The sequence below is a fragment of the Heteronotia binoei genome, chromosome 20 (genome assembly GCF_032191835.1).
Source record: "Heteronotia binoei isolate CCM8104 ecotype False Entrance Well chromosome 20, APGP_CSIRO_Hbin_v1, whole genome shotgun sequence".
Classification (NCBI taxonomy): domain Eukaryota; kingdom Metazoa; phylum Chordata; class Lepidosauria; order Squamata; family Gekkonidae; genus Heteronotia; species Heteronotia binoei.
Genome location: NC_083242.1, coordinates 21,852,631 through 22,667,904, shown reverse-complemented (window position 1 = coordinate 22,667,904; position 815,274 = coordinate 21,852,631). Strand labels below are relative to the sequence as shown.

At 46.4% G+C, this 815,274-nt stretch overlaps 10 protein-coding genes across 16 annotated transcripts; 5 read left to right on the top strand and 5 right to left on the bottom strand.

Moving 5' to 3' along the window:
* The first annotated feature begins 20,541 nt into the window (after positions 1-20,541).
* On the top strand, positions 20,542-57,744 carry GPRC5B (G protein-coupled receptor class C group 5 member B). Of its 2 annotated transcripts, none has more exons than XM_060260772.1 (4): positions 20,542-20,807; positions 44,996-46,009; positions 55,409-55,521; positions 57,313-57,744. In XM_060260772.1, exons 1-4 carry the CDS (start codon positions 20,561-20,563, stop codon positions 57,355-57,357), a joined length of 1,419 nt encoding a protein of 472 aa, XP_060116755.1. In that variant the 5' UTR covers positions 20,542-20,560; the 3' UTR covers positions 57,358-57,744. The 2 variants fall into 2 exon arrangements, with proteins under 2 accessions (XP_060116755.1, XP_060116757.1); XM_060260774.1 differs by lacking the exon at positions 20,542-20,807 and adding an exon at positions 22,394-22,488.
* Positions 57,745-61,674: 3,930 nt separating this feature from the next.
* IQCK (IQ motif containing K) lies at positions 61,675-157,283 on the bottom strand. Its single transcript, XM_060260500.1, has 9 exons — positions 157,209-157,283; positions 141,363-141,433; positions 139,462-139,600; positions 138,132-138,229; positions 129,047-129,099; positions 128,840-128,917; positions 110,644-110,728; positions 105,696-105,807; positions 61,675-63,039 (listed from the first exon to the last, which is right to left on the bottom strand). Exons 1-9 carry the CDS (start codon positions 157,267-157,269, stop codon positions 62,912-62,914), a joined length of 825 nt encoding a protein of 274 aa, XP_060116483.1. The 5' UTR covers positions 157,270-157,283; the 3' UTR covers positions 61,675-62,911.
* Positions 157,063-174,278, top strand: KNOP1 (lysine rich nucleolar protein 1). Of its 2 annotated transcripts, none has more exons than XM_060260498.1 (5): positions 157,063-157,427; positions 162,798-164,088; positions 170,014-170,082; positions 171,503-171,580; positions 173,515-174,278. In XM_060260498.1, the coding sequence occupies exons 2-5, from the start codon at positions 162,799-162,801 to the stop codon at positions 173,824-173,826; spliced, it is 1,749 nt and encodes a 582-aa protein (XP_060116481.1). In that variant the 5' UTR covers positions 157,063-157,427; position 162,798; the 3' UTR covers positions 173,827-174,278. The 2 variants fall into 2 exon arrangements, with proteins under 2 accessions (XP_060116481.1, XP_060116482.1); XM_060260499.1 differs by having other exon boundaries at positions 157,332-157,513.
* A 5,089-nt stretch (positions 174,279-179,367) lies between these two features.
* On the bottom strand, positions 179,368-312,322 carry VPS35L (VPS35 endosomal protein sorting factor like). 2 transcript variants are annotated; one of them, XM_060260928.1, is made up of 32 exons: positions 312,258-312,322; positions 306,308-306,407; positions 304,671-304,838; positions 303,167-303,289; positions 302,045-302,069; positions 301,118-301,194; positions 292,151-292,279; positions 289,209-289,293; positions 284,884-284,943; positions 275,258-275,354; positions 261,413-261,460; positions 259,654-259,747; positions 258,959-259,036; positions 256,680-256,802; positions 245,409-245,455; positions 242,094-242,205; positions 241,000-241,116; positions 240,232-240,285; positions 238,506-238,586; positions 237,558-237,620; positions 235,702-235,787; positions 224,405-224,485; positions 220,267-220,330; positions 219,282-219,380; positions 216,739-216,816; positions 215,484-215,598; positions 198,965-199,104; positions 196,813-196,978; positions 189,495-189,613; positions 181,147-181,293; positions 180,303-180,439; positions 179,368-180,064 (listed from the first exon to the last, which is right to left on the bottom strand). In XM_060260928.1, exons 1-31 carry the CDS (start codon positions 312,272-312,274, stop codon positions 180,341-180,343), a joined length of 2,892 nt encoding a protein of 963 aa, XP_060116911.1. In that variant the 5' UTR covers positions 312,275-312,322; the 3' UTR covers positions 179,368-180,064; positions 180,303-180,340. The 2 variants fall into 2 exon arrangements, with proteins under 2 accessions (XP_060116911.1, XP_060116910.1); XM_060260927.1 differs by lacking the exon at positions 179,368-180,064 and having other exon boundaries at positions 180,101-180,439.
* On the bottom strand, positions 203,774-743,747 carry MARF1 (meiosis regulator and mRNA stability factor 1). Of its 3 annotated transcripts, XM_060260924.1 has the most exons (27): positions 743,610-743,747; positions 739,263-739,461; positions 736,826-737,482; positions 733,447-733,621; positions 731,339-731,565; positions 729,671-729,788; positions 724,196-724,368; positions 723,011-723,445; positions 721,732-721,904; positions 721,488-721,646; positions 714,634-714,823; positions 712,137-712,315; positions 710,697-710,777; positions 709,978-710,214; positions 708,510-708,629; positions 705,387-705,562; positions 703,289-703,509; positions 702,442-702,584; positions 700,591-700,724; positions 698,897-699,099; positions 694,521-694,748; positions 693,403-693,633; positions 689,185-689,394; positions 687,179-687,239; positions 686,932-687,066; positions 683,161-683,331; positions 678,791-681,260 (listed from the first exon to the last, which is right to left on the bottom strand). In XM_060260924.1, the coding sequence occupies exons 2-27, from the start codon at positions 739,401-739,403 to the stop codon at positions 681,046-681,048; spliced, it is 5,193 nt and encodes a 1,730-aa protein (XP_060116907.1). In that variant the 5' UTR covers positions 739,404-739,461; positions 743,610-743,747; the 3' UTR covers positions 678,791-681,045. The 3 variants fall into 3 exon arrangements, with proteins under 3 accessions (XP_060116909.1, XP_060116907.1, XP_060116908.1); XM_060260925.1 differs by lacking the exon at positions 683,161-683,331 and having other exon boundaries at positions 680,936-681,260; XM_060260926.1 differs by lacking the exons at positions 678,791-681,260; positions 683,161-683,331; positions 686,932-687,066 and adding an exon at positions 203,774-203,841.
* LOC132588519 (pyridoxal-dependent decarboxylase domain-containing protein 1-like) lies at positions 375,994-381,547 on the bottom strand. Its single transcript, XM_060260929.1, has 3 exons — positions 381,429-381,547; positions 378,312-378,416; positions 375,994-377,194 (listed from the first exon to the last, which is right to left on the bottom strand). Exons 1-3 carry the CDS (start codon positions 381,535-381,537, stop codon positions 376,944-376,946), a joined length of 465 nt encoding a protein of 154 aa, XP_060116912.1. The 5' UTR covers positions 381,538-381,547; the 3' UTR covers positions 375,994-376,943.
* LOC132588521 (E3 ubiquitin-protein ligase RNF216-like) lies at positions 411,145-417,230 on the bottom strand. The gene is made up of 4 exons (XM_060260930.1): positions 417,197-417,230; positions 416,825-416,902; positions 414,330-414,427; positions 411,145-411,809 (listed from the first exon to the last, which is right to left on the bottom strand). Exons 2-4 carry the CDS (start codon positions 416,858-416,860, stop codon positions 411,572-411,574), a joined length of 372 nt encoding a protein of 123 aa, XP_060116913.1. The 5' UTR covers positions 416,861-416,902; positions 417,197-417,230; the 3' UTR covers positions 411,145-411,571.
* LOC132588265 (pyridoxal-dependent decarboxylase domain-containing protein 1-like) lies at positions 445,629-526,974 on the top strand. The gene is made up of 23 exons (XM_060260625.1): positions 445,629-445,842; positions 461,011-461,084; positions 463,255-463,320; positions 465,089-465,172; positions 467,220-467,366; positions 469,292-469,481; positions 473,014-473,082; positions 473,178-473,256; positions 473,556-473,640; positions 477,990-478,038; positions 481,208-481,309; positions 495,490-495,615; positions 499,917-499,967; positions 501,972-502,035; positions 502,562-502,638; positions 504,099-504,204; positions 507,060-507,231; positions 511,928-512,037; positions 514,400-514,521; positions 517,356-517,448; positions 521,433-521,529; positions 524,552-524,656; positions 525,773-526,974. Exons 1-23 carry the CDS (start codon positions 445,822-445,824, stop codon positions 526,021-526,023), a joined length of 2,340 nt encoding a protein of 779 aa, XP_060116608.1. The 5' UTR covers positions 445,629-445,821; the 3' UTR covers positions 526,024-526,974.
* Positions 569,427-584,829, top strand: MPV17L (MPV17 mitochondrial inner membrane protein like). 2 transcript variants are annotated; one of them, XM_060260582.1, is made up of 4 exons: positions 569,427-569,724; positions 576,878-576,948; positions 582,890-582,919; positions 584,630-584,829. In XM_060260582.1, the coding sequence occupies exons 1-4, from the start codon at positions 569,427-569,429 to the stop codon at positions 584,807-584,809; spliced, it is 579 nt and encodes a 192-aa protein (XP_060116565.1). In that variant the 3' UTR covers positions 584,810-584,829. The 2 variants fall into 2 exon arrangements, with proteins under 2 accessions (XP_060116565.1, XP_060116566.1); XM_060260583.1 differs by lacking the exon at positions 582,890-582,919.
* BMERB1 (bMERB domain containing 1) lies at positions 602,642-669,883 on the top strand. Its single transcript, XM_060260581.1, has 6 exons — positions 602,642-602,965; positions 644,358-644,481; positions 664,599-664,672; positions 666,142-666,256; positions 666,914-666,996; positions 669,626-669,883. Exons 1-6 carry the CDS (start codon positions 602,860-602,862, stop codon positions 669,751-669,753), a joined length of 630 nt encoding a protein of 209 aa, XP_060116564.1. The 5' UTR covers positions 602,642-602,859; the 3' UTR covers positions 669,754-669,883.
* Positions 743,748-815,274: the final 71,527 nt, after the last annotated feature.

Sequence of the window (815,274 nt, the reverse complement as noted above, 5' to 3'; positions counted from 1 at the left end):
TTCACACCCCATCAACTTGTATTTGTAGCTGGGATTCTTGGCCCCAATGTGCATTACTTTGCACTTGGCCACATTGAACCTCATCTGCCACATTGACGCCCCGCTCACCCAGCCTCAACAGATCCTTTTGGAGTGCCTCACAATCCTCTCTGGTTCTCACACCCCTGAACAATTTCGTGTCATCTGCAAACTTGGCCACTTCACTGCTTACTCTCAACTCCAAATCATTATGAACAAGTTAAAGAGCATGGGACCCCAGTACAGAGCCCTGTGGCACTCCAGTGCTTACCATCCTCCACTGTGAACACTTCCCATTTATACTCACTCTCTGCTTCTTATTAATTAGCCAGTTTTTTGATCCACAAGAGGACCTGTCCTTTTACTCCATGACTCTCGAGCCTTTGATGAGGAACTTTATCAAAAGCTTTCTGGAAGTCAAGGGTAAACAATATCTATCAGGTCTCCTTTGTCCACATGTTTGTTCACCCCTCAAAGAAATGTAACAGGTTAGTGAGGCAAGATCTTCGCTTACAGAACCCATGCTGAGTCTTCCTCAATAACTCATGTTCATCAATGTGCCTACTCATTCTGTCCTTGATAATGGTTTCCACCAACTTTCCCAGTATTGAAGTCAGCCTGACTGGCCTGTAGTTTCCCGGATCTCCTCTGGAACCCTTTTTAAAGATGGGGGTGACATTTGCTACCTTTCAGTCCTCAGGAATGGAGGCAGATTTCAATGAAAGATTACATATTTTTGTCAGAAGATCCACAAGTTCAACTTTGAGTTCTTTCAGAACTCTTGCCATCCGGACCTGGTGACTTATTAGTTTTTAATTCATCTATCAGTTGTAGGACCTCCTCTCTTGTCACCTCAATCTGACCTCCGGTCTTTCAACATCCCTTCCAATATAAGTGGTTCTGCCAAACACTTCTTAACTTCCACAGTGAAGACAGAGGCAAAAAAATGCATTCAGCTTCTCAGCCATTTCCCTATCCCTCCTTCAGTAATCCTTTGACCCCTTGGTCATCCAAGGGGTCCCACTGACTCCCTGGCTGGTTTCCTGCTTCTAATATATTTGAAGAAATTTTTATTGCTGGTCTTTATGTTTTTTGCAATATGCTCCTCATAGTCCCTTTTTGCCTGCCTGCCTGATCACAGACTTGCATTTGATTTGCCACTGCCTGTGTTCCCTTTTATTAATCTCACTTGGACTAGCTTTCCACCGCTTAAAGGAGTCCTTCTTACCTTTTACAGCTTCCATTACTTTGTTTGTTAATCATGCAGGCCTTCTCTTATACCTGTTTGTACCTTTCCTAACTTGTGGTATATATTTTATCTGAGCTTCTAGGATTGTAGTTTTGAATAGCCTCCAAGCTTCCCAAGGGTTTTGACTGTATTTACCTTTCCTTTCAGTTTCCTCTTCACATGCCTCCTCATCTCAGAGAATTTACCCCTTTTAAAGTTAAACGTGGTTGTGCTGGTCTTTTGGAGCAACTCTCTATTTATACAAACAGTGAAATCAACAACGTTATGGTCACTGCTCCCAAGCGGTGTGATCACTTTTGCATCTCTCATCAAGTCTTGGGCATTACTTAGGACCAAATCCAGGATCACCCCACCCCTGGTAGGTTCAGAGACCATCTGCTCCATAGCACAGTCATTGAGAGCATCTAGAAACTCAATCTCTTTCTCTCGACCAGAACACATATTGACCCAATTAATCTGTGGGGAGTTAAAATCACCTATGATGACACAGTTTTTACGTCTAGCCACTATCTTTAAGCCTTCCATCATATTATAGTCGTCCTCTATCTTTTGATTTGGTGGGCGATAACAAACTCTCATAGTTAAATTTCCTTTTGGGCCTCTATTTTAATCCAAAGCATTTCTAGAAGAGAATCTAATTCTCTGATCTCAGTCTTACTGGACCCTATGCCCTCTCTGACGTACAGAGCCACCCCACCTCCAAGTCTTCCCTCCTTATCCTTCCGATATAACATATCCAGGAATCACCATGTCCCACTGATTCTCCTCATTCCACCAAGTTTCTGAAATTCCCACAATGTCTATGTTTTCTCCCAACACTAAACATTCCAACTCACCAATTTTACTTTGAAGACTTCTAGCATTTGTGTACAAACATCTATAATTTCCCAGGCAAGCTAGGCCCGCCACCTTCCTCCTGCCGCCTCGAGACTCTGGCAGGCAGTCCATTCTGTTTGTCACCATCTCAGTGGACAATTCTGATCCATTACCTGGTAGAAAAGTAACAGCTAACCCTTCATCTCTTTGAGATGAATCCTCCCAAACCAGAGACATTTCATCTCCTGTCGGCTTTCCCCCAAGATTTAGTTTAAAAACTGCTCTGCCACCTTTTTGATTTTAAGTGCCAGCAGCCTGGTTCCATCCGGGGACAAGTGGAGACCGTCTTTTTTGTACAGCTCCCGCTTGTTCCAGAAAGCATCCCAGTGCCTAACAAACTTAAACCCTTCCTCCTTACACCATTGTCTCATCCACACATTGAGACTTCTAATTTGTGCCTGTCTCTCCTGCCCTGCACGTGGAACAGGTAGCACATCTGAGAAGGCTACCTTGGAGGTCCTGGCCTTAAGTCTCCTGCCTAGCAGCCTAAATTTTTCCTCCAGGACCTCATGACTGCATTTCCCCACATTGTTGGTGCCAACATGCACCACGACCACTAGCTCCTTCCCAGCACTGTCTATCAGCCTATCTACTACACATGTAATGTCCGCTACCTTCGCACCAGGCAGGCAAGTCACCATATGGTCAGTACACGGTTTTGCTACCCAGCTGTCTACTTGCCTAAGGATCGAATCACCAACTACCAAGACCCCCCCCCCTCTCTCGCTGCCCAGGGATGGTTCCTTGGCGCGAAGGGATTCCTGCTCACCAACTGAAGAAAAGGTCCCTTCTGAGGGTGCATTCCCCTTATCCTCAGCCCGGTGCCCTGTTTCCTCTCGACCCTCATGCTCCCTGGCAGCAACGGGGCTGCCGTGTTCAGAGCGGGGCTCATCTAACACATCCCCGAGAGTCTTCTCCGAGTGCCTAACTGACCATCTCTGCTTCCAGGTCAGTCACCTCAGCCTCAAGGGTACGAACTCGTTCCCTGATGACCAGGAGTTCCTTTCATCGAGCACACACCCAAGACTTCTGTCCTGTGGGCAGATAGTCGTACATGTGACACTCAATGCAAAACACTGGAAAACCCCCACACCCCCTGCTGGCATTCTACCTTCATGATAGCTTTTTAAAAATATACAGTCCCCTTTTAAACCCTGTTTGTTTATGTGGCTCCCCACCTGGAGAGTCTACTTACATTATTGGGAACACAAGGAATCTGGGTTCCTGGTCCTTACACAGCACCCAGGCTATGAGCCACAAGCCAAGAGCCCTTTAGCTCTCGCCCTTTGGCTTGCGCCAAAGGCTCACGCCTCTGGCAAGGCGCAGCTTAATAATGCAAAGAGGGTGCGGAACACAGCCACTCCTAATCAATCAGCAACAATCACCTTCATTCACCTTCAGCCCTTCACACGAACTCAGAAGTTTTCAGCAACTCCCCCAGATGCTAAGCCACAAACTTCACGCTTGTAGCACTTCTCTGCTCTACTCCAGAGCTCTCTGCAATGTGCTCAGTCTCTGGCAAGGTGCAGTCTCACTTGCCTTGTGACAGTCTGTGACAAAGTCTTGAAAGTTTTCCCCAGAAAGAGCTTTGGTTAGCCCCTTCATACAAATAAACTCTCACACAGACAAGAACTCTAAACCCAACCAGCTGTCTCAGAAACTAAACTGAACTCCCTCTCAGTCTGCTCTCAGCTCCAAACTCCAACTTGAACTGTAAACTGAGAAGATTTCTCCCCTTGGCTGCCTCCTTCCACTTGATACATTCATTACCATGGAAGCAGCTCAGCCAATCGGTGTGAGCTTCTCAAGTCTCACTCAGGCTGACTGCTTTCAGTCCATCACAACTCTTCTGAGCTCTGTGGAGAAAGGAGAACCAGTGTGGTGCAGTTGTTGCATTTTTTCTACAATTTAGGATCCTCCCACACTGCCTTCATCTGGGTGACTTTATCAGACTAACCTGCCTTACAGGGTGGTTGTTTAGAGGGTAAACTTGGGAAATCTGCTATACCGCCCTGCGTTCCTTTGAAAAATAGAAGAATAGAAATGGTAAGGGTGAGCAGTTTTCAAAGTAAATTTGAAGTCAGAATATAACAATGGGAAATTCAAGGCAACTTCTTTTCTTGGCTGCTTCTCCCCTCCCCTCGCTCAAGCCCCAACTCCACTGACCCCCTTTTAAAAGAACTAAGAATCAAAAGGCACAGGTGAAGATTCCAGGAGAACAGAAATTGTTACTCTTCAAAGCACAATATACAGCAGGGAGCTTGAAGGGAATTCTAAAAGTGTTCTCAGGTATCAAATACCCTTGTGTAACACAGAGTGAGCTAAGGACAATTTCCACAAAACTTGTCTCTTTCAGCAGCACCAGTTTCCTTCTTCATCTGAATATAGCAAAGATCAAACACATAAGTTAAAAACCCTCAGCCTCTTCCCCCTCCCAATCTCAGAATTAAAACTTAGCATTTGACTGCCATTTTTGCCACAAAATCGCTCTGCAGTTCGAAACTTCAGTAATTCAGAACATTAATTTGTAGCTCGGAAAAACAAAGACGTCAGTTAAAATCTGGAACTCGAAATGTCTTCGCCTGTGCCAGGTTGCAAGATTAATCCCCAGGTGGGGCAGGGAATCTCCCAGTTTGGAGGGTTATTAGAAAATGTGGGGGGGGGGGGGGCGGAATGGTCTGCTGAGCATTATTTCCTATGGAGACTGATTCCCATAGGGTATACTGGAAAACTGATCCATGGGTATCTGGAGCTCCGGGAAGGCTGCTTTCGAAGTAGAAGCACCAAAATTTCAGCGTAGCATCCAGTGCATCTCCTAAAAACACTCCCCAAGTTTCAAAAAGATTGGACTGGGGGTCCAATTGAATGAGCCCCCAAATTAAGGTGCCCCTATCCTTCATTATTTCCAATGGACAGAAGGCATTTAAAGGATGTCCAGTCCTTTTAAATGCGATGGCTTCAGAGTTCAATTGTGCTTGTCACACCCTTGCTCCTGGCTCCACCCCCAAAGTCCCCAGATATTTCTTAAATTGGACTTGGCAACCCTACCTGGCAGCTTTAGCCACTGGTCATAGAATCATAGAGTTGGAAAGTAGAGCTTTGGTTAGCTCCTTCATACAAATAAACTCTCCCACAGATAAGAACTCTAAACGCAACCAGCTGTCTCAGGAACTGAACTGAACTCAGTCTGCTCTCAGCTCCAAACTCCAAACTCCAACTTGAACTGTAAACTGAGAAGATTTCTCCCCCTCCAGGGTCATCTAGTTCAACTCTGGCACAATGCAGGAAACTCACAAATACCTCTCCCCCCACGCCCCTAGTGACATCTGTTCCACACCCAGAAGATGACCAAAAAAAAACCCCAAAACCAACACAAAACCATCCACTTTGGGTTCAGAAAGCAATTTTTTTCCAGCCTGCAGAAAAATGACTGCCTGTCCCTAAAGTGGTGAACAGCATTTCCCTGGGCATGTAAGAAGGACCACAGTAACAAAGCACTGATGCAACCCTTCCTGCCCTCCTTCTCGTGCTCTGCCTCGGTTCACAATATGGTCATCTTCTTCATTACTCACATCAACTCCCAGGGCCGGTGCGTGTGAGCAGGCCAAACAGGCAGCTGCCTACGGGCACCACCTGGCCTAGGGGCACCAAGAGGAGCCCTCTCTCCCATCACAGCTGCTTCCTGACCTTGCCAAAGCATGGGAAGCCTTGGCGAGGTTGGGAAGACAGTGGGCGCACTCAGAGCTGACTCTGAGTGTGCTCGCTGCCAGCCCCCCCCCCTGGCCTCAGTGAAGTTGGGGGAGCATGGCAGCGAGTGTGCACAAAGCCGCCCGCTGTCTTCTAGGCTTGCCAATCCCAGGTCCCAGTGGGAGTTTTTCCACTTTCCCAGGCTCCTTCCCACCCCCAGTCAGCTGGTCAATGGGGGGAAGCCCGCCCCCAGAGGACCATGTGCCTTCCCAACTCCTGAGGCTTCAGTCTCCGATTGAAAGGCTTCCTCTTGGGATGGGGTGCCTGTGTTACTATGAAGAAGTTGGCAGCAACTTGTGAGTAGAGAAGCCAATCCCTCACTTCAGAGTCGCCAGAAACGGAGGGGGGGGGAGGAAAACGTCTGCTGAGCACTTCATTATTCCCTATGTGGAGATCAATTCTCATAGGGTATAATGGGGAATTGATCTGGAGGTTTCGGGGGCTCTGGGGGAGCTGTCTTTTGAGGTAGAGGCACCAGATTTTCAGCATAGTATCTAGTGCCTCTCCCCAAAGAACCCCCCAAGTTTCAAAACGATTGGACCAGGGGGTCCAATTCTATAAGCCCCCCAAAAAGTGACCCTATCCTTCATTATTTCCTATGGAAGGAAGACATTTAAAAAGGTGTGCTGTTCCTTTAAATGTGATGGCCAGAACTCCCTTGAAGTTCAATTATGCTTGTCACACCCTTGTTCCTGGCTCCGCCCCAATGTCTCCTGGCTCCACCCCTGAAGGCTCCTGGCTCCACTCCCAAAGTCCCCAGATATTTCTTGAATTGGACTTGGCAACCATACTGTCTTCCCAATCTCGCCGAGGCTTTCCCAGCTCTCTCCCGCTTCAGAGGGAGCTGGGAAGAGGTCTTTGTTGTGCTGCCTGGCACCCTGCCTCACCATTCCAAAAGTGAATAGACAATTGCCTGACATACTGCCCCCCCTAAGCTCTTGCTTGAGGTTTGTCTGGGTGCAGTAGGTAAAACCTTTTGAGTAGGAGGGGGGCTCGCAGGTCTGAAGACTTGACCCACTCATCGCAGCTGGGTGGGAAGTACTTCCAGCGCACTAGGTAGTATAAGACCCCCCCCCTTTTCAATTTTGCATCCAGCACCTCCTGCACCTCATGGGGACTTTGACCCCTCACTTGAATAGGTTTGGGCTCTGGAGGGCGGGGGTGCCATGACGTAATTCCAGGATCTTTCCGAAGAAGGCTGCAATGGAAGAAAGGGTGTATTTTACGAAACAATTTAGGCAGTTCCAGCTCCACTGTTACTTTATTTATCACCCGTTTTATTTTAAACGGCCCCAAGTACTTGTAGGCTAACTTTCGAGTACTTGTAGGCTAACTTTCGAGAAGTCTGGGGTAGTGGTAGATTTTTAGTGGATAAAAACACTGTTTCCCCCACTTTAAAGTCCCACTCGGGCGAGTGCTTTTTGTCAAACTGGGCTTTGTAATCCCTCTTTGCTACCTCCAGGTTTTCCAGGATATTCAAACTGTCCCATCAACGTGTTAAACGCCATCTTCCATTTGTCCCCCTCCTTGATCCTCACTCTGAAGTAGGCGTCCCTTAGGTCCAGTTTAGTGAATATGGACCCCTCCGACACCATACTTAATAAGTCTTTGATCAAGGGGATGGGGTAGGCATTGGACATAGAAATCGCGTTTATCCTGCGAAAGTCTGTGCAAAGTCTAAGGCTTCCATCCTTTTTCTTCCGGAAGAGGACAGGGGCGGCGTGAGGTGTGGTGGCCAGTCTAATGAAGCCCCCTTTTAAGTTTTTATCGATAAATTTCCACAGCTCTGCTTTTTCGGCCCAACCCATTGAATACAGTTTAGCTTTGGGTAGCTCTTGGCCCGGGATGAGCTCGATGGCACAATCGGTGCTTCGATGCGGGGGGGGCAGCCCGTTGGCTTCCTCCTCACTAAACACCCTACACAAGTCCCGGTATTCTTTAGGGATTGTGGGCACCTCCTCCATGGACACACACATCTTCTCATTTTTAGGGGGTGGGTTGGGCCCCCACTTTTCTAGCCAATGGTGGTGCATACTTCGGATAAAAGGAAGTACTTCTTCACCCAAAGGGTGATTAACATGTGGAATTCACTGCCACAGGAGGTGGTGGCGGCCACAAGTATAGCCACCTTCAAGAGGGGTTTAGATAAAAATATGGAGCACAGGTCCATCAGTGGCTATTAGCCACAGTGTATGTGTGTATATAAAATTTTTTGCCACTGTGTGACACAGAGTGTTGGACTTGATGGGCCGTTGGCCTGATCCAACATGGCTTCTCTTATGTTCTTATACACCGTTTATCGGTAAAGTCTATGGTTTGCGCCCCCCACTGTATGTCTGGTTGGTGCCTGGCTAGCCAGCCGACTCCCAACACCACATCGAAGGAGGAAGAGGGGGCAATGACAAAGACCTCTACCTCCCAATGTTCATCTATCTCCACTGGCAAGCCCTGAGTTTCTTCTATGCAGGGCTCCCCTCGCATTACGGACCCATCCATCTGTTCGAATTGGATCGGGTGGGGCAGGGGGGACTGAGACAGTCCAAGGGCATCCACTAGCCTGGGGGTGATGATCTCTCGAATGCACCCGGAGTCAATCAGGGCTCGGGCGTGCATGAAGCGTTTGAGCTTTGGGTTTAACAAAGTCAATGGAACAAAAAATAAGGCTCCAGTTATTCTCACCCGCAATGGTGCCGATAGATCCACGACCTGCCTCCCGGCACCTCTCAGTGCAGGTCGCTCTCATTTTCCGCCGGTTTGGTTTCCCACGACGCCTCACTCAGGTTGTCCAGTATTATAGTATCCTTGTCAAGCGCCATCGAAGAGGCAGCGCTGCCCTGACTGGGCTCTTTGAACTTCCCTGGGGTCTTCTTTGGTCCCGCGGCCGTCAGCTTTGGGTTAAGGGGGGGTGCTTGGGGTTTCTCAGGGCAATTCGCCGCCAGATGCCCCGGGTCACCACATCAAAAGCACTTTCAGACGGAGGGGCCTTTGGGGGTCCCTCTTTGAGCCGGCGCCTTCTTCGTTTCGGCTTTGAGTCTCCTGGAGGGGGTCTTCGTACTGGAGCAGCATGGCTTGCAGAAAGCCCGCTATGCTGTCCAGCTCCGGGCCTCAGGCTTCATACAGGCTCACGTACCACCTCCTGGCCGCCCCCTTCAGCTTCGAGCCTAGGTAGTCCACCTGACTGGGCTCGTCAGGAAAGTTGTTCCCCCAGTAGTGCATGTAGCTGTTGGCTTGTATGGTGAAGTATTCCACCTCTTCTGGATCGCCATCAAAGGTGACATCCAGTTCTTGGCTCCGTCCGAACTCTCGTGGTCCAGGGGCTGGGGGCCCCGGGAGTCTCGGTGCTACGGGGACCGCCGGGGGGCCGGGTTCCACGGGTGGTGCTGGCGGGTCCTGAGGCGCTGCCGGGACATCCGGGACAGCCGGTCCCATTGGGGTTGGGGCCGGTGCTGCTGGGACCGTTGGTTGCCCTCGCCCGAAGTCGTGGAGTAGCAGCCAGTCGATCTGCCTCTGTACCTCCCGCACCATGAGGGCGGTGTTGGCGTGGATCTCATCCCGGAGATCTTTAGCCATGGTTCTCATCTCTCCCCTCACCTTCTCCAGGAGATCGGTTCCTTTTGGAGGACCCCCATCTTCCTCCTCCGAGTCAGCCCCTCTGCTGCACTCCTCGTCCGACCCGACTGGGTCTCGCTTGTCATCGTCCCGGCCCGAGTTGTCCTCGTCTCCAAGGTTCCCGCTCTTCCCACTTTGGGTCAGCCTCGTCAGCAGGTTCTCATGGCATGGCGGGGCCTCGTCCATCAGGGTAGTGGAAGTTCGTGGTTTCCATTTCTGAGGGGTGATGAACAGCGTCTGGATGTGCAGCGGGGATCCAAGCTTTCCGACTTTCCGTGCCCCGATGATGTGCCAGGGGGGAGTCTTCACTTTCCCTAAAGGTTCAGTAGGTTCTCTGTTATCCGGAACTTTTTCAGCCATCTGGCTTAAAAGTGGCCAGTCCAGATAAGCCTTTATGGGATCAGTCCCCAAATGTCAGGCAATTAGATCTCAAAGCAATCAGTTCTTGAAATGATACAAAGTTAGGCTTTATTTGATAATCCATATGCATTGAAACAAACAGAAATTGGGACTGATACCAAACAATGTTGCAAAGCATACTTAAGGACACTACATCAAAGGTTCCCATAACAAAAGCAGCTAAACAATATGGAGGCTAAGTGTGAAGATTCACACGGTACCCATCTCTTATCATTTTCTCTGTGGTCTTTCTTCCTGAGACTCACTGGCATCTGGTCCCTGGAGACATGTTATCTTCAAAGGAATACATTCCTACATTTGTTAGTAATTGCAAAGCGAGTTCAAGCGGTACACTGGCAACATTACACTTGGATGCGTATAACATTCTCTAGGGTTAGTAACATTAGCTTAACAGGGCTACTAGGGTTCAATAACATCTTAAATTCAGGTGAATAGACAATTGCCTGACACAGTAGCTACAATTTATATCTAGTGGCCCAAATGCATGGATTGGCCTTACACAAGCCACTGTGCTCTCTCTCTCTCTCCTGACCTCTCAGGGAAGGCCCTTCTGCTTTAAACAAATCAGGCTGGAAGTCTGTGAGTGGTCAGAGAGTTGCAGCTGCCCCCCCCCCCCCGCAGACCTGAACTGATGCTCAAACAAAACACAACTATTATTTCTTTTTCTCCTTCCAAGTCCAATTCAAGAAATATCTGGGGACTTTGGGGGTGGAGCCAGGAGACATTGGGGACGGAGCCAGGAGCAAGGGTATGATGAGAATAATTGAACTTCAAAGGGAGGCTTGGCCATCACATTTAAAGGGACTGCAAACCTTTTCAATGCTTTCCTTCCATAGGAAATAATGGATAGGGGCACCTTCTTTGGGGGCTCATAGAATTGGACCCCCTGGTCCAATCTTTTTGAAACTTGGGGGGTATTTTGGGAGAGGCACTGGACGCTATACCGATACTTTGGTGCCTCTACCTCAAAAACAGCCCCCTAGAGCCCCAGATACCCGCAGATCAATTCTCCATTATTTCCTATGGAGATACCCGCAGATCAATTCTCCATTATTTCCTATGGGAATAAGCCTCCATAGGGAATAATAGAGACCCCAGCAGACATTTCCCTCCCCTCCCTCTGCTTTCTGATGACCCTGAAGCGGGGGGAGGGCCTCCAAACCGGGGGATCCCTGCCCCCACCTGGAGATTGGTAACCTTAGTTTCCAGTCTCCAGGTGGGGCCTGGACATTTCCTGCTTTTACAACTGATCTCCAGCTGGCAGAGATCAGCTCCTCTAAAGAAAATGGCTGCCAGGTGGACTCTATGGCATTCCACCATGCTGAGGCCCCTCCCCTCCCCAAGCCCCCTCCCCCTATCCTGGATCTTCCCCCAAAGCCTCCAGGTATTTTCCAACACAGAGCTGGCAACCCTATCTGAGCCTCTCTCCAGAAATTACACTGTTGGGTGAACTGGGTTTGATTCCCTGCTCCTCCACTTGCAGCTGCTGGAATGGCCTTGGGTCAGCCATAGCTCTCGTAAGAGTTGTCCTTAAAAGGGCAGCTTCTGGGAGAGCTCTCTCAGCCCCACCCACCTCACAGGGTGTCTGTTGTGAGGGAGGAAAGTAAAGGAGATTGTAAACCACTCTGAGATTCTGGGATTCAGAGTTAAGGGTGGAATATAAATCCAATATCTTCTTCATTGCCTGGATAGCCCAGAAGTTGGGAAAAGCAGGCCTGAAATGTGCTTTAATAATGAACACAGTCTTTTTAGAGGCTTACAACAGGTCAGCATCCTCTTCCACCCAGCCAAACAGATGCCACCAGAAGGCCTAAAGCAGGGCATGAAGACCATTTCTGATCAGGAAAACTCACATTAAACTAAATGTTGTTAGTCTTTAAGGTCCCATCGGACTTTTGCTTTATTTGACTCAAACAAACTAGTATGGCTTAATAAACATGAAGACCAAATAGGGTTGCCAAGTCCCCAGCATTGCCTGGCGAGGGACTGTCATCTATTGTACCACAGAGTTTTCCCTCCCAAATGGCTAGAGCATCCGGGAAAACCATAGTGTTTCCCCAGAAACGCCAAGAGTGACCGCCATGCGAAGTCGCCGGTGCAATGACGTCACTTCTGGGTGACGTCGAGGGAGGATCCCCCCACCGGCCCAACATGGTTGAACTAGTGGTCATCACCAGGGCTTTTTTGTGGGAAAAGTCCAGCAGGAACTCATTTGCATATCAGGCCACACCCCCTGACACCAAGCCAGCCAGAATTGCATTCCTGTGAGTTCCTGCTAAAAAAACCCAAAACCCTAAACATCTTGTGACACTGAATTTCAGAGGTTAATTAATCTTTACATATGAAAGTGAAGTGTGCAGAAGGCACTGTCATCTGTGTGAACATGACACACACACCCAATACAGAAATCTATACAGAGCTGGAGCCTTGCAGTTTTAAAGCAAGGAACTAAATGGGACAAATGAAAGAACAGTATTTTTACCATCTTGGAATCTGGATGAAAGGGATATGGTTTCAACCAAGCCTAACTGATTTATTTTGTTTACTTCCTGCTTTACCAGAAACTGCCCAAGACCACTCCAGGGGAACAAGGCCATTAAACCTCAATATGAATAATAAAACAGCTATAACATGCCATGCTTGGATACTCAGTGGCACCAGAAAACTAGCAAAACGTATTCCTGCATGAAGTGTCTGTGAGTCAGAACTGACTTCATCAAATGTATAAAAGATATATCCCTTAGGAAGATACATCTATATGCTATCAGAGACGTGTGGCCCCCCCATTTGTGGATACCTAAATCTGCAGATTGGGGCCACACAGACACTAAACAGATTTTTTTGGCAAACTCGGAAGACTTCCTAAGTTCGCAGAAAATCTGAAATCTTTTTTAAAAATAGAGAGAGGCGGTTAATTCACCCCCCCAAGTAAAAGAGCAATCCCTGTGCAAGTGGAGAGAACCCACCGGCCTCTGGCAGTTGGGGAAGTCTAGGAGCCCTTCTGGGTCCATTGGCAGCGGTGGCACAGCCTGGAGCTCTATGCCAGGCCCAGTGGCAGCAGCTGTGCGACACGAGAGGCAGGTGGGCCCAATAGTGGTGCAGCCCAAGGAGAATATGGGGGCTGTGCCAGGCCCAGTGGCTGCCAGAGACGCTTGCCCAGGTGCCAACAGGAGGGGGGGCGCAGCAAATTGGGTATGGAGTCCATTGTATTCTATGAGACTATAAGATAGAATGGCCCATAAGGGGGCGCCATTTTTTAATTTTCTCCCCCTCAAAAAACACATCAATCTGGTCCTGGCCAGAGACCCCAGGGGCTGTGCTGGATAAGACTGAATCTAAGTCTTAATTCAGCAATTTTGCATTACCATTTCCCTTATGAAGTTTTGAAGGCAAACAGAAACTTCCAGCACTAGAAAAGAACAAGTATCGAAGTAGCTGAAGAAGTGGGCAGAACTACAGAGCAAAGCCTCTATTTTCTCCATTGGCTGACCAGCACATGAAGCAATTTATGTACAAAACCTCCCAATGCTCATCCATTCATGTTTTCCCCTGGATCTTAGGCTCAAAGCATTGCCATGAAATTTCTGTAATGAATGTCAATAAATCAAAAGTAGGTTTGCAACTTACAGACACACCTGAACGACAGCACACTCAAGATTGCTATAGCACAGACATTGTCTTCTGATGTTCATGCAATAATTCAGAGCAAGAGGTGTCAGTTACCAGAAACTGTTAAATAAACAAAATATTGCAAAAATGCTAATCTTTTAAGCATATTTTAAGTTTTTTAAAAATCTTTGTGTTTGTCTGTGTCGTTTATAAGATTTATACTCCACTACCTGGCATTACATTTTAAGACACACATGGCCTGGCCCAACAAGGTCCCATTTATGTCAGATTTGGCCCTCATAACAAATGAATTCAAAACCCTTGTGCTAAGTCTTCTAGATGCCTCCAGCTTCCTGTTTGGTTTTGCCCCTACAAACTAACACAGCTATCCATTGGGAATTATGCCATACACTACAATCTACAAAATACACAACAGTACAGCAACACAAGCAGAAGGCAGTTTAAAAAAAGAAAAAACAATGAATGAATGAATGAATGAATGAATGAATGAATGAATGAATGAGAAGCTTTTGCAACAGCTATTAGTTACCATGGCTAAATGGAACTTTCATGTTCACAGGCATGTCTGAGTACCAATAGCCAGGGTTCAGAAAAGAACATTGCCTTTATGCTACGGTTGGCCAATCAGGATGGAAAACCTGGACTTCTTAGATTCCTGCTTCAACAGATCTAGGAGCAAATGTTTCAAGCTCAGACCTCTTTATCTGGCAGTGGGTAAAAGTACCCAAGGGCTACAGTGCAGTGCTTCAAATGGTGACAGTGTATTGGTTTAGAATATTTCTACTCAATCCCCCAGCTACACTGGTTCTCAGAGCATTTCTCTGAGAAATGATCACAGCAAATTATTCTCAGCTTGTGCCCTTGGGCTTGTGGGTTTGAATCCAACCTTTGCTGAGAACAAGAAACGGACAAAACTTTATTTTAAAAACAAACAAAAGTTTGTAAGTCTGCCACATGCAATGGGAGCTTGCAGGAAATCTGGGACATGCTGTACAGGAGATGAGCTTCAGTGTGAAGAGGGAAGAAGCCCTCCATTGCCCTCTTATGCTGGAAGACCAGAAGAGGAATCCATATACAGCCTGGTGAATTTAAAAATGCCTTTGCAACTGTGGAATCATCTTTGGCTAGTTCTTTCCCCTTCCCCACCAGGATAAACAATGTCCCTAATCCTGTAAGTACTTATAAATGTGGCCCTATCTGGAAGCTTGGTAAAGCCAGCACACGTTCCTCAAGAACTGGTCATGTCACACTTATCTTATCTCCTCTTTTGAGAGAGTTACAACCTTGTTGGATCAGGAACATGCCATGGGTATAGTTTATCTTGATTTCAGTAAGGCTTTCCCTCAGGTTCCCCTTTTGGTATAGTGGTTAAGTATGCAGACTCTTATCTTGGAGTTTGATTCCCCACTCCTCCACTTGCAGCTGCTGAATGGCCTTGGGTCAGCCATAGCTCTTGTAGGAGTTGTCCTTGAAAGGGCAGCATCTGGGAGAGCTCTCTCAGCCCCGTCTAGTTCACAGGGTGTCTGTTGTGGGGGAGGAAGGTAAAGCAGATTGTGAGCTGCTCTGAGACTCTGAGATTCAGAGTGAAGGGTGGGGTATAAATCCAATATCTTCTAAAGAGAGCCAGTTTGGTGTAGTGGTTAAGTGTGTGGACTCTTACCTGGGAGAACTGAGTTTGATTCCCCACTCCTGCACTTGCAGCTGCTGGAATGGCCTTGGGTCAGCCATAGCTCTCTTAGAAGTTGCCCTTGAAAGGGCAGCTTCTGGGAGAGCTCTCTCAGCCCCACCCACCTCACAGGGTGTCTGTTGTGGGGGGAGAAGATATAGGAGATTGTGAGCCGCTCTGATACTCTGATTCAGAGAGAAGGGCGGGGTATAAATCTATGGTCTTCTTATTCACATGATATTCTTGTTGACAAGTTGGTAAACTGTGCTTTGCATCCAATTACTGTGTGGTGGATTAGTAACTGGTTGACAGATTGCACCAAAGAATGCTTATGAATGGTTTCTCAACCTCTTGGAGAGGAGGTGATGAGTGAAGCTTCTCAGGGGTCTGCCCAGAGACCTCTTTTGTTCAGGACAGGATTCCTGCACAGGTGGAGTCTTTCTCCCTCCCTCCCTCCCCCAGCCAAAGTCTGCCTAACCCAGGTAGGGCTGCCAAGTCCAATTCAAGAAATATCTGGGGACTTGAGGGTGGAGCCAGAAGCACAACTGAACTGCCAAAGGGAGTGCTGGCCATCACATTTAAAGGAACCACATTCCTTTTAAGTGCCTTTCCTCCATTGAGCCCCTTCTTTTGGGGCTCATAGAATTGGACCCCCCTGGTCCAATTCTTTTGAAACTTGGACAATGTTTTGAGGAGAAGCACTGGATGCTATGCTGCGAAGTGGTGCCTCTATCTTTTAAAAAGCCCTCTAGAGCCCAGATGCTCACAAATCAATTCTCTGTTATACCCTATGAGAATTGGTCTCCGTGGTCTCCGCTGCCCTTTCAAGGACAACTCCTACAAGAGCTATGGCTGACCCAAGGCCATTCCAGCAGCTGCAAGTGGAGGAGTGGGGAATCAAACTCCAAGAGTGCCTAACGGAGTGCCTGGCAGACATTTTCCTCCCCCTCCCCTGCTTTCTGATGACCTGAAAGCAAGGGGAGGGCTTCCAAACTGGGGAATCCCTGCCCTTACCTGGGGATTGGCAACCCTAAACCCAGGAGGACCCTCAGTCATAAAGATGCCTGCTCTGTACCATCAACTCAAACAGAAATTTGCAAATTACTTCCCCGTGTAGGAGTTTCCCGGGCCAAGGTTAGAACTCCAATGCAAAGGTCCTCCTCATATGCTGGGGGGGGGGGGGGGGTTAGGGGGTTATCTTAACCCCGTCCCAATAATCCCTCGTAGGCCACCATCTATCAAGGCAATGTGAAATGTGAGCCTCCCAGTCTGAGGGAGTGTGTGACCCTTCTCCCCTCCCTCCCAAGCTCTGCAAGTATTTTCTTCTTCTTCTTCTTGCAAGATGGAAAGCTTGGTGGCTCTGATCTTATCCAGCAACAAAGGAAATGAGTTCTGCACATGCTCAGAGGTAATCTACCCAAGCCTGAGTGGCGCCTCAACTCGGAGCCTGTTCACACAAGGCGCTGGATGCCCTCCAGCCTTTCACTCTGATCAACCAGGGCAAAATTTCAACACGTGGATGCCCAAGTTCACTCTGTGCTCAGGACTTCTTTGCCCCTTAACTGCAAAAGGCCAAAAGGTTGCCCTCTCCTTCCACAGAGCTGCAAAAGCTGCTACAAAGGGCAGGCTGAGCTAGTGAGGGCCTCGAGAACTACCTCTCCTGCAGGGAAAGGCTCAGGGCTTTCTTGTGGGAAAAGCCCAGCAGGAACTCATTTGCGTATGAGGCCACACCCCCTGACATCGCCATTGTTTCAGACAGGGCTTTCTTGTGGGAAGGTGCCCAATATGCTACTGGGGAAGAGCGTTCAAGTAACCACAGAAAGAGTGAAGCAGCTGGGCCAAAGCCAAAAGGATGCTCAGCTGTGGATGTGTCTGATGTGAAAGAACAGTCCGATGCTGCAAAGAACAATACTGCATTGGAACATGGAATGTAAGATCTATGAATCAAGGTAAGCTAGATGTGGTCAAACAAGAGATGGCAAGACTGAACATCGACATCTTGGGAATCAGTGAACTAAAATGGACAGGAATGGGTGAATTTAACTCAGAGGATCACTACATCTATTATTGTGGCCAAGAGTCCCATAGAAGAAATGGTGTGGCTTTTATAGTTAACAAGAGAGTGAGGAAGGCAGTAATGGGATACAATCTCAAAAATGACAGAATGATCTTGGTCCGTATCCAAGGCAAACCATACACTATTAAAGTAATCCAAGTCTATGCCTCAACCACTGATGCAGAAGAGGCTGAAGTGGACCAGTTCTATGAAGATCTGCAACACCTTCTAGAATTAACACCAAAAAAGATGTCCTCCTCATCATAGGAGAGTGGAATGCCAAAGTAGGAAGTCAAAAGGTGACTGGAACAACTGACAAGTTTGGCCTTGGAGAACAAAATGAAGCCGGGCAAAGGCTAATAGAGTTTTGTCAAGAGAACAAGCTGGTCATAGCGAACACCCTCTTCCAACAACCTAAAAGGCGCTGGAAGATGAACCCCTCACGTGGACATCACCTGATGGGCAACACAGAAATCAGATTGATTATACACTCTGCAGTCAAAGATGGAGAAGCTCCTTACAGTCAGCAAAAACAAGACCTGGAGCTGACTGCGGCTCAGATCATGAGCTACTCATTGCAAAATTCAGGCTTAAACTGAAGAAACTGGGAAGCCATTAGGCCATTCAGGTTTGACCTTGATCACATTCCTTATGAATATACAGTGGAGGTGAAAAATAGGTTTAAGGAACTAGAGTTGATAGACAGAGTGCCAGAAGAACTATGGACGGAGGTTCATGACACTGTACAGAAAACAGCAATCAGCACCATCCAAAGAAAAAGAAATGCAAGAAAGCAAAGTGGCTGTCTGATGAGGCTTCACAAATAGCTGAGGAAAGAAGGAAAGCGAAAGGCAAAGGTGAAAAGGAAAAATTCACCCAACTCAATGCAGATTTCCAGAGAACAGCAAGGAGAGATAAGGAGGCCTTCCTGAAGGAACAATGCAAAGCAATAGAGGAAAATAATAGAATGGGAAGGACAAGAGATCTATTCAAGAAAACTGGAGAAATCAAGGAAACATTTTGTGCAAAGATGGCCATGATAAAGGGCAAAAATGGTAGGGACCTAACAGAAGCAGAAGAGATCAGGAAGAGGTGCAAGAATACACAGAAGAATTATACAAGAAGGAACTCACTGTCCCATGACAATGAAATCGATGACCTTGAGCCAGACATCCTGGAGTGTGAAGTCAAATGGATTTTAGAAAGCATTACTAACAACAAAGCGAGCAGAGATAACGGTATCCCAGTTGAGCTATTCAAAGTCCTAAAAGATGATGCTGTTAAAGTGATGCACACATTATGTCAACAAATTTGGAAAACACAACAGTGGCCACAGGATTGGAAAAGATCAGTTTATATTCCAATCCCAAAGAAGGGTAATGCCAAGGAATGTTCAAACTATTGCACCATTGCACTCATTTCACATGCCAGCAAGGTCATGTTAAAGATCCTACAAGCTAGGCTTCAGCAGTATGTAGATCGGGAACTACCAGAAGTTCAAGCTGGGTTTCGGAGAGGTAGAGGAACTAGAGATCAAATTGCCAACATTTGATAGATTATGAAGAAAGCAAGGGAGTATCAGAAAAATGTCTATTTCTGCTTCATTGACTCTGCTAAAGCCTTTGATTGTGTGGATCACAACAAACTGTGGCAAGTCCTTAAAGAGATGGGAGTACCAGACCACCTCACAGGTCTGAGAAACCTGTTATACGGGTCAAGAAGCAACTGTCAAAATGGGATATGGAACAACTGATTGGTTTAGAATAGGAAACGGAGTTTGACAAGGATGTATATTGTCACCCTGCTTATTTAATTTATATGCAGAGTACATAATGCGGAATGCTGGCCTGGATGAAGCACAAGCCGGAATTAAGATTGCTGGGGAAAACATCAACAACCTCAGATATGCAGATGACACTACTCTAATGGCAGAAAGTGAGGAGGACCTAAAGAACCTCTTGTTGAGGGTGAAAGAGCACACAAAAGTAGGCTTGAAACTCAACATCAAAAAAACTAAGATCATGGCATCCAGCCCCATCACACCTTGGCAAACAGAAGGGGAAGACATGGAAGTAGTGACAGACTTTACATTTCTGGGATCCAAGATCACTGCAGATGGTGACTGTAGCCATGAAATTAAAAGATGTTTGCTTCTTGGGAGGACATCTATGGCGAACCTGGGCATTATAATAAAAAGTAGATACATCACCCTGCCAACAAAAGTCCGTGTAGTCAAAGCGATGGTATTCCCAGTAGTAATGTATGGCTGTGAGAGCTGGACCATAAGGAAGGCGGAGCGCAGAAGAATAAATGCTTTGAGATGTGGTGCTGGAGAAGACTCTTGTGAGTCCCTTGGCCTGCAAGAAGATCAAATCAGTCAGTCCTAAGGGAAATCAACCCAGACTGTTCCCTGGAAGGTCAGATGCTGAAGCTGAAGCTCAAATACTTTGGCCACCAAAGGAGAAGGGAGCATTCCCTGGAGAAGACCCTCATGCTGGGAAAGACAGAAGGCAAAAAAAGAAGGGGACGGCAAAAGATGAGATGGCTGGACAGTGTTACTGATGTAACAAACACAAATTTGAGTGGACTTCGGAGGATGGTGGAGGACAGGAGGGCCTGGCATGACTCGGTCCACGGGATCGCAAAGAGTCGGACTCGATTGCGCGACTGAACAACAACAAACATATGTTACTTTGAAGGAAGGGTTGGAGAGAACATGGGTATTCTCATGGGGCCCGGCTAACACTCCCAAGGGGTTCTCGTCGGCTGGAAAGCCAGAGCAGAGTGTGATCCTTGACTTGGATTTAAGCAATTTGGGTTCTGAGTGAGTGGGCTCTGCCATGAAGCTGGCTCAGGGACCAACCAGTCTTATCCTCTCTTAACCTTCCCTACAGCACCCCAGTGAAGATAGAGGAGGGATGGGGGGAAGCCACGCATGCCATCCTGAGCTTCTTGGAAGACCAGGGAGGTAAAAACCAGCAAGCAAAACAAACTCAGCCCAGGTGGAGCCCATCAGCTGCTCACCCGGCTGCAAGGTCTCTCCCCCCTCCACGTGCCTCACCCCGCCGGCCCTCTGGCTGCAAACACGGCTGCAATGGGCTTAGCTGGTCCTCCTTGCATTCTGCGAATGCCTTCTCCAACATACCAGGCAGGTCGTCGGGGTTGCCCTGTTCAGCTGCTCCAGCCAAGCCCAGGAGTGCAGAGGGAGAAGGGGGGAGGGGAGGGACTGGGGGTACCAAATTCCCAGCCCCCCCTCCCCTTTCTGGATGATCCCGCAGTGAACCCGTCGATGCCTTTCAAGCTTTTTGCCCTTTCGGGCATTTCCGCGCTGCAGCCGCTGGGGGCGCCAACAGCACAGAGCAGAGCAGAGCGAAGCTCTTCTGGCTGCCTGAAACTGTTTGCTTCGGGGCGGATTTTAGCAGCGACTTCTCTTGCAGACAGCTCACCGAGGCGGCGGCGCGCTTATCACACTGCAAGACTGGGCAAAAGAGTTTCCTATTTCCCAAACCAGTTCCTAAAGCTTATCAGCCAATCTGGTATGTCTTCGTTTCCCTGTCTTCTTCGGGGTTTGTCCCCCACGCCCCTTTCCAGCCTCCTTCCCTCTCATCTCTACCCTGGCCGGGGAGTTAAAAGAAACTGAAACAGGAGAACAGGAAATCCCTCTGTCGAGTGAAGAATTCCTCAAGACCAGGGGTGGCCAAACACGTGGCTCTTTCACACCATATTGTGCGGCTCTCCAAGCCCCCTCCGCCCCGTCAGCCAGCTGGGGGAAGGCATTGGTCTCTTTAAATCACTTCGTCGAGTTAGCTGGTGGCTTGGAGAAGGCATTCAAAGTTAAAGTTGCTTTCCTTCCACCTCTCTCTCTCTCCCTCCTTAATTTATTTTCCTTCCTTCCCTGAGCCTCTCAGACATCTGACGTTCATGTTTGGAGGGTCTCAGACATCTGTTTATTCTCGGTGGCTCTCGTGTACAATACTGTGTACAATATGGGAGGGACAGTGGCTGAGTGGTAGAGCATCTGCTTGGTAAGCAGAAGGTCCCAGGTTCAATCCCCGGCATCTCCAACTAAAAGGGTCCAGGCAAATAGGTGTGAAAAAACCTCAGCTTGAGACCCTGGAGAGCCGCTGCCAGTCTGAGTAGACAATACTGACTTGGATGGACCGAGGGTCTGATTCAGTAGAAGGCAGCTTCATATGTTCATATTCATATGTTCTTCATATATGTTCAATTCTGGTCACTGCACCTCAAAAAGGATATTATAGCATTGGAAAAAGTGCAGAAAAGGGCAACTAGAATGATTAAAGGTTTGGAACACTTTCCCTATGAAGAAAGGTTAAAACGTTTGGGGCTCTTTAGCTTGGAGAAACGTCGACTTGCGGGGTGACATGATAGAGGTTTACAAGATGGTGCATGGGATGGAGAAAGTAGAGAAAGAAGTCCTTTTTCTCCCTTTCTCACAATACAAGAACTCGTGGGCATTCGATGAAATTGCTGAGCAGTCGGGTTAGAACGGATAAAAGGAAGTACTTCTTCACCCAAAGGGTGATTAGCATGTGGAATTCACTGCCACAGGAGGTGGTGGTGGCTGCAAGCATAGCCAGCTTTAAGAGGGGATTGGATAAAGATTTGGAGCAGAGGTCCATCAGTGGCTATTAGCCACAGTATATGTGTGTGTGTGTGTGTGTATACACATACACACACACATATTGGCCACTGTGTGACACAGAGTGTTGCGCTGGGTGGGCCATTGGCCTGATCCAACATGGCTTCTCTTGTGTTCTGTTCTCGCATCGAGCCGGTGTGGCTCAAGAGCCGAGCCAAAGAGGGAGAGGAGGGTGATGCCCTCCCCCCTTCCCCTGGCGATTTGTAGCCACTGCAGGAGAGGCGGCCCTCGCGGTGGGACGAGGAGCCAGGGAGGGAGTCCCGCATTCTGCCGGGAGAGGGCGCCCCGCCTCGCCGCCGGAGGAGCTGTCTGGGGCTCCCCTAGTCCTGGGCCGGGGAAGGGGAGGGGAGGGGCGAGGGGCGGGGCGGGAGCTGCTGTCAGAGCCGCGCAGCCCAGGAGCCTCGTAGCCAGCCGGGCAGCCCTTCTGCTGCTGCTGCTGCTCGAGCTCCATGCGCCGGCGGGCGGGAGCTGCAGCGCCGTCGGGCGGCCGCCTCCCAGCGCCCCAGCAGCAGCCCTGACCGCTGACGCCGCCACCGCCGGCCAGCCGCAGCCCGGTGAGTCCCCCGCCGCCCGGGAGGGGAGGGGAGGGGAGGGGGCGGACGCGGCGAGCCCCGGCACTGGGGGAGGAAGTCTAGTTCGGGCCGGCTCCCGCTTGGCGCTGCGCTCCTAGGAGGAGGGGGGGGGGTCTGGTCAGCCCGGCAGCCCACGAAGGTCAGAGCTGGGGCGCCGGTTGGGGGGGCTTCCTTTCTCGTCGGAAGGCTTCATCGAGGGGACCCCCCCCCCCCGCTATGGGGCACTGGCGTCGGGCTGCTGAGTGGCCGTCCAGCGGCTGGAAGGGAGGGGGGCATGCCAGTCCCGAGGGGTCGGTGGGCTGCCGCAACAGAAGCCCGCCGCTGGCGCTTCGGGGCCCCGTGGGTGGTGGCCCCGCCTCTCGCAGCAGGTGCCCCCCCTCTCGCCGCCTGTGAGTGCGTGGGGGGGGGGGGGGTCGGGAGCTGCTGCTGCGGGGCGGGAGGCGGGATGCTTCAAGACGCCAAAGCGGGGGCCGGAGAAGTTGGGGGGGAAGGGGTGGGTGGGAAGCCACTTGGTCGACGGGGCCGCCGTGAGGAGGGGGTTTCGGGGTCAACCAGGAAGGGGACCAACAGGCAAGGGGGGCGAGGAAACAAGAGCCCCCCCCCAGGGGTGTCCCTCTGCAAAACTTCCCAGCAAAGCAGCGGCCGCCGGTCCAGCGTGGGGAAGGAAGGGGCCCCAGAGAGACGGGGGGGGGGGGACTTGGCTTGGCTGTGGAGCCCCCCTGGCTGCAAACGGGGGCGGCTCTGGGGCGCTGCGGAGACTGAGCCCCTGGCTGAGCCGCCCGGGCTTGTTGAGGGACTCTTGTTATGCCGTCGCCTCCTCCTCCTCGAGGGCAGGGAACAGCAGAGGGTCTCCAAAACAGCGTGAAGCGGAGCCGCCGGTTAAAAGGCCCTGCTGGGCCATCCAGTCCCACTTACACTCCCCAAGAAGGCCCCAGTGGAGCTCACTTCCCTGAACGAGAAGAGAAGGGGAGCTGGGAAGCCAGGTGTGTCTTGTAGGAGAACTGGGACAGGCTCCCTGTCTCTGGGACTCCTGGCCTTCAAAACGCACGACAGCTTTGGTTTCCCCTAGAGCAGGGGTGACCAAACTTGCTTTACTGTAAGAGCCACTTAGAAGAAATGTCAGATGTTTGAGAGCCACCAGATGGGTGGATGGGATGGAGGGAGGCAAAGAAATGGGGAAGGGTGAAGAGAGGAAGGGGTGGGAAGAAAGCAACTTTAAATGCATTCTTGAAGTCAGCTGACAGAGTGGTGGGGGCTTTGAGAGCCACACAATCAATACTCCCTCTGAGCTACGGACTCATTTGTGAGCAAAAATTCTGCTTTGTGAGCTGCTGGCATTAAAGCGGCAAGCGACTGCATAAATTAGTTTGTTCTAGGGCCATTTTTCCCTGAGCGAAGACAAAAATGTGTGAGCTGGAAGCTAAAAAGCTGTGGGCTAGCTCACAGTGACTCAACTTAGAGGGAACACTGCACACAATATGTGTGAAAGAGCCTCAGGCTTCAGTTTGGCCAGCCCTGCCCTAGACCTTCCAGAGAGGCCTTGTGGGATTCCTCCTCTTCTGAGGGCCCCCATTCCCACCCGAAGCTCTTTCCGGAGAGAGGGATGCTCGCTTTGCCCACCAACACGGCAGACTGACAGCGGTTGGGGAATCCAGAAAGAGCTCCAACGCCACCGATCTTAGGGTGGTGGGAGAAGAGCCCTGGATCAGGCTTCTCTCTCTGCCCCCTCCTCTCCTGGCTTCCTCTCTGCAGAATTAGCCGGGTAGTTGCAGTGCTAGCAGACGGCAGGCTGAACCCAAGGCTCCCGGGAAGGGATTAGACGGGATGTAGGACAGGCAGGGAAGGGGGGGGATGCTACCAGCATGGGAGAAGTGGGGAGGAGAGGGCCGGGCCCAAGGATCACAGGGGGTGGGAGCTTAAGGAGACAGGGTGCTGCAGAGAAGATTAAACCTGTCTGGGGTGGGGGTGGTCTGGCTTGGCTCATTTCCCTTTTCCTGCCCCAGCAGGCTGATCAAGCAACTTCCCATGGGAAGTTCCAGGTGCAGGGGGGAGGGGAGACCCGTCTTGAGGAGGCCTTCCTTTGCAGGAGGTGCTTGTTGGGGGAGGGCATAGAAGAAGCCCCTAAGATCTGCATCTGGAGTGAATGAGATAGATCCAAGCGGGCAGCCGTGTTGGTCTGAAGCAGTTGAACCACGCAGGAGTCAAGTGGTGCCTTTAAGACCAACCCATTTTTATTGAGAACGGAAGCTTTCGTGTGCTCTTAAGCACACTTCATCGGAGGAGGAATCCAGCACAGTGAGCAAAGCCATACGTAGCTGAGCAAAACCATACATAGCTGATGGGCAGTGGCCCAGAATGCAACATGGTACAGATTTAAGAACCAATGACAGTGAAGTCAAATTATCTGGTAGGCAGTGGTTCAGAATGTAAAATGGTACAATGACAGAATAGTCAAATTAACAAATTGAGCAAACCTTTGATCTCAGTAGCATGAGCATGCGAAAGCAACAAAACAGCAGTATGCAGTAAAATTAACAAATACTCAGATCAAAGGTTTGCTCAATTTGTTAATTTGACTATTCTGTCATTGCACCATTTTACATTCTGAACCACTGCCTACCAGATAATTTGACTTCACTGTCATTGGTTCTTAAATCTGGGCCACTGCCTACCAGCTGTGTATGGCTCTGCTCAGCTACGTATGGCTCTGCTCACTGTGCCGGATTCCTCGTCTGATGAAGTGTGCTTAAGAGCACACGAAAGCTTACCTTCTAAATAAAAATGGGTTGGTCTTAAAGGTGCCACTTGACTCCTGGAGTGAATGAGGAGTCTGGTGCTCGAAATGTTTGTGCAGGGAGGGAGGGAGGGGAGGCTTTTTGCAGGAGAGACGGGCACCAGTCAACAGCTGGATCTGTTAATGGCTGCTTCTTGCACATCTTGGGCTCCTAAAAACCAGCCAGCAGCCCGGGGGCCGAGCCCTCCTGTGGACACGCATTTGTGCTAGTCTGTCCTGAAGGCAGTCCAGGTTTCCTCCGCTCTGAACCCTTCTTAGGACTGGCCCCCATTTCCACAGCCATTCCCGAAGGGTGAAGGCCCAGGGCAATGCAGGACCCAGTATAGGCACTCTCTGCAGCAAAACAGGACCGAATCAACATGTTTTTTGAGGGGGGGGGGGCAAAATTAAAAAAATGGCACCCCCTTATGGGCCCATAGAATAGAATGGACTCCATACCCAATTTGGCACCCCCCCTCCGGTGGCACCTGGGGCAAGCCCCCCCCTCTGCCCCCCCCCCCCCCCCTAGATCCGGCCCTGCAGCAAAATGTGTTCTCTTCACTGTGCCGGATGGTATTGAGACTCCTGGGGAAAGGGAAGGCAGAGAGCCAGTGTGGAGCTGCCCCCGGGCCAAAATGCCATCTGCCCATGGAGAGAAGCCTGCAAGCAAACCAAGCCTGGCAGGTTATTCCTCATAGTGTCCTCCAAGGTGAAGAATGCACACTCTGCACATGTTCCGAGGAAGAGAGAGGTGGGAAAAGGACAGCTAGAGGGGAGGGGTCATGGCTCGGTCACAGAGCACAGAGCTTGAGTGCAGCCTGGCAGTAAAGGCTCCTGCTTGGGGTGTGGGAGAGCCGCTGCTACTTAGAATAGATTGGGCTGACCTAGACGGACCTGTGGGCTCACTCCAAACTAGGCAGAATCATTTTCCAGGGCACAGCGGCTGGGCGGGCAGGAAGCCTTGGATTCAGTCCCTAGTGTTTCTGCTTCCAGCCTGACCTCTGTTTGCATGATGAAGTGGAGTGGACCATTTCAGACTACCGTGATAGAAAAGGTTGTTTATTGTGGCTCCTGCATTAATCATCTCTGCAGGCGGACGAGTAGCACAGTGTGCAAAGGGCTGTGCCTAGAACCCTTGATGTGATCATTTGTACATAGGGGAGCAGGAAGAGGTAACTCCCCCACTTCCAGTTGGGAGTGGGACGGCCCATTCCACCTCCTCCTCCAGCTGCTGCAGGTGTAGACCCAGGTCTTGGGAAAGGACCTCTCCCTGCCTGAGGCCCTGGAGAGCTGCTGCCACGATCTGACTCTGCTTAAGGCAAGTTCACAAGGTCGGTGCAGATTCCTAGGGATGCATAAAGGCATTCAGAACAAGCAGAGGCTCGGCTCAATTTTGGCCCCAATACAGCTGCTGGCAACTCCCCCCCCCCCGCCCTTCTATCCTGATGACACAGAGCAGGCCGTGACCCAAAATCCCTGGCTCTGTCAGCCATGCGGTGATGACTTATGGAGCGCCAAGACTGGCCCTTTTTCTCTTTGTTTGCAGTGCTGGACTGCCAGCAAAACAGGAAAAAGGACCGAGTCTCTGGGTCACAAGGAATGCAGGCCTGGTGCAAAGCAATAGCAAAGGGAAACTGGGAGCGAGGCACCTGGCCAGGCTGCGGGCTGCTCTGGGCTCTTGTGGCTTCCAAACCCCGATCTCCTTGGCTGGTTCTTGTGATTGCACACAGGTGTACCACGACCCCAAAGCCTGCTGTGTCTTTCCCCGCTGAACTAGTTGTCCTCTTCCAGCGGAACCATATACCCAACTCGGATTCCAGACTGGCTCTTCTGTCTTCTAAAAATACATGATGGTATTTTTCACTCCTCCTCTCCTCATCCAGGCAGGGTCGTAATTCCTCCTGCAGTGGCTGCGGAGAGCTCTGCACACCATGTTATTATGCAGACGAAGAGGGAATTGTAGTGGCATTTCTGTAGGCAAAGCACATCCCCCCCCCCCGATTATTAATTATTATTCTGAGATGACTTCTCTTCAGCAGTCTCATCTCCGCTTAGCTGTCGTTTGCTCGGTGATCAGTTCTGAAAGCAGGCTCCTCCGAGCTGGCTGCAAAAGCCCCAGTGGAAACCTGACTCGCAAGCAACTCTCTGGCACGCTGCTACATGTCGGGGAGAGGAGGGGGGGGGGGTCGCTTTCCTTTTGGAATCGCAGCAGGGAGAGTATTGGGCTTCCAAAGAAGCAGAGCCCTCTTTGCAGTCATTGCTCCGGTCGAGAAGATCCCACACATTGGATTGGGGTGGTGCAAAAGAATTGTCCCTCCAGAATTTAAAACTGAATGGTGGTTCCTAAAGTATTGTGAGGGAGGGGGGACACAAGAGCCTTGTGGTACCCAAACCAGCTGTTCTGCTAGTACAGTGTGGTGTCCAGGGGCATGTTGGGTTGCCATCTCCCAGGTGGGGCCTGGAGATCTCCTACTTTTATAGTTGATCTCCAGCCGGCAGAGATGTCCATCTAGTCCAGCCTCCTGTCTCACACAGAGGCCAACCAGTTCCTCTGGAGGGCCAACAACAGGGCAGAGAGGCTGAGGCCTTCATCTGAGAAGAACATCACTGAATCAGACCAGGGAGGGTCCATCTAGTCCAGCCTCCTGTCTCACACAGTGTCCAGCCAGTTCCTCTGGAGGACCAACAACAGGGCAGAGAGGCTGAGGCCTTCATCTGAGAGGAACATCACTGAATCAGACCAGGGAGGGTCCATCTAGTCCAGCCTCCTGTCTCACACAGTGTCCAGCCAGTTCCTCTGGAGGACCAACAACAGGGCAGAGAGGTCGAGGCCTTCCCCTGAGAAGAATCTCAGAAGAGCCCTTCTGGGTCAGACCATGGAGGGTCCCTGAAGAAAGGGTGGGCTCTAGGACATTGGACCCTGCTGAGGCCCCTCCCCTCCTCAAAGCCCACCCCCTCAATTCTCCAGGTATTTTCCAATGCAGACCCCAGCAACCCTAGCATTATGGCACCCACCAACACCTTCCCCGATGCCTGTCAGGTGTTTCTCAAAAGTGGGCAGGGCCAGGCAGGGTGATTGGCTGTGCAGATTTCTAAAACTGCTTTGGCAGCAGCCGCCCCCACAGCACAGGGATCTCCACTGTGTGACTCTGAAGATGAACTGCAGTGACAGCCCTTTTGTGGCTGATTCCACGATCAAGCAGGTTGGGGGATCCCTATGTCTGCACCCTCCCCCTTATCCAATGGGCTGCAGTAGTAGTCTATGAAGGGTGGGGCCAGGCTACCTACTTGCTAGTCTTCAAGGTGCCACAAGTCTCCGGTTCATTTGCATGCCTACTCTGCTTTGTGAATTTTGGGTTTTTCGCTCCATATGGAAGATACTGGCAACAGTAGGAGGTCTAGGGTGTTTGGAGAGCCAGAGTTTCCAGACAAGTCAATGGCTTGATGCTGTATGAGGCTGCAAAATGAGTCTGATGCCCTTAACCGCTGGACCAAACTGACCCTCCCTGAGTACGAAACTCTAGGTAGATGTGATACTCCATTTAATAAAATCACACCTACTTAAGAGTTTCATATCCACAGCCAGTTTGGTGCAGTGGTTGAGAGCAGCAGACTCTAATATGGAGAACTGAGTTTGAATCCCTATTCCTCCACATGTAGCGAGCTGGGTCAGTCCCAGTTCTCTCAGAGCTCTCTCAGCCCCACCTACCTCACAGGGTGTCTGTTGTGGGAAGAGGAAGGCAAGGAGAGTGTAAGCCGCTGGGAGACTGAGTGGAAGGCAGGGTGTGCAAATCCAATCTCCTCGTCTTCTTCACCCATGGCAGTAAAATAGCACCATTGTTTTGGCTTAGTGGTCTGTGGTCGAGCAGCTGCTTGGTGTGCAGAAAGCCCCGAGTTCAATCCCAAACATCTCCAGTTAAAAGGATCCAATGGCAGGTGACGTGAACGAGCTCTCCCTGCTCCCCTGACAGCCAGTGAGAACTGCAGTGAGAGCCCTTTTGGAAGGCAACTTCTTGGGTTCTTCATTCATGATGCTTTTGGGTATGCAGACAAATGCCATTTCACAAGTCTGATTCCACTGGCAAACATTCCTCGGACTTCAATAAGAGACTAATGACAAGACCAGCAAAAATATTATTTAAAAAAGACAGTATTGGATGTGCCACAGGTAAAATATCAGTGGGCAACAGCACTAAATTGTTATGTGCCAGGCTGAACATGCAGCTGGGATTTTTCTAGCATGTGGGAGATGGCACCTGGATCCTGCTGCTTCTTGAGCCCATGTTGCTGTTGTCCTTTCCAAGGCCTCCTTCCCAGGCTAATTCTTCACTTGGCCGTTCTTCTGTTATCAGCAGTGCTATGCTGAGAAAGAGGAAGCTCAAGATGGTTTGCATCTTAGCGGAAAATACCTTCCCAGCTTGTTATGGAAGCAGACCAAGGACCCACCCCGAGGGTTAGATTTGTAGGATCAAGGGCAGGCACCCCAATTGAGATTTGGTTGGTTGGGGATTAAGAAAAGGAAACAATACTCTGAATACCGTGCAGATAACTGACCTTATCTTTAAGACTTGAGTAAATTACCAGCTCTTTGCAATCAGCAGATCTAATCTGAGCAGACACTTCTTTGAAGTGGTAATTTAAAAAAAAAATGCTTCTGACCAGGTGAGAGGCAGAATCTGCTGATAAGAGCAGTCAGCCCCCAACCCACCTGAATTCAGATGGTGGTGATGATATTGGATTTATATCCCGCCCTTCACTCTGAATTTCAGAGCAGTCACATCTCCCTTATCTTCCTCCTCCACAGCAGACCCCCCTGTGAGGTGGGTGGGGCTGAGAGAGCTTTCACAGAAGCTGCCCATTCAAGAGAGAGCCCTTTCTGCGTAAGCTATGGCTGACCCAAGGCCATTCCAGCAGCTGCAAGTGGAGGAGTGGGGGGGGAATCAAACTCGGTTCTCGCAGATAAGAGTCCGCACACTTAACCACTACACCAAACTGGCTCTCTGGATGTTGGGAGAATTCAGGTCAGGATCGGTGGCAGCTTTGAGGTCCCGCTGTTCTGGCCTAGCAGCACGTTGGAAACTGACTGGATCTCCCCACCCCCAAGCCTTCATGGATAGTGGTCATAGGGTTGCCAACATCCAGGTGGGGCCTGGAGATCTCCAGGAATTACAGTTTATCTTGGGACTACAGAGATCTGTTTCCTCTGGAGAAAATGGACTCTGGGGCATTATAACCCATGGATGTCCTTCCCCTCCCAAAAAGCCTCCTTTCCCAGGCTGTACCCACAAATCTCCACTTGGAATTAGCAACCCTTGGACTGGAACAAGAGGATGAAGGAGAGGATTTTTAAAAACATTGCAGGAACCAAACTCTCCTCTTCTGGGGTTTTTCAAACAGGCTAGATGGCTAGACAGCCATCTGATAGCAATGCTATTTCTGTGAACTTAGGAAGATCATGCGAGGGGCAGGAAGGGTCGCATCAGTGCTTAGTTCTCATGGCCCTTTCTTACACGCCCAGGGAAATGCTGATTGCCACTTTGGGGTCAGGCAGCAATTTTTCTCTAGATCAGTTTTGCAAAGGATCCTGGATGGGGGTTTTTTTGGCCATCTTCTGAGCATGGAGCAGGTGTATTGGGGGGGGTGGTGGTATTTGTGAGTTTCCTGCATTGTGCCAGGTTTGGACTAGATGACCCTGGAGATCCCTTCCAACTCTATGATTCTTTGCCTCCCCCTTTGTTGGTTCCCATCATCAGAAGTTTTCCCTCTCCCTGTCAGCACTTCTCTTTTGTCAAACTGTTTTCATCAGGCCCTCCAATGTTTTGCAAGATTAGAAGAAAGGACCATGCTTCCAATTTAATCTATGCTGGAGCCCCACCCCTCCATTGTCTGCACTCTGCCAAAAGTTCTGTCCTCCTGCTGTGTTCGATTTAGCCTTCAATATTTAAAAGCCAAATGGTGTTTTGTTCTTTTGGTTGAGGTAGGCTTGAAAAACCACAATGGGCCTACAGCCGTCCAGAGCATTTATCGTCTTCTGTGGAGCTCATCACAGGGCTCCTGGGTGGAACCCTTCCCAGGCCCAGATCGGACAAAGACCTGCATGGCTTTAGCAGCAGCCTCTATGGCTTGCTTTGGGGGCTTGCATTCTACAGCAGCTGCAATGCTATATAGCCAGTTGCACTCTGTGTAGTATGTAAATGTTAAATTGTATATACATTCTCACTTAGCCAGGTGCATCTATAATACTGTACTCTGAGATCTAGTTTATAGCAATCCTGGGGAGGGAGCTGAAATCCAAACAATGAAAGCAGTATTATCTTATGCTGATTTTGAAAGAAATAACAGGCATCTCCAAAAGCAAGGTATGGGGCAAAATGAAGAAGAAGAAGATGATGATATTGGATTTATATCCCGCCCTCCACTCCAAAGAGTCTCAGAGCGGCTCACAATCTCCTTTCCCTTCCTCCCCCACAACAGACACCCTGTGAGGTGGGTGGGGCTGAGAGGGCTCTCACAGCAGCTCCCTTTCAAGGACAGAGTCTCAGAGTGGCCTACAATCTCCTTTACCTTCCTCCCCCACAACAGACACCCTGTGAGGTGGGTGGGGCTGAGAGGGCTCTCACAGCAGCTGCCCTTTCAAGGGCAGAGACTCAGAGCGGCTTACAATCTCCTATATCTTCTCACCCTACAACAGACACCCTGTGAGGTGGGTGGTGCTGAGAGGGCTCTCACAGCAGCTGCCCTTTCAAGAACAGAGTCTCAGAACGGCCTACAATCTCCTTTACCTTCCTGCCACACAACAAACACCCTGTGAGGTAGGTGGGGCTGAGAGGGCTCTCACAAAAGCTGCCCTTTGAAGGACAGAGTCTCAGAGTGGCCTACAATCTCCTTTACCTTCCTCCCCCACAACAGACACCCTGTGAGGTGGGTGGGGCTGGAGAGGGCTTTCACAGCAGCTGCCCTTTCAAGGACAACTCCTACAAGAGCTATGGCTGACCCAAGGCCATTCCAGCGGCTGCAAGTGCAGGAGTGGGGAATCAAACCCGGTTCTCCCAGATAAGAGTCCTCACACTTAACCACTAAACCAAACTGGTTCTGAGAACAGTGACTGGCTAGAGGAAAGGGAGACAGATCCTGATAAATGGGGACAGTTGGCACATATGCAGTGCTGAATGAAAGAGCAAGAGAAGTTGGCTGGATCTCTTGCTGTCTGGCCTGCGCTTCAGTATTATTTCAAGAAGACTGGAGAGATTGTCTACACAAAAGCTGCCGTTCCCCTCAAGGCTTTGTTAGTGGTGATGGTGGTTGTTCCAAAGGCTTCTCAGCCGACCCAACAACTTGAGCTAAGCAACAAAGCCAGCGTTCGTCACTTTTTTGTTTGTTTGTTTGTTTGAAACCTCTGCCGAAAAAACCATTGGCAAGGTTCAAAAGCAGGCATCTTTCAGAGAGAATAAAAAATGTAGCCTTTCATTAGATGCGTGACGTATACAGCCATGAAGCCAACACATTTATAATAGAGGCCGCAAACGACAGAAAAGGCAGCAGTGGGGAGATGTTAAAGGAATGGCTAGTTTAAAAGAAGAAGAAGATATTGGATTTATATCCCGTCCTCCACTCCGAAGAGTCTCAGAGAGGCTCACAATCTCCTTTACCTTCCTCCCCCACAACAGACACCCTCTGAGGTGGGTGGGGCTGAGAGGGCTCTCCCAGCAACTGCACTTCCAAGGACAGAGTCTCAGAGCGGCTCACAATCTCCTTTCCCTTCCTCCCCCACAACAGACACCCTGTGAGGTGGGTGGGGCTGGAGAGGGCTCTCATAGTATTGGCAGATGATTCAACAAGAAATTTCTAGGATCTTGGGATATGAATTTAAGAAAGTTGCAGAGACTTTTCTGTTGGGATTACAAATGGAAAAATTTCCAAAAGAAGATAGAACTATAATTTGGTACTTGCTTTCAGCTGTTAGGACATTATATGCGCAGTTGTGGAAGCAAGAAAAAATACCAGAGAAATGGGATTGGATTGTAAAAGTTATGACTTGGAGTGAAATGGACAAACTAACAAGAATTTTAAGAGACTATGATTTAGAAGTTTTTGAGATGGAGTGAAAAAAGTTCAGAAGATATGTAGAAAAAGAGTGGAAAATAAAAGGATGATTAAGTCTTAGAAAAAAGAATATTAATTTTTGTTTTTATTAGTCGGTACCTTTAAACATTAGTACTTTAAGTAAATAACACCGGCGGGGGTCAAGTAACGGGGGGGAGGGGTGGGTAGAAAGTAATATATGGGATAGATAAAAGAACTTATTAATGATGCAAGAAATATAATTTGTTATCATATGTTACCAAATAAAAATTGTTTTAACCTAAAAATAAAATTGGTGAGGCAGATTCCCGCGTAGAAGCCAGGCTGATTTGTACTCACAAAGCCTATCTTTCTCTGTATCAAATCCAATATCTTCTTCTTTTTGGGTAAAATTATCGAGAGGGCAGTAGCGTTACAGTTGCAGAGCTTCCTGGAGGATGCTTCCATCCTAGACCCACACCAGTCCGGCTTTTGCCCGGGCCATGGGACGGAGACGGTGCTGGTCGCCTTAGTAGATGGTCTGCAGCGACAACTGGATCGAGGCGGGTCAGCAGTGCTGTTGTTGTTGGATATGTCGGCGGCGTTCGACATGGTCGACCATCAGTTGCTGGTCCACTGCCTCGCTGATGCGGGGATTCAGGGGTTAGCCTTACAATGGCTTTCCTCCTTTCTCTGTGATCGGGGACAAAGGGTGGCGATCAGGGGACGATCGTCCCAGAGGCATCCGCTTAATTATGGGGTGCCTCAGGGGGTGGTGCTTTCCCCGATGTTGTTTAATATCTACATGCACCCACTTGCCCAGATTGTCAGGAGATTCGGGCTGGGTTGCCATCAGTATGCAGATGACACTCAGCTTTATCTGCTGATGGATGGCCGGCCTGCCTCTACCCAGAAAAACTGGCCCCGGCATTACAAGCCATGGTGGGGTGGCTCAGGCTGAGTTGTCTGAAGCAGAACCCAACGAAGACAGAAGTCCTTTGTCTGAGTTGCGGTGGCCTGGGAAGGGAAATCCCTTTACCAGCCTTTGATGGGGCGCCCTAGAGACTAGACTACTGTAATGCCCTCTACATGGGGCTGCCCATGTCTCGAATCCGGAAGCTGCAGCCAGGCTGTTACTGGGTCTCTCTATTCGGGATCATGTGCAGCTAGGACTGCAGAGACTGTATTGGCTGCCAATAGTATTCCGGATTCGCTACAAGGTGCTGGTTATTATGGCCTATATGGCCGAGGTCCTGTCTACCTTAGGGACCATCTCTCCCCATATATTCCCCAGAGGGTACTGAGATCTGGATCACAAAATCTATTAGAAATCCCCAGGCCAAGGGAGGCGAGATTGAAGGCTACCAGAGAATGAGCCTTCTCTATTGCGGCCCCCCATTGGTGGAACCAACTCTCTGATGATGTTAGAGCCTTGCGGGACCTTGCACAATTCTGCAAGGCTTGTAAAACAACACTTTTTCGAATGGCCTTCAACTAAAGTACAGAGCTGATTAACATCATGGTATGGAACTTAGCACCAAAACTGTTTTAAGGAATTGTTCAATATTTAAAGTGCAATTGTTAATTTTAATTGATCTTACTGTAATTGTTTTTATTGCTTTATGGTTTTATTGTGGATATTTAATGTTGTTGTTAGCCGCCTTGAGCCTGCTTTGGCGGGGAGGGCATGATATAAATGCGAAAAATAAATAAATAAACAAACAAACAAACTTAATACTTGGCACAGTGGGAGGGCTTCTGGAGTCCTGGTCCCACTTGTGGACTTCCTGATGGCACTTTGGCCACTGTGTGACACAGAGTGTTGAATTGGATGGGCCATTGGCCTGAACCAACATGGCTCCTCTTATGTTCTTATGTCTGGGGCAGTGATGCTCTGTATTCTTGGTGCTTGTGGGGGCTACAGTGGGAAGGCTTCTGAAGTTCTGGCCCCACTTGTGGACCTCGTGATGGCCCCTGGTTTTTTGGCCCCTGTGTGACACAGAGTGTTGGATTGGATGGGCCATTCGCCTGAACCAACATGGCTCCTCTTATGTTCTTATGAGTTCTGGCCATCATATTTAAAGGGACTGCACACTTTTTAAATGCCGTCCTCACATTGGAAATAATGAAGGATAGGGGCATCATCTTTGGGGGCTCATAGAATCAGACCCTCTGGTCCAATCTTTTTGAAACTTGGAGGTATTTTGGGGAGAGGCACTGGATGCAATGCTGAAAATTTGGTACCTCTACCTCAAAAAACAGTCCCCCCAGATACCCACAGATCAATTCTCCATTATACCCTATGGGAATCAGTCTCCATAAGGAATAATGGAGTGCCCAGCAGACATTCCCCCCCACACTTTCTGATGACCCTGAAGCGGGGGGATGGCCTCCAAACCAGGGGATCCCCTGCCCCCACCTGGAGTTTGGCAACCCTAGTACTGGTGTGCCCCATTGTCTGGCTCTCCATTGTTGCCTTCTCCTCTCTTGTGGGGACTGAAGCACCCCACACGGCCACCTCTCTTGGACCACAGAATCCAGAAAATGCTCCTGTCTCAGGCTGGTGGCTGTGGATGCTTCATTCATTCTCTGCCTGGAAAAGGAGGTTGGAGAGTGAGTGGCTGACCTGTGGAGGATCTGTGACAGTGCTGGATCAGTATTTGACCTCTGGATATGTTACAGCCATATGGACATTAAGGAGTGAGCTTACAGGGCATGAAGTGGCCTTCTACTCCATCAATCAGGCTATTAGTTTCTCAGGGACCACATTGTCTACTCTGACTGGTGGTGATTTTCAGGAGTCGCAGGCAGAGGTCTGTCACTTCACCTGCTACTTGATCCTTTCGACTAGATGCCAGATGTTGAATCAGGGCCCTTCTACATTCACAACAATCCTCTGCCACTTAGCCACGGCCCCTCCTTCACAGACTTTAATCTTGAAGGCACCGTGAAACCCTTCATTTCTCTTCTCTTTTTTGGTATTTTTGTGTGTCTGCATCCATCTGGAAGTCATGGTGACCTCTGGTGACTGACCCCTACTGGGGGAATGGAGGATAGAGAGGTGGCTTAATAGAGCCTGCCCCTGCCCTCCCGACTGCTGGTATTCCAAGGAGGTCTCCCATCCAAGGACTTGCTAGAGAAGAACCTGGAAGTCCTGGTGACTGACCCCTACTGGGGCCCGGAGGATATTCAGGGAGGTGGCTGAATAGAGCCTGATCCTGTCTCCCTGACTGCTGGTATTCCTCGGCAGTCTTCCATTCAAAAACTTGCCAGAGTCCGTCGTACTTAGCTTCTGAGATCTGATGAGATCGGGCTTACCAGGTCAGGGCAAGTCTCTTCATTTCCTGATTGATAGCTCTCAGGATGTAGAAAGAGGAACTGAAGTTGGGTAGGTGGTATGAATGGTGACTCATCCAGTACAGTCTTCACAGAAACAGTTTTAGGACAGCTCAATCAAGTGAGGATTACATGACAGAAAAATGGGAATCTCTTGGAATGAATGATTCTTGCCGTGAGATGGTTGGTTGTGGTATGGATGCTGCCAAGTCAATAGAGATAGTCAGGGCTTGTTTTGTAGCAGGAACTCCTTTGCATATTAGGCCACACACCCTGCTGCAGCCAGTCCTCCAAAAGCTTACAGTAGACCCTATGAGAAGAGCCCTGGAAACTCTTGAAGGATTGGCTTCGTAAGAGGGGTGTGGTCTAATATGCAAAGGAGTTCTTGCTACAAAACAAGCCCTGCTAGTAATGAAATTTGAGCAATTAGATGGAGGTGTTGAAAACAATGCAAAAGTTGGAATTCTCTGTCCCCTGTAAGGAGGCTGCTTTGATTCTGAGTTGAGCGAAACTTGAATAGTTTTCGCTCATGACTTCCTCTGGTATGATATATTGACTGTCACTCTGCATGCAAGAACAAGGGCTTGGACTGATTTATAGAGGCTGGGTCTATCATTGCTCATTAGCTATGACAGCTGAACAGAGTCAGACAGAGGATGTTTCTCATTGCCTGATTCTGGGGAGCAGGTGAGAGGTCAGGAGAGCTGTCTGTGGGCCCTGCTTGGAGGCTTTCCTGAGGCCTCAGACCAGCCCCCATTGGGAACTAGGTGCTGGACCCCTGCTCTGATCCGCTTGGCTGTTCCTGTGTTCTTCTGACAGGGACTGGAGAGCCAAGAGTTCTATTTCTTGGCATCTGGTTTGAGGGTTTAGATCAGGGGTTGCCAAACTTGCTCAATGGAAGAGCCACAGAGAATAAATGTCAGATGTTTGAGTCTCAAGACATGGACATCAGATGTTGGAGGGAAAATAGATGGGGGTAGGGAGGAGGGAGAGAGAGGTGGAAAGAAAGCAACTTTAAATGCATTCGCCAAGCCACCAGCTGGCTTGGCTTGGAGAAGTGATTTAAAAAGGCAAATGCCTTCTCCAAGCCAGCTGACAGGGCAATGAGGGCTTTGAGAGCCACACAGTCTCTGTGGAAGAGGCACAGTTTGGCCACCCCTGGTTTAGATAATGCTGAACAAGAGAGCTCTTCATCGCACATGCTAAATTTCTGTGATGCCACAGAAATTTCTGCATAAGAAAATACTGCTTTGGCTGATCTCTTAATAAGACAACTCCCTGTTAAAAAAGAAGAAGATATTGAATTTATACCCCACCCTTCTCTCTGAATCAGAGTCTCAGAGTGGCTCACAATCTCCTTTACCTTCCTCCCCCACAACTGACACCCTGTGAGGTAGGTGGGGCTGAGAAAGCTTTTACAGAAGCTGCCCTTTCAAGGACAACTCCTACAAGAGGTATGGCTGACCCAAGGCCATTCCAGCAGCTGCAAGTGGAGGAGTGGGGAGTCAAACCCGGTTCTCCCAGAAAAGAGTCCGCACACTTAACCACTACACCAAACTGGCTCTCAAACTGTAAGAACATCAGACCCGGCTCTACCTGCAGTCTGCAGTGGCACAGTGAATTAGGCAGCTGGTTAGGAGGAGGCACGGTGTGTTAAAGCTGCAGTACTGCAGTCCTAAGCTCTGCTCACGACCTGAGTTCGATCCCCGGTGAAAGCTGGGTTTTCAGGTAGCTGGCTCGAGGCTGACTCAGCCTTCCATCCTTCTGAGGTCGGTCAAATGAGTACCCAGCTTGCTGGGAGGAAAAGTATAGATGACTGGGGAAGGCAATGGCAAACCACCCCATAAAAAGTCTGCTGTGAAAACGTTGTGAAAGCAACGTCACCCCAGAGTCGGAAACGACTGGTGCTCGCACAGGGGACCTTTCCTTTTCCTAGGAGGAGGAAGAGAGCACCTTGGACCAGTGCAAGAAAGCAGGTAGGAGGAAGAGGAGGAACAATGAAGGGACTCTTGGTTAAGGCCAACAAGAAGCCCTTCAGCTGGGCCTGCAGAAGACTGGCAGGATGGCCCAGTGGTAAGAGCAGGAAAGTCAGGCTGCACAATGACATTAGTTACGTCAGCCGAGGTTTAGGTTTGCATCATCCTTTTGTACTTGGTGAGACAGAACTTTGCCAAGGATGTCTCTTTGTTGTCTGGCTATTATCAGGTGGATTTCTATCTGCAAACATCCCTATCTATTTCTTTGCTTAATCTCAACTCTACTTGCACCCAAAGGAGATGGAGGTTTAACTATTCACTGCCTTCAAATAGCCTGAGGAGGCTAGCTGGTCTGGGAAAGGAGTGAATGATAAGAAATGCAGATGAGAACGATCCAGGAGGTGGGCCTGATGAGATCAGGAATGTTTGGGAGCAGGAATGGCAGATGGGGGGGGGGAGGGGAGGGGAGGGGAAGGAAGAAGGTTAAAGAAGGCCAGCCCAGGAGCTCCTTGCTCGAGCAGAGGGCCAAGTTCTTGGTGAGCCTGATTTCTGACTGTGTGCCAGTGGAAAGCTCCGAATAACTCCGCTAAGCTGTCTCAAGATGAATTGGTGTACACATTACGTAAAAAGTTGGTCCTGGAACAAAGGCCTCTTGTACTTCCATTTCCCATCCTTTTACTCGCGTTCTGTAATTGCCAACTAGAGGAGCCCCGTTGCTTTCCCTCGTACTGCTTTTATAATGGGCTGAACTTTGAGCGCTTACTTTTATTCTTGTAAGCTGTTTTAGCTTCCCCCCTGAGCCAATCAGAAGGTAGGGTATACATATATATATATATATTTTTTTAAAAAAAGAACTCTGAATAAATAAATTACATAATAGCTTCTTTGCCACTGAGTGTTTAAACAAGACATTTTTGTAAACTACAATGGCCGTGTCCCTGTACTGGGTAGGGATTGTGGTGCAGTGCTCCATGCATAATTTCCCCAGTGTTAAATTTTTTTCTGTCCCTAAATTACTATTCACCCTGCTGGAGGGAATGCACAATTTATCTCTTTTCTTGCCCCACTGTAGGTAAACAGCCGCAAAAGAGAACTATTTGGTGTCAGGAGAGGTTAATACCCCCTTCACTTGTGGCTACTATGCAGACATTTAAAAAAAAACAACTGTCATGAGCTGTGATTGCAAAACGCCCCGCGTCATGGTGCAGTAGTTGGAATGCCAGACTAGAACCTGGGAGACAGGTTCAAATCTACCCTCAGCCTATGGTTGCCAATCCCCAGGTGGGGGATTGTACTTGGTGAGACAGAATTTTGCCAAGGATGTCTCTTTGTTGTCTGGCTATTATCAGGTGGATTTCTATCTGCAAACATCCCTATCTATTTCTTTGCTTAATCTCAACTCTACTTGCACCCAAAGGAGATGGAGGTTTAACTATTCACTGTCCTCCCCCCGCTTCAGGGTTATCAGAAAGGGGGAGGAGGGTTGAATGTTCACTGGGCACTGCATTATACCCTATGGAGACTGGGTATAATGGAGAATTGATCTGTGGGTATCTGGGGCTTGGAATGGGGTCTGTTTTTTGAGACAGAGGACCAAAGATCTGGTGGTGCCTCTTCTTAAAAACCCTGAGTTTCAAAAAGATTGGACCAGGGGTCTAATTCTATGAGCTCCCGAAGAAAGTGACCCCATCCTCCATGGAAGGCGTTTAAAAGGAATGTGGTCACTTGAAATGTGATGGCCAAAACTCCCTGTGGAGTTCAATTATGCTTGTCACAACCTTGCTTCTGGCCCCACCCCCAAAGTCCCCAGATATCTCCTGAGCCGGACCTGGCAACCGTCCTTCAGCCCCTCTGAAGCTCTCTTTGGGCCAATCTGCCTTATAGGTTTGTTGTGAGAAACCAATGGGAAGTAGGGTTGCCAATCCCCAGGTGGGTGCCGCTATCCTTCATTATTTCCAGTGAAGGAAAAGCATTTAAAAGGTGTGCAGTCCCTTCAAATGTGATGGCCAGAACTCCCTTTGGAGTTCAGTTGTGCTTGTCACAACCTTGCTCCTGGCTCTACCGCCAAAGTCTCCTGGCTCCACCCCCAAAGTCCCCAGATATTTCTTGAATTGGACTTGGCACCCCTAATGGGAAGGACTGGCAAGAGCCACTCAGCCCTCTCCGCTTGACCCTCATCAAAACCAGACATCATAACAAAACCACGTTTCCATGACTAGAGTAACGATCATTCATTGGATAAAAAAAAAGTAAAGGGAAAGGGACGCGGTTATAATAGTTTTTACATTTATGATTTGTGCTGCGCAGATTGCAACAGGACATGGTGCAAAAAATAATAATGAACAAGCAGAATTGTAAGGACTCCCCAGCCAAGGGTTCTCGCCAGAATCCCAAAGTGCACCATAAATTACATTCAGATGAGAGACAAATTACCTGGGAATAAGCACCATTGAATGAAGTCAGGCATCAGTCTCTGAAAAAAGAACTCCACTGAAAAAAGACTTTAAAATATTTTGCTCACCCAAAACAAAAAAGCTCACAAGATGCTTAACACAGAAGGAAAACTGGAGAGAGATTAAAAGTTGGTGAGGGGGGTGGTGGTGGTGATAAATTTTTTTTTTAAAAAATGGTAGAACAAGATTCTGTTTTGGGTTTGCCAGAGCAGACTAACACGGCTATCCCTGTAGAATCTCTCTCTGCTATTATCTCTATTTCACAACTGCTCATTTGATTTGTGCCAAGATTTCACTAGGGCTTAGCTCAAGAGTTTATTCTAAGCACAGGTGGAGTCTTGGAAGAAAAATGCTCCTGGGCATGCACAAAATGCCTTCCCCACAGTGCTGGGAAAGTGCAGCTTCCTTTTTTCCCTGTGCAATTGAGTGATTCAGAAGCAGGCTTAAAGATGTAGAGGAAGCACTATGATCACTGAGGCATATTTTTAAATCCCACTGTAAAAAACAAGGATAGATTGAAGGAGCTGGGGAAGTTTAGCCTGCAGAGGAGATGACTGAGAGGTGATATGATCATCATCAAGTATGTGAAGGACTGTCATGTAGAGGATGGTGCAGAATTGTTTTCTGTGGCCCCAAAAGGTAGGACCAGAACCAACAGGTTGAAATTAGATCAGAAGAGTTTCCGGCTCAACGTTAGGAAGAACCTCCTGACAGTTAGAGCGATTCCTCAGTGGAACAGGCTTCCTCGGGAGATGGTGGGCTCTCCTTCCTTCGAGGTTTTTAAACAGAGGCTAGATGGCCATCTGACAGCAATGCAGATCCTGTGAATTAAGCAGACCATGAGAAGGAGGAGGTCAGGAAGGGTGTGTGGAGGGGGAAGAGGTATTTGCGAAGTTTCTGCATTGTGCAGGGGGTTGGAGATGAGGTCCCTTCCAACTCTGATTCTATGATAAGGTAACTGCATATTTTCAACCCTGTCTGTCAGTTTGAATGGTTTTCTTCCATCTCCTTTAATCTGAAGGAATGGGCTTGGCCATGAAAGCTCATACTTTGAATGAGACATCGTTGGTCTTCAGGGTGCCCCTGGACTCTTAGCGTCATTCCATGTGCTGTAGCTTTCTCAGGGGCTCTTTTGTAGAAAAAATATGTGGTGGAGCTCATTAGCATAACTAATTAGCATATGCTGCCCTCCCCCAAACAAAAAAGCCAAAAGCAACCCAATGCAAGAAAGGAGAGCCCTGGGCGAGTGAGGCCTGCTTGGGTTGGCTAGAGATCCACCTGGGGCTGTCCTTGGCTGCCACACACACCCCCAGTCAAAAGCCCAGCAAACCACTCACTGCTCAAAATCACGTAAGAAGTGGAGAAAGGGTGGCACGGGCATCTCCAGGGGTTGAGGGCTGATGGGGGCATGGCAAAGCTCCCAGTGGCTACCTGCCCGCTCTCCTAATCCAGGGATTGTTATGCAGCTGCATCTACTATTCTGTGGACAAGGTAGGTGGGGAGGAGGAGGGGGAACTCTCAGAAATGTTCAGGAGCTGCACTCCTGTGACCTCCTGCTGAATTCAAGGCTTGGCTTTCATAAGAATAAAATGAGAGGCTTGCTGGATCAAACCAAAGGCCTGCCCGACACCGTTTCCCACACTGGCCAGCCAGATGCTTCAGGGGATGAAGGCAAGAGCCCCACCCCCTAAGAGTTGCCCCCAACAGCTCACCTTCAGGACTGTACTGGCTCTGGAGGTTCTCTTTAGCCGTCCCAGCTAACGGCCGCTGAGGTTACATGTCCACCTGCAGGGATCTGCTGAATCCCCTTCTAAAATTTTTTGAACCGGTGGATGTCATTTCTTATAATAGTTCATTCCATGCATTAATTCTGCAGTATGTGATGGAGTGCTTCCTTTGGGCTCTCCTGACCCTACCGCTTATCAGCTTCACTAAGGATGAACTGAAGCTGCAAGGCGCGCACCCCCCCCACACACACACACAAAAAGTCTCTCCCTTCATTTGTGTCATATCGTATCAGTCACGAGTTTATAACTGTAATATAGGTTAGAGTAACCAGCCTGTGATGGCTGTCTGCCTTGGCTTCGGTGCTGTTAGGAAGTGGGCCCCCCCCTCTCCCAGCTTCCTCCCCAGCATTGTGCTGCAATTGCGTACCTCCTGAGGAACTGCTGACTTTTCTCTACTCTTTCAGAAACCTGCTTTGCTCTGGAATTTTGGGAAAGAATGCAGTGAAGCCCAGCAGACTGCTGTGTGCGGGGAAGTTTTGGATTTCCCCCACCCACACAGTAGCCATTTTACATGAGGCTGTTCCCATCACAGGAGGCTTTTAAAAGTTTTAATGAAGTTAGGATATCATTATGTTGTTATAATGGTATAACAGATATCTGTGCTGGGGTCTCTGAATCCCCCAGCTTTCTTTTTTAAAGTACATTTTTGGCTCCTTTCATTATGGAGATATAAGGGGAAAAGCATATCTCTGCAAGAGGGAGGGATAGAGACTTTATTTTTTAAAGATGAGGATTCTGAGAACCTGGTATACAGAATTTTGTCCTCCCTACTTCCCTCATGCAAAAGGTTAGGGAGAATCATGCAGTCTGCCCTGAACTGCTTGAAGAACAGATGAGATTAAAATGGGTAGACAGTTATATTTAGGATAATGCCCATCATTAATGCTGCTATTAATATCATCTGATATTGTCAATAATAAAGACTAATGTTTGATTCCAGTGGCACTTTTAAGACGAAAGCCTAGAATGGTATTCAAGACTCAGATTTTGTTCTGTTGCTTCAAACCAACGTGGCCACTCACCTGAATAATGATGAGTATTTATATCATACTGTCAAAAGCTTTATTGGCAGTATGGTATGTGATGCAGCGACAAAGAAGGCTAATGCCATCTTGGAGTGCATTAACAAAAGGCATAACATCCAAATTTCAAGATGATGTAATCCCGCTGTACCCTGCATTGGTCAGGCCTCACTGGAGTATTGTGTGCAGTTCTGGAGCACTGACTTTTCAAAGGATATGGACAGAACCAAGCAGGTTCAGAGGAGAGGGAGGAGGATGATCAGAGGCCTGGAGACCAAGCCCTGTGAGAAGAGGCTGAGTTGGGAAAGTTCAGTCTGGAGAAGAGGTGGTTGAGGGGGGGGCATGCTAGCATGGCCTTGGGTCAGCCCTAGCTCTGGCAGAGGTTGTCCTTGAAAGGGCAGCTGCTGTGAGAGCCCTCTCCAGCCCCACCCACCTCACAGGGTGTCTGTTGTGGGGGAGGAAGGTAAAGGAGATTGTGAGCCGCTCTTCGGAGTGGAGGGCAGGATATAAATCCAATATCTTCTTCATCTTCTTCTTCTGTCTTGAAGGCTTTGAAGGGATCTCACTTAGAGGAGGGCAGGAACCTGTTTCTGTTGGCAGCAGAGGAAAGGACTGGCAAGAATGGGTTTAAATTAAGGGTGGGAAGGTAAAGATAAAGGTAGTCCCCTGTGCAAGCACCAGTCATTTCCAACTCTGGGGTGACGTCACATCAAGACGTTTTCATGGTAGACTTTTTACAGGATGGTTTGCCATTGCTTAGGGAAAACTTTGCCAGTAAGAGTTGTTCAGCAGTCAAATTAGCTCTAGGGAGGTGGTGAGCTCCATCTCAGTTGCAGTCTTTAAGCAGTGGCTGGACGAACTTTTGTCAGAGATGTTCCAGGCTGATCCTGCATTGAGGAGAGTGTTAGACTAGATGGCCTCTATGTCCCCTTCCAACTCTGATTCTATTATTCTGTATCATCATTAATGATTCTATGAGGAACGTTTTAATGATGTTAACATTATTATTGTTGTTTCACAATAGCGTTGCTTCGTAATAGTCTTGTGTTACCGCCTTTCATCTCCTTGCTGTGTGTTTCAGACGGAACAATGACCCCCTTTCCGATTGCTGGCCTCCTCCTCCTCTTTGTGGTTGGCTATGGGTCCTCTGAGAACTCCAGTACCTCCAGAGGGTGTGGACTGGATCTTCTTCCGCAGTATGTTTACCTCTGTGATCTGGATGCTATCTGGGGGATAGTGGTGGAAGCCGTGGCTGGAGCTGGGGTGCTGACGACGTTGCTGCTGATGTTGATCTTGCTGGCGAGGTTGCCCTTCATCAAGGAGAAGGAGAAGAAGAGTCCTCTGGGGGTGCATTTCCTCTTCCTTTTAGGGACCTTGGGACTCTTTGGCTTGGCGTTTGCATTCATCATACAGGAAGACGAGACAATATGCGCAGTCCGCCGTTTTCTGTGGGGGGTCCTCTTCGCGCTGTGCTTCTCCTGTTTGCTCGCCCAGGCCTGGAGGCTACGGAAACTGGTGCGGCACGGCAAAAGCCCATCTGGATGGCAGCTGGTGGGTGTGGCCATTTGCCTTGCTCTGGTCCAAGTCATTATTGCTACGGAGTGGCTGATATTGACCATTGTGAGAGATGGGAAGTTGGCGTGCAGTTACGAGCCGATGGATTTTGCCATGGCTTCCATCTATGTCATGTTTTTGATAGTGGTAACTGTGGGTTTTTCTTTCTTCACGGTCTGCGGGAAGTTTAAGAAGTGGAAGAAGAATGGCATCTGCCTCATTATAGCCAGCTTTTTCTCAATTCTTATTTGGGTTGCTTGGCTGACTATGTATCTGTTTGGTAACAAAGAACTGGGGAGAAGAGACCAATGGAGTGACCCAACTCTGGCAATAGCCCTGGTGTCCAGTGGCTGGGTATTTGTGATCTTTCACTCTATCCCGGAGGTCCACTGCTCCATTCTTCCATCTCAACAAGAAAACACACCGAATTATTTTGATACTTCACAACCGCGCATGCGTGAGACAGCTTTTGAGGATGACCTTCAGCTTCCGCGGAGCTACATGGAAAACAAAGCCTTTTCAATGGACGAACATAATGCAGGTAAGACTTTTGTAGGGACTCCAGTGGTGGTCTCAGGTTTTGGTTTTTGAGGTAAACACGTGGAGCAATGAGGGTGTCCTTGTTTGATAATAAAAGGGACTAAAATGGGGCAGAGACTGTGCATCTCATATTCTGCATTTAAAAAGTCCTCATCAGGAGTTTTATAATAACCACCCTTAAAAAGATATTAAAATCTGACAAGGTAACCGGAGCAGTAGACAACTGTTGTTCCTAGTTGCTGCTTGGTGAAAGGGGCCTTGTTCTCTTTCTGTCTCCATCTTTGGGGGCTTACCGGCACTACACCATTTTCACAGGCTACCTGTTGAGTACTGGGACTGCTTCAAGGTTTTGGTACTGACTTTCAAAGCCTTTCACAGTCTGGGACCAACATGACTGAGGGAACGCTTCTCCCCATATATGCCTCAAAGAGCTGTACAAAGAGCAGTGAATCAACATCTGCTGGTTGTCCCCAACCCGAAAGAGATTCGTTTAGCCTCAGCTCAGGCCAGGGTTTTCTCCTGGAACACACTCCTGCTTGACACCAGGGCCCCGCCAGACCTTTTGCCATTTTGGAGGGCCTGCAAAACAGAGCCGTTGGATGAGGTGGCGGATGTCTAAATACATCAGCCTCCCCTGATGAACTTCATCAATAGGTGGCCCAGACCTCTGCAAACTGTGGAAATCTTGTTGGCCCAGTGGTCGGAGCACTATGGCTTTGTGGCACTGTAATATGGATAGTGCCATCAGTAGTTTAAAAGGTCTATTATTTTAATTAATATTCTTTTAATTGTTGGATTGTGTTGTTTTTATCATAGTTGTGATCCTCCCTGAGCCTGTTTGTGGGGAGGGCAGAATAGAAACCTACAAAAATCAGTCAATCAGTCAGTCTATCTGTGCAAGGGTCAATTTGTAGAAGAGGTGCCGGAGCTCAGTAGCATAAGTCATTTGCATAGCTCATTTGCATATGCGCATACCCCTGACATCACCAGAAAGGCGTATTAAATTAGATCAGCTCAACATCTACCTTAAAAATGTTCTTGAATAATAATTGTCATCATAAAACCTTACTCACAGCATACTTTTTAAATGGCTTTCTCCTGTGTAGCCACAGTGGCATGATGAAGATTTTTCCATCTGCCCGCTTTATATGTTTTCCCATGTCCCCCCCCTCCAATTTTATTTTCCCATTTTTTGTTGGGGGGGGATATTTGAAAGTTCATCAAATCTTGGAGTTCAGCAAAATTCTTGAACAATAGAGCCCAGAAGCAAGTATTTTTTTTTTGGGGGGGGGGTGGTTAAGAAAGAAAGAGCACAATAAAATGTGGAGGTTCCAGAGCTCTGTGGCTGTGAGCTTCTGCCCAAAATGAGGCCTGACTCTGTGGGATGCTTGGCCAGGCAATGAAGGTCCCTGGTTCAGTCCCCCCCTCCGCAGCGTGCCTGGCCACTGAGGGAATCTTGGCCAGGAAGGCTGGCTAGGGAGGGGTTGGCATCTGAGGAAAGATGATTCATGCACCCCAGGCTTACAAAATCTGCATGTGTCAAAACAAATTCATGAGTCTTTCAGGTGCTGCGGAATTCTTTTGTCTTTGTTCCATACAGTCACTCCTGGGGCTGGCTTACAAGCTTTTGTGAAGGTAGGTCTTGTTTCGGGTTGAGAAACCAGCCCCAGAAGCTCAGTGGGTAGAGAAACTGATGGATTAAAATGCACAGCCTGTAAGGGCCCTGCCTGCCTGAGATGGCCGCTGCTGGCAATTCCACCCACTCCGGGCGGACCCACACGGAGGGACTTTGACATTGGAAAGCTGTTACAAAAAAATATGTTTTGAAGAAAAACAGATATCCTATCCTGTCCCTCCAAAAAATTCTTGCCCAAGACAGCTAATAAAAATAAAACCAACAGATAATACCATCCGTTTCATGTAATTAAAAACAAGACATTTAAAAACAGTTAAGGCATTGAGAGCCAGTTTGGTGTAGTGGTGAAGTGAGCGAACTCTTATCTGGGAGAACCGGGTTTGATTGCCCACTCCTCCATTTGCACCTGCTGGAATGGCCTTGGGTCAGCCATACCTCTTGTTGGAGTTGTCCTTGAAAGGACAGCTACTGGGAGAGCTCTCTCAGCCCCACCCACCTCACAGGGTGTCTGTTGTGGAGGAAGGAGATAAAGGATCAAACCAGGTTTGATTCCCCACTCCTCCACTTGCACCTGCTAGCATGGCCTTGGGTCAGCCATACCTCTTGTTGGAGTTGTCCTTGAAAGGGCAGCTACTGGGAGAGCTCTGTCAGCCCCACCCACCTCACAGGGTGTCTGCTGTGGAGGAAGGATATAAAGGAGATTGTAAGCCGCTCCGAGACTCTGATTCAGAGAGAATCTGCGGCCTTCTTTTTTTCTCAATAATGAAATTCACAGTGGTAAAATGACAACCAGTAATATTTGTAGTATTTTAAAAAAAATTAGAAATGGTAGGTCAGCTGCAGTGAGGCAGAATAAAATACTAGAAGTTGATTTTAAAAGTTTCCTAAAAATCAAGCTTGAAAAGAAACATTTTCACCGGGCCCTAAACTGTGTGACCTTTACAGAGGTGGACCTTCCACAGCTGGGAGAGCCACTACTGAGGAATACATATCCCTTATTACTTACTTGCATAGATTGAGAGATAGTCCTAAATTTATTGTTATCTTTCACTGGAAAAAGTCACTGTCCTTAAATTGCTCCTGTTTTGCCTTTGGAGCAAGATTCTGGTGTGCTCACTGTAATATAGGGGTGGCCAAACGTGCTTAAAGAGCCCCATGGCACAGAGTGGTAAAGCTGCAGTATTGCAGTCTGAAGCTCTGCTCACAATCTGAGATCAATCCCGGCAGAAGCTGGATTCAGGTAGCCGGCTCAGGGTTGACTCAGCCTTCCATCCTTCCGAGGTCGGTAAAATGAGTACCCAGCTTACTGGGGGGAAAGCGTAGATGACTGGGGAAGACAATGGCAAACCACCCCGTAAAAAAGTCTGCCATGAAAACGTTATAAAAGCAGCGTCACCCCAGAGTCGGAAACGACTGGTGCTTGCACAGGGGACTACCTTTACTTTAAACTTGCTTAATGTAAGAGCCACAGAGAATAAATATTAGATGTTTGAGAGCTGCAAGACATGATTATCAGAAGTTTGAGGGCAGGCAGGAAGAAAAATAGATGGGGAGGAGAGGTGGAAAGAAAGCAACTTTAACTTTAAATGCATTCCCCAAGCTGCTGGCTGGCTTGACTTGGAGAAGTGATTTAAAGAGACAAATGCTTTCTCCAAACTGGCCAATGGGGCGGTGGAGGCTTCAAGAGCCACACAATATGTATGAAAGTGTCAAGCGTGGCTCCCAAGCCGCAGTTTGGCCACCTCTGCTCTAGTATCTTCTAGAGGTGTGATGTTGTGGGTGCCTAGAAGTGAAATCTTTGAAGCTCCTTGCCCCAAATGCTCGTGTGGAGAAGAGTCTCCAGTACTATATATACTGTAGGGATGTGTGTGTGTGTGTGTGTGGTGGTGGGGTGTTATGTGTGTGAAAAAGGAATTTCAAATAGTATAAGGCAGTATGTGCTTCTTCAGCTGCAGAGGCAAATTCTTAAAATTGCGGGAGACTCTGTGATCTCACCAGAATGACATAATTGAAATGTGTATGCCTTGGGGTGGGGGGAAACTGAAGTGGTCATGGAGAAAAGTAAAATAAAATAGTCTCCATCCCGATTTGCCTCATCATTTGTATGCAAGAGAGCAGCCATCTCAGCCTATTGGTTTTGGAACATTTTGAGCTGATTAAGATTGTTTTGTGTGAAAATACACTGTGGCAAGACAGCAGGAAGTTTGGAAAAACTGATGAGGAAATTGGTTTATCTTGGGCTGATGACCAAATAAACGACCGACAGATCACGAGTTTGAAATGTGACTGAGTCCTGGTTCATTCAGAGGTTGCCTTGGTACAGTTGGATGGGTTTTTTGCCCTTTTAAACTTGCATCTGGAATTTAATATTGATGGTAGTCTACGGACTCAAGTATAAAGAGGGAAAAAGGCCCTTGGGAAGAATAGGCAGAGCACCACCCGGGTTGTAGGCAGTGTTCCCTCTAAGCTGAGTGAGTGTGAGCTAGCTCAGTTTTTTAGCCTCCGGCTGACACATTTTTGTCTTCACTCAGGAAAAATGGCCCCAGAGCAAACTAATTTATGCAGCAGCTCACAACTTTAATGCCAGTAGCTCATGATGTAGAATTTTTGCTCACAAGACTTCAACAGCTTAGAGGGAATATTGGTTGCAGGCCTTCTGCAGCTCTGTGGGGAAATGCTGCTACCAGGGCTTGAATTTAGCAAGAGCTCATAGGAGCGCAGCTCCTGAACCTCCAGCCAGGGTCTGCATGCAGTGGGGAGTTCTCTCCCTGCTGCACACAGATCCTGGGGCATGTGCAAATGAAATGCTACTGAGCTCCTGCACCATTTTTTCTACAAAAAGACCCCTGGCTGCTACCATCATCACTGCTTCCATTCCTGTTATTGTTGTTGTGTTAGGGATTCTGGGGAGTTTTTGCCGTCTTCTGGAATATGGAGCAGGTGCCACTGGGGGTGGGGAGGAGGTATTTGTGAATTTCCTGCATTGTGTAGGTGATTGGACTAGATGACTCTGGAGGTCCCTTCCAACTCTATGATTCTATACTTTTAAAAAATGAACATGAAACTTTACACCAGTGGTCTTCAGCCCCATGAGATGATGGGGCCTTGAGTGGATTCCAAGCTCCCATATAGTTGCCGTTCCTTTGTTGCTTTTTGTGCTGTGTGTGTGCGCATGCACACCTAAAAGTCATGGCAACCTCTGGTGACTGACCCCTACTGGGGGCCTGGAGGACTGCTGGTATTTCAAGGAGGTCTCCCATCCAAGTACTTGCCAGAGTTGACCCTGCTTAACTTCTGAGATCTGACAAGATCAGGCTTGCCTGGGCTATCCAGGTCAGGGCTGCTTTGATGCTTTTCAAAAGGTACATGCTGTGTAATGGATAAGTGTGCAGACTCTTATTTGGGAGAACCGGTTTTGATTCCCCACTCCTCCACTTGCACCTGCTGGAATGGCCTTGGGTTAGCCATAGCTCTGGCAGAGGTGGTCCTTGAAAGGGCAGCTGCTGTGAGAGTCCTCTCCAGCTCCACCCACCTCACAGGGTGTCTGTTGTGGGGGAGGAAGGGAAAGGAGATTGTAGGCCGTTCTGAGACTCTGTCCTTGAAAGGGCAGCTGCCGTGAGAACCCTCTCCAGCCCCACCCACCTCACTGGGTGTCTGTTGTGAGGGGAGAAGATATAGGAGATTGTAAGCTGCTCTGAGTCTCTGATTCAGAGAGAAGGGCAGGGTATAAATCCTCTATCATCTTCTTCTTCTACTGTGTGGGAGTGAGAAGAGCATCTCCTGTTTTTCTTTGCACACCACACAACAGGATGGTCAGGTGAGGTCACTCTGTGGCTCTAACCTTCGGTTTGTTTGTTATACACTTCTTGGTGTCTGGATTATGTTTCCCGTCCCCAGCTCTCTCAGTGTTTTGCTCACCAACCTAGCCTTGACCCAAGTGAGTTCATAACTCTGTGTCCCTTCTTCCTGTCACAAGACTTCCTGTCACTGAGTCTGTAAAGTAGTGATCATCAAGATATTCAGACCCAGGACATACCGAACTACGCAGAGCAATGTTTATTTGCCTGCCACATGAGTGGTGCTTTACAGAGCAACAGACAAAATGACAGAAGTTTGCCATCTAAAACCTGCCATGTAGGGTACCAAGAAGGATGGGGGAAAGGAGGGAGCGCAGATAGGAGAAGAATATGTTTTCATTGTAGTTATAGTTGCTTTGGCTTAGTTTCAGTATTGGATGGGCAGCAAGGGAAGATGTGTCTTGAAGAAAGATTTGGATTTAGGCAAAAGGTTTCATGGCCCATGGCGCCGAGTGGTAAAGCTGCAGTACTGCAGTCCGAGCTCTCTGCTCACGACCTGAGTTCGAACCTGGCGGAAGCTGGGTTCAGGTAGCCGGCTCAAGGTTGACTCAGCCTTCCATCCTTCCGAGGTCGGACAAATGAGTCCCCAGCTTGCTGGGGGGGAAGTGTAGATGACTGGGGAAGGCAATGGCAAACCACCCCGTAAAACGTCTGCTGTGAAAGCAATGTCACCCCAGAGCTGGAAACGACTGGTGCTTGCACAGGTGCTTGCACCTTGACCTTTTTTTCATGGCCGGAGCAGTTTTGAGGGGGGGGGGGGGTTGAGAAAAGAGAGAGAAGCAAATCCCAGAGGTTTTTCAGCTCTCTCTTGCTGACCCTGGTAGCCTTAAGGCAGGGAAGCTTCCCAGATCAAAATTTCTGAATACTTTTGAAGCCGCTGAGCAGAAATAAGAACAGTTGAATGAGAATCTGATGCTCTGTCCTAAGACATGCTTTTTTTTTGCATAAGGGGATGCCTATCGTTTCTCCTGATTCCCCAGGCATGTTCTTGCTTTCCACACGGACGGCAGTGGATTCAGGGCAGCGCATGGCTCTGGGCTGACCACGGTTCATTTGTGTCCTCTGTCCAACTGTGAATTAAATAGAATGCAAAATTTTAGCTCATGAGCGACTAAAAATCAGACACGTTACTTGGGAACTGACGGCATTACGGATAATTTTTCCCAAGGCAGCCAATCAGATTATGAACGGGAGATTCAGCGAGTGGCAGAAGAGTTCCACAGAGATTATTCACTGTTCACCTGCTCTGAACTCACTGGGAAGTATATTCACTTCGACTGTCGGAGCAGTAACTCTCAGTCTCTTCGCCCCCACCCCTCCGCCGGCTTCTGATAATTTGGATTTCATCGTTCCACAGCACTCTAGGGTTTTTTTCTTTTTCTTTTTCTTGAATTGTTAGACTAACAGTGCATTCCCAACCAACATTAGCTACTACTCAGAACACGCCCTTCAGTGGATTCAGAAGGATGTAACTGCTTAGAACTGCATTGCAGATGTGTTAGCAATCGGCGGGGCTTTTTTTAAAGCAGGAACACACGGGAATGCAGTTCCGGCTGGCTTGGCGTCAGGGGTTGTGGCCTAATACGCAAATGAGTTCCTGCTGGGCTTTTTCTACACAAAAAGCCCTGGCAATCGCTGTCGAGTAGGGTTGCAAATCCCGTGGTGGGGGCAGGGCATTCCCCAGTTTGGAGACCCTCCCCCCACTTCAGGTTGATCAGAAAGCAGTGCGGGGAGGAAATCCCTGCAGGGCACTCCATTATTCCTTATGGAGACCGATTCCCATAGGGTATAATAGAGAAATGATCTGTGGGTATCTGGGGCTCCAGGAGGCCTGTTTTTTGAAGTATAGGCACCAAATTTTCGGCATAGCATCCGGTACCTCTCCTCAAATGATCCTCCAAATTTCAAAAAGATTGGACTAGGGGGTCCAATTCTATGAGCCCCAAAAGAAGGTGCCCCTATCTGTCATTATTTCCAATGGAGGGAAAGCATTTAGAAGGTGTGTGGTCCCTTTAAATGTGATGACCAGAATTCCCTTTGGAGTTCAATTATGCTTGTCACAACTTTGCTTCTGGCTCCACCCTCAAAGTCTCCTGGCTCCTCCTCCCAAGCCCCCAGGTTTTTTAAAAAAAAAAATTGGACCTGGCAACCCTACTATTGATGCTTTTTTCTTCCCCCGCCCCTCACTCAGGTCTCATCAAACTTCAAAATGAATTTCAAGCAGTTTAATTTCAAAGCACTGATGTAAAAGACAAAAGAGCCCCTCAGATCCAATTAAGAGACTCAACAACCAGAGTGTTAAGATCTGCAATTCCTTTGTTTTCATACCAATATGGAAGGAAAACATTCTCTCTCTCTTCCCTACAAACTTCCTCCCTAGTTTTCCTTAAAGCCATCTTAGAATCATAGAATCAGAATCATAGAGTTGGAAGGGATCTCCAGGGTAATCTAGTTCAGGAGTCCCCAACCTCTGGGCCATGGACCAGTACCGGTCCATGGCCTGTTAGCAACTGGGCCGCGAAGTGAGGCAGAGACCTTCACCTACTCCTTATTTAAAGACCCCTGGGGGCAGCAAAACCCCCAGCAACCCCACCTCCACCGGTCCGTGAAAAAACTGTCTTTCACAAAATCAGTCCCTGGTGCCAAAAAGGTTGGGGGCCACTGATCTAGTCCAACTCTGTGCACAATGCAGGAAACTCACAAACACCTCCCCCTAAATTCACAGGATCTGCATTCCTGTCAGATGGCCATCTAGCCTCTGTTTAAAAACCTTCAAGGAAGGAGAGCCCACCACCTCCCGAGGAAGCCTTAATAAAACCATAATATCTATGCATTTCAGATAACAAAGGCAGGCCTGATGATTGGCCCCAGAGTTCCCACTTTTGGCCCTTTGTGGTATCTCACTGGTCAGATGAACCCCATCTCCAATTTTAGAAATGAAAGATCACCTAGGATAAAATAATTCCCCTTGGGGTCTTTACCCCCAATTCCTGCCTCCCTGGCATCTGGGCAGAACTCTGTGGTTAGAAAGTTCTTTGGGTCCTTTGTGTGAATATTTGGCCTAATTCCAGAAAATGTGAAAAAAGCAGAACCTTTACCTTTGTAAAAGCGTTATGACCTTCAAGGGTGGGGGTCTCTCCAGAGGTAGGGAGAATGTTTTCCTTTTCAAAGGATGTTTACAGAACAGAATGACTTTCACACTTTATGTAGCTTCAGCTAAAAAAAAGCTTTGTAATATGCTTAGTAGAGACTTTAATAAGAAATCGCCTCTTTCTTTGTTCTAAAAGGGCTTAATTCTAAGATCACTAAGGCCTGCGGCCCTTAGAAATTTCATATATATTGAGGCAGGTTCTATTATTAGAGTTAGTGCAATATATTCTATAAGTAGAACTAGTACAAATATGTTTTGGCACTCTGTGCATGTAGTGCAAATCTGAATTTATATTCTACATATAGGATGAAATAGCTGCAGAGGTTTAGGGGAAGGAAAGGGCTCTTTGAAAGATTAGCTATACCATATGATGCTGATGTCAATCACTTTACATGATGCTTATGTCTACTTATATGCATCCTTGGCAGCATACTGAATCCAACTATTGGTCGATCAAACTTATGGTTTACTGAGATCTCCATGATCTCAGACGGGGTGGGGGGGGGGTGTTGTGCTTTTCACAACACCTGCAAGCAGATCCTTCCACCTGGAGATTGAACCTGGGACTTTCTGCATGTAAACAAGAACCCTGCCCTTGAACCTGAGCCCATCGCTTTTATCTAGAAATTTGCAACGCATCAGAGTATAGATTGCTGGATTATTATTTTTGTGAATGCCCGTGTGTGCTCAATGAAATATTTGCTTGTTAGCCAGTAAGCAACATTCTCTCTCTCTGCCCCCTCCCCTCCCCAACAGCTTTACGAACTGCAGGATTTCGCAACGGCAGCTTGGGAAGCCGTCCGAGCGCTCCCTTCAGAAGCAACGTCTACCAGCCCACTGAGATGGCGGTGGTCTTAAATGGTGGGACTGTAAGTATCAAAAGGTGATGGTACAAGAAGATGCCTTTTGGGGGTGAATGCACAGCCTTTCTGCTTTCAACTCAGAACTTTACTCAAGTGGATGCTTGCTCATAATGGGGGGGGGGGGAGGTCCGGGCAGCAAGGAACGCATGCAGCGCTTCAGGCTTAAAATATCCCGTTTCCAGAATGTATGAACTTGACTTTGGCTTTTGAGGGATGGGGAGAGATGATGTTCAGGTTGCTTTTGTGAGATTGGTCTGAACAATGCAGTTTTTTTTAAAAAAAAAATAAACTTGATCGTAATGACCACTATTGCAAGGCAGTTGATCAAACACGTTCTAGATTTTTAACTCTGCAATGTTCTTCTGGTTCAAAAACCAGCATTGCCCGAAAAAAAGGGAGTTGTTGACCTGCACGCTAAACAAAGCACTTATTTTGGGCTAGTAGCAAACACGTGCAGTCTCTTGGTGGTGAAGCATTAGATGCTGGATGTTCGTCAACTGCCAGGTCACTGCCACAGTGAGAGAGAGAGAGAAAGAGAGCCAGAGAGCCAAACAGCCTCCTTAAATCTCATTTGCATCGTGTGTATTTAAGTGCACCTGAGGAACTGCATAGAGTGCTTGTGCTTGCTGCTGGTTGCTGAAAAACAATAGAATGCTCATCCGCACTTCTTTTGATTTCCACGCGTACATGCTCAGCTGCTTCAAAGGCTGCTCCTAAGCCAGCTTCCACTCCTCCTCATGCAAGTTGGGCTTCCATTCCTTCAAATCAACAGCCCATGCCATTCTTTTGACAAAGCATAAAACACGCCTGATCTGATCGACATTTCCTCTAAGCTGGTTCCAGCCTGGGGAAGGCCAGTGTCACTGTGACAGAAAGATTGCCACGAGTGTAGTAACTGTTTGGAAGGGAACTTGAAAAACCTTTTCAGAGCTCTGGGTGGGAATAAGCCTCGCTTCCAGCCAGTGGCAAAGCTGGGAAATTTCAGGAAGAGGACCCCATAACATCACCCTAGGAACCACACGGCTTAGGGGGAAGGAAATGGAGGAATAAAGATGGAGATGAACCAACTGGAGGTGGCCTATATCTAGCTGCAGCCTCCCCCTACCTCCACCAAAGGCATGCACAGCTCGTCTGGTCGCCCAGTGAGGTGGTAACCTGTGTCAGGCGGCCTGTACCGCCTCCTACATCAGGTGGTGAATCTATATTCTACAGTTGCATCTTTGGGAATGAAACAACGGCCGATGCCTTTATTGTGCAGGCTCAGCCCTAGCATTGCTGGCCTCTTCTCCATTCCTCCCCCAGTTCTTTATGCGCTATTTTTTACCAATGGAGCAGGGATACAGCTTTTCAGCCCTTGGAGAATGGTGTTGCAGAGCTGCTTCACCACAGTCTGTCGGTGTAGGACTGCAGCTTCCACTTTTACGAGCCAGCACTGCAGTTCTTTTAAGTGGGTGAAGCCACACTGAAAGTACCCGAGCAGATAAACTGCTATATGTTTCTATAGGACATGTCCACAATTAGGGCTTTGTAGCAGGAACTCCTTTGCATATTAGGCCACATACCCGATGTAGCCAATCCTCCAAGAGCTTACAGGGCTCTTAGTACGGGGCCTATTGTAAGCTCCAAGAGGATTGGCTACGTCAGGGGTGTGTGGCCTAATATGCAAAGGAGCTGCTAAAAAAAAAAAAAAAGCCCTGACCACAGTGTTGTGTGTTTGTCTGAGTGACGTAGTTTCTTTTTAAAAATGTGATATCTGAACAGCAGGATACTTAGTTATGGGTTTATTCTTATTTCCAGATTCCAACCGCTCCGCCAAGTTACACTGGAAGACACCTTTGGTGAAAAAGCTTTTAGGCTTTAGAGGAGGAGAGAGAATGATTCCCAGATTTTATATCCTGGCAGTGTGTCTTTATGAGGGAAGAGTCAATGCTAGCAAAGGACAAAGCAACGCAAAGCAGCATCCCAACAACCAGGAGCTTGGGATGGCCTAGATCCAATAGCTTGTTTTACTTTTTAAAAAAACAAAACAAAAATGTGAACCTTCGTTGAATTGATAAGCTAACCGCAAAAGCAAAACCTCTGCAGTGAAATAAAAGCTGAAACTAAATTTAAAAATAGGTGTAGGGGACACAGTGTTCTGAAACGGCAAGAGAGCTTTTGGCTGAAGCCGGTGTGCGAGGCAAATCAGTTGCTTTGGAAAATGAAATAAAACTAAATATGTCAAATCAATGTCCTTATCAAAACTCAATCCACATTGCCATGAAAGATTGCCCTTGTAGGGTGTCTTTTTTACTTTGTCAGTCTTTCTGTGATCCTTTTGCAAGGTAATCGTTCCTTTTTGAAATGCAGGCTCGACTGTCCCTCAGGATCCACAATGGACCTTGGATTGCAAACTCACCCCAGTGGAAAGAGAGGGTTATTTTTATATGCTACATACTTAAGTGTGTTTCTGAGAGAAGCTATACAAAGGCAGGTGGAGGCGCCTGCTTGTCAGATACACTAAACTGTAAAAAGAAAGAAAGAAAAAAGACTGAGTGATCCCATGAGGTCTCCAGCCACGATTGCCAAATGGCTTTCTTTTTCCCCTGAGAAGTGGCTCCTGGAGGTCCCCCCAGTGCTCCGTGTGCATAGGGGGTGGGGCAGTACTACTGACTCCCTCTCTCGCATGCATGGTGGATGCGGTCAAAGCTGATATAAGGGGCAGAGCTTGATGTTGTGCAGACAGGGACAACATGGCTCATACCCATGATGATGCAGGGGCCATCTCCAGGCCCACCGCTTGAGAGTTTAAGGACATTTCATTAGAATCTCTCTCGCGTGCAAACGTAGACACGATTGCAACAGGAAGATGATGGGAGACAAAAACAAGGAAAGTAGAGAGGCTTCTCTGGAGGGCACACAAAATCTGCAAGATCAGATTCTTCCCCCCCTCCCCACCCCATCTTCCTTTCCACCCTCAGCTAAACACTGAAGCTTCATGGACTGCAAATGGTTTGTTAATTTTATTGCGTTTTTACTGTGTGTTCAATTTATGGAGCCTTTTTATTTTGTCCGGGATTATTTTTCTTTTGATTATCGGGGAAAGAAGGTTTTTTCTTTTTCTTTCCGGGGGGTGGGGGTGGGGGAGGGATTCCATGTTCTCACTGCCTTTTTCATACTTCCATTGTTTTAGTGGTGTTTGGCCAAAGCATTCCTTCATTATTTAGCACTGAAATTAATATCGGGCATGTGACTCAGTCATCGCATCCTCAGTGCCAGCCGTCATCACCCTCTGCTTTCCTACAGACTAAAAGCAATTGAGGTTGGTTGGTTTCCTGTCACGGGGACCTCTGATTTGCATTTGCTCCAATACAAATACATTTCTATTTTTGAATGATTGGTAAAAGATATGCACAAACAATAACTCCGTACCTTCAACGAAGTAAAACATCTGCATCTTGCAGAAGGAAAGAGACTATCAGAGTTTCTCTTTTTTTTAGAGGAAACACCTCTTCCCATACCTCGTTTCTATTAGTGGGTAGACCTGCTCTTGTGCTGCTTCAGACGCAGACAGGGATGTGTGTGTGAGGCACACCAAAACAAAACTATTCCCTGCCTGTAGAAAACTAGCATGCCAGGTAGAAGGACAGGCTGCAAGCAGTCTCTCAGATGTGTGGAGAGGGGTTCTAGTCCAATTTCTGCCAGCTTTCTCTGTGAAGGCACCTGCAGTCTGAAGCGGTACAGGCCAAAGCACAGATTTGCCGTGTGGGTTGCCACACACACAGTAGAATGGTCTACCTGTCTAAGAAATAGTTGCAGAGAGTAGTCATGTTGATTTGTCCCAGCAAAAATAAACAGAGGTCTTGTTTGGTGTAGTGGTTAAGTGTGCGGACTCTTATCTGGGAGAACTGGGTTTGATTCCTCACTCCTCCACTTGCACCTGCTAGTATGGCCTTGGGTCAGCCATAGCTCTGGCAGAAGTTGTCCTTGAAAGGGCAGCTGCTGTGAGAGCCCTCTCCAGCCCCACCCACCTCACAGGGTGTCTGTTGTGGGGGAGGAAGGTAAAGGAGATTGTGAGCCGCTCTGAGACTCTTCGGAGTAAAGGGCGGGATATAAATCCAATATCTTCTTCTTCTTGTGTCATCTTTGTTTATTCTAGTATAAACGTTCATGGTGGCTCTAGAACACATAAAGCTATGCAAGGAAAAAAAAAGCTTGGTAGCCTTTCACCTGTCACAATGCTCTTGTTTATTTTGGCAGAGAAAGGGGTGCAGGATCAGGTCGAATGTGATATCCCCTCTGGTACTGCCACACTTACCACGATCATCTTAGCAAGGGTTTTTTTTAATTCTTTAAATTAGTAGATAATAGCAATAATTTTCTGTTGTGCATCATCACCTGAGCCAAGTTGCTTCTTGAGAGAGAACTCTGGCAAACAAGTCACATACATGCTTTCACAAAAATATTCATTAGACTATGAACCAATGAGAAGTTGCCTGAGATGCACATGGCAACGGCTGGGGATTTCCTATTGGCCACCAATGTAGACTTTCCTGAGGACTTGCTCAACAAAGAATAGGGTACTGTGATTAAAGAAGTTGGATAAACCAAAACTCAGGAAATATTATGTTTGGCACAAACATCTTGGTTGGTGCTTTCCGTCTATCTATGTGTGTGGGTTGTTTTAGAAGCAGAACTGCAGTTTGAAAGTGGGGTTTTGAAATACATAGGATGATCATGGTAAAAACGGTAGAACAGTTTTGATGTCTGCAAAATTCCGTGGAGGAAATAAAATGATCTATTTTTAATTGGGGGGAGTGATTTTTTTTTAAAAGAGGTCATTCAGAAATGTATTAAGATGTTTAATTTTTCTTTTCTAGACAAGAAGGGATTTAGCGATCCTGCTCCCCATTAAGCCAGTGGCAATTTGGGATCTTAAAGACAGGGCTGGATCCTGCAAATACAGGACTTCCATTAACCACTCATGTGAACTTGGCCCATGCTACATAGTGGTGGGGGAGGTGTGTTGATTTTAAACTATAAAAAGGGATTGATATATATATATATATATATATATATATATATATATATATATATTCTCCCCCCCTCCCAGCAACTTACTTTTGAACCACTTGATTTTTTTTGTCAGTCTGTGGTTTGTGATGTTAGGTGCCACCCCAAATGATGTATGACTTGGAAATACAAAAGGCACTTTTGTGTATAAGTTATATTTTTGTTAATGTAACAAAGGTGTGTATACTTTTGCCTTTTCTGAAAAATTATTTAGAATGTAGAGCATCTGGTGAGCAAAACAACTCCACAACAGTAAGCACAAAGTATGCCAGGATTCAGTTTCATGGTAACTCACTTTGGTAAGCATAAAAGGTACTATATGTCCTCCATCGTTGCCAACTTAATAATGCCGTTACGATAGAAAACAATGAAGTGCTTAAAGCACCTTGGAACCTTGTTATGTAAGAGTTTTCTAGATGAGTGAAGTGGGGTTTTTCCCCCTCGGAGAGCTGGCAGCAAAAGAGCTAGAGGCAGCCCATCAGATCCTGTGCCTATGTAAAGTCTATGCAAGGGTGGTCTTGAAGGGACTGTGCCCACATCTTGCAACCCACTCCTCTCTGATGCCCACCGCAAAATGCCCAGAGACCATCCGGCACATTCCAGAAAATGCCAACCGTCTCCAACACCTTAAGCATTCTTACTTTTCTGTGAACGGCACAGGTCCCACTCCATGTGGAATTCTATGAAAGCTGGGCTTGTCCTATCAAAGCCCTGTGGAGTTCTGTACGGTTGATTACACTGATGGGTGTTGGTGCCACTGTCCCTTCAATGAAATATGTGCAGAGGAACCACACAATTTGGAAGCAGGAGTCTTTGCAGCCTGGGTCGGTAAGGGCAGTCTAGAAGTGGAAGGTAGTTTTCAGACGGGCATCTCCCTTGGCAGGATTGTGGCCAATGCTTTTCAGGGTTCAGTTCATGCTGTCTGAAATGGTAGTGTGTCCCCAGAAGAGTCCCTCCTAGGTATGGCGCTTTAGAGAAGCAAAGTGTGTTAAAATTCTGGCTGTCTGCCTTTACAAGGATATTCCTCCTATCCTGCTAACTTTCCTGCTTTGTGCCTCCGTTCTAACCCCAGGTGGAACAAATGGAAACATTCTAGCTTTTATAAAGAAAACCAGGACAGATCAGGCTATAGTACCATCTTACCAGATCACACGGCAGGTGCTTTTTATTAATTTATGAGAGCCAAGTCTCATTTTTGATAATATGTATTTATTAAATGTATTAATGTGCGTTTTATAATGTACCCCTTTCCCTCCCTGCTGACTAGGCATACCTTTAACCTTGTACATCTTTGAAGGGTTTTCAAGACAATCAATGTATACCATAATGACTGTACATAAATATACAAGATTTAAAAAAAATGTTGTAAAGCATGGGCAAATACATTTTATTTTCAAAATGCTGTTCTTAACAAACAAAAATAAAGGCTTTACTATTTACTTACATTGTTGTGGTCATTTGGACTGGCTTAGTTTTAACCATCAGCATGTGAGAACAGTGGTGGTGGATCTCGTGTCCAGTCTGCTGGGACCAGCTGCCACCGAGTTCTGTGTTCTGCAGCTCTGGTTCCTCGAGATGAGAGGTTTCCAGTTGCTAAGAATGGGCACTGTGGGTATCTCTTGTTCATTCAGTCTGATGCTGCACTTGTGGTGACCAAAGGAGGCATTAAGTTGTTTTAAGAGTAATGGCCGGGGTTTTTGTAAGTGTGTGGCTGTTATCCCTGCAAAAGTATTAATGTGGGACAAACGGTTCTGCTCAGTTTGTTTAAATCACAGCATCTTGGCATTGGGGTGTGTTTAAGTAGGGGAGCAGCAGAAAACAGCTGGAGTGAAATTCTGAGCCTTATTACTTTGAGGTGGCAGGGTGAAAACCACCAAGCCTGCAGGCTTCCATTCCTTCTACCAGAAATTCTTGTGTGTGACCAATGGGCCTTTATTTCCCCTACGAGCATCCTACAAAGAGGACAGCACTAACTCAGGCAGAACTTCAGCTGATGCCTGACTCATCGATCACTTCCAACCCAATTCACAGCATCCGTTCAGAAGTTAATCCAAATTCTGTCCATCACACTGAAGTTGATGGGATCAAGCTCAGCTTGATTTGCAGATATTTAGGTGGGATGACAACTGGCTCATTCTTCCGTCAGAGGTGAGGGTCTGCTTTGAAAGAGCAACCAGTTTAGGCAACTTTGGCATCTGTCTCACCATTCGGACACAGGTAAAAATTCTTAACTGCTCTACCAAGCGGCTGACGGGATTTTAAAAAGGATGACAACATAGTAGTCAAAACAACACACGAATCTTCGCCCAACCACTGTGCCACTGGGGATGGCCTAGAAACATTTTCAGTCTAGATCCAGCTGTTCTTCCTCCTCCTCTGTGATTTGGGGGGCAGGGGCGAGGACAAGTTCCAATACTGAGACCTTTGATTGAATTGGGGAGGGCTGTACTGAGTCTTCTATCTTGGCTCCCACTGTAAACAACATACAAAAAGGAAAAGGAAAGCAGTAAGAAACCCCAAAACTGACATCAACATCCAATTCCAACAGTTGGGTCATCATGGCTGGATTGATCACCACAGTTTCAAAAAGTGTAACCATATCGGTAGTGACTTCCTTTATAATTTGGTGCTAGTTTGGGATGGCTTCTTTACTAGGAACCACTCTTCTGATTTTTATTTATATTTATTTATTTATTTATGGGATTTATATCCCACCCATCCCACCAGGGCAGGCTCAGGGTGGGTAACAAAATAAAAACATATACAATCATTCATTAAAATCCAAAACCAGCAAATAATAAATTACAATTAGACATCATTAATTAACACAAGCTGGCTATATTCTGTAACTCTGCTTAAGACTGCTGACAGTAGCTAATATCACAACCACTCCAGACAATAAGCAGTAAAGGGCAGGCCAGGTCAATATACAACAGGGGGGCAGCTTGAATCAGATGTCCAGAGATCTCACCGAAAAGCCGGGCGGAAGAGCTCAGTCTTGCAGGCCCCATGGAACTGCAATAAATCCCACAGGGCCCTGATTTCCGTGGGGAGCTCAGTTCGCCAGGTAGGTGCCACAGCCAAAAAGGCCCTGGCTCTAGTAGAAGCTAAACGGACATATGTTGGACTGGGGACTACCAATCGACATTGATCAGCTGATCTTAAGGCATCCCTAAGGACACATGGGGAGAGCAACCCCAAAGTCCCTTGGAAATTCAAGAAAAGGTGCCATTTGGGGGGAGGGGGGTAACCACCAAATTATCGATCAAACAATATTTATTACGGCCGAAGACCAGTATAGCAATAAAGGAAGACAACAACACAACTCATAAAGGTACAAACAGTCCATGACTCCATGAAATCGAGGCTCTCACAAGCATTTCCTCTTACAAATTACAATGTAACAAAATTTCACCACATTATTCCTACATTACTCCACATTTATATTCCATCCTTTCTCCAAGTAGTAACACGGCAAATTGACAGCATGCTTCCATTTCTCTGCTCCCTCTGGAGCAGGCCGAAGGAGAACAACTTGCTCAAAACCATTAAGGGAGCTTAGGGTTCCCAAATCCCCCGCTAGGCCTGGAGACTCCAGATTTGGAGCCTCCTCCCCCCGCTGGCCATAAAAGGGAAAGCGGGGGGAGGGGAGGGAGGAGAACGGCAGCCAGAGCTCTTCAGTTTTCTCAGGCTGCTTCCCGTCCCCAGTCAGCTGGCCGGTGAAGGGAGGGGAGCCCAGCCACGCCCCCAAAGGACCATGTGCCTCTGCACCTCCGGAGGTGAGTGAGTTCTGTCCCCTGCATCAGATTTCCCAGAAACGGGGGGGGGGGGGTGGAGGGGGTGGAGAGGGAAACGTCTTCTCATAGGGTATAATGGGGAATTTATCTGGCGGTTTCGGGGGCTCTGGGGGAGCTGTTTTTTGAGGTAGAGGCACCAAATTTTCAATATAGTATCTAGTGCCTCTCCCCAAAGTATCCCCCAAATTTCAAAACGATTGGACCAGGGGGTCCAATTCTATGAGCCCCAAAAGAAGGTGCCCTTATCCTTCATTATTTCCTATGGAAGGAAGACATTTAAAAAGGTGTGCTGTCCCTTTAAATGTGATGGCCAGAACTCTCTTGGAGTTCAGTTATGCTTGTCACACTCTTGTTCCTGGCTCCGCCCCAATGTCTCCTGGTCCACCCCCAAAGTCTCCTGGCTCCACCCCCAAAGTCCCCAGATATTTCTTGAATTGGACTTGGCAACCCTAAGGGAGCTTCATGTCCCAGGTGGGTTTGATCCCAGTCCCCTCTAACTCAAGAAGTCTAACTCTAACCCCTCTCCCACACTGGTTCTTTTTTAACATGCTCAAATGATCATGGGCTTTTTTGTAGAAAAAACTGGAGGGGGGGGAGGATTCGTAAATGCAACTGGGACAAGAGGATTGTTGACGAAGAACAGTTTCTTGTATGCCAAAGAAGGCTCATTATCCATGTGATTTTTCAGAGCAGTTGCATCAGCTGGGGAAGTCAGCCAAACAACAAAAAGCATAGTAGGGCTGTTTGCAGGAGTAAACAATCATGAATGAACAAAAGCTCTGCGTGATAACAGTAAAAAGCACAGCCTCCTACTCTGCATTCACATACCCAAGGAGGGGTGCGATACGAGATGCTAGAAGCCTACAGCCAAAGAATTGGCCAGTTCATTCAAGCCAGGGTGGGAAAGGCTTGGCTTTTCAGCTCCCTGCCTACTCAGTCCCATTCCTTCAGCCACCATGTCTGTCTCATGGCCACAGCCTAAAGACTCCGGCCTCTTTTCCCCTTAGCATACAGGGCTGAAAATCAGTGTGGGTCCAGCCTACACAGTTATTTTAATACATTTCCAGACCTAAGAACCCACACTGTCCTGTGATAGGAAGTCATGTGATATTAGTCACATCGCAGAAAGAAGGGTGGCAGAGCTATGACCTCACGAGTATTCAGGCCTATGAACATGGGCAGCAGACCAAGAGAGCCCGGGAAGTGAGCATCAGGAAGTGCAGCACGGTGAGGAGCAAGCCAAGAGCTGGAGTTCGGAGGAGCCTCTCCACCAAGTGACCTTGCCTGCTGCCCTTTCCAGCATGTATGTTGTAGTGTATCGTCAGCTACACGCGCCCATGCGCAGAGGCGACTGGGCTGTCCCAGGCGCTTCAGCGTAGGGCGCGGAACCCACCGCCAATCACCAGCTGTGGCGGGAAGTTTAACAGGTCAGAATTGGCCTGTCCTGTCCAGTAGGCTGTACCGGGGATTGTACATAAACGGGACCCGGCCCGCGAGTTCGCTCTCTTGCAACGTGCTCCTAATAAAGAATGTTGCCCTATCTGCGTTTCTCGTCTGAGTACGTTACATATGTAATGGGAGACAGAAGGTGCACATGCTATCCACGCGCACTTGCAGGAAGTTCTTCAGAGCAGTTCTACAAAAACTGGTGGCTCAACTGGGCAGGAGCCCCAAAACATTTTGAGCCTGAGGGAACATTTGGAGCTCTGATGTAGCATGGTAGGTGAAACACAATGGCTACCACAGGAGGCAAAGACAGCCACAAAAGGATTGACACAGCTTAACTTCACTAACACAGAGTAGATGCATGTGTTGTGGTGACAGCTGCTGCCAAAGCAACACCTTTTTAGAACAAAAAAAAAAAATCTCCACAGCCAATCGAACCTTCCATAGACAGTGTTAGGGTTGCCAGCCTCCAGGTGCGGCAGGAAAAAAGGCTATAGAACCCTCTGTAAAAACTGGCCTCCAAATTACACAAATATTTGTTTACTAAATAACATATAAAAATGGTTCTGGCTGCTGTTTCTCAGCAGGGGCCTTGTCCCGTCTATACATTTTTATTCTGCTCTTCATTCAAGGAACCAGAACGACATACCTGGCTTCCCTTTCCTATTAAACACCAACTATTTTACGTGAAAAATACAAAAGGAACATCCCCCTACACCCAAGGTCACTGAAAGAGCAAATAATTGTTCAAAATTTCTTAGCAGATGGGTGCAGGTAGTAATTCCAGTGGTAGAGTTCTCCTCGGAGTCCTACACTCCAGACGTTTTTCCTTTGATACATGACACAGTTGTACTATTCCCACGTTTCGCCATTGCTTCTATGAGCTTCCAAAGAATATTAGACAGAAATTGACCATACTGAATGAAAGTGACTATAAGCGATAGCATCTGGACTGTTTAATATTCTTTGGAAGCTCGTAGAAGCAATCGCGAGACGTGGGAACAGTACAACCACATCGCGTATCGATTTTGTGTTTCTCCTCAGCCCTTTTTTGGCCTCTTTCTCTGGCCTCCTCCACCCGTGCCCTGAGGCAACTCCTCCCGCTTGCCCTTCCCTCAAGCACTTTACAGGCAAGTAACCCATGACCAGTGTCGTGACTCAGAGGGGTATTACTAATTGCTGCCACCCAGAGTTCCCTCCCAAGCCCTTCAGGCCTCCTTTAGCTTAGGCCAAATAAAAGGCGTCAGGACCAGGCAGAGTGAACAAGAGGGGGGGAAGGTTTATTTAAAAGATTGTGCAATATAAACAATCAAGGTGCATTAATCTGTAAAAAGGGTGAAGGGAAAATAAACAAATGCCCTAACACAGGGGTGGCCAATGGTAGCTCTTCAGACTTTTTTTTGCCTACAACTCCCATCAGCCCCAGCCATTGGCCATACTGGCTGGGGCTGATGGGAGTTGTAGGCAAAAAAAAAAACATCTGGAGAGCTACCGTTGGCCACTCCTGCCCTAACGCATCTGGACTTACTGTCCCTAGACTGTCTCAGTCAGACCTGGGCCTACTCACCCTTCCTCTAAGGGCAAGGGTCTCTTCCTTGCAATATCCCTTCCTCAGCTCTGCCTAGGCTTCCCAACCCTCCCGCCCTGGCGGGGGACCCCAGGATTTCCACCCTCTTCCCCCGCTCCCCCAAAAAACGGAAGCGGGGGGAGGGGGTGGAAACGGCGCCGGGGAGCATGGCGAGCTGCCGCATCCTGGAGCCGGCGAGGCCGCCGCGCCGCTGCTGCCCCCTCTCCTCCCACCACAGCTGCTCCTCCAAGATGAGCCCAGGCTGAGCCCATCTCAGAGGAGCAGCCAAGAGGCGGCAGCAGTGCAGGGGAGGGCGAGGCAGGCCAGGAGCATGGCGAGCCGCGAATCCGGGCCCTTCTAGGACCCAGACTCGTGGCTCGCCACGTCCCCGGCCCGCCTCCACCCCCCCTCCGCTTCCACCCCAGATAGGGTGGCCAGACCGTCCCGGGCGCCCGGGAATGTCCTGGTTCTGGCCCCCTATTCCCGCCTCCCGGGCTGGCTATACCGGGACCATTTAGAGACTCTGGAGGGCCTCCAGCGACCAGCGGAGGCCGCGGAGAGGCCGCGGAGCAGCCGGCGCTGTTCCCTGGAGGCCTCCAGAGGCCAGCGCCGGCAGTGGAGAGGCCCCCGCGGGTCCCTGGAGGGCCTCCAGAGGCCCGCGGAGGCCGCGGAGAGGCCGGCGCTGGTCCCTGGAGGCCTCCAGAGGCCAGCTCCGGCAGTGGAGAGGCCGGCGCTGGTCCCTGGAGGCCCTCCAGAGGCCAGCGGAGGCCGCGGAGAGGCCGGCGCCGGTCCCTGGAGGCCTCCAGAGGCCAGCGCCGGCAGTGGAGAGGCCCCCGCGGGTCCCTGGAGGGCCTCCAGAGGCCCGCTGAGGCCGCGGAGAGGCCCCCGCGGGTCCCTGGAGGCCCTCCAGAGGCCCGCGGAGGCCGCGGAGAGGCCGGCGCTGGTCCCTGGAGGCCTCCAGAGGCCAGCGCCGGCAGTGTAGAGGCCCCCGCAGGTCCCTGGAGGGCCTCCAGAGGCCCGCGGAGGCCGCGGAGAGGCCGGCGCTGGTCCCTGGAGGCCTCCAGAGGCCAGCGCCGGCAGTGGAGAGGCCCCCGCGGGTCCCTGGAGGGCCTCCAGAGGCCCGCGGAGGCCACGGAGAGGCCGGCGCTGGTCCCTGGAGGCCTCCAGAGGCCAGCGCCGGAAGCGGAGAGGCCGCCGCTGGTCCCTGGAGGGCCTCCAGAGGCCAGCGGAGGCCGCGGAGAGGCCAGCGCTGGTCCCTGGAGGCCCTCCAGAGACCAGCGCCGGCCTCTCCACAGCCTTCTCGGCCTCCGCAGCCGCCGCCAGCCCCGCCAGCAGCCCGGAGGAGAGGCCGCCACCGCCCTGGATCAAGGTAAGCCAAAAGCGGGGGGGGGGGGGGGGGGCGGCTGGCGGGGGGGCGGCTGGCGGAGGGGGGGCGGCTGGCCTTCCTTCTTTCTTTCCTTCCCTCCCTCCTTCCTCCCTCCTTCCCCCCTCCTTCCTTCCTTCCTTCCTTTCTTCCTTCCTTCCCTCCCTCCTCCCTTCCTTCCTTCCCTCCCTCCTCCCTTCCTTCCTTCCTTCCCTCCCTTCCCTCCCCCCTTCCTTCCCTCCCTCCTCCCTCCCTACCTTCCCTCCCTTCCCTCCCTCCCTCCCTCCCTCCTTTCCCCGGCCCGCCTCCACCCCCGGTCCCGGTATAGCCAGCCCGGGAGGCGGGAATAGGGGGCCAGAACCAGGACATTCCCGGGCGCCCGGGACGGTCTGGCCACCCTATCTGGGGTGGAAGCGGAGGGGGGGGGCGGCGCAGCGGCACGCTGAAGCAGCCTGTCGGTCACTTCCGGGTTCCTGTCCTGCATCTCGACCTGTGTTATTAGTGACAGGCTGCTTCGGCGTGCCGCTGTGCCGGCCCCCTGGGTCCCACAATGATGGGACCGATGCCACAGGGACGGGCTCGAAACACTCTATAACCCCTCAAAAGAACAGCAGTCTAGCTCGCTTCCCCCGAGCCCTGCCGCCATAAGCCTCAAGGGGGCTCATTTTGCGGCATCTCCTGGCGGGAGGGTGGCACCCGCACGGGACACATATCAAATGAAAGAGGGGGCGCAGGGCTATCAGAAACAGCCGGCGGAGGGAGTCGGGAGACCACCCCACTGGGGGATCCACACCCCGAAAGTGATGAAGGTGGCGCAGATAGAGCTAACACAGCAAACAGGACAAAATAAATAGGCTGCATTATGCAGCACAGTTGAGAAAGTGCCTTATCCCATATACTGATGAAGTATATACAGGATTTGAGAACAAAATTGTTTCCAGCGGTGATATTTGGGGGATTTTTGGGGACGTCACAGGAAGTGCTGTGAAGTCACTTCCTGTTTCCGGCAGTGGCATTTGGGGGAAATGATGTCATTTGGGGGAAGTGATGTCACAGGAAGTGATGTCACCTCCCGTTTCCGGCAGGTGACGCGGGGAAATGATGTCACCGGAAGTGACGTCACTTCCTGTTTCCGGCGGTGGCATGACGTCACCGGAAGTGACGTCACTTCCTGTTTCCGGTGGCGCGCACACCCCTACCTTCCCCCCCCCCCCAAAGGTGTCCCTGGCTGGCCTTCAAACATTATGGTCACCCTAACCCCAGAAGCGGAGCGGGCGAGGCGGCAGCGGCACGGCGGCCTCTTCTCCGCTCGCCGTGGCTGCTCCTCTAAGATGGGCTCATCTGAGCCCATCTTGGAGGAGCAGCCACGGTGAGCGGAGAAGAGGCCGCCGCTGCCGCCTTGCCCGCTCTGCTTCTGGGGTGGAAGCGGAGGGGGGGGTGGAGGCGGGCCGGGGACGTGGAGGCGGGCGAGCAGAGAAGAGGCGTCAGCTGCGCAGTGGCCTCTTCTCCGCTCGCCGTGGCTGCTCCTCCGAGATGGGCTCAGGCTGAGCCCATCTTGGAGGAGCAGCCACAGCGAGCGGAGAAGAGGCTGCCGCGCCACTGCCGCCTCGCCCGCTCCGCTTCTGGGGTGGAAGCGGAGGGGGGGGTGGAGGCGGGCCGGGGACGTGGAGGCGGGCGAGCAGAGAAGAGGCGTCAGCTGCGCAGTGGCCTCTTCTCCGCTCGCCGTGGCTGCTCCTCCGAGATGGGCTCAGGCTGAGCCCATCTTGGAGGAGCAGCCACAGCGAGCGGAGAAGAGGCTGCCGCGCCACTGCCGCCTCGCCCGCTCCGCTTCTGGGGTGGAAGCGGAGGGGGGGGTGGAGGCGGGCAGGGGACGTGGAGGCGGGCCGGGGCTCGTCGTTTCCCCTCCTCCCCCCTAGCTCCACCCCAGTGTCTCCTGGCTCCACCCCCAAAGTCTCCTGGCTCCACCCCCAAAGTCCCCAGATATTTCTGGGGATGGACTTGGGAACCCTAGCTCTGCCTCCTAGGAAAAATAACACCCCCTGCCTGGGCTTGGCCCTATTATATTCTCCTCCCAGACTCCACCCCTCTCTGGGCCAGTTTCCCTCCAAAATCTTGCCACCCAATCACAGGGACAGAAGGGATCCTGGAAAATGTAGGCTTTTCAATATAACTCCAAGGCAGGTTTCTCCAGAGCTTGTAGGCCTTGCTAGGCCCCGGGATCATGACAACCAGGTTTCCCTCTAAGCTGTGGAGTGTCGTGAGCAGAAATTCTACTTTGTGAGCTACTGGCATTAAAGTTGTTAGCTGCTGCACAGATTAGTTTGCTCTGGGACCATTCTTCCCTGAGCTAAGACAAAAATGTGTGAGCCAGAGGCTAAAAAACTGTGAGCTACCTCACGCTAACTCACCTTAGAGGGAACACTGCCCATGCCCCTGTCCAGATGGACATTTAGAGCCCCTTTTCTGCTCCCCTTGAGGCAGCTGACACTTGTAACACAGTTCGAGAGAACGGAGAGTCTTCTGGTGGTTCTGGCTGCTGTTCCTCAGCAGGGGCCTTGTCCCATCTATATATTTTTATCCTGCTCTTCATTCAAGGAACCAGAACGACATACCTGGCTTCCCTTTCCAATTTCACCACCTGGCTAAAGATCAGCCAAGGAGCTCCAGGGGAGGGGAGGGAGTTGAAACTGGAGTTCCCGGATCCTAGTCCTCAAATCACTATAGGGTAGGGTTGCCAAGTCCGACTCGAGAAATATCTGGGGACTTTGGGGGTGGAGCCAGGAGGCTTTGGGGGTGGAGCCAAGAGCAAGGTTGTGACAAGCACAACTGAACCCCAAAAGGAGTTCTGGCAATCACATTTAAAGGGACTGTGCTCTTTTAAAATGCCTTCTTTCCATAGGAAATAATGGAGGATGGGGCACCTTTTGGGGGGGTTCATAGAATTGGATCCTCCAGTCCAATCTTTTTGAAACTTGGGGAGTGTTTTGAGAAGAGGCACAGAATACTATGCTGAAATTTTGGTGTCTCTACCTCTGGAGCCCCAGATATCCACGAATCAATTTTCCATTATACATTATGGGATTTCCATAGGGTATAATTTAGTTTCCAGCAGACATTTCCTCCCCCCCCCCCACTTTCTGATTACTCTGAAGTGGGGGGAGGGCCTCCAAATGGGGGATCCCCTGCCCCCACATGGGGATTGGCAACCCTACTATAGGGCACTGGCCCTTCCTTCCTCTCCTTCTGTTGGGTCACTGCCAGCTGACAGAACATGAAGGGGTGCATTCAAAACCAGAGTCCCTTACCTGCAGTCTGAAAAAGTACCACATTTTACCACTTCACCCCATCTAATTACCTATATTCAGGACTGCCATCTTCATGTTTGTTTGTGTACAGCATTTGCTTCCTTACAGTGTCAGCCTGCAGGGGGAAAGAACCCTCTCTCCAGAGGAAAAGGGACAGAGAATCGTTATTTGCTTCACTTGGGGAGGCTGCACCTTTCCTGATTCACTGCTGCAGGCACGATAGGAGCTGGCTGTCTTGAAATATCCTGAATTTATCTCTCCCACCTCAAAATGACCCCCAAACAGCATTTCAATATGCCAAGCAAAGGTTTTCTAGGCTCACTTTGTCAGGGCTGCTTCAAACGTGAGGCACATGCTAAAAGCGTAAGCTGAGAGGGGAAAAAAATGTGTTGCTTGAAAGCCCAATTGCTGGCAGGCTGGCAATTAGGGATACCTGTCACATGCTCACATCTGTCTGCGTGCACATTGACGTGGCCCTCAAAGAAGGTCAAATGTGACGGGACACAAAGGGCATCACGCTAAAATGCAGGCTGTCAGCTTAGCTGTACATTTCAACGAGCTATTTACATGAAATGAAGGCTTACAGTGGAGGGACAGAGCGACAACAATCATGATGCTTCCAAAGGTTCTTAGGAAAAGCTGGAGAAAGAGCAGTGAATCATTTCGTTCCTCCTCTGTCCAAAAAGCTCATGTCGGTGGGTGGCACTTAGTGGATTTTGTTAAACTGGACAACCTGATTAAATGGTCCCCCCTCAGTGTGGTACAGCAATTAGACTCTTGGCTGATCTAAAATTTGCCCCCCCCCTTTTTAAGCCGAGGGGCATGGGAAAACTTGCACTAGCTTAGTGACTACTTCTGAGTTCTGTGATGTTTTGCCCAAGGTGACAAAACAATATCATAGGTCAGCAACTGAACAAAGCAGGAGTCAAGTTGCACTTTTAAGATCAACCAAGTTTTATTCAGAACGTAAGCTTTCGTGTGCTCTCTAAGCACACTTCATTAGACGAGGGGATCAGGTATTGTGGGCTGAAATACATGCAGTTTGTTGTACATGGGCTACTTCACTGAAAAAATGCAGGACCAATTGGAGGCATTAGAGGCCAGATTGATGAAAGGGGTGAGAGAGATGATAAATGAATCGGGGGGAAAAATTATTGCAGAGATTAAAAAAGATATGGAAGATTTCAGAAAGGAAACTGAGGAAACATCTAAGAAAGTGCAGGAGGTAAAAGGCAGAATGAAAGTATATGATTCCACCTTGTTGAAAATGCAAGAAAAAGTGACAATCCATGACTGCAAATTGATAGAGACTCAGATACGTCTGAGAGGAGTACCTGAGAAGGAGGATGGTGATTTAAAAGAATATATAATAAAAATAATTGCAGAATTTTTAGAGGAAGACCCTGAAGAGTCTAAAAACATGTATGACTATATGTATAGAGTGAACTCACTTTATTCCAAGAAAAATAACTTACCAAGAGATGTTGTTATAAGATATATGACAAAGGAAGTGGTGGGAAGGATCATGAGTAAAAACTTTGAAAAGACATTGATAGTGGAAGGCAGTAGAGTGAGAATCATGAAGGAGCTGCCAAGGGAAGTGATAAATGATAGAAGAACATATAAAAAGTTGACAGAAAAATTGAGAGCCAATGGAATGAGGTTCAGATGGATAATACCTGAAGGCTTGAGCTTTGAACTCCAGGGGAAAAGAATTGCAATTACAAATGCACAGGATATGCATAGATTTTTTGAAGAAAATAAAGAATTTGTACCATGATGGATTACAAATTATAGTCTTGGAATGTAAATAGACTAAATTCACCACAAAAAAGGGCAACATTTCATTGGATTAAGAAACAAAACTGTAATATAATTTGTTTGCAAGAAGTGCATATTAAACAAAAGGATTATAAATTTTTATGGAACAAACAACTGGGAGTGGAATTTTTTTAATTGGCTGAACAGAAGAAAAGGGGAGTGGTTTTTTTATATTAAACAAGAATTGGAGCCAAAATTAGTATTTAAAGATAAAGATGGAAGTTTTGTAGCAGTAGAGACAATATTAGATGGGGAAAAAACGTTGTTATTGGGACTCTATGGGCCTAATGGTGCAAAGGATGTTTTTTTAAAAGACATTATACAACAGCTTGATGAACTGACCTATGACCAAGTTTTGATAATGGGAGATTTTAATGGAACAGTTAAGAACTCAATGGACAGGTCGGGAGGGGGAAAAACAATAGTAAAGAAGGAAAATTGCCAAAGTCTTTTTTTGAACTGGTTAAACAAGAAAATCTGGAAGATATATGGAGGAAATTTAACCCTGAAGTTCGGGAATATACTTTCTTTTTCTGCAAGACACAAAACTTTTTCTAGAATTGATATGTTGTGGGGAACTAAAGATTTAGGTCTCATAACAAGGAAAATAGAGATTTTACCTAAAATTGGTGCTGATCATAACCCAATAATGTGGATTACAAAATTGTCCAAAAAGGTGAGAAGATGGAGATTGAATGAAGATTTGCTACAGAATAAAGAAAAAGTGACATACTTAGAAAATTAAACTAAAGCTTTTTTCCAAGTGAATGACAAAGAGGATTTTGACTTTCAGACAGTCTGGGATGCCTATAAAGCAGTAATGAGAGGAATGTTGATTACTTTGAATAATAATGATAAAAGAGTAAAAGAAAAACAGTTGTTGGACATTCAAAATGAAATAAAGAAAAAGGAAGGGGAGTTGAGAAAAAGGCCAGGGAAAAAGAACATTTTAAGGGAAATTACAATATTACAAACTCAATTGAGACATTTGTTAAATAAAGAAGTGGAATGGAGTTTGAAATAGGCTTCCCAAACCTCCTGCTCTGGCGGGAGACTTTTGGGTTCGCAGCCTCATCTCCCGCTCTTCAAAACTCTGGAAGCGGGGGTGGGGGTGGAGGGGGGGGAGAATATACCTTTAGGCTTCATGTTGTAGAGCTCCTGAGCCATTTGCAAAATGTCTGCCCCTTTAAGGCTGGGCAGGAAGCAGAAAGGGCTTCTTTGCTTTCGTTTTCACAGGAAGTAGAGTTGTCCGAAGGAAGATCTGGTAAGTGTGTGTGTGTGAGAGGGAGGGGACAGGGGATTCCCTAGTTTGGAGACCCTCCCCCCCTTTAGAAAGCGTGGGGGGGGAGGGAAATGTCTACTAGGCACTCTATTATTCCCTATGGAGAACGATTCCCATAGGGAATAATAGGAAATTGATCCGTGGGTATTGGGGGCTCTGGGGGGGCTATTTTTTGAGGTAGAGGCACCAAATTTTTAGTATAGCATCTAGTGCCTCTCCCCAAAATACCCCCCAAGTTTCAAAATGATTGGACCAGAGGGTCCAATTCTATGAGCCCCAAAATATGGTGCCCCTATCCTTAATTATTTCCTATGGAAGAAAGGCATTTTAAAAGGTGTGCTGTCTCTTTAAATGTGATGGCAAGAACTCCCTTGGAGTTCAATTATGCTTGTCACATCCTTGTTCTTGGCTCCACCCCAATGCCTCCTGGCTCCACCCCCAAAGTCCCCAGATTTTTCTTTAATTGGACTTGGCAACCCTAGTTTGAAAAGACTTCAGCAGAAATCCTTTGAGGGAGCAAATAAACCGGGAAAGTATTTGGCTTGGCAATTGAAGAAAAAGAGAGAAAATAGAATTATTAACAGAATTGTGGTAGATGGAAGAGAAGTGGTTACTCAAGAGGGAATAAAAAGAGAATTTTTTAAGTATTATGCCAAATTGTTTAAAGGTGTTAAAATAAAGAAAGAGAAGATGGATGAGTATTACAAAAGATAAAAATAGAGCCCTTAACTGAAAATATGTGAAAAGTTTTGAATGATCCAATTGAAAAAATAAGAAATTGAAGCAGCTATTAATGCAATGAAGAATGGAAAAGCACCTGGGCCTGATGGATATACAGCTAAATATTTTAAAACTTTTAAAGATGAGTTAATACCAAAATTGCAGAAGTTGATGAATACGATAAGAATAAAAGGGAAAGTACCAAACACATGGAAAGAAGCTGTTATTTTGTTGATACCTAAGGAAGATAGAGATGTCATGAATGTAAAAAATTATAGACCAATTTCACTATTAAATAATGACTATAAAATATTTACAAGAATCTTGGCAGAACGGCTTAAACAACATTTGATAAACTTTATAAAGGAAGATCAAGCAGGGTTTCTTCCCAAAAGACAATAAGAGACAATATTAGAACTATTGTAAATATTGTAGAATATTATGAAAGACATCCAGAAAAAGAAGTAGCATTATTTTTTGCAGATGCAGAGAAAGCATTTGATAATTTAAATTGGGATTTTATGTTTGCAGTAATGGAAAAAATGGAGCTGGGTGAAAACTTTATAAAAATGATAAAATTAATATATTCTGAACAAAGTGCAAGGTTGTGTATAAACACAGATCTTACAGAAGATATGAAAATTAGCAAAGGTACTAGACAAGGCTGTCCGCTTTCGCCATTGTTGTTTATAATGACTTGAAATATTATTGATGCAAATCTAAGAAGAAAAAGAAATAGAAGGATTAAGAATAAAAGGATTTACTTACAAATATAGAGCTTTTGCTGATGATATAATGTTTATAAATGAAAACCCCATACAAGTTACACCTTTGCTGCTAGCTAAAATACAAGAGTATGGGGAGTTGGTGGGACTTTGTATTAATAGAGAAAAATCAAAAATTCTGTGTAAAAATATGTGGATGAACAAGCAACAAGAATTATAGAGACTAACGGGTTGTGAAGTCACCTCTAAAATACCTAGGGGTGGAGATAACAATGAAGAATATTGATCTGTTTAAAAATAATTATGAGAAGTTATGGCGTAAAATGGATGAAGACATGTTAAAATGGAATAAGCTTAATTTGTCATTGTTGGGTAGAATAGCTGCAATCAAAATGAATATTTTACCAAGAATAATGTATTTGTTTCAAACTATTTCTATTGTGAAGGATGGCAAACAATTTGATAAATTGGAAAGGAAAATCTCAGAATTTGTGTGGGCTGGGAAGAAACCAAGGATTAAAATGAAAATTTTGACAGATGCAAAAGAAAGAGGTGGGTTTCAACTGCCGAATTTAAAATTATATCAGGAAGCAGTTTGTTTAGTGTGGATGAAAGAATGGATAACGTTGTTAAACAAAAAACTTTTAGTGTTGGAAGGTCACGGAAATAAATTTGGCTGGCATGCGTATTTGTATTATGGAAAAAAGAAGATGGACTTTTTTTCTCTCACCATTATATAAGAAATAATTTGCTAAATACATGGATTATATACAAGAAATATGGAGATGAGAAAAGACAATTATGGATAGTGCCAGCTGAAGTAATAAAAATAACGGCTGAGATAGGCGAAGAAAAGTAGTTGTCATATAATCAATTATAAAAAATACAAAGTGGCAAAATAGAACTGAAAACTGCTGAAGAGTTGAATCATAAATATGATTGGTTTCAAATGCAACAAATAAAGAGCTTGGTGGAGAATGATATTAAAACTGAAGGAATAAGGAAAGAGCAAACAGAATTGGAAAAAGTTCTTCTTGGAGACAATGATAAATTAATTTCAAAAGTATATAAATTACTTCTACAATGGTCTACAGAAGATGAAGTAGTGAAATCGCAAATGATTAAATAGGCAATTAATGTAAAAGAAATACAGAAGGAAACTTGGGAATATTTGTGGAAGAACTCTATGAAACTTTCAACATGTCAAAGTATTAAAGAAAACTGTTTTAAGATGATGTATAGATGGTATATAACTCCTAAAAAACTGGCAAAGATGAATAATAAGATGCCAGACAGATGTTGGAAATGTAAAAAGCATGAAGGTTCTTTCTACCATATGTGGTAGAGTTGTGAAAGAGCTAAAATGTTTCGGCAGATGGATTCAGCAAGAGATTTCTAAGATTTTGGGATATGAGTTTAACAAAGTTGCAGAGACTTTTCTGTTGGGACTACGAATGGAAAAATTTCCGAAAGAAGATAGAACTTTAATCTGGTACTTGCTCTCAGCCGCTAGGACATTGTATGCGCAGTTGTGGAAGCAAGAAAAAATACCAGAGAAATGGGATTGGATTATAAAAGTTATGACATGGAGTGAAATGGACAAATTAACAAGAATATTAAGAGACTATGATTTAGAAGTTTTTAAGACGGAATGGAAAAAGTTTAGAAGATATGTAGAAAAAGAGTGGAAAATAAAAGGACATTGGACAATCTTTGATAATGATTAAGTTTTAAAAAGAAGAAGAATATAAATTTTTGTTTTAATAGTTAAGGGTACCTTTAAAATTTGCATTTTAAGTAAATAACACCGGTGGGGGTCAAGTAACAGGGGTGGGTAGAAAGTAATATATGGGGTAGATAAAATAAGCTTTTTAAAAAAAGATGTAAGATATAGATTTATTACCACATGTTACCAATAAAATTGTTTTAATCATGAAAAAAAAACACATAGGCACCCTCTTGGAGAAGAATGTCATGCACAGCACGCCCTTCAGTTCTGCAGCACTGGGCCCCGGCTAACGCACCCCACAGACCTCTTGTACAGAAGCATCCCCCCAGTTCTGGCAAAGTCCTTTGCAATTGAAAAATACTATAGAATTAATGCAAACACTGAGCATGCCCCAGTTAACAGCATTATTTAAATGTATGTGTTTTTAAAATATCCTTTCAGCACTTGAGAAAAGTAAGCAAAAGGGGATGCAGTCCAACGATCTTCCACTATGGCTGCATATGAGATTCTCCCCTAGGGTTGCCAAGTCCAATTCAAGAAATATCTTGGGACTTTGGGGGTGGAGCCAGGAGCAAGGATGTGAGAAGTCTAATTCAAAGGGAGTTCTGGCCATCACAGTTAAAGGGACTGCGCACCTTTTAAATGCCTTTCCCTCCATTGGAAATAATGAAAGACAGGGGTACCTTCTTTTGGAGCTCACAGAAGTAGACCCCCTGGTCCAATCCTTTTGAAACTTGGAGAGTATTTTGGAGAGAGGCACTGGATGCTATGCTGCAAATGTGGTACCACAAAGAACAGCCCCCCCCCCCCCAGAGCCCCAGATTCCCATGGATCAGTTCTCCATTATACCCTATAAGAACTGGTCTCCATAGGGAATAATAAAGTGCCCAGCGGACATTTACCTTCCCCCACCCCCCCCACTTTCTGATGACCCTGAAGAGGAGGGAGGGCCTCCAAACCAGTGGACCCCCTCCCCCCTGCTCTGACTGCACAAACTACTACTTGGGGGAGGGAGAGAAAAAGATTTCCTAGGTTGTTTCAAAATTGATTATGGATATGTATAGATATTCTTTTTGTTTAGGATGCTGGCTTTTGTCATAAATAAGGAAAGGAAAGGTCCCCTGTGCAAGCACCAGTCATTTCCAACTCTGGGGTGAAGTTGCTTTCACAACATTTTCACGGCAGACTTTTTATGGGGTGGTTTGCCATTGCCTTCCTCAGTCATCTACACTTCCCCCCCCAGCAAGCTGGGTACTCATTTGACCGACCTCGGAAGGATGGAAGGCTGAGTCAACCTGGAGCCAGCTACCTGAATCCAGTTTCCACCGGAATCGAACTCAGGTTGTGAGCAGAGAGTTCAGATCACAGTACTGCAGTACTGCTGCTTTACCACTCTGCACCACAGGGCCATGAAGAAAGATCTAATTAAAAAGATTCAAAATTGATTAAATTTGAGGCACTCATCACATGGCTGATAGCTCTTTTCCCTCCCTGGTGCAGCACCCTTTCCCCACCTGAGTCCAGGTTGGGAAGAGCAATCTGTGCCCAAGGATGCCTTTTAGTGCATGGCTTGCATTTATGGGAAATCCGTGCGGTTACGTAGGACTTAGTGAATACAATCAATGCAACAGTGAGAGGGATACCATCCACTACAAGCATAGGCAAGAAATAGGAGAACTACAAATGTCTTTTGCTATCTGCAGTAGGCCAACCTTGCAAAGAAGTGAAGGCTCATTTTTAGAAAGGCAACTGGGTACAACTTATTAGCGACAGCTTAGTATGAAGTATATATAGGAGGGGAAATATCTCTTGAGCTGACTAACAAAATGCCTGTAACAGCATCAACGTGAAACCGGAGCTGATGCCTGTCTGGACAAGACAAAAGATTCCAATCTTAAAGCCACAGCAGCCATTGAAATGGTACTTTTCTATGTGAGGGGTGGAAAGGGTTGTCTCTGGCCTGGCCTGTTACATTTAGCAGACCGGCATTTAAGAAATGCGATAAAATCTTTCTTGATCTCACACTGGCATGAAACCTTCATTTCAAACCAGCCTTGTTACATTCACACTTGCAACTTAAAACAGTCCGCAAAAAGTGAAGCAAATGGTGTTTTTGTAAGTTTTCGTGGGCCAGAGAACCCACTGATGGGACAGGCAGATGCAACTGGGAGAGCCTTGATTCAAACTTTTTTTGTACAAATCTGCAGGGTGGATGGATTTGGATGGCGGCTGTGGCAGAAAAGATGGTTTTAAAAAATCCCTGCCACTCATGCTCTTTTCATAATAGCTGTTATTAGTCCCAGTTAGCAGGCAGCGGAAAGAGGCAGCTATGATACAAAGGCAGTTTTTATTATCTCCTGGTCTAATATCAGCATGTGCAAACTGGCTTTGTGGCGGTGGAGGGACTGCATGGTGAGACACGGTGCTCAATTAAACAGTCCCTATCTGAAAAAACCCCTCCCAACTAAGTGCTTTTTAACTTGTAAAAAATTAATTGGGACATCCGATCAGTCTCTTGTCTATTTGCATCTTTAAATCAGATGCATGAAGAATTCACCTAAGTGGGCAGCTGAATGGAATTGAAACAGTCAACAGATGAGTGAAAAAACAGAAGAAAACTGGGGCTCACAGAGCCAAGCCAGTCGATGAGGCAGTGATTAAACCTAATCATGAGCCATGCTCTTCCCACAGGAGTGGGAAGTCTAAGAGGAATGCACAGAAAATGCTTGGTAAGAAGAGAGCACAAACAGCGCTTTCTGGAAACCAAAATGCCAGCTGGGAGGAATATGGTATGTCAATGCTTCAATACGAAGATCCGGTTCCAATCCCCACGCAGCCAGGAAACTCCAGCCGGACCTTGGGCCAGTCATTCTCTTTTAGTCTAGCCAACATCACAGCATTATTGTGAGGTCAAAAAAACCCAGGATCAAACCCATTCAAGGATCCCAGGATCAAACCCAGGATCAAACCCAAACATGAATTTTTTGGAGGAAGAGGAGGACATAAATGTGAAGAAGAAATTAATACATCTCAGTTAAATTAATGACAATGTCTGGAATTACAAAGGCTGAACCCAGTGAGGGTTCATACAATTCAGAATTAAGGCAGGTCAAAATGTAGGACGCAAGAGTCCACATTGAACAGTATAGATAGGCTTGGTATTTCCGTTCACAAGGGAGGTACATGGGAGAGAGACGGCTGCATAGGGAGGGGCTGTGGCTGAGTGGTAGAGCATCTGCTTGGTAAGCAGAAGGTCCCAGGTTCAATCCCTGGCATCTCCAACTAAAAAGGGTCCAGGCAAGTAGGTGTGAAAAGCCTCAGCTGGAGAGCTGCTGCCAGTCTGAGTGACTTTGATAGACTGAGGGTCTGATTCAGTAGAAGGCAGCTTCATATTTTCATATGTACACAACTTAAGAATTTGTTGGGGGTCCCTTAGTGAAACATGGCCACATCGTGTTCTCCTTCTCAAAATGTCCTAGAAACAGTAACTTGGGCATGGCTTACACTTAGTGGCCTATAACACAAACAGAAAAATGAGTCTCTGGATTACATACTCATTTTCATATATATCGTAACAGTCAAGGTGATGTTCTTGTTACAGTGTTGGACTGGGATCTGGGAAACCCACGTTTGAATCCCCACTCTGCCAGGGAAGCTCACTGGGTGAGCTTGGGCCAATCACATGCTCTCAGCCTAACTTATCACTGAATAACAGAATCACAGAGTTGGAAGGGGCCGTGCAGGCTATCTAGTCCAACCTCCGGCTCAATGCAGGATCAGCCCAAAGCATCCCTGACATGTTTTTGTTCAGCAGTTGCTTAAAGTCTGCCCCTGAAAGGGTGCTGTGCCACTTTGGATGGCAGTTATGTGGGATTACAAAGTTGTTGTGAGGATAAAACGGAGAAGAGGAGAATGATGTAAGCTGCATTGGGTCCTCATTGGAGAAAAAAGTGGGATATAAATGAAGCAGATAACTAAATTTGGAACCTTTATCAGCTTTATACTAAAACAAACAAAAGCCCTTTTAGCTCCTGAAAAAGTGAGTCCTCAGTAGGGCTCTTTTTGTAGAAAAGGCCCAGCGGGAACTCATTTGCATATTAGGCCACACCCCCTGACACCACCATTGTTTCACACAGGGGCTTTCTGTACAAAAAGCCCGGCAGGAACTCATTTGCTTATTAGGCCGCACCCCTTGACATCACCATTGTTTCACACAGGGCTTTTTTGTAGAAAAAGTCCAGCAGGAACTCATTTGTATATTAGGCCATCCCCACCCCCACCCCCCGCCGATGCCAAGCCAGCCAGAACTGCGTTTCTGCTCAGAAAAAGCCCTGGTCCTCAGTGATAACATCATTAAACGTGGTTGAAATCTCCAAAACTATCAATTTTATATCTGTGACTGCATCAAATTCAGGTACCCCACATCTTTTTTTTGTCCTCTCTGGCCTGAGGGCCTGCTCCTTTTCTGTGGGCTGGTGGCAGAAGAGACTGGACCACTTCAGGATGCAGGTGACGGACTGCATTTTTCAAAATCCCTTAATGTGAATTATTCCCTCACGGTAGGAAACTAGCATAGAACGCAAGGGGCTAAATTAGATTCCCCCCCCCCCCGGTCATGTGGGGAGCTTTCCCAGGAGGAACCATTCAAAAAGTGATCCCCCCCATTCCCACATAACTGCCAGGCAAAGTGGTACAGCCCATTATACCATCTCACTCTGCTGCATGGGTAGAGCAGGCCCAAGGAAGCCATTACCAAAGGGTTCGAAGCTGGTAATATACACAGTGAGGGAGGGGGGGAAGGCAAGTGCCACCCCAATCCAAAACTTATGTCTGCGCAACACAGAGAATGGAAAATCTCCATGGCTGACTTAGTGAGATGCAGTTTAACAACCTGCTTGGGCTTCATTCTCCAAAGTCTTCCACGGGGGGGGGGGGGGGGGGGGGGGAGGGGAGCCCTTATGAATAGATTTTTTTTTAAAAAAAAAAATTCCATTCATTCTTCAAGGAGATCAGAATTCTCCACCATTTCCTCTTCTTCTTAATTACTGACATATTAGAGGTTTACAAAATTATGCATGGGATAGAGAAGGTAAAGAAGTACTTTTCTCTTTTCCTCACAATACAAGAACTCATGGGCACTCATGAAATTAATGAGCTGTAGTTTTGGAACAGATAAAGGTAAGTCCTTCTTCACCCAAAGAGCAATTAACACATGAAACACAGGAAGTGGTGGCATCTACAAGCATAGACAGCTCCAAGAGGGGATTGGATCAACATATGATGCAGAGGTCCATCAGTAACTATTAGCCACAAGGTATAGAACACTCTTGAGAGTCCCTTGGACTGCAAGAAGATCAAATCTGTCAGTCCTAAGGGAAATCAGCCCAGACTGTTCACTGGAAGGTCAGATGCTGAAGCTGAAATACTTTGGCCACCAAATGAGAAGAGAGCACTCCCTGGAGAAGATCCTGATGCTAGGAAAGAGAAGGCAAAAGAAGAAGGAAACGGCAAAAGATGAGATGGCTGGACAGTGTTACTGATGTAACAAACACAAATTCAAGCAGACTTCGGAGGAGGGCCTGGCGTGACTTTGTCCATGGCATGGCAAAGAGTCGGACTCGACTGTGCGACTGAACAACAACGAAATAGATGGAATACTTTGTCTGGGCCTCTGGGGCAGTGCTTGGTGCTGGGGGGCTGGGACAACTGGAGTTCTGGCTCTGCTGGTGGATCTCTTGATGTCACCTGGGCTTTGGGGTTGGACCTGATGGGCCATTGGCCTGATCCACAATGGCTTCTCTTATGTTCTTATTGTTTTTGTGATAAAAGGATAAATAGCCAGCTATCACACACTAAAAGGGAAGCCTAAAGTTTACTAATTGAGTTACAGCTGTCAAAAATTTGCCACATGCAAGGCAACCATTTTGTTCTTAGAGCAACTTCGTGACATAGGCTAGACTAAGGGAGATAGTCCAGTCACTAGTGAATTTAATGGCAGCAATGTCCCTGATGTATAACTCCTGCTGCTCTAAAATCCCCTGTAGTTCCCAGCGTAGCAATGATTGTCTCACCACAGTAGTCCTGTCCTGTCTCCCACATCAGTGAACCTGAGGAGCAGAATACTGGTTTTATTGTGCAGAATGAAAGGCAGAGAAAGCATGCAGGAAGGACAGAGGCTCTGTTTGTGCAGCTGAATCAGTGCAAGAGTTACTTTTACAAGTCTGCCGGCGGAGGGGAAAGTGTGGTTCGTACGGCAAAGAAAGTCTGCGAAGCCATTACGCCGGTCGAGGCAGAGTCTCCTCTTGGTACATTAAAAAGGCTCTAGAGAGCTATTCTAGGGCAATATGGTAGGATGAAATGTCTGCTCCCAGACATCGTAGCTAATGAAGCAACACAGGAATGACCTTTTGCTAGATTTGTTCTGCTTCCTTGAAAACTACTTTTAAAAAAAGAACACCCACACCCACAATCCTTCCAGCACTCTCATGACACGGAAGACCACTTCGCTCCTCCTTTAGCCACTGTACAAATTCTCAGACTGCGAGGCACGTGACCCTCACACACGGGGATAAGACTGACCACTCTGCAGGGCACCAGCTGCCTACCACCAAGAGCAATGACCCATTCCAATGAAAAACAGAAGAGGAGCAGCAGCAGCTCCTCAGAAGCATTTTGACACCAGCATTTGCATACTGCTGAACATGCTTGCGCTGGGGGAGGGTGGAGTCTATGGGACAGCAATGCATGTTGTCCTAGGTGGCTTAAACATAGGAGGATGCTTCATGCCCCATCAGGTCGCTGGTCCTCCAAAGTTCAGAACTGTCTGTTCCAACAGGTGGCAGCTGACTGGGGTCTCCATCAGAGAAAAGTCCTTCCCAGTATTTGCCTCCTGAGACCCTTGAATTGGAGATGCCAAGGACTGAACTGGGACAACTCAGGTTCTACGCCAGAGCGTACACTCTTGCCTCCTGCCTCTTTCCTTCCCTCCTGATGCTTAAAGGAGCACAGAGAGGCCACTTGGGAGTGGGAAAACAGCACCGGTGGAGGGAGAGTTAACTCCCATTTCCACTGCCTACATCCAAATAGGGTTGCCAATCCCCAGTTGGAGGCAGGGGATCCCCTGGTTTGGAGGCCCTCCCCCTGCTTCAGGGTCATCAGAAAGTGAAGGGGGGGGGAAGAGGGAAATGTTTGCTGGGCATTTCATTATACCCTGTGGAGACTGATTCCCATAGGGTATAATGGAGAATTGATCTGTGGGTATCTGGGGCTCGGGGGAGTGTGTGTGTGTGTCTATTTTAGGAGGTAAAGGCACCAAATCTGCAGCATCACATCCAGTGCCTCTCCTCAAAACATCCTCCAAGTTTCAAAAAGACTGGACCAGGGGGTTGAATTCTATGAGCTGCAAAAAAGGTGCCCCATCCTTCATTGTTTCCAAATGGAGGGAAGGCATTTAAAGGGTTTGCAGTCCCTTCACATGTGATGGCCAGAACTTCCTTCAGAGTTCAATCGTGCTTGCCACACCCTTGCTCCTGGCTCCACCCCCAAATTCCCCAGATATGTCTTGAGTCAGACCTGGCAACCCTATGTCCAAATCAGTCCCACTGCCCACATCCAGGCTGCATTTCCATCACAGAACGCCGCAGCTACATGCAGTTTCACCTTTCCTGAAAATATTAGTGCTCCTCCAGGGAATGTAGCTGAAGTTCGACACAAGTAACAATACCATCACTTTCCCATTTTATCAGCCAGCTGCAGTGTCATGTTTCAGAAGTGAAAAGTCGACACAGTAGCGTCTGGCATCTCAACCATGCCCCGGCCAAAGGGTCTAGGTCCAGTAGAGTTGAACCTACCTCTGGGGTTGCATGACTTTTATCATTACATTCTCAGCTGTCACTGCCAAGATTAAACATTCAAACTATTTCTGGTATTTTGAAGGTGCTTCATGTAAACATGGCCCATTCTATATTGTTCTCCACTGTGTGGTGTTTGAGATTACTCTCATTTGGCAGAAAAACAAAGCATTTTAAAAATAATCTTATTGTTTGCACGGATCCCACTTATGTGTTTTTGGAATAAGTCTGTGGGGCGGATCTTTCCCCTCCAGACCTCTGTGCCACCTTGAAAAGGTTGCCAAACTGGGTGTGATCTGGGGTGTTGTGTGTGTGTGTGGTTATAAAGGGAAATCAACAAAAAAAAATGCCCCATCCTTTTAAATATCATCTTTGGAGGTAAACGGGTTATCAGTGCTCTAAAGCTTGAACTATAATTGCAAGCGCTTCAGAAGGGGGGCGGGGGGGGGATGCACATGACCAAATCTTGAACGTTCCCACAGCTAAGCTTCAAAACCAAATATGAGATTACAGGGGAAGGGAGTGGTCCCCCTCACGCTGGGCTTTGAATAGAGGCCGCTGTTTTCATAACACAGACAAGGCTTTGTTTGGGGACATTTCTGAACAAACAATTTTGTTATCATGTGATAGCTTCAAAAAGAGGAAGGATTCTTGAATCCCGGAGAAGCTCACAGGCCATGCCGCTGCATTTTGGGGTTGCCAAGTTACAGTGAATAGGAGACCAGAGGATGAGGGAATCTTGTAAACAAATTCAGTTCAAGGGCACGACCTTGAGAGTGTGAGATAAATAAAATCAGATTTTTAAAAGACGGAGGCTCCTCTCTTTCCTTTCAGGGAAGAGTGTCCCTTGGGAGAGGGCCTTTTCATGATGATGCAATGTGTTGTCAGTGAACCATTTGGATGAAGTTTGTTTTAAAACTCTCTGATAAACTAATAAAAGTGCCCCCGGTTATTTGGGCAGCAAGTACTTTTCAAGATATGTTTCATGGAAAAAGAGCAGACAGCAGACTCTCCTGCAGAAGAGGCATTCCCTCCTGTTTGCAAGGGTACGAGGAACGCCCCTTTTGAGGATGACGCCTGCCATAACATACGCTTGCATCAACTAAATATAAAGTATGCTTGTTCGCTTTTATTTAAAATACGCTGTTACGTTATAGTCCTGCTGTACCCCTCATTGGTCAGGCTGCACCTGGAGTGTTGTGTGCAGTTCTGGAGGCCTCACTTCAAGATGGGTGTGGACAGAAGGAGGAGGAGGAGGAGGAAGAAGATGATGATATTGGATTTATATCCCGCTCTCCACTCCGAATCTCAGAGTGGCTCACAATCTCCTTTATCTTCCTCCAGACACCCTGTGAGGTAGGTGCAGCTGAGAGAGCTCTTACAACAGCTGCCCTTTCAAGAACAACTCCTACAAGAGGTATGGCTGACCCAAGGCCATTCCAGCAGCTGCAAGTGGAGGAGTGGGGAATCAAACCCAGTTCTCTCATAGCAGCTGCCCTTTTAAGGACAACCTCTGCCAGAGCTATGGCTGGCCCAAGGCCATTCCAGCAGCTGCAAGTGGAGGAGTGGGGAACCAGTTCTCCTAGATAAGAGTCCGTGCATTTAACCACTACACCAAACTGGTCTCCCCCCCACCAAAGTCTCCTGGCTCCACCCTTCTCTTCAAGAAGAGAGCAACAAAGATGATCAGGGGCCTGGAGACCACTTCCTGCAAGGAAAGGCTGAGGGGGTTGAGAGTGTTCAGCCTGGAGGAGAGGAGGCTGAGGGGGGACATGACTGTTCTCTCTATGTATTTGGAAGGCTGTCGCTTACACAAGGGCAGGGAGCTGCTCCTGTTGGCAGAAGAGGAGAGGAATCACAGTCATGAGTTTAAGGTTTGGGTGGATATTAAGGGGGGAAACTTACAGTAAGAAGTTCAGTAGCAGAACAGATTGCCTAGAAACGTGGTGAGCTCCCCCTCACCAGAGAGCCAGTTTGGCGTAGCGGTTAATTGTGCGGACTCTTAGCTGGGAGAGCTGGGTTTGATTTCCCACTCCTCCACTTGCACCTGCTGGGATGACCTTGGGTCAGCCATAGCTCTGGCAGAGGTTGTCCTTGAAAGGGCAGCTGCTGTGAGAGCCCTCTCAGCCCCACCCACCTCACAGGGTGTCTGTTGTGGGGGAGGAAGGGAGAGGAGATTGTAGGCCGCTCTGAGACTCTATCCTTGAAAGGGCAGCTGCTGGGAGAGCCCTCTCCAGCCCCACCCACCTCACAGGGTGTCTGTTGTGGGGGAGGAAGGTAAAGGGGATTGTGAGCTGCACTGGGACTCTGATTCGGAGAGAAGGGCAGGGTATAAATCTGCAATTCTTCTTCACTGGTAGAAGAAGAAGATGACATTGGATTTATATTCTGCCCTCCACTCAAGAGTCTCAGGGTGGTTCACAATCTTCAAGCAGGTAGTCTTCAAGCAGTGGTTACACAAACACTTGTCATTGTCAGGGATGTTTTAGGCTGATCCTGCGTTAAGAAGCGCCTTGGACTAGATGGCCTGTACACCCCTTCAAACTCTATGATTCTGTGTTTTTTCCTAAGTACACAGAAAATAGTTTAAGTAAAGGAAACCTTCCAAAATGAAGTAAACACCTCTAGATAAACTATATATACATATTACACTCATATATACTAAGATTGTAAAAGCAACTACATAAATAAAACCAGTTCAGCAGCAGCAAACAAGGCAACAACAAAATAGCTTAAACAGAAGTGAAACTCAATCACACAGGGTGGCAATAACCATTTAAACAGCAAAAAAGCTCACTGTACCTTGAAAGCTGTGTTTGCCCATTATTACATAGATAGCAGAGAATATAATATGCTAAGCAAACTTCAGTCAGAAAGGAGCTAGGCTAGATTATGAAATGCCACGATAGAAAAAGCTGCTTCTCCAGTAGCCACCCACCTAACTTCAGAAGATTGGGACAGATAGTAAAGACTTTAGTTGCCAGGTAGATTCATGGAGGAAAAGAGGGTCCCTGCCTGGAGTACCCTTCTCTGGTAATTTAACATTCATTCCCAAACCCAGAGAAAAAGCAGGAGCCAGTGAAATTTATTTATTTTTCACATTTATATCCCGCCCTCCCTGCTGAAGCAGGCTCAGGGCGGCTAACAACATCATATGTCAACAATAAAACAGTAAAAACAATCACAATCACAAGTCCATTAAGAGTTAAAACAGGTTATAACTTAAAATTATTAGTGCAATTTTAAAACAACAGTTTGGTGTTGGGCATCTACACATTTTGGTTGAAGGCCATTCGAAATAGTGTTGTTTTGCAGGCCTCGTGGAACTGGGCAAGGTCCCACAAGGCTCTAACATCGTCTGGGAGTTGGTTCCACCAGTGGGGGGCCACAATAGAGAAGGCTCTTTCTCTAGTAGCCTTCAATTTCGCCTCCCTTGGCCAGGGGATTACTAATAGATTGTGCAATCCGGATCTAAGTACCCTCTGGGGAATATATGGGGAGAGACGGTCCCTAAGGTAGGCAGGTCCTCGGCCATATAGGGCTTTAAAGGTGATAACCAGAACCTTGTAGCGAATCCGGAATACTATCGCCTTGTAGCGAATCCGGAATCCGCCTTGTAGCGAATCCGGAATTTGCATTACACCACTGAAGAATATACTCATTATGAGAGGGTACAATATTCACAACAGGCCAACATACAACTCATGACAATGGTCTAGTCTAGATGTTATGAGACTGTAGTATTCCGGGAGAAGATGCTGCTGGTATACCAGCCATCAAAGAAGCTGTTGTTTTCTTTCACCATATGCAGGGGTGGGGGGTGGGCTCCCTCTGGGAATCCTACCCCCCCAGGGAAAGTGCATGCGCAATACATAGCCTCTCCTCTCCCGGTGTAGTGAACGCCGCGTGGTCACTGTCTGGCTATGCCTGGCAGATGGTCACTGCAATGGCCTCTCCTGCATTACTGCATCCGTAGCAACACCTTCTCGCTGGTCCCCCCCGTTTTCACAGAGTTTGCTACGTCATGGTGCGACCGAATGTCCGGCGGTATAACCGGATGGGCAGGCTGGGCCCACCAACCTCGCCAGCCTAAGAGAAGGAAAACTCTAACATCAAACCCGGGCAAATAGAGCTCGTTAATGTAACACCTACCACCTGGAGGACTCGCTGCCGGCGTCCCGGCTTACTGGGCCATGGCAGATGACCCCCAGGTGAAAGGGTGGAGCCAGTACCGTGCACACTGCGCTTCACCTAAAAAATTCCTCTGCGCAGGCCTGAAGGGCATATCCACACACACAACCCACAACGCATCAAGTCCTGCAGCGATGGGCAAGGGGCGAAACGGCAGGTGGAAGGTGCCACTGGAAGCCGCAGTCCCGATCCTGCATGTAGGCGGTTCAGGGTATTGGTCGCCTGATGCTAACCCGGAGACGAAAGCATTTTTCGGCAGCACCCTGAACGACCAAGCAGCCTTATCTAGGGACAGCACTGCTTGCTCCACACGGAGAGGGGCCTAGAAAAGGTGGCCTAAACAAAGCTCGTCTCCCCCACCCCAGTTGGCTAGCCGCGGTCAACGGGCATCCTTACTTGCGGTCGAAAAATAACAACAAAGAAAAGATTGAGGAAGAATCGCACTGCTACAGGACCAACCCTAAATCAGACTCTTCCCTGCAGCCGCTGTGGCCGGACCTGCCTGTCCCACATTGGTCTTGTCAGCCACCAGCGAGCCTGCAGCAAACGTGGACTACTGCACCCTTCTTAAATCTTCGTTCGCGAAGCCAAGCCGAGAGAGAGAGAGATGCAGATTTCATCAATGAATCAGCCAACATTCATACGATCAATCTGAAGATTTTTTACATCAGAAGACTGCTTTACTGACAAGCTTACGTCACACAGTGAAAAGGAGACAGCCCCCTTTCCTTCACATTCACTAGCTGAAATCACCTTAACTTATGAAGTTCTATCCCTATATGGACAGAAACTGACAGCTTGAAAAAGGAGAACACATTCTGAAAAATCCTCATGGCTGCAATTATTAATATAGTTATAAATGCCTTTCTTTTAAGCTCAAGGTGGCAGTGCATCACTCTCAAGAACTATACCAGGTTGGCAGAAGCATTTCCAGGTCACTCTGGGAATGGATCGGAGAGCCCCGTGGCACAGAGTGTAAAAGCTGCAGTACTGCAGTCTTAAGCTCTGCTCATGACCTGAGTTTGATCCCCAGCAGAAGCTGGGTTTTCAGGTAGCCAGCTCGAGGTCAGTAAAATGAGTACCTTCTGAGGTCGGTAAAATAAAATAAAAGTTTGCTGGGGGGAAAGTGTAGATGACTGAGGAAGGCAATGGCAAACCACCCCGTAAAAAGTCTGCCATGAAAATGTGACAGCAACGTGAACCCAGAGTTGGAAAAGAATGGTGCTTGCAGAGGGGACCTTTCCTTTCCTGGAAATGGATAAGGTTCCCAAGACCAATTCAAGAAATATCTGGGGTGGAACCAGGAGACATTGGGGGTGGAGCCAGGAGCAAGGGTGTGACAAGCATAATTGAACTCCAAAAGGAGTTCTGGCCATCACATTTAAAGGGACCACACACCTTTTTAAATGCCTTCCTTCCATAGGAAATAATGAAGGAGAGGGGCACCTTCTTTTGGGGCTCACAGAATTGGACCCCCTGGTCCAATCTTTTTGAAACTTGGGGGATAGTTTGGGGAGAGGCACTGAATGCTATAATGAAAATGTGGTGTTTCTACCTCAAAAAGCAGGCCCCCCAGAGCCCTAGATACCCGCAGATCAATTCTCCATTATTTCCTATGGGAATAAGTCTCCATAGGGAATAATAGAGTTCCCAGCAGACACTTCCCTCCCCTCCCCCCCGCTTTATGACCCTGAAGCGGAGGGAGGGCCTCCAAACCGGGGGATCCCTTGCCCCCACCTGGGGATTGGCAACCCTAGGAATGGACCTTTGTCCACTGCCCCACTGACAGCCCCAAAGTACCTGTGGCTAAAATAACTGGAAGGAGAAACATGAAAAACAAAGTTAATTTCGATCCAAATCCATGGCACTTTGGACAGAGGATCAGCTGTCTTCCTAGAGACAGCCTCCTAGAGACAGACTGCCAGTACAAAGACATCCATTGTATTGGACAGAAAGTAATCGTGATGTACTTCACACACAACGGATGAATAAACCTATTGGACACTTCCCAAAATAAAGGGAAAAACATCTCCAGAGCCTTCCATCACACAACATGTGTTTTTCCGCTTCTGCCCTGTCACATCCATTTAGCACATCTACAGAGAACTGCAGAGGTTTTGCAAGGATTCTTCATTTTTAAAATAATTAAGATTCAGAGTTAGTTTCACATATTACCTTTCCCCCCTCAAACCAGAGATGATGCTCATGTGTGATCTGGGTACCAGCATTGCAAGGGATTGATTGTGTTAATAAATCATACAGACATTTGACTCCCCAATTAATCCGTACAGGACAAAACTACCTCGTAGTTAGGGAAGAAAAACATTTTGGGCACGATACACTGGAAAGTATATTCACACTTTTACTATTTATTTAACTTTTTTTCTGTCCGGTAGCATGAACAAGAAATCATAAACATTGCCAACAAAAGTGTACAAACTGCGGGAGGTCTCAAGCTACCCACAGACGTCGGTAAAATTAAAAAAAAAACTTTAAGAGATGTTGAGAGGTACATGAAGAAGCTGCCTGACAGTTACCAGAAGAAGGCATTCCATAGCTGGTGCACCACCACCAAGACAGCCCTCTCCTACCTCAGTTCTGAAGGTAAGTACTTGGTGCTTGGGAGGGGCAGTAGTGGGAGGGCTTCTAGTGTCCTGGCCCCACTGATGAACCTTCTGATGGCACCTGGGTTTTTTGGCCATTGTGTGACACAGAGCGTTGGACTGGATGGGCCATTGGCATGATCCAACATGGCTTCTCTTATGTTCTTATGTCTGGGGCAGTGCTGCTCTCTATTCTTGGTGCTTGGGAGGGGCACAGTGGGAGGGCTTCTAGTGTCCTGGCCCCACTAATGGACCTTCTGATGGCACCTGGGTTTTTTGGCCACTGTGTGACACAGAGCGTTGGACTGGATTGGCCATTGGCCTGATCCAACATGGCTTCTCTTATGTTCTTAAGGGTGCTCCGAGGAGGCAACTGTATAGGCTCAAATATTTGACAGCAGTCCTTCAGAAGCCCTGAGACTGGATCAATCAGGGATTCAATAGTTGAACTTTGAACTGCACTTGCAAAGAAACTGCTAACCAATTACAAGATGTGACCAGTTCTAATCCGGCTGCCTTATTCTGAACCAGATGACTTTACCAAATGGTATTAACAGGCAGTTCCACACACAATAAGAAGAGCCCCGTGGCGCAGAGTGTTAAAGTTGCAGTACTGCAGTCCTAAGCTCTGCTCACAACCTGAGTTCGATCCCCAGCAGAAGCTGGGTTTTCAGGTAGCTGGCTCGAGGTTGACTCAGCCTTCTATCCTTCCGAGGTCGGTAAAACGAGTACCCAGCTTGCTGGGGGGGGGGAAGTGTAGATGACTGGGAAAGGCAATGGCAAACCACCCCGTAAAAAGTCTGCCGTGAAAATGTTGTGAAAGCAACGTCACCCCAGAGTCAGAAATGACTGTTGCTTGCACAGGGGACCTTTCCTTTCTTTCCTTTCCACACACAATGCAATGTGGTAGTCTAACTTTTTCAGGAGGAGTCATAGCTGGTACAGCTATCAATGTTGATAAAAGGCAGTTTGGGATACAGATGCCACCTGGGTACCAGGGTAAAGCCATCTTGGAAAACTCCTACAAGCAGTATATCCAATCCTTTTGGGAGAGTTAGACAAACCCACCTACAACTTCCATCCTGCCATCAATTTGTTGGCTCCCCTTTTGCCCAATATTAATTCTAAGTGTCAACTGAGAATGTCCTTTGCTGAACCTGGGTTTGGTTAATAGCCACCGATGAACCTCTGCTCCAAATGTTTATCCAAACCCCTCCAGAAGCCATCTATGCTTGTAGCTACCACCACCTGTCCTGGACAGATGATTCAGTACGGCACCAAAGAATCACAGAATCATAGAGTTGGAAAGGACCTCCAGGGTCACCTAGTCCAACCCCCTACACAATGCAGGAAACTCACGTTCCTCCCCCCTACACACACACCCAGTTACCCCTGCTCTACACCAAGAAGTTGGCAAAAACCCCTCCAGGATCCCTGGCCAAATTGGCCTGGAGAAAAATTGCTTCCTGACCCCCAAAGTGATGATCTGCATTTCCCTGGGCATTGAAAGGGTCACAAGAACTAAGCACTGGTGCAACTCTTCCTGCCCTTCCTCTCATGAAATGCCTAATTCACAGAATCAGCATTGCTGTCAGATGGCCATCTAGCCTCTGCTTAAGGACCTCCAAGGAAGGAGAGCCCTCCACCTTCAGAGGAAGCTGGGTTAAATTGAGGAACTGCTCTGTCAGAAAGCTCTTACTGATGTTTAGCCTAAAATCCCTTTGATTTAATTTCAAGCTCTGGTCTGTCCTTCTGGGATAACAGAAAACAAACTCTGCACAATCCTCTATATGGCAGCTCTTAAAAGTACTTGAAGAGGGTGATCATATCACCTCTCCGTCCTCTCCTCGCGAGGCTAAACACACCAAGCTCCTTCAGCCTTTCCCCATAGGACTTGGTCTCCATTGCCCTCCTCTGGACCCGTTCCAGCTTGTCTATATCCTTCGTAAGCTGTGGTGCTCAAAACTGAACACCAGGGATTTTTTTTTTTGAGTAGGAACACACAGGAACATAGTGTCAATGGGTGTGGTCTGATATGCAAACACATTCCTGCTGGACTTTCTCCACAAAAAAAGCCCTGCTGAACACAATACTCTAGGTGAGGTCTAACCAGATGGCCACTGAGAGGATCAGAAGAACCAACGGGATTACAGTCCTCCTCCTGTCTCTAGTCTTTCTCAAGCTCAAGCACCCTCCCTATGAAGGAAAGGTTAGCCAGCAGGCAATAGGCACCACCAGCATCATTTCTGGAGGTGCTGTAAAGTCGTTTCATTGTTGAGGGCCTTTAATGGGTTTCAAGCTGCAGGCACTGCCTTGAGGAGGAGGATAAACAGAGGGCTCCTATCAGGCCCCCGAGCAACTGGCTGTCATCTGCTTCCTTCTCCCTCTCTCTTGCTTCCTTCTGTATAACAGCTTGCTTTGCAAGGCCTGCTCAATCACACAGGAGCTACAGAGCAAAACCTCTATTTTCTCCACTGGCTAAGACTCCTCCCTTGGGGAGGAAGGGGGGGAAGACAGAGCGTGTTTTTCCAGGCTTTCTCAATTGCAAAGCAGAGCTATTGAGCCAAGCCTCTCTTCCTTCCCCCTATTGGGGAAGGAAGGAAAGAGCCAGAGCTTCCTTTGCCCAGTTCCCTGGATCCCACAGCTTTTCCCATGGGAGAGCTACAAAGAAAGCACCTTTAATACCAAGTGTTAACATTTTAAGCATGTTTTAAGGTTTTGTTTTGTTTTTTAAATTAATTGTATTTGTCTGTGTCCTTTACAAATTTATATCTCTGCCACCTAGGAAGTGACATCATCAAAATGGCGGCACGCACGCGGGGCCGCTCTAGGCGTTTCCAGGAAAACTCTATAGTTTTCCCAGAAGCTCTAACCATTTGGGAGGGAAAACTCTATGGTACAAGAGCGTGAAAGTCCCCCGCTACAGGAAGCTGGGGACTTGGCAACCCTACTGCTGCCTAATCTTAAACAGGTGGCCTGACCTGACATAGCCCGGCCCAACCAGACATGGCCTAGCCCAACAAGGTCTCATTTATATCAGATAACATATGAGTTCTCCATAACAAATGAGTTCAACACCCCGATCTAAAATCTTTCTTTCCTTCCTTCATTCTTTTTTCCTCCATTTCTTCTGCCCCATTGTCTCCTCCTGCTTGGGGAGAAAAGGGGAGGGGAGATGTCAGGGGATACATGATTACTTCAGCCACTGCAATGAACTTCTGGCAGCACAGCAGGTGGAAGTCGATTCGCTGGTGAATAAAGCAGCAAAACCTCAAGACGTTCCTTGCAGACAAAGCTGACAAAAGTGATAAACTGGACCGCCTTGAATACTGAACGCCTACGAAAAGACTTGAATTTGTAGGTGGTTTCTGTTGTGACAGATTTACCATTCCAAGTGCCGAGATCACAAAAATCCATGATGTTGTTGTCATAAAGGCAAGAGGTGTTGTGAATGTTGTGACAGACATGGCCAAGCAAAACCTTATTTTTAGCTCATGCAAAGTATTCTTTGGCACTTTGATGACAATGTAGGGTGAGCACTTAAGGAGAATCATATCAGAGCAGTGCGTTTTCTAAAAGTTCCTTGGTCACAGCCATTTAAAAATGAATTATCTCCTATTAAACAATCACACTGGCAAAGTTAAGCAGTTTTCAAGCCATATAGAGTTAAAACAGTAAAAGATACTGAAGGAAACATTGCAAGAAAGCAAAGGATGAGGAATGAATGTGATCAAGAATACTAGGGCCGATTTCGCACTCACCCTTACGCCACTCTCAGAGCAGCTTACAAATAGCAAAATCAGAATACAATAAAATGAAAGCACTATCATAAAACAGCAAACATAGCAGTAAAATCATAAGCAGGGAAATAAAAAAAGGTCAAAAGGTGCTATTAAAAAGTGGTGTCTCCCACAAGAATACTCCTTGGCCGATTTCACACTCACCTTACGCTGCTCTGACGTCCGTCTTCTCAGCACAGCATCCTCCCGATTTCCCACTATTTGCACTGGGGCTGCAGCAAACATTGCAGTTTTTGAGCAGCAAACAGAAACTGCTAAAATCAGCCAGTTTGGTGTAGTGGTTAAGTGCTCAGACTCTTATCTGGGAGAACCGAGTTTGATTCCCCACTACTCCACTTGCACCTGCTGGAATGGCCTTGGGTCAGCCATTGCTCTGGCAGAGGTTGTCCTTGAAAGGGCAGCTGCTGTGAGAGCCCTCTCAGCCCCACCTACCTCATAGGGTGTATGTTGTGGGGGAAGAAGATATAGGAGATTGTAAGCCGCTCTGAGTCTCCGATTCAAAGAGAATGGCGGGGTATAAATCTGCAGTCTTCTTCTTCTCTATATGACAGCCCTTCAAGTACTTGAAGATGGTGATCATATCACCTCTCAGCTGCCTCCTCTCCAGGCTAAACATCCCCAGCTCCTTCAACCTTTCCTCATAGGACTTGGTCTCCAGACCCCTCATCAACTTGGTCACCCTCCTCTGGACCTGTTCCAGCTTGTCTAGATCCTTCCTAAAATGTGGTGCCCAAAACTGAACACAATACTCCAGGTGAGGCCTTACCAGAGCAGAGTAAAGTGATACCATCACATCATGTGATCTGGACACTATACTTCTGTTGATACAGCCCAAAACTGCATTTGCCTTTTTAGCCACCGCATCACACTGCTGACTCATGTTCAGCGTATGATCCACGAAGAACCCTAGATCCTTATCGCACATACTACTGCTAAGACAAGTCTCCCCCATCCTATAACTAAGCGTGGGATTTTTCCTACCGAAATGCAGCACTTTACATTTATCCCTGTTAAAATTCATTTTATTGGTTTTAGCCCAGTTTTCCAGCCACATAAGAAGTGGAGAAAGGGTGGGCTGTGGGCTTCTCCAGGGGCTAATGAGGGCTACTGGGGGCGTGGCAAAGTCCCTGGTGGCTGGTTGGCTGCCCGCTCTCCTAATCCAGGGATTGTCATGCAGCTGCACCTACTATTCAATGGACAAGGTAGGTGGGGAGGAAGAGGGGGGACCCTCAGAAATAGGGGGGACCCTGCTGACTCTGAGGTCTGCTCATTAGATGTGATAATCACCAAGCAAGATATAAGAGGCACAAAATTTTGAAAGCTGTTGAGTGCCAGTTAAACTAAAAGGGGTGGGCATGGGAAATTAGCCTGCTCGTGCCGCTGAATTCACAGAACCCTGGAGGAAGTAACCATTTCCATCCGTCATATACTTTGGTAAAGCAGTCAGAACTGCTGACAATTCAGAACAGTTTTCCAAACACCATGGTCTCCTCAGTATGTGAGTGCTACAAGACGAAGTGATCACCAGATGATCGCTAATATCTGTGTTTCTAATTATGTGAATGGATATGAGAGGAGAGAGGGGAGTAGTCCCCTTGTTGCTGATCTTGCAAAGGTGCTAAAGTTTGTATAGTTGGTCAGTCTAGTTAAGATTTTCCACACTGCAGTTCGAAGACAGAGAAGGGGTCATTGGAAGAAAAACAGGTTTCTTACCTGTAACTGATGATCTTCGAGTGGTCATCTGTGCAGTCACACACATGGGTTATCCGCCAGGATCGAACCTGACCTCGGAGAATTCAAAGCAATCTTGGAGCATTAATTTTGGTGGGCACTTCCTCTCGTTCCAGGGAGGAGGCATCCATTGTGCATGCCTAGACGAGAGGGAGGCGCTTCACCTACCCAGTTTCTTCCCACCGCCGCATAGGTGGAAAATTTTTACTCAGGAACAAGAAACCAGCAGCGGGGAAGGATGGATGGGCGTGTGTGACTGCACAGTTGACCACTCGAAGATCATCAGTTACAGGTAAGAAACCTGTTTATCTTCTTCGTGGTTTCTGTGCAGTCTCACACATGGGTGAATGGCAAGCTATTCTGTCCGGAGGCGGGTGCTGGATCTGTAACCAAAGGACAAGGTTAGTTATGCATATAAGAAGCAATATCGTACTTACAGTGTAGGTGACTGGAGACATCAGTCAAAGATGGATCGTAGTACAGCCTGTCCGAAGGACATGTCACGCCGGGCATGGATGTCTAAAGCGTAATGCGAGGCAAATGGAGATGGAGATGACCAGACCGCAGCGGCACAGATGTCTTCCATTGAAACACCCCTACAGAAGGCTATTGAGGTTGCAATGGCTCTAGTAGAGTGAGCTCGTAAATGTTCAGGTATAGGCTGTTTTGCAGGTCTATAGCATAGTGTAATAGCAGCCACAATCCATTTAGAAAATCTCTGCATTGAGATTTTAGTGCCTTGATTGTGGGTTGCGTATGCTATAAAGAGTCTAGTGTCCTTTCGAAACTGGCGTGTCCTTTTGATGTAAAAGGCAAGGGCCCTACATACATCCAGGTTATGTAAAGTTCGTTGACCTGCATCAGTAGGGCGTTGGAAAAAGGCAGGTAAAGTCGAAGGTTTCCCCAGATGAAACGCTGAAACCACCTTTGGTAGAAAGGAGGGGTCAGGTGTAGAATGACTCTGTCATGATAGAAAATGGTGTATGGCGGGTCTGCTCTAAAAGCGCAGATGTCGCTAGCTCTCCTGCCGGAAGTAAGTGCTACCAGTAAAGCTGTCTTCCAGGGCAAGAGGTGTAAAGGAATGGATGCCATGGGCTCGAAGGGTGGCTTCAGTACAAGTGACAAGCTCCAGGTAGGATGAATCTGGCGGATTGGAGGATGAAGGTGGAGGATTCCTTTCAGAAAGGCTTTAGTAGCATAGTGGGAGAAAACAGTGCAGCCTTCAATATGTGGATGAAATGCAGAGATGGCCGCTAAGTGGACTTTTAGAGAAGAGTACGAAAGTCCTGAGTTAGAGAGAGATAAGGTGTAGGTTAAGATCTGAGTGATAGTGGAGAGTTCAGGTTTAAAGTTATGTAGAACAGCATACGCCGAAAAACGTTTCCATTTCAAAGAATAAGATTTTCTGGTGGCAGGTTTTTTGGCGTTGAGTAAGACATGCCGAACGTCCGGAGGGAAATCCAGAAATTGATTTTCCAGGCAGTCAGTCGTAAAAGTGCCGGGTTGTGGAGTAAAACCTTGCCTTCTTGCTGTGAAATCAAGTCCTGAACTTGGGGAAGTCGGAGGAATGTGTTGTCTGAGAGGAGGAGAAGAGTGGTGAACCAAAGTTGACGAGTCCACCATGGTGTAATCAGGATGCAATTGGTCTGATCTAACTTTATCTTTTGTAATACTCTCGTGATGAGAGGGATTGGTGGGAATAGGTAGTGTAGTGTCCCTGACCATTGTTGGAGGAAGGTGTCCCCTGCCAACAGTGGGGATGGAGGGCCCCGTGTGTAAAAGCGCAGGCACTGTGCGTTGTCTGCAGATGCAAATATATCTACTGTTGGAGTTCCGAAGGTCTGGAACACTGTGTGCAGGTAACGACGGTTGAGAGCCCATTCGTGGCCGTTGACTAGATGACGACTCAATGTGTCTGCTTGGACGTTTTGGACTCCTGGTAGATGCACCACTGTCAGGAAAAAGCCATGGGCGATACTCCAGTGCCATAAGGATAGGGCTCGTTTGCATAGTCGAACAGAGGCTGTGCCTCCCTGCCGATTGATGTAGAAGACAGTGGCTACATTGTCAGAGGTGACCTGAATGTGGTGGTTGTGAAGAGATGGGAGAAAGGATCTCAGGGCTCTGTGGACCGCCAAAAGCTCTAGACAATTGATGTGAAGGGATCTCTCATAATCGGTCCATTGTCCCTGAACTGTCAGCGCTCCCGAGTGGGCTCCCCATCCCCACTTGGAGGCATCAGTCGTGACAATCACAGATGGCGGTGTTCGTACAAACGGCATTCCTGCCAGGAGATGATGATCCACCGTCCACCATCTTAGAGATGGGATAATATGAGATGGAACCGTAAGTAAGGTCATTTAGTGTTGCCGGGGTGGAATGTCCGAACAAACCACAGTTGGAGAGGGCGCAAGGGGAAGTCTTGCAAAACAGAGGACAGCAGTGGTGGCTGCCATAAGACCTAACACCCTTTGAAAGATGAGGGCTGTTTGGGAACGATGTGTTATTATTGTATTGGCTAAGGATTGGATATGCTGCACTCTGTCTGCTGGAAGATTGGCCTTGTGAGATATTGTTGACAGGCACGCTCCTATAAATTGTATGTTCTGAGTGGGATTCAGGTTGGATTTTGCATGATTGACCTGAAGACCTAGTGCAGACAAGAGGGACAGGGTAGATGAAATGTCCTTCTGAAGTTGTTCCTTTGTTTGGGATACGACCAGCCAATCATCTATATAAGGGTAAATGGAGACCTGTTGTTGTCAGAGTACTGCTGCCATCTCAGCCATACATTTCGTGAAGACTCTCGGAGCTGTAGAGAGACCGAAGGGGAGAGAGCGGAATTGACAGTGCTGATCTCCGACAGCAAACCTGAGGAATCCTCTGTGATGGTGACTGATGGTGAGATGGAAGTAGGCATCTTGTAGGTCTATCGATGCCATCCAGGCCTGCTCTGGAATCAGTTGTAGGATAGATTGTAGAGTAACCATGAGGAATTTCTTGTAGCGAATATGAAGGTTGAGTTTTCGAAGATCCAGTATAGGGCGCAGCCCCCCCCCGTCTCTCTTTGGGACCAGAAAATAACGGGAGTAGAATCCCGTGTGATGGAACTTCAGTGGAACTGGTTCTATAGCTCCCTTGTCCAGCAAGGTGACGATTTCTGATTGTAGAGGAGGAGAGGGGGGTGTAGGTATGAACCTGTGGAATTTTGGAGTCGAATCGAACTCTATGAAGTAGCCCCTGTGGATGATCGCCAGGACCCATGAATCCGATGTTATGGATTCCCACATGTGGTAGAATGGTTGTAGTCTGGTGGTGGCGTCTGGATGGTATTGTGGCTGGTTGAGAGGTAGAGGGAAGAAGTCAAAGAGACTGCTTTGGGGCCGGTGTTGACTTTTTTGAGGTTTGTGGACGTGCTCTCTGCTGAAACAGTTGTTTTGCTGGAGAAGCCTTACGTTTCCAGAATTCGGCTTGTTGGGGGGATCAAGAACGTTTGTAATACAATTGTTTCCAGGTTCTCTGCTGATTAGGCTGGGATTGCGGTTGAGTAACTCCCAATCTTTTGGCCCGTTTCCTACTTTCGTCAACAGTGGTCAAAATGTCATCCGTGGTGGCATTAAAGAGGCCCTGTCCGTCAAAAGGTAAGTCCTCTATTTTGAATTTGATGTCAGGCTGCAGTGACGAGGACCTAAGCCATGCATGCCGGCGTAGGGCATGAAGAAGATCTTTCTTTTACCTGATAGGTTACAGGTTCCTCAGAGACAACCTATTACCATCTTCTTTCTCTCTGCTTATTTCATTTCAACTGAGCCCTCACATTCTACCATCCTTCGGTCAAGACAGTTTGCATCAACCAGTGATCATTTGCAGAACACAAATTAACAGTGTTAAAATATCAGCTATGGAACAGCTATCAAAAGTTCCACTATCAAGACAAGAGAATTTTTAAAATGGGATTAATAATCACTCTAAAGAGAACAAAGTTTGAGTCCAGTGGTACCTTTGAGATCAACAAAAGTTTTATTTAAGGTATAAGCTTTCATGTGCAAATGCACTTCTTCAGATATGAGATGCGTGCAACCATTACGTATAGATAGAGAAGTAGGAACCATTTCACAGGTCCTCTGGAACTCTGACCACCAAGGTGGCCCTCTGAACTTCCTCTGGAAATTGGTTCCAAAGGACTGTGACTGAAAAGGCCCAGGAGGATCTCACCAGTTCATGGTTGGAAAATGCAGGGCCCTGCCAAAGAAGTCTCTTGTGGGGAACTGAGGGGGGGACTTCTTGAAATTATGTTTCCCAGCCAGGCCAACCAAGCAATTTTGGATGTGAGATAGTCCAGGCTTACAAACTTGTAAGAGCATTACATGAGATTTTAGAAATATTTGTCAGCCTTGAAAAATCACTGTATCTAATAATAAAAATCACAAAAATTGCACAGTGGAGCCAACCATGTGTAAGATACGATATCAGAGAGGTATGCAGAAAAATATGACATTGTAAGTAAAGGAAAAAAGGGAAAAAACTGGGGGGAGGGGGAGATCATATGAAGACTGATTGTGCTCCAGAAGGAACAGACTACTGAGAGCAGCTGAGCATCAGGTGAGGGGGGGGGCAGAAGGGGGGAATCAGTGTGCTCAAAGCCCTGAGAATGCTGCACAGCATCTTGAAGGGGGAGACCTTCCTTGCAATCCCCCAGCCCCCAGTGAACTCTCGGGGTTCATATTATTGTAACTATTCAGCTACCATTGGTTCAAATTCCATTTGTTCTGCTTCAGATACAGATAATACATCAGATCCACATTGGCTGCTAAACAGAAAGAGATTTTGTATACACCTGGATCAAAGCCACTGTGTTGCCCTGCAAGGAACTGGAGGAAAGGAAAAACAGCGACCCTTCAGCTGAAGCACAGATCAGGCCTGCTCCGGATCATAAATCTGGATTCTGACAAGCCATTCCTACACATTTCCTATCATCAAGGACCATGGTGGGCAGTCTTCATCCAGTCATTGCTAATCATGGTGACTTCACATCTCAGTACCATTTAACATTGAAATTAGCTTTTTTAATTAGCAAAATGAGTTTTACTGCTAAATACAAGACAGAGCTACAGGAGTGGTGTAGCAGGTTGGTTAAGCAAATGTATTGTATGTTCCAGGAGATCACCAGTTTAACTCTTATCTCTGACACAAACTCTCTATATGACCTTAGGCAAGTTCCCCTACTTTGCAATAATTAGCACTACCAGCCTAACTTAGAAGGCTGTTGTAAGCATGACATGTGCGAAGGATAACTTGAGTGAAGGAGTTCGAATGCTGTGCCAGAGAAGTGCTAAGTATTTACAAGCATCTCATTGACTCATACCAAGATATGTGTTCCCTGTTCTCTGCACAAAGGGCAGAACTGTATAGAAGGGCCTAGTTTTCAACAAAAGGCATAAAATGCATGAAATGAGAAAACGGTATTTAGATCTGAATGAAGAATTGAAGCAAAATGTAATTATATCTATTTAAGATGGTCTGCCTGCCAATAATTCACAGACATGCTGAAAATATATTTCTCTTTTTTTAACAACTGCACTTAGAATGAGCTGAGGTTACATTCAACTCTTTCAGCATTTCAACAGCAAAGCCTTCAATACATTGTAATTCCAAAAGTCACAAAACAATACATATAGCCACATGTTCTTGCAGAAAGAAAATTAGCTGTGCCTCAGGAAAGCCTTTTGACAACTGTCATTGGCACAGAAATTACGGCAAAGACCGTCCTTTGTGGACAATTAAATTATTGCCCACATTGTTTAAACGCTAACATTTTAGAAACAGCCTCCCTGTTTGAACCCGCTGTTCACAAAATATTCGTACATTTGCAACTCAAAATTCATGTTGTCTGTTTGCACTCGTGTCCCTTGCCATCTGGCATATTAGCATGGCATAATCACAGCATGCCAGCTTGTAGTTGAAATTTAGGATTCCATTCCTAAACATAATGAATGAGATACCCATTGGTGTCAGGCTGAGCACTGTACAGGGTATCAGTATTCATGTGCATATATTTCTAGAGACTCTTTGGTTGGGAGTCAAAGCATAAGGAAGAAGAACACGACAGAATTCACTAAGAAAAACTGGAAAAATCACTCCTCAAAAGGCAAAAAAAAAAAAATAGGGACTAAATAGGAACACTGATTTATCAGAGACGGGAGAGAAAATCAGAACAGTCCCTGTTCGTTGGAGTGTACAGTAAACGAGTACACACGAATACACAGCCCAAGCTTCAAAGCCAGGATTTTAAAAGTCAGGGGACTTTTTAAAAAGTTGGAGGGGGGGCACCCTTTCCCACCCACTGGGGTGGGGTTGCTGCTTCTCAGAAGCTTTCTGGGGTAGGGGCGAAAGCTGAAGGCTCTGAAAGTGGCCAAGTTGAGGCAGCCAACCCTAAAACTTTGGAGTCAAGAGGAAACTGCACCTTGCGTGCAAGCGGGGGGGTGGGGCGGTCCTTCCACCTCCCTCTCCCAACCTGGCACTTTGCAGTCAGCAGCTCCATCCATCCCCCCCTCCCTGGCCCATTCCATGTGGCTTCCTCTGCCTCCCGCTCCACCTCCTCCCTCCTCTCCGCCTGCTGCTTTTGCTGCTGCAGTGCCCTGCTCAGCTCTCCCAGCTCCAGCTGCTGCTGTGGATGCTTAGCCAGCTCGGCCATAGCAAAAAGAAATAGTAGTCTGTGCCCCAGAAGGCCCCCTGGGGTCAGAGGCTCCACCTGAAAGTCAGGGAGCAGTGCCCCTGCAGGTCTCCCTGTGGCTACAGCTCTGCCCATCCATAAACGGGCGCACACGAACACTAAAGCCCCATGCAGTGAACAGCCTGATGCTCCATGCACTGCAGCAGCTGATGCCTGTAGAGAGCAATAACATTTTTAAAAATATATATTTCTAATGGGGGGGGGGATCTGTCTTTTAAACCAAAATATCAGTCCTTTAAACAAAATCAGTGAAGGGCAGGCAGTTACAAAGTAAAGCAAGACAACAGATAGAGAAATAGAGATAGAGAGCAGCCTTCAGCAATATGTATTAAAGTGCCTGTGTAAGATGTTGGGCAATGATCCTTGATATGAGAACAGAGGTGTTACAAATAGGTCTCTATTTCATCTCTTATGATCTACATCCGGGGGAGGGGGGTGGAGAAGAGCTGCTACAGTTTAACGTACCTTTTTTCTCTTGTCTGACCCAGAATTCTCGCACCCTTTTTGTAATGTTCTTTGTCTCTCTCAAATGCTTCTGCCACTGACGTAATTCTTGAACCTCAGGTTCGCAGCGGACCTGGAAAAAAGGCCCTGTAAGAAAGCTGCTATAAACCTTGTTTGTTCCTTAACGCCTTAAGTCTATATTACTACATTTTTGTAAAGGTGTATGCAACAAAAAGGCACAGGCCATCTGAAATACACTTGTTTCATCTTTTTAAAAGAGCCCAACGGGAATAAGATTTTTATTCCTCCAGAAGTGTCAATGGTAAATCAATAGCAAACGCTCGCTTATACTGGGGAAACCAAATCTGTAGAAACATTCTCCTTTCCCTGCCATATCAGGGGTATAGCATGACTCTTGCTGCTCTTTATTGTTGTGATTATCATTTGAATTCTGATGCAATTTCTTTTCTGGTAGTACTTTTCAAAATTCTGTTTGGAGAGGGGACAAGGTTTAGCAGCGGAACACACGTTTAGTGCCCTTACAGTCCTAGGTTCAAACCCTGGCATTTCCATTAAAGGATTTAATTCAGCAGAGCTGGGAAAGACTTGGAGGGTCACCACTAGTTAGGCAATACAAGCCAGCACTGACTCTGTCATGGAAAGGAAAGGTCCCCTGTGCAAGCACCAGTCGTTTCTGACTCTGGGGTGGGGTCGCTTTCACGGCAGACTTTTTACAGGGTGGTTTGCCATTGCCTTCCCCAGTCTTTTACACTTTCCCCCCAGCAAGCTGGGTACTCATTTTACCAACCTCGGAAGGATGGAAGGCTGAGTCAACCTTGGGCCGGCTACCTGAACCAGCTTCCGCTGGAATCGAACTCAGGTCATGAGCAGAGAGTTCAGATCACAGTACTGCAGTACGGCTGCTTCACCACTCTGCGCCACGGGGCCGCTGTCTGTCTCTGTCATGAGGTGAGGTTAAATAACAGATGGGGGGGGGGGAGGTGCTGGCAGCCAGTGGCCTGGATCCAGCCTTCCCTCAACTTCAGAGCTTCTTCTGTGGGAGGAAGAACTATTTAAGTTGAAGGAAGCCTCCTTAGACAGGAGGGAGGCTTTGAACTTTGCTCAGTGGAGTGGGCGGCTGGGGTAGAATCCACCCCTCCTTTGCCACCATGATTCCAGTCTTCGCAGCCCTCGTCCCATGCTTCCCCCACCACCCCTGCTAATGGTCTTTCCCTCCTCATTGCCCAGGCTCCCAGTGCAGCACACCCCGGAGGGTTCCGAGAGACATGTGTGGCTGGCCACGCTGTGCTTCAAGAAGCCTAAGGAACATCAGCTGCTCCAGTTCCTGGACTGGGTTGGGAAGAAGCAGCTGGAGGGGAAGAGGCAGCCTCCCACAGAACAGCCATTGCTATATGGAACAGTTTCATGGGCCTGAATTTGTTCAGCGGCGGCCCGGAATATGACAGCAAGGTTCCCTCCCACTTGAACCTCCAAGATCTGTCCCTTCTGCACCACAAAGTCCTTATTTCCAGCATCCCGCAGCTCCACTTCACTTCCACTGGTATGCCGTTACCTGCTTGTTAGCAGTTCTGAATGGGTGAAGCTGCCAACAGGTGGAACCTAGAGCACCCGGTTGTTATTCTAATGGCCAGAAAGAATCCCTTGAGCTAAGGATCTTATGACTTTTTCTTTTGCCCCAGAGACTGTCCCTCCCCACATGCTCCTGTACACCAATTATGATCTTCCAGCTGTTGCTCATTTAAGGTTGCCCATATGGCATCTATCATTCCTTTTCAGTAATGTCTCCCACCTTGTGGAATGGTGTTGTCCTTAGCCTTTCCGTGCCTCTTAAAAACTTAGGTTTTATCTACCAGGGCCTTTAATGCGGTTTGCACTGCAGGCATTTTTCATGGAGGGAGGTATCGGGTTTGACTGTATAATGGAGAGTTTTAATGAACACTGCCTTGAGCCACAAGGCAAAGGCAGGGCATGCTGCAATAAATAAAATAAATAATAAACATTTATGGATTATACAGTGCCCTCCAGACCTTGATCTCAGGTAGCTGAGCAATTTGGTAGAGCTAAGTCAACACATTAAGCTTTTAGGGGTAATTAATGTCTTCCTAAGCAGTGCGCTGCATGGAGACCTGCAGTCATAATTGTTGGTGATAATTAATGTTTCCAAGGGATTCCAAAACAGAAAAAAGAGAGAAGGGGAATTTTAAAAGGTCTATAAATCACACAGCCTGTGATATGTCTTTGAAGGCAGATTCTTAAGACAGTTTACAGTGCTCAAAATTTTCTCAGTGATATTTAAGCATTTAACAGAGAGGGTTGCTTGGCTGATCGGTATTGAGGAAAATGCTTACATTTTTTTGCCACATGCATCTCACTCCCTGTGTGGTGTCCAGGAGCATTAACAAAAGAAGAATCTTCCCTAGGGAGGCACCCTAGAATCACTTCAAGAAGTGCCCTATGGAAGTATTGTAGAATGTCCTAAGGAAAAAGGTAAAGGTCCCCTATGCAAGCACCAGTTGTTTCCAACTCGGGGGTGACATTGCATCACGATGTTTTCACTGCAGACTTTTTACAGGGTGGTTTGCCATTGCCTTCCCCAGTCAGCTACATTATGAAAGTCCTGCAGCTGTCTGCGATGCTTTTGCCTGGTTCTCAGCTGATAAAACCTCTTGGAAGCAGTCTGTCCTGAACGTGACTGTTACAATAGAGTTTGGGGTTTTAAGTAATGGCTACTAGCGGCAGCTCAGATGATCCCAGGTTCAGTCTCTGGAATCTCCTGTGAAAAGAAAGGAAAGGTCCCCTGTGCAAGTACCAGTCGTTTCCGACTCTGGGGTGAAGTTGCTTTCACAACGTTTTCATGGCAGACTTTTTACAGGGTGGTTTGCCATTGCCTTCCCCAGTCATCTACACTTTCCCCCCAGCAAGCTGGGTACTCATTTTACCGACCTTGGAAGGATGGAGGCTAAGTCAACCTTGAGCCAACTACCTGAACCCAGCTTCCACCGGGATCATACTCAGATTGTGAGCAGAACTTCGACTGCAGTTCTGCAGCTTACCACTCTATGCCACGGGCTTCCCTTCCCTAAGGAACTGCCCTGGAATTCCTGACGTGTGCTTTTTAACATACTTGCCGACCCATGGTGAGCAACTAGGATAGCATTGCAGCTCTTTCCTGCAAAGGAAGCAGTTGCATGCATGCTCTTTCTCGAGGACTTGAAAGGAGAATGCAGCACAATGTGGCAGTGTCCTTTCCCCATTGCTCTACTGAATTCAGTACATGACTGGAAGTAGCTCTCCAGAGTCTCAGCTAGTGGTCTTTCACATCACATATTAAAGGAGCCTTTTCACAGGCGCAGAGCGTTAAAGCTGCAGTACTGCAGTCCTAAGCTCTGCTCACGATCTGAGTTCGATCCACGTTCAGGACAGACTGCTTCCAAGAGGTTTTATCAGCTGAGAACCAGGCAAAAGCATCGAAGACAGCTGCAGGACTTTCATAATAGAACAAAGTAATGAAAATCAGAATGGATTCTAATATTCCTCCACATATCAAAATGTTAAGAGATGTATTACGTGAGCTGAGCCTCTGTCGTGCTCCCTTTTCAGTGAAATAGTATCAATTTGTTCACCTGGCAAAAGACGGCTCCCATCTTTTGAATGAAAATACTTCGTAATGAGCCGCTTCTGCGGAGCAGATCACAGAAGCCACACAGAGCAAGGACCACTGGATTCAAAATTCAGCAGACAATGGTGCCTTGTTACGACTGTTTCCAGCTTTGCTTTATCTCAAGATGCATGACAGGGACACTAAAGAACTGTTGTGAGCACATCTATTCCAGAAATACCACAGAAGCCAAACATCTCTCTCAGCTGTGACACAGAGAGCAGCCCAAAACACCATATTTTTTATTCTAGCACCGAAGTAGTTCTAAACTAGATCCATTGTTGGTAGCACAATGTCCTGTGCCATGAAATGTGGGAGGAAGGCCTCCTCCCCCACAACAAAACTGGTTAAGATGCCAGAGGGCTCCCTGGATGCTTTTTGTTTTTTTCCCCCCAGGCTACAGGCACATTCCAGAATTGGGTAGTGCACACCACCACCACATTACAACCGATTACTTAATAGTAATTTCTCAATAACGATTTATTGGAGACTTCAAATGCATAAGTCTCTGTGAAGAATGCCATTAGAAACAGCCTTCTAAAATTGCTTTTCATGTTTTTATCTCATCTGTCTATGCATTTTTATCCTATCTGCCCTCCCACAATCCCAGGGTGGTATATGTGGCTTCCCCGTTTCCCATTTTATCTCAACAACTCCGAAAGGAGCTGACTTGTCACAAGCAGACTTTGTGGAGCTTTCCAGCCCCAACCCAATGACATAATCCTATTCAAAATAACATTTCTGGCACTGTACTTAATTTTATGCTGATCTCTGACCATAATAAACTACTCACTCAATCAACTGTATACTGTTACCTCCAGCCTAGGTCCATTTATTTCAATGGGTTTTAAATTAGAGTTAATTCTGCATTAGCATTGCATTGTAGCATTCCAACTGTTGCAACACGTTCATTTCTAACCCTAACCCAATTTTCTTTACAGATTATGCTTCTCTCTCCTTCACCTTCCAGATAATATGTTGTGGGGCACAGGAATTTTATTAGATCTCTTTGCTACGAAGTGGCACAGATTGGAAGCCCAAGAGGATACAGTCTTTATCCCTAACTCAACTTGGAATTTCTTTGTTGTGGAAAATCATCTGTGTCCCTCGTTCCCCCCACAATAAGATCTCAGTCAGCAGACAGCCTCTATGCAAACACTAGGGAAGCATCACCCGCCTGGTTATTTATAGTACCTGCTACTTAAAATTTATGTAAGGGTTTGCCCCCAGGGCCTCCACAGCCACACAGATTCAACATCAAACAGAATAATAATTACAGATGACTCTTACCCGATAACCCCTCCAAAACGACTGAATTATGATGCCTGCCTCCTCCTCCGATAACAGCAGAGATATTGGGATTGGTGGCCTAGGACTGAAGCAAATGTTTCCTTTTTCAGAATCACTCATTGACGTTATACGTGTGCAAAGAAAAAAGTTATTCTTTTTATATGCCGTTTCTTTGTATTTCAAAATCAGGACGTTTGTTTGGCAATAATATCACACACACACACATTATGTATATGTGAGACATTCATGTCTGACTAAGAATACTATGTACCTTTGATTCCATAAACTTATACTCTGCCTTTCTGTTCAACAGAACACCCAGAATAAATACAATGCAAAGAATGCTATTAAATGACAGGCTGCTCAGACGCTGTAATGGTTGGTCGTCTTCTGAATGATTTGTCATCTGAAATAACTGAAAAGGTTGCTTTATTCTTGAGTTTGGTAATCAAGGATCGACTGTCCAATGTATAGCTGTATATGATTGTTTTTGTTACTTCTGTATCTGTTTATCTATTTTATAATCTGATATATGGCAATAAAGGCTTTTGTTGTTGTTGATAGGCACAACAATACTGAACTATCCTTAGAATCAAGAACAACACTAAAAACCTAACAGCATAAAAACCTCAAGGTGATTGCTATTCGTTAAATTCAAAGGCCTTCTGAATCAAATAGAGTTTTTAATTGCCAAAGAAGCTCTGCAGGAGTGATGTCAATTGCATCTCTTGTGGCGAGAGTTCCATAACCTACGGCTGGCAAGAAAGATGGCTCTCTCATGGGTTCCCAGTAATTATCTAAGTTAGTGTAGGTATCAGGGCTTTTTCTGAGGAGGAACAAAAAGGAACACAGTTCCGGCTGGCTTGGCCAGGGCTCCAGCTCAAAAAAAGGTCTTTGGCAGAGAGAAGGCCCTAGGGCAGGGGTGACCAACGGTAGCTCTCCAGATGCTTTTTGCCTACAACTCCCATCAGCCCAAGCCAGCATGGCCAATGGCTGGGGCTGATGGGAGTTGTAGGCAAAAACATCTGGAGAGCTACCGTTGGCCACACCTGCCCTAGGCAGTCAAGCACTTCCAAACGGCACACTCCATCCTCTCTGCTGCCTCCAGCCTCCAACAGGCTTGGGAAAAGAATGAGAGACGGGGAGCTGTCCACGAGCACCCCCTCCCGGGAGAAGCTGGGCCTGCCACTGCCCACTCCACTGCATGTGGCTGTCTCTCTCTCCGGCCATGTTTTTTTGGAAGATGAAACAAGGTCTCTCATTGGGCTGTGTGAGAACACACATTTATGAAATGCAGCTGATGGCGCTGTACTGTACTGGGTCAATATGCAGAATGTAAGTTACTGAATGGGTGTCGTCACTTCTGGTGATGCCAGGGTGTGTGTGACCTAATATGCAAATGAGTTCCTGCTGGGCCAATAACGAGGCTGATTGGAGCAAATAAGCTAATGCACTTCATCAGAATGACATCTGCTGGTTTGGAGGGAGAGGGTGCAAAAGAGACTTCTCTCTCTCTCTTGAAGGGGCTTGGTGAAGAAGGTTGGACAACTTCTGCAATAAGAACGATGGTGACACATTCCACTTCAGCAAGTGGGCTCCAAGATATGGGTGGAGGGCACATGCAGCATCACTGCCCAAAGGAAAGATGTCTACATCTGTACAGTGCAAAAGTGGGGGGCCTTGTGGACACCAGATATATGTACACTTTGGTGTAGTGGTTAAGTGTGCGGACTCTTATCTGGGAGAAACGGGTTTAATTCCCCACTCCTCCACCTACAGCTGCTGAAATGGCCTCGGGTCAGCCATAGGTCTTGCAGTTGTCCTTGAAAAGGCAGCTTCTATGAGAGCTCTCTCAGCCCCATCTACCTCACAGGCAATACTCCCTCTAAGCTGTGGAGTCTTGTGAGCAAAAATTCTACTTTATGAGCTACTGGCATTAAAGTTGTGAGCTACTGCATAAATTAGCTTGCTCTGGGGCCATTTTTCCTGAACTAAGACAAAAACATGTGAGCTGGAGGCTAAAAAACGGTGAGCTAACTCACACTAACTCAGCATAGAGGGAACACCTCTCACAGGATGTCTGTTGTGGGGGAAGAAGATAAAGGAGATTGTAATCCGCTCTGAGACTCTGATTCAGAGAGAAGGAAAGGAAAGGTCCCCTGTGCAAGTACAGGGTGGTTTGCCATTGCCTTCCCCAGTCTTTTACACTCCCCCCCCCCCCAGCAAGCTGGGGACTCATTTTACCAACCTCGGAAGGATGGAAGGCTGAGTTGACCTTGGGCCAGCTACCTGAACCAGCTTTCGCTGGGATAGAACTCAGGTCGTGAGCAGAGAGTTCAGATCACAGTACTGCAGTCCTCTTCTTCTTCTTCTACACTGGTCTTGAGTTTCATGATGGAAGAAAAGCAAGGTGTGGATCAATCAATGGCCAGGAGGATGAGAAAGAAAGCCAGCACCCATGCAAAGCCCTTTGCGGATCAGGCATGTGTCAGTCCCTAACTTACATGCTCTACCTTTATTTTATGAGCAAACACAAGGTTATGCTTCGTAACCTTGCCAAATTAGCTCTGGCCACCTCTCGGGCTTCATTTTTTAAAAACATGAGGATCTGTCAGGAACCGATCTAAGACTAAAGTGAAAAAGGCATGTATAAATCAAGCCAAACGGGGAAGGGCTTAATGCTCAATAGGGAAGTCACCAGGAGACATCAATCATTTCAGCAGGCTAGCTTGAAGGGAACAGAAGTCATGCCAGGTCCATTTTTGCCTGCAGAAATATTAGCAACTGGCTTCAGGTCAAATAAAAATAGGCTATGAGCAAAGGCAAGTGCCCATCAACAGCCAAGTGGGGAAGGGGGGAGAGGTTATTTGTGGCAGGAGACAGCTGGGATGCTCTGAGACGAATCAGAGCTGACAACCCAACGTATGGAAAATGTGTACAGCATTTCTTTCAAAATTAAAAAAGCAACTCTTGAAAGTCCGTCTACAGAGAATGCATCATTATTTTAATTGTTATGTAATGTAGGTGACTCTTGTCTGTCACAGAAACAACAACGTCTGGCCGCCTATAGACAAAGCAGAAGACTGCACATTTTAAGGGGTCTTCCTGGATACTTTGGGAGCAGTCTTCCCTCTAAGCTGAGTTGGCGTGAGCCAGCTCACAGATTTTTAGCCTCCAGCTCACACATTTTTGTCTTAGCTCAGAAAGGGTGACCCCAGAGCACACTCATTGATGCAGAAGCTCACGACTTTAACGCCAGCAGCTCACAAAGTAGAATTTTTGCTCGCAAGGCTCTGCAGCTTAGAGGGAACATTGGCTGGGAGTGGGAGGATTTCCAAACTCTCACAATTCCTTGCGGGCTTTTAGCTTCTGTACATTTCCCTTCACCAGACAGACTTAAATACGGAACAGCCAGAACTGCATTACGTTACCAAGCCCCCTGGTATATCCTACAGCAATAGCTTGCTTCTTGCGCAGATCGCCACAACCATGGGGATTAGAAGAAGAAGATGATATTGGATTTATATCCTGCCCTCCACTCCGAAGAGTCTCAGAGCGGCTCACAATCTCCTTTCCCTTCCTCCCCCACAACAGACACCCTGTGAGGTGGGTGGGGCTGGAGAGGGCTCTCACAGCAGCTGCCCTTTCAAGGACAGAGTCTCAGAGCAGCTCACAATCTCCTTTACCTTCCTCTCCCACAACAGACACCCTGTGAGGTGGGTGGGGCTGGAGAGGGCTCTCACAGCAGCTGCCCTTTCAAGGACAGAGTCTCAGAGCGGCTCACAATCTCCTTTCCCTTCCTCCCCCACAACAGACACCCTGTGAGGTGGGTGGGGCTGGAGAGGGCTCTCACAGCAGCTGCCCTTTCAAGGACAGAGTCTCAGAGCGGCTCACAATCTCCTTTACCTTCCTCTCCCACAACAGACACCCTGTGAGGTGGGTGGGGCTGGAGAGGGCTCTCACAGCAGCTGCCCTTTCAAGGACAACCTCTGCTAGAGCTATGGCTGACCCAAGGCCATTTCAGCAGGTGCAAGTGGAGGAGTGGGGAATCAAACCCGGTTCTGCCAGATAAGAGTCCGCACACTTAACCACTACACCAAACTGGCGCCCCAGTTTGATTAGAAGTCATTAAAGTCATTAATGATTAGAAGTCATTAAAGACGTGTTGCCAGGAGAACCGCTGGAACCAAAGCTAATTTTTCAAATCAAGGAATGGTACCACGATGGGCAATCTTTGCCAGTCAGTTTACGATTGCAGTCAGGTATTCCAAGGTAATATTTTCTACCAAAACAGCCAGACCAAAATACAATGCAGGCAGGCCTGTGATCAGGTCTTCCCAGGTCTTTTAAAATGAAAACTGCAGCTACTTGAGACCCTGATTCAAATTGGGTCTGCAGCATGTAGGATTGCCAATCTCTGGTTGGTAGCTGGAGATCTCCTGCCGTTACGACAGATCTCCAGGTAGCAGAGATCAGCTCGCCTGGGGGGAAATGGCTGCTTTGGAAGTCGGACTGTATGGCTGTATACCCCAAACTCTGTCTATTCTGAGGCCCCACCCCCAAAATCTCTAGGTATTTTCCAACCAGAGCTGGCAACCCTAGCAGCATGGGAGGGAAAAGGAGGTTTTGTTCTTCCTTTCCTGTGTGATCACTAGTTTGGAAAGGGAAAAAAGGTAATAATTTATTTTACTGAATATCAGTAAAATACAGAATGTCCAAAACAACAACAAATCCATCTTTTAACAAGCACGGCTCATATTTGTTAATAAAGAATACTAGTACGGTACATCTGACGACAACTTTTGAGTTGGCTGACAACCTAAACATTGGTAGTGGCAACAGAGAGATGTTTTCTTTCCCCTTGGAAAACAAAATACCACTGTTATTGTTAAATAATGTTAATTATATTAAATGTGAATTAGAACGGTTTTTAAGATAATGCTGATTTTAAAGTTTTTGTATAACTATCGTATGGATATGTTGTTAGCCGCCCTGAACCTGCCTAGGCGGGGAGGGCGGGATATAAATAAAATTTTTTTATTATTATTATTAAAAAGTAATGCAATAAAAAAAACTTACGTAACAAAAACAGAATCAATGGATAGCAGGAGTGGCCAATGGTAGCTCTCCAGAAGTTTTCTTGCCTACAACTCCCATCAGCCCCAGCCACCTGCCATGCTGGCTGGGGCTGATGGGAGTTGTAAGCAAAAAGACATCTGGAGAGCTACCGTTGGCCACCCCTGATTAGTTGCTTCAATTATAGGGAAAAAAATCTTGTTTAGGTGCTAAGTAGTCTAATACAGGAAGCCAAACAGCCAGTGCCCATTCTTGATGATCCCTTCCAGGGTTAAGAATAGGGCAGGTAAGAGTGGGCTGTTGGTTTCCACCACCTTTTTATCCTGCAACTTTATCAAAGGGACCCAGGGCAAAAGCAGAAGGCAAAAGCAGTTCTCATGTACCTGCAGGAGGGAACGGAGAAACTACACTGCTGTGTTTTCCGCAACATAGCATGAAGAAGCATGTCTGGATGATTTTTTAGTAATTTCTGGTGACTGTTACGGGGTCAGGTGCAAAAATGTTCTCCTGCTCACGGAGGAGGAAGGAATCCTTCCATAAGGAGTCCTTCCATAAGTGGATAATTCCTTCGTGAGCACAAAGGCTCCACTGGCTCCAATCCACTGCCTTCAGGGGGCACATTATATGCAATGTATTACAATGCATTCCAAGCCCAGTCCTGTCAGATCTTGAAAACTAAGCAGCGTTGATTCTGGCAAATACTTGGATGGGAGACCACCTTGGGATACCAGAACTGGAGGCAGGGGCAGCTACCTCTCTGATTTTCCTCCATGCCCCAGTAGGAGTCAGTCAGTCACCGGAGGTCACCATGACTTCCAGGTGCAAACACACACTCACACATGCACATATACACAGGCTCATAACATACAAAAACTACACACACAAAAACCAAATACTGTTTCTCTTCTGTTTTGACTTATGCAACTTGATGGAAATAACTCTTTTCTCCCTACTGATTCACTAAGACAGAGAGTGAATGTTGTTTAAGCACATGTTCCTTTTTTTCGCTAGCAAAATAAAATGAGAACACTTTGAAAAAAAACCCTTCAATATATGTTAATTAAGAATCTGTTTTGTCAAGAGCATTTCTCTTTGGCAGTTCTCTGAAATGAGAAAAGGCCACAGTCTAACCTATGGGTGGCCAAACCTGTTTAATGTAAGAGCCACAGAGAATAAACGTCAGATGTTTGAGAGCTGCAAGACATGAACATCAGATGTTTGAGAGCTCCAAGACAAGGGAGGGAGGGGGGCAAATAGATGGAGACAAGGAAGGAAAGAGAGGTGGAAAGAAAGCAACTTTAATTTTAAATGCATTCTCCAAGCCGACCAACAGGGCAGCTGGGGCTCGGAGAGCCACACAATATGTGTAAAAGAGCCACAAACGGCTCCCGAGCAACAGTTTGGCCACCCCTGGTCTAACCCTTTGTGAAAACAAGCAGGAAGACAGACAAGTGTGAGGCTTTACTCCTGACAAATCTACAACCTCTTGATAACTCCTAAAAAGGATGGAGGGGGGGGGGACAGAAGGAACAAACAAATTGATTGGTTGTTTCATGCCTTTTTCCAAACAAAAGGCAAACACCAATTCCAAACAACGGATAGAAGGCTGGCTGAAGAGGCCTCTCCCGCAGAGCGCTTGGCTTGAGAATAAAACAGACTTCCTGTAATGTACTGAGTGACGAGACGTGTTGAAGGCAACATACTTTATTGGCGAGTACATCACAAGAGAGCGAAACGCGGGCCGGGCCCCGGTTATATACGTACCCCGGAACAACCTTCCGTCTGGCCAGATCCAATCCTAGCCAGTTAAACTTCCCGGCACAGATCTTGATTGGCGGGGCGTATTAGTGAGCTACATCTGGGCACCAGTGGGCTTCCACTGGTCGCCTCTGTAGCGTTCGCTGTGTTGTAACATCAAGACTGAAATGCTGGACATAACACTTCCCAAATGACAAACTACACATTGAGGACTATTAGACAGGGCCACTCAAGGGAACCTCTGTGTTCAGATGCAGTATCCAGGGGTGTCGAACTCATTTGTTACGAGGCCAGTCTGACATAAATGAGACCTTAGTGGGCTGGGCCATATTGGGTTGGGCCAAGTGTGTACCTATTTAAGATGAGATAGCACATAGTCGCGGTATAAACTTTATAAAGAACACAGACAAACACAATTAAAGATTTTTTTAAAAAAAATACTTAAAAGAAAACATGCTTAAAATGTTAGCACTCAGTCTTAAAGGCACTTTCTTTTGTATTTCTCCCATGGGATCCAGGGAATGGCAAAGGAAGCTCTGGCTCTTTCCTTTCTTCCTCAGGGGTCCAGGAAGGGGAGGGGCCTCAGCCAACAGAAGGAAGAGAGGCTTGGCACAGTAGCACTGCTGTGCGATTGAGAGAGCCTGGCAAAGCAAGCTCTGCCTCCGCCCCTTCCTCCCCAAGGGAGGAGCCTCAGCCAATATAGAAAGTAGAGGTTTTGCTCTGTAGCCCCTCTGAGATCGAGCAAGCCTGGCAAAGCAAGCTGAGATGCAGAAGGAAGCAAGAGAGAGGGAAAAGGACGCAGATGACAGCTAGTTGCTTAGGGGCCTGATAGGAGCCCTCTGGGGGCCTGATTCAACCCCTGGCCACATGTTTGACACCCCTGGAGTATATCTTGAATCACCAGATATTGAGAACAAACAATTTCTGTTTTCTCCTTTGCTTTATGAGCTTCCATGAGGGCACAGCACTTGTACAGATGAACCTTCAGTCTACTAAACCACATTGGTTGTTTTTGATTTTTTTTTAAATGCAAGAATTTTGCATGCATCCATTTGGATGAATTCTGGATTACAGATATTTTTAACATGTGCACATGGAGAAAGCAGACATTACTCTAAAGCCCAAATGTTTTGGGCAGACTTTGACATCCACGCAGTCTGACAATCTGAACGTTTCAGGCCCTGCAGAAATTCTTGTCCCAGTGTCTTTAGAAACAGAGCACGTTCGCCGCATGCGGCTTCTTCTCCGATGTGGGGAGCAGGGCAGGGGCTGGCCTGGATCTTTGAGCAGAGAAGGAAGACGGGCAGCCATCTCTTTCTGTTATTATTTCTAACACTGTAGCAAAGAGGATCTGCTAAGCGTTGTGCCGAACATAGACGATGACAAACTTTACCCAGAAGGGGCTTTAACAGTATTAAAAGAGTCGTGAAAACAGACCAAGGGCAGAGAAGCAGAAAACAGCACAAAGCCACAGAGGGCAACAGATTCACAGCCTGTTAGGCTGGCTGGGAATGAAAGCGTACCCACCAACAGGGAGACGTGCAGCAAGAACGGAAAGAAATGACAGCAGCCACCATCTACAGAGGCAGTAAACCTCCGGGTACCATTAATGGGAGGCCTCAGCCTGTATGTCTTGTGCTGTTTGGCCCTCCACAATTGGCTGGCTGCTGCGTGAAACAGTCTGGTGGACTAGATCAGGGGTATTCAACTACTGGGCCATGGCCTGGTCCTGGTCTGTGGCCTGTTAGCAGCCAGGCTGCGGAGTGAGGCACAGGCGCTGCACCACCCCTTCCCCCCACATGGGACCCGGGCAGATGCAAGAGGCAGTGCGGCCTCACTCCGAAGCTGCCTCCCCTTGCCTCAGAGCAAGGCCACGCCACCACTTCGATGGCCTGAGGGTCTGATTCAGTATAAGGCAGCTTTGTACGTTCTTACGCTGTCAATAAAAATTATTTTTAAGACATTATAAAACAACCAACCCCTGTGATGCATTCTGGGAAGAAAGGTTAAAACGCTTTTCCTACGAAGAAAGGTTAAAACGCTCGGGGCTCTTTAGCTTGGAGAAATGTCAACTGCGGGGTGACATGATAGAGGTTCACACGATTATGCATGGGATGGAGATAGTAGCGAAAGAAGTACTTTTCTCCCTTTCTCACAATACAAGAACTCGTGGGCATTCAATGAAACTGCTGAGCAGTCAGGTTAGAACGGATAAAAGGAAGTACTTCTTCACCAAAAGGGTGATTAACATGTGAAATTCACTGCCACAGGAGGTGGTGGCAGCTACAAGCATAGCCAGCTTTAAGAGGGGATTGGATAAAAATATGGAGCAGAGGTCCATCAGTGGCTATTAGCCACAGTGTCTGTCTGTCTGTCTGTCTATCTATCTATCTATCTTGGCCACTGTGTGACACAGAGTGTTGGACTAGATGGGCCATTGGCCTGATCCAACATGGCTTCTCTTATGTTCTTATGGGAATACTTCAATCCTGAAGGACCACCTATATGGACTTGTATACGAGCCGCAGTCTCTCTCACCAGTGTGTTCCGCTGACCAGTGTGAACGTCCTCAGTAGCTCCAGTCCTTTGGGGATGGACTACCGGACAAAGAGCAGGAGGATACCCTCACGGGCAGCCTCTTGTGGGGCTGCCAAGCAACCCTCTTTTGCAGGACTTTACCAGGTTGGGTGGGCTGAGGCTTGACTTGTGGCAATGAAGACAGACCAATCTCTTGAGCAGCTCATTTCACGGACGGCATCTTCATCTTTGTGAGTTTTTTTATAACATTATGCTCTTATTTCAGATGAACGTAAGTAGCACCTGTTGGATCGGACCATCTAGTCCAGAGGTGGCCAAACCTGGTTAATGTAAGAGCCACAGAGGATAAACCTCAGATGTTTGAAAGCCACGAGACATAAATGTCAGATGCTTGAGAGCCACAAGACAGGAAGGTGTCAGATGTTTGAGAGCTGCAAGAAATGAACGTCAGATGGTTGAGAACAAGATGGAGGGAAGGAAAATAGATGGGGGAGGGAGAGAGAGGTGGAAAGAAAGCAGCTTTAATTTTAAATGCATTCTCCTCCAAGCCACTGGCTGGCCTTGCTTGGAGAAGTGATTTCAAGAGAGAAATGTCTTCTCCAGGCTAGACAACAGGGTGGCGGGGGCTTTAAGAGCCACACAATATGTGGGAAAGAGCCACATGGGGCTCCTGAGCCACAGTCTGGCCACCCCTGATCTAGTTCATCAGCCTGTCTCACAGACTGGATGACCAGTTGCCCTGGAGGGCAAGCAAGGCATAGAGGCCAAGGCCCTCCCCCTGTTGCTGCCTTCCAGCACTTGTAGCCCGAGGTCTGCTTCCTCTGTATGTGAAGGCTCCCTTCAGTCACTGTGGCTAGTAGACACCGATGGATGCTCCTCCGTGAATCTGTCTAACCTCTTCTAAAGTTATCATTGCTTGTGGCCATCACTGCCTGCACTGACAAGGAATTCCAGTTTAAATATCTGTCGAGAAAAGAAGCATTTCCTTTTGTCTGTCCAGAACCTATTTCCCAACAACTTCACTGGGGACCCCCAGATTCTAATATCATGGGAGAGGTGGGGAAAGCCCCTTCTAGCTGCTTTCTCCACCCCATGCATAACTTTAGCTGTCTTTTTTTTGTAAACTGCCACATCCCAGTCTCACCAGCCTTTCCCTATAGTTTCATATAAGATATCCCAACCTCTTAACCATCTTGGTTGCCCTCCTTTGTATGTCTTCCTGCTCAATAGATTTTGGAAGAAATAAGCAAACCTTTGTATCCTAAGAACATAAGAGAAGCCATGTTGGATCAGGCCAATGGCCCATCCAGTCCAACACTCTGTGTCACACAGTGGCCAATATATGTGTGTATATACATACACACACACACACACACACACATATATATATATATATATATGTGTGTGTGTGTGTGTGTGTGTACTTGGATGGGAGACCTCCTCGGAATACCAGCAGTCAGGAAGGCAGGGGCAGGCTCCATTCAGCCACCTCTCTGAATATCCTCCAGGCCCCCAGTAGGGGTCAGTCAACAGGACTTCCAGGTTCTTCTCTGGCAAGTACTTGGATGGGAGACCTCCTTGGAAAACCAACAGTCTGGAGGGCAGGGGCAGGCTTCATTCAGCCACCTCCCTGAATATCCTCCGGGCCCCAGTAGGGGTCAGTCACCAGAGGTCACCAGGACTTCCAGGTTCTTCTCTGGCAAGTACTTGGATGGGAGACCTCCTTGGAATACCAGCAGTCAGGAGGGCAGGGGCAGGCTCTATTCAGCCACCTCCCTGAATATCCTCCAGGTCCCTAGTAGGGGTCAGTCACCAGCAGTCGCTATAACTTCCAGATGCGTGTGTGTACACACACACATACACACACATACACACACACAATTAAAAAAGAGAAAGAAACAAACCCTTGAGTGTGCAGTAACCTTTTGGGGAAAGGATCCTGGAAATGATTCTGCCAGTTATGTTGCGGATAGTTGTTTTTACTTATTTGCTGTTTAGAATGTATTTTTCACAACTGCTGAGAGCCAGCGCAGTGTAGTGGTCAGAGTGTCAGACAAGGATCTAAGAGACCCAGGTCCAGACCCTACTCTGCTGTGGAAGCACGCTCAGTGACCTTGGTCCGGTCACACGCCCTTAGCCTAACCAGCCTCACGGGGGTTTTGTGAGAATAAAATAGAGAAGAGAATAATGCAAGCCATTTTGGATCCCCATCAGACCAAAGGCAGAATATGAATGAAGTAAATTTTATAATGCATGGCAACTCTGTGGTTTGGCAGGTAGGATGTGAATCTTCTAAGGAAAAAAAATATCACATTAATTAAGAAGTATTTGAAACAAAATGGCTACACCTGCTTATTCATAGGAGCCTTGTTTATTTTAAAGGGTGCCCCAAAGGAAGCCTGTATCCAATTTTCAGACTTGTCACCCTGATATTGGGAGCTAGACAGAAGCAACAGCCCTAGCGGAGAGTTTAACATGAATGCTTATGGCACAACTGGGGTAGAGGCAGAGTCCTGAAATATTGCTACGCCTGTAGAAACGTCATCGTGCATTGTGAGCGAAGAAAAAAACCAGTCACCCGTGCAAAATTAGCCCGATTGGCCAGCTGAGAACTGACAGTGGTGTCAACTATAAAGGCAGCTCAGACAGCAGACTTTGGGAAATTTGAATATGAAAAGAAAAAGAGGGGGAGGAGGAATTGCGCCATATATACCGCTGTATACATTTCCTGGCAAAAAATAAAAGAGAGTGTATGACAGTGGGGTGGGGGGGTTGGGGGAAGACTGGCAATTTGTTATTAGAACAAAGGAGCAAACATCAGCTCCAGCAGAATTCATGCAGACAGGAGCAGGGAGTACCTGCTTGAGAGTTCAGGGGGCTGGGAAGGAACAGCTACCCAACAGAGACTTCCAGTGGATTTCATACTGCGTAACCCTAGTCAAAACAGCTCATGCACCAGCTGGCTGTGGGCAGATGGCACAGGAAACATCACCAATGCAAAAATGTACGCTATTTCCTTTTTCTCCTTCGGCAACGCTGCAGGTGAATCCAAAACAGGCTGTTAATGTATCTTCATATCGTGCAACGCTACTCGGGTTACATTCTCCTGCCCATCTGATCTTTGCAAAGCATTCTGGCTGCATTTAGTTCTGTCCTTGTAGAACACACATTTAACCCTTTCTAGCTGCAGACCATAAACTGGGTCTCTGCTGAATACTGGCCAGTTTTAAAAATGGCATGCCATCTTTGTACCCCTTCCCATACAAACCTCCGAGGCAGCTCATGTTAAATTAAATAATTATTAAACAATTAAATCAAGCAATCGAATCATTACCATGAACTAGCCCTCCTTCTCTCCAGAGGTTCCTCTGAAACACGACCACGGGGCCTCCTCTTGCCTCCTCTACCCTCCTTATAGCTCCCATCATCACCCAAATCAGCTCCAGGAATCACTGGCAGCCTGCAGGAGTTACAGATGGGGAAGGGCCTTCACCTCCCCTGGGCCACAGACTGAACCAAAACTCCACCAGCTGCTGCCTCTTCCTCTCTGCTGGGCTCCCTGTAGGTTGGCTAGCCTACACATGAAATGGGTCTTTCTCAACTCAGTGGCTCCCACTGCCGGTTTTTAAAACTGCTGCTGGCCTGGTGGCAGTGTTCCCAATCCAGAGGAAACCCTGGTGGGTTGGATTTAGCTCCGAGGATAACAGTTCCCTTCCCAGGTGTGCAATACTGAATCAGCACAGAAAGTTTCAGTCCAGTTCTGTGACTTAGCCAAGGAATCAATAGAGAAGCCCAGAGTTGGAAGGGGCCACACAGACCATCTAGTCCAGCCCCCTGCTCCATGCTGGATCAGCCTATAGCATCTCCGACAAAGAATCATCCAGCTGTGTTTTGAAGACTGAAGAAGAAGACGACAACATTGGATTTATATTCCGCCCTCCACTCAAGAGTCTCAGAGCGGCTCACAATCTCCTTTATCTCCCTCCCCCACAACAGACACCCTGTGAGGTGGGTGGGGCTGGAGAGGACTCTCACAGCAGCTGCCCTTCCAAGGACAAAGTCTCAGAGTGGCCTACAATCTCCTTTACCTTCCTCCCCCACAACAGACACCCTGTGAGGTGGGTGGAGCTGAGGGGGCTCTCACAGCAGCTGCCCTTTCAAGGACAACCTCTGCCAGGGCTGTGGCTGACCCAAGGCCATACTAGCAGGTGCAAGTGAAGGAGTGGGGAATCAAACCCGGTTCTCCCAGATAAGAGTCCGCACACTTAACCACTACACCAAACTGGCTCTGTTCCTCTCTGCTGGGGCTCCCTGTAGGTTGGCTAAACAAGATGAAATGACTGTCAATGAAGGGGAGCTCACCACATTCCTAGGCAGCTGGTTCCACCTCTGAACTACTCTGACTGTAAAAAATTTTTTCCTAATATCCAGCTGGTACCATTCTGCTTGTAATTTGAGCCCATTGCTTCGGGTCCTATTCTTGGCTGCCAAGTGGAACAGCTCCTTGCCCTCCTCTAAATGACAGCCTTTCAAATATTTAAAGAGAGTAATCATGTCCCCCCTCGATCTCCTCTTCTCCAGACTGAACATTCCCAAGGCCCTCAGCCTTTCCTCATAGGGCTATTCCTCCAGAGCTAGTAATGGAAACAAGTAGGCTACACCAGGGGTGGCCAACGGTAGCTCTCCAGATGTTTTTTGCCTAAACTCCCATCAGCCCCAGCCAGCATGGCCAATGGCTGGGGCTGATGGGAGTTGTAAGCAAAAAACATCTGGAGAGCTACCGTTGGACACCCCTGGGCTACACCATAGGCAAGGAGTTTGGATGCCCATTCAGAGTAGAGGGTTATTCCTAGTTGAGACCATTAATTTCCGCGAAAATAGGCATCTACTTTACAGTTAATCAATGGAGGAGAAGTGAAGCCACTCTTGGGGAAAGTAATGGCTCATCACTTTATGCACCTTTAAAGATCAAATTAAATACTCATTAAATGGTGAGCCATTACTTCCCCCAAGAGTGACTTACCTTCCCTTCCATTATATTAACTGTTAAATAGACGCCTGTCTTCAATTATATGAATAATGCAGATAGGGTAATGGAATTGTCACCAGCCCATCTATGAAATGTTAATGACTTTTTCAAGCTTCCTGCTTTAATCTAGCTGGTGCTGAAATCAAATCGATCATACAAAAAAATGGATAAATCATCATTTTCATTTTGAGAGACCAAAGTTTCAAAACATCTACAAGGCAACATTTCTGTTTAGTTCTGTTTTGGGAAGAAGGCTGTTTTTCTTTTATAAGTTAGGCCAAAAACTTAGAAAGGAACAGACCACATGCCCTGCAGCATCCTTTTTCCACAACAGCAGCCATTTCTGAGTAAATGTGGAGAGGATCAAGTACACAAAGTATTATCTGGAACCATGCTTGCAAAGGCGGGCAACAATCACTCTCCAATTGAAAATGTATTTAAAACGAGCAATCTCATACACAGCAAAAGACAGCTATTTATTGTTAAGTTCCTTGCCATTATCTGTATCTGTTTGATGTCACCTGAGAAATGTATGCTTAGACTGCTGGGGAAACCAAAGTTAACAGCCTACCTCCTGGGAGATGGGAAACCACTTGGCACTCAAGGCCACAGCTTCTATCTTAGGATGTCTTGTAGCATGCTCAGTAGTGAGTGTGTGTGTGATTTGTGGCCACTAAGTTTAAACTGTCTTTGCGCCCTAAATTCAGGCGTGCTTATAACGGCCCCTGCAAGAGTACATAACCAGTGCCTGTTTTGTTGTATGCCAGTTTTGACACTGATTGCGTGTCAGCGTTACTGTACCCTGCCTTACATTAAATGCTTATCCAAAAACATGGAGAGTCATGATTATTGAAGGAGAACTGGGAACTTGACAGATATTAGGAAAAAATGTTTTTACAGTCAGAGTTGTTTGACACTCAAAATCAGCTGCCTAGGAAGTTGGTGAGCTCCCCCTCCCTGGCAGTTTTGAAGCAGAGGCTGGACAAACCCTTGTGAGGGATGCTCCAGGATGATCCTGCACTGAGCAGGGGGTTGGACTAGATGTCCTAAATGGCCCCTCCCAACTCTGTGATTCTATGAATTCATACAAGCATTCTCTGAAATAAAGTAAATTTTACAGTTCCCTGAAGGCCAATAAGGCACCTTTAAGGGTGAAAGTGTTCCATAACTGCGGGACAGTCACATAAATAAGTCACAGCAAACCATGCCACTCTAAGGCTGTGGTCAGATGACAAGCTTAGTGCATATTGGTTGCACCTTTAATTTGATCCTGATTTTTTTGTGCTGGAGAATTTTGACTAAACATCCACCCTTAACCTGTTGCTCCATGTGCTCACTCCGTGGTTGATTGTTCCGATTACTGCTGTGTGGTAGTCATGGTGCAGGTGGGCAGTGGGCATCCTTTTTGTTTTGCAACATCTCCCCAGGGTCTCAAGCTGAGGTCTTTCAGATCACCTACATGACCCTTTCGACTGAAGATGCAGGTACAGTGTGCTCTGCTCCCACGGTGCTCACCTTCTCCTGATCCATGTGTAGATCAGCCTATAAAGGCTCCTCCAGATTGCTAGCTATTGGGGTCAAGTGACTTCCTAGAGAACTGCCGTCATTTTGCACTATGTCGCTGCAAGACCCACAGAACGGTTTATTTATTTCTCAAATTTATATCCCGCCTTCCCCGCCGAAGCAGGCTCAGGGTGGCTAACAACATTCAACTAAAACAATAAAACAGTAAGCAACAATTTAACATTTTAACAATAATTAGTACCGATTAAATAGGCAAGAGCTGATGGCCTAGTGCAGAGAAGCCTCCACAAAGGGCAGCTGAGGGCCATTGTGGAGTCTTCAGACAAGGATTTACTGTGGATGTCCCCTCAGAACTCCCAGGCCTACCCCAATCACTGCACAAAAACAAATGACATGCCTTTACAGGACCCCATGGTCCCTCAGGCTTACCAGTGCCCCAGGAACTGTGTCCCTGCTTTGTCCTTTGCCTCTCAGCAGCCTTCTTTCCAAGTGACTGTAGTTCAGATGAGCCCACATGTATAAAACAGCTTTATGTGTAAAAATAGTTCCAGGAGAGAAAATATTTTTTTCACAGCACCGTGTACAAAAATTCACAAGTAAATTCTACACAGATCAAATGTCAGATGATGCCCCTTGGCAACACAGCGCCTATTCCCTAGCTAGGTTCAATGTGCTACCATCTGCCATACTTCTTGGAAGATTCCATAAAACTCCCTATGCTACCTCTGCATTTAGGCAGGAAAAATCCAACGCCTAGTTATTGGATGGGGGAGACTTGTCATAGCAGTAGTATGTGCGAAAAGGATCTAGGGGTCTTAGTGGACCATATGCTGAACATGAGTCAACAGTGTGATGCAGTGGCTAAAAAGGCAAATGCAATTTTGGGCTGTATCAACAGAGGTATAGTGTCCAGATCACATGAAGTGATGGTATCGCTTTACTCTGCTCTGGTTAGACCTCACCTGGAGTATTGTGTTCCGTTTTGGGCACCACATACAGACAAGCTAGAATGGGTCCAGAGGAGATTGATGAAGATGGTGAGGGGTCTGGAGACCAAGTCCTATGAAGAAAGGTTGAAGGAGTTGGGCATGTTTAGACTGGATGGAGGCGGCTGAAAGGTGATATGATCACCATCTTCAAGTACTTAAGGGCTGTCATATAGAGGAGGGTGTGGAATTGTTTTCTGTGACCCCAGAAGGTAGAACCATAACTAATGGGTTGAAATTAAACCAAAAGAGTTTTCGTCTCAACATTAGGAAGAACTTCCTGACCATTAGAGCAATTCCTTAGTGGAACAGACTCCCTTGGGAGGTGGTGGGCTCTCCTTCCTTGGAGGTTTTTAAACAGAGGGTAGATGGCCATCTGACAGCAATGAAGATCCTGTGAATTTAGGGGGAGGTCTTTGTGAGTTTCCTGCATTGTGCAGGGGGTTGGACTAGATGACCTCGGAGGTCACTTCCAACTCTATGATCCTGTAATAGATTGTGCACTTGTGCATGTCCAGAGATAGAAACTTTAGAACATGTGTTCTTAAACTGTACTTTTTACTCTGACCTGTGCTCCATACTCATTGACCCCTGTTTGAGTGAACAAACAGCGAAGCCCAACAAATATAAAATTGTCTTCCTGTTGTCAACTCGGAACCAACTGGTAATTGAAACTGCTGCAGATTTTTTATATCTAGCATCTAGGAGGCGCTTAATGTATTTGCAAATTGCCATTTGATGGATGGATTGGTTCCCAGATGTTCGATATAATTCCAATAAAGATTATTGAATTGAAATGTTAGATGATCACTTAAAAATTCAGAGTAAGAATGCTGATGTTTGATCAAATAACTGCCCTTGACTTTCACACTGCAATCGCAAAACAGAAAAAGAGCACCATTTGCTGTTTTAAAACACTTTGGAGGAATGATTTCTTACCAATGCAGCCCCAGAAAGGAAAATTTTCAAACTGTTGTGCTAATAAACACTGTGTGTTCATTAGCATAAAGATATTCATAATAACAGCAGGCAATTTAAAATCCCCTGTTCTTCAGAATAATGAAACGTTTAGCGCTCTCCAGTCCAATTTCTGCACAAATTAATCTAGGACAAAATGACTTGAATCTAGGTAGCTACCAAATTAGCATGTGTGTCTGAGATGCTTTGTTACACATGAATAATAAAAGGAAATCAAAAGGGGCAATTGTGTTGCATTTCTATCTACATCTGGTGGAAAGGAGGAGGAGAAAGGGGAAAGCCAGTCTGAAACTGCAGAAATACTTACTGGTCCCTCAGCCAGTCCTTCACAAAAGGGATCTCGAAGAATTCTACAAACGGCTCATCTTTCCTCTTTGGGTTGTGACTGATAATTTCACCATACATTAAAAGGAGATATTGTTTAAAATTTACATAAAGCATGGAAGCCTCAATTTCTATAAACAACAAATGCATTATAATGAATGTTAAACATTTACAACGGTGAACAACTTACTTGTACAACCATTCAGTCAAGAAATCAAGAGCGATAAATTTTGTCCTTTTTCTCTAGAAGACAGAAGGTGACCATAAATATGAGACAAATTGCTGGGGATCACTGAGTTAATCTACATCAGCAAGACAAAGAGAGCTTCGGTCTGATAATAGCTTACAGCTCAATGTAGACCCTACTAAACCATGATTAAGTAGGCTGAACTGCTGATTATATTTTCACTCCTAACCTTCCTTGAAAGATAGATCCAGGTGAGCAGCTGTGTTGGTCTGAAGCAGTAGAACAAAGCAAGAGTCCAGTTGCACCTTTAAGACCAGCAAAGTTTTATTCAGAATGTAAGCTTTTGTGTGCTCTAAGCACACTTCATCAGACAATAGGATGGAATGGCACGCAGTCCTAAATATAGAGAAAGTGGGCAGTGAGTTAGTATGCAGAGTCATGGAAATGTTTTTTTAGCAGATTAAAAGAATCACAAGTTGGGGTCTGGTGTTTGTTAGACCCCAACTTGTGATTCTTTAAATCTGCTAAAAAAACATTTAGAGAGCCAGTTTGGTGTAGTGGTTAAGTGCGTGGACTCTTATCAAACCGGGTTTGATTCCCCACTCCTCCACTTGCACCTGCTGGCATGGCCTCGGGTCAGCCATAGCTCTGGCAGAGGTTGTCCTTGAAAGGGCAGCTGCTGTGAGAGCCCTCTCCAGCCCCACCCACCTCACAGGGTGTATGTTGTGGGGGAGGAAGGGAAAGGAGATTGTAGGCCGTTCTGAGGCTCTGTCCTTGAAAGGGCAGCTGCTGTGAGAGCCCTCTCCAGCCCCACCCACCTCACAGGGTGTCTGTTGTGGGTGAGGAAGGGAAAGGAGATTGTGAGCCACTCTGAGACTCTGTCCCTGAAAGGGCAGCTGCTGTGAGAGCCCTCTCCAGCCCCACCCACCTCACAGGGTGTATGTTGTGGGGGAGGAAGGGAAAGGAGATTGTAGGCCGTTCTGAGGCTCTGTCCTTGAAAGGGCAGCTGCTGTGAGAGCCCTCTCCAGCCCCACCCACCTCACAGGGTGTCTGTTGTGGGGGAGGAAGGTAAAGGAGATTGTAGGCCGCTCTGAGACTCTGTCCTTGAAAGGGCAGCTGCTGTGAGAGCCCTCTCCAGTCCCACCCACCTCACAGGGTGTCTGTTGTGGGGGAGGAAGGTAAAGGAGATTGTGAGCCGCTCTGAGACTCTGAGTGGAGGGCGGAATATAAATCCAATGTTTTCTTCTTCTTCTTCTTAAAGGTGCCACTTGGCTCTTGCTTTGTTCTTCCGCCAAAGAGAGGAGGGTAGTTACAGTGTCCTCAATTCTGCCCTCAGAACAATTCCGTAAGGCAGGCTACGCTGACTGAAAGCAAGTGGCACCTTCCACTGTACACTGGCAGGTCATCAGTGAATACCCAACAGCAATGGCTTGAGGTCACCATAGTTGCTTGACAGAAACGGGGTTTCAGGGTAGCTGTTCTGATCAGGGAGATGTGCAGTTCATTCCTAGGCACCCTTAGAAGCCAATCCCACTGAGTTCAGTGGAACTTAGCATTAGCATAAAGACATCTGAGAAGAGAGCTTTGTTACGGCTGAACCCATATAACATGTAGCTTTGCTCCTACAGTTGCAGTCCTATGTAAACTTAGGGAAGAGTCAATCTGCAAGGGTGAAGGGAAGGGGGGAAAGGAAGTACTTAATTACTGCTTTCCCAAGATTCCCTCATTCCCCAGATTAAGCCAACTTTTCACCCTGCCAATATTCTAGATCCAGGTTTACATTTCAAAAGCGAGTCTGAAAACCCAGGGGATAAAAGCTGCCTGTGGGGGTGGGACTCTTAGTGGGAAAATGACAGGAGGAAGAAGGGCTAAGCTATCCTTTCCCTCCTGTGCTTTCTCCAGTACAAACCACCACCTCCTCCAAACCACCTCCTACAAGGGATGGAGGGGACTTCTAATACACACAGCAGTAATGCAATGTGGTTGGCCCCAAAGATGTATGGTATAACTGCTCCAAATCCAGACCTACAAATTTGCCCTATAAAGACCTTGGATTGGACTAATTAGTCATTTGACATAAGCATTCAAATTGACACAGATGTTCAAAACTACAGAAATTAGTATGAGCTGTTGTCGTATACTCTCCTGGATCTCAACAGAAGATGCTTCCCCAAATAATGGCAACAATAACTGAGAAAGAGGGGGACAGGACCTCCTAGAAGAGCTACCAACTAGCACAATCCATTGTGTGTTCCACTGAGTGACAACTAGAACCCAGGTCTCTTCAGTCTAAAGCCAGCACTCTGTCTACTACACCACACTGGTTTTATCTTGGGTGCAATTCCACTAAAACCTGGGAAAGTCTACACTAGGAATCAAACTGGGTTATGTGCTGTTTTAGGCTCTGCCAGAGTTTCTAAGCAGGGGGAAAGTGAGCCAGCCTGCCTTTGGCACAGCTGTCTTGTGCTGAGCAAACCCGGATGTACACAGGAAACCTCTGTACAATATGTATTGTTAGACAACAGATGGGTTTCAAGTTATTTTTCACAATGCAAATAATTTCCCATTCTGTATCACATTTGTTTGATGCCCTTGGAGACAACAGTGTGCAAAATTCTGCTAGCATCTTGATGAATTGCTTTTTTTTTTAAAGGGTCACTAAGAGTTACAGCCTTATTTCCCTCTTCTTTGCAAACTATACGTGAACACTCAGGCTATTTAGCAGAAGGCAATGCACAAGCAGCAGTAGTACCAGACATATGGCTCATCCCCCCAATTCTGATCCCAAGTAAGTAGCGACAGTACAGAATAGGCCTGCTGCCTCCATCTTTCAGGTCATGCTCCATTCACCCATCTGGTTCATCACTGGTGCAACAGAAAAGGAGGTGGGCAGAGACAGGGACCGATTTCCCAGTCACCTTACGCCGCTCTCACGTTCCTCTTCTCAGCAAGGCTTCCTTCCAATTTCACACTATCTGCCCCGGGGCTGCAAGTAACGTCGGCGTTTTCGCACAGCAAACAGAAACTGGTTTTTAGCTGCGCGAAAATGCTGACGTTACTTGCAGCCCCGGGGCAGATAGTGTGGAATTGGAAGGAAGCCTTGCTGAGAAGAGGAACGTGAGGGCTGCGTAAGATGAGTGGGAAATCAGTGAGAGTCAAAAGACTATAAACTTTCATTACGTTACGTATATCTCTGGTTTAGATAACCCAACATGGTTACCTAATTTAGTGAAGATAATTACCCTTATTTGAATTTGAGCTTTTAAAAAAACCCAACTTTTGTTTCTTCCAGCAAGTAAAGAGTAAATTTTTTGAATTATATTCCTTTTGTTCTTTTAATTATTTTCTCTTGTACTACCGAGGAGATATTTACAATTTTATAATTTTCCAAACTAATAACTAGCAACCTTTCTAGGTAACCTTATTTTTTATTTTACAATAACATGTTTGTAAACCTCCAGCCATTGGTTCTATATCAATACTCTACCATTTTTAATTACTGCAATTGTTATTGCATTATTACATTTTAAACTGAATAAAATATTATTTAAGAAAAGACCGTAAACAACCAAATGGATTAAACTCATTTCAAGACCATAGCAAGCTCAAATGAATCTTTTTAACTCAAGTTTGATAGCATGTAGGTTTTCTGCACCCTAGATGAGGAGGAGGAAGAGAGGGGCATGGTTCACTGGTCCAGTTCGTGCCGGGCATACATCAAGCCTCAGGTACAATCCCCAACAACCTCCTTTTAAAGGGGCTAAGCTAACAGGTCTGGAAATAGATCTAGATGGGTCGCCATGTTGATATGAAGCAGCAAACAAAGTCTGAGTCCAGTGCTATGCAGGGCCCGCCCGTCCGCTAGGCAGGCCTAAGCAGCTGCCTAGGGTGTGGGACGGGGAAGGGTCCTCCCACCTGCCCCTGCCTCCAGAGCGATTCATATTGCCCTGGAGAAGAGGCCCCCTGGGAGCCTGGAAGAGGCCACGTGCTGTCCGGCCTCTTCTGCGGTGCCTGCCCCACCCTGACGCCTTCTGCTGGCCCCATGTGGCCAAAGGCAGAGGACGGGGAAGTGCATGCGCTGCCATGTCACTCCAGCCTCCGCTTCTGGAAGCCAGAGCGACTGCGCTGCAATGCATGCCCTCCCTGCCTTCTGCCTTTGCCCACACAGTGCCCTATGGTCACTCCTGGTGATATATTGAAGATTAACAAAGTTTTATTCAAGGAATGAGCTTTTGCATGCACACACACTTCCTCAGATACAATGAGATAGAATTGACCAGTCCATACATATAAGGAAGAGTCTGTGGCTCAGTGATAGAGCATCTGCCTGGCAGGCAGAAGAAGAAGAAGAAGATATTGGATTTATATCCCGCCCTCCACTCCAAAGAGTCTCAGAGCGGCTCACAATCTCCTTTACCTTCCTCCCCCACAACAGACACCCTGTGAGGTGGGTGGGGCTGGAGAGGGCTCTCACAGCAGCTGCCCTTTCAAGGACAACCTCTGCCAGAGCTATGGCTGACCCAAGGCCATGCTAGCAGGTGCAAGTGGAGGAGTGGGGAATCAAACCCGGTTCTCCCAGATAAGAGTCCACACACTTAACTACTACACCAAACTGGCTCTCCAGATCCCAGGTCCAATCCCTGGCATCCCCAGTTAAGATCCAGGTAGTAGTTGATATGACAGACTTCCACCTTTAGAACCTGGATGTCATGGGTGCTGGGGACCCTGCAGAAGAAGCTGAGCCTGCAGAAGAAACTGTGCCCCTGCCACCTGCACCAGTGCCCCTGCCTCCTGCTGGAGAAGATCCAAGCCCCCCTGCCTCGCCCTCTCGTGTGGCTCGTGTGCATGACCGCCTTCGTCAGGACCTCAGGGATCGGAGGAGGGTGGCACGCTCACGAGCAAGACGCTCCCTGAGCCCTGAGTTTTGAAAGGATTCTGGCCCTTCTGGAGTGAGGATGCTTGAGTCTCAGCAGGATCCTGGCTGCCTCTCTGAGCCAGCAATTAGCCCAAATGGGCAACAGCCAGCAGAGGGCTATATAGCTGTGGGCTTTGGGAGAAGGCTTTGTGGAAGCAACTAGTCACTTACCTGACGTTCTAGCACCCACTTTGGCTTTTGACTTTGGCTTCTGGACCCCCTGACTTTGGCTTTGACTTCTGGACCCCCTGACTTTGGCTTCTGAACCTCTGACCTGCGATACCTGGACTGTGATTCGGTTTCGGCGCCTTGGACCCTCTTTGCTCACCGGCTACAGACCTTGGACTGCCCCTGGACTTTGCCTGGCCCGGCCCCAGCCCGTGACACTGGACAACAGCTGCCACTCACAGCAGACAATAATGATCACAGTGGACAAGTTATCTGATTCAGTATAAGGCAGTAAAAGAGTGATCTCTGCTCAAGACTTTGAACAGCTGCTGCCAATTAAAGTAGATAATACTGAGGTAGATGACCAGTGATCTCATAAGATAGTTTCCTTTCCCCACCCCTCCCACCCCCTTTTTTTTGCAATGATGTCGAAGATTAGTGGTTGCAGGATGTCTCTCACAATAACTGTTCTCCTGTAAAAAGCCCCACCTACACTGTTATGGGCTGTTGCCAGTTCTGCCTTCAGTGATGGGAGAGACAAATGAAAGGTCTTTCTCCATCTTGCTTAAAGGTCAACAGTTCCTGCAGGGTTCTCTGACTGGCTGCTAAAGGAGACTGGCTTATCTGTCCTACAATTCAGTTAATGCTGCCTTCCGTACTCACTTCAGAGCATGACTGCTGACAGCGCCCTTGGGCAAATGGGAAAGGCTCAGTGGAAGAACCTCTGCTTTGCATCAGGAGGTCCAACCCCCAGCATCTTCTGCAGTGGGTGATGTGAAAGACCTCCACCCGGTACCCTGCAGAGCCACTGCCAGTATGAGAGCAATTCCTCACACCACCCTGGGCTTCTGCTCTCCCCAGCTCAAGCGATCAATTCCGCAGCAGTTGCTGTGCAGGCACATTTTGATTCGCAAATCTCCTCGCGGTTTGTTTTTTGGAGAGCAAGAAACCATGGGGGAAACTGGAGTGAGCTGTGGATCAAAATGCACCCGTGCAGCAACTGCTGGGGAACTGATCACTTGAGCTGGGGAAAGCAGAAGCCTGGGGGCGGAGCAATTGCTAGTGAGGAATCAGTCTGACTGTGCACCGCTGATCTGAATCAGTCTAAAGCATCTTCACATGTGGAAGAAAAGTAAAATGAAGGGGGGAGGTTTCAGTGAAACCGTGTTTGTTTTGTGTATCATTCAGTATCTTACCTAACGAGACTCCACTGACCTACAGATGTTTCTGCCCCCTGCATATGAAGAGAATGCCTATAATCTGGACCATGGCCTATTGAGAAGAGACCATCAAACAACCTCCTTGATACACACGCACACACAACCCTAACACGCTGAACCTTTAAGCCAGATTTTATGGGTTGTAAGCAGAGTGGTAAAGCTGCAGTACTGCAGTCCAAGCTCTCTGCTCACATTCGATCCCACCGGAAGCTGGCTTCAGGTAGCCTTCCATCCTTCCAAGGTGGGTAAAATGAGGACCCAGCTTGCTGGGGGGAAAGTGTAGATGATTGGGGAAGGCGATGGCAACCACCCCGTAAAAAGTCTGCTGTGAAAACATCGTGACGTGACGTGACCCCAGAGTCAGAAACAACTGGTGCTTGCACAGGGGGACTACCTTTGCTTTTTTAAAAAGGCTATTTGGCAAGTCATGCTTGGTTGAATAGTGGTGCATAAGTATAGCAAATAAACAGGGGTATTTCATAAAACAATAACATTTGAGATCACTTTGCAGAACATACAAAGCTGTGATATTGGACTGCTGTAGTAGTCATTAAGTGGCAGGTGTCACTTGGAACTGCATTTCAAATACAGAATACTCCTAAACACTCTGATGATTACTGCTTAGAAATGTTGCTTTTAAAGGGGAAGGAGGGGGAGGTGAACATACCATTAATAGCTATGTTTTAACTATGTTAAGTTAGAGAGGAAACAAACAAACAAAATAGCAACTAAAAGAAATACAACAGCAATGAAGACTTAATAAGGCTTGCTTCTAAGAAACCCACCATCAAACCTATGGGGATCCATTATTTCAATTAGAGAGCAGTTGGCCCAAGGCCAATCAGCACACTTCTTGACAAAGTGGGGATTTAAAGTTGGATCTTCATGATCCTAGTCCAACTATGCTGTGCTTGCTCTCCAGTGTTCTGTTTCCAGCACTGGCTAACCAGATGTCTCTGAGAAACTCAAAATCTCCACACACATTGTCCCCCCCCCACATTGTCCGGCCTGCCAGTTAAGACCCTCTTCTGAAGACCTGTTTCCTGTGCCTCTGTCAGTGGCCACCTGAGACAAGGCTTTCATCACCTTCAGAATGCCTTCGCACATGAGGCTCACCTGATACCTACCCTACTTTTCTTTAGGGAGCAAAATGCACAGCTTTTTGCCCAGCTCTTTAACTATGGGGCTTTCATCTCTTTTTAAAGTCTTAAGGTCTTCTAGCCCGAACAGTGTATTATATAGGCTGAATGTGCATGTCATGTTATCTTTTTTCTGTGCCCTGGCCAGTTTAAATAGCTGAGTTTGTTTTCAATGCCCTTGTTGTTTTTCTAATAGCTGCGTTTCAATGGCTTTATTGTTTTCACTATAAACTGTCTTGAGCAGGTTGCCAGAGAGGCAACAGATAAACATTCTAAATAAATAAATACCATAATAATTAAAAACATTGGCCATTCCTTGGTCTATTACTCAGGGACATCCCTCCCTTTGAAGGTTTCATTAACTGTGAGTGTTACACCTCTGACAGGTGTTGGGTAGCAAAGAAGAAGAAGATGATGATATTGGATTTATATCCTGCCCTCCACTCCGAAGAGGCTCACAATCTCCTTTATCTTCCTCCCCCACAACAGACACCCTGTGAGGTGGGTGGAGCTGAGAGGACTCTCACAGCAGCTGCCCTTTCAAGGACAGAGTCTCAGAGCGGCTCACAATCTCCTTTACCTTCCTCCCCCACAACAGACACCCTGTGAGGTGGGTGGGGCTGGAGAAGGCTCTCACAGCAGCTGCCCTTTCAAGGACAGAGTCTCAGAACAGCCTGCAATCTCCTTTACCTTCCTCCCCCACAACAGACACCCTGTGAGGTGGGTGGGGCTGAGAGGGCTCTCACAGCAGCTGCCCTTTCAAGGACAGAGTCTCAGAATGGCCTACAATCTCCTTTACCTTCTTCCCCCACAACAGACACACTGTGAGGTGGGTGGAGCTGAGAGGGCTCTCACAGCAACTACCCTTTCAAGGACAGAGTCTCAGAGCAGCTCACAATCTCCTTTACCTTCCTCCCCCACAACAGACACCCTGTGAGGTGGGTGGGGCTGGAGAGGGCTCTCAGAGCAGCTGCCCTTTCAAGGACAACCTCTGCCAGAGGTATGGCTGACCCAAGGCCATGCTAGTAGGTGCAAGTGGAGGAGTGGGGAATCAAACCCGGTTCTCCCAGATAAGAGTCCACACACGTAACCACTACAGCAAACTGGATCTCATAAAGGGTCAGAGATAAAAGCAGAAGGGAATGTGAAAACAGGAGGAAGAGACTGACAGAGAGCTTGGGAAACAAAGCTGAGCAAGGAGGCTGCAGCAGAGGACAAGGAGAAAACAGGGCTGAGTTGGAAAGAAGAAGTAAGGAGCAAAGAGGAGAATGAAGGTGGGGCCAGCCATCAGTCCTAGTAACTAAGGATACAGTAGGGTGACAGATAAGGAGACCCATTTTCCAAAAGGCAGAGGGGCATTAGAATGAGGAGTGGTAAATCTAGTAAATCTAGTAAAAAAAAAGAAAGCATTCCAAGGGTATGGGGTGTCCAGGCTGATGTGTTCTGGGTGCTCTATAACCCCTTTAGGGACAGCACTGCCCCAATTACTTAAAATGTACACTTTGGACCAGATGGTTTCAGAATAAATGCACAAGAAAAGCTCTGGTTTAGCACAGCATATAAAAATATTTGTGTCTGTTTTCCTGAAAGAGAATTGCCAAGCTGAAGATTATTTCAGAAGTAACAGCTAAAAATTAATAACTGACCTCAAAACATTTTTCCTTCTTAGCCTGATGCAACAGTTCTGTCATTCCTGGGAGAAGGACTGGAAATATAAAATGTTCTAAAAATTCTCTTGGAGAGCCTGGGCAACAAATGAACAAAGCATTTTTGTTTGCTGGAAGAGTCAGATCTATTCTGGACACATGCATTTCCCGATTTAAGCCAATTTGGTATGCAAAACATATAGATATTTGGGATCCGTTATTTATTTGAACTTTAAATCCCTCACCTCCTGACCTGGATAGCCCAGGTTAGTCTAGTCTCATTTATTTATTTATATCAAATTTATATCCTGCACTCCCCTATTGGGCTCAGGGCAGCTAACAACAACAAATTAAACCACATAAACATTAAAAACAAGATACATAATAAAATCATTCATACAATTTACAGTCCTAAAACCAAGATGTACATTTCTAATTTCTCTGATGTTCTTGTTTCAGTATAAAATTCCGTGGGATTGTCGGTACTCATCAGATTTTGGAAGCTAAGCAGGGTGAGCCCTGGTCAGTATTTGGATGGGAGGCTGCTAGAGAAGCCCATGATGAAGAGGCAAGCCACCTGTGACTAACAGGGCCACCATAAGTCGGCTGAGACTTGACGGCACTCTGCACCACCTATCTCAAAAGGGCAGGGTGATTGTAAATGTAATATTAATGCAAGAGCCCCGTGGCACAGAATGGTAAAGCTGCAGTACTGCAGTCGGAGCCCTCTGCTCACGACCTGAGTTCGATCCCAGCGGAAGCTGGTTCAGGTAGCTGGCTCCAGGTTGACTCAGCCTTCCAGCCTTCCGAGGTCAGTCAAATGAGTACCCAGCTTGCTGGGGGGGGGAGGGGAAGTGTAGATGATTGGGGAAGGCAATGGCAAACCACCCCGTAAAAAGTCTGCTGTGAAAACGTTGTGAAAGCAATGTCACCCCAGACTAGAAAACGACTGGTGCTTTACCTTTTTATTAACAACACACAAAAAACCAACCTGTCCATTTAGACACTCCTGCTCATCACAACCTTTGTACAACATGCCAGGGGAAAGGGGATTCACAAACAGCAGGACTTTTTTTGAGCAGGAACACAGTTCCGGCTGGCTTGGTGTCAGGGGTGTGGCCTAATATGCAAATGAGTTCCTACTGAGCTTTTTCTACAAAAAAAGCCCTACATAAATGTGTACTGCTGCTGGTCTGCCCTTGAGGTTCTAATATGAAGTATGGATGATTACTGATGACCTTTGCAGCAGATGTGGACAATGGGTTTAACTTTGTTTGCTTCTTGAAATGTGATATGCTAATTAAAGAGTGCCATATGTGTTCTTACTTACATGTCTTCAGACAGGGGAGTTCGGGTGACTGTGGTAGCACAAGGGGAGGAGGGGGCTCTGAAGGAACCACGTCCTCAGCCACTGCCAATTCACCTTCATCTACATGAAGAGGTACCAGAGTTCTATCATCCAGAGGAGCCTGGGTAAAATGAAAGTGAACAACATCAGGACCCAGGCTAGGTTTTTGTTTGTTTGTTTGTTTGTTTGTTTTGGGGGGGAGCCAATCTAAAACCTCTATACCCTAGTTGCTTAGCAAGTATTCCGAGGGTCACAAAAACTGTGGAAGACTACAGAAACCATTTCTTATTATTCTCATTCCCAAAATAATCCCCATTGTTCTTTAGAAGTCAAGAACTGACTTATAAAAGAGCTATCTTTCTTCAACCTTATTATTTTACTCAGTGGATCCTTTGGGACTTTGAAAAGCGACTGAAGGAAGGCAGAAAATGACAGCTAAATAAATGAACGACCCTCCAATGTACACAGTGCAAGTGCCTGCTAGTTTCTCCCAAGAGAGATTATCAATTGAAGCCTATTTTTTTTGTGCGTGACTGAAAACAACACTGCTGAAACATATTTAGGAAATGGCTTAAAGACACAAATGGCAGAATAGCAGAGGAGCTTTTGTGCATTAGATAAAACTTTCAAGACCATCACAGATCACTGAATTAGTGTAGAACTCCCCGATTTTGCCACATGAAGTTTTCGCAGGCAACAGATGCTTGAAATGGTCTTCTGGATTTGTGATTCCACTGTACAAGAATTTATGGGCTCTTCTTGCATTTGTGACAACAGGTGAAAATAACCCATGTTAAAAAACAAAAACCCAACAAGATGTAGGTCTCCTTTTCCTGCTCTCCCTGTCTGTATTAATCCTTTTGATCAAGCAGGGATGCTGAAATATGCATGAATACAACAGGTAAGCACTGTACATTTCACTAATGTGCCAATTCATAAAAAATGAAGCTGACAGGTGGAACAGGAAAACACAGCATACTTTTTAATATTAAGAAGGAAGGAAGTGAACTCTATAAGGGTGATTTGGCACTGGATTTGGCAGCTGCAGGGAGCCATGTCTAGATCAGACATGCAACACTGGGAAAAAGCTTAGCTCTTGGCCTGCCCGCCCCATGCGATTACCATAATGAAGACTGGCCCATGCATGTGTGGGGTAGGAAACATTAGCTCTCCAGATGTTTTTTGCCTACAACTCCCATCAGCCCTAGCCATTGGCCATGCTGGCTGGGGCTGATGGGAGTTGTAGGCAAAAAAACATCTGGAGAGTCAACGTTCCCTACCCCTTAGCAGGAAATAGACTGACATACCTCCCTGTCTCTATTGTCCATAGGCGCTTAAAACAACTAGTGCGTGTGGTGTGTGATGCCAGCCGGGGAAAGAATGCTGGGGAGAAAGACACCCTGCCAGCACTGTAGTACCAATCCAGATTGTGCATGCAAGCATATATAAACACACTGCTTTTTTTTTGTAGAAAAAGCCCAGCAAGAGTTCATTTGCATATTAGGCCACACCGCCTGGCCTGGGTCCCAGCATGGCAGGTAGGGCCAGCCGGAGCCCTGGCCACCCCAGCTGGAGCTCTGCTCCTGTGGGCTCCGGCAGAAAAAAAGCCCTGTATAACAGAGCCACACACATAACCAAGGTTGCTGTTAGAGCCAAACTGGAGTTCTAACCATGGGACTCCTGTACTACCTTTAACTGTGGTCTACGGACACGTAGCCTTTCTGGGAGATTTGCAACACATGGAATATTTGACACATGCTGCAAAACATTTGTGCATCATAACCAGCCCTGTCTTGACACCTACTTGAGAAAACATGCTGGACATTTTACACTACTACTTTAACCCAAGGAGTCAAAGGTTTTCCCAGGTGGATGATTTTTACCTGAATGATAAGTGCGGGCTCTTCTTTTTGTTTAATACTGTCAGGATGCTGAGGTTGCTCGGCTTCATATTCTTTTTTTAAAAAGAGAGAAGGGGGAGAACCATCAGATATTTATTGATAACATTGGAGGTCTGAATACCTTTCTCCGTGACATATGGAGACACTGCTTAAGAGTTGCAGAACGCAAGCCCGTAAATGCCAAGGACTTATTTAACAGTTAAAAGTAACACTTCAGAACTCCCATCTTAGAGAAACAGGGTAATAGTTCCTTTTCCCATTCAAAAATTGTGACCAGAAAGGAGCTGAGCAAATGTGGCCTGATAGTTCAGTTAACTGGAACGTTTCCAAGAGTAGAATTGCATGTTGAAGCAGCAAATGAGGACTCACAAATACAGCAAGTGGTGTTGTGGTTGCATTTTTGGTCTAGGCTGGGGAAGACCTGAATTCATGTTCCCACATGCCACGAAAATCTCACTGGGTGATCTTGGGCCAGGCATTCCTTCTCAGTTTAACCTACCTCATTGGGTTGTTGTCAGAATAAAGGGAAGAGGAGAAAGGTATGTTAGCCACCCTGAATTACAAGGAAGAAAGGAGAAATAAAAATGAGATGAATACAATGAACAGTGCTTAACAGTAATGGAGGGGTAGGGTGGGAAATGGGGATATTTGCATGTATTCTTCCAGTAGCTCCTCCATCTGGGCTCTTTCCCTTCTAGCGTGGCTTATTTCCGGTCTCAGAGGCAGCCGAGGGAATGTAACAATGCATGTTGTGTGATACTGAAATGCACGAGCATGGGATTTGCTAGGGAATAATTGCAAAGGAAGGGGAAGTAGCCCTTTCCTGCTCCTGGATCTCTCACACCTCAAAAATATGGTTAGAAACCCTGTGATTTCCTTGTAACTCATAATTTGGGCCTGCATCCCCTCTGATAATAACCAATGTTTTCCCTGAAGGGCCAGACTTGACCTGACATGCAGACAGTACAGCCTCTTCTTAAAAAAAATATATGGTTTGCCTTATTTTGGAAAGAAAAGATTGAAAGACCAAGCTATGAGTTACATGCTTGCTGCTTGGTGGAGATCAAGTCCTATGAGGAAAGGTTGAAGGAGCTGGTTTAACCTGAAGAGGAGACAACTGAGAGGCGATAGGATATGGCCATCTTCAAGTATTCAAAGGGATGTCATACAGAGAGTGGAGGGGAGTTATTTGCCATTGCCCTAGAAGGCTGGACCAGAACCATTGGATTAGGTTCAAATTAAATATGAGCATATGAACATATGAAACTTCCTTCTACTGAATCAGACCCTGAGTCCATCAAAGTCAGTATTGTCTACTCAGACTGGCAGCGGCTCTCCAGCGTCTCAAGCTGAGGTTTTTCATGCCTATTTGCCTGGACCCTTTTTAGTTGGAGATGCTGGTGATTGAACCTGGGACCTTCTGCTTACCAAGCAGATGCTCTACCACTGAGCCACCGTCCCTCCCCCAAATCAAAAGAGTTACTGGCTAAGCCTCAGGAAGAACTTCCTGACAATCAGAGCACTTCCCCAGTGGAACAGGCTTCCTCAGGAGGTGGTGGGATCACCTTCTTTGGAGGTTTTAAAGCAGAGACTAGATGGCCATGACAGCAATGCTGGTTCCGTTAATTTAGGCAGATCATGAAAGGGCAGGAAGGGATAAGCCAGTGCTTGACTCATATTGCCCTTTGTTATACATGCCATCCCATCCTTACGGTGGCAGGTAGAAGGGTCGGGGGGGGGGAAGGGGGGGTGGGCTCCCTCTTGGGTTTCCTGCCCCCCCCAGGGAAAGTGCATGCGCAATACATAGCCTCTCCTTTCCCGGTGTAGTGAACGCCGCGTGGTCACTGTCAGGCTATGCCTGGCAGATGGTCACTGCAATGGCCTCTCCTGGATCACTGCATCCGTGGCAACACCTTCCCGCTGGTCCCCCCCGTTTCTCACTGTTTGCCACGTCATGGTGCAACCGAATGTCCGGCGGTATAACCGGATGGGCAGGCTGGGCTCACCAACCTCGCCAGCCAAGAGAAGGAAAACTCTAACATCAAACCCGGGCAGATAGAGCTCGTTAATGTAACACCTACCACCTGGAGGACTCGCTGCTGGCGTCCCGGCTTACTGGGCCATGGCAGATGTCCCCAAGGTGAAAGGGTGGAGCCAGTACCGTGCACACTGTGCTTCACCTAAAAATTCCTCTGCGCAGGCCTAAAGGGCATATCCACATCCACAACACACCAAGTCCTGCAGCGATAAGCAAGGGGCGAAACAGCAGGTGGAAGATGCCACTGGAAGCCGCAGTCCCGATCCTGCATGTAGACGGTTCAGGGTATTGGTCGCCTGATGCTGACCCGGAGACGAAAGCATTTTTCGGCAGCACCCTGAACGACCAAGCAGCCTTATCTAGGGACAGCACTGCTTGCTCCACATGGAGAGGGGCCTAGAAAAGGTGGCCTAAACAAAGCTCGTCTCCCCCCTCCCACACACAGTTGGCTAGCTGCGGTCAACGGGCATCCTTACTTGCGGTCAAAAAATAAAGATTGAGGAAGAATCGCACTGCTACAGCACCAACCCCAAATCAGAATTTTCCCTGCAGCCACTGTAGCCGGATCTGCCTGTCCCGCACTGGACTTGTCAGCCACCAGCGAGCCTGCAGCAGACGTGGACTATTGCACCCTTCTTAAATCTTCGTTCGCGAAGTCAAGCCGAGAGAGAGAGAAGGGTCAGGTTGAATTACTCACCTCCGTCATTGGTGTTATGTAATGCCAGGTCCATAAATCATAAGACCTCAATCCTTTGGGAGTTCTTGCTTGAGCAGGACGTGGACTGGCTTGCGTGACTGAGACCTGGTGCGAGATGGGGAGACTGTAGCTCTCTCCCAGACGGCTCCCCCAGGATACTCAGTCTTTCATCAATCACGGACTAGCGGGTGGGAAGGAAGGGGTGGCTCTATTCATACAAGAGGCTTAGTCCTCCCAGGCTCTCCCGGCCCCAGAGATTAATGGTATTGAATGTGCCGGTCCGGTGTGGGATGTTGGGGAGAGGTTGGCGATCTGGCTGGTGTACCGTTCGCCTAACCGTCCCTGATGGAGGCCGTAACAGGCTGGGCATTGGAGTACCCAAGGCTTTTGATCCTGGGTGACTTCAATGTCCATGCCGATTACACGACCTCAAGTCAGGCAATGGACCTAGTGTCATCCATGGCGACACTGGGACTCTCCTAACTTGTTACAATGCCCACTCACCAGGCGGGGCACATGCTAGATTTGATCTTTGCAGCGGGAGTTTTAGTGGACAGTATTATTGCTGAAGCAGTGCCATGGTCAGACCACTAAGCCCTCAAGACTTGTATGGATGTCCCACCCCAAGCTCATTTAGGCGGTGAGCACATTTTAGGAAAAATCGCACTGCTACAGCACCAACCCCAAATCAGACTTTTCCCTGCAGCCACTGTGGCCGGATCTGCCTGTCCTGCATTGGTCTTGTCAGCCACCAGTGAGCCTGCAGCAGACGTGGACTACTGCACCCTTCTTAAATCTTCGTTCGTGAAGTCAAGCCGAGAGAGAGAGAGAGAGACATTTTAGCTCTCCCGCAGAGCCAAATGGACCCGGAAAGGTTCCAAATGGCTCTACGGGATTCCTGGGCCCCTGGCGATTCCCTAGATGACCTGATTGAGTCCTGGCATGACAGACTCTCCAGAGCCGTCGATGAGATCGCACCTCTGTACCCTCGGTCTAAGCTAGTACCATGGTACAATCTGGAGTTGCGGCAAATGAAACGAGGACTCAGACGGCTAGAGAGGCAATGGTGGTGTACTCGAGACGAAGTGACTAGAACATCTTATAGAAAGTTTATGAGGTCCTATGAGATGGCAGTCAAAGCCACAAAGAAAACTTACTTTATGGCCAAGACTGCGTTTGCAATTTTGCGCCGGCACAATTGTTTAACACAATTCGGACTCTTACAACACTGCCACAAGGCAGGCCAAATTCTAGGGAATTGGAGATCGGCTGTGAGGCTTTTGCAAACTTTTTTGCAGATAAGATCTCGTCGCTCCACCACGACCTCCCCGCCACATTGGAGACAGTATGTGAACTCGAGGCCCCTTGCCTGTCTTCTGGTTCTGTTCTGGACCGCTTCAATACACTCAGCCTAGAGGAAGTTGACAGGATCCTCTCTACTGTACGCCCAACAACTTCTGATCTGGACCCTTGCCCCTCCTGGCTAATTAAAGCTTGCCAGAGGGAGCTCAGATATCCTATACGGGATATCGTATATAGATCCCTTGCGGAAGGGCGTTTTCCAACACCTCTTAAAGAGGCTGTTGTCCACCCACTCCTGAAAAAATCCAACATTAGACCCAGCCAAATTGGCACATTACTGGCCGGTCTCGAATTTACCCTTTTGGGGTAAAATTATTGAGAGGGCAGTAGCGCTACAGTTACAGAGCTTTCTGGATGACGCTTCTGTCCTAGACCCTCACCAGTCCGGCTTCCGCCCAGGTCACAGGACGGAGACAGTGCTGGTCGCCCTGGTGGATGATCTCCAGTGGCATCTGGATCGAGGCGGCTCGGCGGTACTGATGTTGTTGGACCTATCGGCAACGTTCGATACAGTCGACCATCGGTTGCTGACCTGCCATCTCGCCGACGCAGGGATTCAGGGGTTGGCCTTGCAATGGCTTTCTTCCTTCCTTGATGGTCGGGGACAAAGGGTGGCGATTGAGGGTGAACGGTCCTGGAGGCACGTGCTTGACTGCGGGATGCCTCAGGGGGCGGTGCTCTCCCCGATGTTGTTCAACATCTACATGCGCCCCCTTGCCCAGATTGCCCGGAGGTATGGGTTGGCTTGTCACCAGTACACTGATGACACCCAGCTCTATCTACTGATGGACAGCCGGCCTGACTGTGTCCCAGTAAATTTGGACCTGGCGCTACAAGCCATGGCTGGATGGCTTAGGCTGAGTAGGTTGAAGCTCAATCCAGTGAAGACAGAGGTCCTTTGCTTGAGTCGTGGTGGTCTGGGAAGGGAAATTCCCCTACCAGCGTTTGACGGTGTGCCACTGGCAATGGCGCACAAGGTCAAGAGCTTGGGGGTGCTACTGGAGCCTGCCTTGACAATGGAAGCCCAGATAGCAGCCACTGCTAAATCCGTGTTTTTCCATCTTAGGCGGGCAAGGCAGTTGGTCCCCTTCCTGGAGCATGGCGACCTGGCAACAGTGATCCATGCAACCGTCACTTCGAGGCTGGAGTACTGTAATGCCCTCTACATGGGGCTCCCCTTGTGCCGAACCCAGAAGCTGCAGCTAGTGCAGAACACGGCTGCCCAGGTGGGAGCACATTCAGCCGGGACTGTGGGAACTGCCCTTGCTGCCAATAGTATACCGGATTCGTTACAAGGTGCTGGTTATTACCTGTAAAGCCCTATATGGCCTAGGACCTGCCTTAGGGACCGTCTCTCCCCACATGTTCCCCAGAGAGTACTCAGATCGGGATCACAAAATCTATTAGTAATACTCGGGCCGAAGGAGGCCCAATTGAAATCAACCAGAGACAGGGCCTTCTCAATTGTAGCCCTCTGCTGGTGGAACCAACTCCCAGATGAAGTGAGGGCCTTGCAGAACCTTGTGCAGTTCCGCAGGGCCTGCAAGACTGTCCTCTTCCGGCTGGCATTCAATTGACTCGGCACCGGTATTTAAGAGAAGTGGAAGAAGGCTGTCGCCACCAAAATAGCACCAGCTCAATATTCTGTTTTATTCTGTTTTAACTGTTTTAATCATTGTATATCTGTTTTATTATTGAATGTGTAATTTTAATACTCATTAATTTAATTGTTTGTGGGATTTTATGTTGTGAGCCGCCCTGAGCCTGCTTCGGCAGGGTGGGCAGGATATAAATAAAGTAAAATAAAATAAAATAAAATAAAATGCCCAGGGTAATGCCAATTGCCACTTTGGTGTCAGGAAAGAATTTTCCTCCAGGCCAGATTGGCCCAGAGATCCTGGAGATTTTTTAATCTTTTTCTGAGCACAGAAAAGGGGTCACTGGGGAAACTGGGGTTAGCTGTGAATTTCCTGCATTGGACTAGATGACCCTTGGGATCCCTTCCAGCTCTATGTTTCTATGCAACTTGTTGTGAAATTGTTGCTATCATTTTAGAAAGAATCATAAGAAGATCTAAGTATGTCAGGTCAAACTATGCTTCCTCGGATCTTTCCCTGACTTTTGGCATTAGTTGCCAGGAACAGACATAAAACAAGTCTAGAAGGCAGCACAACTGATGTATGCAAATTAGTCTGCCTAGTTTTGGAAAGCTGGGATGCTGCAATTCTCACTGATGGCAAGGACAGAAATCTGACATTTAAAAAAGTCAACCTTTCCACTTGGTCTATGATAGCCCCCAGCAACTCTTAAAGAGCGCTCTGCAGAACCGGTTTTGTGGAGCAAGGTGCCTCTGAAAAAGTTTTGATGCGGGAAAACAGCCCTTTGTCAAATGCTGGTAGACTGATCATCTTTCAAACAACTGAACAAGAGTTTCCCAAATAACCCCAATGGCCATATTGGATTTATATCCCATCCTTCACTCTGAATCTCAGTCTCAGAGCGGTTTACAATCTCCTTTACCTTCCTCCTCCACAACAGACACCCTGTGAGGTGGGTGAGGCTGAGAGGGCTCTCACAGCAGCTGCTCTTTCAAGGACAACTCCTACAAGAGCTATGGCTGACCCAAGGCCATTCCAGCAGCTGTAAGTGGAGGAGTGGGGTATCAAATCCGGTTCTCCTGGATAAGAGTCCGGACACTTAACCACTACACCAAATACAGCAGGGGTGGCCAATGGTAGCTCTCCAGATGATTTTTGCCTACAACTCCCATCAGCCAGCGGGCTGAAGCTGAATCCGGCGAAGACAGAGGTCCTTTGCTTGGGTCGTTGTGGCCCGGGAAGGGAAATCCCCCTGCCAGTTTTTGACGGCGCGCCGTTGATAGCGGCGAGCAGGGTCAAAAGTTTGGGGGTACTATTGGAGCCTTCACTGACAATGGAGGCTCAGATAGCAGCCACTGCCAAGTCCGCATTCTTTCATCTTAGGCGGGCGAAGCAGCTGGTCCCCTTCCTGGAACGCGACGACCTAGCAACAGTGATTCATGCTACGGTCACCTTGAGGTTGGACTACTGTAATGCCCTCTACATGGGGCTACCCTTGTGTTGGACCCGGAAATTGCAGTTGGTGCAGAATGCCGCTGCCCGGCTGCTATTAGGGCTCCCAAGATGGGAGCACATTCGGTCGGGGCTTTGGGATCTGCACTGGCTGCCAATAACATTCCGAGTCCAGTACAAGGTATTGGTCATTACCTTTAAAGCCCTATATGGCCTAGGACCTGCCTACCTTAGGGACCGTCTCTCCCCACACGTTCCCCAGAGAGTACTACAATCGGGTTCACAAAACCTGTTAGTAATCCCCGGGCCAAAGGAGGCCCGCCTGAAATCCACCAGGGATCGGGCCTTCTCGGTAACGGCGCCTTACTGGTGGAACCAGCTGCCGGAAGAGGTGCGGGCCCTGCGGGACCTAGGGCAGTTCCGCAGGGCCTGTAAGACAGTCCTCTTCCGGCAGGCCTATAACAACTAACTGACAATGAGAATATCTTCTGGATGGAGCTAAAAATGCATTTATGGACCGCTGCTTTTTATTCTTATTTTTATGTCTTATTAATTATGGTTTTAACTTTGTTATGTAAATGTTTTTAAGCTGAATTATGTGAACTAAAATGTTGTAAGCCGCCCTGAGCCACTTTGGTGGGAAGGGCGGGATATAAGCCTAATTATAAATAAATAAATTGGCCATGCTGGCTTGGGCTGATGGGAGTTGTAGGCAAAAAACATCTGGAGAGCTACTGTTGGCCACCCCTGAAATACAGGATAATATCCTTCCCCAAATAAAATCAGTGATAAAGAGCAACACTATGACAGTTAAATAAGTAGCATGATCAAATACTGTCCTGACCTGGATGGCCCAGGTTAGCCTGATCTCATCAGATCTTGGAAGCTAAGCAGAACTGGCCCAGGAAGGGACCACCAAGAAGTTCCAGGGTCATTATGCTGAGGAAGACAATGGCAAACCATCTCTGTTACTTTTATCTCGAAAACCCTCTGGGGTCACCATGAGTCAGCCGCAACTTGATGGCTCTGCCAACCAGCTGACTCCTTTAAGCAGTTTCTTGTTTAATTCAAATGATGATTCAGGCTGAGGCCTAGAAAAAGTGAAACTTTTGTTTTTCGAAAATATAATGCAAACTGCTTGTTGCTTCAAAGACTCAGATGAGGGAGATGGGAGGTATCCCAGGTGCCAATTACACAGCTTCAAGGACAAGAATTTAGGAGGGTTAGCACCTGAGATCATGGGTGGGAGAACTGTTTAGTGAACCTAACACAGCTGCGGGGTGTTTGGGTTAACTGGCAGACCCATCTGATTGGTTAGCAACATTGGACAAATAATATCATTTGCTGAACTTTTGATTGGTTAATTAGAATCAGGCCAACACAGGACATTTAGGAAAGATCTTTCATTCTGATGTTGCCCTAGGCCTGGAATATATCTGACTTTGGGACACTTCTTGTTTTGTGTGGGTTTTACTGACCAGAAACCTTATCTTGGACTTCTTGGTAACACCTGGATCCTGAACTGATGCTTGTAAATATGTCAAGTTTATACTTATAGCTTTGTTATTTTTTATCTTCCCTGTTCACTGCTCTATTATTATTTCTGCACAATTTTAAAACAAATTGCTTTACTTATATTTTGTAGAATTCTTGAGTTCAGGAGCCCTCACTGGCTACAGCTACCCGATTGTTTTGTGAAATTTGCCTAGTAAATGTCCTGCCTTGCAAGAGTGACTTTCTTGATCTTCGTCCTGGGAGGGCTGGAGGCCTTGGCCTCTGGCTGTCTGGCTAGTGGAAAGGGGCTGGTAGCAGCATTACTCTCGAGTGGGAGGACTCACACTTCAGCCCTTGCGGTTTTGTCTTGCTTGACCTGCCTACTTCCAAGGGAACCTGCTTTGCGGTCCCTTGATACTTTCTACTACCGCCAGGATCAAATTCAGCATCCTACAATAAAACTAAGATGTTTCCGTATCAAATCAAAAGTCAGACAGAGAAGGTGTATCTAACACTTCCACTAAGAGCAGGCACATAGGAGGAACTATACATTTCCTGGGGCCGATCTCCAAAGCTTTAAGAAAACTGCTGCCAAGTCCTTACAGATCTTTCCTCACACAAAACGGGAATCTAAATGGTAGCCTAAGTTGAAAAAGCTGATGTGGGCTCTTTAAGCTTTCTTTTCTTAGGAATGAAAAAAACAGGAAATATATTGGGAGGGAGGTTGCCTTATTAATTAAACTCACATTACAATAACCATAATCTCTGAGCTTTTACCGCTTTATGAGACAATAATCTAATTTCCTCACCATGAGAATTCACTAGGCTGGATTCATGTGGGAATTGGATTAGTGCCTCATAAAAGTGGAGGCAATGATATTATCACTTAATTTAGTATGTAACAAATTGGATGCTCTCCTTCTAGCTGCCCAAGCCCAATGCAAGTCTGCTTTTGCCTGGGGTGCCCCTGAAGACAAATGAAACAAAAAGGAAATATACAATTTCATATAGATGAAACTGGGCATTCCATCCTGTATCCCTCAGGGCCATTAGCTGGCCTGGATTTCCAAATTCCATTTAAACCAAACTAGCTGGGAGTTCCATAGTCATACCTGCCATATGGGTTTTCGGATTAGGGCAGGAGGACAGTAACAATTTAGTTCTTTCTTGATATGAATATTAGATCCAGGAGGGCAGTTGTGTTGGTCTGAATCAGCTGAATCCATTTTGAGTCCAGTTGCACCTTTAAAAATTTGTTCAAGATATGAGCTTTTGCATGCAGGCACGTTTCCACAGATAGGTAGTAAAAGGCAGGCCTCGGATTCAGTGGGAGCTCACAGGAGCGCAGTTCCTGAACCATTCTGAGAGTTCCTCCTCCTCCTCCTTCTGAGAGTTCCACCTCCTTGTCCCATTGAATAGTAGGTGCAATCCCTGGATGAGCTCCACCCCTAGTTAAAGGGCTTTTTTTCTGGAAAAAGAGGTGCCAGAACTCTCAAGAGGGAAATGAAGGAGAAGCATATGAGGTGCTCCTCATGAACTTTAATTTTTTTAAAAAGAATTTTGTTTCCACAAAGATGTTCTAGAACTCTGTTCTGCTACATTCCTCCAGGAAAAAAAGCCCTGGGTAGTTAGAAAACAAAAGCACAGTATCTGAGGAAGTGGGCCTGCACATGAAAGCTCATATCCTGGGTGAATAATATTGCGGAAATGCTACTTGCCTGGCTCTACAGAACCTTTTCAAGCCAGGACAATGCTCCAGTGTACATGATTTTCCATCTCACATTTTATCTTTACAACAACCCTTTCAGGTAGGTTAAACCAAGAGCCATCCAGAGCTCTTATCTGGCCCTTGAGCACTTGTGCAACAGAGAGAAGGCAGGAGGCTGCTGGGGAGGGAGGGTGAGCAGGCTCATGTGGTGAGGCGTGTGGGGCTGAAGGTGACAAGAAAGAGAAAGGAAATGGCTAGAGGGCAGAGCTAAGAATATAGAGTGAAAGACTGGAGGCAAAAGCAGAAAAAGAAGAGGCATGGTGTTTTTTCCCCTGACCGCAGCTCAGTGAGGATTGGCAAACCCACTACATGGGGGTAGAGCCAAGCGGCTGGCACTGCTACTGCCAAATGGCGACCGTGAGAGGGGTTGGAAGGAGAGAGCATGTGGAGAAGTGGTTTGCGAACAAAACCAGTTTGGTGTAGTGGTTACGCGTTCGGACTCTTATCTGAGAGAACCTGGTTTGATTCCCCACTCCTCCACTTGCAGCTGCTAGAATGGCCTTGTGTTAGCCATAGCTATCGCAGGAGTTGTCCTTGAAAGAGCAGTTGCTGTGAGAGCCCTCTCAGCCCCACCTACCTCACAGGGTGTGTGTTGTGGGGGGAGAAGATCTAGGAGAGTGTAAGCTGCTCCGAGTCTCAGATTCAGAGAGAAGGGCAGGGTATAAATCTGCAGTCTTCTTCTTCTTCTTCAAAAGGACTGGGCCAGCATGTGAACTGGGAGGCAACTGCCTAGGTCATCTATATCAGCAGGGGCTAGTAGGACCACCTCACAGTGTTGGTGCTGGTGGTGGGGATGGGGTAGTGGAGGAGGAAGTCTGTGTGCCTCCTTGAGATCCTCAGAGGTAGGATGGGGGAAGTGCGGAAACAAAGCGAGAGACAGACTGAAGCCCTGCTCAGCTGCTGAGGTTGGGCATATGGGTGGGGTGCTGAAAAACCACCTTATTTACTTGCAAGGAAGATGACTCATCTCCTAAAAGTGATGTATATGCAAAAATAACTAATTGTATGGAAATGTAATACCCCTTTACCAGTTCAGTTACCTTTATTGGCATTAAAGGAAAGAGGGAAAAAAGAGATGTACACACATATGCATACAAATAGATAAAACATGCCAACATGAGCCAAGAACGTTCTAAAAGGGTCTAAAATCCATACAAAAATGTCAAAAATCAATCTAATACAAATTTAAATTATCTTTTTATGGTATCTCTTGGGGGGGAGAAACTAGTCTTGTATATGATTACATACAAATTTGGGGGACTTTTGTGGGTTCCCCAGTAAATAACTGCTTTCACTCCTAGGAATCAACTGCTTTTGTTTGTGTCTTTAGTAAAAATAATATCATTAATTGGTTCAAGAGGGTAGCTGTGCTGGTCTGAAGCAACAGAACAAAGCTTGAGTCCATTGTCACCTTTAAGACCAACAAAGCTTAATTCTAGGTGTAAGTGTTCGTACCTGATGAAGTGTGCATGCACACAAAAGCTTGTATCTAAAGTTAAACTTTATTGGTCTTAAAGGTGCCACTGGACTCAAAATTTGCTCTATCATTAATTGGGTCTGCCTATGTCCTTTATAAAGTTTATATCTTTGGTGCCTGACATTACATTTTACAGCACACATGGCCCTACCAAAGTAAAATCTATGTCAGATCCAGCCCTCATTACAAATGAGTTTGACACCTCTGGGTTAGACTGACAGAAAGTCACCCAGAGAGCGTCATGACAGATCAGGGGTTCGAATGTCAAGTCTCCTAGATCCTAGACCAGCATTCTTATCAATCAATCAATCAATCAATCAATCAATCAATTTATTTATATCCCGCCCTCCCCGCCGAAGCAGGCTCAGGGCGGCTAGCAACATCAAATCAAATACAGTAAATTATACAATAAATATTTAAAAGCAATAGGTATCACTACACCACAATGACATAATTATCTATAAAAGCCAACACTAGAATAAAAATATGTCTATTTTATGGTGCCACAGGACTCCCATTTATTTTGGCTGCAACAGACCAACACAGTCACTCCTCCAGAATTATGAGCACAGCCCATCTTTGCAATGCATTCAGTCTCAAAGCAAGAGCCAGGACCCTTCTGTTGCTTATGGCTCTCTTGCAGGTGGGTCACAAGGCCAGAAGGGGGGGAGGTTGGAGGAACAGGGGGAGTTGGGAGAAGCAGCTCTGGGAGACTGAATAGCAAGTTTGAGTTTGCTTCTGTAAAATACAAAACATTCTGGAAATGTACATGTTGCTCCATAATCAGATATATAAAATTTGCTGAAGTTTAAAGCCATAAGGATTTTTTTCTGCCCCCCCCCCCTCCATAAAACCCCCAAATTACATTGGGAAAACCAACTGAAACCAATAATTGCTTTCTTTAAAAAACCAAACATATTACTGCTGTAACATAATAAAAATGCATTATTTATAACAGTGCAATCCTCTGCAGCTATGCCACTGAAATCAGTAGGTTTATACTAAAGTAACAGCATAAGTGCGCTGTTAGCATATAAAACTGGTATAGTTGGCTTATTTATGACATTCAAAATATAAATGGTTGAGTTTTCAACACGCAGAACTGCAAACAAATACCATATAGAGAAGAGAGCTTCAAACTCCTGAAAGAACTGCTGTCTGAGCATAAGCAAGTACAGAGTGTCTGACCAGGATCCGCAAGACCCAGGTTTGAATCCCCACTCCACCCAGAAATTAGCTGGGTGACCTTGGGCCACTCACGTGCTCTTAACCTGACATACTTCCCAGGGTTGTTGAGAGGATAAATGGAGGAGAGGAGAATTATGTAAGCAATTTTTAATCCCCGCTGGAGAGAAAGTTGGGGTATACATGAAACAAATAAATGTTTTGTCATAAATAAAATTAAAAGCAAAAAAACAATAGAAAACACTTTTCTGTAGTAAAGAAAAGAAAGGGTGTTATTAGGGCTAGAGTTGCCAGGTCTGTGCTAGAAAATACCTGGAGACTTTGGGGGTGGGTCCAGGAGACAATGGGGTTTGGAGAGGGGAGGGGCCTCCGCAGGGTCCAATGCCATGGAGTCCATCCTTCAAAGCAGCCATTTTCTCCAGGGGAGCTGATCTTTGCCAGCTGGAGATCAGTTGCAAAAGCAGATCTCCAGGCCCCACCTGGAGGTGGCAACCCTAATTGGGACATCATGGAGTCATAACAGGGCGAGCAACATCTCTGGGTATTGAAGTAAACTTCACAGCACTGAAAACATTGAGCTTATCAATAGTGTATGTGTATTATCAAAAACATTGGATCTATTAATTGTAGATCCAATTGAAATTCCTGAGGAAATTCTTAGGCTGGCCGAACTGCGTTCCACACGCAGTAATATGCTTGGAAACTGGCATGTCTCTATTGGTGACCAGAGCTTGGCTTGCTACTGTCAAGTCAACCTCTGGCTTCGTCTTCACTATTTCTCTGAACCTCAGAGCTTGTCCCATCATATGCTCTCAATATAAATTCTCCACCTGGTCAGAGTATATTGCAGGGAAAATCAAGTCTTTGGGCCTATCCCTGGAATCATTGTCCATGCTGTCGTTTTCGGCAGCATTTTACCAAATTAAAAGTAGACTTTTGGACATTGAACGCCAGGAATTATACAGTCTGGCCGATAAAACTTGTTCTCCACTGTGTTTTGTGATTCCTTTCACCATGGGGAAAATGGCTTCATACTTTTCCCTTTTATTGACACCCCAGCACCAAAGAGCTTTCTCTCTTGCTAGATGTAATGCTCTGCCCTCTGCCACACTTCCTGGCAGGTTTAACAAGACGACCTCCTTTCTTAGGTTCTGTCCTTGTGACCACACAGCCGTTGGAACAGTCCCTCATATTTTGCTTCACTGTTTGTTATATTCACAGCTTCGTAACTCACTACTGCGTCCCATTTTGGAGAAATCAAGAGGCTGTTCAGATGCCTTAAAAGACTGTAGGCTCCTGAGTGGTTACTCCTCAAAAGACACTGAAATAGTAGCCAAGTTCATTTTTCTGGCCACCATGATACACCAAAGGATTTTGTAGCCATCGTTTTAATTGATAACGATGTTTCTAAATTTTAACTGTACCTTTTGAATTTTATGGGCAATTTTTATTCTGTATAACTTGGTAATCCTTTAATTCTGTATAACTGATTTCTTTTATGCCAATAAAGGCTGCTGATGATGATGATTAAATTGGTCTCTTCAAGGGCATATATATTTTACTGGTACAATATAACAGGAATTATCATTACCTAATGGTGGAAATTAAGTAAATTTCCAGTACTGGATAACGATAATTCCTGTTATAGTTTTATCTAAGTGATTCTCACACTACGCATTGTGAAAGAGTAAAGCCTTTTCTTAAAAAGCGCTGCACTTCAAGAAAGAGAATTTCATAATTTTTTTCAGTGGTCCTCCAATGTTTTTGTCAGAACATGTTTTTTTTTAAATTATTATTCTTGTGAGAAAAGAAAGTGGGATTTCCTCCAAAACATTCCCAATTTTTGCTCTAGGCCAGGGGTGGCCAAACTGTGCCTTGGGAGCCACATGTGGCTTTTTCACACATATTGTCTGACTCTGAAAACCCCCACTGTGCTGCCAGCCAGCCTGGAAAAGGCATTTCTATCTTTAAATCACCAAACCAAAGCCAAAGGCATTTCTATCTTTAAATCACCAAAGTTAAAGTTGCTTTCTTTCTACCTCTCTCCTCCCAATTTGCCTTCCTTCTTTGTGGCTCTCAAACATGTGATGTTCATGTCTTGCGGCTCTCAAATGTCTGACATTTATTGTATGTGGTTCTTACGAAAGCAAGTTTGGCCACTCTGGTTCTAGACCTTCACCTCTTTCTCAGAGTTTATATACTCTTAAATATTGGTAAATACGTTTTATTTAACTAAAAAACCCCACCTCTGTCAGCATCAATTAAGGCGGGATTTCGCCTTAGGATGCGAGAAAAAGTAACAAGAGGGTCCTGCAAAAGAATTAATTTGGAGAGGGAGGGCAATTGAAGAGGGAGAAGGGGGGGTATTTTGCCAGGGCAGCTGCCACAGGCGCCTGGCCAGCGTTCCCTCTAAGCTGAGTTAGTGTGAGCTAGCTCAGAGTTTTAGCCTCCAGCTCACACCTTTCTGTCTTAGCTCAGGAAAGAGGACCCCAGAGCCCAACAATTGGTGCAGCAGCTCACAACTTTACTGCCAGTATAAGTTTTGCTCACAAGACTTCTGCAGCTTAGAGGGAACCTTGCGCCTGGTCCTCTCTCCTGGGCGTGTTTCTGCAGCCTTTCCTGAACACACCAGGGGACTGCTGCCGAGGAAGCAAGGCGCCCTCCCTCAAGGCCCTCTCCAGCCTGGCCTGAAAGGTGGGAAAGGGAAGAGCCGCCGCAGCGGGGAGGCGAAGGGGCTGTGGGGCTGGCGCGGCCCACCTGCGCAGATTTGTTCCCAGAGGCTGAGGGGAGGCCGGGACTCCTCGGCGGCAGCGGCCATGCCGGAGCGCGGGGGCGGTTGCTAGGCAACCCCAAACACAGGCCGCCCAGCTAGGCCGCGGCGCCTTTCCTTTCCGGGTCAAGCGAAAAGAAGGTCCCGCATCGCCCGCTCCCTTCTCCCTGGCTCGTGGGAGGCCGCGCCGGCCGCGGGCAGCTGGGGTGAGTGAAGGAGGGAAGCAAGCGCTTGAACTCTCCGCCTCAGCACATGGCGGAGCCGCATAGGTGGCACGGTTGCCAATCCCCAGGTGGGGGCAGGGGATCCCTCCTCCCGCTTCAGGGTTATTAGACGGGGGGGGGGGGAGGAAAGGTCTGCTGGGCGCTCCATTATTCCCCATAGACTGATTCCCATAGGGTATAGTGGAGAATTGATCTGGGGGAGCTGTTTTTTTGAGGGAGAGGTATAGGGTTGCCAATCCCCAGGTGGGGGCAGGGGATCCCCCGGTTTCGAGGCCCTCCCCCTGCTTCAGGGTCGTCAGAAAGCGCGGGGAGGGGAGGGAAATGTCTGCTGGGAACTCTGTTATTCCCTATGGAGATTTATTCCTATAGAAAATCATGGAGAATTGATCCACGGGTATCTGGGGCTCTGGGGGGGGGCTGTTTTTTAGGGTAGAGGCACCAAATTTTCAGTATAGCATCTAGTGCCTCTCCCCAAAATACCTTCCAAGTTTCAAAAAGAGTGGACCAGGGGGTCCAATTCTATGAGCCTCAAAAGAAGGTGGCCCTATCCTTCATTATTTCCTATGGAAGGAAGGCATTGAAAAGGTGTGCTGTCCCTTTAAATGTGATGGCCAGAACTCCCTTTGAAGTTCAATTATGCTTGTCACAGCCTTGATCTTGGTTCCACCCCTAATGTCTCCTGGCTCCACCCCCAAAGTCCCCAGATATTTATTGAATTGCACTTGGCAACCCTAGAGAGGTACCATATTTTCAGCATAACATCTGGTGAAGCTCCCCAAAATACCATCCAAGTTTCAAAAAGGTTGGACCAGGAGAGCTCCTGGCTCCACCCCCAATGCCTCCCAACTCCACCCCCAAAGTCCTCAGATATTTCTTGAATTGGACCTGGCAACCCTGATAGGTAGGCTTGCCAACTTTGGGTTGGGAAATTCCTGGAGAGTTGGAGGTGGAACCCAGAGAAGAGAGGGACCTTAGCAGGTTGTAATGCCAAAGAATCCAGTTTTCATAGCAGCCATTTTATCCAGGGAAACTGTCCTCTGTAGTCTAAAGATCACTTATAATTGCAGATCTCCCAGCCCCACCTGGAGGTTGGCAACTGTAGGAGAAGGGCACTCTGCATGTTTGGTGTAGTGGTTAAGTGTGCGGACTCTTATCTGGGAGAACCGGGTTTGATTCTTCACTCCTTCACTTGCACCTGCTAGCATGGCCTTGGGTCAGCCATAGCTCTGGCAGAGGTTGTCCTTGAAAGGGCAGCTGCTGTGAGAGCCCTCTCAGCCCCACCCACCTCACAGGGTGCCTGTTGTGGAGGAGGAAGATAAAGGAGATTGTGAGCCACTCTGAGTGTAGGGTAGGATATAAATCCAATATCATCTTCTTCATGTGCTCAACTGCACCATCGATTTTGATTATTACTTCACATCTCCCAGAACTGGGCACTGAAAAGTGGGGGGGCATGTCTGGAGAACAGCTGTAAGGTGAGCCCATAACAGAATAGGAGAAGGAGGGATGAGGTTACCTCCCTCCATCTACCCACGATCAGCCAGATGTTCATATATAAAATATATGCACATATGTATGTGCATATGTTTTATATATGAACATACATTTGGAGGTATTTGTGAATTTCCTGCATTGTACAAGGGTTTGGACTAGATGACCCTGGAGGTCCCTTCCAACTCTATCCCTCGGCTGGGATGGGGCAAAATAATAATAATATAGCCAGTGTGTACAAATAAATACAGATTTGTGTATACATGGTTTGTATATGTATATGTAAACAGTATTCAAATGTGCATATATGTGTATGCATCAACCTATATATATGTGTAAATATATTTATTAATGTAAATATATACAATGTGTATAGGTAATGTTTATATGTCTAAATAGATACACACAAGCGTATAGATATGGGTGCATACATACATGGGTTTCTGCTCTGTTTTTTTAAAACTGGGATAGTTTTTAAAAATAGGCACTGTTTAAACATAATGACTCTAAATATGTCACAGCACTATCAGTTGAAGTTCTGATTAGCTTTGGGAAAAGGTGCAAGGGGATAACCAAGGAATTGAGGGTCTTATGGAAGTGGAGAATGAGTCTTTGTGTGGGATGCCCTTTGTTTTCTGAGAAGGGGGGAGCTGAATGCAAGAAGAGCCTATTGGATCAGGCCAAAGAGTTCACCATTATGTTCTCAGTACTGGGTGGTCTGATATTTCTCTGCTGTCTGTCCACTAGGAACTGGTATTCAGAGGTATACTGCCTCTGATAGTGGAGGTTCAGTTTGGCTGACTTGCTTAACATGTCCTCCGTTTCCTCTTCTTAAATATAAAAGCCCTCCTCCATTAAAGCAATTGCACCTACCACTTCCCTCCAAGGCGCTGAGGGTGGCTTTGATGGTTTTACCTTCCCCCATTCTATTCTCACAACAATCCTGTGAGGTAGGCTAGGCAAGGAGACAGTGTGTGATTGGCTGTCTTAGGGTCAGTCCTAATGTTGTATGTTTAGTTCCCCAACTAAACATGAAACATTCTTCTCTATATCTATTTGTGGAAGGAAAATGGTGCTCAAATTTGAGCCAAAAAACTGGAAGAGAAGCCTTCCAATGGCATCAGAAGCACACTTTGAATTTTCTGCTGGTAGAAATTGTGTTGGTTAGAGTTTGCTCTGTTCATAGAGGGAGGGTGCTGTATCTGAAGGAATGAGTAGTGACTCACAAAAGCTCATCCCCTGCAACAAATGTTGTTAGTCTTTAAGGTGCTCCTGGACTCTTGCTCTTTTCTACTGCTAAAGGTAAAGGTAGTCCGCGGTGCAAGCACCAGTCGTTTCCGACTCTGGGGTAATGTTGCATCATGACGTTTTCATGGCAGACTTTTTACAGGGTGGTTTGCCATCGCCTTCCCCAGTCAGCTACACTTTCCCCCCAGCAAGCTGGGTACTCATTTTAGCGACCTCGGAAGGATGGGAAGCTAAGTCAACCTGGAGCCGGCTACCTGAATCCAGCTTCCACCGGGATCGAACTCAGAGCAGAGCTTGGACTGCAGCACTGCAAATTACTATTCGGTATCATGGGGCTCTTTTCCACTACTACAGACAAACTAACATGGCTACCCATCTGGTTCTGTCTCAGGGAGAAGGGGCACTGGTGATGTAATAAGATGGTGCTACTTTATTGTGGAATTTATTGTGGATGGTGGAAGACAGGAGGGCCTGGCGTGACTTTGTCCATGGGGTCGCAAAGAGTCAGACTCGACTGTGCGACTGAACAACAACAAACTTTATTTTCTTCATTTATTTAAGTCCAGCTGGGGCTTAGCTAGATCTGAGTAGGCTAGCCTGATTTCATCCAATCTCGGAAGCTTAGCAGGGTTGGCCCTGGTCAGTTTTGGAGTAGGAGACAATCAAGGAAATCCAAGGTTGCTGTGAAGAGGCAGATCTCTGATCGTCTCTTGTCTTGAAAATCCTATGGCAGGGGTGGCCAACGGTAGCGCTCCAGATGGGTTTTTTTCCTACAACTCCCATCATCAGCCCCAGCCAGCATGGCCAATGGCTGGGGCTGATGGGAGTTGTGGGCAAGAAAAACATCTGGAGAGCTACCGTTGGCCACCCCTGCCGTATGGGGTTGCCATAAGTCAGCTGCAGCTTGATGGCAAAGGAAAGGTCCTGCCCAGAAGTGCGAGCAGACCCAGTCACAAGGGAGGCATGTTGGTTCTGCTGCTTTGCAAAGGTGCAATTACTGCTGTGAGCGGCACAGCATTAACTCTAAATAATGAGTCAGTTAAAATTATAGCTGACAAAAGTGGGCAGATGTTGCATTGTCTCAGGAAGATGTTCAAGAGAAGCCGTCTGTCTGCCTCCTTCAAAGAACTGTACAGCTGCGGCAGGCCATCTAGGCCCAACATTACCATTTCTTAGGTTTTGTGTGGGTGGGCTAGCCTTTTTTGAGCAGGAACGCAGTTCCAGCTGGCTTGGGGTCAGGGGCTGAGGCCTACTGAGGGGGTTCCTGCTGGGCTTTTTCTACCCAAAACCCCTGTGTGAAACAATGCTGACACCAGGGGGTGTGTGGCCTAATATGCAAATGAGTTCCTGCTGGGCTTTTTCTACAAAAAAAGCCCTGTGGGTGGGTATTTTAAACAAGAAATTTGCATTTGTGTCCCTAACCCATCCCTATTCTTAAAACTGCCAAGGTCTTTTCTGTGTCTTTGCCTGAAAAAGTTTGTATTCTGCATCTTGCATCCTGGGAATGGTTCAGACTCCAGGCCAGAAAAATAACCTAACCAAAGCAGAAAGCAAAGGTCTACTCGAGGGCAGAAGCTGACCTGGCCGCTGGTTCCTACAAGTATAGGAAATGTTAGAGAGAAGCAGGCCTCAGATTCAGCAGGAGCTCACAGAAGTGCAGCTCCTGAACCTTTCTGAGGGTTCCCCCTCTTCCTCCCCACCTACCTTGTTCATTGAATAGTAGGTGCAGCTGCATAACAAACCCTGAATGAAAGCAGAAGCCAGCCAGCCAGCCACCAGGGGCTTTGCCAGGCCCCCAGCAGCCCTCATTAACCCCTGGAGAAGCCCGCACCACCCTTTCTCCACTTCTGATGTGATTTTGGGTGGTGGGTGGCTTGCTGGCCTTTTGACTGTGGGGGAGGGGCAGCCGAAGAGAGCCCCAGGTGAGCGAGGCCTGCTTGGGCTGGCTGGATCTCTAGCCAGCCCAAGCAGGCCTTACTCACCTGGGGCTCTCCTTTCTTGAGTCAGGTTGTTTTTGGCTGGTGGGGGGGCGGCATATGCTAATGAGCTCCACTACCTATTTTTCTACAAAACGACACCTGGAGAGAAGGAAACTGGCATCATAGACATTATCATGGGGTAGAAATGTGAGGCTCCAACTCTACCCCAAAAGTAGACTGTCGCTTTGCATCATTCATCACCATCAGGTGGTGGGGGCACAAGAATATTACTTCTGGAGTCTAAAATTCAACTCACTGTGGCGCGGAGATTGGGGAAACGTGAATTCGGGCAGGTGACCTTTGCTAGTCCCATTGTCTTCCTGGACTTTGCCTCTCACAGTTTGGTTGAGAAAACAGAAGTGAGATGTCTGGGTTCCTTGGCAGGATAAAAACCCATAAAGTAGGCAGATGAATCTTCGGCGTTGCTCTTAGAGTTAACCTGGAGATGAGGAGGACAAAAAACTGGGTGTTTGCCAGGCTTCTTCCTTCTTGAGGCCAGAAGGAAGTGTCCAGAATGGACATGGGTGGCAATCAACATTCACAGGGGTTTCTTTTTTGTTCCTTGGATGATTTTTGTGGAAGGCACTTTCACCAAATGCTTCCCCCAACTGCTGTATTTTCTGTTGTTTTCCAGGATGGTCATAAAAGATGCAAAGAAGTACAGTTCTGAGGGAACTACACAGAAAAAGAACAAAACGAAAAAGGCTTCCAGGAATCCATTTGTTATAATAGATGGTGACGATGATGATGCACAGTTTGGTCTACTCACAAAGGCCAGGAGGGGGGAAAAGAAACACTTAGTAGTAGGGAATGGTTCGAATGTGAAGAAGAAGAAGAAGAAAAAGAAAAAGAAGAAACTGGACTCTAAATTATTAAAGAATGCAGCATTTGCAGACCTTCCTATTACTGCACAAAGCAGTTCGGATTTGGAATCAATAAAAGAAGCAGAGAATCCACCTAAGGCTTTAAAGAAAAAGAGAAAGCGAGGACTTTCCTGCAAGCAAGAGAGCGATCCAGAAATCCCAAGCCAGGGCCAAACAACAGAATGTCTGGAAGCCAATTTCCTTGTTGGTAAAAGACGCAAAAGGAGTGTCCCTGAGACCCGTGGAGGCAACAATGGATGCAGCCCAAAGAGAAAGAAGAAGAAACACAAGCTTGCTTGCTCCTTGATTCCATCGCATGCTGAGGATGATTATTCCAAAAAAGACTTGCCCCCCACAATGAAAATGATTTCTCATGAAATGACGCCATCAGGTAGAAAACCAACTCTTATCCAGGCTGCTGTAAGCACGGGGGAAAGCAAATGTGTTTGCTGTTTTACATCCATGGACAGTCAAGAAACTAGAAATGGAGGTTTGGAGAAAGGCACTGCAGACCCTATTGATGAGCTGCAAGAAGAAAATAACTGCAAGCAAGACCACAAGGAAATAACTGCAAGCAAGATCCACATATCAAAAAAGAGAAGGCAAGTAACAGAGCAGGAAGTACATAAAAAGAGGAAGAAGAAGAAGAAACTGAAGGAGGAAACTGATTTCCATTTGACATCGGCAGGTAGCCAGGAAAACCATCCTGCTGTCTCTACTGAAACTCTCTGGAAGACCAAAGCTGAAGAAAAAATGAGGAAAATAGATCTGATCCAGAACTCTAAAGGAGACAGCAAAGGCCACAAGATCTACACCAAAGTTGCAAACAATTATCCAGCTCTTCTGGAGGACAACACAGATGCTTTTGATTGGGAAGAAAAAGCAGTAGCAATAAAAAGAAATAAAAAGAAAGCCAAAAAACCCAAGAAGAGGCTAGACCCAGCAGCGGGGTTAAAGAGCAAGCAGTGTGCTGCCACGGAGAGGAAGGCAAAGAAGAGGGAAGGACCCGAGAGAGCTGAGGAGCCCAGTTCAAAGCAAGCAAAGCTCAAGGAAGAAGCCGAGGTATGTTCTACAGAGGAAGGGTTCTGAATAGCCTGGAATACTTAATTGATGAATTTCAGGGGTGGCCAACGGTAGCCAGCCATTGGCCATGCTGAATGGGGCTGATGAGAGTTGTAGGCAAAAAACATCTGGAGAGCTACCGTTGGCCACCCCTGAATTAGATTGATTAAAATTCTTTTTGGTCTTCATAATATTGGAGTAGCTATTAGAATTAGACACTGTTCATAAAATTGGAATAGCTATTAGAATTGGCTCTGCATACTGGCTGTTATTTCTGCATTAGCCACAGTGGCATGGCGCCATTTAACAAATGTGGTTTCAGGCCAGGTGGAGAAGCAGGTCCAGCTTATGTGCTGTTTTAGCACTACCCCATTAGGAGGTATGTCTCTCAAGTTACCACATTGGCAGAAGTTATCAGGCAAGGCGTAGAAGCAACCAGGGCCATCCATGTTGCTGTATGAAACAGGAGTTGTCTGGTACTTGCCTCTGCTTTCCTCTAGACTTGCATTCCAGTTTGGTGTAGCCAGTTTGGTGTAGTGGTTAAGTGTGCGGACTCTTATCTGGGAGAACTGGGTTTGATTCCCCACTCCTCCACTTGCAGCTGCTGGCATGGCCTTGGGTCAGCCATAGCTCTGAGTTGTCCTTGAAAGGGCAGCTGCTGTAAGAACTCTCTCAGCCCCACCTACCTCACAGGCAATATTCCCTCTAAGCTGTAGAGTGAGCAAAAATTCTACTTTGTGAGCTTCTGGTATTAAAGTTGTGAGCTGCTGCATAAATTATTGTGCTCTGGGGCCATTTTTCCTGAGCTAAGACAAAAATGTGTGAGCTGGAGGCTAAAAATCTGTGAGGTAGCTCACACTCAGCTTAGAGGGAACGCTGCTCACAGGATGTCTGTTGTTGGGGGGGAGGGGGAGGTAAAGGAGATTGTGATTGCTTTGAGACGCTGAGATTCAGAGTATAGGGTGGGATATAAATCCAGTATCATCATCTTCTCTTGACTCCATGTGGCCTGAATTTGGGATGATGTACTTTCTAGGGCACAACTTCGGCTTCTGAGCTGCAGCCCAAATGAAATAACTGTTGTGCTTAATGTAATTTGGCAGTCCTCCAGCCATTTGGACTCCATGCAGGCTCCAAAAGCAAGAGTGGGATTGATCCTAAGAACTGCATCCCAAGGAGCCCTTGTGTACGAGGACTTTGACACCTCCTTCTTCCTGTGGCTGTGCTCCCGGAAAGCTTGCTGGTGTGGGTCCATCAGGAATACTGGGATGGGGGGTGGCGAACTGCAGTGGTAGCAGCAGGAGCAGAAAAAATCAGCAAAAAAGCAGAACAAGACACAGGTCCCATCCCCGCGCCTCCATCACCGAGGCAGCAGCAGCAGGGAATCGCAGCACACCCTACTTGCAAAAGAGTCTACATGTATCCATTATTCATCGTGGGATTTCTCCTGTCAGGCCCTCAGGGTTGTCATAATTTCTTTTTTATTAGGTGTTTTTCCTTTTGACCTTTTGAAAGAGAGGGTGGTTTTATTGCAGGGATAAATTTTCTAATTAAATCGGTATTGCCTGTTGACCACCTTTTGGATTACAGCAGCTGCTCGCTCACACGCGCAGGCAGAGGCGAGTTCAGCTGGATAGCAGCCGTCAATCATATTGTTCATTTGAAGAGGTAAGCGTGAAGAAGGCAGGGGGTTGAGTCTCCTGCTGAGATGAGAAGCCGGGGAAGAGAAGCCTGGTCTCGCCTGGATAACATTTCCCAGCTAAATTTTCATTTTAGCACATTTAGTTTCGCCTTTAACACACGGCTTCCAAACTAACCCTGTCCTCGGTAAAATCTCTTGGGGAAAGCTCCTCTTGGGAATAGTGCAGTGGGAAAGGCTGAAGGGCCCCTGGCCAAAGGCAGGTTGCATCCTCCCTCTACAGTTTAAAGTCCTTATTTGTGTTCATGGAACATCATGTTTCCCTGGGCTCTCAGCAGGAAGTCACTGATAGCTCATGGCAGAAAGCCATGAAATAGAGAGGATTTGCTAATCAAGGGTGCTCCTGCACACATTTGGCAGCGGGAGGGTGGTCGTTGGGATTTTAATAACATAAGAACATAAGAGAAGCCATGTTGGATCAGGCCAGTGGCCCATCCGGTCCAACACTCTGAGTCACATAGTGGCCAATATATGTGTGTGTGTATATACATATGTATATATATACACACACACACATATATATATACACACACTGTGGCTAATAGCCACTGATGGACCTCTGCTCCATATTTTTATCCAATCCCCTCTTAAAGCTGGCTATGCTTGTAGCCGCCACCTCCTGTGGCAGTGAGTTCCACATGTTAATCACCCTTTGGGTGAAGAAGGACTTCCTTTTATCTGTTTTAACATGACTGCTCAGCAATTTCATTGAATGCCCATAAGTTCTTGTATTGTGAGAAAGGGAGAAAAGTACTTCTTTCTCTACTTTCTCCATCCCATGCGTTATCTTGTAAACCACTATCATGTCACCCCGCAGTCGACGTTTCTCCAAGCTAAAGAGCCCCAAGTGTTTTAACCTTTCTTCATAGAAAATCGTTCCAAACCTTTAATCATTCTAGTTGCCCTTTTCTGCCCTTTTTCCAATTCTATAATATCCTTTTTGAGGTGCGGTGACCAGAATTGTACACAGTATTCTCTTATCTCTAGCAATATGGTCTTTACTGTCTATTCAGGTTGGTTCAAACCTAGATATTTATCCCTTGATGACATATAAGTAAGCGCTCATTATACCCCGATAGGGCGGGATACATGGGGTATAAATCGAAAAATTAAATCAAATCAAATCTAGAGCTCTCTCTCTAGCTTCTATGCAGGCATGATGTCCATTCTTTGTGCAGCAGCATCCCCACATCGCAAAAGGGTCTGTTTTGGGGGAACCTTTGAAAAGAGAAGTCTTGGAACTGTCGACATCCATTCTAAGAAGGTTCAGCCACAGGAAATCTTGAGTTTCTTAAAGAAAATTGGTTCTTTGGTTCTGGAGCCTTGTTTTTGAGGTTTCACCTGCCATTCTGAAAATCTCCTCCAGATTTGAGACTGGCTATCATTGCAGCTTCAACAGGCAGGGGCTTTAAGAAAGCCACAGAAACCGGCAAGGAAAGGTCTTGTCAAGCGCTGCAAGAACTTCTGACTTCCAAAGGGAGTTCCAAATTCCCTTATTAATGATCCTGAAGTGAAGGCTGAGTTAAACCCTGTAATCCCTTGCAAAAAGTGGATATCCCTAAAGCAATAGCTACTGTTGCATTCCAATTTCCGGTTTGGTATTGTGTATATGAACAAGAAGAGGAGGAGACACCACAGGGCAGCATTCAGCAACAGCTGTGACTTAGATAGACCAGATCATGTACCAAGTTTTGTCTCAACTTGTGAATCAGATTAGAAATGCAGCTAAGGGGGAGAATCCCCAATCTTTTGGGGCCCACAGGCCTCTCTAGCATTTTGAGAGGTGATGGGGAGCACCACAACAAAATGGCTGCCACTGTGAGAGGCACTGCTGAACCTCAAAGGGCTGCAGCAGGAGGCAGGAGCCAAACACAATGCCTCCCTCTTCAGTAGGCAAGAGTACTGAAGGGGAATAACAGGAGACAAAGGAGAGCCCAGATGACAAAAGGAGAATGTGATGGGGAATAAAAAGAAACCAAGGAAAGCTCAAGGGAGATAGAGAAGGGAAAATGTAAAGAGATGAAGCAACACGCCCCCCCCCCCCCAGGATGGGGAGAAAGAAGTGGAATAATAAGGACAGCCAGAAGAGGGAATGGCATGGAAGGCACACTGGCTAAGGAAAGCCTGGGTGCTTACCAGTCCTGATCCTTCAGTGATTACAGTTTGTGTTGCAGGCATGAAAAAGCTTTCAGAACGAAATTGTCCAATAACAAGGCCTCCCTTAGAATGACCTCATCCATTTTCTGAAAAGTTGGAGGGACACCAGGGGAAGTCGTGGCAGGGACCATGTCAAGGAAGCCTGAAGTAGTTTATAAAATTATGCAGGGTGAGGAGAAAGCAGACTTACTTGGGGGGCACCCAACAAAGCGGGAACAGGGCAGACAAAAGGGAAATCCTTTACATCAGGGGTGGCCAGCAGTAGCTCTCCAGATGTTTTTTGCCTACAACTCCCATCAGCCCCAGCCAGCATGGCCAATGGCTGGGGCTGATGGGAGTTGTAGGCAAAAAACATCTGGAGAGCTACCATTGGCTACTCGATTTAGATAGTTTATCCAGATGTTTTTTGCCTACAACTCCCATCAACCCCAGCCAGCATGGCCAATGGCTGGGGCTGATGGGAGTTGTAGGCAAAAAACATCTGGAGAGCTATCGTTGGCTACTCGATTTAGATAGTTTATCCAGATGTTTTTGCCTACAACTCCCATCAACCCCAGCCATTGGCCATGCTGGCTGGGGTTGATGGGAGTTGTAGGCAAAAAACAGCTGCTGAACACTGCCCTAGATGGACCTTTGGGTCTGAGCAAATGGACCTCTCTTGCATTTTTGCATGCAGGAAGCACGGGACGTTTGGATGCTGATCTCTAAACAGCCACAAATACATGTCTAGGAAACGTACTGGGTCCAGTCGTTCAGTAAAGATGGTGCTTTTTGATCTGCTCCTGCAGGAGGATTCTTCTTTCACAGGCCTTTTTCCATGGCTCCTCTTGCATTCTTGCCTACTTCCCTGCACGGAATAAATCTTGGCTCCATTCATGGGACTTGGCAGGCTGCCTTCAGCACTTCAGCGTGTATTTGCATTGTCTTTTGTTACCCTTGAAAGAGACCCACATCAACAGTGGTGGTTGGAGAGAGTTGTTTAGGAGTTGCCCCAAACTGCCTTGGAATGGCACATATGTGACAAGGAACAAATGGAGCAAAGCCTATTGCTCTTTGCCTGCACCCATGTGCTGCAAACCACTGCCTTCTCGGGTTATTTCACGCTTGAGTTGACCCTTCAAGCTTCCGCCATATGTCTTTTTCCCGTGTCCTCCTTCGTTCTGTTTCACTCAAGTCCAATTACTTGCCAACAGCTCCCATAACTCATAGAGCGTCCTTTGCCTTCCCCCATTGTTCTTGTTGTGTGTTGTTTACTCCCCCTCTCCTCCCAGTGGTTTAACACAGTGGTTCCCAACCTTTTTGGCACCAGGGACCGGTTTTGTGAAAGACAATTTTTCCATGGACCGGTGTGTGTGTGTGAGTGCCGGGGGTTCTGCCACCCCAGGATGCCCCCCTCCCTGTCCCTGCCCCCAATGAGCAGGTGAAGGTCACTGCTGTGATGCCCCTTCTGGGAGTTGGGCAGATGAAAGAGGTGGTGCTTCGGAGCTAGGCTGCACTGCCTCTTTTGTCCGCCCAGGTCCCAGGCAGGCAAAAGGGGCAGCAAGTCTACTCTACCTCTTTCGGTGAAAGGTTTGGCAGGGCTGCTCGGCCTCATTCCATGGCCCGGTTGCTAACCACGAACTGGTACCAGCCCATGGACCAGGGGCTGGGGACCCCCCCCCCGCCCCGTTTAACATAATGGGAAATCACTTGGAAGTTTCTCAGTCTTGTTTAGATCTTTGTCAACAGTTAACACTTCTATTTTGCTCATGTATTTGGAGTTGGGGTTTATTTCCTTCCTCCGAGTTTGGTTTTGAGTCCCATCCCCCACCCCCTCCATTTGTATGCACCCAGCTGTTCCCTTGTTTCTAAAATATTCGTAATCCAGAAGATTCACTAGAACCTCCTGGAGAAAACCAAGCTCCAATCATACCATGGCTAGTAAGCCATGCCACTGCTTGCATGCAGCTTTCTGTAACTCAGTGTTCAGAACATCCTTTTGTATTTTTTGCATAGTATGGGAGGTTCTCTTTGCTTGAGCATGTGAAGATTCTCACAGTGATGCTCAAATCGTCTTTTTTTTAATACAGGAAGGAGAAGATGAAATCCAAGTCATAACCATTAAGAAAGGAAACTGTGATGAAGCAAAGATAGACAAGGTACAATCTGACAGCAATGCTGATTCTGTGGACTTAGGCAGATCATAGGAAGGGTTGCATCAGTGCTTAGTTCTTGTGGCCCTTTCTTACACACCCGGGAAAATGTTGATCACCACTTTGGGGTCAGGAAGCAATTTTTCTCCAGACCAGTTTGGCCAGGGATCCTGGAGGGTTTCTACCATCTTCTGGATATGGAGCAGGGGTCACTGGGATTGTGGGTGGGAGATATTTGTGATTTTCCTGCATTGCGCAGGGAAGTTAAGACTGTATGACCCTGGAGGTCCCTTCCACCACTATGATTCTAATATGTTTCCTTTAATGCTGTGGGGATATTGCTACGGTAGCATCCAGGGGGCTCGTTCAGAAGTTCCAGTGTTCACATTTTGCCTTCCAGTTTCCGAGCCCTGCTGATAGGCTGTTCTCATGTTGCCAGTTAACTATCGAAAACAAAACAACCCTCCCACCCCCACCAAAGTCCTCATAGAAGCATTCTGAACTTAAGTCCAGGAGCAACTGGGATGGTCGCCCACCTCATATGTGACGGAGTCTTGAAACCAACATTTGGAGGCTGGGGGGGAGGACTGCAATTTCAAGCAAATGCCGGAAGGGTTTTGAATAAAAATGCTGACTGTCCCTAATTCCCCTTCCATCATGTAAGCAATTTTTGAGCATCTGTTACCTGCAGTGCTCTCTAAGCCAAGAAAAATACAGCTTTTCCCAACCTGCAGGATATTTTCTTTGTGATGACTGAATACGTCTCTGTGTAAAGGGGGTGTCCCCCTTGTTTCAGGCATGTGAGCACCTATAGCTGCCTTGTAGGGAAGAGTTAGATCTCACTTATCCTGACAGGTGCTTGCTTCCCAGGATCTCAAGGAATTCCCAGTGCTTCCCAACTGGGACCCTTTAAGCTAGAGGTGCAAAGGAATGAACCTGGAATCTTTTGCTAGAAAGTGTGTCCTTTATAGGCCTCCGTTATTATGAAGCTGCAGCCCATTGGTCTTAGCTCAGTGTAGTCAATTGTGATTGGTAGCAGCTCCAAAGTCTCCCAACACCTGCTACTCCAAATCCTTGAACTGAAGCTGCTGGGGATTGAACCCGGAAACTTCTGAATGCAAAACAGATTGTGGGCCAAGACACAGCCCTCCCCACAGGAATGCTCAGAGGAAAATCTTCAAAGCATCTTACAAGATTTTTCCAGTTGAAAATGGGAAGGGGTGAAGGGTTCAGGTTGCAGGTTTTCAAATGTATGCCCAGAGTTCTTTTAATATGCTGCTTGGTGTATTTTTAATATACCATCAGCATTTTCAATAGTTTTGCTGCTTTGTAGGCTATTTTGTGTTTTAATGCTGCTCTTTGCACTTTAGTGCCATAGGTTTTTTTGCTGGTTTTTTAATGCTTTTTGGGTTTTTTTCTGTCCTAGTCAAGACGGCAGGCTCTCCAGGAAGAGATTGACCGGGAATCTGGCAAAACAAAGGCAATCAAGGAAGACAACAAATCGGTAAGCCCCCTTCCTGCAAGAGAACGTGGCCCTCTCCTGTCCCTATTTTGCTATGCTGGTCATGTTTGCTGCCTGGCAAGCCAGGCTCTCTCCTGATTGGAAACTGGAGGTCATTCTACAGAACAAATTAGTCCAGTCCCTGGAGATGCTGAAAGCAGCCTGGTGAACTCCAGAGGCAGTGAGCTGTAATTCTCATCATTAATCCCGAAAAGTAGCACTCTCCCCCTCATTTTGATTCCCGCAGGGAATGAGCCGTGATGTGTTTGCTGTAGAAAATGTGTTCTGTTTACCGTGGAATATAAATAATAATAGCCCTTGGACATTGCTGTCAGCAGGACTCTAATTAGCACGACTCTTTCTCCCCCCCCCCTCACATGGCAAAAGAAATTGAGATGAAGGAAATGTGGGGTGCTTTCAGTTCCCTCCCTGGCTTCAAGCAGACCACAGATTTGAATGCCACTAACACAGGGGGAGAGCAGTTGCATATTGGAGGAAGGTGGCCCTGACAAATGAATCCTGGCAGAAGGAATAATGGGGCTATTGAGGTCTTAACAGAGATGGGGGAGATGAGTCTTAAATTGCCTGTCAGCCCATTCATTTCTGTTAGTCTCCATCTTGCTGTGATAAGGCCACTGGTGCAGTTATCTCTCTCTGAGGGCCCCTGCCCACATGACACGTTTCCAGCCTTGATCTCAGTTTTGTGCGACTGCTGTTATTCCTGAGCATCTGCCCCCACTAGGTGCTGCACAGAACTGGGACCTGTCCACTGGTCCATGTTCATTGGAAGCAGCCCATCTATGCCAGGTGTTCCTTGTCTGCATGCAAAATAATAATGGTGACATTTTTAGCAGCAGAACGAGGGGAAGTGTGAGAAAAGCAGAAGCTGGGAAACGGAAGCATATGCTGAACATGAGCCAACAGTGTGATGCGGTGGCTAAAAAGGCAAATGCAATTTTGGGCTGTATCAACAGAAGTATAGTGTCCAGATCACGTGATGTGATGGTATCGCTTTACTCTGCTCTGGTAAGACCTCACCTGGAGTATTGTGTTCAGTTTTGGGCACCACATTTTAAGAAGGATATAGACAAGCTGGAACGGGTCCAGAGGAGGGCGACGAAGATGGTGAGGGGTCTGGAGACCAAGTCCTATGAAGAAAGGTTGACAGACCTGGGCCTGTTTAGCCTGAAGAGAAGACAGCTGAGAGGTGATATGATCACCATCTTCAAGTACTTGAAGGGCTGTGATATAGAGGATGGTGCAGAATTTTTTTCTGTGGCCCCAGAAGGGAGGACCAGAACCAATGGGTTGAAATTAAATGTTGAGTTTCCGGCTCAACATTAGGAAGAACTTCCTGACCGTTGGAGCGATTTCTCAGTGTAACAGGCTTCCTTGGGAGGTGGTGGGCTCTCCTTCCTTGGAAGTTTTAAAACAGAAGTTAGATGGCCATCTGACAGCAATGAAGATCCTGTGAATTTAGGGGGAGGTATTTGTGAGTTTCCTGTATTGTGCTGGGGGTTGGACTAGATGACCCTGGAGGTCCCTTCCAACTCTATGATTCTAAGTAGGGAGAAGGGCATGGTGGTGATGGTAAGGATGAGATTGTCACTCCTCCATGGACCTTCACTGGCATTTAAATGTTGTTCTTTCTTATAATGACAAGTAAAGTGACCCAGGCTCATGACTGGAGCTTCGCTGACCCCATACGCCCCCAAAGACTGAGGTCCTTCAGTGTGTGTTGGATGCATATGCAGGAAATGTGTACAAATATGTAGGAATACAAACACAACCATTAGACCTACTATCCATTCACACACTGCCTTTCACCAGCTGGTATCTGATGCTCTGTCAATGCCTTGTGCAAAGGCCTCGTATTTGATCAATATGAAACCCTCCAGGGTCTAAGCCACATCCATCTTTGCCTTTAATCTCTTCAGGATCACCATTTTGGCCAGTGGAGCACGGCAGCCTTTGACAACGCAGAGCGAAAAACAAAGTTTCTCAGACTATTGGGTGGTTTTAAGAAAGGTCCTGCTTTGACCGAGGAGTCGCCAACCAGGGTAACAAAACACAACATGGCTTTGGCCAGGCACAGCGAGGAGAAACTGCAGCAGAGGCTGCAGGCTGAATTTGAGAAGGCAGTGGGTTGGAAGCAACGGCCAGGGGCTGGCCTCGGGTTCCAGCTGGCTTCTCGGAAACAGGTGCACAGAGATAAATATGCTTCTAAATCTGTAAAATTTGTGGACTAAACTGTGAGCAAGGGGAGACTCTGAATTGGGGGTTGTAATGCAAGGCTTTTTCATAGTGTGGGGGAAGTTTAACATTTGTAAAAAGAGTTTTTAAAAAATTCAGCTGACTTCAGGCTAGCATCTGAATCACTGAAATCTCTACCTCTCTGCTCAGGTATGGACAGTAGAACAAGTATCTTCCTCTAGAGACCTTGCTTCCCTTTTGGCAGCTCAGACTTGTGAATACTCACCAGGCTGCATTTTGAAAATGAGCTGCTTTGGCCCCAGGACTGAACTACGGGAGTCACTTAATGTTTTTACTGAAGGGGGGAAATGGCCATGAAATTCTTTGGGCTCTTCATCAGGGTTTTTGTACTGAGATCTGAAAAACTTCATGGCTTCAACAGTAGCCCAAAGTTTGCCGTTTTAAATGTTCTATTGCTTTTATCTTTATTAAAAGAATATTCCTTTCATCGGATTTCTTTACAAACGTCACTCCAATCAAATTCATTAAGAATCAGGCTTTGGGAAGGGTATTGCTCCTACAACCTTTTGTATGGCAGACATGGCTCATTGTTGGTCGTGGTGGGGGCATTTGTGATAACAAGACAATGACCTATTTGTACCACACCTGCTGCAGTGTCTTTTTAAAAGACCAGATTCAGTAACGGGCAAACTCGCCCTCGATCACCAAGACTGAGGCAGCAGAAGGCCAGAGGCCGTTTCAGAACTTCCAAGTGCTTTCCAAGGACCGTGAAGAAACTGAGCTTTAACTGCGACCTGTGGCTGATTTGCAGCAGGTCTATTCCTGACTAACTTATACACTTCCAATCCTACTCTGTTCAGTGATAGACTTGATCATTACCAGTTGCCTACTGAAATGAATGGGATTTAAAGACAGAAATGAGCTAAAATTATTAGCCAATGGACAGAATACATTAGGACTGCATGCTTGGTCTGGGCGTAGTCTTTTGGATACAGCAGAATTTAGCATTGCATCAACATGCCCTAAGCCAGGGGTGTCAAACTCATTTGTTATGAGGGTCGGATCTGACATAAATGAGACCTTTTGGGGCCGGGCCAGGCTGTGTTGGGCCAGGCCACACATGAACCTATTTAAGATTAGGTAACAGCGATATAAACTTTTTAAAGGACACAAACACAACTATTTTTTTTTTATAAAACACCTTAAAATAAAACATACTTAAAACATTAGCACTCGTTAGTCTTAAAGGTGCTTTCTTTGTATTTCTACCATGCGATCCAGGGAACTGGGCTAAGGAAGCTCTGGCTCTTTCCCTCCCTCCCCAGGGGACCAGGAAGGGGAGGAGCCTCAACCAATGGAGAAAATCGAGGCTTTGCTCTGTAGCTCCTGTGCAATTGAGCAAGGCTTGCAAAGCAAGCTGAGATGCAGAAGGAAGCAAGAGAGAGGGAGAAGGAAGCAGACAAGAACCAATTGCTTGGGGCCTGATAGGAGCCTTCCGGGGGCCTAATTCGGCCCCTGGGCCACATGTTTGACACCACTGCCCTAAGCAATAGGCTATAAATGTTGACTTGTAAAAGTACTAAGTTGCAAGGCCCTCTATGAATTTCTGGCGTTGTCTGCTTGGCAAACCTCCCTGGAGAACAACAAACATTCAGGTTGCAGGTTTGATTAGGCATATCCAGAGTTCCATGGGCTCAGAAGTTCTCAATTTGCTGGGTTTATGCGTGTTTACATCTTTCTTCATCGATGATCAGGATTCATGATTGAGGAGGTCAGTGTCATTGAAGGTGCTGCTTTTCTGTTTTGCAGCAGTAAATACTGCATGGTACAGGTCTCAAAAAGACATGTCTAGGAATCCCCTAACAGACTGGGCTAACTCTCGAGATTCTGTAGTTCCTAGCAGGATCCAGGGACATGGGCTGGGGAGCTGGGAGGTGTGCAGTGACTGTGGCCCATACCATTGGCAGCAAGACTCGTTGCCAGTTCCAATGAAACTCACCTTGGATGCAGGTGCGGCTGAGCAGATCTGGGAAGGAACAAAAGGCACTTGCTCCCATCCCATTCTGTTACTCTCAAAGAGACCCAGTCATGACTGCAGCTCCACAAGAACAGGGCCGGCGTTTCCACTTCTGGCTTGAGACGCATGCCCTTTTCTCCACTCTCCCCAAGCTTGTCTGTAGCCTCCTTAGTAAAACTCTTCTGTTCTGCAATTTGCCTCCCTTAAGCAGTGTGGGCTCTGCTGTTGTTTTCAAACACAAAGGAACTGTGGGTGGTTTCAGGTTCAGAGAAAAAGGGGAGCCCTGTTACCACTTTCCCTGCCAGCTGCTTGTCTGCTCACCCCTTCCAGCAGTTTCCCCACCCATTCAGAAAAGAAGCTGGGGGTGGAGGGTGTTAAGCAAACAGCTGGCAAGGAAGCACCCCACCCCTTCCCCAACATGAAGTTTGCACAGCTGCTTCACACTGAGGGGAAATAGCCAAGGGGATAGGGGTGCTAACTATAGTATCGCATATAGTTCAGTTCTGTTCTGTCAATTACTTTCCTGTTCTTCTCAGAAGGTCACCTGGAGTTGTAAACATTTCTATGCAGCGGGCTTCAGACTTCATGCAACCTCATCTTCTAACCAGCAGATAATCCATTCCAAGCTGCAGAACCATTCAGCAGGGAACTGGGGCTCAGAAGAGGTTGCACTGCACATTTAACATGTTCCTGCTTTAGACCTGGATTTATATATGACAGAGATTAGTCAGGGAAAGTATGCAAACCCAGTTACAGGAGTGGCCGGGGGCAGCTCAACGGAGAAACAACGCTCTTCTTCTGTGTGGTTTTGTAGACTCAGTATTAGCCAACCAGCACAGCTATTCCACCTTGAATCATACACAGATTTATAAGAACATAAGAGAAGCCATGTTGGATCAGGCCAATGGCCCATCCAGTCCAACACTCTGTCACACAGTGGCCAATATATGTCACTCATGCCAGTTCACTGAAACAATTCCACGGGATGCTCCTGTGTATGTTTCTTATTGAAAGATCTTGTGTGTCATGCAAATATATTGGCCTTTTGCTGACCTCTTGTGCTCAGTTTTAATGTAGTTTGCCTCTTCATTTGTAAAGGGCTGCATATCCCTGTCATACGTGGAAAGTACATGGAGGTATGCATGAACAATAGCCATACCTCCTCCATTCTACTGCATCCCAGGTGTAATAAAGAAGATCTCCCGACCCCCAAAACCAAATCAAACCAAAATGGCAGTCAAAAGGAGCAGGAGCAGTTCTATTATTTGCTTATACCCTAACCTTTTACCCCAGCAAGGACCCAAACATTCTCCTTTCCTCCATTTTACCCTGTGAGAACAATGGGGCTGATTGGATGAACTGCCCAAGGGCACCCAGCAAGCTTCCATGGCAAAGTGGAGATTCAAACCTGGGCCTCACAGCTCCTAATCCAACACCCTGCGTTATTAACACAGATCATACCACACTACTGAAGTGTGTGAATGAAGCAAACTGGTTCTCTTAGCTGCAAGAGGACTTGTTCTTTCTAGTTTGTGACCTCTGTTGCTTTAGCATCTGGTGTTATTAGGGCCATTCCAGGCCAAGGTCTATCTGAGATAGCATCTTAAAGTCTGAATTCCAGCAGTGCTTTTTGCACACGATACGTCTACGCAGTACTCAGCCTAAGGTATCTGAAACCCAGCAGTGCCTTTGCTTTGCTGCTTTGAATTTTCTCTTTCAGGAATCAGCACCCTCCTTCCCTGAAGCCTGGCCTCGCCTCCTCTGCCCTCCCCCCACTCCCTCCCTCTTCACATCCATGTAATCTCTCTTTCTAAAGAGCTCCTGTGTTTCTTAACCCTTCTGTGACATCACAGCAGTCCCACCACTGGCTAGAGAGGACTTGCAGCTTGACCTGTGGGTTTGGCTTTGCCAAAAAGGTTAATGTTTTGTCATTCCTCTTCTTTAATAAGTGCCTTGTATATCTGATAACAGCAACTGCCCTAGCACCAGATCTAGAATTCCCTGGAAGATACATTGGCCCTACATCTCTCCCAGTCTAACTTCCACCCTGGCTATGGGATGGAGACTACTGGTTGTCCTCGCAGACAGTTGGATTGAGGCTGGTTGGAGCTGCTGTTGCTTGATCTGACAGCAGGGTTCAATATTGCTGACCACAATTTGCTGGCTCATTGCCTCGCTGAAGTAGGAGTCCATGGAGTGGCCTTGAAGTAGCTTACCTCATTCCTCCAAGGTTGGAGACAAAGGGAGAGAGAGGATGTAACCTCAATACCCCTTGATTATGTATGGTTACTTGAGGCAATCCAGTCCCCAATGCTGTTCAATGTCTGCACAGGTTTCCTCATCCGGCTGGTGTGGCATTCCAGGCTGAGTTGCCATCAATATGCCCAGCTGTTGCTGATGGAGGGATGGATGGAAATCGCCCCAAATAATTTGGCTAAAGGGGTGGAGGCCATGGTTGGAGCAGAGCTGGCTGAGGCTGAATCCATCCAAGATGGAGGTTCTGTGGCTGGGGGTGGGGGGAGGCAGACTCAGGATTGGGATGCCAACTCCTACCTCTGGATGATCTGCTATTAACACCACCACCCACCCTTAAAAGAGCCTGAGCATGTTTCTGGATGCCTCCTTATCAATGGAGGCCTAGATCATGAATTTTGCCAGGCTGGCATTTTTTCAGCTTCGCCAGGTCAGGCAACTGACTCCCTTCTTATCTCGCCCTGACCTGGTCACAGTAATTCATGCAATGGTCATCTGTGTGCTAGACTGCTGTAACTTGCTCTATGCAGGGCTACCCTTGAGACTGACCCAGAAGGTTTTGGTATTAGCCTTCAGAGTCTTAAATGGTCTGGGACCACCTCTCCTGGTATGCCTTTGAAGAGCATGGTGTTCAGCTGAAAAGAACCTTTTGCAGATCCCAGGCCTGATAAATATCTGGCTGTCCTTGACCAGAGCCAGCCCCTTGGCTCTAACCTGGTGGAATTCTCTGCCAAATGATATCTGTACCCTGCAGGACCTAGTTTAGGGCCTTGTAAGGCAGAGATGTTCCGCCTGGTCTGTGGCTGAGGACAGCAGTGGCCTTTTCTGCTCACTCTCCCTTGGGGTAAGGGAATTTGATTTCAGATGCCATCCGAATTGCTTACTGTAATCGTTTTATTGTTTTAAACTATTTTATGTTTGATTACTATTGTAATTTTGAATGTCGTACATTGCCTGAGTGCGGCAGTTTAGAAATTGAATCATCATAATAACAGTCCAGCTCTTTCCCAAAGAAAGTGCTGGTTTGAAGGAACAGCCTGGTGTACACAGAAATAAATAAGTTTACACCAGATGCTGAGCAAAGATTTGGAAGCGTGTCGGCATACTGTGTTTCAGCACATCTTCCTCCCAGTTCAACGACCAAAAATTAAATATTAAAAAGGAAGTTTTAAACAAATAAGAACTCCAAAGTGGCATTCAGACATATCTGCATTTTGCTATTACAGCACCGTCAGGGCCCAGCTGTGGCTTGGTTTGACTGAAAAGACCTCATGTCAGCCAAAAGTTCCCTCCTGCCAATATCACCAGCGATGCCAGCTCTGGGAAATCTCCCAGCCCAGTGGCTCTTCTGCTGTTGCTGAACCTTGTTCTTCTGCAGGCCCACCAAATCCCAACTATTTTCTGAAAACATAAGCCCAGCTTATCCGGCTTGGTGTCCAGGGGATGGAGTTAAGGACATCGCAAGGTTAAGCGTCCAATGTTCTCCATCGTGAAGTTCTGTTCACCCTTTGCTCCAATAAATGTTAGCTAGAAATTTGAAAGGGGAAAAAAAGATTATATCCCTCACTGGGGCTTATAATCAAAAGGCAAATGAAGACTGGATTATGCATCATAATAAGTGTTCCTAATGAGGACAAAATAGCCAGCTAAGCAATGCTAGGAAAGATCTGTATTCATGCCCAGTGTGTCCTTCCCTTGATTAGATTTTTCCCTCCTTTTATTTTGAGCTTAGCCACAAAAGCTCCCTAAACACATTTGCTTCCAAAGCCTCTCTCTTAGAATCTCCCCTAGACTTTTTTTCAGAGGTTCTTTTCCATTATGTGTTTCAATCAAACCAAGCCACGTATTCGGGAAAGGGTTGAAAGCAGTCCGAGGGCAGCTGCTATTTATCAGATGTGTGAGACAATATCTTCCAAGGCAGGAACACTAGAGAGCTGCCGCTTGCAGTGCCAACCTTCCTCTTTTCTTTACCACAGTGTCAAGGTTTTGGGTTATTTCCCCTTCTGAAACTGCAAGATAAATTTCACTGACCCCCAAAGTTAGCATTTAAATCACCTTTTAAAATGTTTTAATGGCTGTGCAGATGGGAAACAAAAGACTCGTTTCAAAGGCGTTTGCAACTCGGTCAGGACGGTTTTCCCTCCTGCCTCCGACAGAATAAATCTTTCACACGCCGCCGAGGGACACTTCCAAAGGAAAAGATATTGAACTCCAATAATAGCTGTGCAGCCTGCATTTTACTGGCCTTGGAACTCTGCCTTCCAGGTGCTCTTGATTCATCAGGTCCTTGACTGCAAAGGAAGCCGGAGGGCCAGCTCTGCGAAATGGTGCAGCTCGGGGTGTTTGCTCTGCCTCTTAATGTAGTCCAAGGTTTTTACCTGCAAGGAGGGGCAAGAATCATGTTTTTCTCTACAACAGCAGATAGTTTATTCAATAGCAAATACCTTACTCCGCTATGCCCTTTCAGTAGCTTCCCCCCCAGCACATTATGTACAAGCAAAAAGGGAGGGGGGAGCACTCTTATTTGGGAAAGAGCCAGCTTCCAGCCATAAAGGTCGCAAACAAAAAAAAACCAGGCTAGAAAATATGCAGGCCATGTCTGGGGAGGAAAATCCCTCAAGTCAAAGGGCTGTTCAGGAGAAACTGGGTCAAGACTCCAGTCCCTCACCCCCTTCGCATGATCAACAGAAGCATGCAAATTAAGCATTGCATAATGCATGCACCAGTGTTGGGAGATGCTTTGGAGAACAACTTCTGATTTGTTTTTATTGGGGGGGGGGCAGAGAACAAACAGCCCTGACAATAAGGTAAAATTTTTTGTCACGGTCCACCAGTTGGAAAGAGCTTAGAGCTGGGCTGCTTCTCTGGGCAACAGGGGCCTCCCCGCTGGTTCGAGAGTCTTGTGTCGGCCAATGGCTCCTTTGTGCTGGAGGGAAGTGCCACAATTAGTGGAACAGATCTAACCCCTGATTCTGCTAAGCCAAGACTTCTGCAAGTTAAACACCCCCCCCCCCAAAAAAAGACCAAGCTTGCCTTTCAGACTGCAAACACCAGCAATTCAAAGGTCTATTCCTGCTTTTCTTACCATGGTTTTTGTGTCAGCGAAACCGTGTTTCTGAGCCAGGTTCCACAGGTTCACGGCAAGCTGGTTGAGTTTGTTGTTCCGCAGATCTCCGTGAGCCAAAATGCTATTGAAGAAGTAGAGCGCCAGCTGGCTCTGTCTTTTTAAAGTCTGCGACAATTATAAACAAGGAATTAATTTGGTCTGCATCTTGCAAGACTATATCAAAGACCAAGGCGGGTGGGGGGGGGGGGAGAGAATATTGTATAACAACACTGTGCCAACAGCGTTCACTATTATTGCTTATTGGGAAAAATGTGGTGCATGGAGTCAGGGCAGGATAGATTGGCAACCAGTGTTCCCTCTAAGCTGAGTTAGCGTGAGCTAGCTCACAGATTTTTAGCCTCCAGCTCAGACATTTTTGTCTTAGCTCAGGGAACAATGGCCCTAGAGCAAACTAATTTATGCAGTAGCTCACAAGACTGCAGCTTAGAGGGAACATTGTTGGCAACCCATCAATAATAATAATAAGATGATATTGGATTTATATCCTGCCCTCCACTCCGAAGAGTCTAAGAACGGCTCACAATTTCCTTTCCCTTCCTCCCCCACAACAGATACCCTGTGAGGTGGGGGGGGGGCTGAGAGGGCTCTCACAGCAGCTGCCCTTTCAAGGACAGTCTCAGAATGGCCTACAATCTCCTTTACCTTCCTCCCCCACAACAGACACCCTGTGAGGTGGGTGGGGCTGGAGAGGGCTCTCACGGCAGCTGCCCTTTCAAGGACAGTCTCAGAATGGCCTACAATCTCCTTTACCTTCCTCCCCCACAACAGACACCCTGTGAGGTGGGTAGGGCTGAAGAGGGCTCTCACAGCAGCTGCCCTTTCAAGGACAGAGTCTCAGAGTGGCTCACAATCTCCTTTACCTTCCTCCCCCACAACAGACACCCTGTGAGGTGGGAGGGCTGAGAGGGCTCTCACAGCAGCTGCCCTTTCAAGGACAGTCTCAGAGCGGCCTACAATCTCCTTTACCTTCCTCCCCCACAACAGACACCCTGTGAGGTGGGAGGGCTGAGAGGGCTCTCACAGCAGCTGCCCTTTCAAGGACAGTCTCAGAGCGGCCTACAATCTCCTTTACCTTCCTCCCCCACAACAGACACCCTGTGAGGTGGGGGGGCTGAGAGGGCTCTCACAGCAGCTGCCCTTTCAAGGACAGTCTCAGAGCGGCCTACAATCTCCTTTACCTTCCTCCCCCACAACAGACACCCTGTGAGGTGGGTGGGGCTGGAGAGGGCTCTCACAGCAACTGCCCTTTCAAGGACAGTCTCAGAATGGCCTACAATCTCCTTTACCTTCCTCCCCCACAACAGACACCCTGTGAGGTGGGTAGGGCTGAAGAGGGCTCTCACAGCAGCTGCCCTTTCAAGGACAGAGTCTCAGAGCGGCTCACAATCTCCTTTACCTTCCTCCCCCACAACAGACACTCTGTGAGGTGGGTGGGGCTGGAGAGGGCTCTCACAGCAGCTGCCCTTTCAAGGACAGAGTCTCAGAGCGGCTCACAATCTCCTTTACCTTCCTCCCCCACAACGGACACCTTGTGAGGTGGGTGGGGCTGGAGAGGGCTCTCACAGCAGCTGCCCTTTCAAGGACAACCTCTGCCGGAGCTATGGCTGACCCAAGGCCATTCCAGCAGCTGCAAGTGCAGGAGTGGGGAATGAAACTCGGATCTCCCAGATAAGAGTCCGCACACTTCACCACTACACCAAAATGGCTCTCCAAATAAGGCACTGCAGACAAATCTTTCTTCTGTTAATGGCTGCTGCATATCACAGAAAATTCATGATCACATGGTAATTCATGATCATTCATGTTTCCTGAATACTGGTGTCTCTTCAAGGAAAATAAGGTCCTCCAATCCTCATTATGCCTCTGTTCTTCCAGTTGCACAGCTGCCTCACCCCTACAGTTTCATTCAGAAGCAATGCTCACAGTAGAATCCAAACCTAGCAGAGTTAGATCCATCTGAGCCCAGTGACTTCAACAGAAGGAGGTTCACTCTTCTCAAGACTGTACTGTTACTTATGTAAAGTGCCACAGAATAAAGATCTAGGTACATCCACGTGGCAAACGTTTACCAAAATCTAATCTGGAATAATATATTCTTCTCAAATGTCAGGAAGCCGAATTACAAAATATGCATTGATGTGATTTCACATCCCAAGAAATTAAGAGAGGAGACATCTGGTCAGGCTGATCTTGGAAAGGTTGTGTTTGATGGATGATGGTCTACATATATGGTGGTCATGTCCGAAGAGTAAATCCTCTGGAATGTGGGGTGAAAGAAGACTGTCGCAGCAATGTGTTATAAAACTACTCAAAAGTATTCATCAACTACTCAAAAATATTCATTTTGCTCTACTGTTACTCTCCTAAATGTCAATGAAATACACAGAAACAAAACATCACTGGGTCATCACTGACACTATTGCCAACCACACAACAACTGCTACAGCTCACCTTCAATCACACAGTGAAATTTCTTGCGCTGTGCTAGCAGCTGCTGTGAAAACATTTTAAAAACGTGTACAGCCAATCCTATCTCTAATGGCCAATCGGGGGGCTTGCCGAACAAAAGCCTCATCTGGCCCTTCCTATTTTCTAAGAAGGAGCCCCGTGGTGCAGAGTGCTAAGCTGACGTACTGCAGTCCAAGCTCTGCTCACGATCTGAGTTTGATCCCAGCAGAAGATGGGTTCAGGTAGCTGGCTCAAGGTTGACTCAGCCTTCCATCCTTCCAAGGTTGGTAAAATGAGTACCCAGCTTGCTGGATAAAGTGTAGATGTCCAAGAAAGCAATGGCAAACCACCCGGTTAAAAAAAAAGTCTGCCAAGAAAACGTCATGATGTGACGTCACCCCATGGGTCTGTAACGACTCTGTGCTTGCACAGGGGACTACCTTTACCTATTTTCTAAGAACATTTGGCCGGCACCAGGACAGGTGTTGGTGGGCACCAGGTTACCCAGGGGCACATGATCGAAGCAAAAGGGGACCCAGTGAGAGTAACATGATAGTATGAGAAGGAAGAAGAACGGCTGAATTATTCATAGTTATTCTGAAATGCTTTAGGGATCTAACATTGTAAATGAAGTCTTTGACATTTAATTACAGTGTAATATAGTGTTCTGCAGTTTTCACCTATTAACTTGTGCAGCTAATTTATTGGAAACTGCAGTGTAAGACTTGGAAATGAAAAGTAGTGAAAAATGATTTGGTTTGTGTATCCATCTGATGACACAGACATCCACTTGGCTGATCAACTTCCAGGACGTTTGCCAGATTGTTGGCTACACCTGAGAAAGGCCAATACGGTGCAATGATTATGAAAGCCAACTCCCAATGTTTTGGTCAACCATGTTATGCAAAGAGTGCACTTGCTTAGTGCTCAACATTAGGAAGAACTTCCTGACCATTAGGGCGGTTCCTCAGTGGAATAGGCTTCCTCGGGAGGTGGTGGGCTCTCTTTCCTTAGAGGTTTTTAAACAAAGGCTAGATGACCATCTGACAGCAATGAAGATCCTGTGAGTTTAGGGGGAGATATTTGTGGGTTTCCTGCATTGTGCAGGAGGTTGGACTAGATGACCCTGGGGTCACTTCCAACTCTATGATTCTATGAAAGGCAGGGCCCTTTGCAGATGCCACAGACAAACAGACACTATTATTATTGTTTTTGTCGCAGGTAACAGTGTTGGTCAGTTGTGGGGGGGGGCAAAGCACTGCTTTTGAATAGGACCAATCAAAACACCCCAAAGTAGCAAAACATCCCAACGTTTTTGAGTTCCTCAGAACGCTACTTGAAGCTAAATGTTTCGTATTAAAGGGGGAAGGAAGTGAGAAGGAGAAACCCATGATTCTCAGGATATGATAGAAAAGTCCACACATCTGCCGTTTGTAGCTTTCTTGGACCAGAAGGTGCTACAGATTTAATTGTCAAGCAAAGAGCTGCTGTGACAGAGAAGCAAAAAAATGATTTGGAAAATATAAAAGCAATGGTAATTCAGACCTGTCTCCAGCATTAATTAACTGGAAGACAGGGGTCCACTGGAAAGCAAAAAAGGGTTATTATTAAAGTAACACTTAGGCCAAAAACAATCTTAACTATTTCTTATGAAAGGCCAAACAAAAGATGCCAAGCAGTGTCTCATTAATGTAGGCCTGAGTTGCCCTCTCCCCTTAACATGCCTGCATGCCTACTATAAAACAAACCTGCTGGACACAGACAATCACTGTGGAATGCACGTGAATCCACATTAATTTGTGCTAGAATTGCAAAAGTAGCAAGAAGTCAGGTGAACCTCACAAGCAGGGCTGGCCAAACTTGCTTAATGCAAGAGCCACACAGAATAAGCATCAGATGTTTGAGAGCCATAAGACATAAACATCAGATGTTTGAGAGTCACAAGACAGCAAGGAAGGAAGATGGAGAAGAAGAAGAAGAAGATATCCCGCCCTCCACTCTGAAGAGTCTCAGAGTGGCCCACAATCTCCTTTACCTTCTTCCCCCACAACAGACACCCTGTGAGGTGGGTGCGGCTGAGAGGGCTCTGCCAGAGCTATGGCTGACCCAAGGCCATGCCAGCAGGTGCAAGTGGAGGAGTGGGGAATCAAACCCGGTTCTCCCAGATAAGAGTCCGCACACTTAACCACTACGCCAAACTGGGTCCCCTGGCGGAGGGACAGAGAGGTGGAAAGAAAGCAACTTTAACTTTTAATGCATTCTCCAAGCTGCCGACTGGCTTGGCTTGGAGAAGTGATTTAAAGAGACAAATGCCTTCTGCAAGCTGGCCGACAGGGCAATGGGGGCTTTGAGAGCTGCACAATATCTGTGAAAGAACCACATGTGGCTCTTGAGCCACAGTTTGGCCGCCCCTGCTCCATAGCATAGGGTTAAAAATAAAGCAGCAGTAGCAACTGGAGGAGCCTGACACCACAGTCTCAGGGAGGAATCCCACAAGCCAACGGCCAAGCTCTGGCAGTCTGCCCAACAAGCTGCTGGCATAACCCCACACAGTGGGCTGGATGCTCTTTGAAAGCCGCCCCTCGCTCAGGATGTCCTTTTCGTTGGGCTCCCTTGGAAGAAGAGCGCCCTTTATTCAGAGGCAGAGCTGCCAGCCATCCCCACGAGGCATCAAATCGGCAGAATACTTGAAAGCAGCCAAGCAGCCATGGGCGACCTGCCGCGTCAATTGACTCATTTCATACTCCACTGGAGCAGCCCAGCGCGAATGGCTGCTGAAGCAGGGGGAGGGGAGAAAGATCACCCAGCCCTGCAGACGGAACAATTTGCAAAACACACACTCGACAAGGTGGAGCTTTGACTGAACCACAATACAGGGGAAGGCTGTCCAAGAAAGCTGCGGCTAGATTCAGCTCTTGTGCACCTAGAACCATTTAGAGGTGGGCTGGCCCTTTAACTTACTAGGAAAGTCCTAGTGGGCTTCCACCCTGGAAGACCGCTGGCAGCAGGCCAAGCTGAGTGGCCCACTCGGTTCAGCTTGCTTGGAGGCTGTTTCAACTATTCCAGTCTACAAACCCACTTGTAGCACAGTGGCTGAGAAAATAAACAGGAAATAGGGGGACCCCCAATTTCAGCCTCACTGCTGCCATGAATTCAGCCCATAGCCAATGTTCCCTCTAAGCTGCAGAGTCTTGTGAGAAAAAATTCTATTTTGTGAGCTACTGGCGGGGGTGGAATTCTAGCAGGAGCTCGTTTGCATATTAGGCCACACACCCCTGATGTAGCCAATCCTCTAAGAGTTTATAAAAAAGAGCCTTGTAAGCTCTTGGAAGATTGGCGACATCAGGGGTGTGTGGCCTAATATGCAGAGGAGCTCCTGCTAGAATTCCACCCTTGCTTATATCATGTAATCTGATTTCCATTTCATGTAACCTGCTTATAATTAACAATTCACTTTAGTTTTATATTATAGCTCTAACAACACGGGGGAGCTTGGTGGGGACGGGCTTTGAATGTTACTTCAATGGAAAGCTGTTATCTGGTCTCCTAGGAGGTGGACTGAGGCGATCCCAGCAGATGCTACTACCCTGCTCATCATTAACCTTGGAGTAGACGGAAATAATGCAAGGCTTGGGAATCTTTTTTTAAAGTGTTGAGCACGCAAAATACTAGGCAAACAAATGTAATCATTCTACGCATCTATAAATATTCATTTAGGATTTTTTTGTGTCAGTTCTGGCAAGGAAGGCCTTGCCGAATGTTTGCTACTGATCTTTCAATAAAAGGTTTCCTGTGTTTATCAGAGAAGCCTCCCTGACTGATACTGAGCAAAACCTCACACTAAGTGACCAATGAAGAAAAGGGCAAGTGTGTGAAGTGTTTGCCCTTTATCAGATAACCAGCCTCTAGAGCAGAGGTCTGCCACTATTTGCAGCTCCACACAAATGTGGCTCAGCACGGGAAAAAGACAGGTCTTTAAAAAGGAAAAAAAGAAATCTTTTAAATTGAAGTAAACTGGAAGGGTTGATGGGAGGCTGGAATTACCAGTATGTGAAGGGAATGGCAGGCAAAGATTTTTATGGGAGGTGCTTTACGGAAACAAAAGTGAACACTTGCTATGAATCCCAAATTCAGTGCATCTGCCAATGTACTAAAACAAGTGCATTGGGTGCTCCTGTATAGAAGAAGAAGAAGATATTGGATTTATATCCCGCCCTCCACTCCGAGGAGTCTCAGAGCGGCCGACAATCTCCTTTCCCTTCCTCCCCCACAACAGACACCCTGTGAGGTGGGTGGGGCTGGAGAGGACTCTCACAGCAGCTGCCCTTTCAAGGACAGTCTCAGAGCAGTCTACAATCTCCTTTGCCTTCCTCCCCCACAACAGACACTCTGTGAGGTGGGTGGGGCTGGAGAGGGCTCTCACAGCAGCTGCCCTTTCAAGGACAACCTCTGCCAGAGCTATGGCTGACCCAAGGCCATTCCAGCAGGTGCAAGTGGAGGAGTGGGGAATCAAACCCAGTTCTCCCAGATAAGAGTCCGCACACTTAACCACTACACCAAACTGGCTCTCCAGTATATATTTATGACTTATAGTTAGACCTCTTGTGTGTGCCCTTCCTAAGAAAAAAAACTCGCAACAACCAGTGCTTGGGCTGCAGAAATGTTATGGGTTATTAAACAACATGCTAATTCTCAGCACTGCTAAGTTGCATGTTTTCAGTTGTTCAAATAGGGCTTTCTTACACTGGCTCTTTGTTCTGAATTTTGACACAGTTCAGCTCTCTAAAAAGTTGCTCCCTGTGCCTGATGGTTAACAACTCATAACAACTGAACAGACCTACAGATCTGATATTCATCTACATGAGGCAATGACTTCCGCCATAGGCTAACAAGCTGCCTTAAACACAGTCCAAACGATGGTCTGTTAAACCCAGGACAGCTCTTCCAAGATCCCTTTGGCAGCTCCACAATCACAGAGGTCCTTTAACTGGAGGTGCCAGGGATTGGGCAAGACACACAAAATGCACCTACCCTGTGCTGGGATCCCTCCCCATTTAACTAAAGAACATCCAAGATACTGTGCATCCCTTCGTGTTTTAGACGGCCTGATGCTCTTCAGAAAAAGTATCCAAAAAAACACCCAGACAGCAAGGCTGGCACTGGTCTCAGATTAAATGAACCAAGGAACACTTGGAACATTTTCCCTATGAAGAAAGGTTGAAACGCTTGGGGCTCTTTAGCTTGCAGAAACGTCGGCTGCGGGGTGACATGATAGAGGTTTACAAGATTATGCACGGGATGGAAAAAGTAGAGAAAGAAGTACTTTTCTCCCTTTCTCACAATACAAGAACTCGTGGGCATTCGATGAAATTGCTGAGCAGAAAGGTTAAAACGGATAAAAGGAAGTACTTCTTCACCCAAAGGGTGATTAACATGTGGAATTCACTGCCACAGGAGGTGGCGGCGGCCACAAGCATAGCCAGCTTCAAGAGGGGATTGGATAAAAATATGGAGCAGAGGTCCATCAGTGGCTATTAGCCACAGTGTGTGTGTGTGTGTGTGTGTGTGTGTTGGCCACTGTGTGACACAGAGTGTTGGACTGGATGGGCCACTGGCCTGATCCAACATGGCTTCTCTTATGTTCTTAAGGAAAGTTTGCATCAGAAGACACCGATGCATGTGGGAAACCAAGCAGGGATGAAAAGGTCAAAGGAGAACATAAACATTTCTCTCCTACCACAACCTGGAGCTGAGAGATGCTGTGTTCACCACCGGCAGTGCTCTCCTGCTCACATGATGCGAGTTGCATCCCTTCCAGAAAATATTTTGCACTAGCAATAGAAAGGTCTTTCTCTTACCTCGTCTTTCCCGAGGCTCTTCAGATGCTCCAGGATCTGAGCTATCACCGTTTCGCACAGCTTGCTGATTTCTGCCAAAAATTTGGTATCTCCACCATACAAGGTATCATTGGATTCCACTGAGAAATCAAAATGTTCCAGATTCAAAAACAGGAGAAGAATGAAAGTAAAAACATTCAACTGATTTTAGAAGGCTATTGTTCCTTCAACAATTGTCAGATTTATCTGTTCAGAGAATCTACCAGTCTTGTTTGGCTCTGAGGATACGAAGGTCTCTTATTCTAGGAGGAAGCGGCTGAAGTGTTCCCTCAGCAATGGAGACTCATATACTGGGATGGGGAGAAGTAATGGAAGAAAAACCTCATATTTTGCAAGCTGCTTTTGAGGACATTTATGGTCAAAAAGCAGGATATAAATGCAAGCAGTGTAACTGGAATCTGGCCTTGATCTGCATAGCCTGGGCTATGGTATTTGTGAATTTCCTGCTTTGTGCAGGGGGCTGGACTAGATCAGGGTGAACAAACTTGCTTAACATAAGAGCCATGTAGAATAAACATCAGATGTTTGAGAGCCACAAGATGGACAAATGGAAGGAAGAAATGGAAAGAAAGCAACTTTAAATGCATTCTCCAAGCCACTGGCTTGGCGAAGTGATTTAAAGAGACAAATGCCTTCTCCAAGCCAGCTGACAGGGCAGTGGGGGCATTGAGAGCCACAAAGTATGTGTGAAAGAGCAACAGTTTGGCCACCTAGATGACCCTGGATGTCCCTTCCAGCTCTATGATTCTATCTCATCAGATCTTGGAAGCTAAGCAGCAACATCCCTAGTTAGTAGTTGGATGGCAGACCACCAGGAAAGTCCAGGGTTGCCATGCAGAGGCAGGCAATGGCAAGCCACCTCTGAACATCTCTTGCCTTGAAAACCCTATGACAGGGTGTCAAACTCATTTGCTATAAGGGCCATTTCGTACATAAACAGGACTTTGCTGGGCTGCGCCGTGTTTGTCATAAAATGTAATACCAGGTAATGGAGATAAAAGGACACAGACAAACATGGTTAAAGATGCAGTGTAATACTAGGCTGATGCCCCTGTATTGCCTGGGGTGGGGAGCAAGCCCTTTCCCCATCCTGCTCTCATGGCCAGTTCTATAAGCCAGCACAGCACCCAGGAGAAAACATGAAATGGCTGGGTGCTGCAAGCTCCCCCCCCCCCCAATCTACTCAGAGTGGCTGTGGCTCTCCGGGGGCGCAGGTTCAAGTCTTCCTAATAACAAGTCACAAGCCTTATCCTTTTAACTGGAAGTGCCAGGGATAGAACTTGGGACTCTCTGCGTACCGAGCAGAGGCTCTTCAATTGAGCCGTGGCCTGAATAGCCCAGGCAAAAACGTAATGTTTTATTTATTTATTTTTGTTCATTTGTATTTTTTGTGGATTTTTTGTTAATTTTTTTGTTCATTTGTTAGTTTTTCTGTTAATTTGCATCCCGCCCTTTCCCATGAACGGTCTCAGAGCAGGTAACAACAATTAATTAAACCAGGGGTGGCCGAGGGTAGCTCTCCAGATGTTTTTTGCCTACGACTCCCATTGGCCATGCTGGCTGGGGCTGATGGGAGTTGTAGGCAAAAAACATCTGGAGAGCTACCCTTGGCCACCCCTGAATTAAATAAACGCTACTCCAAGAAGAATGGAGGGACGGTGTTTATTGATAACCCAGAGCTTTAGCAGGCCTGCCCAGCTCCTGCCATTAGCTCAGCCAACGGAACAGAAAAGCCAGCACCGGGAAGCACAACATTTGCAAGCAAGCCTCCTCCCCTCAACCAACAAAATTCAACAAAGAACTGCAGCAGACTCCTGCGGGCACAGCAGAATCCAGAGAAGATGAGGGAAGTTTGGCAGCCCCGACTTCTGCTCTCTGCACTCACAGGCAGCTTGGAAGAGTGAGGAGAGGCAGAGGCTGGGGTAGGGAGGGGGGAGAGAAGAGAGCCGCAGGGTGGGTTAAAGCCCTGGGTGGGCCAGTTCTGCTCTAAGAGCCGTATGTTTGACAACCCTGCCCTACAGGGTCACCGTAAGTCAGCTGCGACTTGACAGGACTTTCCAACAACTGGAAGCAGAGGAAACATACACTTTGGAAAAGGTAGTAAGAACTTCTACTCTCCCTCTCACAAAAAAACCCGGTATCTGTGCCTGAAGAGCAGGCCTTGGATTCAGCAGGAGCTCACAGGAGCACAACTCCTGAACCTTTCTGAAGGCCCCCTTCCTCCTGCCACCTACCTACCTTGTCCATTTAATAGTAGGTGCAGCTGCATAACAATCCCTGGATTAGGAGAGCGGGCAGCCAGACAGCCACCAGGAACTTTGCCACACACCCAGCAGCCCTCATTAACCCCTGGAGAAGCCTGTGCTACCCTTTCTCCACTTCTTATGTGATTTTGGGTGGTGGGTAGCTTGCTGGCCTTTTGACTGTGTGGGGGGGGGGAATGGACAAGGAGAGCCCCAGGTGGGTGAGGCCTTCTTGAGCTGGCTGGATCTCTAGCCAGCCCAAGGAGGCCTCGCTTGCTGGGGACTCTCCTTTCTTGTGTTGGGTTGCTTTTGGCTGGTGGGGAGGCGGCATATGCTAATGAGTTATGCTCATGAGCTCCACCATTTATTTTTCTGCAAAACAACCGCTGCTGAAAAGTGAGACAGAATGCCCAACTATGGCAGCCTGCAATGCATAAAATTTGGTCCCCCCATAGTACAAGTTGCAGGAGCAGGCCAGAAGCGGAACTTTGGCACCTGTGAAGTTGGCTGTGCAATTTCCATGTAGGTGCTTCCTACTGCGGTTTGATGTTTTGGTGTGTCATGTAATTTCCCCCTGCAAGCTACTGAAAACAAGTCTAGCTCAACATCACTGAAACCCACCGGGGTGGGGGGGACCCCACCAGATTTTTGAACACATGAAATGCAAATGTCCTCTGCAGATTGTACAGAAGTTCTAAAATTCATCTGAAATTTTTTTATCTTCAAGGATCCACACTAATGAGCAGTTTGTCTAATTACTCTGACTTGATTAAAACCTCTATGTTTTTCCTTCAGAAATACGAAAGAAAAATTGCTGTTCTGGCAAGCATGTTCTCCGATTCTGGAAAGAAACGCTTTCTCTAATTTTAGCCTCTTCTCTGAAATCAGAACCTTGACTGCTGTTGAATTCTTGATAAATCCATTGGGAAAAAAATACCAAACACAATGATTTTAGGATAGATTCTCATATAAAAGTATGTGTTCAAGAAGCAATATAAGAATTAGACCTACATATGGTAAGCTTGATAAAACATGCCATTCAACTGCTTGCTCTTGGGCCCAGTCCTTGTATTGCCATTTCTGTAAGGTTAGAGTTACTTTTACGTTATTAATCTCCGTGGCTTATTCTACTAATTCTGCAACATGATGACAGAAGCCACCGGCCTCAGAGGTGCATTTAAGGTTAGCAGCTCCAGTTCCTGGGCTGGTGAATGATGACAGGTGGCGGACTGTGGCCTAGAGTGGCACCCTTTGTTCAAGTGGCCACTGTGGATTTCTGATATTGTACATGATCGTGGAGGAGTGGAACCACCTTTCCTTCAGTTTATCCTCTGTTGCCTTAAAGGTGATTATTATTAAGCTTGGGTGGGAAGGCACAGGAGAAGCTGGCCCCAGGATCTGCCTGCAGCAGGGTGGTCATTTACTGCTGCATGCAGACCCAGCTCAGAGCCTTGGCGGTTCGACTCAACGAGCGAAGAAGGCGTGTAGAGACCCTCTTAATTGCCTTCTCTAAGCTAGGCTCCCGCTGCACAACTTGGTGAGTAAAGAAGGCATTTAAAGGGAAGCTTCTTTAAACGCCTTCTCCAAGTCATAATGCCCCTGCAGTGCAACTCAGCAAGGAAACTCAGAAGGCATTTAAAGAGACCACGGTCTATTTAAATGCCTTCTCCAAGCTGTGCCCAAATAAAAGCCAAGTAATACTGGCTTTTATTAGGCTCAGCTAAACTGGGAGATGAAAAGAAACTCTAATTTCTTTTCCACTTTAACCCCAGCCACCCCAAAAAATAGTAAGGCTTTTTTTAGTTTTTTGTTGTTCGGGGATGAAAACGTTGTGATGCGACATCACCCCAGAATCAGAAATGACTGCTGCTTGCACAGGGGACTACCTTTACCTTTTTTTAATTACCTATTTCCACAAGGCCAAGACAAAGCACAAAAAATCCTTCTCAACGGGCCCTTCAAAAAATAATAGTTACCAGATGCAGGTGCAAGAAGCAAGTTTCATGTATGCAGAGCTGCAAGTAGGGTAGCCCTGGTTTTTGGTGTCTACCACCAAATATCGGGGGGAGGGGCACAGAGCAAGACCTCCACTGAGGACCTTCCTAATACTGCCAGAAAGCTGAAGTATTAACTCCTACTTTGGAGGAGTATTTGCTTTTCCAGAAACCCCATGATGTGCTACACGTTAAAAGGGGTATCCTGGTAGCCTTACCCAGAGTTCTAAAAAACAAATACTTCTCACACATGCACACAATTTTGATCTTCACCGTGATAGGGGAGGTGAGACATACTATAGCCTTATTATTTATATTTTTCTTAATCAAAGTTGAACATGCCCTGCGCTGATAACATATGATTATCCAAGCTTCAAGTACGTGAAGGCCTTTGAACCAAGTGCTTGAGAGTCACCGAAGCAAAACAGTGTTTAATCCCATGTTTTGTACAAATAAGGTTTGCAACACATGGATTAAGCGCTTAGGTGCTTTGAGGAAGATAGTAATCCAATTGCAAACTCAGTATGTACTTAGTCACAGATGGGGGTGAGGTGGGGGGGGGGGGCGGTCAAGCTTGTAAGCATCCTCAGGAAAATGAGCACTGAGTTCCCTGCCCAGCCGGGGCTGAGGTCAAAGTGAGTTGTGTGGGCCCAGCTACGTGGAGTGCATCAAATCCATACAACGCAAGGGAAGATTGTTTATTTGCAGAGTTTATTTATGCAACTTGCAAGGCGGGAACCACATGAAATGTGTCCACAGCTGCTGTTTTGTTCACTGCTAGAGTGCAACTCAGTTTAGCACCACGGATGCACACAGAGACCTGGCACAAAATCTTTGACCCCATCAGCCATTCACATGCAAGGGACAGTTTGCAGCAGAAGCTGTCTGTGTTCGTGTTGCTCCTCTACCCAACAACTGTGGCATCAGCTACAGCTGAACTTTAAGATCTAATTATGTGGAATGGCACATGTTCACATTTCTCCATTGTTCCACTTATGTCTCCCATGCCTGCCCTCGCTTTAGCTTTCTCCTTACTGTCAGATTTGAGAAGGTAAATACCTTGGTATAGACAGTGGTCCTGTATATAACTGATTATGTATGTATGGCTGATTATCATACATAATCAGTTATATACAGGACCACTGTCTATACACCATTATGGTTGTCTCCAATAGAAGCTTCCACACATCCAAATTTGTATAATTGGGAAAACCAGTATAGTTACGAAAATTTATTAGATAAGCAAAATATCTTGAAATTAGAAGATACCGATAAACTAGATTGGTGGGTAAAACACCAAGTTAAATCGAGATACCAAAAGGACAAAGAAAAAGGTTTCCCTAAAAAACTAAACGACCTTGATTTAATAATGCAAACCAATCAGAAACTTATATCGAAAACTTATGAATGGCTACTCCAAAATAAAATGCAAGGAGAGATTGTGAAAGAGAGCTGGATAAGATGGCTAAAAGATTTTGGTTTCAACATAGATCTCGTGGAGTGGGAAAAATTATGGAAGCAAAACTTAAAATTAACAAGGTCAGCGGTTTTTAAAGAGAATCTTTATAAAATGATGTACCGCTGGTACCTCACTTCAGAAAGACTAGCCAAGATATATCCGAATTATTCAAACAAGTGCTGGAAGTGCAAGAAAAAAAAGGGATCGCTATTCCATATATGGTGGCAATGTGAATACGCCAAAAAATTCTGGGCCCAGATTAACACATGGTCCCAAAAAATCTTAAAAGTAAAAATTCGTCACACACCCAAGCTGTATCTTTATATGTAGAGAAAACATTCCCAAAACAATGATAAAATTACTGCTGCATATAGTTACGATTGCAAGAATACTATATGCAAAATACTGGAAGATATCTAAGATGCCTAGTAGAGAGGAATTTGTATCCAAACTATTAGAAGCTGCAGAATCAGATATATTGTCCACAAGATTAAATGATGGTAATTTACAAAAATGTAAAGAAGCATGGGATCCTATGTATATTTGGGTCAAAAGTAAAGGATATGTTTTGGAATAATTGATATTTGAATTGATAAAACCCTCACACTCCTTGTGTGAATGGGAGAGTGTTTATGAGATGATTATGTGGTTTCATTGTTGTAGTTTTATGTTGATTAATGTATATGTTATTTAGGTTGATATGTTGTTATGTTATGTTGTAGTATTGTAATAAAAGTTTTTTCCTTAAAAAAAAAAGGTAAATACCTTGGTATAGACAGTGGTCCTGTATATAACTGATTATGTATATATGGCTGATTATCTACGTTTCCTAACATCCATTTCTGCTCAAACTCATTTATTAATTTGTGTTTTAGATTTATGAATTGCCCAATCCCTGAATGCATGGGGTTGTGGGCAACATACAACAAAAGTGAAAAGCATCAATATAACAGTATTAAAATTAATAAAACAGTATTTCCTATATTATTATGTAATCTCAAGATGGTATCTCTAATTCAGTCTTCAATCCACTCGACCATGCCGCCGTCTCACACAGGACGAGGAGAAGGCTGAAGCGAAGAAGTGGAAAAGGGAAGGGGTGCCAGCTGTGATGGAAACCGTTGCGGTCTTCAACCAAAAGCCTGGCGGAACATCTCTGCCTCGCAGGCCCTGCAGAATTGCGCTAAGTCTCACAGGGCCCTGATGCTATTTGGCAGAGAGTTCCACCAGGTCGGAATCAGGACCAAAAAAGCACTGGCTCTGGTCAAGGACAGTTGTGGCTCTGGTTGAAGACAGCCAGATATTTGGACTCTCTCCTTATGAACAAGGATGAGCACAATTCTGAGCAACATACAGTGTAGGCCCCCCCCGCCCCCTCCCCAGAATTTGGTCCTCATGATGTTCCTTGGGGTTGAGACCCAGGAGGTAGAACAAGGACTACAGCAGGATGTGAGAAAGTAGACATTTACTTGCGACATATATATTGCAATTCCCTAGTCCTTAGTGAGGCAGCATTTGGGGGGAGGGGCTGACTTCTAGTGAAATGCAGCCACCTGTGCACACATCAAAAGCTCACGCTTTACCTTTGTCAACATGATAGATGTAGGTCTCCTGATTCATGGCCGAGAGAAGATGCAAAACATTTGCATAAATCCGGACTTTATCATCGCTGTTATCTTCCCAAGTATAGTCTTGGATAACATTGAGTAGCCCTCGCACGAGAAACAACACACCCTGTTCAGGGTGATCCTAAAAAAGGTCAACAGCAAAGTAATGACTAATCATAACAGACCAAGTTCTTCCCCCCCCCCCAAAAAAAATAACAACTATAGCATTAAATAAACCCTCTAAAAGTGCATGTAAGCTGTTAAAATCATTGCAACGTCACGTTTGGAGATGTTTTTGTCAGCTCAGCTGTCTGTTAATCACCCAACACTTAGGCAGAAAGACTTTAGATCCTTTAGAAGAACTTGAAGAAATTATGTCAGCCAGTTCATTACAATCAATTTTACAGTGTGCACATATTAACCACAAAGGCCTCAGAAGAGAAGACTTTCACTGATTCTCATCAATTTGCCCCTCATGCTATTCCTGAGGGTCCCTTATTTGTCCTCCAAGGGCAGCTTTTCAGGAATCAATCCAGCCACAGGAAAGGCGACAGTGAAAGAAGAGTGGGGAGGGATGGTGGCTCAGTGGTAGAGCATCTGCTTGGTAAGCAGAAGGTCCCAGGTTCAATCCCCGGCATCGCCAACTAAAAAGGCAAGTCCAGGCAAGTAGGTGTGAAAAAACCTCTGCTTGAGACCCTGGAGAGCTGCTGGCAGTCTGAGTAGACAAGACTGACTTTGATGGACCAAGGGTCTGATTCAGTAGAAGGCAGCTTCATATGTTCATTTCACTTAGCAACTATAAATGCTCTCCTCCAAACGAACTTCTCCCTTCCTGGGATATAGCTAAAGCTAAAACTGAAGAAATAGTAAGCAAAGGTGGTAACTGTATGGAAAGGCAATGGTCATAGAGTCATAGAGTTGGAAGGGACCTCCAGGGTCATCTAGTCCAACCCTCTGCACAATGCAGGAAACCCACAAATACCTACCCCAGTGCACTGATAACAAAACTAGCAGTTTGGAAGTTGATACTCAGAAGGCTGAACTTCTCTACCTGCACTGATGTATCAACCAATCAAAGTCGCCCAAACCCCGTGCGTGCGTGTGCTTGAGAATCAAGGGCATATAATTAGAGGCTGCTCAAGGGCTCTGAGCTCTAGCATTACCCTTTCATGTTCCTCTCATCCCTCAGCCTGGGCACAGTCACTAGACCATAAAAGCTCAATGGAGGTTTGCCTGCTGTCTGTGCTAGCCTCAAGATGTCCTTCCTTGGTCCTGTATCTTTTTTTTTGTCTGCTAGGGATCCAGAACTGTTTATATTATCTTCTTCCCCTCCTCTGTTTCATCCCCACATCAACCCTGCAAGGTAGGTCAGGCTGAGAGAAAGTGACTGGCTCAAGGGCAACCAGCAAGCAGAGCAGGGACTCTGACTCTGGGTCCACCAACCGCTCAGTGTTTGCAGCTCAACTCCCTGCATGACACCGACTGCGCTCGAAATGGAAAAAAAGAGGCACATGCAACCAGGGGTCGCTTTGTAGAAAAATAGGTGGTGGAGCTCATCCAGGGATGGTTATGCAGCTGCACCTACTATTCAATGGACAAGGTGGGGAGGACGAGGGGGAACCCTCAGAAAGGTTCAGAAGTTGTGCTCCTGTGAGTTCCTGCTGAATCTGAGGCCTGCATGCAACAGACTCCTCCTTCATGTAAGGCTTTCTTACACCTAGGAAACCAGCATGTCACGAGAGCAGAGTTCCCTCTAAGCTGAGTTAGCGTGAGCTAGCTCACAGATTTTTAACCTTCAACTCACACATTTTTGTCTTTGCTCAAGAAGGATGATCCCAGAGCACAATAATTTATGAAGTAGCTCACAACTGTAATGCCAGTAGCTCAGAAAGTAGAATTTTTGCTCACAAAACTCTGCAACTTAGAGGGAACACTGACGGAGAGGTGTGAAATGTCCACCTCCCTCCCAGATATGATTGTCCTATATTCAGAGAAGCATGCAAGTCCCCACCTGCAGTACAAATCCAGGTGCAAGCTAGCTACTTCCCCTGCCCTTCGAAGGTGAGATGAACTTGCAAAAGGCTTCAAGATTTCAGCCCAGAAGAGGATGAAAATGCTGGCTACTTACCGGAATGACTAGCAAAGTGGAAAAGAAATTACAGAGGAATTCCAGGAGGAATGCTTCCGAGGGTCGCATCTTCCCATCTATGTTGATCATCTTTGGCACCTCAGGAACGAGGCTTATGGCAGCTTTGAAAAAGGCATCCGCTGTAAAAAAAAGAGCAGCCGCCACAGAGTCAACCAGAGAAACCCAGGTTCATCAACATCTCTGTACCTTCTCCTTGTACCTTAGAGCAAAGGCTCCACAACTTTCAGCCCACCAGATCACAGGGGGCATACAGAAGAAGAAGAAGATATTGGATTTATATCCCACGCTCCACTCCGAAGACTCTCAGAGCGGCTCACAATCTCCTTTACCTTCTTCCCCCACAACAGACACCCTGTGAGGTGGGTGAGGCTGAGAGAGCTCTCACAGCAGCTGCCCTTTCAAGGACAACCTCTGCCAGAGCTATGGCTGACCCAAGGCCATGCCAGCAGGTGCAAGTGGAGGAGTGGGGAATCAAACCCAGTTCTCCCAGATAAGAGTCTGCACACTTAACCACTGCACCAAACTGGCTCTCCAGACACTCCCCTGCTGTTATTATAAGGTCCAAAATGCAACACGGCTCTGCTGCCAAATCTTGGCATGTGGACGGAAGGCCAGAACAGGCTGAACGATTAAAGCAATAGGGGTAAAAGCCCAGACAGTTCTCATCAGTTTCATCCATGCAAAACTGAGGTCCGGGATACACAAATACAGAGGTAGCCAAACTTGCTTAACATAAGAGCCACAAGACAAGAATGTCCGATGTTTGAGAGCCACAAGACAGGGAAAAAAGGAAGGACGGGAGGGAAATAGTTGGGGGTAGGGAGGAGGGAGGGAGACATGGAAAGATAGCAACTAACTTTAAATGCATTCTCCAAGCTGCTGGCTGGCTTGCAGAAGTGATTTAACAAGACAAATGCCTTCTCTAAACTGGCTATGGGGGGTGGGGGCTTCAAGAGACACACAATATGTGTGAAAGAGCCATGTGTGGCTCCTGAGCCACAGTTTCGCCACCCCACTATCTGAGACCCAGGAGCTGACCCATACTGAAGATGGAAGAAGAAGGCAAGGCAGATTCTCAGACTCACAACACACACAGGATAGCAGCTACTAAACTATGTTCACTCTTCTTCAAAGCTTCACGTCATCTTGCAGCTCCCGAAAGCTCACAGAAGGACAAGCCCATTGTTTTTAAACCTGAATGCCTTTTGTTTGTGCATGAAGAGGACCTTCCCTTTCCAAAAGAGTTTTCATTTCTGGTCTTATGAATACAAGAGTCTTACAAAGTCCTTGACACTGGTAGGCTGTTCAGGAAATCGGCTTCCTTTTTAACAGGCACATCTATTTCTAACATGGAAGGGATTTGTGCCTTTTGTTAAGGATGTGCTAATTTGCACAGCAGGCTTTACAGAAAGCAGTGATCTCATTTCTCCCAAGGGGTCCTAAGGCAAAAAAAAAAAAGTGTGGATATTTATCCTAGAATATTCACATTATAACAACTTCTGCAGTTACCTTGCTTCAACTCACATTGCAGAGCACTACAATCAGGGACAATAATCTACGCGAGGACTCCCTCCCCGGATCTTAAAAGTACTTCAGAACAACCATCCTAAACTTTTCCTTTAAATCCAGACTTCATCACCAACTTGTAACCTACCCTGTTTTAAAAGGCTTGTGGTGAACAGCTACGTTTTCAAATCAGAAGTGTGCTAACTGATGCGACTGAAATCCCAGTCCTCACTGTGGCTAAACAAGACTCTCAGAATTTTGGTCATCTGCATAGCTGGTCCAACGTGTGGAGTCTCCAAGCCAGGGGACCGTATGCTCCCCCTGCCCCTGGAAAGACATCCTTCCCCTGGACCCTGCTCCTGAAGACCCACTGCCCTTTGGGGATGCCTTCTTGCAGCTTTGTTCCTATGAGTTGCTCACATCGAAATCCTTCAGGACTTAGCCAAGACCCCTGGAACAGCAGTTCCCAGCCTTTTCGGTCTGGTGACCCACAAAGTCCAAATTTACTTGGTATGGTGACCCGTTCAAGGCTGACTCAAGGCTTCTTTTGGCACTTTAGGCAAACTATGACCTTGGCACACCTCTAGTTCACCATTCCATTTTTACAGTGGCTAATCCAGATGTTTTTGAGAAACTAACAAGCATCACACCTGGGGCACAGCTACGAACCCTAAGCAAAGTGGCATTCCAACAGATACAGCCTTTATATGCAGAGGCTACAGTCTGGCCTTTGACCCCGCTCCCCCGTCTCCATCATACCTTCTAACCCCACCCCCTGGTCCCTCTAAGAGTCTAAGAACCTCATTCTAGTAACCATCAGCACATGTTTTACTTGCTCAACTTGTATGTGCAGTGGAGAAAATATGTCAACTAAGTGGAGAAAAAATGTGAACTAGTGGAGAAAAAATGTATAGCACCGAGGGTACTTTCAGAGGGTAGCTGGGTTGGTGAGCAGAAGCAGTTAAGATTTGAGACCAGAAGAAGAAGACGAGGACGACATTGGATTTATATTCTGCCCTCCACTCGGAGTCTCAGAGCGGCTCACAATCGCCTTTATCTTCCTCCCCCACAACAGACACCCTGTGAGGTGGGTGGGGCTGAAGAGGGCTCTCACAGCAGCTGCCTTTTCAAGGACAGAGTCTCAGAGCGGCCTACAATCTCCTTTACCTTCCTTCCCCACAACAGACACCCTGTGAGATGGGTGGGGCTGAAGAGGGCTCTCACAGCAGCTGCCCTATCAAGGACAGAGTCTCAGAGTGGCCTACAATCTCCTTTACCTTCCTCCCCCACAACAGCCACCCTGTGAGGTGGGTGGGGCCGAGAGGGCTCTCACAGCAGCTGCCCTTTCAAGGACAGAGTCTCAGAACGGCCTACAATCTCCTTTACCTTCCTCCCCCACAACAGACACCGTGTGAGGTGGGTGAGGCTGGAGAGGGCTCTCACAGCAGCTGCCATTTCAAGGACAGAATCTCAGAGTGGCTCACAATCTCCTTTACCTTCCTCCCCCACAACAGACACCCTGTGAGGTGGGTGGGGCTGAGAGGGCTCTCACAGCAGCTGCCCTTTCAAGGACAGAGCCTCAGAGCGGCTCACAATCTCCTTTCCCTTCCTCCCCCACAACAGACACCCTGTGAGGTGGGTGGGGCTGGAGAGGGCTCTCCCAGCAGCTGCCCTTTCAAGGACAACCTCTGCCAGAGCTATGGCTGACCCAAGGCCATGCCAGCAGGTGCAAGTGGAGGAGTGGGAAATCAAACCCGGTTCTCCCAGATAAGAGTCCATGCACTTAACCACTACACCGAACTGGCTGTCAGAGACCAACAAGGTTTTTGGGTATAAGCTTCTGACAAAGGTCCCTTTGACATAACTAGCTATAAAACATACTGTTTCCAGGGTAAGATCTTGATTTCCAAAATACAAGAGACAGCAATGGAAAGGGCACAGGCAGAGGTGTGTGCTTGGTATAAACAGAGCTGTGAAAAATCCCGCAAATATTCAGGATTTTTTGGGACCACCAGATAGCTGCAGTTAAAATGAACTCTCAGTCTCAGCTTGGAGAAGGCATTGAAAGGGACCACTTGCCATGGAGTGGTGCAGCTTGGAGAAGAAACGATGAAGGCACCTTCTTCTGGGGCCCACAGAACTGGACCCCTTGGTCTTTTTGAAACTTGGGGGTGGTGTGAGGAGAGGCACCAGCAGCTATGCTGCAGATCTGGTGCCTCTTCCTCAAAAAGCAGCCCTCCAAGAGCCCCAGATACTCCCAGAGCGATTCTCCATTGTAGTCTATGGGGACCACTGACTATAAGAGAGCCATCTTCGTGCAGTAATTAAGTGTGCAGACTCTAATCTGGGAGAACCGGGTTTGATTCCCCACTCCTTCACATGCACCTGTTGAGTGACCTTGGTTCACTCACAGTTCTCTCAGAGCTGTTCCTCTCAAGAGCAATTCTCCAAGAGCTCTCTCAGCCCCATCTACCTCCCAGGGTGTCTGTTGTGGGGAGGGAGAGGGAAAGGAGATTATAAACCACTCTGAGACTCCAAGTGAAGGGCGGGGTATAAATCCAACCTCTTCTTCTTCAGTGGCCCCCAATAGGGCATAATGGAGCAGAAAAAGTCAGCGATTCCACATATTTACCAAGTTCGAGTACCATACCGGTATTGGGATTCAGGAATATTGGGAAATATCTGAACCTGAAAAATATCTTTCTTTTTTTCTTGCACACTCCTACGCACAGGTGGATATTAGGAAGTCTGGCCCACAACCCACTTTCAGAAGCTCTGTAAGTCACTTTTGGGTCCCGACCAACAGGTTGGGAAACCCTGCTCTAGTAGATGTCAGATCTCTCTGGATGGATATCTCCTTTCTAGTGCACATGTGGGCAGATGTATGGACAGTAATGTCAATGCAGCATACAGCCAGACACTTCATACACCATGGCTACTGAGACATTTTTTGGACAGCTGGTAGCACACTGAAGGATAATTACATTTCTCTAGTAGATCTTTAGCCAAAAGAACAATCACCTATTTGGCTTTTGTATCTGCAAGGGGCAGGATACTGAATAATAAAATAAATGCTGTAGAGAAGAGCTTTCAATGGCATGTAAGAGTGCACCTTGCAAAGCGTTAGAGGAGTGGATTACAAGCGTGTGTCTATTTCCATCTGTGAAATGTCAGAGAGTATGGGAAAATACAGTCTAGGAAATCTTCTAACAATCTACCTGACCTTTGTAAAGCATCCAGAACAACAACAGAGGTCAAAGAGGCCAGGAAAGAGAGAGGATGCTGAGAAGCGGGTGGCTATGCCAACAGGGGAAAGGGCAGACAGTGGACATCTTGTGAGCTAAAAGAATCTATTTATATCCCCAAGTTATGTGCAGGCCTTCTTCAGAAAGCTATGATAGTCTGAGGAAAACAAGCAGCTCTTCAAATTGAAAACCAGATTCAGTGAACATTTCCAACAACTTAAAACAAAACCAGCTGACGTCTTCTTTCTAATAGAATTACAAGATGAAGCATAATGTTAATAATTATAATGCTAATGACAAACGCTTTGAACCCTCTGAAGTGCTGAATGTTTCTCTCAGCCATTATTGCAAAAGCCCTGTGAAGCAGTCAAATATTATTACTACCCTACAGCAGAGTCTTATCTGAGGCCACCTAGGGAGTGCCTGGCAAAGGTGGGGGCGGTGGGGGGGGGTGACTGCCTAGGTGGGCAACAGGCCAGGATGCTTTCTACTGCATTGTGGCTCCAAAACAAAAAGGGAGGTGTCCTCTCTCAGCAGTTGGTAACAGGGTCCACACACACCAGCTGAGCTGCAACCCACAAAGATTTGGTCCAGGACAGACTCAGGACAGGGAAGAGAATGCAACCACTTATCTTTTCCACTGGGACTATAATAGGGGAGGAGACAGGATGTAGTTCAGTGACAGAACATTTGCCTGGAATGCAGAAGGTCCCAGGCTCAATACCTGGCATCTCCAGCTAAAAGGATCAGGTGACGTACCTCTGCCAAAGATCCTTGGAGAGCCACTGCCAGTCTGAGTAGACAAGACTGACCCTCATGGACCAAGATTCGGAACAGGGCAGTGTTATGCATTCATGTCCGAAAGGCTGTGTGTGGACAGAAGGAAAGGTCTTGAAAGCAGTTTTGATTCTGGAGGGTACTGAATACTAGAGCTAGGAAGCAACATCAGGGTACCTTACTTTGGCATGGCAAGTCATTCTGACAGAATAATCGTAAAGAAACATATTGGAAGCAGCAGATAATAGGATGGGAACAAAGATGATCTAAGTGGGGAAGGGAATGAGGCAGAAGACACGTGACAACTGGGAAGCCTCAACAGACCTGTTATGGCCCCATGGGACATCTTTTCAGCCCTCTCTCTCTCTCTCTCTTTCTCACACACACACACCACTATTACTCACACATGAAATACAGCAGGTTAAATTTGAAATGCACACTCTCTCTCTCCAAAGGCTAGCAAGGGGAGGTGGGGAAAATATGCACTGCAATAAATTGCTGCTGAAGCTTTCCTAGACTCCAATTAATAGCTTGCGCTCTATACCATATGCAGCCTAGTTTATGCTTCACTAAACTTCCTCCTCCACAGCAGCTCTTTCTTCATTCTGGTTGACTACTAGGCTATAAATCCTTCTGCGGACCTCCATTATATCCTTTATAGCGGGTGTGACCTTCACAAAAGAGAAAAAAAATAATGGCCTGTTCTTAGAGGGTCTAGCTAGTTGCAGTAGAGGGGAGAAGATATAATCAGGTTTTGACAGTTGCCTTGTGAATTATGACAGCACAGGGGTTTCTGAAGACTTTAGCTTGGTTAAGTCCCTCTTGTAAAGACTGGGATCCTACAATGCACTCGCAGAAGAAAGGTGCCAATAAAACATCCGGGGAGATGCAAGACATACCTTTTAGAATCAATTTAAGGGTGGTTATAAAGGTCCCATTGTTCCATTGTTCCTCTAAGCCAGGGTTGTCAAATGTGTGGCCTGAGGGCTGGATCCAGCCCCCAGAGGGCTCTTATCAGGCCCAGGAGCACCTCACTGTCACCTGCTTCCTTCTCTCTCTTGCTTCCTTCTGCATCACAGCTTGTTTTGCCAGGCTTGTTCAATCACACAAGAGCTACAGAGCAAAGCCTCTATTTTCTCCATCAGCCAACCAGCAAATGAAGTAACTTATCTACAAAAGCTCACAATGCCCAGCTATTTCATGTCTTAGGCTCAAAGCACTGACCATGAGATTTTTGCAATGAATATCAGTAGGCTTGCAACTTACACCCCCACACACACCTGAACAACACCTGAAAAGCATACTCAAGTCTGCTACAGCTCAGACATTGTCTCCAGATTTTGAGGCAACAATGCAGAGAAAGAGGTGTCAGTTATCAGAGACTGTTAAATAAACAAAATATTGCAAGCAAGAGTGCTAATCTTTTAAGCATATTTTAAATTTTTTAAAAAATCTTTAATTGCGTTTGTGTCATTTATAAAGTTTATATCTCCACTACCTGGCATTACATTTTATGACACACACGGCCTGGCCTGCAAGGTCTTCTTTATGTCAGATCCGGCCCTCATAACAAATGAGTTTGACATCCATGCTATGTTATTGTGTATTACCTATACTGAAATGCCTTCATTATTGTCTTAGAGCCAAACTCTGTGCTGCATTGGGCATCCTCTATTGGATCCCCCTGATGTATAGTTCATCCTTAAAAGGAAGCTGCAAAGGGAGAGAGGACAAGTTTGATCAGGCACTCTGGAAGGAGAGGAGGCCATTTCCCTCAGAGCCACAGGTCTGGTGGAAACCATCAGCACCAGCGGAGACAAAACAAATAGGCACCCTTCTCTTTGCCCACTGACTATTGGCAGTTGTGTAGCGGGCGCATCTCAATTTGGGAAATGGCACTGGGGGAAAGTTAAGCCCTTTCCTTCCCCTGCACTGAAGCCCCAATACAATTCAAGATCCTCTCCCCCCCCCCCCCCACATATTTATTGTTTCAGACTACACTGGAGGAAATGCCAAGGTAATGCATAGTTTAGCATTTTAAAGTTTGTCACTCACAGTTGACAAACAATTTTTTACATATATAAAATGTGCTTCTACTAGGTTTGCCAATCCCTAGGTCCCAGTGGGGGACCTCCTGGTTTTGCATGCTCTTTCCTGCCCCAAACAGCCTCCATGTGCCTTTCCACTTGGGAAGGCTTAAGAAGATGCTTGGGAACAATTTGCTTTAGAAAGATGTGTGTGCCTTTAAATCTCAAGCCCGACTGAATGGGGGCGGGGTGAGCCTGCAGAACAACATGGCTGTTGTAGGAAAGAGAAACAGCCCTGTTCCTCTCTTTGTTTTACAGTCCCTCCAGAAGTCATTTGCACAGAACAATAGTAAATAGTAAAGTAGAACCTCTGGTTTCCCTGCGTTAGTCTGAAGAACTTGGCTGAGTATACAGCATTCAACAACTCCTATGGTGAGTAAATTGCCCCAGTGAGACCACAAAGTGTGTGCTTCCAAACTGTGTTTATTTTGGCTGCTGTGTGAGAGAGAGAGGGAGAGAGGAAGTGGAGCCAGCTGCTGGGGGAACAAGGAAATGAAGACTGTATTCAAGGGAAGTGCACTGCTGTATTTTTATTTATTTTAGGGAATGGGAACGTCTCCTGGCTCCACCCGCAAAGTCCCCAAGAATTTTCTGAGTTAGACTTGGCAACCCTAGTTCCTACACTGTGCCCTGACCTCACGTTCAGGTGGGAAAGAAAATGATCATTCGACCCTATAGTGAAGTACCTTTCACAAGCAAGATTTCCTCTGGGCCCCTTCCTTCTTATCCTCATGTTCCGACCCCTTGGAGAAACACACACGCTTTTAGACATGCTCATCGTTCCAGTGGAAAAAGACAGGTGGCTGCATTTTCTTCTAATCCCTCCTCCCCACTGATGTGAAGCATTCAACAAAAAGAAGTAAAAATTATTCAAAACAGTGTCAGCTTCCTTCATTCCTCGTTTCTGTATGAATCTGAAAATGTACTTTATAGTCACAGGAGGCGGAAAAAAACCAGCCTTGCTTTCAGACGGTGGTGGGGGGGGGGGGAGGTTACAGAAATATTAGATCAGCTACAGCACCGTGTACTTCTGAACTCTGAATGCGGCTTTGGTCAGCAAACTTAAACAATACAAGTCCCACCCCGATGTGCATTTTCCATTTTTATCCGTCCCTTGGTGAAGTTAGTCATACACAAAAGCCCAAATTAGTTGGACAGTTCTCGGCATGTCATCAATTATGCTTCAAGCAAACCAAGGACTTTTAACAGCTTCGGGAAGCCCAAAATGTCAGAGAAAACCCTATGCTGTTTCACCGTCTCATGCTCAAGCCAATGCTGTACGAAACAGAGAATTAACAAGCACTCTGTACATTTTGCCAACAGAGTTTCCAGTTTGATCCAGCACATTACCCAGGAGTGGAAGCATGCCTAATGAGGATTTATCATTCTTTATTGACAGCAGTACTCTGAGGAATCTCACAAAGTAATTCAATTAAGCATGGCAGGCTACATATTAAGCCTTCCCACAGCTTGCATATGTTTCCAACACTATCTCTTTACACACACTTTTTAAAAACAATATGGTCATGCTAAATGTGTGTCCCAGCTTTGAAGGGGTAAAAGTAAAGATAGTCCCCTGTGCAAGCACCAGTCGCTTCTGACTCTGAGAGTGACATCACATCTCGATGTTTTCATGGCAGACTTTTTACGGGGTGGTTTGCCATTGCCTTCCCCAGACATCTACACTCCCCCCCCCCCCAGCAAGCTGGATACTCATTTTACCGATTTCAGAAGGATGGAAGGCTGAGTCAACCTTAAGCTTCCGCTGGGATCAAACTCAGGTTGTGAGCAGAGCTTGGACTGCAATACTGCAGCTGACAACTCTGCCCCATGGGGCTCCTTTTGAAGGGGTATCTTCTACCTATACCCACTTTTTTGTTTTTTTGCACTAGTGCAATTTGTAATATAAGCACAGCCCTTTTTACTTGATATCAAAGTTTGCTAAAGGGACATTACAAGGGTTATCTAGAAACATAGGTATTCATCAGTCTCATTTGGTCATGTATTTGGTACTTAGCAGAGAACTGCATAACCCATAATGCACTGCAACTGAGTAAAGGGAGGGTACTCAAGAGTATCCTACATGTGTATAACACTGAAGGTGGAAAGAGATGGCAGTGCAAATAATAGAATCATAGAGTTGGAAGGGTTATCTTCACCCAAAAGGTGATTAACATGTGGAATTCACTGCCACAGGACGTGGTGGCGGCTACAAGCATGGCCAAATTCAAGAGGGGGTTAGATAAAAATATGGAACAGAGGTCCATCAGTGGCTATTAGCCACAGCGTGTATATATATGTATACACACACACACAGACAGACAGATATATATATATAGATATAATTTTTTGGGCCACTGTGTGACACAGAGTGTTGGACTGGATGGGCCATTGGCCTGATCCAACATGGCTTCTCTTATGTTCTTATCTAGTCCAACCCTCTTGCACAATGCAGGAAATTTACAAATACCTCCCCCTACACACACACAGTGACCCCTGCTCCACACCCAAGTGTCACTGGGGGTGTGCGCAGGGAGATATTTATGAATGGAAAGAGAAAAACTCCTGAGAAGAAACAGGGATATTTGAAATCTGCCCCTCTAATTTGGCATCTTGCTTCAGTAAAACTGTACCTTTGGCCACAATTTATTTTTTACAGAACCACTGGCAACCCATATTTCTATTTCACACAAATATTTAACATTCAGGGGTGAGGGAAGTGTTTTTGTAGCAGGCTCTTTTTAACCTACTTGATAACAAACCAATTTTTTCTTTTAAAAAGGTTACTTTTATCCATTCACGCATCCGTCAGTGAGGACATAGGTTAAAACTTGGAATGCATCTACACATGCTGTAATTATCTGGGTGGAGTAAAAAAAAACGTAGGGAGTTAATCACAGTGCAGGAACCAAAAATGACTTCATGCTGGGGTCTCTCTCTGCCTGGCTGGTCTGTAAACAAGCCAAATAAACACAAAATGTATCATACTGACTTAGCAGCTCCATTGTTTTAAGAATGCACTTGGACGGGAGAGTCAGTTCCACTCTAAATCCCTCTGCCCTGATGATACGTGCTGCATCACGTCTAAACAAAGAAATAAACCAGCAGCCTTGCAATAAAAAGCCTTCGTCAGCTTCCTAGGTCAGCTTGTTTCCATGTTCCGCTGGAACTTGCCAGTGAACGTACAATGCTGACAACACCCATCGTGCCCCTGAAAGGGACAAGGCTTTAAGCCCCTTTCCCTTGCACATGCCTGGAACCATCCAAACCACAAAGGACCAGGCCATGTATTGCAGGATACAAAAATCCCTGTTAGGACTAACTCCCCAAAAAGTGGTTTAAAGATGGGACTATCCGGGTTGTTGCTTACGGTAAAGCATTCGTCTCCAAAGTCTCTTTCGCATCCCAAAATCACAGAAAATATGAAGGCTCTCCAGGCTACCCAACTGGCTCTCAAGCAATCCATGAGCTACCAGATCATTAGGTATGACGCTATCTTGAATAGGATCAAACCAATCATTCGTCTAGCCCAGTTCTGGTTCAATGTGCAGTTTGTGAGCCAAAACGCAAACTGGCTCATTCCAACAAAGGAACTCGCTTTCCAACATGAAGAAAGGTTAAAACGCTTGGGGCTGTTTAGCTTGGAGAAACGTCGACTGCAGGGTGACATGATAGAGGTTTACAAGATTATGCATGGGGTGGAGAAAGCAGAGAAAGAAGTTCTTTTCTCCCTTTCTCACAATACAAGAACTCGTGGGCACTCAATCAAATTGCTGAGCATTCGGTTTAGAACGGATAAAAGGAGGTACTTCTTCACCCAAAGGGTGATTAACATGTGGAATTCACTGCCACAGGAGGTGGTAGCATATACAGGCATAGCCAGCTTCAAGAGGGGATTAGATAAAAATATGGAGCAGAGGTCCATCAGTGGCTATTAGCCACAGTGTGTGTGTATATATATTATATATGTGTGTATATATAATATATACACACATATATATAATATATATAATATATATGTATATTATATATACACACAGTGTGTGTGTGTGTGTGTGTGTGTATATATATATATATATATATATATATATATATTTGGCCTCTGTGTGACACAGAGTGTTGGACTGGATGGGCCATTGGCCTGATCCAACATGGCTTCTCTTATGTTCTTATTAGATTTATACTGTGCCCTTCCCTTGGAATCTCAGAGCGGCTTACAATCTCTTTCCCTGCCTCTCCCCACAACAGACACCTTGTGAAGCAGATGGGGCTGAGAGAGCTCTGACAGAAACTGCTCTTGAGAGAACAGATCTGCAAGAATGGTGGCTGACCCACGCCCAGCTGGCTGCAAGTGGAGGAGTGGGGAATCAAACCTGCTTCTCCCAGATTAGAGTCGGCTCACGTATCCAGTACATCAACCTGGCACCAAACAAAGGATGGCTCATCCCGACAAGGCAGCCCTTTCACATCTTTAAAAACTGTAGCACTAGAAATAGCTCTCAGTCCGCAGCATGAAGTTCAAGAAATGGTCCCGTTAGCATTCTCTTTGTTGAAAAAAGACAATGGCCAATTCAAATCGCTTCTTTCATATCTACTAGATCAGGGGTGGCCAATGGTAGCTCTCCAGATGTTTTTTGCCTACAACTCCCATCAGCCCTAGCAAGCATGGCCAATGGATGGGGCTGATGGGAGTTGTAGGCAAAAAAACATCTGGAGAGCTACCGTTGGCCACCCCTGTACTAGATATCTCAAGCTGGGTATGGGTTTGGTAGCTTTAGTAGCCTTGATGGGCCAGTTGGCAACCTCATGCATAGGGATCGCCAGTGCTAAGCCAGTATAATGCAGAGAACATTAGGCAGAACGTTAAGACTAGGATCTGAGATCAAACTCCCCATTGGCTATGGCACTTGTTGGATGACCTTGGGCCAGTTACATCTTCCCTGAGATCACAAGAGGATAAAATGAAGAAGAAAAAGGGAATAATCTTTCCCCTCATCTGAGCTCCTTAGAGGAACAGTGGGCTAAAAAAAATGAACTTAAGAGAAATCACAAACAACCTCAGCCTACTCATCTGGGCAGAAAGATATATGGGCACAAGGAATCAGATGCTATATATGTTTAAAAAGGTCAAGGTAGTCCCCTGTGCAAGCACCAGTCTTTTCTGACTCTGGGGTGACGTCGCATCACGATGTTTTCATGGCAGACTTTTTATGGGGTGGTTTGCCATTGCCTTCCCTAATCATCTGCACTTTCCCCCCAGCAAGCTGGGTACTTATTTTACCAATCTTGGAAGGATAGAAGGTTGAGTCAACCTCAAGCTGGCTACCTGAAAACCCAGCTTCCACCGGGATCGAACTCAGGTCGTGAGCAGAGAGCTTGGACTGCAGGACTGCAGCTTTACCACTCTGCACCACTAAGAAACTATTCCCACAAGTTCAATGAAACTTATACGTGTGGGCATTATTGTAGCTGTCACCTTTGGGAGACAGATGACTAACTAAACAAGCCCAACTCTAAGAACAAGCACAAACACTGTAAATGAAACATTAAGAATCCCACACGACAGTCCTTACCTGGATAGCCCAGGCAAGCCTGATCTCATCAGATCTTGGAACCTGGCAAGTACTTGGGAGGGAGACCTTCTTGGAACACCAGAGCCAGGAGGCAGGGGCAGGCTCTATTCAGTCACCTCTCTGAATCCCCTCCAAGCTCTCAGTAGGGGTCAGTCACCAGAGGTTACCAAGACGTCCAAGTGCGCGCACACACACACATATGAACACATGAAGCTGCCTTCTACTGAATCAGACCCTGGGTCCATCAAAGTCAGTATTGTCTACTCAGACTGGCAGCGGCTCTCCAGGGTCTCAAGCTGAGGTTTTTCACGCCTTTTTGCCTGGACCCTTTTTAGTTGGAGATGCTGGGGATTGAACCTGGGACCTTCTGCTTACCAAGCAGATGCTCTTCCACTGAGCCACCGTCCCTCTCCTAACACACACACACATACACTAAAAAAACCCAATTCCACACAGCATATGCACAGCTCATCCTAAACTCTTTCATTTCCCCACCAATCCAGCACAAAACAATGGTTCCCAGCTCTCACACATGCTAAATAATGAAGCATGCACATTCCTAGGCAAGAGAGGGGGAAAAAGTTCATAAGAGTAAGACCTTTTATGAAAACCGGAGCCAGTTCCTACAATACTGGAATAGATGCTTTAATCAGGGTGTTTCCATGCAAGTATTAACATTTCAAGGCAACTTTTATAATTTCCTTTTCAATAATTAAAATGTTTAATTGCCATTTAATGTTTAATGTCTAGTGTGATTAGTTTATTTAAAATATTTATATCCCATTCTCTGCAATCCGCACATAAGGAGGCTTCTGACAATAACCATAATAATGTGTAATAAACAAGGCACCAGGACGTTTTCATGGCAGACTTTTTACAGCGTAGTTTGCCATTGCCTTCCCCAGTCATCTACACTTTCCCCTCAGCAAGCTGGGGACTCATAGATAGAAGGCTGAGTCAACCTTGAGCCAGCTACCTGAACCCAGCTTCCACTGGGATCGAACTCAAGTCATGAGTAGAGATTAGGACTGCAGTACTGCAAGCTTTATCATTCTGCGCCACAGAGCTCCTGTGATAAACAAGTGTGCCCCCACCAATAACACAGCCTGAACACACAGTTCTTCTAAATCCACTGAACAGACTCAGAAGGTCGTGGCTCCACTGAGGATGGCCCCGTAGATCAAGATGGCTCCCAGGGAGCAAGTTGTGCATGGGAGGCCACGCAGTTGCAGAGGTATTGCCCTCCATCTGACAGAGCACAAAGCTCCATTTCATCAGCTGACGTTCCGGAGATTGGTACATGTACAAATTACGTTCTGTTATAACCTGGGCAGTCTGGCTTTGAAGCCACAGGAGTGCCACATCAAGCACCTAATTACCATCTTCCCCAGGACAACCCCTGCAAGCCCTGTCATTTATACACACACCATGGATCCATAATTTGATAATATGTGCTATTAAAAACTGCTCTTCTCATCCAGGGTTGGCAGCAGGGCTGGGGGGGGGGGGGGGGCTTGTTTCAAAAAGCCAAGGCAGCTGCATGCTTTTGGGCATATGGAAATCACCTCTTCCTTTTTTTTTTCTTTTTTTTTTCCAGATTCACAACCACCTTTAATTGACAAAGACATAATGGGCCGAGAAACTGGAGGAAGAATGTAATGCATTAGGAGATAAAGAGTTTTCTACTGGTCTTTTAACTCCTTCAGTCTACGGATAGCAGATTTCACTGTCACCGCTGAAGTCGTGTTGTATGTCCAAGCACCACCAGCCACCGTCTTCATACAAGAGCCACAGTGCCAGATACCTCTTCCTTATCAGCACATGAGCCCAGTATGAACTCATGTGATCAGTTCAACAACTCCTTATGGGCTGCACCCTCGTTACAACTGGCTCCTTTGACCACTCCTCACTCAACAGCCTTCCTCTGTACTAGCCCCACCTTGTAGAAAATCCTAGATACGGTGAGAAAGGAAGGGCTATGGCTCAGAGGTGGAGCATCAGCTTGGCATGCAGAGGGTCCCAGGTTCAATCCCCAGCATCTGCAAGTTAAACGATCTGGCAGCAAGTGATGTGAAAAATCTCTACCACAGACCCCAGAGAGCTAGTGCAGGGCTGAGTACTGCAGACCTTGATGGACCAGCGGTCTGATTCAGTCTAAGACAGCTTCAGGGGTTCATGGGACCCCTCCCTCGACTTTTCCGTTTCTTTTATTTTCCTTTCAATGTTGCTTTTTTGGGGCGGGGGGCTTTGGATGGCACAGGAGGCTGGTTTTTAAAATTAATTTTCTATCTAGTCACTAAAGACAATACGTTTAGCTGTTCCACTTTCCTGCCAATTATATACTGAAGTCTTTATGGAAAATAGTACTATTATAAACCTTTTGATCGTTTTTAGACCATTGACTTCTCACCAAGCAATGTCTTATTTTTGCATGAGTTTCACAGGTCCTGTATGTTATTTATGTGTTTCCATTTATTCTGCACATGCTTTTATTATTTAATAAAATCTTTGAAATATGAAAAAAAGCTTACAAATCAGTATTAACTGAGAAAGCACTGGGCTAAAAGTTGGACACTCTGATGGTTGTATTAGCAGGCTGATGTTTTCTGGGTTTTTATTTGTTTCTTGTTAATTACTGATTGGCGAACTGGATTGCTTGTTTGCAAGCTGGGTTGATTGTTCTGGCAGGCTGCCCTGAGTTTTTGGAACAGCAGACTAGAACTTTTTACACTGAAAAGAAGCAGATTAAGGAATGGCTGAGAAAGCAGATTTGGACTATTTTGATGAAAGAAACAGGCAGAAGTCAAGATGGTCTTTAAAAATCAAAAGCAGAAAGGGATTTCATTCTGAAGGAACAAAATGGCCTAATTAAGCAAGGAAAATTAGCCCACTGGCATTAACCTTAAGATTAGTCAAAAGTAACACTGGAATTTTAAATGTATCACATCCTTGTACACTCTGATCATTTTGCATCTTGTCTCCAAGTGAAATGCTGCCTCTGAACATCATATTTAATCATCAGTTCAATAGCTCTCCAAGTCAAATTAGCACATCTCTTGGATCGTCATGATTACAAACACTACCCAGGCCTTGCCCCCCAGACAGGATGTTCCCATCAAAGTTCCCTTTTCTCTTCCTCTACAGAGGCCAAAAGAGCCCAAGTGAGCAATGATTCAACCTCCATCCCCAGATCTTCCTACAGAAGACTAGGATCTTGGAAAGCTACTGCCTTTGGTTATCCAGCCAGCAAAAATACTGTCCCTGCAAATGTTTCTAAGCACACAAAGCAACTGCAAAATCAAAGGCTTACCTTGTGAAAGGCACTGGTTTGCCAGAGCAACTTGCCCTGAGAGCAGGTACAGATTAAGACGACCAAAAATGCTTGTCAAAGATGGAATCGTAATGAAACAGAAAGCAACACAAGCCTATGGAAATAAAGACAGGATGTTTTAAGAGACTACTTCTTCAATGAACGAGAAATGTAACATTTTTAAGGTTACTGGGATGAGCTGGGCTCTTTCAGACTCTGGCTATCAGTGGTCCTGTATACAAATGAGCATGAACCAACTTGTATGTGGCAAACTGGGCTGGTTCGTTGATTCACAAACTGTGATTTGGGCAATCACGCTGTTTGTTAGACACCATGTCTTTTGTAGCAGTTCGGTTTGTAGGTCTCTTTAAATGCTTTTCGTGCACTCACTTCAGTGAGTGAAAGGAAAGCATTTAAAGGGCCCTCAGCTTTCTCAGTTTGTGCCCATCCCTAGTCCTGCACCTTTCCAGACCTGGTATAACACATGCCTGCAACATCACTCCCACTGAATTCTTCACCCTATGTATTATTGTTCTTGCAACTCTGCCTCTTGTGTTTTCTCTTTCTCTGCAGTTCTTCCTCCTCTAACAACCTTTAGGTCTTTTCTCTCCTTTCCTGACTCCTCTAAAAACAGAGCCAGCAGCAGAATGCTGGCTGTGACCCAATTGAAGGCCTCAAGTCAGGTTGGGTGACCCATTTGAGGGCCTCAACCAAACTGACAAAGACGGATGGAGGAGGCAATAATAATCAGCAACTGCAATACTTCCACCTTGAGAGCCAGTTTGGTGTAGTAGTTAAGTGCAACTCTTATCTGGGAGAACCGGGTTTGATTCTCCACTCCTCCACTTGCACCTGCTGAGATGGCCTTGGGTCAGCCATAGCTCTGGCAGAGGTTGTCTTTGAAAGGGCAGCTGCTGTGAAAGCACTCTCAGCCCCACCTACCTCGCAGGGTGTTTGTTGTGGGAGGGGGAAGGTAGAGGAGATTGTGACCGCTCTGAGACTCTGAGATTCAGAGTATAGGGCGGGATATAAATCCAAAATCATCTTCGTCTTCTTCTGTATCTGTCCAAATCCTCCTACTACAGAGCTGTTAAAGATGCAAGAACCCTGACTGGTTGGCTTTCCCTATCATGGAAGGAAGAGAGCAAGGGGAAGCAAGAATTGCCCACATTTGCACATGTTATATGCTGCAATTCTAATATCATTAACACAGAGGGAATTAAGGACAAGGGAATCATTCCGTTTCCACACCTACCCTGACAAATGCTGCCGTCTTTCTGGAATGATTTCCTTTCATCACTTTTCTTGTTTCCATGGCCAGCTGGTTCACACTCTGTTGGAAAGATGATGTTACCAATGGGACCAGGAAAAGCTCAACCAACTGAAGGAGCTTTTCAACAAACAGCCATTACTGGGACTAAACTGGTTTACATCCAAAGGCTCCCATTTAATCGTCAGTCTCCTACAGTTCAATTGCTGGATGAGCCTCAAAGAAATCACAGGAACTGTTCTGAACGATCAGACCTCTGTGCGCATGGCACACTATCACAAATTTCACGAGATTTTGCATAACCTCTATGAATTATAGAAATTTGCATCTTAGTGTATTTTATTGCATTTCTGTTGAACAAGAGAGAAACTGCACTGCATAGAATGGTGAAACCCTGTTTCCTGGCTTCTGGAACTCTTACTGAGCCTCTCATTTTATCAGTCATTTCTCACACATATTTAAAACTGCTTTTGAAGAGTCCCGTGGCGCAGAGTGTTAAAGCTGCAGTAGTGCAGTCCTAAGCTCTGCTCATTGCCTCAGTTCGATCCCCGGTGGAAGCTGGGTTTTCAGATAGCCAGCTCGAGGTTGACTCAGCCTTCCATCCTTCCAAGGTCGGTGAAATGAGTACCCAGCTTGCTGGGGGGAAAGTGTAGATGACTGGGGAAGGCAATGGCAAACCACCCCGTAAAAAGTCTGCCGCTGTGAAAACGTTGTGAAAGCAACATCACCCCAGAGTCGGAAACGACTGGTGCTTGCAAGGGGATCTTTCCTTTCCTTTCCTTGAACACTTGACTAGAAACCTGCTTTTAAAAACATGCTTAAGACAAAATTCTGTGGGCAACAGCAAACTGCATTTTTCTGCACTTACACAACCACAGGACTGTATGACATCTGATCATTTCTCAGTGCAGTTTTTGCAACTGGTCCTTTGCAAGATGTTTATATTAACACCCCAGATATAAACAAATGTGAAAGCCAGTATTTCTTTTCTATTTGGTTTTCAATTCTTTTTACCTGTTTGTGCCATGTGAACAGACAAAACTTAATGCTACCTTAAAATGTTAAGACCTATGTGGCAACACCAGAAGAGTCCAGAGAAATTCTATGTGCTCAGTAATCCACCGAAGATTTGTTGGGGGGGGGGGGGGGGGCAAATCTACTGAACTTCTGTCTAAACATATGCCGGCTCTACAGATCTATTTGCCTGCCAATGCAATCCTAGGCAGAATTAATCCTATCTATGCCCGCTGAAGCAGTGCCCTTTGATAGGAGTAATTCTGCACAGGACTTCACTGTTAAGCCAGTTTAAAAAGTATCGCTGATATTGGTGTAATATTTTGTAGCTTCTGCCACAGTGACATCTGTACCTGTAACTTCCAAGACAAAATTCCGAGCATACTTCAGTGAGCATCCTTGGGTTCACCTTCATGACAGAATCAAAGGCAATCCTGTGGTGGTTTCACCCTCAAAGCCATTCTGCTTGTCATTCACTGCTATGAGGGGGACTAAATCTTAAGAGATTCTTTTGCAAGATTCTCTGCTGGCTTACTGTTCAAACTCAACACTCTCATTCATGCTCCGTAACAGTCTGCATCAGTGCTTAGTTCTCATGGCCCCTTCTTACACATCCAGGGAAATGCTGATTGCCACTTTGGGGTCAGGCAGCTATTTTTCTCCAGGCCAGTTTTGCCAGGGATCCAGAGGGTTTTTTGCTATCTTCTGGGCATTGAGCAGGGGTCACTAGGAGTGTGTGTGTGTGTGTGGGAGAGATACTTGTGAATTTCCTGCATGGTGCAGGAGGTTGGACTAGATGACCCTGGAGGTCCCAACTCTTATGATTCCATCCTCCAAAAAGTTTACTCAAGTTCTGTCTATGCGCTCTCTTCAGCAGTGTCCAGGCAAACAGCAATTTAAAAACAACAACTGTGCAGGGCACTTGCTTTGCAGGTGCCCCCTTTCTACAACATGAGCAACATGGTGGAACTTTCTTTAAAGTTGGATAATTTGTTGACAAGTGACCTCTTTTCTCACAACTTGTCCAAGTGACGTTTTTGTCTGGTATGTCGTATCCAATCTGTGCCTCTAAATCCTCAGGTTTAACTCCATGCAAAAGTGCCATCTTAGCATTTCCTGGTCGATTGAACTCAACAGGCCTAGAAATAGGGTTATGCTGCTTAGGACGGCACTGTAAGCTTCCTGCCAATACATGCCATTCACTCAAAGTCCGAAAACAATAAGCAAGACATGATAATCTTTTACTGGGGAAATTTAAGGTTGGAAACGGGAGGAAAATCACACACACACACACTTCAGGAAATTCACCACCAAACAAAGCGCTTTTAACTTCCATTTGCTTGGCACCTCTGCAGAATTAACACAGCAGGAAGAAATCTGAATGCTGGTGCAGGACATGCAGGTACAAATGCCCATTAAAAGTCCAGCAAAAGTGACCCTGCCCCGTAAAGAAATATACAGCTCGGCTCTCTTCTGCCATCAAAGGCTTATTTACAATTAAGAGATATGCTTACATGAATCAGCTGGACAAGAACAGGTTCCAAATTGCAAAACATTGATCGGGCTTCAACATAAAAACTCAGCTGCTGCTCAAAGTCACGGCTGAATGAAACCTGGATTAAAGAGATTCAGAGAAGTCATTCCCTAGACATGACTGTGGCATCCAGTTACTCATTCTTTCCATTTTATATGCTGATGCACGCTGCTAACTCTAATGTGGCAGGTGAATGCAGGCTCTGATATTTTCCGGGCAATTCAATTCACAGCAGTCTTAGAAAAAATACCAGATCTTTTTGTCCCCATTTAACTTATGCTCTGGGAATCTACCCCAAACCCTAAGATGTGATGAAAATTTTATGTAAACTGCTTCTAGAAGTATCCTGAGATTAGGTGTTGAGTTACGGCGGAGTTTACAAGTCAGGTAATCCTTTTCAACAGAAAATGCCATTACTCAACATACATGAAGATGCTGTATACTGAGTCTGTTTACTCTGTCTACTCTGACTAGCAGCACCTCTTCAAGTTCTTGGCTAGTGATCCTTCACATCACTTACTATCAGTTTATTTATTTATTTATTGACACTTCCATGTGTTCTTTACATTTTCATCCAGTGTAGATGACTGGGGAAGGCAATGGCAAACCACTCTGTAAAAGCCTGCCAAGAAAACGTCTTGTGATGTCCCCCCATCGGTTGGTAACGACTCGGTGCTTGCATAGGGGACTACATTTACTTTAAAGATTGGAACTTCTTTCAATTCATTTTGTGCAAACATCAGTTTTCATTTAAGCCAAAGATGTTCCAACACGATGAACTGCTGTGTGGCATTTCAGGTATTTTTAATTAAACCCAACCACTGTGGAATGTCAAAGACTCCCCTTTAAAGATGACAGAGGGCAAAACCGCCTACTAAAATCTGCAATGGAAACTGATAACCGATTCTCTTAGGTCTTAAACCTCCCTTGCACAATCCCCTACATATGAAGTTCACAGTACTCACCATTCTTAAAAATCCATTTATCAAAGAGGCCAACATGCGCTTTTCATCTTCAAGGGTCAGTGCGCTAGAATTAATATGTTTCACAGGGTCAGTATTTAAGGAGAAGCCCATAAGAAGCCATTGCAAGCCCTACAGCCACACACATCCACCTCAGTACTTACTATGTGGAATCTGATGGTTAGAAGGGGGTCAGGGGTCAGACCAAGCTCAATACGCATTTTAAAAAATGCTTGTTCCAACTCCTGGTGGACCTTCAAGGGGAATAGTTATTGAACCTTCCTTATTCCCTCTTGTATTTGTCCTCAAGGAGGCAGGAGGAACAAAGTCTCACAGCAAGAGACCAGTGAATAATCCTGAATAGCTATACTGGTGGACAGTCTTAGCTACAAAAGCATTACTGGGTATGGGATTATTTTATTTATTGATTTATTTTATTCGATTTATATCCTGCCCTCCCCACCGAAGCAGGCTCAGGGCGGCTTACAACATAAAATCCCAAGAACAATAGACTAATAGTATTAAAATACACATTCAATAATAAATAACAATAATTAAAACAGTTAGATTATTAACAGATTACGTGACAAAAACCCATACTTTTTTGCTGTAAGACACTGTGCTAAAACAAAAGATGATGCCACACAAATTCCGGAATGCTCCAAAACAAAGCATAAGCATTTCATTAAGTTTCCAAATGGAATTCGAATAAATCAAACATGTTTTGATGAAAACGTGCCCCGCTCCGTGACCATTAAGTCATCCAGCACAAGGCTGTCACGATGACACACAGGTCTCCGGTGTACTATTTTGCAGTTCTCCCAGCGCAGACACCAGATGGGAACAGGGTGATTGCTTTGCAATACGAATTTGATAGAGAAGTGGAGGGGGTGAAAGATGCAGACCCGCACCATGATTAGCTCATTAGTGTTCCTCCATCCATCACAGTCATAATGCAAAACTGATGGATGGCTTGGAAGATTTATAGTGCGATCTTCTGGGTTACCAAGAATGACTGCTGGTCTGAAAATAAGTCCAGGAAGCAGCTGCTTAAATGAACCACACTGTGCTTCATAACAAATTGAGGCTAAATAGGAAAAAAACACTGTTGCCATTTTAAGTTGTTACCAGTAATAGGCCACGTAGTCAATAGAGGCTCCCAATTCAGAATTCCTTTTAGCAGTAAATGGGAGATAAAGAGCTGGTGGGAAATGGCGTATTATTTGCCTTTTCCACTCCATCACACTTGACAGAAAGGCTGAAGGGGCAAAGAGGATGCCAAGGCAATGAGAAACCTAGGACTGGCCTTTCAGATGCATCACAGATTTTCCAAGCATGGATTCTGGAACCTGGATAAATCCTGCATTCACTGCATTCCCAGAGTGGCTCTGAATGGGGTCGTGCCATGAACCAACCAGGAGATGCAAGGACCACTGGTATCTTCCCAGCCTGGGAGATGTACAAGGGAACAGCTCACACGTCTGCCAGAAGGGAAAAAGATGCAAACAGCATCTCTCAGACAAGAAGTTGTTAAGGGACGGATCAGAAGCCCAAACTCCCTGTGCGTCCTGTTCACTACATGGCACCAAAACTGCTCTCTGTTGTTGTTTTTCTATTCTCTGTTGTTTTTTTGTGGGCCTTTATAACCCACAGAGAACTATCAGAACTAGAAGACACTAACCGTTTTCGCACATTGCTCACCTCGGAGTCACGTCCCTCTTCACTGTGCAGCGTCTGCTCAGATTTCCCTCCATCTGCGCTGGAGGAGCAGGAAGAGCCGCGGCTTCTGCGTCGCAAACGGAAATGGGGTTTTAGCGATTTCTGTTTGCGACGCAGAAGCCACGACTCTTCCTGCTCCTCCGGTGCAGATGGCGGGAAATCCGAGCAGACGCTGCGCAGTGAAGAGGGATGTGACTCCGAGGTGAGCAGGGTGCGAAAACGGTTTCTGTGAAAAGGAAGCCTCCCTTTAGCTACTTCTGAATCTGTTCCAATTACAGAATGCAACCAACCAATGGACTGGACCCTACTACTCTTGGCACCCGATCTTCCCTGTTTGCCTCCCTTGCTGATGCTCCCCTCCCATGTGGCTTTAGCCCACAATCCCTAGCACACTGGTCCAAAGTGAACCTGCTTTCACCAGAAGAAAACCTAGCACCACTATCCAACCACCATTTCTGTAAACGATAGCTTATGTGAGCTGTCTGCTGGCACAATGCATGAGCCAACAGCACATGCAAGACCATTTACAAAGCTGGCTTAGCCCTCAATACACTGCTCCTTGTGCAAGCAGGTTCCTGGATGACCTGACACGAACCTATGTAGCTTCTACAAGGTGGCTCAGTCACACACATTGCAATCCTGCCCTTGGACCCAGGTTATAATTGGGAGTCATGGGCCTCCTGATGGCACCTGGTTTTTTGGCCACTGAATGACACAGAGTGTTGGACTGGATGGGCCACTGGCCTGATCCAACATGGCTTCTCTTATGTTCTTATGTGACACAGAGTGTTGGACTGGATGGGCCATTGGCCTGATCCAACATGGCTTCTCTTATGTTCTTATGTGACACAGAGTGTTGGACTGGATGGGCCATTGGCCTGATCCAACATGGCTTCTCTTATGTGACACAGAGTGTTGGACTGGATGGGCCACTGGCCTGATCCAACATGGCTTCTCTTATGTGACACAGAGTGTTGGACTGAATGGGTCATTGGCCTGATCCAACAGGGCTTCTCTTATGTTCTTATGTGACACAGAGTGTTGAACTGGATGGGCCACTGGCCTGATCCAACATGGCTTCTCTCATGTTCTAATGTGACACAGAGTGTTGGACTAGATGGGCCATTGGCCTGATCCAACATGGCTTCTCTTATGTTCTTATGTGACGCAGAGTGTTGGACTGGATGGGCCACTGGCCTGATCCAACAGGGCTTCTCTTATGTTCTTATGTGACGCAGAGTGTTGGACTGGATGGGCCACAGGCCTGATCCAACATGGCTTCTCTTATGTTCTTATGTGACACAGAGTGTTGGACTGAATGGGTCATTGGCCTGATCCAACATGGCTTCTCTTATGTTCTTATGTGACACAGAGTGTTGGACTGGATGGGCCGCTGGCCTGATCCAACATGGCTTCTGTCATAGTGCCCACAGAGGAAGAATAAGGAACCCCTCATTGGCTTTAATCCATCTAAAACCCAACACATTTTTACATAGCTTGACCATTCATATGCTTTCATCTATCAAATTGAAAGTGCAGGATGCAAGACTTTTGAGGGGATGGTTCATGCCACCTTTGTGCTTTAACGGGTGCTCTATGCAACTCTGCTATTAATCAGAAATGGGGCCAAATCTCAGAACCATGAGCGATCTGTCGACATTCGCTTGGTGTCAAAGGGCACCAATCAGATTGCACCTGCCTCTCATCCAATGGAGCAGGCAGCATCCAGCAAAGCAGACAGAGGCTACCCAACCATAACAGGAGGACAGAATACAGGCGTGCCCGTGCTTTGCTTCTGGAGGTTCTTCAAGCCCTGAGGGCACGAAGCATTCCTGGGACAATTCTCTGTTGGGGAAAGGGAGGCAGCTGGCCAGAAAGGAGAATTACATACCACACCGTTCTAAAAAGGCAAATTCCAGTGATTTATTTCCATCTAAGGGCTTTTGGGCTAGAAAAAAGCACCCACATCAATATTGCATTGTTCACTAGAGCCGCAGCTCCACCCCCCCCCCCCCTGCCCCTGAGCCTTTTTGACAAAAGCCATGGTGGAGGGGGGAAGGGGAAGGCACTGAACTGGCATCATGACCCTCAATTGCATCTGCCACTTTGTTTGCTCCTCTCAATGCTCCCCCCAACATTCTTTGCTGTCTCTCCTCATTAGTTAAGTCATTGCCATTTCCCAGACTTTCCTCTTATTCCAGCATTGGAAACAAAGCAGCGATTAAGGAGGCAGTGGCCCATGCGAAGAGTTTTCTTCCATATCTCCCCACCCACGTTACACAGAATGAAGAAGAACAGCAGCACATGGAAACCGCCCCGCCCCCCCCCCCCCATCCTTAGGGACTCAGGCCTGATCACAACCATCACCATGGGGGGAAAAATCCACTCTCTGTTCAATAAAGATAAGGAACAAATCACTTACTTTACAGAATCGTGCATCGTCTTGCATACATGCAGAAGGGCATTGAGTATTACAGGGTCCTTAGTTGGTTCCAGCTGATGCCTAAACACACATGCATGGGGGGGGGGGAGCAACAGAACAAAAGTTAAATGTCTGCAGTTAAGAGATGAAGATAACCAACCTGCCCAGTTTGTGCATGGTAAAACTGATAGACACCAGCTGAAGTGAGATCAGTGGGGGCCCATGGGAAGGCTTTGACCATCACCCCTCCCCCCAAATTCCTCATGACTGGAGATCAATCCAAGATCTCCGGAACAAACGGAATACTTCTCTTCTCTTGAAAAACCTGTGAGTTACATTGAGAAGGAAGGCCACTGCTACTTTTAGCATGTTTTAATCTTGCAGCAGCCCCATGGCACAGAGTGGTAAAGCAGCACTGCAGTACTGTGGTCTGAACTCTGCTCACGACCTGAGTTCGATTCCGGTGGAAGCTGGATTCAGGAAGCCAGCCCAAGGTTGACTCAGCCTTCCATCCTTCCGAGGTCAGTAAAATGAGAACCCAGCTTGCTGGGGGGGGGAAGTGTAGATGACTGGGGAAGGCAATGGCAAACCACCCCATAAAAAGTCTGCCATGAAAACGTTGTGAAAGCAACGTCACCCCCGAGTCAGAAATGACTGTTGCTGGCACAGGGGACCTTTCCTTTTCCTCTCTTTCCACACTTCCTTGATCAAGTAGGCACGTTCCAGGGATGTGAGATGAGGTTTAGGTCTAGGACTATGGGCAGGATCCAGAAAGTGTTCTCAGATCACATCTCCCCACCTCCCTTTGCCTCCCATGGCAAGCTTTTCCGGACCCACAGAAGACCCTTGGAAGCTGAGTGGGATGTGGGACACGGACTGAGCAAGACGGAGGAATTGGAAGACGTCACCCCATCTCTGCTCTGTTCACAAAAGAAGCTGAATGAGAGAAGAAGGGAAGGATTCCCTTTTTATTGTCCCTCAAGCTGTAGCCCCTCTTTCCCCCTGCCAGATAATTCCCAGAGGATCCTCAGCTTTTTGGAGGGGGGGACCACAGAAGGTAGCAGGGAGAAGGGGGAAAGATCTGCGCTGTGAATTCCTTCCATTCATGATTCATAGGATTCAGTCTTTATCCGACACGCTGCCTTTTGGATTGCATTTGGGGGAAAGTTATTCCAAGGCGGCCTCCACTGCAAGGCAAACTGCAAGTTCGTAACGACTGCCTCACCCTCCATTCCACTATCTGGGAACTGCACACAGGAACTGCAGCCCCCTTTTTGATCATAACACCTGAGCTCTGCAGTAAATAGAATATGGAGCTTTTAATGCTCTATAATCAAACGAGGCTTTAAATGAATGCTTATTTTCTATGACAAGACTTTTTTTTGCACAGCAGGGAAGCATAATCAGTACGGCATAGATGGAAGGAACCACTAATTACCGTGCTAAGTGTTCCCGCATTCTCTAGTAAAGTAGAAGGCATTGTACAAAAATGCGCATCACCTAGCCATGGCTGGAATCCCCAGTGTCTGCAGATCTCTGATGGGTGAACAACCGCAACACTTCGGCCTGTGAAGGTGTTGGCGTGTGCAAGCAAACAAGAAATGGACGGGGGGGGGGGGGTGTAGGCAAGGGCTGTATTTGGCCTGATTGGGGGAACAAACCGAGCCCCCCAGCAGCTCTGTCAGTCCTTTAAGGGGCTCGCCTTAAGGGGCAGAGAGAAGGCCCTGCGTGCCACACAAAATGGTGTGGTGTGCTCCTGCCTGGCAAATGTGCCAAGGATCTCAGCCTTGTTCTGTGATTGTTTCAAGCAGCCAAAGGTGTGAGGGTCAACCAGGTACCAATCAGTCGACTTTCACTTATGATAACATTGGTAGAGTTTATTGTATTGGTACAGGAGCCAACCCTCTAGCCAGAGGGTTCCCAGGATTGAAGTTAGTGGTTACAGACAGCGATAATATACTCCCAACTGTGTGGGCAAATGTGGGGCTTCCTGCCCTCCCAACTTTTCACACCATAGCTTATCCAGCTTATCCAGTTGCATATGGCGCCTGGGGGGTTTTTTGGCCTCTGTGTGACACAGAGTGTTGGACTGGATGGGCCACTGGTCTGATCCAACATGGCTTCTCTTATGTTCTTAAGTGACACAGAGTGTTGGACTGGATGGGCCATTGGCCTGATCCAACATGGCTTCTCTTATGTTCTTATGTCTGGGGCAAGTGATGCTCTGTATTCCTGGTGCTTGGGGGGGGGGGGGCACAGTGGGAGAGCTTCTAGTGTCCTGGGGAACTGATCTCAGATAAAAGGAAGTCCTTCACCCAAAGAGTGATTAACACATGGAATTCACTGCCACAGGAGCTGGCGGCAGCTGCAAGCATAGGCAGCTTCAAGAGGGGATTGGATAAGCATATGGAGCAGAGGCCCATCAGTGGCTATTAGCCACAGTGTATTGTTGGAACTCTCTGTTTTGGGCAGTGAAGTTTTGTATTCTTGGTCCTTGGGGGGGGCACAATGGGAGGGCTTCTAGTCCCACTCGTGGACTTCTTGATGGCACCTGGGTTCCGAGGCACACTGATAAGAGTTTTGAGGGAGGGGGCTACACAGGACGAGAGACGCCTGAAACACCTCACTACATGAGGGGGAACTTCCCTTGTGCTTTCTGGATCCAAAAAACAGATCTGATGTTCTTTTCTTTCCAAAGGATTCACAGCCCAGTTCTCTTCCCACCCCGTCACCACCCACATTAAAAACAGGCAGTTTTAAAATAAACTCAAAAACATAAACTCCACAAATACGCCTGGGCTTGCACAACCTCCGTCCTTTATTCTCCAGCTAGTCTTTGTATTTATTTACTTACAAAAAAAACAATCTCCTCTAGGAGAGGAGAAAGGAACCCAAGGCCAAAGGGGAAGGGTTTTGGATCAGGGCAGACCACGTGCTCTGAGTGCCGAGACTCAAAACTTCATCGCTAAGGTTTTTTTTCCCCTACCAACACTTGCTTTTCCAACTCCAGCCCCTGCAGGCCAGCTGTCAGCCCAAGACTTAGACTGACTCATAAGTGGTAAGTCAGCTTCTTCACAGGTTCAAAATGATCTTGGGCAACGTTTGAGAACCCTGAAAGAGAAGTCTCTAAGGCTACGTAGATCAGACTGCATTGATTAAGTGGCAAAGGTGTAGTAGATCATAGGATCACAGAATCACCCTGCAGGCCATCTGGTCCAACCCCCTGCTCAATGCAGGATCAGCCTAGAGCAGGGGTGTCAAATTCATTTGTTATGAGGGCTGGATCTGACATAAATGAGACCTTGGTGGGCCAAGCCATGCCGGGCCGGGTGTGTTCCCATTTAAGATTAGGCAGCAGAGAATATAAACTTTATAAAGGACACAAACACAGTTAAAGACTTTAAAAAAAACTTAAAACATTAGCACTTGTTGGTCTTAAAGGTGCTTTCTTTGTATTTCTCCCATGGGATCAGGGAACTGGGCAAAGGGAGCTCTGGCTCTTTCCTTCCCCAGGGGACCAGGAGCGGAAGGCGCCTTAGCCAATAGAAAGAAGAGAGGCATGGCTCAGGAGCTCTGCTATGCGGTTGAAAGAGCCTGGGAAAGCAAGCTCTGCCTCCCCCCCACCTTCCTCCCCAAGAGAGGAGCTTCAGCCAATGGAAAAAATAGAAGTTTTGCTCTGAAGCTCCTGTGCGATTGAGCAAGCCTTGCAAAGCAAGCTGTTAGGCAGAAGGAAGCAAGAGAGAGGGAGAAGGAAGCAGATGACAGCCAGTTGCTCGGGGGCCTGATAGGAGCCCTCCGCGGGCCTGACTCGGCCCCTAGGCCAGATGTTTGACACCCCTGGCTTAGAGCATCCCGGACCAGTATTCATCTAGCCGCTGCTTAAAGACGTCACAGGTGGCTTGGAGGATGGGTGTTCCCTGGCTCAGGGGGGTGTAAATCCACTGCCCCCCCTTCCCTCTTCCAGCTCTTCTCAAAGTTTACTTTCACTTCTTGTTTATGCTGGTGATGGAGCTGTTGCTGTAGTGAAGGAATGTTCAACCAAGCAGCCCCCCCCCCCACCCCCAATGAAGGCAAACGGAGACAAGCTGCAAGCCCAGGTAGGTTAACCTTGAAAGGGCAGGTACTGTCTGGACTTCACAGGCTCTCCTTCAGCACAACCACACTTCAAGGCCAACTTTGTCTAGAAAGGTCAGTCTTGTCTACGATGACCGTCAGCAGCTCTCCAAGCTCTCGGGTCAAGAAAGGTCTTTCCTATCACCTGCTATTTGATTCTTTAAAACGTCAAGACAGTGTAGGGCTGCAACAAAAAAAAGCCAACGCTATGCTGGGACTTATTAGGAAGGGAACTGAAAACAGATCAGCCAGTATCATAATGCCCCTGTATAAATCGATCGTGTGGCCTCATTTGGAGTACTGTGTACAATTCTGGTCATCGCACCTCAAAGAGGATATTATAGCATTGGAAAAAGTCCAGAAAAGGGCAACTAGAATGATTAAAGGGTTGTAACACTTTCCCTATGAAGAAAGGTTAAAACGCTTGGGGCTCTTCAGTTTGGAGATATGTCGACTGAGGAGTGACATGATAGAGGTTTACAAGATTATGCATGGGATGGAGAAAGTAGACAAAGAAGTACTTTTCTCCCTTTCTCACAATGAGAACTCGTGGACACTCAGTGAAATTGCTGAGCAGTTGGGTTAGAATGGATAAAAGGAAGTACTTCTTCAACCAAAGGGTGATTAACACGTGGAATTCACTGCCACAGGAGGTTGTGGCAGCTGCAAGCACAGACAGCTTCAAGAGGGGATTGGATAAAAATATGGAGCAGAAGTCCATTAGTGGCTATTAGCCACAGTGTATTGTTGGAACTCTCTGTCTGGGGCAATGATACTGTATTATTGGTGCTTGGGGGGCACAGTGGGAGGGCTTCTAGTGTCCTGGCCCCACTGATGGATCTCCTGATGGCACCTGGGATTTTTGGCCACTGTGTGACACAGAGTGTTGGACTGGATGGGCCATTTGCCTGATCCAACATGGCTTCTCTTATGTTCTTTCACTGGAGATGCTGGGGATTGAACCAGAGACCGTCTGCAAGCAAAGCAGATGCTCCACTACTGAGCTGTAGCCCCTCCCTAAAGCTGACCAAAAAAAGGGTATAAAGAGGAGGGAGCATGGGGGGAGGAGGGCAAGGTGAACTTGTACAGGGATAAGAGAGGGACATGGAAGGGATGAGAATGTATGAGCATATGGACATATGAAGCTGCCTTATATTGAATCAGACCCTGGATCCATCAAAGTCTGTATTGTCTACTCAGACTGGCAGCAGCTCTCCAGGGTCTCAAGCTGAGGTTTTTCATGTCTATTTGCCTGGACCCTTTTTAGTTGGAGATGCTGGGGATTGAACCTGGGATCTTCTGCTTACCAAGTAGATGCTCTAACACTAAGCCACCGTCCCTCTCCTAACACACACACACACATTAAAAAAAAAACCAATTCCACACAACATATGCACAGCTCATCCTAAACTCTTTTGTTTCCCCACCAATCCAGCACAAAACAATGGTTCCCAGCTCTCACACATGCTAAATAATGAAGCATGCACATTCCTAGGCAAGAGAATAAATTTTTTTTCATAAGAGTAAGACCTTTTATGAAAACCGGAGCCAGTTCCTACAATACTGGAATAGATGCTTTAATCAGGGTGTTTACATGCAAGTATTAACATTTCGAGGCAACTTTTATAATTTCCTTTTCAATAATTAAAATGTTTAATTGCCATTGAATGTTTAATGTCTAGTGTGATTAGTTTATTTAAAATATTTATCACCACCTGGTTGCCTGGACCCTTTTTTAGTGGAGATGCCGGGGATTGAACCTGGGACCTTCTGCTTCCCAAGCAGATGCTCTACCACTGAGCCACCGTCCCTCCCCAATGTAGGGCAGCAACAAGCAGACGTTGCCATACCTGGAGGTGCCCCACCGGGGAATCATTTGATTCACCAGCATCTATCTTTATGTAATAAGAAGACATGCAGGAAGGAGAAACAGCCACAGCAGGAAGAGGGCCTGCACTCTGGTACCCCACAGCCTTTCTGCAGATGTTTATGAAAACTGGGTCAAAGTCTCTTCATGATCAGGAGGCTTAGAAACCAGTTTACTGTCCCTAAATCTTCCACAGAATGCTGACTGCCTATCACACACGTACACCTGTACAAAGATCTGTTGGTCTGAAGCGACAGAATAAAGTTGGAGTTCAGCGGCAATGTTAAAACCAACGAAGTTATGAATGGCCTTAACTCTGTTGTTCCAAGCCAACCATCCCCAGGTTGGAAGGAGAAAGAATTGTGTGTGTGTGTGTGTTTAAAAAAACTTTCATGCTCTAAAGCAGTGGCTCCCAACATTTTTGGCACCAGGGACCAGTTTTGTGGAAGACAATTTTTGCACGAATCGGGAGGGGTGGGGTGGCACTGCAGTTTCTGCCCCCTGAGGCTGCCCCCCCACCCATGTCATGTCTCTGCCCCCCATAAATTGGGGGGGGGGGGAGAGACTGGGGCTGTTTCTGCCACCGCCCTGCTACGTGGCCAAGCAGAAGGTCAATCTGCCAACCCCTCCCATTTAAAGACCCCCACCGACCAACTGATTGGAAGGAGTCTATAAATGAGGGGTAGGCTAAGGTCACAGCAGCACTGCCCCTTCAGCCAGCCTGGGGTCTGGGCAGACGAAAGAGGCAGTGTGGCCCACTGCAAGGGGAGGCAGCTTTGGAGCAAGGCCACACTGCCTATTTTGTCCACCCGAGTCCCAGGCAGGCAGAAGGGGTGGCAGGGCTGCTCTGCCTCCCTGCCTTGGAGCGAGGCCACAAGGCCTCTTTTGTCTCCCCAGGTCCCAGGCGGGCAAGGGTGGTGTGGCGGCTCTGCCTTGTTTTGCGGCCCGGTTGCTAGCAGGCCATGGATTACTAGCCCGCGGTCCGGTGGTTGGGGACCCCTGCTCTAAAAAGAAAGGACACTGGATGGTCAGCTGACTTCATAAAAGGCCAAATCTCTGCTAGAGATCACTACAGAACCTGAATGAAGACAGGGTGGTGGCGATGGCAAATCAATTCTGCCTTTCTGTTAAGACAGGGGCCTCTTAGGCAAGGGACTTTGGTGAGATGCTGACCAACACAAGGCTAGTAGCAACTAGCACAAGTGTGGGTTTGCTCTGTGCTCTTCTGCCTAATCTCTATGGAAGAAAAGGACCACAGCAAAAACCTTATTGGACTATCACTATTTGGTGTATTTCTCTTTCAGCTGTACTGACATACTCAAATAGTGATATTGGCTGTTTATCTCATTACGTATACTAAACCCATCTTCCACTATATTTTAATGTATTTTTCTTCTAATGGCAAACTATGTTACATGCAGGTCCCAGATTCAGTGGGAGCTCACAGGAGCACAGCTCCTGAACCTTTCTGAGAGTTCCTCCTCCTCCTTCTGAGAGTTCCACCTCTTTGTCCATTGAAAAGGTAGGCGCAGCTGCATAACAATCCCTGGATGAGCTCCACCACCTGTTTTTCTAAAAAATGACCCCTTGTTACAAGTTAAAAGGTAAGTTAGTTAGATGAGAAAAACTTCTGAGAAAGTAATGCTCTCTTTTTGATCCAGGTTTATATAATAGAGTGATTGACAGTCATTTTCACATTTTGACATATTACTGTTTTATTGCTTTCGCATGCTCCTGCTACCCAGATCAAAGGTTTGCTCAATTTGTTAATTTCACTATTCTGTCACTGGATCTTAAACTTGTACCATTTTGCATTCTAAACCGCTGTCTACCAGCTATATATAGCCCTGCTCGCTGTATCTGATTCCTTGTCTGATGAAGTGTGCTTGGAGCACATGAAAGCTTACGTTCTAAATAAAACTTTGTTGGTCTTAAAGGTGAACTTGACTCCTACTTTGTTGGACTAAACCTGTGAGCCCAGCATCGCTGCTCTCAGGGCTAGCGTGTCAAAAAAGAAAACTCCTTCCTGAAACAGCAAGCCTGGAAGCTGGAGTATGAAGCCTTGTGTAAAGAATGAAAGCCAGTCAAAGACAGAAAGAAATAAGCCCTGGAAAGCTGAGTCCTGCCTCCCCCGCCCCCCCCCCCACAGCCTCTAGAAAACCAGAGAGCATGGAAATGTGACTGTCGGTCGATTAATTGATTAAATCTGGGTAAACCTTTGCAGCTGTATGCTTTTTTAAAAAAGGAATTTTGAAAAAAACCTCTTAAAGAAAAGGATGCTGCTACAAACATACACTTTTGGAAATGTGTTTGCAAACTGCAACCGGTATGGAATACGTCTGCTAGACTAATAAACAGGGTGACCTGCCCTGACCTTCTTGCTCCAGGTTTAATGCAATTACTCTGACCGGCTCCCACCTGTTTCAAGGCATGGGTTTCGCAGCAACACCAAAGAGCACTGCCCTTGCACTGCCAAGCATGCATCACCGGACTGCACTGCTTCCCCCCCCCCATGCGCCCCTGGCAGTAGGGACAGTTTGCCCAGCAGGCAGACCAGGCACAGATTAATGGGTTTACCTAATCAAAAAGGAAACCACAGAGTATGTGCGTCTGTGCATGCAAGCGAGCGTTACTCTAGCATTTTAATCTATGCTCATTCCGACACTCTGCATTTGAACCTGGACTCTTGTTGGTGGTCACCAAGTCAGTAAGCAAGGGCCCCAGCACCTCCTCCAAGGAACAAGCCACCCCTTGTCATTTGCTGTGCTTTTGTGCATTAAAAGGCTTTCTAGTAGTCCATCTTAAGTGTTCACCTCACAGTCACAGCTGGTTTTGAGCTCTAAACACCTAAACAGCTGGGGACCAGGACATGAGCCTGGCAAACAAGGAAGGCGACGGCACCAAAGTTGGAGAAATGAATCCTGAGAAAGTTTCATACCTCCATGAATGCTTTTCAGCCACCATGTGGAAACTATTCTGTTCTGAAGGGCTTACCTAACTGGTTTTTTGTGTCTGTAGAGTGATATAATACGACAGCATGGGGATGTGAAATGGTAAAGCACAGCCCGATCTTGTCAGATCTCAGAAGCTAAGCGAGGTCAGAAAGAGAACCAAGGAAGGCTTTGCAGAGGAAGGATGATGATTTTTTTACTTCTGATGAGTCATATATCTTCAGATGTATTAAACTGAGACTGTGGGAGCTGGAGGAAATGAAACTGCGTCCAACAGACCCTTATATTTGCGCCCCAGCTTCCTTAGGTCTTTATGCTTCCTGCAGCAAAATGCCCCATTATCAATCAGACTTAACCATTCCAAGTCATCGCAGGGCATTTATGTTGGCTAGACTAAATGCGTTTCCCTCCAAAGTTTTACAAGGGAGATATCATCGAGTCCCTTTAGGCGACAGACTCTGTTCCTGTGGAGCGAATATTCCTGACTCAATTCAGCATATATTGCTTGATTGTTCCTTTTATCATAATCTTTAAGGAGATTATGATAAAAGGAACAATCAAGCAATATAAGATTTTATCTTTAAGATTTATTTTGCAAGCTTGCTTTCCCCCCAGATTTGTCTATTCTGCCACCCTGTTGTTATTTATTGAACGATACTGAGGGGGGAGGTTAGCAAGGCTGTGGCAAAATTTTTGGCTGACATCCTTAAATCTAAATCTGACCATGTATGAATGCGTCGGTAAGCTCGGTTTCATTTTGATTTTATCACCAATGTTTAAATTTTTATATTCTGTGTATTTTTATTTGCAACTGTTATGCCATTAAAGGTTTTGGTATGGTATGGTATGGATAGACCACCTCTGCTCCTCACTTGTCTTGAAACCTCTCTGGGGCCACCAGAAGTCCGCTGAGACTTGAAGGCATTTCATACACATGTTTTACAGTGTCCTATTGTATTTATTTAGAAACTGTCTATGCCTATGCATTTAACAGTGCCTTTGTTGAAAGCTTTTGTTATTTTTGGATGTTATGATTTTATAATACACTTGCATAATGTTGTGTGCTGCCTCAAAGACCAAATAATATTGCAACAAACATAAATTAAATATGTTGCAGCAGATGTAATCTTAGAAGTTTGCATCCACTTTTCTTTCATGCACCCAGCTGCGCCTCTTCTAAAACTGCACTTGCTAGCTTTTGAAGATTTTACAGGCATTGGTGTAATTCTTTTTTAAAAATTAATAATCCAATTGTAACGAGGGGGCATTTCAAGCACAAAGTGCAATTAGTTAATCAAAACTACTGCTGAAACACCACAATTTTTATTTACCGTCCACTGCATCTCCAATCCATTCAGAAATTGGTCTTGCGTTAAGTGAGAATTTTATCATCCATCGCTCCTGAAATGTTGCACCAGTGGTACGATCAATGAACCGCAACACTGCGCTCTTTATAATGGAGCAGGGAAGTTGAGGGTTTCCCCCCCTCCCCTAGCTAACATTTCTGCTGATCATTTTCTCAAGATTCAACTGTCACCACTTAACATTTCTTGCTAAAAATAAATCACGGTTTTTAAAGCGTGTGCAACGCGAACCCTTCAATCTCAATCGCACAAGGTGATAAAGGAAATTAAATGCTTGAAAGGGTTTATTCAGCACTGAAAATGAAGCTATTCCGATCGTATGATTTCACTTTAATTAAGGAGCCACCGACTTTTCTCCCCTTCCACGGCAGAGTTTGTAACACTCCATATGGTCTTAATGTTTTTCTTTCTGTATTGCATTTGCTGCCAAAAAGCATATGGTTACTGAACCAACACAAGCTGTTGAGCAAAGAAACAGCATCTATCTAAGCAGGAGCTGTATTGAGGGCATCCATTTTAGGAACATGGGGTACAAAATCTAGACCTGCACAATTGCTCTCTCTCGCATAGACACACAAGGGAAACAAACAAGGCTTGGAACAGACAGCCTTCGCAGCTGGGGATAAATGATGCCATCGCCCTACCCAGGTGCCAAGTGGTCAGCTTTGCGGTGTGTGCGCGACTGGGACACACGACCTTGCATCTGCCAAGCTCCCCTTCAAGGTCTGTTTGCACACGGCTCAAGCGTATCGCTGGACAACATCCAACAGCTGCTAATTTATTTATACACAAGCTTGAACTAATACATAATAAGCTATTTATTCAAAATAACTGATCAATAGGAATTATAAATGCATTTTAATTCCCTTTTGTAGCTTAATCCTTTGTGAAGCAAAACCCCTTGATGAAATACAAACTGATTCGATCAGCCAGTGTTAGCAGCCTCTTGATAGATTGTCATGGCCCTCTAGAGCACACTTAATCAGAATACATTATACTTACTTAATAAATGCTTCCATGATGCATTTACAGACCTCCACTTTCACACTCTCCTTCTGGAACATATCCAGGAATGGTAAGAATTTCTCCTGAAAAGGGGGGGGGAATCAAGACAACCAAGTTAAGGGACATGAGCTCAAGCACATTTCTCTGCTTCATCTCTATTGCTTCTGAGCCTCACCTCCCCTGTATGGATGTGACCCCATTTCACAGCATATGAGTGTGAAAATTCTCATTATCGTTCAGTTCTGCAACGAAAACCAAGAATTTTCATTTTCACATCCTTTCACTTGGGCCATTTTTTCCTGTTAAGTTTATGCAATTCAATATTAATGTTACTTGTTTATTAACTGCATAACTATCGAGCAAAGAAAAGAGAAAGAACTGAAAATCCCAAACGAATCAGGAGCCCCAGCAATGGAAACAAGTAATAATAATAATAATAATAATAATAATAATAATAATAATAACAACATTTTATTTATATCCTGCCCTCCCCACCGAAGCAGGCTCAGGGCAGCTCACAACATATAACAAATACAAAATTACAATATAAAACATTATCTCAGTACAATATATATAATTTGCTAATTAAAACCATCAAAATTAAAACAAACATTTACAGGTGCTATGTTCTGTGTTCTCCTTGGTAGTTTATGATGACCCGATATAGTAGACTAAAATCCACATTAAGCGAAGGCCAGTTGAAAAAGGGTAGTCTTGCAGGCCCTATGGAATTGAGCAAGACTCCGCAGGGCCCGCACTTTATCTGGTAGTTGGTTCCACCAGTGTGGAGCTGCAACTGAAAAGGCCCTTTCTCACATACTCTTCAGAAAGAAAAAAGAAGGCTCGCGAAAACATTAAAAGCTGGGAATAAATGGGAAAAGGGTACACTCCCCATACTACAGAGCTCCTGTCTTGTGTTATACATCTCAGGATTAGGCCAGAGATGCTGGCCTACTCCCAGGGTCTATCTAGTTACGAAGTAAGAGCCCCATGGTGCAGACTGGTAAGCTGCAGTACTGCAGTCCTAAGCTCTGCTCATGACCTGAGTTCGATCCTGGCAGAAGCTGGGTTCAGGTAGCTGGCTCAAGGCTGACTCATACTGACCTTCCAAGATCAGTGAAATGAGGACCCAGCTTGCTGGGGAGCAAGTGTGGATGACTGGGGAAGGCAATGCCAAACCACCCTGTAAAAAGTCTGCCGTGAAAACACCGTGACATGACATCACCCCAGACTAGGAAATGACTGGTGCTTGCACCTTTTCATCTAGTCACAAATACAGGCAGAGGGCAAAGGAAGCCTATAGCTTGCTGGGGAGAATGTTCAGACTTCTGTCAACTAGATGGGTGGTCATTCTCAGAACTTTGTTCCTCTAGTTTCCAAGTGTGCTTAAATCTTTCTGGAATTATTTCTGTGAAAAATATTCTGTGCAAGCTGCAGGGTTCCCCAAAGCCCGGCCTACTGCAGGAGCAAATTCACCCGGACAAATTCTCACCTCCACCACTGAAGCCCTGATCTGGGTACCATCTTTTGGGGATACATGAACGAGCAGCCAAGGACTTGCCAAGAGCTGCCATGGTGCCGGGGGATACCCACTCCCATGAGGCTCGCGTCGCCATTTCATTGGCAGATGAAGACGGATCCTGCTGCTGTTGCTGCTTTGTGCCTGGTTTTTATTCTCAGCGGGTTGTTGCCTAGCATTGCAGTGCAATTCTGTGCAGAATTATTCCAGTTTAGGTACATTGAATCCAAACGGAGCAACTCAGCACAGGGTTGCACTCTAAACTGTGTTTTATCTTGTAATTCACTTTGTATTTCTTGTGTTTTTTTATTCCCAGAGCAATCCAGAAACTTACCAAAGAAAACAGGATGGAGAAGTCATGAAAATAGGTGATGACTTTCTCAATGATCGACTGAAGCTAAAAGCACGAAGTAAGATGATGAACCGGGGGAGGGGGAGAGAAAAAGAGAAGACAGACAGGTAATTTTTCTTTATGTTTATTCCAGTTCTTCCTTCCGTTTAAACCAATTGCTTCTTTCCATTCCTTGCTGGGCACAGCATTAACAACCACTTCCCTCTCTTTTAAAATTATTTGAAGGCTACCAATCCTGCAGCACCGACACCTGAACCATCCCAGTTCAAATCTTATAATATCACTACATGCTGCGCTCAATAAGAAAAGAAGATGAAGATATTGGATTTATATCCCGCCCTCCACTCCGAAGAGTCTCAGAGCAGCTCACAATCTCCTTTACCTTCCTCCCCCACAACAGACACCCTGTGAGGTGGGTGGGGCTGGAGAGGGCTCTCACAGCAGCTGCCCTTTCAAGGACAACCTCTGCCAGAGCTATGGCTGACCCAAGGCCATGCTAGCAGGTGCAAGTGGAGGAGTGGGGAATCAAACCCGGTTCTCCCAGATAAGAGGTCCGCACACTTAACCACTACACCAAAACCCGCCATCTGGATCCTGGCGAGTGAACCTGGAACTGTGCTACATATTTTAAATTGTCTGAACTGTTGAAATGTTTTAATGATTTTAATGTACCTTGATTTTAACACACTGTTATTTTAACCGTTGTTAGCCGCCCTGAGCCCATTAGGGGACGGCGGAGTATAAATGCAATAAAATAAATAAATAAAATAGATTTCCTCCAAGCCACCCATGATCTTCAAGAGTCACTGTACATTTCTGTTTAAGCAACATAAAAAGCCACCCATGAGTCATCGTACATTTCTGTTTAAACATTTTTGGTGGGTTTCAGGTTTTTGGTTTTTTTTTTTTTAAAAATACTCTTCTGTTCACCTGAGGGTAGGCTTCTTCAAACGCTCGGTCTGGAGTCATGTGTTTGATGACATCTGCTAAAACAGTATTGACCTCACGCTTCTGTGGAGTGCAAAGGCAGTCTGTCACAAGGCAGCAACGAAACAGCATGGCTAAATCCATGATCAAAACCATACAGCAGGACACCTACAAAGCTCAGCTGGCCCTATCAGCTGCACAGCCAGGCTCAGAATGGCTCCTTTAGGAACATGGAAAGAGTCTTCCCTCTCTAGGCTCCTGGAGCTCACAGTGAATTAAGATAAAACAAAACAAAGAGTTCTATGGCAGCCTAAAAATTACTTGTTTCTGGATCACATGATTACGCCAACTGAAAATTCATTACGTAAGTCACTAGTTGAAAACTTAATTCCTAAGCAAGAAAAATGCTGAATATTGAACACAAACAATATTTACCACAAGCCATTGCGCACCACAGAGATATATTTATGTACTTCATTTATACTCTGTCTTTCTCCCCAGGGAGGACCCAAACTAGCTTGCATCATTCTCTTCTCCTCTATTTTATCCAAACAACAACCCTGTGAGGCATGTTAGATTGACTCTAAGGAATCCTGTTGGTCTCTAGGGAATTACTGAAACTTTGGTACTTGGGGGGAGAAAACAGTGAGAGGGCTTTTAGTGTCCCGGCCTCACTAGTGGACCTCCTGATGGCACCTGTGGTTTTTTGGCCATTGTGTGACACAGAATGTTGAACTGGATGGGCCATTGGCCTGATCCAACATGGCGTCTCTTATGTTCTTATGCACTGGACTTAAATCAAATTTTTCTACTGCACCAACATGGTTACCCTCTGAAACTATGTTCCTGGGGGAAAAGGCAACTTTGGAGGGTGGACTCTATGGTATTATACTCCGTGGAGGTCCCTGCACTAATAGCTCAAGGTCTGCTCGAGAATGACAGATAATGGGAAAGGGAGAATGCTGTTCACGCATGGAATGCATGTGACTGACCCAAGGCTGCCCAGTGGGCTTCCATGGCAAAGCAGAGATCTGAACTTGGGTCTCTGGAAGATCCTAGAAAGACACTCTAAACACCATACCGTGGTGGCTGGTGGAGTGGAGGTTAGCAGTACTTCTCAGTCCCTAATTGGAGTCTCAGAAAGGATAGACCTGGATAAGGCAATGCTATTGTTTTAGGAGCCCTGTGACACAGAGTGGTAAAGCTGCAGTACCACAGTCCAAGCTCTCTGCTCACAACCTGAGTTCGATCCCGGTGGAAGCTGAGTTCAGATAGCCGGCTCCAGGTTGACTCAGCCTTCCATCCTTCCGAGGTCGGTCAAATGAGTACCCAGCTTGCTGGGGGGAAAGTGTAGATGACTGGGGAAGGCAATGGCAAGCCACCCTGTAAAAAGTCTGCTGTGAAAACGTTGTGATGCGACGTCACCCCAGAGTCGGAAATGCCTGGTGCATGCAGAGGGGACTACCTTTACCTTTATTGTTTTAGAAGAATTTAATGCCACAGTTTCCCACTGCCTCTTTAAGTAGCACACGCGTACTCACCCCAAAAGCCATGTAACAGTGTATCACATGAACAAGATCCAAGGAGATTCTAAAATGCTGAAGCATGCAAAACTGCATGTATTTTTATTGTATAGTATTATTAACTATCATAAACTACGGTTGATGTACAAAGTTGTCTGGAGCTGGGTGGGGTGGAAATGAATGGGGTAAAAGCAGTCTTCACATACCGTGAAATGTCTACAGGTATATTCTACCCAGATTTCTGCACAGTTGATATAATCCTGAAAGACAAATGTGTCGAAGTTATATTTAAAGTGTATCCCTTAAGGGGAAAAAAGGTGCATTAAGCCTTCCCTGCAATCCCCACCCTCCACTATTAAATCCTCTGTTATTTGTTGTTCAAAATATTCATACCACACCTTTCCTCCAATGAAGGGCCCAAGGCAGCTTACTACAATCATGCACGGCATATGACAAAACAGATTTTAAACATCTAACAGTTTAAACTATATAAACGATCAAGCCAATACCAAGAACATGCCCCCCCAAGCCCTCATTTTCAAAGGATCAGTATATCAGCCCTTGTGACAATACCCAATGCCAAAAGCTCTCTGGTAGAAACCTGCCTTACAGAGCCTTCTGAAGGTCAAAAAGGTGGAACCCATCTCACCTGTTCTGGGAAGCCATTCCCAGAGGGTTACAGTTACACCTATCTTACCATCCTTTACGATAACATGGTAAACAGTATGGGATTAGAACATTTATGCTGAAGTTAGATCCGAAAGGCCTGTTTGTGGCATTCTGATATATTTGAAATGATCTCTTAAGTGGGTATGCTTTTTTATCCAGTGCATTTTAAAATCTTGGTATAAAGTAACAGCAAATTCCTTGGCCAAAGTGAGCTAGGTAATACTCCCAAAGAGAGAACATTTAGAACTTGCATGGCGTCAAAGAATTTGTGGCTGCATTTAGGCCTTATCCTACCAACAGCTCACCTGTGGATTCTTTAACTTTGTGATAACCTTCCAGGCTTCATTTAAGATCTGAAGTCGATCGCCTTCTGGGGGGTCAGCTAGGGCCAAGTTCTGCCCCAGAGACCGAAAGAGAAGATGCTGTGGAAATATCAGATAGTCCATTTAAAACTGCATCGTTCAGCTAGCTAAAATTAACCCACTGTTGTTATCATACTGTGGAACAAAGGAACACCCAGAAACACTCCTGAATGCCTGAACTACATAGCATTCCTCTGCTAGAAGAACACAAAAAGAGAACAAGCATCGTATCAATCTCTTAAGACATTAGAGCACCACACATTAGTATGGGGTCTGCTCTGCAGTGGATACCAACTGTTTCACGGATCAGTGATTTTTTTTTTATGCTGGTGTAATGTGGGACTCTCTCTCACAAATATTCCACCATCTCACTCCATCCATACAATCTCATATGAAAGAAAAGTTTGTTCTGACTCTGAAATTTACTACTTCTACATTTCTGAAATTACACCACTGTCAATTCTAGGGCTTTTCAACCATACTACACCTCCCAACTTTTGCGATTTGTTGAATATTAACACCCAGTTTGAAACAAGTTTTCTGATTTTGTAATGATCTGGTTGGCCCTAAGCAAGTCTGCCTCCACCAAGACCCAGCTGGCAGATTCAAATCGTAGATTTGTTTGCATGAGAGCAGGCAATCCCTTCGGGTCTCTGAGCCCAAGTCCATTTAGGGCTTTAAAGGCTGAGGTTTGAACTGGTCCCACAAACAAGCTGGAGCCAAACACTGGCATTTGGGATGCCATTCTCCAGTTAACCTTCTGGCTATTGCATTTTATACCAAGTTATGTTTCCAGGCCAGAACAGAATGCTTCATTGAGCATGATGCAATAACCTAACCTGGACTAAGGTACATTTTCAACAGGATTTAGGACCAAAGTATAAAAACAAGAAGGTGCAAGGCATGATGCACATAAGCAGAAATTACTTTCAAACAAAAATACATATATTCTTTTTTATCTTTTGTGAAGTATACTGGTATAAAGCACGGAACTGAATTACTAAACCATGGCATTGCCCACTAAACCATGAAGTTACCTTGGGAAACCCAGATTCCTCACACTCCTTAATCATGGCAATAAAATCCATAGACCTCGTGGCAATAAATTCGGCTCTGAAGGCAGACATGACTGAATTCAAGAGCAAGGCACTGGAAAGGAACATCATCCAGATCAGTATAAGATTAACAAAAAAAAAAACCACCACACAGAATCAAGTTTCATTTTTGTCTTTTATGGTAAAATTCCTCACCTTTCCATCAATGTCATTAAAGGTGAGGTGACCCACAAAGCTACAAGCACAGGGGAGGGACAGTGGCTCAGTGGCAGAGCATCTGCTTGGTAAGCAGAAGGTCCCAGGTTCAATCCCTGGCATCTCCAACTAAAAAAGCGTCCAGGCAAGTAGGCATGAAAGACCTCAACTTGAGACCCTGGAGAGCCAAGGGATGGTGGCTCAGTGGGTAGAGCATCTGCGTGGTAAGCAGAAGGTCCCAGTTTCAATCCCCGGCATCTCCAACTAAAAAGGGTCCAGGCAAGAGGCATGAAAGACCTCAGCTTGAGACCCTGGAGAGCAGTTGCCAGTCAGGGGAGGGACGATGGCTCAGTGGGTAGAGCATCTGCTTGGTAAGCAGAAGGTCCCCGTTTCAATCCCTGGCATCTCCAGGGTCCAGGCAAAGTGGCGTGAAAAACTTCAGCTTGAGACCCTGGAGAGCTGCTGCTAGTCTGAGTAGACAATACTGACTCTGATGGACCGAGACTTGGTCTGATTCAGTATTAAGCAGCTTCATATGTTCATATGCTCATATGTTCACAGTTAATACAATAGCTTTGCATCAGAGTGTGGGGGGGGGGGGAACCAAGGCTTGGATGAGCCCAAGACGTTTAATTTCATCTTTGAAGCTCTGCTAAAGGACAGGGGAGAGGGAGATTGGCAAGAACATTACATAGTCATCACATAGGTTTGCTGCTGCTTTTGCCTTGATTCAGACATAACATGGAGTCATGAGTTATTTTGTGAGAGCAGGATTTGGCTAGAAGATGCATGCTCAAATCCCAGTTTAACTCAACGAATGCTAGTTTTGTCAGCCAGGGAGTCTGCTAATGGAGTGTTTAAGTGTGGTACCAAAAGCAAGGCCGGATGTCTGCACTGGTACATCGTGCAAAACAACGCTGTAGAATTAACTGTGGTTAAATAGACCAATTTGCAAAACAGATTCTGGTTGGATGTACAAACCACAGTCATACTGAAGAAGATATTGGATTTATATCCCGCCCTCCACTCCAAAGAGTCTCAGAGCGGCTCACAATCTCCTTTACCTTCCTCCGCCACAACAGACACCCTGTGAGGTGGGTGGGGCTGAGAGGGCTCTCGCAGCAGCTGCCCTTTCAAGGACAACCTCTGCCAGAGCTATGGCTGACCCAAGGCCATGCCAGCAGGTGCAAGCGAAGAAGGGGGGAATCAAACCCAGTATTCCCAGATAAGAGTCCGCACACTTGACCACTACACCAAACTGTCAGCCTCATCTACCTTGCAAGGTGGTTGTGAGGGAAATTATCTAAGCTGCTTTCTGTCACCATGATATAAGAAAAAGCCATGATATAAATGAATATAAAGGTAAACGCAAGCACCAGTCATTTCTGACTCTGGGGTGATGTTGCATCATGACGTTTTTCACGACAGATTTTTAACGGGGTGGTTTGCCATTGCCTTCCCCAGTCATCTATGCTTTCCCCCAGCAAGCTGGGGACTCATTTTACCGACCTCGGAAGGATGAATATAATATACAATAAAATAAATACCTTTGCCACAGTTTAGTGGAGTGGCCCATGTTTGGACAATCATGCTACCTAATGTTTCAATCTGCATTTTTTGTGTGTGTGTCATCTGAACCGAGCCACTGTCTCCTTAGGGTCAGTTTACATCTTTTGCATCAGTTTGAGATCTCAATAGAAGGTATTACATGGATTTCATTCTTGCCCGTAGGGGAGACCCAGAGGAGCAAGCTTCTGTATGATCCACCAGTAATGGTAGGAATTACGTACCGAAGACATACACACATCCCATGACACAAGTTTATGTAGTTCGCTGAAGAAGCATAACTTTCCCACCATTGGTCTGGCCCAGGGGTGGGGAACAGTGGCTCTCCAGATGTTTTTTGCCTACAACTCCGATCAGCCCCAGCCAGCATGGCCAATGGCTGGGGCTGATGGGAGTTGTAGGCAAAAAACATCTGGAGAGCCACTGCTCCCCACCCCTGGTCTGACCAGAAGAAGTCTGGCTCTCAACTATTGTCCCACCCCTCCTACTTAATTATCTAAGCCCACTTCCACACATAGGGCATTAGCGCTGCTCTGGGTTAGTTAAAGCAAAAAGACACTCTGGGTCAGTTTTTTTTTTTTTTAAAGCTAAAGTTGGGCTTTCTTCCAGTCTCACTTCCACTCCTCCCCCCCAACCTTTTCTATGGGCGCATGCATGAAATTAAGCAAATTCAACATTAGCAGAGAAAAGTAACATTTTGAAACACCCAGAAATCCCACAACTCCAATGGAAGTACACAGGCACACATGAATACGTGCCGGTAGTTTCAGGAGCCTAGCCGTGTTGGTCTGAAGCAGCAGAACAAAGTTTGAGTCCGGTGGCATCTTTAAGACCCACAACCCCCACCCCCCCAAAATCAATTCATTCTGACCAGGATTTTAGGGTTTTGGCAGAACAGGGAGTTGGACTAGATGACCCTGGAGGTCCCTTCCAACTGTATGATTCTATGAAATCTGCCTTGGTGACAGAGAACAATATGTATGTTTTCAAATCCTTCATTGAAAACATAAACCCAAGCTTGGAGCCAAACTGAAGCAAAACGAGGCCTATAGTTTAATCCTCTTTTTGAGAGCAGCATTTTCTCCAACGAGCATCACTCCACATGACCCAAAGGGTCTAATGCTGCAACAAAGTTTTCCCTGCATTTATTTATTTAGAGAAGTTTTATGCTGCGTCTTCAGTGGTGACTCCAATGACGGGGTTGTGGCTCAGTGGCAGAGCATCTGCTTGGCATGCAGACGGCCCCAGGCTCAATCCCCGACATCTCCAGTTAAAAGGACCGGGCAGCAGGTGATGGGAAAGACCTCTCCCTGAGACCCCAGAGAGCTGCTGCCAGTCTGAGTAGACAAGACTGACATTGGTGGGCCCACAATCTGACCCACTGTAAAGTAACTTCATTTAGGGATGGGGCTGTGGCTCAATGTCTGATGCTGTGAGGGGAGAGATGATGGCCCCTCAACTGTGCCTGGAGTACTGCCCCTTCCATAAAACAAGTGTGGATCTAAGAGGCTGGAGCTCCGCAAACTTGGTACGTACTTGTTGCCTAGCTTCTTGCACCTTTCCATCATCTCAGTCAGCAGAGCCTATAAAAGAAAGCATCAAGAGAACGAGAATAAGACACCCAACTTAAACAAAAGAAAACAACCACTCTCTAGCAAAGAGGCCAGCAATCTGTAGCAAATATGCCAAATGGTGGCATGCCAGACCTTTTCCCTTCCCCTGCAGGCCCACTTCTCCACCAAAGGTGAGGGATGCTGGCAGTGACACCAGTGCTCAGCTTGTTGTCTGACCAAGTACAAGTTTTACCCCATCCCCCTTTCGTTTGCCTGAGCACCAACACCTTTACAGAGAGACCTGCTTAACCCACTTCTGTGCAATATCAATTGCAGCAAAATGTACTGTTTCCTTGCGCCGTCAAACATCAGAGAAACGATGCACTCCAGCAACATTTCCTTTTGAGGAGACTCTTGCTTCATATTCAGAAGCAAACTGACTAAGAGATGTCGAACATCAAAGCATTTCAAATATATGTAAAATGTTTAGAATAATTAAATTGAATAAATAAATAAAGACACAAACTGGGAGGAGGGCTAACAAGAGTGAGCAAAGGAATGCCAAACAAAACAAAACAGCAGAATAAAGCAAGAGTCAAGTAGCACCTTTAAGACCAACAAAGTTTTATTCAGACTTCACCTGCTGGCAGAAGCCAATGACAGAGGGACAGGAGAACGATTAAGGCAGACGGCATCACTGCTGGGCAGCAGATTGCATTTGGCTTTACTTATGAGTCAGTGATGTAACTGATGTAACTAACACGAATTTGAGCAGACTTCGGAGGATGGTGGAAGACAGGAGGGCCTGGCGTGACTTTGTCCATGGGGTCGCAAAGAGTCGGACTCGACTGTGCGACTGAACAACAACAAAATGAGCCAGTGTGCTAGTCTAGGACTGGAAATACCCAGATTCATTCTTTCATTCTCTCTCTCTCTCACACACACACACCTCTCCTTTCACCAGAAGCTGACTCAGAGACCCTGGCCAGTCACTCTCAGCCCAATATCCTTCCTGGGGCTGTTGCAATGATAAAATGGCAAAGAGGAGAACCATATACAATACCTCTGAATTCCTACTAAAAAAAGTGGGGGGTGAGGAAGATTATTCAGAAATTTGGTTCTGAGGAAGCAGAACGCTCACTGAGGAGGCACTCCCGTTCAAAAGGTCCAGTCAGTTGCGGCCATTTGGAGGTTCATCGGTTGGTCACCCCATAGGGTTGCCAATCCCCTGTTGCGGGCAGGGGATCCTGTCAGAACTTGTAACTTTCCTATGTGCTGTTAGCCTATGTGACTCCATATTGTAACCAGCCTATGTGACTCCGTATTGTAACCAGGCACTAACCCCTGCAACCTTGCTTCAGCAACTAACAAACATTTCTGTGCATTTCAAACAAACTGTGATCACTGAAGGGTGACAGATAGCCTCTGATCAGGTGGCTCTTTGAAGCTGGGCCATCAGGCTCTCTCTCAGCAGGACTCCATCCTCCCTTACTGATAACAGACCCTGAGAAACAGACAGTTGTCTCTGGCCGTGTGAAAGATCGTTTTATTGTTGTCACCATACCCACATATAATGTAACCAATGCTAACTTTTGATATCAGTGTTATCCTGTACCTTCAGCTCTGTAGTTCTCAATAAACGCCTATACTTTTGCAACAAAGTCTTGGGCCTCGTTTGGAGTTCTTCCAGTTCTGACATTATAACACTGATCCCTTTATTCTGGGACTTATCCGAACTGGCAACCTGGCTGGATGGCAGCAAAGGCTCCAGACAACGGAGAGCCCAGTACCCCGTTGGAAGACAGACCGTTAGAGCCCAGGGTGAATGCGGTGAGACGCAAAATCAGAGACCCGGCGCACTTCTCCACGAACGTCTTCCCCTCGCGGAGCTGGAGCCCGCGAAAGTCCACCACGCTAATGGACGCAGCGGACGAGAGATACCGGGCGCTCGCCACCGGCACGGGTGGAGACGATTGGGACGGCGACAGAGAGGAGGGCCGCGGCCCCGGGAGCGGGGACCCCGCGCAAGTACTCCGCAACGAGCTGTTCCAGTGGGTGAGAGAGATACACGACCAGGTGCACGAGACCCGCATCCAGATGGCGGAAGAAATGCAGCTACAACTAGGCGCGATCTGCGACCAGATCCGCGCCCTGCAAGGAGCCGTACCGGCGGGGCCAGCCGGGCCCCCCGGTGGAGGACCTGTCCCGGCCGGCCCTGCAGCTCCAGTTGACGGGGGGCCCGGCCAACCAGCAGCACCCCCCGACGGGGGAGGAGGCGGCCCGGTCGGACCGGCCGCGCCCGCACCCCAGGCCCCAGCTGCCCCCGCAGCCCCGATCCCACCGCAGCTACCCCCTTTGAGCCGGGAGGCGATGTGGTCCACAATACCGGGGCAGGAGCTTCCGAAGGCAAAGCTCTACTCGATGGGCTGGGCGGAGAAAGCAGAGACAAAAACTTGAAACGGGGTTTCATCCGGCCAGCTACCGCCCCCCATGCCGACCCCGTGCTGTTTCGAAAGAAGAAGGATGGTAGTTTGAGACTTTGCACAGATTTTCGCGGGATAAACGGGATCTCCATGTCCAATGCCTACCCGATCCCGCTGATAAAAGACCTGCTAAGCACGGTGGCGGAGGGAAAAGTGTTTACAAAACTCGACCTCCGCGATGCGTACTTCTGGGTCCGGATCAAGGAGGGGGACGAGTGGAAAACGGCATTCAACACGCCGATGGGACAGTTCGAGTACCTGGTGATGCCGTTCGGGCTGCAAGGGGCGCCAGGAGTGTTTATGAACTTTATCAACGAAGTACTGCGGGAATACTTGTATATGGGGGTGGTGGTGTACCTGGATGACATCATTATTTATTCTAAGGACCTCGAATCGCATGTACCGTTGGTCAGAAAAGTGTTAACTACCTTGTACCAGAACAAACTGTATGCCAAACTGACTAAGTGCGAGTTCCACAAGTCGAAACTGGATTACCTAGGGTTCAGAGTATCGGGGGAGGGATTAGCAATGGACCCCGTGAAAATACAAGCCGTACTAGATTGGGAACCGCCCCGAACCCGACGGCAGCTACAATCTTTCCTCGGGTTCGCAAATTTTTACCGCGGGTTCATCAAAGGGTTCGCCCAGGTCATGTTACCCCTCACTGAGCTCCTCAAAACCAAAGGGAAAGGGGAGGAGGCTAGAAAACCGGGGGCGCGCCTCACCTGGTCCCCCGAGTGCCAGCGCGCCTTTGACGAACTGAAAAGGTTGTTCACTAGTGAACCAGTGCTGGCCCACCCCAATGAGCTAAAACCGTTCGTAGTGCAATGCGACGCCTCCGACGTCGCGGTGGGGGCAATATTAATGCAACGGGACGACGAGGGGGGGCTCCGACCTTGTACGTACATTTCCCACAAGTTCTCAAATGAGCAGAGGAACTGGTCTGTGTGGGATAAAGAGGCTTTTGCGGTCACGTTCGCCTTCAAAACCTGGCGGTCGTGGCTGGAAGGAGCCCGAGTCCCGTTCGAAATCTGGACGGACCACAAAAACCTAGAGGCACTAACCGGCCGACGTAAACTAACCGCCAAACAAATAAGATGGGCGGGGTTTTTCGCCAAATTTGACTTTGTGCTAAAGCACATCCCCGGCACCAAGAATTTTTTGGCTGACGCGCTCTCGCGCATGCCCCAACACGACAGCCAGAGGGAGGAAGTGATAGACTCTCTTGTTCCACCTACCCAACTGGCGGGAGGGGTCACCACCAGATCAGGGAAAAGGACAGGGACCCCAGAACCGAGAGAAAAAGAACGCTTTGTGACCAAAACGGAGGCGGAGGGGGGGGAACGGCCCGAAGGAGTGGAGAAGGGAGAAGGGGGGCTCTGGTACCACAACGGGAAGATCTACGTACCCAAAAGCCTGCGAAAGGAGGTGCTAGAGCAGTGCCACTCAGGCCGCCTAGCGGGGCACTTTGGTTATGTAAAAACGCTAAACTTGATCACCAGGCAGTTTTGGTGGCCCCAACTGAAAAGAGATGTGTCGGAGTTTGTAGGCTCCTGCCCGACATGTATCATGGCCAAGCGAACGGGGGGGAAACCGCCGGGCCACCTGGTCCCCTTACCAACTACGACCCGGCCGTGGGCGGTGGTTTCGATGGACTTTATAGTTGAGCTACCCCCCTCGCAAGGGAAAACAGTGATACTGGTGGTGGTGGACACTTTTTCTAAACAAGCTCACTTCATTCCGTGCAAACAACTCCCCACCGCCAAGAAATTAGCCCACCTATTCTTCAATCACGTGGTACGCCTCCACTCGTTCCCGGATAAGGTCATTAGCGACCGCGGGCCACAATTCGTCGCCAACTTCTGGCGGGAGTTTTGTAAGATCACGGGGATAGAGCAGGGACTCCGCTCAGCCTACCATCCCCAGACGGACGGGCAGACGGAGAGGGTGAACGGGCTTCTCGAACAATATCTCAGGTGCTACGTCAACTTTCAGCAGTCAAACTGGGTGGAGCTCATAGCTTTTGCCGAGTATGGGTATAACAATAGCCTGCATAGCTCCATGAAAACTTCCCCCTTCCAGATAGTAAATGGCTATGAGGGCAAGCCGTTCCCCCATCTCCCCCTACCCGCGGGGGAGCCCAAACAAACTTCTTGTCAACAATAGTGGGAAGGGGTTCGGCAAGGGTGGGAAGTGATCCAAGAGAACCTGAAGAGGGCCAAGGAGGAATACAAATGGCAATTTGACAAAAAGCACTCCCCCCAGTGGGAGTTTAAAGAAGGGGAAAAAGTCTTTCTGTCAACCAAGAACCTCCCCTTGCTGCAAGCTTGTTGCAAGCTGGCCTACAAATACTTAGGCCCATTTACAATAAAGCGAGTGATTAACAGCATGACGGTGGAACTGGAACTGCCAAAATTGTTGAGTAAGATCCACCCTGTTTTTCATTGCAGCCTTCTTCGCAAAGATCCTGGGGCTACATCCTGGCACCCCCGCCCTCCCGAGCCACCTCCTACGCGAGTGAAGGGCCAGAGTCATCATGAGGTCCAGTAGATTCTGGACTCCAGGGTCCAACGGGGGGTCCTGTACTACTTAATCCGCTGGAAGTACTTTCCCCCAAGCTGTGACGAGTGGGTCAAAGCTAGCGATGTGTCTGCGCCACAATTGCTTAAGAAATTCCACCTACTGTACCCACACAAGCCCAGGGCGAGAGCTTGGGGGGGCAGTATGTCAGAACTTGTAACTTTCCTATGTGCTGTTAGCCTATGTGACTCCATATTGTAACCAGGCACTAACCCCTGCAACCTTGCTTCAGCAACTAACGAACATTTCTGTGCATTTCAAACAAATTGTGATCACTGAAGGGTGACAGATAGCCTCTGGTCAACATCTGCAGGTGGCTCTTTGAAGCTGGGCCGTCAGGCTCTCTCTCAGCAGGACTCCATCCTCCCTTACTGATAACAGACCCTGAGAAACAGACAGTTGTCTCTGGCCGTGTGAAAGATCGTTTTATTGTTGTCACCATACCCACATATAATGTAACCAATGCTAACTTTCGATATCAGTGTTATCCTGTACCTTCAGCTTTGTAGTTCTCAATAAACGCCTATACTTTTGCAACAAAGTCTTGGGCCTCGTTTGGAGTTCTTCCAGTTCTGACAGATCCCCCAGTTTGGAGGGCCTCCCCCTGATTCAGGGTTTTCAAAAAGTGGGGTGGGGGGAAAGAAATGTCTGTTGGGCACTCCATTATTCCCTATGGAGACCAATCGCCATAGAGTATAAGGAAGAATTGATTTGTGGGTATCTGGGGCTTGGGGAGCTGTTTTTTGAGGTAGAAGCACCAAATTTTCAGCATGGCATCTGGTGCCTCTCCTCACCCCCATCCCCCAAGTTGCAAAAAATTCTGTGAGTCCCAAATAAGGTACCCCTATCCTCCGTTATTTCCAATGGAAGGAAGGCATTTAAAGGGAGTGTGGCCCCTTTAAATGTGACGACCGGAACTCACTTCAGAGTTTAGTCATGCTTGTCACAATTTTGCTCCTGGCTCCACCCCCAAATTCCCCAGATAGTTCCTGAGTCGAACCTGGCAACCCTACCCACCCCAGTCAGGAGCGAGCAGTCAGTAAGATCAAGAGCTGCCCACGGCCCTGCCCCACCCACAGCAATGGCCTGCCTGGGGAGGTTAAGAAGGTTCTCCACACTTCCCTCCTTTTGCAGAATGTGGAAAACGGAATTGTTCAGGAGGGCGATTTTATAATGTAAGAAAACCTTTACTACATTTGTTTACTGCACACTTTATTGTTTTCTAACATTGTGTTCCAGCTTTATCACACTATTTATTGTATGTAAGACACTACTTTTATTGCATAGTTCATGTATTATCATTTCATGTTGTATATATTATACAGTTGTTTTTATATGCAACTCTGCTGTAATGCATTTTATAGCGTGGTTTATAGCATGGTTTATGATGCTATTTGTTATGTTCTCCAATCTTGTAATCCATGTATTATACTGTTTTTGAATTGCGTGATCTACCTGGAGTTCCAACAAGAAAAATGGAGTACATACCAAGCAAGCAAATAAACAAACAAAGCTAAATAACGTTTTGTTGCAAAGGCAGGAGGTGCAGTTCTGGCAAACATCCAATTGGCTTTCAACACAACGCCTTAAAAAACAAACACACACAGAGGCAAAAGTGAGGATTGAAAAAGATTTCAGATTTCCACAGGGAAGCATTTTATAGGCTGTCCTCCCCCCACCCAACAAATACACTATACTGGTATGTGTTAATGTCTTGTTAGAAATTAAATTTTTGCTTCTAACTTTTAAGAGGAGTTTGTATCATTATGCTGACTGAGTTTAAAAATAAAAAGGAAGTGCAACTTGCATGACCAAGGTGAGAAAACAACCTGGAGAACAGAACTGTGAGATTCCAAAGCAGGATAACAAGTTCCCTTGATTTATGCCAGAAAACAGGATGGGCTATAAAAACCTTGAATGAGGCATCATCACTTCTGGTTGCCAAGGATCTGCTTTTCCAGTCACTTCAGACTACTGAAATTATGTGGGGAACATTTGCATCCTGATCCTTGCAGGTTCTGTTACTCAGGCTTCATTCAGGAGGGGAGGTGGCAGCAGCAATGTGAATCAACCAACACATGCTCCCCCTCAAAAATGCTGATTTATTTAAAATGAAAATTTTATGCATTAGATTTTTTTAACACCTTTCCTCCAAGGACTTCTGGGTGGGCCCTCCTTCTGTTTATATTCCTATAAAAACCTCGGCCAAGAAAGAGATTGGCCTGCAGTCTTCCAGTGAGCTTCATGGCTGAGTGATGATTTGAACCTAGGTCTCAGCAATCACTGCCTGGCAATAATTACTCCTTACACACATGCAGCTCAGGGGCTGAACCAGGCCCCCGGAGGGCTCCTATCAGGCCCCTGAACAACTGGCTGTTATATGCTTCCTTCTCCCTCTCTCTTGCTTCCTTCTGCATCTCAGCTTGCTTTGCAAGGCTTGCTCAATTGCACAGGAGCTACAAAGCAAACCCTCAAATTTCTCCATTGGTTGAGGCTCCTCCCCCTCCTGGTCCCCTGGGGAAAGGAGGGAAAGAGCCAGAGCTTCCTTGGCCCAGTTCCCTGGATCCCATGGGAGAAATACAAAGAGCATCTTTAAGAACAACAAGTGCTAATGTTTTAAGCATATTTTATTTTAAAGTGTTGGGTTTTTAAAAATCTTTAGTAGTCTGCTCCCTTTAAAAAGTTTATGTCTCCCTTTAATCTTTTGTCTGCTCCCTTTAAAAAGTTTATGTCTCTGCTACCTGATCTTAAATAGGTACACACATGGTCCAGCACATGGCCCGACCCGGCCCGACAAGGTCTCATTTATGTCAGATCCGGCCTTCATGAGTTTGACACCCCTGCCTTACAATAATGAACTACTTTATGGTTCTTGAGATCCCCCACTCTGAACAACTACAGAGGTAAAGAGGAGTCTGGGAACAGTCGGGTTAACCCCTTCCCCCCCAGGAAATGTGTCTATGCTTGGTGGGAACAGTGGTAGTGGGCTAAAAGATATTGGTTGAGTGAGCACAGATGGACAGAGAATTGAACATCTCCAGTAGTGTTGGATAAACACAATACTGTTGCCTTCCATCTGTCCATTCTTCATTGCACCTGGCACAGGAGACATACAACTGGCTTGTTGAACATACTGTAACTAGATTCCCAGTTTATCTAAAACAGTCTGCTTTCTTTGTGTGTATTTGGGAGTTCTGAGAGTTTATCAGCAAAAAAGGATGACTTGTGCTTGTTTGATCTATCAGCTCCTTCAAGACTGCTGATAATTAAATCTGGAGATCTGCTCACATGAGCAAGCACTGTCTTGGATCTAACAGCAATTTCTGATGATGGAAAAGATTTTTTACTTCCCCCTTGATGTGTTTATCCAAATCCCCCCCCCCCCAATAAATGCTGCCTCTGGAATAACAGGGATCCTCAAGACCAGTGCAAAAGAGCCATCTGGGGCTGCAACAGGAAGTGGGGGTCAGCAAAAATGCACCCCCCCCCGAAACCTGTTAGATCTCAGTCACTGATCTGCAGAGCGGCAGGTCTCAATGCAGGGCAACCTCATCGTCCCCATTTACTAAAGAAGCAGGACAACAACACAGGCTTATTCTGAATTGGGTTGCTAGGTGGAGTCATGAGCAAATCTCCCTTTCTGCTAGGGAAACGTATATAATACAGTGAAGCTGCCGGTGAGCAAAATGCCTCCCCCCCGCAACACTACTGGAAACAGCCCTAAACTGTGCAACATTTTAAACAATGTATTTTGGTCACCAAGCCTGGGTTCTTTCTTGTGCCTTTTATTCATGGGATACTTTGGATTCCAGTTCAGGTGACTCTCACGTGAAAGCGTTTTTAATACCGGTGTTCAGGAAACCACAAAGGTGGACGATCATGAGTCTGGCTCCTTTGGCAGATTTAGGGCAGACAAGCAACTTGGATTTTTGTTAAAAATGCATTTGAACTCTGCAGATTTTCCATTCACTTTTATAGCCTAGACATTTTTTTTTTTTGCTTTGTTTTGCCATCAAGTCAAGCTGACTTCCGGTGACCCCTAGTGGGCTTGAAGGCAAGGGATGCTCAGAGGTGGTTTGTCATAGCCTGCCTCTGCATCACCACCCTGGTATTCCATGGCCAGCTCCCATCCAAATACTAGCCAGAGCCAACCCTCAGCTTACAAGATCAGGCCTGCCTTGGCTACCCAGGTCAAGGCCCCCTTATAATATTAACAAGCTGCCACTCATCTTATATTGAACATATGAAGCTGCCTTATACTGAATCAGACCCTCTTTGGTCCATCAAAGTCAGTATTGTCTACTCAGACTGGCAGTGGCTCTCCAGGGTCTCAAGCTAAGATTTTTCACACCTATTTGCCTGGATGCTTTTTAGTTGGAGATGCCGGGGATTGAACCTGGGACCTTCTGCTTACCAAGCAGATGCTCTACCACTGAGCCACCATCCCTTGGCTCTCCAGTGTCTCAAGCTGAGGTTTTTCACCACCTGGTTGCCTGGACCCTTTTTTAGTGGAGATGCCGGGGATTGAACCGGGGACCTTCTGCTTACCAAGCAGATGCTCTATCAATGAGCCACCATCCCTCCCCTAATTTGTATACCCCGCCAGTGGTATACCGAGTTCGTTACAAGGTGCTGGTTATCACCTTTAAAGCCTTATATGGCCGAGGACCTGCCTACCTGAGGGACCGTCTCTCCCCATATGAGCCCCAAAGAGCGCTGAGGTCAGCTAGAAAAAACCAGCTGAATATCCCTGGGCCAAGGAAGGCCAGATTGAAGGCCACCCGAGACCGGGCCTTCTCTATTGCTGCTCCACTGCTGTGGAATCAACTCCCAGAGGAGGTGCGGGCCCTACGATGCTTAGATCAATTCCGTAGGGCCTGTAAGACCCACCTCTTCAAAATAGCCTTCAACCAATGATAAACCGGGAAGTGCCATTGAAAATGCTTTTAACTACTAATTCTGCTGAAGATCTAACGCTTAGCACCATGTTGATATTGTTATTGTAATTTTAATAATTTGTAAATTGTTTTAACTGTGATTTTATAAGCAAATTGATGTATAATGTATTTTATGTTGTGAGCCGCCCTGAGCCTGCCCCGGCGGGGAGGGCGGGATAGAAATAAAAAGTTGTTGTTGTTATTATTATTATTATTATTATTATTATTTTTTGTTCACATGCAAACTTGCATCCAACTGCTTTGGAATAATAAATTCTTTTTTTAAAAAAACAAAACACACAACCTTTTTCAAAAAATGTTTTCTAAAAATTGCGTGTGCCTCCAATTTTCATTTTACATGTATTGATTTTTTCTAAAAAAAAAAAAAAAAAAAATTATAAACGGCCTTAGTAGCTATCTCAAAAAGAAAGGAAAAAAGAACACACTTCCCGTATGTTTAAGGCTGATTAGATGGTGGGCGGCTTTGATCACCAAACCACCTGGATCAAACCCTGCAAAATACAACGTTCAAGCACGGCGCCCAAATTATACTTGCTAATATCACTGTGTTAACACTGTATGTATTAAACGCTTTCTATTCCACCTTGAACACCAATACAAGGCAGCATACAACACTAACCCAAAATGGAAGACATGTGCATGAAAAACCAACAGTTTACTTCATTGTAACTAGAACTTCAGTACTTAACTCTCACAACCCCTTCAGACATAGGCCAGCTGATCTTAAATGCCAACCAGGCCCACCCAAACAAGACAACACTGGATTTGTGTCCTGCCCTCCACTCTGAGTCTCAAAGCAGTTCACAATCTCCTTCACCTTCCTCCCCCACAACAGACACCCTGTGAGGTAGGTGGGGCTGAGAAAGCTCTCCCAGAAGCTGCTCTTTCAAGGACAATTCCTGCAAGGGCTATGGCTGACCCAAGGCCATTCCAGCAGCTGCAAGTGGAGGAATGGGGAATCAAACCTCGTTCTCCCAGATAAGAGTCCACACACTTAACCACTACACCTAACTGGCTTAAGATGGCCTTGTGTTTTCTGCCCAGGAGTCCACACACTTAACCACAGATTAGAGTCCACACACTTAACCACTATACCTAACTGGCTTAAGATTCAGAGGACTTGAAATGATGCACAGATATTTGTCCAAAACCATGGGCAAATTCCAAGTTACCACCTTAGATCTCTGTTCCAGTTAAACATTAAAACTTGTCTGGAACCAAAGAGTTCTTTACCTCTGCAGCCCAATAAGAGATGCACTGTAGAATCCAATCTATTGCAGGAGAATAAAGAGTGAGGTATAATGGAATTTCTACACACTGCACCACCAGCTGATTCTGAACTGTGTCACTATGAATCTGTGGAAAACAAAGATAAATCATTGTGAAAAGTCTCTCAACTCCCAGGGGAAATAACAGGATACATTCCAAGTTAAAACACACAATACTGAACTCAAGGGAAATTTTGGACACTTGTTTCAAGCAATCAACCATTAATGAAAATAGTCATTCACTGTGTTTCTCAGTTAAGTAGATTTCCTCTGAACTGGATCAAAGAGCTCCGCTGTGCAGACAAATGTGAAAAATTCTGATTTTACTTAATATCTTGTTTATTTAAAGGCCCTATGGCAAAAACAGAACATATGAGGAGGAAAAAGAGTTGCAGCCCAGGATCAGTATCCTAAAAGTTCTAAAAGAGCTTGTGGATGTAATTTCTGAGCCTCTGACGGTTATTTTAGAGAATTTTTGGAGAATAGATGAGGTGCAAGAAGACTGGAGGCCAGCAAATCTTCAAGGGGAAAAAGGAGGATCTGGGTAACTACTGATCCATCAGTTTGGCATCTATACCTAGAACAGTTTTAGAACACATCATCAAACAGTCAGTCCTGGAATATTTAGAAAAGATGGCTGTGATTACTAAGAGCTAGGAAGGGTTCTGCAGACTAACCTGATCTCTTTTTTTGAGGAAGTTACTACCTTGTTGGATCAGGGGGATGCTGTAGACATTGTTTATCTTGATCTCAGTAAGGCTTTTTATAAGGTTCCACATATTATTCTTGTTTACAAATTGGTAAAATGTGGTTTGGATCCTAATACTGTTAAGTGGATCTATTGACAGATCCAGCTGACAGATCGCACCCAAAGACTGCTTGTGAATAGTTTCTCATCCTCTTGGAGAGGAGAGACAAGTAGAGTGCCTCAAGGATCTCTTCAGGGGCCTGTTTTGTTCAAGGTCTTTATAAATTATTTGGATGAAAGAGTAGATGGAATGCTTATTAAATTTGCAGATGATACTAAATTAGGAGGTGTTGCAAATACAGTAGAAGACAGAGTCAGGATATACAATGATCTTCTTGACAGGCTGGAAAACTGGGGTAAACAAATAAAATGAATGTCAATGGTGATAAATGTAAGGTTCTGCATTTAGGTAGGAAAAATCAAATGCATAGTTATAGGATGGGGGAGACAGCAGTATGTGTGAAAAATGATCTAGCAGGTCTTAGTGGACCTTACACTGAGGATGAGTCAGCAGTGTGATGCCATAGCTAAAAAGGCAAATGCAATTTTGGGCTGTATCAACAGAAATATAGTGTTCAGATCACGTGAAGTGATGGTCTCGCTTTACTCTACTCTGGTTCAACCTCACCTAGAGTATTGTGTTCTGTCTTAGGCACCACAATTTAAGAAGGATATAGACAAGTTGAAATATGTCCAGAGAAGGGCAATGAAGATGGTGAGGGGAGGCCAAGTCCTATGATGAAAGGTTGAAGGCGCTATGTTTAGCCTGGAGAGATTACTTGAGAGGTGGTATGAACACCATCTTCAAGTACTTGAAGGGCTGTCATATAGAGCAGGGGTGGCCAACGGTAGCTCTCCAGATGTTTTTTACCTACAACTCCCATCAGCCCCAGCCAGCATGGCCAATCTGATTATAAATGTCACTTTGTCAGACTGGGTCAGGTGTGCCATAAAAAAGTAATGCTAGTTACCAGAGATATAAACTGTACAAAGGACAGCAACTGGTAAGCTCTGGGTCATTGCATCCGCACTGCAAGGCCCCATGGGCTGGGAGAGGGGCGCAAAGGAAAACCCACGTGGGCAGACTGGAGACCCAGCGGTGCAGCACTGGGCTGATGCTCCCACACCACTCAACTACTGCAGATGAAGCTGTTCCACCATGCCGAAGCCACAAAGTGGCTCCGCCCACTTCCTCCCTAAACATTCTCTTGTTTCCTCCCTTGCTCCAGTTGCTCGTAAGCCACATTAGAGCCCTGGAGGGGCCAGTTCTAGCCCCGAGGCCTGATGTTTGACACCCCTGTTCTATGGTGTTCCAGATGACATCATCACAAGCACCATGTGATTCCAAGCTCAGGCTTGAGACAGCCCAGTTTACCTGGCAATTTATTCCTGTATGAGCAAAAAAACCTCAGCCTATATAAGCCTGGTTCAGAGGCAAGCACAGGAGTTCTTGCTCAGCACCATTTGAGTTACAGGGCTTAGAAGCTACCACTTACTTGCTTAAAGGTGAGAAGGAAATCAAAGAAGTTCTTGTTCAGGCTTTCTTTCAGTTGGGGAGCCACTTCCATCCCAACCTGCATTCAAAAAAAAAGAACATAAGAGAAGCCATGTTGGATCAGGGCCAATGGTCCATCCAGTCTAACACTCTGTGTCACATAAGAACATAACAGAAGCCATGTTGGATCAGGCCAATGGCCCATCCAGTCCATCACTCTGTGTCACATAAGAACATAAGAGAAGCCATGTTGGATCAGGCCAATGGCCCATCGAGTACAACACTCTGTATCACAGTGGCCAAAATATATATATATATATATATATATATGCACACACACACACACACTGTGGCTAATAGCCGCTGATGGACCTCTGCTCCATATTTTTATCCAATCCCCTCTTGAAGCTGGCTATGCTTGTAGCCGCCGCCACCTCCTGTGGCAGTGAATTCCACATGTTAATCATTCCACATGTTAATCAGCTCAACTCTGCCCTCCCATGCCATGGTCTCATTCCATTGAGGCTGCTGGTTACAAAGAGAACCCTCTTAGGAGTGCCGAAAACAGAACACCTCGTATCCAATTTGTTGTATCCTAGTTCTTTCATGTTCTGGAAATTCATCTGCTGCTAATCTTTATTTTTTCTTTCAGGTGGAACCAATAAATCCATTGTTAAAAGAGTAATGAAATCCTACCCTGCAGAGATATGCTCTAGCATAGACTGCAACTAGAGGATCTCCAATTCCTCGGATCATGGAGGTTAGGCGCGGGAGACTTTCTGAAATCCCTCTGCGTGAAAAAAAAAAGATCATTTGAGATGGCAGATTCTGGGACTTCGAACTCACCTACTGTTCTGCTTAGCCAGCTCTGGGTTGCACTAAGCACTGGGCAGAGGGCCTCACCCCATACTATTTCTCAGTGTCACCCCCATGCCGCTTCTGTCCCCAAAAGAGAAAAAAAGCAGGCAAACAAAATGACAATTTGCGATCAGATCTCTGGATATGCAGTTTAACCTGAAAGAGCAGCCCAATGTATGTCATTTCAGTTAGGGAAACAGTGCTGGGAGAAACTTTTATGTTTAATGTAGAAAACCTTCTCCATTATTGCCATAATCCAAACGCTACCTTTTCCAGGATACTTTTAAAACTAAACTAGACACTGAGGAAGCCAGAAGCCTCCTGTATCAGTAGCTTATGTCTAAAGGTAAAGGTATTCCCCTGTGCAAGCACCAGTCGTATCCGACTCTGGGGTGACATTGCATCACGACGTTTTCATGGCAGACTTTTTACAGGGTGGTTTGCCATTGCCTTCCCCAGTCATCTACACTTCCCCCCCCAGCAAGCTGGGGACTCATTTTACTGACCTTAGAAGGATGGAAGGCTGAATCAACCTTGAACTGGCTACCTGAACCCAGCTTCTGCCGGGATCAAACTCAGGTCGTGAGCAGAGAGCTCAGATTGCAGTACTGCAGCTTTACCACTCTGCACCATAGGGCAAAGACAAACACATAGACTGCAGGGTTTATTAGCCAAACGTAACTATTTTGTTTGGTAACAATCACCTGATATGTCTTGACTTGTTTGCTTCTTTAAATTACCGATGTACTTACACAACTTATTTATCTGGTCATCAGGAACAGTCTCATTTTGCCAGGGAAAAGGAAAGACCTCTTGGAGGTTTCTGCATTGTCACCAACAGAGTGCAGCCCACAATTTCAGCAGGAATCCAGAGAAGCAATGCTGCATATTTCAGTACCCGAGGTGAAACTGACCTTGTTTTCTCTAACAGGGTGCACCCCAAAACACTTCTGGGATCCTGCCCATCACTTTTTACCCTTTCCCTACATTTTTAACTCACAATTCATGGCATGAAATCAAGTCACTGAGTGAAATCCAAAACTAGACTGTCAAGCATGCGGTTTTAATGACGAGTCAGGTTTGATACAAAACTACATTTATTGATAGACCGATACTTTCAGTGCAACAGATTCTTGAGAGTGATGCTAAAGATACATTGATACAATACTTTTAAGGCTTACTTCAAAAGGATTCCAAAAGGTGGGGGCGAGGGATGTGCTCTCACACATAATATCATAAATGTCTACATTCTCATGGCGTTATCAGGACTCCGTCCTTGCTTTCCCCAGATGTGCCACACTCCCTAACAGGAATGTATGGGAAGGTGCTGATTACTCTTTCTTAAGTTAGTTTAGTTTCCCTCTACTTCTGCTTTGTAAGCGATGAAGTAAGAAGGGGAAGAGGGGAAAGAATAACAGAGTTAACAGACCTTGGTCCTCCATGATATTTCACAGGCCAGCTTTATGGAGGACCCTAAAACAATCAATTACCAATGGAATTCTACCATGCTTGACATAGAGAAATCCCCAAACGGAGTTGATGTCTAAATTTCTCTATGCACCACAGTTCTACCACCTGAAATTGATGCAGTACTTACGTTTTGTAAAGAAACCTGTTGCACTTCAGTATTGCTGCTTCCACATAGCTGTGACAAGAGTTAAAGGGCAAAAAAAAAACCTTTGCCAGAAAAGGAAGAAGAAGAAGATATTGGATTTATATCCCGTCCTCCACTCCAAAGAGTCTCAAAGCGGCTCACTACCTTCCTCCCCCACAACAGACACCCTGTGAGGTGGGTGGGGCTGAGAGGGCTCTCCCAGCAGCTGCCCTTTCAAGGACAACCTCTGCCAGAGCTATGGCTGACCCAAGGCCATTCCAGCAGGTGCAAGTGGAGGAGTGGAGAATCAAACCCGGTTTTCCCAGATAAGAGTCTGCACACTTAACGACTACACCAAACTGGCTCTCCAGCAAAACATCCCTCGATTATTAAACTCATTTATCCAGGTTACAGAGAGAGTCATGGCTACCACAAGCCCCCCAAAACATACTGCATCCAGCTGGAAGATCCCCCTTCCAACTACTATGGTTGGGGCCATGACGGTGGGCAGGACTTTTTTTTTTTAGAAAAAGCCCAGCAGGTACTCATTTGCATATTAGGCCATACCCCTTGAACCTAAGCTAGCCGGAACTCTGTTCCTGTGCATTCCTGCTTAAAAAAATGCCCTGATGGTAGGACACCACGCAGCTTGGTACCTGCTGTCTTGCCTGAATCCAGCTCACCTAAGAAAACCCATCTATTCCTATTTTAATCTGTCCTTAATTCTTATTTATTTAGCTAAAACACTTTTAAGCCACCTTTCTAGCTGATTAGGGTCCCCAAGGTGGTGAATATAAAAAAACCTTAAAAACATCTGAACAATTGAAACTATATTTTAAATTATAAAATAATTAAACACAAAAACAAACAACATCAGAGCCAGGCAAGGGGGCCAGTAAATATTTCTTACAGCTGAAGATGTGTACATGGCTCTCCTCTGTTTTATCTTCACAACCATCTTGCAAGGTAGGTTGGACTTAGACTAGGGGCGTTTTCGCACTGACCTTCAAGTGGTGCGACCACCCTCCTCACGCCGGCGGATCTGCAGGGATTTCGCACCAGAAGCGCCGGCGCACCCAAAAGAGCCGGCGACTTCCGTCGCGAAACCAGCTCAAACGGAAACCGCCAAGAAGCAGGAAAACGTTTGAGCTGGTTTCGCGACGGAAGTCGCCGGCTCTTTTGGGTGCGCCGGCGCTTCTGGTGCGAAATCCCTGCAGATCCGCCGGCTTGAGGAGGGTGGTCGCACCACTTGAAGGTGAGTGCGAAAACGCCCTAAGACAGTCAGTGAATGGCTGAGAAGGGCTTCAAACCTGGATTCCTCTGGTGGCATTCTAAAATTCCATCCACTCTATCACACCAGGTCTTCAGAATCCCCTACCCTCAGAGAATTTGTACTGAATTTTAATGCCATTTGAATTAGTGTTTTTCTTTAAATTCTCTTGAACGGTGTGTGGCCTAAAAAGCCAGATTTTTTTTTTTAAAAAAATGTAATAGTAGTATAGAATTCTGTGAGGAAAAGCCCCCTACTTTTCATGCATGTGGACATCGTGATCGCCAGTGTGGTTGCCAGGGTGCCTGGAGATTTGACTCTCACACATCTGCTCTAAGAAGTGGACTTTGCTTACACTTTATAATACCATAAGCCTCAGCTTTGCATTCTACATCTCTGAAGGGTGTGAGCCAGAAATACAGACATGCTCCAGCTGCTCCTTGTGCGCCCAGTCTTGGCCACTGCAGTGGAAGAAGCCATCATGTTTCCAGCCTGGCTCCATGGACCTAGAGCTAACAACAGCAGAATCCAGCTTGCTTTCCTGACCCAAGCTTACCCTGCCAGGCTGAACTCATTCCTTCTTAGTGGGAAAGTCACACGTACACACCCTGAGCCTGCAAGCAACCCATCTGTTTTAAGAATGGATTAATAGCTCAACTGTTGATCCTAATTGCTCAGCAATACCAGAACAATTACTCTTGCCCAGCAGAAGATGAGAAAAGAGGAAGGACATCTCCTGTCTTCATCAAGTCTTTTGTCTACACCGGGTGGTACCTAGGCCATGTATTTTATTCCCTATTGTCACCCTCCTAGTTAATCCCATTTAAACTTAAGTACCCAGCCATTCCCATTCTCACTCCAGCCTAAGTACCCTGGGGCCAACCCAGGCAATATTGCAGCTTGGAAATTTCCAGGTCCACTGGACTAAGGTGAAGTTCATTGGCCAAAGCAGGCATCCAATTAGGTGTCAGTAAGGAATGTCCAGCCCTCTTGAACCTCCCATCTCTCCTCCCTTGGACCTCCCAGTCCCAAGGGTCTGAGGAAGCCTATTTAACCTCTGACCCAACTCCACTCATGTGTGCTTCTATTCAGCAACCCACCTTCCGCTGTCTAGATCCATCCCCAATTCTGGCCACAGTTTTGGGTCCATTTCCCCTGTCCTCTCATGTCGCCATTGGAACCTTCCTGGAAGAACTACGATGGTAAATATCGCCCTGTATGTCTACCCTGATATGTGTCCCTATCAATCTATCTATTTTTCCTAGACCTGTATGAATGTGCGATTGATTTTGTACTTTGTGTGAAAGAACTACTATTCTAAATAAATTACAATTGGTTTTTACTAAATTAGAGTCTCTTATTGAGCATTGACTCTCTGAACGGTTGAGCCTGGTATACAATTGATAACAAAGATTCCTTTTTGGGGCTAACTGTCTCTCAATCTAATTCCCCAATCTCATTTTGAGAGCAGTTTCCCTAACAGAAACTGGTGGAGAAAGCGTTGGCATTATCCTGTTTGTAGGAACACACGCGAGTCGACACGCGTGTCTTCATACAGACAGACGTAGGGTTGCACCGTTCAAACAGTCTTGCTAGGGAGGCTATTGCGTGAGCGATTGAGTGAATGAGTTCTGTGTGAACGGCTCTAGCGAGCATCTCTATATAATTGTGGGTTGGGCTACTCCCATTTCTATCATTCAGCGTTGGACTTCTCAGCCGCCCCGAGGAGGCCAGACACCTCGCAAGAGGACTGAGCCCGATCGAATGCAAGGGGGAAGTCCCGTGAAGCCTGGCCGCCGTCCCGAGGCCTTTCTAAACGCGTCTATCGTGGGAGGGAATGTCAGGACAGGCTAGGATTGTTTAAGACCTGGAAAGAGCGCCCTTCCCTTCTCCCTTTTCTTTAGAGCTTAGTGCACACATGCACACACACTACATACACACTCAGACACTTGCACACACACACCCAAGTCCTTACACGAGTCTAGGCCAAGGCTAGTCTAAGGCACCCGACAGTCAGGAGGGCAGGCGGGTCGTAGGACCGCTGCAATCTGACTGCTGGGCAACTTTTTATTTTGTTTGCCCGAAGACGCGATCGTTGGGTCGGCTCGTGGCTCCCTTTTCTGCCCGAAGACGCGACCGTTGGGTCGGCTCGTGGCTCCCTTCTGCCCGAAGACGCGACCGTTGGGTCGGCTCGTGGCTCCCTTCTGCCCGAAGACGCGACCGTTGGGTCGGCTCGTGGCTCCCTTCTGCCCGAAGACGCGACCGTTGGGTCGGCTCGTGGCTCCCTTCTGCCCGAAGACGCGACCGTTGGGTCGGCTCGTGGCTCCCTTTTGCCCGAAGACGCGACCGTTGGGTCGGCTCGTGGCTCCCTTTTGCCCGAAGACGCGACCGTTGGGTCGGCTCGTGGCTCCCTTTTGCCCGAAGACGCGATCGTTGGGTCGGCTCGTGGCTCCCTTTTCTGGCCGAGACGCAATCATAGGATTGGCTCGCTGTCCCCTAAACCCAAGCCGAAGCGCAATCAGAGATTGGCAGTAGGCAAAACAAAAAGGGAACTTAAGAAACCAACCCAAGTGTTAAAATAGCACATAGGAGCCAGAAAGCATCTGGAAATATGCTGCTAGTTCTTTCACTTGGCTGTGCCTTTAAGAGAATTTACTGGAAGGAGCAAGAAGCTCTCCTTTAGGGTTAAAAAAAAAATTTGTCTCGGGTCTGAGGAGATAGGCAATCTTCCCAGCCGAAAAATTTCCCTTTTGCTTAGGGCCAACAGAGGAAAAGCTCAGGCTCTGAGACTTTTAAAACTTTTGATTTGTTTGGAGGCAGAGGCTAGAGAAAAGCCCCTCCTGAGGAGCTCAACAATGTGTGCAAGGCCATAAGCCCATGCCACAAACATTTGTTAGTGTTGCAGAGAACTAAGGAAGGTCCTGCAACTCCCTCCTTTACTTGTGAGGCACACAGAGGTGTCCTGCAAGTTCTTTGCTCCCCAATAAGCAGGAAAAGTGCCAGGGAAGGCTCCTGCATCAGTTAATTTTGGTGGCCTGTGGTTAGGCACCTAACAGTGCAGGAAAACCAGCCCTGCAAGTAAAGTTAGGACTTTGAGAGGAACTAAAGTGTAAGCTATGGCATTGGCCAAGAAAGAACAGGAGCTTCCCAAGCTAGAGAAGTGGCTTGTGAAGAAGGGAGACAACCCTTGGAAAGCAGGAGTTTTTAAGAACCCTGACCCCCTCCAATTCTTTCGAGACACGTTTGAGGACCAATGTGCTCAGAAAAAGATCAAGCCAGGAAAAAGAGATCTTTTCGCATCATGGGGTCTGTTCCTAGCCTTGCAGGAAAGCTCCAATGTGAACAGACAGCTTAGGGAACAAGTTAAGAAACAAGAGCAACAGTTAGAATTAAAGGAACAAGAACTAGAACAAACTCTTAAAAGCCATGCATCAGTGCTGAAGCAGGAGTTTCAAAGCCATGTGGCAGAGAAGGAACTCATGCTCCAGGCCTATGCAGCAGAGAAAGAGCAGATTCTCATGAGTCATGAGGCCAAAGTAAAGCAAATGCTGGAAACTCATGAGGAAGAAAGGACAAGATTGAGAGAAGAACAGCAAAAACAGGTATCCTCTGAGCTTAGAAAGACAGAAGCTAGGTTAAAAACTTATGAGAAGGAGGTAGAAAGGTTCAGGGCTGAGAGATATGAGTACCTAATAGACAAACAAAATTTAACCCACTCTCTCCATGAGGCCAAATGGAGACTGGAGAATGCTTTAAAGCATGCCCAAGAATCTGAGAAGAAGGCTGCTGTTTTAGAAACACAGCTCACTCAAGCACAATTAAATAGAAAAGGCCAGTACCCTGTTTACTGGAATCAGGAACAGGACGGGCATGGAAAAGAAAGCCAGAACTGGAAGTTCCTAAACAATGGCCTTGGTTCCAGCTCTTCTTGCCATCCCCAGCTTGCCCCAAAGGTTCCCCTTCACAAGCAGGCTTATGCTCCTAGGCAGACACAGTCAGCCTCTGGGCAACCCTGGCCTCAGCGGACTCCTCGAGACAAAGTCAGAATGGCAGCTTGGTCCCAGCTTAGAGCCACTGGAGCAGACATGAGGCAGTTTGATAAGCAGCCCACACATATGTTACTTGCTGCCCTTTCAGAAGCCATGAAGCCACCAGGGCACATGGCTCCCAATGCCACAGGGTTTGCAGAAAATGGAGGTAGCTTCCCCAAAGCTACTGCTTTGGAAAATTTTCCTAATAAGGAAAGGGTAGGGAAACTTACAAATCCTACTCATGAAAAGGATTTAGAAATCCAAAAGCTTGCTGAGAAAAATCAGGAACTTCAGCAAAGGTTAGAAGCTAGGAAAGAAAAGGAAACTGCCAGTCTCCTTCAAAATGTTCTGGAGTCTTGCAGGGCCACAGAGAGGAGACTAGAAATTCTGGAAGTGCAGGATAAAAGGAAATATGGCGGGGCAAACCCAGCTGTGCAGCCCCAGACTTCTTTCCCCCATGAAAATGAGAGAACAGTCCCTGTTTCAGTTCTCTTACCCCAGAATCATGAAGGAAATGTGGTCTCTGAGCCTATGCAGAGTTCCACAATCATGGCACAAGGTATTCATTTTAGCAAGGACTTGCTCCAGACACTCCTACATGAGCAAGTCTCAGCCCTTTACGCTAGAAATTTACTGTCTTTAGCTCATCCCATTTGGGGAATTTGAAAGCCAGAATTCTGTGGAACTCAGAGAATGGTAATCCCACATGGGCAGGCAAGGTTCCTTTGTCTCTGAACCTCCCCCCACCCAAAGGAAAATCTAACTCCTAGACTTGAATGTCTCTTAAAACAGAGAGATCTGGCCTTATTTAGGTTTAAAGGTAACAAGGGCACCCTTTCCCTTGACTAAATAAGAAAACATACAAGCAATGACTTGGACTACAATTAGACCAGGCCATTTCTCCAGGTGAGGCCTGGAGATCTCCTGGAATCCCAGCAAGGGTTCCAGCCTGCAGAGTTAGTTTTCTCTGCAGGGTAATGGGAGCTTGATGTAGTATGTATTTAGTTTAACCCTTTAAAGATGCCAGCATCAAGTACCTGAGAAAGAGAGACTGAACTAGTTTTGTTAATTCAAAGCTTTCAGAGCAAGATGTAAGAAACTGTTTTAACTTTCAAATTGGCTGGAAGAAAATCTGTCAAACTCCCAAGTTCATCTTTCTCTCTCTCGCTTATAAAGTCAGAAAATAGTTATTGCCTCAGTTCTATGAATTTAAATGGTATAGCCTCTGAGCTTGTACAGAGTGCCTGCAGATTGGCCCAAATAGAGCTGGCTAAAGTATTGCAAATGCTTAGCACTCTTGCTATCAGGAAGAAATGCTAATTGTTCTCCCTCTTGCTCAATGGAAATCTGTAGCAGTAAAGATTTGATAAGCAACTAAGGCAAAGGAATAGAATTTTAAATGCATTGCCCTGAGAAATTAAATTTTTGTTTATCTCAGGTCTCCTTAAGGTACAAGCAACTCAGTGTCTTTGAGAGAAAGCCTCATTTTCTTATAGACCTATAACTAGCCAGTGGCAAGAGGAACCACAGTTTTTGTTTGCCACCATTCTTGTAAAGAACTTTTGTCCCAGTATCTTCCAGTGGATGGCTGGCTAGGGAAGTTTCTTTTGCAGAGCCTCAGAAGAGATCAAATTCAGTGTTTGTAATATAAGAGGTGTTGCCTCTCCTTCTCAAAGGTCACAGCAACACAAGACAGCTAACCTCAAATGGGCAAGTCTGTCATTTAAATTTGAACGTACAGAAAGTAGAACCTCTAGCTGCAGGAGCAGCAACAACTAATGTAGTATTGATTGGCAAATCTCATGCAGACCCTCTTGAAATAAACTCAGCCAAATTCAGCTTGAGTTAAAGAAACTGGAAAGAGTTACAATTTTGAGTCACACCCAGGCAGAAAGCTCAATATTCTCCTCCTCCACCTTTCTTTGTAAAAACTTATCAGGGTCAGATAAGAGTACTGGCCAAATCCATTGTGTCTGTTTTAGCCTTTTGTTAAAGCTAAGCATTCACTATGCAAGAGGGAAGGAATTTTGGTTTGTCTGTTCAAACCTTCCCCTCCTTTCCCATCTAGGGGGGGGGGAGGGTGGAAATACAGTTGAGGTATTTTTGTGCTATTTTGAATTCTCATCTTCTGATTTTGGGTCTAAAAAGATATAATTTCAAAAGTTTTTCATTACCAAACTTTTTTTTATATTGCAGTCTCTCACAGAGACAGCCTCTTCCCAGCCAGAGAATACCTGGGTGGAAGATGTGCATACTACTGTGTTTTTTGTAAGGCTGCCTGTCTCCAGGTGGGACCTGGAGGTCTCTCCCAAAATCATAGCCTTTCCCCCAGTACATTGAGGCTAGTGCCTCTGGAGGAAAAGAGTGTCCAAGGACATGGACTGCATGCCTTGTGATCTCCAAATTTGACCCAAATTTCTAGAAATCTCCAGCCTGGAGCTGGCATCCCAAAGCTCTGCTTACAGCCAATCGTTCTCTGCTAGAGAAAATCCTCTGCCTGTAAACTGCCCTAATACTAGGAGTTCTCCTAGATTAGAAGCTTTCTTTCTGTTATTTTTGCTGTACCTTTTAGGTCTTAAAATATTTTTTTTTCTAGTGACTGGTACCAATCTCTCCTATACTTAGATTTTGTAGCCTTAATTTTAAGGGAAACACTTTTAGGAAATTGCTCCTCAAAGTCTATTGGGCATTCCCAGTGCTTTGTAGTAAAAGGAAAGTGCTTTGCAATCTATGGGCCCTTTGCTGGGCATTAGAGCTAAGAAAATTTTATCTCACAAATTTTGGTTCCTACAAGAAGTATAGGACATCTGTACACTTCCTTGGGGTAAAATTACCCTCTCCCTGTGCTTTTTCTCTCTTAAGACTCAAGAACTAATACTCTTGTTTTGGCAGAATTCCTGAAAGTTCTTGGTCTCCATTAGAAATCTGGATTCCTCAAATGTGCTTCAACTATTGGTATCTTCATTTGCTCTCTGAATGTCATTTATAGCTATGTTCCATCTATGATCAATCTTCCCTTTTAGCTATTTGGTGAATCTTGAGTTTTAACTCTAGTTTAATCCAGTCTGCCTGTGGAAAAAGGTATCCGCATGTTCTTAAAAGGCCCCACCTTGTGGGCCCAATATCTTTGTTTGGTCTTAAGCAATATAATGACCACTGAATGGTTCTGCCTCCACCTATATCTTGTTAGAACTAGACTTTTTCTGAGGGAAGACCCTTTTCTATTTTCCATGTTCTCAAGGAAATGAGCAATAACCTGTTAGATTCTTAATGTAGATTCCTCAGGGTTCATTTCTGATCATGATTTTCTTCTTGCTACTAAATGTCCTTTTGTGTTATTTTTGCATCTATAACCAGTTGGCTGAGCCTATCAAGGCTCTCCAAATTAAATCTTGTTGTATTATGCTCAAATTTTGGTCTACTTGGTATTTCTGACAGCATGTTGCCTTCCAGCAACACATTCTTTGTACTCTGTGTATGCACAGAGGAAAATCATTCTCTGGCACAAGCCTTAAACCTGGAGCATTGTGCCATCATCCTAGTTTTGCCTTTTACTCCATAAAAGGTTTCTTCCTCAAGGGATATGCTTTCGTGCTTCAAGTCTTTCTTTTGACTTGTCCTTGCAACAACTAAGCATTTTTCTCGTGGTACTACAGATGCCTTGCCCATCTTTTCTCTTTTTATGAATTGTTTAATGTGTTTGTCAAGGTGAATTAACCATAATTTGATTTCTAGGATGTTGTAACTGTTTTGTTAAGTTTGCTCATCTTTTCTTTCAATATAGATGTGCAGGGAATCTGGACCTGCAAATCAAGTCTAATGCATGCTCAGTAGTTCTTATTGTTGATAGTCCTGTTAAGAATTGTTTTATGTATGTATAACCATTATGTTGCTTTTCAGAATTCTTGTTTTGTTAAGTTTTTGTTGAAATCTATGCTCACATGTGAGATCCCCATGCCAAGAAGTTTGGCTGAACTAGCCCAGAGAAAAACTGGATTTAGTGGGACCTGATCAGCTCACTAATGTCCAGGTTTTTAATTTCTCTGCTCTAGCTCACCTGCCATTTTGGGTATGATCCCTCTCATATAAAGCTAGCTAGCATTGTTCTATTGAGGCCTCAGTTTTTGTTTTTGAAGTTTTTATATTGTTTTGACAATTTATTATATTCCAAAGCTATAGCAAAGGTTTTCTTTTGTCTCTTCTTTATGGAACTATTTTCGTCATATGGGGGACGCCCCAAACTATGGTCATTTTCCTGGATTGTGCACAATGTTTTATTTTAAGTTTTATGTTGCAACAAAGAATATTTTGGGTTATGTTTTCTGAATTGTGTATGTTACTTTCCTTCCTTGACAAGGAAAAAGCCTCCTAAAGTCCTGAATGCTTAGTGTAATAGGCAAACTGGCCCAATGCAGGCCCCTAACATGACATATGTAAGCTTGTGACGTAAAAGCTCACTGGTCACCATACTCTGGACAGGAGGACACTTCACTAATAGCTTTTTAAGACTCCTTTCTTCATGGTTGAATGTATGCGTTTTTGATCTGCTTTCACTGCTCCCTACAATGGTACAGAATCATCTCCATGTTGTCATGTGTGAATGTTTTTGGTTCCTTTTTGGTTCTTTCCTCAAAGCCCACTGTTGCTCTATGGACCATCAGTGATACAGGCAGAAAAGCACCATTGCCAATTACATGCTGGGTTACAGGAAGACTCCCTTTTAGCAACAATAAAGACAGATTTCGCTGGGTGCTAGGAGGGGTGGGAAGACTCTTTAGTTCACCCTCCACTAGGACTTTCACATACCCAATAGGTACATGGAAGAAGATCCTCTTCAAACCCCAGTATAAGAAGCTTATCAAGGAGGGGAGAAGAAGAAAAGAAGACTCAAGATTAAGATATGGATTCACTTGTAACCATGAACTCTAATGTACCTGTGTGTTTTCCTAATCAATTATTGTCATGATTGTGTGTGATTTATAGATCAATTCTTGTTACTTATCTGGTTTAAATAGCAGTAATGATTTTATGAACTCAACTTTTATTTCAATGATTGTAACCCTGTGTTTTAATACTGTATGCCCTACAACGTTGCCAATGCCTGTTATCCCTGCATCGTAGTATTCAAAGGAAGGAACCTTTGGCCTATTGGAATATTTTTCCAAATTGATTTTTGAGTAGTTTAGATAGTGGCTCCAACCTTTTTAGATAGACGGTACACCCCGGTAGACAATTGAAGCTACGTGGACTCGCCGCCTGTCAACTACAGATATGGACATTGTGTTATTGCAAGACCTCGCCACCAGATGGTGACATAGGTCTTGAGGGGGGGAACTGTGAGGAAAAGCCCCCTACTTTTCATGCATGTGGACATCGTGATCGCCAGTGTGGTTGCCAGGGTGCCTGGAGATTTGACTCTCACACATCTGCTCTAAGAAGTGGACTTTGCTTACACTTTATAATACCATAAGCCTCAGCTTTGCATTCTACATCTCTGAAGGGTGTGAGCCAGAAATACAGACATGCTCCAGCTGCTCCTTGTGCGCCCAGTCTTGGCCACTGCAGTGGAAGAAGCCATCATGTTTCCAGCCTGGCTCCATGGACCTAGAGCTAACAACAGCAGAATCCAGCTTGCTTTCCTGACCCAAGCTTACCCTGCCAGGCTGAACTCATTCCTTCTTAGTGGGAAAGTCACACGTACACACCCTGAGCCTGCAAGCAACCCATCTGTTTTAAGAATGGATTAATAGCTCAACTGTTGATCCTAATTGCTCAGCAATACCAGAACAATTACTCTTGCCCAGCAGAAGATGAGAAAAGAGGAAGGACATCTCCTGTCTTCATCAAGTCTTTTGTCTACACCGGGTGGTACCTAGGCCATGTATTTTATTCCCTATTGTCACCCTCCTAGTTAATCCCATTTAAACTTAAGTACCCAGCCATTCCCATTCTCACTCCAGCCTAAGTACCCTGGGGCCAACCCAGGCAATATTGCAGCTTGGAAATTTCCAGGTCCACTGGACTAAGGTGAAGTTCATTGGCCAAAGCAGGCATCCAATTAGGTGTCAGTAAGGAATGTCCAGCCCTCTTGAACCTCCCATCTCTCCTCCCTTGGACCTCCCAGTCCCAAGGGTCTGAGGAAGCCTATTTAACCTCTGACCCAACTCCACTCATGTGTGCTTCTATTCAGCAACCCACCTTCCGCTGTCTAGATCCATCCCCAATTCTGGCCACAGTTTTGGGTCCATTTCCCCTGTCCTCTCATGTCGCCATTGGAACCTTCCTGGAAGAACTACGATGGTAAATATCGCCCTGTATGTCTACCCTGATATGTGTCCCTATCAATCTATCTATTTTTCCTAGACCTGTATGAATGTGCGATTGATTTTGTACTTTGTGTGAAAGAACTACTATTCTAAATAAATTACAATTGGTTTTTACTAAATTAGAGTCTCTTATTGAGCATTGACTCTCTGAACGGTTGAGCCTGGTATACAATTGATAACAAAGATTCCTTTTTGGGGCTAACTGTCTCTCAATCTAATTCCCCAATCTCATTTTGAGAGCAGTTTCCCTAACAATTCTCCCTTACCACATGCTGAAGTAGAACATGAAAAGGCAATCATGTTTAGCTCAATAAAAATCAGGATAAAATTAAGGGCAGATACAATTAGAATTAATTTCACTACCGTTATTAGTTGCAAAATTTCTGAAAGCAGCCAGATGGGAAACAAAATCCAAAGTATCCACATATGGCATAACAAAACATGGGAAATGTTAATCCTTGAGAAGATTTCAAAATCCTTGAAAACAGTTAACAGCTCATCAACATACTCTGTGAATTTCCAGAATGGCTGAATTTCTTAAGATTTTGAAGAAAGAAAAACCACATCAGTGACCGCTGAAATATAGCCCTGGTTTTATATATTAATGGTGTAAGTTTTCCTACACATATTAAGGACACATATTCCCTGTCAAAACAACCATTGGTTCACTATGTGTTTTAGGTTTTCAGTACTTAATTGAAAGTTCATATGCTGGACTGGATCTAACCAGCTTTTCTGCTGATAAAAAGGGTCTCCTTTGACCATTCAAAAGGTTATGCTGAGGAATCTTGGGACCTATATGGACAAAGGCCATGTAGGAGAAGGGCTGGAATAAGGAGGGAAATTGGGTAGAATTGAATGGAAAAGGTGGTTGGATCCATTCCAGCTTGGGAATGTTCAGTCTGGAGAAGAGGAGATTCAAGGGGGGCACGACTGCTCTCTTGAAGTATTTGAAGGGCTGTCACTTAGGGCAGGGAGCTGTTCCTGTTGGCAGCAGAGGAGAGGACTCACAATGATGGGTTTAAATTAAAGGCAGGAAGATGCCAGCTGAATATAGGGGAAGTGGTGAGCTCCCCCTCACTGGCAGTCCTTAAGGCTGGAGAAACACTGGTCAGGGATGCTCTAGGCCAGGAGTGGCCAATGGTAGCTCTCCAGATGTTTTTGGCCTACAACTCCCATCAGCCCCAGCCAGCATGGCCAATGGCTGTGGCTGATGGGAGCTGTAGGCAAAAAACATCTGGAGAGCTACCACTGGCCACCCCTGCTCTAGGCCAGGGATCCCCAACCCCTGGGCCGCGGACCAGTACTGGTCCATGGTTTGTTAGCAATCAGGCCGCAGAGTGAGGCAGAGACCTTCACCTACTCCTTATTTAAAGACCCCCATGGGGGGGCAGGGATGGGGTGTGGGCTTGGGGGCAGCCTGGGGCAGCAAAACCCCCCAGCACCCCCACTGGTCTGTGGGAAAAAAAGTGTCTTCCACAAAACCGATCCCTGGTGCCAAAAGGGTTGGGGGCCACTGCTCTAGCCAAGGGGTGGCCAATGGTAGCTCTCCAGATTTTTTTTTGTCTACCACTCCCATCAGCCCCAGCCAGCATGGCCAATGGCTGGGGCTGATGGGAGTTGTAGGCAAAAAACATCTGGAGAGCTACCATTGGCCACCCCTGCTCTAGGCTGATCCTGCATTGAAGAGGTGGTTGGACTAAATGGCCTCCATGTGACCCTTCCGACTAGGTGATTCTATTCTATTCACTGGGTGTTAATCAGGGCTTGTTTTGTAGACAAACGGGTGGTGGAGTTCATCCAGGGAGCGCACCTACTGTTTAATGGACAAGGTGGGGGTGGAACTCTCAAAAAGGTTCAGGAGCTGTGCTCCTGTGAGATCCTACTGAATCGGAGGCCTGGTGTTAATGGAGTTAATACACCCCAACAATGTTGCTAATATGTTTATTGCAATCCAACTTCAAAACCATTAAATATATATATATTTTAGGTAGCTATAAATCTAGTTTCCATTCCAGCACTGAATGGAGAGTTGTGTCGGGATTTTCAGTGCTGCCACTGCACACAAAAGGCCTTTATAATTCTCGCTGTCACTTAGATTTTCCACATGAAAAACAGTAAGACATCACAATGTTTGTTTTCAGAAATCCAAGCATACGTCAGATGGCATTTCCATCAACTTAAAAGTCTCATTAAAAAACAAAACAAAACCCAAGGATACAATCTGGGAATGAGTTCTCTAATGGACGCAATCTTGAAGAACCAGTTTAAGCACGTTTCCTTGGCAGTATCATTAACGCATTCTGGAGTAAAGTTATCTGAGGAAAAAAGAAAGATCAGATTGAGAGACCTCTTCCTTATTTTTGGTTCTAAACTAAATAGTAACTGTGTTTAATTTCCACAGTTTATGACACAAAGGGTACTCCTGTGCAGAAGATGATATTGGATTTATATCCCGCCCTCCACTCTGAATCTCAGAGTGTCTCACAATCTCCTTTCCCTTCCTCCCCCACAACTGACACCCTGTGAGGTGGGTGGAGCTGGAGAGGGCTCTCACAGCAGCTGCCCTTTCAAGGACAGAGTCTCAGAGCAGCCTACAATCTCCTTTACCTTCCTCCCCCACAACAGACACCCTGTGAGGTGGGTGGGGCTGGAGAGGGCTCTCACAGCAGCTGCCCTTTCAAAGACAACCTCTGCCAGAGCTATGGCTGACCCAAGGCTATTCCAGCATCGGCAAGTGAGGATAAGAGTCCACGCACTTCACCACTACACCAAACTGTCTCTCAAAAGAACATAAGAGGAGCCATGTTAGATCAGGCCAATGACCCATCCAGTCCACACTGTGTCACACAGTGGCCAAAAAAAATTATATTTATATATATATATATACACACACACACACACACATATACACACTGTGGCTAATAGCCACTGATGGACCTCTGCTCCATATTTTTATCTAAACCCCTCTTGAAGGTGGCTATGCTTGTGGCTGCCACCACCTCCTGTGGCAGTGAATTCCACATGTTAATCACCCTTTGGGTGAAGAAGTACTTCCTTTTATCCGTTTTAACCTGTCTGCTCAGCAATTTCGAATGCCCACGAGTTCTTGTATTGTGAGAAAGGGAGAAAAGTACTTCTTTCTCTACTTTCTCCATCCCATGCATTATCTTGTAAACCTCTTATCATGTCACCCCGCAGTCGACGTTTCTCCAAGCTAGAGTCCCAAGCGTTTCAACCTTTCTTCATAGGGAAAGTGCTCCAGCCCTTTAATCATTCTAGTTGCCCTTTTCTGAACTTTCTCCAATGCTATAATATCCTTTTTGAGGTGCAGCGACCAGAACTGCACACAGTACTCCAAATGAAACCGCACCATCGATTTATACAGGGGTATTATGATACTGGCTGATTTGTTTTCAATTCCCTTCCTAATTCCCAGCATGGCGTTGGCCTTTTTTATTGCAAACGCACACTGTCTTGACATTTTCAGTGAGTTATCTACCACGACCCCAAGATCTCTCTCTTGGTCAGTCTCTGCCAGTTCACACCCAATCAACTTGTATTTGTAGCTGTGATTCTTGGCCCCAATGTGCATTACTTTGCACTTGGCCACATTGAACCGCATCTGCCACGTTGACGCCCACTCACCCAGCCTCAACAGATTCCTTTGGAGTTCCTCACAATCCTCTCTGGTTCTCACCACCCTGAACAATTTAGTGTCATCTGCAAACTTGGCCACTTCACTGCTCACTCCCAACTCTAAATCATTTATGAACAAGTTAAAGAGCATGGGACCCAGTACCGAGCCCTGCGGCACCCCACTGCTTACCGTCCTCCACTGCGAAGACTGCCCATTTATACTCACTCTCTGCTTCCTAGTACTCAGCCAGTTTTTGATCCACAAGAGGACCTGTCCTTTTACTCCATGACTCTCAAGCTTTCTAAGGAGCCTTTGATGAGGAACTTTATCAAAAGCTTTCTGGAAGTCAAGGTAAACAACATCTATCGGGTCTCCTTTGTCCACATGTTTGTTCACCCCCTCAAAGAACTGTAACAGGTTAGTGAGGCAAGATCTTCCCTTACAGAACCCATGCTGAGTCTTCCTCAATAAACTATAGTAAGATATAGTAAGATATCCTTATGGGATATAGTAAGATATCCTTATGGGAAACAACTGGATACCTTTAGAGCAAGAGGAACAGCAATAACTTGAGATTCTATTCCATGGTAAAACTCAATTTTTCAGTTCATCCTTGTATTACAAAGCCTGACACTTATCTTTCTCCTCCCTTGTGACCGAAGAGGCTGCCACTCCAGAGACAGCCTACCCACTTCAGTAGCATCCACTGAATTTGCACCATAAGGAAATTTATTTTTGCTAAACAACAACAACAATGCAATCCTGTCATAGAACAAAGTTTGAGTCCAGTGGTACCTTTAAGACCATCAAAGTTCACTTCTGGGTATAAGCCTTCACTGTGCATGCACACAAAAGCTTTTACTCAGGATTAAACTTTGTTGGTCTTAAAGGTGCCACTGGGCTCAAACTTTGTTTTGCTGCTTCAGACCGACACGGTTAACCCACTCGAAAATCCTGTCGGTTCGCAATGATTTAAGAACTGGGCAACCGCTCTGCCACTGAGAAAGAGTTAGCTTAACCACTAAGCTACGTTAAGTGCAGGGAAAGCATCTCACTGACAAATATTTTGCCATGTCACAAGGCAAAGATGATTCCAGGTACCTACCCAGCACATTTTTACCCCATTCTGCCTCCAAGGACTCAAGGTGGCTTTGATGAGTCTCCATTTCCTACATTAACAAACAGGTTCAATCTAGGAGAGAGTCACCCTGCAAGCTTCACAGTTGAATGGGAATTTGAATCTAGCCCAATACTTGTGCCTGCTGCACTAACTACTCCATTGTATCACCAATGGTCTTCTTTAAAGTTTGTCACACCTTAACCCTTCATATATGGTGCTTGAATTCCACATACAGGGGATGAATAACAGACAAAAGATGACTGTGTAGATGACTGGGGAAGGCAATGGCAAACCACTTCGTAAAAAGTCTGCCGTGAAAACGTTGTGAAAGCAACGTCACCCCAGAATCAAAAACGACTGGTGCTTGCACAGGGGACTACCTTCACCTTTAACAGACAAAAACTCTGAAAAGGATAGATTTAGGTGGGTAGCCATTTGGTCTGAAGCAGCAGATGCAATTCAACAAGGATAAATGCTGAGTTCTACATTTGGGTGCAAAGATGTGGAACACACATACTGGACGGGGGATACACTTCTGGGGAGCAGTGCGTGTGAACAAGATCTTGGGGGTACAGGTGGACTGTAAGTTAAATATGAGCAGCCAGTGTGATGCAGCGACAAAAAAGTCTAATGCCATCTTGGGGTGTATCAGCAGAGGCATAACATCCAAATTGCACTAAGTCATAGTTCCACTGTACACTACATTGCTCAGGCCACACCTGGAGTATTGTGTGCAGTTCTGGAGGTCTCACTTCAAGAAGGATGTGGATAGAATGGAGTGTATGCAGAGGAAAGCGACAAGGATGATCAGGGGCCTGGTGACCAAGAAGCCCTGTGAGAAGTTGAGGGACTTGGAAATGTTCAGTCTGGAGAGGAGGAGGTTGAAGAAGAAGAAGAAGATATTGGATTTATATCCCGCCCTTCACTCCGAAGAGTCTCAGACTGGCTCACAATCTCCTTTACCTTCCTCCCCCACAACAGACACCCTGTGAGATGAGTGGGGCTGGAGAGGGCTCTCACAGCAGCTGCCCTTTCAAGGACAGAGTCTCAGAGCGGCTCACAATCTCCTTTCCCTTCCTCCCCCACAATAGATACCCTGTAAGGTGGGTGAGGCTGGAGAGAGCTCTCACAGCAGCTGCCCTTTCAAGGACAGAGTCTCAGAGGAGCCTACAATCTCCTTTCCCTTCCTCCCCCACAACAGACACCCAGTGAGGTGGGTGGGGCTGAGAGGGCCTCACAGCAGCTGCCCTTTCAAGGACAGAGTCTCAGAGCAGCCTACAATCTCCTTTCCCTTCCTCCGCCACAACAGACACCCTGTGAGGTGGGTGAGGCTGGAGAGAGCTCTCACAGCAGCTGCCCTTTCAAGGACAGAGTCTCAGAGCGGCCTACAATCTCCTTTCCCTTCCTCCCCCACAACAGACACCCTGTGAGGTGGGTGGGGCTGGAGAGGGCTCTCACAGCAGCTGCCCTTTCAAGGACAGAGTCTCAGAGCGGCCTACAATCTCCTTTCCCTTCCTCCCCCACAACAGACACCCTGTGAGGTGGGTGGGGCTGGAGAGGGCTCTCACAGCAGCTGCCCTTTCAAGGACAGAGTCTCAGAGCGGCCTACAATCACCTTTCCCTTCCTCCCCCACAACAGACACCCTGTGAGGTGGGTGGGGCTGGAGAGGGCTCTCACAGCAGCTGCCCTTTCAAGGACAGAGTCTCAGAGCGGCCTACAATCTCCTTTCCCTTCCTCCCCCACAACAGACACCCTGTGAGGTGGGTGGGGCTGGAGAGGGCTCTCACAGCAGCTGCCCTTTCAAGGACAGAGTCTCAGAACGGCCTACAATCTCCTTTCCCTTCCTCCCCCACAACAGACACCCTGTGAGGTGGGTGGGGCTGGAGAGCGCTCTCACAGCAGCTGCCCTTTCAAGGACAGAGTCTCAGAGCGGCCTACAATCTCCTTTCCCTTCTTCCCCCACAACAGACACCCTGTGAGGTGGGTGGGGCTGGAGAGGGCTCTCCCAGCAGCTGCCCTTTCAAGGACAACCTCTGCCAGATCTATGGCTGACCCAAGGCCATTCCAGCAGGTGCAAGTGGAGGAGTGGGGAATCAAACCCGGTTCTCCCAGATAAGAGTCCACGCACTTAACCACTACACCAAACTGGCTCTCCAACAAAGTTTAATTCTTGGTATAAGCTTTCATGTGCATACACATGCACATGAAAGCTGACATCTTGGAATTAAACTCAGTTCATCTTAAAGGTGCCGCTGGACTCAAACCTTTGTATTGAAAAGCGTAATTATTATTCCCAATCAATGCAAAGGCACTAGGATTCACTGGCAAACACTCGACCCTGCTCTTTTACCACTCTGTGAAATTAATCTTGAATACAATTAAGCAGTTTCATTCATATCATTCTGCTTCAAACCTGGCCCCTCAGCATGTACCTTCAGGCCTCCTCATCACAAAACATCTTGCTACAAGACTGTGCCCAGCTAACCAACTCCCAGCATGCCACAGGATGGTCTTATAAAGTGAGCACAAAGACAACAATGACTGTTTCTCACTCTCCACTAATGCTAGTTAGGGAGTGAGAAAGCTCTGGGTGAAAAGGTGGTTTGCCAGCATCTGTAAAAAGCAGACAGCCAAGCACTGCCGCTGCTGTTCCTGTCCTGCGTTCCTCACTCACAGCCTGTCCTATTCTAGCAAGAGCTTAGCAGAAAGAGGCCTCCAGCTTGGAATGTCCTCCGCATCCAAAGTGCTCGGAGACCAGCTGCTCCAAACCTTGTGCTGGTGCCCAGTAGCACATGATAAAAAACCAATATGACGCAGCGGAATGAACAGTTACATAACACCCTAATCAGAATTTGCTGCCTGCTCAAATTCTGGCCTCGCCGGTCTCAGAAGCAGAGCTACATCATCGTTGCAATTTGGTTCAGGCTTCCAACTTTCAAAAGAAGGGAGCCTTTGCTGTCTGCTCAAATTCTGCCTCGCCGGTCTCAGAAGCAGAGCTACATCATCGTTGCAATTTGGTTCAGGCTTCTAACTTTCAAAAGAAGGGAGCCTTTGCTGTCTGCTCAAATTCTGCCTCGCCGGTCTTAGGAGCAGAGCTACATCATCGTTGCAATTTGGTTCAGGCTTTCCAACTTTCAAAAGGAGGCAGCCTTTGGTTTGCACTCCTGGAGCCTCACTTTTTTTTACAAAAAGGAAGGACACAATATTACTGCAGTCAGGGCTTTTTTGGTAGAGAAAGCCCAGCAGCAACTCATTTGCATATTAGGCCACAACCTTGATGTCACCATTGTTTCACACAGGCCTTTTTTTGTAGACAAAGCCCAGCGGGAATCATTTGCATATTAGGCCACACCCCCTGACACCAAGCCAGCTGGAACTGCATTCCTGTGCGTTCCTGCTCAAAAAAAAAGCCCTGACTGCAGTGATTATGGGAAGAAGAGCGAGAGAGGGCCACCCTATGCTTTCAAAATATCGTCGGTGTTTTGGGACCTAAGCACAGATATTTAGGATTGGCAACCCCATGAATGTTGCACAGACGTGGAATGTAGCTCTCGCCCCACAATGAAATATTTCTGACACAGCCCTCCGTGCTGGATAGATTCCACACCATCCAAAACTATTTATTTATTTAAATCTAGATGACTGCAAAAGCGTAGCCATGTCACAGCACAACAAAAACAAAAGACTAGCAGCATTTATTTCTGTATGTGAAGGTGTCACGTATCTGAAGAACTGAGCTTAGAGTCACAAAAGCTCATGCTGAAATAAATGGCGTTGGTCTTTCGGTTGCTACTGGACCTTCGTTTTAAATCTAGAAAAATCTCAGAGCACTCTTCCAAGGCACACTATAAACGAGACAAATGTAGAGGTCAATTCTTAAGAGCAGAAATCCTAGTTCTGCACCATCCGTCCAAAGCGGCATGCATTTATGCAGTCATCTCAACAAAAAAGGTTTTCCCTCAAGTGGCGATGCTACAGCAGCTCCTTCAGAGAGGAAGCTTCTCAATCCAAATTCTTTGGGTGATCCAAAAAAATCTGGGGCACATTTCACCAATTGTGATCCATTCCTAGAGACTTCTGATGACGAGTCAGGTTACAAATGAAACATCCAGGGACATAATGGTGGCAATTTGTGCAACCACTCACCACATTCCGGTGACCCAATTTTCAACAGTCTGAACACAGAAACGTCCTCTCCCAAGACAATTTTGCTCCTGTAGCATCAAAAGAGACGCATCTTGCATTTACAGTGAGCTGAGATAACCCTCCTTTGTTTTAGTTTTTAATTGGGTGATGTCGAATAGGCTGATAAAGGCGGGGAGGGGACGACTTCTATGTGTATTCTCAGTGCTTTTCAGCCACAGAAGCAGCTGATAAGGAGAAGCAAGGCAAGTTTCAGTTCCACTGAATGGACACAGCGATTGCTGCTTGTTATTCTGCTGCTGTGCCGCTCTCTCCTCAAATGCTGAGCCTGTGCAGAAATTCGAGAGAAAGTGCAATTCTCTCCTGTTTAGCAGAACTCCCCCCACCCCTCCACACACACCCACACGCACCCCCTGCTCAAGGACTTTTACATAATGAAGCACGTTAGGGACCCAGAGCCCTTAGGTCCAAGTACGCTGCAACTGCCAAGTCGGTTAAGGACAGCACAAATTAACAGCTGCCGCTGGACAGGGAATGTGAGACGCATATTTATTTTACCAAATTTATATCCCGACCTCCCCTGACGGGCTCAGGGCAGCCAACAGCAACAAACTAAACCACATAAACCTTAAAAACGAAATACGCAGTCAAATCATTCATACAATTTACAGTCCTAAAACCGAGATGTGCATTTCCAGTTTCTCTGATGTTCTTGTTTCAGTTATAATAATTCAGTGGAATTATTGATGTCGTGGAGTAATAGCTACCTCCCTTCGACTGTTAAAAGCGAATTTAAATAATTAACTCTTACAGGCCCTGCGGAACTGTGGCAGGTCCCCCAGGACCCTGATGTTTTCAGGGAGGGCATTCCACAAAGCAGGGGCTCTTACTGGGAATGCTCCGGCTCTGGTGATGGGATGGTCGAACCTCTTTTGGTGCGGGGATCTCAAGGAGGTTTTGAGACACCGAACGGAGTGCTCTCTGGGGCACATATAAGGAGAGGCAGTCCTGAAAGTCGCATACTCCAATCCGGAATGCAGCATAAGAACTCTACCCTAATTGTTAAACAAAAAAAAATTAAGTACAAAAAGGCATCCTTCTGATTTTAAGAGCAAGGCCAGCCTATGTCAACAAGTTCTTGAAGTGTTAGTGTCATTATCAGAGAGAAGATGATATTGGATTTATATCCTGCCCTCCACTCTGAAGAGTCTCAGAGCGGCCTACAATCTCCTTTGCCTTCCTCCCCCACAACAGACACCCTGTGAGGTAGGTGGGGCTGGAAAGGGCTCTCACAGCAGCTGCCCTTTCAAGGACAGAGTCTCAGAGCGGCTCACAATCTCATTTCCCTTCCTCTCCCACAACAGACACCCTGTGAGGTGGTGGGCTGGAGAGGGCTCTCACAGCAGCTTCCCTTTCAAGGACAGAGTCTCAAGAGTGGCTCACAATCTCCTTTCCCTTCCTCCCCCACAACAGACACCCTGTGAGGTGGGTGGGGCTGGAGAGGGCTCTCACAGCAGCTGCCCTGTCAAGGACAACCTCTGCCAGAACTATGGCTGACCCAAGGCCATTCCAGCAGGTGCAAGTGGACGTGGGGGGGGGAATCAAACCTGGTTCTCCCAGATAAGAGTCTGCACACTTAACTACTACACTGAACTGCCTCCTACACCAGTAGTATGTCCCCTCTGAACCACTGCCGTTATCCCCACCCCGCTCCCACACTTAGGTATGTTTCTGTGAGCACAGGTTTGGGATGCAGTTCAGTTTCCTGCAGGCAGCAGTGGCAGGGGGGGGGGGGCAGGAAGGAGAGGGGGATTGCGGTGCTAAATCAGAAGTTTGTACTTTATCGGAATAGAAAGAATGAGCACAAATACCAACGAGCATGTTCTCATTGCACACAGCTGCTCAAGGCACAGCTCGGCACTGGAAACGGTGCATGTTTATTAAGTGCTCTGGAATCTCTCATTCAGCATGAGTGCCATTGGGGAGGTTTACAGGATTGGTTTTAGTTATTACAGTTTGTTCATCCTGCACAGGCCTCAGGCAGAGGGCCATGTCCCCTCCCCCACATCCCAGCCCCAAAAAAGCGAGAAGCCCAGATGAGAAGAGCCTGTGCCAAAGGAAACAGTGGAAACTGATCTGTACGTCTCACACAGTGGTGCCTGCGTGGATCAACAGAAACAAACCCTCTCTCTATTGCACGGAACAGGTTGGATCCAAAGCATCATTCTGCCAGTGAAACACCACCTCTGCTGGTAGCAGAAGGGAAGGATTTTTTTGGCACATGCTTCTCTGCTCCTGTATACACGTGCACCTATAGTATTGACCCTACCTGAAAATGAGAGGAAAACAGAGAGGGTTGAAGCTTGGGCACTATTTTAATAACCAAAGCAAGCAAGCTTGGCCCACTGAATGCATTCTCTTTCAAAGGCTCAGCATTTCTGCAACTGATATTTTCTTTCTCCCACCACCCCGAGAAACAAAATCTCATACCACCACAGGAGCTACAAGCATAGCCAGCTTTAAGAGGGGATTGGATAAAAATATGGAGCAGAGGTCCATCAGTGGCTATTAGCCGCAGTATGTATGTATGTATGTATGTATGTATGTGTGTGTGTGTGTGTATGTATATATATATATATGTGTGTGTGTGTGTGTGTGTGTGTTTGTATGTGTACACACACACACATTTATTGGCCACTGTGTGACACAGAGTGTTGGACTGGATGGGCCATTGGCCTGATCCAACATGGCTTCTCTTATGTTCTTAGTTACAGAACAGCACAATACCTGTCCTGTGTAATTTCCAGATTAAAAGCCATACCTATACTTTTCTGCTTCACAGAGTTCAACAGATGCGGTTTCCCAGCAAGCGTACTGAGGACTGCTGCCTACATCTGCATATGAATCTTTCTACTGACAGATGGGGACCAGAACGAACATTACCTTGCAAGGAGTTGCGATTATCCGTACACATGGAAAAGATCCTTTCATACACCAGCTTTCCTGAAAGAAGCACATCAAGTTCAGCATTTTAATATTATCAGTACAGAAGACAGACAAGTAACACCTCGTGACATACTGGCAGCCATGATTTAGAGGGTTTGTGACATGATTCTGGATGATGGTCATTGAAAAATCTCCTGGACACTCAAAGGCCACAGGACACACAGGACAAGCAACATGGATTTGACTGAATCCAAGATGGAGCCCAATAGGCAGGCTCCAGTGTTCCCTCTAAGCTGAGTTAGTGTGAGCTAGCTCGCAGCTTTATAGCCTCCGGCTCACACATTTTTGTCATAGCTCAGGAAGGATGACCCCAGAGCACACTAATTTATGCAGTAGCTCACAACTTTTAATGCCAGGAGCTCATGAAGAAGAATTTTTGCTCTCAGGACTCCACAGCTTAGAGAGAGTACTGCCTGGCTCCCTACGAGGAGTGGCACAAACAAAAAGGAGGGCTGATTTTCACTGATTTCCCACCACCACAGACCTCCCCCACTGATATGCTATTCCTGTCTCTCAAGAGGAGCATCTTTTGAGTGCATGAAGGTTCTGCTGGTGTGTAGATGAGGTGAGAACATCCCACTCCATGGACAGAAATCCGTTTAGACCTTGGAAATATTCCATGGGATCCAAGCCAAAGAATGAATAGGTGTCAGAATGAAACATACTATACCACATTTTTACCCGTATCTTGGATGGAAGAGTGTATTAAGAATTAATGAATGTTGTTGGCAAGGTAGAAAAGAGAAAGCAGAATGCACAAATCAGATGCCCCTGGAAGGGTTTGGCACTCTATTGGTAACTGATGTTTTATCGTTTTAATTGTTAGATGCTGTTTTAATTGTATATTAATTTATATGGTCGTGCATGTTGTAAATCAACCAGAGCCTGGCATGAGCAAGGATGGGAGATCAGTTCCATCATCTCGGAAAGCTCTGGCAAGAATCCCACCTGGTCCAGCATGGATAGGCAGGAACATAAAAATTCTGGTTCAGTTCAGAGTGGTTCCCAAAATACCCTGAGCTGGTCAGTTTGGATTCCCCTTTCTCCTGACCATGGTAAAAAAAAAAAAGGTGGAGGAGCACCCAGGAAGGGTTAAATGGCTGGCAACCATTTAACACATCCATTTCAGTTCCTCCTATTTCAAAGGGGGGAGAGTGAAACTGGTGGGTTTAATGGCTCACAGCCCTTTCGCTGGTTGGTTTTTGTTTCCCCCTGCTTCCACAGCATACCAGAGTGGCACAGTTCAGATGCAATGCAGACTGTGGACTAATTAGCCTGGCTACAGTTAGAGTGATTATCGGACTGCGATTATCGGGCCACTTCACTAACTATGGTTTGTTACGGTCCACCAAACTACAAGACCGAGCGCTTTCCCAGAAGCATTGTTAAGATCAGTCCATTAAGTCTGGTCTTTGAGGTCAGGGAAAGGGCAGGAAAATCCTACTGGTTTAGATTAAACTTTATTCCCCAAGCCTTCAGGACAAGGTGGGTTAAAAAAGTAAATAAAATAAGGCATAACACTTTACTTGTTCTCCTGCCCAAAAAAAACTCATGTTGGATTGCACTGCCACCTAGTGAAAACAAAAAGCCTCCCAAGGATATATCTGCTGGATTCTCGTTCGGAGCCTTATTTCCAAGTTGTTCCCATGAGCCTGCCTAGGCGGGGAGGGCGGGATACAAATAAAATTTAATAATAATAATAATAATAATAATAATAATAATAATAATAATAATAATAATAATAATAATAATAATAATAATAATAATAACAATAATTTATCAACATGGTTTGACTCCTATTTGCCATCTGAGGAAGAGGAGGACAAAAGAATCTCGTGCATGGTATATATACCCTCACTGACAGCCATCACGGAATGCGTGAGATGTTGCCGTATGCAGGGCAGGAAAAATGTATGGAAGTGAAAAGGAAGAATAATTGTGCTGCTCAAGGGGTGGGTGGGGCACGGATCTGCATACACCCAGTCTGGTGAGCCAATTTTTTTTAAAGAAATAAAGAATTAGCATGACTTATTTTTATGGAAAGCAGCCCCGGGCCCAAAGTGGTAAAGCTGCAGTACTGCAGTCCAAACTCTCTGCTCGCAACCTGAGTTCGATCCCAGCGGAAGCTGGTTCAGGTAGCCGGCTCCAGGTTGACTCAGCCTTCCATCCTTCTGAGGTCGGTAAAATGAGGACCCAGCTTGCTGGGGGGAAAGGGTAGATGACTGGGGAAGGCAATGGCAAACCACCTCGTAAAAAGTTTGCCGTGAAAAGGTTGTGATGCGACATCACCCCAGAGTTGGAAACAAATGATGCTATCTTTACCTTTATTTTTGTGGAAAATCTCAAATTTACTCTCCAAAATGAATCAATTGTTAAATGAGATAAATATAAGGAATTGCAGATGAAATGAAAAGATGAAGAAATGAAAATAAAATGGCTCTGGGGTAATCTCAGCCATCAGCTTAGGGTATTCTGTGAGAGGCCACTGATTCTTGATTATCAACTGGGCAGTTTGAAGAAGAAGAAGAAGATGTTGGATTTATATCCCGCCCTCCACTCCAGAGTCTCAGAGCGGCTCACAATCTCCTTTACCTTCCTCCCCCACAACAGACACCCTGTGAGGTGGGTGGGGCTGGAGAGGGCTCTCACAGCAGCTGCCTTTTCAAGGACAACCTCTGCCAGGGCTATGGCTGACCCAAGGCCATTCCAGCAGGTGCAAGTGGAGGAGTGGGGAATCAAACCTGGTTCTCCCAGATAAGAGTCCGCACACTTAACCACTACACCAAACTGGCTCTCCCGAGGGGGGACTTACAGGTAACTGTAGGGTGTGTATGTATGTGCGCGCGCACACATGTGCATGCATGCAGATGGAATACTTACAGAGACCTCTGTGATATTTTATATAAAGTACTGATCCAGAAGAGACAATGCACTTTCTCCCTTAGTAGTTCCCTGCGCAGAACTAACCAGTTCTTTTGGGCATTATGTCCATTCCAATATAGAGATGTACTATTTCCCTTTGCAAAAGCCAAAGCGAATTGGCTCCAAATGGATCTGAGCGCAACAGCATATGTAGCACAGTCACTGAAAAAGGCCACCTTACTCTATTTCACATATTTGCATTGCTATTTTCCCCACATCGACTATGTCCACAAAGTGGAGGACAAACAACATATCAATTACAACATCAAACTTTTGCTGGGGGAAGCTGCACACCAATAGCCATACTTGTTATTATGTATGGTCAGCATAACAAAAGGCTGTTGCAGCCCATCTGACCAAAAGATTCTGCAATTAAGTTAAAAAAATCTGAAGATGCTCATAAAGTTATTTTTAGGGGCTTAAATCCATCGAACTCAAAGAGATGGTGGGCTGGTCATATTGTCATCCGTATTTTGTCTGAGAAAGAACATCTGGTTTCCTTTCCCTTACTGAACAAGAGATATTTCACTGCTGTAAGCAACTTTCAGAAAGGAAATGCAAGGAGGAGGAGCCTTGCCCCAAACACGTTACTGAATTCTGCTGCAAACTGAACAGTTCCCTTCAAGCGTCAGCAAAATGAATTCTCACTACTAAAAAGGGAAAGTTAAACTAAGAATGGGATAATGTTGATACGTGAGCATGACACGGAATCCTCGGTCTGCATGTGTCTCAAATATCCAGGCTCAAAATTATGGATGAGGGAGAGAGCTCAGAGTCGCCCACTAAAATTAACAAGTCAGGACAGACAAAATGACCTTCCCCTAAAGTTCAAGTAGTAGCTGGGCCTCACTTCATCGACATTACAGCCGTTTGTTTGGGTGGCTTTCTAAAAGGCTCAAACGAATCCATGAAGCAACGGCTGCAGTCGACAGTAGAGGAATGGAACCCATGTAAAGAGGCAACACACATTGGAATACCAGGTGCCAAAGACAATCTATGGCAGAAGTCTACCACTTTCATTCCATCTTTGGTTACTGGTTAGAACCAGAATACTGGACCAGATGATCCAGCAGGGGAACTATTGGGCTCTTGAGTTCTTAAGACAAGGAATCATTCTTCTTGTGACTTCGGTGCACAGCACCACAGCTTCAATTTAAGCTCAGGAATACTACATCCACTGGCGACTGTATCGTTGTGACCACTGCCATCCTGGAAAATCTGCAAACAAAAACCAAGCAAGCGCCTGACTCTAACTGCAAGAGCTCCTTTTGGTGCAGAGAATTAGTCAAGTTTAACTCACAAAAATTGGTCCATAAAAGGATCCAGTTTTTGGTACTTACCAAATGTGTCAAGAATATCTGTTATCAAGACGAATTTACTTGGATAAAACTGAATGACACTCGTATCTGATAGAAGTTTCGAACACTAAAGGGAGGGAGAGAGAGAGAAGGCTGAGTATTTATTTTATTTATGACTATTTATTTTATTTATTGATTTATTACATTTACATCCTGCCTTTCCTCTTGGTTCCAAGCAGCTTACAATAATAATTAAAACATGCCCAGCTAAAACCAAAGATAAAATAAGCCCCAAATACCGCTCTCCCCTCCCAAGCTATTCAAGTTTGTCTCTTGATATCTTTAAATTACACAACAAAAATACTTGCATGAGCAGGGATCCAGACCCACCCAGGTCCCATCTGCGGTACCACAGGGAAGAGTAAGAGTGGGGGGCAACCACTGGCCCCCCTTTTGCTGAGTGGAAGGGTTAAAGGCCAGGGCCAAGCACAGAAAGCTAGAGCCCGCCCCAGTGCAATGCTGGCCCTATGGGCTGTCTCTGGGGAAGGTCAGAGGGCAGGGGCGGGCCAGTCTCTGGGGAAGGTCAGAGGGCAGGGGTGGCCAGTCTCTAGGGAAGGTCAGAGGGCAGGGGCAGCCAACAGCTACTTAAGGCACCATGTCACTGCCGCCTGCTGGATACACAATAAGGATACCTGCACAAAAACATGTGCAACACTTGGGAGGATTTTGCATAGCGGATGCCATCAAACCCCGTCATAGGACTCCAAATGATTTAGTTAGCTATTTTATATCCAGCTTCTCTCTCTAACGGGAACCTAAAGTAGATTACAGTGTAATTCTCCCCTCCTTCTCAATAACCACCCTGTGAGGCTGGCACAGGGTCACCCAGCAAACTTCCACAGCAGAGCAGGGATTGAGCTTCGGCCTCCCAGATTCTTGCCCAAAAGTGTAACCACTATATCATGCGGGCTCAGGAGAGATACAGCAGCAACCCTCCCATTCACCCATCTTCTGGAAGCAGCCTTAGTTTTCTAATGCCCTGGATGAAAAAAATAAAGTCCTCATTCTGATGGAGATGTGGAACCTGAACGAGAATACGCTGACAGTTCTTCATATTTTGGCATACAAACAATAGTTAAAACAAGAATTGTTTAAGAAAACACAATCTATGTCACTATGTTCAGTTTATTATTACCGTCATTGACCAGAACATTTTAGTCATCTAGAACAACCTTATAAAAAGTCCCACAAAGAATCTGCATGTTAAAATTTGATGACTTGAGCGTTTTAACAATTAAAAAAAATTAAAAATTATAATTTAACCCTTTAAACCATTTTAAAAAGTCATTTTAAAATTTGCTAAAAGATTTACAGATTGGTCTATTTGTCTTGCTTTTTGTGTTCTTTATAAACCTGGGAACAGAACCTAGCAACCTGTCTTGTTGTTTGATGGTTTCTATCTGACAGAAAATAATCTAATTTGAGTTTATTTGATCTGCCAGGGAACCTTTCCAACATCAGGCTGATAATTTCCCTTTGGCTCGCCGTATGAAAAGATCATGTGTAGAATCTATGTCACTATAAAAGGAATACTACAGGAAAATTAAGAAGTCTTCTTCCACATCTTCTAAGCCCACAACACCAGAAAAACATGGCACCAAAATGAGACACTCATCCCTCTAGGCAATGTCCACATACAATGGAGCCCCCAACGCTGGCCAGGAGGCAGGCAAGATGGGAATCCCCTACACACCAGCTATGTTGTTCCCAAGTCAGCTTGACTGGTAGTGGAAGGAGCTCACCAAGAAACCAGTCCTGTCCACAGCAACTCTGCACAGCATTTCTTGAAATGAATATTGGTGTTCTGTGAAACAGTCTTCGGCAGTGAACTACAAACGGCAGGGAACTACAAGTCACTAAGTCTTCAGCAGAGTCCTTCAGAAATCCTACAGAGAAGACATTTGAAGATTCCCCATTCTGACTTGGGGGGTGGGGTTTGCAGTGTGACAACTCCTCCTTTCTTCTCTGGAAAGGAAGGAGGTTAACGGTTACCTACTCCCTACTTCCCTCTCCTCCTCCTCTTCCTCTCTGACTTCACCTGCTGCTTGCTTGTCCAAATGGAAGCTAAAATGTGTCCCTCCTTATCCACCTCCCAGCTCTTTCTGTGGTGTGCCCAACACATGAAGCTGCCTTAGCAATGGCAGAAGAAAATTATGATAACAATAACAGAATTAAGGAAATAATGGTGTGCTTAAGAGAAATTAAAGTGTTAGAAGATTGGACTCGTAATAATATAATTGAATACGTTGTCAGCGTCATGTACAAGCTGCTTTGAAATTGTAATTGCAGAAAGGGGGATGTCTATGTATATCTATATTTTGCTATTTCTTATTTACTATTTTCTTTTTCATTTCTATGTTTTTTTAAAACAAAAATTTTAAAAAATCTTTGAAAAGAAGCTGCCTTACACTGAAATCAGTCCACTAGTCCGTCTACTGAAGAGTGGCAGTGGTTCTTCAGGGCCTCAGGTGGAGGTCTTTCACATCCTACTGCCTAGTCCTTTTTAAACTGGAGATGGCAGAGATTGGACCTGGGACCTTCTGCATGTCAAGAAGATGCTGTACCACTGAGCCATGGTTTCTCCCTGTATGAGCCCTGGGAAGGCCTTCATCTCGTCATAAGATGAGAGGCGCTTGCAAGAGGTCAGAGGCCACAGCAGCTTCCTTGGCCACCCTCCTGGGTATTTGCGTCCATCGGCTGATGCTACCTGCCATACCTATAGGCTAGTGGGTTCCCCCTGCCCACTTCCTGTTCCACCAGGCATGACTTGCAAATTCCCCCCGCCCCTCACTTCTGGTATACTCTTGTGAGCCCAAGAGTGCACAGATCCCAGTTTGAGATTAAAAAAAAAAGTTATATTTTTGCAATTTCGTACATCATTTAAAGACCCAATTACTCCATGCAGAACACCAATTAAGACTGACCTGAATAACTATCTTTAAGGCTTTTACTTTTTGATCTGAGGCCCAGGCATCCTTCAAAGACTGATTAAGTTCTTCAATCCGGTTTGTGTAATCTTGCTGAGTCAGGTTCAGCAGTTCTTTTTGCGAACCCTGAAAAGAATCCAGTGCATAAACAAAAAGTTATTAAGGTGCCACAAAAAAGACAAACCCCAGCTTCTTCCTCTCCTTTAGGACTGCAGCTGGAATCTGCAAAGTTGCCAAGCGGTGCATTACATAACAGACTATCATTGAAATTCAACAAGAGCCGCACCTAGATGAGGTGTCTTTGAAGAAGTCCAGGCAGCATTCTTTAAGCGTTTGGGCTTGTAGAACATAATGGGTTTCACAGAATTAAGGGGGCTACAGATCATTCAGACCAACCTCCTACGTAATGCATCCCTGACAAATGGTCATCCAGCCTCCCTTAAAAACCATCAAAGAAAGAGAATCCACCTCATCCTGGACTGTCCTGATTACAAAAAAGGTTCTTCCTGATATTCCACTGATTACTTCTCACCCATAGTTTAAACCCATTATCACAAGTCCTAGTCTGTTACCAACCGGAACAGCTCCCTGCTTTCCTCAGAATGACAGCCCTTCAGATACTTTTTTTAAAAAAGCGATCGTAACCCCCCCTCAACCTAGAATGATTAAAGGTTTGGAACACTTTCCCTATGAAGAAAGGTTAAAACGCTTGGGGCTCTTTAGCTTGGAGAAACGTCGACTGCGGGGTGACATGATAGAGGTTTACAAGATTATGCATGGGATGGAGAAAGTAGAGAAAGAAGTACTTTTCTCCCTTTCTCACAATACAAGAACTCATGGGCATTCGATGAAATTGCTGAGCAGTCGGGTTAAAATAGATAAAAGGAAGTACTTCTTCACCCAAAGGGTGATTAACATGTGGAATTCACTGCCACAGGAGGTGGTGGTGGCTACAAGCATAGCCAGCTTCAAGAGGGGTTTGGATAAACATATGGAGCAGAGGTCCATCAGTGGCTATTAGCCACAGTGTGTGTGTGTGTGTGTGTGTGTATACATATAATTTTTTGGGCCACTGTGTGACACAGAGTGTTGGACTGGATGGGCCATTGGCCTGATCCAACATGGCTTCTCTTACAGTCCTCTTTTCCAGGCTGAACACCTCCAGTTCCTCCAGCCTTTTTCTTGGGATTTGGTTTCCAGACCCCTAAATCAGGGGTGTCAAACTCATTTGTTATGAGGGACAGATCTGACACAAATGAGACGTTGGGCCGGGCTATGTGTGTCATAAAATGTAATGGCAGGTAATGAAGATATAAACTTTATAAAGGACCCAGACAAACAAAGATTTTTAAAAGCTTAAAATAAAGCATACTTAAAATATTAGCACTCGTTGAACTTAAAGGTGCATTCTTTGTATCTCTCCCATGCAATCCAGGAAACTAGACAAAGGAAGCTCTGGCACTTTCCTTCCATCCCCAGGGGACCAGGACCCGGAGGAGCCTCAGCCAGTAGAAGGAAGAGAGGTTTGGCTCAATAGCTCTGCTGTGCAGCTGAGAGAGCTTGGCAAAACAAGCTATCCCTCCCCCCCTTCCTCCCCAAAGGAGAAGCCTCAGCCAATGGAGAAAATAGAGGTTTTGCTCTGTAGCTCCTGTGCAATTGAGCAAGCCTGGCAAAGCAAGCTGAGATGCAGAAGGAAGCAAGAGAGAGGGAGAAGGAAGCAGATGACAGCCAATTGTTCAGGGGGGCTGATAGGAACCCTCCGGGAGCCTGATTCGACCCCCAGGCCATTTGTTTGACACCTCTACCCTAAATCATCCTTGCCGGTCTCCTCTGCACCAGCTACAAAATATCAATCCTTTTTAAAACCCACTCAAAGAAGCTTCCTGAACAGAGATTTGACTGACCAGTCTATAGTTTCCCTTAAAAAAATCAGTATTGAACGATGGTATGCAGTGGTCTCGTATTTATCTGAAGAAAACATTTTGCCAAGAAATGCTGTATATGAAAATATGATTTACTTTTAATAATAAGACTGCCTAACTTTAAGAATGCAAGCTAAAAACGTTATGTGAGATAACTGTAATTGATGTAAGGTTACAAATTTTATTTTACTTTGTATAGATATTATGATATTTACTCATTGTAATATACACTAGAATAACTTTAGATCATTATATATAGATGGTTTTATGTTTAATAAAAAGTTTTTTAAAAAAATCAGTATAACTTTTGCCCTCCTCCAATCCTTTGGCACACCTCCTGTCCTCCAAAAGGCATTGAAGATAATGGATAATGGTTCTGCGAGCTCCCCCGCACGTTTGTTCATCTTGATCAGCTTTAAAATAATCATAAAGAGGGCTCAAAGCATCAAAAATTGCATTTCACAGGGATAAACATTCACTAAGAACACAGGCAAAAGAGAAGCTCCTCACATAAGGTCAATTGCTCTTGAAATCACTCATACACAGCAATTTCCTTTATTGGCATTATAAAAAATGTTAGCATAGGTAAGAGAAGGATAAAAGGAAATGCAGAAATGAAGCATCTTGAAATCCCTGATTCTACACTGTGCGCTCTGGAGATCCCAGCCTAGCTTGTTAGTTTCACCTGAGCCTTCAAGAACACTTTGAAGAAGAAGAAGAAGAAGATGATATTGGATTTATATCCTGCCCTCCACTCGAAGAGTCTCAGAGCGGCTCACAATCTCCTTTCCCTTCCTCCCCCACAACAGACACCCTGTGAGGTGGGTGGGGCTGAGAGGGCTCTCACAGCAGCTCCCTTTCAAGGACAGAGTCTCAGAGTGGCCTACAATCTCCTTTACCTTCCTCCCCCACAACAGACACCCTGTGAGGTGGGTGGGGCTGAGAGGGCTCTCACAGCAGCTGCCCTTTCAAGGACAGAGTCTCAGAGTGGCCTACAATCTCCTTTACCTTCCTCCCCCACAACAGACACCCTGTGAGGTGGGTGGGGCTGAGAGGGCTCTCACAGCAGCTGCCCTTTCAAGGGCAGAGTCTCAGAGTGGCCTACAATCTCCTTTACCTTCCTCCCCCACAACAGACACCCTGTGAGGTGGGTGGGGCTGGAAAGGGCTCTCACAGCAGCTGCCCTTTCAAGGACAGAGACTCAGAGCGGCTTACAATCTCCTTTACCTTCCTCCCCCACAACAGACACCCTGTGAGGTGGGTGGTGCTGAGAGGGCTCTCACAGCAGCTGCCCTTTCAAGAACAGAGTCTCAGAACGGCCTACAATCTCCTTTACCTTCCTCCCCCACAACAGCCACCCTGTGAGGTGGGTGGGGCTGGAGAGGGCTCTCACAGCAGCTGCCCTTTCAAGGACCACCTCTGCCAGAGCTATGGCTGACCCAAGGACATTCCAGCAGCTGCGAGTGGAGGAGTGAGGAATCAAACCCGGTTCTCCCAGTAAGAGTCTGCACACTTAACCACCATACCAAACTGGCCACCCAACTGATCAGAGGCAAAAAAAAAAAAATCTTCATTTTCATACCAGCCAGAACAACAAAAGAACATAAGAGAAACCATACTGGATTAGGCCAGTGGCTCATCTAGTCCAATGCTCTGTGTCACACAGTGGCCAAAACTAGAGTGCTATCATTCATTTTCATTTTATTTGATTTATATCCCGCCCTACCCCACCAAAGCGGGCTCAGGGCGGCTCAGGAGGTCTACCGGTGGGGCCAGAACTACAGAAGCACTCGCTCTGTTGCCCCTCAAGCACCAAGAATACAGAACATTACTGCCCTTGGTAGAGCATCCCATTTATACTTTGTGACTAAAAGCCACTGATGGACCTAGATGACCCTGGAGGTCCCTTCTATGATTCTATGACCTCTGCTCCATATATTTATCCCATCCCCTCTTAAAGCTTGCAGCTGCCACCACTTCCTGCAGCAGTGAATTCCACATTTTGGTGAAGAAACACTTCCTTTCATCTGTTCTAAGCCTCTTGCTCATTAATTTTATTGAATGTCCACAAGTTCTTGTATTGTGAGAAAGGGAGAAAAGTACCTGTTTCTCTATCTTCTTCATCCCATGCAGAATTTTGTAAACCTCTATCAAGTCAACCCTCAATTGTCATTTCTCCAGGTTAAAAAGCCCTAACCTCCTTAACCTTTCTTCAGAGAGAAGTAGTTCCATCCCTTAATAATAATTAATAAATTTAGTTGCCCTTTTCTGTACCTTTTTCAATGCTATAACATATTTTTAGTGACCTGAACTGCCTAGCTTGCTTGGGAAATTATAAATGTTTGTATGCAAATGCTAGAAGTGTCCGAAGTAAAATTGGTGAATTGGAATGTTTAGTGTTGGGAGAAAACATAGACATTGTGGGAATTTCAGAAACTTGGTGGAATGAGGAGAATCAGTGGGACACGGTGATTCCTGGATATAAGTTATATCGGAAGGATAGGGAGGGAAGGGTTGGAGGTGGGGTGGCTCTGTATGTCAGAGAGGATATACGGTCCAGTAAGACTGAGGTCAGAGAATTAGATTCCCTTTTAGAAATGCTTTGGGTTGAAATAGAGGGCCCAAAAGGAAATTTAACTATGGGAGTTTGTTATCGCCCACCAAATCAAAAGAGAGAGGACGATTATAATATGATGGAGGGATTAAAGATAGCGGCTAAACGTAAAAACTGTGTCGTAATAGGTGATTTTAACTACCCGCAGATTGATTGGGTCAATATGTGTTCTGGGAGCAGAGGTCCATCAGTGGCTATTAGCCACAGTGTGTGTGTGTGTGTGTGTGTGTGTGTGTGTGTGTGTGTATATATATATATATATATTTGGCCGCTGTGTGACACAGAATGTTGGACTGGATGGGCCATTGGCCTGATCTAACATGGCTTCTCTTATGTTCTTACACAGTATTCCAAATGAGGCTACACCAAATATTTACATAGGGGCATTATGATACTGGCCGATTTGTTTTCAGCCCCCTTCCTAATAATCCTCTGCATAGTATTTGCCTCTCTTATTGCAGTTGCACAATGACTCGACTCCAAGATCTCTCTCCTGGTCAGTTACTGCCAGTTTAGACCCCATCAATGTATATTTATAGATAGGATTGTTGGCTCCAATGCTGTCCAATGTGGATTACTTTGCACTTGGCCACACCAAAACTCATTTGCCACGTTGATGCCCACTTGCCCAGCCTCAACAGATTCCTCTGATGCGCTTCACATACCTCCCTGGTTCTCATGGCCCTGAACAACTTACTGTCATCCAGAAACTTACTCCTGACTCCATATCACTGATGAACAAGTTAAAAAGCACCGGATGTAGTATGAAGCCCTGTGGTACCCCTCTGCTTACCACCTTCTACTGTGAAAACTGCCTATTTATATTCACTCTATGTTTCCTGTTAATTAACCAGTTTTTAATCCACAAGAAGACTTGTCTTCTTATTCTATGACTGCTGAGTTTAATTAGGAACCTTTGATGAGGAACTTTTAAAAAGCTTTCTGGAAGTCTAGCTAAACAACACCTTATTGAGTCACGCTTGTCCACATAGGAACATATGAAGCTGCCTTATACTGAATCAGACCTTCGGTCCATCAATGTCAGTATTGTCTACTCAGACTGGCAGTGGCTCTCCAGGGTCTCAAGTGCAGGTTTTTCACGCCTATTTGCCTGGACCCTGGAGATTCCGGGGATTGAACCTGGGACCTTCTGCTTGCCAAGCAGATGCGCTAACACTGAGCCACCATCCCTCCCCCGTTTGTTCAACCCCTCAAAGAACCCTAAAAGGTTTGTGAGACAAGCTCTTCCCTTAAAGAATCCATGATGGCTCTTCCTCAATAGCTTCTGTTCATCAATGTGCCTATTAATTTTATCTTTAATAATGGATTCCACCAATTTACCCAAGTAGCAACATTGGACCGACTTGCCTGTAATTTCCCGGATCTCTCTGAAACCATTTTTAAAGATGGAAGTTACACAGACCCAAACCCAAACCAACGTTTGCTCCAGACTTTAGCCAGTTCGCAAACCCTGGACCGAAGTTATTACCGAGCTTCTGCTCAGTTAAGCTCAGATGTCCCCCCACCACCACACACACACGCAAGCACCACTACTGGGCAATGTCGAGCACCACCCCCGGTGTGCCTGTGTTATCCAGAATTGATGTGAGCATGATGCCCAACATGCTTGCATCGTTCCCAGGTAATGCAGGTGCACCAGAGTGGCACCCAACACTGCCTGGGAATAGTGTGGATGCATCAGAAATAAAGACTAATGTTGTTGATATTGCTAAATACTTCCGTAACAATCATTTTGCTGCAGCAGCTCTGAAAAGAATGGGTGGAACTAAGCTAACGCTCCCACAAGATGTTAGATGGAACTCTGTGGTGGACTGTTTTGAGCAGTGTATCAAGAACTGGCCTATTCTGATGACAATTTGTGAACAAAATCGAGATAAAATAGATGGCACTGTCATGGCCAAAATCTTCAAAACTGGGCTTAAGAGAAATGTTGAACATACGCTGGGAATTATTAGGAAGGGAATTGAAAACAAATCAGCCAGTATCATAATGCCTCTGTATAAATCGATGGTGCGGTCTCATTTGGAGTACTGTGTGCAGTTCTGGTCGCCGCACCTCAAAAAGGATATTATAGCATTGGAGAAAGTTCAGAAAAGGGCAACTCAAATGATTAAAGGGCTGGAACACCTTCCCTATGAAGAAAGGTTGAAACGCTTAGGGCTCTTTAGCTTGGAGAAACGTCGACTGAGGGGTGACATGATAGAAGTTTACAAGATAATGCATGGGATGGAGAAAGTAGAGAAAGAAGTACTTTTCTCCTTTTCTCACAATACAAGAACTCGTGGGCATTCGATGAAATTGCTGAGCAGACAGGTTAAAACGGATAAAAGGAAGTACTTCTTCACCCAAAGGGTGATTAACATGTGGAATTCACTGCCACAGGAGGTGGTGGTGGCCACAAGCATGGCCACCTTCAAGAGGGGGTTAGATAAAAATATGGAGCACAGGTCCATCAGTGGCTATTAGCCACAGTGTGTGTGTGTGTGTGTGTGTATATGTATATATATATATTTGGCCGCTGTGTGACACAGAATGTTGGACTGGATGGGCCACTGGCCTGATCCAACCGGGCTTCTCTCTTATGTTCTCTCTCTCTCTCTCTCTCTTACGCTGAGCATCCTGGAACCCATTTCTGAAGCTTTAAACAAAATATAGAAAAATAGCTGTTTTATTGCTGATGCTGCTGAAATTTAGAAGGAACTGAGTGAGCACTTAAAAACAGAATTACACATTGACAGAGTTAAATTACAAGCATTAAAATACGAATGGGACAAGCACTGTCTCCAGCTCATTTTCTGGCAAATATTGTAAATATCCAGAACCGGGGTCAAAACGTAAGTGCTGAGGAAGAGGAGTTAGCTATGACATGGGTATCCAGAAATCCTCCATCTGCAATGCCAACTTTAATAAACTTCAGAGCTAAGGGGGAACCATTCAAGAAATATATGTTTGCTGAAGATGTTTTAAAGAAAGTCACACCAGTGAACTGGTGGAAGTCACTTAAGCACCTGGATTTAGAGACTATTCAAATGATTTCACTTTTAACAGCAGTAGCTTCTTCTGCAGGCATAGAAAGAATATTCTCTTTCTTTGGACTCATTCATTCTAAATTGAGAAATCGTTTGGGATCCAACAAAGCAGGAAAGCTTGTTTTTCTTTTCCAGATTAGGAACAAAGAAGAAGAAGAAGAAGATGACGAGTGAGCTAAAGAGGACAGTATTTAAGTTTTTCATGCGTAGGCTGGGCTAACAGTTTAAGTTTTTTAAAATACATATATTTTGTTTAACCACATCAGTTAACAAACATGGATATTTAAGCAAACATATGCTATAATGTTATTGTTTTAGTTGAATAAAATGATTTAAATTATTATTAAGGTGATGATTATTTTTCTCCTTCCAATAAAGTACAACAGAAAACTTGTCCATATATGAATGATTAATCTATTAAACTGGAGATAATTCACCTCATAATAATTTCATAATTACCTATCTATAATATGTTTCTAATAGTATTAAAAATCAATATTTTTATATAACTATAAAACTAATATGAACAGTTGTTATTCTAAAAATGAAATCATCTAATTATGAATATTAAGGTTATATCAGCAAAAATGAGTCTTTATGTAGAAAACTATTATTTAAATCAAGTCTTACTGACTAGTGATTTAAATCATGATTTAAATCAATTTGATTCAAATCAAATCCACCCTGGTAACAAGTCCTTATTTTATTGATTTGATTTATATCCTGCCCTCCCTGCTGAAGCAGGCTCAGGGCGGCTCACAACAATAAAAACATTTACAATTCTAAGCTTTAACAGTTAAAACACTGAGCAAATTAGGCAACAAACAATTAAAACCGATTAAAACAATTTTGGTGCTAGTATCCAGCCCTCTTGGGTATCCTCTACTGTAAGGAACTTGGTTGCCTCTGTTAATCCAGCAAGATACACTGCTCAATTAATACCAGCTCCACTCTGTTTCCCAAATCTGGTCTCCACTGCACTCCAGTGTCCATCCCATTCTTCTCACTTCGACATGGGGGTGGGGGCAGAAGCCTCACATTGTGGTCAGTGATGATTGTAGTGCAGCCATCCAAAACCTCACTAAAAATGACCTCTGCAGATACATATGCTTGTTTTATCCTGTCCTACCTCCCTAGCATTGAAAGAGTGTTATATAATTGGTCAAACGAACATAATAAAGAATGACTGAGTGAGTGCATGAACTTCTTTGTAATAGAAACAGTCTGCCCCCGAGCACTTCTGCTGCTTCCTTTAAGCTTCTAAGAGCTGGAAGGGAGGAGTAGAGTGTGTGGCATCAGCCTTGCCCACAATGCAAACAGTCTCTCCCCCAGTCCCCTTTGGGGTGCACAAAGGGAGGGGATCAGGCTGATCACTAACCTCTTCGAGATCATCCAGCTGCTCTAGCCTTGTCCGCACCTTCTCAGAAACCGCCGATCCAGGAGTGCTGGCTTTTCCTGCAAGCAATGAGGCATTTGCATTCTTTAAAACAATGCTGTAGCGTGTCATGAATTATTTTGCATGAAGACCAAAATCAGTAAAAGAAGAACACAGAATGCCCAAATTATTTCTCCAGAAACTAAAATGACCATCCACAGTGTGTGTGGGGTGTGTGTGTGTGGAATAAATTGGCCACTTGAACCCAACAAGTACACTTTCACGCATAATATTTCCAGTGGAAAGAGTCAAGTAATGAAAAGAAAGGGTGATGAATGTGACTTGAAGCCAGATAAAAGAATACACCATGTTAGCGGCGGGGGTGGTGTATGTGCGCGCGGGAATGGGATCATGACTTTGGACTTCTTAAATGACCAAACGTACTCTCTCAAAACTACTTTTCCATGTTCCAGTGCAAGAGAACCAAATAAAAATACTGAAACACTTTTCTTCACAGCAAATCTTGTATTGTATCTCACATCTTCACATCCTCCTACTGTAAACTGGCGGCGCAAAGCGCCATCAAGTGCCAGCCAATTTATGGCAACCTCACAAAGTTTTCAGGACAAGAGGCTAACAGAGGTGCTTTGCCATTGCCTGCCTCTGCACAAAGACTCTGGACTTCCTTGGTGGTCTCCCATCCAAATACTAACCACGGCCGACCCTGCTTCACTTCCAATGTCTGATGAGACTGAGCTAGCCCAGATGATCCAGGCCCCAGCAACTGTCAACTAACCAAGTTTTCTTTCCCCCCATACTACATACGGGAGGAAGGGGGGGGAGGAGACAGGGAATAAGACATAATGACCTGCCGAGGGTCTCCCACTAAAATGTGTGGGTCAGTACAGTAAGAGAAACGTGACTACTTGCCTTTCTCAGATCCCATGTACAGGTTCTGCAAGAAAAACAATACTAGTTAATAATGTATTTTAACTTATTAAGAATTCCAACCTACTCACTAAAATCCACAGAATGTAACAAAGCAATAACAACAACAGATTTATTCACTCAAAGTCTCAAGAGTGCCTTACAATCTCCTTCCCTTTCTCTCCTCACAACAGACACCCTGTGAGGTAGGTGGGGCCAAGAGAGTTCTGACTGAGAACTGTTCCTGAGAGAACCGCTCTTGAGAGAACTGTGACAGACCCAGCTGGCTGCATGTGGAGGAAGACTGGGGAATCAAACCCGGCTCTCCAGATTAGAGTCCACCACTCTTGACCACTACACCACACTAGCGCTCATTTACTAGGCTCTCATTTACCAGTAAATAAACATTTACTAGGACCAACCAACATTCACAGTGAACTGTGTAAGCCTCTGGGACTCACAAAACTCTTCCTTGGGCAAGAAGCATTTATTGATATTTATTTCCCCTTCCTTTGTTTAACATGCTGCTTTGGAAAATGCATTGTGAAACCTAAAACTGTACACAATACAATGCACATTCCTGAGTGGCTTTTTGGGATCTTCTAGTGGACCAACACTATTATTTGGGGGTTTTTTTAATTTATTAGAAATATACTTCTAAATTAGACTTTCCAATCCTGTAAAATAAACCTCTATTTTTTCATCTTACTGTTTGAGTTATGTCTAAAACAAATGCAGCAAATTCAGAGGGAAGCTATCAATAGTTAGAACAGTCAGTGTTACAGACATTGATTATGATTAAATTAACAAAAAAAGTGCTGTGGCACCTTAAAGCCTAATTTAGTTATTGTACCAAAAGCCATGTAAGCAAGAGCCTACTTTGCCAGATGCATGAAATTGGCCCTGGCTCACAACACCTCATGCCCACAATAAATTCATTCCACCACCAAACACTGCTATTTCACCTTCAGCAGACTTAGCTCATCTACAACCTTGAAATTTATGCTGAAAATTAAATATATACTGTGTGCTGTAAAAATTCACTTTTGATCGCTGGCTCAGCATCATTAGAGCCTTCTTACATACATGCAACTTTAACAAAAAAAAAAGTAAATATTCACTCACAATGGATAGTTTCTCATTTGTTGTGTATCTAGCAAGGATCTCGCCTCGTTTGCTTGACCAAGGTTCAAAGTCAGGCCCTACAGTCAGATTTTCATCTTTTTCACGTTTCTTCCTGGAACTGTCCTATGGAGTAAGAAAGGGAAAAAGTGTAACGTCCTCATGCCAATTAAAAGTATGACTTCCCATGTATCAGTACAGCTCAGAAACAAAGCAAAACCACAGTTTATTTTAACTACAGCTAGTTTGTGAAACCAAGATCCAGTTCACAGATGACTATTCAAACCCTGGTTTGCCCCAACAAATGATGGTTTTGTCACTCCTTTCCTGCTTCCCACTCCAGAGCCTTTGCTGGCATCCCAGCCTGCACTGCAGCAATGGAAGCACCAAGGAACAAGTCAACATGTCTGTGTTCATACATCATCCAAAACCACAGTTGACTAACTGTGGTTGACGAACCAACCTCAAATCAGGGCTCCAGATTTCTGGTCTGACATAATTCTACTCATTATGGTTCATTACTTTGGACAATCTCATTTAGACAACCATACTGACACAGAGAAATAGTTTAATTCAGCCGTGATTTTATATGACGTAAAATCAGCAAAATGGAACCATGGGTTTTGGGGAGGTGGGGGTGGGGGGTAAATGAATTCCAATTAAATAGCTACAGAAACATAGATAGCGGAAAATTACAACAGTCCTGTAGATCATAAAGGCAGCAACATGTTTCTGTCCAGTCTAGTGCAGTTTGGGGTGTGAACTGGCAGAGACTGACCAAGAGAGAGACCTTGGGGTCGTGGTAGATAACTCACTGAAAATGTCAAGACAGTGTGCGGCTGCAATAAAAAAGGCCAATGCCATGCTGGGTATTATTAGGAAGGGAACTGAAAACAAATCAGCCAGGATCATAATGCCCCTGTATAAATCGATGATGCGGTCTCATTTAGAATACTGTTTACAATTCTCGTCACCGCACCTCAAAAAGGATATTATAGCATTGGAAAAAGTCCAGAAAAGGCAACTAGAATGATTAAAGGTTTGGAACACTTTCCCTATGAAGAAAGGTTAAAACGCTTGGGGCTCTTTAGCTTGGAGAAACGTCGACTGCGGGGTGACATGATAGAGGTTTACAAAATGATGCATGGGATGGAGAAAGTAGAGAAAGAAGTCCTTTTCTCCCTTTCTCACAATACAAGAATTCGTGGGCATTCAATGAAATTGCTGAGCAGTCAGGTTAAAACGGATAAAAGGAAGTACTTCTTCACCCAAAGGGTGATTAACATGTGGAATTCACTACCACAGGAGGTGGTGGCAGCTACAAGCATAGCCAGCTTCAAGAGGGGATTGGATGAAAATATGGAGCAGAGGTCCACCAGTGGCTATTTGCCACAGTGTGTGTGTAGGCCACTGTGTGACACAGAGTGTTGGACAGGATGGGCCATTGGCCTGCTCCAACTTGGCTTCTCTTATGTTCTTAGTTAACACCACAACTCTTGAAGGTTACCATGTTAGACGCAGTCAGCGCTGGATCTGCTGTGGCTGCGAACAACGACAATGGATCGGTGCCATCCAAAACACTGCTCAGAGGGTCTATCATAGAACTGGAAGAAGAGGAAGAAGTAGAAGAAGTGCTTCCTTTCCGGCCCAGTTTCTTTGTCTTAGATTCAGTTACCTGAGGAGGAAATTACAACAGTGAGAAGGGCATGGAAGACTTCCAGGGCAACTGAATCCTTTTTTCTGTGATCAGAAGGGATGCAACTAAGACAGCATTATGCAGAATTCTTAAGCCAGGGAAACAAGCCAAGGTGAGCTTAGGCACTTTACATAGGAAGCAAGAAATCAAGACTTTCTGTATCTTAAAGAATTCCACACTGCATATCTAGAAAACTGAAATGGCTGGTAGACTCATTTTGCAGTCACTTTGGTGACGCTAGGCACCTGTTGGGGGAGAAAAAGCCTGGTCTGGCTTCTAAGGCACCCTGCCATATGATTGAGCCAAGCTGCCACACAGACGGGATAGGGCCGCCACTCTGGGGAGTGTGTGGAAGCTTTGGGAAGGCTCTTTTTGAGCTGTCCCAATTTGGATCTGTTATGAGCCATCAAGCAGCCTACAACTGCTAAAAATAATGCATCACTATTCCAGTTTTCCGCTTCCCAAAACATCTACCTCCCCTCCAGGTGTTATCAACCCCCCCCCCCCCAAATGACATGGGGGGGAGACACAAAATGCTACATTTGATCCTGCATGCAGTGGAAATAACAGGATTTTAGCCTAAGCATATAAGACAAAATAAAAAGTAAGAAATAACTTCAACATGAAGATGGAGAGGAGGCGGCGGCTGAGAGGTGACATGATCACCATCTTCAAGTACTTGAAGGGCTGTCCTATAGAGGATGGTGTGGAATTGTTTTCTGTGGCCCCAGAAGGTAGGACCAGAACCAATGGGTTGAAATTAAATCAAAAGAGTTTCCAGCTCAACATTAGGAAGAACTTCCTGACTGTTAGAGCGGTTCCTCAGTGGAACAGGCTTCCTCGGGAGGTGGTGGACTCCCCTTCCTTGGAGGTTTTTAAACAGAGGCTAGAGAGCCATCTGACAGTAATGAAGATCCTGTGAATTTAGGGGGAGGTGTTTGTGAGTTTCCTGCATTGTGCGGGGGGTTGGACTAGATGACCCTGGAGTTCCCTTCCAACTCTATGAGTCTATGTAGCAACTAGTGTGCCAGACTTGGATCTGGGAAGCCTGGTTCAGCCATAGAAGCTTGTTGGGTGGCCTTGGGCTAGTCACACACTCACAGTCTAACCTATCTCTCAAGGTTAGTGTGAGGATAACATGGAGAAAAAGATAAGCTGCTTTGGATCCCCATTGGAGAGAAAGGTGGAAGTGGGGGGAAGTAAATAAATAAATAAACTTGCCCCTGCTTCTTTTGGGAAAGGGGTTACTTTGCCAAGGGTCACACCTGTCCATCACACCCTGTAGAGTCTACACCACCACCAGCAGCATCTTGAAAGCACTACTGGCTATGGTTAGGACTGTTTTGATAAGCTCAACAATGTGCAACCAGAAAATGGCAAGGGGGAAAAAATGACACAGCACTCTAAAAGATATAGAAAATGATAGTTACAAAGACACGGAAGCTTACTGTGATGGGTTTGAGTGGATGGTAGTCTCCAAATTCTACGGACACTGCTTCCAGCCTACATGATTCTAATTCCCTGGTGTAGTTCCTTGATCTTGCGTGCCTGAAGAAGAAAAGTATACAGTTGTACAGGTGGCAAATAGACTTAACTGAGCATACCTGTGTGGCAAGTCTGGATAAGAAAAGATGCAGGAAAAGATGTCTTCTTATAAATGTCCTTCATCTGTGAGCAGATTGCTGGAAGAGGGGCAGAATTTCATTCTTGCATAAAATGACACGGAATGCTCTTCTTCAGTGCTATGAGTGGATCCTCACTGTGCAGATATTTTATGTAGTGACATTTTTTTAAATAACAGAGTCAAGGGGCCATGAAATGCAGGGTGCAATGTAATTATGTAAAACGGAAATATGTTTTTCTTAACACAGAGTTCACCAGCTTTGCTAAGATATTTTATAGCTACAATGAATTTAAAAAGTCCAAGTCTGGGGGGTTTTTTTGGTGGGTGGGTGTATGTAGGGGAGAGATGTGAAATATTATTTTTAAAAATCTTGCTGAGTTTTCACTTCACTGTACCTGACAAAGTTCCAGCCTGCAAAAACTTCTGCCACACTGAGTATGTCGTTAGTGTTTAACAGTGCAATCCTAACCACTACATTCCTTTTTAAGCCTACCAGCTTATCACAACATCCACTCACATGCAAACCTTCCACATATATTTATACATTAGTTACCAAACGTTTTATTGTCATCACAATATCCTGTGATGATCAGCTATACAGCTTCATTTTTTTCTTATTTATTACGGAGAGCCAGTTTGGTGTAGTGGTTAAGTGTGCGGACTCTTATCTGGGAGAACCGGGTTTGATTCCCCACTCCTCCACTTGCAGCTGCTGGAATGGCCTTGGGTCAGCCATAGCTCTGGCAGAGGTTGTCCTTGAAAGGGCAGCTGCTGTGAGAGCCCTCTCAGCCCCACCCACCTCACAGGGTGTCTGTTGTGGGGGAGGAAGGGAAAGGAGATTGTGAGCCGCTCTGAGACTCTGTCCTTGAAAGGGCAGCTGCTGTGAGAGCCCTCTCAGCCCCACCCACCTCACAGGGTGTCTGTTGTGGGGGAGGAAGGGAAAGGAGATTGTGAGCCGCTCTGAGACTCTGTCCTTGAAAGGGCAGCTGCTGTGAGAGCCCTCTCAGCCCCACCCACCTCATAGGGTGTCTGTTGTGGGGGAGGAAGGGAAAAGAGATTGTGAGCCGCTCTGAGACTCTGTCCTTGAAAGGGCAGCTGCTGTGAGAGCCCTCTCAGCCCCACCCACCTCACAGGGTGTCTGTTGTGGGGGAGGAAGGGAAAGGAGATTGTGAGCCGCTCTGAGACTCTGTCCTTGAAAGGGCAGCTGCTGTGAGAGCCCTCTCAGCCCCACCCACCTCATAGGGTGTCTGTTGTGGGGGAGGAAGGGAAAAGAGATTGTGAGCTGCTCTGAGACTCTGTCCTTGAAAGGGCAGCTGCTGTGAGAGCCCTCTCCAGCCCCACCCACCTCACAGGGTGTCTGTTGTGGGGGAGGAAGGTAAAGGAGATTGTGAGCCGCTCTGAGACTCTTCGGAGTGGAGGGCGGGATATAAATCCAATATCTTCTTCTTCTATCTTCTTTACTATGCAAACCACTTCAGGTTCCCAGGACAGAAGATAAACACGGTAAAAGTATTAAAAATAAATGAATAAATAGAAGGACCAAAGGCAAATTCAAATATTGCAAATGGGCTCTTTATTTTCAGCTCGCATAAATTATACCAAAGACCAGAGAAGCAAAACAGCTTCTTGTGATGTGCAGGTTAAGTGAATCAGACAGCCTAACTGTCATTTTGTGAATTTTCTCTTTAAATGCGGCACAAAGGTTCAGTAGCACTGCTGAAAAGAAATTTAGTCACAAATTAGTAACTGAAAAACAGAGAGCAAATGAGAGAGAGGGAAAATCTAGGGAAGTACTTATGACTCTGGGTTTCTTAATCTCCAAGTTCCTGCTTTCACTTGAATATACAATTCTACTGATATTGCTAGGTAGCCCATGGTGCAAAGTGGTAAAGCCACAGTACTGCAGGCCGAGCTCTGCTCACAACCTGAGTTCAATCCCAGCGGAAGCTGGGTTCAGGTAGCCGGCTCAAGGTTGTCTCAGCTTTCCATCCTTCCGAGGTCAGTAAAATGAGCTTGCTGGGGGGAAAGTGTAGATGACTGGGGAAGGCAATGGCAAACCACCCCGTAAAAAAGTCTGCCGTGAAAATCTTGTGATGCTTGCCTTACCTTTTTAATGATATTGCTATTTCTTTTGTCTTCTAGGCTAACAAGCATTAGTTTTAAGGTTCAATGGGTTTAGAAGGGGGCAGCTTTGCTTAGGATGGTGCAGTCGCTTTTCTAATAGCAAGTGTTTTCAGCAGACCTCAGAAGACTCTAAGGCAACAACCCAATAGCAGTCTGCAGAAAGTCTCAGTTGCAAGAGTCTCTTTCTTCAACCAGCATTGTGGAAGAACAGTTAGTTTCTGTGTGTTTGGGGTAGGAAGCTGCTGAGTTTCCCCCAGTATTTATTTATTCCTTTGAAAAGCCAGCCCAGTGAGTGTAGAATGAACTTCTTAAATTCAACCCTGTGCTTTTTACACCGAATAAAAAAAGATTTCAACCTAGTGAAAGCGACACTGCACTGATATGAACCAAAAGCAACACCAAACGAGCATGGAAAGAAGCTGCCCAAATGACTCTTTCTCCTGTCCAAAATAAGTCTGCGCGCACATTCCAAAAACAAGTCTCAAGAGTCCGCAGATCTCTTTCAAAACAGCTGAATTCTTCAGCATGACAAAAGTTGGTTTGAATGAGAGTAAAACAAGTTGTGGATTCCAGTTTAAATGCATTTCCCCCCCTGCATAGTCAAAAACCAAATAAAAACAGCGCACCACCTTCTACTTCTTACTCCCCTCTTTAATGGTATTTTAGCTTCAAATCAGAGGGGGTTTTGGAGCAGGAAAGCAGTTGTAGCTGGCTTGGTGTCAGGGGGTGTGACCTAACTTTCAAAAAAAGTTCCGGCTGGGCTTTTCCTCCCAAAAAAACGCTGTGTGAAACAATGGTGATGTCAGGGGTGTGCCCTAATATGCAAATGAGCTCCTGCTGGGCTTCTTCTACAAAGCCCCCTGATTCAAATATTATTTTAAATAGCTTTTGATTTATTCTTGGTAGCTAGGAGAGAACTTCCTGGGAAATAGCATGAATCCAAGAATTCACTGTTAACCATCACAGGACTGTATCTTTGAAGCGTCTAATTTGCTCTGAATCATGGGTGTCAAACATGCGGCCCAGGGGCCAAATCAGGTCCCCGGAGGCTCCTATCAGGCCTGTGAGCAACTGGCTCTTGTCTGCTGTCTGCTTTCTTCTCCCTCTCTCTTGCTTTCTTCTGCATCTTAGCTTGCTTTGCCAGGCTCTCTCAATCACACAGCAAAGCTACTGAGTCAAGCCTCTCTTCCTTCAATTGGCTGCGGCTCCTCCCCCTCCTGATCCCCTGGGGAGGAAGGGAAAGAACCAGAGCTTCCTTTCCCCAGTTCCCTAGATCTCATGGAAGAGATACAAAGAAGACACCTTTAAGACCAACAAGAACTTCAACATCCTTTGTTTAAAGGTTTTTTTTAAAAAAAACCCTCTTTAGTCGTGTTTGTCTGTGAACTTTAAAAAGTTTATATTTCTGCTAAAAAGGTAAAGGTAGTCCCCTGTGCAAGCACCAGTCATTTCCAACTCTGGGATGCCATCGCAGCACAACGTTTTCATGGCAGACTTTTTTTATGGGGTGGTTTGCCATTGCCTTCCCCAGTATATCTCTGCTACCTAATCTTAAATAAGGAACACATATGGCCCAGCCCAACACAGCCCGGCCTGATCTCATTTAAGTCAAATCCTGCTCTCATGAGTTCAACACCCCTGCTCTAAATACACAACTTCAGAATGATCTCACTTTGCTACTATCGTTTTTGGAGGAATGACAGCATTAAAATCTGAAAGACACACAATCAAATTCCACAAGAAACCAATTTAAGGCCAGGATCCCCAGCATGGCATCTGTGGGTTAGCATGGGGCGGAGAGGGCTTTCACAGCAGCTGCCCTTTCAAGGACAACTCCTGCCAGAGCTATGGCTAACCCAAGGCCATTCCAGCAGCTGTAAGTGGAGGAGTGGGGAATCAAGCCCGGTTCTCCCAGATAAGGGTCCGTATATTTAACCACTACACCAAACTGCCTCTCAGACTATATATGACATTAACAACAACAGCAATAGCACCCAAGACATCACATTCAAGAGGAGCAGTGCTTGTTTGTTGTATCATAAACATACTTCCTTTTTCATTACTTCTGCAGCATTGATTATGACGTTGGTTAGGCACAGTTGTTTGGTTTTTAATATCATGTTTATTTATTTTTATATTTGTTTTTATCTTATTTATAATCTGCTTTTCTCACTGACACTCAATGCATATTATTGAGTTGTGAAAAAGAGAAGGGAGATAATAATCATACAGTATGGGCTTGAATGCAGGGCTTGTTTTTTTAGCAGGAATTCAGTCCCAGCAGGCTTGGTTTCAGGGGGGTGGCCTAGTATGCAAATTAGTTCCTGCTGGCTTTTGCTACAAAAAGCCCTTCGTGAAACAATAGTGATGTCAGGGGGTGTGGCCTAATATGCAAATTGGTTCCTGCTGGGCCTTTTCTACCAGTGACTGGATACGGCAATAGCATCAGGAGCACAAAGCTGAAGAAAGCAAGCAATAATGCCACACAGTATAAGATACACATTGCACTCTAGCAGCACCTTTAAGACTAACAAATTTTATTGTAGCATAAGCTTTCAAGAAACACAGCTCTCTTTGCCAGATGCATAAGCTACAATAAAATGTGCTAGTCTTGAATGTGCTACTGGACTCTTCACTATTTTACAGTTTAAGCTTCCATTTGAAGAAGCTAGAAATACAACCTTAAATGGCTGTGACATCCCCAGGCCAGCACAGTACACAGTGAGGTTGCAAAGGTAAGGCGATGGAGCTTGCTTTCCTCCCTTCAGGACCCAGCTGCTCAGTCCATGGGGAGGAAGGAAGGGGCACATTTCTCAAACCCCTCTCTTCTGTTAGACCCCTCCCCCGACCCACAGAGAAGCGCAGCAGGCAAAGGGGGTGGATGGAAAGGGGCTGCTCCGCGAGGAGCTGTTGCCCTGTTTCCACTGGGCTTCTCACCCGAGACAACCGCCCAGAAGCCCATGGCGGCGGCGGCAGCAGCAGCAGCCGCAGAAGTCCTTCTCCTCCACTGGGCTCACTCTGCTGCAAGAGGAGGCCGCTTTCACCAAACCTTGTCAGCCTTTTCAGGCGCCACCCAGGATACCTTAGGGTTGCTTGCCAGGTCTGACTCAAGAAATACCTGGGGACTTTGGGGGTGGAGCCAGGAGCAAAGGTGTGCCGAGCATCAATGAACTCCCAAGACCGTGCCTTCCCTCCATTGGAAATAAGGAAGGATAGGGGCACCTTCTTGGGGGGCTCACAGAATTGGACCCCCTGGTCCAATCTTTTCGAAACTTGGGTGGTGTTTCGATGAGAGCCTCTGGATGCTATGCTGAAAATTTGGTGGCTTTACCTCAAAAAACAGGCCCCCCCCCGCGCCCCAGGTACCCACTGATCAATTCTCCATTATACTCTACGGGAATAGAGACTAATGGAGTGGCCAGAAGGTATTTCCTCCCCTTTCTGATCACCCTGAAGCGGGGGGAGGGCCTCCAAACCGGGAGACCCCCCGCCCCCACCTGGAGATTGGCAACCCCGGGGTTCCTGCCTCTCTTTTCTCCCCCTCCCTCCTCCCCGCCTCCCTCTGGCGCCCGACGGAGCCTGCAGCGCCGCCCCGGAGGGGAAACCACTTGCCAGGCCGCACGCCCACCCCAGCTCCCCTCGGCTCTTACCAAGGGAAAACAGCCATCTTGCCGCCTTTCACATGACTCCGTCACACCGAGGGCCGCCTTTCAGGCTTTTCTCCCCGCCTCCCCGCAGCGGCCGAGGCAGCCATCTTTGTGAAGGGCGACTGCCAGGCCTTGCAGTGCAAAGAACCTTCCGGCCGGAACCGCCGCTCCAGCAGCAGATGGCAGCTGTCTTCCAAAGCTGCACACCGTTTATGGATGCAGATATTCACAGGGCTCGTTTAAGCGGGCATTGAAGTCAATGGGCGAGTTCAGAAGGGTGCAACTCTATGAAGCTGTATTGCATATCTGTACTGCAGAGCTTCCAAAAAAATTGTTTTTACTGGTACCCAGAAATTTTCCTCTGGCTAGGGCCGGATGATGGGGTGCTTGTCCCGGGCGCTGACAGAGGCGGGGCGCCAAATTGGGTATGGAGTCCATTGCATTCTATGGGACCATAAGATAGAATGGCCCATAAGGGGGAGTCATTTTTTAATCCCCCCCCCCCAATCAAAAAATGTGTAGATCCGGTTCTGCGTCCACACAAGAGCTCCAGAATCTGGTTTCGGTGTGTTAGAGTTGCCAGCCTCCAGCTAACTAGTAAAGAGTCCAGTAGCACCTTTAAAACTAGCAAATTTTGTTGTAGAACTGAGATGGCCAAACTTGCTTAACATAAGAGCCTCATAAAATAAACAGAAGATGTTCGAGAGCCACAAGCCAGGATAAAAGGAAGGAAGGGAAATAGTTGGGGTAGGGAGGAAAGACAGTTGGAAAGAAAGCCACTTTAACTTTAAATGCATTCTTCAAGCTGCTGGCTGGCTTGGAGAAGTGATTTAAAGAGACAAATGCCTTCTCCAAACAGGCTGATGGGATGGGACAGCCGCACAATATGTGTGTAAGAGCCGCATGTGGCTTCTGTCCCAAGCCACAGTTTGGCCACCCCTGTTGTAGGGCATAAGCTTTTGAGAAACACAGCTCTCTTCATCAGATACAGCCTCCAGGTGGTTGCAGCAATAAGGGAGAAGGTCATGGAGGAACAGACTGAAACTATACTGACAGTATCATAGCCCCAGATAATTAATATAATAATGCAAACATGGTTTATAATCTCAGTCCATTCACTATGAAAATACTTCCAATTATAAGCTCACAGATCTCCGTTTTATCCTCCTAACTACCCTGCTGGGTTGAGCGGGACATGGCTCTTCAGATCTCCAAACTATTCAGAATGTTCTGATGGTGGATAGGGTTGCCAAGTCCAATTCAAGAAATATCTGGGGACTTTGGGGGTGGAGCCAGGAGACTTTGGGGAGTGGAGCCAGGAGACATTAGGGGTGGAGCCAAGATCAAGGCTGTGACAAGCATAATTGAACTCCAAAGGGAGTTCTGGCCATCACATTTAAAGGGACTTTTCAATTCCTTCCTTCCATAGGAAATAATGAAGGATAGGGGCACCTTCTTTTGGGGCTCATAGAATTGGACCCCCTGGCCCAATCTTTTTGAAACTTTAGAGGTATTTTGGGGAGAGGCACTAGATGCTATACTGAAAATTTGGTGCCTCTACACCAAAAAACAGCCCCCCCCCCAGAGCCCCAGATACCCACGGATCAATTCTCCATGATTTTCTATGGGAATAAATCTCCATAGGGAATAATAGAGTTCCCAGCAGACATTTCCCTCCCCCCGCTTTCTGACGACCCTGAAGCGGGGGGAGGGCCTCCAAACCTGGGGATCCCCTGCCCCCACCTGGGGATTGGCAACCCTAATGGTGGAACACCAAGAAAGAAATATATACCAGCTGATGGGCAAGGCGCTATGTTAAATTTCATTTTGGGGCCAAACTAAGGCCTGTGTATTTTCCCGCCAGGTTTTTATGAATTGCTCTTTTATGCTTACCTGTTTTGTGGAGGTTTAGCAAATATTTTGACTGAGGAGGGGGTCTTCTTCTGTTTCTTGGTTATATTCTTCACAGTGGGTGGCTTCTTGGTGCTTCATCTATTGTGCTGTTATAGCTTGGTTTTTTATTGTAAACCACAGTGTGAACTCTTAGTGGAAAAAGTTAAGTTTAACATTCTTAAGCAGATACCTCGTATATACAGCAGAATTAAGAAGTTAAAAATGAACACCAGGCTGAGGCCGTGACTGATACTTCCACCTCCTCTTTGGGGACATACAGTCCAGAAGATTATGATGCAGACAGGGTGCAATTTTAATTTACCAGAATTCTGGAAAGAAATGGGGGGAGGGGAGGGGATGCTGAAAGGGGTTTCAAAAATGGCTCACCCTTCATAAAATGGCCAGACTGGCAGACTGCAAAGTTTGTTAAAATACTGTCATGTAATAGTATTGAGTGGAGAAGAAACCAAAGGACAGAGGGTGAAGAAATGGAACTTATTTTGGAGGCTGTAACAGAGACACAAAGAAGATGGAAAGAGCAGCAGGCTTTTAAAAACTTGATGTTTTCCTTTTAGCTGCAGGCTAAAAGTATGCCAGTTTAGAGCAGAGTGGGTTTCTCAGGTGTGAGGAATTGTGGCAACCGAAACTGGATGGTGAATCTAGATTTCCATGTTTTGACACTGGCTTGGAACTAGTTTTGACTACTCTCATTTTTGTTAATCGAAAGAGGACCTAGTTCTCATGTTGCTCACAGTCAGTCATTTAAATCTGAAACACTGCCAGAGCTCCACATCATTAGGAGCCATTTCAAGATTTGTTTCCTGAATTCACAACAGATGAAGGCGTTTGCATGTTACAGCGTCAGATGAGGCCCCACTTTGCCATGAGGGAAGCTTGCTGCTGGGCCAGTCGTGCTCTCTCAGCCTGGCCTCCCTCACAGGCAGTGGTCCCTCGAAGCTCCACAGTGCTGCGGGCAGAAATCTTACCTCATGAGCGAAAAGAGCTAGTGGCACGTGAGTGAATCTATTTTGACTATCGATTAAATTCATTTTTTAGATTACTTCCATAACCTTGTAGAAATCCCAAAATAAATTCTTTTTATATTTAAACTATATTTTAAGAATAAGTTAAACATTATAAGAGAAAACAGAGTCAAGTCAAATTCCACCCACCCCTTTCCTCTAGAGAACTGGTCTCCCCACTATATTGGTAACCAGGCCTCTGGAGAACAGGTCTACCCACCCCAGTCCACTGTAGGCTTCCCAAACCCCCCCCCCCGCCCTGCCGGGGGACCCCTGGATTAGCAGCCTAATCCCCCGCTCCCTAAAAATCTGATAGCGGGGGTGGGGTGGTGGAACGGCCTCGTATCTCTTTCCTTGCCTGGCTTCAGGCTTCTCCCTTCCTCCGAGTTGCAAAGACCCGCCTACCGCCGGCCTGCTATTCGCTTCATTCTGGCCTCCCTTCGCAAGGTGCATGCTGGGACTTGTAGTCCTTGCATCCTCTCACGTCTGCTGAGCATTATTCTCTATGTGGAGATTGATTCTCATGGGGTATAAGGGGGAATTGATCTGGAGGTTTCGGGGGCTCTGGGGGAGCTGTTTTTTGAGGTAGAGGCACCAAATTTTCAGTATAGTATCTAGTGACTCTCCCCAAAGTATCTCCCAAGTTTCAAAACGATTAGACCAGGGGGTCCAATTCTATGAGCCCCAAAAGAAGGTGCCCCATCCTTCATTATTTCCTATGGAAGGAAGACATTTTAAAAGGTGTGTAGTTCCTTTAAATGTGATGGCCAGAACTCCCTTGGAGTTCAATTATGCTTGTCACACCCTTGTTCCTGGCTCTGCCCTGATGTCACCCCCAAAGTCTCCTGGCTCCACACCCAAAGTCCCCATATATTTCTTGAATTGGACTTGGCAACCCTAGTCCACTGTATTGGTAGACCTGGCCTCAGACCCCATTGCCCTGTGTTCAGCCTTAGAAAATATACCAGCACTTTGGAGGGGTGAGACTCTTGCAGTCGTTTGTGTGTGTGTGTGTGTTTAGTGAAATATGACAACCAGCATTACAGGTCAAGTATAATAGAGGAGGGACAATCACCGTTAGAACCCTGCCTAACCTAACAAACAGGAAGTTGCTTAAATGTTATTAACCCGCTCAAACTACTTATTTTTTCAAATATTTATATCCCACTTTTCCATGTGACTCAAGGCAGTTTAGAGAGCCCCGTGGCACAGAGTGGTAAAGCTGCAGTACTGCAGACCAAGCTCTCTGCTCATGATGACCTGAGTTTGATCTCGGAGGAAGCTGGGTTCAGGTAGCTGGCTCCAGGTTGATTCAGCCTTCCATCCTTCCGAGGTTGATAAAATGAGTACCCAGCTTGATAGGGGTAAAGTGTAGATGACTGGGGAAGCCAATGGCAAACCACTCCATAAAAAGTCTGCCATGAAAATGTTGTGATGCGACCTCACCCCAGAATCAGAAACGACTAGTGCTTGCACAGGGGACTACTTTTACCGTTTTTACCAAGATAGTTTACAAATCATATTGAAAAGCATAACAGGGGTGTGCAAAAAAAAAAAATCCCTCCAGCTCTATTGTAGCCTATAGGGGCAATTATAGTCCATGGGCCACATAGGCTATAGCGAAGAATCAATCTGGAGGTATTTGGGGCTGTAGGGGCTGGCTTTTGAGGTAGAGGCACCAAATCTGCAGCAGAGCTGCTAGTACCTTTCCTTAAAAATGTCCCCAAGTTTCTTAACAATTGGACCAGGGGGCTCAATTCTATGGTCTCCAGGAGGAGGTACCCCCATCCTCCATTGTTTCCAATGTTTCATTGTGGGCAGAAGCATAAATCCCTGAGCTGCTTGTTGAAATTTTGTGTGCCAGCATCCCCTAGCGCCCAGGGAAGGAACTATACCACCCACATTCAGAATTACAGGAGTAAAGCCACCTCCTCCCCGCCCCCCACATGCCTGTTAGTATTAAGATCTGCAATTTGAATCCATATAGAAAGAGTAAAGTTTTATTCCTGGCTTTACAGTTGGTGTTTGAGATAGTGCGCAGAGTTTCCTTTATTAACATTCCACTCAAAACTAATAAAACTGAACGGGAAATTAGAATAAATAAATACAAAGCATCACATTATTTATAAGGTCCTGGCACTTGTAAATAGAAGGCCTTATGATAATTTTTTTTAAATGTGACATTTTAGTACAGACTTTTACATTCAAAAGGAAAATAGTATACTACAGCACACGCTTTGAGAGAGCTCCGTCCAAAGCCTTCTTATTTTCCCTTTCTTTTGGCTGAGTGTAAATATTTGAGAATTTTTTCTGGCTCCGAGTGTTTGCTGAACTTGGAGATATCAACGACGTGTGTTTTGTTGGGATGTTCTTGCTGGGAAAAGAAATAAATGCTTTCCTGCAGGAATGGTGAAGCAAAAGAAGCGAGTGCGCTCCAGCCCCTCCGCCGCCAGTGAGACTGCTCCGAAGAAGAAAAAATGCAGTGCTAAGACTTCTAAACTGTTACTGGCTGATTGCCCTCCTTCTCAAACTAAAATGAGTAAGTTTGTGGAATTTTCAACTGAGGGTGAAGGAAAAGATAGTCTTAAAAACTGTCAGCGTGGAGAGAAGTATGCGTCGCCATCTTCCCCCAGTCGTTTGGAGGGGGTGGAAACGGCTAGGTCTGTGCGTAATGTAGCTATCTGCACAGATAGGCTGGATTCGGCTAGCTTTCAAGAGCTTAAAGAAATGTTTATTAAACAATGTGTAATGATTTCGAAAACTCTGATAGTGATGTTTAAAAGGCAAGAAGAATACACCACACAGCTAGAGGCTTTAAGCTGCCAACTAAAGCTGTTATCTACTAGGGATAAGTCCTCCTGTGGGAGGTGTTCCCCCCCTCATGTTGCTCCGGTGTCTGTGGAAAGGACTGAGAGAAGAATTCAACCATGTAAAATCTTTCTCTCTATACTGCAAAATCGTCTCAATTATGGCAAATGGCATACAAAGTACTGGGCCAAATCCTCTCTGAGTAGCCTTCTGCGTTGTGATTTTCAAGAGGTGGATCTTCTGGAAATTACTAGATTGACTTCTTCCCCCCCGCTGGTTAAACATTATGTTGTCATTCCGTGCAGACGTGATACCCTCCATGCTTTGTAAGTCCCTTTCTCTTCTGCACAGTTTCGGTATAAGATGCAAGAGAGTATATTACGAACCCCCTATTATTTCTTTTGTAAAACCCAGGGGGGCTAGGCATCTGGAAAGGACTGAAACCTCTCCACGTAAAACCGAGGTGCAGTCTTTGGACCCAATGTTTGATCTACAGCTGAAGGACTCCTTTGCTAATCTATCACAGACAGATCAGGGGGCTGTGATAGCAAGCTTGAAAGAGATAATGAAGGACTTTGAGAATTTGCAGGGATATTCTGACAGTGTACAGAAACGGGTTTGTGACCCTGTTGATCCTAAAGAGCAGGACTCTCTGCAAACTAGCAACTTTTCAAAAATCATTCAGCAAGCGTGCATGGATCATGCCGAACAATGTGAGGAAAGGATTCTGCTTGATTTTGCTGAGCCTTCTGATGTCGTCTGCAAGCCTCCCCCGCACATCTGGTGGGAAACTCCCATGGAAGCTGAACAGAATTGTGCTGCAGTAAATCAGGCCCCTACTCCCAAGGTCATGCACCTGGATCTGCTGGGTTCAACGAACATAGAAGAACAGTCTGTGATCTCTTTATCGCTAACTCCTCCACAGCTACCCTGCCAAAACCTGACTGTGCATGATGGACTTTTGGCTACCGAGACTATTGTGCTTGATGACTCACAGCATAGTCAAATGGAGACCACTGTTATTTCTATCAGCTGTGATCAGACAACAGTGGCAAATTCTCCCTCTGGGGAGATATCTATAGATCAACCTACTCATTGTTCCTTGGTATCCACAAATGTGTATCCTGTGGTGGTGTCAGGGTCCATCCCTGTTGGAGTTCAGAGACCCCAAATGGGTGTACCCCTAAGTAACAAAGGTGCTCTGCCTCCTGCACTGGCTGTGTTGAACCACTGTGTGGTGCCAGATTCAAGTCTTACCATCTCTCCCATTACAAGTAGTCAGGCTACTTCTGAGGGGTTTTGACCTAAGTGCTATTAATGTGCTTTCTATTATTTCCTGGAATGTGGCGGGGTGGGCGGGGAAACAAGGGCAATCCGATTTTTATGGTTTTTTGAAGCAATTTGATGTGATTTGCCTACAGGAAGTTTGGCTTTCCTCTCCTCCCCAAGTAGATGGCTTCAGAGTCTTTTTTACCTCTGCAGTTCCTGGTTCAGGAAGGGGCAGACTCAAAGGGGGTCTTCTCTCCCTGATCTCCACAAATCTGTCCGTCATGGTGGAACTGCTCCCTGCTCTGGACCGTTACACTCTGGCAGTTAAACTAAATCTTAAGCCTACTCTGTTAATCATCGTGAACGTATATTTCCCACCGCCAGTTGGGCTGGCTGCCTCTAGGCAACTATGGAAAGACTTTGAGCAATATCTGGGGGACATCCAAGAGGCTTATCCTGCTGCACACATGGTCATTTTGGGCGATTTTAATGCAAAAATGGGTCGAAGTGATCTAGAGTTGTTCAGCAAATTTGGTTCATTCCCCCCCTCCCCTTTCTCTGATCCTCCCCCCCTGTGCAAGCGGCTTTCCAACGACCACAGGTGTAATCAGCAGGGCTTCTTGTTGGCTAAATGTTGTATCAAGTATGATTTGTTAATCTTAAATGGCTCCTGGCCGGAGGATCACCCTGCTGTTTGCTCCTACTGGAAGGGAACCAAGCCCTCTTTACTAGACTATGTTGCTACCTCCAGAGCTATGCTTACAGAAGTGCTGGATTTTAGGGTTATTAGTAGATCTGAGAGTGACCACCTCCCACTGTCACTCAAAGTCTCAATTGCCTTGCCGTTTAAGTCTAGAGAGATTCATCACCCTTCTGACCACTTAAGCCCTGTGACTGGCTGTGTAAAATGGTCCAGCAGAGTTAGTGCTAAGATCAGGAGTCTCTTGGGGTGTGAACAGATGATGGGCCTCAGGAAAATGATAACGGAGAAGGAGGGTAACATTGTTTCACATTACAATGACATAACTGCTGCCCTAAAACCTACTCTCTCCTATTATGTGCATAATAACACAGTTCTGAAAAGACGATCTTACGAGTGGTATGATTCAGAATGCAGGTCCTTAAAGAGGCAGGTTACAGCTGGCCTGATTCTGGCAAGGGAATCCCAATTGACGGCTCACTATATGCAGTTAAAAGTCCTAAAAAAACAATTCAAGGAACTTACCCAACATAAGAAAGAAACTTTTATTAAGAGAAACTGGGAGGCCCTGATTAGTGCAGCAAAATCAAACAATTCATCGCTTTTTTGGCATACAATTAACCCACTACTGAAAGTTTTCCCCTCAGGAGCTTCAAATCATATTACTGCTGCAGAGTGGGTGGAACACTTTCAGAGGATATATGCCTCTGAAGAGCCCTCTTGCCCCACCCTACGAGCGAAGTTGCTAACAGAGGACATTCCGTCCTGGGATCCTGTCACCTGCGAGGAGGTGAACTCCCTTTTAGGGAGGGTGAGAAGCGGGAAAGCCCCTGGGGGGGATTACATTAGGTCTGACCTGCTTAAAGAGCATCGGGATTGGTGGGCTCCAACGTTGGCTTCCCTTTTCTCATATATCGATGAGACAGCAAACATGCCAGCCGATTGGGGCTGGGCGATTATTGTGCCCATTTACAAAAGAGGGGGTCATGAACTACCCTCGAACTATAGGCCAATTAGTTTGCTAAGTGCTATTAGCAAACTGTATGCCTTACATCTGAGGGACAAACTTACGGCCTGGATGGATTCTCAAGGCATTATTGCCGACGTTCAGGCTGCCTTCTGCCCTGGAAGATCCCACCTTGACCAGACTTTGGTGCTGCAATTTCTGGTTGATAAATATTTGGCCACAAAGGGCTCCAGACTCTTTGCAGCCTTTGTCGACTTTAAGGCTGCCTTTGATCTGATACCCAGATCCAGGTTATGGGACAAGCTTGCAGCCTCGTCTATTGACAGACGGCTGTTGTTGCTAATGGTTAGCCTTTATAGTAACTCAGGCATCAGGATAAGATGCTCATCTCAAGGCCATCTAACCCAACCAATTTTAGTGAACAAGGGTGTCAGACAGGGTTGTGTGCTCGCCCCCTTGCTTTTCAATTTCTACATAAATTCACTTCTAACCTCCTTTAATGATTTGGCTTTACATCCTCCCAAGCTCGCCGATCGGCATATTCCAGTTCTAGCGTATGCTGACGACGTGCTTATACTATCCAGGACGCAGATTGGTATGCGGAGGGCCCTTCGCCATCTAACCCAGACCAGTCTGCAGGAAAAGTTGGAAATTAATCTAGATAAAACCAAGGTTTTAGTTTTCACCAAACGTTTCAAGGCTCATTGCTGGTTTCTAAATGGTAAACCCATTGAGCAAGTAAAAATTATTAAATACCTGGGGGTGATTTTTCATTATCAGGGAAAGCGTTTGGCACATAAGAACTATGTTGCACAATCTGCGCAAAGAACAGCTGATGCCATCTACCGTTTTTACATCTCTAAAGGGGCCAAATTCTTGCCTGCAGCACTAAGGCTGCATACTGCCAAGACCAGGGTCCAGTTGCTCTATGGCGCTGGAATTGGCCCTTATTCAACCACCAAGCCCTTGGAGATAGTACAAACCAAACTCTTGCGCAAGCTTCTGTCTGTTCCCAGTTGTGTGCCAAACACTGCTATCAGGTTGGAATCTGGCGTCCCAAGCATCGAGACGTCTATGTGGTTGAACACCCTTTGTTACTTTTTGAGGGTTCTCTCAAAGCCAGGTGGCCTTCCCCATCTGATTTTTTTTTACTCTTTTGTGGGAACTTGGGAGAAAAGGTGTTTAGATCATTTTAGACTCTGTGATCTCTCCCCTGAGTCCCTAGCAATGATGGAACTGAGGGATGCGAAAGAACTTTTGCGCCTGAGGTTGGTTGAGCTGGAACTGAGATCTGCTAGAGCTAGTCTTTCTGCGCACATTTTCTTAGGGAAGCAAGCTGAAGTACTGTCCCCAGCCAGGTATCTTTTCAACATCACTATCCCAAAATATCGGATAGCTTTCTCAAAAGCTCGACTCAACGCACTTTTCTCTTCGGTGCTTTTGGGACGTTACGCTGGGTACCCATATCTGGAAAGATTGTGCCCCTGTAATTGCAATGAGGTCGAAACAACTCTCCACATCGTTTTGCGGTGCCCAATTTACAATGACTTGAGGGCAAGATTAATCTCTCCAATTCTCGGGTCCTTGGCGGGCAGGCCGGAGGATGAGCAGATTGCCTTCCTCCTGTCTGACATTCACTCTGATGTTTCAACTAAGATTGCCCGTTTCTGTTATGTTGCTCAGTTGGAAAGGAGGGAAATTGAGAATGTAAATATTGGCTATGAGTTTTAACAATATGTGTAATAGTTGGTGTGAGGAACTCTGTGTAAGAGGTGATGGGTTTGTTTTTATGATTTTGTTTCTGTTTGTATTAAGCTGGTCGGATGACCGTGAATAAAAGTACTACTACTACCAAGAGAAAAGTAACTAGTCTGGGTATTTTCATGAAACTTGTTCCTGCTTACTACACTAAATTACCACCACAACAAACAGATTTACAAACAAGGTTAAGCAATATTTTTTTAGCATTGGTTCATCAAGTAAGCTGTAGGTTAACTTGCAAGGCCATTCCTTGCTTTTAGCTTGCCAACCTTCTGTTAATGTGTTGTGCCCCGCCTCTGCATGTGGCCCCGCCCCACTGGTGGCCATAGTTCAGTTCTCCAGGGGCCCCTCCTTAAGGCAAGGGGGGAGGCGGGCCTCAGACCAGGTGAGAGGGCAGGTTAAGCGCACCTGGCCTCTAGTCCCTGTTTCACTGGTGGCACGTCTCTCCTCTCTGGGTTTCCTCAGCTCAGCCAGACTCCAGTTCAGCGTCACCTCTTCCCTTCCTCATCAGCTCCCCCTATTTGCTGCCTTCCCTCCTTTTATACCTCCCTCGCTCCCTTTGTCCCCTCCCCCCTGACTTCCCCTTCACCCTGCCCCCTTGTAAGACGGAGGACGCTCAGGCTGACTGTGGGGTGGGGCTGCTTCTTCCAGCCAGGCCCTCACTGGGCCTCGGCATCTTTTTTTCGTGGCTTCGGGCCGTGGGGTGGCTGGTGCGGTGGGTGCCTGGCTGCCTCTCTTGGAGGCTGTCGGAGTCTTCTGGTGTGCCGGGTGCTTGCCTCCCTTGGAGGCTGTTGGGGATTTTGGGGACCGGCTGGGTTCCTCTAGGACTGGATGGTGCCAGCGCTGCTGTGCAGTGGGCTGCCCAGACTCGCGGTCTTGTCTGGCGGTCTGGGGCTGCCTGCCTCATAGGCCCCAGGCTGTGGAGCCAGCCAGCGCCTTCAGCAGGCCAAGCCAGCCCTCTGATAGGTGCAGGGCCCTCTGGGGTTGGTGGGGCAGGGGAAGTACCGGCCAGGACCAGTCGGGACACCCCCATTCCTGCACATCTCCAAGGAAAATATTCAAGTCATGCAGAAGGCATTAAGAAGCAATCAAAGACCTAAGACCTATTTGGGAATCCAAAAAGTTAGAAATGCTAACCTGTGCTGATGCATTGTGCTGCATCAGCAAAGCCAATCCTGAGCCCCTGAAAGGAGGCCTTCCATTGTGCTATAAGCAGGGCCGGTGCGTGGAAGTTGGCGAGGTAGGCAGCTTCTTGGGGGGTCACCTTGCCACCGGGGCGGGAGTGGGGGCAGGCACCCTGTCCCCACTCACGCCGAGGGAGCTCACTTCAGAGGGAGCAACAGCCACCCACGCGCTTCTTCCCGCCTTCCGATTCGGGGTGGGCGAGGGGCGGGCCAAGTGATGACATCCCCAGCTGCCCCTCCCCCAGCTCTCTGCCTCTTCAGAGGGAGTTGGCTGGGCAGTAGCCGCCCATGTGCTTTTCCCCACGTTCCAAATTGGGCTGGACGAGCCAAACGATGACGTCAGTTTTGACATAATCGCGCTGCACGCGCTTTGCGCATCCGGGGGGCGGGAGGCAGGGTTCTGCCTGGGGCGACAGAACCCCTATCGCTGGGACTGGCTGGAAGAACCTGTTGAGCGGTTTGCAGAAGCCAACTGTGTTCTTTTGCTCTAGTGCCGCTGCTTCCACTCCACACTGAGAGTCTAAAATACTGCACGATACGTAAGTAAAGGACATCAGAAGATGCCCACAGTAGGTTTGCAGCCCCCCCCTCCAGACCTGTTAGTTAAACTGGAGGATGACGTTTTCACCCTCTTTTAATTTTCAATAGTATGTCGTGTGATATCTTGAGTTTGACCTTAATTTTTTGTTTAGATTTGAAACAATCTTATTGAAAACATAAGTTTAAAGCTGGCGTTCCATCGCATCAGATTGTACGAGTTCAGGCGTGTAGGAGCTGTGCTCCTGGACTCCCCCCCCCCCCAAAAAAAACCCCCCGGTTTTTAAATTTATATTTCTGGCATCAACTCTAACTCAAAATAACAGGGAAATCAGGGGGTAACAAAACTAAGTCTCCTCCAAGAACTCTGAGGACGCGAAGAGACTTTTTGACACAGCGAGGCCTGACGACAGAGGTCAAGACACTCTAAGATGGCTGCCAGGCAGGCTTCCATTCCAACGGATGACTCTGCCTTCTTTGTTGGGGAGTTCGTGAAGCGATGGCCAGCCTTAGAGAGGAGTTACAACAATTTCTGCAGCCGATAACCCCTCAGCTTTTGGGTCTACAAGCTAATTTGAAAGAAGTGGCAAACACTGCGGAATCGGCCATGGAAAATAGTCTGACTAATCAAGATGCCATCAGGGAGCTACAAAAGAATGAACTGTGGACCAGAGAGAGGATCCTTTTGTGGGAAAATAAATCTGAAGAACGAAACCTAAAATTCCAGGGTTTTTACATCCAGGAAGAAGGCTCCGAGCAGCTGTCATCCCTTCTCGCAACTTGGCTTTTCACTGCATTGCATATCCTGGATGGTGTGGCTCTGTACATCTCAAGAGTTTACAGAGTTGGTCCCCCAGTTGGCAGGGAAATTAGCAACGGGAAGGAAGGGGAAAGGACTGACAGAGAGAGAGAGGAAAAAAGGAAGGGGAGGGGAGGGGAGGAAGGAAGGAAGGAAGGAAGGAAGGAAGGAAGGAAGGAAGGAAGGAAGGAAGGAAGGAAGGAAGGAAGGAAGGAAGGAAGGAAGGAAGGAAGGAAGGGGAAAAGACAGAGGGAGGGAGGGAGAGAGAGAAATAAAGAAAGAAAGAAAGAAAGAAAGAAAGAAAGAAAGAAAGAAAGAAAGAAAGAAAGAAAGAAAGAAAGAGGGGAGAGTGGGGAAAAAGCAAAGAACTTTAACTTCAAATGGGTGAAATGTTCTTGGAGATATTTAGGGGTGCAAATTCCTTTAGATCTAAACCATTTAATGTGCCTAAACTATGTGGCCATGCAGCAGAATACTCAAGTGCAGCTGCAACATTGGAGTATGTTATTCTTAACTTTGCTTGAACGGGTGAATGTTATTAAGACTCTGGTCTTACCAGATTTCTTGTTATAATGAGATCACTTCCAATCATTCTTCCATCTGGTTGGCTGAGGGATTGGCAACGTGATCTTTGTAATTTCATTTGGAGTTATATAAGAGACATAGAGTCAGTTTTTCCACAATCTCGCTGCTGATTGATGAGGGTGGCTTAGCTTTCCCAATTCTGGACAGATATTACGATGCAATAATTTCAACTACTATTGTTAAACAATACAGAAGTAGCTATAAGGCGGAGTGGAACGTTGGTTCTTTGGATTCAGGCAGCTTTGTGGGGGCATAAAGATTCTTTTTTTAAGGAAAATTGATCACCCATTTTTGCGAGCTACATTTTCTGTTTGGTTTCGTTACCCAAAGTATTTATCTCCTGACATTTCCCCTCTCACTGTGTTCTTGGGTCAGCAGGATATAATCACAATGCATTTCCTTGTTGGAGAGCTTGTAATCTTATGAGGTTTACTAAAATATGCTCTATGGAAAACATCTAGCCGGAATAGTGAGACAACATAACTAAGATCATAGCACCTGAAAATTTCTATGTTTTAAATTGTTTTTATGTTTATTATATGTCTATATTCATGTATAGTCTTGAGCACATGAGCTGTCCAGAGCCTACCTTGGCGGGGAGGGCAGGATATAAATTGAATTAAATAACTAAATCATTGATGTCTGAGACAAGGGTGTTCTGAAAGATAAGGTAATTTTGGAATCTGTTTGATGATGCTGCCTTGGTTTAAGTACCTGCAATTAAAAAGTTGGTTCCCTATTAGGACAACCCTTACCTACTTTGAAAATATACCTTCTCATGATATTGAGCCTATAAGGTGACTTATCTCTAAGTTATGTATGCTAATTCGGTCCCTAAGGCCTCCTAGATCTTTGCTTTTTCAAAGGGCCTGAGAAAGGGACCTGGGCACTACTTTTACCAGTGGGCAATGGAGGGATCTTTGGTCTTCCTCACTTCAGAATCACTTAATACTAGAACTCAGGCTTACAAAGTCATGGCTAGGTGGTACATTATTCCTATGCAGTTAGTGCATTCGGCTTCTAACGTTTATCTCTCCCAATTCCTCAGGGCCCGTAAAACTGAATTGTTTCGACAGGCCTTTAATATGTAAGAGGAGAGGACTGCCACTCTACACTGCTGAACGACATCATTTACGAGGCATTATGTCCACCACAAGATCACTGTCAGAAGAAAGAAAGTTATGATCCCGCCTATACTGACCTTGAGTAGCACCATGAAAAGTATTTAATTGTTAATTGAACAATTTTATTGTTTAAAATTGTAATTTTAAATTGTGCTTTGATTGACTGTTAGCCACCCTGAGTCCACTTGTGGAGAGGGTGGGATGGAAAACTAAAGTAATAAATAAATAAATAAATCTGCATGTTGGAAAAGGGCACATATTTCCATATGTGGTGGACATGCCCAATCATTTATTTATTTTGGACACGGGTTCTTATGGAGATTTATTATATTACAAATGCCAGGGTTCCATTATCTTCTAAAAATTGTCTCTTAAATTTTTGGGATGATTTTGAGATTCCTATTTTAAAGGAGGAGTTAATTTCTTTGCTGCTTAACGTGGCTAAGTTCGCTATAGCCTTGCACTCGAAATTAAAAGTCGTGCCCTTCCATAGAGGTCTGGTTGAATAAATGTTGGGAGTACTTTATTTTAGATAAAATCACTTATAATTTGGATGGGAGGAGGTCTTTAACATGGAGGCCTAATATTTTAGTAAAGTGGTCCCCTTTCTGGGTTATTTTTCACGTGGAAATTTTCGATCAAATGAGCAATGTATGCTGGTTTGGCATTAGTTTCTGTTACTTGATTACTGTTTGTAATCTGTGTTTCTTTAGGTTTTTTTTTTTTTAAGACTGGGTGGGTTTGACCTTGTCTGTTCATACATTTATGTATGTCCCATCCGCTCGGGATCCTCACCGCCACCTCCCCTGGACCCCACCACCACCACCCCGACTTGGCAGCCAATGCCCCCCTGGCCAGACCACATACCTGTGAAGAGGGCCACCAAGGAGACCGCCCAGAGCCCTGCGGTGAAGAGTAGCCAGCCAGAGGATGGGTGGGCCCCAGCAGAGCGGCCAGGGCTGAAGCTGCCCCAAGGCAGTCCGGCACCCAGCCCCGGGAGTGCACAATGCGGCCCCTGGTTCCCAGGAAGCGGGGGGGAGGAGTAGTGCCGGGCCCTGGAGAGCCGACAGGAAGCCCCACCAGCGACCCCACTTTAGGGCAGCTCAAGGAGGAGCTTCCCGGCCCTGTGGGCCTGCCGTGAAGCAGCAGAAGGCGTTCTGCTGGAAGGAAGTGGGCTTGGGCAGCAGAAGCACCAGGCACTGAGGCAGGGCATCCTGGCTTATCAAGGGAAGAGGGGCCACATAGGCTGGCAAATGGGGAAGCAAGGCTGGGGATAAATACAATTTTTTCAATATATTTTCAATATATATTTTTAATAAGTATAACTTTTTCAATAAATATTTTTTCAATAAATATAAGTTTTTAAATATTTTTCACCATACATTTTTTCAATATTTCTTTGAAAAAATTTCATTTTTTTGTTGTTTTTTTCATTTTTAAACAAGAAAATTCATATATTTTTTTCAATAATTTTTTGTTAGTTTTCTCATTTTTAAACAGCAACAATATATTTTTCAATATATTTTTTCAATAAATATAATTTTTCAATATTTTATCAATATATATTTTTTCAATATATTTTTTTGAAAACTTTTCAGATTTTTTGTTGGTTTTTTCATTTTTTTAAACAGCAAAATTAATATATATTTTCCAATACATATAACTTTTTCAATAATAATTTTTAAAATATTTTTTCAATATGTATTTTTTCAATATTTTTTTGAAAATTTTTCAAATGTTTTGCTGTTTTTTCATTTTTAAACAACAAAACTAAAATATATTTTTCAATAAATATATATTTTTCCAATATTTTTTTTGAAAATGTTTCAATTTTTGGTGTTTTTTCATTTTTAAGCAGCAAAATTAATATATATTTTTCAATAAATATAATTTTTTTCAATATATATTTTTTCAATATATATATATATATTTAATTCCAAATTTTTTGTGTTCTTCCATTTTTTAAACAACAAAATTAATATATACTTTTCAATAAATATAATTTTTCAATATTTTTTTGAAAATGTTTGAAATTTGTTGTTTTTTCATTTTTAAACAGCAAAATTAATATATATTTTTCAATAAATATATTTTTCAATAAATATAATTTTTCAATATTTTTTCAATATATATTATTCAATATTTTTTTGGAAATATTCTCAATTTTTTGTTGTTCTTTCATTTTTTAAACAGCAAAATTAAGATATATTTTTCAATAAATATAAATTTTTCAATAAATATATTTTTTCAATATATATTTTCCAAAAATTTTCATTTTTTTTGTTCGTTTTTTCATTTTTTAAACAGCAAAGTTAATATAATTTTTCAATAAATATAATTTTTCAATATTTTTTCAATATATTTTTTCAATAAATATATTTTCAATATTTTTTAAAAAAAATTTCAAGATTGTACAAGTTCGGGCGTGTAGGAGCCATGCTCCTGGACTCCCCCCCCCCAAAAAAAAAACCTGTTGTGGGAAAATAGTTTTTCATTTTTTTAAACAAAATTAATATATTTTTTCAATATATATTTTTTTTCAATTTTTTTGAACATTTTTCGATTTTTTTTAGTTTTTTCATTTTTTTTAAACAGCAAAATTCATAAAACTGCTGTTAAGATTTTGTAAATTAACCAGCCCGGGTGTGGCTTATCGGCGGGGGGCTTTGGTGGGGGGCTCCTCAGTTGGTGGGCAGATGCGCTTCTTCCCTGCCAAACAAACAAAGAGAAAAACCAAGTTCAGATGGAAAGTCTCCATCCAAAGCTTCCAAAGCTGCTTTCCCACATAGAGCTTCAGGAGAGAGGTGAAGGGGGCCAATCTAATGCTGCCTGGTCAGGCCCTGCCTTCAAGGAGAAGCCTGCTTAGTTCTAATTGTAGTGAGCAATGATCCACTCCCGGCAACCCTCCCCAGCAGGCTCCCTTAGCTATGAGAGGGCTCTCACCACCAAGCAAAGCCCCCTCCCCAGTGTGTCCAGCCTGGACAGAAGATGGATTGGGCCCTGTCTGCTCTGGCCGGAGACACAGAGAGATTTGTTTGGGGGGGGGGCTTTTGTAGGTAAAAGCAGTTTTCATTTTCCCACTAGTTGTCAGCTTCTAGATAGAGGTGTCATTTGACCATTTCATTGTCTCTGGCCAGGGAGGCCATTAGCATTTCAAAAGGGTTAGCCCTGGTCTGGAATAGACACCCCTCAGTTGCTTAGTCAAAACAAAACAAAGCTGCTCCATTCCTTTGCACAGCCCCGTCTCCTTAGCACAGGGGTGTCAGACATGAGGCCTGAGGGCCGAATCAGGCCCCCAGAGGGCTCCTGTCAGGCGCCTGACTGACTGGTTGTCATCTGCTTCCTTCTCCCTCTCTCTTGCTTCCGTCTGCATCACAGCTTGCTTTGCAAGGCTTGCTCAATTGCAGAGGAGCTACAGAGCAAGTGCTCTATTTTCTCCATTGGCTGAGGCTTCTGCCTTGGGAAGGAAGGGGAAGGAAGCAGAGCTTGCTTTGCTAGGTTCTCTCAATCGCAGAGCTACTGAGCCAAGCCTTTCTTCCTTCTATTGGCTGAGACTCTTCTCCCTCCTGGTCCTCTGGGGAAGGAAGGAAAGAGCCAGAGCTTCTTTTGCCCAGTTCATTAGATCCCATGGGAGAAATATAAAGAGACCACCTTTAACACCAATGAGTGCTAAAGTTTTTAGCATTTTTTTAAAAAAATCTTTAATTGTGTTTTGTCTGTGTCCTTTATAAAGTTTATATCTCTGTCTGTGTCCTTTATAAAGTTTATATCTCTGATACCTAATCTTAAATAGGTACATACAAGGCCCGATCTGACATGGCCCAGCCCTACAAGGTCTCTGTCATGTCAAATTCCGCCGTCAGAACAAAATGAGTTCAACACCCTTGGCTTAGCAGGTTTCCTTGGAAGTCAGCTCCACTGTGCTAAACTGCTCCTGACTGCCCCCTGGCTACTAGGGTGCCCCCGAGGGGATTCCGCCCTGGCTCCAACCCTTGGCTCGCTCCCCTCTGTAAGATCGAACTCCTGGCTCTCAGCTTTCCTCCCCTCCTGGCTTTGACACTGCTGTTGTCACAACTCTCCTCTTCCAGTCAGGTAACTTGCATGTAGCACCCCCGCACACATGCACGCACACACACATAGAGCTTCATGGTGGGCCCCCCAGGTCCACAAGAGGGTCACGAGCACCATCACAGAAGGACAGATGGACATACAGCACCACCCACCTCTGCTCTTCTGTTCTGCCGCCTCCTTGATGTCCATATCTTCCTGAAAATGACAAAACGACAAGTCAGACCAGAAGCTGAGCCGACTGCCATGGGCGCTTGTCTTTTCTTAGAAAGGTTGCACCGGGGGAGTCTCACTGGAGCAATCTGTGGTTGACTTCACTTATTTTGCATTACATTGTTCAGCACATTTATTTCTTCCTTCTAACCCGTGGAAAATATCACATGGTGATCCCCTGGCCTCCTGAGACCTCACCCGACCCTCTTCCCACCGACACCAAATATAGCTTTGCAACCGTGTGGCCAGAATTTGGTTTTAGTGCTGCTCTTTCTAGCGCCTTAATCACCTTCGTTTAGTATGACTATTTTGAATTGCATTGGAAGCCACAGAGAAAAAAGTGAAGGGTGGGAAGATAATTTAGATGTCGCACGTGGCTGCTCTAGTAGTTTCCAGGAAAACTCTATGGTTTTCCCAGACTCTCTAGCCATTTGGGAGTAGGCTTCCCAATCCCCAGGTCCCAGCGGGGGATCCCTCGTTTTCACAGGCTTTTCCTCGCCCCCAGCCAGCTGGCCAGCGGGGGAAGCCCCACCCCCCCATAATCACCATATAGTTTTAGAGCTCCTGCAGGTCCGTTTTTAAAATATGTGCCTTTAAGGCTGAGCAGGAAGCAGAAGGGCTTTGGAGAACGGCCCCTCCCTTTGTTTTGCTTTTGTTTTTAGATCAAGTAAAGTTCTGCAGGAACAAGACCCAATAAGTACTTGTGTGGTTTGGAAGCCCTCCCCCCCCTTTAGGAAGCGGGGGGCGGAGGGAAATGTCTTCTGTCTTGTTAGCCGCCCTGAGCCTGCCTTGGCGGGGAGGGCAGGATATAAATAAAAGTTTATTATTTATTATTATTACTGGGCACTCTATTATTCCCTATGGAGAACAATTCCCATAGGGAATAATGGGGAATTGATCTGCGGGTATTGGGGGCTCTGGGGAGGCTATGTTTTGAGGTAGAGGCACCACATTTTTAGTATAGCATCTAGTGCCTCTCCCCAAAATACCCCCCAAGTTTCAAAACGATTGGACCAGGGGGTCCAATTCTATGAGCCCCAAAAGATGGTGCCCCTATCCTTCATTATTTCCTATAGAAGAAAGGCATTTAAAAAGGTGTGCTGTCCCGTTAAATGTGATGGCCAGAACTCCCTTGGAGTTCAATTATGCTTGTCACACCCTTGTTCCTGGCTCCACCCCCAATGTCTCCTGGCTCCACCCCCAAAGTCTCCAGATATTTCTTGAATTGGACTTGGCACCCCTATTTGGGAGGGGAAATTCTATGGTACAATAGGACTCGGGGGCAACCCTAGCAGAAAGAGCTCTCTGAAGTCAGGCATGCCAAAAGCCACCGCTTCACTTGATGCAGTACCAATTTTCATCAATAAATCCAAATGTTAACTGGCAGGCCAAAGAGATGAAGATTTCCTTGGTTCTGAGTCATTTATACATATTTGCAAAAGACAGACGAACACCCCATCTTAGCTTGAAATAGCAAATTTTCTTGCGTTTCCTGCAACGTTTCCATGCCTGGTGAAGTGCAAAATAGTTCCATGATCCTAGGCCACATGTATGACACCCCTGTTATAGAATATAGATAAAGGCTGTAATAGGAGGCTATACTGGACCTTTTAAAAGTCACAAGATATTATGTTATATATTCTCTGAAGTACGTTATTATGCTAATATACAGCATTACATCATGCATTTTCTAAACTATTCTTCCATTCTTGTACGTTGAATAAGAAATATCCTCAGTGTTCGTAGTAGTAAAACTGCTCATAGATTGTGCACTTGGGTAACTATAGCGAAGCTTATTTGATATATATTTGTCCTCTTTTCCCCATTCCCCCCTTCTCTATCCCACTGAAGATTTAAAATGAAAACGGAGAAGATCTAAGAGCCACCTACGGTGGGGTCCATCCAGAGGCTGCACTTCCCACACACACGGCAGCGGGTCCCAGTGGTGCAATGAACCATACAAAAGTGGTCGTAGCCCTTTGCTGCCCCTCTGCACAAGTGGCAGAATTCAGCCCCACACCGGCAGAAGAGGTGGTTGCAGCCATCCATTTTCATGACGCTGACTGCGCAGTTGGGGCACTTCTGCACCAGAGCGGCTGTCATCTTCTCTTCTCTACAATGGGGAAATTGGAAGGAGGAGAAGCGTTAAGTGTCAGGAAGAAGAAGACGACCACAGATTCATACCCTCCCTTCTTTCAGAGTCTCAGAGTGGCTTACAATCTCCATCTTCTTATAATCTCCAACACTCGCCCTGTGAGGTAGGTGGGGCTGAGGGAGCTCTCCCAGAAGTGCCCTTTCAAGGACAGCTCTGCAAGATCTATGGCTGACCCAAGGCCATTCCAGCAGCTGCAAGTGGGGAATCAAACCCGGTTCTCCCAGATAAAGAGTCCACACACTTAACCACTACACCAAACTGGGTGCAGCCTGGGATGTGGCTCGGTGGTGGAATACCTGCTTGATATGTGGGGGGAAATCATAGTTGGAAGGGACCGAGGGTCATCTAGTCCAACCCCCTGTACAATGCAAGAAATTCACAAATACCTTCCCCCCTCACGCCCCAGTGACCTCCATGCCCTGAAGAGGGCAGAAAACCTCCAGGATCTCTGGCCAAACTGGCCTGGAGAAAAATTGCGCCTGACCCCGAAGTGGCAACCAGCATTTCCCTGGGCCACAAGATTGAAGCCCCGATGCGACCCTTCTTGCCCTCTCTCTTGTGATCCACCTAACCTAGCCTGCAGTTGAGAACATGTATAGCAGGGGTCCCCGCCCTATCAGGGGGTGTGGCCTAATATGCAAAGGAGTCCCTGCTACAAAGAAAGTCCAGGAGACACGGCAGCCAATGCTGCTGTTGTCAGCTATTGCTGGGTCTGTGGCCTGACCTGGATAGCCCAAGCAAGCCCCGTCTTGGCACATCTCAGAAGCTAAGCAGGGTCAGCCTTGGCTGGTATTTGGAAGGGTGACCTCCAAGGAATGCCAGGGCTGTGACACTGAGGCATGAAATGGCCAGCCTCCTCTGAAATGTCTCTTGCCTTAGAAAAACAAACAAGTGGCTTGGGGAATGCACTTAAAGTTAAAGTTGCTTTCTTTCCACCTCTCCCTCCCCATCTATTTTCCTTCCTTCTTTCCTTTCTTTGCGGCTCTCAAACATCTGATCTTTATTCTATCTGGCTCTTAAGTTAAGCAAGTTTGGCCACCCCTGGGATCCAGGATGATCTTGACAGGCTGGAAAACTGGGCTAAAACAAATAAAACAAATTTGAACAGGAATAAATGTAAAGTTCTGAATTTGGGTAGGAAAAATCCAGTGCATCGTTATAGGATGATGGAGACTTGTCTTGGCAGAAGTATGTGCAAAAAGGATCTTAGCAGACCATGCACTGAACCATGAGTCAGCAGTGTGATGCAGTAACTGAAAAGGCCAATGTGATTTTGGGCTGTATCAACAGAAGTAGAGTGTCCAGGTCACGTGACTTGATGGTATCACTTTGCTCTGTTCTGGCTAGACCTCACCTAGAGGATTGTGTTCAGTTTCGGGCACTTTAAGAAGTATATAGACAAGCTGAAATGTGTTCAGAGGAGGGCAAGGTAGATGGCAAAGGATCTGGGACCCAGCCCTATGAGGAAAGGCTGAAGGAGCTGAATATGTTTAGCTAGGAAAGGAGATGACTGAGAGGTGATACGATCATCATCTTCAAATACTTGAAGGGCTGTCATATAGAGGATGGCACAAAGTTGTTTTTGTTGCCCCAGAAGGGTGGACCAGAATCAATGGGTTGAAATTAAATCAAGAGCTTTTGGCTAAACATTAGGAAGAATTTATTTGTTTTAGCCCAGTTTTCCAGCCTGTCAAGATGCACACACGTCCTTGTGGTCCAGGAAAGATAGAGTTTCAGTGGCAGAATGACTTGCTTTCCAGACCCGCCCCCCTTCCCATAGTCAAAGATGGTTTCTAGTCCTCTCTGTTACTTACATTGATGTCCGGTATTTTACATCATCTTTTTCAGCCAGCTCGTCGCAGGTCATGTCCTTGTGCTCCTCCCAGAGCCCCTGGCACTTCCGGCATGTTGTCTGGAGGAATTAAAACAAAAATCACATGGAGCAGCGGGGGGGGGGGGGGGAGAACCCATGCCATTGAAAAACACACAGAGTCCCAACAGTTAAGGCAGCAGGGACCCTGCGCTGAACATAAAACCTGAATTCTTTGTGCCATTCCTAATTTTGCTGGAGCTCGGTTTCCAAGGTGTCAGTTTTTAAAGAAGAAGGGTCCTTACCTGGGGCTGGGGGGGGGGGGAGACACTATGTTGGGGTCCTTAACCTTTTTGAGCCAGGGGGCACCTTTGGAAGTTTGACACAGAGTTTTAGGCCCAATCACAAAATGGCTGCCTGAGGAGGCAGAGCCATACACATGCAGGGCTGGCCCTGCCACAAGGCAAATGAGGCCTAGGGCTCCGGGCCAGGGGGGGCACCGAATTGGGCACTCCCTCCCCCCAGTGCCCTAGGCAAATGCCCAGGTCGCACGGCGGCCATTAGCTTCCCCCAACCTTGATTGGAAGGGAGGTGAAGCGAAGCCAACAGTTATGCACTGGCCCACACAAAGCCAATCGGAGGGAAGGCAGAGCCGGCTGGATGGGTTGCATACCTTCACCTCCCTTCCCGGGTGCCCTCCCTGCCCTACTTTGCTGTGTGGGGGTGGGGCGGGGCACTGCAGAGTGGTGCTGTGGAGGAGGGCGGTGGATGGCAGCAATGTTCCCTCTGAGTTAGCGTGAGCCATCTCACAGATTTTTAGCCTCCAGCTCACACATTCTTGTCTTAGCTCAGGAAGGATGACCCCAGAGCACACTAATTGATGCAGAAGCTCACAAAGGAGAATTTTTGCTCACAAGACTCTGCAGCTGAGAGGGAACCCTGGACGGCAGGTCTGCCTGGGGCACCACAGGGCCTAGGGCTGGCCCTCTACGCAAGCCCAGAAGAAGGCCAAGCACTGGGGAGAAGAGGGGGGATTTAAAAAAAACATAGCAGGAAAGAGGAGCAAGAAACTGAATAAAACCAGTATCGGTGGTGGCAGCTGCTGCTGAAGCAATGTTACTTCCGTCTGCACAGCCGATGAGGTCCTCCAGTGGCCTATCAGAAACTGTGCTGGGCAAGAGCCCCGCCCACTTTCAGAAAACACTTGGCAGGTGTCACGTAAGGTGCCCACAAGCACCACACTGGGGACTCCTGCACTGCCTGCCAACCCGGACACCCAGCATGCCCCTAGCCTTCCTCTGCCTTCCACCCATCTTCCCCAGACCCTGCTTGGGTGCCACAGGCTGCTCCGGACACGGGGCGATGCATTCAGGCAGGCTTTTTGCAAGGAGGGGGAATCTGCTTTGGCCTTCCAAAGGCCGTTTTTGGGGATCATGGCACCCCCGTGGGCAAAAGATTAGACCAAGCAGGGCAGTAATGAGAGGAAGCAGCAAGCTTTCCTTTTGCACCAGCCAAAAAGCTGGCCAGATCCATACAGGAGACATGCAGATGACCATTTCTTAAAGCAGTGTTGCTCCTCAGGCCCTGACCTGGAGGCTCCAGTCAAGGGTGATCTTGTCAGATCGCGGAAATGAAAGAGGGTCCGCCCTGGCTTGTATTTCGATGGGAGACCCCCAAGAAAGTCCAGGGCCGCTACACAGAGGCAGGCAACAGCAAGCCACCTCTGCTTGTCTCTTGCCTCGAAAACCCTCCCAAGTGGCTGTAAATCAGCTGGGGCTTGAAAGCCCTGTCCACCACCCACGTCCCATGGTGTGCACGGCCCCACTGGACAAGCCTGCTGGTTGCTGAAAAGAGTCCAACCTCTCCCCGCTGCTTTTTGGGATTCCTGATCAAGTGCATGAGTGTGGTGAGATTTCCACTTCCTCCATCAGCTGGTTTTGTTGGGGGGTTTTGCTAACTTCTGGGCATGGAACGGCTCACTGGTGGTGGTGGTGGTGGTGGTGTGTGCAGGTATTTGTGACTTTCCTGCATCATGCAGGGGGTTGGACTAGATGACCCAGGAGGTCCCTTCCAATCTTATGATCCTCATTTACTCCCCCCCCCAACCCCCCCCGCCCCCCGCTTTAATATAATAGGCAGGCCTGAAGCTTTAAGTTACTGCTCTGCTGGCAATCCATGGAAGGTGACTTGGCTGGTGTTTAATTTGGTGTGCACGCATGCACCCGTGTGCACACACAGCTGATATGGTTCCCCTTTAAGAGGCAAGCAGTACTGACTGTGAATGAGCTGGTGGTGCCACCTGGTGGCTCTTTAGCTCTTAGAGGTGCACTTCCCGCCCCCTCCCAAAAAAGCATTTCCACCCAGAAAAATATACATTCGCTGAATGGAAGGAGCAGAGACTGCCCTGAAACACCCGCTATGGGCAGAGGTCCCTTTTGTCAAAATCTGGTTCCCTTCGTCAAATGACTGGCCATAAACAGCAGCAGAGACCAACGTGCTGCTTCGAAAGCACCCCCCCCCCCCCATCCTGTTTACCTTTTTGCAGCCAGGATTGGGGCAGCTGAACCACATCTCCTCTGGATCCAGCAGGGCCGGAAAGTTGCAGGAGGGACACCTGTGGAGCCAGGCAGAGCAGAGATCCGTGTGAGATGGATGTATCAGCTGCTGGGCTTGGCGGCAGCGTCCCTTGCCCTCCCCATCTTCAGTTTCCAGCCCCCTGACTCCAAAGAGAAGCCTACGGCCAGCCCACGAGAAAGAGGAATGCCCGAGAACACCACATTCCGCGAGTGAAGGATGCTCAGAGGGTGTGTGTTGGGGTGGGGGAATCGCAGGTTATTCCAACACAGAACTCTTTTTGTTCTTTCTGGTTGCCTAACACAGGGGTGCCCAACGTGCCCATGACTCCCACCTCCACTTTCCTGGTGCCCATCAAGTGTTTTTAGGAAGTGGGTGGGGCCAGGAAGGGCTTTTGTCCAGCAAGGCTTATGCTTGGCTATGCCTAAAGGCAGTCCCCTGTGCAAGCACCAGTCGTTGCCAACTCTGGGGTGACATCGTATCATGACGTTTTCATGGCAGACTTTTTATGGGATGGTTTGTCATTGCCTCCCCCAGTCATCTACACTCCCCCCCCCCCAGCAAGCTGGGTACTCAATTTACCGACCCGTTCCCATGGCTGGTGTGTGGGAGTAGGCCAAATAGACAGCTGCCAACTGGTCTAGGGGGCGCCTGCAGGCACCCCTTCTCCCCGCACGCAGTGTGTATGCTCTTTGGAGCCTGCCTTCCCCAATGGCTGCTTTTGTGTTCCCTGGGTCTGTTAGAGACCCAGGAAAAGCAAAAGCGGCCAGTGCCAGTGCAGTAAGCTCCTCAGAGCCCAGCAGGGATAAAGGAACCAATTGTAAAAGCTGAAGAAGAGCCAATTACAGTTTCTAAACAATGGCTCCTGTTGAAGTTGTCTGCTGCCACTCGGCCTTCCTGCTCTACTTCAGCAGAGCCATTTGGTGGGAACTATAGCTCAGTGGTAGAGCATCTTTCTTGCATGCACAAGGTCTTGTCCCTGGCACCTCCAACTAAAAGGGTCAAGTAGAAATGGCCATGCGAAGGTCTTCTCCCTGGCACCTCCAACTAAAAGGGTCAAGTAGAAATGGCCGTGCGAAGGTCTTCTCCCTGGCACCTCCAACTAAAAGGGTCAAGTAGAAATGGCCAAGCGAAGGTCTTCTCCCTGGCACCTCCCACAATTCCCTGGTTTTTTACATTTGGCGGGGGGGTGGTACTAGTGGGCAGCTCAGCTAGGGCACCAAAAACCCTAGCACCGGTCCCGCCCCCGCCCCATGTGGATGCTGCTGGAAATGAGCCCTGTGCCTGGTGACAGGCCCTCGGGGGCTGGGGGCCCCACCCTGACCACACCACCACCCCTTACCAGACCAGCTGGTCCCCGCAGGCGGCCACCACTTCTTCCTCCGCTTGTCTTCTGTACAATTTCTGGAGGAGGCTCTGCGGGAGCACCCTCTCCAGCACGCTGGAGGCGAACAAGCCCTGGCAGCTTTGGCCCATGCAGCTGAGACGGCACTGCTCACAGAAGGAGGGGTGGGGGGCAGAGATCACAGGAAGTCAGGCCTCATTCCCCTCACACGCAGCTGGGTATCATCCAGTGTTCCCCCATCTGTGGGCCACGAAACTTCAACGTGGGTCACAGAATCACCTTTAAGGGCCACCCCCGCCCTTTCCTTTGCTGTTCCATATTCTGGAAATGAAGATCTGACCCTGGAAACAGGATATTCCAGGTCGTGCATGAGCTGGTCTTGTTTTCTGCACTGCCTAGACAAGCTGGCCAAGTGAAATGTGTCCTGATGGTTACTAGAGCGAGTTCCTCAGGATCTTACAGGGAATCAGGGAGAGAAACGGAGAAGGAGAGGCTGGCCAAAGGCGGGACGTGCCCTCCCTGTGCCAAGGCTGGGCATCAGGTCAGAATGCCACTTGCTCGAGGTTGGTAGCAGAGGCGGTTGAACCCTTTGAGCAATGCTTGTTGGCTGCTCGAAAACATCTGGCTGACCCCTGTCCGTCATGGGGTTTTGACAGGCCTTTGAGATCTAACCTAATTTGGGAGAGAGCTGCCACTCTACACCATTACAGAGTACCATGATCACCATTTACATTTATATTTATGTTAAATTATATCATAGTGATACAGCACCAAAAATACAATGGAATGTTTTAATGTTTAAGTGTTTTAAATAATTTTAAATTGTAGTTTTTATTGGTTAAATTGTAAAAATGTATGTTGTTAGCCGCCCTGAGTCCGCTTGCGGAGAGGGTGGGATAGAAAATTAAAGTAATAAATAAAGTAATAAATAAATGAATTATGGGTGCCAAAGTCACAGTTCACGGAGGGCTCTGGAACCCCCTGGCTGGATCACCAGAACATCTGGACTTGCAGGTCACCCTGTCAAAAGAGGAGGGAACTGCTGAGCTAGATAGTCCCACCCCGCTTTTCTCCCTGATGCAGAACTGAAGCAGCTGAAGGCACCTCTGTCCCCGTCTCCATTCCATCCTCACGAGGATCCTGAAAAGCAGGCTGGGCAAGTCACCCTCTCTGGGGCTTCAGGTCAGCCAACGACCTTCGATGGCAGAGAAGAAATCTGAAGCTGGGCCTCCCAGAGCCTAGTAAAACTGGGCCAGTTTTGTATTGTACATTGTAATTTGCAAAGTTGCTCTAAAGCCTTTAGATCAGGGATGTCAAACATGCAGCCTGAGGGCCAAATCAGGCCCCCAGAGGCCTCCTATCAGGCCTCCAAATCAGGGCTCCTATCAGGCCTCCTTTCAGTCCTCCTATCAGGCCTCCAAATCAGGGCTCCTATCAGGCCTCCAAGCAAGTGGCTCATCTGCTTCCTTCTCTGTCTCTCTTACTTCCTTTTGCATCTCAGCTCGCCTCACAAGGCTTGCTCAATCGCACAAGAGCTACAGAGCAAAACCTCACTTTTCTCCATTGGTTGAGGCTCCTCCCCCTCCTGGTCCCCCAGGGAGGGAGGGAAAGAGCCAGAGCTTCCTTTGCCCAGTTCCCTGGATCCCATGGGAGAAATATAAAGAAAGCACCTTTAAGACCAACAAGTGCTAATGTTTTGAGCATATTTTATTTTAAGGGTTTTAAAAAAAATCTTTAGTCATGTTTGTCCGTGTCCTTTAAAAAGTTCATATCTCTGCTGGCTAATCTTAAATAGGTACACACATGGCCTGGCCCGACATGGCCCAGCCTGGCCCAACAAAGTCTCATTTATGTCAGATCCGGCTCACATAACAAATGTTTGACACCCTTGCTTTAGATGGAGATGACCGGCCTTGATAGTCTGTCTGGAGCAGCAGAAAAGAGTAGGGCTACCAAGCCCCCGGGCAGGGCGGGGTTTCTCCCACCCTGGAGGTTCCCAACCCCCTGGCCTACGTTGTGCCAGCAGGGAGAACATCTCCTGATATCACCAGTGCAATTATGTCACCCAGAAGTGATGTCAGCGCACCGTTGACGGTGCTTACCGGCCACTCTAGGCGTTTCCGGGAAAACTCTATGTGAATGCTCTAGTGATTTGGGAGGAAAAACTCTATGGTACAAAAGATACCATCGTTTTCCCCTCCCAAATTGCTAGAAAGTCTGGGAAAACCATAGAGTTTTTCTGGAAACATCTAGAGCGGCCGGCGAGCCGCACCAGCACCAGTGCGATGATGTCACTTCCGGGTAACGTCATTGTACCACGTGGACAAATTCCTCCGCCAGGGGCAGCGGGGGACTTGGGAACCCTAGAAAAGAGCAAAGAGCAGCACCTTAAAAACTTGCCAGATTTGTGGCAGGGGAGGACCTTGCGTGAGTCACTGCCCACTTCTTCAGATATGGTTAGAATGTGAGTCCTCCTGTCCTATACTTTGGTGAGTGGAGTGATCTCAGATGTCCGTGGGGGTCTGAAATCAGTCTGCTCTCCGATGATAAAGACAGATGGACTCCCCATTCTATCTGAATCGGAAGAAGTGAGTAGCGACTCAGAAAGCTCCTCCCCTCCTGCCACCAATTTGGCTAGTCTTGAAGGTGCTCCGGGCATCTTTGTTCTTTTCTGCCTCAGCTGCCCTTAGGCCACCTTCACCAGCCACCCTTTAAGGGAATGGTCATGAGAGAGTATTTTTTACTCTTTTGGAGAGGGGGTGGGAACAGAGGCAGAGCTCTCCCCAGAAAGCATGCGAGTCTTCACATGACTAACTAGATCAGGGGTGTCAAACATGTGGCCCAGGGGTTGAATCAGGCCGCTGGAGGGCTCCCCTGAGCAACTGGCTGTTGTCTGCTTCCTTCTCCCTCTTGCTTCCTTCTGCATCCCAACTTGCTTTCCCAGGCTTGCTCAATCACACAGGATCTACAGAGCAAAACCTCTATTTTCTCCATTGGCTGAGGTTCCTCCCTTGGTGAGAAAGGGGGGAAGGCAGAGTTTGCTTTGGCAGGCACTCTCTCTCTTTTTTTTTTTTTTTTTTTCTGGCTGTTTAAATATTTTATTGCACCCAAGTGAACAACAAGTAGTAACATTGAACATATAATACATATATACATATACAATACATATATCACTTACACATCTTCACATTCAATCTCCCCCCACCTCACAATCATCCTCCCTTACATCCTGGGAGTAGACAGAGATTAATTTTGTATGTTTCTGCTAATCCATTACTAAACCTTTACTTTTAACCCAACGAAATATCGGTTCCCAAGTCTCTTCACATTTTTGTATATTGCCATCCCGTAACCTTATAGTCAGTAAGTCAAGTTCCGCAGCTTCTATAAGTTTTACAATAAATTCTTCCCTGGAAGGTACATTTGGAGATTTCCAGTATTTAGCATACAATACTCTTGCGACAGTAACAATATACATTAACACTTTGATTGTATTAGCCGGAAAGGTCTCTCTACAAACATTTAGAAGGAAAAATTCTGGGGAATGATGTAATGTAATTTTCAAAATTTTCTGAATCCAGGTACTAATTAACGCCCAATACTTTTTGGCATATTCACAGTTCCACCAAACATGAAATATTGACCCTTTTATCTTTTTGCACTTCCAGCATTTATCCGAATAGCTAGGATGGGTTTTAGCCAATCGGTCAGGCGTTAAATACCAGCGATAAATCATTTTATAGAGATTTTCTTTATACTGAGCTGGCTTTACTAATTTTATGTTCCTTTTCCACAGCTTCTCCCATTCTTCTAAGGGAATGGTATAACCAAAATCCCTCAACCATTTGACCCAAGTTTCTTTTACCACTTCTCCCTGCATCTTCTCCTTAAGTAACCACTCATAAATTTTGGAAATTAGTTTCTGGTCCGTCTGAATGATTTGGTCAATCTCATTTAATTGTTTCGAGAAGCCAAAATCTTTATCTTTTTGGTGAATAGATTTTATTTGACATTTCAGCCACCAGTCCATTTGGTCCATTTCTTCTAATCGTAAATTGTTTTGTCTATCTAACAAATTTTGGTAGCTTAGATTAGTCCACTTATAGAGATTCGGGTGAGAGTAGGCCTCTACCGGCGACAACCACCTTGGCGTGTACAAGTAAAACTTCTTAATCTCCATCCAAACTCCATAAAGGGATCGTCTTATGTCATGTCTCCAGAAGGAGCTGTTTTTGGGAGGATTTTGATACCAAAGATACCCATGCAGTCCTCTTTCTAAACCCGCACCCTCTATCACCAGGATTTTTTTATTTTTTAATGCGAACCAATCTGTTAGCCAAACTATACGACAGGCCGTATGGTACAGCTTCCATTCTGGCAGAGTGAGACCGCCTCTAAGTTTACTGTCCTGGAGTACCTTAAGCCTGATTCTAGGCTTTTTATTTTGCCAAATAAATGATGACGTTATTTTATTAATCTGTTGAAAGAAAAGTTTGGGGAGCAGGATAGGGATCATTTGAAAAAGAAATAATATTCTTGGTAATACGTTCATTTTTAAAGTTGCAATTCTGCCCAGAAGAGAGATCTGTAAATCTTTCCACCTAATTAGATCTTGTTGAATATCTTTAACTAATTTCTCATAATTATTTCGATATAGATCTTTCAAATCATTTGTCATTTGAATTCCTAAATATCTTATTTTTTTCCCCAATACAAATTCCGATTGAATTCCAAATTGCGTAACTTGTTGGTCATTCATATTTTTGGTAAAAAATTTCGTCTTTTGGACATTAATCTTAAGCCCCGCTACTTGTCCATATTGTTTAAACATTTCCTTCAAGTAGACAATAGATAAGTTAGGATCCTCCAAGACACACAATAGATCATCTGCAAAGGCTTGGACCTTCAACTCCTCTCCCTTAATTTTAGTACCTCTTATTTTTCCTTCATCTCTAATTCTTTGCAACAAGGGTTCTAGAGTTAAAACAAACAAGAGGGGAGACAGGGGACATCCCTGTCTTGTGCCTTGTGCTATTTCGATCAGGTCCGAGTTGGTGTTATTAAAATTGACCTTAGCATTTTGTTCTGTATATATGGTTTTCACCATGTTCCGAAAGTTTTCTCCACATCCCACTGCTTCCAATGATTTCAAAATAAAATTCCAATTTACATTGTCGAAGGCTTTCTCTGCATCAACAAATATAAACGCCGCCTGTTTCTCTGGATGTTCTTTGTAGAATTCAATAGCATTTAATAAAAATCTTAAGTTTTGCCTCATTTGTCTGCCAGGGATGAAACCTGTTTGATCTTCATGGATAATTGTACCGATGACCTTTTTCAGTCTATTGGCCAACACTGTGGCAAAGATCTTGTAGTCAGCATTCAGCAAGGAAATAGGCCTATAGTTTTTCACTTCTGTTGGATCTGTCCCCTCCTTGTGTATTAGCGTAATCAGCGCCTCCTTCCAAGATATTGGGACCCGATGGTACTTTTGCATGTCTTCAATTACACTTTTATATGGAATAAGCAATTCTTCTCCACATACTTTATAAAGTTCAATAGGTAACCCATCAGGTCCTGGTGCTTTATTAACTTTCTGCTGATTTATCGCTTCTACAATCTCTTGCATAGTAATTGACATTTCCAATTTTCCTCTTTGTTCTTTTGATAGTTGTCTCAGCTTCGTCAGTGCTATGTAGTCATCTTGCCGTTGGTTATCCAAATTTTGGTCTTTATATAATTCTTGGTAAAATTTTTGAATTATCTTTTTCATCTGATTGGTTTGTGTAAGTTCGTTTCCCTCTTCATCCTTGAGTGACTTTATGATTTTTTTGTTCCTTTCTTTCTTAAGTTTGTATGCCAGCCACCTACTAATTTTATTGGCACTTTCAAAATGAGTTTGTTTCATCCATCTCAGCTTCTTTTCTACTTCCTCCATTAATAGCAAGTTAATCTGATGTTGAATAGCCGAAATCTTTAGCCTTATCTCTTCTGTATTTCTTTTCTTTAGTTGTTTCTCTTGCTCACCTAATTTAAGAACCAATTCATTGTAGGACTTCAATCGTTCTCTTTTCCTTCCCACTGCATATCTTATTGCAATCCCACGAAAAAAAGCTTTGAATGCATCCCAAATAATGTGCATACTGGTATCTTTCACTAAGTTATGCTGAAAAAATTCTTTAGTTTCCTTCTTGACTGTTTCCAAAAATTTGTCTTCTTTCAAGATCTGCAGATTGAGGGTCCAACGAGGCTTTTTTAAGGTTTCTACCAGATTTATTTGTATAGGATTATGATCCGCATAAGTTCTTGGTAAGATGTCTGCCTGCTGGAGAGACAACATTAAGTCAGCCGATATCCAACACATATCAATCCTTGACCAGGACCTATGCGCCGATGAGTAATAGGTATAGTCTTTAGTTAAGGGATTCTTCGTTCTCCACGCATCTAATAAGTTAAATTCATCCGCTAATTTAAAAAAGCTTTTGGTAGAGTGTTCCGTATCTTCCTTTTTTTTTGTCCTTCAAATTTTTTATCCTTATCTATGTCCAACACTGCATTGTAATCACCAATAATGCAGCAATTCTTTGGTTCCAATTCTATCAGTTTCTTATGTAGGGTTTGGTAAAATTTGTCTAATTTCTCATTAGGAGCATAGATGTTTACTAGAATCACTTTTTTGCCATTAAGATCTATCTCTATTATCAATATTCTTCCCTTTTTATCCATATACAGGCATTTAGAGTGGATAGATCTGGATACATAAATAGCTACTCCCCTCTTCTTTTTTTCTGGGTCAGATGAGCAATATAAGGTTCCTAATTTATCATTCTGTAAATACTTTGTGTCTTTCTCTTTGATATGTGTCTCTTGTAAGCAAATTATTGAGGAGGAGGTCTTCTTGAGTTGCTGAAAAGTTTTTCGTCTTTTTCGTGAATCATTTAGGCCATTCACATTCACTGATGTTATTTGCAGTCCGGACTTGGGTCTCATTTTGGCAAGTCTATACTACCCGGTATTAGTTTCTGAACTTTTTTGGTTTTGTACTTTATCTTGGTTCTTTCCCTCTGCACCCTCTGCACAGGTTGTTCTTCGGGATTACTTTGGCCGTCTTCTTCTTCTTGTTCATCCTCTGTTTCCGATTCTCTACTACTCAAGTCTACAAATTGTTCCCAAAATTCTTCCAATTGTTCCATCGAGTTAATATTATGTCTTTTAGATTGATATGAAAAGAAAATTCCTTCTGGAATTAGCCATCTAAATTGTATTGAGTGTCTAATCAGCCATGTTGAGAGTTTACGATATTTCATTCTACGTTGACGGACTTCCCAGGGCACGTCCTTCAGCACTTTGATTTTTACATCTTTCCATTTCAGCTCCTGTTCTTTTACTTTCCTCAAAATTTTTTCACATGTTGCAAGATGGACAAATTTGACTTGCACCTCTCTTGCCAAATTATGTCGTCGCGTATAGCTGGAGGAGACTCTTCTGGCCCACTCAATGTCTCTCCTTCCCCCCTCCAAACATTCTTCATCTTCAAAAGTTAACACCTCCATAATTTTCTCTATTATATTTTCATTCTTTTCCTCTGGTATGTCCTGAAAACGTAGTATATAGGCCGCTTTCTCCACCTCCAACCTTATTACTCTTTCTTCTAATTGAGCCATCTTTGCTACATTATCATGGACTTTATTAGACGTCTCTTTCCCCTTTTCCTCCATCTTGTCCACTTTAGCAGTCAAGCTGTGAATCTGCTGAGTGTTCCCCAGTAATTGTTTCTGAAATTCTTCAACCTGTTTGTTAGTCTTTATTATCTGCCCCATTAAGTCTACTTTCATCGCCTCTAACGCTTCCTGGTTTTGTTTGAAGCCAGCCGTCACTATACTTTGTAGTTTCTCAATGGCATCTTGATTTGCTGTCTCAGGCACTTGTTTCCCCCCTCCCCCAGGGGTGGGTGAGGGGGTACTATGTCCCAATTTTTTTGGTCCCATCCCTGTCTTAGTTAATTTAGGTTAATGTAATTAAGTTATTCAGTCTTTCTATAATAACCAACAGTTCTCCAATATATAATCACCAACAATTCAATTCATTTCAATTCAAATTCATTAAATTCAACACATCAAATCATTTTTTTAACAATTCATTAAGTTCCTTATCCCAATTTCTATTTTGTATAAAATACAATTATCCTTACACCAAGGTATACCACTATGCTCTTAGGTTTCTTCTCCTAATACAGCAGCTGCACATTATACTTTTTCCCCAGGAAAAACGAAACCATTTTTAGAACATGTAATTCTCAGTTCTCCAGTATAATTGTCCCTTCTGTTATATGTCTCTTTTTATATTCCTCCTTTCTTATTGACTCTGTTTGTCCTTCTTCTGTTCTTCTTCTTCCCCCCTATTATACTTTATCCTTATTATCTGTGTTCCAAAAGTTTATTACAGTTTATTCCAAACGAGTTCTCAGTATTCAACAACTTATTTTCGGTGGAGAGACAGCCGCAGAAGATCTCCGCTAAGAACCGTCTCTCCCCCCTTTAACCGATCCACGTCTTCCAAGTTTTGTACTCAGTCTCTTTTTAACTCAGTTCCCAAGCAATCAAAAACCCATCTTCAGCGGAGAGACAACCGCAGAAAAACTCTGCTAAGAGCCATCTCTCCACCCTTTATCCATTCTAAGTCTTTCAAGTTTTATGCTGGATCTCTTTGTAACTCAGTTCCCCTGGGAGCTGGTACAAATCCTAGACGTTTTCAGTTAACAAGGTAGACGCCATTCCCTTCCCACCTCATGGTTTCACTTTCAATAGTACCGATGCCGCCATTACAGAAACTTGCTATCTTATTTTCAAACAGTACTGCTTTTCCTTCCCGTCTCCCAGACTTTCTTTACCCTTCCGCCTCTAATATTTAACAGTTTAATCCAACATAAATTCCTCGGACATCCTTCAACCCGCAACTACTTACTCTGTCCATCAATCCTTCCAACAGGCTTCTCTCTTCCAAGATACCGCCGCGCCTGCCGCTTCAGCACACCATCCGTTTATCTGCCCAGTCCGCTCCACTTCGTCTTCCCGTTAATATTTAGCGATCCTCCTTCCCTTCTGATCAGTTCTATGTTATTCTCTTCAGTTTTCAAACAACCTCCTTCACCGTTTACCGTTCGTCCGTCTCGTCTCTCTTCTCTCCGCGCCGCTTCTCCGCTCTTCCAGCCTCCCTGCTTCCGTGCCACGTTCTGCGCCTCTCGATCAAGTCCTCGTTCCGTAACACGATTGCCTCTTCGATGGATACTTTTGGAAACGTGTTGCAGCTTACAAATTCTTCTAGTTGATCAAAACAGCGGATAAAGTATGCTGCCTCCGTCTGCTCCCTTGTCCGGTGGCCCGGTTAGGCACCTATGGTGTTGCTGGGCATCGGCTACGGGGATTAAAAGGAGCTGGATGGAGAGCCTCCGCTACCCATCCAAACTCCTAAAGGCACCCCAGACTGCGAAGCGTCTTCTGACGCTTCTTTAGGGGGTGCTTCCAGTCGGGAAGTCCCCCCAAATGCCCCGCAAAACAAAGCTTCTCCCGGAGCTCGGGAAAAGACTCAGCGACACCACGCCATTACACCGGAAGTCCAGGCAGGCACTCTCAATCGCACAGCAGAGCTACTGAGCCAAGCCTCCCTTTCTTCTATTGACTGAGGCTCCCCGCCCTCCTGGTCTCCTGAGGAAGGAAGGAAAGAGCCAGAGCTTCCTTTGCCCAGTTCCCTGGATCACATGGGAGACGTATGAAGAAAGCACCTTTAAGACCAACCAGTGCTAATGTTTTAAACATGTTTTATTTTAAGGGTTTTTTAAAAAATCCTTAATTGTGTTTGTCTGGGTCCAGCCGGACAAGGTCTCATTTATTTCAGATCCGTCCCTCACAATAAATGAGTTCGACACCCCTGAACTTGATGGATTTGAATTTGTGGGGCAAACACTTCCGAATGTTCCAAAGCCCCACTGATTGGTTCTGGCCAGGACTGCCTGGTAGAAGCTGTGGAACACAACAAGAATCGGGCCTACAACCAGTCCTCACAACTCTGAAAAGAGAGAAACCAGTCCTGACAACTGTGGGAAGAGAGAAACCCGTTTCCTGCACAAAAGACGGAGGCTGCTGGAATGTATGGTGTGGCTTGCAGAAAACCCCTCTACAAACTGTGAAAAACTGAATTCCTCAAGAGGGCTTTTCTGCCGGGGCAATAAGGCTGCAGAGTGCAAAACAGTCTCCCAAACTGACTTGGATAAAAGACTGGGACGACTTGTGGTCCTTGCTGCTGGGCAGAGTCCCTTGAAAACGGGATGCTATTCCTGTCATTTTTGTACTGCTTTATGTGTCGCTTGAATACTACTTCTGGTGCTTCCAGATTATGCTGGTGCTTTATGTGTCACGTGAATACTTCTTCTGGTGCTTCCAGATGACTAACATTGTAATGCAGTCAGGCTGGCAGTTGCGTTTGTCCGTAGCAGCAACAGCAGCAGCAGCAAATGAGCAAAAGTCCAGCCGAGCCACAAAGACTCGCAACTTTCTATACCAAACACTATGAAATTTGGAGAGTTAATGTTAATCTGGAATATTGTTTTTCTTTTCTTTTCTTTTTAGAACAACTCTGTTTTTTCTGCCCCTCTAGCCCCTTACTTTGTCTAAGAAATCAATAAAATATTTCAACAGAAAGACTTGCAGCTTTTGTGGCAGGAGATGAGCTTTCGTGAGTCACTAGTGCTCACTTCTTTTTCTCCCATTGTGTTGCCGGCACTGATTCACTCTCTGTAATCCACCCGGAGTCCCTGGGAGAAAGGGGGGCTATAAAAAAAGCCAATGAATGAAATAGGAACGAAGGAATCAAAGGAGGGACAGGAAGCAGAGACGCTAGAGCCAATGCATGCTTACGATTATTGAATGCCATCTAAAATCTGTATCGAGACTAGCACCACATTATTTTTAACCTGTTTAATGCTTTTAATGTAAATGGTTTTTATTGTAAACGATGTGTTGGGAGCCACCCTGAGCCTGCTTTGGTGGGGAGGGCAGGATATAACTCCAATTTAATCAATCAATCAATTAAGAAGCTTCCGTGAATTCTTCCCGGGACTACATGACATCTTCAACTTCCTTTTGCTCCTCGCTCCCCCAAGGGCATCCTCACCTTTCCGGTGCCATACACGGCCTCCCGAGCGTACCTCACCAGGCAATCTTGGCAGAAGAGGTGGCCGTCCGGGCACTGCACCAGCTCCTCAAATTTAAACTCCCCATAACAGCATGGGCACTCGATCGTCTGGCCATCCTGCTGAAGCAAAGTCCTCTGGAGATTAATCCCCGCGCTCAAAGGAAGCCACAAGAACATTCCCTGCCACGCTCAGGCCTTAAATTCAGCAGGAGCTCACAAGAGCACAGCTCCTGAACCTTTCTGAGGGTTCCCCCTCCTCCTCCCCACCGACCTGCCTTGTCCATTAAAGAGCAGCTGCAGCTGCATAACAATCCCTGGATTAGAGAGCAGGCAGCAATGACAGACATTTGTGTGAACTGGAGGGTCCGTCATCCTTCCTGGTAGTAACAAGCTCCAAATTCCCCAATGTGTGAAACGTTCCCCCACCCTCCGGATCCCCTGACAGTTTCAAGAGGGGGTTGGATCAACATCTGGAGCAGAGGTCCACCAGGGGCTATTAGCCACAGGGTATAGGTGGAACTCTCTGCCTGGGGCAGTGATGCTCTGTATTCTTGGTGCTATGGAGGGGGGCAACAGTGGGGGGGCTTCTGGTACCCTGGCCACCCTGATGGACCTCCTGATGGCACCTGGGTTTTTTCTGCCACTGTGTGACACAGAGTGTTGGACTGGATGGGCCACTGGCCTGATCCAACATAATAGCCCTTGATGGACCTCTGCTCCAGACGTTGATCCAAAAAAACCCCAGGTGGCCAAGGCAGCCTGATGGAAAAACTGGTTCAGGTGCATGGGACACTGGCATGGTTTGCAACACGGGGGCGGGGGGGGGGGGGCAAAACAAGTCTTGGTGGGGCCAACGTAGGCCAGCTTGGAATTAGCACTGACCCTGGCAAGAGAAGCAGCGCTGGTGCTGGGAAATGCTGGACCAGCCACTTCCTCTATCGCCACCTTCTCAGAGTTGGGGCGAGTGGGATGTCCCTGCAGGGAACTGGCCACCTTCTGCTCCTGGAGAGGCCGGGTGGTCCCGGAACCTCCTTCCCCTGCCTCGTTATCAGCCTGCCAGGCATTCAGCCGCCGAACCTTCTTGGCTGGCTCCTTAAAGAGGATACAGAGAGGAGTAAGTGGGATGAAGCCTCTCTCTGGAAGGACATCAAGGGTCTGAGCGATCACCGAATGCTCCACTGTGGTGGTGGGACAGACTGATGTTCAGGCCATAGCCAGGATTTCATGTTTGGTGGGGCCCACAGCAGCATTTTTTGTTTGGCCCTAAACACTTTCTCTGCTTCACAATTAAAGTGACAACCCCCCCCCCCAAATTACTGAGCCCCCAACTCAATGAACCTTCCAGGGGGATCCGGATGCAAGTAGGCTTCTCCCCCACATCCCCCTAGTGCTGCACTTGTGCAGAGGGGCAGTGAGTGGCGGTGAGCAAAGGGGCCAGACTCGAGGCCCTCCAATGGGGGGGCCATGCAGATGGGAGGAGGGGTTGAATGGAGTGGCCTGGATCTACAAGTTTTGGGGGGGGGGCAAAATTAAAGAATGACGTCCCCCTCTGGACAAGGGAGGGAGTTTTTAGCTATAATGGCTTAGCTTTAGCCCGTCTTTCACCCGGGCCATGGGACGTAGATGGTGTTGGTTGCCCTGGTAGATGACCTTCAACAGCATCTAGACCGGGGCGGCTTGGCTGTGCTAATGTTGTTGGACCTGTCGGCAGCGTTCGACATGGTCGACCATTGGCTACTGAGCTGTCGCCTCGCCGATGTGGGGTTTCAGGGGTTGGCCTTACAATAGCTTTCCTCTTTCCTTGAGGGTCAGGGACAAAGGGTCGCGATTGGGGGTGAGATGTCCCGGAGACACACGCTTGATTGCAGAGTGCCTCAGGGAGTGGTTCTCTCCCCGATGTTATTTAACATCTATATGCGTCCCCTTGCCCAGATTGCCCGAAGGTATGGGCTGGGTTTTCACCAGTACGCTGATGACACCCAGCTCTATCTGCTTATGGACGGCCGGCCGGCCTGCGTCCCAGAAAACCTGGACTGGGCGTTACAAGCTGTGGCCAGGTGGCTCAGGCTGAGCGGGCTGAGGCTAAATCCGGCGAAGACAGAGGTCCTTTGCTTGGGTCGTCGTGGTCCGGGAGGGGAAATCCCCCTGCCAGTTTTTGATGGTGCACCACTGACAGCGGCACACAAGGTCAGGAGTTTGGGGGTACTATTGGAGCCTTCCTTAACGATGGAGGCTCAGGTAGCAGCCACTGCTAAATCCACATTTTTTCATCTTAGGTGGGCGAGGCAGCTGGCTCCTTTCCTGGAGCGCGACGACCAAGCAATGGTGATCCATGCAACGGTCACCTCGAGGTTGGACTACTGTAATGCCCTCTACATGGGGCTGCCCTTGTGCCGAACCCGGAAGTTGCAGTTAGTGCAGAATGCCGCAGCCTGGTTGTTATTGGGGCTCCCAAGATGGGAGCACATTCGGCCAGGGCTCCGGACTCTGCACTGGCTGCCAATAATATACTTAGTTCGGTACAAGGTGCTGGTTATTACCTTTAAAGCCCTATATGGCCTAGGACCTGCCTACCTTAGGGACCGTCTCTCCCCACATGTTCCCCAGAGAGTACTGAGATCGGGATCTCAAAATCTACTTGTTATCCCCGGGCCAAAGGAGGCCCGCCTTCAATCCACAAGGGACAGGGCCTTCTCCATAATGGCTCCTTTCTGGTGGAACCAACTGCCGGAAGAGGTGAGGGCCCTGCGGGACCTTGGCCAGTTCCGCAGGGCCTGTAAGACAGCCCTCTTCTGGCTGGCTTATAATTAACTGGCATTAGAAGCTGAGTGTAGTTCTGTTAGACCGCTGTTATATGTTTTAAATGTTTTATATGTTTTATTATTCTACTGTTTTAACTGTGTAAGATGTTTTAAATTCAAATTATATTAGATTTTTTTGTGTTGTGAGCCGCCCTGAGCCATTTCGGTGGGAAGGGCGAATATAAATAAACTTGAACTTGAAGTAAGCATTGACAGGCATTTGTATAAGCTGGAGGACCCTTCATCCTTCCCGCTAGTAACAAGCTGCAAACTACCCAATGTGTGAAACATTCCCCACCCCCAGATCCCCTGACAGCTTCCAGAGGGGGTTGGATCAACATCTGGAGCAGAGCTCCACCAGGGGCTATTAGCCACAGGGTATAGGTAGAACTTTCTGCCTGGGGCAGTGATGCTCTGTATTCTTGGTGCTAAGTGGGGGGGGGGGCAATGGTGGGAGGTCTTCTAGTGTCCTGGCTCCACTGTTGGACCTCCTGATGGCACCTGGGGTTTTTTGTCCACTGTGTGACACAGAGTGTTGGACTGGATGGGCCATTGGCCTGATCCAACATGGCTTCTCTTATGTTTTTATTTCTTAAACCGGGGCAGCCTGAAGGAAACAGCCGCAGGTACATGGGACACTGGCCTGGTTTGCAACAGAGGGGGGCAAAACAAGTCTTGGTGGGGCCAACATAGGCCAGGTTGGAATTAGCACTGACCGGTTCCCTGGTGAGCGAAGCAGTGCTGGTGCTGGGAAATGCTGGACCAGCCACTTCCTCTATCGCCACCTTCTCAGAGTTGGGGCGAGTGGAATGTTCCTGCAGGGAACTGGCCACCTTCCGCTCCTGGAGAGGCCGGGTGGTCCCGGAACCTCCTTCCCCTGCCTCATTATCAGCCTGCCAGGCTTTCAGCCGCCGAACCTTCTTGGCTGGCTCCTTAAAGAGGATACAGAGAGGAGTTAGCGGGATGAAGCCTCTCTCTGGAAGGACATCAAGGGTCTGAGCGATCACCGAAGGCTCCACTGTGGTGGTGGACAGACTGATGTCCAGGGCCATAGCCAGGATTTCATATCTGGTGGGGCCCACAGCAGCATTTTTGTTGGGGGGGGCGGGGGGTCACTTGGTTTGGCCCTACTCACTTTCTCTGCTTTCCAAGAAGAGTGACAGCCCCCCCCCTGAAATTACTTAGCCTCCAACTCAGTGAACCTCCCAGGGGGGGGGGGTCTGTCTGCAGTGCTGCATTTGTTCAGAGGGGCAGCAAGTGGCAGTGAGTAAAGCAGCCAGACTGGAGGCCCTCCAGTTGGGGGGGGGGGCATGCAGAAGAAGATGAAGATATTGGATTTATATCCCGCCCTCCACTCCGAATCTCAGAGTCTCAAAGCAGCTCACAATCTCCTTTATCTTCTTCCCCCACAACAGAAACCCTGTGAGGTGGGTGGGGCTAAGAGGACTCTCACAGCAGCTGCCCTTTTAAGGACAGAGTCTCAGAGCAGCTCACAATCTCCTTTACCTTCCTCCCCTACAACAGACACCCTGTGAGGTGGGTGGGGCTGAGAGGACTCTCACAGCAGCTGCCCTTTCAAGGACAGAGTCTCAGAATGGCCTACAATCTTCTTTCCCTTCCTCCCCCACAACAGACACCCTGTGAGGTGGGTGGGGCTGGAGAGGGCTCTCAAGCAGCTGCCCTTTCAAGGACAAACTCTACCCGAGCTGTGGCTGACCCAAGGCCATGCTAGCAGGTTCAAGTGGAGGAGTGGGAAATCAAACCTGGTTCTCCCAGATAAGAGTCCGCACACTTAACCACCACATCAAACTGGCTTTCCAGATGGAGGGGGGGGGGCGTTGAATGGAGCGGCCTGGCCCCCTGGGCCCCTCTGTAGCTACAGGCCTGCTGATGTTTTCAGTAAACCACCAAGATCCCTTCTTGCACTCCTTATTTTTGGACAATGCATTGTAAGCAGCAGATCCCCGCTTTGGAGCATCCCTGAATAAAAGAACCAATCGGCTGAAATTAGCCAAAGATCCCTCTTGCCCAGTATTCTCCCCATTTGGGGCCACTCTGCCCCAGTGAAGACTTACAGGCATCCTGCCTCTGGACAAGGGAGGGAGTTTTTAGCTATCATGGCTAAGTCAGCACTGACAGGCATTTGTATGAGCTGGAGGGCCCGTCATCCTTCCCGCTAGTAACAAGCTGCAAACTACCCAATGTGTGAAACACTCCCCACCCCCAGATCCCCTGACAGCTTCCAGAGGGGGCTGGGATCAACATCTGGAGCAGAGGTCCACCAGGGGCTATTAGCCACAGGGTATGGGTGGAACTCTCTGCTGGGGCAGTGATGTTCTGTATTCTTGGTGCTTGCGGGGGACAAGAGTGGGAGGGCTTCTAGTGACTTGGCCCCACTGATGGACCTCCTGATGGCTTCTCTTATGTTCTTATTTCTTAAACCGGGGCAGCCTGAAGGAAACACAGCCGCAGGTGCATGGGACACTGGCCTGGTTTGCAACAGAGGTGAGCAAAACAAGTCTTGCTGGGGCCAATGTAGGCCAGGTTGGAATTAGCACTGACCCTGGCGAGCGAAGCAGTGCTGGTGCTGGGAAATGCTGGGCCAGCCACTTCCTCTATCGCCATCTTCTCAGAGTAGGGGCGTGTGGGATGTCCCTGCAGGGAACTGGCCACCTTCTGCTCCTGGTGAGGCCCGGTGGTCCCGGAACCTCCTTCCCCTGCCTTGTTATCGGCCTGCCAGGCATTCAGCCACCGAACCTTCTTGGCTGGCTCCTTAAAGAAGATACAAACAGGAGTTAGTGGGACGAAGCCTCTCTCTACACCAAACTGGCTCTCCAGATGGAGGGGGGCATTGAATGGAGCAGCCTGGCCCAATGGGCCCCTCTGTAGCTACAGGCCTGCTGATGTTTGCAGTAAACCACCAAGATCCCTTCTTGCACTCCGTATTTCTGGACAATGCACTGTAAGCCGCAGACTCCCGCTTTGAAGCATCTCTGAATATAAGAACCAATTGGCTGAAATTAGCCAAAGATCCCTCTTGCCCAGTATTCTCCCCATTTGGGGCCACTCTGCCCCAGTGAAGACTTACAGGCATCCTGCCTCTGGACAAGGGAGGGAGTTTTCGGCTATCATGGCTGAGTAAGCATTGACAGACATTTGTGTGAAAGGCCCGTCATCCTTCCTGCTAGTAACAAGCTGCAAACTACCCAATGTGTGAAACACTCCCCACCCCCAGATCTCCTGACAGCTTCCAGAGGGGGTTGGATCAACATCTGGAGCAGAGGTCCATCAGGGGTTATTAGCCACAGGGTATAGGTGGAACTCTCTGCCTGGGGCAGTGATGCTCTGTATTCTTGGTGCTATGGAGGGGGACAACAGTGGGAGGGCATCTGGTACCCTGGCCACCCTGATGGACCTCCTGATGGCACCAGAGTGTTGGACTGGATGGGCTATTGGCCTGATCCAAAATGGCTTCTCTTATGTTCTTAAACCAGGGCTGAAGGAAACACAGCCGCAGGTGCATGGGACACTGGCCTGGTTTGCATTAGAGGTGGGCAAAACAAGTCTCAGTGGGGCTAATGTAGACCAGGTTGGAATTAGCACTGACCGGTTCCCTGGCGAGCGAAGCAGTGCTGGTGCTGGGAAATGCTGGGCCAGCCACTTCCTCTATCGCCACCTTCACAGAGTTGGGGTGAGTGGGATGTCCCTGCAGGGAACTGGCCACCTTCTGCTCCTGGAGAGGGCAGGTGGTCCCGGAACCTCCTTCCCCTGCCTCGTTATCGGCCTGCCAGGCTTTCAGCCACCGAATCTTCTTGGCTGGCTCCTTAAAGAGGATACAGAGAGGAGTTAGCGGGATGAAGCCTTTCTCTGGAAGGACATCAAGGGTCTGAGCGATCACCGAAGGCTCCACTGTGGTGGTGAACAGACTGATGTCCAGGGCCATAGCCAGGATTTCATGTTTGGTGGGGCCCACAGCAGCATTTTTGTTGGGGGGGGCGGGGGGTGACTTGTCTTGGCCTTAAACACTTTCTCTGCTTCCCAAGTAAAGTGACAGCCCCCCCACCCGCACCCAAATTACTGAACTGGACCTTCCCGCTGGTAACATCCTTCCCGCTAGTAAAAGCTGCAAACTACCCAATGTGTGAAACATTCCCCACGCCCAGATCCCCTGACAGCTTCCAGAGGGGGTTGGATCAACATCTGGAGCAGAGGTCCACCAGGGGCTATTAGCCACAGGGTATAGGTGGAACTCTCTGCTGGGGCAGTGATGCTCTGTATTCTTGGTGCTTAAGAGGGGGGCAACAGTGGGAGGGCTTCTGGTACCCTGGCCACCCTGATGGACCTCCTGATGGTGTCAGGCCATGCTTCATTGAAGTTACTTATGCTATATGAATGTATTTAATCCATGCTTACTAACCCCATTGCTGAATAAAGTTCTATGCCACTAATATCTGTGCCCTGCAAGAGAAGGAGGAGGGGTGGGAATGAGCGCTGTCAAAACTCCAAAGGCCAGTAACGCCTTTGAAGTGCAGAGCACCTAACTAGCCTCTCTGGCGCCTCACGAGCAAAGCAAGGACATCACCGGGGGGGGGGGGGAGAATGTAACCATCACCGGTGTGAGATAAGCAGGCGTGTGAAAGTGTTACTTGCAGGGACGACTGTCGTTTTATTATGAGAAGTAGTTTAAAGCCTAAGGTTTTGAAGTATATTCATAAATGCCAATGGTTCAAGCTATCTGTTATCAGTTTCAATGAATCCATGTAAAGAGTAACATTGTTGTAATCAATAAATGAAACTTAGTTTTTAACAAAGACAAGTCTGATCATTTTGAAACTGCAATGAACCCTTTGCTGACAGATGGCACCTGGGTTTTTTCTGCCACTGTGTGACACAGAGTGTTGGACTGGATGGGCCATTGGCCTGATCCAACATGGTTTCTCTTATGTTCTTAAACCGGGGCTGAAGGAAACATAGCCACAGGTACATGGGACACTGGCCTGGTCTGCATTAGAGGGGGGCAAAACAAGTCTCGGTGGGGTCAACGTAGGCCAGGTTGGAATTTGCACTGACCGGTTCCCTGGCGAGCGAAGCAGTGCTGGTGCTGGGAAATGCTGGACCAGCCACTTCCTCTACTGCCACCTTCACAGAGTTGAGGCGAGTGGGATGTCCCTGTAGGGAACTGGCCACCTTCTGCTCCTGGTGAGGCCCGGTGGTCCCGGAACCTCCTTCCCCTGCCTCGTTATCGGCCTGCCAGGCTTTCAGCCACCGAACCTTCTTGGCTGGCTCCTTAAAGAGGATACAGAGAGGAGTTAGCAGGATGAAGCCTTTCTCTGGAAGGACATCAAGGGTCTGAGTGATCACCGAAGGCTCCACTGTGGTGGTGGACAGACTGATGTTCAGGCCATAGCCAGGATTTCATGTTTGGTGGGGCCCGCAGCAGAATTTTTTCTTTGGGGGGGGCCGGGGGGGTGACTTGACTTGGCCTTAAACACTTTCTCTGCTTCCCAAGTAAAGTGACAGCCCCCCCCCCCCAATACTGAGTCCACAATTCAGTAAACCTTCCAGGGGGGTCCGGCTGCAAGTAGGCTTCTCCTCCACCTCCCCCCAGTGCTGCACTTGTTCAGAGGGGCAGCGAGTGGCAGTGAGCAAAGGGGCCAAATTGGAGGCCCTCTGATGGAGGGGCCATGCAGATGGGAGTGGGGTTGAATGGAGCGGCCTGGCCCCCTGGGCCCCTCTGAAGCTACAGGCCTGCTGATGTTTGCAGTAAACCACCAAGATCCCTTCTTGCACTCCTTATTGTTGGACAATGCACTGAAAGCAGCAGACTCCCGCTTTGGAGCACCTCTGAATACAAGAACCAATCGGCTGAAATTAGCCAAAGATCCCTCTTGCCCAGTATTCTCCCCATTCGGGGCCACTCTGCCCCAGTGAAGACTTGCTTCCAGGGCTTTTTTTGCAGCAGGAACTCCTTTGCAGCACGACCGGATCTACACGTTTTCTGAGGGGAGGGGGGCAAAATTAAAGAATAACATCCCCCTATGGGCCCATTCTATCTTATGGGCCCATAGAATAGAATAGAATCTCCATACCAAATTGGGTGCCCCCCCCCCATCAGCTCCCGGGGCAAGAACCCTCCTCTGCCACCCTTAGATCTGGCCCTTTGCATCTTAGGCTACATACCCCTGAGGTAGCCAATCCGAGAGCTTACAGGGCTCTTCTTACAGAACCTACTGTAAGCTCCAGGGGGATTGGCTACATCAGGGGTGTGTGGCTAATAGGAAAAGGAGTTCCTGCTACAAGAAAAGCCCTATTCTAAGGCATCCTGCCTCTGGACAAGGGAGGGAGTTTTTAGCTATCATGGCTGAGTAAGCATTGACAGACATTTGTGTAACCTGGAGGGCCCGTCATCCTTCCCGCTAGTAACAAGCTGCAAACTACCCAATGTGTGAAACACTCCCCACCCCCAGATCCCCTGACAGCTTCCAGAGGGGGCTGGGATCAATATCTGGAGCAGAGGTCCACCAGGGGCTATTAGCCACAGCGTATAGGTGGAACTCTCTGCTGGGGCAGTGATGTTCTGTATTCTTGGTGCTTGGGGGGGACAAGAGTGGGAGGGCTTCTAGTGACTTGGCCCCACTGATGGACCTCCTGATGGCTTCTCTTATGTTTTTATTTCTTAAACCAGGGCAGCCTGAAGGAAACACAGCCGCAGGTGCATGGGACACTGGCCTGGTTTGCAACAGAGGGGGGCAAAACAAGTCTCGCTGGGGCCAAAGTAGGCCAGGTTGGAATGAGCACTGACCAGTTCCCTGGCGAGCGAAGCAGTGCTGGTGCTGGGAAATGCTGGACCAGCCACTTCCTCTATTGCCACCTTCTCAGAGTTGGGGCGAGTGGGATGTCCCTGTAGGGAACTGGCCACCTTCTGCTCCTGGTGAAACCCAGTGGTTGGATCAACATCTGGAGCAGAGGTCCATCAAGGGCTATTAGCCACAGGATATAGGTGGAACTCTCTGCCTGGGGCAGTGATGCTCTGTATTCTTGGTGCTTAGGAGGGGGGCAACAGTGGGAGGGCTTCTGGTACCCTGGCCACACTGATGGACCTCCTGATGGCACCTGGGTTTTTTTGGCCACTGTGTGACACAGAGGGTGTTTTCGCACTCACCTTCAGCCGGCGCCGCGACCCTCTTGACGACGGAGGATCTGTGCTGATTTCCCACACGAAGCGCTGGAGCAACCAGAAGAGCCGCCAATTTCCGGCGCGAAGCCCGCTCAAGCGTTTTCCTGCTTCCTGGCGATTTGCGTTTGAGCGGGCTTCGCGCCGGAAATTGGCGGCTCTTCTGGTTGCTCCAGCGCTTCGTGTGGGAAATCAGCACAGATCCTCCGTCGTCAAGAGGGTCGCGGCGCCGGCTGAAGGTGAGTGCGAAAACACCCAGAGTGTTGGACTAGATGGGCTATTGGCCTGATCCAAAATGGCTTCTCTTATGTTCTTAAACCAGGGCTGAAGGAAACACAGCCGCAGGTGCATGGGACACTGGCCTGGTTTGCAACAGAGGGGGGCAAAACAAGTCTTGGTGGGGCCAACATAGGCCAGGTTGGAATTAGCACTGACCGGTTCCCTGGCGAGCGAAGCAGTGCTGGCGCTGGGAAATGCTGGACCAGCCACTTCCTCTATCGCCACCTTCTCAGAGTTGGGGCGAGTGGAATGTTCCTGCAGGGAACTGGCCACCTTCCGCTCCTGGAGAGGCCGGGTGGTCCCGGAACCTCCTTCCCCTGCCTCGTTATCGGCCTGCCAGTCATTCAGCCGCCGAACCTTCTTGGCTGGCTCCTTAAAGAGGATACAGAGAGGAGTAAGTGGGACGAAGCCTCTCTCTGGAAGGACATCAAGGGTCTGAGGATCACCGAAGGCTCCAGTGTGGTGGTGGGACAGACTGATGTCCAGGCCATAGCCAGGATTTCATGTTTGGTGGGGCCCACAGCAGCATTTTTGTTGGGGGGGACGGGGAGGGTCACTTGACTTGGCCTTAAACACTTTCTCTGCTTCCCAAGTAAAGTGACAGCCCCCCCCCCCCAAATAGTGAACCCACAACTCAGTAAACCTTCCAGGGGGGTCCGGATGCAAGTAGGCTTCTCCTCCACCTCCCCCCAGTGCTGCACTTATTCAGAGGGGCAGCGAATGGTGGTGAGCAAAGGGGCCAAACTGGAGGCCCTCCGATGGAGGGGCCATGCAGAAGAAGAAGATATTGGATTTATATCCCACCCTCCATTCCGAATCTCAGAGTCTCAAAGCGGCTCACAATCTCCTTTATCTTCCTCCCCCACAACAGACACCCTGTGAGGTGGGTGGAGCTGAGAGGACACTCTCAGCAGCTGCCCTTTCAAGGACAACATCTGCCAGAGCTATGGCTGACCCAAGGCCATTCCAGCAGGTGAAAGTGGAGAAGTGGGGAATCAAACCCAGTTCTCCCAGATGAGAGTCCGCACACTTAACCACTACACCAAACTGGCTCTCCAAATGGGGGGGGGGGACATTGAATGGAGCGGCCTGGCCCCCTGGGCCCCTCTGTAGCTCCAGGTCTGCTGATGTTTGCAGTAAACCACCAAGATCCCTTCTTGCACTCCTTATTTTTGGACAATGCACTGTAAGCAGCAGACTCCCGCTTTGGAGCATCCCTGAATAAAAGAACCAATCGGCTGAAATTAGCCAAAGATCCCTCTTGCCCAGTATTCTCCCCATTCGGGGCCACTCTGCCCCAGTGAAGACTTACAGGCATCCTGCCTCTGGACGAGGGAGGGAGTTTTTAGCTATCATGGCTAAGTCAGCACTGACAGGCATTTGTATGAGCTGGAGGGCCCGTCATCCTTCCCGCTAGTAAAAGCTCCAAACTATCCCATGTGTGAAACACTCCCCACCCCCAGATCCCTGACAGCTTCCAGAGGGGGTTGGATCAACATCTGGAGCAGAGGTCCATCCGTGGCCACACTTGGCTCTTCCCACCTCACTTTTATCTTCGCCACAACCCTGACAGGCAGATTCAGAAGAGATTAAGCCAGCCCAAGGCCACCCAATGAGTTCTCAGCAAGGAGGTGGATTCAAATCAGGCTCTCCCCAGTCTTATTCTAGATTCAAGTCCAGGAATGCTTTAGAGTTGTTCCCCAGAGAGCACTGCGATCAAGTTCTCAAAATCTTTTGGCTTTCCCTCGGCTAAAGGAGGGTAGGCTCAACTCCACCAGAGCAAGAGCCTTCTCGGTTGCAGCCCCAATACTTCAGAACACCCTTCCAGAAGCCATCAGGGTCCTGTGGGTTTTATCGCAGTTCCGCAGGGCCTGCAAGACTGAACTGTTTCGGATGGCATATAACATCTAGTGGGAGAGGGCTGCCACCACATCTGGATCCATAGCACTTTGCTTACTAACTGCCCAGGATTTGTGCGCATGAGAAAGAAAATTTTATATGATCTGCATGAAGTAGCACCATTGTTATTATCTGATTGTTTTATTGTTTTAATATTTTGTTTACTGTCCTATTTTATGCTGTTAGCCGCCTTGTGTCTGTATGGAATGGGCGGGATATAAATATAAGGTAAATAAATAAATAAAATAGAGAAGCTTCCAAACGTCAAAGCTCCCTTTAACTCTCCTGTCACAGACTGGCACAGATACCCTCCGAACCAATCTTATTCTCACTCCCCAATCACTATGCTGCATGACCCCTTAGCTGTGTACGATAACACTTTGCCCCATTCAAAGCCAACAGCATTCCCTCCATAAAGTAAAATGGAAGGGGGGGGCAGTATTACCCTCACGGTCTGAGACTAACGTATCTTTGAGACCACCTCTCTCAGTGTACCCCCCCCCAGCTCCTTAGGTAACAACACCACTGACGGTTCTGGAGTCAAGGAGCATTTGCCTGGACTCAACTAGAGATATAGCCTTTGTGGTGATAGCTCTGGCTTTGTGGCTGCAGTACTGCAGTCTTAAGCTCTGCTCATGACCTGAGTTCGATCCCCGGTGGAAGCTGGGTTTTCAGGTAGCCAGCTCAAGGTTGACTCAGTCTTCCATCCTTCTGAGGTCGATAAAATTAGTACCCAGCTTGCTGGGGGAGGGGGGGTGTGGAAGCGCAGATGACTGGGGAAGGCAATGGCAAACCACCCCGTAAAAAGTCTGCTATGAAAACTTTGTGAAAGCAACGTCACCCCAGAGTCGGAAACGACTGGTGCTTGCACAGGGGACCTTTCTGTTTCCTGGCTTTGCGGAATGCACTTCAAGGTGAGACCTGGGCCCTGCAGGACTTAGATCAATTCCACGAGGCCTGCAAAACCAGAACTGTATTGACAGGCTTATGGGTAAGACCAGGGAGATCTTATTTAATCCCTGCTCTTCGCTTCTTCCCCTCCCCTCTCCCCCCAGTATCAGTTATATAGTTATCTGCCCTCTGGTCAATGGTTTGAATTGTAGGTCCAGAATGTAATTGTTTTTTTAAACAGCTTATCTGTGTTGTAACCTGCTCTGGGCCCCCTTGATTGTGGGGGAGAGTGGAATACAAGAAATACCTCCCGCACAAAGATCACGTCATCATCCTCATTGCTGTCATCGTCGCTTATCCATGGCCGATGACGACGGATACTATTGTTGCTGTCGTCATCCAGCCATATCTTGTGATGAGGGATGTTCTCCTCCTCCTCCTCCTCACTGACCCATCGTCGCCGATAAGGGGGGTCTGGCAGTATGATCAGGTCGTCGTCAGAGTCCGATATGACAATGATGTCCATGCTCGTATGGATGACCCTGTCTGGAGATAAATAGGCAGGCAAGCTTCTCTACCAGTTGAGACTTTCCAGGGGCTCATAACTGGGTATTCTTTAAGGTTCCGGAAGCTTCAGACTGACAAGACATTTCTCAGGTTTGCATTGTAATAAGGGCAGGACAGAAGAGAAACTCAAAGGCACCAACTCATGATGTGGCAGTGCCATGAGCACTCTTACCAGGGGCAATGTCTGCCAATCGCTGCAGATCTTTAGCTCTCGGATGGCTCGGGTACCCTCCCCCCAGACGGTTTCATTCCTCCAAGCCGCATCAGGGCAAGAGAGGCTCAAAACCTTCAACCAATTCCAGCCACCTCCAAAGCAGTCCAAAAGAAACACAAGTCAAGGACTTGGTCAGGACCGGAGCAGCCAAAGCTCTGCGCATAGAAGAATCGGGTGGTAAAGCTTTTCCGGAGCTCTACCACTTCAAATAGGAAGCCGTACCCTATTTACTCCAATGCAGGACTAGGCTGTTTTCTAGTTATGTCATTAAAAAATCCCCAAAGATGGGAAGGTCATCTTAAATCTGCACACAAGTTACAGCTGTGTTCAATAATAATAATGCAGCCTTTTGTGGATAACTCTTTTTTAGAGGGAGGTCATCTTACATTAGTGGCCCCGTGGTGCAGAGTGGTAAAGCAGCAGTACTGCAGTACTGTGATCTGAACTTTATGCTCACGACCTGAGTTCTATTCTAGCGAAAGCTGGTTCAGGTAGCCGGCTCCAGGTTGACTCAGCCTTCCATCATTCTGAGGTCGGTAAAATGAGTACCCAGCTTGCTGGGGGTGGGGGGAAGCGTAGATGACTGGGGAAGGCAATGGCAAACCACCCCGTAAAAAGTCTGCTGTTAAAACATTGTGAAAGCAACGTCACCCCAGAGTCGGAAACGACTGGTGCTTGCACAGGGGACCTTTCCTTTCCCATCTTACATTCCAGGCTGTCTGTGTGGGCAGGTTAAAAGAAATGCTCCCCATAGATAAGAGCATACCAGGGAGAAGGGTAGGCTGAGCCCTTCTTCACAGATTTCTACATGCAAGGATTTGTGTTCCTTTTCCTGGGGCGCACTCAAGCATGACAACACCCCCCGAAGCTGCCTTGGACTGCACCAGACCGCTGTTCCACCAAAGTCAATATCGCCTCCTCAGACCAGCAGCGGCTCTCCAGGGTCCCTGGCTGAGGTCTTTCACATCACCTCCTACCTGATCCTTGAGTGGGAGATGGCAGGTCCCCCCTTTCCATGGGCTGGGGTGGAGGCCCAAACCCATACGGAGAGGCTCCTGGAGATTTGGGGATGGAGCCTGGGGAGGACAGGACTTAAGTGGGGCACAAGGCCACAGGGACCGCCCTCCAAAGCGGCCACTTGCTGTAGGGAACAGATCTCTGTAGTGTGGAGATGAAGGAGCTGGAATTCCAGGGGGTCCCCGGGCCCCACCTGGAGGTTGTGCCACAAACAGAGAATCACGGCAGAGAGTGACGGAAAACCCTTCAGGCTCCATGACAGCCAGCCTCCGAAGAAGCAATAAGACAATATATTTAACCAATTTCTGTAATGCTCAAAGCACTTTCAATCAAAACATCTTATAAACATACCCTGAAAAGCAGAACACCCTTCGTGAATACAAAGGAAGGACTATAGTAAGAATAGTTCCAATACAGGCAAGGAGTGACAGGCAAAAGTCCTTTTACTTCAAAGAAGTCCAGCAACTCCTGAGGAGACCACTTAGTGCTCCAAGTTCAAAGTAGATCTCGTAGACAGCTCAAGCACTAGATTTATACAGCTCAAGCACGAGATCTACACAGCTCAAGCACTAGATCTACACAGCTCAAGCACGAGATCTACACAGCTCAAGCACTAGATCTACACAGCTCAAGCACAAGATCTGCACAGCTCAAGCACGAGATCTACACAGCTCAAGCACTAGATCTACACAGCTCAAGCACTAGATCTACACAGCTCAAGCACTAGATCTACACAGCTCAAGCACGAGATCTACACAGCTCAAGCACTAGATCTACACAGCTCAAGCACGAGATCTACACAGCTCAAGCACTAGATCCGCACAGCTTAAGCACTAGATCTACACAGCTCAAGCACAAGATCTGCACAGCTCAAGCACGAGCTCTACACAGCACCAGCTCTGCAGCTAGCCTAGAGATGAAGTGCAGAGTAGCACTCTAAAGAGCTGTTGGCAACTGTCAGTTTAGAACTCTCCCTCCTCCTCGCCTTCTGATTCTGGAATCCTTCAAAAGGACATTCTGCACATAGAAACAGAACTGTGCTGCAATGACACGGTCAGAAAGCTGCATTGGTAAAAGGGCAGGGACCACGACCTCTCGGTATCGCTCTACCTTGAGGGATCACTAACAGTGCAATGCAATATTTTGCGATGTATTCCTTGGCTCCTAAGAGAAGGATGCTGTTAATTAACTCCATGCTTGAGAAGAGACAAATGGAGCCTAACAACTAAGAAGGACACTTTTGCACACCTGTCTCCTATTCAGACATTTTTACTGCTTTGCTGTCCCCCCTCCCCCCCATTAAATCCAAACACGTGGTGACCCTATGAATTTAGCTTGTTGCTGCTGCTTGGCTTTTGCATATATCAAAACATGGTCATTAAGTTGTAGGCTCATTTGCCGTTCCCCTAAGCTGAGGCATCTGTCTCTAAATATGAACTGTTAGCCTCCGTTCCAGTGTGTCTAAGGGTGTTTTTACGCTGGCAGTTTGCGACTTTCTATCACCGCATTGGAAACTCACCTTTTATATCACCTAACGTTCTCACAATTGTTTTACATCGCTGCTGCCGGAAGCATCTACATTTGTTTCAGTAAGATGAGTTTCCAAGCTGCTCCTGCAATGTTTTTCTCCACACTAGTTTTGGTCTGGTCTTTTCTCTACAGGCATTTCAAGCTTGCATTGTAGAAGTTTTCATGCCTTTTAAAAGATTTCTCCAAAAGCCATCACAAGAGGCAGTAATTTGCATGAGAACTGAGCACTTGAAATTTTTACATATCATTGCTTGCCTCATCTAATAATTTAAATTTGTATTGTTTTTTCAGTGTTGACATGATTTCCAAGCAATCGTATACATTTAACTAAGCATTGGTATTCTGGCTGCCCTCTGATCAGAAACACTCCCCCCCCCCCCCAATTGAGACGCTTAAATGTACAAGGGAAATAATTAAAGCAGAACAGTGGCAGGCGATTTGAAGACTCTGAAACTCTGGATCAAACTGAATGTAAAAACACCCATCATCCGCTCAAATATCTAAGGGGAAAATAATTTTAATTGCTGTTAGAGGAGAAGGGGTAGGGAACCCTGAATGAACAGGGCTTATTAAAAATGAGCAGTTTCTAGCAAGGAATTGTGAGAACCACAACTCTCTGCAGATACTTCAAAAGAGTTCCACATTCTTGGGAGGAGAAAACACAAACTTTGAAATAAATATTAAAATCAAAATGCATCAATACTGCTCCTGTAGCAGAAAAGTCTGGCACTAAAGAGTATGATTTGTCCTTCAGACCATCATGCAGACCTCAACATCATCATGCAGAAAATTTCATTTCATTTATTCAATTTATATCCCGCCCCACCTCCAAAATGGGCTCAGGGCAGCTTATATCATAAAGCCAACAAGACAAAAACAGTAAACAGTAATTAACATCAACAATCAATAACAAAGAAAACTCCATGCCTTATGTCAGAAAAACATACATAAAAGTAACCAGAACCTGGAACCAGTGATGGAATAAATGGGTCTTAAAATCACACGTTCAACCGCACAGGCACCAAGGGGGAAATCACATATTTGCTATAAAGTGAGTCTAGGGCTTAAACTTCAGCCGCTCTGGTAGCAACTCAACATGAACAGTGGCTGGGAAAACTGCATAGAATAAACTTTCATTGATCTTTAAAGGTGCCATCGGACACAAAACTTGTCCCGCTGCTTCCAACCGCCACAGCTGCCCACCAGCTCCAGAGACAAGCCCACCCACTGCTGCACCGTCCCAAGCCCCACATGGTGCACGTCCTACTCTGCGCAGTGCACAAAAATGCACTTCTCCCCAGCCCCGTAGAGTTTAGATACAAGCGCAGCCTCTTTCTGCAGGGCCCTGGCTTTCAGCATCTCCAGCTGGTCTTTCTGCGTCAGTGCACTGCCTCCCACAGCAGCCATCACACCAGCACAGCCCCACGGAGCTTTCCCCGCAGTCACAGCCCTCTCGGTGATACCCCCTCCTGATTACAGGAAGCTGCCACCACAGTGCAGCTTGGCCCCAGGAAGCCACTGCTGCAGTGTGGCTCGGCCCTGCAAGCCCAGCTAGTGAGCCAGTCTCCAGGAAGTGAAGTGCTGGTCTGGGAACATATGGACTGCAGGCCAACCCAGCTTGAGTGACACTCCGGTATGCTCCAGCCCAAAAGAAGCCCCTAATTCTCAACCAAGGACCCAGCTGTCACAGGCTTCCTTCACAGAGCAAGAACAGAAAATCGGGGCTGAAAAGGTTAAAGCTTCTTGATGTTAACTGCTAACAGTGGAAATGTTTCAAACTTCCTTTTCCTCAGATACCTAATGCTTTACTGGTCCATAGGTAGAATTTTTTTAGGTGGGGGGCTTTTAAAAAATCCAGGGGGCACCTGGATTTTTAAAAAGCCCCCTCCCACATAAAACATCTCCTTTCCTTCCTTCCCAGTTGCAGCCTTTGCCGTGGCTTGAGAGCCGCCCCCACCCGCAATTCAAATCACACGGGAGGGCTGGCAGAAGCAGCCGGCCTCCCAGCGCCATTTCAAGTCCCTGCCAACCAACTGGCTGGTGGGTCTTTAAATTGCACGGGGAGGCTGCGGCTGCTTCTGACTGTCAAGTCTGAGTTATGTCTTGCTAGTATAGATTTAAACTTTGGTTCAAACTTTGGTTCAGGAAATGATTCCTGGGTAAAAGCCATACTGTATTCAGATGCTGCTAGCTTTGTCTCTCCGCTCCCCCCTCCCTTCCTTTGTTATGTAGCCATGCTTTGCAACTAGCTATGAGAAAAAGATTACTGTGCCTTCTCAGAGATAATCGGTACCAAGGAAGTGCCCAAGGCCAGCCAGGCCTGAGAACGATAAAGTAACAACAATGTGTGAATGTGCCCCGCATAGAGTGCCCCACCCTAAGGAATTCCTTTGATTTGTACCTTAAATGTTTGCTCTCTGTATATGCTCGCCAGTCTCTCAATTTCTGTCTACAAGTTCTGCAACATGTTACAATAAACTAGAAACTTTTATCAAGAAGGTCTCGTTATTGAAACATCAGACTTGACATTTTGAGAGACTCCCCTTTGGGGGATTCAACCGTTCCGGCAACTTGAAAGGCCAGATGGCTGACCAGATTCCAGGCAACGGAGAACTCCCACCCGATGTGGGATCAGAAGGGGCTACCCCGTGGCACGTTCTAGACCCCAGGAGAGCCGCGGAGTCCCCACCCGAATTCCAACTAGTACTGTCCCCGAGGCAGTATCAGCCGAGGACCTCGACCACCATAATAGATCAGGCCCCGCTGCGCAGAGACGCCATCCTGAACCGCCACGTCAGGTCGATCCAGATGGCTGGGAATGAGACCGCCAACCCGGGTTCCGGGGAGACGGGGGAAGCGGATAGCATCATCGTCGTCCAGGTTGGGGAAAGCGGAGACGATGGAGCTGGGGCCCGAAAGGCCGAATGTGAAGAGCCGCGGCTCAAGGGCCAGGACGAGGAGGACTACCAGCTGTTTCGCTCAATGGTCCGGAGGGAGATCGACGGAGCCCTCGGGGGGCTGCGGGAAGAGGTCCACGAACTGACAATCCAGCTCGGGAGAGCGATGGGGGGGACGATCTCCAGACGCCCGGGGGGGGCCCCCACCGCGACCAGAGGCCGGCCCAGTCAACCAGTGGCGGCGGCCGCCACCCCTCCCCTGGGGAGAGTCGGGGCACAGCCAGCCCCGGCGCCCCCGGCCGCGGCGATCCCGGCGGAGCCCCGACATGTGGGAAGAGAGCTGGATGCCATGTTCGACGGGGACCCGGAGGAGGTGAACTACTTCGCGATCCAGGCGAACAGCTTCATGCACTACTGGGGGCACTCTTTCCCGGATGAGTTCAGCCGGGTCGACTACCTGGGGTCGAAGCTGAGAGAGTCGGCTAAGAGATGGTACGTGAGCCTGTGTGAGACCAGGAGCCCAATCCTGGACGACGTGCACACTTTCCTGCAAGCCTTACTAACCCAATATGAAGACCCGCTGCAAGAGTCCCGAGTGCTGGCGGCCCTACGAGACATGCAGCAGGGGGCCCGACCTATCCGGGAATATGCCGCCGACTTCCAGGCCAACGTCGCCAGGGTCCGGGGCTGGAATGAAGTGATGAAAATTGAGCAGTTCACGAATGGGCTGAACGCGAGCATCCTAGACAGGGCCCTCACCCAAGCACGCCCGACCACCTTGGTGGGGTGGATCCAGCTAGCGGGGGAAGTGGAGAACAACCTCAATAGGGTGGCCATGCTCCGCCAGCACCAGTCTGGGAGAACCCCGGCGAAAGGGGGACCCCCGAAGACCGAACCATCCAAGGGAAAGAAGCCGGCGGCAGCAGTACCAGTGGGACCGCGCAGGTGCTTCCGGTGCGGAGACCCAAACCACCTGGCCTCCAACTGCCCGCACCCTCCACCGCCGAGGGTGACACCGGTCCCACCGAAGACGGCCGCCCCGACCCCGAAGAAACCGCCCAGCCGCCCTAAGGATGCGGCGAAGAGCAGCGCGGCATCAGCGCAGGAGGAGCTGCAGGAGGAGGAGGTACTCCTCTCGGCCGATCTGGCCTGGATCGAGGAGCCGGCGGGAAACGAGGCCGACCTGCTGCCCTGAAGGCTGCCCGGCAGCAGGTCGATCGTGACGGGGAGCCGCTGACGGTGAGAGTGACGGGGAAATTGTACTTTGTGACTGTAAAATTGCTGAACCCCAAGCTTCGGAGGTTCATGCAAATACGGGCCCTCATAGACTCGGGATGTAACAGAGAACTAATGTCCCCCAAGGTGGTGGAAGCCTTGGGGCTAGAGAGCTCACAGTTGCCCCACCCCATGCTGTTTGAGCAAATGGACGGGCCGGTAATGTGTGGGGAGCCTTGCACGCTCGAGACACAACCTTGCCCGATGGGGATCGAAGAGCACTGGGACCAGGAATTTTTTGTAATTGCACCCTCGTGCTCGTACCCGGTAGTGTTGGGGGTGGGATGGCTAGAGAAGCACGAGCCGTTAATTCGGTGGACGGCCCAGACCATCCGATTCCTGGACCCGGGGTGCAAATCACACCTCTGGAACCCAGCGTGGGGGCCAAAGGCCCCCGCGGCCAAGGAGAGGGCCTGCGTGACAGTGGAGGAGGTGCATTCGGTTCCCGAGGCATACCGAGACTTGATGGAGGTGTTTAGTGAGAGGGAAGCCGACCAGTTACCCCCCCACCGAAGCACGGACTGTGCCATAGAACTAATCCCGGGGGAAACCCTGCCCAAGGCGAAACTCTATCAGATGGGGTGGGCAGAGAAGAAGGAGCTGCGCAAGTTCCTAGATCAAAACTTGGCGAGGGGGTTCATCTGACCGGCTACGGCCCCCCATGCTGCCCCCGTGCTGTTCAGGAAGAAAAAAGACAATTCGCTGAGACTTTGTACGGACTTTCGCGGGATTAACGCGATCTCCATGTCAAACGCCTACCCCATCCCCCTCATCCGGGACTTGCTAAGCACGGTGGCGGGGGGAAAGATATTTACTAAATTGGATTTACGAGATGCCTACTTCCGAGTGCGCATCAAAGAAGGGGACGAATGGAAAACGGCCTTTAACACCCCGATGGGACAATTCGAGTACTTGGTGATGCCGTTCGGGCTACAAGGGGCCCCGGGGGTGTTCATGAACTTTATTAATGATGTGTTGCGGGAGTACCTGTACAAGGGGGTGCTGGTTTACCTGGATGACAACATTATTTATTCGCAAGACGAAAAATCGCATGTGAAGTTGGTGAGGGAGGTGCTCAGTACTCTGCTGAAGCATCAACTGTATGCTAAACTGTCTAAATGTGAGTTCCACCGGATGGAACTAGACTACTTAGGCTTCCGGGTGTCCGAACGCGGGTTGGCCATGGACCCGGCAAAGGTCCAAGCAGTTTTGGAATGGGCTCCCCTGAGGACACGTAGACAGCTCCAATCGTTCCTCTGGTTCGCAAATTTTTACAGACAATTCATATAGGGGTTCGCCCAAATTGCCCTGCCTTTGACTGACCTTCTAAAGACAAAAGGCAAGGGACCAGAGGCCAAACAGCCCGGGGCCAGACTAAATTGGACGAATGAGTGCCAAACCGCGTTCAAGCGCTTGAAGCACCTATTCACTAGCGAGCCGGTCTTAAGCCACCCAGACGAGCAAAGGGCCTTCGTGGTCCAATGCGACGCCTCCGACATGGCCGTAGGAGCAATACTTATGCAGAGAGATGGGGAAGGGAAACTATGACCATGCGCCTACATCTCCAGAAAGTTTTCAGACGACCAGCGCAATTGGTCGGTGTGGGATAAAGAGGCGTTTGCAGTCATGTTCGCCCTAAAGACATGGAGATCCTGGCTTGAGGGGGCGAAACTCCCTTTCGAGATATGGACCGATCACAAAAACTTAGAGGCCCTGACGGGGAAAAGAAAGCTGAGCGAAAAACAAATCCGGTGGGCGGGTTTCTTCTCGAAGTTCGATTTCACCCTGAGACACATTCCGGGGACAAAGAACTTTTTGGCTGAAGCGCTCTCGTGGCTTCCGCAGCACAAGTGCCAAAGGGAAGAGGTGGTAGACTCCTTAATTCCGCCGTCCCAAGTGGCGGCCATGGTCACCACCCGCTCCCAGAAGAAAAGGATGGAGCTGGGAGGGATCAACCACGAGCGCATTGCCATAGAGACCGAAAGGGAGGGAGACGAACGACCAGAGGGGGTGCAGAAAGCTAAGGATGGGTTGTGGTACAAAGGAGAGAAACTCTATGTGCCCAAGCCCTTGAGGAGGGAAATCCTGCAGTTGTGCCACTCCTCCAAACTAGCCGGGCACTTTGGCTATGTGAAAACGTTGCATCTGGTGAACAGGCAGTTCTGGTGGCCCTCTCTCCGCAAAGATGTGTCCGATTTTGTCACAGGCTGCCCGATATGCATAATGGCTAAGAAGCGGGGGGGGGGGGGAACCGCCTGGCTTACTACAGCCACTCGAAACCGCCAAGCGGCCGTGGTCAATAGTGTCTATGGACTTCATAGTGGAGCTCCCCCCCTCGCGGGGGAAAACAGTCATCCTAGTGGTGGTAGACACCTTCTCTAAGCAAGCCCACTTCATTCCATGCACCCAACTGCCCACGGCAAAGAAACTGGCAGCCCTGTTCTTTGATCACGTGATAAAATTACACTTGTTCCCGGACAAGGTCATTAGCGACCGCGGGCCACAGTTCGTTGCCACCTTCTGGCGGGAGTTCTGTAAACTGATAGGAATGGAGCAGGGGCTGAGTTCAGCTTATCACCCTCAAACCGACGGACAGACGGAGAGGGTTAACGGGGTTCTGGAACAATATTTAAGGTGCTTGGTTAACTAGCGCCAGTCTGACTGGGCTGAATTGCTCCCATTTGCTGAATACTGCTACAACAACACCATGCAGAGCTCCACCAAAGCCTCCCCCTTTTTCACGGTGTTCGGCTATGAAGGGAAACCCCTCCCTCTACTACCAGGAGGGGTGACCCAGGACAACCCCACCTCCTTTGAGCAGTGGTGGAAAGGGCCGAGTAACAGCTGGCCAATTATTAAGGAGAACTTAGAAGCTGCTAAAGAGTCCTACAAGAGGCAGTATGACAAATCCCATGTCCCGGCGGGAGACTTTAAAGTAGGGGACTCGATGTTTGTCTCAACCAAGAACCTACCTCTGTCCCAGCCCTCTCGAAAACTAGCCTACAAATTCCTAGGGCCCTTTAAGGTGAAAAGGGTGATAAATGCCGTGACTGTGGAGCTGGACTTACCACCAGCTCTAGGTAAAATCCACCCTGTGTTTCATTGCAGTTTGATCCGCCAAGACCCGGGGCCGTCCACCCGGCATCCTCTCTCCGCAGGGCTCCCCCCTGCCATGGCCGACCGCTGCTTCACCAACCAAGGAACCCTGGGACCTCTCCTCTCGACCCGGGCCTCTCCCCCCGCGGTGGAGGGGGCTTAGGGGGGGCAGTATGTCAAGTCTGAGTTATGTCTTGCTAGTATAGATTTAAACTTTGGTTCAAACTTTGGTTCAGGAAATGATTCCTGGGTAAAAGCCATACTGTATTCAGATGCTGCTAGCTTTGTCTCTCCGCTCCCCCCTCCCTTCCTTTGTTATGTAGCCATGCTTTGCAACTAGCTATGAGAAAAAGATTACTGTGCCTTCTCAGAGATAATCGGTACCAAGGAAGTGCCCAAGGCCAGCCAGGCCTGAGAACGATAAAGTAACAACAATGTGTGAATGTGCCCCGCATAGAGTGCCCCACCCTAAGGAATTCCTTTGATTTGTACCTTAAATGTTTGCTCTCTGTATATGCTCGCCAGTCTCTCAATTTCTGTCTACAAGTTCTGCAACATGTTACAATAAACTAGAAACTTTTATCAAGAAGGTCTCGTTATTGAAACATCAGACTTGACACTGACAGCCTTCCAGTGCAATTTGAACTGCTAGCGGGAGTGGCCTTCAAGCTACTGCAGAGGGAAGGCTGCGGCCTTGTTTTCTTGAGGGCTGCCTACACTGGCAACTCAAATCACGTGGCAGAGGTGGCATTAGCAGCAGTACTAGTTATGGTCTTTAAATCACACAAGGGCATCCCAATGATCGAAATCCCGCAGCTGCTCCTGCTGCGATTTGGATCACGGGGAAGGAGGAGGTGGGGAGCAACGGCTGCCGGTTGGGGGCCCTAAGTTGGGAGGTCCTGCCCAGAAGTCGGGGGCAGAGCCCCCACAGCCACCCCCCATGGCTATGGGCCTGATGTTTTACTTTCCCCCCACCCTCCCTTCGATTGCAGCTTGGTTAGAAAATCTCTCCCCACGCTCCCAAGGGGAAAATGTACAATCCAGAGCCTCGCTGTAAGAAAACATACCATACAGCAGACTTAAGAGAACAAGCAATATAATACCTCTGGAAGGTGATAAATTTCTCAAATCAGGTGTGCTAATTCCTGCTCATTAATTCTTCCAGGAAGTTATTCTCCTGGCCATCCCCAAGGACAGCTGGAGGAGGAAGCGTTCTGGCTTTCAGAAGCCCCAGTGAATCAGCAAACAGAACAGAGAGTAGCCTTTAAGTTATGCATAATGCAAATGGGAGAGTGTGCATGGAGTCCATCTTTGTATGCTAGTTGGGGTGCCACAAGTACATTGGAACATCATTTAGCATTTCCAAGTAAGGAGGGCAGGAAGGTAATAGATTAAGTTAAAGTAGGAGTCCTTTTTTCATTAGGGAGGGAAGAGAACAGCACTGTGCCCCACAATGCAACTGAAATTCTTATAAGATGGCAGAGTGAGTCTTTTGAAGCCACTTTGTCCTCTAATCAGTGAAGGCATCAGCATCTAAGCATGTCTCACAGAAACTCTCTCTATGCCTTATGATCTTTGTATAGGAATTCTATAACATGCCCATATTCGTCTTATTGGAATGATAGCGATGCTAGTAATTTCACTGGTAGCTCTTAACTGTCGTTTTAATGTTTTACTGTATATATGCCTTATTGTGACCTGCCCCGAGCCCATTTGGGGAGAGAGAGTGGGATATAAATAAAATCAGATAAAGAAACACATGTTATGTATGGACATCATTCTTAAGATGCCTGCACTGTTTATTAGTCTGGTCATAGATAAGCATCAGTGATGCTTACACTAGCCGACATAGATTTCCGTAGATACACTATCCATTTTAGAGGATGATGCTTGCATTATTTCACTTAACGCTGAAAGAGTGTAAGCATCGCATATCAATTGTAAGAAGCCTCTTCGATCTGCCTTTGAATCGTATCGGCCTGCCTGCCAAGCCTTCCGAACGCACACGTGACACAGAAAAACGTCTAATTTAGTGGCAATCTTGTCAATAAGCGACCAGCGTAACAATTTGGAGGCTTTGATATTGTGTTGGGGCTTTTTTTCTTTTTAACTTTAAAACATTTTATTTTATTAGAAAAGTACAGAATTTTAACAAAGCATATCAAAAGTGTGCTTGCAGAATTATGGCTGACCACAAAAACACAACTGAAAATAGCTACCAAAGCATTTGGGAAGCATCTACAATAAATTTCCAGCAAAAGCACTGGCTGAGACCATTTCAGTTGGAAAAACATTTTGATTTTACATTAACGATTTCATCCCCCACTTCTCTCTCAGTATCAGAGTTAATGCAAGTCACTGCACCAAACAAACCACACACGGAAGACATGGATTCTGTTTGCACTTTATCCATCAACCCTTCTTTGGAGAAGCAAGCAATAAACTAATCATCTGGCTGGTATTTACAATATTGAACAACAATTTAAACATGAACTGATAACGCAGAATGGGAAGTTATAAGCCCAGTGAATGAACAATAATAGGTATTTTTAGCTTAATAAAGTAGTATGAGCAACTGATAGGTTTATTTCATATATTAGACAATGGATCCATTTTACAAAATAAAAATAACCGCACCAAGTGCAACAGATCGTTTAGCCAGCAAAAGGCTAAAAAAGGGGGGGAAAGAAAATCAGTTAAGTATCACCTGGAGACCTGCTGGTATGATCTCTTGCAGGTTTCCTGGCAAGGAAGGTACTGCCTTGGTGGTCTAAGCCTCACTGCCTTGGCAACAGCAGCTGTGACCAGTGCAGAAAACAAACCAAGGCCAACAGTGAGGAAGAGGAAAGAGAACAAACAAGGAAAGAAGAACTTCTTCCACTAAAATTTGTGCAAAATCTCCAGTAAATCACAAGGAACAGTAGCTATTACTGGACACACTGTGGCACTAGTCACATTTTCAAATGCACGGTGAAATCCCCCTGCCCTGTACTGTACAAAGTCCTCAGCTTCTGTACAAAGTCTGTGTGCACAGGGCCGAGATCCTTATCTGAGACTCTCTTGTTCTTCTGATTTAGTGCCAGTGTTTCCCAGAGTCTGAACCATTTCCCCTGCGGAGTCTTCATCTGCTTCCTCCGTCAAGTGCACACCCGCTTCTGATAACTCAGGGTTCCCCTGTCCTGCAGAGGAAGGGCCCGGTGACAGCTCTCCTCTGACCAAGTCATCAGTGTGGCTCACGGAACTCGTCTCACTGAACCCGTCAGAGCTCCTCATGGACCTTTTAAACAGCTTTTGGCCTGAAATGAAAGGGTTGATAGTGCTCAACACCCACGTGCAAAACCCTCTTTGTACTCAGCAGTCTGATGTTAGGATCTTTGGTGTGTTTTAAAAAGCTTACTGTATTTACTTGGATAAATCCCTCTTTCCTGCCCAAAACGGCTTTCAATAATTGTTCAAAAAGCAAGACATTTCATACTGATATTCTGGGTCCAGTTGCCCCAATTAATTCGAAGAGGAAGAGGGAGGAGGAGGAAGGGGAGGAGATTGGATATATACCCTGCCCTTCATGACCCAACACAGTCTCGGAGTGGCTCACAATCTCCTTTACCTTCCTCCCTCACAACAGACACCCTATAAGGTAGGTGGGGCTGAGAGAGCTCTTTCCAGAACCACTCTTGAGAAAGCAGCTCTTTCAAGAAGCTATTGGATATATATCTCACCCTTTACTCTGAATCTCAGAGCGGTCACAATCTCCTTTACCTTCCACCATGCCCCGCCCCCCCACAACATACACCCTGTGAGGTAGGTGGGGCTGAGAGAGTTCTTACAATAGCTGCTTACAGAACTGTGACTGACCCAAGGACACTCAGCAGGTGCAAGTGGAGGAGTGGGGAATCAAACCTGGTTCTCCCAGGTAAGAGTCCACGCACTGAACCACTACACCAAACTTGATGGTATCCTAAGTGCTAAAGAGAAACTGGCTTGGCAAGACCAGCGAAACACATACTGTTAACGTTGTGTCCTAGGCTCAAATGGGAGAACTGTTACTTTTGGAGGGAAGCTGAACAAGCCAAAGCTTGTACTCCACACCAGGGTTCCAGAGAAGGCCTAAGCGTGCCCAATCAGGGGAAGGATTGAAACATAAGTAGCCAATCAACATCTAGGCTCATACTGTACCCTGATAGGCCCTTAGGGCCCTGTAAACAGCCAATCCATGTAGATAGTTAAGGACCAATCAGAAGGGGGCAAGAATTGTATAAAAGAGCGGGAAGTTTGAATAGAGCTCAGTCTGTGCGTGTGTACCTGAAGTAAAGCTTGCTGAAATCACTCTCCGACTCTGGTCTCTTACTGCGCCAACCCCAGTACTTTACAGTTAACAACCTCTCTAAAAGAGGATGGATGAGAAAGACTTACCAGGCAACCTTTGCTTTGCCCGTGCAGATGTGGGAGTTGGAGGCGGGGTGATCCCAGTCCCCTGCACTTTGGAGACGTATGTGGGCTCAGTCAATTCAAGAGAACCTGCCAAAGCAAGAGAACATGCCATCAAATCCACGTACCCTGCCCCGACTAAAAACCTGCCTATTGTGGGCTAGTGCTTCCTTCTGCCTGCAGAAATGAACAAGGGAAAAAGTGGTTAAGGGAAAACATATCCTAAGTGGAAGACGTAAGTGAAAGTTTTAGTTCCCTTACTTTTCAATAATCAATATATAAAATTCTCAGCATGGGACCATGAACAGAAAAGACAGGGCTTGGGCATTTGGAGAGGTAGCTTACTATTGCCCGCCTCTGCTTCCCAAACCTGGTATTCTTTAGAGATCTCTCGTCCAAGTATTTCCCAGGATTGGCCCTCCTTAGCTTCTGAGATCTGACAAAATCAGGCTTGCCTGGGCTTCCCAGGTCAGGGCAGAGTCCCTGTTTTCTCATACAAGAGAACCAGCCTCATCACCCCATTTATCTGCCATTTGCTTTTTTCCCTTGCAACTCTGAAATAATTTATAAACCCGCTTGCACCCTCAGCCTCCCTGACCAACCTCAGCCTTCTTAATCACCACACAGTCTGGCGTTAAAAGCAGCCCCGTAGCCAGAATTTTTTTTTTGGGGGGGGGGGGCAGGGCATAAAATTTTGGGTGGGGAGGCTGTGGGGGCTTGGCTGCTTCTTCCAGCGGCCAGCCGCCCGACCCCAGCTCTCTCTCATGCTCTCAGGGGTGGGAAGAGCGGCAGCGGCAAAAATGGGGCCGTGGGGAGAGTGGGAGAGGCAGGAACAGGGTGGGAAGAGCCTGGGGAGAGCGGCGGCCAGTGCGAAGCAGCAAGGACGGGGAGAGCAGCGAGGAAAGGAGGGGCCATACAGGTGGAAGGGGGGGTTGGGTGGAGGGGCCTAGCTCCCCCTCGTAGCTACAGGCCTGGTTGAAAGATGTGAGGTCCTGCCAAAGGATGCAGGGAGGACAGCGACTCCAGCCAGCCTTCTCAGGCTGACCACCTGGCTTGCTTGCGCTAGTGGGATGCAGCAGATCCCCCTTTAAGAAACAAACTGCCAGGGAAGTCTTGCCTAGCAGGTGGCGCAGCCTTGGAACCACCACATGCCCTGATTAACCTGCTGGTGATCTTTTCAGTGGGAGACACGAGAGAGTGAACTTTCCACCTTCCCCCCCAAGGGAGGAGCCTCAGCCAATGGAGAAAACAGAGGTTTTGCAAAGTGACAAGCAAAGCTGACCCACTGTCCAACAGTGTGCAGAGAGGCTTGCAAGCACATGGGGCGCAGGGGAAAAAAAATCCCAAGGACCAGGAAGAGCAAAGGTTTTGAAAATTTTGTATTTTATTCTCTAAATCCATGTCTATTCTCTAAACGTGTGTGACGGACTACACTTTTAAAGAGGCTAATAATAAGTGCTGTACAAAGAGTCTAAGACAGGGGTGTCAAACTCATTTGCTATGGCTGGATCTGACATAAATGAGACCTTGCTGGGCCGGGCCATGTCGGGTTGGGCTGGGCCGTGTCAGACAAGGCCATGTGTATACCTATTTAAGATTAGGTAGCTGAGATATAAATTTTATGAAGGACACAGACAAACACAATTAAATATTTTTTTTAAAAAAACTTAAAACATGCTTAAAACATTAGCACTCGTTGGCCTTAAAGGTGCTTTCTTTGTATCTCTCCCTTGGGATCCAGGAAACTGGGCAAAGGAAGCTGTGGCTCTTTCCTTCCTTCCCCAGGAGACAGGGGAGGGAAGAGCCTCAGCCAATAGAAGGGAGAGAGGCTTGGCTCAGTAGCTCTGCTGTACGATTGAGAGAGCCTGGAAAAACACCTCCCCCCCAAGGGAGGAGCTTCAGCCAATGGAGAAAACAGAGGTTTTGCGCTGTAGCTCTTGTGCGATTGAGCAAGCTTTCCAAAGCAAGCTGTTATGCAGAAGGAACCAAGAGAGAGGGAGAAGACAGCAGATGACAGCCAGTTGCTAGAAGCCCTCTGGGGGCCTAATTCACCCCCTGGGGCATATGTTTGACGCTGCTGGTCTAAAAGGACTGGGAAGTGTTGCCATGTCACAGAAACAGACAGCCCTGAGTGACAGGCTGCTCCAAGCAATCAGAGTGGCCAGCATCAGCTGAGCAGAAAAAAAAATCTTGTGAATGCTGGATGCTGAAGAGATTCACGCAGATTCTGGAGACACACACTGAGACCATCTAAATATAGCCCTGACAAAAAAAGGGTCTAGTGCTGACAGTGCCTTGGCTGACCACAGTCTGAATTCAGCATTCCAGACAGAGAAATGGGGGAAAGTTTGGGAAGGAGGTTTGGATAGTATAAGAAGACTCCCACTCAGGCCACCAAAAAAGGGATAAATCTTCTAGAGAGTGAAGAAGAATTCCTACCCAGGGAGAGTTATTTCTGAGGAGTAGAAATCCCTGCTCTGGTAGAGACCTTAAAGGTACTGCCAGCAGAGACCTTACAGCTCGGTGAACAACTCAAGATGAGTACTGTTGGGTACTGGGGAAAAGGTATCAAAAGAGCAAGCTGTTAGACAAATAAAGTGAGCTGGAGGATATACAAAAACCCAGGAAAAAGTCCACAAAGAACTATAGCAACTGTAAATAATTCGAGAAACTCTCTTTAACCTGAGACATAAGAATAAGATTCTGTGCTTATACTAGATTTACCCCAGTATTTTCAACTCCTTACTTCATCTGACTTTGATATTAAATAAAATCTTTTGTTATTTCTAAATTTTAATGGTGTCTCAAGTGCCATTAAGTTAAAGGGAGACCCTAACCCTTCCCTCAGGTTCCTGGGCTGAGCAAATAGCTAGTACATATAACTGACACAGGGTGGGACAGCCAACGTTTCTTCTGGAGGGAAGAAAACACTTTACCAGAGTGGCTCAGTCATTAAAGAGACAGAAAAACGGAGGGAAAATTTTGCCTCTGAGGGAAGGAAGGGTTGTGTCATAGTCCTTCAACATCTGACTACACCTGAACATGGAAGAGCTTTGAAATATTAATTGGTAATATTACTGATGCAATTTAATTCTAACCCACCTGCTGTTAGGTCAAACGTTCTTCCCTTTGGTGAAGCGTGAAATGGAGAAAACCAGTTCAGCACAGAACCCACCACTGGAATCTGCCGGAGCAGCCCCTGTGGAAACATATGGGGTGGGGGCAGAAAACACCCTTACTGTCTAGCACCAACAGTTTGCATTTTGAGGCAATGGGTCCTTAAAAAAATAAACATACTTTGTAGACAGAAGGATTTGCCTTGTGCCAAAAGATAAAAGCATCGCATAAAATATTAAAATACCGTAGTAGTCAGTGAAGATAGGAAAATGCCACCTTGTATCCATTTAAAACTTGCTGCACAGTCTTTGCTAGTTAAGAACATAGGAGAAGCCATGCTGGATCAGGCCAACGGCCCATCCAGTCCAACACTCTGTGTCACATAAGAACATAAGAGAAGCCATGTTGGATCAGGCCTGTGGCCCATCCAGTCCAACACTCTGTGCCATATAAGAGAAGCCATGTTGGATCAGGCCAATGGCCCATCCAGTCCAACACTCTGTGTCACATAAGAACACAAGAGAAGCCATGTTGGATCAGGCCAATGGCCCATCCAGTCCAACACTCTGTGTCACATAAGAACACAAGAGAAGCCATGTTGGATCAGGCCAATGGCCCATCCAGTCCAACACTCTGTGTCAAATAAGAACACAAGAGAAGCCATGTTGGATCAGGCCGGCGGCCCATCCAGTCCAACACTCTGTGTCACACAGTGGCCAAAAAAATTATATATATATAATGTGTGTGTGTGTATACACACACACACACTGTGGCTAATAGCCACTGATGGACCTCTGCTCCATATTTTTATCCAATCCCCTCTTGAAGCTGTCCATGCTTGTAGTCGCTGCCACCTTCTGTGGGAGTGAATTCCACATGTTAATCACCCTTTGGGTGAAGAAGTACCTCCTTTTATCCGTTCTAACCCGACTGCTCAGCAATTTCATCAAATGCCCACAAATTCTTGTATTGTGAGAAAGGGAGAAAAGGACTTCTTTCTCTACTTTCTCCATCCCATGCATAATCTTGTAAACCTCTATCATGTCACCCCTCAGTCAACGTTTCTCCAAGCTAAAGAGCCCCAAGCGTTGCTAATTAACACCACAGCTGAAAACCAAGAAGGGTTGCCCAGGCATAGGGATGTATCTGGTCCCAACTCTGGGGCTGCCATTTTAAGAATCTCAGCCCTAATTTTTCACCATTTAATGGGTTTCCCCGGACAGTGGGAGCATGACTGGCCCTGCCACTAGGCAAACTAAGCGATTGTCTAGGATGTCGGCCTCCTGGGAATGCCAAATTGGGTGCCCCCGTGTGATTTGGTGACATTATCAGTGCTGGATGTGTGTGTGTGCGCCAGAAGTTAGCCTTGCCAGAGTGCCAGGCAGTCTAGGGCTGGCCCTGAGTGGGAGGGAAGAGGGAGACAGCTCCCTCATGCAAATGGGGTCACACAGTAACTGTCCGTCCAACTGAGACTATTCTTAGCATAGATTTCTGACTATGTGCAGAGATGGGAAAAGCAGGCCTGGCTGCAGCACATCAGATCAAGAGTGTGAATGCTGGTGTGCCTCTGGCTGTTCTGGTCTGCCTGTGCTTGTGCCTTGGATCACTTCTGTCGCCTTCCAGGGAAAGCCCTCTTCTTGCTTTTGTGCTGTTTTTAGTTTAAATGCCTGTATTGTTTGATCGGGGTCTCCTGGCTAATTTTGGTGTAGTGGTTAAGTGTTCAGACTTAACCACTGTCTGGGAGAACCGGGTTTGATTCCCCCCTCCTCCACTAGCACCTGCTGGAATGGCCTTGGGTCAGCCATAGCTCTGGCAGAGGTTGTCCTTGAAAGGGCAGCTGCTGTGAGAGCCCTCTCCAGCCCCACCCACCTCACAGAGTGTCTGTTGTGGGGGAGGAAGGGAAAGGAGATTGTGAGCCGCTCTGAGACTCTGTCCTTGAAAGAGCAGCTGCTGGGAGAGCCCTCTCGGCCCCACCCACCTCACAGGGTGTTTGTTGTGGGGGAGGAAGGGAAAGGAGATTGTAGGCCGCTCTGAGACTCTGTCCTTGAAAGGGCAGCTGCTGTGAGAGCCCTCTCCAGCCCCACCCACCTCACAGGGTGGCTGTTGTGTGCCGATGCGCGTAGAGAGACCCAGAGGGTGATGCTTAGCGACGCAAGAATGAAGGCTGTACACAGTAGCTGTAAAACCACTATATACATTTATTTACACCAACTCACTCTCCTGACTGACAATATGCTCCGCTGCACTCCAACTCCATAAACCCACAATCACCACTGTTGCTCTGTACATTTATACATGGGACAGCCACTCAGCAACTTGCTGTGTCATGCTGACTCTGCTTGGCTGATGCAATCCTTCTGGCAGCCAGCCACCAGCTGTCAGGTAGATCATCTAAGCCTCTCAGATCTACTTTCTGTTTTGCAGCACATGCTATAAGCTGTCTGTTTACACATAATAGTGACACCCCTCCTCAGGTTATAGCGGTGCTGACATCCATCCATTACAACATCGCTTACACATATTGATCAATTTACCATCAATATATTGGTTACATAGCTTTCCATATATACATTACAGTTCAGTTTAGTTACAGCACAGTTCCATTCTTTCTGGACACACACACATTTTCTCCGCTTGCCAATTAACTTGCAAGCACATCCTTATCAGTTGGCACTCTGCCCAGACTGACCATATCTCCTCAGTTGGCTCTCTGCCCAGACTGAGTACTTGCCTTATCTTTTTGCTGGCTTGTTTCCCAGACTGTTCTTAACACAGTACCGTGGAGTTTCATGTAGATGGACATTTACATTTCTTACAGACTTTTTACAGAACACAGCTTTTACACATAGCATGACATTTACAGTTTTTTAGAAATTGTTACATCTCAGTCCAGTTTAATTTTACAATAGTCACATAGTTTAGTTACATAGTTTATCATACATCTTGAAACAATAAGTTTGTTTTATTTTACAGCATTGTCTCTTACATTCCAGCACTTATGCATTGTACATTGCAACCTTTTAATTCAGTTATTGCTTACAGCCTCGTCTTCCAGGCTTTGCTCAGGTGTCTCCTTCTTCTCCAAGACCCATCTCATTCAACAGTTCCAACACACTGGGATATGTTTTAGGGTGGTCATCGTATACATAAGTATAACCATTTTCCTCCCTAGTGAAGGAAGTATCCACATGTACCTCTGGTGCACTTACACAGCCTTTTGGCTGTTCATCTGGCAAACTGTTTCCCTTGCTCAGATAATTCACATCAGTATTGGCACCATATCTTTTGGGCGGCACACCCTTGTTTTCTCTTGCAGAGACCCTGACTGGCTCCCTTTTTACAGCCTCAGATGTCTCTTGCTGTTTACTGCTGCCTGCCCTGCTGTCACTGTCTTCCTCCTGCTTCAGTGAGCTTTCTGGCTTTTGCCCCTCCTCACTTGTCAAAGACAGTTGCAGTTTATTATCTCCAGGCATTTCATTTGCATGAATCTTTGACCAGTTTTCATCCTCGCAGAACGAGGCAAACCTACTCAGCCTTATCAAATCATTATTGTCCACAAACCTCCAGGATTTCATGCCATTTTGGTACCCTATAAACACAAGCTTCCTGGCTTTGGGACCTCCCTTTCTCCTCTTATCCAGAGGGATGTTCACCCAAGCCTTTGAACCAAATATTCTGAGGTGTTCCAGAGATGGCTTTCTCCCATACAAAACCCTGTAGGGTATATCGTCTATAGCCTCTGTCCATAAACGGTTAGAAATATAACAGGACACCTTTAAGGCTTCACCCCAATATGCCTGCCTGAGACCACTATCTTGCAACAAAGCATGGCAAATACCTTGGAGTATTCCAGCTTTCCGTTCCACAATCCCATTTTCCCATGGAGAGGAAACATTGGCAATCCTGTGCTCTATGCCTTCTTGCCTCAAATAGTTGGCAAACTCTTTATTCAGGAACTCACCCCCCTGGTCAGTCTGAATTGAGGCAATCTTTGCATTCAACTGTTTCTGCACTCTCTTTGCCCAGTACTTGAAGGTGGCACAGACATCACTTTTGTGTTTAATAGCATACACCCACACAAACCTGCTGTGGTCATCAACCAAAATTAAGCCAAACCTATTTTTAGAAACACTAGGTGCATACGGCCCCACCAGGTCGGCATGTACTAACTGGAGTGGTCTCTCTGACACACGCACACTCTTTCTGGTAGATGGAACTGCCCTTGATTTGGCTTCTTTACATACATTGCAATCTAAAAAGGCATTGCATTTGTCAACCTTCACTCCCTCTAGTATTTCTAGAGTTTTGTTTATTGTATTATAGCTGGCGTGACCCAGCCTTCTATGCAGCCTGTGGATGCACCTGTTGTGTGGCTGCCTATTCCACACAGTATGAGCTTTTCCCACATTTTGCATGAGCTCATACACATTGGCTCTTAGAGTGCCTTTAGCCAGCTGTTTACCTTGTTTCAAAATTGCACAGCCCTGCTTATCAAATACTACGGTAAACCCAGCTTTTGCCAGAACAGAGACACTTAACAGATTAGTTTCTAGCTCGGGCACACATAATACATTTTCAAACCTGTGTTTGAGTCCAGGAAAATAGACTGCACCTTGGCAAAGAACACTAGCTTGCCTCCCATCAGCTAAGCTGACAGTCTTCTGCTCAGCTGGCTTGCAGTCTTCCAGCTCTTCTTCACAGCAGCAGAATATCTGAGTAGCCCCAGAATCCACAACCCAAGGTAGACTCTGTAGTCCCGGACCAGTTCTTACTAGAGTCACCTGGGGAGTCCTTGAAGACTGCTGCCGGCTCTTCCTCTGCTGCTGCTGAGGACAAAATCTTTGTAAATGTCCGAGCTGTTTACACAGATAGCAGCGCCTCCTCCGCACCTGTAAGGCTTTTTCCTCCTCCTTAGCTTGCCGGCTGGAATCAGCCCCAACATACCTCGGCTTCTCTTTTTCCTTGCTCGAGTCTGCTCTCTCTTGCTTTCCAGCTGCCTCTGCTCTTCAGCCAGGAGTTTGCCGGTCACATAAGGCAAAGTTAGCTTGTCAGCATCCTGCCCTTCTTCTTTTTTTTTTTTTTAAGGTTAAAAGCAGGTTTTATTGAACAATTCATAATTCCATTTACAATTAAACTTTAAATCCATAGATTGTTAAAAAAAACGGAAAAAAAAAACATAATTCGAAAAACAAAACCTGACCCCACCATATCATCCCCCTCCACCCCCCACCACCAAGGAGCATCTAGGAAATTTCTATAAAGGTACTTATTTCTTTAACTACCTAATTTATTTATCCATTGATATAACTTATTCCAAGTCTTTCTAGATTCTTGCAGATTGCCTCCTCTTAATCTAACAGTAAGGTTATCCATTTCTGCAGCCTCTAGCATTCTCTGCACAAATTCATTTCTGGTTGGTATTTGGGAGTTTTTCCAGTATTTGGCGTAAAGAATTCTCGCGGTAGTAATTACATGTAGTAGAAGTTTTTTGTCGTATTTAGATAGATTCCCTTTACATACATTTAGTAGGTACATCTCAGGGGTATGACAAATATTAATTTTTAATATTTTCTGTGTCCAGGTGTTAACTAAAGCCCAATATTTTTTGGCTATTTCACAGTTCCACCAAATGTGATAAAGAGACCCCTTCACCTTTTTACATTTCCAGCAAGAGTTAGAATAATTGGGGTATATCTTACTTAGCCTTTCTGGTGTTAAATACCACCTATATGCCATCTTGTAAATATTTTCTTTAAAGAGAGCAGATCTTGTCAACTTTAGATTTTGAGTCCAGATTTTCTCCCAATATTCCAATTCAACACTATACCCAAAGTCTCGTAGCCACTTGATCCAGCTTTCCTTTACGACTTCACCCATTAATTTAATTTCTAATAGCCATTTGTATAATTTGGAGATAAGCTTTTGTTTGCCCTCAATTATGTTATCAAATTCCAGATTTGTTTTAATAAAGCCCTTTTCTTTGTCTCGCCCAAATTTCGATTTAATTTGATTTTTCAGCCACCAGTCCAGTTTAACATTCTCATTCAAAATCAAATTACAGTCCAAATCTAATAAATTTCTATAATTGAAACTGGCACCCCAGTCATATAAGTTTGGATGACAGGAGGCTTCTACTGGGGATAGCCATAGAGGTGTTCTAGAGTAGATCATACTTTTAAGCTCTATCCAGACTTTATATAGTGATTTCCTGATTTCGTGTCTATGAAATATATTCTCTCTAGTGGGAGGGGAGTACCACAAATAATGATGCCAACCTCTGCTTAGTCCGGTACCCTCTAATATTAATAATCTCTTATTTTCTAATGTAAACCAATCTGCTATCCATACCAGGCAGCATGCCTTATAATATAAATTCCAGTCGGGCAGAGCGAACCCTCCCTTAGAGACACTATCTTGCAGTATTTTTAGTTTTATTCTGGGCTTTTTATTTTGCCATATAAATGTAGTAATGAGCTTATTCAGTTGGACGAAGAAGGATCGAGATAGAATAATCGGTATTGTTTGGAACAAGTATAGGACTTTTGGCAAGATATTCATTTTAATCGTGGCTATTCTGCCAAGCAATGAGATCTGTAAGTCTTTCCATCTACTTAAATCCGTTCTGATTTCTGTAAGGATCTTATCATAATTATCCCTTTGGAGAGTTTTTAAGTCATTAGAAAAGTGGATCCCCAAGTATTTAATTTTCTTCTCATAACCAAATCCTGATTTCTTTTCCAATAGTTCTATCTCTTCCTTGGTCATGTTCTGTGCCAGGAATTTCGATTTCTGAAAATTAACCTTGAAGCCAGAGATTTTCCCATATTCTTCCAAAACTTTCATCAGGTAATCAATTGAAGTCACTGGGTCTTCAAGTGTAAGAAGTAAATCATCTGCATACGCCCGGACCTTGTATTTTTCTCCCTTGATATTGGCTCCTTGTAATCCATCTTCCTCTCTTATTTTTATTAATAATAATTCCAGAGTAAGTATAAATAATAAGGGGGACAGTGGGCACCCCTGCCTTGTCCCCCGTTCAATTTTGATCAGATCTGACAGATTCCCGTTGATATTGATTCTAGCACTTTGGTTGGAATAAATAGCTCGGACTAATTTGGTAAAATTCGGACCACATCCTATGGCCTGGGCAGACTTTACGATAAAATTCCAATTAACGTTATCGAACGCTTTTTCAGCGTCAAGTGCAATTCCGGCAAACTGCTTCCCTGGGTGTAGTCGGTAATATTCTAGTATGTCTATAAAAAATCTTGTATTTTGCCGTATTGCTCTGTCAGGGACAAACCCCGTTTGGTCTTCATTAATAACTGTATGAACAATCTTTTTCAGCCTATTAGCCAGGATTGTTGCGAAGATCTTATAGTCCGTATTCAGAAGCGAAATCGGCCTATAATTACGTATGTCCATAGGGTCCAAATCTTTCTTATAAATTAATGATATCAAAGCCTCATTCCATGAGGAGGGAAGTTTGGCAGATTCCTGGATCTCCTCTATCAAATATTTATAAGGGGCAAGTAAATTCTCTTCAAAAACTTTGAAAACTTCAATGGGCAAACCATCTGGTCCGGGAGCCTTGTTGGGTTTCTGTTTTTTCAATGCCTCAGTTATCTCATGCATTGTGATGTTACTTTCCAGGTCCTTGCAATGGTCTTCTGAGATACTTTTGGTCCCAAGCTTGCTAATAAACTCTTCCTGGGACTGTGGTGCAATCTCTTGTCTTTTGTATAGGTTCTGATAAAACCTTTGAACAATTCCATTTATTTGAGATTTTTCAGTTATTTCTTCATTATCTTCATTTCTGAGCGCTCTTATGGCCTTCTTCTCTCTTTCTTTTCTTAGTTTATATGCCAGCCATCTACTCGGTTTGTTGGCGTTCTCAAAGTAGTTTTGTCTGGCCCATATTATTTTCTTCTCGAGTTCATCCATTAATAACAAATTTATTTCATGTTGAATCTTATATATTTTAACTAATACTTCTTTGGAACTTTTATTTTTTTGTTGTTTTTCCAAATTTCCCAATTCAGCCACTAAATCATTGTATGCTTTCATCCGTTCTTTTCTCCTTTGGGTAGTATAGCTAATCGCGATCCCTCTAAAGAAGGCCTTGAAAGCGTCCCAGACTACTTGTACTGAGGTGTCTTTTTTTAAGTTGCAATCAAAAAACATCTTGATATCCTTTTTTGCTTTCTCTAAAAATGCTTCTTCTTTTAAGATTTGTGTGTTAAGAGTCCAGCGGGGTTTACATGCTGAGTCTTTCAAGATAATCTGTATAGGGTTGTGGTCGGCATAAGACCTAGGATTGATGTTAGCTTCGATAACCGCCCATCCTAGAGAAGCAGACAGCCAGCACATGTCCAGTCTGGACCAGCTGCTATGTACATGAGAAAAGTATGTAAAGTCAGTTGTTTGAGGATTTTTCATCCTCCATACATCAATCAAGTTGTACTCATCAGCCAGCTTAAAAAATGGTTTCGGGAGTTGAGTTCGGGGTTTTTTCCCCTTGGTATTCACATATTTCTTATCTTTGTCGATATCTAATATGGCGTTGTAATCGCCCACAATACACAAATTCTGTAAGTTGCAGTTTATTAGTTTTTCATGGAGCTTAGCAAAAAATTGCTCTTGATTGTTGTTCGGAGCGTAAATGTTAACCAAGATTATTTTGTTCCCGTTTATTTCCAATTCGATCATTATAATTCTGCCAAGTTCATCTTTAAATAACAATTTAGATGGTATTGGTTCTTTCACATAAATGGCTACGCCTCTTTTCTTCTTTGAGTCACATGAATAATAGAGTTGGCCTAATTTTTTGTTCTGAAGAAATTTTGTATCGCCATCTTTTATATGAGTCTCTTGTAAGCATATTATTTGGGCTCCGGTCTTCTGTAATTGTAAAAACAATCTTTTCCTCTTCTTTGGTTCGTTGAGACCATTTATGTTGACTGAAAAGATCTGTACTCCGGGTTTTGTCGTCATTTTGCCGTTGAATAATTATCTACTATTTTTTTCTGTCTTTTTTGGGCTTGTGATCTTGTCTTTATTCTTTCTCTTTTCTTCTCCTGCTGATCTCTTCCTTCCCGTCCTTTGTTCTCCTCTTCTTCTTCTTCTTTATCTTCCGTTGAGTCAGAATTTTGACATTGTCCTTCTATCTGTTCCCTCCAGAAGTCTTCCGCTTTTTCAACTGATGTTATGTTATATCTGTTGGATTCAGACGCGTGGGGAGGGGGGGGGGGCGGGGAGGGCGAGCCGCCCCAGGTCTTGGGGTCCTCGCATTGGCAAGGGGGCCCCCAAACAATGGCCGTGTTGCTGCGAGGGGGGGGGAGAAAAAGAATGGAAGCGCCCGACAGCGAGGGGGAGCGCGCGCCGGCGGAGGAAGGGGGTGTGGCGGGGAGGGGCGCGCGTGCGCACGTCGGGGCTCCTCGTTCCCTTCCCTTCCCCCCTCCCCTTTTTTCCCCCCTCTCTCTCACGCAATCGGGCTGAAAGCGCGGGAAAGGCACGTCGCTTTTTCTCCTCCCTCGCCTACCACTCCCATCAGCCCCAGCCACGCGGGCCGGGGCTCTGTTCCTTGGAGCGCACCATTGCTGGCCCCACGGAGCTCTGATGCAAGCAGGCAGCCCCGTTGGTCTGAAGCAGTTGAACAAAGCAGGAGCCAAGCTGCACCTTGAAGACCAACCCATTTTTATTGTGAACCTCAGCTGTCTTGCGCTCTTAAGCACACTTCACCAGACGAGGAATCCAGCACAGGGAGCAAAGCCTCATGCTGCTCAGATCCGAGGTTTGCTCAATTGGTTCATTTTAGTGCATGCTGCTGTTTTGTTGCTTTCGCGTGCTCCCGCGACTCAGATCCAAGGTTTGCTCAATTCGTTAATCTGACTATTCTGTCATTGTACCGTTTTGCATTCTAAACCGCTGCCCAGAGAATTTCGCTTCCCTGTCGTTGGTTCTGAAATCTGTACCCTGTTGCATTCTGGGCCACCGCCTACCAGCTCTGTGTGGCTCTGCTCAGTTCTGTAAGGTTTTGCTCACTCTGCGGGATTTCTCGGAGCTCTGAGTAAGGGGGGGGGACTCTCCGTGGAGGGAGGAGGGGGGGGTTGCATTCCTCCTTCTTTGCTTGGAGGGCCCAGGGAAGCCCAGCCTAGTTTCCTTTGGGTGGGGGATTTGGGTTTGCCCCTCCCCTTCCCCTTTTGCTGCAGCTTCTTTGCAGCATTTGGGCACCGCTGGGGGTGCGCTTCTTGCAGGATCTGGGCTGGAGACGGAGGTTCCCAGGATGGAGGAGAGTTTGCATTCCACCTCCTTGGCTGGGAGGGCCCAGAGAAGGCCAGCCTAGTTTTCTTTGGGGGGGGGGATTTGGGTTTGCCCCTCCCACTTTTGCTGGCGCTTCCTTGCACCCTTTGGGCACCGCTGGGGGTGCGCTTTTTGCAGGGCCTGAGCTGCAGACCCGGGAAGGGGGGGGGGTTCCCACGAGTGGAGGAGAGAGGAGAGTTTGCATTCCACCTCCTGGGCTGGGAAGACCCAGGGAAGCCCAGCCTAGATTTCTTGGGGGTGGGATTTGGGTTCCCTTCGCCCCTTTGCTGGTGCTTCCTTGCAGCTTTTGGGCACCCCTGGGGGTGCCCCGGGGGGCTGGGAAAGGTAGGGGGCGTCCAGGGGAAGGATGGGGGGTGGGCTGCTGCGGGATGCGTGCCCCGATTGGGACAGAGTTGCCAACCTCCAGGGAGGCCTCCGACAACAGTTACAGACAGCAGAGTTCAGCAGAAAGGAAAGGGCGGCTTTAGAGGTTGGCTGGGGGGGACTCAAGGTGCATCGATATCCCTACTAGCAATGTTCCCTCTAAGCTTCAGAGTCTTGTGAGCAAAAATTCAACTTTGTGAGCCCCTGCATAAGTGATTGTGCTCTGGGGACATTTTTCCTGAGCTAAGACAAAAATGTGTGAGCTGGAGGCGAAAAATCCGTGAGCTCGCTCATGCTAACTCCTTCCTTGGAGGTTTTTCAACAGAGGCTGGATGGCCCTCTGACAGCAATGGAGATCCTGTGAATTTCGGGGGAGGTGTTTGTGAGTTTCCTGCATTGTGCAGGGGGTTGGACTAGATGACCCTGGAGCTCCCTTCCAACTCTAGGATTCCTGACTGTTAGAGCGGCTCCTCAGAGGAACAGGTTTCCTTCTTGGGAGGTGGTGGGCTCTCCTTCCTTGGAGGTTTTTAAACAGGGGCTAGATGGCCATCTGACAGCAATGGAGATCCTGTGAATTTAGGGGGAGGTGTTGTGAGTTTCCTGCATTGTGCAGGGGGTTGGACTAGATGACCCTAGAGGTCCCTTCCAACTCTATGATTCTAGGTTTTTAAGCTGAGGCTAGATGGCCATCTGACAGCAATGAGGATCCTGTGAATTTAGGGGGAGGTGTTTGTGAGTTTCCTGCATTGTGCAGGGGGTTGGACTAGATGACCCTGGAGATCCCTTCCAACTCTATGATTCTATGACCGCCAGAGGTCCCTTCCAACTCTATGATTCTAACTCAGCTTAGAAGGAACACTGCCTACTAGTGCCGACCCGTTCCCCAAACCCCATCCTTCCCAAAGCTCCACCCCCCAAAGTTTCAGGATTTACCCTAACTGGAGGTGGCAACCCCAGCAGAGAGAGGAGGTCTTCAGAAGGGCCCTGAGAAGACTGGGGGTGAGGTGGGGGAATAGTTAAGCTTTGACAACTCTGGAAGAAGGTCTGACTTCCAGCATGACTCTTTTCGGTCCACCTTCTGTGTTATTCTTCGATGTCCAGAGAGCCCTCGTGGGAGCATTCCCAGAGAAGGCCTTTCAGAGCTCATCCTGCTGAAATCGACTCCAGTGGCAAATTGGAGGCTGAGGGAATTTTGGTGCATAGATGGGTTGCCCAGTTAGTCTGTCTGTAGCAGGAGAAATAAGAGCCCCGTGGCACAGAGTGGTAAAGCTGCAGTACTGCAGTCAGAGCCCTCTGCTCACGACCTGAGTTCGATCCCAGCGGAAGCTGGTTCAGGTAGCCGGCTCCAGGTTGACTCAGCCTTTCATCCTTCCGAGGTAGGTCAAAGGAGTCCCCAGCTTGCTGGTGGGAAAGCGTAGATGTCTGGGGAAGGCAATGGCAAACCACCCTGTAAAAAGTCTGCCGTGAAAGCCTTGTGAAAGCAACATCACCCCAGAGTCAGAAACGACTGGTGCTTGCACAGGGGACTACCTTTACCTTTACTAGCAGGAGAAATGAGTCAGAGTCCAGCAGCAGCAGCTTAAAGACTAACTTGGTGCTTGGTGGGGGGGCGCAGTGGGAGTGCTTCTAGCCCCATTGATGGACCTCCTGATGGCACCTGGTTTTATGGCCACTGGGTGACAGAGTGTTGGACTGGATGGGCCACTGGCCTGATCCAACAGGGCTTCTCTTATGTTCTTAAGTGACACAGAGTGTTGGACTGGATGGGCCATTGGCCTGATCCAACATGGCTTCTCTTATGTTCTTATGTGACACAAGTGTTGGACTGCATGGGCCATTGGCCTGATCCAACAGGGCTTCTCTTATGTTCTTAAGTGACACAGAGTGTTGGACTGGATGGGCCATTGGCCTGATCCAACATGGCTTCTCTTATGTGACACAAAGTGTTGGACTGGATGGGCCTGATCCAACAAGGCTTCTCTTATGTTCTTATGTGACACAGAGTTTAGGACTGGATGGCCCATTGGCCTGATCCAACATGGCTTCTCTTATGTTCTTATATGTGACACAGAGTTTTGGACTGGATGGCCCATTGGCCTGATCCAACATGGCTTCTGTTATGTTCTTATGTGACACAGAGTGTTGGACTGGAGGGGTCACCAGCCTGATCCAACATGGCTTCTCTTATGTTCTTATGCGACGCAGAGTGTTGGACTGGATGGGCCATTGGCCTGATCCAACAGGGCTTCTCTTATGTTCTTATGCCCCACCTGCCTCCCTTGGGCCCTCTGGGACACTCCAGTAAGGGAACAACAACTGTGGGGGTTCAGCGTTCAAGGAACAATGCAAGAAATTACACTGACCAATAGGCCATCAACCAAGTACTCATTACAGACATCTCTGTGCTACCCAATAAACTGCAAACATATACTGTATTATTATATTATAGTATATAATATCATAAACGGCCTGTTGTCAAAGACCGAGTATGGAACAGTACAGACTGTAAGCGTACATAAACAATGCTCCAGACTATGGGTGTTTCTTCCCTTAAAAAGTTAAATAGCAGTATACAAATGGGCAATCTCAGTTAAAGACCCTAACTCATGGGAGTCGGCGCCCATACAGAATTCAACAATGATTCTCTATAACCTTCGCATTTCTCATCTCAGAGGTTCCTGACCCATCTTCCATCAGTATGCCTGTTTTTGTTTTCCTTGTTTTTCTTGTAAGCTTGCTTAATATAGAAGTCCCACAAGTTCAGGGCACAAGGGGAACAGCTGGGCCAGCAGGCTGCTTGTGGCATTTCTCCCTGTCACATGGTGTGGTGGGGTAATCAGGTTATCAATCACATGACCTAGATCGCACCAGCAGTGCCATCGGGGGGGGGAGCCGCCCCCAAAGTGACACCACTTCCTGTTCCCCCCCCACAAGTGGTGGCCATTTTGGGGAAGTTACATCACTTCCTGTTTCCAGCAGGGCTCCCTCGCAAGTGGTGGCCATCTTGCGGAAGTGACATCACCAGAAGTGACATCATATTCTGTTTCTGGAGGCGTGCACACACATGGGGGGCCCACATAAATCTTGGGCCCCGGGCCCCCAAAGCCCTAGCTACGCCACTGGTTGGATTGATATGTAAAGAAGAGTCCTTCTGGGATTAACCATTTGTATTGTATTGAGTGCTTCATGAGCCAACTAGTCAGTTTTTTATATCCAAATCTTCTTTTCCTTATGGACCAAGGGATATCTCTTAAAACTTTAATTTCTTTTTCTTCCCAAGTTAGGGGTTTTCTTTTAATTGAGCTCAAAATGTTTTCACATATCGCAGTACAGATGAATTTAACTTGAATTTCTCTGGGAATGTTGAATTTCCTGGTATACGCCGAAGACACTTTTCTGGCCCACTCAATTTCTGATCTACCTTGATGTAAAAGTTTTTGTTCTTCTTCTGAATTTAACAAGTCGACAATCTTATTCTCTATATTTTCATCCTTTTCCTCAGGAAAGTTTTGGAATCTAAGAATATAAGCAGATTTTTCCATTTCGAGTCTGGCAACCCTGTTTTCTAACTCGGACATGCTAGCCTTATTTTCCTGTATATCTGCAGAGGTGATTTCTTCTTGATCTTGAAGATCTCTAACTTTAGCCGAAAGTTCATGCATTTGTTGGGTATTGACTAGTAACTGTTTCTGAAATTCCACAACCTGCTCATTGGTTTTCTTAATTTGGGTTAACAGTTGTGTCTTAACTTCTTCCAGTGCTTCTTGATTCTGTTTGAATCCAGCTGTCATTATATTTTGGAGCTTTTCCATTGCATCCTGATTGCCTACAGATGTGCCTGCTTTACTCCCACCGGGGGGAGTAGCTTGACCCAATTTTTTAATTTTAGTTTCCATTTCTAGTTTCTCCCTCCTGATAGCTTAGTATTTGCTCTCAGTTTTTCTAATATCCTACTTGAGGCACAAACCTAAACAGAGGGCCACAAAGCACCCAAGACCTCTGAATTAGTGTGCACTCTATGCTCTGCACTCCTAGTCTATAATCTACTAGATTCTAGGCACCTAAACTTGCCCTAAGACCATAAGCAGTTCACCATTCCTCAAAATTCATTTTCAAACAATTCAGTCAGGTCAAATTAATATCAATGATATCAATCTCAGCAAACAATGGTCAATAGTCAATAATCAGTAGTAATCAATCAGGGCATAAATCAATAAATCAATGAGTCAATTGATTAGTTAATCAGTTAATCAGGTTACTTAGCTCAATAAAACAGATTAATAGGTCAATAAATTAATTTAGTCTAATTAATCAACTACAAATCACTAATCATTCAGTCAATCAGTTCCAACAACATAGTTACATAATATACGTTCAAAATAGAATAGAAGTTCCCCCCCTTTTTGCTTATATTCTTAATTTCCTTAAATAAACAATTATATATTCTACAATGTATGTCTTAATATAGTTACCAATAGTCACCAATAGTCTAATTTTTACAGTCCCTTTTCTTCTTTCTTCTTTCTCCCTTGTCCTTCTTTCTTCTTTCTACAGATCTTCTTTTCTTCTAGTCTTCTTAAGCCTTTCTCTTGTGTGAGTTGTCTTTTACCACTCTTCAGGGAAGAAACAGCCGCTGAATACAGCTAAAAACTGTCTCTTCCCCCTTTACACCTTCTAAATACTCCAACGTTCCTTTTCCACAAGTTCTAGCCGCTCCTCTCACTTTCACAGACTTTAAACCAACTTTCCGCTATCAGCTGTCTGCTGTGCCCTTTCAAGTTCCTTCTTACACAGTTCCCTTTCTGTCGTCCGTCGCCATCTTAACTCTATAGAAATGCCAAGGGGGGGGGGTTCTTCTCTACCGTTCAAGTTTGTCACACCAAAAGCCCAGTTGCCCAGCTTACAGTCTCCTGTTCTTTTATTTTAGAGTTTCTGACAGGCTTAGAAATACTGTGACCGAAGTTCTAACCTGGGCTTCGTTTATTGTTCCCCCCTTCTTTTCTTGGAGTCACTGCCAAGCCACGCGGCTTCCCGACGCAAGTTCCTTGAGCATCCTGCCCTTCAAATGCTAACACCAGCATGTCATATCTCTCATCCAGAGAGCTCAATAAGATGTACACCTTATCTTCGTCAGCCACGGCCTTCCCTCTTGCTTCAAGGTCTTGGAAACAATAAGACATATCGTCGAGGTGGTCCCTCATCGACTCCCCGGCCAGCATACGTTTCCTGTAGAGCCTCCTCCATAGGGATATCAGCGTGTCAGCTGACTTCTGCACATACACAGCCTTGAGAGCTTCCCAAGCCTCCTTTGCTTTCTGGTGCCCACGGACATGCACCAGCTGGTCGTCTGCAACACTTAGAATGATGTTGGCTAGAGCTTTTTGATCCATGACGGCCTCTGCCGCTGTGGGATTAGTTGGAGGAGCTGACACACAGTCCCAAAGCCCCTCTTTCTTCAGGAAATGCTCTAACCTCAGCGACCAGGTGTTGCAGTTGGTAGTGGTGAGCTTATCCACCAGCACTGTAGCTGCTGCTGTAGCCATCCTGCTCAGACTCCTCTCAGCCACTGCTGGTCTCACCTCCTAGGCAGCCTCTGGAGCAAGTTAGCGTCCTTTCTCTACCACCTCTCTCTCAGGTCTCACGTTCTAGGCGCAGCGGAAGCGTGCTGGGCCCATAACCCTGTCGATTCGCGTAGAGAGACCCAGAGGGTGATGCTTAGCGACGCAAGAATGAAGGCTGTACACAGTAGCTGTAAAACCACTATATACATTTATTTACACCAACTCACTCTCCTGACTGACAATATGCCCGGCTGCACTCCAACTCCATAAACCCACAATCACCACTGTTGCTCTGTACATTTATACATGGGACAGCCAATCAGCAACTTGCTGTGTCATGCTGACTCTGCTTGGCTGATGAAATCCTTCTGGCAGCCAGCCACCAGCTGTCAGGTAGATCATCTAAGCCTCTCAGATCTACTTTCTGTTTTGCAGCACATGCTATAAGCTGTCTGTTTACACATAATAGTGACATTGTGGGGGACGAAGGGAAAGGAGATTGTGAGCCGTTCTGAGACTCTGTCCTTGAAAGGGCAGCTGCTGTGAGAGCCCTCTCAGCCCCACAGGGTGGCTGTTGTGGGGGAGGAAGGGAAAGGAGATTGTAGGCCGCTCTGAGACTCTGTCCTTGAAAGGGCAGCTGCTGTAAGAGCCCTCTCAGCCCCACCCACCTCACAGGGTGTCTGTTGTGGGGGGGAGAGGGAAAGGAGATTGTAGGCCGCTCTGAGACTCTGTCCTTGAAAGGGCAGCTGCTGTGAGAGCCCTCTCAGCCCCACCCACCTCACAGGGTGGCTGTTGTGGGGGAGGAAGGTAAAGGAGATTGTAGGCCGCTCTGAGACTCTGTCCTTGAAAGGGCAGCTGCTGTAAGAGCCCTCTCAGCCCCACCCACCTCACAGGGTGGCTGTTGTGGGGGAGGAAGGGAAAGGAGATTGTGAGCCGTTCTGAGACTCTGTCCTTGAAAGGGCAGCTGCTGTGAGAGCCCTCTCAACCCCACCCACCTCACAGGGTGTCTGTTGTGGGGGAGGAAGGTAAAGGAGATTGTAGGCCGCTCTGAGACTCTGTCCTTGAAAGGGCAGCTGCTGTGAGAGCCCTCTCAGCCCCACCCACCTCACAGGGTGTTTGTTGTGGGGGAGGAAGGTAAAGGAGATTGTAGGCCACTCTGAGACTCTGTCCTTGAAAGGGCAGCTGCTGTGAGAGCCCTCTCAGCCCCACCCACCTCACAGGGTGGCTGTTGTGGGGGAGGAAGGTAAAGGAGATTGTAGGCCGCTCTGAGACTCTGTCCTTGAAAGGGCAGCTGCTGTGAGAGCCCTCTCAGCCCCACCCACCTCACAGGGTGGCTGTTGTGGGGGAGGAAGGGAAAGGAGATTGTGAGCCGTTCTGAGACTCTGTCCTTGAAAGGGCAGCTGCTGTGAGAGCCCTCTCAGCCCCACCCACCTCACAGGGTGTCTGTTGTGGGGGAGGAAGGTAAAGGAGATTGTAGGCCAGTCTGAGACTCTGTCCTTGAAAGGGCAGCTGCTGTGAGAGCCTTCTCAGCCCCACCCACCTCACAGGGTGTCTGTTGTGGGGGAGGAAGGTAAAGGAGATTGTAGGCCAGTCTGAGACTCTGTCCTTGAAAGGGCAGCTGCTGTGAGAGCCCTCTCCAGCCCCACCCACCTCACAGGGTGGCTGTTGTGGGGGAGGGAGGGAAAGAAGATTGTGAGCCGCTCTGAGTCTCTGATTCAGAGAGAAGGGCGGGGTATAAATCTGCAGTTCTTCTTCTTTCTTATTTAAAATTTTAAAATTTCAACAGGGTTTGTGGTTGGAGTGGGGGCGTATACCAAATTACTGCTGTTTTAAAAAGTTTTGGCTGCCCTAAACTTAAAAAAAAAATTAAGTCCCCACCAAAAAGTCTGACACAGCAAGCCCGCTTTCTTGTCATTCCCGATCCAAATGCTTCAGGGGAAGATGGCCACCTTTCTGGGCAACAGAACAAGCAGACGTTGTTTCCAGCAGTCCATGTGCTGGCCAGTGCTGGATTAAACCCTGTGGAGGCCCCTAGGCAGTCGAAATCTCAGGGGCCCCCTCACAAATGATCTCAGAGTCGGAGCACCTGCCCTGCCACCCATGGCCATCACCGCAGCCTGCAGGCACCTTCCCAAAAGCCCCTTTGACAAAGCTGCAGGGGAGAGACAACAAACCTGATCCGCCAGCAGCAGCTGCACCAGGCAAAGAGCAGTTCAGGCTGGGAGGGCTGCAGCAGGGGCAAAACTGAGGGGGAAAGCCAGCCCGGGGTCACTAAAGGCATGGGGGCCAATAGCCAGTGCCTACTTGGCCTAACTGTTAATCCAGCCCTGGCTCTGGCTCTGGCGGCTGTATCAAGTTCCACCTGGAACTTCTCACCCAGCAGAACGTCTAGCTACATGCTGGTGACCATGCGAGACTGGCATATTTAGGGGGTCGGTCAGCTCATCTGCTGAGAGATTGAGCTCTTCTGGTGCAGGCCAAGAGGAGAGGAGGGAGAAAGCTCTGCTGCTCCCCCTCTGCCTCCCCTTCTCCCCATACCTCTTATCTGCCACCTTCCATGCGGCATCTTTTAACCTTCAGAAGCAGCTTTTTAAAGGGGCTTGCGGGCAGGGTCCCCACTGGAAAGGGAGAGGTGGCAGATCTATCTGGAGGATCCAAGCCACTGCTGAATCAACTAAACTACTGGCTTCAAGATATTTAGAAGGCATGTTTAATGTGATTTTTTTGTTGTTGTTCAGTCGCAGTCGTTGCGACCCCATGGACAAAGTCACGCCAGGCCCTCCTGTCTTCCACCATCCTCCAAAGTCTGCTCAAATTCGTATTTGTTACATCAGTAATGCTGTCCAGCCATCTCATCTTTTGTCGTCCCCTTCTTTTGCCTTCTGTCTTTCCCAGCATCAGGATCTTCTCCAGTGAGTGCTCCCTTCTCATTTGATGGCCAAAGTATTTGAGCTTCAGCTTTAGCATCTGACCTTCCAGGGTTGATTTCCCTTAGGACTGACTGATTTGATCTTCTTGCAGTCCAAGGGACTCACAAGATTCTTCTCCAGCAACACATCTTAAAAGCATCTATTCTTCTGCGCTCCACCTTCCTTATGGTCTCGCTACTGGGAATACCATCGCTTTGGCTATACGGACTTTTGTTGGCAGGGTGATGTCTCCACTTTTTATTATACTGCCCAGGTTCGCCATAGCTGTATATCATTGCAATTTACAGTTAACAGACCAAAGTTAAAGTGTGTCTTTTGATTGACATGATTTTGGTTTTTTGCATTTGTAATTTAAAAATTAGTTTTGCAGAGGCTGCTTACACCTCTTGTTCCAAGGCACTCACCTCTTCCAGGAGTCTTTCCTCATTGGCTTTTTCCAGCTGAACCTGAGCTTCCTGGATGCCTCTGCGCACAATTTCTGTCATGTTTTCCAGCCGCTGGTTGGAAAGAGGATGGCATGGGGTGTTAGTGCTTTGCCAGGTTTTTTAAAATCCTGGCTTTAGAAGAGCAAGCTCAGGTCTGTCTTGATTTAAAATAATGCAAAAAGCACTACATCACTGCTTTCGGGAAAAGAAGAAGAAGAAAAAGAAGAATTGCAGATTTATACCCCGCCCAACTCTCTGAATCAGTCTCAGAGTGGCTTACAATCTCCTACCTTCTCCCCCCACAACAGACACCCTGTGAAGTGGGTGGGGCTGAGAGGGCTCTCCCAGCAGCTGCCCTTTCAAGGACAATCTCTGCCAGAGCTATGGCTAACCCAAGGCCATTCTAGCAGGTGCAAGTGGAGGAGTGGGGAATCAAACCCAGTTCTCCCAGATAAGAGTCCACACACTTAACCACTGCACGAAACTGGCAATAAACATCTGAAACTAGAGGGCCAGTTTGGTGTAGTGGTTAAGGGGGGCAGATTTAAAAAAGGGCGGGGCAGATTCAAATCTGGAGGAGATTGGATTAACACCCTGCCCTTCACTACCTGAAGGAGTCTCAGAGCGGCTTACAAATCTCCTTTCCCTTCCCCTCTCCACAGCAGACAGCCTGTGAGCAATGTTCCTCCTAAGCTGCAGAATCTTGTGAGCAAAACGTCTGCTTTGTGAGCTACTGGCATTAAAGTTGTGCGCTACTGCGTAGATTACTGTGCCCTGGGACCATTATTCCTGAGCTAAGACAAAAATGTGTGAGCTGGAGGCTAAATATCTGTGAGCTAGTTCACGCTAACTCAGCTTAGAGGGAACGCTGCCTGTGAGGTAGGTGGAGCTGAAAGAGCTCTGACACAAACTGCTCTTAAGAGGAACAGCTCTGTGAGAACCTGTGACTGACTGAAGGTCACATCAGCTGGTACATGTGAAGGAGTGGGGAATCAAACCTAGTTCTCCCAGGTAAGAGTCCACACGCTTAACCACTACACCAAATTGGCTCTCAATTGAACCAGGTTCAATTCCCCACTTTGCAGCCTGAATGAAAACATCACCGAAAACACACCAAACTACTGTGATAGGTGAAATGGGCAACTGAGTTGACAAGAGCGGAGGAAAGGAGTAATTTTAAACATCAGGAAAGCTCAGCGACAGGGCCAAGGTTGTACACGCTAAGACAAGGGTGGGGCTGGGACTCCAGGACACAGCATCTTCTTTCCATGCAGGAAGTCCAAAGCATCTCCAGTTGAAAGGATCAGGTAGGAGGTGAGACCTTAACCCAAAACTGCTGCCAGTCTGTCCTCAGCTGAATAGTCCAGGCAAGGTTGATCTCATCAGACCTCAGAAGCTGAGCAGAGCCAACCCTGGCAAGTACTTTGGAAGGGAGACCTCCCAAAGGAATACCAGGGCCAGGACGCAGAGGCAGGCATACCAAGACACCTCTCTGAAAAATGTCCAGGCTCCAAGTAGGGGTCGTTGGAGGTCACCATGACTTTCAGGCATGCAAGCGTTCTTTTCTCCCTTTCTCAATACAAGAACTCGTGGGCATTCGATGAAATTGCTGAGCAGTCGGGTTAAAACAGATAAAAGGAAGTCCTTCTTCACCCAAAGGGTGATTAACATGTGGAATTCACTACCACAGGAGGTGGTGGCGGCTACAAGCATAGCCAGCTTTAAGAGGGGATTGGATAAAAATATGGAGCAGAGGTTCATCAGTGGCTATTAGCCACAGTGTGTGTGTGTATGTGTGTGTGTGTATATGTGTGTGTTTGTTTGTGTGTGTGTGTGTCTATATATGTGTCTATATGCATATGTGTGTATATATATTGGCCACTGTGTGACAGAGTGTTGGACTGGATGGGCCATTGCCCTGATCCAACGTGGCTTCTCTTATGTTCTTATGCGCACACACACACACACACAAACTTTTAAAAAGACTGCTGCCAATCTGAGTAGATAATATTAATATTGGGAAGGATGGTGGCTCAGTGATAGAGCATCTGCTTGGTAAGCAGAAGGTCCCAGGTTCAATCCCCGGCATCTCCAGCTAAAAAGTGTCCAGACAAAGAGGCATGAAAAACCTCAAGACCATGGAGAGCCGCTGCCAGTCTGAGTAGACAGGACTGACTTTGATGGACTGAGGGTCTGATTCAGTAGAAGGCAGCTTCAGATGTTCATATGACCACGATGGACAAGTGGTCTGATCCAGCGTAAGATGGCTTGATCAGTGTTCAAACCATAGCCTAACAAACACGTTCCTTGTTAAAAGGTGAACTGGTTCCAGAGTCTGCTTCAAGTGGGAAGAAACAGTCAAAAGAGCTTTTGAGACACATAAAATAGCTCTGGGAATTTCCATCAGCACTAACAACAAAAGCTAACAGTGACAACGAGAGCTGGTTTGGTGTAGTGGTTAAGTGTGTGGTCTCTTATCTGGGAGAACTGGGTTTGATTCCCCACTCCTCCACTTGCAGCTGCTGGAATGGCCTTGGGTCAGCCATAGCTCTGGCAGAGGTTGTCCTTGAAAGGGCAGCTGCTGTGAGAGCCCTCTCCAGACCCACCCACCAGGGCTTAAATCACTATATTGTGGCGTTGTGACATTAAATATTGGTAGAACTGGCCTCAGACCCCATTGCCTGTGTTCAGTCTTCGAAAATATACCAGCACTTTGGGGGGGTGGGACTCTTGCAGTCGTTTGTGTGTGTGTGTTTAGTGAAATATGACAACCAGCATTACAGGTCAAGTATAATAGAGGAGGGACAATCACCGTTAGAACTCTGCCTAACCTAAGTTGCTTAAATGTTATTAACCCGCTCAAACTACTTATTTTTTCAAATATTTATATCCCACTTTTCCATGTGACTCAAGGCAGTTTAGAGAGCCCTGTGGCACAGAGTGGTAAAGCTGCAGTACTGCAGACCAAGCTCTCTGCTCATGACCTGAGTTTGATCCTGGTGGAAGCTGGGTTCATGTAGCTGGCTGAAGGTTGACTCAGCCTTCCATCCTTCCGAGGTTGATAAAATGAGTACCCAGCTTGATGGGGGTAAAGTGTAGATGACTGGGGAAGGCAGTGGCAAACCACCCCATAAAAAGTCTGCCATGAAAATGTTGTGATTCGACATTACTGAAAAGCATAATAGGGGTGTGCAAAAAAAAATCACTCCAGCTTCATTGTAGCCTATAGGGGCAATTATAGTCCATGAGCCCCATAGGCTATAACAAAGAATCAATCTGGAGGTATTTGGGGCTGTAGGGGCTGAGTTTTAAGGTAGATGCACCAAATCTGCAGCAGAGCTGCTAGTACATCTCCTCAAAAATGTCCCCAAGTTTCTTAACAATTGGACCAGAGGGCCCGATTCTATGGGCCCCAGAAGGAGGTACCCCCCATCCTCCATTGTTTCCAATGTTTCGTTGTGGGCAGAAGCATAAATCCCTGAGCTGCTTGTTGAAATTTTGTGTGCCAGCATCCCCTAGCACCCAGGGAAGGAACTAAACCACCCACATTCAGAATTACAGGAGTAAAGCCAGCTCCTCCCCGCCCCCCACATGCCTGTTAGTATTAAGACCTGCAATTTGAATCCATATAGAAAGGGTAAAGTTTTATTCTGGGCTTTACAGTTGGTGTTTGAGATATGTGCAGAGTTTCCTGCGGCAATCCCAACAAAGTCCTCTGCCTCTTGTTGACATCAAGCCCTGTCTCTGTTGGGTAGACTTGAATGGTATTAAGTGAGGCAAGCCAGGTAACACTCAAAGGGAAATACAGACACAATTTTAAATATTAAAAAATTTACTGCGCAACATGCTTAAAGAAAAAGAACACAAGCAAGACGATGACAACCAAAAAGTACAAAAATACCACTTTAATAACATTCCACTGAAAACTAATAAAACTGAACTGGAAATTAGAATAAATAAATACAAAGCATCACATTATTTATAAGGTCCTGGCACTTGTAAATAGAAGGCCTTATGATATTTTTTAAAAATGTGACATTTTAGTACAGACTTTTACATTCAAAAGGAAAATAGTATACTTAGGATACCAAAAGAAAAGTAACTAGTCTGGGTATTTTCATGTCAGGTTGAAACTTGTTCCTGCTTAGTACCCTAAGAGCTCAATCGGCGGGGGGGAGGGACAAAAGTCTTGTGGGAGCAGACGAGCTGCTACATGGCTGCAGGAAGGGTTTGCACCAGTGTATGACCAGCGCCACCAGAGCGGAGGGGAGGTACGTGGGCAGGGGACCACCCAAGTGGCGCCCCGCCAGAGGGCAGTGGCACCTGAGGGCCGCGCTGGAGCGCAGGCGGAAGTGAGGCGGAGCGCAGTGTTCAGGCAGAGGAGGGGATGGAGTTGGGCACGGCCAAGCTTAGGCGGCTTCCTGAGCACTTTGGCCCATGACACGCCCCCCTTCCTGAGGCGCAACTTTACGCCCGCAGGCGGCGTGCCCCATAGACACTCATTGAAACCAGAAACAAAGGTTGCCACCGCCGCTGCAGAAGATCGCAAACCCCTTAGAGAGTGGCATAATTGCCTCGCCAATCCCCTCGGGCTTCGGGCTAATGAGCCCCCTCCCCAGCACCCAATCGTGGGCCCCCCTCCTAGTAACACTTTCGCTTCAGCCTAGCACAACTCTGTCTCGCCCCCACCCCCGCCTCGCCACCAAGCCGGCGACTCATGCATGCATGCCCATCCTCACTCCTGTCTCCTCCTCGTGTTGGTGGGCCGTCTCCCTCGCCTGTGATGGTCTGCACATCATTGGCTCCGTTCTCCATTGGGGGGTGGGTTGGGGATGGCTACCAGCCTCTCTGGGGCCACCTCTCCCCATCCCTGACTGTCATGGCCCACGGCATGGCGCATGCGCCAGGACTGGCCAATGGGGGGGACTGGCCCTCCCCTCTGGCAGCCTCCACCTCCCTTCCATGCCTCCACCAGCGCTGTTGCCATGGTGACCAGGCTATGCCTCTCCCCTCCCCACATTCCAGCGTGCTGAAGTCCTCAGGAAGTCTACTAGCAGAGTGGCAGTTACGACGCAGCCGCTCGCCCCTTGTCTCTGGATTGGGCTGTAAATTACCACCACAACAAAGAGATTTACAATATTTTTTTAGTATTGGTTCATCAAGTAAGCTGTAGGTTAACTTGCAAGGCCATTCCTTGCTTTTAGCTTGCCAATCTTCTGTTAATGTGTTGTGCCCCGCCTCTGCATGTGGCCCCGCCCCACTGGGCCCCTGGGCCACATGCAGTTCCCCAGGGGCCCCTCCTTAAGGCAAGGGGGGCGGGCCTCAGACCAGGTGAGAGGGCAGGTTAAGCGCACCTGGCCTCTAGTCCCTGTTTTACTGGTGGCATGTCTCTCCTCTCTGGGTTTCCTCAACTCAGCCAGACTCCAGTTCAGCGTCACCTCTTCCCTTCCTCATCAGCTCCCCCTATTTGCTGCCTTCCCTCTCTTTATACCTCCCTCGCTCCCTCTGTCCCCTCCCCCTGCTTCCCCTTCGCCCTGCCCCCTCATAAGACAAGGGGATGCTCAGGCTGACTGTGGAGTGGGGCTGCTCCTTCCAGCCAGGCCCTCACTGGGTCTCCGCAGGGTTTTTTTCATGGCTTTGGGCTGTGGGGTGGCTGGTGCGATGAGTGCCTGCCTCCCTTGGAGGCTGTCGGGGTCTTCTGGTGCGGCGGGTGCTTGCCGCCCTTGGAGATTGTTGGGGATTTTGGGGACTGGCTGAGTTCCTCCAGGTCTGGGTGGTGCCAGCACTGCTGCGCAGTGGGCTGCCCAGACTCGTGGTCTTGTCTGGCGGTCCAGGGCCGCCCACCTCATCAGCCCCAGGCTGTGGAGCCATCCAGCGTCTTCAGCCGGCCAAGCCAGCCCTCTGATAGGTGCAGGGCCCTCTGGGGTTGGTGGGGCGGGGGAAGTACTGGCCAGGACCAGTCAGGACATAAGGGGCCCCACCCCCATTCCTCCACACCTCCAAGGAAAATATTCAAGTCATGCAGAAGGCATTAAGAAGCAATCAAAGACCTAAGACCTGTTTGGGAAACCAAAAAGTTAGAAATGCTAACTTGTGCTGATGCTGAAGCCAACTCTGTTCTTTTGCTCTAGCGTTGCTGCTTCCACTCCACACTGAGAGTCTAAAATACTGAGGGCCACGATAGGTAAGTAAAGGACATCAGAAGATGCCCACAGTAGGTTTGCAGCCCCCCTTCCATACCTGTTAATTAAACTGGAGGATGACGTTTTCACCCTGTTTTAATTTTCAATAGCATGTTGTGTAATATCTTAAGTTTGACCGTAATTTTTTTTTTATATTTGAAACTATCTTATTGAAAACATAAGTTTAAAGCTGGGGTTCCATCGCATCGGATTCTACCAGTTCAGGCGTGTAGGAGCCATGCTCCTGGACTCCCCCCCCCCCCAAAAAAAAGGCTTTTAAATTTATATTTCTAGCATCAACTCTAACTCAAAATAACAGGGAAATCAGGGTGTAACAAAACTAAGTCTCCTCCAAGAACTCCAAAGACACGAAGAGACACAGTGAGGCCCGACGACAGAGGTCAAGACACTCTAAGATGGCTGCCAGGCAGGCTTCCATTCCAACGGATGACTTTGCCTTCTTTGTTGGGGAGTTCGTGAAGCAATGGCCAGCCTTAGAGAGGAGTTACAACAATTTCTGCAGCCGATAACCCCTCAGCTTTTGGGTCTACAAGCTAATTTGAAAGAAGTGACAAACACTGTGGAATCGGCCGTGGAAAATAGTCTGGCTAATCAAGATGCCATCAGGAAGCTACAAAAGAATGAACTGTGGACCAGAGAGAGGATCCTGTTTTGGGAAAATAAATCCGAAGAACGAAACCTAACATTCCAGGGTTTTTACATCCAGGAAGAAGGCTCTGAGCAGCTGTCATCCCTTCTCGCAACTTGGCTTGTCACTGCATTGCATATCCTGGATGGTGTGGCTCTGTACATCTCAAGAGCTTACAGAGTTGGTCCCCCAGTCGGCAGGGAATATTAAGGCATAAGTGGCTGAATCTGTAGACCAAAGAGTAAGGAGGAAAATCTCAGATGCAGCTTGTGAAAATCATGGGTTGCAGTTTAAAGATCGGAGAATCTCTGTGTTCCCTGACCTCTCTGCAGATGCTTTGTACAACAGAAGGATCTTGAAACCGATTGCTACCACTTTAGAGAAGCCAGCATAAGATACAGCCGGACTTTGTCAGGGCGACTGATGGTCTGACAGAAAGAGAGAAGGAGAGAAAGAAAGAGAGAAAGTGTCACGCCCGACTATTTCAGTGTAAGATGGTAGAACAAATGTCAACCCCAGGCTCTGGTTTTCCTCCATTATTTACAACCCATCCTCCACGTCCTCCCTGCCACCTGGCCAAGAATGTTTATGTTACTGTGAATGCCCTGCTGTGTCTAAAGGGTATACTCCCCACTGATGTTCTTACACAACTTATTTATCTGGTCATCAGGAACAGTCTCATTTTGCCAGGGAAAAGGAAAGACCTCTTGGAGGTTTCTGCATTGTCACCAACAGAGTGCAGCCCGCAATTTCAGCAGGAATCCAGAGAAGCAATGCTGCATATTTCAGTACCCAAGGTGACACTGACCTTGTTTTTCTCTAACAGGGTGCACCCCAAAACACTTCTAGGATCCTGCCCATCACTTTTTACCCTTTCCCTACATTTTTAACTCACAATTCATGGCATGAAATCAAGTCACTGAGTGAAATCCAAAACTAGAGTGTCAAGCATGCGGTTTCAATGATAAGTCAGGTTTGATACAAAAGTACGTTTATTAATAGACCGATACTTTCTGTGTAACAGATTGTTGAGAGTGATGCTAAAGATACATCGATACAATACTTTTAAGGCATACTTCAAAAGGATTCCAAAAGGTGGGGGCGAGGGATGCGCTCTCACATATAAACTATCATAAATGTCTAAATTCTCATAGCGTTATCAGGACTCCGTCCTTGCTTTCCCCAGATGTGCCACATTCCCTAACAGGAATGTATGAGAAGGTGCTAATTACTCTTTCTCAAGTTAGTTTCGTTTCTCTTTACTTCTACTTCACAAGCAATAAAGCAAGAAGGGAGAGGGGGAAAGAATAACAGTTAACAGACCTTGGTCCTCCATGATATTTCACAGGCCAGCTTTATGGAGGACCCTAAAACAATCAATTACCAGTGGAATTCTACCATGCTTGACATTACCTACTTTGAAAATATACTTTTTCATGATATTGAGCCTTAGGTGACTTATCTCTAAGTTATGTATGCTAATTCGGTCCCTCAGGCTTCCTAGATCTTTGCTTTTTCAAAGGGCCTGGGAAAGGGATCTGGGCACTACTTTTACTAGTGAGGAATGGAGGGATCTTTGGTCTTCCTCACTACTCACTTCCGAATCACCTAATATTAGAGTTCAGGCTTACAAAGTCATGGCTAGGTGGTACATTATTTCTGTGCAGTTAGTACGTTCGACTTCAAATGTTTATCTCTCCCAATTCCTCAGGGCCCGTAAAACTGAATTGTTTCGACAGGCCTTTAATATCTAAGAGGAGAGGACTGCCACTCTACACTGCTGAGCGACATCATTTATGAGGCATTATGTCCACCACAAGATCACTGTCAGAAGAAAGAAAGTTATAATCCCGCCTATACTGAGCTTGAGTAGTGCCATGAAAGGTATTTAATTGTTAATTGTTCATTTTATTGTTTTAAATTGTGTTTTGATTGACTGTTAGCCGCCCCGAGTCCACTTGCGGAGAGGGCAGGATAGAAAACTAAAGTAATAAATAAATAAATCTGCATGTTGGAAAAGGGCACATATTTCCATATGTGGTGGACATGCCCAGTAATTTATTTATTTTGGACACAGATTCTTATGGAGATTTATTATATTACAAATGCCAGGATTCCATTATCTGCTAAAAATTGTCTCTTAAATTTTTGGGATGATTTTGAGATTCCTATTTTAAAGGAGGAGCTAATTTCTTTGCTGCTTAATGTGGCTAAGTTCGCTATAGCCTTGCACTGGAAATTAAAAGTCGTGCCCTTCCATAGAGGTCTGGTTGAATAAATGTTGGGAGTACTTTATTTTAGATAAAATCACTTAAAATTTGGATGGGAGGAGGTCTTTAACATGGAGGCCTAATATTTTAGTAAAGTGGTCCCCTTTCTGGATTATTTTTCACGTGGAAATTTTGGATCAAATGAGCAATGTATGCTGGTTTGGCATTAGTTTCTGTTACTTGATTTCTGTTTGTAATCTGGGTTTCTTTAGTTTTTTTTTTTAAGACTGGGTGGGTTTGACCTTGTTTGTTTATACATTTCTGTATGTCCCATCCGCTCGGGATTCTCACCGCCACCCCCCATGGACCCCAACACCACCACCCACTCAGCAGCCAATGCCCCCCTGGCCAGACCACATACCTGTGAAGAGGGCCACCAAGGAGACCGCCCAGAGCCCTGCGGTGAAGAGTAGCCAGCCAGAGGATGGGTGGGCCCCAGCAGAGCGGCCAGGGCTGAAGCTGCCCCAAGGCAGTCCGGCACCCAGCCCCGGGAGTGCACAATGCGGCCCCTGGTTCCCAGGAAACGGGGGGAGGGGGGAGGAGTAGTGCCAGGCCCTGGAGAACCAACAGGAAGCCCCACCAGCGACCCCACTTTAGGGCAGCTCAAGGAGGAGCTTCCCGGCCCTGTGGGCCTGCCGTGAAGCAGCAGAAGGCGTTCTGCTGGAAGGAAGTGGGCTTGGGCAGCAGAAGCGCCAGGTGCTGAGGCAGAGCATCCTGGCTTATCAAGGGAGGAGGGGCCACATAGGCTGGCAAATGGGGAAGCAGGGCTGGGGATAAGCGGCAGGAGCCCTTTTTACCCACAATCAAAGCTGGTTGCCATGAGTTTGGTCAAAATGAAAGTCCAAATAGGGGGAAGGGAAGAAGAGCAGGAAATTCAAGCAACTGTCATCTTGCCCAGATGACATTGCCACACCCCATTAAATAATCTTTTTAATGAAATCTTTTAAATATAAATTTTATCAATTTTCAATATTTTTTCAATAAATATATTTCTTCAATATTTTTCAATATATATATTTTTCAATATTTTTCAATTTATATATTTTTTCAATAAATACAAGTTTTTCAATATTTTTTTCAATATACATTTTTTCAATATTTTTTGAAAAATTTTCACATTTTTATATTTTTTTTCATTTTTAAACAACAAAATTAATATATATAAAGTCACAAGATATTATGTTATATATTCTCTGAAGTACGTTATTATGCAAATATACAGCATTACATCATGTATTTTCTAAACTATTCTTCCATTCTTGTACGTTGAATAAGAAATATCTTCAGTATTTGTAGTAGTAAAACTGCTCATAGATTGTGCACTTGGGTAACTATAGCGAAGCTTATTTGATATATATTTGTCCTCTTTTCCCCATTCCCCCCTTCTCTATCCCACTGAAGATTTAAAATGAAAACCGAGAAGATCTAAGAGCCACCTACGGTGGGGTCCATCCAGAGGCTGCACTTCCCACACACCCGGCAGCGGGGCCCAGTGGTGCAGTGGATCATACAAAAGTGGTCGTAGCCCTTTGCTGCCCCTCTGCACAAGTGGCAGAATTCAGCCCCACACCGGCAGAAGAGGTGGTTGCAGCCATCCATTTTCATCACGCTGACTGCGCAGTTGGGGCACTTCTGCACCAGAGCGGCTGTCATCTTCTCTTCTCTGCAATGGGGAAATTGGAAGGAGGAGAAGCGTTAAGTGTCAGGAAGAAGACCACAGATTCATACCCTGCCCTTCTCTCAGAGTGGCTTACAATCTCCATCTTCTTACAATCTCCAACACACACCCTGTGAGGTAGGTGGGGCTGAGGGAGCTCTCCCAGAAGCTGCCCTTTCAAGGACAGTTCTGCAAGATCTATGGCTGACCCAAGGCCATTCCAGCAGCTGCAAGTGGGGAAGTGGGGAATCAAACCCGGTTCTCCCAGATAAAGAGTCCGCACAGTTAACCACTACACCAAACTGGGTGCAGCCTGGGATGTGGCTCGGTGGTGGAATACCTGCTTGATATGTGGGGGGAAATCATAGTTGGAAGGGACCGAGGGTCATCTAGTCCAACCCCCTGTACAATGCAAGAAATTCACAAATACCTTCCCCCCTCACGCCCCCAGTGACCTCCATGCCCTGAAGGGGGCAGAAAACCTCCAGGACCCCTGGCCAAACTGGCCTGGAGAAAAATTGCACCTGACCCCGAAGTGGCAACCAGCATTTCCCTGGGCCACAAGATTGAAGCCCCGATGCAACCCTTCTTGCCCTCTCTCTTGTGATCCACCTAACCTAGCCCGCAGTTGAGAACATGTATAGCAGGGGTCCCCAGCCTTTGGGCACCTTTGGAATTCTGACACAGGCTGGTGGGTTGCCACAACATGGTTGCCTGAAGAGGCAGAACCATAACACAAGGGTGGAGGAAGTCCAAGCTCAGGGGAGAAGAGGGGTAATTGACAAAATTGCTCTGGGGAAGAGGGGTGAGAGACGGAATGAAACCAATTCTGGGGGAAACGACTGCCAAAGCAACATGATTTTAAGCTGCGCAGCCAGTTAGATCTTCGATGGCCTCTCTGAAGTTGTGCTGGCCGAGAGCCCCGCTCACTTCCATCCCCTTCCTGAAAACGCTTGGCAGGAACCTGGTAAGGTGTTGACAGGCATCACAGTGCCCACGGGCACTGCTTTGGGGGCCTCTGATCTATCGGCTGGGTTGGCTCTCTCTGTTCTGAGTCCCCGAGCTGATTGGGACAGACTGCGTTGAGATAAGTTGAAGGACTGGCCAATCAAGTACAAGGCAGTTTTGTGTGTGTCTTTCTGGAGGCAGAACCACGACAAAATGGCTCCCCAAATGTGGCCCCTCCAGTATCAATGTCTGTCACATCAGAGACACGCAGGCCCTTTTTTACAGGAACTCCTTTGCATATTAGGCTGCACCCCGCTGATGTAGCCAATCCTCCAAGAGTTTACAAGGCTCTTATTCCAGGGTCTAATGAAAGCTCCAGGAGGATTGCCTACATCAGGGGTGTGTGGCCTAATATGCAAAGGAGTCCCTGCTACAAAAAAGTCCAGGAGACACGGCAGCCAATCCTGCTGTTGACAGCTATTGCTGGGTCTGTGGCCTGACCTGGATAGCCCAGGCAAGCCCCGTCTTGGCACATCTCTGAAGCTAAGCAGGGTCAGCGTTGGCTGGTATTTGGAAGGGTGACCTCCAAGGAATGCCAGGGCTGTGACACTGAGGCATGAAATGGCCAGCCTCCTCTGAAATGTCTCTTGCCTTAGAAAAACAAACAAGTGGCTTGGGGAATGCACTTAAAGTTAAAGTTGCTTTCTTTCCACCTCTCCCTCCCCATCTATTTTCCTTCCTTCTTTCCTTTCTTTGCGGCTCTCAAACATCTGATCTTTATTCTATCTGGCTCTTAAGTTAAGCAAGTTTGGCCACCCCCGGGATCCAGGATGATCTTGACAGGCTGGAAAACTGGGCTAAAATAAATTTGAACAGGAATAAATGTAAAGTTCTGAATTTGGGTAGGAAAAATCCAATGCATCGTTATAGGATGAAGGAGACTTGTCTTGGCAGAAGTATGTGCAAAAAGGATCTTAGCAGACTCATGCACTGAACCATGAGTCAGCAGTGTGATGCAGTAGCTGAAAAGGCCAATGTGATTTTGGGCTGTATCAACAGAAGTAGAGTGTCCAGATCACGTGACTTGATGGTATCACTTTGCTCTGTTCTGGCTAGACCTCACCTAGAGGATTGTGTTCAGTTTCGGGCACTTTAAGAAGTATATAGACAAGCTGAAATGTGTTCAGAGGAGGGCAAGGTAGATGGCAAAGGATCTGGGACCCAGCCCTATGAGGAAAGGCTGAAGGAGCTGAATATGTTTAGCTAGGAAAGGAGATGACTGAGAGGTGATACGATCATCATCTTCAAACACTTGAAGGGCTGTCTTATAGAGGATGGTACAAAGTTGTTTTTGTTGCCCCAGAAGGGTGGACCAGAATCAATGGGTTGAAATTAAGAGCTTTTGGCTAAACATTAGGAAGAATTTATTTGTTTTAGCCCAGTTTTCCAGCCTGTCAAGATGCACACACGTACTTGTGGTCCAGGAAAGATAGAGTTTCAGTGGCAGAATGACTTGCTTTCCAGACCCACCCCCCTTCCCATAGTCAAAGATGGTTTCTAGTCCTCTCTGTTACTTACATTGATGTCCGGTATTTTACATTGTCCTTTTCAGCCAGCTCGTCGCAGGTCATGTCCTTGTGCTCCTCCCAGAGCCCCCGGCACTTCCGGCATGTTGTCTGGAGGAATTAAAACAAAAATCACATGGAGCACCGGGTGGGGGGGGGGCATGCCATTGAAAAACACACAGAGTCCCAACAGTTAAGGCAGCAGGGACCCTGCGCTGAACATAAAACCTGAATTCTTTGTGCCATTACTAATTTTGCTGGAGCTCGGTTTCCAAGGTGTCAGTTTTTAAAGAAGGGTCCTTACCTGGGGCTGGGGGGGGGGAGACACTATGTTGGGGTCCTTAACCTTTTTGAGCCAGTGGGCACCTTTGGAAGTTTGACACAGAGTTTTAGGCCCAATCACAAAATGGCTGCCTGAGGAGGCAGAGCCATACACATGCAGGGCTGGCCCTGCCACAAGGCAAATGAGGCCTAGGGCTCCGGGCCAGGGGGGGCACCGAACTGGGCACTCCCTCCCCCCAGTGCCCTAGGCAAATGCCCAGGTTGCACAGCGGCCATTAGCTTCCCCCAACCTTGATTGGAAGGGAGGTGAAGCGAAGCCAACAGTTATGCACTGGCCCACACGAAGCCAATCGGAAGGAAGGCAGAGCCGGCTGGATGGGTTGCATACCTTCACCTCCCTTCCCGGGTGCCCTCCCTGCCCTACTTTGCTGTGTGGGGGTGGGGCGGGGCACTGTGGAGGAGGGCGGTGGATGGCAGCAGTGTTCCCTCTGAGTTAGCATGAGCTAGCTCACAGATTTTTAGCCTCCAGCTCACACATTCTTGTCTTAGCTCAGGAAGGATGACCCCAGAGCACACTAATTGATGCAGAAGCTCACAACTTTAATGCCAGTAGCTCACAAAGGAGAATTTTTGCTCACAAGACTCTGCAGCTGAGAGGGACCCCTGGACGGCAGGTCTGCCTGGGGCGTCACAGGCCCTAGGGCTCTACGCAAGCCCAGAAGAAGGCCAAGCACTGGAGAGAAGAGGGGGGATTTAAAAAAAAACATAGTGGGAAAGAGGAGCAAGAAACTGAATAAAACCAGTATCGGTGGTGGCAGCTGCTGCTGAAGCAATGTTACTTCCGTCTGCACAGCCGATGAGGTCCTCCAGTGGCCTATCAGAAACTGTGCTGGGCAAGAGCCCCGCCCACTTTCAGAAAACACTTGGCAGGTGTCAGGTAAGGTGCCCACAAGCACCACACTGGGGACTCCTGGACTGCCTGCCAACCCGGACACCCAGCATGCCCCTAGCCTTCCTCTGCCTTCCGCCCACCTTCCCCAGACCCTGCTTGGGTGCCACAGGCTGCTCCGGAGACGGGGCGATGCATTCAGGCAGGTTTTTTGCAAGGAGGGGGAATCTGCTGTAGCCTCCCAAAGGCCGTTTTTGGGGATCATGGCACCCCCGTGGGCAAAAGATTAGACCAAGCAGGGCAGTAATGAGAGGAAGCAGCAAGCTTTCCTTTTGCACCAGCCCAAAAGCTGGCCAGATCCATACAGGAGACATGCAGATGACCATTTCTTAAAGCAGTGTTGCTCCACAGGCCTTGATCTGGAGGCTCCCGTCGAGGGTGATCTTGTCAGATCACGGAAACGAAAGAGGGTCCGCCCTGGCTTGTGTTTCGATGGGAGGCCCCCAAGGAAGTCCAGGGCCGCTACGCAGAGGCAGGCAACAGCAAGCCACCTCTGCTTGTCTCTTGCCTCGAAAACCCTCCCAAGTGGCTGTAAATCAGCTGGGGCTTGAAAGCCCTGTCCACCACCCACGTCCCATGGTGTGCACGGCCCCACTGGATAAGCCTGCTGGTTGCTGAAGAGAGTCCAACCTCTCCCTGCTGATCAAGTGCATGAGTGTGCTGAGATTTCCACTTCCTCCATCAGCTGGTTTTGTTGGGGTTTTTTGCTAACTTCTGGGCATGGAACGGCTCACTGGTGGTGGTGGTGTGTGTGTGCAGGTATTTGTGACTTTCCTGCATCATGCAGGGGGTTGGACTAGATGACCCAGGAGGTCCCTTCCAATCTTATGATCCTCATTTACTCCCCCCCCAACCCCTCCCCCCCGCTTTAATATAATAGGCAGACCTGAAGCTTTAAGTTGCTGCTCTGCTGGCAATCCATGGAAGGTGACTTGGCTGGTGTTTAATTTGGTGTGCACGCATGCACGCGTGTGCACACACAGCTGATATGGTTCCCCTTTAAGAGGCAAGCAGTACTGACTGTGAATGAGCTGGTGGTGCCACCTGGTGGCTCTTTAGCTCTTAGAGGTGCACTTCCCGCCCCCTCCCAAAAAAGCATTTCCACCCAGAAAAATATACATTCACTGAATGGAAGGAGCAGAGACCGCCCTGAAACACCCGCTATGGGCAGAGGTCCCTTTTGTCAAAATCTGGTTCCCTTCGTCAAATGACTGGCCATAAACAGCAGCAGAGACCAGCGTGCTGCTTCAAAAACACCCCCCTCCCATCCTGTTTACCTTTTCGCAGCCAGGATTGGGGCAGGTGACCCACATCTCCTCTGGATCCAGCAGGGCGGAAAGTTGCAGGAGGGACACCTGTGGAGCCAGGCAGAGCAGAGATCCGTGTGAGATGGATGTATCAGCTGCTGGGCTTGGCGGCAGCGTCCCTTGCCCTCCCCATCTTCAGTTTCCAGCCTCCTGACTCCAAAGAGAAGCCTACGGCCAGCCCACGAGAAAGAGGAATGCCCGAGAACACCGCATTCCGCGAGTGAAGGATGCTCAGAGGGTGTGTGTTGGGGTGGGGGAATCGCAGGTTATTCCAACACAGAATTCTTTTTGTTCTTTCTGGTTGCCTAACACAGGGGTGCCCAACGTGCCCATGACTCCCACTTCCACCTTTCCTGGTGCCCATCAAGTGTTTTTAGGAAGTGGGTGGGGCCAGGAAGGGCTTTTGTCCAGCAAGGCTTCTGCTTGGCTATGCCTAAAGGCAGTCCCCCTGTGCAAGCACCAGTCGTTGCCAACTCTGGGGTGATGCTGCATCACAACGTTTTCATTACAAGCTGGGTACTCAATTTACCGACCTTGGAAGAATGGAAGGCTGAGTCAACCTTGAGCTGGCTACCTGAACCCAGCTTCCACCGGGGATTGAATTCAGGTCATGAGCAGAGCTTGGACTGCAGTACTACAGCTTACCACTCTGCGCCAAGGGACTATCTTTAATTCTTCCTAGCTCCCCCCAAACGGATGGGAAATAAGAAAAGAATAAAAAGGGGAACCAGAACAAAGCAGAAGCTGTAGGAAAAAGAAGCATCTGTTTAAGAATCACAACACTGCATTTTTTAAAAGAGATGCTTTAAAAAGTATTTGATTAGAACTTCCAGACACAACAACTTTGGCCTGGCAATGGCATGCCCACCAGAGAGCCAGGGGTGGCTACAGCCCCCCGCCCATGGCCGGTGTGTGGGAGTAGGCCAAGTAGACAGCCGCCTAGGGTGCCAACTGGTCTAGGGGGCGCCTGCAGGCACCCCTTCTCCCCGCACGCAGTGTGTATGCTCTTTGGAGCCTGCCTTCCCCAATGGCTGCTTTTGTGTTCCCTGGGTCTGTTAGAGACCCAGGAAAAGCAAAAGTGGCCAGTGCCAGTGCAGTAAGCTCCTCAGAGCCCAGCAGGGATAAAGGAACCAATTGTAAAAGCTGAAGAAGAGCCAATTACAGTTTCTAAAAAATGGCTCCTGTTGAAGTTGTCTGCTGCCACTCATCCTTCCTGCTCTACTTCAGCAGAGCCATTGGGTGGGAACTATAGCTCAGTGGTAGAGCATTTTTCTTGCATGCACAAGGTCTTGTCCCTGGCACCTCCAACTAAAAGGATGAAGTAGAAATGGCCATGCGAAGGTCTTCTCCCTGGCACCTCCCACAGTTCCCTAGTTTTTTACATTTGGGGGGGTGGTACTAGTGGGCAGCTCAGCTAGGGCACCAAAAACCCTAGCACCGGTCCCACCCCCGCCCCATGTGGATGCTGCTGGAAATGAGCCCTGTGCCTGGTGACAGGCCCTCGGGGGCTGGGGACCCCACCCTGACCACACACACCCCCCTTACCTGACCAGCTGGTCCCCACAGGAGGCCACCACTTCTTCCTCGGCTTGCCTTTCATACAGTTTCTGGAGGAGGCTCTGCGGGAGCACCCTCTCCAGCACGCTGGTGGCGAACAAGCCCTGGCAGCTTTGGCCCATGCAGCTGAGACGGCACTGCTCACAGAAGGAGGGGTGGGGGGCAGAGATCACAGGAAGTCAGGCCTCATTCCCCTCACACTCAGCTGGGTATCATCCAGTGTTCCCCCGTCTGTGGGCCACGAAACTTCAACGTGGGTCACAGAATCACCTTTAAGGGCCACCCCTGCCCTTTCCTTTGCCGTTCCGTATTCTGGAAATGAAGATCTGACCCTGGAAACAGGATCTTCCAGGTCGTGCATGAGCTGGTCTTGTTTTCTGCACTGCCTAGACAAGCTAGCCAAGTGAAATGTGTCCTGATGGTTACTAGAGCGAGTTCCTCAGGATCTTACAGGGAATCAGGGAGAGAAACGGAGGAGAGGCTGGCCAAAGGCGGGACGTGCCCTCCCTGTGCCAAGGCTGGGCATCAGGTCAGAATGCCACTTGCTCGAGGTTAGTAGCAGAGGCGGTTGAACCCTTTGAGCAATGCTTGTTGGCTGCTCGAAAACATCTGGCTGACCCCTGTCCGTCATGGGGTGCTGAACTAGACGGGTGCCAAGGTCACAGTTCACGGAGGGCTCTGGAACCCCCTGGCTGGATCACCAGAACATTTCGACTTGCGGGTCACCCTGTCAAAAGAGCAGGGAACTGCTGAGCTAGATAGTCCCATCAGAACCCCTAGTGCCAGGCCTGGATGTTGCTGTCATTAACGCACATAGCTTGCACATTCATCTTACAGAGGCTGGGACTTCTTTCCTTGCATGGAGGAGCAGAAAAACAAAATGTCACTGTTGTAGCAAGCACTTCTTCTTACAACCTGGATGAGTGAAAGGAGAGGGAAGATTGCAGGTCTGTGGATCATTCTATACTTGCCATTGGACTGGAGTTGGAATAGCTGACTGACACCAAGAGACCTGAGTTTCAGGACCCTTTAAAAACTGGCCACTTAATAGCATCAAGGGAGATTTCAGGGCCTCCACTGGACTGGTTTGTTGTGCCTTTCATATTGAGATTGCTTAGGACTGTGTTCTGCTCTTGGAAGGGCCTTTTTGGAATGGAAAGTATTGTGAAGTCAGCAGTATTCCAGGACTCCAGGGGAGGGGTATAAATCACTGCTATAAAAGGTGGAGCACCAGTGATGGAAGATACCATGTCAGGATTTTCAAAGTACTGTAATATCTTCCTGGCCAAAAGGGCACAGCAAAAAAACCCAGATCTCTCCTCTCTTGGGTACCCAAGTTCTCCTGGAAAGGGAGAAGTGAGGAACTAGAAGCTGGACTTTTGCTTCAAAGTTTGATGCTGAGGCACACGATGCTACTGACAAAGGAACTGCACCCTCAGTGGCAAGACAGTTCTTGTAGACGATCCTCCATGTTGGCCCCCATCTAGTGTTTCCGGGTTCCTTCTGGCCACCAGCAGAGGGTGGGGGGTGTTGCCTGCTCCAAGTTGAGAAACTCCTGGACATTTGGGGGTGGAGCCTGGGCAGGGCAGGGACCTCAGTGTCAAGTGCTTTGCCATGCTATGAAAGGGTTACTGCACAAACTGTCTTGGTGTTACCTTGCTGCATACCTCTCCCATGGCTTTGCTTGCTTGCTTTATGGGCAATGCTTAGTAACCAATTGTATCAAGTCACAACCTTGAATGGTGGGGAAATGAAACTACAGCTCAAGAGCGCTAGGGAAAGTTAAGATGGGGGGGTGTGCTTATCACTATTTGTTGTGCTTTTGCTGTACCTATATTATTGATACATTTACTCTGGTGAAGCTGATCTGACTTGGACCTCGAGTCAGTAGTGTACCGCTTGAGGTTCTTAATAAATGGAACTTAGAACTAATTCAAAGACTGTTTATTGAGTACTCAGGGGGGAACCTGACACTCAGTGGGCTGCAATGCCATAGAGTCTAGCCTCCATTTTCTCCAGGGGAACTGTTCTTCGTCGCTTTGATGCTAGGGGTCCAGTTAAAGAACACACTACGCTAAAGCTCCGTGCCACAGGATCAGAAGTGTGCGTGTGTGTTGAGAAAGACACATTGTCTGTGCCGCAGGGCCCAAACTAAACCCTCAAAACTGTGGCCATCAGTGGGTTTTCCAGTGATGTTTTAGCAACTCCCAACACTTGTTTGACATTGAGAGGTTCCCTCAAAGGAAGCACCAGGTTTGTAATAATTTGAATTCATATATGTGTGCTCCTTTAATTGTAGGTAGAGAAAGGGGGGGTTAATGAGGGGGATGAGTGAGTGAGGTGATTGGTTGGTGACTGAGTGGGCGGGGCTTAAAAGTGTGTGCCGAGGGGGGGAGGGAGAGGCGAGCAGTAACCTGTCAGCAGAGGGACAGCCGTTAACTGTCAGTTGTGGTCAGTCAGCGGCCAGCAGAGCCGGAGAAGCCGTCTTCTGAGTAGAATCCCCAGTGGTGCTGTGGGAAAACATTAAGATACTACAGAAGAAAAATGGAAATACTTAGGTGGCAAATTAGGGGCTAGAAAGAGAGCCAAATCCTAATATTGTCAGGTATTATTTTAAATATGAAAAGACTGGAGGAACGGCTACGTTGTAGTGAATTTTTGAGCCTTCCATACTGAAATGCCAGTACAAAGTGTCTCCTGGGGGTGCACATACATTTTTAGATATCTCTACATACACTGCATACTGAAGCTTGGAAGAAAAGTCAGGAAACCCCACAGAAATTTCGTTACCCAAGTGTTGTGTTTGCGTTGAATGTGGATCGTTAGTTCCTGCCTGGCTCATTGGAGGCTTTTTGGACTGAGCCTGGGGACACAGGAACAATGGGAAGCAGGATCCAAATCTCTGCTTCCCTGGACCAGTCGCCAGCTGGTTCAAAGGACTGTTTTTGTTTTGACAGAGCAGCCCAGGGGTGTCTATTCCAGACCTGGGCTAACCCTTTAGAAATGCTAATGGCCTCCCTGGCCAGTGACAATGAAATGGGTCATTTCACACCTCCAGCTAGTCAATTTCTCTCCAGCACAACAATCCTTTAGAAATGCCAATCGCCTCCCTGGTCAGACCATGAAATGGTCAGTTTACACCAGCAGCTAGAAGCTGACAGCTAGCAAACCTCTTTTACCTACAAAGGAGTCCCCCCCCCCCCAACCCACCACAGTGTCTGTCTCTCCAGCCAGAGCAGACAGGGCATAATCCATCTTTTACCCAGGCTGGACAAATTGGGGAGGGGGGTGAGAGCCCTCTCATAGCTAACGGGCCTGCTTTGGGGGGGGGGGATCATTGCTCACTATGGTTAGAACCAAGCAGGGTTCTCATTTTAAGCAGGGTTAGATGCTGTGGTCTAGCACCAGGCAGCATTAGATTGGCACCCTTTCCCTCTGCCCTGAAGCTCTATGTGGGAAAGCAGGCGTTCGGTCCTGATTGGCTTTTGAAAACTCGTGAAATTTCCCACTTGCATTTTTTGTTTGTTTGGCAGGAAAGAGTCTCAAGCGCATCAGCCCTCTGTTGGAGACACCCGCCGAGAAAATGCCACGTCTTGAAGCCATCCCCAGGTCCAGGTCCCACAGAACCTCCACCACCAACCTCTGATGCCTCCAGACCCCTTTGTGCACCCTCCCTTCCCTGTGCCCCCCATGCCTGTCCACTGAACAACAACCTCCTCTTGAACACTGGTCCCATCCCTGCCCCCATGTGCCACCGCTGCCCAACAAGTGGGTGAACCATGACTTGCCCAAGATGAACATGCCTGTCATGGGCAACGAGGACGAGCTGGCATCGGAGCTTACAGCCAGCCCCTCTCGTGCTCAGGAGGTTGAGAGCCTGCCGCCTCCACCCTTGACCCAGAAGCAGAGGAGGAGGAGGGGCAGGCACAGCTGCAAGCAGGGAGACTGGCTGCCTGCTCCCCGCCAGTGGTGCCATTCAGGGAACAGCTACTACCTTAGCTCGGAGGAAGGACACACGCCAAAGGGGAAGGCGTTCGATTAGCCCTGAGCAGGAGCTTCTCTGCTGTTAATTTTAGCACCATCGAAGGCCCATTTAGTCTCTGCTCAGGGCTGGGGCCTCTGTGGAAGCAACTTGTCTATCTCGTGACACGCCTCCACCCTGGCTTGCCTTTGAAAACTGATTCTTTGGCTCCTTGACTCCTGGCTTTGAACAACCCTGCCCTTGGTTTGTGTTTTGGACATTGCTCTCTTGGTTCCTGCTCTGCTCTTGTGCTTCTGACCTCGGATTGGAATTGGACTCTGTGCTTTGGACTTGCCTTTGTGGTGCTCTCTCTATTTTCTGACCCAGACCTTGACTTGGTCTCTTCCCTTCCTGCACCCTAGGGCTTTAAAGGTCGTAACCAACATGTTAAAGCGAACCCAGAACGCCACAGGCAACCAGTGCAGTGATATACCCAGACGCACTTTCACATGAAATACTCTCATGTTGTTATGCTAATATATCATGTCATGTCATGCATTTTCTACATCTAAACTATTCTTACATTCTTGTACATTGAACAAGAAATATCTTTAGTCTTTGGTAGTAGTAAAACTGCCCATAGATTCTGTACTTGGGTAACTATAGCAAAGCTTCTTTAATATATGTTTCTCTTCTTTTCCCCATTCCCCCATTCCCCCTTTCCCCCCTTCTGTATTCCACTGAAAATTTAAAATGAAAACTGAGAAGATCTAAGAGTCACCTACAGTGGGGTCCATCCACAGGGGACACTTCCGGCACTCCTGGCAGCGGGCCCACGGGAGCAGTGGACGAAGCAGAAATACTGGTATCCATCGGCCACTGCTGGACAAAGACAGCACATTTCTGCCCCGCAGCGGCAGACCATGTGGTTATAGCCATCAGTCTTCAGGATGCCGATGTTACACTTCGGGCACTTCCTGACCAGAGCGGCTGTCATCTTCTCCTCTGCAATGGGGAAATCGGGCGGAGGAGAAGGCATTCTTGGCAGGGGGTACTGAGGGAGCAGTTGCGCAGGCAGAAGTGGCTGTACCCTGAGACTGCTGAAATGCAGATGTAGCATATCTCTGCCCTGCAGTGGCACACGTTCGAACCTGAGTGGCTGTCATCTTCTCTTCTCTGCAATGGGGATATTGGGCAGAGGAGATGGTCCTTCTGGCACTCCTGGCAGCAGGGCCTGCGGGAGCAGTGGATCATGCAGAAATGGCTGTCCCCCGATACCGCTGCTCTGCGGAGGTAGCAGATGTCATGACATGTATTTTCTAAACTATTCTTACATTCTTGCACATCGAGCAAAAAATATCTTTAGTCTATAGTAGTAGTAAAACTGCCCATTGATTGTGCATTTGGGTAACTATAGCACAGCTTATTTAATATATGTCTCTCCTCTTTTCCCCATTCCTCCTTTCCCCCCTTCTGTATCCCACTGAAAATTTAAAATGAAAACCGAGAAGATCTAAGAGCCACCTACGGTGGGGTCCATCCACAGGGGACACTTCCAGCACTCCTGGGAGCAGTGGGTCATGCAGAAATGGTGATATCCACTGACTGCTGCTCTGCAAAGATAACAAATTTCTGCACTGCAGCGGCAGATGAGATGGTGGCAGCCAGCTGCTTTGAGGAGGCTCACTCTACAGTTTGGGCACTTCTGGATCCTGGCGGATGTCATCTTCTCTTCTCTGCAACGGGGAAATCGGGCAGAGAAGGGCCTTCTGGCATTCTTGGCAGGGGGTACTGAGAGAGCAGTGGCACAGGCAGAAGTAGTCATAGCTGGAGACTGCTGATCTGCAAAGATAACATCTTTCTGCTCTGCAGCGACACACAAGTCCCCTCTGTCTTCAGGAGGCTGATGTTACATTTGGGGTGTTTTCAAATCTGAGTGGCTGTTCTCTTCTCTTCTCTGCAATGGGGAAATTGGAAGGAGGAGAAGGGCCTGGGATGTGGCTCCACCCACCTTGGTTCTTCCGCCTCTCCTCCCTTTCTTCCTCCTCTTGAATCTGCTGGTTGATCTTCCCATCATCTTCCTGAAAATAACAAAATGACAAGTAAGACCAGAAGCCGAGCTCCTCATGAAGATCTAACCCCTAGCTCTCAGCTTTCCTCCCCTCCTGGCTTTGACACTGCTGTTGTCACAACTCCCTCTTCCAACCATGTAACTTGCATGTAGCACCCCCCCCCCCTCCACACACAGAACTTCAAAGTGGGCCCCCCAGGTCCACAAGAAGTTCACGAGCACCGTCACAGAAGGACAGATGGCACCACCCACCTCGGTTCTTCAGCCTCTACTCTTCTGCCTCCTGCTGGATCCCCTGGATGACCCTCTCCGTATCTTCCTGAAAATGACAAGACCAGAAGCCAAGGTGACTGCAGTGGGTGCTTGTCTTTTCTAAGAAAGGCTACACCAGAGGAGTCTCACTGGAGCAACCTGTACAGAGCATGCCAGTGTGGTTGACTTCTCTTATTTTACACTACATTATTCAGCACATTTATTTCTTCCTTCTAACCAGTAGAAAATATCACCCACCTCTGCTCTTCTGTTCTTCTGCCTCCTGCTTGACATCCTGAAAACGACAAAACGACAAGTCAGACCAGAAGCTGAGCCGATTACAATGGGCGCTTGTCTTTCCTAAGAAAGGTTGCACTGGGGGAGTCTCACTGGAACAATCTGTGGTTGACTTCACTTATTTTGCATTACATTGTTCAGCACATTTATTTCTTCCTTCTAACCCGTGGAAAATATCACATGGTGATCCCCTGGCCTCCTGAGACCTCACCCGACCCTCTTCCCACCAACACCAAATATAGCTTTGCAACCGTGTGGCCAGAATTTGGTTTTAGTGCTGCTCTTTCTAGCGCCTTAATCACCTTCGTTTAGTATGACTATTTTGAATTGCATTGGAAGCCACAGAGAAAAAAGTGAAGGGTGGGAAGATAATGTAGACGCACAATCCAGATTCTGCAGCCAGAAATGGTGGATTCTGCAGCTTGCTCTGACTTGATAGATAGATAGATAGATAGATAGATAGATAGATAGATAGATAGATAGATAGATAGATAGATAGATAGATAGATAGATAGATAGATAGATAGATAGATAGATAGATAGATAGATAATTTCACATATATTGATTATTGAAAAGAATTTTTTTCAGATACAAAGATGATTTTTTATAAAAAAGAAAAGTGTGGCAATAGGCAGCAGATTTGCCTGTATGTGACCAAGTTTTGTATGTCCCAAGTAGAAAGAGATTACATTTATAACAGATCCATCCATCCATTTTTCAATAATATAATGTTTTATAGATGTTTCATTGATAATGTTATTCTTTTACATGATGATGCCAGTAAAATACCTTGCACAATGGCATGGTTTAATTCTATACATCCTGCTTTTACCTTCACAGGGAATAATAGTACTTCTGAAATTAATTTTTTGGATACAAAAGTTTTTAAAATGGAAGGTAACTTTTTGGTTGTTAAAGCCTATGGAAAGCCAATGGATTGTAATTCATTCTTATATTTTCATTCCAATCACCCACAACATTTAAGAAAAAAATGACCAGTGGGATAATTCTTGTGCAAACACAGAAACTCCACTTTCAAAAAGGGATCTTCAGACACAAGTATCCTAAACAGCCAGTTTATACATCCAATGTGGGGCCATGCACAAGAAGCGATACCAAAAGAAACAAACTTTGTTCATGGTAACTGATGTATATATTATTTCTCTATCTTCAACTCTGTACGTAATTACTTTATTGTGATCATCTTTATATGCTTATTGTATCTTGTATATCTTAGTTATTAAAATGAAAGTTGCCTATTTAAAAAAAATATATGGGTCCATGGCTCAGTGATAGAACATCTGCTGGGTGGGCAGAAGGTCCCTGTCAAGATCGACTGATTCTGACTAAAGACTGGGGGGATCTTGGCTTAACCATCAGGCCTGGTTAAAATCATAATAGATCCACTGCTGCTAATGTTCTACCCTTAGCTACTTCCCTTCCTCCCTTTCTTATTTTGATTTGCAACTGGTGTGAGGAAATAGTCGGCGCCTTCTCAGGGCCTGAGATGGGAGGAAGCCTTGCATGATAATACAAGGACAAATGGCTAGCTATCGCCTGAGAAAGTACCTGGTAGTTATGTGTGAATGTTTCCTCCTGAACCCCCCCCCCCCCGTAAGAATGTTTTTGAAGTGTATCTTAAAACCCATGTATCAATGTATTGGCTTCATTCTTAGCAAGCTAGAGGCTTGTGCCAGAGTACCGGTTATCAATAAATGTAGTCTTAGTATCAACTTTGACTCATTCTTGAATCCGTCGACTTGACAGTCCCAGGTTCAATCCCTGGCACATCCCATTAAGGATTAGGTAGCAAAGGGTGGGGAAGATGTCAGCTTGAGACCCTGGAGAACCACTGCCGGTCTAAGTAGATAATAGTGACCTTGATGGGCCAAGGGGGAGGAGTCTGTTTCAGTACAGGACAAGTCCATGTGTCCCAAGAGAATGATCTAGTGTCATTCAGGTGGTTTTGAATATCCAAAATAATTGGCCGTGGACTTTTACAACAAACCTGCCAACTAGTTTACACCTTCCCCTCTACGCTTCAGGGGCTGAAGAGGGACTTAAAATGTCTAAACTGTGCCTCTGAACTAATGAACCTTCATCCCGCCCCCCATTAGACCAGGGGTGGCCAACGGTAGCTCTCCAGATGTTTTTTTGCCTACAACTCCCATCAGCCCCAGCCATTGGCCATGCTGGCTGGGGCTGATGGGAGTTGTAGGCAAAAAAATCTTGAGAGCTACCATTGGTCACCCCTGCATTAGACCATTAGTCTTGCAGAGGATGCTACTACTGCTGTTTGCAACAGGCCTCTGCGTGCCTGGGTAGTTACTAGTAGACTGTGCATTCACAGCTGGATCATCCCTCATTTTATGGTTGCTTGCATTGGAGAGGAGGGAGAGGGGAGGAGGAAGGAGGAAGAAGAAGAGGAAGGAGGGGAGGGAGGGGGAGATTGAATTTTTTTTTTAATTTAAAAGTTTTATTAAATTTACTATAATGGGAGGGTGGAAAGGGGTGGTGGGATACAAAAATAGGAACGGGTAAGAGAATGTTACTTTCTGCATAACATTACTGCAAAGAAAATAACAAAAGGGGAAAAAAAGTTCAAGAAATTCAAAGCCCATTAGAATAATGTTGTATATGTGCTTAGAATTGTATCTATTGTATGGAGTTCTGGCCTGGCTCACTGGGGCCTGAAGGACTGAGCTTGGGGACTCGGGAACAATAGGCAGCAGGATCCAAATCCTGCTCCAATCAAGAGCCCCCGACTGGTTTCAATGGTCCAGTCACAGGCAGCACAGGAACTTCAAGTGTGTATATATAGGGGGCCTTGCGGCCCTAGTTTTTTAGTCTTCGTAGGCAGCGCTATACCATGCTGTATTCAATAAAAGAGCTATATTCGCTACCACCTCGCCTCATTACTGTATAGAACCCACTATATTATAAGTAAGAATACTGTAACTCTTACTGTAAGCTTATACCTATCTAGATCAGTCTTTATATCAATATACAAGATAGCCAATGATAACCATTAACATCAAACATCATCATTTGGGAGATCCACCAGTATCATCTAGCCAAGTGTAGAATGGTTGCCAATATTTTTTGGCCTCGTCCGTGGAGACTGAATTTATATCCCACCCTTCTCTCAGAGCAGTTTACAGTCTCATTCTCTTCCTCTCCCCACAACAGACATTCTGTAAGATAGGTGAGGCTGAGAGAGCTCTGAGAAGAGAGCTCAGAGAGAGCCGCTCTTGAAAGAGCAACTCTTTCAAGAATGGTGACTGACCCAAGGTCACTCAGCAGGTGCGTGTGGAGAAGTGAGGAATCAAACCCAGCTCTCCCAGATTAGAATCCATGCACTTTTCCATTATATCAAACCGGCTGCACTTAACCACTACACCAAACCATGCACATTTTTTTAACTTTTCAAAAATTTTATTGAAGTAAAAAGGATCATACAAATATAAGGTAAGTATAAATTTAGCAAAGAGCAGCATATAACAGAATCATATCATATTTATCATTGGTGTACCACAACTAATGTTGAGATATGATCAAAGTCAGTTTGAAAAAAATGTAACAATTCAAATAACAGCATAACAACAACAACAAAGGGAAAAAAGGAATGGTATGCTCATAACGAACTGGTTATAATGGAGCTTGGAATATCCAAGAGGAAAGGGTACATCAAAAGGAGACTTACAACAACAAGAGGTCTTTATACATCAAACTTGGGTGAGTTGATATAAAATGGGTCACTATCTAGTTTTTCCAAAATAGGTAGCCATATTGCAACATAATTGATGTAAGCTTGGAGGGAATCATGTTGATCCAAAGCTGCCTGAATTTTGTCCATTGCAATATGTTCCCAAATCTTAAGAAACCAGGAATCAAGTGACAGGCTAGTTGGGTTTTTCCAGGTTTGTGCAATTGATGTTTTAGCAGCTGTTAATAATTTAACAATTAAAGATTTTTTAGAGGGGGTTAGTTGTATGCCCAACCAGTTGTTAAGGAGTATAACCTCCGGAGTAACAGGGATTAAAATATTTGTTAAGGAAGAAATATGGGCACAAATTAGTGACCAAAAAGATTTGATTTTGGGACAATTCCACCAACAATGAATATAGGATGTCTTGAAGCCACAGTTCCTCCAACAATCAGAGGATCCATGGGGCAATATATGAGAGAGTTGATGAGGTGTACGATACCAACGAGCGATTAACTTATAGTTTTGTTGAGAGATATTTATTATTTTGGATTGTAGTGTTTCACTAGCCCAGATGGAGTTCCACTGTTCTGGGAAAATAGTAACATTACAATCTTTTTGCCAAATGGTAGTATATGAGGGTAGAGAGATTTCTAGTTTAGTCAAAAGGATTTGATATGGCTGTGAGATGAGACCTTTTGTTTTATTTTTGTTTTTGTTTTTAGGCAGTTGAAGAATCAGGTGTTCAAAATCTGTCGAAGGGTGAGAGATGGACTGGTTCACTTTGAGATCTTGAAGTAAGTGTCTGATTTGGAAGTATTCGAACCATGGTGAAGGCATTAACAATTTTTGGTCTAATTTATCTTTGGGTAAAACTTGTCTTGAGGTGGAGAGGAGATCAAAAAGAAAAACTTTTGAAGAGCTTCTCCAAATTTTATAAGAGGAAGGTAGTTGAGCTGGGGGGAACCATTTTTGACCTATAAAGGAAGAAATGATAGAGTATCCTGGCGCTAAATAACAACATTCAGAGTCCCAAATGGATAAGAGAGCCTTAAGGAAAGGATTTACAAAATGCCCAAGTGGCTGTTCAGATTTCTTGAGCCATAATATTTCATAAAATTTGAGAGGAGAAAAATGAGCCTCTTCTATAGACTTCCAAGGGGGTGGAGGATGATAGTATAATAATTTGACCAATTGAGACAGAATTGTAGCTTTGTAATAGCGTGTAATGTCTGGAACCGCCATACCTCCTTTTGCCTTGGACCTACATATAGTAGTTAATTTTATTCTGGCTTTTTTGTAATTCCAAATGAAAACAGCCAGTGTTTGTTGCCAGGATCTCAGAGTGGTCTGAGGTATCTCTATGGGGAGGGCCTGGAATAAGTATAGAAGTCTTGGGAAAATAAAAGATTTAATAACTTGAATTCTTTCCATCCAAGACAGTTGTAATTTGTCCCATTGCTTTAAGGTTTTAGGAACATCAGACATAGTAGCGGTGTAATTTACTTTCAACAGGTCAGGGAGTTTTAGCGGAATGTTCAAACCTAAATAAGACCATGTTTCTTTGACCCAGTGAAATGGATAGTTTGAAGCTATAGCTTTTTTAAAAGAAGGAAGTAGAATGATTGGGTAAAGAATTGATTTGGAGGTATTAACACAAAGACCAGACAACCTACCAAATTCAGACAAGAGTGTAGAACTAGCTGACAAGGACTGTAAAGGATTGGAAATGTAAAGGACTATTGTCATCCACAAATAAACTAATTTTGAAAGTATGATCTTGAACTACAATGCCCTGAACCCTCGAAGAAGCTTGTATCTTGCTTGCAAGAGGTTCTATTGCCATGGCAAATAGCAGTGGTGAGAGAGGACAGCCTTGGCGTGTCCCTCATTCTAGAAAGGAAGTAGGGGAATGCTGACCATTAATGTGCAAAAGAGCTGATGCACAAGAGTAAAGTGAATTTATGATTTTCATAAATTTTGGCCCAAAGCCCATATATTGTAATACCTTATGTAAGAATTGCAGCTCAACGGTGTCAAAAGCCTTTTCAATATCCAGGGCAAGGATACAAGATTCATGGGGTTGAAAAGCACAGTACTGAATCAAATTAATAATTTGTCTTGTGTTATCAGTAATGTCACAATTTGGGATAAAACCTGATTGATTGACGTGAATATAAGAACCAATTATACAGTTTAGTCTAGGAGTCAAAACTGAAGTAAATAATTTATAGTCATTATTAAGTAAAGATATGAGGCGATAAGACTTAGTATTAAGTGGGTCTCTGTCTCTTTTAGGGATAAGGATTATCTTTGCTTGAGACCATGAGGGAGGCATACGACCTGACTCCATAATGGAATTACATACTGAGGTAAGATGGGGTGTAAGAGAAGGGCCAAATTTTTTGTAAAATTCCGAGGGTAAACCGTCTCTACCCGGAGTTTTGTTGGGTTTGGAAGTTTTAATAGCTGCACTTATTTCTAGAAGGGTTATGGGGGAGTCCAAAAAGCATTGATGCTCAAGAGATAAATGACTGACTGTGTTATGCTCTTTTAAAAAAACGTCAGTTAAGGAGGAAGGAGGATTAGTTGAAGTGTACAGTTGGCCATAGTACTGATGGAAAGTTTCTAAAAAATTTTGGTTAGAAGAATGTACATTACCAAATTGGTCTTTTATAAAATAAATCTGTCTTTCACTAATTTCTTTCCTAAGTTTCCAAGACAGCATTTTTAATGCATGAGGGTGATTGTGCCAATATCTGATTTTTAAAAAGTAAGTTTTTCCTGATGGTAGATATTTCCATCAAATCCAACTTTTTCCTTTCGAGTAAAAGTTTGTGAAAAAAAAATTTTGAACCTGTCAGTTTGTGTTTTTGTTCTAAACTTTTGATATTCTCAAGTATGGTATGTCTAAGTTCTAATTTTCTCTTTTTATAGGCCGAGTTCAAGGAGATACATTTGCCTCGGATGACGGCCTTCATAGCATCCCATACTATGTCTTGAGAGACACCACAGTCAGAGTTGTTTTCAAAATAAAATTTTATCTCTTGGTCAATTTGTGTGCACGCCTCTTGATTTAAAAGAAGTGTTTTATTCAAAGTCCAGTTGAATGTAGGTTTCTCCAGTGGAGTCAAGTTTAAAGTACACTCCAATCAAGCGTGGTCTGAAAGTGTTCTGAGACCTATGTTAGCCTGAGTTATTTGATTTATTGAGGAGGGAGAAATGAAAAAATAATCAATTCTAGTAAAGATGTGTACAGCCGAAAAGTAAGTGTAATCTTTGACACCAGGGTTTTTTATTCTCCAGATGTCACATAAATCAAAATTTTGCAGCATAGCTTGTAAGGGAGGTGAGGAAACAATAGTAGGGGGTGTGATTTAAATGACCTATCCCATAAGGGATCAACAACATGGTCAAAATCTCCCCCAATGATAACTGCCCCTTCTTGAAAAAGGGCAAGTTTGGATAGCATTTCATTAATGAAAGTAAGTTGTGCAGTATTGGGAGCATATAGAGAAACTAAGGTAAATGGAGAGTCATTAAGCATACCTTTTATAAATATGTATCTACCTTGAGGGTCAATTTCTTGAGCCGAAAGCACAAACCGAATACGTTTAGAAAGTAAAATAGCCACACCACATGATTTGGACATCCCAGCTGTAGCGTATTGTGAGTGGAACCATTTTGAGCAAAAGATGGCAGTGTTTGTCGACTTGATATGAGTTTCCTGTAAGAAAAGAAGGTCTGGGTGCAGTTTAGTCAGAGCTGAAGAGAGTTTTTTAGCCGATAACATTGTTAAGGCCTCTACAGTTGAGGGAAATTAATTTTAACTCTGCCATAAGAATAGTTTAATAAAAGGTGGTAGTATTGGTATACAATATGCAAATTGTGAGTCTTGAGAACGTTTCACCAACGCTCTTCTTATTGGGGATGGAGAGCTGTAAGGAGATGAGAACCATCAACAACTGCAGAAAATTAATAGCTTCTTTACAGTAAGCACATACAGTAACTATAATACTAAGGTCAAAGGCAAAGAAAACAGAACTGTAAAAAAACAGATTAACAGCTATTACTTTACCCAATAATAACAAGATAAAGATGTGAGGGACCAAAACCTGGTAGTGAGTTGGGAAAGTCAATATAACATTGAAATGACTCAGACCATACCACCAAAATAGAGGAAAGATTAAATACCAAGAGGTTAGAATGGTGAACCAACTGGTGGGTGAACCAATAATGTAAATGCATTGACTGCACCAAAAGTGATCAAAAGAAACAGGTTGAAACAGCCCAACCAAGGGCATGAACGGTAGGTAGCCTTCTTCCATGTAACAACAAAAAACATAACAATAACAACCAATACAACACAAAATCAACAAAGCTGTTCATTGTCTCTAAATGGAAATAATGGAACTCTGCGCAATACTTTGGATTAGACAAAAAGTGGAGAGCAGAAGGAAGGGACCTCCCGACTGTCCCTGAATGAATATAGCTGAAAAATTAACAAATCCGAACCCTTTATAGTGAGTGACTAGGGACAAATGTAAAAAACAGCGTTATTAAACAATAAAGTGTGTTGGGCATGGCGGAATCAAAGCGAGCACTTTACTTAATGTTGCTTTCTTGACCTGAATGAAAAGAGCAAGTTAGGTGGTCGGGATGGAATGACCTGATTCAAGTCAGTGGCTTGAGGAGGGTCAATGTTAAGTTGCTTGAGGAGTTCACATCCTGAGACAAAGTCAGAAGCTTAAAAACCTCCAAGGAAGGAGAGCCCACCACCTCCTGAGGAAGCCTGTTCCACTGAGGAATCGTTCTAATGGTCAGGAAGTTCTTGGAAAGCCAGTTTGGTGTAGTGGTTAAGTGCGCGGACTCTTATCTGGGAGAACCAGGTTTGATTCCCCACTTCTCCACTTGCACCTGCTAGAATGGCCTTCTGTCAGCCATAGCTATGGCAGAGGTTGTCCTTGAAAGGGCAGCTGCTGTGAGAGCCCTCTCCAGCCCCACCACCTCACAGGGTGTCTGTTTTGGGGGAGGAAGGTAAAGGAGATTGTGAGCCACTCTGTAACTCTTCAGAGTGGAGGGCGGGATATAAATCCAATATCTTCTTCTTCCTAATGTTCAGCCAGAAACTCTTTTGATTTAATTTCAACCCATTGGTTCTGGTCCTACCTACAGAAAACAATTCCACACCATCCTCTATATGACAGCCCTTCAAGTACTTGAAGATGGTGATCATATCACCTCTCAGTCGCCTCCTCTCCAGGCTAAACATCCCCAGCTCCTTCAACCTTTCCTCATAGGACTTGGTCCCAAGATCCCTCACAATCTTCGTCACCCTCCTCTGGACCCGTTCCAGCTTGTCTATATCCTTCTTAAAATGTGGTGCCCAAAACTGAACACAATGCTCCAGGTGAAGTCTTACCAGAGCAGAGTAAAACGATACCATCACATCACGTGATCTGGACACTATACTTCTGTTGATACAGCCCAAAATTGCATTTCTCTTTTTAGCCACCACATCACACTGTTGGCTCATGTTCAGCGTATGATCCACTAAGACCCCTAGATCCTTTTCGCACATACTACTGCTAAGACAAGTCTCTCCCATCCTATAACTAGGCATGGGATTTTTCCTACCAAAATGCAGAACTTTTACATTTATCCCTGTTAAAATTAATTTTATTGGTTTTAGCCCAGTTTTCCAGCCTGTTAAGGTCATCCTGCATCCTGTTTTTGTCTTCTACTGTATTTGCAACCCGTCCCAATTTAGTATCATCGGCAAAGTTAATAAGCATTCCCTCCATTCCTTCATCCAAATCATTTATAGAAGTTGAACAAAACAGGTCCCAGGACAGATCCTGGAGGCACTCCACTTGTCACTCCTCTCCAAGAGGATGAGGAACCATTCACAAGCACTCTTTGGGTGCGATCTGTCAACCAGTTACAGATCCACCTAATGGTAACAGGATCCAAACCACATTTTACCAACTTGTCAACAAGGATAGTATGTGGAACCTTATCAAAAGCCTTACTGAAATCAAGATAAACGACGTCTACAGCATTCCCCTGATCCAGCAAGGTAGTCACTGTCTCAAAAAAAGAGATCAGGTTAGTTTGACATGACTTGTTCTTGAGAAACCCATGCTGGCTCTTAGTAATCACATCCATTCTTTCTAAATGTTCCAGGACCGTTTGTTGATTTGTTCTAAAACTTTTCCAGGTATAGACATCAAGCTGATGGGTCAGTAGTTACCGGATCCTCTTTTTTCCCCTTCTTGAAGATGGAAACAACATTCGTCTGCCTCCAATCTTCTGGCACTTCTCCTGTTCTCCAAGAATTCTCAAAAATAATAGCCAGAGGCTCAGAAATTATATCTGCAAGTTCTTTTAGAACTCTTGGATGCAGTTCATCTGGCCCTGAGGACTTAGATTCATTTAAAGTTTCATTTCCTGTCCTCCTTTACAGAACCCACAAACAGCCTCTTCTGAGGTTATAGTTAATGGCACCTTGGTGACTTAGGGTGGATCTCTACACAGTTTATGTCTCTCTTTCCCAGAACTCAGGGGAACAGAGGGTCTGCAGATCTGCTGCAGGAAATTCTCAAACTCCCTCATCAAACTGATGTTCTGGGGAAACCAGGACACCTAAACTGGTCTAAGAGTGACAAAGGTTTGGGAGTAGGAAACAGCCCCATGGCGCAGAGCCGTAAAGCTGCATTACTGCAATCTAAGCTCTCTGCTCACAACCTGAGTTCGATCCTGGAGGAAGCTGGGTTCAGGTAGCTGGCACAAGGTTGACTCAGACTTCTGTCCTTTCAAGGTCGGTAAAATGAGGACCCAGCTCACTGGGAGGGAAGTGTAGATGACGGGGGAAGGCAATGGCAAACCACCCCATTAAAAAGTATGCCATTAAAACGTCGTGATGTGAAGTCACCCCTCAGTCAGAAATAACTAGTGCTTGCACAGGGGACTACCTTTTTTACCTTTAAGCCACTGGAATACAGGATCATTTTTCAGTCAGCTCCATACACACTTTTCTTTCTCCTCAGGTGTGTTCTTGGGAAGTTTCAGGGCATCCTGTGAAGAGGGGAGAATACACATTTATCAGGTTGCATTTTTACCTAATCAGCTACCAATGATCAACTACCATTGATTTCCAGGCTACAGAGACCAGTTAGTTTCCTTGGATGTAATGCAGCTCTGGAGAAGGGACTGTATGGAATAAAGCTACCCGACTGCCTGCTGCAGCAGCCTTCTGCCCCCACACTCTGGTCTCTGCCCTTAGTCCCACAGCAGCAAAAATCGGGGGGGGGAGGAGAATGATGTCACCTGCCATCATCAGAGAGAGAGGGAAGGAGGGAGGGAGTGATATGTTGGTGAAAAGTGCCATCAAGTCTCAGTTGACTTATGGCTGCAGGGCAGAGATTTCAAACTTACGGCCCACAGGCCACACCTGGCCCGCCCATGGCTTTAGTCATCCCTGTGGCTCTTTTCTCCCCCCTGCCCCATTCCCATCCTCACCCTTTGAAGCTCCAAAGCTGCTGAAGTTCCCACCTGCCTTGTCTTTGCCGGCTTCAGCAGGAAGCTCTTCTAGGCTTGCAAAACTGCAAAGAAAATACGAAATGAATTTTCCATTAAGATCTCTGCACCCAGATAAAACTACTTTGTGCTTGCATCACTCCCAGGGAATGAAGGAAATGACCAGGGAGTGGTGTGCACACGTGGGTGGGTGTGTGTGTGGGGGGGGGGAGACAAATATCCAAACCAAACCAAACAGAAGCTCAGTAAGTGTTTGGGGAAGCACCTTCCTTGGACCTTGGTTCAGGGTAAGGATGCCAAGTCCAATTTAAGAAATATCTGGGGACTTTGGGGGTGGAGTCAAGAGACTTTGGGGTGGAACAAGGAGACACTGGAGGTGGAGCCAGGAGCAAGGGTGTGGCAAGCATTATTGAACTCCAAAGGGAGTTCTGGCCATCACATTGAAAGGGACCACACATCTTTTAAATGCCTTCCCTCCATTGGAAATAATGAAGGATGAGGCACTGTCTTTCGGGGCTCATAGAAAGGGCCCCCTGAACAAAGGCACGTCCTAACAAATGGTGCCTGGCAGCACAAAAAAAAAGAAAAAAATCCAAAATGTTAACAGAAAGAAGTGCAAGGCTGGTGCAACTCCTCTTCCACAAGGCTGGTGCACTCCTCTTCCACATGCAGCCGCCTGGGTGACCTTGGGCCAGTCACAGGTCTCTCAGAGCTCTCTCAGCCCCACCTACCTCACAAGGTTGTTGTGGGGAGAGGAAGGGAAGGAGATTGTAAGTCACTCTGAGTGAAGGGCGGGGCACAAATCCAGTCTCCTCCCCTCCTCCTCCGTGTGCTCTTCAGCAGTTCCTCCTGCAGGCTTCATTGCTGTGTCTTGGGCCTGCAGAGAAATGAGCAGTTCCCTCAGTTCAGCTCTCCAACTGCTCTTTTCAAACTGCCTCAGTGGAAAGACTTTGAAACAATAGTTCAATTTAGTGAGTCCCTTTATAAACAATATGGAAAACCCTTCAAGAGTTGCCAGCTCTTGGTTGGGAAATTCCTGGACCTTTTGAGGGTGGAGCCTGAGGAAGCGAGGGTTTGGGGAGGGGAGGGAGCTCAGCAGTCTACTCTCCAAAGCAGCCATTTCCTTCAGGGGGAACTGATCTTTTTTGACAGTTAGACTTCCAGGAGATCTCCAGGCCCCACCTAGAAGTTAGCAACCCTATTCCTTTATCATAACTCCTAAAGGAGAAATCCTAATATATGATTTCTCCTTGGTCGGGTTCATTGCACATCCACAAAGGAATCAGCACTTCCCTCAGTTGAGCTCCAGGCCTTGTCACACAGCAGGGGCCTAGGAAGGCCTTCTACTGGCTGCCACCACTCTAGTATTGGTCAGCACCCATAACCGCCCTGTATCTTCCTTAATAGTAAATACCTCTTAACCATCACCAAGCAAGGACCCAGGCAGTATAACAACAAAAAGAAGTGTATTATTAGTGCTCTAAAACACTAAGTGGGTGATAATGAGTTTGACACCCCTGTTACTCAGTTAATCATTTTGTAATTATTCTGGGTGGTTCTATAGCACTTTTAGCAGTACCAAGAGTTTGAAATAGATCAATTGTGTACTTCTTGCAGAGGTCCTTGTAACATAAACCCTCTAAAGAACGTGTCCCCAACATGGTGCCCACAGGCACCGTTCCACCCATCAGCACCTTTTAATTGTTTTTAGGAAGTGGGTAACGTCAGTTAGGGCTTTTTCCCAGCAGAGGAGGAGGAGGAGGAGAAGAAGAATTTATATCCCACCCTTCACTCTGAATCTCAAAGTGGCTCACAATTTCCTTTACCTTCCTCCCCCACAACAGACACCTTGTGAGGCAGGTGGGGCTGAGAGAGCTCTCCCAGAAGCTGCCCTTTCAAGAGAGAGCCCTTTCTGCAAGAGCTATGGCTGACTCAAGGCCATTCCAGCAGCTACAAGTGGAGGAGCGGGGAATCAAACCCAGTTTTCCCAGAGTCCACCCACTTAACCACTACACCAAACTGGCTGACTGGCCTTTGGAGACCTGATTGGTTGTGTAGATTAAGAACATAAGAACATAAGGGGGTGAACAAACATGTGGACAAAGGAGACCCGATAGATGTTGTTTACCTTGACTTCCAGAAAGCTTTTGATAAAGTTCCTCATCAAAGGCTCCTTAGAAAGCTTGAGAATCATGGAGTAAAAGGACAGGTCCTCTTGTGGATCAAAAACTGGCTGAGTAATAGGAAGCAGAGAGTGAGTATAAATGGGCAGTCTTCGCAGTGGAGGACGGTAAGCAGTGGGGTGCCGCAGGGCTCGGTACTGGGTCCCATGCTCTTTAACTTGTTCATAAATGATTTAGAGTTGGGAGTGAGCAGTGAAGTGGCCAAGTTTGCGGATGACACTAAATTGTTCAGGGTGGTGAGAACCAGAGAGGATTGTGAGGAACTCCAAAGGGATCTGTTGAGGCTGGGTGAGTGGGCGTCAACGTGGCAGATGCGGTTCAATGTGGCCAAGTGCAAAGTAATGCACATTGGGGCTAAGAATCCCAGCTACAAATACAAGTTGATGGGGTGTGAACTGGCAGAGACTGATCAAGAGAGAGATCTTGGGGTCATGATAGATAACTCACTGAAAGTGTCAAGACAGTGTGCGTTTGCAATAAAAAAGGCCAATGCCATGCTGGGAATTATTAGGAAGGGAATTGAAAACAAATCAGCCAGTATCATAATGCCCCTGTATAAATCGATGGTGCGGTCTCATTTGGAGTACTGTGTGCAGTTCTGGTCGCCGCACCTCAAAAAGGATATTATAGCTTTAGAGAAGGTGCAGAGAAGGGCAACTAGAATGATTAAAGGGCTGGAGCACTTTCCCTATGAAGAAAGGTTGAAACGCTTGGGACTCTTTAGCTTGGAGAAACGTCGACTGCGGGGTGACATGATAGAGGTTTACAAGATAATGCATGGAATGGAGAAAGTCGAGAAAGAAGTACTTTTCTCCCTTTCTCACAATACAAGAACTCGTGGGCATTCGATGAAATTGCTGAGCAGACAGGTTAAAACGGATAAAAGGAAGTACTTCTTCACCCAAAGGGTGATTAACATGTGGAATTCACTGCCACAGGAGGTGGTGGCGGCCACAAGTATAGCCACCTTCAAGAGGGGTTTAGATAAAAATATGGAGCAGAGGTCCATCAGTGGCTATTAGCCACAGTGTATGTGTGTATATAACATTTTTTGCCACTGTGTGACACAGAGTGTTGGACTTGATGGGCCGTTGGCCTGATCCAACATGGCTTCTCTTATGTTCTTATGGAGACCTGATTGGTTGTGTAGATTAAAATAGTGTGGTTCCAGAGACAGCTATCGCCACTATGTCAGTTGTATTCTCTCTCTTATTATTCTTTCCCAGGAGAGAGAGAGACAGACAGACAGATTAAATTACACCTCTTTTCCCCTGCAGTTGGGCATCTTCCCTGTGGATGGCTCCACCTCCTGTGGTAGCCATTTTGTGGTCAGCTCCACCTCTTAGCCATTTTATCGTTGCCCCCACCCCATGTGTCAGAATTCCAAAGGGGCCCACAGGCTGAAAAGAGTTGGGGACTATTGATCTAAGGCAGGGGTGGCCAAGGGTAGCTCTCCAGATGTTTTTTGCCTACAACTCCCATCAGCCCCAGCCAGCATGGCCAATGGCTGGGGCTGATGGAAGTTGTAGTCAAAAACATCTGGAGAGCTACCCTTGGCCACCCCTGATCTAAGGTAAAACTGGGATAGTGTGCTGGTTAAACCAGACCAGGACCTGGGACAGTACTCTTCAGTGAAGCTCAGTTGGTGACCTTGTCTGCCCCCACCCCAATTATACACAGTGGTCTTGGGTGAATTAATATTTTAAAAGATGTCTGGATGCATCCGCCATCCAAAGCGGCCGTTTACTTTTTGTCCTTTCCACAAGGAAAAACACCCAGACCTCAACCAGCTGGTTCCAGACTGGCGACCCAGGGCTGCCTTGGAAACTGATCAGAAAAGCATATACAAACATGCACATCTGCTGCCTGCCCTGGTTCTGTACTCACCCCGTCCTCCAGCTTCCTCAAAGCAGCTCAAAAAGCTACCGTTTTCAAAGCGGTAGCAAATTTCTGAGCCACACGGCAGTCTCCTCTTTGGCGTCTGGACATGGAAGCACATGAGGTAGATTGGAAGTGTGATCTGCTCTAGATGCTCCCCTGGAAAAAATGGCTGCTTTAAAGGGTAGACTCTATGGCATTTTCCCATGGTGAGGCCCCTCCCCTCCCCAAACCACACCCTTCCCTGGACCCACCCCTAAAAGCTCCAGGTATTTTCCAACACAGACATGGTCACCCTATCTCTGGAGATAAGCTCTAATCCTGGGGGATAACCAGATCCCACCTGGAGGTGGCATCCCTGCCTGACAGCCATTTTGTTCAGAAGAACATAAGAGAAGCCATATTGGATCAGGCCAATGGCACTCTGTATCACGCAGTGGCCAAAAACAAGGTGCCATCAGGAGGTCCACCAGCGGGGTCAGAGCTCCAGAAGCACCCCTTTCCCTTGTGGTCCCCCAAGCATCAGGAATACAGAGCATCCCTGCCCCAGATCCTGTCATGATCCTAATGTAACCCTGACTCTACTAGAGGGAGCTACAAAGTAGGGCTTTTCCCTGTAAGGAAACAAAAAAAGTGCAATTTCCCTTCTAGACCTTGTTGATGGGGCTCCATCACTGTTTTCAAGTACTGCAGCAATTTCTGCCACTTGTGGACAATGTTCCCTCTAAGATGCAGAGTCTTGTGAGCAAAAATTCTACTTTGTGATCTACTGGTATTAAAGTTGTGTGCTACTGGCATTAAAGTTGAGAGCTACTGCATAAATGAGTGTGCTCTGGGGCCATTTTTCCCAAGCTAAGACAAAAATATGTGAGCTGGAGGCTAAAAACCTGTGAGCTAGCTCATGCTAACTCAGCTTAGAGGGAACATTGCTTGTGGGTAATGCCTGGTATTCATGATAGAAATGTAGTGAATATTCTATTGGCAGTCTTCCTTGTTCTTTTGCCCTTTCTTCTTCAATATACAATATTTCTTTCATATATATATATATATACAAAATCTTTGTGCATAGGGGGTTATTTGTTGGGTTAACTCTGTCAAGTTATGCAGCAATTTGACATTAAGCTGTGTATTTTCAGGTCCATGCAATCTTATTTGAGTTGCTTCAGTTGTATCTATAATATGTAGCAGAGCCGCCCCTAAAAGGGAGGCATCAGAACCACATCAGGAGCTGAGAAACCAAAAGGGATGGCGTTAAATAAATTTTTCTGCACAGTCCACTGGTTCAGTTGTGAAAAAACTGAACAGGGAACTTAAAACCTCTTTGCACTATGGTGACAAACAGAACTGGATGCCCATTGCTGCAAGGGACACAACTGAAGGCATGCATTAGCAATTACAAAAACTGTCGCAGCCATAAACCCCCAATTGAATAATCAAAGCTGTTTGATACTGGTTAGCAATATGCTTTAAAACCCAAACATCCAATGTGACAATCTCCCACTGCTTCAAACATTCAGACCCCACCCCCACCCCCCACCCAGCAATGTGTTGCAAATCATCATGTAGCAGTCAGAAGTTAGACTTGGACTGCTGGCCTTGCTCTCCAACAGGATGAGTTTGATTGCCCCTGGACACAGCATTCTGCCTCTTCTGATGCTATTGTATTGTAATGTTTTCTAAGACATGATGTGAAAGAGGATGATGCCTAGTTAAGAGTGTTTTCAATAGTGTTGGGCACCGTATTGGCAAAATACTTGACTCTTCCAATGTGGCAGGAATAAATGTAAGGTAAATGGCCCCAAATTGAGCTCCAAAAGAACCTGGGTTTAGGTCCTAGTAGGGAATCACCCTACATTTGGGTGTCATGCAGTCCTGACAGGGGGGACCAGTTCTGCGACACTGCTCTAAGCAGTGGTGTGGACAGTTATTTGCAGGCATCTTCACTGGCAGCAGTCCTGGCAGTGGCATGGACGGGTCTTATGGCAACAGTCCAAGTGGCCGTGAGCCAGTTTGGTGTACTAGTTAAGTATGCGGACTCTTACCTAGGAGAACCGGGTTTGATTCCCCCTCCTCGCAGCTGCTGGAATGGCCTTGGGTCAGCCATAACTATTGCAGAAGTTGTCCTTGAAAGGGCAGCTTCTGGGAGAGCTCTCTCAGCCCCACCCTGTTGTGGGGGGGAAGGTAAAGGAGATTGTAAGCCACTCTGAGACTTTAATTCAGAGAGAAGGGCAGGGTATAAATCTACAGTCTTCTTCTTCAAACATGCGGACTAGGGGCTGAATCAGGCCCCGGGAGAACAAGTTTGCTACATTCTCCCTCTTCCTTGCTTCCTTCTGCATTACAGTTTGCTCAATCACACAGGAGCTACAGAGCAAAGCCTCTATTTTCTCCATTGGCTGAGGGTCCTCCCTTGGGGAGGAAATGATTTGGGGGAGGAAGAGCTTGCTTTGCCAACGTCTTTCAATCACAAAGCAAAGCTACTTCTTCTTCCTGCAGCTGATTTCCTGGGGGTTGCAATGGCTTCTTGCAGCTGTGTCAGTTGGAGGGTTCTTGCTGTAGCAGTCTGAGCAGTGTCAGGGATGATTATTGGTGTTGTGACTTTCCTTGCAGGTCCAGCAGCAGCCGTTACCATGCCTCAATAAGTCCGCATGCACAAAGCAAGCAGTTTTCATTTGGGGGGATTTAAGTTTTTGGAAGACACAGTTTTTGAAAGATGGGATTTTTCTGCACACCTGGGGTGCCCCAAGTGTACAGGAAAATCTTTTTCCTATCTGTGTACCCCCCCCCCCCCATCTGCAGAAATAAGTATCTGCACATAGAGGGCACAGTTGGAATTAAATATATAGACAGATATTGCTAACCTTAGGCAAACAAAAATTTCCATATCAAAAAGTGTGGAACACTCGTAAACTCACTCTTTCTAAGACGCAATGGTCCGAAATTTGGTTTTCAAATATATGTTCTATGAATATAATCAATATTAAGCAATTATCCTTCAAACTGACTCACTGGTTCTTAATTCCAATCAAATGACATCATGTGAACCCGACTATACAGCCCTATTGTTAGAAACAATGCAATCAGAATGGTACATATCTACATAATTGCAAATCCATCCAAAAATGTGGGCGTAAAATAATAGAGCAGATCTAGCAAGTTATGAATTATGAAGTACCACTGCTTCCAGAAACAGCAGTGGTACTCCTAAATTGTGCAATCATAATATTCCTAGAAGCTGCTGGGATCTAATCTCCATCCTTTTAACTGCAGCCAGATTGGTGCTAGATTCAAAATGGAAGGCTAGACAAACTCCAACTACTGTGCAATGGATTAACAAATTATGAGATTTCTCTGTAATGGGAAAGTTATCCTATTAGTCTTTCTGAATCACTTAATTATAATACAAGTTTTGCAGAACCATGGCTTCTGGTTCTGTCATATCTTACCTATAAAAATGGTCTGTATGTGAAACCCCCTACCAAGCACTATCACAATCTAGTTGCTTACTTTTAACCTATACAAGATCACCATACTTACGATAATTTGCATCTGTATATCATTACTCTTCATTATTTAACTCAAATGTAATGATATTACTAGATCCAAGGGGGAAGCCGTGTTGGTCTGAAGCAGAACAAAGTAGGAGTCAAGTGCACCTTTAAGACCAACAAAGTTTTATTCAGAATGTAAGCTTTCGTGTGCTTCAAGCACACTTCATCAGACGAGGAATCAGGTACACTGAGCAGAGCTACATATAGATCAGGGGTGTCAAACTCATTTGTTATGAGGGCCAAATCTGACATAAATGAGACCTTGTTGGGCCAGCCATGTCAGGCTGGGCCATGTGTGTACCTATTTAAGATTTAAAAGATAAAGCTAGTCCCCTGTGCAAGACCAGCCATTTTCACGGCATACTTTTTAACGGGGTGATTTGCCATTGCCTTCCCCAGTCATCTACACTTTACCCCCAGCAAGCTGGGTACTCATTTTACCAACTTCGGAAGGATGGAAGGCTGAGTTGACCTGGAGCCGGCTACCTGAACCCAGCTTCCGCCAGGATCGAATTCAGGTTGTGAGCAGAGCTTATTACTCCAGTACCGCAGCTTTACCACTCTGCGCCACAGGGCTCTTATTTAAGATTAAGTAACAGAAATATAAACTTTATAAAGGACACAGAGAAACACAAAGATTTTTTTTTAAAAAACCTTAAAACGTCAGCACTCAGTCTTAAAGGTGCTTTCTTGGTATTTCTTCAGGGAACTGGGCAAAGGAAGCTCTGGCTCTTTCCTTCCTTCCCCAGGTGACCAGGAGGGGGAGGAGCCTCAGCCAATAGAAGGAAGAGAGGCTTGGCTCAGTAGCTCTGCTGTGTGATTGAGCAAGCCTTCCAAAGCAAGCTGTTCTGTGGAAGGAAGCAACAGAGAGGGAAAAAGAAGCAGCTGCTCAGGGGCCTGATAGGAGCCCTCTGGGGGCCTGATTTGACCCTTGGGCCGCATGTTCAACACCCCTAAAAATGGTAGGCAATGGTTTAGAATGCAAAATGATACAAATGTAAAATCCAACGACAAAATAGTAAAATTAACAAATTGCGCAAACCTTTGATCTGGGTAGCATGAGCACTGTCAGGCCCCACTAGGGCACCGACTGGGGTGGGGGACAGTGTTCCCAGCGCCAGGTTGAGAAACTCCTAGAGATTTGGGGATGGAGCCTGGAGAGGACAGGGACCTCAGTGGGCTACAATGCCATAGAGTCCACCCTCCAAAGGATCCATTTTCTTCAGGGGAACTGAACTTTGTAGCCTGGACTAGAGATGAGCTGTAATTCCAGGGGATCTCCAGGTCCTACCTGGAGGCTGGCATCCCTAAAACCACGCCAGCCAATCATATCCTGCAGAAGGCAGGCAAACAGGACGCGAGAGAACTTTGAACCTTATGCGCACACCTCTCAAAATAAACAAAACCCCAAACTCCATAAATGCAATAAGCAAATCCACGCCTTTCCCGCAACCCCATATGCAGCTAAGCCTCAGCAGCCGGGACTGCGCAGACTCAGTCCGAGCCCAGGCGTCATCTTCGGGGGTTGAAGAAAAAGTCCTTTGGGACGTTCCATTTCTAAGAAAAGGGGGGAGCTCAGGAAATCGATCACTGCCGCCCTTCGAAAAACGCGAATTTGATTTTTTTTTTCCCGAGAGAGCGGTTTACTCTTCTCATCACCTCTAAAAACTCCGTTGGTCTTAAAGGTGCCCCTGGACGGAGACTTCGTCAAACCAACCCCCCACATTTGGCATTGTGGTACGTTCCTTTGCGTCAGAGCGCCAAGCCGCGCTCCGTACGGAAGCCGGGAAGGCCGCGCCGCCTCTCCAGTCTCCTAGGTGAGCGCCTGAAGCTCCTCCCCCTCCAGCTGCCTGGCACTGTCGTCAGCGCTGCCAACGTGGAGCCGGCCGGGGCGAAGGCGGAAGCGGCCTGAGGAGGAGACCGGAGGGCAGCCCTGGGTAGCCGCCGCCTCAGCCTGAGGAGCCTCCGGCCATGGAGAGGACCTTGGAGAAGGTCAGCGCCGGCTCTGGATGGCTGCCTGCCTGCAAGGGGGACCCGGGGCCGCCTCGTGCGTGCCAGGGGGAGAGGTCATGCCAAGGAATGAGCCAGGGAGATCTTTGAGCTGGACAGCCGAGGGTGGCTTTTTAATGGGCTCTTTTTCCGTTTGGAGGGCGGTGGGGCTTGATGGGGGAGATGTGACTAAAGTGAGATGCATGAAGGACCATTAAGAATCAGGTTGGGGGTTAAACAAGTCAATAATCTATGAATCATATGAAGTGTTATTGGTTGTTATGGTGATGAGGGGCTCATTTATAATTTTGAGGGTGGTGGGGTTTGTCATTTCCCACCCCTCCCCCTATTTTTTCATGGTATGCTCAATGGTCGATGGAAGCCAGCTTGAAAAGAATGTCAGCAATTACATGCAATTTGCGTGCTAGATTTAGGTTGTTTGCCGTGCATGGGCACATCCTGGTTGCTTCTCTTGTGGGAACAGTGTGATGCCAAGGTGCCCTAGAGCTTATGTAAATGAAAATTCAAAGGATTGCCCAGGGGCGTGAGGCATCCCAGAACTGTCTGCTTGCCAGGGAGGGAGAAGTAGCTAAAGTGAGGTGCATGAAGGGCCATTAAGAAGGTGGGGGGTGTTAGCGTGATTTTAATAATCTGTGAATTGTGACTCTGTGTTATTTATTATGTTATCTTATTTCCCCCCCAGATAAAATATTCTTTATTAAAGTAAAAGTTAAAATTATAATAAGATTTCGTTTTCAATAGTATGAGTTAATTTTTTACATAAATATAATAAAGAAGGTTTACAAAGTAGGAATAGAAACAAAGACATGTACACAAAATTGTATATGACTGTCAACTGAACTGAGACAGTAGTGAAGCATGATATGATTTGGTGTTTCAGTGATATTTAATTTAAATTGTATTTTAAGTGTTATTTATTATGGTTCAAATGAGGGGTGGCTTTCTAATGGGGGGAGGCTCATTTTAAATTTTGAGGGTGGTGACGTTTGTCTGTCTCCCCTTTGATGTAGGGGGAGGTAGCTAAAATGAGATGCGTGAAGGGCCATTAAGAATCAGGTGGTGGGGTTGAGCGATTTAGTGATCTATGAATCATGAGTGCTGTGAAGTGTTAGTTATTGTGGTTCTTAACACATGCACATGTTTTTCCTTCAAGCAGCACAGGTCAGTGGACAGGCTTTCCCCCTGAAGACCAAAGTGGAGATGGGTTCCACACTTAGGGTTGCCAGCCTTCAGGTGGGACCTGGAGATCCCCCTCAGAATTACATCTCCAGACTACAGAGATCAGCTCCTCTGGATGGGGGACTCTGTGGCTTTGCACCCCACTGAGGTCTGTCTCCAGGAGTTTCCCAACCTGGATCTGGCCACCCTAACCCCCCATCCTCTGCCAGTGACCAGGGGGACCTGGCAGTCCTATCGCATGTATTTGTGGGGTCAATCCTGGCTTTCCCCTGGAAGTGTCCATCCACATAATATATGAGTTCCACTGTGGAAACTGGAGTGTTGTTGAGGTCTGCCCTGACCAGCGTGACATCCTCCTTTCCTTGACTGCCCTCATGCACCATCTCAAAATTACCCTCACAGCAACACTGTGAGGTTGATTAGGCCATTGCAAGTTGCAGCCAAAGTGGTAGGGAACGTGGTTGGAAGGGTCATGTGAATATGAGAACTAGGGAACTAAAATGTTTATTGTGGTTATGATCAGGTCCAGGTGTCAGTCTGTAGAAAAATAGGTGGTGGAGCTCATCCAGGGATTGTTATGCAGTTGCATCTACTATTCAATGGAAAGGGTAGGGGGGAGGAGGGAGAACCATCAGAAAGGTTCATCAGAATCTGCGCTCCTGTGAGCTCCTGCTGAATTCAAGGCCTGAGCAGATCATGTATGGTGATTCTTAACATGTACAGCTTTCAGTTAAGGAATTCAGAGCAGCATGCATGATTCTGCTCCTTTCCCATTGTATTTCCCTCAACCAGGACTTTTTTTGTAGCAGGAACTCCTTTGCATATTAGGCCACACACCCCTGATGTAGCCAATCCTCCAAGAGCTTACAGTAGACCCTGTAATAACAGCCCTGTAAGCTCCAGGAGGATTGACTACATCAGGGGTGTGTGGCCTAATATGCAAAAGAGTTCCTGCTGCGAAAAAAACCCTGCCCTTAATAATAATAATAATAATAATAATAATAATAATACTTTTTATTTATATCCCGCCCTCCCCGCCAGGGCAGGCTCAGGGCGGCTCACAACATACGAGTATAAAATACAATACAAAACCATACATAGTAAATTACAGTTTCAATAATAAAATCATCATTAAACCATTAACAACTATATTAAAATTAACATTGTGGTGCTATAAAATGGGTTTAACAGTGCTGTAAGGTAGGTTAGGCCATGAGAGGGGAATGCAACCAACATGGCAAAACATAGATTGCAAGAAGCCATAATAATTATGAGAATTGGATATTGTTATGACCAATGATAATATTATTGTAGTTATATTAATGCTTAGTTCTGGTCTTAAGGGTGTCACTGGATTCAAACTTTGTTCTGTTGCTTCAGGCCAGCATGCCTACCCACCTGAGTCTATATTTGTCAGATGTTATGATCTGTATTAGATTACTGTGAATAGTAATATAGACACTTCCCACCAAGGAGTGCAGGATAGTGTGTACGATTTCGCCCTCTTCTGTTTTGGCCTCCAAACAACTCTGTGAGGTAGGCTGGCTCGTAGGAGGGGTGGCCAAACTTACTTAACATAAGAGCCACATAGAATAAACATCAGATGTTTGAGAGCGGGAAGGAAGGAAAATAGGTGGGGAGGACGGAGAGAGAGATGGAAAGGAAGCAGTGTTAAATTGAAATGCATTCTCCAAGCTGCCAGCCAATGTGGAAGACCCACATGTGTCTCTCGAGCCACAGTTTGGCCACCCCTGGACTATAGAGTGCTGTAGCTGTTAAAGGGTCAGACTAATATCTGAGCGACCTTGATTCAGATCCCCCTTTTGGGATGGAAGCTTGCTAGGTACCTTTGAGCCAGGCATCTATTTTCAGACTGATTTAGATTGCAGAGTTCTTGTGAGGATACAAAGGAAGAAGAGAACAATTCAAACTGTGTTGGGTCCCCACTTGGGATAAAAGCAGGGTATGAGTAAAGTAAATAAAGTTCAGTTCGTATCGTTTATGGGTAGGACACATTTTTTGTATGGTGAAGGTCCCAGATTCAAATCACTGACTTCTCCAGTGAGAAGCAACTCTGTGGGACAAAATGGAATTTTGAAGAGACACTACTTATACTGAACAAACTAAACTGAGCAAGATGGATCTGATGCTTTCCATCACCTAGCCAGCTTGGTGTAGTGGTTAAGCGTGCGGACTCTTCTCTGGGAGAACCAGGTTCAATTCCCCACTCTTCCACTTGCACCTGCTGGAATGGCCTTGGGTCAGCCATAGCTCTGGCAGAGGTTGTCCTTGAAAGGGCAGCTGCTGTGAGAGCCCTCTCAGCCCCACCCACCTCACAGGGTGTCTGTTGTGGGGGAGGAAGGGAAAGGAGATTGTGAGCTGCTCTGAGACTCTGTCCTTGAAAGGGCAGCTGCTGTGAGAACCCTCTCAGCCCCACCCACCTCACAGGGTGTCTGTTGGGGGGCAGGAAGGGAAAGGAGATTGTAGGCCGCTCTGAGACTCTGTCCTTGAAAGGGCAGCTGCTGTGAGAACCCTCTCAGCCCCACCCACCTCACAGGGTGTCTGTTGTGGGGGAGGAAGGTAAAGGAGATTGTAGGCCGCTCTGAGACTCTGTCCTTGAAAGGGCAGCTGCTGTGAGAACTCTCTCAGCTCCACCCACCTCACAGGGTGTCTGTTGGGGGGGAGGAAGGGAAAGGAGATTGTAGGCCGCTCTGAGACTCTGTCCTTGAAAGGGCAGCTGCTGTGGGAGCCCTCTCAGCCCCACCCACCTCACAGGGTGTCTGTTGTGGGGGAGGAAGATAAAGGAGATTTTGAGCTGCTCTAAGACTCTTAAGTGCAGGGCAGGATATAAATCCAATATCATCATGCATGGAGAAACATAATCTGAGGAAGAGCCAGCATTCAGCAGTTTAGACTACTTCAAAGTCCCAGATTCAAAATCTCTGTCATTTCTAGCTCTGCGAATTTCTGGCAGCAGGACTGGGAAAGAAAAGCCTGTGCCTCAGAGTGTCGGCCAGAGCCAGTATAGTTTAGAGATCAGGGTGTCAGATTAACATACGTGTAACTGAATTCCCTGCTTAGCCACAAAGCTCACTGTGTGACTCTCCCTTAGCTTTGCCTGTCTAACAGGATAAAACCAGGGAAAGGAGAGCCACATGCTCACCGTGAGCTCCTTGGAGGAAAGGCAGCGTAAGAATGAGAGGCAGAGTTGAGTTAAGGTTGCCTACTCTGGGTGGGGAAATACCTGGAGATTTTTGGGGGGTGGAGCCTGGGGAGGAGTTTGGGTAGAGGAGGGACCTCAGGTGGCTACAATACCATACAGTCCTCACTTGAAAGCAGCTGTTCTCTCCAGGGAGACTGATCTCTGTCATCTGGAGATCAATTGCAATAGCAGGATATTTTCAGACCAGGGTTCCCTCTAAGCTGAGTTAGTGTGAGCCAGCTCACTGGGGGTTTTTAGTCTCCAGCTCACACATTTTTGTCTTCGCTCAGGAAAAAATGTCCCCAGAGCAAACTGATTTATGCGGTAGCTCACAACTTTAACGCCAGCAGCTCACAAAGTAGAATTTTTGCTCACGAGACTCCACAACGTTGAGGGAGCATTGCTCCAGATCCCACCTGGAGGTTGGCAACCTTAGGCTGAGTAGGTGGAACCAGTGCTGTGATTCAGTTGTTAAGTAGCTTTATATGTTCATTAGCTTTAGGGTTATAGCGCTGTAGATTAGGTCCCTGGCATTCCCTGTGGAAAGGCAAAGAAAGATCCTCACTTTTGACCTTGAACAGCCGCAGTCAGACAGACTAGGATAGTGCTGGGACAGCAGGATGGATAAAAAAAAATGCATGTTTGTACAGCAACTTCCCATGATCATGATAGAGGTTTACAGGATAGTGCATGGGATGGAGAGAGTAGAGAAAGAAGTACTTTTCTCCCTTTCTCACAATACAAGAACTCATGGGCATTTGATGAAATTGCTGAGCAGTCAGGTTAAAACAGATAGAAGGAAGTACTTCTTCACCCAAAGGGTGATTAACATGTGGAATTCACTGCCACAGGAGGTGGTGGCAGCTGCAAGCATAGCCACCTTCAAGAGGGGGTTAGATAAAAATATGGAGCAGAGGTCCATCAGCGGCTATTAGCCACAGTGTGTGTGTGTGTGTGTATATATTTGGCCGCTGTGTGACACAGGATGTTGGACTGGATGGGCCATTGGCCTGATCTAACATGGCTTCTCTTATGTTCTTATCAATATTCTAGGCTGCAGAAAGTTCAGATGGGAGAAATTACATGGTAGATGCTCATTTCAGATGGTAGATAGACTTCTTTTATGCCAGCATTTTATTGCAATAATATGTAGCTCCAAGAATGAGTTTTCATCTTATTTTCCCTTAAGCATGTAATTGTTCCTGGAAATTCTCAGTGTCTTTAATTTGTTCAAAATAACGTTCTGAACTTGTGTTGGGGGAAAGCACTGTATGTGTGTGTGTATTTAGTGAGAGTACTGCTGTGGGAGTGGAAAGTTGTGCTGCTTTAGGCTTAGATAGGCCAAACAGTTATCAAGGTAGTAAAACTGTTCTCGGTTGCACCGTTTATGACTGCAAACAGGAGGTCATATGAGTGAATGTTCTTCTGTAGGGGGGGGGGGGGAACCTACCAGTAGAAAAATAACCTTGCAGTCAATGAACTCGGTGTGCTTCAAAGGGTGCCACTCTGCTTAAGATAGCAGTGTAAATGTGGAGGCTCTGGCTAAGCTTTCTCTCAAACTTTCTATAGGGCAGAGGTCCCCAACCCCCAGTACGTGGACCAGTACTGGTCTGTGGCCTGTTAGTAACCGGGCCGTGAGTTGGATAATTATTTCATTATATATTACAATGTAAGAAGGAGAAGAAGATGACAATATTGGATTTATATCCCACCCTCCACTCTTGAATCTCAGAGTGGTCACAATCTCCCTTACCTTCTTCTCTCACAACAGACACCCTGTGAGGTGGGTGGGGCTGAGAGAACTCTCCCAGAAGCTGCCCTTTCAAGGACAACTGTGCAAGAGCTATGGCTGACCCAAGGCCATTCCAGCAGCTGCAAGTGGAGGAGTGGGGAGAGCCAGTTTGGTGTAGTGGTTAAGTGTGCGGAGTCTTATCTGGGAGAACCGGGTTTGATTCCCCACTCCTCCACTTGCACCTGCTAGCATGACCTTGGGTCAGCCATAGCTCTGGCAGAGGTTGTCCTTGAAAGGGCAGCTGCAGTGAGAGCCCTCTCCAGCCCCACCCACCTCACAGGGTGTCTGTTGTGGGGGAGGAAGGGAAAGGAGATTGTAGGTGGCTCTGAGACTCTGTCCTTGAAAGGGCAGTTGCTGTGAGAGCCCTCTCCAGCCCCACCCACCTCACAGGGTGTCTGTTGTGGGGGAGGAAGGGAAAGGAGATTGTGAGCCGCTCTGTCCTTGAAAGGGCAGCTGCTGTGAGAGCCCTCTCCAGCCCCACCCACCTCAGAGGGTGTCTGTTGTGGGGGAGGAAGGTAAAGGAGATTGTAGGCCGCTTTGAGACTCTGTCCTTGAAAGGGCAGCTGCAGTGAGAGCCCTCTCCAGCCCCACCCACCTCAGAGGGTGTCTGTTGTGGGGGAGGAAGGTAAAGGAGATTGTGAACTGCTCTGAGACTCTTCGGAGTGGAGGGTGGGATATAAATCCAATATCATCATCCTCATCAATCCTGGTTCTCCCAGATAAGAGTCCACACACCTAAGCATTACACCAAACCAAAGAAATAAAATGCTCTGAAACCATCGTATCCTCCACCCCTTCACCTCCCAGTCCATGGAAAAATTGTCCTTGGTGTCAAAAAAGTTGGGGACTGCAGCTATAGGGCAGTTATTTTTGTAGGAAGGTAATGTCAGGCGGGGATTGTGCTGTAGTCAGTAAGCAGTGGACAAACACATAATCCTTTAAAATCTGGCAGGACAAGGAAGAGATTTGTTCTCAACCTTCGCCAAACATCCTTTGTTCTCAGCCTTCGCCAAAAATCAGTTTCACTTTTGCTCTTCATCAGTGTAATGCAGTGGTTAAGAGTGGCAGTCTTTAATCTGGAGAACTGGGTTTGATTCCCCCCTCACTCTTCTACATGAAGCAATAGAACAAAGTTAGAGTCCAGTGGCACCTTTAAGACCAACCAAGTTTTATTCAAGGTGTGACGGAACCGGCCCGATTCTGCCTTCAGACCCAGTCCCGTCAACTCCCTGCTGAGTTGCCAACTCCTGGAGGGAGCTATTTCTCCTCCAGCTACTTGGGCTCGCTGCCACCACCTGCTCCGCCTAGGGGTTCAGATTGAGAGGAACAGGACTCCCAATCCCCCTCTCCAGCTATGAGGCCAGGCCTCAAAGTCCTCTGCCACCCTGTACTTGGGGTTCACAGAGACCTCAGCACTTCTTCGGGGAACCCCTGGAGGATTGTCACCTTATCCAACTGCATGCCTTCCCCCTTCCCCGGGGCCCCCTTCTTAAAACAGCGTGGTCTAAAACTGTTGGGGATCTATGTGGTACAGAATTTGACTGCCAGCATTCAAAACAGTAAAAATATTTAATTAAAAGAAAAGAAGAAAAGAAAAGAAGAACAAAACAAAAACAGTTGCATGTAAAAGGTTAACACAGCACAGCACCCGCACAGCAAGCAGCATGACAAAGAAAAGGTGGTTATAAACGCATCCTACTGTCCCTGGTCTAAACGTGCCCTGCCTTGTGGTTGACTTACGTGGTCTGACTGCCTGGGGTCCTTCTCATCCTGAGTAGGCCTCTCCCACAGTCAGGAGCCCACAAACTCACAACCTCTTCCTTCGAAGGCCAGCTGCAGACTGCCTCTCTTCCTGCCTACCTCAAATACAAAGAACAAAAGAACTTCCTGCCGCTTTAGGAGGCTCTCCCCCTAGAGGCGCTGGTTTAACTCTGGAAGGGAGGAGGGGTTGGAGGGAGGCTAGGCCAAAGCCTGCCTAGCAGTTTCATGTTCCCTCCCAACCAAGATGGCATTTCTCCACACAAGGTATGAGCTGATACCTTGAATAAACCTTTGTTGGTCCTAGGGGGTGCCACTGGACTCTAAACTGTGTTCTTTAAATGTTGCAGTTAAGCAGTTTGTTCTGCTGTCGCATTTTATGGCTTACGCGTTTACGCTTTAGTCATATATTTTTATTCTTTAGTTTTTGCTTGTTTGATCTGCCAGCTGCCCTTCCTCCCCATATCCTCGATCACAGAGCTGCTGTTCTGAAGGGAACCTGAGCCCACACCCTCCTTCTGTAGCGAGCTATGTGGCTTTTAGGGTTGCCAAGTCCAATTAAAGAAAAATCTGGGGACTTTGGGGCGGAACCAGGAGACTTTGGGGGTGGAACCAGGAACAAGTGTGTGACAAGCATAATTTAAACATTTAAAGGGACAGCACACCTTTTTAAATGCCTTTCTTCCGTAGGAAATACAGTAATTAAGGATAGGGGCACCATCTTTTGGGGCTCATAGAATTGGACCCTCTGGTCTAATCGTTTTGAAACTTGGGGGGTATTTTGGGGAGAGGCACTAGATGTTATACTAAAAATTTGGTGCCTCTACCTCAAAAAATAGCCCCCCCAATACCCACAGATCAATTCCCTATTATTCCCTATGGGAATCGTTCTCCATAGGGAATAATAGAGTGCCCAATAGACATTTCCCTCCCCCCCCATGCTTTCTAAAGGGGGGGAGGGCCTCCAAACCAGGGAATCCCTTGCCCCCTCCCTCTCTCACACACACAAATACTTACTAGATCTTCTTCTGGAGAACTCTACTTGCTGTGAAAATGAAAGAAAAAAAAGGGAGGGGCTGTTCTCCGAAGCCCTTCCTGATTCCTGATTCCTGCCCAGCCTTAAAGGGGCACACATTTTACAAACGGCTCAGGAGCTCTACAACAATATGAAGCCTACACGTATGTTTCCCCCCCACCCTCCCACCCCCCCGCTTCCCGATTTTTGGAGAGCGGGGGATGAGGCTGCGAACCCAGGGGTCCCCCGCCAGGGTGGGGAGGTTGGGAAACCTAGTGGCTTTTCAGACCTTGGTCACCAGTTGCAACAGCTGAGGATGGTGTGTTTTACTTGGAATCAGCCCAGTACGTTAGCTCCTTAAGCAGCAAAAGCATTTGGGGAGATAAGCCTTTTTCAATTGTTAAAGCAATGTTAGCGAGAACGTGGGATAAGGCAAAAAAAAAAAACTGTTATAGGAAAAGGAAACAGTTCAAACAAGTGGATGGAACAAAACTATAAAAGGGTGAAAAGGATGTAAAAAAAGATGTACATGTGAAAATGATAGCTCCAGGTGGGCAGCAATACTCCCTCTAAGCTGTGGAGCCTTCTGAGCAAAAATTCTATTTTCTGAGCTGCTGGCATTAACACCTGGAGAGCCAATTTGGTGTAGTGGTTAAGTGTGCGGACTTCTGTCTGGGAGGACCGGGTTTGATTCCCCACTCCTCCACTTACAGCTGCTGGAATAGCCTTGGGTGGGCCATAGGTATCACAGGAGTTGTCCTTTAAAGGGCAGCTGCTGTGAGAACCCCTTCAGCCCCACCCACCTCACAGGGTGTCTGTTGTGGGGGAAGAAGATATAGGAGATTGTAAGCCGCTCTGAGTCTCTGATTCAGAGAGAAGGGCAGGGTATAAATCTGCAGTCGTCGTCTTAAAGTTGTGAGCTACTACATAAATTAGTTTCCTCTGGGACCATTTTTCCTGAGCTAAAACAAAAATGTGTGAGCCAGAGACTGAAAAACTGTGAGCTAGCTCACACTAACTCAGTTTAGAGGGAAAACTGTTGGGCAGCCATGTTGGTCTGTAGCAGTAGAACAAAGTTTGAGTCCAGAGGCACCTTTAAGTCCAACAAAAAGTTTATTTAAGGTATGAGCTTTCATGTGCAGGCACACTTCCTCAGATACGTAGAAATGGAAATGTTTCATTTCTATAGGCAGATGCCTCTACATAGGTGAACAGCAACATTTTGACATATGCAAAGTCTAAATAGCAGTAACAAACTAAATTTCTAGGTCACAATATATTTGGATTTAATTATGGGGGAAAGACAGTGGAGCAATAAAGACATCAAAGTACAAATAAAAACAACGTACGTTAAAACTACTGTGAATCTACTGATTTAAAATGATTATATTCAAATAATACAGTAGAAGTGAACAATTATTATTCATATTTATTAGTAATTAGGCTAGGATTATTACAGAACAGGACAACAGTACAAAAAATCATTTCAGGAACACATTATTAGTATTTTAATAGTACGTTGAGTAGTACAACATACTCAAAGGGCACATGCAGAATTGAATAACAAATGAAAGTGATTCAAATACAACTCCCCCAGATATTCAGAGGGCAAAATTCCAAAGAGGCTGCATAGCAATTCTATTTCAACTGTTACTGTTTAGATACACTTGATTACTCTTTTTGAAAAACCATATTCACTGCTGAAGTGCTGAGCAGTAAATTGCGAGCTTTTCATACCAAAAAGACAATTCTTTTGTTTCCCGTGTGCCAAGCAGTGAGATGGTCTGTGCCACCTGGGATTGCAAGTGGGTGATAAATGCTACTTTACATTAAACGCTCCTGGAAAGTAGAATGCCAACACAAGAAATGTTCATGCTATTCTGGGCAGGAGAAAGGGGAGCTAAAGCAGCTGAATTATTAATTTCTTGTAGATTCAGTGGGCGAAAAGTAAGTAGCACATTTCTTATGGTCACGCCAGAGAAATCCAAGCAGCTTGAACAAGACAGGTGAAAATAGGGAAGCTGCAGGGAAGGGAACAAGGCAGGGCAACTGATGGGGCTGTATCAGCTTTGGGTTTTTTTTACATGCCTCTGCCATGGTCTCCAAAAGGCATAATATTGTATTGTTCAAGCACCTTCTCACAAGGACTGTATCATACATTGCATAGCAACAAATCTGCTTTGGCCGTTAAATATACCTTCCGTAAATCCCAAGGCAATAGTGGAGCTGTGATAAACATTTCTGCATGATGTACTTGTTGTCACATTCAGCTTATGCAACATATTTTTTCCCCATGCTACCGACATAATGTTATTGAGGTGGCTTTCATCCAGAAGTTGCAACAGTGATGGTAAACAGTAAATAATAGTATGAAGATCTATCCTAAATAGTCTTAGACCAGGGGTGTCAAACGTGCAGCCTGAGGGCTGGATCAGGCCCCAAGAGGGCACCTGTCAGGCCCACAAGCAACTCCCTGTTGTCGGCTTCCTTCTCCCTCTCTTGCTTCCTTCTGCATCACAACTTGCTTTGCCAGGCTTGCTCAATCAAGAGCAAAGCTTCTGTTTTCTCCATTGGCTGACCAGCACTTATGTACAGAAGCTCACAATGCCCAGCCATTTTATATTTTCTCCATTTTATATTTTTCTCTTAGGCTCAAAGCATTGTCCATGAGAATTCTGTAATGAATGTCAGTAAATCAAAAGTAGATTTGCAACTTACAGACACACACCTGAACAACACCTGAATGGCATATTCAAGATTTCTGCAGCACAGACATTGTCTCCAAATTTTGATGCAATAATTCAGAGAAAGAGGTGTCAGTTATCAGAGATAAATAAACAAAATATTGCAAGAGTGCTAATCTTTTAAGCATATTTTTAAGTTGTTTTTTTTTAAATAGTGTTTGTGTCCTTTATAAAGTTTGCATCTCTGTTACCTGTCATTACATTTTATGACAACATGGCCTGGCCCGACAATCTTATGTATGTCAGATCCAGCTCTCATGAGTTCAACACCCCGTCTTAGACCAAAAGCAAATGAAAGGAACTGAATGTAATTCTAACAGAGAGGAGCCTGTTCTAGGCATTTCGTTACTCTAAGCAAGGCACGCTGGTGGTCACGTCCTCATATTCTGCTGATTTCCAGGAGCAAGATATGATTCCATCTTCAAGTACTTGAAGGGCTGCCATATAGAGGATGGCGCAGAATTGTTTTCTGATGGCCCAACAGGTTGAAATTAAATCAAAAGGGTTTCTGGCTAAAGATCAGGAAGAACTTTTGGACGGAGCGGATCCTCAGTGGAACAGAGCAGTTTCTTGGGAGGTGGTGGGCTCTCCTTCCTTGGAGGTTTGTAAACAGAGGCTAGATGGCCATCTGACAGCAATGCTGATTCTGTGAATTAGTACAACTAGGGAGAATCACGGGGAGATAGCAAAACCAAAAAATACCGTGATCAAATAACAAATACAATTGATTCCACTAGTGCAAATAATTTGTTATATAAATATTTCACATCACATCACTGATATTAGTAATACATAACTCAAAACCACCACTGAGCACAAGACAACATTCACAAGGCAGCCACTTATACAATAAAGTGCTGAGTGCAACAAGGAGAGCCAGTTTGGTGTAGTGGTTAAGCGTGCGGACTCTTATCTGGGAGAACGGGGTTTGATTCCCCACTCCTCCACTTGCACCTGCTACCATGGTCTTGGGTCAGCCATAGCTCTGGCAGAGGTTGTCCTTGAAAGGGCAGCTGCTGTGAGAGCCCTCTCCAGCCCCACCCACCTCACAGGGTGTCTGTTGTGGGGGAGGACGGTAAAGGAGATTGTGAGCCACTCTGAGACCCTTCGGAGTGGAGGGCTGGATATAAATCCAATATCATCATCTTCTTGTATAACAATGATTTTGGAAAGTTCATTCCTAGAAGACTCCATAGGTCCACCTCCGATGGAGCCCGAAGCCAGCTGACACTTGTGCCATTTCAATCCCTTTGTCAAAGAGGGGAATGTGAAGTTCTTCCAAAAATTATGCAATAGTAAATTTTTCAGAGACACATAGAGGCACACTCAAATCCTTCCCAGGGTGTATTACCGGCGCGGCAAGTGTCAGCCAGCTTCGGGCTCCGTCGGAGGTGGACCTATGGAATCTTCTAGGAATTAACTTTCCAAAATCATTGTTATACAAGCACCTTGTTGCACTCAGCACTTTATTGTATAAATGGTTGCCTTGTGAATGTTGTCTTGTGCTCAGTGGTGGTTTTGAGTTATGTATTACTAATATCAGTGATGTGATGTGAACTATTTATACAACAAATTATTTGCACTAGTGGAATCAATTGTATTCGTTATTTGATCACAATTCTGTGAATTAGCCAGATCATGAGAAGGAGAGCATGAGTGCCTAGTTCTCGTGGCTCTTTCTTACACACCTGGGGAAATACTGATTGTCACTTTGGAGTCAGTCAAGCAGTTTTTCTCCAGCCCACTTTGGCAAGGGATCCTGGAGGTTTTTGCCATTTTCCAGGCATGGATGGAACAACGATCACTGGGGATGTGTGTGTCTAGAGAGTTTATGAATTTCCTGCATTGTTCGGGGGGGTTGGATGAGATGACCCTGGAGGTCCCTTCCAACTGTTTTGTCTCAATTCAAGCAACTCCCGGTGGCATCCACAGTGTTGCCCTTATCACTGGCACACCTCAAGCAACTGCTTGGTTGTATAAAGGGGTGCAAGAATTGAAGAGCAGTATGAACGGAGCAATTTGAATATGGTAGGCAAGAAAATCTGTCAGACTAGGGATGGGATGATCAATCCCCGGACTCACGCTCTCACCCTCTCCTTCAGCATGGCTGGTTGCTGATTCATACTCTGCTACATTGCAGAAATGAAAATAGGGACACGCTTATTAACACTCCATGTCTAACCCCCCTGTCCCAAATCACTGCCTTCCCCAACCTGCTCACATGCACACCCATACACAACAGTACGTATTGCTGAAGGTTGTACAAAGTGTATTGCAGTACATTGGTTTACTTTGCAGCGGCCTGTCCTATGTTCAGTCAAAGCAATTAGAGTGTGTCTGTTCCTTGGCTAAAAATATATTTGTCTGCCACTTGTTCTAGTCATTTGAAATGTAGCCCTGTAGCTGTATATGTGTGCGCATGCGCACGCGCACACACACACACACACATCTATATATAGTCCTGCACTGTGTGAGTCTTCATTCCATTTCATGGGGACTTTAGTATTCATGTGAACCTATAAATATTCATGTGGATCTGTAGGGACAAGATGCATCAGTTCTTTGCACAGAAATTGACTGTGTAATTCTATGTGGTAATTAATTAATTATGAAATGGCAGTGTGTGTTAGGCAGGGGGTGAAGGAAGACAAACTCAATCCTATAATATACCAGCACTGTTCAAAAGATCAAGCTAACTTAAAGATAAGCATTATCAAAATATAGTTTTATTTATAGTGCACACCGTAGCAAATATTAAAAGATTTTTTAAAAAGTGATCTGAAGATCAGACTCCAAAGCTTTAGTCATTTTTCATACATAGTTGATGATTTCACATACATAATTGAATATATAAAAATTTCAGTTGAATAACATCAAATAAGACCATACACGTTTCAGCTGCTAGGACCTTCCTCAGTGGGCAATAATACTAAGATAAAACCCACAGCTGTTTTATTTTTCTGCACCATTACTGTTTTCTCATACTGTTTCAATAATATCCACCCAAAGACCAACAGAACATATTTCACGCCTTCTTAAAAGTTAAACACCTTCAAGCAAATATTTGACTTTTTCCTTCAGGTGGATCATGTGGTGTGACTGCTGAAGTCTGTTTATGTTAATATGCTTGGAACTGGGGTCGTAAAAATGAGTCCAATTCAGGGGACTGAGGATCGGATTATCAAGAGTTAGCCTTATGTAAAGAGGAGAAAATTCTTCATCCTTGAGCTCGGATATTACAATTTTAAGCACCTGGAAGGAAACCTTTCATTTCTGGCATTAATGAAAGCACATCTCTGGAGTTGAATGACAAACCCTTTCAGAAATATTAAGACATTTTTCAGAGCACATCTGCAGTGAATGCTGTTGGCTCTGCTTGATATATGCTAGGCTTATTGGTGTATAGAGAAGAGTGGCAGTTCGTGATACTAACATGAATATTTTATGCTTTAAATTACAGATGGTTGACCCGACCTTAGCAGAAATGGGAAAGAATCTTAACGAGGCCATGAAGATGCTTGAAGACAATCAAAGGTATCTGACAGTAATACCCTTCAAGCACGCTCCATCAGTAGGCTTCTCCAGGCCTGTAGGACATCGTTGGAGATAGCTTTCTACTTGGTGTGGGGCAGGCCGTTCTTGGAAGTAATATTATTTAATTCTAATAAAATAACTGGTTTTGTATTTGCTCTTGATTTATACTTAATTATAACCACCCGCAGGTTTCTGTGACAAACGGTGTGCTTCATCTAAATATGAATAGTCCAATGAAATGTGATGGAGATTACAGATCTTTTTTGGGGGGGGGGGGAGAAATACAACTTTATTGAGTTTATATCCATCATACAGCATGAAGAATGGTTAGCGCAAGCAAAACATGGTATATTAATAAAGTGCAGTAAATAAGTACGTTCTTCTTTTAAGCAAAGTAATAATAATAAAAACCTCCAGATTCTTGGTTATGCATACGCATAATATACCTTGAGAGTAGTAAGGAGCAGGAAAAGATTTAGAGGTAAGAAGAGAATCAAGGGAGAAAGCGATATCTAAAGGCAAAGTAACAAAGCAGGTTTAGGAAAGTGAGAGTAAAAAGAAATGCATTCCTGTATGGAGAGAGAGGATGGACTTACTGAGGTTTCAAATTTCCAAGTTAAGTATGGCAACCAGATGTTGGAGAAAGAAGAGGAGATGTCAGGATGTGAATATTGTTTTTTGGATTCAGTAATTTTTATTAAGAGATTACAGATCTTTTAACACCAGGTTTTTGCTTTTAAAACCATGTCCTCCCTCAGATGCAGCTGTATTGTGCCCATGGAGGGATGCTCTAGGCTGATCCTGCATTGAGGAGGGGGTTGGACTAGATGGCCTGTATGGCTCCTTCCAACTCAGTGACCCCACCTAGACACAGGTGCCACAAGGGGGTTGTTTAGACCTCCTGTCATGATCTTGGGCCTAGTGCGGCCTACAGGCCTGGAGAAGCCTACATTGGAGTTGCTGGTGGGCCTACATCTCCCAGGATCCCTCCTGTCCCTCTGACTGGGTGAAGATGTTTTGGAGGGAAAACTAGCCCAAAAGGGGTGGGACCTGAAGGAAAGCATAAATAGGCTTGACTTGAAAGGGAAGTAGTTCTCTCTGGGAAAACCTGCAGGAGAGAAAGCAGCAAGAGAGATCCCTTACCCAGGGGGTGAGTCTTTGTAGTTAGATCAAGGGAAAGTTTAACGTCACATTAGGGCTTTTCTTTTTGTTTACCTGAACCTTTACTGTGTGTGTGTGTATGTATATATATATATATATTTCACTGTTGCACTAAAAGTTTTTATTACCCAACTATTTAGGGTTGCCAAGTCCAATTCAAGAAATATCTGGGGACTTTGAGGGTGGAGCCAGGAGACATTAGGGGTGGAGCCAAGATCAAGGCTGTGACAAGCATAATTGAACTCCAAAGGGAGTTCTGGCCATCACATTTAAAGGGACAGCACGCCTTTTCAATTCCTTCCTTCCATAGAAAATAGTGAAGGATAGGGGCACCTTCTTTTGGGGCTCATAGAATTGGACTCCCTGGTCCAAACTTTTTGAAACTTGGGGGATATTTTGGGGAGAGGGACTAGATGCTGTACTGAAAATTTGGTGCCTCTACCCCAAAAAACAGCCCCCCCCCCAGAGCCCCAGTTATCCACGGATCAATTCTCCATGATTTTCTATGGGAATAAATTTCCATAGGGAATAATAGAGTTCCCAGCAGACATTTACCTCCCCTCCCCCCGCTTTCTGACGACCCTGAAGCGGGGGGTGGGCCTCCAAATCGGGGTATCCCCTGCCCCCACCTGGGGATTGGCAACCCTACACCTGTTGTTTGAGCACTGTAAATAAACTGTTGTTGTTTAACTTCCTGGGTCCTCACATCTCCTTGGTCATGAGTAAAAGGTTTTGCTAGAAAGGAAGGCCCAGGGGGTGGTTGGGTGCTCTGGGTCCTTCCATGCAGACCCTTAGCAGAGTGGTGGCAGCCAGCAGAAGGTCCTTCCTGGTCCCCTGCTGTTTGACACTTCCCCTTGCCCCATTCCCTGTTGTGTACACTCTTCCTTTCTCCTATGTACATAAGTAAATGCAAATCATTCTTATTTAGCACTAGGCAACAGTATTACAGGGGCTGTGAAAGGGGGAAGAGAGCGGAATACAAGTAATTCATACTATTGTGTACAATTAGGAAAGCTGAGGAAGATAATGAAAAAAAGTATACCAGAAAAGATATTCCTGGCCCACTTCAAGGCAGGTAGGTAACCATGTAGATTTTTCTTTATTATCAGTGCTTAAATAAACAGATAAATGGTTGTGAATCAATATTTTTCTTGCATCTTTTAAAGCTTTTCTACAAGGGTGGGAGAGGAGGGGATGGTTTTAAGAGGCTTTGCTGCTGCCAGCAGCTTTTTTAAGCCCTAGCATTTCCATATCTCAGTATCAGATAAGATGTAATGCTAGCATATCTGTGAATACATTCCCATGTTTTTGGAAAAAACTAATTAGGACTGGCTGCAAAGGGAGAAACCCCTCCCCCCCCTCAATTAGCCCTTCCAAGGTGCCATTTAACCCACCTGGTGCCCTGCATATTTCCCCTATAGGGCAAAGACTAGCTCTGAAGGGTGAGCAGTTAAGGCTGGGAAAACTGCACAGGGAGGGAAAGTCTTGAAAAAAACATGGCAGGTGTGAAGCATCGATATTTCTCAATAATCAGTCTTTTGTTATTGAATCAAAAGTTGCTTTATTATAGAAACTCCATAGCTTTGCCAAGGACAGAATCCTTGGAAGTAACAGCATATTCAGGCTTACATAGTTACTTTATAGGGTAGCTTCAAAGACTACCATACAGATGCAATTTGAGTCACGGGTTCAAAGGTTACTACATAGTATCTCTTATTATGAAAGAATGTAGGCTATTAAAAACATCTCCCGTTCTCACACTTTCTCTGCGAGCAGATAAGACCCATCTGTGTGAATCTGGGGGAGAGGCGCATCACACTGTTACCAGCCAGCTAACCTAAATCCTTGGGTTACTTGCCCTTAGGTTGTGAAAGAGGGGGGAGCAGGAGAGGTTGGTGATCTGCTCTGTCTTAGAGACCATTATGGCACACAGAAATATGCATGCTTGACACAGGGGCCGTGTCTGCTTGATTCTTGGTGCAAGAGAGCTTACTCTCCTTTGCCTTAAACATGCCATTCTGCATTAGGAAGAACTTCCTGACCGTTAGAGCGGTTCCTCAGTGGAAGAGGCTTCCTCAGGAGGTGCTGGGCTCTCCTTCCTTGGAGAGGCTAGATGGCCATCTGACAGCAATGAAGATCCTGTGAATTTAGGGGGAGGTGTTTGTGAGTTTCCGGCATTGTGCAGGACTACATGACCCTGGAGGTCTATGATTCTGTGACCCTTGCCCACCTGTCTGCCAGTCTCTCCTTAAATAACACAATTTCCGTGGACTGTGAACTTTGTATGACCTGGAAGAAGAGAGGAAGCAGCAGAGAGTTTCCTGTCTGGGTTCTTTAGAACCTTTTGTGAATCTTGTGTATTACGCTCATAGTCATATGATGAAGCTGCTTTCTGCTGCTTGAGTCTCTTGGTGTGTCAGTCTTGCTTATTCAGACTGCCAGCAGCTTGCCAGGGTCTTCCATGTCATCTACCACCTGATCCTTTTAGTTGGAGCTGCCAGAGATTGAACCTGGGATCTTATCTTCTTCATGCAAAGGAGAGGCTCTGCCAGTGAACCGCATCTCAGTCTACATTATAGTTTCATGATTTAGGGCTAGGATTGCTCACTAAGTGCTGCTTTTCTAGACAAGCTACTCAAAGCAGCTGACAAACAATAAAAAATATAATGTCCTTGTTAGCATCTTAAAAAGCATCTTATTGAATGTATATGTTTGTATTGTTTGAAGTTGAGACTTTCCTTCATATTCTCTCTTTACACCATCTTAATCTGTGTGAGATAGACAGAACTCTTGAATTCCACTGAAAATTGTAGAAAGACACCTTATTTTAATTTCTTCTGTAGCGGGCAAGATATGGTGAGCATTCTCCAGTTAGTTCAGAATCTTATGCACGGGGATGAGGAAGAGGAATCACGGCAGTCTTACAGGTAATCATTTAGGTGCTCTGCCAAAATATTGTGTCTCAAGTTTTTACTTATTTAATTTGTGTGCCAGTTTTCATGGCCTTTTGTTTTAAAAAAAAGGTAGTCCCCTCTGCAGGCACCAGTCATTTCCAACTCTGGAGTGACGTCGCATCATGACGTTTTCACGGGGTGGTTGCCATTGCCTTCCCCAGTCATCTACACTTTACCTCCAGCAAGCTGGGGACTCATTTTACCAACTTCGGGAGGATGGAAGGCTGAGTCAACCTTGAGCCAGCTACTTGAACCCAGCTTCCGCCAGGATCGAACTCAGGTCGTGAGGAGAGCTTCGATTGTAGTACTTCAGCTTACCGCTCTGTGCCATGGGGCTTTTGTAAAGCAGCTAACAAAACTATTTTCAATAACTGTGATCAAATTCTAAGTTATGCATTAAAACAGTCTGACAGCAAAGAAGTGGGGCCAGCTAGGGATTTAGACTGAGTAGTGGATTTCACTAGCTGCTGGTCTTCATTTAACTTTTTAACGCAATGCAGTGTGTGTGTATAAAACTGAGACTTGAAAACTTATATAAAATCTGCATACACTGTATAGTGCAAGCGGGCATGCTTAAGAAACCCATTCCTATGAGAGATGAATGTCATATTTACTCAAAAAGTCATTATGAAAAATCTGTATATGAGTAAGATCGGAAATTTTGAAAATGTAGCACTGAGTACGATCGTATGAAATTGTTGGTTTTAATTAGATGGTTTTAAGGGAATTTTAAGGAAATTGTATAATGTTGTAGATTATTGTTTTATTATGTAATCTTTGTATTTTATATTATGTTGTGAGCCTCCCTGAGCCTGCTTTGGCGGGGAGGGTGGGGTATAAATTATGTTGTTGTTGTTGTTGTTATTATTATTATTATTTAAAAGAAGACAGCCTTGAGCACAAGATGACAAAGTTGAATAGCACCTGTAAGACCAACAAAGTTTTATTTGGACCAACACGGCTACCCACTTAGAGCACAAGATGATCCTCTTTTTAAAAGTTACATACAAAAAGGTTTAGTACTGTACAAAACTGCAGCTCACGTGTAAATCAAAGATGACCTGTTTTATTGCTTGGCTGTGCATGTGGGGCAAAAGCTAGTTTACCTTTCAGGCAAGCTGGTTATTCAAATCTGCTGGTTACTGAGTCAGACCTCTGGAGCACCCAAGTCAGACCCAAGGTTTTATTGGCAGTGGCTCTGCAGGGTCCATCTGTCTGAGATTGTTTTAACTCAAGATGCCAGGGAGTAAACCCTGGGTCTTTCTGCATGAGGCATGTGCCCCTCAAATACTTAGTTTAAACCAAGTATGAAGGACCTTTTTGTCTGTTTTGTTAAAGTTTTTTCCAGGAAGTTACGGTATATTACATTATTAACAGCGATTTGGTGCAGTGTAAAATGTTCCTGGCTCCATAGCCCAATTCCTACAAACTGGTTTCATCATCCCAACTGCTAAATGGGTGGTGGTTTGTGAAAGGTTATTTTTTTGGTGACAATGTAATAGAATGGTTTTAACTCAGAATCTAAATTTCTCTTTGTGCCAGAGTTTGTCCTGTTTTTCAGTGAGTCACTCCAAACTTTTAGCTTCTGTATCTGTGTTAAAATATATAAAATGTTTGATAGCTTGCTTCCATTGGGGTTGTGAAGACATAGAGTTTCTGCAGAACACTGGAAAAATAAGAAGAGGTCATGTGTTAATTTCTCTAACCAGTGGTCAGTTTTATGGGTTTTTAATGTATTTCACCAAGAGATACTTCACAAGAGACAGATGGTTGCCACCTGAGAGGTATAGAATAAGCGAAGATGACTTCTTAAAAACAATCATCTTGAAGGACAAGATTTTGGATCACCCCCATGTCTTCCTAAAGCAAAGAGTGTTTGGGCTTGTCTTGGGTCAGGCTGTAGTACCATATCAAGGCTGTATTGAATGAAATCTGGATGTTTTCAGAAACATATGATAAGCAAAAACAAGACACCGAGTTTATATAACAGAAGTAATTGTAACATTTTTTGATTTTGTAGGCTCCAGAATGTGGGTGAGCAGGGCCACATGGCTTTGCTAGGACATAGCTTGGCCGCATATATTTCTGTGCTGGACAGAGAGAGACTAAGGAAACTGACAACCAGGATCGTTTCTGATACCACCCTGTGGCTTTGCAGACTCTTCAGGTTTGTGTGTTCCACATCCTACTGTAGTATATATTTTGCATTGAATGTTTATCAATATACTTTATTGTCCTTTATCGTACTAAGGCACAGTTGTTTGTTTCATATCTGATTCTGTGAACTTAGGCAGATCAGAGGGAGGGCAAGAATGAAGAAGAAGAAGATATTGGATTTATATCCCACCCTCCACTCCGAAGAGTCTCAGAGCGGCTCACAATCTCCTTTACCTTCCTCCCCCACAACAGATACCCTGTGAGGTGGGTGGGGCTGGAGAGGGCTCTCACAGCAGCTGTCCTTTCAAGGACAACTTCTGCCAGAGCTATGGCTGACCCAAGGCCATTCCAGCAGGTGCAAGTGGAGGAGTGGGGAATCAAATCCAGTTCTCCCAGATAAGAGTCCGTACACTTAACCACTACACCAAACTGGCTCTCTGTGTAAATCGATGGTGCGGTCTCATTTGGAGTACTGTGTGCAATTCTGGTCACTGCACCTCAAAAAGTATATTATAGCATTGGAAAAATTGCAGAAAAGGGCAACTAGAATGATTAAAGGTTTGGAACACTTTCCTTATGAAGAAAGGTTAAAACGCTTGGGGCTCATTAGCTTGGAGAAACGTCGACTGCAGGGTGACATGATAGAGGTTTACAAGATTATGCATGGGATGGAGAAAGTAGAGAAAGAAGTTCTTTTCTCCCTTTCTCACAATACAAGAACTTGTGGGCATTTAATGAAATTGCTGAGCAGTCAGGTTAAAATGGATAAAAGGAAGTACTTCTTCACCCAAAGGGTGCTTAACATGTGGAATTCACTGCCACAGGAGGTGGTGGCGGCTACAAGCATAGCCAGCTTCAAGAGGGGATTGGATAAAAATATGGAGCAGAGGTCCATCAGTGGCTATTAGCCACTGTGTGTGTGTGTGTATTGGCCACTGTGTGACACAGAGTGTTGGACTGGATGAGCCATTGGCCTGATCCAGCATGGTTTCTCTTATGTTCTTATGTTAAGGGTTGCGGCAGTGCTTAGTTCTTCTGGTCCTTTTTTACACCCCCAGGGAAATGTTGATTGCCACTTTGGGATCAGGAAGCAATTTTTCTCCAGGGATCCTGGAGGTTTTTGCCATCTTCTGAGCATGGAGCAGGGGTCACTGGGGATGTAGTTGTGAGTTTCCTGCATTATGCAGGGGGTTGGACTAGATGACCCTGAAGGTCCCTTCCAACTCTTTGATTCTGTGATTTTGAAGCATGCATTTGCCCAGGTCAGCATTTTTTTCTGGGGGAACACAGCGGAACAGAATTCAGGAACCTCTTCATGGGGGGGAATCTCAAAAAATGTTTAAAAGTTCATGAGGGGCTCCTGTATGTTTCTCCTTCATTTCCCTCTTGACAGTTCTGGCACCTCTTTTCCCAGAAAAGAAGCCCTGGCCCAGGTAACGTACCATTCCAACCTCCTCTTGTGGGAGAATATAACACTTCTTTTGCTTGAGCACATATCATTTGCTGCTGAGGAAGGTCCCTTTCCCTCAAGGAATGGTGGATAGATTTGAATGGTGAGACTGTCCAGTCAGTCAGGAAGAAATTTAGCCCTTGATTACTTCAGTCTGAAGAAGAATATTGTGTTCAATTTAATGACATACAAATGCAAATTCTGAAAAGTGGAAGATGCTTGAGCTGTAGGTGGCATTTTTAGTAATTAACTGGGTGGAAAAAGCTAAGACCTGGTACTGTATAAGCTACTTAATTTTTCTGTGATTCTGTTTTGTCTAAGTGAAATGGAAGAAGAGTGGCATTTTCAACAGAATGTTTTTTGATAGCTTTATTTTTAAGTGTGAGTCTTTAGATGGAGATGATTTTTGTTGGATAGGATGTGGCTTGAATGAACCAGCCCCCTTTTCCATGAACTCACATTTAATTAACAACTTACCTGAACAGGTTTGAAAATGGGTCAGCATATTTCCATGAAGATGATCGCGAGGGTCTCTCGAAAGTCTGCCGGCTCGTGATTCACTCGCGCTATGAAGACTACGCGGCTGAAGGTTTCAACCTGCTCTGCAGCAAACAGCCGATGATATACATCAGTTCTGCAGCCAGAGAGGGCTTGGGCCAATCTCTTTGCAACCAGGTAATGCAAAATTTGGAGAGTCTTCCCTGCGTGTGCATTCTCTTGTTCAGGGCTTTTTTGGTAGAAAAAGCCCAGCAGGAACTCATTTGCATCTTAGGCCACACAACCCGTGACACCAAGCCATACCGAACTGCATTCCTGTGCTCAAAAAAAAAAGGCCTGTTCTTGTGACACTTTTTAAATGGTAGCCGGCTCCAGGTTGACTCAGCTTTCCATCCTTCCGAGGTCGGTCAAATGAGTCCCCAGCTTGCTGGGGGGAAAGCGTAGATGACTGGGGAAGGCAATGGCAAACCACCCCATAAAAAGTCTGCCATGAAAACATTGTGAAAGCAACGTCACCCCAGAGTCGGAAACTACTGGTGCTTGCACAGGGGACTACCTTGACCTTTTTTTTTTTTTAATCTAAGGAACACAATGCCAACTGACCTGGATAGCCCAGGCAAGCCAGAACTCAGGCGCTAAGCAGGGTCAGCCCTGGCAAGTACTTGGAAAAGAGACCTCCAAGGAATTCCAGGGCCGGGATGCAGAGGAAGGCTAATATCAAACCACCTCTCAGAAACATCCTAGCCTCCCTAGGAGCCACCAGAAGTCACCATGACTTCCAGGCATGCAAGCACATACACAAAATAACATATAATCCTCCTGCATCTAAAATGAGCTAGTATCACAATGCTTTTTTTCTGTTACTTGTTTCCTGTGTGTATGTGTATACACACACATCAGTGTTCCCTCTAAGCTGAGTTAGTGTGAGCTAGCTCACAGTTTTTTAGCCTCCAGCCCACGCATTTTTGTCTTAGCTCAGGAAAAATGGCCCCAGAGCAAGCTAATTTATTTGTTAGCTCACAACTTCAATGCCAATCACTCACAAAGTAGAATTTTTGCTCACAAGACTCCACAGCTTAGCGGGGAGCATTGATACACACACAGAGGATATATTTTACCCTCATAACAACAGCCCCGCGAGGTAGATTAGGCTGAGGGAAAGAGTGAGTGACTGGCCCAGAATCACTCTGGGCATCACAACTGAACAGAGATTGGAACCCGGTTCTCCTTTCGCCTGATTTGACCCTTCAGCCACTGCACCTCACTTCTTGTGAGCTCAGACTCAGCCAACTGAGCGCGTTACAGAGATAAAGACAGTGAGCCAAATCCTACTTGAACTTTCTTTTAATAATTGAAAGTGCAGCCATGTTCCCCTGCGGAAAGCTTGACCCGGCGCATCTCCATGAGACTCAGTGGTTAGGCCAGCGCAGTCAGGCAGTTGGAGAGTCAGGCTAGGTCTGGGGAGAACTGAGTTCTGATTCTCCGCTTAGTCACAGTGTAGCCTCGTGCTGATTGCACATACACAGTCTCACAGAGTTGTGATGATAAACTGGAGGAAGGGAAGAGAAAGCCATGCACTCTGCCTTCAGTTCCTTGGAGGAAATACAGGATGACACTGTAGTAGCTGGATCTTTAGGGAAAGGGTGTTTTATAGCTTGCCTGGCATGAGAAAATGAAACCAAAGACATGCCTTCTGCTTGCAAATGCTCAAGAACTGTCTGTCCCAATAGCTGCAGAGACTCAGGAACATGGAACTGGAGGGAGCAATGCTAACAGCTGCTCTCCTTCCACCCAGAGTTCTTTGGTTTTTATCCCTGGTTGTGGACTGCTGAATCTGGTTTCATTTTGAAAAAGAAATGTTTACATATGGGCTTGGAGAACTTGCATGTTGTATATACCTAGGTTTTGTTTTTTTAATGTGCTGGAAATCATAGCCTAGAAATACCAACCCGGTCTTGTTTATGAGTTGAAGGCTGGCTCCCCTATGATTTTTGAGCTAATCAGGTCATTGAATGTCACTGCCCTTCTTATTCTTCATTGCACGAGGCCATTCTGCCGCAATTATCGTTCGACTTTAATGGTATATATAGCCTATAAGGGAATTGGGGAAAAAACACTAGAATGGCACAATACAGCTAAGTTGCTTGCTTTATAGTAGCTTCTGTGTGTGCTGATGAAGTGACATTTCTGCTTTACTGATTTAAAACATTTCTGCGGCTAACAGCAGCTGGCACTTAACAATGCGGCAACCAGTGCGTGAGGATGCACGGCACACCAGTTAGCAGCACAGATTAAAAATACACAAATCTACAAATTTAAAAACATGCAGGGATTGAATGAACCACAGCCAGTTCTTTTGAAGCAATTTACTCTCCACCAGCATGGTAGTAAAGCTGAACGGATCGTTCTTCTGCATAGCGTAGCTCTAGAGAGGTGTAATAGTTAGAGTAGTTGCTAACAGCTGCTCTCCTTCCACCCAGAGTTCTTTGGTTTTTATCCCTGGTTGTGGACTGCTGAATCTAGTTTCATTTTGAAAAAGAAAAGTTTACAAATGGGCTTGGGGAACTTGCATGTTGTATATACCTAGGTTTTGTTTTTTTTAACGTGCTGGAAATCATAGCCTAGAAATACCAACCCGGTCTTGTTCATGAGCTGAATGCTGGCTCCCCTATGGTTTTTGAGCTAATCAGGTCATTGAATGTCACTGCCCTTCTTATTCTTCATTGCAAAGGCCATTCTGCTGCAATGTAGCAAAGAGCCCTCTGGCGCAGAGTGTTAAAGCTGCAGTATTGCAGTCCTAAGCTCTGCTCACGACCTGCGTTCGATCCCCAGTGGAAGGTGGATTTTCAGGTAGTCGGCTCGAGGTTGACTCAGCCTTCCATCCCTCCAAGGTTGGTCAAATGAGTACCCAGCTTGCTGGGGATAAAGGGTAGGTGACTGGGGAAGGCAGTGGCAAACCACTCCATAAAAAGTCTGCTGTTAAAACGCTGTGAAAGCAACACCACCCCAGAGTTGGAAATGACTGTTGTTTGCACAGGGGACCTTTCCTTTCCTTAGAGTAGTTAGGTGTAGTAGTTAGAGTTTTGAGCAGACTTTGGAGGATGGTGGAAAACGGGAGGGCCTGGCATGACTTTTTCCATGAGGTCCAAAGAGTCGGATTCGTCTGTGCCACTGAACAGCAACAAAGTAGTTAGAGTGCTGAAACCAGGATCTGGGAGACACAGCTTCAAGTTCTCCCACTCCTGTAGAAGCTCGCAAGGGGACTTTGGACCAGTCGTTCTCTATCAACCTGACCAACAGCATGGAGTTGTTGTGAAGATAAAATGGAAGAGAGAAAGATGTTTAAGCTGCTTTGGATCCCTGTTGGGGAGAAAAGCAGGGTATTTTATTTGTTTAGTGGATTTATATTCCACCCTACCCCGCAAATGGGCTCAAGGCAGATCAGCAACACAATCATAAAACATTAAAAACAAAAAGACAAAGCAGTGAGACAAGATTGTTTAACATTAATACATTATTACAGTTTCTAGCTGGAACCAATAAACCAGACATTAGGTGGGCTGTCAAAAGCTGGGATATTAATATCTGAATAACTAAAAGCACCATTTCAAAATAACTCAAGACACCCTTTCCATTCTTCCTCTTAAAGAACTGAACTATTTCAAAGTAGATTTCCTAACTGCTTCTCCCCCTTTCTCTCTCCTTGTAGCTTGGATTGCCCCTTTCCTGCATGTGCCGAGTGCCCTGCAATACCATGTTTGGCTCCCAGCATCAGATGGTAAGCATCTCCAGAACAGCAGCATGTTGCCTTGGCTGTTCTACATGCATCAATAACCTGCTCCTTGTGTCTTTTCTTTGCCCCCTTGATGACAGGATGTTGCTTTTCTGGATAGACTGATTAAAGAGGATACTGAGTCTGGAAAACTGCCCATATTGCTTGTGGCCAATGCTGGTAGGTGCTTGTAATGGTTTATAATGGGGTATTTTCCTTCCTATGCCCTCCGCTTCTGCCCTGGCCTTGAAATTATCAGCTTTTTTCATGTTATACAAGTTATTCCGCTTGGGTTTAAGTCCAGTGGCACCTTTAAGACCAACAAAGTTTTATTCAAGGATACTTCTTCAGTGAAACAAGATGTGAAACAAGAAGTTCCCAACCACTGAGGACGTCCTGTTTCACTCAATCTGAAGAAGTGTCCTTGTACACAAAAGTTCGCTCTATCTGAAGAAGTGTGCTTGTCCCCTTCGTTCCAGGTACGCCGGGAGCAGGGCATACAGACAAGCTTGGGCGTTTGAAAGAACTCTGTGAGCAATACAGCATGTGGCTCCACGTTGAAGGGTATGACACAATTGTTGGTGTTAGGACAGGGTTTCATTTCCTGTTAAGCTGAACAGCTAGGTACACCAACCCATCCGTAATGGTAAATAGTGCAGGTAGGAGCCCTCCTGTCCCATCTTATTTTTCTTTCAGTAGCTCCCACATCCTAAACTACAAATCTGCTTTTTAAAAAAAATCTCCTTAATGGAAAAGAAGCAGAGTTTTCATGAGGGAGGCTAGGTGTAGCAAGCTGATGAAGAAGAAACAGACCGAAAAGCCCAGTGCGTGTGCAGATCTGATGCATCTGTTTGTGTAGGCTCCATCTTTTGGGCACAAAGAATGACTCACACATGCAAAGAGTGGCCTGCACTGTTTCACAGGCAGGGAGAGCCAGCCATTAGAATGTTGAATGAAGACAGGGGAGACTTGGATTCAAATCCTCACTCGGCCACAAAGCTCACTGGGTGACCTTTTCCCTTTTACCCCCACCTTTCACCTGCAAAGGAGACCCATGGCAGAAGTCACAGTAAGCAGACATAACAGTACAAAAACACATTACTGGAAATCACGTACTTAACGTATCTCAGAAGAGACAGGTCATGGTGCTTTCTCCCAAGCAGAGGTTCTTCCAGTGTGTCAGCAGCAGCAGACTCCCAAAGAAGGTACTCCTGGGGCTCCAAGCCTGGAGGACAGGGGAGAGCTGCTGGCCTTGGACCAATCTCTCCCTTTTGGCCTAACCCAGGGTTGGCCAAACTTGCTTAATGCAGGCGCTACGTAGAATAAATGTCAGATGTTTGAGAGCCACAAGAGATGAACATCAGATGTCTGAGAGCTGCAAGACATGAACATCAGATGTTTGAGAGCTGGAAGGAATGAAGGAAAATAAATGGTGGAGGGAGAGGTGGAAAGAAAGCAATTTTAAATGCATTCTCCAAGCCACCAACTGGCTTGGCTTGGCAAAGGGATTTAAAGAGACAAACGCCTTTTCCAAGCTGGCTGATGGGGCATTGGGGCTTTGAGAGCCATACAATATGTGTGAAAGAGCCACATGTGGCTCCCAAGCCAGTTTGACCACCCCTGGCCTAACCAATGGGCTGACTGTTCCTGTGAACAACCCTTCGCCTCTCTATTGCCAGTGCTGGGGACCAGCAACAGGAGGTAGTGTGGGCCTCAGCAGTCCTGCTTGTAGGTCTTCCAGGCCATGCTGGGTGGCTGCTGTGTGAACTTGGATGCTGGATCCCAGTGGCACCCAACCTTTTTGGCACCAGGAAGCGGTTTTGTGGAAGATGATTTTTCCACAGACCAGTGGGGGTGCTGGGGTTTTTGCTGCCTCAGGCTGTCCCCATGCCCACTCCCTGTCCCTGTCCCCTGTGAGGGGTAGGGTAGGTGAAAGGGGTAGGCGAAAGTCACTGCTGCGCTGCCTCTTCTGCCTGCGACCTGGGCGAGTGAAAGAGGTGGTGCTTTGGAGTGAGGTTGCACTGCCTCTTTTGTCTGCCTGGGACCCAGGCAAGCAAAAGGCGTGGTGCAGTGCCCCGCCTCACTCCGTGACCAGTGCCGGTCCGCAACCCCGGGGGTTAGGGACTCCTGCTGGATCCTGTACAAACCATGGATGTAATCCAGCCCAGCTGCTTTTGCATTCTTAGCTGTTTCTGGTGGGCTGCTTTTTGGAGGCATGTTCAGTATCTGTACAATAGTTTGTTTTCAGGAAAGGTGGGAAGAAAGATTAATTGTATGGAGTCCATTCCACAGCGCCTTGCCACATTGGAGCCCTTTGGCCCTTCTTTGGGGTGGGGTGAGCCGCAGATGGTACCAAAAGGACAGGAGCTCATGGGACTCCCTCCCCCCCACCCCACAGTTGGAATGAGCAGGCAGTTTCAGAATGCCAAAGATTAACACTGATCAATGCCAAAGAGTAACACTGATCAATGCCGTGTATTGTCTTGTCCCTTTCGTTAGATGGCCATCTGACAGCAAGGATGATTCTATGAACGAGGGTAGATCATGAGAAGGAGGGTAGGAAGGGCTGAATCAGTGCTTTGTTCTTGTAGCCCTTTCTTATAGACCCGGGGAAATGCAGATTGCCACTTTGGGGTCAGGAAGGAATTTTTCTCCAGGCCAGTTTGGCCAGGGATCCTGGCAAGGCCGGCGCTAAGGAGTAGGCGAGGTCTGCCCTCACCTAGAGTGCCGTCTGGTGGCCATCACAGAGTACCCATCTCTGTGATTCTGGAGGAGCGGACGTGGCAGCAGGTCCCCAGCCAGGGGAGGAAGGGTGTGGGCTGCAGTGTAGGAAGTTGGGGGGGCGCCTCACCTGGAGTGCCATAAAACCAGGTACCCCCTGGATCCTAGAGGGTTTTTTGCCATCTTCTAGGCATGGAGCAGGGGTCACAGGGTGTGTGTGGGGGGAGGTAATTGTGAGTTTCCTGCATTGTGCGAGGGGGGGGGGTTGGACTAGATGACCCTGAAAGTCCCTTCCAACACTATGATTCTTTCAGTTGAGGCAGCAGGTTTCCATGATACATCTAAATTGGCCTCCCTTGCTGTGCTACTGAGCTGTCAAGCTATCCTGCGGCTGTAGAGCTGTTATAACATATCTTTGGCTTATTGCTGGATTCACATCCCACTGAAATTTAAACACCTCTATCGACTGATCTATAGTCCTAATGGTTTTAATTATTTATTGCTGAATTGTTTTAACGGCTTCACGGGAAAGGGCGGAATATAAATTGACTAAAATAAATAAATTATCTGGTACTACATGAAAGTGAACCCTTCACACACACACACACACACCCTGCCCCCAAATCTGGACTTCTAGAATAGAATCATAGAATCATAGAGTTGGAAGGGATCTCCAGGGTCATCTAGTTCAACCCTCTGCACAATGCAGGAAACCCACAAATACCTACCCCAAATTCACAGGATCTTCATCGCTGTCAGATGGCCATCTAGCCTCTGTTTAAAAACCTCCAAGGAAGAAGAGCCCACCACCTCCCAAGGAAGCCTGTTCCACTAAGGAACCGCTCTGACGGTCAGGAAGTTCTTCCTAATGTTGAGCCGGAAACTCTTTTAATTTCAACCCATTGGTTCTGGTCCTACCTTCTGGGGTCACAGAAAACAATTCCACACCCTCCTCTATATGACAGCCCTTCAAGTACTTGAAGATGGTGATCATATCACCTCTCAGCTGCCTCCTCTCCAGGCTAAACATCCCCAGCTCCTTCAACCTTTCCTCACAGAACTTGGTCTCCAGACCCCTCACCATCTTCGTCGCCCTCCATTGCAGCTTGTCTATATCCTTCTTAAAATGTGGTGCCCAAAACTGAACACAATACTCCAGATGAGGTCTTACCAGAGCAGAGTAAAGCGATACCATCACATCACGTGATCTGGACACTGTACTTCTGTTGATACACTGTACTTCTGTTGATTGCATTTGTATTTTTAGCCACTGCATCACACTGTTGGCTCATGTTCAGCGTATAATCCACTAAGACCCCTAGATCCTTTTTGCTCAGACTACTGCTAAGACAAGTCTCCCCCATCCTATAACCATGCATTGGATTTTTCCTACCTAAATGCAGAACTTTGCATTTATCCCTGTTAAAATTCATTTTATTGGTTTTAGCCCAGTTTTCCAGCCTGTCAAGGTCATCCTGTATCCTGTGTCATTTTCTGCGTTTGCAACCCCTCCCAATTTAGCATCATCTGAAAATTTAGTAAGCATTCCCTCTATTCCTTCATCCTAATCTTTGATAAAGATGTTGAACAAAACAGGTCCCAGGACAGATCCTTGAATAAAACGACCTGACCTGGGTAACCCAGGATAGCCCAATCTCATCAGATCTTGGAAGCTAAGAAGGATCAGCCTTGGTTAGTATTTGGGTGGGAGACCACCAAGGATGTCTAGGATTGCTGTGCAGAGGCAGACAATGGCAGGCCACCTCTGAATGTATCTTGCCCTGGAAACCCTACGGCAGGGGTGGCCAACGGTAGCTCTCCAGATGTAACTCCCATCAACCCCAGCCAGGATGGCCAGTGGCTGAGGCCGAAGGGAGTTGTAGGCAAAAAACATCTGGAGAGCTACTGTTGGCCACCCCTGCCCTACGGGATCACCATCAGTTGGCCGCAGCTTAACAGCAAAAAGAGAGACAGAGAGAACAAAGACTAAAATACAGGTTTCCAGAGCATGCATGATAAACATACTTGCAGGCACACACCAACACAAACAAATAAAACAGACTTCTGTTATGTAGAGTCCTAAAATATTTAATATGAAGTCTCAAGCAAAAATGTTACCACTTCTAGTGGAAGGAAGACTTGTTATGGAATCTGTGCTGAAGATGTTCTTTTCAAATTTTTTTCTCCTGCAGGGTGAATTTGGCCACTTTGGCCTTAGGTTATGTCTCTTCAACTGTACTGGTAAGTTGAGGGGGGCTCTTTTTAATGTTTCTTCTTATATTGCTTTATAATGACAGAAGTGAGACTCCCACAGCTTGTATTAGCATCTGCAAGATAATAGGAAAATGAAGGAGCTGTGAGGTTTCAAAGCTGGTTGCAGCTTTTCTGCCCTTCTGTCTCTCACCATCCAACTTTCACATGTTCCCGACTTCCACCAACCATTTTATTTTGAAGTAATAAGAAGGAAAGTAACGTTCTGCAGATTGGAGGGTTTGAGCTTTTCCTGAGTCCTTAAAGCTGGGGGGGGGGAGACTATTTTGCAGGGATATCATTATTTATTTTGCATGTTTGTAAATCAGAGGCCTTTCTTACATGCCCAGGGAATTGCTGATCACCACTATGGGGTCAGGAAACAATTTTTCTCCAAGCCAGTTTGACCATGGATTTTGGAGGGGGGGGGTTTGGGGGGGGGTCATCTTCTGGGCATGGAGTTATCTGCAGTCTAAAAATGAACAGTTAAAGATATTTAATAAATGTTAAATGCAAAAAGGAAAATCTTTCCAATTATATTTCAAAACCACCAAAACTTGAAATCTGTCAGAGAACAACTGAGAAAGTATAAGATTGCGTGTAAATAGGGCATGCCATTTAAGCTGCGGTTTAAAGGCAAATTCTGTGTTGTGAAAAACCCAAAAGAGGTGGAAGATTTTGTAAATGAGATTTTTAAAGAGAAAAGAAAATGATGGCTTCCGAATGATTTCATTGAAATTGCCATTTTAAAGCAATTAAAGAAATGGCACTAGAACATAATCTCATGGGATGTCAACAGAATGAACTAATGTAGAAGATGGGAAATCTTCTCAAAAGCTGATAGTTATAGTAACCCAATAAACTCATGTTAAAGATATCCAAGCGAAAGTATTATGATATTCAAAGTTTCTGCAGCAAAAGATTAGAAGATACATACACACATTCAGTATTTGGTGCTAGAGAGATTTCATGATAAAGAGTGAAGTTTTATATTACTTAAGAGTTCATGCAAAGGGAACTCCTTTGGATATAGAGTGTCAATCTACCATCTCTGGTGCAATCTGGGGGGTGGAGCTGCTAAATGTCAAAAGCAGTATTGAACTGGAAGCATATTTGGCTTCTGTGGAAGTAAATAGTTTTAGGAGGGCTTTTGCTCTGGCTCGGTGTTTCACTCTTCTATCTGCAGTTGAAGGTAGACTTAATAAAAATCCTCAACCCAGAAAGATTATGCTTATGCCCTTTAGGGGAGGTCAGGTCTGTAGAGCACATGTTTCTTAACTGTCCATTTTACAAGGAGGCTTGTTTTAGCATTATTGCCCTGTTACTTTGACAAGATCCCTGGTCATATAAACACAAAGAAAGCAAGGCTTTACAGGTTTTTACCTGATAAGAATTGTCAAGTGGCTAAATTCTGTGCATTAATTCTTAATTATGGGAATCGTATTTTAAAAGTTCTTAAATTTGATTTGTCTGATCAAGCTGTATGCTGGTCTTCTTAAGACCATAATAAACAATCAATGCTTTTGTATCTGTCTGTGCCCCAATACTAATTATTTGCAGTTTTTTTTCAAAATTTAACAAAAATTCTGATACGGTTTTCATCCTGGAGGCAGATGTTAATACTGTTTCTGATAATAATCTGGATGTAGAGATATAGGAAAGAATATAAATCTCTATGAAGATCTTTTTAAACATTTTTTTTTTAAAAAGGTAACTGGCAAAACTTACACCCAAAAGAGGGAGAGATTTTGCTTTCTGCTCAGGAACTCAAATAACTTGCCCCAGAATGAAGTTGGTCTCACAGCAATCCTGTGATCCTGTTGCATTAACAGTTCATGAAATAATTAATTTTAAAAAAGATTCATTAAAAAAACTTAATTTTACCTGGAAGATAGGTAGCAATTTCCTGAATGATCCTATTGTAAAGCAAAAAAATAGTTAAGGGACTTAATTTTTTTTTAAGATATAAGAGGAAGTTAAAAGTCATATTACATGTGAAACTAGTAGGGCCTTTATATGAGGCGTTTCCACACATAATGAATCATAGGGAGAAAGAGAAAGAAAGAACAAGATATTTGTATATAGGAAAGATGGGCAGAGCAACCCCCTTTTGCGCCTGCACTGTGGCACCGCTAGTTGCCTTCCTAAGGGGAAAGTTATGCAGCGGACAACTGGGGGAAGGGGAAGGTGCTCTGTCTGTGTTGGTGGGCTCTGCTGCGGTGGCATCCGTGGCGTTTCCTCTGCAGTGTTCCATCCTGGTGTTGTTGCCAGGTGGGGGTGGTGTCCTAGACAGGGCAGGAAGGACCGATGGGAGCCATAAGTCAAGGGGTGCCAAGTCAGGTGTCTGTCTCTGGCAGGGGCAGGCCCCAGTAGCCTTGCTCTTCCTCTGCCAAAGCCCCCCTTCAAAGAGATCAGCTTCCATCAGAAGTCACAGCCACCTGTTAGTGAGGAGGGGGCTGTTGAGAGCATGCCCCATAGGGACACCATAGTGTCTCTCCACACAGAGGGTGCACATGGCCCCCAAGGGCTATGACGGATAAGAATGTGGATGTGTGGGTGCCCTCTGCCCACCGATGGTGGTGCTGTCTAGCAGAGCACCTGCAGGGGTGCCAGAAAGCCTCCAAGAGGCCCCCAGCCAATCAGTGTGCTCCTATCCCTACCTCGTGCCCCTTGTGAGGACAAGAAGCCCCTTCTGATGCCTTGCAGTTGCCATCACAGACGCTGCCGGTTCCTCATTCCATTGCAGTCCCCTGGAAAAGGCTTCCAGCCACTTGCTCTCAATCACTGCCCACATGGAGGAAACAACAACCCTGTGAGGTCGGTTAGGCTGAGAGCATGTGACTGACCAGAGGTCACCCAGCAAGCTGCCATGGCAAAGTGGGGATTTGAACCTGTGTCTCCTGGATCCAGCGTTTTATCCTCTAAGCCACGCTGGCTCTCAATGATGAAACTAATAACTGTAAAATAAAAATGAAAAAAGACATTCCCTCTAGGTGATTTCAGTCTCTTTGTCTTCACCCTTTTTATGGCAGGGGTTTGTATTTTTCCTGTTGAGTGCCTGTGCCCATCTCTCATTTTAGAACCTCATTCTTTCTATATCGTTTCATCCAGAGTTGTGTTTTACAAAATGCCGACGACAACCGTTCTTTGCTTTCTTTAGGCAGCAACCAAATGCGACAGCATGACCTTGACTCTGGGGCCGTGGCTGGGTCTCCCAGCAGTGCCTGCCGTGACTCTGTACAGACATGAGGATCCTTCTTTGGTAAGCTGATCCATCTTGGCCGTGCAGCTTGGTCCAATCTGCTCATGCAGGAATGCTGTGTGTGCTTTTCATTCCCTTGGACATAGGGGGCAGTGTGGTGCTGTTTGCTGGGGATAAAATTTGGAGGTTGTTGCAAATGAGGGTGATATTGTGAGACTCATCACGCGTGTGCCAGGATTTGAAAAACCAGCCTCAGGGAAACAAGGGAAGGCTCTTTGGGGTGAGAGTCCTGAAAGTCTGTAAACTCTGAATTGAGACAAAGAGTGTCAAAGAGTTGTTTGTCTTTACTCTCAGTTAGAGATGTAAAATTTCCAGAAGTTTTGAAACTCGGAACCTGCCCCCCCCCCCCCCCGTAATTTTCCATTTTTTTTCTGGGTAAAAAATTGGAAATTTTCGGAAAAATTGAAAAAAAAATGCTACACTAGCACTTCTTTTTTCTTTTCCAGATTTGAAAGTCATTCTGTTACTTTAGGAGCATAAAATATGCCTATGGACAATTTTACTGGGCATGAAATGATCACAGCTAGCATATTAAAAATACAGTGTATCCAAACAATTGTTTCAAACAGAATTTACTTTTTAAATTTTATTTGTGATTGTAACAAATGGAGCAAAAATATCCTGAACTGTTTACTCGTTTATGTGGAACAGACCAAAAAACCTCCACAAAACAATGTTTAAAAATCCAGAAGTAACAATTATTCATATCTCCTCTCCACAGTATTAAATAAAAATAAAAAACTCATTCTCCTGAAAAGAATTGAAGAGGGGGGAAGTGTCTAGAATGGAGTGCAGGACTAAGTTTCAATGAATGGGCCTGACCTAGGACTTGCTTGTCCTCAGTGCACAGAAATTAGAATAATCTGATACCATACGTACTTTTTAGAAATGATTTGGAAAATATTTGAACACTATTTTATTCATCATGTTGAAATAAAAAATGTTCCATAATCATTTCTTTTCTTTTTTTCAATTTTTCCAATTTGGGGGGGGAACCAAAAAAGGCTTCAGGAAAAAACGTTTTTTCCTTGAATTTTTCTGGTTTTTTTCCAGGCCTTCACATCTCTACTCCCAGTGCTAAAAGCAAATGCCCAAGTCCTTGGTTACATGGGAGCTGGCTGTATATAATTTGTATTTCCTCAGTATAAAGAGATTCAAGGTCTGGTTTTGAACAATTTTTATTAGTAACATATGGCAATATATTCAAATTCTTATATCATTAATAACTACTTTTCCCCCCCTCTATCCCATATATTACTTTCTACCTACCCCTCCCCCCATTACTTGACCCCCGCCGGTGTACTATATTCAAATCATCATTATAAAAGGTACCCCTAATTAATAAGAACCAAAGTTCATATCCTCCTCCCACTTACACTTAATCATTATCAAAAATTGTCCAATGTCCTTTTATTTTCCATTCTTTTTCTACATATTTTCTGAACTACTTCTACTCCCATCTTAAATACTTCTAAATCATAGATCTTCTTCGTGGTCTCTGTGCAGTCCCACACATGGGTCTTGCTGCAGGCAACGGATCCATACCTCGGAGCTCCCCCTCTGGGGAGCAGGCACCGACTGCGCATGCCTGGAGCGGGGGGGAGCGCCCATTCCACTCAGTTTCTTCCTTACCGCCGCCCGGACAACACCTCCTCGTTGCGTTCTCTCCTTAGCTTGTCTTCGCCTCGTCTGGTATCGTATTTCTCCTTTTCTTCTTCTCCATACTATTTTTCGTCCCTAGAAAATAAAAAAAAAAGAGATACCGTTTCTGCGCTTTCCTTTCCCTTTTTCTCATCCTTCCCCCCCCCCCTCCCCTGTCCGGAGCATATGGAAGGGAAGGTTACTTTCAAAAAGTGTAGGCACTGTGGAGCCAAGATCCCCACCTCGGACGGCCACAGCCATTGCCTTTTCTGCCTTGGGGAAGGCCATCGAGTGGACTCCTGTCCTCATTGTGCTAGCTTTGGCAAGCAGGCCTGTAAAAACCGCGCAGCGAGGCTCCAAAGTTTCCTCCTCGAACGGTCCCTGCGGGCTATGCCCACTTCTGACTCGCCGCCTCCCCCACAACGAGCGGGAGATTCGGCTTCCCCGGCCGCGCTTCAGTCACAAAAACAGACAGCGCACAAGTCCGGGAAAAGACCTCTGAAGCACGCTGATTCCGGCCATAAGTCTTCAAAAAAACCGCGTCATTCCGATTCGGCGGATTCAGCGCCTAAGAAAGCTCGACATTCCGAATCGGCTGATTCGGCTCCGAAGAGGCTTCACAAGTCGCACTCGGCGCCTAAGAAATCTCGGGACCCTGCAACTTCGACCTCGATGGCTTCCACTTCGCAATCCACTTCGGCCCTACCACTACTGCCACCTGAACTATCGACTCCGGTGGATGTCATCACCGATATGCCCCAGCTTACACCTCATACCTCCACAGCGGTAGAGGTGATTCCAATTCAATCTCGCTCACCTTCGATGCATAGTGTGGTACCCTCCGAGTTCCTCGAACCCGATCCTACCACCGATCCGACTCAGACCTACTTACGATCGTCTCTACGACCCGGATCCTTCCGAGACGTCGCGGTTTCTCCTTTGTTCAGAGAATCAGCTACACAAGTCTCCTCTCATCGAGTCCGCGCCCGATCGCGTTCCCCACATAGTCGCCATGACTCTGGCTCGTCCACTTACTACGAGCATCATGACTATGAACATCATGACTATCACATACGAGGTCGATATGACTATTCACCCTTCTCGAGGTCTCCATCACCTAGAAGCAGACGTTACCGTCACCTCTCCTGCTCACCCTCGGATGAGGGAACTCGCCGTTTTCAATACCAAGAGTCGGAGCCTTACCTGAGCCGGGACGTCTCTACTCCACGAATCCGTCACGACGATTCATCTCGACTCCATCACCAACACCCATCTCGACTCCGTGACTTACCTCGAATCCATCACGAGGACTCACCTCGACTCCGTCACGAAGACTCACCTTGACTCCGTGACCGCACTCGACTTCTAAATCCGGAGGTTTTTCCCTCTCGACACCGGGAACCCTCTCGACATCAGGAACACTCTCGGTACCGGGATATAGAGAAACCTCGCATGGCTTCCGCAACTCTCTCCGTTGCCCCGGTCACTCCACCTAGGTCTTCTACCAAACATCTACTCCAGACTTCAGAGCCTCTAGCCTCCACTTCGGAGCCAGTCTTACCTCCACCTTCTCCCTCTAGGGAAGATTCCCAATCCGACAGAGAAACCACAGCCTCATCGGACTCAGAAGACCATCCGCCTTCCTTAGCTTCTGATTCGGCTCCACAGGTCCGGCTCTCTCCGTCGGATGCATCAAAGGCTTATCTCAACCTTATTACAACCATGGCGGAAACGCTGAAAATACCACTCCCAGCGGATTCCCCCAAGGTGTCTGACATAGTTCATGATTTAGTCCAGTCAGACTTCCCACCCGGTTCCTTACTCCCGATGCTGCCTGTGCACCTGGAAGGTCTCCGAGAGGCCTGGGACAAACCCACCTTGGTCCCCCCACGTCCAAGAGGTTCGATTCCCTCTATAGGGTGCATGCTCCTGATGCTAACTTCTTGGCCTCCCACCCGGCTCCGAACTCTATTATAGTCCACTCGGCCACTAAGGCCAAGCCCTCCAGGCATCCTACACCACCGGATCAAGAGGGGAGAAAACAGGACACCCTGGCAAGGAAAATATTTAATTTGGCTTCTACCAACTCCAAGCTCAATAATTATTTAGCATATTTTGCTGCTTACATTTTTAATTTGGCAAACCAATTCACGCCCTTCATACCTTCCCTCCCTGAGACCTCTCAGAAAACTGCTTCCACCCTGGTGTCTGAACTGTCCAGAGTTTCTAAGCAACAGATCAACTCTATTCGCCATGCTGTCTCCTGTTCCTCTCGAGTCTTCGCCTCCTCAGTTGCCTTGCATCGCCACGCCTGGCTGAGGTCCACCAATTTACAACCGGACATTAAACAAAAAATAGAGGACCTCCCTTTCGATGGCTTAGGTCTCTTTCATGCCTCTACCGATGAGGTTTTGACTTCGGTTGACGATGGTCGTAAGAGGGCTAAGCGCCTGGGAGTCTCTCAGCCATCCTCACAGCCATTCAATCGAACCAAATCTTGGAAACCATCCTTCCAAAGACGTCAATGCTCTCCCAAGCAAGGTGACTATTGGAAGCGAAGGCCTACACAACAGAAACCTCCATTCCAACAGAGACCTCGGCCTCAACAAACCAAAAAGACCTCTCTTCCTGCCAAACAGTCTCTTTGACTTCCTTCACATGCAGCCGGCCTATCAAACACGTCTCTCCCCATTCTATCAGACATGGAACTCCATAACAACCGATTCCTGGGTACTCACCATCGTACGCCTAGGCTACGCAATTGAGTTCATTTCACCGCCTCACCACCACTACTTCACAGTTACCCCCCCCCTCTCCTCACCTCCATCAGGAAATTCTGGACTTGCTCCAGAAAAATGCCATAGAACCTGTTCCTCCTCAACATCGGGGGACGGGCTTCTACTCGAGATACTTCCTAGTTCCCAAGAGGGATGGAGGCAAGCGTCCTATTCTAGATCTTTGGAAGCTGAACAATTATATCGAATACAGGAAATTCAGAATGATCTCTCTGCAATCCATCCTGCCTCTGATCCCCAAGAATTCCTGGATGGCTTCCCTAGATCTTCAGGACACTTACTTCCATGTGACAATCCGACCTCAACATCGAAAGTATCTCCGATTTGCCATGGGCCATGATCATTTCCAATACATATCCCTGCCATTCGGACTTTCCACTGCACCCAGGGTGTTCACCAAGTGCATGGCAGTGGTGGCAGCTGCTCTCCGCATCCGGAACATCCCAGTCTTCCCATATATCGATGACTGGCTCCTTATTGCATCAACTCAGCATCAACTGGAGAAGAATCTCCATACAGCTCTTTCTCTCCTACATTCTCTGGGCTTGCGTGTGAATACCACCAAATCACACCTCACACCCACCCAGAACCTGCAATTCATAGGAGCCCGTCTATGCACCTCTCTACATCGTGCTTTCCTCCCGGAAGACCGAGCGTTGACCATCATCGCCCTTGCCAAATTGATTCAGCGAGAACCTCTTCAATTTGCCTTCATCATCCAGCGTCTTTTAGGCCTAATGGCTGCCACTACATCAGTTCTTCGTTTTGCCAGGCTACGGATGAGACAACTGCAACTCTGGTTTGTATGGGCCTACCATCCTCGCGTGCAACCGCAGAGTACTCTACTCACTGTTCCCCAGAGAGCACTTCTCTCTCTCACCTGGTGGACTGTACCCGACAACCTCCTGGCCGGCATGCCGTTTTTTCCGACTCCTCCGACTGCCATTGTAACAACAGATGCCTCCAAGTGGGGATGGGGAGCCCACTTAGAGGACAAGACTGTCAGAGGGCTTTGGACTCCCTCCGAAAGGGCCATGCACATAAATTGCTTAGAACTGATTGCCGTGCACAGAGCCCTCCTCTCGTTCCTCCCTCTGATCAAGAGTCGGCACGTTCAGATCTCCACAGACAATATGGCAACAGTATTTTACATAAACAAACAGGGAGGCACCAGATCCCTCTGGCTGTCCCGTATAGCCATACTGCTCTGGGAATGGTGTATCAAACACAACATCTATCTGACTGCCATCCACCTCCCAGATGTGGAGAATGTTCTGGCCGACTCTCTCAGCAGGGTTCGGAAAGACGACCACGAATGGTCCATCAATCTGGTCTACCTCCATCGCATCTTTCGGTGCTTCGGAACACCCAAAGTGGACGTCTTTGCCTCCAGGGACAATGCGAAATGCCCCCGATACTATACCAGGGGAGGCAACGACGCCTTTCTGCAGGTTTGGAGAGGCCCTCTTCACTACCTTTTCCCTCCAACCCCCCTCTTAACACGGGTGCTGATAAAGATCACACGAGAGGGCACGGACTGTATCCTCATTGCTCCATGGTGGCCACGGCAACCGTGGTTCACGAGGCTCCTGGAAATGTCCCGCCACACTTATCGCCGCCTTCCTCTTGTGGGCGACCTTTTATCGCAAGCCAACGGCCAGGTACTGCATCACAATCCACAGGTTCTGGCCCTGACGGCGTGGAGAATCCACCCTCCTTTCTCTCTGCAGGAGTAGCTAACATCATTCTCAATGCAAGAAAGCCTTCCACCAGACTTTCCTATCAACGTAAGTGGAAGCGTTTCAGTTCGTTCGCAGCATCCAATCTTCTGCAAGCAGAATCAGCACCCTTATATCTAATTCTTGATTATCTACTGTCCCTTCAGAGATCAGGACTCTGCTATTCCTCCTTAAAAGTTCACCTTTCTGCCATCTCTATGTTCCATGACCCCGTTGACGGCAAAACAGTGTTTTCTCACACGTTATCCAAATCCTTTCTCAAGGGCATGTTGCACCTGCATCCACCCATTAAACCATTCGTTCCAGCTTGGAGTTTATCCCTAGTTCTGTCTTGCCTAATGAAAACTCCTTTTGAACCCATGGCTACCATAGATCTCAACCTCCTGTCATGGAAGACGGCATTGTTGGTTGCCCTTACTTCAGGAAAACGCGCAAGTGACTTATGTGCCTTCCGTCATGATCCTCCCTACACAATTTTCCACAAGGATAAGGTTGTTCTGTGACCTGACCCTGCCTTCCTTCCTAAAGTTGTCTCCCAGTTCCACTTATCGACATCAACTTCTTTGCCAATGTTTTTCTCCAACCCAACCGACCAAGGACAAAGAGCCCTACATTCCCTAGATGTCAGGAGGGCTTTGTCGTTCTACCTTGCTCGTACACAACCCTTCCGTAAGGACCCTAATCTGTTTGTGGCCTACGGTAAACCTCACAGAGGACACAAAATTTCTACCCAGAGACTATCAAAATGGGTAGTTAGTGCCATCAGGTTGTGTTACGAACTGGCTAAGCAGCCCCTGCCCGAAGGCCTTAAGGCTCACTCTACCAGAGCAGTCTCGACGTCTTCAGCTTTCCTACAGGGCGTCTCCTTAGAGGACATCTGTGCTGCCGCATCCTGGTCCTCTCCATCCACGTTCGTCTCACATTATGCCTTGGACGTTCGTGCGAGACGAGACGCCTCCTTCGGCCAAGCGGTCCTCAGATCCATCTTCCACTGAAACCATGGGTGAGTGTATCCGCTCCCATCGATAGCCTTTATGCTGTGATGTGATTTGCTTATGTGACTAACTCTTTTCTTTTACCAGCACCCTCCACCAGGACATTTAGCTGGCTAGTCACCCATGTGTGGGACTGCACAGAGACCACGAAGAAGATAAACAGGTTGCTTACCTGTAACTGATGATCTTCGAGTGGTCATCTGTACAGTCACACACGCCCACCCAGCCTTCCCCGCTGCTGGCCTACTGTGATTGTCGTGTAACTTTGTATAGTGTCAGTGCTAGTGGCAGCTGGAAGAAACTGAGTGGAATGGGCGCTCCCCCCCACCCCGCTCCAGGCATGCGCAGTCGGTGCCTGCTCCCCAGAGCGGGAGGGAAGCGCGCCAAAAAGCGCTATAGGCGAGCTATTGGAGCTCCGAGGTATGGATCCATTGCCTGCGGCAAGACCCATGTGTGTGACTGCACAAATGACCACTCGAAGATCATCAGTTACAGGTAAGCAACCTGTTTTTTCTTAAAGTTCTTGTTAACTTATCCATTTCACTCCATGTCATAACTTTAACAATCCAATCCCATTTCTCTGGTATTTTTTCTTGCTTCCACAACTGCGCATACAATGTCCTAGCAGCTGAGAGCATGTACCAGATCAAAGTTCTGTCTTCTTGTGGAAATTTTTCCATTTGTAATCCTGACAGAAAAGTCTCTGTTAAATTCATATCCCAAGATCTTAGAAATCTCTTGCTGAATCATCTGCCAAAACATTTTAGCTCTTTCACAAGTCCACCACATATGGTAGAAAGAACCTTTATGCTTTTTACATTTCCAACATCTGTCTGGTATCTTGTTATTCATCTTTGCCAATTTTTTAGGAGTCATATACCATCTGTACATCATCTTAAAACATTTTTCTTTAATACTCTGACATTTTGAGAGTTTCATAGAGTTCTTCCACAAATATTCCCAAGTTTCCATCTGTATTTCTTTATTTATATTAATTGCCGATTTAATCATTTGTGATTTCACTACTTCATCTTCTGTAGACCATTGTAGAAGTAATTTATATACTTTTGAAATTAATTTATCATTGTCTCCAAGCAGAACTTTTTCCATTTCTGTTTGTTCTTTTCTTATTCCTTCAGTTTTAATGTCATTCTCCACCAAGCTCTTTATTTGTTGCATTTGAAACCAATCATATTTCTTATTCAACTCTTCAGCAGTTTTCAGTTCTATTTTGCCACTTTGTATTTTTAATAGTTGATTATATGACAACCACTTTTCTTCACCTATCTCAGCTGTTATTTTTATTACTTCAGCTGGTACTGTCTGATAAGGGATGGGCACGAGCCAGGAAAATAGAGGTTCGATGTAGTTCGATGTAGTTTGTGGGGCTGCACAAACCTTCATGAACCTCCTTGGTTGTTGAACTGGTTCATGACTGAGTGAACTCATCGCTTGGACTTCACTCACGTGTGGCATGCCTTGTTCCCTTTAAATGTTTTTCCATAACTTGGGGTGGGTGGGGGGGTGGGCTCCCTCTGGGTATCCTACCCCCCCCCCCCAGGGAAAGTGTATGCGCAATACATAGCCTCTCCTCTCCCGGTGTAGTGAATGCCGCGTGGTCACTGTCTGGCTATGCCTGGCAGATGGTCACTGCAATGGCCTCTCCTGCAATACTGCATCCGTAGCAACACCTTCTCGCTGGTCCCCCCCGTTTTTCACAGAGTTTGCTACGTCATGGTGCGACCGAATTGTCCGGCGGTATAACCGGATGGGCAGGCTGGGCCCACCAACCTTGCCAGCCTAAGAGAAGGAAAAGTCTAACATCAAACCCGGGCAGATAGAGCTCGTTAATGTAACACCTACCACCTGGAGGACTCGCTGCCGGCGTCCCGGCTTACTGGGCCATGGCAGATGACCCCCAGGTGAAAGGGTGAAGCCAGTACCGCGCACACTGGGCTTCACCTAAAAAATTCCTCTGCGCAGGCCTGAAGGGCATATCCACATACACAACCCACAACGCATCAAGTCCTGCAGCGATGGGCAAGGGGCGAAACGGCAGGTGGAAGGTGCCACTGGAAGCCGCAGTCCCGATCCTGCATGTAGGCGGTTCAGGGTATTGGTCGCCTGATGCTAACCCGGAGACGAAAGCATTTTTCGGCAGCACCCTGAACGACCAAGCAGCCTTATCTAGGGACAGCACTGCTTGCTCTACATGGAGGGGGGCCTAGAAAAGGTGGCCTAAACAAAGCTCGTCTCCTCCACCCCAGTTGGCTAGCCGCGGTCAACGGGCATCCTTACTTGCGGTCAAAAAATAACAACAAAGAAAAGGCATGCACCTGCCTCACAAAGTGTGCAAAGACTAAAGCTTGCGTGTTGGAACATCAGAACCATGCTTGACACAGTAGACAGTGGTCGCCCTGAACGATGCTCTGCTCTAGTTGCCCACGAACTTCTCAGGTTGAATATCGACATAGCAGCTCTCAGTGAGGTCCGTTTCCCTGAGGAAGGTAGTCTTCAAGAACACGGTGCTGGCTATACCCTCTACTGGTTAGGTAAGTCAAAGGCTGAGAGCCGCCTTTCTGGCGTTGGCTTCATGGTCAGGAACTCCATTGCCTCCAAACTCGAAAACCTGCCAACAGGTCACTCAGATCGCATCATGTCCATGCGCCTCCCACTTCAAAACAAGCAGCATGCAATACTCTTCAGTGTGTATGCCCCAACCCTTCAAGCAGATCCTGCAGAAAAGAACAAGTTCTATGCTGATCTACACAACCTCGTACGGAAGACCCCTACAGAGGACAAGGTGATCATCCTTGGCGACTTCAATGCCAGAGTAGGTAAAGACTCGGAAGCCTGGAAAGGAGTACTTGGCAAACACGGCATTGGCAACTGCAATGACAATGGGCGCCTCCTGCTAGAATTCTGCATGGAGCACCAGCTCACCATCACCAACACTATCTTTCAGCAGAAGAACAGTCTGAAGACAGCCTGGATGCACCCACGGTCCAAGCACTGGCACCTTATCGACTACATTCTGGTGCGCCAGAGAGACCTTCAAGATGTCTTACACACCCGAGTAATGCCCAGTGCAGAATGTCATACGGATCATCGTCTTGTACGCTGCAATCTCCGTCCTCACTTTAAACCCACACCCAGGAGAGGAGGTATCCCTCGGAGGAAGTTTCAGGTTGGCAGTCTCCAGTCAGCCGAAGTTAAAGCTGCCTTCCAGGCAAATCTCCAGTCAAGAATTGAGGACCCCAGTTGCCCCACAGACCCTTCTCCAGAAGCACTTTATTTTATTTATTTATTTATTTATTTATTACTTTGCATTTATATCCCGCCCTCTCCGCAAGCGGACTCAGGGCGGCTCTGGGAACACCTAAAAACTACTGCCCTGCAGATCTCTGAAGAAGTCCTCGGGTTCTCCACAAGGAAGAACAAGGACTGGTTTGATGAGAACAATCAAGAGATCCAAGATTTACTGGCGAAAAAGAGATCTGCCTACCAAGCACATCTTGCTCAGCCCTCCTGTCCTGGGAAAAAAGCAACCTTTCGCGCTGTATGTAGCAACCTCCAGTGCAAGCTTCGAGACATTCAGAACGAGTGGTGGACCAAGCTTGCTGAGAGAACCCAGCTGTGTGCAGACACTGGCGATTTAAGAGGGTTCTACGAAGCCCTGAAGGCAGTATATGGTCCATCATATCAGACTCAGAGTCCCTTGCGTAGTGCAGACGGCCAAGTGCTCCTCACAGACAAGGCATCCATATTGAACCGGTGGTCGGAGTATTTTCAGGTTCTCTTCAGTGCCAACCGCGTAGTTCAAGATTCAGCAATTCACCTCACCCCACTTCAACCAGTGAAAACAGAGTTGGATGAGATCCCCACTCTATAAGAGACTGTTAAAGCCATCAAGCAACTGAAAAGTGGCAAGGCAGCAGGAGTTGATGGAATTCCACCAGAGATCTGGAAGCATGGGGGCACAGTACTACATAGCTCACTTCACAAAGTACTTGTCACCTGCTGGGAACAAGGCAAATTACCACAGGACTTTCGCGATGCAATCATCATCACCCTATACAAGAACAAAGGGGAAAAGTCAGACTGCTCCAACTACCGGGGGATAACCCTGCTCTCCATCGCAGGCAAAATCCTTGCCAGAATACTCCTGAACAGACTGGTGCCCGCCATTGCAGAAGAACTCCTCCCAGAGAGCCAGTGCGGCTTCAGAGCTAACAGGAGCACCACCGACATGGTATTTGTTCTCAGGCAGCTCCAAGAGAAATGCAGGGAACAGAACAAGGCTCTGTATGTGACTTTTGTCGACCTTACCAAAGCTTTCGATACCGTTAGCAGGAAAGGCCTGTGGCAAATCTTGGAACGTTTAGGATGTCCCCCAAGGTTCCTCAGCATGATCATCCAGCTACACGAAGACCAGCGAGGCCAAGTCAGACACTGCAACGACCTCTCGGAGACCTTCCCAATAGGCACAGGTGTAAAGCAAGGCTACGTTCTCGCGCCAACTCTCTTTACGATCTTCTTTAGCATGATGCTAGTAGATCTAGATGATGACAATGGTGTCTACATCCGCTATCGCACCGATGGCAGCCTGTTCAACCTGAGGCGACTAAAGGCCCACTCCAAGACAATGGAAAAACTCATCCGAGAGCTACTGTTTGCTGATGATGCTGCACTCGTCTCCCACTCGGTATCAGCTCTGCAGCATATGACGTCCTGCTTTGCAGAGGCTGCCAAGCTATTCGGCCTAGAAGTTAGTCTGAAGAAGACAGAAGTTCTCCACCAGCCTGCACCCCAGGAAGATTATCACCCTCCCTGCATCACTGTGGGTGAATCAGTTCTGAAGACAGTCCAGCAGTTCAGCTACCTGGGGTGCATCATCTCCTCAGATGCTAAGATCGACAAGGAGATTGACAACAGGCTGGCAAAGGCAAACCGTGCATTTGGCCGACTGAACAAAAGAGTGTGGAGCAACAAGCATCTGAAAAAAGGCACAAAGATCAATGTTTACAAAGCGGTTGTGATGACAACCCTCATCTACGGCTCCGAATCGTGGGTTTTATACCGTCATCACCTGCGACTCCTTGAGCGCTTTCATCAGCGCTGCCTTCGCACCATCCTCAACATCCACTGGAGTGACTTTGTGACCAACACTGAAGTTCTCAAGCGGGCGGAGGTTACCAGCATCGAGGCACTGCTGTTGAAGACACAGCTGCGCTGGGCAGGGCATATTTCTAGGATGGAAAACCACCGGCTTCCCAAGATTGCCCTGTATGGCGAACTCTCCACCGGCCATCGAAATAGAGGGGCACCAAAGAAGAGGTACAAGGACTCCTTGAAGAAATCCCTTGGCACCTGTCGCATCAACCATCACCAGTGGTCTGACCTAGCCACAGATCGCAAAGCATGGAGGCACACCATCCACCAGGCTGTTTCTTCTTTTGAGAACGCACGCATAGCTGGTCTTGAGGACAAAAGGAGATTGAGGAAGAATCGTACTGCTACAGCACCAACCCTAAATCAGACTTTTCCCTGCAGCCACTGTGGCCGGACCTGCCTGTCCTGCATTGGTCTTGTCAGCCACCAGCGAGCCTGCAGCAGACGTGGACTATTGCACCCTTCCTAAATCTTCGTTCGCGAAGCCAAGCCGAGAGAGAGAAACTTGCTGAGTGAAGTCCAAGTGGCAAGTTCACTCACTTCCAGGTAAACTCAGCACTCGGACTTCACTTGTGTGCAGTGTGCCTTGCAAAAGCCATTTAAAGGGAACATCTTTCTAAATGGCTTTTGCAAGGTGTGCTGCCACTGCCACGGCTGGGTCTCTGCTGGGCAGCCTGGTTCAAACTGGACTGCCAAACAGAGCCCGCAAAAGAGCTGATCCTGCAGGGAGGACTCTTCCCACAGGGGCTTTGCTGGGCAGCTGGGTTCAAACTGAACTGCCCAATAGAGCCCCACAGTCAGTTCAGCGAATCCCTTGGGGTGAGGACAAAAGGGATCGCTGAAATGGCTTGCATCTATTTCAGTCTAACAGCTGACAGATGCACCAGCCCCTGCTGTTAGGCAGAAATTGATGCAAGCCGTTTCAATGATCCCTCTCTCTCCCCTCCCCAGCTTTCCATCACAATCCCCACGAACCTCCAGAAAGCTACACAGAGAGTCATGGATAGGGATGGATGTGAAGGCAACAGGCGACATCCAGGCCTCGGATTCAGTGGAAGCTCACAGGAGCACAACTCCTGAACCTTTTTGACAGTACCCCCTCCTCCTTCTGAGAGTTCCACCTCCTTGTCCATTGAATAGTAGGTGCAGCTGCATAACAATCCCTGGATGAGCTCCACCACCTATTTTTCTACAAAGCGACCCCTGGGCCGCATCCCTCCCATGTGATTTTCATGATGGTTAGGGTCGTGAGTAGGTTTGTGCCCATCTGTAGTTCTGATCTCTTGGACAATAGAACTGGGTTTACAAAATAGTGTCTTTTGCTTTGCATCCCTATTCTGCACTATTAGAACATAGAATTTGTATTTTCTAGGAAAACTGGTACTACAGGTCATTATTTAGATACGTTTTAGTGGCCAATATTAAACAGCAGTGAAATGAGAAGCAGTGTCTGAGCTTTTAACCTGCTGGAATAAAGTGGGGGTTTTGCCCTATACCCTTTCAAGCGGACTTTTAGAGTAAGGGGGCATCACCAAAGGCAAACTGTATATTATAACTATCCTTCAAAAAGTAGGTAGCTGTGGGAGACATGGCCTCTTTTGCTTTGGCTCCCCAACCATGGAACCAGTTTCTCTAGTGACTTCATTACTTTGTTTCAGTTCCAGGTAAAAATTGTTATGTTTGCTCAAGCTATCTGACTCCTGACCATATTTATCTTAATGGTCGGGTATCTTAGTTTTGTGCTACTTTAATCTAGCAGAACTCACTTGAGCAAAAGGTGTATAGCTATAAAATAATAAAATGAATCGCTGGTCAAATATAATTTTTTCCCCTTCCAGTCGTTGGCTGCAGGCCTGACCTCCAGTCAAGCAGTAGAGAAACTCCGTGCCTTGCCTCTGTGGCTCTCTTTGCAATACCTTGGACATGATGGGATTGTCGAAAGAATAAAACATGCATCTCAGTTGGTAAGGAGCTGGCAATTTTTGTTGTTGTTTGATCTCTCTGGGGGGCATAAATTGCAGAGTGGGGTAGTCCTATTCTGCATTGCTGACCAAATCCTCCTGAGAACCTCATAGCCGGGGTGTGAAGGCAACAGGCAGCATCCAGGCCTCAGAATCAGTGGGAGAAAAAGAAGAAGATATTGGATTTATATCCCCCCGTCCACTCTGAAGAGTCTCAGAGCGGCTCACAATCTCCTTTCCCTTCCTCCCCCACAACAGACACCCTGGGAGGTAGGTGGGGCTGGAGAGGGCTATCACAGCAGCTGCCCTTTCAAGGACAGAGTCTCAGAACCGCCTACAATTTCCTTTACCTTCCTCCCCCACAACTGACACCCTGTGAGGTGGGTGGAGCTGAGAGGGCTCTTACAGCTGCTGCCCTTTCAAGGACAGAGTCTCAGAGTGGCCTACAATCTTCTTTAACTTCCTCCCCCACAACAGACACCCTGTGAGGTGGGTGGAGCTGAGAGGGCTCTCATAGCAGCTGCCCTTTCAAGGACAGAGTCTGAGTGGCCTACAATCTCCTTTCCCTTCCTCCCCCACAACAGACACCTTGTGATGTGGGTGGGGCTGGAGAGGGCTCTCACAGCAGCTGCCCTTTCAAGGACAGAGTCTCAGAACGGCCTACAATCTCCTTTACCTTCCTCCCCAACAACAGACACCCTGTGAGGTGGGTGGGGCTGAGAGGGCTCTCACAGCAGCTGCCCTTTCAAGGACAGAGTCTCAGAACCGCCTACAATCTCCTTTCCCTTCCTCCCCCACAACAGACACCCTGTGAGGTGGGGGGGGCTGGAGAGGGCTCTCACAGCAGCTGCCCTTTCAAGGACAGAATCTCAGAACAGCCTACAATCTCTTTTACCTTCCTCCCCAACAACAGACACCCTGTGAGGTGGGTGGGGCTGAGAGAGCTCTTACAGCAGCTGCCCTTTCAAGGACAGAGTCTCAGAACGGCCTACAATCTCCTTTACCTTCTTCCCCCACAACAGACACCCTGTGAGGTGGGTAGGGCTGATAGGGCTCTCACAGCAGCTGCCCTTTCAAGGACAACCTCTGCCAGAGCTACGGCTGACCCATGGCCATACCAGCAGGTGCAAGTGGAGGAGTGGGGAATCAAACCCGGTTCTCCCAGATAAGAGTCCGCACACCAAATTGGCTCACAGGAGCACAGCTCCTGAACCTTCTGACATTCTGAGAGTTTCACCTCCTTGTCCATTGAATAGTAGGTGCAGCTGCATAACAATCCCTGGATGAGCTCCACCATCTATTTTTCTACAAAGCGACCCCTGGGCCACATTCCTCCCATGGGGCTATCGATAAACCTGTCTTCTTTGACTTCATCTCATCTCAGAGTCTGTTGTGGCATCTCACGGCAATGAATTCCATCACTTAGTTGCTCAGAGTTCACTAAGTGGCAGCCATGGTACAAGAGATCACTTAATACCATTTTCTGTCACAGCAGTTGTATTTGCCTGCGGTTGATGCACAGTTTCCCAAGGCAGCATGGGGCTGAGACAGATGTTGCCCGTAAGTCATTGTTAAGGACACAGCATTTTGCTATTTCCAGGGTACCGGATGCAAGCCAATAGATCCAAACAGGTCATGTTTGGCAGGTCTTGCCAATTAACTGCTGAAAGAGTTGACGGGACGAGAAGGCATTGTGATGCGCCCTGCCTTAAATTTTTACTAAAACTTTAATTTGACTGAAATAGGAATGATCTATTAATTTTACTAAACCCCAAATCATTGTGTCTGCACCTCTTTGAACAAAAAGAAAAGACGGGGATAGTTAATGGGCGGAAGATCTTGCAGGTCTCCTCTTTTAAGCATTTGGGTGTTTTATTTCAGCCTCCCTTGTCCTGGAGATGTCATGAATAAGTTGTCACTCAGAAACATATGGCCACTGTGAAGGCAGTTTCACAGTTCCTTTTTTTTCTAATGAGGCACCTTATATCCCAGCTGCTACTGGAGCGTTTAACTCAGTGGTGATTTAACTCTTACGTAGTGTCCCCAGGAGTGGAATTCTAGCAGCAGCTCCTTTGCATATTAGGCCACATCCCCATGATGTAGCCCATCCTCCAAGACCTTACAAAAAAGAGCCTTGGAGGATTGGCTACATCACGGGGGTGTGGCTTAACATCCAAAGGAGCTCCTGCTAGAATCCCATCCCTGAGTGCCCCTATATGGATTTCTGTTGTAAATGATTCCATAAACAGAGTGCAGTCCTTGTTCCTTCAGACAATCGGAGGGCTCTCCAGGTGCATTGCGTTGTCAGCCCTTTGTTGTGAATTTGTCCTTACTTCTATAGAAGCCTGTGCCTGGTTTGGTTTCATCTGTTTTCTTCCTCTGTAAATCAGTTAACATGTGGCCAAACCGATTTGCGCCAGAGAAGAGGTATACTGTTTTTGTTCCTTGGAGGACATGTTCTTCTCTTTCCCTGGGACTTCTATCTAAGAGTAAACTCCCTTTGAATTTAGATTCCTCAGTTAGCTCAAAGTTATGTAGGACCCTTACGCTTTCACGATTTAGCTGCCCTTTTCAGTGGTGTTGCTGGGTCGTCTGCTAAGGCCCCCTTGTTCAGATTGGTTATGTCCCTACCCGCTCCTGTCTGTGCACTCCCTTGTACATATTCTCCTGCAGTGTCCTTGTATGCTCCTGTTTAGGCTAAAATGGTCTGTGCCATGCTTTGATAAATGGACTGCTTCCTTTAGTGACATCACTGCAAAAGGTTCCATTCCTCTTAGAGGAGTCTGATTCCAAACGTACTTGTTTTGTAGCTCAATGTCTTCTAGAGGCTGCAGAGAAGGGTCAAAGGGAGGTATTTTTAGACAGGAGTTTTATTTAAGTTTCTCAGTTTTACTGTATAAGACCTTGGTCTAAAAACGGGAAGAAAGTAAGTAAATTGATTCTTAAGAATCTCCACAGTTGCTGCTTTTTAATTGACTGCTTTCCAGCAAAGGCCCTTTGGAGAGTTTTTACAGGGCACTGCCATAGGCAGCTTTTCTGTACTGGGAGTCTGGAACAGCCTATTGCAGCAGATAAGGGGGGGGGGGGCAAAGAAAGAAGCAGTTTTATGTGCTCAAAACAGGAAGACTTGGCCATTACTTCAAGTACATTTGGATTAAAACTCACATTAACATTTGATGTTACAAACTTTTGTCTTTTTAAAATGCTAAGTACTTTCGGACCATAAGGCGCTCCGGACCATAGGACGCACCTTAGTCCTGGGGGGCGATCCACTGCCTCCGCCTCTGATCCCGGTGCTTCCCCCACGCCTGCCTGCCTGGCTCTAGCTTCTTCCAGCAAGCGCTGGGATCGCTCCACGCTGCCCGCACCGCAAACCCAGTGCTTCGCGAGCCCCAGCTGCGGAGAGGGCAGCGTGCTTCCTCCGTGCCTGTCTTCCTGGCTCCAGCTCTGACGCTTACAGCAAGTGCCAGGATCGCTCCCTCCGCCCTCCGATCCCAGCGCTTGCTTTAAGCATCAGAGCTGAAGCCAGGCAGACAGGCACGGAGGAGCACGCTGCCCTCTCCACAGCCGGTGCTCGCGAAGCACTGGGTTTGCGGAGGGGGCGGGTGCGTCCTCCGTGCCTGTCTGCCTGGCTCCAGCTCTGATGCTTAAAGCAAGCACAGGGATCGGAGGGCGGAGGGAGCGATCCTGGCGCTTGCTTTAAGCATCAGAGCTGAAGCCAGGCAGACAGGCACGAAGGAGCACGCTGCCCTCTCCGCAGCTGGCGCTCGCGAAGCGCTGGGTTTGCGATGGGGGCAGCGTGGAGCGATCCCAGCACTTGCTGGAAGAAGCTGGAGCCAGGCAGGCAGGCGCGGGGGAAGCGCCGGGATCAGTGGCGGAGGCAACGGATCGCCCCCCCCCCCGGAAGGTATGTACCTTCGCTCCATAAGACGCACACACTTCCCCCACACACTTTTTTTTGGGGGGGGGCGTCTTATGGTCCGAAAAATGTGGTAGTTTTTTAGGGTATTGGTTTTTTTGTCCTCACAACAACATTGTAGGCTCACTACTGCTGTTGTGATTTTAGAGAACTAAGGCAGAGGGAAAGGTGGTGATTTGCCCAAGGGCAATTGTGTCAGTGTTGGTGGGTGAGACCTGAACCCAGTTCCAATCCCAGCCACATATCTGGTGTGGTCTCTCTTCCTGTGTCAAGGAGGAGGATGCATATGCTAGATTGCACATCGGTTTGATTCTGGTTTGTTCACAATGTTGCTCTTTGTATGAACTGCCTTCCCCCTCTGTTCTAATTTTCTCTTTCCATTCAGAGTCAGCGATTAGTGGAAAACTTGAAGAACCAGGATTTTATCAAAACCTCGGTAAGTTTGACTTGATATGTTGTGGCCATAATATCTGTGACAGCCATCTTTGGAGGAATAATTATATCTGCTTAACTGAAAAATTATGCTACTTAGCTTTTTACCTTGCATCTTTTAAACTTTCTATTATAAAAAAATTATTATAAATAACAAATATTTAAAACGAATTATATTGTCAAGTTCCTGTGTTTATAGGGTAGTTCAGGGGTGGCTAAACTATTTGTCTAACAAATTAGAATTACCCGAGATAGCGTTAACATTGGAAATATGATCAGCTGTTTTATCCATAGTGAAAAACTCCCAGATTTTAACATACCAATCTGCAATTGAAGGAACAGAATTTTTCTTCCAGTGAGAGCCCAATTGAACTTTGGCAACTGTAATCAGAGTTGTAATTTGCTCTTGCCATATATTAGAGATCTAAAAACAATTATGTCAAGAATACAGTTTGACAAAATTTACAAAAATCTATATATTGTATTGTGCAAAAACATCCAAATTTCATTCCAAAACCATAAATCACATAGAGAGCATAAAGTCCCAAAGAGAAACACTGTTTCTAAGGATGACGCCAACGAATTCTTTACAAAAAGTCTATAAAGAGTAATACTATTCAGGAGTAAATTCCAAACGGAGTCCTTCCACTGATGTCGGCTTCTGAAGGAGAAATTCTTGCCTTCACACAATCACCGGCTTAAATCACGTTCCGCTGTACCTGCAGCTTCTTCACAAAGCCAACTGACAAGGTTGGGAGAGGCTGGTCTGAGGACCTTGTCAGTTGGCTTTGTGAGGAAGCTGCAGGTACAGCGGAACGCGATTTAAGCCTGTGATTGCGTGAAGGCAAGAATTTCTCCTTCGGAAGCCGACATCAGTGGAAGGACTCCGTTTGGAATTTACTCCCAAGTAGTATTACTCCTTATAGACATTTTGTAAAAAATTAGTCGGAGTCATCCTTAGAAACAGTGTTTCTCTTTGGGACTTTATGCTCTCTATGTGATACATGGTTTTGGAATGAAATTTGGATGTTTTTGCACAATATAATATATAGATTTTTGTAAATTTTGTCAAACTGTATTCTTGACACAATTGTTTTTAGATCTCTGTTTATATTTTGTTGCCATTGTTTTCTCTGCTTGCCATATATTAGGCATTGCTGAATTTTGCTACAAATGCAAAAGAATCTGTTTGGGATTGTTAGAGATCCTGTAGTTGGTAATGAGCCGTAATGATGTAGGACTTGGCCCCAGAAATTTTGATGGTTTTATTTAGCCCTCAGAATTCAAGGGCCCATAAATTTTTTTTACCCCTTCGTAAAACTACAGGCCACCGTTGCCCCTTATGGCAGCAAGTTCTATAAATGAATTGTGCATTTTGTGGGAAGTGCTTTCTTTCATTTTCTTATTCGACTTTGTCATGATTTAGATGGATGTAGCTGTTATCTCTTTTGTGTACAGCTTTTGGTTGATTGTGCCAATGTTACAACATGATTGTTTTTGCTGGCGTTTAAAAATGTTTACATGGCTTTAATTCTGCATAAACCACCTTGAACACCTTGGGTGGACAGATGATAGCAATTATTAAAATAAATATAATTCAGGTCTAACAAATTATCTGAATTAGTGATTCACAGGGCTTCTTTTGAGCAGGAATGCACAATAATGCAGTTCCGGCTGGCTTGGAATTGGGGTGTGGCTTAATATGAAACAAATTCCTGCTAGACTTTTTTTTGTAGAAAAAGCCCTGTGCAAAACAATGGTGCTGTCAGGGGTTGTGGGTGACCTAATATGCAGATGAGTTCCTGTTGGATTTTTTCTACAAAAAAATCCCTGGTTACTTAAAGGTGTTGAGACTGAGACACCCCTGTCCACATGGTATTATCTGCTGTTAATATGGCAGGTAAGTTGATTATATGTATCAGATACTGTTTACCAAAGTACTTTGCAGGGTATTCATAATACAGATTCAGTTTTTCCCACTTTTCCCTTTTCAAATTGCATTTCCAAGGTTGAAGATGAACTTAGCTCTCCAGTGGTGGTATTCAGATTTTCACCTGAGCTTCCACATTTAGGTATGTTTAATTTGCTGCTAAAAATTGCAGCTTGTATGTCCTTATTTTATTATGTTTTGGAGGGGTTTTTTTGCAGTTTGTATGCATGTTATGTCTGTTTTGCAACAAATTAATTAGCACTTTTGGATAGCAGTCAGTTGCCCATTTTAGCACCAGCTCCCAATCTCCTCCCTCCCATCTGAATTTTTGCACCTGTTTTTGCAATGCCCTCTCTGGCCATTTGGAATCTCATCCCTCTGACTAAGAATTTCTGTCCCTACCGACAAGAGCGGAAGGGGAAATGGCTGGGCGAGGTGGCCACTAGGATAGCACCAGCCTTCACTAGGTACTTTCTGGTGCTGCCTCACCTGGATCAAGGTTTAAATCAAGTTCTGATATGAATTCAGGCATTTTCGTAATGAACACATCAGTGTTGATTAGAGTTGCTGGAGCTCAAAATGGAAATTATTAAGATTCGTATTGTGTTGTTGACTGCAAAATTTCCTAAGCTAAATTCTGCCCCCTCCCCCCCCCCTTTTAAATCCAGATAAACTGTTAAGCGCCGGCCAGGGTCCTATGATAAGTGGCAACGAGAGATATCTTTGCGACACTTTCAATCAATGGGTAGGTACGAGCATTTTCTTGTGCTTCTCCAGCAGTACTAGATAACTGGGTGATCAAAACCAAGAATGCTCTCCAGACCCTTCTCCATCTTTGTGATGAAAAAAAAATTGTCGGGGGAGGGAAGATTCAGATCTTTTATCTGATAAAAATCCTTTTCTTCCCACTTCTGAAAAAGGACATTACAGGAAGTGGCTAATGAATTAAGGTGACCACAGAGCAAGTCCATGCAAGAGCCCTGCAAGATTGCTGTTTTGCTAAAGTAGATTCTAAATTTCAGTTACCCGTCACAGCACCAGATGGAATTCACTGCCACAGGAGGTGGCAGCGGCTACAAGCATAGATAGCTTCAAGAGCGGATTGGATAAATATCTGGAGCAGAGATCCATCAGTGGCTATTAGCCACAGCTTATCGGTGGAACTCTCTGTCTGAGGCAGTGATGCTCTGTATTCTGGGTGCTTGGGGGGGCAGTGGGAGGGCTTCTAGTGTCCTGGCCCCACTGATGGACCTCCTGATGGCACCTGTTTTTTTCCAGCCACTGTGTGACACAGTGTTGGACTGGATGGGCCATTAGCCTGATCCAACATGGCTTTTCGTATGTTCTTATGATCTGTGCCTATCAAAATCCCACTAGTTCTGGAATTGCCTATAGAGAAGGCTAATTCTGTGCTGTAAATTTATTTACTTATTTTATCCATTTATAAATAAAAAATTTAGACCACCCTGCGCTGTGCACACAAGGCTCAGGGCAGGGAACAATGATAAAACACATTCATAAATTAGTGAAACAATTTAAAACAATGAAATAATATGCAATTAAAGCATTTCCAGATGGCACTGAAGACTTCAGATTGTGCCATTGCCTCGTGGTGGGGAGGCAGGAAACGGTGCCAGACGACGTGGGGATCCTTTGCTGTCCTCAGCCCAAAGCCTGGCAGAACATCTCTGCCTTGCAAGCCCTGGAGAACTGCATTAGGTCTCACAGGGCATGGTTGTCATTCAGCAGAGAGTTCCACCAGGTTGGGGCCAGACTGAAAAGGCCCTGTCTCTGGTTGAGGACAGCCAGATGTCTTTCAAGCTGGGGGATCACCAGTAGGTTCTTCTCTGCAGAGTGTAATGCTCTTCGGGGGCGGGGGGTGGTGGTCAGTGTTGTGACAATCTGTAGACTTGGGAATGAAAGAGTAAGTGACCTGTGAGTGGGACTTTAACGTTGAGATCCCGCGTGGGGTAGTAGTTAGAGTGTTGGACTAGGACGTTGTACAGTCAGGTTCGGATCCCGCCTCTGCCGTGGAAGCTCATTGGGTGACTTTTGAGTCCATCGCACTCTCTCCACCTAACAAAGCAGTTGTGAGGATGAGGAGGGCTCTAGGGTGATAATTCTGCTTTGGGGTCTAATAAGAAAGAAAAGCAGGATGTAAACAGAAATATATTAAAACCTCTTTGCTTGGCATTTTGTCTTCAGCTAGGGGAGCAGTTGGCTCAGTTGGTGCCGGCCAGTGGAGTTGACGTGGTAGAGCTCGAAGATGAAGGCACTTGCGTACGCTTCAGTCCCTTAATGACTTCTGCAGGTAAGTGGACAGCATCTGAATGGTTGCTGACCTAGTCATTTCTCCCTTAAGTGGTCAGTGATGTTTTCTTAAAAATTAAGTTGCCCTTTTTTTTCTGTGTGACTGTTTGCCCTAATTGTTACTGACCTTAAACTGATCTTAGTGGTAGGTTTTGAGTAGATTTACATATGCAAAACTCAGCTATTCAGATTCATAGAATAACTTGGTTGCAGTTCCCAAAACATGAAAAATCAGATGCTCAGATTTAGATCTAAAACTAGAAAACGGGAAGATTTCCATGCGAAATATCTGGATAGGTTTTCACTTTGTCATGGTGTAGCACTATTTGATTACCTCACCCGTTTTTTTCCTTGCTGACTTTACATGTTGCCTCTTCAGCTGTCAGCGAACTCTGCTTAAAGTTACTTTAATCTTGATAGTTATTTGAAACAATTGCAGAAAAGTTAGATGAATTGCTTTAATTAATTGCCAAATAAGATAGGCCTTATTTTGCTTTATCAGATGTAACGCATATACGCCCTGTTGATTGGCTCATTTACACTTGGGTTGATTTTCTCTGTTGGGTTAAGAACCAATCACTTATCTAGATAGTGACCAAATGATTAGGATAGAAAGAGATTTAGAAAAGATTAAAGTCTGAGCCCAGTGGCACCTTTAAGACCAAGAAAGTTTTATTCAAGGTGTGAGCTTAATGTGCACGCACACTTCCTTGGATACATTGGAATGGAAGGTAACAGTACAGCCTTACAGACAGAAGTTGAACAGCAAATTAGCACGTAACATGATGAAGATGTTTTTAAGATATATGGAGACAAAACAGGATTAACAAGTTAAGTTTATAGGTCAACAGTTTGGATTTAATTAAGGGAGAACAACAGCGAAGCAATAAATTTGTTAAAATAGGAGATACATATGTTAAAAGACATGCATGGAGAAGAATGAGTCCATCAGTCAGTGTTTAGTATGATGTTTGAATGGAACAAAGCCCTATATGGCCGAGGACCCGTTTACCTGAGGGACTGCCCTTCCCCACACGTTCCCCAGAGAGTGCTGAGATCTGGATCCCAACATCTCCTAGTGATCCCCGGGCTGAAGCAGGCGAGACTGTCGACCACCAGGGATTGGGCCTTTTCAGTGGCAGCCCCCTCCTGGTGGAATCAACTGCCGGGAGAGGTTAGGGCCTTGCAGGACATCGCTCAGTTCCGCAAGGCCTGTAAGACCGTTCTCTTCCGGCAAGCCTTCAGTTGACTGTAGGAGAATCCTGGAAGAATCCTGAAACAGCTGTCGTCTTGAGAATGACTAACATCTAATCTAGCACCAACCGTATACTGTTTTTAATTTATATTGTTTAATGATTTTATTGATTTTATGATTGTGATCATTGTTCTATGATCTTTTGTAAGCCGCCCTGAGCCCGCCTTGGTGGGGAGGGCAGGGTATAAATCAAATTAAACTTAAACTTACTCTTTCAGAAACGGTAAACTGTTGAATTCCAGCTGCTGGGGATGGGGGTAAAGAGCGGGGCAAGAGAGTGTGTCCTCCTCTGTGCTCCTGTTGAGATCCTTCTGGGGTATTCAGCTGGCCATTGTGGGGAAATAGGATGTTTCCCTAGACAGATCTAGAACAGTCGGGCTGTTCCATATGGAATAGCTAAATGGGATACACTAAATGAGGCCTCTGTGTTGCCTCCATCTCCCTCTTTGTATGCTCTCTGTATGCCATGTGTGAAAGCAGAATGTTAGACCACTAGTGTAATCCAGCAAGGCTCTTCTTATGTTCCCTATGAAAAAAAAGAGAGTCTGACTGATATATATTGTTAGGAATGGAAACGGTTCTGGTGTTTTCTGGCCCTGTCCTACCTCACAAGGTTGCCTGCAGAGAGTAGTTTCAAAGGTTAACACTGCACCATATTTGAGCTGTTGGGTTCATGTCTGGAAAGACTCATTCAAGGAGCTTATTTCATGGCTGCAGCCTGTTGTGGAAGGGCAGTTCGAGCCCTTCCCCCCAAGAGAAAAAGGAATAGCACTGTTGAGAGTGATCTTCACTCTCCCTCCCCCTGTCCAGAGATTCACGATAACAAGCTCTTGTCCAAAGCAGAGTTTATATTCAGCATCAGACAGATAACAAGCAATTAGGCACATCAGGCTAGCGAACAAAGCAAGAGAGACGCGTGGAGGCAGCATAATTGTCTGAGAGCTCTCTTGGTTGCCATGGATGATGGACTTCTGTAGCAGGGTCATCCCTTTGGAGACCTTGCCCCATTTCATTGTTTTTAGGGTCTCTGCTTAGGCCTTGTTTTTAAAAATCAGCTGATGGCACCATAGTGCATCAGAACAAGCGTGCACAATGACACGTTCTGTACATGTTGTAAGTGCTCGTGATGTGATAAGGCAGAGTGGGGCCCTCTTTCAGGCCTCCTCTGGGCTTCAGAAACTGTATGTTCTCATCCAGTGCATCTTTGGCACGCTCTCTAACAAACAACTGAACTTCAGGACTGATACACTGGCCCTCCCTAGCTGTCTGCAGCCAGTGTGAAAGATTTGTTTCTGAAAGAGACAGGCCTGCTTCTTAGAAAGGCATAGAAGCATAGGGTGGGGGGGGCCAACAGTAGCTCTCCAGATGTTTTTTGCCTACAACTCCCATCAGCCCCAGCCGGCTTGGCCAATAGCTGGGGCTGATGGGAGTTGTAGGCAAAAAACATCTGGAGAGCTACCATTGGCCACCCCTGGCATAGGGGATTATAAGACGGCTGCGCTTCGGACAATACTAAGAGGCATAGAAAAATGCAGGGTTGGGTTTTTTTCCTACCAGTATACGTGTGCCATGTCCCCCCACTAAAGCATCCAACTCTTCAGTTTTAGGAACTGAAGTGCAAGATGTCGACCAGCTGGTGGACTGCTTGAAAATGAAGGTTCCCGTGTTGACTTGCACCCTCCAACTGCGAGACGAGTTTGAGCAAGAAGTGAAAAGAACGGTCGGGCTGTCCTATGTGGAAGATATTGGCTGGCCTGGGCTTGGAGTGGTCAGGTGAGTGCCTTCAGCCGGGACTTTTCAGTGTGCCATTCTAGGTGCTACAGAATGTGGGCACCACAGCGGAATTGGTGGCTACGGGGAAGGGTCAATTACAAAATGTTGACAGGTTTCAAGCCATGCGGCTTCCTGCAGCGGAAGATGAAGATATTGGATTTATATCCCGCCCTCCACTCCAAAGAGTCTCAGAGCGGCTCACAATCTCCTTTACCTTCCTCCCCCACAACAGACGCCCTGTGAGGTGGGTGGGGCTGGAGAGGGCTCTCACAGCAGCTGCCCTTTCAAGGACAACCTCTACCAGAGCTATGGCTGACCCAAGGCCATTCCAGCAGGTGCAAGTGGAGGAGTGGGGAATCAAACCCGGTTCTCCCAGATAAGAGTCCACACACTTCACCACTACACCAAACTGGCTCTCCAGTTTGCAGCTGTTTGTAGCTGCAGTCACAAAGGCGTTGCTTTCTGGGCTGTACTAACACACCTCCTACACTAAGGAGGCAGAGGACCAGCTTTTTGGGGATATGAGGGGAAGCATTTGTTCCCAGGATGTTTTGGATTTTAACCCCCAGAGTCAAGGAACAGACAAGAGGCAGGCAACACAGGAAGGGGGTGCTCATATCCTCCCGCATGGGGGATCGCTTTGATCTAAGCAGTATGGGGTGGGGGTGCAAGAGCAGCCCTTTGATTCCCGGATGCAGAGATCAGCATGATTTGACTTTGCATCTAACAGACGGCTGCCGCTGAAATTATTTGCTCAATAGGGTGGCCAGACCGTCCCGGTCTCCCGGGACATTCCCGGTTCTGGCCACCCAATCCCGGCTCCCGGGCTGCCTATACCGGGACCATTAAAGCCGCGGAGCAGCCGGCGCTGGTCCCTGGAGGCCTCCAGAGGCCAGCGCCGGCAGCTCCCTCCCTCCCTCGCCGCGAGGCCGCCACCGCAGGCCCGCAGGACTCGCCGCCGCCGCTGGACTCTCCGCCGCCCTGGAATCAGGTAAGGGGGCCGAAAGCGCGGGGGGGGGGGCGGCCTTCCTTTCTTCCCTCCCTCCTCCCTCCCTCCCTCCTCCCTCCCTCCCTCCCTTCCTTCCTTCCCTCCCTCCTCCCTTCCTTCCTTCCTTCCCTCCCTTCCTTTCTTCCTCCCTTCCCTCCCTCCCTCCCCCCTTCCTTCCTTCCTTCCCCCTTCCTTCCTTCCTTCCTTCCTTCCTTCCTTCCTTCCTTCCTTCCTTCCTTCCTTCCTTCCTTCCTTCCTTCCTTCCTTCCTTCCTTCCTTCCTTCTTTCTTCCTTCCTTCCTTCCTTCCTTCCTTCCTTCCTTCCTTCCTTCCTTCCTTCCTTCCTTCCTTCCTTCCTTCCTTCCTTCCTCCCTTCCCTTCCCTTCCCTTCCCTTCCCTTCCCTTCCCTTCCCTTCCCTTCCCTTCCCTTCCCTTCCCTTCCCTTCCCTTCCCTCCCTCCTTATGTTCTTATGTGACACAGAGTGTTGGACTGGAGGGGCCACTGGCCTGATCCAACAGGGCTTCTCTTATGTTCTTATGTGACACAGAGTGTTGGACTGGAGGGGCCACTGGCCTGATGCAACAGGGCTTCTCTTATATTTTTATGTGACACAGAGTGTTGGACTGGAGGGGCCACTGGCCTGATCCAACAGGGCTTCTCTTATGTTCTTATGTGACGCAGAGTGTTGGACTGGATGGGCCACTGGCCTGATCCAACAGGGCTTCTCTTATGTTCTTATGTGACGCAGAGTGTTGGACTGGATGGGCCACTGGCCTGATCCAACAGGGCTTCTCTTATGTTCTTATGTGACGCAGAGTGTTGGACTGGATGGGCCACTGGCCTGATCCAACAGGGCTTCTGTTATGTTCTTATGTGACGCAGAGTGTTGGACTGGATGGGCCACTGGCCTGATCCAACAGGGCTTCTCTTATGTTCTTATGTGATGCAGAGTGTTGGACTGGATGGGGCCACTGGCCTGATCCAACAGGCTTCTCTTATGTTCTTATGTGACGCAGAGTGTTGGACTGGATGGGCCATTGGCCTGATCCAACATGGCTTCTCTTATGTTCTTATGTGACAATACTGACTTTGGTGGACCAAGCACTGATTCAGTGTAAGGGAGCTTTGTGTTTGTGACTGGAGTGGACAATACTGACTTTGGTGGACCCAAGCACTGATTCAGTGTAAGGGAGCTTTGTGTTTGTGTCTTCTGGTGCAATTTTGTTCTCAGATCCTGTATTTACTTCATCAGTATATGGGATAAGGCACTTTCTCAACTGTGCTGCATAATGCAGCCTATTTATTTTGTCCTGTTTGCTCTGTTGGCTCTATCTGCGCCACCTCATCACTTTCGGGGTGCGGATCCCCCAGTGGGGTGGTCTCCCGACTCCCTCCGCCGGCTGTTTCTGATAGCCCTGCGCCCCCTCTTTCATTGATATGTGTCCCGTGCGGGTGCACCCTCCCGTCGGGAGATGCCGCAAAATGAGCCCCTTGAGGCTTATGGCGGCAGGGCTCGGGGGAAGCGAGCTAGACTGCTGTTCTTTTGAGGGGTTATAGAGTGTTTCGAGCCCGTCCCTGTGGCATCAGTCCCATCGTTGTAGGGGCCCAGGGGGCCGGCGCAGCGGCCTGCTGAAGCAGCCTGTCGGTCACTTCCGGGTTCCTGTTCTGCATCTCGACCTGTGTTATTAGTGACAGGCTGCTTCGGCGGGCTGCTGCGCCGGCCCCCTGGTCCCACAACGATGAGACCGATGCCACAGGACGGGCTCGAAACACTCTATAACCCCTCAAAGAACAGCAGTCTAGCTCGCTTCCCCCGAGCCCTGCCGCCATAAGCCTCAAGGGGGCTCATTTTGCGGCATCTCCCGGCGGGAGGGTGGCACCCGCACGGGACACATATCAAATAAAAGAGGGGGCGCAGGGCTATCAGAAACAGCGGCGGAGGGAGTCAGGAGACCACCCACTGGGGGATCCACACCCGAAAGTGATGAAGGTGGCGCAGATAGAGCCAACAGAGCAAACAGGACAAAATAAATAGGCTGCATTATGCAGCACAGTTGAGAAAGTGCCTTATCCCATATACTGATGAAGTATATACAGGATTTGAGAACAAAATTGTTTCCGGCAGTGATATTTGGGGATTTTTGGGACGTCACAGGAAGTGCTGTGAAGTCACTTCCTGTTCCGGCAGTGGCATTTGGGGGAAATTATGTCATTTGGGGAGTGATGTCAGAGGAAGTGATGTCACTTCCCGTTTCCGGCAGGTGACGCGGGGAAATGATGTCACAGGAAGTGGTGTCACTTCCTGCTTCCGGCGGTGGCATGACATCACCGGAAGTGACGTCACTTCCTGTTTCCGGCGACCCCGCGCGCTTTGCGCGCGCACACCCCTACCTTCCCCCCCCCCCCCCCAGGTGTCCCTGGCTGGCCTTCAGACATTATGGTCACCCTATTGCTCAACTTTCAAAAATCTGTGTGTGCTGGGTGGGGGGTTGCAGTTCTGTCCTTATATCTGTATGGTGTATGCAGTGGAGGGAAGTAAAGATTTCAGCAGACTAGAAGATTCCAGGGTGGTGTCATGGTTAAAATGCTGTCGAAGACTCCCCTGGTTTTGTGTTCTCGTTCAGCCAAGAAATTCACTGGGTGACCTTATGCTAGGACTATCTGACAGAGCCCAGGCTAGCCTGGTCTTGTCAGATCTTGGAAGCTGAGCAGGGTCAGCCCTGGCTAGTATTTGGAAGGGCTGCCTCCAAGGAATACCAGGGGTGTGATTGCAGAGGTGGGCAAAGGTGAACCTCCTCTGAAACATTCTTGCCATAAAAACAAGTCTAGCTCGCCACCCAGCGATGCATAATGCTAAAAAGAGCTGGCACTTCTAGCTGCCAGACAGTCTTAGGATCTCCTGGCTATCCCAATGCTGTACAGTAATAATAATACTAAGGACTGTTACAATGATAAAATTAGAGGACGGAGAGAACTTTTACCATCCCATCAGACTTCTCAGAAGAAGGGGTGGGCTAGAAATACCAGATAGTCAATTTTCCTAGGGCTGAGAGTTCATTTTAAGGCTATGAGCACCAGAAGCCTCTTTCTGGCAAGGCATTGGGGTATGTGGCTTTGTGATAAGAAGCCTATAGAGCCATCTCTTTATGAGGCTGTTGGCTTGCAGAGCTGCAACCTCGTGGAGCAGGTGAATCTCTTCTCCTCACAGTGGCACAGCTGCCTTCCGTGGCCCCCTGGTGTGGGCATGTCTTGAATTTTTGCTGTGCTGAAATTTTGAGAATCACGTTGTTTGCGGCAGGTTTGAACCAATCCTTCTTCTTGCTTCTGCGCATGATTGAAGAGAACCAGGTAGCATTCCCTGCAGTCATGAAGCAAAGTTTTGGCTCTTAAACAAATAATTTGGTTCTCCGCTGCCCCTGCATTGTTACCGTCAACTGTAGTTATTGTTAACATAATGCTGCTATGTCAAGTTCTATCTTGGTTTTACAATTGAGTCTGAAAATCTGGGTCTTTTTGTTGTCGTCGTTGTTCTAGTTTACAGTAAGTCTAAAATATCCAGTTTCATTCATGCTTTTGAAGGAGAAGACTTGTAGTTTGTTTGAACAACCAGAAATGTCTGGCTGAGACAGGAATCAACATGTCTGCCTTTTCTCCGTCAGAACTGTTTCCCCTTTCCCTTACATGGTTCTGCTTTGTGATTTCCAAAAGGTATGAAGGGCAGAACAAAGAGCAGCAGGAGGAGAAGGAACTGGAGAAGATCACTGGCGGTCTCCTGAAAAAGCTGAATGAACTGGAATCGGATCTGTCCTTTTCTTTAGGTGATCTAGTCAAGTGATGTTTATTGCAATCCGAGGTCAGAATTCGGAATCAGAGTGATCAGGAAACATTTACATTGGTTCCATGTCTTAAATACACTAGATGTGTTAAACATAAAAAACAGTAAAAAGGTCAAGGTAGTCCAGACTGGGTCATATGCATCTCTCTAATTAAGCATGCTATGTATAAAAACAGGGCAGGTGGATTAAAAAAAAATAATCTCTGGCCACCCAGCAATGCCATTGTCTACAACAGGGTTGGCCAACAGTAGCTCTCCAGATGTTTTTTGCCTACAACTCCCATCATCCCCAGCCAGCATGGCAATGGCTGGGGCTGATGGGAGTTGCAGGCAAAAAACATCTGGAGAGCTACCGTTGGCCAACCCTGGTCTACAAAACTGAAGAATGTTCCATTTTATATCTATAGCCTTCCTCGAGATTACAAGAAGCTGAAGACAAGTCTTGGTTTGAATGCAGGGTGAAGGGGCCTGTAGAGAAATGCATTTTTCTTTGGAGGTTTGAACTGAGCAAAACCTTCACCTTGAGTTTCAGTTTTCCTCTCTCTTGGCAGAGGACAGGCGGGGGATGGGGAGGGGCAGAGCCAATCGCTTGCCAGCATTTCTCACCACTGCAAAAGGCAGGCCTGGCTAGACACACCCTGAGATGGTCAATTCAAATTCAACTGCCAGCTAGACAAGTGACATCGAGCAGGAAAAAGGTTTGGAGGTTGAAACCCCTCTAGAAGTCTTTTCCTGGAGACTGCAAGAAAAGCTTCTTTGACCTGACCTGACCTGACCTGGCCTAGTCAGGGGGAGCAGAGAGATGATGGGACTCCTGGAAGAGAGGAGGAAAGATCTCTTTTGTGCTTGTTCTTCCCAGGAGATAGAATTCTCCCCTGAGGTGTGTTGAAGGCCGCCGTTGCCATATGCAGGACTGCACACCTGCACGGAGGCTTCAAAGGAATGTCAGCTGGAACCTTGAAACCAAAAAGCCTGTTCACGTCTACAGAGAGAGGGACAGAGGAATTGCATTTCACACTTGTCTTTTGGTGCCCTTGCTCTGCTGAGAAGATGCATGTAGATATCTTCTTTAATAAATGCTTTATATCTTCTAATGCTGGTACTTCTCAGTGGAGGGCAGCGTGGTATAGACCAGTCTCATCGGATTGGGCCCTTTGCTGGCTGACCATACATTGGCTGTGACTTGAGGGGACTTTTACACATTCACAGCTGTTCTCTGTATCCCACTGGAATCACATCGTGCCAGGCACTCTGTTTTAATGAGCACAAGGCAAAAAGGGAGAGGTAGTCAGTCAGCAAGCAGCTACTCCCTCGGTGCCGCACGAGGCAGTAAGCTATCTCCATGGCAACTAGACACTGGGTGGTAGAAGAAGAAGATATTGGATTTATACCTGGCCCTTCGCTCAGAGTGACCTACAATCACCTTTTATCTTCCTCCCTCCAGACATCCTGTGAGGCAGGTGGGGCTGAGAGAGTTCTCCCAGAAGCTGCCCTTTCAAGGACAGCTCTGCAAGAGCTATGGCTAACCCAAGGCCATTCCAGCAGCTGCAAGTGGAAAAGTGGGAGAATCTGGGAGAATCAAACCCGGTTCTCCCAGGTAAGAGGTCGTGCACCACTGCACCAAACTGGCTGTCTGGAAGAACAGCGGAGAGGAAACCAGGTCCCTGGTCCTGTCAGTGGACAATTCAGGCCCAGATAGTAGCAGTGGTGGAATCAATAGCAGGGAAGGAAGCCCTTCCTGGTGTTGCAAAAGCCAGGTGGGTGGCACATGCCAGGTGGAGACTGTGGCAAGCCACTGGTCTCCAGACACCTCAGAGGGCATGGATGAAGAGGGCTTTCAGCTCAGCCAGGGTGTTCTGCCCCAGAGCATGCCTTAAACAGGGCTTTGGAATCCTGGGGCCAATGCAGGGCTTCAAGTTTAAAAAAATAGGATTATGGGATTATAACTTTTTTGTTTCCTTGCTAATGATTAAGAAGAACTACCATGAAGATGGCTTACAGCTATAACCTTTGGGGGTTTTTTTTAAGAAAGATTCTTTAACAGATAGAGATTGTTACCTTATAACAAACTAAATTAAATAGTAACATGGAGACATTTGTTAAGGGGGTTGGCACTGCTGCAGGTCACCAAAAGGGGGGGTGGGGTGGAGAAAATTTTATATATGGGTATTAACATTTAATGACAAATGATAATATGTCATTACAATATATTACATTATAATAAATTGTTTTCAAACCTAAAGTTGTTATGTCTGTTTTAAAACAAATGTTTTTAGAAATTTCCAGATATACATAAAATCTCATTCCAGCCTCTTTTTTTGTCTCCCGCTTCCCTTTCGAACCAGGTCCAGAATTTGGAGGAGAGAAAAACTGTATCTACATTGGGATGGTGATAGAAGACCTAGACGTGTCTGAACTGGTTGAAATTATTGCAGCAACAGGTCGAGAAATTGAAGAGAATTCAAGAGTACGTATCTGAAGCGACACTGTGGCAGCAAAGCAAGCCTTTTGTCTCATAATCTTGTCCTGTGCTTAACATGCCTGTCTACCTCTGATGGGCAGTACAGTTGTTATACCAGGAGTCTGGCTGCCTTTGTCTGTCATGGCAAAAACCACATATGAGGAGGGCATGGTTAGCATTGCTTATAGAAGCTTTCTTTGGTTCCCAATGTGTCATCAGTCTCTGCATAAATTATTTTAAAAGAAAAAAAAGAATTGCAGATTTATACCCCGCCCTTCTCTCTGAATCAGAGACTCAGAGTGGCTTACAATCTCCTATATCTTCTCCCCCCACAACAGGCACCCTGTGAGGTAAGTGGGGCTGAGAGAGCTTTCACAGCAGCTGCTCTTTCAAGGACAACCTCTGCTAGAGCTATGGCTGACCCAAGGCCATTCCAGCAGCTGCAAGTGGAGGAGTGGGGAATCAAACCCAGTTCTCTCAGATAAGAGACCACGCACTTAACCACTACACCAAACTGGCTCATTGTCACTGTTAGCTTTTGTTGTTAGTGCTGATGGAAATTCCCAGAGCTATTTTATGTGTCTCAAAAGCTCTTTTGACTGTTTCTTCCCACTTGAAGCAGACTCTGGAACCAGTTCACCTTTTAACAAGGAATGTGTTTGTTAGGCTATGGTTTGAACACTGATCAAGCCATCTTACGCTGGATCAGACCACTTGTTCATCGTGGTCATATGAACATCTGAAGCTGCCTTCTACTGAATCAGACCCTCAGTCCATCAAAGTCAGTCCTGTCTACTCAGACTGGCAGCGGCTCTCCATGGTCTCAAGCTGAGGTTTTTCATGCCTCTTTGCCTGGACACTTTTTAGCTGGAGATGCCGGGGATTGAACCTGGGACCTTCTGCTTACCAAGCAGATGCTCTACCACTGAGCCACCATCCTTCCCAATATTAATATTATCTACTCAGATTGGCAGCAGTCTTTTTAAAAGTTTGTGTGTGTGTGTGTGCGCATAAGAACATAAGAGAAGCCACGTTGGATCAGGGCAATGGCCCATCCAGTCCAACACTCTGTGTCACACAGTGGCCAATATATACACACACATATACATATACACACATATATAGACACACACACACATATACACACTGTGGCTAATAGCCACTGATGAACCTCTGCTCCATATTTTTAAAGCTGGCTATGCTTGTAGCTGCCACCACCTCCTGTGGTAGTGAATTCCACATGTTAATCACCCTTTGGGTGAAGGACTTTCTTTTATCTGTTTTAACCCGACTGCTCAGCAATTTCATCGAATGCCCACGAGTTCTTGTATTGAGAAAGGGAGAAAAGAATGTTTGCATGCCTGGAAGTCATGGTGACCTCCAACGACCCCTACTTGGACCCTGGACATTTTTCAGAGAGGTGTCTTGGTATGCCTGCCTCTGCGTCCTGGCCCTGGTATTCCTTTGGGAGGTCTCCCTTCCAAAGTACTTGCCAGGGTCGGCTCTGCTCACCTTCTGAGGTCTGATGAGATCAACCTTGCCTGGACTATTCAGCTGAGGACAGACTGGCAGCAGTTTTGGGTTAAGGTCTCACCTCCTACCTGATCCTTTCAACTGGAGATGCTTTGGACTTCCTGCATGGAAAGAAGATGCTGTGTCCTGGAGTCCCACTCCCAGCCCCACCCTTGTCTTAGCGTGTACAACCTTGGCCCTGTCGCTGAGCTTTCCTGATGTTTAAAATTACTCCTTTCCTCCGCTCTTGTCAACTCAGTTGCCCATTTCACCTATCACAGTAGTTTGGTGTGTTTTCGGTGATGTTTTCATTCAGGCTGCAAAGTGGGGAATTGAACCTGGTTCAATTGAGAGCCAATTTGGTGTAGTGGTTAAGCGTGTGGACTCTTACCTGGGAGAACTAGGTTTGATTCCCCACTCCTTCACATGGACCAGCTGATGTGACCTTCAGTCAGTCACAGGTTCTCACAGAGCTGTTCCTCTTAAGAGCAGTTTGTGTCAGAGCTCTTTCAGCTCCACCTACCTCACAGGCAGCGTTCCCTCTAAGCTGAGTTAGCGTGAACTAGCTCACAGATATTTAGCCTCCAGCTCACACATTTTTGTCTTAGCTCAGGAATAATGGTCCCAGGGCACAGTAATCTACGCAGTAGCGCACAACTTTAATGCCAGTAGCTCACAAAGCAGACGTTTTGCTCACAAGATTCTGCAGCTTAGGAGGAACATTGCTCACAGGCTATCTGCTGTGGAGAGGGGAAGGGAAAGGAGATTTGTAAGCCGCTCTAAGACTCCTTCAGGTAGTGAAGGGCAGGGTGTTAATCCAATCTCCTCCAGATTTGAATCTGCCCCGCCCTTTTTTTAAATCTGCCCCCCTTAACCACTACACCAAACTGGCCCTCTAGTTTCAGATGTTTATTGCCAGTTTCGTGCAGTGGTTAAGTGTGTGGACTCTTATCTGGGAGAACCGGGTTTGATTCCCCACTCCTCCACTCGCAGCTGCTGGAATGGCCTTGGGTCAGCCATAGCTCTGGCAGAGGTTGTCCTTGAAAGGGCAGCTGCTGGGAGAGCCCTCTCAGCCCCACCCACTTCACAAGGTGTCTGTTGTGTGGGGAGAAGGTAGGAGATTGTAAGCCACTCTGAGACTGATTCAGAGAGTTGGGCGGGGTATAAATCTGCAATTCTTCTTTTTCTTCTTCTTTTCCCGAAATCAGTGATGTAGTGCTATTTGCATGATTTTAAATCAAGACAGACCTGAGCTGGCTCTTCTAAAGCCAGGATTTTAAAAAACCTGGCAAAGCACTAACACCCCATGCCATCCTCTTTCCAACCAGCGGCTGGAAAACATGACAGAAATTGTGCGCAGAGGCATCCAGGAAGCTCAGGTTCAGCTGGAAAAAGCCAATGAGGAAAGACTCCTGGAAGAGGTGAGTGCCTTGGAACAAGAGGTGTAAGCAGCCTCTGCAAAACTAATTTTTAAATTACAAATGCAAAAAACCAAAATCATGTCAATCAAAAGAAACACTTTAACTTTGGCCTGTTAACTGTAAATTGCAATGATATACAGCTATGGCGAACCTGGGCAGTATAATAAAAAGTGGAGACATCACCCTGCCAACAAAAGTCCGTATAGTCAAAGCAATGGTATTCCCAGTAGTAATGTATGGCTGTGAGAGTTCGACCATAAGGAAGGCCAAGCGCTTTTGAGATGTGGTGCTGGAGAAGACTCTTGAGAGTCCCTTGGTTCTGCAAGAAGATCCAATCAGTCAGTCCTAAGGGAAATCAACCCAGACTGTTCCCTGGAAGGTCAGATGCTGAAGCTGAAGCTCAGATCCTTTGGCTACCAAATGAGAAAGAAGATCCTGATGCTAGGAAAGACAGAGGCAAAAGAAGAAGGGGATGGCAAAAGATGAGATGGCTGGACAGCGTTACTGATGTAAAAAATACGAATTTGAGCAGACTTTGGAGGATGGTGGAAGACAGGAGGGACTTTGTCCATGGGGTTGCAAAGAGTTGGACTCAACTGTGCGACTGAACAACAACAACAAAATCACATTAAACATGCCTTCTAAATATCTTGAAGCCAGTAGTTTAGTTGATTCAGCAGTGGCTTGGATCCTCCAGATAGATCTGCCACCTCTCCCTTTCCAGTGGGGACCCTGCCCGCAAGCCCCTTTAAAAAGCTGCTTCTGAAGGTTAAAAGATGCCGCATGGAAGGTGGCAGATAAGAGGTATGGGGAGAAGGGGAGGCAGAGGGGGAGCAGCAGAGCTTTCTCCCTCCTCTCCTCTTGGCCTGCACCAGAAGAGCTCAATCTCTCAGCAGATGAGCTGACCGACCCCCTAAATATGCCAGTCACGCATGGTCACCAGCATGTAGCTAGACGTTCTGCTGGGTGAGAAGTTCCAGGTGGAACTTGATACAGCCGCCAGAGCCAGGGCTGGATTAACAGTTAGGCCAAGTAGGCACTGGCTATTGGCCCCCATGCCTTTAGTGACCCCGGGCTGGCTTTCCCCCTCAGTTTTGCCCCTGCTGCAGCCCTCCCAGCCTGAACTGCTCTTTGCCTGACATGCCTGGTGCAGCTGCTGCTGGCGTATCAGGTTTGTTGTCTCTCCCCTGCAGCTTTGTCAAAGGGGCTTTTGGGAAGGTGCCTGCAGGCTGCGGTGATGGCCATGGGTGGCGGGGCAGGTGCTCCGACTCTGAGATCATTTGTGAGGGGGCCCCTGAGATTTCGACTGCCTAGGGGCCTCCACAGGGTTTAATCCAGCACTGGCCAGCACATGGACTGCTGGAAACAACGTCTGCTTGTTCTGTTGCCCAGAAAGGTGGCCATCTTCCCCTGAAGCATTTGGATCGGGAATGACAAGAAAGCAGGCTTGCTGTGTCAGACTTTTTGGTGGGGACTTAATTTTTTTTTTAAGTTTAGGGCAGCCAAAACTTTTTAAAACAGCAGTAACTTGGTAAACGCCCCCACTCCAACCACAAACCCTGTTGAAATTTTAAAATTTTAAATAGGAAAGAAGAAGAAGAACCGCAGATTTATACCCCGCCCTTCTCTCTGAATCAGAGACTCAGAGTGGCTCACAATCTCCTTTCCCTCCCTCCCCCACAACAGCCACCCTGTGAGGTGGGTGGGGCTGGAGAGGGCTCTCACAGCAGCTGCCCTTTCAAGGACAGAGTCTCAGAGCGGCTCACAATCTCCTTTACCTTCCTCCCCCACAACAGACACCCTGTGAGATGGATGGGGCTGGAGAGGGCTCTCACAGCAGCTGCCCTTTCAAGGACAGAGTCTCAGAGCGGCTCACAATCTCCTTTACCTTCCTCCCCCACAACAGACACCCTGTGAGGTGGGTGGAGCTGAGAGGGCTCTCACAGCAGCTGCCCTTTCAAGGACAGAGTCTCAGAGCGGCCTACAATCTCCTTTCCCTTTCTCCCCCACAACAGACACCCTGTGAGGTGGGTGGGACCAAGAGGGCTCTCACAGCTGCTGCCCTTTCAAGGGCAGAGTCTCAGAACGGCCTACAATCTCCTTTCCCTTTCTCCCCCACAACAGACACCCTGTGAGGTGGGTGGGGCTGGAGAGGGCTCTCACAGCAGCTGCCCTTTCAAGGACAGAGTCTCAGAGCGGCCTACAATCTCCTTTCCCTTCCTCCCCCACAACAGCCACCCTGTGAGGTGGGTGGGGCTGAGAGGGCTCTCACAGCAGCTGCCCTTTCAAGGACAACCTCTGCCAGAGCTGTGGCTGACCCAAGGCCATTCCAGCAGGTGCAAGTGGAGGAGTGGGGAATCAAACCCAGTTCTCCCAGATAAGAGTCCGAACACTTAACCACTACACCAAAATTAGCCAGGAGACCCCGATCAAACAATATAGGCATTTAAACTAAAAACAGCACAAAAGCAAGAAGAGGGTTTTCCCTGGAAGGCGACAGAAGTGATCCAAGGCACAAGCACAGGCAGACCAGAACAGCCAGAGGCACACCAGCATTCGCACTCTTGATCTGATGTGCTGCAGCCAGGCCTGCTTTTCCCCATCTCTGCACATAGTCAGAAATCTATGCTAAGAATCGTCTCAGTTGGACGGACAGTTACTGTGTGACCCCATTTGTATGAGGGAGCTGTGTCCCTCTTCCCTCCCACTCAGGGCCAGCCCTAGACTGTCTCTCTGGCACTCTGGCAAGGCTAACTTCTGGCACACACACACACACACACACACATCCAGCACTGATAATGTCACCAAGTCACATGGGGGCACCCAATTTGGCATTCCCAGGAGGCCGACATCCTAGACAATCGCTTAGTTTGCCTAGTGGCAGGGCCAGTCATGCTCCCACTGTCCGGGGAAACCCATTAAATGGTGAAAAATTAGGCCTGAGATTCTTAAAATGGCAGCCCCAGAGTTGGGACCAGATACATCCCTATGCCTCGGCAACTCTTCTTGGTTTTCAGCTGTGGTGTTAATTAGCAACGCTTGGGGCTCTTTAGCTTGGAGAAACGTCGACTGAGGGGTGACATGATAGAGGTTGACAAGATTATGCATGGGATGGAGAAAGTAGAGAAAGAAGTCCTTTTCTCCCTTTCTCACAATACAAGAATTTGTGGGCATTCGATGAAATTGCTGAGCAGTCGAGTTAGAACGGATAAAAGGAGGTACTTCTTCACCCAAAGGGTGATTAACATGTGGAATTCACTCCCACAGAAGGTGGTGGCGGCCACAAGCATAGCCACCTTCAAGAGGGGTTTAGATAAAAATATGGAGCAGAGGTCCATCAGTGGCTATTAGCCACAGTGTGTGTGTGTGTATACACACACACACATTATATATATATAATTTTTTTGGCCACTGTGTGACACAGAGTGTTGGACTGGATGGGCCGTCGGCCTGATCCAACATGGCTTCTCTTGTGTTCTTATGTGACACAGAGTGTTGGACTGGATGGGCCATTGGCCTGATCCAACATGGCTTCTCTTGTGTTCTTATGTGATACAGAGTGTTGGACTGGATGGGCCATTGGCCTGATCCAACATGGCTTCTCTTATATGGCACAGAGTGTTGGACTGGATGGGCCACAGGCCTGATCCAACATGGCTTCTCTTATGTTCTTATGTGACACAGAGTGTTGGACTGGATGGGCCGTTGGCCTGATCCAGCATGGCTTCTCCTATGTTCTTAACTAGCAAAGACTGTGCAGCAAGTTTTAAATGGATACAAGGTGGCATTTTCCTATCTTCACTGACTACTACTGTATTTTAATATTTTATGCGATGCTTTTATCTTTTGGCACAAGGCAAATCCTTCTGTCTACAAAGTATGTTTATTTTTTTAAGGACCCATTGCCTCAAAATGCAAACTTTTGGTGCTAGACAGTAAGGGTGTTTTCTGCCCCCCCACCCCCCACCCCATATGTTTCCACAGGGGCTGCTCCGGCAGATTCCAGTGGTGGGTTCTGTGCTGAACTGGTTTTCTCCATTTCACGCTTCACCAAAGGGAAGAACGTTTGACCTAACAGCAGGTGGGTTAGAATTAAATTGCATCAGTAATATTACCAATTAATATTTCAAAGCTCTTCCATGTTCAGGTGTAGTCAGATGTTGAAGGACTATGACACATCCCTTCCTTCCCTCAGAGGCAAGATTTTCCCTCCGTTTTTCTGTCTCTTTAATGACTGAGCCACTCTGGTAAAGTGTTTTCTTCCCTCCAGAAGAAACGTTGGCTGTCCCACCCTGTGTCAGTTATATGTACTAGCTATTTGCTCAGCCCAGGAACCTGAGGGAAGGGTTAGGGTCTCCCTTTAACTTAATGGCACTTGAGACACCATTAAAATTTAGAAATAACAAAAGATTTTATTTAATATCAAAGTCAGATGAAGTAAGGAGTTGAAAATACTGGGGTAAATCTAGTATAAGCACAGAATCTTATTCTTATGTCTCAGGTTAAAGAGAGTTTCTCGAATTATTTACAGTTGCTATAGTTCTTTGTGGACTTGTTCCTGGGTTTTTGTAAATCCTCCAGCTCACTTTATTTGTCTAACAGCTTGCTCTTTTGATACCTTTTTCCCCAGTACCCAACAGTACAACAGTACTCATCTTGAGTTGTTCACCGAGCTGTAAGGTCTCTGCTGGCAGTACCTTTAAGGTCTCTACCAGAGCAGGGATTTCTACTCCTCAGAAATAACTCTCCCTGGGTAGGAATTCTTCTTCACTCTCTAGAAGATTTATCCCTTTTTTTGGTGGCCTGAATGGGAGTCTTCCTATACTATCCAAACCTCCTTCCCAAACTTTCCCCCATTTCTCTGTCTGGAATGCTGAATTCAGACTGTGGTCAGCCAAGGCACTGTCAGCACTAGACCCTTTTTTTGTCAGGGCTATATTTAGATGGTCTCAGTGTGTGTCTCCAGAATCTGCGTGAATCTCTTCAGCATCCAGCATTCACAAGATTTTTTTTTCTGCTCAGCTGATGCTGGCCACTCTGATTGCTTGGAGCAGCCTGTCACTCAGGGCTGTCTGTTTCTGTGACATGGCAACACTTCCCAGTCCTTTTAGACCAGCAGCGTCAAACATATGCCCCAGGGGGCGAATTAGGCCCCCAGAGGGCTTCTAGCAACTGGCTGTCATCTGCTGTCTTCTCCCTCTCTCTTGGTTCCTTCTGCATAACAGCTTGCTTTGGAAAGCTTGCTCAATCGCACAAGAGCTACAGCGCAAAACCTCTGTTTTCTCCATTGGCTGAAGCTCCTCCCTTGGGGGGGAGGTGTTTTTCCAGGCTCTCTCAATCGTACAGCAGAGCTACTGAGCCAAGCCTCTCTCCCTTCTATTGGCTGAGGCTCTTCCCTCCCCTGTCTCCTGGGGAAGGAAGGAAAGAGCCACAGCTTCCTTTGCCCAGTTTCCTGGATCCCAAGGGAGAGATACAAAGAAAGCACCTTTAAGGCCAACGAGTGCTAAGGTTTTAAGCATGTTTTAAGTTTTTTAAAAAAATATTTAATTGTGTTTGTCTGTGTCCTTCATAAAATTTATATCTCAGCTACCTAATCTTAAATAGGTATACACATGGCCTTGTCTGACACGGCCCAGCCCAACCCGACATGGCCCGGCCCAGCAAGGTCTCATTTATGTCAGATCCAGCCATAGCAAATGAGTTCGACACCCCTGTCTTAGACTCTTTGTACAGCACTTATTATTAGCCTCTTTAAAAGTGTAGTCCGTCACACACGTTTAGAGAATAGACATGGATTTAGAGAATAAAATACAAAATTTTCAAAACCTTTGCTCTTCCTGGTCCTTGGGATTTTTTTTCCCCTATGCCCCATGTGCTTGCAAGCCTCTCTGCACACTGTTGGACAGTGGGTCAGCTTTGCTTGTCACTTTGCAAAACCTCTGTTTTCTCCATTGGCTGAGGCTCCTCCCTTGGGGGGGAAGGTGGAAAGTTCACTCTGTTCACTCTCTCGTGTCTCCCACTGAAAAGATCACCAGCAGGTTAATCAGGGCATGTGGTGGTTCCAAGGCTGCGCCACCTGCTAGGCAAGACTTCCCTGGCAGTTTGTTTCTTAAAGGGGGATCTGCTGCATCCCACTAGCGCAAGCAAGCCAGGTGGTCAGCCTGAAAAGGCTGGCTGGAGTCGCTGTCCTCCCAGCATCCTTTGGCAGGACCCCACATCTTTTAACCAGGCCTGTAGCTACGAGGGGGGGCTAGGCCCCTCCACCCAACCCCCCCTTCCACCTGTATGGCCCCTCCTTTCCCCGCTGCTCTCCCCGTCCTCACTGCTTCGCACTGGCCGCCGCTCTCCCCAGGCTCTTCCCACCCTGTTCCTGCCTCTACCACTCTCCCCACGGCCCCATTTTTGCCACTGCCGCTCTTCCCCCCCTGAAAGCATGAGAGAGAGCTGGGGCCGGGTGGCTGGCCGCTGGAAGAAGCAGCCAAGCCCCCACGGCCTCCCCACCCAAAATTTTATGCCCTGCCCCCCCCCAAAAAATTTCTGGCTGCGGGGCTGCTTTTAACGCCAGACTGTGTGGTGATTAAGAAGGCTGAGGGAGGTCAGGGAGGTTGAGGGTGCAAGCGGGTTTATAAATTATTTCAGAGTTGCCAGGAAAAAAAGCAAATGGCAGATAAAGGGGGTGATGAGGCTGGTTCTCTTGTATGAGAAAACAGGGAGTCTGCCCTGACCTGGGAAGCTCAGGCAAGCCTGATCTTGTCAGATCTCAGAAGCTAAGCAGGGCCAATCCTGGCAAATACTTGGATGAGAGATCTCTAAAGAATACCAGGGCTGGGAAGCAGAGGCGGGCAATAGTAAGCTACCTCTCCAAATGCCCAAGCCCTGTCTTTTCTGTTCATGGTCCCATGTTGAGAATTTTATATATTGATTATTGAAAAGTAAGGGAACTAAAACTTTCACTTACGTCTTCCACTTAGGGTATGTTTTCCCTTAACCACTTTTTCCCTTGTTCATTTCTGCAGGCAGAAGGAAGCACTAGCCCACAATAGGCAGGTTTTTAGTCGGGGCAGGGTACGTGGATTTGATGGCATGTTCTCTTGCTTTGGCAGGTTCTCTTGAATCGACTGAGCCCACATACGTCTCCAAAGTGCAGGGGACTGGGATCACCCCGCCTCCAACTCCCACATCTGCACGGGCAAAGCAAAGGTTGCCTGGTAAGTCTTTCTCATCCATCCTCTTTTAGAGAGGTTGTTAACTGTAAAGTACTGGGGTTGGCGCAGTAAGAGACCAGAGTCGGAGAGTGATTTCAGCAAGCTTTACTTCAGGAACACACGCACAGACTGAGCTCTATTCAAACTTCCCGCTCTTTTATACAATTCTTGCCCCCTTCTGATTGGTCCTTAACTATCTACATGGATTGGCTATTTACAGGGCCCTAAGGGCCTATCAGGGTACAGTATGAGCCTAGATGTTGATTGGCTACTTATGTTTCAATCCTTCCCCTGATTGGGCACGCTTAGGCCTTCTCTGGAACCCTGGTGTGGAGTACAAGCTTTGGCTTGTTCAGCTTCCCTCCAAAAGTAACAGTTCTCCCATTTGAGCCTAGGACACAACGTTAACAGTATGTGTTTCGCTGGTCTTGCCAAGCCAGTTTCTCTTTAGCACTTAGGATACCATCAAGTTTGGTGTAGTGGTTCAGTGCGTGGACTCTTACCTGGGAGAACCAGGTTTGATTCCCCACTCCTCCACTTGCACCTGCTGAGTGTCCTTGGGTCAGTCACAGTTCTGTAAGCAGCTATTGTAAGAACTCTCTCAGCCCCACCTACCTCACAGGGTGTATGTTGTGGGGGGGCGGGGCGTGGTGGAAGGTAAAGGAGATTGTGACCGCTCTGAGATTCAGAGTAAAGGGTGAGATATATATCCAATAGCTTCTTGAAAGAGCTGCTTTCTCAAGAGTGGTTCTGGAAAGAGCTCTCTCAGCCCCACCTACCTTATAGGGTGTCTGTTGTGAGGGAGGAAGGTAAAGGAGATTGTGAGCCACTCCGAGACTGTGTTGGGTCATGAAGGGCAGGGTATAAATCCAATCTCCTCCCCTTCCTCCTCCTCCCTCTTCCTCTTCGAATTAATTGGGGCAACTGGACCCAGAATATCAGTATGAAATGTCTTGCTTTTTGAACAATTATTGAAAGCCGTTTTGGGCAGGAAAGAGGGATTTATCCAAGTAAATGCAGTAAGCTTTTTAAACCACACCAAAGATCCTAACATCAGACTGCTGAGTACAAAGAGGTTTTGCAGGTGGATGTTGAGCACTATCAACCCTTTCATTTCAGGCCAAAAGCTGTTTAAAAGGTCCATGAGGAGCTCTGACGGGTTCAGTGAGACGAGTTCCGTGAGCCACACTGATGACTTGGTCAGAGGAGAGCTGTCACCGGGCCCTTCCTCTGCAGGACAGGGGAACCCTGAGTTATCAGAAGCGGGTGTGCACTTGACGGAGGAAGCAGATGAAGACTCCGCAGGGGAAATGGTTCAGACTCTGGGAAACACTGGCACTAAATCAGAAGAACAAGAGAGTCTCAGATAAGGATCTCGGCCCTGTGCACACAGACTTTGTACAGAAGCTGAGGACTTTGTACAGTACAGGGCAGGGGGATTTCACCGTGCATTTGAAAATGTGACTAGTGCCACAGTGTGTCCAGTAATAGCTACTGTTCCTTGTGATTTACTGGAGATTTTGCACAAATTTTAGTGGAAGAAGTTCTTCTTTCCTTGTTTGTTCTCTTTCCTCTTCCTCACTGTTGGCCTTGGTTTGTTTTCTGCACTGGTCACAGCTGCTGTTGCCAAGGCAGTGAGGCTTAGACCACCAAGGCAGTACCTTCCTTGCCAGGAAACCTGCAAGAGATCATACCAGCAGGTCTCCAGGTGATACTTAACTGATTTTCTTTCCCCCCCCTTTTTTAGCCTTTTGCTGGCTAAACGATCTGTTGCACTTGGTGCGGTTATTTTTATTTTGTAAAATGGATCCATTGTCTAATATATGAAATAAACCTATCAGTTGCTCATACTACTTTATTAAGCTAAAAATACCTATTATTGTTCATTCACTGGGCTTATAACTTCCCATTCTGCATTATCAGTTCATGTTTAAATTGTTGTTCAATATTGTAAATACCAGCCAGATGATTAGTTTATTGCTTGCTTCTCCAAAGAAGGGTTGATGGATAAAGTGCAAACAGAATCCATGTCTTCCGTGTGTGGTTTGTTTGGTGCAGTGACTTGCATTAACTCTGATACTGAGAGAAGTGGGGGATGAAATCGTTAATGTAAAATCAAAATGTTTTTCCAACTGAAATGGTCTCAGCCAGTGCTTTTGCTGGAAATTTATTGTAGATGCTTCCCAAATGCTTTGGTAGCTATTTTCAGTTGTGTTTTTGTGGTCAGCCATAATTCTGCAAGCACACTTTTGATATGCTTTGTTAAAATTCTGTACTTTTCTAATAAAATAAAATGTTTTAAAGTTAAAAAGAAAAAAAAACCCAACACAATATCAAAGCCTCCAAATTGTTACGCTGGTCGCTTATTGACAAGATTGCCACTAAATTAGACGTATTTCTGTGTCACGTGTGTGTTCGGAAGGCTTGGCAGGCAGGCCAATACGATTCAAAGGCAGATTAAGAGGCTTCTTACAATTGATATGCGATGCTTACACTCTTTCAGCGTTAAGTGAAATAGTGCAAGCATCATCCTCTAAAATGGATAGTGTATCTACGGACATCTATGCCAGCTAGTGTAAGCATCACTGATGCGTATCTGTGACCAGACTAATAAACAGTGCAGGCATCTTAAGAACGATGTCCATACATAACATTTGTTTCTTTATTTGATTTTATTTATATCCCACTCTCTCTCCCCAAATGGGCTGAAGGCAGGTCACAATAAGGCATATATACAGTAAATACATAGAAAACATTAAAACGACAGTTAAGAGCTACCAGTGAAATTACTAGCACCGCTATCATTCCAATAAGATGAATATGGGCATGTTATAGAATTCCTAAACAAAGATCATAAGGCATAGAGAGAGTTTCTGTGAGACATGCTTAGATGCTGATGCCTTCACTGATTAGAGGACAAAGTGGCTTCAAAAGACTCATTCTTCCATCTTGTAAGAATTTCAGTTGCCTTGTGGGGCACAGTGCTGTTCTCTTCCCTCCCTAATGAAAAAAGGGCTCCTACTTTAACTTAATCTATTACCTTCCTGCCCTCATTACTTGGAAATGCTAAATGATGTTCCAATGTACTTGTGGCACCCCAACTAGCATACAAAGATGGACTCCATGCACACTCTCCCATTTGCATTATGCATAACTTAAAGGCTACTCTCTGTTCTGTTTGCTGATTCACTGGGGCTTCTGAAAGCCAGAACGCTTCCTCCTACAGCTGTCCTTGGGGATGGCCAGGAGAATAACTTCCTGGAAGAATTAATGGGCAGGAATTAGCTCACCTGATTTGAGAAATTTATCACCTTCCAGAGGTATTATATTGCTTGTTCTCTTAAGTCTGCTGTATGGTATGTTTTCTTACAGCGAGGCTGTGGATTGTACATTTTCCCCTTGGGAGCGTGGGGAGAGATTTTCTAACCAAGCTGCAGTCAAAGGGAGTGTGGGGGAAAAGTAAAACATCAGGCCCATAGCCATAGGGGGTGGCTGTGGGGGCTCTGCCCCCGACTTCTGGGCAGGGCCCCCCAACTTAGGGCCCCCAACCGGCAGCCGTTGCTCCCCACCTCTTCCTTCCCCATGATCCAAATCGCAGCAGGAGCAGCTGCCGGCCTCCCTGCGGGATTTCGATCATTGGGGTGCCCTTGTGTGATTTAAAGACCAGAACTAGTACTGCTGCAAATTCCACCTCTGCCATGTGATTTGAGTTGCCAGTGTAGGCAGCCCTCAAGAAAACAAGGCCGCAGCCTTCCCTCTGCAGTAGCTTGAAGGCCACTCCCGTTAGCGGTTCAAATTGCACTGGAAGGCTGTCAGATGCAGCCACAGCCTCCCCGTGCAATTTAAAGACCCACCAACCAGTTGGTTGGCGGGGACTTGAAATGGCGCTGGGAGGCCGGCTGCTTCTGCCAGCCCTCCCGTGTGATTTGAATTGCGGGTGGGGGCGGCTCTCAAGCCACGGCAAAGGCTGCAACTGGGAAGGAAGGAAAGGAGATGTTTTATGTGGGAGGGGGCTTTTTAAAAATCCAGGTGCCCCCTGGATTTTTTAAAAGCCCCCCACCTAAAAAAATTCTACCTATGGACCAGTAAAGCATTAGGTATCTGAGGAAAAGGAAGTTTGAAACATTTCCACTGTTAGCAGTTAACATCAAGAAGCTTTAACCTTTTCAGCCCCGATTTTCTGTTCTTGCTCTGTGAAGGAAGCCAGTGACAGCTGGGTCCTTGGTCGAGAATTAGGGGCTTCTTTTGGGCTGGAGCATACCGGAGTGTCACTCAAGCTGGGTTGGCCTGCAGTCCATATGTTCCCAGACCAGCACTTCACTTCCTGGAGACTGGCTCACTAGCTGGGCTTGCAGGGCCGAGCCACACTGCAGCAGTGGCTTCCTGGGGCCAAGCTGCACTGTGGTGGCAGCTTCCTGTAATCAGGAGGGGGTATCACCGAGAGGGCTGTGACTGCGGGGAAAGCTCCGTGGGGCTGTGCTGGTGTGATGGCTGCTGTGGGAGGCAGTGCACTGACGCAGAAAGACCAGCTGGAGATGCTGAAAGCCAGGGCCCTGCAGAAAGAGGCTGCGCTTGTATCTAAACTCTACGAGGCTGGGGAGAAGTGCATTTTTGTGCACTGCGCAGAGTAGGACGTGCACCATGTGGGGCTTGGGACGGTGCAGCAGTGGGTGGGCTTGTCTCTGGAGCTGGTGGGCAGCTGTGGCGGTTGGAAGCAGCGGGACAAGTTTTGTGTCCGATGGCACCTTTAAAGATCAATGAAAGTTTATTCTATGCAGTTTTCCCAGCCACTGTTCATGTTGAGTTGCTACCAGAGCGGCTGAAGTTTAAGCCCTAGACTCACTTTATAGCAAATATGTGATTTCCCCCTTGGTGCCTGTGCGGTTGAACGTGTGATTTTAAGACCCATTTATTCCATCACTGGTTCCAGGTTCTGGTTACTTTTATGTATGTTTTTCTGACATAAGGCATGGAGTTTTCTTTGTTATTGATTGTTGATGTTAATTACTGTTTACTGTTTTTGTCTTGTTGGCTTTATGATATAAGCTGCCCTGAGCCCATTTTGGAGGTGGGGCGGGATATAAATTGAATAAATGAAATGAAATTTTCTGCATGATGATGTTGAGGTCTGCATGATGGTCTGAAGGACAAATCATACCCTTTAGTGCCAGACTTTTCTGCTACAGGAGCATTATTGATACATTTTGATTTTAATATTTATTTCAAAGTTTGTGTTTTCTCCTCCCAAGAATGTGGAACTCTTTTGAAGTATCTGCAGAGAGTTGTGGTTCTCACAATTCCTTGGTAGAAACTGCTCATTTCTAATAAGCCCTGTTCATTCAGGGTTCCCTACCCCTTCTCCTCTAACAGCAATTAAAATTATTTTCCCCTTAGATATTTGAGCAGATGATGGGTGTTTTTACATTCAGTTTGATCCAGAGTTTCAGAGTCTTCAAATCGCCTGCCACTGTTCTGCTTTAATTATTTCCCTTTTACATTTAAGCGTCTCAATTGGGGGGGGGGGGAGTGTCTCTGATCAGAGGGCAGCCAGAATACCAATGCTTAGTTAAATGTATACGATTGCTTGGAAATCATGTCAACACTGAAAAAACAATACAAATTTAAATTATTAGATGAGGCAAGCAATGATATGTAAAAATTTCAAGTGCTCAGTTCTCATGCAAATTACTGCCTCTTGTGATGGCTTTTGGAGAAATCTTTTAAAAGGCATGAAAACTTCTACAATGCAAGTTTGAAACGCCTGTAGAGAAAAGACCAGACCAAAACTAGTGTGGAGAAAAACATTGCAGGAGCAGCTTGGAAACTCATCTTACTGAAACAAATGTAGATGCTTCTGGCAGCAGCGATGTAAAACAATTGTGAGAACGTTAGGTGATATAAAAGGTGAGTTTCCAATGCGGTGATAGAAAGTCGCAAACTGCCAGCGTAAAAACACCCTTAGACACACTGGAACGGAGGCTAACAGTTCATATTTAGAGACAGATGCCTCAGCTTAGGGGAACGGCAAATGAGCCTACAACTTAATGACCATGTTTTGATATATGCAAAAGTCAAGCAGCAGCAACAAGCTAAATTCATAGGGTCACCACGTGTTTGGATTTAATGGGGGGGGAGGGGGGACAGCAAAGCAATAAGGATGTCTGAATAGGAGACAGGTGTGTAAAAGTGTCCTTCTTAGTTGTTAGGCTCCATTTGTCTCTTCTCAAGCATGGAGTTAATTAACAGCATCCTTCTCTTAGGAGCCAAGGAAGACATCACAAAATATTGCATTGCACTGTTAGTGATCCCTCAAGGTAGAGCGATACCGAGAGGTCGTGGTCCCTGCCCTTTTACCAATGCAGCTTTCTGACCGTGTCATTGCAGCACAGTTCTGTTTCTATGTGCAGAATGTCCTTTTGAAGGATTCCAGAATCAGAAGGCGAGGAGGAGGGAGAGTTCTAAACTGACAGTTGCCAACAGCTCTTTAGAGTGCTACTCTGCACTTCATCTCTAGGCTAGCTGCAGAGCTGGTGCTGTGTAGAGCTCGTGCTTGAGCTGTGCAGATCTTGTGCTTGAGCTGTGTAGATCTCGTGCTTGAGCTGTGCAGATCTCGTGCTTGAGCTGTTTAGATCTAGTGCTTGAGCTGTGCGGATCTAGTGCTTGAGCTGTATAGATCTGTATAGAGCTGTGTAGATCTCGTGCTTGAGCTGTGTAGATCTAGTGCTTGAGCTGTGTAGATCTCGTGCTTGAGCTGTGTAGATCTCGTGCTTGAGCTGTGTAGATCTAGTGCTTGAGCTGTATAGATCTAGTGCTTGAGCTGTATAGATCTAGTGCTTGAGCTGTGTAGATCTCGTGCTTGAGCTGTGCGGATCTAGTGCTTGAGCTGTGTAGATCTCGTGCTTGAGCTGTGTAAATCTCGTGCTTGAGCTGTGTAGATCTAGTGCTTGAGCTGTGTAAATCTAGTGCTTGAGCTGTATAGATCTAGTGCTTGAGCTGTGTAGATCTAGTGCTTGAGCTGTGTAGATCTAGTGCTTGAGCTGTGTAGACCTCGTGCTTGAGCTGCATAGATCTAGTGCTTGAGCTGTGTAGATCCAGTGCTTAAGCTGTGCGGATCTAGTGCTTGAGCTGTGTAGATCTCGTGCTTGAGCTGTGCAGATCTTGTGCTTGAGCTGTGTAGATCTAGTGCTTAAGCTGTGCGGATCTAGTGCTTGAGCTGTGCGGATCTAGTGCTTGAGCTGTGTAGATCTCGTGCTTGAGCTGTGTAGATCTAGTGCTTGAGCTGTGTAGATCTCGTGCTTGAGCTGTGTAGATCTAGTGCTTGAGCTGTGTAGATCTAGTGCTTGAGCTGTATAGATCTAGTGCTTGAGCTGTGTAGATCTAGTGCTTGAGCTGTGTAGATCTCGTGCTTGAGCTGTGCGGATCTAGTGCTTGAGCTGTGTAGATCTCGTGCTTGAGCTGTGTAAATCTCGTGCTTGAGCTGTGTAGATCTAGTGCTTGAGCTGTGTAGATCTAGTGCTTGAGCTGTGTAGATCTAGTGCTTGAGCTGTGTAGACCTCGTGCTTGAGCTGTGTAGACCTCGTGCTTGAGCTGCATAGATCTAGTGCTTGAGCTGTCTACGAGATCTACTTCGAACTTGGAGCACTAAGTGGTCTCCTCAGGAGTTGCTGGACTTCTTTGAAGTAAAAGGACTTTTGGCAGTCACTCCTTGCCTGTATTGGAACTATTCTTACTATAGTCCTTCCTTTGTATTCACAAAGGGTGTTCTGCTTTTCAAGGTAGGTTTATAAGATGTTTTGATTGAAAGTGCTTTGAGCATTACAGAAATTGGTTAAATATATTGTCTTATTGCTTCTTCGGAGGCTGGCTGTCATGGAGCCTGAAGGGTTTTCCGTCACTCTCTGCCGTGATTCTCTGTTTGTGGCACAACCTCCAGGTGGGGCCCAGGGACCCCCTGGAATTCCAGCTCCTTCATCTGCACACTACAGAGATCTGTTCCCTACAGCAAGTGGCCGCTTTGGAGGGCGGTCCCTGTGGCCTTGTGCCCCACTTAAGTCCTGTCCTCCCCAGGCTCCATCCCCAAATCTCCAGGAGCCTCTCCGTATGGGTTTGGGCCTCCACCCCAGCCCATGGAAAGGGGGGACCTGCCATCTCCCACTCAAGGATCAGGTAGGAGGTGATGTGAAAGACCTCAGCCAGGGACCCTGGAGAGCCGCTGCTGGTCTGAGGAGGCAATATTGACTTTGGTGGAACAGCGGTCTGGTGCAGTCCAAGGCAGCTTCGGGGGGGGGGGGGGTGTTGTCATGCTTGAGTGCGCCCCAGGAAAAGGAACACAAATCCTTGCATGTAGAAATCTGTGAAGAAGGGCTCAGCCTACCCTTCTCCCTGGTATGCTCTTATCTATGGGGAGCATTTCTTTTAACCTGCCCACACAGACAGCCTGGAATGTAAGATGGGAAAGGAAAGGTCCCCTGTGCAAGCACCAGTCGTTTCCGACTCTGGGGTGACGTTGCTTTCACAATGTTTTAACAGCAGACTTTTTACGGGGTGGTTTGCCATTGCCTTCCCCAGTCATCTACGCTTCCCCCCACCCCCAGCAAGCTGGGTACTCATTTTACCGACCTCAGAATGATGGAAGGCTGAGTCAACCTGGAGCCGGCTACCTGAACCAGCTTTCGCTAGAATCGAACTCAGGTCGTGAGCATAAAGTTCAGATCACAGTACTGCAGTACTGCTGCTTTACCACTCTGCACCACGGGGCCACTAATGTAAGATGACCTCCCTCTAAAAAAGAGTTATCCACAAAAGGCTGTATTATTATTATTGAACACAGCTGTAACTTGTGTGCAGATTTAAAATGACCTTCCCATCTTTGGGGATTTTTTAATGACATAACTAGAAAACAGCCTAGTCTTGCATTGGAGTAAATAGGGTACGGCTTCCTATTTGAAGTGGTAGAGCTCCGGACAAGCTTTGCCACCCGATTCTTCTGTGTGCAAAGCTTTGGCTGCTCCAGTCCTGACCAAGTCCTTGACTTGTGTGTTTCTTTTGGACTGCTTTGGAGGTGGCTGGAATTGGTTGAAGGTTTTGAGCCTCTGTTGCCCTGATGCGGCTTGGAGGAATGAAACCGTCTGGGGGGAGGGTACCCGAGCCATCCGAGAGCTAAAGATCTGCAGCGATTGGCAGACATTGCCCCTGGTAAGAGTGCTCATGGCACGGCCACATCATGAGTTGGTGCCTTTGAGTTGCTCTTCTGTCCTGCCCTTATTACAATGCAAACCTGAGAAATGTCTTGTCAGTCTGAAGCTTCCGGAAGCTTAAAGAATACACAGTTATGAGCCCCTGGAAAGTCTCAACTGGTAGAGAAGCTTGCCTGCCTACCTATCTCCAGACAGGGTCATCCATACGAGCATGGACATCATTGTCATATCAGACTCTGACGACGACCTGATCATACTGCCAGACCCCCCTTATCGGCGACGATGGGTCAGTGAGGACGACGAGGAGGAGGAGAACATCCCTCATCACAAGATATGGCTGGATGACGACAGCAACAATAGTATCCGTCGTCATCGGCCATGGATAAGCGACGATGACAGCAATGAGGATGATGACGTGATCTTTGTGCGGGAGGTATTTCTTGTATTCCACTCTCCCCCACAATCAAGGGGGCCCAGAGCAGGTTACAACACAGATAAGCTGTTTAAAAAAACAATTACATTCTGGACCTACAATTCAAACCATTGACCAGAGGGCAGATAACTATATAACTGATACTGGGGGGAGAGGGGAGGGGAAGAAGCGAAGAGCAGGGATTAAATAAGATCTCCCTGGTCTTACCCATAAGCCTGTCAATACAGTTCTGGTTTTGCAGGCCTCGTGGAATTGATCTAAGTCCTGCAGGGCCCAGGTCTCACCTTGAAGTGCATTCCGCAAAGCCAGGAAACAGAAAGGTCCCCTGTGCAAGCACCAGTCGTTTCCGACTCTGGGGTGACATTGCTTTCACAAAGTTTTCACGGCAGACTTTTTACGGGGTGGTTTGCCATTGCCTTCCCCAGTCATCTACGCTTCCACCCCCCCCCCCCAGCAAGCTGGGTACTAATTTTACTGACCTCAGAAGGATGGAAGGCTGAGTCAACCTTGAGCCAGCTACCTGAAAACCCAGCTTCCACCGGGGATCAAACTCAGGTCATGAACAGAGCTTAGGACTGCAGTACTGCAGCCACAAAGCCAGAGCTATCACCACAAAGGCTATATCTCTAGTTGAGTCCAGGCAAATGCTCCTTGACTCCAGAACCGTCAGTGGTGTTGTTACCTAAGGAGCTGGGGGGGGGGGGTACACCGAGAGAGGTGGTCTCAAAGATACGTTAGTCTCAGACCGTGAGGGTAATACTGCCCCCCCTTCCATTTTACTTTATGGAGGGAATGCTGTTGGCTTTGAATGGGGCAAAGTGTTATCGTACACAGCTAAGGGGTCATGCAGCATAGCGATTGGGGAGTGAGAATAAGATTGGTTCGGAGGGTATCTGTGCCAATCTGTGACAGGAGAGTTAAAGGGAGCTTTGACGTTTGGAAGCTTCTCTATTTTATTTATTTATTTATCTTATGTTTATATCCCGCCCATTCCATACAGACTCAAGGCGGCCAACAGCATAAAATAGACAGCAAACAAAAACAATATTAAAACAATAAACAATCAGATAATAACAATGGTGCTACTTCAGGCAGATCATATAAAATTTACTTTCTCACGCGCACAAATCCTGGGCAGTTAGTAAGCAAAGTGCTATGGATCCAGATGTGGTGGCAGCCCTCTCCCACTAGATGTTATATGCCATCCGAAACAGTTCAGTCTTGCAGGCCCTGTGGAACTGCGATAAAACCTACAGGGCCCTGATGGCTTCTGGAAGGGTGTTCCAAAGTATTGGGGCTGCAACGGAGAAGGCTCTTGCTCTGGTGGAGTTGAGCCTAGCCTCCTTTAGCCCAGGGAAAGCCAAAAGATTTTGAGAACTTGATCGCAGTGCTCTCTGGGGAACAACTCTAAAGCATTCCTGGGCTCGAATCTAGAATAAGACTGGGGAGAGCCTGATTTGAATCCACCTCCTTGCTGGGAACTCATTGGGTGGCCTTGGGCTCGCTTAATCTCTTCTGAATCTGCCTGTCAGGGTTGTGGCGAAGATAAAATGTTGATCCAACCCCCTCTGGAAGCTGTCAGGGATCTGGGGGTGGGGAGTGTTTCATACACTGGGTAGTTTGGAGCTTTTACTAGCGGGAAAGATGACGGGCCTTTCACACAAATGTCGGTCAATGCTGACTTAGCCATGATAGCTAAAAACTCCCTCCCTCGTCCAGAGGCAGGATGCCTGTAAGTCTTCACTGGGGCAGAGTGGCCCCAAATGGGGAGAATACTGGGCAAGAGGGATCTTTGGCTAATTTCAGCCGATTGTATTCAGGGATGCTCCAAAGCGGGAGTCTGCTGCTTACAATGCATTGTCCAAAAATAAGGAGTGCAAGAAGGGATCTTGGTGGTTTACTGCAAACATCAGCAGGCCTGTAGCTACAGAGGGGCCCAGGGGGCCAGGCCGCTCCATTCAACACTCCCCCCTCCATCTGGAGAGCCAGTTTGATGTGGTGGTTAAGTGTGCGGACTGTTATCTGGGAGAACCGGGTTTGATTCCCCACTCCTCCACTTGCACCTGCTAGCATGGCCTTGGGTCAGCCATAGCCCTGGCAGAGGTTGTCCTTGAAAGGGCAGCTACTGTGAGAGCCCTCTCCATCCCCACCCACCTCACAGGGTGTCTGTTGTGGGGGAGGAAGGTAAAGGAGATTGTGAGCCGCTTTGAGACTCTGAGATTAGGAGTGGAAAGCGGGATATAAATCCAATATCTTCTTCTTCTGCATGGCCCCTCCATCGGAGGGCCTCCAATTTGGCCCCTTTGCTCACTGCCACTCGCTGCCCCTCTGAACAAGTGCAGCACTGGGGGGAGGTGGAGGAGAAGCCTACTTGCAGCCTGTCCCCCCTGGAAGGTTTACTGAGTTGTGGGCTCAGTATTTGGGGGGGGGGGGCTGTCACGTTACTTGGGAAGCAGAGAAAGTGTTTAAGGCCAAGTCAAGTCACCCCCTGCCCCCCCCCCCAAACAAAAAATGCTGCTGTGGGCCCCACCAAACATGAAATCCTGGCTATGGCCCTGGACATCAGTCTGTCCCACCACCACAGTGGAGCATTTGGTGATCGCTCAGACCCTTGATGTCCTTCCGGAGAGAGGCTTCATCCCGCTGACTCCTGTCTGTATCCTCTTTAAGGAGCCAGCCAAGAAGGTTCGACGGCTGAATGACTGGCAGGGTGATAACGAGGCAGGGGAAGGAGGTTCCAGGACCACTGGGCCTCACCAGAAGCAGAAGGTGGCCAGTTCCCTGCAGGGACATCCCACTCGCCCCAACTCTGAGAAGGTGGCGATAGAGGAAGTGGCTGGTCCAGCGTTTCCCAGCACCAGCACTGCTTCGCTCGCCAGGGAACCGGTCAGTGCTAATTCCAACCTGGCCTACGTTGGCCCCACCGAGACTTGTTTTGCCCCCCCCCCCCGGTTGCAAACCAGGCCAGTGTACCATGCACCTGCGGCTGTGTTTCCTTCAGCTCTGGTTTTAGAACATAAGAGAAGCCATTTTGGATCAGGCCAATGGCCCATCCAGTCCAACACTCTGTGTCACATAAGAACATAAGAGAAGCCATGTTGGATCAGGCCAGTGGCCCATCCAGTCCAACACTCTGTGTCACATAAGAACATAAGAGTAGCCATTTTGGATCAGGCCAATGGCCCATCCAGTCCAACACTCTGTGTCACATAAGAACATAAGAGAAGCCATTTTGGATCAGGCCAGTGGCCCATCCAGTCCAACACTCTGTGTCACATAAGAACATAAGAGAAGCCATTTTGGATCAGGCCAGTGGCCCATCCATTCCAACACTCTGTGTCACATAAGAACATAAGAGAAGCCATTTTGGATCAGGCCAATGGCCCATCCAGTCCAACACTCTGTGTCACATAAGAACATAAGAGAAGCCATTTTGGATCAGGCCAATGGCTCATCCAGTCCAACACTCTGTGTCACATAAGAACATAAGAGAAGCCATTTTGGATCAGGCCAATGGCCCATCCAGTCCAACACTCTGTGTCACATAAGAACATAAGAGAAGCCATTTTGGATCAGGCCAATGGCCCATCCAGTCCAACACTCTGTGTTACATAAGAACATAAGAGAAGCCATTTTGGATCAGGCCAATGGCCCATCCAGTCCAACACTCTGTGTCACATAAGAACATAAGAGAAGCCATTTTGGATCAGGCCAATGGCTCATCCAGTCCAACACTCTGTGTCACATAAGAACATAAGAGAAGCCATTTTGGATCAGGCCAATGGCCCATCCAGTCCAACACTCTGTGTCACATAAGAACATAAGAGAAGCCATTTTGGATCAGGCCAGTGGCCCATCCAGTCCAACACTCTGTGTCACATAAGAACATAAGAGAAGCCATTTTGGATCAGGCCAGTGGCCCATCCATTCCAACACTCTGTGTCACATAAGAACATAAGAGAAGCCATTTTGGATCAGGCCAATGGCCCATCCAGTCCAACACTCTGTGTCACATAAGAACATAAGAGAAGCCATTTTGGATCAGGCCAATGGCTCATCCAGTCCAACACTCTGTGTCACATAAGAACATAAGAGAAGCCATTTTGGATCAGGCCAATGGCCCATCCAGTCCAACACTCTGTGTCACATAAGAACATAAGAGAAGCCATTTTGGATCAGGCCAGTGGCCCATCCATTCCAACACTCTGTGTCACATAAGAACATAAGAGAAGCCATTTTGGATCAGGCCAATGGCCCATCCAGTCCAACACTCTGTGTCACATAAGAACATAAGAGAAGCCATTTTGGATCAGGCCAATGGCTCATCCAGTCCAACACTCTGTGTCACATAAGAACATAAGAGAAGCCATTTTGGATCAGGCCAATGGCCCATCCAGTCCAACACTCTGTGTCACATAAGAACATAAGAGAAGCCATTTTGGATCAGGCCAGTGGCCCATCCAGTCCAACACTCTGTGTCACATAAGAACATAAGAGAAGCCATTTTGGATCAGGCCAGTGGCCCATCCATTCCAACACTCTGTGTCACATAAGAACATAAGAGAAGCCATTTTGGATCAGGCCAATGGCCCATCCAGTCCAACACTCTGTGTCACATAAGAACATAAGAGAAGCCATTTTGGATCAGGCCAATGGCTCATCCAGTCCAACACTCTGTGTCACATAAGAACATAAGAGAAGCCATTTTGGATCAGGCCAATGGCCCATCCAGTCCAACACTCTGTGTCACATAAGAACATAAGAGAAGCCATTTTGGATCAGGCCAATGGCCCATCCAGTCCAACACTCTGTGTTACATAAGAACATAAGAGAAGCCATTTTGGATCAGGCCAATGGCCCATCCAGTCCAACACTCTGTGTCACATAAGAACATAAGAGAAGCCATTTTGGATCAGGCCAATGGCTCATCCAGTCCAACACTCTGTGTCACATAAGAACATAAGAGAAGCCATTTTGGATCAGGCCAGTGGCCCATCCAGTCCAACACTCTGTGTCACATAAGAACATAAGAGAAGCCATTTTGGATCAGGCCAGTGGCCCATCCAGTCCAACACTCTGTGTTACATAAGAACATAAGAGAAGCCATTTTGGATCAGGCCAATGGCCCATCCAGTCCAACACTCTGTGTCACATAAGAACATAAGAGAAGCCATTTTGGATCAGGCCAATGGCCCATCCAGTCCAACACTCTGTGTTACATAAGAACATAAGAGAAGCCATTTTGGATCAGGCCAATGGCCCATCCAGTCCAACACTCTGTGTCACATAAGAACATAAGAGAAGCCATTTTGGATCAGGCCAATGGCTCATCCAGTCCAACACTCTGTGTCACATAAGAACATAAGAGAAGCCATTTTGGATCAGGCCAATGGCCCATCCAGTCCAACACTCTGTGTCACATAAGAACATAAGAGAAGCCATTTTGGATCAGGCCAGTGGCCCATCCAGTCCAACACTCTGTGTCACATAAGAACATAAGAGAAGCCATTTTGGATCAGGCCAGTGGCCCATCCATTCCAACACTCTGTGTCACATAAGAACATAAGAGAAGCCATTTTGGATCAGGCCAATGGCCCATCCAGTCCAACACTCTGTGTCACATAAGAACATAAGAGAAGCCATTTTGGATCAGGCCAATGGCTCATCCAGTCCAACACTCTGTGTCACATAAGAACATAAGAGAAGCCATTTTGGATCAGGCCAATGGCCCATCCAGTCCAACACTCTGTGTCACATAAGAACATAAGAGAAGCCATTTTGGATCAGGCCAGTGGCCCATCCATTCCAACACTCTGTGTCACATAAGAACATAAGAGAAGCCATTTTGGATCAGGCCAATGGCCCATCCAGTCCAACACTCTGTGTCACATAAGAACATAAGAGAAGCCATTTTGGATCAGGCCAATGGCTCATCCAGTCCAACACTCTGTGTCACATAAGAACATAAGAGAAGCCATTTTGGATCAGGCCAATGGCCCATCCAGTCCAACACTCTGTGTCACATAAGAACATAAGAGAAGCCATTTTGGATCAGGCCAGTGGCCCATCCAGTCCAACACTCTGTGTCACATAAGAACATAAGAGAAGCCATTTTGGATCAGGCCAGTGGCCCATCCATTCCAACACTCTGTGTCACATAAGAACATAAGAGAAGCCATTTTGGATCAGGCCAATGGCCCATCCAGTCCAACACTCTGTGTCACATAAGAACATAAGAGAAGCCATTTTGGATCAGGCCAATGGCTCATCCAGTCCAACACTCTGTGTCACATAAGAACATAAGAGAAGCCATTTTGGATCAGGCCAATGGCCCATCCAGTCCAACACTCTGTGTCACATAAGAACATAAGAGAAGCCATTTTGGATCAGGCCAATGGCCCATCCAGTCCAACACTCTGTGTTACATAAGAACATAAGAGAAGCCATTTTGGATCAGGCCAATGGCCCATCCAGTCCAACACTCTGTGTCACATAAGAACATAAGAGAAGCCATTTTGGATCAGGCCAATGGCTCATCCAGTCCAACACTCTGTGTCACATAAGAACATAAGAGAAGCCATTTTGGATCAGGCCAATGGCCCATCCAGTCCAACACTCTGTGTCACATAAGAACATAAGAGAAGCCATTTTGGATCAGGCCAGTGGCCCATCCAGTCCAACACTCTGTGTCACATAAGAACATAAGAGAAGCCATTTTGGATCAGGCCAGTGGCCCATCCAGTCCAACACTCTGTGTCACACAGTGGCAGAAAAAACCCAGGTGCCATCAGGAGGTCCATCAGGGTGGCCAGGGTACCAGAAGCCCTCCCACTGTTGCCCCCCTCCATAGCACCAAGAATACAGAGCATCACTGCCCCAGGCAGAGAGTTCCACCTATACCCTGTGGCTAATAGCCCCTGGTGGACCTCTGCTCCAGATGTTGATCCAACTCCCTCTGGAAGCTGTCAGGGGATCTGGGGGTGGGGAATGTTTCACACCTTGGGTAGTTTGCAGCTTTTACTAGGGGGAAGGATGTTACCAGTGGGAAAGTCCATTTCAGTAATTTGGGTGCGGGGGGGCTGTCACTTTACTTGGGAAGTAGAGAAAGTGTTTAAGGCCAAGTCAAGTCACCCCCCACCCCTCCCCAACAAAAATGCTGCTGTGGGCTCCACCAAACATGAAATCCTGGCTATGGCCCTGGACATCAGTCTGTCCCACCACCACAGTGGAGCATTTGGTGATCGCTCAGACCGTTGATGTCCTTCCAGAGAGAGGCTTCATCCCGCTAACTCCTATCCGTATCCTCTTTAAGGAGCCAGCCAAGAAGGTTCGACGGCTGAATGACTGGCAGGGTGATAACGAGGCAGGGGAAGGAGGTTCCGGGACCACCGGGCCTTACCAGGAGCAGAAGGTGGCCAGTTTCCTGCAGGAACATTCCACTCGCCCCAACTCTGTGAAAGTGGCAGTAGAGGAAGTAGCTGGTCCAGCATTTCCCAGCACCAGCACTGCTTCGCTCGCCAGGGAACCGGTCAGTGCTAATTCCAACCTGGCCTACGTTGGCCCCACTGAGACTTGTTTTGCCCCCCTCTGTTGCAAACCAGGCCAGTGCCCCATGCATCTGCGGCTGTGTTTCCTTCAGCTCTGGTTTTAGAACATAAGAACATAAGAGAAGCCATTTTGGATCAGGCCAATGGCCCATCCAGTCCAACACTCTGTGTCACACAGTGGCAGAAAAAACCCAAGTGCCATCAGGAGGTCCACCAGTGGGGCCAGGACACCAGAAGCCCTCCCACTATTGCCCCCCCCCCCCAAGCACCAAGAATACAGAGCATCACTGCCCAGGCAGAGAGTTCCACCTATACCCTGTGGCTGATAGCCCCTGGTGGACCTCTGCTCCAGATGTTGATCCAACCCCCTCTGGAAGCTGTCAGGGATCTGGGGGTGGGGAGTGTTTCACACATTGGGTAGTTTGCAGCTTGTTACTAGCGGGAAGGATGACGGGCCCTCCAGCTCATACAAATGCCTGTCAGTGCTGACTTAGCCATGATAGCTAAAAACTCCCTCCCTTGTCCAGAGGCAGGATGCCTGTAAGTCTTCACTGGGGCAGAGTGGCCCCAAATGGGGAGAATACTGGGCAAGAGGGATCTTTGGCTAATTTCAGCCGATTGTATTCAGGGATGCTCCAAAGCAGGAGTCTGCTGCTTACAATGCATTGTCCAAAAATAAGGAGTGCAAGAAGGGATCTTGGTGGTTTACTGCAAACATCAGCAGGCCTGTAGCTACAGAGGGGCCCAGGGGGCCAGGCCGCTCCATTCAACGCTCCCCCCTCCATCTGGAGAGCCAGTTTGATGTGGTGGTTAAGTGTGCGGACTGTTATCTGGGAGAACCGGGTTTGATTCCGCACTCCTCCACTTGCACCTGCTAGCATGGCCTTGGGTCAGCCACAGCTCTGGCAGAGGTTGTCCTTGAAAGGGCAGCTGCTGTGAGAGCCCTCTCAGCCCCACCCACCTCACAGGGTGTCTGTTGTGGGGGAGGAAGAGAAAGGAGATTGTAGGCCGTTCTGAGACTAGGCTTCCCAATCCCCAGGTCCCACAGGGGGATCCCCTGGTTTTACAGGCTTCCCCCCTCCCCCAGCCAGCTGGCCAGCGGGGGAAGCTCCACCCCCACAGCCATTATGCACCTCCAGAAACGATTCCCATAGGGAATGATGGGGAATGATCCACGGGTGTCAGGGGCTCTGGGGGGGCTGTTTTTTGAGGTAGAGGTGCCAAATTTTCTGTATAGCATCTAGTGCCTCTCCCCAAAATACCTCCCAAGTTTCAAAAGGATTGGACCAGGGGGTCCAATTCTATGAGCCCCAAAAGAAGATGTCCCTATCCTTCATTATTTTCTATGGAAGGAAGGCATTCTAAAAGGTGTGCTGTCCCTTTAAATGTGATGGCCAGAACTCCCTTGGAGTTCAATTATGCTTGTCATACCCTTGCTCCTGGCTCCGCCCCCAATGTCTCCTGGCTCCACCCCCAAAGTCCCCAGATATTTCTTGAATTGGACTTGGCAACCCTATCTGAGACTCTGTCCTTGAAAGGGCAGCTGCTGTGAGAGTCCTCTCAGCCCCACCCACCTCACAGGGTGTCTGTTGTGGGGGAAGAAGATAAAGAAGATTGTGAGCCGCTTTGAGACTCTGAGATTTGGAGTGGAGGGTGGGATATAAATCCAGTATCTTCTTCTTCTTCTTCTGCATGGCCCCCCCATTGGAGGGCCTCCAGTCTGGCTGCTTCACTCACTGCCACTTGCTGCCCCTCTGAACAAATGCAGCACTGCAGCCAGACCCCCCTGGAAGGTTTACTGATTTCGGGGTTAAGTAATTTCGGGGGGGGGGGGGGCTGTCACTTTACTTGGGAAGCGGAGAAAGTGTGTAGGGCCAAACCAAGTGGCCCCCCGGCCTCCCCCAAACAAAAAAATGCTGCTGTGGGCCCCACCAAACATGAAATCCTGGCTATGGCCCTGAACATCAGTCTGTCCCACCACCACAGTGGAGCTTTCAGGGATCGCTCAGACCCTTGATGGCCTTCCAGAGAGAGGCTTCGTCCTGCTAACTCCTCTCTGTATCCTCTTTAAGGAGCCAGCCAAGAAGGTTCGGTGGCTGAAAGCCTGGCAGGCTGATAACGAGGCAGGGGAAGGAGGTTCCAGGAGCACTTGGCCTCACCAGGAGCAGAAGGTGGCCAGTTTCCTGCAGGGACATCCCACTCGCCCCAACTCTGAGAAGGTGGCGATAGAGGAAGTGGCTGGTCCAGCGTTTCCCAGCACCAGCACTGCTTCGCTCGCCAGGGAACCGGTCAGTGCTAATTCCAACCTGGCCTACGTTGGCCCCACCAAGAATTGTTTTGCCCCCCTCTGTTGCAAACTAGGCCAGTGCCCCATGTACCTGCAGCTGTTTCCTTCAGGCTGCCCTGGTTTAAGAAATAAAAATATGAGAAGCCATGTTGGATCAGGCCAATAGCCCATCTAGTCCAACACACTGTGTCACACAGTGGCCAAAAAAACCCAGGTGCCATCAGGAGGTCCAACAGTGGAGCCAGGACACTAGAAGACCCCCCACCCCACTAAGCACCAAGAATACAGAGCATCACTGCCCCAGGCAGAGAGTTCCACCTATACCCTGTGGCTAATAGCCCCTGGTGGACCTCTGCTCAGATGTTGATCCAACCCCCTCTGGAAGCTGTCAGGGGATCTGGGGGTGGGGAGTGTTTTACATTGGGTAGTTTGGAGCTTGTTACTAGCAGGAAGGATGATGGGCCCTCCAGCTCATACAAATGCCTGTCAATGCTTACTCAGCCATTATAGCTAAAAACTCCCTCCCTTGTCCAGAGGGGGACGTCATTCTTTAATTTTGCCCCCTCCCCCTCAAAAAACTTGTAGATCCAGGCCACTCCGTTCAACCCCTGCTCCCATCTGCATGGCCCCTGCATTGGAGGGCCTCCAGTCTGGCCCCTTTGCTCACCGCCACTCACTGCCCCTCTGAACAAGTGCAGCACTGGGGGGATGAGGGGGAGAAGCCTACTTGCATCCGGATCCCCCTGGAAGGTTTACTGAGTTGGGGGCTCAGTAATTTGGGGGGGGGGCTGTCACTTGAATTGGGAAGCAGAGAAAGTGTTTAGGGCAAAACAAAAAATGCTGCTGTGGGCCCCACCAAACATGAAATCCTGGCTATGGCCTGAACATCAGTCTGTCCCACCACCACAGTGGAGCATTCGGTGATCGCTCAGACCCTTGATGTCCTTCCAGAGAGACGCTTCGTTCCACTTACTCCTCTCTGTATCCTCTTTAAGGAGCCAGCCAAGAAGGTTCGGCGGCTGAATGCCTGGCAGGCCGATAACGAGGCAGGGGAAGGAGGTTCCGGGACCACTCGGCCTCTCCAGGAGCAGAAGGTGGCCAGTTCCCTGCAGGGACATCCCACTCGCCTCAACTCTGAGAAGGTGGCGATAGAGGAAGTGGCTGGTCCAGCATTTCCCAGCACCAGCGCTGCTTCTCTTGCCAGGGTCAGTGCTAATTCCAAGCTGGCCTACGTTGGCCCCACCAAGACTTGTTTTGCCCCCCCCCCCCCGCCCCCGTGTTGCAAACCATGCCAGTGTCCCATGCACCTGAACCAGTTTTTCCATCAGGCTGCCTTGGCCACCTGGGTTTTTTTTGGATCAACGTCTGGAGCAGAGGTCCATCAAGGGCTATTATGTTGGATCAGGCCAGTGGCCCATCCAGTCCAACACTCTGTGTCACACAGTGGCAGAAAAAAGTCAGGTGCCATCAGGAGGTCCATCAGGGTGGCCAGGGTACCAGAAGCCCTCCCACTGTTGCCCCCCTCCATAGCACCAAGAATACAGAGCATCACTGCCCCAGGCAGAGAGTTCCACCTATACCCTGTGGCTAATAGCCCCTGGTGGACCTCTGCTCCAGATGTTGATCCAACCCCCTCTTGAAACTGTCAGGGGATCCGGAGGGCGGGGGAATGTTTCACACATTGGGTAGTTTGGAGCTTGTTACTACCAGGAAGGATGACGGACCCTCCAGTTCACACAAATGTCTGTCATTGCTGCCTGCTCTCTAATCCAGGGATTGTTATGCAGCTGCAGCTGCTCTTTAATGGACAAGGCAGGTCGGTGGGGAGGAGGAGGGGGAACCCTCAGAAAGGTTCAGGAGCTGTGCTCTTGTGAGCTCCTGCTGAATTTAAGGCCTGAGCGTGGCAGGGAATGTTCTTGTGGCTTCCTTTGAGCGCGGGGATTAATCTCCAGAGGACTTTGCTTCGGCAGGATGGCCAGATGGTCGAGTGCCCATGCTGTTATGGGGAGTTTAAATTTGAGGAGCTGGTGCAGTGCCCGGACGGCCACCTCTTCTGCCAAGATTGCCTGGTGAGGTACGCTCAGGAGGCCGTGTATGGCACCGGAAAGGTGAGGATGCCCTTGGGGGAGCGAGGAGCAAAAGGAAGTTGAAGATGTCATGTAGTCCCGGGAAGAATTCACGGAAGCTTCTTAATTGATTGATTGATTAAATTGGAGTTATATCCTGCCCTCCCCACCAAAGCAGGCTCAGGGTGGCTCCCAACACATCGTTTACAATAAAAAACATTTACATTAAAAGCATTAAACAGGTTAAAAATAATGTGGTGCTAGTCTCGATACAGATTTTAGATGGCGTTCAATAATCGTAAGCATGCACTGGCTGTAGCGTCTCTGCTTCCTGTCCCTCCTTTGTTCCTATTTCATTCATTGGCTTTATTTATAGCCCCCCTTTCTCCCAGGGACTCCGGGTGGATTACAGAGAGCGAATCAGTGCAGGCAACACAATGGGAGAAAAAGAAGTGAGCACTAGTGACTCACGAAAGCTCATCTCCTGCCACAAAAGCTGCAAGTCTTTCTGTTGAAATATTTTATTGATTTCTTAGACAAAGTAAGGGGCTAGAGGGGCAGAAAAAACAGAGTTGTTCTAAAAAGAAAAGAAAAGAAAAACAATATTCCAGATTAACATTAACTCTCCAAATTTCATAGTGTTTGGTATAGAAAGTTGCGAGTCTTTGTGGCTCGGCTGGACTTTTGCTCATTTGCTGCTGCTGCTGTTGCTGCTACGGACAAACGCAACTGCCAGCCTGACTGCATTACAATGTTAGTCATCTGGAAGCACCAGAAGAAGTATTCACGTGACACATAAAGCACCAGCATAATCTGGAAGCACCAGAAGTAGTATTCACGTGACACATAAAGCAGTACAAAAATGACAGAAACAGCATCCCATTTTCAAGGGACTCTGCCCAGCAGCAAGGACCACAAGTCGTCCCAGTCTTTTATCCAAGTCAGTTTGGGAGACTGTTTTGCACTCTGCAGCCTTATTGCCCCGGCAGAAAAGCCCTCTTGAGGAATTCAGTTTTTCACAGTTTGTAGAGGGGTTTTCTGCAAGCCACACCATACATTCCAGCAGCCTCCGTCTTTTGTGCAGGAAACGGGTTTCTCTCTTCCCACAGTTGTCAGGACTGGTTTCTCTCTTTCCAGAGTTGTGAGGACTGGTTGTAGGCCCGATTCTTGTTGTGTTCCACAGCTTCTACCAGGCAGTCCTGGCCAGAACCAATCAGTGGGGCTTTGGAACATTCGGAAGTGTTTGCCCCACAAATTCAAATCCATCAAGTTCAGGGGTGTCGAACTCATTTGTTGTGAGGGACGGATCTGAAATAAATGAGACCTTGTCTGGCTGGACCCAGACAAACACAATTAAGGATTTTTTTAAAAACCCTTAAAATAAAACATGCTTAAAACATTAGCACTGGTTGGTCTTAAAGGTGCTTTCTTCATACGTCTCCCATGTGATCCAGGGAACTGGGCAAAGGAAGCTCTGGCTCTTTCCTTCCTTCCTCAGGAGACCAGGAGGGCGGGGAGCCTCAGTCAATAGAAGAAAGGGAGGCTTGGCTCAGTAGCTCTGCTGTGCGATTGAGAGTGCCTGCCAAAGCAAACTCTGCCTTCCCCCCTTTCTCACCAAGGGAGGAACCTCAGCCAATGGAGAAAATAGAGACTTTGCTCTGTAGATCCTGTGTGATTGAGCAAGCCTGGGAAAGCAAGTTGGGATGCAGAAGGAAGCAAGAGGGAGAAGGAAGCAGACAACAGCCAGTTGCTCAGGGGAGCCCTCCAGCGGCCTGATTCAACCCCTGGGCCACATGTTTGACACCCCTGATCTAGTTAGTCATGTGAAGACTCGCTTGCTTTCTGGGGAGAGCTCTGCCTCTGTTCCCACCCCCTCTCCAAAAGAGTAAAAAATACTCTCTCATGACCATTCCCTTAAAGGGTGGCTGGTGAAGGTGGCCTAAGGGCAGCTGAGGCAGAAAAGAGCAAAGATGCCCGGAGCACCTTCAAGACTAGCCAAATTGGTGGCAGGAGGGGAGGAGCTTTCTGAGTCGCTACTCACTTCTTCCGATTCAGATAGAATGGGGAGTCCATCTGTCTTTATCATCGGAGAGCAGACTGATTTCAGACCCCCACGGACATCTGAGATCACTCCACTCACCAAAGTATAGGACAGGAGGACTCACATTCTAACCGTATCTGAAGAAGTGGGCAGTGACTCACGCAAGGTCCTCCCCTGCCACAAATCTGGCAAGTTTTTAAGGTGCTGCTCTTTGCTCTTTTCTAGGGTTCCCAAGTCCCCCGCTGCCCCTGGCGGAGGAATTTGTCCATGTGGTACAATGACGTTACCCGGAAGTGACATCATCGCACTGGTGCTGGTGCGGCTCGCCGGCCGCTCTAGATGTTTCCAGAAAAACTCTATGGTTTTCCCAGACTTTCTAGCAATTTGGGAGGGGAAAACGATGGTATCTTTTGTACCATAGAGTTTTTCCTCCCAAATCACTAGAGCATTCACATAGAGTTTTCCCGGAAACGCCTAGAGTGGCCGGTAAGCACCGTCAACGGTGCGCTGACATCACTTCTGGGTGACATAATTGCACTGGCGATGTCAGGAGATGTTCTCCCTGCTGGCACAACGTAGGCCAGGGGGTTGGGAACCTCCAGGGTGGGAGAAACCCCGCCCTGCCCGGGGGCTTGGTAGCCCTACTCTTTTCTGCTGCTCCAGACAGACTATCAAGGCCAGCCATCTCCATCTAAAGCAGGGGTGTCAAACATTTGTTATGTGAGCCGGATCTGACATAAATGAGACTTTGTTGGGCCAGGCTGGGCCGTGTCGGGCCAGGCCATGTGTGTACCTATTTAAGATTAGCCAGCAGAGATATGAACTTTTTAAAGGACACGGACAAACATGACTAAAGATTTTTTTTAAAACCCTTAAAATAAAATACGCTTAAAACATTAGCACTTGTTGGTCTTAAAGGTGCTTTCTTTATATTTCTCCCATGGGATCCAGGGAACTGGGCAAAGGAAGCCCTGGCTCTTTCCCTCCCTCCCTGGGGGACCAGGAGGGGGAGGAGCCTCAACCAATGGAGAAAAGTGAGGTTTTGCTCTGTAGCTCTTGTGCGATTGAGCAAGCCTTGTGAGGCGAGCTGAGATGCAAAAGGAAGCAAGAGAGACAGAGAAGGAAGCAGATGAGCCACTTGCTTGGAGGGCTGATAGGAGCCCTGATTTGGAGGCCTGATAGGAGGCCTGATAGGAGCCCTGATTTGGAGGCCTGATAGGAGGCCTGATAGGAGCCCTGATTTGGAGGCCTGATAGGAGGCCTGATAGGAGCCCTGATTTGGAGGCCTGATAGGAGGACTGATAGGAGGCCTGATAGGAGCCCTGATTTGGAGGCCTGATAGGAGCCCTCTGGGGGCCTGATTTGGCCCTCGGGCTGCATGTTTGACATCCCTGATCTAAAGGCTTTAGAGCAACTTTGCAAATTACAATGTACAATACAAAACTGGCCCAGTTTTACTAGGCTCTGGGAGGCCCGGCTTCAGATTTCTTCTCTGCCATCGAAGGTCGTTGGCTGACCTGAAGCCCCAGCAGTTCCCTCCTCTTTTGACAGGGTGACCCGCAAGTCCAAATGTTCTGGTGATCCAGCCAGGGGGTTCTAGAGCCCTCCGTGAACTGTGACCTTGGCACCCGTCTAGTTCAGCACCCCATGACGGACAGGGGTCAGCCAGATGTTTTTGAGCAGCCAACAAGCATTGCTCAAAGGGTTCAACCGCCTTTGCTACCAACCTCGAGCAAGTGGCATTCTGACCTGATGCCCAGCCTTGGCACAGGGAGGGCACGTCCCGCCTTTGGCCAGCCTCTCCTCCGTTTCTCTCCCTGATTCCCTGTAAGATCCTGAGGAACTCGCTCTAGTAACCATCAGGACACATTTCACTTGGCCAGCTTGTCTAGGCAGTGCAGAAAACAAGACCAGCTCATGCACGACCTGGAAGATCCTGTTTCCAGGGTCAGATCTTCATTTCCAGAATATGGAACGGCAAACAAAAGGGCGGGGTGGCCCTTAAAGGTGATTCTGTGACCCACGTTGAAGTTTCGTGGCCCACAGACAGGGGAACACTGGATGATACCCAGCTGTGTGTGAGGGGAATGAGGCCTGACTTCCTGTGATCTCTGCCCCCCACCCCTCCTTCTGTGAGCAGTGCCGTCTCAGCTGCATGGGCCAAAGCTGCCAGGGCTTGTTCGCCTCCAGCGTGCTGGAGAGGGTGCTCCCGCAGAGCCTTCTCCAGAAACTGCATGAAAGGCAAGCGGAGGAAGAAGTGGTGGCCGCCTGCGGGGACCAGCTGGTGTGGTAAGGGGTGGTGGTGTGGTCAGGGTGGGGCCCCCAGCCCCCGAGGGCCTGTCATTAGGCACAGGGCTCATTTCCAGCAGCATCCACGTGGGGCGGGACCGGTGCTAGGGTTTTTGGTGCCCTAGCTGAGCTGCCCACTAGTACCACCCCCCCCCCAAATGTAAAAAACCAGGGAATTGTGGGAGGTGCCAGGGAGAAGACCTTCGCATGGCCATTTCTACTTGACCCTTTTAGTTGGAGGTGCCAGGGACAAGACCTTGTGCATGCAAGAAAAATGCTCTACCACTGAGCTATAGTTCCCACCAAATGGCTCTGCTGAAGTAGAGCAGGAAGGACGAGTGGCAGCAGACAACTTCAACAGGAGCCATTGTTTAGAAACTGTAATTGGCTCTTCAGCTTTTACAATTGGTTCCTTTATCCCTGCTGGGCTCTGAGGAGCTTACTGCACTGGCACTCTAACAGACCCAGGGAACACAAAAGCAGCCATTGGGGAAGGCAGGCTCCAAAGAGCATACACACTGCGTGCGGGGAGAAGGGGTGCCTGCAGGCGCCCCCTAGACCAGTTGGCACCCTAGGCGGCTATCTATTTGGCCTACTCCCACACACCAGCCATGGGAACGGGTCGGTAAATTGAGTACCCAGCTTGCTGGGGGGGGGGGAGTGTAGATGACTGGGGGAGGCAATGACAAACCATCCCATAAAAAGTCTGCCATGAAAACGTCATGATACGATGTCACCCCAGAGTTGGCAACGACTGGTGCTTGCACAGGGGACTGCCTTTAGGCATAGCCAATCAGAAGCCTTGCTGGACAAAAGCCCTTCCTGGCCCACCCACTTCCTAAAAACACTTGATGGGCACCAGGAAAGTAGAGGTGGGAGTCATGGGCACGTTGGGCACCCCTGTGTTAGGCAACCAGAAAGAACAAAAAGAGTTCTGTGTTGGAATAACCTGCGATTCCCCCACCCCAACACACACCCTCTGAGCATCCTTCACTCGCGGAATGCGGTGTTCTCGGGCATTCCTCTTTCTTGTGGGCTGGCCGTAGGCTTCTCTTTGGAGTCAGGGGGCTGGAAACTGAAGATGGGGAGGGCAAGGGATGCTGCCGCCAAGCCCAGCAGCTGATATATCCATCTCACACGGATCTCTGCTCTGCCTGGCTCCACAGGTGTCCCTCCTGCAACTTTCCGGCCCTGCTGGATCCAGAGGAGATGTGGTTCAGCTGCCCCAATCCTGGCTGCAAAAAGGTAAACAGGATGGGGGGGGGGGTGCTTTCGAAGCAGCACGTTGGTCTCTGCTGCTGTTTATGGCCAGTCATTTGACGAAGGGAACCAGATTTTGACAAAAGGGACCTCTGCCCATATCGGGTGTTTCAGGGCAGTCTCTGCTCCTTCCATTCAGCGAATGTTTATTTTTCTGGGTGGAAATGCTTTTTTGGGAGGGGGCGGGAAGTGCACCTCTAAGAGCTAAAGAGCCACCAGGCGGCACCACCAGCTCATTCACAGTCAGTACTGCTTGCCTTTTAAAAGGGAGCCATATCAGCTGTGTGTGCACACGCGTGCATGCGTGCACACCAAATTAAACACCAGCCAAGTCACCTTCCATGGATTGCCAGCAGAGCAGTAACTTAAAGCTTCAGGCCTGCCTATTATATTAAAGCGGGGGGCGGGGGGTTGGGGGGGGAGTAAATGAGGATCATAAGATTGGAAGGGACCTCCTGGGTCATCTAGTCCAACCCCCTGCATGATGCAGGAAAGTCACAAATACCTGCACACACCACCACCACCACCACCACCACCACCACCACCACCAGTGAGCCGTTCCATGCCCAGAAGTTAGCAAAACCCCCCAACAAAACCAGCTGATGGAGGAAGTGGAAATCTCTCCACACTCATGCACTTGATCAGCAGGGAGAGGTTGGACTCTCTTCAGCAACCAGCAGGCTTATCCAGTGGGGCCGTGCACACCATGGGACGTGGGTGGTGGACAGGGCTTTCAAGCCCCAGCTGATTTACAGCCACTTGGGAGGGTTTTCGAGGCAAGAGACAAGCAGAGGTGGCTTGCTGTTGCCTGCCTCTGCGTAGCAGCTCTGGACTTCCTTGGGGGTCTCCCATCGAAATACAAGCCAGGGCGGACCCTCTTTCATTTCTGTGATCTGACAAGATCACCCTTGACTGGAGCCTCCAGGTCAGGGCCTGTGGAGCAACACTGCTTTAAGAAATGGTCATCTGCATGTCTCCTGTATGGATCTGGCCAGCTTTTCGGCTGGTGCAAAAGGAAAGCTTGCTGCTTCCTCTCATTACTGCCCTGCTTGGTCTAATCTTTTGCCCACGGGGGTGCCATGATCCCCAAAAAGGGCCTTTGGGAGGCCAAAGCAGATTCCCCCTCCTTGCAAAAAACCTGCCTGAATGCATCGCCCCGTGTCCGGAGCAGCCTGTGGCACCCAAGCAGGGTCTGGGGAAGATGGGTGGAAGGCAGAGGAAGGCTAGGGGCATGCTGGGTGTCCGGGTTGGCAGGCAGTGCAGGAGTCCCCAGTGTGGTGCTTGTGGGCACCTTACGTGACACCTGCCAAGTGTTTTCTGAAAGTGGGCGGGGCTCTTGCCCAGCACAGTTTCTGATAGGCCACTGGAGGACCTCATCGGCTGTGCAGACGGAAGTAACATTGCTTCAGCAGCAGCTGCCACCACCGATACTGGTTTTATTCAGTTTCTTGCTCCTCTTTCCTGCTATGTTTTTTTTAAATCCCCCCTCTTCTCCCCAGTGCTTGGCCTTCTTCTGGGCTTGCGTAGAGGGCCAGCCCTAGGCCCTGTGGTGCCCCAGGCAGACCTGCCGTCCAGGGTTCCCTCTCAGCTGCAGAGTCTTGTGAGCAAAAATTCTCCTTTGTGAGCTTCTGCATCAATTAGTGTGCTCTGGGGTCATCCTTCCTGAGCTAAGACAAGAATGTGTGAGCTGGAGGCTAAAAATCTGTGAGCTAGCTCATGCTAACTCAGAGGGAACACTGCTGCCATCCACCGCCCTCCTCCACAGCACCACTCTGCAGTGCCCCGCCCCACCCCCACACAGCAAAGTAGGGCAGGGAGGGCACCCGGGAAGGGAGGTGAAGGTATGCAACCCATCCAGCCGGCTCTGCCTTCCTTCCGATTGGCTTCGTGTGGGCCAGTGCATAACTGTTGGCTTCGCTTCACCTCCCTTCCAATCAAGGTTGGGGGAAGCTAATGGCCGCTGTGCAACCTGGGCATTTGCCTAGGGCACTGGGGGGAGGGAGTGCCCAATTTGGTGCCCCGGCCTGCCCCGGAGCCCTAGGCCTCATTTGCCTAGTGGCCAGCCCTGCATATGTATGGCTCTGCCTCCTAAGGCAGCCATTTTGTGATTAGGCCTAAAACTCTGTGTCAAACGTCCAAAGGTGCCCACTGGCTCAAAAAGGTTAAGGACCCCAACATAGTGTCTCCCCCCCCCCCCCCCCCAGCCCCAGGTAAGGACCCTTCTTCTTTAAAAACTGACACCTTGGAAACCGAGCTCCAGCAAAATTAGGAATGGCACAAAGAATTCAGGTTTTATGTTCAGCGCAGGGTCCCTGCTGCCTTAACTGTGTTTTTCAATGGCATGGGTCCCCCCCCCCCCCCGCTGCTCCATGTGATTTTTGTTTTAATTCCTCCAGACAACATGCCGGAAGTGCCGGGGGCTCTGGGAGGAGCACAAGGACATGACCTGTGACGAGCTGGCTGAAAAGGACAATGTAAAATACCAGACATCAATGTAAGTAACAGAGAGGACTAGAAACCATCTTTGACTATGGGAAGGGGGGCGGGTCTGGAAAGCAAGTCATTCTGCCACTGAAACTCTATCTTTCCTGGACCACAAGGACGTGTGTGCATCTTGACAGGCTGGAAAACTGGGCTAAAACAAATAAATTCTTCCTAATGTTTAGCCAAAAGCTCTTGATTTAATTTCAATCCATTGATTCTGGTCCACCCTTCTGGGGCAACAAAAACAACTTTGTGCCATCCTCTATATGACAGCCCTTCAAGTATTTGAAGATGATGATCGTATCACCTCTCAGTCATCTCCTTTCCTAGCTAAACATATTCAGCTCCTTCAGCCTTTCCTCATAGGGCTGGGTCCCAGATCCTTTGCCATCTACTTTGCCCTCCTCTGAACACATTTCAGCTTGTCTATATACTTCTTAAAGTGCCCGAAACTGAACACAATCCTCTAGGTGAGGTCTAGCCAGAACAGAGTAAAGTGATACCATCAAGTCACGTGATCTGGACACTCTACTTCTGTTGATACAGCCCAAAATCACATTGGCCTTTTCAGCTACTGCATCACACTGCTGACTCATGGTGGACACTCTACTTCTGTTGATACAGCCCAAAATCACATTGGCCTTTTCAGCTACTGCATCACACTGCTGACTCATGGTTCAGTGCATGGTCTGCTAAGATCCTTTTTGCACATACTTCTGCCAAGACAAGTCTCCCTCATCCTATAACGATGCATTGGATTTTTCCTACCCAAATTCAGAACTTTACATTTATTCCTGTTCAAATTTGTTTTAGCCCAGTTTTCCAGCCTGTCAAGATCATCCTGGATCCCAGGGGTGGCCAAACTTGCTTAACTTAAGAGCCAGATAGAATAAAGATCAGATGTTTGAGAGCCGCAAAGAAAGGAAAGAAGGAAGGAAAATAGATGGGGAGGGAGAGGTGAAAAGAAAGCAACTTTAACTTTAAGTGCATTCCCCAAGCTACTTGTTTGTTTTTCTAAGGCAAGAGACATTTCAGAGGAGGCTGGCCATTTCATGCCTCAGTGTCACAGCCCTGGCATTCCTTGGAGGTCACCCTTCCAAATACCAGCCAAGGCTGACCCTGCTTAGCTTCTGAGATGTGCCAAGACGGGGCTTGCTTGGGCTATCCAGGTCAGGCCACAGACCCAGCAATAGCTGACAACAGCAGCATTGGCTGCCATGTCTCCTGGACTTTCTTTGTAGCAGGGACTCCTTTGCATATTAGGCCACACCCCCTGATAGGGCAGGGACCCCTGCTATACATGTTCTCAACTGCGGGCTAGGTTAGGTGGATCACAAGAGAGAGGGCAAGAAGGGTCGCATCGGGGCTTCAATCTTGTGGCCCAGGGAAATGCTGGTTGCCACTTCGGGGTCAGGCGCAATTTTTCTCCAGGCCAGTTTGGCCAGAGATCCTGGAGGTTTTCTGCCCTCTTCAGGGCATGGAGGTCACTGGGGGCGTGAGGGGGGAAGGTATTTGTGAATTTCTTGCATTGTACAGGGGGTTGGACTAGATGACCCTCGGTCCCTTCCAACTATGATTTCCCCCCACATATCAAGCAGGTATTCCACCATCGAGCCACATCCCAGGCTGCACCCAGTTTGGTGTAGTGGTTAAGTGTGTGGACTCTTTATCTGGGAGAACCGGGTTTGATTCCCCACTTGCAGCTGCTGGAATGGCCTTGGGTCAGCCATAGATCTTGCAGAGCTGTCCTTGAAAGGGCACTTCTGGGAGAGCTCCCTCAGCCCCACCTACCTCACAGGGTGTGTGTTGGAGATTATAAGAAGATGGAGATTGTAAGCCACTCTGAGACTCTGAAAGAAGGGAGGGTATGAATCTGTGGTCTTCTTCCTGACACTTAACGCTTCTCCTCCTTCCAATTTCCCCATTGCAGAGAAGAGAAGATGACAGCCGCTCTGGTGCAGAAGTGCCCCAACTGTGCAGTCACCGTGATGAAAATGGATGGCTGCAACCACCTCTTCTGCCGGTGTGGGGCTGAATTCTGCCATCTGTGCAGAGGGGCAGCAAAGGGCTACGACCACTTCTGTATGGTCCACTGCACCACTGGGCCCCGCTGCCGGGTGTGTGGGAAGTGCAGCCTCTGGATGGACCCCACCGTAGGTGGCTCTTAGATCTTCTCCGTTTTCATTTTAAATCTTCAGTGGGATACAGAAGGGGGGAATGGGGAAAAGAGGACAAATATATATCAAATAAGCTTCGCTATAGTTACCCAAGTGCACAATCTATGAGCAGTTTTACTACTACGAATACTGAGGATATTTCTTATTCAGCGTACAAGAATGGAAGAATAGTTTAGAAAATACATGATGTAATGCTGTATATTAGCATAATAACGTACTTCAGAGAATATATAACATAATATCTTGTGACTTTTAAAAGGTCCAGTATAGCCTCCTGTTAAAGCCTTTATCTATATTCTATAACAGGGGTGTCAAACATGTGGCCTAGGATCATGGAACCATTTTGCGCTTCACCAGGCATGGAAACATTGCAGGAAACGCAAGAAAATTTGCTATTTCAAGCTATTTCGTCTGTCTTTTGCAAATATGTATAAATGACTCAGAACCAAGGAAATCTTCATCTCTTTGGCCTGCCAGTTAACATTTGGATTTATTGATGAAAATTGGTACTGCATCAAGTGAAGCGGTGGCTTTTGGCATGCCTGACTTCAGAGAGCTCTTTCTGCTAGGGTTGCCCCCGAGTCCTATTGTACCATAGAATTTCCCCTCCCAAATAGGGGTGCCAAGTCCAATTCAAGAAATATCTGGGGACTTTGGGGGTGGAGCCAGGAGACATTGGGGGTGGAGCCAGGAACAAGGGTGTGACAAGCATAATTGAACTCCAAGGGAGTTCTGGCCATCACATTTAAAGGGACAGCACACCTTTTTAAATGCCTTTCTTCTATAGGAAATAATGAAGGATAGGGGCACCATCTTTTGGGGCTCATAGAATTGGACCCCCTGGTCCAATCGTTTTGAAACTTGGGGGGTATTTTGGGGAGAGGCACTAGATGCTATACTAAAAATGTGGTGCCTCTAGCTCAAAACATAGCCTCCCCAGAGCCCCCAATACCCACGGATCAATTCCCCATTATTCCCTATGGGAATTGTTCTCCATAGGGAATAATAGAGTGCCCAGTAATAATAATAAATAATAAACTTTTATTTATATCCTGCCCTCCCCGCCAAGGCAGGCTCAGGGCGGCTAACAAGACAGAAGACATTTCCCTCCGCCCCCCGCTTCCTAAAGGGGGGGGAGGGCTTCCAAACCACACAAGTACTTACTGGGTCTTGTTCCTGCAGAACTTTACTTGATCTAAAAACAAAAGCAAAACAAAGGGAGGGGCCGTTCTCCAAAGCCCTTCTGCTTCCTGCTCAGCCTTAAAGGCACATATTTTAAAAACGGACCTGCAGGAGCTCTAAAACTATATGGTGATTATGGGGGGTGGGGCTTCCCCCGCTGGCCAGCTGGCTGGGGGCGAGGAAAAGCCTGTGAAAACGAGGGATCCCCCGCTGGGACCTGGGGATTGGGAAGCCTACTCCCAAATGGCTAGAGAGTCTGGGAAAACCATAGAGTTTTCCTGGAAACTACTAGAGCAGCCACGTGCGACATCTAAATTATCTTCCCACCCTTCACTTTTTTCTCTGTGGCTTCCAATGCAATTCAAAATAGTCATACTAAACGAAGGTGATTAAGGCGCTAGAAAGAGCAGCACTAAAACCAAATTCTGGCCACACGGTTGCAAAGCTATATTTGGTGTCGGTGGGAAGAGGGTCGGGTGAGGTCTCAGGAGGCCAGGGGATCACCATGTGATATTTTCCACGGGTTAGAAGGAAGAAAAAATGTGCTGAACAATGTAATGCAAAATAAGTGAAGTCAACCACAGATTGTTCCAGTGAGACTCCCCCGGTGCAGCCTTTCTAAGAAAGAACAAGCGCCCATGGCAGTCGGCTCAGCTTCTGGTCTGACTTGTCGTTTTGTCGTTTTCAGGAAGATATGGACATCAAGGAGGCGGCAGAACAGAAGAGCAGAGGTGGGTGGTGCTGTATGTCCATCTGTCCTTCTGTGATGGTGCTCGTGACCCTCTTGTGGACCTGGGGGGCCCACCATGAAGCTCTATGTGTGTGTGCGTGCATGTGTGCGGGGGTGCTACATGCAAGTTACCTGACTGGAAGAGGAGAGTTGTGACAACAGCAGTGTCAAAGCCAGGAGGGGAGGAAAGCTGAGAGCCAGGAGTTCGATCTTACTGAGGGGAGCAAGCCAAGGGTTGGAGCCAGGGCGGAATCCCCTCGGGGGCACCCTAGTAGCCAGGGGGCAGTCAGGAGCAGTTTAGCACAGTGGAGCTTACTTCCAAGGAAACCTGCTAAGCCAAGGGTGTTGAACTCATTTTGTTCTGACGGCGGAATTTGACATGACAGAGACCTTGTAGGGCTGGGCCATGTCAGATCGGGCCTTGTATGTACCTATTTAAGATTAGGTATCAGAGATATAAACTTTATAAAGGACACAGACAAAACACAATTAAAGATTTTTTTAAAAAATGCTAAAAACTTTAGCACTCATTGGTGTTAAAGGTGGTCTCTTTATATTTCTCCCATGGGATCTAATGAACTGGGCAAAAGAAGCTCTGGCTCTTTCCTTCCTTCCCCAGAGGACCAGGAGGGAGAAGAGTCTCAGCCAATAGAAGGAAGAAAGGCTTGGCTCAGTAGCTCTGCGATTGAGAGAACCTAGCAAAGCAAGCTCTGCTTCCTTCCCCTTCCTTCCCAAGGCAGAAGCCTCAGCTAATGGAGAAAATAGAGCACTTGCTCTGTAGCTCCTCTGCAATTGAGCAAGCCTTGCAAAGCAAGCTGTGATGCAGACGGAAGCAAGAGAGAGGGAGAAGGAAGCAGATGACAACCAGTCAGTCAGGCGCCTGACAGGAGCCCTCTGGGGGCCTGATTCGGCCCTCAGGCCTCATGTCTGACACCCCTGTGCTAAGGAGACGGGGCTGTGCAAAGGAATGGAGCAGCTTTGTTTTGTTTTGACTAAGCAACTGAGGGGTGTCTATTCCAGACCAGGGCTAACCCTTTTGAAATGCTAATGGCCTCCCTGGCCAGAGACAATGAAATGGTCAAATGACACCTCTATCTAGAAGCTGACAACTAGTGGGAAAATGAAAACTGCTTTTACCTACAAAAGCCCCCCCCCCCCACCCAAACAAATCTCTCTGTGTCTCCGGCCAGAGCAGACAGGGCCCAATCCATCTTCTGTCCAGGCTGGACACACTGGGGAGGGGGCTTTGCTTGGTGGTGAGAGCCCTCTCATAGCTAAGGGAGCCTGCTGGGGAGGGTTGCCGGGAGTGGATCATTGCTCACTACAATTAGAACTAAGCAGGCTTCTCCTTGAAGGCAGGGCCTGACCAGGCAGCATTAGATTGGCCCCCTTCACCTCTCTCCTGAAGCTCTATGTGGGAAAGCAGCTTTGGAAGCTTTGGATGGAGACTTTCCATCTGAACTTGGTTTTTCTCTTTGTTTGTTTGGCAGGGAAGAAGCGCATCTGCCCACCAACTGAGGAGCCCCCCACCAAAGCCCCCCGCCGATAAGCCACACCCCGGCTGGTTAATTTACAAAATCTTAACAGCAGTTTTATGAATTTTGCTGTTTAAAAAAAATGAAAAAACTAAAAAAAATTGGAAAATGTTCAAAAAAATTGAAAAAAATATATATTGAAAAAATATATTAATTTTGTTTAAAAAAATGAAAACTATTTTCCCACAACAGGGTTTTTTTTGGGGGGGGGGAGTCCAGGAGCACGGCTCCTACACGCCTGAACTTGTACAATCTTGAAAATTTTTTTAAAAAATATTGAAAATATAGTTATTGAAAAAATATATTGAAAAAATATTGAAAAATTATATTTATTGAAAAATTATATTAACTTTGCTGTTTAAAAAATGAAAAAACGAACAAAAAATGAAATTTTTTAGAAAATATATATTGAAAAAATATATTTATTGAAAAATTTATATTTATTGAAAAATATATCTTAATTTTGCTGTTTAAAAAATGAAAGAACAACAAAAAATTGAAAATATTTCCAAAAAAATATTGAATAATATATATTGAAAAAATATTGAAAAATTATATTTATTGAAAAAATATATTTATTGAAAAATATATATTAATTTTGCAGTTTAAAAATGAAAAAACAACAAATTTCAAAAATTTTCAAAAAAATATTGAAAAATTATATTTACTGAAAAGTATATATTAATTTTGTTTAAAAAATGAAAGAACACAAAAAATTTGGAATTAAATATATATATATATATTGAAAAAATATATATTGAAAAAAATTATATTTATTGAAAAATATATATTAATTTTGCTGCTTAAAAATGAAAAAACACCAAAAAATTGAAACATTTTTTAAAAAATTGGAAAAATATATATTTATTGAAAAATATATTTTAGTTTTGTTTAAAAAATGAAAAAACAACAAAACATTTGAAAAATTTTCAAAAAAAATATTGAAAAAATACATATTGAAAAAATATTGAAAAATTATTATTGAAAAAATTATATGGATTGGAAAATATATATTAATTTTGCTGTTTAAAAAAATGAAAAAACCAACAAAAAATCTGAAAATTTTTCAAAAAAATATATTGAAAAAATATATATTGATAAAATATTGAAAAATTATATTTATTGAAAAAATATATTGAAAAATATATTGTTGCTGTTTTAAAATGAGAAAACTAACAAAAATTATTGAAAAAATATATTAATTTTCTTGTTTAAAAATGAAAAAACAACAAAAAAATTGAAATGTTTTCAAAGAAATATTGAAAAAATGTATGGTGAAAAAATATTTAAAAACTTATATTTATTGAAAAAGTTATACTTATTAAAAAAATATATTGAAAATATATTGAAAAAATTGTATTTATCCCCAGCCTTGCTTCCCCGTTCGCCAGCCTGTGTAGCCTCTCTTCCCTTGATAAGCCAGGATGCCCTGCCTCAGTGCCTGGTGCTTCTGCTGCTCAAGCCCACTTCCTTCCAGCAGAACGCCTTCTGCTGCTTCACGGCAGGCCCACAGGGCCGGGAAGCTCCTCCTTGAGCTGCCCTAAAGTGGGGTCGCTGGTGGGGCTTCCTATCGGCTCTCCAGGGCCCGGCACTACTCCCCCCCCCCGCTTCCTGGGAACCAGGGGCCGCATTGTGCACTCCCGGGGCTGGGTGCCGGACTGCCTTGGGGCAGCTTCACCCCTGGCCGCTCTGCTGGGGCCCACCCATCCTCTGGCTGGCTACTCTTCACCGCAGGGCTCTGGGCGGTCTCCTTGGTGGCCCTCTTCACAGGTATGTGGTCTGGCCAGGGGGGCATTGGCTGCCAAGTCGGGGTGGTGGTGGTGGGGTCCAGGGGAGGTGGCGGTGAGGATCCCGAGCGGATGGGACATACATAAATGTATGAACAGACAAGGTCAAACCCACCCAGTCTTAAAAAAAAAAAAACCTAAAGAAACACAGATTACAAACAGTAATCAAGTAACAGAAACTAATGCCAAACCAGCATACATTGCTCATTTGATCCAAAATTTCCACGTGAAAAATAACCCAGAAAGGGGACCACTTTACTAAAATATTAGGCCTCCATGTTAAAGACCTCCTCCCATCCAAATTATAAGTGATTTTATCTAAAATAAAGTACTCCCAACATTTATTCAACCAGACCTCTATGGAAGGGCACGACTTTTAATTTCGAGTGCAAGGCTATAGCGAACTTAGCCACGTTAAGCAGCAAAGAAATTAACTCCTCCTTTAAAATAGGAATCTCAAAATCATCCCAAAAATTTAAGAGACAATTTTTAGAAGATAATGGAATCCTGGCATTTGTAATATAATAAATCTCCATAAGAACCCGTGTCCAAAATAAATAAATTATTGGGCATGTCCACCACATATGGAAATATGTGCCCGTTTCCAACATGCAGATTTATTTATTTATTTATTTATTTATTTATTTATTTATTTATTTATTTATTTATTTATTTATTTATTTATTACTTTAGTTTTCTATCCTGCCCTCTCCACAAGTGGACTCAGGGTGGCTAACAGTCAATCAAAGCACAATTTAAAATTACAATTTTAAACAATAAAATGAACAATTAACAATTAAATACCTTTCATGGTGCTACTCAAGGTCAGTATAGGTGGGATCATAACTTTCTTTCTTCTGACAGTGATCTTGTGGTGGACATAATGCCTGTCGTTCGGCAGTGTAGAGTGGCAGTCCTCTCCTCTTACATATTAAAGGCCTGTCAAAACAATTCAGTTTTACGGGCCCTGAGGAATTGGGAGAGATAAACGTTAGAAGCCGAATGCACTAACTGCATAGCAATAATGTACCACCTAGCCATGACTTTGTAAGCCTGAGTTCTAGTATTAAGTGATTCTGAAGTGAGGAAGACCAAAGATCCCTCCATTGCCCACTGGTAAAAGTAGTGCCCAGGTCCCTTTCTCAGGCCCTTTGAAAAAGCAAAGATCTAGGAGGCCTTAGGGACCGAATTAGCATACATAACTTAGAGATAAGTCATCTTATAGGCTCAATATCATGAGAAGGTATATTTTCAAAGTAGGTAAGAGCTGTCCTAATAGGGAACAAACTTTTTAATTGCAGGTACTTAAACCAAGGCAGCCTCATCAAACAGATTCCAAAATTACCTTATCTTTCAGAACACCCTTGTCTCAGACATCAATGATTTAGTTATTTAATTCAATTTATATCCTGCCCTCCCCGCCAAGGTAGGCTCTGGACGGCTCATGTGCTCAAGACTATACATGAATATAGACATATAATAAACATAAAAACAATTTAAAACATAGAAACTGACATTTCAGGTGCTATGATCTTAGTTATGTTGTCTCACTATTCCGGCTAGATGTTTTCCATAGAGCATATTTTAGTAAACCTCATAAGATTACAAGCTCTCCAACAAGGAAATGCATTGTGATTATATCCTGCTGACCCAAGAACACAGTGAGAGGGGAAATGTCAGGAGATAAATACTTTGGGTAACGAAACCAAACAGAAAATGTAGCTCGCAAAAATGGGTGATCAATTTTCCTTAAAAAAAGAATCTTTATGCCCCCACAAAGCTGCCTGAATCCAAAGAACCAACGTTCCACTCCGCCTTATAGCTACTTTTGTATTGTTTAACAATAGTAGTTGAAATTATTGCATCGTAATATCTGTCCAGAATTGGGAAAGCTAAGCCACCCTCATCAATCGGCAGCGAGATTGTGGAAAAACTGACTCTATGTCTCTTATATAACTCCAAATGAAATTACAAAGATCACGTTGCCAATCCCTCAGCCAACCAGATGGAAGAATGATTGGAAGTGATCTCATTATAACAAGAAATCTGGTAAGACCAGAGTCTTAATAACATTCACCCGTTCAAGCAAAGTTAAGAATAACATACTCCAATGTTGCAGCTGCACTTGAGTATTCTGCTGCATGGCCACATAGTTTAGGCACATTAAATGGTTTAGATCTAAAGGAATCTGCACCCCTAAATATCTCCAAGAACATTTCACCCATTTGAAGTTAAAGTTCTTTGCTTTTTCCCCACTCTCCCCTTTCTTTCTTTCTTTCTCTTTCTTTCTTTCTCTTTCTTTCTTTCTTTCTTTCTTTCTTTCTTTCTTTCTTTCTTTCTTTCTTTCTTTCTTTCTTTCTTTCTTTCTTTCTTTCTTTCTTTCTTTCTTTCTTTCTTTCTTTCTTTCTCTTTCTTTTTTTCTTTCTTTCTCTCTCTCTCTCCCTCTCTCCCTCTGTCTTTTCCCCTCCCTTCCTTCCTTCCTTCCTTCCTTCCTTCCTTCCTTCCTTCCTTCCTTGCCATTGCTAATCTGAGTAGACCGGGGCTGGTGGTGGTGAAGAAGCTTGAAATGCCCTGCCATTTCATGTTTTCCCAAGCTGCCATTTCATCTTCCTTCCTTCCTTCCTTCCTTCCTTCCTTCCTTCCTTCCTTCCTTCCTTCCTTCCTTCCTTCCTTCCTTCCTTCCTTCCTTCCTTCCTTCCTTCCTTCCTTCCTTCCTTCCTTCCTTCCTTCCTTCCTTCCTTCCTCCTCTCCCCTCCCCTCCCCTCCCCTTCCTTTTTTCCTCTCTCTCTTTGTCAATCCTTTCCCCTTCCTTCCCGTTGCTAATTTCCCTGCCAACTGGGGGACCAACTCTGTAAACTCTTGAGATGTACAGAGCCACACCATCCAGGATATGCAATGCAGTGAAAAGCCAAGTTGCGAGAAGGGATGACAGCTGCTCGGAGCCTTCTTCCTGGATGTAAAAACCCTGGAATTTTAGGTTTCGTTCTTCAGATTTATTTTCCCACAAAAGGATCCTCTCTCTGGTCCACAGTTCATTCTTTTGTAGCTCCCTGATGGCATCTTGATTAGTCAGACTATTTTCCATGGCCGATTCCGCAGTGTTTGCCACTTCTTTCAAATTAGCTTGTAGACCCAAAAGCTGAGGGGTTATCGGCTGCAGAAATTGTTGTAACTCCTCTCTAAGGCTGGCCATCGCTTCACGAACTCCCCAACAAAGAAGGCAGAGTCATCCGTTGGAATGGAAGCCTGCCTGGCATCCATCTTAGAGTGTCTTGACCTCTGTCGTCGGGCCTCGCTGTGTCAAAAAGTCTCTTCGCGTCCTCAGAGTTCTTGGAGGAGACTTAGTTTTGTTACCCCCTGATTTCCCTGTTATGGCATTTGCATATTAGGCCACACCCCCTGATTGTCACTATTGTTTTGTGCAGGGCTTTCTTGTTGAAAACCTTTTGGCTAAAAATGCAAATGCAGTTTTGGGCTGTATTAGCAGAAGTATAGTGTCCAGATCACGTGATGTGATGGTGTCGCTTCATTGTGCTCTGATAAGACCTCACCTAGAGTCAGTTTTGGGCACCACATTTTAAGAAAGATAGACAAGCTGGAACAGGTCCAGAGGAGGGCGATGAAGATGATGAGGGGTCTGGAGACCAAGTCCTATGAGGAAGGTTGAAGGAGGTGGGCATGTTTAGCTGGACAGGAGGCGGCTGAGAGGTGATAGGATCACCATCTTCAAGTACTTGAAGGGCTGTCATATAGAGGAGGGTGTGGAATGGTTTTCTGTTGCCCCAGAAGATAGGACCAGAACCAGTGGGTTCAAATTAAATCAAAAGAGTTTCTGGCTTAACATTAGGAAGAACTTCCTGACCGTTAGAGTGGTTCCTCAGTGGAACAGGCTTCCTCGGGAGGTGGTGGGCTCTCCTTCCTTGGAAGTTTTTAAACAGAGGTTAGATGGCCATCTGACAGCAATGAAGATCCCTGTGAGTTTCCTGCATTGTGCAGGGTGTTGGACTAGATGACCCTGGAGGTCCCTCCCAACTCTTTGATTCTATGATTCTAATAGCCCAATTTGATTAATGAAATAATAATATAAAGATAATCCAATCAATCCAAGGCTATGATGTAATCAATCAGTATTCAATTACTTAACTCACTATCTCCTCTACAGAACTAAAATTCAAATTGGGGGGCCCATTATGTGATCTAATGGTGTATTTATTCTGAACCAGCGCAAACATCCTAAGGACCCATGAGAATTCATGGTCTAGAACCATGCATTTGCTCCATGGCGTTGTGGAGCAAGCTATGCCCAGGGACATCATATCTTATGGTGTTTTTTATGGCATGTGTAGGTGACTGAATGCAAAGACTCAGAGGTTTCAAGAGGATCTGTGCTTCAGAACCATCTTGGGCCACCACACAAGCTCTGCCGCCCTGAGCCTGCTTTGGTGGGGTAGGGCGGGATATAAATCGAAATAAATAAATAAATAAATAAATAAATAAATAAATAAATAAATCTATCTATCTATCTATCTATCTATCTATCTATCTATCTATCTATCTATCTATCTATCTATCTATCTATCTATCTATCTATCTATCTATCTATCTATCTATCTATCTATCTATCTATCTATCTATCTATCTTTTGGGAGAATGGTGTCATCATGAACTCAGAGATTCAAGACATTTCTGATGTAAACCATGACCATGGGCATGGTATGTGATATGATGTACTGGGGTAATCCAACGCAAAACCCCCAAAGATCAATGAGGATCCATGATGAAACATGATGCAAGTTGTGCCATGGATATGATATGTGATTTGATGGTGATGTCGTGGTGACTCCAAGTAAAACCCCAGAGGATCCATGGGGATTCATGTTTCTAAACAATGCTTTGGCTCCAGGGTGTTGCCACGAAGGTGTGGGATCATGATTTCTGGGGTGCAAGCTCAGCCCATGGACATGATATGTGATTGGATGATGAGCCTGTGGTGATGCAAAGCAAAAATCATGAGGATCCATGAGAAAATATGCTTCAAAACCATGTTTTGGCTCCCTGGTGTTGCCTCAAAGCCATGCACCCGTGATTTCTGTGGTGTAAGCTGTGTGGTGGCCCAAAGCAAAAATCATTAGGCTCCATGGTCTGGAACCATTTTTTTGCTCCATGGTGTTGTCACAAAGTCCAGGATCCATGTTCTCTGTGATGCAAACTCTGCCCATAAAGAGGATGTGTGATTTAATGGTGATGTTGGGGTAACCCAAAGCACAAAGGCATCGATCCATTAATTCTGTGGCGTAAGCTCTGCCCATGGACATGATACGTGATTTGATTGTGAATTTGGCTTGACCCACAGCAAAAATAATGAGGAACCAGGAGGATCTGTGCTTTGGAACTATGTTTTTGCAGAATGATGTCACTACAAAGCTGTGGACCTGTGATTTCTTTGGTGCAGGCTTTACACATGGCCATGATATTTGATCTGATGGTGAGCTTGGGTGAATCCAAAGCAAAAATCATAAGGAGCCATGAGGATTCCTAGTTCAGAAGCTTGTTTTTCCTACATGGTGTTGCCACAAAGATGGGCAACACCATGTAGAAATCTGTGATTTCCAAGGTAGGAGCACTACCCATGGACGATCTGTGATCTGATGGTGAACTTGAGGTAACACACAGCAAAAATCATGAGGCAGCATTCAGATGCATGATCCAGAATTTGGTTCTGCTTGATGGTGTCGCCACAAAGTTGTGGATCAGTGATTTCTGTGGTGCAAGCTCTGCCCAAGGACATGATATGCGATTGGATGGTGAGCTTAGGGGGATCCAAAGCAAAAATCATGAGGATCCATGGTTCAAAGCCACGTTTTTGATCCATGGTGCAACCACGAAGCCGTGGACCCACGCTTTCTGTGGTGCAAACTCTGCCTGTGGACATGATATAAGAATTGATGGTGAGCTTGGGGGGATCCAATGCAAAATCATGAGGCAGCATTCAGATGCATGATCCAGATTTTGGTTCTGCTTGATGGTGTCGCCACAAAGTTGTGGATCAGTGATTTCTGTGGTGCAAGCTCTGCCCAAGGACATGATATGTGATTGGATGGTGAGCTTGGGGGGATCCAAAGCAAAAATCATGAGGATCCATGGTTCAAAGCCACGTTTTTGATCCATGGTGCAACCACGAAGCCGTGGACCCACGCTTTCTGTGGTGCAAACTCTGCCTGTGGACATGATATAAGAATTGATGGTGAGCTTGGGGGGATCCAATGCAAAATCATGAGGCAGCATTCAGATGCATGTTCCAGAATTTGGTTCTGCTTGATGGTGTCGCCACAAAGTTGCGAATCCATGATTTCTGTGGTACAATCTCTGCCCATGGACATATGTGATTGGATGGGGAGTTTGGAGGGATCCAAAGCAAAAATCATGAGGATTCATGAGGATCCGTGGTTCAAAACCAAGTTTTTTATCCATGGTGCAACCACGAAGCCGTGGACCCACGCTTTCTGTAGTGCAAACTCTGCCTGTGGACATGATATAAGAATTGATGGTGAGCATGGGGGGATCCAATGCAAAATCATGAGGATCCATGGTTCAAAACCAAGTTTTTGGTCCATGGTGCTGCCACGAACCTGTGGATCCATGATTTCTGTGGTGTAAACTCTGCCCATGGACATGATATAAGAACTGATGATGAGTTTGGGGGGATCCGAAGCAAAAATCATGAGGATCCATGAGGATCCGTGGTTTGGAAACATGTTTTTCCAGTGTTGTGGGACCACAGATTCCTGGAGGCATGATTTTTCTGGTGCTACCTAAAGTCTAAGACAGGATTTACAGCACGATGGTGGTTTCATTTCATTGCACCATAAAAATCATATGAATTCATGAAGATCCGTGAAGATCCGACTTTTAACCAGACCCATGCAGATGTTTGAGATCAGGAAGGAAGGAAGGAAGGAGGGAAGGAAAATAGATGGGGGAAGAAGAAGATGACTGCAGATTTATACCCTGCCCTTTTCTCTGAATCAGTGGCTTACAATCTCTTATATCTTCTTCCCCCACAACAGGCACCCTGTGAAGTGGGTGGGGCTGAGAGGGCTCTCACAGCAGCTGTCCTTTCAAGGACAACTCCTTCTATAGCTATGGCTAACCCAAGGCCATTCCAGCAGCAGGAGGGGGGAAGGAGAGATGGAAAGAAAGCAACTTTAATTTTAATGAGTTCTGCAAGCCTTTGGCTGGCTTGGAGAAGTTATTTAAAGAGACAAATGCCCTCTGTAAGCTGGCCAATGGGGTTGTGGGGGCTTCAAGAGCCACACAATGTGTGTGAAAGAGCCACATGTCGCTCCCGAGCCACAGTTTGGCCACCCCTGATCTAAAGAAATAGAAAGCAACCCTTTCCTCCCCTGTTTGAAACACGACGCTGGACAGTAGGGACCAGTGGCTTGCTGTTTCTATGCACCTGGTCATTCACGGCAAGCAGAAACCTCCCTAGCAACAGAGGAGTGCGGGCAGTAGATTGCTGAGGAACAGTGTAGCGTGTGTGTTTGTGTGTGTCGGGGGGGTGGTGGAGGTGGCAATGGAATTTGAGGAGGGGGGGTGGCGAATGCAAGGGAAGGGGGAGGCTGGAGAGAGAGGAGGAACCGCCCTGCCTAGGCATTGGCAAGCAAGGCGCCGCCCAGCAGCCAGGCGAGGCGAGCGCGAGAAGATGTAGCTCGGCCGAGGAAGAGGGGGATGTAGGGCAGGGCAGCCAGCCGTCCAATGGCGCTGCTGGGCCGCTGGGCGCGGCGCTGGCCCTGGCCGTGCAACCTGCTCGTCTACGGGGGTCTCTTCGCGGCGGGCGACGCGGCTCAGCAGCGGCTCCGGCTGGACTCCCCGGACTGGCGGCAGACGCGGCACGTGGCGCTGGTGGCGCTGGCCTTCCACGGCAACTTCAGCTACCTCTGGCTCCGAGGGCTGGAGCGCCTCCTCCCCGGCCGGGCGCCGCTCGCCGTCGTGGCCAAGGTGCTCTGCGACCAGCTGGTGGGCGCCCCCGTGGCGCTCCTCGCCTTCTACACCGGTGAGTCAGGGCAGAGGGGGCCCAGCCTCGGGGGGGGGGCGGGGGATCCCCCGGAATGACAGCTGGGCTCCAGAGGTCCGCTCCCCCGGGAGAGAAGGGGGGCTTTAGAGGGTGGACGCTTAGGGCATTGCACCCCACTGAAGGGCTTGCATGATCCAGGCTCCAATCCCCAAATCTCGCGGGCTTTCCCAGCCTAGAGTAGCAGGATCCAGGCCGATGTCACCAGTTGCCATCGCAGGCTCCAGGAGCGTCACGCCAGGCTTCTGCAGGTGGGGAAAGCCGGGAGGAGGGTGGCCAAGTCCAATTCAAGAAATATCTGGGGTCTTTAAAGGTGGAGCCAGGAGCAAGGGTGGGGCAAGCCCAATTGAACTCCAAAGGGAGTTCTGGCCATCACTTTTCAAGGGACAGCACACCTTTCCTCCATTGGAAATACTGGAGGATGGGGGCACCTTCTTTGGGGGTTCATAGAAATGGACCTCTTGGTCCAATCTTTTTGAAACTTGGAGGGTATTTTGGGGAGCGACGCCAGATGCTATGCTGACAATTTGGTGCCTCTATCTCAAAAAACAGCCCCCCCCCCGGAGCCCCAGATACCTGTAGATCAATTCCCCATTATACCCTATGGGAATTAGACTCCATAGGGAATAATGGAGTGCCCAGCAGACCTTTCCCCCCACCCCCACCCCGCTTTCTGATGACCCTGAAGTGGGAGGAGGGCCTCCAAACTGGGAGATCCCCTGCCCACCCCCACCCCCCCAGGATTAAGCAACCAACAGAGAATCATGGAAAAATGGAGCAGCGAGAAGTAACAACAACCTCCGCGAAAAACCAGCCTCGAAAATAGTTACAAATAGCATCAGTGCTTTATAAATGGAAACCAAACAATAATATAAAGTGAAATCAATCACTAAAGACAAACAACAGCCACACCCGCCCCAAGAGTCTCAAAGGGCGACTCAACGCCAAATGAATCCAGTCATGCAATCCAGGTTGTGCTACTTGTTACTAAGAGCTCTGAAGCTATGCTCTTCTCAAGAATGTATGATGGTATTATGAAGCTTGTAGAAGCTTGCTTGTGAAACAGGGAATCTAGTACAGCCCTGTTGCGTTTTCTGTGCCTTGCTGTACAGGACTGTTTCGTCTGAATATTTGTGAAGACTTTGTGGGGCGTTGAACTCCTTAAAAGAATAACCTACCTCTACCACAACCTGGACTACACAATTGGATTCATTTGACATTGAGTCACCCTTTGAGACTCTTGGGGCGGGCGTGGCGGTTGCTTGTCTTCAGTGATTGATTTCACTTTATAGTATTATTTTGTTTCTATTTATAAAGCATCGATAGAATTGGTAACTATTTTTGAGGCTGGGTTTTTGCGGAGGTTGTTACCTTCTCGCTGCCCCACCTGGGGACTGGCAACCCTAATCAGCAGGGGCACCAGAGTTGCCAGGTCCAAGTCTAGGGAACTCCTGGAGATTTGGGGGTAGAACCAGAGGAGGAGCGGGACCACCGTGGGGTACAAGACCAAAGCCCCCATGCTCTTCAAAGAACTGGCCTCTGTAGTCTGGAGATGAGCCGTCATTCCAGGGGATTCCCCAGCTCCCACCTGGAGACTGGCATCCCTATGTCAGGGCATGCTACAGACCCCACTTTTAAAAATTACAGCTCTTTCTCTAAAGAAGGTAGTGTGGGTGGATCTCCATTTTGCTCCCTCCTCCTAACCTAGGCTGAGGAAAGGAGACCACCCTTAAAGAAAGTGGATGCTTTGGGGGGGGGGACTCTCTGGCATTGTGCCCCACTGAAGTCCCTGTTCTCCCCAGGCTCCAGCCCCCCATCTCCAGGAATTTCCCAGCCTGGATCTGGCCACCCTACCCCCCCCCCACACACACTGGGGGGCTGGCAGCCCTACAGGACAGGCACAGGACATTTCAGGATTACTGCATCTTCCTTCCAGTCCTGGGAGGTAGGTTAGATTGAGAGAGAATGGCAGGCCCAGGGCCTGCAGATGAACTTCATGGTTACTTAGGGATTTGAACCCGAGTCTCCAGAAAGCTCAACTAATCTCCTCTGGTTTGCTGCTGCCTCTTTCTGCAGAGTCTCCCTGGGCGGCCTCCCTTCCAAGTACCAACCCTGCTTAGCTTTTGAGATCTGACAAGTCTGGATTATACTGTGCTGCCTTCCCTCCCGCCTTAAAAATGACCCTGGTTTTAGTCTAGCACTGGGGTGGCCAAACTTGTCAAATGTAAGAGCCACATAGAATAAAGTCAGATGTTTGAGAGCAGGAAGGAAGGAAGGAAGGAAGGAAGGAAGGAAGGAAGGAAAATAGATGGAGAGAGGTGAAAAGAAAGCAACTTTAATTTTAATGCATTCTCCAAACCACTGGCTGGCTTGGCTTAGAAAAATAATTTAAAGAGACAAATGCCTTCTCCAAGCTGGCCAGTGGGGTGGTGGGGGCTTCGAGAGCCACACAATATGTGTGAAAGAGCCGCATGTGGCTCCTATCCCGAGCCACAGTTTGGCCACCCCTGGTCTAGCAGAAGTGTTGGGGGGGCGGGGAGAGAGACAAGCACCCACAGTAGGCTTTAGTCCATAAAAGTGTCTGCTGAAATTTTAGAAAAAAAATGTTAAATATGCTTCAAAGCTCCTGTTTGATTTCTCTGCAATGATGTCCCCTCTGTAATTTCTTCCTGTCTTGTCTCATCTGGCTAGTACGAAGGATGCCTCTGAGCAAGCACAGAGTGCCCTGCCAGGCTAGCAAACGGCCATAGAGAAGATTCTCCTTCCAAACTCTGTTGTGCTCTCTCTCTGTCTCTCACTGGGTGGTTTCACACAGGAGATTTGCCCCAACCTAGCCCCGCCTCCCATTCGGATTAAAAGTGCATGATCACACGTGCACACATGGGGGCCTTTTTAAAAAAGACAACCCTTTCAGCATTGAGTCCATGGTTGAGCCGGGCTAGCAGTGTGAATGGGCAACCACTGACCTCTGCAGGGATCTGCCACTTCAGCAGGGGCTGTCTGATAGCCCATAAACGGTTCAAACTGAAGCGGGGTTTTTTTCGCAAAGGGATAAAATCATGTCAGTTTCACAGTGTGAAACCAGCCTCTCTCTCTCTCTCTCTCTCACACACACACACACACACACACACACCCTGTTGTGAAGCTGAAACCACACAATCCAACGGCCACTTGCTCAGGAGAAGGCACCACTGAGCCCTGAGGGGATTCCAAACATGCCTACCCTTAGAGATTTATTGCCTTGCTCTCCTTGTCACAAAAAGCGGGATACCCAGGGGTGCGACAAATGAACAGAATCCTCCACCGTCAGTTTGCCATGCCAACCGTGTGGTTTCCGCTCGCCCTACGGAGTAAACCCCTGCCAGCCTCCAGCATAGGCTGCTTCATCCCAGCAGAGGCTGCAAATCCCCAAGAGGCCGATTTCTGCAAGGAATTACCACATTGCAGAGGCTCAGGAAATCTCTTGATCTTCTTGCTGATATAGACGCCTTCACAAGATACAGGGTAGTATTCGTTTCCCAAGCGACAAAGTTATGTCACACACTGCTGTTCCTTTTGCTAGAGCCTGTTTGGACTCTACTAAACTTTTTTTGCAATGGCTGAGTCTCAGGACAGATGAAACCCAACCAAAATATGTTGTGCACCACCCTGAGCCCTTTGGGGGAGGGTAGCAGGAGGAGTAGCAATAATAATAGCAGTACTCGTAGTCACAGAGAGCCCCACGGCGCAGAGCGGTAAAGCTGCAGTACTGCAGTCTGAGCTCTCTGCTCACAATCTGTGTTCGATCCTAGCGGAAGCTGGGCTCAGGTAGCTGGCTCAAGGTTGACTCAGCCTTCCAAGGTTGGTCAAATGAGTCCCCAGCCTTGCTGGGGGGGGGGGGGAGTGTAGATGACTGGGGAAGGCAATGGCAAACTGCCCCGTTAAAAAGTCTGCCGTGAAAATGTCGTGATGCGACGTCACCCCAGAGTCAGAAACGACTGGTGCTTGCACAGGGGACTACCTTTAACTTTTAGTAGTAACAACCCAGATCGAGAACTTTCTTGCTATGCCAGAGCTCAAGCCTGAAACAAATGAAGCCATCATAAAGAACAGGGGTCTTTTGATCATGTGCAGAGTGTAGGGTTACCAGCCTCCAGGTGGGGCTAGGAGATTTTCTGCTTTTACAGTTGATCTCCAACTGGCAGAGATCAGCTCCCCTGGAGAAAACGGCTGCTCTGAAGGGTGGTCTCTGTGGCATTGTACTCTGCTGAGGCCCCTCCCCTCCCCTTCCCAGACCCCACCCTCTCCTGGCTCCACTCCCAAAGGCTTCAGGGATTTTCCAACAGAGACCTGGCAACAGTAGCAGAGTGCCTTTAGCTCAGTCCTGGGTCACACACACACGAGACGGTGGCAGAATGAAGTTCCCTTTCAGACTGGAGAGGAACACGACTCCGACTTTGTGGTCTTGTTTTATTGTATTGTTGAATGGTATGCATACTGCTGCGATGGTGTTGTTTTGAATTGTGCAATCCAACTTGAGTTTTAGTTAAACAGGCAGGCTATAAACCAGGGGTGGCCAAATTTGCTTAATGTAAGAGCCACATAGGATAAACATCAGATGTTCGAGAGCCACAAGACAGGAAGGCAGGCAGGCAAAATAAATGAGGAAGAGAGGGAAAGAAAGCAACTTTAACTTTAGATGCATTCTCCAAGCCACTAACTGGCTTGGCTTGGAGAAATGATTCAAAGCAGACCAAGAGGGCAGTGGGGGCTTCAAGAGCCGCACAATATATGTCAAAGAGCCACAGTTTGGCCACCCCTGCTATAAACTAGGTAAGTAAATAGATACATTGATATCAATCCAATTTTGTCCTGTCTTTACCCCAAAGAGCTGAGGTGAGGAATATGGTTCTTCTCCCATCTTGTCCCAACACCAGCCCTTTGAGGCAGATCACATTGAGGGGGTGGGGAGTTGCCGAAGGTCAATCCTCCATCGCCCAGGCCCCAGCCCAGTGTTCTAAAGCAGGGCCAAACTGGATCCACAGTGTGCTGCTCAAGCATTATTTACTTGCTGCTGACCAGCTGCCTCTTTAAAGACTGGACTACAAAAGGGGGGAGCTGATTATAGATACGCCCCCCCCCCCCATGGATTGATTGATTTTCTTCATTTATTTGAGTGGGAGGCAGATACCCACCAACTGCATGAAAGCATTGCATTTTGTCAACCATGTATTAGAATCATAGAGTTGGAAGGGGCACCCAGGGGCATCTAGTCCAACCCCCTGCGCAATGCAGGAAATTCACAAATACCTCCCCCTAAATTCACAGGATCTTCACAGGGAGGTGGTGGGCTCTCCTTCCTTGGAGGTTTTTCAACAGAGGCTAGATGGCCATCTGACAGCAATGAAGATCTTGTGAATTTAGGGGGAGGTATTTGTGAGTTTCCTGCATTGTGCAGGGGGTTGGACTAGATGACCCTAGAGATCCCTTCCAACTCTATAATTCTATGATTCATTGCTGTCAGATGGCCTTCTAGCCTCTGTTTAAAAACCTCCAAGGAAGGAGAGCCCACCACCTCCTGAGGAAGCCTGTTGCACTGTTCTTAAGTTCTTTCCAGATGCATAGGCCCACGTCAGGCCATTCCCCCAAATTTGTTAAAGGAGATTATTTTAACTGGCAATTATGTAGTTACTGGATTTCTCTCTCCTTCCATCCTGTTCCTTAAAGGGAGCTGATTGTGTGCTTGCTATGGGGAAATACCACCCCCCAAACCTTTTTCCGTGATAGATAAGACTCTGAGATTCAGAGTATAGGGTGGGGTATAAATCCAGTATCATCTTCTTTGCAGAGATACAAGGGAAAAGTCATTTAAAAAAAATGAAAGCTAGGAATCCACAGTGTTTGTTGCCCCTGTTGTTAAGAGGACATAATGATATGCTAGTGCTGATTTTTAAAAAAAATTGCAGAAGTCCTACTGCTAATGTGCTTTATCTCTAGCTGCACGAGCAACAGGGAAGTCGCAAAAGCCCCTCCTGTGTGTGGAAACGGACAGAGAAGGAAATGTAAAGCACACAGTGTCCACTGTGCGCAGATTGGCCTGGATAGTTTGGTAGTGAGCAGGGCCGTGCTAGGCTTTCAGGTGCCCTAGGCGAATCACCCCCATTATTAAAAATATATAGGGAAAATGAAGAGCATCAAACTTGAAACTTTTCACATTTTTAATTTACTGATTGTTAATTTTGATTTTTTTAAAAAAAAAAATGTGATATGTTATTTAAAAAGGTGCGAATAAGTGCTTGCCAGCAACGCCAGGAAGGAGGGTGATGAGATAGGATGAGATGTGAGACCAAGTCGCACATTGGGGAGAGGGGGTGGCTTGGCTTTGTTGAGGGAGAAGACAAGGGGACAGCGGTCAGGAGCCAGAGTCATGCATCTGGGAGGGGGCACCCAGTGGTGTACCCTAGACCAGGTGGCACCCTAGGCGACTGCCTACTTTGCCTACCGCCACGCACCGGCCCTGGTAGGGAGCTAACCTGGGGCAGTGCTTCGGGTGTCATGCTGGTATCTGGAGACCAACATTTGAATTCCCCCTCTGCCGTGGAAGCCTGCTGACTGACCTTGGGCCAGTCACGCCCTTACAGCTTAACCTAATTCGCAGGGTTGTTGTGAGGATAAAGCAGATGAGGGGAGAACAAGGCAGTCCCTGGTGGAGAGAGAGGCGGGGTAGAAATGATGCAAATAAATAATAAATTTGAATTTTGGTGCAAGTGCAATAGATTAAAAAGGGGTCGGGGAATTGTAGAATAAGGTGGCTTGTTTATTGTGGCTTGCATCATTGGATCAACAGTTCCATCTGTCTGTGTTTAACCTCAGACTTCTGTCTTAAGAAAGACACTGCAACGTCTCTGCATGTCAGGGAGTTTTTTCCCTGGGGGGACATGGTGGAACAGAGTTCCGGAATCTCTTTGTGGAAACAAAATTCTCAAAAAATGTTTAAAAGTTCAAGAGGGGCACCCACGTGTTTCTCCTTCATTTCCCTCTTGAGAGCTCTGGCACCTCTTCTTCCAGGGGAAAAAACTCCTGCTGCGTGTTACAAATGGAAGATGAAATTTCAGATAAGTGTGCTGAGTATTGTTTCTTAAAAAATTGTCACTAGGCATGAGCATGCTTCAAGGGAAAGAAGATATTTTCTTAGACTGCAGACAGAAATTTTGGAACACATATAAGGTGAGTCTAACAGCATTTTTATGTGCTTTCATTATTTAATTTTAGAACCATCTGGGAACCCATTATTTAATTTTAGAACCATCATTGAAAGCCTTCAGTTTGTCCTCGGTTATGCAGTAGCGTGCAGTTTCTCACAGCTGTATTTGCCAAGAAGACTGGTTCTCCCCTAGGCCTATATGCCTCTCACTAGGCCCTGTGATTAGGGTTGCCAAGTCCAATTCAAGAAATATCTGGGGACTTTGGGGGTGGAGCCAGGAGACTTTGGGGGTGGAGCCAGGAGACATTGGGGCAGAGCCAAGAGCAAGGGTGTGACAAGCATAATTGAACTCCAAGGGAGTTCTGGCCATCACATTTAAAGGGACAGCACACCTTTTTAAATGTCTTCCTTCCATAGGAAATAATGAAGGATAGGGGCACCTTCTTTTGGGGCTCATAGAATTGGACCCCCTGGTCCAATCGTTTTGAAACTTGGGGGCTACTTTGGGGAGAGGCACTAAATACTATATGGGATATTTGGTGCCTCTACCTCAAAAAACAGCTCCCCCAGAGCCCCCAAAACCTCCAGATCAATTCCCCATTATACCCTATGAGAATCGATCTCCACATAGGGAATAATGAAGTGCCCAGCAGACATTCCCCACATTTCTGGCGACTCTAAAGTGAGGGATTGGCCTCTCTACTCACGAGTTGCTGCCAACTTCTTCAAAGTAACACAGATACCCCATCCCAAGAGGAAGCCTTTCAATCGGAGACTGAAGCCTCTGGAGCTGGAAACGCACATGGCCCTCTGGGGGCGGGGCTTCCCCCTGCCGGCCAGCTGACTGGGGGCGGGAAGTAGCCTGGGAAAGCTGAAGAACCCCCGCTGGGACCTGGGGATTGGCAAGCCTACCTGTGATGCAGGTTTGGTTGAGATTTGGCCACCTAAGTCTAGGACAGTATTCTAACCACTACCTCATACGGCCTCCCACTAGGTGAAAGTAAACACAGGTGTCAGTTGGGTGTTGTAGTTTAGATCAGGGGTGTTGAACTCATTCGTTAGGAGGGACGGATCTGACATAAATGGGACATTATGGGGCCAGGTCACGTGTGTCATAAAATGTAATGCCAGGTAGTGGAGATATAAACTTTATAAAGAGCACAGATAAACACAAAGATTTTTTTAAAACTTAAAATAAACTGTGCTTAAAACATTAGCACTTTTGTAATATCTTGTTTATTTAGCAGTCTCTAATAACGGACACCTCTCTTGCTCTGAGGAGCCTCAGCCAATAGAAGGAAAAGAGGTTTGGCTCAGTAGCTCTGCTGTGCAATTGAAAGAGCCTGACAAAGCAAGCAAGCTCTCCCTCTCTAGGGGAGGAGCCTCAACCAGTGGAGAAAACAGAGGTTTTGCTCTGTAGCTTTTGTGTGACTGAGCAAGCCTGGCAAAGCAAGCTGTGATGCAGAAGGAACCAAGAAACAGGGAGAAGGATGACTGCCAATTGCTCAGGGGCCTGATAGGAGCCCTCCGAGGGACTGATCCAGCCCCAGGGCTGCATGTTTGACACCTCAGGTTTAGAAACTCAGGTTTGAATCTCCCTTTGCCATGGAAGCTTGCTGGGTGACTTCACAGGGTTTTTGTGAAGATAAAAAGGAGGAGAGAAGTGTAATGGGTGCCTCTTAAGCATCTTAAAGCCACCCCCCCCCCCCCCGGGGAGAGATGCAGGGTAGAAATGAAGCAAATAATTCAATACCAACAATAGTAAAGAAAATGCATAAAAGCAGAAAGTAAGAACCAAAGTTGGAAACGTATCACCAATTTTACTGCCTGAAAATGAGAGACATATTGAAAATACTTCTTTACTTCCCTGCAAAAATTGTATGCCCTCCAGAGTTACAGTTCTGGAGCCCCTTGAGGAAGATGACCTAACAAAGAGAGCTTCATTAAGGGATACGAAAGGCTGGCAGGGCATCTAGGGAAGGTGGAGCTGCAACCACGAGGAATCCATGAATGGATAACTTCCAGCTATGGGGTGGGGGAATCCATATCAGGCTGCCAGGTAGGGGAAGAGGAGGATTAATCATTTGTCTTGTACTTTTCCTCCCAAATAACCTCTGATTTCCCCCAGGTATGCTCTTTGCCTCCTTAGGGGAAGCACACAGGTGTCCAGATGGGTTCCTGTACCTGTTCCCCGGTGGGGCAAGGAGACAGTTGAGACCCTCCCCCCCTCCACCGTGACCTCATGTCTGATTGCTCCTTCCCCCTGTGCTGCTATTTAGCTTTTTAAAAAAGGACCCCAAACACACTGAGAGTTCAGTTCATGGCTCTCCCATCATCATGGCCAGGGTTTTTTTTGTAGCAGGAACTCCTTTGCATATTAGGTCACACCCTCCTGCTTAGCCAATCCTCTACGAGCTTCAGGGCTCTTATTCCAGGGCCTCCTGTAAGCTCTTGGAGGACTGGCTACATCAGGGGTGTGTGGCCTAATATGCAAAGGAGTTCCTGTTACAAAAAAAAGCCCTGATCATGGCTAACTTTAGCTTGGAGACACTCATGTTTGGATAACTTGCACAGTGCCACGCACCTCTCAAGCAGTCTTTTTGCCACCTGGAAAAGAGTACCATATTCCTTAATATTGTGGACTTTTCCCTCATTTCTGAGAAAGGTTTCTGGCATGTTTGCAACTGCATTTCCACATCCTTCAGCTGACCTCCATCACCCCCACGGGTACGTTTAAGTAACATTCAGCTCTGAGGAAAATGTCTTTTGGAGGAGGAGAAGTCTGCAGCTGTGAAGTTAAGACCCCCTTCAGAGTCGTTTCTCATTCATAGCCAAATAAAGCATTCCTTCTTGAAGCCTTTGCTCACCTGGGAAAATGTGCTCACATCTCAAGTATCACATAATCCTTAAAGCCTGCTGCGCTGATCTTGTGTTTAAAACTTGGCAGCATAATGTCACTCAGTGGTTTTTAAAGCAGCTGGAAGAGGCAAAATAGCTTGTCCTGCCCTCTGAACTGCAGTTGAAATTGAATTGCCTCTTCCTTTCAGTGCTTAGGGAGGGATTCTGTGTTTGCATGGCAACACCTCTCCTTTCTGAACAGCTGATGCCAAAATTAAGCACCTGTTGTAAACACTGGCTTATTGAGGGTACTTTTGTCTCATGAATAATTTTAAATATACAAGGAGAGCCGAGAATCTCAAAAGAGTTTTGTTGATTCAGAACCAGGAGCTGATGTTTCTCTGTCAACCCAATGTCTCTGGGAAACTCATTAATGAGGTACAAAGACAACAACCCTCCCAGTGTATATTCACCAAACAAACCTGCTGTTTGGGGGTCTTTGCCCCTGATCATGGAGGCTCTATTTCCCTAGAACGGCTCAGCAGTCCTGCAAGGGTTTCTGCCATATGAACATATGAAGCTGCCTTATACTGAATCAGACCCTTGGTCCATCAAAGTCAGTATTGTCTCAGATAAAATACAAACCACAAGTTAGGAAAGGCACAAACAGGCATAAGAAAAGGCCTGCATGGTTAACAAACAAAGTAATGGAAGCTGTAAAAGGTAAGAAGGACTTCTTTAAGCGGTAGAAAACCAGTCAAAGTGAGATTAATAAAAGGGAACACAGGCTGTGGCAAATCAAATGCAAGACTGTGATCAGGCAGGCAGAAAGGGACTATGAGGAGCATATTGCAAAAAACATAAAGACCAACAATAAAAATTTCTTCAAATATATTAGAAGTAGGAAACCAGCCAGGGAGGCAGTGGGGCCCTTGGATGACCATGGGGCAAAAGGATTACTGAAGGAGGATAGGGAAATGGCTGAGAAGCTGAATGCATATTTTGCCTCCATCTTCACTGTGGAAGATGAGAACTTTTTGCCCGCCCCAGAACCACTAATTTTGGAAGGGGTGTTGAAAGTCCTGAGTCAGATTGAGGTGACAAAAGAGGAGGTCCTACAACTGATAGACGAATTAAAAACTAATAAGTCAATGGGTCCGGATGGCATACAAAGTTGAACTTGTGGATCTTCTAACAAAAATCTGTAATCTTTCATTGAAATCTGCCTCCGTTCCTGAGGACTGGAAGGTAGCAAATGTCACCCCTATCTTTAAAAAGGGTTCCAGAGGAGATCCGGGAAATTACAGGCTAGTTAGTCTGACTTCAATACCAGGAAAGTTGGTAGAAACAATTATCAAGGACAGAATGAGTAGGCACATTGATGAACACGGGTTATTGAGGAAGACTCAGCATGGGTTCTGTAAGGGAAGATCTTGCCTCACTAACCTGTTACATTTCTTTGAGGGGATGAACAAACATGTGGACAAAGGAGACCCGATAGATGTTGTTTATCTTGACTTCCAGAAAGCTGTTGATAAAGTTCCTCATCAAAGGCTCCTTAGAAAGCTTGAGAGTCATGGAGTAAAAGGACAGGTCCTCTTGTGGATCAAAAACTGGCTGAGTAATAGGAAGCAGAGAGTGAGTATAAATGGGCAGTCTTCACAGTGGAGGACGGTAAGCAGTGGGGTGCTGCAGGGCTCGGTACTGGGTCGCATGCTCTTTAACTTGTTCATTAAAAAAAAAAAATTGTTCATAAATGATTTAGAGTTGGGAGTGAGCAGTGAAGTGGCCAAGTTTGCGGATGACACTAAATTGTTCAGGGTGATGAGAACCAGAGAGGATTGTGAGGAACTCCAAAGGGATCTGTTGAGGCTTGGTGAGTGGGTGTCAACGTGGCAGATGCGGTTCATTGTGGCCAAGTGCAAAGTAATGCACATTGGGGCCAAGAATCCCAGCTACAAATACAAGTTGATGGGGTGTGAACTGGCAAAGACTGACCAAGAGAGAGATCTTGGGGTCTTGGTGATAACTCACTGAAAATGTCAAGACAGTGTGCGTTTGCAATAAAAAAGGCCAACGCCATGCTGGGAATTATTAGGAAGGGAACTGAAAACAAATCAGCCAGTATCATAATGCCCCTGTATAAATCGATGGTGCAGTCTCATTTGGAGTACTGTGTGCAGTTCTGGTCGCCGCACCTCAAAAAGGATATTACAGCATTGGAGAAAGTCCAGAAAAGGGCAACTAGAATGATTAAAGGGCTGGAACACTTTCCCTATGAAGAAAGGTTGAAACGCTTGGGGCTCTTTAGCTTGGAGAAATGTCGACTCCGGGGTAACATGATAGAGGTTTACAAGATAATGCATGGGATGGAGAAAGTAGAGAAAGAAGTACTTTTATCCCTTTCTCACAATACAAGAACTCGTGGGCATTCGATGAAATTGCTGAAGCAGACAGGTTAAAACGGATAAAAGGAAGTCCTTCTTCACCCAAAGGGTGATTAACGTGAAATTCACTGCCACATGAGGTGGTGGCGGCTACAAGCATAGCCACCTTCAAGAGGGGGTTAGATAAAAATATGGAGCAGAGGTCCGTCAGTGGCTATTAGCCACAGTGTGTATATGTGTATATATATAATTTTTTTTGGCCAATGTGTGCCACAGAGTGTTGGACTGGATGGGCCATTGGCCTGATCTAAGATGGCTTCTCTTATGTTCTTATGTCTACTCAGATTGCTAGCAGCTCTCCAGGGTCTCAAGCTGAGATTTTTCACGCCTATTTGTCTGGACACTTTTTAGTTGGAGATGCCGGGGATTGAACCTGGGACCTTCTGCTTACCAAGCAGATGCTCTACCACTGAGCCACTGTCCCTCTTTCTTTTTCACACCATCACCTGTCCCCCTCTGGATTTAAAGAAACTGTTCACTGAGCAAAGAAGTATTTTAATTTCTCTTTAATTTACTGCCAAGCAATCTACTTTTGGTGACACTGACTGTTAGAAGAAACAGGGGGAAACTTCACTCTGTCCACCTTCTCCACACTAGGCCCTATTTTATAGTTATTCAAAGCATTCTTCCCCTACTTTCTATAGGAGTATGATAAAATTATCTTTTCCTTTTTTTGCAGACTGGGCTGATGTACTGGCCTTTTGTGCAGGTGAGTTTCAGATCAGTGTTCCTTCTGCCCTGGCTAAAAAAATTACAAATGAGAGAAAGGGGAAAACAGACTCAACCCAAAATATATTGATATTGCTGCAAGGGTCAAGCTACTTCATATGAACTATTATCCATCCATCCATCCATCCATCCATCCATCCATCCATCCATCCATCCATCCATCCATCCATCCATCCATCCATCCATCCATCCATCCATCCATCCATCTATCTATCTATCTATCTATCTATCTATCTATCTATCTATCTATCTATCTATCTATCTATCTATCTATCTATCTATCATCTATCTATCATCTATCTATCTATCATCTATCTATCTATCATCTATCTATCCATCTATCTTCCATCTATCTATCTATCTGTCCTCTGTCTGTCATCATCATCATCGTCTGTCTGTCTGCCTGCCTGCCTACCTACCTACCTACCTACACTGGGGGGTGGTCTGGCCAAACTTGCTTAACATAAGAGCCACATAGAATAAATGTCAGATGTTTGAGAGCTGCAAAGAAGGAAGGAAGGAAGATGGGAGAAGGGAGGTAGAGGTAGAAAGAAAGCAACTTTTAAAATGCATTCTCCAAGCCGCCAGCTGGCTTGATTTGGAGAAGTGATTTAAAGAGAGAAATGGCTTCTCCAAGCCAGCTGATGGAGCAGTGGGGGTTTCAAGAGCCACACGATATGTGTGAAAGAGCCACGTGTGGCTCCCGAGCCACAGTTTGACCACCATTGGTGTACAGAATGGCAGAGATTAAAAGCATGAGGTGTAGATACCAGAGTGCATAGAACATCAGCATGACTTTTATATAAGCTGTAGTAATTCCACATACAAAGTTGATGATTTCACAAACACAATTGATGGATATATCAAGTGATCAACAAGACCATAGAAGCTGAAACGTATATGGTCTTGCTGGTCATTTGATATAGTCATCAACTGTGAATGTCAAGGTACTACAGCTTATGCAAAGCTCATTTTGACGTTCCATGCAGTCTGATATTCAGACTTTAAGCTTTTAAGCTTCACTATTGTGCACATCATATATTAAACATATATTTTGGTAACATTTCATGTGAGGTAGCAATAAAGAAATTACAAACCACATGATTTATTTTGATACACAGAATAGCCAGTGCCTGTATATCTTTGCGTGTAGAACTCTGGAAAAGGCAAGTCGCTAGGGCAGGGGTGTCCAAACTTGCTTAAGAGCCACATAGAATAAATGTCAGATGTTTGAGAGCCGCAAGACAGGGAGGAAGGGAGAGAAATAGACGGAAGGGAGAGGTGGAAAGAAAGCAACTTTAAATGCATTCTCCAAGCCAGCTGATGGGGCAGTGGGAGCTTTGAGAGCCACACAGTATGTGTGAAAGAGGCACATGTGGCTCCCAGGCTGCAGTTTGGCCACCCCTGCACAAGGGGATACTGTCCAGGTCTTGCACTGGGTTAGAATAAAAGTTCACACACTCTGGATTACTTACTTCATATTCAAGCTAAATCATACATTCCGCCAGAGATACTTAGAGAGAAAGCTTTGTACAAAAGCTGAGAGTAGTGGTTGTTGTGTGGATAAAATGGGGGTGGGGAAACCATGCGTGCCACCCTGAATGGAGGGTGGGCTTAAAAACACGCTAGATAAATACAAAGATTACAGGATATTTCCCTGGTTTGTTAACTTTGCTTTCTTCCCAAACAGCTGTCCAACTTCAGCCTGGTCCCTGTGTACCTGAGGACTGCATACATTGGACTGTGTGGTTTTGTCTGGATGGCTTTCCTGTGCTTTTCACAACAATGTGGGGATGGCACTGTAAAATCTGCTTTAAGGCTGTTCCAGGAAGAGAAGGCCAACATGGATGACAAATCACTGGAGAAATGAAGAGGTCATTGTCACAAAGCGTTCATCACTCATCAAAGTCCAGATGTTGTGGGGCATGGCGTTGAATCGAGAAATGGCGGATGCCTAATTCCGTCTCTCCTTACCAACTGTTCCTACTGCTAGATTGTAGCCTTTTTGCAATGATTTGCCATCCCAACAGTGGGGAAATTGAGGAGAAATAAATTTGGATCTCCTCAGCAAAATTCCAAGATGGTTCAGAACTGGTCTATGAACCTCTGCTTTGCTGAAAAATTCTCTATAAAGAGCATTCTTCAAAAGGTTGTTCCCCTTGCTTTGCTGTGTTATGAAGTCAGTAAAATGTGTTTAGTTGATGCTGCTAGCTCTTCAGAGCAATAACCAGAATCATCCTAATGTTCTGGGTCTGTTTTCTCAATAGACTTTGCGTTCTTTACATTCCCCTCACCCTTTCATTTTCTGAATTGCTGGGGAATTTCTCCTTTGGCAACACTTCATTCTGTTGTTTTTATATCCCTGGGAAACAAATTGTGGTTGTTTCATAGCCAGTTACTTCCATTTGGTATTTAATGGTTGATTTAACCACAGATACCTAATACTTCAGAGTGGCAATGTTGCCAACAAAAGGGACTCTGGTAGCATCAGTTTTTTAGTTCTATACATATGTATAAGGAGGCATGTCGCAATGATGAAGTGCCTCTTGATCTGGTGAGGGGTCTGGAGACCAAGTCCTATGAAGAAAGGCTGAGGGAGCTGGGTATGTTTAGCCTGGAGAGAAGATGACTGAGAGGTGATATGATCACCATCTTCAAGTACTCAAAGGGCTGTCTTATGTCTCAACTCTGTTTCACTACAAAAATGAGCAGAAGCAAGCCTAAGGCAGGAAGCAAACATGGCGTCGAGCCTCACTTTAGCTACAGAAATGTCACCTGAAGAACCTCTATCTACGCAAACTCTACTAACACTTCTGAAGTCCTCCTTGGAAGGAATGGAGCCTGTTTTATCTGAATGAAATGTCTTGCTTGTTAAAACCGCTGGCAGACCAATTACAAGAAATCAAAGTTTCCCTGACAGAAACAACACAACTTTAAATCTGGGGCTTACCTTGCAAGAAGAAAATTGGTCATTGCAACACAGAGTTTTCCAGTTGAAGGAAAAGATTTTAATCCTAGACAACTTGGCAAGACAGGGAAATCTGAAATTTAGGGGATTGGAAGAGGGCTCAGAAGCCTCCACAAACCTTATTTATGATTTTTTATGAGTAATTGGATCACTTCCAAGCTGAAAGTAGAAGATGGAATCAGTCCAATTATAACTAAGCCTTCTTGTACAGAGAAACTGAAAAATTAAAATAGATGTTGCCCAAGAGATGTGTTGGTCTTTTTTGCTGATTTTAGAGTGAGGAGAAGGATTTTGGAAGCAGTGAGAAAATGAGATTTGCTGTTTTTTCAAGGCACAAAAAATTAGTTTATCCTGACATTCCTGTAGAAGCATCCCAGGCACACAAAGCGTTCAAACCAGTCACTTTGAAACTACAAGAAGCTAACTGCAAACACCATTGGATCACTCCTGGAAAGTTGGCAAGATGATGGCCATTCACCAAGGGCACCAGCTTGTGGCCACGGACAAGGAAGCAGGCTCAACTATTCTGCAAACCTTGTGACCCGGACCTGACAAGAAGGATCCGTAAATGTAAACTGCCTTTTTCAAACACACCAAGAAAGGAGAGCAGGATCCCAATCCAAACTACAACTTAATTTTATTTAATTGTATTTGCAAAGCCAAACAAAAATGTAAGTCACCAGGATGGAGAGCAGTGGAGAAAAAACAAAATTCTGCCAGTAAACGGATTCCTTTATTTGGGTTAAACAGCACATTTAATTGGATATCTCATTTGTAGTGCAGTACAGTTTGATTACTAAAGATGAGAGAGAGTGGAGGGAATGGGTGGGAATTGGAGCTCCAGTTTATTATTTTTTTTGTTCTGTTTCCCCTTTGAAAGTTGATAGGCTTGATAAATCTGATTGTTAGAAAATCGGACCTTCTGGGAAGTGGTCAGTAGCGATTTTGGTGCAGAAGGTTTAAAGTACATAGAAATTAATAGTATTTCATTAAGTCCTTATAGATAGGAGAGGTTTAATTTTCTCCGTTCAGTTCTTTCTGGTTCATATTTATTAGGGATAGAGACAGCAGAGAGGCTGATAGTTCTCAGTTCTCACCTTTCTCAGTTCCTTTTTAAATTCTTGATGCTATAGTTAGGCAGTTTGGTTAATTTGGTGAAGTTATTTCAAAGTTCATAGCCTAATAGGAAGTTTAATTGTTTTAACATAAAGTGGAGAGCAAAAGTGATTTTAAGTACTAAGAAAGTTTCCTTAAAATTACCTGTTTCTTATACCATTGTTAGAATTACTTTTCAACACAAAAATGACAAATGACTCTAAAATAATGACTTTGAATGTCAGAAGGTTAAATAACTGGGCTTTTTTTGGTAGAAAAAGCCCAGCAGGAACTCATTTGCATATTAGCCACACCCCCTGACATCACCATTGTTTCACACAGGGCTTTTTGTAGAACAAACCCAGCAGGAACTTATTTGCATATTAGGCCACACAACCTGATGCCAAACCAGCCGGAACTGCATTCCTGTGCATTATTGTTAAAAAATAAAAAGCCCCATTAAATAATAAAATGAAAGCAAAACATATTACTACTCAGATTCTTCAGTTCCATTCTGACATATTGTTCATCCAAGAATCACACATAAAAACCTCACCCTTACTGGTGCTAAAAACATCCAGTTTCCAGTTCGTGGCTCATCCAAAGCCCACAGAGGGGCAACCTTAATATCTAGAACACTTTGGTTTACTCTGCAAGCCATACAGATTAGTCCCCAGGGTGGGTTTAGTTTTTATAAAAGGGATGCTGGATGGCCAGATTATCACAATGGGCTGAATATATGCCCCAAATTCAACACAGATTTCTTTCCTTGATCAAATCTTTACAAAACCGAATGACTTTAGAGAAGATAAATTACTGCTTTTTTGGGGGGGGGGAGGGGAATCTAAATTTTATAGTCAGTCACTCATTAGACAGATGCAATGTAAAATACGGTGCTTTGAAAAAACTAAAGGGAGAGACAGAACTAAGCCATCGTCTCCAAAAATATGGCTTGTGTGATATGTAGCATGCAACCCATCAAACAGAATGGGACTATACATTTTTTTCCCTAGACTTGGCATATACTTGAGAATTGATTATATTTTAATCTCCCAGACCTTAGTTGATAGGGTGTTAAACTGGGAAATTGGTGTAAGAACTTGGTCTGACCATGTGCCTATTACTTGCACTTTTTGTAGACTTCATATTGAATGTACAGACACGAGATGGGTGTTGAATGAGAATTTTATTGCAGGATGATCTTGAACAGGGGTGGCCAAACTTGCTTAACATAAGAGCCACAGAGAATAAATATCAGATGTTTGAGAGCCTCAAGACAGGTAAGGAGGGAGGGAAGGAAGGCAAGCAGGCAGGCAAATAGGTTGGGGGGAGAGGTGGAAAGAAAACAACTTTAAATGAATTCTCCAAGCCACTGGCTGGCATGCCTTGGAGAAGTGATTTAAAGAGAAGGTAGTGATGGCTTCAAGAGCCACACAATAGGTGTAGAAGAGCCACATGTGGCTCCCAAGCCGCAATTTGGCCACCCCTGATCTTGAAAAACAAATACAAAGGTTGCACAAAACTATTTCAGAGACAATAAGGGCTGTGGAACTTCCCAGTTGATTTTATGGGATGTCTTAAAAGTAGTTATTAGAATCCAGTAGATATCTTTAGCTTCTCACCTAACGCCCCCCCCAAAATAAATATTTTAATCTCAAATTTTAAATACCTGGACAATCAGCACAAAAGAACAGGGAGGCTACTGGCAGAATAAAAAAATCTGGAAGATTTGGAAACAACACAAAAAAAACCCCTATTATAAGTGAGACAGAAATTATGGCAAAGGTCCCTTAAAATTTGGGAAATCCTCTTATAGAGGACAAAAGAGCAAAAACATTCCAGAGAAATACACACTCTCAGAGACTCCAAAGGAATTTTGCAGACTGATTTGAAGAAAACCATTCTGATATTAGCTGAATGCTATAGAAACTTATATACCTCTAAATACCCAAAGGAAGACCTGATGCAAATTTTTTTTCTAAAAACCATATTAAATCCCTTTCAGAAAAGCACTGAAATTTTCTAGATACCCCAATCTCAGTGTCAGAAGTACAAGTCTCAATTTCTTGACTGACATCTAATATAGCCTCTGGGAATGATGGTTTCCCTTCTGAGTACTGTAAAGCAGCGGTTTTGTATTTATAACTTTCCACTTCTGTTCCCAGGCTGAAAGGGCTTAGGGGGCTGACTAACTCTGGCTGTGCCCTCAACAACACCCACAGGCACATGGGCCTGCACCTCAGTTGTACCAACGGCCAGCCACCACACCCCACCAACAGTGCCTGCGAGTGATGGAGCACCATAGCAGCCGTGCGCTGTCATAAGTGCCAGTTACACGAATGCAACTGGACTTACATTGATGAAGGGGTAACTTGGATCCCAGATTGTTTCCCCCTGCCCCAGACTGCTCTGACCATTTAAACTCTTTTAGTGACCACTTAAATGGCCATTGCATCTAAATGTTGCGAAAAATCAGGACCTTCAGTCCCTTCGTGGTATAATAAACTTTGGGATCAATAATGCGTAATGGGGGAAAAATAATTTACAAGCTTAATCAATTGGAAACCTATCCCAGATCTTGCAACTTTGTTGAAAAATGGTTTTCCTTTATTGGAATATATGGCAAACGACAACATAATCCTAAATGGCCCAAATTCTTTGAAGTTATTTATCTAATGGTTTTGCATGTTATAGATTTACATTCTAATATGCAGTTTTAGTAGGGTTGCCAATCCCCAGGGGGGGCAGGGGTTCCCTCGGTTTGGAGGCCCTCCCCCCCTGGTCCAGGGTCATCAGAAAACGGGGGGAGGGGAGAAGTGTCTGCTGGGAACTCCGTTCTTCCCTAGGGAGTCTGATTCCCATCGGAAAGAATGGAGGATTGAGCCGCGGGTATCTGGGGCTCTTGGAGGGCTGTTTTTTGAGATAGAAGCACCACATTTTCAGCATAGCATTCAGTGCCTCTCCCCAAAATACACCCGAGTTTCAAGAAGATTAGACCAAGGGGTCCAATTCTACCAGCCCCCAAAGAAGGTGCCCCTACCATCATTCTTTCCTAGGGAAGGAAGGCCTTTAAAAAGGTGTGTGGTACCTTTCAATGGGATGGCCAGAACTCTCTTCGGAGTTCCATGGTGCTTGTCACCCCCTGGCTCCTGGCTCTGCCCCCAGTGTCTCCTGGCTCTGCCCCCAGATATTTCTTGAATTGGACTTGGCAACCCTAAGTTTTAGATGGTGGGAATCACACTGGAAATTCGGCATGATAGTATTCCGGCTTTGAAAAAGCAGGTTCTCTTTATGTGTGCAGCAGCAATCATATCCTCCGCCCTGCTTCTGGGAGAGGCATGGTCTGCACATGCAAAAGAGGAGCTTTCATACTGTTTGGTGTAGTGGTTAAGTGGGTGGACTCTTACTTGGGAGAACCAGGCTTGATTCCCCACTCCTCCACCTGCTGGCATGGCCTTGGGTCAGCCATAGCTCTCATAGGAGTTGTCCTTGAAAGGGCAGCTGCTGTGAGAGCCCTCTCCAGCCCCACCCATCTCATAGGGTGTCTGTTGTGGGGGAAGAAGATATAGGAGATTGTAAACTGCTCTGAGTCTTTCATTCAGAGAGAAGGGCGGGGTCTTCTTCTTCCTGCATGTGCAGGGTGCTTGCATCATGCCCTCCAGCCTTTCAGACAGCAGGGAAATGCGCCCTACATGTGCTTTAGAGATTTGCTACCGGGAAGTTCCTGGTAGCTATTTAATCTGGTCCCAGGCCATCCTCAGATGAGGTAAGTATAGGTGGGACTCAGGGGCACAGATGTGAGATGGTGCACATTAAATTTGGAAAGGAAATGTGGCTAGGTTGGGCTAAATCTCTCATGTGATTGCACCCATCGTCTCATATCTTTTTCTGCCTGTTACCCTTAGCTGGATAAGATATAATCACCCAGATTTAGTAGATCTTCTCGGCCTCACAGCTCCAGCTTTTGTGGTATTGCACTTCTTGACAGTGCTACCTGTATTTTAAATTTTATATTGTTCTTAACTGTTTTAACTGTTGTTTTATTATTTTATGGTCTTGTGGTCTGCCCTGAGCCTGTTCATGGGGGGAGGGGGGTTGGAAATAGAAACAAACAAAAATAAATGAATTATGGAATGTGCTTCATGGAATTTTTAAGTGATTATATTTCACTGTGCATTTTGATGAAATGGTTATGCTGTTTCTCGCAAATGTCATTTACTAATGTAAGAACGTTCTAATGTTTGATCTGTGTTTGCATTTCTGTGTCATTTATTGTATGATTTCAAATGTTGAAATAATTTTTTTAAAAACCTCAAAATAACCCTGCAAGGTAGGTCAGGTGGAGAAAGGGTCACACAACTGGTGCAGAGGGGTCTACCCTTTGTTGGTGTTTGCAATCACGTTTTAACAGCAGAACGTTTGAAAAAGGGTTCCTTTACTTATGTTCTGAACAGGTGCAAAGTCCATTCTGCCATCTTGTTTCCTTGTCTGTTTATTCATTTAGGTCATTTATAGTCCGCCCTATCCCGAGGAGGGCTCAGGGCGGATAACGACATTATAAAAACAATATGAATAACAATTAGAACATATGAATTAAATAAAAGGCAATGCAATCAAAGATCGTTTTTGATGGCGGTTCATTTAGCACATGTTGTACAGCCTAGGAATCAGTTGGCACATGTCGTATGCACTACAAATCAGTCCTACATTCAAAGAATCAGATGCAGCATAGATGGTACTGCAGCATAGGGCCGGCCAATGGAATAGAATGCCTGATAGTGTAGGACGCCCACTGCCTCAACTGAAGAACTGGAGGAATAGCTCCATTTTGCAGGCCCTACAAAAAGGTAACAGTTCAGAAAGGGCCTGGATCTCAAGGGTAGGCTTCCCAACCCCCCCGCCCTGGCGGGGGACCCCTGAAATTGCATCCTCCTCCCCCGCTCTCAAAAAATCTGGGGGCGGGGGGGAGAGAACATACCTTTAGGCATCATGTTGTACAGCTTCTGATCTGTTTTAAAATGTGTCCCTTTAAGGCTGCACAGGAAACAGGAAGGGCTTCATGGGAAAGTAACAGTTTCCATGGAGAACGGCCCCTCCCTTTCTTTTCCTGTGGAGCCTTGCTTTCGTTTTCCCAGCAAGCACATTCTGCTGGAAGAAGATCAAGTAGGGTAAGTGTTTGTGTGTGTGTGAGAGAGAGGGAGGGGGCAGGGAGGGGGGATTCCCTGGTATGGAGGCCCTCCCCCCCTTTAGAAAGTGTGTGGAGGGGAAATGTCTACTAGGCACTCTATTATTCCCTATGGAGAACAATTCCCATAGGGAATAATAGGGAATTGATCCGTGGGTATTGGGGCCTCTGGGGGGGCTATTTTTTGAGGTAGAGGCACCAGATTTTTAGTATAACATCTAGTGCCTCTCCCCAAAATACCCCCCAAGTTTCAAAACGATTGGACCAGAGGGTCCAATTCTATGAGCCCCAAAAGATGGTGCCCCTATCCTTAATTATTTCCTATGGAAGAAAGGCATTTAAAAAGGCATGCTGTCCCTTTATATGTGATGGCCAGAACTCCCTTGGAGTTCAAGTATGCTTGTCACATCCTTGTTCCTGGCTCCACCCCCAATGTCTCCTGGCTCCACCCCCAAAGTCTCCTGGCTCCGCCCCCAAAGTCCCCAGATTTTTTCTTTAATTGGACTTGGCAACCCTACTCAAGGGGGAGCTGATTCCACCAGGCTGGGGCCAAGGCCGAAAAAGCCCTGGCTCTGGTTGAGGTGAGATGAACATCCTTGTATGTGTGAAACCCAGCCTGCAAGTGGGCCTGGAGATCTCCCGCTTTTACAACTGTTCTCCAGGTGGCAGAGATGAGCTCTCCTGGAGAAAATGGCTGCTTGGAAGGGTGGACTCTAGGGCATTGTACCATGCTGAGGCCCCTCCCCTTCTCAAACCCCATCCTTTCCCAACTCCCCCCCCAAAAAAATCTCCAGGTATTTTCCAAAATGTACCTGGCAACCCTACCAGTTTTATCAGTGATCTGAGCAGAAACACTTTTCAGTCATTTCCTTCTCCCACAGGTGTTGCTTGTAAGCTGCATTGCCTTGCACTTACAAGCATTTCTTCAAGGGATCTTTTGAGTGGCTCTCAAGGGCAAGGAACTTCCCACCTGTGCTGGTGAGGAGACTTCCTTTGCCTCAAAGCGAACTGTTCCTTCTTTTGGCGATTGAAGGTTTGATTCCCCACTCCTCCACTTGCACCTGATGGCATGGCCTTGGGTCAGCCGTAGCTCTCACAGAGGTTGTCCTTGAAAGGGCAGCTTCTGTGAGAGCTCTCTCAGCCCCACCCACCTCACAGGGTGTCTTTTGTGGGGGGAGAAGATATAGGAGATTGTAAGCCACTCTGAGACTGATTCAGAGAGAAGGGCGGGGTAGAAATCCGCGGTCTTCTGCTGTCTTCTTCCTGTGCAACTGGCTGCATTTTGCAGGACTTTCAGGAGAAGAACCTTCCGAGCAGGTGAGAATGGCCCAGGTCACTGCATCATGTGATGTTTTAAGTATTCTCTGTACTGTGAGGAGAACAGCTGCTCAACTTTGATTTTAAAACTTTTGTCCTTGAGGACAGCTTAGGAAGAAAGTTTTGCCTGTCTCCTTATTTTCAGTTTAACTCGCCTTGCAAGGTTGTTGTGAAGTTAAAAATAACAGGCGAGGTTACTGAAGGAAGGACATGATCAAAACATGTCTTTCACACATAATTGGGCTCATTGGTCATTCCCCGCTTGTTTTAAAATTTGCACAGTCTCCCGTTTAGAAGGCAAAGCACTTTTAACTCTAAAGTTAGTCAATGGCAAAATGATAAAGAGTATATAAGGCAGGAATAAAGGAGGGAAGATGCCTTCTCTGGTTACAAATTGCGCCTTCCACAGTATAATCCAGACCACACGGGCACTCCAGAAAGCAAAGCAATTCCTTGGAAGCTAGTGGTTTGCAATCTTCTCTTTGCAGCATCACCTGTGACATAATAATCACTAGCAATCCCTGTTCTAGGTAAACCCCACTTAAGAACGTAAGAGAAGCCATGTTGGATCAGGCCAATGGCCCATCCAGTCCAACACTCTGTGTCACATAAGAGAAGCCATGTTGGATGAGGCCAATGGCCCATCCAATCCAACACTCTGTGTCACACAGTGGCCAAAGAAACCAAGTGCCATCAGGAGGTCCACCAGTGAGGCCAGGACACTAGAAGCCCTCCCACTGTTGCCCCCCCAAAGCACCAAGGATACAGAGCATCACTGCCCCATGTCAAGCATTGTATACTCATTTTATATTAAAGAAGCCAGATCTTAGAATTGTTACTTTTATATTATAGAATTCAAATTGTAGAGTTGTTACTAACCCAAAGTTAAAAATGTGAGCACATCAAAGTAGCAGCCCCCACCTTTCTTCTTTCGCTTTTACTAACAGATGCAGGAATAAGACCTCCTGGGACTTGTTCCCAGGCCCAGCCAGGCCTGAACCCAGGATGCGCTAGTCGCAATATAGATAAGGAACCCAGCGTGTGAATTTCACATGTGAATGTAGAATTGTTTATAGAATCTTTGATGTGCTATATTAAAGCTTGTATTCTAGTGCTACAAAGTATCAGTTCCAGTCTTCAGCTCGAATGAGCCACATGGATTATCAATAAACCAACTTTGTTTCAAAATCCAAGGACTGGTTATTTTGAAATCTCATGCTTGACACCCCAGACATAAGAGGAGCCATGTTGGTTCAGGCCAATGGCCCATCCAATTCAACACTCTGTGTTACACAGAGGCAAAAAAACCAGGTGCCATCAGGAGGTCCACAAATGGGGCCAGGACACTAGAAGCCCTCCCACTGTGCCCCCCCTCAAACACCAAGAATACAGAGCATCACTGCCCCAGACAGAGAGTCCCAATGATAAGCTGTGGCTAATAGCCACTGATGGACCACTGCTCCATATGCTTATCCCCTCTTGGAGCTGTCTATGCTGGCATTAGTCACCACCTCCTGCAGCAGTGAATTCCATGTGTTAACTACCCTTTAGGTGAAGAAGTACTTCCTTTTCTCCTTTTTAACCCGACTGCTCAGCAATTTCATTGAGTGCTCACAAGTTCTCATATTGTGAAAAAGGGAGAAAAGTACTTCTTTCTCTGCCTTCTGCATCCCATGCATAATCTTGTAAACCTCTATCATGTCACCCCGCAGTCGATGTTTCTCCAAGCTAAAGAGCCCCAAGTGTTCTAACCTCCTTATTATGGTTTCCCTGTGGAGGCACACTGAAACAACCTAGCCCTGTCGTCTGAGCTGGGAGAACATAAGAGAAGCCATGTTGGATCAGGCCAATGGCCCATCCAGTCCAACACTCTGTGTCACACAGTGGCCAATATATGTGTGTGTGTGTGTATACATATATATATGTATATAAGAGAAGCCATGTTGGATCAGGCCAATGCAAACCTTGGTGCAAAATCCATTCCCAACCTCTTGATATGGCCATGCTGGCCTATTTTGTCACAATGCTAACTCTCATAAAATGGAAATGTCAGGGCCACATTTATGGGTCCTCTGAAAAATGCTCAACTGACTATTTCATGCTTCACCTCATTTTATCTCCACTATCAAATCCCCAGCAGGCATATTAGCAGTGGACTTGCCATAGAGAGACCCACAGTGTTGATTAAAGAGCCTGACATGACATTATGAAGCTCGATATAGAATGGCCCAATTATGCCTCTCGCGGCCCCACAGTATACACAGCCATCTGAACTGACGGAGCAGCACATCAGTGATGGATGAAGAACTTGATTAGAACAAGAGAGGATGGGGAATGCAGGCTGGGTGTTATTTTTGGTCAGGGGTGGAATTCTAGCAGGAGCTTCTCTTGGAGGATTGGCTACATCAGGGGTGTGTGGCCTAATATGCAAAGGAGCTCCTGCTAGAATTCCACCCTTGTTTTTGGCAATTTGTTATCCCACCAGATGTTCCAACCTTTTAAACCTGTCCCTGAGCTGCCATGCTTGTTTTAACCCAGTGTTTGCTACCTGCGGTGGGGAGAGGTCATTCCTGGGCCATGGCCAGTGCCTAGGAGTAAGCCAAGTAGGTGGCTGCCTAGGGTGCCACCTGGCCTAGGGGGTGCCATGAGGTGCCCCCTCTCCCTATGAGCAGTGTGTGTGCTCCTTGGAGCCTGTCTTCGCCAATGGAAAGCAGGCTTCATGGAGTGCAGACGCTGGCCAACCGGTTTTGCATTCCCCAGGTCTGTCACAGAAACATGAAAGCAGACTGAGCCTGTGCAGTGCACCTCTCGAAGCCCAGCAGAGATAAATTAACCAATTGTAAAAGCTGAAGAAGAGCCAATTACAATTTCTAAAAATTGGCTCCTGTTGAAGATATATGCTGCCACTCATCCTTCCTACTCTAACAGAGCCATGAGGTGAGAGTCATAGCTCGGTGGTAGAGCATTCTTTCTCGCATGCACAAGGTTTTATCACTGGCACCTCCAACGAAAAGGATCAAGTAGAAAGGGTCATGCAAAGGTCTTGTCCCTGGCACCTCCAGCTAAAAGGATTGAGTAGTGTTCTCACAATCTTGGGGTTTTTTAAATTAAAATTTAAAAATAAAAAAATGTAAATTAAAAATTATAAATAGTTTCAAGTTTCTTCATTTTTCCTACAATTCTCTGCTTTTTAAAAAAAAATAATGGGGGGGGCACTAGTGGGCAGCTCGCCTAGGGCACCAAAAACCCTAGCACCCGCCCTGCCTGGGGCACCGAGAACCCCTCCTGCCTGCACAGGAGAGCCTGCAAACCATTTCACATGTCTCTGTCTTGGCTGCCTGACAGGTTGGAGTAGGAGGGCATGTAAGAGGGCCCTTCAGTTCCTGCTGTTCTCCTTTTAGAGGATATCAAGTGTTGGGAACACTCTTTTCTTTTAGAGCAGGGGTAGGGAACGTTGGCTCTCCAGATGTTTTTTTGCCTACAACTCCCATCAGCCCCAGCCAGCATGGCCAATGGCTGGGGCTGATGGGAGTTGTAGGCAAAAAAAATCTGGAGAGCCAACGTTCCCTACCCCTGCTCTAGAGGGTTCAGAGTTTTTACCTATCTCAAACAGCAGTGTGGTTTTTGCCCTGACCAGGATATCCCAGGAGGCAAGCCTGATCTCATCAGATCTCAGAAGCTGAGCAGAGCCAACCCTGGAAAGTGCTTGGATGTGAGACCTCCAAGGAATACCAGGGCCAGGAGGCAGAAGCAGGCATCTCAAGCAACCTTTCTGAATGCCCTCCACGCCCCAGTAGTAGTTGTCAGAGGTTCAGTTCAGTTCATTTATTGTAATTAGCCATCGGCTGCAACAACGAGATTATAAAAGATGCAAAGTAAACTAGAAGTTAATGAGCATATAAAATATTGTGTAAGGCAAAATGGTATAACAAAAAATGCAATACAATAACAATAGAGATACACATAAATCTACAAATCATCCCTTTGCAGGCATGGGGCACATGCACACACACACAAATAAAAAGTGAAAAAACACCAGGTGGCATGGTTTTTAAACTGTCAGCCTTACAGATTTTTAATTTTTTTTTACCTTGAGTGGTTTGTTTGGTACTTTTGCTGCAAGTTGCTTCTGTGACCAACCAGAACTGGCAACGCCCATGGCACATTGGTACTAAAAGAAAAGATAAAGGTAGTCCCCTGTGCAAGCACCAGTCGTTTCCGACTCTGGGGTGACGTTGCTTTCACAACGTTTTCATGGCAAACTTTTTACAGGGTGGTTTGCACTGGCTCAGATTGACTCAGCCTTCCATCCTTCTGAGGTTGGTAAAATGAGGACCCAGCTTGCAGGGAGGAAAGTGTAGATGACTGGGGAAGGCAATGGCAAAACACCCCATAAAAAATCTGCCATGAAAACGTTGTGAAAGCAACGTCACCCCAGAGTCGGAAACGACTGGTGCTTACACAGGGGTCCTTTCCTTTCCTTGCCATTACCTTCCCCAGTCATCTACACTTTCCCCCCAGCAAACTGGGTACTCATTTTACAGACCTCAGAATGATGGAAGGCTGAGTCAACCTTGAGCTGGCTACCTGAACCCAGCTTCCGCTGGAATTGAACTCACGTTGTGAGCAGAGCTTAGGACTGCAGTACTGCAGCTTTACCACTCTGCGCCATGGGGCTCTTTCATACATTGGTACTGGAACAAACCAAATGGGTTGGCTTTTTTTTTTTGCATTGTTCCCTGCACCTGAAGCCTGAGCAAAGTTGCTATTTGGGCTGTTACTTTGGATGATACTAAGATGGACTGGCAGCCGTTGTCTTTTACGAACTTCTCATTTCCCATCCTAGCCCAGATGGGCTCGTATCTTCCTTCCTACACCTACGTGTGCTTTATTACCCCCAATGAATCAATCCAGCCCACCTTCAGCACCCAGCTATGCAGCCGTTGCCCCAAATTAGCTGTAAAACTTCACGGCCACCTGCTCCTTCGCTTGTGACTCACGGTGCTGTCTGGCCTTTCCCCTCTGAATGCAAAACAACACTCTGTAAAATTATGTCTTTTAAGCTTTCAAGGAGTTTGAAGGAAACCTCTGCGATACGGATCAGAGGAAGACTTCCTTTGCCTGGAGCCTCTATGCTGATACTGACAGCATCCAGTGAGTCTCCCTTGGAAAAACAGGGGATGCTAGTCTGACAAGAAAACTATCTGGGTTTCTCTTCTGACCCAAAGCTTTTGTCTGCTTGTGGTCAGTGGTGACCATTTCTGCAATAGAAGCCCATTATTAAGAAAGGGGGGGTGCAGGGCTGCCCCTAGACTGTCTGGCACCCTAGGCAAAGCTCACTTTTGGTGCCCCCCCCCGGAATTGATAATGTCACCAAGTCACTTGAGGGGGCGCCCAATTTGTCACCCCCAGAAGGCTGGCACTCTAGACTACCACCTAGTTTGCCTAGTGGCAGGGCCGGTCTGGGGAGGCAATCTCCCAGCTAGAACCAGCTGCAAAGTTCCTACTTGCCCAGAGCATGGAGACGACAAAATGGCTCCACCAATTACCAATTACACTTCAAAGCCATGTGCTAGTTCCAATCTGCATTATAGAGACCTGTACCAGACCCTACAAACTAGGGTTGCCAGATCTGACTCAAGTAATATCTGGGGACTTTGTGGGTGGAGCCAGGAGTCTTTGGGGGTGGAGCCAGGAGCAAGGTTATGACAAGTATGATTGAACTCCAAAGGTAGTTCTGGCCATCACATTTAAAGGGACTGCATGCCTTTTAAATGCCTTCCCTCCACTGGAAATAATGGATAGAGGCACCTTCTTTTGGGGCTCATAGAATTGGACCCCCTAGTCCAATCTTTTTGAAACTTGGAGGGTGTTTTGAGGAGAGGCACTGGATGCTATGCTACAAATTTGATGCCTCTACCTCAAAAAACCAGCCCCCCCAGAGCCCCAGATATGCACGGATCAATTCTCCATTATACCCTATGGAAATCAGTCTCCATAGGGAACAATGGAGTGCCCAGCAGACATTCCCCTTCTGCTTTCTGATGACCCTGAAGCAGAGGGAGGGGCTCCAAACCAGGGGATTGGCAACCCTACTACAAACATTGATACAGAGGACATTGATACAGACCCTACAAACATTGCACAAAGACCTGTCAAGGAAACAAATGTCACCATTTTAAGGTGAGGATCACTGAGGCCGAGAGGTTCAAAACAAGATGGCCACGGGTACCTGAAAGACTTAACGCTTTTTCCAGGATAAGCGTTGATGGGTCAGCTCAGCACTCACTTCCTCAGATGCAGTGGAAAGAAAACCATTTTCTCAGTTTTACTTGGAGCATTGCAGAAGGGGGAAAGGAGAGGAGCAGAAGCTGAACAAAGCTTCTTTTACTATTTTTTAAAACAGCAGGTTGTGTCAGTATGCTGAGTTATGCCTTTACTAGAAAGGAGAGATTACAGTGTGGCCCTGTTGGGTGAGGGCAAAGCTGGAAAAAAGGATTTTGGTGCACCCAACAAGCATTAACATTGCAACCCCATCCTTGTCTCTTGTGGTTGGCCCATGGCAGGCAGGACAAGAAAGCAACTTTCTTCTTCTGGCCTGTTTTTCCAAATTGCAAATTTCTCCATACATATGACTGAAGATGGGAGCGGGTGCACAAGGTGAACTGGTGGGGCTGTGAAATCTATCCCAAGTACCTGCCTAGGGATGAGGTGGGTGCTTGCGGGGTTTTGCAAGAGAACTATTGATGTTTTAGGACAAACATCAATAATACAGGAAAATGGAGGTGATGTTGTGAGTCAGCCTTCCGGTGGAGCCAAGATGCCCCTACCATGCAAAGAAAAAAAGCCACACATCAAAAATTACAGCCACCCTGATCTAAGCAACATGTTTCTAGTAGGGTTGCCAACCCCCAGGTTTGGAGGCCCTCCCCCTGCTTCAGGGCCATCAGAAAGCGTGGAGGGGGAGGGAAATGTCTGCTGGGCACGCCATTATTCCCTAGGGAGATCATTTCCCATAGGGCATAATGGAAAATTGGTCCATGGATATCTGGGACTCTGGGGGGGGGCTGTTTATTGAGGTAGAGGCACCAAATTTGCAGCATAGCATCTGGGAACTCTCCTCAAAACACCCTCCAAGATGCAAAAGGATTGGACCAGGGGGGTCCAATTTTATGAGCCCCCAAAGAAGGTGTCCCTATTCTCAATTATTTTCTATGGAAAGATGGCATTTAAAAAGAGCATGGTCCCTTTAAAATGTAATGGCCAGAAATCCCTTCGGAGTTCAATTGTGCTTGCCACACCCTTCTCCTGGCTCCACCCCCAAAGTCCCCAGATATTTCTTGAGTTGGACTTGGCAACCCTTGTTTCTAGAAACTTGGGGTACTCCAGAATGTGCCAGCAGCTGCTGTCTATCCCCCATGGATAGCCACAAAGCCACAAGTTCTTGTAGAAGAAACACCTCTGCATATTAGGCCACACACCCCTGATGTAGCCAATCCTCCTGGAGCTTACAGTAGGCCCTATACTAAGAGCCCTGTAAGCTCTTGGATGATTGGCTACATCAGGGAGGTGTGGCCTAATATGCAAAGAAGAAGAAGAAGAAGATATTGGATTTATATCCCGCCCTCCACTCCGAAGAGTCTCAGAGCGGCTCACAATCTCCTTTACCTTCCTCCCCCACAACAGACACCTTGTGAGGTGGGTGGGGCTGGAGAGGGCTCTCACAGTAGCTGCCCTTTCAAGGACAACCTCTGCCAGAGCTATGGCTGACCCAAGGCCATTCCAGCAGGTACAAGTGGAGGAGTGGAGAATCAAACCTGGTTCTCCCAGATAAGAGTCTGCACACTTAACCACTACACCAAACTGGCTCAAAGGAGTTTCTGCTACAAGAAAAGGCTTAGAAGAATCCTTTGGTCAGCAATCAACAATCCAGAAAGATTTTGTTGTGTCACCTGTGGATTCAGACAATGAATACAAACATTTTTCTGAAGTCTGTTTGTCCGATGTGAACACAGAAAAGGCCACAAATCATTTTTAAGCGGCACGTTCAAATTCAGAATGGCAGAGACCATGAGGACACACATAAATGGCTGTCTCTGAGGATTTGCTGACTTGTGTGTTCATCTTTGTTGGTGAATAAAGTAAAAGTAAATGGAACATTGCAAGGACACCATAAGTCTCCAGTGCTCTTTCATCCTAAGGAAACTCTCTAGTATATTTTTTAATGCCACCCTTTCCCACATGGAGTTTGTGGTGGGTACATAGGTCTCCCTTTCCCATGTTAGCTTCATAACCTTCCTGTGAGTTAGGTTATGTCAGGGGTGGCCAACGGTAGCTCTCCAGATTTTTTTTGCCTACAACTCCCATCAGCCCCAGCCATTGGCCATGCTGGCTGGGGCTGATGGGAGTTGTAGGCAAAAAACATCTGGAGAGCTACCGTTGGCCACCCCTGGGTTATGTTGTGCATATGTGTGCACCTGGAAGTCCTGGCCACCTCTGGTGACTGACCTCTACTGGGGGCTTGGAGGACATTCAGAGAGGTGGCTAAATAAAGTCTGCTCCTGCCCTCCTGACTGCTGGTATTCCGAGGAGGTCTCCCACCCAAGGACTTGCCAGAGAAAAACCCAGAGTCATGGTGACCTCTGGTGACTGACCCCTACTGTGGTTCTGGAGGATATTCCGGGAGGTGGCTGAATAGAGCCTGCCCTGGCTTCCCGGCTGCTGGTATTCCAAGGAGGTCTCCCATCCAAGGACTTGCCAGAGAAGAACCTGGAAGTCCTGGCAACCTCTGGTGACTGACCCCTACCGGAGGCCTGGAGGATATTTAGGAAGGTGGCTGAATAAAGCCTGCCCCTGCCCTCCCGACTGCTGGTATTCCAAGGAGGTCTCCCACCCTGCTTAGCTCCCCAGATCCGACGAGCTCGGCCTCGCCTGGTCTCTCCTTTGTGCCCCTTTTTGATTAGGGGCGTGCTTGCCTCTGGTGGGGACACCAACCTCTCTCTCTCTCCCTTCTTCCCCGCGACGGCCTGTTTGTTCCCTTGTTTCCCCTGCCTCCCTTCTCCAGCGCTCCTGCTAATGAGCCTCTTTGCGCCGCGCAGGCGCCGTCTCCCCTCTGCCTCCGCCTCCTCCTTTCTTGGGCAGCAGCAGCAGCGCGCTGGGCAGAGAGGTGCCGGAGAGCGCAGCGTCAGTGACGCTCTGCTTGCTTACTCCAGGTGCTGTTGGGGCAAGACAATCCAGAAGAAGCCTGGCTGCTCCTCTCTCCCTCTCCCCCTAGCTGGGATGGACTGAGGGCAGGAGGAGGAGGAGGAGGAGAGCCCCACCGCAGCAGCCAGAGAGAGCAGAGCTGAACTGAAGCATGGAGCTGAAGAAATCCCTCTCGGCCAGCATGGAGGCAGAGAAACCTCTGAGAAGCTACGGGGCAGTGGACGAGACAGAATGGAAAGCCGAGGGCCTGGGGCGCAGTAAGTCCTTGGCTTTTGTCTTGGCTGGGTTGGATGCTCCAGTGGGGGTGGCAGGGCAGGGCAGGGCGCGGGGGTGGGTGGGGGGAGAGGGGATGCGAAGATGCTGCCTCCTCCCCTCCCTTCAGATCTCTGCATTCAACACCCTGGAGAAGGAAAAAGGCGCTGGGCTTGCTGCAGAAAGGGATGGCCCCAGATCCCCGTCCCTTCCTCCATCTCCCACCCTGGCCCCAAGTCAGGACCTGCCTTGGAGGGAGACAACCCCTCCAGTGGCTCCTGGGAACAGAAAGGGGAGCCTCCCGAAAGCTTTCTGGGGCCCCCTCTGCGAGAAAGGGGGGAAGGGACAAACGACAGTGTGCTGGAGCAGAGAGCAGGCAGCCTCGGGAGGCGGTGGGCTCTCCTGCCGGGGAGGTTTTTGAGCAGAGGCTAGAGGGCCATCGGACAGCCAGGCTGGTTCTGTGAATTAGGCAGATCATGAGAAGGAGGGCAGCAAGGGTTGCACCGGGGCTTCGTTCTCATGGCCCTTTCTTCTATGCCCAGCCCAGGGAAATGCTGATCGCCACTTTGGGGTTGTCAACAATATTCCTCCAGGCCACTTTCGCCAGGGATCTTTGCCGTCTTCTGGGCATGGTGCAGGGGTCACTGGGGATGTGGAAGGGAGGAAGGGATTAGTGAAGCTCCTGCACTGTGTGAGGGGTTGGGCTAGATGACTCTGGAGGTCCCTTCCAACTCCGCGATTCCCGGATTCTGTGTCAAGTGTTGCGTTTTGCAGCCCAGCATATTCTACGGCGGACTTCAAAAATAAAACCAAAATCAGCCCCGCATCAACCTCAACATGTCAAACGTGGATGAACGAGAATCTCCCCACACAGATGTAGTAAATGTACTGCAGTTCTGACAAGGGGGAAGCACTGGAGGGGGGAGGGCTCAGAGAGAGGTCTCTATCCTTTGTTGTCTGTCATCTAACATCTCAAAAAAGCATGTGGCTTTGGCAAGACTGACAGGACGTTGGTCTAAGTAATAAAATGGCGAGGGCTGTTTACCTCAGAGGTTCTCATTGTGTCTGGTGGGGAGGGAGGGAAGAATCAGAAACTGTTCAATCGAATAATAGACCTTGCTAAACTGACTGGCTTAACAAAGGCTCCCTGGTGACAGAACCGATTGTAAATACAAGCTTTCTGTGCCCCTCCCTGAGCAGGCAGCCAATGACAAGGGCTATTCCAAAAGTACCAATGAATGAGGGGCCATTCCATCCCACCCCTCTGGAGCTGCTGATTCAAGCAAACTGCTACAAAATGCAGCATTTCCACTGTTTCTTCTGGGCTGGGAGGAGAAATTTAACTTGAGTGGACAGATGCCAATACGTTTTCCACTGTTCTCTTCAGGAAATCAAAGCGTGCTCAGAATTCCTTACAAAATCCCTCCAAATTGGGGGGTGGGAAGAGAGAATGGGAAGGTAAAATGTCTTGAACATTTCGGGAAAGAGGGAGAGATTTTCCTGAGATGGTTCTGGGTGTGCTGAGACACCGTTGCACAGGATGGATCCTTCTCTGTCAGAGGGTGCAACACTGAATAGGATTCAGATGTCTAATGTTCTGGCTTACAGCTAGTCAAATTGTGGCCATGGCCTCATCACAGAATCTGGACGGTTGGGTCTTTTGGCAACCTATGGCTGTGTTATGGTCTAGTTCTGTATGTTTTTAGGACTTGGATCACCCCAAAGGTAGGACCAGAACCAATGGATTGAAATTAAATCAGAAAATTTCCGTCTCAACATTAGGAAGAACTTCCTGACCATTAGAGTGGTTCCACAGTGGAACAGGCTTTCTCAGGAGGTGGTGGGCTCTCTTTCCTTGGAGGTTTTTAAACAGAGGCTAGATGGCCATGACAGCAATGAAGATCCTGTGAATTAAAAAAGGTAAAGGTAGTCTCCTGTGCAAGCACCAGTCATTTCCGACTCTAGGGTGACGTCACATCACAACTTAGGAGGAGGCATTTGTGAGTTTCCTGCATTGTGCAGGGGGTTGGACAAGATGACCCTGGGGGCCCTTCCAACTCTATGGTTCTATGATTCTCCCTACCCAGTGCTTCACCTGCAGTATGGGTACCCAAAGAACTTCCCATGACTGCTTTCTGAAGCACCATATCAGGATATGACCATCTCATCCTGCAGCATGTGTAGACCAAGACTCCTAGAATCCCTTGCCATGTTTAATTTCAGTTTATTCTAGGGCAGGGGTGGCCAAACTCACTTAACATAAGAGCCACATAGAATAAATATCAGAGAGTCGGAAGGAAGGAAGGAAGGAAGGAAGGAAGGAAGGAAGGAAGGAAGGAAGGAAGGAAGGAAGGAAGGAAGGAAGGAAAATAGATGGGGAGGGAGAAGGAAAGTGAAAAGAAAGCAATGTTAAATGCATTCTCCAAACTGCTGGTTTGGCAAAGGGATTTAAAGAGACAAATGCCTTCTCCAAGCTGAAAGTGGAAGCTTTGAGAGCCACACAATAAGTGTGAAAGAGCAGCATGTGGCTCTCAAGCCACAGTTTGGCCACCCCTGTTCAAAGAGTTTCAACCTCCAGGATGGATTCCTCTCAGAATTACAACACATTCCCACAATACAGAGATAGTTCCCCTGAAGAAAATAGCAGCTTTGGAGGATGGATTCTAGGGTAGGGGTGGGGAACAGTGGCTCTCCAGATGTTTTTTGCCTACAACTCCCATAATCCCCAGCCATTGGCCATGCTGGGTGGGGCTGATGGAAGCTGTAGGCAAAAACATCTGGAGAGTCACTGTTCCCCCCCCTCGCTCTAGGGCATTGTACTCTGCTGAGGCCCTTCCTCCAACTCTATGTTCCTCAGACTCCAGCCCCCCAATCTCCAGGGGTTTCCCAACCCAGAACTGGCAACCCTGGTTTGTCCTGTATCATCCCAGTCATAGTCCTTGTCAGGGGTGGAATTCTAGCAGGAGCTCCTTTGCATATTAGGCCATACCTCCCTGCTGTAACCAATCCTCCAAGAGCTTGCAAAGAAGAACCTTGTAAGCTCTTGGAGGACTGGCTACATCAGGGGGGTATGGCCTAATATGCAAAGGAGCTCCTGCAAGAATCCCACCCCTGGTCCTTGTGTCCCTCCTCCTAACCCTTCAAGTATGAACAAAAGAGCAGGGTGGCCAGGAGGGTTTCTTCCCTATTTGCCTCCTTTCAATTTTCTGCTGACCCTTCCTGCACTTTTGCATTTTCCTCTGATGTATGACCTGTAGCAATTGGTTTTGTTAAACTGAATTCTCATTCAATTGGAGTTTGTGTCCAGAGCAGCCCTACGACAGACAGATGTTTGCCTGCTCCCATGCCTTCCCTCGTAGTCTATGAAGCTGACTGATGGATGCCACAAAGTGTTAACCAGTGTTCCCTCTAAGCTGAGTTAGTGTGAGCTAGCTCACAGTGTTTTAGGCTCCGGCTTACACATTTTTGTCTCTGCTCTGGAAAAATGGTCCCAGAGCAAACAGATTTATGCAGTAGCTCACAACTTTAATGCCAGTAGCTCATGAAGCAGAATTTTTGCTCAAAGGACTCAGTTTAGAGGGACCAATGGTTAACTCTTGATAACAAGGAAATCTAAGCCTCCATCAAGAGAGATTGCAAACAGGTCTCTCACATATCTCTTCCAATTCTAATCATGTTTTTTTTAAATACTCTATTTTCATGCTAGTTTCCATCTAAAATAGCAAAATACCTTTTTACCCCACTGGTTCCCAGAACAAATATGAAGCTGTTTGGTCATCCTCTGATCTGCTTCAGAATGCGTTATTTATGAAAGATGTAGCAGCTTGCATAATTGATCGCTCTTTTTATAGGGTTCAGTGCCAACATGGAGGAAGGGGGGGACAGCTTGCTGGTGTCTTCTGGCCAGACTTAGAGAGGTGGCTGTGTTTGTGTGCAGCAGTAGGAAAGAACAAGAATCCAGGAGCACCTTAAAGACAAACAAAAATTGTGGCTGCAGGGGATGAGCTTTTGTGAGTCGCTCCTGCTCACTTCTTCAGATGCAGACTGTATGTGAAAAAGTGAGCAGTCAGTCACAAAAGCTCAAACCTCGCCACAAGTTGTGTTCATTGTTAAGGTGCTCCTGGACTCTTGTGCTTTTTTCTAATCAGTCGGATAGTCTTAATTTTCCCGGCTCTAGGAGCCACTGTTGGAAAAAATCACTTCTCTTTGGAGTTGATCTTTAAAACTCCTGAAACTGGATTTCCCTTAGACCATACACTAAAATGGCCAATCAGTTCCAAACAACTTTCTCCCATGTCAAACCTTTGGGGGGCAGGAAGCAATTTTTCTCCAGCCCAGTTTGGCCAGGGATGCTGGAGCTTTTTTGCTATCTTCTGAGTGTGGAGCAGGGGTCACTGGGTGTGTGTGGGGGAGGTATTTGTGAGTTTCCTGCATTGTGCAGGGGGTTGGACTAGATGACCCTGGAGGTCCCTTCCAACTCTCTGATTCTATTATTCTAACCTACTCAGGCTTTGAGAACCAAACATGGTTAACTCGGATAGGAGCCACAGGAAGCTGAGTTTTTTTGGGGGGTGGGCTGGGGCTGAGCAAGGCATTGATGTCTGCTGGTCTCTGATTGTGAAACCATTTCTCCCACAGAAGGTGAGATTAGTGCAGTCCATATAGTGGGAGAAAAGATTGCCATCTTCAGATACCCATGAAGGCCTGTCATGTGGAAAAGGGCATAGGCTTGTTTTCTGCTATACTCAAAAGGGAAATACCAGGTCTAATAGACTTAAGTTACAGACAGGGTTAATTTGGCTGAACATTAGGAGAAATTCCCTAATGGTGAATGTGGCTTGACAGTGGAACTCATTTTCCTTGAAGGTCTTGTTGGAGGTGTTCAAGCAGAGAAAGGACAGCCATCAGTTAGGAATGCTCTAGCTCAGAAACACTTGAATGGTTCCTCAGTGGAACAGGCTTCCTTGGGAGGCTGAGGGCTCTCCTGCCTTGGAGGTTTTTAAACAGGGGCTAGAGGGCCATCTGACAGCAATGCTCATTCTGTGAATTTAGGCAGATCATGGGAAGGAGGGCAGGAAGGGTCGCATCAGTGCTTAGTTCTCATGACCCTTTCTCACATGCCCTGAGAAATGCTGATTGATGCTTTGGGGTCAAGGAGCAGGTTTTTTTCCAGACCAGTTTGGTGTAGGGTTGCCAGTCCCCAGTTGGGGGGCAGGGGATCCCCTGGTTTGGAGGCCCTCCCCCCCCTTCAGGGTTATCAGAAAGCAGATATCTGCTGGGCACTCCATTATACTCTGGAGAGCAGTCTCCATAAGGTATAATGGAGGATCAATCCATGGGTATCTGGGGCTCTGGAGGGGCACCACATCTGAGGCAGAGGCACCAAATTTTCAGCATAGCATCTGGCACCTCTCCTCAAAAAAAAGTCCCAAGTTTCAAAAAGATTGGACCAGGGGGTCCAATTCTATGAATTCCAAAAGAAGGTGCCCCTATCCTCCATTTTTTTCCAATGGAAGGAAGGTATTTAAAAGGAGCACAGTCCCTTTAACTCTGATGGCCATAACTCCCTTTGGAGTTCAGTCATGCTTGTCACACCCTTGCTCCTGGCTCCACCCCCAAAGTCCCCAGATATTTCCTGAGTCAGACCTGGCAACCCTATTGACCAGAGATCCTGGAAGGGGTTTTTGCCATCTTCTGGGTGTGGAGCAGGTGTCACTGGGTGTGTGTGGGGAGGCATTTGGAGTTTCCTGCATTGTGTAGGGGGTTGGACTAGATGACACTGGAGGTCCCCTCCAACTCTGTGATTCTATGAATTCTGCATGGGCTGCATCCCTTCGAGGTTGAGGGGGCTATGACTGAGCAGGATTTCTGGACAGACTTTTCTCTTCCAGCCAGCATCTAAATGAAACTGACACAGAATGATACCTTTTGTTGCTTTAGATGGCACTAAAGTTTATGCTACTAATAAAAAATTGTGCTTCAATTTAGAGTGGATGCCTTGAGGGATGCTGGCAGAGGGACGGTTTAAATACACAAATATGGCCATAGATCGCAGGCACTCTGACGTACCAAAACGATTTGCCAGCATTAGTCATCACAGCATAGTGATAGCTGCGCCAGAATTTTAGGGCTCATAGACTTTGCATGGATTTATACAACTTCATTTTTCTCAAAGGGCTGCTGTTTGGATCTCTTGACCTATCTGGATTCAAAATGCTGCTGTCTATTAGAAGATTTTGTCTTTGCAGTCATTTGCCCGCAATCCATCCAGTGACTTGGATGCCAGGCTCCTTGTGTTTCAGAGTGCTCCCCCATGACATCTGGACTCTTCTCAGTCATTGTTGAACTGTATCAGTTATTTGAAGCCTTTGAAGCCCCCTGGCAGCATCATCTTGCAAATCTTATTCCATTTGGGTTGTCTTAACATACACAGTCTATTAAAACTTTTTCATGAATTTGATTGGGGCATGGAACTCTTTAAAAGGTCATTGCAGGGGCTTCTTTAGAAGAAGAAGAAAAATTGCAGATTTATACCCCGCCCTTCTCTCTGAGTCAGAGACTCAGAGCAGCTTACAATCTCCTGTATCTTCTTCCCCCACAACAGACACCCTGTGAGGTGGGTGGGGCTGGAGAGGGCTCTCACAGCAGCTGCCCTTTCCAGGACAACCTCTGCCAGAGCTCTGGCTGACCCAAGGCCATGCCAGCAGGTGCAAGTGGAGGAGTGGGGAATCAAACCCGGTTCTCCCAGAGAAAGTTCCGCACACTTAACCACTACACCAAACTGTGCTCACATAACTGGCTATTTGTTTATTACACTATTTTGCCATCGGATCCTAACTTTGTATCTCTTTACACTATATGTAGCTCTGCTCAATGTACCTCATTCCATTGTCTGATGAAGTGTGCATGCATACAAAAGCTTACATTCTGAATTAAACTTGGTTGGTCTTAAAGGTGTTACTTGACTCCTACTTTGTTCTCTTGCTTCATACCAACACGGCTGCCCCGCCTGGATCTATAACTGGCTACTCTTTATTCATGTTACCCATGTTATTGGTCAATTGATGAAGTGTTATTTTTTTAAAAAGACAGACTTTTGCATATGGATATTTGTACAATAGCAAGTATGCTAAAGATGGTGCTTATGTCAAGGTATTAAAGATACACTACCTTTATTATATAAACATGGTGAGATTTCAGTTGTGTATGTGAATCATATGTACTTTGCAAACACTTTCCTCCCTTCCTTCAGAAAAGTCCAGGAGGTATTGCTTTTGCACATGTAGAGAGCTCTAAATAGGGTTGTCAGCCTCCAGGTGGGGCCTGGAGATCTCCTGCTTTCACAACTGATCTCCAACTGACAGAGATCAGCTCCCCTGGAGAAAATGGCTGCTTGGAAGGGTGGACTCTGTGGCATTGTCCCATGCTCAGGCCCCTCCCCAAACCCCACCGTCTCCTGGATCTGCCCCCAAAGTATCCAGGTATTTTCCAACATAGACCTGGACTACTTGGAACTATGGACTGTTGGAACTTTCCAACTATTTTTTGAAAGCATTTTGCATTTGGAAGTTAACATTTTGCATTGACCTTGCGCCTCGGCCAGCTACCCTCTACACCAGGGGTGTTAAGAGCAGGATCTGACGTAAATGTAGGGTTGCCAAGTCCAATTTAAGAAATATCTGGGGACTTTGGGGGTGGAGCCAGGAGACTTTGGGGGTGGAGCCAGGAGACATTGGGGTAAAGCCAAGATTAAGGCTGCGACAAGCATAATTGAACTCCAAAGGGAGTTCTGGCCATCACATTTAAAGGGACGGCACACCTTTTCAATGCCTTCCTTCCATAGGAAATAATGAAGGATAAGGGCACCTTCTTTTGGGGCTCATAGAATTGGACCCCCTGGTCCAATCGTTTTGAAACTTGGGGGATATTTTGGGGAGAGGCACTAGATGCTGTACTGAAAATTTGGTGCCTCTACTTCAAAAAACAGCCCCCCCCGAGCCCTAGATACCTGCGGATCAATTCATTATTTTCTATGGGAATAAATCTCCATAGGAAATAATAGAGTTTCCAGCAGACATTTCCCTCCCCTCCCCCTGCTTTCTGACGACCCTGAAGCGGGGGGAGGGCCTCCAAACCAGGGGATCCCCTGCCCCCACCTGGGGATTGTCAACCCTACATAAATGAGATGTAGGGTTGCCAAGTCCAATTCAAGAAATATCTGGGGACTTTGGGGGTGGAGCCAGGAGACTTTGGAGGTGGAGCCAGGAGACATTAGGGGTGGAGCCAAGATCAAGGCTGCGACAAGCATAATTGAACTCCAAAGGGAGTTCTGGCCATCACATTGAAAGGGACGGCACACCTTTTCAATGCCTTCCTTCCATAGGAAATAATGAAGGATAGGGGCACCTTCTTTGGGGGCTCATAGAATTGGACCCCCTGGTCCAATCCTTTTGAAACTTGGGGGGTATTTTGGGGAGAGGCACTAGATACTATACGGAAAATTTGGTGCCTCTACCCCAAAAAACAGCCACCCCAGAGCCCCAGATACCCGCAGATCAATTTTCCATGATTTTCTATGGGAATAAATCTCCATAGGAAATAATAGAGTTTCCAGCAGACATTTCCCTCCCCTCCCCCCGCTTTCTGACGACCCTGAAGCGGGGGGAGGGCCTCCAAACCAGGGGATCCCCTGCCCCCACCTGGGGATTGGCAACCCTGATGAGATGTTGTTGGGCTGGGCCATGCATGTCACAAAATGGTAGCAGGGATATAAACACAGAAACACAATTAAAAAAAAAAATTAAATAAAACATGCTTAAAATATTAGCACTTGTTGGTCTGAAGGGTGCTTTCTTTGTATATCTCCCATGCAATCCAGGGAACTGGGCAAAGGAAGCTCTGGCTCTTTCCTTCCTTCCCCAGGGGACCAAGAGGGTGAGGATCCTCAACCAATAGAAGGAAGAGAGGCTTGACTCAGTAGTTCTGCTGTGCGATTGAGCAAGACTGGCAAAGCAAGCTGTGATGGAGAAGGAAGCAGACAAAAGCCAATTGCTCAGGGGCCTGATAGGAGCCACCTGGGGGCCCGATTTGGATCATGGGTCACAGGTTTGACACCCCTACTCTACACTTTTTTAAAAATTCCAAACGCGCTCAAAGGTTCAACAAACAATAGATCAAATTATCACAGTTTGACTAGAATGCTATTTACTTATTTTGTTTTTTAAGTCATGTGCCTCCTCTACTTCCTCCTCCTTACAACTGTGTGTGCTTCCTTGTGTTCCGGGGATTCAATTTGCAATTCTGTTTGTTTGTTTGTTTATTATTTCATTATATTTTTATCCTGCCTTCCCTTGATGGGCTCTCACCCAGCCAATTAGGTGCTTAGATGAAGCTTGAGTCAACACCCCTGGGATTTCAGCTGACTTGTTTATCTCTGTAGCTTGCAATTGTAGAAGGGAACAGCTGTTGCCCCATGCACATTGTAAAAGTTATGACTTGTACCTGGAGGCTGTACATCCCTCTGCAGTGTTACCCAAGCTTAGCTTACTCACTTTTTAGGAGATAAGTGCATGCAAGTGTGTGCTGGATCACAGCCATTTTAAAAAGTGCTATTTTTAATTAGTTTTAAGTAGCTTCTGATGCATTTTCTGCCCATGGTGGAGTGTGTGTGTGTGTGTGTGTGTGTGTGTGTGGAATCCGTGTTGTGTATGACAGCATCATGCACAAACCTTGTGTGAATTTCACAGGCAAGATCTAATGTGGGCAAGAATATAGCCTGCAAAAACCCCTGTGGAGTTTGCCTTCTGGCATAATGTGTTTTCTTGTCTTCAAATACATATTTGAAAAAATGCAACTGTCTTGAAATATGTTACCAACATTCCAAACCAGGATGCAACAGTGAGTGGCTGCATGCACAGTGCAGGGGACTTCAGTGCTCCCAGGTGCACAGTTCATGTGCATGCACGCCAGAGAGAAGGTGCACATATTCCACACTGAAATATTTTACTTTGAGAAATGCTGAGGTTGGGAGCTGAATCCCACAGAATGACAAACAACCCATGCAGTTAATTAAAAGCATTTTGACAAACTATCACTCTAAGGCAAAAATTGAGACCAACATATCCCTTGGGATAGGGACACGTACTCATTTTTGGATAATAACCCATCAGTCATAAACCAACAGCTGATAACAACATAGAACTATGACATATAATACTGGAATTTCAACAGTGGAGAAGCTATTGTATATACGGAAAGTAGAAGGCCAATTGGCCAGATGTGGGTCTTCTAAAACAAAAGTATCACAGTGGGCTGGAAAACTGGGCTAAAGCAAATACAATGAATTTTGACAGGGATAACTGTAAAGTTCTGTAAGTGGGTAGGAAAAATCAAATGCACGATTATAGGATGGGGGAGACTTGCCTTGGCAGTAGTATGTGTGAAAAGGATCTAGGAGTCTTAGTGGACCATACGCTGAACATGAGTAAGCAGGAAAGGCTGAGGGAGCTGAGTATGTTTAGCCTGGAGAGATGACTGAGAGGTGATGTGATCACCGTCTTCAAGTACTGGGATCAAATCAAATAAATAAATACTTGAAGGGCTGTCATCTAAAGGATGGTGTAGAGTTGGTTTCTATGGCCCCCTCTTTTCTTCCCTGGTCCCTGTCCTTAATCTGTGACCCATCCAGCTTCATCAGACGCAGTGTCCTCATTACAGAATGCAGCTGGATCTGCCATCGGTGAAGCAGTCAGAAATAAAGTGTTGTTTTTCCTGTTCACAAAACATCACAAGTGCAGGCCTGTACCATTTGTGCCTTGTTCTCTCAAGTGCTTTTAAATTTTCTATAAGAAAGAGGCTAAGGTGCTTGATCTGGCTCGTGCACTGTTTTGCAACATGAACAGAAAGAGCCTAGCATGTTTGCGTGTGTATGTGTGCATGCGCATAGATATAGTTTTAATCTCTCCTGCCTTTCTTCGACGCCGCTAACAACTTTTTTTTAAAAAGCCAACAAACAAACAAAAAATAAAGCCTTGAAACCTAGTTGTGTAAAACAAGAACGAGGGTGTTTTGAGGAGATGCACCAGGTACTACACTGAAAATTTGGTGCCCCTGCTTAAAAAAACAGCCCTCCCAGAGCCCCAGATACCCATGGATCAATTCTCCATTATACCCTATGGGAAGCTTTTTCCATAGGATATAATGGAGTGCCCAGTGGACATTTTCCTTCGCCCACCACTTTTTGATGACCCTGAAGCAGGAGGAGGGCCTCTAAACCAGGGAATCTCCTGTCCCCACATGGGGATTGGCAACCCTACATGATGTTTTTTGTATCTAGCACCTGCAACACTCGTTCCTCCTGTTACAGAGCTGTCCAGGAAAAAGGGAGGAGGAGCACACTTCAACAAGCACAGCAAATTCACAAACACAATCATGCTTGGATTGAATAAAATCCTTTGACACAAAATCCATATAGGTCAAATAGATCTTTGAAAGACAAATCTAGCCTGTGTTTCTGCCTGCAGTTTCTATTGATCTATCAGAATGTTAAAAGGCGTCTACCTTGTATTGTAATTTTGCATGTCTAAGCCAATTTGAGAGCCAGCTTGGTGTTGTGATTAAGAGTGCTGGAGAACCAGGTTTGATTCTCCACTCCTCCACATGTGACTTTGGGCCAGTCCCAGTTCTCTCAAAACTCTCTCAGCCCCACCTACTTCATGAGGTGCCTGTTATAGAGAGAGGGAGCAAAGGCAATTTTAAGCCACTTTCAGACTCCTTAGGGTAGAAAACCCACTCCTCCTCCTCCCACTCTTCTTCTTCTTCTTCTTCTTTCCACTCTTCTTCTTCTTCTTTCCACTCTTCTTCTTCCACTGTCCATCAAGTTTCAGCCTAAGGAGTTCCTGTCTTTTGTGACACTACTAATGTCTGCTATTTTGAATCATTTTGTCACACAAAGACATGAACCTGCCTTGTACTAAGAATATCAAATACAACCTCTAAGTACTCTGACAGGCAGCTTCTCTCTGGGGTCTCTCTGCTTACCTGTTCCTGTTCCTTTTCACTAGACACAGTAGGGCCCTTCTACATGGAAAGTAGATGGATTATAAGTGAGCCATGGCTCTTTTCTAAATGAAGGTGTTTTAGACTAAGTCAGACCACTGGTTTGTCAAGGTCAGTCTTGTCTACTCTCTGGACATGATTTTTGAGGGTTTCAGATCAAGATATTTCATATCCCCTGGCACCTAATTCCCCAGCAATTCAGAAAATGAAAGGGCAGGGGGAATCTACCATTAGAATGCAAAGTCTATTGAGAAAACAGACCCATAACATTAGGATGATTCTGGTTATTGCTAGCAGCATCAACTAAACACATTTTACTGACTTCATAACACAGTAAAGCAAGGGGAACGATGTTTTGAAGAATGCTCTTGATAGGGAATTTTTCGGGGTGTGGCCTAGTATGCAAATGAGTTCTCACTGGAGTTTTCCCACAAAAAGTCATGTGACAGCAGGGGTGTGTGGCCTAATATGCAAATGAGTTCCCACTGGACTTTTTCTACAAAAAGCCCTGTGTGACAGCAGGGGGTATGGCCTAGTATTCAGATGAGTTCCCGTTGGGCCTTTCCTACCAAAAAAGCCCTGTAGGGGACCACCTTTACCTTTATACCACCTCTGGCTTGGAAAATTTCTAGAGATTTGGGGGCAGCCCCACATCAGCAGAGATGTGATGCCTTAGATCTTTGACAAATGTCAGTTTCCCTTCATGTTCAGGTTACACAAGTGTCAGGGTCCACCCACCATCCTTCTGCATATGTTTTGATTGCTTCTGGGCTGGCTTCACTTCGTGTTGCTTTTCCCTCATGTCTTCTGAGTGCTCTTTTGTGATGGCTTTGTTTTTTGTTTGCTTCCAAGCTGAGGGGAACCAAAGAACAGAGATAAAACATCAGAGTTTTCTCTCCTATCTTTCACCACCGCGGATGTCAGCTTCCCTGCCCACTTCATAGTCATTCCTGCCCATCTAATTGTCTCCAGCACAGCCCAAGACAGATGCATCCTCTCGCACAATTTTTTAATTCCCCCCTCTTGTTTTAATTTTTTTTTAAATTCTGTGATCTGAGTTGAGTGAAAAAATCCTAGTCGAGAATTATTCCTGGTCTTGCATCTCTGAATAATAATTTTTTAAAAATGATTGGGGGGAGGGATTGTTTAAAAAGTGTTGAAAGGGTTTTGTTCTCCTGCTGATATTGACTTGAAAGGAAGATCAGAGGGGAGGCAAAAGGCTGTGTCTCTAGCACTATTTCCTCTAAGCTGAGCTAGCGTGAGCTGGCTCACAAATTTTTAGCCTTCAGCTCACACATTTTTGTCTTAGCTCAGGAAGGAGGACTCCAGAGCACAATAATTTATGCAGGAGCTCACAAAGTAGATTTTTTGCTCACAAGACTTTGCATCTTAGAAGAAACATTGGTCCCTATGTTCCCTCTAAGCTGCAGAGTCTTGTGAGCAAAAATTCTACTTTGTGAGCTATTGGCCTTAAAGTTGTGAGCTCCTGCATAAATTAGTGTGCTCTGGGTCCATTTTTCCTGAGGCAAGATAAAAATGTGTGAGTTGGAGGCTAAAAATCTGTGAACTAGCTCACGCTAACTCAGAGGGAACACTCGCTAGTACAAAAAAGAAAGGATTTCAGTGCTGCACACAAACAAAATAAAAGGCGATTTTGGCAGTCTCTGGAAGCCTAACATTATAATGGCGGCTGAGCCTAGGGTTGCCAAGTCCAATTCAAGAAATATCTGGGGACTTTGGGGGTGGAGCCAGGAGACATTGGGGCAGAGCCAGGAGCAAGGGTGTAACAAGCATAATTGAACTCCAAGAGAGTTCTGGCCATCACATTTAAAGGGACAGCACACCTTTTTAAATTTCTTCCTTCCATAGGAAATAATGAAGGATAGGGGCACCTTCTTTTGGGGCTCATAGAATTGGACCCCCTGGTCCAATCGTTTTGAAACTTGGGGGGTACTTTGGGGAGAGGCACTAGATGCTGTACTGAAAATTTGGTGCATCTACCTCAAAAAACAGCTCCCCCAGAGCCCCCGAAACCTCCAGATCAATTCCCCATTATACCTTATGAGAATCGATCTCCACATAGGGAATAATGAAGACGTTTCCCTCTCCTCCCCCCTCCCCCTCCCCCCCCCATTTCTGGAAAACCTGATGCAGGGGATTGGCCTCTCTACTCAGGAGTTGCTGCCAGCTTCTTCACAGCAACACAGACACACCATCCCAAGTTGAAGCCTTTCAATCAAGCCTCTGGAGGTGCAAAGGCACATGGTTCTTTGGGGGCGGGGCTCCCCCCCCATTGGCCAGCTGACTGGGGTCGGGAAGCAGCCTGGGAAAACAGAAGAACTCTGGCTGCTGCGATCAGTTCTGGGTGGGAAGGGAAGGGCAAGGAGAAGCTGCTGCGATCGAGGGTGGGAAGGGAAGGGACGAAGAGAAGCATCAGGGATCTGTGGGAAGGGAAGGGGCCAGGAGAAGTTGCTGGGATTGGGGCTGGGTGGGAAGGGCCGCCATTCCCCGTCCCTCCCCCCCGCTTTCCAGATTTTTGGCGAGAGGAGGAGGAGGCTCCAAATCGAGGGTCCCCCGCCCAGGCGGGGGATTTGGGAAGCCTAGCTGAGCCACATGGACCTCTTGGAAACTGTGGAACTTAAGAATTGCTTGGGATCAATCCATTTGGAGGGAAGCTTGCAATTGCGACAGGAGAGGCTTTAAAAAAACTACCAAGATCACAACCAGTGTGCAGGATCAAATTAGAGAATCACAAAGAGAAAATCATTTGAATTTGCAAGAGAGGTCAGGAAATTAGATTTACTCCACAGCTGCGCTAGGGCATTGGTGAAAATAAAAAAATAATAAAATTAAAAATTAGTGGCATGAGAATAGCAGAGTAGAATATCAGAATAGAGAGCCAGTTCGGTGTAGTGGTTAAGTGTGCAGACTCTTATCTGGGACAACCGGTTTTGATGCCCCACTCCTCCACTTGCACCTGCTGGAATGGCCTTGGGTCAGCCATAGCTCTGGCAGAAGTTGTCCTTGAAAGGGCAGCTTTCGGGAGAACTCTCTCAGTCCCACCCACCTCACAAGGGTGTCTGTTGTGGGGGAGGGAGAAAAGGAGATAGTGAGCCGCTCTGAGAATCTTGAGTGGAGGGCGGAATATAAATCCAATGTCATCATCTTCTTCAATAAAACGTTAATTCTTAGAAATTCTGTTTTTATTTTAATCCTAATTTCCCAACATTTCTCTAGATTTTCAACTTTCCCAATATCTCTTATATTAAAGCATTAAATCACATTTATCAATCACAATTACTCTCACATTTAAAACCCATCCCCAAATTGAAATGTGATCATAAGCCTGCCTATGATCAGTATATATCTTTGTGGAACAGGCTTCCTTCCTTTGAGGTTTTTAAACAGAGGCTAGATGGCCATCTGACAGCAATGAAGATCCTGTGAATTAGGGGGAAGTGTTTGTGAGTTTCCTGCATTGTGCAGGGGGTTGGACTAGAGGACCCTAGAGGTCCCTTCCAACTCTATGATTCTAATAATGATCCTTATAGCTGATTTAATAATTTACTATAGTCCTTATATTCTTGTATCTAAATTACACCATACAACTAAAAATTACACAATTATGCTTGTACATATAAAGCTAAGCAATGAAAATGACAGACAGCTCAACGTTTCTCAAATGTGATGTATTTAAACATCCATAGCTTTCTTCAACCAATCTCATCTCAAATACAAATAACCAGAAATATATTGAAAAAATTGTAAACCACTTGTACCTACTATCTCAAGATCATCAACCTTTTGAAACCAATATTGGTTTCTTCCTGGGAAAGAAAAATCAGCCTTTGTCAATCGTCCCCCCAGTTCACTCAATAACCAGTCCATTGGGTATACATGGTTCCATTTAATTAAGGCTTCAGGTGGGTCATACAGATCAGATAGAGTCCGAGTTAAGACTAACATGGATTAGAACAGGTGGCCAAACTGTGGCTCGGGAGCCACATGTGGCTCTTTCACACATGTTGTGTGGCTCTTGAAGCCCCCACCGTCCTGTTGGCTGGCTTGGTGAAGGCACTTCTCTCTTTAAATCACTTTGTCAAGCCAGCTAGTGGCTTGGAAAATATTTAAAGTTAAAGTTGCCTTCCTTCCTTCCTTCCTTCCTTCCTTCCTTCCTTCCTTCCTTCCTTCCTTCCTTCCTTCCTTCCTTCCTTCCTTCCTTCCTTCCTTCCTTCCTTCCTTCCTCCCTCCCCCCCCCAAACATCTGACATTCATATCTTGCGGCTCTCAGACATCTGACATTTATTCTATGTGGCTCTTATGTCAAGCAAGTTTGGCCACCCTGGGATTAGAACATTAGAATTATTATACTTTGCCAGACATGATAGTATGCAAGATCAGGCCCCCTCCCATATACTTCCCACGATCACTTTGCTTTGAGAACAATAGCAATGCACAACTTCATTCTCAAGGTAACATTCTTGATAAGCATTGCTCTGGCCTAAACAGTCTAGACAGTACAGCAGGTGCAAGCTTGAGAAAGAAGGGAACTGTTAACAGGAAGAATGAAGCAGTCATAGGCATGCCATTTTTAGTATTAACTCTATCATGGCAAGGGTACTGGACAGCATTTGACGGGTGGTGACTTGCAAAAGTCTCATGTATCAAAGATCTGCTCAGTAAGTGCTGGGAAAAACTCATTTAGAACAAAAATTGGGAAACGCCAGGTACTTTCAGACTTGGGATTTGTTAACTACCATCTTTCTTGTAGATGGTTACTTGCGTCCACTTTCAGAATTTGAGGTGCTCTACAATGAAGTAATGAAGCTATGGCGGGTTTATTATCTAAACTTTATAAACTCCTTCTAAACAAGATTTCAATGAAACTCTCCTCAAGTCAAAAGAGCTGGCAGCTAGATTTACAAAAGAGGATAACAGAAGATAACTGGCCAAAAATGTGGAGCACTCCAGTTACTCATCTAAAATATTCAACTTAAAATTTCAATCTATCAAAATGGCAGTAGGATGGTACTATACATCTAAACAACTTAATAAAATAGCAGTGTCTCAGTCCCCAGACCGCTGGAAAAGATGTGGCAAAGTAGGGGATTTTCTACATACTTGGTGGCTGTGTTCGAAAATTAAAGAGCTTTGGACTGATGTTGTGAATGAATTATCTAAAATAACAGGAGAACCAATACCTTTGCTTACTAAAGTAGTTCTATTAGTTAAGCGCAGTAATTAAAAAAAAAACACCTTTGCAAACATCCTGCTTTTTAGTTGCTTTGTCTTACATTCAGGGCCATCGTCCTTTCTGGCAAATATAAGCAACAGTTCAATTTATTTGCCCATCATCCATTCAGTCATCATAAAACAATATTCACAAGTATATATTTAAAAAGAGAGGACTTCACAGAAATCGCCAATACATACAGACATTACTTTAACCAAAATACCAGAGTAGGAGAGACATAATAAATATGCTTATTCACATACATTTTTGTTATGAGGAACCTAAATCAGATGGTCATGTCTGTGAGCAACGGTAATAGATTACACCTCTACTGCTAATCTTCTCAGCTGCTACAGCAAAAATGTTATTTTAGGCTTTTTTTGTAGCAGGAACTCCTTTGCATATTAAGCCACACCTCTCTGATGCAGCCAATCCTCCAAGAGGTTACAAGGCTCTTAGTATAGGACCTACTGTAAGCTCCAGGAGGATTGGCTACATCAGGGAGGTGTGGCCTAATATGCAAATGAGTTCCTGCTACAAAAAAACTTAAGAGTCACACGTTAGACAGTCAGATCTTTTTCAGCCACTTAATTTAGCAATCCCAGAAAGAACAGGCTGCATTCACACGTTGCAACTAATCCCAGTGCTTTGCTTTCCTCGAGAGCAAGTTCAGTGTAGTGGTTAAGTGCGTGGACTCATCTGGGAGAACCAGGTTTGATTCCCCACTTGCACCTGCAAGCATGGCCTTGGGTCAGCCATAGCTCTGGCAGAGGTTGTCCTTGAAAGGGCAGCTGCTGTGAGAACCCTCTCAGCCCCACCTACCTCACAGGGTGTCAGTTGTGGGGGAGGAAGGGAAAGGAGATTGTGAGCCGCTCTGAGACTCTGTCCTTGAAAGGGCAGCTGCTGTGAGAGCCCTCTCCAGCCCCACCCACCTCACAGGGTGTCTGTTGTGGGGGAGGAAGGTAAAGGAGATTGTAGGTCATTCTGAGACTCTGTCCTTGAAAGGGCAGCTGCTGTGAGAGCCCTCTCCAGCCCCACCCACCTCACAGGGTGTCTGTTGTGGGGGAGGAAGGTAAAGGAGATTGTAGGTCATTCTGAGACTCTGTCCTTGAAAGGGCAGCTGCTGTGAGAGCCCTCTCCAGCCCCACCCACCTCACAGGGTGTCTGTTGTGGGGGAGGAAGGTAAAGGAGATTGTAGGTCATTCTGAGACTCTGTCCTTGAAAGGGCAGCTGCTGTGAGAGCCCTCTCCAGCCCCACCCACCTCACAGGGTGTCTGTTGTGGGGGAGGAAGGGAAAGGAGATTGTAGGCCGCTCTGAGACTCTGTCCTTGAAAGGGCAGCTGCTGTGGGAGCCCTCTGTAGCCCCACCCACCTCACAGGACGTCTGTTGTGGGGGAGGAAGGGAAAGGAGATTGTAGGCCGCTCTGAGACTCTGTCCTTGAAAGGGCAGCTGCTGTGAGAGCCCTCTCCAGCCCCACCCACCTCACAGGGTGACTGTTGTGGGGGAGGAAGGGAAAGGAGATTGTGAGCCGCTCTGAGACTCTTCAGAGTGGAGGACGGGATATAAATCCAATATCTTCTTCTTCTTCTGAAACCAGGTTCTTGAATGCAGATTCTTGGGCCAAATGAAGGGCATTCCCTGTTTGTCCATCTGAATTTGAGTCATCATCACCTTTGAAAACCATCTAAGCTAGCGACCACCGCTATTGTCCCAGGTCAGAAAGTTACTGCACTGGTGAAGTTAATGCATTAGTGGGGAATTGCCCACTGTTTGTTTATTCGCAGCCGAAGCCAGCATTTAAAACAGTAAAATCATACAAAATTAGAACTGATTGACCATAAAGTCATACATAAAAAAGGCATAAAATACTGTTGTAAAACTACAAATATAACAGAACATGGCAGTTACAGCAAACAGATTAGCAAAGGTGTTTAGCCATTTCCTGACTGAATTATTAGAGTTTTCCTTATTCTTGTGGCAAGCCAGCCAAATTTTGCTAATTTGCATGTAACCTCAGGGTTCTTATCATCAAGGAGATTCTTAAGGAGTTGCAATTTTTCGCTACTGGTAAAAGGTATGGCCGTGGAAAATGGAAGTACTTCTCAATGATCATTATAAGCCTCACAGTCAAATATGACATGGATTCGATACCATCATTGCAGCAGGGACATAATCGTTCTTGGAATTGCACCTTTTTGTATCTCCCACCTCATAAGATTAAATGTTCTCCTATTCAGGCCAATGGCTAGGGCTGATGGGATTTGTAGGCAAAAAACATCTGGAGAGCTACCGTTGGCCACCCCTGTTATTCATTATTTGTTAAGCGGTATAGGTAGGGCATTGGGGTCACCCTGTTGATTGGTTCTGTCAGAGCTCACCATTTGGTTGAGCTATTCAGGTCATTTTGAATGACAACGTCCAATATTCTTTGTTTCACTATCTCCCTAGCATTATCATAAGTGAGAGAACTGAGATATTGTTTTGAAAGGCCGTAGTAATGAATTCTATGGCCCTAACCCATCTTGGGACCAAAGTATCTTGCAGAATTAAACTGATCAAGCCCTTAGGGAAAAAACATAAGTTTCAACCAGAACTGGATGACCAAAATCCAAAGCCTCGTTTCTACTGTAATCACTTTACTAAATACCACAATTATTGCATTACAGGTGCCAATAGGAGACCACTCTGTGGAGGACATGGCCTTTGCAATAAAGACATACACAGCACTCTTTTGTTATTTTGTGTGTTCTGAGTCCCCTGGAACAGAAAAGGTTTCCACAGCTGAAGCCAAGGACAGGGTGGTGGGAACACAAGACATAAATAGCTCTTGCGCACATGGAAGACCTTCTCACTGTCCCAGGTTTCTAGCAACAAAGAGGGCATTCTAATTACACATGGTTTATAGCCACACACACACACACAAAGGAATTGCAGAGAGCTGACTTACTTATTTGTTTTCTATTGGATAATTAGGTATCTGCAAATCAATGGGAAGTTATTTTCAGTCAGTTAAAAACATGTTGATTAAATGAGCTTTGGGTTGATTAGAATACCACCAAAATAGTCAGATTATTAATTCTTCTCACCCAATGCCATCTACAACAGGGAAGTTCTATGGAGAGTTATTCCAGTCTAAACCCATCAGTTTAAAAATGGTGAGTTAATTCTGTATTCTGCCAAAGATTAAAAGCTCTAGACCATCCAATCTTAGGACCAAGCTCAATCACAGTTTAAGCTAACAAGGATTCATTACTTCAGTTTAATTAAAGATGAAAAATGTGTGTCGTTTGATGAGATACCACATACAAGCCAATCCCACTAAAGTTTACAGTAGGCCCTGTAAGAAGAGCCTTGTAAACTCTTGGAGGATTGGCTACATCAGAGGCGTGTGGCCTAATATGCAAAGGAGTTCCTGCCACAAAAAAGCCTGTCTTCTATTAATTACAAATGAAAATTCTTATACGTTAAAAAGTACATAAGAGAGAGTAAAGGATGTGATGTGTAAATCTGAAAACTGTTTACTAAAACTGCAGATAGGACTTTGTCAAACTCCTATGCTTTATAATTAGAAGTTAATCATACATCTAGTCCTAATTTTGTACTAACATGGAGGAAACACTTAGGTTATGATGTTCATTTCAATATTTGGTCTTTTCTATTAAGTGACAGCTCAATCTTTTTTGGTTTGTATACTATTTTAGACATAGTGCACTGGCTAGTGTAGTATTTTAGAGAAAATGTTGTGCCAGTGGCATTTAAGATTAGCAAGAAATTATTTTTAAAATTGCACCTGTGGTTAGTTCTGTGGGGAAAATAAAGCGGGCTGCTTACACACATAGTGGAATTGGGTGAGGACTAACAACTTTTGGGTAATGATGGCACAATTATTGTCACTTCCGATGTTAATTTGCAATCTCACATTAAATTGTATTTGTTGAACTATGCTGTCAAAATTCCAAAAAGGTTGGAGCAAATTGCCCTCTACCAAATTTAATCACCATTGCAAGGCTAACTTTTGCTAAATATTGGAAGTCTAATTTGTCTCCTAAAAAAGAGGATAGAAGAAATAAATCTAAAGAAATAGTTACATTAACAACTTTGCATAACGCCTGGAATATTAAAGAATAGCTGTCGATTGGCATCTTGTACTTAATAAAACATCTTTTTAATTTGTTGAATATGAATGTGTTTTCTTTAAGTTTCTTTAGTCACTGTAACTTTCAGAGTTGTGACTGATTTATTTTAATTTTGTGTTTTAAAGCACTGATAATAAAATAAACATTAAAAAGAAAAAAAGATATTACCCAATGCTCTTAAAAAGTAGGAGTAGCCATCCTATTAGAGTTTAAGTAAGTGTAAGCCAGAAGCGTTTAAAAGAGCTTGCTTCTGGTTTATTAGATAGTTATAGCTCATGGAGAGTTTTGTTTTTCTTTTTTTCTCTTTCCCACCATATAAAGCGGCTTTCTAATATTTTTATTAGTATGGCTAGAAATAACACACGTTGTGAGAATAAATACAATGGGCTCTAGAAAGAGGCTCTGGGTAAGTGCCCTGGTCTTGGGCACTCAGCATCAATTTGCTGTGGTGTCATAACATAATGATGATCACACAGATGCTGAAGTTCAACATTCCTTTAGTCTGCACTGTATTATTGCCACCTTTTCCTGTAGTATTTGGTTTTTCAGCTTTTAGCAGCAGTGTGTTTGTGGTATGATTTGTGTTTTTTGGCCTGGCATGGTTGTGTTATGGTATACCATAGAGTAGGCACTTCAAGGTGACTGTTTTCTGTAGGGGAAGTGATCTGACTTCAGCTTTTCATCTCCTCCTCCTTCCCTGCAGCCTCTACCTAGGAAAAGTACATCTTTCCCCACAAGGGAGGGGAACCAAAGCAGAATGGGAAACAACCTCAGCAGGGTACAATGATACAGAGTCCACCATTTTCTCCAGGGAAAGTGATTTCTGCTACCTGGAGAGCAATTGTAATTCTGAGTGAGCCTCAGCACTTTCCCTGGAGATTGGCAACAATGGTTCTCCAGGAGGAAATGGCTGGTTTAGAGGGTGGAGTCTATGGCATTGTACCTGTCTGAGGTCCCATGCCTCCTCAAACTCCACTCTCTCTAGGCTCCACTCCTCAAATCTCCAGGATTTCCCAACTTGGAGTTGGCAACCCTATCTCCTTCCCAGCTAACCATCAACCTACCTTTATCAACCCGTTCAACTTTTCATCTCCTCCCCTCGCCCTGCAACATCTACCTAGGAAAAGGATAGTCTTTCTCCATAATGAGGACCAAAGGTAAATTAGGCTGAAATTCTATGACTGGTCTGAAACCATCTAATCAGCTTCCACAGCAAAGACTTGGACCTGGCAGACCCTACTCTAAAGCACTAACTGCTACTCCACACTGGCTGTCATAGGTGGGCTGCTGCTGAACAGTAGCAAGCAGCCAGACCTAGTTAAGTCATGCCAATCAGGTGGCATCAAGAAGGCTTGCCAGTTCTCAGGTCCAGGTGGAGATACCCCAGTTTGTAGGCCCCTCCCCACCACCAGCCAGCTGGCCGGTGGGGGGAAGCCCTGCCCCAACAGCCACAATGTGCCTTTAGATCTCAGGCAGGTTTAGAAACTTGCAACTGCTTCTGTTTTGGAAGGTGTGTGTGTGTGTGCCTTTAAATCTCTGTGAGACTGAAGGTGGGGGAAGGTCAGCAGGAAGAGCGACATGTGTGTGTAAGAGAGAGGAAATTAGAGAGCCCTGTCCCTGTGTTCATTTTGCATTCTTTTCAGAAGCTGTTTGTGTAGTAAAAGGGATAGTAAAGAGTTAACTAGACCATGAGTATAGAACAGAGAAAAACTCCCCCTAGACAACTGTCTCCATAAGTTGGTTGAAATATAGCAGACTGTTACATTCATCAGCTCTGGTGAGTCAAGCTATCTATACCATTGCCCCAGGGAGATCACAAAAGTGTGGGCATGCAAACTGTTCATTTTGGCTACTTTGTGATTGTGTGTGTATTCACTTTCATTTTAATGGAAGTGCAGCTGCTGTGAAACCATTTGAATGTAAAAAAGAGGAGAAGGAAATGAAGACTGTCTTCAGGGGAACTGCACTGCTGTATGTTTATTTATTTATAGGGAATGGGAAAGTCTCCTGAATCCACCCCAAAAGTCCTCAGATATTTCGTGAGTTGGACCTGACAACCCTAGCATTGTCACCCAGAGGGTGCTTCCAGGCCTAGGGTAGCAAACTTCCAGGTGGAGCCTGGAGATCTCCTGGTATCACAACCGAACTCCAGACAACAGATATCTGTCCCCCTGGAGAAAATAACTGCTTTGGAGGGCGGGCTCAATGGCATTATATTTAGCTGAGGCCTCTCCCTTTCCCAGACTCTGGCTTCCATAGACTCCATCACAAAATTTCCAGGAATTTCCCACCAGCCCTAGTCAACTGGCAACCCTAGTCAGGAGTCCTGGCCCCAATGAGTTCTCCTTCAAAGGCCAAAATAGACCTAGAAAGAGCCTCCCCTCCCTGCCTTTTCTGACAGAACCAAGCTTGGAATACTATGCTTGCTTAGCAACAGCCACTGACGGAAAATGGAAGACCTGGCAGGATGGGCCAATAGTCTGTGAAGGGAACTACCCCAGTGGCCTAATCCTCATCTGTTCTGGGGCTGGAGGGATTGAGTGACATGCATCTCAGCCAAAGGGAGGGTGGGTGTCACCAGTATGGCTTGATTTTTATATCTATAGGATTTCATCCTTTTCCCTGTTTCATTTGCACAACTTTTGATGTTATTGGATTCATCTTTTCAATCAATTACTTAATGTGTTTTGCTATTTCTCTCTATTGTTAATTAGTATTCATCACAGCTAGGGATATGCAAATTTTTTGGTATTTTTAGAGTTTGGATATATTGACCCCCCCAAATATTGATATTTTCTGATATTCCCAAATCCCAATGACAGCATGGCATTCAAGATTCAGGATTTTAAGGAAAACCCAATTTTTTTGACTTCATTATATCCTATGGGCACCATTATAGTCAATGGTCCCTATTGACTATAATGGGGAATCAATCAAGGGGTATCTGGGGATCTAGGGGGAGGGTCTGGTTTTTGAGGCAGAGGTACCAAATTTTCAGCATAGCTGCTGGTGCTTCTCCTGAGATCTATATCTGACTGAAAGAAAAGCCAGGAAAATACTGGCTATTTTTTCGGCTCGGATATACCGAATGCACACCCCTAATCATGGCTATTTCTTCTGCTAGAAAACGGTTTTGAGCAGTTGTTTTAAAACAATGATAAATGCAGTGTGGCAAAATTAAAATGTAAATGCAGTCGCAGGAAATAACAGCAGACTAAAGCTTGTCTTCGCACACTGGATGAAGCTATTTATTCACTACTAATGAGAAATACAAAAGATGTATTTTCTTTCCTCTCACTCTCTTTGGCAGGAGGGCGAAAGGGAAAAAAATGCAGCGCTGAAGCGCTGTGCAATTAAACACTTAGGGAAGTTGAGTTGTTAGAAACCTTGACAAACACAGCAGGCTGGGAATAATTACATGTCAGCATTCCCCCACAAAGAAAGGAGACAACAAGAACTGACTGGAGAATGCTGACAGTTTATGAGAAAGGTGAAAGGCAGTGGCAGCAAGGCTCAAAACTGATTTTTATCCTTAAGCACAACCAAAAAAGAGGGGGGGGGGGTCGTACCCAGGATTGAAGCTGGAGAAAGGCATTCAGTAGAGAGTAAAGATTATATTGTACTTAAAATTTCACTGTTTAACCTGAAAACAGAAGATTCAATCTGCTCGTTTTTAGCCACGGCTATAAGTGTGGGGGCACAGGAGGTGGTGCCCCCTATTGCATCAGGGGTGCCCCTAGTGAATCATCATCATTTTATTCATTGTTAATTGCCCCATTCCAGCTCATGCCAGGCTCTGGGCGTCAGGGCTGCTACCACGCCCCCGTGAGGCAAAGATTCTCTCAAAGCCTCTCCTTATACCATTCAAAATTAGGGTTGCCAAGTCCTACAGGGCAGCCAGTGGTAGAGCCTCCATCCTATTCAGGAGCTTCTTCCGCCTGGAAGTGATGTCATCAATTCGCTGACATTGGGAAGGTGACGCTCTAGTTTTTGGACCAATTTTACCATAGAGTTTTGCCATGCAACACCAGTGATGTGATGATGTCACTTCTGGGTGGCAACATCAGTGATGTGATGTCGTCACTTCTGGGTGACATCATCATGTCACCTTTCAGGGCAGTTGAGGGCAGGAAGGTGATGCTCTAGTTTTTGGGCAAAACTATGTGGTTTGTAGCTGATTTTACCATAGAATTTTGCCCAAAAACTAGAGTGTTGATGTCACTTCTGGGTGACGTTATCATGTCACATTTCAGGGCAGTTTGGAGTGGCATTTCCCTCCACCAGCCAGCTGGCTGACTGTGAAGAAGCACCCCACAGAAGTGGGAGTTCCCCTACCTCCAGAAGGGGGTTGGCAACCTTACCCAAAATGCAGCTTGCCACCTGAAAGTAAATCATATGCCTTTCATAATTACACAGGATCTCAGGGCCCCTGGAATTTGAACGGTCTTTTGGTGTTATATAAAGCTGACACAAGCAGAACGGTGGCGGATTCTGGAATGGGGTCAATCGTGGAACAGCAGCTTGGTGCATCTTTTGCTCTTACAGCAGATCCTATGCATGTATATTGGAAGCAAATGATGCTTAATTCAAAGGCCTTTACTCCCCAAACAACTGTGCGCAGGGTCCCAGCCCAAATAATTTCCCTTTCAACCCATGTATTTCAGGAGAAGGCTCAGTGCAAAGACAATGCATACAGTCTTGGAACAGAAAGCTTCAGAGAGCTGCCAGAAACAACCCTTTTGCAATAGCGAATAATAATGCAAGGCAAATTATAAAAAAGAGCAAAGACATACAAAAGAGCAATGGAAGAAGAGATCACATAAAGCCACTTGGGGGAGAATCTCTTTACACACAAAGCTGTTAAAAACGGGAAGAGGGGGGGAGTAAAGGCACATTTCTGAAAGGTTCAAATCAGGATATCCACACTTAATGGTCCCCCTGTTTCTCTCTGTGTTATCTACATTTAAAAATGGCACAGTATGTGGGCTCAATGGTGGCCTTCCAAGCAGCCTTCCCACACAATAATTAACACATATCTCAGACTATGCATGATACTCTTACTCTTCGGGAACAATAAAGCATGCCATACTGTCTGTATCTGATGGATGGAGGCGGATGGGAAGAAAAGCCTTGCTCATCCCCCTTTCAAATAATCTGAGGGACTAGTGGCCCTCCAAGGCTGAGGGCAATGGCCTTGCCCACCTCTTCATCATTCAAGATAGAAAAGGAAGCACAGTCCCCAACAGCAGTTCACTTGCCCGCCCAGCAAGCCAATGGCAACAGCGGCTGCTGCCACAGAGAAAAAGGGATTAGAATCCCAGAGTGGGAAGGGGCCCTCCAGGCCATCTAGTCCAACCCTCTGCTCAATGCAGAATCAGCCTAGAGCAGGGGTGGCCAACAGTAGCTCTCCAGATGTTTTTTGCCTACAACTCCCATCAGCCCCAGCCAGCATGGCTAATGGCTGGGGCTGATGGGAGTTGTAGGCAAAAAAACATCTGGAGAGCCACCCCTGTCCTAGAGCATCCTAGAGACAAGAGTGTCTCTTTTTGTCTTGGCTCCCCCCAAAAAAATCAGAGCCAAAACTGCCTCCCCAGATTAGTTGACTTTATTTTAGATGTCCATATTTTATAGTACATTGATATTTATCACAAATTGGTTTATCGGATTTATAACATTTTTAACTTAATAGTTTAGCTATGATCTTGGCATTATGGTGTTTTAATCTTTTAGCAGCTTAAATCTAACTGCTTTGACTTTAGCATTTTAGCAATGTATTTAAGGTTGTAACTGTTGCACTTTAACCCACTTAACCCATTGTTCGGTATGTTTATTGGTCCATTCTTTATTTCTGTTTGACCACTTTTTATGATACTGTGTTTAATCTTGTATTGTGATGCCCAATGGCCACATACAATAAATCTGCTGCTGCTGGAACAGTATTAGATTTCCATAGTGACGTCTTAGAAGTTTTTGCTGCTGTTGATCAAATCACACTGTACTTGTGGATTGCTGCATCCTGCCAAACAGGGCTTTCTTTTGTAGCAGGAACTCCTTTGCATATTAGGTCACACACACACACCCGCCCCCCCCCCCCCCCGATGCAGCCAATCCTCCTGGAGCTTACAGTAAGCTCTGTACTAAGAGCACTGGAAGGTCATGGAAGATTGGTTACATCAGGGGTGTGTGGCCTAATATGTGGCTACATCAGGGGTGTGAGAGCCAGTTTGGTTAAGTGTGCAGACTCTTATCTGGGAGAACCGGGTTTGATTCCCCACTCCTCCACTTGCACCTGCTGGAATGGCCTTGGGTCAGCCATAGCTATCGCAGGAGTTGTCCTTGAAAGGGCAGCTGCTGTGAGAGCCCTCTCGGCCCCACCCACCTCACAAGGTGGCTGTTGTGGGAGGAGAAGATATAGGAGATTGTAAGTCGCTCTGTGTCTCTGATCCAGAGAGAAGGGCAGGGTATAAATCTGCAATTCTTCAATATGCAAAGTAGTTCCTGCTACAAACAAAGCCCTGCTGCCAAAATTGCAAAAAGATGATTTCTGGAGAAAGAGGGATGGTGTGATTGGTGATGAGCCTGATGTGGTCAAGAACGTTGTTCCAAAACCTGTTACAGTCTTGATGGCATTACTTTCCCATTCTCTTTCACAACCTTTCCTCCAAAGCGTTAAATCATACAACATGCTCATGGGCACTACTGGTCTAAAGCAATCACTTCATTTCCCATTAATGATGCTGCTTTAAGCTCTGCCATCTGGCTGTCTCCTCGTCTGCTTTCAAGGTGTGCCTTCCACTTGCTTCTGTGCTGCCTCTTCAATTACTGGTGACCTTGAAGGTCACAAGTCTTATACAGGCCACATTCAAAAGCAGACATCATCCCCAGTGCTGCAAAACTAATTTCTGAGAAATCATTGCTAAGTGATACTTCAAAAAACTGATGGAACAATTGAAGGAATTGGTTTATATCTGAAATAGGTGGGTAGCTGTGTTGGTCTAAAGCCGGGGTGGCCAAACTGTGGCCTCAGGAGCCACGTGCGACTCTTTCACATGCATTGTGTGGCTCTTGAAGCAAATAGAAATGTGGAATATCATAAGAATCAAAGCTTAAAAACTGTACATTCCTGCTTGACATGTCCAGTTTGAGAATTCTACTCTAGACAAGTTGGTGGACCATAATTGCTGTGAGATTGATCTTGACCTTGGAATGTTCTTAGTTTGCATCTTAAAGGTAAAGATAGTCCCCTGTGCAAGCACTAGTCGTTTCCGACTCTTGGGTGACGTTGCATCACGATGTTTTCATGGCAGACTTTTTACGGGGTGGTTTGCCATTGCCTTCCTCAGTCATCTACACTTTACCCCCAGCAAGCTGGGTCCTCATTTCACTGACCTCGGAAGGATGGAAGGCTGAGTCAACCTTGAACTGGCTACCTGAACCCAGCTTCCGCCGGGATCGAACTCAGGTCGTGAACAGAGCTTGGACTGCAGTACTGCAGCTTACCACTCTGCGCCACGGGGCTCTTACTATTGTTTGAATCTAACCTCTCTGCTATAAACTCACTGGGTGCACATAAGCAAGATACTCTCTTGCAACTTCTGCAACACAACTTTCTTCTACCCTTACATGTTTATTATAAAGATCACAACAAATTTATGGGTTGGATCCTGCAATGCTTCTATTGGTGGAAGAAGTTCACACACACATCCCATCCTACCACACCACCCTGCAGGCGGGCTGAGAGACTGCCTACATTGGTGATGCACTAGAAACATTGTACTGTAACTCTACTGTAGCTTGAAAAGAAGAAGGCAAGATGGGATATATCGAGTTCCTTAGGAGGAGGTGCTGTCATCCACGTGTCTACCATGTCTGGATCAGACATATGGGCCGAACCATGTTGAGTTGGGCCGATCCATATCAGGCCGGGCCATGTGTGTACCTATTTAAGATTAGCAGAGATACAAATTTTATAAAGAATACAAACACAAATATATATATATATATATTTGAAAAAATTTAAAACATGCTTAAAACCTTAGCACTCATTGGTCTTAAAGAGGCTTTCTTTGTATTTCTCTGATGGGATCCAGGGAACTGGGCAAAGGAAGCTCTGGCTCTTTCCTTCCTTCCCCAGGGGACTGGGGGAGAGCCTCAGCCAATAGAAGGAAGAGTGGCTTGGCTCAGGAGTTCTGCTGTGCAACTGAGAGAGCCTGGAAAAGAAAGCTATTCCTTCCCCCCTTCCTTCCCAAGGGAGGAACCTCAGCCAACGGAGAAAATAAAGGTTTTACTCTGTAGCTCCTGTGCAATTGAGCAAGCCTTGCAAAGCAAGCTGTTATGCAGAAGGAAGAGAGATATAGGGAGAAGGAAGCAGATGACAGCCAGTTGCTTGGGGGCCTGATAGGAGCCCTCTGAGGGCCTGATTTGGCCCCCGAACTGCATGTTTGACACCCCTGACTTAGAGGTTTAGGGCAGGGTCTCAAGGCAGTTTGGTGTAGTGTTCAAGTGTGCGGACTCTTATCTGGGAGAACCAGGTTTGATTCCCCTCTCCTCCACTTGCAGCTGCTAGAATGGCCTTGGGTCAGCCGTAGCTATTGCAGAAGTTGTCCTTGAAAGGGCAGCTGCTGTGAGAGCCCTCTCAGCCCCACCCACCTCATTGGGTGTCTGTTGTGGGGGGAGAAGATATAGGGGATTGTAAGCTGCTCTGAGTCTCTGATTCAGAAAGAAAGGTGGGTATAAACCTGCAGTCGTCTTCTTCTTCTTTGTCATCGTCGTCGTCATGTGGGGACAAGCACAGCCCTGAGTTTCCGGTTTGATTTGGGAAATGCAGCTATCTCTGCTTGATTTAGGATTGCCAGGAAATAAGCTGGGGACTTTGGGGGTGAAGCCAGGAAGCTTTGTGAGTGGAGCCAGGAGCAAGGGTGTGACAAGCATGACTGAACTCCAAAGCAAGTTCTGGTCATCACATTTAAAGGGATCACACTCTTTTTAAATGCCTTCCATCCATTGGAAATAATGAAGGAGAGTGGCACCTTCTTTTGAGGCTCCTAGAACTGGATTGCCTGGTTCAATCTTTTTGAAACTTGAAGGGTGTTTTGAGGAGAGTCACAGGATGCTATGCTGAAAATTTGGTGCCTCTGCCTCAAAAAACAGCCCCCCCCCTCCAGTCCTAGATACCCACTAATCTATTCTACATTATACCCTATGGCAGGGGTGGCCAACGATAACTCTCCAGATGTTTTTTGCCTACAACTCCCATCAGCCCCAGCCAACATGGCCAATGGCTGGGGCTGATGGGAGCTGTAGGCAAAAAAATCTGGAGAGCTACAGTTGGCCACCCCTGCCCTATGGGAATCGGTCTCCATAGGGTCCATGTCCAGCAGACATTTCCCCTGCCCCCGCTTTTTGATAACCCTGAAGTGGGGGGAAGGCCTCCAAACTGGGGGGATCACCTGCTCCCAACTGGGGATTAAAAAAACAAAAAGAGAATCACGGTAATAATTAGCAGAAAAAATAAAGCACACAGCTTCCGTGATAACCAGCCTCAAATAATAACAGAAGACTACAAAATTTACAAAAATTCATAGTATATAAAGTGCCAATTAGAGTAGAACCAATGCAAAAACTTATACAATTGGAACAATTCAGATACCATCAGAAGCCACGTCCAACTTTTAAAGCAATCGAGTGCTGTCTCTTGCCAGAAGATCCGATGGGGAAGCGAAGAAGGGTGATGTCAATACAGTCCAGGTCTTATAAATAAAGCAGTCAGCAGTCCAGTTATTGCAACAAGGTTGTACTGATGCTCTTTGTTTCACAGTTGCTTCTTCAAGCTTCACATAGTCAATTTCAGATTCGGGGTATGAATGTTGAAAATTTCAATCAACCTTCAGTAACTTGTAGAAAATGCATTGATTTGCTACAAGTTACTGAAGGTTGATTGAAATTTGTGTGCTTTATTTTTTCTCCCAGCTGGGGATTGGCAACCCTAGCTTGATTGGCTTGTGGAGCAGTGGCAGCCTACTCCCATCAGCAAAAACTTTAAAAACTGGCTCAATATGATGGGTGAGCCCAACTGAACGCCGAATGCAAAAGGACAGTGCAGATGCTGCACTTCTCTCCCTTTCTATGGCTCTTTCCACGGCAGGGATGGTAACATTCCTTTTGTTGCTATCAGGAGGAAAGATATCCATGTGACCGCGAAGTTGATTTTCTGTCCCGCCTCTGGCTTTTCCACACTTGGTGTAAATTGTATTGTATTAATAGCGTGATGGGTTGTTTTTTATCACGTGTTGTAATTACTTTCAAAATAATACTTGCTTCGCTGAGATTGGATTAAGCATTCCCCTGATTTATTCTCCTTCTGCCTTTCCCTGGATAATTATACTGATTGCTAGTGTTGCCAACCCCCAGGTGGGGGCAGGGGGTTTCCTGGTTTGGAGGCCCTCCTCCTGCTTCAGGGTCATCAGAAAGCATGGGAAGGGAAGGGAAATGTCTGCTGGGAACCCCATTATTCCCTATGGAGATTTATTCCCATAGAGAATAATGGAGAATTGATCTGCAGGTATCAGGGGATCTGGGAGAGCTGTTTTTTGAGGTAGAGGCACCAGATTTTCAGTATAGCATCTAGTGCCTCTCCCCAAAATACCCCCCTAGTTTCAAAAAGATTGGACCAGGGGGTCCAATTCCATGAGCCCCCAAAGAAGGTGCCCCTATCCTTCATGATTTCCTATGGAAGGAAGACATTTAAAAAGGTGTGCTGTCCCTTTAAATGTGATGCCCAGAACTCCCTTGGAGTTCAATTATGTTTGTCACACCCTTGTTCCTGGCTCTGCTCACAATGTCTCCTGGCTCCACCCCCAAAGTCTCCTGGCTTCACCCTCAAAGTCCCCAGATATTTCTTGAATTGGACTTGGCAACCCTACTGATTGCAAAGCGTGCAACTGCTTTTGATTGTAGCAATTAATTTTGGGGTGTGTGGAGGGGAAGGGGGGGAAGGGCCATAGCTCAGTGGCATCTCCAGTTAAAAAGGAACTGGGAGGTTCTGGAAAGACCCTTGTGTGAAACCCAGCTTTAGCAAATGGCCTAAATTATGTGGAGTGGCCTACTTCAAGCTACTATCTTATTTGATCTGTTAGAACACCTGTACATGTGCACAGTTCTTCTTGATGCTCCAAGTGTGGTGGCTCACCCAGGAGGAGCACAGGGCATTTGATCACCCCCAGTGAGATCTGGCCCTGACCTGAACGTAGGCTTACCAATCCCCAGGTGCCAGCGGGGGTTCTTCCACTTTCCCAGGCTCCTTCCCGCCCCCCAGTCAGCTGGCTGGCAGGAGGAAGCCCCGCCCCCAGAGGACCATGTGCCTTTCCGCCTCCGGAGGCTTCAGTCTCCAATTGAAAGGCTTCCTCTTGGGATGGGGTGTCTGTGTTACTTGGAAGAAGCTGGCAGCAACTCTTGAGTAGAGAGGCCAATCCCTCGCTTTAGAGTCACCCGAAATGTGGGGAATGTCTGCTGGGCATTTCATTATTTCCTATGTGGAGATCGGGGGTGGGGGGTGGGGGGTGGGCTCCCTCTGGGAATCCTACCCCCTCGGGGAAAGTGCATGCGCAATACATAGCCTCTCCTCTCCCGGTGTAGTGAACGCCGCGTGGTCACTGTCTGGCTATGCCTGGCAGATGGTCACTGCAATGGCCTCTCCTGCATTACTGCATCCGTAGCAACACCTTCTCGCTGGTCCCCCCCGTTTTCACAGAGTTTGCTACGTCATGGTGCGACCGAAGTGTCTGGCGGTATAACCGGATGGGCAGGCTGGGCCCACCAACCTCGTCAGCCTAAGAGAAGGAAAACTCTAACATCAAACCCGGGCAGATAGAGCTCGTTAATGTAACACCTACCACCTGGAGGACTCACTGCCGGCGTCCCGGCTTACTGGGCCATGGCAGATGACCCCCAGGTGAAAGGGTGGAGCCAGTACCGCGCACACTGCGCTTCACCTAAAAAATTCCTCTGCGCAGGCCTGAAGGGCATATCCACACACACAACCCACAACACATCAAGTCCTGCAGCGATAGGCAAGGGGTGAAACGGCAGGTGGAAGGTGCCACTGGAAGCCGCAGTCCCGATCCTGCATGTAGGCGGTTCAGGATATTGGTCGCCTGATGCTAACCCGGAGACGAAAGCATCTTTCGGCAGCACCCTGAACGACCAAGCAGCCTTATCTAGGGACAGCACTGCTTGCTCCACACGGAGAGGGGCCTAGAAAAGGTGGCCTAAACAAAGCTCGTCTCCCCCACCCCAGTTGGCTAGCCGCGGTCAACGGGCATCCTTACTTGCGGTCGAAAAATAACAACAAAGAAAAGGCATGCACCTGCCTCACAAAGTGTGCAAAGACTAAAGCTTGCGTGTTGGAACATCAGAACCATGCTTGACACAGTAGGCAGTGGTCGCCCTGAACGACGCTCTGCTCTAGTTGCCCATGAACTTCTCAGGTTGAATATCGACATAGCAGCTCTCAGTGAGGTCCGTTTCGCTGAGGAAGGTAGTCTTCAAGAACACGGTGCTGGCTATACCCTCTACTGGTCGGGTAAGTCAAAGGCTGAGAGCCGCCTTTCTGGCGTTGGCTTCATGGTCAGGAACTCCATTGCCTCCAAACTCGAAAAACTTCCAACAGGTCACTCAGATCGCATCATGTCCATGCGCCTCCCACTTCAAAACAAGCAGCATGCAACACTCTTCAGTGTGTATGCCCCAACCCTTCAAGCAGATCCTGCAGAAAAGAACAAGTTCTATGCTGATCTACGCAACCTCGTACGGAAGACCCCTACAGAGGACAAGGTGATCATCCTTGGCGACTTCAATGCCAGAGTAGGTAAAGACTCGGAAGCCTGGAAAGGAGTACTTGGCAAACACGGCATTGGCAACTGCAATGACAACGGGCGCCTCCTGCTAGAATTCTGCACGGAGCACCAGCTCACCATCACCAACACTATCTTCCAGCAGAAGAACAGTCTGAAGACAACCTGGATGCACCCACGGTCCAAGCATTGGCACCTTATCGACTACATTCTGGTGCGCCAGAGAGACCTTCGAGATGTCTTACACACCCGAGTAATGCCCAGCGCAGAATGTCATACGGATCATCGTCTTGTACGCTGCAATCTCCGTCTTCACTTTAAACCCACACCCAGGAGAGGAGGTATCCCTCGGAGGAAGTTTCAGGTTGGCAGCCTCCAGTCAGCCGAAGTTAAAGCTGCCTTCCAGGCAAAACTCCAGTCAAGAATTGAGGACCTCAGTTGCCCCACAGACCCTTCTCCAGAAGCACTCTGGGAACACCTAAAAACTACCGTCCTGCAGATCTCTGAAGAAGTCCTCGGGTTCTCCACAAGGAAGAACAAGGACTGGTTTGATGAGAACAATCAAGAGATCCAAGAATTACTGGCAAAAAAGAGATCTGCCTACCAAGCACATCTTGCTCAGCCCTCCTGTCCTGGGAAAAAAGCAACCTTTCGCGCTGCATGTAGCAACCTCCAGCGCAAGCTTCGAGACATTCAGAACGAGTGGTGGACCAAGCTTGCAGAGAGAACCCAGCTGTGTGCAGACACTGGTGATTTAAGAGGGTTCTACGAAGCCCTGAAGGCAGTATATGGTCCATCATATCAGGCTCAGAGTCCCTTGCATAGTGCAGACGGCCAAGTGCTCCTCACAGACAAGGCATCCATATTGAACCGGTGGTCGGAGTATTTTCAGGTTCTCTTCAGTGCCAACCGCGTAGTTCAAGATTCAGCAATCCACCTCACCCCACTTCAACCGGTGAAAACAGAGTTGGATGAGATCCCCACCCTAGAAGAGACTGTTAAAGCCATCAAGCAACTGAAAAGTGGCAAGGCAGCAGGAGTTGATGGAATTCCACCAGAGATCTGGAAGCATGGGGGCACAGTACTACATAGCTCACTTCACAAAGTACTTGTCACCTGCTGGGAACAAGGCAAATTACCACAGGACTTTCGCGATGCAATCATCATCACCCTATACAAGAACAAAGGGGAAAAGTCAGACTGCTCCAACTACCGGGGGATAACCCTGCTCTCCATCGCAGGCAAAATCCTTGCCAGAATACTCCTGAACAGACTGGTGCCCACCATTGCAGAAGAACTCCTCCCAGAGAGCCAGTGCGGCTTCAGAGCTAACAGGAGCACCACCGACATGGTATTTGTTCTCAGGCAGCTCCAAGAGAAATGCAGGGAACAGAACAAGGCTCTGTATGTGACTTTTGTCGACCTTACCAAAGCTTTCGATACCGTTAGCAGGAAAGGCCTGTGGCAAATCTTGGAACGTTTAGGATGTCCCCCAAGGTTCCTCAGCATGATCATCCAGCTACACGAAGACCAGCGAGGCCAAGTCAGACACTGCAACGACCTCTCGGAGCCCTTCCCAATAGGCACAGGTGTAAAGCAAGGCTGCGTTCTCGCGCCAACTCTCTTTACGATCTTCTTTAGCATGATGCTTCAAAGAGCCGCAGTAGATCTAGATGAGGACGATGGTGTCTACATCCGCTATCGCACCGATGGCAGCCTGTTCAACCTGAGGCGACTAAAGGCACACTCCAAGACAATGGAAAAACTCATCCGAGAGCTACTGTTTGCTGATGATGCTGCACTCGTCTCCCACTCGGTATCAGCTCTGCAGCATATGACGTCCTGCTTTGCAGAGGCTGCCAAGCTATTCGGCCTAGAAGTTAGTCTGAAGAAGACAGAAGTTCTCCACCAGCCTGCACCCCAGGAAGATTATCACCCTCCCTGCATCACTGTGGGTGAATCAGTTCTGAAGACAGTCCAGCAGTTCAGCTACCTGGGGTGCATCATCTCCTCAGATGCCAAGATCGACAAGGAGATTGACAACAGGCTGGCAAAGGCAAACGGTGCATTTGGCCGACTGCACAAAAGAGTGTGGAGCAACAAGCATCTGAAAAAAGGCACAAAGATCAATGTTTACAAAGCGGTTGTGATGACAACCCTCATCTATGGCTCCGAATCGTGGGTTTTATACCGTCATCACCTACGACTCCTTGAGCGCTTTCATCAGCGCTGCCTTCGCACCATCCTCAACATCCACTGGAGTGACTTTGTGACCAACACTGAAGTCCTCAAGCGGGCGGAGGTTACCAGCATCGAGGCACTGCTGTTGAAGACGCAGCTGCGCTGGGCAGGGCATATTTCTAGGATGGAAAACCACCGCCTTCCCAAGATTGCCCTGTATGGCGAACTCTCCACCGGCCATCGAAATAGAGGGGCACCAAAGAAGAGGTACAAGGACTCCTTGAAGAAATCCCTTAGCACCTGTCACATCAACCATCACCAGTGGTCTGACCTAGCCTCAGATCGCAAAGCATGGAGGCACACCATCCACCAGGCTGTCTCTTCCTTTGAGAACGCACGCATAGCTGGTCTTGAGGACAAAAGGAGATTGAGGAAGAATCACACTGCTACAGGAACAACCCTAAATCAGACTTTTCCCTGCAGCCGCTGTGGCCGGACCTGCCTGTCCCACATTGGTCTTGTCAGCCACCAGCGAGCCTGCAGCAAACGTGGACTATTGCACCCTTCTTAAATCTTCGTTCGCGAAGCCAAGCCGAGAGAGATGTGGAGATCGAGTCTCATAGGGTATAATGGGGAATAGATCTGGAGGTTTCGGGGTCTCTGGGGGAGCTGTTTTTTGAGGTAGAGACACCAAATTTTTAGTATAGTATTTAGTGCCTCTCCCCAAAGTACCCCCCAAGTTTCAAAACGATTGGACCAGGGGGTCCAATTCTATAAGCCCCAAAAGAAGGTCCCTATTTCCTTTGGAAGGAAGACATTTTAAAAGGTGTGCTGTCCCTTTAAATGTGATGACCAGAACTCCCTTGGAGTTCAATTATGCTTGTTCCTGACTCCGCCCCCAATGTCTCCTGGCTCTGCTCCCAAAATCCCCAGATATTTCTTGAATTGGACTTGGCAACCCTACCTGAACAGTCCATGTCTAGGGTTGCCAGATGTAGGTTGGAAAATACATGGAGATTCCAATTTTAAATTTGCTCAGGAAAAAAGGGACCTGGCCTGTTACTCATAATGGCCGCCAAATTATTGATAGCTTCAAAATGGAAAAGCCCTTCTAAACCGACTCAGTCCCAATGGCTCCTGAAAATTTGGGATGTCCTAGCGATTGATAAATTAGCTTCTCAGATCATCCAGCAAGAAGTTCCACTATGCAGAAACACTTTTATAGAGTGCTGGTTTTCTTTTTTTCGAATATATTGAAAACTCTAATGAAGAATATTGTAAAGTACCTGAAAAATACAAAATGTTTATGTTTTATTGATTAGAAAGGAGAGATTTAGTACTTATATTAATCACTATCTATATGTATTTATAAATAAGTATATGACCCCTAGACAGCACAGTTGTTTATTGTGCTTTAACAATTGTAATTCTTTTACTCTGTATTGATTGATTATAGTAATGTTATGCTTATTGAATGATTTAAATAAACAGTAAAAAAAAAAATACCTGGAGATTTTGGGGGGGGGGGTGAATCTGGGAGAGGGCAGGGTTTGGGGTGGGGAGGGAGGGGCCTCAGCATGGCCCAAGGCCTTAGACTCTTCCTTTTAAAGCAGCCATTTTCTACAGGGGAACTGACTAGATGGACCACTTTGTCTGATCCAGCAGAGCTCTTCTTATGTTTTTATGGAAACTGTTTTCTCAAGGACCTCTGTTCTCTTCACCTGCCTCCCTGCCCCAAAGAACCAATAAAGTGATGTTTATAAGGACAGTGCAGAAGCCCCGTGGTGCAGAGTGGTAAAGCTGCAGTACCACAGTCCAAGCTTTGCTCATCACCTGAGTTCGATCCTGGCGGACGCTGGGTTTAGGTAGCCAGCTCAAGGTTGACTCAGCCTTCCATCCTTCTGAGGTTGGTAAAATGAATACCCAACTTGCTTGGGGGTAAAGTGTAAATTACTGGGGAAGGAAATGGCAAACCACCCCGTAAAAAGTCTGCTGTGAAAACGTTGTGAAAGCAACATCACTCCAGAGTCAGAAATGACTGGTGCTTGCACTGGAGACTACCTTGACCTTTTATAAGGACAGTGCAGTGAGAAGCAGGAGTTATGGAGATCTGCAGGAAGGAAATTCTATGAAATTCATACTTTTATTAAACACATCTGAACTTTACATCTGCTGCAGAAATCTCAGACCAGGGGAATCAAAGGATAAGTATTATGGTTTGCAGTGTCTTAGCAGTGGGGTTACAGATATTTCTGTTTGTTGGGGGGAAGATTACCCAACTGATTTCTCTAAAGCCCCTCTTGGAAATTGGGCAGCCACCCCAGGTAACAGATTGCAGATGATATCTTTCCTAGCACTGCCTTCAAGAACAAACCCCTTCTTGACTTGTAAAACAGCTCAGGGCTAGCTGTTACATGGAGTAAATTAAAACCAGCACACAAAAGGCAAATAATATGCTTGAAATACTGATATAATGTGGAGGTGGGTAAGGTGTGGACATTTATTTATTTATTTATTTATTACATTTGACTTATATCCCGCCCTCTCCGCAAGCGGACTCAGGGCGGCTCACAGTATCATTTACACAGTTAAACTAATAAAATATATAAAACCATAATTTACAATTCACAGTTTAAAAACATATTACAATTTTTAAAAACCATTATATAGTGGCATTAAAATTCCAAACAGTGATCACCGGCAATCTGTGTGATGTCTGGTGGCAGCCATCTTTCCATCAAGCATCGAAGGCCTGCTTGAACAACTCGGTCTTACAGGCCCTGCGGAACGGAGACAGATCTCGCAGGGCCCGTACGGCTTCTGGAAGGGCATTCCAAAGCTCTGGTGCTGCCACCGAAAAGGCCCTAGATCTTGTCACGCATAGCCTGGCTTCTTTTGGTCTGGGGACCGAGAGTAGGTTTTTTGCCCCCGACTGCAGTGCTCTCTGGGGGATATATGGATATATGGTCCTGTAGATATGCAGGTCCCTGACCATAAAGGGCTTTAAAGGTCAATACCAACACCTTGAAGCGAACTCGGAACACAACAGGTAGCCAGTGCAGCTCTTTCAGCACTGGCTGAATGTGCTCCCATCGTGGCAGCCTCATTAGCAGCCGTGCCGCAGCATTCTGCACAAGCTGTAGTCTCCGGGTTTGCGTCAAGGGTAGCCCCATGTAGAGAGCATTACAGTAATCTATTCTTGAGGTGACCGTAGAATGGATTACCATCGCTAAATCGTTGTGCTCCAGGAAAGGAGCCAGTGATGTTTGTTAGGAGAAAAAGGGAAATGTCCTTGGTTTTACCTTTGAAAATGCTGAATGGTTTATCTTCAGATAGCATAAATCTTTTGCCTTTTACTAAAATGTTGAAGGGTGAGCCAGGGTGGTGTAGTGGTTAAGAGCAGCGGATTCTATTCTGGAGAACCAGATTTGATTCCCCACTCCTCCTCCACATGAAACCATGTGGTGGGTGACCTTGGGTCAATCACGGGTCTCTCAAGAGCAGTTCTCTCAGAATGCTCTCTTAGCCCCCCCCCACCCTCACAGAATACTTGTTGTAGGGAGAGGAAGGGAAGGAGATTGTGAGCCACTCTGAGTGAAGGGCGGGGTATAAATCCAATTCTCCTCCTCGTCCTCCTGTCAGTCCTACCCCTGGTTCTTCAGTAAACAGTCCTTTTGATTTCAAAATGGTCGCGTTTATTAAGACATCAGGTGAAGTATAGACTTAACTGTTGTTACCAACCGTTTAAGAGCCCCGTGGTGCAGAGTGGTAAAGCTGCAGTACTGCAGTCGGAGCCCTCTGCTCACGACCTGAGTTCGATCCCAGCGGAAGCTGGATCAGGTAGCCGGCTCCAGGTTGACTCAGCCTTGGTAAAATGAGTACCCAGCTTGCTGGGGGGGAAAGTGTAGATGACTGGGGAAGGCAATGGCAAACCACCCCATAAAAAGTCTGTTGTGAAAACGTTGTGAAAGCAACATCACCCCAGAGTCGGAAATGACTGGTGCTTGCACAGGGGACTACCTTTACCTTTTAGCAACAGTTTGGAACTGTAAGAAAGCTGTAAATATGGATCCTTGTTGAAGTGCCTTGCCACAATTGAAGCTTAGAGAAAGCCTGAGAAGTGAAAACAGGTTCTGAGTGTCCAGAGACCTCAATTAGCTCTTATCAATTTAAAGACTGAACAACACTGCACATTGTTAATCTTTGTCGGCTGCCTTGGTTGCCCATTTCTCGGCATTCCGGAGGTGGTCTTTTACTGCATTTCATCCTGGGAGCTCAGTACTTGCACTTCCTATAGGAAAGACTGTGTGACTGAATAGCAGGACTTTTACAAGAAATTCATTAGGTGTATTGTTCCCTTCTCCCTTACGTTTCGTTCACTTGTGTAAATTGTTGTTTAAGCTTTATAAATATTGAGTACAAAAGTGAAAGTGAATCTTTGTAGCTTTAAGAGATAAGTCTCAAGACATTCTGGTACACAGAAGTGCTGCTTTGGATCCCCCGCCCCACTATCCTTTTCTCACTTTGGTTGCTTAATCCCCAGATGGGGGCAGGAAATCACCTGGTTTGGAGGCCCTCTCCCTGCTTCAGAGTCATTAGAAAGCGGGGGGCATTATCTGCTGGGCACTCCATTATTCCCTGTGGAGACTGATTCCCATAGGGTATAATGGAAAATTGATCTGTGAGTATCTGGGGCTCTGAGGGGGCTGTCTTTTGAGGTAGAGGCACCGAATTTGCAGTATAGCATCCAGTGCTTCTTCTCAAAATGCCTTCCAAGTTTCAAAAAGATTGGACAAGGGGGTCCAATTCTATGAGCCCCAAGAGAAGGTGCTCCTATCTTCATTATTTCCAATGGAGGGGAGGCATTTAAAAAGTGTCCAGTTCCTTTAAATGTGATGGCCATTTAACCCACTTCCTGATTATCTTAAACCTACACAGATCAACTTGACATCATTTCAATGGCGGAAAACACCATGATGCCCGAGGAAATCGAACTGGAAATGGCCAAGATCCAGCGGCTTCGGGAAGTGTTAGTCAGAAGAGAGTCAGAACTCCGGTTCATGTAAGTAAATAGACGCCCTTATGGGGTGGGGGAGAGATTCAACCATTTTGGAGAAGAATGAGCAAATGGGTTGGGGTATCAGGTTTTAAATATAGCAGCACCTGCAGTGCAGATTTCAACAAAGCAGCCCAAGTCAAACATTTAAAAAATCCCCCTATATGGAAGTCTTAGTGGAGCATACGCTGAACATGAGTCAACAGTGTGATGCAGTGGCTAAAAAGGCAAATGTAATTTTGGGCTGTATCAACAGAAGTATAGTGTTCAGATCACGTGATGTGATGGTATCGCTTTACTCTGCTCTGGTAAGACCTCATTTGAAGTATTGTGTTCAGTTTTGGGCACCACATTTTAAGAAGGATATAGACAAGCTGGAACGGGTCCAGAAGAGGGCGACGAAGATGGTGAGGGGTCTGGAGACCAAGTCCTATGAGGAAAGGTTGAAGGAGCTGGGGATGTTTAGCCTGGAGACGAGGCAGCTGAGAGGTGATATGATCACCATCTTCAAGTACCTGAAGGGCTATCATCTAGAGGGTGGTGTGGAATTGTTTTCTGTGGCCCCAGAAGGTAGGACCAGAACCAGTAGGTTGAAATTAAATCAAAAGAGTTTGCCCCCCGAGATCAGAATAAAGAGTAAGACACAATGCATTGGTATAAACTTGGGCCACTTTATTAACAGAATAACAAACGGCAAGGGCACCCAACCAGCAGCCTGGCCAGGGCTAGGGGTCACCACGACCGCTTCCCTGCCATTAGTGGGCAAGAGACCCAGCCCCCCAGCCAGAGCTGCGTGACTCAGCTCCCGCCAGGCAGGCCCAGCAGGGAGGCACGCACCAGAGGGCCCAAACCCAGACGCATGTCTTGATGGAAAGGCACCCTCTAGCCGGGCCTCCAGGATGGTCTGCATTCTCCACACCCCGGGTCACCAAACCCCAAGGTTGATCATGCCAGACCCCTAATTCCCCAAAAGGGGGATGCTTCACAGTCCTCCCCTAGCTACATAGTGCCCTAAATCCCCAAAACCTGCCACTACTAAGGCCAAGTCTCTCCTTAGGGCTTAGCGCCCACCAGGAGGCCCAAAGCCACCCGCAACCCTTGCCGCAAATCTCTCAGGAAAAGCATATTATCCTTTTCCGAGAGATGCACCCCATCCCCTCTGTAGAGGTCAGGAAATTTCGATGAAATGTCCGGATGGGGCAGATAGTGGCCCAACCCTCCTTCTAACAGCTTCTTAAACCCCTTATTAGCCTTATACTGGGTCCTCTCAATGGCTGCTGGGCCCCAAGCACAGCGCCAAACAAGGCGGGGCAGCATGGCTGACCAAATTACGGTGGTCCCAGGCCATCGCTCCCGAATGTGCTGAAAATCATCCCGGGTCTGCCAAACCAAGGCCTTGCCCTTTAAGAGCCCCAGATCATTACCTCCCAGGTGAACAATTAAAACCTGAGGAGGAGGAGGAGGACCCGCACTATCTTGAAATAACAAAGGCAGCAGGCCCGGCCACTGAAGGCCCCGGCGCCCCCACCATTCGATACAAACATGTTGGCTGTCCCAGCTGAAAGCTGACCGAAGTTCTCTGCGCCCGGTGAGCGGCCCAAAACACATGGCCACAGATGAGAACTCGGCTCCTCTGGCCAGGAACAACAGCGTCTAAAGAGAAAAAACAGTTAAACAAGAACAGAACCACTAACCATCCAACAATAAATCACTTAAGGCCTGAGGAAAGGTCGAATATAAGACTTGTAGGCCAATGAACGCCAGTGGCTCAAGCGCTAAATGGAAGAGGACGGGTACTCCATAGTGGCAGCCATTGAAGCTGCTCCAATTCTAAAGGAGTGGGTCCCAAACCGCACCCCCCCACAACCCCAGTTCACCTAAAGCCCGTGATGTCACCGCCCAAAACTGATGCTTTGTCAACGGGCTACCATCACAATGGCAAAATAAAAACCCATCTTTGGGCCCCTGAACTGCTAAATAAGCAGCCTGCGCAACAACTGGACACAGCTCAAGCTCTGAACAACTACCCAGCTCAAATACGGTACCTTTTCGCAACCGATCCGTCTTAGAGCGACGGACAGTAATAACCGCCTTTCCCATAGACAGTTCCAGGTCCCTTAATAACAGAGCCTTACCAGAAACGATGTGCCACCAGCTCACTGAGCCCCCCAAAAGGCTACTAAAGACGTGGCATGAAACAAACATGCTTCAAAAGAAGAAGCACACACCATGTCCCAAATCCCCTGGGTCCAGCCTCTCTGGCCCACCTTTCCAGCATCTTTCGAATACGAAAATCAGCTGTTTCCTCCCTATAACCCAGCGCCTTACTGGCAAAAGACAATGCAGACAGGTGCCCCCTAATGGATTGCACAGCCAATCCTTTACCTCGAAACGAAACACAGTAATGGAGCAACTGCTCCACCGGGAGGGGCCAAACCATGCGATACCCTACCTCAGCCCTAAAGTCTCCAAACTGCCGCACAGCCCATTCGTAAGACTTCCGGGTGCTAGGCGCAATGGCTAGGCCTCTCGCTCTGCAGGCCTCGGCTCTCCAATCAGCCATAGCTCCTGGGGCATTGGCACCGCCTCTCTGTCGGCTAGGCTTCCCAAGCCTCCCGCCCTGGCGGGAGAATACTGGATTTTCAGCCTCTTTTCCCGCTTTCCATAACTCTGGAAGCGGGGGGAGGAGGGGGGAATGGCACCAAGGAGCATTTGCGTCGTCCGGGGAGGAGGTGCTGAGCCTGGCAAGGGAATCTTGAGAAGGGAGGCTGGCTCGCCAGCGAGCGGGTGGAGGTGGCTGCCGAACGCAGGCGGGTCTTGACGGACTCCAATGCCCGATGCTTCTCCTCCTCCCTTCCCTTCCCACCCAGCCCCGTTGCAGCAGCCGTTCTTCCTTTTCGCAAGCTGCTTCCCGCGCCCAGTCAGCTGGCTGGGGGTGGGGGGGGAAGAGAAGCCCCGCCTGCAAAGGACCATGTGCCTTTGCACCTCCGGAGGCTTGATTGCAAGGCTCCACTTTGGGATGGTGTGACTGCTGCTGTAAAGAAGCTGGCAGCAACTCGTGAGTAGAAAGGCCAGTCCCTCGCTTCAGTTGCCAGAAAGGGGGGGGGAGGGAGGAGGAGAGGGAAACGTCTTCATTATTCCCTATGTGGAGATCAATTCTCATAGGGTATAATGGGGAATTAATCTGGAGGTTTTGGGGGCTCTGGGGGAGCTGTTTTTTGAGGTAGAGGCACCAAATTTTCAATATAGTATCTAGTGCCTCTCCCCAAAGTACCCTCCAAGTTTCAAAACGATTGGACCAGGGGGTCCAATTCTATGAGCCCCAAAAGAAGGTGCCCCTATTCTTTGTTATTTCCTATAGAAGGAAGACATTTTAAAAAGTGTGCTGTCCCTTTAAATGTGATGGCCAGAACTCTCTTGGAGTTCAATTATGCTTGTCACACCCTTGTTCTTGGCTCCGCCCCAATGTCTCCTGGCTCCACCCCCAAAGTCTCCTGGCTCCACCCCCAAAGTCCCCAGATATTTCTTGAATTGGACTTGGCAACCCTACTGTCGGCATCTGGGGCCAGCTGACGAAACCTCTCCATCTGTTTATGAGACAGAGCGTCAGCCACCCCGTTACTCACCCCAGGAACATGCTGGGCTAAAAACAAAATATTAAGCCGCAAACAATGCAGAGTGAAGGCCCTCACCAACCTCATCACCCGCCGGGATTTGGATGAAAGGGAATTAATGACGTGGGCTACTGCCATATTATCACACCAAAAATGAACTGTTTGATTGGCCATATCCTTCCCCCACAGCCAAACCGCGACTAAAATGGAAAAGAACTCGAGAAACGTAAGATCTTGGTTCACACCTACCTGCCCCCAGGAGTCTGGCCAACTATCAGTGCACCAATGTTCGTGGAAATAGACTCCAAAACGCAAGGACCCAGCAGCATCAGACATGACCTGGAGCTCAGCTTCAAGCCTCATGTCTACTCTCCAAAAAGAGACTCCATTAAAGGACTCCAAAAATTCCTGCCAAACCCTCAAATCATCCCTCATGCTTCAGGTAACCCAAGTTCTATGCTGTGGCAAGCGTAACCCTGCCATAGCATCACAGAGCCTTCTAAGAAAAGCCCTCCCCGGAGCAACCACTTTGCACGCAAAGTTGAGGTGCCCAACCAGTTGCTGCAACTCCAGCAAGGTAACCTTCTGCACAACAGTATCAATCTCGATCCCCCAAAAGGTCAGCTTTTGGGCCGGACATTCCGTTTTTTCTGGAGCCAAAGGGACCCCAAGCTCCATCGCCAGCTCAGAAAGCCAGGCAGCAGCTGCCTGCAACACCCAGTCCCCTTGGGACCCACAAAAAGGCAGTCGTCCAAATAATGAACAACATCCTGGAAACCCACTTTCTCCTGCACAGCCCATGACACAGAGCAGCCCATTGGCAATGCTCTATCCATGTAAATGGCCTTCAAAAGAAAACCCCAAAAGCTCAAAATCATCGGGATGTACCGGCAAAAGGTGAAATGCAGATTTAATATCGCATTTTGCCAACTCTGCACCCACCCCGCAGCGTTTCACCACGGCAACAGCCTGGTCGAAGCTGGTATACCTAACAGAGCATCAGGAATCCGATCGTTCACAGACTTCCCCCTAGGGCAGGAGAGATGGTGAATCAAACAAAATTCACTAGGCACCTTCTTTGGCACCACGCCCAATGGCGAAACCCTAAGAGTGCCCACTGGGGGATGTGAAAAGGGGCCCAAGATCCTACCCTCCACCAATTCCTTGGCAATCTTGTCCCTAACAACCTGCTCCAAACCGTTAACTGACTTAAGGTTCCCAGACATAAAGGGGACTCGAAGCCCCTGAAAAGGGATCCTAAAACCAACTTTAAAACCTTCCAACAAATATCAGCCTTTCGAGAATACCTTGACAGCCAATGCCTAAGAGGTCCCGCCCTTAGCGGGCTGGGCCCCTTTTCTAGCCGGATACGATCCTCCACCCCCACCCGGTTTCTTTGCATTCTTACGCCCACAAGCTCTGGGGCAACTATCAGAGGAGTGGGACCCACTGCACATGGGGCATTCCTGCTTGAACTGGCAAGCCTTCCTGCTACACACCCCAAGGGAGCCAAATTCCCAGCAGAGCAAGCGGGGTTGAACCACCTGCCCTGCTGAACCGCAGGGAGAGCCTGATGAAGCTGAAGAGGATGTGGATGACTGGCTCACCAGGTGACCGCTATCAGAGCGATCACCCAGGTTAGGCCTAGCCGGGGACATAACCTGCAGCCACAGCTGCTGATGGATATGATCCCACTGAAGAGACGGATACAGGGCAGCCCTCATCCGAAACTCCTGATCGTACTGCAACCAGGCGGGTCTACTAAATGCTGTGTAGCCCTTATAAATTATATCCAAATATTAGAAAAGGGCAGCTGTCTGCCATGGCTGCGCCCAGGCAATCACCCCGGCATAAATACAGAACCCCGGAAGCCAATTTGACCAGGTCCACTCTACCTTACGCTTTTTTAATTTCTCCTCTTTTTCATCCAACTCCTCATCTTTTTTCTCTAACTCTCAAAAGAGAAGAGAAAAAATATCCACATACTCGCCTTTCAGAATTTTCTCCTTGGTTGCAGGTAGCAAGTGGTCCCCTAATGGCAAGGCAACATCCCCAAGGGGCAAGGCTGTAAAAGGCACCATCCCATAAGGAGAAGGTGCTACCATAAGGGAACCTGCCGTGCCAAGATGCCCTGCACCCAGATAACCACAAGGACCACCTTGCCCGCTTGGCCAAACCCAATTCGGGAATGAACCCATTCCCAGGAAAGCAGGCACCCCCGGACTCGCAGCGGAAGTACCCTGCTCGGCCACCAAGGCAGGCCCCCATGTTCCCCAGCCCCAAGCTGCCAATTATCCCCAGACCTACCTCCAAATCCAGCAGGAACCAATGGCAAACAGACTCCTGATGTTCCAGCTGCTGCCACCGTACCCACATCAGGACCGCTGGGGCCAACATCCCTGCCAGGGACGACTCCACCAGACTTGCCCTCAAGAATAGACAGCCTAGTAAGAATATTAGCCTGCATACCCTTCTTGGAGGCCTTAACTCCTTCCACCCCTCCTGGAGAAGGGATACCTGACGCCTGCTCCAAAGCCCTCAACCTACTTATAATATTAGCATCGACCGCTACATCACCCTCCTCATTAGAGGAGGATGACGGGGGTGGTGGCCTCTTAGCAGGAGCCTTGGGTGCCTTAGGCGCTGGCTTCTTGCCCCTGGGCTTACCCGGCCCTTTACTTCCTGCCATTCTCACAAAATGGCCACTTACAGATGCCTCCTAAAATGGCTGCTACCCTTTCACCAAGAAAGGGACTTAAAATGGCCACTCACCAGTGCCTCTCCAAAGCCACCCTCCCTCACAAAGAAGGGACTTAAAATGGCTGCCCTATTCAAAGACACCCCTCTCAATGAAGGAACTCAAAATGGCCGACTCAGACTCACCCCTTACTCAATAAGGCAGTTCCCAGCAACCAAGTCGCACCAAACACCCCCCAGGGACTCAAGCCTACCCCAAATGCTTCCCAAGAAAAAGGGGGAAAGGGTGGACCACCCCAGGCTCCAAATAGGGTTGCCAATCCCCAGGTGGGGGCAGGGGATCCCCCGGTTTGGAGACCCTCCCCCCGCTTCAGGGTCATCAGAAAGCGGGGGGAGGGGAGGGAAATGTCTGCTGGGAACTCTATTATTCCCTATGGAGATTTATTCCCATAGAAAATCATGGAGAATTGATCCGCAGGTATCTGGGGCTCTGGGAGGGCTGTTTTTGGGGGTAGATGCACCAAATTTTCAGTATAGCATCTAGCGCCTCTCCCCAAAATAACCCCCAAGTTTAAAAAGATTGGACCAGGGGGTCCAATTCTATGAGCCCCGAAAGAAGGTGCCCCTATCTTTCATTATTTCCTATGGAAGGAAGGCATTGAAAAGGTGTGCTGTCCCTTTAAATGTGATGGCCAGAACTCCCTTTGAAATTCAATTATGCTTGTCACAGCCTTGATCTTGGCTCCACCCCTAATATTTCCTGGCTCCACCCCCAAAGTCTTGAATTGGATTTGGCAACCCTAGCTCCAAAATACCCCCCAAGAAAAGGGGATAAGGCAGACCACCCCAGGCCCCACAGAAGAACTGAAAGGCGGGCCCCCAGCAGACCACCCCAAGGCACAACCGAAACACTCCACCCCAGGCAGGAAAGAGAAAACCCCAGCCAGAGCCCCCAGTCAGAGCCCCCAGCCAACCCCTAGCCCAGCAAACCACTCGGCCAAGGGAAAGGGCCACCGCCGAGCCTTCAGCTGCTCTCCGCCACCCCAAGGGACCCTGCAGGAAGCCGCTGCCAAGCATTTCATCACGCCCCAAAACAGGAGCCGCCGCTGCTGCCACAACGAAAGAGCCTCATCCGATCGTCCCGAGGGCTGTCACTTCCTGACCGTTAGAGCGATTCCTCGGGAAGTGATGGGCTCTCCTTCCTTGGAGGTTTTTAAACAGAGGCTAGATGGCCATCTGACAGCAATGAAGATCCTGTGAATTTAGGGGGGAGGTGTCTGTGAGTTTCCTGCATTGTGCAGGGGGTTGGACTGGATGGCCCTGGAGGTCCCTTCCAACTCTATGATTCTAAGTCAGCTGATTTTGAAATGAATGGACACATGCAAAAATTGGGATTTGATTTATCATATAAATACAACTTTTTAATAGCTGTTTTGTAGTCGTGGGGAGGGATAGAAAGCCTTTTATTATTTAAAATGCAAGATCCACATTGGTAAGCATTGGAGAACTACTCATCTGACTAGAAGAGTGCTTGTGTGCATAGGGAAAGATGTAGACTTGCCAAGTTCCTGCCAGGAGTGGGTTTCCCACCCAATTTTGGGGCCTCCAATCTACCACCCCATAACAGGCCAGCAGGGGGAGCCCCACCTTGAAGACCTGGCATTGATGTTATTGAGCCGGGCATGAAAGCAGAAATATTAAGGGTTTGACATCAATGGCTTGATGCAGAATTAATATGCACCTTTGCTATAGCAGACCCAGGGTGCAGTCTAGGACTAGAAGGGAACTTGGAGGCCATCTACTCCAGCCTCCTGCTCAGTACAGCTACAGCATTTTGGGGCTGATGGAATTGAAACTTGGGGGCGGGGTTAGGAGAGGCACCAGATGCTATGCTGAAAATTTGTTGCCTCTACCTCAAAAAACACCTTCTTCCAAGGCCCCAGATACCCACAAACCAATACCCCATTATACCCTAAGGAAACTAGTCTCTACAGGGTACAATGGAGTGCTCATCAGACATTGCCCCCTCCACATTTTCTGATAACCATGAACTGGGGGGGGGGGGAGGACCTCCAAACCAGGGGATCCCCTGCCCCCAACTGGGGATTGGCAAGCCTACAATGAGGAGCTTGGAGCAGATTCACAGCACGGTTTAGGCTCACTTTCTGGAAATGAGAACCTGTCAACACGATAAGGAAAGATGTCAGCATGACCGTGCGATTGGAACAAAGAACACACCTGCTGCCACCCAATCAAACAAATACCTGGCTATTAAATTCTGTACAGACACAGTGAGTCAGTGGAAAATCTGTAGAAGCGATGCATTTCCCTTGATATTTTCTCTACCAAACAGCACAAAGGATTTGTAATAAAATGGTTTACGAAAGGCTACAGTGGGAGCCATCTGTCTGCCTTAGTTTATTCGCCGCTTTTCCTTCTCCCGGCCTGTGTGCTCCTCATTTCCAGCTTGCCCTTTTGATTTCACCAGCGTTTGTGCCTGCAGCTCTGCTTCCTGCTGCTTCTCCCTCCCTGATCAGAAGACTGAAGGGACGGAGCCCATCTGACAAGCAAAGTTTTGCATCCAACTGTTCCCCCTTATTTTTCCCTTAGACATCTCTCCTGACATCTGCTCCGGCAAACCACACTTCGGGTCTTTTAAGCAGAGGATTGCCAGCCTCTTTCTTTTTCAGCTGGTCTTCAACTGGCAGAGATCAGCTTCCCTGGAGAAAATAACAGTTTCGGGGTACACATAAATATAATAAACGCACACTCACCAAAATAAACAATATTTAGATATGATAAGAAGTGTTCCCTCTAAGGTGAGTTAGTGTGAGCTAGCTCACAGATTTTTAGCCTCCAGCTCACATATTTTTGTCTTAGCTCAAGAAAAATGACCCCAGAGCACAATAATTTATTCAGGAGCTCACAACTTTAATGCCAGTAGCTCACAAAGTAGAATTTTTGCTCACAAGACTCTGCAGCTTAGAGGGAACATTGATGATAAGCATAGTATCCAGGGGTAGAATTCTAGCAGGAGCTCCTTTGCATATTAGGGCACCCCCCCCCATGTAACCAATCCTTCAAGAACTTACAAAAAAGAGCCTTTTAAGTTCTTGGAGGATTGGCTACATCAGGGGTGTGTGCCCTAATATGCAAAGGACCTCCTGCTAGAATCCCATCCCTGAAAGTATCTTACTAGAATATTTACAAAAATCTCATTGCCCAACCAGACGGAATAAAGAGGCGGACAAGCATGTTGGAGTAAAACAGAGCCACTTTATTAAACATAACTAGACCAACTAAGATGGCAAGGGGCTGAGAGCAGGACGGGACAAGCCCTTGGGTCAATTCCCCGACCCTGCCCTGTCCTGTACAGGGCGAGCAACCCTGCCCCCGGCACAAGCCAATACATTATGGCTGGTGCCAGGCTGGCCAGGCCTAACTCACCTACCACGGGGCAGCATCAATCTGTCAAGAGAGATCCAACCACGCGAAGGCTCCATTGTGGTCTGCCTTCACCACATTGAGCCGTGAAGTCCATCTGCTGCTTGTGCAGACCACACGCACTCAAACTGGTGCAGCGCCTGGGGTGCTCACCTAATGCATTCTACAGCCCATTCCTCTTCCTGCCAAGCGATCGAATCAGTAACCACCCAACTTAATCTACCGTTATCTAACTATCAAGCAGTACAAAGTAGACGAAAAACACACCCATTCAGGCCAATCCAGTGGGAGTGAAAAAATTCCTACCTAGCCCCTAATAAGGCAACCGGTATAACCTGTACTGCTGCAGGGTGGGCTGAGAGCTCCGGGCAAACTGTGTCAGAGGGGGCAGGGCTGGGGCTAATATAGCCCTGATGCTCTGCCCCCGAGCAGGTCCTGGATGCCCGGGCTTGAGCCTCCGCCTCCCGATCTGGCCGGGCAGGCAAAGAACAGCCCCCGGCCTGTAGCCGCTGCCGAGGCTTGGCTGTAGGGGCCGAATTATACACACAAATTTCAGTCAGTGCATCTCGATAAGTCTGTGAGTAATAGCTTCCAGTAACAGCTTCCACAATCCTGTGGTTTATTTTTCCAGGAGAAAAATAAACTTCAGGGAAGATGAGAGTACTGTTGAATCTTATAATTTTAGATTTATCAAAAAGAGAATCTTAGAATCTCATAAACTGTGACCTGTCCAATTTTATACTTACTCTCCTGCCTCACTTGGGCTTGATCAGACGGCCAAGAAAATGCCCAAATATTTGTCTGAACTAGATAATCCGCAACATCAGAGAGCTGTTATGCTGGCTAGGATGAATGCATTTCCCTCCAGTGTTCTCTGTGGGAGATTTCTTCAAGTCCCCTTTAGCGAGAGACATTGTCTATGCGGGTCAAGCTCACCGGATTCCATCCAGCATATCTTATTGAACTGCCAACTGTACACTAATCTCCGGAAGGTTCTGTTGGATAGTCTTTCCTTACCGTCCTACATTCAAGAAAATAGGATTGATTGCCATTTCCTATTAAAAGATAATCGATATCACAAAAGCTGTTGCCAAATTCTTGGCTGAAATTGTTAAAAATTATTCTAAGCAGGTTTTATTTTAATCTTAGTTTAGCCTTTTATGCTTTGAACAGACATATCTGACTGTTGTTTGGTTGACAAGTTTCTGTATATTTCTTTTCGTTATGCCAATAAAGGTGTGGTTGGATTGGATTGGATTGGATTGGAGAGTACTCGCCAAATCTAGACCTTCGTGGCAGTTTCGCAATCTTCCTCCACTCTCTTTTTCTCACAATAAAATTTCTTGTCACGGAGCCACAGTATACAGCTATTAACATAGGATGTACACACTCACTTCATCAGTCTGTCCCCGGCTCTAGGTCTTTGACAGCCCTGTGAACGAACTATAGCTTCCAATTTGTGACGGATTAGAGTCTGCAGTCTCAGTGGCATTATACTTATCCCCTCCCCAAACTCTGCCATCTCCAGGTTCCATGGGAGACTATCTGCTTGGCATGCAGAATGTCACCAGTTCAATCCTTGGCGCCTCCAAATATCTAGATACTTCCCATTTAACAGCTACTGGACAAAGGCTGTACTTGTCAAAGCTTGGGGCAAGGAGGAAGAATGGGCAGTCATCGGAGTGAAAATAGCCTTCCTCTTGCCCTTTAAAAGTATGATTCATTTGGAAGCAATAAAGACATTCTGTGGGCTGAATCACAGAGGCTAAATCTAACGACAGCAGTGGGGGGGGGGGGGGGACTCTTGTCCAGCAGCACAAAGAATATTTTCAATATCCGGTATTTTGCTAGTGAAGGCTGCTCATGCAATAGAACAAGCAGGACAGCAATGTTCCCTCTAAGCCATGGAATCTTGTGAGCAAAAATTCTACTTTGTGACCTACTGGCCTTCAAGTTGTGACCTACTGGCCTTCAAGTTGTGAGCTATTGCATACATTAGTTCACTCTGGGGCTATTTTTTTCCTGTGCTAAGACAAAAATGTGTGAGCTGGAAGCCAAAAAACTGAGCTAGCTCACACTAACTCAGCTTAGAGGTAACACTGCAGGAGAGCTCTAGTTTCTGATTCATGGGAGGATTTTGCTTAAGCAACTATGGCTGCCAGCCAGGTGGGGCCTGGAGATCTCCCGCTTTTACAACTGGTCTCCAGCTGGCAGAGATCAGCTCCCCTGGAGAAAATGGCTGCTTGGAAGAGTGGACTGTATGGCATTGGACCATGCTGAGGCCCCTCCCTTCCCCAAACCCCACCCTCTCCTGGATCCACTCCAAAGTTTCTCCAACACAGACCTGGCAACCCTGTCGGTAACAGAAGTAATTGGAATGCTCATTTCATCATCAGTTTAAGGTTCCCATTAACAGATTTTCGGGAACAAAGATGTTCCCATCTAGAGTGGACGCCAACCTGGCTGATGAAAGAAAAAAAGATCAATACCAGGGCACAGAAGGGGGGAAAAGCCATTATCCAAAAGGTCAAATGATTCATTCTTTAGGACCAATTTGAGGAATGGACTTAGGTAGCTATAAAACATATCAAGCAATGTGATATAACAGGACTCTTGCTTAGTGACATAGAATAAATGTCAGCTATTTGAGAGCTGGAAGGAAGGATGGAAAATAAAGGAGGGAGAGGGAGGTGGAAAGAAAACAACTTTAAATGCATTTTCTAGGCCCCCCCTCTCAGTTGGCTTGGCAAAGTGATTTAATGAGACAAATACCTTCTCGAAGCCAGCCCACAGGATGCCGGGAGCTTTAAGAGTCACACAATATGTGTGAAAGAGCCACAGTCTGGGTACCCCTGCAGTATACCAAAAACTTGAATCTGATATTTGCTAACTAAACTAAATTTACTAACAGATTTACATAACTGAGAACAGAATTTTGGCTTCTGGCCTTGACACTAATATAGTTTCACACAATTAAGCATTGCTTCTATGGTACTTTTTGGTCTCAGTGTCAGCTTGTATACATTGAAGTTTACTTTATTACCTGCACTGTTTATTTACTGGTAACTAACCTTATGCCTTGTGCTGTACTAACCCCAGTATTGTAGAAGAATGTGGAGAATGGCCGGGAGGGGGGAGCCGAGGTGCCAAAAGGCCTTTTGAAGTGTAAAACATCTAGCCGGTTCCCAGGCACCTAGCAAGGCCACAGCAGGGGAGGAGAGGCAGTTTATGTAGGTGGGAGATATCAGATAGGTGCCCTGGCTATTCTCACCCGAGAAGCCCAGTTTTATTATGGGAAACGATTTAAAACCTTTATGCTTTGATGTGTATCCATATATGCTAGGGTTGCCAAGTCCAATTCAAGAAATATCTGGGGACTTTGGGGGTGGAGCCAGGAGACTTTGGGGCGGAGCCAGGAACAAGAGTGTGACAAGCATAATTGAATTCCAAGAGAGTTCTGGCCATCACATTTAAAGGGACAGCACACCTTTTTAAATGTCTTCCTTCCATAGGAAATAATGAAGGATAAGGGCACCTTCTTTTGGGGCTCATAGAATTGGACCCCCTGGTCCAATCGTTTTGAAATTTGGGGGATACTTTGGGGAGAGGCACTAGATACTATATTGAAAATTTGGTGCCTCTACCTCAAAAAACAGCTCCCCCAGAGCCCCTGAAACCTCCAGATCAATTCCCCATTATACCCTATGAGAAGACGTTTCCCTCTCCACCCCCCTCCCCCCCGCCCCCCCCCTTTCTGGGAAATCTGATGCAGGAGACAGAACTCACTCACCTCCGGAGGTGCAAAGGCACATGGTCCTTTGGGGGCGTGGCTGGGCTCCCCTCCCTTCACCGGCCAGCTGACTGGGGGCGGGAAGCAGCCTGAGAAAACCGAAGAGCTCTGGCTGCTGCGATCGGGGCTGGGTGCGAAGGGCTGCCGTTCTCCTCCTCCCCTCCCCCCCCGCTTTCCCTTTTATGGCCAGCGGGGGGAGGAGGCTCCAAATCGGGAGTCTCCAGGCCTACCGGGGGATTTGGGACCCCTAATATATGCTCATGCTTGCACCTCTCTCATTATTAGTATCAACGAACTTGCGTAGTGAAATGCATTGCTGTAATCAATAAAAGGAAACTTTGTTTTCAACAAAGCTAAGCCTGTTCATTGTTGGAACTTCAATGCCCCTTCGCTGACATACAGGACCTCAAAAATAGCTTGCCAGCTTCCAGTTGGGGCCTGGAGATCTCCCACTTTCACAACTGATCTCCAGCTGACAGAGTTCAGCTCCCCTGGAGAAAATGGAGTATAGAAAAGCCTAGCGTTCCACAGGACAAAGTGACTTACACAACAAAAAAACCTGTGGAAAATAACAAATGAATAATTAAAATTACTTCAAAATTGTAATTAATTTTTAAACACTACAGCATCACATATTATTGCATATTATCACGAATTCATGAATACAATGTGTAAAGTGCAGAGAATAAATTTTCAAAAGCGCTTGCAGTTAATCATGTCCATTGCCGATTTAAGACGCTTGAAGACTATTCACCCGACTCCGTGGGACAAATAAAGTGCCAGTGTCGACCATGTTGCAATTGCAGATGGTTCTTGTTTTTCAAAAAAGAATTTATGATTTTAAGACGTTGCTTTAGACTTTCATCCTTTAAAGAAGTTTGATATATAGTGGATAGTCATCAGCCTCTAACAGTAAAGCCTGTAATACTGTTTCAAGTGTCTTCATCTGAGAGACGTATTCCACTTATCTGTAACCAACACAATGCATCATTCTAACATATATTTCAACACTTCATACAATTCATCCAGGGCATCACAGCTCACCAGCATACCATATTCCTGTGACACTAGCTCTGGAGAAAACCTCAAAGGATCTTCCCTTTATCTTTACAAATTGGAAACAGCTGGTAAAACGTTCTTAAAGCGACATTCCAACCTAAGGGCTGGGAACCCGAGCCTTATTGTTATGTACCACTTACTTTAATCAATACTGAAAAATAAATACCAAAATAGCTTTATATTATAAGAAGCAAGATAAATCCAGGGCTGAATTTAAACCTGTAGGTTCCAACGCATTCATTTTAAAAATCAGGGCAGCTTCTTCCCTGAATAATATCCTTTGAATTTCACTATGAGTTTTGTAGGTCCCTTGATATTTATATAGGATACAAAACCTCATGTCCCTATCAGTATGGTTTACAGATACATAATTTTCCATGAGAGGAGCCTCTATATTTTTGAGAACCTGAGACTGGTGCTCCAGGATCCAGACCCTTATTTGTCTAGTAGTGTTGCCTATGTAAATTCTTGGACAGCCACACAGAATTGCGTACACCACGTTCCGTGACAAACAAGAACTGAGATCTCAACTTAATTTTCATTCCACTGGCTGCTCGGGAGGGTGCTTGGCTGCTTGGAAGAGTGGGCTCTCCTAGAGCAGCTGGCATGCAACGTTGCTGGCGCAATGACATCAGAGGAGGATCCCCCTTCACAGCTGGCGGGTTGGGAACCTCCAGGGCAGGAGAACCTACACCTGGCCCGGGAACTTGGCAGCTCTAGTCATGTGTGCAATATTTGTTCATGTCTTGCAGCTCTCAAACATCTGACGTTTATTCTGTGTGGCTCTTACGTTCAGCAAGTTTGGCCACCCCAGGGTTACAGGTTGAAAAGATACTCCAAGTATGCAACACCAAGCCTGAATCTGACCCTGCAAGCACTGCTGACCTCTGGCCCCAGCAGCAGACCCGGCAGCTACAATCTCTGGCAGCCATGCCGGCCCTCCAGAGGCTGCTTTTGAGGCCACTTAATACGAGTGGCCACATTTGCAGCTTCATGACCACAAGAGCAATTAGAGCTCGTGTAGCTGAGCATGTAGAGGCCTGACTCTGCATCTCTAATAATGAAACTCATTCCAGGCCAGACTCCCATTCTTATTAGTTGGCCAGAGATCTTAATTAGTCTCTGTCCCGCTCTAGCTGTTTCCAATTAGAGTGCACTTTTGTGTTCTGTTCGCCCTTTCAACCCTGCCTCCCCAAATAACTAAAACAAGTTTCCCTTGCGCAGCAATAGTGCTGGCATATGGAGATACACTAAGCTTGCTCTGGAAATAATAATAATTAAAAAATTAGAATAAGGTGATGCAGAATAGTTAATAAGAGTGATCCAAGAGATCCCAGGTTCAAATACCACCTCTAAAGGGGTGAATGTAAGCCAGTATGGAGGACTGGTAAAGAAAAGTGCTCCCATTTTTTGTATTGAGCCCCCGCTCCAATCCTCAAAAGTACTGGTTAGTGTTAGGGTTGCCAAGTCTAATTCAAGAAATATCTGTGGAAGACTTTGGGCATGTGATGGCCAGAACTCCCTTTGGAGTTCAGTTATGCTTGTCACAACCTTGCTCCTGGCCCCACTCCCAAAGTCTTCCCACCCCCAAAGTCCCCAGATATTTCTTGAGTTGGACCTGGAACCCTAGTGCTGGTAAGAAATTTAAGTCACTGCTTTCATACAGCAATGATTCTCCACATAGCTCTCCCTGCTGTGGCAAATGAAGAGCAACAAACAACCGCGAGACACGGTAATAGCTATGCAAAGAAAAACAACCATGAACCAGTGCCTCAAGGATATTAAGGATCATAAAGGAATAGAAACAAAAATGATGTTGAAAATATAAGTATGATTTATAGTGAGAAATATATCATTCAACCTTAATATGTAACAAACATAGGGAAACAAAATACATAACGTCCCCAGATTGGATAATCACACAACATATAAAATAAGCTTTATGTGTGCGTATGCCATACAAAGCCCGCACAGTCAGGGACCCAATCAGGGCTTTTTTTTGTAGCAGGAACTCCTTTGCCTATTAAGCCACACACCCCTGATGTAGCCAATCCTCCTGGAGCTTACAGGGCTCTTCTTAAAGGGCCTACTGTAAGCTCTTGGAGGATTGGCTACATCAGGGGTGTGTGACCTAATAGGCAAAGGAGCTCCTGCTTAAAAAAAAGCCCTGGATCCAACTAAATAAAATCCAATGAGGAAAAATCCTTCATGTGTAGAAAGTACACAATCCCCAGCTCCCAGTGCGAGATCCCCCGGTTTTACAGACTTCCCCTCTCCCCCAGGCATTTTAAAAGGTGTGCTGTCCCTTTAAATGTGATGGCCAGAACTCCCTTGGAGTTCAATTCTGCTTGTCACACCCTTGCCCCCCCCCATAGGCCCAGATACCCATGGATCAATTCTCCATTATACCCTATGGGAATCGATCTCTGTAGGGAATAATGGAGTTAGGGTTGCGAATCCCCAGGTGGGGGCAGGGGATCCCCCGTTTTGGAGAACCTCCCCCCGCTTCAGGGTCGCCAGAAAGCGGGGGGAGGGGAGGGAAATGTCTGCTGGGAACTCTATTATTCCCTATGGAGATTTATTCCCATAGAAAATAATGGAGAATTGATCCGCGGGTATCTGGGGGTGCTGTTTTTTTGGGGTAGAGGCACCACATTTTTAGTATAGCATCTAGTGCCTCTCCCCAAAATACCTCCCAAGTTTCAAAAAGATTGGACCAGGGGGTCCAATTCTATGAGCCCCAAAAGAAGGTGCCCCTATCCTTCGTTATTCCAAATGGAAGGCATTTAAGAGGAACATGGTCCCTTTAAAGGTGATGGCCAGAACTCCCTTTGGAGTTCAGTTGTGCTTGCCACTCCCTTGCTCCTGGCTCCACCTCCAAATTCTCCTGGCTCCACCCCCAAAGTCCCCAGATATTTCTCGAATTGGACTTCGCAACCCTAAATGGAGTGCCCGGTAGACATTCCCCCCCCCCCACACACACTTTCTGATGATCCTGAAGTGGGGGGAGGGCCTCCAAACCAGGGGGTCCCCTGCCCCCGCCTGGGGATTGTAGGAACAACAGGGGAATCACAGGGAGGATAAATGCAAACAACAAAAACAACCTCTGTGATATGAATAACTACCAAACTTTTTACAACCTGTGTTAGAGTTTGGTTATTTGTATTTTCAAGGTGGTGCCTTTATGAAGCCTCAGTGTTTGTATCCAATCTGCATGAAGAGCTTTGGGCCAGCAATGGAGTTGAAGGCTTTGCTAGGCTTCTATTGAAAGGAACTGGCTCACTCCCTTGTATTATACAGCACAAGTGGAAGATATCATAATATCAGATATCATTTGGAATACTGTGTACAAGTCTGTTCACCGCACCTCAAAAAGGATATTATAGCACTGGAAAAAGTGCAGAAATGGGCAACTAGAATGATTAAAGGGTTTCCCTGTAAAGAAAGGTTAAAACGCTCGGGGCTCTTTAGCTTGGAGAAACGTCAGCTGTGGGGTGACATGATAGAGGTTTACAAGATTATGCATGGGATGGAGAAAGTAGAGAAAGAAGTCCTTTTCTCCCTTTCTCACAATACAAGAACTCGTGGGCATTCAATGAAATTGCTGAGCAGTCAGGTTAAAATGGATAAAAGGCAGTACTTCTTCACCCAAAGGGTGATTAACATGTGGAATTCACTGCCACAGGATGTAGTGGCAGCTACAAGCATAGCCAGCTTTAAGAGGGGATTGGATAAAAATATGGAGCAGAGGTCCATCAGTGGCTATTAGCCACAGTGTATATATATATATATATATATATATATATATATGTGTGTGTGTGTGTGTGTGTGTGTGTATGTGTATATATGTATATACACACACACATATATTGGCCACTGTGTGCCACAGAGTGTTGGACTGGATGGGCCATTGGCCTGATCCAACATGGCTTCTCTTAAGTACTGATGAAGTGGGAAACACAAAATGCGTCTATTATATCACACCTGGGGATTGGCAACCGTAAGTGAGAGAGCAGAGAAGATCTAAGGCAGGGTTGTCGATCTCTTTTATTATGAGGGCCAGATCTGACATAGAATCATAGAGTTGGAAGGGACCTCTAGGGTCATCTAGTCCAACCCCCTGCACAATGCAGGAAACTCACAAACACCTCCCCCTAAATTCACAGGATCCTCATTGCTGTCAGATGGCCATCTAGCCTCTGTTTAAAAACCTCCAAGGAAGGAGAGCACACCACCTCCCGAAGAAGCCTATTCCACTGAGGAACCGCCCTAATGGTCAGGAAGTTCTTTCTAATGTTGAGCCATAAATGAGACATTGCCAGGCCGGGCCATGTGTGTCATCAAATGTAATGCCAGGTAGCAGAGATATAAACTTTATAAAGAAAAACACAATTACTTAAAAAAAAAAACTAAAATAAATCATGCTTAACATATTAGTACTCCTTGGTCTTAAAGGTGCTTTCTTTGCACCTCTCCCATGAGATCCAGGGAACTGGGAGGGAGAGGAGCCTCAGCCAATAGAAGGAAGAAAGGCTTGGCTCAGTAGCTTTGCTGTGCAATTGAGAGAATCTGGCAAAACAAGCTCCATCTCCCACCCTCCCTTCCTCCCCAAGGCGATGAGCCTCCGCCAATGCAAAAATAGAGGCTTTGCTCTGTAGCTCCTGTGCGATTGAGCAAGCCTTGCAAAGCAAGCTGTTATGCAGAAGGAAGCAAGAGGAGAAGGAAGCAGATGACATCTAGTTGCCAGGGGGCCTTATAGGAGCCCTCCAAGGAGAGCCAGTTTGGTGTAGTGGTTAAGTGTGCGGACTCTTATCTGGGAGAACCGGGTTTGATTCCCCACTCCTCCACTTGCACCTGCTGGAATGGCCTTGGGTCAGCCATAGCTCTGGCAGAGGTTGTCCTTGAAAGGGCAGCTGCTGTGACAGTCCTCTCAGCCCCATCCACCTCACAGGGTGTCTGTTGTGGGGGAAGAAGGTAAAGGAGATTGTAAGCCGCTCTGAGTCTCTGATTCAGGGAGAAGGGCGGGATATAAATCTGCAATTCTTCTTCTTCTTCTTCAGGGGCCTGATTTGGCCCCCAGGCTGCACGTTGACACCCCTGATCTAAGGATTCAAGTGTCCAGTTTAGCCTCTGTCATGTGAAACCTCTTCTGGTATAGGGTGTTTTCAGCCAATGCAAGAGATTCTTTTGGGAAATACCTACACAGTCTAACCCAGTTTTTTTTTTAAACTTTGCATTTTAGAATATTTATTACTTTTTTAAAAATTAGATAGAAAGTCTATTGTTGTTGGGTTTTGAGCATTTTATGATTAATATACTTTGCAGCCTCTTTGGAAGACTTCTCCACGAAAGAAATTCTCAGGGAAAGGTATCACATTAGGATCTTCCTTGCAGCCAAGTGGAACTCAAAATAAAAAAAAGAGCTTGCTGCAGTAGGTAAATGAATCCCATTAATCAGTTCTGGAAAAAGAATTAATGAACACGTATTACAGTCCGGTTTTTTCTCCCTGTTTCTGTAGGATGGATGACATTCAGTTGTGCAAGGACATCATGAGTCTTAAGAAAGAGCTGCAGAACTTAGTAGCAACTCCAGGTAATTGTTTAAAAGCAAATGTGGCAAGCACTGCAAAAAATAGTAAAACTGACTAAAACTAAAGAGCCCTGAACACCCCATCATGACAGAAGGCCCAACTACCAGCTCACAGTGGCCAAAACAAAAACTTCCATATATGCCTGCCCTTGATAGCTATGCAAGCCCAATTAGATCTCAAAAGCTAAGCAGAGTTGACCATGACAATTGCTTGGATGGGAGACCTCCTTGGAATACTAGCAGTCAGGAGGCAGGGGCAGGCTTTATTCAACCACCTCCATGAATATCCCCTAGGTCCCCAGTAGGGGTCAGTCACCAGAGGTCGCCATAACTTCCAGGTGCTCATACACACACACACATGCACACACAAGCACGTATAAATACAAAAAGAAGAAGAAAAAGACTGCAGATTTATACCCTGCCCTTCTCTCTGAATCAGAGTTTCAGAGCGGCTTACAATCTCTTTTATCTTCTTCTTCCACAACAGAGGTGGGTGGGGCTGAGAGAGCTCTCACAGCAGCTGCCCGTTCAAGGACAACTATTGCGAGAGCTGTGGCTAACCCAAGGCCATTCCAGCAGGTGCAGGTGGAGGAGTGGGGAATCCAACCTGGTTCTCCCAGATAAAAGTCTGCACATTTAACCACTACACCAAACTGGCTCTCACACTTAATCACTACGCTAAACAGCCCTCCCCCCTCCACATATAACAGGAAGAGGGTGGATCAAAACAGGATGGAGAAGCAAAGGACCAAAACAGATGTGATATGAAAGATCAAAGTTGTCTGTGACTTTTTCCCATGGTGTCAGCTTGATCAAAGGAACTGTTCAGGGTATATCTTTGGGACTGTCCTGAGCCTCTTCTCTCCTAAAGCAATTAGGAATACTCCCTCTGCTAAAGAGGCTTTAATAATCTCCCAAACCCAACCAGGTAGTCCTCTTTAGATTTGGGTAACCAATCAAGGAGGATGAAGGCCAAAGGAGCACAGCAGGGTCCTCTTGGATAGATCCAATCTACAACCTCGGGCTGGAATCGCAGAAAATTTCTCCAAGCAAATAAACACACGGGAGTTCTGTTCGTTGTACTCTACCATTGGTGGAGTTGAAGCTGCGATTAATGGCCCTTCTTAACTCACCCAAGTCATCTAATCACAAAAGCACTATAGAACATTAGTCAGAAGCAAACAGATTGGAGCTGTGGAAACATTTGTGACTGCCAAAGTTCTCTCCAAAAAGTACCATGGAAACAGACACGCCGCAAAATTAGAATTGGAAAACTATAATGATGGGTTGGTTCCAGCAAGCTGTTTGAGCCACTTGTTCTTGCCCATTTCTCCTCCTTTCGGCAGCTGCCATGATCCCCATTCAGTGGTCAAAATCAGCCCCCCCCCCCTCCTTTTTGCAGCAGTGGGAAAGTTGGGTTGGGTCCAGCTCCGTCCATCTAACTGAACCCATCTTCTTCTTCTTCTGGACAGAAAAAGACAAGACTAAGCAGGAAAAGCAAAGAGAAGATGAACTGATTCAGAAGATCCATAAATTGGTACAAAAAAGAGATTTCCTGGTCGATGATGCAGAAGTGGAGAGATTAAGGTAAACACTGACAAATGAAACCGCAATTGTTTGGGTACACGGTGTCTTTTAGTACAAATGGAGTGTGGTTCTTGATGTTCTAGAACAGGGGTGGCCAAACTTTGGCTTGGGAGCTGCATGTGGCTCTTTCACACATATTGTGTTGCTCTTGAAGCCTTCACCGCCCCATCTGCCACTTTGGAGAAGGCATTTCTCTCTTTAAATCACTTCTCCAAGCCAGCCAACAGCTTGGAGAATGCATTTAAAGTTGCTTTCTTTCTACCTCTCCCTTCCTCCTCCCTACCCCAACTATTTCACTTCCTTCCTTCCTTCCCTCCCTCCCTCCTTCCTGCTCTTAAACATCTGACATATATGTCTTGCAGCTCTGAAACATCTGAACATTTATTTATATGACTCTTATGTTAAGCAAGTTTGGCCACTTCTGTTCTAGAACTCCTAAGAGTGCAGACAGAAGCAAAACTGACCACTCCCTATTTAAGAGCCCCTGACTTTTTGAAATTACTTTTTAGGGATGAAAGGAACTACAAAGGAAGGGTGGCAAGAAAGCCCAGGAGTATACACAGTTCTTTGGTCCAACAGTATTTTTGCCCAGAGCCATGAAGGGTTCATTTTTGTTGTTGTTGTTGTTTTGTGTACTACTGTTATTTCACTTAACAGAGAGAAAGAAGAAGACAAAGAAATGGCTGAGTTTCTGCGGATAAAGTTGAAACCCTTAGAAAAAGTAACAAAGTCTCCAACTGGTGAGTTTTTAAAACTTTCAAGGGGATGTAGCAAAGCTGAGGTGCAGACCATGATATGGCCCATGACTTCCTTTATCTCTGGGGCCTGCCATTCCACCCAATTTGGTGTAGTGGTTAAGAGTGGTGGACCGGGCTTGATTCCCTACTCCCCCACATGCAGCTGCTGGTATGACCTTGGGTCAGTCATAACTTTCTCAGAGCTGTTCTCTGAAGAGCAGTTCTCTCAGAACTCCCTCAGCTCCGCCTCCCTCACAGGGTATCTGTTGTGGGGAGATGAAGGGAAGGAGAATGTAAGCCAATCTGAGAGTCCGAGTGAAGGGCAGGGTGTATAAATCCATTCTCCTCTTCTCTTCTTCCCATCCATCTTGGTTGAAGGTGACTGATTTGTCCAATGCAACAACCTCCACCACATGAAGTTTAATTTCTGCCCAAGACCTTTAACTCAGACAACATATTCACATTGCAGGAGTAGGGAGGTAGAAAAAATGGTTGCCACACGTCACGGCCAGATCAAGGTATCTGGTCACCCCAAGCAAATCCATCACTTCCTCCTGTTCCATCTGCAGCTGAAAGGAAGCTGAACTTCAAGTATGCTGACAGTGTGTAGAGACTTGATCTTTTTTAGACAGCCTATGTATTCTGGTTTAGAAACTGGTCAGAAACATATGTTCCATCCCGTTGGTGAGGCATGCCTGAGGTGTTGATAACAAAGATTCGTTTCGTCCTGGTTTCAAATCCCTCTTCTGGATCTGAAGCACTATGGAGTGACAGGATTTTCCCGCCATTTTTCGCCAGGCACATTACCACCTCTTTTTTTTTTTTTAATGTTCTATTGGGAGAGCTACGGTGCTGAATAGCCAGACAACCCAATGGTGATGCTATTCTGCTGTCCTGCTTCACCACATAGTGGTCCCAAGAGGAAATAATAATAAAAAACCCCTCAGAATGGCAAAAAATGGTGGGAAACAAAACAGGACAGTTTGAATTGGCACAGCACAACAGTGACGGCTCAGTTGTGGAAGAAAAAGCGCTGAGTGAAAGTCATGTCCCTGTACCAGATTACTCTCTTTTAATCACTTCTCCAAGCCAAGTCAGCTGGCAGGTTGGAGATTGCATTTGCGTACTTTCCACATTTCCCCCCTCCCATCTCCTCCACTTATCTACCTTCCTTCCTTCCTGTTCTCAAATATCAGATCTTCATTCTGTGTGGCTCTTACATGAAGCAAGTTTAGCCACCCCTGCTCTGAACTGTGCTCTGATATGGGAGAGTGTTTATGCTTGCTAGGCTGAATTCTGTGCCCTCTCAAGTAATGAATGGTTGTTATAAGAAGGTGCCCTACTCAGTGAGGCTATGCTTATGTGCTACTGGTAAAAACTGATGCACTAGAATGCAGCTTACCAGAATGTTCCTTTTCCCTCAAATGTGATCCAGGTGGGAAGTGATACCCCCTCTAAGTATTGGAGTCTTGTGAGCAAAAGTTCTACTTTGTGAACTACTGGTTGTGAGCATTAAAAATTTGTTTGCTCTGGGGCCATTTTTCCTGAGCTAAGACAAAAAATGTGTGAGTTGGAGGCTAAAAAACTGAGCTAGCTCACACCAACTCAGCTTAGAGGGAACACTGGTGGGCAGCAATGTTGGTCTGAAGCAGTAGTGCTTGCACACAAAAGCTCATACCTTGAATAAATGTTTGTTGCTCTTAAAGGGGCCACTGGACTCAACATTTGTTCCTCGAATGTGAGAAATTTGTGGGTTATTTCATCCCTAGATGGCATGGTAGATGCATCAGTGGGAGAAAAATTGGGGAGCCATCAGGCTGGAGTGGATTCGGAGGTTACTTTGGCTGTTGGGTAATGTTTTTTCTGTATGTTACAGAAGTAAAAAATGATGTTATGATTGCTTAGCCTGGTTTACATGGATTCTATTGTGGCTCGGCTCGAAACCTATAGGTTAAATGAGCAGTATCATTTAAGTCAGGGGTGTCAAACATGCATCCCGGGGGCTAAATCAGGCCCTTGGAGGGCTCCTATCAGGCCCACAAGCAACTCACTGTCATCTGCTTCCTTCTTCTCCCTCTCGCTTGCTTCCTTCTGCATCTCAGCTTGCTTTGCAAAGCTTGCTCAAACACACAGGAGCTACAGAGCAAAACCTCAATTTTCTCCATTGGCTGAGGCTCTTCCACCTCCTGGTCCCCTGGGAAGGGAGGGAAAGACCCAGAGCTCCCTTTGCCCAGTTCCCCAGATCCTATGGGAGAGATACAAAGAAAACACCTTTCCAACCAATGAGTGCTAATATTTTTTTTTCCAATTTAAATTTTTAATTGAATTTTTTTGTTAAACAACAAACATCCATCTTTTCACACATTAGAATAGTGCAAAAATATTTTAAGCATATTCTAAGTTAAAAAAAAGATCTTTGCGTTTGTCAGTGCCCTTTATAAAGTTTTTCTCTCTGTTACTTAAATTTAAATAAGTACACAATGGCCCAGCATGGCTCGGCCCAAGAAGGTCTCATTTATGTCAGATCCGGCCCTCATAACAAATGAGTTTGACACCCCGATTTACATAGTAGAATGGAATAGCAACTTTTGAACTCCAGCCCTGACATTAATGATACTCCATTCTGTTGCAGGCACTCCAGCAGAGAAGAAGGCAGAACCTCCTCCACCCCCTCTTCCTCCAAGCAAGCCCACCATTGCGAAAACAGGAATAGCTATTATTAAAGATTGCTGTGGGACCACCCAATGTGCTATCATGTAACTCCACCCCCCCTGGTTACACCTCCTATTCAAAGCACTTTTTGGGGGGGGGAGGGGCGGGGGGAGTGTTTCCTTTTCCATCCAATGAAAACTGTAGAGGGAAAAGGACATAAAAACATTCACAGTCTTGATAGGTGAAATGTACTGTACAATTTTCTTTTCCCCAGTAGCTATTGTATGCTGAATGTACCGGTTGGTGACTCCTTCACTGTTGCACGGACCACTCAGCCAGCATGTTTAGTTAAGACAAGGATTATATCTAAATATAAGCTATATCCAGAGAACAGGAAGGACTTCTTTTAAAAGAAAACACATCGGCACACCAGGGGGACGGCTCACAGGTTTCAGAGCCTGATGCCGGTTTTTAACTTTATAAATATGTGTATCTAAATACAGGGAAAGATTCCGTTCCAAGCCTATACCAGCTGTGAAGTAGAAAAATCATTCCACGTAATCTGTAGAATAGCAGTTTTAATAGTTTCTGTGTATAGGATGCATTGAACCCCTTTCCCCCCTTGGCGAGTCGCCTTTTAAACAGCAGGCCAGACAACCTGTGACACTCTAGCTATTTCGAGCGACAGCTTGTAATAGTAATATTGTAAATAGTGCAGCTATATAGTCTCTACTTGAAGCTGCTGGGAAATGGTCCAGCTGTTATGAGTTCCAATGACTTTTGCTGTGGCATCCCACCCAGCAGATTGTTTCTCACACTGACCAGAGGCCAAGGGATTGGAGGGAGAAGCTTTCGTTTCTGCTGAGTTCACTTCCAAAGCCTGCTCATCTGAAAGCTGTTCTCCTGGAAAAATCCTTATGTTGTTTACTGTAGAGGCTGGTCCAAGGTAGAATCATAGAGGTGGAAGGGATCTTCAGGGTCATCTAGTCCAACCCCCTGCACAATGCAGGAAACTCACAAATACCCCTCCCCCCTGACACACACAACCAGTGACCCCTGCTCCACAGCCAGAAGATGGCAACCCACCCACCCCCCCCACACAAACCCTCCAGGATCCGTGGCCAAACCAGCCTGGAGGAAAATTGCTGCCTGACCCCAAAGTGGTGAATAGCATTTCCCTGGATGTGTAAGAAGGGGCCACAGGAACTAAGCACCGGTGCAACCCTTTCCCTCTCACAAACTGCCTAAGTTCACAAAAATCAGCATTGCTGCCGGTCTTAGGTGCCTCTGCTTAAAAACCTTGGAAAGAAGGAGAGTCCATCATGCCCCGAAGAAGCCTGTCCTGCTGAGGAACCGCTCTGTCAGGAAGTTCTTCCTAATGTTTAGCCAAAAACCTCTTTTATTTCAATTTAAACCTAATGGACAGTTCCTGGTGAGACAGCCTGGTGTTTGCTGCTTACCGTGATTCTCTCACAGAAAGCTGAACTAAGGCATTTGTGATTTAGTAAGGAAGACTTAAGTCCCTGAAGGCAGATTAGAAAGCGCTGCAAATTTAACACGGGAGCATGCACAACCAGGATTCTAGTAGAATTAGCCATGAAAGCCTGAAGTCAGCCCAGTTCTGTTTTTTGTCTCATGTGCAAGTTCTATTAAGAAAGGCTCTTTGCCTTGTTTACTTAACAAGCTAATAAGATGGCAGATGGAACCAGTTGAAGTATCACTAGTTAAATGAGTTGATAGTAGGGTTGCCAGGTCTAACAAGGAATATCTGGGGACTTTGGGGGTGGAGCTAGGAGCATGGGTGTGACAAGCATGATTGAAACCCAAAGGGAGTTCTGGCCATCACATTTAAAGGGACCGCATGCCTTTTAAATGCTTTCCCTCCATTTGGAATATGGAAGGATAGAGGCACCTTCTTTTGCAGCTCAAACAATTGAACCCCCTGCTCCAATCTTTTTGAAACTTAGGGGTTGTTTTGTGGAAAGGAACAGGATGCTATGCTGGAAATTTGGTGCTTTTACCTCAAAAAACATCACCACCCCAAGCCCCAGATACCCACAGATCAATTCTCCCATTATTCTCTATGGGAATCGGTCTACATAGGGTATAATGGAGTGCCCAGCACTCCTGAAGCAGGGGAAGGCCTCCAAACTGGGGGATCCCCTGCCCCCAACTGGGGATTGGCAACCCTAGTTGGTAGCTATGAGGGAAGGCAGATGTCAGAAAAACTGTTTTTAGATATTCAGGGAGGATTAGCCAGGAAGGATTAGGGAACGATTCAAACAAAACACGCTGAAAAGCCAAAATCAATCACCATTTGTGAAGGACACTCAGCAGCATTCCAGAATCAATGTTACAGGAAACGGTTGGTTGTGCAGCGCCACGACAGAGTCATGGCACCTTGCCTGCTGTGCGCCACTCAATATTCAAGACTGACTCATGGCAAATAATCTCAGTGCACTGCGTATGTACCTGCAAACAGGGAGAAAGATGGTCAGCGCTTGCATGGTGCATTCGTTTATGCAGAGGGACGAAACAAGTAGTGCCAGGAACTAGAGAACTGTGGAAGATTTTGTTTGGATTCATTTCTTCCAAGAAGCTCCAACTAAGATGGGACAGTGGCTGTCCCAAAGGCAAGTTTAGACATAAACCTACCCCAGTCTGAGCAATGACTCAGTATGCTGTTGGCCTTAATCTAGTCCCCACTGATTTCGCAGAGAGGCGACACATCATGGAAAAGTACTATATGAGCACATTCAGGTTGCTCCAGCTAATAAGCCAAGCCTCCCTGGATGAAGCAGCAGCAGGAACAGTTGGTGAAAGAAAAGCCATTCCTGACCCCAAATGAAGATCAGTGAAAGCCCCTGTAGACAGATTCCTGTAATACCACCGGAGTGGGGGGTCGCTCTTGCAAAACCCTTTCCCAGAGGCTCTCTCTCACAATACACTCATAACAGCCTGTTGTTTCTATATACTCCTATTCAAGGCATTTTCTGTAGCAGGAACTCCTTTGTATACTAGGCCACACACCCCTGAGCAGGGGTGGAATTCTAGCAGGAGCTCTTTTGCATAATAGGCACACACCCCTCATGTAGCCATTCTTCCAAGAGCTTACAAGGCTCTTTTTTTGTAAGCTCTTGGAGGATTGGCAACATGAGTGATGTGTGGCCTAATATGCAAAGGAGCTCCTGATAGAATCCCACCCCTGCCCCTGATGCAGCCAATCATCCAAGAGCTTACAGGGCTCTTAGTACAAAGCCTACTGTAAGCTCCAGGATTGGCTACAACAGGAGGGTGTGGCCTAATATGCAAAGGAGTTCCTGCTACAAAAAAACAACAACCCTGTTCCTATTTAAGGCATTTCACTCATGGGAAGGCCAACTACATAGTTATTTATCATCCTTGCCAAACAAAAAAAAAAAAGATGGTGGGGAGTTTCCATGGGAACAATCCATGATGATGCAAACATGCATAGGATACCAGACCAAGTAGACAGTCTAGAATGGATTTAGAATAAAATTTGGGCTTTTGTTGGCGCAAAATCCCAGCGATGAATGCAGGAATTTACAAGGGGCTGTAACTCCACATTGACTGGAGGAATGCGCAGTAGGCAAGTATTAATGGGCAACAGAAAATACCCTCATATTCTTTGGTTAAGAAGCTGATGAAAAGTTTTGATCAGGTTGAGGACCAGGGTTTGAATCTGTGAGGGGAGGAAGCCCGTTTGAGCCTTGGCTGCTCCCCCACTGGGGTGACAGTCCCAGCCTTGCAACCAGTTGCTCCAATTCATGTAATTTTCCTTGTACCTGAGAGCACAAAGATGCATCCATGTTCTAAGTATGCCAAAATGTGTCTGTGTCACGTAATGGTTTTCAGTCGTGAATGAGAATTCCCTGATGTAAAAACATCCGTTTTAATAAAAACAGTAATAAAAAGTTCTTGTGAAATATTCCCTGGGCAGTTTTACATGTTTTTCCCCCCCTCTCTTGCCCTCACTGGCTACCCTTAAAGTCTGGCTAAAAAGAAGAGGAAGTCGAATAAATTTAACAGTACCACACAACACTGAGAGGGGCCATTCCTCAGCAATGCAGCATCTAGTTTACACAGAGACCTTGGCATCTTCAGTTGAAAGGATCAGGTAGCAGGTGATAGGAAAAACCTTAATAGAACAAGGCTCCGATTCAGAATAAGATGGCTTCCGGTGTCCCTCAGTGTTCATGGTTGGTCAGGCTGCTGGTGTGCTTCGCCAAACAGATCAGGACACACAAGGAAAAAATATAGATTTTTATAGATCGGGGTGCCCAAACTTGCTTAATGTAAGAGCCGCATAGAATAAACATCAGATCTTTGAGAGCCACAAGATGTGAATGTCAGATGTTTGAGAGCCACAAGACAGGAAGGAAGGATGGAAGGGAAACATAGAGAGGTGGAAAGAAAGCAACTTTAACTTTAAATGCATTCTCCAAGCTGCCGGCAGGTTTGACTTGGAGAAGTGATTGAAAGAAATCAATGCCTTTTCAAAGCCAGCCAATGGGGCCGTGGGGGCTCTGAGAGTCACACAATGTGTGAAAGAGCCACATGTGGCTCCCAAGCTGCACTTTGGCCACCCCAGTTATAGAGGCAGGCAGCCATGTTGGTCTGAAGCAATAGAACAAAGTTAAGAGTCCAGTGGCACCTTTAAGACCAACATATTGGCCCCTTTTACCTGGTGCCCAGGAACAAATTCCTGGCTAAGTTTTTAAGCGCTTTACATTCGTCTGACCTCGATAAATTAGCTTTTTGTGTTATCAGATGTGGATTCTTTTGTTTCTCCTTTTCACTCTAGCGCTAGGAAAATCAGAGCAAACATTTCTAGGAAAGTAAACACCTGAAGTAAATCGTAATTTTTGAGCTGAACTGAGAAATTTCAAATTTGTATGGTTGCTTGCTTGTAAATTTGTTTTGGATTGTAAAAGCCAATGGACATAGACATTACTACTACTTTTAAGACCAACAAAGTTTTATTCAGGGTGTGGGCTTTTGTGTGCAAGCACACATTATCAGACAATCAGACACTGTCTGATGAAGTGTGCATGGACACAAAAGCTCACACCTTGCATAAAACTTTGTCGGTCTTAAAGGTGCCACTGGACTCTAACATAGATTTTTTATAGAACAATTTCACCTGAGACATAATGCTATTTGGTTTGTCATATTCTCTGAAAACTGGCATCAGTGACCAGTTTTCTACTTCTACATTTGCACAACTTCAGTTCTTATAATTATATTCCAATTTATTCTAGATAAGAACATAAGAGAAGCCATGTTAGATCAGGCCAATGGCCCATCCAGTCCAACACTCTGTGTCACGCAGTGGCCAAAAAAATTACACACACACACACATATATACACACTGTGGCTAATAGCCACTGATGGACCTCTGCTCCATATTTTTATCTAACCCCCTCTTGAAGCTGGCTATGCTTGTAGCCGCCACCACCTCCTGTGGCAGTGAATTCCACGTTAGATCTTTCTTACAAGGAGCTCAGGGTGGTACATACAGTTCTCCCAACATATTCTCACAGCCACCCCATGAGGAAAGGTTAGACAGAGAGTTCCAGGCCCAAAACCATCTAAAGCAGAAGCCAGGACTTTCCACCTGTGATTGTAGTTCACCCCTTCATTTTGCCCCATGGATGTGGACAACACATGTTCTATTCAGTTTTTAAAAACTTAAAAACAGCAGCAACATCGAGGCAGGGAAGAATATGAAAGAGGTCCTAGCTGCAGCAGGAATCCAACTGTTATGCTGTGGGGCTTGACCAACACGCAAGGGCCCTTTGTCTACCCCAACTCATAACAGCTGCATTGGTAGCCCCTCCCACTTAACCTATTGGGCTGTGCTTTCTGAAAGATCAAACCCACGGCGTAATAATAACTGTCTGATGGCATCCCCTCGTGTCATGTCCCACTACGAAAACCATCTCCAGCAGAAAGACTTAATGTACCGTAGCCAAATGATTCATCCCCTTCTTCAAACGCCCACAGAACTGGCCTCGTGGATGCAGATAGTGGGAAAAAAAGAAAGAGATAAATGAACAAAGAAAGGAAACAGAAGGGCACACAATCCCAAACACCAAGCAGATGATTGTGTTATTTAAATGTTGTACTGTGTCCAGAGCAAGCAGGGGTAGGTGATAAATCAATAATTATTATTAATAATAATAATGTAGTTGCATTGGGCTATCTACTGTGCTACTAGCAGCTCCATCCTGACCAAGGCTTCTTTTGCAGAAAAAGCCCAGCAAAAACTCATCTGGCTATTAGGCCACACCCCCTGATGTCACTATTTTATTTTTATTTTAGTATATTTCTATTCTGCCCATCTCCCGTAGGGCTCAGGACGGAGTACAACATATGATAAAACAATCAAATACAATAAAAACATTCTATAAACAGACAACTCAACAGCACTCAGATTACCACGTCATCACATATTGCCCAGCCTAGCCGTCTCACATCATGGCAGTTTTTATTCCATTTCCTAGCACAGATGATAGTGCTGGCCATGGAGGCCAACCAGATCAAGAATAGACGCCCGCAGCCTCAGCTAAAAGCCTGGCGGAACAGCTCCGTTTTACAGACCCTATGGAAGGCTAATAAGCCAGGTAGGGCCCGGATCTCAATAGGGAGCTGATTCCAAGAGGTCGGGGCCAGGACTGAAAAAGTATAACAATAATGTCCAGTGGCACCTTTCACACAGGGCTTTTTTTTCTTAGAAAACGCCCACCAGGAACTCATTTGCATATCAAGCCACACCCCGTGACATCACCATTGTTTCACACAGGGCTTTTCTGTAGAAAAAGCCCAGTAGAAACTCATTTGCATATTAGGCCACACCCCCTGGTGCTAAGTCAGCTGGAACTGCATTCCTGTGCGTTCCTGCTAAAAAACCCACTGATCCTGACCAACCCAGTTGAATAAAAGGTTTAACAATCCTAGATGTCAAAATGCTTGTGAAGCTGATTTCATTTTGTAAGCCATAAACAGAGTTCCAATTTCTGCCATCCAACTCTGAATCCCCTGAGACATTCTGGCATCTGGTATCAGACACTGGGAAATAATGCAATGCACTGTAGCCAAGCTGCCTCAAAGAATTCAGTTCTCTCCAAGCTGCCACCAGAGACCCCAAGACATTACAACCCAGAGAATTCACTGTAGTGCAAGAGGGAGGGAAGGTGTGCTTACATAGACCACTGTTACAGGTTACCCCATTTCTACCACCCTGGCTTCTGTGTAGTCACCTACTGAGAGACTAACCAGCTGACCTACTAAGGAGAAGAGTATGTGGCTCTCAGAGGCAATGGAGAACTGCCTTCTCCAACCACTGCTTCACATTTTGCTTGGACACACATTAATGCTTAATGAAGGCAGAAACAGCAGACCAGGTCCTGCATGTGCCCTTAACAGGAATGCCTTGGGGGAAAACAGCAAAGGATGTGTGGGCTGAGACCTTTAAAGGCCGTGATATATTTGCCAACTCACATTGGTCCATGATAGTATGAACTGGCCAATGGGACAGATGATGTTTAAGGTGTTCACGGCCAGAGTCCATTGGTTGTAGATTTTCCTGGCTGTGTGGCCGTGGTCTTGGCACTGCGAGACCTGACGCTTCGCCTAACTCAAACAGGACACAGTATCTTATTCCAGGACACTGTAATGCTGGACAAAACATCCGATTACCATGTTAGATTACACAGAGAAGCCACTAAAATCCAGAAACATAAACACAATTTCAACAGGAAGGAAGGAAGTTTAAAAATGAATGAACATGGCTCCCAGTCCTGAAAACAACAAAATGCTCTACAGATGACAACAGCACTACAGATAAGATTAGAATTTCAATAGCCAATCCATATACAAAAGAACCCCATCAGGTAAGCTCCTCCATTAGAATGTCACAGTCCAGGAAGCTCCCACAAGATAGTGACTCAGCCCTACCCCACCTGCCTGAGTAGATATAAATTACCTGCCTACCAACTTCTTCTCAATTTGACCCAGAGAGAACTCCAGTTTTCTGGGTTACACCTCTGAGGATGCCAGTCACAGCTGCTGGCGAAATGTCAGGTCTCACAATGCCAAGACCACGGCCACACAGCCCGGAAAACCTGCAACCACCAATGGGACAGAATTTGGGATAATGATACTGGTCCCTTTGTAGAACCTTAAAGTCCAATAAGGAGATAGTCCCCACACTCAGGAGCCACATGTTAAATGCTGGGAAAGCCCAGAACTCCCAACAGTCACCCTCAAAAGTGAACCAAAGCCTTATGAAGCTCTAGGAGCACCCGCCACTTTGTTCACGTTATGCAAAAAGCCATACAACTTGTACTTTCAAAAGCTAGAATGATCAACTTTATTCCTTAATACAGAATTTTATTCCCCACCCATCCCATATAGTTCATAACACGGTACAAAAATCCCAGCGCTATCACAATGCTGTACCAGCATGCCTTCTTCCGAAAGGATGGCTTTGGGGCCAGAAACCTACCACAGGGCAAGAAGTTATGCTCTTCTCCATTGTGTAACTAGCTTTCTTGTTGAGCCTTCTTTGTGAGGGTTGCTTGGAGAGCTTTCCAGGTGCAGTACTTCTACAGAGGAACAGATTCCGAGTAGTGGTTTCAGCCAGCTACCTTTTTTGTTTTAGTTGTTGCTCTTCATGTTTTCAACCAGGGGCTTCCAACTCATCAGCCCTTTAAAGTAAGTAATAGGACCCCTCACAGTCTTCTTATCTACAGAGTTCCATGCTGTCATTAGATGTGCACTTGCATGCAAAAACAGATGATTTCTTACAAAAAGATGAATGAGAAAACCATGTAATGCACCATATCACTTGAGCAATTTATTTTGCTACGGGAACGCATGTTTAGGAGCCATTATTTTATTGAAACTTTATGCTTACCAATTTCCTCTTAGCTTTACCGCTTGCTTCAGAAGAGAATGGCACAAGTCACTATTTGTAATGATAGCAATTAATGTTCAGCATTAAGCACTAGAGATTTTTTTCACACAACGTTCTGCTTTTGGCTTCTGCTATACAAAGGAAGAAGCTCATACCCAGGTCCAGTAAAATCCTTGTTCCAACACACAAAAATAAAAACTTCCGTGCTTGCTTGAAAGTTTTATTGACAACTGGTTGGTCCCAACACACAAAACAGCACTAGAAACACAAGAAGGTTGTCCAAATAACAGTAGACAATTCAGGAGGAAGATGGACATTTTCTCCTATCTTATTCCACCCAGTGAGTGAGTGTGTTTGTGCATAAGTTGAAAGTTTCAGTGATTCTTTTTTGAAAACATGTCAAGAATCAAAACCAGTACACTGTAAATTAAAGAATTTTATAGTCTTAATTTTTTGCCCCACATCAGTTAAGTCCATTACTTCATCAAGGCTTACACTGAATTCACTGGTCTGACTCTTAAAAACAAAATCCCCCTACAACTTTCAAAACAGAGATTCAGATCAGAATTACACATGACTCACCCTCTACAGATGGTATCAACCTGTACTCAAGTATTTAAGAGCACTATTCGTTTTGTTCACCAAAACCTGGGTCTAATGAAGCATTCAGGTGACTTGCAATTCTTGCTCAAAACAACAGCTGTTTCTATAATTTAGACACCTCTCCCCACCCCCCACGATCAGGTCATTTTTTCATGTGGCCTGTAAAAGGTGGTGGAAAGATGTTACAATTAAACCGTTAAAAGAAATTCTAAAAAAGGATCTGTTCCTATATAAGCTCCATCCTTATCGAGGAAATGTAAGGACCTGAAATACACTGTGCCTTGACATGATCTTAGGGGAAAAAAACTTCCAGTGTTTCTTTTACGTTCATAATGGCTATAAACACTCAGTATTGTTAATACTCAGCTTTGTTTAAAAGGCATATTTATTTTCTTTTCTAACAAAACTCAATTTTTGTTAAAAAAAGCTGTCTATAGCCATTTGAGTGGCTTTTTTCAGTTGCTGGCTGTGAAATCCAAGCCCACTTTGCATCTTCCTTATACATTACCAAATATAATTATTCCCTCCCCTCTTGCAAAAAAAATCCATTCAGACAGTGGAAACCTTTGGTAGAGGTTCTTTTCTGGTTTACAAGCAATAAGAACCCTTGCCTGGCAAATACAACCCATTGTAAGTGCCAAGTTTACCCAGTGTGGGTATAAAAGCTTTGGTAAGAAGACATTTTAGCTCTCCTAAGAAGAACGTAAAAGGACTCCACTGACTTGCCACTTTCTACAAAGGCTGGCCTTTCTAAAAGCCAACAAAAATGCCACAATAAGAAAAAAAGTAGCAACACTAGAAGCAAATGTTAGAATAAAAACCAGACACAGTTAAAACTCAAATTAAGCTTCCCATTTTACTATGCATTAAAAATTACAAAAAAAACAAGGTTAGGCGTCATAACCTTGGCATTTCCATGTGCGGCTCACATCTCTGTGCATGTGGAAGTAGCACTGCTACCCTTCAATCTTAAAAAAGCTCCTTCCATACCTTGTTGCTATTTGTCATTTATGCATCTAATGCATACTCCTGAAATATTATCAAAATACTCCCCAGTAATTTCATTAACAGATGCAACAAGCAGCATCTTCAAAATGCACAACACCAAGCCTCCTTTTCTCTCTCTCTCTCTCTCTGTCTGTCTCAACCCATATCAACATCAACCAAGAGAACTCATAAAAGGGAAGCTTAAAATATCCTCAACTTCCTATAAGATTCCTTGACAGAACCAGAGCATGTTACTGAAGGCATTAAAAAGTTGGGCGGGGGGGTGTTTCTCTTTGTAATAAAGCAACATAATCTTCTACAGTTATCTTCCAAAAAGAGACAATTACAAGTCACCGGAAATATTGCAAGCCTAATCCCCATCGATTCAATCCCAAGGGCCCCACTGCAGGCTTTATTCTAATCTAACAATGATTGCTTTTTAAAAAAAACGGACTGGCTTTTTGCAATACCACGCACTGGATTAATACTGTCTCGGAAAGAAAGGTAAGTCAGAAACAGCCTACACGTTTAAAGGGTGCTGGATGCAGGATTACATCACTGATGAGGTTTCAGAAACTTACAAGTTCGTTCTGCTCTAAGTCAAAAGGTTTCATGTCCAGCTTTTTGTTGGCAGAATGTTAGGAAGAAGGGTGAAATGCTAGGGAATAATTGATGTTCAGATGTTTAAAAACCTGCCCAGCTGAATTCAGTGTAAACGAGCCAAAACCAAACCTCATCAAAGGCAATTCAATTGCTACAAAAATGAAGATGTGTTACTCCAGGTTTATGATTTAAAATATTAAGGTAGCCAAAATAGCATGATTTCCTGTGCAGTCTTAACATGTTTTCCCTTTCAGAATACAACAGAATTAAAGCTTGGTTACAGGGGCAAGTGAGAAATTTGCTGCCAACTTCACTCTGTTCTTATGCTGCTTTTTGGCTGGGCTGTCCGTGGCTTCTTTGCTTGGTTCAGCCAGTGGGCAGGAAGGTGGGATTTCTGCAGCTGGGGGGAGGTGGCTTACTTCTTCTTTAACCTCTGAAGGACCAACAGCCTTCTCCGTGTCTTCTGTTGAAGTCATCATCTCTAAAAGAAAAAAAGAGAGCAATGTTTGATTTTTAAAACATCTGGAGCCATATTTTCTCCAGTGTGGTGACACCAAAACAACAACTTCTGAGAAAGATGTACTAATAGCTCAATATACTGCTCATTATGTGGTGTACATTAGCCGTGAATGCCAACGAGTCACTGCCTAGAAGTAACAGGAAATCAGGATCCAAGTCTTACTGCAGACTTGTGAATATTTCATCTGGTCTCCTGAAGCTGGGAGGCATGAAAGATTTGTGAAAATAAGACAGCAATCGTGCATTGGGAAATACAAGAGGGCTGAAGAGGGTAGTAAAAACTAGCCTGCATGCATGGCCAGAAAAACAGCACAAGATAATGAAGGTTTCCTTTTTATGTGCTAGAAACCTTGATCTCCCCCTGCCCCCCAATTTAAAACTGTCTTTCACAGAAGGAGAGCTCAAAACAACATTACTTTAAATTTTAAAAAGTGAGTTCTTCCTAAAGTTGACACACATAGGGATGGAGTTTATAGAGCAGCTACTGGTATTCTACGTTATTTCCCTGATATTTAATTATTTCTCCTATAAATTTTGCCACCCAAAGGGGGACAAGATAGTTTGTGTCTGATAGCAGCCATGTCACCTGGGCTCTCGCATCAAGCAACCCCTTATTTTCAAGCGAAGGGCTGCTAGGGCACTCTATAATCGTATGCTCAATGGTTTCTCCTATGTCTTATGAATGTCTACAATCAAGGGCGTCAAACGTGTGGCCCAAGGGCCAAATCAGGCCGCTGAGCAATTGGCTGTTGTCTGCTTCCTTCTCCCTCTTGCTTCTTTCTGTGTCACAGCTTGCTTTGTGTGGCTTGCTCATTCTACATTGCCTGAAGCTCCTCCCTTGGGGAGGAAGTGGGGGGAGGCAGAGCTTGCTTTGCCAGGCTCTCTCAGTCACACAGCAGAGTTACTAGACAAGCCTCTCTTCCTTCTATTGGTCCCCTGGAGAAGGAAGGAAGAGCCAGAGATTCCTTTATCCAGTTCTCTGGATTCCATGGGAGAAATACAAAGAAAGCAACTTTAAGACCAATAAGTACTAATGTTTTAAGCATGTTTTATTTTAAGTTTTTTTAAAAAATCTTTGTTTGTGTCTGTGTCCCTTATAAACTCTGTATCTCTGCTACCTAATCTTAAATAAGTACACACATGGCTCAGCCCAATATGGCCCGGTCTGACAAGGCCTCATTTATGTCAGATTTGGCCCTCATAACAAATGAGTTTGACACCCCTGATTTCTACATGTTCTATTTGCGCATGGTACTTTATTACCCTTCTGATTCTTTGTGTTGAACAATCTTCCACGCAAAAAGATAAACATGGAGAGAAGGCTGTTTGATTCTGCAGGCAATTAAGGAGGGACTGACTGCTAAAAGAATCATAGAGTCATAGAATTGGAAGGGACCTCCAGGGTCATCTAGTCCAACCCCCCCTGCACAATGCAGGAAACTCACAAATACCTCCCCCTAAATTCACAGGATCTTCATTGCTGTAAGATGGCCATCTAGCCTCCATTTAAAAACCTCCAAGGAAGGAGAGCCCACCACCTCCCGAGGAAGCCTGTTCCACTGAGGAACCACTCTAACGGTCAGGAAGTTCTTCCTAATGTTGAGCTGGAAACTCTTTTGATTTAATTTCAACCCATTGGTTCTGGTCCTACCTTCCAGGGCCACAGAAAACAATTCCACCCCATCCTCTATATGACAGCCTTTCAAGTACTTGAAGATGGTGATCTTATCACCTCTCAGCCGCCTCCTCTCCAGTCTAAACATCCCCAGCTCCTTCAACCTTTCTTCATGGGACTTGGAGAAGCAGCTGATCCCGCTTACACAGCTGGAGAGCAGCATCCTTTCAGGGGTGCTCATTCTTACCAGGCGAGCTCGATGGATGTTCTTCAAATTGAATGAGGTCCACTGATTCAAGAAGAACAGGATCCGGCCTCAGCTGCGGGGAGGGGAGGCACGAGGGGACTGGCTCACACAACAGGTCAATGGGAGATGTGTTGGTGAGGCAAAGCAGCTCTTCCTCAGTATGATTCGAAACTGCAGAAAAACAGGAGGTACTATCTTAAAATCAGTCCACATGTTTTGAAAGCTATCTCATGGACAGCAAAGTGGAGTCCTCCCTCACTTTCCCCGATGGCTTTTTCTTGGACCGTTTTTCTCCTTCCCAAACCATCAACAGAGTTTGCTTCATGCAAGGAGCCGGTCATGTGGTTTTCTGTCATTTTAAGGTTTCTGTACAACCAGTAACCAGATGAGGCACAAACAATATTTGAGGCAGGTATATGAAGCATTCTGTGGGAATAACTGAAGTGACGGACAAGCTTGAAGATTTTGCAGGCAGTTGCTATGATTTAACACCTCTTACCTAAGCAATAGACGAGCAGGACAATAAGAACTTTAAGGAACTATAGGAGTTTTTTTAAGCATCCTCCACTGCATATGAACCTATTCCAACCACCTTCAGTTTTTCTCAGTGCTCCCCCACTCTCAGAGAGATGCTGGAACAGGGTCTTCTCAGCAGCAGCTCCTCTACAGGGAAGTGTACTCTGGCTCCTTTCTTTACTGGCATTTACATACCAAATAAATTATCTTGTACTACAAAGGGAATTTCCATGTAATTTGGCTTTACTTGATTTGCTGCTAGTACAATTCTGCTTTTCTTACACTAGTATGCAATTGAGCATTGTACTGCGGTTTTGACTTGCCAGTTTTATTTGTTCTCTCTTGGGAGAGCACTGTTTGAACGGCTGACTATAAAGAGTGTAATAAGATGCTGTTACCATGCAGAACTTGCTCCTTCAGGCAGGCAGATTTACATACAGATGGCACAGCAGGTACTGAAAGCCAACCAGTACTCTCACAAGAGGTCTGTTGCATTCCTAGGCACCTGTAATTTCTAGACACAAGACCCAAGGTCACTTCTGCTATAGCAACCAAAGCAGAGAGCTGAAGAATGCCTTGGAAACCTTCACTAACTGAAGCTTGTACGGGGCCAACCCTAATGGAGCTGGACAAGGACAGCGAAGAGCCAGTATGTGACAGAGAGACAAGCGGCCGTTTGGGGAGGAACGTGCACAAAAATGTTTTTCCAGAACGCTGGAAGGTTTTGTAACAGAGATTCTCAAAGCCTAGACCAGGGATGGTCAAACTTACTTAACATAAGAGCCACACAGAATAAACGTCAGATGTTTGAAAGCCGCAAAGGTATGAACATCATGATGCTTGAGAGAAGGAAGGAGGGAGGGAAGGAGGAAAGGAAGGAAGGAAGGCAGGCAGGCAAATAGATGGGTAGGGGGTGGGAGGGAAAGGTGGAAAGAAAGCAGCTTTAACTTCACATGCATTCTCCAAGCTGCTGGCTAGCTTGACTTGGAGAAGTGATTTAGAGAGACAAATGCTTTCTCCAAGCCAGCCAACAAAGCAGTGGGGGCTTCAAGAGTCGCACAATATGTATGAAAGAGCCACAGTTTGGCCACCTGTGGCCTAGACCAATGTTTGCTTGCCCCTCTGCAGTTTGTATACTATTACAGCGGTCCTTAGAGCAGTCACACAGAAAGAAAATACAAATATACACTACCCCAAGATTTTAAATACTTAAAAAAACATTTTAAAACAGTTTAACATTTCATCTAACATCTAGTTACCATAACTGCTTACTATCTATAACTATCGTGCAATTTCTGTAGCCTGAGTATCGCCATACAAAATCTGGCTACTTGGTAGGTAATCTTGAGGTATCTATCAGATAGAAGAAACTCAAGTTTAGCTTTTTCTGGCAGGCCTGAAATTTTCCCAGTCAGCGGAGTGTGCCACCTTATAATATGCGCATATGAAAAGACATGTGCTCTGTAGTCTCAACCTCCCTTAACAGGCAGGTACTGAGCCTTTCTGAGAAATACTTTTATCCCAGACCAATGTTAAATTAAAGGTAGGCACAGCAGTATACCTTTAAGTTTCTCTGCACACTCTCTTCACATTATTACAACAGCTCAGTCTCATGACCAATGTTCCCCCTAAGCTGCAGAGTCTTGGGAGCAAAAATTCTCCTTTGTGAGCTACTGGCATTAAAGTTGTGAGCTGCTGCATCAATTAGTGTGCTCTGGGGTCATCCTTCCTGAGCTAAGACAAAAATGTGTGAGCTGAAGGCTAAAAATCTGAGCTAGCTCACGCTAACTCAGTTTAGAGGGAACACTGCTTGTGACTCACCCTGCAAAGCAATGACAGATCAAGTATCAGGCTCCAGGCCCTGAATGTCTTTCTAGAAAAGGATTGGCGTTACAATTATGTTGCTTTGTCCAAGCCAGATACAGAGGCAGAGTGATGGGCAATGCGTTGGTAGCATTTGGCCGGATCCCGCAGATCTACCTCTGCTATCAATGGTGCTTTCCTCTGGTGCTGGAGCTGTCCACTGTTACACAAGCCTCTGGACTCACCGGAAAGCTGTTTGCAAGGAAGGTGAGTGCTACTATTAATGGGACAAGTCCAACCCCATTAGGCTAATTTCTATCCGTATCAAGAGGAAGCGCTACCATGCCAGCCTCAACATACTGCTTGGCTTCCAATTATCCTTCACAGATATGGGATTTGAACAAAGTAGGAGTCCAGTAGCATCTTTAAGACCCAACAAAGTTGTATTCAGAATGTAAGCTTTTGTATGCATGCAGACTTCTTCAGATGAGGAATGAGGTACAGTGAGCAGAGCTACATATAGCTGGTGGGCAGTGGTTAAGAATGCAAAGCGTTGAACATGAAAATGTTGAAAATGAAAGAACATTTGGTCTGGATAGCATTTGCATGGGAAACCAATAAAAGGTAATAAAGGAAAGCCCCCCCCCCACCCCGGTGCAAGCACCAGTCGTTTCTGACTCTGGGGTGATGTTGCTTTCACAACGTTTTCACAGCAGACTTTTTACTGGGTGGTTTGCCACTGACTTCCCCAGTCATCTACACTTTCCCCCCAGCAAGCTGGGGACTCATTTTACCGACCTCGGAAGGATGAAAGGCTGAGACAACCTCGAGCCAGCTACCTGAAAACCCAGCTTCCACCGGGGATTGTGAGCAGAGCTTAGGACTGCAGTACTGCAGCTTTAACACTCTGGGCCACGGGGCTCTTAAAAAGGTAATAAAAGCTGCCTGTTTTGCTCAATTGCCACAAGTCTGGATTAAACAAAGGACATGCTTTTCCTAGTGATGTTCCTGTCCACCTAATTGTCAAGAGTGCCTTTTGCCATTTAGCCAGAATGCTACTTTCACTTCTTGCTTAGCCAGCTCCTTCTTGCTTAGCCAGCCAGGTCCTATCACTTTGTAACAACTGAAGCATTCCTTCTGCCTGATTTCAGGGATGGCCATATCTGCCTGATATGTGTGCACCTGCAATGGGACTAGGAAAGAACTAGGGGGGAGGGATTGCTTACTCCGCACCTTGGGCTTGACTGTATGACGGTTTTAACATAAGGTATAAGTACAAGGCATTTGCCCACCAAAGCCAGTTTTCACAAGAGCCATCTTGATCCTGTCAATAAGTCAATAAAAGACTATTCTTTGAATGGTCTGGCAGTGATCACTAAACTGCTGGGGACTTGACACTAATTTACTTTTTAACATGTCACTGCAAAACTGCTAGGAAACTGTTCACATTACCAGTATTTGGTGCTTCTACTTTTAACTCCAAAGACTTGCTCGAACTTGGCACATCTGTGACTTGTCCGTCATGGTCAGCCAGCTGGTAGCCAGGATTCTCATCCGCGAGAGGAAGACTGGGAGAGCTAAAGCGAGCTGCAGGAAGACATACTGGTTGGCAACACTGAGCTTTAATAAACATGCTTAAACACAAAAGCTACTCTTGAAGGAGCGCCGCTCACAAAACAAGCAATGGGGAATCACTTACTTTTCATATCATTCTTGAGGACAACGATTCTCTTGTGTCCGTGACCTTTAATCCAGACTACCTGAACAGTGACAAAAAAACTTTGTGTGAAACCCACAGAGTTGATTCCCAGTGCAATTTCCTCAGTTTTAAATTTCTCCATTTTTATTTGGCTATCTTAAAAGGTAAAGATAGTCCCTAGACTCTGGGGTGATGTTGCATCACGATGTTTTCACAGCAGACTTTTTACGGAGTGGTTTTCCCTTGCCTTCCCCAGTCAGTTACACTTTCCCCCCAGCAAGGTGGGTCCTCATTTTACCAACATTGGAAGGCTGGAAGGCTGAGTCAACCTTGAGCCAGCTACCTGAACCCAGCTTCCACTGGAATCGAACCCAGGTCATGAGCAGAAAGCTTGGACTGCAGTATCGCAGCTCTGCGCCATGGGGCTTTACCACTGGCTCTCTTGGCACCCCTAAAATGATCAAATTCCATCACGGATTAGATTCCCTGAGTTTAAACACATTTCACCTATGCTATTTGGGACCGAAAAAGCTCAATCTCCTTAGTCATTTTTATTTATTTTCCTTCTCAAAAGAGTAGCTTACAAAATGTGTCCAATGACAAACTGGGGGGGGGGGGGGGATCAAACTCACATAAATCATCCTACCAACAAAGCCTGGTCACCATAATTCAATTTTTTAAAAGTAATCTGAAACAAGGATGGTCTTGTAGTGCTTTCTAAAATCAGGCAAGAGGATACTCCCCCTTCCCTTCTGATAAAAAAGGGAAAGAACCATGCATGTCAACCTGAACTCCTTACAAGACAAGAGAATCTACTAGATAAAGAAGAAGAATGGGCATGAACTGGGAAAATGGAGGTTCATGGGGGTCTCATGAACCACGAACCCTTTCCATTAAACTAACTGGGTTTGAGGTTAATGGTTTGTGATGTGCCGCTGGTGGCATGACTCTCAAAAGCCATGCAAAGGGCTCCCTTTAAAATGGCTTTTACAAACCACACTGCTGCACAACTCACAAGTGAACTCAAAAAGCATTTTAAATGCTGCTTGTGGTCTCTTTAAATGCCTTAGAATCATAGAGTTGGAAGGGACCTCCAGGGTCATCTAGTCCAACCCCCCCCCCCCCCCCCCCCGCACAATGCAGGAAACTCACAAACACCTCCCTCTAAATTCACAGGATCTTCATTGCTGTCAGATGGCCATCTAGCCTCTGTTTAAAAACCTCCAAGGAAAGAGAGCCCACCACCTACGGAGGAAGCCTGTTCCACTGAGGAACCGCTCTAATGGTCAGGAAGTTCTTCCTAATGTTGAGCCGGAAACTTCTGATTTAATTTCAACCCACTGGTTCTGGTCCTACCTTCCGGGGCCACAGAAAACAATTTCACACCCTCCTCTATAGGACAGCCCTTCAAGTACTTGAAGATGGTGATCATATCACCTCTCAGCCGCCTCCTCTCCAGGCTAAACATGCCCAGCTCCTTCAACCTTTCTTCATAGGACTAGGTCTCCAGACCCCTCGCCATCTTTGTCACCCTCCTCTGGACCCGTTCCAGCTTGTCTATATCCTTCTTAAAATGTGGTACCCAAAACTGAACACAATACTCCCTGAACACAATACGCCCTGCTGCTGGCACCAGCGTCTTTGCCAACACAACCTCCATGAACCTCCCAAAGTCACCAAGAAGGTTCATGGGAAGTTTGTGGGGGCAGAATGGCATGAACCACGAACCGGCCCACTTCGTGACAAATTTCAGAGCATAATTCAGTTTGTGCTCATCCCTAATAAAGAGAGTAGGAGAGTTTACTAGATAAAAAGTGTGTATCCTAAAGCTTCTTCTTTCCTTTGAATGGAAGGATCAGGCAGATCTGCTTTTCCAAGCAACGGCTTCCTCCTTAGCAAGCTGCTGAAGGGTTACAATATATCTAGTTTTAAAAAGCCTATACACCTTAGTAAACCTGTCAAAGAACAAGAACCTGACAGAGAACAAGAACCCACAAACTACAAACCGATGGAATTGCCCCCAAGAGTTCTTCAACACTGTTGTAGCCATATGCTTTAGGATGCAGCATCTCTCCTGCGTATTTTGTGTAAGCTGTTGAGAATTCATGAAGGAAGATCTGCTGGTAATGGTAAGTGTGAAGCAAACACCTCACTTTCTTGGCAAACACATACAGCTCTTTAAGCTTGACGTACTCTGCCTCGTCATTGGTAAAGACCTGTGAAAGAAAGGTGCACTTGAATCACCTTCTACACTCAATATTAATTGCATAAAGTAGCACAGTATGCATCACTGTGCAAGAAAAAAGGCCAATTACTCCTGAAGTCCAGCTTTAATCCTTACAGCGCCTCTTTCAACCTATGTAAGAGACAAATGACACACAAGCTTGATGACTGCTTACACAGCTCTTTCATAAAAAGGCAAGAATATTCCTTGCTGTAAGATATCCCCTTTTTTGAAGGACTGGAAGACATTAGGGTTTGTAGAGTCTTTCGAGATCAAGTGCCGTGTTCTACTGGAGAAAGTTTTCCTTCCAGACGTTTCATTCTCAGCTGCGGAGAACATCCTCAGTGGCGTTGCAGCCGGAGCAGGCGCTCAGACCTTTTTGGCTGCTGTGCATTGAGTGGGGCCAGGGCTGCTGGAGAGCTGCTATTTCTAGGCTGGAGGGGGTGTGATGAAAGGGCAACTGGTTTGTGGATGTGCCCATTGTTTGGTGGGGCTTCCTGGAAGGGTAGTGATAAGGAAACTGGCTGTTGAATGTGACCATTGTTCTGTGTTAATTGCTGGAAGGGTTGGAAGGGGTTTGAAGATAAGGATAACCACTTCCAACCCTTCCAGCAATTAACACAGAACAATGGTCACATTCAACAGCCAGTTGCCTTATCACTACCCTTCCAGGAAGCCCCACCAAACAATGGGCACATCCACAAACCAATTGCCCTTTCATCACACCCCCTCCAGCCTAGAAATAGCAGCTCTCCAGCAGCCCTGGCCCCACTCAATGCACAGCAGCCAAGAAGGTCTGAGCGCCTGCTCCTGCTGCAACGCCACTGAGGATGTTCTCCGCAGCTGAGAACGAAACGTCTGGAAGGAAAACTTTCTCCAGTAGAACACGGCACTTGATCCCAAAAGACTCTACAAACCCTAATGATGTTACCAGCCGTGAAAACCTGAAATCTTTGATGACTGGAAGACAGCTCAGTGAGCAAAATGCTCAATATGATTCGGGTGTTCAGTTCAGTTTATTATTACAGTCACTGACCAGAACATTTTAGTCATCTAGAACAACCTTAAAAGTACCTTATAAAGTCCCACAAAGAATCTGCATGTTAAAATTTGATGAGAATTATAACAGTAAATAAGAATTTAAAAGATGATTATTTAACCCTTTAAACCATTTTTAAAAGCCACTTTAAAATTTGTTAAAAGGTTTACAGTTTGGCCTATTTGTCTCGCTTTTTGCATTCTTTATAAACCTGGGAGCAGAACCTAGCCACCTGTCTTCTTGTTTGGTGGTTCTTATCTGACAGAAGATAATCTAACGAGTTTTTTTGATCTGCCAGGGAACATTTCCAACAGCGGGCTGATAATTTCCCTTCAGCTTACTGTCTGAAAAGAAAAAATTAAGAATATATGCTCCAGAGAATCTATTTCAGGCTGGGAACAGGAACAGAGCCTAAGCGCATAAGGAGACCCTTTATACCTCCCTTCTATTACCACAGATGGCAGGGACATACTCCTAGCTAAAGTAAAGGCCCTTCTAGTGTTGTGAGATTCAAGAAAGTATAGGCAGGCGGTGGGAGCAACTATGTTATCTACTGTTTGCTGAAGAGAAATAATCTGGGGAACTGAGAATATCTGTCTTTCTATATCTAGCACTCTGCTTAATACATGATTTTGCCTGGTCTATGCCAAGGTTTAGAAGGGCTTGGGGGGTGGATTTGGAGTCTGATTAAGAACCAAAACCACAGGCTGATGTCACTGTGTCAGCTTTTAGAACCAGGCATTGGGGCAAGAGGGCTTGAAGCCAAGATCACCACAGAATTGGTTCTGATCCTGGAACCCAGGTAGTCCTAACAGAGTGAGCGCTCAAATAAAGCTCAGCAGGGTTTAAGCGTAACTAGTAAAACTTCTTACAAAAAGAGACAATGAGTATTGCAAGGCTCTGTTAACCCAGGCCTCTTAAGGATTTCACCTCAAAACTGAGGGCAGCTAGGAAAAGATTCTTTCAGTCAGGCACAGCTAAGCCTTTAAAACAGAATCCCATCAGGACATACCTCTAGGCTTCCATGCACAGTGATTTATTAGAAGCCAGGGAGGAACGAGGGATTCCTTCAGGCAGGCAGTCTGCAGTCAAAGTCTTAGAAAATGGCCATTCTGGAGGCTCTGTCAGGCGACATGTCCAGGTTTCTCCCCTCAGAGCAGACAAAGCCAAAGAGGGTGAATAGTCTTTATTCCGGCTGGCATGCGGTGAATCTGAGGCTCTGCCACACCACACCTCAACCCCAGGTAGGGGGAAAGTGCCTTTACTGAGATTGGCATGATGCCAAAAACCTTTGAAAAAGGACTCCTGTGTGAACCACTAGGGCCGATAAAACGCAGAGAATGGCTGTTTTATCAGCACCACTCTAAAGTGACAGTTGGTCCAATCCTGAAGTGGCCTCTTTTGAACCAGAATGACGCAGTGGAAATCCAGTAATATTTCTTCTTTAAATGAAGTTTATTCTTCACTAGAATGAGTAGGAACGACTAAAAACTTTTGGTAGAAATATGTCTCCTCAGCCTCAAAAATGAAGTGAGGGGGAAAAAAAACAGAACTGTGGAGATCCCCTTCATGGCGGGAAAAGGAGCACCGAGGGAGAAGTGCCCCTCCTTCTGGCCATGTGAGCACTTTGACAGGAAAGCACCAGAGAGCGCAGAAGTGCTTCTAAGCCTACTAGAAGACTTTGGAAAACTTCTTCACTGTTAAAACGATTAGGGTTGCCAGGCTGACTTAACCAGACCAGCAGGAGTCTCCTGACATCCTTCTGGGAGACCAGAAGTAATGTTGGGTATTTCCAGGCCTACTTCCAGTTGGGGGTGACACTACTGATAGTGAGCAAAACTCTATGGTAAATTCAGCTTCAAACCATAGAGTTTTGCCCCAAAACCAGAGCATCACCCCCAACCGGAAGTAGGCCCCAAAAGGTCAGTTGGGGATGGGATTTCTCACTGGGCAACCCTGACGTCTATAGGCATGGGCTATGGAAATGTCAAAATAAATGCAATTCTCATGTCCACAGCCTTCATGCTGCCCAAGCCTCTGAAAGGAAGAAGATTTCAAAAACTGCTGGTCTGGCTTTCAGACTGAAAACTAAAGTTCCTCTACACCTTACAAACCACCTGTAGATGTTGCCTGGCTACCAAGACCTTTACTACCCTTGTCAGATTTCCCATTCCCACCCAGGCTTCTGCTATGTTTCCATCTTTGTCTTTAAAACAAAGCTGAGCCTGCAGTTGTCATTTTTGTAGCTTCTGCTTAAAAACCTCATCTGCTTAGAGATCACAGCATTCTTTCTTGCTTATTCTAACAGAATGAAAAACAATATGAAAGCTCCTATGGACCCAGGTAGGCAAGGCTAGCCTGAAGCTAAGCAGGTCAGCCCTGGTCAACATCTGAGAGACCACCAAGGAATACCAGGATAATGACGCAAAGGCAGACAATGGCCAACCACCCCTGAACTTCTCTTGCCTTGAAAACACCATGGGGACACCACATCAGAAGTGACTTGATGGCAAAAAAGGGTGCAAAAAATAAAATAAAATAAAGGTGCTGATCCCTTTCCACCCTTTCTTCTTAAGTGTCATACTATGTCTGAAAAGCAGTCAGATTCCACTCAAGTTCCTCTTTTTGCCTGAGACGCTGAACTCTGTAGACAGCCACTGCATGATTTTGTTTATTTCTGTTTCTGTGCCAAGGGAAATAAAACACCAAAAAAGCAAGATAATGAATGCAGCAGAATGATCTCTGCAACTATTAGTGTGAGTCTCTGAACTATGCAACTGATTTGAGCAAGGCATCCAACATACTAGGTCAGCATTACTGCACAAAAGGCAACATGAGCCCAGACCTCAACCTCAACCAACTGGCATCTGAAGAAGTGCGCAGTGACTGACAAAAGCTCATATCCCACCACAAATGTTAAGTCTTTAAAATGCCACTGGACTCTTACTCTTTCCTACTCACCTCAACAAAGTAAGGCATGCTCATGAGGAGATCAGTAAAGGTCATGAAGCCATATTCACAAGGATTGAGGGTGACATTTTGGGTGATTTCATAATGCTTTTTAAGTTGATCGACAGAGACTAAGGAGGTTTCATCCAAAGTCATCAGCAGCACCAGAAGCTGAGCCGTCAGGGTCCGGAGAGACTTTCTGTTGATAAGCTGGATCTGTTTACCAGCTTCCACATCAACCACCTGAAGAAATTTGAATTAAATTAAAATAAATCTGAACAAAGCAAAGGACTGGAGGACCAACTAGCAAAGCTCAGTTTAGAAAGGCTGAGCACAGGGGGTTTTTTGGGGGGGGGGGAGGAGGGGGAGGGACAAGGACAACTTTTGCAGGAGAAGAGGGTCTATCTAATTTAGTATCCCACATTAGCTACAACTTCTGAAGAAAACAGAAATGTGAGTTTTCTAAGAAACCCATACATATATTGCTTATTCATCCCTCCCTAAATGGAACACTCTCAAGGATCTCTCAAGTATTCCAACACCTTATATGTTTATACTCAAAACACAATTACTGGGATATGTAGTGCCTGCTAAAGAAGATGATATTGGATTTATGCCCTGAATCTCAGAGCGGTCACAATCTCCTTTACCTCCCCCACCCCCCAACAGACACCCTGTTAGGTGGGTGGGGCTTACAGAGCTCTCACAGAAGTTGCCCTTTCAAGGACAACTTCTGCAATAGCTATGGCTGACCCAAGGCCATTCCAGCAGGTGTAAGTGGAGGAGTGGGGAATCAAATCCGGATCTCTCAGGTAAGAGTCCGCGCACTTAACCGCTACACCAAACTGGCTCTCAAAAGCATATTATACTTAACTGAAGCAATATTAACCAGTCTGCATCTAAGAAAAGTGGTGGGTTTTTTTTTAATCTTAAAACTTCCTGCTTCATGACAAGACACTCAGTTTCACTGAGAAGCTGGCTCTTTATGCAGACAGCTCTTGAAATTAGCCCTGTAAAACCATGGCATTATTCTATTCAAAAACACCATATACCTACTAGTTGTCCTGCCAGCAGCCCTCGTAATCCTGTCATACCAAGCAGTGATTCTACATCACCCTACAAAGGCTCACCTTGACAACATGGCAAAGTTTTTGCATTAGAGCTGGAACGGAGCCAACGTTGTAGTCTTGGAGGCGCAACGAGTAACCGAATGTTTTTGCATACTCTGTGAGTGTATCAGCCATCATCAGGCATTTGTCCTTCTGAGCCCGGAGCAATTTAACAAACTGAGCTGCCAACGCTTTGACCTGTTCTACTTCTGTCAGGGTGAGAATTTTCTCTTCTCCACATTCCAATATCTGAGGGTGGAATTGAGCTCAGTCAGTGAAGAGGGAGAGACTGGAGAAAGGCAATGCTTGATTGCCACTGAGCATTAGGAACATATGTCGTTTCACTGAAGATACAGGACAGAAGTGATTTAAAAAAACCATCAGATTAAGCGCCTCTCAAGTGTTCAGGGCCTTTGAAAGCAAACTTACAAGCCTTTTTGAAAGCCTGCCCATAGGATCCCAGAATTGGAAGTGAACATATGAAGTTGCCTTATACTGAATCAGACCCTCGGTCCATCAAAGTCAGTATTGTCTACTCAGACTGGCAGAGGCTCTCCAGGGTCTCAAGGTGAGGTTTTTCACACCTATTTGCCTGGACCCTTTTTTTTAGTTGGTGATGCCAGGGATTGAACCTGGGACCTTCTGCTTACCAAGCAGATGCTCTACCACTGAGCCACCGTCCCTCCCCTAAGATATATGAAGCTGCCTTCTACTGAATCAGACCCTCAGTCCATTGAAGTCAGTATTGTCTACTCAGACTGGCAGTGGCTCTCCAGGGTCTCAAGCGGAGGTTTTTCACGCTTACTTGCCCGGAACCTTTTTAGTTGGAGATGCTGGGGATAGAACCTGGGACCTTCTGCTTACCAAACAGATGCTCTACCACTGAGCCACCGTCCCTCATGGATCATACAGGCCATCTTGGCCACGTCCCTGCTCAATGCAAGATCAGCCAGGAGCAGGGGTGGCCAAACTGCAGCTCAGGAGTCACATGCGGCTCCTTTCCACACATATTGTGTGGCTCCTGGGGGTCAAGGAGGAACTTAATGCAGGCTTACTTAACGCAGACACACAGGACTTCTTCATATTTACAGGTCACCTGGGAACATTTGCACGGGAATAGAGAAATAATCTAGCTCCTCGGATTAAGCTCATGGAGGTTAAATCCAGACTAAATTGGCTGCTTCCCACAGCAGCAGCAGATGATGATACTGGATTTATATCCCACCCCATACTCTGAATCTCAGAGTCTCCTTTACCTCCCCCACCTCACAACAGGTAGGTGGGGCTGAGAGAACTCTTACAGCAGCTGCCCTTGCAAGGACAACTGCTACAAGAGCTATGGCTGACCCAAGGCCATTCCAGCAGCTGCAAGTGGAGGAGTGGGGAATCAAACCCAGTTCTTCCAGATACGAATCCGCACACTTAAGAAGATAAGAATATAAGAGAATCCATGTTGGATCAGGCCAATGGCCCATCCAGTCCAACACTCTGTCACACAGTGGCCAATACACACACACACATCCACACTGTGGCTAATAGCCACTGATGGACCTCTGCTCCATATTTTTATCTAAACCCCTCTTGAAGGTGGCTATGCTTGTGGCTGCCACCACCTCCTGTGGCAGTGAATTCCACATGTTAATCACCCTTTGGGTGAAGAAGTACTTCCTTTTATCCGTTCTAACCCGACTGCTCAGCAATTTCATCGAATGCCCACGAGTTCTTGTATTGTGAGAAAGCGAGAAAAGTACTTCTTCCTCTACTTTCTCCATCCCATGCATTATCTTGTAAACCTCTATCATGTCACCCCACAGTCGATGTTTCTCCAAGTTAAAAAGTCCCAAGCGTTTCAACCTTTCTTCATAGGGAAAGTGTTCCAGCCCTTTAATCATTCTAGTTGCCCTTTTCTGGACTTTCTCCAATGCTATAATATCCTTTTTGAGGTGCGGCGACCAGAACTGCACACAGTGCTCCAAATGAGACCGCACCATCAATTTATACAGGGGCATTATGATACTGGCTGATTTGTTTTCAATTCCCTTCCTAATAATTCCCAGCATGGCATTGGCCTTTTTTATTGCAAACGCACACTGTCTTGACATTTTCAGTGAGTTATCTACCACGACCCCAAGATCTCTCTCTTGGTCAGTCTCTGCCAGTTCACACCCCATCAACTTGTATTTGTAGCTGGGATTCTTGGCCCCAATGTGCATTACTTTGCACTTGGCCACACTGAACCGCATCTGCCACGTTGATGCCCACTCACCCAGCCTCAACAGATCCCTTTGGAGTTCCTCACAATCCTCTCTGGTTCTCACCACCCTGAACAATTTAATGTCATCCGCAAACTTGGCCACTTCACTGCTCACTCCCAACTCTAAATCATTTATGAACAAGTTAAAGAGCATGGGACCCAGTACCGAGCCCTGCGGCACCCCACTGCTTGCCGTCCTCCACTGCGAAGACTGCCCATTTATACTCACTCTCTGCTTCCTATTACTCAGCCAGTTTTTGATCCACAAGAGGACCTGTCCTTTTACTCCATGACTCTCAAGCTTTCTAAGGAGCCTTTGATGAGGAACTTTATCAAAAGCTTTCTGGAAGTCAAGGTAAACAACATCTATCGGGTCTCCTTTGTCCATATGTTTGTTCACCCCCTCAAAGAAATGTAACAGGCTAGTGAGGCAAGATCTTCCCTTGCTTAGTCTTCCTCAATAACCCGTGTTCATCAATGTGCCTACTCATTCTGTCCTTGATAATGCTTTCTACCAACTTTTCCGGTATTGACGTCAGACTGACTGGCCTGTAATTTCCCGGATCTCCTCTGGGACCCTTTTTAAAGATGGGGGTGACATTTGCTAACTTCCAGTCCTCAGGAACGGAGGCAGATTTCAATGAAAGATTACAGATTTTTGTTAGAAGATCCACAAATTCAACTTTGAGTTCTTTCAGAACTCTCGGATGTATGCCATCCGGACCCGGTGACTTATTAGTTTTTAATTCGTCCATCAGTTGTAGGACCTCCTCTTTTGTCACCTCAATCTGACCCAGATCTTTCAACACCCCCTCCAAAATTAGTGGTTCTGGGGTGGGCAAAAAGTTCTCATCTTCCACAGTGAAGACGGAGGCAAAAAATTCATTCAGCTTCTCAGCCATTTCCCTATCCTCCTTCAGAAATCCTTTGACCCCATGGTCATCCAAGGGCCCCACTGCCTCCCTGGCTGGTTTCCTACTTCTAATATATTTGAAGAAATTTTTATTGTTGGACTTTATGTTTTTTGCAATATGCTCCTCATAGTCCCTTTTTGCCTGCCTCATCACAATCTTGCATTTGATTTGCCACAGCCTGTGTTCCCTTTTACTAATCTCACTTGGACTGGTTTTCCATCGCTTAAAGGAGTCCTTCTTACCTTTTACAGCTTCCATTACTTTGTTTGTTAAACATGCAGGCCTTTTCTTATGCCTGTTTGTGCCTTTCCTAACTTGTGCTATGTATTACCACTTAACCACTACCCCACGCTGGCTCTTTACGTCATTCCTCAGGGCCTCCTAGGAGCAGCATGTTGTGGAGATCAAGAAGAGAGAGGCAGGAAATTACATTTTGTGGGAAACTGAGCCTGGATCCAGCCTATGATCCTTCCCAAACTTGGTTCTCCTTTGTACACCTTTCTACATGCATTTCATTGACGAGCTCTCACAGACCCCTGAGCTAGGCATGCATGTAGTTTGCTGTTCATGCAAGGGACCAACATAACATTGCAAAGAACTCTTGGACTGGGGTATGACAAGGGGAAGCAAACAGACTCCTATGTAAAATGCACACAAGCAGTCACCACTAAAATGATCAAGGCTGGCACAGCTAGGCCAATGCAAATCCTGCAGGGATCAACAAAGGAGCCTCTGCTGAGGACATTCAACCTATGTGCTGATGCAGGTAAGCAGTCGGGGGAAATTATCCTCTCTCTCCTTCAGATTCTGCACCATTATGGGATGGACCTAACTATCAAGTATTTAAGGATGAGCAGGGCTTTTTTTGTAGCAGGAATTCTTTTGCATATTAGGCTACACCCCCCCCCCCCCCCGATGTAGCCAATCTTCCAAGAGCTTACAGGGCCTCTTTTTACAGGGTCTATTGTAAATTCTTGGAGAATTGGCTACATTTGGGGGGGGGGTGTAGCTTAATATACACTAAGGAGTTCCTGCTACAAAAAAATCTCTGAGGATGAGTGCCTCGATGCAGGGCAGACATGCTAAGCTGGATTTGGTGCCAACCCACATTCAAACAAACCAGCCCAACTATAAAAGAAAGATTTTAAGACCAAAGTAACATTTTAAGCTAAAGACCAACATTAAGATTTCCAGACCACAGTATTGCCCCGGAAATACCTACGACTTACCTGCAAGACATCTGGTATGGCTTCAAAGAGTTCAAGTAACTTGGTAAACCCATAATAGGCAAGCTTGCATTGACGGCCAAAGTGATGGTGGTAAGATGGTATAAACTTATCAAAAGGCATGCGGAAATAGGGCTGGTGGCGTAGCAGGTCAACCACCTCCTTTGAGAACTGCTTTGTTCTCTCAATTTCTTCCTTGGTACGTTCTACATGTGGAAGAAATACAAAAAACAGAGTGACTGAAAAGCAATGCAAAGGAGAAGGCTGTTTAATCCGGAACCTTCTTGGCCCTGAACTGGCCTAGTGACAGCTTCCATCTTTGAACAAAATGGATTTCAGAGTAAAGAAAATAATATCTTTGCTTGCTAACAGACAGAACTGGACTAGACAGATCAGTGGGTGTGCCCCAGAGAGCCTTGCGCTCTGCAGGTCAACATTTTTTGGTAGTCCCTGGCCCAAAAGACGTCTGCCTGGCCTCAAGCCAGGGCATTTTCTGACAGAACACGCTCCCACTTGAGATCACGGCCCTGCGGGATTAATTACAATTCCACAGGGTCTGTAAAACAGAGCTGTTTCACCAGGTCTTCGGCTAAAGTTCAACCATTTTGGCCTTCCCTGTGCAATGGACCCTCAATGCTATAAAGATCTGCACAGCACACTCTGGGAAACTGGATGCCCCCTGATCACCTAGTTTGGTGATGAGCCAGTTTGGTGTAGTGGTTAAGTGTGTGGACTCTTATTGGTTTGATGCCCCACCCTTCCACTTGCAGCTGCTGGAATGGCTTTGGGCCAGCCATAGCTCTGGCAGAGGTTGAAAGGGCAGCTGCTGTGAGAGTCCTCTCAGCCCCACCCACCTCACAGGGTGTCTGTTGTAGGGGAGAGAGATAAGGGAGATTGTGAGCTATTCTGAGATTTGGAGTGGAGGGCGGGATATAAATCCAATATCATCATCATCTGCTAGTTGCGCCCATACAGGAGACACTCTGGACTCCCGTGAATTAGTCTGCCATCTTATTTGAATTCGTTTTCATTGAATTCGTTTTAAATTGTTAAATTTCATTGAATTAGTTTTAAATAGTTATTATTATGAAGAAGAAGAATTGCAGATTTATACCCCGCCCTTCTCTCTGAATCAGAGACTCAGAGCGGCTTACAATCTCCTGTATCTTCTCCCCCCACAACAGACATCCTGTGAGGTGGATGGGGCTGAGAGGGCTCTCACAGCAGCTGCCCTTTCAAGGACAACCTCTGCCAGAGCTAATGGTGAACCCAAGGCCAATCCAGCAGGTGCAAGTGGAGGAGTGGGGAATCAAACCCGGTTCTTCCAGATAAGAGTCCACACAATTAACCACTACACCAAACTGGCTCTATTGTTTCTTGTGACACTATTGTGATATGACTTCTTGTGACCGCCCTGAGCCCACTCACAGGGGAGGGCGGGGTATAAAAATAAATAAAAACGATAAAGCGGCTTTGTACGTTTGCCTACTTTTTAATACGCCTATTTTTTTTTTAATACGCAAACCTGGTTTTACAAACCGCAAGGATGTAAAGCAGGCTGAAGTCTGCTCTCACCTATTGCAGAACTTCAATTGACACAAAACGTGTCGCTTAATTCGCTTGGCATTCATGAATGCCAAACGTAATATCACCCATTAAAACTGACATTTAAGATATTTTAAAAAGGACATACATACCCCTTTTAGGAATACAGATTACCATTTCATTATCCTGCTGAGACAGACAGATTGTATTATCTGGAATTTCTGATATTAGATCCACCAATTCACATACTCCGTATTCAGTAACATCCCAGTCTTTTGAGAAACACCTAGATGTTTCAGGAAGAAATGTGTTCTAAGACAATGTGTGTTGAGGTACTCAGATAATTAATTAGGCTAACTGAATGGAAACAAATGGCGAAACATCAAGGTCTCCAAGAGTCTCCCCCACCAAGAGCACAGAGATATAAAGCAGTATAATAAGGACACATATTTGAATCATCAGCAGGCAGGAAAAAAAAGACATTTTGTGTTTAATGATGACTTCACCATGCTTTTTTACTAAAACTGGTTCCCAGAACTGCTCACGAGGGGAGGGGGTTATAATGCTTCCTTGGGGAAAGGATCCTAAACCAAAGCTCAATCCATGCACAACTGAAAGGGCAGCTATCTGCTGCCTGCCCTGCTCTTAGCACTTACAATAGTCACAGTGCTCAAATACAGAACCAGAGTTGGAAGGGTTCTCCAGGGTCATCTAGTCCAACCCCCATAACATCATCGTTCTGGCTCTCTCTTATACAGGACCTATGAAGCCCACTCACAGCAGACAACCTTTGATGCTTCAGAGGTGGCCGATTTAAAATTCTCCAGAATTACTATCCTTTGTTTTTGTCCCCTTTGTAACTGTTTATTAATGTTTTTAAATAATCATAACAGAAGTATCATAATGTGCATTAAAAAACCCCTAATATTTTCCAGATTTGGGTATATTGGATTAAAAAAAAAATCTGTATTCCCAAAATTCCTGAATCCCAATACTGGCATGGTATTGGGATTCAGGATTTTTTGGGAACCCCAATTTTTTTTTGCTCCATTATACCCTATGGGGTCCTTACAATCAATGTAGACTCTATCGGGGGGGGGGGGGGGCTGTTGTTTCAGGTAGAGGCACCAAACTTGCAGCAGAGCTGCTGGTGCCTATCCTCAAAAGAACCCCCAAGTTTCAAAAAGTGGACCGGGGGTCCAGCGGGGGAGCCAGAGGGCTATCTCTTGACTGTCACTCTGGTGGAGGGGTGGCCAAACTGTGGCTCTTTCACACATATTGTGTGGCTCTCAAAGCCCCCCCCCCCCATCATCTGGCTTGGAGAAGGCATTTGTCTCTTTAAAAAGCTTCTTCAAGCCAAGCCAGCTGGCGGCTTGGAGAATACACTTGAAGTCGCTGTCTTTCCACCTCTTTCTTCCTTCTCCCATCTATTGCTTTCCTTCCGTATTTCCTTCCTTCCTGTCTTGTGGTTCTCGAACATACGATGCTCATGCCTTGCAGCTCTCAAACATCTGATGTTTATCCTATGTGGCTCTTACATTAAGCAAGTCTAGCCAACCCTGTTCTGGCGATGACATATGCCGGGAGACCAACAAGGGAAGAGCAAACCTGTTAAATTTTGCTGGAACTCTTGGTGGCTTTCAGTATCACTGATCATGGTATCCCTCTGGACCACCCTTCGGGACTGAGAGGCAACATTCTGCAGTGGTTCCGTCCTACCTTGATGGTACGTTTCAATCTCACCTGCCTCACAGGGTTGTTGCAAGGGCAAAGTGGAGGGCAGGACATTCAGAAAGCTGCCCTGAGCTCGCTGGAGAGAGGAAGGATCAATTTATGGAACACTTCCTGTTACTGTTATTACTTGGTTTTCATTTAGTGTTGACCCGCTGTTTCATTCATGTCGTGTTTTGTGATACTTTCAGTGTTCTTTGTAAAATAGTAAATTAGCACTAAAGTAATTTAAAAAAAAAACAAAAAATGTACACATGCGCACATTCACTTACCAATGATAAGCCTGTAGAAACTCTCTCACAACTACTTGTTTACTGGCTTGAGACTTGAGAAGTTTCAGTAAGTCTTGAGTAAATCGCTTCACTTGGGCTCGGTGTGTCAAAGTTAATAGACGCTTGGTGCCTATACCGAGGATCTGCAAGAGAAAGGCAGCGTTATGAACCCTTCTGCACAACAGCCCTGCAGGTCTCTGAGATCAGCAACCAACACCTTTTGATAGTCCCAGAGATGTCTGACTTGTCTCGACTAGGGCCGGGGTCTTTTCAGCCCTGGCCCCTGCCTGGTGGCACGAGCTTCCTTTGGGGTTCTGTGCCCTGTGGGATTTCCTTCAGTTCCGCAGGGCCTGCAAAACAGAGCTCTTCTGCCAGGCCTTCATCTGTCTTTTGGCTCCCCCGATTCCAACAATCTGGGATCCAACAGACTCTTGGACTGATATGTCATTACTGTAGAGGCAGAGTTTTTAAGCTTATGCTGTACTCTTAACTGTTTATATTGTAATTTAATCCATTTTAATTGTTGTTTTAATGCAACTCGTCCCTGAGTCTGCTTTGCAGAAAGGGTGGGATATAAACGGAATGAAATAAATAAACGAGATCACATTTGAGCTGTTCAGACACAACTATCAGCACTCAAGTTAACGTGCGTACGTATACACCCCTACACACCTACAGTGGGCATGGTTAAGTTATACTAATTCTTCACATCAGCACTGCAGCTAGACTTTCACTGCCATCCGAACCTCCCCCTGCTTTTTATAACCGCCCTTTACATCTAGCATTCATGGGGGGGGGGGGGGGGAGCATGGATGCAACTGCAACAGAAACACAAGAGCGAACTCACTTGCAGCACGTGAGGCACGGCTTCAAGCAACTCCATTAACTTGGAATATCCATAATCAGACACGCGACACTGCTTTGCAAAATGATGGTGGTACATCGGGATGAACTTGCTAATGGGCATGATGCACGAGGGCTGGTTTTTCAGCAGATCGATCACTTCTCTGCTGAACTGGATGAGCTGCGGGTTGCCCACAGGACTCTTGGAACGCAGCAGCCAAGGGTCTAAAAGGAGGGAAATCGCATATAAACTGTACTGTTCCTTAAGTGAGGAGGCTAATTCAATGTCACAAGCAATGGTGCAATGACCTCAAAACAGGAATGCTATAGATTTGGCAGACTGCTACAGACTGAATAGTGAAATGAAAAAGCACCTTAAAAAAGGGCTGATAATCTGATCTTACGTTTGGGGTGGAACCGTGGGATCCAGTAGTAGAGTATCTGCTTGGTACCCAGAAGGTCCCAGGTTCAAACCCTGTTCTCTCCGTTTAAAAAGATTAGGTAGGAGGTGACGTGCAAGACCTCTGCCTGAAATCCTAGAGAACTGCCACCAATCTGAGTAGACAATACTAATTGTGATGGATCAAGGATAGCCTTAGGATCCAGTACAAGACAGCCTTATGTTCCGTGCATGCAAAAAAGAGGTTGGGATTCAAAGGACTATTATCAGCATGCCCACAGGATTGTACACACCCAGAGGTATTTCTCCCCCATCCCGCTCTTCTCCTTTGAACAGCTGACCTCTTTTGTCATATCACAAACTTCTTTGGAAACCATGTAGAGCTTTTTAAAAAGCATTTTAGCTGCATGAATGGGAGGATGGGAGGCTTGAGGCCCTGACCTGGATAGCCCAGGCAAGCCCAAACTTGTCAGATCTTGGAAACTACACAGGGCCAACCTCAGCAACTACTTGGAAAGGAGACTCCCAAGGGAATACCAGGGCTGGGACACAGAGGCAGGCAATAGCAAGTCACCTCTCTGGAAGTCCAAGCCCCACTATGGGTTGCCAGAAGTCAACCATGACTTCCAGACACACACACAAATAAAAAAAGATGAGAGAGTACCCCTCCCCCCAACAGCATTGAATTGCATCACACCACATGGAACCAAAGGTAAGGGGGGGGTTTTGTATCCTTGTCTACCAATTCCCTCCAGGCCCTCAGCCACTGGGGGGGGAGGCGCTGTGGGGACCCTGTCCCCCCATTTCCTTTTTTTGTGGGGGGGTGCCCCTACTCAGGGACCCCAACCTTCCCTCCCCCCCCCCTTGCTGACTAAGGGACGACGGGGGCGAAAAATCCAGGAGTACCCAGGATCAGCCTCTGCCCCTCCCTCGTCTTTGAAAGAGCTGATCGGCAGCCCTTTAATCACATCAGCAGCTGTCCTTGGAAGTTCTGGCACCAGTACTGTGGAGTAGCCTAAGGAGGGAGGAGGCGTGGCCACTCTTGGCCTCCTCTTCAGCCTTGCCACCCCACCTTCCTGATGCCCTGTGGCTACAGCTGCTGCTGCTCTTCCTTGTCTACACTTCTGGAGAACTGCGGTGCCCCAGCTGTGGGGGAAGAAGACTCAGGCTCCCACTGGGAGGAGGGACAGTCTGCGGTGACAGCAATGGTGCCCTTTCCCCCTCTGGAACCAGACAACTGTCACGCCTTAGATGCAGCATCCCCACTGCTCTTCCCTTTGGGTGAGAGGACCAAAAGCTCTCTTACACAAAGATGATGGGCTGAGGAGGCAGTAGCATGCAACCATGCCTTGCTTATGAGTCCCCCATTCGAATGAGGGAGAATATTCGGGTAGGACCACCATGTATACCAATGTTAAGATCTGTATTTGGGCATTGCATTAAGGTCAGTTTACTCAGCCCGCCCTCCCCCCCCTCCAAGGTTCTGGATGCCAGTAGCTGCCAGAAAAGCAAAACAGGGGAACAGTGCCTGCAGTTGAAGGAGGAAATCAGCCCCGTAGCCAGGATTTCTGATGTCGAGGGGCATGAAAAATAGTCAGGGGGCTCATCCTCTGCACACACAGGAATAAGATAAGATGAGCATCATTAATACTAGACACAGTGTCAAAAATTGAAAAAGCTGAAGCAAGAGTGAAATGCATACCTGCTGTCGGTGGCGGTGGCTTGTTGTGTATCCACTTCACAACTTTAATGCCATTCTGTGCAGTGGCGATGTTAACACCGGGAACGCAGGTTATAAGGTGCTCCAAAGGGACCCCTCCCTGTCCTTCCTGCACCATTTCTAGATTGCTGAACTCTGAAGCATAGCAGTCAGGAAAGCTGGAAGAACAGATATGCTGAAAATGGTGGACCACAGCTGAACTACTTCATACGCTATTTATTTATAACATCTGATAAGCGAAGGTATGCGCAGACTAGCACTTGATAAATCTGATAAATGAAGGTATGCATAGACTGGCTCCCTCAAATAAAATATCAAAATATATATTTATTATATGGTATACACAAAGGTGAAGATTAAAAGGTCTGAATATCAAACTGCAGAGAGCATCAACGTGAGTTTTAAATAAGCTGTAGCAATTTTACAAACAAAGCTGATGGTTGATGCCTATATCAAATGACCAACTACAAGACCATATGCATTTCTGCCTCTAGGGCCTTCCTCAGTGGTCAGTAATATATACTGTCCCAAAAAGAAACACATTCAGAAGTTTATAAACCCAGAAAGGTGTTGCTTTCTTAAATGTGATGCGGTTGCTGAAAGTTTATGAAGCAGGTCACGGATCTCTTCTCATGGTGCACTTTACTGCAGCTCTTGGTTGTTGACACACATTTCCAGAGACTTTGAAAATTTTATCCCAGCTTGTTATACCACTGAAGATTTAGTTCTGTGAGTGCAGTTATCATGAGAGGGATCCATTTATGTCGTTTTGAAACAGTATATATTATTAATCACTGAGAAAGGCCCTAAAGGCCAAAACAGATATGATCTTGTCGGTCATTTGATACATTTGTCAACTGTGTGTGTGAAATTTCTACAGCTTACGTACAGCTCACGCTGATAAGAACATAAGAACATAAGAGAAGCCATGTTGGATCAGGCCAACGGCCCATCAAGTCCAACACTCTGTGTCACACAGTGGCAAAAAGTGTTATATACACACATACACTGTGGCTAATAGCCACTGATGGACCTGTGCTCCATATTTTTATCTAAACCCCTCTTGAAGGTGGCTATACTTGTGGCCGCCACCACCTCCTGTGGCAGTGAATTCCACATGTTAATCACCCTTTGGGTGAAGAAGTACTTCCTTTTATCCGTCTTAACCTGTCTGCTCAGCAATTTCATCGAATGCCCACGAGTTCTTGTATTGTGAGAAAGGGAGAAAAGTACTTCTTTCTCTACTTTCTCCATTCCATGCATTATCTTGTAAACCTCTATCATGTCACCCCGCAGTCGATGTTTCTCCAAGCTAAAGAGTCCCAAGAGTTTCAACCTTTCTTCATAGGGAAAGTGCTCCAGCCCTTTAATCATTCTAGTTGCCCTTCTCTGCACCTTCTCTGATGTTCTACGCAGGCATTCAGACCTCATGCTTTTAATCTTTCCCATTGTGTACATACACTATAAGATTAGATAGACATTAGAGATAGAAATATAGCAGATAGATAATAGATGATGGATAGTAGATAGATGACAGAGATAACAGACGATAGACAGATGATAGATATAGATAATATTTTATTTGAGGAACTTTGACCCTTGCAGCATCAGTGCTGTATTTTGGGTTGAGTGCTTTCCCCTTTCCTTTCATTTGTAATTTTCACCAGCATTCGTATTAGCTAACTTCTCTCCCATGAAACACACCCATTACTATAGTAAATAACATTTACAGAGAGTAGCTCAGAGCCTGACAGATTAACAATTTCTACTGATGTTGGATATAGATTTTTAGAAGTTCTCCCTATTTTCCACATGAAGAAACATACCTGCACCAACACTCAGGCAGCCCGTGTGTATCCTTAGGTACTTACATTGCTCAAGTGCAAAAGCATACAGGAGAGAGAAAGAAAATGGGAACATAGGAGGGATGCATTCTCAGGGGGAATGGCTGCACTGTTCTGCACAACTTAACTCTCCCCATGAGCAGCAGAAGTATGGGAACTAAGACACGTGCAAGCTTATTTGATATTTTTGTATTTTGCGTGTGCGCGTGCGCACACAAACACACACCTGGAGGCTGTCTCTGGCAAGTACTTGAATGGGAGACCTCAATGAAATGCCAACAGTTGGGAGGTCAGGGGCAGAGGCTTTATTCAGCCACCTCTCTGAATATCCTCCAGGCCCCCAGTGGGGGTCAGTCACCAGAGATCACCACAACTTCCAGGGGCAGACACACACACATATAAAATACAAAATCCACCCTCCCCCTCCCCCCCAAAAAAACCCCTGGCTTTTATTCGGGCTCAACTATACCTAATAGCTGATGGGCTCTTCTTGTGTCAGCTCCTGACACCTCACTTGATCCTCTCAGGTCTACCTGTGGGGGCAAGAGACCTTCCCACTACACACAGCTTCCCCTGCAGTGAACTCACCATTTCAGAGTCGACTCTCACATGACTTTTTGCATCTCCTCTCCAAATCATGCAAGAAGGGGGCACCTTTTGGGGGGTTCATAGAATTAGACCCCCCAAAAGGTGCTCCTTTCTTGCATGATTTGCCTACAACTCCCATCAGCCCCAGCCACTGGCCATGCTGGCTGGGGCTTATGGGAGCTGCAGGCAAAAAACATCTGGAGAGCTACCGCTGGCCACCCGTTATAGCTGTTAAATTGTTTTATGGTTTTTATCTTATTTATTATATGTTATGCCCATGCATATGCATGAATATGTAAGCTGCCCTGAGCTCACTTCGGCGGGGAGGGCGGGATATAAATGGAATTAAATAAATAATTGAGCCAAACAAATTTGGGTTTCCTGAATATTTACCGAATCCCAATACCATACCAATATTGGGATTCAGGAATACTGGACATACCAATATTTTTAAGTGTGATAGATCCAAATGTGTGTGTGTGTGGGGGGGGGAATCCCATAATTCCCCCCTTGAAAACACTACTACTGAATATTTGGCTGACTCCTAGATCCAAAGAATATCTGTCAAGGCCTGCCTTATCGCCCTTTATTATCGTATTTGGAAAATGAATACGCCTTCTCTCTAGAGACCTGCTCAAGAGGGGCTCACAACTACGTAACAGCACAGTCTCACCTCAGTAAAGGCACCGTCCCCTCATGAGTTTGCAACAAACTATGAACTTGAGGCGCAAAGGTCTTCAGGGACAGAATCACAAAGGGAACTTTGTAGGAGTCTGGATCAAATACATGTTCACTAGAACAAGAAAAAAAAAATAACTCTCCTTATTTACCTTTCTCAAATAGACTCAAGGCAGATTACAGATTTGTTTTTTTAAATTCAACCTACCCTCAACAATACAATAACACCAGTAAGCACATTTAACAGAAGCCCTGCTAGATCAGGTCCACCCAGCCTAGCATCGCACCTCCTAATGCAGTGGGCCAGCATTACACCATCTTGTTACTGTTCCAGTTTGCTGATACCAAGCTGAACAGGATTATTAAAGGTAAAAAAAAAAGGTAAAGGTGCAAGCACCAGTCGTTTCTAACTCTGGAAGTAATAATCCTGTTCAAGAGCCCCGTGGTGCAGAGTGGTAAAGCTGCAGTACTGCAGTCCGAGCTCTGCTCACGACCTGAGTTCAATCCCGGCAGAAGCTGGGTTCAGGTAGCTGGCTCAAGGTTGACTTAGCCTTCCATCCTTCTGAGGTCAGTAAAATGAGAACCCAGCTTGCTAGATGACTGTAAAAAGTCTGCCGTGAAAACCCCAGAGTCGAAAATGACTAGTGCTTGCACAGGGGACTACCTTTACTCTGAAGTAAGAACAGGATTATTACTTCAGAGTAAAGGCGAAGTGACTTAGCGATTCACTGCCACCGTGCAAAAAATCCAGGACAACACATTTAGTCTGCGTAAGCATAATGTGGCCGTTTTTCAAGCTTTCACTCAGAGGAGGAAACTGCTTCACAGGAACTGGAAATGAAATGCCACACAACTCCACAGGGTTCTATCCATAAAAAAAAAAAATAGTCCAAAGTGCCCTGGATAGCCCAGGCAAGCCCAACCGATCTTACCAGATCTTGGAAGATAAGCAGAGTCAACTCTGGCAAGTATTTGGATAGGAGGCCTCCTTGAAATACCAGAACTGGGAGATGAGCAGGCTTTATATATTTATTTTTTGCACTTATATCCCGCCCTCCCTGCCAAAGCAGGCTCAGGGCGGCTAACAACAACAACATTAAATATCAACAATAAAACAAAACCATAAAGCAGTAAAAACAGTTACAATAATATCAGTTAAAATTAACAATTGGAATTTAAAGTATTAAACAATTTTAAAACAACAGTTTTGGTGCTAAGTTCCATACCATGATGTTGAGCAACTCTGTACTTTAGTTGAAGTAAAGTTAAGTTGTACTTTAATGAGCAACCTCCCTAATATCTTCCAGGCCCCCAGTAGGAGTCAATCGCCAGAGGCTGCCATAATTTCCAGGGGCATGCGTGTGCACATACATATAAATACAAAAATGCAATCCACCCCTGACTCTAGAGTGTTGGCACTCACTGCTGAACAGAATGGTGACAGAATCAGGGATGAGGCTCACCTGAAGTCCTTATTTATGCAGTGCTGCTTACAAATGGGTTCGTGGTATTCCAGCTCTTCGAATATGATAGGACTACAATTAGCTGAGGAGCCATCATGAGACTGTGAAGATCCCAGAGGACTTTGTCTGGCTTGACTACTGGGCAGGAGACACACGAGTCGCCCATTGCCTTGATCACGGATTCCCACCACATCTGTTAACTTATACAGGTCTGATACGTTCAACTTGTGCCCAAACCTTTTAAAAAACCAAAGATTTCAGACAAACTTTAGTAAAGGGAATGGGGGAGAGGAAGTGTGTGTGTGTTTGTCCATCTTGACAGTGTGTGGGGGATAGGGGCACAAAGACAAGAATTTATCCTGAAACAAATGACCATATGAGAGCCAATTTGGTGTAGTGGTTAAGTGCGCGGACTCTTATCTGGGAGAACTGGGCTTGATACCCCACTCCTCCACCTGTTGGAATGGCCTTGGGTCAGCCATACCTCTCGCAGAGCTGTCCTTGAAAGGGCAGCTTCTATGAGAGCTCTCTCAGCCCCATCTCACAGGGTGTCTGTTCTGGGGGAGGAAGGTAAAGGAGACTGCGAGCTGCTCTGAGACTCTGAGATTCAGAGTGGAGGGCGGGATATAAATCCAATATCATCTTCCTATTTTTAGAATGTCTTGCATATGATTTCTTTAAATAAAATACTTATTTGATGAGCAATTTCAGAAACTTACTTTTTCTCATAGATAGCTGTAAATTTGAAGAGGGGCAGACAGCAAGCTGGAGCATCTTGAAGAATGGATATTGCTTCTGAACTGCAAAACAGAAATGTAGCATTATGGAAAGCAAGTGACTTCTATTAGTTGGTTTTCTTCTTCCTCTAGAACAGCAGTCCCCAACCTTTTTGGCACCAGGGACTGGTTTTGTGGAAGACAATTTTTCCATGGACCGGGGAGGGGATGGTTTCAGGATGATACAATTGTGCACTTTATTTTGGTGTGGTGGTCAAGTGTGTGGACTCTTATCTGGAAGAACCGGGTTTGATTCCCCACTCCACCACCTGCAGCTGCTGGAATGGCCTTGGGTCAGCCATAGCTCTCACAGAGTTGTCCTTGAAAGGGCAGCTTCTGGGAGAGCTCTCTCAACCCCACCCACCTCACAGGGTGTCTGTTGTGGGGGAGGAAGGTTAAGGAGATTGTGAGTCACTCTGATTTTGAGTGGATAGCAGGATATAAATCCAATGTATTATTATTACATTATAAAATATAATGAAATAATTATACAACTTACAGCCTGGTTGCTAACAGGCCATGGACCGGCACCGGGCCGTGGTCCGGGGGTTGGGGACCCTTGCTCTAGAATTACACTGGGACCACCAATACAGTACAGCTGGGGAATTTCCTTGGGGAAATGGATTAGATCCTTGGCTTGAGTCCCATGAAATGACCATCGCAGCTGGTATTATGTAATCATGCCTCAGAGTTAAGCATCCCCTCCACCACATGTACTCCAATTAAGTGTTCCCTCCACCACATGTACTCCAATTCTTTTACAGGCACACACCAGTCTGCCATTATACCCAAAAAAGCAAACCATGGCATTTAATTTCCCTTGAAAGTGGAATTAAATTAAGGAATCCTAATCTTGGTTTGCAGGGCAAGTACACATCACAGCTCGTTGGGCTGATAAGCTATCGGCAAACTGTGACATGCCACAAAATAGGGAAGGAGGAAGGTCTGCGCATCCAAAAGGAGATTGGTTCAAGACACAACCATGCAATGCCAAACCAAAGGTTTCAATTCATCTCAAAGGACTGCTACATTTTGGTTTGGAACTGATTCAGTCATTGAAAGCATGAATGAATTCGCAAACGAGAAGCAGATGAAGAATGAGTTAAAATACAACTACTTTCAGAAACAGAAGTCTTTCCTACAGCTGTCAAGAACCAATCCTCAGTGATAGATACCCTCTGATTTATGACTTTAGCCTGGCGTGACTTTGTCCATGGGGTCGAGTCGGACTCGACTGTGCGACTGAACAACAAAAAAACAACAAAACCCCAAAATGCTGAACAGCTCAACACACCCCCAGCTTCCCAAGATTTTCCTTTTGTAACTGTCTTTAAGTGCAGGCCAGCAAAGAAAATCTATTTCAGCTGCTTAAAAAAAAATTACCTAACTAAGGACAGAGATTTATTGGCTGTTCCCGTAGTTAGTGAGACCTGGATCCTTTTGCTGCCGACTTTACATCTGTGGAGATTGTTGACAGCACTGATGGCTTCTTGGAGATTCTCCATTTGCACCACAGCCTTTAGCTGATAATCGGTGTGCGGACTGAACTCTATGGTTTTTACCTGGAAGAGATGGGACAGGCATCCAAGTCAAACCTGCAACTGAAATCTGAGCTAAACATTCTTCATGTCTGAAGACACTCAAGATCAGAACTGACGTATTCATGTTCGCCTGCATATTCACAGTGTTATTATAAGCAGCAAGGCTTAAAGGACTTTTGCTTAGACAGACGTGTTTCCTTTGGCACCTCTCCTCTTCCAACCTGTTTCAATACTGCGTAACAAACCCCAACGAGAACCAACTGAGATGCACAGCGGCATTTAATGCTTTCAAACACAATTCTGAGAATGTACTGTGCGTAATATTTAAAACACTGCAGCAGATGGATGGCTCCGAGTCTGATTTGAGAAACTTATTTGTTTGAATGGACTGCTCGATAATTAAGCTTTACTTGTTATTTACCAGATTTAGCCACTGGACTGTATTACACAGCAACTGCCTAGCTAAGCTCCTGAGGAAGAATGAGCTGTCTGGCTCGGTACAGTGATAAATTATTGATTGATTGATATTGAGGAAGAATCATTATAGATCAAGGGAGGCCAAACTGCGGTTCAGGAGCCACATATGTGGCTTGGAGAATGCATTTAAAATTGCTTTCTTTCCATCTCCACCTCCCTCCCCCATCTATTTGCCTTCCTGCCTGCTCTTAAAACATCTGACATTCATGTCTTGTGGCTCTCAAACATCTGATATTTATTTTATGTGGTTCTTAATGTTAAGTAAGCTTCGTCACCCCAGCATAGATTCTGTAAGGGAAGATCTTTTAGGGTTGAGGTGTGAACAGACACATAGACAAGGGTGACCTAGTAAATGTTGTTTAGCTAGACTTTCAAAAAGCTTTTGACAGTCCCTCAGAGGTTCCTAAATAAACTCAGCAGTCATGGGTTAAGAGGACAAGTCCTCTTGTGGATTAAAAACTGATTAACAGGAAACAGAGTATAAATTGGGAGTCTTCACAGAGGAAAGTGGTAAAGCAGTGAGATACCACAGGGCTTGGTATCTTGCTCATCAATTATTTGGAGTCAGGAGTAAACAGTGGTGGCTAAATTTGCAGATGACACTAAGTTGTTCAGGGTAGAGAGAACCAGGAAGGACTGTAAGGTGGCACAAAAGGATTTGCTGAGGGTCAGTGAGTTGGCATCAACGTCGCAAATGAGGTTCAATGTGGCCAAGTGCAAAGAGATGCACATTGGAGCAAAAAATCCTAACTATACTTGTTATGTTGATGGGGTCCAAATTGGTGGTAACTGATCAAAAGAGACACTTTGGAGTCATGATAAATAACTCACTGAAGATGTTGACTCAGTGTCCAACTGCAGTAAAAAAAAAAAAAAAGGCAAATCAGCAAGTATCATAATGCCCCTGTAAAAAACTATCGTGTGGCCTCATTTGGAATACTGTGTACAGTTCTGGTCATTGCACCTAAAAAAAATATAACATGGGAAAAGGTGGAGAAATGGGAAACTAAAATTATTAAGGGGATAGAACTCCCTATGAAGAAAGGTAAAAGAGGTTAGGGCTCTTTAGCTTGAAGAAATGACAATTGAGGGGTGACTGATAGAGCAGGGGTGGCCGAACTTGCTTAACAAGAGTCATACAAAATACATGTCAGATGTCTGAGAGCCACAAGACATGAATGTCAGATGTTTGAGAGCCACAAGACAGGAAGGAACAGTGGGTAGGAAAGAAAGCAAATAGAGGGGGGGGGGCTTCAAGAGCCACGCAATAGATGTGAAAGAGCCACATGTGGCTCCTGAGCCACAGTTTGGCCACCTCTGTGATAGAGGTTTACAGAATTATGCACAGGATAGAGAAGGTGGAGAAAAGTACTTTCCCCCCTTTCTCACAATACAAGAAATACGGGGGCACTCAATGAAATTAATGAGCAGTAGACTCAGAACAGAAAAAAAGGACATTTTTCTTCACCCAAAGAGTAATTAACATGTGGAATTCACTGTTACAGGAAGTAGTAGCAGCTTTGAGCATAGTTTCAAGAGGAGACTGGATAAACATATGGAGACAAAGTCCAACAGTGGCTACTAGTCACAATGTATAGACGGAACAATATGTCTAGGGCAGTGATGCTCTGTATTCTTGGTGCTTAGGGGGCAACAGTGGGAGGGCTTCTGGAGTTCTGGCCCTGCTGGTGAATCTCCTGGTGGCACCTGGGTTTTAGCCACAATGTAACATAGAATGTTGGACTGGACAGGCCATTGGTCAGATCCAGCATGGCTTCTCTTATGTCCATAAGCAAGTTAACATTCAAGGAATACAACTACAACAGAAGAAACAGAAGATATAAAGCTTTTTTTAAACTTACCTTGCCATGCCTGGAGAAGGTTTCTTGCAGAATTTGCTGCAGCTCTTTTCTGGACAGTCTGTAGTCCAAATTGCTGACCTGAATGTCCGTTCCATTTGCAAAAGGATCAGGGCCTTCCATGCTACCAGAGTGATTTATGATATTGAAAGTAAGTGGTGAAGATCTGTTTGAGAGGTTTGGAGACACACTCCTAATGAAATAGAAGGGAGAACCATCTAGAATAGTTTGTTCCACAGGTCTGTTTTACTGTGCAGTACTTTTGGTCCCCTTGCATGATTCCTTGCAGGCTCCTAACTAGCATTGCACAAGTTCCATGTTAGTGTTAACCTTCCAATTCATCGCAAAGGACTGCTACTTTCTGCTTACTTGTCCTGTCTCGTGTGGTCAGATACAGTCCAAGCAACACAGAGAACACAATATCTGCAAACACTCAGCTTATCAAAGAGAGATTTTTGCCGCAGATACAAATCTAATAGGTTTCACTTACCCTATGTTTATGCTACCATCACACAAACTTTAACAGTAGAAGAGTGAATAGATTAGCCCAGGAGTGGCCAAACTGCAGCTTGGAAGCCACATGTGGCTCTTCCACACAAATCGTGTGGCTCTCGAAGCCCCCACTGCCCAGCTTGGAGAAGGCATTTGTCTCTTTAAATCACTTCTCCAAGCCCAGCCAGCCAGCAGCTTGGAGAACGCATTTAAAGGTGCTTTCTTTCCACCTCTCCCACCACTTACTTTCCTTCCTTCCTTCCTGCTCTGACATTTATTCTATGTGGCTCTTATGTTAAGCAAGTTTGACTACCCCTGGTTTAGCCTGTGCAAACAGGCCGATCTCCAAATATTTCCTTCTTTATCTAAGAAACCCTGTGTGGCAAGCGCCGGTATTTCCCAATAACAGAGTCCTTTTGTTTTGAATTAAAAGATAGGTTTATTGAAAGAAACTCAGGAGCTTTGCCAAGGATACAAGCCTTGGGAGTAATGGGGTACAGACAGTTACACAGTTGCTATATAGGATCTCATCAAAGGGTTACATTACAGATGCATACTTGAGTCACGGGTTCAAAGGTTACTAAGCAACTATCTATTTTACTACTAAAAAATCCTAGGCTATTGGAAACATCAAACCTTCTCACACTTCTCTGTGAAGAGATAAGAGTTGTCTGTGTGAAGGGGGGGGGGGGGGGGGAAGGCGGCTTGGAGGTACCAGCAGCCAGCCTCTAGTATAAACATCCCAGGGCCAGATGCTTTCGCTACCTGCCCTCTGGATTGTAAATAAAGGGGGAGAGCTGATGACATCCTCCTTGCATAGTAAAATGTGGTCCAGAAATGAGTACGCTTGACATACTGCCCCCCCCTAAGTCCCCCTTCTGGGCTTTGAAGGATATTTAACATAGAATTGTTTAATTAAGGCTGGGGCCCTCACATTTGAACTTATCACCCATTCGTCGTGGCCCTCTGAGAAATATTTCCACTATAATCAGAAAGTACAACACCCCCCGCTTCAGCTTAGAATCTAAGATTTCTTTTACTTCATGGTGATTCTGAGCTCCCACTGCGATAGGATCCGGAGCTTTTGGTCTAGAGTGCCAGGGCGTTGCTCCAGGGTCTTTTTGAAGTAAGCTGCAATGAAAGATTGGGAGAATCTTACTAAAAAATTTTGGCAATTCTAGTTCTATAGTCACTTTATCGATTACACGTTTTATACGGAACGGTCCCAGAAACTTGTACGCCAGTTTTTCAGATGTTTGTGGTAATGGCAAGTTCTTGGTGGACAGAAATACTTGTACCTCTCACTTTAAAATCCCAAGCAGGTGAGTGATGCTTATCGTAATGTTTTTTGTATGTCTCTTTGGCCAGTTCCAAATTTTCCTGGATGTTGCTCCAAGCTTCCCCCACCATTGCTTAAAGGTGGATGGGCTTTCTGCTGTCAGTCCTCCCGGCAATTGGGGAAAGGGTTTCCCTTCATAGCCATTCACCACCAGGAAGGAGGAAGATTTAGTGGAGCTATGCATGCTGTTATTATAACCATATTCCACAAAAGGGAGCAACTCTGCCCAATTCAACTGCTGATAATTCACAAAGCACCTTAAATATTGTTCCAGCAACGTGTTCACCCTCTCAGTCTGTCCAGTCCGTCTGAGGGCGATACGCGGAGCTCAGTCCCTGTTCAATACGGGTTAATTTGCAGAACTCCCGCCAGAAGTTGGAAACGAATTGTACTCCTCTGTCACTAATCAGTTTATCCAGGAAGGAATGTAATTTCACCATGTGTTGAAAGAATAATTGGGCTAGTTTCTTAGCCGTCGGTATTTGGGAGCATGGGATAAAGTGCGCTTGTTTAGAAAAGGTGTCCACTACTACAAGAATTACCGTTTTTCTCTGGGAAGGAGGGAGTTCCACAATAAAGTCCAGCGACACCACCGACTAGGGTCGGGCTGCTGTCTCTAGCGGTTGTAATAATCCCGGCGGTTTTCCCCCTCGACGTTTAGCCATTAGACAAATTGGACAGGAGGCCACATACTAAGATATGTCCCTTTTCATAAAAGACCACCAAAATTGTCTATTCACTAGGCGCAGGGTTTTGACATACCCAAAATGCCCGGTTATCTTGTTGTCATGGCAGGGCTACAGCACTTCTTTTCTGAGGCTCTCTGGTACGTAAAGTTTATTGTCCTTGTACCAAAAGCCTCCCTCCCCTCTTTTCACCCCCTCCGTTTTTGCATCTCCTTCCTTTTCTACCTCTTTACTCAGTTTCTCCCCCCATTGCTCTTCGGTCTTTTCGCACTTTGACTGTGAGTGGGTAGTCACAGCTCTCCCCAAGTGGCTGGGGGAGATTTAACGAATTAATCACCTCCTCTCTTTGGCTGTTGTGCTGGGGAAGACGTGATAAAAGTGTCCGCTAAAAGGTTCTTAGACCTCGGGATGTGTTTTAGCTTGAAATCAAATTGGTGAAGACCCCGCCCATTGGATTTGCTTTTCAGTTAGTTTCCGACGGTCTGTTAGGGCCTCTAAATTTTTATGGTCTGTCCATATCTCAAACGGGACCCTCGCTCCTTCGAGCCAGGATCTCCATGTCTTTAACGCGAACGTTACAGCAAATGGCTCTTTGTCCCACACCGACCAGTTTCTTTGGTCTTGGAAAAAATTTTTGGAGATGTAAGCGCAAGGCTTTAGGGACCCTCTCTCATCTGGTTGCATTAGAATTGCCCCCACAGCAACATCACTGGCGTCACATTGAACCACAAAGGGTTTTAATTCATTAGGGTGGATCAGGATGGGTTCATTGGTAAACAGTCTCTTTAATTTAGTGAACGCCTCTTGGCAACTTTCTGTCCATTTCAGTTTGGCTCCCGGCCGCTTGGCCTTTCATTTTAAGGAGGTCCGTCAGGGGGAGCATTGTGTGGGCGAACCCCTGTACAAAATTACGATAAAAATTTGCAAATGCGATGAAGGATTGGAGCTGTCTATGTGTCCTCAGGGGTTCCCAATCCAACACAGCTTGTATTTTGCCTGGATCCATCACCAATCCCTTCCCCGACACTCTGTAGCCCACGTAATCCAGTTCCATCTTATGGAACTCACACTTAGATAGTTTTGCATGCAGTTGGTTCTCATAGAGGGTTGCCAATATTTCCCTCACTAATCTCACATGTAAGGGGAGGTCTTTTGAATAAATAATTTTATCATCCAGGTACACCACTACCCCGTGGTACAAATACTTCCACAGCACCTCGTTTATGAAGTTCATGAGGACCCTGAGGGCCCTCTGAAAGCCGAATGGCATGATTAAGTATTCAAACTGTCCCATCGGTGTGCTAAATGCGTTTTCCATTCGTCCCCCTCCTTTATGCGCACCCGGAAGTAGGCATCCCACAGATCCAGCTTGGTAAAAATCTTTCCTTCTGACACAGTGCTTAATAGGTCTTTTATGAGGGGTATGGGGTACACACTGGACACCGAAATCGCGTTAATCCCCCTGAAATCCATGCATAGCCTCAGCCCCCCCATCCTTTTTCTTCCTAAAGACCACCGGGGCAGCGTGGGGCGTGGTGGCCAGCTGGATGAAACCACGTTTTAGGTTTTTATCGAAGAACTCGCGGAGCTCTGCCTTTTCGGTCCACCCCATGCAGTATATTTTGCTCTGGGGAGGCTCTGTCTCGGTATTAATTCTATAGCACAGTCAGTGTTCTGGTGGTGGTGGGGAGCTCGTTAGCTTCTTCTTCACTGAACACTTGTTTTAAGTCTTGATACTCCTTCGGGATCGATCTCACTTCCTCTCTGGTAAGGCATAGTTTCTCGTTCGGGGGGGGGGAGGTTCGAGGCCCCGCCCTTCGTTCCATCTGTGGTGCTCACACACTGCGTCTCTAGTCTATGATATGGACCCCCCATCTGATGTTAGGCTCATGTTTAGCCAGCCACCCCACCCCCAAGACGATGTCAAAAGAGGATGAGGGGGCCACGACAAAAATCTACGTGTCCCAGCGGTCTTCTATCCCTACCGGCACCCTTTGGGCTTCTTCCATGCAGGGCTCCCCCTTCATTATCGTTCCATCCATTTGCTCAAATTGGATGGGATGCTGCAAGGGACTTGTAGGGAGTCCGAGAGCCTCTACTAGTTTGGGTGTGATTATGTCTCTGGTGCACCCAGAGTCTAGTAGCGCTCGGGCGTGTATAAAACGTTTAAGGTTAGGGTCCAGTAAAGTCAGTGGGATAAAAAACAAAGTCCCCGTAATTCTTACCCTCAGTGGCGCCATCAGTTCCATGACCTGCTGCTCAACACTGCGCATTGCAGGTTGCTCCGGTTTCCTGCTGGCTCTTCTTCCCAGGATTCTTCTCCCAGTTCGTTGATGACGATGATCTTTTCTTCTCGTGGGGTTGAGGATGCCAAGCTGCCTTTTGCTGGCTCCTTCGCTCATCCCGCCGCCTTCTTCGCTTTGGGTGCACTGGTCTTCGGAGTGAGGGCCTTGAGGCCTCTCAGGGCAGTTTGAAGCCATGTGGTTAGGGTCTCCACATGAAAGCAGCGCGGGGGGGGGAGGGGGTTGGATCCCCCTCCGAACTGGCCTGCCTTCCGCCCTTGCCCCTGGCCGAGACTCACGTCCCCCCTTACTCCCTTGCTGCTGTTGGCGCTGGAAAGCCACTCTCTTCATGTTGGTATCTACTTCTCCCACAAGTAGCACCCACCCCACCCGCGAGGTAGGGCGAGCTTGTTGGAGGGCTTGATCCAGCACGGTGGCATTCAGGCCTCTCTGGAATGGCTCGATTTTCATCGGCTCGCTCCAGCCCCATACTTTGGCGGCGTTGGCCTGAAATTCTGCCATGTACTCTCTTACCGCCTTGGTCCCCTGTTGTAGGTCTTGCAGGGTCATCAGCGCTCGGGTCTCTTGTAAGCGGTCTTTGTACTGCGTCAGTAGTGCCCGCAGGAACGCTGCCACCGTATCTAGTTCCAGGCTTCTGGTTTCATAGAGGCTCACGTACCATCTCTTGGTGGCCCCTTTCAGTTTGGATCCTAAGTAATCCACTCGGCTCAACTCATCAGGGAAGGTATGCCCCCAGTAGTACATGAAGCTGTTAGCTTGTATCAAAAAGTATTCCACCTCTTCGGGATCCCTGTCGAAGGTGGCATCCAACTTGCGACCCCTCCCGCAATCTACTGGCCTCAGTGGCGGCAGTGGTTGCGGTTGCTGCGGCAGTGGAGGTGGGGGTTGTGGTTGGCCCCCACCCCACCCCGGTGCTGGTGGTTGCAGTATCCGGTCGAGCTGCCTCCTCACTTCTTGAGTCATGAAGGAGTTGTTCACTCGCATTTCCTCCTTGAGAGTTCTGGCCATCTCCACCATTTCAAACCTCATTATTTGGAGGAAGTCCTGTGGGTCGGGATCCTGTTTCTCCTCTTCCTCATCTGGGATCGGATCAGTACCCCAATCTTCTCGACCGTCACCCCCACTTGCCTCTGATGTGCCTTGATCGCTATCGTCCCCCGTGTGCGTGGGGAGGCAGCGCTAAGATCACTTCCCTCTGTGCTGGTGCTTCATCCATCAGGCTAGTAGACCTTCTGGGGCCCCAATCCTTTGGAGGGGGATCTTCGGAATAGTCACTGTATGTGCAGCAGGGACCCTCTCCCAGCCGAGTATGTGCCACGAAGGTTGCCTCAGGACTGTGTCGGGTCCTTGATCCTCGCCAACCGGCAGTTCTGGGTTGTCGGGGACCTCTGCGTTATCTGGAACTCTCTCCACCATCACGGTAGAAAGTTTCCAATTCAGTTAAGTCCCCAGGTGGAATTACTCCCAAAATGTCAAGCGCCGATATTTCCCATTAACAGAGTCCTTTTGTTTTGAATCAAATGATAGGTATATTGTAAGAAACTCAGGAGCTTTGCCAAGGACACAAGCCTTGGGAGTAATGGGATACAGACAGTTACAGTTGCTTTATAGGATCTCATCAAATGGTTACATTGCAGATGCATACTGGAGTCACAGATTCAAAGGTTACTAAGCAACTATCTATTTTACTACTAAGGAATCTTAGGCTATTGGAAACATCAAACCTTCTCACACTTCTCTGTGAAGAGATAAGAGTTGTCTGTGTGAAGGTGGGGGGGAAGGCGGCTTGGAGCTACCAGGCTCTAGTATAAACATCCCAGGGCCAGATGTTTTCGCTATGTGCCCTCTGGATTGTAAATAAGGGGGGAGAGCTGGAGAGTTGATGACATGCTCTCTACATAACAAAATGCGGTCGAGAAACGAGCGCACTTGGCACTGTGCAAGAAAGTGCGTTTCTAGGATATCCAGAAGCTTCCATCGCGCACATTTGGTGCTTGTGGAGAACATACAGAGCTTTGTTTACTGTCAAATACTCACCTCGATGACCAGCAACTTTGAGATATCAGCAAAGGACTGAGCTGCCTTGATGCTGAGAGCATACTGAAAGCAGATGGATAACTGATTTGGAATACATCATCCTTCTCTTTTCTCTCTACCGGAGAGTTGCTGATGCTTCTGGCTGTAAATGGGTCCTTTCTGTATTGGAAGAGAGAAGAATGGAAATACTAGTGCACCGTTCTTATTTGAGCCCTGAAAAAACTCAGCGCTGCCCGTGACATACTTTTGACTGTTTTTATAAACCAGTTCCCCTGTTCCAGCCTTTGTAGATGCCAAAGGTGCAGAATTCATCATAGAGTTGCTGAGTGAAGCGATGCTCTCTCTCGACTGGTCTTGGTGACTTTCGGTACTTCTCACAGTCTTAGGACTGAGCACTGACTTGATCCGACACAACTCCTTTGAAAGAAGGGGGGGAAAAAATGTCAGAAGGCACTTTGTACTGTTTTGCAGCGAAGTAACTGCAAGTGACTCTTGGTGACATCGGGCCCATGGTGAGATGTGTGGCAAGAGGAAGGAGTATGAACGCAGGGTGCATTCCCACAGCACATGGGTGGAAGGACAGCACAGGCACACACCTTGGCTCTGGATGGGGAAAGGACAACACCAACACTCTTCCCCATTCACCTCCTCTCCTCCACCACATCCACATACAGACGGGTTTGCTCTGGGTGGGTAAACAGCATGCTATTAAGGCTTTCCCTCTGCATCAAAGCTGCTACTTGAAGAAGATGAAGAAGATATTGGATTTATATCCCACCCTCCACTCCGAAGTCACAAAGAGGCTCACAATCTCCTTTCCCTTCCTCCCCCACAAAAGACACCCTGTGAGGTGGGTGGGGCTGGAGAGGGCTCTCACAGCAGCTGCCCTTTCAAGGACAGAGTCTCAGAACAGCCTACAATCTCCTTTCCCTTCCTCCCCCACAACAGACACCCTGTGAGGTGGGTGGGGCTGGAGAGGGCTCTCACAGCAGCTGCCTTTTCAAGGACAACCTCTGCCAGAGCTATGGCTGACCCAAGGCCATTCCAGGAGCTGCGAGGGGAGGAGTGGGGAATCAAACCTGGTTCTCCCAGATAAGAGTCCGCGCCCTTAACCACTACACCAAACTGGCTCTCCTTGCTACTTTCAGGGGAAAAAACGGTAATTTTGTATTTTCCCTCTTGCAGGGCAAGTTAGAATTGGGGGTGGGAACTGGCTTGCTTTCAGAAAACATCTTCCTACCTGAGCACTACAGACCTGCTTTGAAATACTGTTTTAGTACAAGCCTCTGTTTTGTGGCTGCCTCCACCTCCTTAGCCATCATTTTGTGACTGGTGGCTCCCAAGGCTCTTGAAAACAATTAAGCAGCTCCCAAAAACGAAAAGCCTGCGCCCTGCAACAGCAGCTTTTAGCACTGCGCAAGAGCCAACCCATTATTCACAACCTATTTCTTTGCGAGGCTCTACTTCCTAATTTCATTTTAAAAAATACGTTACTTATTAAATGTTTTAAAGGTACAAGATACCTGTAGGCTCTTGATGCTTGTGTTTTTGGTAGCTGAGCCGTGTGTTTGAAGGCCTTTCCCTGCAAGGGTTTTAGAGCTGGAAGACTGGTCATTTGACTCTCTGCTTGCGAGGCACAGCTTTGCATTCTTATTCACTCGTTTGGGAGACTTCACTTTCTCAGCTCCGATTAAGCCCATGTTCTTAGTTTCAGTGAGCTCTTTGTTGTGGGGGGCAAAAGACACAACAATCCGGTTGCCGAAGACGTCTTCGTTCTCCATTCGCTTCTGAGCACGTTCTGCGCTGTCTTGGTTTAAGAAGCGGAGGATTGCACTGGTGCCGGAAATGGTCAGCACTTTGCCTCCACAGTTATCTGACAAACGCCGGAGCCTGTAACAGACGCTTTTGGTGTCCCGGTTTGTAGGCAGGTTGTAAACATATAACAGAGTATGGCATGCCTAGGTCAGGGTACAAAGGATTTTAAATTTGGCTTTTAAATGCTGATCTAAAATATCTGCATGCATGCCTTTCTCCCAAGTCAACTTGGGACACAAGGCTGGTAGAAACAGCAGAAAATAATTAGATAAAAACAACTGAACCATTAGAATACCAATATTTCCCCATTTGCCCAGGCTGCACCAAAAGCTGGGACACAATCACACCTCAACATTTTTGACAAGGACACAGTAATTATAAAAATACACCAATGGCTGCAGAGAAAAATTCTAGAACTCTTGCCTATAAAGGTCTCCTTAGTTTATGCTTCAGCAGATCCTGCCCTTGTTTTGCAAGTTAATCCCCATAACCAAGAGGACTAGAATCTTGACTGAGGCTTTCAGCAGCAGTGGAAAGTTCAACACGAGTTCCTGCACTCTGGAGACGCACAAGACGTTTAAATTTCATTTCCCTCAGCAGTTATTTTGCTTACTGCTTTTCCCAGAGAACCAAAGCTGCATATGGTAAAATAAAGCACTTCAGCACTGAAATGATCTGGGGGATGCTAGTTCTGCAGCAGACCTGAATTCTCATCACAAAACAAAAAAGGGACCTAGAGAACAAAACACAGCTATGTGAACAACTTTTTAGATTAGATTCCTGTAACAGACCCTGTATGAAATGTGCTAAGTTGGCAAGCGCTTGTTTTTTGCCCAGATGGAAATCAGCGCTCCAATCTATTCAGCCAAAAACTGGGGGGGAGAATTACTTACTGGTTTTTTGAGTGGTAATCGTGGAGGCAAATCTGAAATAAATTCCTCAAATCTGACCAGCTCATGGGCATGATGCAGGAGCGCTTCAGAAGCTTGGTTTTTATGCACCAGGATGATGTGGAAACCATGGCGGTGTCTCAGGTCACTGAGTTCTAGTGCAAAGTTCACATCGGCTGAAAAGCAGAGATCCAACACACATGCCCATAAATAAAGGTGATTCTGATGTGTTCTCATTGTCACTGGGAATTTCCATTGAGACTGCACAGCAATATTAAGGAACATCTAGCAATAAAAAGCAGCATGGCCATAAAACTGACCCCTTCCTCCTCTCTTCTGCTGCTTGCCCCTATCTGTCTCCTCTGAATTCCCTACAATGTTAATTTCAAGAATGGGAATCAATCAATGTACATGTATCTATATGAAGAGGCCAGATGCTCAGAATAATCAAACAATATTAACGGGAAACGTGTTGCGTTTTTAATATAGTAGTTTTTCCTGGATTCATATTGACAGAAGAATCAAGCACCTGGATTAGTTAATAAATATCAGGATCCTATTTAATTAAGTTTCCCTCTCTCAAAAAGCAACAGAACACCAGGCACTGATTTTTCTTGCTCATAAATAGGGTCCTCCCACTTCAGAAAGTGAGAGAGAAAACAGTTATGCAGAAGAACGAAGTAGGAGTCATGTGCACCTTTAAGACGAACAAAGTTTTATTCAGAACGGAAGCTTTCATGTGCTCTAAGCACACTTCATCAGACGAAGAATCAGTGTGATTCCTTGTCTGATGAAGTGTGCTTAGAGCACACAAAAGCTTACGTTCTGAAGAAAACTTTGTTCGTCTTAAAGGTGCAACGTGACTCCTAGTTTGTTCTACTGCTTCAGACAAACACGGCTGCCCACATATATCTAGTTATGCAGAAGACTACCAGAAGGGAAAATGAATTATATGCAAAATAGAAGCCCCAGTTGTCAGTTGAGAAAATGTGATTTTAAAAGCTTGGTACACTGTTAAAACATTTTAAAGTGTTCTTTTCTCTGTTAGCCTTAACCAACCTGCCTTAATGTGAGCTACCCACCCATCCTTAGTATAGCACTGCTTCACAAAATGGTTGACTTACAAAATTTGCTGCTATAGAATGTAGCATCAGCTGCCTTAAGAAGAATTTAGAGATATTAGGCCTATCAATGGATATTAGGTACTGTAGGTAGTGAGAACATTCATGTTCAGGGGCAATTGTTGGGGATAACCAACAGGCCTCAGCTTCTATGGGCCAGCTAGAATGGCCTTTGTAGGAAGTAGAATACTTGACTAGATGGCCCTCTGGTCTTATCCAGCGGAGCTCCAGTTAGAGAAGGGGAGGAAGGGAGGACTGGGAAATGGATGCTGCTGGAAATCAGAAAACACTGGCCTGGACGACCAATAACCTCCACTTTTCACTGGCAATCTACACTAGGAAGGCACTTATTTCCAACATGCAATAATGCCTGTATGATACATTCTCTTGATTATTATTTACAAAATTTATATCCTGCCTTTCTGCCCTTACAAACATGGCTACTTAAAATATAATAACACGGCTAACAACTTAAAAGAGACACGATTAAATTACATTATAAAACCACAGTAATAAAAGCATACATTATAAAATCATCATAAATTTAAAACATTAAAACAACCTTTTAAAGGTTTTTTTTTTTTAAAGTTAGAATACATACAAAACAAAAACACATTGTTTAGGAAGAGAGAAAATCATCGGAGGAAGGCGGAACAAAACAACAAAGTCTTCCTCTGCTGGTGGAAGATGACAACAGAAGGGGACAGACGAATCTCTCTGGGAAGAGCACCAGGGCTTTGATCCCATGACTGAGAGTGCTCGCTCCTGGGTTGCTACCTGCCTAGCCTTGGAAGGGAAGGCCACTTGAAGCAGGGTCTCTGAAGATGACTAACTGTTGGGTGGGTTCATAAGGGCCAAGGGCCGAACTCCTAAGTTTGGGAGCCACATGTGTGCCTCTTGAAGCCCCCACTACCCCATCAGCCAGCTTAGAGAATGCATTTAAAGTTGCTTTCTTTCCACCTCTCTGTCAGCGCAGGGTTCATTGATTCTTCAAAATAATAGAACTCTTTCTTTTGAAATAAGTTTCTTTTTATTGAATATACAATGTTACTACTGCAGAAGGTCTTTGAGAGTGATAACATACATTGAAAAGGCACTAGCATTTATGGGGGCACATCAAAGACAGGGGCCTCTAAATCATTCTCAAAACAAAGTTATTTTCCCTCTCCAAGGTGTTTGATTCACACGCTGGCTATCTCCCTCCCTGGGCCATCCAGCCTCCCCCCTTCGGCCGATGTCCTTGCAGCGGCTGGGAAGCGGCGGCGCCTCCCTCTGGTCTTCCCGCCGTTTATGGCCTCTGGCGCCCTGCTCTTCCCTCCCCCTGGTTGGCATACCTAGCATTCTATCAAAGGGCCCTAGGGTTAGTTCTAAGCAAATAAACAGTATAGGCAATGTGGTAAGGATCAATAGGATGCAATTGAACACAAGCTGACACTCTCCTCTCTTCCAGCTCTCAAACATCTGGCATTCAGTCTTATGGCTCTCAAACATCTGACGTTTATTTTATGTGGTTCTTATGTTAAGCAAGTTTGGTCACCCAGGGTCAATTAGTCCTTCAGGTATGTTGGTCCCAAACCATATAAGGCTTTGAAAGTAAGGACCAGCACCTTGAATTATGCCTGGAAACAAACTGGAGGCCAGTGTAGTTGGGTCAAGAATGGAATGATATGGTACCTACTAACCACTCCAGCCAATAACCTGGCTGCAACAGCTCCATATAGAGAGCACTACAGTGATCTAATCTGGATATAATCAGGGCACATTCCGCAGCTGCCAGATTTTTCCTGTCCAGGAACAGTCACAGCTGGCTAACCAGACAAAGCTGGTAAAAGGTACTCTTGGCCACGGCTGCCACCTGCTTATCCAGTAGCAGGCCTGGGCCCAAGAGCACCACATCCCCAGAGTACAGACCTGTTCCTTCAGAGGGACTGGGCTGACCCTTTACATCCCGGGTCCCTTCCACCCACCAGTAGCACTTCTGTCTTCCTGAGCTAAAGCTTCAATACATTAAGTTGCATCCACCTCCAAAACTGCCTCCAGGCACTGGTTTGGGGTTTCTACAGCCTCCTTGGAATCAGCTGGAAGTGTGAGATAGAGCTGAATGTCATCTGCACATTGGTGCCAACCTGTGTTCTCTCTAAGCTGAGTTAGTGTCAGCTAGCAGCTCACACATTTTTAGTCTCTGGCTCACACATTTTTGTCTTAGCTCAGGAAAAATGGCCCCAGAGCAAGCTAATTTATGCAGTAGCTCACAACTTTAATGCCAGTAGCTCACAATGTAGAACATTTGCTCACAAGACTCCACAGCTTAGAGGGAGTCTTGGTGGCAACCCAGCCCAACTTTCCAATGACCTCACCCAGCAGTTTCACATAGATGTCCAAGAACATAGGAGACAAGATGAAGCCTTGTGGGACCCCACAGGTCAAAGGCCAAAGGGCCAAACAGAAGAAGAAGAATTGCAGATTTATACTCCACCCTTCTCCCTGAATCAGAACTCAGAGCAGCTCACAATCTCCCATATCTTCTCCCCCCACAACCGACACCCTGGGTGGGGCTGGAGAGGGCTCTCCCAGCAGCTGCCCTTTCAAGGACAACTCCTGTGAAAGCTATGGCTGACCCAAGGCTATTCTAGCAGCTGCAAGTGGAGGAGAGGGGAATCAAACCCAGTTCTCCCAGATAAGAGTCCACGCACTTCACCACTACACCAAACTATCCCAGCACCACCTTCTGACACCTACCCTCCAGGAATGACTGGAGCCACCACAGAATGATGCCTCCCAAGACCAGATAAGTAGTCTATAAAGATACCATGAGCGATGGTATGGAAAGCCACTGAGAGGCCCAGGAGAATCAGTGGAGTCACATTCCCTCTGTCCATCTCCCAGGTCAAGTCACCAGGGCAACCAAGGCTGTTCAAGGCCCGAAACCAGATTGGAAGGGATGTAAACAATGTGCCTCACCCAGGAAGGCTTGGAGTTGTCCAATCACCAACCATTCAATCACCCCAGCCCCCAAATCCTAAATATAGGCTGTACTAAGTGTGGTGGAAATGCACCTTGGACATGCTAAAACAGTGATCCAACACTTCATGTGATTATTTCCTCAACAAGAGCCATCAGACAAATTATATAAAAGGAAGTACTTCTTCACCCAAAGGGTGATTAACATGTGGAATTCACTGCCACAGGAGGTGGTGGCGGCCACAAGTATAGCCACATTCAAGAGGGGTTTAGATAAAAATATGGAGCACAGGTCCATCAGTGGCTATTAGCCACAGTGTATGGAGCACAGGTCCATCAGTGGCTATTAGCCACAGTGTATGGAGCACAGGTCCATCAGTGGCTATTAGCCACAGTGTATGTGTGTATATAACATTTTTTGCCACTGTGTGACACAGAGTGTTGGACTTGATGGGCCGTTGGCCTGATCCAACATGGCTTCTCTTATGTTCTTATGTTCTTATGCTGTGTACTGAGCAGAAAGAGAGGATGAAACAGAAGCATCTGAGTGGCTGAGCAACAGGTGGTCCCAAACAAAGAGCCAAAGAGAAGAGACTATCGTGCTGCCTGAGTGCAGGGGGAAGGGGAAAGGGAGTGGCTTTTACCAAGTTCAGTGGGAAGTCTCCATGCTTCAGAAGGCTAAGAAGCTCTCAGGTCTCTCAATTTTCATCTCCATTCAGTAGCTAAACGCTTAATTTCCCTTTTGTTCTACCCCCCTTCTGCTATCTCTTTCATCGGTAAGAGTAGCAACAAATCTCTCTCATCCAGACTTCACAAAAAACTTCAACCTTGAGAGTCCCTGAAGGACTCAAAAGCTAGCTTCAAAGAAATTGTTTGCAGCACACAGTGGTCAGATACCACTTCCTGTGACCACCACCAATATAGAAGGAAGGCAGCCAACCACTGCAGACACACAACGAGCAACCTGCATTTACTGTGACCTAAAAGTTTACATCTACAGAATAATATTTCAACACAGCATTCATTCATGCTATCCAGCACTGCCACTTTGCCTGAAACTGCTGTGTACTATGAACAATTTACTTATTCTATACACTATCACCCAAGTTGATGGAAAACAAGTGGAGTGTGCCTTTAAGAACAACTGAACACAACTTCTGCTTGAGGCCATTTATACGCAACAAACAAGAAAACTACTGCAATACTTAACCTGAATAAAGATGTGCTGCGGAAAAGGCAGGGTTACCAGGATAGACATTTGTATTGAAAAATCCACATTCGGGGGGGGGGGGGGGGGGTCTGAACCAACAGAGACAACTCTGATTCTTAAAACTAGAGCAAGAGTTCACCAAACAAGTCACAAGACCTTAAGACAAAGATAACGGTTTAGACGTACTGGAGACAAGGACCACAGTGGCTGGTGCAGCATGTGTATCAGCAAATCTTCTTAGACTCTGCCTGAGTTTGTCATCAGCTGCATTCTTTGCTGTGGCGTTAATGTGTGCAACTGTCACCTAAAGAAATGAAGAACCTGGTGAACGATTCTTAAAAACAGTAGCAGGTAAATTTTCTTTTTTAAGATGACAGCAGTTCTCTATTATGTCTAGAGCACTGTCCCCTTTGGAAGACATGGCAGTGACATCAAGCACAGTAAAGCCAACTGCCAAGGAACTGCCAAGCTTCTAAATCACTTCTTCTTTCTCTCAAATTCTGCTGTATGCCAATGGTTTCAGAGGCATAGAGGACAAGGGATTTTGGTCCTTTCCCTAAATGCAAGCTTTCTTCCCACCACAGAAACTCTGGGGAGTAAGTCACAGCAAGCACGGAGAAGATTCTACATTCAGCCTGCAGTAAAATCCTCAGCACAGCCAGTTAAAAAAGCGGCAGAGCTAAAGAAAACAAGCCCGTGGAGTGCCCCCACCACTCCAAATAAATGATCAGATGAACCTAAAAAAGGTAAAGGTAGTCCCCTGTGCAAGCACCAGTTGTTTCCGATTCTGGGATGATGTCGCATCATGACGTTTTCACGGCAGACTTTTTACAGGGTGGTTTGGCATTGCCTTCCCCAGTCATCTACACTTTGCCCCCTGGCAAGCTGGGTACTCATTTTACTGACTTCAGAAGGATAGAAGGCTGAGTCAACCTTGAGCCAGGTACCTGAACCCAGCTTCCACCGGGATCGAACTCAGGCCGTGAGCAGAGAGCTCCAACTGCAATACTGCAGCTTTACCACTCTGCACCACGGGGGCTTCTTCCGATGAACCTCTGGCCCAACTATACAATGAGGAAGGTGCCATTTGAGAAGCTGCATGAAAGAGCAGAAGCCACTGCCACTGGCATTTCTGAGCTTACACTCACTTCAAGGGAAACAAGGGTCTAAAAATTACCCAGGGTGGCTGCATTAGAATTGTGTCAATGGAGAGGTTTTCCATACATTATCACTATTGTATTTTTTCACAAAAAATTCCTCTCACTTCTAAAAATGCTTTTAAAAATAGGCTTAATACATAACAGATATAAAGCCAGTCCAGCTGGGCAGACAACAAACATTTAAACTAGGGACGGGTACGAACCAGTTGATGAAGTGAAACTCAGTCTGAAATTGGGCTGGTTGAATTTGGGGGCCACCCCAAACTGAACTACTTTTTATTATTCATGCCCATCCCTACTTTAAACTACAGTTTGTGTGATTTACTGACTCCCCATCACACACTTCTTGTCAGCTAAATGGCTATTGGAAACTCATGTGGAATACCTACAGTGTACATATTTATCTCTGCGTGTTTAACTGAAATAATTTGAGAGGCTAATATGCAGAAAACCTCCCAAAACCTCATCTTATCATGCCATCAGCTACAAATTTTAAGCAATCAACAGAATTGCTGCTCTGCTGATTTAACCTAGAAAGCTGAACCATCAGCATCATGGGTTATTTACCCTACAATCCACAGTTTGTTTTCATGCAGCTGATTGGAATCCGTGCCAACGCACTCCACGCTTTGCTTCAAGCCAATGCAAGGGTTTTGCACCAGCCGTTATCAGTCTTTACTTCAGAGGACTTTACCTGGCAATTGTTCAGCTCCTCAATAACTTCTTTGTTCTCCTTACTGATGTCACACACGCAAATGAATTCTGCCTCCCGATGGCCTTTAAAAAATTTCTCACGAATTCGCTGCACGACTGCCACAGCCGAACGGCCTGACGGGACAGAGCAGTTTTCAATATCCCAGAAAACTCCAACAGGGGGCAGGTTCTCTAGCACTTGGCTACTCAGGGCAACTTCAGGAGATCCTGTAATTGGGAGGGGGGGAGAGGGGGAAACCCAGTCAACACTTTGGAATACCGCTGCTGTAAAATTCTACTGCATTTTCACAATGTTGAAATGTAAAACAAAAATCAGAATGCCAAATTTGGCACACGTCACAAAGAGGCATTATTTAATCATATCCTAGGGAAGGTTTTGTTTGTATTAAGAGCAACCACCTCAATGGTCTCTACCAATGCTCCCTCTAAGTCGTGGAGTCTTGTGAGCAAAAATTCTACTTTGTGAGCAACTAGCACTGAAGTTGTGAGCGAGCAATTTGGCTACTGCATAAATTACTTTGCTCTGGGATCATCCTTCCTGAGCTAAGACAAAATGTGTGAGCCAGAGGCTAAAAAACTGTGAGCTAGCTCACACAAACTCAGCTTAGAGGGAACCCTGGGACCCCCTACCCCACTTCAGAGGGGCCTTTTCATGGCCTGTGCAACTGCTACATGCACAGCAAAGGAGTTTTTCCAGTATAGCCCTATGCAGAGCAAACCGTTGGGACTAACCATGACAGTTTCTTCTCTTCAGTGGGGACAAAGTCATTGTCCTCTGGCAATGTAAATTACACTGGTTCTTAAGAGGACCAGTAAGAGGGGGCCTTCCCTAGCCTTCAAGCCATTTCCATGAAGGGAAAAACCCAGAAACTAGAAAACTCGCTAGGCTAGGCTTCCTCTTGGGAAGATTATCTCAATGCAAATCAACGACCTACAAACAGAGCCAAGAGAAAATAAAGGGATTGTGGGCAGTTCCACACTGTGGGAGGCAAAGATGATTTTGCCACCATTGAAGATAAAAAACCCTCACACCAAGTCCAATGTTTCATTCTCCTTCAGTGGAGGGAAATGATCCTCATTTAGGATGTACCACCAACTAAGCTGTGTTGGGAGGGAAAGGATCAATGATCTACCATCCGCTAGCTGAAGAACTCTGCCTCCAAAGGTAGCTTCTGCTTAATGCTTAACAAAAGCTAAAAACAACAACCTGGCCAGACAGTTGCCCTGAAGATTTTATCAACAGGGGCATTTAGCTGCTGCTCCCATCAAATGCACAGAGACCCACTAGGGCACAGGATGGTAAAATCCTTGATAAACTCCGACTATACATTGTTGAATCCAGGAGAAAAGCCACAGCTGTAGGAACTCTCCTTCCCAATGCATAGGTACTGCGAGAAACAAACAAGGCATCCACAATGAAGAGGATCCATCCGTTTGATGTAACAATGTTCAGTGACAATTTTTCTTTTACACATGCTGGATTTGGATAATTGGAAAGTTAAACCATTTTCTGGTTAAAATGGAAAGAACCACCTTGGGAACACACAATCGGTCTTGTTGGAGAATGAAGAAATTAGGCTCTCTCATACACTATTTTTGTTGTTATGGCCTACAAAATGGAGCTGGATAAGTAAGCCTTGCCTGGAGTCCGGCATGGCTTTCTTCCTGGGGAAGATCCACCCCCACTTACCCTCTAAAGGATCAGCTTAATTTGTATATACTCTTTTGGAATAAGTAGGAGGCATAGCCCAGAAAAAGACAACTTCTCTCAGTCAAGGAGAATTACACTGAACTCTTCCATAAGACTGTTGTTACCAGCTCACAATGGCCTGCTTAATGTAGAACCAACGGTTAATTTAAAGAGCAATAGCCTAATGGAATTTGTGCCATTTCAGACACAGAAACAACTCAGTAGAACTGTGAATGTTCATATTTTCAGTTTAGGTCTCACTTGGATACTGTGTGGTAGTAAAGACAATTCTATCAAGGATTAAACATAAATGAGAGCTAGAACAACTGTGTTTCAACATTATCCTGGGAAAAGCATAGATGACATTATCTTTAGACAGAAACAAAACATGGTTGTACCATATTTCTGCGGCAACTGTCCAAAGCTGCTTGCCAGCAGTAAGCTCTTCTCTTTTCTTGTCCCTTTGGTTCCACAGCCATTACACAGCGGGACGGACACAGATGCAGCTTGAGTGCTTGGAGGTGGGATATTGGGCCAGATTTTAGCTGCATCAACCATACTCTCTCTGGATGGCTGTGGGGGAGGAAATTCAGCATTGTTTAGTTTATGTTATTATTAGTTCAGGACGTTGCACATAGATTAAGAAAACTGACTTGTTTGCAGATTTTAACTTTTTATCACTGTTTAGGATGTTCAGATACAGCAGGCCTGAAACTTTGCTTTTAGGTTCTTGCTCGAAGCTGAAAGCATGCCTTTAAAAAAAACAACAGTTGTAGCACCCTTACAGTTTGGGATGCTAAGAGATGTCTGACATCATGCCTTTAGAAGGCACACATTAAAAAGTTTAGTGAAGTCATCTGCTGGCATATGTAACAACATCTGTATATCACACACTATAACCTCTGAATCTCTCAAGCCTGGAATTCAGTGAATTCTACTTTCATCTTTTTGGCACAGTAAGAAATTTGAAAACTTTTTTTAAAAAGAAGTGACATGTATATATATGGGATTGATTTTGATGGGTCTGTGTATCTACTTAATGTTTTGTTCAATCAAGTCAATAGCGATGAGATTATTTTTAAATAGAAGTTTAATTACCACATTATACGGTTTATTGGCTGGGGAATAACAGGGTTTCATTTTGAGCCTGGAACAAACGAACAAGCCTCAACCTCTTTTTTTGAGATGGAAGGCTGCCCTTTGCAAAGATTGAATGTTTTAAGGGAACATTCACTCATCAAGCAGTGCTGTGATTTAGTCATTAATGCATTGTTTTAATGCATTCAGTCAGTTTATTTAATCTCTATGTGGCTGTTTAAAGAAATGCCCCATCACAGGTGGGTCCCAACACCTGCCACAGAGTGACCCCAACTGACATCAAGAGATTATTTACTGAACAGCCTAATTTTAATGGAAATTTAGAATGCCCAAACCAAAAGCTGGTAGCTGCCAGTTCACAATCCACAGTATCAGTGACTAGCTTAAGAACACAAAAAAATGTATTATTGTATACTTTCCACTCTTGTATACTAAGTGCCTGGCTGTCCAGGTAACTTTACATTATATGTTAAAGCCAAAGATCAGATTTGCTTCCAACCCTCAAAAGATTTCAGTGCAACCTCCTGAATATGTACTTTTGCAATTGTGAACCTGAATTATAATTTAAGTTGAATGAATTTCTAGGGAATTAATTTTAGTTTCCAGTAGCCAGCCTGTCTTAAAAAAAGACAAACGCTTATTTTAGATTCCATACAGTATTTGCTAGACATACCACATGTTACATTCTCATCCTCCAAGGTTCACAAGGGCAGTGTACATTATTCTTTTTCTGCCTCAAATAATAGTGTGCAGTGAAACAATCTCTAAGTTTCTTTCTCTGAAAACTGCGCTGGTCACATAAAGTTACCTTAAACCAGGTCTCGACAAACTTACTTTGGTTCGAGAAGCTAACCTCAGAAGTTAGAAGGCAGACTCATTTCCCAGATTCCACAGTTTTGTATTTTGATGACATCTTCTAATTATTGCTACTATAAAGCCTAATCCTAAACTCTTCAGTTTCTTATGATTTTATTGAAGCTATGATAAAGCTGTTGTAGGATCTATCACCACAACAAAAAGCTAACCTAATTTCTCTCCCATTACTCATAATTCCATTATTTGCTTTTTAAAAATACATTTGATTGATTATTGCAGCCAGTCTAGGAAGCAACCGGTTAAGAAATAAATTTATCTATCACCATTGAATAATGTACAGTTAACATATAAACAATCACTGCAGCATCATGTACATGTTATCCAGTAATACATATTGTGATGGGAAATGCAGGGTTGCCACTAAAATTTTATTTTTCATTTTCCTGACACTCTCTAACCACCATTTGTCAATTTCCCTGACCACCATTCAAATATAACCACCAGTTAAAAAATGAACAGGCCATGTTGCATTAACGCAAGGCTTAATGAAATGTTTCACTCTACAACTACACAAGTCTCAACTGTGAAAATATTTGTCAAAGTAAGAGATTTAATATCATCTTCTTTCAACATTAACCCCAGCAACATCTGTTTTGCAATTGCACCAATGATTACAGAAACTTGAATTCAAGTAAACTCTGAATGCGAACAAGTAGGGCAGGGGTGTCAAATATCTGGCCTGGGGGCAGAATCAGGCCCTCAGAGGGCTCCTATCAGGCCCCCAAGCAACTGGCTGTCATCTGCTTCCTTCTCCCTCTCTGTTGCTTCCTTTTGTAGCAAAACCCCTGTTTTCTCCATTGGCTGGGGCTCCTCCTTTGCGAAGGAAGGAGGGGGTGGCAGAGCTTGCTTTGCCAGATTCTTTCAATTGCACATTGGCACTATTAAGCCAAGCCTCTCTTCCTTCTTTGGCTGAGGCTCCTCACACTTCTGGTCCCCTGGGGAAGGAAGGAAAGAGTCAGAGCTTCCTTTGCCCAGTTCCTTGGATCCCATGGGAGAAAACAAAGAGAACACCTTTAAGACCAAAAAGGGCTAATGTTTTAAGCATGTTTTAAGTTTTTTTAAAAAAACTTTAATTATAATTGTCTGTGTCCTTTATAAAGTTTCTATCTCTGCTGCCTAATTTTAAATGGGAACACACACAGAGGTTTGGCCCTCTAAGGTCTCATTTATGTCAGATCTGACCCTCATAACAAAAGAATTCAACACCCCTGAAGTAGGGACTTTCCAAAGCTGGGAAAGTTTCACTTTCACTTTCTGGTTCCAGAAAGGGTAATGAGCAGATCAGCAGCAAGAAAGGAAATGGAATTTTTGCAATCTAGAGAAGCAGCCAACCCTCATTTGCAACCTTTATGCATGGGAGAAGTCAGGAGAGCGGGTGAGAGAGCTGGTACTCTGTAAACTCCAGCAGGAACAAACAATCACATTTGCAAAATTTAATTTGCATGGTGCAGAGTAGAAAGTGCTAGCTGTCTGTGAAATCCAACAGAGGCAAAACTCATTTGCAACTCTGTGCTGGGTTTAGCAAGAGACAAAACGTCCATTCCCTACACAAGCATAGCCCAAAAACATGCAAGTTAAATGCAGTATTAGCAGGTAGGGATGAAAACAGTTAGCTGTTTAAAGCTTTTATATTCCTAAATGTTTAAACTAGCCTTGCTTTGCAAATGCTACAGGCAGACCTCATGCAGGAACAGAGCTCAACAAACACATTAGGCTAGTTGCTGGGGGTGGAGCTGAGAAAAGGTGGCGCTGTCAAGCTTTAACAGACCCTTTTGTTAACACAGAGCATAAGAAGATACAAACCTTGCTTAAACACTCACTGCAGTAGTGAGAGCCCTTTAAACACACAGAAGGTGCCACTTTTAGGTGCAGTGAGCTGGTGCAAACACAAGAAGCACACTCCGATTGTGCAATGTGTTCCTCCAGAAGCCCCGTAGCCCCACTTGTGAATTCGGAACAAGGAAAATAACCCGAAGAGGTGCAGCTTTGATGAGAGGGAAACTGATGCAGTTTATGCACGTTACCATGACAGGACTGAAAGTGGAGTTTCCCGCAGCAGGGGAAATGTGGACAGGAAGAGATGTTATTTTCTAGGCACACTCCGGACAAGTCGCTCGCAACGCCTGCCATGCCGCTGCTAGCTGGAGCATTCTTCAGCGAAGGCGCAGATGAAAAAGCAAACCCTGACCCAACTTGACAAGTGACCGTCCCAGTGCCTTGTGAGTCCAATGCCGTGCCAGGGTGAATCAAAGCACCGCCACCACCGTGGAGCTGAGGAGCAGCTTCAGAGCCACGAGCACAACAGCTTACTTTGGAACCGGACAAAAGCTGCATTTGCTTCTGCTGAAGGGAGTGAACATCGGGAAGGGAAAGGGCTGCTAACTGCTGGGGGCCAGGATGGTGAGGAGACGGGGCATCCTTCAAAGCCACAGGACCCTTCTTGCTCTCCATGGGATCATCCTTGAGGGGTAGAAAGATATTACAAAGGTTCAGTGCCAAAGCAATAATGAGGCTGCGTCTCCCACAGATGAAAGATAAGCCAGAGGAACATTAATAAACAAGATTAAATGAACAGGACTGCAGCATCTGAGTTCCCTGCCCCCCCCCCAAGGAGAGACCAATTTGGCAATCCTTTTGATCCCTTTGCATAGTTTATACCACTTGCTTCACTCCAGTTCAACCAATTTTTTCTCTTTCTAAAGCAAGGAATGTGGAGAAAGGGGAATGGAATGGTGACAGGACAGCAAGATTGGGGCGGTGGAGATAAAGCTGCACAGGGAACACTCCCAGCTTTTGCCTACAAGACCTCTTCAAGGCCTCACCTAGCCTTGCGACCCTGCCTCTGTGTCTCCAAGCTTCTCTTGCACTGCAAGTGTGTGTCTGTGTGTGTGTATACAGACACACACACACCTATCACAAAAGCAATAAAAGGATATGCATACCTACTAACTTCAGCATTCCAGATTACCAAATTTGCTTAACCTCGAGCCAAAGATTTTATCGATCATGTTTACTGATGACATTTCATATGCACTCCCCGTATGTCAGATCTGTCCTTTACCAGGAAAGAGTTTAAAAGCTCCTAAGCAGAGGCCAATAGTGGTTCTCACATGCAATCCCCATATATCAGATCTGTTTTTCTTACCGGAGAAGTGGTTAAAACCTCCTAAATCTTGATTCCTTTTGTTGAATTTTCATTTTTCCCCATCTTGGAAAGAAAAGAAACTTCACACAAAAGAAATCAAGATACAGAAAACATATGAAACCTGGGGGGGGGGGGGGGAGGGAAAGCAGAAACTGGCTTAGGAAGGAAAACCAAAAAAAGACAAGAGCCATCTTAGTGCCTTACACTCAGACAAGCACAAGGTTACATGTTGGGGGGGAGAAGAACAGTAAAAACTGGCTTAGGAAGGAAAAACAAAAAAAGACAAGAGCATTCTGAGTGCCTTACACTCAGACAAGCACAAGGTTTCAAGTGGGGGGGGGAATCAGGATTGCTATAAACTGTTTCCCTACAGAATAAAGAAACAAAGAAATCTCAGAGCTTTGTGAATGTGCTTTATTGAGCTTTATTCAAAGTATCTGTATGGCACTCTCTCTGTTAGACAGCCACCTCACGACAAAACATCCAATTAGCAATATTTTTGGAGAGGAGGGGGAAAAATACCTACTCCTATCACAAAAGCAATAAAGGGATATGCATATCTACTAACTTCAACATTCCAGATAATCAAGTTTGCTTAACCTGGAGCCAAAGATTTTATCAATCATGTTTACTGATGACATCTCAAATGCACTCCCCATATGTCGGATCCGTATTTTACCAGGAAAGTGGTTAAAAACTCCTAAACAGATTTGCCTTTTAAAGCAAAGAATAAATTTGTAGCAAGATGCTGCCTATTCAGTTACAAACTGCATTTCTTTGAAAGTGTCTCTAAATTGGATGAAAAGGAAATAAACCTCTGAAGTTAGAATACAAGGTCATATAAACAGAAACCATATGAACAGTTGAGTACAGATCAGAAAGCATCCATGAGCAAGTCAAAGCTATGCTAACACAAAATGACATGGGACTGCGGTTCATCGTAACCCAGTTATGAATAGTTGCTGAAGTGTGTGTGTGGGGCGGGGGCGGTTTCTCCAATCTTAAACAACATTGTTCAACACAACACCATTTATCAAGCAGCCCTTAGGTCTATGATATGGTTTCAATTTTTGCAAATATATACCCAAATCCTACCGTCTTTGTACTGAAAGATAAATTTTGTTCCGCAGCTGCAAAACAATTAGAGAATTTCCAGAGCCATTGTTTAGCATCCTTATCTTGCTGCTGAAGCCATCCAAGTGATCTAGTACAGAGGTCCTCCGTTGTGTTTTCCATTATACAGTCCTATGACATTCAACATTCTTGCATATTTCCTTCCTTTCATTCTTTCTACCTGTGGAAAATGTAGAGATTTTAACACACATTAAAGCTGAGTACAATGCATTTCAACTTCTTTAGAGACAGCCTAAGCATTCTCTTCTAAGTCCACTGAAGTCAAAAGTTAGCAAAGTGAAACTGCATAGGATTGCACTGTTAGGCACTTTCAAGCACATTAACCTTCAACTACAAACACCAAGCCTTGCTGGGGAGCTCAACATATTGGGAGGTCTTTAGGTTTGTGCAATACTTTATTTAGTTTGTCAGGATAACCTGGACAAAGTCTAACTTTTAGTTCAATGAAGAGGTGCAAAATAGTTAACAGTCAATGGGAATGTCACGCAGCTACAGAGTACCACCCCTTATTATTTCTCAAGCAGCTTCATTTCACTCACAGCAATGTAACAAATAATAGATACAACAACCAGCTCTGTTTGAAAACTAGGAAACAGGCAAAACAGTGAAAGCATGACTACACTTTTCAATTTGTGAAGCTGTAAATGACTGGGGAAGGCAATGGCAAACCACCCCATAAAGTCTGCCATGAAAATGTAGTGAAAACAATGTCACCCCAGAGTCGGAAACGACTGGTGCTTGCACAGGGGACCTTTCCTTTCCATATGGGCCTTATGCTTACTATTAGCTGGTCTGACTACCATATGAAGACAACTTATTGCCAGTATGACTATTTAGTTTGGTACCACTTTAATCAGACTTAAAGGTCAGGGAAAATCAGCTGCTCAGTAAGTATCTAGGAAGCCTGAATTTTGAAAATTTGGAGCGTGCATGCACCCTGCCCCTTGTAAACACCTACTGTAATACATAATTGCTCGGTCAACCATCAGTTGCTGACCCGCCGGCTCGCCGACACAGGGGTTAGGGGGTTGGCCCTACAATGGCATTCCTCCTTCCTCGAGGGACGGGGACAAAGGGTGGCAATTGGGGGAGAGCTGTCCCAGAGCCACGCACTAGACTGTGGGGTGCTGTGGGGAGCAGTTCTCTCCCCGATGTTATTTAACACCTATATGCACCCCCCTTGCCCAGATTGCCCGGAGGTATGGGCTTGGGTGCCATAATATACAGATGACACCCAGGGCCTTCTCCATTGCAGCTCCACACTTGTGGAATCAACTTCCGGACGAAGTGCGGGCCCTGCGAAGTCTTGAGCAATTCCGCAGGGCCTGCAAGACCATTCTTTTTAAGATGAACTTCGCTTGATTATTGAGCCATTGATAGACTCGCTGTAGGTGTTTTCCCGCCATTACAATCACAATTAAATTTACAACATAGCACCAGAAAAGTTAATTTTAAATAGAAATGTTTTAAATGTTGGTTTTATAATGTATAACTATGAATTGTATGGTTTTATTGTAGAATGGATTAATATGCTGTGAGCCGCCCTGAGCCTGCTTCGGTGGGGAGGCAGGATATAAATAAATGTATTATTATTATAACCAATAATTTTAAAAGAACTATTCTACATTTTATGGCCCATAAAAAAACAGTATGCAGCATGTAAGTCCATAAGAATAGCACCTTCATTTTTATTCTATGAGCTGAAGACCTTCAGATCAATTGGACCAATTAAAACAACCTTGTTTCTATGCTTGTGTGTGATTTTGTGTGTGTGCGTGTCAGCAAGCAGCCTTTAATGAATTTAAGAAAGGTAAAACTTCATTCAGGATTAAACACCATTTTAAAAATTCCTAATTCATCTCCTTTGTCCCTTAACTATACCCAAATTGTGTGCAGGAAGGAAGAGGATAGTAAAGTTTCAAATGTCCTTCAGAATATTATAGCCCTATGCACTATTGTAACATGACCACCTGAGGTGTAAAAACCCCCCTCTCCTACAAATACATATACACATTTATATATATGAGTCAGGCACTACTTTTTTCAAAAGCCCTAGGCACATGTTTGTCTCAACACACAGAGCAAGTGTACATGATCAGGGAAAGGTTGCCTATTAATTCAATAAATAATAATAAGTCAATCTTGTAGTAAACTAACAGTTTACATGTGAAAGTGCAGGCTTTCTGACTTCTGGACACATGATGCTGTCACCAACAGCATTTTTAATTTTTTTTAATAGCAATACAATGAATTGAATTACACCACCAACAACTCCACATTCACACATTTTGCTTCAGACTATACTACCTCTCATAAATAACTCTGAAAGTTCATGTGTTCATACTTTTTAACCTCTGCTCTGTTCTTCAAAGAGTACCTTGAAGCATTTAAAAGCATCACAATAAAAAGATAGTTTTCCTGGCAAATGTAGGTGTCTGACCTTGTTATGATATCCAGACTTAAAGCAACATTTTAAAAGTCTTTGCTAATTTTCCTTGTCCTCTAATCCATATCCTAGTAGAATTTTTTTTTGCGGGGGGGAGCAAATAAAGTTTTCACCACTCATCATATGATAATAGTTCCACATTACAAATACAACATGAAATATCTACCCAATATAAAACAGATTTTGCCCAGTTGGAAAGATGGTATATCATTCTGCAACCATAAATATTTTAATACTGAAAACTATTTTACAAATGCTCATTGAAAAGAATTATACCAAATATTTATATAATAGCTATAAAAAAACCTGGGCAATACAACAGGCTTTATCCATTTAAAAAATATATTGATTTCACTCTGTAACATTCACATTCACCCTTATATTTCCAGCATAAAATGCTTTTTAAAAACTCACTTAAAAGATTTAAAAATCTGCTTTAAACAAATGTTTGTAAAGCAATTCACACTGTAAATACACACAACAAAAAATGCATTCAGGAAAATGGTATTACTTTCAACACATGTGCATATGATGCAACAGAGAACAAAACTATTTTATGGTATTTAGAGTTCATCTTTCAGAGACTAAGGGTAGATTACACAGCACAATGCAGTAACCCGATGGGACATCCAATCATAGCATGCCTTTATATTGCACTTAACAAGACAATGTAAGTTACTCAGAAGTAAGCCCATGTTAATTCCACCGGGCTAACTGCCCAGGGAAGCCTTTAAATAATAATAAAAAAAGTTTGCAGCCACATGCAGAACTGTTTTCCTAGCTAATCACGCTGGAAAGAATCCGAAGACAATCCACGCCCACCTCTCCCTGCCTCCTTCCTTCCCCTTAAACAGAACTCCCACTTTCGTTTCCCTCCACATATTAGAGAGCTAATCATGAAATAATAATTTTTAATTTATATCCCACCCTCCCCACCGAAGCAGGCTCAAGAAATTCATGTTCTTACAGTGTAACCCTGAAGACACTTTCCTAGGAGTAAGTCCCACTGAACAGACTGCAGAAGAATTCAAAGTAGACCTCATTAGGACTGTTCTCTTAGCCTTCAAGTCAGAGTAGACATGCTTAGGATTGCCTTCTTAGCCTTCAGTTCAGAGCAGACCTCCTTAGGACTGGTCTCTTAGCCTTCAACACAGAGTAGACCTTCTAAGCGTTGCTCTCTTCTTAGTCTTTAAAAAAAGCAATCCTAAGCAGGTCTCCTCCAGTGTTCCCTGCTAGGCTGAGTTAGTGTGGGCTAGCTCACAGATTTTTAGCCTCCAGCTCACACATTTTTGTCTTAGCTCAGGAAAGATGACCCTAGAGCACACTAATTGATGCAGCAGCTCACATCTTTCGTGCCAGTAGCTCACAAAGTAGAATTTTTACTCACAACACTCTAAAGTTTAGAGGAACACTGGTCTCCTCTGAATTCTACCGCAGCCTATTCAATGGGGCTTACTCCCAGGAAAAGCGTCCTTAGGGTTGCACTGAAACTATCCCGGCTTTTAAAAGAACAAAAAAAGCTTCGCCCCCAGCAAACCACCTTCGCCTTGTGCATTTTGCGTATGATAGGCATCACTTTCCCCCACGAGGATACAGGAAGACACAGCCCGTCAACAAGGAGAATCAGCGCCCCCGGGCACGCCGGACTCCGAAAGCTTCTCCCTCCCCACAAAAGAGCCCCCCAAAGAACGGGAACGCCCCCGAACTGCTGGGCGTCTCTCCTCAAGCCCAGTCAGCCGCCTCCTCGCTCCCAAGGGAAGGACGGGAAAGCGCGGGGGGAGGCTCCGACTGCCCTCTCCGCCCCACCCCGCGGGCGACGCTCGGCCTTGGGGGGGCCCGCCCGCCCCCCGGCCAGGCCTCACCGCTCAGCATCCCGGCAGCGCGCTTCCCGCCCTCGCCTCCAGCCCCGCCGCCGCCGCCGCCGCCGCCGCCGCCGCCACCTCCTCCTCCGCCCCTTTGTTTTGCTCCCGTCCTCCTTCGCCTTCCGCCACTTCCGCCGCCTCCCGGCCGTCAAGCAAGACGGGGGCGCTGTCGTAAAAAGAAGTGAAAAAACCAACATGGCGGCTGTGGTATTTAATTTTCTTATTTTTTCTTTCTTTCGAAGCTCAGCTGTTTTATTCAAGACGGATGTGGGTTACAGAGACGTACGGGGGAAAGGAGAGAGTTATATACACCGTAAAATCAAGATGGGTTGTTACGTCTGTCTGTAGCAGTAGTAGAAAAGAGCAGGAGTTCCTTAAAGACAGAGTTGGAAGGGACCTCTGCACAATGTCCAACCCTCTGCACAATGCAAGAAACTCACAAATACCTCTTCCTAAATTCACAGGATCTTCATTGCTGTCTGTTTAAAAAACGCTGAAGCAGAGAAATAACGACGCCCGCACTCATCACTGTGTTGAAACGATTTTTACTTTGATATCCAGGCAGAACTTAGTCAGCCATAAGCCTCCAAACTGACTAAGTTAGAGCTATTCTCATTCAGACCGTTTTTATTCACACCCCAAAATAGGGTTGCCAAGTCCAATTAAAGAAAAAATCTGGGGACTTTGGGGCAGAGCCAGGAGACTTTGGGGCGGAGCCAGGAGACTTTGGGGCGGAGCCAGGAGACTTTGGGGGTGGAGCCAGGAACAAGGGTGTGACAAGCATAATTGAACCCCAAGGGAGTTCTGGCCATCACATTTCAAGGGACCGCACACCTTTTAAATGCCTTTCTTCCATAGGAAATAAAGGATAGGGACACCTTCTTTTGGGGCTCATAGAATTGGACCCTCTGGTTCAATCGTTTTGAAACTTGGGGGGTAATTTGGGGAGAGGCACTAGATGCTATACTAAAAATTTGATGCCTCTACCTCAAAACATAGCCCCCCCCCAGAGCCCCCAATACCCACGGATCAATTCCCTATTATTCCCTATGGGAATCGTTCTCCATAGGGAATAATAGAGTGCCCAGTAGACATTTCCCCCCCCCCCACGCTTTCTAAAGGGGGGGGAGGGCCTCCAAACCAGGGAATCCCCTGCCCCCTCCCTCTCTCTCACACACACAAATACTTACTTGGTCTTCTTCCAGCAGAACTCTACTTGCTGTGAAAACTAAAGCAAAAGAAAGGGAGGGGCAGTTCTCCATGGAAACTATTACTGACCCTTTCCAACGAAGCCCTTCCTGTTTCTTGTTTCCTGTGCAGCCTTAAAGGCACACATTTTACAAACGGATCAGGAGCTCTACAATTACATGATGCCTACACGCATGTTCTCCGCCCCCCCGCTTCCGGATTTTTGGAGAGCGGGGGAGGAGGCTGCAAATTCGGGAATCCCCCGCCAGGGCGGGGGGGGGGGTTGGGAAGCCTACTCCAAAACAAGCAGGCAGGCTTCAGGCTTATCTAACTCAACATGCCCCACTTTCCTGTAATTTCTAGTATGCTTCCACATGTCCTGTCTTCATGCGTTATCAGCTTTAGCAAGAAGCTTCTCTGAGGCCTCTTTGTTATCTACTTTACACATCTGTGAATTCGCACCCACTGAGACTATCTGGCCTCTAACACATTGCATCAGACACCCTTTTTGCTTTTGAAGGCAAAAGCATATTTTCATTTGTTATTATAGGAGTATTCATTAATTATTCAGGGATCCCCCATCACTGCCAAGGAAGGAGAGCCCACTACCTTCCGAGGAACCCTGTTCCACTGAGGAACCACTCTGTCAGGAAGTTCTTCCTAATGTTGAACTGGAAACTCTTTTGATTTAATTTCAACCCATTGGTTCTGGTCATCCCTTCTGGGGCCACAGAAAACAACTCCACGCCATCCTCTATAGCAAGGGTGGCCAACGGTAGTTCTCCAGATGCTTTTTGCCTACAACTCCCATCAGCCCCAGCCAGCATGGCCAATGGCTGGGGCTGATGGGAGTTGTAGGCAAAAAACATCTGGAGAGCTACCGCTGGCCACCCCTGCTCTATAGGACAGCCCTTCAGGTACTTGAAGATGGTGATCCTATCACCTTTCAACCGCCTCCTCTCCAGGCTAAACATGCCCAGCTCCTTCAACCTTTCTTCATAGGACTTGGTATCCAGAACCATCTTTGTCACCCTCCTCTGGACCCGTTCCAGCTTGTCTATATCCTTCTTAAAATGTGGTGCCCAAAACTGAATGTAGTACTCCAGGTGATGTCTTACCAGAACAGAGTAAAGTGAAGCCATCATTTCACATGATCTGGACATTATACTTCTGTTGATACAGCCCCAAATTGCACTTGCAATCACCTAGGTAATCTTTTTCCTTTTGTTGTTCAATTAGGAAGAGCACTCAAGTCATTAGTATACTTTTCATCCTATTTCAGGAGCTATCTTGACTCTCCCAAACTTTCGTGTTAATGCAGACCTGTCTCAATTGAAGTATCTTAATCATCTTAATCCAGGCTCTTTGGGCCTAATCAAGGTATTGTCCCCACTCCCACTTCTTCCTGTCAAAATTTGACAGCAGTTAACTTTAAACTAGCCAATGAGAGCCAAACTTTTTCTCTTAGACCAATCATGTTCCTTGGAAAGTAAGTTCCTGTGCCCAGCTATGGGCCTCTTCCCCATAAAAAGATCACCCCAGGTCACTGGAAAGTGTGCTAGGTTTCCCACTTTTACCAACACCCCTGGAACTGCATTGCAGGCTCCTCTCTAAACCAGGATTTCGGGTCATATGTCCCTTCCCTGAAACTTCCCAAGTTCCTCTCTCCTGCCTTTAATAAGTGCTGTTTTGTTGAGGTGAGGTGTGTGATTGCTTTGGGAATTAGTTCTCAGGTGCCTAATGTTGGTTCTTTTACATTCTCTTTTATCTTGTATTCAATAAACTTATTTGTTTGTCTTTACAATCACTCTTTCACTCTGTTTCTTCCTAACTTTATGTTGCAGTGTCCTAACTGAAATCCATCCTGGTATACACAGACCTACAAGGTTTCTTTCTGGAACCTTTTAAAAAACAAACTAATTTCCCCTTCTCTGGGTCCAGCTTGGGTAACGCCAAGGTATTTTGGAAATATAGCAACCACTTGGCTCTCTGAATGCTTTTTGCTTCCCCAATCCTTCCTCTCTCTCTCTCTCTCTGAGATCTCCTGTGGGGTAGATGACCTGCTGATCAGTCTTATTTTTGTGCCACATGGGAGATTGACCACCTTGATTTCCTTTTCTTTTATGTTGATCTACAAGGTGTACCTGGGTGATCCACTCCCTAAGGGAACTCAATATGATCGGTGTGTGGTTATCAGCTGTCAGACCTTACTTTACAGTGTCAGCAATATTTGGAACAATGACATTCAACTGAATGTTCATGTCCGGCCTTCTGAAAGTCACAGAACACATGCCAATTAGTTACTGTGTGAGATCCCTTTTATATCTGAAGTCTGTGGGAATATATTTTATATCTGCACACTGAAGCAGGGAACAACCCAACTGTTGTTCCAACTGTAGACATGTAATTTGGCTACAATAAGCAGCCCTGGGGAAGGAGGAGGTCATAGGGTTAGCAGGTCTGCCTTGGAAAATACCTGGAGACTTTGGGGAGGGTGAGCTTTGAGGAGGGGAGGGGTCTCAGCATAGTCTAAAGCAGCTGTTTTCTCCAGGAGAGCTGATCTCTGCCAGTTGGAGATCAGTTGTAAAAGTGAGAGCTCTCCAGCCCATCCCACCCCCTCCGGAGGCTGGCAACCCTAGGTGGTCATCTGCTCATAGCCTTGAGCAGGGAGGTGATCAACCGTAATTTGAAGGGAGTGGTGTGGAAACACTGTAATGGGTCTAACATAGAGGTTCATGCTTCTAAAATAAGGGCAAGCTCTGTATTTTACTTTACTGTAACTTCTGTCTGAGCCAAGCCCCTCAGTTTCTTTTTGCTTCCCCTTCTTGGTTGATTAATAGAAGTAACCTGCCCAGACAGAGAATATTGATTACAAAAACATATTTTATTATTAGATCAAAATATTAAATCTATTTAATTTACAACACCTAAAGTGATGCAGAAGACAAAACCTTTCACACAGTGATTCCTAACATCATGACATTCTTCATAGGTATTTGAAAGCACACAGGAAATTGGATTACGTACCAGATCAAGTATACTGGGGAGTCTGCTGGTATTCACAGGTCAGAATGAACATATTTCCCCAGGGTTTAGCCTGAGCAAAATGTACCCCTTCTTAAACATTGCGAGTCCCTTAACTTTTCCACAAAATGGAAATGATGAAAGAATCAACATCAATATCCCCCAAACCTCCACACTAAAGCAATTCAGTGAAACAAAATACATTCAGTCAATAATGTGTGGTTCCTATAAGTAGTCAGGGGAGTTGGCCTTGGATATCAGAGCTCTGACTGAGAAGCTCTCCTCTTCCACGGAATCGCTGCAAGGCCTGAGGCAAGTTGCTCTCTCAGCCTCAGTTCCTCATCTGCGAAACTGAAATAATAGGAATAATATGATTGTTGTGAGCCAAACAAAAATAACATTATCTTTTCCGGGTCTGGTCAAAACTAATTCTCAAACAGTGGTGTCAGTCTCAACCAGCGAGCTAAGAGTACCCCTCTGTTAGGTTTCTTCAGCCCCTGCACCCTGCTGCTTGCTATATTTTTGACGGTTTCTTCAGAAACAAAACAAACAGAACCCCAACTGAACTTGACAGTGGATCCCACAACTGAGAGTGAGCAGTCCAACCCTGGCTTTGCATTAGGGAAGGCTGCTGTTGACCATGAACAAGTGGGGACAAGAGTTGAGGGCGTGGCGTCGCACGCATAGGGAATGGACGCCTGAAAACAGAGCTCCTTACTTACCCCTGCCAAATCCACTTAAGCAAGCGCCCAGCGTTGTTGTTTGTTTTCTTTTTTTTCTTTAATTAGTATGGGAACAGTAGATGGTCAAAAATCCAGATCAAAAAGAAACTCAAGGAACTCTGTTAAAGACTATTTTCCCAAAAAGCCTAAGGCTAAGGCCTCAGGAAAAGCAAGCAGCCCTGCAAGCAAGATGGCGTCGGGAGAAGGGGAAAACACAGCAGCAGACCTAGCTTCATTTCGTTCTGAGGTGGGGGAACCACGCATGCGTCAAATCGGTTAAGACGCTCCCAGAACGTACTCCCGGAGAAATTTGTTATTAAGCCATCGAAGAAGAGAGATAAACTTCTGAAAACAGTTTGAAATATTTGTGAAAGGAAGCAAGACTTGGAGGGCATCAATCAGAGTGAGTCTTTGGAAGTGTGATTTCTTATCATCTCTTTACTCTCCCCTCCCTGGGAGGAGGCCAGAAAGCGAGAAGAGAACATGGCGACTAAAAAGGAGCTGAAGGATTTAACACAGCTCATTGCTTCTTCAGAACAGAATGTAAGGGGCGATATTAAAGCTCTTAAAACAGACCTGAGACAGATGGCTATAGAAATTAAGAACATAAAAAAGGTGGCTGATAAGGCAGCCAAAAAAGCTCAAGTTAATGAAGACAAAATTAAAGAGCTAACGAGCAAATTAGCGTTTGTAAGCGATCGTCAAAGGAGAAGAAACATTCGCTTATCAGGCATCCCTGAAGAGATTACACAGAAAGACCTTGAATCAAAACTACTGGAATGGCTTGAGCGATATGATTCAAGGATACAAACGGAAGATATAGAAAGAGTACACAGATCTCTCCGCCCCAAGCCAAGCCTGGGAGCAAAGCCAAGGGATGTTATTATGGCTTTTGCAAGAGAGAAAATAAGGGACAATATTTATAAATGTTTGAAACTTCAGAAGGATTTACAGTTTGATGATAATAAAGTTATAGTAAGACAGGACCTCTCTCCAGAGACACTCCAGCAAAGAGCAATACTAAGACCTTATACGCAAAGTCTTGTTGAAAATGGAATATTATTTTCATGGGGCTACCCGGCAGTGATTTTGGTTTTTAAAGAAGGCAAGCTGCTGCGAGCTAAAAATCCAGAAGAGGCAAGAAAAATGTTGGAGAGATTGGGAATCAACATGAGGCCGTTAGAACCAGGAAATGTGGAGGAGCAAGAAGACGAGCAACAGGAACCTTGTGAGAACACTTCAAGTAGCAGTGAAGAAGAAGGAGAGTCGAGTCAGACACTGCAAAGCAAGCCAAAGCGTTTGAGAAAAGACACTGGGGGCTCTTAGTAATGAGAGTCTCCAAGGAAATTTAATATTGCTTTCAATTTACTTTAAAAAAATCTTTCTTTTTTTTTTTTTGGAATAAGATGGCTTATAGAGAAATATTGAAATGAGTTATATTAATTAGATAGGGAGGAAGGGAAAGGAACGTGGACCCCAACTTAGCAACGAAGAGGTCAGGAGGTTATGCCACCTGTACACCCTTTGAGGGTTCTTCTTCGGGGAGGGGGAAGGGGAAAGGTAGTGACCATCAAAGTAAGAGAGGATAGAAATGAGCACATATGTATGAAATTTACAAAGGAAAATGGTTGAGACAATTAAAATATTATCTTTAAATATAAATGGGTTGGCTTCAGATTTAAAAAGGTATAGATTGAAAAATATGCTAAAAAAACAGGGAATAGATATAGTGTGTCTCCAGGAGACCCATAAAGGTAAAAAAGATAAAAAACCCCTACTAAACTCTACACTATGGGAAACAAGGGTGGAAGCAAGAGGAACTAGGAAGGCAAGAGGGGTAGCGATACTTACACATTCTAGCTTGAAGTTAGAAGTACTGGATCAAATATCTGATTTAGAGGGAAGATATGTTTTTTTGAAATTTAAGTTGAATAGTAGGAAGTTTACAATAGTATCTATTTATGCCCCAAATATGGGTCAGGTAAGCTTCTTAAATAAGGTATTCCAGAAATTGCAGAACTTTTATGAAGGGGATGTGGTAGTGGCAGGGGATATGAATTATGATTTTAAGAAAAGTAAAACCTTGAAATTTAAGAAATGGAAATTGAAAGATGTGTTCACATATGAAGGGAACAATTCTCAACCTACATATTTCTCTAATAGATTTAAGACTTTTTCATATATAGATTATATTTTAGTAAAGGAATCAAATGAGTTAGAGGTGATGAAGGCAGTAACTGAGCCATTATGGATTTCGGACCACGCTCCTTTAAGGGTGCAATTTAGAATAAGTGAAGAGAGAAAAGAGTTTACTTGGAAATATAAGGCATATCTGCCCTTGACAGGAAAAGATCGGATGGACTTAAGAAGGGATATAGAATGCTATTTTAGAGAAAATAGGAATTCAGCCACAGAAGGAGTAGTTTGGGATGCGGCTAAGGCAGTTATAAGAGGAGCTTATATAGCTAAGGAAATTAGAATTAGAAAGGAAAATAATAAGGAAAGAAGTAGGATAGTAAATGAGATTAAACGAATACAGAAAGACCTACAGGGAAATTATAATAGGCAGTCATATGAATTATTCAAAAAACTTAAAAAAGATTTAGAGAACTTGGATTCATTATCTATGTGGAAAAAGGATATATTAGTTAAGAATGAGTACCATAGAATTAATATAAATACAATGAGAAGAATGGCGAATTATTTAAAGATGAAAAAGGAAAAACAAAAAATTGGATGTATTAAGGGAAATGGGGATAAACAATTTTTTAAAAATGCTCGGATAAGAGAGGAATTTGCTACATTTTATCAACAACTATTCAATTTGGGAGAAAACCAAAGATTCGAGGAACAGCTAGATAATAAATTAACGATAGAACAGAGAGAGAGCCTGAATAAAGAAATTACCCGGCAGGAAATAATAGAGGTATTAAAAAGGTTAAAAAACAGGAAATCCCCTGGTTTGGATGGTTTTACGGCAGAATATTATAAAGAAATGGCAGAGTTAATAATACCAGAAATGCAAAGTTTATTTAATTATATTTTAAAAGGGGGGAAAATACCAGATTCATGGAAAAAAGCTGAAATTTTACCAATTTTGAAGCCTCAGAAGGATCCCCTAGAAATAAATTCATATAGGCCAATTAGCCTGATGAATCAAGACTATAAAATATTTACAAAAATTCTAGCTAATAGACTAGAAAAATATTTACCAAACTTGATTAAGGAAGATCAATATGGTTTTGTTAGAGGTAGATTTATTGCAGATCCATTGAGAAATATATTGAATGTTTTGTTCTGTAAGGATAAGAAAACTTTGGCCTTGTTAAAATTAGATGTGTATAAGGCGTTTGATACGGTAAATCATAATTATTTAATGCAGGTATTGGAAAACTTTGGTTTTGATGGGCCCTTTTTAAATGTTGTAAGGGAAATCTATAGGGGGGGTAAAGCAGTAATTAGAATAAATGATGGGCACTCTAGAGAAATTTCGATACAGAGAGGAGTAAAGCAAGGTTGCCCATTATCTCCTTTGTTATTTGCATTAGCAATTGAACCCCTAGCAGATAGGATACGAAATAGTGGTAGAATTCAGGGATTTCAAATAGGTAAGGAAGAATTGAAATTAAACCTTTTTGCGGATGATATTTTGTTAACAATAAGTAATCCACTGCAGGCAATACGAGAATTGTTAGTTATTTTAGAAGATTTTAAGTTATGTTCGGGACTTGGAATAAACATTAAGAAATCAGAAATAATGTTTATTAATGTAGGTGGGGAAACCAAGAAGGCAATATTAGCCTTAACGGGGATGAAATCAGGAGTTAGCAAAATTAAATATTTAGGAGTTTATCTTAATAAAAATATAGAGAGGCTACAAAAAATGAATTATAATAAGGTGTGGTTAAAGATTTTAAAGAAATTGAAGGAATGGAAGAACAAAAATTTGAGTATCCTAGGGAAAATCAGAGCAATAAAAATGTTTATACTCCCAAAGCTGCTATATTTATTCCAAGTACTTCCTATAAGATTAGATCAGGAAACGATAAGGAAATGGGATGAACATATTAAAAATTGGGTCTTTGGTCGGAAAAAAGCAAGAATACAAAAAAAGTTGATATATATGCCCCAAGATGAATTAGGATGGGGAGTTCCATATTTACAAGCTTATTATGATGCAGTTCAGTTGAAAGCACTGATGGAGTTAGAATGGAGGAAAGGGGATAAATGGGTAAGACTTGAATCTGCAGTCAATAAGGGAGCAGGTAGTAGTGGAATTTACACGAGAGAGATAAAAAAGGTAATGATACAAACCGAAGGTCCAAGAAAAATAGCTTTAATTGTGTGGAAGAGGTGGAAAAAGATCTTAATGCCTTTAACCTCGAAATGGACCCCACTTAAGGATATCTGGGAAAAAGAGATGAACCCAAAATTCTATGAAGAGCTGCAAAGGGAAGACATAATAAGAGTCAAGGATTTGTACAATAGCCAAGGGGCCTTATTACCACTTCAGGAGTTGAACTGTAAGATAGGGAAACAATATTGGTTAAATCTAATGGGATTATATCAAACAATCCGACAAGAAAAGTATAAAGATGCTATTAAAAGAGATGACAATTTTATAGAAAAGGCACTATATGTGGATGAAAGGAAGAAAGGACTGTCAGGGATTATTTACCTTGAATTGGTAAAAGATAAGGAGTTCATGTATAGAACCTTAAAGAACAAATGGAATAAAGAAAAACAAATAACTGATGAGGAGGTGAATAAGTTAATGATGAATTTGAAGAAAATTAAGATAGAGAAATATAGAGAACTTGAAAGGAAGATAATCTTGAAATGGTATAGGACGCCGGCTCAATTGGCATATATGATTAAAGGGATGAAACCAAATTGTTGGCACTGTAATGCAAAAGAAGGGTGGTACTCCCACTTATGGTGGGAGTGCCCCAAGGTTATAGAGTTTTGGGGGAAAATTCGGGGAAAAATAGTGGGGGCATGTAAGTTTAATATTGATATAGATGGGGAGTTATTATTTATGGGGGTACTGGAAAACAATAACATTGAGAAACAAAACCAGAGCATTTTCAAAGCAATGATATTAGCAGCACATGCAGTGATAGCATATGGTTGGAAGGAGAGCTTAAAATGGACCCTGGAAAGATGGAACAATTATTTGTATGAATATATACAATCAGACATATTAGAATGTTTAAAACAAGATAAGATATGGGATAGAAAAATTGAAGAGATAAAAGAGAAATGGGATATATACTTCTCATGGGTATTTAAGGGGGAAGCCAACAAAGCTATATTTGAAAAATTGGGAAAAGTGTGCTCATGGTTAAAAATTTAATTGTAACTTTAGTATGGTCACTTGGTGGGGGGGAGGGATATAAATAGGGGTAAAAATGGTGTCATAAGAGAATTGGAAATGTATTCTATGTAATGTAATATTTGAGACACAATAAAATAAAAAAAAGGAAAAAAAATTTCGTTCTGAGGTAATGGAGGCTTTTCAAAAACTGGAAAAAAATATGTCTGACAAAATATCTGCCATGATCCAGCCCCTTTCTGCTCAGTTGGAGGGTTTCAAAACGTCCTTAGAGAAGGTGGCAGAGACTGCAGATTCTGCTTTTAACATGGCATGTGCTGTGCAGGAGGACACTCAGTATTTTTATAAAAGAGATGAATGGGCCACTGATAAAATTATTGCACTTGAGAACCAACTGAAAATGGGGAATGTTAAAATTCGCGGGCTCCCCGAGAACTCTGCCTCTCCCTCTGACCTAAAATCTCTTATAGCCTCCTGGCTATCAAAGGCATTGGGTTTTTCTGAATCTGATCTTTGTGCCCTGGAGGCTGCATATAGAATTGGCCCTTTGCGCACACAGAAAACTTCGTTGCCTAGGGACATTTTAGTCCGTTTCTCTTCTGCCTCAGTTAAATCCAAGCTGCTGCAAAAAGCCCGGGCTATAAATCCACTTCTGCTAGGAGATTACAACATCCAAATTCTACAGGATTTGTCTTCTGAAACCTTGCAAAGGCGGAAAATTTTGAAGCCAATTATTGAAATCCTGAACAGGGAAAACATCAGATATCGATGGGTTGCTTCGTACAAGCTGCAAGTTACTGTACAGGATCGGTCGTTTGTCGCTGGAGGCCTTGACTCAGGCCTAAGCATGCTGAGAGATTTGAATCTTCCTGTTCCCACCGGCCTTATAGAAGCAGTCTCACATGTTCACTCAATAACTTCAGACACTAGATGGCGTCGTGTGCCTATGAACCGTCCTGATCGGCCTGTTTCTCCTAGAAGCTAAACGCTGGAACTGTTGCTATGCAGAAATCTTCCCTTTTTTGTGTGGATTCTTGACGTCCCCTTTTTTTTTTTTCCCCCTGACATATAAGCTTTGCCTACTGAACTGCTGACTTATAAGCTTTGCCTACGTGTAACTCTGTCACGGCTTAGAAATATGCTGATGATTGTTTCGTGCCTATGAAGCAATGTTTATATATGAAATTGGGGGGTCCCCCCCCCCTTTTTTTTTGGTTATTTATATCTTTTGAACACAATGTTATGAATGTGAGGGAGTTATTAATTCAAATCAACTCATTAAAGGAAATCTTCTTGGTTGATTGGGTATGCATGATTGGAAGAATGGGGTGACTTGGAATATATGGTTTGAGTAGGAGCTGGAATGGGGAGGCTGGGTGTTGAGTGAGGGAGTGGGAGAGAGGGAGGGAGAGAGAGTGAGTGAGGGGGGGTAGATCAGAGTGAGAAACTTGAATAGTATGATTAGGATTTTATATCAATATATTTCTTTCTACTATGAGTTAATGAATCGTCAGGACCTTTTCCCTTCCTGTGTGAATTGTTGAATGGAAATGAATCTGTGAGACAGAGGGTGGGTAGGGAATGTATGTGTGTGTCAGTTTGTGCCTTATGCTACTATGAAGGTTTGGAAACTTGTTTCCCTCACCATCATATCTCCCTACATAGGCTTATAAGTGGCTGAAGGATAGTTGGTGGGGAGTGTTTGGGGAGATCAGTATTTAATAGCGTTCATAGTTCTGTTTAAAGTTTCATTGTATTTTTATCATAGTGTCTTAAGTCTTACAATAACTTTGTGATCGAGATCTGATGCTGTTACACATGGTATATTAGTTTGCCTGTAATTATCTTTAATTCACTAACCTGAGTTGGTAAAAGGCACAGGTTTTATTATATGTGGCTTTCTAGGCATTTTAGCCTTGACTCGATCAGCTTTGTTTGGCCTTTCATTATAAACTTTCTATACATTCGGCTCTGTTATTCTGTTTATAAATTTTATTTTTGCTGGGTTGATAGTGTTAAATATAAGCATTTTTGGCAGAGAGGGAGAATGGAGAACTTCAGTTTTTTTTTAATTAGCTCCATTTGGTAGTTGTTGCTAGTTGTGTGGTGTCTTCAGTAACGAAGACTTCCGCTTCAAATTTATCCTTTTAAGTAAATAGTTGTTGTTTTCCCAAGTTTGGGTTAACAGAGTTGGAGGGTGAGTTAGTGGCTAGTGTCTGTTAATGCTAGACCACTGGTGTTGGTTATGGTTTTTTGTTTGTGTTACGGGCAGCATAACTGTATTGAATTATTATGGATTTAGTTGGAAGTTTTTTAAAGCCTTTGATCTGAAATCTGTCCTCATACCTTTGAAATTTGATCTACAGGATTCGCCTCTAGCTATCCTGGTGGCACCTGGGTTCAAAGCTATGAATTGCAATAATTTTGATAACCTTGGTTATTTCCTCTTTCAATTATGGCAGAGTGCCACTTGAAATTTCTATCTCTAAACTGTAATGGGCTAAATAATTTAATTAAGAAAAAACGGGTTGCCTCTGCCATCTCTCATCAGAAACCAGATATAGTTTTTTTGCAAGAAACTCACCTTAAGGGTAACCAGCCCAAGGTCTTCCAGTCAAAATTTTTTGCTCATCAATTTCAAGCTTACGGGTCCTCCAAAGCAAGAGGTGTGGCCATCTTAATAGGTAAATCAGTCCAATTCACTTTTGAAAATTCCTCAATTGACCCTAGGGGTCGGTATATTTTTATCAATGGGGTCTTTAATGGTAGCCCTTATACTCTGGCATCGGTGTATGCTCCAAATGATGGACAAATTGCATTTATTAAAGATACGTTGTCACAACTTCAAACTTTTCATAAAGGGCCCATTATTTTGGGAGGAGATCTCAACTATGTTGTCAATCCTTCTTTAGATAGATCTCAAAAAAGCCTGCTACCTCTATCTGCCAATAAATGGTCTCAATCAAAAGATTCGAATGGCCAAAATGATTTAGCTCAAATCTTTCAATCCTATAATCTGTCAGACATTTGGAGAAGCAGGCATCCAAAAGAAAGAGACTATACCTTCTTTTCTTCTCGTCATCAAACTTATTCCAGAATAGATTTTCTTTTAGTTTCGGATTCTATTTCTAACCTTTTTTTTAAAGTAGACATTGGCCCAATGATTTGGTCTGATCATGCATGGTTGGAAGGTTATATGTCAGGAATCACTGAAAGATCTTTTTCTTTTAATTGGAGATTGGATAGTAAACTTCTGTCTATGAAATCGGTTACAGATTCCATTGAAAAAGACATTAAATAATTTTTTCAATTCAATACTGAGTGTGGAGTACCTCAGCATATAGTTTGGGACTCGTTTAAAGCTGTAATTTGTGGCAGATTTTTGGCTATTGCCTCTTCGTATAAAAAAGAAAAAGACAAAATTAGATCAGATTTGGTTGCCAACATTACCAAATTGGAAGAGAAATTTAAAAAATTTGGTAGCAAAAAAACTTATTCAAAACTTCTTATAGAAAGGAAAAAATTAGAATCTTTTGACGTCTCCAAGATTCAAAAACAAATGGCTTATATAAAACAAAAATATTGGTTTCAAACTCCTCAATCCCTTAAACTCCTATCATGGAAGGTTAAAAAGAGAATATCCTCAATGGCTATTTCTTCCATTCGTTCTAAATCCGGTACCTTGAAACATTCCACTAAGGATATTGTAGGAGTTTTTAAAAAATACTATTCATCTCTATATTCCTCCCAGCATCCAGCATCAGACCTTATTTCATCTTTTTTAGACACTCACTCAGTTATTAAGCCTGTTTCTCCTGAGGTTAAATCCCTTTTGGACAAACCTTTTACTGCACTTGAAATACAGGAGACTATCAAGTCTATGAAATCCAATAAATCTCCAGGCCGAGATGGCTTTATACCAGAATTTTATAAATTTTTTAATACTTTGTTGGCTCCCATCTTGGCGGACGCCTGTAATCAGTTTGTACAGTCTGGTTCTTTTCCAGTTACTTGGTCACAGGCAAAAATCATTCTTCTTCCAAAGAAAGACAAAGACTTGCTAGACCCTAGTTCATACAGGCCGATATCGCTCCTTAATTGCGATTACAAGATTTTTACAGCAGCCCTGGTGGCTAGGCTTAATACTTTTATAGGGAACTACATTCATCCTGACCAATCGGGCTTTATCCCACACCGTGAGTTAACGGACAATACTAGAATGGTCCTTGATGTTATTCAATACTGTCGGAAATTTAATATTGAGTCTTCCTTTATCTTGTCTATTGATTTTGAAAAAGCCTTTGATTCCGTTGAAGTTCCTTATCTTACAACCTTACTGCAGAAAATGAATTTTGGCCCGAATTTTCTGAAGATAATCCATTCTTTATATAAGTCGCCTTCTGCTATTCTTTCTATTAATAATTTGGATTCTGAAGAATTTAATCTTTTCAGAGGGACGAGGCAAGGTTGCCCCTTGTCTCCTCTGCTTTTTGCAATCGCAATTGAACCTCTTGCTAATGCTATCCGTAATACCAATATTATTGCTGGTATCCCTATTAGAAAGAAACAAATTAAGGTGTCTTTGTTTGCAGATGACCTAGTGCTTTTTGTTACAAAACCTAAGACTTCTTTACCAGCTGTCTTTGATTTATTATCTGTATTTTCTTCTATATCGGGTCTTCGAGTAAACCCATCTAAAACCATTCTTTATCCCATCACAATTTCAGATGCTCTCCAAGATTCCATCTACTCAAATTATCACTTCAAAAAAATGGATAGATATTGGACATATTTGGGGATCAATATACCTTTAAAATTGGGAGATATTTTTAAAGTCAATCATCATTTATTGATTAAGGACATTCTTACTATGCAAAAGAATAAAAATTCTTCACTCATTCCCTGGAATGAAAAAATTCAGATTATTAAATCTTTTATTTTTCCCAAATTTCTGTTTTTATTTCGAGCCATTCCTATTCTTATTCCTGAGGACTTATTTGTGGGTTGGCGTCGTTCGTTCTTAAGATACATTTGGAACAAGGGCTTATCTAGAATAGGGTATGCAACTCTTATTCGTTCTAAATCCTCAGGTGGTCTGGCTCTTCTGGATCTGCATAAATTTTATGAAGCTGCCATTTTAGGAGGCCTTGTCAGATACCATGATGCTGATTTAAATTCAGGCTGGAAGGTCCTAGAAGATACCTATCTAAATAACAAATCGTTTCAATCTACATTATGGGAATTTCCAAAGAAGAGACCTCCTAATATCTCCTCCAACCTTTTCCTTAAAGCCATTTTTCAGATTTGGGACAAACGCCGCCTCTTTTTAGCCCCTCCTATGTCTCCACTATCTCATTTTATGGATGTTTCTTGGTTTCAACCGGGGTTTTTTTACAAGTCTTTTCCAATTTGGAAAAAATATAATCTTTATAGGTTTGTGGATATTTTGTCCAATGGAAAAGTGCTCGACAAAAAATCTTTAGAAGAGAAAACTGGTGGGACAAAAATCCCATGGTTTGAATACTTGCAAATTAACAACTTGGTGACATCACTCTCAAAGAAATACAATTTCAATCGACCTCTTACTTTCTTTGAATCCTTGCTACAATCTCCTTTTTTAAAGCGGAAGGGACTGATTTCATTTATCTATAAGGGTTTGCTAGACATTGATGCTGTTGATTTGTTATCCTATCAAGAAATTTGGCAAAGGAATAGTTCAATTAATTTTCAGGAGGATGTTTGGCAACAAATCTGGTCATCTCCTTCGTTTGTTTCAAAATCATTGAATATACAATTACAAACTCAAAAAATTTTGTTCCGGTGGTATTTAACACCTCAGAGATTAAGCCATATGGCGATAAATCAATCCTCCAAATGTTGGAAAAATTGTGGAGAGGTGGGCACATTTATACACTGCTGGTGGTCTTGCCCGAGGGTGCAGTCGTTTGGGGCAGTAATTGTGGCAAAAATCAAGGATATCACGGGCTATAGTTTACCCTTAAGATTGGAACTCATTTTGCTTGACTGTTGGAAAGGTATTTCTATTACTTCTCTCAATAAATCCCTGATATCCCTTTTACTAGCTGCTGCTAAAATGGTGTTAGCCCAATTTTGGAAATCTCCCAATATTCCTCCAGTTAAAGCCTGGTATGCTAAAATCTGGGAGGTCTATGCTATGGACAAGATAGCAGATAGTTTATGCAATATAAATAATTCAGAAGGTAATGATTCTCTGATGTACAAGTGGCTTCCATTTCTTAAATTTTCTTTTAGTCCTGTAGATCAGATGCGTACATGTATTCCTGGTAGATATTATGACATTATTAATTTGATGTAATTAACATATGGACAGAGTACTTATTTTTTAATTCAGCTGCCAAGTATGTATGTATGTGTGAATGTATGTATGTGTTGTTTTGTTTGTATTTTGTGTATATATATATATTCTGTTTTCTGCTGGTATGCTATGCTTATACACAAAGAATGATTGCAGATACAGTCATTGATTGCTTTATTTGTATGTTTACTAAATTCAATAAAAAAGTTTTTGGACATTAAAAAAAAAAAGAGTTGAGAATGAGAATCAGAAGAGGAGGAGGAGGAGGAGATTGGATTTATACCTTGCCTTTCCCTCAGTCTCAGAGTGCCTTACAATCTCCTTCCCCTCCCCCTCCCTACAACAGATACCCTGTGAGGTAGGTGGGCTGAGGACTGCTCCTGAGAAAACAGCTCTGAGAGAACTGGCACTGGCCGAAGGTCACACCAGCAGCTGCATATGGAGGAGTGGGGAATCAAACCTGGTTCATGCTCCTAACCACTACACCAAACCAGCTCTCAGCATCTGGTTACGAATGTTACATCAGGAGACGAAAAGGAATCAAGTGATACCACAAAGAAATTTTATTCCTTAGCACACATTTATGAGTCAGCTCTGCTTCTTCTTCTTCAAAAATATTCAGTAAAAACATTTGTGGCTCAACCAACAGCAGTTCTAAACAATTTCAAATGGTGCTGAAACCCCCGTCCAGGTCTTTACAACATTCTCAGCTATAGGCCTAGCAGAACGTCTCTTACAGACCCTGTCTTAGGTTCCTCGGGTCATGTATGTCATTTGGCAGAGGGTTCCACCAGGCCCTGGCTCCGGTTCAGGACAGCCAAACGTCTTTCGGGCGGGAGAGGAAAATTAGATAGCCTGACAGAGCAGAATTAATCTGTCGAGAGCCAGTTTGGTGTAGTGGTTAGGAGCAAAGAGTTGAATCTGGGAGAACCAGGTTTGATTCCCCACTCCTCCACTTGCAGCTGCTGGTGTGACCTTGGACCAGTCCAAGTTCTCTCAGAGCTGATCTCTCAAGAGCAGAAGGAACCTGCAGTGTGAAACAAGATAGGCAAACCCAATTAGGTATTATTTATTGAGGTACAGCTGACCCACCATTTAGAGTTGCTAATTCAGTGCAGTGCCAGTCTGGTGTAGTGGTTAAGTGCACGGATTTTAATCAGGGAGAACCGGGTTTGATTCCCCACACCTCCACTTGCACCTGCTGGAGCAATCTTGGGTCAGTCACAGTTCTCAAAAGAGCTGTTATCTCAAGAGCTGTTCCCCAGAGCTCTCTCAGCCCCATCTACCTCACAGGGTGTGTGCTGTGGGGAGAGGAAGGGAAGGAGATTGTAAGCCGCTTGGAGACTCCAAGTGAAGGGTGGAATATAAATCCAACCTCTTCTTCTAATTAGTTAGCTACCGTTATAGAAAGTCTGTACAGCACCATGTAATCTCCTTCCCCACCCCCATCTTTCCAACTGCTGAAATAGCAGCCCTGAGCTGCAAAGTCCAGGCAAACCCAATCTTGGAAGCTAAGCAGGGGCAACTCTGCCAAGTAGTACTTGGATGAGAGACCTCCTTGAAATGCCAAGCCCAGAGGCAGGGACAGGCTGTATCAAGCCATTTCTCTGAACATCCTCCAGTAGGGGTCAGTCACCAGAGGTCATCATGACTTCCAGGTGCATTAATATTAGGTAGTTCTTTCAGATTATTTAATTATGTTTTGTGATTACCATTATTGGTTTTCCCTCTTGTTAGTCTATTTTGGTTTTAAATTATTTGTAATTTGTTTTCTATTTACTGTCTTGCTTTATCTTGAGCTTAAGACCGTTGGTCAAAGAAGCTAACAAATAAAAGGAAGGACTTCCAGGTGCGTGCACATACACACAGACACATTTTAAGAAAACCCCAAAAAACCCTAAGAAGTGCTGGAAAAGCCATGGGAGGCTGTTTTGGCACCTGAAAAGGCACACATGAGGGAGGGGGGACACAATTGCATGGTGCCACGGTGCCATTGTCTAGAAGCAATTTTCAAACTGCTAAATTCTTGTCTAAAATGGCATTAGCAGCCACGGGTTATCCCAGAATCACCTGTAACATGTAGTCTGCCTCACTTTTTGCCTGGCTTAAGTCAGTGTTCAGTGATCCAGGCTGTCATGGTTCTCCAGGATCTTTACTCACTTACACAGTTAACACTGGGTGGCTGTCAGCATACAAGAAAACATAAGGGATTCTCTTTAATTCACTGGCGTGACATGCAGAAATGTAAAAAGTCATCTTGTAGCCTTTTAAAGAACTGAAGCTTGCTTGCTTTGAGAAGCAAAAATAAACTTAAGTCTGCTGTTGTGCTCCTGTTTTTTGAGATAAAGTTAATCTTTGGGCCTCAGAACTGCAGCTTGTACAGTGGCGCTGCAGGGAAGAGAGCCAGTTTGGTGTCGTGGTTAAGTGCGTGGACTCTTATCTGGGAGAACCGGGTTTGATTCCCCACTCCTCCACTTGCACCTGCTGAAAGGTTTGGGGGAAGAAGATAAAGGAGATTGGAAGCTGCCCTGAGACTCTGATTCAGCGAGAAGGGCAGGATATAAATCTATAGTCTTCTTAAAAGCAAGGCGTCTGCTCTGTCCTTAGACCTCAGGGTCAAGACTGAGGCAACTAAAGGTCTTTTCACACAAAAGAATAAGATATTGGATTTATATCCTGCCGTCCACTCCAAAGAGTCCCAGAGGGGCTCACAATCTCCTTTACCTTCCTCCCCCACAACAGACACCCTGTGAGGTGGGTGGGGCTGAGAGGGCTCTCCCAGCAGCTGCACTTCCAAGGACAGAGTCTCAGAGCAGCTCACAATCTCCTTTCCCTTCCTCCCCCACAACAGACACCCTGTAAGGTGGGTGGGTCTGGAGAGGGCTCTCACAGCAGCTGCCCTTTCAAGAACAGTCTCAGAGCAGCTCACAATCTCCTTTCCCTTCCTCCCCCACAACAGACACCCTGTGAGGTGGGTGGGGCTGAGAGGACTCTCACAGCAGCTGCCCTTTCAAGGAGAGAGTCTCAGAGCAGCCTACAATCTCCTTTCCCTTCCTCCCCCACAACAGACACCCTGTGAGGTGGGTGGGGCTGGAGAGGGCTCTCACAGCAGCTGCCCTTTCAAGGACAACCTCTGCCAGAGCTATGGCTGACCCAAGGCCATTCCAGCAGGTGCAAGTGGAGGAGTGGGGAATCAAACCCAATTCTCTCAGATAAGAGTCCGCACACTTGATTCCCCACACCTCCACTTGCACCTGCTGGAGCAATCTTGGGTCAGTCACAGTTCTCAAAAGAGCTGTTATCTCAAGAGCTGTTCCCCAGAGCTCTCTCAGCCCCATCTACCTCACAGGGTGTGTGCTGTGGGGAGAGGAAGGGAAGGAGATTGTAAGCCGCTTGGAGACTCCAAGTGAAGGGTGGAATATAAATCCAACCTCTTCTTCTAATTAGTTAGCTACCGTTATAGAAAGTCTGTACAGCACCATGTAATCTCCTTCCCCACCCCCATCTTTCCAACTGCTGAAATAGCAGCCCTGAGCTGCAAAGTCCAGGCAAACCCAATCTTGGAAGCTAAGCAGGGGCAACTCTGCCAAGTAGTACTTGGATGAGAGACCTCCTTGAAATGCCAAGCCCAGAGGCAGGGACAGGCTGTATCAAGCCATTTCTCTGAACATCCTCCAGTAGGGGTCAGTCACCAGAGGTCATCATGACTTCCAGGTGCATTAATATTAGGTAGTTCTTTCAGATTATTTAATTATGTTTTGTGATTACCATTATTGGTTTTCCCTCTTGTTAGTCTATTTTGGTTTTAAATTATTTGTAATTTGTTTTCTATTTACTGTCTTGCTTTATCTTGAGCTTAAGACCGTTGGTCAAAGAAGCTAACAAATAAAAGGAAGGACTTCCAGGTGCGTGCACATACACACAGACACATTTTAAGAAAACCCCAAAAAACCCTAAGAAGTGCTGGAAAAGCCATGGGAGGCTGTTTTGGCACCTGAAAAGGCACACATGAGGGAGGGGGGACACAATTGCATGGTGCCACGGTGCCATTGTCTAGAAGCAATTTTCAAACTGCTAAATTCTTGTCTAAAATGGCATTAGCAGCCACGGGTTATCCCAGAATCACCTGTAACATGTAGTCTGCCTCACTTTTTGCCTGGCTTAAGTCAGTGTTCAGTGATCCAGGCTGTCATGGTTCTCCAGGATCTTTACTCACTTACACAGTTAACACTGGGTGGCTGTCAGCATACAAGAAAACATAAGGGATTCTCTTTAATTCACTGGCGTGACATGCAGAAATGTAAAAAGTCATCTTGTAGCCTTTTAAAGAACTGAAGCTTGCTTGCTTTGAGAAGCAAAAATAAACTTAAGTCTGCTGTTGTGCTCCTGTTTTTTGAGATAAAGTTAATCTTTGGGCCTCAGAACTGCAGCTTGTACAGTGGCGCTGCAGGGAAGAGAGCCAGTTTGGTGTCGTGGTTAAGTGCGTGGACTCTTATCTGGGAGAACCGGGTTTGATTCCCCACTCCTCCACTTGCACCTGCTGAAAGGTTTGGGGGAAGAAGATAAAGGAGATTGGAAGCTGCCCTGAGACTCTGATTCAGCGAGAAGGGCAGGATATAAATCTATAGTCTTCTTAAAAGCAAGGCGTCTGCTCTGTCCTTAGACCTCAGGGTCAAGACTGAGGCAACTAAAGGTCTTTTCACACAAAAGAATAAGATATTGGATTTATATCCTGCCGTCCACTCCAAAGAGTCCCAGAGGGGCTCACAATCTCCTTTACCTTCCTCCCCCACAACAGACACCCTGTGAGGTGGGTGGGGCTGAGAGGGCTCTCCCAGCAGCTGCACTTCCAAGGACAGAGTCTCAGAGCAGCTCACAATCTCCTTTCCCTTCCTCCCCCACAACAGACACCCTGTAAGGTGGGTGGGTCTGGAGAGGGCTCTCACAGCAGCTGCCCTTTCAAGAACAGTCTCAGAGCAGCTCACAATCTCCTTTCCCTTCCTCCCCCACAACAGACACCCTGTGAGGTGGGTGGGGCTGAGAGGACTCTCACAGCAGCTGCCCTTTCAAGGAGAGAGTCTCAGAGCAGCCTACAATCTCCTTTCCCTTCCTCCCCCACAACAGACACCCTGTGAGGTGGGTGGGGCTGGAGAGGGCTCTCACAGCAGCTGCCCTTTCAAGGACAACCTCTGCCAGAGCTATGGCTGACCCAAGGCCATTCCAGCAGGTGCAAGTGGAGGAGTGGGGAATCAAACCCAATTCTCTCAGATAAGAGTCCGCACACTTAACCACTGCACCAAACTGGCTCTCTTCCCTGCAGCCCCACTGTACAAGCTGCGGCTCTGAGGCTCAAAGATTAACTTTATCTCAAAAAACAGGAGGTATTGAAGCTGAACTGCAGCAGTTTTCCTTCTGAGCTTTCTCGCTTCCTCATGTTCTATTTGCTGTCTTCTCTTTTTCAAACTACCTTTGAAATGATTTCAGAAAGCATGGAGGAAACATGAGAAAGCCACAAGGAAATCACAAATGGAAAATGAAGAAGTGAAGAAGGCAAGGAAAAAAATGCAGGGACCTCCGTATGAAAAGACCTCTTGTAGCTTCTATCTGGGCAGCCCACATAAGGCTAGGAGAACTCAGAGAGGAGTTGGTTTTTATACCCCACTTCACACTGCCGTGCTTAACCACTACACCAAACTGGCTCTAAGAATAAGAGTTGGAGTTGTACGCTGCCCTTCACTTGGAGTCTCAGAGTGGCTTACAAATTTCTTCCCTTCCTCTCCCCACAACAGATACCTTGTGAGGGAGGTGGGGATGAGAGAGCTCATAGAGAACTTGTGACTGACCCAAGGTCACCCAGCTGGCTGCATGTGGAAGTGTGGGGAATCAAACCCAGTTCTCCAGATTAGAGTCCACCATTTTGCCTGTACTTTTTCTTGGACTGCTTCTGAGTTTCAACTTCCTGCTGGGTGGTGAGGGATCCATTTCTTGGTTTTGTTTCCAATCCAGAGAAGGGCTTTTCTCTCTTGGGCAAAGGTTCATGGCTCAATGGTAGACCACACACCAAAGTCCCGGGTTCAGTCTCTGGCATCTCCAGTTCTGGGATCTCAGATAACTGGTGGTTGCAAAGATCCCGTCTCTCCTGATACTCTGAAGAGCTCCCTGCCAGTCAGACTAAACAACCCAAAGCTAGATGGACCAAATCAGAAGATGGGAGATTGATATATTAATTTATGTTGCAATAGTCTTCTCCCTGACGTCTTGCCAACTTTAGATTAGCTGCAGTTAGTTAGCAGCAGCTGAACAACGTCTCACTGAGTTTGTTCTCTTCTCTGCACTCAGGTATATAAAGTGATCAGAGAGGTGAGCCAAAGGACTCTTGCCTAAGGATTGGGCCTAGAGTTGGGCACAAGATCAGCCAGCATAGAGGAAAGACTTGCTTGATTATTGGAAGTCTCAGGTGCTTTCACACATGCTAAATAATACAGTTTCAGCCCACTTCAGGAACTGTTTGCAAGTGAATATTGCCATTGGAAGTGGACTGAAAGTGCATTATTTAGTGCATGTCCACTTTCGTATTTGGTTTGGTTTTTTTCTCTGCATGTATTGTTAGCCCAAGTCCACCTTGGAGAAAGATGGAATATAAATATTGTATCTATCTGTCTGTCTATACAGGGCTTTTTTCCTGGAGAGGTGCTGGCACTCTCAAAGAGGAAAATGAAGAAGAAACACACAGGTCCCCATCATGAACTTTTAATTTTATTATTTTTTTTAGAATTTTGTTTCCGCAAAGAGGTTCTGGAACTCTGTTCTGCCATGTTCCCCCAGAAAGAAAAGCCCTCTAGCTGTCTATCTCGCTTTTTCTCACATCTTTCTCTGGTTATCCCTTGACATATTGTAAATGGAAACAAAAAGCAAGCACTTCTATTAAGGCTAGGAAAAAAACATACCACACTGAGGGGGCATCTCTAGAGGGACAAAGTTTCTCTCACACAAGTGCACAAATGCTGCAGCCAAGGTACAGACCGCTTTCACACTGTGCAGTCCACACGTGCCAGTTACGCAGAGCTTGTAGAATGGGTCAGGATCCATCTTTAAAAGGGAAAAACAAAAAGGAGAGAACTGGTGAAAGCAATTCTGCTCCTATCTGCTACAGGCTGACATTCTTCACTTTGGGAAGAGATTGTCAGAGTTCAAAATATATGCAATTCATATTTTATTGATTGTATTTGGTAAAAATAAGAGGCAGTGGTCACTTCAAGTTTTGGCCTTGTAGGGAACCATAGCACTGCATCCATTCAAAAGGATAGTGATATAGGGAGATGGAAATACCAGTCTGGGCAGTCTGATTACAGATTATGTTAAGTCATCTCCAGGAAGGATTATTGGTGTCCATTCGGTAAGTTTTTAAGAGACTATAAATAGCTACTTCTATTATGGATACTACTGAATTTCAAGGCAACTTTGGTTTGATTTGAATGTTTTGTGTTTCTTGTATGACATCCCCACATTTGTGGCCATCCTTCCTCTACCCACTCCAACCCTATTAACAATAGAAATATTACCCCTTGTTTTATATCAACTGCAAGGGAGAGAAACTGCATCAAAGAAAAACCTGGAAATTTTAATCAAAGGAAACAGGATAAAATTGATGTGTGTGACCATGCACAAAAATTCTCCTAGTAATTTCCCACTAGGGATTAGTAAATGTAGGAAATGTGATGCGAGTGCCAGCAGCTTCATGCCTTGTGCTACGTTTCGACGACGGTACATACCACTTTAAAGCAGTTCCTAAAGATGGAGATGGAATCTTGGAAAAATGTTTTGCAGATTTCAGGGTTCATCGCGACAACGGGACACTGCTTTTTTTTCTTTATTGGACTGCACTGGCTGCTCACCTGAGGGGGGACAGACATGTGAGATCAGCACACAACAAAATACATTTTATAGCCTGTCTTTATGCACAGTATTTGTTAGAGCAGGGGTCCCCAACCCCTGGGCCGTGAACCAGTACTGGGCCATGGCCTGTTAGCAACCGGGCCGTGAGTTGTATAATTATTTCATTATATATTACAATGTAATAATAATAATATTCTGCCCTCCACTCCAAATCTCAGAGCAGCTCACAATCTCCTTTCCCTTCCTCCCCCACAGACAGCCTGTGAGGTGGGTGAGGCTGAGAGAGCTCTCCTAGAAGCTGCCCTTTCAAGGACAATTCTGCGAGAGCTATGGCTGCCTCAAGGCCATTCCAGCAGCTGCAAGTGGAAGAGTGGGGAATCAAACCTGGTTCTCCCAAATAAGAGTCCACACACTTAACCACTACACCAGGGGGGCATGGCGTCGGATCGCATGGCAATGGACGCGTAGAAGCTCGGTTCCTCTCCCAACCATCCCATTTCCCCCACATCGGCACAGCTTTAAGCTAAAAATCCTCTCAAGGAATGGGCAAATCGGATGGTCAACACTCCAGGTCAGTTGTTAACCCAAAAGGTCTTAAAAATACTTTGTACCCAGCTCTAAGCCCGTGAAATCTACAACCGTGCTACTTTCTGTCACCAAAATGGCGGCTGGCGCTAATCCCGATTCTCCTCAGACCGATCTCCTCGCGGTACAGGTTTTCCACAAAGCTATCTCGGCTATAAAATCTGAACTCACAATGACCATTAATACAGCCTTGAACTCAGAAACAGAAAAACTTGAATCGATGCAGCTCACCTTAATAGACGTGGCTGACACTGCCAACTCCACTATGAACACGGGACTTGTCAACCAAGATAATGTCAGACAGTTACAGGCCTTTGAAAAATGGGCCTCTGAGAAAATTCTGTTTCTAGATAATAAGTCTCATGATTGGAACATTAAACTTCATGGTTTTGATGACCATGAGGAGGGATCTACCGACCTATCTGCATTTTTAGCCTCATGGCTTGCTTCTGTGATACAACTTGAAGCGGGCATTGCCCCACATATAAGCCAGGCATACCGCCTAGGTTCACCTGCACTAGCTAAAACAAGAGGTCCCCATGACATTATCACTGAAGTGACAGACATCAGAGTTAAGAAGAAGATTATGGATATTGCTCAGGAGAAAGGAGGTTTGCAATATAAAGGGGAAAATATCTCAGTCTTCCCGGATCTCTCAGCGAAAACTCTGCACATGAGATGTACACTCAAGCTGATTGCTCAAAAACTTGCTGCTGCCAACATTAGATATCGCTGGTCCCCTGTGGGCAAGCTCCTGGTGCGCCACCAAGGGAAGGCTTGGACTGTCAAGGACTTAGATGCTGGTTCCTACCTACTGCAGGCTTTACACCTGGAAGACTTCGATCGGAAATCGCAGAAGCCTAAGATGAAATCTACCTCTCCCCTGAAAAACTTCAAACAACCCAATTGTCCACCCAATCTCTCTCCAGAAGCCGGTGGTCAACAAGCCAGAATGTAAACTTCGACCTGTGTTGTACTGTTTCTTCTTGTTTTCTTGTTTTCTTGATTATCTTAAAATGGGAAGTGGGACGGAAGGGAAAATAGGGGGGGTTCAGGCTTCTTTGCCTCTTTTTGGGATGGGATGGTTAGAGGGAGGAGCACTTAGTGCTGTGCCCCAGGCAAAGGTATGGGGTTCATGCCGCCATCTGCATGAGTTTGCTGTGGAATCTTTTTTTTGCTTCCTGTTCATCTTTTTTCTGAATTGTCAACGGTTGCACTCTGAAGGAAGAGTGGGTGGGATAGGGTGGAAGGTAGTTAATGTTTTCTTGCACATTCAGGTTCTTTGCTTAGCAAGTGTCACATATCTACCTATGTATAGTCAAGCCCACAGTGAGATCAAGTTTAAACCACAATCCTTTTTAGTCTTTATAGGTTGTAATGATTTCTGGTTTATTCTGCTTTCCGTTGTGAGAGCTTTCTATTTATGTTCAGCATTATGGAACAGACGGGCTGTTGAGTCTACTAGTATGTTTGAAGTGTCCCTAAATATTAACTTCAAGATGATTGGTCTTCCAACCTCCACATTTCTGGTACCCTCCCTTTTGTTGGCTGTACACCCCTTGCAGGAGGAATTATAGAAAGCTTAAAAAAAAAAATATATATATATATATATATATATATATATATATATATATATATATATATATATATATATATATATATATATATATATATATATATATATATATATATATATATATATATATATTTTAAGCTTTCTTGCTTTGCTCTTATGTTTTGTCAGAAAGGTCCTGATGGCTTTAAGCTTTTGCTTAGGGTGGCTGTTAAGGCACGGCGTCAAACCTGGCATGAATACCCTTTCAATGAGCTTTGGATCTCTTTTAATCATTTTCCTTTTCTATTCTTATGGATTCTGAACTAAAAATTCTCACCTTTTTTATTAAACACAATTTTATTTGGTAATATATGGTAATTATATCCAGTTCTAATAATATATTAACACTTACTACCTTCCTCATATATTACACTTTCCCCTCCTCCCCTCCCCCCAAATCTTGACTTCCGCCGGTGTCAGTTACCTAAAATTCTAATATCAAAAGGTATCTTTAACTTAGAATCTTAATAATAAGAAATAAAAAGAAAATATATATATATAATTTTGCAAAGAAGTTAAAAAACACCATTTCTTATTCTTTATAAAGTCCCGCCCAGTTGTTATGATTCATCTTCTTTCTTCTTCTGAAAACCTAAGTGATATTCTCAAAAATCACTCAGTGTCCTTTTATTTTCCATTCTTTTTCTATGTACTTTCTAAATTTATCCCAATCCCTTTTAAATCCCTCTAACTCATAGTCTCTCAAGATTCTTGTCAGTTTGTCCATTTTACTCCATGACATAACTTTTACAATCCAGTCCCATTTTTCTGGTATTTTATCTTGCTTCCATAACTGCGCATATAATGTCCTAGCAGCTGAAAGCAAGTACCAAATAATAGTTCTATCTTCTTTTGGAAATTTCTTCATTTGTAATCCCAATAGGAAAGTCTCTGAAGTTCTCTTAAATTCATATCCCAAGATTCTAGAAATTTCTTGTTGAATCATTTGCCAAAACTGTTTCGCTCTTTCACAAGTCCACCACATATGGTAGAATGAATCTTCATGCTTTTTACATTCCAACATCTATCTGGCATCTTGTCGTTCATTTTTGCTAGCTTTTTAGGAGTCATATACCACTTGTACATCATTTTATAACAGTTTCCTTTGATACTATAACATGTCGAAATTTTCATAGTTCTTCCACAAATATTCCCATGTTTCCATCTGTATTTCTTTATTAACATTAATTGCCCATTTTATCATTTGAGATTTTACTACTTCATCTTCAGTAGACCATTTCAGTAATAGTTTATATAGTTTTGAAATCAACTTTTCATTGTCTCCAAGCAGAACTTTTTCCAATTCAATTTGTTCTTTTCTTATTCCTTCACTTTTAATGTCACTTTCCACCAAGTTCTTAATTTGTTGAATTTGAAACCAATCATATTTGTTACTTAATTCTTCCATCTTTAATTCAATTTTACCACCTTGGATTTTCAATATTTGACCATATGATAGCCACTTTTTTTCAAGCATGCGGTTTCAATGACGAGTCAAGTTTGATACAAAACTACATTTATTGATAGACCTATACTTTCAGTGTAACAGATTCTTGAGAGTAATGCTAAGGATACATTGAGACAATACTTTTAAGGCATACTTCAAAAGGATTCCAAAAGGTGGGGGCGAGGGATGCGCTCTCACACATAAACTATCATAAATGTCTACATTCTCATGGCGTTATCAGGACTCTGCCCTTGCTTTCCCCAGATGTGTTGCACTCCCTGAGAGGAATGTATGGGAAGATACTGATTACTCTTTCTCAAGTTAGTTTAATTTCTCTCTACTTCTGCTTTGCAAGCAATAAAGTAGGAAGGGGGAGGGGGAAAGAATAACAGAGTTAACAGACCTCGGTCCTCCATGACATTTCACAGGCCAGCTTTATGGAGGACCCTAAAACAATCAATTACCAGTGGAATTCTACCATGCTTGACACTTTCCTTCACCTTCAGCATATATTTTTATTACTTCTGTTGGTGTCAAGCAATGTGAATCTTCCTTTCAATAATCTAATGCTAATGAAATAATGCTAATTGAATGTATCTGTGAAGCTTCATAAATGTTACTAACCAAGGGCCAAGCTGGGCACATCAAAGCAGGAAATATTTAGGGGATAGTTCGCACCTCTTTGGCCTCTCTCGCTTTCACTAACAAATGCAGGAATTTGCCTTTGAAGATAAGCGCCTCCAGGGACAGGTTCCCAGGCCTGATCCCAAGGAAGGAAACCACAGGAGATAAGGAGTTACCATGTGAATCTTCACACATGAATATAGCATTGTTTAGAGAATGTAGCTTTGTTTAGTAAACCCTTTGATGTGCCACCTTTAAGTATGCCTTTCACTGTTACTGTGTATCAGTTCCAATCCTTAGCTCAATCCTGGATTATCAATAAATCATACTTTGTTTCAAATCAAGGACTGATTACTTTGAGATCCAATTGCTTGACAGTTGGCACTATCCACAACGGCTTTCTCTCATCTCCATATTTTTTATATTTTACCCAAGTATTTAACAGATTTTTCCTTATATAATGGTGTGAAAAGAAGCTGTCCATTTTACTTTTACCATAATACATATATACGTGCCACCCAAATTTGTTTCCATGTCCTTCAAATGCTAAAAGTTTTTTATTTAACATTATCCATTCTTTTATCCACGCCAAGCACATTGCCTCATGATATAGTTTTAAATCTGGTAGTTGAAATCCACCTCTTTCTTTAGCATCCGTTAACACTTTCATTTTAATTCTTGGTTTCTTCCCAGCCCACACAAATTCCGAAATCTTCCTTTGCCATTTACTAAATTGTTTATTGTCCTTCACAATCGAAATAGTTTGAAACAAGTACATTATTCTTGGTAAAATATTCATTTTTATTGCGGCTATTCTTCTCAATAACGACAAATTGAGTCTATTCCATTTTAACATATCTTCTTCCACTTTAGGCCATAACTTTTCATAATTATTTTTATATAAGTCAATATTTTTCATGGTAATTTCCACACCTAGATATTTTGCTTCAGACGTAACTTTGTTGAGCTCTGTAATTCTTTCTGTTTTTCAATTTCATATTTTTACACAAAATTTTTGATTTCTCTTTGTTTATATAAAGTCCAACCAATTCTCCATATTCTTGTATTTTACTCAATACGCCAGGTTGCGTAAGACACGAGCCAGGGCCTTCTCGGTGGCAGCGCCAGAACTCTGGAACGCTCTCCTGGAGGCCATAAGGGCCCTGCGGGATTTGTCTACATTCTGCAGGGCCTGTAAAACCGAATTGTTCCGACAGGCCGTCGACATTTAACCGAGAGAGAGCTGCCACTGGACATCATATAGAGCTCCATGCAGAGTACCGATGGTCACCATCGAACTTTCAGAACCGCTATACTGTACTGTATTAATACAGCACCATGAAATGTTTTAAATAATTTAAATATGTAATTATGTTTTATATGTTTTATTGGTTTTTAATGGAAGTAATGTGATGTTGTGGGCCGCCCTGAGTCCGCTTGCGGAGAGGGCGGGATATAAGCTTAACGTAATAAATAAATAAATAAAGAGCAGTGGCGTTACTTTTATTGGGTTTTCATTTATGAACATAACATCATCAGCAAATGCTCTATATTTATAGGCAAATCCCTTCAATTTCAGTCCCTCTATCTCTTTATCTTCCTGTATTTGCATCAGCAAAATTTCTAAAGTTATTATAAACAACAACGGAGATAGAGGGAAACCTTGTCTTGTTCCTTTGCTGATCATCATATACTCCGTTAAATCTGTATTAATACAAAGTGTTGCCCATTGTTCAGTGTATATTGCTCTCACCATTCTAATAAAATTCTCTCTCAATCTCAATTTTTCCATCACCGCAAACATGAAGTCCCAATTTAAATTATCAAAAGCTTTCTCTGCATCCGCAAAGAATAGTGCCACTTAGGGTGGCCAGACCGTCCCGGTCTCCCGGGACATTCCCGGATCTGGCCACCCAATCCCGGATCCCGGGCTGCCTATACCGGGACCATTAAAGGTCCCGGTTTAGGCAGCCCCGGAGCCGGTGGGCCGCGGGCGCGGGCGGGGAAGGCGGGGAGTGAGGGAGGGAGCGTCCCTGCGCCTGCGCAGGGCCCCTGCGCACGCGCAGGGACGCTCCCACCCTCACTCCCCGCCTTCCCCGCCCGCGCGCGGGGCCCGGCGGCAGTGGTGGAGGCCTCTCCGTGGCCTCCGCTGGTCGCTGGAAGCCCTCCAGAGACTCTGGAGGGCCTCCAGCGACCAGCGGAGGCCGCGGAGAGGCCGCGGGGCACCCGGCGCTGGTCCCGGAAGGCCTTCCAGAGCCTCTGGAAGGCCTTCGGGGACCAGCGCCGGCCAGCGAAGGCTTCCCCGCGGCCTCCGCTGGTCCCTGGAGGCCCTCCAGAGTCTCTGGAGGGCCTCCAGGGACCAGCGGAGGCCGCGGGGAAGCCGCGGGGCACCCGGCGCTGGTCCCAGAAGGCCTTCCAGAGGCTCTGGAAGGCCTTCCGGGACCAGCGCCGGCCAGCGAAGTCTTCCCCGCGGCCTCTGCTGGTCCCTGGAGGCCCTCCAGAGTCTCTGGAGGGCCTCCAGGGACCAGCGGAGGCCGCGGGGAAGCCGCGGGGCACCCGGCGCTGGTCCCGGAAGGCCTTCCAGAGGCTCTGGAAGGCCTTCGGGGACCAGCGCCGGCCAGCGAAGGCTTCCCCGCGGCCTCCGCTGGTCCCTGGAGGCCCTCCAGAGTCTCTGGAGGGCCTCCAGGGACCAGCGGAGGCCGCGGGGAAGCTGCGGGGCACCCGGCGCTGGTCCCGGAAGGCCTTCCAGAGCCTCTGGAAGGCCTTCGGGGACCAGCGCCGGCCAGCGAAGGCTTCCCCGCGGCCTCCGCTGGTCCCTGGAGGCCCTCCAGAGTCTCTGGAGGGCCTCCAGGGACCAGCGGAGGCCGCGGGGAAGCCGCGGAGCAGCCGGCGCTGGTCCCTGGAGGCCTCCAGAGGCCAGCGCCGGTAGCGGAGAGGCCCGGCGCTGGTCCCTGGAGGCCTCCAGAGGCCAGCCCCGGCAGCTCCCTCCCTCCCTCGCCGCGAGGCCGCCGCCGGAGGACTCCCCGCCGCCGCTGGATCCGCCGCCCTGGAATAAGGTAAGGGGGCCGAAAGCGGGGGGGGGGGGGCGGGGGGCGGCCTTCCTTTCTTCCCTCCCTCCTCCCTCCCTCCCTTCCTTCCTTTCTTCCTTCCTTCCTTCCTTCCTTCCTTCCTTCCTTCCTTCCCTCACTCCCTTCCCTTCCTTCCTTCCTTCCCTCCCTCCCTCCTCCCTTTCTTACTTTCTTCCTTCCTTCCCTCACTCCCTTCCCTTCCTTCCTTCCCTCCCTCCTCCCTCCCTTCCTTTCTTCCTTCCTTCCCTCCCTCCCTTGCCTTCCTTCCTTCCCTCCCTCCTCCCTTCCTTTCTTCCTTCCTTCCTTCCCTCCCTCCCCCCTTCCTTCCTTCCTTCCTTCCCTCCCTCCCTCCCCCTTCCTTCCTTCCTTCCCTCCCTCCCTCCCCCTTCCTTCCTTCCTTCCTTCCCTCCTTCCTTCCTTCCTTCCTTCCTTCCTTCCTTCCTTCCTTCCTTCCTTCCTTCCTTCCTTCCTTCCTTCCTTCCCTCCCTCCCTCCCTTCCTTCCTCCCTCCCTCCCTTCCTTCCCTCCCTCCCTTCTTCCTTTCTTCCCTTCTTCCCTTCCTCCCTTTCTCCCTTCCTTCCTTCCTTCCCTCCCTCCCTCCTTATGTTGTTATGTGATGCAGAGTGTTGGACTGGATGGGCCACTGGCCTGATCCAACAGGGCTTCTCTTATGTTCTTATGTGACGCAGAGTGTTGGACTGGATGGGCCACTGGCCTGATCCAACAGGGCTTCTCTTATGTTGTTATGTGATGCAGAGTGTTGGACTGGATGGGCCACTGGCCTGATCCAACAGGGCTTCTCTTATGTTGTTATGTGATGCAGAGTGTTGGACTGGATGGGCCACTGGCCTGATCCAACAGGGCTTCTCTTATGTTCTTATGTGACGCAGAGTGTTGGACTGGATGGGCCACTGGCCTGATCCAACAGGGCTTCTCTTATGTTGTTATGTGATGCAGAGTGTTGGACTGGATGGGCCACTGGCCTGATCCAACAGGGCTTCTCTTATGTTGTTATGTGACGCAGAGTGTTGGACTGGATGGGCCACTGGCCTGATCCAACAGGGCTTCTCTTATGTTGTTATGTGACGCAGAGTGTTGGACTGGATGGGCCACTGGCCTGATCCAACAGGGCTTCTCTTATGTTGTTATGTGATGCAGAGTGTTGGACTGGATGGGCCACTGGCCTGATCCAACAGGGCTTCTCTTATGTTCTTATGTGACGCAGAGTGTTGGACTGGATGGGCCACTGGCCTGATCCAACAGGGCTTCTCTTATGTTGTTATGTGATGCAGAGTGTTGGACTGGATGGGCCACTGGCCTGATCCAACAGGGCTTCTCTTATGTTGTTATGTGACGCAGAGTGTTGGACTGGATGGGCCACTGGCCTGATCCAACAGGGCTTCTCTTATGTTGTTATGTGATGCAGAGTGTTGGACTGGATGGGCCACTGGCCTGATCCAACAGGGCTTCTCTTATGTTGTTATGTGATGCAGAGTGTTGGACTGGATGGGCCACTGGCCTGATCCAACAGGGCTTCTCTTATGTTATTATGTGACGCAGAGTGTTGGACTGGAGGGGCCACTGGCCTGATCCAACAGGGCTTCTCTTATGTGACAATACTGACTTTGGTGGACCCAAGCACTGATTCAGTGTAAGGGAGCTTTGTGTTTGTGTCTTCTAGTGCAATTTTGTTCTCAGATCCTGTATTTACTTCATCAGTATATGGGATAAGGCCCTTTCTCAACTGTGCTGCATAATGCAGCCTATTTATTTTGTCCTGTTGGCTCTGTTGGCTCTATCTGCGCCACCTTCATCACTTTCGGGGTGTGGATCCCCCAGTGGAGTGGTCTCCCAACTCCCTCCGCCGGCTGTTTCTGATAGCCCTGCGCCCCCTCTTTCATTTGATATGTGTCCCGTGCGGGTGCCACCCTCCCGCCGGGAGATGCCGCAAAATGAGCCCCCTTGAGGCTTATGGCGGCAGGGCTCGGGGGAAGCGAGCTAGACTGCTGTTCTTTTGAGGGGTTATAGAGTGTTTCGAGCCCGTCCCTGTGGCATCGGTCCCATCATTGTGGGGCCCAGGGGGCCGGCGCAGCGGCACGCTGAAGCAGCCTGTCGGTCACTTCCAGGTTCCTGTCCTGCATCTTGACCGGTGTTATTAGTGACAGGCTGCTTCGGCGTGCCGCTGCGCCGGCCCCCTTGGTCCCACAACGATGGGACCGATGCCACAGGGACGGGCTCGAAACACTCTATAACCCCTCAAAAGAACAGCAGTCTAGCTCGCTTCCCCCGAGCCCTGCCGCCATAAGCCTCAAGGGGGCTCATTTTGCGGCATCTCCCGGCGGGAGGGTGGCACCCGCACGGGACACATATCAAATGAAAGAGGGGGCGCAGGGCTATCAGAAACAGTCAGCGGAGGGAGTCGGGAGACCACCCCACTGGGGGATCCACACCCCGAAAGTGATGAAGGTGGCGCAGATAGAGCCAACAGAGCCAACAGGACAAAATAAATAGGCTGCATTATGCAGCACAGTTGAGAAAGTGCCTTATCCCATATACTGATGAAGTATATACAGGATTTGAGAACAAAATTGTTTCCGGCGGTGATATTTGGGGGATTTTTGGGGACGTCACAGGAAGTGCTGTGAAGTCACTTCCTGTTTCCGGCAGGTGACGCGGGGGAAATGATGTCACAGGAAGTGATGCCACTTCCTGTTTCCGGTGGTGGCATGACATCACCGGAAGTGACGTCACCGGAAGTGACGTCACTTCCTGTTTCCGGCGGCGCGCGCACACCCCCCTTCCCCCCCCCCCCCTAGTGTCCCTGGCTGGCCTTCAGACATTATGGTCACCCTAGTGCCACTTCTTTTTCAGGATGTCTTTCATAATATTCTACAATATTTACAACAGTTCTAATATTATCTCTTATTTGTCTCCTTGGAAGAAATCCTGCTTGCTCTTCTTTAATAAACTTCATCAAAAATTGTTTAAGTCTTTCTGCTATTATTCTCGTATATATTTTATAATCCACATTTAATAATTAAATTGGTTTATAATTTTTTACATCAGTGACATCTCTATCTTCCTTAGGAATCAAAGAAATTACCGCTTCTTTCCACGTATTCGGTACTTTCCCCTCTATTCTTATAATATTCACCAATTTATGAAGTTTGGGTGTTAACCCTTCTCTGAGGACTTTATAAAATTTTGCTGTAACTCCATCTGGACCAGGTGCTTTCCCCATTTTCATTACATTTATTGCTGCTTCAATTTCCATTTTTTCTATTGGATCATTTAAAACTTTTTCCATGCTTTCTGTCAGTGGAGCCACATTAATTCTTTGCAAATATACCTCCAACTTTTCTTTACTTATTTTTGATTTTTTAAAAACAATTTGGTGTAGCATTTAAAAAATTCCCTTTTTATTCCTTCTTGATCTACAATTTCTTTTCCACCAACCTTTATTTTTTTGAAAAAAGGGGTAAGAAAAGTTGTGACCGCCATTTTGGATTTTTTTTAAAAATTGAAATATTACTATTTCGGCTTGGGGGGCCCCTAGAGGGTGATTTTGGGCTCATTGGAAAGAGCAGGTCCTGCTCTTTTAAATTTGATATACAAGGGCCGTCTCAATGGAAAAGATGCAGGAGCAGTTAGAGGCTGTGGAAGCAAGGCTGATGAAAGGAATGAAGGAGCTCAAGAAAGAAATTAAAAAGGACATTGAAGCTAGTACAGTAGCTCTAGAGAAAAATTTTGAAGACTTTAAAAATGAAGCTGTAGTAACATCAAAAAATGTGGATGAGGTGGAGAAAAAAGTAAAAGAATATGATTCCACCTTAAAAAGTATGCAAGAGAAAGCTGTATTGCAGGCCTGTAAATTGATCAAAAACCTGGTACGTCTGGGAGGGGTACCTGAAAATGAACATGATCTGAAGGATTATATAATAAAAATTATTGTGGAATTTTTGGAAGATGATTTAGAAACATCAAAATACCAATATGACTATGTGTACAGAGTCAATTCCCTTTATGCCAAGGAGAATAAATTACCAAGAGACGTAGTAGTAAAATTTGTGACACGGGACATGGTGGGAAGAATAATAGCCTACATGAGAATTTACTACCTTTTTCTATCGAAATCTTTCTGTAATAACCTGGCTGAAACGATAGCTAATATTCAATTCAAGCTAAGTTTGTTTGCAGACGATCTGGCTCTATACTTGTCTAATCTCCATGTTTCTCTCCCTTACATCAACTCTCTTACTTCTGTACTTGCAGAAATCTCTGATCTTAAAATTAATTTTGACAAATCTCTTCTTTATCCCATAAATATTTCTCATAACTTTGTCCAATATATTAAACAGAATTTCCAGTATAAATGGGTCTGCAAATCTTGGAAGTACTTGGGCATCCACATCCCTATTGACCTTCGTAATCTTATTAAAGCTAACCATTATGAAATATTCCAAACAATAAAATCTCTATTCTCCTCCTGGAATTACAAATTCTTACCTTTACTAGAGCAAATCCAGATTGTCAAAACTATAGTTTTGCCCAAATTTATATTTTGTTTTCGTGCCATTCCAGTTTGTGTCCTGGTTTCTGTGCTTAAAACTTGGCAATCTTATTTAAACCACTTCATTTGGCAATTTAAAAAACCATGTATAAACTTCCAAACATTAAGTCGTCCAACCACAGATGGGGGACTGGTAGTAGCTGATCTGGTTCAGTATCACGATGCAATAATTTAAGCTGGTCTTGTTAAACAGTACCGCTCCTCATACCAAGCGGATTGGAAAGTTATAGAAACTTTTTATGTTGCTCTCTGGTCATTTCAAGAAGAGTTCTGGTCTATAACAGTTAAATTCTCTGACAATTCTTACTCCAATATTTTTACCGCTTCCGCGCTCTAGGTTTGGCCACCGGCACTTGAAAATTGTAGCTCCCTTGTTTTCTTTGCTCACTACATTTACGGGCCAAAGTTGGTTTCCTCCTGCGACCTCTCCCACCTCTTACCAGCAGTGGAAAAGAGCTGGTATTACCCATTTTATAGATATTACTTCTAAAGGAATTCTATATGAAAAATTTATACTAGATTCTAAATTCAGTCTCCAGCTTCCCTGGTTTGAATTTTTATAAATTAGGCACCTTTTACACTCCACAGATTTTAGTTCAAGGCTGTGACTTGTGCTGTCAGATTTGGAAAACTTGTACATCAGGACTCAATTCCTATTAAAGGTTTGATCTCAAGGATCTATAAAATTCTTCTTTCTCACGCCCTATGCCATTGCTACACTATCAGAAAGCCTGGCATACAGACCTACATCGTACCCTAACAGACAATCAGTGGCATATGATTTGGGGCTCGAATATATATAAATCTAGAGGTATAAATATTCAAATGCAAGCTTACAAGGTCACCTCACGCTGATATCTTACCCCAAGCCAGTTATCTCACATTACTTCCTCAATCTCTCCAAAATGCTACAAGAACTGTGGGGGGATAGGTTCCTTTTTTCACCTATGGTGCACCTGCCCCATCATACAAGCTTTCTGGATACATTTTTTTGCAGAAATGTCAGGTTTCTCACTAATACCTACTCCAGAACTAGCTTTGCTTAATTTGTGGGAAGACTCTCTTATCCCTAAGCCTTTTCAGGAACTGATTTCCCTTATGCTCATTGCTGCTAGAAACGCTATTGCAGTGGCGTGGAAAAAGTGAACTCCACCGACAATACAATCTTGGCTATTAAAGTTATGGGACTATTTTATCCTGGATAAATTATCACTTACTTCTGACACTTCCAAATGTATTTTAAGAAAACCTTCATTTGTCCAGAAATGGGAACCCTTCATAAACAATGTTCCTTTGGGCAGAATCAATCCAGACACGACATAGTATGATATTTATCTCTCCAGTCTGGCTTTATTATTATTATATCTCAATAATGTGATGAATTTGTGTTGGATTTTCTTTTAAAACCCTTGCTTTATATCGCTTGCTTATTTTCTTTGCTTGACTGTAATGTACACTTGCTAATAATATTTAATAAGTGGTTTCTCAACGTTTGGTATTTTATGTAACTCTGCAATCCAACGGTTATTTCTGTATTAAGACTTGAACGACTTCGTTTACGTTTGAATATGCATGAATTCTTTGTAAGTTTGCAGATTCTTAAAAAAAACTTGAAATCCATTTAAAAAAACACTATGCCAAACTAATAAAGTGCACAATTGTATCATCCCAAAACAATCAGGCCGCCCCCCCTCCCCCCGGTCGGTGGAAAAAATTGTCTTCCACAAAACCGGTCCCTGGTGCCAAAAAGGTTGGGGACCGCTGTGTTAGAGGGTGTGTTGCGTATGTTCCATAATATATCAAGACTCCATTATATGTACATATCCAGGTCTTTACAACATTCTCCCAAAGATTAAGGTAACTGCAGGGGCCGCAGAAGGGGACATAATATAGCCATAAAGCCCCTGCTTTACATGTAGAAAATCACAGCTTCAGTCGCTGGTATCTGCAGCTAAGGTAGCAGTACAAGGAAAGAACTCCACCTACACCAGGAGTGGTCAAACTGGGGCTCAGGAGCCGCATGTGGCTCTTGAAGCCCCCACTGCCTCATTGGCCAACTTGGAGAAGGCATTTGTCTCTTAAATCGCTTCTCCAAGCCAAGCCAGCTGGCAGACTGGTGAATGCATTTAAAGTTTTCTTGCCACCTCTCCCTCCCTTTTCTCTCCATCTATTTGCCTTCCTTCCTTCCTTCCTTCCTTCCTTCCTTCCTTCCTTCCTTCCTTCCTTCCTTCCTTCCTTCCTTCCTTCCTTCCTTCCTTCCTTCCTTCCTTCCTTCCTCCCTCCCTCCCTCCCTCCCAGCTCTCAAGCATCTGACGTTTATTCTTTGTGGCTCTTACTTAGAATAATAGAGTTGGAAGGGTCCTCAGGGTCATCTAGTCCAAACCCCTGGACAATGCAGGAAATTCACACTCCCCCCCCCCCCTGAATTCACAGGATCCGCATTGTTGTCAGATGGCCATACTTTAAGACAATACTAGGCCAGAGGGATCTGTGATTGAACATTAATTGGTCATATTGCAATAAAAAGTTGACTTTTTGCCCACATGGGCTCAGCTTGAAGTAACCTGCAGTAGGCTTAAAAACCGGTTGGAACAGCTTTAAACCAGTGGGAACCGCTGAATTCAGAAGTTATGAGCTGGAGTCAATATTATTTGTTGCAAACTTGCCCCAGGTAAACATAGTATTGTTATGCACTTTATGATCTAGTGGTCCAGCATACATGTTTCATGACCCAGAAAGCAAACCCTTGGGTAATCATCTGATTTAGAGATAAGGCCATAAGAAGGGTCCTGCTGGATCACACTGGGGATCCCTCTAAGTCCAGCAAGCACCCTGTCTCACACAGTGGCATGAGGCCAACGTCTTCTTTCAGTGTTGATTTCTGGCACTGATATTCTGCATTTTACTAACCCTGAATGTGGAGGCTTCCTTCAGTCACCATGGCTCATGGCCACCAGGGCCGGATTAAACCCTGTGGAGGCCCCTAGGTAGTCAAAATCTCAGGGGCCCCCTCACAAATTATCTCAGAGTTGGATCAGCCACCCCTGGCGCTTGTGGCCCCCACTGCAGCCTGCAGGCACCTTCTCAAAAGCCCTTTTTACTAAGCTGCAGGGGAGAGAGGCAAACTTGGCGATGACGCCAGCAGCAGCTGCACCAGGCAAGTCAGGCAAAGAGTGGCACAGTTGCTGGCTGTGTGTGCAGGCTGGGAGGGCTGCAAGCAAGGGGGAAACTGGAGGAGAAGCCAGCCCCGGGGCCCCTAAAGGCATGGGGGCCCATAAACCAGTACCTACTTAGCCTAATTGTTAATCTGGCCCTGATGGCCACTGATAGACCTATTCTCCATGAAATCCATCTAATCCTCTTTAAGCTGCCTATGCTTGGCCATCACTATGTCTTGTTGCATCAAATGATTTAATCAAGCATTGAGTAAAAAGTATTTCCTTTTGTCCATCAGATGCCATCAATGTATAGAATTTTGGGAGGGAGAAAAATTTCTGTCAGCTCTCTCTACCACATGCATTGTTTTCTAAACCTCTGTCATGGCCCACTTAGTCAACATTTTTCAAAGAAGAAAAAGGCTCTTAATTCTTTATCTTGATTGACTGCCTTCTTTTTGTACATTTTCCAGTTCTGCGATGTCCTTTTTGAGATTCATTGACCAGAAGGAGGACTGGCTACTTCGGAGGTGTGCCCCTCTCCCCCCCCCAAAAGCCTAGGTTTTCTTTAAGAAACACTAAGAAGTGCCCAAAAGAAAAATCACTGTCTTTTCTTGGGAAGCTGTTTCAGAGAAAATTTCCAGGAAATGTGCAATGGGGAGATTTTTGGAGAGATGTGAGGCAGACAGAATGAGGAGCAGACAGCAAACGATCAGAATGGGTTGATGAACATTGAGGGTGCAAGATCTTTCTCTCTCTGAGCCAGATGTAGGACTGTAATGTACTGGGGTCGGCGCAGTAAGAAACCAGAGTCGGAGAGTGATTTCAGCAAGCTTTACTTCAGGAACACACACACAACACATTGAGCTCTGTTCAAACTTTCCGCTCCTTTATACAATTCTTGCCCCCTTCTGATTGGTCCTTAACTATCTACACGGATTGGCTATTTACAGGGCCCTAAGGGCCTATCAGGGTACAGTATGAGCCTGGATGTTTTGGCTACTTATGTTTCAATCCTTCCCCTGATTGGGCACGCTTAGGCCTTCTCTGGAACCCTGGTGTGGAGTTCAAGCTCTGGCTTGTTCGGCTTCCCTCCAAAAGTAACAGTTCCCCCCAAAAGTAACAGTTCTCCCATTTGAGCCTAGGACACAACACCCCTCCCCCCATAGTTCCAGCTATCAGGTGACATAGTCCTGGAGATATGCCGGAGGGCAGCGGTCACGTGTCGAGCGTCAGAGCTCCGAGGGGACTGGGCGTTCCGACTCGGTTGGTGGTTCCGCGGCTGCAGAGCTGGAGACATCTGGGACTGCGGCCCCGGGAGACCTGGGTTCAGCTGCGCGGTCGGGGGTCTCCTCCTGCTGGGCCAAAGCGGGCTCCACGGAACCCTGTTCTGTGTCAGGCTCTCGGGGACTTATGTTGTCCAGATCTGGAGCCTCTGACCTTGGCTCCCCGGCAGGCAGGCGACCTCGGAGTTGGTCGATGTGTCGCCTCAGGAGATGTCCACCCTCCAAGGTCACTGCATAGGAGACCGGTCCGGTGACGTGGTCCACCTTTCCAGGGAGCCAGGCGGGGCCAGTGGTGGCATAGTTCCGTGCCCACACTGTCTCACCTGGGTAGAACCCTCTGGGGGCTTTAAGGTGTTCCGGCGCCGGTCGCCTGTCTGGGGCTCGGTCAGGGTGCAGCTTGTCCAGCAGGGTGCTGATGCGGCGGCCCATGAGGAGTTCGGCTGGACTGCAACCGCTGGGTAGGTGTGGTCCGGTAGGCCATTAGGAAACACGCCATGTCTTTTGGCCAGTCTGAGGGGCCCAGACGGTTCAAGGCTTCCTTTGCCGTGCGCACCATCCGCTCTGCCTGGCCGTTGGTGGCTGGATGAAACGGGGCAGAGCGAATGTGCCTGATGAGGTTCTTGGCCAAGAAGTCCTGGAACACTGCGGACGTGAATGCTGTGCCGTTGTTGGTGACGATGGTCTCCGGCAACCCGTGGGTTGCAAAGATGGCCCTCAGAGCCCTGATGGTCGCCTGCGATGATGGCGAGGGCACCTGGACCACTTCCAACCACTTGGAGTATGAATCCACTAGTATGAGTAGAGTCTGCCCATGGAAGGGGCCAGCAAAGTCCATATGCAGTCTTGACCAGGGGGTTTTGGTGGATTCCCATGATTGCACTGGGCCACGTGGGGGGTCAGGCCTTGACACCTGGCACGTCGGGCACCTTTTAACCCAAGCCTCAATTTCTGCATTGAGGCCAGGCCACCAGACATAGCTCCGTGCGAGAGCCTTCATGCGGACTATGCCCGGGTGTGCCTCGTGCAGGGCTCTCAGCACTTGGTCTTGCAAGGGTTTGGGGATGACGACTCTGTTGCCCCATAGTAGGCAGCCTTTGTGGGTGGATAGTTCATCTTTCCGGGCTGCAAACGGAGTAAATTCCGGCCCAGTCGAGCCCTTGGGCCACCCCCTCCCCACCCAGTCCAAGACACAGGAGAGGACTGGATCACGAGCGGAGCGGGCAGCAACGTCGCGGGCGAGCAATGGCCTGTCCGGAAGCATGTCCATCAGTAGGATCTGATGAGCCAGGGCTGGATCGGGATCCACGTCAGGCAAGGGCAAGTGGCTCAGGGCGTCAGCATGGCCCATTGCCTTGCCCGGGCGATGCACTAGGGTGTAAGTGTAGCCGGCTAGAAAAATGGACCAACGGAGGACCCATGGGGACAACACCTGAGGGGTCTGCCGGTCCGATGCAAAGAGGCCCAAGAAGGGTTTGTGGTCCGTATAGAGGGTAAAGGGCCAGCAGTAGATGTAATCGTGAAATTTTTTGACGCCGGCCACGACTGCCAACCCTTCTTTGTCGATTTGGGCGTAGTTCAGCTCCACCGACGAGAGGGTCCGCGAGTAGTACGCGATAGGAACTTCGGTCCCATCAGGGAGTCGGTGGCCCAGAACTGCCCCCACGCCATAAGGGGATGCGTCGCATGCAAGGACCAAGGGCAGGGTCTCGTCGAAATGGGCAAGGACGGAGTTGGACATCAGGAGGCCCTTGATATCCTGGAAGGCTTTAGCGTGCTGGCGGCCCCACGCCCAGGGTCGGTTCTTGTCTAGAAGCCGGTGCAGGGGTTCGGCCACTGCTGCCTTGTGGGGGAGAAAAACATGATAAAAGTTTAGGAGGCCGAGGAAGGCCTGGAGTTCTTGCTTGTTGGTGGGCACTGGAGCATCTCTGATGGCACGCAGCTTGGCGTCAGAGGGGTGCACCCCCTGGGCATCGATGGAGAACCCCAGGAATTCCATCCGATCCACACCCAGGAGGCACTTCTCCCGTTTGACCTTGAGGCCGGCTGTTTCAAAACGTTGTAGGACTCCTCTAAGGCGGGCGGCAAATTCTTCAGGCGAGGCTGCCGCGATCAGCACGTCATCGAAGAATGGAGTGACTCCGGGAAGTCCTTTTAAAAGGGAGTCCATTAGTTCCTGGAACAACCCCGGAGCCACACTCATACCAAATTGCAACCGCTTTACTCTAAAGGCCCCCCGGTGGGTCACAATTGTTTGGGCGTTGGCCATGGCCTCATCCACCGGCAGCTGTTGGTAAGCTTGGGCCAAGTCCAACTTGCCGAAAATTTTTGCGCCGGCTAGGGTGGCTAGAACGTGGCTGACGATGGGCACAGGGTATGCATGGGCCTGAAGAGCCTTGTTGAGGGTGCACTTATAGTCTGCACAAATCCGCACTTCCCCACTGGGCTTGACTGGAGTCACGATGGGAGTTTCCTAGGTTGCATGGGTGACAGGCTCTAGTATTCCCTGTGCAATCAGTTTATCCAGTTCCTCCTCAATTTTAGGCTTGAGAGCGAATAGAACTCGCCGTGCTTTAAGCCTAATAGGCCGCACTGTGGGGTTGAGGTGTAGTGAAACCGGGAGACCCGTGTAGCAGCCCAAGGTGCCATCGAAAACGGCCGGGAACTCTTCGCAAACCTTGTTGAAGTCCACTCCAACAGTCTTATTGACCCCCCTGATCTCTAGTCCCAGGGGCTTGAACCAGTCGAGACCCAAAAGGTTTGTAAGGTGGTTCTTGACCACTAGCACTTGTAGCTGGCCCTTGAGGGACAGGAGTTTCCGCACTAGTTTTTCGTCCCTCAAGCCCCATACAAACTGGTCGAGAAGGGCTTCGTTGAGGTCTGCAAAACTGCATCGGCTTGCCACCTGGCGCAGGCTTGTTAAGAACGCCATGGCGGTTTCGCCTGCCATCTGTGTCCTTTGTCGGAAGTCCCAGTGCCGGGTGAGCTTGGTTGGCTGGGGCTGGAAATACTTCTCCAGAGCGCTGATGATGTCGTCCACCGGCGTCTCTGTGAGCTTCCTGAGTTGGAGAACAGCCCTGGCTAAGTCCACGGTCTCCGTGCCACACATACTGATAAGCAGAGCTCTCTGCATGGTAGTCTCTGTAATCTTCCGGAAGGTCAGGTATGACTGGAAGCCTTCGACCCAAGAGTCCCACAGCTCGGGGTGATCGATGCTAAAGGGCTTTAGGAGGTTGGTGGAGCCTCCATTCTTGGCAGTGCGTCTGGGCGGCTTGCGAGCTGGGGTGTGCGCAGAGCGGAGGTGCGGACCCAGATGGCTTGGATTTAGCTGCCTTTCCGTGTTCCTGGTTCTGTTGCTGGTTCTTACTGGAATCCCATCCTCGTCGCCAGTGTAATGTACTGGGGTCGGCGCAGTAAGAGACCAGAGTCGGAGAGTGATTTCAGCAAGCTTTACTTCAGGAACACACACACAACACACTGAGCTCTTTTCAAACTTCCCGCTCCTTTATACAATTCTTGCCCCCTTCTGATTGGTCCTTAACTATCTACACGGATTGGCTATTTACAGGGCCCTAAGGGCCTATCAGGGTACAGTATGAGCCTGGGTGTTGATTGGCTACTTATGTTTCAATCCTTCCCCTGATTGGGCACGCTTAGGCCTTCTCTGGAACCCTGGTGTGGAGTTCAAGCTCTGGCTTGTTCGGCTTCCCTCCAAAAGTAACAGTTCTCCCATTTGAGCCTAGGACACAACAAGGACCATGGATCTGTTGCCTTCCAAGAATGCCTTTTTGATTTGCAAATAAGGCAGATACTACAGACAGGCTCCATTATTAACTTCCCTCCCTCACTTGCAGGCCTGTAGCTATGGCTGGGCATTTTGGGGTCACAGCCCACACTTGTAAGCCTCATGCACCACCCCACCCCTGCCGTGCTCAATCCCTGCCATGCTCAAGCCAAGACCAGTCACGCCCCACCCCCCCCCACCCCGATCCAGGCTAGGGTTGCTAAATCTAACTCAGATAATGTTAGGCTTCCTAATCCCCAGGTCCCAGCGGGGGATAAACAGGTTGCTTACCTGTAACTGATGATCTTCGAGTGGTCATCTGTGCAGTCACACACATGGGTCTTGCCGCAGGCAACGGATCCGTACCTCGGAGCTCCAATAGCTCGTTTATAACGTCTTTTGGCGCGCTTTCCTCCCGCCCTGGGGAGCAGGCAGCGACTGCGCATGCCTGGAGCGGGGGGAGAGCGCCTATTCCACTCAGTTTCTTCCAGCCGCCACTGGCAGAGAGACTAAAAAGGTAAGACAAGAAGTACCAAAAGCCAGCAGCGGGGAAGGCTGGGTGGGCGTGTGTGACTGCACAGATGACCACTCGAAGATCATCAGTTACAGGTAAGCAACCTGTTTATCTTCTTCGTGGTCTCTGTGCAGTCCCACACATGGGTGACTAGCCAGCTAAGTGTCCTGGAGGAGGGTGCTGGAGAAGAAAAAGGTTAGTCACATGGCCTAAGGCAAAGATTGTATGACATAGAGACATAAGCGGATACACTCACCCCATTTCAGTGAAAGATGGATCTGAGGACCGCTTGGCCGAAGGAGGCGTCACGTCTTGCACGAACGTCCAACGCATAATGGGAGACGAACGTGGAGGGAGAGGACCACGATGCAGCAGCACAGATGTCCTCTAGGGAGACGCCGTGCAAAAAAGCCGAAGACGTCGAGACCGCTCTGGTAGAGTGAGCCTTAAGGCCTTCGGGCAGAGGCTGCTTCGCCAGTTCGTAGCACAGCCTAATGGCGCTAACTACCCATTTAGATAGTCTCTGGGTAGAGATTTTGAGTCCCCTGCAGGGGTTTCCGTATGCCACAAATAGATTAGGGTCCTTACGGAAAGGCCGTGTACGATCAAGGTAGAAGGATAAGGCCCTTCTTGCATCCAGCGAATGCAGGGCCCGTTGTCCGTGATCTGTTGGGTTTGGAAAAAAGGTCGGCAGAGAGGTCGCAGTCGATAAGTGGAACTGGGAGACAACCTTAGGAAGGAACGCAGGGTCCGGTCTGAGGACAACCTTTTCCTTGTGAAAAATGGTGTAGGGAGGGTCGTGGCGGAAGGCGCATAAGTCACTTGCCCGTTTTCCAGAGGTAAGGGCAATCAGCAATGCTGTCTTCCAGGAGAGGAGACTGAGGTCTATGGTAGCCATAGGTTCAAATGGTGCTTTCATAAGCGAGGAAAGAACTAGGGATAAACTCCAAGTTGGGACAAGGGGTTTAACGGGTGGATTGAGGTGCAACATGCCCTTGAGAAAAGACTTGGACAAGGAATGAGAAAAAACTGTTTTGCCGTCTACCGGGTTGTGGAACGCAGAGATGGCAGAGAGATGAACTTTCAAGGATGAGTAACAGAGTCCTGATTTCTGTAGGGAAAGTAAATACTCCAGGATCATATTGAGAGGTACTGATTCTGGGAGTAGATGGTTAGCAGTCGCGAATGAACAGAAGCGTTTCCATTTCCTTTGGTACGAAAGCCTTGTGGAGGGCTTCCTAGCGTTTAGAATAACGTGGGCTACCTCTGCGGAGAGGTGGGAGGTCGAATTCTCCAGGCCGTTAGGGCCAGTACTTGAGGATTGTGGTGCAATATCTGACCATTGGCTTGGGACAAGAGGTCGCTCACGAGAGGAAGGCGACGGTATGTGTGATGAGATAACTGGAGAAGTCTCGTGAACCATGGTTGCCGTGGCCACCAGGGGGCTACCAGGATGCAGTCCGTGCCGTCTCGTGTGATCTTCGTCAGAACCCGAGTCAGTAGGGGGGTTGGTGGGAAGATGTAGTGGAGGGGGCCCGTCCATCTGTGTAGGAAGGCGTCGTTCTCCCTTCTGGAGAAATAGCGTGGGCATTTGGCATTGTCCCGTGAAGCAAAGGCATCCACCATGGGTGTTCCGAAGCATCTGAAGATGCGTCGGAGGTAGGTTGGATTGAGGGACCACTCGTGGTCGTCCAAACGAAACCTGCTCAGAGAGTCGGCCAGAACATTGTCTACGCCTGGGAGGTGAACGGCGGTCAAATGGATGTTGTGCTCCAGACACCATTCCCAGAGCACGATGGCTATACGGCAAAGTCTGAGAGACTTGGTTCCCCCTTGCTTGTTGATGTAATAGACAGTTGCCATGTTGTCCGTTGAGATCTGGACATGGCTCCCGTTGATCAGGGGAAAAAAGGATAAGAGGGCCCTGTGTACGGCAATCAGTTCTAAGCAGTTTATGTGCATGGCCCTCTCGGAGGGCGTCCAAAGGCCTCTGACGGTCTTGTCCTGTAAGTGGGCTCCCCATCCCCACTTTGAGGCATCTGTTGTCACAACAGCTACTGGAGGCATCGGTAGGAACGGCATGCCCGCGAGAAGATTGCTGGGTACCGTCCACCAGGTAAGGGATGAGAGAGCTCTCTGGGGAACCGTGAGTAGGGTGCTCTGCGGTTGCAACAGAGGATGGTAGGCTCTCACAAACCAGAGCTGTAGATGTCGCATCCGTAGCTTGGCAAAGTGGATGACAGCAGTCGTGGCGGCCATGAGGCCCAGCAGGCGTTGTATTGTGAATGCAGACTGGCAGGGCTGTCGTTGAATTGACCTGGCTAAGGTGATGATGGTGATTGCTCGATCCTCTGGAAGGAAAGCACGGTGGAGAGAGGTGCGAAGGAGAGCTCCTATAAACTTGATGTCCTGCGTGGGCTCGAGATGGGATTTGGATGTGTTCACACGAAGGCCCAGGGAATCGAGGAGGGAGAGCGTTGTGCTGATATTGGTCTGCAAACGATGCTGAGTCGGTGCTATGAGAAGCCAGTCGTCTATATATGGGAAGACTGTGATGTCTCGGAGTCTGAGAGCCGCTGCCACCACCGCCATACACTTGGTGAATACCCTTGGTGCGGTGGAGAGGCCAAAGGGCAGGGATACGTACTGGAAGTGGTCTTGCCCCATAGCGAATCTTAAATACTTCCGATGATGAGGTCGGATAGTCACGTGGAAGTAAGCGTCCTGAAGATCTAGGGAAGCCATCCAGGAGTTCCTGGGAATAAGAGGCAGGATGGTGTGTAGGGAGATCATTCTGAACTTCCTGCATTCGATGAAATTGTTCAGCTTCCGAAGATCTAGGATAGGGCGCTTTCCTCCATCGCGTTTGGGGACCAGGAAGTATCTTGAGTAGAATCCCGTGCCTCGATGTTGAGGAGGAACGGGTTCTATGGCATTCTTCTGGAGCAAGTCCAGAATTTCCTGCTGCAAGAGAGCAGATGGAGGTGTGGCTATGAAGTGGTGGTGGTGTGGTGGCGAAACGAACTCTATTGCGTAACCTAGACGCACGATGGTGAGGACCCAAGAGTCGGTGGTGATGGAACTCCAACTCGGGTAAAAAGGGGATAGTCTGGTATGCCTGATGGGGGAGTCAAAGAGACTGCTTGCCTGTCTGAGATTGTTTCTTAGAAGGTTGGGCCCGTGGCCTCTGATGAAAAGGTTGCTTTGGGAGAGGTTTCCTTTTCCAGAAATCTTGAGACTTGGGAGACCGCTGGCGGCGTTGGAAGGATGGCTTCCACGGTCTCTGCCTATTAGAGGGCAGTGAGGTTGGTTGTGTGACACCAAGTCGTTTGGCTCTTTTGCGACCGTCATCGACGGATGCAAGGACCTCGTCCGTGGACGCATGGAAGAGTCCCAGACCGTCGAAGGGAAGGTCTTCTATACGCTGTTTGATGTCCGGCTGCAAGTTGGTAGAGCGCAGCCAGGCGTGGCGACGTAAAGCCACCGAAGTTGCAAAAATTCGAGAAGAACAGGAGACCGCATGGCGGATAGAGTTGATTTGTTGTTTATTGACACGGGAGAGCTCAGAGACGAGAGACGACACAGTCTTCTGAGATGAGTCAGGCATGGATGCAATATGAGGGGTAATCTGGTTAGCCAAGTTGAAGGAGTAAGCCGCAAAGTAGGCTAAATAATTGTTCAACTTGGAGTTGGTTGAAGAAAAACTGTAGATTTTCTTAGCCAGAGTGTCCAATTTTCGACCCTCCCGGTCCGGAGGAACGGGGTGGCGAGATTGTTTGGTCTTGGTGGCGGAATGAACCACGACAGAGTTGGGTGCCGGGTGAGATGCGAGGAATTTGCAGTCAGCTACGTGCACCCTATAAAGAGAATCCAGGCGGCGAGAAAGTGTAGGGATCGAAGCCGGCTTCTCCCAGGCTTCCTGGAGGCCTTCAAGGTGTACAGGGAGCATAGGAAGCGTGGAGCTATCTGGAAAATCTGCGCGGACTAGGTCGTGGACCACGTCCGAAACTTTTGGTGAGTCGGAGGACATAGGGATGTTTAGTGCGGAAGCCATGGTTGTAATGAGATTCAGGTAGGCCTTAGAACTGTCGGATGGTGAAAGCCTAGGAGGCTGGTCGGATGAGGGTGAGGCAGGGGCCTCCTCGGAGTCGGAATGATCAGAAGTGTCTCTATCCGAAGCCGAGAGGGGACGTTGTGGAGACTTGGGTTCAACAGGTGAAGGGTCCCGGGGACGCTTGAGTGGCGAAGCCGGTGGCTTGGAAACCGATGCGGATGCTGTTCTGGAAGAATCTCGGTTTCGAGGAATCACGGGAGGCTGCACAGGTGCAGTCTGGGAGTCGAAGACGTCTCGGGTCCGAAGGGCTGCCGCATCATCTCGGGTGCGAGGGTTTGGTTCTTCTCGGGGAGAGTAGTAGTGTTGGTAATCATCGTAGCAATCTGGTGACAGGTGGCGGTAATAAGGAGATCGTTGGTCGCGTGAACGGTAGTAGTCGCGGGTTCCGGGTGAATAATAATCCCTGAGTCGAGGCATATAAACATCTCTGGGGAGAGGCTCGGGATCGAAGTCGGAGAGATGCCTATAGCTGTGGTGCGATGGTGAACGCAGGTACCGATGGTAGCGCGAGTGAAGTCGAGGTGATGGAGACCGAGAAGGAAAACGGTCTCGTGGGTAGTCACGGAGGTAGTCACCATACCGGGACCGGGAGCGATCACGGCGAGGGTCCTGGTAGTCGTGACGACGCGGAGATCGATGCGGAGAGTAGGGACGATCTCTGAACGGAGATCTCGGACGAAGCGGAGACCGCGAGCGAGAGCGGGCCCCTGGGGATCCAGGTCGGAGCCGATGAGAGGAAACTTGTGTCGAGGACTCCTTTAGCAGTGGTGCTGCCGTGTCTTTAAGCAATGGAGTCGTAATGTCCTTCTGCACTGGCGTTGTGACGTCGAGGAAGGATTCGGGTCCGAGAAGTGGAGCCTCGGTGTCGAGGATATCATCAGGAGGAAGGCTGTGAACCGAGGGCGATCTCGAGCCAATCGGAATCACTTCGATAGAGGGTTGAGTGAGGCGAGGCATTTCCGAGATAACATCGGAAGGAGCCGAGAGTTCAATAGGTAGAATCGGATTCGATTGCGCGGAGGCCGTTTGGGCGGTCGATGCGGACGATTGCGCAGCCGCGGAGGTAGAAGCCGACGGGTCGTGATGCTTCTTAGGCGCCGAAGTGGTCGGGCTGGAGGTTTTCGGGCCCGAGTGGTGTGGCTTCGACAGGCTCGATTCGCCATGACGAGTCTGTTTGGGCGCCTTGTGACCCTCAGAGTGCTTAGAAGCCTTTTTATCGGACTTATGCTTCCTAGGTACGGTAGGAAGGGCCGAAGTTGCCGAATCTCCCGCTCTCAGTGGGGGAGGCGGCGGATCTGAAGTAGACACTGCGCGTAGAGAGGATTCCATGAGGAAACTACGAAGGCGGGCTGCTCTGTTCTTGCGCGCCTGCTTGCCGAAGCAAGCACAGTGGTGGCAGTTATCGGTTCTGTGGGATTCCCCCAAGCAAAAAAGGCAGAGTGAATGACCGTCCGAGGACGGAATTTTAGAACCACACTGCCTGCACCTTTTAAAGGTGATTTTCCCTTCCATTCGTTCCGGACAGGGGAAGGAGGGAAGGGAGAGACGAGAAGAGGGGGGGGGGGGGTAGAAAGAAAAAAGGCTGAAGCGCAGAATCGGGTAACCTTTTTTTTTTTTTTTTTTTTATATATATTAATGGGACGAAGAAGGAAAAAATAGAGTAAATAGTGAAGAAAAGGGAAGAGTAGTACGATACCAAGAGACGAGCCAGAGGAGGAACGCAACGAGGTAGGTGTTGTCCGGGCGGCGGAAGGGAAGAAACTGAGTGGAATAGGCGCTCTCCCCCCGCTCCAGGCATGCGCAGTCGCTGCCTGCTCCCCAGGGCGGGAGGAAAGCGCGCCAAAAGACGTTATAAACGAGCTATTGGAGCTCCGAGGTACGGATCCGTTGCCTGCGGCAAGACCCATGTGTGGGACTGCACAGAGACCACGAAGAAGATCCCCCAGTTTTACAGGCTTCCCTCTGCCCCCAGCCAGCTGGCCGGCGGGGGGAAGCCACGCCCCCACAGCCACCAGTACCTCTAGATCTCCTGCAGGTTAAGAAACTTGCAAACAGGAGCCATTTTAAAATGCCTTTGTGTGTGTGTGTGTCCCTTTAAAGTTGAGCAGGAAGCAGGAAGTACTTCATGGGGAAGGGTCAGAAGCAGAGTCTCGTTTGTTTTGCTTTCCCTTTCACAATAAGTAAGAGTGTGTGCTTTTGTGAGAGAGAGAGCAGCATAGCCCCTGTAATTGTCAGATGTCGTTGTGGAGGAACCAGACCCGATGAGTGAGAGAGTACTTTTCAGAAGTCTTTGTAGGGGAGGCAGTAATAGTGTGTGTGTGTCTCTGTGCTTGTTTTTCATTGTTTTCAGAGGAGCCTGTTTATAGGATAAAGGAAAACTCCACCTCCCTCTCTTTTGTTTTCCTGTGTTAGGCTGAAGAACAGCAGTTCCTGTGAGTAAAGCCCCAGTGAGATCACAAAAATGTGAGCTTGCAAAGTCTGTGCATTTTGGCTGCTTTTTGTGTGTTTACACTTTCATTTACTAGAGCTGCAGCTATTGAGGGATGAGGAAATGATGACTACTCAGGTGAACTGCACTGCTGTATTTTTATGCATTTATTTTGGAAATGGGAAAGTCTGGCTCCGCTCCAAAGTCTCCTGGCTCCACCCCCAAAGTCCTCAGATATTTTCTGAATTAGACTTGGCAATCCTAAATAATATCTGGGGACTTTGGGGGTGGGGCCAGGAGACTTTGGGGGTGGAGCCAGGAGACTTTCCCTAAAATAAAAAAATAAAAATATAGCAGTGCAGTTGCCTTGAATACGGTCTTCATTTCTTCACCCAAGCAGCTGCAAGTTATCTCTCTCTCTCTCTTACACACACACAATGGAATAGGCTTCCTTGGGAGGTGGGGGGGCTCTCCTTTGAAGGTTTTCAAACTGTGGCTTTGGAGGTTTTCAAACAGAGAGAGGTGACTTGCACACACACACACAGAGCAGCAAAAATAAAAGAGTTTGTAATCCCACACTTGTGAGGTTGCACTGGAGCAATTTACTCACGAGTTACTAAACTTCCAAGTCCTACACAAGAACACAGGGAAACCAAAGGTTCAGATTTACCTTTACTATACAAACGACCTATGAAAAGATTGTGCAACAAACAGAGGGTCTGGGCTGCTTTCACAGCCACTGGGAGCAGCCATGTTGTTCTGCCTGCTCACCCCGCCCCCATTCAGCCTTAAAGATACAGACACACCATCCAAAAAGGAAGCCTTTCCAAGTGGAGTCCTAAGCTTTCCCAAGTAAGAAAGCACATGATGGCTGTGGGGGCAGGGCTCCCCCTCCCGGTGGCCAGCAGACTGGAGGCAGGAAGGAGCCTGGAAAAGCGGGAAAACCCCCGCTGGGACCTGGGGATTGACAAGCCTAATCCAGGCTGTGCTGTAGGAGTGGGGGCAGGAGGGGGGGGGTCTGCAAAGTGATACAATCTGTTCTTTCACCCCAGGAGCCTTCCAGCTCATGCTGTTGCAGATGTCAACCAGGCTCAGCAGCCAACAGTCAGAGTTTCCTCTGCAAAGATGTTTCTGGCTCACCTGCCACCCATGTGTGAATTCCTGCACGCTGGCAGAATAGGAATGGTCAGGAAGCATCCATTCGTTGCCAGCTTCGTTGTCATTGGTACCAAAAAGGCCAGCAGAAGCTCCTAAAGCCAAGAGAAAACGAGTCTCAGAAGCCACAGTGGCCAGCAACCCCTAAAATACCCCACCATTTTTCTTTATGCACAAATCCTGCAGATTTAGGCTTATTGCCATCAGAGACATCTGAAGAGGAATTCTTCAAGCCTTCTCTTTCAAGGGAGAGCCAGTCTGGTATAGTGGTTAAGTGCGTGGACTCTTATCTGGGAGAACCGGGTTTGACTCCCCACTCCTCCACTTGCACCTGCTAGCATGGCCTTGGGTTGGCCATAGCTCTTGTGGGAGTTGTCCTCGAAATAGCAGCTGCTGTGAGAGCCCTCTCAGCCACATCCACCTCACAGGGTGTCTGTTGTGGGGGGAGAAGATAAAGAAGATTGTAAGCCGCTCTGAGTCTCTGATTTAGAGAGAAGGGTGGGGTATAAATCTTCTTTCCAGCCTTTGTCTTTGGTCATGTAAAACTTGGCTGGAGCATGTTTTAATTAGTAGCACTGAGAATGAAAAAAATGCTTGTTGGCTTACTGGAAGCCATTTTGGGTTTTGGTATCCAACTGTGATAAGGCATGAAACAGTCAATCCAACTACTGTCTTTCAAACCAAAGGCAAGTGCAAGCACTCCTTTTCACCAGAAAGTCCCCTATTTCCTCTCTGCCCATCTGGGGAAAGAAGAAGACTTGGCTTTATACCCCACTTTTTCTCTGTCTTAAGGAGTTTCAAAGTGACTTACAATCACCTTTCCTTCCTCTCCCCACAAGAGGCACTTTGTGAGGAAGGTGGAGCTGAGAGAGCTTGGAGAGAACTGCGACTAGTCCAAAGTCACCGAGCAGGCATCATGTGGAGGAGAAGTGAGAAATCAAACCCAGTTCTCCAGATTAGAGCCTGCCGCTCTTAACGACTACACCACACTGGCTCTAGAAAGGGAGGATGGTTTTCTTATGTAGCTTTAGAACAGACAGAAGTGTTTCCACCAGCTCCCAAACCTTCCCCACTCAAGACGGACATATAAGTATTCTTTAGTGCTACTCTGAGCTTGCTATGCATAATTTTTTTTTTTACAATGGGTAAATAGAAATAGTATACCCTGAATATCAGTTGCTAAATGACAACATGGGAGGAGAGCTGTTAGTAAGTTGCAGGCTTCCTAGAAGGGGGGGGGGGCGGAATCATCCAACTGACCATTGTGGGAAACAGGACCAGTTAGTCTAGCATCCTAACAGGCTTTTCTCATATTCTTATTCTCCACCCTCCAAAGACTGTGGCATCCAGAACCTACAGAAATCTGACTCGGTCTCTTCACATGATCTTTTCTAATATACCCCTACTCTGGTAATAGCAAGATATACTATTGAAGGTGGAATGCAGGGTGGAATTCTAGCAGGAGCTCCTTTGCATATTAGGCCACACACCCCTGATGTAGCCAATCCTCCAAGAGCTTACAAAAAAAGAGCCTCCATTGGCTACCTCACAGGTGTGTGGCCTAATACACAAAGGAGCTCCTGCTAGAATTCTACCCCTGGTGGTATGTCCAATTTCTAAAGTGGTATGTCCAATCTCTTTCTGTCATGGATTCCTCCTGAGCGCGCCAGGCTTGTAACTCATTGGGTGAATATTTAGTGCTAACCATGATGCCATCCTTCCAAGGTCAGAGTACAGAGGTCATAACGAAGGTCACATGAAAACAAGGCCCCATTGGTACTGGACACTTCTACATGATCTGATTCTCTTCTGGCAGCAACATCCTGTTCTTCAAAGGGAACATGAAAACTCTGGCAATTGTCCTCCATCAGAGAATAGTTGTATTTCTTGTAGGTCTGTTTTAGAGACAGTAAAATGAAATTTCAGGTGACCAACTCTTATCAGGCAACCAAGTTTTTGGGTCTTCCTACAAAATGTAGAAAATCCCTAAAGCACTGGTTTCAGCTTTGGAAACACCAGGTAATTGGTAAATCCTAAACTGAGGAAATAAATCAGAGGAGAAGAATATGGACAGCATCTCTCATCAAAAGGTTTTTAACCAATTAATCTAAGTGATTAATTGACCAAGGATGGCAGCCCTGGTTTTATCTATCCACTAGGTTTTATAAAATCATGTAAGTAAGACAGTTTCCAAGAAAAGTGAATTTAATCTCTTCACTCATACAGGTTGTGGTGTCCTTGTCCAACCTGGATGACTTCATTTGGGGTACAGAAAATTTTACAATCTCTCTCTCTCTCACCTTCTGTTCTGGGTAGACGATGACCGTTTCCCCATCCATGACTACATAGAGGGACCTCCCTCCAGTTTTGTCCTGGTTTAAGGCTATAGTAAATGTGTTGTGAACAAAATCCTTGGCTAACAGCATACTGCATTCAGAAGTTAAGCTGTATATCTTTCCATCAAAGGTCCGCAGGTGCTGGTTTCCCATCAACATTGCATGATCTGGACAATATGAAAAAATGGTATCACTAACAGAGGAGCTATGTCCACTGAAGTTAATGGGCCTAGAAAGGTGTAACTGTTTATGTTTGCCCTGTGAATTCCCCAGTATCTAGGGTTAGAGAGGCTGAGACAAAACGGGGGAGAGGGAACAGAGATTGTGAAAGAAGTGCATTGCCTGCTTTGACAATTTGCAGGGGGCCATGTCTAAGGGAAAAATGTTTCCAACTGAGTCCAGGAAGAATCACACTCCATCCCAACAAGCTTTGCTGTCACCATCACATATTCAAATTGGATTGGCGGAATGATGACAAGAAGCTCAATGGAAGGGCTGTTTCTGGGGACTGATGTGCAGAGTTCCTGCAGCCCCTTCTGGCCTTTCCCTCTCAAGGGAAATTGGGCAAAAGAAACACCAACAGAACCAGGAGTGGTCTGGGATTTTGTGTTGCATAACCTCATATTCTCCAGTAGGGGTGTGCATTTGGTTTACCTGAACCAACTCCCCTTTGCCTTGAAAAAAATATCTTACTGGTATTTTTTGTTGTATTGTGTAATACCTTACCATGTTTGGCAGGGGCAGTTAAATAAAAAATAAATTAGAGGGGTTTTTTGGCTTCCAATATAGCTGAGCCCGAATAAAAGCCAATATTATTCAACTTTTATTCGGGCACAGGTAGGAGTTTACTTGAGTTTACTCATTGAGTCACACAACAACTGCAGGGCAGGTTGGGAGAAGGCATTTAAAGAGGGTCACTTGCCCTGGACTGATTTTTTGTTATACTCTATAAGTTGAAAAAAATCAGATTTCCTGAATATTTTCCAAATCTGAATACCATACTGGTACTGGGATTCAGGAATATCAGAAAATACCAATATCTTTCAGGGTTTTTTTTTTTTTAAATTCATTTATATTAAATTTCAATACAAAACATATATCCACTATCTTTCAGGTTCAATATACCAAAAACCAAAATACCGGGGGGTTTTGCACACTCCTATTCTCCAGTTAACTATGCTGTTCTGTGATATTAATAAATGTCACCAGCTGTTTATAGAAAAATCACCTGTATTCAGCAATGATTCCTCCCACATCATGAACTCCATCAGAAAAAGTGCAAAATTCAGACTTAAAAGGAGGACTCACATTCAAATGGGCTCTCCATCATGGTCCGCTTGAATCTGTAATATTCTGCAACAAGGTTGATGCTGTAGAGGCTGTGGAGAGGCTTCATCAGTTTTTCTTCAATGAGATAATTTGCAAGGCTGGCTGGGTCCAGCGTGGGCTCTCCTGCAGGCAGCACTGGCAACCTCAAGGCCACAGAGCAGTTGCTGCAAAGCATCCATGCTGTATTCATTCAATCACTTCAGTTTATATCCCGCCCTCCCTGATAGCGGCTCAGGGCAAGTTACAAGGTCACATAAGAATATCACGACTAATAAACAATATATCAAATCCAGACAATATAAAAGTCAAACAATTAAAATTTAAAATTCTAGAGTCAAAGGATTAGAATGAGAGTTGTCTCGGTAGCAATACTTGGATGGAGCCTTCTGAGCAACTAACCAGAAGACCAGGGCTGTCAGCAGGGGAGGCCAGGAATGGAAATTTGGATGCCCGCTGCCTTAAAGTCTAGTGGAACAACTGTGTTTTACAGGCCCCAGGGAATTAGAACCTGCAGGGCCCTGATCTCAAATGGGAGTTTGTTCCACCAGGCTGGGCCAGGGCTAAGGTTGCCAAGTCCCATGTCCTTCGGTGGGGGACCTCCCCCGATGTCAATGGTGCAATGACATTGCCTGGAAGTGACGTCATCGTGCCGGCAACATTGCACGCAGCCACTCTAGGCATTACTGGGGAAACTCTATGATTTTCCTGGACACTCTAGCAATTTGGAAGGGAAAACTCTATGCTACAATAGGTACCACAGAGTTTTGCCCCTGCCAAATTGCTACAGCGTCTGGGGAAACCATAGAGTTTTCCCAGAAACGGCTAGAGCGGCTGTGCGCAACATCGCTGGTGCAATGACGTCACCCACAATGTGGGCTGGCGGGATGGGAACCTCCAGGGTAGGAGAACCCGTGCCTAGCCTGGGGGCTTGGCAGCCCTAGTCAGGGCTGAAAAGGCCCTGACCCTATTTGAGGTCAGCCAGATGTATAAACTGTGGGGAGCTAAATGCACAGTTGCAGACAGTTCTTTGAACAGGAAGTACTGAAATGCAGGTGGTGCCTGCTGTCTGCACCGGCTGGGGGTTCAGTGTGCACTTTGAGGCTGTATGTTTCTTAAACCAAAGCACAGGATATTACCCTGGATTTCTCTAAGAGTGTAAGTTATCTGGAGCCACAGGAAAACTTCAACAGAGGCATAAAATATTCTGCATTAAAAAATCACTGAAGAGTAAAATTCCCACCATGTTACCTGGATGAAAAACTGTACAGGTTTGATAAAGGTTTCTGGATCTTGGTCAATGCTTTGGAGAACTTGGCTTCTGCCCAGTTTAGCATCTGTTCCATTGCCTGTTTGCAGGGTGGAGACAATCAATCAATAAATTATTACAGTCATAGACCAGCAAAACAAAACATACATGAGCAGAGTAGCTACAATAAAAGCAACGGATTTATGTATTTAAATTGGATTGTTTTTGTAACAAAAGATTTAGCCGCTGCACCCAAGAGTGTTAGGTGACTCAAGCTTTCTTGCCATGTATTGAAAATTTACAATGCAGCTGGAAGAAGTGTCAGTGAAATGGGGACAACTTAGTACTTACCTGTCCACTAAGGATACAATGTGTAATGCTGCACTTCAAACATACTATACTTTGCTGCACTCTTGGAGGATTTTTATTCAGCTTTTCTAATTTGGATAGATGGGACTGAGTCCTTTGGAATGACTTTGGGAATTTTTGCAATTGTTGTCTTTTCTGTTGTCTCTTCTATTGAATTCTGAGATCATATATTTATAAGAGATTGTAATGCTGTAAGAATTTACTGATTATATTTTTACTATTATTTGTTCATTTTTGATTAATTTCCTGTATAATTTGAGGCTGGTAGCATGGAACCTGTGGTTCTTCTGCACTCTACCTGTCCGTGTATTCTCTTGGGTTGCTTAGCCTCCAGGTGGGGCCTGGAGACCTCCCACCTTTACAACTGATCTCCAGCTGACAGAGAAACTTTGCATAGAAAACTGCTGATGTGCACCAGAGGCTGCCTGTGCTGACCATGCCAAGCTAATTGGGACTTAGACTGTGGGCTGGCCTGCAAGAGAGATAGTTTCTCTCCTGGTCAACCCATAGAGAAAATACAATATAAATAACTGGTACCAGTGTGTAAATAGGAAAATAATAAAATCACCGGTCAACAACAAATATTCACACTCTCATTGTGTGTGTATGCTATTGATTTAGTGCAAATATAAGACAAAATGAAGTACAAAGGAACAATAAGGTATTTGTACTCCTCCAAATTATACACTTAAACGATTCTACATAGGAACTAGCCTTAACCAAGTCCATAAGTAAGTGTTTTAGGGTGGAGTCCTTAAACGTTCCGCTGTGACGTTGCAATAGAAAGAAAAAGGAGGGACCGTATAGAAAGGAGTCTTCACGGTTTCACCTCTCTCACACTTCATCAGCCTCTTTTCTCAGTGTTTTTCAGAGCCACAGTACTTATGTTACAGACACAGATCAATGCATGCTCTAAACCTCTGCTGCCAGCTCTCCTGGAATTTATAAATATAGTCCATTCCAGTCTTTCATTTTAATATTTTGAGAAAAATTCCACGATCTTTGTTGTCATAACCCACCTGGGGGCTGGCAACCCTAGCCTATGGGTTCCTAATTAGCTTTTTAAAGGGGTCAATTTGACCATAACCATTCCCATTGTGGGAGGATTTCTTTTGGGTTAGCCCTCTCTATGAAATTGGCAACCAAGAGGTCCAAGTTTTTTAGCACATACAAGCATTCATATTGTCCTTGGCCAAAAGCATAAACTGAGAATCTAGGTCAGTGTGTGAAAGTTGAAAAACTGTCTCAGGGCAGGAAAGGTCTTATATGATATGGTCCTTATATGGTATTGCAGGAAGCAAGCCATCTGTAAGGACCTACTAAGTAGGCTAAAGGTAAAAGTGAACTGAGGACAATCTTAGCCTTAAATGTTTTGATTTGGCAGTATGATTGTTGACATTAAGACGCAGCTGGAGATTTTTGGAATGCATAACATCAGATATTATCTGATAAGATAGAGATGGTGAGATGGGTCCAAGCCTTTAAAGGTCCTGGACTTTAGACAGAAAACTGCTGATATGCACCAGAGGCTGCCTCTGTGCATATCATGCCAAGCTAATTGGGACTTAGACTCTGGGCTGGCCTGCAAGAGAGATGGATTTTCAAGTCATCTCCTGTTTGAGGCCTCAAATATAGCCTAAATGCTCAAACTTAGAATATAGAGCATAGCTCTACTAGAGATTTGGGGCTTAGATTTTAGATGGGAAAATGTAGCCTAATAGGGTAAAGTCCCTGTTGGGGACTTATATTTTTCATTATGCTCTTTGCTTTATTGTAGAACTATGCATTATGCTTGACTGAATTCTAATTGCATAACTGTTTTCTTAAATGTACTAAGTTTATCCAATTGCTTTGCCTTTTTGTCTATATATTTTAAGCCTTGTCTAAAGAAGAAACTTGGAGTCTAATAAAGACAATCTGTAAAGTCTTGAAACTTGTTAGGTTGTATGTATTATCCTTCTGATAACTGCAGGTTGTTTTATGTTTAGGTTATTGACGGTACAGATGAGGTATACATAAAATAATCCGTTAACACCCATTACATCTGTTTTGGCCTTAAGCATTAATGAGTAAGTGAACCTTTTCTAGAAATACCAACCATATCCAAGCTGGTTTTCAACGTTCTCAGAGAAACCTGGATGGGCTCCATCAAACAGACTTCCTTGATGACGGTGGGGACCAAAGCCTGAAGCTTCCTCAGATACTCTTCTGTCCTCTCTTGCCACATCTCATCCCAGGGTTTTAAAGTCACGTCATAATAGGCATCCTTCAGGGTCCTTAATGGCTCTTTTAAAAAAAATGCAGCAGCAGAAAGATCCCAGATTGTGAAGTTTCAGCCAAACAGGGGTGGCCTTAGACTGTCAGGCACCCTAAGCGATTCTAACTTCTGGCAAACCGCCCCTCCCCGCCCCGCACTGATAACCTCACCGAGTCCCATGGGAGGGCATCCAATTTGGTGCCCCCAGAAGGCTGGCGCCATAGGCAATCACCTAGCTTGCCTAGTGGCAGGGCCAGCCTTGCAGCCAAACTTGAAGCTTGGGGCCACTACTGATTACATCCCCTGCTGATTTAAGTGCCATGATTTCCCATAGCTTTGCCTTCCTCCCACCAACCCCAGCTTACTTTGTAGCTCGCTCCGCATCTGCTGTACAAAGACTTGAATTTTCCCCAGATAAACGGGGAGGTCGTTCTGCAGGGCTTGCTTGACTCTGCTCTGCCTCCACATCTGGGTGGCTCCTCTGAGCCCTCTTTGGAAGACTCCTGCTACCTCCTGGGAGGCTCTTAAAGGCCAGCCAGCTGCATCATAAAGGAATTCAATGTGCTGTACCTATAGCAAGCCCACAAATTATGAATTAAAACATATATGTGCGCACACACATACTTGAGAGAAAGAAAACTGTACAGTTAATCCTGAGAACATGGCAGGAAGGAGTGGCAACAAAAATGCTTCATTTCCATATTTTACCGTAATGCCTTGATTTACCCCTCTTTCTATTTAGGGAAAATAACATGGATTCAAACCTTCATCTAAGATGGATATATCTGAAGATAACAATAAATATTTCATGTTACTTTGCAGTGCATAAACCTGAAGCCAGTAGAACAAATTAACTCACATGGGTGCCCTATGGGGGAGAAGGGTGGAGAGTAAATGAGAGAAATAGATGTTAGGGATCCTGCTATATTAAACGATGAAAGATAAGAAGAAGAAATAGATATTGGATTTATATCTTGCCCTTCACTCTGATTCAGAGTCTCAGAGTGGCTTACAATCTCCTTTATCTTCTTCTCCCACAACAGACACCTTGAGAGGTAGGCGGGACTGAGAGAGCTCTCCCAGAAGCTGCCCTTCCAAGGACAGCTCTGCAAGAGCTATGGCTAACCCAAGGCCATTCCAGCAGTTGCACGTGGAAGAGTGCGAAATCAAACCTGGTTCTCCCAGATAAGAGTCCGCACACTTAACCACTATACCAAATTGTGATTGGGCCTCTGGGATGTTTTCAAATGACAAATACTCAAGTTCCAGTTACTCAGGAGGGCAATCTGGGCCATATCTGTGAAAATACACCATGACAACTTCTTACCGATCTTCTGAACTTCCAGGTTCGTTCCTCTAAGCTTTTGATCTTTGCTATCACTCTGTGTTGTAGGCTGGATGCAATTTCATTCAGTCTGGACTGCAAGCATTTAAAAATAAGAAAGAGAGATAAACTTGAATTTGTACAGCTTAGGATCTGATGGGTGAAAAAACACCCGAAGTGATGAGTAAGGTCTCTTAATTCAAGTGAGACAACAGAGTGCACTTGCCCTTTGGTAGACAAAAGCCTAGTTTTCATAGGCCTTTTTCAAACTGCCTTTGTATTCCATTTTAGTAACTGGTCATTTCAGACAGACTGATTTTAGTAACTAGCTGCTAGTGGAATTTATTTACCTGTTCATACAAACCTGCTTGCATCAGGTTAGCAAAGAATGCCTGAGCCACTTCTGAAGAAAACTGCTTTCTTCCATTTTTAATCCCTTCATTGCGCTTCTGAATCACTGAGGTGTGCTGTTTAAAATGTCCATTGTGCTTCCAACAATGCAGCTTTCCCCCATTCTCTTTTGCTGTGCAATCTTCCTCAGACTTCTTTCTAACATTCTAATATGAGTGCTATAGCACTAAACTGCTATAGCACTTCAGCAATATAGCAGCACCATTGAGATGCATTGTCAATGAAGCACTATAGTGCTCACATTAGAACATTAAAGAACTTTAAAGAAACAAGTCCAAGGAAGATCATGTAGCAAAAGAGGAAGAAGAAGAAAAGATTGGATTTATGCCCCACCCTTACTACTCAAAGAAGTCACAGGGTGGCTTACAATCTCTTTTCCTTTCCCCTCCCCACAACAGACACCTTGTGAGGTAGGTGAAACTGAGAGACTGCTCTTGAGAGGAACAGCTTTAAGAGAGTTTTGACTGACCCAAGGTTAAACCAGCAGGTGCAAGTGGAGGAGTGGGGAGTCAAACCCAGTTCTCCCTGATCAGAGTTCACACACGCAACTGCTACACCAAACTGGCTCTCCTTTTCCCTTTTTTAACGAAAAATTTCCTTAATTTTTTTCCTTCCACAGGATGGGAAGAGGGTGGGGGAGAGCGGCACTGTTTGAAATAACCTTCAGAGAATGGAAGGAAATTCACTGTATGAAACTCCTTTGCCTGTTTCACTCTATTCAAAATCAGGCCAACAATGAATAACACTGGGACCGATTCCCCACGAGCAGAGCCCGGTTTTCAGAGGGATCTTGCTTGCGCCGGAAAGAGGTGGGCCAAGTCAATGCAGCGCAGCAGCTTGTGCGAAATCATACAGAAGCGTTGGGGGGGGGGGGAAGCTTCAACGCCAGAACAAGCCTAGTGGGGAATCGGCCCAGGTTTGTAATGGGCCATAGAGTTGGTCAACATGAGTCTGGCCTACACCACTTCAGAATGCAGGGGGAGGGGGGGGGCTGCTGTTGCCTGGCATTGCCATTCTCAAGCAGCGATGGCTGCTACAAGTGGCATAGCCACCTCCATACAAGAGACATACTGCACAGTCAAGCAGGCAGCAGTAGCTGCTGTTCCTTCTCCTAGATGCCACTGTGGTTCGTTTGATCAGACAGGTTCAGAGGAGCCCACTCTTGCCACCCACAGCCACACCTAGGGCTGCCAATCCCCAGGTGGGGGCAGGGGATCCCCCGGTTTGGAGGCCCTTGCCCCGCTTCAGGGTCATCAGACGGAGGCGAGGCGCGGCCGCGGCCCGTCGTGAAACGCAGCCCGAGAAGACGGCCGGTGAGTCCGGAGTGGGAGCTGGTTGAGGGCGCCGTGAATGAACAGGCGCGGAGCGCGGAGCGGGAGCCAGCCGAGGGCGCTGAGGGCGCCGTGGATGAGTTGCGGGCGTCAGTTGGAAGGGCTGGGAGTAGCGACAAGCCCCTGGGGAGTAGAGGGGCCGAGGAGAAACGAGCGGCGAGTGAACCCCAGGGCGAAGGTTTGGCGGGCACCTTTAGGCACCGCCTCCTGCTCCCCCCTCCTCTTTTTGTCATCCTACGCCCAACCACCCATCCATCCATCCTTCTGTCTGCAAGCGCCAAATAACACACTTGGCTCAATAGCCTGGGTATCCCCAATTAGAGAAGCCCTATACGGGGCTCAGGGGAACCCAAGTTGCGTGCTGAGTCAAAGAAGATCAGAGGCGACACAGATAGAAGCTGTGCTCCCTGGCCGGACTAATCAAGAGATCGCAAGACGGACTCTGTCCCCCCACTCCTCTTTTCAGATCACCAGGCTCAGATGCCCGAGCGGCTGAATCAAACCCGAAGTTGGTACCATCTGCATCTGCACTTTAACATCATTGGGACTAACTTAACATCTTGCCATTACCAGCACCTGCACTTTAACATCACCAAGACCACCACTGGGACTGAAACTGTAAATGTTATTAATGAAGAACATCTATGGGCAGTGTGCAATTTGTCATCCTACCCAACAGACTATCTGGACTCACACCCCACGGATGAACGACGGCTATCTCACTAATAGAACCAATTTTATTATTGTTAATTAATTATTGATTATTTTACCAATCAATTAGCGATTGACTTAATATTTAGATATATATATATATAAAAAAAAATTCTTAACTTATTAATTAGGATGGGGGTGGGGGGGATTATTTATTAATAAGTTTAGGAACTAATGAATTTATATGAATTTAAACTAATTGGTTGTAAGGGGGATTGGGAGGGCTAACTAAATTAATTAATTTAAGACATAAGTAGTGGGTCTATTAGCCGAGAACCGGAGGGGTTGTGGTGAGGAGGGTAAATTGAAACGGCAGGTGCAAACAAATCGGGGGAGTGACACCGGTGGGTTTATCTTGGGTTCATCTTGGTTTGGTGCAGATGTTCGGCCAGGGGATTCCAGTGCTCCTGGGGAGGGGAAGATATGACGGTGGGAATAGACAAAAATATAAGGGAAGGAGACAGAGACGAAATGGTGCTCGGCCACCTTCCAGTCTACTTCCCATCCCAATGGTAGCAGGTAGTGGGACCAAGAGGAAATGCTCGCCTCTGTCATTGGTGTTATGTAATGCCAGGTCCATAAATAATAAGACCGCAACCCTTAGGGAGTTTCTGCTACGGCAGAACATGGACCTGGCTTGCGTGACCGAGACCTGGGTGAGGGACGGGGAGACAGTAGCCCTCTCCCAGATGTCCCCCCGGGATACTCGGTCTTTCACCAATCACGGATGAGCGGGCGGGGGGGAGGGGTAGCACTACTCATACGGGAGGATTACTCCTTTCGGGCTCTCCCGGATCCAAAGATTGATGGGATTGAATGCACCGGTCTGGCATGGGATGTTGGAGAGGGGTTGGCGGTTTGGCTGGTGTACCGTCCGCCCAACGCACCAGCTAACGCCTTACCATCACTATTGGAGGCAGTGGCAGGCTGGGCGCTGGAGTACCCGAGGCTTATGGTCCTGGGTGACTTCAACGTCCATGCCGACGACACGGCCTCCACTCAGGCGATGGACCTAATGTCGTCCATGGCGACACTGGGACTCTCTCAATTTGTCACGACTCCCACGCATCAGGCCGGGCATACATTAGACCTGATCTTTGCAGCCGGGATTTTGGTGAACGATATCGCCGTAGAAGCGGTACCATGGTCGGATCACCTAGCCCTTAAGGCCCGTGTGGGGATGCCGCCCCAACCCTGTATGGGCGGAGAGCCTATTTTGGCTCGCCCTCGGGGCTTGATGGACCCGGAACGGTTCCAAACGGCCCTAAGGGATCCCTGGCCCACTGGCAATTCCCTCGATGACCTGGTGGAAATCTGGCAGGGCCAGCTGTCCAGGGCTATCGACGAAATTGCACCCCGGCGCCCTCTGCGCCCTCGCACGAAGCTGGCTCCATGGTATACCTTGGAGTTACGCCAGCTGAAACAAGGGCTCAGACGACTAGAGAGGCAGTGGAGGCATAATCGGGACGAAGCAACGAGAACATCCTATAGAACGTTTATGAAGTCTTATGAGGTGGCAGTCAAGGCTGCAAAGAAAGATTACTTTGCAGCCAAGATTGCATCTGCAAATTCGCGCCCAGCACAATTATTTAGAATAATTGGGGATCTTACAACGTTGCCACAAGGCAAACCAAATGTTAGAGAATTAGGAATAGGCTGTGAGGCATTTGCGAAATATTTTGCAGATAAAATCTCGCTGCTCCGCCAAGACCTGCCTACCACATTAGATACAGTGAGTGAAATTGAGGCTCCGTGCCTGTCTTCAGGTTTAGTGCTGGACCACTTCGACCCACTCAGCCTGGAGGAAGTCGACAGAATCCTCTCTGCTGCTCGCCCGACAACATGTGATCTGGACCCTTGCCCCTCTTGGCTGATTAAATCTTGCCAAGGGGAGCTTAGATGCCCTTTACGGGACATCATAAATAGATCCCTTTTAGAGGGGCATTTTCCAACACCTCTGAAAGAGGCTTTGGTCCGCCCTCTCCTGAAAAAAGCTACAGCAGACCCGGCCGAATTGGCGAACTACCGGCCGGTGTCCAATTTACCGTTCTTAGGTAAAATTATTGAGAGGGCCGTGGCGTTGCAGCTACAGGGGTTTCTGGATGATGCTTCTGTCTTAGACCCATGTCAGTCTGGTTTCCGGCCGGGCCATGGGACGGAGACGGTGCTGGTCGCCTTAGTGGATGACCTCCAACGGCAACTGGATCGGGGCGGCGTTGCGGTACTGATGCTGTTAGATCTGTCGGCTGCATTTGATACAGTCGACCATCGGCTACTGACGCGCCGCCTCGCCGACATTGGGGTCGAGGGGTTGGCCTTGCAATGGCTTTCCTCCTTTCTCCTAGGTCGGGGACAGAGGGTGGCTATCGGGAGCGAGCGGTCCCGGAGGCGCACACTGGATTGTGGGGTGCCCCAGGGAGCAGTTCTCTCCCCGATGCTGTTTAATATCTATATGCGCCCCCTTGCCCAGATTGCCCGGTGGTTTGGGCTGGGTTGTCATCAATATGCAGATGACACCCAGCTCTATCTATTAATGGATGGATGGCCCGACCCCGCTCCAGGGAATCTCGACCGGGCATTACAGGCTGTTGCGACATGGCTCAGGCTGAGTGGGCTGAAGTTGAACCCAGCGAAGACAGAGGTCCTATGCGTGGGTCGCGGCGCTCTGGGAAGGGAAATAGCTCTCCCGGCCTTCGATGGTGCGCCATTGAAAGCAGCGCGCCAGGTAAAGAGTCTGGGTGTTTTACTGGAGCCTTCATTATCGATGGAGGCCCAGATAGCAGCCACTGCCAAGTCAGCATTCTTCCATCTGAAGCGGGCAAGGCAGTTGGCCCCTTTCCTTGAGCGCCGGGACCTCGCAACAGTGATCCACGCAACGGTCACCTCAAGACTAGACTACTGTAATGCCCTCTACTTGGGGCTACCTCTGTGCCGGACCCGGAAATTGCAGCTAGTGCAGAACGCGGCGGCCAGGCTGTTGTTGGGACTCCCGAAACGGGAGCATATACGGCCGGGACTACGTGAACTGCACTGGCTGCCGATTATATACCGGGTCCAGTACAAAGTGTTGGTCGTTACCTTTAAAGCCTTATATGGCCGAGGACCTGCCTACCTGAGGGACCGTCTTTCCCCATATGAACCCCAGAGAGCACTGAGGTCAACGGGGAAAAACCTAATGACTATCCCTGGGCCGAAGGAAGTTAAATATCAGAGCACCAGAATACGGGCCTTTTCGATCGCGGCCCCTACCCTATGGAACCGACTCCCCGAGGAGGTGCGGGCCCTGCGGAGCCTTGAACAGTTCCGCAGGGCCTGCAAGACCATCCTTTTTAAATCAGCATATTCGGACTGCTAAGAAAAATGGTAATTAAAGATCCGCCAATGCGGCCTAAAGATCTATACCGCAGTATAATTGTATTTACTAGACTGGTTTTTATTTTAATGTTTTATTGTTCTATATTGTAATTCTAATGTTTTATTTATTATGGTGTGTTTTTATGGATTGTTGTTAGCCGCCCTGAGCCTGCCAAGGTGGGGGAGGGCGGGATATAAATGAAATAAATAAATAAATAAATAAATGAATGAATAAATAAATAAATAAATAAATAAATAAAGCAGGGGGAGGGGAGGGAAATGTCTGCTGGGAACTCTATTATTCCCTATGGAGATTTATTCCCATAGACAATAATGGAGAATTGATCCACGGGTATCTGGGGCTCTAGGGAGGCTGTTGTTTGAGGTAGAGGCACCAAATTTTCAGTACAGCATCTAGTGCCTCTCCCCAAAATATCCCCCAAGTTTCAAAATGATTGGACCAGGGGATCCAATTCTATGAGCTCCAAAAGAAGGTGCCCCTATCCTTCATTATTTCCTATGGAAGGAAGGCTTTGAAAAGGTGTGCCATCCCTTTAAATGTGAAGGCCAGAACTCCCTTTGGAGTTCAATTATGCTTGTCACAGCCTTGATCTTGGCTCCACCCCTAATGTCTCCTGGCTCCACCACCAAAGTCTCCTGGCTCTACCCCCAAAGTCCCCAGATATTTCTTGAATTGGACTTGGCAACCCTAGCCACACCCACTGGAGGCAAGAAGTGGCAGATGTTGCCACTACATCATGGGAGTCAGGAGTCAGCTGTGGGCGTCCTCAGGCCTTGCAGCAGCACAACCGTGCCAATTCTTGGCCCCATCCCTGAGGCAGACAACTGAACAATGGCCAGTTCCATCTAGTTCTGCCTTTATCAGTGTCAGTTTCTGGAAGCATCACACCTCAACCTTCTGAAGTGGATCCGAACGGCAACGGGCACTCAAAGTCAAGCTCTGGTTAGCGGCTTCCAAGGCCAGCTCCCCCATCTCCTCCTGCTTCACTCCATTGATGACAAGATAAGCATTAAGAGCAGCACGTGGCTGGCCATCCACACAAGCTGAGAGCTCCAGACCATCTTCGAAATCTCCTGTGATGGCAAAAAAGAATAAGACATTTAGATCTTCTGTAGCTCATTCTCTTGAGAAGCAAATAAAGGAGTGTTCATGAAGGAATGGAAACCTGCATGCAGACATAACAGAAGCAGAGATACTGCCTTTTACTGTTGACTTTTATCCAACCACACAGTTTATCTGACAGAACAGCATTTCCATTTGCAGAAAAGATTGCACTGATTTCAGCCAGTTTTCTTCTCCCCTCATGAAACGAGTGCTTTTTTTTTTTTTGGGGGGGGGGGGGGGGGAACGCGATGGAATGGAGTTCCAGAACATCTTTGTGAAAAATTCTCAAAAAAACATTTTAAAAGTTCACGAGGAGCACTCACATGTATCTCCATTTTCCTCTTGAGAGTTCTGGCACCTCTTTTTCCAGGGGTGGGAGGGAAGCCCTGCAGGAAACTAAAATCTGGGAGGCTTAATGGACAGCAGCAAGAGGGGAAAATAGAAAAGTCTCACTCTACAAAGTCCATGGATGGTTGGATCCATTATTTGGATCTGGATCAAAATTATCTCTTCCCTTGGATTTTTTCATTCTGCCAAATACCTGATTATCCTAGAAGCAAAAGGTGCCTTCAAATGCCCCCTCAGCAAGGTTCTCCTGTAAGCTGCAGAGTCTTGTGAGCAAAAATTCTACTTTGTGAGCTACTGGCATGAAAGTTGTGAGCTGCTGCATCAATGAGTGTACTCTGGGGTCATCCTTCCTGAGCTAAGACAAAAATCAGTGCGCTGGAGGCTAAAAACCTGTGAGCCAGCTCACGCCAACTCAGCTTAGAGGGAATACTGCCCCTCTATATCCTAAGTAATATCAGATTTACCCTTTAAATATCCCATGTAAGAGCGAAGACACCTCTTTCCTTTGGAAGCGACTAGTTTTAGTTTCTCTTGGGCGTCGATCTTTCCCTCAATCAGGACTTGGCTTTGAACAGGTGATAAGGTCAGTCTTCCCATGACATCCAACCAAAGAGCCTCACAAGCTTTTAACTGCGAGCACAAAAGAAGGAGAAAAACATGCTCTGATGCCTGTAGGAAGGAAAGGTTGCCAGTTTTGGGTTGTTAAACTCCTGGATATTTGAGAGGGTAGAACCTAGAGAGGGTAGAGTTTGGGGAGGGGCGGAACCTCAGCAGGATATAATGCCACAGAGTCCACCTTCCACGTCTCCCATTTTCTGCAAGGGAACTCGTCTCTGTAATCAGCGCTTCCCATTTCTTCCACATTTTCCACAGACAGGAATAATAAAACAGCTAGGTGGCAGCATATGCTCAGGGATTATAAAAGGGGTATTTTCCCAACCGAAGTGCTTTTAATTCCAGTTTGGGGGCATGTTTATAAGTGTAGCCCTTTCTACCAAAGTCCCTCTTCCTTGCAAAATGCCACGGGGAAGGGACAACTGTGCTGGAAAAGAGAGGTAGTGAAGGGTGTTGTGCACAATAGCGGACAATATACCTGCACAATAGTGCACAACTTGATTAAAGAGTAGATAACAGAGTTGCCAGGTCCCCTTGCCCATCCAGCAGGGTTGGGGGGCATTTCAGGGGTGGCTAGAGATGCCGCATGATGTCCCTGACACAATGATGTCACTTGGAAATGATATCATCACAACATCATCATCATTACTATTTATTAAATTTGATAAATCGCCCTATCCTGTTTAATGCCAGGCTCTGGATGATGCACAACAGATGATGGATGGATGGATGGATGGATGGAGAGGGAGAGGGGGAGAGGGAGGGGGAAGGGAGAGGGAGGGGGAGGGGAGAGGGAGAGATACAGACAGATAGACAGACAGACAGAGATACAGAAAGAAAGATATAGATAGATATAGATATAATCAGTTACATTAAAAATTACAGACCCTGGTGGTGTCTTTAAAGTGCTCTTATTCAGTCATTACATCACATCAGGGGTGGGGGGATCCCCTCAAGAGGGGGTGTAGAGGGAAAAGGTGCCAGCACGGCAACCGTTGCTGCCCTTATGCAAAGGCTTGGCGGGACATCTCTGCCTTACAGGCCCTGCGAAACTGTAAAAGATCCCACAGGGCCCTGATGTCTTCTCGGATAACAGGGATGTCACACGGGGGATGCTCTGGTTTTGGGGCAAACTCCCAAACTGGACTTAAACCATAGAGTTTGCCCCAAAACCAGAGCATCCCCCATGTGACATCCCTGACATGATGACATTACTTCCTGGTGATATCATCACATCAGGTATGTCATGTAGCAGCAACATCCCTATTTAGTGGAGGGGCTTCCCCCACCATGGCAAACCACCCCGTAAAAAAAAAAGTCTGCTGTGAAAACATTGTGATATGATGTCACCCCAGGGTCAGAAATGACTGGTGCTTGCACAGGGGACTACCTTTACCTATTTTCCCCACTAGCCAACTGGTCTGCAGTGGAGAGGAGCCCCTGAAACCAGGGGAATCCTTGCTAAGACTTGGGAACTGGCAACCCTAGTAGGTAAAGGTTCATTTAAGAACTAATGATAGGAAAGAGGAGAGACAGAGACAGGTTCCTGACTGAGTGAGAGAGGAGACTGAGGGTGGCACTTCCTGGAAGAAAGAGTTCACTGCCCTAAAAGTAGCAATCTGGAGTCAGACAAGGATTGAAACTTAACAAGAGAGAGAAGGTGCTGACTTCAGTATCCTATCTAATTGTCTTCTTGCTGCCCCTCTTCAGGGTCTTCTTCTCTTTTTCTTTGTACACCAGACATTATCTATTCCAACAGGTGTGCTTCCTTTTCCCTTCCAGTTACTTCCCCCCTGAAATTTATACCACATTCTCAGATTCATCAGAATGCTTATTTATTTAGGACAGTTAGATCCAGGGCTTTTTTTTGAGCAGGAATGCAGTTCCGGCTGGCTTGGCATCAGAGGGTGTGCCCTAATATGCAAATGAGCTTATGCTGGGCTTTTTCTACAAAAAAGGCCCTGCTTAGATTCCTGCCCTTTCTGCCTTCAAACATACCCAGGTCATGTTCCAAGCTTGTGCTATATAATGTGAAGTAAGCTGTAGTCTGGAACACTGGCCAAAG

Excerpts from the sequence above, each read along its gene's own strand:
- GPRC5B (XM_060260772.1), top strand. The coding sequence starts at position 20,561 with ATGCCTTTCAAGCTTTTTGCCCTTTCGGGCATTTCCGCGCTGCAGCCG. Across the intron at positions 20,808-44,995 it reads AAAGCTTATCAGCCAATCTG|ACGGAACAATGACCCCCTTT; the intron begins GTATGTCTTCGT and ends TGTGTGTTTCAG. Across the intron at positions 46,010-55,408 it reads AATGGACGAACATAATGCAG|CTTTACGAACTGCAGGATTT; the intron begins GTAAGACTTTTG and ends CCTCCCCAACAG.
- IQCK (XM_060260500.1), bottom strand. The coding sequence starts at position 157,269 with ATGGCCGCTGCCGCCGAGGAGTCCCGGCCTCCCCTCAGCCTCTGGGAA. Across the intron at positions 138,230-139,461 it reads ACTCCCCTGTCTGAAGACAT|GCTCTCCAAGAGAATTTTTA; the intron begins GTAAGTAAGAAC and ends TTTGTTGCCCAG. Across the intron at positions 63,040-105,695 it reads GGTCAGACAAGAGAAAAAAG|TGGGAGCCAAGATAGAAGAC; the intron begins GTACGTTAAACT and ends TGTTGTTTACAG.
- KNOP1 (XM_060260498.1), top strand. The coding sequence starts at position 162,799 with ATGGTCATAAAAGATGCAAAGAAGTACAGTTCTGAGGGAACTACACAG. Across the intron at positions 164,089-170,013 it reads AGCTCAAGGAAGAAGCCGAG|GAAGGAGAAGATGAAATCCA; the intron begins GTATGTTCTACA and ends TTTTTAATACAG. Across the intron at positions 170,083-171,502 it reads ATGAAGCAAAGATAGACAAG|TCAAGACGGCAGGCTCTCCA; the intron begins GTACAATCTGAC and ends TTTCTGTCCTAG.
- VPS35L (XM_060260928.1), bottom strand. Across the intron at positions 284,944-289,208 it reads AGATATTCTTGACACATTTG|GAAAGCTGGTGTATGAAAGG; the intron begins GTAAGTACCAAA and ends TGCTTCTTTCAG. Across the intron at positions 189,614-196,812 it reads CATCTATCATGTTGACAAAG|TGGAATCCAATGATACCTTG; the intron begins GTAAAGCGTGAG and ends TTGATTTCTCAG.
- LOC132588519 (XM_060260929.1), bottom strand. The coding sequence starts at position 381,537 with ATGTTTCCACAGGGGCTGCTCCGGCAGATTCCAGTGGTGGGTTCTGTG. Across the intron at positions 378,417-381,428 it reads AACGTTTGACCTAACAGCAG|GTTCTCTTGAATTGACTGAG; the intron begins GTGGGTTAGAAT and ends TTGCTTTGGCAG. Across the intron at positions 377,195-378,311 it reads GGCAAAGCAAAGGTTGCCTG|GCCAAAAGCTGTTTAAAAGG; the intron begins GTAAGTCTTTCT and ends CTTTCATTTCAG.
- LOC132588521 (XM_060260930.1), bottom strand. The coding sequence starts at position 416,860 with ATGTGGGTCACCTGCCCCAATCCTGGCTGCGAAAAG. Across the intron at positions 414,428-416,824 it reads CCAATCCTGGCTGCGAAAAG|ACAACATGCCGGAAGTGCCG; the intron begins GTAAACAGGATG and ends TAATTCCTCCAG. Across the intron at positions 411,810-414,329 it reads GTAAAATACCGGACATCAAT|AGAAGAGAAGATGACAGCCG; the intron begins GTAAGTAACAGA and ends TCCCCATTGCAG.
- LOC132588265 (XM_060260625.1), top strand. The coding sequence starts at position 445,822 with ATGGAGAGGACCTTGGAGAAG. Across the intron at positions 473,083-473,177 it reads TTGGCTCCCAGCATCAGATG|GATGTTGCTTTTCTGGATAG; the intron begins GTAAGCATCTCC and ends CCTTGATGACAG. Across the intron at positions 512,038-514,399 it reads GGATCTGTCCTTTTCTTTAG|GTCCAGAATTTGGAGGAGAG; the intron begins GTGATCTAGTCA and ends CTTTCGAACCAG.
- MPV17L (XM_060260582.1), top strand. The coding sequence starts at position 569,427 with ATGGCGCTGCTGGGCCGCTGGGCGCGGCGCTGGCCCTGGCCGTGCAAC. Across the intron at positions 569,725-576,877 it reads GCTCCTCGCCTTCTACACCG|GCATGAGCATGCTTCAAGGG; the intron begins GTGAGTCAGGGC and ends AATTGTCACTAG. Across the intron at positions 582,920-584,629 it reads TGTACTGGCCTTTTGTGCAG|CTGTCCAACTTCAGCCTGGT; the intron begins GTGAGTTTCAGA and ends CTTCCCAAACAG.
- BMERB1 (XM_060260581.1), top strand. The coding sequence starts at position 602,860 with ATGGAGCTGAAGAAATCCCTCTCGGCCAGCATGGAGGCAGAGAAACCT. Across the intron at positions 664,673-666,141 it reads GAACTTAGTAGCAACTCCAG|AAAAAGACAAGACTAAGCAG; the intron begins GTAATTGTTTAA and ends TCTTCTGGACAG. Across the intron at positions 666,997-669,625 it reads AGTAACAAAGTCTCCAACTG|GCACTCCAGCAGAGAAGAAG; the intron begins GTGAGTTTTTAA and ends ATTCTGTTGCAG.
- MARF1 (XM_060260924.1), bottom strand. The coding sequence starts at position 739,403 with ATGGAAAACACAACGGAGGACCTCTGTACTAGATCACTTGGATGGCTT. Across the intron at positions 708,630-709,977 it reads TGCATAAATAAGGACTTCAG|TGAACATGTATTTGATCCAG; the intron begins GTGAGCCTCATC and ends TTCTTGTTCTAG. Across the intron at positions 700,725-702,441 it reads TTTCTACAGGCTTATCATTG|GTGTTTCTCAAAAGACTGGG; the intron begins GTAAGTGAATGT and ends TGAAACATCTAG.